Source organism: Schistocerca americana, chromosome 6 (assembly GCF_021461395.2).
Source record: "Schistocerca americana isolate TAMUIC-IGC-003095 chromosome 6, iqSchAmer2.1, whole genome shotgun sequence".
Lineage (NCBI taxonomy): Eukaryota > Metazoa > Arthropoda > Insecta > Orthoptera > Acrididae > Schistocerca > Schistocerca americana.
In genome coordinates this window covers 55144678-56298110 of record NC_060124.1, presented here as the reverse complement: position 1 = coordinate 56298110, position 1153433 = coordinate 55144678, and the positions used below count along the sequence as shown (strand labels likewise).

At 42.9% G+C, this 1153433-nt stretch overlaps 1 protein-coding gene and 1 non-coding gene across 2 annotated transcripts; one reads left to right on the top strand and one right to left on the bottom strand.

The window, feature by feature from the left end:
• Positions 1–356182: 356182 nt before the first annotated feature.
• On the top strand, positions 356183–1013890 carry LOC124619954 (neuropeptide SIFamide receptor-like). Its single transcript, XM_047146616.1, has 3 exons — positions 356183–356266; positions 873559–874966; positions 1013675–1013890. The coding sequence occupies exons 2-3, from the start codon at positions 874439–874441 to the stop codon at positions 1013888–1013890; spliced, it is 744 nt and encodes a 247-aa protein (XP_047002572.1). The 5' UTR covers positions 356183–356266; positions 873559–874438.
• Trnas-cga lies at positions 949249–949323 on the bottom strand. The gene has a single exon. It is a non-coding gene; the product is annotated as a tRNA-Ser (tRNA).
• Positions 1013891–1153433: the final 139543 nt, after the last annotated feature.

The following is a 1153433-nucleotide window of genomic DNA, read 5'->3' as shown; positions in this document are numbered from 1 at the left end:
TCGGCTCAGCAGTGTACACAGAGTGGTTCAAAAAATGGTTCAAATGGCTCTGAGCACTATGGGACTCAACTGCTGAGGTCATTAGTCCCATAGAACTTAGAACTAGTTAAACCTAACTACCGTATTTAGTCGAATCTAAGCCGCACTCGAATCTGAGCCGCACCTGAAAAATGAGACTCGAAATAAAGGGAAAAAAAATCCCGAATCTAAGCCGCACGTGAAATTTGAGACTCGAAATTCAAGGGGAGAGAAAAGTTTTAGGCCGCACCTCCAATTCGAAACAAAGTTGGTCCATTGTAATATGAAACACAATTTAGGTCGAATGAATGACGATACAGCTACAGTAGTTTGGTTCGAGTCGTAAGCTTAGCAGTTAAGCTTTACCAGGTAGCCATTGCTAAGCGTCAGGCGCTCCGTCCGCATTTATACGGGTACCCTGCCTTTTTCACGTGCTTCGTCTGGTTTGAATCGATTGCTTATTTTACTTTGATCTGATAAGTGCCGTTTTCTTTGTTATAGGTGTTTACGTCACTCTAAGCTGAAAATGCATTACTGTACTGTGTCATGCACTGATAGTGCCTGTTTACGGCCTGTCGCTGCTCGCGGCAGACCTTGCTTTTGTGCGCGCTACCGCCGCTTTACAATAAAAAAAAAGAAGAGAGGAATCGTCTCATTAGCGAAACAATGGCAAGAGACTACTACTTGTTGTTACTTACACTGCTGCTCTCTCTGATAATGATCAACAAGAACCAAATAATACACTTTGTATGATAGAACATGTTCTGAACGAGAGTTAGGCGAACATTTTTCTCCGTTTGAAAATCTTTGCGGCCGCTTCTTTAGTACATCAAATTCTGCACAGAAATTAGAGTCATCTTAAATTTAAAAATCTAGTCAGTTGCCGTGCTTCATTTCTGACTGTATCACTATTAGGCATAAGAATAATACGAATATAAACATGACACGATATGTATATTCTTCCCGCGTTTGCTGTTGTCTCACTCTAGTTTCATAGTTAATTAGGCAGACAGCATTTAAATGAGATAGCAGCAAACACAAAAGAATACATGGCAAAATGTGTATATTCATATTATTCGTATGGTGAAGAGAATACTGCATGTGATTCACATTTCATCAGGTTCCTATTAGCAACCATCTCTTCTCACAGGCAGGAAAACATTCAGAACGTGGAGTTGGCCATATTGACAAACATCCCAAACAGTCTTGCCAATCGGATTTTCGTAGTACATTGAAATTCTGCTACATTCGAATATAAACAATACGGAATTTGTATTTACTTCGTTGGATAATGTATGAAAATGCAGTGGTCGAAACTCGGGGCGGAGAAAAAGAAGCTCGTCTTCCACCTTTTTTTTAAATTTATTTACTGACGCAGAGGTTTTGGCGCCAGTATTTATCTTTGTGCCTACAAAGCATCCCTGTGTAGCACTACATATATTCAACGGCAGAAGTTAGTTGCGGCGGCACCTACCAACATTTTTCAGAACTTCCGCTTGCTTTGCACTCGATTCTAAGCCGCAGGCGGTTTTTTGGATTACAAAAACCAGAAAAAAAGTGCGGCTTAGATTCGAGTAAATACGGTAACCTAAGGACATCACAAACATCCATGCCCGAGGCAGGATTCGAACCTGCGACCGTAGCGGTCTACATCTATACTCCGCGAGCCACCTTACGGTGTGTGGCGGAGGGTACTTATTGTACCACTATCTGATCCCCCCTTCCCTGTTCCATTCACGAATTGTGCGTGGGAAGAACGACTGCTTGTAAGTCTCCGTATTTGCTCTAATTTCTCGGATCTTTTCGTTGTGATCATTACGCGAGATATATGTGGGCGGTAGTAATATGTTGCCCATCTCTTCCCGGAATGTGCTCTCTCGTAATTTCGATAATAAACCTCTCCGTATTGCGTAACGCCTTTCTTGAAATGTCCGCCACTGGAGCTTGTTCAGCATCTCCGTAACGCTCTCGCGCTGACTAAATGTCCCCATGACGAATCGCGCTGCTTTTCGCTGGATCATGTCTATCTCTTCTATTAATCCAACCTGGTAAGGGTCCCATACTGATGAGCAATACTCAAGAATCGGACGAACAAGCGTTTTGTAAGCTACTTCTTTCGTCGATGAGTCACATTTTCTTAGAATTCTTCCTATGAATCTCAACCTGGCGCCTGCTTTTCCCACTATTTGTTTTATGTGATCATTCCACTTCAGATCGCTCCGGATAGTAACTCCTAAGTATTTTACGGTCGTTACCGCTTCCAGTGATTTACCACCTATGGCATAATCGTACTGGAATGGATTTCTGCCCCTATGTATGCGCATTATATTACATTTATCTACGTTTAGGGAAAGCTGCCAGCTGTCGCACCATGCATTAATCCTCTGCAGGTCCTCCTGGAGTACGTACGAGTCTTCTGATGTTGCTACTTTCTTGTAGACAACCGTGTCATCTGCAAATAGCCTCACGGAGCTACCGATGTTGTCAACTAAGTCATTTATGTATATTGTAAACAATAAAGGTCCTATCACGCTTCCCTGCGGTACTCCCGAAATTACCTCTACATCTGCAGATTTTGAACCGTTAAGAATGACATGTTGTGTTCTTTCTTCTAGGAAATCCTGAATCCAATCACAAACCTGGTCCGATATTCCGTAAGCTCGTATTTTTTTCACTAAACGTAAGTGCGGAACCGTATCAAATGCCTTCCTGAAGTCCAGGAATACGGCATCAATCTGCTCGCCAGTGTCTACGGCACTGTGAATTTCTTGGGCAAATAGGGCGAGCTGAGTTTCACATGATCTCTGCTTGCGGAATCCATGTTGGTTATGATGAAGGAGATTTGTATTATCTAAGAACGTCATAATACGAGAACACAAAACATGTCCCATTATTCTACAACAGATTGACGTAAGCGAAATAGGCCTATAATTATTCGCATCTGATTTATGACCCTTCTTGAAAATGGGAACGACCTGCGCTTTCTTCCAGTCGCTAGGTACTTTACGTTCTTCCAGCGATCTACGATAAATTGCTGATAGAAAGGGGGCAAGTTCTTTAGCATAATCACTGTAGAATCTTAAGGGTATCTCGTCTGGTCCGGATGCTTTTCCGCTACTAAGTGATAGCAGTTGTTTTTTAATTCCGATATCGTTTATTTCAATATTTTCCATTTTGGCGTCCGTGCGACGGCTGAAGTCAGGGACCGTGTTACGATTTTCCGCAGTGAAACAGTTTCGGAACACTGAATTCAGTATTTCTGCCTTTCTTCGGTCGTCCTCTGTTTCGGTGCCATCGTGGTCAACGAGTGACTGAATAGGGGATTTAGATCCGCTTACCGATTTTACATATGACCAAAACTTTTTAGGGTTCTTGTTTAGATTGTTTGCCAATGTTTTATGTTCGAATTCGTTGAATGCTTCTCTCATTGCTCTCTTTACGCTCTTTTTCGCTTCGTTCAGCTTTTCCTTATCAGCTATGATTCGACTACTCTTAAACCTATGATGAAGCTTTCTTTGTTTCCGTAGTACCTTTCGTACATGATTGTTATACCACGGTGGATCTTTGCCCTCGCTTTGGACCTTAGTCGGTACGAACTTATCTAAGGCGTACTGGACGATGTTTCTGAATTTTTTCCATTTTTGTTCCACATCCTCTTCCTCAGAAATGAACGTTTGATGGTGGTCACTCAGATATTCTGCGATTTGTGCCCTATCACTCTTGTTAAGCAAATATATTTTCCTTCCTTTCTTGGCATTTCTTATTACACTTGTAGTCATTGATGCAACCACTGACTTATGATCACTGATACCCTCTTCTACATTCACGGAGTCGAAAAGTTCCGGTCTATTTGTTGCTATGAGGTCTAAAACGTTAGCTTCACGAGTTGGTTCTCTAACTATCTGCTCGAAGTAATTCTCGGACAAGGCAGTCAGGATAATGTCACAAGAGTCTCTGCCCCTAGCTCCAGTTCTGATTGTGTGACTATCCCATTCTATACCTGGTAGATTGAAGTCTCCCCCTATTACAATAGTATGATCACGAAACTTCTTCACGACGTTCTGCAGGTTCTCTCTGAGGCGCTCAACTACTACGGTTGCTGATGCAGGTGGTCTATAGAAGCATCCGGTTCCAGACTGCAGCGCCTTTAACCGCACGGCCACTTCGGCCGGCTACACGGAGTGTCCCTCCTAAGAGTCGTCAGGTGCGTTTTCTCTGGTGTTTCCGTAGATATTTGCAATTTCGTTTTTGCAGCTGGAGTCAGCCCAGGGAAATACTGCTAATCACGTCTATTATGCGACGCTCAGTGTCGACGAAAAGCGTCGGTTTGTTTCCTCGTTATAAGCAAAATAGTTTTTGAAGCGGAATTTTACATGCCCATTCGATCGAGCGGGCCATATTAGGCTAGTGCGATATTTATTTTATCGGTATGTACTAACAGGGACAGTCTAGTGCGATACGTTTTTTATCGGAAGGTATTAACAGGGACAGTAAAATATGAAGAGTAACCAGTACTCCTTCAGCGACTTAGCAGCGCTGCTGCACGGCAGGAGCAATCAGCGCAGGCCAGGGCGGTGCTATCCCGCTGGAATACAGACTATTCGCCGTGTTTTACTGTTCCTGTTTTGCTTATCAATAAAACAAATATCGCTCTAGACGGATTTAGACTACTCTATCGACTGGGCACATAAAATTCCCTTGAAAACCATTTTTTAAAAACTGGAAGGAAACCGACCCTTTCGTCAACACTGGGTGTCGCATCACAGGTGCGAGAAGCTGATTGCAGTTACACATTGCAAAAAAGAAAATATAAATATCTGCGGAAACACCAGAAAAAAAAGGCTCTGAGCACTATGGCACTTAACTTCTGAGGTCATCAGTCCCCTAGACTTAGAAGTACTTAAACCTAACTAACCTAAGGACATCACTCACATCCATGCCCGAGGCAGGATTCGAACCTGCGATCGTAGCGGTCGCGCGGTTCCGGACTGTAGCGCCTAGAACCGCTCGGCCACCCCGGCCAGCGACTCTTAGTAGGCAACATATAAACTGATAAGCCAAAACATTATGACCACCTGCCGAATAGTCGGTATGTCCATCTTTGGCGCGGATAACAGCGGCGAAGTGTTATGGCATGGAAGCAACGAGGCCTTGGTAGGTCGCTGGAGGGCGATGGCACCACATCTGCACACACAGGTCACCTAATTCCCGTAAATACTGAGAAATAGTTGATGAGCTTTGAAGCCACGTTCAATTGCATCCCAGATGTGTTCGATCGGGTTCAGATCTGGGGAAATGGGGGGTCAGCACATCAACTGGAACTCGCCACTCCATGACATTCCTGGCCTTGTGACATGGCGCATTATCTTGATGAAAAATGCCGCTGTCGTCGGGAAACATGATCGTCACGAAGCAATTATATACAACCACTCCCTCACAGAAAGATCCGTATCTAAAGACTGGAAAATTGGTCAAGTCACACCAAAACCCAAAAAGGGAAGTAAGGGTAATCTGCTAAATTACAAGCCTATATCACTAACGTCGATTTGCAGTAGGGTTTTGGAACACATACTGTATTCGAATATTATGAAGCACCTCGAAGAAAACGATTTATTGACACATAGTCAGCACGGTTTCAGAAAATATAGTTATTGTGAAACACAACTAGCTCTTTATACTCATGAAGTTATACGTGCTATCGACAGGGGATGTCAATTTGATTCCATATTTTTAGATTTCAGAAGGCTTTCGACACCGTTCCTCACAAGTGTCTTCTAACCAAACTGCATGCCTACGGAGTGTCGCCTCAGTTGTGCGACTGGATTCGTGATTTCCTGTCAGAAAGGTCACAGTTTTTAGTAAAAGACCGAAAGTCATCGAGTGAAACAGAAATAATATCCGGCTTCCCCAAGGGAGTGTTATAGGCCCTCTACTGTTCCTGATCTATATTAACGACATAGGAGACAATCTGAATAGCCGTCTTAGATTGTTTGCAGATGATGCTGTCATTTACTGTCTTGTAAAGTCAGCAGATGATCAAAACGACTTATAAAATGATTTAGATAAGATATCTGTACGGTGCGAAAAGTGGCAATTGACCCTGAATAAGGAAAAGTGTGAAGTTATTCACATGAGTACTAAAAGAAATCAGCTAAATTTCGATTACGCGATAAGTCACACAATTTTGAAGGCTGTAAATTCACCTAAATACTTAGGGATTACAGTTACAAATAACCTAAATTGGAACGATCACGTAGATAATATTGTGGGTAGAGCAAACCAAAGACTGAGATTCATTGGCAGAATACTTAAAAGGTGCAAGAGACTGCTTACACCACGCTTGTCCGCCCTATTCTGGAGTATTGCTGTGCGGTGTGGGATCCGCATCAGGTGGGACTGACGGATAACATGGAACAAGTACAAAGAAGGACAACTCGTTTTGTATTATCGCGAAATAGGGGAGATAGTGTCACAGACATGATACGTGAATTAGAGTGGCAATCATTAAAACAAAGGCGTTTTTCGTTGCAACGGCATCTTCTCACGAAATTTCAATCACCAGTTTTCTCCTCCGATTGCGAAAACATTCTGTTGGCACCCACCTACATAGGGAGAAATGTTCATCACGATAAAATAAGAGAAATAAGGGCTCGCACAGAAAAATGTAAGTGCTCGTTTTTCCCGCGTGCCGTTCGAGAGTGGAACGGTTGAGAGACTGCTTGAAGGTGGTTCATTGAACCCTCTGCCAGGTACTTTATTGTGAACAGCAGAGTAATCACGTAGATGTAGATGAAGCGGTGCACATGATCTGCAACCAGTGTACGATACTTCTTAGCCGTCATGGTGCCTTGTACGAGCTCCGCTGGACCCACTGATGCCCACGTAAATGCTCCCCAGAGCATAATAGGGTCTTCCTTCCGCAGTACGGGTTCAAGGAGCTGCTCTCCAGGAAGACGAGCGATTCGCGCCCTCCCGTTGGCATGATGACTTAGGTATAGGGATTCATCAGACCACGCAACGCTCTGACAATGCGCCAACGTCCAGTGCTGATGGTCACGTGCCCATTTCAACCGTAACTGCCGTTGCCGATGTCGTGGTGCTAACATTGGCTTACGCATGGGTCGTCGGTTGCAGGGGCCCATCGGTAGGAGTGTTGGTTGCACTGTGTGTTCAGACACACTAGTAGTCTGTCCAGCATTAAAGTCTGATATTAGTTCCGCCGCACTTGGCCGCCTGTCCTGCTTTACCAGTCTGCCTAGCCTACAAGGTAATGAGGCGGGACAGCCCAACCACACGAATTGTGGACGTGGTTTCACCGTGGTTTCGTCATGTGTTGAAGACACCACAGCACTCCTCGAACACACAACAGCGCGTGAAGTTTTCCATATGCTCGTGCCGAGTCTACTGGAATTTATTGCCAGAAGCATTGTTTGATATTGGAAAATGTAATCCGTTTCTTGGTATATGCAATAAGCAGCCAGGTTTGTAAATCTTATGTCTTACCTTGTACAGTTCAGTGACTATTTCGTCTCCAGCTGTATTCAGAAGTCATCAACACTTTGGTTCCTTAATGTCTTGTCGAATACGTCTGTCACATCATTCCTTTCTGTACCTGGTCTATTTCCTGATAGTCCACCAGTACTTTATCTACATCCAGTTCCTGATTTTCATCATTGAATTATTGCTTGCGTTTTCTAATATGCATAAATTTGCCTCCTATCAACATCTTTCATCCCTTTACATCTAAAGGTAGATTTCGCAAAGACGTTCCTGACTACAATGAAGTTTCTGCCCAGGTTACTAACTCACATTTTCTATCAGTCCCTTGTACCTTCTTTCTAAGAATTCCTTCTTTGCTCTTCCCGCCTGTATGCTTATTTGATTGCTAAGACCAAGTATTGTTACAGCTTCTCTTCTGGTTTTGATTTTTTAATCTTCAAATTCCTTTAATTTTACCAATCATCTCACATGTTTCCATTTTCTTCTACACTCCGAATTTCTTATTCTGCTGTTTTCTTCACAGTATTCTCTATGAGTTATGACTCATTAATACTATTGGTTGTTAAATGATTAGATAGGCCTATTCCTTTTATTTTCCGTACGTCCCAAACATTTTCTCACCACTTAGCTTTCATAAATTCAACTTTACTACTGTTGTTTTTTGTTTCCAGGTTTTGTACTTGTTTGAAACCTAAGTCTGGGTAGCTACGAGTATGAAGTTCGGCTTGACTCCTGCTGTTCTTAAACTTGGCCCTTGAAGAAAAGTTTCACTAGTACTGCGAGCCTATTTTACACATCGTGTTTTTTAGGTGTATATTCCGTGATGATGGTGCTCAAACACTATGTTCATACTTATTAACTAAATTCCTCCAATCTGTCTCCTTACCCAGACCAAACCGTCCTGCAGCGTCTTCAGCAATGGTATTCTAGTCACCCACAATAATACGAATCACAGCAACTGTAATTCGTTTTAAAAATTCATTTTCTTCTGATCTATCTCTAGTACTTTCCCTTCATCGCCCTGATATCTGGCATTCTCGCTGTGCTGTTTTGGTTTTATAAGGAAATTTTTGAAAGAATATAAGTGGGTCAGTACTCCGAGAGATGTTTGGTGGATTATTCGTCTTATGAGCAGGTTGCTGGGAAGATACTTGCAACAAAGGAATAGTAGAATACGTCTGCTGTAGGCAGTAGAAGGTCGCCAATGAATGTTTTAGTGATAAAGTGTCGTGCAGCTACCACATAAGCTCATACGACCGATTTCTGTATCGTAGCGACAACTATGCCACATTAGTTGATAATATTAATTGCTCCTCAAGACGTGGTGCTTCTTGGTGAATAAATGGTTAAGTTCCTCGGTAAGGATGAGAGGTACAGTCGTAGAGTTTTACTTGCTCCTCTTCTGACGGGAGGTCTGTGACATATCTCAGATAAAGTGTAAATGCATCTTAGCTGATTCGTTTCCCTCCCTCTGTCTCTTTTTTCGTGGCTGTTCGGAGACAATTTGGTATTCAGAAGTTGGGTTTTGTTTGTATGTCGTATGTACCGCACCTCTAGTATTTACAAGATGTTTTATGTCAGGCGTCCCACACTTCTCCTGTACCGGGTGTGCAAGCCGCGTACGGGCCATCGCTTTGTCACTCTCGGGTTTGTTCGGTCCTTCTCGGAAGTACCTGCTACAGAACATTCCACTTAGTAATCCGGTGCGGCGTTTTTTGGTCGGCACAGCACTCTTCAGTTCGGCAGAATCGTAATGTCAGCGCTGTTAACCCTGCGCTATTCGTTCGTGGTATGAAGGAAGTCCATACGTCCAGCGGCTGTTTGCACAAAAAAGGCAGCTTAGCGACTTATCGCCACAAATCTTTATAAATGAATGAGAATGCGGAAGAGAGGGATGAGAATTCTCAGTATATATTATGCATTCGCATAATCAACTGTTACTACAAATTTTTGCTATGAAACAACATTACAGTACCATGCAGAAAGAGCTTAAAAACTTAGTTGACAATGAAAGAGTGAAATAATTGCAACGATCGACAGACAGGATTCGCTGTTCTGTACGTCAAGAAGCACTTTGTGCTAAATTTGCTGGTATGCGGCTCGTGAAGAATCTGGCGGCATCAATAGTAAAATATATGAAGTTGCACACATTGTTCCACTGACAGTTGCAACAGTTTTCGATGGAACTGAACAAGAAGTATGGAGACTTTATGTATTACTGTAAATTACGTTGTTTAAGAATCACTGTTCGATTTAAGACTCTCTATTGAATTTGTGAAGGAAATAGGATTGCAGGAACGAAAATTAGAACTTACAAAATGGACTACAGGCCTCGCATTTTAAATGGACTTGACTGTACACTACTCGCAGTAAGACACTGCAAGCGGAGAAACAACTTCTGATTTGATGGGGATGCATTTAAAAAGAAAATCGCGTCATAGAAGGGACAAATTCTGACCAAGACACTCCATTCCCTATATTCACCAGCGATACAGAAAACCCGAGGTTTGAAGAATTTATTGTGATCTTAAAATAATTACTGAGATAGATTCCTAAACATTTTGAGGACACTGCCTATATTGGTCTGCTGCCGAGTTGAAGGTGCCCCTGTACATGTTCAGAGCTAATTGATGTGCAATGTAGTACCCCTTTTAAAGGCAAATCCTCTTACTTTTAAATTGTCCAGGTCGTTTATACTGCTTACAGAGTTTCCACATCCCGTAATAAAGCTGCGAAAGTGGTCCAATATTCCTATCAATATATATATATATATATATATATATATATACATATATATATATATATATATATATAATTGTTAGCCGCGCGTGCAGTATGCCGCAGTGAATATACCGAAATGAAACTCAGTGAAATACAAGTTATTAATTTATTGAATATTCATTTTTGCTTACAAATTTTCACATTAGATGTTGAAAGTGTCCCCCCTGATGTTGAATACACAGTTCAATCTTGTTTCCAAACACAAGCTGTAACATTTCTTCTGTAACAGAAGCAGTGAAAGTGGATATTGCAGTTTTCAATTCATCGATGTATTTTGGGCGGTTTTTATAGAATATCGCTGCAGTACCGTTGTGCGTTTATTGTTCCTAATGAATACACAATGGATTTGCAGTACATACGAGAAGTTTACGAGTTCATGTACCCGGATAAATGAAACAACGCCTCATCAGTGAAAAACGTTTCATTAAGAATATCCCTTCCATTTTGTTGAAGGAAATTTGTGAACCATTGGTAATAATGCAGTCGTTTGCCGCGATCAGTACTTTTCAGTTCTTGCACGACTGTCACTTTGTATGGGAAAAGTTCTAATTTTTTCCTTTCAGCTGTGTGGTTAGTCCCGACACTAACATCGATTTCCTGGGCGAATTTCCTTACAGACTTGTTCAGACTCATGGACATTTTATCGGAAATAACGAATAGTTTATCCTCAGACAAAACGTTAGGACGACCACTTCTCGGTGCATCTGACACAAAACCCGTACTTCGAAATTTGTTTATCAAATATCGCACAGTATCGCAATGTGGAGTGGTGTCTCCGGGAAATATTGTTGAGGCATGTGAAATATAAAATCAAGTCTCATGCAGTCATGCTGTGCGACTGCACTGCCATTTAAATACGGCGCGTTGACAGTTCAACCTATTCCCCGCATTCTTAGGCAGCGTGGTGTGGCTGGTGGTGGGGGGTTGGGGGAGGGGGGGACCGTCTGAAGCGAAGCTGAGTGCTACACCACTCCTGCTTTAGGTGGTCTATACGTCCTGGCGCCCGTTTCCTCTGTAATAATTTGATGCATACCAACATGCGTTTGTTATACAAATTGTTCACTCTCTTAACTTGCTTTAAATGTCAATACATTGTCAAAGAGTCACAACTGGAATCGCTCAACGCCCACAAATACCTGTGTGTAACAGTGTGCAGGGATATGAAATAGAATGACCTCACAGGTTCACTCGTGGCTAACGCAGGTGGCAGACTACATTACAGTGGTGGAATACTAGTGAAATGCAAGGAGACTGCTCGCAAAAAGCTCGTGCTACCCATTTTAGAATACTGTTCAAGTGTGTGGGCCTGTTCCAAACAGGACTACCAGGGTATATTGAAAACGTACAAAGAAGAGCAGCACGAATTGAAGGCTTGTTTCACTGGTGGGAGTGTGTCGCAGAGATGCTGAAAGAAAGTGAATTGGCAGACGCTTGAAGATAGACGCAAACTATCCCGAAATGCATACTTACGAAGTTTCATGAATCAGCAGTAAGCGGAAAAATGTAGGAACATAATTCACTCACCTACATGTCATCCCTGCAGGGATCACGAGGACAACATTATATCAATTACAGCACGCACGGAGGTATTCAAACAGTGATTCTTCCCACGCTCCATATCTGAATGGAATGGGAACGGCTCAAAAAATTAGTACAATGGGACATACCCTCTGCTATGCACTTCAACTTAGTGTACGGAGTATGGATCTAGAATTAGATGTAAATGGATCTTATAGTGCTCTTAGGAACATACAGGAGGAGGGAAACAACAAAAACACAATACAAATGGCTCTGAGCATTATGGGACTTGACATCTACGGTCATCAGTCCCCTAGAACTTAGAACTACTTAAACCTAACTAACCTAAGGACATCACACAACACCCAGCCATCACAAGGCAGAGAGAAAAAAAAAACACACACACAATACAGTACCACACTTAAAAGTGTAACCCGCTGGCATTCAAAACAGCTTCAACTCGTCTCAGAATGGATACATACGGGTTATGTACGATTTTCAATGGAATGTTATACTATTTTTATTGTTTGGATGATCAGTTGCCATTACAGCTCTTCTCCGCATTTTATCACTTCCAATTTTAGCTTATTATTATGCTTTCAAATAACTTCCGGGAATTCAGCCAGGTAACACTTTCAGCGACCGCCGATAGATGGGACAGCTCAGCTGGCAAAGTCTCAGCGTCAGAAACGACATGTGCCCTGTGTACCAAGCTACGAAGTTACATTTCGTCAAAATGGTTATAGTGATAGACATATTGAACGTGCGTTGCGCTATCGACCAACTGTACATGGGGTGATTGATGATAATTCTGAGTCAACACCTAAGTCTACTGCCTTTTTGCCTTACGTAGGAAACACGTCCAATAAGATCGGTCGTATTTTACGGAAATACGATGTGAAATGTGTTTTCCGACCTTCATCTAAAATTAGACCACTTTTGAGTTCCGTTAAGGATGATCTTGGACTGCGTAAGGCGGGTGTATATCGTATTCCTTGTAGCTGCGGCATGGCATATATTGGTCAAACTATCAGGACCGTGGAGGACAGATGTACTGAGCATAAACGGCACACACGATTACAGCAGCCAAATAGATCTGCTATTGCCGAACATTGCTTGGATACTGGTCACCCCATGTTATATAATAACACCGAGATATTGGCATGCACGTCCAGCTATTGGGACAGTGTTATTAGGGAGGCAGTAGAGATTAAATTAGCGAGCAACCTCGTTAACAGGGATGGAGGTTTCTGTTTAAACTCTGTTTGGAATCCGGCTCTCTCCCTTGTCAAAAAACAGAGGAACAGAGCCAATGCTGCCTCACCTGCGAATTCATAGTCTCACTATCGATAGCTCTGACTTTGGTCATCTTTGGTGGCACTAGTGTTCAGTGTGTGTGTGTGTGTGTGTTATCTTTCCTGCTTCTGTCCGAGAACCGAGGTATTAAATTTGCATGTACGCCGCCTGTCCGTTGCAGTTTGCCTTGAAAATGGCGGGGTGTTCTCCCGCCGAAATATCGGCGGTCGCTGAAAGTGTTACCTGGCTGAATTCCCGGAAGTTGTTTGAAAGTTGTATACGCCAGGAGAAACTCAGGTCTCGTATTATTATGCTGTTTATACTGCAAACTAGTGGCAAGTTCAGATGAAGGTGATGGAGGTGGATGGTGTTTACGCACCTTTCTATCCAAAGCTGACCACAAAGACTCAATAATATTGTCATCTAGTGACAGTCGTGGTCAGGGAAGACGCGACAATTCATCTTCGTGCTCACAAAACCGATGAGAACTGTGTGAACATGGGCCCTGTTGTCTTGGGAAACAGCATCGCCATTGAGGAACAAACATTGTACTGTGAGATGGATATGATCAGCCAAAATGTTCACATAATCCTTGGCAATAATGCGAACTTTCTGAGTAACCCGATTGCCCATGGAGTGCCACGGTATGGGTGACTAAATCCCCACAATGTTTCACCCTTACGATGTAAACTCAACCAGAAGCTGGTTGCCCAATAGTATATGATTTTGTGGGTTCGACACCATGTCTTCCTGTTACGGGCATTTGCATCACTGATGAATCATTCTGGAATTCCAGCAATTCCCTCCTCGTGGTGTCCGCTTCGTGTTGTTTTGGTGCTAACAGGGCTCGCGAGTGCAAGCTCCACTTGTGTAATGACTTGTGCAGCTGCCATCCCTTCACTAACCGTCAGAGTCCTCTTCAATGATCGTCTGTCACGATCACTCAGTACACACTTTCGTCCACTTTGTGTCTTATCACATGATGTTTTTTTCTGATATCTTCGATATGGCACCTCTTAAAACACCAAACACTTGTGTTACCTTGGTACGGAAACAGCCATTGTTCGAGCGCTAACAACCTGCTCAAGTTCGAATGCAATGAGCTTCTGCATAATGCACTCAGAGCTACACACAGTACTTGTCTACCCACGACTGATATCTGCAACGTATTGAGGGAACTGCTTACGTGCGCTTCGGGGTAAAATGTAACAGTGCATTTTGCAAGCTTTGCTACCACCTGAATTTATTCAAACATGCTGTTTTTCCATATTTTTGCCTAACCCCTGTAGATGCTGATGGACTGGTTGGATGATTTGGGCGAGAGGACCAAACAGCGAGGTCATCGGTCCCATCGGAGTAGGAAAGGATGGGGAATAAAGTCGGCCGTCCCTTTTCCAAGGAACCAACCCAGATTTGCCTGAAGTGTTTTAGGGGAATCACGGAAAACCTAAATCAGGATGGCCTGTCGCGGGTTTCAATCCTCGTCCTCCAGAATGTGAATCCAGTGTGCTAACCATTGCGCCACCTCACTCGGTTGTAGATGTTGATGCACATGTAATAATTCCTAAAATAAAGCATCCACTCTGCAATAGAATTTGCTTGCCGCAAAACTGGAGGACAAAAAATGGTTCAAATGGCTCTGAGCACTATGGGACTTAACTGCTGTGGTCATCAGTCCCCTAGAACTTAGAACTACTTAAACCTAACTAACCTAAGGACATCACACACATCCATGCCCGAGGCAGGATTCGAACCTGCGACCGTAGCGGTCACGCGGTTCCAGACTGTAGCCCCTAGAACCGCACGGCCACTCCGGCCGGCTAACTGGAGGACACATTAAAAATTTGTAGAGGGTAGAACCTTGAACTAGAGTCCATTCTGCTGCTAACTTTTATTAGCTAAATTATCCAGGGCGTCACGTTAACCTGTTTCATAGTTTCCCCTTTATTAGTAGCTGTCTCTTGCATTTCAGACACCGCTGAACCTCTGCTACATTGCTCGGTGTACTTGCTATTGTGCAAGAACGGACTACAGCGGCAAAAATGGCTTGGCTAAATCTTGCGGGTTGCCTCCACAATGAAACTGAATTTTTACTCTTCAGTGAGGCGTGCGTAGTTGGAAAAAGATTGCAGATGAAAATAACTTAGGCCTTGCAATGGTCTTAGCAACATAGTTATTCAGACCAATGTTCACAGCTTCAGATCTGACAACATCATTATCCTGGCCTCCAAAGGGCATGGAAACTCCCTTGTATGCCTTGCTGACTTTGAGACTTAGCCTGGGAGAGAGAAAATCTGTGTAGTCATCAGTTAGAACCGAAGTCTTTGTGGAGCTCTTTCACCAACTTTCGGGAAACGGAATGCAACATTGATTTCCGGTAATGATAGAAGCTGAATAAATGAAATAAAATTTGTGCCACAGCCAGGACTTGAACGCAGGTCTCCTTGCTCACTAAATAGAAATGCTGATCGTTGCACAATTGACTGTTACTGTTTCCTCGGACTACAAATAATTATATTTGGATTCACCGATATATGCTTTCACCAGTCAAATTTTGAATGATCTGAATAACCGAAACCACCCATTGGGATTTTTTTGTGATCTCTCAAAGGCTTTTGATTGTGTAATTCATGAAATTCTGCTAGACAAGCTCAAGTATTGTGGCATGAGTGGGACAGTGCACAAATGGTTTAATTCGTGCCTAACTGGAAGAGTGCAGAAAGTTGAAATAAGTAGTTCTCGTAACATGCAAAGATCAGCACATTCCTCAAACTGGGGAACTATCAAGAATGGGGTTCCACAAGGGTCAGTCTTGGGTCCTTTGTTGTTCTTATTATATATTAATGACTTGCCATTCTATATTCATGAAGAGGCAAAGTTAGTTCTCTTTGCTAATGATACAAGTATAGTAATCACACCTGACAAACAAGAATTAACTGATGAAATTGTCAATACTGTCTTTCAGAAAATTACTAAGTGGTTCCTTGTAAACGGACTTTCACTGAATTTTGATAAGACACAGTACATACAGTTCCGTACAGGGAATGGTATGACGCCATTAATAAATATAGACATTAATCAGAAGCATATAGCTAAGGTAGAATATTCCAAATTTATAGGTGTGTCCATTGATGAGAGATTAAATTGGAAGAAACACATTGATGATCTGCTGAAACGTTTGAGTTCAGCTACTTATGCAATAAGGGTCATTGCAAATTTTGGTGATAAACATCTTAGTAAATTAGCTTACTACGCCTATTTTCACTCATTGCTTTCATATGGCATCATATTTTGGGGGAATTCATCACTGAGGAATAAAGTATTTATTGCACAAAAGCGTGTAATCAGAATAATAGCTGGAGTCCACCCAAGATCATCCTGCAGACATTTATTTAAGGATCTAGGGATATTCACAGTAGCTTCTCAGTATATATACTCTCTTATGAAATTTGTTATTAACAACCAAACCCAATTCAAAAGTAATAGCAGTGTGCATAACTACAATACTAGGAGAAAGGATGATCTTCACTATTCAAGATTAAATCTAACTTTGGCACAGAAAGGGGTGAATTATACTGGCACTAAAGTCTTTGGTCACTTACCAAATAGTATCAAAAGTCTGACAGATAACCAACAAGTATTTAAGAAGAAATTAAAAGAATTTCTGAATGACAACTCCTTCTACTCCATAGAGGAATTTTTAGATATAAATTAAGAAAAAAAAAAGAAAAAAAAATATTAAAAAAATAAAATAAAAATAAAAAATAAAGATAAACAAAAAACACAAAAAATAAAGTTGTTACATTAACTTAAGTATGTTGTTAAATTAACCTAATTATGTCATGTATTAGAAAATTCGAAATATCGTATTCATGATCCATGGAACTAGTATTAATCTAATCTAATCTCGATGGTTTTGAAAAGATATTTTAACAACACACACATTTACGAGTGTTGGTGTAAATAAGTAACAAGACAGCGAAAGGCTCTGAAATACTATGAGAAATTCACAGAAGTCTAAAAAATAAAAATGGTGTGCCATGATGAAGCCTTTCTAATCAGAGCTGGAAATCTTAGACTTGGAACTCACCTTTGTTGAAAAGTTTATCGTGCAAGTAGTGTACGCTTCCCTGAACACTGTATAGCAAGTGTTATCCAAGTGTAGATAGAGAGGGTAGCATCTCCAGTCTGTACAGTGTGATTTGCTTCAAGAACGTTCGTTCAGTGTTGTATTTGCACTGTTGAAGAGAGTATATGGCGAAATGAAGATAAGTGTGTGAAATATTGGATCAGAACATGTCCTACGTCTTTCGGCAGTGATTATACGAGCCACAATAGAGACGTTCAAGCGTTCACTGGCCCAATCAACATGGTGCGCAATTTGAAGACACATCGCCTGCAGTGGCCCGTAAGCCTAAATGGGTTAAGAAATGGTCGGCCTACTGTTTATTTGTCCTTAACATAGTATGCTGTGGTACAGTAATTTATTCGTTATTTTACAATGAAATAGGATTTGTCGGCTTAATACACCCAATTCAAATCTGCGGCGATTATTGTATTACTTTTACACATCATCTTTTGGTAATTAACTTTTGAGTGATAGGGGTCCAATAAATATGGATTACGTAATTTTTATGAACGATAAAGAAAAATTTCAGATTGTTCCGCTACTTGGCGTGGGCTTCATGACGGTAGTATTTCCGGTAAATGAAGAAATACGCAAACAGTGGGCAGTAGAAGTTAACAATGAAGACGGGAATCGTAATGGCGGTATGTGGAACCAGAAAAATAATGTTTTCCTCTAAGCAGTACGTATTTTGTGCTATGATACCCCATTACATTCCCCGATAATTCTTCCCTCTGTGAAGTCATCAAAACGTTCTCCGGGGCCATGTTGTAATGAAGAACACCATCATAGCCCACCGAAACTGCTCTCTAATGGAGACACTCTGTCTTTGTCCGTGCCTTCAGCTGCCTCGTGTTGCAGGGCCACCCCTATTTGGCGCTGTAGTCACGCTAACCTCACACCATGTGACATCCAGCTTTCTGTGCCCGGCTGGGAGACCTCTGGCAACAATTTCCCGTACTTTCATTCATTTTCACAGAGTTGTTAATATGTTATGTTACTCGTAATTCAACTACCTCCGTAATTTTTACAGAGCAGTGTATTTGACTAATAGTTCTAGACAGGGTGAGTCACTAACTATTGCCACCAAGAATAACTCCAAAAGTATGATAGGAGCTGAAACGTTTGTGGGACAAAAGTTGCACGGGACAGCAGAGGCCATAATATGAAGTAGGTATTTTGTTTCTAGATGGGGTCGCTTCAGAGATATTTGGGTCAATCCAGAGATGTGTAACAGTAAAGTCTTTGAAGGTCAACGAAGGTCAAATAGGTGGCATGATCGTCCCTTTACAGAAGGTGTTCGAAATGATGACCATTGGTATCAATGCAGTGCTGCAATCTTCTTATCATGGATTGAGTGGCATTCCTTATCACTTCGGCACTTATCGAAACACATGCTACGACCTTCAAAGACCTTACTATTACACATCATTGTTCTCGTCTCGATAGCCGCTATCAGAAAATAAGTACCAAACTATAGCATCCCATTTGAAAGAAGAAAGTTGACCTTCATATCTCTGACGCGACCCGACCTAGCGACAAAAAACCATCGTCATATTATGGCCCCCGTTGTCCCATGGAATATTTGTCCCACAAAATTTTCAGCTATTATTATACTTTCGGAGTTATTCTAGGTGATAATAGATAGTGACTCATCCTGTACATGTTCATAGAACAAGAAACAAGTTAGACTCACATTTACCAAGGGAAAACAAGCAAAAAACTGAAAAACGGCGATTTCTATCAGAGAACAGAGCTGCCGAATAAACTGTCCAAGGAGATGGAAGATTACTAAAATACATCTGTTCGAAAAGGCAGCTGAAAGGCTCTGCAGAAATAATGCGTACTACACAATCAACGATTACTTCGAGGATCCAGAGTAGTGGTCACCTTACAATACCGTAATGCTTTTGCAAGAAAATCATGTGTCAAGATCCACCGTGCATGAAAGAAATGTCTCCTCATCCAGCTGAGATCAACATCTCAGTCATCATGATTATGGAGGGGTCGGGGGGCAGACTCAGTTTTTCAGACAGTCCGAGGGGAAAACATGAAGAGGAGAAAGAGGAATGGTGGCACGTTTTAAGGCCTGGAGATAGTTGTCCTCAGGTTTGGAGTACGTGCAGAAGACTTAGCAAAAAAAATTAATTCTTCTGGAGGCAACATCCGGTGTGCTTGATGTGTGCAATGATGAAGAGCAAAACTGTGTTCATATCAAAGAAAATTGTAACGTCGAACCAGCCGAATGAGGCAGTACAGTTGTTAAGACAACAGCTGGCCATCTAGCCATCCTGATTTAGGTTTTCCGTGGTTTTCGTAAATCATTAGTGGCCAATCCTTCATCAAGGACACGGCCGAGAACATGTCCTACCCTCATGAAAACATACTTACATAGTGTGTACCAGCAGGAATAGTCAGTACTCAGGAATAAGGCACGAACGATCATTGGAAGCAAAAAAAAAAAAAAAAAAAATCTTGTAAATATGGGCTCTACAATGTGTACCGCAAGAGCTATGAGACTTCATCATACTATGAAACAAAGCTCTTCTACTGCAAGCTCTTTGCTTTCTATAGTTTGAGGGGAGGTAGTATGGACCAAAACAAGAAAATAATGTATAGTGAGCATGGGATTTAAAATGCGTTACCTTAAAAGCTATGGGCACTTGTTCAGCAGAAGAAATGTGTTTCACAGTAGCGAAGATGAAGTGTTTATAGCTCTTAAGGTATGCGATTCAAAGACCATGTTTACTAAATTTTTTTTATTGTTTTCCTCACATATCACTAAACAGTGAACATTCCTCCTGGGACACGCTGAATATTCTACGATTATGTATGTTTTTGAGCCATTTATTTCCATTGCATTGTGGTAAAAATCCAGTATCGTTGTAAGATGATACGTGAGTAAATAAATACGAAAATAAATCTACTAGTATTGGTAGGGGCGAGTTTCGTACCAAGAGGATTGTTTACTTAGGAATATACGATATTTTTGTGTCTAATGAAAGATTTTAGAATCGCATGGAAGGAATGCACCATAAGCTGTTCCCGGCATTTTCTATAGTTTTTATCGTTGTTAGGCATGAGCGGCATTTTTAAATATTTTGCATTCTACATATTTAAGTGCTGTATAAAATATTAGTAAATATAATATTAATCATTCAGTTACAGAATTTCATAGTGAGCTTAGCGCCATACTTCGTCAGTCGCGCACCATGTTCTTCTATGAAACAGAGAAATGTCTTTTATAATGGGACATGTGACACATGCAACTGAATTGAATTTCTTTAATGTCCTAACAATATTTTTATCTGTCTTGCAAACAGAAATTTGTGTTGGTTACCAATAGCTTCTGTTGCGAAATGCATTTAGTTTGTAGCCAGTTTCTGATAATACTTGTGCTTCATTTAGTTTCACTTATTGGTTGCTGGTGTGAATTAAGGTAATAATGTAATACAGACGATTGAACATCATATTGACAAGATTTGCTCGATTGAAACAGTTTAAATTTTGCAATTGAATATTTGTTTCTAAGTGCATGACCATGTTGTACCTTGGCATATGTTCTCACGTTTGTAAAGATCTTTATTTTCCTGATTAACTTCCGTCATTTAAAAAAAAAGAAAAAGATAGACTGCAGCACATAAAACGTATGTCTGTTAAGTGTACCAACTATAACAATGTCCACTACTAAACAGGCTCCCTATACAATACTTATTTATTTATTTTAGTTAACGTGATCCGTTTAGGGCAATAAGGCCCTCGCTCGCATTGGATCATGGTTTCACAAACACACGACTTTTTTGCCTAATAGTTACGTAAGAAATACCAATTTTAATATGATAAATACTATTAAAAGGATCTGGGTCTCCATCCCAAAAGTAAGTAAGTTAACAGGACTTGCTGAAACCAAAACCAAATCGAAAGTGAAGTTTAGAGAAGAAATTTCCGAAGCATTCCTTACAAAAGCAGGGTTACCACAAGCTGACCGTTTATCGCCATTACCGTTCAACTGTGCACTGGAATACATAATTAGAGAATGGTACAGGATGACACAAAGAACATAAGAATTGGAAGTGCTAAAATTGATACAAGTTTGAACTGCTTGGAATTCGGTGACGATCTTGCTCTCCTAAACAACAGTGTTCAAGAGACCAGACAACAATTTCAATCACTACAAGAAATAGCACAGAAAATTGGCCTCAGAATATCATTCGAAAAAAAAAAAACGGAGATTAAGCTAACTGGCTCACTACAAGCAAACAAAATTACGATAGGAGAACAAGAAATCAAAACTGTCGATAAATTTAAATATTATGTGAATTCCTAACTTACAAACTAAATGAGAAACCAACATGGCAATATAGAATGAAACAAAGCAAATTATATTACCAAAAACACTTATAACAAAAAAATATACCCATACATGCAAAATTAAAACATTATAAGGCAGTTAGACATCCAGAAATAACTTACACAGCTGAAACAAACTTCAATACAACCAATACAGCAGATGTTGACTAAATACAAAAGACAGAAAGAAGGATAATTAGGACACTCACGAATAAACAATTTCATGTAAATTAACATTGTAAAATAGCTTCAAATGAAATAATGTACAACAAAATAGAATAAGTAATAAGCACTATCAGGAAGACACGTCTCATTCATTGGACATCTGATGAGAACACCAGAAGACAGAATTTATAAGGGAATGATAGAAAAACTGTGGAATAATAAGAGTAACATTAAATAGATCACAGAAATTAAGCAAGATATAAGAGAACTGCAAATTACAGCAGATGATCTAAAAAACAAAACACAGAAAACCACAGTATTGCAAGACGCAAAAACCAGACTACAAACGAAGATCAATAAAAGGACTGCAGAAAGACGAAGAAAGAAAGAAAATATCTGAAAGAATAAAAAAAGTATTGGGCAAATGAAAGATCAAAACACCCTTCATATAACAGTTAATTATAATAACAATTGTACAGCCACTATACTATTGAATTGCATTATTGAATACTAAACACTTGTATAAATCTTTGTACAACTGACTATAGTGGTCCAATGAAGATCTTAAAATAAAAAATAAAAATAAATAAAAATGATCTGAGTGTCTATAAAAACAATGTAACTAAATGATACTACCTGCTAACTAATAAAGCTAAAACTGGCAGTACTTCTGCTACTGCTGGTGCTTCTGCTGCTACCGCCGCTAATAATAATAATAATAATAATAATAATAATAACAATAATAACAATAATAATGAGAGTGGCAAATATAAAAAGAATTTATAGGTGTTTAAAAAAGTTGTTTTCTGGTACAATGAATTCTTGGGAAGGAAAATTTGAGGAAACTGCACCAAACAATATTGGGAAATGAGTAAGACCTGGTTGGAAAAAAAGGATGTAGAAGGTTAATGTGTGTGCACAGGGACAATGGTAGTCATTATTGTTGCTTCAGTAGGTATTTCATGATCCGTCCTATGAAACTGGAGATTTTATTCATTTCTCTAATACAACGCTGGAGGTTAATGCACAGTCGTGTTCATGGTACTGAGAAGAACTTTGAGAACGTGGCAGAACGAAGGAGTGAGACAGAAAGGATTTTGCTCTAATGAGAGCGTATGTTTCTGCTACAGTGCTGAGACAAAGGCTTTAAGACCGAGGAGAGATATGAGGGACAGTTCGCGTTTATAAAACGGTAGAAAAAGGCAGAGGATATGGAAAGCTCTGTGTTTGTCTGCACGCAACCTAGACAGTTGTGCATATGATAGTGAAATATGATCAGTGAGACGAACATCACAGATATAACGAACGCAAGCGTTTACATCCAGTTCGAGGCGGCGTGTGCTTTCCTGAGAAAGGTCTTCCCGGATAACATCACTGTAATCAATAACTGGAAGTATAAGTCTTTGTACAGGTTTCTTTTTCAGATCAAGAGGGAAGAGCTTTTTACAGTTTTACAGTGCATAGAGAGATGGTAATGCTTTCTTGCACATTGATGGTATGCTCTCAGCCCAATTTAGGTTTTCATCTATTACTGCTTTAGTCTTTGCTGAAGGAGAGAAGTTGATGTTTGTCCCATTTAGGGTTACAGATAGTATCGGTTCCCGATATGTCTGTCCAATTAGCCAAGAATGACAAACCAGTATGGCTTCCATGTTGGAAGAGTTGAGCTTCAACTCTACATTTTGTCCCATTTTGAGAGAGCACAGAGGTCGATATTGAAATTCTCGATAGCTGCCTTCAGATTTACTGGTTTTGCACTTAGATACAATTGGATTCATCAGGGTACATGGGTATTTGTAGTAGAACAGAACTGATGACACATCAAATGGTTCAAATGGCTCTGAGCTCTATGGGACGTAACATCCCAGGTCATCAGTCCCCTAGAACTTAGAACTACTTAAACCTAAATAACCTAAGGACATCACACACATCCATGCCCGAGGCAGGATTCGAACCTGCGTCCGTAGCGGTCGCGCGGTTCCATACTGTAGCGCCTAGAACCACTCGGCCACCAGCGGCCGGCGATGACACATCATTGACAAACAATGAAAATAGTATAGGGCCTAATACAGAACACTGAGGAATGCCTGATACTACCAGTCTCCATTGCGACTTCATGGTGTCTAACACAGCACGCTGCTGGCTAGAAGTTTAGGCTGCAAAGTATGACAGTTGAAAATCTTCCTTTTTGTCCTTCAGAGATTCAGCAGATATCGCTAATAGTACAGATCAACAAAAACAAAATCCTGTCTGTAGACATCTGACGCTGTATCGTGACATAGTGTAGATGGCCGTAATCGAATCCTGGCATACAGAAACTTGTAGATCGTGACCGCCGATATTTTGCCGTGACGTAGCAGGTTCTAGTGGGGATTACGGCTCGGGCGATGTTTGTGTGACGCACAGCGCCGCTAAACCCTCTGCCAACAGTCACAGAGCTAACTTGGAAGGTCGGGGCGCAAGGCGTAATCCGCTCTGTTCTCTCGCAGTCGGCGCCACCCCGCTACCGGAGTTCGACTTGGGCCGTATTTCAGCGGCGCACCCGGACCGCTCCTCCGGTTGCTGCGGAAACGGAACACGGAACCCACCGGCGCGGCGCCGCCGCCTAATATCCGGCGGAGCAGCGGCGAGAAGAGGCGGCGACCCGGGGTCGGTTGGCTTCTCTACCTGTAGAGCGCGCCAGCAGGAACCCCGACTCGCTCTCCCCGCCTTATCGAAATCGCTGAGTCCCACAGGTTCCTGACGAAAGGCCGCGCCTGCCCTTATAGGCCACGGACAATATCTGTATTTAGCTGTGCGTATCTCCTCGTACCACAACTTACAATGTTGATATCCGAATTTCGTGGCGTCCATCAAAAAGGTGTGTAGCAAATCGCAGAATATTAGCCCTGCTGTTTTGTTAGACTTCTGTTCGGGTGCATCTTAAAATTTAACACAAACCGGAAAACAAACGCTTAAGAATTCAACTGTCAAAAATATGGGAGAGTTAAGCGTGTGCCAAACGCTGCTGCTAGTGGTCGCCATTTCTTGTAGCCGCTACTATACTCCGTAAGGCGAGAGAAGAGTTCTGACACCTGGCAGCGTAGCTGCCGTTGTCAGTCAGTAGATGCCCCTGCGGAGTATCTCAGATCATACAGTACACATAAGTTCACTAACATAACCCTCACTACCCCAGCGGAAGTAATGTTCATCATAAATTCTTTAAAATAAAAAAAATTCTAGTGGTTATGATAAAATGCCAACAAAGTTAATTAAAGAGTGTACTCCTGAGTTTACTAACATATTAAGCTTCCTGTGTAACCAGTCGTTTATCAGTGGAAATTCTCTGGATGGTTGAAATATGCTAAAGTTAAGCCTTTGTTTAAGAAAGGAGATAAGGATGTACCGTCAAATTTCCGCCCAGTTTCGCTTCTGCCAGCATTATCAAAAAGGTAGTACACAGTTGGCCTCTTAACCATCTGACAACAAATAACACAGCGTCCAAATCTCTGCTTGGATTTCTAATGGGTTCTAATACTGAAAAGGCAATAAATTACAGGCTACTCGAATATTTTGAGATCTATCAAAGGCATTTAACTGTGTAAATCACAATATCATTTTAAGTAAATTAGAATATTACGTTGTAACAGGAAATGGTGCAACATGTTTCAATTCCCATATCACTGACAGGACACAAGGAGTGTCATTAGGACAGAGACAAGAATGAAGCTATGAGGTATCATCCAATTAGGAACTAATTACGTGTGCCGTCCCACAAGGTTCGACCTTAGGGCCCTTGCTTTTTCTTATGTATATCAATGACCTTTTGTCAGATGCAGATGATACAAACATTGCAATAAATAGAAAATCAAGTGTAGTCTTAGAATGATGGCTTAATGAAATTTTCGTGGACATTAATAAATGTTTCCGAGCGAATTCTTTATCCCTAAAGTTTGAAAAAAAAAAAGAAAAAAAGAAAAACACTCTACACTGCATACAGTGCAGAACTTGTAAGGAGGTTCCCACCAGTATATGCCCAAAATGTGAGGACATACAGGTAGAAGACGTGGAAGTGTTAAATTCTTGGAATTACAGCTTGATAATGATTTCAACTGGGAGGAGTACACCACAGAACTGCTTAAGCGCCTAAACAAATCCTATTCCCAATGCAGATGTTATCAGACGTAGGGGATATAAAAATGAAAAATCTGACGTACTATGCTTAGTTCCATTCCATAATGTCTTATGAGATTATTGTTTGAGGTTACTCATCAAGCCAGACTGAAGTTTTCTGGGTTCAAAAACGTGTAACAAGAATCATTTGTGGTGAGAACTCAAGAATATCAAGCAGAGGCCTGTTTAGGGAACAAGTGATACTAAGTACCTCTTTTCAATATATTTATTCCTTAATGAAATTTTTCATTAAAATGTATCTCTTTTTCAAACCAACAGCATGGAAGCAATACTACACTGAAGCACTGGTATAGGCATGCGTATTCAAATGCAGAGATATGTAAAGAGGCAGAATATGGCACTGCGGTTAGCAACGCCTATATAAGACAACAAGTGTCTGGCGCATTAGTTAGATCTATTACTGCTGCTACAAAGACAGGTTATCAACATTTAAGTGAGTCTGAACGTGGCGTTATAGTCAGCGCACGAGCGATGGCACACAACATCTCCGAGGTAGCGATGAAGTGGGGATTTTCCTGTACGGCCGTTTCAGGAGTGTACCGTGAATATCAGGAATCCGGTAAAACATCAAACCTGCGACATCGCTGCGGACGGGAAAGGATCCTGCAAGAACGGGACTAACGACGACTGAAGAGAATAAGTTCAACGTGACAGATGTGCAAGCCTTCCGCAAATTGATGCAGATTTCAGTGCTGGGCCATCAACAAGTGTCAGCGTGCAAACAATTATACGAAACATCGTCGAAATGGGATTTCTGAGCAGAAGGCCCACTCGTGTACCCTTGATGAGTGTACGACACCATAGCTTACGCCTTGCCTGAGCCGGTTAACACCGGCATTGGACTGTTGTTGACTGGAGATATGTTGCCTGGTCGGACAAGTCTCGTTTCAAATTGTATCGAGCAGACGGACGTGTACAGGTATGGAGACAACCTCATGAATCCATGGACCCTGCATGTCAGAAGGGGACTGTTCAAGCTGGTGGAGACTCTGTAATGGTGTGGGACTTGTGCAGATGGACTGATGTGGGACCCCTGATACGTCTAGACACGACTCTGACAGGTGACAAGTACGAAAGCATCGTGTCTAATAACCTGCATCCGTCCATGCCCATTGTGCATTCCGACGGATTTGGGCAATTCCGATAAGGCGATGAGACACCCCACACGCCCAGAATTGCCAGACATTAGCCGAGGCCATGTCATGTCATGTTGCGGCACTTTTGCGTGCTCGCAGGTGGACGACACGATGTTAGAGAGGTGTGCCAGTTTCTCTGGTTGTTCAGTGTAGGAATAAGAATAATCTTAAACTCACTTATTTTAGTCCAGTACGGTGTCCATTATTCAGGAACACACATTTTCAATAACTTGCCAGCAGCCATAGAAAGAACGAGGCTTATTCGGAAAGAAAGATCCGTTTGGGCACGAATTGGAAACTACCGTGAAAATCCGATGGAACTTTGCACAGATTTGTTGGGCAGTATCTTTAATGTGCCTGTCGACCGCTTCAAGTTGCTCTTTTCAGTTCAGAGCTCAAAGTGATCACGCAGAACTGAGAAGTGTTTGATCACCCACAATACAGCCCTTAATTGGCTCCCTCTGTTGTTCATCTCTGCTCACATGAACCGCTGGCTACGAAGGCAACATTTTGGCACAAACATCGATAGGCAGACCAGCGTAGAGAATTGGCGTAAAACACAGGCTGCTGCTTTTTGTGATGAGGGTACTGGAAAGTTTGTACAACGCCACGGCAAATGTCTAAGTCCGAGCGACGACTATTTAGAAAGGTATCTGGAAGGTGCGGCTAACTGCTGCGAATAAAATTTTTTTTACTTTTACTGTGGCAGTCTTTTGTCGACTGATCGGACCTTACTTTCCGAACAGAAGTCATATAACTACCAATAAAGATCAGTTTAACAGCGGCCTAAAGGATTTATTGGTGGCCAACTCCTACTCCACTGAAGAATTTTTTAGTAGAAACAACGGTTGCGTATATGTATTACTAATAATATAATATAATGCGAATATTACTACTATCTGACATCTGTACAGATTCAGTGTATTTATGCGATCATTGTAAATAAGCGTTTTCAAATTGTTCTTCTACTCAGCGTTTATTGCCTCGTAAACGAAAATTTGTGCGAATATGTGGCTCATTCCAAAAAATTGCTCTGAGCACTATGGGACTTAACATCTGAGGTCATCAGTCCCCTAGAACTTAGAACTACTTAAACCTAACTAACTTAAGGACATCACACACATCCATGCCCGAGGCAGGATTCGAACCTGCGACCGTAGCAGTGGCGCCGTTCCGGACTGAAGCGCCTAGAACCGCTCGACTACCGCGGCCGGCGACTCATTCCACATCCAAGACAATCATTCCACTTGGAATCTGTGGAAGGAACGTTAGCATACTCGTAATTGTTTTTCATCGTAAACATTTATAGTGTGTACTTGTTATTTTGACATGTCCTATATCCTGGAGGGTCTCCTCACTATGGATCAACTGCAATGAAAATTACTTCTAATCTGTTGCCAGTACCCGGCACGGCATCGCAGTGGACCAGCAGCCATTGGCGGGGTGGGGAGCAGGGTCACAGACCTTCCGAGGCCCCCACCCTTAGGCCGCGCGGCAGTCAGGGTTACAGAGCGCTGGAATCACAAACAACGGCGGTCGAGATTAAACTTCTGCGTACCTACGTCACCCAGTCTCCAGCAGCCAATGAGGACTCAAAAGAGTTCTGAGCGCTTTCCTGAGAATGTCGTGGTCAATGCGAGCATTAAACGTGATCACAGCCAGTTATTTAGTGAATATTTACTCCAATTGTTACGAGTTGTCATCGCTGATGACAGTGGAAAGCGACAGATCTTACGAGACATAATTTGCAGTATAAAGCTTCCTTCAAGCATTGGAACACGTACAAGCGCGCACTACGGCTGTCGCTTGGAACGGGCAACAACGTAACAGTCCCTCTCCCCCCCCCCCCTCTCCCCCCATCCTGTCCGTGGGTCGTCCTGCGCGAGCTGCCATCCTTCATGAATCGAATTTATCAATAAAGCAACACTGCATTCTTGTTGGCAGCATTCTCCTAAGCTATGTGTTACTTTATCAAATATTTTTTTCTCATGTACTATCAGTGTTTCCCTCTTTACACAAATACAGACAAATAGATTTTCGTCATTAACAAGGTTCAGCAAAATGCGTAAATGTTACGCATAAAATACTGAATAAAGACCTTTATTTTTCGTGCGGGAGAACGGAAACCCCAAGATCATCGTCATCTGATAGATCATCTCTCGTTACGACCATACAGGCCTCTATATCTTTGCCGCTGCTGTTTTCCTCATCGTCTGATAAAGACTTTTCGATATTTTGTATGGATTCTTCTCTTACGCCTTCTTCTATCTTCGACCTCTCTTTCCACACATGGCCCACGACGTTCTTCTAGTTTTCTGGAGTTATTCGTGTAACAGCCTAATTTACCAGCCCCTCTGTGTCTCGTAACGTAAATCTTTTATTTCGCTCCGCGGAATCTGCTTTTATTTGAGCCCGGACAACTTCGATGGCGTTGTAATAACTGTGGTACGGTGGAAGACGTATAACTTAGTGGCCATGGTTCTCTTCTAACGTATCGATTACATATTGTGTCTTCTGTGGCTTGTACCGTTTCACTGGTTCCAGAAGTTCCGCTTTTCGCATATTATTTTCAAAGGCTATTTTATTCTTTTTCAAACAGCTGACTATTTGGTCTCTCCTTGCAGCAGCCGTTGGCGCACAGAATGGTACGGCGCGTTATCCATTACAAACAACACTATCTGGACTGGCATTTGGTAGCAGAGGAGTAAGAAACCAGCTTTAATTGTATCAGCATTCATTTCCTCATGGCAACCGACATTTTTTTTGACTGAAGCAACATCATAGCACCGGGCACAAAACCCTTCATAGGCGAGCATGAACAGTAATTAGTCGCCGTCCTGTACCACTTGCACACTCACAGATCTGTGCCACGTGTCGTCTTTCCATGTGATGGATCATGCATGATGTACATTGATCCATGTTTCGTCAATCTATATTACTTTCGCCGCATTAATTGCTAGCAACTCATACAGTAAAGGACATCTTAATGCTACAATGTCTCTGCATTCCATTAGTGCCTTTCTTCCTGAGAACTTTTTTCATCGGAAGACAATTTTTCATAAAAAACGGTGAGACTTGACGTGCTGTCTGTGAACAAACGCTGTCCGACACTGATTTAATCAACTTTTTAAGTGTCAGGTACTCGTTCCTCCTGTAGTATGTGCATTTACCTTATGTTGCCCGATAGCACTTTCATCAACGTCATCTGTTTCAGTCACATGACACGATCTTTTCCTTGACTTTCTAGGCATTACAATAACAGGGGTCCTAGCAAAATTGGCAGCCTCTTCATCGTTTGTGACTCTCTCGCTGTAGAGATGTTGAATGCTTTTGCCACACTATCAGTTACTTTACTCATTGGTATCAAAGGCCCACAATTGTCCCATTCCCTTTCGAAGTCAACACGTAATCTGTGTATAAATTAGCGTGCTTGAGATTTCAGCGCAGGTCCGTTTCCCAAAGTACTCTTCTCTGCAATTCATAAAGCCTTTTTCCACAGACACAGCAAGAAACGCACAGAATTATTGGAATGCATCTAAAAACCTAAACGAAGCATGCGGCACCACTGACAGAAACTAGGGGTCACCTAGCACTATGGCAACACTGGGGCGTTGCCACGGTAACGTAAACAAAATTTCACGACCTGATTGGCCGTCGTGGACGCCCTAAGTACGTGTACCAAGGCTGCTTCAGTTGCCAGAGCCTTTCTCTCGCTGTACGGAGTATAGCGAGGCACACTGAGCTGTTGGCTTGCACGAGTAGGTAGTAGCTAGTGAAGCTACCTTATTCCGCGTTTATAATGTCAAACAAACCAATTTTTATAGTTTTGAAATGACTGGTTCATTCGGCTTGTACTGAGTAGGGTAAATGTTTGTCAACTGAAAAACTTTCAGGTCTATCAGGGCAGGCAAATGAAAACAAGTCTGTTGGGAAAAAGTAAATAAACAGTTTAAATCAAACAATGGAAAATTCAGGATGGAATAATGACAATTTTGCGAAAAGGATAGATCACTATCCACCACACAGCGGAGATGCTGAGTCGCAGATAGGCACAACAAAAACACTCTCAAACAAGTAAGCTTTCAGCCAAAAAGGCCTTCATCGGAATCAGACAACACACACACACACACACACACATTCACACACACACACACACACACACACACACACACACACACACACGCAAACTCAACTCACACACACGTAACCACAGTCTCTGGCTGCCGACGACTTATCACTGACCAGAGCGCAGTCCCACAGTCCATTACTGCGTCGTTGCTAGGCTCATGGAATCCCCACAAATGGTTTTTCCACGAAATTAGCCATCTCTGGCTACAACCCCTCCTTCTACGACCTCCATCTGTTCAGATTCCGCCTGTCCTTAACCCCCACCAACATAGTCTTGCAAAACCACATCAATCAGAGTCAAACCTCCTTGCAGTACCTCCTCTCCATCCCGTAAAGTTACACACTGAAACTCTTGTCCTCAAGGAACTAGAGCAGCATACACAACACAGACAAAGAGTTCTCCACCCTGTTCACTTCCTACTCCCACCTTGAACTACCTCTGTCCACCACCCTCACAACAACCTCCAAACCTTCCCACATCCCCTCACAGCTGATAAAAACTGCCTCCCAGACCTAATACATTTACTCCAACCTCAAAAACTCCCTCCCACCACCATATAGAATCCAGACTCTGTACAGACCTGAAACACTATTATGAACCATTCCTCCTTCCCACAGAAGTATCAGTCCTTTCCAAAGGTATCGCTTCTTGCCCCCACTCACCAATTCAATCATGCAGGACTTGTTCATGACGTGCTGTACTTCTGCTGGTTCCATCCTACTTGCCAGACTCAACCAAAGACCAACGCTGAACCTAACTCAATTCACTCTTCAATCAAACTGTGATCCACACCACTGTCCCCAAATCTCCCCACGCTTAACTTCTAGTCTTTCTTAACCTCGAACCTTGCGTCACCATCATTCCCCAGATCCCTCAACGTGCAAACTAACCTTATTCCACAAACAGAACCGTACTCCACCACCTAAAAATGAGCCCAACCTGATAATCCTATGTGATGACAAAGGCTCCACCACAGTTATCTTGAACCACAAAGATTACCTAGCAGAAGGACTTCGCCAGCTGTCAGATTCATCCACCCACAAACCCTGTCAGAGTGATCCCATTCCATAAATCCAGCAGGATCATCAGTCTTTCCTCAAATCCTTAGGCTCACCCCAGAACCTCTTCCTGGAGTGTATCTGTCTCCTCACCCCTACCACTCCCCACACTCCTACCTTTTACATCTTTCCTAAAGTCCAAATCCAACGACAGAGAATGCCCCACTGTGGCAGCTTAATGTGTCCCCACTGACAGAATCTCTGCTTTTGTAGACCAACGCCTTCAGCCTTTGCCTACTACCTACCCTCCTATACAAAAGATACCAACCATTACCTCCACTGACGCTCCACTGTTTCTGTTTATCACATGTTGCTCTGCTCCTCATTCCCTTTATACTAACATCCCTAACGCCCATGCCCTTGCCATTATTGAACACTACTTTTCCCAACGACCGACGGATTCCAAACCAGCAACCTCCATCCTACTCGTCATGACTAACTATATCCTCACTCACAACTACTCCTTTGAAGGCATTACCTGCAAACAAATCCAGGGTATGGCAATAGGGAATGCATGGTACCAGCCTATGTCAACCTACTCATGACCCATCTAGAGGAAACTTTTTCAGAGACTGTGATTATGTGAGAGCGAGTAGCTTTTGCGTGAGTGTGAGTGTGAGTGTGTGTGTGTGTGTGTGTGTGTGTGTGTGTGTGTGTGTGTGTGTGTATGTATGTTGCCTGATACCGACGAGGTCCTTTTGGTCGAAAGGTTACTTGTTAGACAGTCTTTTTCTTGTGCCTATCTGCGACTCAGCATCTCCGCCATTTGGTGAGTAGTAATCGAAGTAAACAGTTCATTATTTCAAAATTAATCGATATAAGTCTTAATAGATTTACCCTTGAGGCAAGACTGTTAATAATTTCATATAAAAATATTTGCAGTTGCCTACGGAACCATGATTGTACCCAAGAGTGCACTTCTACGCTCGAGGCAAATCAATGGGCACGAATGTCTTTCTTCATGGCTCCAAAAATACGGATATTGCAACGGGAGAATTTCGGACCGTACCGAGGACGTGTAAGGGCTTTCCAGCCTAACTTGTGCAGCGTACTCGAAACAATTTTGCCCACATGTGAGCAGGCCCTCAGGCCCTCATATAACCGATAAACATCCAAATTTCAATTCGTCGTTGCCTGATCACATACATACATTTCCTTCCCCATCATCGTGACAAAGAAACATTAAAAAAGCAAAACCAATGAGCGAACAAAGGAAGTTGAACACCACGACTAATAACAAGAGAGCTACTAGTGATTGAGCTGTCAGACGATGCGACAACAGTGCCGTGTTGCGGCAGCTAGGTCATACGACGGCCACATTAGGCTACTGGAAGTAAACGTGCTCATGTCTTTCGCCGCTAGTTTTTAATAGCTGCTAGCAATGGCGGATTTACGTAGAGACCCACTAGGCACGGGCCTAGGGGTGGAACCTTGAGGGGGGCGGCAATTTTTACGCTGTACTCATTCGAACCTTTTACGTTTTAAAATAACTGCGCTTACAAACGACAAAATTTTTTAATATTGTTAAACAACTTGCTAGTTTAAATAAGCCTTAATAACGAATTTCGACAATACAAGCTTGGAAATATACATAGTTTACTTGGTGACTGAATGGAAATTTAACATTGGGTTTCTGTCTGGTATCATCTTCATGATTGTTCAAAATATTTTGAAGTAAGTTGTCTGGACGGCAGTCTACAATACAATGTTTGAAACGTTATTATTCCGAGAATGTTGTCGGTTTCTACTTAACCCTACCATATTTTCCCTTTGAAAATACCGGGAGCCCTGAAAAGCTGTGATAAACTAATCAGCAGTTTCTTAAATAGTGTAACATGTGTGGGCCTCAGTATGTAAAACCCGACACTACTTAATTTTCTTGTAGAAATTACGGGGAAGTATCAAGTCAGCCCTCTAGTACTGTAATTAATGTGAAAGCTCTGTGGTCTAAAATATCTGAGATTTGAATTAGTGACACCAGGTTAACAAAACATGTTGATACTGGGAATGTTTTACATTTTTAAACACATGATTATACGAAAAGAACGTGAGCAGAATATCTAATAATGTGTAAAATACACTTCACAACAGTTTAAAAATTTTATTTATTTGTTTACTTAGTTACTTTTTTTGCCGAAAAAAGAAGAAGAAACGAACTTTCGTTTGTCTCATTTATTGTGCTGCAGTCTGCACGATATCAAAGTTCCCACTTTATGCAATCGAATAGTACGTGGCATTGCAAATTTTATATTAAACTTCTTAACTAAGATTTTTTTCTTCGAGGAAAGGCTACTTTTATTTTATGTTGGAACAAAAGGTGCATTGCGTGTAGACATAACAGAACAGCAGTGTTCACACAAATGACAACATATACGTCAACTGCCCACAAGACTACTTAAACTTTATAGTCTGTCTTCTCTGCCCACAGAGACCGCTAAAATGCTATAAAAATAAGTGGGATAAGAATCTATCCAGCATACCTCACTGCAAGAAATGGCAAAAATTATTTGCGTTTTAAATTAGAAAGACAGTGTCAAGAATATATAGAACATGTTTGCATCCCAGCTAAAATTCCGGCGACGCGGGAAACAGAAGCCAAAAAAGGAACTGTCCCGTTTTCTTTATGACACGAATTCCAGCTGGCGGGTGTGCTTCTACTGTTCACTGACAACAGAGAAACAGGCGACAACGAAATTAAATTATTCTGCGTTGACGTTCTTTCATAGCACAGTTACGCTGAGTAATCCGAGTTGGTCAGTTCATCGCTCTGTGTTCAAAGGAAAAATATTTGTGCTCGTGTGTCGTTTTTAAAGTAAAAAGCCTTGTGCTCAGGTGGGGTGTAGTACGATCCGAACTGCATACAGCCTTTCTCTCTTTCCTTTTACAATTTTTTTTCTTTTGTTTCGACTGTTGGTTGACAATTTTGTAAGTACCTTAACATGAATAACAGTGAAAAAAGCAAACGTGCAAAATTAAGTGGGACGACATTCCGGAAATTGTCAAAGGAAAGGCGAGAACGAGAAACCAATGGTCTCAAGCCCTTGTGACAATAAACAAATTTTTCGCAAAAAATGTTGCTGGTTCAAGTAGTACGGATGATATTTCTGGCACTGCGGCTGTTCTAAAAGAAGTAAATACATACATAACGTTCCTGATTTCGAGTTTCACGAAAAACTAAGTGTCGAGTGAGACACTACAAAAAGAAATAAGCTTGTTAGTGATGGTCCTCCAGAATGGTGTGTTAATGAATCAACAATCGACATTCTCTTATAACGTGGCATTAATCAAAATTGTAACGGTGATTTTTCTGATTCAAGAAGATCAATAGGCGATAAAGCCAGATATTTGAACAAAAATATATTTTACTGTAAATTTTTATACGGTGAATCAACTTTGTGTGATTTTCTAGTATACTCCCGTAACACCGGTGCTGTTTTTTGTGCACCATGTAAATTGTTCGGAGGTAAGGCCGCGATTGCTACCAGTGGTATTGCAGATTGGAAAAAATATTTCTAATATTTTATTTCGTTGTGAGAATTCACTTGAACACAAAAGTTTTGAGTTATCACACTTAACAAGAAAAAAGTGACTTGGAACAATAGATAACCATTTTGAGTCGTATGTTGAGACAGAAAAAATGTACTGGCGCACTGTGTTGAGAAAGGTGTTTGTAGTAGTGAAGAGACTGACAAGTCGTGGACTTCCCCTACATGGATACGTTGAAAGATTCCATTCATTACATAATAACCAATTTATGATGTCTCTTGAACTTACAGCCAAGTTTGATCTTTTTCTCGCAGAGGACATTGAACGATATGGAAATCCAGGGCAGTGACATGTAAGTTATCTTTCTTCAACATCCTGTGTTGAAATAATAGAGCTTATTTCTTAACGAATAAAAAAAATTACCATAAATGAAATATTTTTCCGTAATATTAGATTCTACCGCGGACATTTCACATATTGATCGAGTATCTTTCATATCAAGATGTGTGAACGAGAATGGTGAAACTGTTGAACGTTTCCTTCCGTTTTTACCAAAACCGTGACACAAGTCCGAAAATTTAGCTGAGGTGGTACTAAAATTCTTGTCTACAAATTCCATTGATATTACTGATTGTAGAGGCCAGTCATTTGACTACGCAAGCAATGTCTCAGGAACCTGCACTGGTTTGCAGGCACACATTAAAGAACGAAATCCGAAAGCGCATTATATGCCTTGTGCAGCTCATTCTTTGAATTTAGTCGGCAATAGTGTTGCAAGTTGCTCTCGGGAAGCATGTTCATTTTTCAATCTAGTACAAAACATTTATAAATTTTTCTCTGCTTCTACAGAGCGCGGGGATAAACTTTTTTCTTTCATGAAACCAGGAAGAAAAACGGTGAAACGTTTATCAAAAATACGTTAGTCAGCAAGAGAGGAAGCATGTGTAAGTCCATACGAAAACTGGGAGGGCATTATCAATGCCCTCACACATATTGCCAATAATATGTTTGAAAAACCACTTGTGCGAAATGAGGCTTTAGTTTTACTGAATCAACTCAGCAGACTAGAAACAGTATTCATGATGACAGATTGCATACTCCAGAGTTTTAATAGCATAAATCTAAAATTGCAAGGTGTAAATATTGGTACAAAAATAGTGCATCAATTACATGAATCACTTGTAGAATTTATTGCCTCTATTCGTGGCATGTTCTACTATTACGAAAATAAATCCATGGAGATTGTGACTGATGTAGACCATGAAAGCACCTACAAAAGATTTCGAAAACGTAAACTTCATGATGACGAAGAAGCGGACTCTTAAGAAGTTTCTCTGACTGGAAGGGAAAAATTTAGAGACGAAACATTTCTCCCAGTACTCGACAACTTGTAGACCGAATTAGTGAGGAGGAAGAAAACCTATAGAACACTGTTAGACTCTTTCACAGTTTTCAGTAACCTTATGAACAGTTCACCTGACGGTATTGCTGAACTTGCAGCAAAATTCCAAGCGTCATATGACACAGATTTAGAGCTTTCCTTCTTTAGTGAATGTGTACATTTGCCAGAACTTTTAAAATATTCAGAGATTAGTGATATACCTGTCGAAATGAGTAAATTTTTGCGAAATGGGAGGTTACAGTCCGTGTTTCCGACTGTTGACATAGCAGAACGCTGGTTTCCGGCTCTTAAAAGAATGAGATCGTACCTACATTCTACGTTGTCTGAGGAGAGATTGAACGCCTTGTCCATTCTTCACGCCGAAGCTGACCTCCTAGCTGATAAGCGTTTGAACTATGAAGATATGATCAACGAGTTTTCTGCCGTCAAAGCCAGACGCAAACTTTGGTTGACTGGTGAGTCTGTTCATTTTTTATTATTTGTTTAAAAATTTATGATTATAATGTGATTTTTATTATAACTTAGAGCACATACATTGGATTCACAAACTACGTATTACCTGTTTATTTTGCAATTGTCGATGGCAGAACACGGAACCAAACCTCGTTCACGTGCAGACGTGTGAAATCTTATGGGACTTAACTGCTAAGGTCATCAGTCCTTAAGCTTACACACTACTGAACCTAAATTTTCCTAAGGACAAACACACACACCCATGCCCGAGGGAGGACTCGAACCTCCGCCGGGACCAGCCACACAGTCCATGACTGCAGCGCCTGAGACCACTCGGCTAATCCCGCGCGGCGTGCAGACTTGACCGAAGGCGCCCGACAATACTAAACAATACCCGAATGACTCAGTCCGTTGCGCGCTGCACAGTCAAGTCATAGTGATACTGTAGTATATTACGGCTAATACGTATTCTTGGCGTCTGCTGAAATGTATAGTTATCGCCTGAATATACGTCATCGGAGAGTATGTTCAGATGAAAAAATTGTTGATAAATAACGTAGTTCAGTTCTGTCGCTAAATACGTAAAAGCTTTGCTAATACCGTTAGAAAGAGGTATGGTGAGAGCAGTAGCTGCAGTACAAAACTGTTCAGCCCTTACATGGATTAAAGGTATTGCGTACACTTATTATGCAGCATATAGCTACACAGACCGTGATGCTTTACACGTTAACTATTATATTATTAAAACAAATTTGATTTTTCCACACTTGTCTGTAAAGTTATGTAATAGCAAATCCAGTTCTGTGTTTGTTCGTCTGTATTTAGTTATTAGTTCGTGCTCCGAAATTTCTCTTTCATTTTCATTTCTTGTGCTTTCCTATAAATTCACGTATAAATGCCGTACGTGTTTTTTTATCTGCTACACATTCAAGTTATTAGATCGTAAAACGACTGTTTAATTTTAATTTTGAACGCATCTCTGTAAAAGTACGTATTAAATGTTAATGTATGACACGTTTGCTTCAATTTTTAGGTCAAATAACACAGCTTTTTTAATTTTCATTTTCAACGGTTTCTTTTAAAAGAACATATTAGAAGTGAATATATAACAAAAATCCACAGTCTCCTACACACTCTGCTGAATTTTTAGGCCATAAAAGAAAGTTATTTTCTTTGTGTTCGTTTCTGTTGTCTTTCGACGGAAGGATGTGTTAACACAATGCAGTTTTAAGTTTGTTTCATCCGCTGACGTACACCAAGTACATTTCAGAAACCATATCACATTTTGATTGACCGCGACTAGACCGCTGACGCGTCCTTCAGAACAACGAATACCAGAGTAGAGAAACAGCTCACAGCGCTCCCTCCCAAAATGGTAATTGTGAAGTGATCGGGTAATAGTTATTATTCAAAACAAGTTTTTTTTTTTTCGGGGGGAGGGAGGGTGCGTATTATAAGGAGTGCCTAGGGGCGCAAAATTTTTAAATCCGCCACTGGCTGCTAGTCAAGTCAGTAGCAGCAGGTACTTTCTCATACAAGGCGATTGCTCGCTGCTATTAAAGTAACAGCGATAAAGATCGCACCATCTGACACGATCTTTAGTACTCCTTTTTTTATAAGCTGCGACATAATAGCAAGAAACGACAGTGGTCGAGGAAGTATGGTAGAAGAAGTGCAAAATTTCTTTCTTTATTTCCGGTCAATGCTTACATATGAAGTGTAGTCAGGCTATTGACTTCAGTCTGTAATAAGCAGATTTGTTGAGAGAGGACAAGTTACTCTCTCACCTATTTTTCGTATACAGAAAATTATTAAAGATTTTGTTTCAACCTTACGCACCTTGAGCGAGACTCTAGAAAGCTAATGGCCTGAGCAAACGTTGATGGAGCCTGGTAGGGCGCTAAAGGCATGAGGTATTTTTGTGGTTCTTAGTTCGTAGAAATGGCATGTTGGAAGTTGAAAGCAATTGGCGGCGAGCCCATCCCTCAGTAAATATTTCTGGACAGGCCCACAGACATACAGGGCAGTCACAACAGCCCCTAGTCGAGACAGGTCTCCAGTAGGACAATGCTGCTATACCTGCATCGGCGCCAGCCGAAGGCTGGGCTGCGGGTGACGGACTGAAGGGATGCATCTACACATTGGAGTCATAAACCAGGCATTGTGTGCAGAGCCAAGCAAAATAAAAATTCACAAGTTTTTGTGTTCGACGATACTGCAAATAGGCCTGTGACTCACTTCCATCGGCTGCCTCGGTTGTATAAGAAACTCCGGCGTTTGAGAAACGTTTAGAGATAGAACCTTTATTACACCTCATAACTGACACTAACATGCACCATGGCACAGGCGATTTAGATAAAAATCTTTAAAATTGTGTCTGTTCGCTTGTTGCCACGGGAAGCGACGTAACTCCAGAGAAAAACATCTTCTCCCTCCGCTAAAACGTAAAAAGCCAATAATTGGCAGTTTCTTTTTTTCCACGGACACAGGTTTCTTAACACTTGTGCTGGTTCGACATGAGTTTGTGCTGTCATGTAGGAGGGGAGATTTAGCGCCTCTCTAAAGCTGTTTGATTGGCTCAAGACGGGTTGAAGGCGGTGTCGATCGTGCACTTTGCGGGAAAACGGATTTAATTTTTTTTTAAATTTTTTTATTTTTATTTTTTTTTAAATCTGGAGAGTTGCGAGGCTCTCGGGCACTGGACTTTGCCTGGTAAGGGGACTTCTGGTCGATGCTCTGGAATGTGTGGTTGGTGCTTGGGACCTGTCCTCAGACTGACTTCACTTGCAAATAGTTTAGACTGGGGAGTCTGTGGTGAAGTTCTTACTGTACCGACGGTGTGACTTCAAACGTCTCAGAATAATCGTTTACAGAGGGCACACTTATTCAATTTTGGTTTACCAGTCTCGATGTCTGGTATCCTTGTGCACTTCGTCGTATAAGTGAACCAAATTGGTCCTTGGTATGACCAGCGAATGGGTGTGTCACACATTTGGGGACTCTGGTAGAGAGTAAATTGCGACCCGTCTGCCTGATCGCCAGACTGTGAGATTTTGCATTTCTTTCGTGGCCGCGATCGATTCACAGATCCCGCCTTACGCCTCGCCTCTTCCGCACACATCCCTCCAGCTGCAAGTTACATCGCCGCACGAAGCAAACGGAGTAACGTACTGCTGCTTCGGCCTTGTCAGGGCGTACAGATCTCAATCGCCACTTGCACTCAGCTGCAACTACAGGGTGTTTCAAAAATGACCGGTATATTTGAAACGGCAATAAAAACTAAACGAGCAACGATAGAAATACACCGTTTGTTGCAATATGCTTGGGACAACAGTACATTTTCAGGAGGACAAACTTTCGAAATTACAGTAGTTACAATTTTCAACAACAGATGGCGCTGCAAGTGATGTGAATAGTGTTGTTGCAACAAGACGAAGTTTTCAACGGAGGTTTAATGTAACCAAAGGACCGAAAAGCGATACAATAAAGGATCTGTTTGAAAAATTTCAACGGACTGGGAACGTGACGGATGAACGTGCCGGAAAGGTAGGGCGACCGCGTACGGCAACCACAGAGGGCAACGCGCAGCTAGTGCAGCAGGTGATCCAACAGCGGCCTCGGGTTTCCGTTCGCCGTGTTGCAGCTGCAGTCCAAATGACGCCAACGTCCACGTATCGTCTCATGCGCCAGAGTTTACACCTCTATCCATACAAAATTAAAACGCGGCAACCCCTCAGCGCCGCTACCATTGCTGCACGAGAGACATTCGCTAACGATATAGTGCACAGGATTGATGACGGCGATATGCATGTGGGCAGCATTTGGTTTACTGACGAAGCTTATTTTTACCTGGACGGCTTCGTCAATAAACAGAACTGGCGCATATGGGGAACCGAAAAGCCCCATGTTGCAGTCCCATCGTCCCTGCATCCTCAAAAAGTACTGGTCTGGGCCGCCATTTCTTCCAAAGGAATCATTGGCCCATTTTTCAGATCCGAAACGATTACTGCATCACGCTATCTGGACATTCTTCGTGAATTTGCGGCGGTACAAACTGCCTTAGACGACACTGCGAACACCTCGTGGTTTATGCAAGATGGTGCCCGGCCACATCGCATGGCCGACGTCTTTAATTTCCTGAATGAATATTTCGATGATCGTTTGATTGCTTTGGGCTATCCGAAACATACAGGAGGCGGCGTGGATTGGCCTCCCTATTCGCCAGACATGAACCCCTGTGACTTCTTTCTGTGGGGACACTTGAAAGACCAGGTGTACCGCCAGAATCCAGAAACAATTGAACAGCTGAAGCAGTACATCTCATCTGCATGTGAAGCCATTCCGCCAGACACGTTGTCAAAGGTTTCGGGTAATTTCATTCAGAGACTACGCCTTATTATTGCTACGCATGGTGGATAGGTGGAAAATATCGTACTATAGAGTTTCCCAGACCGCAGCGCCATCTGTTGTTGAAAATTGTAACTACTGTAATTTCGAAAGTTTGTCTGCCTGAAAATGTACTGTTGTCCCAAGCATATTGCAACAAACGGTGTATTTCTATCGCTGCTCGTTTAGTTTTTATTGCCGTTTCAAATATACCGGTCATTTTTGAAACACCCTGTATATTAACTACTGTAGGTCTGAACAATCAAAGTCTGCTCACCGTCGCATCAATTCAGATTGCATTATCCACCTTTTTAGGGCCAGAGTACTTGTCTCACTTATGCCACCCAGGATCCTTGTCCATTGTGGTCTTAAACCACTTGTTAGTTGTTTTAGCGTAATTTATGTCTTTGTTTTGGGAAAATAAACGTTGTCAGTAAACCAGATTTTACATACATTCTCAATCATTTTTATATAGTCCTTACAGTGTAAACTTTCACTGTGGCGTCCCATGTTAGGATAACTTTCATGATTAAAACAGAAGATGCCTAATATGATTAAGCCAAAGTGGCAGCGTAATAAGATACAAGCAAAGTTAGCTTAGCATCGTCTAACAGTGTAACAATACTGCTATGTTTGAGTTTATAACGTAGTGATATCTTTCTCCTTACTTATCGCTGTCTTCTGGAATTTTCGGAGCTGAGCACGCTTTTTTCCTGGAGGGCATTGTCTTGTTATTTTATCGTCAACAATGGCCAAACGCTACTGGTCACGGGCCAAATGTATGTGGTCGGAGTCACTGTTGGGGTAACATATGGCGGGATATCGTGTTGTTGTGTGGCGCATAATGGTCGGAAGAATTTGCCAGAAAGTATCATTATCATTTGTAAATGTAACGTCGCATCTTAGGATTTCGGTGATTCGGTTTATTCGCAGGAAAGCGAGCGGGATTATTTGCAACACGAGTGTGAGCCATATTTGAGTACTGCTCGAGTCTTTGGGATCCCTACTAGGTCGTATTAAGAGAAAACGTTGAAACAGTTCAGATACGTGCTGTTAAATATGTTACCACCACACTGAATCAACACGCGAGTATTGTGGAGATGTGGAGATACTTCGTGAATCACTGGAAGGAAGACGGGCATTATTTTCACGAATCACTGTTGAGAAAAATCTAGATTACTGGCATTTACAGTCGACTGCCGAACAATCCTACTGCACCCACATACATTTCACCTAAGGACGGCGATAAGAGGAATTAGGGCTCGTGCGGAGGAACGTAGACGATGGTTTTTCCCTCGCTCCGCTTGCGAGTGAAACAGGCAATGGAATGATGAGCAGTGGTACAAGGTTCCCTCCGCCAAGGACCATATGGTATGTAGGGTAGAATGTTGCACCTTGGTACAGTTTTCCGATATACGCCTCTAGATACCCGTGTACAAGTGTCCTGTTTCGCTCTAACAGCTTCTGTGACTGCGTGATTAAAGAAGCCGTAAAAAGGTCGCCAGTATAATTCTTAATAGAGACGGAGGCCTGCAGGGATTCAGAGATTGTGAGGCTGATGCCGGCATAGCGAACGTCGAGTCATGGCGATGTCTTGAGCGCCAGAGACGTCAGAAGCGGCAGTTAGGATACATAATACGTAACCAGGAGCCTACTGGCGGTTGTATCACTTGACAACGGCCAAGGAGTGCTTGGCTGAAAGTCGTGACATTGTAACTACCTGAAGCAGCTGGAAGTCCGAGAATATTTTGTTTAGTGTTATCGCTGTGAGACCCTACATTCTTATATTACAGTTAAATAAATCTTAATTCATTTGTAATTTAACGCTGGTTGTGAATGATGCTGTAGTTGTCATCCGATAATGTCCCGTATGTGCTCGATTGCAGACAGATAACTGTGATCGAGAAGGCCAAAACAACATGTCGACGCTGTGTAGAGCATGTTGGGTTACGACAGCGGTACGCTGGCAAGCGTTATCCTGTAAGAAAACACCCCCTGGAATGCTGTTCATAAATAGCAGCACAACATACCGAACCGTCTGATTGACGGACAAATTACAGTCAAGGTGCGTGGGATAATCACGAGAGAGCTCCTGCTGTCAAACGAAATCGGACTCCACACCAGGTCAAGTGCGTCTAGCACGAACACAGGCTCGTTGCAGGCCCTCAATTGGCCCCCTTCTAACCACCACACGGCCAGCACTGACACCGAGGCAGAATCAGTTTTCATAAGAAAACACAACAAACCTCCACCCTGACCTTCAATTAACTCTCGCTGGAGACCACTTGTGGGGCGGCGGGTTAAAAAAATTATAATGGTAATGTGTAGTTATAGCAGGAATTTGGAATTTGGAAGTGTTGTAAATATTATTCGCCGTCTTTTACGAGAAGCTGGCAACTGTTTCTGTGGTCATCAAGAAAGCGATGGAGAACATACTGACCATAGTTTCTAGTCTGCAAGTCCACATTTTTGTCCAGCCCACTGAAAGAAATGTTTCTATTCTCTATTTGGTCAGCGGCATCAGGACTATGACTATAGCCGGCCGAAGTGGATTTTCCTGCCTCGAGATGGCTGGGTGTTATAAATGAATCAAATGACAGACCTGTCACTCCAGTTAAGACAATCAATTATATATATGTTTGTGTTTCGGATCTATGTCTCTGTCCGGACTGAAGAGGCTATTGTCAGGTTACTATTTACGCTCTATTTTGCAAGCTTACAAATGGCACTATATTGAAATGTGTTATTCAGTCTATTGTAGGATACAATTCGTGTTGAATCAGTTCCAGCACTTCAATAATTTGTTTTTGTGCTTATGTACATATATGGTTGTTTTAATAAAGGAAAAAAGGTTAAAAAAAATGTGGCCGTGCGGTTAAAGGCGCTACGGTCGCAGGTTCGAATCCTGCCTCGGGCATGGATGTTTGTGATGTCCTTAGGTTAGTTAGGTTTAACTAGTTCTAAGTTCTAGGGGACTAATGACCTCAGCAGTTGAGTCCCATAGTGCTCAGAGCTATTTGAACCATTTTTTTAACTATGACTATAAATGAAGATTTTGAGTTCTAATTGATTCATATATTTGATAAAGTTTCATACGCACAACATTATGTTCATACTGACACTAAATCTCTATCCTATACAGCACTATGAGCGCTCCAGAGGCGACCTCTACGGTAAGTTTCCGCTACATTGTCTTTCGCCCTGACTATTGGTAATTAAAATAAATGCTTGTTTCTAATATTTAATTTTGTTCAAAAATAAATGTTTCACAAAACTAAATAGGGGTTGATGTGGCGAAACAATCTCTGTATAGTTTGTGTGATACAGAAGCGAGCGACTGTGCCGGAACTTACCCCAGTTCACTGCTAGTATCGCCACGTCACCATAAGGCGTCTGTGCGTAGCACTCAAGTATTGCACCATAATTGAGAATGAAATTAAAAGTTAAAGTTACTTTTTTAAGCTTTGTGTAGTGTTAAGGAATTCTGCTAAAAAACACTTCGTACAAAAGAGGTCAGCTATAATAACATCCCTTGTTGAATGACATAATGGACTTTTACAAATCGTGTACATAAATTACACAGAAACATGAAATGAAATACTACTTTTCAGTACTCACATCTTTGATCACAATCGTAGGCACAATGTGAGTGTCCGTACGACACTTTCACTAAATCATTAAAAATGGCTCTGAGCACTATGGGACTTAACTTCTGAGGTCATCAGTCCCCTAGAACTTAGAACTACTGAAACCTAACCTAAGGACATCAGACACATCCATGCCCGAGGCAGGATTCGAACCTGCGACCGTAGCAGTCGCGCGGTTCCGGACTGAAGCGCCTAGTACCGTTCGGCCACCGCGGCCAGCACACTAAATCATTAGAAATAAGTGTGGGAAATCATTTCTCCATAATATTTTATTAGTGAATTTATTAGGAAAAGGAAAGGGGATGATTCACTGAAGCTCATGTCGTCCTTGCTTCCTTTTCCACTACAGCTTGTACGTTGCCTTTCATGAAGCCTCCATGCTCCTGAGAAACAGATAACATAGCCTAAGCTTCTGTTATCAACTTAAACCTAAGTGAGGACAAAGCACTACACGTACATTCACTAGGTAGATATTACAAACTAGTAGCCTACATACAACAAGAAGACATATGTTCCTTACTTACTACGATAGGACGGGACAAGGGAATAAAACTGGAAAGGGAAATAAAGTTTCTTCCAGCTCGGACCGCACAGTACGCCAAACCGTGTATCCGCCGAAGAGTGGCAGACTCCCTACAGTAACTAGTTACTGTTATTTTTAAAATGCTTTGTTGTCATCCTAAATAGTCCTTGATGCCCTTGCATAAACTTCTTGGTTTTACATCTTTCTTTAGTTTTGACTGCTACTAGTTTATCAGTGCTAAAACTGGTAGATGAAGCTCCTGCAACCTGCCTTCTTTTTCTGTAAGAAACCCGTTTATTCGATATTTGATTTGTTGGCTGTACCTTATCATCTATTTCTTTTAGGACATTGTTCTCTTCTACCTTAGCATCTTGCACCTTACTACCTCATTGAGCATATTCGTGGAAACATCCGTTATTCCTCATTACTGTAACAGGCAGTTCCCATGCTTTATTATTACTGCCTCTCTGTTTATCCGGAATCTGATCTAATGGCTAATGGGGAAGCCTTTAACCAAGCACCTCTCGTTCCGCAGCTGCTCACGCTAACTACGGGACCACGGCGCTCCTGGAATCTGATCTATTGTTACATTATCTATATCAACTGGTATCAAAGCCTCGTGCTGTACTGGCTAGAAACTTTTCCAGTAGCACCTACTATTCTTCAACCACTTCCTTTCAAGTTAGCTAGTTCATTCTCATTAGGAACAGAATGAAAAAATGCTTGGGACAAAGCACTTGCTTCACTGCCACTGTCAAGAAGACAACGCACTGTTACTCCCGAGATGTTCGTTTTGATAATAGGATGAGTTATTTTACACTGAACAGGTTTCTCTTAAACAACTTCTAATAAATCCTTCTCAATTGTTTCCAGCTAGTTTTGTACAGTTGTAAGTACATTCACACTTAGATGCTGAGGTTCATCAAACTCTACATTTTTTAGCTGCCTTTTCCAACCTGTCCACCAGTTTTAAATCAAAGCACTTCACGACTCCCTCTTCTTCCGTATGCCGCACGTCAGCTAAACTATTCTCTCCCTCTGAGAAACTGCGTCCCTGCGCAACATTGCTACCTATAATACTGTCGTCGGCTTTTACTGTTTGTGGCAAGTCAATAGAGCTATCAGTTTCCTTGACTTCATTATTATCGATACCCCCTTCATTCATTAATGCCTCCGCTTTAAAACTTTGCAAAACTGACTCTACTTCCTCCACCGCAACTTTAGCCTTCAGATTGCCATCATTGTCGAAGATTAAGCTTTTACATCCTCGTCCATATCAGCCTCAAACCCTGTTAACTATAGCGTTTTCTTTTTCTTCCTTGACCCGTTTTTCTAAAATATCCAAAATGCTTTCAACTATATTATGAGAATGGTTTAACACATCACTGGTACTATATGTTTCTATTTTATCATCCCTGTTTTCTGTTTGAGTGTGCTGGATGACTGTGGTCTGTGTTTTTGTTACTGGCTGTGTTACTGTTACCGCCTTGTGAGCGCCAGTTTCCTCATAGAAGGGATGTTGTTTCCCACAAGCGCCCTGTTATATTCATATGATACAGAATCAGATAGGGTAGCATTTTGCTCTCCGTCTTGTCTCAATGGGTCATTATTTACATTTCTGCTTTCGTCATAATAACTGTTGCGAAAGTGTGGTGACTTTCTGCCCCCTCTTCCTCTATCACAGCCTTGATTGACAATTAGACCCCGTATTCCGAATCTCCACACTTCTAACGTGCACGTTCCCACTGTCATTATTTTCTATTGTTTATGTGATTGTTAGAAGATCTATTATTATTTTACACCTGCTTCTCAGCAGCAGCTGCTCTTTCTACTCGCTCTAAATATTCGATGAACCTATCCACATTATCCCTACGTGCTGAAATAATTCTCTTCTGCGAGTACAAAGGCAGCTTACCTTCTAGTCCCTTGACAATAATTTCCGGTTTCATCTTTTCTGTCAGATGTGACAGCCGTGAAACCCACTTCCTAGAGAACTCTTTTACTGACTTATGTCCTGGAGCAAACTTTTTACCACTCCAAAATCCTCTTAAAACGTCGTTTTGTTTGTTGTGTGACCAGTATTCATTGAGAAATGCAGATTTAAATTCAGAGAGAGTTTTGCATCTTATCATCACGCCAGCTGATCACCGCAAAGCATCTCCTGACAACTGACTTCTTATGAAAGAAATTTTCTCTCGGGCTGACCATGCACTAGACAAAACATCCTCAAAATCATTCCAGAACTGTAATGGATGAATTTGTTTGTCTGGATCAAAACGTAAAAACTGACAACATGAAGCCACATGATGTACAGTAATACACGAATTACCAGAGTTTACTCTATTTGCTATGTTAGTAATATTAGTATTTAGTTCCTCAACTTGTAATTCTATTGCTTCCAACCTGTCAGAGAAACTTTTACCAACATCTTCACAAAATTTTAGACAGTCAGATTTTACTTGATTAATATCTTTCTGACAAGCATTTACTTTAATATTTACTTCCTCAGATCGATTAGAGCAAAGTTTGGATTCGATGACTATTATTTCTGACAACCTCCCTTCCAAAAGTCCATCCGTGTCTTTGAAATTTGTGCGAACTTCGTCAATTTCGCTTTTGAAAGTTTGTTTAGCTGTTACCCTTGTTTGACTTGTAGATCATAGTGGATAGCATCAATTTTATAATTTAAATTACGCAGTTTTGAGGTCATTTCATCCTTTAATGATTTATTACCAGACTCAATCTTACTTAACTATTGGATTCCATTTTATAGTTTAGTTGTCTGTTACTAGACTCAATCCTACTTTTCAGTTCTTTGTTACTATCCTTCATTTCTTTATTACCATCCCGTAGTTCTTTAACATGTGATTCAAGTTTATCAAACAGCAACTGCATCCAATTTGGGGCCTCTACATTGCCACTTGGCGTTTCCACTGATTTTAAAGGAGTTTATAGCATTCCCTGATTTGGTTGAATTTGAGACATATAGAGCTCAGTTTCCTGATCTGATAACGTTATTCATTCTATCTTCTCCTTTTTGACCTCTACTTCAATTACTTCGTCATCATCAAAAGGCTCTAACTTTGCAGTATCATTCAAATTCAAATGCGACTCTACTTTTTACAAACCATCCTCATTAAATTCAGTTTCTAATTCTTAGGACTCATTGTCAGAGACAGGTTCCATCTTGACTTTCACATAGGTATCCGTTTTTAGTAGCCTGATAGCATCAACTAACAAATAATTTAAATATTCTTGATTTAACTTAATTGCTCGACCTCGACGAATGGTGCTGGCGCAGTGTACCAGCAAACGTGATGCGACGCGTCGCGACGTAATGCAGGCAGCAGCAGCAGCTGTGGCTGTGAGGTTGGCGGCGGGTATCGCCTACTGCAGTAGCTCCACGAGGGGGCTGGGCACCGGTGAGCGCGCGCAGCAGCTGGCAGGTGTCTCGCAGGACTACGCAGCTCGTGATGACGCATCGTCTTCTTCTAACCTCAGCGCTGGTGGCAGCCACGATCCAGTATCGTCTTCTTCCCTTCTTCCTTCACGATCAAGGTTACTGTGGCTAACACTCTCAGTTTATGTACCACACTCGTGAGTAAATTGCTCTCGTACTGGTTTCTGCTTATTTCACTTCGGTATCCTGTAAGTGCCTACCAATTTCGTTGTTTTCTACCGATCACTTTCACTGTTCAGTTTCCCGGATGATGTGCACCGTATGTGGAACGGTGAGTTAAAAAAATTATAATGATAGTATAGTGTCATAGGAGAAATTAGGAATTGTTGTAAAAACACCTGATGATGGAAACGTGGTCGATTGCCGAAATATTGTGTCATATGCACTCACATATCAGGCTGTTCACCCGAGATTTATTTCGTCGCTGTAAATATTGTTCGCTGTCTTTTAGAAGAACCTGGTAACTATTTCTGTGGTCGGCCAAAAAGCGATGGAGAACATACTGGCCGCTCAGCAGGATCAGGAGTTTGATTATAAGTGAAGATTCTGAGTTCTAATTGATACATATATTTGATAAAGTTTCATACGCACGACATTGTAATATTCATTACGTTCAGACTGACAGTAAATCTCTCTATACCATAAAGCAGTATGATCAGTTCAAAGGCGACCTCTGCGGTAAGTTATTACTAAATTGACTTTCGCCCTGACTACTGATAATCAAAATAAATGCTCGCCACAAACCTGGAAAATAATTGTCACCACGTGCCACGCGGATTTATTAACATTACAGGCGGCACAATAACAGTTACTTTTGCGAAATCTAAGCAGTCCAGGACGGTGTACAGTTCTCAGGAGTTCAATTTCCATTATTACTGAAAATAAACATTTTGTAACAGCCCGTCTCTGATATCATCCTAGGCAGCGCGCACTCCGGCGTTTGACTGACGCGGATCTTCCGGTGGCTGGGTGCGAATGAAGCCTAGTCTTGCCTCTCGGGCTGTATTTATATATGTGGCGCAGCAAACGGCCAGGCAACACCTGTTGTCATCCGCCCTTTGCCCACGGCATCAGCCTCTAAACGGTCACTTTCTGGGACACACAATATTTAATGACAATAATCAATTTAGAATCTCCGTGATTTTTGCATGCATGTGGGTAAGTTGGTTAAAAACACAGAAAAAGTTTTAGCTCGCCTGCATTAAAATTTTTTCCTTCCAGAATTCTTAGAACGGAACTGACAGTGGAACGTGACTTCTGAACTACAACTTTAAGAGACCTTGTATTTGTTATTATTTACATACAGGCCTTGAAACGTGGTTCAAATGGTTGGTTCAAATGGCTCTGAGCACCATGAGACTTAACTGCTGAGGTCATCAGTCCCCTAGAACTTAGAACTACTTAAACCTAACTAACCTAAGGACATCACACACATCCATGCCCGTGGCAGGATTCGAACCTGCGACCGTAGCGGTCGCGCGGTTCCAGACTGTAGCGCCTAGAACCGCTCGCCTTGAAACGTGTTATAGTTCTATTATTTAACAGGTTTTATCACGTGCTGCAACCAAGACTTTCTAGCATTAATATTTCAGCTCCAAATTTAGTTTTCTGCAAATTACTCGAAAACTATTAGAGGTAGCTCAAGGGGATTACATAATTTATGTTCTTATACTAAACTGAAGCTTCATACCACTTTTCACATTTCTAAGTCTAATATTTAGCTCGTTAAATTTTTCTTAAAAGGCCAGATTCTGACCAAAATTTTTGTTTAATCAGATTGAGACTTGCACAAGCTAATTTTGACTTACATCAGCATACTATGACCAATTTTGGGGTTTATAGCTTTATTATTTAGCGCCACTTTTTTTCTCTAAAGTGATGTATTTAGGTAAGGATGTTCATTTAATTATTCTAAGATTTGACAGTTTAAACATTACTACTCTGAAGCCTATGTTGACAAAGTTTAAAAAGGCAACTAACTTTTAATTTCTTTTTTAATTATGGTGCAATACTTGAGTGGTACGCACAGGCGTGTTATGGTGACGTGGCGCTAGTAGCAGCGAACTCGGGTGAAGTCCCGGCACACTCGCTCGCCTCTGTACCTCTCAAATGATACAGCACTTGTTTCGCCACACACTGAAGTCACAAATGGCGGTGGTCTGGGGTCAGTGGAATGAACGCTACAGGGGATCTCACTTGGAACTGTCCTTCCAATTTTTAATAGTTCACTGTATCACCGTGGTGCCAATTGCTTCTCAAATTGCTGCTGGAGTTGCAGCACGATGCACCAGAACCATACACTGAACACGATGGCCTTCCCTCTCAGTAGTGCCAAGTGCCCATCTGGAGCCCGATCTTCTTGCAAGGTACATTCTCATGATCACTGTTGCCAGCAGTCATATACAGTGATTACATTCCTGCCAAGTCTTTTTGCAATATCACAGAAGGAACGTCGATCTCCTTATAGCCCTATAACACGACCTTGTTCGAACTCAGTGAGGTGTTGATAAGAGCGCCTTTGTCGCCTTAAAGGTATTCTTGACTAACACCAACGCTCACGACCGTTAAAGCGTGTAATTACAGCAAAACCTGATTTCAATCCTCATAGTGGGGCTACTAGCTCCACTCTTACCCGACTGGCCTGAAATCTGGTCAGACACCATCTTTCTGTCAGTGTATTACATGGTTAATATGTTTCATTCCAGTTTTCCTTCCAGATGAATTTCTTTGTACAATATTGCTAATTTATTTCAGTTTGAATCATTACGTTACCCTTCACCAACATTTGCATGAATTTTACACAATGGTGTTGCCGCTGGTTTGCCGCACAGGCCCCCACGGTGCTGGGATTTCTGTCGTGTATCCTGTTTACAGATGAGGCTGCTTTTACAGAGGACACTATCGTCAACCTTCAGTACACCCTCCCTGTGGAATCCCCATGGTATGGTGGTAGTGAAACATCAGCACAATTTCAGCCTCAAAGTGTGGGCAGGCCCTATTGGCGACCACCTTGTGGGACCAGTCACCCTTCGACAGTGGGCGAGGCATATCTACCCTTTCTGCCACTGGTGTTGCATTCCCTGTTGGGAAGCTAGCCTTTGGTGGTACAAAGGGTAATGTGGCTGCCACATTACGGTGCTCTGCTCACTGCTCTTTTGAGTGTGGAGTCAAATCCCTCGTGCAGACGAAACATTTCCACTTGTCTAGTGTGTTTTCATGTACGATTTCTGTTACTGAAACCTGCGCTGTCAAAGATGTTTTACCTCCAACTTCACGTGGGTGTGCCTCCCTTGTAACACATTTCCGTTCGTATGTCTACATGATCTTTTTTGCTACTTTTCGACTCAGGGGTCGCTTTCCTGCAGTTCGTCTCAATTAAGCAAAATCATCATTCACGGGGTCCATGTATGTGTACCTTGACACAATTTGTAGAAACCACTGCTAAATTTGTAGATGGGTAGATAGTTACAGGCTGGGAAACAAATTTATGTATATTCGTGTTAAGTGGTTACTCCTGCGTATAATTATATTTACAGATAGATAATAAATGCCATCTATTTTCGAAAATAAACAAACCTTCTAGGCGCGCAGTCCGGAATTGCGTGACTGCTACGGTCGCAGGTTCGAATCCTGCCTCGGGCATGGATGTGTGTGATGTCCTTAGGTTAGTTAGGTTTAAGTAGTTCTAAGTTCTAGGGGACTGATGACCACAGCTGTTAAGTCCCATAGTGCTCAGAGCCATTTGAACCATTTTTTTAAACAAACCTCTCTCGGAAGTAGCGTTAAGTGGCGATACTTCACTCAGCAATGATTGTTCGTGTTTGTATATTGCTTTGGTAACAGTCTTGTTTACAGTCAGCTTCCGCAACAGGACATAGAAGCGTCTTATCAGACGAGATTATTCTACCCCATCCTTCCTCACAGGATATGAGGCACGGACTTCATAAAATCTGCATGTTGAAGCTTATTACAATTTTAACCACCGAATTTTTCACACAGGCAGAAGTTAAAGTTATGGTAAAGAATGTATGAATTGTGGCAACAAAATCGGCTTCTTTGCCTACTACACTCCTGGAAATTGAAATAGGAACACCGTGAATTCATTGTCCCAGGAAGGGGAAACTTTATTGACACATTCCTGGGGTCAGATACATCACATGATCACGCTGACAGAACCACAGGCACATAGACACAGGCAACAGAGCATGCACAATGTCGGCACTAGTACAGTGTATATCCACCTTTCGCAGCAATGCAGGCTGCTATTCTCCCATGGAGACGATCGTAGAGATGCTGGATGTAGTCCTGTGGAACGGCTTGCCATGCCATTTCCACCTGGCGCCTCAGTTGGACCAGCGTTCGTGCTGGACGTGCAGACTGCGTGAGACGACGCTTCATCCAGTCCCAAACATGCTCAATGGGGGACAGATCCGGAGATCTTGCTGGCCAGGGTAGTTGACTTACACCTTATAGAGCACGTTGGGTGGCACGGGATACATGCGGACGTGCATTGTCCTGTTGGAACAGGAAGTTCCCTTGCCGGTCTAGGAATGGTAGAACGATGGGTTCGATAACGGTTTGGATGTACCGTGCACTATTCAGTGTCCCCTCGACGATCACCAGTGGTGTACGGCCAGTGTAGGAGATCGCTCCCCACACCATGATGCCGGGTGTTGGCCCTGTGTGCCTCGGTCGTATGCAGTCCTGAATGTGGCGCTCACCTGCACGGCGCCAAACACGCATACGACCATCATTGGCACCAAGGCAGAAGCGACTCTCATCGCTGAAGACGACACGTCTCCATTCGTCCCTCCATTCACGCCTGTCGCGACACCACTGGAGGCGGGCTGCACGATGTTGGGGCGTGAGCGGAAGACGGCCTAACGGTGTGCGGGACCGTAGCCCAGCTTCATGGAGACGGTTGCGAATGGTCCTCGCCGATACCCCAGGAGCAACAGTGTCCCTAATATGCTGGGAAGTGGCGGTGCGGTCCCCTACGGCACTGCGTAGGATCCTACGGTCTTGGCGTGCATCCGTGCGTCGCTGCGGTCCGGTCCCAGGTCGACGGGCACGTGCACCTTCCGCCGACCACTGGCGACAACATCGATGTACTGTGGAGACCTCACGCCCCACGTGTTGAGCAATTCGGCGGTACGTCCACCCGGCCTCCCGCATGCCCACTATACGCCCTCGCTCAAAGTCCGTCAACTGCACATACGGTTCACGTCCACGCTGTCGCGGCATGCTACCAGTGTTAAAGACTGCGATGGAGCTCCGTATGCCACGGCAAACTGGCTGACACTGACGGCGGCGGTGCACAAATGCTGCGCAGCTAGCGCCATTCGACGGCCAACACCGCGGTTCCTGGTGTGTCCGCTGTGCCGTGCGTGTGATCATTGCTTGTACAGCCCTCTCGCAGTGTCCGGAGCAAGTATGGTGGGTCTGACACACCGGTGTCAATGTGTTCTTTTTTCCATTTCCAGGAGTGTATCTGATTTTTACGGAATGTAGTAGACTGATGTCACTGTTACACTTCGAGAACTCACTTATTCATTACACATTCGTAGAGCAGATCGTGGCAGACTGTTATTGCCACTAGTCACATTAAAAGTCTGCAAGGTAAATAAGAGAATGGCGGGCATAACATATATTTGAATCTGTGAGTCCGCGTAACGTTGTAATTTTACGGAAACTGCGTAAAGGTTTCACTCTAAACTTTTTGTTCTCACTTCACGTAATTCTCACAGATCTGCAAAACAAGAAAGATTATTGTAACATAACTGTGTTGACACACGGTTACTTAGCGTAAAATCCCCATATCGACTGTTTCTTCATCGGAGGCCGTCTGCAACTAAACTCGACTTTTGTAGAACGGACTCTAGGCGGGCACAATGGCCACCCAATGGTCGATTTACTTGCCGTGAATTAAAACTTTTTTGTTCGCTTTCTTCCATTACTTTTGTGAACAAACACTGAATACCTACACCGCTTCCGTAAACAGGAGGACGGGGAAACAAAGTTTCCTTTGATTAAAGTTTGAATTTGTATTTAAGATACAGGAGGCATAAACGTTATAATTAGCAGGCCCGTTAAATAACTTCGGAGTACGGAGTTTGGCTTCAGTCAGATACAGAAATGCTAAAATTTGAAATCATTCCTCAACTGATTATTTTCATTGAAAGTTACAATGAAAACTATATAATTTTTATCCAGCTATTACTGGTCGGACATAAAACATATTAGCAGTACGTCAATAATTGACTAGGCGCGGGAAATTTAAACTGCCGCCCTGAATAAACATTGGCTTAGAAAAGATCGGACTCTTTATCTCTGCATAAAAAGTAAATTCACTTTAGAAAAATATTTATACTTTACGAAGAATCGTTCTCTGGCTGTTAACGTCTGACCGTATGTTCTAGTCAACGTAATGCTTCCAAATTCTGATGAGTTATTAAGAGATTTTTGTTAACATTCATCAGTAGGATACAGTTTCAAACTCCCTTAAATAAAATAAATTATTATCTGAATTAATTACTGTGCAACTAATGAAATTAGTCAGTGGATGAAAGCAGATGCTTACGTGTTTGGCTTAAGATACCAAACAGAAGTGAACGATAGTCGGCGGTAGCCATTTATCGGCGATAGAAGATATTATAGAGTTGACTGATACTAGATCAATCATAAAAATCATAAAACTAATAATGATGACTGTCCAGTGCAGTATTCATTAACCATGGTTTTGTAGAGAAGTCTCTAACACCATTTGGAGGCGTTACACGCTGGTCAGTTTGTCATTTATATCTCAAAACAAGAAAATGAAATTTACGACGCTCTCCTGTTGTTTGAAACAATATTTTTCGGCATTACAGTTAAGGGTTTACGATTCGCGGGATTTCAGTTGGCCTAGATGAATGATGTTATTAAATTTATGGGTAAGATCAGACTAGAATGGCTGGATGGAAGGCACTGGTGGTTTCTGGAAAAGGTTTCGAACACTGACGTTGTGGGCAAGTGCTCAGGACATAAAATATTGACTCACGAACAGCGCGCGACTATTGATGAGAACGAAAATGTCTATTTGTACAAAATCTGTGCCTGAAACTTCTTGAATCTTTTTACTTTATCTAGGTAGTAATAATGTTTTTTTCCTTAAAAAAATGAAGTTATAATATGAATTTTTTTTACTGTTAGCATGTAATTTGTGCTACAAATAAGTGTTTTTCTCTGGATACACCATTTAAATGTTATATCGGGTTTCCTCAATTTATTTGGCCCTTTTTTAACTATGTGGTCATTCAGCACTACTACTTCGGGCACAAAGGACACTCTGGCATTTTTCAGACTATTAATTTTTAGGTTATTTGCTTTTGTCCAACGGTAATGCAAAAACCGGTATGGTAGGAGAAGAGCCTGACTGTACAAGCTTTAATTTTGAAGTTCTTAGATTGACTGAAACTTGGACAAAAAAATCGCGAAACGTTAGGGTGGCAGTAACATCCACCGTCCTCCTACAGATCGCTGCTGGTTACTGTAATCGTGTAAATCACGTTAAAAGTGTAAATAGTGCAGATTAACGTTAACATAAAATAAAAACAAATTTAAAACGAACTTTCTCATAAAACTCAAGTCTATTATAAAAATACCACATCAGTTACTAAGAGTGCAGACTCTAGGCGGGATTTATGACAGCACTGGCTGCTCGGAAAATTACCGTCATTGTGGAGGACCGCTGAATTATAATAAGAAGCTCGCAGATGCTAGAATTAGATGTTACGTTCCAAGTTCTGCATCTCTTGCTGGCGGTGCTAACGAGACTACCCAGTTTCCTCTTGCACTCTTCTATCCTCTTTCTTTTCCTTCATTAAATGTTGACAGTTGTTAATACCTTCCGCCTTCTTTAACTAATTTGCAATTCATAATTCGCGAAATTTTCTGTGCAGTTCGATATTGTTACTTCAATAAACATAACACTCCCCGGATAGCCGTACGTGTTAAAGCGCCGCTTCCGGGACGGGGAGGTGCACAGGCTCCGGAGCGAGTCCTCCCGGCGGAGTAACTAGCTGAATATAAGGCTGGTACCGAAGTCCCGCCTCAGTTACACGATTCGAAAACATTTAGAAAACCTTTCGCTCGTGAGTAACCCTGCACACATACTGTTGGGTCCATATTTTCCGTACCGGTGGGTAATAAGGTGGCGACAGGCAGGGCAAAAGGCCACTCCTTAAACTAACCGTTCCAAATCCATTAACAACCATGTCGATCTTGCACCAGTGCGGGACAAACGGACGAGAAAAAGAATAAGAAAACTTTATATTTCTGTTTGTAATATGGAACACCTTATGAGTTTATACGATTAAAGTCGTAAAATAATATGACTTTTTAAACTATACTTGGTAACAGGTTTTTTGAAAGAAATTAAATGAAAAAAAAAAATCAATGGGGAGGCATAATGCTGAATGCTGTAAGAGCACAGTGTAGTTGACGCTTTTATTTTTTGGCTTAGCTTACTCAAGCCATTGAGCATTTCTTATAGTATTTTTTCGTTTTTGCGAGTCTTTTCTGGCGGCTGGGGCATTATCGTGTCGCGTTGTTGATACTTGTAGTAGCGAGCAAGCGGTGTCATTAGTGGTTTGGGAGCTGCAGGTTGAAGTCGGCCGAGTTGAGATTCGTACTGAACCAACGTTAACACACAGCAACTTTTCTTGAATAAACGGATTTTAGTTAATGAATTACTCGGTCCAGTAACATTAAAGTGATCATCGTCTATGTCCGACGTCAACATTTATAACAACTCGGGGACGCCACCGTGGCAGCACTAGCAGGTGAGGGTACATAGAGTGTGTCGAAGGTATGCAGAAATAGTGCAGTCGTAATGCGGAAACGAAGCGATTTGTTTGAGGACGGCATGTTCGTTGGGTTTCTGGCCAACGATGGAAGCATTTCCGAAACGGGTAAGTCTGTAAACTGTTCGCGTGCCGCCGTGTTTAAAGTAAACCGTGCATGGCAAAATGATATTATACAAAATCGGCACCAAGGTAACTGTGGTGCACCATAGGGTGAGCGACGGCTTTGTAGATATGTACGGGTGAATGGACGCACACATTTTGGGCAACCGATCGCCCAGATGGAGCAAGGGACTACCGACAGTGAGACGGACACCGTGTCCGAGCGGTTCTAGGCGCTTCAGTCCAGAACCGCGCGCCTGCTACGGTCGCAGGTTCGAATCCTGCCTCGGGCATGGCTGTGTGTGATGTCCTCAGGTTAGTTAGGTTTAAGTGATTCTAAGTTCTAGGGGACTGATGAGCTCAGATGTAAAGTCCCATAGTGCTCAGAACCATTTGAACCATTTTGAACCAACAGTGCTTCCTCAACGACCATTTAGCGAACGTTGCTGCATACGGACCTACGCAGCAGCACCTGGTTTATGCCACCATGCTGACTGCCGTTCATCGGCGACGATGGATTGAATTTGCATGCCAATATCACAGCCGGACGTCCTCTGAGTGGCTTGAAGCGGCCTTCTCAGGTGAATAATGTTTTATGCTCCAACATGCAGATTGCCATTGGCTTGTACGGCGTGAAAAGTCCGAAAGGGTACACCCTGCAGCAATGATCCGAGGGATCCAGGCTGGAGGAGGGAGCTTTGTGGTCTGGGTAATGTTTCCGTCCCATTCCTTGGGTGACCTCGTCATTCTGAAGACACAACGGATCAACATATGTATGTATCTATCCTTGGGGACCATGTACACCCCTACATGCTTTTTCTTTTTCCTCGGCTCCATGACATCTACCAGGCGGACTATTCAGCGTGTCACACAACTCGCAGTGTACGTGCGTGGTTCGAAGAGGTCTAGAAGGACTTTACCATAGTCCGCTGGCCACTGAAGTACCCGGAGTTAAAGCTGGTAGAAAATCTGTAGGGCGACCTTGATCGGATTAGCATGCCATGGATCCTCAATCGAGAAATCTAGTGCAGATGGGGACGGCACTGGAGTTGACATGGCTTTATATCCCTGTCGGTTCTTTCCAGACCCTCGTTGATTCTCTTCCTGCACGTTTCGCAGCAGTTCGCGCTACAGTCGTTGGTTGCTCGGGCTTTGAACAGTTGGTTCCATTAATGTGACTGGACAGTGTATATCCATGTTAATGAGAAGGATTTAGGTAATAACATACTGCTGTTTGAAGACAAATGAATTGACTATAGATCATCTTTTACTCAGGGTATCTTTGCCACCACCAGTCCTTAATTTTATGTGGCAGGCACGTCGCAGGTAGTAGGCATTGGATTTGGTCATTCGCTTTGGTCGTTTGGCAGGTGATATCGATTTGTAGGTTGCCTCCATGCGAAAGATGCGAGTACCATTAGATTAGATTAGATTAGGTTAGTTTTTCGTTCCATAGATCCGTGTTGAGGAGATCCTCGTGGATGTGGAACATGTCACTTCTTTTTTTTTTCTTTTTTTTTTAAAGCTGAAATAACAATACTAATAGTATAAATATATGCAATACATCATTTGTTTCTATTAAAAAATTCGTCAATGGAGTAGAACGAGTTGGCCACTAGCAAGTCTTTCAGGCTCCTTTTAAACTGATCTTTATTTGTAACTAAATTTTTTATGTTTGTTGGAAAATTATTGAAGATAAGTGTTCCTGAGTAGTGGACCCCTTTTTGAACTAAAGCAAGTGCTTTTAAGTCCTTGTGCAGATCATTTTTGTTCCTGGTATTGTATGTACGAACTGAGCTGTTTGTTGGAAAAAGAGATATATTATTTAGGACAAATTTAATTAAGGAATGAATATACTGAGAGGCAGTAGTTAGTATACCCAGTTCTTTGAAGAGGTTTCTACAAGACGTCAGTGAGTTTACTCCACAAATAATACGTATTACACGCTTCTGGACTTTGAAAACTTTTGTTTGACTAGAAGAGTTACCCCAAAATATTATACCATATGACATTATGGAATGAAAGTAGGCAAAGTATGCAAGTTTTTTCACTTTTATGTCGCCTATGTCTGCTAACACTCGAATTGCAAATACCGATTTGTTAAGGGGTTTCTGCAGTTGTGTGGTGTGCTCCTCCCAACTGAATTTATTATCAAGTTGTAATCCCAGGAATTTAAGACTGTCAACCTCTTCTATCTGCTCTTCTTCGTACTTTATGCATATGCTGGGTGGAAACCTCTTACAGGTCCTGAATTACATATAGTGAGTCTTTTCGAAGTTTAATGTCAGTGAGTTGGCTTTAAACCATTTATTAATATCCATGAAAATATCATTAGCAGATCTTTCTAGAACTACACTCGACATACTATTTATTGCAATACTTGTGTCATCTGCAAACAAAACGAACTCTGCTTCTGGCAGTGTAACTGATGAGAGATCATTAATGTACACAAGGAAAAGCAATGGCCCTAACGTGGATCCTTGTGGAACACCACATGTAATTTCTTCCCATTCTGATGATGACAGATGACTTAATTCACTAGTGCCTTGAACTGACACCATTTATTTCCTGTTAGCTACATATGACTTGTACCATTTTGCAGCACTGCCCGTGACGCCATAGAATTCGAATTTATTTAAAAGGATGTTGTGGTTTACACAATCGAATGCCTTTGACAAATCACAGGAAATACCTGCTGCTTGTAACTTGTTATTTAATGAGTTAAGTACATTTTCACTGTAGGTGTAAACAGCCTTTTCGATATCAGAACCCTTCAGAAATCCAAACTGTGTTCTTGATAATATGTTATTTGTGGTCAGATGGTTGAGAAGCTACCTGTACATTACTTTTTCTAAAATTTTTGAAAATTCTGGCAAAAGTGAAATCGGTCTGTAGTTTGATGGTATCTCTTTATCCCCTTTCTTGAATAGAGGCTTAACATCTGCGTATTTCAGCCAGTCAGGAAATGTCCCAGTGATAATTGACTGGTTACACAAGCAACTTAGAATTGTACTAAACTCACAAGAACATGCCTTAATTAACTTTGTTGATATTTCATCGTAACCACTAGAATGCTTTGTTTTTAAAGATTTTATTATGGAAGTTATTTCTTTTGGTGAAGTGAGTGACATATTCATGTACCTGAAGCTATTTGTAAAGGCTAGTTTCAGATATTCAAGGGCATTATTTACTGATCCTGACAATCCCATTCTATCAGTAACGGCTATAAAGTACTTGTTAAATAGATTTGCCACACTATGCCCATCGGTTATTAATGTGTCATCTACCCTTAGTGTTATTTTCTCCAGTTCCTTTCTGGTTCTACCAGTCTCCTCTTTCACTATATCCCATACTGTTTTTATTTTGTTCCCTGACATTGCTATCTTCTTCTCGTAGTGCATTTGTTTAGATGTCTGAATTAATTTTTTTTTGATATTTTACAGTATTCCTTATATTTAGCTAAATCATCAGTATTGGAGCTATTCTTGGTCAACAGATACATTTTCCTTTTTGTCTTACAGGAAATCTTTATTCCTTGTGTGATTCATGGTTTTATTGTAGACTTCTGTTTAATTTGAGTAACTTTTAGAGGAAAACAGTTTTCAAACATGGTACTGACATTGTTCATGAATGTGTTATATTTTTCCTTCATGTCATGAGCACTATAAACATGAAAGATAGTACTGCAAAAAAGGAATGTAGTAGTAGTAGTAGTAGTATTAGTAGTGGTAGTAGCTTTATTCATCTCTTTTTACAAGGTATAGGACGTATCAAAGTATTTACAAATTAAGATCAATTTAAAATAAGCTAATTCGTATACGCATATATTGACAGACTTCTAGTTAGAGACAATCATTAGACTTACTTCTGGTATACAATACTTCTTTTACAAATGCCTTATTAAATAATGTACTGCCACACTGTTCACTCATATCTCACTATCAGTCACTGCACGCACTATACACACATTGTTTCATAACACTTCACTCACTAAACACACACACACACACACACACACACACACACACACACACACACACACATACACTGGTGATCTCTGGACCAGTTTTCTGTACCGCAACTTCCCATTTGCTATCCTGAAAAACCGCGTCAGCGTCCCTCCATAACGAATGAGATGTTGAGCTCAGAAAGAGGAAGAGGTGTTGGTATTGTGCTGTGCGTAGCTTGGGGGGTTTGTTTTTCTAGAAAAGGAAAAAAGAAGGAAAAAACATAGTGTGAAGGTGTTATGTGGGATGTTGGATGTTTTATAATTACTATTATTATTTATTTGTATAACATTATTTTACCCAACTCCTACTCTGTTTTATCTAAGTAATCCTTCAATGTATAAAATGTATTACATAACAGGTACTTTTTATCTGCCTTTTTATATAAGTGTATTTTCGCAGTTTCTTTAATCTCTTTTGGTTATTTATTGTACAGTTTTATTCCTTGGTAGAAAATGCTGTTTTCAGTTTTGTGTTTAATTTTTCTTGGTAAATGTAAAAAATGGTTCAAATGGCTCTGAGCACTATGGGACTTAACATCTGCGGTCATCAGTCCCCTAGAACTTAGAACTACTTAAACCTAACTAACCGAATGACATCACACACATCCATGCCCGAGGCAGGATTCGAACCTGCGACCGTAGCAGTCGCGCGGTTCCGGACTGCGCGCCTAGAACCGCTAGACCACCGCGGCCGGCCTTGGTAAATGTAAGTTGAGTCTATCTCTTGTTGCATGGTCATGAACAGAGCTGTTTGTGCAGTAATTACCCATGTTATTTTTGATGTGTACAACTTACTGGCAAATGTATTCAAATGGAGCAGTTAAAATCCCCATTGTTCTGAACAGATCTTTACAATGAGTTCGACTAGTATTTTTGGTTATTATTCTTATGATTCTTTTCTGTAGTTTGAAAATTGTGTTCGTATTTTGTGCATTTGTTCCCCAAAAAAGAATGCCATAGCTAAGAACTGAGTGTACATATGAATAAAATATAACTAAAAGACACCGCATGTAACACACTGATGGCAGGATTCTAAGGGCATAACGTGCTGATGACATTCTGTTTGAAAGTACCGTTGTGTGTTCACACCACTTCAACTGAGAATCAATATTCATTCCTAGAAATTTTGCATTTGTTACGCAGTCTATAGAGGTGCCACCTACATTTAATTTAACATTGTCATTTTTCCTCTTCAAACTACAATTCAAGGCATTAGTTTTCTTTACGTTCAATGTCAGTTTATTACTTATTGACCAATCATAAACCTCCTTCAGAGTTTCATTTGCTTTCTCGGCAAGGAGTCTACCAATGCATTCAACGTTTCAGCTAAGAAGATGTGAAGCATTCGTGTTCACAATAGTGCCGTATCTGTACATGGGAGTGACCAGATTGTATGCATTTCACTTAGGTACAACACTTTGCTATTTCGGGGCAGCAGCTGATATGTATGTAATAAATAACTTACAAACCCGTGAGCTGTAAGTCCATCTAGAATTATCATTTATAAGCCAACTTTTCAGCGACATAATGCGCAATGAACAGCCCTCTGTTCCGCATAGTGGCTGAACTTTTCTGCGACAAAATGTAGGTGCGACACGTATGAAAAATAAACAGTCTGTGTACTAGCACGACTTCGACACACGTCGACTACCAGAATACCACTCTATTACCGTACCGTCAGAACACTGGCATTATTTCAGAGCGCCTGCCAAGCGCGACGCCTACATCAGAGTGAACACTGCACTTGGTTGATGGCGAGGCTTGCGTGCATACCTTGATTCACGGCCAGTGCAAGAGCTCATTTTTCTCTCGCTCGCGGCGTACACCCTTTTCGATTTAGCGGTCAGACAAGGATAAATTGCAGCGGGAACTAGTGCAGCTGCTAGCCGGGGGTTGTTATTTCCTGCTTCGAACCTAAATGTACCGACATGATGACGTACGACTCTTTCCGCACGTCGAGAGGCAAGATCTTATGTACGAGACAAGTAAATTTCCCTTAACAAGCTCCTCTAGAGTCAATCTGTCATACAAGAAGCGACAGAGACAAATTGTTGTTCGTAGAAAAAACCAACAGGATATACTCATTTTCTCAGCCTCTGGAGGTTTTTATTAAAGATAATCTGTTTATCAGAGTATCAGAGTGTATGATAAACTACAGATAATCAAAAAAAAAAAAAAACCGGTATGACATGTAACGCCGATACCATTAAAACGCTGACGGAAATTGAAACTATTACGCCATGAAACGGTAACCCGATATTTATCATACTTCGCGCACAAGTTCATCGCAAAGCGGGTATTATATGATTGAACTTCCACTCCATTTGCAACATCCATCATCAACATCAGTATGAGGTGTGAGTCCCAGGGCACGAATACAGCCTTGTATTCGAAACTTCCTGGCAGATTAAAACTGTGTGCCCGACCGAGACTCGAGTCTCGGTCGGGCACACAGTTTTAATCTGCCAGGAAGTTTCATATCAGCGCACACTCCGCTGCAGAGTGAAAATCTCATTCTGGAAACTTCCCCCAGGCTGTGGCTAAGCCATGTCTCCGCAATATCCTTTCTTTCAGGAGTGCTAGTTCTGCAAGGTTCGCAGGAGAGCTTCTGTAAAGTTTGGAAGGTAGGAGACGAGGTACTGGCAGAAGTAAAGCTGTGAGTACCGGGCGTGAGTCGTGCTTCGGTAGTTCAGTTGGTAGAGCACTTGCCCGCGAAAGGCAAAGGTCCCGAGTTCGAGTCTCGGTCGGGCACACAGTTTTAATCCGCCAGGAAGTTTCATATCAGCGCACACTCCGCTGCAGAGTGAAAATCTCATTCTGGAATCCTTGTATTCGTTATGGACTGATACGGTAAGCAATTATGAAGTCCTTAGAAACGGCGAGGAAAGGAGTATATGGAAAACAATGACAACAAGAAGGGACAGGATGGTAGGACATCTATCAAGGCGTCACGGAGTAACTTCCATGGTTCTGGAGGAGCTGTACAGGGTAAATACTGTAGATGAAAACAGAGACTGGAATACATCCAGCAAATAACTGAAGAAATATGTTGTAAGTAGTACTGCGAGGTGAAGAGGTTGGCACAGGAGAGAAATTCGTGGCGGCCGCATGAAACCAGACAAAAGACTGATGGAATAAAATGGATGCATGGAACCAAACAGTCCAAGAATGTGATGTTGACAACTTTTTGCCAAGCCTGAAATGCATGTTATGTCAATGCATGAGACTGTTAGCTGGCGTCTGATATGAAAGTGTACGTCTACCCGTCACATCCAAGATTCACCATGTCAGTGACAAATTATTGGACGGCCAAGCCGGTCAGGGATCCATGCGTTTCTCAATGCATTTATGTTGTTAACTGCGATGTAGGGTCTTGCAATATCCTGACAGCTGTGAATTTGTTTTATTATAAACGTGACCTTTTTCGGAAAAATAATATTCCCATCTTCAGGTCTACGAAATTACTGAAAGGGAGAAGAATTTATTATTTTTTTCGTAACAAGCGCCCCCCCCCCTCACACCTTCCTTCCCTCGTAGGAGAGAAATGTATAGAGGAATGTGGATGTATTACGACATCCCCATTCCTCTACGTATCTCCCTCCCACTCGTATGTCACCGAAATTATTTTTGTTTTCGGTTTCCTTTTTATTATTGTTCATTCATTTAGATCACAACTGTACGGAATATTGTTACTAATTCCCCCACCCCCACCTTCCTTCCCACTGCCCCTTTTTCCCTTTCATTTTCATTTAGTTCTCTTGAATGCTTGTCCTTTCTAATCACTATTAGTAGTGTCGTTCATAACAGTTTTTTACGAATATTGTTTCATTCATCAAGAACCATCATATTTACACACACGCTGCATTAGTACCATTGAATTTTTATTTAACTTCCTCCTAAAGACGTTTTATAACCGATTTTAAGAAAATTGTTTTTCCACTGAGGTATTTTTATGGGAATTATTTTTCTACTAAGCATTATTATAAGTATTTGTACCCGTATGGCATTAGTAATATTAATTTATAGGCAGTTTACCACCATGCAGGCCTATTTCCAATTTAACACAATTAGTAGTTTTTGTACTATCAGTTCATTCATTATGGAACCATAGATTTACTATCTTTTATAATTTCACCCAAATTTCAGTTTTAATTTTTACCTTTAACTGTTTGTGGTGTTTGGGTTAGTCAACTGTCGTAGTCCTTCATGTTCCTGTCCCGCCACGTAACTGATCTTCCTTCCCTGCTGTCATGCCGGTCGCTAGTTTACCTCTCACGGCAAGCCGCCCTCTCGCATTGCTCCGTACCACACCGTCACATCCGTCTGCTCCAGTGTGCAGTCTGGTGCTCACCTCGCAGCTGACTAACTTCAGTTCCTCCATCTATTGTTCGATTTTAGTGCTTTCAACTTCTGCTCGGTTTTTCATTCACTCGTTTCCGTTTCCCTTGTTCCCTCTTTTCCAAACTGACTAACCCGATCGCACATTTTCGGTTTTGCTCGTAAGGAGTTACCATCGGCAATTACTTTTTTACAATTCCATGTATACTACGCGGACTTACGCTCATATGCTCCATTCTTTCAGTGAATTTGTACACCTGAAGGTGGGAATATAATAACTGGTCATGTTTATAATAACACAAAGTCAAAAATGAGGTGGATATTTCCAGTCTCATGGAGCTGTTCTGTTAACAAAGCCCTATGCGTGTATAAAAAGAATGTTTAACATTCTAGCCACATCCAGGTGAGCATTCAGTCTTCCTTCGACAATTATCGAAACACTCCTGTTCGCACATTCATTAACTTCTCACACCATAATTCCTGAATCAAGACACTGGAGAATTAAAGACATTAGCTGCCAGAGAGCATTGATTTATATCAATGGAACAATGTGAAAATTTGTGCCGGATCGGGATTCGAACCGAGATCTGCTGCTTACTGGGCAGATGCGCTGACCACTACTCCATCCTGACACATTGGTCACAACCACCATACGGACTATCCCAGCACTCCTTCTGTCAGGCTTAAATTCTCAACTTACACCACACGATACTGATTTAGTACCCCTTCACATTAGCTTCATTACTCGCGACATTTCGCCGATTTCTGTAAGAGCATCTGCATTGAAGGGATCACTAGCCGTCATCACCTTAATTGTACATGTGGTGTCTGTTCTTTCGGACATGTCGGATAGAACAGACACCTACAGCAACACGTATAATTCCTGGAGTTGGGTAGGCATGGTTCTCGAGAGTTGCACACCGTGACCTTTCAGAAGGCCATCTACGGATACGCTGGCGACGATTTGGCCGCCATAAACAGAGGTGAGATTCACTGATGACCTCCCCAGAATGCCATTCATTGTCCCAGTTGATCCCGTACGGAGACCATTTTCGTCTCTGTTCTCTGTGGTAGAAAGACGGCAGTAAACGACTCATGGCAACTCGAGATGAAAAATCAAGCTTCCAGTAATCTGTTCCCCAGTATTCGCGATGACGCTCTGTCTGTAAGTTCTGCCCTACTATCAGCTATTATCTATTGGTCTACTCGACAGAGCCAGCGGACCAATTTGTGTTATTCTCATGATGTAGTCCTTCTCGAAGGACTTGTGGCTATTCTTATCACACTCCAGTCCTACGTTATTGGGACAGCCAAATATTCCGCAGTCATTCCATTATAACTGTATAATTCAGTCACATTAATGTGACCACCTGTCAGAAGCCTGAATAACCCTCTTTCGCACCGCGAACGTGCAAGAAGCGAATCTATGAGGTTCTGTAAGATACCGACTGGGATGTGGAGCCGACTCCATTGTCGTTGTTAGCTACTCTAGGTTTTGCAGCTGAGGATCCATTTACGAACAGCAAGATCGAGATGGTCCCGAAGATTCTAGAGTGGGTTTGAACTTAGGGTGTCTGGTGCCCAGGGGAGTATGGTAAACTGATCATGGTGTTCTCTGAACCACGCATGTACACACCGAGATGTGTAATACGTTGCATTGTTCTGCTGGCAGATGCCACGTGCCTAGGGAAAACAAACTGCATGTAGGGGTGGACATGGTCCGCAAGGGTAGATGCATACATGTGTCTTCCAGAAAGACGAGACTGCCCAGGGAACGCCACGAAAACTTTCCCCAGATCATAACGCTCCTTGCTCCGGGGTGGACACTTCTGACAATTGTTACAGTATGTTCGGACGTTTCACGCCGCACACATCAAAGGCCATCTGTTACCTGAAAAAGCCGGCCGCGGTGGCCGTGCGGTTCTAGGCGCTTCAGTCCGGAACCGCATGACTGGTACAGTCGCAGGTTCGAATCCTGCCTCGGGCATGGGTGTGTGTCATGTCCTTAGGTTAGTTAGGTTTAAGTAGTTCTACGTTCTAGGGGACTGATGACCTCAGATGTTAAGTCCCATACTTCGACCATAGATACTAGTAGACTGGCCTTGCTGTGCAGAAGCTATGGCTCCAACATAAACCACGTGACTGTTGGCAAAACGTGGCAGGATTTCAAATCAGCGGTCTGCCATCCTATGTTTGTATCGGATTTTCCCCCATTTCTCAACTGACTGCCAAACGCTTCCAACAAAAACTACTTTTTTATTTGTGAAAAATTATGCCAGAATTACATTTGACCTGGATTTGTTCAAAGTACCATTTATAAAATCTAACAAATACATCGAACGCCACTCTTGTGGGCAGCGGGACGAAATTACTATAAACTATCAATTATAGTAAAACGTCGTTAAAATTCTTTTAAACAGTAAGAGTGGGCTCGTGTCAAAACTTTAAACATTGTATTCGCCACGTTTCGAGCTCTAGTCACTTATAAAAGAAAATGGGCTATGGGAATTATGTCAACTATAGGTGTCAAAATTGTTTACTTTAGGAGCAGGTCCATTTTAGAGTATCAATTTTAGGTGCACTTCAAAGGTTCAGTTCCCACTATTTTTACAAAAGTTTAAACTTACAGTTAAAAAAAAATGATATTTTAGATGAAAGGTGAGACTTTGCAGTTTCAGAAAATAATTTTGGAGCCTAGATTTAAAAATGACAGACACTGTAAATACAAATTATAGATATACATTGTAAATAATAACTAACCTATCAAAACACTTCTCCGCGATGTGCTTCGAGCAAAGGCGCGTATGTGCAAATGGCTTAAAGTTTTTCCGTTTCAGGGCCTGTATCCAAAGCTGCCTTCGGTTTTCATCCTTACGGAACCTATGAGTAGGAACGAGAAACGATTATACTTTTTTCTGTAACCGAATTATCACAGATACTTTCCAAAATGTAATATGAGTCTGACTTTACAGGCATCACTTTCAACACTTTAATTTACGTGATACTCTATTTCAAGTGTAAAAAACATATAAAAGTCACTTCAGCAGATTTCAATAAACGCATCTGCACTATCATAGAAACACTTACACGTGAAATGTAATGCCATTTCCCCGACAAAACGCTGAGTACAGCCATAAGCGCAACACGAAACAACCATGTTTTGCCAACATTCACGTGACTTCAGCCCAGAGATGTTGGAGCCACGAAAATGACGTCAGGGCCAGTCTATTATATTTATGGTCGAAGGTCCCATAGTGCTCAGAGCCATTTGAACCATTTGTTACCTGAAAAGGCGACATGTAGTCACTCAGTCGACATCCAGCTACGGCTCTGCCGCACAAATTCCAGCCATTGTCATCATGGGTGCATGGACCACGCGCCTGCTGCAGAGACCCATACGCAGCACCGTTCACTGAACAGTTGTTGAGGAGACACAGCTGCTTGCCGCTAGAGTCATCTGGGTTGTTAGTTGCCCGTAAATATCTCCGCAGCTGTCGTTCACTTATGTATAGTCCGTGGTGCGCCACAGTTGTCTCGGCGGTGTTTTTACGTGCACTGTATACTTTACCCACAGCAGCAAACAAAATGTATAAAAACTTAGCCGTTTTGGAATTGCTTCCACCTTTGCCCCGAAAGCCAATGCTCATGCACTGTTAGACGTCAGAAAAATTGCTCCATTTCCGCCTAATGACAACTACTGCACAGTTTTCTGCATCTCCCTGATGCGTTCTGTATACCCTCCACATCCAGCACTGCCACCTGTGAGTTGTTATTGCACGTTGACGTCGAACATAGGCGGTACGCACAAAAAATGGCTCTGAGCACTATGGGACTCAACTGCTGAGGTCATTAGTTCCCTAGAACTTAGAACTAGTTAAACCTAACTAACCTAAGGACATCACAAACATCCATGCCCGAGGCAGGATTCGAACCTGCGACCGTAGCGGTCTTGCGGTTCCAGACTGCAGCGCCTTTAACCGCACGGCGCGGTACGCACATTAATGTGTTTTGTCCGTGTGAATATCTGAACCATCGGTCGGTATGATTCGACCTTTCTCAAAATCCGTAAGAAGTCGATAAGCTGCATGTACCTGTTCTCTAGGCTTGCTGTGCTACGATCTCAACCTGCAGGGTCAGTTGCTGAGGCCTCGTAGGTCGTCACATCCTGACGACCCGATACTCACCGCACCTCGCTCTTCACGTGAGGACCACCTGCTGCGCCAGCCGACCCGCAGTTTCTGCTGTGCTCGGCTTGGTGATCATTTGATCTTCTACAGCCTCTCCCTGCAATAGGCCAGTACTCGATAACCACATGCTTTAGTGAATTTCTGGCAAATAACTGTTAGATAATCTTGCTCTTTGAGCACCTGGTAACAGTCTGTCACTGGAATACAAAGATTTTGTCGTGTTGTTAATGTTAATTTGTAAATATTCAACACATGTGATCACCAATGATAGTGTTTTGGTATCTGATAGCACATACTTCCGCATAAAGTTCGTATCATTTTTCTTTGTATATCTACATCTGTTCTCTGCAGGTCACTGTAAGGTACGTGGCCGTAGGGAATTTCGGGTACCACAGTCGCACAGTCACACCCTCCCCCTCCCCCCCCCCCCCAGCCCCTCTTCCCCCCCCCCCCCCACCACTCCCTCCCCTTTTCACCTGTTGCGAACTTTGCATGGTAAGAAAGATTGTTGGTAGGTTTCCCTGTGAACTTGGACCTCTCCAATATTGCCTCAGTAAGAACTATTTCATCATATTTTTCTCAGTTTACCTTGTCGTTGCATCTCATATTGGCACCTCTGATTTTCAGAGCACTTCGTATCTTAACTAAGGAGGAGACTCACCAGTTGAATAATCATTTTAACCAAATTTAACGTTATGTTGCAAACAACATGTGTTCTGCATCGGTTCAAAATATGTTTATGTATGTTTAACTATTATCCATTGTTTTCCAAATAACCTACACCTCTGCTTTGTACTAGCTCTACCTTATATTCATATGTTCCCTTTCCATCCCCTCTTACATGAAATATTGAGTGAATATGCATGTCTGCTTTGCATTTCCAATGTTATTAGCGGTGTAGCGTATTACATCTGCTGTGATGATAGAACACTCAAATGATAGAATGCTCAACGATGGGAAGCTTTTCTAAGGGAAAGAAGTTTGTCCCTCTGCGTAAGTAATTCGGTTGTTGTTACTTCCCTTTTTGTTGAGGCCATCATATTCGCTTTGATTGTAGAAATTACTTGTTTGATTACTGCCTTTGAGGTACTGTGAAAGATTTTGCTACAGCAGATGCCAGCCTTTAAAAATCCTCCAACATGTATGATGCGTGTCATTGCAAAGGATTTGAAAGTCTGACAAATGCTGTAGCAAAATATTTTGCAGTATCCCCTCAAAATATCCCAAAGGTCGAGATTACAATGGATAAATAAATAATTTCTACCATAGCGGCGCCACCGTTTACGATGGGAAAACGTTGGCTTTGGTGAAATATTTCGGAGCACACAAGGTACAGCCAGGCACAGGCCTGTTGACAGATATGCTACCAGCGGTTGCGAAGTAGGGTGGAGGCCATAGGGCCATAGACCTGCTGAAAAGATTAAACACAGCGGTTTGCATGGCGCAAGTTACAGGCGGAAGGGGCCCACTGGCCCAACCCAGGTGTTATGAGTACATGACTCGGAATGGCGCGTTAGCAAAACAGAGGCGCACAGCCGCATACAAATAGGTGCTGGTTCACTAACAAGGCATTGAAGTGTGACAGTTCTCTTGGATGGCAGGGCACGTCACACCACCGGGTACACGCAGCAGCAGATGGGGTGCCAGTGTTCCAGTCCATGGCAGGTCGCTGGTTCGATCGATGCTCTGAGGCCAATGCGGGATCCGCAGCCAGCCGGCGGCGGGCCATTCGACGGCTTTCTACTGTGGGCAGTCTTGTTGGCTCCCAACACACGCCGGAGGCATCTCGAGGCGAGGGCTGTAGATAAGGACGCCGGATTGTGGGCGCTTGTTGTCACCATGATCCTAACCACAATGGCGAGGAAGCATGCAGCAGGCCGCCCTGCAGCTGCCTTCGAGCAGCGCTAAGGTAATGGGGATGGAGACGGCTGAGTCGACTGCGGTCGCAGCATGATGTCATTGCAACTCCGCGACCATACAAGGACTCACACAGCAGTGCGCTGCATAGGTCGCTGAGGCAGCCATTCTGCACCAAGCCATTTTTAAGACAGCGAAGTGGTGTCCTCAGCATTGCGGGACCTGACGATGCAGACCGAGAGGAATGGAGGTACTGTAGCTGGAAATAATAAATCACTTGGGAAACTCGGACGAGTTTTAATACGGCGCATCCTGACATACCCTCTACACTACAGTCAATGGCGAATATTATGTCCTTTAAAAATTCTACTTGACTGTGAAAGTCGACCATGTGAAATTAATTGACTGTTGTTAGACTGGCAGGGGAAGTGACCTATTTTGTGTCTTCAGTTTACCTGGGTGATTCGTTGGTTAATAAGTGAGCACAGACATTCTGCTACTCAGCTGTTGTGATTTGGCTAGCAAACATCGTTGTGTAGGGGCAAGCATGGTAATTTAGAATCTTGATGAGCTTCTGTAAGCCTTCAGAATAACAGAGGTAGGGGGAGTCCTACAGTACTAGCCACCTTTCATTTGTAAAATACGAAATATTTAAAATATAGTAATTTAATACAAAAATCTGGTACTTAAACTAATGCCTTATGAATGTACATATATGATTTCCCTGAAACGTTACAAATGTGGCCGGTCATATAGAAATAAAAACAGATGGTTTTTCAGTCTGTGCAAAAATTGTCTTCCAGTACCGGCCAGTGCTCCTATAGGAAGGTGTATTGGAAAATAACATTACACCAGTAAAGAAAACCGTAAACACATAATTATATGAACAAAATTCACTTATTTCAAAAAACCATTGTTCCTTATTGCAATGACCACAACTGAAAAACAGTATACTCTCTTGGTCTACACAACCAACATGTGCCCATTGTTTAGATTTAGTGCATTGTACCCATTCCTCTTCAAGCGATTCGCAGCATATTACACATACTGTGCTCTTGTCCGTGTTAGAGTGGCCCACCAAATTCGAGCTTCCTTAGACCCTTCTTGTTTGTTGCATGACTATATGAAATACTTGTTTACTTCTGTTAGATGCATCTGACGTTTCTCTATTGAGTGCTTGACCTGACTTCCTTTTCTCTGCTCTTTATTCAGTCGCCTAAAGTGCTCCTCGGGACATGAAAACACTGAGCTTCCTGCCGTGCTGTTATTGTCTTCGATATTACAGAATTTATTGCCATATTCATTTTTCCTTCACTGCATGTCCCCTTCATTTCCCCTTATTCTCAGCCATTTCATTCTGAAAAAGTGAAGAGAAAGAGTTGTTATTATTATTTCCCTAACGTTCTGACTGGTAGGTACTGGACGACAACGAGCCGGCCGGTAGTGTAGACGATCACGAAATACAAACGATACCGATTGCTTATTGTTTAACACATGATATCTTGAAAGTCTACAGTACAGTTAAAATAAACACGCAATTACTCACCTCATAAACGTACCGCAGTCTTGAAACTAACTTCCTGTGCGCTCCACTCACACAAACAACATTAAACGCTCACAACTTACAAACAACTGAACGCAGGACAACAGACCCGACGTTTCATGACTGGTTCAGATCGGGTAAGGCACATTCCCGATCCGAACCCACTTGTTAGAAACTTCCTATAGCGGAATCCGAAGGGTCTGCAGCATATCTCAGATGTGAAGGCCTGGTTGAGTAAGCAGGATCCCAACAGATGACGGAGGTGCCGAGATGATGCAACCTTGGTATCTTGTGTATTTAATTGTTTTCCTGATTGTCAGTAGGTGGATTTAACGTGATTTTTTCTTTGTGTCTTATTATCTTCCTTATAATGTGTATATCTTATGTATGGGTACAATTTAATAAGTTCCTTTCAGGTGCATTACATGATATATGTAAATAACCATTGTTTTAGCCATATATGTTCAAGTGAAGTCTCGTCATAGGCATGTACCAAGAGTTTCAGGAAGAGCAGCGAAGCAAAGGACAACACAGCGCTGGTATAAAGTATATATTTGGAAAGACTATGTGGTAGTGATGCAACCTGTACTATTAAGGGTAGTTAGTGGTAGAACAGACAGCTTGTGTGTGGGTAAATAGGAGTAACACTAACCCTGTACACTTCAAATCCCAACCAGAACAAGGAATAATCATACTTATTTGCCATATATTAAATGATCATTACCAATGATCTTATATACAGAAATTTCAAGTAACTTCAAGACGATTTGTTTCATTTCAGACACACCACACTTGTGATGTGGGCATATTTAATTCTTAATTGTCAAAGTCCATTTAATTTTTCCATGTATAATTTTTCTTTTAAGTGATAAGGAACCCCTTGATTGTGAGGTCGCAAAAGTCCATTGATATTTACAGCATTCGACGCCCCACATATTGTCTACAATGCAATCACAGTAGTGGCTGCTAATGGCAACACGGGAAGGGACTGGGAGAATCCAATGATGAAAACAGCATGAGGCTACGGAGCGTAGTTTAACTGCTTAGTGGACGAGCAACTCAGAAGAGTGCTACAGTGCTAATGGCATTGATACAAATCAGAGCAGTGACAACGATAAGCATTGCCATCATTGAATTATATCTACAACAACTGCTACCCAACTTGACATTTCACCAGAAAGGAACCCAAGGAATGTCGCAGAATGAAAAAGAAGTGGCAGATGAAATATCAGCATTTCTGCAAGATGGGTCAGTGGAATGTGTCGTGTTGTAAACGCTCGACACTGCGGACAATGTATTGTGGAGTGCACTGATGAAGATACGTGCTTATCAAGTCGAAGTGATACTGAAAGAGGTGTCGAGCCATGCAGTTCATCATCCTTGTCGGACAGGGAGCCACAAATCCCGTCTCCAGCAAACCCTAGTAAACGATGGTAGTTGTCCAAGGAGCGGGTACTGAACATTTTGATTTAGTCCGCAGCAATAGCAATATGATTGTGTAGTGCATAAGAGAAACTACAGATATTCAAGGGAGGACAATGCACACTTGTTACAAAAACTGGTGTTAGCGTTTTTCAAGGATGCTCGATAATATAATTTACACGATGTGCATGATAGTGACTTACGAGGTGCGGCTAGAAAAAAACCGGACTGATGCTGGAAAAAACATTTATTTACAATTATTTACAATTTCATGTTATCTCCTTCAATGTACTCTCCTCCTCGGTCTCTACACCGCTCCATACGAATTTTCCACTGTTCATAGCAACGCTGCAGATCATTTTCGGTAAGTCCATACATTACTTCCGTCACTTTTTCTTTTACTGCTTCAACAGTCTCAAATCTAGTTCCTTTCAAAGCTGACTTGACTTTAGGGAAAAGAAAAAAGTCACAGGGGGCCAAATCAGGTGAGTAGGGTGGATGATCTAAGATGGGAATGTTGTGTTTTGCCAAAAACGTCTTCACTGACAACGCACTGTGAGCTGGGGCATTGTCTTGGTGAAGGATCCATGACTTTTTTCTCCACAAATCGTTCCGTTTTCTCCGTACTCGCTCACGTAGGGTAGCCAGGACGCTAATGTAGTAATGCTGATTCACTGTTTGACCCTCTGGTACCCAATCAATGTGCACAATCCCTTTGATGTCAAAAAAAAAAAAAAACAATCATCATTGCCTTGAATTTCGATTTTGACATTCGTGCTTTTTTTTGTCGTGGAGAACCAGGAGTTTTCCAATGCGTCGATTGGCGTTTAGTTTCGGGATCGTAAGTAAAAAACCACGATTCATCGCAAGTAATAACATTTTGTAAGAAGGTGGGATCACTTTCAATGTGTTCCAGGATGTCAGAACAAATCATTCTTCGGCGTTCCTTCTGTTCAATTGTGAGACACTTTGGAACCATTTTTGAACACACTTTGTTCATGTTGAAACTTTCATGAAGAATCTGCCTAACACTTTCCTTGTCAACTCCTGTTAACTCAGACACTGCTCTGATTGTTAAACGGCGATCTTGTCGAACAAATTTACCGATTTTTTTCAATGTTTGCATCAGTTTTTTCTGACAATGGTCTGCCAGTGCGAGTGTCATCACTGGTGTCTTCGCGGCCATCTTTAAATCGTTTAAACCACTCAAACACTTGTGTTCGCGATAAACAATCATCGCCGTACACTTGTTGTAACATTACAAACGTTTCACTTGCAGATTTTCCTAGTTTGAAACAAAATTTGATGTTAACAATCTGTTCTTTCTGTACACTCAACATTTTCCGACGCACAGACAAAACGTCAACTACTTAAAACAGACGCCACGGGGAGACTGAGTGCAGGAGGCAGATGAAACTCGAGCAGTAGGCGGAGCGAGAGTCACGTGACAGGCCACGCGACTTTCAGCCTTATTGCATTCGTTTTATTGTTTCACCAGTACTAGTCCGGTTTTTTTCTAGCCACACCTCGTACTACGTTATGCGCATCAAACTGCGCGCGGCAAATGCTACAGTGATTTAAAGGGAAGCAGTGGATGGCCGCGTAACTTCAAACGGTACTACAGTGTTGGAAGATGTAAGATAACGAAATTTCAAACATAGTGTCAACTTGACGACGCATGGCAAACTGCGGTATCAACTTGACGATTTGTGAATATAGACAAACTTATCCCATCGCTCAATAAGGAATTTGTTTTCGACTCCGACTAATTGGGATCTGATGAGGAAATGCATATGAAAGGAACTCTGAAAATTAGAGATACCAAGATAGTTTTATGAAGATAAACTAACATCAAAGCCTTAAAACATTCGTGTACAACTATGCCGACTGTTAATCTGGATGGTAAATTGGCTGGGAAGTTATTTATTTTGTTGCGAGAATATGGAGATGCTCGCCCCCCACAATTCTTTCTCATGTGCATGATCTCGCAAAGGTAGTGAGGAATATTTACGTCACAGGAAGCAAGAGTTGGAAAATGGTCGTAAGAGTACAAAAACTACGGCGTAAGCACTGCTTTTGGTGAATAGTGGATCAAAATAACTTGTTTTTGCTTGATTTCTGGTCTCCGTATAAAAATCATACTCCTTTAGAGCAAACCGTCCCTCCTGAAAAGTGTGTGACATTCCAATTCATACTACCTGGAACCACTGGACAAATTCATCCTCCGGATGTTTCTATTTTCTGTGCCTATAAAAGATACTATTGCATGGTCTGCAACTACACCGTGAAGAAAAGCAGTTTCACGATAAGCTCCGAGGCAGAGTGTTTCGCATTCGGCTGCGTGTCATCACATTCCATCAGTTCTCATTACCACCGTACCACCAATACGGCTCTATATGAATTCGTTAAGAGTGGATACCCAGCTGAGTGTCCTACACGGTTTGTAATCCCCAAGGAGTTCGCCTTCGACCTTGTTGGAGCGACCCTTCGTGTTCACTGTGGTGCGCCGTTTTTCATTCGGTGTTGATAATGCTAGTTAATGGTTCGTTTTGAACATTTCTTGAATGTCGAGGACGTTCATTTTATGAAGTGTAACACATACATGCCAAAGATTGATCTCTGTTCCTCCTGGCCACTCATTTTCTGTCGCCCTCCTGATGCACATGGTGAGTCATTAGCAGTTAACACTTTACCTGTCATTACTGTCAACATTTCCAAATGAGCCGTACGATAGACTGAACTTGCAACCTCACACTCAAGCGATTCCTTGTGAGAATAACTGATGTTTTTTCTTATTTTAAAGCCTACACAGTAAAGTCACTATGGACAATCCATTCTTGTACTTGTTAGATTAAGATTATACATCTTCTTTTTCCGTTTTATAAAATTGCAAATGAATATTGTGTATTACGAATTGTAAATTTGTGCAGTTATCGTATGGACAAATTTTGTAATCGCAGCTGACACAGAGAAGTGATATCGTCGGCCAGTATCCAGTGCCGTGGGTGCTACAGGTTACGTTTAGCCACAGGTATGTAGATTATAACTTAATCATAGCTAACACTTGGTTCAAGAATCATAAAAGAAGGTTGTATACCTGGAAGAATCCTGGAGATACTAAAAGGTATCAGATAGATTATATAATGGTAAGACAGAGATTTAGGAACCAGGTTTTAAATTGTAAGATATTTCCAGGGGCAGATGTGGATTCTGACCACAATCTATTGGTTATGAACTGCAGATTGAAACTGAAGTAACTGCAAAAAGGTGGGAATTTAAGGAGATGGAACCTGAATAAACTGAAAGAACCAGAGGTTGTAGAGCGTTTCAGGGAGAGCATAAGGGAACAATTGACAGGAATGGGGGAAAGAAATACAGTAGAAGAAGAATGGGTAGCTCTGAGGGATGGAGTAGTGAAGGCAGCAGACGATCAAGTTGGTAAAAAGACGAGGGCTAATAGAAATGCTTGGGTAACAGAAGAAATATTGAATTTAACTGATGAAAGGAGAAAATATAAAAATGCAGTAAATGAAGCAGGCAAAAAGGAATACAACCGTCTCAAAAATGAGATCGACAGGAAGTGCAAAATGGCTAAGCAGGGATGGCTAGAGGACAAATGTAAGGATGTAGAGGTTTGTCTCGCTAGGGGTAAGATAGATACTGCCTACAGGAAAATTAAAGAGACCTTTGGAGAGAAGAGAACCACTTGTATGAATATCAAGAGCTCAGTTGCCAACCCAGTTCTAAGCAAAGAAGGGAAGGCAGAAAGGTGGAAGGAGTATATAGAGGGTTTATACAAGGGCGATGTACTTGAGGACAATATTATGGAAATGGAAGAGGATGTAGATGAAGACGAAATGGGAGATAAGATTCTGCGTGAAGAGTTTGACAGAGCACTGAATGACCTGAGTCGAAACAAGGCCCTGGGAGTAGACAACATTCCATTAGAACTACTGATAGCCTTGGGAGAGCCAGTCATGACAAAACTCTACCATCTGGTGAGCAAAATGTATGAGACAGGCGAAATACCCTCAGACTTCAAGAAGAATATAATAATTCAAATCCCAAAGAAAGCAGGTGTTGACAGATGTGAAAATTACCGAACTATCAGTTTAATAAGTCACAGCTGCAAAATACTAACGCGAATTCTTTACAGACGAATGGAAAAACTGGTAGAAGCGGACCTCGGGGAAGATCAGTTTGGATTCCGTAGAAATGTTGGAACACGTGAGGCAATACTAACCTTACGACTTATCTTAGAAGAAAGATTAAGAAAAGGCAAACCTACGTTTCTAGCATTTGTAGACTTAGAGAAAGCTTTTGACAATGTTAACTGGAATACTCTGATTCAAATTCTGAAGGTGGCAGGGGTAAAATACAGGGAGCGAAAGGCTATTTACAATTTGTACAGAAACCAGATGGCAGTTATAAGAGTGGAGGGACATGAAAGGGAAGCAGTGGTTGGGAAGGGAGTGAGACAGGGTTGCAGCCTCTCCCCGATGTTATTCAATATGTATATTGAGCAAGCAGTAAAGGAAACAAAAGAAAAATTTGGAGTAGGTATTAAAATTCATGGAGAAGAAGTAAAAACTTTGAGGTTCGCCGATGACATTGTAATTCTGTCAGAGACAGCAAAGGACTTGGAAGAGCAGTTGAACGGAATGGACAGTGTCTTGAAAGGAGGATATAAGATGAACATCAACAAAAGCAAAACGAGGATAATGGAATGTAGTCGAATTAAATCGGGTGATGCTGAGGGAATTAGATTAGGAAATGAGACACTTAAAGTTGTAAAGGAGTTTTGCTATTTAGGGAGTAAAATAAATGATGATGGTCGAAGTAGAGAGGATATAAAATGTAGACTGGCAATGGCAAGGAAATCGTTTCTGAAGAAGAGAAATTTGTTAACATCGAGTATAGATTTAAGTGTCAGGAAGTCGTTTCTGTAAGTATTTGTATGGAGTGTAGCCATGTATAGAAGTGAAACATGGACGATAAATAATTTGGACAAGAAGAGAATAGAAGCTTTGGAAAAGTGGTGCTACAGAAGATGCTGAAGATAAGGTGGGTAGATCACGTAGCTAATGTGGAGGTATTGAACAGGATTGGGGAGAAGAGGAGTTTGTGGCACAACTTGACTAGAAGAAGGGATCGGTTGGTAGGACATGTTCTGAGGCATCAAGGGATCACAAATTTAGCATTGGAGGGCAACGTGGAGGGTAAAAATCGTAGAGGGAGACAAAGAGATGAATACACTAAGCAGATTCAGAAGGATGCAGGTTGCAGTAGGTACTGGGAGATGAAGTAGCTTGCACAGGATAGAGTAGCATGGAGAGCGTTGCAATAGGTACTGGGAGATGAATAAGCTTGCACAGGATAGAGTAGCATGGAGAGCTGCATCAAACCAGTCTCAGGACTGAAGATCACAACAACATGTAGATTCCCCAAGTTCACACACTGCCTGCCAGACTCTGGTTCGGTCAGTGAGGCTCCTCACAATGCCGATGACCTTGAGTGGTGAGCTGCCAGCACCGTGGACACATTGACCAGCTCTCGGCGCACTACGCCCAAGGCGACGACCTTTTTTTTTGGAGAGATGGCTGGGGCACATGCGTAATCAGTTTCTCTGACGTGCGACAGACTATCGAGCATTCAGAGCAATGCAGAAGCGCGACCTGACCACCAGCGCTTTTAACAAAGTGAAGACCTTTGTAGATTAAGAAAAAAGTATTTTTGAAAAATCGACCTGACGTCCAAAAGAGCATGATAATTGGCTTTCGGGCCTCGGGTGGACGCATTTCCGAAACAGCTAAGTTTGTAAACTGTTCGGGTGCCTCCTTGGTTGAATTATACCTTGCATGGCAAAAGGCCGCTATCCAAAACTAGCGCCAGGCAACTGTGGTGCACCAGGGGTGAACGACTGCTGTGGAGATATGTACGGGCCAATGGACGTGCAGTTGTTGAGGAACTGAGTACTCCGATGAACCAAGGGGCTACCACCAGTGTCCCCTTGTGACAACAACAACGCTGTACTATTGTACATAAAATAATTTTTTCTTCTGATTTCCGATAAATTAGTGTAATCGATGTTCTGATTTCATTTCTTTTTTTGTTTCATGCCATTATGTTAAAGAAACTGTAAACAATTGTCGATGTGAATATTAATGTTTATGCCAAATTTCAAGCAATATTATAACAGAATTGAAATGTAAGAAACGTTGAAACTATTGTAAGATGTTAAAGTTGTAATTGTGCGTCTGGTCCATACGTAGGTAATGTATTAGGATATGTAGAATGCAAAACCTCGGGTGAATACCCTGTCTGTAGGGGAGCGGTAAAAGGTGGATGGCAGGCGAGCGCGGGAAAATGCACACGGGCGCGGCATGGCATAACGGGCTCGGCAGTAGTAGTAGTCGGAATTGGGCATCGGTCTGAGAAACACGTTCTGAATCGAGGAGGATCTCCTGGAAAACGTGATTTCGTTAAGCCTCGGATGTGCCGTTTCCGACGCCTATACAGCATGACAATATTACATAGGCACTAAATGGAAAAGTATTGCGACGCTGTGAAGAAGCAAAGTGCCGATACAACAAGAGCCATTGCTGTGATTGTATGTGTGCTCGGTGCCTCGCCATCTCGCCGCCCGCCGACCGCCGCATCGATACGAACAGGTTGAAAGTTTTAGTACTGTATTCGTGTGGACCAGTGTTACTTTTGTTCCATACTGTTCAATAACAACTTAAATTTTACCAGAACTGTCCTATCAGTTAATTATCCTCACAACTAACCTAGACCGGGTCCTTTCCACATGTTGTGCAATCCGAGTGTCCCGAAAAGAAGATTTAAAGTTTATGTTAATAATAATTACTTGCAGACCTATCCATGTTAGATTGATGTTTAAAGAACTTGGTTGTTAATGAATATATAGGTAAACAACAAAGGTCTGACAAAGTTGGAAGATAATTTTTGAAATTGAATTAGTAATGAAGTTTAATTATTTTGAGGCAGAAATAATGGTAGTTAAATGAGCAGGAAATAAGACAAAAAGAGTAGTAACTCATATATTGGAAATCTTGAGTGCTTAATGATTTCAATAATCAAAATTTCGTACAGTGATCATAACAGTTTCAGGTTCCCCCCCCCCCCCCCCCTTTTTATTTTCTATACATTTGAATTCTGAAGTGTACTGAACTGATTTGACCAGCAAAGTTAAAGTCAATATAAAACCAAAATTTATCAGTGTTTTACCTTTTTCAAAATTGACATTGTATGTGTGTTTCGAAAGTGCTATTTCTAGGGTAACCTATGCCCGATTTTAATCAGATCAATAGACAGTACGAAGTTGGTAGTAAACATTATAGTGTAATGTTATGTATTTATGGTTTATCCATATTGGTACAGAAAGTGAAATTATCAGTTCAGTAGATTTTCCGGTTCTAAAATTTACCATATAATGCAGTGTTACTACGTGTTGTTATGCTCGAACGTACATCCACTTGTACAGGGAAGAAACTCAGTTAATGCCTAATTAGGCTGGCGACCGTATTATTAACAATTGGTAGCATCTGATGTGTTGTTTCTTGTCCGTCCTAACGTGTAGTGGCACTTCAGACTTGCTTGACGTATCATTGTTGTTACTGAGTGGGTGTACGTCTGATTTTGCCTCCATTCAGTTACACGCGGTCAATATACAGGGTGAGTCACCTAACATTACCGCTGGATATATTTCGTAAACCACATCAAATACCGACGAATCGATTCCACAGACCGAACATGAGGAGAGGGGCTAGTGTAATTGGTTAATACAAACCATAAAAAAATGCACAAAAGTATGTTTTTTAACACAAACCTACGTTTTTTTTAAATGGAACTCCGTTAGTTTTGTTAGCACATCTGAACATATAAACAAATACGTAATCAGTGCCGTTTGTTGCATTGTAAAATGTTAATTACATCCGGAAATATTGTAACCTAAAGTTGACGCTTGAGTACCACTCCTCCGCTGGTCGATCGTGTGTATCGGAGAGCACCGAATTACTTAGGGATCCAAAGGGAACGGTGATGGACCTTAGGTACAGAAGAGACTGGAACAGCACATTACGTCCACAAGCTAACACCTTTCTATTGGTCTTTTTCACTGACGCACATGTTCATTACCATGAGGGTTGAGTTACACGTTCGACGGGCGTTTCATAGGACGTGGAGGACGCATAAATTGGCCAGCCCGTTCTCCTGATCTTACACCTCTGGGCTTCTTTCTGTGGGGTACGCCAAAGGGGAATGTGTACCGTGATGTGCCAACAACCCCAGAGGATATGAAACAACGTATTGTGGCAGCCTGCGGCGACATCACACAGATGTACTGCGGCGTGTACGACATTCATTACGCCAGAGATTGCAATGGTGTGCAGCAAATGATGGCCACCGCATTGAGCATCTATTGGCCTGACATGTCGGGACACACTCTATTCCATTCCGTAATTGAAAACGGAAACCACGTGTGTACGTGTACCTCACCCCTCATGGTAATGTACATGTGCGTCAGTGAAAAAGACCCATAAAAAGGTGTTAGCATGTGGACGTAATGTGCTGTTCCAGTCTCTTCTGTACCTAAGGTCCATGACCGTTCCCTTTGGATCCCAACGTAATTCGGTGCTCTCCGATACACACGATCGAACAGCGGAGGAGTGGTACTCAAGCGTCAACTTTAGGTTACAATATCTCCGGATGTAATTAACATTTTACAATGCAACAAACGGCACTGATTACGTATTTGTTTATATGTTCAGATGTGCTAACAAAACTAACGGAGTTACATTTAAAAAAAACGTAGGTTTGTGTTAAAAAACATACTTCCGTGCATTTTTTTATGGTTTGTATTAACAAATTACACTAGCCCCTCTCCTCACGTTCGGTCTGTGGAATCGATTCGTCAGTATTTGATGTGGTTTACGAAATATGTCCAGCGGTAACGTTAGGTGACTCACCTTGTATATACCAAAATCCTTTCTTATAAGGTGAAGCCCGTCAACTTACCATAGTACAGGCTTTAAAGAGTATCGTGCGCCCGAGCGTAGTGTTACACCCTCAACGAGCGTTCAGCGAACGTTGCGGGCCTCCGCAACAGGCTCCTGGTCATGCACCCGCGCTGACTGCTGTCCATCGGCGACGAAGGCTGGAACGTGCATGCAGCACGGAAACTGGTCGTCCACTGAGGGAGGACAGGTGACCATTTCAGATCAATCACCTTTTATGCTCCATCAGACAGATGACCGTTGTCGTCGTTGGTGTGTACGGCGTGAAACTTCCGAGAGCGTACAATCGTCGGAAGGGTCCAGACCGGAGGAGGGTACGTTATAGTTTGGAGAATGTTTTCGTGGCAGTCCCTGGGTGATCGTATCATTCTGGAAGGCACAATGGTACAATAAAAGTACAGGGCTATTACAAATGATTGAAGCGATTTCATAAATTCACTGTAGCTCCATTCATTGACATATGGTCACGACACACTACAGATACGTAGAAAAACTCATAAAGTTTTGTTCGGCTGAAGCCGGACTTCAGGTTTCTGCCGCCAGAGCGCCCGAGAGCGCAGTGAGACAAAATGGCGACAGGAGCCGAGAAAGCGTATGTCGTGCTTGAAATGCACTCACATCAGTCAGTCATAACAGTGCAACGACACTTCAGGACGAAATTCAACAAAGATCCACCAACTGCTAACTCCATTCGGCGATGGTATGCGCAGTTTAAAGCTTCTGGATGCCTCTGTAAGGGGAAATCAACGGGTCGGCCTGCAGTGAGCGAAGAAACGGTTGAACGCGTGCGGGCAAGTTTCACGCGTAGCCCTCGGAAGTCGACGAATAAAGCAAGCAGGGAGCTATTTTCATCTTTCAACAGGATGGTGCTCCACCGCACTTCCATCATGATGTTCGGCATTTCTTAAACAGGAGATTGGAAAACCGATGGATCGATCGTGGTGGAGATCACGATCAGCAATTCATGTCATGGCCTCCACGCTCTCCCGACTTAACCCCATGAGATTTCTTTGTGTGGGGTTATGTGAAAGATTCAGTGTTTAAACCTCCTCTACCAAGAAACGTGCCAGAACTGCTAGCTCCCATCAAAGATGCTTTCGAACTCATTGACGGGGACATGCTGCGCCGAGTGTGGGAGGAACTTGATTATCGCCTTGATGTCTGCCGAATCACTAAAGGGGCACATATCGAACATTTGTGAATGCCTAAAAAAACTTTTTGAGTTTTTGTATGTGTGTGCAAAGCATTGTGAAAATATCTCAAATAATAAAGTTATTGTAGAGCTGTGAAATCGCTTCAATCATTTGTAATAACCCTGTATAGTCCCCTGCGGAATATGTCTGCCCCCGACTTGCAGCTTGTTTTTTGTCGGCACGATGACATCAGTAGCAGGACAGTGCAACGTGTCACACTGCTCGCTGTGTGCGTGAGTGCTTCGAACACGAACAGGATGAGTTTCACGTACGCACCTGGCCACCAAACTGCTTGGGTTTCAATTCAATGTAGAATCTGTGGGACCACGTCGATCGGGCTCTTTGGGCCGCGGAATGTCAATCGAGAAAGCTTGCACAGCTGGCTAGGCCTCGAAACTGGGCATGGCTCCAAATCCCTGTCGGTAAGTTGTAGAATTCTTTGTAGAACCTTATTGACTCTTCCAGCACGTCTGACAGCGGTGCGCTCAATAAAACGTGGCTAATCTGGCTTTTGACAAGTGGTCTCACAGCGTGATTGGACAGTGTATTTCTTTAGTGTTTAAGCTGTCAGAGTGGAGAGCACTGCAACCAGTTTGGTCTCACTCGCTTTCACGTGGGCGAGTACTCGCCAAATGCGTCTCAGCAGGCAAGTGACCTCTTACGCTTGACTAGGGAAACGTGGCGGTTAGCTATATCACAATGCAGCATGAGGCGTTGACAAAAGAGCGTGGGAACTGCGTACACAGCAACTTAGCGGCCGTTGCGCATCCGTGTGAGTTCTGCCTTACTGTACAAGTAATGCGTGTGACTGTGTTATTAATCCAGATAGCGTCAGTCATCTTCGCCAAGTTGTGCGAAGATTATTGCCCACTCGCACTGTGCAGCTGAGTGAAAACCACGTGGATTGAGGATGTTCCTACAGTGCTGTACTGCTAAATCGCACAGTTACTTGACAATGTGTAAAGACGTTACTTCGCTAGACTGTTTATCACCAACATATAAGCTTTTTCTCCCATTTTATAATAGTAAAATTATAGTGGCTAGCGGAAACAAGCCTATCAATCAGTTATACTTCTCGATATGAGTTTACGGGACCTTTTTAGCATTTGCAAGACCTTGCATTTCTGCTTGTTGTTATAAACATTCCACCTGTTGATGAGTCTACCTTCCTGATTACATTTCACGTGTTGTTGAAAATTTGACTACTTTTTACTTTTTCGGTCAACAACCATGTCCTAACATGTTACTGGGCGAATGCTCTTAGCGAGAGATTTGAGTTCCAGGGTTTAACAGTGAACGCTTCGGCACTTTACAGCAGATATTTCGAACATTCCACTTCCCATGTTTACTATTCGATTCGTTTAAACAATTGGTTCCTCTGATGTGCTGTGCTACCACTATCTTTTTGGTGTTACTAAGAAGGGGAAGCTATCAGGTACGGCCAACCGATTCGGCTCTTATCTGACAGGTCGTTTATGTACAATCTAAAATGATAAACTCTAAGATAGTTTGGCTCAACACCTCCGTTGTTTTTAGAAAACCACCTCTAAATATCATGAAGCGCAGTCGACTTATAATTGGCGGAATCAACAGATAATTTAAAACTGAACATTTTTCATCATTATGTACTGGGTCTGCTAACGCATATTTTCCTAGAATTGGGGAAAACAAATTCTACTTATTTGCCCACAAGGTAGCCACTGGTCAACGGAAGCACCGCTAGCGTATACATCAAGGCTTTTGCCTCGGAAACAGAGAATCCGGTTTAGATTCCCGAACACCTTGTGAATTTTTTTCTTTCATTCGTGTCTTTTACCGTATCGAATTTGGTAGGAATGGGAGTGTTAATATGGTATATAAAACAATAAGGAATAATAGCAACATAGTTAAATAAATTTCTTAAATGAATTTGATAAATAAAGAGTATGATTTGATCTTTTTCACCGTACAACTCACACTGTTACATGTCCTCACCTAATCTGGAAAAACTATAGGAATTGTACTTATCGAATAAACACTCGAAGCAAATATACTCCCGGTATCAAGAACATCAAATGAATACTGTGCAGTCTTTGTGCCACTACGTTCTTCCTTTAGCGTAAACATTCTTGGCTTACAATAAAATATTTCTTTTTCGGTAATCAATTTTGGTGCATACGACAGGTGCAATAACTTCACCTGAAAAATCTGTGCTGTCACTTTATCATAAATTATGCTATGAATCGTTACTGCACCCTCGCGGCTGGGCAATTCCTGCCACGTTTCCAGGAACACATTGCAATTTTGACGCCTCGGAGTAAAATTCTGTCCCTCGCCTGATTGTAAACAAGTGTTGCCTGTTTGATTGTCTGTGATCCCTTGTGACAAATTCGCAGCAGTCTTACTTGGAATTGTTTTCATACAAGTAGACTTAAAAATTTAATTCTTTACTAAGCAAAGTGGACGGATATTTATGTATTCATCAGTATTACTTACTGATTTACTTACCTTTTTAAGCCGTCCTATTCCAGCCAATTTTGCTTTGAAAGCAATACAAAAAAATAGCAGAATGTGTTCGGCAATCAAACCCGGTTTCTCTGCTTCCCCGCCACATGGCTTGGTCTCTACGCTAGCCGCGCTGGCTTTGGCCTGTGTTTACCTTGTGGGTACATTAGCGGCGCTGGTAAAATTTTCTTTCTTCGATTTCTAGCCAAATATATGTTAGCGGACCCCATGTGTACTGAATTGACAAAAGTGATGCAAAGTGCAAACGGCGGTACTGTTAAAGGGCAGTTCCTTGGCGGAGCTGTCGTTTGCACTTGGGTGGTTTATGTGAAAAAGTTTCCGACGTGATTGTGGTCGCTTGACGTGAATTAACGGAACTTGAACACCGAATAGTAGTTGGAACTCGACGCATGGGACATTACATGTCGGCAGTAATTAGGGAATTTGATATTCCGAGATACACAGTGTCCAGAGAGTGCTGAAAGTGCCAGGCATTTCCTCTCATCACAGGCAACATAGTGACCGACGGTCTCCGCTTAGCGACTGAGAGCAACGACGTTTGCGCAGTGTTGCCAGTGCTAACAGACAAGCAACACTGTTGAAATGCCGGCCGAAGTGGCCGCGCGGTTCTGGCGCTGCAGTCTGGAACCGCGAGACCGCTTCGGTCGCAGGTTCGAATCCTGCCTCGGGCATGGATGTGTGTGATGTCCTTAGGTTGGTTAGGTTTAACTAGTTCTAAGTTATAGGGGACTAATGACCTCAGCAGTTGAGTCCCATAGTGCTCAGAGCCATTTGAACCATTTGAACAGTTGAAATAACAGCAAAAATCGATGTGGGATGAACGACGAAAGTATCCGTTAGGACAATAAGATGAAATGTGGCATTAATGGGCTATGCCAGCGGACGACCGACGCCAGTGCCTTTGCTAAGAGCACGTCATCACCTACAGCACCTCTCCTGATCTCGTGGCCATAGCGATTGGACCCTAGATGACTGGCAAGCCGTGACCTGATCAGGTGAGTCCCGATTTCAGTGATTAAGAGCTGATGGTAGGGTTCTGGTGTGGCGCAGACCCCACGAAGCCGTGGACCCAAGTTGCAAGCTGGTGGTGGCTCCATAATGATTTGAGCTATGTTTACATGAAATGGACTGTCTCTGATCCAACTGGACCGATCATTAACTGGAAATGGCTAGGTTCGGCTACTTGGAGACCATTTGCAGGACCGAGCGAGGTGGCACAGTGGCACACTGGACTCGCATTCGGGAGGACTACGGTTCAAAGCTGCTTCCGGACATCCTGATTTAGGTTTCCCATGATTTCGCTAAATCGCTTCAGGCAAATGCTGGAATGTTTCCTTTGAAAGGGCACGCACAACTTCCTTTCCCATCCCTCCCTAATCCTATGGGACTGATGACCTTTCTACACTCCTGGAAATTGAAATAAGAACACCGTGAATTCATTGTCCCAGGAAGGGGAAACTTTATTGACACATTCCTGGGGTCAGATACATCACATGATCACACTGACAGAACCACAGGCACATAGACACAGGCAACAGAGCATGCACAATGTCGGCACTAGTACAGTGTATATCGACCTTTCGCAGCAATGCAGGCTGCTATTCTCCCATGGAGACGATCGTAGAGATGCTGGATGTAGTCCTGTGGAACGGCTTGCCATTCCATTTCCACCTGGCGCCTCAGTTGGACCAGCGTTCGTGCTGGACGTGCAGACCGCGTGAGACGACGCTTCATCCAGTCCCAAACATGCTCAATGGGGGACAGATCCGGAGATCTTGCTGGCCAGGGTAGTTGACTTACACCTTCTAGAGCACGTTGAGTGGCACGGGATACATGCGGACGTGCACTGTCCTGTTGGAACAGCAAGTTCCCTTGCCGGTCTAGGAATGGTAGAACGATGGGTTCGATGACGGTTTGGATGTACCGTGCACTATTCAGTGTCCCTTCGACGATCACCAGTGGTGTACGGCCAGTGTAGGAGATCGCTCCCCACACCATGATGCCGGGTGTTGGCCCTGTGTGCCTCGGTCGTATGCAGTCCTGATTGTGGCGCTCACCTGCACGGCGCCAAACACGCATACGACCATCATTGGCACCAAGGCAGAAGCGACTCTCATCGCTGAAGACGACACGTCTCCATTCGTCCCTCCATTCACGCCTGTCGCGACACCACTGGAGGCGGGCTGCACGATGTTGGGGCGTGAGCGGAAGACGGCCTAACGGTGTGCGGGACCGTAGCCCAGCTTCATGGAGACGGTTGCGAATGGTCCTCGCCGATACCCCAGGAGCAACAGTGTCCCTAATTTGCTGGGAAGTGGCGGTGCGGTCCCCTACGGCACTGCGTAGGATCCTACGGTCTTGGCGTGCATCCGTGCGTCGCTGCGGTCCGGTCCCAGGTCGACGGGCACGTGCACCTTCCGCCGACCACTGGCGACAACATCGATGTACTGTGGAGACCTCACGCCCCACGTGTTGAGCAATTCGGCGGTACGTCCACCCGGCCTCCCGCATGCCCACTATACGCCCTCGCTCAAAGTCCGTCAACTGCACATACGGTTCATGTCCAGGCTGTCGCGGCATGCTACCAGTGTTAAAGACTGCGATGGAGCTCCGTATGCCACGGCAAACTGGCTGACACTGACGGCGGCGGTGCACAAATGCTGCGCAGCTAGCGCCATTCGACGGCCAACACCGCGGTTCCTGGTGTGTCCGCTGTGCCGTGCGTGTGAACATTGCTTGTACAGCCCTCTCGCAGTGTCCGGAGCAAGTATGGTGGGTCTGACACACCGGTGTCAATGTGTTCTTTTTTCCATTTCCAGGAGTGTATTTGCTCTATTTCCCTAAATCAACCTACCAACCAATCATTTGCAGCCATTCACGGACTTCATGTTGTCAAATAACGAGGTCATGATACTGGGCCACCACTGCTGGGCGCGATTGGTTTGAAAAACGTTCTGGACAATTCGAGGGAATCGTTTGGCCACCAAGATCGCCCGACGTGAAACCTATCGAACATTTACGAGACATAATCAGCTCTGGAAACACTCTCACAGTTATAGACGGCCATAGAGTCAGCGTGGCTCATTATTTCTGTAGACAACTTCTAATAATTTGTAGAGTCCGTGCCATGTAGAGCTGATGCACTAGGCTGGCCAAAAGGAGGCCCGACACGATATTAGGAGGTATCCCATGAATTTTGTCACCTCAATGTATAATGATTAAAAATGCTCCATGTTAAAGCAGCTGTAGATTCCACCAATTTTGAGTCTGTTAAGTGTCATGAAATTTAGGGGTGGATTTCTGAAAAAAGTGGGGCTGTTTAGTTTGTACACAGGTGACCTGCCAAATATGAAACGAATTGGTTGGCTGTGGCTAAGGCCTTCCTCTTGTATGTAAAACAGTAGCACTGCCACAGCTGTTGTAGCCTTTCTGTGGATGCCATTAGGCGCAGAACTGACAAAACATGGTTGCATCAGAAGCAGCAGATACTGTCAGCAAGTCTCCAAACGGCGTCCAGGGGCTATTACTCACACTACTAATGATGCAGCATGAAGGTAGGCCAACAGTGGAATGGCAGGCAAGTTACCTCGTCTTCTGGCCACCACCATGTTTGGTGAATGTGGTTGGAAGTGGTGCCTCTGCACAAGTGGGCACCAAAGCAGAATCAAAAACAATCATTATTAGCCAAACACTTCTCAGTCCCAGCAGCACCTATCATGTGTTGTGGTCCAAGTGAGGCACTGGGGCGACATGGTTTTGCAGACTGCCACCACGAAACGTAGACTCCACCACAGACGTTCCAGCACCTGGTTCTAATTCCATTACTATGGCGCCTTCCAGTGGGTGGGCTACTTCTGGGCTCAGTGAAGTTGCAGCTGGACATTTGCCTTGGAGGGCAGCCATTTATGCCCAGAATGGTGCAGCCACCGAACCACCTGTTCTTGTGCAGGCAAACTGATGCTGTACAACTCAGATCACAGACACAGACACCATCACTTGGGGCTGTCTTCCTCTGTAAGAATCATGGTGAGCTACCAGGTCTGCGGCCCACCCTGCCCTGAATTGCAGAGTAATGCCAAGATAGTGTATGTGGTGCTGTGGGTGACATGCATCAGCATTCTGGCTGAGCTGCCAACTGGCTGCTGCCCACCTGTTGTATCACCACCAACGATTTCACTACTGTTGGCACATGCAGAGGGCGTGTTGCTTCTGTTGGACATTGCTGTGAGGACTGTTGCTTTGAGTCCAATAAAACGTGTAACTCTAGAAGGCACCTAGCGCAGGTCTCTACAATTATGTGTTGGAAGCAACTACGAGATGGACACTGGCAGCCAGATCCAGCATCACATAGTGCCCACTGTGGTTAGGTTGGAAGTAATAGTCGAATGAGCAGACAAACTGTTTTGCTGTATTTTTCTCCTTTGGTGCTTGGAAATGGGCTTTAGACAGGACTATCTTTGTAACTTGAGAATAATATTTATGAAGCCAGAGCAACTGGTTGATTTGTCCCAATTTTGCGGCAATCCTAGGGAGCACTATCCAGACCCATTTAAGTTGTCACTGTGTACCCTATTAGAGCACAATGCGCCATGCGCTGAGTCAGTGTTAGTATTGACACTGTTATGGGCAAACTTTTTGGTGCTTTACTGAGTTAATGTTGCTCATGATAGTATTGGGGCAAGGGCAGTATGGGGCCACTCTGCAGTGTCGCCAGATGTATCCAATATGGCGGCGATGACATCATCCAAGGTGGCGTCGTCTATACCTGGCAACAGTGCATGACGTCATCCAAGATGGCGGCGATACGTCATTCAAGATGGCGGATTTTGGCAGGATGTTTCAATTTTGGCAGAATAATGCCACGTCCCCTCCCCCTGAAAAATGCCAACAGGATAATGCATCACACCAAGGCGATATCTACTAAGCAAAAAAAATCGCAGGAAAATAGCTCACTTGGCCTACCTTCACTAACCTGTCACCCGACCGCCACTTCCTCCTATGAACTGGCGCCAAATTTAAATTTTAGTGGTAAACAAAGGTCACTTGGGGTTTCGCTGCTACTCTAAAAAATGGCTCGAAAGGAAGGACACATGTACTAACCTTAGTCACTCGACCGCCACCTCCTCCTAAGGATAATGCATCACACCTTGGTTATCTTTACCAAGCTAAGAAAATTGCAGGGAGATAGCTCACTTGGCCTACCTCCACTGACCTAAGTCACCCGACCGCCACTTCTTCCTATGAACTGGCACTAAGTTTGAATTTTGGTGGAAACGAAAGGTCAATTCGCACATCTTTACTACTCAAGTGTGATGCTTATTATCAGAATACATCGATGGTGTCTTTTCCATCCCATCTGTGCACTAGTATGCTGTTGGTTACCACATAATGATTGACTGATATCGCTTGATTGGGTTGGGGAAAGAGTTTTGGTGGATGGACAGCACCTTCTGCAGTGGATAGCACCAAAACACTGATCGCATAAATGAGTGCGATATGAGGAATTAGTCGAAAGGGAACGCAGAGCCATTAGCTATTCCATCAATGTAAGAGACGAGTCTGAATGTAGAGCTCGTGAATCACCATCGGACTGTGGTTTGGAAACCTACGCCAATGCCGTCAAACTCTTCCAATTTGCTTATGTTGTAACTGCCTTTTATTTAAAATAAGCCGATGTGTAGCGTGTTATGCCATTCGCCGTAAGAATATGATTCACATCGTGCAACGTGTAGTTTCCTGCGAAAGGCCATGTATCAGAACTTCTTAATATCAGTTTAGAGCTTCTACATCTACATCTGCATGGATACTCTGCAAATCACATTTAAGTGCCTGACAGAGGGTTCATGGAACTACCTTCACAACTCTCTATTATTCCAATCTCGTATAGCGCACGGAAAGAACGAACACCTATATTTTTCCGTACGAGCTCTGATTTCCCTTATTTTATCGTGGTGATCGTTCCGCCCTATGTAGGTCGGTGTCAACAAAATATTTTCGCATTCGGAAGAGAAAGTTGGTGATTAGAATTTCGTGAGAAGATTCCGCTGCAACGAAAAACGCCTTTCTTTTAACGATTTCCAGCCCAAATCCTGTATCATTTCTGAGACATTCTCTCCCATATTTCGCGATAATACAAAACGTGCTGCCTTTCTTTGAACTTTTACGATGTACTCCGTCTGTGCTACGTGGTAAGGATCCCACACGGCGCAGCAGTATTCTAAAAGATCTTAGTAGGTCTGTTACATTTTCTAAGTGCCCTGCCAATATAACGCAGCCTTTAGTTAGCCTTCCCCCCACGTTTTCTATGTGTTCTTTCCAATTTAAGTTGTTCGTAATTGTAATACCAAGGTATTTAGTTGAATTTACGGCTTTTAGATTACACTGATTTATCGTGTAACAGAAGTTTAACGAGTTCCTTTTAGCACTCACGTGAATGTCTTCACACTTTTCATTGTTTAGGGTCAACTGCCACTTTTCGCACCATTCAGATATTTTTTCTAAATCGTTTTGCAGTTTTTTTTGATCTTCTGATAACTTTATTAGTCGATGGACGAGAGCGTCATCTGCAAACAACCGAAGACGGCTGCTCAGGTCGTCTCCCAAATCGCCTATATATATAGATAAGGAACAGGAAAGGGCCTATAACACTACCTTGGGGAACGCCAGAAATCACGTTTGTTTTACTCGATGACTTTCCGTCAGTTACTACGAACTGTGACCTCTCTGACAGGAAATCGCAAATCCAGTCACATAATTGAGACGATATTGCATAAGCTCGCAATTTTACTACGAGCCACTTGTGTGGTATAGTGTCAAAAGCCTTCCGGAAATCCAGGAATACGGAATCGATCTGAAATCCCTGGTCAATAGCACTCAGTACTTCATGTGAATAGAGAGCTAGTTGTGTTTCACAGGAACGATGTTTTCTAAACCCATGTTGACTGTGTGTCAATAGACCAGTTCCTTCGAGGTAAGTCATAATGTTCGAACGCAATACATGTTCTAAAATCCTGCTGCATATCGACGTTAATGATATGGGCCTGTAATTTAGTGGATTACTCCTACTACCTTTCTTGAATATTGGTGTGACCTGTGCAACTTTCCAGTCTTTGGGTGCGGATCTTCCGTCGAGCGAACGGTTGTGTATGATTGTTAAGTATGGAGCTAATGCATCAGCATACTTCGGAAGGAACCTGACTGGTATACCGTCTGGACCAGAAGACTTGCTTTTATTAAGCGATTTGAGTTGCTTCACTACTCCGAGGATATTTACTTCTACGTCACTCATGTTGACAGCTGTTCTCGATTCGAATTCTGGAATATTTACTTCGTCTTCTTTTGTGAAGGCATTTCGGAAGGCTGTGTTTAGTAAATCTGCTTTGGCAGCACTGTCTTCGATAGTATCTCCATTGTTATCGCTCAGAGAAGGCATTCATTGTTTCTAGCCGCTAAAATACTTCATAAACGAGCAGGATCTCTTTGGATTTTCTGCCAGGTTTCGAGACGAAGTTTCGTTGTGGAAACTGATATAGGCGTCTCGCATTGAACTCCGCGCTAAGTTTCGAGTTTCTGTAAAGGATCGACAATCTTGGGGATTTTGTCTGTTTAAATTTGGCATGTTTGTTTCGTTGTTTCTGCATCAGTGTTCCAACCCTTTTTGTGTACCAAGGAGGATCAACTCCGTCGTTTGTTAGTTTATTTGGTATAAACCTATCAATTGCTGCCGATACTATTTCTTTGAATTTAAGCCACATCTGGTCTACACTTATATTATTAATTTGGAATGAGTAGAGATTGTCTCTCAGGAAGGCGTCAAGTGAATTTTTATCTGCTTTTTTGAATAGGTATATTTTTCGCTTATTTTTCGAGGATTTGGGGATTACAATATTCAATCTCGCTACGAAAACCCTGTGTTCACTAATCCCTATATCGGTTTTAATGCTGGTTATTAACTCATCATTATTTGTTGCTAAGAGGTCAAGTGTATTTTCACAACCGTTTACTGTGGACTAACTGCTCTAAATAATTTTTGGGGGATCCATTTAGCACTATTTCGGATGATATTTTATGCGTACCTCCGGAATTAAACATGTATTTTCCCCAACATATCGAGGGTAAATTAAAGTCAGCACCAACTATTATCGTATGAGTCGGGTACGTTTTCTTCGAACCTTCCAGCAACTGTATCATCTGAACTGGGAGGTCGGTAAAAGGATCAAATTATTATTTTATTCCGGTTGCCAACAATGACCTCTGCCCATACTAACTCACAAGAAGCATCTACTTCAATTTCGCGACAAGTTAAACTACTTCTAACAGCAACAAACACGCCACCGCCAACCGTGTTTAGCCTATCTTTTTGGAACACCGATAGGTTCTTCGTAAAAATTTCGGCTGAGCTGATATCCGACTTTAGCCAGGTTTCAGTGCCTATAACGATTTGAGCATCAGTGCTTTCTATTAGCGCTTGGAGCTCTGGTACTTTTCCAACACAGCTACGACAATTTACAACTGTTATACCAATGGTTCCTTTATCTATGTTCTACCTGTGTTCAGCCTGCACTCTTTGTGACTGAAGCCCATCTTGTGTTTTCCCGAGACCCTCTAATCTTAAAAACAGCCCAGTCCACGCCACACAGCCCCTGCTACCCGTGTAGCCGCCTCCTGCGTATAGTGGACACGTGAGCTATTCAGCGGAACCCGAAACCTAACCACCCTTTGGCGCAAGTCCAGGAATTTGCAGCCTACATGGTCGCAGAACCGTCTGACCCTCTGATTCAGGCCCTCCACTCGGCTCTGTACCAGAGGTCCGCAGCCGGTCCTGTCGACTATGCTGCAAATGGTCAGCTCTGCTTTCATCTTGCAAGTAAGACTGGCAACCTTTACCACTTCTGTTAGCCGACCGAAACCGGATAGAATCTCTTCTGATCCAAAGCGACACACATTATTGGTACCGACGTGAGCAACCACCTGCAGTTGGCTGCACCTTGTGCTCTTCATGGCATCTGGGAGGACCCTTTCCACATCTGGAATGACTCCCACTCGACCACAGGTGAGGATCAGCCTCAGCGCCAGCAGTAACTGCATTGGCCACCGGTGAGGACCGATCGGAGGGCTCTGATGCGCTGGACGTCCGTTGGATCCCGGCGGCAGGCCCACAACAGTGGTGCCCATCCACTGCAGCCTCAAGCTGTGTAACCGAAGCCATCACAGCCTGAAGCTGAGAGTGAAGTGTTACCAACTCGGCTCGCATCCGCACACAACAATTGCAGTCCCCGGCCATAACAAAGACCGTAGAAAACTAAACTATGCAGATAAATGGACTATCGGCACGTGTTGTGCAAGTCTAATGCAGACCCTGACGAAAACGCACGAACTGTGTCTAGTAATACGCAGATATTCACGAACCTAACTACCGAAGCACTCAGGTGAAACTAATTTTCCCCTGATAAGGAACTTTTAATATATCACAACATCAGTTTACTTTCTGACGCAAACGAAAATGCGAGAACTGTGGCTATTACATTTTAAATTTACACGCAGAATCTCAAGAAACTAAACTATTAAAGCACACAGATGATATAATAAAACTCGTAAATGTCACAAAAGCGGTTTACTTATCTGTTGCTGCGTCTGTCGCGGTCGGCTGCTACTGTCTGACTTGGCACAGGCCTCGAAGTCATGTCAGAAAAACGACATGTTTGGTATTCTACAAAAGCGTCTTAGAAAACAGTGTTTCAAACAACTAAACAGGACCAGAGGGGGCATCTCATGCGATTTAGTATGGTCTGTGGAATACGATCATTTGCCTAGTGTATAGGTGATCAACCTTTAAAGTCGCCTCTGCAGTGCCTGTATATTTAATAGGATTGTGCCACAGAGCCGGCCGCGGTGGTCTCGCGGTTCTAGGCGCTCAGTCCGGAGCCGCGCGACCGCTACGGTCGCAGGTTCGAATCCTGCCTCGGGCATGGATGTGTGTGATGTCCTTAGGTTAGTTAGGTTTAAGTAGTTCTAAGTTCTAGGGGACTGATGACCAAAAGATGTTAAGTCCCATAGTGCTCAGAGCCATTTGAACCATTTTTGATTGTGCCACAGAGGCGGTAGTAGCAGCAGCAGTTTGAGATGTGAAATCGGTGATCGACTGGGTATACCGTCAGGAATGCTTGGAGGGCTGCACGCTTCGCTATTCTGGGGAAGCATTGAGAAATCTCTTTCTCTGCACTGGATCTCACCACAGCTATGCGTCATCGCACGAGCATTGGCGCCTAGGTGACTTCTATATCAGATGAGCTTCTATAGTTCGTAATTTTTCTCTGTTTGGGGGTAGAGAATAACGATGATAGCATGTTGGGATGATAGATTTGAATGAGCGCAGATCTGTAGTATCTGTACCTACGTTGGAGACATACCACAATGTGCGCATTTCCATCGAACGGTCAGAACATGCTCGTGTCGCACTAACTCAGGTTGCTCTGTTTCTGCCCAGGTTGCGGAAGGTGGTGGATGTGTCTTTGTCCGACTTCTGCTCAGTTCCGACTTAAAATGGAACGATCACATGTTTGAAGCTAAAGAAATGGGCGCGGCTGCAAGATATGTAGGCTCTGCATAAAACCAGGTTGTAATTATACTGTAGCAGACAGGTTCGAGGAAGGTGACTCATTTGGAGATATGAGAGCGCCAGAAATATGACTGAGTAGTGGTTGTAATCATTAAGGAAATTGTCGATAGTATCCAACGCAGGTATGTGCTTGAATGGAAAGACCTGATTCCAAGTCATGGGCAAAATTTCTACTGGATAGCGTAACACTAGAGATCAGAGAAGCTAGTGTACATTTTTCTTCTTATGACCTCAATCAGCACATCATCTACTACTGCTGTTTGTGTGCCCTCAATCAGTCATCGCCTATAGCTCAGTGGATATACTGCAGGACCTCTGATATGGTATCAAGACAGAATGCGCTACAAATACTATAGAATTATCTAGTTGGAAGCGGTGTGAGGGAGTTTGCGAATACCGCTTACATACTATGTTCCTTAGCTGAATCACTTTCAAAATGCAGTAATTTTATCCTGAGGCTGTATTGTGGGCTGATAATACACATTCCTATGATCACCGTTACAGTATTTTCCCGAAAAAAAAAGAAACCTCATTCAGAGGTAATGTCGTACCTCAATATGTAAAGCGGATGTAGCTTTTAACCTGGATACTTGTGTGCACCTGCAGAACCAAGATTGCTGGTAACAGTAACAGGCAGCAGTTGTTGGGATCGGGTTTTTTCTTTAATATATGGCCGGTTATGTCTCTCTTTCTAAGACACAGTGGTAACACTTGCAAGAAAAACCTGAGAGACATGCACATCCATCTTTGATTTTCGGTCTGTATTATTTTGTATCGTAGGCAATCAGTTATTGAAGAAGTATTATACTTAGTAGTAGTGGTGGGTGCGTGATATGTTCACATTTGATCATCGGGTTTATAATGTTTGTGTTTGTGTAAAGGAAATGACTATGTCCAGTACAGACATTTAAATTTCCAAAACCACAGCCGTCAAGATGATGTATTTCCGATACTTCGCTCATTGTTGAATGCCGTTCAATTGAGACCGCAATCATAACATTTAATTGTAAGTAGAATGACAAAACATATATGTGACCGAGTTTCTGGAATAACTCCGTGTATGCATGGCCTGTGGTGGGAATGATTCATGTTTCCCATTAACGGCAGCAACCGTCCGAATGCATAGGCGTGTTGGAGTGTAGGAATGTATCTGAGTTAACTTTACCATCCTCTAGACGACCGAATAGCGAACTTATACTTAGTATGTGTTGGGTGGCATTCGTGATCAAGTGGAAACTTGAGAAGATTGTTTATGGAGTTGCATTTGTGCTGGACTGTTATTCCCTCCCATGTAAATTGTTTGGTTGACTGCTCCTACATATTTCGCGCCTTTATTTAGTCGAGAGAAGATCGATTGTGGTGTGTGCATCTAGCATGTGGAAGACACGTTTGCCTGTTCTCTAGACATGGGAAAGGCCTTTGTTGGCTTGTAAATTATAGGAATGATTTGGAATCTGTTACATCACAGACAATGGTATTCGAGAGTGGAAATATCACTCTTCTCTATTTGTTTTTAGTTACTCAGTGGTTTACAGCACGTTGCACCTTGCTGAGGTTTGGGGTTTGCAGAGAGATAATTTCTAGTCTATATCTTTGGAATTAAGTTGCGCTAGCCATTGGCAGGATGTTGCCTAGTTCTTGATGTCGAGAAGCACCGCGAAAATGGTTCTTGTAATTCCTGAGTCTGGGGATGTCTGTAGAAAAACGATCAGGTTCGGATCAGAAACAGTAACGCGTTTGTGGCAAGGGAAAAAGATCTCGAATTTGTAGAACAGTTCTGAGAGTTACTTGGGTCAGACGAGGGTGCTCTGATGTAAAAGGGATGATTTTGTATGCTGGAGGATATGAATTGTATGTTTACAACATCGACAGGGTACGCAGTGATATATTGCTGTGTTGGAGATCAGTTTCGCAGATTAATATTCAACTCCTGTCCTCAGTGGGAGAGCCGTATAAATGAGTAAGAGTCTTTCTGTATTTGACGATATGTATGATAGTTTGGATGATTTAATTGGCAGTGCAATATGGCGATCTGTGTAAAATCTCGTTTGCAAAAGGAAAAAAAGGCGGACAGCGCTTCGATATCGGTGGTATCAGTAATTCGATGGGTAAATTTGATAAGAGCCAATCATAATGGTCGATTCATTCACATCCTTTGTGCTGGGATATAGGAGCCTCTACATAGCGGTGAGAACATTTGCGTATGTTGAAAGCAGGAAGGGTAATATGTGATGGACTGGGTTATTCTGCATTATTTTCGTAAAAAGGTTCTGTTAGGGTAAGAATTTTCGTGCAGACAAGCTGAGACATCAAGAAAGCGAGCATAAACTATTTCTGAGACACTATACAATTTCCACGAGGTCAACTAAGTTCTTGTTTTTTACATAGTCATGTGACATGAGTATATGATTGAGAACATTGTTAGATGGTTTTGCGAACGTTTGTAGCTACTCTGTCATCAACAGTAAATACAAGTGCTGTCCAGAGTTCTGTGACATCAGTATAAAAATGGCTGTATACCTGAAAATAGATGCAACCTTCACTAGCGTTTGGTGGCGGCTTGCGGCCACGCTCCCGCCAGATGACATCAGCCCCTGCGTCTAGGTGAACATGTATTTGGATAGGAATTTCTCAGAAATCAAGTATGAAAGAGGTAGTTTTACAGCTGATGACTGCGTGACTTCGCGGTCGAGTGGACAGTCTGTGAGGGGACGGTACTTGCACGTGTTGATTGCATTATTTTGCGCGTGGGCCTGCAGGCTGTGCCATGTGCTATTTGGACAGTTTACGAGTACTGAGTGTGTCTATACATCACTGTGCTGCATTGGTTCAAATGGCTCTGAGCACTATTGGACTTAACTTCTGAGGTCATCAGTCCCCTAGAACTTAGAACTACTTAAACCTAAGTAACCTAAGGACATCTCATACATCCGTGCCCAAGGCAGGATTCGAACCTGCAACTGTAGCAGCAGTGCGGTTCCGGACTGAAGTGCCTAGAACCGCTCGGCCACAGCTTCCAGCAGCCCAGCACAGCCTGAGTCATTTTCACACCATTTTCCCCCTACAGACCAAAATGGCTCAAATGGCTCTGTGCACTATGGGACTTAACATCTGAGGTCATCAGTCCCCTAGAACTTAGAACTACTTAAACCTAACTAACCTAAGGACATCACACACATCCATGCCTGAGGCAGGATTCGAACCTGCGGCCGTAGCAGCAGCGCGGTTCCAGACTGAAGCGCCTAGAACTGCTCGGCCACACTAACCGCCTACAGACCACCATCTGAGATTAGGTCACAGGAGGGATGACAGCACCCTCTGGTGGCAGTAATGTGTACTAAGTCAGTTGGAGACTATATCTTGTGGTGGGGTCACTGTTTGCAAAATAAAAACTTATGTCCATCATAGGCAGAGTCGTTTTCCCACCATTTCCCCCCACCATCTTAGATGACATCATGCACTGTGGATGTTAGTACATGTTAGTGTACGTTAGTGCATGTTAGTGTATGTTAGGCCAACAACATGTGTTGGTAAGGGGACGTGGCAGTTGGTTGAGGATCATTGTGGAGACTAACTATTTCCTTCCAAGTCGAGGTGGGCGTGGCATTCGTGAAAATTCATTCCAAGTCCATGGTAGCGCTCTCTGGCGGTGTCAATATGTACAAGGCCTCATGGTGAACACAATGTATGCCACCATCTTGGATTTCACCACAGATGAGAGCGCCCTCTGGTGGTGGCGCTGTGTACTAAGTCAGCTGGTGTCTGGAACTCGTGGTGAACACACTGGATGGCCGTACTGCATGAATATGATTAAATAAAGACTTATTCCAAGTCCTTTCCCCACAAATACTTGGGAGGAGGTGGCAGTCAGGTTGCTGAGGTTAGTACAAGTGTCCTTTCTTTCACGCCACTTTCTTAGCTTAGTACAGATATTTGTATTGACCTTTGTTTACCACCAAAATTCAAACTGGGTGCTAGTTCACAGGAAGAAGTGTCGGTTGGGTGACTTGGGTTAGTGAAGGAAGGCCAAGTGAACTATCTTCCCGCAATTTTCTTAGCTTAGTAGAGATAACCGTGGTATGATGCATTAGCCTTAGGAGGAGGTGGTGGTCAGGTGACTGAGGATAGTACACGTGTCCTTTCTTTCAAGCTATTTTCTTAGATTAGCAGTGAAACCCCAAGTGACCTTTGTTTACTGCCAAAATTCAAAATTGGCACCAGTTAATAGGAGGAAGTGGCGGTCAGGTGACAGGTTAGTGGAGGTAGGCCAAGTGAGCTACCTTCCCGCAATTTTCTTTGCTCAGTACAGATAACCGTGGTGTGCTGCATTATCCTGTTGGAATTTGAACTTTCTGCCATTTTCCTGGGGGAGGGGGGCGTGGCACTTTCCTGCCAAAATCAAACTTCCCACCAAAATTCACCATCTTGAATGACGTCATCGCCGTCATCTTGGATGATGTGATGCGCTGTTGCCAAGTGTACACGATGCCATGTTGGATGACCTAATAGTCGCCATATTGGATACACCTGGCAACAACGCAGAGTAGCCCCGTACAACCCTTGCCCCAATACTCACGCTTAGTTGTTGGGTAGTAGCTTGTGACTGCGAGTGGGTATTGTCCTGGTGATCTTTGTATATTATACTTTATTGCGTATTGAGGATAAAGACATGATAGTGACAGAATCCAGATCGCAGGATGTTTCCAGATAGGAGTCGATTAAGCTGTTAATAAATGAGGCAGTGCAGTTGTTGGCGGATATGGCAGAGATGCACATGTAAATGAGTGCCATGAAAGAAGGTGGGGTGCCATCTACTGTGTGGATGGATAAAGCAGCCATTAGTTTGATTATTGCCTTTTCTGACAAGCCATCTGAAAAAGATGATATGGAGGTAGCACCAAAGTTTGAGTTTTACATCTTACAATGTTGGGGTAGGCAAAAGTATTTGAGAGGTATAATGAGAATTTGAAAAATGCACTGACATTTGAGTTTTTGGAGAAGTGATCAAGCAATGCTATACGAAACAGAAGAATGCGAAGATTTTTCAGGGGCACTTGAGTGGAATGGTACAGAAGCACAATCAGTCAGTAGAAAGTTTCAGTGATAGGAAAGAAAGGACGATGGGCATACTCACAAGCTAATGAGAAGTGATGATGCGAATGACGTTATCCTACAGGAAGCACAGCATAGAGCTTGGACACTTTCATGAGGGGCTTGCCTCTTGATATGTCGGGGAGATTTCGGGCAGGTACTTCAGAAGATTTGAACGCTGTCTTTAGGATAGCTACGGAGCAAGAGAAAATATAGCGACTCAAGAGCTTTGTGGGCGAGGTAATTTATCTACTGACGAAAGATGTTGTAAGTGTGAGCGTGCACAGCTCTTCCAGAGGTAGTGCCATCAGCCACAATGTCAGAAATATTTTGTGGCTGGGCATTGGCAGGTTGGCCACTGGACTAACGAACTATGGAAGGACAACTGTTGACATGGTGGACTGTGACCCAGGGCCTATACAGACCCAGTTGGATTCGATAGCGAGGCTTCTTTAGTCGCTAGCCAATACCATATGGAAATGCTCAGGTGGAAGTGGCAGAATTAATGGAAGTCATACAGCGTGCCACACACCATGGGTGGGCAACCAGCGCCTGATCTGTCATTCAGTGACATTCAATGTAAATCTCACAAGAGTGTAATAAGGGGAATGTGTTCTGTAGGATACCATTTTAATCTGTAGCGTCGGCCGAAGTGGCCGAGCGGTTCTAGGCGCTACAGTCTGGAACCGCGCGACCGCGGCGGTCGCGGGTTCGAATACTGCCTCGGGCATGGATGTGTGTGATGTCCTTAGGTTAGTTAGGTTTAAGTAGTTCTGAGTTCTAGGGGACTGACTACCTCAGTAGTTAAGTCCCATGGTGCTCAGAGCCATTTGAACCATTTTTAATCTGTAGTTTTTCCCGCATGTGATAGATACGATTATTGTTGTACAGACTGAGATATCCGATTTTCACCTCGCAGTCGTATCGTTTTCCAGAAAACGAGGCCACCTCCAGCAGGAAAGACCGTGACAGGAAATGGCAGCGCTGGAGGCTCTGTGATCGATTCTAATGGCATACGGAGAATTCAAGCTGTGCTTGTCTCAGCTCATCAGACAATTCGAACGCCATTATTTTTAATGGAGTTCCTGTCCTGCTGTCTTCATTAAAACGAAGCACTGCTTACCAGACGGAACCAACGCACGTAGGTATAGATGATCCTCACATCACTGGTTGTGCCGAACTCACGCGTAACTGCAGATAAATTTTGGTGCAGTAAACCTTGAAAAAGAAATTTTACACTTCTTTGAATGTATCATCAGGGCCCGGAATGGGACTAAAAATTCATCTCTATATTTAATATAGAAATTAAAAACAAATATTTGTGATATGACTGTTTCAGTAAAAGCGGTATCTAAACGAGGAGGCTTTCAAATACATACTAGCTGAACAAAGTGGTTCGCTTTGTACTTAGGAAAGAGCACTTACGGTGGTAGTGCACTTCATGTGTGTGTGTGTGTGTGTGTGTGTGTGTGTGTGTGTGTGTGTTTTGTGGGGCCCTATTATCTTTATATATACGTAGAGGTACGTAGAGGTATAAAAGGTCATAGTATCTAATTGTGTTTACCGCTGTGTTTTTCTTGATTAATCCATGTGACTGAACCACTGCGATTCATACTTTTATTTATGAAGTCGAGACAGTTGAAAATGACATAAACGTTGAGTCATGTCCTATTTTCTGAAGTAAAGATAAGTAAGTTGCTGTGGAGGCGCAGAGATTTTGTTATTCAGTGACAATTATGTTGCAAATTTCTGATAAAGGTCTTGGTTTTCACTTATTTATAAAAGAAACCTATGAACTTTGCTGTTGAATTCTGAATATTCCAAATATTATTTTTTAAAACACCTTGTTTCAGGTATGCAAGATGTTTCAGGTAACGTATTTTTCTCTGTAACTAATAGAATAATAAGTGAAAGGAACACGTCAATAACATGAATCTTTCTGCAGGATTTTGAATACAGTTTATTTAGTTATTTTCCAGAGAGTTACGGCAACAAGGTATAATTTTTAAATAGAACACTTTTTTCTTTCTTGTCCCTGACGTACTTAAACCAGATGTGTACGAATTAATTTATATTACATTTATATCAATTTTAGCTAACGAACTAGAAACCTTCAAAGTTACAGAGTTGGATGCAACGTGAGGTACACAACTGGCTGTGTTACTATGGGAGCTCTGGCGGTGGAATGTTCATATGAGGCCCTCAAAGGGTTACCCGCTTCCTGAATGCGCAACTCAATGTGCCTTCTAATACGCTATGACGAAACTTGTCGCTCTGTGACAATAGCAACTTTACTTCTTGTCCGCAGTTCGTTTGAAGGATTCCTACCATTGTGATTTCAGGAAGAGTAGCACTCATTTGAATATTTCGCTTAAATGAGCATTCCGCCACCAGGGCAGCACGTGACGCAGGTACTTATGTTACAGTACGTTGCATCCGCCTCTAAAATATTGAACATTTTTGTCTTCCTGACTAAAATTGAGAGAAATTTAACATAAAATGATTTGTACACAGCTGATTTAAACACGTTAGCTACATGACAGAAAAAAATGGTGTATTTAGAATATTATAACTCGTTGATGTAATTCTGTGGAAAATAATCAGATACACTATTTTTTAATTTTTCCAGTTTCTGTCACAGCTGCATTCAAAAATTTTGTTTATGATGACTGGTTTCGGACTATATTGTCCACTCTCAAACTGTAGCTATCGTTGTAAACATTAACATATATTTACCCCAGTGCACACATATGCAATAGTCATAACTATTATTTTACGAGGTTTGGAACTTTATAGTGGCAAATATTTATTTACAGGTCGTACAAAAGAGATACGTGTTTCAAAGTTTTACTGAACTTCACAGTAGTCACCAGCATTGTGTATAACCCGTTGCAAGTGATGTGGAAGTCGTAGGATACTCTTAGTAGTGCCAGTTGTGTTGACAGTTCGGGCGGCGCGGTCTATTGCCCGACGAATTTGTAGCAGTTCTGAAGCGAATGCCGTGAAGAGTTTTCTTCAGTTTAGAAATAGAGCTAGCAGGCCCATCAGTCAAACAAATCAGTAACAGCTTACATCCGCACACTGTCCTGTAAAATGATGTTCCAGCTGGTCCCGGCGGAGGTTCGAGTCCACCCTTGGGAGTCCTTAGGATAATTTAGGTTAAGTAGTGTGTAAGCTTAGGGACTGATGACCTTAGCATTTAAGTTCCATAAGATTTCACACACATTTGAACATGTTCTTAAAATGATGTTCAGATCCTGCAAAAGTTGTCACCACTTCTTTCTCTATGCTGTTCATTTTTGGAAGACAACCTACGACCAGCTTAAAGACAGAAGTGATGACACTTTCTGCAGTACGTGACCATCATTTTGCAGCACAATGCTCAAGCACGTACAGTGCAAGCTGTTACTGATTTGTTTGACTGATGGGGCTGCTAAGCTGCTACACCACCTACTGCACTTCCCTGACTTATGCCCTTGTAAGTTCAACGCGATTTCTAAACTGAAGGAAACACTTCACGGCATTCGCTTCACAACTGCTACAAATTCGTCGGGCAACGGACCGCATCGCTCGAACTATCAACACAACTGGCACCGCAAAGAGTATCCTAAAACTTCCACATCGCTGGCAACGGATTATACACAATTCTGGTGGCTACTTTGAAGGTGTCTATTTTGTACGAGCTGTAAATAAATAGTTGTCGCTATTAAAGTTCCAAACCTCGTATGTATAAAATAGAAATGTTTATGGGAGACCCCATGACCACACAAAGACAAGAAATGACTGTTCGCTCTAACCGTACAGTTAGAGCGAGATATCATGTCTTATCCTTGTGAAGTCATTGCATCGGGCCTTCTAGAACCAAGAATACCGTAAGAAAATGACCCGCCCATATCGAACATTTTAATAGTGCATCGATAATGGTATCCTTACACACCCAATCATTGTCTTCATCTGATCTAAAAAGAAAGCTATCAGCTAATTTTATGACTTCATTATTAATTTGTAAGCTAGTATTTTCTGTCGGCTGTGTCGATTGGGATAAACAATCTAAGTCCTAGAATAATAGGTTTGTAGGTTTACGTTCAAAGGACGAACCGGAAGATACTGATAAAGTATGACTTCTGTCATTTGCGGTATCGCACCCAAGTTTCCCCAGTACTGCGTCAGTCGGGCTGTATTTCCGACGTCTCTAGAACTGTCGCATGGCTGTAGCGTGTTCGATAACGCTACCCGTGGTACATCAGAGTCCGAACAGCTTCGCGATGTACGTGAACAGCATCGAACGGCGATAACCGATATTTGCCGGGAGTTCGGAATAGGACGGCGATCCCATCGCATGTACTGCTCGACCTTGCGGCGGCTACCGGAAGTAACTTCATCGTTGAGGACCGAGCGCAGTGCGGTTTGTTACGGCGGTTGGTTGGCTGTTTTTGGGGGAGGAGACCAGACAGCGAGGTCATCGGTCTCATCGGATTAGGAAAGGATGGGGAAGGAAGTCGGCCGTGCCCTCTCGAAGGAACCATCCCGGCATTTGCCTGGAGCGATTTAGGGAAATCATGGAAAACCTAAATCAGGATCGCCGGACGCGGGATTGAACCGTCGTCCTCCCGAATGCGAGGGGCGGTTGGTGTGCGAGGTGTGCAGCTGATGTGTAGTGCCCTCCAATCGTCGAAGGAGCGTTTCCAGCGGGCACACCAAGGTGTACACTGGACTCCTGATCGTTGGAGCAGCTAGTTTCTCTTCTCAGGTTAAGTTAGAGAGCAGGCGCGATTTGATTTGGCCACAAGCTTGAAGTCATTATCATCCATTACCAGAAGAGGCAGCTTTTTCTCTTTAGACTGGTGTATGGGAAATACTTCCAATTTTGGAACTGACTCATCACTAAAAAATAATAAAAAACCTTAAACATACAGTCAAAAATATTGGATTTTGGCTATTAATGAATCAATAGTTTGCATATAAACGAATTACAAATGTTCGAAATCTCCTCCGTTTGCCAGCACATACTCATACATGCCTCTCAGCACGTACCGTCGCTGTTTCGAACCTCCCAGTTTGCTATCGAATGCTTTCGCAGAATTCCAGCAGACGTTTTTGGAATACCTCTTTTTTGTCAGGGACGTCTGCAAAGTGATCCAATGATGTAGTTGGTCACAAAGGCAATAACCGACATGCTAACGGTCTGCCGGCCGCGGTGTCTAGCGGTTCCAGGCGTGCAGTCCGGAACCGCGCGACTGCTACGGTCGCAGGTTCGAATCCTGCCTCGGGCATGGATGTATGTGATGTCCTTAGGTTAGTTAGGTTTAAGTAGTTCTAAGTTCTAGGGGACTGATGACCTAAGATGTTAAGTCCCATAGTGCTCAGAGCCATTTGAACCATTTGCTAACGGTCTGAGAAATACACAGGCTGTACAAATGGTTATTTCGTACCTGTCACGTTAGACAACGGTCTGTAGGTCCCGAAGAATATGACAGAAACATACTGAAGCTCCTTCATCAATGATCCAATTTTCCTTTTATTTCCATTATTTCGAGGAGTACATCCATTGACTGTCACCTGTAAATTCAACCCACATTTCAATTTGTTTATGATATGAATCTAGTATTATAAAAGGAGGCTTCGATCCGTCACCGCAGTAACTTGGAGCTGTATATTTATATATATGCACAGATAAAATGGCAGGCATTTATTTGCCTATGAGAGTTATCCAAAAAGTAATGTGTTGAGCTACAAATACAATAGTGAAATAGTCAAATCAAGCTACATTAGAAAAATCCGAAAATTATGTGTTTCTAAGCACGCCTTACAAAAAGCCCTGGGAGATATCACTCCTTGGTGATGACCTCAGTTCGGCGATGAAAAAGATCCTCAAATTTCTTCAGGGATGTCTGATTCGGATGAAGCCATCATTGAAATACATGCAATAAATACACCAAATTACGAGATGTTAATTGCTATGTTTCTCCAGCTATTCTGACTTGTCACACATATTTTTATGCGATTAATTTTGACAACACAGACATTTACTGTTGGATTAAGATCGGGTCATTTAGTGGGCCACTCAGGGTGCGAACGGTGCCTGACTGTTTGTCAAACCAGAACGTCTGCGGGCAGCCCTGTGAACTCAGCTCTTCTCATTTTCGAAGGTGTGTGTGTCCACGGCATACTCATAATTAGAAATGGAAGAAAGGACAACACTTGATAACCGAGTAACTTGAAAGCATCATCCTGTTTCATTTTCACTGTAACCTGAACGAGTTGGCCCCATTTACAGTTCAATAAAACATCCCCAAAACGCTACAGCAGACACACACACACACACACACACACACACACACGCGCGCACACACACATGATGGTAAAATCATCACTGGGCAGTCGAGGCATTCGTTGCCAGGCATCACTTCACAAGTGACAAGCTGGTGACTCGCCGTATCATACTACGCTCCTAATGTTAAGTTTGTGTATTCTTTGGTTCACTAAAGTACAGATTTATGTGTCGCTGTAAACAATGGCGTTTTGTTAGGCATCCGACTCCAAACGTCCACTGCATATGGTTTGTTTCTCAGTGTTCTATCGGATATCGGAGAATGGCTGAAATGAATTTCTATGCACTGACATTATGTCTTCCTGTCGGTAAAATGTTGTTTCTGTGAGGATCCATAGCCTCTAAAAGCCTTAAAAAAGAAAGCATGGTCCGTTGTAACTGGAATGCAAATATTATTTATTTAGATCGCGCGATTAACTAATTTAGACCATAAGCTATTTTCAAGCACCGCTGTATCCCCTTATTTGACAGATTTCTTATTGAACCGTATACATTCATTCAAATTCAACATATTTATCCAAACACTTAAGTGTTTAATTAAATTATCCCATGCCGTACTAGGCAAAATCATTAAATTTTTTTTTCGCTTGAGAATTCGCATACTCTAAAAAAAATAAAAAAAAATAAAAAAAACGATCCTTTGTAGACTGCAATGTAAACGATCTTCATTTATATCAAGCTATTACCTAATTCAGACCATAAGTCATTTACATCTCCTTTTGCAGACACGTCCTATGTAACATCTTATATAACTGTATATAACAACGTTAGCATCTTTCCCACATGCGTTGATATTTAATTACATTATCCTGTACTGTACTAGGCAAAACTACATCCTATAAATGCTTTATGAAAGAAAGAAAATGGTCTGTTGTAAGCTGTAACGTGAACGTTTTTTTATATAAATCGTGTGATGAGCTAATTTCGACCAAAGCCATTTTAAGTAGCTTTTGCTGATATTCCTTGTTGAACTGTATACATTCATTTAACTTTACCCGAATAGGTTGCTTTAATAATATTATCCGGTGCCGTTCTACGCTAAGTCATAAAAATTTTGTATCTGTGAGGCTCAACAGTCTCTACACACTTTATAAAAGAAAACATGATCCGTTGTAGGCTGCAATGTAAACGCCCTCATTAATGAATCCAAACAGATAGATTCTAACAGAAATAAAATTTTAATTGCTTTGTCTTGTAGGGCTTGGGATAGCGTAATGAAATATAAACGTATTCAGATAAAGTTTCTGAAGTTCAATGAATAAATATGGTTCAATATGGAATGTCTACAATAGTAGGTGAGACAAGGTACATAAAAATTAATTATGGGCGAAATTAGCTAATCACACGATTTAAATAAAGAATGTTTACATTAAGTCTACAACGGACTACGATTTTTTTTACAAGTGTTTAGAGCTTGTGGGTCCTCAGGGACACTAAATTTTAATCACTTTGCCTAGGACAGTATGGATTACTGTAATTGCTGTATCCTGTTTACTCGTCGAATATGGAGTGTCTAGGAAACTTGCTTTCTCGGATCGCTAGACAACAAATCATATTAATGTTTTGTTACGAAATGAGCAGCGACAACACTTAACTTTGACAATAACATGCAAGTGTCGTAAGCAAAGGGCAACATGCAAGTAAGAAATCTCTTCAGTATACACAATTCCTAAGACGCTGGTCTTGAAGTGCCTATTTCTGATGTTTCTGTCCAAGTTGCCGTGACCAGTCGGGAACAGCGCTTATGTTCTCTTCGCCTAGAGGCCGCTGCTGTTGCGTTGTCGTCCTAGAAAGGCGTCGGTCAGCGTGCTTTTGGCTGACGTCTTCTTCACAGCCGCCTCTGCTCTCTCCTTCCAGGCTGCCGTGCCGGCGCTTGACTTTACGCCGGAACAGTAATTAAATACCTACGTATGTGGATAAAATTGCTGTAGCTGAATGAATTTAAGTGGCTGAATAAAAAGTGTGAGCAAAACGTGAGTGATACAAGTTTCTTCAAAACGAATTATGGCTGAAATTAGCTAATCACACGATTTAAGTAAAGAACGTTTGCATTAGAGCCTACAGCGGGCAATATTTTCTTGTACAAAGTAGTAGCTAACTGCCTGCTGATTCATTCGCGTAGACTGTATGGTCTGCACAGAGTTTTTTGTTTTCCTTTAATCGAATTTTTAAGTTGTTCACAAATTGCAACACCTCCTAAACTTTCCACACCAATTAACGCCATAGATGCATTGTCTTCTCCAAGTATACTTCTGACCACAAAGTGAGTCCGAAGTGTTTGTTATAATGCCTTTTACAGTCTGTGGTGACATTTCCATAGAGACTTTCATCCTCTAACATATATTACCATTTGTCATAGATTTAGGTTTAAACCTTTTTAAATATGATGCAGCATTTTCTTAAAAATTTCATTCGCTATTTCACACCCTTAGAGGCTGAATTTTCAAAAACAGTGAACACTTACTTTTAATTTCCAACCGAGGAGCCAAATACCAATTTTCAAAGATTTAGCTCTAAAAATGCTTTCACAATGAAATATTTTCATAAGATATTTCCAACCGAGGAGCCAAATACCAATTTTCAAAGATTTAGCTCTAAAAATGCTTTCACAATGAAATATTTTCATAAGATATTTCAACCCCTATTTCACCACCTTAGGGCTGAATTTCCAAAAACAATGAAATGTGTATTTTTTTCATCTCTAACAGAGAAGCCAAATACAAATTTTCGTAGATTTAGCTTCAAAAATAAAATACTTCCACAAAAATTTTCATCCCTCACTTTACCCCCTTAGGAGTTGAATTTCCAAAAACTCTGAAACACGTAATTTTTTATTTGTAACCGAGAAGTCAAATACCAGTCTTCGTTGATGTACCTTTAAAAAGACCGTCATTGCTCTTTAATAATGATTTATTTTCAGAAACCTTTCCCAAAAATGTCGAAATAAACATTTCTGACGAAGAAACCAAATACAAATTCTTGTAGTCCTAGCCTTAATAGCGACATATTTTCACAAAGCCTTTCACCCCTATTTCACCCCCTTAGGGATGGAATATCGAAAAGATCCTTCTGAAATGACGCCTACAGTACAAGATCAACGCCCTCTGCAGATTTCTAATTTCTATCTTTAGTAGTTTGGACATGACGATGATGAGATAGTTAGTGAGTGTCAGTTGGGAGATTGCCTTTTGCTTATAGAGATTTGGATGTTGGATCCTCACAGAAAAAAAAAGTTAATGACTTTGCCTAGTACAGCATGCGATAATGTAATTAAATACCAACTTATCTGAATAGAGATGCTGAAGGTGAATGAGTGTGTACGGTAGAATAAGAAGTGTCTGAGAAAGAAGGTGATATCGAAGCCCTTGAAAAGAACTTATGTTCGTAATTAGCCAATCACACTATTTCAGTAATGAATGTTTACATTACAGTCTACAGCAGACTATTTTTTATTTTATAAACTTCCTGTCGTGTTTGGAAGCAACTGCCAATGACAATGCTAGACGCCCATTTCCCTCCATGTCGGTTAGGAACCCTTTACGACCGTTGTCGTTATGCCGTGATCCATACCTCTGAGATGTACACCTTGTTCTTGCAGACACGTTGGGTAGTTCTTGCTGATACACCTTGCCATCACACATCGTTATGTGACGATGTACTTGCGTACCGCGAACATCGTATTTCATGTAGCATTATTTGAAAATAAATCGCCGTTGGAAATCCCACGTTCTTACCGTTTTACCGAGAATATGTATTCTTAGTATCCAAGTAAGTTGCTCGGCGATGTAAGTTAACAGTGAGGGATTAATTCAGTTTTAAACATGACTGTTATTCAGCAAGCGTTTCGAGAACCTACTAAGGTTATCTTAATCAGAATGAAATTTTGGTTAACAGTAAAATTCCATTGGGAAACAACAATGATGATGTTCCTAGCTAGGCACACGTGGCAAAGGCTTATTTTATTTTTGACTTAAGCATAGTTGCTGTAAATTCGGACTATTACTTTTTCGCAATGTAAGTATACGGCTTATCAAAATTTCATTCTTATGACGACACCCTTAGTAGGTGTAGAAACCTAGTTCAGTGCATCAAACAGAAATCTGGAGCCGGTTGGCTGTATAAAATTATGTTGAAAAAAGAGACGAAACTTTTTAACTCATTCCATGCTAGAGAGTCAACTACACAAATTTTACTGCTATTGGACGATTGAGGTACAATTTGAATTAGACTACAAGTTAATTATTGTCCATAAGCTCGATATAGAACATTCAGTATTTGTACACAGTTCCTTGCTTTCTATTAGACAAACTTTTAATAGTTTGAAAGCTTGCACTTCTTGTATGAGGTAGGTACCTTAAAATTAATTTTATAGGCTATTTGAAGCAAATAATATGACCATTATAGTTTCTTATGTTACAGACTACAATTAAATTTTAAAAATACAACTGTTTCAAACGAAAAATTCAGTATCTGTTATGTCAGAGGCTTATAATCCGCTTCATGTAAGTAATATATTTCTAAACAATTAATTTTAAAGTTTTTCTCCCTTATTGTTTTAATATTTGTTGGCATGGAAATCTCCATTCTGAGAGGTATTCGCACTATCTGACTTAAACATTTCCATATTAATGGTACAGCGATATATTATCTTTGATTGCTTCTTATCTCAAAACTCTATTAAAAATTTCTTTGATTAATTCGTCTTTTAAAGCTTGCCATGAAATATAGAAAATCTGTCAAATTATTCTATTAAGACAACATATTTTATTTACACTCCATCAATAAAATATATATTTTCACACTTTACATTCACATACCTTCACAATTAAGAAATCTATCGTTTCCAATGTTACACAGCTTTACAAAGTTACAGGACAGTAACCTTTTGGTATCAGATAAAACATGAAGATTTAACGTTACAAGAGAGAAATTCGTACAGATTTTGTGTGTAATATTCTTTGGTTTAAGTTATAATTACATCAAGAATGGTGGCATGAAAGGAGACCAAAAGCGATCTTTGGCCGTCCGCTAAATGCCCCGACTGGCTGTCAGTACGCGCATCATGTAGTTCCGACCACCGCCCGTTAAAAATAAAAATTTTGTAATTTTTTCACAAATAAGAGTGCGGGAAATGATGGAATAATTGCGTTGCGGAACTGCTGAAGAAAGGTTCAAAATGGTTCAAATGGCTCTGAGCACTATGGGACTCAACTGCTGAGGTCAAGAGTCCCCTAGAACTTAGAACTAGTTAAACCTAACTAACCTAAGGACATCACAAACATCCATGCCCGAGGCAGGATTCGAACCTGCGACCGTAGCGGTCTCGCGGTTCCAGACTGCAGCGCCTTTAACCGCACGGCCACTTCGGCCGGCGCTGAAGAAAGGAGACATTACTTTACGCAAATGGGTACATAAACTTATCTGTCTAATCTGCACTAAAAAAATAATTCTAGTAGATTGGCAGAGCATACGTAAGAAAGCGGACAGGACATGCTGCTGTAACTAGAGAGGGATATCTTTGTTGAATGTGCTGTTTTAGTTTTTATCCAGAATCCTATACAATAGACTAGTCTCACATGTGGATGATGTAGTGGATGGCTGCAGTTTGGCGTTAGTAGGGCAATGGGGTTCCTGTGCGTTCTGATATCAAATTTGGTGTCAAATTAATTAAATGATCAATTAATTACCTCCATCCCGGATGATGTCATGGATTTTTCCCAGCGGGCTCATGGGTCCCCGCCCCATCCCTTTCCCCCCTCCCCCACATATCTTCTTGGTTGGAATTTCGAATTTCAGCGGGAAATACAAAAAACGGTGGAAATTTCAAAAATGTTGGTCATTTCTCTGTATCAAGTCTTTACTTACGTCCCACTCGATCCTTCACCCTGGAATAGGCGGCAAATTTAAAATGGTGGTGTCCTTTCTAGGACTCAAATCCCGGTCCTTCTGGATGGAAAACCCAAGTTCACCCCCCTACCCAGGGAGACTGTCCCCTGCAGGAGACGAATGTTCGGTTAGTGTACTTTGTTTATTTTACCTGGGAAACGATGTAAGGATCGCTCCTAATTACGTAATTAATTGTAAAAATCAAGCCTAATTACACATCTATATGCAAGCGCTACACAAGAAGCGCCTAAAATGGCAACACAGCTCAAATTTCGCAATACGGCTCCAAACTATAGGCAGATGTACTCAAAATAAACTCTACATAGGATGATACCTTCACCTACTAGCTGCCAGGAGAAAGGCTGGAGTGGAAGGTTTATATCTATTTTTGGCAGGAATTGTGAAGGTGGTTCGATGAACCCTCTGCCAGGCACTTAAATGTGATTTGCAGATTATCCACGTAGATGTAGAGGAAGAAAATGTGTTCAAATGACGAGATGATGTTGGATAGAGTTTAGTAAATGTGTTACCCGTAAGCATATAGCTGCGGACTGTGTCTATAGCTGTTCGTCGACGAATTTCTACATACGCCTCCCGCTGCATTGTTAGACAAACACCCTGGTGCTCGAAGTTCAAATAAATGGTTTCTTTATTCCTCCTTCATCGTATTCCGCTGCCCCTGACAGGTCATCTTGGTATATCTGCCATGTAGCTTCTACATATTACGAAGGAATAGGGCAGCACATCACTGGAGTGTTAAGAAGACCAATACACGCTAACACAACTGATGAAAAATACTTCTATGCTCTAATTACACATCGAAATTGTTGTGATCAAACCAGCACTCGTAAACAATAATGCAACACATGTACCTAGAATTGAGGAATTTCATTTTAATAACACAACTACCGCAAAAACCGACCAAAAAGATTGCAGCAGCAGGGAGAGGCACAAGGTGCACGTGTGCTCTCTTCGATCTGCGCTCACGAACTCACCATCATAGAGCCAGTCTTACCGTCACAGGATGCAGATATGGAGAGACGTGTTCATCACACTGTTCTCCCAGCCGTTGTCAGCTTTCTTGACTGGAACAGCTACTTCTGAGACAGTTTGCTTGTCAATTGGCCTCATAAGGACTGAGTGCACCCCAACTGCCAACAGCGCTCGGCAGACCCGGACACTGGCCCATCCAAGTGCTAGCCAAGCCCAACAGCTCTTTGGTGATGTGGCGAGAACCGGTGTTACTACTGTGATAACGCCAGTGCCAAACACAAAAGCTCCTTACCGTCATTCTGACATGTCTTCATCTTGACAGTTCTTGCTGCTTTGATTCAAGGTTATCAACAGACTGAACACATGCACCACTTCACCATCATTGGAGGAGGATCACGTAGTGCAGGGGCGGGCAAACGCTGCACGTGGCTCACGAGCACACAGCGCTGCACGTGTGCTGCTCGCGTGCAATCGTCGAATGGGACAGTGGTGACAGCTGGCAGGTTGCGGCAGTGTAGTACCAGGCTAACCCGTGGACGTTAAAGCGAAGCGACCACTACGTAGTGAACGTTGTATTTCAATAACCGGAAAATGCAGAGTGAATCAAGGAAACGGATAATTGGAGATTTGCTATCTTTTAAAAAGGAATGGGAGAATCATTTGTTCTCTGTGGAAAAACGTGAAAATTGGAAATGTATAATATGTGACAGTATTGTCGCTGGTGAGCGGAAGTTTAATATTGAACGCCATTATAATAAATTTCAGTATGTTGCCGTTTTTAGTGCATTAAAAGAGGAATTTCTCAAGCGATTTGGGGATATATCTTACTTATCCCAAGGTTTTGAATAGTTCTCGAGAGAATCTGGTTTCTGTAGATGATATTCATCTGTTTGCAAATGGAATTAATAGATCTACAGTGTAATTCTCGTCTGAGAGACACGTTCCTTTTGGCAAGACGTGTAATAGATTTTTATCACGACTTTCCACAGCAAGAGTTTCCACGTCTCCATCGTGAAGCCATGAAGATACTCAGTGTTGGGCTTGACATACTTTTGTGAGAGATTTTTTTCTGTTATGAAAATTAATAAGTCTCGGTTAAGAGCAAACATCAGTAATGAAAATTTACGTAACTGTTTGCGTTTGTCTGTATGTAGAAATTTTGTTCCAGACATTAAACGTATTGTAAACACCACCTGTGATAATTAAATAAAACGTATCGTAGGTAATAGGTACTCTTTCAAACCATGATTTCTGTCAAGCACTCCTACTAACCTTATTCCTTCATTTAATAAAGCAGGCCAGGAAACAAAACGCATTACAGAGAAGAAGCGGAGAGACGGTATGGTGGGGAGGGGTGAGAAGCGGGTGGCCAGCTTGCCCCTGTGTGCGCGCAGAACACCTGTTAACTGCACACGTGCGTGTGCACCGCACACGTGCAGAATTCCTGCCCGCCCCTGACGTAGTGACTAAATTCCAGTACAACACAATTTACAGACCTCCAAAACGACCGCTGTGCTCTTTTAAGAGGATGACTTAGTTTGCCCCGTGAACTTATTTCTTAGCTACATAATCATGATTCAGAATAACGCATTTCTCTTTTGATAAGTTTACAGTCCCTCTGCATAAAATTCTGCTGCCAGGGAGTAATAGAACTCATCGAGCACATACACAGTCCAGTCACCATAATGTGACCACCGTCTATGATGGACGCCATAACCACTCACAGACGGCAGGTGGCAGCAGTAGCAGTGAAGAGCATACAACGCATGTTGGGGGGATACGTTAATATCGTTATCGTAATGTGGAAACGGAGCAATTTGTCTAACATCCATAAGAACGTTATCATTGTCTTTCAGGTCAAGTGTGGAAGCATTTCCGAAACAGTTAATTTTGTAAACTGTTCGCATGACACCTCGGTTAAAGCATATCGTGCACGACAATATGTCGCTAGCCAAAACTGACGCCGCCACAACTGTGGTGCACCATGGGCAGTAGATGATGGTTGAACGATAGTTACAGAGGCGAATAGACCTGCAACTGACAGCCCAGGTGAACCAAGAGGCTACCAATAATGTCTGCTCAACGACCGATCAGCTAACAGTGCTGTGTATGGGACTCCACAGCAGGTCCCTGGCTCTTGCACCCGTGCCAACTGCTGTTCACCGATGATGAAGGCCAGAATTTCGTGAGTCAGTACCGCGTCTGGGCGTCGACTGAGTAGCAACAGGTGGCCTTTTCACATGAATGACGTTTTATGCTGCATCGGATGGATAGCCATTGGCCTGCGTGGCACTGCAATAATCGTTGAAAGATCCACGCTGGAGGAGGGAGCATTATAGGGAATATTTTCGTTGCATTCCCTGGGCGATACTGTCATTTTGGAAGGCGCAATGGATCAACAGAAGTACGTATCTAATAGGCATCTAACCTCGGGGACCATGTCCAACCCTACATGCAGTTTGTGTTTCATTGGCATGGTGGCATCTACTAGCAAGACAATGCAACATGTCACACTGCTTTCAGTGTGAATGTGTGGTTTGAAGAGCACCCTGATGAGCTTACCACACTCCCCTGACCACTAAACAACCCCAGTTTTAAATCCAATCAAGAATCTGAGCAACCGCCTCGATCAGGTTTTATTGTGCCATGTATCCTTAACCATGAAACTTAGTACAGATGGTCAGGGCAGTGGAGTCGTCAGGCTCTACAACAGTGTCGGTACCTTCAAAGGTGGGCTTTTGACAGTTTGTCAGATCAATGTGATGGGACCTTGTATAACGTCATCATTAGATCAAAACGACATTCAGTGTCACTCAATAAAACATATGCCTAAGTGGGTCTCTTACGGTCTGAACAATCTGTGTCAAACGTTTGTCAGACCATCAGAACCGTGAACGACGTGTCTACTGAGCATGAGGGTGACAGACGCTTACAATAGTTGAGAAAATCTGTTACTGCAGAACATTGCCTTGGCACCTGTCATGGAAAATAACATCACGTAGATTGTGGCACGCACTTCCATCTATTGGGACAGTGTTATTAACACAGCAGTTGAGATAAAATTAGCAAGTGACGTTATGAATAGAGATCGAGGATTTTGCTTAAATTCTGCATGTAATCTTGCTCTCTCCCTGGCCAAACAACAGAGGGACAGAGTCAATTTTACCTCACCCATTGACAATTTATGCCATATATAACCAGTGGTTGAGTGGTGCCGCTAGTGTTTACAGTTTGTATGTGTCTGTGTATGTGTGTGTGTCGTCTTTCAGCATATGCCACACAAATAACGTTTTTAAATTTCCGTGCCCAGTCGTCTCCCGTTGCACGTTGCATTTGTGCTTTCCTTTTCTTTCTTTTCTTTTTTTTTTTTTTTTTTTTAAAGCAAGAACAGGGTGCGCAACTGTCGAAATATCGGTGCTTGCCGATAACGTCACCTGGCCGGATTCCCGTAAATTATTTGGAAACTTTATACACTGGAAGAAAGTCAGGTTCCAGAAATGTTAATCTTTTTCCTCAAAGTGAAGAGATGATGACACTAAGTACCCTATTAGCTACGCTGATTGTGTCACATTCCACGTCTTTCATAACAACGTGTAAAAATAAACATTTTTGAGACGTATGTCAAACATGACAGATCACTGACATGCAAGGTATAACAGGTATAAGGCCAGATATTTCTGTTGGTGAGTGAGGACTGTGTACTGAACAACATTAAATCAGTACTTACATTATGTGCAGGCTAATAATTATAGAAATCAGAAGTATGTTTTAGGTTGGTTAATACCTCCAAGTACATGTGACAAGACAATGCTGTTAATGCTTATTTTCCCCTCAGCAGCAGGTTAGGTGTTGGGACGTGGACATGTTGGCGCAAAACAGTTGGTTTATAATGACAGGCATACTCCACTTAATGGTGAAGTACGATCGTGCAGAAAACATCAGGTCATAAAGTTTGAGACGTGTTTGTGGGAAGACTATTTGAGCAGAGAAGAAAACAACGAACACACTGACGTATGTGCCTATCAAGGTACCACATATAAAAATATCTGGACCTGCACCCGCTCTTTCTTGTTTTTTTTTTGTCGTCAGTCTTCTGACTGGTTTGGTGCAGTCCGCCACGAATTCCTCTCCTGTGCCAACATCATCTCAGAGTAGCGCTTGCACCCTACGTCCTCCATTATTTGCTGGATGTATTCCTGTACACTGTTTTCCCTCTACAGTTTCCTCTAGTACCATGGAAGTCATTCCCTCATGCCTTAACAGATGTCGTATCATCCTGTCCCTTCTCCTTCTCAGTGTTTTCCACATATTCCTTTCCTCTCCTGTGAAGAAATTCCTCATTCCTTACCTTATCAGTCCACCTAATTTTCAACATTTGTCTGTTGCACCACATCTCAAATGCTTCGATTCCCTTCTGTTCCAGGTTTCCCACAGTCCATGTTTCACTACCACAGATTCTCTTCTGTTCCAGTTTTCCAGCATGTTCACTATCATTCAATGCTGTACTCCAGACGTACGTTCTCAGAAATTTCTTCCTCAATGAAGGCCTATGTTTGAAACTAGTAGACTTCTCTTGGCCAGGAATACCCTTTTTGCCATTGATAGTCTGCTTTTGATGTCCTCCTTGCTCCGTCCGTCATTAGTTATTTTATTGCCTAGGTAGACGAATACTAACTTAATCTACTTCGTGGCCATCAGTCCCAATGTTAACTTTCTTTCTGTTCTCATTTCTGCTACTTCTCATTACTTTCGTCTTTCTTCGATTTACTCTCAATCCATATTCTGTACTCATTAGATTGTTCATTCCGTTCAGAAGATCGTGTAATTCTTCTTCGCTTCACTCAGGATAACAATGTTATCAGTGAATCGTATCACTGATATCCTTTCACATTGAATTTTAATTCCACTCCTGAACCTTTCTTTTATTTCCATCATTCCTTCTTCGATGTACAGAATACAGTAGGGGGGAAAGACTACATCCCTGTCTCACACCATTTTTAATCTGAGCACTTCGTTCTTGGTCGTCCACTCTTATTATTCCCTCTTGGCTCTTGTAAATACTGCATATTGTTATCTCTCCCTAAAGCTTACCCCTATTTTTCTCAGAATTTCGAACATCTTGCGTCCTTTTACATTGTCGAATGCTTTTTCCAGGTCGCAAATCCTATGAACGTGTATTGATTTTTAATTAGTCTTGCTTCCACTATCAACCGCAACGTCAGAATTGTCTCTCTCGTACCTCTACCTTTTCTGAAACCAAACTGATCGTCATGTAGCACATACTCAATTTACTTTTCCATTGTTCTGTATATTATTCTTGTCAGCAACTTGGACTCATGAACTGTTAAGCTGATATGCGATAATTCTTGCACTTGTTACCTCCTGCAGTCTTCGGAATTGTGTGGATGATATTTTTCCGAAAATCAGATGATAAGTCGCCAGACTCATACATTCTACACACCAACGTGAATGGTCGTTTTTTGCCACTTCCCCCAATGATATGAGTAATTCTGATGGAATATTATTCATCCCTTCTGATTTATTTGTTCTTAAGTCCTCCAAAGCTCATTTAAATTCTGGTTGTAGTACTGGATCCCCTATGTCTTCTAAATCCTGTTTCTTCTTCTATGACATCATACAAATCTTCCCCATCATAGTGGCTTTCAGTGTATTCTTTCCACCTATCCGCTCTCTCCTCTGCATTTCACAGTGTAACTCCTGTTGCATCCTTAAATGTTACCACCCTTGCTTTTAATATCACCGAAGGTTGTTTTGACTTTACTGTATGGGGGGGCTGTTCTTCCGACAATCATTTCTTTGTCGATTTCTCCAGATTTTTCATGCGGCCATTTCATCTTAGCTTCAGCGATTTCTATTTCTGTATTCTGTATTCCTGTACCCGTTACATACGGTATATCAAGAAAAGCAATACACCCAGAACAGAACCCTCTTACACTTCCCTCCTCCACAGTATTGCAGTCAGACTGAATCCTCTTCCCTGTTTATTGTCACTAAATAACAACCTTTTGCTACCTGGTTTCCAGATATTAAGTGAATCATTGTTTAGCTTTTTCCCTAATCTCATGATGTTCCAACTTATTCAAAAGATATGAATGGCCCACAAAACTAAAAGCTTTCATGAAATTCGAAGAACATACCTACAGTACTAAACCTATCATTTAACCATCACACACTCACCGGAGGAGAAACACCCCTCTGAAGATGTCCAGCGCAGCTATGGACGAAACGTTAGGAGCTGGAGAGTTTCATGAACCACGACCTTACATCCCGGAAGGTTTACCAGAAGATATGTCATCCGATCGTGAAAGCTTTCAAACTTCATCTTTTCTGTCGATATTCCTTCTTTCCTGGCAGCAAATTACAGACTTTTTCAGGACCACACCTACAGACTTTGAGGTATCATAGGTCACACAAAGATCATTTTCCCGTCAGGGTGCATACACGTTTTGGTCCACAATTGACGTGTTTTGTGCATGCTCGTGGTGTGCACCACCGCCTAGTGACCTGCTCCCAATGAGGTTCTTACTTTATGGAGTCTTCCCAGATCTGTCAGTTAGCTCATGATGTCGTAATACTGCGAAGGTTCTCCGTAAATATTCGGGAGGGATTTGTGGATAATCATCCTCTAGGACCTGGCACCTAGTTTAACTGCAGCAACTTACTCACAGTTCCTGCAGACCACATTTCCAGAACTGCTGAACAGTCCACCATTTGACAAACTGCCTATTGGCTTCTGTCTCGGGTACTTCGGCCGACAAGAAACTGCCATTTCTAGATGTGCTGGTCACAAGGGAAGGCGAAAACCTGGGACACAGCGTGTATCGAAAACCGACACACACGGACCGATACCTGCACAAACTGTCAAACCACCACCCGAGCCAGAAAAGAGGCATGATTAGAACGCTCGTAACGAGAGCAGAACGAATATGTGAGCCGCAACGACTCAAACGAGAAATGCAACACCTGGAAACTGTTCTGAGGAGCAATGGGTACTCCACAAATTACATTAGAAGTGTAACAGAGCCAAACACTCGGCGAAGTAAGGAACCAGAAAAAGAAATGTCGGATACGGCCTTTCTGCCATACATTCCCAGAGTGACGGACAGAATCGGCCGTATATTGCGCAAACATGGCGTAAAGACGATTTTCAAACCGACAAGGAAGATCAAAGAGTGTCTTAGATCGGCGAAGTAGAAAAGAGACCCACTTGCAATGTCGGGAATATACCGTATACCATGCACATGCGGAGAAGTTTATGTCGGAATGACTGGACGATCATTTAACACCAGGATCAAAGAGCATAAGCGACATTGCAGGTTGGGGCAGGTGGAGAAATCGGCCGTGGCAGAGCATGCACTGAATGAGACCGACCACGTAATAAAATTCGCCGACACGGGAGTTCTGGCTGTAGAGAGGCACTATCACACGCGCTTGTTCAGAGAAGCTGTAGAAATACAAAAACACGCGAACAGTTTCAACAAGAAAGAGGAAAGCCTTAAGGTAAACGGATCCTGGCTTCCCGTACTGCAGCGAACGACCGTCGCAGGTAGCAAGAGGAGAACCGCACCGGAAATGACCGCGGAGAAGCCCTCGGACGTTGGCGCGCCAGGTACATATAGTCTGCGGCCGCGAGCTCGGCTCCAGTTCACCACCGGCAATGGAGGGTGAAGCTTTGACAATGCCAGCCACTCGTGCTGGCGAAACGTCAGAAAAATCGTTAGATGAACGTCGGCCGAAGTACCCGAGACAGAAGCCAATAGGCAGTTTGTCAACAAGTGGCCACGAAAGCCTTAACAATTTTGTAGTCCACCATTTGCTGTGCGCAGAGGCCTCCGATTCCAGCGTGACGGAATCCCAGTACACTTTAGTGTTGATGCGCGGACACAGCTGTCGATTCTGTGGAACACTGGACAGCACAAGGAGGACCTGCTGCGTGGCCAGTCTGTTTGGCTAACTTGACGCCCCTTGGTTACTTTTTCTCGGGACATATCAAGAGTTTGAAGCTAACTACTGTACACCTTAAGCCGTGAGTTTCAAACTCTTTTTACGCTACCGGTTTTGATACTACACAGTATCGTCATCAGGCCGATTGACTAAAGTAGACTGGTTAACATCCAGTTGCGTGTAGTCGTTGTAGGAGTCTCAGTAGATGCAAGGAGTGATCACATCGTTTGTATCAGGTATCTGAGGATATCGGTGATCTTGTTGTGGCTCCTACAATGACTACAAGCAACTGGATCTTGTCCCATCCACTTATGTCAAGCAGCCTGGAGACGATATAGTATAACATCTAAACCGGTAGCTTAAAATAGAGCTAGAAACTTGCAGCTGAAGGTGTACTTCTGTTTACTTCAAATTTACCAACCGACCTCCCAATGACCATCTTCCACAACGACAGGCAAAAAAGATGTCAAAAGTATGGTTTACGTTGCTCCAATCACCACTAGAGCTGAGCTGGTAGTCCGAATCACTGGTGCATTCCACCAAATCCGACAGAATCCCGATGTGCACTCCAGAGTTGGATGGGCATTGATGCGGAGATATGCAGCACGCATTGAAGCAGAGGGCGGATGGTTTGAACTAGTAACGTAAATCGCTATCGAGACATGCCTAGTAATAACAATAAACGGTAATTTTTGTGATAATTAATTATGATAACCTCAAGGTCGCGTTTAAGACCTCATGTTCCTTAACAGAAGGATTCTCTTTGTGTGACCTCTCTGAGCCGTGTGCGGCTCGCGTTGATGCCGTCCATAGCTTGGCATCTTGTAAAAGCGATAGTGGCGTCTCGTTTCCTTAGTGTGTTCACTGACTTGCCTTGTCTGTCCGTGAGTGGCAGCACCAGCGCTTATTGATAGCGCGTACTGTGGTACCATCTTTGGAGCAGCCTCTAGTATTTCCAGGTCGTCGTGTGTCAGCGAGGGGAGTTGGGGACGGAGCAGCGGTGAGGTCCGGACAGCCAGAACTCGCCCGACCACTGGCGACACACATGCGCTGTCCGAGGGAAGGATGTGGTTGCGAGAGTGCACGATCTCGTCAAGGACCGGATTCAGCGAGTTTTAGTTGAATGGACGGTGGTATTCGAGTAGTGCAACTTTCACTTGTGTGTGTGTGTGTGTCCGTCTGTCGAAGTGACCTCATGGCAATAAGTTGTCAGTCGACGATTTATACTGGGATCTTTCCCGTGTCTGACTTGACTGGGGACAACCACTGGTTGGTCGTTCGGTCGGTCGTCGCAGCGGACGACGTGCATTTGGTCTTCTAACCGCTTCTGGCTTCTCTGTGTTTGTGCCGACTAATAATTCGTCCGTGTTGTTTCACAGTCACAGGTTTTAGTATTGTGAGTTGTTGGTGGAACTTTTTACCCGGATCCGTGTGCGTCTTGTGGTTTTGAATGAGCAGTTATTTTAATGCTGTCTGCGTACTGGATTTGGTGAGAGGTTGCAAATGAACATCAGGTCGGTTGGGGGTGGAGCAGCGAGCAGGTCCGTGCAGCGCTAGGGCAAGTTGGGGCCGCTGGCGGCATGCTGCCACTGCCGGATCGATGAGCGGTAGCTGCAAGAGCGACGAATTCGTTGCACACCATACCCTGGACGTTTAAGTTGAGTGAAGAGTTAACTGCTAATGCAACCTCGACTATCCTTGGTCGGCGGATTGTTGCTCCCAGGGTCGCTGAGCCTGGCAGCAACGAGTGAAGTGTTTCGAGATGGTGAAATATTGCAGCCGTGTTTCTCTATGTTGTGTCTAGACAAGACAGCCTAGACACAATGAGAGGAAGCCGAAAGGCACGCGCTAAGCTAAAGCAGTATGGCGTGAGGTCTGAAACAGGATACGTAATGAATGCTATAAAGAAAAGTACGTAGCTTCTGGAATACTTAACTTTAATCCATCCTTTTGGTACATCTGGAGATTGTGGCGATACAAGTGAGACTCTTTAGATACATGCAATGTTACTAATGGCGCCTTGCTAGGTCGTAGCCATTGACTTAGCTGAAGGCTATTCTACTATCTGCTCGGCAAATGAGCGAGGCTTCGTCAGTATAGTCGCTAGCTACGTCGTCCGTACAACTGGGGCGAGTGCTATTCCGTATCTCGAGACCTGCCTTGTGGTGGCGCTCGGTCTGCGATCACACAGTGGCGACACGCGGGTCCGACATGTACTAATGGACCGCTGCCGATTTAAAACTACCACCTAGCAAGTGTGGTGTCTGGCGGTGACACCACACTCTATTTGTATTCATCATTGAATTTAGTATTATTCTTGTTAGTGAAGTGCAACCAGCGGTTTTTTCTGCCTTGTGGGCCGCTAACGCCCCAGTTATCTGCCCTGGACATTAGTGTACTTTCTGGCAGTGTACCTTTCCTCGTCGTGTTGATGCTGTCCGACGCGGCGTGTAGTTCGACAGCCTCTTGTATTGTACTGTGCATATTTTTTGGGAGGTATACCTTGGTTCTAGTGTTTCCTTCGGCCTTGGGTGTTTTCTGAAGACGTAGTGCTGTCTATCTCTTCGCCCTTGCCTAAAAATATTGCATCGTTGTACCGGTGATCGGACGTTAGGCGGATTGGTTAGTCGGTCGATCGGTCGGCTCTTAAGTTGCCCTTAGTTTGAGTTGCCATCCTGTTGCGTGAGTACAACTCTTGGCTGCCTGTCTCACCTTACCTTATGTTTAAGTTACCTTCCCAGGCCGACCCTTGGAACACTTGCTAGGAACCTCTTGTCCTGATTCCTTAGGTTATGATGTTTGTCTTAAGGATATTTGTAATTTTCTAATTGTTGTTGGTGTGGCCTTCAGCAGAGCAATCATTTCACTTCTTTGGTGATAAGACCTACAGCCATGTTACAGTAAGTTTTTGTAAGCAAACTTGTTTTAAAAGCAAGGTATTTATTTTAAAAGTGCTAAGTGGAATGCACCTTGCAGGTCTCCTAATTCAGGTCTTCAGCCGTTGGTTGTTTGAAGTTATTGTTGGTTGCCTTCGGCTCTTAAATTGGGGAATTTTTGTCCTATGATAAAGCCTTCAGCCGTCATACAGTCAATTCTGTTTTTTTCTTTTTTTTTAAGAAATTGTTGTAAAATTTTAATTTCTTTGCATAATGTTTACGAATTTGTTGTACAACCGATAGTAACTGATTACTGCCCCATCCACAATCGTAACCTTATCCTGCCCCATCCTGAGAAACCAGCACTCACTGTCAACTCAAAGTTTGTCGGTGAGGTCCTGCATCACCCTGCATATGTACTGAAATGTTTCTCTGAAAAAGAAAAAAAAACAAAAAGCTTCTAAAAACATAGGTTCTAAAGAAACCTGGCAGGTAATTGTCTACATTATATCTTTCACTCTTTTTAGAAAGTGGTTTCATTAAAGAGGAAATTGACTACACGTGGAAGACATGATGCAATCGTGACTGACTACAGAACTAGTACATGGTGGACTGATATTCATAATCCTACCTATGGCAGTCTGTACTCTTTAATGATGCAAGAACTGATTCAGTTTAATCTGTCCCCGTTTCCTGTAACCGTGTGTGATGTATCTGGCCCGGAACACGAACTTTCAAGAGTTCTGCATATACACTTCATGCATATCGCCTACAGCATGCGCGAGCTCTCACGCCACACGGACGTGCCAGATTGCAATTCTGCCAATCGATTGTGAGATAGAATGGTCAATATACGTAGTTCACACGTTGAAGTTTATTTACGGCTGAGACGAAATTCACGCATATGTATTAAATTACCAGAACAAAGGTGTGTGGGCGGATGCAGATCTTCGGGCGAGCAGGGAAAGGGATCAGGTTTGCTTTGTGTGGACAGGACATCTGGGCGACAGACTCGTAGCGCTCATGAGTGATGGTCCATAAGCTTTACTGCCCAAATTAACAGTACACTTGTTCGCCCACGGCTTGAATACTGCTGACCGGTGTGGGATCTGTACCAGATAGAGTTGATAGAAGAGATACAGGATCATTTAGTAATCGCGAAAGCGTTACGGAGATGATAGGTAAACTCCAGTGGAAGACTCTGAAAGAGAGACGCTCAGTAGCTCGGTACGGGCTTTTGTTGAAGTTTCGAGAACATACCTTCACCGAGGGGTCAAGTAGTGTATTGCTCCCTCCTACGTATATCTCGCGAAGAGACCATGCGGATAAAATCAGAGAGATTAGAGCCCACACAGAGGCATACCGACAATCTTTCTTTCCACGAACAATACGAGACTGGAATAGAAGGGAGAACCGATAGAGGTACTGAAGATACCCTCCGCCACACACCGTCAGGTAGCATTCGGAGTATGGATGTAGATGTAGATGCTGTCGATCACCAATTTCTGCTGGTAAATTAGCTTCGCTGTTGGAGAACGAGGCCCCTCCAAGTAGGAATGGATGCGGTTTACGCACGACGGCTACCATCATTTGTTTTTTTTTTTTCGTACTACAATACAGAACTTAAACGTCTAATGCGTTATGGCTTGTCCAAGATTTCTGGGTACGGCAATTCTTAAAAGCATTGATGTATTCCACTCCCGTCGGCAATGTTCTCACGTTGCAGGAGTATATGTCCCACGCGTGTGACAAAATCCGAGAACAGTCCAGTGTGTTCACACAAGTTCTTGGTTCTTTGAAAACTTGGGCTAAGGGATTTATAAAACGGTGGGAACCGCACTGAGCACCTCTTGCAGCGATAACAGACAGCTGTCTTTGGACAGAATGATCCGTATATCAACAAGAATTTGTTGTTGTTGTTGTTATTGTTGTGGTCTTCAGTCCTGAGACTGGTTTGATGCAGCTCTCCATGCTACGCTATCCCTTGTAAGCTTCTTCATCTCCCAGTACTTACAGCAACCTACATCCTTCTGAATCTACTTAGTGTGTTCATCTCCTGGTCTCCTACGATTTTTACCCTCCACGCTGCCCTCCAATGCTGAATTTGTGATCCCTTGATGTCTCAGAACATGTCCCACCAACCGGTCCCTCCTTCTTGTCAAGCTGCGCCACAAACTCCTCTTCTCCCCAATTCTATTCAATATCTCCTCATTAGTTATGTGATCTACCCATTTGTTACCTGACATATTTAAAGAATTTTCTTTCTAGTTTTCAGCATTAGTATCTCCTGAAAGAATAACTGTCACTTTACTTAAACACCATGGATAATATGAAAATGGAAGAAAGAATACCGATAGAAATGTACACGGATTAGTTATACATAGTAGTCTCGTAGAATGATGCGGTTGGGGCCGTACAGAAGAGTTACTTATTTTCACTTCCAAATAACACAGCTTCAGAGACTTTACTGACGGCTCAAATGGCTCTGAGCCCTATGGGACTTAACTTCTGAGTTCATCAGTCCCCTAGAATTTAGAACTACTTAAACCTAAATAACCTAAGGACATCACACACATCCATGCCCGAGGCAGGATCGAACCTGCAATCGTAGCGGTCGCGCGGTTCCAGACTGTAGCGCCTAGACTTAACTGATTTCATACGGATATGATTTTATGCATATAAACTGAAGAGAAGAGAGAACATTTGTACCCAGGCGAGGAGTCAAACCTGTTTGCTAGGCAGGCGCGTTAGCCACTAAGCCATCTTTGCACAGCAGTTCTCACAACCGCTAGGATTGCCTTGGCACACCTCCCTCCTGTATCCAAATTCTCACTGCTGCCACAGTCTATTTTAAATTCCCCCTTACACACGTACAGATACTATTACTGAGCATGGAGACCCTCAGTAATTCTGTTCATTTGGTACCTGAGCATGGAGACTCTCAGTAGGCTAATTCTGTTTATGTGTAAGGGGGAATTTAAAGTAGACTGGGCCGGCAGTGAGAATTTGCACCGAGGAGGGAGGCGTGCCACGGTAATCCGGGCAGTTATGTGAACCGCTGTGCGAAGATGGCGTACTGGATAACGCACTACTTAGTAAATAGGAGATCCGGCTTCGATTCACGGCCTTGGTACAAATTTTCACTCGCCGGTTCAGTGTGTATACATAAAATATATTTTCACTTTCTTCCATGTAGCAGTAGCAATTTGTTTAAACAGAATAAAAAATGAACAACGAAAGATTCTCGTTCAATTCAAAGGTGAAATAATACGAGTGCGAAGCTGAGTACCATGTGACACTTTCATGTCTGTCTTGCCAGAAACTGAACTTGTTTGCAGGTAATCACTTCATGCGTCATTGTCTCAGCTTACGCTTTTTATTTAGAACGCCCGCCATCGGTGTCTAACAGCCTTTTTGTTTGATGATAATCGTTGAGGGATCACTTACTTTCGTTTATAGCTGATCTTTGGAACATCGTAATACTCATCAGGCTTGAAGTGAAGTATGTTTATAAAAGTTAAAACAAAAGTTATTTAATGTTTATTTGACACAGTGACTTGTAATAGTAACTGTACAGCATACAATTTGTGGTGAATGTTTTTTAAAATTTTTTTAAAAAAACAATTCAGTAATGATTTTTTATCATACAAGGACTGTAATTCTTTTATACAGAAATACACCTGACGATGTAGCTTTAGGTGCGAATCCGATCGTGGGACTTTGAATGGGCTACAAAAAACGGCTAATGAGGTCATATGGACTTTCATCAATTTTAGTTCTAATTTGCTAATAATGCCTTGTGAAATATTATGGTTTGAAGGTTCCAGTTCCATCAGTCATGTACTATTTTAGCTATGGTTGCCGCCTCTTGTGGAGTAGTTCGTGTCTCAATATATTTTCAGCTTCGGGTAGAGATGATGTACTGTGGAAGCTCCCATAACTACCAACTAAGCGCGCGAGTGCAATCTTTCTAGAAAATGTTATGTAGCCGAATGATCCCCGTGAACAGTGACTGCAAGAACGAAACTTCATAGTTGACAGAGCACCCAAGTATTTTTAGACGGAGCAGGGACCGTGGGGGTGACGTCAACTCAGAGGACCATAAAGTGACAAATATTTGTGCGACTGCTATGGCAGTACGCAACGCTGGCAGCTGGACGCCTAGGACAGTTCACGGTAAGCCGTTCCAGACCGGAGTGTAAACGCGGCGACGTTATGGCTGTCCGGAGTATTTGTTTGGTTAGTTCTGAATGGCTGCAGCGTAGACGATGCAAAGCTGCTACGGAAGGGCAACCAACACCGTGCACCGATCATGCCACGTTATTTCAACGCCTCCGCCATAAATACAACGAGAAAGGAGGTGTGAGACTAGAAATATCAGCGACAGAAGGAAATCAGCATAATAGTAGTACATCTGAAGTACAGAATTAAGTGCTTTCTTGACCATTAACGGTATAAAAAGTTCTTTCAGTGATGAAATAAAAGTAAGAAACTAAATACACTGACGGAAAGAAAATCGCAACACCAAAAAATAAACTAGAGTAATGAAATTTTGTGAATACATTTGTGTAGGTAATATACTTCATTGATTAACTTTGCAAGATCACAAGTTAATGTATGCGCGAGATAAAGACACTGGAAATGTGAAATGCTGGTACAATAATAACTGCTGTAACCTGCAGAATGTTGAATGTAAGCATGCAAACTTGCGCGCATTGTGTTGTACAGGTGTCAGATGTCAGTTTGTGGGATGGACTTTCATGCCTGCTACACTTGATCGGTCAATATAGAGGCGATTTATGATGGTTGTCGATGACACTGAGTTGCCATCCGATAATGTTTCATATGCGCCGGACTGGAGACAGATCTGGTGATCTAGCAGGCCACGGCAGGTTATCTACCCTCTGTAGAGCATGTAGGGTTACAACAGCTGTACGTGGTAGAGTGTTATCCTGTTGGAAAACACCCCCGGATTAATGTTGTTCAATGGAAGCGGAACATACTGACGTACAGATCTCCCGTAAGAGTGCGTGGGGTATCTACGTAAGTGGTCTTGCTGTCATATGGAATCTCACCCCAGACCATATGTCCAGGTGTAAGTCCAGTCTGAGTATGTCTAGCAAGCAGACAGCTTGAAACTTCCTGGCAGATTAAAACTGTGTGCCCGACCGAGACTCGAACTTGGGACTTTTGCCTTTCGCGGGCAAGTGCTCTACCACTGAGCTACCGAAGCACGACTCACGCCCGGTACCCACAGCTTTACTTCTGCCAGTATCTCGTCTCCTACCTTCCAAACTTTACAGAAGTTCTCCTGCGAACCTTGCAGAACTAGCACTCCTGAAAGAAAGGATATGGAAGTTAATAGGAATATAAAAAAAGGGAGGAAGGTTTATCTGTTTAGCAAGAGTAATAGAAGGCAGATTTCAGACTACCTAACAGATCAAAACGAAAATTTCTGTTCCGACACTGACAATGTTGAGTGTTTATGGAAAAAGTTCAAGGCAATCGTAAAATGCGTTTTAGACAGGTACGTGCCGAGTAAAACTGTGAGGGACGGGAAAAACCCACCGTGGTACAACAACAAAGTTAGGAAACTACTGCGAAAGCAAAGAGAGCTTCACTCCAAGTGTGAACGCAGCCGAAACCTCTCAGACAAACAGAAGCTAAACGATGTCAAAGTTAGCGTAAGGAGGGCTATGCGTGAAGCGTTCATTGAATTCGAAAGTAAAATTCTATGTACCGACTTGACAGAAAATCCTAGGAAGTTCTGATCTTACGTTAAATCAGTAAGTGGCTCGAAACAGCATATCCAGACACTACGGGATGATGATGGCATTGAAACAGAGGATGACACGCGTAAAGCTGAAATACTAAACACCTTTTTCCAAAGCTGTTTCACAGAGGAAGACCGCACTGCAGTTCCTTCTCTAAATCCTCGCACAAACTAAAAAATGGCTGACATCGAAATAAGTGTCCAAGGAATAGAAAAGCAACTGGAATCACTCAATAGAGGAAAGTCCACTGGACCTGACGGGATACCAATTCTACACAGAGTACGCGAAAGAACTTGCCCCCCTTCTAACAGCCGTGTACCGCAAGTCTCTAGAGGAACGGAGGGTTCCAAATGATTGGAAAAGAGCACAGATAGTCCCAGTCTTCAAGAAGGGTCGTCGAGCAGATGCGCAAAACTATAGACCTATATCTCTTACGTCGATCTCTTGTAGAATTTTAGAACATGTTTTTTGCTCGCGTATCATGTCATTTCTGGAAACCCAGAATCTACTATGTAGGAATCAACATGGATTCCGGAAACAGCGATCGTGTGAGACCCAACTCGCCTTATTTGTTCATGAGACCCAAAAAATATTAGATACAGGCTCCCAGGTAGATGCTATTTTTCTTGACTTCGGAAGGCGTTCGATACAGTTCCGCACTGTCGCCTGATAAACAAAGTAAGAGCCTACGGAATATCAGACCAGCTGTGTGGCTGGATTGAAGAGTTTTTAGCAAACAGAACACAGCATGTTGTTATCAATGGAGAGACGTCTACAGACGTTAAAGTAACCTCTGGCGTGCCACAGGGGAGTGTTATGGGACCATTGCTTTTCACAATATATATAAATGACTTAGTAGATAGTGTCGGAAGTTCCATGCGGCTTTTCGCGGATGATGCTGTAGTATACAGAGAAGTTGCTGCATTAGAAAATTGTAGCGAAATACAGGAAGATCTGCAGCGGATAGGCACTTGGTGCAGGGAGTGGCAACTGACCCTTAACATAGACAAATGTAATGTATTGCGAATACATAGAAAGAAGGATCCTTTATTGTATGATTATATGGTAGCGGAACAAACACTGGTAGCAGTTACTTCTGTAAAATATCTGGGTGTATGCGTACGGAACGATTTGAAGTGGAATGATCATATAAAACTAATTGTTGGTAAGGCGGGCACCAGGTTGAGATTCATTGGGAGAGTGCTTAGAAAATGTAGTCCATCAACAAAGGAGGTGGCTTACAAAACACTCGTTCGACCTATACTTGAGTATTGCTCATCAGTGTGGGATCCGTACCAGGTCGGGTTGACGGAGGAGATAGAGAAGATCCAAAGAAGAGCGGCGCGTTTCGTCACTGGGTTATTTGGTAACCGTGATAGCGTTACGGAGATGTTTAAAAAACTCAAGTGGCAGACTCTGCAAGAGAGGCGCTCTGCATCGCGGTGTAGCTTGCTCGCCAGGTTTCGAGAGGGTGCGTTTCTGGATGAGGTATCGAATATATTGCTTCCCCCTACTTATACTTCCCGAGGAGATCACGAATGTAAAATTAGAGAGATTAGAGCGCGCACGGAGGCTTTCAGACAGTCGTTCTTCCCGCGAACCATACGCGACTGGAACAGGAAAGGGAGGTAATGACAGTGGCACGTAAAGTGCCCTCCGCCACACACTGTTGGGTGGCTTGCGGAGTATCAATGTAGATGTAGATGTAGATGTAGCGGAGACATGGCTTAGCCACAGCCTGGGGGATGTTTCCAGAATGAGATTTTCACTCTGCAGCGGAGTGTGCGCTGATATGAAACTTCCTGGCAGATTAAAACTGTGTGTCCGACCGAGATTCGAACTCGGGACCTTTGCCTTTCGCGGGCAAGTGCTCTACCAGGAGAACTTCTGTAAAGTTTGGAAGGTAGGAGACGAGGTACTGGCAGAAGTACAGCTGTGGGTACCGGGCGTGAGTCGTGCGTCGGTAGCTCAGCAGTCTGCCTTCGGCAGGGCAACAGAGCGGACGCGTACGTGTTGACTTCGTGCGGCGCGCGAGCTCGCCTTGTTTACTTTCCGACGGCCGTTGCTTAAGTGCCGGCTTACCTTGTACGATCCATGGCGAACCGTTACCGTAAATCAACACTCCGATTTACTTTCTGCAACGATTATGCCCGACCCAAAGCACTTGAGGTGGAGCGTTTTCTGCAAGAGGAAGTGAAGATCCCGGCGACCGATATTATAGGCATACATTTGTCCATCGTGAGCAGCACGGTCTATGTGAAAATCATTAACGACGCGGCGTGCGAACGCATACTACGTGAGACCAAACAGGGGCTCCGCTTCTGTCACGCTGATGGCAATGTGGGAGAGGTAACCGTCGACCACGCAGGCTTAGGTATGCGAACGATACGCATTTTCGAATTGCCATTCGAACTCCCAGCTGAGGAAGTCGTCGCGGCACTACGCCCATACGGCACAGTCCACGGCCACACTGCGGAGAAGTGGACACAGTTTCGGACGTATCCTGTCCTAAACGGGGTCCGACAGGTCACCGTAGATCTCCGAAGCCACGTCCCGTCCTACTTACAGATCGGCGGATGCCGTGCCATAATTATATACGATGGCCAGCCTCGGACCTGTTCCGGGTGCGGCAAAGAAGGCCACCTTAGATCCGAATGCCTACAACGGCGTATTACGCAACTTCCAGCTGCCGAAAAACCACCCACGTCGCAACCTACAGTGCTACCGGTGACCTATGCCGCTGCTCTGGCTTCTCCTACCACTTTGCAACGTCGCCCGGTCACCACAAACGACGCCACCAACGAGCCCGACCAGACACTGACGGAGAGCGCCTCGGACGACCCGCCGCCTCGGCCGGCCATTGACGCCGCTCCGAAGATGCCGACGCAACCAGACGCTGACCCTGATCTCGGAAACACGATGGACATCGACTCGCTCATCGTTCCTACAGCGGCCTTTCTGCCAGAACGACGTGACTCCCTTCCGTCGTCGGACACGGAGGGTCGCACAAGGAAACAACGTTCCCCGAAACGTCGCAAGCGAAGACGTCGCACCGTTTCCGGCCAAGAGGAGACGTTACAAGTCGAGGAGGACGTACCCGTCGACCAGCACGAAGCCTCAGAACCCGCTACTGCTGACGAAGACGTCATGAGCGCGGAGACATCTATCGGTGTGCCTGCGCCCCGTGCTGACGCTGAACTAAATCATGAACGTCTCACAGGCGACACGACACCACGCACAATTACAACATCTTCTGAAGACAAAATGGACGATACACCAGTTTCCGCTTCCACGGCGTGGCACGAGGAGGAGGTCACGGAGCAGGAGCCGTTACGGGACCCTGCGCCGTCACGGCCGCACCACTAATCATACTCTCCCCAGACTCCCCTGCGGCCCAGCGGGATGACGTTCCGCTGCGACGCCCACACCCTTGCGCGGACGGCGGAGTGGACCAGCCACCAGCAATCCGACACCAGGCCTACCGGATAGCAACCATCAACACCAACAACATCCGTTCCAGGGTGAAAATCCGCCTTATGCAGGAGATGTTCTGGGCTTCGGATATTGATTTCGCCCTTCTGCAGGAAGTTCACTTGGCTAGTCTCCCGGATATTAATGGCTATACCGCCCACGCCTCCGCGAGTGATCCTATGGGCCTCGGGGCGGCCATCTACGTCCGCCACGGGATTTCTGTGACCGATGTCGCCTTCCTTCCATCAGCTCGGGGCATGGCACTCACTGCCATGGGGACACGCATCATTAATGTCTACGCTCCCTCAGGCACCGAACGACGGCATGAAAGAGCCCAGTTTTATTCCGAGGAAATCGCTCCCCTGTTTTTAGGGCGTTATGACCATTGCCTACTGGGAGGTGACTTTAACAGCGTTCTGCATCCTAAAGATCAGATTCCCCACTATACTACATGCCAGGAGCTACGTATAGTGGTGCGAGACCTCCTGCTTCACGATACCTGGGAAGTACAACACGGCGACCTTTCTGGCCATACCTTTGTTACAAGTCATTCCGCAAGCCGACTAGACAGGATATATGTCTCACAAACTCTTAGATCTGCGATACGGGGCGCCGAACGCTGGCCGCTGGCCTTTTCCGACCATTGCGCTTACATCTGTACGGTCCTCCTTCCGCCGCAATCAGTATGGCGCAGCCGTGCGCCATGGAAACTCAATACCTCACACTTGCATGACCAGGCGTGTCGCCAAGTCACTGACACGTGGACAGCCTGCGAACGACGCCTTCCCCGCTACCGCTCGACATTGACATGGTGGTTGGACTGCGCCAAGCCGGCGATCCGGAGGACACTGATGAGATACGAGAAGGACATGGCCGACTGGCATCGCACCACTGTTGACTTCTATTACGCGATTCTCCGAGATCTGGATGCTCAACCGCCAACCCCGGACAACCAGTTGGAACGGCAAAGAACTAAGGCGAAGATAATTGCGCTGGCACGCCGGAAATTGCAAGGGGTCGTGATACGGACGCGGCGCCACGATCACGCGGATTTAGAAATTCCATCCATGCATGATATAGTGTCCGACAACCGAAGGCGTCGTCGGCAGATCATCAGCACTTTGAAAACGCCTCATGGAACGCAGGTGACCACTCAGAATGACATCGTCCGCGCATTCGTCGAGTTCTACCGTCGTACTTATAGTGATGACGACTCTGAAACTGCAGCAGACGACTCCATTTTGAATTACGTCACGCGCACCCTCCCCCACACGGAGGCGGATGCTTTGACAGTGGCGGTCACGCTAGACGAAGTCAACAACGCAATCGCCAAAGGTGCATTCAACAGATCGCCCGGCATTGACGGCTTACCGATTGAGTTTTACCGTACCTTTCGGGACCTCATGGCCCCACGGTGGACGACTATGTATCAAGAACTGATAACATCTGACCAAGCAATCCCACCCGCCTTTGCTGAGGGCATCATTATACCAGTCCACAAACCAGCCCGTGGTTCGATGGTCACGAGTTACAGACCGCTCACCCTCCTCAATGCCGATTACAAGATTTTCGCGCGCTTACTGGCAATGCGGCTCCGAACTACACTCCCTCATATCCTCTCGCCAGAACAAACGACGCCTGGCGGACAGATTAACATACAGACTGCCACAGGGGAATGCCGCGACTTAATTGCGATAGCGGCGGCCTGCAGGCTCCGGGCAGCGGTCGTCGCTATAGACTTCGACAGCGCCTTCGATAAAGTGCGTCATCGTTTCCTGTTTTCGGTGGCAGCCCGAATGGGCATCCCCCCTCCGTTTCTCGACGTCATCCGGCGTCTTTACGACAGTGCCAGTTCACGTGTCCAAGTCAATGGACGTATAGCAGGGCCGGTACCTATCTGCCGTTCGATACGGCAGGGGTGCCCCCTCTCTACCCTCCTGTATGCTATTGCCCTTGAGCCCCTTATTGGGGGCTTGACGACCAAGCTTTCTGGCCTCACCCTACGCCAACACACTTTTCGCTGTCGGGCATATGCTGATGACCTCCTCCTCCTCATTCGCTCCGGCTCTGAGATTCGGGATGTCCTCGACTTGATTACCCGTTATGGGGCTGCCGCTGGCAGTGCCATGAATGTCGCCAAATCTTCTGCAATGCACATTGGACGAGGCCTCCAGGAGGGTGAAGTGGCACCACTGCCGCTTGTGCGGACTTTCCGGTACCTGGGCATTACCTTTACCCCCACGGTCACACGCACGGCGGCAACGAATTTCCGTCGCCTGTTACACGTCATCCGCAACGACGTCCGCCAGAACCTCTTGCGCCGCCAGGACACACTTCAAAGGGTTGCGTTTATTAATCTTTATGTGGCATCAAAATTGGTTCACATCGCGCAAGTTCTCCCTCTGCCAACTGCAATTGGGCGCAACCTTCAGGCGGCTTTTGGCTATTACCTCACGGCTGGTTCAATGTTTAAAGTCCGTTATGAGACACTTACCCTGCCCACACGGTATGGTGGCGTCGGGCTCGTCAATGTCCGTATGCGATCTGCAGCCTTGTACATGAGTACCATGAGAAAACAGTGGATGGGCCAGCGTACATCTCTAACACGCAGCTTGCTTGAGGTCGTCCTACCAGCTTCCACCTCACCACCAGTGTCTGTCGGCCATATCGTGCCTCATTTGTCCCATCTTTCGACCTTTTTCGTCGACTACAGTTATATACATACCAGTCTCCCAGATACACGCCCACCTAGGACTAAGGATTTTTACAGCCTGTTGCTGCGCTGTGTTCCCCGGAATGTGATGGAGACCAAACACCCCTCCATCCAGTGGCCCATAGTGTGGACTACCGTCCACCAGCCCTTCCTCCCTACGAACGTCCGGGCGCTGTGGTATCACATAGTCAACAGGAAATTTGCCACGAAGCAGCGCCTGCACAACATTGGCTTGTCAGAATCCCCTCTTTGTCTCCTTTGCCAGCAACTGGACACTGATGAACACCGTCTGACATGCGCCTCATCGCAAGATGTATGGCGCTTCGTGCAGCAAATCATTGCCTGCTATCTCCGGGTGCCACCAGACACAGTCGAGCCTCGAATGTTTCTATACCCGGAGGACCGACATTTTCCCGCCGCCAAATGTCATGCTATTACGTGGGTCAAAGGGTGGGCGGTCGCTTATCTCTTTAATGAGGGGCCTAAATCCCGCCTCGACTTCTGGACCTATTTACGAACAGCCCATGCAGCTCTCGAAAACACGCCACGTTACCGAACATTATTTGCTAACTATCTTCGAGCGGTCCTTGTTAGACCTCCACTGAGTTGGGGGGTGCCTGGCACAGAGGGCACCCACCCCTCCTCCCCCGGCGGTGTCTGAGTTTCAACCGCCTACGATCTATTCTACTTCTGACCTCCGCGGATGGGAGAGCGCGTCGCAGATTGCGCGGATTTTATTTCTTTTTGCTTTTCCTTTTTCCTTTCTTTTTCTTTACCTAGAATTTATATTTCTTTTGTCTTTCGCATATGTGTTCCCATAATTTCATGCTATTAGTGAATATTACAAAAACACATGCAAATAAATAAATAACAACGCCTTCCACTACTGTTGCTTCCTGTTTCTCCCACTTCCCTAAGCACCACAGGCTCGGTGGTGGTGCGGGGGACACTGTGGCCAGGCCTCAGGTTTCGACCCCTGCCCACTTTGCCCCCCGAGCCCCCACCGGTCCACTAAAAGTAAAAAAAAAAAAAAAAAAAAAAGTTTGGTAGAGCACTTGTAAAAAAAAAAAAAAAAAAAAAGGTTGGTAGAGCACTTGCCCGCGAAAGGCAAAGTTCCCGAGTTCGAGTCTCGGTCGGGCACACAGTTTTAATCTGCCAGGAAGTTTCGCAAAGCTTTTGATAATGTTGATTGGAATACTCTTTTTAGGAAGCGAATCAGACGGCAGTTATGAGTCGAGGGGCATGAAAGTAAAGCAGTGGTTGAGAAAGGAGCGAGTCAGGTTTTTAAGCTATCCCCAATGTTATTCAATCTGTATATTGAGCAAGCACTAAAGGAAACAAAAGAAAAATTTTGAGTAGAATTTACAGTCCAGGGAGTACACATAAAAACTGTAAGGTTTGGCGATGACATTGTAGTTACGTCAGAGACAGTATAAGACTTGGAATGGACAGTGTCTTGAAAGGAGGGTATGAGATGAAAATCAGCAAAAGCAAACCAAGGATAACGGAATGTAGTCAAACGAAATCAAGTGATACTGGGGGAATTAGATTAGGAAATGATTTTCTTAAAGCAGTAGATGAGATGTGCTATTTGGGCAGCAAAATAACTCATGATGGTCGAAGTGAAGGAACTCTTTCGTAGTATAATAATTGAAATATTTATTATTTAATTTGAGTTATTTAGAATATATTATGTCAATCTTTGTTTGAAGTTTATATGTTTATTAATATAGTAAAATAATTTAGACTTTCAAGGAAGCTAAACGCTTCAAAATAACAAGTAGGTACTACATTTCTGACATTTTGTGTGGTGTCTGTTTGTTCTAAGTCGTGTCTCCCTACCACTTTCGCGCAACGACGCTCTGAGCGTGTTTTTTAGGGAATTGACTAGTTTGAACCTGGGACCTGTTGCTGGTAAGGAGACGCCAGACCACACGTGACATGTAGAGTTCAGAAGAGTCCAGTGAGACTAGCGATGATATAATCAAATACTTAATCATTCCAGCGTCAGCTCCACTGCACTCCCTGTAAAAGAATCTTAACACAAACTAAATTTAGTGGAAGGGGTTCAAGGCTTTCCTATTTTTAGTTAGCTGGTAAAATAACGTCGAAAAAGCAGTTAAGCTTACCATTGGAATTTTTATTCTACTCACAAAACATTGTTTATAAATTGCACTATTGGTAAAAGGAAATATTTTAGCACAGGATGATGAAAACCAGCTGCCTTCAACAAAAATGTGAACGAATATTCCCTGAATGGGTTTCCAAGTTCTATAATGGAACGAAGGATGACCTATGCCATATCACATCTATAATCTAGGTTTAAATTAAGTTTCGCAGCAAATGTGAATAACACGAAGTTTAATTGACGATCGACACTAGTATTACGCAAAAAGGGGATGTAACAGATGAGACTTCTGCAGCTCTGACTAAAACCTTATGCACTCTTATGCGGCATCGCATGCGTTCATTGCCTTGTCGGTGGTTAGGCAGCGTCAGGGGCGGCGGGCGGTGCAGCTCCACACACCTCGCTATCTCGGTAGCAACTCTCTCGAACTTCTCCTTACTACAATTTAACGAAGTTGATTTAAGAAAAAGGTATCTGGCTGTGTTTTCAACTGACCAATCACCGTCTCAATGTTAACCTTAAGCTCCACCTACAAAAATTCTGTCTATCCAATCAGAAACGTTATACTTTTCGTGGTGGGGCAATGTTTTTTAATGTTTTCTACGTAACAGAGACGCGTATAGTCTCACGCTGAAACTTGTCTCAATTCAACAGGAGTTAAAAAATTTTCATGAAAAAGTTAACTTCCGATCACAGCACAAAGCGCTCGGCTGACTGTCATTTATTTGAAGAATCTCACCGTCTACGTTGCAACAACCTCTCTGACTTTCAGCGTGCAATCTAACGTGAAAACTACAACGAATATAAGGTGTCACGACATTTATTTTCAATTCTGAATGCTTGAAATTAATTCTAATTAAAGACAAATACAGTTTGTTCACCGAATTAGACTGAGCTTGCTTAATAACAGAGCTTGTGAATAAACAATTTACGACGTTGCCAAGCTACATTATGTCCGATGTTACTGTTTCAAGGGATTTTAATGAAGATTATGACTTGTCTTCCGAGCTTTAAATAAAAATAAACTGATCACGACCCGGGAGACTAAAGACATTGTTGCCTGCCAACTTAATAAAGTCAAATGTGGCACCCACGCAAGACTACAAAAAGGAGGAGGAGCCACAGAAATAGAGAGGATATGAAATGGTTTTAGGTTCAGGAAGTCCTTTCTGAAAGTATTTGCGTGGAGTGTAGCCATGTATGGAAGTGAAACATTGATGATAAACAGTTTAGACAGAAGAGAATAGAAACCTTTGAAATGTGGTCCTACAGAAGTATGCTGAAAGTTAGATGGGTATATCGCATAACTAACAAGAAGGTACTGAATAGAATTGGGGAGAAAAAAAATTGTCGCACAACCTAACCAGAAGAGGGGATCGGTTGGTAGGACGCATTCTGAGACATCAAGGGATCGCCAATTTAGTACTGGAGGGAAGCGTTGGGTAAAAATCGTAGAGGAAGATAAAGAGATGAACACAGTTAGGGAGCCATTGGCTTCGTCATTCATCAGGCTGATAACCCTCTTGTTCTGAGGTGTTAACGTGATAAGGAGTGTTGGTCACAGATCGTGATATGTCGAATTTCTCAGAACTGTACCTAATTACTGCATATGGATCGCAGCCTTTCACCCAATACATGAATCTATTTGTGTCCATATAGAGCAGCCTGATATCAGCGAAGTTTATGTCTGCAAACTCGTAGCGTAATCAGTACATGTGGAGTTTAGATATGTCCAGAACACACATACTGATGTAGACAGGCTTTGTGAACGCCACTTCGTACCAGTCACCTCTACAGCGACCAGTCCTTCACCGAAAATGGTGGACTGCCTAAAATCTCTTGCATCTGAACGTCGTCCCAACGAAAAAATAAATTTATTTCACGATGGGTTCTAATATTCACCATGGTTTTTCCCAAAATTAAATTAATCATTAATTTATAAAGATCTTGACACAAGCAACAAGAGCTTGTGTCTTAGGTCGTCAACAAGCAACAGGTCCTACAGGAAGGGCTGGGGAAAACTACTGAACATTATTTGTTACCAAGCACTCTTTAAAACAGTATATTAATTACAATAGAAGGCTCAATTAAAAAGATGCATTAAAGATTAAACCTGAGCTTTCATCCTTAAAAAAGGGCATTAAATATGAAACACCAGAAGCAAATAATTTAGATGTTGTTTAAAGATTTTTCACTAAAATTGATCAAAACGTTAAACTTTATAATTAACATTGAAAGTCATGTCGAAGCACACCATACATGAAAATTAAGAGTATGGTAATGAGGTGGCCCCACGTCACATCAGGGTACAAGCCCACAGCCGACAAAACAGACCCCAGACGTAGACATTGGAACCCAGGCCGTTCCTCCCCCCCTCCCCACCCCCTCCCTCAGCGAAAGGCTGATGGGTAGAGCACTACAACATACACAGCAAAGCTCTCTTAAGCAGTGAACAGGTTAAATAAAACCAAACCATTCATTCCAGCTCTAAAATAAATTCAACAGCTGGTATTAAGTTAACTCGCCTCGTGATACTAGTTAAAGTTAACAAAGACAACAGGTTCGAGTGAGATACAGACTTAAATTTGGAATTGCTACCCGACAAGGATCGAAACTGCATTTATCTTAAATGTAGAAACAATATCACCACAGTCTCAATAAATGCAGAAGCAGCTTTCAAACTAGCATCCACAACCTAATATATATCAATGGCTTATTATTAGCTTAATGATCAAATAAGATGTTCTCAAGAACTTCAATTGTCCTCATGGAATTGTGTTTAGAACAGTTTTAGAACAGTTTAACAGAGAAAAGCAGCAAGCATCATTTAAGCATCACCAAAACAACGGTCTGCACATTTCCTCTAAACATAAACCAATTTTCTCACGGGAAAGTGGACTGAGCACGTCTGCAAACCCTTTCAAAATGACATTAAATAAAAATGGGAGAGCGCAGCACAACAAAAAATTGAAAAATCTAAGGGCAAGACCAGCGCCAAACCGCATCAAGCACAACCAATGGCAGGCACCGGAGACAAGTCTCTGGAGAACATACAAATGATGCTCATCATAAATATGAGGAAACGGAACTGGGATTAGTCCTCGAGCGAGGAACCTGAAGAAGACGTTGACTTGGTGCCCGTCAAAATCCTGTGGCGAAGGCATTCCGGTCATCTAGTGCAGAATTGGACACGACCGGTGAGCTTCGCCTAATCGCTCAAAATTATCCGGGAGGAACCCGGGTACTGTAGTGAACAAGTACAACCAGAGCAAGAGTGGGTTGGCGAAGCGCGGCACGTCAACAGCCGCATCGCCCTGAACGGAGAATGCGCCGACAGCGAACGCTCGTATCAGAAAAACGGTGCGCCGGGAATGCTGACCAAATGTTCTCCAGAAAGTTCCTACGTTCCACCGGACGCACTATCCACCGTAATAGCCTAGTTCCCGACTGCCCCCTTCCTTCTCGCACAAACAGCTTCACACCAGAGAGAAAACCAAAGATCCTCTAACAGGAAAGGACGGTGCTAAACACGCCGGGCGTGAGCTATCGATCTCGGCGCACTATGCAGCCTTACCCCCCCCCCCCTCCCCCCGCAGTTAACTGAACTCCCGGGGAGGTAGATAGGTCAGTATACAGCAAAACAAAACAAATCATTCAGTAATAGCAGGTTTAACCTGGCTTTGCACATGGTCGGATGCCTCGTCCTTCACCAGCAACGAGACCGGAACTTGGGCCTTCATCATGCCCCACAGATCCTCAAAACGTGGCATGAAATTATTGGGAACCTTGCCTCGTCATGATCTCTAAGATTGCGAATGTAAGCAGTGTCGCCTATCCTGAAATTGGCAGCCCGGCATCCACAGTTGTAGCACGTCATGTCCTTTTGATGGTCCCTGGCAATGTTTGCTTTCACCCTCGGCCAGTCATCCCTTAGAACTCCTGAATTGGCACGATCGGGAAGCAAGTCCGCTATTTCCCAAATTTACAGGATGGACGAACATGAAGGATGACGCCACAGCTTGATGAGCTACATGATTTGTCGCATTACAGACAAAATTCAACCGTTGGAAGCAACAGTCCCATTTCGACGGCGCCTCCGAGTGGTAAGTAACAAGAGCAGACTCTAAGTTCTTGTTTACACTTTCCACAAAAGGCGGTTGAGGGTGACAGGGGTGGTAGTTACGTGACGGATGCCAACCCACAGAGTCGTGAGACGCACAGGCTGGAACGTTATCGCTGACAAGCGTGGCAGGAGGACCAAAAAAATTAATAATTTTACTAAGATGGTGAGTGGTGGCCCCTGTGACTAACCCCATGCTTGGCATCAACCATACAAAACGCAAGAAAGCGTCCACTGCAACGAAAATATAGAGGTAATCCGCCTGAGTCCAGGCACGGGTGTCCACGTAATGGAAATTGATAGTGATATTGGAAGATGGCACGCATGAGATCCTTAGGCAAATTTTCCACTCACCATCACCCTTGGATTGTAAACACAAAATTTCCTTTCTAAGCTGGTACCCGGGTGCTTCCTCCCCAGATTTTAGACGCTGTTTATTATATAACGACCCTGGGTTGGAATCTTGTTGTTGTGCAAGATCACCAAACAACTCCAGACAACAACAAACAGACCTCCGCCAAGATCGCACTAACCGTAAGTACCTGGTCGAACAGTCATACAACTTCATTAGACTCAAACATAAGGCTCAGTAGTGACTTTTTCATTGCCCCCTAGGTGCTTTACTGAGAGCTTAAATGCATAAATTCATGCAATTAAACACAAATATCCATGTTTTTATAATCTGCATAAAAGTATCAATGTTAACTTTTATCATTTTGGGCGATGTGACTCCCCTTAGCACACAAGAGAGCAAGCACATTGCTAAAATCAGTATAAAACTTACAGAAAATTTTTATCAAGTGTCAAAACAGCAAAACAGATGAAGGTGGTCCACACGTGAGGCAAGTACAGTCCCGGTTTAGGCTCCATCTAGAAATTACGATTAAATCATTCGGGAATATTCGCGTAAGATAATAACCAAGACAGTACCTTGTGCTTAAACAAGTCTAGAAAAAACTAAGCTACCCAAAATTCATAACATGGGCAACACAAGTATAATCCAAAGGAGATGTACAGCTTTAAGTAAAACTTTGAATATGGTTCCATAGATCAGAACATTAAATTACTTAACTCAAAATTTATTAACAGACAGCCTGAACCAGGACACCAAGGCAATCGGGGACGTGCCTCATAGGCAGCCAATAAACACCAAGGCGGTGCGTAATAGCAACAAACCCCCGCGATCCCAGCCGCTGGAAAGGCCCGCCGCGAAGCTCAGACGACTAAGTAGGGATGTTAAACACCACTTAGGTGAAACATAGGCCAAACAAACAAATTAAGCAAATATTAATGACCACCCTTCCGAGAAATGGTTAGCATAATGCCCCTTAGTATGCCACAAAATTTCAAAATTTTTCTTTGACCAAATTTCCAAAATAGTAGCGGGGAAGGTAATGTATCTTAAATCATATAGCCGAATAAAATTTCATTTACGATAACTTAATAAATGCCCAGAGAATAAGCTCTGGCAGTAATTTAGCCAAACCAAATGTCAAGGAACTTTGCTTCAACCAAACAAATATGTAAGGAAAATGACAAGTTTACCTCTACGAGGTAGGGACCGATTACCTCAGCCGTTTGGTCCGTTAGGAATTCACACACATTTGAACACTTTGAACCTCTACGAGGCGTTATTTAATAGTTAGATCTTACCAGAAATGCTTTCTTCCATGGTATTTAGACATGGAAATCTAGATCACAATTTTAACACATATATTAAATACAGGAAATTTCTGTTAAACGAAAAAAATGTAAAATAAAAGATTAAATACAGAATCCCTAAAAACACTTAACTTCACAATTTAACCTGCAAAATTTTTGCCTCGGTTTATTGCCAAAATATTTTCCAGAATACTACAGCACAACAAAGCCGACTGCAATGTCAATCGGAATATCTAACATTAACGTTAAGAAGAATTACATGATCTTCTGAATTGAATGAATAGTCTAATGAGTATACAATATGCATTGAGAATAAGTCGAAGAAAGACGACAGTAATGAAAAGTAGCAGAAATGAGATTGTGACGAAGTAGATGAAGTTAAGGAATTCTACTACCTAGGCAGCAAAATAACCAATGACGGACGGAGAAAGGAGGACGTCAAAAGCAGACTAACGCTGGCAGAATGGGAATTCCTGTCGTAGACAAGTCTAGTATCAAACATAGACCTTAATTTAAGGTCTACGGTCGCAGGTTCGAATCCTGCCTCGGGCATGGATGTGTGTGATGTTCTTAGGTTAGTTAGGTTTAAGTAGTTCTAAGTTCTAGGGGACTGATGACCACAGCAGTTAAGTCCCATAGTGCTCAGAGCCATTTGAACCTTAATTTAAGGTAGAAATTTCTGAGAATGTATGTTTCGAGCACAGCATTGTACGGTAGTGAAACATGGACTGTGGGAAAATCGGAGCAGAGGAGAATCGAAGCATTTGAGATGTGGTGCTACGGACGAATTTTGGAAAATTAGATGGACTGATAAGGTAAGGAATGAGGAGCTTCTGGGCAGAATCGGACAGGAAAGGAATATGTGGACAACACTGACAAGGAAAAGGGACAGAATGATCGGACATCTGTTAAGACATCAGGGAGTGACTTCCATGATACTAGAGGGAGCTGTAGAAGGCAAAAACTGTAGAGGAAGACAGAGATTGGAATATATCCAGCAAATCATTGAGAACGTAGGTTGCAAGTGCTACTCTCGGATGAAGAGGTTGGCACACGAGAGGAATTCGTGGCGGGGCGGCTCAGACCAGTCAGAAGGAAGACGGATGACTCAAAAAAAAGTTTACCATTGAATCCCACACTGCGTGTAGCCGACACAAATACACTACAATGAAGCCCTCAGTGGTACACAGAAATCCCCAATACAGGCACAAGTACATATACAGCTAAATATTCGACTAGTCAGAAATATCAATAATCTGAAAACAGAGCCTTAGCTCAGACAATTACAAAAAATTTAGAAATTTGTGGTAAGGTCTTATGGGACCAAACTGCTGAGGTCATCGGTCCATAAGCTTACGCACTATTTAATCTAACTTAGCTTAAGCTAAGGGCGACACATACACCCATGCCAGAGGGAAGACTCGAACCTCCGACGGAGGGAGCCGCACGGACCGTGACAAGACGCTTCAGACCGAGCGGCAACCCCGCGCGGCTAATTACATTCAAACAAATATTTCAGTAAGCTATCAAGCGCAGGCAGTAGATGGGGGCATATCGTAGAGTGGGAAATACTGACCATAAACGTACGATATGGCAGATATTTGATAATCCTGGAAATATACATTGCGTCTCCCAGCACCCAGTCCTGGATAGCACGCAATACCAAAGCCGGAAAAATCATCGGGTGCGGACAGAAGGACGCCGTATTCGGCACAGTCTCGTAACTGCGACTTCGCCAGTTACACCAAATCTGGACATAAACAGAGCTGACGGCCGACTGACCTATGTCCAGTACTCCCTGCCTCGCTCTTACTGCTCCGCAAGGCTGCTCAAGGCCTATTTAAGGACTCGCTCTGCCACAGGTAATCAGCGACAAGCTATAGTCGATTGCCAATAGTAGCGCCAGTGAGTAACCCTCGAAATCAAGGCATGCAAAATCGATTACGAGTGCCCCCCCCCTCCCCAACCCCCATGGCTCAGTAATCTACGCCCTTAATCACGCTTCTCTGCTTGGCCACTTCTCTCGCCCTATCGGGACCTTTGGTACCATTCTAAATACTCTTAGCTTTCCTTGCACGGACATTATCCTGGCCTATAATTCATCTACTTTAGCCTTAGAGGGAACATCGGAAAATACGTATCTTAACTCCTCCACTCGGTTGGACGAATACGCAGTCTGCGCTTGCAAGCAATAAATTTGCGATCAAGAGGGAATAGTATCGGACAAGAATTCGACATTTTTGTCTAAATCTATCAAGGAAGAAGAGCATCTCACTAGCGCGGTACTAACCTGTCCTGTACGCCCCTCCGTAACGAGCACGGGAAGCGTGACCGTTGAATTTAGACACGGGTGCGTAACTCACCGATGTCACCGTTCTCGCTTTGCCACCGTAGTCACAAGTCCTTCTTGAAGGTCCCTACTCCGGTCACGGCACGAGCTTCCATGTTGCGTAGGGCACCTGAAACAATAATCGGGAGCGAATACTTTCCAAGTACACTAAACATTGTACAATAAACGAAACAATAAAAACATATTCTTACAATCTATTTCCTTTCTTCCACCAGAGAGAAAACTAAAGACCCTCTAATTGGCAAAGAAGGTACTCTTCTCGCCAGGCGCGACCTATCGAACTCTGCGCGTGGCACAATGTGTTTCGAAAACTTACATCGCAGGAGCCCTTTTCTGTATTAACATCAGCGCACTTCAACCAGGGATGCTGATCGAAATAGATGCCTTGGGTGATTCTAAGATGTTGCATCGTGAACCAGAGATACTTTTGGAAGTTTCTACAGTGTCAAATGTATCTCTGTTTGTTACCCAGCGTTGTCAACAGCTTGACGACAGAACAGTCTCGCGGACTAGGTGATCCGGAAACAGCGGCAAGTCGCTGTGATCGTAATTCAAATTGGTGCTGTATTCCAAGTCTTGCTCCAGGAGATATACCCTACCAGGAGCCGCATGTAGGATCTCATTCTCCAGTCTGACATTTTCATCTTTGGATAGCCATTAAAACACTCTAAACGGCAGAATTTGTTGCAAAGTCTGTCTCTAGAGATAGTTTACATCCAAGTATAAGATGCAACGCAAATCGTCAGATGGCCTGTACTCCTCCTCACTCAGTTTCGTGTTATTTATGTTGACGTACTTGTGGATACACTGACAAAGTCTTCCGCAAACCCCGTGCTCCAAAAAGAAGCAAGATATCAACGTCAGTCAAAAGTTCGATCTTAGTACATGTCTTTTTTAACATCACGTCCAACGGAAGCCCTGACGTGGTGTAACAGAAGATAGGATTTATAATCTACGTCCACGGGTATACACTCCAGAATTTCTCACAAACGTCTGGGAGCAAGCGTACATCTGTCTCCATGCACAATTTAGAATATCCCTCTAAATCTCTAAATTACCGTTGTTGAACTCCTGCCAAACGTTGACCGCGTACCTATATTCCGCATCTGTTAGGGCAGTGCGTGTGTGTTTGCTGCTAAATGCGGATATAGAAGGCAACGCGATTTCATAGTCTCTCCATCATATCCAGGAATTAGTATGGGAAGACTCCCTTCTTCGTTACAAGCTGAAACTTGGCATCTTCGGGGTATGCGGCTCTGGTGATACGCATATCCTCTCGAAGCTTTGTCTCAGTCAGTCCCTAAAGGGATAAGTGCACGAACTGTAAGGAATCCACGAATCGGAACGCCGTTCTTGGAGTGATTTGTTTGGAGAATGAAAAAAAAAAAAAAAAAAAAAAAAGGTTCAAATGGCTCTGAGCACTATGGGACTTAACATCTGAGGTCATCAGTCCCCTAGACTTAGAACTACTTAAACCTAACTAACCTAAGGACATCACACACATCCATGCCCGAGGCAGCATTCGAACCTGCGACCGTAGCAGCAGCGCGGTTCCGGACTGAAGCGCCTAGAACCGCTCGGCCACAACGGCCGGCTTGGAGAATGAAATGTAATTTTCTACATTACCTTTCTGCAACCTAGAATCACCCAAGTGCTAAACAAGAAAGTGAGCTTCATACTCCCTTAAACTATGGAAGAGGAGGGGTATGTGTTGCGTCAGTTTGTATTTCAAGTTTCATGCATTGTAAGCTGCAATGCAGTACTTCCCCTTTAGTACTTCCACACAAACATGTCATTTAATTGTCTGCTTGTATAAGGCATGAGTCTCCTGCTCATGTTCTTCAAACTCAGAAAGCAACCATCTCACAGGATTATCCCCCAGGTATGACTCAAATTTGTTACGACTGGAATCGTATTAGGACACAACTTCAAACGTCATACTCTGCTACATATTATACTTGTCGTTCTGTGGAAGTGGTGTGAAAGGCAACGGGAACACTAACAGCGTGTCACAGGAACTACTAAGCTCTCAAAGTCAGTGTATAAAGAACAGCGCTCCTGGTGGCCGGCGTTCTTAAACTTTAAGGACTTTTTATCCTCTGTGGACATTTCCCCATGTACCGGTTCCTGGCTAAAGCATTTAATCAGATTTGGAGTTGTAAAACTACCGTAGGCTACCGGAGTGGTAAAAATACCGTAGGATGTCGTAGACCATCATAAGTAAGCTCCAAACGTACATTATCAGAAATTTCTTCCTCAAATTACGACCAATGTATAATACTAGCAGTCTTCTCCTCGCCAGGAATAACTTTTTATGCCCGAATTGCTTCTTATGTCATGGGTTATTTTGTTTCCCATGTAGCAGAGTTTCTTAATTTCATCTATTTCGTGATCACCAATTTGATATTAAGTTGCTCGCTGTTCGCATATCTGCTACTTCTTATTAATTTCATCTTTCTTCGATTTACTCTCAATCTATATTCTGTACTCATTAGGTTGTTCATTCCATTCAACAGACCCTGTTATTCTTCTTCACTTTCATTCAGGACAGCAATGTAAGCTGTGTATCTTATGATTGATATTCTTTCACCCTGAATTCTAATCCTACTCTTGAACCTCTCTTTTATTTCCGTCATCGCATCTTCGATGTACATTTTCAACATCAGGGGTGAGAGACTACATCGCTGCCTCAAACCCTTTTTAATTCGACCATTTCGTTCTTGGTCTTCAGGTGTTATTCTTTCCTGTTGGTTTTTGTAAATATAGCATATAAACGTATTTTCCTGTAGCTTACCCCCCTTGCATGCTTTTTCCTGATCAACAAGTCATATGAACGTGTCTTCCTTTTGTATTCAGTCCTACTTCCATTATCAACCGCAACGTCTGGTACCTTTACCTTCCCTAAAGCCAAATTGATCGTCATGTAACAGATCCTCAATTTTATTTCCCATTTTTCTGTATATTATTCTTGTTAGTAACTGGGATACATGTGCTGTTAAGCTGTCTGTGCGGTAATACTGGCACTTGTCGAGTCCTACTAACTTCGAAATTGTGTCGATGATGTTTTTCCAAAGATCTGAATGTGTATAGCCAGTCTCATGGGTTCTAATTGTTTTATAGCCACTTCCCCCAATCTCCTTCCTGGCCTTTCTTGTTTCTTCTTCTATCACGTCATCAGACAAGTCTCTCCCCCCCCCCCCCCTCTCCCTTCCCTCGCATAGGCCATTAATGTACTCTTTCCTGATAACCGCTCTCTCCTTTGTAGATAGGAGTAGAAATCCCATTGCACTCTTAATGTTACCGCCATTACTTTAATTTCGCCGAAGGTTTTTTAGTCTTTTCTATATGCTTAGTTGTTCTTCCTTCAACCATTTCTTTTTCGATTTTTTCGCGTTACCCATGTTGTCATTTCACCTCAGCTTCCTTGCACTTCCTGTTTATTTCATTCCAAAGTGACTTGTATTTCTGTATTTCCGAATTTTCATGAACATTTTTGCACTTCCTTCTTTCGTCGATAAACTGAAGTATTTATTGTGTTTCGCATGGCTTCCTCGCAGTTCACTTCTTTGTGCGTATGTCTTTCTTTCCAGATTCCTTTATTACCCGTTTTAGAGATGTCCAGTCTTCTTCAAATGAACTGCCTACTAAGATATTCCTTATCGAAATACCTATTTCCTCAGAGAACTTCAAGCGTGTCTCTTCATTACTTAGTACTTCCGTATCCCACTTTCTTGTTCATTGTTCCTGACAAGCTCATAAACTTTAGCCTATTTTTCAGCATTTCTAAATTGTTATCTGAGTCTGTATTTCCTCCTGAGTAAACCTTACAATCCAATATTTGATTTCGGAATCTCTACCTCACCATGATGTAATCTAATTGAAATATTCTTGTCCCGGCCATCTCCATGTGTACTTACTCCTTTTGTATTTCTTGCGCAGAGTATTGCTATTAGTAACTGATATTTCTTTCAGAACTCTATTAATCTTTCTCCTCTCTCGTATCTACTACCAAGCCCATCTTCTCCCGTAACACTTTCTTCTACTCCTTCGTCTACCATTGCATTACAGTCCCCCGTGACTATAAGATTTTCATCTCCCTATACGTACTGAACCACCCGTTTAGTATCCTCATATATTTTCTCTGACTCTTCAGTCTCTGCCTTCTACGCCAGCATGTATACCTGAACTATTGTTGTCGACGTTGGTTTGCTGCCGATTCTGATCAGAACAACTATATACCTCAACTGATCATAATAACTCACTCTCCGCCCTACCTTCCTATTCATAACGAATCCTACCCCCGTTATATCATTTTCTGCTGCTGTTAATATTACCTACACTCATCCGACCAGAAATCCTTGTCTTCTTACATTGAACTTCTGCATTTCCCTTTTAAGATTTTCTAGCTTCCCTACCACGCACAAACTTCTTAGATTCTGCACCTCAACAATTAGAACGTTATTCTTTCGTTGGTTATTCAATCTCTTTCTCATGGCTACCTCTCCCTTGGCAGGCCCCTCTCAGAGATCCTAGTAGGAGACTAGTCTGGAATTTTTGCTAATGGAGAGATCATCATGACACTTATTCTATTACAGGCCACGTGTCATGCAGATACACATTGTGTATCTTTAACGCAGTGATTTCTATTGCCTTATGAATACTCCTGTCGTTGATCGTTACTGATTATTCCACCTTTTAGGGGCCTTTCCCCACCCCAAGGGCAATCGCAATAGAGTGCCCTGAACATCTGTCCGCCCCTCCACCCTCTCTGACAAGGCCGTTGGCAGAATGAGTGTGACCTATTATGCCGGAAATCTTCAGCCGCCATTTATGATTTCTATAAGAAATTTAAGCAGCAGAGGACATCGAATCCGGGACTGAGGACGTTTTGATTGCTTGTCAAAGACGCTGCCGCTAGACCACGGGGACAGACAGTTTCTCAATAACTCCGCCTCGTCTTACTGCACACATCGTACCACAATTTTCTCATCTTAGAACCTGATTGGGGCTGTTACAGGTGGTGGCAAGAGAAGTGTACTTCACATTTGTTAAGGTGTACTAGAAAGTCTGCATCATCATCGCAAATTTGACTCGCTAAAACAAACAAAGATGTTTGCTAAGTATATGTCGAACAACAACACCATCACTCGCCACTCAACACCCATCATGTACGGGATGACCCAGAAGTCTGTTAATATTTGAAGACTGAACACTGCATGGAATAATGTGGGCAGAGAAGTAAAAACTGCCACACATGCTTGAAATGACATGAGATTTTATTGAAACCCAAAAAAGTGAACAAAACGTCCAAAAGAAGGCGCTTCATATGATACAAAAGCAGCAACTGTCATAACAATTGAGTTTTAGCAAAGAAAAAGTTCTTTATAACAAATACTGAATATGTTGGCCGTCACTCACCAACAGTACGTTTAGTCACCATCCTATGTAAAAGTGATACCTTCCAGCATGTGTTTACCATCCAGGCTAGAGATGATCTGTTTCCCTGTCCAACTACAGCTCATTTTATACATTTAATAATTTTTTCTAATGCGGGGCCACAGTCATAATATATTTCTTTAAAGTCAGTACGGCCATTAGACTGTTGTTTATTTGCAGTGTTACATTTACACTTACACGATCATGATTTCGGCTTCAAAGTGCCATTATCAAGTGTTTTAAGTGTTATACAGTGCCTAAGACGGCATACTGTCGTATTTAAAATACACTATTAGACACATTGTCCTGCAAATAAACAAAAGTCTAATGGCGGTACTGACTTTTTTTTTAAAAAAAGAAGACATTTTATACATGATTCTTATGCACCATCACCGACGTGTTGCTGTCGAGCAACTGTGGTTGGCAGTACTTCAAATGGTTTCTCTAGTCTGTGTATTGGAGTACAATCATACCAGTGAGTGGAGCTGGGAGGCGGAAGTTCATCCTGGCTATCTCACCAGTCATACCATTCTCAAGAATGCCACAGCCATAGTACATGAACTTCAGCTTTCTCTGAGATTTTCCTTGCCTTAGCAGTTCATGATTACACTCTCTGGTGCAAAGTATACGCATTGTGCTACTGTCTTTTGAAAATGTGGTCGTGGTGCCAATATTTCTTTCCGGCATTCCGTTGCTTTTGTTTTTCCCAGAAACAGCTGCAGCTCACATGTGCATCAGTCCTCCACCATACTGGGTCAAGGCGGATCATCGCACATGACCCGCACTGACCAGCCGAGGCGCATCCGCGCAGCTTCCTGGCTGATTCGTGAGTATGCACTGCAATTGTAGTCGATCCACGGCGGCCGACCAGAACGTGCACTGGACCACTCACTCTCAGTCTACACTCAATCTCTCAATCAAAACTCGACCTCAGCACATGGGCTGTAATATTGGTGTCAGAATTATCTGTCACCTCATCACTTCGGTTGGAGTGAAGCTACGTCTACAGTACCGTCTAGCAGTACCAGCACAATGTGTTGTGTCAAGTGAAAAATCTTTCTTCAGTGAAGACCTTTGAAATGTATTTGTCTATTTATTTTGAGCCATATCAGTTCGGAGAGACATCAGTAGCACCCTTAAGGTGTCATTTGTCAGAAACCTGTGGATTTGCCCATTTTTAGAGCGAATGTTAGGGAAACATACAGGGTGACAATTATTGAACTATATGGAATAAAATCGTCATAACTTCTGGAAGGTTTGCATTAGGACGTTCAGACTGCACGGTTGGTCGTTGGGCATGATGAGTATTAGTATACAAATGCGCATGGATTGCTTTAGCGACGAAGCCCACTTTCATTTATATTGGTTCGTCAATAAGCAAAACTGGCGCATTTTGGGGGAGTGAGAATTCTGATTTCGCGATCGAGAAGTCTCTTCACCCTCAACGGGTGACTATGTGGTGTGAAATGTCCAGTCACGGCATAATCGGTGCGATATTCCTTGATAGCACGGTGACTACCGAACGGTACGTGACGATTCTGGAAGATGATTTCATCACCATTATCCGAAGTGACCCTGCTTTCGACAAGATGTGGTTCATGAAAGACGGAGCTCGATCCCATCGAAATAGGAGAGTGTTTGATGTCCTGAAGGAGCACTTTGGGGACCGCATTCTGGCTCTGGGGTATCCAGAGCCACTGGCATGGGCCTCGATTGGCCGCCATATTCTCCGGTTCTGAACAAGTGCGACTCTATATTAAAGGTCTACAGCAATATCCTCAAAACCACTGCTGGGCTGAAAACAGCCGTCCAGGAGGTCATCGACAGCATCAATGTTCCGACACTTCAGCGGGTCACGCAGAATTTCGCTCTTCGTCTGCGCCACATCATCGCCAATTATGGCAGCCATATCGAACATGTCATAACCTAAATCAGAATATCTGTAGTGACGTTTACATGTTGAGTTAAGTGTGTGTACGCCGCAGTTTATACCTAAGTTACGTATTTTTTCATATAGTTCAATAATTTCACCCTGTATTTAACCCCAGTTCGGTGTAAGTTTTGCAACCTGTCTACTCATGAGTTGCCATACGCCAAGGCTGTGCCACTCACATGTAGAACTTGTAATAGACTTGAGGTGGGATGGCCGCAGCCATGCTCACATGTCTGTCAGCAGATTGTACGAACGCGTCTTGCCTGGTCATTGCGAATGTGGAAACTTGAGGATCATCCCCAATTACCCAGAGGTGGAGGAGGGATGGTCGCTCACCGGCCTTCCTATCCACGGTGACAGTAAAGGCAGACCATGGTTGTGGTTCGCATCAGGTTGGCTGCCTCTCGGTGTTCAAGTCACCGAGTAAGTAGCAGGCTGACCATCATGGATCACCTGGTCGTGTTTTCACTGAAACTCATAGAGTGTCATTCTCTCTGTTTCTAGCATCACGAACAGAATGGCTCAAATGGTTCAAATGGCTCTGACCACCATGGGACTTAACATCTGTGGTCATCAGTCCCCTAGAACTTAGAACTACTTAAACCTAACTAACCTAAGGACATCACACACATCCATGCCCGAGGCAGGATTTGAACCTGCGACCGTAGCGGTCACGCGCTCCTGACTGTAGCGCCTAGAACCGCTCGACCACTCCAGCCGGCCACGAACAGAATGGCAGTATTGCAGAAAGCATTCTGGGCTCAGAAAGCCACTGGGGAATCTACGCCTCTGGCACTATGGCTCTGAGTGTACGAGAGCATTTGTTCTAATTTATCGGATCCGTCAGCACTCCTTGCGTCACTGTGATAATTCAATAATAATACTGGTTTGCCGTGCTAGGTTCTTTCCTGTCTACTTTTAATTTTGAACTAGTGCTCGGCTGGTGAAGTTACGTAGTCTTACCTCACAATGCCACGTTAAATAGCACAACAGCATTTCTGTCTGCCCTGCTGCGTGATTTGCTGGATTTGTTGTACGTCTTGTTGTCTTACTGACTGACACATCAACCCAGTGCTAAATTGTCTGTTCCGAACTTTCCTGTCAAAAGTTTTTAAAACTGCAAAATTAAATTATTCTGCTACAGAACAGTGTGAGTAGTATGTAACTAAAAGACAGTGACTGATAGACACTGATCACAATACCGTAAGGGCATAACATGCTGATGACACTCTGTAAATATCTTCGTGTGTTGACACCACTTCAACAGAGAATCAATAGCTATTCCTAGAAATATGTGGAATCTGTAGAAGTGGGAAATAAATTTAGTTTAATAGTGCTATTTTCCATCTTCAAACTGAAATTTACGCTTTCACATGGTCAATGTCACTTCAGTGCATACCTACCATGTTTTTCATATGGCGGTTTTTTTCCGATGTGTTCGAGCAAACAAGCACCAATTTCTTGGAAACCTTGAGATCGCTTCACTTCATCCCAGCAGTATGCGAATCCTAATTTCGATCACAGCTCGTAGCAACCCAAAATGAAAAAAAACAACATTAATTACTTTGTAATAAGCTAGGAAAGAAAAGATACTTTCCTAAATCAAAAGAAAAGGCAAGGAAAGTGTTATCATCAGCTGATTTTACAGTGTCCACTTTCATAGTCTTCCAAGCTTTCTGAGCATTACATTTCCAAGTTAGCGCACGCTGTATTGCAACGGCCCTCGTCCATTAAACCCTTATGCGCAAAACATTGCTTCATGTACGAGTTCGGACGATATTAGTGCATCCGTACTGAAACAAACGTGAAGAAGACGCGCTCTATTATGTGACTGGTGTCTTTTCTGTCGGACATGTCTTGGAGATTTGAATCAGTCAAGGACTGTGTCCAGTTGGCTGAAGAGGTTAATGTAACTGCTCTTGAGAAGCGGTAAATCCGAGTTCGAGTTCCTGACCGCCACAAATTTCAGCTTCCACCATTGCGTTACCACAATGTCCTGTGTGGACGGAACTCACGAATTCCCACCCACCCCCTTCCCTTTCTGTCCCTGTTTTGTATTTCATATAAACATATGCACCAGCTGCTTCACGAGTGGTGTCTGGTCTGTCGGGCATATATCTGTCGGAAATATACACTTAACATTTCCCTTTCAGATTTTCTAGCTTCCCTACCACGTTAAAAATTCTGACATTCCACACCCCGATTCGTTGAACGTTAGCCTTTTCTTGATTACTGAATCTTTTTCTCATGGCCACCTCCCCCTTGGAAGTCCCCTCCGGGTGATACGAATGGTGGACTAGTCGAGAGTCTTTTGCCAATGGAGAGATCATCACGACGCTCTTTCAGTTACAGACCACATGATCTGTGGACGCACATTATGCAGTGATTTTCGTTGTCTTCTGCATCCTCATGCCGTTGATCTCTGATGATTCTTCCGCCTTTTAGGGGCAGTTTCCCACCCCATAGACAGAAAGTGCCCTTAACTCCGTCCTCTCCTCCGCCCTCTTTGACAGGACCGTTGACGGAAAGAGGGTAACTTCTTATGCCAGAAGTCTTCGGACGCCATTGCTCAGGAATTTTATTCAAAAATATGTTTGATTTACTGGTCAAAAACACTACCCCTAGACCGTGGGTTCGATAGTATAAAGCGCCAGTTGGCCAGAATTTGGTACGAAGTTCCTCAGGAGGACATCCAACAACTCTTTCAATGAATGTCATGCCCAATAACTGTTTGCATAGCGGCCAAGGGTGGACCACCGTGTTACTGGCTTCATCAACTTGTCGAGCTCTTTCTCTTGGATAAACCGTCCAATTTTTCTGAAATTGTATCATTTGTTTGCTTGGACATGTACATCGTATCTACCGATTTACTTGGCATTTGGATACATCTTTCGTCGTGTGCGCTTTTTTGTCTTAGAGAGTATTTTAATAAATGTATGAGCAATCTTTTAATGCAGATGATCAGTGTGGAGTTGACCGACATGAAATCACTGGCGTACAGAAGTTACGTATTCTTCGTTTGTAGGTGAAAGACATTTTCATTGCTATCATTTCCGACCGCATTTCGTGGTCTTGTGGCTAGGGTTATTGCCTCCGGACCAGGGGGTCCCGGGCTCGATCCCCGGCCGTGTCGGGGATTTTCTCCTCCTGGGGTCTGGGTATTTGTGTTATCATTTCATAATTATTCGGGAAGGCAGTGAGTCTGGACAGTGCAAAGATTGGGAATTTGTAACGGCGCAGCTATCCGCGGGGGGTGAGCGTCCCATTCTCTGCCTCGTGATGACTAGGTGTTGTGTGATGTCCTTAGGTTAGTTAGGTTTAAGTAGTTCTAAGTTCTAGGGGACTGATGACCATAGATGTTAAGTCCCATAGTGCTCAGAGCCATTTGAACCATTTTTTTGAGCGTCCCACAAACCAAATGACATTATCATCATTGCTATTATCAGCATCATTTAATACTACTTGATGCCGTTTGCCACTGCAAGGTACCAGTAATATATTACTGTACCAGTTTTTTCGTTATCATCTTACTGTTAGAAACAACGGGTGCATATTTCGTGATGTTAAATAAATATTTGCTTCTACTTTTGGTTACTGTTAATAATGCTGCAAAAATGCAGATATGGAGATGTGCGGACAGCAGGATTTGCTGAGACTTCTTTGCCAGCTAGTTTGGGCAACGATTCCTCGGGAGGAAGGAAGGCCTTTCCTGAGCTGGCGATGCCCCCAAATCCCCTCTTTCAGGCCGTCGTGTCCGCATCTTTCCCGACACGTAAGTAACGGGCCACCATACGTTCAGCATTTATTCACAATACTATACTGTCAGTTCTTTAGTACACTGAAGCCACCATCACACCGTTAATAATTAAGTCAGTATTTTCACTTAGTAACGTGATTTCTAGAAGCCGAGATGTTGAAGAACTATTAAGCGTTTGATTATTTCGTTATCTATGACTGTAAAAAACAATAACAAAATGAAATGCGTCGATACGTGAATGTCTGAGAAAAAACGACGTTCTCCATGTTAATTTGCTCACCAAAATACAATGTGTATTGCGGTTTATCTAAATTTATTAAATACGCCAAGATACAGAACAGAGAAAGAAAACGTGATTAAGTCGCAGTCGTAATAAGGTTACAAGTTACAGACATTTATGGTGAGGGGAAGCTCGATTGAGTGATGTTAAATGTTGTAATATCAGCAAACGCCAGTAGCGCAACTGTCATGAAAACCAGCAAAACAAATATATCTGCCGGGTAATAATATTTTTAGATAATTAAAGAAAAATAAAAACACATTTTTTTGTGTTTTGTGATTATTATTTCATATGGCATGAATATCAACGCTGCTACAGAGTAATAATGAAAATATAAACAAACAGGGACAAAAACCTTAAATATATACGGATTTGCCGGCCGGAGTGGCCGTGCGGTTCTAGGCGCTTCAGTCTGAAACAGCGCGACCGCTACGGTCGCAGGTTCGAATCCTGCCTCGGGCATGGATGTGTGTGATGTCCTTAGGTTAGTTAGGTTTAAGTAGTTCTAAGTTCTAGGGAACTGATGACCTCAGCTGTTAAGTCCCATAGTGCTCAGAGCCATTTGAATCATTTTTTATACGGATTTGGAGTTTGATTAGCACGTAACTAAGTATAGCTACAGCTGGATTCCAGATTGCTTAAGCACTGGTGATAATTTCGAGATAATGTTTGTTTAACAGAATGCCACTTATTGTACACTGAAAAGCCAAAGAAATTGGTATAACTGACCTCACGAGCACGCAGAAGTGCCGCAGCACGACGTGGCATGGACTCGACTAATGTCCGAAGTACTGAAGGGAATTGACACTATGAATTCTGCAGGCCTGCCCATAAATCCGTAAGAGTACAAGCGTGTGGCGATCGCTTTTGAACAGCACGTCGGAAGGCATCCCCGATATGCTCAATAATGTCCATGTCTGGGGAGTTTGGTGGCCAGCGGAAGCGCTTAAACGGGGAAGATTGTTCCCGGAGCCATTCTGTAGCGATTCTGGAAATGTGGAGTGTCGCATTGTCCTGTTACAACTACCCAAGTCCGTCGGAATGCACATGACATGAATGGGTGCAGGTGATCAGACAGGATGCTTACGCACGTGTCACCTGTCAAAGTCGTATCTAGACGTATCAGGTGTCACATATCACTCCAACTGGACACGCCCCACACCATTACAGAGCCTTCACCACCCTGAACAGTCCCCTGCTGATACGCAGGGTCCATCGATTCATGAGATTCTCTCCATACCCGTACTGATCCATCCACTCGATACAATTTGAAACGAGTCTCATTCGACGAAGCAACATGTTTCCAATCATAAATAGTCCAACGTCGGTGTTGACGGGCCCAGGCGAGGCGTAAAGCTCTGCGCCGTGCAGTCATCTATGGTGCACGAGTGGACCTTCGGCTCCGAAGGTCCTTATCGATGGTATGGTTGAATGATCCGCAGGTAGACTCTTGTTGATGGCCCAGCATTGAAATCTGCAGCAATTTGCGGATGTCACGTTGAACGATTCTCTTCAGCCGTCGTTGATCCCGTTCTTGCAGGATCTTTCTACAGCCGCAGCTACGTCGGAGGTCTGACGTTTTACCACGGTACAAGTGTGAAATGGTGTTGCTGGAAAGTCCCCACTTCATTGCTACGTCTCAGATGCTGTGTCCTGCCGGCCGAAGTGGCCGTGCGGTTAAAGGCGCTGCAGTCTGGAACCGCAAGACCGCTACGGTCGCAAGTTCGAATCCTGCCTCGGGCATGGATGTTTGTGATGTCCTTAGGTTAGTTAGGTTTAACTAGTTCTAAGTTCTAGGGGACTAATGACCTCAGCAGTTGAGTCCCGTAGTGCTCAGAGCCATTTGAACCATTTGAAAGCTTGTTTACATGGGTTAAAGAAGCTGGAACAAAGATGCCGTGAATGTGTTGAGCTCAAGGGGGAATATGCTGAGTAAATAATTTTTTTTCAAATGTATATCAGCATTTTTTGCTTACAAAGTCAAAGATTTTTGAGCTCCCTTTCGTATGTGTCGCTCTGGACCTATATGTTGTTGCCCTGTGAACAATAGGATGTCCGGTTTTAGGCGTCTGCGATTACAATTCAGCTAAACACTTTACAATCAGAGTGTGTTATTTAAAGATGTTTGTTGATTCTGTGTGTTTTCTGTTTATAGTGTTGTTTGGCCTGAATACAGATTGATATTCGTCTGTTTGTTATACAGGTGCGAGTATTATTGTGTTGGGTGGGGAACTCTTTGGTGAAAAGGATGTTATGTGGGGCGATTATTTTTTTTTTTAGATGAAGCATCAGTCGTCAGATTTAATCTGGTTGTGTACTACATGTCGATTAAATTGTTTTAGTGGCAAATATGATCAGTGAGTTGTCATTTACATTAGTTTTGCCTTTTTATTACTTCCTTGTTAACTGCAAGTACTCGTTGTGCGAGGAAATTTTCCTGTATTGTAAAATAAAGACAGCATTTTAAATTGACGCAGGTCAAAAGTCAATTTTGTAAGCTAACAAGATATTCACTCTTTTACTTATTTTTGAACGAAAGAGAGTAGAATATATTGCTATGTTCCTACGTTTTGTACGTATTGTTTGGTTCCTGTTATAATTCCAAATAACATTTCTGCTATCTTGTACGTTTTCAGTTCACTTTTAATATCATCTGGTCTATGCAAGATGTGTGTCAAAGCTATGTTCTTCGTTTGTCTTAAAAATGGACTTGCTCAGTTCGTATATGTATAGCTATCTCGATGTAATAAGTGAAGTGCATAACCTAAGGAGGGAGAAATCAGGACGATTGGTAAGCAACAGAAGTTATGTATCTATAGTCTTAACAGCAGCGCAGGTTCGTTATTGTAAATGCAATGTACTCCTAGTCCAGTGTAGGAAGTAGAGCATAAGGACACCTGCTCATAAACGACACGACGGTCATCAGTTATTAATGGAACAATCCGTCCCTCGCTACATGTGGTCATTTAATAACGTTTCGATTATTGTTTCTGGTTTTAGTGCTTTTAATATGCGCCTAAAATACGAAAACATGAATATGGCCATCGTTGATCGACCCTTAATGAGAAACTGGATAATCGGTTGTACCTATCAATTTATAAGCGGATTTACGCCAAGTCGGTACACATGAGAGGAAATTAGCTGAATGAATGAAATGTAAATAGGACGTTGGAAACAACTTTCATTGTGTGTTAAATACAGGAGTGGACAAAGACGTGGAAACATGGAGAGGATTCGTTAACATACAGGGTGTTTCAAAAATGACCGGTATATTTGAAACGGCAATAAAAACTAAACGAGCAGCGATAGAAATACGCCGCAGGTAGAGCCGTAATAAATGACCACGAACGGCACCCGTGCGATGTGCTCAGTACGTTTCAAGTCACAGTCGACGTCAGAACAGTGTTCTGTGAATTTGTGAGTGCCTCATGTCGGAGCTAAGTGAATTCAAACACAGGCAAATTGTTGGTTCTCGTACGGTGTGTGCCTCTGTAACTGAGGGAGCCGAGGTGTTTGGTGTTTCAAGAGGTACCGTACTCGTATAACGCACACAGGGAAAGGGGAAAAACGTCATCCGCTAAGTTACAACTCGGACAAAACTCTGTGCTGAGAGATAGTGACGGACGGTCATTGAAGAGGGTTGTGATGAAAAGTAAGTGGACAACAGCTGCAAAAGTCACTGCAGAACTGAATTTTACGCTCGTGAATCCTGCCAGCACCGAAATAACACGAACACGGCATTGTAGGACGAGCTGTAATTACAAAAAAACTCATCGGTGATGAAAATGGCCGTAGCAGGGAAACTTGGTGCCGCAGCCATAAACCACGGACTTTGAAGCAACGGAAGAAAGTCATTTGGTCGAATGAATTTTGTTTCACATTATTTTCTGCTCCTGACCAAACCTGCGTCCCGATAGTGTAACATGCGTGGGTTCAGTTATGATTTGGGCCCCATGGTTATTCTACAAGGTCGCATTACTGCCAAGCATTACGTGACGATTCAGGCTGACCAGGTCCACCCAGTGGTACAATGTTTGTTCCCCAGTGGCGATGATGTGTTCCAAGACTACGGGGCCCCTGTTCAAACAGATAGTAGGGTGCAAGACTGGTTTTGTGATCAGGTGGATGAATTGTCGCATCTTCCCTTGCCACAACAGTCATCAGATCTCTGAGTTATTCAGCCTTTGTATTCTACCTTGGAGAGTAGGGTGCGTGATCCTTATCCACCTGCATCAAATTTTCCTGAACTTGTCACTATTTTACAGGAAGAATGGTGAAAGATTCCCATGAAAACCATACGGGACCTATATTTATCTATTCCGAGAGGGGTGGAAGCGTTTTAAATGCCAGGGGGTTTCCTACATCGTATTAGGCATGGTAATGTGTCCGTATTTTTGTCCAACCCCTGTTTGTGTCTGTCTGCCTTGTCTGTCAGATATTACAAAACCCCCTCAAAATATCACGGAATCTGTAAGTAAACTGTTGTCGAAATATCACTCAATAATCTACGATTGGTAACAGCTGTGGAAACATGAGCTACCATCGAAGGCTAACGTTTTGATTACCTGACACTGTCTTGCAGGTGGAGATCTGTAATTGTAAATGATGAAGTTTACGAACATTTTATTTGACATTCGGTGATGACTACTTTCTAAAAATTTGAACTGTCATTTTCGCCGGCCGGTGTGGCCGTGCGGTTCTAAGCGCGTCAGTTTGGAACCGCGTGACCGCTACGTACGCAGGTTCGAATCCTGCCTCGGGCATGGATGTGTGTGATGTCCTTAGGTTAGTTTGGTTTAAGTAGTTCTAAGTTCTAGGGGACTGATGACCTCAGTAGTTAAGTCCCATAGTGCTCAGAGCCATTTGAACCATTTTGAACTGTCATTTTCAAATCTGAAAATGCGTGAAATGTAAGCTACAGGTGAATATTCGACTTCAGAATGTAACATAACACAACAGAGAAACGAACAAGAGAATTACATACTACATTCGCATACGCTGTAGCGTCGACTATTCCAGGTAGACACTTCGTCATAATCGATAAAAATGTTACTTTAAGATAAAAAATAGGTGGCTATGTAGAAAAATATCCACAATCATATGTAAAATACTACAAAATGTGTTCGTAACTGACTTTCCTCACAGTGAAAGTAGCACTAAATAAAGTTCCATTGTAATTAGAGAAATAGAGTATACATCAAATGTTACAAGTCGTTGAAAGGAAATACATTTAACCACTACCGTGTTAGATACCACGTCCATGTTAACAGCTGAAGGAAGACTGGCATACAGCGACAGTCTTAATTACACAAAAATTTTATTATATAGAATAATACGTATACAAGTGTGTATACACCACAAAAATCTGCTACGTGAAAGTATTCGATGTCTTGCGAAATTAAAAACGGTGTAATATTTCATACAGAAAAATATAAAATGTAGAGTCACTATGTAACAGAATTGCACGTACAGAGAACTAGATAGCTTAATTATAACTTCTGGTAGATAATATTTCGGAAAAACGTGTATGATATATAAATAATAACGTGACTTTACAATATTTTTCGGATTGAGTATTTGGACACCACAGTATAAGGTGGTAGATTATAGGACAAATAGATCGAAAAGTGTACGACGACAAAAGTCTTCCCCTCCATTAGGCCCTCTGCTACAGCAGCTATAAATACAGTCGAATATTTGAGTTAAAAACAATCTTGGTTGCAACTTATCCGTTTGTTAACAACGTGTTTTGACTTCGTGGGGCATTATCTCTAGGGACGACAAAATAAGAAAAGTTAGAGTATGAACATAGCACGGCGATGCTAAATGTGAATAAGGAACTGTTCTTATCCTTAAAATTTTACTTTCACAAATTTTGAAAAACCATAAAACGGCTCTGTGCTAGCGTGAAGTACACGTCAAACCCGCAGAGGTCTAGTCATAAACTACCAATACAAACCGTGTTACTCTACCTCCCGTCGTTATATTACGAGTATAACTGTAGAATCTATACCGCAGTTACATGATATCACATTAGTTGTTTTTGACTAGGTCTCCGCGGTTTCGTCGGATTTGACGCGTGCTTCAGTATAGTTCAGACCCGTTTTATGGTTTTTAAAACGTTGTTAAATGAAAATTTTATGCTCAGTAACAATTCATTATTACGATTAGAATCGTGGGTGCTAGGATCATACCCTAATTTTTGCTTGTTATCCCTACAGATAATCTGAAGATGTCCCATGAAATGGAAATGTGTTGTTAATAAAAGAAAATTTGCAACGATGACTGTTTTTATCTCAAATATAGGACAATATTTGACATGATGTCAGACATTATAATAACGTTCATGTATTCTAGTTTACAATAAAATATGACAACCTGTGAACATTAAGAACGGGTTTCATAACATGAAATATTAAGAATTACTCCTAAAACTTACGATGCTAAATAATTTATTAAATAAAATATGCACATGTAGTGTTAGCGACTGTTCACAATGGCTGTCGGTTTGTGTGCAACTAATCGCGGGAATATTTTCCAATATACCCTCTAATTAAAATATGCATTGTACTTTTCACAAGTTCCGACCCTAACTTAAAAATGAAACCTGATGTCATCATGTTGATTCTCGATAACAGCCCGTATGTCGGGGCCACGTGTGTAAAACATTTCAAGATCTTAAAATGGGTAAATGAATATAGGGCATAGCATCCAGCGAGGTGTGGGTGCCGGCTTTTGTGGCTGAGCGGTTCTAGGCGCTTTAGTCCCGAGCCGCGCTGCTGCTACGGTCGCGGGTTCGAATCCTGCGTCGGGCATAAATGCGTGTGATGTCCTTAGGTTAGTTAGGTTTAAGTAGATCTGTTCTAGGGGACTGATGACCTCCGATGTTAAGTCCCATAGTGCTAAGAGCCATTTGAACCATTTGAAGTGTAGACTACAATCATAGAATATATGAAAGTTACAGGTAGAAAGAATAAGCATCTGAAACGTTTGAGTTAAAATACATATTCTAATTTAATTAATCATAGTCGATGTTTTTGGAACGCCTGAAACTATGCCATTCATGACTAAAATGATGAAAAGCTGCACCTCAAGAAGAAAGGAGAAGACACCATCAAAGGCAAACTATATAGCGAATCAGTTAATTTTTTTCAAATGCTTCTCCTGCATACGGTAACGTAAATCGATAATTCGATAGTCAGTAACGTTAAAATGAATTTTACAATTGGCAACTTTGTATACATAATATAATCCACGGAAGACCTATCATCTCTGACTGCGCTCAAACTCTCTATGACTCCATAGTGCTATAATATTTCTGAAGCATGTTTTGTTTGCAAAACAGAGTGTAAGTGATGACTTGTCTGTGTGTGATATTCTGCCTAATACGCACGTAGACAAACAAAAACGGCATCTCTGACGTTGACATACAAAAAAATTCCAAGATTAATTTTGTCCGATTTTTCGGTTGTACTACAATCTCAGGGAGACAACTACAAAGCAAGAGAGGCAGCAAATCACACATGCAAATGTCACAAAAATATCACACCGCAGTTTTGAGCTCAGTTCCTGTGCTTGCAGAAAAATAATAATGAATTAAGGGTGTGTCTGCCTTTTTGCAGGTATACAAATTATTGTTTTGTTTTATCACCCAAACATGTTTCACCACAGTTATGTTATTATTTTCTTTTTATTTTACATTGTGTATGTCATGTGCCTGCCAACCAAAATAGCTGAAATATGCCACATGTCTTAAGTAGTACACTGGGTCATCACTGTAGTAGTTTTCTAGTTCTTAGCTTTGACAAATTTGTTTTTATGTACCAAAGATGTTTTTGTGTAGTTGAGTTGAACGTTTTCTCCTGCTTTTGTGTAGTTGAGACCTGTGGTTGATTTTGGTTGGCAGCCACAGCACACACGAAATGTAAAACATGAGTAAAATGATAAAGAACCCACTGAGGATGGCACAACTGTGATGAAACCTGTTTGGATGATAAAACAAGACAATAATTTGTGTACTTGCAAAAGAGCGGATCCATCCTTAATTCATTATTATACCACAAAAAGTGACAATTCATTTGAAAATGAGAATAAATTCTCGATACGGTGCTAAGCATGAAAAATTAGAAGCTGGTGCAGTTGTTCATTTAAACCAGAAATATATATACCGTACTGGCCGGCGTTGTGGCTTCTACTATTGTCAGAATGATGGAGTGTGGAGTCCGGTGATGCAGGTCAGTCCGCTGGCTGGACGCGAATGGCGTAACATTAGGGGGACAAGAATTTACTGGGTAAAATTTGCAGCCGCATATCCTCTTCTGTGTCGGCGCCCAGGCCAGCGGCGTCACTGTGTCGCGTCCTCGGAAGTTGTTGATGTTGTCTCAGCGAACTCCGACAGGTGTCGGCCGCGGCGTGCGGATCACGTAATCACAGTATCGTGCGAGTGGCAGGCCTTGTGGCCAAACGGTGAAGCCTTTGCCATCACTGCTGACTACTCACATCTAACGTCCATCACTGCTGGCTGTTAAGCTCCAACTGCCATCACCACTGACCCTTTCATTGTTTCAGTTCAGTTCATCATTGAAGATTCAACGTCTGCGTCACCCAACGGGTTTCATAGTTTCGGTAGCCTGATTTATATCTTTCGATACATAAGCAGGATTGAAATTCTTACTGCACCATTAGAACCGCCCTAAAACTCTAATCCAAATCGATATCTTACATTCAGTTCTACGTGCAATAGTACGTCCAGTATTTAAGCTTAAACAATTGCAAAATTTTGGTTGCATTGCTTGGAAACAGCTCAAACTCTGCGCGCCGTCAAATATGACAAGAATTACAGATGTAAGCACCGGTTTCTTAACGGGTTTTTACTCCTATTCCCAATTCACTGTTCATATCTATGACAGTTCTCAAGCTATGGGCGAAACTGCGTAAATTTATAAACAAATAATAGAAACTCACGACAAAAAGTATGAATCTTAAGAACTGAAGGTTGAACATTGTTTGTAAGCAATGATTCCTTGCTGAATGTGTGCTTGTCTTGTTACAATTTTTATATCAATTTTCAATTAAAATCCAATCAAAATGAGTCGTAGGGCTTATTTGACTGTGCTACAAATCATATCAACACATCAATCGAAGCACTCCACCGGGAGCTATAATTCGAGTACTCAGGCTCCTTTGTACATTAAACAATATAATGTAATTCATTTGCTGATTTGTGGCTGAAAAAGACTTTTCGGTGGTGCGTCTTTTTACACATTCTGAATATAATTAATACCTGCGCTCTGGCAGAATCATAATGCTTCCCTCTTTAATAAGACGTATCGTCCTTCGCTGTAACTGTTATGGTTTGCGCTGTATGCGCGCAAATGCAACCAATACGCAAAAGGTAGTTGAGAGCACTTGTGGTGGAACTATCACATTCGCTCGTCTGAATTTTTAAGGGGAGCGTGTGCCCTGTTTGCATGTCAGCGCTCATCCACGGAACTGGGGAAACCACACCTCAGCACAGGGAGCTTTCTCTAGCGTCTCTGGCTGCCCTCTTCGGTGCAGATCGCGCGCCACTACCTACCCAATCCATCAGTTCTGTTCAAATAACAGCCTGTCGTGTCGCAATGTATAGCGGGGAATAAAAAACATACGTCACTGGACCGCTACAAGTGTGTGCAGCTTTTCATCACTGTTGTTGAACTCATGCGTCGAAGAAGCAGTGAAAGAAATGGAACAAAAGAACAGAAGAGGAATATGTCGGTGGGTTTAACCTGATGTAAGGAATGTAAAGCATACTTAGCACAGGATACGGCTTCAGGTTAAACGAAGAAAAGCCGAAAATTATGAAAAGATATTGAATGGGAAGTGACGACTTGATTAACATCATAATTGAGAAATAAACATTAGCGGCGGAAGTGATTGAATTCCGCTTCCTACGAAGCAAGATTACATTTGATGATCAAAATGGCTCTGAGCACTATGGGCCTCAACTGCTGAGGTCATAAGTCCCCTAGAACTTAGAACTACTTAAACCTAACTAACCTAAGGACATCACACACATCCATGCCCGAGACAGGATTCGAACCTGCGACCGTAGCGGTCGCGCATTTGATGATCAACTCGAGGAAGTTGTAAGAAGTAGACTGGAACATGAGAAGAAAGGTGCCTTCATTAAAAAGCTTTCCTGGTATCAGGTAGTCACATGGATATGAAGAAGAATCCCTGAATGTGTACTACGCTCCACTAGGCTACTCTGTTTCCCTAAATGTAAACCGATTCAAGAGTACCCTAGAGGAGCGACGTGTAGCATTGCCCACTAACGGCGAGGGTAGGATCGACAAACCCAAATGCTGCGCGTGTGGCGAGGTACGTCATCTGGTGACGTCACATGTTCAACATTTTTCGTCCACATTTGGGGTATCTCCCGACATTTGCGGCCTCATGCGCCTTATATTAAATTCCGTATCTCAGCGTCTTCTGTGTCGCTTTGGCGGTTTTGAAACTTTAAAACGAATAGCCCTGTATAACATGAAAAGTACTTTTTTGTCATTTTTTAATCATCTTTTTTCTTTGTCTGTCCGTCTGTTAAGCCCCTTTTTTCTCTGGAACAGTCAGGTCAGGCATATCAAGTAAATCTGTGTCACATATTAAGATCTATGGTTCCTTTACGGTGTAAAAATTTTAAACTTCCAAGTCAATGCACGAATGTCACATATTTTTAAACTGAAGAGTCATCAAAACCTATAGGGTACTTCCAGTTGACCTAGAGTCATGAAATTTGCAAAGATGCCCAGTTTCAGCCTACAACTATGGGAAAAAATCCGACAGTAGATAACTAGTTGTTGTATCACACGAAAAGAGTATTTTTTATGATTTTTTATCCATCTATCTGCCTGTCCGTCTGTTAAGACCCCTTTTCCTCTGGAACAGATTGTCGCACCGCGTTCAAAGTTACCTCACATATTAACGTCTATGATCCATTGGTTGAGTAAAACCATTAAGCTTCTAAGTCAGTTCAGTCAAAAGATTCGGTCATTTATGTCACATATTGTAATACTCGCAAACTCACTCATCAAAATCTAAAGGGCACTTCATGAATCATGAAATCAGGCGTGAAATAAGGTTTCGCGATATAAGTAAAGTAAAACAAAGTCTGGAAATTGTGCAATTGCAATTACATCACATAAAAATAACTTTTTGCCTCTAGAACCTACATTGCATTCATCAGCCGTCAAATAGACGAAAATTTCTGCATGCAAACATAAAATATAAGTTGTACTTTTAGTAAGCAATAAAAGTGGCGAATTATATCGTCTGCATCTGTATACACAAACTGAAGTCTCCTGCTCACTTATTTTTGTGTGTCCAGGCTAGTCTGAGGATCTACCATAGAGATTTTGATACGGTCTTGGGATTACTGGGACCAATTTCTTACCAGCATGGACATCGATAACACGGAAAAAAACATTGTGATTCTAGGTTCTGAGGGTGGAATACACACACACACACACACACACACACACACACACGCACACAAAGGGTTGGAACCTAAATAGTGGCAACTATTTATTCTCAACCGATACAAAAGTGTTACACGTTTGCGCCTGTAACTGTCCTTCAGAGTAGTTACCAGCGTTGTGTAGAACCCATTGCCAGCGATGTGGAAGGCGTAATATACCGTTAGCAGAGTCTGTTCTGTTGATGGTGTGAATGGAGTGGTTTACTGCCTGTCGAACCTCTGGAACAGTTCTGAAGCGAATGCAACCAAGTGGTTCCTTCATCTTCGTAATCAAATAAAAGTCACAAGGACTTAAGTCCGGGGAGTATGGTGGATGTTACAGTACTTCCCAGTCCCATCAACCGGACAGAGCAGCCGTGCAAAATGAGGGTGGTTCTCGCAGAGGTGTCGCCGCTTCTTTCGCAAAGCTGGTAGCAGGGGATGCTCCAAAAACTAACAGTAATACTGCGCACTGACGGTCTGCCGTGGAAGAACGTGAAACGTCCCCTTTCTAACAATTATACATGACTGTGCTAAAACTGACACACAATATTTTTTAGCGCAACGCAATCTGACTTTCAATAATCCCTACAAAAGAATGGCCCTGACTAACATTAACCTATACCTTTCACAAATCACTTACCTCACAAAAATCTTCGTTACTCGAACTACTGCAATACAGCGAGCGCCACTACTGCCAGCTAAATAAAAGATTCAAACTACAGAAGGCACTAACTACTGGTAGGCATAGTTAGCAAATGAAAGATTTTAATAGAGAACAAACAATGTATTTACCTTAATAGCGTTGAAAAATCATAATATACATAGCAGTTCATGACATCCAGTCTTACAAATTTCAAAACTCCGCCATTTTTCTCCCCACGTCCACCACTGCTGGCGGCTCACCTGCAACTGCGCAACGCTACGCGCTGTTAACAGCCAACTGCCCAACACTACAATGGCAGACAACAGTGCAAACTGGCCACAGACTGCACACAGCACAGCCAGTGATTTTCATACAGAGCGCTACGTAACGTTGCCAATAAAAAAACATAAACAGCCTACTTACATAGCCCCCATGCTCCCCACAAAAAATTTTACAAATTGTTTTGGGCTGTGGCCAATAATGATTTGATAAAATTTTTCATAATTACAATAACACAGATATCAAATGCACACACTTATTGATACAATGTTGGTCAAAAGCTAGAATTTTCTCACAGTCCATAAAGACAGTCCTGATCATTCATCACAGTAAAATTGCAGTGTTTTTCTCAAAGTCTGAGCAGTAAAAGAAAATCCACACGGAAGTAGAGGATTTCCATGCAGTCTTGAAGAAGTAGTGTTGTCCTTCCAACGGAAAGACAGTGCTGACCCTCGACATGCAGACAGGTAATGGGTCACAACAGAGCAAACCCACAGCAGAGTCATTCGACGTTTTGAAGAATATTGGTAGGTAGGTCATCACAGAGCAGACCCAGTATAGTCTTGGTAGAGAGTATGGTATTGGTGGGCCACCAAAGGTGCAGACCCACTGCAGTCCTTGTAGAAATAATGGTACTGGTGAGTCAGCAAAGGTGTAGAACCACTGTAGTCCTTGTAGAAATAATGGTATTGGTGGGTCATCAAAGATGCAGACCCACTGTAGTCCTTGTAGAGATGGCCAGCAGCCATCTGTTGTGACTGTGCAGGTGCACAATCACCATTGAAGAGTCTTGCGGATAATATAGCAAGTCCATAACCACCACTTGTGCACTCACAAAGTTTTTGGAATTGTTCTTAGAACCAGCAATGCTGTTATCCATTCTCTTGCTGAATTATTAACACACGTGCAAACGCTAACAGTCCCTACTTCTCACATATTGTCCATATAGTATGACCAACAGGAAGGTGTGCAGTGAAATGGAACTTACAAGTTAATGATATGATGATCTGGTGTCAATTACAATTTTATAACATAAGAATACAATTACAAAGGTACAAAATACATCATTAAAGAACATAACAATACAGATAACATTTGTAGTACAGGCTTTACAAAACAATAGAAATAAACATATACATCAATGTTACAGGAATTATGACATAAGTAAATACATAAAAGATCAGAATGACTTTTGAATCATCAACTTCACACATGAGCATTAAAACAAAAAGAATAAATAATGTCTAAACATCTTTACAAAGTAAATAACATATTATTAATGCAAGTTATATTTGAGGATAACAGTATTTCTCATCATAGTGAATGTAGCTTAGTATTAGAAGAGAAAAAAATCTATGAAACAGTACACAGAGACAGGAAGAAAATAAATACACAAGGGTACACAAACACATAGTGGGATAACACAAAAGGAAAGGACAGGGTTCGTTTTCAGTGTAACATTTAGTACTGCAGTCCAACCCAAAACTTCATTCCATAGATCTTTTGTTTCCTATTTCAACATTTGTTTCCATGCTTTCTGTATTCTGTTCACATCCTCTTTCAAAAATAGTTTTTCTCCACTGTACACTACTTTTTTGGCCAAACCATTTTCTTATAGCTTCTCAATGCATTTCTTCCAATCCATCATAGTTAGTTTCTTATATAGTCTACCCCTCTTAAGGTAACTTAAATCTACTGAGCTCAGATGCTAAACTAAGGGACGAGGCAATGCAGCAGCACAAAACAATTAACGCAAACAGCAATGACAAAAGAATTCAAATTGGCAAAGCAATTGCAATATTACAACTAATATAAGGCACTGTGCAGCAAAGAAGAAAAATAAATCCGTAGTAAAACTGGCTTAACAGCGTAATATAAAGTCAAATTCAGTAACATTGTGCCTGGCAAACAGCAGCAGCAAATGCAATAACTTATATCTAAACATGACAAAGCTCAAGCAGAAAAAATATTACAGTAAAAATGGCCATGTTTAATACCTATGTCACATCTTAACACTAGGGTGATGCATCACAAAAACTTACTCTGCAAGAAAGTTACCAAGTCATTAAAAAATTATTTACGCAATTCCTGTGAAGGGAAATGTCTATTTGTGCTCTCTTTTCTACGAAAGTACATCATTAAATTTCTTTACAGGGTCTGTAGACAGAAAATAGTGATATTAGTACATCTATTAAATTTTATAATAACCAATGCTGCAGTGCAGCTAGAAACTAGATGTTAAAGAAAATGAGCAAATATGTACAAAGTTAGACATGAAACATCATTCATTAGCCATATGGCATTTCATAAGGTAGTAAAAAAAATCTGTCAACTAGACAGACAGTAGTCATAATCAGGTGTATAGACATAAAATATTTCTCGTCATTTCATTAGACATTTCAGTAAATATCATAAATTAAGAGCTCCATAGTGTTATCATATGTTTTCAAGGTTGAGCGTGTCGTATTTGCGATGCTTTCTACAAAGGAATGTCAATAGCGAGGATAATGGCCTCTTTTTTTTTCTCCACCTGCGCCTCTGAAAGGCACACACTAATGGCTTTTTTCCAGGCGTCAGTCGTGCAGCTGGGTGCCCACGACGCATTACGTGAAGGTGGTTACTTAGCTTTCTTACCTAAATATTTACAACAGCAGTTTCCGCTACAGTGACAGTCTCATATAAAAATATTTCACAGGTCAAGAATTTGCGTTACAAATCTGTAGAAACAAAATCCTATTGATATAACAGTGTCCAAAAAATTTTCGTCGACATTGTAATACATTCACGCATTTACATACATTTCATAACTCTTAAAGTACGATTCTTGGTTTCCAACAACCTTTTTCACAAACAAGAGTCCCTTACCACTACTCATTATTCCTTACCTTGTTCATCGACACTTCTTCAATATTTCATTATAACAGATATGTAGCATAATCAAATAACTCATATAGCATCAGCTTATTGATCATAAACATACCGCAACAGCATAATACACATAGTCATCGTAATAATAACATCATAACACCTCAGTCAACTCTCAAAATCGTCGTAGCTTCCTCCAATAATTGCAAAACCTAAAAAAATTCTCTGCTCATTTCAATAGTGTCATCTACCTCAAACGTACTTTAAAATCATGATCCCATACCAAATACATCATTCAAAGCTCTCATAGTATCACAATGGTTCCAAAAAAAATATGAACAGTTCACAAAGTACAGACAAAATACAATTTCATAAGTGCGAAATTATCCAACTGTGTAATTGCGTAAACATGTGTCACCGATGTAGTAAAAAAAATGTTTATCTCTCAGTTAAATGATCACATAGCTGTGTAATTTGTGTGTTAGAGAAATATGGTACCGATGTGTAAAGTTGTATAAGCAAATACCATATTAGCTAGGGCTCCTTGTGCTTGCCAGACACATGGTACACAAAGTAGGCGTGTACCCCCATGAGGATAAATGTAATTATATCCTCAGGTGTTACAGATTACAGCAATGGAATGAAATGTTTCACGGAAAACCCTTGTATCATTGTACTTCAAATATCTTAAAAAATAAATGTTTTAAGTACGAAATTAATCACTCAAATACGTGTACTGTAGCGCTAAACTGTGCGTCATGTTGTAAGATGATTTCTGTGGAAGTCTCGTAGTTATCGTCCTCCGAAAGCTAAGTTCTGCAGAAGTCAATGTACTTACCTCATCATAAACAAAAGTGAGATGCTTTGCGTATAGATATCGTAGTTATTATGCTTATTTCCGTGATGAAGAAAGTACTATAATGTAATGTATTGTTGTGCTACGAAAAAGGCTGTCTCATTGTAGCTATACCACAAAAGTTACTACTAAAACATGTTTTACTTTCCAGAAGAATTCAGAAAACCTGTGCATATATAAGACAGATACACCACAAAAACAACATTGTAAATTGTCACTCATTAGTAGCGTCGTGATAAAATCGTGTAGCTGTCACATAACTAACCACTGTGTCATCTGGTATCTCACAGAAAGTACTTTAAATCCAGAATGTATTTTCAAGTAAACCAAAATGTTGCATTAAAATCTCATTAGCAGTACTGGTAAATGTTCTAAGTATGTGAGCCTTATAGTCGTTATGTAATCGTGCAACTAACAAGCAAGAATGTACAAATACAACACTGTGTCGTCTGTTCACTATAACAATGCATTCGTAATTTCTGTTTAAAAATGTTCCCTAGGTACTAGACTGGATATTTAACTTCAAACATTGTTGCATGTTAACAGTTTCTTAAGTCTGACAAAGCATACCAGAAATGTGAAGTGAAAAGTTTTATGGCAAAGACAAAGTTAAAAGGCAGATTATCTTTCAATAAACGGTTTTACATGTGAAGTGTGGTGCTATCCTTTACTCTTCATAGTACTCACAGTTTGATTTGAATGCAATTATCATGTTATATACGTCGGTAAGGAATGCAAAAATTTTTCTCAAGGTTAGCGTGTATGCTACTTTTCCCTGGGCCAGCCGGCGCAGGTGGCTGCCTGCAGTGCGAGTCATTGTCTGTCTCTTTGTTGGCGCACGTCGTTATTGGGATTTGGAGACCTAACTTCTACAAATTCACCTTGACGAGAAGGCCCTGCCCTGTTTGAATCTCGCCAGTTCTGATGCAATTCAGCTCTGTCATTACGATGATATCGTCTGTCGTCATGTCGGTAGATTCCATAGTTTCTTTCTTGTCGGTCACATGGTGGAGAATTTCTGCCTGAATCGTAACTGTGCGCTGGACCGTTGTGTATACAGTTATTCTATCTCCCTTGATAATAATTGTTTTTGTTCCCATATTGTCTGTTTCTATGGTAATCTCTGTCATATTCATTACTACGGAAGTGCGATCTTTCTCTGTAACTATTATTACTCTGCCAGTGGTTGTCATATGGGTGGTGTCTGTTTTGGTCACGATTTGCGTTGTAAGAATAGACTTGTCGTGTCCAGTTACTGTTTCTGTCGTCACGGAATTGTGACGGATGTGACCTGTAGTGATTGTTTTCCTGTTTTCGCATCCTGCGACTGTCTGTGTCAATTTCTAATTCTTGTAAGAGTCCCTGAAAAGCTTCAATGTCGTCTTTGCAACGTCCTGCCAAAATAATATTTCTTAAATGTTCAGGCAATTTCATTAAGCAAATGCGGATGAGTTCTGAAGGGCTGTATGGGTTTGAAAGATACTGATTCTTATGCAACATGTCTTCAAAATATTTGACAAGACTGGAAAATTCAGATTGTTCAAAGTGTTTCATCATCATGATGCTATGTTTTACTCGGTCTTGTGTAGCTTGGGACCAATATGCTGAGAGGAAGGCATGATAAAATTCTCCTTCACTGTGACAATCGTGAATGACCGATCGCATTCTTACAGCTGGTTCATTCTCTAAGTAGCCACACATTAATTCTAACCTGTGCTCCAATGACCAGTTGGGAGGAAAACAATGAGAGAATTGATGGAGCCATGCTTGTGGATGAGTGTCGTTGCCAGAATTCTTAAATGTTTTGAATTTACGTGTAGTAATGAACAGCTTATAGTCAAAATCATCATGTCGGCGAGTCACATGTCGGTCACTGTTACATCGTTTCGGCGGTTCCATCTCAAAATTCGGGGTACCTTGCCAATTTCTTTCATAATTTCCGAAGTGTCCTGTGTTATTATTTTGTGGTTGTTCCGTATTTCTAAGTCCCTCTTCCCGTGTTGGAGCGCGAGTGTCTTCTGAAATACGTAATTTTTGTATTACTTGTGTCAGCTGATCTTGTACTTCCCGGATTTCTCTTTGGTAGTGCGTATTAATTTGATTCTGATTTTGTTTGAATTTCCTAATTTGTTCGCACTCTTCTGTGTCATTAAAGACTACCGGTTTTGTGTCATTCAGATTATCATCTACCTTTGTAGATAAATTATTTAGCTGATCTGAAAGTTCAACTACATTCTCTGATAATGAACTAATTTCCTCCATGTGTCTTTCTACTGTGTCCTTTACGTTTTCCTGAGTTTTTGCAAGTTGCGTAACCGAATCGGTAGATGCAACTGAGTCAATTTTAGCTTGCAAGGTCTCATGATTTTCATTTTGCAGTTCTTTTATGGCTGCTTCGTGATTCTGTAATGAATTTTCATGCCGCGAAAAAATAGGTTGAAAATGATCACAAATTTGTGTTTTTACGTCGTTACAGAATTTTTGACATTTCGATTCGATTTTATGTAAATCAGTAGTTAAATCTACACGTGTTTGTTCAAGCGTGGTGTAAAGATTTTGTTCCATTGCGTCTAACTGTTTCTGTGTTTGTCTCTGGTGTTGTTCCATTGTGTCTAACTTTTGAAGATTTAGTTCCATTGTGTCTAACTTTTGAAGCTTTTGCTGTGTTTGTCTCTGATTTTGTTCCATTGTGTCTAACCTTTGAAGCTTTTGTCCCATTTGTTGCATTAATTGTAATAACAATGCACTGGTGTCTGAAACATGTTCCTCAGTGCTTTTCGGCAGTGAATTTGCACCGGCAACATTCACCTTTTGACAAGCGGAAAATGTGTCTTGACTCAGTTGAGAAAACGGTGAGAACCCAAAACCTGAGTCTACAGTGTTTGCAATATTGTGTTCTGTCATTCCCGATTCCTGAGGCGAGCTGTTGCCGATCGATCGATCGATAATGCTTCCCTGTTCACTACCTGTTTCACTGTCTACACCATTATTTGACGCCCGCTCGATTTCCCTATGCACAGTTACCAAATTACTACTTTGAATGTCTGTTAATTCATTACACAGCGGTGCTGGTAAGCTACGCTCGTCGTCACTATTATTTCTCTGTTTACTTTGGAGCCTAGTGTTACGTTTTTCACACGCCATTATTGTCACAATATTTCACACGATAACACAGAAAATAAGAGAACACATTAACATAGCGCTGAAAATAATATCTAGTTAATTACAAGCTGCTGCGAAATACTTGGTGCAAATTTACATGCATGCCACAACTGTTTTACTGTACAACAATGAAAGACTGCAACTACAAAGGAGATTCTCTCTACAATTACGCGCTAGCAATAAACTAAAGCTACACTAATTACACAAACTACAAGAAAAAATCAGAAGATTCCAGTGAGGTATCCTCGGCTAACGGTCGACATATGAAACATCCCCTTAGAACAATTATACACGACTGTGCTTAAACTGACACACAATATTTTTTAGCGCAACGCAATCTGACTTTCAATAATCCCTACAAAAGAATGGCCCTGACTAACGTTAACCTATACCTTTCACAAATCACTTACCTTACAAAAATCTTCGTTACTCGAACTACTGCAATACAGCGAGCGCCACTACTGCCAGCTAAATAAAAGATTCAAACTACGGAAGGCACTAACTACTGATAGGCATAGTTAGCAAATGAAAGATTTTAATAGAGAACAAACAATGTATTTACCTTAATAGTGTTGAAAAATCATAATATACATAGCAGTTCATGACATCCAGTCTTACAAATTTCAAAACTCCGCCATTTCTCTCCCCACATCCACGACTGCTGGCGGCTCACCTCCAACTGCGCAACGCTACGCGCTGTTAACAGCCAACTGCCCAACACTACAATGGCAGACAACAATGCAAACTAGCCACAGACTGCACACAGCACAGCCAGTGATTTTCATACAGAGCGCTACGTAACGTTGCCAGTAAGAAAACATAAACAGCCTACTTACAAACGTAATGCGTTAGGATAACACCATCACAGTCGTACACGAGAATCACCACACTAAGGCTCTGGCGCACTTTTGACTTTCGCGGCGTCCCATAATGACGCCATTCGTTGGATTGGCGTTTCAGTTTTGGCTCGTAAGATGTCGCCCATGTCTCATTCAGTGTTACGATACGGCCTAGGAAGGCCTCTCCTCCGCGCTCATAGCGCACCAATTGCGTCTCAGCAGCGTCGTAACGCATCCACTTCTGCATTTTTGTCAAGTCATGAGGAACCAATCGTGATGCCATTTTTCGCATTCCGAGGAGTTCCTTCAGGATGCGAAGCACAGTCGTATGCGCTAATCCGGTTTCGTGGGCGAGCTCACGAATCGTTTGGTGTCGATCACTGTCCACTAATGCGGCAACAGCTTGCACTTCTTCTTCAGAGACGCTAGGACGTCCTACCCGATGCATATCAGCCACAGTTTGCCGACTTTCGTTGAAGGCTTTTACTCAACGTGCCACTATTCTGTCCGGCAATGCTGATTCCCCGCACGCCTCTTGAAGACCTTGCTGTACGATCCCTAGCACATTCAATCTTGATCCAACTCCGTTGTTCCTGTTTCGAAAACACAGTGACACCGTTGCGTTAGACTGCTCGCTCGCAAGTGACTGAGTTTACCTCGAGTGTGCGCACGCCGGTGACGTGGGACGGGCGAGTCCATTTGCTCGGAGGTAAGGTGGGGATGTCAACAACGTGTGCTATCATCGACAATAGTAGATTCTGTTGTGGCGTAACAACACAGCCACGCCACTCGGAAGTAGCCGAAAGGCACGCGCTAACTCACGCAGGCTAGAGATAGGTCTGAAACAGGAGACGTAATGAATGCTATAAAGAAAAGTACGTAGCTGCTGGAATACTTAACTTTAATCCATCCTTGTTGTACATCGCTATTGACGATACAAGTGAGACTCTATAGTTTCAGACAATATTCTGCTAATGGCGCCTTGCCAGGTCGTAGCCATGGACTTAGCTGAAGGCTATTCTAACTATCTGCTCTGCAAATGAGCGAGGCTTCGACAGTGTGCATCGCTAGCTACGCCGTCCGTACAACTGGGGCGAGTGCTAGTAAGTCTCTCGAGACCTGCCGTGTGGTGGCGCTCGGTCTGCGATCACTGACAGTGGCGACTCGCGGGTCCGACATGTACTAATGGACCGCGGTCGATTTAAAGCTACCACCTAGCAAGTGTGGTGTCTGGCGGTGACACCACAGATTCCATTGCATACTGTCTCCACAGCAGTGTTGTCACTGTTTAAGTTCCAACCTACGTATATACACCAATGCTTGACGGTCCTTATCCGTCAGTACATGCATGATGCCTGCCTGATCATGGTTTGGCTGTGGCTGTTTCTTTGCATTTCCACTTCGCACTCATATTACAAGCAGTCGACTTCCGCAACTTTAGAAGGGTTTGATGGACCTGTTACTTCTGTGATATCCGTGTTCGAAGTCACTGAGCTCTCTCGACTGACCAGTTCTGTTGTTACTGTTTTTCTGCTGACTACAAATTACGCTCCGTCTCCTTTTATACTGACTGGTGCGCCTGTCGTGACATATAGTAATCGATTCTGCATTACATAGTGGTGTTCAGATAGTTTTAATTTGATAGTGAATACGTCAAGGAAAAAGCATTTCATGAAACAAACATCGACCATCAAAAAATTTGGAGAAGAAAACATCGGACACGTCTTAAATACGTTGCTATTATAGAATATTAAAAATGAAGCTGAACCATGCTGGCCCCGGCTTATGCGTTGGTTTAAACCTTGACTGTTACTCTGCGTTTGGTTTCCCGCGGTTATTGCGGCTATGCCGTGGTTCTTCTTCTTTCTACGTACGGCAGCAGCGGTGTGTATCGATATTCGCACCTTGTACTATCTTTGGTCTGGTGCTGACAGTTGCCGGCTAGCCGGTGTGCGGCAGTCGGTCGGTTGGTGTGGATAAGCCAGGAAATCGAGCGGCGCAGTGGGCCGGACCCGCTGGCGGCCTCTACGCAGTGTCGGAGTGTGTGGGAGCTGATTGCTACGAGGTTCGTGGATCACCGACCCAGGACTTCAAAGTTGAGTGATGATTTAATTACCGAAACCAGACTGCTCACATTGTGCCGTTGGTTTTCATGGCTGGCTGTTGTGGGTATTCCCGCGAGCAACAGAGAGTGTTCGAGTTGGCGAAAGTTTGGCCACCAACTTCACTGTATTTTGGTTATTGGAAGTCCAAGTGCACCAGCGGAATTTTCTGCCTTGTGGCCGTTAGCGTTCCGATTACCTGCCCTGGCCGCTGACGTAAAAATCAGGCAGTGTCTTTTCCTTACCATGTTGTCGCTGTTCAACACGCGTGTGTAGTTTTGACAGCTTGTGCATACTTGGTTGTGGGCGGCTACGCCTTTTACGTTTTGTATTTGGAGTTCCTTGTGTACTGGTTGGGTGGAAAGCAAGTCGTCTTGTCGGTGGGTGCGTTAACTGTTTCTTGGTCGCGTTGCCGGCGGATCGGATGTAGCTGGGCCGACTACTTGTCTCCTCTATGCGAACCTTAATATTTCAAGTGTAGATCGATCCTCGGAAACTTCTGAGCGCCGCTGGCTGTACTGCCTTTTATTATTGGTGTTTGATTGTGTATTTTAATGGCTCATAGCCGATGGTTTGAATTTGCGTACTTTCAGTTGGGTTTTAAATAATGGGCTTTCAGCCGTTTTAAAATTGAAAGTGCTTTACTTGTCAAGTCTTGCATTGTTTGGGCCTTCAGCCTCCTTTTTTAAAAATTATTTACGGACAAAGCTTTGGGCCGTCTTCCTTTGAAAATTTATTATAGTTGTGTTTTTAAATCATGGGCCTTCAGCCATTTTAAAATTAAAATTCCTTACTTGTCAAGTCTTAGATTGTTTGGGCCTTCAGCCTAATTTGAAATATTGTTTATGGATAAAACCTTGCGCTTTCTGCCTTTTGAAAATTTATTGTTGTTGTGTTTTAAATCATGGGCCTTCAGCCGTTTTAAAAATTAAAGAGGTTGTGCCCTTAAGCCATAAGATTGTGTGACATGTTGAGTCGATAGTTAAGGTCGGAAATTTGCGCTGTAATGTTTGGGCAACTAAAGAAAGTGATATGTGTTGGAGTGTAACTGACAGCCGCTGATTTTTGGCCCCTTTCCACAATTCCAAGTACCTGTTCTGTCCTGCGGGTTTAACCAGGCGCTTTAGAAGCTAAGCAATTAAGTAAGAATGGAAAAAATCTAAAACTGTATCCATACTAGAAGAAGGAACCGATCAGTGGAACATCTGCTACGATATTCGGAATTGTTTACATGACGCTGGAAGGAGCTCTAGAGGGGAAAATAGTGGGAGCAGACAGAGTCACCAACAGAGCAACTAGACTAATTGGACAGCGGATTGTATCGGACAAGAGCTGTTTCGTAACTCCACTGTAAGTGACAGCACCTGTTGTAACACTACAGTGTGAAGTACAGAGGAACAGCACTCAGGTGATTTTGCATTAAAACAACAGTTAGATTAGGTCTGGCAGCACGTTTTCTTTTCTATTGAGTTTTTTCGGCACCCGAACTGAAGTTCAGACTGTTGTGTGTGTCTTAAATGACAGCTGGTAGTGTTTTCTACCAGCAACCCTCCCTTCCCCTCACTCTCACCACCACCTACCCCCAAATATTTAAAGAACCTAGCTCCTATATGAGTTTTCAGAATGGTACACCCAAGTTGCCATATCCGCGAAATGTTTATTTGCGGTAAGTATATCATACATTTGATAACTGGTGCCTAACATTCTCAGCACCAAATCATAAAATTGTCCGACGATGCGGTCACTATTGTAAGGCCACTTGCAATAGTGGCCGAAACGTCGGACTATTTTATGTATTGACAATGCGGTCAACAGGCCAGAAGTATTTTACTGACAACCCTAATTTTTTAGTTTCATTCGGCTTATGAACCCGTAGACGAATGAAAAATCAAAACCAAAATGAATAAACCAAAAAAGTGGTAACCGCTTTACATGTTCATGTAAACGCAGTTTCTAGATTTAATACTTGTCTCATAGTATCTTACTTTTAAGGTAAGATTATACCTTTTGATGAGTAGTTTATAACAGATTTTTTTAAATTGTCAATTCGGTCAACCACTTTGCTAAGTACTGAAAAGCAAATTTTTGTTGTATCTAGAAACCGGTTACGTACGTATTCTGCAACCAGAATTTTTTTAGTCTATATGTAATACAGATATTATAGGCTGTGACAATGTTTAATGTAAATAATAACAATGGGAATGTTAAATTCGCACAGCGGTACATCATAGTCGTATCGGACAAAGCAGTTTCAAGTAGAACTAGATCTTCAACAGGTAAAGAATCAGAAGTAAGAACTTACATGGGACGTAATTAACATGAAGGAAGTCGTTGAAAAAGACAGTTAGGGAAGCTAGTAAGAAATATGTTGTTTCAAGAAGCACTTTATATGACATACTTAAAGCTTTATGAAAAATCAAAGAGCTGAACAATGAACCTGCTTTAGGAAATAATATTTTTTTCCGAGACATTCAGTAATGAGCAACAAACATAATAGACCATATTAAAAATTTAGATAGCCAGTATTAGTTGAGCCGCGTGGCTCGATCAGTGATATTCCCGCCGCCGGTATGGGTGATCTTCCGGGTGGTGTGCGCAGAGCGCGCGGTTGCGCCACCTATGGGGGAGCGAGCGGTAAGCTTTAGCAAGTAGCGTCGAATTCTGCTTTGGGACGCATAACAGTAACGTTGTTTGCGAAGTCTGGCGGACAGTACAGGTGCCGTGCGAGGGAGCAGGAAGAGCACATCTAAAAGGGGCTGTTTACCCGGCTGAAGACGCCTTAGGAAATATCTCCGGAGTGAAAGAAATCACGTTACTGGGAAGCCGTTGGTGTATTTCGCTTGCTGTATGCCTCCTGGCACCAGGGGCTGCGGTGGCTGGCTTCGTCGAACAAGCAAGAGGGTAAGGGCGTTGCTTGTGCTGTAAATTGTGACTGGAATCGACTATTGGGTTCTGTGCTGTTGGCTTCATTTTCTTGGCCGGCCGTTGCTTCTCCTGTTGAGTCTGTCCTCGAATGTGTTTAATTTCAACTTGCTTAGTACGCAATGTTCTAGCGAGAGCTGTATGTGATGTGATGACTAACATTTACGAGGGTCTGGAGTGTTGATACATTCTGTTTGTAGGTTGCTACTATCAGTGTTTAGCCGTCACTGAAAACAATTTTGCTGGTCCTTGTCTAAGTGCCGCCAGGTTATTGTATTTATATCTGTTGTGTACATAGTTCTGCGTAGTCAGCGCGTACACAACTTCCCCAATAGAGCGCGCTCCGCTAAACACAACAGCGCAGGCGCAGCGCTGTCTTAGAGACGGACCAAATTCTGCTTCCGCCGATCCGCGTATTAATATGTAACGCAGCCAGTGAGATTGCTGCTAACGTAGAACCTTTTCTCCTCGCGGATCACACTCGCGCAGTGATACCTGAACGCTCGAGGTATTATAACGAGTGTACAGAACTCCGATTAGTCACTCTGCACCAGTCTGCATTAGTCTGTAGTCAAGTTTCAGTCTGCACCTAATAAGATTATCATATTCCTGTACATAGCCATGAAGAGAAATGTATAGACACTTTGTCAAGTATCAGAGATATGTGAGAATAAGATTAACGTACCAAGACCAAAGGAACTTCAGATTGTCAATTGTAAACAGCATCCAGAATCAAGTTACGTAATATGTATGATTTTTATTATTTTAATAAATGTGTGTGAAAATTAATCAAGTTCTGTTTAAAGTTGGTCACCGTCAATCTGCTACTCTAAGCGTGCAAGTGGCATTTCTATCGTCTGACCTAACGGCAGGAGATAAACACGCCACGATAAGAGCACCAGACATACTGCTGACGCTCGCCTACTTCGTTAGAGCGACAAGTCAAATAATCTGATGGTGTGCGTACCGAAGGTCTTACAGTACGCACACCACAATATCACACGACGGAGTTAAGCTGGCCAGTTGCTATAGATACACATAGATAAAATTTTCCCTGGGTATATTTTGCCGTGAATTGCAATAACATTACTGTTACTTTCCTATCTGAAGTAATAGCGTGTCTGAGAGACGTGTCTAATTATAAATGAGTAGTTTCATAAATTCTTACGAGTTATTGAGAGGCCAGTTGTTATTGTGTGATTAAATAGTTTAAAACTGATTCTATTAATGAAAGTACAAGAATTCCTTCAATGAAAGTGTGTGGATATTGTAATTAATTCTGATTTGATCACCAATTTAAGTGTGGCTATTTGCTGTAAGTCGCTTGTTTTGTGTCGGGGCGGGGAACTCGATATACCGCAGCGATGGAAATGCCAAGTGAACGAGGCAAAATACACTCCTGGAAATGGAAAAAAGAACACATTGACACCGGTGTGTCAGACCCACCATACTTGCTCCGGACACTGCGAGAGGGCTGTACAAGCAATGATCACACGCACGGCACAGCGGACACACCAGGAACCGCGGCGTTGGCCGTCGAATGGCGCTAGCTGCGCAGCATTTGTGCACCGCCGCCGTCAGTGTCAGCCAGTTTTCCGTGGCATACGGAGCTCCATCGCAGTCTTTAACACTGGTAGCATGCCGCGACAGCGTGGACGTGAACCGTATGTGCAGTTGACGGACTTTGAGCGAGGGCGTATAGTGGGCATGCGGGAGGCCGGGTGGACGTACCGCCGAATTGCTCAACACGTGGGGCGTGAGGTCTCCACAGTACATCGATGTTGTCGCCAGTGGTCGGCGGAAGGTGCACGTGCCCGTCGACCTAAGACCGGACCGCAGCGACGCACGGATGCACGCCAAGACCGTAGGATCCTACGCAGTGGCGTAGGGGACCGCACCGCCACTTCCCAGCAAATTAGGGACACTGTTGCTCCTGGGGTATCGGCGAGGACCATTCGCAACCGTCTCCATGAAGCTGGGCTACGGTCCCTCACACCATTAGGCCGTCTTCCGCTCACGCCCCAACATCGTGCAGCCCGCCTCCAGTGGTGTCGCGACAGGCGTGAATGGAGGGACGAATGGAGACGTGTCGTCTTCAGCGATGAGAGTCGCTTCTGCCTTGGTGCCAATGATGGTCGTATGCGTGTTTGGCGCCGTGCAGGTGAGCGCCACAATCAGGACTGCATACGACCGAGGCACACAGGGCCAACACCCGGCATCATGGTGTGGGGAGCGATCTCCTACACTGGCCGTACAGCACTGGTGATCGTCGAGGGGACACTGAATAGTGCACGGTACATCCAAACCGTCATCGAACCCATCGTTCTACCATTCCTAGACCGGCAAGGGAACTTGCTGTTCCAACAGGACAATGCACGTCCGCATGTATCCCGTGCCACCCAACGTGCTCTAGAAGGTGTAAGTCAACTACCCTGGCCAGCAAGATCTCCGGATCTGTCCCCCATTGAGCATGTTTGGGACTGGATGAAGCGTCGTCTCACGCGGTCTGCACGTCCAGCACGAACGCTGGTCCAACTGAGGCGCCAGGTGGAAATGGCATGGCAAGCCGTTCCACAGGACTACATCCAACATCTCTACGATCGTCTCCATGGGAGAATAGCAGCCTGCATTGCTGCGAAAGGTGGATATACACTGTACTAGTGCCGACATTGTGCATGCTCTGTTGCCTGTGTCTATGTGCCTGTGGTTCTGTCAGTGTGATCATGTGATGTATCTGACCCCAGGAATGTGTCAATAAAGTTTCCCCTTCCTGGGACAATGAATTCACGGTGTTCTTATTTCAATTTCCAGGAGTGTATTTTGTGGTAGCTATGTTTAAAATGAATGTATTTTTGAAAGTATTGTTCGTCAAATGTTTGAAAAATCGTCAACTGTAGGTGTCTGTACTAGCCGCGGCTCGCGAGCTACGGGCCAACCAGGTTGGCCGAGGCGAGACACAAGTGAGCGAGGTGGCGGTGGCGTTGGTGCGCCAACAGCCCCGGACGAGCCAGCACGGCTGCGCCGCATGCCTCTGCCTCTGCCGCTCCGTTTGACGTAAATATGTTTATCTCCTCTCCTGGAATCAGTATAAGAGCGGCAAGCAGAAATACACATCAGGCTGTCTGCCGTAATGGCTTACTGGGAGAGGTCTATTCGAGGTAGAGTCAAAAAATGGTTCAAATGGCTCTGAGCACTATGGGACTTAACATCTGAGGACATCAGTCGCCTAGAACTTAGAACTACTTAAACCTAACTAACCTAAGGACATCACCCACATCCATGCCCGAGGCAGGATTCGAACCTGCGACCGTAGAGGACGCGCGGTTTCAGACTGTAGCGCCTAGAACCACTCGGCCACTCCGGCCGGCCGAGGTAGAGTCGTCGGTCTCATTGAGGAAGGAGGATGTTCCATCAGAGATGCTGGCAGAAGGTATGGCGTACCACATACCACTGCAACGAGATGGTGGAGGATCTGCCTTGAAAGAGGCGCCACCAACAGGGCTCCTGGCTCAGGAAGGAAGAGAGTGATCACACAGCAGGAAGACAGGGGCCTAGTGTCTAGGAGCAGAGAAAATCCCTTTCTGAACGCGGAGCAGTTGCGGTGGGAGACCAACTTCTCCGGCTCTAGTGAAACGATTCGCCGAAGGCTGAGGGACGCTGGACTGCATGCACGACGATCCGCCGTGAAACAAGAGCTCAGCGAAGACAACGTTTTATACCGGCTAGCATTTGTGGAGCTCCATCTGAGGGCGTCGTGGGACAACGTCATTTTCACTGATGAGAATGTGTTTTCCACCAATAACGACGGTCCACGAATCGTTTACATGCCGCAAGGGACTCGCCATCGACGCGAATATGGAACCACGACGAGAAGAAGTGGCCGGCTATCTGTTACCTGCTGGGGTTCGAATTCTGCGAGTGGGGCGGGAATTCTTCACAGGATAGAAGGAACTCTGGACAGCGCGCAGTATGCCCACATAGTGGAAAATGTGATGCTTCCGTCAGTGCGAATGCTTTACGAAGAAGGGGACCTCACATTGGAAGAGGACCATTCTCCCACTCACAAGTCTGCATTTGTTCAGCAGCGACTTCCACGATTGGCGTAACGTCATGGACTGGCCGCCACGGGCTGCTGATATGAACCCCATGGAAAACATGTGGGCTGAGGTCGCCAGAACATTAACAGAGAACTGGCCACGAAACCAACCAACTACTGCGGACGCTCTTTGGGACTGCGTCCTGGAAGCCTGGGAGGAAGTTGCTTCTTCAGGCTGTTACGTCCGACGGCTTGTACATTCTACGCCAAGATGCATGATAGAAGTACAAAACAATGAAGGATTCTGGATAAAATATTAGAGTTCTTCAAATGTTTTGTTATGTCTTCTTTTTCGTTATGTTTACTCATTGGGAGCTAGTGCAAGATCGCGTGGCAACAGAAAAGATACAATATGGGTTAGCTTTCCTTTGAGTTGCCCTTTTAATTCAAGTGTGTTTCTTTTGAATATACAGTTTGTTAAGTATTCTATTTTGATTTCATTTATACCCTGTCTACATACTTACAAACTAATCAGCGTAGATGGACTCTGTCACAGTAGTTTTTGTTATTTCAAATACGTCTCTCTCTTCCCCTCCACCCATGAATACACCCTCCGTCCTCCACACAATACGCCAACGATTTCATATTATGTTTACTCGCCGCCCGGGATTAGCCGAGCGGTCTAGGGCGCTGTAATCATGGATTGTGAGGCTGGCCCCGGCGGAGGTTCGAGACCTCTCTCGGGCATGGGTGTGTATGTTTGTCCTTAGAATAATTTAGGTTAAGTAGTGTGTAAGATTAGGGACTGATGACCTTAGCAGTTAAGTCCCATAAGATTTCACACACATTTGAACATTTATGTTTACTCTTTGTTAATATCTCTTCTATTCTCTCTCACACTCTCTCTCTCTGACACTATCGCCGCAAGTGCCCTTCTATTACACTCGCCCAAAACTTTGTAAACAAATCTAGCGGTTTCCAATGACGCTACATTTTCTCTTTTAATTGCTGCTGTCTTTACTCTCTATCATTCTTCTCACCACTTATGAAACAGTATTCGCCGTCCGCGGTGGTCTAGCGGTTCTAGGCGCGCAGTCCGGAACCGCGCCACTGCTACGGTCGCAGGATCTAATCCTGCCTCGGGCATGGATGTGTGTGATGTCCTTAGGTTAGTTAGGTTTAAGTAGTTCTAAATTCTAGGGGACTGATGTCCTCAGATGTTAAGTCCCATAGTGCTCAGAGCCATTTGAACCATTTTTTGAAACCGTATTCTTTGATCTCCCCTTCGCTATAACCCATTCTTCGTTCTGAGAACAGTCCTTCCTTATCTCTCGGTCCTAAGATGAAACGAACTGTGGCACACATCTAAGTAAGCAAAACTTTGCAATCATTTCACGCTTATATTTTGCACTTCTGTACTGCTATCCATTCCCAGATCCCACCCTCCTTCCTGTTACGCGTCCCTTGACATCTGCATCTACATCTAAATGAATATTCTGCAATTCATAATTACGTGCTTGGCAGGGGGATCTGTGGTCTGGTGGATTAATCTTGTATTGTTGTGTAAAACGTGTAGGTTCACATCTCACGTCAGGCGTAGATTTTTAACACACACAAGTAGCTCTCCTTCACCCCTAGTAACGCCAAGTGTAGAACGCCAGTAAGCTTCGTAGTTCAATATCCGCAGTAAAGATAACATCCCTTCGCTGCCGACTGGGCATTCGTTTGAGCTGTTTTAGATGGAGAAACCCCGTAAGGCAGAGACTCTGTCACCAGCAAGCCGTCGTGAACTAGGAAACGTATTTCATTTAATGAACCAATGGCCATGTAAGTTCACAAGGCTCTTACATTATTTGAAACTGAGACGCTGAAAATTGTGGTTCTGGACTGGGGTTAGCATTCAATTTCACTGTGTTCCCGAAGATTGCAAACTCTTCTAGGCGTCCTCGAAAGGCACCTATCTGGTTTCGAATCCGGATCAGCACAAAATATTCATTATTTCATTTCAAGCCCTAGCATGTGCACCACGAACTACTGGTGAGAAATAGTTGCATTTTCAACGTGTCTTCGTGCGTTGTCAGCTGTAACGTGTTCGTTTCAACCCACAGCCACATGACGTGCTTTTTATTACAACATTACAAGATCAAACGTTTCCTTACGTCTTTTCAAGTTCATACATTCCTCTCCATCCTACTAGTGAAAACGGATTTGGGTTTGACGTTGTGTTCGTTGTGATCACCAAGGACGACATGTTGTGGACTCAACTTCTAGCCAGCAGAGTATTTTCCATCACATCATTGAAAGTACAAACATGCCATTCCTAGCTATTATTGGAAAAGAATTTGATAAAGTTTCTTCATGACTACGTGTGCGGGGTTTGAATTCCATTCAGCACAGAACTTATCGTCTCCTGATGTCTAGCTAAACACGCGCCCATCTCGCTATTGGTGAACCAACAATAGCTATTTATCGTCTGCTCTTGGATAGAAAACGACGGTGCTAGATGCTTGGTTCGAATCCCAGTCAGGCAAAAACAATTCTATCATCAATTAAGGTTCCAGCATTTCGCGATTGGTGAAAACATTTGATATTTAACTTCTGATTTTATGTACAGCCGTGCTCAAAAGTATCCAAACGACCTGAATTGCATTTCACCTGATTCCCATGCGACCTACATAACGCAGCTGACTAGCAGGTCCTCTAATCGCTCCTTAGTACAGTCGTTTGACTATTGAAAATGGTTCCAACAAATCACCACTAGAAAACACTGCTCTGTATCGCAATAACTCAAGATACTACAAATATCAGGGAAAACCTCATACAGATAAGACTGTCTTTAAGGCTTGTAAGCTCACATTTATTGCAATAAATGACATACCCGAAATGTTAGCACTCTCATTAATATGTTAGATAGGTAATGCACGTAGTAAGTTCGTCGTATTCATGATTTCCTCTTCAAACATACCATACTTGTTATTTAACACAAAATGTCATTAAAAATTTACGTTATTCACGAGCAGCTAGTTGAGAATATGTATGAACTTCAAATGACACGACGAACCGACTCGTTCTGGATATGGATTCAAACCCAGGTCATGCATCATAGTTTCATATGATGGTGGTCTTGGTTCGATTCCAACTTCTGCTGATGTATTTTGATAGGGAGAGGCAGATTGTACTCTCTTCTGGCTACGCCAAGTGAAGAAGGTATAATGGCATTGTGGTCTGAAAATCACATTAAACATGATATTCCTTCTCTACCAAGTAGACGTTAGGTGGAACCACAATATAGTAAGGGGTGGCGACATGTAGAAACTCTATCACCAGTAACCTCTCTTATACTAGTTATTTATTTCTAGTGACGAAACAAACCCTGTGTACGGTCACAGGACACTTATTCTGTCTTTTATTTGAGCTTCCGTATGTCGAGAAAATTGGTTCTGAACTGGGAATGCAACTCAGATCGGCCTTAACGCGGAATTTGATCCCTTCGTGACAATACAGCTCGACTACAACTTGTTGTTTGTTCAAGACTGCAGATTACTCAACATCTCCACATATTGCGCAAGAATGGGTTGGAATCCTGGTCCAGCACTAAACTTTTCACTATGTATTATCAAGCTCTGGCATGAGAACACCTATCTGCTGGTGGATAATAATTTTTATTTTTAATGAATTTTCATTCGTTGTCAACACTAACGATATCTGACGATTTTGTCTCCCAGTGAGGCACAGAACTATTTGCGAGATCACTGTGAGTTCAAGGATGTTATTCCGAGCTGCTGGTGGAGAAAAAGTCGGTAAGTGTCGTATCTTTGTGTGTAGTCAACAACGATATGTTTGGTGTTCGATTCTCAGTCAGCACTGAACACTTCGTCATATTATTTCTAGTTCAAACATGCTCACATGTCGCTACTGGTGTAACAAACCCATACTTAACGTTCGTTTTCTCTAGAATATAACAGCGATACGTGCCGTGTTGGAGTCCTGGGAATGAGAAATTAATGTTTCGTCTCGTCATTTCATTTAATACATCTAGCTACTGCCGAGAAAATCCGATATGTCAAAGTTGATTGTGCTTCGATAACAATCCGATTAGGTTCTGGGTTCAAATCCCTGTGCAACACAAAGCTTTACCTCACAGAATTTCAAGTAAGTTACTTGTGAAGTAGCAATATTTAACATCTCTCGTAATTCGTTAACAGGGACAATAGACGCTGGGTAGGAATTCGCGTCCGTTAAAAATGTTTACGTTATGTAATTTAAAGTTGATATTTATTAACTGATACTGTCTAAAATCGAGGTATATCACTCTCTTTATGCCTAATCAGGAATGACTTAATTTCCGTCGGCCACGAAATCATAGCCTGCATGATTCGTTCAAAGCACTATGGGACTCAACATCTGAGGTCATCAGTCCCCTAGGGCCTAGAACTGCTTAAACCTAACTAACCTAAGGAGATCACACACATCGATGCCCGAGGCATGATTCGAACCTGCGACCGTAGCAGTCACGCGGTTCCGGATTGTAGTGCCTAGAACCGCACGGCCACCGAGGCCTAGCCTGCATGACCTGGGCTTGAATCCATATGCAGAACTAGTCGGTTCGTCGTGTCATTTGGAGTTCATACATATTCTCAACTAGCTGCTCGTGAATAACGTAAATTTTTAGTGACATTTTGTGTTAAATAACAAGTATGGTATGTTACTTTGAAGAGGAAACCATGAATACGACGTACTTACCACGTGCATTACCTATCTAACGTAATAATGAGAGTGCTAACATTTCAGGTATGTCAGTTATTGCAATAAATGTGAGCTTACAAGCCTTAAGGACAGTCTTATTTATGATGAGGTGTTCTCTGATATTTTTAGTATCGTGGTATTGCTTTACATCCTGAGTTATTGCGATACAGAGCAGTGTTTTCTAGTGGTGACTTCTTGGAACCATTTTCAATAGTCAAACGACTGTACCAAGGAGCGATTAGAGGACCTGCTAGACAGCTGCGTTATGTGGGTTGCATGGGAATCAGGCGAAATGCAATCCAGGTCGTTCGGATACTTTTGAGCATGACTGTACTTCGTTAACAATCCGATTAGGTGTTGGGTTCGCGTCCCTGTCACAAGCTTTATATGATGGCATTTCAATTTTAAACATGTGCATACCTTGTTCCTTGTGAATGACACCATATTAAACGTCGTTGGGGGTAGTTCCCAGGACGGTAACTGTTATGACAGGATTCCCAGTTCAGTACAAACATTTTCGTCATTTATTTTCAGGATCTGAATTGATAACTGATACTGGTGCAAACGTCTATACTTCACATCTCTTTATGCCTAGTGATCCGGTCTCAATAAGGCACAAACAAAGCTTAGCTTAGTTAGCAATGGCTATAGGTGCTGGGTTTGAATCCAGGTCCAGAACGACGGCGTTGGTCATGTCATTTAAAGTTCAAATTTGTGTACACGTAGCTGTTGATGTATTGCGAGAACAATGATATTACTGGTGATTCGCTGTTAATGTTGAGATTTCCTTAGAGTGCTTGTTGCCGTTAATCGCGTTTTTCTACTGGTTCGTCCAATATCCAGTTTCCAGGGCCACTCGCCGTTGAGCGACCTTCAACACGTGAATGGAAAACCTTTTAGAGAGCGAAAAACTTTTTTCCAATTGCCTTGCAGCTTTGTAACTCCATATATTGTCTCAAGTATTTAATTTTGACTAAGGATTACTGTACTATATATGTAAAATAACCCGTTTTCTCATAACTTTTCGAATGTCACTTGTTGTAATTAAAGTTAGTTTATGAGTGTTATGGGGTGTCTCATCACTAAGAACGTGTTTTCTAATATGTTTTGTATGACGATATTAGTTGACGCTTAGACTGACTGCCATAAAGACCTTTGGTCTCTTAGTAGTCTCTTGCGGTACCTATTGTGTGTAGTCAAACGACTGTACCCCACAGGGTTTTGGTGTTTAGAGGACCTGCAACACAGCTACGTTATGTTTGTTGTATTCGGCAGTGACCCACTTTTTTTGCTGTCAAGTGTACAAGTATGCATCTATCCTTGGATACCACGCCTACCCTTGCGTGCACTTTAGTTTTCCTCGGCTCAATGGTATCTACCGGCAACAGAATGCAGCTTGTCACACAGCTCGCAATGTACGTGTTTGGCTCGAGAAACTATGGGGTTGTGGTCCTCAGCTGAGAAACCTAGCGCAGCTGGCCACAACACTGGAGTCGGTAAGGCTCCATATGCCTGTCGGTACCTTCCAGAACCTCGCTGGCTCTCTTCCCGCACGCCTTGCAGCGGTCCCCGCTACAAAAAGTGATCATACAGGCTTTTGATAGTTGGTGACTGGACAGTGTAAATATCAGAAACGTGTCCAAAGCCAGACTGAAGAAATGTATCCTTTTTATGTGCATCTTACGCGAAATTTGATAAATCGTTTTATGATCTGTAGTTGCAGTTATCAGGCGACCGTTACACGTAATAAGGTAGACGGCTTAGTGGAAAACCGCTGATTTATTAATGAGAAAAAATGTTTTACCATAAAAGAAACAAATTATTTCTGAAAAGAAGACGTCTCGCCATCCTGTTTTAGCGTAAATTGTTGTTGATAATGTATGGATGTGAAAGAACGAGGATCTCGATCATACACACATCAACAAAAGTTTTGCATCACCTCAGTTCCCAGAACTCCTGAAGATAGACGTTGGAAATTTGTGGTAAGGACTAAGGGAACAAACTGCTGGGGTAATCGGTCCCTAGGCTTACAAACTACTTAATCTAACTTAAACTAACTTTCGCTAAGGACAACACACACACCCATGCCCGAGGGAGGACTCGAATCTCCGACGGAGGAGCCGCGTGAGCTGTGGCAAAGCGCATAAGACCGCACGACTACCCCTCGAAGCAGACGTTGAGTGTGGATATTGTAACAGAGACACAGTCCGTTTGACTGTCCAGAGATGTCACTAAACCCGCCAAAAGATGTAAAAAACCATGCTCGAGCAGCACCTACTAGACGGAGGGGGTCCGACAGCCGATCAGTTCCAGTCATTCCACCAGGAAGGATGTACACAGGTCGTGTTGTCTGTAGTTCAACCATGCCTAGACAGCCAGTACCGCGAATCGACCACGTCCGCATTGTTTCTTTGTGCCGGGAAGGGCTCTCAACAAGGGAAGTGTCCAGGCGTCTCGGAGTGAACCAAAGCAATGTTGCTCCGACAAGGAGGTGATACAGAGAGAAAGGAAACGTCTTTGATATGCCCCGCTCAGGCCGGCCAAGGGCTACTACTGCAGTGAATGAACACTACCTACGGGTTATGGCTCGGAGGAACACTGACAGCAATGCTACCTTGTTGAATAATGCTTTTCGTGCAGCCACAGGACGTCGTGTTAAGACTGAAACAGTGTGCCTTAGGCTACATGATGCGCAACTTCACTCCTGACGTCCATGGCCAGGTCCATATTTCCAGCCACAACATCAGGCAGTGTGGTATAGACGGGCCCAACAACATGCCGAATGGACCGCTCAGGATTGGCATCACCTCTTCACCGATGAGTGTTGCATATGCCTTCACCAAGACAGTGGTCGGAGACAAGTTTGGAGGCAACCTGGTCAGGCTGAATGCCTTAGACATACTGTCCAGCGAGTGCAGCAAGGTGGAGGTTCCCTGCTGTTTTGGAGTGGCATTATGTGGGGCCGGAGTACACTGCTCGTGGTCTTGGAAGGCACCGTAACGGCCGTACGATACGTGAATGCCATCCTCGAACCGATAGTGCAACCATATCAACAGCATGTTGGCGAGGCATTTGCCTTCATGGACGACAACTCGCACCCCCATTGTGCACATCTTGTGAATGACTTCCTTCAGGATAACGACATCGCTCGACTAGAGTGGCCAGCATGTTCTCCATACATGAACCCTATCGAACATGCCTGAGATAGACTGAAAAGGGCTGTTTATAGACGCGGTTCTAGGCACTTCAGTCCGGAACCGAGCTGCTGCTACGGTCGCAGGTTCGAATCCCGCGTGGATGTGTGTAATGTCCTTAGGTTAGTTAGGTTTAAGTAGTTCTAAGTGTAGGGGACTGATGACCTCAGATGTTAAGTCCCATAGTGCTTAGGACATTTTGAATCATTTTTGTTCACGGGCGACGTGACCCACCAACCACTCTGAGGGATCTACGCCGAATCGCTGGTGAGAAGTGGGCCAATCTGGACCAACAGCGCCTTGATGAACTTGTAGATAGTATGCCACGACGAATACAGGCATGCATCAATGCAAGGGGACGTGATACTGGGTATTAGAGGTACTGGTGTGTACAGCAATGTGGACGACCACCTCTGAAGGTCTCGCTGTGTGGTGGTACAACATGCAATGCGTGGTTTTGATGAGCAATAAAAAGGGCGGAAATGAAGTTTATTTTGATCTCTATTCCATTCTCTGTACAGGTTCCGAAACTCTTGGGACCGAGATGATGCAAAACTTTTTTTGCTGTGTGTATACGGAACGGAATAGCTTTGAGTAATACAGGGAAATGGTATTTTTCGTGGCCAGGTAAACTAAACATGAAAGCATAATAGTTGATGAAAGTATAGTGTAGCAACTACATTGCTCCATAAGCAACAGCCGCAACTCTCCATATATATAGAATAAAAATGTTATTTTTTGAAGTAGATCAATAGATAGCGTGGAGCAAGAACCTTGAATTAAGAGTGCGTAAGGTAGCACGCAGAGTACTAAGCGCAATAAAACAGCTCTCTTTACTTTCCATGACAAAGGCAATGTGCGCGAGAAAGTTCGTCCCCAAGACCGGTCGTAAAGTAAGGTTAACTTTTATTGGGCAGCCTTGAAGAACTTGTGAATGGAGGTGCGACGAAGATACCAGAATTTAAGCGCAAGTCGCATTGGCTCTCAAGGCTGTACGACGTAGTTTGTGAGAGGAATCTGCTTCATTAACTCCACATTCCTGCGCGTTCTACGCTACGCCTTATTACGTAAAAAATAAACTAAATAAATAAAGTCTTTTACTCATCATAAAATGAGGAGGGACAGAATGAGAGACAGAGCAATGGGTTAAAAATATTTTAATTTTCGAATGAAGAACGATCGCCTTGCGCTATAATGTAGAGAAATTTTGTTTGGGTGGGTTCACTATTAAACTGAAAAGAAAAATAAGAATAAACTTAATAATGAAACGAATTTTTAGTCTTTTCAAATGTTCATTTCCGTATGGAAACTTCTAGCAGCTAATTGGCAGTGTGGTAGGGAACACACCAAGAAATTTGCGAATTTTAGTAACCATTGATAAAAATACTGATTCCAGTATTATTTTCTTAATAGATTACTGACGTAATAAATAGATGTCAAGACATGTAAGATAGCAATATTGACAATGTTTTGATGATCCAATTAGTAAACGTAAACTCCGTCTATAGGCCTTGACGGGTGCCTCGGTATCGTCCGACCGCCGTGTCATCCTCTGCTAATGGCGTGATTGCATGCGGTATGGGGTTCTGTGGGGTCAACACACTTCTCTACCGGCTACCGTCCGTTTTCGTGACCTAGAGTCAATACCACTCAGTGCAGTAGCTCCTCAGTTGGCATCAAGAGGCTGAGTCCACCCCGTTCCTGACCTTCCACCAATGAAAAATAGCTGGAAGTGCTGGGGACCGAAACCGGGTCCATTCAGCTACGGAGACAAAAGTTGCTGTTAGTAATGTCATCTAACAATCGCCTAGCCCCATGATCAAATTATTTTGCTGTACAACCACTTTTTATTTCATTTGTTTGTCTTCTGTACTTACACCTACGAATACAAAACTGGACAAACACAACAAGAGCAGAGCATGTGATGTCGAATCGAGCCCAATTTTCCATATGGCCACAGCTCGGAAAAGCATAGTTGCATAGCTACGACCATAAAACTACAGCGAACAGCTAATAACTGTCATGTTATAGAGCATTGGTGCTAATCAAGATAGCTGAAGATAATCCTTTCAGTTGTATCGCCAAATCTGGGCAAACTGTAAATACCAACATACGACTGCTTACGTAAGACGCGAATTTTCTGTAACGTTTACTAGGTAAAGAGTGATTATTAACAACGCTAAAAGCACCGTGATAGCATTTATTTTTTATGATAACAAGCTGCACAGCAGAAACAGTGCTGCAACCACATAGTTGGCGTGTGGTACTGAAAAGTGGAATGTTGTTAATAACAGAATCCAAAGCCATACGTTCCAATTTTTACTAATGAACACATAACATAAATGAACTTTTACTCTAACAAGTACAGCAGATGACGAAAGAAATATCCGAAATTTAGCTGCAATGGATTATTAAGCGAACTCTACGGCGACAGATGAATAGTCATGACGAACTGGGAGCCGAACCCAGATTTCTTACTTTACGCAAGTGGTCGCTGTAACCACGTCCCCCGTCCGACCCAAATCTACATTCCAGGAAATGGAAAAAAGAACACATTGACACCGGTGTGTCAGACCCACCATACTTGCTCCGGACACTGCGAGAGGGCTGTACAAGCAATGATCACACGCACGGCACAGCGGACACACCAGGAACCGCGGTGTTGGCCGTCGAATGGCGCTAGCTGCGCAGCATTTGTGCACCGCCGCCGTCAGTGTCAGCCAGTTTGCCGTGGCATACGGAGCTCCATCGCAGTCTTTAACACTGGTAGCATGCCGCGACAGCGTGGACGTGAACCGTATGTGCAGTTGACGGACTTTGAGCGAGGGCGTATAGTGGGCATGCGGGAGGCCGGGTGGACGTACCGCCGAATTGCTCAACACGTGGGGCGTGAGGTCTCCACAGTACATCGATGTTGTCGCCAGTGGTCGGCGGAAGGTGCACGTGCCCGTCGACCTGGGACCGGACCGCAGCGACGCGCGGATGCACGCCAAGACCGTAGGATCCTACGCAGTGCCGTAGGGGACCGCACCGCCACTTCCCAGCAAATTAGGGACACTGTTGCTCCTGCGGTATCGGCGAGGACCATTCGCAACCGTCTCCATGAAGCTGGGCTACGGTCCCGCACACCGTTAGGCCGTCTTCCGCTCACGCCCCAACATCGTGCAGCCCGCCTCCAGTGGTGTCGCGACAGACGTGAATGGAGGGACGAATGGAGACGTGTCGTCTTCAGCGATGAGAGTCGCTTCTGCCTTGGTGCCAATGATGGTCGTATGCGTGTTTGGCGCCGTGCAGGTGAGCGCCGCAATCAGGACTGCATACGACCGAGGCACACAGGGCCAACACCCGGCATCATGGTGTGGGGAGCGATCTCCTACACTGGCCGTACAGCACTGGTGATCGTCGAGGGGACACTGAATAGTGCACGGTACATCCAAACCGTCATCGAACCCATCGTTCTACCATTCCTAGACCGGCAAGGGAACTTGCTGTTCCAACAGGACAATGCACGTCCGCATGTATCCCATGCCACCCAACGTGCTCTAGAAGGTGTAAGTCAACTACCCTGGCCAGCAAGATCTCCGGATCTGTCCCCCATTGAGCATGTTTGGGACTGGATGAAGCGTCGTCTCACGCGGTCTGCACGTCCAGCACGAACGCTGGTCCAACTGAGGCGCCAGGTGGAAATGGCATGGCAAGCCGTTCCACAGGACTACATCCAGCATCTCTACGATCGTCTCCATGGGAGAATAGCAGCCTGCATTGCTGCGAAAGGTGGATATACACTGTACTAGTGCCGACATTGTGCATGCTCTGTTGCCTGTGTCTATGTGCCTGTGGTTCTGTCAGTGTGATCATGTGATGTATCTGACCCCAGGAATGTGTCAATAAAGTTTCCCCTTCCTGGGACAATGAATTCACGGTGTTCTTATTTCAATTTCCAGGAGTATATATATGTCGCACGCTACAGAGCCATGTCCGCTATCCATTAATCCACTTGCTAGCAGTTTAACTGTATTTTGGCAAGGGTTCGTATACTGTTGTGCATTCGCGCTGAAATGTAATAACGACACTTGACGTATATTTGGGGTGTAACGGGTATAACTGCAAATATTTCTATTGGTAACTGAGGACGGTGTACTGAGCAAGATTAAATCAGTATTTGCGTCATTTGCAGACAAATAATTATAGCTATTAGAATAATATGTTTTTAGCTTGGTTAGTATCTTCCGGTACATGTGGCAAGACTGACACGTAGCCCACTTAGTAGTGCAATTACGGCCGAGCAGAAAACATCAGATCGTAAAGTTTCGAAGTGTTTGTAGGAAGACTTTTCAATGCAGAGAAAAAAAACAGTCAGCACACTGATGTATGTATGTATTACGGTAACACACAAAAAAAGCTGTACTTATATCCATTACACCTGTGTACTATAAGTGGTGATTTTGATGCCCCTGCCGCTGTCGTTTAATGCAACCCGTGGTGTTATAGTTCATAAACCATGCCCAAAATTTTCATATTCTCTCGCTCGCTACGCGCAGACTATTAACCCCACAGAACAAAGTTTCAGGAAATTTTTGTAGGAAATCAAATGAAATTAAATTTTGTACTGGGATACGTTTGCGCTAGGAGCAGTAGTTTTCTAAGTATTCAAGAAAAACGCACAAAAGTAGATTTCAAAAGCACTCGCACTCCTATACTCAACCTCCATCGGTCATGGTCTCCAATAAAGTCGTTCATGGCACTCCCTCCTAGCACTGTAGAAATGTTTGCAACTGCGTGTATTGCTTCCCATCCTGGAACTTTTTGCGGCTTCATTGACTGGCCTTATTGCGCCACCGGCTTAATAGAGCATTTACAAATTGCAAAAGTTTTGTGCATTTTAACAACATAAAATAAACAATTACATCATTGTATTCGTCAGATCTTCTGACACGACACTACTGTGCTTGTAAGGGTTAAGTTTGGATCGAATGGTCAACGTAGCTTTAGCGTAACGTTAACAGAAGTCTTTTTTTATTTCAGTACTTTGATGGGCACTTTTAAGTTAATAATGTTAACGAACTAGCCGAGTATGCTGATGGCCTAATAGCCCAATCAATGGAGACCAAAACAGGGTCGATTATGGGGAACAGTTCATGTAGGTGAAAATTTTTGTACAGCGGGAAGAGGCAGTGCCACGTGCAACATACTAGAAGTCTTGACTGATATGGGATGCGTGTGGGGTGGATGTGTGTTTTAACATCACTTTTGCACTTTTTCTTGAATAACACCAAGACCGTGGCGTCCAGCAAAACCGTATCCCAGTAAAAAATATAACTACATAAAATTTTCTACAAAACGTCCTGTTAATTTTTTCTGTAGCACTAACAGCTTGGCGTAATGAGCGAGAGAATATCAAAATCTCGCAGATGGTTTATGAAGGCCAGAAATTACACTGCAGGTTGCATAGAACAACAGCGGCAAGGGCAGCTGAGTCACCCTGTGTAGACATTGTGTCTGGTGCAACAGATTAGCAAGTGCGAACCAAGACGGTAGTGAAAAAAAATAGTAATTAAATTTTAAACGCTGCTTTTTTCTCAAATGACAATTTTTTATTGCAAATTCTCGAAATACCTGCCTCCAACAAATGCAGCGGAGTACAACAGATAATACTGAGACGGCCTATGGCCTGTTCGATTGTTTTCTCGCTCACGAGGGAAAGACACGCCAGTCGATTAGCCTCATATTTCACTACCTAAATGAAAGACTCTGAAGTATTTTGGATCAATACCCTGGCTCCGTTTTTGGGATAACCACCCCTAAAGTTCATGAACAAATTGACTTTAAATTGGAAGAATCGATGGATAATTGAAAACTGAGCACTTTTCATCATCATATGAAGGGTCCGAAAACACAAATTTTGCTAGAAGTCGAGGAAAGAAACTTATTGACTGCCGTGTACGTATGAATAAGATAAAGCTGTACTCTGAAATCGTCCGCTGAATTAGCGACAAAGGCACTTGGCAGCCGAGCGAGGAACCGGTGTTCAAATGCCAAGTCCGTGTATGTTTCTTCATTTCCATTTTTTTTTTCCATTTCGGAACTGGTAGGAATAGAGCGATTAATAAGGTAAATACATCAGTAAGACTTAATAAAAAAATAGGCACATGAATTTCTCAAACTTCTGGGGTAGTGAAGAATTAAAAATTTAATACTGGATGGCTCTTTCACTCACTCTGTTATATGACCTCCATTTCAAATATACTCACAAGCTGCGACAGTGTCGCGAATAAAGCAGTGATACTTATATACAATAAGTTTTCTTTAATATACGTCTATGGTCACAAACTTTTTGTTAACAGATTACCGGTTTCGGTCTATAATAACCATCATCAGATCGGTTTTATAAAAACAAGGTCCTAATGTGTTGCAGCCACGATGCCACTATGGCTCCAGCACATTAGGACCTTGTTTTTATAAAAACCTGATGATGTTCATTATAGACCGAAACCGGTAATCTGTTAATAAAAAGTTTGTGACCATAGACGTTAATTAAAGGAAACTTATCAAATATACTCGCTCCACCAAGAGCATGTAATGAATACAATCTTCGTGCAATGACGTCGTTCCTCTCAAAGATCTGACGGAAAACAGACTTGACTTACATTTGCAAATACAGAGTGATCAGCAAGGGAGTCGCTGACTTCAAAACTTCAGAAACTAAGATCGACAGACGAGTGCAGCAAACGGTATATTTTTTTGTCAAAACTGTAAGAATTTCTTACAGAAGTTTCGAAATATATGGCGCTCTAATCGCAATACGTAGTGAACAACATGTTTGTCTGGTAGTGGTATACGACAGGTTAGAACACAATCAAACGGCAACAAGGTGCAGTTTAATGTCCGAAAAGAAGATGGTAGAAAAATTAATTTGCCAGATTCTAAACGATAGGCTTCGTCTCTGATCTAGCGGCGGATGTTGGCCCGCATGCAAACTGTAGTTACTCCTGAAAATCTCGCACGAGTCTCTGGAATTATGCGAAAAAATCCAAGGAAACCCATCTGAAGAATTGCAAAAATTCCAAAGTCACGACGCCACACATGTACAAGCTGACTTTTCGAACCATGTTCTCATAGTGATTGGTAAAGAAAGATTATATGTTGGCTGCATCTTGTTCACAGCTAAATGGTTCAAATGGCTCTGAGCACTATGGGATTTAACATCTGTGGTCATCAGTCCCTTAGAAATTAGAACTACTTAAACCTAACTAACCTAAGGACATCACACACATCCATGCTCGAGGCAGGATTCGAACCTGCGACCGTAGAGGTCACGCGATTCCAGACTGTAGCGCCTAGAACCGCACGGCCACACCGGCCGGCTGTTCACAGCTGAAGAACAATTGCATCTGACTGAAGTCGTGACTAAACAAAACAGTTGATTTTAATGATCCAAAAATAGCCATTAGCATGAAATGAAAACACTTTACTCTTCTAAAGCTGTTGTTTGGTCTAGGCTATGGAGCAGAGGCATCATTGTTCCCCTTTTTCGTGCGAAAAACGATCAATGATGAACGATACGTTGCAATTTTGGAATAATTTGCTGCCACAAAGCTAGCGTTGGAGGGTCGATCAGGCACCAAGTGGTACATGGAAGTTGTGGCCAGATCACATCGCACCGAACAGGTGTTTCGCTCTCTTGATGAATACTCCGCGAATACGGTCATCGCTTTGGTTTATTGCAGCCAACGGCGTTGACGCAGTGGTAACACCGGTTCCCGTCAGATCACCAAAGTTAAGCGCCGTAGGGCTGGGCTAACACTTGGATGGATGACCATGCAGTCTGCATAGCGTTGTTGGCACGTGGGGTGCTCTCAGACCTAGTGAGGCAAACTGAGGAGCTACTTGATTGAGAAGTAGCGGCTTCGGTCTCGGAAACTGAACTACGGCCGGGAGAGCGGTGTGCTGACCACATGCCCCTCCATATCCGCATCCAGTTACGCCTTTGGGCTGAGGATGACACGGCGGCCAGTCGGTACCTTTGGGCCTTCATGGCCTGTGCGGGAGGAGTTTAGTTTTTTTGGTTTATTACAAATGTACTGGCGCAGCGATGGACTGGTCTCCATATTCGCTCTACCTGACGCCTTGTGACTTCTTTTTGGGGGTCACATTGAAAGATACTGTCTACCGGAACCATCCCAACACGCTGGACGAGCTGAAATCGGCGATCCCTCGGGTATCTGAATCCATCCCGTTGAGACATTACAGGATATAATGTCGAATTTCATTGTTCGTTTGTGCCACCGTACTACGTGTGGTGGACGTTTCGAAAAGATTGTGATGGGACTGCAAAGACTGCTTGCAGAGGATAACTTTAAATATACACGCTGATACTGTACGAGCTTCATAGTATACAGTGACATCTGTTCGCGGGTTTTCGAACTATTGTGAAACTTCTGTACAACTTCTGTGTGATATTCTTACTGCTTCCACAATAAACATATCTTTTGTTGCACTCGTCTATCGATCTTTTCGAGACGTTTAGTTTTGAAATCAGGGAACCAGGGACTCCTTTTCTGGACACCCTGTATTTATCTTTCGAGGATGAATTTTGATGCATACCAAGCACACGTTAATGTTCCCTGAAAACACGATGCTGAAAGATAATCACAAATTACGCAGTGAATCGTTATTGCGCCGCGCGGTTGTGCTATTCCCGCTATGTATATAAAGAGGAAGATTACAATTTTGAAGCCTCGAAAAGAAGTTTTTAACTTGGCGATAACAATAAACATCACACAGCTGGCACAAATGTGTACAGCTACGCCATATTAAACTACTGGCTATTAAAATTGCTACACCATGAAGATGACGTGCTACAGACGCGAAATTTAATCAACAGGAAGAAGATGCTGTGATACGCAAATGATTAGCTTTTCAGAGCGTTCACACAAGGTTGGCGCCGGTGACGACACCTACAACGTGCTGACATGAGGAAAGTTTCCAACCGATTTCTCATACACAAACAGCAGTTGACTGGCGGTGCGTAGTGAAACGTTGTAGTGATGCCTCGTGTAAGGAGGAGAAACGCGTACCACCACGTTTCCGACTTTGATAAAGGTCGGATTGTAGCCTATCGGGACTGCGGTTTATCATGTCGCGACATTGCTGCTCGTGTTGGTCGAGATCCAATGAGTGTTAGCAGTACATGGAATCGATGGGTTCAGGAGGGTAATACGGAACGCCGTGCTGGATCCCAACGACCTCGTATCACTAGCAGTCGAGGTGGCAGGCATCTTACCTACGTGGCTGAAACGGACCACGTCTCGATACCTAATTCAAGAGGTGGGGACGTTTGCAAGACAACAACCATCTGTACGAACAGTTCGACGACGTTTGCAGCAGCACGGACTATCACCTCGGAGACCATGGCTGCGGTTACCCTTGACGCTGCATCACAGACAGGAGCGCCTGCGATGGTGTACTCAACGACGAACCTGGGTACACGAATGGCGAAACGTCATTTTTTCGGATGAATCCAGGTTCTGTTTCAGCATCATGATGGTCGCATCCGTGTTTGGCGACATCGCGGTGAATGCACATTGGAAGCGTGTATTCGTCATCGCCGTACTGGCGTATCACCCAGCGTCATGGTATGGGGTGCCACTGGTTACACGTCTCGGTCACCTCTTGTTCGCACTGACGGCACTTTGAACAGTGGACGTTACATTACGTATGTGTTACGACCCGTGGTTCTACCCTTCGTTCGATCCTTGCGAAACGCTACATTTAAGCAGGATTATGCACGACCACATGTTGCAGGTCCTGTACGGGCCTTTCTGGATACAGAAAATGTTAGACTGCTGCCCTGGCCAGCACATTCTCCAGATCTCTCACCAATTGAAAACGTCTGGTCAATGGTGGCCCAGCAGCTGGCTCGTCACAATACGCCAGTCACTACTCTTGATGAACTGTGGTATCGTGCTGAAGCAGCATGGGCATCTGTACCTGTACACGCCATCCAAGCTCTGTTTGACTCTATGCCCAGGCGTATCAAGGCCGTTATTACGGCCAGAGGTGGTTGTTCTGGGTACTGATTTCTCAGGATCTATGTACCCAAATTGCGTGAAAATGTAATCACATGTCAGCTCCTGTATAATATATTTGTCCAATGAATACCTGTTTATCATCTGCATTTCTTCTTGGCGTAGCTATTTTAATGACCAGTAGTGTACTTTTACCTTGCAGCTCAGTTAATCCGTGCCATCTACAAACAAGCTGTCACACATGACAGTATTAGTTTGTCAGCCTCGGAATCCAACATCGGACAAAGCTTATTATCAGCAAGATATGTTTTGTAGATTTAATTTGTCAGTGACAGGATCTGGAGCAAGTAACGTAATCAACGTAATCACTTTTTTAACAAATCGGTTAAACGTTTGTCCTCTTCTATACGCCGAGAACTAAATTAATCGTTTGTTCTTTGTAAACACAGTAGAACATCAGGCAACAATTTTCCAGAGGCTATGTGTTATTTTATTTATCCTACTAAGTGCGACAAGGCTTAAGTTTTCTCCTTTACGCGATAAAATGCATCGAATGCTCGTGTTCGAAGCGCTCTTGCTCGGAAGTGTTTTCACATAACGAGGCATAAAAATTTAATTGCTTACTAATCCACGTCGTTTGAAATTTATATGCCTATTATTATTCCTTACTGATTTACTTACCTAGTTGACCATCCTATTTGTAACAAATTCGAAACGGGAAAAAAGACAAATGAAAATAAACCAATAATATCCTTGTGAATGGAACACAAGTTCTCTGCTCATGAGCCCAATGCATTGGTCACAAGTGGAGCAGCGCATTCCATTGTATGGTGTTTGCTTTGTGGGTACATAAGTGGTCAGTCAAAAAATTTCTTTCCACTATTTCTAGGAAAATATACGTTTGCTGACCCCGTATACTACGATTGCTCAGTGTTTAATTAGCGACCGATCTCGTCGATTTTGAGTCGATTGCGCATGAAATATAGGGATGTTTTTCTCCGAAAAGTTGGGGAGAGGGTCGGGAGGGCAGGGGCGTTTTGAGTCAAAATGTTGTTGTTGTTGTGGTCTTCAGTCCACAGACTGGTTTGATGCAGCTTTCATTGCTACTCCATCCTGTGCAAGGTTCTTCATCTCCCAGTACCAACCGCAACCTACATCCTTCTGAATCTGCTTAGTGTATTCATCTCTTGGTCTCCCTCTACGATTTTTACCCACCACGCTGTCCTCCAATACTAAATTGGTGATCCCTTGATGCCTCATAATATGCCCTACCAACCGATCCCTTCTTCTAGTCAACTTGTGCCACAAATTTCTCTTCTCTCCAATTCTATGCAATACTTCCTCATTAGTTATGTGATCTACCCATCCAGTTACTTGGCCAATGTTGACCAGACGTTTTAAGATCTGGAGAATGTGCTGGTCAGGGCAGCAGTCTAACATATTCTGTATCCAGAAAGGCCCGTACAGGACCTGCAACATGTGGTCGTGCATTATCCTGCTGAAATGTAGGGTTTCGCAGGGATCGAACGAAGGGTAGAGCCACGGGTCGTAACACATATGTAATGTATCGCCCACTGTTCAAAGTGCCGTCAATGCGAACAACAGGTGACCGAGACGTGTAACCAGGCATCACAACAACGTTTCATCAGGCAATGCCGGCCAACTGCTGTTTGTGTTTGAGAAATCGGTTGGAAACTTTCCTCATGTTAGCACGTTGTAGGTGTCGTCACCGGGTCCAGCCTTGTGTGAATGCTCTGAAAAGCTAATCATTTGCACATCACAGCATCTTCTTCCTGTCGGTTAAATTTTGCGTTTGTAGCACGTAATCTTCATGGCGTAGCAATTTTAATGGCGAGTAGTGTACTTTCAGAAACGACTTCCTGACACTTAAATCTATACTCGATGTTAACAAATTTCTCTTCTTCAGAAACGCTTTCCTTGCCATTGCCAGTCTACATTTTATATCCTCTCCACTTCGACCATCATGAGTTATTTTGCTCTCCAAATAGCAGAGTTAATTCGAACACATTCCATTATCCTCGTTTTGCTTTTGTTGATGTTCATCTTACATCTTCCTTTCAAGACACTGTCCATTCCGTTCAGCTGCTCTTCCAGGTCGTTTGGTGACTCTGACAGATTTACAATGTCATCGGCGAACCTTAAAGTTTTTATTTTTTCTCATTGGATTTTAATTCCAACTCCAAATTTTTGTTTTGTTTCCTTTACTGCTTGCTCAATATACAGATTGAATAACATCGGAGTATTCCAGTCAACATTGTTAAAAGCTTTCTCTAAGTCAAACAAATGCTAGAAATGTAGGTTTGCCTTTCCTTAATCTATTTTCTAAGATACGTCGTAGGGTCAGTACTGCCTTCCCTTTCATGCTCCCCGACTCTTTATAACTGCCATCTGGTTTCTGCACAAATTGTGAATGGCCTTTCGCTTCCTGTATTTTACCCCTGCCACCTTCAGAATTTGAAAGAGAGTATTCCAGTCAACACTGTCAAAATCTTTCTCTAAGTCTACAAATGCTAGAAATGTGGGTTTGCCTTTCCTTAATCTATCTTGTAAGATAAGTCGAAGGGTTAGTATTGCCTCACGTGTTCCAACATTTCTACGGAATACAAACTGATCTTCCCCGAGGTCGGCTTCTACCACTTTTTCCATTCTTCTGTGAAGAATTCGTGTTAGTATTTTGCAGCCGTGGCTTATTAAACTGATAGTTTGATAATTTTCACATCTGTCACCACCTGCTTTATTTGGGAATGGAATTATTATATTCTTCTTGATGTCTGAGGGTATTTCACCTGTCTCATAGATCTTGCTCACCAGATGGTAGAGTTTTGTTAGGCCTGGCTCTCCCAAGGCTGTCAGTAGCTCTAATTTTAGGCTGTACACAAGCGACCTGCCATATATGTGCCGCATCGTTTCGCTGTGTGTGAGGCCTTCCAATTTTCTGTTTTTTTTTTTTAGTTCACTGTAAAAATCGAATGGAATAATGTATACGTGCTGACTGAAGCGGCAAATGAAAATTTGTGCTCGGGATTTGAACGCGGGTCTCTTTCTCGCTTCGCAGATGCACTAAACACTATGCGACACTGGCACAGCCGTTTTACACGACCGCACGGACTGCCGTAGTACGCCTCCCTCCTCAGTGTAAATGCCATTCACGCCTCGCTCCACTTGGTATTCCCCAAAACTCCAGCAGCATTACATAGGCTCTCACATTGCATATGAATAGCATCTCGGCATCGAACGAAACGTTGAGGGAGGTGTGCTGTGGTAGTTTGTGCAGTTGTGCAAAGCCACTGTGCCAGGGTGACGTAGTGGTTAGCACATGTGCCTCGTGAGCAGGGCACTAGGGTTGGAATCCCAGCCTCAGTACAAATTTTCATTCGTCGCTTCAGTCTGCATATACACACCATAGATGTTTGAGATTCGGTTAGGTCTCTGGAACAATGTAGTTTCATTCGAATGAAATTAGTCTTCTCGGCCATGTCATCTACATGAAATTTTTTCACTCACTCTCCTGTTTCAATTGCTTTCAGTTAATGCAGGACAACCGACTGGCAAAAGTCTGCAGTGTGATTTCACTTTCCTACTTCTTCAGCTTTGTCGTTATACACAAAACATGACTAGGCTGTCAACTTGTTCGAAACAAATATCTTATTTCAAGGAGAGTAAAGAGTACCTAATAATGAGACATTCTCAACATTTATCGAATTATGTACATAAATACGAATTTTCGCTACCTCAGGCACTGAATACGTGTTTTTGGTCGGTTTTAGAAGGTCGGTAACTGGTGCCAAATTATACATTTATGCTTAAATAAATGAACAGTTACTAATTTATTCTGGTCTGTTGAAGCTCTGTCTCTCTAGCTGCTGGTTTGCGCCTATTACGGATAACTCTCTTTCGGCAAATGTTGAGGTGACGTGAACAGAAACCATATAAGGTGTAATTTTTTAGATCTTTGGCCACTTAATTACGTGTTCTTCAAGTACGTGATGTCACTTGTATGAGGTTTCTTTTTGCGAGAAAACCGAACTAGAAGCTACTTACTGGCACTCGATAAAAAGCAAATATCGAATGACAGTAACAGTAACGACAGGCGATAACAGAGTGCAGTCAACGATAATGATTTAAATGCCAGCATGTTTGAATGTTTCCTTTCAAATCAGAACTGAATGCACAGGGCGTCAGGTAACTCCAATTGTCTCTCCCAGTAGTCCAGAGAGGTGTCTACGTGGTTACAGACGTTTACAGATATGACCAGAGGTCGATTGAAATGTGAAACTGAAGTACCAGTGTGTGATTGTGAATAATACTTCATGCCTGCTACTCTCCAGGCCCGTGTGCAAGGGTGTGATTTGTACTTACATAATTCGTATGTAATTTTTTGTGCAATATATTTACCTTCCACACAAATAAATGGCTGAATAAGTGCTTGAGGGCTAGATTCGAATGTTGTTTAATTAGTGGAAATGCAAGATGAAAACTGTCACTGAAATTTATCAATTTTCATCTTCATAAGGGAACACTAATGCTCATCTTTGTACCCCGAATGATCCGTCAGTTTAACTAGTTACATGTTAATTGTATCTGGAATAACTTACTCCATAGCAATATATTAGTTTTAAATGATGAATGAAGACCTAATATATTCACTAAGTAACTGAATATGTACAATACTTATGTTTGACATTCCCCCTGCGATGTCTTCACGTATCACTGGGGTTAGGGCTACACGCCACGGGTATGTGGACCCCAGTTGAATACGACTGCTTTAGTTCCGCCCATGAAATCACTATAGACTGGTGTCAGAAGAATGAATGAATTGCTGAGTCAGCTAAAACACTGCAGACTGGCTTCAGTAGAAAGAACGAATACATTACTCAACCGACAGAGGAATTACACTCTGTGCTCTGTGTTCACTTGAAAGGGAAGAATGAATAATACAGTCAGTTTGCAAAATTACAATGCACTGTGTCGACTTTATTCATTCGGTTGACCTCACAAACTGATTTCATTCAAAAGAAGTAAAAGAAAAATAGTCCAACTCATACATAAAACTACAACCGACAGAATCGTTTATTTTTATTCGGTTGCTCTCAGAGACTAGTTTCATTCAACAGAATGAATGAATAATTCAGCCGATACGTGAAACTACGACCCAATGAGACAATTGTTTTCCAACAACCGAATGAGTTGATTCTTCACATTTGGTTGTTACCATCATCAACAATCAATTGCAGAGCACAGCAACAGCTTAGTAAGAACAAACCGAACTGTTATACACACTCAAACACGTTCACTTACTGCACAAACTTCCTCGTGGTTGTCGCTGATAGGTTGTTGTTGTACGGCCGTAACTCAACAACAGTAGATTTACGACCTACAGTTTAACGTAAGATAGTACTTCGTAATGAGTAGATCATGACAGCAATTTTAAATTCGGTCAATGAATCTATGAGGTACTGACATTCATATTTTTGTTGCCCCTGGGAGCTTTTAGATAGGCAGCCTGCAAATGGAACTCAGTGACGGGCTAAGCGTCCCAGTCGTTATGTACTATACTTATTGTAGACTGTGACAATGTCTAACGCAAGTAATAACAATGAGTATATTAACCTAGCACAGTGGTAGCTGTTTTGGTTAGAGCAATGTGATGTACTGGACAGTACTGATAGCATAGAAATTAATTTTTTGGTATTTTTAACTGGCAAATATTGAGAAGTTAGCATGTAAATTGCATGAGAATAACATGAAGGAAGCCGTAGGAAAAGCCAGACAGTCACGGAAGCGAGTGAGAAATATTGAGTTCAAAGAAGGTCATTAGATGGTATACTTAAAGCTTTATGAGAAATCAGACAGGTGGCCAATGGTCTTAGGAAATAAACCTCGTCCAGGAAATACGAAGTTTTTCCAAGTACATTCAATGATGAAAAGGAAACAGAATCAATCATGCTACAAATTTAGATAGCCAGCATATGCCTACCATAAGAGATTAGTTTTTAAGTCTTATGTAAAAATATGCAGAGCAACTGAAAATATAGCGTCGTTTCATCCGGGGCCGGCTGGAAGGTGGATCTTGGTCCACGAACTGGCGTCAGTGTTGCAGTAGGACACCGACTTCTGTAGGGCTCTCACTGAGGTGACATGATGTTCAATATGCGATACGATTCACGATACAGCTTGCGGTACGATGCAGAAGCGACGTGCGTAGAAATGTAGTGGAAGCGACATAACTGCTTCGTCTTGGGACGACAGCGATACAAAATCAACACGTAGCTCTGCCGTATCGCTTGACGTGACATACACTGCTGCTTGATCCACGCAATTTGTGTCATATGATATACAGGGAAGCAAATCTCAAGTCATTTAATGTGGCTCAAAAGAGTTGTTAAACACACATCAAAAAAAGGTTTTGCATCACCTCGGTTCAGAGAGTTCCGGAACCTGTACAGAAAATTGGAACAGAGATCAACATAAACATCATTTCAGCCTCTTTTATTGCTCATGAAAGCCACGCATTGCTTGTTGTACCACCATATATCGAGACCTTCAGAGGTGATGGTCCAGATTGCTGTGCACACCTGTACCTCTAATAGCCAGTAGCACGTCCGCTTGCATTGATACATGCCTATATTCGTCGTGGCATACTACCCACAAGTTCATCAAGGCACTGTTGGTCCAGATTGTCCAACTCCTCAACGGCGATTCGGCGTAGATCCCCCAGAGTGGTTGGTGGGTCACACCGTCCATAAACAGCCCTTTTCAATCAATCCCAGGCGTGTTCGGTAGGGTTCATGTCTGGAGAACATGCTGGCCACTCTAGTCGAGCGATGTCGTTATCCTGAAGAAGTCATTCACAAGATGTGCACGATGGGGGCGTGAATTGTCGTCCATGAAGATGGATGCCCCGCCAATATGCTGCCCAAATGGTTGCCCCATCGGTCAGTGGATGGCATTCACGTATCGTACAGCCGTTATGGCGCCTTCCATGACCACCAGCGAAGCGGCGTACGTCGGCCCCACATAATGCCACCCCAAAACAGCAGCGAACCTCCACTTTGCTGCACTCGCTGGACAGTGTATAAGGCGTTTAGCCTGACCGCGTTGCCTCCAAACAAGTTCCGACGATTTTCTGGCTGGAATATACGACACTCATCGTGATACCAATCCTGAGCGTTCCATTCGGCATGTTGTTGGGCCCATGTGTACTGCGCTGCACGGTCTAGTGGTTGGAGAGATGGAACTCGCCATGGACGTCGCGAGTGAAGGTGCTCATCATGCAGCCCATTGCGCACAGTGTGAGTCGTAACACGACGTCCTGTGCACGAGAAGCAATATTCAACATGGTGGCGGTGCTGTCAGGGTTCCTCCAAGCCATAATCCGTAGGTAGCGGTCATCCACTGCAGTAATAGCCCTTGGGCGGCCTGAGCGAGGTATGTCATCGACAGTTCCTGTCTCTCTGTATCTGCTCCATGTCCGAACAACATCGCTTTGGTTCACTCCGAGACGCCAGGACTCTTCCCTTGTTGAGAGCCCATCCTGGCACAAAGTAACAAAAAAAAATGGCTCTGAGGACTATGGGACTTAACTTCTGTGGTCATGAGTCCCCTAGAACTTAGAACTACTTAAACCTAACTAACCTAAGGACATCACACACATCCATGCCCGAGGCAGGATTCGAACCTGCGACCGTAGCGGTCACGCGGTTCCAGACTGAAGCGCCTTTAACCGCACGGCGACACCGGCCGGCGCACAAAGTAACAGTGCTGACGCTATCGCACCGCGGTATTGACCGTCTAGGCATGGTTGAACTACAGACTTCTCGAGCCATGTACCGCCTTCCTGGTGGAATGACTGGAACTGATCGGCTGTCGGACCCCCTCCGCCTAATAGACGCTACTCATGCATGGTTGTTTACATCTTTGGGGGCGGGTTTAGTGACATCTCTTAACAGTCAAAGGGACTGTCTCTGTGATACAATATCCATAGTCAACGTCTGTCTTCAGGGGTTTTGGGAACCAGGGTGATGCAAAACTTTTTTTGATGTGTGTGTATAGATGAAGAAAACCTGTTTCCATCTCTGTAGTTTACTCATCACACTGAACATTAAAATCCACTGCTTTGGGATTCGCACGTGTTCTTCCCTGCGCAGTCTTTCTCTTTCGACTTTGTGGAGAACATTTGGCAATAAACTGGTTTTCTTGTATCTTATAGTCTGACATCACAGCTTCACAGTGAACTGGTTTTCATTTCGTTATTGCCCATAGTTCTTGTGAAACTTCAAAGTAAAGTAAAGCACAGCGAATATCTTAATTTGCAGTGAAAAACGTTGTCATGGGCCAGTTTACATTTGGTGCATTTTATGGAATACATTGCTGCGTACAAAATTAATAGATCTAAATTGCTTTTAGTGATGGAAGGGGAGACGTATCTCTTTTCAATCTCGAGAAAATATGTGACGTGTGTTACACCTTGTCTGCATTACGGTTGCCAGTTAGACACCACACGTGAGGCGATTGGTGCTGATATGGTCTGCTATGCAGGGAGTGGAGCTACTTCATTTCACTCTTTTTCATAACCCGCTGGTACAAGCCGAACCACAAAATGAAATAACTTACTGAAATGAAAAGACACCTGAAGTAATCTGCCTATTTAATGAGGTAACAAGCTGAAGGTAAGTAAAGATGACGTAAAGGGTGTCAAAGAGGATTAAAGACAGTGCATCATAAGTATTGTGCTAGCTTCAGAGCAAAGAAAATAGACTGAGAAGTAAAGATGTATATGTAAGATGAAGGAGACGAATAATACTAAGTAAGAGAAGGATAACGAAATAAATAAATAAATAAATAATGAAAGCTAATGAGAAATGAAAATGAAAAAAATGAAAATGGGAAGTGAAAAGGGGCGCACACACACACACAAAAACACACACACACACACGTGCACACACACAAATATGTCACACGTGTACATACAGGATAAGTCACCTAAAACGATGCTATTGATGAGCAGTTTTCATAGAATGGATTGGTAGTCAACAGTTCGTATTGTTAGCCAATAGACAATGTATTTTTTGTGCAAACGTACACTTTTCTGAGTGGAACAAAGCCTATTGACATTAACAAACCACAAGTGGGCTAAATTAGAATGTCGGTGGTATTTGTTCCAGAAGTCTAGCACGAGTCATTTACGAGATATCATATTGTGCGAATTTTGCACATCGACTCTTGGTTGTGCTATTCAACCTGCTTAGTAGCTAGGTACGATATTATGTTTGTTTACAGTGTAATTGTGTGTTTCTTGAATGCACTGCGTTTTGTTAATCAGTTCGTGTGTGACGATCCAGGCAGTAGGTCGTAACGGTACGGTACGATATACGAATGTGGAAAAGAATGGTTGGCTCTGAGCACTATGGCACTTAACATCTATGGTCATCAGTCCCCTAGAACTTAGAACTACTTGAACCTAACTAACCTAAGGACATCACACAACACCCAGTCATCACGAGGCAGAGAAAATCCCTGACCCCGCCGGGAATCGAACCCGGGAACCCGGGCGCGGGAAGCGAGAACGCTACCGCACGAATGTGGAAAAGGCCGACCTTCTCATGGCCCATGGAGAATGTCGAAAGAATACAGTTTGCTTGTATGGTGTATGCGACACGATATTTCTATCTCGGTATAGTGTCCCCATGTACACTTTCGGTAACTGAATATGAAATATACAAATTTTATGGATTTTTGTTAATAGTGCAGTATTATTCTGATACCAGAAACAGTGGTGAAATCTATAACTTTGAACATTTAGTAAACATTTAGTTTGTGATTGCTAAAGACTATGAAAAGAATATGTATAGAAGAATCCAACATGTAGGCACTGGCTGCTATAATTTAATATATATAATCGTGCGATAGGATTATGATGCTGGGTTCTGTTCGGTTTTCTATCTCTTGCTATTATCTAGGCGTTTTGTTCGCTTGCTATTGATCTGATGTACTCGATGTGAGTTTCACTTGTACCGAAATACTTTTAAAGATTTAATCTCCAGTTACTTTTAATATATGAAATACCGAGAATAAAAGTGGATAGATATTATTTCTGCGGTCTACGTATAGTGAAAAAGTGTACTTACAAGAACCCACGTAATTACTTTCACGTTTATAGACGAAGTATTAGACTTTCTTATCTTAAATACTTACAACCTTTAAACATTTATAACGCACCTCTTGCAGTAACATTTTGTGTCCATTCATTTACAACGTACAGCACTTGCAAAAACATTTTGTGTCCACGACTTTAATAATTTCTCCTTCCAAAAGACACTAACTAAATAACAAAAAAAACTAATATTTTCCATTAAGACACTACATCGGAAATTATTTATCAACTTCTTCAACCAGTTACGTGAAAGTGGTAGTGTAACACACAGACAACGTAACAAGGGAAACACGTGACGACAGAAGAGGGTGAAATTAATGTTATGTGCTGTTGCATTTGATCCGCACGCTAGCTCTCAAGCAATCGCTCGAGGAAGTGGGATGTGTAATGTAAGTGTTCTACGTATCCTCCATCGACATAGTTTCCACCCCTATCACATCTCTCTCCATCAAGAGCTGCGTGGAAACGATTACGAGAATCGTGTTAACTTCTGTACATGGCCATTACGACAGGACTCTCCAGCTGTATTTTGTATCTTGTTCAGCGATGAAGCCACGTTTACCAATCATAGCCACGTAAACTGTCGAAATATGCAATTGGTCTGTTGACAATCGCCATTGGCTTCGTCAGGAGTAACATCAGCGTCGATGGAGTGTAAGCTTCTGGTGTGGCGATAGTGAACCGTCAACTCATAGGACCGTTGTTCATAGACGGAACGCTGAACGTGCACAAGTATTGTATCCTCCCAAGAGACCACCTTCCACGTATGCTAGAAGGCGTTCCTCTGCAGACTAAGAAAAATCTGAGGTACGAACATGATGGCTGTCCAGCCCGTATTGCACGAAGTACTACAGCAAGTCTTCACGAATTGTTCCCAAACCGCTGGATTGGACGCCTGTAGACTTTTTACTGTGAGGAAAGCTGAAGAGATACCTTCTACAAGAACATGTCAACTACACGCGATGTTATGCAACGACGTATTGCTGGAGCCTGCTCGGACACCTTTGCTGAAATGCTAGCAAATGTGCAGCAGTCGTTACATACCCGATTGAAAGCGTGTATTGCTGCTACCAATGGACATTTTGGTTGAAATGGTTCAAATTGGTCTAAGTGGGGACTTAACAACTGAAGTCATCAGCCCCTAGACCTAGAACTACTTAAATCTAATTAACCTTAGGACATAACACACATCCACGCCCGAGGCAGGATTCGAACCTGCGACCGTAACAGCAGCGCGGTCCCGGACCGAAGCGCATAGAACAGCTCGGCCACAGCCGCCGGCGGTCATTTTGAACACTATCTGTGATGTTCAATTTCTCGTTACTTGTCATGAGCCAGAAAACTTGTGCATGCGCTTTTGTTGTTCTTTAGTGAGTATTACCACAGGTATTGTCCAAGTGTTGGTGTGAGAACTTTTCAAAATTCGATACCTCGTAAACCACCCGCATAGAATCCTACAGCAAACACCTCTGACATTCTAATATAGCTTCGTTTGTTAATGTCAATAGGCATTGTTCCGCGGAAAAAGTCTATGTTTGCACAAAAAGTACAGTTTCTAAGTACCTGTTCTTTGGCTAACAGTACGAGCCTCTTCGAATCACGGCAACATGTGAAACAACACATGTCATTTATCAGTTTGATGTAGCATGCAAAAACAAATCGTTATGCCTTTACAGATGCAGCGATCGAATCAGGTGCTCAGTCGCTCGCACACTGCCTCTACGTGAGCATACATTTATGTTTCAAGCCGACATTGTACCTAAACATGGGTAAATGTAAAAACATGAAAGGATGGGAAAAAGGGGCAATAGTGTTTGGCCGTGCTCATGGCCATACGGCGTGTGAAGTTGCTGGATGTGTTGGTGTGTCCTGCGGACTGTTCAATGTATCTAAAAGCAGTGGTGGTCACGATATACGACGTCAGAATTGTGCTCAGAAAAAGATTCTGTATGAGAGATACCAGAGACGCATTTCACGCTTTGTGAATCAAAGTCGCTTCCATGTTGATAGCAGTTACTGCAAGCAGTGAGGTCAATCCATACCCGTTAACGTCAGAACATTCTTACGGGAACTGCATACAATGAACATTTGGAGTCGGTCACTCGCAAGCTGCCATTGCTCACGCAGGAACATAAAGCTGGGCAAGAGATCATCGAACATGGGCAGAAGCTCACTGCTGGAACGTAATGTGGTCTGACGAATCACGTTTTTACGTACAATTCAAATGACGCGCGTCGTGGAATTAACCGAAGGCCAAATGAAGTATTTCATCCTGGAAGTGTGGAATGTCAGGTTCAAGCTGGAAGTTGGTGTGCCATGTTTTGGGCGTGTTTTTCTTTTCTTAGGACCTCCCACTAAGGTGACCATTAACATGAAGTAGCATTTTTATTTCAGCATTCTGAATGATCACATACTGACTTTAAGATAACACCTGCATGATAAATATGCTATTGACACTCTTATTTTTTAGGACGACAACAGGGGGTCGAAAGGATTTGTGACTGTTTTTCTGAAAACTCTTCCATCTCCACTGGCCTGCAAAATCACCTGTCTTGCATTCCACAGAAAATTTGTGTGACACGTTGGAACAGCAGGCAAAACGTCGTAGTCAGGTGGCATTGCGCGAATAGATTTTCAACAAGTGGCTTAAAAGGATATGACGTATCTGTGCAACCTCGTGGACACACTTCCCAACCGAATACAGACATTCATCACCTCCAGGGGCGGAATTACACGATATTGAATAATGCTTATAGTGATATTTCTAGGTACTGACTAATTTTGGTGTCCGGGGATCTTAAATTGGTATGACAACTACCAAACTGCTACACTGGCTGAGCACATGAATGGTCACGAGCGAACTGTCCGCCTGGGGGAAGCCCAATACTCAGTGGTGGAGCATGTCTTCCAATATAACTGTAGGGACCTAAGCAACTGCAATACCACACCAGCCCCTGGGAACTGCACAAATGGGAACTTGCCTTCCAATATATCCCTTCGTCCCGCCACCTTCCCTGAACTCAACCTGTGTTAACGTCTACTCCTCTCTTCTCATTTGTCCTTTGCTTATTTATTTGTTTTACACACTTTCTTTCATATGTGTAGTTAACCCTCTTTTCACTTTTCATTTTCTGTTCTTCATTTCTTATCATTTTTCATTATTTAACTTGTTTTATTTCTCTTCTTACTTAGTATTATTCATCTTATTTACCTCACATATACCTCTTTCCTTCTGAGTCACTCATTTTTGCTTTGAATCTGGGAGAGTACTTACGATGCACCATCTTTCACTTCCCTTTGACACGCTTTAGTCCATTTTTGCTTACCTTCCCCCTGTTATCCCTAGGTTGTCAATGATCTGCAACCACTTTCTCTCCTTCTGCCATTTTTCCCTCCTTTCTCTCTCCTTCCTGATGAAGGAACAAGTTTCCAAAAGCTAGGTTTCATTTATTTTCGTCGATTATGAGTGACGGTCGGCTATACTGGGCTAGGGCCAAGTACAGGCCAGGCCATCTGCCTCCCTGTATGACGATTAAAGTTGTTGTGTTTGTTGTATCAAGTGACTGTGCAAAATATTTTCATTATAAATGAAAAACCAACGTTTCGACCGTTTTACAACGGCCTCCCTCAGGGCTAGACTAATTTTGGTGGAGGAAAGGCGGCTCTATTTATTGCAAACCATCTGTGCCGATATCTCATATTTTTTGAAACTTTATTGGCTCTAAATATAATAAGCTAGTCATGGTGGAGGGCGGAGGGTAGTGCACCGCGACGATATGTCACGGTTGCTTCTCTGCCTTTCCTCCTTGTCTGTAGCGCGTTCCTTTTGAAATTCCCGCTCCGCCCTCTGCAGTTTCCTTACCCTAACCAGAGGGCGCTGTGGCGTTGCTGCGGCTAGAGAGCCTGTATAGGGAGAGAGTGGCCATAGTTGAAGTTGCCCGTGACTGGTTGATCAGCTTTGGCAGAAAAATGGCGCCAAACGTCTCCCGCACTTCCTATGTACGCCGTGCTTTTGAGTTGAATTGAAGTTCAGAGGACTTTTGGAAACGATTAAAAGGTATTTGAATTATTGAGAGACTTGTTATGCGTTGTGCATGCATGTTCGATTTAGTTGTATATCGTTTTTAGTACGTAATTAGCGTTTGCGAACTTAAACACGAGTTCAAATAATGAAGCGTTTTGTGATGAAGTCGGTAGGCCTACATGTTTGAAGTAAACACGTTAGTAATTGTACAGTATTGTTTTTGACATCTGCAATTCGTTCTGCAGACGTTCGTAAACGATGCCAGGTTGTGCTGCATTTGGTTGTTCCAATAGAGGCGAAAGTGGATTTCGCATGTTAGCATTTCCACGTAATGAAGAAAGAGGAAAGCAGTGGGCAGTCGCAGTCAACAGGGCTCACATAAATCAAACAGGAGCCTTGTGGAAACCAACCAAGTGCTCTTATCTATGCGAAGTAAGTAGTTTTTGCATTTTACTACATATAAAACAACTTGCAATATACATTGTTAAATTTGAAAACAGACCTGTAAATTGGCTGTATAAAAATTATTATAACACATTATTCTTAGAAACGTAGAATTAAAATGGGATAGTATATCTAATGTTTAAGAATTTTGCTAAGCTGCAATGAAAGTAACGAATAATTTTTGCAGCCACTGCATCAAATTTTCCTGTGCTGTACGTAGTAGGCTACTATGAGTATATTATAGCTGTAAAGAAAGGCATTTAACGAATGATTTCGCCATATTGTCTTGTGCTTTTGATTCGGTGAGTGTGTACTCCACTACTGGCCATTCAAAAGTGCCTGCCGCACTTTGGCAGAAAAATGGCCGCCTTATCGTCCGGTTGGCCACTCTCCCCCTATATAGGCTCTCTAGCTGCGGCCGGCTGCTTGCCGTGTCTGCGGGAGAGCGTCGGTATGCAGGAGAAAATCTGATTGCGTACGTCTGGGAGCGTACAGGAGGCCACGCCGTTTTGTTGATAGTTTGGCGTGACTCGTGTCAGGTGTGATGCATCGTTGAAGTGATGCATCGTTGAAGCCGTGACAGCAGCCAGTGTTTCTGCCTTGGTCGCTGGTGGATCCAAGGGGATGAGGTCTGGTTGTCCATTGAAACTCCCATCCTACGAATGTCATCGGACTTAAAGTAAGACGTTTAGACAATTATCTGAGTCATTTGCAAGCGACTGGGGATTCCGGCGTCTGCAGTAATTCGGCAAAGATTATTTGTTTCGTCGGTGTGTAAATGATTGAACAAGGAGCAGTTTATTTAATCTTCAATAAAATTCTTCAGGGTATCAGACCGCATCGTCATAATTTAAAATGCGCCAACGTTTCGGCCAGCGTTGCAGCTAGCCTTCATCAGGGCCTTACGTTAACTGCTAAATGATTTTTTTTTTTTCTTTATTGTATTTCAATTCCCCATCGGGGCGGGCTGGCAGCAGCATATGCGCTGCTCTTCAGCCGAAAGACATAGAACAAAACAATAGAAGACATTTAAAAACAGCAAAGGAGAGAAGAAGGCGAACATAGATATAAAAAAGGGAGAACATCATGGAAGGCAATATACAAAAAAAACGGGGTGACTGTAAAATGGAGATAAAAAACTGTTTAAAAGTAGCACACACAAAAAGCCACACACTGCGACGATTAAAAGAACACAAGGCACAGTATGACTGGAGCATAAAGGTGTTGACGGATGGCAGAGCACACAACGTAACACTGACGGTGAACCTCAAGGCAGTACACAATTAAAATCACACCTCTTGACGCACACGAGAAACAGCACGAAACACAACACTGACGTGGCACACTGATGATGATCAATACAGAGGATCTGCCAGGTTCAAGGAGATGAGGGAAACCTGAAGAAGGGAGGGAGGGGAAGAGATGGGGGAGGGAAATGGGGGGCGCTCAGAAGAGGGCCAGGTAGGGAGGGATGTGGGAAGGAGAGAGGCAAGTAGGGGGTGCAGGGTCTCAGGGGAGGGGGGGATGGAGGAAAATCCGCTCTGGGAGAAGGAGGAAAGAGGAGAAGGGGGCCCTGGGGAGGGGGGGCGGGAACAAGGCCGGGTTATAGTTGGAAGGAAGGGTGTATGTCACGGCGAAGTTCGTCATCCGGGAGGGGGAGGCGTTGGAAATTGCCCTGATGAAGGAGATGGAGGGTGTGGAGGTGGAGAGAGGGAGGGATACAGCAATAGAGGTGCGGCAACGGGCGGGGGGTGGAGAGGAAGGAGGGAACCAGAGGGTGGGGGGGATCAACCCTGCGAACAATGTAAAGGATGCGGAGATGTTGGAGGAACAAGAGGAGGTGGAGGAAGGGGATCAGTTCATACAGGAGCCGTGTGGGGGAAGGAAGGCGGATACGGAAGGCAAGGCGGAGCGCATGGCGTTCAAGGATTTGGAGAGCCTTGTAAAAGCGGGTGGGGGCGGAGATCCAGGCGACGCTGGCATAACAGAGGATAGGACGGATGAGGGATTTGTAGGTGTGGAGGATGGTAGAAGGATGCAATCCCCATGTCCGGCCGGACAGGAGTTTCAGCAGGCGGAGGCGGGAATGGGCTTTCTGCTGGATGGTCAGGAGATGAGGGGTCCAGGTGAGGTGTCGGTCAAGGGTGAGGCCAAGGTATTTCAGGGTGGGGGTGAGTTGGATAGGACGACCATAAAGGGTGAGGTAGAAATCTTGGAGGCGAAAGGAGCGAGTGGTACGGCCTATGATGATTGCCTGGGTTTTGGAGGGGTTGAGACGGAGGAGCCACTGGTTACACCAAGTGGTGAACTGGTTAAGGTGGGTTTGGAGGGTACGTTGAGACCGTTGAAGGGTGGGATAGAGAGCCAGGAAGGCGGTGTTCAAAAAAAAAAATGGTTCAAATGGCTCTGAGCACTATGGGATTCAACTGCTGAGGTCATTAGTCCCCTAGAACTTAGAACTAGTTAAACCTAACTAACCTAAGGACATCACAAACATCCATGCCCGAGGCAGGATTCGAACCTGCGACCGTAGCGGTCTTGCGGTTCCAGACTGCAGCGCCTTTAACCGCACGGCCACTTCGGCCGGCTGAAGGCGGTGTCATCAGCATATTGGAGAAGGTGAACTGGTGGGGGTGGCTTGGGCATATCAGCTGTATACAAGAGATAAAGGAGAGGGGAGAGGACAGAACCCTGGGGGAAGCCAGCCGTGGGATAAAAGATACGGGAGTTGGTGTTGTGGAGGGTGACTGCTAAATGAACACACTTGGTTCCTTAAATAGCTGCACGAGAAAACCGTGTCGTTACTTGATTAGCTGTAAAAGGAGGAGGAGGAGGGGTGAAAGGTATGCTTTATTGGTGTTTCCTTTATTATCTGTCATTGGCTGAAATAGCTGTTTTCTATTGGTCTTTATATTAACCCACCCCATTGGAGGAGACGGACGAATAGCGAATAGGTGATGGCTGTGACGTCACACTGTTTCCATGCTGTCCTGAAGCCGGCTGCGGCGTGCCATTGCTTTGTGTGCTCGCGACCACTACTGCGGCTCTCCGCGTGTCTGCATGGCCGCCACGGCTCTGCCGCCGCTCCGTAGCCCTGCTATTGCAGGCAGCCAAGACCTCGGAAGCTTGTACCCGTCCTCTCTATTCATGTTGGCGGGTCTTTTGGCTATTTCTATCGCCTCTCTAATCTTCCTTTTGAAAGTGAGAGGCTGTTTCGCCAGGACGCGGGCTTCCTGAAAAAATATTGGCTTCCCGCACTCGTCTCGGTGTTCCGCCACTGCTGATTTAGTGTGTTGTTTCAGGGGGATATATCTTTCATGTTCCGAGAGCCTTGTGCTAATCGGACGTCCCGTCTCACCTATGTAGACTAATCCACACGCACAACCAATTTCATACACGTCAGCTCTGTGTAGTTTGTCAACTGCATCCTTGGTAGAACCGAGTATGTCTGATATTTTGTTTCTGCTTCGGAAAATTGGTTTGATGTCGGATTTTCGTAGAATTTTGCCAATACGTTCGGTGACCCCTTGTACATATGGTAACACAGCAATGCTCTGTGCCTCCTTCTCCTCTTCCCTATTAGTCTTCTCCCTTCATTTAGCAGTTAACGTAAGGCCCTTATGAAGGCTAGCTGCAACGCTGGCCGAAACGTTGGCGCATTTTAAATTATGACGATGCGGTCTGATACCCTGAAGAATTTTATTGAAGAAGACAACGGCCGCGGAAGCCTACGCTTACAGTTTATTTTATGTTCACCTTATGCTCGTGTTCTGCGTGTGCTGCTTGCGAGTGTAAACTCGACTCTCACCTTTGTCTGTTGGTTTTGAGCGCATCGTCAAATACTGAATCCAAGTAGTGACTTTACATTAATTAGCCGGGTTCTTTCTTTCCTCGTCACGACGCGTGTTAAATGGCAAGCTGTAGACCTTAACTTGGTACACTATGCGCGTGGCATTAATGAAAGAGCCTAACCTGTGAACTAAGGCTTGTGGTAAAAAAGAATGTATTTAAGTATGTGTTTTAAAATATTATCTGATATGTGCCAACGATTTATGTTGCGCTAGTTGATTCTGGGCTATGTACGAAAGTGTTGGCACGTCTGCCGTGTAAGGGAATCCCGCTAGTTTTGATTGTTTTGGAAACTTTAGTTGAGAGAGAAACTAGTATGCTGTAGTCTTGCCTTGGGTTAAGGCTATATTCGGGCTCTGGAGTTTGTACTTCATGCTGCAACATCATCGTGTTGTCAGGGTTGTTTTGCTCTCAAACTAGGTATCTGCGCTAAACATGCTTTGGGCTGGGCGTTCCGCCCCTCAGCATTATACGTGGGTTTCAGCTGAGTGTTCAGTCTGTTGACTGTCCATCGTATGCCACATCGGTAATTGTCAACCTGTCATCAGTTGATTTCAATGCTGTAGTTGCCCGCATCTCGTGGTCGTGCGGTAGCGTTCTCGCTTCCCACGCCCGGGTTCCCGGGTTCGATTCCCGGCGGGGTCAGGGATTTTCTCTGCCTCGTGGTGGCTGGGTGTTGTGTGATGTCCTTAGGTTAGTTAGGTTTAAGTAGTTCTAAGTTCTAGGGGACTGATGACCACAGATGTTAAGTCCCATAGTGCTCAGAGCCATTTGAACCATTTTTTTGCTGTAGTTAGTTGTAAATTAGTACTGGCTCCATTACCTTCTGACCAGATTTCTTGCTCGACGCTTATCTTTAAATACGCCGCCAACCTGGTTGGCGTATGTTGTAGCTAGCTTAAATTAATTACTGCTCAATAGCCGAAAACAGTCCGTCGGCCGTCAGAAGCCGCGTATGTCTTATTTATTCCTTTAGTCTAGTTACTTTATAAGCATGTTGTTCTTAATTTTGTTACTCTAGGTAGCCATTAAGTTGCCATTTTTTGGGTGTTTAGATGGAATACGCCTCCTTTGAGTACAGATTTGTCAATTTCCAATTTATTGTTTTTCCACCTGTTTTTAATCGTGCCTTGGGTTAAGGCTATATTCGGGCTCTGGAGTTTGTACTTCATGCTGCAACATCATCGTGTATATATATATATATATATATATATATATATATATATATATATATATATATATATATATATATCGGTAGAGTTTAAATGTTTGTTTTTATTACTATTGAGCTGTACTTAATGTCATATTGTAAAGAAAGGAACTTATTCGAAGTTAACTGTCGCTGTAAGGTGTTGTGGACGATGTACTTTCCGGTTATTCACCTTCATGTTCTAGTCAATGTGTAAACTTGCTATTATTTTCCGTTTAAGTGGAGTGTGCCTGTCTTGATGTTATAAGTGACTGTTTCATAACCAGTTCTTTAACGCGCCTTCAGTCCGGAACCGCGTGACCGCTACGGTCGCAGGTTCGAATCCTGCCTCGGGCATGGATGTGTGCGATGTCCTTAGGTTAGTTAGGTTTAAGTATTTCTAAGTTCTAGGGGACTGATGGCCACAGATGTTAAGTCCCATAGTGCTCAGAGCTATTTGAACCATTTGTTACAATAAATGCAAATTGCAGTGAAGTGTTGCGCTATTTCAGTTGTACCCATAATTTCCTATCTCTGCATATAATATTTAATTGTTTGATATAAGACTGATTAAGCCTTCGTTGAAATACTGGAGGGAGGTACGCGTGTCTCAGATAGGAAAGCACATGCATGTCATTGATTGGTGACAGAATGCAAATCAGCGCTTGGCTTCTGGTGGCCACGTTTGCTTCCTGGTGTGCTCGGAGCTGTTTGTTTAGGCTGTCGCTTCGTTTCCCGGTGCGGCTTCTGTGCCGCGAGCGCTCGCAGCTCGTTGGACAGGGATAGCCGGCAGCCAGGACGCCGGAAGTTTGTATCCGCCCTTTTTGCAGATGTTGTCTGGCTGCTAAATACATAATTTCAGTCGCCTCTACAATTTGCGTTCGCGTGTCGACAAATCATTAGCCAGCACAAGGGCTTTCTGCAAAAAGGTAAGCTGTCCCCAGTCACGGAGGTGTTCCGTTATTGCCGGTTTATAACGTTTCAACGAGACCGTGTAATAGGACTACGAGAAGCTGATAGTTCCATATGCGATATTGCATGCAGATTTGGCAGGGAAGCAGCCTCTGCACGTGTTAGTTGACAGCGATGGTCACGGGAATGTATTGTCGCAAACCGAAAGGAATCCGGACGGCCACCTGGCTCTACCCACAAGTAAGACCGTAGCATTTGGCGTATGGCTCTGGCGCAACGCACTGTGTCTGCAGCAACAATTTGGGCAGCAGTTGGCACCACGACACAAGCAACTGTTACAAATTGGTTACTTAGGAACAACTCCGAGCCAGACGTCCTGGCCGGCCAGAGTGGCCGAGCGGTTAAAGGCGCTACAGTCTGGAACCGCACGACCGCTACGGTCGCAGGTTCGAATCCTGCCTCGGGCATGGATGTGTGTGATGTCCTTAGGTTAGTTAGGTTTAAGTAGTTCTAAGTTCTAGGGGACTTATGACCTCAGCAGTTGAGTCCCATAGTGCTCAGAGCCATTTGAACCAGACGTCCTGTAGCTTGCATTCCATTGACCCCAAACGACAGCCGATTTCGACTTCGGTGGTAACAAGCGATAGCTCATTGGAGGGCAGGGTGAACGTCTGTTTTATTTTCTGATGGAAGTTGGTTCTGTCTCGTTGCCAATGATGGCTGTGTGTTGGCTAGGGGGAGGCCAATTGAGGACCTATAATCAACCTGTCTGCATGCTAGATATACTGAACATACAACTGGAGTTATCTTTTGGTGTGCTATTTCGTATGAGAGCAAGAGCGTTCTCTTGGTTATCAAACGCATCTTGATTGCAAAATTGTGCGTCAGTGTGGTGATTCGACTTACAGTGCTACCATCCATAAACAACATTCAGGGGTGTTTTCCAACAGGATGACTCTCGCCTACATACCACTGTATATTCCACTATGCTCTACAAGGTGTCGACATTTGGCCCTGGCCTGTTGAATCACCAGATCTGTCTCCAGTCAAGTACGTACGGGACGCCCTGCTAAACCCTCAGGACAGGACAAATAGTAGGAATTGTGGAAGGGGGCCAGGATGAGCGGCTGTCAGTTACACTCAAACATAACACTTTATTTAGTTGTCCAAACATTATAGCGCAACTTTTAAGCTTGACTATCTACAGAAAAGTCTTTAATTCTAAATTCTAATTTAGGGAGACACCATTTTCAGAACCACTTAATCATTTGGAAAATAACATTTACGAGCTCTTCTGATGCTTTCTCTCCAATGGCACTCATTACATCATCTGCAAAAAGCATCAATTTTGCTTGCTGAACGTTAAGCGGAAGGTCATTCACAAATATAGGGAATAGGAGTGGAGCCGAAGTTGAACCCTGTGGAACTTCCTTTGTGAGTTTTTCCCTATCACTAAAGTTTTCTGCGTTTCCAACATTGTCTGAATTATTGAGCAAAACATTTTGCATTCTGTTTGTTGAGTACAATTCAAACCAGCTGTGAATGAAGCCATTAATTCTATAAAACTTTAGTTTTTCTAAAGGAGTGTCATAATCTATACAATCAAACATCTTGGAATGATCACAAAAACACCAACTAGCAGTATACTATTATTTAAGGCTTGCAGTATTTGATGAGTGAATGTATAAGTAACATCCAGTAGAGCAACCCCTCTGGAATCCAAACTGTGATATGCTAACTAAAATGCTTCCTCTTAAGTATGCGACTATTGTTTAGTATGCAATTTTTTGGAATAGTGTGGAAAAAGTTCTCAGTAAGGAAACTGTACAATAAATGTTTCAGCCTGTCTTATCCCCTTTCATATGAACTGGTCTGATAGGTGCATTTTAACCTTTCTGGAAAGATTTCTTGTGCCAGTGCTATATTATATATATTATATATATATTATATATATATATATATATATATATATATATATATATATATTAATAAGGGACATTACTTAATAAGTCATAAATTTGCAGAATTGTGTCCTTAATTGCATTACTCTACATAATCTCTTGATTTTTATAATTTTTTGCTTGTATTAATTTGAGTGAAGGATGTTTTTGTTACATATGGTTGCTTAAACTTATCTCGAATAACATTTTTAATATATTCTCTTGCTTTTTCAAGTGAACCATTTAATTCTACATTTGTTGCTACATATAGAAAGTCATTGTTAAAAGTACTTGCAACATGCAAATTGTCAGTCACAACATTGTCATTAGTTTGGTTGTAATGGAATCTGGTACAGTGATGGGCTGTCCTATCTCCCACTTGACAGTGTGCCATTTAGTTTTGCTCTTACTGTTGGCATTATTTATTTCTGTAAGGAGATACACACTTCTGAACATTTTAACAATTTCTTAAAATACTATGTATTTTTTGTAGTATGCAAGTAATGTTGGATACTGATTCACTATTGCCTTTACATAAATTTTCTTCTTCCACTTACATCAGATTTTAATTACCTTAATTATCTACAACTTAGGTTTTTTTATTGTATTGGATATATTGTATAATTTTTTAGGAAAGCAACATTCGAATATTGGCACAAATTTACTAAGTAATAAATTGAATTTGACATTAGCATAGTTACTGGATATACCTCTCCAATGACACCATTTTTTAGCTCACTCTTAAAACATTGTATCCTGTTCTGATTAATAAACTCCACTGCTTCATAAGAACCTATATCAGGGTTGTAAGGTGCCTTAGTGTTTATTTCCATTAATGGTGCATCATGATCAGATAGTACATTAGCGATTACGTACACATTAATCGTTTCAACCTGAGCAATGTCTATAAACATTTTATCAATCAGTGTCCTACTATTTTTGTGCACACGAGTTGGAAAACTGACTACTGAAATTAGATTGGTACACTCAAATCGTAATTCTACTTCATTTTTCTTGTCTGTGTCTTTTAAGAAATCTGTATTGAAATCTCCACAATCTACTAACCGTTTCCTCTTGTCTGACAGGTAGATCAATAATGCAGCTAGATGACTCATAAACAGATGAAAGTTTCCTAGAGGGCATCTATACAGGGTGTCCCATTTATCTTGACCACCCTAAATAACTGTTTGTTCAGATGCAAATTACAAAATGTTTCAAGCAAATGTACTTTAGCCTTCAGGGGGACATAAATCAGCATGATTGCCATCGTTTTAGCTTTGTTCTTTACGAAGATATGAACAGCAATATGACATTTTTAAATAGCACCTTGTATTTTTATTCGGTAATTCATTTCCTCTACTAAAGACCTATTCGAAAATGTATCACAATGTACCATTCACTGAAACACAACGTTATTGCCGGCCGCTGTGGCCGAGTGGTTCCAACCTTTTCAGTTCGGCTGCTACGGTCACAGGTTCGAATCCTGCCTGGATGTGTGCGATGTCCTTAGGTTAGTTAGGTTTAAGTAGTTCTAAGTCTAGGGGACTGATGACCTCAAATGTTAAGTCGCATAGTGGTTATGAGCCATTTGAACCATTTGAACAACGTTACTAATTACGTAACACAACATTAACTTTGAGCCTGGGATCACAAAGTCGTCCACTTGCTGGAGTTGTCAGAAAACAAATGAAAACCAAGTAAAAACATAGCACAAAATTGACTTTGACTCTCCTGTACCATTTCCCAGGAGTAGAACATTCAAAGGTGCTCATAGTGACGCTGGACACCGATACACTGGTGACTCGTTGAATGAAAGGATTGTTTCCTGCTTCCAATGTTGCCCGCTGAAGACAATTAAAGCAAGAACGATACGTTCCTGCATGTCCTCTGGAGTTGCTGGAATATCGCGATAGACAACGTCTTTAATGCATCCCGAATGAAAAAAGTCCAAAGGACTTAATTCAGGAGACCTAACAGGCCAAGTAACTGCTCCTCCTCGGCCAATCCATCTGGCAGGATACCTTCGGTTCAGAAAACGACGTGCACGAGAGGCATTATGTGCTGGACATCCATCGTGTTGATACGTGTTGATACCACATAAGCTTTCTGGTTCTTAGCGGCAATTCATCCAGAAGAGGAGGAAGAATTTGTCTGTGGAAGTTGGCATACGCTGTGCCGTTTAGATTACCATTGATGAAATAAGGGCCAATAATTGTAGTAGTAAGCGTCCCAGACCAGACATTAACTCTCCATTGATGCTTATGTTCCACCCATCTAAGCCATTGTGCGTTGTCGCTGGACTAATAATGCGTGTTCCTTGTCTTTACCTGTCCTTTGTTTGAGAAGGAACATTCATCAGTAAATAGAACATTGGACAAGTTCGGGTTAGCAAAGACTCTGGAAATCATTCCCATGCAATTCTTGATGTAGGGGTACATGGTAAGGATGGAACCGGTGACGTGTAAGAATACGAAGTACAGTGGTTTTAGGAATGCCAATCTCGTGTACAAGCTGTTGTGTGCTCACATGTGGATTCATAGCAACGTAAGCGAGAACAGTAACTTCGGCAGCTTCGTCTATGCGAGTGCTACGACGATTGCGTTGTCGTGGGTTGAAACTTCCCGTTTCCTGAAGCGTGCAACAAGACGTGAAAACATCCGTCGGGAAGATGGGTTCTTGTCGGGATATCGCTCTTTGTACAGTTCCGCTGCCTGCGTGGCATTTCACCTACCTTCAACAACAACAACAACAATGAAAGAAACGTTATGTCTATGCAGTTTGTAGGAAGGACAGCCTTTACTGTATGCCTACTCTACACAACAGTATTTAAAAGGACTATACTACTGTACTAAATGTACCTCTACAACTGACGATGGTTGACGGAATGACGGGTGTGCATTCTACATATGTTTACATTTGTCTTCTGACAACGTCAGCACGTGGATGTGTTCCATTACCCCGAGTACCTGCACTAAGCGCTGGGAGCGTCAACATCAGTTTTGTGTTATGTAATTATTAACGTTGTGTTTCAGTGAATGGCACACTGTGATACATTTTTGAATAGGTCTTTAGGAGAGGAAATGGATCACCGAATGAAAAATACAGGGTACCATTTAAGAAAGTCATACCGCTGTTCATATCTTTGTAATAAACAAACCTACAACGAAGGCAATCATGCTGATTGATGTCCCCCTGACGGCTAAAGAACATTTGCTTGAAACATTTTGTAATTTGCATCTGGACAAACAGTTATTTAGGGTGTCCATTATAATTATCCGGCCCGTTATGCCGTGGTCGGTTGATGAATTCTGTGGTGATTCCCAACGTTTCGCCTCCGACTGCGGGAGACATCTTCAAGGGGGTCCGTAGCTCGATGGAAGGTCCAACACACCCACTGGCTCGCTACTGACTGCCGCTAAATTCCGTGTCCGCGCGCCCCCGCGCCGCGGCGTGACGTCACGTGTTTTGAAAACGTCAGTGCAATTGGCCGCTGTCCGTCGCCGTCGATCGCCGTTGCCATCACCCAGTAGTGGACGAGTGGTACACATCTTCTTTAACACCGGCATCCATATACCGTTTAATTTGACGCCCTCCTCCTTTCGGTTGAAATTATTTGGGTGTTTAGCGATTTCGATTGCCTCCCTGTAGAGCCTTTCGTAGTATCCGCTCGTGGCCGCTAGTACTTGCGTCTCCTCGAAACGAATATTGTGGTTCCCTGGCTGGAAAGCATGCTCCGCAACAGCTGATCGTTCCGTTTCTCCTCTTCTACAATTTCCTTTGTGCTCTTATTTAGGGTGTTCAAGGTAAATGGGACAGTTATAATTACCAGAAAAGTATTCTGCAGTAACAACTCGCAAACACATGTTTCTAAGTTGTGATCAATACAAAAACTACTTTTTCAATATTTTTGACTTTGTGTTTCGTGAGGTGGTATTCTGCTCGTAGCTGTTATTGTAGCAATTGTCCTACACCTCTTCTTCTTTTCCTTCTACGTGGGTTTCCTACAAACTTAGCCTTAGAGTCGTTTCTAAGAGTCTGCTGTGCCCTATTAACCCTTTCGTCGACAATGCGATACATATGTCCCGCTAAAGTACTACGCCGTTCTTAACGTCGCGACGTCTATATCTCCTATCCGTCTAGCGCCAGCATGGTGCGAGGTGTCTTCGTAACTTGGAGAAAACTACTACAGACAATGGGGTAGGTATATAGAAGGCTGTGAGCTATGGGGTGGGTATATAGAAGGCTGTGACCGCTCAAATGCGGAGGCGTGTGTTTATCAGTGGCACAGTGAATCTGTTTCACGAAAATCATGATCTTCTGCAGTCCAAGAATGTCTGAATTTACTAACTGTGGTTTCTTAGACATCATAGGCATTGTTTTGAAACGTTACTAACACGTCAGTAACTCTGCTGCTTTTTACTTCATATGCACGTTGTGGGACATGTACCTCCAGGAAAACTTCATAGAATGTAGGAAACGTTAGTGTGTGGTATTTCAAAACCTTCATCAAGTGTTATGTCGAAAAGTTGTGTATGGTATTTCATGTTCTTAATTGTCGGAAGAATAGATATGTTTTGATATTCATTTAATTTTATTTGCATAGTTGCCATCATGATAAAATAATTCTAAAACTAAAAATTTAACTGTGAAAATCTTAGGTTCACACGAAACAATGGATTTAGTTAGGTTCATGGGACTCATTGGTCCCACTGCACCGATTTTCATTTCTTTTTTTTTTTTGTAGTGAATGTGTATTATTCATCAGAAAGGGAGACAGATTAGGTGTTTTATTTTTCAGATATAAGGAAATAAATATATAAGTGGTGTCTGTTCTTTTGGACATGTCTGAAAAAAACACACCATTTTGGTCCTGCTGCCATTATGAATTAAGATATAAAAGAATTATAGACGTTGGCTCTGATCGGATGTTGACTGAAATCAATGGGGAAAGTCGAAAATTTGTGCTGGACCGAGATTCGAAGCGGGATCGCCTGCTTAATAGGCAGATGCTCTCAGGATTGAGCCTTCCAGACACAGTGGTCTTAAAATATCATGGACTACCCTACCACACCACCCGTCAGACCCAAACTCTGTTTATCCATATACTACTGATGTAGTGCCCCTTGCCCCTTCCTAATAATCTTCGGTACTAGCAGCGTGTAGTGTATGGATAAGCTGAGAATAATGGTCTGACTGGCGGTGTGCTAGGGTAGTCAGAGCAGTTACAATGACCACGGTGTGGTAATGGTTCAGTGGTCAGAGCCACTGGCTGATAAGCAGGAAACCTGGGTTCATATTCCGATCCGGTACAAATCTGCAACTTTCCCCACTGATTCCAATCAATGCCCGATCGCAACCAGTGTCTATAAATCCTTTGTGTACAAAATAAATTTTCACCATGAAAGGGCTAAGTTCAAAAATTCGTTGAGATTCATTCCCTCTTTAGGTAACAAGTCAAAGTGGTTGCTAATCAGTATTTGAAAAGTGATTTCTAAGGTTTTATCCTTTTACCTATTCCTTGTCACCTTCCCACAGCTCTCACTTTGAGTATCCGCCTTTAACTTATGTAATTCAAAATATCCCGTTTTTTGTTCTGCCCGGGGGTCAAAATTCTATCTCCCATGTCTAGTCTCGACTACATAGTCTACAACTCCACGGAAGAGCCTCATCTGACACTTTATCTTCATCGCTGAATTCTCCCCAGTGAAACAGCAATCCACAGTCTTCACATGTTCCTCCCATATCACTTAACATGTATGAAGTCCACTTTTGTCACACATGATGCAACTTTTACAGTAAACTAATGAGCACTACTACACGCTTAAACTCTAATAACGTACTAATCAGTAAAAATTTATCTTCCGGTGAGCTTTGCAACTAACTTCCAGACGTCAGGCAGTCTTAGAATAACACGATCGAAGATCGTTGAACGTGGGTAGCACCAGACCCGAAGTGAATGAAAGCTATAAAATCACGATATTTTCTGACAATGATCTTAAACCGATGCTAACAGGAAGTTATGAGTTAATTAAAGCACTACAATCGATACTAGACAGAACTTAACGATTGTACGGTGAATAGAAGCTCGAAAATACGCCACCGATTTCCGCTTAGAGTCCGTTTAGAAACAGGGAAGACATGAAACGAACGAAAACTCTAAAAAACACGATATTTACAACAAAAATGTTAAACAGATACATTCCGGAAAATATAGAGAGCACTGCACTGTATTCGAAACAATTCGAAATACTACACCACTGCTGTTGCTTTCGTCCGAGTGCTTCGGTGCGTTCTCCCGCCACGGCTGCCAGTTACAAACGCCAAGTGTAACTACAACCGCAAAGAGTGTGTATATCCCCTGGCGGGACGCAAAGGGGGCACTGGACAACGACTCAGGTACAGAGCTTATATGCCGCTTTCGATCTCATATCGGAGCACTGCACGGGCCAGTGTAGAACCTTCCCTAACTGCTCATAAATTCACAAATGTAATAAAATAAATCGTAAACCTTCTGCAATAACATGTTGTATTTTCCCTGATATATTTTCCAGGCAGTATCAAGTCACGAGGGGCGGATAACGTGTAATTACAATTCAAATGGCTGGACAATGGCAGTTCTGGAGAAGATGATATAAAGGGAAAAATAAAATAACAAAAAGCAGCAGTTATATGTCAAAACAAACAACAGATGAAAAGAGAGTGCTAAGAAAAAAAAAGAAAGCTAATGCACAACAACAATATCCTATTAAAACACTTCCATTTCCGCTACATTTCGTTTCTTTTAACTCGCGAAACTAGGTTTTGCAAACTTTTCGCGGAGACGTCCTCTAGTCAGCATCGATTATATTATGAAGACTCTTTGAGTTCTGTTCAAATGGTTCAAACGGCTCTGAGCACTATAGGACTTCACTTCTGAGGTCATCAGTCCCCTAGAACTTAGAACTACTTAAACCTAACTATTCTAAGGACATCACACACATCCATGCCCGAGGCAGGATTCGAACCTGCGACCGTAGCGGTCGCGCGGTCCCAGACTGTAGCGCCTAGAACCGCTCGGCCACTCGGGCCGGCTTGAGTTCTTTGATTGGGGTCATGACATGTTAACGGATGGACCTCGGCGAGGTCCGGTTGCTTTCAACACATCAGAACAGACCTATGGTGGCGAGTGGGTTTGAACACACAATGTGTTCCGGGGTCGCTGAGGCGAGAGGTCATTGCATTTCGGAGATGACAGCTACAATTGGAGCATTGGTAGCATCGTTACAGTCATTTGCCTTGATTGTTTAATGGGCAATGTTTTCAATTTCACTCGTGCGTTCAAAATTGGTTCAAATGGCTCTGAGCACTATGGGACTTAACTTCTGAGCTCATCAGTCCCCTAGGCTTAGAACTACTTAAACCTAACTAACCTAAGGACATCACACACACCCATGACCGAGGCAGGATTCGAACCTGCGACAGTAGCAGCCGCGTGGTTCCGGACTGAAGCGCCTAGAACCTCTCGGCCACAGCGGCCGGCCACTCGTGCGCTTATTCGTTTTCGTGCAGTTATTTTATGATCTTTTGGCTTGTTTAATTTGCGATGAATAGCGAATCTTTTTTGGTGGTTCGACTTGAGAAATTACGGATGTTCGCGGATCACAACTTTTTCGTTAAGTTCGAAACTGATTATAGAATCGGATCATAGGTATTCAGTCCGAATAGTTATGCACTCGGTTTCGTAGTTCCGTCCTGTACTTTATGTTATGCGGAGCATTACTCGATGCTGTGCAGCGAATACGTATCTTTGTGATTGCTAGAATTTTGACTCATGTTTCACGTGTACTGTGACACCCACGTTGAAAATGCACGATGTTTGATTCATCTGAAGTCGATATAAAATAATTCAATTTTTCCTTTACTCATTTCCGCTTACCCAAGCTGTTTATTGAATTCTCGTACTTATTTGTGATCTCTGCATCGTGTGACGCCGTCCTCCCCATACACGTTATTAGAAGCCCCTTTCGTCTAGGTTGTGGTCAAGGAGTGACCATGGTGCAGAAAATGAAATACTTCAGATTATACATAGTTCTCTCACATTAAAAGTGTTGAATATCTCCCTCTGTTGTATGCACGATTTCCAGGCTGTGGGAGGTAGGATTTGGTCACTGGTCCCAGGATTGCTGTTGCAGATTTTATACAGTGTATATGTGCTCATATCTCTTAGTATTATACAGGGTGGTCCATTGATCGTGACCAGGCCAAATATCTCGCGAAATAAGCGTCAAACGAAAAAGCTACAAAGAAGGAAACTTATCTAGCTTGAAGGGAGAAACCAGATGGCGCTATGGTTGGCCCGCTAGATGGCGCTGCCATAGGTCAATCGGATATCAACTGCGTTTTTTAAAAATAGGACCCCAATTTTTTATTACATATTCGTTTAGTACCTAAAGAAATATGAATGTTTTAGTTGGACCACTTTTTTCGCTTTGTGATAGATGGCTCTGTAATAGTCACAAACATATGGGTCACAATTTTAGACGAACAGCTGGTAACAGGTAGGTTTTTTAAATTAAAATACAAAACGTAGGTACGTTTGAACATTTTATTTTGGTTGTTCCAATGTGATACATTTACCGTTGTGAACTTATCATTTCTGAGAACGCATGCTGTTACACGTGATTACGTGTAAATACCACATAAATGCAATAAATTCTCAAAATGATGTGCGTCAACGACAATGCTTTTGGCAATACATGTAACGACATTCCTCTCAACAGCGAGTAGTTCACCTTCCGTAATGTTCGCGCATGCATTGACAATGCGCTGACGCATGTTTTCAGGCGTTGTCGCTGGATCAGGATAGCAAATATCCTTCAACTTTCCCCACGGAAAGAAATCCGGGGACGTCAGATCCGGTGAAAGTGCTTCGACGACCAGTCTACCTGACATGAAATATGCTATTCAATACCGCTTCAACCGCACGCGAGCAATGTACCGGACATCCATCATGTTGGAAGTACATCGCCTTTCTGTCATGCAGTGAAACATCTTGTAGTAACATCGGTTGAACTTACGTAGGAAATCAGCTTACATTGCACCATTTAGATTGACTTTGATAAAATAGCTGCCAATTATCCTTCCTCCCATAATGCCGCACCATACATTAACCCGCCAAGGTCGCTGATGTTCCACTTGTCGCAGCCATCGTGGATTTTCCGTTGCCCAATAATACATATTATGCCGGTTTACGTTACCGCTGTTGGTGAATGTGACGCTTCGTCGCTAAATAGAAAGCGTGAAAAAACTCTGTCATCGTCCCGTAATTTCTCTTGTGCCCAGTGGCAGAACTGTACACGACGTGCAAAGTCGTCGCCGAACAATTCCTGGTCCATAGAAACATGGTACGGGTGCAGTCGATGTTGATGTAGCATTCTCAACACCGACGTTTTTGAGATTCCCGATTCTCGCGCAGTTTGTCTGCTATTGATGTCCGGATTAGCCGCGACAGCAGCTAAAACACCTACTTGGGCATCTTCATTTGTTGCAGGTCGTGGTTGACGTTTCACATGTGGCTGAACACTTCCTGTTTCCGTAAATAACGTAACTATCCGGCGAACGGTCCGGACACTTGGATGATGTCGTCCAGGATACCGAGCAGGATACATAGCACACGCCGGTTGGGCATTTTGATCACAATAGCCATACATGAACACGATATTGACCTTTTCCGCAATTGGTAAACGGTCCATTTTAACATGGGTAATGTATCACGAAGCAGATACCATCCGCACTGGCGGAATGTTACGTGGTACCACGTACTTATACCTTTATGACTATCACAAAGTGAAAAAAGTGGTCCAACTAAAACATTCATATTTCTTTACGTACTACACGAATATGTAATAAAAATGGAGGTTCCTATTTTAAAAAAACGCAGTTGATATCCGCTTGACTTATGGCAGCGCCATCTAGCGGGCCAACCACAGCGCCATCTGGTTTCCCCCTCAAGCTAGACGAGTTTCGTTCTTTGTAGTTTTTTCGTTTGATGCTTATTTCGTGTGATATTTGGCCCGGTCAGTATCAGTGGCCCACCCTGTATACAGCCTTTGTCTTCCGATTCACATCATCAATCAACTTATTTGTTGGAACGCTGAAAATATGTAACCATCTGAGAAATTGCAGTCAAACGGTATGCTGTGACTATTTCCTTTTCTTATTTTAGAATTCAAACTGCGCTGCCAAAGAGATTATTGGGTCATGAATATATCCACAATTAGGCGTCGTGTCAATAAATCAAAGCTTAATTCGTGTATCTTAATATACGATTTCATATCACTTACAGGTTTATTTCCAAAGGAAACTACAACTCAAGGAAACAAGTTTCACGTACTGCGAGAGGAAGGCGCACAAAATGACAGATAGTCGTAACTGTAACATAAAGTCGAGGTGCCAGAGCAAAAGGGGTCAGCTTTAAGCGTTGTAAATTCGTAACGGTACTGCAGTGTCTCGGCATATTCGGGTCGCCCTGTCCAGTGCAGATCAAAATTAATGTGCTCCCCTTAGCAGAGAGAATGCTCAGCGGGAAACAACGTTCGTCGCGATTAAAGTACAACACGTGGCATAGTTGCGGTCCGTCAGTTATGAGGCTCAAAGGCGCGCCAGCCGAGGAATGTGGGCCGCTGCGCCGGAAACAGCTCTGCCCTCTGGCGCCCAGAGCAGGGCCGGAACACCGCTTCCACAATTACTGCTTCGCGCTGCTACGAAACTAGGCGAGACTCCACACACACACACACAGGACAATAGCCTGGCTGACAAGAGGAATGCGTCAGTCACGGTCAACTGATACGGCTCGGGTTTGCTCATGTTTTCCAGGTCACCTGTGTACAAGCAAAACTGAAGTACTTTAAAATATTTGAGCTCAAAACGCACCCCTCCCCCGCCCCTCCCGTTTTTGAGAAAACTGACCCTCCCCCACACTTCTCCACAGTGCTTAACTGGTGATCCCTTGATGTCTCCAAATTTTTATCAGCCTACCCCTTCTTTAGTCAAGTTAGGTCATAAATTTTTCTCCCAAATTCCATTCAGTACCTCCACATTAGTCACTTGATATACCCATCTTCCGCATTCTCCTGTGACACCGCATTCCAAACCCTCTAGTCTCCTTTTGTCTAAACCGCTTATCGTCCATGTTTCACTTCCAAACCTGCCTACACTCCACACGAACACTTCCAGAGAAGACTTCCAGCACTAAAATCTTTATTCGACGTTAATAAATGTAGCTTCCTCAGAAACGCTTTTCTTGCGATTAACAGTCTACATTATGTATTGTCCCCACTTCGGCCATCATCCGTTATTTTGCTGCCCAAATAGCAAACCTCAGCAACTACTTTAAGTGTCCAGTTTCTTAATCTAATTCCCTCTGCATTGCCTGATTTAATTAAACTACATTCCATTATCCTTGTTTTCGTTTATTTTCTCCTCTCAAGACACTGTCCATTCTCTTCAACCCCTCTTCCAAATTCTTTGCTGTCTCTGACATAATTACAATGACATCGCCAAACCTCCGTTTTTAGTTCTTCTCCTTGACCTTTAATTCCTAATCCAAATTTTTATATTGTTTTCTTTGCGGTTTGCTCAACGTTCATGCTGAATAACATCGGCAATAGGCTGCAAACCTTATCACTTTCGCAACCACTGCTTCCCTTTCAAGCCACTCTTATAACCGCCGCCTGGTATCCGTAGAAGCTGTAAATAGCCTTTCGCTCCTAGTATTTTACCCCTGCTACCTTCACAATTTCAAGGAGAGTATTCCAGTCAACTTTGTCGAAAGCTTTCTCTAAGTCTACGTTGGTTTGACTTTCCTTAATCTATCTTCTAAGATAAGTGGTCGGGTCAATACCGCCTCGTGTGTTACTACATTTCTCAGGAATTCAAACTGGTTTACCCCGAGGTGGGTTTCTATCAGTTTTTCCATTCTTCTGTAAAGAATTTGTGGTTATGTATTGCGATCATGACTTATTAGACTGATAGTTAGGTAATATTCACACCTGTCAGCACTTAAATTCTTTGGTATCGGAATTATTGTGTTGTTCTTCAAGACTGAAGGTATTTCGCCTGTCTCATATATCTTGCTCACCAGGTGGAAGCGTTTTTTCGTGGCTGAAGCTGTAGTGCTGACGATATGTTGTCTTCTCGCAAGGCCTTGTTTCGATTTCTTTCAGTGCTCTGTTAAATTCTTCTCACATGTCTCCCATTTTACCTTCATCTACGTCCTCCTCACTTCTGTAATATAGTCTTCATCTCCCTCGTATATAGCTTCTACATACTCCTTCCACCTTTCCCTTCTTTGCTTAGGACATTTTCCATCTGAGCTCTTGATATTCATACAGCTGCTTCTCTTTTCCCCAAAGGCCTCTTTGATTTTCCTGTAGGCGGTATCTAACTTTTTCCTAGTGAAATACGCTTCAGAATCCTTTTATCCTCTAGCCATTGCTGCTTAGCCATTTTGCATTTCCTGTCAATCTTATTTTTTTGTTTGTATTCATTTTTGCCTGCTTCATCTGCTACTGCTACATTTTTGTATTTTCTCCTTTCATAAGTTACGTTCAGTATCTTTCCTGTCATCGAAAAATTTCTACGGGACCTTGTCTTTTTACCTATTTGATCCTCTACTGCCCTCACTATTTCGTCTCTCAGAGTTAACCATTCATCTTGTACTGTATTCCTTACCCTTTTTCTAGTTAATCCTTGCCTAATGCTCTCTCTGAAACTTTCAACAACATCTCGGTGTTTCAGCTTATCCAAGTCACATCTCCTTATTCTCTATCTTCTTGGAATTTATTTAGTTTAAATCAACAGTTCATAACCAATAAACTGTTGTCAAAATCCACATCTTCCCCTCTAAATGCCCTACAGTTTAAAACTTGGTTCCGAAATCTCTGTGCAACCATTATATTGTCAATCTGAAATCTTCGCATGTCTTCACGCCTCTTCCACGCTCACAGTCTTCTTTCGGGATTACTGAACTAAGTATTAGCGATGATTAAATAATGCTCTGTGCAAAATTGTACCAGTCGGCTTCCTCTTTCATTCCTTTTCCACAGTCCATATTTACCTAATATTTTTCCTTCTCTTCCTTTTCCTACCATCGAACTCCAGTCCCATATCATAATCAATTTTTTGTGTCCTTTAACTGTCTCTATAAATTATTTTATATCCTCATGCATTTCTTAAATATCTTAATTTGTGGATTTAGTTGGCATATAAACTGAACTACTGTGATGGGAGTGGGTTTCGTGTTTATCTTGGCTACGATAATGTCTTCACTATACTGTTTCGTAACTTACCCCTCTTTCTGTTTTCTTATTCATTATCCTGCGCTACCCCTATCTGATTCTGAATTTATAACCATGTGTTCACTTGGCCAGAAGCCCTGTTCCTGCTGCCACTGAACTTCCCTAGTTAGGGACTATTTTACTTCCAGGATATTTTCCCCAAGATACCATTATCGTTTAACCAAGCAGTAGTGCTGGATGCCCTCGAGAAGAGCTACGGCTGTTGTTCCGCTTGGATCCAATCGTTGCAGTACCAGGACAGCAAGACCGTTCTTGTTGGTGTTTCAAGGTCAGATCAGCCAATCATTGAGTCTGTTGCCTCAGGAATTACTGAATGGGCTGCTGTCCCTCTTCAGGCAACACATGTTTTTATGGCCTGTCTGCAGATACCTCTCCATGATTGTTGCGCCTACGGTGTGCTTATCTGTATCACAGAGGCACGGAAGCCACCCATCAACGGCAAAGTTGGTCTGCGCTGTTAAACGGAAGCACCTCTGGAGTAGCGACTAAGGCATTTGGTTCGGAAGCACAGAATAGGTGTTCGATTCCGTTGCATTCTGCAGTTTTTTTATTTGAATTTTTTTCCACATCAAAACTGGTATTAAAATGAGGCTTAATAACGCAATTAAATCAATAAGGAATAACGACAAAGTGTGCAAGTAAATTTCTCAAATGATTTAGATTAGTATAGAGCTGAAATGTTAAGCGTCGTATGAAAACAGTTCCGAGTAAGACTGTTGCGAAGACGAGCATTTGGCGCAAGCTGCTGCAAAAAGGGCGAAAAGGTAACTGTCGTCGCGGTTGGTAGCGTAGATAAAATAATGCATTTGTACATTACGCAATATTCCATCGCAGCGTCTGGAAACTTGTTGCCTGATTCTTTCCGTTCTTATAGGACATTAATGATACAAGACATCAATCGTTTAACAGACTCGTTAAAAAATGTTTATTCCACTAGCTCCAAATCAGGGAAAAGAGGTATTCTATTCACAAAACATATCTTGAGAACACTTTAAAGCCATACGCTGTTGATGAGGAATTTGGCTGACGTTGGATTCCTGGTGTGGAGAAACTTCTGTCGTCATACATGATGGCATGTTTATAGATGACGAGAGTCAACCGACTTGCACGGTTGTAGTAACACTGCCGAACTGCACACATGTGCGCCACCCAAGTGATTTTTATTTTTATCGCCAAATTAAAAGCTTTATTTTGAGGCTTCAAAAGTACAATCTGCTTCTGGAAACACAGCGAGAATTGCACAATTGAGCGGATGTAATGACATATAACAGCATAATTCATGATTTACTTTCCGTACCGACATTTGATTCAATGTCATCATAGCCGCACGGGATTAGCCGAGCGGTCTAGGGCGCTGCAGTCATAGACTGTGCGGCTGGTCCTGGCGGAGGTTCGAGTCCTCCCTCGGGCATGGGAGTGTGTGTCTGTCCTTAGTATAATTTAGGTTAAGTAGTGTGTAAGTTTAGAAACTGATGACCTTAGCAGTTAAGTCCCATAAGATTTCACACACATTTGAACATTTTTTGAATGTCATCATATACGTGGAAAGTATCAAAACTAATTTAAGAAAAAGAAATAGTTTTAAATGTAAATCAAGTTTCTTTTCCTCCGAATCTTCGGAAGGAACGATGTAATTCCATGAATATTGCACTTGTTAGTTGTCTGGCCTCGAATGTTAATGTGACAAATACCACCCACTTGTTAGTTGTTCTGGCCTCGAATGTTAATGCGACAAATACCACCCATCCACTGTTCGAAGGAATTTGAAGACATGTAGCAGAGTGAGTGAAAGGGTCCTTGTAAAGTGACCAAGTCGTCTGAGAAATTTATTTTCCTACCATTTTTTTTCTTCCGATTTTGGCCGTCTAGGGACCGCGTTAAACAACTAATTTTCAATGTACATTTCTCCTGTTGCGCTCCTCCTCTTTTCTCTTCTGCCAATATGTCTTCATCCTCTCTCTGTGCTGCTCCCTTCGGTCTTCTGTCCACACTGTTCCTCCAGTTCTTCTCTTCTTCACTTCAAATCCTTCAAAATATTGAATTTTGTCTCTCATTAAGTCTCTGTTGGTTATATCATCTTCTCCTATACCCATCTCCTCTAAGTCTGCTTTGACTTCTTTGAACCAGGTAATTTGGGTTCTGGGGTTTTTGTCAAAAAACATGAATATTTTCTTTGTCAGCCTTTCATCATTCATTCTTTTCAAATGGGCGTAAAAGCTTACTCTTCTCTTCCTCATAGTATCTCCCACTTTCTCAATTTTGTCATACACTTCTCTATTACTTCTAAGCTTCCAAGTCCCATTCTCAAACCTCGGCCCAAGAACTCTTCTAATGATTTTTCACTCCTTTTTTGCTATAGCTTCCATTTCCTTGTTAGTGTTCATTGCTAATCATTCAGATGCATACAGACACTCTGGCTTAATCACAGTGTTGTAGTGCCTTATTTTTGCGTTAATTGATACTGACTTCTTGTTGTACACATTCTTTGTTAGCTGGAATGCCATTTCCATTTTTATTGTTCTTGTTTTATTTCCTTCTTTATCTGAAGCATTGGGCTGGATGATTTCCCCTAAATATTTGAAATTAGAAACCTTCTTTATCTGGCAATACTTTGTAATCATATTGTTCGGTGCCTCTTTTACATTGGTTAGGTACTCTGTCTTTTCAAAGGAGATTTTCAGTCCTGCTTTTTCTGCTGTTTCATTCAGAATATTGATCTGTTTGACTGCTTCTTCCAAACTTCCTGCCAGAATCGCTAAGTCATCAGCAAAAGCGAGGCAATCTACTTCTAATCCATCCTTTATTCTTCCTAATCTGATTTTTTGTATTCCTTCTCTAGTCGTTTTCTTCCTCCACTCTCTAATAACTTTTTCTAACACACAGTTGAATAGGGTAGGTGACAACCCATCTCCTTGTCTTAATCCTGTTCTGATTTTGAATGGTCTGGATACCTCACCACGGAACTTTACTTTTGCATAGGTATCCGTAAGTGTTTCTTTGACGATTGCGACTGTTTTCTTGTCTGCTCCAAACTCACTAAGGATGTTAACCAAGGTTGTTCTGTCAACGGAGTCGTACGCCTTCTTGAAGTCAACAAACGTGATAAAGATGTCTTTTCCTCTTAATCGTCTATATTTAATAATTAACTTCAAGTTTAAAATTTGCTCCACACAAGATCTTCCCTTCCTAAAGCCTGCTTGGTATTTACCAATTTCTTGATCAAGTTGTTTCTCCAATCTGTTTTGTAGGGCCTTAGATAGAATTTTATACGTTACCGGAAGTAAAGATATCCCTCTGTAGTTATTTTATCCCCTTTCTTGAAGATGGGGTGGATTAATGCAGTTTTCCATTCTTCCGGTATACGTTCCGTTCTCCAAATCTCATTGATTATTCCCAGTAGTTTTTCTTGAGTTGTATTATCCACACTTTTCCACATTTCTGCAATTATCATGTCTTCCCCTGGTGCTTTATTGTTCTTAAGGTTTTTAATGATTTCTCTGATTTCTATGAGGCATGGGGGTTCAGAATTATTGTTTACTGTGTTTGGGGTGTTGGCTGGTAATTTTTCAATAGGTTCCTGACAGTTGAGGAGTTGTTCAAAATATTTTGCTAATATTTCACAATTTTCTTCATTATTCATTGCCAGTTTTCCACTGGTATCTTTAAAACACAGATTTGGTGCTACATATTTTTGTAGTTTCTGTCTGAATGTGCTGTAAAAGGATCTGTTATTGTTTCTCTTAAAATCTTTATCCATTTGTGTAAGTTGGTTCTTTTCAAATAGTCTTTTTACTGATCTAATGAGTTTTGCTGCCTTATTATTATTACCTATCGCTTTACCTACCTCATTAACTCTCCTATGCCTGCCAGCTTCGAAACAATACAAGTAAAAGAAATCATGCAAAATGCAACATAGTATCGAGCACAGGTTCTCCGCACCGGAGCCAGTTGCCTTGGTCGCTACGTCATCAGCCATTTCGTTGAACAGCTCTTACCGTATATTCTAAATAACAGGCAGTCAAAAAAAGTTCTTCCTCAATTTCTAGGAAAATACGCCATTGCGGCCCCCAGATATTTAGATGGAAAATGCTCAGCTTTGAATTATCTGTCGATCCCCTCAATTCTGAGTCGATTGTGAGTCATGAACTTTAGGGGGAGTCCTCTCAAAAACGGAGGTTGTTGAATCAAAGTGTTTTAGAGTCTTCCATTTTCAGCAGTACATAAGCAGCCTGTGAAAATGAGCCGAATCGCTTGGCTGTGTCTGTGGGCTTCCCCTTGTGAGATATTGCATCTAATACCGTACCAGTGCACTCTCGAACGACCTTAAAACGGAGGGATTTTGTTAAGAAATGCACTATCAGTTATCGCGACATAAGGATTTCTCTAGCTGCACTAGGCTCTTAGATTGTCCCAGTTATCCCACTTTCCCTCTTATGCATCTCCCGATGGTGATTTTCTTTACATCAGCGCTCAGTCAAAGTACTAGGGCGTGCTGGAAAGTAATGTGTCTGAATTCTTTATGTAAATATTTTCAAAACTTTTAAAATAAAACAAACATTCGAATATTTATTTACCACTGTGATTCGACGGATATAAACGGGTCATCTGTGGAGTGGAGAAATCGTCATGGAAACATGGTTCCTCAGGGGTCAGTCCTTGGTCCACAAGTTTTTTCACTGTACCAGTGAAGTGAAAATACTATATGTATAATGAATGCACAGGAAATTTCATCAACAACAAGACATCGTCCCACAGAACTGACTAAATCCAAACTCAGTAGGACAAACTTTTTATAAAGTTCTTCTCAGACTAATATTTATCCCTTGGGTCGTGTTGGTACAGCAGCCATAAACTTCCCCTTACATTCCGTACAGGCATTCTGGGCTGTACACGTAATGTCGGCTTCGTTCCTGACTTGAAAAAAAAAGCATCTGTGAGAAGTTATTTTTCTTGTAAAGCACGAATATGCAGTTAAAACTTTCTCATTAAAAAATTTCCTTCCCTCTGTTTCACCCAAAACAACGACAGTGTCTTGTAGGCTCTTGTCGTACGAATGAATTTGGTGTTTTTTGATTCACTCTGTATAGTGGACGAATCGGTAGATGGTTTACAAGATGGCTCCATAAAGAACTCAGAAGTATTTTTGGACGCTTTTAATATTTTTCCTTACTGCAAAAATAATTCGTTCCTCCTGAGTGGACGCTTTTCTGATTCGCGATGCGTAAGTAATTCCTTACCTCCTGCATTTCTTCTTCACAACACTAGGAAACACTGACTGACCTTGAGAGAACAGCTGACAAGAGGGCTGCGTCTACTTGACATCGCCGATTTCGTCCAAACGTACGTTAAGTACAGGCCTTGGCTCGAAATGAAAATGGCAGAAGTGGAAGCTCCAGGTGGCCAGGCGTTTAGAGAAAATAACACTTTTGGCTCGGTATGGATGAGGCAACAGCTATTTATGTTAACGTGGTTTCTAGGCAGTGGTTGGTGCAGCGGAAAGGGTATAGAACGGTCATCGAAGGGTCGTGGCGTCCGAGTCCCTGTAAGGAAATTTCTTATTTTCGATTTTTACTTTACTTACACTGAAAATAAACCGAAACAAATTTATTAATATTTTCATGGACACGAAAAGAAAATTTAAAGGAAAATTTGGGATTGAAAATAAATTCCAAGAAAGGGATTATAAGCCGTACGCGAGATATCCGTAAATAAAATTAGACACTTCTCCTGTATTACAGTTGATGGTTTACATCTCTCTGGGCGATACTCAACGTAATAACTGGGGAGGCAGTAAGTTCCTTGCCATCTTGCACACGTTATAAACGCTGTATTTTACAGTTATGTGAGTGCTTTAAAAATTTTATAGGAAAACAAACTTGGTTTACATTCATAAAAGGTTCGCTCTCATCGCACATTTTGGCACAGAATCACGCGTAATGCATCGTTTCATCAAATTTTGGCGTGGATAGCTGGTTGATCTACGATGGAATGTACTTAGATGCAGTCTTCTCAGGATGTGATATATTTTTATTTCTTGATGAAGTAGGAGCAGTTATGAAGCTTTTTGATCAAATTCTTTGGCTGTCGATAGAAACAGACAACGCATGTTTGCAGCAGAAAATCACATTAATACTGTACGATGGCAATCCTGCTTCATATTATGTCGTCTCGTGGGTTTGTTTGTCTATCCCGCGGCTCAGTTAACAGAAGAAGTAGGTTCTCCTGCACTAGGGCTTCATCGCATCAGTCAAAAAATTTTCCTCTTTTAGATGTCGTAAGTTTCCCACATTTTGACGAAGTAATGACGATATTCCTCTGTTGCCGTGAACCCAACCACCGGTTTATGAATCCTCGGCTTAGAAAAGCCAGTACTCTCTTGTAGGCGTTCGTAGGCTATTGGCAACAGTTTTCAAGAAAGGGTTATACTATATTAGACTGTATGTGATACATCGGTTGATGTATCGGTTTACTTGCTGTGTAAGTAACGTAAAAATTGAAAATAAGAAAAAAAAGTTTTCATACAGGGACTAGAAGTCACACCCCTCTGATTATCTTTCTGAAATCTTTCCAATGCTCTAACTGTTGCCAGGAAATTATCTAACGTAAATGGCTTATGCCTCCCCCCGACCCGCCCGAAAGTGCTACTTTTTCTAAACGCTCGGTCATCTGGAGCTTGCACTTCTGTCGTTTTCAGTTCTTACCAAACTCTACATATACTATAAATCTGAAGGAAATCTGAAGGAAACAGTGTAGGCGCGGTCCCTTGCGAGCTCCATTAGGACATTTTCTGTGCTTCCGCGTGGCTACAACAACTATCTTCTGCTTCTCGTCCCTCAGTACAGACTCAGTGCACACTCTGTAAAATGTTCAGACTGCTTTGACCGTGTATTTGACATTTTAAACAGCCAGATAAATGTGGAATCCGTTTCAGCGGTTGCTGCCTATACAGCTAGCTTTTTTTTTATTTCAACAGAGTCGCAACTTTGTGTATATGTGCATGTGTGTGTGTGTGTGTGTGTGTGTGTGTGCGCGCGCGCGCGCGCGCGCGCGCGTGTTTGTGTGTGTGTGTGTGTGTGTGAATACACGCGTATGAGTATGTGTGTCAGACAGAAAGAGAGATGGAGGATGTTTCTCAACCAATGCGGAGAGCCCTTTCAGGAATCTGCTGGACTGACGACCAGACATTAACAGGAAAGAAACTAGTCTAACTGACTGTATTTGTGTGCACAGATATACAAATTGCGTTAACCGGACTCATCTGAAGCATATTTATCTTCTTTAGCCCGTCGAACTGTTTGTCTTTAAGACAGCCCTTCGATGGTATCTGTACCATGTTGTTGTTGTTGTTGTTGTTGTGGTCTTCAGTCCAGAGACTGGCTTGATACAGATCTCCATGCTACGCAATCCTGTGCAAGCTTCTTCATCTTCCAGTACCTACTACAACCTACATCCTTCTGAATCCGCTTCGTGTATTCATCTCTTGTTCTCCCTCTACGATTTTACCCTCCACGCTGCCCTCCAATACTAAATTGGTGATCCCTTGATGTCTCAGAACATGTCCTACCAACCGATCCCTTCTTCTAGTCAAGTTGTGTCAAAAATTTCTCTTCTCCCTAATTCTATTCAACACCTCATTAGTTATGTGATCTACCCATCTAATCTTCAGCATTCTTCTGTAGCACCACATTTCGAAAGCTTCTACTCTCTTCTTGTCCAAACTGTTTATCGTCCACATTTCACTTCCGTACATGGCTACACTCCATACAAATACTTTCAGAAACGACTTCCTGACACTTAAATCTATACTCGATGTTAACAAATTTCTCTTCAGAAACGCTTTCCTTGCCATTGCCAGTCTACATTTTGTATCCTCTCTACTTCGACCATCATCAGTTATTTTGCTCCCCAAATAGCAAAACTCATCTACTACTTTAAGTGTCTCGTTTCCTAATATAATTCCCTCAGCATCACCAGACTTTATTCGACTACATTCCATTATCCTGGTTTTGCTTTTGTTGATGTTCATCCTGTATCCCCCTTTCAAGACACTGTCCATTCCGTTCAACTGCTCTTCCAAGTCCTTTGCTGTCTGTGACAGAATTACAATTTCATCGGCGAACCCCAAAGTTTTTATTTCTTCTCCATGGATTTTAATTCCTATTCTGAATTTTTCTTTTGTTTCCCTTACTGCTTGCTCGATATGCAGATTGAATAACATCGGGGATAGGCTACAACCCTGTATCGCTCCCTTCCAAACCACTGCTTCCCTTTCATGTCCCTCGACTCTTTATAACTGCCATCTGATTTCTGTACAAATTGTAAATATCCTTTCTCTTCCTGTATTTTACCCCTGCCACCTTCAGAATTTGAAAGAGAGTATTCCAGTCAACATTGTCAAAAGCTTTCTCTGAGTCTACAAATGCTAGAAATGTAGGTTTGCCTTCCCTTAATCTATCTTGTAAGATAAGTCGTAGTGTCAGTATTGTCTAACGTGTTTGCACGTTTCTACGGAATCCAAACTGTTCTTCCCCGAGGTCGGCTTCTAGTAATTTTTCCATTCGTCTGTAAAGAATTCGCGTTAGTATTTTGCAGCGGTGACTTATTAAACTTATAGTTGGGTAATTTTCACATCTGTCAACACCTGCATTCTTTGGGATTGCAATTATTATATTCTTTTTGAAGTCTGAATCTGTCCCATAAGACAGGTGAATCACGGGAGGATTCAGGCTTTCAGGTAAATATTTAATGTGGACAGAATAATAATAAAAATATGCAGTATTACTGTTCCATAGTAATACTATTGGAACTTCGATACTCTGTATTTAAATTTTTGTTAGGGTTATGTTCCTCAAAGATATTCCATAAATGTGAAATATCAATACAGTTTACATCGTTTTGATTACTTCATTGGATGAAAGCATATAGCAGACCAATGGGGACAACCCTGCTTTTCATACACAGCAGCGTTAACTGTGATACAGGACAGAGAGGCTTTGTCTTCGTAAGGCAGAATTCTCCTGCCGCCTCCCCCGCAGCTTGGATCAGCTTTCTCCGCCTGTGAGCTGTTCATCGGTTTTCGCGCGTATCTCACTCGTAGGCGTTATGGGTGCGCTATCAGCCGCTCCAGGAGAAGCTGGTTTTTCTTTTACGAGATTCTTACCGCTGCCCTTTCCCTTTTCCCAAGCATCCTCAAGGACAGAAAAGGTGAAGGTCGAAGAAGAGACAGCGAAACCAATGCACTCACCCGACCGTGTGGTGGTACTACGAAAACTCCCAAAACTGCGAATATAGATAGGAATCTACATCTACGTCTACATTTATACTCCGCAAGCCACCCAACGGTGTGTGGCGGAGGGCACTTTACGTGCCACTGTCATTACCTCCCTTTCCTGTTCCAGTCGCGTATGGTTCGCGGGAAGAACGACTGTCTGAAAGCCTCCGTGCGCGCTCTAATCTCTCTAATTTTACATTCGTGATCTCCTCGGGAGGTATAAGTAGGGGGAAGCAATATATTCGATACCTCATCCAGAAACGCACCCTCTCGAAACCTGGCGAGCAAGCTACACCGCGATGCAGAGCGCCTCTCTTGCAGAGTCTGCCACTTGAGTTTATTAAACATCTCCGTAACGCTATCACGGTTACCAAATAACCCTGTGACGAAACGCGCCGCTCTTCTTTGGATCTTCTCTATCTCCTCCGTCAGACCGATCTGGTACGGATCCCACACTGATGAGCAATACTCAAGTATAGGTCGAACGAGTGTTTTGTAAGCCACCTCCTTTGTTGATGGACTACATTTTCTAAGCACTCTCCCAATGAATCTCAACCTGGTACCCGCCTTACCAACAATTAATTTTATATGATCATTCCACTTCAAATCGTTCCGCACGCATACTCCAAGATATTTTACAGAAGTAACTGCTGCCAGTGTTTGTTCCACTATCATATAATCATACAATAAAGGATCCTTCTTTCTATGTATTCGCAATACATTACATTTGTCTATGTTAAGGGTCAGTTGCCACTCCCTGCACCAAGTGCCTATCCGCTGCAGATCTTCCTGCATTTCGCTACAATTTTCTAATGCTGCAGCTTCTCTGTATACTACAGCATCATCCGCGAAAAGCCGCATGGAACTTCCGACACTATCTACTAGGTCATTTATATATATTGTGAAAAGCAATGGTCCCATAACACTCCCCTGTGGCACGCCAGAGGTTACTTTAACGTCTGTAGACGTCTCTCCATTGATAACAACATGCTGTGTTCTGTTTGCTAAAAACTCTTCAATCCAGCCACACAGCTGGTCTGATATTCCGTAGGCTCTTACTTTGTTTATCAGGCGACAGTGCGGAACTGTATCGAACGCCTTCCGGAAGTCAAGAAAAATAGCATCTACCTGGGAGCCTGTATCTAATATTTTCTGGGTCTCATGAACAAATAAAGCGAGTTGGGTCTCACACGATCGCTGTTTCCGGAATCCATGTTGATTCCTACATAGTAGATTCTGGGTTTCGAAAAACGACATGATACTCGAGCAAAAAACATGTTCTAAAATTCTACAACAGATCGACGTCAGAGATATAGGTCTATATTTTTGCGCATACAAAAGAAGAAACCCTCGTGCTTTGATTTGAGATTTCACTCACAGTTGTGTAATTTTGTACAATTTAGCCTCCTGTTACCTTCTCAGAAGTCTTCGGCGCAGTAACTCAATTCACAGTGTGCGATTCGACAATGTTTGATAGCAGCCTGAATCGTGGGCAAAAGCTGCAAATTCATTATTTCTCCAATCACTTTATGGTATTTCGTAACAGGCAATTTGTTCTTTCAGAACGAGGAGTTGATATAATAAATTAGGTCTAAATATCTTGATCCTGACGGTAACTTAAGCTTTTAAGTAGCGAACGTTTCGTTACTTAATTTTAAATTATTTAAAGGAAGCCCTCGTTTCACGACGCTGCACATTATTCGGATAAGATGTTTTATTTGCCGCTGTTGGCCGATTTTGATCTAATGATCATTTTCAAGTGTACATGTAGTATCAAGCTCAAAACTGTCGGAACGACATTAATTGCTTTCCGCCACAAAAACTTTACTTCCTTGCAAGTTCTATAATATATTTTTGGTATACTTGTTGACATTAGAAAATGGTTACTACAAGACCACTATGTTGCAATACCTTGCATGGCTAACAACGCAGCTGAAAATTAATACCAAGATAGTGAAAATATCAGGAAATATGTTATTTAGAGCTGTCACACATTTTAATGCTTGTAGTCTCAAATTTATTACAGTAAATGACGTTTTGAAGGCAAGTTTCAACCAGAAATTACATGACGAAAATTATTGTACTGGACGAGGACCTTGAACTGCTACCGAGCAACTAATGTTCCTGTTAACTAACCACGAAAGATCTTACACACGGTTTCCGCCAAGAGGAATGAAGTGTGCGCATACTTAAAACTGAAATGACTTGACATTATTATTTAGCGTATGGCTAATACAGACATATCATGAAATTACATATACATATGTACATATTGACACACAAGAAACTTAAGTTTGTCTTTACATCTGAATATCCAGTCCTTCAATCCAGCGCATTGCATCTGGAGTTGCTAGCAGGAAGTCCTCTTTGGCGCCGTGATAGGCTCGAATCCTGCATTCACTGACGATGTGGTGAACAGTCTGATATGGAGCCCCGCAGTCACAAGCTGGATCAGGCAGTTTGTTCCACTTAAAGAGAGCATCCCTGCATCGCCCATGGCTGGTACGGATTCTGTTGAGAGTAGACCACGTCTTGCGTGGTAAGTCGAATCCACTTGGATGTTTAGCACCTGAGAAGATGTTATGCAGGTGCACATCTGTCACTGCTTCCCACCGACCTTTCCATTCTTCAAGAGGTTTGAAATTCTTAGCAACCATGTCAGCAGCATCGCACAGAGTTGGATGACGTGATTTCAGTCTCTTGCGATTTAAAAGTGGCAGGTCGCTATGCACGGGTAGGTTAGAATTCATGGAGATCTTGTGGAATTCTCTCATAAGGGCGTAGATCAGGAGGCATTATACCGGTTAACAGTGGAAGCCAATAAACTGGAGTAGATCTGATTGTGCCAGATATTATGCGCATTGTCGTATTCAGCTGGGTATCAACAAGCCTTGTATGATGACTATTCATCCAAACAGGTGCACAATACTCAGCACTTGAGTATACCAAGCCCAGAGCTGATGTTCGCAGGGTGGGTGCTGAAGATCCCCAGGTAGTTCCGCATAGCTTATGGAGGATGTTGTTTCGAGTCCTCAGCTTTTGAGCTAAGTTAAGAAGGTGTTGTTTGAAGCATAGTGTACGATCCAGGATGACACCAAGATATTTTGGGTTCCAGTTGTAATGAAGAATTCTGCCTCTGAAACTTACCTCCAATTTTACGTTCGAATGACTTGACATAAAGTTTATGTTGGACGGGGATTCGAACCAGGCAATTAATCTGATTGTTAAATAAGTGTAATCAAATATTAGATATCGAATTCCATCACCAGTGCCAAGATAACTGGGACTGAAGTTGCGAGAAGAGAAGGTTTGCCCTACCGAGATTCGAACTTAGCACGTCTCGCCATCGTTTTCTAGCCACGAACAAACGATAAATATCGATTTACTTCGGCAGTAGTGAGATATGCGCAACTGGTAATATTACAAGAAATGTTCTATGCTTACTGCGCATCGAAATCACACATGTCATCGATGTTGACTACACACGAGGAGATATTAACTATCAAATTCTTTTTCATCAGTAACTAGATATGGCATGTTTGAATCCGAAAGGGTGTGACAAAGTTCTGTGCCTAACTGCAAGTCGAATCAGGTACCTATTGCTATTGCTGACAAAGCATGAAGAGACATTCAAGTCATAATTGTTATTCACCTTTAGTGGTGTGCACATGCTACAGGTTGAAATGATATAACGAAAATATTTTGCCAAGCTAGAATTCGAAGCGAGCCACAGGCCTTTCAGGGAGATCCTGAAGAGTTTGGAATCTCAAGAAACAACGAAATGAGGGATACTATATCGTCCCGAAGGATCAAATCGTGCGAAAATTTCTAACTTCAATCCAGGATCAATATTTTTAGTTTTTCAAGATCAAATACAAAAAGCAATAAGCGGCCTGAGCCCTTATATATAACGATCGATTTATTAATAAGATAAAATTTATGATGAAAGAAAGCTTACAGTTGTACTTACGCCACACCCTCTCTGTCATGGGCCAACCTACAGCCACTCCTCTGCAGGCTGTGGCGAAGGACTGTTATGTTTAATGCGGGTTTGGCGCCGTGGTGCACCGCTGCGTTGTTGAATTGGCGTTATCAGAGGTGACAAACGTCTTCTCACGTTTAATGAAAATGATGGACCTAAATGCGAATCGAACTGACGAGGAACCACTTGAGCGCGAGGTCGCTTAACGCCCGTTATGTTCACGGCACTCGACGCCCCACGTACTGTCTACCACGTAACCACAATATTGTCTGCTAATACACTACTGGCCATTAAAATTGTTACGCCAAGAAGAAATGCAGATGGTTAACGGGTATTCATTGGACAAATATATTATATTAGAACTGACATGTGATTAGATTTTCACGCAATTTAGGTGCATAGATTCTGAGAAATCAGTACCCAGAACAACCACCTCTGGCCGTAATAACGGCCTTCATACGCCTGGGCATTGAGTCAAACAGAGCTTGGATGGCGTGTACAGGTACAGCTGCCCATGCAGATTCAACACGATACCACAGTTCATCAAGAGTAGTGACTGGCGTGTCGTGACGAGCCAGTTGCTTGGCCACCATTGACCAGACGTTTTCGACTGGTGAGAGATCTGGAGAATGTGCTGGCCAGGGCAGCAGTCGAACATTTTCTGTATCCAGAAAGGCCCGTAAAAGACCTGTAAAATGGGGTCGTGCATTATCCTGTTGAAATGTAGGATTTCGCATGGTCCGAATGAAGGATAGAGCCACGGGTCGTCACACATCTGAAATGTAACGTCCATTGTTCAAAGTGCCGTCAATGCGAACAAGAGGTGACCGAGACGTGTAACCAGTGGCAACCCATATCATCACGCCGGGTGATACGCCAATATGGTGATGACGAATACACGCTTCCAATGTGCGTTCACCGCGATGTCGCCAAACACGGATGCGACCATGATGATGCTGTAAACAGAACCTGGATTCATCCGAAAAAATGACGTTTTGCCATTCGTGCACCCAGGTTCGTCGTTGAGTACACCATCGCAGGCGCTCCTGTCTGTGACGCAGCGTCAAGGGTAACCGCAGCCATGACCTCCATGCTGCTGCAAACGTCGTCGAACTGTTCGTGCAGATGGTTGTTGTCTTGCAAACGTCCCCATCTGTTGACTCAGGGATCGAGACGTGGCTGCACGATCCGTTACAGTCATGTGGACAAGATGCCTGCTGGTGATACGAGGCCGTTGGGATCCAGCACGTCGTTCCGTATTACCCTCATGAACACACCGATTCCATATTCTGCCAACAGTCATTGGATCTAGACCAACGGGAGCAGCAATGTCGCGATACGATAAACCACAATCGCTATGGGCTACAATCCGACCTTTATCAAAGTCGGAAACGTGATGGTACACAATTCTCCTCCTTACACGAGGCATCCCAACAACGTTTCACCAGGCAACGCCGGTCAACTATTGTTTGTGTATCAGAAATCGGTTGGAAACTTTCCTCTTGTGAGCACGTTGTAGGTGTCACCACTGGCGCCAACCTTGTGTGAATGCTCTGGAAAGCTAATCATTTGCATATCACAGCATCTTCTGCCTGTGGGTTAAATTTCGCGCCTGTAGTACGTCATCTTCGTGGTGTACCAGTTTTAATGGCCAGCGGTGTAAGAATAGAGGGCGGGACTGGAGGTGCCCAACGGTGAGCACAGCTTGAGGCGAAGGAGAGTAGTTGGACTGCTTAGTCGACGAGTAACTCACAACAGTTTTACAGCTGTGTTGATACAAAGCAGAACAATGGCAACGACGAACAAAGCGAACATTTTATTATATCTGCAAAAACAGTTGCCGGAGCTGATAATTCTCCAGAAAGGAACCCAAGCTGATTCGTGAAGTGAGAAAGAAGTAGCAGTTGAAATATTGGCATCTCTTCAAGATGAGTCAGAGGAATGTGTGATGTATATACGCTCAACTGTACAGACAATGTACATAAGAAGTACGATGATGACGATACATGGTTAACGAGTGAATGTGGTACTGAAACAGGTGTCGAGTCCTGTAGCTCTTCATCCTTGTCAAATAGGGAGCCACAATTTCCGTCTCCAATGAAACGTAGTAAAGTACAAAATTAAAATGTCTCTGAGCACTATGGGACTTAACAGCTTTGGTCATCAGTCACCTAGAAAATCTCTGACCCAGCCGGGAATCGAACCCGGGAACCCGGGCGTGGGAAGCGAGAACGCTATCGCACGACCACGAGCTGCGGACAATAAAGGACAATTGTTGTCAAAGAAGCGGGTACTAAACATAATGACGTACATGAAAGATCATCCGCAGCGTAGTAAAAACAATTCAGGACATATTTCGAATAAGTCTGCAGCAATAAGACTGTGTAGTTTCTAAGAAAAACTACGGATATTCAAGGGAGGGCATGGCGCTCTTGTTACAAAACCTCTCGATACAATTCATAGGACGTGCATGATAGTGACCTACTATGTTACGCACATCAAATTGCGCGCAACATATAATACCTTGATTTCAAGGCGAGCAGTGTATGGTTGCCTAACTTCAAACGCTACAAAATTAGAAAACGTAAGATAACGAAGTTTCGAGAAAAGTGTTAACTTGATGCTCAGCAAGCTGCGGAATCGGCTAGAAAATTAGTAGATAAGATAAATTAACTTATCCTGGCGTTCAGTAAGGAATTTGTTTTAATTCCGACCAATCGGGATTTGAAGAGGAAATGTATATGGAAGGAACCCTGGAAATTAGAGGTTATATGAAGATGAATTAACACCAATGCCTTAAAGCATTCGTATACAATTACGCCGACTATCAAAGTGGTGATACATTGGCTGGAAAGTTAATTACTGTACTGCGCGAAGTTGGCGGTGCTCTGCCTCCTATGATTCACTAGGAATTATTTACATCACACCAAATAAGGTGGGATAATAGGCGCAAGTGAACAACTACGGTACGAGCACTGCTTTTGGCCAACAGCTCGTCAAAATAACTTGCTTTTGGCTGATTTCTGGTCTGCGTAATAAAATCAAGCTCCTTTAGAGGAAATTATCCCTCCTAAAAAACATGTGACATTGCAATTCATACCATATGGAACCACTGGACAAATTCAGCCTCTAGATATTTGTCTTATAAAACATATGGGCCGTGTTATGCATCACAAGACCAAGCACCGTTCCTTTAAACTTTATGATGTGGACGCATTCTCTTGGGGAACAACATAATCTATTGGGAAAAAAACACAGTTGTCGTCGTTGCAACGGTTACCATGAAATACTGGAAAAGTCCAAGTGGCACTTGGCCTATGTTTGATGCTCAGTTTTGCGTCACAGATACACAAACCACAATCCTAGTTGTATTTTTGTACCAGTAGACCAAGCGCCACTTTCCATTCTCTGTACTGATGATGGTAGACGGTGCGGGCTTTGGAATAGAAAATATGAATGATGGTGGCCCTCAACTACGCACCCTCAGACTCAGAGTTGAATTATTAAAATTTTTGGCTGGTTTCGTTGTCTATGGGCTGGGATACGTAGTTGCCGCAATACAAGCCAAATATTCCTGAGTCTACAGTATACAATATGAATATACACTTGAATCGAATGGTCAAAGGTTCCTATCACTCCGCAATTGCTAATTTTGAATGTTATATAGAAATTTATAAATGAAAGATTGCAATTAAATAAAATCTGCAGGTACTATTTTAACGATTTTAGATGTGAGTACGACAGCAGAAGTACCTTTAAGAATGGCCGTTATTACTGAAAAACACTTAATGGTGTCGATGGTCCAGCAATTAAATAAAATATAATTTGATAACAGGGAAACAATAGATTCCTACTTCACGTAATTAGTTACGAGCAACAACATAGCTCGCGAGAAATTCACTTCTAAATGCATACTACGTCTTCACTGCAGAAGCCACGGATATCTCGCAAGTGCAGAAGTCGGCACTATGAAATATTCCTATCTCCCGCGACCATACACAAACTGCTCCCCTCTCCAAGTCTTTCCCGCGACCGTGCATTCGTCACGCCGTACCGTCCAGGACTCTCATATGTCCCCTCCCGTACTGTCCACAATACCCTGTCCTCTCTCGAAATGATGCTCCTCCCCCACTTCCATACAGTCTCTCCACGTGTCCTATTTGGAAAGATCGCTGTGATTGGCTAGAGCGCTCTCGCCGTGTCTCCAAGCCAACGCACACTCAAAACATAATGAAACACATTCAAAATACTGGATTTACATTTAAATAACTTGAAGTTAAATAAATATTCCTATGGCTGGACCATAAACAAGCTCTAACACACACTATTAAATACATAAACAAATTAAACATATATCAAAGGAATAGAACAGAACTAAGACAGTAGCCTAATGGCCGGCCGCGGTGGCCGAGCAGTTCTAGGCGCTCCAGTCCGGAACCGCGCTGCTGCTACGGTCGCAGGTTCGAGTCCTGCCTCGGGCATGGATGTGTGTGATGTCCTTAGGTTAGTAAAGTTTAAGTAGTTCTAAGTTCTAGGGGACTGATGACCTAAGATGTTGAGTCCCATAGTGCTCAGAGCCATTTGAACCATTTTTAGTAGCCTAATGTCTCTGTGCTTTCTGAAACACAGTAAATAATTTACCAATTTCTTCATGAATAGTACGTATCGGATATAAACAAAGACATAGATGAATAAATATATTTATAAGCATGCTGCTACCGTTTATTCGTGTAACTGTGCAGTACTTATGACCTGACGCAATCGATAGTAGTCGGCCTCTTTGACCTCCAATAGCTCATGTACTATTCATGTTACTTGCCTGTAATTCATACCAGTTCAGGTGTACACTAACATCTTTTTAGAGACACATCGAGCGACAAAATCGGATGAACCGTTTAGATTTTGGAAATTCATTGCTCGGTGTTACTTGTAAAATTTAACGTCAGATACTAATCTTTAAACTAATAAAAATACTGGAATCTGATTACACCATCAGAATCGTAGTGCAAATAATGGTAACGTACATGTTTCTTTTTGAGGTATCATGATTCATCTGGCTACTATTAATTTCTATACGAACTGTGAAATGTCTGCCATTCAGGTTTCACAAAGTCTGCCGTTTTTGGCACTCCCGGCATGTCTCCTTCATTGACACAGCGTCATTATGGAATTTCCAGCCACGCAGTCGGCTGGACCATGTGGTCTGGCCATTGTGCAGCATCACGCAGTTGCTAACGAGCCGCGGCTAGCTGAGCGGCCCGAATGGTGGCTGAACTTAAAATACACTCCTGGAAATTGAAATAAGAACACCGTAAATTCATTGTCCCAGGAAGGGGAAACTTTATTGACACATTCCTGGGGTCAGATACATCACATGATCACACTGACAGAACCACAGGCACATAGACACAGGCAACAGAGCATGCACAATGTCGGCACTAGTACAGTGTATATCCACCTTTCGCAGCAATGCAGGCTGCTATTCTCCCATGGAGACGATCGTAGAGATGCTGGATGTAGTCCTGTGGAACGGCTTGCCATGCCATTTCCACCTGGCGCCTCAGTTGGACCAGCGTTCGTGCTGGACGTGCAGACCGCGTGAGACGACGCTTCATCCAGTCCCAAACATGCTCAATGGGGGACAGATCCGGAGATCTTGCTGGCCAGGGTAGTTGACTTACACCTTCTAGAGCACGTTGGGTGGCACGGGACACATGCGGACGTGCATTGTCCTGTTGGAACAGCAAGTTCCCTTGCCGGTCTAGGAATGGTAGAACGATGGGTTCGATGACGGTTTGGATGTACCGTGCACTATTCAGTGTCCCCTCGACGATCACCAGTGGTGTACGGCCAGTGTAGGAGATCGCTCCCCACACCATGATGCCGGGTGTTGGCCCTGTGTGCCTCGGTCGTATGCAGTCCTGATTGTGGCGCTCACCTGCACGGCGCCAAACACGCATACGACCATCATTGGCACCAAGGCAGAAGCGACTCTCATCGCTGAAGACGACACGTCTCCATTCGTCCCTCCATTCACGCCTGTCGCGACACCACTGGAGGCGGGCTGCACGATGTTGGGGCGTGAGCGGAAGACGGCCTAACGGTGTGCGGGACCGTAGCCCAGCTTCATGGAGACGGTTGCGAATGGTCCTCGCCGATACCCCAGGAGCAACAGTGTCCCTAATTTGCTGGGAAGTGGCGGTGCGGTCCCCTACGGCACTGCGTAGGATCCTACGGTCTTGGCGTGTATCCGTGCGTCGCTGCGGTCCGGTCCCAGGTCGACGGGCACGTGCACCTTCCGCCGACCACTGGCGACAACATCGATGTACTGTGGAGACCTCACGCCCCACGTGTTGAGCAATTCGGCGGTACGTCCACCCGGCCTCCCGCATGCCCACTATACGCCCTCGCTCAAAGTCCGTCAACTGCACATACGGTTCACGTCCACGCTGTCGCGGCATGCTACCAGTGTTGAAGACTGCGATGGAGCTCCGTATGCCACGGCAAACTGGCTGACACTGACGGTGGCGGTGCACAAATGCTGCGCAGCTAGCGCCATTCGACGGCCAACACCGCGGTTCCTGGTGTGTCCGCTTTGCCGTGCGTGTGATCATTGCTTGTACAGCCTTCTCGCAGTGTCCGGAGCAAATATGGTGGGTCTGACACACCGGTGTCAATGTGTTCTTTTTTCCATTTCCAGGAGTGTATTTCCAGCGCGCCACAACTCGTCCTTTACCTCACAGCGCTGGTTCACACGGCTGTGTGAACAGACCAGGCAAGACGCCTTCTTTCCTTGCTCTATGAGCTGTGTGGTGTTCATGGTGTTCAGGTTCACTGCTGGAACGTCATGAATGTTATGATTATCAGTTGCGATAATGGATGCTTTCAAAACCAGAACGCAACGTATTAATGGAAGTGTAACAAGGATGTCGAATGGATCTGGAGCTTTAAATGTACGAAAACGTAAGTTTGTTTTGGAGGCTAATTTCAAAACTATTCCAAAAAGACCTTATGCGTTCCATTCTTCTTCCATACTTTAATGAAGATGAAAGCTGCATATCTGGTAAAAACCACGTTGACAATGATGAGAGGCAAATAAACGTAAATAGAGAGATCGGCAGCAGAATGTGTGTACTAATTACGTACAAAGCAACATTCCTGAACCAGATAGGAATCAGTTATTGAAAGGGAGACCAAAAATGAGACAGAAAAATAAGTACGAAAACCAAGACGGCAAGACTAGGAAAAAATGTTGCATCGGAAACAAGGCCTGTTTTACTCATAGAAATACCTTCAAAGGAACTAAAGAGTTCCTACATTATCTTTGCCCCTGCAAATATTTGGAAAAAGTATGAGAGGACAGTGCTAGGAAAGAATTTGACAAATTTTATAGTGTTGATTCCCTTGATGGCCAGCGTGCATTGATTTTCTCAGTGGTTTATGACTTCGAAACAAAACGGGAAAGACTGAAAACACCAAGCAAAAGAAATTTTAGTAGTTTATACGAACTGTGCGGAATGTTAGCATCTAAAATGTTCTTGTTGCAGACGTTGAAGATAGCAAGCTGTAAAGAGTGAAAAACGCTTTGCAAGATAAGAAATGCCTTGGAGTTCGCAATTTTCGTGGAGCATGTGATGGAAAAAATGAAATTAATGATGCCGTTGTACAAGAGGTAATTGAAAACATGAAGAAATTCAACAAATATAAATCCTCAGTGCTATTTGCATTGTTGCAATTGTTTTGTTTCATAACAATCGAGAAGAGATATGTCCATGCTACCGTAAGGACAGTTTTGTTACCTTCAGCATGTTTTTCAACAATGTTTATCTTTGCAAATATAATTTGCTATTCCAGAATCAGAATCATAGCTATTCCAGAATCATTCTGGAAACACCCCCCAGGCTGTGGCTAAGCAATGTCTCCGCAATATCCTTTCTTTCAGGAGTGCTAGTTCTGCAAGGTTTCTCAGGAGAGCTTCTGTAAAGTTTGGAAGGTAAGAGACGAGATACTGGCAGAAGTAAAGCTGTGAGACCGGGCGGGAGTCGTGTTTCGGTAGCTCAGATGGTACAGCACTTGCCCGCGAAAGGCAAAGGTCCCGAGTTCGAGTCTCGGTCGGGCACACAGTTTTAATCTGCCAGGAAGTTTCATAATTTGCTATTATTTAAGCTTCGTTTCCAATAAAGTGACTTCATCAACTTGTGTCAGACTATGAAAGGCATGTGGTGTACTAACGCTCCATTGTTATATTAGACATAATATACTGTACATTTATGCATAATGTGGCCAAAGATCTTTCAAGTCCTTTAGTCTGTTGATGCATAACAAAAGCTCATGAGCGGCAACTAACATAAGTAGGCTGAAGATTATTTTTGGCATCTTTTCGTGTTGTTTAGAATTACGTTGAGCTTCCACTACTAAGTCAAACAATAATAACCATTCTTTGGTACAAAAATTGGGAAAGTTCGACACTAAATACATTTTTCAGGGAATGAAAAATTTGGGATCCATTATTCCACTTATGACAGTCTGACGCTTGGTCTAGTGGTGCATATACTGACCGTATTATAGCACTATTTGCAGCTAAGCCTTAAGGCATCGCCGGTTTCACGACGAACTCCGTGACAGACTGTTCCACTTTCGGTTGCATGCCGTCACTCGTCACTTTCCACAGTTCTCACTGCATTACACCAATATGATACTATACGCATTCTTTAAGAGTAGATGCCTGGCTGAACGTCCTGCGCGGTTTGTAGCGCCTAAGGTTTTGTGATCACTGTGATGTGCCATTTTTCATTCGGTGTTGATGGTGCAAGTTGATAGTTCGTTTTGAACATTTCTTGAATGTCGACGATGTCCACTTTATGATGTGCAATACATGCACCCCATAGAAGTCTGGTTGGACCTCATGGACATTCATTTTCTGTCACTCTCCTGATGCACAATGTGAGTCAAGCAGCTAACACTTTCCCTCTCGTAATTGTAAACACAACACTTTCAAATGAGCCTTACTAAAGACAAAGTTATGTCCTCACACTCAAGGCTTTTGTGGACTTTGTGAGATCTGAAGCATAAAAAGACAACATACAGCTGATTCTTGGTTTTGTTGTACGGAAGGACGCTCCGCACTGAATAAGAATTCTCATTCCCTGGAGTTGGGTTGCAGCCTGGTCCACATATTCATTTCCTTTCTCATCCGCGATATTTATATCAGCTACATCGGCCACCCTTTATATACTTTCGACTTGTTTTTCTAATTACTGAAATATACTAATGCAACCGTGTTCTGCACGAACTGGCAACTCTGTAAGACGAGGAAATTTCATAAAAAAGTGTTCCTTTCCACTTGAGCTGCTGTGACGTAGTATGTATGTATGGTCTAGTAATAAATCTTTCATAATTTAAATGCAAAGCCTAGATATCTAGCACGGTTCTCTCTTTACATGTCAAACGGAATTTCGGCTCAAAGAATAGCATTGTGACCAATGTTCATGCAACATATGACGTGAAGAATATTGAAGTATCCATTCTACCATTACAGCGAAAATTTAGGGAGACATTGTTTATTTTGTTGTCATGCAGGTTGTTATAGTTATATTTATGTCATCACTTTTTATTTGTGGTCCTAAATTTGTTCTTTCCGTGCCTTATTGGATGTTGCACTTTTGAAAGTTAGGATCGTTGTTTACAGGCTATGATCCGCAGCCTGAAACGCAAAAAAAGTCTAACATTTATACAATTTTGATCTCTTTGAGTTTAATACAGGGTTTGCAAGCAGCGGAAGCATATGGAAATGTTTGTGTCGTGTGTGGGGGTAATGCATGGAAGAAATCTTATCAGAAAAGAGTTTTTTCTTTTCATGTAAAATCGTTTCAGTATCAAATATTCGCTACATTAAGGAAAAACGTCAAGCTTTGATGGGCATTATGAATATATACAAACTACCTTATGCAAATACCACTCAGTATATCTCCATCATATGTACAATATATTGTGTCAGGTCATAACAAGTCATTCCATCAACATGAAGCAGGTGATATATTGGCATGTCAATAATAATAGAAGATTTACATAAAATACTGTGCATATTTCACCACCTGCAGAACTCATATTCATACAACAGATGAGGGAAGACTGTTGCTCACAAGTCAAAGCAAAGATGTTACGAACTAGCAGCAGGTGGCACTGCGGTATTAAACATACAGAAATACGATCATAATATATAAGGCACAAGAAAGTTATAGCCAAGGAGTCGACAAAACAATGAAATATACGTATTTCAGTCTGCAGTTATGTAGGGTGGCAGAATAAATGATCAGATTTGCACCGTACGTGAGACCTTTACAAATACAATGAGAAGGTGAAATGACACCTAACGTAAATCGACAATTATGAGAACATTTGCCTGTCATTGTGTAATACAAAAAGGGGTGATAGCCAATCAATGGTAATTAACACACCATTCCTATAAAATGCATGTCTTTGACCGGAAGGTAGAACAGGAAACGCGAGTCGAGTCGCTTTTAGTTTTGAAAAGCCAGCTCCGCAACGGCTTAGCGAAACCGCGCTGTGGGAGTTAGGCTGGCAACCACTTAAAGGGGTCTCAGGAAAGAGGACAGCGACACCGGGCCAGGTAATTCAAGCTGGAGGGCCGCCTGTAGCGAGGGCATCGGTACAAGGGCAGAGAGGAAGCTTTAGAAAACTGTGTTTCGAAATTCCAACAGGAGACGAACAAAAGCAAACGACGTATTTTCGTCCAGTGGGAAAGGTCAATGTACTAGAATGGACACAAAAGGTCTGATTGGCAGGAACTCACTAGGAAGGAGAAAACTGCTGAAGTTTTGATGTAGTTTGATAGAAGGGACGTTGCGATTGGTAGAGGGTGTTTCTACAAAATAAGAGGAATGCTCCTATTGGTCGAAAAAAAGCCATGACATGAAAAAGGAGCCCAAGTGGAGGGAGGCAGTTCTGCCATGACTAGGACAAGAGAGAAATTTTGAGAGGGGAACTGTCGTCTGAACTGGTGTCAAGTGCAGAATGGAGCGCTTAACGCTCCGTATGACGCAGAGAAGAAATTGGTGTGGACACTGCGTTGACAGCGGCTGCACTCCAGCTAAAATTAGCTGTAGCAATGTTTAGCTCCAACTGAGGAGAGACGAACCAGCCAAATTAGTTAACTGGTCTTGCGAGAACTGAGAGGGCACTATAATATGCACACTACTCCAACCATGCGCGTGTATATCGCCACATAGTAATACTAGAGTTGTGTACATGTTTTCTCGCTTAATGAGAAACATAGGGAAAGTTTCTGCTGGAAAGTTCAGCAAAGGCCAGATTAGTTTTGTAGGAATTTCTGTGGGAGAGAGCGGCCTTGCACACTGCAGCACGTCGCAGCTGAAGGTAAATACAGCGTGCAGAGGCGTAAACTTTGTTGGTTCACCAGCTTGCGTCCACTGTAAACTCGAATGGCCTTGAGAAACCATGCACTCAGATTTGTCACTTGGCTAACCATCCACCGTAGACTTGATTGTCATCTTAAATAGTACCGAACTTTGAGCCGGAATTGGACGATTTTCGTAGTACTGACCAACATAACGTATGTGTAGGAGCAATTTTGTAAAAACGTCCAATTAAACTTTCATAATATTGTGCATAAGATTAATGTTCTTTCAGAGAGTTAATATTTAACATTGCTATGTATAAACTTATTTCACTTTTTTATGTTGGCAAGATGCGTTATCCATTGCGCTGTTTTTATATTGGCGAACTGAAAACTATGTGAAAAGCTCTAATTTATTGAGAAATATTGCGACATTAAACTTGTCATTTCGCCTCACACAGTTGTTCTCAGTTCAAGAATAAGCAAGCAAAAACGAAACCCCTAGCAACCTTACAGTTATATAACACAAGTAAGCTAAACCTGAGTGCACTGGAATAAAAAATTCCTTTTTAAAAATTAATTTCTTTTCGAAGAGAACGTATTGCACATCACTTGCCTACTGTAGGCATATACTGAAAATAGCTATGAGGCATGTACAAGGTGGAAATTATATCACCATTGAATAAGCTTACAGAAGATGATTCGAAGTATAATAATAATAATATAGAAACACTGGACAAAGTACATGTCATATGTGTAAGTAACAATTAAACACCGTGCGGGATTAGCCGAGCGGTCTATGGCGCTGCAGTCGTGGTCTGTGCGGCTGGTCCTGGCAGAGGTTCGAGTCATCCCTCGGGGATGGGTGTGTGTGTTTGTCCTTAGGATAATTTAGGTTAAGTAGTGTGTACGCTTAGGGACTGATGACCTCAGCAATTAAGTCCCATAACATTTCACACACACTGGAACAATTAAAATGTGATTCTTCAATTTCTCCCAGCATACTTCATGAGGGAAATTCACCCGTGAACTTGTTCGTCAACAACTGAAATATTGTATTCTTAAAATACCACATACAAATCACAATATTATCGTCCAACGTCAGTACAACACAGTGTACAGGTGCTAACGTAAGGCAGTGCTCAAGGTTTTGGGGTAATAAGCATCTAGAATCCGACCAGAAATCAAGTATCAGGGGTTCCATATTACTCCAGCTGCACATGAACGACACCATTACAGGCCTGTAGGCTTACACTGAATTAGTTTGGGAAGGGATTCACTGTCCCTTTGTACCCTCACCTGAGACAAACTGTTCCATCATAGAGACATGTGCCATCTACGGACGAGAATTACCCTGTTAAAAATAGCACCATGGAACTGTTGCATGAGAGGTAAAACATGAGGAAGCAGGATGTCCGGGATGTACTGTTGTGCCGTCAGATTTCCCTCAACCACAACCGGTTGTGACCTTAAGTCGTGCCAGATGACGACATAACACGAAGAATAACACTGCTGTGTCCCTCTAAAAATAGGATGAGAGGGACCTCTCTACAGATCATCGCCTTACTCGACAACGATGGTCATCCGCTATAGCACAGAAGCGTGGTTCAACGGTAAACACGTTGTGACGACATTCATTAGCAGTCCGTGCTTCCCAGTCACTCCAAATGCAGACGTTTTTGTTGTAGTATTAATTCCTGCCTAAGCGTGGGACGGCATTTACCTAGCCTGGCTGCTGATAGTCTCTGGCCAATTATGTTGAACGATACAAAATGTTGCTTAGTGTCCACTGCTTGCTCTCGGATAGCAGGCACTGATGTGCTTGGTGCAAAGTGCAGATATCCTTTCTAGTAGTGGTCACACGTGGTCGACTGGACCCTTGACGACCAATATGCCTGCCCTCCCCTCCCCATGCTGTCCATCATTTGGCCGCTGTCACATCCGAAAGCCCCAGAAATCTGGATATTGCATTATTCAACCAGGTGGCCAAATGGAGACCCACAATGATACCAATATCAAACTCCCTCAAGTGCTGATAACTGTGTCTCTTACGCGGCATCTCCTGTGCCCTTCACAGATATCACTCAAAATATGACACTGTTCACTTCCGTTATAAGCCATACCATGTATGGTAACAACACCAAACACGAACAACACTAATGCACGTTGGTGGCCGCACTACCTGTCACAGGGAAGTGCAACTCTGATCATTTAGATAATCGCCGAACATCTGCACACGAATTTACATTGACACCTGATCTTATTTTCTGGATGCTTCACATCTTTTGTTAGGCTGTGGGAGTTCCTTATTCATAGCCCTTTTAGATATTCAGATAACATTGGGGTAACTTTTATCTTTTAACTATGTGTAAGCAAATGTTTGACCAAAAATAATGTTTATTAAATTTTAAACTTCCGATGAGATTTTTCTGCACATTATTCTATATATTTTCAGATGACGCTTTTCCTCCCACTTTTTATACTGAAGTTCCTCGGCTAACTAATCTAATCACAGGCACTTGGTGTTATGTATTTAACTGGTACTGTCCTTCGGTACCCCTTTTCTCTAAATGTTGTCAATTCTTTTATGACTGTTCTTCATCCTATAGGTACACGAGGACTACTCGGAAACTGAGGAGTGATCGGTCGCGAAATGCAAACCACAGTTAAAATTCGATGAAGCTTTGAACACATGTGTTGCTCAGTGTCACTAGTATGCCCGTAGAGATAGCGTCACATCGATCTTTTCAGTTCTAAGTGCACAGTGAAGGCATAAAGATGACTAAAAAAAAGTGTCTCCCGCCATATATGGCTGCCTGCTGAGAGATTTCGCCTGATTTCATGCAACCCTACATAACGTAAGTGTCATACAGTTTTATCTCCATGACAGTTTTCGGCCACACACTGCAGAGGCAATGAGGACGTTCCTGAAGCGTTTTCGATGAGAAGTGTTTGATCACCCGCCACACAGCTCGGACTTGGCTCCCTCTGAATTTCGTCTGCGACTGAATGAACCTCTGGCTATGAAGACAACATTTTGGCGCAGAAAACGAGCTGCAGCCCAAGATAGAAAATTGCGGGAAGCACAGGAGGCTACGTTCTATGGCGAGGATACTGAAAAGTTGGTACAACGCTACGACAGATGTCTAAGTTGGAGAGGCGAGTACGTAGAGAAATAGCTGGAAGGTGTGGCTAAAGAACCGTGACGGCTTCATTTCATCGTTTTTTTACCGTCCATTTGCTGGCACCCCGCTAGGTGGCAGGAATTACTCTTACAAGGGGAGGCCGCCAATTGTGAAATTCAGATTCGATTCATACTGCGTATAATAAAAGCTCATGGCCAGAGGTGTAATGTGGCAAAGCACCAAGATGCACTTCTCAGCCGTTGTCGAGAAAATCGACAGTTAAAAGAAACCGTTGCGGTGAAATACTCTCTACAATTAATAATTTTCTACAATGTCGTGGCGCAGCGGTAAGCAGTCGGGTTTGTAATCCGAAGGTCGCTGGGTCGAATCTCGCGCCACGCAACCTTTTTTTTAGTATTTGTTTTTTGTAATTCACACACACACACACACACACATATATATATATATATATATATATATATATATATATATATAATTCCCGGCAATCAGTTGCAACAATTATGAATATAATAAGTTGTTGAAAGTCGTTTGTCGTGGAAAAACTGGCGACTTCGAACATCATTATGTTTTCCGCAAACAAAGTTGTATTTCACGAATGTTATTAATTGTCTTCATAATGTTAACCACGTATAGTTAACGGAAGACGTAGAGACGATATTCCGAAACGAATACGTATAGCGTAAGTCAAACGTTGGAATTAGAACAGAGACCCCACGTACACAAATTTGCTGTGGCGGGTATGAAATATAAACTCCGTTACTCGCTCGTTACCCTTGAAGGACAGTTGAATGGGCCGAAAGGAGCCGCCACATAACAGCGTAGTTACCTGCTAACTTCGAAAGAAGGTAGATGCGGTCCCTAGCGCAACTTATAACATCGTCGAAAATAAGTGGGGGGGAGCTTTGGTACACCCTGTTAAAAAAACGGAAAAATGGAGGCGGTACAATTGGAGAGCGATCCGCCTTCACCAACATGCATAAGCAATTCATTAATAGTATATATATATATATATATATATATATATATATATATATATATATATATATATATATATATTACAAAAAACTAATAATAAAAAAAGTTGCATGGCGCGAGACTCGATCCGGCGACCTTTGGATTACGAACCCGACTGCTTACCGCTGCGCCACGACGCTGTAGAAAACTATTAATCGTAGAGAGTATTTCACGGCAACGGTTTATTTTAACTATCGATTTTCTCGACAACGGGTGAGAAGTGCATCTTGGTGCTTTGCCACATTACACCTCTGGCCATGAGCTTTAATTATGTGCGGTATGAATCGAATCTGAATTTCGCAATTGGCGGCCTCCCCTTGTTAGTTTCCTTTGTGTTATCGCTGGCGCGGAGTGTGTCGAGGGGGGAGTGTCAGCGCACGTGGCTTGAGGCCAGTAGGGACTGCGGACGGTCCATCGGTTGTGTGGCCATTGGCACTGTTTGTGCGGAGACAGGTCGGCTGCGAGTGTACCGCTAGCGGCTGCACCGAAGTTTCCACCACCCCTTTCAGTGTGCCCCAGCTGAATTGTGTTCCCTCGTGTCCATGCTGTGCGCTTTTAGATGCCGACGTTTTTCATTGAGCTGAAATTAAGGAATAACGACTTCTTGATGTAGTAATGTTTGGGATCTCTAGCACTGTGATATGCCCGCCTCTGTGACTCTCGCTTTATGCAAACGTCGGCTTCCGCGGCCGTTGTCCAGTCAATAAAATTCTTCTGGGTTTGGGGCCGCATTGTCAACTATACAATTCCGACATTCCAGTGACTACTGGCCGGCCGGAGTGGACGAGCGGTTCTAGGCGCTGCAGTCTGGAACCGCGCGACCGCTACGGTCGCAGGTTCGAATCCTGCCTCGGGCATCGATGTGTGTGATGTCCTTAGGTTAATTAGGTTTAATTAGTTCTAAGTTCTAGGGGACTGATGACCTCAGATGTTAACTCCCATAGTGCTCAGAGCCATTTTTTGCGGGTTGCATTGCGTGTCGTCACTGGCGGAAATAGGCGTTTTCCATTGAAGTTTCCTTTATTCTTTATTGCTCGCCTTTGGTGGAAATGGGAGTAGCGTTGTTTACTAACTGCCTAGTATCGACTAGGGCGCGTCAGCACTCTGTGTACACTCCGCCGCTGTGGCCTACCGCACGCCTGTTGCTTTGTGAGAGCTGTCCTTCCGCAAAGCTGTCACTGCTGGCAGCCAAGACGCTGGAAGTCGGTACCAGTCGTCTCCGTGTATAGTGTCGGGGAGCTTGACTATTTCTATAGCCTCTCTAATCTTCATCCTCAAACTAAACGGCTATTTCGCCAGCACGCGGTCCTCTCGAAATTCAATCTTCGTCCTGTACTGTTCCTGGTGTTTTGCCACCACTGATTTGTTGTATTGTTTGAGACGGATATACCTCTCGTGTTCAGATAACCTTGCGCTTATTGAACGCCCAGTCTCACCTACACACACCAATCCACATTCGCACCCGACTTCATAAATTCCGGCTGCGTGAAACTTGTCAATTGTATCTTTCGTCGAGCTCAGAACGTCTTTTATTTTGTTGTTGTTACGAAAAATCGTCTTACTACCTGCCCGACGGAGAACTTTGCCCAGCCGGCCGCTGTGGCCGAGCGGTTCTAGGCGCTTCAGTCCGGAATTGCGCTGCTGCTACGGTTGCAGGTTCGAATCCTGCCTCGGCAGGTTAGTTAGGTTTAAGTAGTTCTAAGTCTAGGGGACTGATGACCTCAGATGTTAAGTCCCACAGTGCTTAGAGCGATTTGAACCACTTGATTTGATTTTTGCCCATTGCACGTATGGCAGCAGGACGGTGTTCCCTGCTTCGTCCTGTATTTCCCTATTGTCCTCCTCCTTTGGCGCCAAGTTTTATGTATCATCCTCATGTCGCAGCCATTAGCTCCAAAAATGGTCCTGAGGTTCTGTGGGTCAGGTTTGAGATTGTGTTCATCGCTGATCCTGTAGGCTCTCTTAGTTAAAGTTTGTAGGGCATATTTCTATCGCTTAGGATGGTGGTGGGAGTATGCTTGCAGGCACCTGTCCATGTTGGTGGGCTTTATATGGACTCTGTGTCCAAGCTTCCCATTAGGCTTACGGTAAACTTGCACGACGAGGAAACGCAATACGCCACTTTCTTCTGTCTACATGGTCAAGTGAATTTTGCTGTGTTGCTGATTGAGATGTTGGTGAGGCTTCTGAAGCCCTTATTCTCCGCGTGGCCAGATGAGGGTCGTCAACATATTGTTACGCCATTCTGGGCGTAGTGGTGCGGACTAGAATACAGTTTCCTCGAACGATTGCATAAAAACGTCTGCTGCGACAGGCGACAGAGGGGAACCCATAGCTACACCGTCACTCTACTTGTAGAAACCCCCTTTCCATCTTAAAAGCCGGCCGAAGTGGCCGAGCGGTTCTAGGCGCTACAGTCTGGAACCGCGCGACCGCTGCGGTCGCAGGTTCGAGTCCTGCCTCGGGCATGGATGTGTGTGATTTCCTTAGGTTAGTTAGGTTTAAGTAGTTCTAAGTTCTAGGGGACTGATGACCTCAGAAGTTAAATCCCGTAGTGCTCAGAACCATTTGAACCATTTTTTTTCCAGCTTAAAGAGGTGATCGTCAAACAGTGGAGCACTAGCTCTCAGATACCAGGTGCCATGCGTTCCTCTAAGATGTTCCTGGTGTCCGTCACGGGTACATTCGTGAATAAAGGCTTGACGTCAAAACTGACCATCAGATCCGTACCCGAGACACGCTTTTCTTTCAAAAGAGCTACAAATTGGATGGAGTCGTTAATGAATGAATCCGTCTGTCTCACTAGATGTCTAAGCTTCGGAGCCAGTTCTTTCGCTAGTTGGTAAGTCGGGGAGTTAATACTACTCACTATCGACCGTAAAGGAAAGGCTTCTTTGTGGACCTTTGGTGCACCATATATTCTTGGTGGAATGAGTCTTCGAGCCCTGTCAAGTTCATTCTAGTTTGCTTCAGCAGTGCTTTCGTCGATTTCATTACCTTGGCTGTCGGATCTGGCTTAAGTTTTTGGTAAATGGGTTCACTCAAAAGACCCTCCATTCGCTTGTCGTAATCTACTGTGTCCAACACTACGGTGGCATTTTCCTTGTCCGCCTGTATTACCACTACCTGGGAGTTGTTCTTCAGCTCCTTTACGGCTGACGTCCCACATAAAATCGAACAAGGCCAGGAATATCTGTTTCTTTCAAACTCTTTTTCTTTTTGGAGTACGTCCTGCAGCACTTATTATTTCTTTATTATTTACTTTATTGTTGAGCCGTGGCGATGGCTCCTTATCGATACTTCCCTGCCTTCCGTAGTCTATGGCGCCACATTTCCCTCTGTGTATCGATTCTGCTTGTGAAGCAACATCTCTGCCGATGCATCAAGGAGGCGGCGGAACGCAGAGCGAGCCAGTACAAGGAGGGCAACCGAACGCCTGGGTACGGAGGACCAGGACGACCAGCGGCTGGCAACCAGAGGCAGCTATATTTCTCTGGTTCTTGATTTGGTCATGGTCTTAGCGTTTTTGCGTGCTGCAATTTTTGGAGGCACGGTGCCCGGTTGTACGAGTTCCATTCGTCTTGACGTCCACTGGTTTGTGATTCAGGCGATTCAATGCTGTGTACGATTGGATATTTATTGCTTCCCTGACAATATCCAACTTGTCTCACCTTGTGTACCTTTCGTGCACAGTTGTCATACTCCGAGAGCTTCTGGTTTTGCCTGGTCTTGATGGCTTCCTGAAGGGCTGAATTTAATTTAGTGTGATTACTGATTGGGCCTGTTTTCTTATTTTTTGGTACTTTTTTATTAATTGTGTATTTGTGCCTTTCAGTGCTTCTCTAAGAGTGGTTTTCTGCCTTATTTATTGCATGTGTAATTTGGGCACTTGAGTCTACTTATCACGGCCAGAGGCAGTTATTATTTATCCTCTTAGTGTACGGGTGATTACTTTGAGGATTGCCCTGTTTTATTTAAATGTTGGTGGGCACTATTTTAAGTAAGAATGTTGTTAACTGAAATTTAGTCCTTTAGTATTATTTAAACAGTTTTGTGGTGCAAGTGGGCGTGAGTTTTCTTATGGATAGCTACGGTAAACTTCTGATATAACTGAAATGTTTAATTAGGCATATGAACACCTGAATGTAAATTGAATTTAAAAAAATGGTTCAAATGGCTCTGAGCACTATGGGACTTAACATCTATGGTCATCAGTCCCCTAGAACTAAGAACTACTTAAACCTAACTAACCTAAGGACATCACACAACACCCAGTCATCACGAGGCAGAGAAAATCCCTGACCCCGCCGGGAATCGAACCCGGGAACCCGGGCGCGGGAAGCGAGAACGCAGCCGCACGACCACGAGCTGCGGACAATTCAATTAAATTTACTAGTTGTATTTTCTGCTGCAGTTTATTTTAGCAGTAGCCTTTTTATTTTTTTTAATCCTGTTTGTCTAATGCCTATGAAAGTTGTTATAGATTTCCTTGCTTAAAGCGCTGGTTAAGTAGCTATTGGGTACGATAATTTATTTAATTCAAGTTCTGTAGAGGTAAGCTCATTCCTTCTTGCCTTATTCTAATACACGACAACAAACGGCTTGGTGGCCTCACTGTTATCATCTGTGTTGCCGCTGAGCCGATGATTACTATTGTGACTAGCCAGTTGATTAAAGCATGAGGCCGCCTTTAATTCTCATGTTCTCCTTCCTTGAATAGATATCTTTGTTACGAGTGTGAAAGATAAGTTGCTACTCTGTGATATATTCCTGTGAGGGCTTCATTTGTAACTGTTAAATCGCTTCTTTGGCCCTGACTTATTTAATGCCTTTTGCTAATAGCTTGTGGGCGACTTCTCTACGCCTCACGTGCGCTGGGACCTGTTCATGTTACGCGCCGCCTTGTTATTTGTTAGCTTGTCTCGTGGCGCGGGGAATGGCCTAAGCACATTAATTCAGGTTGTCTGTTGGAATAAGCAACTTAAGTTCTCTTGTGTGCTACATGCTCTATGTTGTTACTGAAAATTGTACCCTTTCCCTCACATCATCTTTCTTATTAGAGTTTTAGATTTAAGTAATTGTACTGTACCCGTTTTCTCTCGACCGTTAGGGGTTCATAGTTTATTTGAAGATGTTTCTTTTAACTGTCTTCAGCCTGAACTGCCATCTTACTGCTTTCGCATTGTATCCTCTAGAGGCACTTTAGTGTTATTTCTTTAAATTTCTTTAGAAAAAAAGGGGAGGGGTATATTCTGCTTTAACAGTACATTCGCTTCTTTCCTTGGTATATGGAACTGTTAATGTCACTTTGAAATAACTTGTTGCCCTTTATGAAATTATTGATCTATTATAAATTGTAGCGGTTTCTGCAGTTAGCAATATAGCTTGGTCGAGTGCAGACTGTGAGTGGGAATAGGCCCCGAGGCCTCATTTTTACCATTTTCTTAATGTTAAATGATACTGTTCTTTGTGTGTTTATCTCTGTTATACATTTTCCACATATTTGACCATCGGTTTGTAACGCCGGAAATGCATATCCTCCTATTTCCATCTATTCTACTATTATTTTTTTCCTTGTTTTGTTACCTCAAGATATGACATTTCTGTCTCTTTATATATTGTAATTGTTTTACTGTTTGTATATATATATATATATATATATATATATATATATATATATATATATATATATATATATATATATTTATGCACTTATGTCGATGTATAATTGGTTTGTTTCGTAAATATTATTTGTATTTTTACGCTGGGTCTTGCCTAGGGAAAACTGCTATCGAACGATTACATCGATAGGTCGTGTGAAGAATCAAAGTGTGTAGGATCTTTGGTAGTGTTAACTCTGCCGCGTGGAGCGCGGGCAGAGCAGGGGGAGTCTGGCTGGAGTAGCGAGTGGAGCAGGTGTGTGGTGTGAAGCTCCCGCGAGTTGCCGCGCTTTCGGGGTTTGGCAGCATGTAATTGCGCTCGACTGGCGATGATAGTTTCTGATGGTGTCGCGGACGGGAAGCATTAGCTGGCGCACATCAAGAGCCCGTTTCGTCTGGTGACCGTGTCGAGAAGAAGGCGCGCCAACATCCAGCTTCTGCAACAGCGACGGCCGACAATGAGTGACTGTCGCCGCCTCCTCGATCGACGGCTTCAAACCTTCAATCAACCAACAAGGAAGACTGGAAGCACGTAAAGTTTTAGAACTGTATGGCAGACCTCAGCTTTTCAAACTTTTAAAATTGTTGCATCACAAAATTACAGCTACTTAGCATGAAACTTTGTTGCTCATTGGCCCAATTGCATTACCAAGCAGGGTCCCTTCCTTTTCCGAAATGAACCCGAGTGTCGTTGAAATTCAAACGCCAGCATAATTCCATTTCAGTGCTTTAATTTCAAAGTTCAGTTAAAGTATTCATAGCTGGCTACAATACTTAGATTACACAAGCACAAATTAAGAGTGCTAGTTTTGTTACCATATTTTAGCTTACCTGTGACTGCAGCTCAGCTTGGTACGTACTAAATTTTACTATTGTTAATTGTTCAGAATCATTTAATTCAAGTTCGAAGTTAAATCTCTTATTTCTAAATTGCGTAGATTCAAGTAGCTTTTGAAATGATTGTTGAGGTAGTCCAAGACTAACCGTATTTTACTGAATTTCGATGTGCTTCAGAAAGAAAGCTCACTTTTAACTTTAGTCACTAAATTAACTTTCGATTTTCCGGTTTTGTTAATTATTTTGCTAAATTAAGTCAGAGTGTAGCGAAATTTATTACTTCTGACAAACTTTCAGTTTTCGCACTACACGTGTCAACCTCCAGTTGCCACGCTTCTAGTGCTAATTATATGTGTAATAACCTTTCTTTTTCAGTTACTATAGTAATTGTCCTTAGGACTGGCGACCGTAATTTCCCCCAAATCTCAAATATCTAATTACCGCTAGTTAATTGTTATCGTAACGGCCGCAATTTACTTTCTTTATTAACTTTACCCCTTTTCAAAATTAATTTCCACCAATTTCATTTGCTTTTTTCCTTTCATTTAGATGTAACCCTTTCCTCCCTCTTTACCGACAGATTAACTTCGGTGACGATTGCTTTTCCCAAATTTCCATTAGGTACACGCAGTTTAATTTTTCACTGTCATTAAGGTCGATAAGTGAGGGGGAGGTTACACGTGGCGACCTGGTGACAGGACAATCTTAAGTTTTGAGGTTGTTCTGGACACGAGATTTGTATGGTGCAAATCTCGTAACAAAGTACTGGTTACGTACAGGCCGTTACGTCAGCGAGAATAAGTAGTGGGAGTAATCCTAATTATATTTGAGATTTGGCATTTATATTGAAAATTATTAAATTGAATGAAGGCAACAATTGCCAAAATTTGGTAGACTTGGATACGGAACAATCGGTCGAACAGTGGGAAACGCGCACCCCGGTACCCATTGTTCAGGGGCAGACGGCTAGCATGAAAGACGCGACCGCCGAAACGCAACAAAGAGCAGAAATGGAATTCCAAACTTTAGAAAATGTTTCGGAATCGGAAGTGAAAATCAAATCTGAATCCCTTGATGACGAATACTGGGGGGCAATTAAAGAGGAAGCCGCTACGGAAGTAAAACCGGTAGTTTCCGGGAATTTAACTGATTTATTGAATGTTTTGACTAACGAAATCAAGAGTCAATCGGCCAAGCAAGAAGATCAGGCTGCCAAGCAAGAAGCTCAGGCTGCCAAACAAGAAGCTCAGGCTGCCAAGCATGAAGCTCGGGCTGCCAAGCAAGAAGCTCGGGCTGCCAAGCAAGAAGCTCAGTCTGAAAAATTTGAACGGATGCTAGACAATCAGAACAAAGCTATTAACGTTGTTATCAACAATGTTGGAGTTGTTAACACAAAAGTTGATAAAATCAAAGAAGATATTGTTGTAATTAATACCGAAATCGGTAATCTTAAACAGGAAATGATAGGCGTTCAGGCGGAAATTGCGAGCATAAATACTCGTTTTAATTCCGAAATTAGCAGAATCGAGGAAAGTGTAGGAGAATCAGTTGCTCCGATCATCGAGAATAAGGTGACGGAACAAATTCAATTAGTGAAAAAAGAGGATCAAAAGAAGGTGGAAACTTTAAAGGCTTTAGTATCCGAAGTAGATACCAAAGTGACGAAGCAGGCTAATACCTGCGAAGAGAAAAAGAGGGAAGTGGAAACGCTTGCGTCAACCACTTGCCAAGTAATTACGAGAGTGTCGGAATTAGAAAAGAAACCTGACGAAAAACAGAGCTATGTGCCAATCTATGCACATAGTTCGGAATTGTTGACGAAAGAGGAGCGGTTCGGCCCCTTGAAAAAAGGCGGTATACACGCGACGGATTTCATTAAGAATTGTGAAAGAGTTTTACCCAGATCATGGACTGATGAGAGAAAAATTAATGCGATTATTGATGTGTTGGCTGGTGATGCCAAGCGTTGGGGCTTAAACCTCAACATTACGAACCTGACTTTTGACGAATTTAAAAATTTGTTTCTGGCTGAATACTGGTCAGAGCAAAAACAGCAAAGTGTCTGGCGCGAATTTGTCGTATCGAGGCCTTTCGATGCGAATTCGCGCGGTTCGATGAAGGAGTTTTGTGAGGGCTGGATCCGCAAGTTGGAATACTTGCGTGATCGCCGCACGGAATCCGAAATAGTCTGGGAACTCTACAAAAAGCTTCCAGATTATAAAAAACGCTACGTAGGAAGCAAATACAGGACAATAAATGATTTCGTGGAAAGAGTGGAGGACGAGGACAATTGGCGCAATAATCGCGACAGTGGTAGAGGCCGTGGTAACAACAACGGGTACCACAGCAACCACAACAACGATAACCATGGGAATAATGCATACCGCAACCATGGCAGCAATAACAATAATGGTTCGGACCGTAATAACAATCGGTACAATGCAAATAATAACAGGAATGACGGAAACCAGTATCATACTAACGTGATACGGGCTTCACAGAATAGTACTAACGCCAGAGGGTGTGATCAGCCGCCTCAGCAGCATCCGAGGAGCGTATCTGTTGGGACGAGACAGGGAAACCATTAGCCGCGCCGGTGAGGGGCCGACCGGGCGTAGAGAAATTTTGGCGGCCCAATAACAGGAGAAGACTTAGGTGTCGTCGTGATGAAAATTCCGTATGGAATAATCAACGGCGGGAGAGTGTGCCAGTGTTAAGAGAAAGGAGTGCGCCCACAAGTAGTAGATCAGCTGTATACACGGCAGTAGAAAATACATTCACTGTCAGTGAGAACAATTTAAGTAGTGTTCCGGAAATCGATTATAAAGTGGCAGCTGTAATACCCACAGCGGAACTGGAGATTGAGTTTAAGAATGATTCGCAATTGTTGAGAGAAGATCAGATGTCGGATAACACGTCTGTCATTGAGCGAGGGGATGCAGAGAGGGATGAGGTCTGGTTAAGGCAGTTCGGTCGCTTATACGACGAAATAAGAGATTACAGGGGCCTGTACGGGAGAAGTATTTATGGAGAGCGCGGGCAGAATTTGCCGCGTCTCGTCCCACAGGAAGATAGTATTTGTGAAGTGATGGAAAGTTCTGGCCCTAACCGGCAGACTTTACCAGAAATAGTTGATGTTAATGGGGAGCACGAGCAAGATTCGTCGTGTTTCGTCCCGCAGGAGTTAGATGTTGAAGTAGTAACGGAAAGTTTTGGCCCTAACCGGCAGACTTTACCGAAAGTTATAGTGGTAGAAGCAGCCGACCCATCCGACGCAAACCTCCAGTTTAAACATTGCGAGAGTATTAAGGAGAAAGATTACGAAAATTTTAGTGATAGCCGGACACAATTGGTAGAAAAGCACATAGATTACAGCGTGTATGAGGTTAGAGCTGACATTATACGGTCAGACGATTGCAGTGTGGGTTGCGCAGATCTAGAGGAAGTAATTGCAGATACTACTGGGCATATTTCTCCAGGTAGATTGGCAGATGAGATCAATCTGACTAAAGAGGAATCAACGAAGGTGACAATTAGTGAATTGATAGCAAAGCAACACTCAGTAGTTGACAAGTTACAGGAAAAGGTTTCGGTATTGGGGGCGAAGCTACAGACTAAGCCTCAGGACAAACGTGTTGAAATTAAAACTGTATGTGAACAGAGGCTGAAAAAGCCGCCAGACAAGCCGAATTTAGGATCAAAGCCGGATGGTTTTTTCTGGAATGACCTGGATATAGACGAGGATTTACTGTGGGAAAATAAAGAAACAGTCGAGGACAAGTGTAGACGGGTAGTAGTGTCTGTTAATACGCACGACCTACAACTAAACGTGTTGATTGACACCGGTACAGAACTGAGTGCTGTATCTGGGAAAATATTTGAGTTACTGAAAGACAGACCCGGCATCGTAGTTATGCCAGTAACAGGAGTGAAAATTATCGGTTCTACTGGGAAGGCCAGTAAACCGGTCACAAAACAGATTTTTGTCAACTTCGAGATATGTGGGGCACGATTTGAACAAGAGTTTGTCGTCGTGCCAGACTTAACTACGGAAGTAATTATCGGGTTAGATTGGCTATTAAAGTTCCGTGCAGTGATTAACTGCGAAAGCAAAACTTTGACATGTATGTCACTAGATAAAACAATGGTAGTTGGTTTTGACGAGGCAGGAGACGGTGTGCATAGGCAATACCAGCCTATACACATTGTTAACTGGCCGGATGACATTGACGTAGGAATGAGTTTGAACTGCCGTAACATGAGGAATTTCGGCATTGACAAAAGTGTAGCAAGTGAATTGGAAGAGTTAATCAAATTCCCTCCACGGATTAACATTAGTATTGATGTGAAAAAAGATCGTTTGCGAGAAGTAATGAAGCTAAAAGCCGATGCTCGCATACGTCGTCATGACGCTAAAACGCGTTTTGCTAAGTTTGCAATCGGAGACGTAGTACTTGTAAAAGCTCATGAGAAATCGAGCGAGATAGACCATGAAATCTCTAAATTTAAGTTTGTTTATAATGGACCATATAAAGTCATTGGTATACCTCACACAAATGCTTATTGCTTAGAGTATCCAAGCTCTGGAAAACTATTAGGTATACGGAACATTGTAGACTTGAAATTGTACCGACCTAGGATCGATTAATACCACACAATGGGTAATTTGTACGGTATGTAAAATAGAGTGTAAGATTTACCGATTTGCTAGATTGCCATGCTTTTCACTGACCAAGGTCATTAAAGAAGTTGTAATTAATAAGTAATTAATTTTGATTAATCAATTTAATTTTAATCAATTTAATCATGATCTAATCAACTGAAAAATCCAAGCTGCTAGTTTAAGTTTTCAGCTGAATCACAGTAGATTAAGGAATGTAAATATGATTTTGTAAATAGCTGTAAGATTTCATAAATATGTGATTTACTAGTCATTGCCGATGTACTTAGACGCTGTTTTAAGTTTCAGGCTAGTACATGCGTGTGATGATGGACAGTGTTGAGTTATCCACTGTGACAGTGTTTATGGACTCCTTGAGATTACTCGGGAGTGAGTTTTTCTGAAAGAATTCAGTGAAACGGACGTTCTGGAAACGCCGTCACAAGGGCGAGTGAGATTAAGCGTGCCGCACACGCGGGCGCAACAATACTGGCGAGGCGAGCCGCTGTCGGCTCTTGTGCCGCTGTTGGCTCTTGTGCCGCTGTCGGTGTTCTTTGCACTTGCGAGTACGGAAGGCGGAATTGTTTTCCTTCCTGGACAGCTGAAAGAATTCTGCTGTTAATATTTATGTTTTTGTCGATCTGCTGTACATTATTTTCTTGTTTAGCGTTAAATAGATTCTCGTGACGAGAATATTAATTATGAAAAGGTTGTATAAAATGTGTAGTCTATTTAATTATTTATTTGCGTATTTTGATCTACCTGTTTTTATGACCATGCACTCTAATTAATTTTGCAAATAGTATTCCATTTCTCATAGTGTTACGAATTTTGACGATTTTGGAATAGCTAAACCATTTTCTATATCTTCTATGAATTTTAATATGTTGTCAACCTGTTTTATTTTGTGCAAGATGACAGAGTGGAATAAGATTAGGAGTGTCTCCACTCAATTATTATGGTCTAAAAATTGATTTATGGTTAATTAGACGAATGCTAAATTTTGTTGATGTTTTGAGCATATGCATTTCCGCTGCTTCTTTTTTGGGACATTTTCTGAGTCTGTTTACGTTACACGAACATCCTCAGACAATGTGGGGCACGTGTAACGCCGGAAATGCATATCCTCCTATTTCCATCTATTGTACTATTATTTTTTTTCCTTGTTTTGTTACCTCAAGATATGACGTTTCTGTCTCTTTATGTATTGTAATTGTTTTACTGTATATATATATATATATATATATATATATATATATATATATATATATATATATATACAAACAGTAAAACAATTACAATACATATAAACATATATATATATATATATATATATATTTATGCACTTATGTCGATGTATAATTGGTTTGTTTCGTAAATATTATTTGTATTTTTACGCTGGGTCTTGCCTAGGGAAAACTGCTATCGAATGATTACATCGATAGGTCGTGTGAAGAATCAAAGTGTGTAGGATCTTTGGTAGTGTTAACTCTGCCGCGTGGAGCGCGGGCAGAGCAGGGGGAGTCTGGCTGGAGTAGCGAGTGGAGCAGGTGTGTGGTGTGAAGCTCCCGCGAGTTGCCGCGCTTTCGGGGTTTGGCAGCATGTAATTGCGCTCGACTGGCGATGATAGTTTCTGACATGGTGTCGCGGACGGGAAGCATTAGCTGGCGCACATCAAGAGCCCGTTTCGTCTGGTGACCGTGTCGAGAAGAAGGCGCGCCAACATCCAGCTTCTGCAACAGCGACGGCCGACAATGAGTGACTGTCGCCGCCTCCTCGATCGACGGCTTCAAACCTTCAATCAACCAACAAGGAAGACTGGAAGCACGTAAAGTTTTAGAACTGCATGGCAGACCTCAGCTTTTCAAACTTTTAAAATTGTTGCATCACAAAATTACAGCTACTTAGCATGAACCTTTGTTGCTCATTGGCCCAATTGCATTACCAAGCAGGGTCCCTTCCTTTTCCGAAATGAACCCGAGTGTCGTTGAAATTCAAACGCCAGCATAATTCCATTTCAGTGCTTTAATTTCAAAGTTCAGTTAAAGTATTCATAGCTGGCTACAATACTTAGATTACACAAGCACAAATTAAGAGTGCTAGTTTTGTTACCATATTTTAGCTTACCTGTGACTGTAGCTCAGCTTGGTACGTACTAAATTTTACTATTGTTAATTGTTCAGAATCATTTAATTCAAGTTCGAAGTTAAATCTCTTATTTCTAAATTGCGTAGATTCAAGTAGCTTTTGAAATGATTGTTGAGGTAGTCCAAGACTAACCGTATTTTACTGAATTTCGATGTGCTTCAGAAAGAAAGCTCACTATTAACTTCAGTCACTAAATTAACTTTCGATTTTCTGGTTTTGTTAATTATTTTGCTAAATTAAGTCAGAGTGTAGCGAAATTTATTACTTCTGACAAACTTTCAGTTTTCGCACTACACGTGTCAACCTCCAGTTGCCACGCTTCTAGTGCTAATTATATGTGTAATAACCTTTCTTTTTCAGTTACTATAGTAATTGTCCTTAGGACTGGCGACCGTAATTTCCCCCAAATCTCAAATATCTAATTACCGCTAGTTAACTGTTATCGTAACGGCCGCACATTTACTTTCTTTATTAACTTTACCCCTTTTCAAAATTAATTTCCACCAATTTCATTTGCTTTTTTCCTTTCATTTAGATGTAACCCTTTCCTCCCTCTTTACCGACAGATTAACTTCGGTGACGATTGCTTTTCCCAAATTTCCATTAGGTACACGCGGTTTAATTTTTCACTGTCATTAAGGTCGGTAAGTGAGGGGGAGGTTACAGGTTGTTATTGTTGAGAGGGAGTCTGATCATTACTGTGTTTAATATTATTTGTTATTTGAATAAATGTAATCAAAGGACAAGTTACATTACTACTTTGCGTTGTTCTCCCTCATGCTTCCTTGTCCTTCCATGCTGTGCAAAGGGGTTATCAGGAGTTTTTTAGCTTAGTTTTGGAGTTTTTACTGCGAATCTTAGCTATGGCGTGAAAAACGTGTGTAAGAGTCGCCTGCATTTGTTGTAGCTACTTAACGTGCACGGCTCTGTCTCATGCTCCATGCATGCATGCTCGATGTCTTCTACAGTGGTAAATGCTTCTCATTGCTCTACTTTTAGTAAAGAAAGATGTCTGCAATTCTGCAAGTGGGGTATAATCGCTGGGCCACTGCACCTGCTTTCATGAATGTATCGGAGGTACTGTTTTGTTTTTTAACTCTTTGACTTACGAGTACGTCGTTTACTATCTTTTTCTTTCTAAGGTTTGCATATTAGTTGGTGATCGTTGTCTAGGCAAATGCCCCGATTATCTAAATCCGAACGTATGCTTATTTCACAACGTATTAGTTCTACGAGCGTATCTGAATCCAATGTTCGTAAAAAATTCCTTAGGTATTTTATTACAGCTGTTCACGATGGTACAATAACATACCTATTACGTTCCCTTTAGCATGTCTGTAGATAATCTGATGATACTCTACAAACGCAAAACACGTAATTAAAGCAACACTTTAGCAACGAAGACCGTTTTATTCAAAAATCCATTTCACTCTTTGTTTCTTATTGGAAAAACCAGAAAGACATCGTATGAATTGTGACTATTTTCAGTGCCTCCATGCGATGAGGATAACCGAAGCCCTATGATTACCGTGTGTTGTACAACTAACTGCATTACTTCTGCAGTAGACTCAGCTACTCTGAAGTGAACTCTTCATTACGATTTACCATCTGTGCTGTCGTTCGTTAGCGCGAGGAGCAACTTAGCGAGCACGTTGTTGTACTTTACAGTCTTGACGTACTAGTGCTTTGACATTGTTACAGTACATAGCGAGCATTTTGTGTGTACATTGCATCTGCTCTATTGCGACTGTTGTCCCAAGCGCAATCACGAGAGCATAAATCATCAGCCTGGCTCCCGGCAGGCGAGACTTAGCCGTACATTTACCACAACACAAAACCACACAGAACTAGTAATTAAATATGATTTACACGCTGAAAGTTCATGATTTATCATGTTTATAGTGCGGAACGTTCGAATGGTGTAGAATTAAAATATTGGCACTTCTAATGTAAACGATAAAAAAATTTGTTACAAGGAAGTTCAGTAGCGTGTAAACTGGCGTGCATATCACTTCCAGGAAATTTTATAGTTCTCGTATTTATTTGACTGACTGAATAAACCCATTGGTCGTAATCTTCTACCCGGTCCGGCCCATCGTTGTCTTTCATGCACTGTGTATAAATCAGCCTTACTAAAACTTTTTCTCCGGAAGGAATTTGCTGTCATTCAATGCCAATGCGTGACTTATACACGTACAGAACATTGTAGTATGCTCCTTGATGCAGTATCTTCTGATCAAGAAAAATTATTGGTCGAAACTGATAAAATTTATCTACTCTAGAGTGTGACTGTATCAATAAAATAAATAGGCCTACTATAAACAATTATTTCCGACATGGGTTCATCCATATAAACATTATGCTGGTGTGTGGGAAAAAAACAAGACTACTTGACGAACAGGAAAAAGAAGAATATTTGAAATGTTCCCTTGACTGCTGATGTATATTGACTCACTCCCTTAGAAGTCGGTTCTATGTCTAATGACCCTGATAAAATGATTAACTGCACGGAAAAGAAACAGTGGACGAATTCACGTCTTTTGCGGGTAATGCTTTCTCTGGGGAATACTAATGTAGATAGGACAGAAACATGTACACTGAAGAGTCAAAGAAAGCGATAAATCTTCCTAATATCGTTTAGGGCTCACGTGAGCACTCGGAAGTGCCGCAACATGACGTGACATAGACTCGACTAATGTCTGAAGTAGTGCTGGAGGGAACTGACACCATGAATCCTGCAGGGCTGTCCGCAAATCCGTAAGAGTACGAGGAGGTGGAAATCTCTTCTTAACAGCCGTTGCAAGACATCCTAGATGTGTGATTCAACCCAGAGGAGTGTTCCTGGGGCCACTCTGTAGCAATCCTGCACGTGTGGGGTGTCGCACTGCCCTGCTGGAATTTGCCCGTCGGAATGCACAATGGACGTGATTGGATGCAGGTGATCAGACAGGATGCTTACGTACGTGTCACCTGTCAGTCATATCTAGACGTATCAGGAGTCTCATATCCGTCCTACTGCACAAGCCCCACACAATTACAGAACCTAGTCCCTTGCTGACATTCAGGGTCCATGGATCCATGAGGTTGGTTCCATACCCGTACACGTTCATCTGCTCCATACAATTTGAAATGAGACTCGTCCGACCACGCAACATGTTTCCAGTCATCAGCAGTCCCATGTCGGCGTTGATGGGAACAGACAAGGCGTAAAGCTTCATATCGTGCGTTCGTCAAGGGTACACGAGTGACCTTCGGCTCCGAAAGCCCATAGCGATGATGTTTCGTTGAATGGTTCGCACGCTGAAACTTGTTGATGGCCCAGCATAGAAATCTGCTACAGTTTGTGGAAGGGTTGCATTTCTGTCACTTTAACGATTATTTTCAGTCAGTCGTCGTTGACAACTCACTTGATATCAAGTCTTTGAGTGAAGCACTAGTTGAATTCACGACATCCTGAGATATATGGCTGTACATGACATTTTCGTTTATTTCAAGAGTTGCGTATGGGGCATAAAGATGGCATAGTGAAATGGTGAAACTGGTAGCCTTCAAAATAAAATAAAATAGCATCTTAAGATACACGGCTGTTGACGAATTTCGTTGCCAGTGACAGTTCATCGCTTACAGCTCACAAAAATTGTTAATTTTTTTTATATAACTCTGAAGTATGTCATTGCTATAGCTCTTCAGAATAGGTTTTTCTTTCCTGTGAAGAGGGATGCCATTCCGGACCAAGGACTAGGATGAGAGTGGAGAGTAGTTGAGGGGAAAGGAGCCCTGACCGGAGGAAGTGGGGTGGGTTCTTTTAGATGTGTTATGGTAGGATGGGCATATATCACGGAAATTTTCATCAGGAAGGCGATTACAGTTTCATTGGAAGAGGATGTGGAGGGTGTGGTGGTAGAGGCGCGGCAGAATGCCAGGCGCAGTGAGCAGGCTAGCGTCAAATCTTCGGCTAACGAAGGATATGCAGAGATGTTGAACATGGAATAGGAGGGAGGGAAACTTTATAAGTTGGTTGCGGATGTGGCTGGGCATGGTAACAGGATTCGAAAGGCTAGGCAGTGTGCATGTTGTTCGAGGATCAAATGGTTCAAATGGCTCTGAGCACTATGGGACTCAACTGCTGTGGTCATCAGTCCCCTAGAACTTAGAACTACTTAAACCTAACTAACCTAAGGACATCACACACATCCATGCCCGAGGCAGGATTCGAACCTGCGACCATAGCAGTCGCACGGTTCCGGACTGCGCGCCTAGAACCGCGAGACGACCGCGGCCGGCGTTCGAGGATCTGTAGGGCGTGAGAAAAGGACGGAGAAGCGGAAGTCCTTGACACATTTGCATATTAAGGGATTTATAGGAGTGAAGGGAGGTATTTTAGCGTATTAGTTAACTGGAGAGGACTGTCGTGAATGGTAAGGTGAAAGTCGTGAAGACGGAAGCTGGGGGTGTTTCGGCCTGTAATTATTCCTGCGTTTTGGTAGGGTCGATTTTGAGGAGCAACCAGTAGCTCCTCAAAATCGACCCACTGGTTCCTCCAGCAGGTGAACTGATCGAGATGGAACTAGGGGGATCGCTGGGATTTCTGGAGGGTACGACAGAGCGTGAGGAAGGCAGTGTCATCGGCATACTGGAGGACATGAACAGGAGGAGGGGAATTGACATGTAGGACAGGAGAGAGGATAGAATCTTGGTGCACATCTGCAATGGCATGGAAGATACGGGAATTGGTGCTGTTGATGGTGACGTAAAACGAGCGTTTGGGGGGGAAAGGAGGCGATGAGGCTGACATAATTTATGGGAAGAGCTTTGGTCTGGAGCTTGAAGAGCTGATAAAAATACAGTACCAAATATAAAGTTACATGGAGTACATAAATCACAGGTGTCTTAAATAAGTAATGTAACAACAACTTGTTTGTGCAACAATTTGACAGACGAATCTATGCCATTTTAAATGACTCTAAAATATTACTTTGACAAGTACGTCAAGAATCACCAGTAAAACAATGAGGTTAAACAAAACTAACCTGGGGGAAATTTACAGTGGAATGGTAGGAACGGCCTCTTGTGTCTTCTAGATGAATAAACTATCAATAGATGGCATGACTATAGCGACGCTGTTATACAATATAATTTCATCGTTATCGTCAGCTACTTATTTGATCACATTAAGAGTCATATACACTGTGCAGTTTTTTAATGTAAAATGGATAACAGAAGAAAACACCTGTGTTTTACGTACAACATGTAGCTTTATATTTGTTACTGCAATTTTATTAGGTCATCTGGAGATAGGCATACCCCCAAATGCGTAATGAATAAAATAATCGGATCTAAGAAGCGTATAGTATCTGTTTTTCTGCTACCACGCAGCTTTCCTCAGATCCTTATAATTTTTGTGGTTAGACTATATAGTTTATCCAGTGGCTATTGGTCTTTGTTGGTATGACTGAGCGACAAGTGCGCCCGTCAACATTCATTCTAATCCTCAAATGTCCAGCAAGCGTAGGATTTTTTTGACAATCACCACTGCTAAGCGAGAAAGCTTGCTGCGAGTGCGTGAAATGTATTTGTGTTAATGTTCCTGGAAAATATGTCGCAGAAAGATTTTTACACTAACTTCACGACTCATCATGAGGAGCTGGAAGAGATTTTATTTATTTGCCTTTGGTTTTAACCATCTAGCCAGAGGAGTGAGAAATTACAAATCGGGTATACAATACTGTATATACAGTATATGCATTGAACAATTAATACCTGTTGAACTTCATGATACACTCTATACATCACACATTCAACACAACCCATACGTCACAAATTCTCAAGCTGGATCCTTTATGTCCGACTTATAAATAGATATTCAATTCGTGCAGAAACAGGGTAATACGGCCGTAGTCAGTTGTAGACAGCTGCCGAAACAGGTCCGTCACAGACGTAGGTTGGAGAATCCCTGCTCTTATCAACGCCCTGATAATCTTGTGGCGTTATCTGTCATAACGCGAACACCTTAGCATTATATTAGGTGGAATTCGCAGTACGAAGATAGCTAAATTTTTACCGTATAAAGATGTGAACAGCCGAGGCCCACGAGAAAGGCAGGCCGCGGCGCGTAAGTCACGAAGGTGTTTGAGCTCGCTCGCTGGCACAGCTCAGCAGACAAAATGCGTTTCTAAACCTGTTAACTCGCAGCTGGGCTTGTAAGTACTAACGAGAATTGCATCTTCCACTGGAATCTGCTATTATTAAGTCTTGCTGATTATCAGAACCACAGCAAAATTTAATTTAAGATCAATACACGATATAAATGGTATAGCGGCTTGTTTATAGCATTTAGTCTCTTCTGCTTAACAGCATTCATTACATGCTGGAAGTGGTGCTTTATGCAACTGATAATCATTTTAGCATGATTTTATTTTATTGTACGCGAGTACAGCCGTAACAAATTATAAGTAGGCCCATGGACTTCCCATCATTATAGGACTAATAACAGTAAGATTTCATAATAGCGGATTTCGGTAGAAGATTCAGTTTTCGTTTGTACGGACACGCCTAGTTAGGAGTTAACAGGTGTAGAAACGTAGTTTGTCTGCTGATTTGAGCGAGCGAGGGAGCGCAGGACTACCTCCGTGACGTTTGCGCCCCGGCCTGTCTTTCTCGTAGGCCTCGGAACAGCCGTGACCCAGCAGGATGTGCGCCAGAGTAATGGTATGACGTCGAGAGCGCTTGGTTTGAGAGAACCAAGTTTTTTTCCGTAATGCTTGGCTGTATTGCGGTGTACTGTCTCCCTTTGTACCGTTATGAGATCTGCCATGTCTGTGACCTATCATGAAGGACTTGTTTTTTACCTAACAACAAAATCTGTGTGTGATGTACAAGCACAATAAGATTGATCATCAGTCACACTTTGTTTTGCTAGCTGGTACACCAACCTGTTGCATGAGATACCAGTATCCCTTGATCCATAATAAATGGACACGTTTATGTTGACTTTCCCTCTGATGGATTCACATAATTACATCAATCACATAGCGGTTAGTGCTGAAATCCTATTACTGGTTTCCTACGTTTTTCCGGTGCACTCTTGGAAGAGATAACAGCCAACGTGAGTGGTTGTAGCTGGCTTACAGTATGTCAGCTGATGGACGGGAATGCAGCGATATTAAGCCCTTGAAATGATGATTGTACAATTTCACTTGCTTGGTTGAATTGTATACCGAACACGTATTTGCCTGGCCACAGCTTAAGTGTATTTATTGAACTGAATTGAAGATTTAACGCTGATTAAGGAATTTTACGGCGCATTGGTTGTAACTGTTTTTGGAGAACACAGTTAATCTTATCTTGCAGTAGAGATTCTTGACTTCTTATTTGTAGTGTGTTGGTGCATTGAAATGAAATGACGTATTTGTGTTATTGATTTTAAATATACGAGGGTTGGTACTTAGTGGCAACTATTTATTCACAACCGATACAAAAGAGTTACATGTTTGGGCATTTTACGTGCCACTGTCATTACCTCCCTTTCCTGTTCCAGTCGCGTATGGTTCGCGGGAAGAACGACTGTCTGAAAGCCTCCGTGCGCGCTCTAATCTCTCTAATTTTACATTCGTGATCTCCTCGGGAGGTATAAGTAGGGGGAAGCAATATATTCGATACCTCATCCAGAAACGCACCCTCTCGAAACCTGGCGAGCAATCTACACTGCGATGCAGAGCGCCTCTGTTGCAGAGTCTGCCACTTGAGTTTATTAAACATCTCCGTAACGCTATCACGGTTACCAAATAACCCTGTGACGAAACGCGCCGCTCTTCTTTGGATCTTCTCTATCTCCTCCGTCAAACCGATCTGGTACGGATCCCACACTGATGAGCAATACTCAAGTATAGGTCGAACGAGAGTTTTGTAAGCCACCTCCTTTGTTGATGGACTACATTTTCTAAGCACTCTCCCAATGAATCTCAACCTGGTACCCGCCTTACCAACAATTAATTTTATATGATCATTCCACTTCAAATCGTTCCGCACGCATACTGTCCTTCAAAGTAGTCACCAGCATTGTGTAGAACCCGTTACCAGCTATGTGGATTGCGTAGTATATCGTTAGCACAGCTGTTATGTTGATGGTGCGAGTGCCTGTCGAATCTCTGGAAGAGTTCTGAAGCGAATGCCACGAAGTGGTTCCTTCATCTTCGGAATCAAATCAGTCAGAAGGACTTATGTCCGGGGTGTATAGTGGACGGTACAGTACTTTCCAGTCCCATCGACGGAACAGAGCAGCCACAGCTTGCGCTGTATGCGTCCGCGCATTGTCATGCAAAATGATGGGTAGGATGCGCAGAAAAGTGTCGCCGCTTCTTTCGCAAAGCTGGTCGTTGGTGATGCTCCAGAAACGAACAGTAATACTGTGCATTGATGGTCTGCCACGGAGGAACGTAATGCGTTAGGGTAACACCATCACAGTCGTACACGAGAATCACGATAACTTTAGACCAGTCCATTCGCACCATCAACAGAACAGGCTCTGCTAACGGCATACTACGCCTTCCACATCGCTGGCAACGAGTTCTACACAACGCTGGTGACCACTTTGAGGGACAGTAACAGGTGCAAACATGTAACTCTTTTGTATCTGTGGTGAATAAGTAGTTGTCACTATTTAAGTCGCAACCCTTGTAAGATGCTGAAATTATCATAACGTGGGAAGATTTAAAAACGTGATAAGTAATTATTCTTAGGAAAAGTCATAAATTGCGTTGAGTTATATTTTATTGGTTGTGGTTAGGCACGAACTTTAACTTGAAATAGTGGTAGTTAGACGAATATTTTTAACAGGGCAATGAAATGAAACGAAATGTCGTGTGGCTAGGGCCTCCCGTCGGATTGACCGGTCGCCTGGTGCAGGTCTTTTGAGTTGAGGCCACTTCGGCGACTTGCGTGTCGGTGGGGATGATAAGATGATGAAGACAACACCCAGTCCCTGAGCCGAGAAAATCTCCGACCCAGGCGGGAATCGCACCCGGGCCCATTTGCGTGGCATTCTGACGCGCTGACCACTCAGGTATCGAGACCGACAACAAGGATATTCCAACTAATAATCATTGTGCGTTCACAGGGGACTGATCTTAGACCTCTTCAGTTTAGGACAGAAAGAAGGTCAGCATCGGTCCCTATGTAACCCGTATTTTATTTCAGATATAGGTTTCAGCTAACAGCGCAGCTGCGTTAGTTGTCGCTGCACCTGCATCAAGTATTAAAATCTGCGCGTCCATGTTTCGGAGGGTGGAAGGTAAACACACTTAACAGCACCGATTATAGCATCCTCCTCTCAGTGTGCAGACCGATACAGTGGTGTGGCTGTTGTTCAGTCTAAATTTTGTGCGACAGAGAAAAGCGTTGTGGCAGTGAGAGCGTCAGACTCATGTTTGTTTGGTTAGCTAAGATTCTTTGTTTCGCCGAACGACTTCTTTGTTAGCAGCTTTCGTTGCTCTTGCTTAAAGCCCCCTTTCCCAAGCTAAAAGCTGGATAATCGCCAAGAGATGTTCTCTGTGAAATTGCGTGGATAATGCTTAAGTCTGTTGTATCTCCCGAAATCTCTATAATCTCTGTACGGTCTTAGTGCTTCAGGGCTTCTTACGTTAAACTCGGTCAGTGTAAATTATCGGCCTTGATGTGAAGAACAAGCAAGCGACTTGTTTCTATGGATATTATTGTGCGGACTGGTGTAGGGGTCACTCAGTGTGTCATCGTCTGACAAGACGCTTTGTTATTTTTTCTTCAATCCTGCCCAGGTGCTGACACATTATAAAATACATTCGTACTTTTGCCAGAAGTGATACTGGTCATCTGCACTGGGCAATAAACGCAGTCACAATATTCAGTCAGATTTCACACTCTGAATATATACGAAGCGCTGGCTTTACATTGAAAAATGATACTGAAATGAAATTGGTTAGGTGCATGTAGGAGTCGTTCTCCGAGGGTTCCGTACAAATTTGTTTACGTATATATCCATTACAGCTTCGAGGATGTTTTAAGTCTTAAGCCACATAACAAGTGACAAAAGAAATATATTTTTGCGTGTTATAGCTATAAATTAACAATTTTCTGATTTCTTCGTTGACTTGTGCTGTGAGGCTTTGCGCTTGCGAAATTTCATGAGTCTAGGTTTACGGGAAGTTCCCTATAGGCTTTAATAAGTGAGTTTGTGGGTGTCAAAATATATGACAGAAACTGCCGTATCTTTTGACTGCATTGACTTAGAACTTTTAACTTTTTTACACTGTCAGGGGACCACAGGCCATAGTATGGGACATGAATTTCAACTTGATACGTCTACCCATTCCTGAGGAAAAGGGTTATTAACAGGTGGACAGATGACAAAATGACAAACAGAAAGACAGGCCGGCCGCGGTGGCCGAACGGTTCTAGGCGCTTCAGTCCGGAAGCGCGCGACTGCTACGGTCGCAGGTTCGAATCCTGCCTCGGGCATGGATGCCTGTGATGTCCTTAGGTTAGTTAGGTTTAATTAGTTCTAAGTTCTAGGGGACTGATGACCTCAGATGATAAGTCCCATAGTGCTCAGAGCCATTTGAACCAGAAAGACAGACAGACCAACAAAACAATGTGACTGTACAAGGGTTCTGTCGTTTTTAACGACTGAGCTACGGAACCCTAAAAATAAAAATATTACATGTAATAAAACTGAGACGTTCCCGTTAAAAAGTTAATTACTTATCATCAAAAACATTGGGCAAAGGCCTTTCCCTTCTGTTTTTGTAAATACGTTTACGGTGCGAGGAACGTGCACATATTTTGTATCTGTTGCTGTTTCAGTATGGTATATAGTGGCTTATATCGTTTATGCTATATGTGGTGTTGTCACAGTCAAATCTTTGCTAATGCTAATGCAGGTAATGAAAATAGGTAACTTTAAAGCTTGAACAGAAATTTCTAAACTGAATATTGTTCACTGAACATAACGCGGGTCTATGTAGTTTTTAATTCGTTTTTCGATGGAACAGTTTTAATATGGACTAGAGAATTTCATGTAAAGGTGGATGCCTCTGAGCGCTATGGGACTTAACATCTGTGGTCATTAGTCCCCTATAACTTGGAACTACTTAAACCTAACTAACCTAAGCACATCACACACATCCATGCCCGAGGCAGGATTCGAACCTGCGACCGGAGCTAAAGGTGGATGCCCAGTGCCTATTTTAATACATACTGTATTATATTTCATAATAATGGACGCAAAAGGTAGGTGGTCATGGTCTGTCACTAGGAGCATGGCCGATGTTCACTTGTGTTCGCTTCGCGTGAAGGGTGATGTCGTACTCGTCAACCCCTTTTAGTGACCTGCGGTTACCTTCCAAAATCAACTTTACTAAATATTCGCGCACGAGCAGTAATTTCTACTTCCCCAATAATTTTCATTGAATTACATCCATAGACCAATTCATGCTCTGTTTCAGTAATAATGAGATTATTTGTACAAGCAGAAACTGGATGTAACCATTGTTAATTACGATACCGAACAACCAAAGCCTCATGCCATTTACAAAGAACTACCCTGTGACTGTACTAAAGAGAAAGAAATTTCATTGGATTTTTCATTTTGATTGAAAACTTGGTTTTTCTGTAGAGATTCCTAATCTGACCCTACTGGCTATTTCGTCTAAAAGAGTAATTTGTATTACAATTGATGTCACATTTCAGAAAGTATACTAAAGTCATCTCCAAAGCGAGACAGTGTATTACAACATTCTCAATTCCTCTTTCCAACCTTATTGGAGAAGTCTTATATTCATTCGCTTTTTCATTCCTAATTCTTGTTGCTTTTTTTATAACACAACACCTTGCCTTGTCATACACCTTTGATATTTCGAAGAGCTGAGATACTTCTCATATAAATTTCATTTTAGGTGCTGTATTTGTGTTTCACGAATATCGTTTGCTAATCAGATTCTCAGATTATTCTGTGCCTTGTTTCTCTGTTAACCGAATAAAGGCCTGTTTGAAATCAACAGACATTACTAAAATATCTTTTGAACTCAGCAATCTTTGGCTCATGATTGACTTCAGATTGAGTATTTGTTGAGAACATGATCTGCCCTTCCTAAAACCGCCTTGACATACTCCTAAATGACAGTGTGTTGTTTATACTCTGTTTAGAAGAATATTGGAAAATTTTTTATATGCAACTGGTTGCAAAGAAATTCCTTAATAGTTGTTAACGCCTTGTTTATTGCGTTTGTTATACAATGGCTATATCCAGGATACCTTACAGTATCCTGATTTTCTATTCTCCTGATTTTGTAGAAATAGTTTATTTTAATTTTTGGTAGAGACCATTTAAAAACAACTAGCGTTATGGTTTTGAAGATTTAAATTGCTTCTTCAGTTTGTTTGATAGCCAGAGTAAATATTAATCACAGATTTTCATTTTTGTTTGAGATTTCCACTTTATGAATTAGTTCTGGATTATTAAGAAGATGATCCAAATATATTTCAAAAATATCGGAAGTTTCAGTGTTATTTTAGACAAGTCTGCCACATTCATTTAAGAACCAGACCCAGGGGGTTTGTTATCCATTTAATCTGCCCTTAAATGTCTGCTGAACATCACAGGTATTATTGTTTATAGAGAGTGGGACTGAGTGATCTCTGTTATGGGTGTTAAAGCCATATATCTATTGGACAAGACGTTTTTCAGCTCTCCACCACTGGTTGCAGCGGGGTGGCGGGGGTGAACCAGGTGGATGCCTTCTAGTAAATCAAGAGTGTAAGGCTGGCATAAGTACGAGGTTTGCCCAAAAAGTAATGTACCACATTTTCTTCTTCAACAATACATTCTCGAACACACGAAAAAATCGTGTTTTATCTACACACCATATCTTACATGTAATCTTCATCACGTTCTATGGCCTCCTCCGGCGCCATACAAGGGCGTGTATGACCTGTCGGTGCCAATACTTGTCCTGGTGGCGGAGCCAGTGCATCACTATGTCTATCACCTCCTCATCGTCCTCAAAATGTCTTTCACGAATAGCATCCTTCAGTGGCCTTAACAAAATCAGCTCGCTGCAACATGTCTGGTGTGACAAGCTGTGAATGGTCTCCCAGACCGCTGCAAATCGTGGAGCTCCACCGAACCGCCTTCTGATGACCTCACCTTCCGTGCCCAGCGACTGTGCTACTGTCGACAGCAGATGCTCCATAGACTTTGCACAAGCATTTGTGAATATTCCCCACAGTTTCTTTTTCTGCTGCGAGAAATTCAATAACGTCACGTTGCTTGTAACGTACATCACCTACAGACGCCATCTTGAAACTGTCCTGCAGCTACGCTATCTGTCGGCAATGACGAAAACTTGGCGCGCTCTCAGGAGACTTCAAATAATGCATATGTAACGTTTCACATTCGTAGCATTGTTTTTGGCTGACAAAAAAAATGCGGTGCACTACTTTCTGGGCAACCCTCGTATATTCATAAGTTTGCAAGAATGATGATATGGCTGGTGACCGGAGTCGGATGTTAGCCCTGGGGAGCGTCAAGGTTGCTGATCGCTGCTAGCAGGCATGGATGGCCCCAGGCGTAAGCACGTCATAGTGGCAGTGTCACCCTTTAGCTGTATGATGGCGAGAAACTACCAAGCCAGGATTCCAGACCCGCCTGCAAACAGCTGTGGCTCCGTCCAGGATGACGCATGCACCTTTTTATAATATGCGTCTCAGAGCGCAGGGCACCAAGGCCGAGAGAGTTGAACTATGGACCCCAGTTTGGGCGGCAGCATCAGTGTTTGCTACCGGGGTAACGTGTAGCAGCTGAGTTTGCACTCATAGGACGACTCTGTGTCTATATGTTACCCAAACCCACAAGGGACTGCCGTAGTGGATGGAAGCCAGCCGGAAGGTGGCCTTTCGTCTGGAAGGCACAAAATGTGCAGCATTCGGACGTTGGTCCGGCCGGTCGACCCGTAGATACTGAAGACGACAAAAGTGACGGCTTCATGACCCATATTGGGACAATGACAGGCAAACGTCTCCTTCTCTCATTCCCTCACAGCTGGCTCTGACAGTGACTGGTACCGACGGCGATTCAGACTTCATGGTGGAAGGTAATTAGGCGCTTGGGATCACGTTATTGTGAATAAACGTTTGGTGTCAACTTCATAGGGCCTCTGTATGGGTCTGTAAGCTACTGATAGTTGGTGCAATGGTTTAGGCTGCCATAGTACCAAAGAAACTCGTACCTTATATCGATGACATGGGAGAGGTATTGTCATGCCCAGAGTTCTTATATGGTACTCCATTGCTTATCTAAAACAGACGGTATTTATCTGAACTCAGACTGTTGCTCTTTTTTAAATGACATCACTTTTTTGTCCCTTATGCCACAACAGGACCGAGATGAGAAACGTGGTCGTTGGGCAACTATCATTCCTGTCGTATAGTCTAAAGCTGTGTGAGCAGCTCTGGCTGTGCTGTGACAGTGTAGATCATTAGTGGACAAAGACAGGTCCGCGCGCCGAGAGCCACCTGCATGAGCGCAGGCAGAGCTGAGGAGTCGAGAGTAGCTGACGTCTATGTAATAGTTTCTGCTGTAAAGGCTAGATGGTGACATGCGCAGTCAAGGCGCAAGCACAGCCACAACAATGTACCTGTCTATTATTTTGTGGTACAGTGCGTTCTGTAGTTGAAATGGCTAGTGAAAGCAATGCGGTAAAGCGGCGTTCTGTTTTACAGCTCAACACTAGTTGGAAGTGTGATTACTTGTTCACCGAAAGCGAAGGAGGACCACAGTGTTTGGTATGTGGTAAAATAATAGGCATAAAGAAGTACAGTTTAAAACTACATTACAGAACACATCACATCAACCAATATGGAAGTGTGGAGGGTGAGAGAAGACTTAATCTTCTTAGTAGCCTACGCGAGGAAGGAACTAAAGTAGAGTTATAAGTTATAATGTTGTACCTACATACTATACAACTTAATTACGGTGCCTAATAAACCAAATTTTCCCTTGAAATGACAACTCCGTAAATTTCTTACACAGGCATGTAATGCCTCATGTTCCGATGCAGCTGTTGGTGCTAGTTAGAGAATAAGTTTCCTGATCCCAGTTTTTCCCCGACTATTTTGTGATGGTGAATTTGTGAAGCAGAGTTTGGAAGTCGTAGCAGACGAATTACACCAACAGTTTTCATATTCTTTCGCAAGTTTGAGTTTGTCAGATCAAACGTTTGTTAGGTGGTAATGTGGAACAATTAATTGACGTCATTTCGAATGTCTTGGTGTTTTCTATTGCAATACATAAGAGTACCGACTTATCAGACACAGCCAAGCTGGGAACATTTATTAGAGGTGTTGATACAAACCTAGTAGTAAGGGAGGAACTCCTTGATTTATGTCAAAGACACCACGACAGGTGGTGACGTACTGAACTGCGTGGAAGATGTATTTATCGGGTTTGGTCTACCGTGGGAAAAGCTAGTTTCAGTTACCACTGATAGAGCACTCTGTATGGTCGAATGTAGACAGTCTTTTAAGTCGTGTGAGAAGCAAGTTACTGGAACACGAACTGAGGTTCATACCTTTGCACTGTTTGATTTGTCAAGAAAACCCGTGCGCAAAAAACGTCACAATTCCAAATGTAACGACCGTAGTAGTGACAACAGCAAATTTTATCAAGAGCCATGGACTGAACTATAGACAATTTAAAGATCTCTGAAGGATACTGAGTGTGAATTTGGTGATATTGCGTACGTCTGTGAAGTTCGTTGGCCGGCCGGGGTGGTCGAGCGGTTCTAGGCGCTACAGTCTGGAACCGCGCGACCGCTACGGTCGCAGGTTCGAATCCTGCCTCGGGCATGGATGTGTGTGATGTCCTTAGGTTAGTTAGGTTTAAGTAGTTCTAAGTTCTAGGGGACTGATGACCTCAGAAGTTAAGTCCCATAGTGCTCAGAGCCATTTTTTGAAGTTCGTTGGCTCAGTATAGGTAATACGTTAAATCGGTTGTTTAATTTATTGGACGAAATAGTTTTATTTATTGAAACGAATGATCGTCCCATCCATGAACTCACTGATCCTAAATGAATTAATGAGTTAGCATATCTCACAAATCTTAAGTTGCATGGGAGCAACTTCCTTTTTGTAGACAGCATTACTGCTTTCAAGCAACTGTTGGAGCTTTGACAGTGTCAGATGTTGAAAAGTGAGTTAGCCTATTTGCCAAATTGTTAATGCGGATATCTAGTTTAACTCAATTGCAGCCTTTTCAGGTACTCTTGCGAGTCTTGTACGGAATTTTCCATTCGATTTAGTAGTCTGGATCTGAAAGCGTTTTCTGCGCCTTTTTCAGCTGCTGTAATAACTGAAGACGTTCTGTCTTCTTTACAGCGCGAGTTGCTCATAATTCGACGTGGTAGTGAACTGAAGACTGAGTATGAATTACAAACAAGCTTATCAGATTTTTAAGAACTTTCTTCGCAGATAGGTTTCCCAAATATGCAAAAAATGGCTGCCAGACTGCTGTCACTGTTCGGCTCAACATATGTTTGTGAAAAACTGTTCTATTTGATGAAGAAACATAAATATCCACGAAAAGCAGCTCTGATTGACGCACATCTCACGGAAGTTCTGCGAATTGCAAGTGCCAGATCAATCGCATCATATATAACTCGTCTTCTTCACCTCCACATCTTCTGCTGAATGACATTTCAGATATACTAGAACAGATAAGCCTATGTTTTGATGACGGTGAATGCTATTTATTCATTTATTTCTGTGCTTAGCCTAGATTAATTTGTCGGTCCTTGGTTATGCTATATTCTAAATAAGCTTCTGTGTTAGCTTACTTTATCTTCATGACTATAGGTTGCAGTCAAAGGGGAATTTAGTTATCAGACGTCAAAGTAATGGTTAACTTCTGCCAGAGTACAAACCCTGCTTTTTTTCCATCCCGAGATGGAGCGCTGCTCCTTGAGTTGATTTGTGCCCACCTCTGGCGCAGATCCTTGGTGTTCCAGAAGACGTAGTTGACAACTTCTGCAGGTTCAGCATAGTCTAAATATGGCTTCTAGCCCAAGAACACGAGAGTGCCCTCTGCCAGTGAGGATTTAATGAAAAATGGGTCACAGGACCCTTCCGCTAAGCCAGGCAAAGCCACAACATTTATAAAAGTAGTCCTCCATTCAAAAACTTTCCTCTTTTCAAAATATCTTTTAATACTTTTAATTATCGTTGTTGTTTCCTCTTTTTGTTGTTTAAATAGATCATAGTCTTCAATTTCCATTGAGCATTTCCATTTTTCCATTTCTTGGCAATATGTTAAATCTTCTTTGCATATTTCATTCACCGTTATATTATTTTCATTTTTTATTGACCCAGATGTTTTGCGTACAGAATTATTAACTTCCTTAGATAGCTCGCACCAGTTACCACGTGAAATTATCTGAATTTCGTCTTGATATTTGCGAATTAATTCTTTTGTTACCGTAAACCTTAGTTTTTGCGATTTTCTTCGAATATTGTCATCTAGACATTGATATTTAATTCTGTAGAGGTAATGATCAGGATCAGATTCACCATTCCACATTACTTTCACGTTTATAATTTCCTTAGTACTTTTTTAGAAACAGCTGCACGAGTTAAATGAAATGATCACAACACTGGGGAGGGAGATATCCAAGTTTTGGCTTGTCTTGGAAACCTTCTGAAGAACCCATTCGTTTCGGGCGCGAGGCTTAAAGTAGACTGATCAGTTTCACACCGCTTGCGTTGGTTTCTTTTGTGGCCTGGGTAATGCCCTAGTATAGCCCAAATTTATTTTCTCTATCTGAACACTGCAAAAGTAATATGGTGTCTTTCTTCGGTATTTTTGATACCTCGGTTTCTAAAACATTCAAAGATTTTTCTGTTTTTCCTTTTTTTTTTTTCTTGCTGATGTCTTTCTATATCGATCCATCAGTATTAATAAATCTGTAATTTTTGGTTTTATATTTAACTGTTAGGACAGACAGTCTGCAAGAGATATTTAAATTCCGTCTGATTCCCTCTAATGCTTTTATGAACGTAGAAACTGTACCCAGTAATGATATCGCTGTCCTTATTCTTATTGCCCTTAAAGATTTTGTAGTTAAAAGTTTTGTTTTCTTCGTCATTGTCCCTCATTTGTTCTTGAAAATCTAACAGTGCTTTCCTAAACTTCATAAATTGATTAACAAGGCTGAATAAAAAATAGACTTACGTAAAAGAGTCACCAACGATTAGCTATTATCAAGCATTTACCAAGAATGAATTCAAAAGCTACAATTATGTAGCTTTACTTTGGAAAAGAGATGTGAATGAAACTCTGTATGGGTGCAATTGATTTCAGATTCTCAATTAGAATTTTCAGTGTTAGTGAATTCATGGATGGCTTCCTCTGCAAGGGCATGGTCGATTTACCCCCGTTCTCCTAAAGCCGCCGTCGCTAATGACTTCGATGTCGACGAGACGTGAAACTCTAACCTTCTTTCTTTCCTCTTCTGCTTACAAAACGGACGTGGGGGCTGATGACAATGTCCTCATTAATTAGCGAAGCGGGTAAACTTCGTTAAAACGTAAATCGTCTTTTCAAGCGTTTACAAACAGACCACTTCCCTAGTTTCTTGGAAAACTGTGCCAGCTGGACGAAATTAATTGGTCTATGAAAGGCATTCAGTACATCATTCATAGATATCACGCATGGAGTTAGAAATTGTAATGGCTCATAGTTTATCTCTCTCCATCTGCAAAAAAGATGATTAGTAAAGTAATGTTTATCATTGGACTGGACATTAACAAGACACGCTTTCGAGATGCATTTTGCCATTGCTTGTAGCCATTGACGAATCTTTAAAATGTAATTCATTTGATGCTCAGATGGTTTTCAGTAGCAAGATGTTGAATAAAAGGGTTACTGAAGTTATCTTCCATACAATGAAATAGTGTGTACAACATTTTGGATATGGATGTGCCAAGTATAAACATTTTACAATCTTTGTGATAGCCAGCAGGTTTACATCCCTTGTTCTTTGGCTAGTTGAGCAAATTAATGTTGTTTCATTTATGATTAAATGTCATCACAATGAATGTTTTTGGTATTATTGTATTCATTTACTCAATTCATCTGTAGCTTCATAAGTTCATAATACTGAGGAATGTCCCAAAACAACGGAAATTTAACTGAAAAGAATTGTAGAATTGTGGTTTGTTCATCTCATCACACACATTTACAATTCATATGGTTTTTTTAAAGGAGATATGTCAAAAATTTATATTACAGTTTCAATGATTTTTACATTGATAAATAACAGCACTAAGATAAATAATAACAGTATAATGATATTTCTTGGAATGTATGACACATTGTATCCAGCTCAAATTTCTTGTTCATCCTACATGAAGTCATCCACTGTCTAATAACATTTCAGTTTCCCATATATTCTAACTTTTTTTAAGTGGATCTAAATTCATATACATATACTTGTCAATTTTAAGTTATGAGAAATTTTCATTCCCATGTACTGAGGTCTCTGGGTATACAGTTCAAGGCAGTGGGAGGGGAGCATAAAATTTTCTTTATTTCTAGTATCACATGAATGAATAAAATGGTTTCCTTCAAATAATTCATGTATGGGGAACGAAAAGTTAATAATCTCTATCTCCCTCTCTCTCTCTCTTCTCTCTCTCTCTCTCTCTCTCTCTCTCTCTCTCTCTCTCTCTCTCTCTCTCTCTCACACACACACACACACACACACACACAGATATATATACATATATATGTATATATGTGTGTGTGTGTGTGTGTGTGTGTAAGAGAGAGAGAGAGAGAGAGAGAGATTATTAACTTTTCGTTCCCCATACATATAGGTCGATATATTCTAAATAATAGATGACATGGATCTTTATATTGCAGTACACTTATTTCAAATGAATTTGTTCTGTGTTCTGGTGTCCCCACTACGTGTGTCGAGATACCTCAAAAAACAATGCGATACCTACTAATGGATCTAACGCGGCTTGTATATGCTATTTTTCGTTTATCCATCAGTTGCAGTTGATAATATTTGCATTGCAAGTGCCAAGTTACTCACTTTGTTTGTTAGGTATTCAGTTTGTGCCTGCCAACTCAAATTTTTATCTACATGTAAACCTATGAACTTGGCTGAATCATTTTCTTCTATATCTTGGTGAACAGTCTTAATCTGCTCACATTTTGACTGTTTGGCTTTGAACTGCATCATATGAGTCTTAGACAAGTTTAGATTCAACCCATTTAACTGAAATCAAGTTACAGATTTGTTAATTCCTTCCAGATCCTGATTTTCAACTAAGGCAGATGTATAATCTGCAAAAAGAACTGACAGGGAGCTGATATTTATTGGTAAGTCATTAACATAGAAGAGAAATAGGACTGGGCCTAATATGGAGCCTTGTGGAACACGCTGAGGTAATTTTTTTTTTCCAGCCAGAAAAAAAGTACATAACATTTAACGAGATTCTGACTCTTTGTTTTCTGTTTGATAAGTATATTTGTGTCATTGTAGAGCATTGCCGCTAATGCCATACTTTTCAAGTTTGTAAATAAGCACTGCATAGTTTACAGAAGGAAAGGCTTTTGTGAGGTCAGAGAAAATTCCTTATGTTGTGTAATGACGTACTTATTTTCTCAATGAAACTGTTCACAGCTTCTATGGTGTTTTTCTCCTGTTGAAATACCAAATAAATTATGTAGAATTAATACAATATTTTGCAATGAAGTTTTGGATTTGGGCAACAGCAAGGTTTTCAAACATTTTACACATGACTGAGAGAATTGTGATAGGACAATAATTTACCATTATCCCTCTTAATCGATTTTTGAAGGGTGGTTTGACTTCAGCATATTTCAGTACCTCTGGGAAACACCCCTCTTCAAAGTATTGAGTTATTATTTGAGCTAGTGGTTTTTCAATTTTATTGTGTACTGCTTTAATAACTGTGGTGAGTATTCCATCCCAACCTACAGTTTCTGTTTTGTAATGTTGGGGTTACATTTTCTACATCTTCCACAGAAACTTTCAAAAAATTTGCACAGTATTCAGAGTTTTCATTTAGGCCACAGGTCTTTACTTTGTTGTGATAAATTGTTACATTTACATAAGACTTTATAAATCTGGCAAAGAATTCATTGAAGTACATTTGAGTTACACTTACAATAGTACTTTTTTTAATGTCAGTTTTTTAAATTTCTTGTTTATAGGCTTCCTTTGCCTTATTTTAATGGTTTAAAATTACGAATTGTTTTGTTGCCTTGATAACTCTTTTAAATACGGTTTTATAGAGTGTAACAAATTCAATGAAATCACTATCTTTAGTATTTTTAATTCCCTGTGCAGTTGCCTTTTCCTTACACTGGAAATTTTTATGCCCTGGGTAATCCAATATAATTTATTTCTTATTTTATTGGTGCAGAGTCTAGATGGAAGTGTTTTATTTAAGACACCAAGTAAACTATTCAAGAATTTCTCAAAGTTTTCATCACTTTCTTGAACATTCATAATTGTTTATGGACAATTTAAAAGTTTTTAATGATCTGTTAAGACCTATGGAGGAATGGACAATAACCCTATTGTCGTGTACCCATTTGTTAAGCCGTGTATGCCTGGTTCACACAAAATCCGTTTTTCGATTGATTACTACGACCTCCTGGATTCACCTAGTTGTGATTTAAAGAGGAAATGAAAATTAATAGACATAATGTACAATGCTGCCATTTGCTAATGTAATATGATCCATTATCTCTAATAAGAAACGAATTTTAGTCGAGTTACAGGATAATAAATTCTGAAACAGCTTGGTTCCTCTAGGACCCAGCCAGAAAAATTTCGAGATTTAGATTATATCATTGTACAGCCTGGGTAAAACGAAAATAGCCCGGGAAATATGTCGTTCACCTTAAGATAGGGAATCCTGGTTGCGTCATCCGTTCTTTGCGCGGATGACGACGAAATATTTTATGGGCCTGTTGTATTTTTCGCGTCCTGTACAGCTATACCAGAATATTTTTTAAAACAAAAAGAAATTGTCGAAAATACATTGGACGCTTTTCAGGAGGCTACATTAAGGAAAGAGCCAAAAATCATAAAAAATATATAATATGGTGAAAGGATTCTAGCGTGTAAGCAAGTACTGAGGCAATACTTACGAATAAAGTACATTAACTGAGGATCCTAACGTTGTAAATAAAAGCCAAGAAAGTTGCTGAGCAGAAAGTAGCATATCAAGTGATGATCCATATAATTAAAAAAAAAAAGGAATACTACGAGATGTTATATGAAGTAACCTGGCGGAACTGAGAATGAAATGTCATAGCCTCTACTATTCAGCTACATGACCAAGATTCATATTACACTGGTTAATTATTTGTCTTCTAGATATAACCAACGAAAACGTGTACGAATGAGGAACAGAACTCCTGCCCACATTATGCTGTTCGGAGAGCACATGTTGAATAAGTTGAAACGAGTGGCACGTATATTTAGATTTGATATGTCTCACAATTTTTTTAAAAATTACATGTTCTCCTAACAAACATAAACTTTCATCTATTGCATGCTCCACGTGCAAGGCAAGCGTTTTTTCCAGAGTTGTATGGGAATCAGTACCACGTAGGCAGGTTGCAGCCACCGCAGAACACTTCAGCCCATTGCTCGGACATTACGGCCAGTTGTGCGTTTTCTCTAAACGGGAACGAACTTGACTAGTTAGCAGCGGTCACGGAAGGAAATCTGAGAAAAACGTTGCGCCATTTAACACTTCAGATTGATTTGCCGCAAAGCTGTGCACAAGCTCAAACAAAAGACTTGCAAGGCAACGGCAGTGCGTCGACTGACCGATTTAAATACTGTAGCCAGATGTCAGTACTCCAGCTGGCTATAGCACTCTGTGACCCTGTTGGAGTGGTTGTCCCGAAAAGCACAATTGCACTTATTAGAGAGCATGTACTTGATTCCTCACTGGGAGTCGGAGACAGAGATGAGAAATAAATCGCCATCGAGTTTCAGTTCGTTGCTACCTGTTACTAGAGTGTGAGTACGCGACTATAGATTTGAAAATGGCTTATCTGATCAAAACGGGTAGCTCATGCACTGTTGCTTTAAGCTCGTATAGGAGCATTGATAATATATAAGGCACCTTAATTATTAATGAGAATCATTGATACAATTAAACGAATCAGTAAGTTGACTATGTTGGTTAAAAGGAAAAACGCTACGAATATGATCCCACAGAATAATACTGTGGCCTACAAACAAAGGATTAATCGTTGATTGTTCGTTTATTCCAGTCACACACAAATTTATTCGTCTGGTGCTCTCACACTGGTTGTTACTCAACGCAGTTAAGATACAAGCAACCAAAACAATTTTGCAGTGCAAACGCAACTGTTGTTGACAGTAACGAATGTGAACTCAAGGCATAGAGCTGTACATTAAACCAGTACAACTGCAAAGAAATCTCAAAGTTCAATCAGTGCCTAGACGTTGTTATACAGTAACAAATTAACTGCAGTTGATATATTCAATAACTGTTAGCCTGACTATAAGGTTTTGTCCAGTGGCAGTCAGACTTAGAAATTTTTTGTAATCCTGAATTGGTGCACATCAAAGTTCGAGTAACACTTAAGCTCAAGTGACTCCCTGGTCCACAAACTTTGCACCTAAGCCAACATCGCCAACCAAGAGACGAAGATGAAAGACCCAGCACTTTGCACTACATTCTTATTTAAAAACTTGGTCATGTGACTCACTGCCTTACTCAGTAAAGCAGCTTACAACTTGCCCAACACTCATGAGATTAGACATATAATAACATTTATACATTTTAAATATACGCAACACGTAGCCTTGATTGATTAGCAACCTCATACCATATTATTTAATTTTAAACATAGAAACCACTGGCGTTATTCAATTTCATACTCCACGAACGGAACTGGACGCAACAAGCTTACCTGATACCTTATTCAGCTCTGCAGTGCAGTCCTATGCTAGTCACATCGCTATCTTACAAACATTCAGCTACTAAGATCTCATTAAATAAATATATAGGTTGATAGGATGCTGGTATAATCATATGGGATGCTGGTATAATCGTTTGTGTAAATGTGGAGAAATCTGTTTTGGCATGCTTGTAGAGCTTACTCAATAACTAATTTATAACTATTGGTATATTTGTTTAAAATTAATAACAGTATGCTCACAACACTCCACAACCCACAAATATACAGGTTTCCACTCAGTGGTACACTGTCTAATATCTGTCCCCATGTCTGCAGATGATTTTGAAAGAGAGGTAGAGACAATGACATTTATCGCCTCAACCAACAGCTACAATCCAGTACTGATTGTGTATATCTTGCGTAGGAAACAAAAACATAAATTCATACCCCTCCTCTGTGCTCCGTTTGTTGCCCCTTCCACGGTCTGCAAGAAGTGGTGTACATATCTATATATAGGAGAGGTGTCACAATTTGTAGGAAAAACAATGAAATACTGCAAGTAAAGGGTTTCCTACCATGTTAAGAGAATTTTCCAAAGCAAAAACAAGACCCATTTATTAGCCAACAGTGGGTTATAGAAAATGACCTGTTGTGATTACGACAAGTTTTACATTGGTCAGTCGGCAAAGACATAGCTACTAGACTAGATGAACATGAACGCAGCTGAATGTTGCCGAATTCTCATTTGCTGGGCACGTACTGAGTGAGGGTCACAAGTACCAGTCAGAGTCCCATGTCCTTCATTTAGCAAATAAAGGCCAAGAACGTAATCAGCTGGAAGCCCTGGAAATTAACATACATCTACCTCACAGTCCAGATGTAATCTTAAATGACCAGACGCAACTTAATACTTCTATTCTTCTAAATTCCATATAATCCTTTAAGTTCTTCATTACTTTCCACAGTGTTTGTCCACCATTTTCCTGTATTCATTGAATTCTTTTATTTTATTGAAACTGGCTATGTAATCCATATAATCTGTAGCTAAAATAGTCGTCTTTCCTTTACGTGGTACTTGTATTACTTTCTATGTTTAACACCTCTTGAAGCTGTCTTATCAAGTGCTATTTTTATTTTACCAGGTTCATTTATTTAATGCAGACTACTATACAGGTATAGTTCTTGAATATGTGTTAATGTTTCTTCTGTTTGCTCCTTTTGTATTTGTATATTATTCAACTTTTTACTTTTTAAAATTCAGTACCGCCACACTCCCAAAAACGGCATTTACTGTATGTTCCCTTTCATTACTCCGTTTTCCCACATTTACTCGTTTCTGTCTATCATGCTGATAGCGCTTAAGTTCTTCATATATTCTGTTGTTACAATTGGTAATCCTTTCTTTTAATTGGCTTGTGTATCACTCTCCATGTTTTATACCTCTTGAAGAAGCTTTTTCAAGAACTAAATTCATTTAATTCTACTGGTTTTGTTTATTAATGTAAACTGTTATGCAGGCATGCTTTTCCAGTTCTGTATTGAAGTTTTTTCCTGTTTACTCCATTTATATTTAATTATTCTTCAAATTTTTTACTTTTTACATTGCATTACCACTATACTGTCAAAGATGTCGTTTACTGTGCGTTTACAAACATTGTAACTTCTTTGGCGAGAATAGTCATTAATGTCTGACGATGGCCTTGTAAGTCGAAAACCGGTTAACACAATAAATGAGTACTGTGAAACAAAATCAAACTAGCAGTATGTTTATTGAGATTAGAAGGAAGGTCACCGTCGGCCGTAATATTGATGGTTTATTGACAGCAAAATCGATTTTCAATCACATAGTGATCATCTTTAGTGCTGTAGTGTAAAAATTAAACTCATAGGCATTGGTGTCAAGTTATTTTCCAATGATATAATAATAATAATAATATCCAATAATAACTTGACACCAGTGCGCATGAGTTCAATTTGTACACTACAGCACTGAAGATGATCACTATGTGATTGAAAATCGATTTTGCTGTCAATAAACCATCAATATTACGGCCAACGCCGACCTTCATTCTAATTTCACGTATATGGTCGTTGTGCACACAGCACTCTATTGACGCCAATCAATAACGTTTATTGAGGTTGGATTCCATTCGGAACATCTGCTCAACGACTGCAATATTAAAACTGTAAACAAGAAAACTGGAGCATCAGTCGTAAGAGGTTTGCAGTGATTTATTACAGCAAATCGATTTCAGTCACAAAAATGTATAACTCTGCCTTGAAATTATTTTTAAAAAGTGGTAAGATTGGTGTGTCTGTAACTGCATGCATCTGAGCCTATGACTTTGATAGCGTCATTTTGTCATCCATGTATACTTTAGCCAAGGCGGCACGCAAACAGTTTAAAGACTTAGCCGTTTCGGACACGCTTCCGCCATTGGTCTGAAAGTCAATGATCATGCTTTTTGGACGTGATATAAATCGCTACGTTTCCACTTTACGGCGACTATACTGTTTCCCAAGTCTCCCCGGCATGCTTTATTTACCCTCCACTGCCAGTGCTGCTACCTTTCGGCCGCAAGTGGCTGCTGCACGTTGACATCGAACAAATGCGGTGGTCACAATAATGTGACTGGATCGTGTAGTCAGAGCTGTTTGAGCCTCGCGTGTGGTCACCGTTCTGTATATGGTCAACCCCCAAGCCAAGCCATACTTCGAGGTAACTGACTCTGTACCCAAACGTACTGGACGTGTTTACAGTTTTATTTTTTTTCTAGTGAAGGCTCAACAGAACTGAGAAGAAGGAGCCCTCAGACACAGCCAATCTTTTTGGTTCACATTTGGCAAGTTGCTTGTGTACCATTTAAAATTTTGAGTCGATTGAGCTTTATGAACTTTCGGTTGGCCATGACTAAGGCCTTGCCCATGTGAATTCAGTCTGTTACCGTGAGTATGTGTTTCATGGTTCCCAGTCCCAGACAAGATAGCTGCGCGGCTGGCACCATGTTATTTGTTTGTTGGAATGTCGTTAATGTAAAGGTTAAACAGAAGTGCCTCCAGTACACTACTATTTGTTACTTCAGTCTGCATAACGTGTCGTGTCGACTGTTCGCCCTGAATGCACCACTGAACTCTTTTTCTTTTTTTTGTTTTTTGTTTTTTGAAGTATGAGTGTATGTGACGTACGAATACGTTGGGGAAACTAGCATCGCTCAGTCTGCGGATGAGACCGTTTTGTCACAGACAGTCGAAAGTCTTTACGATATCCAAGAATAGTGTCCACGTTGCCTTGTTCGCATTGTAGCCAGCTGCTATATATGTTCGGCTATGTGGAGGAACTGAAATAATTTCAGGTGAAACCTGCGGAAGTGTACTGAGACCCTAGCTGTTCGTGTCGTGTATTAATGACCTGCCGGAGAATATTAATGGTAACTTCAAAGTTTTTGCAGAAGACACAGTCATCTATACTGCTTCTCTCTTCTCTGATATCTCAATCTTCTCCCCCTCTCTGCTACAGACGTGGCCGGCACATGTCTCGGCTTCTGGAATAACATCTAGTCCATTGTGTATGTTACTGAGTTCCCTATTCTTTCTTATTCGCAATTGCCCTTCCTTACAAACTGGTCCATACATCTTTCTCAGATTTTATTTTAAATTTTTTTCACTTTTTCTCTTAATACTTCTCTGTTCTCTACATTTCTACTTCACACTGGTCAGATTACAGTTGTATGTTGGTTTGGCCCAATAAGCCGTGATCCTTCTTAAGTGAAAATTTTGCGTGAAAAATGACATGTTTTGGCAATACGTTTTAGGTTATTCGATAGACACTTACGAGATCAAAAAAATAGTGTGTTTGATTTTTTTATGCTGACATAGTTTCTCGTCTTCTCAGGTGTTTAGAGTGTCAAGTCGACACGAAAGAGCATTTCCGACACCGGCTTTTTGCGTGTAATCGAGGTGCCAAAGCCACGGAAGCTAAGAGATTTATGAAGTGTATGGCGAAGAAACGCTACTTCTTAGGATGGCTCGAAACTGGTTTAAGCGACTCAGGACATACATGATGCTCGAGGGCATAGATGATCCATCACGAACTGCTTAACTGGACCAAACAATGAACTCAGAACTTTGCGTTCAACAAATGCGACTACTCAACAACGCTATCTAGCAAACCTGACCTGATCGGTGACATGGCGTTCATCTGCAACACGATAACGCTCTCATTTCACCAAGGAAGCCATCAGATTCTTGGCTGCGACATGTTAGCGCATTTTCCGTACTCTCCCGACTTGGCACCTATGGATTTCTATCTGTTCTGCTCCATCTGGAATTCATTGCGTGGCGTTTCGCTCAGCAATGACGTGGAACTGAAGGCTTGGGTGGTCGACTTCTGCGAGTGGACATCATGTGATTTCTACCGTCGAGGCACTGAACAGCTTGTTGAACTCTGGAAGTGGTAAACAACAAATTCAGTACTGACTGATTTGCTGTTGATTTCCTATTTGTTTCTGTGGAAACATACACTAAAAAAAAAAATCGCCCGAACGTATTAGCCAACCCAATATATTCTTATTTTAGTTCCTATTGATGTAAATTGGGATTCCAAAAATTTGTTGAGTGTATATGACACTCTGGATGCCGCTTTGATGCTCGCTTCTATTTTTCGTTTATCACAATTTCTGATTTTTACTACAGCTCCTAGATGTTAAACTCACCTACCTCTTCAAAATGAGGTTACCAGTCTGTAGTGTTTCCCATCTTTTCATCTTGTTATTTCTATCTACCCTCATGAATTCTGCTCTCTCGACATTTCACTACAAACCACTGGCCCTTTCTTTTAAATTAGTTTACTTGTCAGTATTTTCAGGTCATCTAGATTTTCAGCGATTAAGGCTCCATCATCTGCAAAGTCAAGTAAATTAACTTTTATTCATACTACAGTGCATTCAGTTATTTGTATATTGTTAGGATGTTTTTATGCCGAAAGCTGTGCAATATTTTGCTTCAGTTTTCACTGTTCCTTTCGAGGCTTGGACAGTTCAAGGGAAGATTCGTAACCTTCTTCGGTATTCCAAAAGTGTTACTCTTCTCCACAGCTTTCCTCTACGCTACCACAGGCTTTATTAAAATCAGCAAACTTATTACCAAAGTTTTGCTGTATTCCCAAAATTTTGATATGCCTTCTTTTAGCGTCTCTTTTAAATGTGGTTCTAGTCTCTTCAGGAGAATCTTGGAGAACACTTTGTGGGCTGTGATGATGAATGAACTTCTCCATTTCTGTTTATCGCCCTTCAAACGGCAAGGACGTAGGAGTGGGAGAGAGGACGGTGCTGGTGGTTTTATCGAACAAGTTTCGGTTCATCATTTATTAATAACAGACTAAACCTAAACATTACACATAATTATAAGAGTGACTTTACCCTGGCTGGCCACAACATTTGAGCTCAAAGTACACTTTATCACATTTGGCCATAAGGCAAGAAATGTCAGCTTTAGTCGTAATATAGTTGGTGACATTTGATCATAAGAGAATGAATATTTGGCCCTAAAACGTGTAGTAAAATAAGAGTTTCTGTAGCGTCTCGTACACATTACACAAGAAACATAACAAAACGATCCACCAAAACTGATAACAAAACTAAATGCAAATTATCAATTTAAAAACAAAGACTCTCATGACAATTGCATTGACGGAAAATATCGCAGCATCAAGGAGTTGTGTGACATGAACGAAAGTTGGCAGATTTGTTTCTACATCTGAAAGATGATGTCTATCAAATTTCGTGCCAAACACGTGAGAGTGGCGCTAGTAGGGCCAATATGTGAATGCAGATCACGTTTGATTTAAATACACGTAGTGACGGTCGTCAGAGCTAGTCACCTTTGAGACTGAGCGTGGAGAGTTGATATTGATCAAGAATGCCTTTAAGATCCTGCATCGGGCATGGATGTTTGTGATGTCCTTAGGTTAGTTAGGTTTAACTAGTTCTAAGTTCTAGGGGACTAATGACCTCAGCAGTTGAGTCCCATAGTGCTCAGAGCCATTTGAACCATTTTTTGAATGCCTTTAAGGCAACGATGGCGCTATTATGAGAATTTCACTGAACGAGGTCGTGTAACGGGCTGAGATATTGCAGAACGACTTGGCAGAGTTGTAGGCACTCTACGTGGTTGGTTGCAGCGGTGGTCACGAAAAACTAGGATCGCAAGAAGACGGGGCTGCAGACGGCCACTTGGCGGTGCGAAAGGGAAGACCGTCGCGCTTGGCGTATGGCTCTGGTGCATCGTACTGCATCTGTAATCGTAATTTGAGCAGCAGTTGGTACCAAAATGACACAACAAACTGTCACTAATCGGTTACTTCAAGGATAGCGCAGAGCCAGAGGTCATGTAGCGTGCATTCCACTGATCCCAATCCACCGCCATATGGGATTTCAGTGAAGTCAAACGAGAGCTCATCGGAAGTCAGGGTAGAGGTTTGTTGAGTTTTCTGATGGAAGCTGGTTCTGCCTTGGTACGTGATGGCCGTGTGTTGATTATAAGGCGATCAACTGAAGACCTGCAACCAACCTGCTAGACATACTGGACCTAAACCTGGAGTTACAGACTGGGATGCCATATCGTAGAGCACTCTTGTTGTTATCACATCTGTACTTCTATCTGGTGATTCGACCCACTGTGCTGCCATTCATGAACAGCATTCCAGCGGGTGTTTTCCAACAGGATAACGTTCGCCCACATACCGCTGTTGTAATCGAACCTGCCCTACGGCGTGTCGACAAGTTGCCTTGGACTACTCGATCACCTGATCTATCTCCAACTGAGTGCACATGGGACATCATTGGACCACAACATGTAAAAAAATAAATATTTTTACCCAAAATGTGATAAGTGTAAACTGAAAACGACATGTATACACGAGTTTCATGTAAGTACTATACTATTTTGCAACAAATGTCGCTTAGCCACTTTCAGATGTTTCATTTGTGTCATTTTACTCACCATCATATTATTTGGTTTTGGTTTAAACAGTGGTCTCCAACACTGAGTGTGGAAATACGTAGGCCTACCTGAGTAAAACAACCTGAAGATCGGCACAAGCCCGAAAGCGGTTATGTGTTAAATAAAGTCACCTTCTACTGTGACTGTTAGCGGTTATTATTCTACACCTTATAAAGGAACAGTGACGAAATTCAGCTGCTTGCATTACGGATAAAATACGTGAAATTAAACAATATTTTACACCAGATGCTTTTCGTTTTTGTTTATAAAGCATTGTGTGTAGCCATTCTGGAAAAATGGATACGTAATATTTCTGTACTTTCGGTATTTATAGATTAAAATTTGTGTTTGCTCATGACACTGAAGTACAATTTACTCAAGGAATTTTTCGCTATTTAGATGTTCTGCGGAATACTGCTGTTTTCTTCTTTGTTACCGGAGTTTAAGGTCGAAAGTAAGTTGACTGCAGTTTTTACCCTTCTTCATTCAATTTTTTCATATACCACTTCGCCTCAACTTTGTAAAACTGCAGACTCATTTTACTATAATTACACGTATCAGCACTCAACACCGTGTCAATATTTATTCATATGCTTTCCGTGCTGGTTACATGCCAATATGAGAATTAATTTTTTTCGTGGAGAGAGAGAGAGAGAGAGAGAGAGAGAGAGAGAGAGAGAGAGAGAGAGAGAGATTAGATTCACGGGGGCAGAGAGAAAACCGTCTCTCCCCCTACCCCTCAGCCACCCGCCCTCAATCGCAGCTAATTTATCTCTAATACACACTCTCTCTCTCTCTCTCTCTCTCTCTCTCTCTCTCTCACACACACACACACACACACACACACACACACACACACACACACACACACACCAGTAATAACTGTTCATAAACTGCGGAAGGTGGCCATACATACAAACAAATTATATTTTCATTAATTTTCAGGCGTATCTGATGAATCTTCGCCCAAACATCGAACAATCTGTGTGGAAATATATGGACACTCTTTGCGGTTAGCTGAAACAGTGAGGTAGGATGAAAGAGGTAAGTTGGTAATGGAAGCAGAAAACAAAGATGGAAACTGTACTCGGAGGAGCTTTATAGTTGACCAGAAAATACGTGATTAGTCAAAAATAAGGGCACAAAGCAAGATGGTGATTGAAATGATTAATACTTTCGTCTCTGAGTTCAAGGAGCTTTCCACGAACTCTGAAGCAACAAATATTCAGTACTGATGAAACATAAATGAAACCCAAGAGCTACAGACATTCATGACGAGATATATGTACCTGGCGTAGTTCCATTAGCTTTTAAAAAAGTTTCGAAAAAAGCAACAGCGGCATATCATCAGAAATATTCACAAGAGCAGTTCGTTGAAGAAAGAAAGGGAAAATTGAAAGTAGATTAAGAGATGACGAATTTCCATCTAGGATTAGCAGGGTCAATCAAGAAGTAATAATAATAATAATAATAAAAATAATAACAGAGAGCAGAGTTAGTCAAAACTGTACACATACCAAAGTTGCAGATTTTGAAAAAAGTTTTGATAATTTACAACAGAATACATGTTTTCTATCTTAAGCGCTGTGGTATCTATCAAAGGGATACAAACATTACCCGTTACCTTTAGGCAAAGTAAAATGGTTTAGTCATTACAGAGGAAATGGTAGGAGCGGCTAAAAATAAGGCACGCGTAAGGAGGGTTGCTCATAGTCAGCACTAACATTTAATTTGAGTAATGAAGAGGCAATGAGGGTTGTCTGTCACCGACAGAGAATCACTTTTAGATGGTTCACTGATGACAAAGCAGTTGTCACTGAAAGTGAATAGCAACTGAATTGCTCACTTAATAAAATGGAGTGTGTGTCACAGGATTGTAATAATACTTTTATTAATAAAACAACGAAAGCAAAAGTAAGTTATTTTTATCGATGATGTATCTTGTTTAACTTAGTGGTTGTTCTTAAGTTAAGGAGTACTGTTGGAGAACGCAACCAACCACAAATATTTTTAAATAAGCACCATTTTATTCCATAAATTCGTTTGGGCTATCAAGCCCAATATCTGATGTCCACACTTGCTTTATTACACTGACTGCTCTGTACAAGAATATGGTCTCGCCTATTTATATGCTGTGTGTATGACATGATTAACTGAGTAAAATATACTAATTTGCTAAAACTGATAACAAATAGTCAATGGGTCATATGCGGGTACATTTCTTCTAACGAATATCGTTTCGTCTTCTTCCTAATGTGTCTCTCGGAGGATGCACAATCACACAAACAACTATGGCACAGAAACGCTACACAATGTACATGGCCCAGTCACATCAATGTAGCCACCGCCTACTTCCGACGTGAAAGTCCAGTACACATTCAAAAACGACAGCTTGCAGCACTAGCAGTAGAGGGTATATAAAGCGTTTTGGGAGCGTGCGGTTAACAGTGCAGGGGTTATCTCAATATGGAAACTGAGCGATTTGTGTGACATCGATAGGTCATGATAGCTGGCATTTCGGCCAAGGGTGGAAGAGGTTCCGAAAATGCAAAGTTTGTAACCTGTTCGCGTGCCGCCGTGGTTAAAGTATGCTGTACATAGAAAAATAGCGCCATCCAAAACTGGCGCCGAGGCAACAGTCATGCACCACGAGTCTCAGATGTCATGGGTGACTATGTCTGCGGTTACGTGTATGGGCGAATAGGCGTGCGAGTGCTGAGCAGCTACCTGCCGGTGAACCGACTGTCTCTCCTCAACGACTGCTCAGCGAACATTGCTCTGTGTGAGATGCTGCAGCAGTCGACTGATTCATACACCCACGCTGACTGCTGGTCGTCGGCTAGGAAGCTGGAATTTACTAGCTGACAATGCAACTGGATGTCAACTGAGTGGCTACAGTAAGTTATGCTCCGTCGGACAGACGGGCGTTGAAGTATACCGCTCTGTAACAATCGTCGGAAGGGTCCACTCGATAGGAGGGGTCGTTATGGTCTGAGGAATGTTTTCGTGGAATCATTCTGGGAGGAACAACGGGTCGACAGCGTATGCATGTCTACGGGGACCACATTCACCCCTAAGTACAGTTTATCCTCAGCACGATGGCGTCTACCAACACGACAACGTAATATGTCACACAGCTTGCAGTCTACGTACATGGTTCGAAGAGCATCAGGATGAGGCTACCGTACTACCCTGGCCACCAAGCTCCCCTGCTTCGAAACCGGTCGAGAATCTGTAGGATCAACTCGACCGGGCTGTTGGTGCCACCGATCCTCAACCGAGAAAGCCAGCGCAGCTGGCGTTGGCACTCGAGTCGGTATATCTCCACATCCATGGCGGTACCTTCCAGAACCTCACTGCCTCACTTCCTGCACGTCCTCGCTTCAAATGTGGTTATTCGGGCTTTTGACAGGTTATCAAATCAATGTGACTGGAGAGTGCAGTTCATGTCAGCTGGAGATTCAGAGATGTGCTTTATATGTAATGTCTCCATTTACCATGCAAAGATTATGCACTAAGCAAAGTTAGCAGTGCAAAAGGGCCAGGAGAGCGGTTATCTGATCACATGCCCCTCCATACCGCAACTGCATTACGTCGCAAGGCGGAGGATGTCATGGCAGCCAGTAGACATGCCTTTGGCCTTCACGACCTGGACGAGAAGCTCGTTTAAAGATATCAGTAATTTTCCAAGGAGCGAAGATCTCAACTACCTAACTAGAGCAAAGGATTTATATCGCACTGCAGCAAGTTAGTAACAGAAAGAATACTTTATCTAAGAGTAAACATTATTTAAGGACTTCAAGAGGAGGCTTTTTTCAAATAACTGAAAGTGAAATTTTACAAAGCGTGAAATGACCATCAGAGTCTATATTAAAATTTAGACAAATTGTACGTATGTATGTACAATGGAATTTGGTAAAACATGTTTCTCACCACACTACGTACTGTAAATTAGACGTGCACGTGCATACACAGGGTGAGTCACGTAAGACGTTAACACCCCCTTTATTTCATGAATGATTTCAGGTTTTCGGAAAATGACGAGCTATAGATGAGCGTAGAGAATTGGCAGGAAGCACAGGCGGCTGTCTTCTATGACGAGGGTATTGGAAAGTTGGTACAACGCTGCGACAAATGTTTAAGTCGGAGTGGTGACTATATAGAGCAGTGGCTGGAAGCTGTAGCTAACTGTTGCAGATAAAGGGCGTATGTTGTGGATTGGCGAGAGAGCCAACCCACTATGAGAGGAAGCAGAAAGGCACGCGTTTTAGCTCACGCAGGGTGGCGTGAGGTCTGGAACAGGACAAGGAAGTTAGACTTTAGCAAAAAAGGACGTAGCTGTTGGAATACTTAACTTTAATCCATAATTGGTGAACATCGCTCTTGACGGTACATGTTTTACAGCATCAATAGTAACTGGTAATGGCGCCTTGCTAGGTCGTAGCAAATGACGTAGCTGAAGGCTATGCTAACTATCGTCTCGGCAAAGGAGAGCGTATTTTGTCAGTGAACCATCGCTAGCAAAGTCGGCTGTACAACTGGGGCGAGTGCTAGGAAGTCTCTCTAGACCTGCCGTGTGGTGGCGCTCGGTCTGCAATCACTGACAGTGGCGACACGCGGGTCCGACGTATACTAACGGACCGCGGTCGATTTAAAGGCCACCACCACCCAGCAAGTGTGGTGTCTGGCGGTGACACCACAGCATATACTCTGGTAAGTGATAAATTGTCTCAACTCTTATGTCGATCGATGTAGTGAAGCAATGAAGTAAAATGATACACTGTTTTTAACGTTATCAGAAAGCGTGTAAAAAGACGAATACAGAACGGTTGTTGATGTTGAGGTGGAAACTCTTCACAAAAGAATCCAAGAAATGTACTAAAATGAGAAAGCAATGTGGCCAGCGTCAGCTACTGCAGTTTGAACACCGCTAGAGCTCTCATGCGAGACTGCGTCATTATATGGAGCAAGACAGGCCTGCACTACTAAGTTTAAAACCCATTTCCTAAACGACACAGACACAGTGTCAGCTATGATTTTTTATGTGGAACTACAGCGTAATCAAACTCTGGCCCATCAAAGGAACTTGGGAAAACTGTTTCAAATGTGTTTAGATTTTCAGGTTTTTGTGGAAACAAACAGTTTTGTCAGGCCGTTTTCCATTTAAACCTTTCTCGTTGCTGCTCACTTGTCAAAGCGGAAATAGAAAGATCGGTCATTCATAATTCATAATGACAGACAGCCATACTGAAGGAAACTTTTTTATTAACTTTCTTAGATTTGCAAAATTAAAAAAAAAAACATAATCTGTCTTTGTCTGTAGAAGACTGAATGCTTCTTAAAGTAAACCACTTGCTGTCGGACAAATGTGTTTGTAAATACTACTCGAAATTGCATTTATATGGAAAACAAAAAAATGGTTCAAATGGCTCTGAGCACTATGGGACTCAACTGCTGAGGTCATTAGTCCCCTAGAACCTAGAACTAGTTAAACCTAACTAACCTAAGGACATCACAAACATCCATGCCCGAGGCAGGATTCGAACCTGCGACCGTAGCGGTCTTGCGATTCCAGACTGCAGCGCCTTTAACCGCACGGCCACTTCGGCTGGCCATATGGAAAACACATTATACAAACTAAGCAGTTTATTCAGAATGACTGACGACATGTCACCCAGAAAATGAATACTTTTGTTAACCAGACGTAATTTTACATACTACTTAAGCAGGTGCTCCGATTAAAAAATGAAATTTTCACTCTGCAGCGGAATGTACGCTGATATGGAACTTCCCGGCATTTTGTGAGCCGGACCGAGCTCGAACTCTGGACCTTTGCCTCTCGCGGGCAAGTGTAACGTTACTCATCAAGTATATTTACGCATCATACACTGGGGTGACGAGTCATGAGATACCTCCAAATATCGCGTCGGGTCTCCTTTTTCCTGGCACAGTGCAGCAACTTGACGTGGCATAGACTCAACAACTCATTGCCAAGTCCTCAGCAGAAATATTGAGCCATGCTGCGTCTATAGCCGTCCATAATTACGAAAGAGTAGACGCTGCAGGATTTTGTGCACGAACGTACCTCTAGATTATGTTCCATTAATGGTAGATGGGATTTATGTCTGGCGATGTGGGTGTCCAGATCATTCGTTCGAATTGTCCAGAATGTTCTTCAGTCGCAAATAATTGTGGCTCGGTGACATGACACATCGTTTTTTCGGAACGTGAAGTCCATGAATGGCTGCAAATGGTAACCAAGTAGCCCAACATAACCATTCCCAATGAATGTTGGGTTCACTTGGACGAGAGGACCCCGTCCATTCCATGTAACGCAGCCTACAAAATTATGGAGACACCAGCAGCTTGCACAGTGTCTTGTTGACAACCTGGGTCCATTGTTCGGAGTGGTCTGCACCACATTATAACCCTACTATCAGTTCTTACCAACTGAAATCGAGACTTATCTGACCAGGCCACGGTTTCCCAGGCGTCTACGGTCCAACCAATAAGGCCACGAGTCCAGGAGAGGCTCTGCAGGTGATGTGCTGTTAGCATAGGTACTCGCGTCCGTCGTCTGCTGCCATAGCCTTTCAACGACAAATTTCGCTGTTGTAACATATATGTTCGTCTTACGTTCCACATCGATTTCTGCGGTTATTTTGACAAGTGTTGCTTGTCTGTTAGTACTGACAAATCGACGCAAACGCCACTGCTGTCGGTCATTAAGTGGAGGCCGTCGGCCACTACGTTGGCCGTGGTGTGAGGTATTTCCTGTAATCAGGTATTCTCGGCACACTCTTGACACTATGGATCTCGGAATACTGAATTCTCTAACGATGTCACACTGGACTCGCATTCGGGAGGACGACGGTTCAATCCCGCGTCCGGCCATCCTGATTTAGGTTTTCCGTGATTTCCAATGGTTCCAATGGTTCCAATGGCTCTGAGCACTATGGGACTTAACATCTATGGTCATCAGTCCCCTAGAACTTAGAACTACTTAAACCTAACTAACCTAAGGACAGCACACAACACCCAGCCATCACGAGGCAGAGAAAATCCCTGGCCCCGCCGGGAATCGAACCCGGGAACCCGGGCGTGAGAAGCGAGAACGCTACCGCACGACCACGAGATGCGGGCCCGTGATTTCCCTAAATCGGTCAAGGCAAATGCTGGGATGGTTCCTTTGAAACGGCACGGCCGACTTCCTTTCCCATCCTTCCCTTATCCGATGAGACCGATGACCTCGCTGTTTGGTCTCTTCCCCCAAACAACCCAACCCCAACCCTAACGATGTCCGAAATGGAATGTCCCATGCGTCTAGCTCCAACTACCATTCCGCGTTCAGAGTCTGTTAATGCCCGACGTGAGGTTGTAATCACGTTGGACACTTTTCATATGAATCATCTGAGTTTAATTGACAGCTCCGCCAACGCACCGCCCTTTTACACATTGTGTATGTGACACTACCACCATCTGTACATTACATTGCCGCTATCACATGACTTTAGTCACTCCAGTCTCTAGTCCTGATTTATGTTACGAACCCTGATGGGCTTATCATGTTTTATTAAAATTCTACGTTCAGTTAAAATATAATAATACATTCGTTCATATGTATTAAAATAAAAAAAAAATGCTTTCTTCAAAAACGTACACCTGTGAAAATCTGAAAATACGTATCTTGACTGCAGAAAAATATGTATGAGAAGCTATGTCTGGAACATATCTCCATTTGTGTGCACAAGGCGGACAGCGCGTTGACAAAATGAAACGATTTGAGGTGTTACCGGAGCACCACCTCAAAATTGAATGCCGCTCGGTGCCGTTGCGGGCACGTGACATGGCACGCAAAACATATAATCGGCGCCGAGACGAATGGGGAATCGTTCTACGAAAGATACGTGCAGGAAATAGGGAAATGCACTGATATAAGCGACTTTGACAAAGGGCAGACTGTTGTGACCCGGCGCCTGGGAACGAGCGTCTGGGAAACGGCGAAGCTGGCCGATTGTTCGCGCGCTGCTGTCTTGAGCATCTGTGCAAAGTGGTTCATGGACGGTGAAGCCACGATTTGGCGACAGGTTCCTGGACGTCCACGCCTCATCACAGAACGTACTGGCCAGAAGCTTGCCAGCTCTGTAAAGCGGAACAGATAGTCAGTCGTATACCTGACGACACACACAATGATGGTGCGGGCATAAGTATTTAGCCGCAACCTTACAGGACACATCTTTAATACGGATTCCAATGTACATGACTCCTACACCTGACTCAGCGGTATCGTCCATTACGATTGCAGTTGGTATGGGATAATTGAGATCGGACAGCGGATCAAAGGAAACGTGTCACCTGGTCGCATTAATCGCCTTTCTTGTTACAGCAGGTCGATAGCCGAGTCCAGGTACAAGGTGAATCGTTGCTCGAACCACGCACCGCGCCACTGACGCAGGCGGGTGGGGGGACAGCATTATGTTATGGTGCAAATTCACCTAGGATTTCGTGGGAGCTATGTTACTAATCGAAGGCACTATGACAACAGTCAACTACGTGAACATTGTTGCTTGTTGTGCACTTGACGACGATGGTATCTTCCAGCACGATAACTGTTGGTCTCACAGGGCTAGAATCGTGCTACAGTGGTTTGAGGAATATGATGGCGAACATGTTGATTTTCTGGCCACGCTAGATCCACGCCCACAAAACACCGGCAAGTAATTTAGGTGGAAATGCGTTAGTTTGGCACAAACATCCTGTGCCACCTACCTCAGAAGACATACGGAGGACTTGTGGAGTTCATGCAACGTCGAGTCGCTGCTGTACTACGTTTTTTCTTTTTTATCATTATAGTGCACTAATACCCCCATTTACTCTAGCCCTTTTACGCGATTAGTCAGTCTAAGCGCCGCGAACCTCTATTCACCCGCTGTGACGCCTTACAACGAGTTTGGACGAGTTTCGTGAGGAGTTGTTTTATCCACGGAGCTGGCGTGACTGATGGATTCTATCTATGCCATCCAAAAGAAGCAGAACTAATTCATTTATATCAAAAAAGAAAAGAAAATCATTTCTTTGGAATGTAAACTTTAAATTATCAAAGTCTTCGATGCAAAAATTAATGAATTTGCAAAGAAGTTTGAGATCCGCATCAGGTGGGACTGACGGATGACATCGAAAAGTACAAAGGAGGGCAGCTCGTTTTGTATTATCGCGAAATAGGGGAGACAGTGTCACAGACATGATACGTGAATCATTAAAACAAAGGTGTTTCTCGTTGCGACGCGATCTTCTCATGAAATTTCAATCACCAGTTTTCTCCTCCGATTGCGAAAAAATTCTGTTGGCATCCACCTACATAGGGAGAAATGATCATCACGATAAAATAAGAGAAATCAGGGCTCGCACGAAAAAATTTAAGTGCTCGTTTTTCCCGCGTGCCGTTCGAGAGTGGAACGGTAGAGAGACAGCATGAAGGTGGTTCATTGAACCCTCTGCCAGGCACTTTATTGTGTATAGCAGAGTAATCATGTAGATGTAGATGTAGATCGACTGGAATCAACTGTCAGAAAAATTATAAAAGGTAAAGGAAAAATTCTGTAAGCTGTGCAAAACGCTCGGCCTTTCAAATGAATTATCATTCGTAAACGCCATGGTATTATCCCTCAGATGGAAACAATGTTAAAATTATGGTATGATTATCAAGTAAAAGAGAAAAATTGTCCTGCTGATTGGGAAACGGTGTGCTCTCCAACTAAGTTGATTTTTGAGAGTCTGAAAGAAGAATCTGAGGATGGTGCCAAAGATGAAATGTTTAAGGTTAGTACAGTTGGTTTAACCGATTCAAAAGCCGTAACTGACATGGCATTGCAGAAAATGGGGAGGCGGCAAGCGCTAATAGACTGTGTCGGTCCAGCCAGAGAAACTCAAGCCAATGATAGGTATTTATACCAGCCAAATCATATTCATGGTAAATGAAACTGGTCGTTTCTGGAAGAATATGCCTACAAGAATTTTTGTGGCGCTTGGTGAGAAAACCCTTCCAGGTTTTAAAGTCACGAAGGTCGATTGATAGTGATGGTTGCCGCAAATACTATGGTGTAAATTGAAACCTCTCTTATTTATCGCTCAGCAAATCCAAGACCTTTAGAAATACATCTAAAGCTGGAAATCGAAGACTAAAGTTTGGGGGACAGCTTCCCTTTTGGAGGGCTGTTTTGGTCCTCACCTCATACGTGAAGTCGAATGCTATGCCAATTAAAACAGATCCCATTTAAGATCGACAGCAGAGCAGGTCATCCTTCTGTTACTCTAATTTCTACCCCCTGTAATACCCACGACACTATGGTCTAGCCAAAAGATGTTAAAATGAACTAAATGTACAAACTTCAACAATATATTATCAAAACTACGTAAAAAGACTGTATCGTATAAAAATGACAATTATTTCTATAATTATTTAATTTCTGTGTGAATTAAAACTATTATCAGAGATCTACATTCATAGACAACGAAAATTATAATCTTTTTTGTTATTTGTGGTTCAGTTGTCCTTCCTGTGCTAGCCGATGAACTGTTCGGACGTGAGACGTGAGAGGTCTGTAAAGAGAAAACCTATAACTATATTGTTAATTATTATTTGAAAAATAGAGTCGCTATTGTCTAGACGTGGATTTGTATTTATTTCAATTGTAATCCAATCTAATTAACGTTTTTAAGTGTTAATTTTCAGCTCCGCAAATTGGAGCGCAGCCATTAGCGCTAGTAACATACAGCCGAGTTTACTAGTAGCTGGTATAAAAAATATGAAACATTTTTCATTGAGAATAATTTTAAATACTACAGAATAGAGGCTTAAAGACTTTTATCTAAATATATTAACTTGATATAAAAGGAATCGAGAATAACAATAGACAAATTGACTATCATCTGTCTGCCGCCATGTTAGCAAAAATATCTCCGCTGCAGTTTTGAATCGAGAATTTTAACAAATATAAATGTTGTTAGATATAAATGGATGGAAGCAAATGTGCACCGGTGGCCGCGAATCTACTTTAAAAGACAAAATTCAACTCAGATTAAATCTTTAAAAATAATGCTCACAGCACGTTACGTAATATCAGTGATGCATGAAGCCTAACTATTTCGGACGATTTACATGAAATATTTTAATAGGAGACATACGTCAATGTTGTGCGAGGGTAGTATTTTGTGACTAAATATGCCTTTTGCTACAGAAAAGTGCTTCCATCTTAAATAACAGTTGTGTAAAATTTGATAAAAGATGTGCAATTTAGTGCCACTCACACGACTTTACAGACAACATTTCTACACAACGTCAAGTAGAGATTTCTTTATCAGAGTGACAAATATTAGCCGGGATAATCATTTTTGAGATCAAACGAATTGTTACGCTGACAATAGGTAACTGGTTTTATATATTCTTTGATCTACCTGAAACATCATTTACAAGTAATTAAAGTCACGAAATACTATAAACCGGTTCCGCCACGCCCTGTGGGGCCGTTATATTTACGTCACCGAATACAGCCAGCTTGATTTCAACCGATGGATCGCGGAGCCGTTAAAAATTTAAAACTTGCCACACGAGACAGTCGTTTGTACATCTACACGAATCGAGGAGATAAAACACCGAGCTCTCTGTTAAAGGCTCTTGGAGGCAATTCAGTGTTTTAGATCCCGTGAGATTGTTGAACCATCTTGGAACGAAATTTCGCTAAAAACTTTAAATGGGGACTATAAAAACTGTCCCTATTTTCTCACCACAAACTCAGTGGTACTCAGCTCCAGATTCTACTGAAATTGATAATGTGATTGAAGAAGAGGTCGATCTTGCCAGAGGATTAAATTTAGAGGTGGATGGATATGACTTTCAAGAACTACTGGCTACACATAATCAGGAGCTTAGATGCTGGTTCAACATATCTTCAACAGAACAATTCCGTGTTGCTACGACAAGAGAAGAGTAGCCATCATGATCGCCAATATCTGAACGGGATAGGCACCGAAAAAAGGAGAAGAAGCTGACAATTGATGAGCTTACAGAATTGCGTGCGCAAGAGCAAAATTTTGACAAATCTGACTCTTTACACCCAGTGAAATCAAAATACCAAATGACGGTTGCGAACTTAACAGGCGGCCACTGTTCAATTGAAAATCGGTAGCAAATTTTAGCAGAAATAGGCTCCAACGCATTGTGCATTTGTGCTGCAGAACGGAAGAATAAAACATTTGTTAGCGGGCATCGAAGAAATTTTATGTGCAAGATAAAAAAAGACTCATCAGACGATATTTTTAGATTTTATGTCACCTTCTGCGTTACGATAACCATTAACAATGTTACATTGCGTGACACTGTACGGCAATATAATCTGTTGTATTGCTGAATACTTTATTAAACATTGTTCTTCTAAATTACATCGTTTTCTTTAGCGTCTGGTCCCAATTAAACATGATTTGTATATATTTATATGCAACATTGGACCCAGACTTACGCAAATTCAACTTACTCGGTTATCGCCGGGTCCCACCTATCGCGTAAGTCCGGGGTATTGCTGCGTAATAGTTGGTAGTCGGTTGTTAGCATACATCTGATAGGACATATCACCCTTCGGTGGCGTTATCAATAACTTCCGAGGGTGAGAAAGATTTTAACGCTAAGTGAGCGTACAAGATACAAGTGCAATGAACACATTTTAACTCTCAGATATTCGCATTGTACCTAAAAACTACTTGCGTTTTATTGTACTAGTTGTTGTTAGCAGACCACGTGATTTGGCTAAAATCAACATTCATCTGACTGCTATTGTACTTATATGTTTCATGACTATTAATACAGTAGACGTAAATGTTTTATATAAAGTCACGCAGCAGTGTCAGTTACGTATGTGCTGATTAGACCCAGTGATGTTATTAATTAGTAAGAAACGTAAATGTCATACGGCTTTGTTGGACGTGATATCCCACGGGATAGGTTCAGGTACTTGTCGGAAGGGTGTTGTTCCTCCGGAAGCATTGGCCTCTTGCCTTGTAGACATACTAATGGCCATTAAAACTGCTACACCACGAAGATGACGTGCTACAGACGCGAAATTTAACCGACAGGAAGAATATGCTGTGATATGCAAATGATTAGCTTTTCAGAGCATTCACACAAGGTTGGCGCCGGTGGCGACACCTAAAACGAGCTGACATGAGGAAAGTTTCCAACCGATTTCTCATACACAAACAGCAGTTGACCGTCGTTGCCTGGTGAAACGTTGTTGTGAGGCCTCGTGTAAGGAGGAGAAATGCGTACCATCACGTTACCCGACTTTGATAAAGGTCGGATTGTAGCCTATCGCGATTGCGGTTTATCGTATCGCGACATTGCTGCTCGCGTTGGTCGAGATCCAATGACTGTTAACAGAATATGGAATCTGTGGGTTCAGGAGGGTAATACGGAACGCTGTTCTGGATATCTTCTGGTAAACCTTGCGGGATGTAAGGTCGTGGTCCATGAAACTCTTCAGCTCCTAACGTTTCGTCCAGTGCTTCGCTGGACATCTTCAGAGGGGTGTTTCTCCTCCGGTGAGTCTTGCCGAAACACCCCTCTGAAGATGTCCAGCGAAGCACTGGACGAAACGTTAGGAGCTGAAGAGTTTCATGGACCACGACCTTACATCCCGCAAGGTTTACCAGAAGATATTTCATCCGGTCGTGAAAGCCTTCATGCTGTTCTGGATCCCAACGGCCTCGTATCACTGACAGTCGAGATGACAGGCATATTATCCGCATGGCTGTAACGGATCGTGCAGCCACGTCTCGAACCCTGAGTCAACAGATGGGGACGTTTGCAAGACAACAACCACCTGCACGAACAGTTCGACGACGTTTGCAGCAGCATGGACTATCAGCTCGGAGACCATGGCTGCGGTTACCCTTGACGCTGCATCACAGACAGGAACGCCTGCGATGGTGTACTCAACGACGAACCTGGGTGCACGAATGGCAAAACATGATTTTTTCGGATGAATCTAGGTTCTGTTTACAGCATCATGATGGTCGTATCCGTGTTTGGCGACATCGCGGTGAACGCACATTGGAAGCGTGTATTCGTCATCGCCATACTGACGTATCACTCGGCGTGATGGTATGGGATGCCATTGGTTACACGTCTCGGTCACCCCTTGTTCGCATTGACAGCACTTTGAACAGTGGACGTTACATTTCAGATGTGTTACTATCCGTGGCTCTACCCTTCATTCGATCCCTCGAAACCCTACATTTCAGCAGGATAATGCACGACGGCATGTTGCAGGTCCTGTACGGGCCTTTCTAGATACAGAAAATGTTCGACTGCTGCCCTGGCCAGCACATTCTCCAGATCTCTCACCAATTGAAAACGTCTGGTCAATGGTGGCCGAGTAGCTGGCTCGACACAATACGCCAGTCACTACACTTGATGAACTGTGGTATCTTGTTGAAGCTGCATGCTGTACACGCCATCCAAACTCTACTTGACTCAATGCCCAGGCGTATCAAGGACATTATTGCGGCCAGAGGTGGTTGTTCTGGGTACTGATTTCTCAGGATCTATGCACCTAAATTGTGTGAAAATGTAATCACATGCCAGTTCTAGTATAATATATTTGTCCAATGAATACCCGTTTATCATCTGCAGTTCTTCTTGGTGTAGCAATTTTAATGGCCAGTAGTGTATGTGAGAGTCGTGTTGCACGTGTACATGGAGAAGGTAGATGAGTGTAATGGCTGCATGTCTAGTGAAGTGTGATGTTTGTTTTGTATGATGATGAGACAAGAGAGATGGTGAAACTGGTCCCAGCACATAGCCCCTACATTCGAAGAACACCAAGAGGGCTACCTATGTGAACTTCCCCATCCGACAGACGGATCACTATAATCATCTATATGGGTTTTCGGAGCCGGAGGCCCACTCGTGTACCCTTGATGACTGCATGCCACAAAGCTTTACGCCTCGCCTGCTCCCGTCAACACCAGCATTGGACTGCTGATGACTGGAAACATGCAGCCTGGCCAGACGAGTCTCGTTTCAAATTGTATCGAGCGGATAGACGTGTATGAATATGGAGACAACCTCTTGAATCCATGGACCCTGCATGTCAACATGGGACTCTTCAAGTTGTTGAAGGCCCCGTAATGGTGTGGGGCGTGTGCAATTGTAGTGACATGGGACTCCTGATACCTCTAAATACGAATCTGTCATGTAACACGTACCTAAGCATTCTGTCTGATCGCCTGCATCCATTCATGTCCATTGTGTATTCCGACGGACTTGGGCAATTCCAGCAGGACAATGCGACAGCCCACATGTGCACAATCACTACAGAGTGGCTCTAGGAACACTCTTCAGAGTTTGAACACTTCCGCCAGCCATCAAATTCCCCAGACATGAACCTTATTTGGCATATCTGGGGTGCCTTGCAACGTGCTGTTCAGAAGTCATCTCCTTCCCCTCGTAGTCTTACGGATTTTTGAACAGCCCTATAGGATTCACGGCGTCAGTTCCCTCCACTATTGCTTCAGACATTAGTGGAGTCAGTTCCACATCGTGTTGCGGCACTTTTGCGTGCTCGCAGGGGTCCTATTAGGTAGGTGTACCAGTTTCTTTGGCTCTTCAGTGTATCTGCCTATAACAGGGTACACGGTCCAGTCACATTAATGTGACCACCGCCGATATTCGACGTCAACGTGGAATAATCAGTCACAGACGCCAGGTCGCAGCACTAGCAGGGGAGGATGAATGAAGCGTGTTCGGAGGCTGCGGGAAACAGAGCAGTCGTGGTCGTAATGCGGAAATGGAACTTTATATCTGACGTACAAAACAGCATAAACATTGGCGTTCGGGACGAACATTTCCGAAAGGGCTAAACTTATTAATTGATATCGTGCTGCTGTGGTTAAAGTTGAAACGTCCCCTTAGAAAAATTATACATAACTGTGCTTAAACTGACACACAATAGCCGGCCGCGGTGGCCGTGCGGTTCTGGCGCTGCAGTCCGGAACCGCGGGACTGCTACGGTCGCAGGTTCGAATCCTGCCTCGGGCATGGGTGTTTGTGATGTCCTTAGGTTAGTTAGGTTTAAGTAGTTCTAAGTTCTAGGGGACTTATGACCTCAGATGTTGAGTCCCATAGTGCTCAGAGCCACACACAATATTTTTTTAGCGCAGCGCAATCTGACTTTCAGTAATCCCTACAAGAGAATGGCCCTGACTAAATTAACCTATACGTTTCACAAATCACTTACCTCACAAAAATCTTCGTTACTCGAACTACTGCAATACAGCGAGCGCCACTACTGCCAGCTAAGTAAAAGATTCAAACTACTGAAGGCACTAACTTCTGATAGGCACAGTTAGCAAAAGAAAGAAGATTTCGATAGAGAACAAACAATGTATTTACCTTAATATTTGTTCAAAAGTTATATATATATATATATATATATATATATATATATATATATATATATATAACTTTTGAACAAATATTAAGGTAAATACATTGTTTGTTCTCTATCGAAATCTTCTTTCTTTTGCTAACTGTGCCTATATATATATATATATATATATATATATATATATATATATATATATATATATATATATATCAGTTCATGACATCCAGTCTTACAAATGTACTGTCTCTGATGGACACACGTCCAGAACATCCGCTCTCAAAACTGCGCCATCTCACTTCCCACATCCACCACTGCTGGCGGCTCACCTCCAACTGCGCAACGCTACGCGCTGTTAACAGCCAACTGCCCAACACTACAACAGCAAACAACAATGCAAACCAGCCACAGACTGCACACAGCACAGCCAGTGATTTTCGTGCAGGGCGCTACATGGCGTTACCAATAAGAAAACCTAAACAGTCTACTTACAAACTCGCATTCGGGAGGACGACGGTTCAATCCCGTCTCCGGCCATCCTGATTTAGGTTTTCCGTGATTTCCCTAAATCGTTTCAGGCAAATGCCAGGATGGTTCCTTTGAAAGGGCACGATCGATTTCCTTCCCAATCCTTCCCTAACCCGAGCTTGTGCTCCGTCTCTAATGACCTCGTTGTCGACGGGACGTTAAACACTAACCACCACCACCATCTACTGACAAAGTATACCGATCATTGCAATACGGCGCTATCCAAATCCGGCGTCGAGCCAGGTGTGATACACCATTTGCAATAGAGGACAGGGGTAGACGATGGCTGTGGGGATACCTACGGTCGAACAGACGTGCAACTGTTGAGCAAGTGACCACACGCATGAACCGAGGGGCTATCAACAGACTCTGCTCAACGACCGTTCATCAGACATTGCTAAATATTGGCATCTGCAGCAGGTGCCTGCCGATTACCGTTCATTGGCAACGAAGGCCGTAATTTGCAAACCAATACTGCAGCTGGACGTGCACTGACTGGCGACAGGTAGCTTTTTCACATGAATCACTTTTCATGCTCCATCGCACAGATAGCCACTGAGCATGCGGTGTGGAAAGTCTGAAAGGAATGGGGTCCAGGTTGGAGGAGGGAGCGTGAGCCGTGTACGACTCGCGTTCATGCCGTTTGTTCTTTGGCATTTTGTCACATCGAGTGGCGTCTTGTTTCTTCCTTACTTACCGGCTTAACCAAGTTGCTGTCTCGCCCCCTTGGGTGGCAGCAGCAGCGCTTATCGATACCAGTACTGTTGTACTATCTTTGGTGTGACCGCAAGTATTTCCGGGTAGTGGTGGTGCGTGTGGTGGTCAGTCGGTTGGGACCATGGAGGTAAGAATAGAGGGAGACGCCGTGACGTCACAGCTGTGAAGCTATGTGAAGCCGAGGGTAGCCATCTCAATCCGACCAAAACATTTCTGCTGTAAGCTTGTGTGCGTAGGCTTGTCGCTCGCTTTTGGAAGGATTTTGCGCTATTATGGTGACTTGTGTGGTGTTCGGATATACGAATCGTTCTGATTGTGATGCGAAATCGAAGGGAATAACATTTCATGTGTAAGTTGTCTCGTTAAGTGTGATTTTACAACTTCATTGTGAATGGACGTGTGCTACATCGGTACTTGTACTAGAGCGTGTTTTTCTCCTGTATGATTTTAGATTTCCTAAAAATGAAAGTCGGAAAGCTCTGTGGGAGAATGCCGTGAGAAGGAAGAATTGGCGTGCGCCTAAATGGAGCACTATATGTTCTCAGCATTTCTGAGAAGAGGACATAGATCGAACTTCCCTTTCAACAGTAAGGCTCCGAGAAAGTGCTGTACGATCAGTTTTCCCTACACACCCAAAACATTTGCAAAAGGTATGTTAATTCAAAGAATTAAATTCTTAGTTTTCAAGTTCACGTTTCAGTATAATACATACGTATCGTCGATAATCGAAGTGTTGAGTAACTCACTTTGTCTTGATCATGTACCAAATTAAAAGCTAACACCACATTAACTGGCGTAAAGTATAGGCCTAAACAGAACACTGTGTAGATTTGCCATTCTATGTACCGTATTTCAGTAAATATTGGTGGTAATGAACAGTGTTTCCCAGTAGTGTAACGTAACTGAAATGTCCCAGTACGTATTATAAACAAGATGTATTTATGGGGCTTTGGAGGGAGGGTATAGCTAACTTAGTTTTCAGTTTCTATTATTTAGTTTGTGATACACGTTTATTACTGAATTAACAAAATTGTATAATTTACATTGAAGGCTAGCTATTCGTAATATTACATTAAAAACTATTTTTAATCAGAAGAAACGCGGAATTTCGCCTTAACGAGATTTTATTTTAAACAAAAACTTTGAAACAACCAATCTGGTGACGTTACATGCGTATATGGTGCAATTAGCGACTGTAATACACGCAGCGCTATAGCACACTGGCAATGTTTTGGTCTGAGCGTCTGGCAGCGAGCCACGCCCCCATGGCTTCAAAACGTAGTACGGCTGGGATACGTAGCTCCTTCTCCCCTTATTCTTACCTCCATGATTTCCGGGTAGTGGTGGTGTGTGTGGTGGTCAGTCGGTTGGGACGGAGCAGCGAGGAAGTCTCCGCGGCGCAAGGCCAGGCCAGGACTGCTGGCGGCGTGTACGCGCTGTCTTATCTTGAGGCGCTAACTGCGAGAGCGACAAAGTTTGTTGGCCACCGAACCCGGACGCTGAAGTTGAGTGATCAGTTAACCTGTTATGAAACCTCAACTATTTTGACATCTCTTGGTTCATTTGCGGGTTGTTGCTCCCTGGGCCGCTCGGGCTGATACGTTGGAGTCAGTGAAATCTTGCAGCTGCCTTCCTTTATTGTGATTAATTATTAAATTGGCTGTTACTTGCCAGTGAAGTACACCAGCGGTATTTTCTGCCCTGTGTCCGTTAACGCCGCACTTACCTGCCCTTGTCGTTAGTGTAGTTTTCTGGCAGTTTGTCTTTCCTCGTCGTGTTGATGCTGTCCGACACGGCGTATAGTTCGACAGCCCTTACGTTGGTTGGTTCATATTCTGATTGGAGTGGTTATTGTTCCCTTAGCTGTTTTAAGACGCCAATTTCTGAAGACGTAATGCTGTTCATATCCTCGTCCTTCGCCGATATTTTCCATCGTTGTGTCGTTGGTGAGACGAAAGGGAATTGGTTAAATTGTTGGTCGGTCCTTGGGCTGTCCCTAGTTTTGGTTGCTATCCGATTATTTAACTTCAACTCTTGGTTGCCTGTCTCACCCTACCTTACGTTTGAGCTACCTTCTCAGGCCGACCCTTGGAACACTTCTGAGCACCCCTTGTTGTGTTTGTTTTAGATTATGATTTTCATTTTAGTTTGAAGTATTGTGCGAGGCCTTCGGCCGTGTATTAATTGGGTTATTTTAAATTTTACATAAAGGCCTTCAACCGTGTTAAATTAAAATTTTGATGATTGATTTTATTTAAAAAATTTTTTTCATTAAAATTTGTTCTATCTGAAATGGTTTGTAATCCAGGCCCTAAGACGTTAGTTGTTCTATGTGTTACGTTTGGCCTTCAGCCGAGGATTTACTTGAACGCTTTTTAATAAGGCCTTTAGCCGTATGTATTCTTTAAAGGAACTTTTTTTTATAACAAGGAACGGGTTTATTTTAAATTGTTTCTCTGACTTGTTGTTGAGGCCTTCAGCCTTTGTTTCAAATTTGTTTGTAGCCTTCAGCCGTGAAATACGTTAATATTTATTTAATTAGACTTTCAGCCTTTCTGTTGTAAGTTTAAAAAGAAATTTCTTGGTTAGAAAAATTGTTTATTAATGTGTTTTAATTATAGTTGTCCTTCAGACGTGTCGTGTAGGCCTTCAGCTGCTAACTGCTATCAATTACATGTTTTTTTTATTTTTTTTATTTTTACCTTCTATTTTTAACTGATTTTGAGTTATAAGCAAGGCCTTCAGCTATTCTTTTTGGTGTGGTTTTGTGCCTTCAGCCCAGAAAGTATCTCAAGTTTCCTTTAACTAGGCCTTCAGCCGCATTGTCTAATTGTGATCTTTTAGCCGGCCGGAGTGGCCGTGCGGTTCTAGGCACTACAGTCTGCAGCCGAGCGACCGCTCCGGTCGCAGGTTCGAATCCTGCCTCGGGCATGGATGTGTGTGAGGTCCTTAGGTTAGTTAGGTTTAATTAGTTGTAAGTTCTAGGCGACTCATGACCTCAGAAGTTAAGTCGCATTGTGCTCAGAGCCATTTTTTTCCAACTGTTCAACTGTTCATACTCATAAGTAAAGACGTTTAAAACTCATCACGCTCCAGAACTAGCAAAATAGAGCCTGGAAGATTTAAACAAGCTGTTAAAGGGCAAATATTGTCACAAGGAACTTTGGACTTGCTGAACACACATTGAGGCTTGTGTGCTTGCTCAACTCTCAATATTTGAATACATCAAGGATTTCAAAATTAATTTGGCGACACTCCGCCATGGAACGTACAAAAACGATCAGATAAACTTAAACTGAGCTAACACGAGGCAGCTGAGAGAGGCGCCTGGCTGCGGGAAAACCTAGACGTCGCGCGACGAAAGAAGTGTCGCTGGAGAAGGAAAAAAGCACGTCTCTGCTCCGGGCCAAGGAAATAGGAAGGCGGCGTCCGCTGCCAGAAGTACCCTCCCAACATGCACCGGAAAGAACAATAATTTGCCCAAATAAGGATACAAACGACAATATCTAAGATACCGGAAATATTAACTTATTGCGGAAGTGGCTAAACATACCACTACACACACAAGTTACGAGTTTGCCGCTCCTTAATGTTACATGGAAATTGACGACCGTAACGACAACCACTTGCAAACCCAAAACCCATGGCACACTCTCCTTTAACAGTGTATTGCCTTCGACACAGGCTATATTACAGTCCCAATTACATCAACTCAATATTCAACAGAGTGTCTTCATACACTTGCAATGAATATGATCTGGAACAAGCAGATTAAAATCAGTTACACTGGCTGGTGATCGTCCACACAATCATTCAGAGGCGTAATGAACATGAAGAGTCTAATTCAACATTAACGAAATGGTTCAAATGGCTGTAAGCACTATGGGACTTAACATCTGAGGTCGTCAGTCCCCTAGACTTAGAACTACTTAATCCTAACTAACCTAAGGACATCACACACATTCATGCCAGAGGCAGGATTCGAACCTGCGACCGTAGCAGCAGCGCGGTTCCGGACTGAAGCACCTAGAACCGCTCGGCCACAGCGGCCGAGTCACGTAAGCATCGGGCTACAGATTATTATATAAGGGCACATCTGGTTATGTTTGTTGCTTATAACACTGTACTTATGTTACTACACTGAAGCGCTAAAGAAACTGGTATAGGTATGCGTATTCAAATACAGAGATTGCCTCCAATCCGTGCCGGTGACATCCATGTGTCGTAATGTTTAAGCCTCCAGAACTGGCCCAGTGCTTGCTGACCAGGTTGCACGCGGTGTGAGCTGCCCCTCCCGCAGCTCGCCGCTATCAGTACTTAATCGAGCCGTCAAACTTTGGCAGCGACCAACTTAACAAGTAGCAGGTTCACATGCTCCATGCCTGGGCAGCAGGATTGCGGCAAAAACCAAAACGCCAGCCACGTGGCCTCCCTCTAACTGCTGGTACCATAACTCACCAGACACAACAACAAACTCGTCGACCAAAGACCCTAGCCCTGACATATGAACAGTTTCGATATCGGCTGTACAAGTGGTAGCGCCAGGGGACTGGCATGCCACAGCTCAGTTACTAAAATGTTTGCGATTAGGAACATGGTCCTAGTACAGGTTACATGACTAAGGTCAGTAACAGTGCTGGAACACTCGAATATTACATTCCACAAATGTATTAAGACAACAGCAAACCGAATACTAATTCACGCCTTTCCTTGATTCATAAATCTAATGAAACAGGGCACTGCCTGGCTGTGACGATGTACTGATGAAGCGATGATGGCATTGACTAATGTTGCTCAAGTGTGCTTGAGTATTGAGACAAATTTCGTTCTTTGCCACTCTACATTGTTGCCAGATGTATCCGAGATGGCGAAGATGACGTCATCCAATATGGCGGCATGTAGACTTGGCAACAGTGCATGACATCCTCCAAGATGGCGGCCATGATGTCAGCAGATGGCGCAAGTACCGTTTTCGTAGATGGCAGCTTTTGGAAAGAAATTTCCGCACCCTCATCCCCTCCCCTCCCCTCCCTCAGAAAAATGGCGGTAAGTTCAAATTCCAACAAAATAATGCTTCACACCACAGTTATTTCTACTACCCTAAGAAAATCGTGGGAGATTGGTCAATTGGGCTACCTCCACTAACCTAAGTCATCCGATCGCCACTTCTTCCTATGAACTTGCGCAAAGTTTCTTAATTTTGGCTGTAAATAAAGGTCAATTCGCGTATCTCTATTAATCTAAGAAAATTGCGCGAAACAAATGGCAACGTGCACTAACCTCAGTCACCTGACTGCCACCTCCTCCTAAGGATTCGTGGGAAAAGGACTCGACCAGTGCTGGACATAAGTCTTTATTTAAACAATTTCATGCATTACGGCCATCCAGTGTGTTCACCACAAGGTCCAAACTCCAACTGACTTGGTGCACAGTACCACCACCAGAGGGCGCTCTCACCTGTGACGTAATCCAAGATTGCGGGAAACAGTGTATTTACCAGGAGGTCTGGACTCAAACTGACCTAGTACACAGTGTTACCACCAGGGGGCGCTGTCGTCCAAGATGGCGCCCATGATGTCAGGTGATGATGCAAGTGCCACACCCCTCTGGTGGGAAGTTTGAATTTTGGCCAGAGGATAGGTCAACTGGGCTACCTCCACTAACCTATCCCCCTCCCCTCCCCTCCCCCAGGAAGTTCAAATTCCAACAGAATAATGCACCAAACCACAGTTATCTCTACTAACCTAAGAAAATCGAGGGAAGATACGTCACTTGGGCTATCCCCACTAACCTAAGTCTACCGACCACCACCTCTTAATAGAAACTGCCGCTAAGTTTGAATTTTCATAGCAAAGAAAGGTCAATTCGTGTATGTCTACTGAGTTAAGGAAATGGCGTGAAAGAACGGTCACTTGGACTACCTCCACTAACTTATGTCACCTGGTCGCCACCTCCTCCTAGGAATTTGTGGTAGAAGGACACAGTCTGCAGTGGGCTTGTGGAAGGAGGAAGGAGTTTACTTTATTTATTTTGGAATAATTTATTTGGCGATGGAGTATATTTATTACACTGATACAAAACACACCCTCTGACATGCTTGGGGTCACGTCACACAGCCTACAGACATGCAAAGTACTAAAAGAATCTGCAAGCATGCTTGCTTATTGTCAACTGTCGAAATGATGCACCAGTCTTTATTTAAACAATTTAAGCCACTACCGCCATCCGGTGTGTTCGCCACAAGGTCCAGAGCCCAACCGACTTAGTACACAGCACCACCACCAGAGCGTGCTATCATCCCTCTCATGACACCATCGATGCATGGATACTGATGTCACAAATCGTACTGTTCCACCCCTTGTGATGTGTGTGTGATGACCATACTGATGTTACAGATTGTGCTGTTCCACCACTTGTGACGTGTGTGTGTGTGTGTGTGTGTGTGTGTGTGTGTGTGTGTGTGTGTGTGATGTGCATACAGATGTCACAGATCGTGCTATACAAAAACTTTTCTACCGCTCCTAAATAATTCAGTACACTGATGTGCAGACACGAAATCAACTCGTAAACTGCCAAATAATGCATAGCATAGCCTACAGACCTACTCGCAAAATAATCCAACAGACATGCAGAAGCACCGCCCGCAACCCCCTGTCCACTGTGCTGCAGTGGAGGCTACTAGCATAATGACGCGACCATCAGCTGCCATGTCACGCCCAGTTGCCTGCAATCATGAGGCAGCGACATCCCATTCATACTCTGTACCTCAGAAATTCCTCTCAAAATACGTGTTCACCTGGACACAGTTGCTGACTAGACCAGACGAGAGTGAAGACCTATTTTTTCAGAGCGCACTCACAGCAGGAGAACAGCAGTGTAAGCAGGAGATCCTGGGTTCGAGTCCGGTCGAGGCACACATTTTCAACTGTCCCCGTTGATGTACGTATATCAACGCCTGCTGACAGCGTAAGGACTTGATTTAATTATCATTCCATTCTAGAGGGCTGAAATGTCACCAATGGTATCTGTTCTTTCGGACATGTCAAAAAGAACAGATACCATCTTCATACAGAGAGAGATTTCCCAACAACTTTTCCTTCCTCAATAATTCGTGTCTGTGATACCTAAGGAAAAATCAGTAACATGATTACATAAAGCTCACATAAAATTTCATCGTTACTACAGACAGTGAAAAAAACATACGTTTATGAACAGTGAATAACAGTACAACCGTAGTTATATTAATGGATAAAGTGTCTGTGCTGTAAATGGCAACCACATTGTAGCAATATCACTCTGATTTTTACCTCTTAACTCTCACGCACTTTCTTCTTTAACTGTCCTCTAGCGATTATAGATTTCGTGAAGAGTTGTCAAATAATGCGCACAACACGGCAGACATTGCTTTTCGAGCTCTTTATCTACATCTACATCATATACAACTACGTGACTGCTCTGAAATTCAGACTGGCAGAGGGTTCACCGAACTTTTAATGTTCCACTTTTTTAACGCTTAAATCTTTCTGTACGAGCTTCGATTTCTCTAATTGATGATCATTTCTTGCTATGTACACGGGCGTCAGCAAAATATTTTCACTCAGATGAGATAGCTGGTGACTGAAATTTCAAGAAAAAATCTCGCCGCAAAGAAAAACGCCGTTCTTTTAATAATTGCCACCTCAACTCGAATATGGCTCTGAGCACTATGGGACTCAACTTCTGAGGTCATTAGTCTCCTAGAACGTAGAACTAGTTAAACCTAACCAACCTAAGGACATCACAAACATCCATGCCCGAGGCAGGATTCGAACCTGCGACCGTAGCGGTCTTGCGGTTCCAGACTGCAGCGCCTTTAACCGCACGGCCACTTCGGCCGGCTCAACTCGAATATCGTATCCGTGGAACTCTTTTCCCTATTTGGAGATAACAGAAAATGAGCTGAACTTCTTTGAACTTTTTCGATGTCCTCCGTCAGTCCTATATGATAAGGACCCCATACCGCAAAGCAGTACTCCAGAAGAGAGCGGACAAGCTTAGTTTAGGCAGCCTCTTTAGTAGAACTGTGGCATGTCGTAAGTGTTCTGCCAATAAAACGCAGTAAGTTCCATTTCGGTGATCAGCTTCGTAAAATGAAGGGACCTCAGTATTTTAACACGAATCGGTAAGCAACACCAATTAACAGAAGTTTCAAGAAGTTTATCGATGGCAGTGATTAAGCTGTCCAACTCTAGCTACGTAACCAAGGCATATGTACGGACGAGGGAATTATAGAAATTACAAAGATAGAACACAGATAGTATAGAGGATAGAAATTTACAAAAGCAAAGAAGTAAGTTTGTTTAACCAAAAGCTGCATAGTTAGAAAATACAAAAGTTATAGGTAACGCGTATGAGAGAGCAGTTTTAATGGTCACAGGTATTCCCAAAGTTCGCCAAGTATTTTCCAGGAAGTGAAATTTTCTAAACTTAATAATTTACAATCTAACGTGTTATTCTAGAGAAAGTATATATTTTTCAGAAACTGGAAAGCCAAGGCTACTGAACTGTAACACTGCAGTTCGGGCAGAATTACATTTTGATACTGGAACTTTCTAGAACAAGAAAATATTGAGTGCAAATGAATTTAGAAATATAAGGTTTTCGGGAAAACTAAAATGTTTTTTAGAAGAGAAGAAAGAGTACTATTTTAAATAAGCTGTATCAGTCAAGAAAGAAAACAGCTTTTAGCATATTGCATTTTGACGTGCACATGGTTTGCAGATATCGTAAATTACAGAAATCTTTTTAAATGAACTGTTTCCATATGAACTAGATATCCTGCCGTTGTCAGTAATTGGTAAATTAGACTGTCAATAATGAATAATGCGTGGATGTCAATTTACTCGTTTATATACCTTTGCTACGTGGACCCGCCCGGATAGAAGTTAGCATTATCACGCCGCCTCCGGGATTCGGGGATGTAAATCAGCCCCAGGTCGAATCTGCCTCACGAGTTCACGAATTAACAATGGGGACGAGTGAGCCGGCCAGCCTGGATGCGGTTCTTTGTTGATTTCCCACATACAGCTAGTTAAATACCGGGCTGGTACCCACGTCTCGCCTCATATACACGCTACGTAAACACACAGGCTCTCTCATACATGAATGTAACGTTTACTCTAGTCGTAGATACGTCAGAGTGGGCGGGGGGGGGGGGGGGGGGGTAGTGGTGGCGTTAGGAAGAGATCCGCGGCCAGCAGCTGTCACTAGCATTGCCAAAACCCATACAATGCCGATCCCGTTGTGAAACGGAAATAGGCAAGGAAGAAGAAGCAGCTCGAAATAAATTTCAGCAAAACTGATTTTTGGTGTGCACGTGGCTTGCAGTTACCGTAAAATGTTTCTCTAAATAAACTGTTTCGATATGAACTAGATATACTATTGTCATCAGTAATACGTAAATTTCACAGCGAAATAGTTTTATTCCACATTGAAACGAGAGCGTGATGAAAAGTAATTGTTGTGGACTGGCAAGACAGCCAATCCACAGTGACGGGTAACCGAAAGGCAAGCGCTTAAACTCACGCAGGCTGGCGTGAGGTCTGAAACAGGATACGTAATGAATGCTATAAAGAAAAGTACGTAGCTGCTGGAATACTTAACTTTAATCCACAATTGGTGAACATTGGTCTTGTTACTGTACATGCTTCATTAGATACATAGCAAAGGATAAATGGCGCCTTGCTAGGTCGTAGTAATTGACTTAGCTGAAAGCTATGCTAACTATCGTCTCGGCAAATGAGAGCGTAATTCTCAGTGAACCTTTCCTAGCAACGTCGGCTGTACAACTGGGGCGAGTGCTAGTAAGTCTCTCTAGACCTGCCGTGTGGCGGCGCTCGGTCTGCAATTACTGACAGTGGCGACACGCGGGTCCGTCGTATACTAGCGGACCGCGGCCGATTTAAAAGGCTACCACCTAGCAAGTGTGGTGTCTGGCGGTGACACCACAGTAATGCCACCGAACTCTTAAACCTTTTAAATAAAACAAATTTCTTTTTAAAATTCTTCATCTTTATTCTTCATGTCTACATATTTGCGGCCCTCTGGCGGTAGAGAGCTCCGAATTGTAGCCTGTAACATGACGGTGTCTAACGTTCCTGTCTGTGCGAAAACCTGCGTGCTGTACTTCAGTTTCGAATTCGAGCACTACGCCGACATAAAGTACCCTCTCTTTCAACACGACAACGTCAGACCACACACGAGCGCTGCGAAGTCTGATCTGCAAACAATCCGACGCCTTGGTTTCACTGTCATCAGCCATCCTCCATACAGTGCCGACTTCCTGCCATCCGTTTTCCAGCTGTTTCCAAAACTTAAAGAACTCATTCGAGGATTTCACTTTGCCAGTGATGAAGCAGTGCAGAGGCGAGGTTGTGGCACCGTCAACAAAATCAAACATTCTACAGTAACTGATCTCTCATTGGGAAAAATGTGTTGCCAGGGTGAGTGTTTAGAGAAATAAATATGAAGACATGAAGAGGAAAGGTACAGAATGTTAAGAAAGTTTGTATTAGTTAAAAAGCTTTGACAGTTTTCACATAAAATATTCGGATGCATTACGTTTCAGGACGCTATCGCATGTCTCAGTGTCACAGTACTTTTGTGTCTGTTCATAGGCACCCACACGAAGCAAGGTGAGGCTGTTGTTAGCACACTGCACTCACATTCGGAAAGCCGACGGTGCAGATTCGCTCCGGCTGTCCAGATTTAGCTTTTCTCTGATTTCACTAAATGGATCCAGTCAAAGGCCAGGAAGGTTTCTTTGAAAGGGCACGGCCGGTTTCCTTCCCCATCCAAAAAATAAAAAAAAACCGAACCTGAGCTCCGTCTGTAATGCTTTCGTTGTAGACAGGACAATCTTATTTCCCTAATTCATAGGCGCCAAGAGGAAGGGGATCCTTCTGTGTTTTATTGGTTACATAGCCCAGGTATTTTCACAGAAAGAAAGGTAATTCGGATGTCAAACCGCAAAACCACAAATACACTAATCATAGCGTGTAGGCTTTCACGGCCGGCGTCTTCAGTAATTAAAACTTCCGGGCTAAGAGGCCGTGGTCCAATAGTAGAAATACTTCTCCCTGACGTTTCGTTGCCAGCTGCGGGCAACATCATCTGAGGTGAGTCTACGACTGGCTGCTAGGCCGTGGAGCTCCTGTTTATATAGAGCGCGTAGAGGGCGCCACCACTCGTCACGTGTTGTCAACAGTAAAACTATCTCTGGCTGGCGTCATTACTCTCGATCGAAGGTAATCGATTGTCACATCTTTGGTACAGAGTCGATCGCCATATCTTATCTAGCTTCAAGCCTTCTTCTTTCCTGTTAAAATTATTGTGGTGTTTAAAAATCTCTACAGCCTCTCTATACATACGTGCATAATAATGCAATGCCTTAGCTAGCACGCTCGTCTCACTAAATTTTATTTCATGGTCACCCGTTTCAAAAACATGTTCCGCTACAGCCGATTTGTCCGTGTGTCCCAGTCGACAGTTCCTTTTATGTTCAGTTAGGCGAGTATTGATACTTCTTTTTGTGGTTCCAATGTAAACCTTCCCACAACTACAGGGAATCTTATAGACACCAGGAGCAGCTAAAGGGTGTCGTGCATCTTTCGCCGATCTTAAGCATTCACTAATCTTCTTGGTGGGTCTGAAGATTGTATCAACTCTGAACTTGGCCAGCACTTTCCCGATACGGTCCGTAATATTGTGGATGAATGGAAGAAAAACTTTCCCCACCGATGGTTGTTGTTGTTGCACGTTTTCGGACATTTTTCTTCTGGGATGGAGAGCTCTATCTATCTCCTTGTCAGCGTACCCATTTTTCTGGAAAGCGGTTCGCAAGTGGTTTAGTTCCTCTTGCAAATAAGCTGGCTCACATAAGCATTCAAACCATCATCCCAGGCAGAAGAGAGGCATCATCAAGACATTGGTGGACAGGGCTAATAAAATCTGTGAGCCAGCTTATTTGCAAGAGGAACTAAACCACTTGCGAACCGCTTTCCAGAAAAATGGGTACGCTGACAAGGAGATAGATAGAGCTCTCCATCCCAGAAGAAAAATGTCCGAAAACGTGCAACAACAACAACCATCGGTGGGGAAAGTTTTTCTTCCATTCATCCACAATATTACGGACCGTATCGGGAAAGTGCTGGCCAAGTTCAGAGTTGATACAATCTTCAGACCCACCAAGAAGATTAGTGAATGCTTAAGATCGGCGAAAGATGCACGACACCCTTTAGCTGCTCCTGGTGTCTATAAGATTCCCTGTAGTTGTGGGAAGGTTTACATTGGAACCACAAAAAGAAGTATCAATACTCGCCTAACTGAACATAAAAGGAACTGTCGACTGGGACACACGGACAAATCGGCTGTAGCGGAACATGTTTTTGAAACGGGTGACCATGAAATAAAATTTAGTGAGACGAGCGTGCTAGCTAAGACATTGCATTATTATGCACGTATGTATAGAGAGGCTGTAGAGATTTTTAAACACCACAATAATTTTAACAGGAAAGAAGAAGGCTTGAAGCTAGATAAGATATGGCGATCGACTCTGTACCTACTATTGGACCACGGCCTCTTAGCCCGGAAGTTTCACAAATACACTGTTACTCTCTATCGAACGACCGGAGACACCAAGCGTCCCTTTTACCAAAATATAAGCGGAGACCAAAAGATTAGCGAGTGAGGGCGTTGCGACTGACAGCGTATACAGGGTGTTACAAAAAGGTACGGCCAAACCTTCAGAAAACATTCCTCACACACAAAGAAAGAAAATATGTTATGTGGACATGTGTCCGGAAACGCTTACTTTCCATGTTAGAGCTCATTTTATTACTTCTCTTCAAATCACATTAATCGCGGAATGGAAACACACAGCAACAGAACGTATCAGCGTGACTTCAAACACTTTGTTACAGGAAATGTTCAAAATGTCCTCCGTTAGCGAGGATACATGCATCCACCCTCCGTCGCATGGAATCCCTGATGCGCTGAATGCAGCCCTGGAGAATGGCGAATTGTATCACAGCCGTCCACAATACGAGCACGAAGAGTCTCTAAATATGGTACCGGGCATGAGTAGACAAGAGCTTTCAAATTCCCCCTAAATGAAAGTCAAGAGGGTTGAGGTCAGGAGAGCGTGGAGGCCATGGAATTGGTCCGCCTCTACCAATCCATCGGTCACCGAATCTGTTGTTGAGAAGCGTACGAACACTTCGACTGAAATGTGCAGGAGCTCCATCGTGCATGAACCACATGTTGTGTCGTACTTGTAACGGCACATGTTCTGGCAGAACAGGTAGAGTATCCCGTATGAAATCATGATAACGTGCTCCATTGAGCGTAGGTGGAAGAACGCAAAATGAGCTCTAACATGGAAATTAAGCGTTTCCGGACGCATGTCCACATAACATCTTTTCTTTATTTGTGTGTGAGGAATGTTTCCTGAAAGTTTGGCCGTACCTTTTTGTAACACCCTGTATACAACGTAGTGCAGCTCCGATGCGGGTACCCAAGCACTGACATGTAGGCAAGGGACTGGTGTCTCTCCGACGTGCGTGAGGTAAATTCGGAAACGTGAACTATGGCGGCGTTATAACCAAATGTGGCCAAACACGACCAACGTGCTATTATGCTTTTCTTGGTTGCTGAAGGACAAACACAGATAGACATCCACCGGAGAATGAATAATGTGTACGGGACAACATGTTTGTCGAAACCCACTGTTCTGGAATGGTGTGCCTAGTTCCGTGCTGGTCGCGATTCGACACGTACCCGAAGACTGGAAAGTTGCACGGGTCACACCAATATTCAAGTTAGGTAGTAGAAGTAATCTACTAAATTACAGACCCATATCGTTAACGTCGATATGCAGCAGGATTTCGGAACGTATATTGTGTTCGAACATTATGAATTACCTTGAAGAAAACGGTCTATTGACACACTGTCAACATGGGTTTAGAAAACATCGTTCCCGTGAAACACAACTAGCTCTATATTCACATGAAGTGTTGAGTGCTATTGGCAAGGGATTTCAAAAATGGTCCAAATGGCTCTGAGCACTACGGGACTTAACATCTGAGGTCATCAGTCCCTTAGAACTTAGAACTACTTAAACCTAAATAATCTAAGGACATCACACACATCCATGCCCGAGGCAGGTTTCGAACCTGAGACCGTGGTGGTCGCGCGGTTCCAGACTGTAGCGCTTAGAAACGCTCGGCCACCCCGGCCGGCACAAGGGATTTCCGATCGATTCCGCGTTTCTGGATTTCCGGAAGGCTTTTGACACTGTATCACACAAGCGGCTCGTAGTAAAATTGCGTACTTGAGGAATATCGTCTCAGTTATGTGACTGGATTTGTGATTTCCTGTCAGAGAGGTCACAGTTGGTAGTACTTGCCGGAAAGTCATCGAGTAAAACAGAAGTGATTCCTTGCGTACCTCAAGGGAGTGTAATAGGCCCTTTGCTGTTCCTTATCTATATAAACGATTTGGAAGACAATCTGAGCAGCCGTCTTCGGTTGTTTGCAGATGACGCTGTCGGTTATCGACTAATAAAGTCATCAGAAGGGCAAAACAAACTGCAAAACGATTTAGAAAAGATATCTGAATGGTGCGAAAAGTGGCAGTTGACCCTGAATAACGAAAAGTGTGAGGTCATCCATATGAGTGCTAAAAGGACCTCGTTAAACTTCTGTTACACGATAAATAAGTCTAATCTGAAAGCCGTAAATTCAACTAAATACCTAGGAATTACAATTACGAACAACTTAAATTGAAAGTGACAAATAGAAAATGTTGTGAGGAAGGCTAGCCAAAGACTGCGTTTTGTTGGCAGGATTAGAAAATGTAACAGACCTATTAAGGGGACTGCCTACACTACGCTTGTCCGTCCTTGTTTAGAATACTGCTGCGCAGTGTGGGATCCTTACAAGATAGGACTGACGGAGTACATCGAAAAAGTTCAAAGAAAGGCAGGACTTTTTTATTACCTCGAAATATGGGAGAGTGTGTCACAGAAATGATACAGGATTTGGTCTCGACATCATTTTCGTTACGACGGAATCTTCTCACGAAATTACAATCACCAACTTTCTCCTCCAAATGCCAAAACATATGTTGCTGACACCGACTTACATAGGGATGAACGATCACCACGATAAAATAAAGGAAATCAGAGCTCTTATGGAAAGATATAGGTGTTCGTTCTTTCTGTGCGCTATACGAGATTGGAATAATAGCGAATTGTGAAGGTGGTTCGATGAACCCTCTGCCATTCACTTAAATGTGATTTGCAGAGTATCCATGTAGATGTAGATGTAGGCGCCGGTCGCAGATGACGTGACGCAGACGTTACGCCATCTCAAGCTGGAGAGACTCGAACATCCGCGCTTTTAGTCCTCGTCTTTCCCCGTGCGATTATTATGCCTTCGGTTCCTTAAAAAGGCATTGAAGCATCGGCGTTTCTATCGGACGAGGATGTGCTGCAGGTAGGAGGGCTGCCCAGAAAGTAATGCACCGCATTTTTTTCTTCAACAATTCTTTGTTGGACATAATCAGAATTACACACACGAAAGAATGGTGCTTTATCTACATCCTATTTTTCCAGGTAATCTCCATCGAACTCTATGGCCTTCCTCCAGCATGAAACTAGGGCATGTATACCCTGTCGGTATCAACCCTCGTCCTGGTGGCGGAGTCAATGCTTCACTGCGTGAATCACCTCCTCATCGTCCTCAAACTGTCTTCCACGAATGGCACCCTTTAATGGCACAAACAAGTCCGATGGGGCTCAGGGCTGTCAGATGTGACAGCCGTGGAAGCCTTTTTTTTTTTTTTTACTTTATTGTTATTTTGACACCGGAACAAACAGGTAGGCTGACAGCAGCACAATACGCCGCTCTTCAGCCGAAGAGAGTACAGGGAGATAAACAAAGAAGAGACATCACGTAGAAAAACGGCGGGAAAAAACAGGAGACACAAGAACATAAAAGCACAAGAAGCCGTTCACACTTGATGACAATCCACACTACGAACTGCAGACCCGACGCACAAACACCGAAGAAGACGATGGCACTGGTGAACAATGGAGCGTGACGGCGAAACTGAACACTAAACATGACGGCACACACGATACACTGATGGCGGTGATCTCCGGCGCGCGAATGTCCACTGAGCGTGTGCGAGTCCGGGGACCTGCCAAGAGGGGAACAGGGGTGAGGAGGGGGAGAGGGGAGGAAAAGAGGATGCCATGGCTTAGGAGACGGGGACAGGAGGAGAGGGACAGGGGAGGGGTGTCCCGGGGGATGAGGGGGGAGAAAAGGAGGAGGGAGGGAAAAGGGAGAGAAGGGAGGGAGGGTGCCCAGAGGAGTAAGTACAGGAGGAGGGCGGATCAAAGTTGGTAGGAGGGGTAGATGGAGGGGAGGAGGGCATCATCAGGGAGAGGGAGCTGGCGGAAGCCACCTTGGGAGAGGGTAAGGAGGGTGGAGAGATGGAGACCGGGCGGGACGTGGGAATACAGGCGCGGCAACGGGCGGGGGTGGGAGAGGATCGGGGAGACGAGCGGGTGAGGAGGACCAAGTTTACGGGAGGTGTACAGGATCCGTGGAAGCCCTCCACGACCGCTACAAATCGTGGAGCTCCGTCCAACCATCTTCTGATGACCTCCATCTCCGTGCCCAGCGACTAACTGTACCTCTGTCGACAGCACGACAGTCGATGCTCGATAGACTTTGCACAAGCGTTTGTGAATATTGACTACAATTTCTTTCTCTGCAGTGAGAAATTCAATGCCGGCACGTCGCTTGTAACGTGCATCAGCTACAGACGCCATTTAGAAACTGTCCTGCAACTACGCTATCTGTCGGAAGTGAATGAAACTTGGCGCGCTCACTCAGGTGACTTAAAATAACACTTAAGTAACGTTTCGCATTGGTAGCTGAGCCGTGCGTGGCTAGTGTTCCTGCCATCTATTTTTCACCCTGTTTTTGACGTACTTCCATCTCACTACGTTAATTTAAATTACTCCCGTCATTGAGTTGATGCTTTGCCTGACCGTGACCGGCGTTAGCAGCGCGTATCGGTATTTCCCGGTCATTGGCTGTCGTAAACGAGTCTGGGTCGGGAGTTCGAGTTGCGAGTTCGGGGTCTGCCAGTCAGTTAGAACGCGTTTGGAGCGCAGTCCGGACCTACAAGTTGAGGAGTCGTAATGCGGCACTACTGCGGTCGGGTTGGAGCAGTAGTCAGCTCTGCGTCGATGTGGCTCGCCCGACCATTGCCGCCACGCATCACTTGAGCCGGGCCGCGGTCTTGGTGAATCGTCGGTCGGTCGTCCTACGCGTTTTGGCTCGCCGATCGTTCATGGGCCGGCTGTATGTGCGCGCATCGACTCCCGATTTGTCTTCGTGTGTGCTTAGTTACTGTTGGCTATCGTTCAGGTCTTCGTGCAAGTGTTTGTCAGGTTGTGTGTGTAGTTGGTGATTTCCGCTGACGACTATTTTAGATGTTGTCGGCATTCTGAGAGGAGTCGGTCGGTTGCTGCGGAGCAGGGATGTTATCTTCAAAAATGGTTCAAATGGCTCTGAGCACTATGCGACTTAACGTCTGAGGTCATCTGTCGCCTAGAACTTAGAACTAATTATACCTAACTAACCTAAGGACATCACACACATCCATGCCCGAGGCAGGATTCGAACCTGCTACCGTAGCGGTCGCTCGGCTCCAGACTGTAGCGCCTAGAACCACACGGCCACTCCGGCCGGCCGCGGATGTTATCTCCGTGCGGTGCAGTCGGCTGGGTCCGATGGTGGTCCCTGTGCAGTGTCGGGACCTGTGTGGAGCTGTCCGATAGCTTCGAGCTTCGTGGTTAACCGTCCCGGGACGTGAAGGTTGAGTGGTTTTGAGCATTACGTTGTTGGTTCCGGCGTTGCTGTTGTGGAGGTTTTCCTGTGAGCAACAACGAGTGAAGTGTTCGAGATAGCCGCCGTCAGGTGGAATTCATCAAAGTTACTTATCCATAGTCAGGTGCCCTAGCGGAATTTTCTGCCTTGTGGCCGTTAGTGTTCTGGTTACCTGCCCTGGCCGCTAACGTAGTTTTTAGGCAGTGTCTTTACCTCACCTGATGTTGCTGCCCACCAGCAGCTCAGTTCACATACGCGTTTGTTTCGGGATAGTGATACTTGTATTTTTTTTTTTTTTTGGGGGGGGGGGGGGGGGGGGCTTGAATTCTCGTGTACTCGGTCGTGGCAAGCAAGCGGTTGGTCGGTCGGTCTGTCCCTTGGTTGGGTTCGCACGAATTAAGTCTAGTTGGACTGACCACCTGTCTCGCCTAAGTGAACGAGAGCAGACCCATTTACTGGGGGCTCCTGGGTGCCGTTCTCTTAGTTAACCTTTTGGAAGTGTTAATGCTGTTGTATAATTAACTGTATTTTATATTTTTAATTTGGCAAGGTTAGTTATGGGCCTTCAGCCCTGCAAACATGTTCTCAGAGATTCCTTGAAGTCCAAACATTATGGCCTTCTGGTCTTGAAAGATTACTGTAATTTTCTCTGGAAGATTTTACAAGTTATTGTGGGCCTTCCACCGTTGGTGTTGCAAAAAGGAAATTTTTAAACTTAATGTATTGTTTTACCGATTGTTGCAATATATATATTTCCTTAATTTACAGAATTTAACTTTGCGGCCTTCAGCCATCTTATTGCGTTTGTTCGTCCTCTTCTGTGCATCTTGTGGGCCATCTGCCCTGTTTGCATCTTAAAACATTGTGGCCTTCTGCCTTCAGTAATCATCATAGTATATTTGGAATTTTGAAGATTTGATCCGGCGGCCTTCAGCCGCTCCGCATGCTGATCTCATATATGTATACGATTTATATTATTCGTAAATTTAACTGTGTGTCATGTCTTTTCAAAATTGAACTTATTATAAGGCATGTGTTTCGAGGCCTTCAGCCGCGAAGCAAATTTGATTCTTTCAAAAGTGTATTTGTCAACTAAATGATAATAAGTTACAATTATGAAATAAATCCCACCGCAACTCCCTTTCCGACAATCCTAATTACTTGTTAGCCCTGCAGACGGCGGCGCGGTGGCCGAGCAGTTCTAGGCGCGTCAGTCCGGAACCGCGCGACTCCTACGGTCGCAGGTTCGAATCCTGCCTCGGGGCCGGCCGCGGTGGTCTCGCGGTTCTAGGCGCGCAGTCCGGAACCGCGCGACTCCTACGGTCGCAGGTTCGAATCCTGCCTCGGGGCCGGCCGCGGTGGTCTCGCGGTTCTAGGCGCGCAGTCCGGAACCGCGCGACTGCTACGGTCGCAGGTTCGAATCCTGCCTCGGGCATGGATGTGTGTGATGTCCTTAGGTTAGTTAGGTTTAAGTAGTTCTAAGTGATAGGGGGACTGATGGCCACAGCTGTTAAGTCCCATAGTGCTCAGAGCCATTTGAACCTGCCTCGGGCATGGATATGTGTGATGTCCTTAGGTTAGTTAGGTTTAAGTAGTTCTAAGTTCTAGGGAATTGATGACCTCAGATGTTACGTGGCATTTGTTAACCCTGCGCGATTTTGCGGGCGTCGCAGTAGCATTGTTTTCGCCAGAGAAAAAAAATAGGTGTATTGCTTTCTGGGCAACTCTCTTATTTATGGACTTCTTCACGCTGCAGGACACGGTGTTTTACCAAACGGGCATCTTCAGCCCGGTGCTTCGGTGGGATGACTGCCTCAGTACGCCGACTTGCATAGGATTATGGACCTTAAGGACTTCCTTTTGATCGCCCCTGATGGAAAACTTTTACAACAGCCTCCGAAATGTTGTCGGCAGATTTAGAGTTCACCATGCAGGAGGGGTCATGTAAAAAAGGAGCAGAAGAAGACATGGAGAGGAAGGCTGTGTTTCCCAATAGTTCGTCGCCAGAGACTATCACGGATTCGAGCTCTCTTACGGGCTCGCATACTGCGCGTTACAGCTGGAATAATTGAGAAGTGCCAGCTAAACGCAGCCCGCCCGGACTGAATGACTCTTCACCGGATGTCGGACACAAACAAAACAGAAAATAAAAGGAAGCTGGCAGTCGGCACGAACCGGCCACTGGACGCTGGCGGCTGCGGCCGGGCTGGAGTGGACCACGCATCCGGTGGCGGCTGGCGGCGCGCGGCGCATGCGCACCGCGGCCGAGGCGCCAGTCCCCGCAGAGGAACGGCGCGCTAGCGGCGGGCAGTCAGCGTCGCGACGCCTCGCTCCCATCACCACCAGCACCAGCACCACCAAGGGCAACAGGGGCCGCGGGCAGCGGGCCGCCGACACCGCCAGCGCACGACGCCGCCCGGCGCGCGCGGACGCTCCGGAACCGCCACGGCTGACAGCGGCTGTCTCGCCTGCTCTCGTAAGTCCTCCTAACACTTGCACTTGTGTTAGGTCATTTTTACCCTTTCACAACCTTAGAGATGCGATTACGGTTGCTGGCTTGTATTTACCACGTGAACATTAAACTAAATTACTTCTACAGGCACAGAAGGTCGAAAATATAGTTGTTTTTAACTATTTTTTTTTTAAATTACCGCTGTCCTCTCGGTAGCGTCTTTGAAATATGAAGGTTGATTCAGCTGCCCCTATCGATGTCGTTTAATGAAACGCGCAGTGTTATATCTAGCCTTTGTAAAGTTTGCGCAAAATCTCACATTCTCTCGTTAGCTACTCGCGAATTAGTAATCCTGCGGCAAAAATGAACAGGACTTCTTTATAGCAAATTTAATGTAGTGAAATCGTGTAGCCGGTGCTTTTTTGGTGGAGGCCATGGTTTTCGAACTGTTCGAGAAAAATGTACAAAAGTGACCTTCAAACTCAGCTCCACCCCCACACTCATTCTTCACCAGTCAGGATTTCTACTGTGTTGTGCGTCGCACTCTCTCCTACCACTACACAAAAATTTTCCAACAGGCTCTACTGACTGGGCTATTACGCCACCAGCATAGTCGGCTAGTTCGCAAACATTAATAACTTTAATGTGCTCTTGAGAGTAACGAAATAAAAAGTACTTTTCTAAACGTTACTATAAAACTAATTACGCTGACGATTCGACCCATACAAGCACAGTAGTTTCGTAGTCACGCCTGACAAATATAACCATATACTTATTTTATGCTGTTAAAACTCACTAAACTGTTAGGTAAAATTCACACAATCGTCACTTTTACAATTTGTAAATGCTTCACTAAGTCTCTGGCGTAATAAGGCCAATAAATGAAATCCAAAAAAGTTCGAAAGCGGGGAATAGTTTGTGCAGTCATAAATTTTTCAGTGGTCGGAGGACTTCCATGAACAACATACTAGAAATTGTGACTTGCGGGAGTGCGGGCACGTTTGAAATTCAGTTTCGTATATTTTCCTTTACTAACTCGAAAATGATATCCCTACGTCAAAATATTTCCCAGTAGAACATTTGATAACGTTAAATTTCCTATAAAATGGTCCAGTTCAATTTTTTTCTGTAGGACTAACACTTCACGCGCAGCGAGACAGAGAATATGAAAATCTCGCGCTTGGTTTATGAAGGCCAGACATAGCATTGCGGTTAGAATAAAACGACATCGGTGGGGGCAGCTGAATCACCCTGTATGTAATCACTACATCTACCCCAGCTACTTTCTGATGCATCATACGCGGAATTTGAAGGGCAGCAAGACATCTTAACTTTTTTGTGGCTACTTTAAAAATATTTCCTTTTCTTATGTTGAATAGTTCATTTACAGTCAACTACTTACTACATTCCTAAAGAATATTTACATCGCGTGGTTTCAGTTAATATATCCAATGAAATGGTAGCTTAGGACAACTCTTAGTTTGGAGTCTGATAGCGTCACCCTCGAAATTTAGAGTCCGGTTCTACACCGCAGAAGCGTGACATATATTGGCATCACGTAGTTACCAGATGAAAAATAACTTCGATTGTATTTACTGCAATGGAACATCGAAAATATTCCCTGATTATCCGTTCTCTAGTGATTTTTCGTTATTTTCATTTATTACTGTAACTTCGTTACTGAAAGCAGTACTGTCCACTGGGCATCTTCTTTAATGACTACTGCCTCTTCCACCTAAGCTACATTGTAACACAGTGTGTACGGAATTGAAAGGAATAAATATTTTGCAACTATTTTTTTTTTTTAATCTCTCCTCTGAAACAATATTGCTATGTGGGTGATGTCCTTTAGTCAGCTACGTATTACATTTGTAAACATTATTTCTATTGCGTAGATTTACTTATTATACAAAATGAAACTAGGATTTGGGAATCTATTAGAATTTGACGGTGTTCTCTCGACTCCTCTGCTGCGTCTATGGCTTTGCAACAGCTGGTGTATACCCGATAAAAATAAATCTCTACAACATTTGCTGGTACAGAACGACGGAAGTGTTACCTTAATATCCACTCTATCCTGATTATTTATTTTTCATTTGCTTATTACAATTATTTTTTACTGAATTCATCACTGTCTATTGGAAAGTTACTTTGAACTATATGTAATCATTACTCTCTCGTCAAACCCAGCTACATTCTAATGCAGAATGTACGGACTTTAAAAGGCAGCAATACTTTTTAATGTAGTTTTATGGCTCCTTCAAGAAACGTTTTCTTCGCTATGTCGCTGAGGCGTTTTACAGTCAACTACGTATTATATTCGTGAACAATATTCACTTTGCGTAGTTTCGCTTATTATTCCCAAAGAAATTACATTTTCAGGCAAGTCAATGGTCGAAGTGTGACAGATGTTCCGCTTAGAAATTTTCTTTTCTGTTCTACTCCCTTAGTTATGTTTCCAGCTCCTTTTTAGAGCATGAAAATAATGTCGACTACATATAGTGGGAAAAAAAGTTGGAAGTGTTCTCTAAATGTCCAGTCTGTCCTGATTTTTAATATTTTATTTGTTACTATTATTTTATTGTTGAAATTAGCTCTGTGCATTAGGCAGCTTCTTTAAACTACATGTAATCACAATGATCTCTTCAATCCATGCTACTTTCGAATTCATCGTGTACAGAATTTGGAAGGCTGCAGTATTTTATTTTATTTTTCTGACAGCTTTAAAAAGAAATTTTTGTTGTTGAAAGATCACTTAGTCAGTTACGTATCACATAGTACAACATTTGCTTGCGTAGTTTTACTTCTTACACCCAATGGAATTTTACCTTTGGGCAACTCTATTATTCGAGTGTGGCACTGTCCCCCTCTAGAAACATTAACTGCTGTGCAGACCAATCTGAAACTTAGTCCGAAGTCTATCTTAAACAGGAAAGCGACGATTTGTTTGAAAGTCGGCTAAGACAAGTAATGTGAGTATAAAATAATGTACCACCATAATGTAGCGCGAAAATTACTTTTACTCTACATATAAGACACTTTTCGTTGTAAGTAACTAAAATTGTTAAATAATTTGAGAATAGCTTTATTCTACCTTTCTATTTTTCTTTATCATCACTGTGATTTCGCAGATTCTTTAAAATACATGTATTTACAATTGGCCTATCCACTCAAGGACCTTGATTTTTTTTAACTTAGGAAAAGACTCTTACATTCGGCTACATATTACATTCATGTAATGGTTACTTTGAATATTTTTATGCCCGATGGAATAACATATTCTGGAGATTCTTTGGTTAGACTGTGATACGTACCCTCTCTCTCGAAGTACTTGTTGTGATGACAGGCTGATGTTTTGCACTGTCTGGGGTTTAGCTTACATTGTGATGTGACGATCTATTTGAGAGGTAGCGAAGCCAACAAATGTGAGTACAAAATAAAGATTGAGCTAATAGACCGATCTGCATCCTAGCTTTAAGTCTACTTTCGCTCCATATACAGCGTGTATCATGAATCATAGCGAAATAGACATTTGTGAAACTAATATGTAACACCTCATGTGTAGGGGAGATTGTTATACCGCGGAACACTTCAGACATTCCTTTCCAGTCAGACATGTAATAGAAACATAATACTAGGGGGTGCTGAAAAGTAATGTCTCCAGATTTCTTATGGTTAAATTTTAAAGCTTTTTTTAAAAAAACAAACGTTATTACTGTTCTGTATCTTAATTCTACACATTTTCACCCTGGTGACGAACACATATCTCACAAAGACAGACCAGTTTGTTGATACCGTTAGTTGTAGAATGTTTGACTTTGTTGGCGGAGCCGCAACCTCACCTCTGCTTGTACCGCTTCATCACTGTCAAAGTGAAGTCTTCGAAGGTGTCCTCTATGTTTTGGTAACAGATAAAAATTTGATGGGGCCGAGTCCAGACCGTATGAAGGATGATCAATTGCAGGCTTCGGTTTATCGCAGGTATCGCAGCGCTCATATGTTGTATGGTGTTGTCATGCTGAAGGAGAGTGTGATCTTTGAATCTGAAAACTGATTATAGCACACAATTTCTGTCACATCGGCATAGTTACGTTAAACACCGCCATCTTACAGGCAACAATTCGGAGCTCTCTAACGATCGAGGGCTGCAAATATGTTGGTATGAAGAATAAAGATGTAGAAGGTTAATAAAGTTTGTTTTATTTAAAAAGCTGTAATTGTTTTCACGTAAAAAATTCAGACCCATTACTTTTCATCAAGCTCTCGTGTATTTTCTTATTCTATTTTGAAATGACGGCATTCACTTTTTATGTGTGCAGTCTTTTTGTGAAATTACGCAAATTAGTCCAGAAAATTAAGGTTTTTCCAAATGTTAAAACATGTATCAAGGTACGACATAGTTATGAACTGAAGAGCAAATACTCTACTGAAATTTAGTAGTGTTGTAACCGAGAAAAATCTTGTCAACATTGGATTTAGTCGTCTTTCTGTTACATTATTACTCTACTACACACTAATGATGAGTATGTGAAATCAATTGAAGCGGAAGTTTTGTCAGACTTGTAAGAAATTGGATAAATATTGAAACTGAAACTTTTGGGAGATAATATAATTTTCATTTTTAAGGCAGGTAAAATTGTTTGTAAAATAACGAAACACAGAAAATTTGCGAACATGACATGTTCCATGGTAAAAGACCTCCTTCGGTTTCAAGGTAAGCGACTGTACAAGACCGACGAAGTATAGCTGAACTGTACATACGTAGTATAACTAGTTTTAAACTAATAGGCGATTTTACTTCCCACGGCAATCTGTAACTGTGGAATTAACCGTATATTCCAAATAGCTTTAATCTCTATATATAAAAGAAAATGCCATGACTGATTCGCTGATTCAACATCGCCTAGCCAAAACCGCTAAGCATAGAAACTTGGGCTTTGGAGAGGATGTTGAGCTTATACAGCAGGGATTTTTCGAAATTTCACCTCTAAGGAGATGAAATAGAGGACGAAAGGTTTATTGAAAATATGACGCTGTTAAGGCAATTTTCAAGCTGGAACTACGGAAATCAGTAATTTGTTTCTTAGTAAAAAATTAAAAAATACACGTTTCAGCGTTTGCGGAAATTCAGCCCCTAAGGAGTGAAACAGTAGGGCAATTTGTTTTGAAAATAGGTTGTTATTAAAGAACTACTAAAGCATTTTAAAGCGACATCTATGAAAATTGGTATTTGGCTTCTCTGTCGGAAATATAGATTATATGTTAAGGGATCCAAGTTCGTAAGGAAATATAATTATAAGACCTCAAAAGGTAGAATTTAAAAAAACCTTAATTAGAGTGAAAAGTTTATAAGGTTTTGCAATTCGTGAACTAAATCAAAGAAAGGTATTTAACATTCACCAGAACAAATCGGCTTTGTCAGAATTGCATAGAAAAAGAAACGGCTCTTTAATGCATTAATTTTTTAGCAGGCTTAGCACATATTTATAAAATTATTTTCGTTATATTTACCATGCAGACGCAAGTGAAGCAGCGGGCACTGAGATAATATTTTATGCAGAACTTAATTCACAGAGCTGGAAATATTTACAAACGCTGCACAAAACACTACCTCATATCTGACAGCAACAAAGACTGCTTTGGCGGTGTTTAGTTCGCATTTCTTCATGTGATTCGAAAATCAGCCACTAGACTGAAGTACAGTCCGAAAATACGTCACATGTTGCTAGATACACTATTCTATAGCTACAACAGTCTCTTCTACTATTGTACAATAAATTGCCATTCGCTGAAGAAGTACTGTATTTCTTTTTAGGGTAGGTAGTAGGTGGTGTCCAGTTATATGGTGGCGGTCGAAAGGCTTTCACATCAAACACATCTTAGATCAATACTTTGCATTGATGTCGGTGAAGGATCGTAATCAAAGATTCGCAATTATCTCACAAACGGCTCGATTGCGGACTTGTATTAAGAGGAACGTTTTTACTAATTAATGACGAAAGGAGCTTCAGCATTGATCGTCGTAGTAGAAGTCTTTATTTCTAATCGATTTCAATCAATGCTTGGCCGTTATGAGTGTTGTACATAAAACAGAAATAAAATAATCAGACTATACAACAACATACTACGTAAACCTAACCATACAAGTAAGAACTAACCGAAGAGATCGCTTGCATCGACATACCTCGTACTAGAGCCACGTGGACTCATAAATACAAGCAGTAAAATCGCAATATTTGCACATATCGATGAAGAGTACAAATTCAACAGATCTAGCTGCTTATATGGGCTCATGCAGCTGTGGTCACTCCCAGTATCGGACGCAACAGCGCCCTGTTTAATGATCATTGTTACAACATCTTTTATTGACGAACATGGAAGACATAAAGAAATACAGTATAATCCAGGCATTCATCAAGAACCTTAAACGTAAAAATCTGTATAATTACGCCATCTGGCGTCCCAACGTACGTTGTGTAGCATGAACCCTACTAGAACACAGTATCGCAGGCAATATATTAACACATTTACAGTGAAACCAAAAGAATTTTGCTAAACTATTATGCCCTTTGGCATTAATTTTACATTCACGAATTTTAAATATCTAAATGACAGACAATGTAGGTATAAAAATACGTAACACCGTCTAAAAACCTTTAAAAAACCAAATCATAAATCCGTCATTATACGTATTTAGGTGGAGTGACTGTACGAACAACCTCGCATTAATTTTGACACTCTTTGGTTTTTGAATGACGTTTAAAAAAAATCATGTAGACATAAAAATATATACAACATCATCTAAAACCTTTTAAAACCAGCATAGAAATTTCTCATAACCATATTTAGGTAAAAAGTGACACTGACATCATGTACTGCCATAACGCGCTCTTGGCGTCTGAACCTGAAAAATGATTGCTCCCTTTTACTGCAGTTGAGACTTAGTCTACAATATAGCACTACAGTTTGTATCTTCGCTCTGACAAATACTCTGCATTTATGTGTGCAGATAATGCAATTTTACTGCTTGTATTTACTTGTCCACTGGGCTTTGGTTCAGGTATGTTGACGCAAACAATCTATCCTGTATGTACAATTTATTCTGTAGGTTATGACTTTATAGTTGGACAGTAGTAGTATGTTATAGTGCAGTCTGTTTTATTTTCGTTTTATCTAAGCACTGATGACTGTCACGCAGTGATCGAAATCAGTTCGCAATAGAAATAAAAATTTCTACTTCAACGACCAACGCTGAGCTTTCTTTGGTAATTAATAATGGTGTGGTGGTCGTGGTGCACGAAATTACTGGTGGTGGTGTACCCATTCAAGGAAAGTTTTTACGTCGGTTATCGTATTCTTTCTTCCATGCAGCTGTCGCTATTAATTATGATATAGGCCAACCCCATGTAAGCCACTTTTCAGTAACAGTTACTAAATTCAAAGGAACTATATTACATAATAGACGCATCTAAGACGAGTATTTTAAAGCATATTATTTCCGTGCATCGCACATAAATTTGAAAAATTGAAATGGGTTTGTGATCACTATGAAACTCTTGCCAAACTCTCTTCACTTACGAAGAATATTCTTAGCCTCTGGAGAAGGACGATCATAACTACTTGTTAAGTTAGTTCCTGAACTTCGAGCAGGTCGTTGTTCAGATGACGTCATCCCCTGTGTATATACTCCTGTCGCGTGACTTGTGGATGATGGTAATGATAATATTATACTCATGAATATAAACTGTAGCACTCACTGAGTGCTGGACAGGTAATTAGTTGTACTGGTATAACACTCCCTTAATCGTGTAAAACAAAGTGTCCACTCATCGACCGGGTTTCATTTTTCGGTAGGCTTGCAGCAAAGTGAAACATAAAAAAAACTTAGATTTTCAAATGTGTGTTTGAAGGCCCTTTTAAAACACACTGTTTTCGTACTGTACAGGAATTCGTCGCATCAGTTAAACCTTTTACTGTATTCTTAGGCTTATTTGTACGCATTAGAATGATTTTTGTTTTGTTTCGGTACTCTTCCTTTAATTTTCTGTAGTCATCATACTGAGAATTAAGTTTGCAGTGAATCAATCCATATCGAAGTAGGTTTTCCTTGGCCACACCCAAGGTGAAAAAAACTAAAACGAAAAATACATTGCAAGCATTTAAACGTATTAAATTAAGTCATGTTCCACAATATACTCACATGCACTTCGCTTGTGTATCTAGTTCAGACCATTTGAGAAACCTGCTCATAGTGCCATACTGTACTTAACTGAGAAAATGTGACGGAACACTAGGTTCGTCAGCAGCAACGAATTAATGGTGAACTGCCGAATCGATTGAAGACACGCAGAATAGTGGGCATATCTAGTAGTTGTTTCCCGGTAATTCCCTAACCGTATGTTGGATAAATTGTTGTTGAAACTGATAAACATTTTGGTCCCATTAGAAATCATCTGTTTGCCGTGGAGGCTGGGGAGGGGATTTCCTGCAATACTTTTCTGCGTAACACTTATGGCTGTAACTAAAAAATTTCGATATATTTGTTTTGGAGTATACAACCAAATCAGAAAAAGCGATACATAAATATTTTTAAAAAAGTTTACTATCAGCAACAATACCAATAGGTCGCAATTCAGGTTGGAGGCTACATTTAGTGTCCTTGTGATATCACTCATGAGGATATATACCATCAGAATTACGCACTGCTTCAACGGAAATTGGATCCTCCACTTTCAGAAAATGACAGTGCTGAGAACGTCGAAGAATTAACCAGTCGCCTCTCATCTCAATATGTGGGCGTTTCAGAAACACCAACGAATTTAAACGAGAATTATTATGTTGTAATTCCGTTTACTTCTTGTTTTGCAGTGGAATTAGAGCTCAGGAAAGATTCTATAGGATTAACACGGCTATTATTAATTTTCAAATTAATCAGCAACATCTGGATGTCATAGGGAGGTGTTTCGTGTCGAGAACAATACTGACGTCGACTCACAAGGTACAGTTCGGAATTTTCACCGGTTGAAAAAAATTAGAAGTTTTGAAATCGTATGCTTGCTTTGTTCAAGAAATTACGAAGAAATAGAACACAACACGTAATTCTTAACAGGGAGAAGTCATCAATTACATGAAAATAACTGCGTTCACGTCTCAACAATTCACTATTATAGGATTTTTACTGTTTACAATATTAATACACTCCTGGAAATTGAAATAAGAACACCGTGAATTCATTGTCCCAGGAAGGGGAAACTTTATTGACACATTCCTGGGGTCAGATACATCACATGATCACACTGACAGAACCACAGGCACATAGACACAGGCAACAGAGCATGCACAATGTCGACACTAGTACAGCGTATATCCACCTTTCGCAGCAATGCAGGCTGCTATTCTCCCATGGAGACGATCGTAGAGATGCTGGATGTAGTCCTGTGGAACGGCTTGCCATGCCATTTCCACCTGGCGCCTCAGTTGGACCAGCGTTCGTGCTGGACGTGTAGACCGCGTGAGACGACGCTTCATCCAGTCCCAAACATGCTCAATGGGGGACAGATCCGGAGATCTTCCTGGCCAGGGTAGTTGACTTACACCTTCTAGAGCACGTTGGGTGGCACGGGATACATGCGGACGTGCATTGTCCTGTTGGAACAGCAAGTTCCCTTGCCGGTCTAGGAATGGTAGAACGATGAGTTCGATGACGGTTTGGATGTACCGTGCACTATTCAGTGTCCCCTCGACGATCACCAGTGGTGTACGGTCAGTGTAGGAGATCGCTCCCCACACCATGATGCCGGGTGTTGGCCCTGTGTGCCTCGGTCGTATGCAGTCCTGATTGTGACGCTCACCTGCACGGCGCCAAACACGCATACGACCATCATTGGCACCAAGGCAGAAGCGACTCTCATCGCTGAAGACGACACGTCTCCATTCGTCCCTCCATTCACGCCTGTCGCGACACCACTGCACGATGTTGGGGCGTGAGCGGAAGACGGCCTAACGGTGTGCGGGACCGTAGCCCAGCTTCATGGAGACGGTTGCGAATGGTCCTCGCCGATACCCCAGGAGCAACAGTGTCCCTAATTTGCTGGGAAGTGGCGGTGCGGTCCCCTACGGCACTGCGTAGGATCCTACGGTCTTGGCGTGCATCCGTGCGTCGCTGCGGTCCGGTCCCAGGTCGACGGGCACGTGCACCTTCCGCCGACCACTGGCGACAACATCGATGTACTGTGGAGACCTCACGCCCCACGTGTTGAGCAATTCGGCGGTACGTCCACCCGGCCTCCCGCATGCCCACTATACGCCCTCGCTCAAAGTCCGTCAACTGCACATACGGTTCACGTCCACGCTGTCGCGGCATGCTACCAGTGTTAGAGACTGCGATGGAGCTCCGTATGCCACGGCAAACTGGCTGACACTGACGGCGGCGGTGCACAAATGCTGCGCAGCTAGCGCCATTCGACGGCCAACACCGCGGTTCCTGGTGTGTCCGCTGTGCCGTGCGTGTGATCATTGCTTGTACAGCCCTCTCGCAGTGTCCGGAGCAAGTATGGTGGGTCTGAGACACCGGTGTCAATGTGTTCTTTTTTCCATTTCCAGGAGTGTATATTATGTGGTTGATAATACCGGAATACCTTAAGATATAAAGTGAATGATGCTTTTGCACACACAGAAGTGGTAGCCCTGAAAACTGTTGCGAAATGCAGGAAATCATGCTGAAGATGGACGTTGGAAGCAAGGGATTACTGTTCTCGATCAACATAGTGTATAAATAGGTGGAAATATCCATTACTATTCGATTAAGCTGTTGACAATGAGTTATTGGAAAAATTGAGAATTATGAAATTTGGAAAAGATCCCTTCCGGTGCAATTTAGAAGGCAGAGACTAGGGAAGGTAGATGCAGAACAAAAATCCTGCCAAGAAGGATAGAGTTTACAAAATAACGGTTCATTTGATTCTTGAGTGTCGGTCGTCAGTTTGCAGACTCTTCCAGGGCGCATTAAGCGAAAACTTCCGATAAGAGATCAGCGGTGGTTCGTTAGGCAAGCGACACTGCGCAGAAACTCATTCGCCGTCCACTGGAGACGGTGCGGGCGGCGTGCGTCACAGACAGGTTTAGTGTTCATCGTCTGAGAACGCATGTCGCACGTGCCGCGAAGAGTCTTGCAACATATTACGACCTCCCATACACCTCTCGCGAGAAATTCGAGGTGTTGTTGTTGTTGTGGTCTTCAGTCCTGAGACTGGTTTGATACAGCTCTCCATGCTACTCTATCCTGTGCAAGCTTCTTCATCTCCCAGTACCTACTGCAGCCTACATCCTTCTGAATCTGCTTAGTGTATTCATCTCTTGGTCTCCCTCTACGATTTTTACCCTCCACGCTGCCCTCCAATACTAAATTTGTGATCCCTTGATGCCTCAGAACGTGTCCTACCAACCGATCCCTTCTTCTGGTCAAGCTGTGCCACAAACTTCTCTCCTCCCCAGTCCTATTCAATACTTCCTCATTAGTTATGTGAGCTACCCATCTAATCTTCAGCATTCTTCTGTAGCACCACATTTCGAAAGCTTCTATTCTCTTCTTGTCCCTATTTCACTTCCATACATGGCTACACTCCATACAAATACTTTCAGAAACGACTTCCTGACACTTACATCTATACTCGATGTTAACAAATTTCTCTTCTTCAGAAACGCTTTCCTTGCCATTGCCAGTCTACATTTTATATCCTCTCTACTTCGACTATCATCAGTTATTTTGCTCCCCAAATAGCAAAACTCCTTTACACCGTTAAGTGTCTCATTTCCTAATCTAATTCCCTCGCCATCACCCGACTTAATTCGACTACATTCCATTATCCTCGTTTTGCTTTTGTTGATGTTCATCCTATATCCTCCTTTCAAGACGCTATCCATTCCGTTCAACTGCTCTTCCAAGTCCTTTGCTGTCTCTGACAGAATTACAATGTCATCGGCGAACCTCAAAGTTTTTATTTCTTCTCCATGGATTTTAATACCTACTCCGAATTTTTCTTTTGTTTCCTTTACTGCTTGCTCAATATACAGATTGAATAACATCGGGGAGAGGCTACAACCCTGTCTTACTCCCTTCCCAACAACTGCTTCCCTTTCATGTCCCTCGACTCTTATAATTGCCATCTGGTTTCTGTACAAATTGTAAATAACGTTTCGCTCCCTGTATTTTACCCATGCCAGCTTTAGAATTTGAAAGAGAGTATTCCAGTCAACATTGTCAAAAGCTTCCTCTAAATCTACAGATGCTAGAAACGTAGGTTTGCCTTTTCTTAATCTTTCTTCTAAAATAAGTCGTAGGGTCAGTATTGCCTCACGTGTTCCAGTATTTCTACGGAATCCAAACTGATCTACGCCGAGGTCGGCTTCTACCAGTTTTTCAATTCGTCTGTAAAGAATTCGTGTTAGTATTTTGCAGCTGTGGCTTATTAAACTGATTGTTCGGTAATTTTCACTTCTGTCAACACCTGATTTTTTGGGATTGGAATTAGTATAGTTTATTTGTCCGCGTAACGTTCACTACTGGAAAGAAAATGGAGAAACGTTCGTCTAACCGATGGTACCCCTGCTACCTGCCGCCGAACACTGTAAGGTGGCTTGTTATTAGAAGTACACTACTGGCCATTAAAATTGTTGCACCAAGAAGAAATGCAGATGATAAACGGGTATTCATTGGACAAATATATTATACTAGAACGCAAATGTTATTACATTTTTACGCAATTTCAGTGCATAGATCCTGACAAATCAGTACGCAGACCAACCACCTCTGGCCGTAATAACGGCCTTGATACGGCTGGGCATTGAGTCAAACAGAGCTTGGATGGCGTGTACAGGTACAGCTGCACACGATATCACAGTTCATCAAGAGTAGTGACTGGGGTATCGTCACGAGCCAATTGCTCGGCCACCTTTGGCCAGACGTTTTCAATTGGTGAGAGAGCTGGAGAATGTACTGGCCAGGGCAGCAGTCGAACATTTTCTGTATCCAGAAACGCCCATACAGGACCTGCAACATGCGGTCGTGCATTATCCTGCTGAAATGTAGGGTTTCGCAGGGATCGAATGAAGGGTAGAGCCACGGGTCTTAACACATCTGAAATGTAACGTCCACTGTTCCAAGTGCCGTCAATGCGAACAAGAGGTGACCGAGACGTGTAACCAATGGCACCCCTACCATCACGCCGGGTGATACGTCATTATGGCGATGACAAATACACGCTTCCTATGTGCGTTCACCGCGATGTCGCCAAACACGGATGCTCCTGTTTGTGATGCAGCGTCAAGGGTAACCGCAGCCATGGCCTCCGAGCTGGTAGTCCATGCTGTTGCAAAACTTCGTCCAACTGTTGGTGCAGGTGGTTGTTGTCTTGCAAACGCCCCTTCTGTTGACTCAGGGATCGAGACGCGGCTACACGATCCGTTGCAGCCATGCGGATTACATGCCTGTCATCTCGACTATTAGTGATACTTGGCCGCTGAGATCCAGCACAGCGTTCCGTATTACCCTCCTGAACCCACGGATTCCATATTCTGCTAACAGTCATTGGATCTCGACCAACGCGAGCAGCAATGTCGCGATACGATAAACCGCAATCGCGATAGACTACAATCCGACCTTTATCAAAGTCGGGTAACGTGATGGTACGCATTTCTCCTCCTTACAAAAGGCATCACCACAACGTTTCACCAGGCAACGCCGGTCAACTGCTGTTTGTGTAGGAGAAATCGGTTGGAAACTTGCCTCATGTCAGCACGTTGTAGGTGTCGCCACCGGCGCCAACCTTGTGTGAATGCTCTGAAAAGCTAATCATTTGTATATCAGAGCATCTTTTTCCTGTCGGTTAAATTTCGCGTCTGTAGCACGTCATTTTCGTGGTGTAGCAATTTTAATGGCCAGTAGTGTATATATAGATTCCTATGGTCTCCACGAGATGATGAGAAGATATATTTCAGTGAACCCTCGCATGTTCTACATCTACATCTATACTCCGCGAGCCACCTTACGGTGTGTGGCGGAGGGTACTTATTGTACCACTATCTGATCCCCCCTTCCCTGTTCCATTCACGAATTGTGCGTGGAAAGAACGACTGCTTGTAAGTCTCCGTATTTGCTCTAATTTCTCGGATCTTTTCGTTGTGATCATTACGCGAGATATATGTGGGCGGTAGTAATATGTTGCCCATCTCTTCCCGGAATGTGCTCTCTCGTAATTTCGATAATAAACCTCTCCGTATTGCGTAACGCCTTTCTTGAAGTGTCCGCCACTGGAGCTTGTTCAGCATCTCCGTAACGCTCTCGCGCTGACTAAATGTCCCCATGACGAATCGCGCTGCTTTTCGCTGGATCATGTCTATCTCTTCTATTAATCCAACCTGGTAAGGGTCCCATACTGATGAGCAATACTCAAGAATCGGACGAACAAGCGTTTTGTAAGCTACTTCTTTCGTCGATGAGTCACATTTTCTTAGAATTCTTCCTATGAATCTCAACCTGGCGCCTGCTTTTCCCACTATTTGTTTTATGTGATCATTCCACTTCAGATCGCTCCGGATAGTAACTCCTAAGTATTTTACGGTCGTTACCGCTTCCAATGATTTACCACCTATGGCATAATCGTACTGGAATGGATTTCTGCCCCTATGCATGCGCATTATATTACATTTATCTACGTTTAGGGAAAGCAGCCAGCTGTCGCACCATGCATTAATCCTCTGCAGGTCCTCCTGGAGTACGTACGAGTCTTCTGATGTTGCTACTTTCTTGTAGACAACCGTGTCATCTGCAAATAGCCTCACGGAGCTACCGATGTTGTCAACTAAGTCATTTATGTATATTGTAAACAATAAAGGTCCTATCACGCTTCCCTGCGGTACTCCCGAAATTACCTCTACATCTGCAGATTTTGAACCGTTAAGAAAGACATGTTGTGTTCTTTCTTCTAGGAAATCCTGAATCCAATCACAAACCTGGTCCGATATTCCGTAAGCTCGTATTTTTTTCACTAAACGTAAGTGCGGAACCGTATCAAATGCCTTCCTGAAGTCCAGGAATACGGCATCAATCTGCTCGCCAGTGTCTACGGCACTGTGAATTTCTTGGGCAAATAGGGCGAGCTGAGTTTCACATGATCTCTGTTTGCGGAATCCATGTTGGTTATGATGAAGGAGATTTGTATTATCTAAGAACGTCATAATACGAGAACACAAAACATGTTCCATTATTCTACAACAGATTGACGTAAGCGAAATAGGCCTATAATTATTCGCATCTGATTTATGACCCTTCTTGAAAATGGGAACGACCTGCGCTTTCTTCCAGTCGCTAGGTACTTTACGTTCTTCCAGCGATCTACGATAAATTGCTGATAGAAAGGGGGCAAGTTCTTTAGCATAATCACTGTAGAATCTTAAGGGTATCTCGTCCGGTCCGGATGCTTTTCCGCTACTAAGTGATAGCAGTTGTTTTTCAATTCCGATATCGTTTATTTCAATATTTTCCATTTTGGCGTCCGTGCGACGGCTGAAGTCAGGGACCGTGTTACGATTTTCCGCAGTGAAACAGTTTCGGAACACTGAATTCAGTATTTCTGCCTTTCTTCGGTCGTCCTCTGTTTCGGTTCCATCGTGGTCAACGAGTGACTGAATAGGGGATTTAGATCCGCTTACCGATTTTACATATGACCAAAACTTTTTAGGGTTCTTGTTTAGATTGTTTGCCAATGTTTTATGTTCGAATTCGTTGAATGCTTCTCTCATTGCTCTCTTTACGCTCTTTTTCGCTTCGTTCAGCTTTTCCTTATCAGCTATGATTCGACTACTCTTAAACCTATGATGAAGCTTTCTTTGTTTCCGTAGTACCTTTCGTACATGATTGTTATACCACGGTGGATCTTTCCCCTCGCTTTGGACGAACTTATCTAAGGCGTACTGGACGATGTTTCTGAATTTTTTCCATTTTTGTTCCACATCCTCTTCCTCAGAAATGAACGTTTGATGGTGGTCACTCAGATATTCTGCGATTTGTGCCCTATCACTCTTGTTAAGCAAATATATTTTCCTTCCTTTCTTGGCATTTCTTATTACACTTGTAGTCATTGATGCAACCACTGACTTATGATCACTGATACCCTCTTCTACATTCACGGAGTCGAAAAGTTCCGGTCTATTTGTTGCTATGAGGTCTAAAACGTTAGCTTCACGAGTTGGTTCTCTAACTATCTGCTCGAAGTAATTCTCGGACAAGGCAGTCAGGATAATGTCACAAGAGTCTCTGTCCCTGGCTCCAGTTCTGATTGTGTGACTATCCCATTCTATACCTGGTAGATTGAAGTCTCCCCCTATTACAATAGTATGATCACGAAACTTCTTCACGACGTTCTGCAGGTTCTCTCTGAGGCGCTCAACTACTACGGTTGCTGATGCAGGTGGTCTATAGAAGCATCCGACTATCATATCTGACCCACCTTTGATACTTAACTTAACCCAGATTATTTCACATTCGCATTCGCTAATAACTTCACTGGATATTATTGAATTCTTTACTGCTATAAATACTTCTCCACCATTGGCGTTTATCCTATCCTTGCGGTATATATTCCATTCTGTGTCTAGGATTTCGTTACTGTTCACTTCCGGTTTTAACCAACTTTCCGTTCCTAATACTATGTGCGCACTATTTCCTTCAATAAGAGATACTAATTCAGGAACCTTGCCCTGGATACTCCTGCAGTTTACCAATATTACGTTAACTTTTCCTGTTTTTGGTCTCTGAGGACGGACATTCTTTATCAACGATGATAATGTCCTCTCTGGTAAGCCGTCAGGTATTTTATCGTTTCGCCCAAGGGGGGGTCCCTCTAACCTAAAAAACCCCCGTGTGCACGCCACACGTACTCTGCTACCCTAGTAGCTGCTTCCGGTGTGTAGTGCACGCCTGACCTGTCTAGGGGGGCCCTAGAGTTCTCCACCCAATAACGGAGGTCGATGAATTTGCAACCATTATAGTCGCAGAGTCGTCTGAGCCTCTGGTTTAGACCCTCCACACGGCTCCAAACCAGAGGACCGCGATCGACTCTGGGCACTATGCTGCAGATATTAAGCTCAGCTTGCACTCCGCGTGCGATGCTGGTTGTCTTCACCAAATCAGCCAGCCGCCGGAAGGAACCAAGGATGGCCTCAGAACCCAAGCGGCAGGCGTCATTCGTTCCGACATGTGTGTTGACGACGAATTCATTTTTCTGCAGTCGGTACACATGACTGCCCATTTACTATAATTTATATTATACTACACGTAGTTCAGTGAACGTATCTTGAATTGCAATTAAGGTCTCGCGCCTGTTTTTCAAAATGAGAGAGGGCTGACTGAAGTTAGAACGACATCGAAGGAAATGTATTAATGGTAACTAAATTTAAAAAAAAAACGCCAATCAATTAATGATCTTAAAGGAAAAAGAAGAATTTTATTTTTATTTCTTCTCGTCAGTATCATTAACAGGAATGTAAGGAGAGCTCGCCCGCAACAAAATAATGAAATCAAGTAAATTTTGGCTCTTTCAGAACAAACGGCAACTGTTTCCGAGTTGTAACTCAGCATACGACGGGTGAACCACGTGCAATATTAGATACCATAAAAGAACCACGTATACTACAACTGAGAAAATGAAATCGTTATCATTCTGCGAGGGCGCCCTGAAATATGTGTGTTCCTTCTATTACGACGAAGTTACCATAGAAGTATACATTTACACCTAGTTTTGCAAGACACTTTACGGCTTTTAACGGGAGGTTGCAGGAGTGCAGTCGATACCCACGGTTGTTTGCCCATATCGACATTCGGCTCCGACCACATAGAGCTAGGCTTGACAGAAATTAAAAAAAAAAAAATACAAAAACGAGAAACTGTGTAATCTGTCTGTGTGCATTATTTGTGGTTGTGCCTCTAATCAGGAGTTCCTCTTCAGGAAATAGACGGGGTGTGGCAGCTAAGACACCACCCTGAACATATTCAGAATAAATAAATATATCGAGGTGCAGTTTTTGCCAAAATGTAGCGGACAATATGACGAATATCCCACCGTTCGCAAGTAATTTTTATTGTTGATAATCGCCGACTTGCGACGCCGACTTTTTTTTCTCCTAATTGGACTATGTATATTTTTCTATAGCATTTCAAAGAAGCTTCTAAGAGAATTTTAACGACATAGCATGTATAGGACTTGAGCAAATAATAAGAGCGCCGCAAACTCCTGTTCTTCAGTCAGGAGAAGAGGTTCCACAAACGTACTTCTTTCAAATGCCTCAGATGATTGTATTTTTTTTTCAGTAGCAATAAATAAACATTAGGTCTTTGAAGTTTAATTCATAGTGGCATGACTGTTGTTTCTACTATTGCTGGCATTAACTGGATACATCCCGGCCTCTCTTAAATAATCTTGTAAAACTAAGAACGTGCTTCCAGTACTAAAGTAACCGATGATTTCGTGGTCCGCCGCTCGTGGTCTTGCGGTAGCATTTTCGCTTCCCGAGCATGGGGTCCCGGTTTCGATTCCCGGCGGGGTCAGTGAATTTCACCTGGCCCGAGATGACTGGGTGTTGTCTTCATCATCATCATCATTTATCCCCATTACGGTCGGAAGAAGACAATGGCAAACCACCTACACTAGGAGATTCCCTAGTAAGGCGGTGCAGGTCTCCTGCATCGTTCCTTTACGCTCTGTCAAGAAGCATGGGACGACTTCATTTCCATTTTTTCTAAGATTTCATGTCCGCATTGGAACTAATGACCTAAGAAGACATGAAACTGGGAAGAAACTAACAATATTGTTTGCACACTGAACAGGAGTCAGTCAGTACAATTTTTATTTTAACTCTGCACAATTCTGACACTTCGTTAATTTACTGTTATAAGATTATCAATTTTTCCTACTATTTTATTCGTACTGCTGTTATTATTCTCCCTATTTCCCGTAAACTATTTACTGTATTAAAGTCAATTATTCAGCCGTTCTTCCTTCAACCCGCTCTTCAGTTTCTCTGTAAGAATGACTACTGCTTTCTTTTCCTGTTCAGAATTCCTCCTGTAATTATGGATATGGCTGAGATATAGAGACTTAGATAATTTTAGAAGGGTTTCAAAGCAGACTCAGTCGCTCTATCTGTGCAATTTGTTTCGAGTGACGAATGTGAAGAAGTTGAACGTTTCACTCTGACGTAATTTGAACACTTTTCTGTAATTACTGAATTAAAATAGGTATCAACCTTTATTTAATAAATACGTTCAACCACCTAGCTGAAGACACACCATTACACTGGCTCGTGCATATTTTTTGTGTTACTTCAAAATTTTTCTTTTGTAATTATTCCCTTACCTCGCGCTACATACCATTGCTATTACTTCATTTCTGAACATTAAAATACTTTAGCTCGCGGATAGTACTCGTAAATGTGGCTTCTGCGAAATTAGTTCTTTCCCTATTGCTTACCTGAGGACTATACAGCTAATTTCTTGTAAACTTTACTGCACTTTTGGGAATGTTCATACAAGTATTTCCTTGACTCACGCACAAGATATCGTGAAGAATAGAGCGTGACGATTTTGCCAAACACACAATTTCTCTTTCAGGAAGAGGTTTTTCTTGACTGTGGATAAATAGCCGCAGCTGATAGAAAAATACGTTTCTGTAGCAGTAAAAGCACTGAACCACAAGGAGAGAAATTACGGCTCCGCGAGATAGTATCTGATACTTCAACGACAGAAAACATGTCTGTGCCTTCGACGACCTAATATAAAGTGATATCATTTGCCACCATCAATACTACAAAATGCGAATTCTCAATTTACTAGTAGTTCAAAAATAAAACAATGAAATTCTTGGTACAGTCGTGTCCTTCCTGTTTCTTCAGTTTAATAACTGCCGGCCGAAGTGGCCGTGCGGTTAAAGGCGCTGCAGTCTGGAACCGCAAGACCGCTACGGTCGCAGGTTCGAATCCTGCCTCGGGCATGGATGTTTGTGATGTCCTTAGGTTAGTTAGGTTTAACTAGTTCTAAGTTCTAGGGGACTAATGACCTCAGCAGTTGAGTCCCATAATGCTCAGAGCCATTTGAACCAGTTTAATAACTAATCTATGCTACTGTATAAAGCCAAGTCGCTATTTAACATTTTTACCAAAAATCTCGACAACTTGACAGATTTGCGTCATATTTCTACACGATAACCTAACAACGTAGACTACATATTTTTTAACACCACACACACACACACACACACACACACACACACACACACACACACACACACATTTTAGCAAAAATCTCTAAATGCTCTTGGCCGATGTATTTCAAATTTTTACGCAAAACTCTAATGAACATTCAGACTGACATAGGCTACAAATTTTTTGTGTTTGTAGTATACAAACGTACAAATAAAATCTGTGGTATCATATGAAGACAAATCGTTGTTTAAGGCCGTTAGTAAAAATCTGGAGAGCTTTTTGGCCGATTTACGACGAATTTCTATGCGATACTAAACAGTCAGTTGGACATTGACTATTATTGTTTTAAACGACAATGTGCGGGTTTTCTATGACAACCGGCTGCGAGAGAGCGGTGTTGTGCTGTGAATATGTGATTTCATTTTCTTTGTCATAGTTAGTTTCATCTACGGTAGCAGTGCATTTAAACCACTAAACAAATTGTTTTGTCCGGCATATATTCTTTTTCCTTATATGAAATTTTAAATAGAAACTAAATATGCAACAATCAGCTGTTCTGTTTTCTTTCTCCTAGTCGGTTTTAGCAGTAAACAGGTAAGTTGTATTTATAGCCTATCTCGTTATGATTTATCGTCTAAAACTTTGTAGTCCTGCCCGTTCGCAGATTAAAACTACGCAAAATACTATCATTGAAGCTAGAGTACTCAAAGATCCAGCAGCAAGAGAGGTCTGTCATACTCAGTATACCAGTGATCCCAATCGATTTATCCATTCATTTTAAGCGACTTCAATTCGCATCAAAGTTTTATTGGCAATAACAATAAACAAGGCTCGAAGTCAACAAGAGGGCAGGAAGATGGTCGGAAGAGGAGAGGGTGTTGAGGGTATGGACATAGTACGGGGAAGGAGGAGGTGAATGGAGAGAGATTGGAGGAGAAGGTGGAGAGGGATGGGAGGATGAGACGGACAGAAAGAGGAGGGGGTAGGTAACACAGAGAGGAGGAGGAAGAGAAGAACAAATAGTAGGTGGGGGGCGGAAGGGGGGAGGAGGAGGAGGAGGAGGATAAGAAGAACGGAGAGAGGGAGAAAAGGAAATTAGGGCCTGTAACCAGTTCCCAGTCATATGTAGCAACTGCGAAGCTTTTCCGGGTTCTCCTGTATGACATAAAACTGTGCCTGACTATCAAAGTGAGACGCTATATAACTAATCATCATCATCATCATCAGTTATCTGCTATATGAGCAGGTCCTTTGCCTCTCCTTTTTCTGCGATCCATTGCTTCCTTCTTAAGGCTGCTGTATGTTGTACCGTCCATCATGTCATCCAGTATCTGGAATCTCTTCCTTCCTCGCTTCCTTTTCCCTTCTACATAACCTTCTACAACAGTTTTTATCAAGCCGTCATTATTTCTTAATACGTGCCCAAACCAATTTCTTTTTCTTCTCTTTATTACATCTAGTGACTGCCTTTTCTCTCCCACTCTTCTCAGTACCTCTTCATTTTTTACTCTGTCCATCCAACTTATTCTTTCCATCTTCCGCCATGTCCAGATCTCAAAAGCCTCCAGCCTTTCTCGTCTTTTTTCCTCATAGTCCATGTTTCAGCGCCATATAGAAGAACACTCCATACAAGACATTATATGAGTCTCTTTCTGAGTTCTCTGTCCAGACCGCTGCAGAAGATTCTCCTTTTCTTATAAAACGCCTCTTTTGCCATTGCTATCCTTGTTTTAATTTCTGTGGTGCGCTTCCAGTCGGTGTCTATCCTGCTTCCAAGATACTTAAAATTTTGCACCTGTTCTAGTGTTTCTCCATTCAGCACAATTTTTATTTACTTATTTCCTCCTATTGCCAATACTTTTGTTTTATTTGTGTTAATTTTCATTCTATATTTTTTTCCGTTAGTTGCAATGGTGTCCACCAAATCCTGTAATTCTTTTTCCCCTGTGGCTAGAAGGACCATGTCATCAGCAAATCTCTGCTATAGAGTATCTAATAGAATACACTAAATACTGGCACAACCTCAGATATCTCTGGTAATTGGATCAGTCATGAATATAATAGGCATCAGATAACAAAACTAAAAACCAATCCCTCTCCAGTCGATACAACGACCTTTCAGTTATCTTCACATCTTAGAGCAATCACCATGACACTCGTGAAATTTATGTCACCAGTATTTTCTATAGAACTTTTATGAATATGAGGTGACGGAAATAGCTTGCGTCATTAAATAGTCAAAGGACATAAAATGCTCTGTAAACCCTTACTTAGCACCATTCCACATACGAGTATACGGCGTCAGTCTACAATTTTTCGAGACTGAATTTAAAAAAAAAAAAAACAGAAAAATTAAGATGGTGGTTTTATTGTATTGGTATTCTACGTAGTCATTTCCACTTCAGCACAACGCACAGAACGTCCTTACAACCACTTGAAACTGTCAGGAAAATCATTTCTCGGGATGATCGCCAACTCGTGAGTCGTACCAGCGTGTGAACGTCTGTTGTGTTGTCGAAGCGGTGACCCATCTTGTGATCCACTGAACTTCATCGTTTTGTAGTAGGTTCTCATCGATAATGCCAAGTCTCATCTTTCGATAATTTTTTTCACAAAATAACTGTTCGCGTACTGCTTTTCAATCAAATCGTGGCAGGCGGTAAAGCGTCACTGTTTTCGTTCGGGAGTTAAGGTGTGCAGGACAAACTTTGTCCACACTTTTCTCTTCTTCACACCATTCTGGACAACGTCTCGAACACTTCATTTAGAGATGTTGCTCCATTGTGATTTGTGACAGAACAACTTTGACACACTGTGGTTGCTTGTGCACTAAAGACTACCTGCTCACAAGAGACTGGAGAGTGCAGACCTGTTGTTTACATTTGTTAGTTCAAGTTGCCACCGCAAGTATTGCGCTGACGTCGCTTATACGCCAGTAACAATAACCGGTCTCGGAACTTTTGGTAGATGGACGGCGTACGTAGCAGATTCTGTGGAGGTGCGCTTTCTTTTTAGATTACTCTCAAGGCTTATGACACGTAAATCCTGCTTCACAAACTTGTGACAGGCGTATCAGTCAAAATTTATTGTCTATTATAAGGCCCCTATACGCCTCTGTGTATTCTGCGCTTCAAGGGCACGTCCAGTGTTGTTGAAAACTGGCCAGAATTTACGCTGAAGACCTTTTCGTTTTTCTGTGGTACAGAATACACCAAGAACTGCGACACGTACACTGATCAGGTAGAACATTATGACCACCGACCTATTATTGATGTAAGCCCGTCCAGGCGATAGCAGCGCCACCTGGCGAGGAATGTCTGCTAGTCAGACACAGGCACGGTGCGTGTAGCATCAGTGAGCGTGTTATCTATGTGTAGAATGGGGAAGGCACGCGACGTAAATGAGTTTGACTGATGGCAGACTGTGATGGTCAGGAGACTCGAACAAATACAGGGTGATTCAAAAAGAATACCACAACTTTAGGAATTTAAAACTCTGCAACGACAAAAGGCAGAGCTAAGCACTATCTGTCGGCGAATTAAGGGAGCTATAAAGTTTCATTTAGTTGTACATTTGTTCGCTTGAGGCGCTGTTGACTAGGCGTCAGCGTCAGTTGATGCTAAGATGGCGACCGCTCAACAGAAAGCTTTTTGTGTTATTGAGTACGGCAGAAGTGAATCGACGACAGTTGTTCAGCGTGCATTTCGAACGAAGTATGGTGTTAAACCTCCTGATAGGTGGTGTATTAAACGTTGGTATAAACAGTTTACAGAGAATGGGTGTTTGTGCAAAGGGAAAAGTTCTGGACGGCCGAGAACGAGTGATGAAAATGTAGCACGCATCCAGCAAGCATTTGTTCGCAGCCCAGGAAAATCGACTCGCAGAGCTAGCAGAGAGCTGCAAATTCCACAGTCAACTGTATGGAGAGTCCTACGAAAAAGGTTAGTTATGAAACCTGAACGTCAACTACCCGAGGCGATGGATCGGCCGCCAGGCAGCCCGTGACAGAGCACTTCATCACTGGCCTCCAAGAAGCCCTGATCTTACCCCCTGCGATTTTTTCTTATGGGGGTATGTTAAGGATATGGTGTTTCGGCCACCTCTCCCAGCCACCATTGATGATTTGAAACGAGAAATAACAGCAGCTATCCAAACTGTTACGCCTGATATGCTACAGAGATTGTGGAACGAGTTGGAGTATCGGGTTGATATTGCTCGTGTGTCTGGAGGGGGCCATATTGAACATCTCTGAACTTGGTTTTGAGTGAAAAAAACCTTTTTAAATACTCTTTGTAATGATGTATAACAGAAGGTTATATTATGTTTCTTTCATTAAATAAACATTTTTAAAGTTGTAGTATTCTTTTTGAATCACCCTGTATATCGGAATCTGTACGGCTTGTGGGGTATTCGAAGAGTGCTGTGGTGAGTGTCTTCAACACGTTGCGAAACCAAGGTGAAACCAAAATGTCGTAGGGTTTTGACGGTAACCCATCATTACAGATGTCGGACGTCGTAGGCTGGGAAGACTGGTAAAACTGGACAGGTGGCGAAGTATGGCGTAACTGATGTCAGACTATAGCGCTGGGCAGAGTACAAGTGTGTCTGACACACAGTGCACCGAAAACTAACGTTAGGTCTCCACAGCCGACGACCCATGCATGTGGCATGTTAACACCAAGACATCGGAAACTATGACTGACATGAGCATATGACCATCGGTACCTGACATTAGTGCAGTGGCAGTCAGAGTGTTACTGATACAGCATTAATTTCATATGAGCAATTAGCTATCGATATCGATAATAAAAACTAATTACAGCAATAGAAACTGTCAATGAATTTACACTGACCGAAAAAAAATCGCAGCACCAAAACAAACTAATGTAGAGTAACGAAATTTCTGGAATTCATTGGTCTAGGTAACATATTTAAGTGATTGACATTGCAAGATCACGGGTTAATATAGCGCGATGTAAGCCATTGCAAATGTGAAATTCTGGTACATTAATAACTGGTCTGACCACCAGAATGTTGAACGCAAGGCTGCAAACGTGCAGTCTTTGTGTTGTACAGGTGCCGGATGCCGATTTGTGGGATGGAGTTCCATGCCTTTTGCACTTGTCAATTTAGGGACGGTTAATACTGTTTGCGAATGAAACGGTTCAAAAATCAAATGGCTCTGAGCACTATGGGACTTAACATCGGAGGTCATCAGTGCCCTAGAACTTAGAACTACTTAAACCTAACTAACCTAAGGACATGACACACAACCGTGCCCGAGGCAGGATTCGAACCTACGACCGTAGCGGTCTCGCGGTTCCAGACTGAAGCGCCTAGAACCGCTCGGCCACTCCGGCCGGCGTTTGCGAATGAGTCTGGAGTTATCGTCCGTTCATGTCCCCTGAGTGTGATCGATTGGAGACAGATCTGCTGATCGAGCAGGCCAAGGCAACATGTCGGCACCCTGTAGAGAATGTAGGGTTACAACAGGGGTATGTCGACGAGCATTATCCTATTGGAAAAGACCGACTCGGATGCTGTTCGTGAATGACAGCACAGCAGGTCGAATCACCAGATTGACGCACAAATGTGCGGTCAGGGTGCATGGAATAACCAAGAGAGTGCTCCTGCTGTTATACGAATTTTCTCCGTCACACGAGTTCGCACCCCAAACTATAGCTCCAGGGTGTCTAGCATGCTGACAAGGTTGATTGCAGACCCGCAACTGGCCTCCGCCTATAAGATGAACATCAACAAAAGCAAAAGGAGGATAATGGAATGTAGTCGAATTAAGTTGGATGATGCTGAGGAATTAGATTAGGAAATGAGACGCTTAAACTAGTAAAGGAGTTTTGCTATTTGGGGAGCAAAATAACTGATGATGGTCGAAGTAGAGAGGATATAAAATGTAGACTAGCAATGGCAAGGAAAGCGTTTCTGAAGAAGAGAAATTTGTTAACATCGAGTATAGATTTAAGTGTCAGGAATTCGTTTCTGAAAGTATTTGTATAGAGTGTAGCCATGTATGGAAGTGAAACATGCACGTTAAATAGCTTAGACAAGAAGAGAATAGAAGCTTTCGAAATTTGGTGCTACAGATGAATGCTGAAGATTAGATTGGTACATCACATAACTAATGAGGAGGTATAGAATAGAATTGGGGAGAAGAGGAGCTTGTGGCACAACTTGACTAGAAGAAGGGACCGGTTGGTAGGACATGTTCTGAGACATCAAGGGATCACAAATTAACATTGGAGGGCAGCGTGGAGGGTAAAAATCGTAGAGGGAGACCAAGAGATGAATACACTAAGCAGATTCAGAAGGATGTGGGTTGCAGTAAGTACTGGGAGATGAAGAAGCTTGCACAGGATAGAGTAGCATGGAGAGGTGCATCAAACCAGTCTCAGGACTGAAGACCACAGCAACAACAATCACAGCCACCGAGGTAGTTCCAGCTTTCATCAGAAAACACAACATGTCTCTGCCTTGCCCCTCCAGCGAGCTCTCGCTTGACCCCATTGAAGCCGAAAATGGCTTTGGGTTGGGGTCAATGAAATGCACGCTAATGTGCGTCTGGCTCGGAGCTGTTGTTGACGTAACCGATTTGTAGCAGTTAGCTGTGGTGCCCGATGCTGTTCGAATTGATGCTGCAGATGCAGTACGATGCGCCAGAGCCATACTTCCCTCTCGTTAGTACCACCTGGTCGCTAGGAGCCGGCTCTTCTTGCGACCGTACAGTATCGTGACCACCGCTGCCAGCAGTCATGTACACTGGCTACAATTCTGCCAAGTCTTTCTGCATTATCGCGGAACGAACATCCAGCTTCTCGTAGCGCTATTACACGTCCTCTTTGAAACTCAGTGAGGTGTGTGTAAAGATGTGTTTGTGGCCTTAAAGGTGTTCTCGACTAACATCAACTCACCACGTGCAATATCAACGGTAAGTAACGCTCATGACTGTTACAGCTTGTATTTAAAGCAAACCTGATTTGCATCCTGAATAAATTTGAGTAGATATAATCTTTCAGATGTAGAAACACGCCTACCAACTTTCGTTTATGTAGCATGACCCCTGCTTGGTGCTGCGATATTTTTTCGTCCGTTTATTACATTCTTGCATAAAGTGTCTGTCTCCATTAGACCATAGACGCAATTCTAAACATTACGAAAGTTTCAGAACGACGTTAATGTGTTGGCGAAACACAATGTGGTCTCCTTCAAACAACGGTTTAGGAAATAACTTTACGCGGAATGAGATTTTCACTCTGCAGCGGAGTGTGCGCTGATACGAAACTTCCTGACAGATTAAAACTGTGTGCCGGACCGAGACTCGGGACCTTTGCCTATCGCGGGCAAGTGCTCTACCAACTCATTCTGGAAACATCCCCCAGGCTGTGGCTAAGCCATGTCTCCGCAATATCCTTTCTTTCAGGAGTGCTAGTTCTGCAAGGTTCGCAGAAGAGCTTCTGTAAAGTTTGGAAGGTACGAGACGAGGTACTGGCAGAAGTAAAGCTGTGAGGACGGGGCGTGAGTCGTGCTTGGGTAGCTCAGTTGGTAGAGCACTTGACCGCGAAAGGCAAAGGTCCCGAGTTAGAGTCTCGGTCCGGCACACAGTTTTAATCTGCCAGGAAGTTTCAACTTTATGCGTGTTATTATTCATGAACGAAACAGTAATTAATTTTGAAATGAGTACAGTCTACGGTAGACATCTTTCTTATTCTTCTACTTCTTTTCCTGGGCTTTATCACGCATCTTCACAGGGTCGCCATGTTAATTACTGTATTTGCCAACGTTAGGAGTAGATGGTTATCAAATACCCTTCCTGTGGCCACTCGTTTCGCTTCCTGAGTGTTTTGGAGTTTGGAAAAGTGCGAACATTTTCTAAATGTTTGCCAATCGTGTAACTGAAGCGGAATTAACCAATTCGTAAGTGAAAAACGGCCTAAAAACCACATTCATGCTGCACATTAACCGGCCGGCCGGATTCAACCTGGGGCCGCGCGACTCCCCGAATCCCAGAAGCTGCGTGTTTACTCGCGCGGCTGTCCAGGCGTCTCAGTATGCTATACACATGGTTATCTCCTCACTTTTTTATCTGTAGTCTGCTCACACCTTTTTTAAGTATTCAGTTCTTTCAAGTTATGTATATACTACTCTGTGAGTCTACACGCATAGTTGGCACATTCCTGTATTTATTTACAAGTTCTTCTCGTGCTGCTTTATGCACATATGTGAAAACAATTAGCACTGTTTATCTGTGCTTTCTTGCTCTTTGTTGTGGACCATTTCGTACATAATGGTAAGAAGAGGTTGGCTACAGAGTGGTGAGGCAACTGAAGGAAAGCTGGAGGGGAGCAGAAATGATTAGCGAGCGAGTTAGCACAGAGGACGGAAGATTTACCTAATTTGTATGTCTCTAAGCTTACGAGTATTTATTATAAATAATGCAGCAAGAATTAGAATCCAACTAATACGATAGCAACTAGTATGGGGCTCGTTGCACTGAGCAAGAACGATGGCGTCATGGCGCAGAGGTTTCAAGTGCTAATGGGTTGAGCAGCTGCCGCCGGCGGTCGTAGTTCAGAGCGCTAGAGGCATGGTTCAACGGGCGTCAACCATATCCCGTGCAACCACCGTCAGCTTCAGACGGAAACTTGCAATTCCGTTACTATGACGCTCCTGGGGCTGTATCGGTAAGTGATACCACACTCTTTACATGCCGTATGACCTTAATGTCTCCCCACTCCCACCCTTTCCCCTCTTTTTTCTTGTCTTGTTAGTTCAATCTGTTCTAATTCCAACTGTTAATCATTTTACTTGGAATCGGGCATTTGCTGCGCAGTGCGGCTTTGAATATATTTGTTCTCGCAGTATGCCCCACCTACCATAGTTAATCCACTCTTAGGGTCTGCATACCTCAGTCAGTTGGTGCATGACATTATCGTTGCGTACGCCGTAGTAAATGTCTGTTTGATCAAATGTCAGGTCCGTTTTATTTTAAATGTTTTATGCCGAAGCCCTACAATATGTGCCATACTAAATGTCTGCTGGACCCAATGTCACGTGATTTTCAAACGTTTTTACGACAAAGCTCTGCAGTATTAAGCTACTTCCTTCAATTACACATTTTAACTTGGCATTTGTGGCTGAAATGCATTTTGTACCAGACAAGGGCCTTATGACTCCAACATCCGTCGTTGTCAGTGTATGATTCTACGAGTGAGTATGATTGTCTATAAAAATTTTGTATTTTTTGTTTACTTAATTTGGTTCCTTCTTTGTATGATATTTGTAAATATTTTGCAATAATTTTTTCAAACGGTCCGTTTCTTTCTGAAGAACACTAATTCAGTTGTCGAAATAATGGTAAAGGGTTAATAAACTTTTAACTGTGCAACAGGTTGATTTATTTTAGTATCCTATTGTATTTACACATGCACCGTTGCTGAATTGCAGCTATGTTTAAATGAAAAGAAAAAATTTTAAATTTTGAAGATTTTTTCATCCTTTTTTAATGCATTGCTATTTGATTCTGGCTTTATCATGGTACATGCACTGAAGCAGGATGTGATATAGATCAGTAGTTGTTACTTCATCACATTGACAATAGGATGTCTCCGCTACGTCCATTCCATTTAAGTCGTGGAAGGTGGAGGGGGGGGGGGGGGGGGGGGAAGATCCGTGATTGAGACGGATTCTCCCGAAGGCTACTATTATTGTCATTGAAGGTCTGGAATTTACAAACGGTGGCTGTCTACGTATCAACTGCTGTATACTCGCATTGGTTTTACCTTTTCGTTTCTTTATTTTTTTAATTTTTTATTTTCGTTCCCTTCTTCCTGTCACGAAAGAATCAGCTCTTTCTTTTTCTTCTTCTTCTTCAAGGAGTTGTTTGTGTGTGGGAGTTTTACATCCATATGTCTTTCACTGCTAAATGCATCTCTCGCTGGTACATCTGCTAGCTAGAAAGGTGTATAATGCAAGAATGAGATTTAGTCGATGCAGTTCTGCTGACCAGTCTTCTTTGCTTGATGATAGTGATCTGCTAGGTCGAGAGCGTTCACATCCATGTAACTAACTGATTTTAGTGCGCTTTGGGAGTCGGCGATTATTACAGCCTTAGGGATTCTGAGGGCTTTTGGGTATTATATTGCTTGCATAACTCTGAATGTTTCATCTAGAAATATGAAAGCACAGCCTAGGAGTTGAAATCTCCTTTCTGCTGCTATCTGTGGACAGAAGAAAGCACTTCCTGCGTAGTTTTTCGTATCCGTTTTAGAGCCATCCTGCCGTTTTTATTGTCATGTACAATGTACGTGAAAACTGCCTTTGCCGGAACAATTGGTATTTACTACAGGAATATTATGAAAACAGCTGTGACTCGTATAGAAACATAGAAAAGACTTGACTTCGGTACATTTTCTTTTGTAGGTATTTCCAGAATTCGTGGCGGTTGTGGATATGAAGCTTCTGTTTCCTCCAATTTCTGCAATTCTCGGTTTCAGAGCCCATTTCACACCTTTCATCATCAGTGAGTGGTTGTATCTGCCGTTATTTTTAAAATATTACAATATTTTCATTCTAGTAACGTGTGTTATGTCAGTCGGAAGTGTACTGATGTAACGTAATGCAAGCATCAATGTCCATATTTTAATGGTATGACATGTCAGTCGGTCTCGTAAGGGCGTTTCATCGCGTGGAATCAGTATTATTAAATAACACGAAATTTGCTTTTTATTTTTATTTATTTTATTTTTTAGAGGGCCAGTCACTTCTATATTACTCTTGGTGACTGATTTTTCCTTCCAACCAGCGTTTGGCGGGTCGATTTCTTAAAAATGACATTAGGCTTAATTTTAATTAAGTCTTATGCCCTCAGATGCTGAGCACTAAAGTTCCCTTAATTTTATTCTTGTAAACTAGCGCAATAAGGGGACTAAATAAAACAATCCCTGCAAAAATTAATTAAGCAGTACAAAAAGTCATAACTGGGGACCTAGAATTGGAGTCAGACTGCATTCAATAATGTTCCGCCGCAACGGGCGCAGATAACGGTGACACTCATCTCGCAAAACTTTCTGCAAACGTGACGTCATTTTTGCGTCACACGCAATATCGGCTATCAATGCGCCATATTCATTTTGGGGTATTTAGATGTTTCCTATTATAGTTTGCAGTGTGCTGTCTCAAAGCAACGGCACACCGGAAAGTTATCACACACGCGTCACCGTTATCATTAAATGTCAGTTAGTAACGCATCACCGATATAAGCCTTCAAGAGAAACTATAATAACCAATAATGAGACTGAAGTCACAAGACCATGCATTAGCATAATGCATAATGTCGTGTTGTACAGAACGAAACAATGAAAGTGCGCGTCTTACTACATATGAAAACTTTTTTTTTCACCTTCCCGTTGTTAACACATTTTAGGACTTCCGAGTGAATGTGTAGTAAATATCTTCTGCAATATTCGATGTTATTTACATTTCCGACTGATTAGAGAATGGAGGGTGAAAAAATTATTTGGCGATTTGTGAGTGTTTTATTAGGCAGATATCTTAGAGGACAGCTTTAATTGCTGCAGCTGAAACGAACCAATAATATTCAAGTTCTTTCCTCTCATAAATATTTGGCTATTTATATCGGAACATACGGCAATTCTTGAGCATGTGATTAGGCAGGAACCGAACAGGGCAGCTTTAAATGTTGCGACCGAAACGAACAGCAATAAAATTCATATCCATCGTTCTCATAAACATTTGGGTGTTTATTTCCGAATACGTGACTATTTCCGAGTGTGTGTTCAGACAGGAACCTAAAAGGATTTCAATTGATGAGAGTGGAAAGAGGAGCAGTAATATTCGTATTCTTTGTTGCTACAAATTCGATGGAAAATCCTGGGGTTGTCGATATTGCGAGTGACGTCAAAATGACGTCATGTCGGCAGGACATCCTGTGAGGTGAGTGTTGTTACCCGCGCAGATAACAAAAACAAAGAATACTGAATGAAAATCAAAGAGCACAGTTCGTCTCAGCTCTTTATGACATCCCGAGAGGTTTTTTCGTGTGGACTCTGAGCGATGGTGTGTCTGAAACGTTTTCCTCAGCCACCTCTAAGAAAACCGCGCGATTTCAATTGTGATCGCCACAATACCGTCAAAGAAGAGATTAAATGTGGATAAGAGGAAGTGCGACGAGCTTGCCACCGTGTGATAGAAGCACGGTTGCGTTTGGCAAAATGTGGTGAAATTTGGTGCCAATGTGACACCATTAAACCACTTTACACCTCACATGAAATTTGAGTTTTGGCCTTTACTTCGCATGTGTTGACACTTCACTGATCTTCGCGGAGCCTGACGGTCACGTTGCAAGTCATCTCTCTTTTGTACATTTACCAAGGGAGGCTATAGGCACCTTTTAGCAAAATTTAAAACTCGTGCGTCAATATGGGAGACAATTACGGGATTTCGCAAAAGCAATCCTTTAATTCTGTGGCTTAGTGCACAAAAGCGGAGCGAGACGAATAATTCTATCGACGGTATGAGTTGCAAATGTGGAAATACACTGGCATAAGCTACTGACAAAGGGTAGATTGCAGCCGCCTGGCACCCGGGAACGAGGGTCTCGCAACTGACGAAGTTGGCCGGCTGTTCCCCTGCTACAGACATGAGCGGCTTGGGATGTAATTGCAGGACGCTGAAGCGACGAGCAGGTGAGAAGCTGTCAGACACCCAAGCATCATCTCAGAACTTAGAAGTCGGGCGTTTGCCCTCTGTGTAAAGAAGGATAGGCAGATCTTTTTGTACTTTCAACATTGCAGCCCAGTCAGCAATCGCAATAATCTAATATATAAGAAACTATCAGCCTCGATTGCGGTAATGAAACCTACCTTTACCTAGGTTTCAGCACAAATAAGTGAGCCTTCTTCAGAAGATATACCTGAATCTATAATTTGTCTAAGAGGGCAAGTTCTAGAAATAAAACTAAAACAGCCTGAATAGGCATAGTCACATTTTAAAAATGCGGTACGTAAGTACTAAGTCAACACAAAGACTTAACGCCAGAGTTTCGTTACCGCAATCGAGGCTGATAGTTCCTTATGTAATAGGCAGATCTGACTACAGGGTACAGTGCGAGTGCAGTAACAAGTGTTTTGTATTTATTTAGTTATCTACACATTAAGTTCCGTAGGACCAAATTGAGGAGCAAATCTCCAAGGTCAAGGAACGTGTCAGTACATGAAATTACAACATAAAAGTAACAACAGACAAAAATAAAATGTTTATGAATACGGAAAAAGTCAGGCCACAAGTTTCAGTAAACACAATCAACAGTACAACATTTTTCAGTTCATGCTGTTGAACGTAGTCTCCACAGCAGACGACTCCTGTGTGTTCCCAGGTGGACCTAAAGACATCGTCAATTAAGACTACAATGAGCGCTAGATCAACGATATTGGACCGAGAATCAATGAAAACTTATTACATGGTCGGATGAATAACATTTCCTGTTTCATCAGGTTGATGATCATGTCTGGACATGAACTTCGCTACGAAAGCAGGCCGCTAGAGGCAATATCAACTTAGGGAGGAAGTTTTAAATAAATGGCTCTGAGCACTATGGGACTCAACTGCTGAGGTCATTAGTCCCCTAGAACTTAGAACTAGTTAAACCTAACTAACCTAAGGACATCACAAACATCCATGCCCGAGGCAGGATTCGAACCTGCGACCGTAGCGGTCTTGCGGTTCCAGACTGTAGCGCCTTTAACCGCACGGCCACTTCGGCCGGCGGAGGAAGTTTACCTGGACATCTGTGGGACCTGTGGTTGTAAGTGAAGGCAGGGCACAATGAAGCTGGGGACTGAATTAGCATTATTCTGTCCTTTCATTCTTGCATTTTTGGCATCTTCCGACAGGATAACTGTGTCGTATCGTCAGAATTGTGCTACCCATGGATGCATTATCAAATTCGTTCTGATATGAACACTATAGAAGAAACACTTTTGGGCGCCAGGTCCGCACCCATAAACCAGCGGCCCGTAATTTGCAAGAATTGCGTGATCGGTGAAGAGGATCGGACGCCACTGATCCATGTTCCATCCCAGTTTTTCCTTTGTTCCATCCCCCCCCCCCCACCACAATATAGGGTGACTTGGTGTTGCTGTACTAAATTGATGAACCGAGGCTAAACTGATCGTGTGAAGACGGTTGAATATTGTCTACGACAATACATCTCTTCCACTTGTCTCCGAAAAGGCAATGCGCTCATGTTTCGTGTTCTCTTCGGTCAATCTACGAGCCTTAATTGTTTCTTCCTTTTGTTTTAGGGCGCATAATCAACTAGGGTCACGCCCACCCATGTCAGAACTGTAGAACTCGAAGACAAGGAGACGAGTTAAAAACGACTACGTGTTAACCCCAGTCGACGGAAGAGGAGACAGCTAAAAACAGGGACGTGGAGAAAGGTCTATAAAATACGCCAAGGAAATACTGAACTAAAGATGTCCTTCGCCATATTGCTACGACGGAAAAAAGTAAAAAGTGGTCGACAGACCGCGCTCCGTTCGCTAAAACGGCCGATAACTCAAACGGCAAACACAAATGAGAAAGTAAGTGGCTAAAAAAAACGGCATTCCGTCTGGAAATGGCGGACCGTCAAAGGTTGAGGGCAAAGAGCTCGAAGTGGTGGTGGTGCATCACCTAAATGGCGATGGCTAATAAAGACAGTGCTCGATGCGCAACCTAGCTAAAATGATATAGTCACGGCGAGAGGGCCGAGAGGACGTCGTCAAAGGCGCCGAGAGAGACCTAATAACGTGGCGTTTGTGCCCATGAAGGAAGGATCAGTGGTGATGCCAAAGTGACACCACCTGCTGACAGACGGGAACACAGAGATCATCGGAGGGAGTGTAAGAACTAGCGGGCTGAGGTACGAGGACTGCAGCTTTGGCAGTAGCGTCAACAGCCTCGTTTCCTGCCAAGAACCCGCATAAACATCACAGTGCCTCCATCAAGAGTGACAACTTTCCTGGACCCGTTGCACTAAGGGATGGACGGTGTGCAGCACACAGAGGCTTTGAAGGGCACTGAGAGAGTCGGAGCAGATGACGCAATTGAAAAGTCATTTTCGCCAGATGTACTGCGTGGGCAGATACAGGGCGAAGAGCTCTGCTGTAAATACTGAGCAGTGTTCCGGAAGCCGATACCAAAAAACCTCGGCACTAATGACGAAGGCAGACCCGACACAACGGTCAGTCAGAGAACCATCAGTGTACAGAGAGGTAATATCGCGACGTTCCGTGCGAAGGTCGTGAAACTGAAGGCGATCGAGCTAGGATGAAGTGGTGTCCTTAGGAAGCGAATGAAGGCCAAGGTGAACATGAGACGCCGCACGAAGTCAAGGTGGTGAAGGGTTCACACCCATCGGGAAAGTGGCAGGTAGCGTGAATTTAAGCTGCCCGAGCAACAGCCGAAAGCCAACTCTAGGAGGTAACAGAGAAGAGGGACGAGCGCCATACTGGCGATCACAGGAGTCATCGACGAAGGAGTCTTAGGATGGGGACCACGCATGGCAGACAAACGGCACGCATATCTGCTGAAGAGGAAGTCACGGCGATAGCACAGTGGTAGTTCAGCAGCTTCAGCATGCCGACACTCAACCGAGCTAGTGTAAAAGGTGCCAGTGGCCAAACGGATGCCATGATGGTGGATAGGATTGAGACGGCGTAAGAGGGCAGACGTACGGATGCATAAACGAAACACTCAGTCGAGTTTCGAACGGATAAGGGAGCGGTACAAACGGAGGAGGGTGGTTCGATCTGCTCCTCAGGAAGTACCACTGAGGACACGTAGGACACTTAGAGACCGCATAGAGCAGGCCGCGACGTAAGACACGTGGGAGGACCATGCTTCCTATCGAGCAAGAGCCACAGGAATTTCGTAGTTTCAACGAACAGAAGAGCAACAGGCCCTAGACGAAAAAGAAGAATGGAACCTGGTAGAAGGAAGGCAGGATTCTGTTACGATTGTGGACGGGAGCGTAATCAGTTACTGTTGGTTCCCTTTTGCAATTACACACATTTATTTTAAAACGGTAATTCCATACTCAACAATAAACAAAGATATCACACGATATTAATGAAGGAATAAACAACTGTGTAATTAATACTTCTTTCAGTACGTTACAATTTACCAAATGGGCGTAAAATACAGACACAGCAAATAATGTTTTAAAAATAAGCCAATGTGATCCCAATTAGAATTTTAAGGCTGAAGGCCTTTAACGCCAAGAATGGCAATTATAAAAAATTTAACAAACGTACTGCAAAACAGCAATGCAATAGCGAAGTTAATTTAAAAAGACAGACAACTGATCACCAAACGGGTGAGACAAAATGATTGTAAATAATTACTATTAAAAACAGTCTCGATCACGATTTATTTAACAAGGTGACCGGTTTCGACCACTACTGTGGTCATCTTCAGACCATTGAGTAGGAACCTCTTTCTGTTGTAGTGATTCTCCAACAGAAAGAGGTTCCTACTCAATGGTCTGAAGATCACTACAGTAGTGGCCGAAACCGGTCACCTTGTTAAATAAATCGTGATCAAGACTGTTTTTAATAGTAATTATTTATAAGACATTGATCACTGCTGTTCCCATAATGCATTCAAAAGTAAAATGATTGTAAGCTTGGTAGCACAATCATTTAAACCTGCTGTAACGCCAAGAATGGCAATTCTATAAAAAATTGAAAACATACAATAAAACAGCAAATACAATAGTAAAACACAAGGGCCAGTTACAGAAGGTGCACCAGGAATCGACCTCTGAGTAGGTCTGGCAAAAAAAAAAAAAACTTTCTCGAGCGATGAGATAGGCAGCCAAGAGTTGCATTCACTTCACAATATGGCAACTCAGACTAGGGCGAGTCTAACGAATGACTAATGATAATCTTGCCGAGGAGACCTAACGTCCAATAAACCAAATGCAAAGATGTAAAAATACACCAAAGCCGGAACCAGCGGTCTGGACTCCGCCCAGGCAATACTGTGCTTAGAGTGCCTAGAACGAGAAAGAAATCATTACCACCAGAATAGAAGAATCTCCATCCGACATACAATCTAGAAAGCAGTCAAAACTACATGCCTCATCGGACAGCAGCGGCAAGGCGAGGAAACGTCACTGCCGTTACATACACTAACCTCCAGGGCAGGTAACTGGGGTTTTAGTGGCCACGAGGCAGGAAAAATACCGCTGGTTGAACTTGACAACTAGTAACAAACTGAACGCAATAAATAGTAATTAGAAGTCCAGGAAAGCTAATCAGATCCGCCTTCCCCAAGCACTCCACTAGCTGCTCTTCACCTTGGCAACACTATGAGTAGCAACACGAACCCAAGTCAGTGGAGAATCGCAAGGTCTCACAATGGTGGAGTTTTCTCTACTTGAATCCAAATGCACTCAACTTAAAACTTTTAGGATCCGGTTTACGTCGCGGTCGTGCACCCTCGTGACCAGAGGCCTTCGATCTGGAAGTCCATGAACGCCGCCAGCAGTCCCGGCGTGTTCTCGCACTCTGCGGACCGGGCTCCTCCTGAGTCCCCAACCGAACTCTACACTGACTCTACCCGGAAGGACAACGACATTGCCCCAAAGCGAGGGCGACAGTTACTACATATCGATAACCGCCGCTGCTGCCACTAGCGGACAGGCAAATCTTGCGAAACCAAGTGGCGCCAGTTAACACAAGAGAAGACAAACCACCGCAACCATGTCAACTAAACGATTCGGTCTGGCCTCCAACGAGGACGGAAACCTACAAATAGCACCAACGCGAGCTGCAACACGGCTCAAAGAAACCAATTGCGCCGCCAGAAATTCATACAAACGAGTTTGTTGGTGGAAAAACGAAAGCCATTGTCGATGTTCCGCGAGTAAAGACGATAGAGACATCGCTGAAGAGCCGCTCAAAGAGACAGGTCCATGGAGCTCTACAACAGACAGCATAATCGTCAATGGTAAGTGAGTTGGAGATTTCTGGAGGGGGACAGGCCATTATGGGGCTAATGGTGATAGCAAGGAGGACGACCGTCAGAACGGAACCCTAAGGCACACCGTTTTTCTGGATAAAGGTGTCCGACAAGGAAGAACGCACACATACCTTGAAAACTTGGTCTTTCAAAAATTCCTGATTGAAAGGGGGCAGGCGGCCACGTCAGCCCCACGTGTAGAGAGTACAGAGGACACCAATCCTCCAGCAGGTCTCGTAGGCCTTTCTCAAATCGAAAAACACGGCCGCAGTCTGGAATATACGCAGGAAACCATTCATGACATGGGTGGGCAAAGTGACGAGATGTCAACTGCAGAACGCCGCTTTCGAAATCCACACTGTGCAGTGGTTAGTAAATTGCGAGACTCGATCCACCATACCAGCCCACTATGGATCACACATTTCATCACCTTCCAACCACAGCTGGTGAGAAAAATGGGGCTATAACTAGAAGGAAGGTGTTTGTCCTCGCTGGGCATATGTATGAGTGTGACGGTGGCCTCACGCCAACGTCTGGGAAACGTGACGTCGGCCCAGATGCGATTGTACAAATGAAAGAGAAAGCGCTTTCCCGCAAGAGAAAGGTTCTGCAATATCTGAACGTGAACATCGTCCGGCCTGGAGCAGACGATTGGGATGAAGTGAGAGCATGATCTGGCTCCCTCATAGTAAAGGCGGCATTGTAGCACTCATGATTCTGAGAAGAGAAAGGTATCGCTCTGGCCTTTCCCATTCGTTTACGATGGACAAGGCAGGGTGGTAGTGGGTGGAGGTCGAAATCTCCGCAAAACAGCGGCCCAATGTGTTGGAGATAGCAGTAGGGAAAAACCCTCTTACACTCTATCACCACCTCCTCTGTTCTTCGCCGTGACGAGATCATTTTAGCTAGGTTCCGTATCCGGCACTGTCTTTTTATCCATCGCCATTTAAGTGGTGCTCCACCACCACTTTGTGCTCATTGCCCTCAACTATACATGATGACAGGTAACGTTCTCCAGATCTGCCAAACGCAAACCCCTCTATTGGATTGTCACAGCACACAGCGTGATTGATCACTCCAGATAACTCTTTTCCAGTCGTCCACTGGCGAGTGGCATCGCTCTGTACATCACCTCAAGCGTTACTTCTCATTTTTTACAAAAATGTGTGGCGTGTCAGGAGATGCTCGACAGCTGTACCCATTCTTTTTGATTACCTACGCGTAGTTATCGACGTATCTGGACTTCTGGTAGCACTTCGGAACTAACGAGTGATTCCTTTCTCTGTTTTGATGCGATTAGTGCATGAGATCTGCGTGGTGTTGTTTAGCTGTAGATGTTTTCACCCGTTGCAACTTCACAATCACATCGTTAACAGTCGACATGAACAGCTTTAGAAGAGTTGACATGGTAGTTTTGTTACTTACGTCATATAAAATAACTAATCCATGATCGAAGGCATTGATCTCTACTGGCTGACACGTTCTGCTATTATTGTTTCTTAATGTCACGTTTTATATTGAGAGGTCCACCTCCCTAACGTCCGTCGGTTAATTCAGGGTTAGATAGAAGTGTCCGAATACTTTAGATAGATCGTATACGTTTACCGCCATTAAACGGTTGGTTGTACGCAATGAGTTGTTTTATCCAAAGAACTTTGAGATAGGGGTTTGCTATCGAAAAACACGTATCAAATGGTTCAAATGGCTCTGAGCACTATGGGGCTTGACATCTGAGGTCATCAGTCCCCAAGAACTTAGAACTACTTAAACCTAACTAACCTAAGGACATCACACACATAAATGTCCAAGGCAGGATTCGAAACTGCGACCGTAGCGGTCACGCGGTTCCAGACTGAAGCGCCTAGAACCGCTCGGCCACAGCGGCCGGCTCTCAAATACTCAGTAAATTATTATTTTACGATTATCATCTGGCATGTGTTATTCAGCAAATTGCGCTGCTATTGTATCCTGAAGGTTTGTAACATGTCACACGTACTAAAAGTGTTTTTTCAGTTCATTTTACTGACATATTTCGGTGTCTTATACGCATATGTATAGCGCTATACTCGTTCACTTCTAGATGGGTACCTTTTTTCCTTACATAAAGATCACTGAAAACATATCCTTAATATTTCAAGAATACACAACACAATCTACATCTACACTGATACTCTGCAAATCACGCTTAAGTGTCTGGTAGAAGGTTCATCGAACCACCTTCACAATTCTCTATTAGTCCAATCTCGTATAGCTCGCGGAAAGAATGAACACCTATATCTTTCCGTACGAGCTCTGATTTCCCTTATTTTATCTTGGTGGTCGTTCCTCCCTATGTAAGTCGGTGTCAACAAAAATTTTCGCATTCGGAGGAGAAAGTTGGTGATTGGAATTTTTTGAGAAGATTCCGTTGCAACGAAAAAATCTTCTTTTAATGATGTCCATCCCAAATCCTGTATAATTTCTGTGATACTTTCCCATATTTCGCGATAATACAAAAGAGAGACTGTGACTTACACCAGAAAAGAAATACTAATGATAAGCTATAAACAGATCGCGGCACCAAGATGTTTGTGTTTCACTGATGGCTGCATGTGAAGAACGAAGAACAACAGCGAAGGTGTGTGATGACCAAGAAGGAAAAGGACGGATTGTCCGGAACAGCGAAATGTGCACATTCGGAGCTGCTTAGGAAGATAATAGTAATTCTTGATGACAGAGAACGGATGCGTTTCGTATATGGCTGACTGCATCTAATAGGTATAAATGATACATAAAGATTTTTCAGAATCTGTCTTGTACATATAGAGGCGTTTTACTTGTAAATTGTCTCGGTTTTTTTGTGTTACCTATGTGGTTCCATCACTCGTGTAGTGGAAATGCGTATGGTCAACCTTCTCGCTTTCGGCCACATTGTTCATCCACTTAACATTTTTGTGGTTTGGTATTAATGTACAGATTGATACAATAGTTTCATTTCTATGTTGTGAGTTTGATGGGAAGCCTAGTTTCATTGCTTTAACAACCAATTTATTGTATATACGTAACCGTCAAAGGGAATGATATGTTCTGGCAGGATACATCATATGAGGTGTCTGGATTAAATCAGCCACAGTTTTGCTTTCCTGAAATTGTTTTGAAGTATTTTACATATTTTATATTCTTACCTGGGTGTGTAACTGGAACATCTTTCAGCAATCTGACATAGTTAATTTCAAATGTACATCTGAGGAACGTTCATAACAAATTGTCCTAATCTGCAGCTTTTTTCATTGATTTTCATTTCGCAATGAAATAAGCAATTTGTATCAAATAATACTGAAATTGATCTTTCGATTTCTATCCTATCTCAACAGTTTGAAATAAATTTCATGCTCCGATAGTAGGTTATAAAGCAGTTCCTAAGCCGTAGGACCTAACGCAGGGCGGAGAAGCTTTTGCTGCGTATGTGGTGTTGAATTAATAGCGACACAGGACGCTGTGGCTGCACGGAACCTGCTAATTATTAATGAACCTGAGACCTCAACTTTCCGTGATATGGTAACGCTCCGACGGCCGGAGTCAGCTAGGTAGCACGCGGTAGAATACCTTAACATTTATTCATAAACATTCAGCGCTTGATTTTACGTCATGCACAAAGAACATGAATTTCGTAAATTTAGAATAAACAGCTCCCCAAATTAACAGTAGAAGTTACAAACAAGTCCGCTTATCCGAAGAATTAATTTACGTTAATCGTAGTTCTCTTGCTCTCTGTATTTTCCGAGAAACTTGTGACTTCAATTTTTTATGTCAGAAACGTCACACCTTAAGTTCAGAGCTGTACCAGTTTAAAAATGAGGTATGTCAAAGTAACGTTGTCTTTCTTGCACAGTAGTGGCCGAGTTTCGGTATCTGCCGACCATTATTATCTTTATGGAAAAGTCTAGCTTGTTTGCTGCAATGTGAAGGAGTTGATTATGTACACATGTCCACCAATAATCTGATAAAAAAGCCAGAGACGAAAGTCGCGAGATTTAGTAGACAATCTAAGCAGCCTTCTTAGATTATTAATGATGCTGTTGTTGATGGTTTAGCAAAATCATCAGAAGATCAAAACGAATTACAATATGGTTTACACATATACGGAAACTATAACGCACAGGTTGTCAAAATTTGTAATTTATTTGTGTCAAATAAGTAACACATTTGTGCAATTGGTGCGTCATAACTTCCGTACGTACATCGCGGTACACTGCATCAGTATGGTGCGAAATGCGGCAGTTGTACCTAAACAATAGTAAATTTGAAATCTTACTACTAAGAAAGTTCTGTTAAATTTCGGTCACAAGACAAATCGCTCAAATGTAACGGTTGTAGATTCAAATAAATACCTAGGGATTACAGGTACTAACAACGTTAATTGGAACAATGACAGAGACTGTTTTGGGGAAAGCGAACCAAGGAATCATTTTATTGGCAGAACCCTTAGAAGACGCAACAAATCCCCTAAAGAAACTACCTACACTACGTTTGTCCGTCTTCTTCAGAAGTGTTATTCAGTGGAATTGGATGCTTACCACGTAGGATTGACAGAAAACATAGATAAAGTTCAAAGAAGGGCGTCTCATTTTGGACTACTGCTAAACAGAGGAATGCATGTCGCAGACCATAGCCATATCTTCATCTGCATCCATACTTCGCAAATCACTGTGAAGTCTATCACTGAGTGTACGTCCTATCGTACTAGTTATAAGGACTTCTTCTCTTTCCATTTAGGCCTGGATCGCGTGAAGAATGTCAAAATACATCTGTGCGCGCTGTGATTAATCTGATTTTTATCTCACGGTCGCTATTGGTGTGACGTTTAGGAAGTTATACCATATTCCTAGACTCATTATTTAAAGCTGGTTCTTGAAACTTTGTAAGCAGTGTTTATCACGGTAGCTTACGTCTACCTTCAAGGGCCTGCCTTCTGAGTGTCTTAAACATCTCTGCAACTCCGGTCAGATAAGCGCCGAGCGGTTCTAGGCGCTTCAGTCTGGAACCGCGCGACTGCTTCGGTCGCAGGTTCGAATCCTGCCTCGTGCGTGGATGTGTGTGATGTCCTTAGGTTAGTTAGGTTTAAGTAATTCTAAGTTATAGGGGACTGATGACCACAGAAGTTAAGTCCCCTAATGCTCAGAGCCATTTGAACCATCAGATAAACGTGTGACCATTTGTGCTGACCTTCTCTGTAGTTTTCAGTTTCACTGTTAGTGATATCTGGTACGGACCACACAGTCGAGAAATTTTATAGGATAGAGTGCACGAGTGATTTGTGAGCAATCTGATAAGCCAGTTGGGTGGGAATCATTTTAACAATGACGTTTCTCGTTGCGGCTAGATCTCTTCACAAAATTTTAATCACCAGGTTTCTCCTCCGAACGGCAAATTAATTTTCTGAATCCCACGTGGTAGTGAGAGATGACCAAAGAGAAATAAGGAGGTTACACCGAGCGAGGTGGCGCAGTGGTTAGACACTGGACTCGCATTCGGGAGGACGACGGTTCAATCCCGCGTCCGGCCATCCTGATTTAGGTTTTCCGTGATTTCCCTAAAATCACTCCAGGCAAATGCCGGGATGGTTCCTCTGAAAGGGCACGGCCGACTTCCTTCCCCATCCTTCCCTAATCCGATGAGACCGATGACCACGCTGTCTGGTCTCCTTCCCCAAACCAACCAACCAAATAAGGAGGTTACTCTCCGATGTATTACCACATGTACCGTCATCTAGCTGTCTCCTGCTTAATATTTATCATACATACCTTTCTTCGTCGATTCTGCGAAGAACTTCCTCGTTTTCATACCTTACTGGTCCACCTAATATTCCGTGTTCTTCTGTATCACTACATCTCAAGCGGTTCGATTTCATTCTGCTCAGTGTCCATGAATCACCACCATACAATGCTGTTCTCCAAACGCACATTCTCAGAAATTTCTTCCTCAATTTAAAGCGTAGCCAGGAATTTCCTCTTTTCCTGTGTTAGTCTACTTTTTACCTCCTACTTTCTTCGTCCATCATGTGTCATTTTGCTTACAAGGTATCAGAATTCCGTGATCATCAATTTTAATCTTAAGCTTTTCGGTCTTCTCATTTCTACTACTTCTCATTATCTCTTGTAATTCTTCTTCACTTTCACTCAGGATAGCAGTTTCATCAGCGAATCTTATCACTGATATCCTTGCACTTTGTATTTTAACCTCACTCTTGAATCATTCTTTTATTTCCGACATTGTTTCTTAGATGCATAATATGAACGATAGGGGTGAAAGGCTACACCCCTGCTTTACATCCATTTTAACCCTAGCACTTCGTTCTTGGACTTCCAATCTTAATGTTATCTCACCAGCTGCGACACAGTCGCGTATACGAACTGTGATCCAATACTGCCAAATGTTTTTCATTCCAGTCTTTGATCACAATATAAATTCTTTTGACGGTAACCGGTTTCAGTCCGTAATGACCATCCTCAGATCTTTTCTACGCCATGTCCTAAAGTGAAAAGGCCATAATGGCACCGTCAAAACATATAAATAAAGTCAGCACAGAATCGTCACATAGATCTAAAATAATGTATAGAATAGGCCACATCGTCCAAATAGTCATTATTGCCCAGTCTTTATTGCAATAATGACTGTGAGGACGATGTGGCGTATTCTACACCTTATTTTAGAACTATGTGACGATGCTGTGCTGACTTTATTTATATATTTTGACGGTGCCATTATGGTCTTATCACTTTGGGACAAGGTGTAGAAAAGATCTGAGGATGGTTGTTACGGACTGAAACCGGTCATTGTCAAAAGAATTGATACTGTGATCAAGACTCGAATAAAAAACATTATTGTTATCTTTTGGTTATTGACACGTTGTATATCACCTTCATCCCTGTACCTTACCCATGTTTTTCTCAGAATTTCGAATATCTTGTGCCATTTTACACTATGGAACGCTCTTTCTAGGTCGACAGATCCTATGAGCGTGTCTTGATTTTCCTTCGGCCTTGCTTCCATTAGCAAGTGCAAAGTGAGAAGTACCCCTCTGATGCCTTTATCCTTCCTGCAACCCAACTGAACTCAGGTTCCTTTTCCATTCTTCTGCACATTTACCTTGTTAACACCTTGGGTGTGAGAGCTGCGATAGCCACTTCCTCCAATGTTTTTAGGAATTCTGCTGGAATTTTACCTATCCCTTCTGCCTTATTTTATCTCAAATCTTCTATAGCTCTTCTGACTGTAATAGCGGATTCCCAGTCTCTTCCATATTGACTTCAATTTCCTCCTTTAACAACATCATCAGACAAGTCTTCCCCATCATAGAGGCTTTCAGTAAGCTCTTACCATTTCTCGTCTGCTTTTAAACAGTAAAACTCACGCTGCACTTGCTTTTAGGTTTCTCTATTATTGAATTTTCTATATACTGAGTCTTGAAAGGAGGATACAAGATGAACATCAACAAAAGCAAAACGAGGATAATGGAATGTAGTCAAATTAAATCGGGTGATGCTGAGGGAATTAGATTAGGAAATGAGACACTTAAAGTAGTAAAGGAGTTTTGCTATTTGGGGAGCAAAATAACTGATGATGGTCGAAGTAGAGAGGATATAAAATGTAGACTGGCAATGGCAAGGAAATCGTTTCTGAAGAAGAGAAATTTGTTAACATCGAGTATAGATTTATGTGTCAGGAAGTCGTTTCTGAAAGTATTTGTCTGGAGTGTAGCCATGTATGGAAGTGAAACATGGACGATAACTAGTTTGGACATGAAGAGAATAGAAGCTTTCGAAATGTGGTGCTACAGAAGAATGCTGAAGATAAGGTGGGTAGATCGCGTAACTAATGAGGAGGTATTGAATAGGATTGGGGAGAAGTTTGTGGCACAACTTGACTAGAAGAAGGGATCGGTTGGTAGGACAAGTTTTGAGGCATCAAGGGATCACAAATTTAGCATTGGAGGGCAGCGTGGAGGGTAAAAATCGTAGAGGGAGACCAAGAGATGAATACACTAAGCAGATTCAGAAGGATGTAGGTTGCAGTAGGTACTGGGAGATGAAGAAGCTTGCACAGGATAGAGTAGCATGGAGAGCTGCATCAAACCAGTCTCAGGACTGAAGACGACAACAACAACATATACTGAGTCAGTCCTTTCAACGATCATTTCTTTTTCGATTTCGTCACATCTTTCCTGCAGTCATTTCACCTTGTCCGCCCTGCACTTCCTATTAATTTCAGTCCTAAGTGATCTATGTTGCTGCCTTTCTCTGAACATTTCCGTATTCTCTTCTTTCGTCGATCAGTTGAAGTATTTCGTCTGTTACTCAAGTTTATATCCGTCTGTCCAACATCTGCAATTACCTTTTTTAGAGATGTCCACTCCAGCTCAAATTAACTGCCTAGTATGGCATTCCTTATCGGAGTATCCTTAGCGAAATTCAAAGGGGTCTCATCATTTCTCTGTAATTCAGTATTCCACTTCTTTTCACACTGATTCTTCCTGACGATTCTGTTAAACTTCGATCTACTCTTCATCATTACTAAATTGTGACCTGAATCTACATCTGCATCTGGGTACGCCATGCAGTTCATTATCTGATATCAGAATCTGTCTGACAATGATGCAGTCCAGCTGGAATATTCTCCTGTCTCTGGAACTTTTTCAAGTATACGTTTTTCTCTTCCCATTCTTAAGCCGAGTTTTCGCTATTACTATATGAAATTTATTGCAGAACTCAATTAGCCTTTCTCCTCTGCTAAGTCCACAGTATTCTGGAACCCTTTCTTCTGTTCCTTTCTCTACAACCGCATTCAAGACCCCCTTGTTTCACAGTACGTCACTCTGTCTTACCTTCCTATTCTTAACAAATACCACCCAAATAATAAAATTTTCTGCTTCTGCTGATGTTGTTGTGGTCTTCAGTCCCAAGACTAGTTGCTGCCCTTTCCTGTGCAAGCCTCTTCACCTCCGAGTACTCACTGCAACCCACATGCTTCTGAATCTGCTTGATGTATTCATCTCTTGTTCTCCCTCTACGATTTTTACGCCCCACACTTCCCTCCAGTATTAAATTGATGCTCCCTTGATGGCTCAGAATGTGTCCTACCAACCGATACCGTCTTCTAGTCAAGTTGTACCACAAATTTCTCTTCTCTCAAATTCTATTCAGTACCTACTTATTAATTATGTGATCTACCAATCTAAGCCCGCGCGGGGAACCACGAGGTCTCAGGCGCCGTGCCATGGTTCGCGACCCCCCCCCCCCCCACCCCCCCTCGCCCACCGGCGGAGATTAGAGTCCTGCGTCGGGCATGGGTGTGTGTGTGTTTTGTCATTAGCGTAAGTTAGTTTCAGTTAGATTAAGCAGCGTGTAAGCCTAGGGACTGATGACCTCTGCAGTTTGGTCCCATAGGAATGTATCACCACCAAAATCTACCCATCCAATCTTCAGAATTCTTCTGTAGAGTCACATTTCATAATCTTCTTGCCTTAAGTGATTATCGTCCATGTTTGACATCCACACATGGCTACACTCCATACAAATACTTTCAGAAAAGACTTCCTGACACTTTAATGTATACTTGATGTTAATAAACTGATCTTCTCCAGAAACGATTTCATTGCCGTCTTCATTCTACAGTTTATATCCTCTCTATTTCGACGATCCTCAGTTATTTTGTTGCCCAAATAACAAAGCTCATCTAGTATTACAAATGTCTCATTTCCTAATCCAATTCCCTGATCATCATCTGATTTAATTCGACTATATTCCATTATCCATGTTTTGCTTTTGTTGATATTTATCTTATATCCTCCTTTTTAAGTAACTGTCCATTCCGTACGACTGTTCTTCCAAGTATTTTGCTGTCCCTGATAGAATTACAATGTCATCAGCAAACCTCAAGGTTTATTTTTGTGCTCCCTAGATTTTAATTCATACTCCAGATTTTTCTTTGGTTTCCTTTACTGCTAGTTCGATGTTCAGATTGAATAACATCGGGGATAGGCTACAACACTGTCCCACTCCCTTCTCAACCACTGCTTCCCTTCCATGCCCCTCGACTCTTATAATTGCCTTCTGGTTTCTGTGTAAATCGTAAATAGCCTTTCGCTCCCTGTATTTTACCCCTGCAACCTTCAGAATTTGAAAGAGAGTATTCCAGCCAACACTGTCAAAAGCATCCTCTAAGTCTATAAATGCTATAAACGTAGGTTTGCCTTTCCTTAACCTAGCTTCTAAGATTAGTCGTAGGGTCAGTGTTGCCTATCGTGTTCCTACATCCAATCTGATCTTCCCCCAGGTGGGCTTCTACCGGCTTTTTTCATTTGCCTGTAAAGAATTCGTGTTAGGTTTTGCAACCATAACTTATTAAACTGGTAGTTCGTTAATTTTCACACCTGTAAGCGCCTGCTTTCTTTGGAATTGGAATTATTATGTCCTCCTTGAAGTCTGAGGGTATTTCGCCTGTCTCATACATCTTGCCCACCAGATGGAAGAGTTTTATCATGGCTAGCTCTCCCAAGGCTATCAGTAGTTCTAACTGAATATTATCTACTCCTGATGTCTTGTTTCTACTTATGTATTTCAGTGTTCTGTCAATTTCTTCAAGCAGTGTCGTATCTCCCATCTCATCTTCATCTACGTATTCTTCCATTTCCATTATATTGCCCTGAAGTACATCGCCCTTTTATAGATCCTCTATATTTTCAGTCCATCTTTTGGCTTTCGCCGGCCGGTGTGACCGACAGGTTCTAGGTGCTTCAGTCCGGAACCGCACTGCTGCTACGGTAGTAGGTTCGAATCCCGGCTCGCGCATGGATGTGTTTGATATCCTTACATTAGTTAGGTTTAGGTAGTTGTAAGTCTAGGGGTCTGATGACCTCAGATGTTAAGTCCCATAGTGTTTAGAGCCATTTGAAGCATTTTTGCTTTCACTTCTTTCCTTAGGACTGGATTACCATATGGGCTCTTGATATTCATACAGATGGTTCTCTTTTCTCCAAAGGTCTCTTATTTTTTTGTAGGCGGCATCTATCTTACACCTAGAGATATATGCTTCTACATCCTTACATTTGTCCTCTAACCATGCGCGCTTAGCCGTTTTGCACTTCATATCGATCTCATTTTTAAGATTACCCTAAATTAATCTGATCAGAAATCCTTTCCATTTCGTTTCACTGACCGCCACTGTATCTAAGTTGAGCCTTTGTATTTTAGTTTTTAGATTTCCTAGCTTCCCTACTAGGGTCAAACATATGACACTCCACGCTCCGCCTCGTTCAATGTCATTCGATAGTTGGTTATTCCATCTTTTTCTCGTGGTCGTCTCGCCCTTGGCATTCTCCTCCCGGAGATCCGAATGCCGAATGCGGGACTAATCTAGAATGTTTTGCTAATGGAGAGATCATCTTGACACTTTTTTCAACTACAGGACACATGTCCTGTGGATATTCATTACGAGTCTTCTATGCACATTTTCCATCGCCTTCTGCATCCTCATGTAGGTATTCACTGCTGACTATTCCTTTTTTTAATAGGAGTTTCCCACCCCAAGAGAAAGAGAATGCCCTGAACCTCCTTCCGATCCTCCTCCTCTCTTCGACAAGCCTATTGGTTAAACGATGGTGACTTCCCACGCAAGAAGTGTTCGGCTACAGTTACTGATGATTCTTATTCAAAATTTATGTAGTGGCACGGCTCGAAACGAAAATATGGCACTTTGATTACTATCACCACAAATGCCTAAGAAAAGGTATGAATAGGGTGTGTTCAGTGGAACAGAATTTTTGGGAGCATGTGAGGTGTAAGACGCTCAGGCCACACAACTAACAACAGGACTGTCTGAGACTGGCAGAGTTTATTCACTACTGCATCTCCTTATCTACCTGAAGACAATTGCTTTTAGACCCTTTAGGAATCTATCAGTTGCACTGCTTATTCACGCAAGCGGCTCTTTCTCATATTCAAATGGTTGATGATGATGCTAAGATCGTGTGGCTCTCACCTTGGTCTCAAGAATTCTCCATCTCGGCAGCTTCATTTCAGTGACACTGTTTGGTTAGTATAGCCTGTTTATAATGGAAAGAAGAAGATCATGAAGATTTAACATACTACCAATGACAAGGGTTGACTGAGTGAGGGGAAGGAGGAGATGGACAATTAGTAGACATAGGAGAGAGTGGTGCACAGAGAGACAGGCAGAGAGATAGAGTGAGAAGAGATGGACACAATGACAGGGGAGGAGAAATTGTGTGCAATATGTCTAATGAGTACATAAGCAAAACCATGGGGAATATGCTAGGTGTGTGTGTGTGTGTGTGTGTGTGTGTGTGTGTGTGTGTGTGTGTGTGTGTGTGTGTGTGTGTGTGTCCTTGGTATTTCTTCGTAATTCCTTAGATTTCAATGTACGGTGTCTGTACAGTGTCATTTATCCTCCTGTTCCTCTCGCAAATAGAGCGAAGGGGAAACGACTATCTGCTCATCTGTATGAGCCCTAATTTCTCGTTGTTTAAATCTTCATGGTCCTTACAGGCGATGTATGTTGGCGGCAGTAGAATCGTTCGGCAGTCAGCTTCAAATGAAAACTCTCCAAATTTTCTCAATAGCATCTGTCGAAAAGAACATCTCTGCCCATTCCTCCTCTCTCACTGTTCATCCCTTGCTGCCCCGTCTCTGTATCCATTACCAGCCCTTCCTGTGCCACTCCTTCTCCCCCATTTCCTCTGCCCCCCATCATCCATGCATGCCTCTTATAAGCCATAACCATCAGCACATGTAGCCCCTGAAAGACATGCCAATCTTCCCCACGTAACACACCTGTCATACAAGGCAGCCAGAATCTCAGGGACTGGAAAACCATTTTTTTGCCCATGTCTCTGCTCCTATTCTCAATGTCCTGATTCTTGTAAGGTAAGTAGTAGGCATACCAAATTTCTTTGGGAAGAGACATTGTATGCACATTCCCTGGGGCATACTTTTTGGCAGATACCCTCCTGCCTTCTAACTCTTCCTTCCCATTTTTCCTGGCCATTTACTGCTTCTCCCTCTCTGCCCTAGCCCTCCTTTCACCTTCCCTGCCTATCCCTTCCTGCCCCCACTCTCTCTTCATCTGCTCCTCCTCTCCTCTCCTGCCCTCTCTCTGTCTCTTCTCTGTCCACCTCTTCTTCCCTTACTAAACTTCCTTGAGACTATGAAGCTTATGTCCACGAATCAGTATGGTTTTAGAAAGCATCGCTCGTTCAAAACTCGGTTTGCCCTTTTCTCACATGATATACTGAGAGCTGGGGATGAAAGGCAACAGGCAGATTCCATATTTCTAGATTTATGGAAAGCATTTGGCACAGTGCCCCATTGCAGGTTGTTAATGATGAAACGAGCATATGGAATAAGGTCACAGATAGGACCGCTGTTGTTCTCTTTATATATAAATGATTTGCGGACAGGGAAGACAGCAATCTGCGGTTGTTTGCTGATGATGCTGTGGTTATGGTAAGGTGTCGACGTTGAGTGACTGTAGGAAGATAGATGACTTCGACAAAATTTCTAGTTGATGTGACGAATGATAGCTAATAGCTATCAATAAATGTGTAAAAATGTAAGTTAACGTGGATGAGTAGGAAGAACATACCTGTAATGTTCGAATACAATATTACTAATGTTTTGCTTGACACAGTCAAGTCGTTTGAATATCTGGGCGTAAAGTTGCAAAGCGATATGAGGTGGAGCGAGCATGTGAAAACTGTGGTAGGGAAGGCAAATAGTCGACTTCAGTTTATGGGGAGAATTTTAGGAAAGAATGGTTCACTTGTAAAGTCGCTAGTGCGACCTATTGTTAAGTAGTGCTCGAGCGTTAGGGATCCGTACCAGGTCGGATTGAACGAAGACATCGAAGCAATTCAGAGGCGCGTGGCTGGATTTGTTACCAGTAGGTTCGAACAACACGTAAACGTTACAGAGATGCTTCTGGAACCCAAATAGGAATCCCTTCCGGGAGATACCAAATTTGGTTCAATTAGAGCCTGTGGTTATGAGGACATATATACTGACAGCCATGAAGCTTGCTGTTTACATTTGAAATTTCGTTGAAGCCGATCCAGATGTATTGTGGGAGATCTCTGACATAAGCAGCACGTATGTATGAATGTCTGGAACCTTCTCCCAAACACACATATCTCATAGGTCGTTTCCTGTGGCTTTGCCTACATACACATTTGACACACACACACTGCAAACATCTCTGCCTCCTCCTATCTGTTTCCACCTCCCCCCCCCCCCCTCATTTTTCTGCCGTCCTCATCGTGCCACTTCCTTCTGGCTACATTTTCCTCCTCTTATCTATGCCCATCTCCACCTCCCCTCTGACATTTTCATCTGTCCACTACCCCATTCACACCTTCCACCTGGTTTCTGTATGAGCCTCCTCCTACCTCTCTCTACCCATCTATTCCTCCGTGTTCTCTCTTGCACTCGCTTCCTTCCCTTCTCCATCCCTCCTGCCCCCTCTCTGTATCCATTACCAGCCGTTCCTGTGCCACTCCTTCTCTCCCATTTCCTCTGCCCCCCATTATCCTTGCATGCCTCTTACAAACCATACCCATCTGCACATGTGTGGGTGGGGTAGTGGACAGGTGAAAATATCAGAGGGGAGGTGGAGATGGGCATAGAGAAGAGGAGGAGAATGTAGTCAGAAGGAAGTGGCACGATGAGGACGGCAGAAAAATGGGGGGGGGGGGGGGGAGGTGGAGACAGATAGGAGGATGCGGGGATGTTTGCAGTATATGTGTCAAATGTGTATGCAGGCAAAGCCACAGGAAAGGACTTATGAGATATGTGTGTTTGGGAGGTGGTTCCAAACATTCATACATACGTGCTGCTTATGTCAGAGATCTCCCACAAAACATCTGAATCGGCTTCAACAAAATTTAAAATGCAAACAGCAAGCTTCATGGCTGTCAGTACATATCTTCTCATAACCACTAGCCCGAACTGAACCAAATTTGCTATGCATACAGCTTAAAAAACAAATATCATCACAGTGGGGCTTACAGTTTCCTAGCTCTTCCAGAATCACATACAGAAGCCAAAACATGTTTTCTCAGCCTCTGGCGCATACGCAGCCTTGCATGACAGGTGTGTTGTGTGGATTTGATATTGGCCTGCTGTAACGACCTGAGTTTCAGGGCAGCCTGCACATCAGGAGCAAGAAACGATTTTTACAGACCCTGATGTGTAGGCTATCCTGCACACAGGCATTTTATGACAGTCGTATTGGCCTGCTTTGTCGATTCGGTTTGCAGTGGCACCACGTGTGGATGGGCATTGCTGGGGGAAGGTTGAGATTATAGAGGAGGCCATGGAAAGAGGCAGAGTACAGATATATTATGAGAGTAGTATTGGCCTTCTTTGTCCATTCATTTTGCAATGGCTGCAAGTTTGGGTGGGTATGGCTGAGGAAAGGTTGAGGCAGAGGAGGGGGGGGGGGGGGGGAAGAGAGACACAGTGAAGGAGCAGAGGGAGAGGGGACAGTAGGAGATGGAAAGAGAGATGAAACATGACGAAATGGATAGGGAGAGGGGAATGGCGTGTAGTGATAGAAAGGGGCTGGGAGAGGATGGATGGGGAGAGGGGGATGAGGAGATGGGCGAAGAGAGATGGGTGGAGGACATGGACAGAGAGTGTGGATGAGAACAAGATGGAAATAAAGATGGGCCAAAGGAGATGCTCAGAGAGAGTGGCATGGAGAGGATAGGTGTGGGAGAAGAGATCGACAGAGAGAGGGGCAGGAGAACGTGTAGGAGACAGGTGGATAACGTGCATCAAGTGCACAAAATAGAGAGTAAAGAAAAGATGGAAAGAGATTGGAGAAAGAATATATGGAGTGACAGAACGGGGAGGAAGATATGGTCTTAGAGGACGGTGCCAGAGATGAATAAAGAGAGGGAGAGGAAGAAATGATGAGACAGAGTGCAGAGAAGGCGCTGGAAGGCAGAGGCGGGAGGATGAAGTGGACAGAGCGATGGGTTGAGGAAGAGGGGACACAGAGAAGTGTGAGAACGATATGTGCACGATGAATGTATCGAATGTGTATGTGTCCAGAACCTCCTTCTAAATGTGGACAGGTGGAAAGAATGAAAGACGAAGCCGCCTTGCAGAATTATGCACAGAGCATAACCTAATCGTCGCTAACAGTGGGTTTAAGAACCATGAGAGAAGGCTATGGGTGTGAAAGAGACCTAGTGACACTGGACGTTCCTGTTTGATTATAAAATGGTAAGACGTAAATTTCAGAAACGGATTTTATAGTGTAAGACATTTAAAGGGGGAAAATATGGACTATGACCACAATCTATTGTGATCTGTAGATTAAATTAAGTAGGTACAAAAATGTAGAGAATGATGGAGATGAGGTCTGAAGAAGTTCAAAGAACCGAGGTTATTTAAAGTTTCAGAGGGACATTAGCCAGCGACTGACAACAGGAAGAGGAATATAGTAGAAAACGAATGGGTAACTTTGAGAGAGGACATAGTGAATAGTTAAAAAGACATGGACTAGAAGAAATCCTTAGATATCAAAGGATATATTGATTTTAATTGATGAAAGATGAAAATGCAGCAAATGAATCAGGAAAAAAGGAATACAATCGCCTAAAATGTGGGATCGACAGGATATGAAAAATGGATAACCAGGAATGGCTAGAGGGCAAATGTAAGCATACACAAGAGTGTATCACTAGGGGGTTAGATAGCGCCTATGGGAAAATTAACGTGGTGTTTGGGGAATCGAGACATAGCGTTGTGAATACGAAGAGTCCAGAGGGAAAACAAGCACTAAACACAGAAGGAAAAGCTAAAAGGTGGAAGCAGTACACACAATCGCTGTACAGGAGAAATGAACTGTAAGGCAATATTAGACAGATCAATGTAAGACCTAAGTCGAAAGAAGATCCCAGTAGTAGACGATATTCCGTCATAAATGCTCAAATCCTTGGCAGAATCAGCCATGACAAAACTATTCCATGTTTTGTGCAAGATGTATGAGACAGGCGAAATACCACCACACTTCTAGAAGGATATAATAACTCCAGTTTCAGAGAAAGCAGGTGATAACGCGTATGAATATTACCGAGCTATCCGTTTAGTAAGTCATGGTTGCAAAAAACTAACAGAAATTCCTTACAGAAGAATGGAAAAACTGGTAAAAGCTGACCTCAGGGAAGAACAGTTTGGATTCCAGAGGAATATAGAAACAATCGAGCAATACTGACCCTAGGAAAGGCAGACCTTCGTTTATAGCACTTGTGGACTTAGAGAAAGCTTTTGACAATGTTGACTAGAATATACTCTTTGAAGTTCTGAGGTTAGCAGGGGTAAAATACAGGGAGCAAAAGTCTATTCGTAAATTCTGCAGAAATCAGACGGCAGTCATAAGAGCCAGGAAGCATGAAAGCGAAGCAGTGGCTGAGAAGGGAGTGAGATAGGTTATTGCCCAATTCCAGTGTTATTCAACCTGTACATTAAGCAAGCAGTAAAGGAAACCAAAGAAAAATATTGGAAAGGGATTGAAAGTCCAGGAAGACTAAACAGAATCTTTTAGATTCGCCGACGACACTGTAATTTTGTTACAGACCGCAAAGGACTTGAAAGAGGAATTGAATTCACTGGACAGTGTCTTGAAAGGGAGATGTAAGACGAACATCCGGAAGAGCAAAACAAGAAAAAAGGAATGAGGGGAATTAAATCAGGCGTTGATGAGGGCATTAGATTACGAATCGAGACACTAAATGTAGCAGATAAGTGTTGCCATTTGGGAAGTAAAATAACTGATGATGGCCGAAATATACGGGATATGAAATGTAAATTGAAAATGGTAAGAAAATCGTTTCTAAATTTTGTTGACATCGAATATAAATTTAAGTATTAGGAAGTTTTGCTGAAGGTGTTGATTTGGAGTGTAGCCTAGTCTGGAAGATCTTGAAGTCCGGTGCCACAGAATAATGCTTAAGATTAGATGGGAAGATCATGTAACTAATGAAAAGCAGAGAATAGAACTGCGGGCAAAAGTAATTTGTGGCACAACTTGACTCAACGAAGGGATCAGTTGAAAGGACATGTTCTGAGGCCAGTTTGGTATTGGATAGAAGTGTGTGTGTGTGTGTGTGTGTGTGTGTGTGTGTGTGTGTGTGTGTGTTTTGAGTGCGCTTCAAATCAGTGTTTGGTTCAAAAATGGCTCTGAGCACTATGGGACCTAACATCTATGGTCATCAGTCCCCTAGAACGTAGAACTACTTAAACCTAACTAACCTAAGGACATCACACAACACCCAGTCATCACGAGGCAGAGAAAATCCCTGACCTCGCCGGGAATCGAACCCGGGAACCCGGGCGTGGGAAATCATAGTTTAGACTGAAGACCACAACAACGACGACGACGACAACGGTGACACCACAACACAGTTATTGAACTGGTGTTAATAATGGTTATGCCCAACGGTTTCGCTGCAATGCCGCGAATTCGCTGGTGTACTTGGGAACTCGTGTTCTCGCTCTCCATTCTAAACTATTTGAGTTAATTTGTACTGGACTACAAACTGAAGTACGAGTTTCCAGTTAACAGGGCAGCGGCGGAGACACGCGAGTCGAGTCTCTAGGGACACCTAGATGGTGCGTTCGGAGATAACGTCGTAGAACTCGCTGGAGAGCTTAAACCGAGTCTCTTGTAGCCATGTAGTGAAACCACGACGATAAACATGCTGTAAACTGATTGTTTTGCGCATCATTTCACAAAAAAGAAAATTGTTCAAACGGCTTTGGAACTAACAAACTAACGAAAGAAGTGAAGAAATGGCTAATCACAGCATAGGGAATTGTTTCCAGAATGAATTTTAATTTCAAACTTGAGTGAAGTTTGGAAGGTAGGAGAAAGGTATTGGTGGAGGTATAGCTAGGAGGGCAGGTCGTGATTGGTGTTTGGATAAACCGGTCGAAAGAGCTCTTACCCGCGAAGGACAAAGGTTTCAGATTCGAGTTACGGTCCAAACAAAGTTTTAATTTGGCAGGAAGCTTCTAAATCGAGACGACCGTAGGGGAATTTGAACCGTCATCCTTCAGAACATCAGTCGGCTGTCTTGGTTTCACAGTCGATATCACAAGGATAACAGGGACTTGCTGAAGATTGCCTCATCGTAGGATATTTGGATGTGGCTATTCGACACTGAACATCTCTCTGTACCTGCAGTGAGTAACACCTACCACTTCACAATGAGGACGATGGTGAGTTAACAGTACCTTTGCCCACATGGATTAACACTGCTGCATATGCTGGAAGGACATCATGAGTTACTGTTCATTTTTGTTATTTTGGAAACGTATGTGTTGAGTCTGTCCCAATTTTTGCATCGTGAGGTAGAGAATCGCTACAGATGCACGAACGGATCGATCAACGTTCCAAACTGGGAACTGTTCTTTTTTCGCAGGGGCGCTGTGCGTGACCTTCTTCAGAGAACTGCTTGCTTAACCGTCTGTTGTGGTGGCTAGTTATTTTTAACCAAGCTATTCTATAACAGAGTCAGCACTGGAATGCCTCGCCACGCAGTCGGTGTAGACTAGATTACGAGCAGCGAAACGAGGTACGGGAGCTTACAGACAACTGTTTTATATCTACATCGGATCTGCTCTAGTGAATACACAATAGCAGTCCTCGGGATGAAATTCTAACGGAAAAATTTACAATGAAATTTATTTCCAGGTATACTAATGAGGAAATGAAATACAGTACACGAAGAACAACAGTAGAGTTGCTAACAGAAATGGCAAAGTTTATTTATTTTTGTCAAAAGCTCACTATAATTGAAAACATATTCTTAACAGCCAAGTTCTTCACTTTCAGGTAAGTAAAATACTCATCCCAGTGGTCTGACGATGTTTAAGCTTTTACTAGGAGAACACTATAACAAGGCAAGGACCAATAAAAATGTTTTGTATCTCAAAATGTAATAGAAAACTAAAATCTGTAAGATCAGTAGCCTCCTGCCTACTAAACATAAGGAAAACATCACAGTACTTTAAAATTAACAATATAATTAAAAATTCAGTTTGCTCCACTTGTAGATCAAGATTATAAAATGGTCAAGGAAAGCACGAATCACCAGCAAAAAACATAATTGGAACATAGGAATCAAAGTATCAGCACAAAAGATGAGATCATAACTTATGAGTTATGGCAATTCCTGTAAACCGTTGCTGTGAGTTGATAAAAACGGTAACAGCGGCCCACCTACAAGTGACACATTGGTGCAATTTCAAATAATCAATCTTTCAAAATGGCTGGCTCTGAGCACTATGGGACTCAACTTCTGAGGTCATTAGTCCCCTAGAACTTAGAATTAGTTAAACCTAACTAACCTAAGGACATCACACACATCCATGCCCGAGGCAGGATTCGAACCTGCGACCGTAGCGGTCTCGCGGTTCCAGACTGCAGCGCCTAGAACCGCACGGCCAAACAATCTTTATGAACCACGTGATTAAGGACAACAATTACAGTAATTGAGGCATTCATGTATATAAGTAACAAAATTACAGCTAGCAAGTAATATACGATCCTTTGAGATACTTTCACTGGTACTATCAAGCAGTTGCATTTACTTTAATAACAGAACTATTGCTCAAACATGCGTAGCTATGTTCCTAGTCCACTAAGAGGTATGTCCATGAATCACTTGAAGAGAGAGTTTCATTTTAAGGTAATGTAAGAGGAAAGAACAAATCTATTCATGAAAAATGCGGTGTATGTGAGAGCATTAAACTACAAATAGATTGCGTAGAAAATGATTTCAATGAAATAATCAAACATTCAGTTTAGAGTCACACCAGAGAAACCCATTCTTAAGCTTCTCTGACTTGTTGATAAGTCACTGCAAAAGGCAAGCGTATGATCTAGACGTGTAGGAACCTCATTACAACTCATCTTAAAATCATGACATCATGTGTCGTTAACGACACAACTTGGTGTAACATGTGGGAATTGTTAACACAAACGAATGAATCCCACTGTATATCAAATATATGTTTCGATAATTAATCAGAGTTAAACTGAAAAGTCATGATAGTTGTAGCACTCTAGTAACAGAAGAATCTCAAATCTGCAAAAAGACGAAAAAAGTATGAAATGTGTATCTACAGGTAACATAACCTCAATACAATTGTCCTGCACATCTCAGTTACGTAAATCAGTACACTATTCGCAGGTCATGAATACTTTCAAGGCCAATAACATTAGTAATAGTTCATCTATGAACAATAAACTGAATGGTAAACCGCTTAAATAAAACACATAAAACCAACACAAGTGTGTTAAATATAAATGGATGTGTTACGCATGGCAAAAATTCTTACTGCTCTTTCATGACATGGTTGAATTTGTTAGAAAAAGGAGAAAAATGTGGAGGCAAGGTCCACCATCATAAGTCTCACGCGCAATGTTTAGCAGAAGCTGAGAAACGAAATGTACAAAATTTATGATAGCTCCTATGATCATGTATAAGAATCATTCAAATGAAAACGAGACAGATGAAAAAGTAAGTAAACCGTTTATTATTTAAAAAGTAATTACCGTTAGTGTCAACATACTTATCCCATTGTGAGACAAGACGGTCATTGCATTCATGGAAAAGTGTTTGCGGTTGCCTACGAAACCATAATCGCACCCAGGCGCGGAACTCTTCCCCGAAAGAAATCGACGGCGAAGAATGTTTGTCTTCAGGGCAAAAAAAAAAATATGGAAATCTCGTGGGGAGAGGTTGGGATTGTATGGAGGATGTGTGACAGCTTCCCAGCGGAACTTCTGCAGCTGTCCCTAAACATTCCCGGGCCTCTGCACTCGATGGCGCGCTTCAATTTTTGCAAAGTGTCTTCGTACCGCTGTTCGTAATTATCACGCTGTGTTCCAGACAGTCAATGGGCAACGGGCCCTTGCTGTCAAAGGGACAGGTTATCACGACTCTCCCAGTGGTGGCGTGTCTGTCAGACACAGGAGTAGTGCTCGCCGTAGAGCCTGTGCTATCCTTACCTTCCTGGCACCATGAGCCCAGACACTCGACCCATAGGCCACACCAACGAGTAAGACTGCCTTGTGGTACGTGCTTATTGCACTTAGTGGCAGCTGAAAACTTCTTTAGCCAATTGTTGCTATTTTGTTGAGAGTTATTATGCCTTTCTGGCAACAATTTCTAGATGTGTATTGAAGTTTTACTTTTCGTAGATGTTAATGCCAAGATACCTATATGCTTCTTTTCCTTTCACAAGTTGGTCATTTTTTCTGATCGTGGGGTTTATCGTTCTTGATAATGTTGCCTTTGGTAACGTATGAAATGATTTGTGTACCGCTTTTGTTAGTTTGTTTGGTAAACACCAGTTACTAAGTTTTTCGAGAACTATGCTACTTTTTTCCTCTAATCCAGTCCTTGTATTGGTAGACACTATAACTGTCAGATCTACTGTGCAGGCTGGTTCAGTAATGCATCTGTGCCAATAACCCAAAACTTTGGACCACAAACGGTGCCCAATGAGCAGCCTTCGGTGATATCTTCTACAGTTTCTTTCCAGGAAAATATAATTGAAACTGCCTGCCTGTCTGTGCAATAATCTCGCACACTGTAATAAAGACACTTGAGACAGTCCATTTGTTTCAGACTTTTGAAGAGGGCAGGCCGCCACAAATTACCCAACTCTCCAGCTATTCCAGTCATTATGCCTGTAACATACTTGTCTGCATTGTTCACACTATTTGTTGTGCCTGAGAATTTGCAATTTTTCACAAACACAACTTTTATTGATGTATTTCACAAGGTTGATGGATGCACAACCAACGAAAGGTAACAATAACGATGCCAGTAAAAGTCTCCTAATTGAGGCAAACAAAAGTTCAAAGTTCACTTCTAATTCTCCACAAAGGTTCGTGGTAACACACACACACACACACACACACACACACACACACACACACACTAGTATGAGTCCAGAGACGAAGATGTAACCTTCAACGGTCGAAGTACACGAGGTCGGCATCCGGAGTGCACTGAACTTCGGGGCTGGTTCTAGCCCCTAAATAGCTGTTTCCAGCCGATCAGGTTTTGGCGTAGTGATACTTTCTGCAGGCCGTGGCTCGAGCTCCCCCTCAAGAAAGTAGTGCTCGGAATGTCTGCTTCCATTATCTTGCATGTAAATAGCCGCTGTTTACCATGGTTCTTTTGGTACGCCTTTGACATGGACAACCTCGTCCTCTATGGTGCAATATGGGTTGCCGGCCCTCAGAGGCTACCTTGGCTCCGGTATAACACTATTCATTGCGTGATTAATCGTATCCTCGGTGGATTCCCCTTTTCTGAAACGGTACTTCACGGGATTCGTGACTACAACCTGTCAGTCATCCCAAAGACGGCGGACAGAAGCTCTTCCTATGTTTTGGCTAGAGTATTTACCAAACAGATCGGCCTGTAAGATTTCGGTTCTCTTGGGTCTTTGCTTCCCGTTTATTTTTAAATGTAATAATATTCGAAATTTTCCAGATTCTGGATACACATCTCTCCAAAAGAAATTCGTTTAATGACACTGTTATATATGGTAAAATTTGGTCCACTAGCGATGCAGCACTTCCGCTACTACTCTATCAGGAATTGGTGTTTTCTTCTTCTTCATCATCGCCAGCCTCACTTCTTCCTGGACAAATGGAATCACAACACTATTATTCACATGCTGCTCTAGAAAATCAGAGCCAAGAAGCTTACGATAGTCTGTGGCTTCCAATGTTGTACTGTCCTGCACACAGTTCTCAGTAGATACTGCACTGATGTCTCCCAGTCTGTCATCGGATCGTCTCAGGGTGGATAATAAAGTGAATGATCGAACCTTGCATGTTGAAGAATTGTACGGAAAACCCTGCAATTTTGTTACCCTTTGGTCCTTAATGTATGCCTCTCATTTTTCGGTATATTGTTGGCTAATTTTTAGACAGAAACTCAGCCTTCTCTGTTGTTCTGCTTCGCGTAATGATTTCTGGTAGTATCCCTTACCTACCTTGCTCTGCGCCTTAAGGACCGTAGCGCTGGGTTCCAGGGAATCAAGGGTATTTTAAACCCTTTTGACTCGCTAACAAATGTTCGGATTGCCTTGTCTTGCGCCGTTTGCAACGCTTACACCAATTCTTCCGCATTGGCGTCAACTTCAGATCCGTTGATTGAGTGACTGCATCTTGAGTTCTGCCTTTAAAAGTTCCCAATTCGCTTTGCGCAGAATATATAATCACTCGGGCTTGATGTTAACTTCTAAGCCGCTATCTGCGCCTGTAATTTTAAAATAAATGTGATTATGATCACGTGTTATAAGTCCGTCACAGACCTTCCAGTTTGTAGTGTGGTTACTGACTTTCAAGTTTGCGAGGATGATGTCTGTATTTGTCGCCGCACTGCTCGATTTTTGAAAATAGCTGAGTCTAGAGGACTCGAATTATCTTAGAAGCTAGATTAAGGAAGGGCAAACGTACGTTTCTAGCATTTGTAGACTTAGAGAAAGCTTTTGACAATGTTGACTGGAATACTCTCTTTCAAATTCTGAAGGTGGCAGGGGTAAAATACAGGGAGAGAAAGGCTATTTACAATTTGTACAGAAACCAGATGGCAGTTATAAGAGTCGAGGGACATGAAAGAGAAGCAGTGGTTGGGAAGGGAGTGAGACAGGGTTGTAGTCTCTCCCCGATGTTATTCAATCTGTATATTGAGCAAGCAGTGAAGGAAACAAAAGAAAAATTCCGAGTAGGTATTAAAATCCATGGAGAAGAAATAAAAACTTTGAGGTTCGCCGACGACATCGTAATTCTGTCAGAGACAGCCAAGGACTTGGAAGAGCAGTTGAACGGAATGGATAGTGTCTTGAAAGGAGGATATAAGATGAACATCAATAAAAGCAAAACGAGGATAATGGAATGTAGTCGAATTAAGTCAGGTGATGCTGAGGGAATTAAATTAGGAAATGAGACACTTTAAGTAGTATAGGAGTTTTGCTATTTGGGGAGCAAAATAACTGATGATGGTCGAAGTAGAGAGGATATGAAATGGAGACTGGCAACGGCAAGGAAAGCGTATCTGAAGAAGAGAAATTTGTTAACATCGAGTATAGATTTAAGTGTCAGGAAGTCATTTCTGAAAGTATTTGTATGGAGTGTAGCCATGTATGGAAGTGAAACATGGACGATGAATAGTTTGGACAAGAAGAGAATAGAAGCTTTCGAAATGTGGTGCTACAGAAGAATGCTGAATGTTAGATGGGTAGATCACATAACTAATGAGCAAGTATTGAATAGGATTGGGGAGAAGCGAAGTTTGTGGCACAACTTGACCAGAAGAAGGGATCGGTTGGTAGGACATGTTCTGAGGCATCAAGGGATCACCAATTTAGTATTGGAGGGCAGTGTGGAGGGTAAAAATCGTAGAGGGAGACCAAGAGATGAATAAGCAGATTCAGAAGGATGTAGGTTGCAGTAGGTACTGGGAGATGAAGAAGCTTGCAAAGGATAGAGTAGCATGGAGAGCTGCATCAAACCAGTCTCACGACTGAAGACCACAGCAGCAGCAGAGGACTTTTCATGACATGATGACCAAGTTCTTGTATAGTGTCCTGAAGGACAAGCCATCTTTCATCCGCTACTCTGCTGTGCTACAATGCTGATTTCGCGTTTGTGTACTTTACGAAAATGTCGCTGTCATGTCGACCCAGTTTTTAACTTTTATATGTGTAGGTATCTCTCCTGGCCGTACTGAAGATACTGATTAATTATGTAAAATTTTAGTAAGGTAGTCATTATCTCTACTGTCACCATGTGTTTATACCCAGTTGACTGTGGCATTTTTTTGTCGAACACCGTCACAGGTGATGAAAGTATGAAATACAGATTCATCATTTCGAACCGGAAAGAAACCAGCAATCGATGGAGTGGCGCCAGACCACCTCTTTTCCAAAGAAAAAGTTCAGAGCCTCACCCTCAGACAGTAACATTATGGCGGCGGGTTATTCTGTTTGATGTCCGACCTTCTGGTGAAACAATCAACTCTGGAGTGTATTGTGCTGAAGAAACCACTTCAGCGTGTTCGACACCAGAAAAATGCAAACGAACATCTCCTCCTCCACGACAACGCAAGACGTCACATGTGTCTGTGCACCCGAGAGGAGCACACAAAACTTCGTTGGATTGTTCTTTCTCATCCACCCTACAGCCAGAACCTCGCACCATCCGACTTCCACCTGTTTGGCCCAATGAAAGATGCGCTCTGCGGGCATCAGTAGATGGATAATATTATTGATGCAGCAAGACGTTGGCACAGACGTCGTCCCGTACAGTGGTACCATGCGGACATACAGACCTTCTCAGTAAGGTGGTGTAAGAACATCGTATTGAACTGAGATTATGTTGAAAAATAGGAGTTTGTAGCTAAGAGAGTGATCAATAATATTGTGTTGTGGAATCCTGAATAAAACCAACCTCCTTTAAAAAAAAGTGCTGCATAACTTATTGAACGCTCCTTGTACATACAAGACTCGTTTATAGAGCTCTGAAATAAATTTTAACTCTAGTCATTTAAACTTATCTTTATTGTATATATTTATTCAGCAAAGATTAAAAAGTACCCCTGGATGTACAAACACACGGAAAATGAGAATATACTTATTTTTATTCACTTGCCTGATATTATATGTAGTTTCATATAGTTATTACTAATCGTACATCACTATTCTGTTTTCTGTAGTTCATAGTTATTTTACATATGACTCATAATGAAGCAGCGGCTATATTCTATTACTTACATTGTCTATAGTGATCCATTTCTGAACGCTTATAACTTTGTATTGTGCTCTGATTCTATACATTACAATTTCTCATTTTGAAACTTACTGCCACTGAGTGATGTCACTGAGCAGCTTACCCTTGTTGAATAGATTTTTTGCAGCGGCTGTATAATCTTCTACTCTTATTTCATTGCTCAAAAATATGGCAATAAATATTGACTTCTTTATACAACTGTAGCTTTATATACCAATGTTTTATTACCTGTAGAACTTCTTCCTGTCAGTGAACGTAATACAAAAGACCATCGAATAACAGACCATATGGAGAGTAACCACTACAGAAGGATTGTCGTAGATCTGTAACTGCTGTTCTTTTCTTTTTGCTATAGTAATATAGTTTTGGTCAGGAATATACGTCATCTGTATTTGGATGTGAAAAGTATTTGATTGGTGGCGTAAGTTCGTGACAATGAACCTAATGGGGTAGTCCACTTCATGTGAAATACGAACTGTGTCTTTGAATGAATGATGATTCATAAATTGATTGTATAATTAAATTTATACCTGAGGACTTTTACAATGACATGCAAAGAGAGTTAACATCAAAGTGTGTGACAGACTTTATGAACAAGTGATTGTGAAAAACAGGTACTTCATGATCGTTGTGGAGAAGTAAAAGAAACTGTCACGAACTGCCTAACACTGCAGATGAGAAATTAGAACGAAGATAATATACAAAAACTTGCCCATATGTTGGCATGTGTGTGTGTGTGTGTGTGTGTGTGTGTGTGTGTGTGTGTGTGTAATCAAAATGCATCTAATTTCCATTGACTCTTACTTCAACGTTTGTAAGTATGTTGATTATATTCCTGAAGTAAGTTGTGAAAAACAGGTACTTCATGATCGTTGTGGAGAAGTAAAAGAAACTGTCACGAACTGCCTAACACTGCAGATGAGAAATTTCAACGAAGATAATATACAAAAACTTGCCCATATGTTGGCGTGTGTGTGTGTGTGTGTGTGTGTGTGTGTGTGTGTGTGTGTGTAATCAAAATCCATCTAATTTCCATTGACTCTTACTTCAACGTTTGTAAGTATGTCGATTATATTCCTGAAATAAGTTGTGGAAACTCAAAAATAACATTTACAGTTAACACAATGTATTTGTCACACTCATTGCGTTATTGAATTGCAAATTTATTTACTTTTGAGAGTAGCGGAACAATAAGAGTGGCAAATTTGGTGAACTGGGATGCTGTTGCAGCAGTCAAAACTTAAAACCCATTTTTCCCTTGCCTATATGTCTCTTTGAGCTGGTACGTTACCTTCGTGAAAGAAAAAATTTTCATTTTTGCCATTCGAAGGCTCTTCTCACGGATTTATGATTCAGATTATTAAGAGGGCATTCACAGCGTCAACCAGTATTTGACAAGGTAATCAAAAGAAGAATCTGTTTCGCCTTCCATAGAAAATTAAGGACGTTCTGTCCAGCGTGCGAAATTGACTTCTGTCATATGATATATGACCACCAGATTCGCCTCATTCTTAATGTTTCCAATTCCTTTGCAGCGTGAAATGTTAGGACTCACCTTTTATCAATATTTATTTATTCGTTCGGCATATACGAGGCAAATATTACAGTGTCATTACAATCCACCAGGAAATTACAACACTACACAATGCTACTTATAGTTTTGAGCCAATCTATGGATAGGTCAGGCAAGTAATGTATGTCCTTCAGTTCACCACTATATCCTACCACTTCACACACCAGTAGGTGGTCCATTGTCTGGATTTCACCACATTCACACACGGGACTCTCCGCAAGTCCCCACTTATTCATTAAATGTTTGCATCTTCCCACGCTTGTTCTAAGGCGATTTAAGGCAACCCAGAGCTTCCGAGGGAGATCAAAACCATTTATCTTCTTGCTGGGGTCATCGATAAGCTTTTGGTTCTCGTGTGTCCCTTTGCGCCATGATTCCCCCCAGGCTAGCTTTGGGTCGAAGTCCTGTAACTCCCTGCCAATCTTCCAAAAGGGGACCTAGATTTTAGCCTGTTGATGGGTGATAAGTCTTGGTGTATAGGGAGTTCTGAATTGTGTACTATCTTCCTATATATTCTTGAGGTCGCCATGGAGCGCCTTATATCAGGGTGTTCTATGTTGGCAAGGACTGGGAGCCAGTCACATGGGGTAGCCCTAAGTGTGCCTGAGATAATTCTCATCGTCTCTTTCAGTTGGGTGTCTATTTACATGCGCACTTTTCGCCCAGGCTGGTGAACAATATTCAGCCACGCTGTACACGAGGGCTAATGCTTACGTCCTTAGTGTATTAGCTCCGCACCCCCATGATGTTCCGGCCAGTTTAGATATAATGGCATTTCGAGATTTTAATTTCTGTTTGGTGTCTTCCAGATAGAAGCTAAAGTTAGTGTGCGGTCTAATTTTACTGCCAAATATTTGGGCTTATCTTCATGTGTGATATGCCGGTCATTCAGGGAAAGCTGTAGTTTCCTGCTTGAAGCTCTGTTATTAAGGTGCATTATGGTACTGGTCGTTTTATTGGGGTTGGGATGCAAATGCCACTTAAGGTAGTAGGTGTTCAGCGCTTCAAGGTCCACATTCAATGTTTTTTCAAGATCTTAGAAATTTTTGCTTTGGTATGCGATGGCCAGATCAGCCGCATACGCAAATTTACGCGACCTGGTGCTCGGCATATCAGATATGTATAAATTAAAAAGGGTCGGCACCAGGGCTGACCCCTGCGGCAGGCCATTGTTTATGACCATGCTTTTTCTGCTCTCTCCATGGAGATAGACCTTGATCTTCCTGCCTGTCAGCATATTTTTTAGTAATGTGTACGTCTGATTGCATTTGATAATTCGAGTAAGCTTGAGCAGTAGTCCTCCGGTCCAGACAGTGTTATAGGCTGATGTAAGATCTATTAATACCAGGCCCGTTTTCAGCTTGTTCTGATAGCCTTTCTCTATATATGTTGTAAGGGACAAAACTTGTTCACAGCATTTCCTTCCCACACGGAACCCTGCTTGATAGTCCGGGAGGTTCGCCTCAATGTATGGTGCTAATCTGGCCAGTAATACTCTCTCAAATAGTTTGTAAGAGGTACAAAGCAGTGAGATCGGTCTATAGTTCTTTGGATTATCTCCATCCTTCCCTGGCTTCAGTACCGCTATTACCTTAGCTTCTTTCCATAACTTCGGGAGTGCACCTGATTTAGTGCATTCCGTGAAGAGCTTGGCCATCCATTTCCTCCCAATGGGTCCCAGCTCCCTCAGAAATTCTGGGAGGATTTCGTCGGGTTCGGCTGCTTTCCCTGTTTTCATTAGTGTTAGGGCCTGGATAATCTCCTCGACGTCTACTGCTCTGACAATATCTAGATTAGTTGGATTATTGGATAATTCCTTGGTTAGGTTCCTGGAGATCCTTTTGTTCTCCTCAGTCTTCAAGCGTATTTTGGAGGTCTGTTTCATGGCAGTCGCTATTTCGGATGGGCCCACACCCGCGCCCGATCTTCGTGGTGTTGTGGCACCACCCAGTTTCCGTAGTAGACCCCAGCTCTTCCTGCTAGAATTGGTAAAGTCCAGATTCTCCATTGCCATCTTCCACCTGTTCCTATGTTCCTCGTTCATAGTGTTGATCAGTCGTTCTGCAGTCTCGTCCTCCCCACTCCTCTCATACTGCTCTAACAATGACTCACACTCCTCTGACCAGCAAGGAATGTATCCCCTTCGGGCCCCTCGGGGGATAGCCTTTAGGGCCCCTTTATATATCAGGTTTACAACCCTTTGGTAGTTCTCTGGACTTGGTGGTATTCGATTTATTGTCTTGTCAATAAAAGATTTATATTTCCCCCCAGCCTGCTTTTCTCAGATTCCACCGTGGAATCGGGGGGCTCTTTATGATCGGGATGGAAAGGCCGATCTCCACAATAATCGGGAGGTGTTGGCTCCGAGGACTCTTCTTGTAGCTTGCATTGGTACGCCCGTTGCGCCGCGTGTGACAAAGATCAGGTCAGGTAGCGTCTTTGTACCCCATACTTTTGATTTGAAGGACTCTCTGTCCTTGGGATCAAACAGGAGGTGTAGGTCCCGGTTTTCAGCCCAGTCACTTAGTCCAACGCCGTCCGGAGTGGATCTCTGATATCCCCATCTGGTGTGCTGGGAATTAAAGTCGCCGGCATAGATTGCTGGATGATTAGCCTGCGGTAAGATTCCTATAGGCCATTGCTGCGAAGGTGGTTTGTAGACATTGTAGATTGTCATCTCTCCCAGTTTAATGCCTATTGCGTGTGGAACCGATTCCACATTGTTCTCGAGGTTTCCTAGAAGCTCATTTTTCACCAGTGTCGCCATACCATGTTTGTCGTGTCCTGAGTATCCCACATTGGTGAATCCTGGTATGCATAATCGTTCGATGTTTTCATCCGTCAGGTGTGTCTCCTGCAAGAGTACGACACTCACTCTTTCTCTTGTTGCAATTTTTTCAAGGATTTCTCCTTTCGTCCTTGTGTAGCCTTCTATATTGAAGTGGCACACACTCACCATCTTCGTGGAGTAATTCCGCTTCTGAATCGTTTGCCTTCTTGTGGACCGAGAGGCATTTGAGCGTCCGGTCACCGGAATTATGTAGACTTTTTGCCGTTGCATTTTACTCTTTTATCAATAAAAACAAACCTACCCACAAAATCAATTGTATTAGATTTTAAATGATTACGTACAAATGTTTCTAAAAGAAAAGTCCTGTTCTATTAACAAAGATGATGTTTTCCTGCAATCTTCTCCTCTCCTACCTGTTTTTAATGTAATTAATCCAGTTTTTAAATTTTTTCCAGTAGGTTTCTTTCTTATCTCGTAACACCCATATTTCGTTTATCAGTTCCTTCGCAAACAGGTATCCAATATCCTTTCCCATATAACATGTTCTCTCCCAGTCCCCTCAGCCCCTTTTGAACCCACAGATACAGGAGATACCATCATATCATCCTCATAATGAAAAGAATATCCACATCATATGACTATCATCTTGTCATAATCACCAACTATTTTGCCTTCTTTAATTTACTATGTTAAAACTGTAAATTTTGTAATGGCGTGACTAAACAGCTGCAAATTGGCCCTTGCAAGCCTGCCCTCAGTAAAGGAATGTATGTAGCGGTTAAATAAAAATTGGAAACCTACAAAGGAAAGCCACGACGTTCAGAAAATGTATTTTCTTCAAGATTTGTACACTTTTCGTGGTCCATCAGGGGAAGATAAAGTGTGAGTGGTATCGTGTATTACATATGTGTTTACAAAAAAATCGCAAGAGAAGTCTTACACGTCAGTGGTGAACTCTTAGACTGCGACCCTGGGCACGAGATGGCAGTGGTAGTATGTGTAGCTCACAAGCCCAGTCTGTATTCAGCAGTGATGTGAGATGGACGTCTGTTTACATCTCTGCTGCAGAAGTTCATGTGCGGTTGTTTACACATTTTTTGTGTGTACCGATTTTGAGACAATCGATATAGAATGCCCATACATATCGAAAGTAGACTCTAAAAATTTGCGTTTCTAACAAATATGCGCGACCTAAAGTCTATAAAATCGGACAGTTCCTAAAAGACGAAGCTAAACTTGATTTCAGCGATATTATTGGAGTACACCTCTCCGTAGTGAGCAGTCTCGTCTACGTAAAACTAATTAATGCTGCAATGTGTAACATAATCATTCAAATTTTGTCAATGTGACAGACATGTCGGCGAGATAACTATGGAACATGTAGTGCTGGAGTTACAAAGGTTATACATTTTCGAACTCCATGTTTATGTCTGTCTTAGTGACTGATGAACTGTATCCCAAAGCAAGATTGCTTAGCCATGTGGAGAAAAAATTGTCGAACTTCACGCCCTATCCCATTCTCAATGGAATCAGACAGATCAGAATAGAAATGATACAATGTGTATCCTTTTCCTTTTTCATCAGCGGATGCAGCGCAATAGTCATCTACAACAGGCAACCCAAAACATAATTGGGATCCAGAACGAGTGCGGGGGAGGATTGTGCAAATTACAGCTGATGAAGCCGTGCCTATGTCCACGCCGACGACGATGACACTAACGAAAGTTGACGTTCTCCGAACAGACTGACCAGTTCCACCTTCCTGACAGTTTGACGCAACCGCCTGCAGCAGGGCAGCCACCTGGGAACAAACGACACCCACTCCGGCCACTCCGACTCCGGCGATGCAGTTCTTCGACGCGGGGGGATCGCTAGAAGGGATGGAACTTGAACCCATGGTAGTGCCGATAGCTGCTTTCATCCGTGAACGCCAGAAGTCACTTCGTACTCTGACACGGAAGCGCACACACACAGACAACAATCACGGAAGCGCCGCACTAAGCGACGGACTTCTGCTTAAGGGGCTCCGGAAAGGCTCAAAATCATGAAAAGTTCAATTTTTACTTTTTTGCGTTTTCTGAATCTGCAGATATAGATATATAATTTATTCAATTCCGAAGACTACAACTATTTTTAAATTTTTTTTGAAATGTGTTCTATATGGGCGTGACCCACTGTGGCGCTGTTAAACTGCTGTCAAATGGTGTTATTAACGTCCGTGTTCATCAGGTACATTTTAGTGATGTGAGATAAAGTATGTGTTGTGGCTAACCTGTGATGGTTCAATATATATCGCTGGTGTGATTGTCGATTGTTTCATGTTTATTTACTCTGTCGTTATCTCGACAATATTCGTAATTAATTCTGTTTCTTGAGTCTCTGTTTTGTTGAAGTATAATAATGAGTAAAAGTAAAGTTATTAGAAATCCTCTGAAGGCTTTTAAGAAAAGGAGAAATGTTGGAAAGCCAAAGGTATGTGTTATTACTGTAAACAATAAAGACGATAACCAAGTGAGTGAACCTAACCTCTCAAGTACACCTGCCCATAGCAGTCAAAGTGAGAACGAAAATACTTCACAGAAGAAGCTTGGTTCAATGAGTGAAAACTATGAATGTTTTATGGGCGAATCGGATGTGAATGAAATATTTGATATGTCGGTTCTCAAAGGAATTTTTTCAAACTGTGTAAGATGTATTCATTGTAGTGAAGTTGGTCTGGAACTCTCCATAATAAAGCACGTAGGACTTGCTAGTGAAATACAACTGAAATGTGATAAGTGTTCATACATGACCACCTTTTGGAACAGTGTTGCAGTAACTGCAACTGAAGAAAATGGTACCAAAATCTACGAACACAACAACGAGCGATGCTTGCTTTAGACAACGAACGCCTTCGGGCTACAGACAGGGCTGTAAAGAGTCTAGAAATACAAGCAAGAGTAAACAGGAGAAGGAACAAGAGGAAGCTGGAGGAAGAGTTTGCAGAGGATGAAGATAATCCATCCTATGGACCTGGAATGCACTAAAAAGTTATTCCAATCTTTGTCGCTCGATTCCCAAAACTTTTATTTTCTCATACTAATTACATGTTTTCTAAGGATCTTCCAAACATATTTGTTTCAAACTTTCAGTAAATGTTACACAGTACCTTCTGCATAATTTAACACAGCCTTTTTCCAAAAAACTGTATATTTTTGAATATATAAATAAAAAATTGCAAAAAAATGTTGTGAATTTTCATTACAATTGAAAAAAAAATCATCTTTAATAACTGAACTAAAATTTTGTAAAATCCCTGTGTTAAGTTGTAGCCCATATTCCAATAAATAATCTGTAAAAAGTTCAACTTCCTACCTCAAATACTTTGTGAGGAAAGATGTAATTTATAAGCGTTATTTTAACATTGCAAGTATAGGGCGTTCCGGAGCCCCTTAATAAACACCACGGCAGAGAGAGTTGCGTACAACGACGACACAGTGAATTCGGATATGCAACTTAAGATTCTTCCTCCCTCACTGCAGTACAAAATGAATCACATGAAACGGGGTCTGAATGCAGAAGCACCAGATGGAGATCCACTGGAAGCAGACGCTCCATCCACCACAGTAACGCCTTTGCCTTCGAACTGGCGGTAGGAGAACCAACCCCGGAAGTGGATCTTCAGCAAGGGACCGATGAATGTGATGCTGATAAACAAATCGACGGCTGAGGCATCCACCTGATTTTGACCATGAAGATTCAGACGGTGGAGCAAACACCAGGTAGCCGGGCAGCAGAACACAGGTTAACATAAGCGTTAATCACTTGAAGCACTGAAGAGCTGCGGCAAGTATATCGAATAGTCTGGTAACGTTAATACAATTAGAGCAACGGTCAAGTTACAATTACTACGGGACATACTGCGTACATCGGACGTTGACATCGTCTTTCTACAGTAAGTAAGTGAAGGACCTTCTCAGTCAATAACAGTACGATACACGCGTTACACCCCTTACAGGCGGCGGCAGCGTAACAGCGATATTGCTATGCGAGGGCATAGCAGCCGAAGATGTGTTGTACTCGCCGTCAGTGCGAGGACAGATGCTATCAGTGCTAGGAGTACGGATCACAATATCTACCAGTATGACCCTTGGCACATATCTGAACGACACTTCCCGACATGTCCGTCGACGTTACGACGCTGGCTGGAGTACGTTAAACCTGCAATGCGCCGAGTCTTGATTGCATACAGAAACGAGCAGACGGTGTGTAGGCGCCACTCGGAGGAATTTCATTTCACGACGCTCCGCGACTATTCTGTATAAGCGCCTTCACAAGATCGGAGTGCTGCCACGAAACGAGCACAGGCTCAAATAATTCCTTTAACGCAACTCCATCTGGAGCGGGTCACTGTCCGTGCAAGGGCCTCTGAATGAGTCCACGGGGAACCGCTGTCTATGTTCCACATTATCACAGAAAAACAACGTAGCCGCGGAACCTTAATACAGCGGTCGTACTGCCGGACAGTCGCCGTATGACATCGCAAAAGTAAATAGCCAACGGCTTTGCGGGACGATACGGTCACCACTACGTCATGACGTCCCACTGACGCTGACCGAGCAGTTGTTGAGGGGGACGACGCAACGGAAGAACTCGATAGGGGAACATCGAACATGTCGCTGGGGGCCGACGGGTTTCCATTAGAGCTTTAACGGACATTTAAAGATCTCATGACGCCGCGACGGACTGCCATGTACCGCAAATTGATGTCTCCCAATATGCCACTTCCACACGCCTTTGTGGGAGTAATGATCAGCCCTGTCTTCAAATAATCCGGCGGTACAGGATTACAGGCATATCGACCACCGCCGCCTCTACAAGATCAACACCACGATATTTACAGCGTGCTTCAAACGCATACTGCGCCCAGTGATATCACTCGATCAAACCAGCTGAGAGGGAATAGCAGTATACACTGAAGAGCTAAAGAAACTGGTACACTGCCTAATATCGTGTAAGGCCCCCGCTAGCACACAGAAGCGCCGCAATACGACGTTCCATGGCCTCGACTAATGTCCGGAATTGTCCTGGAAGGCGCTATGAATCCTGCAGGGCTGTGCATGAATCCATAAGGGTAGAGGAGATGGAGATCTCTTCTGAACAGCACGTTGCAAGGCATCCCAGAGATTCTCAATAATGTTCATGTGTGGAGAGTCTGATACCCAGCGGAAGTGTTTGAATTCCGAAGAGCGCTCCTGAAGCCACTATGTGGCAATTCTGGACGTAAGTGGTGTTGCGTTGTCCTGCTGGAATTGACCAAGTTCGTAGAAACGCACGATGGACATGAATGGATGCAAGTGATCAGACAGGTTCCTTACGTACATTTCACCTGCCAGAGTCGTTTATATACGTATCAGAAGTCCAATATCATTCCAACTGCACACGCCTCACACCATAACAGAGCCTCCATCAGCTTGAACAGTTGCCTGCTGACATGCAGTGTCCATGGATTCACGAGGTTGTCTCCGTACCCGTACACGTCCATCCGCTCGATACAATTTGAAACGAGACTCGTCCGAGCAAGCAACATGTTTCCAGTCATCGACATTCCAATGTCGGTGTAGACGGACCCAGGCGTGGCGTGAAACTTTCTAATGTGCAGTCATCAAGGGTACGCGGGTGGGCCTTCGGCTCCGAAAGCTGATGTTTCGTTTTATGGTTTCCACGCTGACACTTGTTGATGGCCCAGTACTTAAATCTGCAGCAGTTTGCGGAAGGGTTGCATTTCTGTTACGTTGAATGATTCTCTTCATTCGTCCTTGGACGCGTTCTTGCGGGATCTTTTTCCGGCCACCGCGATGCCGAAGATTTGATGTTTTATAGGATTCCTAATATTCACGGTACATTCGTGAAATGGTCATACGAGAAAAATCCCCGGAGATGCTGTGTCCCATCGGTCGTGCGCCGACTGCAACACCAGGTTCAAACCCACTTCACTCTTGATAACTTTCCATTGTAGCAGCAATAACCGATCTAACAACTCCGCCAGACACTTGTTGTCTTATATAGGCATTGCCGACCGCAGCACCGTATTCTGCCTGTTTACATATATCTGTATTTGAATACGCATGCCTTTACCAGTTTTGTTGGCCCTTCAGTTTACAAACGGCACTCAGAGACTACTGCGATGTGATCGCACTGGCAACAACAGGTCGTCTCCGCGGTGTACTGATGTCGATGGATTTAGATCACGTCTTCGACTGCGTGAGTCGCGCCTGCCTTATGGAAGTGATGACTCGCGTGAACTGCTGTTCAAGACTTTCCCGACGTAGTAGCTGCTTCATTGGTGGTAAGCACCTGAAGATGACGAGCAGATGTCTCGTCGAAATATTGTGCAGCTTCCACATTATCCGAGGCGACGCCCGTGAACCAATCACGAGAGTCGCATGTTGTTTCCCCAGAGTTTTGCCGACGTCATGATGCGACTACTCCACGGCACCTTCTCCAAAGTGTACGCCAGCGGAAACCTTTGCCTCTGTTCTGCTGGCTCCGGAACCGATTCCAAGGAATGACAATACGGCACCACAAGTTTATATGTAGAACATAAGCAGACGACATGTTCGAACAGTCCACGGATGTACTGCCAGTCCATAGTGTCCAACGGGCCGCCCACCCTCAAGAGCTCAGTTCGTCAGCGCACCTGACGATGACGACATGTCTGATCGCCGAAATATTGTGCCCTTTGGACGCTATAAACCGCCAGTACACCAGTGGGTTGGTTCAAATGGCTCTGAGCACTATGGGACTTAACATCTGTGGTCATCAGTCCCCTAGAACTTAGAACTAATTAAACCTAACTAACCTAAAGACATCACACACATCCATGCCCGAGGCAGGATTCGAACCTGCGACCGTAGCAGTCGCGCGGTTCCGGACTGAGCGCCTAGAACCGCTAGACCACCGCGGCCGGCACACCAGTGGGCTGTTCGAGCAAGAAATACGCCGTGTGAAACTGAAGAATCACAGATGACATGTTGGTCTTGGCACAGTCGGGCGACGAGACGAGAGCAGCTTTGCATTGGATTAATTTCTACTGTATGGCTACGTGTAGTTGCACGAATATGGTAATGTCGGGAGCGATGAACATTGGGAAACACTCTCAACGGGAAGTGTGCACCAATAAAGACAACAGACAGATGAAATGCTCTCTAGTTATCTTCACTACCTACGTTCGACACACCGCAGCACTCAGCTACAAAAATAATCTGAAAATGGTTCTTTCGAGTATTCGAAGTCACAAGCTAAGGGCACTAGTTATGATACGACGGGTCACCTTTGTCAACACTTATCTAGCTTCTCGCCGAATAATAGCGGAATTTGGATACTTTTTAAAGTCGGATATAAAATCCCCGCCCTCTCTAGTAGGCGTGGAGGTCTTCGCCTTGTCCAAGTCCGTAAACGAGCATTAGAGATCTATGTAAGTACTATGATCAAGATATGGATGCGACACCAGACAAGTCTGACTGGCAGGTTGATAGAAAGCTGGCACCGTCTTCTCGTCTGGCGCTGGTAAAGGCAGCTCACATCTGACCGTCGTTTGCCCAAGTACGAATTTTTTTCGTGGCGTACGGTTATGATCACATGGAACTACCGACTACCAGGAAGGCAACGGCATGCGATATACTGTATATAGCATGTTGACTCGCAGGCGGCCGAGTAACGCCATAGACGGGTGGCAACAAATAGTGACGTTGCCAGTGGCATGGCATACAGTGCACCACCTTCTCCTTGATACAGAGACGCGTATGCTGTGATATCAGGTTGTAAATGGGAAATATGTGACACGTTCCACGTTACCTGCAATTCACACTACGGTGCCCAGAGTACAATGTTACAGAGATAAACATTGCCTGATATGCGGGCCATCTACGGCAGTGTGGTGTTTGGTCCAAAAAATGATCGAGTTCCTCCAGGTGGCGCTGCAAGAAATTGAACCACCAATATTACGCCTCCCGCATACGACATCCTTTCCCCGAACGAAGACCAATGAATTGACTTGGATTCGGGGCCTGACTTTACTGTACATTTCCCAAGAGGGAAGTAAGAATTCGCTAGAGTTTTGGGCCCTACTACAAGAACGTCGCACACTGGTTTTGTAAAATCCGAGATGTCGAACATGTCACGCAAATTTTTTAGGTAATGCCTTGCTTGATTTCCCACGGAGTTTTGGTGTACTGGATAGAAGAGTGTAACCACTCCATAAGATGATTCCAAACAAGAAAGGAGCAGGACAGTAGAGAAGATCCGTCATCACACGCGAAGACGCGTCCGGCTCCAACATGAGGTACAAAGAAGACAGATGCGGTCCGCTATTGTTTTGTACCGAAAGAAGCAGTTTATGTCCATCATTTGTTACATCATTTGTGTAGAGTCACTTGTTATCACCTCCTATTCCTTAGTTATAATAATCATAACAATAATAATTTTAAAAGCCCCGTAATCGGTGAATCGCTGGATCGAGACCCGCTCATGTGTTTTTTTTTAAATTTTCGTTTCAACAATGGTCATATTATTTCGAATATGTTACATTTAAAAAGTAATATAACTAAAATAAGAACACCTGTACTTGTATGAACTTCTATGCATTTACATTGTTATTTGGCTGTTTAGTAGTTTTCGTTATAACTATAGACAAGTAAATGACCAATGAAGTTTTCCTGAAAATATATGCCTGTCGTGATTTGCTCCATTTGCTTCTTCCTACATTAGAAATGTCTCACTGCTAGGCTACTTAACTGCCGAGTGGGGCCAGTCTCTGTTGGTGGACGAAGCATCGTGATGCAAAGCCGTTGCGGGGAATTAACCGATTACAGGCAAGAAGGATTTCGAAAATTACCACAAACATACATTTTTAGGAAAGTTTCATTCATATAGTCGTGTACTTGTAGATAATCGTTACTAATCCATACTAATAATAAACCTGTAAAATTGTCGTGTCTGTTGCTCTGTCTTTGAAGACGCTTGTTAGAGACAAAGTGGATTAGAGTTAAACGAACAATCGAAAACTAGGTCATTAAAGAACTTAGCACATGCTCAGAATGGGGAAATGGACCGCTTTTGAAAGTAACCATCCAGACTGTTACCTTATGCTACAGCATATTGCATCATAATGGATGAAAGAGGGACGACAGGACAAAGTACAGGCAATTACAGGCCAAAAAATAACTGACAAGAAAAAAATTTAATGAACAGCAAAATGACACATGGCAGACCGACAGGGACCCAACAGACAGATGACGCAGAACACGCATTCTTCCCGGTTTTCCGAGAACGAATGAGCATGAATTATATAAATCCGACACGAGGTATGGTCCACTTTCTTACAGGTCAAGAACCTTACCCAAAACATCTCCCTCGTGTTGGACTGAGTGACACAGACATATGCACATGTGGAGAAATCGCCTCAGCGATACATCAGATTACATTGCGACATGTTTTGACGCGATCACACCAGTAAGACAATGATATACGACAAAGGTTAAGACAACCGGATGATTGATTAAGGCTAAACACCATCACAGACAAAATTTCACAAGCACTCCACACATCATACAGACAGTAACGACCATACGTGAAACGGAGAATTGAGAATCACTCTACAAGACAACAGAACACATGGAACAATTCCGACGACAACACAACCACTGCCTCGGATGCCTCACTAAATCAGAACTAGACAACATGGATACATAAGACAATGTAATAGCAAATAATGGAACATTGAAAAAATAAAAGTATGTATAGAACATTATCCAACGACAGAATATGTAAAAGGATTATAGGTACAGAAAAGTAACACGTAAATAATTGCTAAGTTTAATTTCATAATGGCTTACTTTATTTAAATACCCCGAGTCTGCAGCTCGTGGTCTCGCGGTTGGCTCTCGCTTCCCGAGCACGGGGTCCCGGGTTCGATTCCCGGCAGGGTCAGGGATTTTCACCTGCCTCTAGATGACTGGGTTTTGGTGTGTCGTCTTCATCATCATCATTCATCCCCATTACGGTCGGAGGAAGGCAATGGCAAACCACATCCACTAGGACCTTGCCTACTACGGCGGCGCGGGTCTCCCGCATCGTTCCCCTACGCTCTGTAAAGGCGTGTGGGACTTCATCATCATCATATAAATACCCTGAGCTAAAATTTTCTGAGGAGGCGAGGCTCGACGAAATTCTGAGGCTTCACTCCCACAGGAAAAGCTGTGTCTCTGCCAGTAACTATTCATGAATACCATATTACTGTCAAATGCTATCTAAGCTTTAAATTTTTCCATAATCGATCATTTTCCATAATGCATTACTAGAAATCACGTTATAACAGTAAAATTAATATGAGAAATGTATTGTAATTTGTTATATGTTATGAAAAATTGTAGCTAACAATATGGAATACAATTTGTACTTAAATCTAAGCAAATTGCTGTTCCATATGGGACTCCCACCTGTAACAATCAGGAAACCTATTAAAAACTTGATCTATCATATTTTAGTTTCTTCTTAGACAAACAAATTTTTTGTGTTTTCTTTTCCACAAAGTAAGTTAATTTTGTACCAGTATTAACTCATTATTTTAATCTTTTTTTATTGCTAATAACAAATTTCGTTAGAAATATGGAATAATGTACTGTATCATGTAAATTATAAACTGTACGACCTGCTCTTTAAAATAGGCAGCAGGTTCTGAGATATGCTATAATCGAAACGAAACGTTACCTTACGAGATTTGGAAAAAATCATAGATAACATAAATCTATGAGGCAGGAAGTGAATTTGTGCCACTGTCCCATCATATTCGAGTCCGGTGTCTTAAACGCTGCAGCACCTAGCTCGGGGAGCATCAGTGCACTTCTGTAACATGTAACAACTGGTCATTAAATGACGGGTACGTCAGGCGATTTTCACCAGGCAGTAATGTGCTGCATCTTTACAAAACCGCATTGCAAAGGATACACTGTCAGCTGAGCGTCCGATCAGGAAAACTGCCACAAACATTCTGGAAAAGGGTGACGTAAACTCCAGCTCTGGTGGGATTGAGTTTCGTCATCGTTGACTAAGATCGTCTCTCTCTCCTCGACAGAGGCTGCTATGACGGCTTCAAGACGTCGCTCTAAACACAGTTCCGGGAATACCCGGCGAGATAGACTGTTGTGCGCTCACACCAGTGCCGGCGGCTTTCAACTTTCGTCCCGACCGCCAAGCGAACAAAAATACTGCTGCCTTCCGCGAAACACAAGACACAGCTCGAAACGAGATATTCACTTCTGTCGCAAAATCTCATTAGTCTGCTTAGTGGGCGACGGCACAAAGATAATTTCGTTGATCATTAAGTCTGTCCTCTTGGTGGTGGGGAGGCGGTGGTTCGCAGGCGATTGCCCTGGGGAGAGTAGCAGAAACGCACTCCACAGAGAAAAGAGAAAAGACGTGTTTTTCAAATGGATGTTATACGAAACGGAAAGCGAGTTAAAGGGAAAAGAAAAGGGGAAGACACGTGACAACTTTTTCAGCATAGTATTTGTCATTTCCAGCCTTTACGCCAATCATATCAAATTTTAAATGTAATGAAATACTTAGGTGAAGCGTTTACAGTTTACCAATTTAGGTAACTTACAATTTTCACACTTATGTATCACGTTACTTTAATTTTCTGCCTGATGATTTTACGACAGTGTGTAAAAGTTTCTTTTACTCTCCATGGGAATAAACCATGTCGTTGTCTTCTAATATTTCAGTGATGAACGAGGGAATGTGAACAATAGTTCCGACCGCCATTAACAATTATCTTCCGAATATAAAGATAAAATGACTAGTGCGTGCCGGCCGCAGTGGCCGAGCGGTTCTAGGTGCCTCAGTCTGGAACCGCAGGACCGCTACGGTCGCAGGTTCGAATCTCGCCTCGGGCATGGATGTGTGTGATGTCCTTACGTTAGTTAGGTTTAAGTAGTTCTAAGCTCTAGGGGACTGATGACCTCAGATGTTAAGCCCCATAGTGCTCAGAGCCATCTGAACCGTTTTGACTAGTGCGTTTTATTGGCAAACAATACTTTGATACAGTGATTCAGCAGCCGCTTGTAGTAAATTTCAACGCAGCTTTTTATTGCTTATAATGTCAGTTTGTTTTCAAAAGCAGAAGCAAGAAGTAAATTTGATGGAATCAAGTTTTTGACCACGATATTAGTACATTTTAACCTCATTTGTGCACCGAGAATTGTGTATTGTGGAATAACGTGTAAAGAAATCTTTAATGTCGATGTTATAGACACCAAAAGTCTATTCATTATCTTCAGAAAAAATGTAAAAACTTTTAAAATCAAAACGGTATGCCTGAGTACGACGGGTTATAATGTAATAGCATTACAGCTGTCGCGAATTGTTGTGTGTTTCGGATTAACGTTATATATGACTAATGTTGGTATTCTTTGACATGCAACTCGTTATCATTATTCTTTGTCAATAAAACTGTTTAATAATCCAGGTGCCGGAACCTCTGGTCCAAGGATCTCAAGTACTCAGGTCGCGGGTCGCGGTAGGTGAGCAGTCACTGTTTCTAGACTGAGAAATGCTGGAGGAAAAAAAAAAAAAAAAAAAAAAAAAAAAAAAAAAAAAAAAAAAAAAAAGCAAGCCAAGGCAACTGCGCTATTAAACACGTGTATCGCTGCATTTTTGTACTGACTATGCGTGATCAGCTGAACGTCATTTTTCAAATTTAACATGGTCACATCGTTTGCAGCAGTTTCAAAAATGGAGGGAAGTAAGGGGTGGGGAGTGTAAAAATTATGGAAGAAGACAAAGGAGGTTCAAATGGATTAAGTTGTAGAAGTTATTCAGTGATGAAGAGCCTTGCACGTGTTAGACGAGCGTAGAGAGATGCAAGAAAAACGAGTCTTCGGGCAGAACACCACAAGAAAAACGTTTGCTTGCTCGTTGATAACTCAGTCTTCTGTAGAAACACTGAAAATGCGTGTAGAATTACCTTTTAAACCGTTAATTTATGTCACGAGCAGTGACGACCTTTTTCTTGCCCGTGTGGCTAAACGCGCGTAACCCTGGGTCGGTACATAGGAAAATGAGTCCGACAGTGTTGGAATCCGAGAAACAGGTAAACTACTGAGTTCGGTGCAACGGCAAGCTTGAGTGGGATTTTTGCGGGGTTTTCGATAGTTGCTGAGGCAAATTACGACCTGTCCTTCACCTCATAACGGTAAAATACATACTGTTCAAATACACACAGAACAAAGTTCAGAGGAATCACAGAAAGATGGCCAACATGGGTTTCCTCTCTTAGGAAAACCGCAGATTGCACTGGCAGGTGAGTTAAAATAAAAATAACTGCTAAACTGCTTCATTAGTGGACTCTACCAGTTGTCAAACACGTGCCAGCTCAACAGTAAAGAGTAATTACCGTACTGCACATATCTGGAGCACGTCAGACATCAGTTCAGTCAGTGGATGTCTCTTCATTCGGGTAGTTTTCAGTTCAGTCGCAGACTTGTTACGATATCCGTTAAACATATTTTCTGTAGTAAACGTTGCGGAGCTACTGAATCAAAAATGCTAAAGTACGGAACCCACATTATTTCTTTCAACCATGGCCCTTGCGACAGCCTGTCTTAAGAGTTCGAGTTGGGTTTCAAGGAACTGATTTCTTCTTATCCATGGAAAAGGTCATTTGTTCTATATGGAAGTGAAACGTAGACCATAAATAATAAAGACAAGAAGACAACAGAAGGATTTGAGATGTGATGCTACAGAAGATGCCGAAGTCTCGATTAGTAGATTGGATAACATCCCGGTATGTCAAATGGAGTGATGTAAAAACAGCAGAAGAATAGTATAGCTTGGTTACGGTGAGCAAGTTAGTAAGGATGTTAGCTGCTATACAGAGGCGAAGAGATCTGCTCAGAATAGACAAGAATGGAGAGCTGTACCCGACTAGCCTTTGGACTGAAGACAGTTACAATGAAATAGATATGTTGCTTACATTGAATCTGATGCCCTATTTATGAATGGATGCTTTTATATGTCGGCCGGCCGCGGTGGCCGTGCGGTTCTGGCGCTGCAGTCCGGAACCGCGAGGCTGCTACGGTCGCAGGTTCGAATCCTGCCTCGGGCATGGGTGTGTGTGATGTCCTTAGGTTAGTTCGGTTTAAGTAGTTCTAAGTTCTAGGGGACTTATGACCTAAGATGTTGAGTTCCATAGTGCTCAGAGCCATTTGAACCATTTTTTATATATCGAAACAACCCTAGACGACAGTTCTAAGGTTTTAATTCTGGAGGAGCTCGAGTAGCTTCTACTACTTTTAAATATCGTTGGAAAAGTTTCACTAAAGCACTTTAATAACATGTACCTTTAAAAGACACCGAAGGCCACAAATGAGACGATAATGTGTAGTAAAGTTTCAGAAGACAATAATATACTGTTCTTTACCTGAAAATGCTATTGTCGCAACCTTTTAAAGTTCTTGTACTGAATAATTGTTCTACTAAACATGTTTTCGTCCCAACATTGAAGTCAAATATCACTGTGAGCGGCGCTGCACTCCAACGCAGTCATCTTACGTGCACATGTACGTACGGAACGCATGTCTTCGTCGACATCTCTCATTCGTGACTACGTCTAGAAGCGACTGTCTTTGGCTTATGGTTCCGTCGTGAGGTACCAACTTTACGACAGATCTGTGACGTAATATGGGTGATAGCAAAGGCAATTCACTTTGTAGCACACCGACAATGTTTGGTCAGAAACGCGCAAGAGTAGGAAGTAGATTGCAGCGCTGCTAGCTGCAAGGAAGTGCGCGAGTTATGTCTTACAATGTACAACACATCCGCCGCAACCTCGCAAGGCGAGCACTTCCCAGTTCTCTATAGAAGCTAACAAGCACTCGCTACATCCCTATGGTCTTCTGCCAAGAAGTAAATTGACGCGAAAAGACAGAAATTAAGGAGCACTGCAAACGGTAGGCGAGGAAATGACTCTATACAGGATGTATCACAATTAATGGAATAAACACATACATTTGAAAGCACGCTATACTAGAAGCAAAAAAAGTCTCAGTAAACGTAGATCTGCAAACGAACTGTTTGCGAGATAATTGCGACTTTGTGGTTACCAGTCTCTACTGAAGTGATTCATTGTGAACGCCACATGCCGGTCAGTAGTGTGGTCTCTGTTTACATTTTCGAGACGTGGAGTTGTAAGCAGAATTGATACAACCGTGCAGTGCAGAGTGAGAGTGCCACTGATGTCACTTTTTTTGCAGAGCTGTGTTGTACGAGAAACATGGAACATTACACTAGCGACATTAATGCGGATATGCACTTATTGTATGGTAGGGCCATCGGTAATGTACTGGAGGCTGAACGTTTGTACCAACATGTATCCTCTACATGAAGACGTCCCAAGACTCGAACGTTTACAAAGCTACATAATTGTCTCCGAGAAACTGGAAGCTTTCCACATGCTGCAGGAGCTGGTAGGCCAGCGCGAATTATACCTGTGCGCAGAGACGTGGTACTGGAAACAGTCGAACACTCTCCAGGAATCTCGACAAGGAGACTTGCCATACAAATTCCTGGAATGGACCACAGTAGTGTTCGGAGAATAGTGCATTGCAGTGGAATGTACCTGTACTACCTCCAATGAGTTCATTCTCTGATCCTAGACTAATGTCCTGTCAGTGGATCCAACAACAAGCTGTAGGCGATCCTAAGATTGACAATGAGATTTTATTTACAGACGAAGGAGGGTTGACTCGTGATGGTGTGTTTTATCACAAGTCTCACGTCTGGAGTCATCTATGTTGCACTCCAAACGCTGTGCATGAGTCCCCACATCAGCAACGTTTCTCGTTGGAAGTGTGGTTAGGGGTACTAGGTGACTGTTATAATGGGCCGCCCATGTTATCAAACATGGACGGAATAACCTACTGGTTCTGCGGCGTCATCTTGCAGGATTGTATGAGGATATTCTCTTAGGGCAACGCCAGAGGATGTCATTTATGCACGATGTAGCACGTACACATTTTGCTGCTCTGGTGAGACGACATCTAAAGCGCCGATATGACCAAGATGGATTGGGCGAGAAGTGCCTGTACTGTGGCCTCCAAATCACTATCTGAACGCTATGGATTTCTGTGTTTGGGGCCACCTTAAAGGTTTAATGTGCGATACGCCAGTTAACATGGTCGAGGAACTGGAGCAGAGACTTGTCAATGCTTGTCAAGAATGTCGAAACAAACCAGGCGGGTCCGAGAGGCTTCGAAACTCAATGCAAAACGCGTATGGGCCTGCATCCCGGTACTAGAACGCCACTTTGAACACTTCCTTTAACTGCGAGTCCAGTCACGTAATTATTGTGTTCATACAGAACACCTGTGCTGCTACTAAAGTGTTCTTCATAACTTTTCTTAATGTTGTACAATATTATTACCTTTTCCAAACCGGAATGAGGTTTACACTGAATCCAATCAGTGGTGCCTGGTAACCGAAAGTCGCAAGTATCTCTCAGACGGTTCGCCTGCGGACCTATTTTGGGATTTTTTGCTTCTATTATCACTTCCTATCAACAGTACGCGTTAAGCCATTACTTATGATACGCTCTGTAGGGGGAAGGTACTAGAAGAAGATACAGGTTAGGACATACGATGTGACCTCTGGGAGTAGATAATGGTCTGTGACGAGAGGAAGGGCACAAAGAACATACCAAGGAACCGAAGTATCGTAACTACACATAGGAACCAAAATAAAAAGATGACACGAGGGCAGGTGCCAGACCAGTCAAAGGACCCATGACCGAAATAAAAGCGACGCAGCACACCCAAAGTAGGGCAGTTAATTCAATTATGCGAAAACACCATCAGGTGTAACACACAAGTCGTAGAAAATAAGAAGTTCGAAGTGTGATCAAAACAGACCAAAATATTTCCGAGTCATTGCTTTGTGAGCTATTTATTTTAGAGAGACAGGCTTGCTACGTTGCGCGTTTTTTTCTGTTAAGCCTTTATCGTAATAATATGTATTTCCTGAGATTTCTTTTTCTCCTTTCTTCAGCTGAAAGACCAGATACATATATGGAAAGAAAATGATTTCACCACAATTAACATATTAAAGTGCTCGAATTGTTAATTGTGTACTAGCTATGAAGCGCTTAAGCGTTGCATGGAGGAACGCCGACTGTAATACACAGAGGACTATGTGTTCGAGTCTTCTTCATACCTTGGATTCCATAGCAACTACTATCTACTGTATGTTGATCGAAAGTATGAATTTAGATAGAACCGAACTGCGTCTAACTGAGAACTTCCCGAGAGAGGTGTTTGCTAGACACAGTCCTAGATTTGTGACAATAGTTTCAACAAAACTTGAGGGACATTTTCTTTCAACCCACATAAATCTACAATGTTCTTCTTAAAGTGGCTGTGGTGAATACCGACAAACCACATGGTGTTCAACTCCGTTGCAACAGATTCATCTACGACAGGACAAAAGTTTTTTTGTTGTCTTTCTGCTTCGTTAAGAGTCTTCAAACACCAATATTACAGTCTGCTGTCAAATCAGATATTTTATTTTTCTAAGGGTGTAGAAAGTGCATATAGGTATACTAGATTGAATATGCTTACTACGCAACTTTCATGTGGAACAGGACTTGCATTTGAAGTACTATGTATTTTACAGCGTATATTAAAAATTAAATGCAACAGGAAGCCTGATTTGGTCTGATCGGCTGAAAGGCTTGCTTATCTGTCTATTGCTGCTGCAAAAAGCATCTCGGTGGATATTTTACGGAATACGACTGTACTATTGAAATACAAAACTGGCTACACACAACCCAATTATAACTTGACGCAGTAGAAAATGCTCAGATTCTGCTATGAATAAAAAATCTGTTGTTACGATTAGCTATCTCTGTATTTAACAGACGCAGGCAACAGAAGCCCACTGGTGTGGCATTAGAGTAGCAAGGATGTTAATTAATTCAGGACAGTAATAGAAAAGAGTGGGCCGAAATCATTGCTGTGAATTGATAGTACAGCGAATGCCATTTCTTTATTCAGAATGCCGTATCACTTCCACTGCTGCTCAACAGTCACCTACGGTGGTTTCCTGTCTGTCTAGCAAGGTTCGTAATAACGATGAAGATGTCAGCTCCAGCTGCAATTGATTTTTTTGATGACAAATCACGACTTGTTTCGGTTTCATGGAATTCCATTAACAAGTGATGACATTACTAATTGACAAAAATGAAGCTTGTGTTTCTTCTAACAGCGACAGAAAGGGGAGCTATTTTAAACATTACAAAAGTGGAACTCGAATACAGGCTGGTTATAATCTAGCTTTCGCTACTCGAGAAGCGTCCCACGAGAAAAAGAGTGATCGTAGGAAAGTGAAAATTTATGAAAACCTTTTTAAGGACATGAGGAAGACAAATTACGACCAAACCATCGAGGGCTCATTTTATTTTCCACATGAAATGGTAACTTTTGTTACTGCATATCATGTTTACGTTCCAAGTTACAAACATTCTCAATATTTCACCATATTTAGCAATTATATACAACCGCTCGCTCACAGAAAGATCCGTACCTAAAGACTGCTACATTGCTCAAGTCTATTTACAGTAGGGTTTTGGAACATATACTGTATTCGAACATTATGAAGTACCAAGGATTCAGGAAATATTGTTCCTGCGAAACAAAACTAGCTCTTTATACTCATGAAGTAATGAGTGCTATCGACGGGGGATGTCAAATTGATTCCATATTTTTAGATTTCCAGAAGGCTTTCGACACCATTCCTCACAAGCGTCTACTAACCAAACTGCGTGCCCATGGAGTATCGCCTCAGTTATGCGACTGGATTCGTAATTTCCTGTCAGCAAAGGTCATAGTTCGTAGTAATAGACGGAAAGTCATCGAGTAAAACAGAAATAATATCCGGCGTTCCCCAAGGAAGTATTATAGGCCCTCTATTGTTGCTCATCTATATTAACGACATAGGAGACAATCTCAGTAGCCGTCTTAGATTGTTTGTAGATGATACTGTCATTTACCGTCTTGTAAAGTCATCAGATGACCAAAACGAATTGAAAAATGATTTAGATAAGATATGTGTATGGTGCAAAAAGTGGCAAATGACCCTGAATAAAGAAAAGTGTGAGTTATTCACTTGAGTACTAAAAGAAATCCGCCAAATTTCGATCTGACGGCTGTAAATTCAACTAAATACTTAGGGATTACAATTACGACTACCCTAAATTGGAAAGATCACATAGATAATAATGTGGGTAGAGCCAACCAAAGATTGCCCTTCGAGGCAGAACACTTAGAGGGTGCAACAGGTCTACTAAAGAGACTGCTTACAAAACGCTTGTCCGCCCTATTCTGGAGTATTGCCGTGCAGTGTAGATTCCGCATCTGATGGGACTGACGGATGACATCGAAAAGGTACAAAGAAGGGCAGCTCGTTTTCTATTGTCGCGAAATAGGGGAGATAGTGCCACAGATATGATACGTGAATTGGAGTGACTATCTTTAAAACAAAGGCGTTTTTCGTTGCGACGGAATTTTCTCATGTAATTTCAATCACCAGTTTCCTCCTCCGATTGCGAAAACATTCTGTTGGCAACCACCTACATCAGGAGAAATGATCATCACGATAAAATAAGAGAAATCAGGGCCCCCACAGAAAAATGTAATTGCTCGTTTTTCCCGCGCGCCGTTAGAGAGTGCAAGGCTAGAGAGTTAGCTTGAAGTTGGTTCATTGAACTTTGATGTGAATAGCAGAGCAATCACGTACATACAGATGTAGTAGATGTAGAATATAACGACCATCTGCATCCACGACTGCCTGGGACCTTACCTGTGATATCGTTTCACAATTTTTCACAGCACTCTTCGAACATTGGACCATGGACTGTTCATTTGTCGTGACGCAGCTCGTGCTCTGCGTGCATTGCCTCCAGCATTCTCATCAATGGCAGCAGTAACTTCATCAACAATTTGTGGCGCACTTGGCCGTCGGCCTCTGCACTGAGCAGATTCCAAATCGAAATTCCGAGTTACGTTCTTCCGGTGCTCGAAGAGGACTTCTCCGTATTTCTTTAATGCTTGCGAAGAGCAGCAGCGCTGTTGCTGTAATTTTGAAAATATAGCTTTACGTGTAGAGCCCTGTGCAACTTATCGAGACTGTAACTGTAATGCACAATGATGCTTGTGTTTGAATCCTTCGTCGGCGTAGTAGTACCGACGCCTAACGACAAGTTGTGACTAACAGTATTAACAACGCACACCCTGTAGCGCACAGTCTAATGTCATACCTATAAAGTTGGGTACCCATACGGCAAAAAGTTTTGCTTTTACACTGGCTCAAGTAACAAGAGTTTAATTATAGCCACAATGTACTCGTATATACACTGAAGACACAAAGAAAGAGGTACACCAGCATAACACCGTGTACGGCTCCGGCAAACACGCAGAAGTCTCGCAACACGACGTGGCATGGACTCAACTAATGTCTGAAGTAGTGTTGGAAGGAAACGACAGCTGCAGGGATGTCCATAATTCCGTAAGAATACGAGGGGGTGGAACACAGCGCGTTGCAAGGCATCCAAGATAACCTCAATAATGTTCATGTCTGGGGAGTTCGGTGGGCAGCGGAAGCGTTTACGCTCAGAAGACTGTTCCTGGAGCCACTCTGTGGCATTTCTGGATGTGTGGGGTGTCGCATTGTTCTGCTGGAGTTGCCCAAGTCCCTGGGAATGCACAGTGGACTTGAATGGATGCAAGTGACTAGACAGGATGCTTACGTACATGTCACCTGTCAGAGTCGTATCTAGACATATGAGGCGTCCCATATCACTCCAACTGCACACGGCCCACACTATTGCAGAGCCTCTAGCAGCTTGAACAGTGTGCTGCTGAAATGAAAGATCCCTGGATCCAAGAAGTTGTCTCCATACCTGTACACCTCCATACGCTTTATACAGTTTGCAGCGAGACTCATCCGACCAGGCGATATGATTCCAGTCATCAACAGAACAATTTTGGTCATGACGGGTCCAAGTGAGGTGTAAAGCATTGTGTCGTGCAGTCATCAAGGGTACACGAATGGGCCTTTGGCTCCGAAAGCCTATATCGATGGTGTTTCGTTGTATGGTTCGCAAGCTGACACCAGTTGGTGGCCCAACATTGAAGTCTGGAGCAATTTGCGGAAGGGTTTCACTTCTGTCACGCTGAAGGATTCTCTTGAGTGGTCGTTGGTCCCGTTCGAGCAGGATCTGTTTCCGGCCGCAGCGATGTCGTTGATTTGATGTTTTACTGGATTCCTGATACGGTACACTCGTGAATTGATCGTATGGGAAAATCCCCACTTCATAGCTACGTTGTGTCCCATCACTCGTGCGACGATTATAACACCACGTTCAAACACACTTAAATCTTGATAATCTGGCATTGAAGCAGCAGTAACCGGTCTAACTGCGCCAGACACTTGTTGTCTTATATAGGCGGTGCCGACTGCAGCGCCGTATTCTGCCTGGTTACATATTTCTGTATTTGAATTCGCGTGCCTATCCCAGATTCTTTGGCGCTTCACTGTGTTGTTATTGCACAGACCCCGTGAACGAGTATCTCGAAATTGGTGAAGCTGGTCGAATGTTAACGTGCTACTGACGTGAGCACATACGGAAAGAGGTAGGACAGCGAAAGTACCACTAGGCGCTATATGGTTGGACGTCCACGACTCTTCACAGCACGTAGGGTTCGGAGGGTTGTCTTGTTGTGAGAAGTAAGACGTGATCCGAGGCATCTCCGCTGAAGGAGCACAATGCTGGTGCACGCACAAGAGTACACCGTTCGTCGTACATGATTGAACATGGAGCTCCGCAACACACCACCCCTACCACAAAATCGTCAGTTACAATTGCAATGGGCACGGGACCACTTGTTATCGAACCGACAGTGACAAATAAACCAGTTGCACCACACACACACACACATATATATATATATATATATATATATATATATATATATATATATATATATATATATATATATATATAATTTCTCAGAGGCTATGACTAAGGTCTATACTTGGAGACGATCACTTGATCTGCAAGTCTAAAACAATAGTGACGAAGACGACAGCTCCAGATACGGTTAGATAGTAAGTGTATTAAGGCTACCCTGACGAGCCAAAGCATTTTAATAGCTTAATGGGAGTTACCACTAATACTTTATTCCCATAGCATAAGAAAAATACATGGCTACGAATTATTTTTATGTGTCAAAAATTGCTTATAATAAATGTAGTTTTATGGTATGCTCACCTACAGCGCTAATTGGAGAGTGCCCTTTTGCAAAACATTCAAGAGCTGGGGTTGGCATCGAACTCTTAACTTTCCGTGAAACTGTACTTAATTATTGCCCGCACACCGTGATACATACTTCTATTAATGACTACTGCTCGTGAGCTTTAATCCAATGATAACAGTGTATACTGCTCTGTTTCATCGCTACGTTCTGTTGAAATCTGGTACTTTTGCGTTCTATCGACTGCTACGACTCTGCAGACTATATACATCACCGCGAAACAGTGAGCAAGAGGAGTTAATAAGGACAAGTTACGTACTTGACAACAGAACGTGAATTGGAGATAATGGAACACAGATGACATCTTCTCACTCAGTGCTTTTTGTTGTATTACACTGTACACTACATAAAAATAGCGGTGATGTCAATGAAACTTTGTTTTTCATGTTTGGCATGAAGTTGTTAGGACGACTCATCGCCGAGTGTATAAGGTAGATAAAGGCTAATCTTTTATTTGTAGCATTTGAGAAATCGGTAACCGAATTCTCTGTGACCTATGATTATCTTGAAGATAATTCATGTCGAGAACGTCTCAAAATGACAACCAGTAATGAAAACATTTAGACAGTTTAAAGAATACTATTAGACGATCGCTAAGTGAATACAAATGTATTTAGTGACTTCTAGGCATACCAGAGTATTACAGTGCAATTTATACATGTAGTTAGCAATGAAAACGCTTTTTACAAAATGAAAACTCCACTTTTTGAATAGTGACCAGAAGAAAATACGAAACGAACGTTTAGACTGTATCTAGAAGAATAGAATTGATTTTGTGAACCGATCTCTGGTTGTGCATACCATCTGCGTCCATCAAATGGCACCAGAAACCAACCACTGTCATAGCATTGGGTAGACGCCTGCACCAAAGCGGGTGAAGTCTGTTTCATCTCTCTAAGATATTTAGTGCTTTCCTGGATACATAAAGGAGTCTTTTAAATGACAGCTCGCGAGGGTTTAGAAACTACAGAACTTCGTGATCATTCATCCCATTTACGAGGTTTTGCATGCTGCAACTTCCAAATGTTCTCTCATCTATAGAAATTTGTGACTGGGAAATGTTCTCTTCTGAACCAGAGACTTAAAGAGTACCTAGCAGCTCTGCCAGAATTACAGTTCAGGAGTAGAACCTACATACAGAAAAAGAGTGATGAAATAGTTTAACTGGAAAAGGAGTGCATTAAGAAAAGCTTCTGACTCTTACCTGCTAAAAAATGTAGTGTAATTTGGTGATACATTGCAACTTATCAATGTAGATCTTTTGTGAAGATATGAGATTCATTATACGTATTGCTGAATTCTTAAAAAGCGGAAACTGCTTTGATAAATATTATGTACTCTAATAAATGATCTATTCAAGTTAGACGAAACTTTGGTCACCGAAAATAACTGACGTTGTAACTAGGGTTTCCATTCCAAAATTAATTTATTGTTCCAGTTACTGATAGGCTATATATGATCCATTATCATTCTGGATACAGCCTCGCCATTAACTCCAGTCCAACTGCAAATAGCAACTAACCACTTCTCACACAATCGAGGTCTGACTATTGACGGTGTTCAGCATAGGTCGAACCAAAAAACTTGAGATTCTAATTTACACATATACACTGTTGTCATATTATACCTTTTTGATATACATATCTATTTTACATGACATTACTTAATGATTTTTCATATGAGCAATTTGTGTAATTAGTTACGAATTTCTATTTGCTAATAATATCATGACTAATGACCTATTAACGATGTAAGCTACTACTTACAATTAACAATGTTTTTGAATCACTCACAACTATTAAACTTTATACATAAATGCCTGCCAAACGTCACTTTCCTGTAAAAAGTTTTATTTACAGACTTCGAAAATAATCAATGTTATAAAAAGACACTGTGTTCCTTAAAAATATCTAATTTGAATCTTGCAAATAATCAGATAATGACATTGTCCACTACAAAACTTGTTAATAAATTACCATTCTTTTTGCTTCTAGTTTCACAATATATCTTAGCGATGCCGACACAAAATTCTTTCATTATATATAAAATATTTAATTATCTGTACATGGACTAAAGCATTTTCGGGAACCAGAATAACAGTATGAGTTTTAGATTAAATTTGATATAGAATATGAACTGACAAACAAAAATTTTGTTCAGTACAATGTGCCTGCAATTTTGTAATTAAAGTTTTTGGTGGAAAAACTATATCACACAAACATTACTGTCTGGTATCACAACAATAACGTATTTGGTTATGTAATTAACTTGTCGATTAGAACAGCTATATAACAACTGCCATGCAAAGAAAATTTCGCCTTGTAGTCTTATGGATACATAAATTAAGTTTTCATTTAAAATAACGAACGACGTAGTTTTTTCAAGACTTACACATACACTATGAATGTACTAGCAACTCTCTGTGGAACTGTATGAACAGTGATCCAAATCTGTTAATGTGCTGAAACGATATTGACAGTTATTCTTCAGTTTAGCGCGGGCTTACACATATGTAGTTGGTCGGGCACATTTTCGGAGCTGGACTTGCCGGCATTGGTGTCTGTGCAGCCATCAGAGTGTACCCTGGCAGTACGTCAAAACTTTTGAGGCTTTTAGTATCGTGATCATAAACACAATTTCTGATCACTCTCGTACTTTATCACACCCATTCGGAAATCAAATGTTCTGCTGTACCCGACTGTTTATAATGCTTTCCATGTTCCCTCTGAATATTACGGAAGATTTACTCATTTGTCGGTGCTCTGTGAGCTCGTTAGCTTTATTTAATCAAACGCAACAAGTCAACAGATGGCAGCCTGCAGCACTGTTTCTGATTACATGTACGTTTTTCTGGAATCAGGTTTCGATTCCAAGTGCCACTCCGAAATTTTACTAGTCTATATTAGAATTACTGTTATTGTGTATAGAGATTACCAAGTTAGTTCATACAGATGAAGGCGATGCTACGAAAGTTTGTCGTGTATGTCATATCTAGAATGTGACATATAGTAACATTCAGTATGATACTAATATTATTCACTTTGGAATGTGAGTATATGCTCTGTTTTCTAAACGCATTGAATATTTAAAATATTTCACGATTCTCATGATTGGTTGGTCCTTTGTAACTCAACAGTTGTTAAATGGGGCAGCATTTATTTGTTGTAAAAATGGAATTTTGAGAACAGGTAATACAAGACGATACGAAAATACTGAAAATAGGTACGTTCATCATATGTCTGTTTTATCTCTAAATTCTGGTGATGAGTGTAGAGATAAATTTATTTTGCACTGCAGTATTAGATGAAGTTTAATGTCTTGCAAAGGACTACTTAACGATCTAAAAGACAATTCATTACATTCGACCAGATATCATGTAAGCAAAACCTAAACATTTTTCATGTGGTTGATAAAAGCAAAAACAGGCAGAGTTATAATAAATATGAATCTAATTCAGTAATTGTCAATCAACGCTTCTATCCATTAGGACTTATCATCATACTGACAGAGACGATATTGTTGACAGATGTGAAATTATTGCAGAAAATATGGAGGTGCGACACTGGCTGTGATGTACGAAAAAATCACAGATTAATCCTTCAGAAAAGGTGTTTGTTAAGTGATCAAAGTAAACAAAAAAATTCACCACGGTGGTGTAGAAATTGGTAAAAGAGAAGAACAGTGTTTTAGGCAGTGTGAAAGTCCACCGATGACATACTAGTAGGATAGTAACACTGTCTGAGGAATCTGCTGATTGGTACTCCCGCTAAATAAAGTCTTTCCTAAGTGGAGTTGAAAAATTCATTAACACATGCATCTATTGGAAAGAAAGCTGTATTTTCACCTGATGCAAGATGCCGTTAATTTACTTTCCTTTTAGTCACACATTTTTAGTAAAGTACACTCGTCGACAGAGTGATAGTTTTTTCTTCTGTCTGGAATTTTAGTAAAGATTTAAAACTCTAAAACAAACCTGTAGTTCATTTTGGTATATGTAGAGGAAGGATGCCTAGCCATGCAATATTATGCGATTGCTTCTGAAGTTTGTTACTAAAATTATTCTCAGAAAAATGTTTCTGGAAACTAGGGTGGATAATATTTGATCAGGGACTTGAATCCTACTTTTCACACTCACATATTTCTAGAAACATCAATTAGTTTACTTGTTTATTTTATTTATGAACAATAAAACATTTGTTTATTCACATTTGGCTGTTTTTGGTCTTAATTTTCCATTGGTTAAACCATAGGTAGTGTAGCTTGTGATACGATTTATTGCAACGCCAAATGAAAATTATTTAGGCATGAATAAGTAAATGTATGATTTCTGAAAAATACGTCTTGGTGGAATACGATTCTTTAGAGGTAGCTTTTAAAATTACGTTGCATAAAACTATCGACTATGTTATCTTGATAGTCGAACTTGTCAGGTACATAAACAAGACGTTTTGGTTTTCTTTCACACACCAGATTGGAAAAATGAAGAATATCATGCCTTTATAAAAAACTGTATAATCGTGACGAAGTCTGCTGGTGTTGTAAACTGAGTGACAGTACTGTCATGAAGCGACGTTTCAGCGAGTTTCTTACTTATCACCAGGATAAAACACCTGCCTTAACACGTATAGGAAACTTGCTGAAGCATTGCTTTATAATAAAGCTGCAACTCGGCCAATAACCTGAATAGATTACATCAGCGAAATTTTCCGAGAAACTTTATGTGATAGTACTGATTAATAGTGTATTACAAAAGGCACGATTTTGATACCAATATTTTACTCTTTCTTTGCAGTAGCAATAATAAGAGGCGCGGTATCCAAATTATCGTTAACGGTACTTCATTTATCCCATATATAGGGTATCCAGCGAGGGAGTCTCTGATATTAGAATTAAATGTTTCGAAAACTAAGATCGATAGACGAGTACCATCCGAAAGTATGTCTGTTTTCATAAGTTTAAGAATTTCATGCAGAACATACACAGAAATTTCGAGCTAATTTGAAAAGCTGCTAACAGATGCCGCTCTACACTGTGCAGTTTGTACGGTATCAAATGTTCAAATGTGTGTGAAATCTTATGGGACTTAACTGCTAAGGTCATCAGTCCCTAAGCTTACATACTACTTAACCTAAATTATCCTAAGGACAAACACACACACCCATGCCCGAGGGAGGACTCGAACCTCCGCCGGGACCAGCCGCACAGTGTACGGTATCAGAATGCATAATTAAACTCGTCCTCTGTAAGCAATCTTTGCAATCTCATCACAATCGTTTCAAAATGTCCACCACTCGCAAGGTGACAGTGGCTCACATTGACAACGAAATTTGCCATGACATCCTGTAGTGTCTCATTGGAAAACGATTCAGATGCCCGACAGATCGCTGACTTAAGCTCGACCACCATGATGGGTGTGGTGTATAAGGTAAAAAAAAAATGTTATGTTAAAATGTTTGAGATGATAGAAACGCAGTGTCGGAACTGTATGCTTTGTTCGTACTAATGTCAATGAAAGTGGTTAATATTTACACTAATGCCAAGGTAACACTTCCGCTGACTAAATGGTTCGTGTTTGTTAGTATCTAACAAAACAAATCATATAAGCTTAACTATTGCCCTTTATTCACGTAGGTTCTGTAAATCATATATATATATATATATATATATATATATATATATATATATATACACGTACATCTACAGTTACGTGATTACTCTGCTATTCACAATAAAGTGTCTGGCAGAGGGTTCAATGAACCACCTTCAAGTTGTTTCTCTACCGTTCCACTCTCTAACGGCGCGCGGGAAAAACAAACACTTACATTTTTCTGTGGGAGCCGTGATTTCTCTTATTTTATCGTGATGATCATTTGTCCTTATGTAGGTGGTTACCAACAGAATTTTTTCGCAATCGGAGGAGAAAACTGGTGATTGAAATTTCATGAGAAGATTCAGTCGCAGCGAAACACGCCTCTGTTTTAATGATTGCTACTCCAACTCACGTATCATGTTTGTGGCACTATCTCCGCTATTTCGCGATAATACAAAACGAGCTGCCCTTCTTTGTACTTTTTCGAGGTCATCCGCCAGTTCCATCTGATGCGGATCCTACACCGCACAGCAATAATCCAGAACAGGTCGGACAAGAGTGGTGTAAGCAGTCTCCTTAGTAGACCTGTTGCAATCTTCAGTTGGCTCTACCCACAACATTATCCATGTGATCGCTCCAATTTAGGGTGTTTATAATTGTAATGCCTAAGTGACTTATCGCGTAATCGAAATTTACCGGATTTCTTTTAGTACGCATGTGAATAACTTCACACTTTTCTTTATTTATGGTCAATTGCCACTTTTCGCACCATAGAGATACCTTATCTAAATCATTTTGCAATGCGTCTTTGTCATCTGATGACTTTACAAGACAGTAAATGACAACATCAACTGCAAACAATCTAAGAAGGCTACTGAGATTGTCTGCTATGTCTTTAGTATAGATCAGGAACAATAGAGGGCCTATAACACTTCGTTGGGGACTTGGGGAACGCCGGATATTATATATATATATATATATATATATATATATATATATATATATATATATAAAACCTCCACCATAAAATACACCAGTTTATGAGACAATAAAACGATTGTCTACAAACGTCATAAAATGGTTCACTCCTCGATGTCAGTACAGCTGGATATGAAATGTCAATTACTTACGCAGTTTCATACAGTCAAGCTGGGGTCGTATGTTTTGCCCTTTTCTACTTACGTCAAGTTTTGGTATTTAAATTAAAGTTTTGTGTTTGAATACTCAACAGGATCATTTATTCCACATTTTAAGCATTTGATGCGCCACGGAGTGCACTGTTGGTTTTAAATATACTGAAATTTAAAAAGTCCGCTTAATGGCGGCATTTACCACAATACCCACCCATATGTTCAGATAAGAACAGTCACTCTTATAACAGATGAGACAAAAGTAATTCGATGCGACACACGAGCAACAAGATCGAAACCAAACGAACAATAAAAATTACTATAGAGAGAGATTCTGACCGTGAGCTGCTGTTTACACACTAATTACAATGGCAGCGACTCTCATATGTCTGCTTGCATTTGCATCTCTGATTGTCTTGCATATAATAAATATCTGAAATAATTACACAAAATATTTCTACATCGGATTTTGTTCATTTCTATACGTTTAAAATATTTTCTATACGTTATACACTATTTATTGAATTCACTACCCAAGGGACGCAACATGGGATGGTTCAGCTAGAAAGTGCCTGTCAATGGGCACCACAAAAAGTCCTCACAAGGAGCCAGACGATGCCATGTGGTCTCTACTCATCTTGTATGAACCACTCGTTGCCGGGTCGAGCCTGCAAAGGCAGCTGTGTGGCGTCTGTTCTAAAACTGCACCGTAACGTTCACTAGCGATCGTTTGTAGCATGAAAGAGGACTAAAATCGCCGGCCTCTGTGACCGAGCGGTTCTAGGCACTTCGGTCCGGAACCACGAGACCGCTGCGGTCGCAGGTTCAAATCCTGCCTTGGGGCGGCCACTGTGGCCGAGCGGTTCTAGGCGCTTCAGTCCGGAACCGCGCTGCTGTTACGGTCGCAGGTTCGAATCCTGCCTCGGGCATGGATGTGTGTGATGTCCTTAGGTTACTTAGGTTTAAGTAGTTCTAAGTTCTAGGGGACTGGTGACCCCAGATGTTAAGTCCCATAGTGCTCAGAGCCATTTGACGCCTGCCTTGGGCATGGTTGTGTGTGATGTCCTTAGGTTAGTTAGGTTTAAATAGTTCTAAGTTCTAGGGGACCTCAGATGATAAGTCCCATAGTGCTCAGAGCCATTTGAACCACTTGACTGCAACGTCTCTGCTGCATTCCGTCGCCGAAGCAGTAAGTTACAGTGATTTTACTTCATAGTGATTGAGGTTCTCGGAAGCGCGAAATCGCCTGTTTTGTTTATTCACCACTCCATCCAGTTGGAAGTCTGCTTTATCTTGAACCAGATGCAGCCAACATCAGACACTTTATTATCAGTCACTGTGAGATTCTGGTTCGCAAAGTCGGATCTCTGTAGCACAGCTCCTACTGGCGGCTTTGAAGTTTGATTGGAAAGGTGTGTAGGCTCTGTTTCAGTATTTTCTGCTTGCTGGAACGCTTAAAACCAGTCTCTGCTGCTATTCTTCGGACGGGTTTTCTTGGATTTTGCCGAATAATTTCAGAAACTGTGGCGACATTTTCAATAGTAGCTACAGTTTGCCTGGAACAAACATTTCCCGCTAGATCAATGTCCGTTGAAATGTGGCGAAGAGCTTGAAGATGGTTTTCGCATCGGGTCCATTTGGACTCTTAAATCTTGTGTGAAAACGGCGACTTGTTGCCGTTTACTTACCATGTGGTACTCCAATACCAGAAAAACACGTTATTCAACTAATACACGATATCAACCTCTTCGTTTGGGACGCTAACCTCCTTTCTACACTTCGACGGTGTAAGGGATCGCTCTGAGCTGCGATACACTATTCATAGGAACTACGACTTGCGATTACAGCGCCATTTATTAGCAGTTTTCGAACTATTTCGAGACTTCCTTACAAATTCTTTAAAAATTTCTTACATCTTTCACAATAAACATACGATTTGTTGCATCATAGTCTTAGAGATATTTAATTCTGAAATCAAGGACTTCTTCGCTGGACACCCTGTAGCTAGGAAATAGCAGGGGTGTCCTACCTGCTATTCTAAATAGTCTCAATTTTCTCTAGGATTAGGATCGGATTAAAAGCGGGCCATCGAGGTATGATCGGATACCTTACTGCTCCTCAGACCACTAACATATGCTGTCATTTTTGTGAACACAAAACTTCACATATTAGGAGGTAGGCCTGACCATAGTGAACACATCATGATGCGTTCGAAAGGGCGACACTTAGTGACCGAGAATGTTGGAATAAAGGTCCTAGTGAATGTTCACGATATCCTGAATGAATTGCCCCAAATGATAAGAAAAACACCTCAGAGCTACTTCCAGCCTGAACTGTACCTTCCACACACTGAGGATCAGACGCTTAAATTAGCCTTCGATACTCTCGACGCCATACATAATTGAAAATTAGTGAAGTTCAGCACGTCGAAGCAGCTACGCGCCTCTACTCAGGCACTGGCCAGTTTCTGTGTGCTTGGCCCATAGCTTTAAGCTGCGCTGCGAGCAACGGCCTTCTGCGAGATACCCGTCACCAAGCGTATGTTGCTTACGCTTTACCTCCCAAGGAAACCAGTCCAGATGGACCTACATTCACTGATAACAACAAACTAACGTCTGGTTTGGAACCTGTTAACACGAAAGGCGAGACACTGATCTTCGTATCTGTCAATTAGGACATTTTTACGACTACTGTTGTCACGCCGCGTTGCATGTTACGAGCGCAGCGAGGTTTTATAGCCCGCTAACAGCATGGGCAGTCCACGACCTAATTAGATCGCGCCTTGATTCCTTGCTATGTCTGAGGGGTTGGTCTCCTCTGCCTCTTTAACGCCATGCTTTATACATAAATTGTTGCTTGGCCTTGCCCTCTCTTCTGAAGGCCAGTGAAAAATTTCATTGGTCCGTCTGAAGTCAGTATAGAATATACTGTTATGGCCAATTCTGAGTACGTAATCGCAGTAAATTTGTATTTGTTATTGCTAGCACCAGATAATTGATTTCAGTTAACAGAAGTACATTGTTTTACGTTATTTTAAGTGAATAATGTTTCAGCCATTACTATACACAGAGAATGTTTTTGTTAATACGGAGTCTATGATGCGGAAGTGAAACTCGCGTTGTATAGTGACCATCACCATGCTTGGTCAACGTGATTAAACGTTCGGTTACTGGATTTTTACTATCCAAATTAACTTTTCTCAACTATGAAAGAAAAGAAATTTTCTCTTTTTCATCCCGCATATGTACGGTGTTCCCTTGTTAATTGCAGAAACTAAGAAATGCATGATAGTTTCACTCAAGGTCCATTTTCCAGCTTCAGGTTTTTCGCATTTGCTATTTCCTTTTTGTGCAATCGTTGTGACATTTGCTCGCGGTCCTTCCTTGCTATTGTTCTACTGCTTCTACTTTACCTTCCTTTCATTCTAGAAGTAGTTTCTCCTTCTTCGATTGGATTGGTTTTGTATTGTTTCAAAACTGGTATTCTGCTGCTTTCGATACATTTTATCAGGTGAACTTAATTGTTCGAGAACTTGTTGCTATTCATATTGTGTAATTCGAAAAAAAAAAAAAATTCTCCGCTTCCTCTTTTCTGGTACTCTTCTAGTAGTCAAAATATTTATCAATATATTAATATCAATACTTGTATGGGTCTTTGTAGACCTTCTGCCTAATATTGACATTCAGCTGGTCATTCACTGCTAAAAATTTATTATGCTGAGACATATGCTTTCAGAGCTGTATTACAATGTGACCTGCATTTTCTGAATATGCACAGTACGGTAAATGTTGTTCATTGGATAAGGTCTACATACAACCTGAACAGTTTCTTTAGTGGCCTGCATTGCTAAATCATTTCCTCGAAATGCTTCCTATAATATTTGAACCTTTCTATCTTCTCATTTTTTCACTGCCTCATACGAAAAAACGTACGTTGTATGTTGAGGACAAAATTTTCTTCCTTTATGCTCTTAACCGTACTGTACTTGCTATGTGTTCCAAAATATTAACGTTCATAATTGCATCTGAGAGGATTTTATTCAGTTTAGCAGAAGATCCCGAAAATCGAAGATAGTTGTAATGTACATGCCACCATTTTCTCCCAGTCTCTATTTCATATAGTAAGTTTTCACTTCTTTTACTTTCCTCACATTTATTTTAAAAGTATGGGAAATTTCAATTACGAGATTTAGTTTGACGTTGGTACAGATGTGCACAAGAGTTTCATATTTTGCGAATTTTTTTACATGTAGTTCCACAAGCAAGACAGAAGTATGTTCTCTTTATCTTACTTTTCCGATTTTTAAACTGGCCAGTGCTACGACTTCTGACGAACAATCCGATAGCCTCATACGCTGGAAACCTATTTTATTCGGAATTAGCATTGATTTAATACCTTCAGCTGATGACGGGCGTTGAAGTATATCAACGGGGACGGGTGAAAATGTGTGCCCCGACTGGGACTCGAACCCGGGATCTCCTGCACCGCAGGCGCGCTGTCCATCTGAACCACCGAGGGAACAGAGGGTAGTGCGACTGCAGGGGCAATCTCACGCACACCTCCCGCGAGACCAACGTTCTCAAATTGTATGGCCACACACTACATTCGCAGTGTCCCACCCCAACACACTCACCGAGCGAGGTGGCTCAGTGGTTAGACACTGGACTCGCATTCGGGAGGACCACGGTTCAATCCCGCGTCCGCCCATCGTGATTTAGGTTTTCCGCGATTTCCCTAAATCGCTCCAGGCAAATGCCGGGATGGTTCCTTTGAAAGGGCACGGCCGACTTCCTTCCCCATCCTTCCCTAATCCGATGAGACCGATGACCTCGCTGTCTGGTCTCCTTCCCCAAACAACCCAACCCAACACACTCATTACTCGTGGAAGACGTTCTTACCAAGTCCAGTAAGAGTTCGGGGAATACGTGTGCATCCGCACAGAAGGAGGAGGTCATGGCCGGTATTGCCAGAACTATATGCTTATATGAATATGGTGTCTGTTTTTTAGGATATATGTTCCTAAATACAGTTGTTTTAACAGTTCAACTTGCATAAGCCGCTGTGGTGTTGGAGACAATGAGCTCGACAAAGCTCCGACAAGACAATTCCTCGAATCGATTCGGCTCACCCATTTAGCACCAGCGACTCGTCAGTGTTCAAAATGCGTGCATGCTATGGTACCGCCTGGTTGTATTCGGCGGACCAGAATGAAAATCTATCGCGTCCAGTCTGTATCATAACCTGTTGTGTAGCCGAGTATCGAGAGCGGCGCAAGAAGTATCGACCATCGCAGAGACACTGCACAACAAAACTGTATCATGAAGCGCCAGCGAGATGTTAGGAAGAAGCTGTGCCTCCTGTAGTTACGAGACACCACCGCCGCGCCTCTGCCCTGAATGAGCGTGTCCACAACCCAAGAGGGCAGTTCTGTTCGAGGTCGGATCCTGCCAACTTCCAGGAGGTTCCTATCAGTGTAAAATAGTTGCACTGCCTACTCGTTGTGAAGCAGCCAGTGTCAACAGTTGGGGAGTTAAGAGACTTCTGTCTCCTGTGAACTGTGCCTAGGGGCCAACGCTATCTGAACTGTGTCGACAAGTGCCTACAAATTTATCTCTTCTATTGACCTTAGTGGAGCAACAGTATGGCCATTGTGAACTTTTATCAGTTCACCACTCAATAATCGACGCTCACTCAGTGTGTTCGCAACCGCTAGTGCACGTATGTAGTTTCGTAGCTACAGCTGAGCCTAGGGAGCAAAGATAAGTTTTGTTGTAAGAATGGCTTACCCAGAGTGTGCTCAAGAATTCGGACAAAAGATAACCAGTACTCTTTTAGTCGGCGCCAGGTCATTCGAGGGTGAAAAAATTAATGCTTGGTTTGATACCATCCTGAAATCTAAGCGTGTTTTCAGCATTAAGGGTACATGAACGTTTTTGATTGGAAGTGCAGATGTCTTACCCACTTCTGTGGCAAGAAGTGATGTAGTTCCTTTCAGCTTTTATGACTACCTGCTTCGCAGAAGGGCCTTCAGCATAGTGAAACATGAAGTGGAGTGCACTACATACTCGTATGTGAAAGCGCAACCCTAGACTAACGCTGATAAGCATGAACCAGATATGCACTCAGTAAGTGAAAGGGGGCTACAAGTAACGGAGATTCAAGTGACTATTTTATCAAAAATTGCTACTGTTTCAGTCACCATCATTATTGGCTCTGAGCACTATGGGACTTAACTTCTGAGGTCATCAGTCCCCTAGAACTTAGAACTACTTAAACCTAACTAACCTAAGGACATCACACACATCCATGCACGAGGCAGGATTCCAACCGGCGACCGTAGCGGTCGCGCGGCTCCAGACTGTAGCGCCTAGAACCGCTCGGCCACTCCGGCCGGCACTATCATTATTATTTACGTTAATTTCACTTTATTTATACTTTATATAAGGGTTTGCTGAAAACTATTAAGGCCTTTCGAATAACACAAAGGTCATCAACATTCTACATCTCTAGTCTTCATGTATACATGTTTACAACTCTCTGCCGCTAAAAGGCCCCGAACTATAGCGTGTAACATGACGGTGTGAACTTAACTATGCCAGTACGTGAGAAAAAGAGTGCTGTAATCGAGTTTAGAATTCTAAGAGGTTTCCCACACACGGAGCACCCTCTCTTTCAGCATGACAATGCCAGACCACAACAGAACGCTATGACATCTGCAACAATTCCACTCCTTGGTTCACTGTCATCGATTATTATCCATAGAGTTCCGACTTGGCCCCATCCGATTTTCATCTGTTTCCAAAAGTTAAAACAACGTGTTCAAGGACTTCTCTTTGATAGGGATGATGTGGTGGAAGCAGAGGCAAGACGGTGGCTCTCTCAAACAAGTCAAACATTCTACACTAATGTTATCAACGAAATGGTCTCTCGTTGGGAGAAAGGTGTTCGTCGCCAGTGTGACTACGTTGAGAAATAAATATGTAGACATGAAGAATGGTAGGTGGGAATCTTTGAGCAGTGGTGAGGGCAAGTCACCTAGGAGAAAGCTACTCTGATCATAAACTGGCTGGCTCAGAACCGTGGATGGCAGCATCATCACTGAGCTCGGGCTTGGAAGGCTTGTAACCCACCTGAACTCAGAAAAATGATCATTACTAGCACCTACTTCCCACAGAAAGAGATACATAAAGCCACATGGTTATCACCAAATGGTAAGACGAAAAACTGGACTGATCATGCATTGGTGGATAGAAGGCATTGTGGATGCATCAGGCAATTACGAACGAACCGTGGTGCTGATATGAATTCAGACCACTTCTTAGTAGTTTTGAATATCTGTCTGACTCTCTACAAAATGGCAAACGAAAAGAGATCAAAGAAAAAGGCAGAAGAAAGTACCGGACTGATCAAAATGTTGACGACAATGTAATGATTAATGGAATACTTGGTTTGCGAATTGGAACTTGATTAGATCAGTCATGACAGGAGGAATGAAGCAATTGGACACTGTACTAGGCAACTATAAGGGTGTTGTAGCAGCTATACGAGAAACAAGAATCCCCCAAGGAATCATGAAGGTCGGAGATCACTTCACATTTAACAACAGCAATGAGGGACGGCGGGATTGGACCTCTGGAGTAGGATTTGCTGTTCAGAACAAGGTGTTCTCAGAGGTTAGTAAATGGATCTCAAAAAATGGTTGTATTTGTGCGATGATTCTGAAGGCATCACCGTACAAGATTTACATTGTTAACTGTCATGCACCATCGGAGGACACGGATGATGAGATGAAGAACAACCTTTATGCTGATTTGGAGGACACTATTGACTGACTACCGCGGCATTCGATCCGTTTAATCCTGGTTTATCGGAATGTACAAATTGGAAAAGAAAATGCATATAGTTCTACAATTGGGCTTAATAGCCTACACATAGTGACCAACGATAACGGTGTTAGGTTGATAAATTTTGCTGACCTCAGAAAAATGATCATTAGTAGCACCTACTTCCCACGGAAAGAGATACATAAAGCCACATGGTTATCACCAAATGGTAAGACGAAAAACTGGACTGATCATGCATTGGTGGATAGAAGGCATTGTGGATGCATCAGGCAATTACGAACGAACCGTGGTGCTGATATGAATTCAGACCACTTCTTAGTAGTTTTGAATATCTGTCTGACTCTCTACAAAATGGCAAACGAAAAGAGAAAGAATAGTTCCACATGATAAGGATAGACTTTTAAATGAGCAAGTAAGACAGCGATACCAAGATAGTCACTGGCTCTCTTTTGTCGGTAGAGGCCCCGGATAATGTAGAAGCAATATGGGCACAATTGAAGTGGATATCCAGAACGCAAAGGAAGAACTGATACGACAACCTAAACCCAAAACAAACCATGGTTTGATGACGGATGCAAGTCGTCTATTAAAGATACGATGGAGAACAGATTGGAGTGGTTAAATCAGCCATCAGAAGATACACAAGCAACATACTCAGACGTGAGACGACAGACAGGCTCATTAGAAGGGAGAAAAGAGAATAAGGGAAGAAACTATTGGTGGCAGTTGAGGAATCGAAGAAAACACCGCACTCCTTTTTCAAGTTGGCAGGTTTTGCTCGAGGCAACTATAAACAGCAAACTTTAATGCTAACACGGGAAGAAGAGAATATGGTACCTCCTATTGAGCAAGCAGATCAGTTGGGAAAGCATTTCAGAAAATTGTTAAATGTATAAACTCCAGAAGGAAGTACAGAACAAGAATGGGAGTTAAATACAGAGAAAGAGGAAGTACCTGAACCTTCAATGGAAGAGATAAGAACAACTGTGGAGTCACTCAAAATCAATAAAGCGCCAGGTGGCAGTGGTATTAGTGCAGAACTGGTTAGAAACGGAGGGGGAGTTTTATTGGAGACGCTAAGTCAGCTTATTGTCAGAATCTGGTCATCAGAGGAGATCCCGGTTGAATGGTAGAGAGCAACTGTATGCCCACTTTTTAAAAAAAGGAGATGCCACAAAAGTAGGCAATTATCGAGGAATCTCGGTACTTGAGATATGTTACAAAGACTTACCCTCCCTGTTACTTAGTCACCTGAAATCTGCTATACGAGAGATCCTAGGACCATATCAATGTGGATTCATGGCAGTGCGCTCAACCATAGATCACATGTTTACGCTACAACAGCTTATGGGAAACTACTATGAATTTGAGAGGGAATTACACCTCATATTTATAGACTCCCGACAGGCCTATGACAGCATTAATCGGGCGGTATTATGGAGGATAATGCAGGAGTTGGGCATCACAAGAAAACACATCAAAGTGATTGAAGCATGTTATACAAATACAAGCTACCAAGTACGGTTTGGAAACAAAATATCAGCGCCTTTCACTGTTCAACACGGTTTGAGACAAGGAGACCATTTGTCCCCAGTGCTGTTCAACATTGCATTGGAAAGGGTACGACGTGAAAGTGGTAACGACATGGAGATGGATATGGTTGGAACTGACACACTCTTGGACTTCGCCGATGATATGATTATTATAGGAGACTCACTGAATCAGACGCCACTAGGTTCATGAAAGAGGCAAGCAAAAAATGGCTCTGAGCACTATGCGACTTAACTTCTGAGGTCATCAGTCACCTAGAACTTAGAACTAATTAAACCTAACTAACCTAAGGACATCACACACATCCATGCCCGAGGCAGGATTGGAACCTGCGACCGTAGCGGTCGCTCGGCTCCAGACTGTAGCGCCTAGGCAAGCAAAATGGGATTAGTTGCTAATGATTAGAAAACCAAATATATGATCATCTCACGCTGACATGGTTTCCCTACCACTATGAGTATGGATGGACACAATTTTGAACGAGTAGAGAAATTTAAGTACTTGAGATCGATTCTATGTAATAAAGGCGAGGTTGAGAAATAGATTCAAGAGAGAATAATTAATTCTAATCGTGCCTTCTTTAGTGTCAGTAACTTATTCAAGTCACGCTTGGTCTCACAAAACATATAGATTAAACTTTACATCATGGCACTGGTAAGCCCGATTCTGTTATATGGCTGCGAGACATCGGCGACTTCACAAACACTTGAAGAGCGCATTTGCGCATTTGAAAGGAAAGTGCTCAGAAAGATCTGTTGTTGTTGTGGTCTTCAGTCCTGAGACTGGTTTGATGCAACTCTCCATGCTACTCTATCCTGTGCAAGCTTCTTCATCTCCCAGTACCTACTGCAACCTACATCCTTCTGAATGTGCTTAGTGTATTCATCTCTTGGTCTCCCTCTACGATTATTACCCTCCACGCTACCCTCCAATGCTAAATTTGTGATCCCTTGATGCCTCAAAACATGTCCTACCAACCGATCCCTTCTTCTAGTCAAGTTGTGCACAAACTCCCCTTCTCCCCAATTCTATTCAGTACCTCTTCATTAGTTATGTGATCTATCCATCTAATCTTCAGCATTCTTCTGTAGCACCACATTTCGAAAGCTTCTATTCTCTTCTTGTCCAAACTACTTATCGTCCATGTTTCACTTCCATACACGGCTACACTCCACACAAATACTTTCAGAAACGACTTCCTGACACTTAAATGAATACTTGAAGTTAACAAATGTGTCTTCTTCGGAAACGCTTTCCATGCCATTGCCAGTCTACATTTTATATCCTCTCTACTTCGACCATCATCAGTTATTTTGCTCCCCAAATAGCAAAACTCCTTTACTACTTTAAGTGTCTCATTTGCTAATCTAATTCCCTCAGCATCACCCGACTTAATTCGACTACATTCCATTATTCTCATTTTGCTTTTGTTGATGTTCATCTTATATCCTCCTTTCAAGACACTGTCCATTCTGTTCAACTCCTCTTCCAAGTCCTTTTCTGTCTCTGACAGAATTACAATGTCATCGGCGAACATTAAAGTTTTTATTTCTTCTCCGTGGATTTTAATACCTACTCCGAATTTCTCTTTTGTTTCTTTTACTGCTTGCTCAATACACAGATTGAACAACATCGGGGAGAGGCTACAACCCTGTTTCACTCCCTTCCCAACCACTGCTTCCCTTTCATGTCCCTCGACTCTTATAACTGCCATCTGGTTTCTGTACAAATTGTAAATAGCCTTTCGCTCCCTATATTTTACACCTGCCACTTTCAGAATTTGAAAGAGAGTATTCACTGTCAAAAGCTTTCTCTAAGTCTACAAATGCTAGAAACGTAGGTTTGCCTTTTCTTAATCTAGCTTCTAAAATAAGTCGTAGGGTCAGTATTGCCTCACGTGTTCCCATATTTCTACGGAATCCAAACTGATCTTTGCCGAGGTCGTCTTCTATCAGTTTATCCATTCGTCTGTAAAGAATTCGCGTTAGTGTTTTGCAGCCGTGACTTATTAAACTGATAGTTCGGTAATTTTCACATCTGTCAACGCCTGCTTTCTTTGGGATTGGAATTATTATATTCTTCTTGAAGTCTGAGGGTATTTCACCTGTCTCATACATTTTGCTCACCAGATGGTAGAGTTTTGTCAGGACTGGCTCTTCTAAGGCTGCCAGTAGTTCTAATGGAATGTTGTCTACTCCCGGGGCCTTGTTTCGACTTAGGTCTTTCAGTGCTCTATCAAACTCTTCACGCAGTATGATATCTCCCATTTCATCTTCACCTACATCCTCTTCCATTTCTATAATATTGTCCTCAAGTACATCACCCATTGTATAGACCCTTTATATACCCCTTCCACCTTTCTGCTTTCCCGTCTTTGCTTTGAACTGGGTTTCGATCTGAGCTCTTGATATTCATACAAGTGGTTCCCTTTTCTCCAAAGGTCTCTTTAATTTTCCTGTAGGCAGTATCTATCTTACCCCTAGTGAGACAAGCCTCTACATCCTTACATTTGTGCTCTAACCATCCCTGCTTAGCCATTTTGCACTTCCTGTCGATCTCATTTTTGAGACGTTTGTATTCCTTTTTGCCTGCTTCATTTACTGCATTTTTATATTTTCTCCTTTTATCAATTAAGTTCAATATTTCTTCTGTCACCCAAGAACTTCTACTAGACCTCATCTTTTTATCTACTTGATCCTCTGCTGCCTTCACTACTGCATCCCTCAAAGCTACCCATTCTTCTTATAATGTTTTTCTTTCCCCCATTCTTGTCAATTGTTCCCTTATGCTGTCCCTGAAACTCTGTACAACCTCTGGTTCTTTCAGTTTATCCAGGTTCCATCTCCTTAGACTCCCACCTTTTTCCAGTTTCTTCAGTTTTAATCTGCAGTTCATAACCAATAGATTGTGGTCAGAGTCCACATCTGCCCCTGGAAATGTCTTACAATTTAAAACCTGGTTTCTAAATCTCTGTCTTACCATTATATAATCTGTCTGAAACCTCTCAGTATCCCCAGGCTTCTTCCATGTATACAACCTTCTTCTATGATTCTTGAACCAAGTGTTAGCTATGATTAAGTTGTGCTCCGTGCAAAATTCCACCAGGCGGCTTCCTCTTTCATTTCTTAACCCCAATCCATATTCACCTACTACGTTTCCTTCTCTTCCTTTTCCTACTATCGAATTCCAGTCACCCACGACTATTAAATTTTCGTCTCCCTTCACTACCTGAATAATTTCTTGTAGTAGCTTACACGCATTCCTATTGCTCTATTGATTATTAAACCTACTCCTGCATTACCCCTATTTGATTTTGTATTTATAACCCTGTATTCATCTGACCAAAAGTCTTGTTCCTCTTGCCACCGAACTTCACTGATTCCCACTATATCTAACTTTAACCTATCCATTTCCCTTTTTAAATTTTCTAACCTACCTGCCCGATTTATGGATCTGACATTCCACGCTCAGATCCGTAGAACGCCAGTTTTCTTTCTCCTGATAACGACGTCCTCCTGAGTAGTCCCCGCCCGGAGATCCGATTCGGGGACTATTTTACCTCCGGAAAATTTTACCCAAGAGGACGCCATCATCATTTATCCATACAGTAAAGCTGCATGCCATCGAGAAAAAATTACGGCCGTTGTTTCCCCTTTCTTTCAGTCGTTCGCAGTACCAGCACAGCAAGGCCGTTTTGGTTAGTGTCAGTCCATCATCCAGACTGTTGCCCTTGCAACTACTGAAAAGGCTGCTGTCCCTCTTCAGGAACCATACGTTTGTCTGGCCTCTCAACAGATACCCCTCCGTTGTGGTTGCACCTATGGTACGGCTATCTGTATCGCTGAGACACGCAAGCCTCCCCACCAACGGCAAGTTCTATGGTTCATGGGGGGCAGAAAAATCTATGGGCCTACATTCAACAGAGAAAATGGAAGATGGGAAAGGAGGCCAACGTTTTGGGAAAGCTGACCTTGGTAGGACCATCAGAGGACGACGACATCAGTGATTCGGACATTTATTAAGAGCCAACAAATTCCCTTAAGCTCCCCCCCTCCCCCCCCCCTCCAGTTCCCAGCTGACTGGAAGACGTCCAAGAGGTCGTTCAAGGACTAGGTGGAAAGTTATGGTGATGAGGACGTTGCAGAAGGTAGAATGAGCAGCATCCCTGGAACATGCAATGGACAGAAGAAAGTGGAATAACAGATGCCGGAAATACCTGCAACTGTGATCAGGACAATGCTCCTTCATGTGTCACTGATTGTGTTGTTGATCTTTGTATAGTGTGTTATTCTGGTTTGTAATATTTCTTTTGCTTTCTGTCATGCCTATATGGCCTTTTATGTACAATAAATGATGATGATGATGATGAGACATGGAGAATAGAGTTGTAGAATGTTAATAAATTTGTTTTATTTAAAAAACTTTAAGAGTTTTCACATAAAATGTTGGGAGGCATTACTGTTCAGCACGCCCTCGAATTAATCTTTTGTCCATTAAAAACTATTATGAATGGACTCTTCTCGGTTTGCAAGTAGTGTCGCTTCGAGAAAAGCACTAGAGTATGTGATGACATATGAGGCCGGATCCTTCCCTTTCCATATTATATGTCCATCTTCCAGGCAATTTTCAGCTGCGGACATCTGTTCAAGACCTTCCCTCCCCCCCCCCTTTTTTTTGTGTGTCGCGTATGCTCCGCACAGCATTCAGCAGCAACGAGAATAGTCTGACCTATTTGCAAGGGGCGCCATACACATAGCCTGTTTGAGAGCTATGTGGTCTCTAACGAGGCGTAACGTTTCTTAAATGTTAGGAGAGGCAGGAAAACTGGTCTACATTTATGCAGCGTACTTCCTATCTAGCTGTCCGTTGCCCCACAGTATGGAAGTCCTGAAAAACGGACGTAGACTAGAATTTGAAAAGATAATTGGGAATTTGTTACAAAGGGGGTGGCCAAGACTATAATACATCACAGCAATTTTAACAGAGGCCAGGAATCCATACTTATTAAGGCATGGGTTGGGGTTCTGGATATCGAGTGAAAGCAAAGATAGAAGATCGACGATTACAGGAAAGGAGGAGCAACAGTTTCAAACGTAGCGTCAGTCGCCCCTTCCGCCCAGTGTCACTGGGCCCTTAGCTGGTCGGAGTTACTATGAGCTGTCCAACTCACCTTTACGTTCAGTTAGCGTGCCACAAGATAAGCTAAAGAGCAGATACTTGTAGGGCAGATACAGGTCAGAAAAGTCGATCCAATTATTAAGCTTTGCTATATTACCTTTCGTATCCACTTTCAAAATCTCTTACACGCAACTGGGTTCACGCATCAAAATCATTAATTTGCTATACCAGAACAGAAGATGCACTCGAGATGCACCGGTCAGGACCGATGAAACGTATTTCGAAAAACGATCGTCATAATGTCGGCGTTTTCTACTGCGGTGCTGAGTGATGGTTTATGGTATATCCAAGAAATAGCGATAACAGAACCTTACAGAATCGCAAACCATCTTCACAGCTCGTAAATGTGATACGGCAACGAGAGGTGACCATTAGATCCATATGGAAAATACCATACTGCGTTGTGACACAGCGAATGTCTGGCCGTAAATGTATAGAGGCTGCATTTTCTATGTGGCTTTGACACTTAAATCGCATTGCAGTACGAGGTTTACGTACATAGTATGAGATCAGCAGAAGACAGTATTTAGGAAAATATCATCGTGTTATGAGAATAGCGCTCGGAACGTACGCATCTCCAACAGTGGTTACGAATGTTACACGCCAGGCTCTTATGAAACTCTTTCTAATCGTGGTCTTCTTCAAACGTGGATCCCCTATGTTACTTAAATTATAAATTATAATACACTGTTCCATAAAAACACTGGAGAACTGCCGGATATCAGTAACGTCCTGCTACGATATTTCGGCGCAGAGTCTTCTGGCCATCTTCAGGTGAATGCCACTGTAGTAGTACTACAGTAGTACTACAACAGTGGCATTCACCTGAAGATGGCCAGAACACTCTGCGCCGAAATATCGTGGCAGGACGTTACTGATATCCGGCAGTTCTCCAGTGTTTTTATGGAGCAATCAGTACGCCGGGAAAGTTATAGTACATTGTCGGACAAAAAAAGTGAATAACCCGGAAGACATAGTCGGATGTCAATGTAACTTCGTACACGTACACGCCGTGAGCCAGTATGTATGTAATTACAGAAACAATTCTCTGTTACAGATAGAGCCGCCGACAGAGTATATTAGTGATGTTCGTGTTAAGTGTTGTTACCTGGCCTGGGATGGCAGATAAGGAGCTTTAACAGTGTCAGATGTTGAGTCATCACCGTGAAGAACACGGAGGTGGCGTGTTCCCAAGTGAGACAGCGTTATCAGTACATGACAGAGATCGACAGGAGCCTCACTATCGATCTCCATTTGACCGGCTGGTCGAATCGTACAATATCGACATTTATGGGGTATTGAATGTCCAGTGTTGGACTGCAAGGGAAAGAGAGGGTAGGCCTCGTCGGTAAGGTTCCAGTCGACTATGTCTGACCACCACAAGGAAAAATCGCCGTACGATGTACCATACATTTCGTAACCAAGTCACTTCCGCGCCTGCCACTCGAGAACAAACAATGGACTCTCTGCAACATTCTTCATCATCACGCAGCATTGGTTGCAGAGTAGCATGAATGACCATCGCTGGCGAGTATATTGGCGACATGGGGGGGGAGGTCCCATTCTTCGGATGTTTTGAAGAGGAGCCTCAGTCTTATTCAAAAATGGTTCAAATGGCCCTGAGCACTATGCGACTTAACTTCTGAGGTCATCAGTCCCCTAGAATTTAGAACCACTTAAACCTAACTAACCTAAGGCCATCACACATATCCATGCCCGAGGCAGGATTCGAACCTGCGACCGTAGCAGTCGCTCGGTTCCAGACTGTAGCACCTAGAACTGCACGGCCAACCCGGCTGGCCTCAGTCTTATTCCTGGCTTCAAGACTTCTGGTATGTTAGTGATCGAGGGAAGCCTTACGGCCGGCCGCGGTGCTCAGAGCCATTTGAACCATTTTTTGAAGCCTTACGACACAACGGTACACCACCGACATCCTGCGTCATAACGTGTTACTTCTCGTGTGCCAGTATCGTGGTGCGAGTCTATATGAACTGTGTGAATAACTTTGGGATACTCTCGTGGTCGTTAAGATTCCCAGATCTCTCCTCGACAGAATATATGTGCAACGAGTCGGACGTTAACTTCGTCCCATAGTAGTCCAGCTTGCCTCAGGAGAAGATCCAATTGCTTTATGACACTCTTCCCAACCAAATCACTGCTGGCAGATTAAACCTCGAACTCAGGAACTTTGTTTTTCGCAGGCAAGTTCAAATGGTTCAAATGGCTCTGAGCACTATGGGACTTAACATCTGAGGCCATCAGTACCCTAGAACTTAGAACTACTTAAACCTAACTAACCTAAGGACATCACACACATCCATGCCCGAGGCAGTAGTCGAACCTGCGACCGTAGCAGTCGCGCTGTTCCGGGCTGCAGCGCCTAGAACCGCTCGGCCAACTCGGCCGGCCGCAGGCAAGTGCTTATATCAGCACACACTCCGCTGCAATGACAATCCCATTTTGAAAACATACTCCAGGCTATGGCTAAGCCATTTCTCCGGAATATTCCTTCTTCCAAAAGTGCTGGTCTTGTAAGTTTCGCAGGAGAGCTTCTGTGAAGTCTGGATGGTAGGAGATGAGGTACTGGCGTGAGTAAGGATGTGAAGTCGGGCTGTTAATCCAGTATACTCTAATACGAAAGACATTTTTTGGAAAGAATGAACAACTAAAACTTTAATTACTACGTAACAGAAGGGCAGAATTAAAACTGAAAATGTTCGTGTCCTCGGAAACCTTCGCGGTGCCATACCTGAATAAAATCCCCTCCGTCTACAATCCATGTCACTTGGAATAAAATACTCTAGCTTTCCACCGCTGTCTCCATCGTCATCATTAAAAAAAAAAAAACTGATGCCCAGGATGGCACAATTTTCGCTTTGGCGCGATCGTAGCATCTAGAACTTTCTAGAGAGGGTCGGCTCATGAACGTGAAGGTGGGTTGGACAGCTCATAACAACTCCGACCAGCTAAGGACCCAGTGACACTGGGCGGAAGGGGCGACTGACGCTACGTTCTTTTTTTTTTTTGTTGTGGTTTTAGGGTGCAAAACTGCTATGGTCATTAGCGCCCGAAACGCTACGCTCGGGAGGATGGTGGTTCAAAGCGCTTGCATATATCCAAATGTAGTATTTCCATGGATTCCATAAATTACTCAAGACAAACGACGAGACGGTACCTTTAGTAGGAGTCGGCTCGTTTCCTGCCCCATCGTTCTGAGCTTCTGCTCTGTCTCTAATGACCTCGACGTCGACCTAATTTTCATTTCTTCTTCGTTTCGTTTACTTTTGTAATTCTACCAGCCCACAGATCCGTTCCCTACTTGTAGTATTTTATTTTCTAACGACTGTACACTTTTGTCCACGAAAATTCTTAACGTAATAGTACAATTTTGCCAGCTGAGGTGATGTCAGGGAGTTAGATGCAATCTTATCATCAACGAAAAGTTAAATTCGAAACCTCTGCCTTCACTAACTGAATCTTTTGCTGCGAAACAGCTCCACAGCTTTCGTTGATTTGATCTCATGTGTGTGTTTTTGTACGAGTGCGACGGTCACAGCATATGGACAAACAAACGTAGGTCCAGGGGAGATAACTGCAGAGAATATTTGGGTAACAGAGGTGATACTTTAATTGATCAACGAAAGAAGAAAATACAACAGTGTATAGAAAAATTCAGGAACACAAAAATATATCATTTAGGCATGCAGCAAATAGGAAGTGCAGGGAATCCATAGTGAAATGGATGAAGAAAAAACGTGAGACAGTAAAATAAACTGTCATCGCAAGGACGAATTCAGCATACAGGAGAGTGAGAACAACTTTTGATAAAATTAAGTGAAGGGCGGGAACATTAAGAATACAATCAGACCACCACTGTTAAACACAGAGGAGAGTGCGGACAGTTGGAAAGAGTACACTGAAGATCTCTACCAGGGGGAGGGCGTGTCTTATGGCGTGCTTGAGGAAAAAATTTAGATAACAGGCCTTTGGAATTTCTAAAATCTTTGGGGGAAGTGGCAACCAAGCGACTGTTCAGGTTGGTGCTTAGAACTTTGAAGTTACGTCTCCAGACTCAGACTGGCGGAAAATACGCAATCTCGAAGAGAACACCGGCAGGTAAATCCGAGAACTATACTACAATGAGTTTAAAGGTTCATGCATCCAAGCTGTTACAAGAATAACATACCGGGGAAAGGAAAAGAAAATTGTGTATCTGTTCGGTGACAGACAGCTAGCTTTTGGACATATAAGGGAACCAGAGTGACAGTTGTGACGTTGCGACAGATAATGAAAGCAAGATTTAAGGAAAATTAAGGCATGCTAATAGGATTTGTTGATTGGTAAACGCCTTTCACTAGTGTAAAATGGTGCCTAGGTTCGAAATTCTTAAAAATAGGAGTAAGCTATAGGGAAACAAGTGTACAAAACGCGGGAAGGAAAAATAAGAATGGAAGACCAAGAACGAACTGGTCGGTCTAAAAAGGATGTAAGAGACATGTCTTTCATTTCCTACTGTTAATCTATACATATAGGAAGCAATGACGGAAAGAAAAGCTCAAGGGTGCGATTAAATTTCGAGGTGAAAGGATATCAATATTTAGACTCTCTGATGACGTCACAGTTCACAGTGAAAGTAAATAATTACAGCATGTGTTGAATAGAGGGGGCGGTGCATAATACGGATTAAGCATAACCCGAAGAAAGACGAAAGTAATAAGGAGTAGCAGAAATGAGATTGGCGACAAGCTGAACATAAAAACTGGGGCAATTTAGTAGGCGAAGTGAAAGAATTTTGTTAACTTGGGAGCAAGATAAGTAGAACATAAAAGGCAGATTAGCACAGGCAAAGAAGGTAATTGTAGCCAATGGAAGTCTTCCAGTATCAAACATTGGGTTTAAATGAGGACGAAATTTCCGAGAATGTCCTTTTCAATCACAGAATTGCTCTGTAGAGAACTATGGATTGTGTGAAGACCGGAAAAAGAGGAGACTCAAAGCGTTTGAGATGTGGTGTGGTAGAAGAATATTTAAAATTATGTGGACAAGGAATCCAGAATTTTTCTAGACGAAAGGACACTGACAAGAAGAAGGTACAGAGGGAAATGACAGCCCGCATCTCGTGGTCGTGCGGTAGCGTTCTCGCTTCCCACGCCCGGGTTCCCGGGTTCGATTCCCGGCGGGGTCAGGGATTTTCTCTGCCTCGTGATGGCTGGGTGTTGTGTGCTGTCCTTAGGTTAGTTAGGTTTAAGTAGTTCTAAGTTCTAGGGGACTGATGACCATAGATGTTAAGTCCCATAGTGCTCAGAGCCATTTTTTTACAGGGAAATGACATGTGACAGGACATCAGGGAATAAATTCCGTGGTAGCAGCAGAGGGTGAAAACTGTAGGGGATGACAGATATGGGAATACATCCAGAAAGTAACTGCAAACAGAATATGCAGTTTCTACTCTGAGATAAAGAGGTTCGCAGTACAGTAAATTGTGGAGGCCGAATAGAACCTGTCGGAAGACTGCATACTCAAATAAAATTACATTCTGTTTTTTTCCGTGTTCTTTTTCACTGCATTTTCTGTGTCATCTGCATGGGTCTGGCTTATTTTGCTGACCACTTTCCTACGAACGCGTGGGCATTAGCTCCTGTACACGTGGGAGAGTAAATTCCCGTAAATATCCGGATCAAGTGTTATATTGACGTTTGTGAAGTACTTCCTATTGTAACCTGCACGTAATCTGATGCGTTTAATTAGTGAACGTGTACACAGCAGAGCGTTTGTCGATCGGAAATCCGTTCTTCACAAGCACTCTGCATCGGATGGCCAACAAAGGCTCGGGAAACACGTCGACCAGCCAAGACAGTACTGGTGATGAGAACAGCGGAGTGAAAACAACCGATTCATTCGGTTGTAGTTTTACATATCTGTTGAATTATTCATTCATTATTTCGAGTGAAACCAGTCTGTGGGAGCAACCAAATGAATCGTGCCAGTCGGTTGTAGTTTTACCTGTCGGTTGGATTATTATTTATTTATTGTTTCAGAGTGAAAGCATTCAGTGGAAGCAATCGAATGAAAAGATTCGGCGCCACGGCTGCTTTTCATATTGACTGAATTATTCATTCTTTCTTTTCAAGTAAAAACTATCAATAATTTTTCCGTCGGATGAACCATGTACTCATTCCTTTAACTGAAACCGTTCTTTTGTGTTTAGCTGACAGAGCTATCCATTCATTCTTCTGAGTGAAACCAACCTGCAATATTTGAATTAGTTGAACTAAAGCAGAGATATATTACACTGATAGACGGTGGTTCTGAATGAAGTCGTATCTCAGAGGCATGCCAAAATTAAAATAAGCGGGATACATGTCATGTAATTATGAAGTGAACGGGGTAAGTTTTCTTTTCATAATTTCAAGCTTATTCATGTACTGTTGTGGATTAAATTGTCACAGGTGCCATTAACGCTTAATTAACCTGTCGTATTACTGGGGTAGGCCGGCCATCACTTAAATTGCCGACCCTAGACAAGTACTTAAAAAACCACGGGCATGGGGGTCAAATCTGATTGGTTTTCGGACACAGTCTGTAGACGAAAAGTTTGCCAAAGGCTACGATGTTCCGCGGGCGTGGGGACATGAGAAGGGCAACGTTTCCTCGCTTGCATTTCACTGTTAACAATGCCAGCAGGCACGCACCTCCTACCGATCAGCAGATATAAATTAGTCACGAGAGTAGCAATGATTTGTGAAAGCGCATTTTAGAAACGTTCCTATTCAGACGTAGTAGTAATTTTCGGTACGGAAAGTCAACGTAAATGTAATCAGTTTTATACACTCGATGAATAGAAGGCAAGTGATGTTTAAGACATTCAGTTGTCTGGCGAGCGGAGCGGCGTTGCAGTGTATGCGATCGCCCGTTGTCGGGGGCTTCTCATTTTCTCAATAAAGAAGCAGGGTAAATGGAGGGAGCAAAATTATCGTTACAACTTTGATTCAGAAATTGGGGTAGGTAGAAAAGCGCGGTTTGCGGGATGGTGTCCACATACATCTAACGTTGTAACAGCCCCCCCCCCCCCATCCTGAACCATGGACCTTGCCGTTGGTGGGGAGGTTTGTGTGCCACAACGATAAAGATATCCGTACCATAGGTGCAACCACAACGGAGGGGTATTTGGTAAGAGGCGAGACAAACGTGTGGTTCCTGAAGAGGGGCAGCAGCCTTTTCAGTAGTTGCAGGGGCAACAGTCTGCTGTGCTGGTACTGCGAACGGGTGAAAGCAAGAGCAAACTACAAGCGTAATTTTTACCGAGGACATGCAGCTTTACTGTGTGGTTAAATAATGTTATCAGGAGAAACGAAACTGGCATTCTACGGATCGGAGCGTGGAATGTCAGATCTCTTAATCGGGTAGTTAGGTTAGAAAATTTAAAAAGGGTGTTGGGTTGGTTGAAGTTAGATATAATGCGAATTGGTGAAGCTCGGTGGCAGAAGGAACAAGACCTCTGGACAGGTAAATACATGGTTATATATACAATATTAAATAGGGGTAATGCAGAAGTAGGTTGAATACTGAAAAAAATAGTGTGGATAAGCTACTACTAACGGAATAGTGAACGCATTGTTGTAGCCAATATAGACACGATGCCCACGCCTACCACAGTAGTACAAGGTTATATGCCAACTAGCTCTGCAGATGACGAAGAGATTGAAGAAATATATAATGAGAAAAAATAAATTATTCAGATAGTGAAGGGAGTCGCAAATTTAATAGTCATAGGGGACGGAATTCAATAGTAGGAAAAAGAAGGAAAAGTAGTAAGTGAATATGGAATGGGGGTAAGGAGCGAAAAAGGAAGCCGCTTGGTAGAATTCTGCACACAGAATAACTTAATCATAGCTAACACTTAGTTTAAGTATAATGAAAGAAGGTTGTGTACGTGGAAGAGGCCAGGAGACACTGGAATGTTTCAGATAGATTATATAGTGGTAAGAGAGAGATTTAGGAACCAAGTTTTAAATTGTAAGCCGTTTCCAGGGGCAGATGTGGACTCTGACCACAATCTATTGATTAGGAACTGTAGATTAAAGCTGAAGAAACTACAAAAAGGTGGGAATTTAAGACGATGGGACCTGTATAAACTGAAAGAACCGGAGGTTGTAGAGAGATTCAGAGAGACCATTAGGGAACGACTGACAAGAACGGGGGAAAGAAATACAGTAGAAGAAGAATGGATAGCTTTGAGAGATGAAATAGTGAAGGGAGCAGAGGATCAAGTAGGTAAAAAGACGAGGGCTAATAGAAACACTTTGGTAACAGAAGAGGTACTGAATTTCATTGATAAAAGGAGAAATAAAAAGAATGCAGTAAATGAAGCAGGCAAAAAGGAATACAAAAGTCTCAAAAATAAGAGCGATAGGGAGTCCAAAATGGCTAAGCAGGGACGGCTAGAGGAAAAATGTAAGAATGTAGAGGCTTATATCACTAGGGGTAAGATAGATACTGCCTACAGAAAAATTATACAGACCTTTGGAGAAAAGAGAGCCACTTGCACGAATATCAAGAGCACAGATGGAAAACCAGTTCTAACCAAAGAAGGGAAAGCAGAAAGGTGGAAGGAGTCTATAGAGGGTCTATATAAGGGTGATGTACTTGAGGGAAATATTATGGAAATGGAAGAGAATGTATATGAAGATGAAATGGGGGAAATGTTACTGCGTGAAGAATTTGGCAGAGCACTGAAAGACCTAAGTCGAAACAAAGCCCCGGGAATAGACAACATTCTATTAGAACTACTGATAGCCTTGGGAAAACCAGCCACGACAAAATTCTTCCATCTGGTGAACAAGATGCATGAGACAGGTGAAATACCCTCATACTTCAAGAAGAATATCATAATTCCAATCCCAAAGAAAGCAGGTAGTAACAGGAGTGAAAATTACCGATCTATCAGTTTAAGGAGCCACTGCTGCAAAATACTAACACGAATTCTTTACAGACGAATGGAAAAACTGGTAGAAGCTGACTTCGGGGAAGATAAGTTTGGATTCCGTAGAAATGTTGCAACACGTGAAGCATTAGTGACCTTTCGAATCATCTTAGAAGATAGATTAAGGAAAGGCAAACCTACTTTTCTAGCATTTGTCGAGTACAGAAAGCTCTTGACAATGTTGCCTGACATACTCTCTATCAAATTCTGAAGGTGGTAGGGGTAAAATACAGGGAGCGAAAGCCTATTTACAATTTGTACAGAAACCAGATGGCAGTTGTAAGAGTCGAGGGGCATGAAAGGGAAGCAGTGGTTGGGAAGGGAGTGAGACAGGGTTTTAGCCTGTCCCCGATGTTATTCAATATGTATATTCAGCAAACATTAAAGGAAACAAAAGAAAAATTTGGAGTAGAAATTGAACTCCATGGAGAACAAATAAAAACTTCGAGTTTTGCCAATGACATTGTAATGCTGTCGGAGACAGCAAAGGACCTGGAAGATGAGTTGAACGGAATGGACAGTGTTTTGAAAGGAGGATATACGATGAACATCAATAAAAGCAAAACGAAGATAATGGAACGTCGTCAAATTAAATCAGGTGATGCTGAGAGAATTAGATTAGGAAATGATACACTTAACGTAGTAGATGAGTTTTGCTATTTGCCGCTGCGTTTTTAATAGATTAAAACGAAGAAACTATCTATAGTTAGGTCTTCCCTTAAAGAATTTTAGCTAAGTTTTATTACAATCTGTTTCCAGTCACTCGAATTTCCACAGGCACGAAAAAAGATCCAAGTGTACCCCGGACAGTTGTATAAAAATTTCTCCAGCATGCCTCCGTACGCCCTCAAAACTGAGACCAATCCGGGGAAACTCGGACGTATTTCAGTCCTGGTTATGGGTGCAAGGGTGAGCGCAATGGTCTCCTCCAGGATATATATGAAGAAGAAAGGAACCTTGCCTCGTTTTAGCGACTGTTTGCATGACGTCCACAAATGCAAAAGCATATGAATACTCAACCATTTATTTGTACTGAAGGTAAATATTTTGTAGAGAAAAACTACGTCACTAGCTATATACGTATGCCACAAGTTTTCACTTCTGCAGGTGGTGTCATAGCTATCAAAAACTCACAAGTACGAATTTTCATGGTTATCTTATGCTGTCAGGAAACTGTATGGGGCTAGGAGAGATTATTTAATGTTTATTATCCCGTTTTAAAACAGTATTATATAAAAAAGTTTTTTCTATTTAAATAGATATTTTCTGCATTCTAGTCTTGCGTGTGAGAAATTTTTCAGTTGATTTCAAACATTTTGATGAGATTACAATCAGGAAAGGTGGGAAACTTCAGGTTTATTTCAGTTGCTCTTCAAATGAGTCAGCCAATATATTACTTCCTCATAGGCATATCTCGCGAGAAGACCGCGGATGTGAGAACTAGAGAGAACAGAGCTGACAGGGAAGCTTAAAAGCAATCGTTCTTAAGAGCGAAACATTAGTGATGGAACAAAAAATCAGGGAAACAGCAGTAGTACACCAGGTACCTACTTTCGGTCACACATCAGAGAAAAAAGCGAGTAATATTGCATTGTCATTCAGTTCTGAGTTAAGTTTAAAGTTTCAAATTTGCAGGTTATTGCGAAGTTAGTTTAAAATCAGTTACAAAATTTACACCGAGGAGACAGAGACAGACCGACCGAAAAACAAAGTAGCCTCCACCACACACCAGACTCGAAAGCGAATTAACATTACAGTATGATACAGTTCGGAGCTACGTTGAAAGTTTCGAGTCTCTAGCTTATCGGTAAACTAGTTTAAAATCAATTGCAAAATTTGTAGTGCAAAAGGAGACAAGAAATGGATCTAATAAAAACATGTTAAAAGTGATTGTTCATTTATATATACACAAATTTAAAGCGTAGCTCCAGATATTAAAGTTTTAAAACAAACCAAAAATTGGTATTTAACGCCACGAGTACGAAAATTCGTATTTCAGTAAGTAAATAGGTACATTTTAAATGTCCTTTATTTTTAGAAATATACTTTTTATTCACATCTCCTTGAAATAAGATATTTTATTTGTCTCTAAAAAAAAGTTGTCAATCCTAGTCGTGTTACATGTATAACTGAAACTGTTGCTAAACGATGTAAATAAAATCACATAAAGGCTTGTTGTCTCGCACTGAATGAATCCACTGAGACACAGTGAATGAGTGAAAAATGCATATTGCTGAAGTGGCCGTTGAGACTAGTTTCATTCGCTTGTTTCATTTGACTGAAAAAACTGACAAACGAAAATACAGTCGACTGACAAATCGGTTGTTAAAAACAGTCTATTGTCCCATCACTCGACAGTACACTGTGAGAACGCTGAACGTCTGTTTACTAGGAGCAAGATGCAAGTTTTTCAGTTTATCATGATGCTTTGGTTTTCCTTTCCCTTCTGCAAATAACTTCAGATGGATGTTGAAATTACTACAACGATGTTAATGTGACACATTCCGTCCTTCTACTTGATCTGTCCTAATGAATAAGCCGACTAGAAGGCACGAAGCGAGGAACAAAAACAAACAAACTATAAACGAAACAACCACAAACATAGACGCATAGAAACATTTGTTTAATACTGCGTGCCGGAACGTAACGCCTCGCTTGAGAATGCATTAATATTTTCACGATAGGTGTCTTTCAAACTGACCCACTGAGCGATGTGGCGTAATGGTTACCTCACCGGGCTCGCATTCATGACGACAACGCTTCAAAAGCGCACCCGGCCATCCGAATTTCGGTTTTCAGTTATTTCCCTAAACCGCCTCATGCCGTTATCGGGAAGGTTCGTCTCAAAGGGCACGAGGGATTTCGTTCGCCATTCATTCATAATACGAGCTTGTGCTGCATTGCTATCGGCCTCTTTGTCGATTGGACGTTTTTTTGAACTGATCCGAGGGACTCTTCATCATAAATTAGAGAAGCTTAGAAACTGTACCATTGGGTTTGTTTCATTACAATTTACTTTACAATTTGCAAAAATATTATAAATGTATTTAAATATAAACCAACGGACTCATAACTCTGTTTTCATTAAATGTCTATTTGAATAGAAATAATATTAAAATAGCAGTTGGTGTCTCGCAATCTACTCTATAACAGAACAGAGCCGCGTATTCATGTTCTACTGGCATTATGAGTAACATAAGTCGTATCTGAGAGTCACTGGCTGACCAGGTTTCTGAAATTTCATTCTGTTTCCATGTTAATGTACCATTGACAGATCACATGTCTGTTGGATGGAACTGAAAGTAATTATTGTCGTTTCATCAGCTGTTCGGATTTCTCTGATTGAATGGTGTGTCTTCGAAATGAAATGAAAACAGATAATATTTATGGTTGCATCAGTTGGTGAGTAACAAAAGCTTTGTGACAGTGAAAAATTACCGAAGATACGTCTGTGCCCAAATCTACTATCTGTTACTTTACTTTCCAAAATCCAGTAGCACAGAAGCGTAATCTATGTACAGGTTGGCGCGGGAGATATTGAACCATTTGATATTTATTTCATGGTCATTCTATTAAAGCGATATATACAGGGTGTTACAAAAAGGTACGGCCAAACTTTCAGGAAACATTCCTCACACACAAATAAAGAAAAGATGTTATGTGGACATGTATCCGGAAACGTTTAATTTCCATGTTAGAACTCATTTTAGTTTCGTCCACCTACGCTCAATGGAGCACGTTATCATGATTTCATATGGGATACTCTACCTGTGCTGCTAGAACATGTGCCTTTACAAGTACGACACAACTTGTGGTTCATACATGATGGAGCTCCTGCACATTTCAGTCGAAGTGTTCGTACGCTTCTCAACAACAGATTCGGTGACCGATGGATTGGTAGAGGCGGACCAATTCCATGGCCTCCACGCTCTCCTGGCCTCAACCCTCTTGACTTTCATTTATGGGGACATTTGAAAGCTCTTGTCTACGCAACCCCGGTACCAAATGTAGAGACTCTTCATGCTCGTATTGTGGTTCAAATGGCTCTGAGCACTATGGGACTTAACATCTATGGTCATCAGTCCCCTAGAACTTAGAACTACTTAAACCTAACTAACCTAAGGACATCACACAACACCCAGCCATCACGAGGCAGAGAAAATCCCTGACCCCGCCGGGAATCGAACCCGGGAACCCGGGCGTGGGAAGCGAGAACGCTACCGCACGACCACGAGATGCGGGCGCTCGTATTGTGGACGGCTGTGATACAATACGCCATTGTCCAGGGTTGCATCAGCGCATCAGGGATTCCATGCGATGGAGGGTGGTTGCATGTATCCTCGCTAACGGAGGACATTTTGAACATTTCCTGTAACAAAGTGTTTGAAGTCACGCTGGTACGTTCTGTTGCTGTGTTTCCATTCCATGATTAATGTGATTTGAAGAGAAGTAATAAAATGAGCTCAAACATGGAAAGTAAGTGTTTCCGGACACATGTCCACATTACATATTTTCATTCTTAGTGTGTGAGGAATGTTTCCTGAAACTTTGGCCGTACCTTTTTGTAACACCCTGTATATAAGCATCGATCGTTCATGCTAGCGATCAGCTGAGATCAGTTGACGAGAAGGGACGGATGACTGCTCAACAGCCAGTGTTATTCTCGACTTTCTACACGAAACGTTTAGTGAAAGAGTGCTGTCTTACAAATTTCCTCAGCGTCTTCAGCATGGTTAAATTTGGCCACCTCACAGACCGTGCAGTAATACTTGCTATTATGTTTTGTGGGAATAATTCACAGAGGAAGTCTTAGTCAACATCCTCGAGATCTAGTGAAACTCGTAGATCGCATTACGGAAGTGCGCAACAAAATCGATGAAGAACTGTGCCGGCTTTTTCCTTTTTTATTTTTTTTGGATCATCAGTCTTTTGATTCTTTTGATGCTGCCCGCCACAAATTCCTTTCGTGTGCCACCATACTTTTCATCTCAGAATACCACTTCCAATTCCTTGTGTTCGTTTCCTCGCCGATTCTACGGAGAACGGAGAACCTCGTTATTCCTCCCTTAACACTCCACTTAATTTTGAACATTCTTCTGTAGCACCAGATCTCAAATGTTTCTATTCTCTTCCGTTCCCATTTCGCCACGGTCCTTGTCTCACTGCCATACAATGCTGCGCTCCAAACGTACATTCTCAGAAGTTTATTCATCAAATTAAGGCCTTTATTTGATACTAGTAGACTTCTCTTGGCCAGGAATGCCCTTTTTATAGTGTTAGTCTGCTTTTTAAGTTCTTGGAATATTGGGTTATTTTTCTGACTAGTTAGCAGAATTCCTTAATTTCATCTACTTCGTGATCACTCCCTCCTCTGCATTTAACAGTGGAAATCCCATTGCACTCTTAATGTTGCAGTCCCTGCTTTTAATTCCACCGAAGATGATTTTGACTTGTCTGTATGCTGAGTCAGTCCTTACGAAATCATTTCTTTTCCGATTACTTCACATTTGGTATGTAGCCACTTTGCCTTTGTTTCCTTGCAGTTCCTATTTATTTCGTTCCTAAGTGACTTACATTTCCGTATTCCTGAATTTCGCGGAATATTTTTGGACTTCCTTCTTTCGTCGACCAGCTGAGGTATTTCTTCTGTTATCCATTGTTTCCTCATAGTTAGCTTCCTTGCACCTGTATTTTCTCTCCAACTTCTGTGACTGCCCCTTTTAGAGATGTCCCATTCCTCTGTAACGGAACTGGCTACTCAGCTACTCCTTATCGCAATATCTGTTGCCTCAGAGAACGTCAAGCTTAACTCTCCATTCCGTAATATTTCAGTATCCCACGTCTTTGGCATTTATTCTTCCTGACAATTCTCTTGAACTTCAGCATACTGTTCATCATTGCCAAATTGTGATCTGGGTCCATATCTGTCGCATGGTACTCTTTTCAATCCAATATTTGATATTGGAGTCTCTTCCTGGCCACGATATACTGTAACTGAAATCTTTCTGTACCTCACTGCCCTCTCCAAGTGTACCTCCTTCTCTTGTGGGTCTTCAACAGGGTAATCGCAATTAGTAGCTGAAATTTATTGCAAAGCTCCATTAGTATTTCTTCTCTCTCATTCCTCCTGCCAAGCCCATTTTCTCCCGTAATCCTTTTTTCTACTCCTTCGTTTACAACCGGATTCCAATTACTTATGAGTATTAGATTTTCATTTCCATTTAAAATAGATACACTGATTCACGAGGAAAGTTTTGGTACACAATTTATAAATCATTCCTACAAATTATCTAAATTACGATGATTTGAAGTTAAGCTGCCGAAACAATGCCCTTGCCTCTTTTCGAAAAACCTCCTTAAATCGAGACAGCAGCAGTAAACAAGAACGCAGCAAAAGGGATCTAATTTGCATGTGGTGTGGTGGTCTAGCGGTACAAAGGTTATGGGACAGAATACCGACTGTATCACTTTTTTTTCTTTTCTTAACCTAGCATTCATCTCTCAATGATGTGGAGATACGCATTTCGAAAATGATGACGATTTTTCAGATTAGGAGTCGCAGTTCTCGCTCTGTATTTATTGCAGCTTCTACAAACAATAGGCAGTGAGTTGCTCAATATTAAAGCATCGTAACAAATACAGCCAATAACGAAAAAATAACCACATTCTCTGCAATCGATTGAGAACAGATGCATAGCGAAAAAACAATCGAATCCAGAATTGCTGTAAGTAGAACGTCTTCCGAAACACTACTTCAACATTGCTTAATTTACATACAGTACGTTCTTTCAGCACTACTACAGATGGCTCAACTTTCAGCTTTCCTTGAATCAAACCTAGACGTGGACTCGACACTCGACACGGCGAAGAAGTCTGCCATAAAGAATCCACGTCAAGGAAATGCAATGAATCTCAGCAATGAATCACAGTGCTTACTAAACTGCACAAGACGTGTACTTTAACATGAGCTAAACATGTACACCATGTGCGTTCTTTTCCTACATTTTTCTTTTTTTTTAACAACCTCAGTGAGTCTCAGACACGTATTGAATCACTCACACATACACCCATGATTCTCATGCGGTATTTACGTTGGTTGTAAACATATTACTTACATCACGATGTGCTCCCATCCTTGCCGTGAGATATCACTCCCAGCGCCACCTGAACACGGAACGCCCAACATTCACACCTTCAGACAAATTTCTAGCCGTGCGTTGCTTACATCGCGTAAGTTATATGAAACTAATGGTATTCAGTTACTTAACTTCGTTCTCTGAAATTTATTCGTACATCCACGAAATGGTCCGCAAACAAAAAAATACGCACTAGTGGTATGGTCGTAAATATTTAATGCCTACCGTATGAAGGTGGGGTTGGGTCACCAGTATTCAGATACGCCTAAATACAAGTATAAATTTTGAGTATCCTCTGAGCCACCCTATATAAAGGATAATTGCAACGCTCATCGACTTATGTCGCACAATTGTTTAGTTTTCCAGGATTAATTCTTGATTTGTGAACAGTTCATTCTTTTCGGGTACTAATTATCCGCTTATTCTTCGCAAAAAAAAAAAAAAATCTGAGATCATCAGTCCCCTAGAACTTAGAACTACTTAAACCTAACTGACCTAAGGACACCACACGCATCCATACCCGAGGCAGGATTCGAACCTGCGACTGTAGCGGTCGTGCGGTTCCAGACTGTAGCGCCTAGAACCGCTCGGCCACTCCGGCCGGCTCTTCGGCACATTCCCACTTACTGCCATTATACGCAATTTTGTTTCTTGGTATTGGATTTTCAAGTACGGCACGGTCGACGGTGAACTTCTTTTGGTAGTTCATCTTTTCGTGTAGATTTTCTCTATAGCATGTGGAGCACTCTTTACACACGGTAAGGCGAGAGTGGTTCCTTTTACAAAGTGATAGTTCAATCACAGGAGCGGTGCTGTGGTTCATTGTGATTCTCTCATCCATGATCTAATTCTCACTCCACTCTGCTACCTGTCGCTTAGTCGTAGGTCATATTATTCCAGATTCAGACACATCAGCACCTTTTACACAAGCGGACTCTCCCATACCCTCCTGTAGCGAAACTGCTGGGTCCTCTATGCTGAATTTATCAGTTTTATTATAGTACTCCCCTTGTTATTAGTTTTCTTCCTTGCTTTCCACGATGTGCACGCTGTACACCTTCACCCAAAAATATTTTGGTCACAGAGCTCACTCACACACATTCTCACGTAAGTCCTAGGTTCCTCGCTCCGTACATGAAAGACACGCGACTGAGTGTTACTGCGGTTTTGCTCCAAATTAGCCTGGCAGTGAGTACAGAGTCTTTCGTGGGCTGCGGATACTCTTCTCATCTCATCTTCTTCGTAGATGCAATCTTCGGCACAAATGTCGATGGATATATAAATCTTTTTATATATACTTGTTGATCTTTAGTACGTATTATAGACAAAACAATGCTATCATTATTCAAGGCATTGATTTCGTTTCTTTAACTGCAGTGTTTGCCTTGGAGATCGACGTAAAAGGTTAGGTTCTGTTTTGTGAACAACACTTTTATGCAGCTAGGAGTCGATAAAGTAGGTTTGATTCCGTCATATCTCACCTAACATTCTGTCATGTAAAACCATGGATCATGAACTGTTTCTGTGCAAATATATGGACCTGCAAGGATGTGCTATGCATGTTGTTACAAAGAATAATGGAAAAATACTTGTCTTTTTTTCACTAAACCTGTGCCGTGTATAACAATATTGCAGTCATTTGATTCTACGATAGCAATATTCAACAAGTTATGTTGTGCTGGAAGTAGGGAAACCTTAGCTCATAGAGTAGAACGAGACGTAAACTAGTAGTTCCGAGTCGATTAGGGAACGATATTGAAAGCCGCTCATTAAACCACTGATGGCAGCTCCATTGTGTGTTTGTCGCTGAGTAGTTGTAGACTACGTAAATGTTATTGCTATTGACTTTAGTCACATTACAAATTGAGTGACACGTACAACACACTACAAATGCAATGGGGGAAGTCCTTTGATCGATTTCATTTGATAGCTTTGTCTATAAATTCGCTGGGTAACAGAAGATTTTGAGCGGATCTCTGATATCTTCAAGCTGAGGGAACTGGATAATTTTTTATTTTTTCCGCCTCAGTTGCATTGATATAAAACTCAGCTGTAGTTGTTACCGATTCTGGGCTGACACGCCCATTCTCGAACCACACACCGTGCTATTAACCGTAATTATTCAAACATCATGGTGCCAAAAGGCAGGAACAGCTTCTGCACAGCTAAGTATGGAGTGAGCAACAAGTACAGGGCTATTACAAATGATTGAAGCGATTTCATAAATTCACTGTAGCTCCATTCATTGACATATGGTCACGACACACTACAGATACGTAGAAAAACTCATGAAGTTTTGTTCGGCTGAAGCCGCACTTCAGGTTTCTGCCGCCAGAGCGCTCGAGAGCGCAGTGAGACAAAATGGCGACAGGAGCCGAGAAAGCGTATGTCGTGCTTGAAATGCACTCACATCAGTCAGTCATAACAGTGCAACGACACTTCAGGACGAAGTTCAACAAAGATCCACCAACTGCTAACTCCATTCGGCGATGGCATGCGCAGTTTAAAGCTTCTGGATGCCTCTGTAAGGGGAAATCAATGCGTCGGCGTGCAGTGAGCGAAGAAACGGTTGAACGCGTGCGGGCAAGTTTCACGCGTAGCCGCGGAAGTCGACGAATAAAGCAAGCAGGGAGCTAAACGTACCACAGCCGACGGTTTGGAAAATCTTACGGAAAAGGCTAAAGCAGAAGCATTTCTTAAACAGGAGATTGGAAAACCGATGGATCGGTCGTGGTGGAGATCATGATCAACAATTCATGTCATGGCCTCCATGCTCTCCCGACTTAACCCAATGCGATTTCTTTCTGTGGGGTTATGTGAAAGATTCAGTGTTTAAACCTCCTCCACCAAGAAACGTGCCAGAACTGCGAGCTCGCATCAACGATGCTTTCGAACTCATTGATGGGGACAATGCTGCGCCGAGTGTGGGAGGAACTCAATTATCGGCTTGATGTCTGCCGAATCACTAAAGGGGCACATATCGAACATTTGTGAATGCCTAAAAAAACGTTTTGAGTTTTTGTATGTGTGTGCAAAGCATTGTGAAAATATCTCAAATAATAAAGTTATTGTAGAGCTGTGAAATCGCTTCAATCATTTGTAATAACCCTGTACTCTCCCTGACCCTAGCCTATGTGTGAATTGCAACTGACTGACACAACCAAACATAAGACAGAAACTAAGCTTCTACGTCATTCTCCAAGGTGAGAGTTTGGTTGTGTCAGTCAGTTGCACCGGGCACGTAGGCTAAGATCAAAGACGGTACTACAGTAGTTCCCACGGTATACTTTGCTGTACAGAAGCTGTTCGTGCCTTTTGGCACCATCCTGTATTAATAATTACAGTTAATAGCAAGGTGTGTGGTTTGAGAATGGGCATGCCAGCCCAAAACCCGTAACTACTGCAGCTCCATTTTATATCAATGCAACTGAGATGGGCGAAATAAAAAAAATGATCCAATTTCCTCAGCAGTGAGCAAATGCGGACCTACCATCCCGTGGCAGCACGCCTCGAATATCTTCAAGCGCCAGGCCATTGCCTGGTTACAGATAGCGATTTAGTTGTTATTAATGTTATTTTATACGCTGGGATTAACGTAAATATAAGAATAATTAATATTCTTTGTGAACTAACAAGGTAAGAAAGTTCTCCGCAGAATCGGCGAAGAAAGGAACATTTGGAAAACGCTGATAAGAGGAAGGCAATGGATGATAGGACATCTGTTAAGACATCAGGGAATAACTCCCATGGTACTGGAGGGAGCTGTAGAGGGTAAAAACTGTGGAGGAAGACAGAGATTAATTGAACCAAATAACGGAGGACGTAGGTTGCAATTGCTACTTTGAGATGAAAAGATTGGCGCAGGAGAGGAATTCGTGGCTCAGTACATGAAACTAGTCAGAAGACTTATGACTACAAGAAAAAAAAAAGAATGCCTAGCTTGTCCTTCATTAGACCCTCGTATTGTCACATACATTTGATGTGCAAATCCGTCATAATGTCGTTGTACCTGTCGGTAAATTTGATTGCAAAGTGATAAGAAATACGTTATGAAATTACGAGCCCATATTAAAATGTTGGTCGTAAGAAAAACAATTTTATGGTTATTAAAATAAATGACACGTGATACAAACGTTGGTTGGCGATAAAAATATTTTTCAAAGTAGTATTGCCTTTAACGTTGTTGCATTCCGAGTTTAGTACAAAGATTGAAGATGTACTAAGGTTCAAAACGACAACGAAATGGTTCTTTAAGTACATATTTACTGATTTGTGCATGAAGAATGTGTTCACCTTAAGGTATTTCTCAAACTGCCAGTTTTCACCACAGAATGGAACAACATCAACAATACTATTGGTTTGTAACAACAGGCTCACAGATTGAGGCCTGGCCGTACATTGCTGTCAGGTTTATTTCCAGTGGTTCCATTAACATTGCAATGGTTCAAATGGCTCTGAGCACTATGGGACTCAACTGCTGAGGTCATTAGTCCCCTAGAACTTAGAACTAGTTAAACCTAACTAACCTAAGGACGTCACAAACATCCATGCCCGAGGCAGGATTCGAACCTGCGACCGTAGCGGTCTTGCGGTTCCAGACTGCAGCGCCTTTAACCGCACGGCCACTTCGGCCGGCTAACATTGCATGGACCACGTCAGTACCACGGAGTTAGAATGCTTATCGACTACGAAAGATATCTGAATTCAGTCTCGTGGTTCATGTACGCCAGTGGTCTTCAAACTTTCTCGCTGAAGAGCCAATACCGGTATTATGGAGTAGTACCTCGGTCCGCGTATGTACCGACCTTACTAGCAATTGGTAACCGACGTAAATTATTATGTTATGAGCCATCCAATAGTTCATCTATAGTACAGACGCGGTAAGCTGGCCACCGACCCCGAAGTAGGAATGGCAATTTTACTGAAACGACTGGCTTTCGGTTACACTGGTTTTTTCCCCAACCCTGACTGCTAAAGCCGCTCAAATAAATCAGTTTCTGAAATAAGTGAATTGCGGTTTTTTGTATTATTTTCTGTAATAAGCGTACAAATGGAATTTTCACTCTCTCATATTCAGGACACGTAGAATCAAAGTACTGAATAAAACAGGCAAATGAAAGAGAACTTTATCTTGTATTCACAGATTTCCTCTAAAAGTCGTAAGTGGCTAAATACTACAAAACCTCACCAATATTCTCTTACTGAATCTAATTTTTTGAAACTCTCCCCAAAAATCATGTTTTAATCGGTGATCATACCATTATTTGGGCATTACAAATAGTCGATGCTAAAAGGTGATAACAGAGGCGAAGAACTCCGTTTGTCACGTTAATTCGTCCGTTTTCAGTGGCTACAAGCAGATAACGCCATACTGTGCAGAGGCAGGCAGCACATCAGCTACTTTCTAATTTTATTGTGCACTGTGAATAAATCGTTAAGTTTTTAATTTATTGCTGTTGCCATAATTTTCATTTCTATTATTTCATAGAAATGGCAGAACAGTCTTTAATGTTTTGAAGCAAACGAAGCATTGTACTTCAGTGCTTCGTTACTTCGTAAATATATTTTCAAGCTACGGTTGGTACCATTCTGCAGTAAAACGGATGTCTGGTGACGACAGCGAGAAACTACCGTACTCACGAGGTCGTGCACATTACACGTACGAGATTAGCTGAAGCCATGAGACAAGGCGACAGGGACTGTAGTGCCTCAACTAATGCTGCACCAGTTCTTATGCCACATGTTTGTTGCTCGTCTCGGCGTTGTTATTAAAATAGCACTGATTACTTTCCCCATTTTTTATAATATCGCAATATTTCATAACTTTCTATATTAACACAACCAATGTAAATTATACGAATACAAATAACTCATTTTCTTTAAAAAGTTTTATTGACAAACGAAAAAATTTTATCACTGCTGCTATGAAAAATTGATATTTGGGTTATTTTACTCGGTTCCAGAATGAGACTTTCACTCTGCAGCGGAGTGTGCGCTGATATGAAACTTCCTGGCAGATTAAAACTGTGTGCCCGACCGAGACTCGAACTCGAGACCTTTGCCTTTCAGTTGGTAGAGTACTTGCCCGCGAAAGGCAAAGGTCCCTAGTTCGAGTCTCGGTCGGGCACACAGTTTTAATCTGCCAGGAAGTTTCATATCAGCGCACACTCCGCTGCAGAGTGAAAATCTCATTCTGGAAACATCCCCCAGGCTGTGGCTAAGCCATGTCTCCGCAATATCCTTTCTTTCAGGAGTGCTAGTTCTGCAAGGTTCGCAGGAGAGCTTCTGTAAAGTTTGGAAGGTAGGAGACGAGGTACTGGCAGAAGTAAAGCTGTGAGTACCGGGCGTGAGTCGTGCTTGGGTAGCTCAGTTGGTAGAGCACTTGCCCGCGAAAGGCAAAGATCCCGAGTTCGAGTCTCGGTCGGGCACACAGTTTTAATCTGCCAGGAAGTTTCAGTTTACTCGGTTATTAGCAATACATAAAAAAACTGATATAACCGAGACCAAACGGAGACTGAAAAATACCGATCACGCAAAACTGAAGTACTGGTATCCGTTTTAACCGGTCGGTTTTCCCCATCCCTACCCCCAAGTTCTGATCGTTAAAAAGTCGGCACCATTCCGATCGCTCCGTGTCCCCCGCCCTCCTTTAGAGATAGCTGTGGCCGTCTGCGAGCCGAAAGTTGTCACACTGTAATTACCTGTTGTGTTATTATTGTTTTTGTGTTGTCTGTGCATGATTACTTGGTTAATAACAATGATGAGATTGTACTCGTATTTAAATGCTTTATGCGTCCGATCACAGGTATTTACCAAATGTTCTGAAAGTCATTTCTGTGGTACTCACTGCGTTGTATTAGCCTTAATTTAATTTCATATCCATTGCTGCAAATGTGTACCGCATTTGAAGATTGTCATTTCTTATAACGCTGCCACGGATCATAGCAGCAGTTCGCTACGAGTAGCGCCCGCCCGTGAGTTGCCAGTGCTAGAAGACGAACAGTAGAAGACACTCCCTCTCTCACATCCTCTAACCACGCAGTGGCCGCGCTACTTAAAAGCTCACAGTCTAATTCATCTACATCAATTGATATTAAACACGTCTTGAAAATGACTGTCTCTGCATGAGCAAGAAAACTTAACTCTGAAGAAGCTCTTAACTGCAGCTGACATTTTTGGATTCGGGTGTTAGCTACTAGGCACATATTATCACGAAGTACGGCTTAGTATGGCAGCAGTTTGAAGACTACTGATCTACGCCGTCGACGTGGATGGTCTCGCGTTCTTACAGATCAGCCGTTCTTTACCTTTGTTTCGTCTCGGTCCAGGCCGCTTTACATTAGCCAGTTCATCGACACTTGAAATGGATGTTGAAAATGAAACTTTCCTTCTGTGGCCAATATGACGCTGGGGAAGAGCTCAGTGTACTGAAAATTAATGTCTGTGCCCATGAAAGGCACTGGCGGTTACGAAGAATATAAGAAAATCTCTGTTTCGTAAATGTATTCCATAGTTAAATATTTCTGTTCAGTGCCAGAACAGGTGCTTTTTCCCATGTATTTAAGTGTAAATTACAGGGTATAGTGATTAACCAATAGGAGTGAAGTGTGGTACGTTGCACTAACGCACTATTTTTAGGTCCGAGGAATACACGGTATATTTCATATGCTCGTCTTTTGTTTACTACACGACAGTGCGAAACTATGAGCTGGTGGAGCACGGGGTAGCGGAGCGGGGGAGGGGGGCTTAGACAGAAGTATAGAAACATCAAAAACCCAAAACTATATCTAATACAGTGTAGTAAACCTTCTGGAATTCAGAACAGCTTCCAGTCGTCTCGGAATGGGTAAATATATGTCCTGTATGGTTTTCAGCGGAATATTTTCTTCCGACAAAATAGTGGCACGTTCAGGTAACGATGATGAAGGTGGAGAGCGATTACGCATCCTTCTCTCAAAAGTAACCCACAAAAGGCTCAATAATACTGAGATCTTATGACTGTGGTGGCTAGGGTAGACTCGGCGATTCATCCTCGTTGGCACAAAACCAGTACTGGACTGCGCTAGCTGTGTTAACTGGTGCTCTGTTATCTTCGTACGCACCTTCAGAATGGGGAAACAAACGTTGTACCATGAAATGGACTTGTTGAACCATAATGGTCACGTAATACTTGGCAGTAGCGCGACCCTGCACAGTAACCATGTGACCGTGAAGTACGGCTACATGGCTACCCAAATCCACCCCATATTTCACTCTTGGGACGTAAACTTGGCCAGAAGTTGGAAGAAGTGTGAAAGAAGACTCATCTGTCCAAATGACTTTCTTCCGTTGTTCCATAGCTCAGAGTTTGTGACTTCGGCACGACGTTTTCCTGTTACGGACATTTGTGACGCAGATGAGTGGTGCTGGAGTTCCAGCTCGGCGTACAATTCACTGCTTATGAAGGTTCCTTCGTGTTGGTTTGGCGGTAAAGAGACTCGCTAGTGCGACATTCAGTTCTGTAGCGACTGCTGCAGCTGTCGTCTCCTTAGTTTTTTATCACAGTACTCTTCAATCGCCGTCTGTCACTTTCACTCAGTACACACTCTCGTCCGCGTTGTGACTTAGCCTATGATGTTTTGCCGTTTTCGCTGTATTCGGTATAAATATTCGATACGGTGGCTTTTGAAACACTGCGGCAGAAGGCAGCTGGTTAGAGTAGTGGTAACGTGTTGAATAAAAATGTATATGCTTAAACAGTAGTTTATTATCAAAACGAATGAACGCCTTACAATTAGCAAAACACACAATTTACTAGTGGAAGCACTGACGACTAATAAACAAGACAATTGAACGAAGGCTCACCACATCAGTAAATGAAATTCATGAATACATAGAGGTGAAAGTTTTTTTTTTTTTACAAAAAACGAGAACATCCAGGCCCTTTCAACTAAAGTTTTACACATCAACTTCATGAAGGAACGAGATGTCTCGCCGCCTAAAGACCAGCTTACGGCAACACCCACCAGTTTTAAGATAACAAAACTGTACTACTCAAAAAAACTACTCCAATAAAAAAATTTAAGATACATACAGGATAAAAGAAACAAGATCAGGCGGTCATGCAAACAACTGGCGGAGGTACTTTAAGATTCACAGCGAAATTTCGTTAAGAATAAAACATACGTAAGTAATTACACAATCCGGTCACATTAATGTGACCAGCACATTTGAACATGCAATAACCACAGAAACGGAATGATTATCTTACGTCCAAAAGGACATAATCAGTGACTTTCGTGCCTGGGGTGGAAGCATTTCAGAAACGGATAAGTCTGTAGAATGATTGTGTGCCGCCTTGGGTAAAGTATACTGTGCGCGGCAAAACAGCGCTATGCAAAATCGGTTCCGAGGCGGCTTGGTACACGACGGCCCATAGATGAATGACAACTGTGTAGATGTGTACGGACGAATAGACAAGAAGTTCAGCTACTGCCCACGTAAATGAACAAAGCGGCTACTAACAGACTCTCCTCAAGGACCGTTCACCAATTGTTGCCGGCCGGGGTGGCCGAGCGGTTCTAGGCGCTACAGTCTGGAACCGCGCGACCGCTACGGTCGCAGGTTCGAATCCTGCCTCGGGCATGGATGTGTGTGATGTCCTTAGGTTAGTTAGGTTTAAGTAGTTCTTAGTTCTAATGCTCAGAGCCATTTTAACCATTTCGAACCAATTGTTACTGCGTATGGGCCTGATTCATGCACCCATCCTGACTGCTGTTCATTGCTGATGGAGGTTGGAATTTGATGGACAATACCGCAACTGGACGTCCACTGGGACAGGTGTCCTTCTCAGATGAAACACGTTTTATGCTCCGTCGGACAAATGACCGTTGGTATTTATGGCCATCCAACAATCGTTGTAACGGTCCAGGCTGCAAGCTGGAGTATTATGGTCTGGGGAATGTTTTCATGCCATTTGCAGGGTGATATCGTCATTCTGGAAAGCACGACGGACCAACACAACTGTGCATCTATCCTTGGGGACTATGTCTACTCCTACATTCCGTTTGTTTTTTCCTCGGTGCGATGTCACCTGCCAGTGGGACAATGCAACGTGGTTCGAAGAGCCATGATGACTTTACCGGACTCCTCTGGCAACCAAGCTCCCCGGTCGTTAACCCAATCGAGAATCCGTAGGACCACCTCGATGGGGCTGTTCGCGCCGTGGATCCTTAATCGAGAAACCTACTGCATATTACCATAGCTCTGGAGTCGGCATGGCTCCACGTCCCTGAAGGTACTTTCCAGAACCGCTTTGACTCCCTTCGTGAACGTCGCCCTGCAAAAGATGGTTTTTTAGGCTTTTGACTAGTTGTCATATTAATGCTAATGTACTGTCCACAGTAAGGGACCTTAGGCCTAAATTCACACACGACTCCGCGGGCACTGGGTGTGAGGCGAAGAACTGCAGTGAGCCTTACGGCTCAATGGCCGATCAAAAACCACCAGGTACAAATTGTGAAGATCGAGAGAGCTTCACGCCAAATTGCTTAGAACATGCAGGGTGCCGCAAGCGACCGAACCAAACTTTTACTAAAAGTCATCTGTAAACGGTGCTGCTTAGCTTTATTTAAGTAGGATTTAGAAGGAATTAGCTGTAGTAAATAATGAGGGAAACTAATTATAAATATAATGGCCCTTTCCGGTATTTTATATGGGGCCTACAATTTAAACAGAGAAAGCCAAAGTGAGCCAACGATCTCAGGGGGTTCAGGAAAGCTAACAACGGCTTTGACCGACCAAATATACAGAAATGTATCCCATTTTCATAGGCTGCACAATACCAGTTTGGTTACCTTGCGACTCCGTCTTCGGCAATAAGTTTTATTTGAAACGTGTTTCTCTGGAAACATTTTCTTTTTACAAAAAGGAGACAGGGTAACCTTTAGAATCTACTGTGAACCGTGTTAGGTCCAGTGTCCTGCCCTGCATCATGCACAGTGAACTGATTTTCGATCCTGCACTTCAAAATTTTAAACATGGTTGAAGCAGCAACTGTTGAAAATCTTCACGGTAAATGATAACAGCCAAATACACTAAAATAACATCCTGCAGTGGAGATGCATAAAACAATCGTGCCAAAGGCGTCGTCAATAGTTCTGAAGAAGATATATTTAGATATGCCGAAACCGTGGTCAAGGATTTCAATAAATATTTATCCTGCAACTGTTTGGCTGTTATCATTTACCGTGAAGAATCCTGCACCTACTTATTTTTACAAAGGACATTTTTCGCATCTCAGCGACGACCACAGTAAATGTGTTATGGAACTGTTTGATGAAGCCTTTCACAAAACAGTACTTGAGACTTTATTTCATCGTCTTCCTGCTCTGGTGCTATCATGAGCTACCAGTTTTCGGACAAATGACTTTGTTCCGTCTCCTGCTACGAGTAAATTTGGCGGGCACGATACGGACATGCGATTGGTTTCCCTTTTTCCCTCTCCCTCTAAGCCATCCCCCTTCCTGTTCCAAGCGGAAGCGGAGTGCATCCCAGAGTCTATAAATCACCAGTTTCTTCAGGAACATGACAGTACTAACCCTCAAGATGAACAGGAAACTTGTCGAACTGCTGCTCTCATTCATCTCTGGAACTGCGCTGATAAGCTTAGGGAATTTCATTTATTTTAGACAGTATTTTCGCAATCGCTAAGCTCTGCCAGCTCTACCATTGCTGCAGCATAAGCTCCCGGTATTATACAAAATGACGGAGTTGAACTAAATGACTGACCAAAAGCTACATTGATACTGTGACAGTGTCACAACTTCTGAGTGTGTGTCCATTGCCTTCAGTATTACACCACATCGCTGTTACGTAGCAACATAAGAAAAAAAATCACCGAAATGGACAATCAGGGAAGATTCTTTGAAAATCCCACGACTGATTTCTTTGTTGCCCTTGTGCCGTCCAAACCTTTTCTCCTTCTATGACGATTCTTCGGCGACGGAGCGTAACACGTAATCAGCCTTTCTTCGTTCCTATCAAGAAAGTTAACAGGAAAAGGCACAAAAAAGGACAGGCCGAAATTTTAAGCCTGGTGATTTGGGGAAAAATCATTTAACATCCCAAATGTAATTGAATATATGGTTTCAAGGCTTATGACATGGATACATCTTCCATCAGTTTCACTTGTTCGTATGAGTGTTTATTTGTTAAAATACGCCTTTGTGAAATTCGTGTCTTTTTACTTATCCAAAACTTCTCACCCAGTAATATGAGTAATTGCTACATACTCCACAACGTACAAAAATGTTATTCTACAGAATGGACAGATTATACACGTAATCATTATTGCAGTGGTAACCAACATACAGTTCAGACCTACACACTTGATAATTCGTTGAAGTCCTGTTAATTAGATGTGTTAGTTGCAGTTTGCTAAGTTAATTAGCGGCAGTTTTCTTCCACTGTATCATTCAATATCCTCAGAAGAGTTGCAGATTGTCTGTTTTCGTGTATGGTGGGAGCCAGCTGTGAGTTATTTGTCACGCAGAGTGTAGTAGGTCAGGAGGCAGGTAAGAAAATTACAGCAACAAGGTAACAGTGAAAAGTTCCGCATTCTGGCCCCAGACAGGACAATCGGGCTCGACCGATCGCCATGTTATCCTCTGCCAACACCGGCATCGGATGCTGTATGGAGGGGCATGTAGTCAACACACCGATCGCCTGGTCGTTGTCGGGGTTCTCGACGCGAAGGTAATAGTGCGTGTTAAACAACTATAAAATTGTAAAATATTGCATTTGCGTATACATCTGCTCATAATTTTGAATAGTGTTTGGATTCCTTACTACACTACTGACAATGCGTGACGTGGTAGGGCATAATATGGTTGATCAGATTAAAAGCCGGCGACTGTGTTGCAGACGATGCGTCTGTTATGAATCACGAACTTCGTTTTGTAACACGATGTGCACAAAACCAGCCCTTAAATAAACCCTAAGAAATCATTGTTCATTCTCATCAAACAGTGGAACTTGATCAGTAATTGTTTTCGTGAAACAATTCTTGCAACTCTTCTGGATGACGTCCAGCTACACTATAAAACACCATTAAACTATCTCCGTATAATCTTGGATGAGCATTTCAACTGAGTGGAACGAACTGTCAGAACATGCAGATAACCTCCCTGTCACTCACATGCAATTCAAAAACTTAGAGAAATACAGGGTGATTCAAAAAGAATACCACCACTTTAAAAATATGTATTTAATGAAAGAAACATAATATAACCTTCTGTTATACATCATTATAAAGAGTATTTAAAAAGGTTTTTTTTCACTCAAAAACAAGTTCAGAGATGTTCAATATGGCCCCCTCCAGACACTCGAGCAATATCAACCCGATACTCCAACTCGTTCCACACTCTCTGTAGCATATCAGGCGCAACAGTTTGGATAGCTGCTGTTATTTCTCGTTTCAAATCATCAATGGTGGCTGGGAGAGGTGGCCGAAACACCATATCCTTAACATACCCCCATAAGAAAAAATCGCAGGGGATGAGATCAGGGCTTCTTGGAGGCCAGTGATGAAGTGCTCTGTCACGGGCTGCCTGGCGGCCGATCCATCGCCTCGGGTAGTTGACGTTCAGGTTTCATAACTAACCTTTTTCGTAGGACTCTCCACACAGTTGATTGTGGAATTTGCAGCTCTCTGCTAGCTATGCGAGTCGATTTTCCTGGGCTGCGAACAAATGCTTGCTGGATGCGTGCTACATTTTCATCACTCGTTCTCGGCCGTCCAGAACTTTTCCCTTTGCACAAACACCCATTCTCTGTAAACTGTTTATACCAACGTTTAATACACCACCTATCAGGAGGTTTTACACCATACATCCTTCGAAATGCACGCTGAACAACTGTCGTCGATTCACTTCTGCGGTACTCAATAACACAAAAAGCTTTCTGTTGAGCGGTCGCCATCTTAGCATCAACTGACGCTGACGCCTAGTCAACAGCGCCTCAAGCGAACAAATGTACAACTAAATGAAACTTTATAGCTCCCTTAATTCGCCGACAGATAGTGCTTAGCTCTGCCTTTTGTCGTTGCAGAGTTTTAAATTCCTAAAGTTGTGGTATTCTTTTTGAATCACCCTGTATTATCTTCTGATATAAAGTAAACAAAAAAAAATGCCTAGTTCTTAGACCAACCGAATCTTCTGTACTATGATTTAGTTCAGTGTGATAGAAATAATGAGAAATATATACGAATGGAGATAATAATGGAAACTTGCCTCAGATATGTACTTAGCATTAAATTGTTTGATCAAGTCTGTCCGTTCCATCCTCCGAAAGTGTCGACCAGTAACATCACACTTTAAAGAATCTAGCTCCTACATATAGAACAGCTTCAAGGATCGAATTACTTGACAAATAACGTCATGTGTTGTGCATCTGTAACAGAGAAAAAGTTTAGCAAATGTTTGAAAATATGTTTAATGTTTGTTGTAAGTCGCATAGTGCTCTCATTCTTAAATGCTGACTGAATGAAGAGCGGGTAATTTGCGCGCCTTGAGTCAGGCTACCTTACGACGTATACACTGTTTCTTAGCACTTATTGTGTTAAACCGTTAAAGTTAGATTATATTTCTTAATGAGTAGATTATGACAGATTTATCAGTTTTTAAATTTGGTCAGTAATAATATGAAATAGTAAAATCAAATTTTGTTGTCCCTGAAAGCATTAGGTAGGCGATCCGGAACTGGACTGGGTAACAGTCTAGCCGTTTTAACGATTTGGTAACACAGGTGCGACCCCACAGCGCAGTTTTCACATGCTCTGATGTCTTCATCGATTTCATAATCACTACGTCCTCAATACCACTCTTCACGTGTGAGATGCGTAACACCATTCTTCCATATTTCAATGAAAGGATTGCTACGTCCAGCATCTTGGCTGTACATACGCGTAACACTGAACGTTCTGTAATTCAGCTGTATGATTCTGGAACAACGTACCCGTTGACTAGGAACTGAGCTAAAACCGTACTTCATCCAAGAAATATAAAGCTCTAACTAAACTGCCCAACGAAAGTTTGGAATATTATCGTAAAATGTAATGTACGGTATTAAAGGTCTCATTGACCTAGGGACTTCATGCATTAGCCAGCTACAGCCCATATACTGGGTGGTGTTTACTGCTGGCATGCTTTAGGGCCGTTTCCCAGTCATGTAAACATACCGCTGCCACAGCGGCACTCAGCGAGCAGTCCTGTACCAACAACAGCTTCATTCAGGTCGTGTCCAGCATTGCAGTAGTATGCCGGGTAGAGGCGTACAACACTTTGATAGCGTCAGGATAGTGACTTTACTTTCATCAGGTCATACACAGCAGAGCGTTGCCGATCGGTTACACGTCACTCAAAGTGGAGTGTCTAAGGTGTAGAGAAAGTATAGAGAGACGGGAAATGGCAGTGATGGACCTACATCTACGTGATTACTTTGCTGTTAAAAAATGGTTCAAATGGCTCTGAGCACTATGGGACTTAAAATCTGACGTCATTAGTCCCCTAGAACTTAGAACTAGCTAAACCTAACTAACCTAAGGACATCACACACATCCATGCCCGAGGCAGGATTCGAACCCGCGACCGTAGGAGTCTCGGGGTTCCGGACTGAAGCGCCTGGAACCGCACGGCTACCGCGGCCGGTTCTGCTATTCACGTTAAAATGCATGGCAAGCTGTCTCTTAACCGTTCCACTCTCGAACGACGCGCGGGAGGAATGAGCACTTAAATTTTTCTGTGCGAGCCCTGATTTCTCTTATTTTATCGCGATAATTTATCCCTAAGTAGTGGGTGCCAAAAGAATGTTTTCGCTATCGGAGGAGAAAACTGGTGATTGAAATTTCATGAGAAGATCCCGTCGCAACGAAAAACACCTGCCTGCCGGGGCGGCCTAGCGGTTCTAGGCGCTACAGTCTGGAACCGCGCGACCGCTACGGTCGCAGGTTCGAATCCTGCCTCGGGCGTGGATGTTGTGATGTTCTTAGGCTAGTTAGGTTTAAGTAGTTCTAAGTTCTAGGGGACTGATGACCTCAGATGTTAAGTCCCATAGCGGTCAGAGCCATTTGAACCATTTTTTGCAAAACGCCTTTCGGAAAAAAATGTGTTCAAATGTGTGTGAAATCTTATGGGATTTAACTGTTGAGGTCATCAGTCCCTAAGCTTACACACTACTTAACCTAAATTATCCTAAGGACAAACATACACACCCATGTCCAAGGGAGGACTCTAACCTCCTCTGCGACCAGCCGCACAGTCCTTGAGTGCAGCGCTCTAGACTGCTCGGCTAATCCCGCGCGGCGCAAAACGCCTTTGTTTTATTGATTGCCACCCCAATTCCATTATCATGGCTGTGGCACTATCTCCCCTATTTCGTTATAATACAAATCGAGCTGCCCTTCTTTGTACTTCTTGGATGTTATCCGTCAATCCCACTTCAGGGTTCCGCAACGTACTGCAATACTCAAGAATAGGGCGGACAAATGTGGTGTAAGCAGTCTATTTAGTAAACCTGTTGCATCTTCTAAGAGTTCTGCCAATGAATCGCAATCTTTGGTTTGCTCTACCGACAACATTATCTATGTGATCGTTCCAATTAAGGTTATTTGTAATCGTAATCCCTAAGTATTTAGTTGAATTTACAGCCTTAAGATTTGTGTGACTTATTTCGTAATAGATATTTACCGGATTTCTTTTAGTAATCATGTGAATAATTTATTAGTGAAGAAGTGTTTTACTACCTTATTTGTGGAAAATACTTGTTATAGTTACGTATACATCACAACATCTCAGCATGATGCGGAGAATGGACGTGCTTCCCACACGAAAACGTAAGTAAATACGAAAATAGGCGCGAAAAATTAAATTACATTCTAGGACATAAGTTAACTCCCAGCAAAAAACTTTCTCATCAACATCGTTTGGTTGCAGATGACAAGCTACCTGTAGTACTTAACACAAAAGTGATCCAGAAAATTCATGCGCGTCGAATGTAAAGGTATTTACAAAAAGAAATGATCTGTTGTGTGAACTAAAAATGCACATAATTTTATAATCATTTAACAAAAATGTTCGCATTGCAGTATAAATAAAAACGAAAACCCACTGATGATGCCACAGTGGTGTTGAAACATGTTTGGGTACTGAGAAAAACGGTGTTTTGCATAACTGGCGGACCTCACATCCAAAAATTTTAACTGCAAACACGGCCAATACAAGGAGCTGCAAATCAAAAAGATGGATATTCCAAACTTCTGGTGAGGTGTGTATAATCATCGACGAAGCTACCATCTCGGCGTATGTCAGTTGTCTTTCTTCTGCGCAACAATGAACCAGTATTACTATTCCATTAACAATATTAATATAATTGTGGATAGCTCATGTACTACACTCGTTGTAACTTTAGTCGACTGAGAACACCTGTAAGAGAGGGCTTCAAGGCCCTATTCTTACTAGCTGAAATAAATACATAAATAAAAGTAAATGTTTATTGAGAGATGTTCACTTAAAGAACAGAAAAGCGTAAGAATGTGATGCTCTGAAAGCTGTGTTGCATCGTGCAGCAGAACTTAGCTCACACACAATCACGGGACGGAAGACGAAAGTAAAGTGCCGGCGGAGATAATTGCTTGTGAACGAGGAGCAAGAAACTCTACAGAGTGGCCCTCATAATTATGTACGCAGCGATGGCACGGCTCCAGTTGGAGCGCTAATGATGTTAGCCACTTACGGCGACAGCTTCAACTGCCTCCGTGAGATATCAGAGGCGGCGCTGGAAGTGGATCCTAATGCTGCGCTCGAGACGACTGCTGTAACGCGCACAGCTACAGGCCACCCAGCAAAGAACACACACACACATACAAACTGCAGCACGCAACAGATTTACATCCTTGCCTTAGGAACGCTACACGCCACGACCTGTCCAGTCCGTTGACTCGAGTGCTCTCCTTCCATTACAATATTAGCTTTATGTAAGCGGGAATACACGTATTTTCGATTTAAAAAAGCGGTATTATTTTATCATGTTGCAGACAAAACAAAACTACGAAAACTTGAAATTTACTTATTGACTTTGCTCGGTAATGGTTTCATATAGCTTTCCGTTTGCTTGTACGAGGGTGGGTCAAATGAAAACCTTAAATGCCGGCCGCGGTGGCCGTGCGGTTCTGGCGCTGCAGTCCGGAACCGCGGGACTGCTACGGTCGCAGGTTCGAATCCTTCCTCGGGCATGGGTGTGTGTGATGTCCTTTGGTTAGTTAGGTTTAAGTAGTTCTAAGTTATGGGGGACTTATGACCTAAGATGTTGAGTCCCATAGCGCTCAGAGCCATTTGAACCATTTTTTCTTTTAAACCTTAAATTTGTAATAACAAATCGAAATTTCGCGCCGTTATCCTTTAAGTTAGTAAGCGTGATACAAATAGCGTGCAGAATGGCCTGTAGGTGGCAGCATAGTGCAGATGCACACATACAGTCACAGTATCAGTATAAAGATGGCCGCCCCACTTGCGACTTGCGCCAGGGAAGAACAGCGTTCTGTTATTCGGTTTTTGCGTAGTGAAGGTGTGAAAGATATTGAAATTCATCGACGAATGAAGGCTCAGTACGGTGATGCATGTTTGTCACAGCAGTAAGTCTACGAATGGAGTAGGAAGTTTGCAAATGGTGTGACTTCAGTGGAAGATGCTCCTCGTCCAGGTCAGGCACAACGAGTTGTGACTCCACAGAACATTGCAGCAGTTGAAGCCATAGTGAAGGAAAACCGCCGAGTGACACTGAATGACATTGCAGCATGTTTACAGTTTAGTCATGGATCAACACACCACATTGTGCATGATGTGCTCCAGTTTCACAAAGTGTCTGCAAGATGGGTGCCACGGCAGCTGTCTCCTGAAATGAGAGAACGACGTGTTGATGCTTGTGAAAAACTTCTTCGGCGCTTTGAACGAGAAGGTGATGGCTACCTTGTAAGAATCATTACTGGGAACAAAACCTGGGTTCACTTCCACCAACAGGAAACGAGGACAGCGAGCAAGGAATGGCACCATTCCTCATCACCAAAACCAAAGAAGTTTCGAACAGAACCATCAGCAGGGAAAGTTATGCTGACTCTTTTGGGACGAAAAAGGCATCATTTTGGAGCATTACATGCACTGTCACCAGTGCATCATACACAGATCTCCTAAAAAAATCATCTACGGCCTGAAATCAAACCAAAGCGACGCGTATTGCTGTCAGAAGGTGTCCTTTTGCAACATGAAAATGCAAGGCCCCACACTGCCCGTACAACAGTTGCAACAATCACAGACCTGCATTTTGAATGTCTTCCTGATCCACCATAGTGACCAGACCTAGTCCCAAGTGATTTCCATATGTTTGGATCACTCAAAGACGCAATGGGAGGAAACAAGTTCCCTTCCGATCAAGAGGTACGACACGCGGTGCATGAGTGGTTGCGCAGACTACTAAAATAATTTTTTTGTAAAGGAATTTATGCGCTTTGTAAGCGCTGGAGGACTTGCATTGAGCGTGGGGGAGATTATGTTGAAAAGTGATACAGCTTTGTACCAATTCTGCACAATAAATAATATTTAAAAAATATTTAAGGTTTTCATTTGACTCACCCTCGTGTATACATCTAAATCTATATTTGTATCCATATTCCGCAAGTAAGCACACGGTATGTGGCGAACGTCTCTTCCGGTTGCAGTATCGTTTTTTTCCCTTTCTTGTTACTACCGCGTATAGTTTGTTGCAATAATGCCTGTGGATAAGCCTCCATATGTCACAATACCTCTGATAAATCACCGTTTTATTTAGAAATATCTAGCTTATTACAAAACATTTCAACATTTCCATAGATAGTGAGACTCCTAACACGAATTTTTCTGCTAGATACAAGTCGAACTAGTTCGTTCAAATGGCTGTGAGCACTATGGGACTCAACGGCTGTGGTCATCAGTCCCCTAGAACTTAGAACTACTTAAACCTTACTAACCTAAGGATATCACACACATCCATGCCCGAGGCAGGATTCGAACCTGCGACCGTAGCGGTCGTGCGGTTCCAGACTGTAGCGCCTTTAACCGCTCGGCCACTTCGGCCGGCTCGAACTAGTTCGTGGTCAACTACTCTTCTAATGTTGAACCGCAGTTACTCTACGTTCCGATGCCTAGAGCTAAACTTTTCGAGTTCTTCCTTTAGATATTACACTACTACGTTACTGAATATGTAAATCTACTTCTTTTTTATACTCTTTTTACATTGGTAATCATTGTCGCTCAGGGGTTGGAGCAAAATATGGAAACACCGCGAGAAATGCGTGTTTGAACGTAAATGCAGATCCTACGAAGCCTGTAATTTGCGTTGTTTTATTTCCCCACGAACGATTACTGTGCAACATCCTCAATACCTTGAATGTGTTTAAAGGGTCATGTAGTCCCCTTTCATTGTCGTTTTGTTTGCTTGCCAATGATACAGAACTCTCTGGCATACGTGAGTGAATGAATGTGGGTGTGTTTCATTTCGCTATACAGTGGTTTAGTCTGCTGTAGAGAATCAGCGGTAGTCGTACAGAATGGCCAACCCTTGTAGTTTTCAGGTAGGCAAAGAGGCTTCCTCCCCTTGTGTGAAAGTTAGCGGTGTTAGGTTGGTGGCGGAAGCCTCCTTTCTGGGTTTTCCTGGCTACAGGGTCGCGTGGGAGACGTCTGAGTGTGTGAGACGGTTAGCCTGCTTCCAGCTAGCCGAGGGTCTGCAGGCGAGGTCTCTTCGAAGAAGGGTGAGTTGACTTAACGGCGTGGCGCGTTGTCTCATTGCAAGAGGGGAGCTTTTAGCTTTTGGTCTCGCGTTTCATCTTATAAAGATTGATTTGCTGGGTCACTGCAAGCAATGCAAGGCTTTTGCATACTTTCAGTTTGATTCCTAATGCAGACTTGACTTTGATCCGTAAGAAGAAGGTAGCCCTCGGTTCAGTGTGAATGTCTGTGTGCCTGCAACTGCGTGTGTATGCATTCTAATCTTTTCCGAATCCAGGTGATCTTTGCTTCTTTGTGAATTTTCTTTGTCTCATTACTTTATGTCCGCTGGACACCATCCACATGGGTTAATATTAGAGTTTGTTGGTCCTCTGCCATTATCATTTGTCTATTCAAACGTGTCCTCTGTAAAATGTTAATTGTTCGCGACTGCGTGGTTTGATGTTACTAAAATTTGGCCACGGTACGTAGGCATTGTGTCTCCGCGAACCACGTGGGCACACGAGTCTATTGTGAAACGTATAGCGTTTCACAAACAATTGTACTGAGTTACCAGGCAACAGAAGTTCTATAAATGCATTGCATCAATGTTTTAAGGAATAAAGATAATTTTACCTCCAATCTCATCCAGTGTACCCATGTTACGTCTCCGTTACCTACGCCATTTACCTTCTACACTCCTGGAAATTGAAATAAGAACACCGTGAATTCATTGTCCCAGGAAGGGGAAACTTTATTGACACATTCCTGGGGTCAGATACATCACATGATCACACTGACAGAACCACAGGCACATAGACACAGGCAACAGAGCATGCACAATGTCGGCACTAGTACAGTGTATATCCACCTTTCGCAGCAATGCAGGCTGCTATTCTCCCATGGAGACGATCGTAGAGATGCTGGATGTAGTCCTGTGGAACGGCTTGCCATGCCATTTCCACCTGGCGCCTCAGTTGGACCAGCGTTCGTGCTGGACGTGCAGACCGCGTGAGACGACGCTCCATCCAGTCCCAAACATGCTCAATGGGGGACAGATCCGGAGATCTTGCTGGCCAGGGTAGTTGACTTACACCTTCTAGAGCACGTTTGGTGGCACGGGATACATGCGGACGTGCATTGTCCTGTTGGAACAGCAAGTTCCCTTGCCGGTCTAGGAATGGTAGAACGATGGGTTCGATGACGGTTTGGATGTACCGTGCACTATTCAGTGTCCCCTCGACGATCACCAGTGGTGTACGGCCAGTGTAGGAGATCGCTCCCCACACCATGATGCCGAGTGTTGGCCCTGTGTGCCTCGGTCGTATGCAGTCCTGATTGTGGCGCTCAACTGCACGGCGCCAAACACGCATACGACCATCATTGGCACCAAGGCAGAAGCGACTCTCATCGCTGAAGACGACACGTCTCCATTCGTCCCTCCATTCACGCCTGTCGCGACACCACTGGAGGCGGGCTGCACGATGTTGGGGCGTGAGCGGAAGACGGCCTAACGGTGTGCGGGACCGTAGCCCAGCTTCATGGAGACGGTTGCGAATGGTCCTCGCCGATACCCCAGGAGCAACAGTGTCCCTAATTTGCTGGGAAGTGGCGCTGCGGTCCCCTACGGCACTGCGTACGATCCTACGGTCTTGGCGTGCATCCGTGCATCGCTGCGGTCCGGTCCCAGGTCGACGGGCACGTGCACCTTCCGCCGACCACTGGCGACAACATCGATGTTCTGTGGAGACCTCACGCCCCACGTGTTGAGCAATTCGGCGGTACGTCCACCCGGCCTCCCGCATGCCCACTATACGCCCTCGCTCAAAGTCCGTCAACTGCACATACGGTTCACGTCCACGCTGTCGCGGCATGCTACCAGTGTTAAAGACTGCGATGGAGCTCCGTATGCCACGGCAAACTGGCTGACACTGACGGCGGCGGTGCACAAATGCTGCGCAGCTAGCGCCATTCGACGGCCAACACCTCGGTTCCTGGTGTGTCCGCTGTGCCGTGCGTGTGATCATTGCTTGTACAGCCCTCTCGCAGTGTCCGGAGCAAGTATGGTGGGTCTGACACACCGGTGTCAATGTGTTCTTTTTTACATTTCCAGGAGTGTAGTTTTCCTTGTTAGCCCATCCATACCGTTTCAATGCGCACAGGACCAATTCTTAATGTCCCTTTTCATTTAAAACAAATGCTTTGGAATAGATCATGTTTTCAGGAATGCTGCTGCAAGCTGCACTTATGCACAGTGTTCACACACTGTTTACTTTATTCAGTATTTGATTCACGTGGACCATGCCTGGATCATATTGATAATTACATCCCATTCTTTATCACTGACTTTAGAATGAATGTTCTTTTGTGAGTTACTAAAATGTAGACTTTCACGGCCGGAAATATCATGTTCATTATAATTATCCGGGCTGTTATGCCGTGGTCGGTTGATGAATTCTGTGTAGATTCCCAACGTTTCGTCTCCGACTGCGGGAGACATTTTCAAGGGGGTCCTTAGCTCAATGGAAGGTCCAACACACCCACTGGCTCGCTACTGACTGCCGCTAAATTCCGTGGCCGCGCGCTCCCACGCCGCGGCGTGACGTCACGTGTTTTGAAAACGTCAGTGCAATTGGCCGCTGTCCGTCGCCGTCGATCGCCGTTGCCATCACCCAGTAGTGGACGGGTGGTACACATCTTCTTTAACACCGGCATCCGTATACCGTTTAATTTCACACCCTCCTCCTTTCGGTTGAAATTATTTGGGTGTTTAGCGGTTTCGGTTGCCTCCCTGTAGAGCCTTTCGTAATATCCGCTTGTGGCCGCTAGTACTTGCGTCTCCTCGAAACGAATATTGTGGTTCCCTGGCTGGAAAGCATGCTCCGTTGGGAATCGACACAGAATTCATCAACCGACCACGGCATAACAGCCCGGATAATTATAATTGACATCTTTTGTGAGTTTTTCTTATGAATAAATTAAGTAATTTTCCGCCTCAGAGCAACCTCTTATTTCTCATGTGGCTAGAGTTGGTGGCGAACCAATCTTTTACGTTGATTTCAATGTCAGATAGCCTTCTCTTATTCAAAGTGCTCGTGGCTCTCTTAGCAATCAGAATACATTCAAAATGCACTTCACGCTTCTTACGCATAGCGACCTTTTATTCACGCTACTTACAGCGTCAGTGGTGAATAGAAAATTGTTTTGCTGTGTAGTTGTGATCGCAGTATGTCGGAACCGAGTGACTTAAAACGTGGGCAAATTTTTGGTACTCATATGGTGGGTGTTTCCGTAAGCAACGGAACCAAAGTGTTACGTGTTACAAAAGGCACTATGTCGAAGATTTATACCGCACATATGGAAAGCGGAATAACATCATCCACTAACTTACACTACTGGCCATTAAAATTGCTACACCAAGAAGAAATTCAGATGATAAATGGGTATTCATTGGAGAAATACATTATACTAGAACTGACACGTGATTACATTTTCACGCAATTTGGGTGCATAGATCCTGAGAAATCAGCACCCAGAACAACTACCTCTGGCCGCAATAACGGCCTTGACACGCCTGGGCATTGAGTCAAACAGAGCTTGGATGGCATCTACAGGTACAGCTGCCCATGCAGCTTCAACACGATACCACAGTTCATCAAAAGTAGTGACTGGCGTATTGTGACGAGCCAGTTGCTCGGCCACCATTGACCAGACGTCTTCAGTTGGTGAGAGATCTGGAGAATGTGCTGGCCAGAGCAGCAGTCGAACATTTTCTGTAGCCAGAAAGGCCCGTACAGGACCTGCAACACGCGGTCGTGCATTATCGTGCTGAAATGTAGGGTTTCGCAGGGATCGAATGAAGGGTAGAGCCACGGGTCGTAACACATCTGAAATGTAACGTCCACTGTTCAAAGTGCCTTCAATGCGAACAAGAGGTGACCGAGACGTGTAACCAAAAAAATGACGTTTTGCCATTCACGTACCCAGGTTCGTCGTTGAGTACTGCATCGCAGGCGCTCCTGTCTGTGATGCACCGTCAAGGGTAACCGCCGCCATTGATTTCCGAGCTGATAATCCATGCTGCTGCAAATGTCTTCGAACTGTTCGTGTAGATGGTTGTTGTCCTGCAAACGCCCCCGTCTGTTGACTCAGGGATCGAAACGTGGCTGCACGATCCGTTACAGCCATGCGGATAAGATGCCTGTCATCTCGACTGCTAGTGACACGAGGCCGTTGGGATCCAGCACGGCGTTCCGTATTACCCCCCCCCCTGAACCCACCGATTCCATATTCTGCTAACAGTCATTGGATCTCGACCAACGCGAGCAGCAATGTCGCGATACGATAAACCGCAATCGTGATAGGCTACAAACCGACCTTTATCAAAGTCGGAAACGTGATGGTACGCATTTCTCCTCCTTACACGATGCAGCACAACAACATTTCACCAGGAAACGCCGGTCAACTGTTGTTTGTGTATGAGAAATCGGTAGGGAACTTTCCTCATGTCAGCACGTTGTAGGTGTCGCCACCGGCGCCAACTTTGTGTGAATGCTCTGAAAAGCTAATCATCTTCTTCCAGTCGGTTAAATTTCGCGTCTGTAGCACGTCATCTTCGTGGTGTAGCAATTTTAATGGTCAGTAGTGCATCGGCGAAAGTCTGTGTTAATGAATAGTGAAGCACGAATATTGAAGACTGACGACAAATAAGACGACAACTGCAGAAGTCGCTATTGAATGGATATCGCTTTCGCGAACTCTGTCAGCACTAGAACAACACGAAGGGACTTGCATAAGGTAGAAATTGCATTGCGAGCTGGGAATCCAAAACCAGTCACGAGTGATACAGTTGTCCTTAACAGGAGAAAGTGGTGCCGAAGCTATAAAGTAAGGGCCAATGAAAGAATGTCATTTGGTCGGATTATTCTTTTTTCACATTGTTTCTAACTTACGACTGAGTTTACGTCCTAAGATCGAAATATGGTGGGTGTTCGGTGGTTTGGGCAGCATATCGTGGTTTTCCATTGAATCCGTGGTTACTCTGCACGGTGGAATTACTGCCAAGGATTACATGACCACTCTGGCTGATGACGTCCGTTTCATGGTACTATGTGTCCCTTAGTCACATGGCCCCTATTCCAGGACCGGTGTTCAATTTTCGCATCGCTTCCGGTCGCCAAGCCACCAGATCTCCGTATGACAGAGCCTTTGTGATCTGCTTTGGAGAGAAGGGTGCGTGATGGCTTTCCACCTATATAATCTTTACCTTAATGTGTCACTATTTTGCAGGGAGAATGGTACAAGATTCTCTCTCTACGGGACCTGTGTTTATGCATTCCAAGACGTCCGGAAGTCTGTTTTGAAAACCATTAGGCCTTCTTCAGTCTGGCCTCGGACTTCTATTGTTGGTAGTTTCCAGACGAAGCACTCAGTATCGTCTTGCAGATTGTCTAGTGATGTAGATCTGCATGGATATTATCAATATGTAACATACATATCGTACATGTTAAAGTGCAAACTAAAGAACACAAAAAACTTTTTATCGTCAGCGTCGTCATGTACAATTCACCGTAATTCCATTTCACGGCCAGGTTACTACTTATCTCGGAACTAAAATTAAGAGAAACGAGTACTGATAGATTCACTGGCTATGTACCTATAATTACGCCATTTCAGACGCCACACAGTGTGATGAGGAGCCATATTTAAAATATTGTTTAAAACTCATTTTCGCCCCAAAGTTGTGCAATTTTTTCCCTCTTGTTGTGAAATATTTTTTGATTTAAAAGTTAGGTTTTTTGTGCGTATTGTAACTTTTGTTTATACTGTGAAACTGCATCTGTCAGGCACTTATGCTTTGGTATTATTTTTAGCACTAGCTGTTAAACGTAGCAATAACCACAGTGCCAGGTAACAGTGTAACTCAGCCTCTTCGGAAGTCACGTAAAAACAGTATCTTCTTCACGGTGTAGTCTGCTCTCGGACTTCGGTACGGGCCACTATAGTGTGGGCTTGTCCATGCTGGAAAGGAAAGTGGCTCTCTTGAAAGCTACCGTGAGACAGGCATCAAGTTTAGCTCAGGAAGACCATTAGCACTTCCGTGAGATTCCATGTTGCAGCGTTGAGCTATGGGCTGTTAAGAGCGGAAGGAATTTGCGCTGAGGGTCTGTGCAGTACTGGAACCGACGGGACGTTAAGGGAAACATCTTGTCGGCAGCGATGACGATAATAGGACTGGACATCGGGGCAATTTAGCTTTTACTAGCAAGACGCATACCACGTCCTTAAGCTGGACATCCAGCACAGAATTGTCATAATATGTCGTCATGTATACATAGTGCCATTTTTACGAACATACATAATTTTTACCTTCATTAAGATTTCATCCTTGACTACTTAATGAGAACTGTTATTTTCATTGCACCGCAGGATTTTGATGGAGTAGGATTCGGGCTGGAAAACCGTTATCGGAACGAGAATTTTCTTTTAATAGCTTTTAACACTGCTCTCTCTTCCACAGTAGCATTCAATAGCAATAAAGGTGTTTACAGCAGCTATTTTTAATTTATAGGAAACATTTGCAGAGGCTATAACATAGGCGTATGTTCAAACATTGCTGCAGAGGACGTAAAATGCGATTTGAAAGCACAAATTACCTAATGAGCTCTCCAATAAGATAAGTGACTGCAGGACGCCTTCACGTCCTATAGTTTTATGTAACTCACACAACGAAATGGTCAGATCAATTATTTGGCAACGTTAGACAAAATTTGTCTGTTGTGTATTGTGCACTATTCTCAAATTGTTTTCAGTGTGGCGAAAGTGTGGCGTTGCAGCAGCCTGTTTTACTACTTCATCTACATGCATACTTCGCAAGCGACCATACAATGCATACCGGAGGGTACGTTGTGCCACTGGTCATTCTCTATCCTGTTATATTCCCAGATGGAGCTAGGAAAGAACGATCGTCTATACACCCTCGTATGCGCACTAGTTTCTCTAGTCTTGTCACACGTATGTACCGTATCTTAATAAAATAAGTAAGAAATGGATCAGAACTAGGATTAAAATTCAGGATGGGGATATATCAGTGAGGAGATTCACTGATGACATTGCTATACCCTATGTATGTAAGAAACGATTATAAGACCTATTGAAAAGAACCACATTGAGAACGAAGAGAAGAAAACGAAAATAATGAGGAGTAGCGAAACTCTCTTTTGTGGGGTTCCTAAAGCTGTCGACGCATACCACATATCTGCTACCATATTTTTTTATATTATTATATTTCATCATCTTCTGTTTCTGTTTTTATCACATCTCACTTCATTCCATCTAAGCAGGCAACTTCCTGTCTTTCACTTCTTTTTCCTTAAGGGTGGTATATCAACATGACTTTTGTCATCTACAATTCATCATTCGCATTGTATATTCGAAGCAGGCGAGATCCATTTCTTCCGGCCTATTTGTGAGGCTTTCTTGAACCTGGGTCACTTCCCTAATCATGGTTTCACTCAGATATTCTACACGATATTCTGATACAGTTCGTTTCTATAGCTCTCAGCTTATTTCAATTTTTGCAGCAAGCTCCCAATATTCACATCCATAGTTTGTCCCCAATTTTGATGCTAAGTTTATCACTAACTCATTTCAGTCCGGAAGGTAAAACATCTGTTAAGGTCTTGTATGATTAGTTGGAAAGTTAAGAAGATGCAAATCTTTAACATAACGCAGCGCTTCAGCAACCGTGAATTGTTCAGCCAGTAAGTAATTCAGCCTTCAGTTGCAAGGTAATTTTTTTTTAATTCTGTGACATAACCAACGCTTGGCCCTCAAAATAATTTAATTTTTGTTCTGAAGAAGATACCATTATTGGCATCGAAACCTAGATAACAAAAAAAAGAAAAAGAAAAAATTTACCTTGCAACTGAAGGCTGAATTTCTTATTGTCTTAAGAAGATGCTCTATAGCGGTATTATAGGTTCTAAAATACTTCTACAGAGCATCACCTTTACTTTCCAACTGGTCTTAGAAGACCATATCGACGGGTTTAGAGAAAGGGGAAGGAATTCCGAGGGGGACTCAAAAGTAACGGGAAGTGGGATGCGTTGGGATGGGAGAATGGGGGAACCTGTTGTTCGACCTGGTGTCCGTTACGGTCACGCCACCTGAGTCAGTGTTCAAAGTTGTGTCGCTCTGACTGCATCGGTTCGCCCACGAGAATTTTTTTTAGTAAAACAACTTTTCCATTTCTGCGAAAATGTGATGGCAGGTTGTCGAGAGCAACAAGTGGCTGTGAACTTTTGTTTCCTGTTGGGGAAATCTGCCGCTGAAACTATTGTAATGCTTAAGACAGCATATGGGGACGCCGTCCTAAGTAAAACGAAAGTCAACTAGTGTCTTTACGTTTTAAACATGGAGAAATGTCAATTGAAGACCAACCCCGTTTATGACTTCCCTGAACGTCAATAAATGACGAAAACTTCGACAAAATCAATGCCCTTTTTCGTGAAGACAGTCGCTGAACCATTGAACAGCTCTTTGAGATATCTGGAATATTATGGGGTTCAATTTAGAGGATTATATCCAAAGATTTACACACGAGAAAGGTTGCAGTCAAAGTTGTCCCTCGCCTTCTCACAGGCGAGCAAAGGCAGCGTCGACTTCAGGCATGTTTTGAGCTCAAAATCAGCACACATAGGATCCTGAATTTTTTTCCAAGGTGAGTACTGGCGATGAATCATGGGGCTATGCATAGGACCCCGAAGAAAGACGCAATCAAGCCAGTGGAAGACAAGTGGCTCTCCTCGTCCCAAAAGAGGTCGCCAAGTGAAGACAAGCGTCAAGACAATGCTCATTTGTTTCTTCGTTTGTTGAGGTGTTATGCACGCGGAGTTCGTTCGAAAGGGCCAAACTGTCAACCAAGAGCTCTAGTTACAGATTTTGAAAAGACTGAGGGAGGGTATCCGGAAGAAAAAGGTAGGTCGTTGGCGCACAGGCGACTGGTTTTTCCTTCATGACAACTCGCAGGCACACACCGCCCTCTCCGTAAAGCAGTTTTTGACCAAAAACGGCATGACACCGATATTCCACCTCCCCCCCCCTTCCACCTCCCCCGTATTCACCGGATCTAGCGCCCCTTTTTTTTTTTTTCCAGGCTCAAGAAAGACACTGTGGAGGAGGTCCCCCCCTCGTATACTGCTTTGAAAGCGAAATAACACATGGTGGTCGAAGCAAGGACGATACAACAAGCGCACTACCTCAGGAAAATATATTGCTGGTAGAAAGACGACTAGTATCTATTACAGATCTTAACTTCAGAAAGAAATTTCTGCAAAAGTGATCTGGAACACGACAGTCCATTGAAATGAACTGTCGACTGTTGGACGAAGAGAAAAGAGCGTAATCGAAGGGTTTGATTTTATGTTACAGTGTCCTGAAAATTAAGTGGACTGATAAGAAATCGTGAGTCTGCACATAAAGAATGCGGAAATAATTGTGATCAACACTAACTAGGAAAATCGAAAGGCTGATATGACATCAGGGAATAACATCCATAGTCCCAGGCATAGAGAGACACAATTGTGCTGGGAGACAGAGAATGGAATTCAGCCAACAAATAATTAGGGCACTGGCAGCAAGTAGTACACTGAGTTGAGGAGACGGGTACAGGAGAGGAACAAATGACGTGCCTCTTCCAAATAGCCATAAGACTAAAGAAAAAAAAAGTGTGAGTCACCACTGTGCGGTCACATATTACCGACACACATTTCTACACATTCTTGAACTCTGAATGCGTTTGTAATATTTTCATTAATATTAAGTGTAGAAATACAGTCTCATCTGCGTGGGAAGCATAAATACAGGGTTATTACAAATGATTGAAGCGATTTCACAGCTCTACAATAACTTTATTATTTGAGATATTTTCACAATGTTTTGCACACACATACAAAAACTCAAAAAGTTTTTTTAGGCATTCACAAATGTTCGATATGTGCCCCTTTAGTGATATGGCAGACATCAAGCCGATAATCAAGTTCCTCCCACACTCGGCGCAGCATGTCCCCATCAATGAGTTCGAAAGCATCGTTGAAGCGAGCTCGCAGTTCTGGCACGTTTCTTGGTAGAGGAGGTTTAAACACTGAATCTTTCACATAACCCCACAGAAAGAAATCGCATGGGAATAAGTCGGGAGAGCGTGGAGGCCATGACATGAATTGCTGATCATGATGTCCACCACGACCGATCCATCGGTTTTCCAATCTCCTGTTTAAGAAATGCCGAACATCATGATGGAAGTGCGGTGGAGCACCATCCTGTTGAAAGATGAAGTCTGTGCTGTCGGTCTCCAGTTGAGGCATGAGCCAATTTTCCAGCATGTCCAGATACACGTGTCCTGTAAAGTTTTTTTCGCAGAAGAAAAAGGGGCCGTAAACTTTAAACCGTGAGATTGCACAAAACACGTTAACTTTCGGTGAATTGCGAATTTGCTGCACGAATGCGTGAGGATTCTCTACCGCCCAGATTCGCACATTGTGTCTGTTCACTTCACCATTAAGAAAAAATGTTGCTTCATCACTGAAAACAAGTTTCGCACTGAACGCATCCTCTTCCATGAGCTGTTGCAACCGCGCCGAAAATTCAAAGCGTTTGACTTTGTCATAGGGTGTCAGGGCTTGTAGCAATTGTAAACGGTAAGGCTTCAGCTTTAGCCTTTTACGTAAGATTTTCCAAACCGTTGGCTGTGGTACGTGTAGCTCCCTGCTTGCTTTATTCGTCGGCTTCCGCGGGCTACGCGTGAAACTTGCCCGCACGCGTTCAACCGTTTCTTCGCTCACTGCAGGCCGACCCGTTGATTTCCCCTTACAGAGGCATCCAGAAGCTTTAAACTGCGCATACCATCGCCGAATGGAGTTAGCAGTTGGTGGATCTTTGTTGAACTTCGTCCTGAAGTGTCGTTGCACTGTTATGACTGACTGATGTGCGTGCATTTCAAGCACGACATACGCTTTCTCGCCTCCTGTCGCCATTTTGTCTCACTGCGCTCTCGAGCGCTCTGGCGGCAGAAATCTGAAGTGCGGCTTCAGCCGAACAAAACTTTTTGAGTTTTTCTACGTATCTGTACTGTGTCGTGACCATATGTCAATGAATGGAGCTACAGTGAATTTATGAAATCGCTTCAATCATTTGTAATAGCCCTGTAAATGAATACGAATACTTGAGAGTAGTTTTATTTGATCAAAATTCGTAAGAAATTCCGTTTTATGTCTTAGCTAAAAGTTCAAGCTTCTTTACGTTATGCTAAATTGTGAAAAAATTGTTTACATTCTATTTTCATCTGGATCATTGAATACTAATTACTGGTGGTGGTGGTGGTTAGTGTTTAACGTCCCGTCGACAACGAGGTCATTAGAGACGGAGCTCATGCTCGGGTTAGGGAAGGATTGGGAAGGAAATCGGCCGTGCCCTTTCAAAGGAACCATCCCGGCATTTGCCTGAAGCGATTTAGGGAAATCACGGAAAACCTAAATCAGGATGGCTGGAGACGGGATTGAACCGTCGTCCTCCCGAATGCGAGTCCAGTGTGCTAACCACTGCGCCACCTCGCTCGGTAATACTAATTACTGACTTTGTAAGTACTTCGTCAAGTTACTGTGATCATGCTAATAATTTCCGATCCTCTAAACACATCCAATGTTGACAGGAAGTTAAAATCCGCACTACGAGAACGAATTTTTTTATGGGACACATCATAGATCCTATCCAAATAGCGGACTGCAGCCTAATTTCCTTATTCTTTGTTCTCATCAAACTTTCATTTCTCTTCACATATGTAATAGTTCATTTATTAATAAAGACAGCGTCGTATATGATAGACGTCAAAGAAGTGCTAGTAGACTAATGTGTACTACGCTAGCAACATACACTCCTGGAAATTGAAATAAGAACACCGTGAATTCATTGTCCCAGGAAGGGGAAACTTTATTGACACATTCCTGGGGTCAGATACATCACATGATCACACTGACAGAACCACAGGCACATAGACACAGGCAACAGAGCATGCACAATGTCGGCACTAGTACAGTGTATATCCACCTTTCGCAGCAATGCAGGCTGCTATTCTCCCATGGAGACGATCGTAGAGATGCTGGATGTAGTCCTGTGGAACGGCTTGCCATGCCATTTCCACCTGGCGCCTCAGTTGGACCAGCGTTCGTGCTGGACGTGCAGACCGCGTGAGACGACGTTTCATCCAGTCCCAAACATGCTCAATGGGAGACAGATCCGGAGATCTTGCTGGCCAGGGTAGTTGACTTACACCTTCTAGAGCACGTTGGGTGGCACGGGATACATGCGGACGTGCATTGTCCTGTTGGAACAGCAAGTTCCCTTGCCGGTCTAGGAATGGTAGAACGATGGGTTCGATGACGGTTTGGATGTACCGTGCACTATTCAGTGTCCCCTCGACGATCACCAGTGGTGTACGGCCAGTGTAGGAGATCGCTCCCCACACCATGATGCCGGGTGTTGGCCCTGTGTGCCTCGGTCGTATGCAGTCCTGATTGTGGCGCTCACCTGCACGGCGCCAAACACGCATACGACCATCATTGGCACCAAGGCAGAAGCGACTCTCATCGCTGAAGACGACACGTCTCCATTCGTCCCTCCATTCACGCCTGTCGCGACACCACTGGAGGCGGGCTGCATGATGTTGGGGCGTGAGCGGAAGACGGCCTAACGATGTGCGGGACCGTAGCCCAGCTTCATGGAGGCGGTTGCGAATGGTCCTCGCCGATACCCCAGGAGCAACAGTGTCCCTAATTTGCTGGGAAGTGGCGGTGCGGTCCCCTGCGGCACTGCGTAGGATCCTACGGTCTTGGCGTGCATCCGTGCGTCGCTGCGGTCCGGTCCCAGGTCGACGGGCACGTGCACCTTCCGCCGACCACTGGCGACAACATCGATGTACTGTGGAGACCTCACGCCCCACGTGTTGAGCAATTCGGCGGTACGTCCACCCGGCCTCCCGCATGCCCACTATACGCCCTCTCTCAAAGTCCGTCAACTGCACATACGGTTCACGTCCACGCTGTCGCGGCATGCTACCAGTGTTAAAGACTGCGATGGAGCTCCGTATGCCACGGCAAACTGGTTGACACTGACGGCGGCGGTGCACAAATGCTGCGCAGCTAGCGCCATTCGACGGCCAACACCGCGGTTCCTGGTGTGTCCGCTGTGCCGTGCGTGTGATCATTGCTTGTACAGCCCTCTCGCAGTGTCAGGAGCAAGTATGGTGGGTCTGACACACCGGTGTCAATGTGTTCTTTTTTCCATTTCCAGAAGTGTATATGTTATCGTTTGTTACAAATTGTTTCTGCAGTAAGATATATAAAAACGTAGCAAATGGATCAAGTTTTACTCAAGCCACCCATTAAGGTTATTGAACAAACTACATTACATTACAATAATACTTGTTCCATAGATCATGAATACGACATTTCGTAATGATGAGGAATGTGTCAGTTTAACGTAAGTTTTCATTACACAATATTTTTTTTTTTGTAATTATTACTTCATACCTAAAAATTCGTCCGCTGATAGGGAGTTGTCATTCAGAAATTCTTTTAATCTGTATTTAAATGTTGGTTGGGTATCTGTCATACCTTAACGCTATTTGGCAAATGACCAAAGATTTTTGTGGCAGCATAATTCACCACTTTCTGTGCCTGGGGCAGAGTCAGATTTAGAAGAACGTTTCTTGTAGTGTTGTAGCTATGTACCTCGTTATAATTTTTTAATTTTGTTGGGTTATTAATAACAAATTTCATAACTGAATATATGTATTGCGAAGATGCTGGGAATATCTCGCGTTCCTTAAATAATTGCCTGCAAGGCGATGTTGGGTAGGCTCCAGCTATTTCTCTGATTACACTCTTTTGTACAACGAATACTTTTTCTTTTAATGACTAAAGATGATGCCATATGAAAACAATAAATGAAAATAGGCATAGCAGGGAAATTTACTGACATCTTTATCACCAAAATTTAAAATAACCATAATAGCAAAAGTAGATGAATCCAACCATTTAAACAGATTATCAATGTGTTTCTCCCAATTCAATTTCTCTTCAGCGCATACATCCAGAATTTTTGAATCTTCTGCCTTAGCAACAAACTTCTGTTCAAAGTCTGTATTTATCAATGGTGTTATGCTATTTACTGTACAGAATTGTATGTGCTGCGTTTTCTCAAAATTTAGTGAGGATCCATTAGCAGAGAACGACGTAATAATTTTCTGAAAGACATAGTTTAAAATTTCTTCAGCTAATTCTTGTTTGTTGGGTGTGATTACTGTATTTGTATCTTTAGAAAAACAATTAGCTTTTCATTTTCATAATATAGAGCGGCAAGTAATTAATACATATGAATAACAATAAGCGATCCAAGACTGTACCCTGTGGGACACAATTCTTGATACCTCCCCAGTTAGAGGACTCCGCTGATTTTTGCAGACTATCTGTACTCTTTATTTCAACGTTCTGCATTCTTCCAGTTGCATGTGAATTGAACCATTTGTGCAACGTGCCATTCATACCACAGTACTTAAGCTGGTCTAGAAGACTTTCGAGATTCACACAGTCAAAAGCCGTTGAGAGATCACAAAATATCCCAGTGGGTGTTCGGTTATGTATTTCCGTTATCGATCGATTTTGCTTTATTCACTGGGAAAGGCTTTTGTAACTGCAAAAACAAGTTCTTATTTGATCACCGGAAATTAGAACCTTCTGAGCCGAAATTTATGTACAGAGTTCCACATAATTAGCGTTTTCCCATCCACACTCATTTATAAAATACCATTGGTCACACTTGCGAAAGCCATCATATTTTATCACGAAATGTGTTCAGTCGTTGGAAGCATCGCGGAATTCGGGCGTTCAAACCATAGCCAAATAGCTCAACCGCTCTAAGTAATTGGGTCATAAATCACAGAGGTAATGCAAGATCAGCTTTGTCGGACTGAACAGTTGAAATAACGATCGATGTCTGAAATGGCGGGCAACCTAGATTGAACTCTTTCTCAATTTTGCCCGTCCATTTAGCTGATTACTAGTTTGTTGAACAATTCTTCGATATGAGGCTAAAGACATAAACTACATTTCACTAAGATGGAATAGATGTGGATTTTACACCATGACGATGCCTGATACGAAGCTAAATTCCAGATAATTTTTAGAGGGTTAGTATCCTATGCTACGGTATAACTTTAATGTTATTCAGCGTACAAAGACACGAAATAACTGATATGTTAAGAGCTCTACCAGAAGCAGATGTAATTAATGTTATTTCTTTGAGGAGAAACTTTGTATTGAATGTTGATGTGGATTTGATGAAGAAAACCCAGGAAGAGTACGTCTGGATCACTCTATTGTTTAAGTGTAACAGACATCTCGAAAAGAAAAAAAAAAGAGCTGTTACAAAATTGCTACGTGTTACAAAATTTTTATTTACAAATATATTATCATTACATGCACTGTATATGACAATAGTGCAGCGATACTGACGCGAACAGATTGCGCTCTAAATCATATTGGAGCATTCTTTTTCTGTATATGTAATTACGTGAATGTTTTCTAAATCATCTGTTTAGCTTTCTCTTTTCATCCAGACTACTTGCCTTCCAGCTCACAGGAAGCCGAAAATTGGACACAGACTGAAGAAACAACTTTACGTGACTACTATAGTCTTTATCTGTAGATGTCCTCCAAACAGACCTAATAAAACGAGCAGGGATGTTAGTACTCTTCAGAATGCTTCTGCTTTCCCAGTTACCTTCTGTAGCTGCATTTTATCTACTACTTCTAAGTTAACATTTGTGTGAATGAAACTAAGTTTGTTTCACTATAACTTTCATTCATATGCTGTGCGTGTAGAGTCACATTGCCACTAGTAGCACTGTGTTAACAAAAGTTTTTGGACTTCAAATATTAAAAAAAAATACGACTTATTTTATATAAATGTACCTGAATTGGATGTGCTTCGGAAACCTTATGTTCACCAGTCCACAAGCAGCGAAAGTCAGAGGATGAAACTGTACAGCTTTATACTTGTACGCCTTCGCCCATATAAAGTGAGGTCGTCTCTCTAGCACAGTCTCGCTGAAGAAGCGGGAAGGGTATTTAATTGGAAGCCTTGAATGTTAATTAATGGGCTGCGTGTAAACAAGTAAATACGGCGTGTGTGTATAGATTTCGAAAGGCAAGGATGATTTGAGACCCTCAATGTCTCGCCGACGTCAAAATCACTGAATTCGTAGCACAGCTGGAGTTTGCTGCTCATTAAAAACCTGTTGCATTCCTGTTATACGTCGACGTCCACACACTGCAAGCCGCATTACGATTATAGTGGAGCGTGCTTCGTGTACCATTTCCAATTCCAGTGGAGTATGGTGCGAGGAACAGACGACTGTTGGTAACTCCCCACGTAAGCTCAAATCTATGTAATTTTATCATCACTCTTTTTTCACGAGATATACAGGGTCTTTCAGTTCTTTACATCAAACTTCCACGGGTGATACATCACGTCTTGGAGAGCAACTTTTGAACGTTTGTAGATTTTTCCCGGCGAATATGCTGCTTGAAAGTCTTTCGGGCATGCAGCCGGATTGATCGATCGTTGTAGAACGAATTTTCGACGGCCTAACGTGCCCTCATCATCAACTTTTGTCAGAGACAAAACATTGGCTGACGCTCTGTCGTGACTCTGAGAGGTGGCAGGGCGTTGTGGGCTGCGGCATGTGCGTGACTCGTGTGCCGTCTACTCTGTATGACAGAACAGATTCAAGAAGATTAAAGTTTATGATTTTCTTCTAAAATACTTTTCTCCGCTTAGAGACACTCATTATTAAGGTTCTCTTGATGAAAATCGCTGCCAGCTTAGTGGGGTAGATAGTACGCAGTACAGATGTTAGTAGACCCTGCTCGTAAATATTAAAGGACGCCTAACGTCGCCAAGAGGGGTCAACGAACATTTTGTCTCCAACAAAAGTTGTTCCGCGTGACGTTGTAACACTATCACAATAGACAGGAGAATGAATGTTGGCGATATCGTCTGCCACAATACACGCACGGGGACGCGCAGTGGTGCTACGTGTAGTTTACATACGAAAGTCCAGTGCGTGCGTCCACCTCCTTCCCCCCCCCCCCCCCCCCCCTCCCCCTCTCGCGACCGTCGGCCGTCGTAATTTAATGTATATATTATTATTGTTATTATTATTTTTTGATTGTTGCCGACTTACGTGGTGGGCCTTCATAAAAATGATATTTAAGTTGAACAATGTAATAAACTTTTCATATAAATTTCCTCGGCTAGTCAGTTGACGTTAAAGCAAAAGATCTTTAGTTATTAATTACAATTGCGGCCCACACACGCGCGAGAGTATTTTCTTACCTCCGTTAACCAGTGTATTGTAGTCGGAGTCCTGGCTCTGGCTCTCAGCTATGGTACTGAAAATAAGAATCTTAAAGCTAAGTATTTCTGCAACTTCGTGCGGCTGTGGAGAAAAATTAATATTATGCTAATAGCGGGCGAGTTTTCCGCTTCCGCTAATTTTTCATAAGTTAATATCGCCACGTAATGGCGTCGTTGGCTGCATCGGCCGCTGCGATTGTTGAGCTGTAAATTACTTGAATGCAGGTTAATTCAAGGAAGGCGGACATGAAATCGGGATCACCTCTTACAAATTAAAAGTGCACAATAAATTTAAATCAGTATATTATATGCTTAACTCATACAAATATGCTTACATTCGTCAGCACACGCAATATTCCCTCTAGACACATTCAAGACAAGCGAAGAAGTAAGGTCGACTAAAAAATTAACAAAAGAGTGTAACTGGGCTTCTCTTTAGATCATTCTGTCATAAATTATTTCTTTGCAATCTAAACCTACACAGAGAAATTATTATTTTACGGCTACATGAAAAAAAAAATCTCTTACAAATTATGAATGTCTCCTTTATAAATATTGTCTTTTCGTAATATGGCACTGGGGACGCTATATTGCCCCCCGAAATGTTTATGTCATAAAAAATGTTCGTGTTTTTGACATAAATATTTCCTCTTTCATGTCCACCGTGTCCACACGCAGATTTTTCTTTCACAGTTTACATATGTCACATCGTATGTTGTAATTACTGAGGTGTGTTGCACACAAAGTGTAATACAGATGAGGTTCAAGGTATACCACGAGTTAGTCCGGAATATTTGGAGTCCCAGGGGTGTCAACTGTTCGCTCCCCATTTGGCGCGGCCGTAGGGAAACCTGGGGAAAACCTCGGCGGAGCGACAGACTAACTGCTTTGGTCACTTTCACTTAATTGTTTCTGGAATGTCATTGGAGTACCGGATGTGCATACAAATATTTTTGTTGCACTATGCAAAAAATGAGGTCATTAAAACAATTGATTGCGGTGTCGTTGATGATCTACGCCGCGACGTTTGGCTCGCGACGGCGTCGGTTGGTGTGTTCGGTGCTCGGCGTTCGCGGCGGCTGCGGAGAGGTCAACGCCCGCTCGACGCCAGCGTGTGTCTCGCCGTCGCGGAACGTCAGAATCAGCTGATCGGCTGCACCGTTGGCGATGCGCTTCTGTCTCGGCCGGGCGTGGCGGAGTGGGATGATATCCGCCCCCCGCTCTTGTTGGCAGGAGTCAGCTCTGCTACGCATCTCCGACGTAGTACATGAAACACACACACAACCAACGTAATATTTGTTTCCCGCTTCAGATGGTTACGCTAGTGGGAAAGGAGCATTTATTAGTGCGGCAGTTGTTGTTAAGTTTTCGCCAGTTTCCGAGTGTCAAGCTAGCACTGTCTTGCAGAATACATGACATGGACCTTCTCCCATGAATGCAGTTTTGATGCAATACTGTTTCCATTACACGTCAGTTTTTGTCTTGATAAAATTATTTATGTTTTCGCCGCACTCGCAGGCACTGGTGAGTGTCCCAATACGAGCTTAGCACAAACATTCGCCGTTTCTGCGGTCGCTGTTTTGCAACAGTCCACGCATCGCATTCCAATTTCGCATTATTGTGCTCACTGAAACTACAGTCTGTCCCAAAAATATTGACTGTGGGTTCACTTCACGTTAACAGTTCACATTTATAGTAAATTCACAGTTTTTCGTGCGTAATATTGGCGTTTGGCGTCCTCACCGCTGTTGAACGTTCAATACTAGCACCTCACTGTCCATATCACAGTTTCACCTTCACAGTTTTTCACACTGCTTAAAGTAACTGTTTCGATTAGTTCACAAACACTAATGTATTTCGTTCAGTCTGAACTGGATTTTGGCTAGTGCTGGATTTTACCAGTCTCTCGCACTAATTATCTCTTTTTATTTTCCACTTAGAGTCGTACTTGCCTTCAGATTTTTTGACTATACAATTGTATTTCCGTCTCATCTGAGGTAAGTCCCCATGTCATGTCTGCCCACTCATTGCGTACTTGCTCTCCAGAGCCAGGCTCGACTTTACAAAACTTTGCCTCTCGCATTATTGTAGACATTTTATAATCTAGGCCTAGCGTGCAAGTTCCTAGATTAATGTTAGATTTGTGACTTTTGTTTGCACTACAAATTCGTGTAAATCTCTGCCTTAGCAGATGGCAATATATTTTAACAGTGCTTAGCGGTAGTCGCGTTTATTGATTTGCTTTGTACCTTGTCCACAACACATGAGGTACCTTGGGTGATGTACACCCTGCACTCATGTTGTTTAGTAAATTATGATTGAGCATATTTCAAGATCGGTATAGACATAAATACATGAAACGACTTATACACTATAATATTGAATTTCATAAGTTGCATTACTACTACAGTTCAAAAATATTCATGACACACTAATGAAAAATTCTGTCATCATTACATGCTATTGAAAATTTTTTTAAAAATATTTTTAAAGCATTTTTCAACATGAAATTTTTAACATATTCTTAAACCTACGTTCATTTTTTTTTCAAAATGCAATTGCTTAAAAATACTATTATTCCTTAACGTCTACAAAATTGAATCGCACTAATCTTGTGTGCCTCATTGTCTTTAAATGTTACACTAAAATCTTAACATTTACACACAGAAAAAAATACACTCTAAACTTAACCTACTACACATATGTAAACGTTGCTCTACTGAGCGAACTTCTTTAAGTCTTTGTTAGTATTTTTTCTTATTTCCTTGGTAACTGCCTCCTTATTTGACCACGGGACGGTGTAGTTTGCGTGACAGAAAGTATCGTGAGGTACCACTTCGATGTTATAGGTGTAGCCCTCGATAACACCGGGTTTTTCCGAAAACACATTCTCATAATCTGTAAGTAGCTGAGTCAATTCGTTTTGTTGTGCTTCAGTCAAATGTTCTGACTCCCTAACTTTCATGGCTATCAGTTTCCTTTTTTCCTCTTTGTCTTCAGTAATAAAATCTTTAAAATATACTTGTCTTGTACTTAAGTCAGAATATAAATTCATTACCTGTATTCCTTCGAATCTCGTTTGAAAGCTCCGGCAATATTTACCGTGCACTTCCCGTGTCCTCAACAACGGCAAAATTACACGTCTATCCTCATTCATAAGGCTTACTTCCCCGCACAAGAGGTCGATTTTTGCGTCCCTCTGGCGTAAAAATTCCATCCCCAGGATGCAAGCAACACCTAATCCCTTAACTACTAGGAACGAGCTTTTCATTGCTTCATTTCCTACCGTAAACTCGACCTGCACCTGGTGCTTTATGATATGAGATTGTGCACCTATTGCACCTGTAACACGACAATTCTTCACTGGCAATACTGGTATTCTATTATTTTGACTCAAGTACTTGTAAAAATTTGCGCTCATGACATTGGTTGACGCACCGGTATCGACTATTATGTGTATTGGTGCTCCGTACATATCTGCTTGCAATATAGCCTGCACAACACTTTTGTCGTTTCGGTTACATTTCTGCGGTATGTCTACAAGTTCCTTTTCTATTTTTGTTCCTTCATTGTATCTCAGCATACAAAGTTTATGGCTGTCATCTGTGAATGTGCCCTCACTACACCATCCTGCAGCCAACAACGGAGAGCGTATTGTGGCTGTCTTTAGTTTAACGGATGAGCATTAGTGGGTTGACAGTTGTCTGTCACTTCCACTAACCACACATTGTGGTTCTGGTTGTTGTTGTTGCTACTGTTGGGTTGGCCGCCCTGCCTCCCCGATGGTGTATTTTGATATTGTGTATGGCTCTGGTTTTGCGGTGGTCGGTTGTAACTTCCTGACATGTTCTGTGACGGACCTGGGTTGGCGTTCCATTGTGGCGCTGTGTTTTGTTGCCACTGTGGTGTCGGTTCGTTACGACCACGCCACTGGTTTCGGTTATTCCGCCATTGCGGATTGCCGTTACCATTATATCCATTACTCATGCGTCCATCATGATGTCTCTTTCGATTTTGACGATTATAACCGTTGCCGTTATAACCATTGCCATTGTTTGTGCCTTGATTCTGTTGCCGGTGCTCTTGCCTATTCCCGTTACCATTTGGTACTAAGTTACTACCGTTACTGTGGCTGCTATTGTAATCGGCTTTGTGTTGATTATAGCCTGCATGGTTCCACTTGTTTTCGGTTTTCATATCTTCGAACAATAGGTCAACAGAATCCACTATTTCCATGAATTGTTCTATATCGTATTCCGGCACATTGATGAAATATCTTTTAATTTCACTGGGCAACTTCATTTTTATTAATCTGATTATATCACGATCGGACATTGGCTCGTCCCAGTACCTGGTTTTGTTTATATACTTTTCGAAATATTTGCGTAACGTTCCCATCTTAGGATTGTACATTTCTGGACTGTACAACTCCTTTCGTAGTCTTTCTTGGACGCTATCGGACCAGAATTTTTGCAAGAATGCACCTTCAAACTGTTGCATCGTTAGACATTTTTCGGACACGTCGGTGGCCCACAGTGCCGCGTCACCTTGAATAAAGGAGACCACGAACTGTATTCTTTGTCTTTCCGTCCATGTCCTGGGAAACACATTCCTGAAGCTCTTAATAAATACAACAGGGTGGACATTTCGTTTTTCGCTATTGAAGGGTTGGAATGTCCTGTGTTTTATTACATTGTCCTCTTTTTTGCACATCTGATTGCTACATTCTGGGACATTCATCACTTCGTGATGTGCGCTGCACGGTATCGCGTGTTGCTCGTGCTCATAATTCGCATTAGGTTGCGGTTGCGCACTCGCACCCTGGCTACCGTCAGCGTTATTATAGTAATCAGTACGCGGAGTCTGATTCATGATCTGTCCGCCACTGTTTACATTGCTTTCCAACGCAGACAGTCTCCGCGCGACCTCCTGTTGCCAATTTGGCAACTCCGCAGTCACACGGGACTTAATCTGTGTTAATTCGGCATGTAGTGCGGCAGCGCTAGCGTCAGTATTTACACTCGCGGCCGCAGTCGCTTGTTCTACGGCTGTTTTTACATCGCTTTCAATCTTTGCAGATATCTCGCGATCCTTTACTTCTAGCCATTCATTTAATTCTTTTTCTACTTTTTGAGCTTGCACTTCCAAATATGCGTCAATACTTTTCCGTGCATCTATCTCCACATTATCCACGCGGTTGGTTAAAGTCTGGACATTGTCTTCAAGCCTAGCCTGCGATATCTGTAATTTTTGCATCTCGCCGGCTAAGCTTTGCACAAGATCGGGAATTTCTTTGCAAGCGTCCCGCATCTCGGCAAGTTCGCTTTGGATCCTATCTAGTTTCGCTTCATTGCGCTGCTCTTGCTCACGTAGCATCTGAGCCAGTTTTTCGTCTCTTTCCCTATCTCTTTCTTCTAACCTGCGCAGAAATTCTGCAAATGGGTCTGCAATCGGTGAGCATACTGGTGCCCCGCTTAATCTAGCACTCGATTGGCCCCCCTGCCCAGGCAGTGGAGTTGTTACTCTATTCCCATTCTGCTGTGGAGCGTCATTCACCGTCCACAGATCCTCGCCCCCCGCTCCGGAAATTATGTTATCCGAGGCGGTGGCTTGGGATTCGTTTACGTTTTGCAAATTATCCTCACTTTCCATATTAACCGAATTTTGTTCTTCTGGTACGGATGCTTTAGGTTGTCCTATCTTACCCATACTAAATTCACTTTAAGCCACGGACAAATCTTTAACACTGATACACACACGATTAATTATCCCCTCCAAAAATAAACACATAAATACACAAAACGAATAATTATCCCCTCCAAAAATAAACACATAAATACACAAAACACCGAAGGTATCTCATGTGCACATGGGTTCGATATTCCGCACAGAGCTACACAGGATGCTTGCACAATAGGCCTTACCTTACTTATTTTTCTTTCTCGCAATCCTCTTTCTTTCCTACACTTTTTCCTCTCCAGATCTCCTCAGGGTGTGGTTTTGTTGTTGTACATGTAAAAGAATTCATACAAGCATTAATATTTTACAACAATTAGACACATACATAATTACATTCATTACAATAGAATCATATTAATCGGGCCCCAAAGTTGCGGCGCCAATCTCGCGTCCGTCGGCCGTCGTAATTTAATGTATATATTATTATTGTTATTATTATTTTTTGATTGTTGCCGACTTACGTGGTGGGCCTTCATAAAAATGATATTTAAGTTGAACAATGTAATAAACTTTTCATATAAATTTCCTCGGCTAGTCAGTTGACGTTAAAGCAAAAGATCTTTAGTTATTAATTACAATTGCGGCCCACACACGCGCGAGAGTATTTCCTTACCTCCGTTAACCATTGTATTGTAGTCGGAGTCCTGGCTCTGGCTCTCAGCTATGGTACTGAAAATAAGAATCTTAAAGCTAAGTATTTCTGCAACTTCGTGCGGCTGTGGAGAAAAATTAATATTATGCTAATAGCGGGCGAGTTTTCCGCTTCCGCTAATTTTTCATAAGTTAATATCGCCACGTAATGGCGTCGTTGGCTGCATCGGCCGCTGCGATTGTTGAGCTGTAAATTACTTGAATGCAGGTTAATTCAAGGAAGGCGGACATGAAATCGGGATCACCTCTTACAAATTAAAAGTGCACAATAAATTTAAATCAGTATATTATATGCTTAACTCATACAAATATGCTTACATTCGTCAGCACACGCAATATTCCCTCTAGACACATTCAAGACAAGCGAAGAAGTAAGGTCGACTAAAAAATTAACAAAAGAGTGTAACTGGGCTTCTCTTTAGATCATTCTGTCATAAATTATTTCTTTGCAATCTAAACCTACACAGAGAAATTATTATTTTACGGCTACATGAAAAAAAAAAATCTCTTACAAATTATGAATGTCTCCTTTATAAATATTGTCTTTTCGTAATATGGCACTGGGGACGCTATACCCCCCTCCCCGCCCCCCCCCCCCCCCCGACACATACTGGTCACTCCCTCTCCGCACTTCTCGGAACAATCTGTATATGTTGCCTCAAGTAGGTCGCGAGCTATAATTGTTCTGCAATAAACAGTGCACAATAATGTAGCAAGTGGTAGGTTTAAATGCTAATCGTAATGCGAATCGTAAAATGTTAAGATGCCCACTAATTTTCTTTTATTTATCCAATCATATAATTAGTAAAACTATTTCTAGAGCCAGACTATCGTTAATATTCATAACAAGATTCCCTGTCATTAATCAGCAGTTCCCGAACACTGCAAAAGTTACAAAATGGTTCACACGATCTTAGAATACACATGAGATCGTACACATGTGTTTTCCGAGGCAACTTTAATAATAATCCCGTCTTTACGTGGAGTTGCCCTTCACATGGAGTTGCACTTCATACATTAACACTTCATGCATTACAGTTCTTGACACAATCGGGAAATTACAAATTGCTAAATTTTACTAATCTCATTGTTAACTGTCATAAGTTCTCAACTTTGTTCCGCTACTTTGGTAATTTAGAAAATATACATACGTAAATAAATACAAAATTTGTTTCAAATATTTGTTTATTTAAACTTTTTTGGAAAGATAATCAACTGAAAAGCCGGTCGGCATTATTCGGTTTATTGTTGTTGTCGGAAAAGTGTAAAAATGATAATAGTTGTCTGAATCGGTTGCGGGACATCGTTTTGCGAAATAACGGTGTGCCTGTTGACTAATTCGTTGACCGATAATCATCGATCCTTGCTTTTTTTGCAGTTCCCATAAGGATAGCAAGCCAAAACCATTTTCTATGTTCGGGTCCCGTAACGTCGACAAATTTGGGACTTTTTTATCCAGTTTCCTCCTATTGCAATTTTGACTCGTTGGTTTCGTTGCTAATACGTATATTCAAATAGATCGTTCCCAGTATATAATTCTAAGATATCCTCTACGCTCTGTGTATCTTTGGGAAATATGTTTGGACCAGGAGATCCTTCAAATTTTTTACTGGTCCTCGGTAAATCAAAGTCTGACTACTGTGCACTGTCTTCTTCGTCTGATTCATCCGAATCATTTGGCAACCGTAGCCATTTGCTGAATTCTTCTTGGACTAATTTCAATATCTTCCGACGATTCTGCTCCACTTTCATTTTTTTATATCCAGTGCCTTCTTCCTAATTGGCCAAGTCGTCCGGCACGTCAGAGAAGACGCCTGTGCATTCATCGTAAATAATCGTATCGTCTCTTTTGTCGGCCATGACGAAAGGGCACAAAACAAAAAAAACTTGACGTGTGTAACTTATTGTTACCTAAACAAAACAACAGAATGCAAAAGATACTAAAGTGCTGTCGCCGGCCATTGAGTGATACTATGCTCACAACACCACTGTGGCGTCGCCGGCCGTTCAGTAGTTCTGCGCCTGCCCCTTTAGGAAGCACTTGCGATTGGTCCATCCTTTCCATAAATAAACACTGACAGTAACTAACATTTGTAATTATTTTCTGATGAACTGAGTGATACTGAAATTATTATTAACGAGCTGTTAGTGTAAGTAACGCCACCAGCAATGTGGGTCTTGTCTACTAATATATAAACGGCAAATATAAATAATAAAAGATTCGTTTCTTGGCGTCCAGAGTTGTAGGTGAATCCCTACCGTCTCCCTCTGCTCCAGCTCGACCGGCCGTTCTCACGCGCTACGATCATGTAGCGGGTCGTTCAGTGAATCTGCCTTGCGATTCTAGCTGCCCTATAGCATCCAGTAACATAATCTTCTTAAACTGTGCATTAAAACATACAAAGAAATGTAACAAACGTGGGCAGGGATACGGCACAAACATCACGAGATCTATCACCGATAGTGTTTGAAAAGCTCTGTAAAAGAGAAAGCAAAATATTAGCTGACGTTCGTAGCAAACAGTTGCTCTTCTTTGGACCTTCTCTATTTTTTTCTTCCGCCCTATGTTACTGTTCCAGGGTAAGGACAACCCTCAGATGTTGATCTGACGACGTTTCTACACGTCGATATGATGCACTACACTTCGTAAGTAATCTGCAAATGAATCTTAGTGTGACATCAGCCTTTTCTACTATTAGTTTTGTGTGATAGTTCCTCTCTAAATTACTATGTATGCATACGTACTTTCTGATATCTAATTGGTGTGACGGTCTGTAGTGATTATTCAGCAATAGTCAAATGACGGGTCTTTCTAACCCCTTATTTGAAATTCAGTATGTTTTTTATGTTGTGCTCAAGCGTCGAGCTTCTACAGGTCTCCCTACATTACGCTGTAATTTTCTAGCCTTGCGATTTCTTTACACAGAACAGCATCACGCTCGTGTAGCTTCAGGTATCATCCGATATTTGAAGACCAGTTGACCTGTAACACAGGCTTCGGTTAAGTTCGAAGCTACATTTGTATTTTAATCTTTCTCCGTTAGGAATGGTATGCTGAGTTCCCTTTGCTAGGAACTCTGCAATAGAACCACAGTGCCGCACGCTCCTATTTTATTATTTAGTTGATAGTAAGGAACTGTATCAAACGCCTTCCGGAAGTCAAGGAACAAGGACGCCGGCATCTGATGCCTCCTTGATCTCACGAAAGACACATCGAGCTGGAGATTCATCCGATCGTATTAGGAAGAAATTCACGTGGATTCCGCAGAGGTTACTTTCTGTCTCCATTCGGATGTAAGGAGTTTCAAAATTCTGCAACAGACTGACGTCAGTGACAGAACCATATAGTTGTTTGCATCTTTCCGACGGCTCTTCGTAACTGGAAGAATCTGGGCATTTTTCCCGATAAATTGGAAAACTTCCCTGCAACGGTGCTGAAATGATTAGCTAGACCCATGATATCCGCAGAGCGCACGAAAGTGCGTGTGCCTGCGTGTGTGTGTGTGTGTGTGTGTGTGTGTGTGTGTGTGTGTGTGTGTGTGAGAGAGAGAGAGAGAGAGAGAGAGAGAGAGAGAGACCGACCCTCAAATACACGAGTCCTGATGCAAGTAGATATAGGGCCCTATGGTAGACTGAAATTTATACGAATAAAGGGCTTTTGCGACGAGAGCTACACTTAGCACACTTTGAACTTAGCATAGCCCTGGACATTGACAGACAGCGCTTGAGGTTTTGTGATTAAGTATACAGATGAGGAGTGATATGTTTCTACTCTGTCACATGTAGATCAGCCTGGTCGAAATGAGTATGGAAATCAGCCTGGTCAGAATGGGTATGGAGAAGGCGATAAGTAAGTTGACATACTTCGGGTCGTTATCGGACTGTTTTGAGAAAAAAAATTCGACAGAAGAAAAGTGATGTGCTATAATCACGTAGCTTCAATCTTGTCATTGAGAGACCAGAGAAGCAAAAAATGGCATCACAGATAAGCAGAAAAAGGGGACTCTTCGGCCTCCAAGCACAGGAGTGCCTCTGATTTCAAAACACGCTAAAAAACGACAGACTACGAAGGAATTATCCAAATGGGATGGAAATCGGTAGATGTGACGTACGTGAAAAAATAAATGACTACAACTTCAGAAAAAATGAATGATTTTTTTCTCAATAGAAAGAGCTTTACAAAGAGACCATGTCAATAACGTGTTTGTCTTGTCGCTGGTCATCGAGGCTCAGTTTGAAGTGGGACTCATCTACTTCAGTCAATGGGATTCCAGGCAGGAGATGTGTCTCGAGACGCCGAGACTGTTGCCCGCCATTTGGCCCGACAACCACGAGTGATGGCCTGGATTGCATTTCGTTTCATAGCAGAACCACTCTGGTTGTTAACCGTGGCACCCTTACAATACACTGCTACGTCGGCGATATACTCCAAGATTTGTTGCCCTTCATAAGTCTTCCTGGGCTTACACTTCAGCAAGATAATGCTCGCCCGCACACGACGATTTTGTACTGTTTGTCTTCGTGCCTTCAAAACCCTACCCTGGCTAGCAAAGTTGCCAGATCTCTCCCCAGTTGATAACGTTTGGAACATTATGGGCATGACCCTCCAATCCTCTCGTGAATTTGACGAGCAATCGCGACAGTTGGACAGAAGTTGGCACGACATCCCTCAGGACATCCAAAAATTCTATCAGTGCCAAACTGCTTTTAAAGGGGCCAGAGGTGTCCCAACGCGTTATTGACTTGCTCAGTTTGTGAAGCTCTTTCACTTGAATGAAGCAACTAAATTTTCCGAGACTGGAATGATTTGTTTTCTGTACTTATACACCACATCTACCCCTTTTCGTCGCATTCGGATAATTCCTTCGTGGTTCCGTCGTGGTGTTTCTTTTGTCTTCGAGCGTACGTCTCTCGAAGACCATGCAGAGAGGTCTTTTTGGAACAAGGAGTATCATTTCATCTACCTAGGCCCTGAATTAGTTCTTTTCTCCACAAAAAAACAAAAATAGTATAATCTTTAACGCTTTATTTTTGAAGGTGGTAGAGATAAAATACAGGAAACGAAATGTTATTTACAATTTGTAGAGAAATCAGATGTCAGCTATAAGAGTCAAAGGGCATGAAAGGGAAGCAGTGGTTGGGAAGGTAGTGAGACAGGGTTGTAGCCTATTCCCGATGTTATTCAATCTGTATACTGAACAAGTAGTAAAGGAAACAAAAGAAAAATTTGGAGTAGGAATCAAAATCCATGGGAATGAAAAAAAAACATTGTAATTCTGTCGGAAACAGCAGAGGATCTGGAAGAGGAGTTGAGCACAATGGACAGTGTTTTGAAAGGTGGATATGAGATGAATATCAACAAAAACAAAACGAGGATAATGGAATGTAGTAGAATTACATCAGATGATGCTGACGGAATTAGATTAGGAAATGAGAGACCTAAAGTAGTGAGTGAGTTGTGCTATTTGGGGAGCAAAACAACTGATGATGGTCGAAATAGAGCCGATATAAAATGTAGACTGGCAAGGAAAGCGTTTCTGAAGAAGACTAATTTGTTAACATCGAGTATAGATTTAAGTGTCAGGAAGTCTTTTCTGGAAGTGTTTGTATGGAGTGTAGCCAGGTATGGAAGTGAAACATGGACGATAAACAGTGCAAGAGACTAGAAGCTTTCGAATTGGGGCGCTACAGAAGAATGCTATATTAGATGGGTAAATTACGTAACTAATGGGGAAATACTGAATATAGTTGGGGAAAAGAGGAATTTGTGGCACAACTTGACTAGAAGGGGTCGGTTGGTAGGACACGTTCTGAGGCTGAAACTATGTTGCCCACGACCACGTTAGAGTATCTCTTCCGCCTGAGGAACTACGTAACTGGTCATACACTGTCCAGTCGGATTAATGTGAAGAATTATCGAAAGTCTAAGTAGCCACCTTTCGCAGCACGAACTGCTGCGGGACGTGTAAGAAGAGAGTCAGCGAGACTGGGAAGTGCAGCTACGCCGACTCTAGTGCCGTGGGTAGCTGCGATGTGTTTCTCGACTGAAGCTCCACCTCAGGTCGGGGTGGGCCCATAGACTCTCGATTGGATTTAAATCCGGAGAGTTTGGTAGACAGGAGAGTGTGGGAAACTAATTCAGACGCACGTACACTGAGTACTGTGTGACGTGTTACATAGTCCTGCTGATAGATTCTGTCGTGCTGTGGAAATACAAACTGTATACAGGGTGTTACAAAAAGGTACGGCCAAACTTTCAGGAAACATTCCTCACACACAAAGAAATAAAATATGTTGTGTGGACATGTGTCCGGAAACGCTTACTTTCCATGTTAGAGCCCATTTTATTACTTCTCTTCTAATCACATTAATCATGGAATGGAAACACAGCAACAGAACGTACCAGCGTGACTTCAAACACTTTGTTACAGAAAATGTTCAAAATGTCGTCCGTTAGCGAGGATACATGCATCCACCCTCCGTCGCATGGAATCCCTAATGCGCTGATAAAGCCCTGGAGAATGGCGTATTGTATCACAGCCGCCCACAATACGAACACGAAGAGTCTCTACATTTGGTACCGGGGTTGCGTAGACAATGTCCCCATAAATGAAAGTCAAGAGGGTTGAGGTCAGGAGAGCATGGAGGCCATGGAATTGGTCCGCTTCTACCAATCCATCGGTCACCGAATCTATTGTTGAGAAGCGTACAAACATTTCGACTGAAATGTGCAGGAGCTCCATCGTGCACTAACCACATGTTGCGTCGTACTTGTAAAGGCACATGTTCTAGCAGCACAGGTGGAGTATCCCGAATGAAATCATGATAACGTGTTCCATTGAGCGTAGGTGGAAGAACATGGGGCCCGATCAAGACATCACCAACAATGCCTGCCCAAACGTTCACAGAAAATCTGTGTTGATGACGTGATTGCACAATTGCGTGCGGATTCTCGTCGGCCCACACGTGTTGATTGTGAAAATTTACAATTTGATCACATTGGAATGAATCCTCATCCCTAAAGAGAACATTTGCACTGAAATGAGGATTGACGCATTGTTGGATGAATCATTCGCAGAAGTGTACCCGTGGAGGCCAATCAGCTGCTGATAGTGCCTGCACACGCAGTACATGGTACGGAAACAACTGGTTCTCCCGTAGCATTCTCCGTACAGTGACGTGGTCAACGTTACCTTGTACGGCAGCAACTTCTCTTACGCTGACATTAGGGTTATCGTCAACTGCACGAAGAATTGCCTCGTCCAGTGCAGGTGTCCTCGTCGTTCTAGGTCTTCCCCAGTCGCGAGTCATGGGCTGAAATGTTCCGTGCTCCCTAAGACGCCGATCAATTGCTTCGAACGTCTTCCTGTCGGGACACCTTCGTTCTGGAAATCTGTCTCGATACAAACGTACCGCGCCACGGGTATTGCCCCGTGCTAATCCATACATCAAATGGGCATCTGCCATTCCGCATTTGTAAACATTGCACTGACTGCAAAACCACGTTCGTGATGAACACTAACCTGTTGATGCTACGTACTGATGTGCTTGATGCTAGTACTGTAGAGCAATGAGTCGCATGTCAACACAAGCACCGAAGTCAACATTACCTTCCTTCAATTCGGCCAACTGGTGGTGGATCGAGGAAGTTGTAACCTCCCCCCTCACTTATCGACCTTAAAGACAGTGAAAAATTAAACCGCGTGTACCTAATGGAAATTTGGGAAAAGCAATCGTCACCGAAGTTAATCTATCGGTAAAGAGGGAGGAAAGGGTTACATCTAAATGAAAGGAAAAATGCAAATGAAACTGGTGGAAATTAATTTTGAAAAGGGGTAAAGTTAATAAAGAAAGCAAATGTGCGGCCGTTACGTTAACAATTAACTAGCGGTAATTAGATATTTGAGATTTGGGGGAAATCACGGTCGCCAGTCCTAAGGACAATTACTATAGTAACTGAAAAAGAAAGGTTATTACACATATAATTAACACTAGAAGCGTGGCAACTGAAGGTTGACACGTGTAGTGTGAAAACTGAAAGTTTGTCAGAAGTAATAAATTTCGCTACACTCTGACTTAATTTAGCAAAAGAATTAATAAAACCGGAAAATCGAAAGTTAATTTAGTGACTGAAGTTAATAGTGAGCTTTCTTTCTGAAGCACATCGAAATCCAGTAAAATACGGTTAGTCTTGGACTACCTCAACAATCATTTCAAAAGCAACTTGACTCTACGCAATTTAGAAACAAGAGATTTTACTTTGAACTTGAATTAAATGATTCTGAACTATTAACAATAGTAAAATTTAGTACGTACCAAGCTGAGCTGCAGTCACAGGTAACTAAAATACGGTAACAAAGCTCGCACTCTTAATTCGTGCTTGTGTAATCTGAATATTGTAGCCAGCTCTGAGACTTTGACTGAACTTTGAAATTAAAGCAGCGAAATAGAATATTACTTTAATGCTGGCGTTTGAATTTCAATGACACTCGGGTTCATTTCGGAAAAGGAAGGGACCCTGCTTGGCAATGCAATTGGGACAATGAGCAACAAAGGTTCATGCTAAGTTGCTGTAATTTTGCGAGGCAAATGGAACAATTTGAAAAGCTGAGGTCTGCCATACAGTTCTGAAACTTTACGTGCTTTTAGTCTTCCTTGTTGGTTGATTGAAGGTTTGAATCCGTCGATCGAGGGGGTGGCGACAGTCACTCATTGTCGGCCGTCGCTGTTGCAGAAGCTGGATGTTGGCGCGCCTTCTTCTCGACACGGTCACCAGGCGAAACGGGCTCTTGACGTGCGCCAGCTAATGCTTCCCGTCCGCGACACCATGTCAGAAACTATCATCGCGAGTCGAGCGCAATTACATGCTGCCAAACCCCGAAAGCGCGGCAACTCGCGGGAGCGTCACACAACACCTGCCCCACTCGCTACTCCCGCCAGACCCTCACTCTGTTCTCCCGCGCTTCACGCGGCAGAGTTAACACTACCAAAGATCCTACACACGTTGAGTCTTCACACGACCTATCGATGTAATCGTTCGATAGCAGTTTTCCCTAGGCAAGACCCAGCGTAAAAATACAAATAATATTTACGAAACAAACCAATTATACATCGACATAAATGCATAAATATATATACAAACAGTAAAGCAATTACAATATATAAAGAGACAGAAATGTCATATCTTGAGGTAACAAAACAAGGAATAAAATAATAGTACAATAGATGGAAATAGGAGGATATGCATTTCCGGCGTTACACGTGCCCCACATTGTCTGAGGATGTTCGTGTAACGTAAACAGATTCAGAAAATGTCCCAAAAAAGAAACAGCGGAAATGCATTTGCTCAAAACCTCAACAAAATTTTGCATTCGTCTAATTAACCATAAATCAATTTTTAGACCATAATAATTGAGTGGAGACACTCCTAATCTTATTCCACTCTGTCATCTTGCACAAAATAAAACAGGTTGACAACATATTAAAATTCATTGAAAACATAGAAAATGGTTTAGCTATTCTAAAATTGTCAAAATTCCCAACAGTATCAAGAAATGGAATACTATTTACAAAATTAATCAGAGTACATGGTCATAAAAACAGGTAGATCAAAATACGCAAATTAATAATTAATTACATAGAATACACATTTTTACATAACCCTTTCATAATTAATATTCTCGTCATGGGAGTCCATTAAACGCTAAACAAGAAAATAACACACATCAGATCGAAAAAAACATAAATATTGACAGTAGAATTCTTTCAGCTGTCCAGGAAGAAAAACAATTCCGCCTTCCGTACTCGCAAGTACAAAGAATGCCGACAGCGGCCCAAGAGCCAACAGCGGCACAAGAGCCGACAGCGGCTCGCCTCGACAGTATTGTTGCGCCCGCGTGTGCGGCACGCTTGATCTCACTCGCCCTTGTGACGGCGTTTCCAGAACGTCCGTTCCACTGAATTCTTTCGGAAAAACTCACCCCCGAGTAATCTCAAGGAGTCCATAAACACTATCACAGTGGATAACTCAACACTGTCCATCATCACACATGTACAAGCCTGAAACTTAAAACAGCGTCTAAGTACATCGGCAATGACTAGTAAAACACATATTCATGAAATCTTACAGCTAGTTACAAAATCATATTTACATTGCTTAATCTACTGTGACTCAGCTGAAAACTTAAACTAGCAGCTTGGATTTTTCAGTTGATTAGATCATGATTAAATTGATTAAAATTAAATTGATTAATCAAAATTAATTACTTATTAATTACAACTTCTTTAATGACCTTGGTCAGTCAAAAGCATGGCAATCTAGCAAACCTTAAATCTTACACTCTATATTTACATATTGTACAAATTACCCTATCTGTGGTACTAATCAATCCTTGGTTGGTACAATTTCAGGTCTACAATGGTCCATTATAAACAAACTTAAATTTAGAGATTTCATTGTCTATCTCGCTCGATTTCTCATGAGCTTTTACAAGTACTAAGTCTCCGATTGCAAACTTAGCAAAACGCACTTTAGCGTCATTACGACGTATGCGAGCATCGGCTTTTAGCTTCATTACTTCTCGCAAACGATCGTTCTTCACACCAATACTAATGTCAATCCGTGGAGGGAATTTGATTATCTCTTCCAATTCACTTTCTACACTTTTGTCAATGCCGAACTTCCTCACATTACGGCAGTTCAAACTCATTCCTACGTCAATGTCATCCGGCCAGTTAACAATGTGTATAGGCTGGTATTGCCTATGCACACCGTCTCCTGCCTCGTCAAAACTAACTATCATTGTTTTATCTAGTGACATACATGTCAAAGTTTTGCTTTCGCAGTTAATCACTGCACGGTACTTTAATAGCCAATCTAACCCGATAATTACTTCCGTAGTTAAGTCTGGCACGACGACAAACTCTTGTTCAAATCGTGCCCCACATATCTCGAAGTTGACAAAAGTCTGTTTTGTGACCGGTTTACTGGCCTTCCCAGTAGCACTGATAATTTTCACCCCTGTTACTGGCATAACTACGATGCCAGGCCTGTCTTTCAGTAACTGAAATATTTTTCCAGATACAGCACTCAATTCTGCACCGGTGTCAATCAACACGTTTAGTTGTAGGCCGTGCATATTAGCAGACACTACTATCTGTCTACACTTGTCCTCGACTGTTTCTTTATTTTCCCACAGTAAATCCTTGTCTATATCCAGGTCATTCCAGAATAAACCATCCGGCTTTGATCCTAAATCCGGTTTATCTGGCGGCTTTTTCAGCCTCTGTTCACATACAGTTTTAATTTCAACACGTTTGTTCTGAGGCTTAGTCTGTAGCTTCGCCTCCAATACCGAACCCTTTTCCTGTAACTCGTCAACTAGTGAGTGTTGCTTTGCTATCAATTCACTAATTGTCACCTTCGTTGATTCCTCTTTGGCCAGATCGATCTCATCTGCCAATCTACCTGGAGGAATGTACCCAGTAGTATCTGCTATTACTTCCTCTGGACCTGCGCAACCCACACTGCTACCGTCTGACCGCATAACGTCAGCTCTAACCTCATACACGCTGTAATCTACGTGCTTTTCTACCACTCGTGTCCAGCTATCACTTAAATTTTCGTAATCTTTCTCCTTAATACTCTCGCAACGTTTAAACTGGAGGTTTGCGTCGGATGTGTCGGCTACTTCTATCACTATAACTTTCGGTAAAGTCTGCGGGTTAGGGCCAGAACTTTCCGTTACTACTTCAACATTCAACTCCTGCGGGACGAAGCACGACGCATCTTGCTCGTGCTCCCCCTTAACATCAACTATTTCTAGTAAAGTCTGCCGGTTAGGGCCAGAACTTTCCATCACTTCACAATCACTATCTTCCTGCGGGACGAGACGCGGCAAATCCTGCCCGCGCTCCCCATAAACACTTCTCCCGTACAGGCCCCTATAATCTCTTAGTTCGTCGTATAAGCGACCGAACTGCCTTAACCAGACCTCATCCCTCTCTGCATCTCCTCGCTCGATGACGGACGTTTTATCCGACATCTGATCTTCTTTCAACACTTGCGAATCATTCTTAAACTCAATCTCCAGTTCCGCTGTGGGTATTACAGCTGCCACTTTATAATCGATTTCCGGAACACTACTTAAATTGTTCTCACTGACAGTGAATGTACTTCCTACTGCCGTGTCTACAGCTGATCTACTACTTGTGGGCGCACTCCTTTCTCCTAACACTGGCACACTCTCCCGCCGTTGATTATTCCATACGGAATTTTCATAACGACGACACCTGGGTTTTCTCCTGTTATTGGGCCGCCAAAATTTCTCCACGCCCGGTCGGCCCCTCACCGGCGCGGCTAATGGTTTCCCTGTCTCGTCCCAGCAGATACGCTCCCCGGATACTGCTGAGGCGGCTGGTCACACCCTCTGGCGTTATTACTATTCTGCGCAGCCCGTATCACGCTAGTATGATACTGGTTTCCGTCATTCCGGTTATTATTTGCATTGTACCGATTGTTATTACGGTCCGAACCATTATTGTTATTGCTGCCATGGTTGCGGTATGCATTATTCCCATTGTTATCGTTGTTGTGGTTGCTGTGGTACCCGTTGTTGTTACCACGGCCTCTACCACTGTCGCGATTATTGCGCCAATTGTCCTCGTCCTCCACTCTTTCCAGGAAATCATTTATTGTCCTGTAATTGCTTCCTACGTAGCGTTTTGTATCATCTGGAAGCTTTTTGTAGAGTTCCCAGACTATTTCGGATTCCGTGCGGCGATCACGCAAATATTCCAACTTGCGGATCCAGCCCTCACAAAACTCCTTCATCGAGCTACGCGAATTCGCATCGAAAGGCCTCGATACGACAAATTCGCGCCAGACACTTTGCTGTTTTTGCTCTGACCAGTATTCAGCCAGAAACAAATTTTTAAACTCGTCAAAAGTCAGGTTCGTAATGTTGAGGTTTAGGCCCCAACGCTTGGCATCACCAGCCAACACATCAATAACCGCATTAATTTTTCTCTCATTAGTCCATGATCTGGGTAAAACTCTTTCACAATTTTTAATGAAATCCGTCGGGTGTATACCGCCTTTATTCAAGGGGTCGAACCGCTCCTCTTTCGTCAACAACTCCGAACTATGTGCACAGATTGGCACATAGCTCTGTTTTTCGTCAAGTTTCCTTTCTAATCCCGACACCCTCGTAATCACTTGGCAAGTGGTTGTCGCAAGCGTTTCCACTTCCCTCTTTTTCTCTTCGCAGGTGTTAGCCTGCTTCGTCACTTTGGTATCTACTTCGGATACTAAAGCCTTTAAAGTTTCCACCTTCTGTTGATCCTCTTTTCTCACTAATTGAATTTGTTCCGCCACCTTATTCTCGATGATCGGAGCAACTGCGTCTCCTACACTTTTCTCGATTCTGCTAATTTCGGAATCAAAACGAGTATTTATGCTCGCAATTTCCGCCTGAACGCCTATCATTTCCTGTTTAAGGTTACCGATTTCGGTATTAATCACGACAATATCGTCTTTGATTTTATCAACTTTTGTGTTAACAACTTCAACATTGTTGTTAACAACATTAATAGCTTTGTTCTGATTGTCTAGCATTCGTTCAATTTTTTCAGACTGAGCTACTTGCTTGGCAGCCCGAGCTGCTTGCTCGGCAGCCTGAGCTTCTTGCTTGGCAGCCTGATCTTTAATTTCTGCCGATTGACTTTTGATTTCGTGAATCAAAACATTCAATAAATCAGTTAAATTCCCGGAAACCACCGGTTTTACTTCCGTAGCGGCTTCCTCTTTCATTGTCCCCCCGTATTCGTCATCAAGGGATTCAGATTTGATTTTCACTTCCGATTCCGAAACATTTTCTAAAGTCTGGAATTCCATTTCTGCTCTTTGTTGCGTTTCGGCGGTCGCATCTTTCATGCTAGCCGCCTGCCCCGGAACAATGGGTACCGCTGTGCGCGTTTCCCACTGTTCGACCGATTGTTCCGTATCCAAGTCTACCAAATTTTGATAATTGTTGCCTTCACTCATTTTAATAATTTTCAATATAAATGCAAAATCTCAACTCTAATTAGGATTCCTCACACGAATATTCTCGCTGACGTATCGACCATTTCGTAACCAGTACTTTGTTACGAGATTTGCACAATGCAAAATTCGTGTCCAGAACAACCTCAAATTTGAAGATTGTCCTGTCACGGTCGCCACGTGTAACCTCCCCCCTCACTTATCGACCTTAAAGACAGTGAAAAATTAAACCGCGTGTACCTAATGGAAATTTGGGAAAAGCAATCGTCACCGAAGTTAATCTATCGGTAAAGAGGGAGGAAAGGGTTACATCTAAATGAAAGGAAAAATGCAAATGAAACTGGTGGAAATTAATTTTGAAAAGGGGTAAAGTTAATAAAGAAAGCAAATGTGCGGCCGTTACGTTAACAATTAACTAGCGGTAATTAGATATTTGAGATTTGGGGGAAATCACGGTCGCCAGTCCTAAGGACAATTACTATAGTAACTGAAAAAGAAAGGTTATTACACATATAATTAACACTAGAAGCGTGGCAACTGAAGGTTGACACGTGTAGTGTGAAAACTGAAAGTTTGTCAGAAGTAATAAATTTCGCTACACTCTGACTTAATTTAGCAAAAGAATTAATAAAACCGGAAAATCGAAAGTTAATTTAGTGACTGAAGTTAATAGTGAGCTTTCTTTCTGAAGCACATCGAAATCCAGTAAAATACGGTTAGTCTTGGACTACCTCAACAATCATTTCAAAAGCAACTTGACTCTACGCAATTTAGAAACAAGAGATTTTACTTTGAACTTGAATTAAATGATTCTGAACTATTAACAATAGTAAAATTTAGTACGTACCAAGCTGAGCTGCAGTCACAGGTAACTAAAATACGGTAACAAAGCTCGCACTCTTAATTCGTGCTTGTGTAATCTGAATATTGTAGCCAGCTCTGAGACTTTGACTGAACTTTGAAATTAAAGCAGCGAAATAGAATATTACTTTAATGCTGGCGTTTGAATTTCAATGACACTCGGGTTCATTTCGGAAAAGGAAGGGACCCTGCTTGGCAATGCAATTGGGACAATGAGCAACAAAGGTTCATGCTAAGTTGCTGTAATTTTGCGAGGCAAATGGAACAATTTGAAAAGCTGAGGTCTGCCATACAGTTCTGAAACTTTACGTGCTTTTAGTCTTCCTTGTTGGTTGATTGAAGGTTTGAATCCGTCGATCGAGGGGGTGGCGACAGTCACTCATTGTCGGCCGTCGCTGTTGCAGAAGCTGGATGTTGGCGCGCCTTCTTCTCGACACGGTCACCAGGCGAAACGGGCTCTTGACGTGCGCCAGCTAATGCTTCCCGTCCGCGACACCATGTCAGAAACTATCATCGCGAGTCGAGCGCAATTACATGCTGCCAAACCCCGAAAGCGCGGCAACTCGCGGGAGCGTCACACAACACCTGCCCCACTCGCTACTCCCGCCAGACCCTCACTCTGTTCTCCCGCGCTTCACGCGGCAGAGTTAACACTACCAAAGATCCTACACACGTTGAGTCTTCACACGACCTATCGATGTAATCGTTCGATAGCAGTTTTCCCTAGGCAAGACCCAGCGTAAAAATACAAATAATATTTACGAAACAAACCAATTATACATCGACATAAATGCATAAATATATATACAAACAGTAAAGCAATTACAATATATAAAGAGACAGAAATGTCATATCTTGAGGTAACAAAACAAGGAATAAAATAATAGTACAATAGATGGAAATAGGAGGATATGCATTTCCGGCGTTACAAAGTACAGTACATACTGACGAAACTAAAATGAGCTCTAACATGGAAATTAAGCGTTTCCGGACACATGTCCAGATAACATCTTTTCTTTATTTGTGTGTGAGGAATGTTTCCTGAAAGTTTGGCCGTACCTTTTTGTAACACCCTGTATAGGGGTGAATATGGTCCCCAAGAATCGATCAATACTTATGTCGATTCTCTGGGCCTTCCAGCATAACGAGATCACCCAGGGAATGTCACGAAAACCATTCCCCAGATCTTAATGCTCCCCCTTCCATCAACGACGATTCCGACGTTGTAGGGTATTTTCTTCTAGACATTTCACGCCGTACACGGCAAGGGCCATCTGCCCGATTAAGTATAAAACGTGATTCATCTGAGAAGGCCACTCAGTGGACGTGCAGTTGCTGTATTAGCACGGAAAATTCCAGCCTTTGCTTCCGGTAAACAGCAATCAGCATGGCAACACGAATCAGGCACCTGCTGAGGATGCCTATATGCTGCAACGGTTGTTGAGGAGCCACTGTGCGTAGCCCCTTGCTTCACCCGGGCAGTCAGCTGCTCAAGAGTTGCACGTGTATCAGCCCGTGCCCATCACCGCAGCCGTCGTTCACCCCTGTCATCTGCGGCCCGTGTTGCGCCTCAGCACCTTATCTGCCCAGGTGCCGGTTTAGCGTAGTCCGTTTTTACCATGCACGATATACTTTAGTGCGTGTTCGGCGCTTATGGGCGCTCAAAGGCGAGGTTATCAGCACCCTTAAACTCATTAAAACAAACGAATGTGAATAAAACTTCTAAAATTTTTGCACACTCATTCACTCAAACTGACCACACAATCACTCCATCTCACATGCGCTAAAACTACGGAGAAAGGAGTAAAATAAGTTATAGATGAGAGTAAAAAAGCAGGTAAAGCGATAAAGAAACTAGAAGAAAGGCAGAGAGAAATGTCGCTGGCTGACTGACAAAAAATATGGGTGGGAAAGTCACCCTGTTAACACATTAAAACCATCTCCCTAAAATCTCGGGAAAAGTGTTGTACAATTCACAAAACTTTAAAACTCTAACCACATTCGTTAGGATGTCACTGAAAATAGTGGGCAGATCCGTCGACAAATCTACCGCTGCTCGCTGGTCTGAAAATAAAACACAGTCTAATAAAATGTGGCGCAACAACAGCACACATTAGAGGGTCCTCTCACCAGAGCAGAAGCCATGCTTCGTAGGCGAGTGGAGTAAGGAGTAAAGAGGATTTTTGGAAGGAGGTACAGCACGGCCGTTATGGGCTTCACAAGATGCAACTTGTTGCCTGTCATTTCCAGTCACTCATCCTCCCACTGACGCAAGACTGTCGATCTCAGCAGTGAACTATAGCATACAGGGAGATGGCACACTGAAATATCTGAGGATCACGTCTTTGTTCCTTGGGAGCTAAACCTGCTCTTTCGTTCCCCTAACACCTCCTTCCGCACTAGTTGTACTTGGAGGAGAGCATCCTGGACATTCTGGGCCACTTTATCTGCTTCGTACAAACGTTTTAGAGAGTTTAGGGCACTCAAGAAACGGAACAGACAAATTCAGCACTGGGCGAACATCTCATCTGCTTCAATGTCCACAAGATCGCATATAACTCTGCATCGAAAACAGTAAAGTCTTGAGGCAGTCTGACCTTGGGGACACGATCTGGGAAAACAAAAGAACCGCCGGAGTTCGCCTGTTTAGACCCATCCGTAAATGCAGCTTCATATTCGTAGTGTTCATATAAAATGTGCAAAAATATCGCATTAAAACCGAAGCAGGAGTGCAGTCTCTCCTGTAATGCACAAAATCGAAAATTTCTCTGGACCTGTGCAGCATCCATTGCGGCAGACAGTTAAAACCCTTGATTTGAAAACACTGTTGGAACACTGGAGCAGGAAAGGAAAACAGCAACTGACGGGACACTATTGTAACACTGAAGGAGGAACAAAAAACAGCAAAATCGTCCACAAATAAGGAGCGCTGGATAGAACTGCTTACAGTAGATGTGATACTATTTATGGCTACGACAAACAGAGTAAATATACACTGCCCTGAGGGACACCATTCTCCTGCTGAAAACTATCTGACAGCGTGTCATCAACTCCTGGAACTACTGGGACTTGTGCGCTCCTTTTCTGGTTTGAGAAGAGCTATCAAAATTGCCTCTCCCCTACGAGATGGAGAAACGAACTGTTTGCCATATCAATTTGAAACATTCGTGGAGGATTTCCTTTGACGTTGCCCCACTTCGCGACCGCGACGCGGCAGCCACAAGTTCCAATACAGCACTCGTGGCTGCCGCATCGCGGTAGCGATGTGGGGCCGAGGCAGCTTCAGATAAGTTTTTACAGTCTGACGATAATTTATGGCTTTGTAGTTTTCGCTTGACGATGTCCACTATGGACAAACGTAGTTACTGTTATTCTGAAGAAGGTTAGGTTATCCTGACTGAAACCTAGGTAAATTCTAGGTAAACGGTGCAACTGAGGCTGTTTGTTATTAAAATTAAAATTTTGCAGCTGTCTCTGAGCGTCGGTAGAAATGTGGCTTCAGCAACGAAACACGAACTGCTCGAGCCGTCCGCCATGATATTTGCTAGGCGTGTCTGGAAAGTAAGTATCGTTTCGTTCTACCGTCATCACACTACTAGTGTCGCAGTTTCTCACGTTCGCACTCTTCTCTCTCATTCATTGTCTTTCCACTCCCGCCATTACACCATGATTTTGTTATGTTGTAAATTTGTAATTTATCGTTCAAAATGTTTAAGACAACGTCTGAGACCGCAAACTGTCAAGTGCTCTCCGTAGTAAGTTTTTTGAACGCAAAGAACGTTAAGCCAGCTGAAATACATGGCCTACGTTTAAAGATTTATGGTGAAAATTAAATGACTGATGGGAGGCTGTGAAGGTGGGTGACAATTCAATTATGGACGACCCAATGTTCATGACTAAACACAGAGTGTGCGGCCTTCTGTTATCAGCGATAGTTTGAATGAGAAAGCGAATGAGAAAATTAGTGAAAACGTTCACAAGAAGAATACTTTGTGATGAGTTTCCATACATTTCAAAAACAGTATGGCATGAGACTGTCACAAAACACTTAAAATTTCGCAAATTGTTTTCCCTCTGGGTATCTAAAATTCTTACATATGTCCTTAAAGCGAAGCGAATTTGGGATGCTTTAATATTTCTTACCTGTAGCTGTGACGATGGAGATTTTAAACAGATTTGTGACCGGTGGTGAAGTTGAGAGGTGGCACACCACTCTCTCATTTTAATAACACTGTCAGTCACATTGATACTAATATTTTATGTCACGATCATGGTGTTCTTCAGTACTACGTTTGATACTTGTTCTTTATAACTTTTTTACACGAGGAAATTGTGAGCAGAATGTTCCTATAACTGCATGTGTAGCCTGTAAAGAACTTGTACCTGACGGGCTATAGTGGAAGCGAGTGGGGGAGAAAGATGGATTGCTGGCCAGAAATACTGAGTCCAGAAACCTGGCTGTGTGAGTGATTCCGCGAAGCAGCACTGTACCTGCAGAGGGACTTCACGCAATGACACTCCCCTCTTTCCACTTAGAGTCAGATGAGGAGGGCGCTGGTTTGCGAAACATTTTACCTGGCCCAGGCGACAGTCCGTCGCGGTGGTGGCCACTTGGCAGAACGTGGATGGGGGAAGCCATTTAAGAGAGACTGATGTTATCTGAGCTTTTGTGCAAATGGTGGGTAGGTCATAAAGTTTTGAGCATTCTCATGTTAGTAGCTGGGACGATGCGGACGGGCATCTCGTGGTCGTGCGGTAGCGTTCTCGCTTCCCACGCCCGGGTTCCCGGGTTCGATTCCCGGCGGGGTCAGGGATTTTCTCTGCCTCGTGATGGCTGGGTGTTGTGTGATGTCCTTAGGTTAGTTAGGTTTAAGTAGTTCTAAGTTCTAGGCGACTGATGACCATAGATGTTAAGTCCCATTGTGCTCAGAGCCATTTGAACCATTTGATGCGGACGGAGTGACTGGCGCACGTATTTAGTGTAACTGCTCTGACGTCTGGAGATCGCCATGTTCTTTCAGTGAGGGGCAAAAACATGTATTTCATGGGTATGCCTGCCTGGGAAGCTTAACAGCCTTCTATCAGATACTGTAAATGGTCGGACTGGAAAAATTAGATCTCTCTGTTCCAAGATGCTACTCCAGGGGAATGTAAAAATGAATATGTGCAACGGAAAATAATAAACGCTAAAATGATGATTTGGCCCTGTCTGACTACCCCATGAAGCAGATCTTGTGATCTCTTAATGCTCTTTTCTACACTCCTGGAAATTGAAATAAGAACACCGTGAATTCATTGTCCCAGGAAGGGGAAACTTTATTGACACATTCCTGGGGTCAGATACATCACATGAACACACTGACAGAACCACAGGCACATAGACACAGTCAACAGAGCATGCACAATGTCGGCACTAGTACAGTGTATATTCACCTTTCGCAGCAATGCAGGCTGCTATTCTCCCATGGAGACGATCGTAGAGATGCTGGATGTAGTCCTATGGAACGGCTTGCCATGCCATTTCCACCTGGCGCCTCAGTTGGACCAGCGTTCGTGCTGGACGTGCAGACCGCGAGAGACGATGCTTCATCCAGTCCCAAACATGCTCAATGGGGGACAGATCCGGAGATCTTGCTAGCCAGGGTAGTTGACTTACACCTTCTAGAGCACGTTGGGTGGCACGGGATACATGCGGACGTGCATTGTCCTGTTGGAACAGCAAGTTCCCTTGCCGGTCTAGGAATGGTAGAACGATGGGTTCGATGACGGTTTGGATGTACCGTGCATTATTCAGTGTCCCCTCGACGATCACCAGTGGTGTACGGCCCCACCATGATGCCGGGTGTTGGCCCTGTGTGCCTCGGTCGTATGCAGTCCTGATTGTGGCGCTCACCTGCACGGCGCCAAACACGCATACGACCATCATTGGCACCAAGGCAGAAGCGACTCTCATCGCTGAAGACGACACGTCTCCATTCGTCCCTCCATTCACGCCTGTCGCGACACCACTGGAGGCGGGCTGCACGATGTTGGGGCGTGAGCGGAAGACGGCCTAACGGTGTGCAGGACCGTAGCCCAGCTTCATGGAGACGGTTGCGAATGGTCCTCGCCGATACCCCAGGAGCAACAGTGTCCCTAATTTGCTGGGAAGTGGCGGTGCGGTCCCCTACGGCACTGCGTAGGATCCTACGGCCTTGGCGTGCATCCGTGCGTCGCTGCGGTCCGGTCCCAGGTCGACGGGCACGTGCACCTTCCGCCGACCACTGGCGACAACATCGATGTACTGTGGAGACCTCACACCCCACGTGTTGAGCAATTCGGCGGTACGTCCACCCGGCCTCTCGCATGCCCACTATACGCCCTCGCTCAAAGTCCGTCAACTGCACATACGGTTCACGTCCACGCTGTCGCGGCATGCTACCAGTGTTAAAGACTGCGATGGAACTCCGTATGCCACGGCAAACTGGCTGACACTGACGGCGGCGGTGCACAAATGCTGCGCAGCTAGCGCCATTCGACGGCCAACACCGCGGTTCCTGGTGTGTCCGCTGTGCCGTGCGTATGATCATTGCTTGTACAGCCCTCTCGCAGTGTCCGGAGCAAGTATGGTGGGTCTGACACATCGGTGTCAATGTGTTCTTTTTTTCCATTTCCAGGAGTGTAATTGTGGTTGTAGTTCATGGCAAAGTATATGGATGAGTGCTTGTAAGGTGCGAAATTATAGTCACCTTACATTGTAAATGATGGACTCTGGTCCCATGTAGTTAGACGTTTTTCGCCAAAACATGGGCATGCTTACTGTGAGAATGACGCCTCACTAATCTAAAATATTTTTTCAGACGACAGATTTTGAGTCGCTGATTGGCTTCTCTTACGATATGCACAGGAAGCTTTCCGGTGTGGAAAATCTGGTGCTGTGTCTGGATTGGCTATCAGGCCAACAGAATAGTCAAGAGGGGAGATAGTATGATTGGTTTTGTACAACGTGCAGCCATTTTTTTTTGCTTATTCGACTTCCTTTCCAAGGCTTGGTGGAAATTGATTGTGATTCTTTGCTTTCTTCATCTTTTGGTCCTCCTCTGGTGGAGAACTTCAGGTCTTTTCCTTGTGGGTGAGACTTGTGGTCTGAGACTTATGGTGGACTAAGAGCCAGTGGCAGTATCTAGCTGTATTAATAATGGAACTGCATATTATCTAAGACATATCGTTTGTCACGAAAGTGAACTTATTCGTCCTGAGTTGGCGTCTGACGTTTGACATATGCAGCGCGTTTCATTGAGCTGGTGAGTCAAATTGGTTTGGACAGACCAGCGAATGGGTGCCCCTCACGCTGGAATGTGCCGCGGTTTCAGGTATGTGATAGGGAAGTTTACCGCATTCTGATGATCAGAACGCCAGTCCGCGTAGTTTGCAAATTTTCGTGGACGCGTCAGATAATTAAAGCTGCCGCCGCGCTCCTCCCCTCGCCCATAGTGCGCAGATTTCTTCAGATTTCTGCTGCCACCTGAATCAAGGTGACAGGGTAAAGTATTACTGCACCAGCGTAGAGCTGCTAAATAATATTCACAGCTCTCTGGTCTTCGTGATCCATATTTTGTGGTATACTTGGTTGTACTTCATTCCATTTGAATACAAGTGGGCCTCACAGTGTACTCCTATAAACAAACTCAGATTGCGTTGTAAAAGGGATTAATTGAGGGAAGAATTTGTATAGTTTCCGCTCCAATGAATGATTTGCCAGCCAAGCGCCATCCGTCTCCTGATTTGTGTTTGTCATTTTTTGTACTATTTGTCAGCTCGTTGTAGTTATAAAAAGAATAAAAACTTGTCATTACGCCACTGTTCTGATTAATACTACTCAACCATTACTGTTTTTATTTTATTATGATGATACATGGGTACAAGAGCAGTTCAAAGTTTTATTTTATAAGTTGATTATTAATCTGAGTTCTGAAAATGCCCCATAGACCTAGGCAACGAAAGTGCCATGAGTAAATTCATTGCTTGCTTGTGGTGCAGTTCTTACGCCTGAACATATCCATCCTCTATCACTTACGTATTATTATTCTGCACAGCACAATTTACAAGCCATCTTTAACATGATTTGTATCCAAATATGTTAATTAAAATGGTAGACCTAGTAATAAACTGGTATTCTCGTGAAGAGAACAACCTTTGTGGGCAATGTGATAACTTTCAGGAGTTTGTTTACTGACCAAACTTTTGTTATCCAGTATAGGGTGACAGACGGAGGAAAAGAGGGCCACATTTCAGTTTCGCATCGTGAATCCTTTTTCTGAAGCTCTCAGATGGAGGAATACAAACTGGGATGAACAATGGTGCGTAATTCCCCGGCAAGGTCACCCACTGGGAAGCGTGCCCTGCATTCTGGTATTCTATCAACTCAAGTCATGTGTTTCTTTCAGTTGCTCCTAAAGGTTACCATGTCCTCACACAGATTAAATATCAGTTGTCCTTCTCTGATGTCTTCGTTTCTCTTTCCATCAAATAGTGTATATCTCGAGACAGTACAAACAAACCTCATTTTCGAATTCTCTGTCTCTCCTGTCTGTTTCATTAGTTCAAATGTTTGAAATGGCTCTGAGCACTATCGGACGTAACATCTGAGGTCATCAGTCCTCTAGACTTAGAACTACTTAAACCTAACTATCCTAAGGACAGCACACACATCCATACCCGAGGCAGGATTCGAACCTGTGACCGTAGCAGTAGCACGGTTGTGGACTGAAGCGCCGAGAACCACAACGGCCGGCTTTTATTAGTTCTGAACACTCACACCCAAAGCCAATTTTGATACCGTCGTATGTTTATAAAATTTTTGCACAAGCATTTTCTAATAATTTGTGCTATGTAGATACTGAATTTTTCGGGAATCGCGAATGAAACCATAAGATGTTCACATAATATAACCTACATGTCTGACTACGCTGTGCCCTTTAACTAAATTTGTGTTGTTTTCTACCAAATGTCACAAATTTTGTGTTTGCTGTAGGAACTATTCGAATTATCCTCCTATGCTGTTTCCATCAGTGAGCATAGGCAATATAAGCAATACCCCCCCATGAACCATGGACCTTGTCGTTGGTGGGGAGGCTTGCGTGCCTCAGCGATACAGATGGCCGTACCGTAGGTGCAACCACAACGGAGGGGTATCTGTTGAGAGGCCAGACAAACATGTGGTTCCTGAAGAGGGGCAGCAGCCTTTTCAGTAGTTGCAGGGGCAACAGTCTGGATGATTGACTGATCTGGCCTTGTAACATTAACCAAAACGGCCTTGCTGTTGTGGTACTGCGAACGGCTGAAAGCAAGGGGAAACTACAGCCGTAAATTTTCCCGAGGACATGCAGCTTTACTGTATGATTAAATGATGATGGCGTCCTCTTGGGTAAAATATTCCGGAGGTAAAATAGTCCCCCATTCGGATCTCCGGGCGGGGACTACTCAAGAGGACGTCGTTATCAGGAGAAAGAAAACTGGCAGTCTACGGATCGGAGCGTGGAATGTCAGATCCCTTAATCGGGCAGGTAGGTTAGAAAATTTAAAAAGGGAAATGGATAGGTTAAAGTTAGATATAGTGGGAATTAGTGAAGTTCAGTGGCAGGAGGAACAAGACTTTTGGTAAGGTGATTACAGGGTTATAAATACAAAATCAAATAGGGGTAATGCAGGAGTAGGTTTAATAATGAATAAAAAAATAGGAGTGCGGGTTAGCTACTACAAAAAGCATAGTGAACGCATTATTGTGGCCAAGATAGACACAAAGCCCATGCCTACTACAGTAGTACAAGTTTATATGCCAACTAGCTCTGCAGATGATCAAGAAATTGATGAAATGTATGACGAGATAAAAGAAATTATTCAGGTAGTGAAGGGAGACGAAAATTTAATAGTCATGGGTGACTGGAGTTCGTCAGTAGGAAAAGGGAGAGAAGGAAACATAGTAGGTGAATATGGATTGGGGGGAAGAAATGAAAGAGGAAGCTGCCTTGTAGAATTTTGCACAGAGCATAACTTAATCATAGCTAACACTTGGTTCAAGAATCATAAAAGAAGGTTGTATACCTGGGAGAATCCTGGAGATACTAGAAGGTATCAGATAGATTATATAATGGTAAGACAGAGATTTAGGAACCAGGTTTTAAATTGTAAGACATTTCCAGGGGCAGATGTGGATTCCGACCACAATCTATTGGTTATGAACTGCAGATTGAAACTGAAGAAACTGCAAAAAGGTGGGAATTTAAGGAGATGGGACCTGGATAAACTGAAAGAACCAGAGGTTGTAGAGAGTTTCAGGGAGAGCATAAGGAAACAGGAATGGGGGAAAGAAATACAGTAGAAGAAGAATGGGTAGCTCTGAGGGATGAAGTAGTGAAGGCAGCAGAGGATCAAGTAGGTAAAAAGATGTGGGTTAATAGAAATCCTTGGGTAACAGAAGAAATATTGAATTTAATTGATGAAAGGAGAAAATATAAAAATGCAGTAAATGAAGCAGGCAAAAAACGTCTCAAAAATGAGATCGACAGGAAGTGCAAAATGGCTAAGCAGGGGTGGCTAGAGGACAAATGTAAGGATGTAAAAGCTTGTCTCACTAGGGGTAAGATAGATACTGCCTACAGGAAAATTAAAGAGACCTTTGGAGAGAAGAGAACCACTTGTATGAATATCAAGAGCTCAGATGGCAACCCAGTTCTAAGAAAAGAAGGGAAGGCAGAAAGGTGGAAGGAGTATAGAGAGGGTTTATACAAGAGGATGTAGATGAAGATGAAATGGGAGATAAGATACTGCGTGAGGAGTTTGACAGAGCACTGAGAGACCTGAGTAGAAACAAGGCACCGGGAGTAGACAACATTCCATTAGAACTACTGATAGCCTTGGGAGAGCCAGTCATGACAAAACTCTACCATCTGGTGAGCAAGATGTATGAGACAGACGAAATACCCACAGACTTCAAGAAGAATATAATAATTCCAATCCCAAAGAAAGCAGGTGTTGAGAGATGTGAAAATTACCGAACTATCAGTTTAATAAGTCACAGCTGCAAAATACTAACGCGAATTCTTTACAGACGAATGGAAAAACTGGTAGAAGCGAACCTCGGGGAAGATCAGTTTGGATTCCGTAGAAATGTTGGAACACGTGAGGCAATACTAACCTTACGACGAATTTTAGAAGAAAGATTAAGAAAAGGCGAACCTACGTTTCTAGCATTTGTAGACTTAGAGAAAGCTTTTGACAACGTTAACTGGAATACTCTCTTTCAAATTCTGAAGGTGGCAGGGGTAAAATACAGGGAGCGAAAGGCTATTTACAATTTGTACAGAAACCAGATGGCAGTTATAAGAGTCGAGGGGCATGAAAGGGAAGCAGTGGTTGGGAAAGGAGTGAGACAGGGTTGTAGCCTCTCCCCGATGTTATTCAATCTGTATATTGAGCAAGCAGTAAAGGAAACAAAAGAAAAATTCGGAGTAGGTATTAAAATTCATGGAGAAGAAGTAAAAACTTTGAGCTTCGCCGATGACATTGTAATTCTGTCGGAGACAGCAAAGGACTTGGAAGAGCAGTTGAACGGAGGATATAAGATGAACATCAACAAAAGCAAAACGAGGATAATGGAATGTAGTCGAATTAAGTCGAGTGATGCTGAGGGAATTAGATTAGGAAATGAGACACTTAAAGTAGTAAAGGAGTTTTGCTATTTGGGGAACAAAATAACTGATAATGGTCGAATTAGAGAGGATATCAAATGTAGACTGGCAATGGCAAGGAAAGCATTTCTGAAGAAGAGAAATTTGTTAACATCGAGTTTAGATTTAAGTGTCAGGAAGTCATTTCTCAAAGTATTTGTGTGGAGTGTAGCCATGTATGGAAGTGAAACATGGACGATAAATAGTTTGGACAAGAAGAGAATAGCAGCTTTCAAAATGTGGTGCTACAGAAGAATGCTGAAGATTAGATGGGTAGATCACATAACTAATGAGGTGGTATTGAATAGAATTGGGGAGAAGAGGAGTTTGTGGCACAACTTGACAAGAAGAAGGGACCGGTTGGTAGGACATGTTTTGAGGCATCAAGGGATCACAAATTTAACATTGGAGGGCAGCGTGGAGGGTAAAAATCGTAGAGGGAGACCAAGAGATGGATACACTAAGCAGATTCAGAAGGATGTAGGTTGCAATAGGTACCGGGAGATGAAGAAGCTTGCACAGGATAGAGTAGCATGGAGAGCTGCATCAAACCAGTCTCAGGACTGAATACCACAACAACAACATAAGCAATACCGTTTGGCATGTTGTTTTATATGTGCTTTTGAATTAGTTATCCCTCATACGCAGAAATGAACTCTTTACCTTTATAGAAATTATCTAACGCCAAATATGAGTACTTTAACTATCTTACACTGATCTTGCAGATGGATTTTGCGCACAGTTACGATTGTGCTAATGCCCCTATAATTTACAGATTTCTTTTCTTTTCTTTTCTTTTCAAATTTCAAGTTATTGTCTTTCGGTTAGTGTCCACTCAGTCATCTCAGTACTGGAAAAACGGTACGAGAGTGTACTGGAGACTACTGTCTTGTCAGTTACAAGCATACGAACTTAAGGACAATGCAACATCCTGTCCCAGAGCGGAGAAAATCTCCGACCCGGCCAGAAATCGAACCCGGGACTCTTCGGTTAGCAATCTGCCTTGCTCACCGCTACCGCGGCCGACGATTTATTTTATTGAACGTTAAGTTTAGCACAGATAGATTTCGTAACTCCGACACATTTCATACTGACAAGTGAGTACAAAAACTTTTCATCTAGAGAGTCTTACATCTCACGTAAGAGAGGAATGTGAAGTTTAAGAGCTATGAGCAATTCTTCATTTCGATACTATGAAACAGATCTTTTATGCTGTAGGTTCTTTGCTTTCCATACTTTGGGAACTGGTAGTACGGACCAAAACAAGGAAAAACGTCCAGTAAACATGGGATCTAAAATGCAAACCTTTAAAGTTATGAGAAATTGTTCATTAGAAAAGTTGTGCTTCAAAGGAGCGAAGATGGACAAGTGCTCATAGCTCTTGAGATACGCATTTTAAAGCACACGTTTTTTGAAAATTTTTTCCTTGATTTGGTCCACACTACCACTCCCCAAAATATAGAAAGCAGAGAGCTTACAGTAGCAGAGATATGATTCACGGTATGGAAGATCAAGAAATTCTCATAGCTCTTAAGGTATGCCTTTTACTTTACTTTTTTTTTGTTTCGAATGATCATTCCTCTGATATCCCTGAATACTGACCATCACTTCTGAAGCACCCTACTCACACAAGGAAAAAATTCCCACCTAAATGTGCACGACTGCGCCAACACGCATTATTTGTGTATCTTTTCAGTTCATTATTCTGTTTCCCTACACCGAACGTACAGAAGTTGCGACTTCTGAGATATTTGCATTCAATGCACCGTAACTCACAAATAGCGCTCCTCATACGGGCGCAACGGCTTTTTCCACTTCACCATTGGAATCCCGCTTCCATAAATTTGGCACCTGTCACGGCAGGTGAAATCCCGCGCCCTTGGTCCGACAGCCGTGGCGAGGTCCCGCTCAAACTGTTGCACAGGTGCGCAGGTAGAAATGTTTCCGAGCGACGACCGTCGTTGTTATCCCAACCGTTATTCACAAGCTGTTTTACTTCATCATATTTGCTATTGTCCCACCATACATAACTTCTCCAAGTTTTAGTTTTGCTAATAAAAAGAAATAAAATGATATTTTTGTACTGGATTGAGCTGTCGCCATAGTCGATATGAGTGCTCAGAACTAGAACCACGGGGTTTCAGATATACGCCCTGATATCGAAATTAAGGGTCCTTGCGGTTTTTTAAAATCAGCGAAGGCAAATGCCCAGGCTCTTTTACGACGTTGTGCTAGGTCACCAATGACTTCGTCGTCGACGCAATATTAAAAATGACTTATTTCTTTTCCTTTGAAAAGCATAGTGTGCGAATGGGTTACGTCCGCATTCAAATATCGGTGAGGCTTACAATCGACCCTCGTGCATACTGGCGAAGATTCCGTATTGATTTAAAACCTATAACGAAGACGAAAAGAATTGTCATTACAACATTGAATTCCATCCTCGTTTCTGAGTAAGGCACTGCATGCGAATTAGATGTTTTCGAAATAATGAGGAGCTGCTATGATAAGACGAAACATTATGGCCACTGTTTGGCGCAAGACTGAATTCCGCCTGCCAGAGATTAGTCACCTGACGCGTAGTGAACGTGTATCAGATCAACGGACACGAATTGGCAATTTTCTACCGACTATGCGGGACTCAAATCAGGAAATCCACTAACGTATGTGACTCTGGCGAAGTTCAGATTGTTATGGAGCGGCGCTTGAGGATGAACGCATCAGTAACGACGAAGCTGGTCGGGTGTCCTAATGCTACTGTCGTGAACCTGTATGGAAGGCAGTTAAAGGATGGTGAAACCAGAAGGAGATGATAACGCTTTGCACGTCCACGCCTTTTCTCAGAACGTGGAGGTCGCCGGCTTTTACAATCTGTCAAACACGATAGGTGGAGATCTGTCACAGTTTTTACGGGATATTTTAATGATGGTAGAAATACTAGTGTTGGGAGCACACTGTTTAGCACACTTTCCGAACATTCGGCACCATAGAAGACGACCTCTACGTGTTGACACGAAGAAATCAGTTGCGGTTGCAGTAGGCATGGGATAATCGAGGTGGGACCGTGGATCAATGGAAACGGGTCACTTGGTCAGATGAATTATGTTCTATGTCACACCATTTCGTTGGTCATGTCCAGATACGTCTTCATCCAGAAGAAGAGATGTTCGAAAAATTTTTTGTGGCAGTGTTTAAGATGCTCCAGACCAACGGGGACAATATTATAGTATGGGGAAAGTGCACCTGCGATTCGACTGTAGTGGACAACTTTAACATTATTTCTGCCCACCAGCATGCCTTCCTGTTGAATGTCTTCCCCGGCGGCGATGAATCTTTCAGTCCAAAAACTGTCACACGATATTATAGTGTCTATGTTATTTTGATTACGATACAGATTTCCTTTGGATATGAATGCGCGAGCGCGTCCAAAGGAGCAGGCACTAGGCTACTACAGCCGTTATGAAATACATTAAATGAATTCGCAACTGCGAATTAGGACAACCATCAGCTGTAGAATGGAATTTATGCCGGGCCGGGACTCAACCCGGATTTCTCGCTCTTCGCGAGCGGTCGCCGTGCCATTTGGCTATCGTGCACGACTCAAAAGCTGCGCGGAGTGGCCGCGAGGGTCGAAGTGCCGTGTCACGGATAGCGCGGCCCCTCCCGCTGGAGATTCGAGTCCTCCCTCGGTCAAGGGTGTGTGTGTTGTCCTTAGCGCAAGTTAGTTTAAGTAGTGTGTAAGTCTCTCTAACCAACACCAAATCAAAAGTGAAGTTTAGAAGAGAAATTTCAGAACCATTACTCATAAAAACAGGCTTAAGACAAGGTGACTGCCTATCACCATTACTTTTCAACTGTGCACTGGAATACATAATGAGAGAATGGTACAAGGACAATCCAAAGAGGATAAGAGTTGGAAGTGCAAAAGATGATATTAGCTTAAACTGCTTGGGATTCGCTGACGATCTTGCTCTCCTAGCCAACACCGTTCAAGAAGCCAGGCAGCAAGTGAAATCAATACAAGAAATAGCAGAGAAAGTAGGCCTTAGAATGTCATTTGAAAAAACGGAATTATGCTAACTGATCCACCACTTGCAAACAAAATTACAATAGGAGAACAGGAAATCAAAATTGTTGATAAATTTAAATATTTAGGCGAAATAATAACATCCAATCTAAATAAGAAGCCATCATGGCAGAATAGAATAAAAAACTGAACTATGCAAATTACATTACCAAAACTACATACAACAAAAAAACCTATCTATAGATTCAAAATTAAAACACTATAAAACAGTTACACAACCAGAAATAACACATGCAGCTGAAACTATCTTCAAAACAACTAATACAGCAGAAATTGACGGAATACTAAAAATAGAAAGAAGAATAATTAGGACATGTATAAATAAACAGTATAAAATAAATGGACATTGGAGAATAGCATCAAATGAAACATTATATAAGAAAATAGAACCAGTCATGAGCACAATCAGGAAGAAACGCATCTCATTCTTTGGACATCTGATGAGAACTCCAGAAAACAGAATTAGTAAAAAAATAATACAAAAATTGTGGAATAGCAAGAGCGAGATTAAATGGATCACAGAAATTAAGGAAGATATAAAAGAACTTCAAATTACAGTAGATGACCTGAAAAACAAGACAGAGAAAACCAGAATACTGCAAGATCCGCAAACCAGACTACAAATGAAAATCAATAAAAGGAGTACAGGAAGAGTTGTCTCAGATGAAGAAAGAAAGAAAATATCTGAAAGAATGAAGAGATATTGGGCAGACAGAAGAGCAAAACACCTTTCATATAAGAACAGCCTCTAATAATTATATTATCTAAATATATTAAGCTATTGTCGAACCAAAGTGTATCCATGTGTAACAACTTGTTTAGAACTTTGTATTTTTGACTACAGTGGTCCAATGAAGGCCATAAAGTAAATAGTAATAAAAAGTGTGAAGTCTAGGGACCGATGACCACAGCAGTTTGGTCTCTTAGGAATTCCCCACGACTCAAAGCAAGATTCCAAACTTCCATATGCCGTCAAGCATGCGTACATCCATTATGTGGATTCTAGCACAGGTACGTGAAACTGCTTGCCCGGTATCGGCAGATGAATACGACATTGCAGTGCCTGTGTTATTCTGATTACGATGCAAATTTCCTTTGGACATGCATGCATGTCCAAAGGATTGAAAAACCACATCTAGGTGACCAAACGGACTTTGAACTCATTGGCGGCCACTGTGGCCTAGGGGTTCTAGGCGCTTCAGTCCGGAACCACGCTGCTGCTACGGTCGCTGGTTCGAATCCTGCCTCGGGCATGGATGTGTGTGAAGTCCCTAGGTTAGTTAGGTTTAAGTAGTTCTACGTCTAGGGGACGGATGACCTCAGATGTTAAGTCCCATAGTGCTTAGAGACATTTGAACCATTTATTTAAACTCCGAAAACAAGTCTACTGTGGTATTCACTGCGCCACCTCGCTCGGTGGTATTTAAGTCGTCATTTTTGTAGCGCTTTAAACGCGAATGGAATGGAAAGAAATTCTAACACATGGTAGAAATAAAATTACTCTGTCATACACTTCACAGTGCTTAGCAGAATTATACAGGGTGATTCAAAAAGAATACCACAACTTTAGGAATTTAAAACTCTGCAACGACAAAAGGCAGAGCTAAGCACTATCTGTCGGCGAATTAAGGGAGCTATAAAGTTTCATTTAGTTGTACATTTTTTCGCTTGAGGCGCTGTTGACTAGACATCAGCGTCAGTTGATGCTAAGATGGCGACCGCTCAACAGAAAGCTTTTTGTGTTATTGAGTACGGCAGAAGTGAATCGACGACAGTTGTTCAGCGTGCATTTCGAACGCAGTATGGTGTTAAACCTCCTGATAGGTGGTGTATTAAACGTTGGTGTAACCAGTTTACAGAGAATGGGTGTTTGTGCAAAGGGAAAAGTTCTGGACGGCCGAGAACGAGTGATGAAAATGTAGCACGCATCCAGCAAGCATTTGTTCACAGCCCAGGAAAATCGACTCGCAGAGCTAGCAAAGAGCTGCAAGTTCCACAATCAACTGTATGGAGAGTCACACGAAAAAGGTTAGTTATGAAACCTGAACGTCAACTACCCGAGGCGATGGATCGGCCGCCAGGCAGCCCGTGACAGAGCACTTCATCACTGGCCTCCAAGAAGCCCTGATCTTACCCCCTGCGATTTTTTCTTATGGGGGTATGTTAAGGATATGGTGTTTCGGCCACCTCTCCCAGCCACCATTGATGATCTGAAACGAGAAATAACAGCAGCTATCCGAACTGTTACGCCTGATATGCTACAGAGAGTGTGGAACGAGTTGGAGTATCGGGTTGATATTGCTCGAGTGTCTGGACGGGGCCATATTGAACATCTCTGAACTTGTTTTTGAGTGAAAAAAAACCTTTTTAAATACTCTTTGTAATTATGTATAACAGAAGGTTACATTATGTTCCTTTCATTAAATACACATTTTTAAAGTTGTGGTATTCTTTTTGAATCACCCTGTATATGTTGAATTTGTGTGAACCACCTCGAAAAGAGCTTCGTTCTTCACCGCGAGTCATTGGGTCAGCAAGATGTAGTACTTTTTTCCTCTTTCTTTTTGTGGAAGGCGTTTTCCGGTGATCCTCAAGTGGCCGAACCGCAAACACCTGTATATGCGTTATTAATTGATACTCATTGCGGTGTCGGGTCCCTTGACAACCATCATCATGTAGCTTTGCGTGGCATGTGATTATATACTTACGGTGATGACGTGTCGAAGTCAGTTGGGCGTAAGAATGAGCACACGTTAGAAACTAGTTAGTTGAGCATAATAAATTTAACAGAAAAAAAAATAAAATTTGAGCTACGACCTTGGTGCTTTGAAGGAGAACAGTTTTCAACCACAGTTCGTAGAGTTTCCCATGAAATTATTAATGGTACTGTTACCTATCCCTCCCTAATCGGCCTATTGGATTGCTGCATAAATGACGGTGATCGCGTACGCCTAATGCAATTTTACAATGAGTAGGATTATCGTTACCGTAGAAAAATAATGCCTGTTAGTAGGAGGAACGCGTACAACAAACCCTTCAGAAGGAAGAATCTATTGTATGCCTAATCTAAATACTGATAATTTTGAAATGGGTGGAATTTCGTGCAATCGCTCACGAAACACACAGGAGGGATAAGAGACTACTTAATATTTAATACAGAAAATACAGATTACCAAAAAATGGGTAGTTTGAACGGTCGCCAGTCCACTGGGGCAATGAATATCCTAAATCCTAAGAAAGGTAATGGCAAAGAAAACCAAGCAAATAATCACTGGCGTGCCAACAGAAGATTGTTACACTTTTACTCTACACAACGTTTCACGAGAAAATAAGTGAATCAGGAAGCACTGAGTTTGCAGTTACTTAGTCTGAAATACTAAATTTTGAAAGCAAAGTTAAATGAAGTTGCTGGTTAAATAAATAACTGATTGTAACAAACTCTGTTACGTAAAGATTGACTCAGCAACCTTAGTGTAACGTAGTGAAAAATTTGGAAAAAGGTAAACAACTTACTTTTAATTATTGAAAGATTGAACTGAATTTACTTTAAGCAAATGAACAAATGATTTACTTTGAACATAAGAACAATAAAATACGTACCAAGGCAACAGAAGTAACTCGCTAATCCAAATACAGAGAAATTGCGCGCTCTTAATTTGTGCTTTATCTTTAGTTATTAGTTTTGCCAGTGAAATTTTACGTTGCGTTAAGTGAGTGAAGTTAATACTCAAAATTGCAAATCAGTTAAGCCTGTGTTGTGGAATGCAAGAATGAATGCTACTGAGGCAGTAAAATTTAGACAAACTGGTCATTAACAGACGAATAAAACTGGCAGTAAATAGTTAATGAATTTCATGTTTTTACGACACTCGGTGACTGCATGAAAAGGAAAGGGATGTTCTTGGTAATAAGGTCTGAGGGCGATGACAACATTGGTGCCCCACAAGTTTTTATTATTGAGGTTATTATTTAAGAAAGTTAGTCATTCAAGTTTGTGAGAAAAATGCCTCTGGGTTGTGCGCGTACGATATTAGTTACACTCTGTCAGTTAACAGCAGTCTTAAGATGTAGCTGTGCTAACGACGCACAATGTAGCCGACGACAACGGTGAGCAGCTGTTGTTGCTGCTGGTTGACAACCACGAGTCGTCTCCAGAGCCACGGGTAATTATGGGACAGGCGATAGAATTGCAGCTTCCTCCGCCTGTCCACTTCGGCCTTGCTCTCATTACTCGCTGCTTAGTAAAGTAGGTGCGCCTACATTGTGAGACCATGACTGCACACAGCTTCTGCGGGAGCGCCCAACAAACCCTTCCCCACGCTTTAACAAGACTGAAGCTGCTGCGTCTTCTCTCCGCCAGCTGCGCGCACTTTCTCCATACGCAAAGAGAAACAACGGCACAGCTATTGCAATTTCGTCGTTGGCGATTACCAAACACTTTACAATATCTACAATGTAATTACAATCAATTATGTGTGTGTACAAATAAATACACTATTGCATACATTAGGCACTAAATTAAGTTTCTGTAATAAGGCTTACAGATTCAGAAATAGCAGTATATTCCAAGTTACCAACAGATATTAAGCGGCGAAAAATTTTTGATGGTGCAGGAAATATTTTATCTTTTTTTCGGTGTTACAGTGTGAACGAGCAACACACTGGCACACGTTGACTTGATATATGTGTTACGCGTACAAACTTACATGTACAACTCACCGCCGAATGATACATGAAAGATCCATGGTCTTCGCCCAAAACAGAAATCGGGATAATTGTAAACTCATACAGCTTAACAGATTAGCTATTGCAGTATGAGCTCTCGTGTCGAATATCTTTACTGCATCGCAGACCATTGCTCTGTAACTTAGTAGATTGCTGGCGTGTTTCAGCGTTCCTTTTATTTTTATTTTTTCACTGAAAAACTACTTATTCCTGAAGTACCTTCGTTTTACAACAGCGTTTATGTATTTTCCATAAGAGTTCACAACACTCTTTCCGCGCTGTAAACCTAAATCGGCGTCGTTCACCGCTGCGGTAAGCTGGTCTCCCGATATTTGCTTTATGATTTGGGTCATGTCGACATTCGAGGACGGGGGCTCAAAATTCAATTTCACTCTCTCAAAGATCCGCACGAGTTTCCCAGTGTCACGTAGCACAATGTGGATTTACTCGCGGTAACACATGGACGAGGAAAAGCCTAGAGCAACTCCGATCCCATACGTAATGTTTTATTTTATTCTGAAACCGTATCAACTTTTATTTTGCCACCAACTTCATTGAGCAGGAATTTAGATGTATGCCCATTGAATTACAATCTTGGTATGTGCTTCATTGGACAAACTTACAATTAAGTTCTACAATAAACAGAAACGTGTTTAAAATCATCTTCAGCAGTTTCGTAGCAAGTATTGGCCGTGTACTATGTCATAAACGTGAAGCTGGCAGAAGATTTTCACCTTAGCTATTGAAACCCGTGTCCAATTTTCTATTGTGAACTTGCAACAGCCGATCAATTTTTCACGTCTTGTTGCGGAGATATTTGTGGTGGTAAATGTAAGTGATTCGGTAGGCATTAGAAGCAGCAAAGTGTGACAGTATGATGTGTGCTCGTGTCAGATGAGTCAATGGGAAATTTGAGTTGTAAGATTGGGGGGGTGGGGGGGGGGGCAGTATTTGTAACGGTTCAGAATCCTGCAGGAAGACGTCAAATATGTTGCACAAATGCTCTGATCTCTCCAATGGAGGTAAGAAAGGTGACGTCCAGCTGAGAAGCAACTGATAATATTGATCGACTGCGTAGTCCAGTGTAGAATGTCAAATAATTAATGGAAATTTCAACTTACGAAGTGTTTATTTTGCGGATAAACAGCGAAAACAGGCGCAATGGCCCCGGATCGATTCCGCCTGGCTGATAAACACCGAGGGCCGGTATGTCAGCCAGCCTGGATGTGGTTTTTAGGTGGTTTTCCACGTCCCACTAGGAGACTACTGTACTGTTCCCCACATTCCGCCTCAGTTACACCACCTGCATACATTTGAAACCATTTGCACTATTCCATGGATTACACTAGACACAGACAGCTGGGGTACACTAATTCCATCCCGGTAGGTTCAGGGCGGTGGCAGGAAGGGAATCCGGCCACCCTCTGCAACTAACATTGTCAAATCAATAGTAACCAGGCCGAGCCCACATTGCCGAGGGAATAGAGTTCAAGCAGATGATGACATAGATTAGTGGAAGCAACGGTGTGACTGACATGTGGACAGGAGAAATATGATTTATCTATGGACGCACTTCCTATGATATAACAGTCAGGCTGATATATATATGTCTGGCCTACGTCGGAAAAAACTTTTTATTTCGTTCTGGTTTTAGGGCGCAAAAACTGCTACGGTCGTAAGCGCCCAAGATGTGGCTTAGTGAAGGATAAAAAACCGAATTTCAAATGAGCAGCAATGGAAGCGAATTTCGAGAAGGAGGGAAACTACAGGGTGGCCCAAAAAGGATGGTCACATTTTAAATAGCTATAACTCCATCAGTTTTACAAATTAATTTTATTCAATTACGTAACTAAATGCTCCCAGGCACCCAATTACATGAACTAACCACAAAAAATCATGTACGGAAAATGACTTCCGGAAGATGGTGTCCTTCCTCGGTGATGCATTCCACAAGTCTTTCCTCGAAATTTTCCATCACTTTCACTACTGTTTCTTCTTGAATTGCCATAATTTCCGCACTGATTGCCTCCTTCAGATCAATTAAGTTTCGGGGCTTCTTTACGTAGACTTTTGACTTTAGGTATCCCCAAAGAAAAAAAATCACAGGCTGAGAGGTCAGGTGATCTCGCGGGCCAGTGGACATCTCCAAAACGCGAGATGATGTGGTGGGGGAACATCCGCCTTAAAACACACATGGAGTCATTGGCTGTGTGGGCCGTGGCCCCGTCCTGTTGAAACCAAATTCGATCTCGATTTACATGTAACTCTCGCAGTTTCGGCACCAAAAAGCTACGTAGCATGTTAACGTAACGTTTCGAGTTCACTGTGACTGTAGCGTTGTTCTCCTCAAAAAAATAAGGACCAACAATCCCCAATCTTGAAATTCCACACCAGACTGTAACCTTAGCACTATGAAGAGGCTTTTGGTGCAATTCTCTGGGATTATCTGCTGCCCAATACCTGCAGTTTTGTTTATTGACATAGCCGTCTAAATGGAAATGGGCTTCATCTGACATAAGAAGCACAACATCATTATTAGAGTACAAAATGTCAAGCATTGATTCACAAAACCGTCTTCGCTGCTCAAAATCACGATCATACAGCTTTTGCGTGATCATAATTTTGTATGGGTGAAACTGTAACTCACGGCTTAAAATACGCTGCAACGAACTACGGCTGAGGCCTAAAGTTTGAGCACGACGCCTAGTGGAACGACGCGGGCTTTGCAGCACTGACGCTCTAACATCATCAATGTTCTGTGGAGTAACTGCCGTACGTGTACGCCCTGTAGATTTACCACTTTTGACAGACCCTGTTGTCCGGAATGCAGTCACCCAACGTGATATGGATCTGCGATCTGGAATGGGTCTATCACGCGCTACACCAAAACGTTGTCGAAACAATCGTTGCACAGTAATAAACGATTCATCATTTCTGAAAAACTGTTCCACAGCAAAAACACGATGCTCGACCGTCCACTGCGCCATCTCGTGGCAAACTGGGTGTAATGGCCGACTTGCAGACGGCCGGCAGTGGTCCCCCCTCCTCACCTTTCAATGGTACTACGCAGTTCAAATCCGACCATCCTTTTTGGGCCACCCAGTAAAATCGAAGGAAATCTTAGAAAACTGTTGTTGAAGGTGGGTTGGTTTTCCCGAAAAAGAGCTTCAAATGACCGATGTCATCTCACTGACACTCATAAACTCAAGGACGCGATCGGCTGAGCGCATGTCATCTGCTAAAAGGGAAGATATATCAGGCGACAATTGTAAATAGGCACGTAGCGGATTAAAATAGGGGCACTGAAGTAAAAGGTGTCTCACCGTCCACGGTTGAGAGCAGTGGGAATAAAGCGGGGGAGGATCGCCACTCAAAAGATATTGATGGCTAAAAAGACAGTACCCTACCTGGATTCTAGTTAAAATTACCTCCTCCACACGACGAGGCCGAGAGGAAGAAGTCCAAGCTCATGGAGGAGGTAGGACTCCCGTAATTTATTATCGGGAAGTGCAGATCAATGTGTGTGCCATAAAGGAGTAACACGGCGGCATAAAGCGCTTTGTAGATCGGCAAAGGGAACAATGCGAACAGCAGGCCGAGGGAGAAAGAGACTGCAGCTTTGCCGCTACATCGGCTGCCTCGTTTCCGCGGATACCAACATGCCCTGGGAGCCAGGCGAATGCCACAGAGACGCCTTCCAAGTGAAGCATTTGGAGGTTGGTTAGTTTAAAGTGGGTGGGGGGGGGGGGGAAGGGACCAAACTGCGAGGTCACCGGTCCCTTGTTCCCAGTAGAACAATTACCCAAGGGAAAGAAGAAAACAAAGAAGATGTATGACACAATAACAGGAGAATGGAAGAACCACAAGAACGACAGAAGGACAACAAACACTACAATGGACAAAACAGGACAAGAAAACCACAGAGACAGGCACGAAACAGGAAGAAGATATTAAAAACAAGAAAGCAGATTATCATGGCTGGTTGACCATGAGAATGAAAAATGAGAAGCTAGCCACTCTGCAACGCATTAAAACCTCCACCCTAAAAGCCCTGGGGTGAAGCACACAGAGGGACAAAGAACATGTGCTAAAACGCAGATCAAACAATGAAACCCACCATCACGAATAAAACGTAAAACTAAGGCTGCTGTTGAGGCACTGTCGCCGAACACCAGAGGTAGGGTGATGGGAAAGTTAAAAGTCCGCCGCAGAGCGGCTAAAAGTGGGCAGTCCAGCAGGAGGTGGACGACTGTCATTTAGGAGACACAGCGACACTGAGGTGGGTCCCTGCGACAGAGGAGGTAACCATATGTGAGTCATGTATGGCCAATGCAGAGCCAACAAAGGACAACTGATCCCGTACGAGACGCTCGCAAGGAAGACGTCCACACATTTGCAGTCTCCTTAATTACACACAGTTTGTTGTGCATACTGTTATGCCACCCTGTCTCCCGGAAGCCGAAAAACCTTGGGGCGTAAGACAGAACACAGGTCATTTTCAGAGATGGCCATCTCCAGGAGCGGTTTCCGCATAGCCTGTTTCACCAGCCTGTCAGCAAGTTCGTTGCCTGAGATTCAGACGTGTCCTGGGATCAACCACTGAACGATTGGACCGATCCAGGGCAGAGATGGACACCTGGATGTTCGCTATCAAAGGATGGCGAGGGTAGCACTGGTCGATAGCTTGTAAGCTGCTCAGGGAGTCAGAACAGAGAAGAAACGACTCACCTGAACAGGAACGGAAGTACTGAAGTGCACGAGATATGGCCACAAGCTCTGCAGTGAATGCACTGCAGCCATCGGGCAAGGAATGCTGTTAAATAAGGCCTCTGTGGACATAGGCGAAGCCAACATTACCATCATCCATCGAGCCGTCGGTGTAAACAACTTCAGAGCCCCGGAACACGTCAATAATGGAGAGAAAGTGATACTGGAGGGTGGCAGGGTTAATGGAGTCCTTATGGCCATGCAAAAGGTCCAGATGAAGCTTCGGCTGGGGTACACACCATGGAGGTGTATGTGAATGAACCTCAAGTGGAGCTGGTAAAGGGAAGGACTCCAGTTCGGAGAGAAGGAATCGCACGCGAACCGCAATCGTTAGCCCTGACCTGGGCCGCCGGTGCGGGAAATGAACTGCCGCGGGTGGGAAAAGGTGACGGTAATTCGGATGCTCAGGAGAACTACGAATGTATGCAGCGTAACTGGCGAGCAGTTGTGCTCGTTGGATCCGCAATGGAGGGACTCCGGCCTCCACCAGGACAATGGTCACTGGACTCGTCCTAAAAGCTCCTGTCGCTAGGCGAACGCCTCAGTGATGCGCTGGGTCGAGTAAACGCAATGCCCAGGGCGCTGCCGAACCGTAAACAAGACTCCCATAGCCAAGGTAGGATTGAACAAGGGCTTTGTAGCGCTGCCGCAGCGAAGGACGATCTGCACCCCAGTTGGTGTTGCTCAGCCAGCGGAGGGCATTAAGGTGCTGCCAGCACTTCCGCTTAAACTGACGAAGGTGCGGTATCCAAGTCAATTGGGCGTCGAAAATCAGACCTAAGAACTGATACGCCTCCACTGCAGTGAGTCGATCGTCATTAACATAAAGTTCAGGTTTCGGATGAATTGGATGACACATGACTGCGCAGCTGAAAACTGATTGGTTGGTTGGTTTAAAGGAGGGGGTGGGGGGGGGGGGGAAGGGACCAAACTGCAAGTTCATCGTTCCCCTGTTCACGGTAAAATAATTATACAAGGGAAAGAAGAAAAGAAAGGAGTCGTATAGCACAATAAAAGGAGAAAGGAAGAACCAGAAGAACGACAGAAGGAAAACCAACACTACTATGGACAAAACAGGAAAAGAAAACCAGAGAGAGAAGCAAGAAACAGGTAGAAGGGATAAAAACAAGAGAGCGGATGACCATGGCTGACTTATCACGAGGATGAAAAGGAAAAGCCAGCCACTCTGCGACATATTAAAACATCCAGCCTAAAAGCATTAGAGTGGAGAACACAAAGTGACAAAGGACATGTGCGAAAACTTATGTAGAATGATAAAACCCACAGTCACATATAAAACGTAAAACTAAATTAGCCAATCAGGTGTTGTCAGCTGACATGGCCGGCGTGGAGGTCTTCTGCACATTCGTAGTCTCCTTAATGGCACACAGTTTGTTGTGCGTACTGAGGTTATGCCATTCCATCTCCCAAATCCGCAAAACCTTGCAATGTAGTACTAAACGCAGGTCACTTGCAAAAAAAGCTGATCTCCATAAGCGGTTTGGCCAGCCTGCGATTCCGACGTGACCTGGGGTCCAGACAAACACCACTGAACTACTGGACTGTTACAGGGCATAGGCGGACTCCTGGATGGTGGCCACCAAAGAATGACGAGGGTAGCATTGGTCGATAGCTTGTACGCTGGTCAAGGAACCAGGACACAGAAGAAACGACTCCCCAGGGCATGAACGGAAGTGCTTAAGAGCACGATTTATAGCCACCAGCTCAGCAGAGAAAACACTGCAGCTATTGGGCAAGAAATGCTGTTCACTATGTCCTTCATGGACATACGTAAAGCCGACTGATAATTAGCCATCGAGTCGTTGGTGTAAACCATTTCATGGCCTAGGCACATCTCAAGAATCGAGAGGAAGTGGCAGTGGAGAGCCACGAAGTTAACTGAGTCCTTAGGGCCATGTGAAAGGTCCAGGCGAATCGGCGACCTAGGTGCACACTATGGGAGGTGTACGTGAATGGACCTCAAGTATAGGTGGTAAAGGCAAGGACTCCGGTTTGGAAAGAAGGGATTGGACATAAACTGTAATTGGAAGCTCTCACATGAGCCGCTGATGCGGGACTTGAACTGCCATGGGTGGGAAAAGCAGATAGTAATTCGCATGATCAGGAGAACTACGAATGTAAACAATGTAACTGGCGAGCTACTGTGCACACCTAACTTGCAATGGAGGGACTCTGGCCTCCACCAGGACGCTGGTCACTGGACTCGTCCTAGAAGCTCCTGTCGCTAGGCGAACGCCGCAGTGGTGCACTGGTTCTAGTAAACACAACTTTGAGGGCGCCACCGAACTTTAAACCAGATTGGTATAGTCAAGGCGGGATTGAAAAAGGGCTCTGTAGAGCTACAGCAGCGTAGAGCGACCTGCTCCCCAGTTGGTGTTTCTCAGGCAGCAGAGGGCGTTGAGGTGCTGCCAGCACTTCCGCTTAAGCTGACGAAGGTGACGAAGCCAAGTTAATCAGGCGTCGAAAACCAGTCCTAAGAATCGATATGTCTTCAATACAGTGAGTGGGTCGTCATTAAGGTAAAGTTCTGGTTCCGGATGAGTGGTGTGATGCTGATAGAAGTGCGTAACGCACGACTTTGCGGCCGAAAACTGGAAACCGTGGGCTAGAGCCCATGACTCGCGTTGTGGATGGCTCCCTGTTGGCGCTTCTCAGCAACACCAGTACTGGTGGAGCAGTACGAAGTTCAGAAGTCGTCTGCACACAGAGATGGTGAGCTTCTGCTAGACCATTAGTGCCCACTAAAAATATACTCTCAATACAGAGCCCTGCGGGACCCCATTCTCCTGGATGTTGGGGAAACTATGTGAGGTACCGGATTGGAAACGGAAAGTATGAAGCAACAGGAAATTTTGGATAAAAACCGGGAGCGGGCATCGGAGACCTCAATCATACAATGTGGCAAGGATATGATGTCGCCAGGTCGTGTCATACGCTTTTCATAAATCAAAAAAGATGGCAACCAGGCGTTGGCGTCTGGAAAAGGGTGTTTTGATGGCACACTCGAGGGACACAAGATTATCAGTAGTAGAGCGACCCTGGCGGAAGCCGTCCTGATGTGGAGCCAGTAGGCCACGTGACATCATGACTCAATCCAACCGCCGACACACCATATGTTCCAGCAGTCTACAAAGAACGTTAGTGAGGCTGATGGGCCGATAGCTATCCACATTAAGCGGCTTTTTACCAAGTTTGAGCACTGGAATGATGGTGCTCTCCCGCCATTGCGATGGAAAGATGCCATCGCACCATATCCAGTTGGAGATGACGAAGAGATGTCGCTTGTAGTCAGATGAGAGGTGTTTAATCATCTGACTGTGGATCCGGTGTGGTCCAGGAGTAGCTCTCACTCTATAAATGGGGTGTTAGTGGACGAGAGGACTTTCCTTTCCATCTGCTGTTTGAAGGTGCGAAAGGCTGCAGTGGGAGGGGGGGGGGGTGAGGGTAATTATCCAACAGAGAGGCTCAAGTATAGTGCACAGTAAAGTGCTCGGCAATTGCGTTTGCGGCTGTAGAGAGCACGTCAATGATGTTAATACCAGGGAAACCTGTTGGGGTCTGGTACCAAATAAGACGCCTGGTCTTCGTCCAGACCCAATGGTCGACACTTACCTCTCCCAACACTCCTGTTTCCATCATTTTATAAGCAGGCGAACGCGAGCATGGAGCCGCTTAAGGGCTATTAGGTGCTCTACAGAAGGGTGCTGCTTATAGAGCTCGCCGAAGCTCTTTAACTGCCTCAGCGACTTTCGGCGACCACCAAGGGACTGTCTTTCGCCGGAGGCACCCTAGAGAACGAGGGACCGCCTTTTCCGCAGCAGAAATTACCTTGTGACCTACACAATCACAACATTTATGGCACCACGTGGGGGAGATTCAACGGTGACAGAAGAGGTGAAGGCTACCCAGTCTGCCTTGCTTAAAGCCCACCTGGGTAGGCGTCTCTGGGCATGATTCCAGGGGAGTGACAGGAAGATGAGCAAGTGGTTGCTACCACACAGGTCGTCTTGTGCTCTCCAGTGGATAGACGGGATAAGTCCTGGGCTGTAATCTGATAAATCAATGGCCGAGTAACTCCCATGAGCCACACTGAAACGTGTGGATATTGCAGTATTTAAGAGGCAGAGGTAGAGTTGGGACAGGACATTTTCGACATCTCTGCCACAGCCAGTAAGCATGGTGCTACCCCACAGGGGGGTTATGGGTGTTAAAATCTCCCAAAAGTAGGAAAGGTTTAGGGAGTTCATCAATCAGTGCAGCCAATATGTTCAGGGGTACCGCACCATTTGGAGGGAAATACATTTTGCAGACAGTTATTTGCTGCATCGTCCATATCCTGACAGCCACAGCTTCAAGAGTAGGTCGAAGGGGCACAGGTTCACTACATATCGGGTCCAGGACATTAATGCAAACTCCATCTGGCATTCTATTATATTCGCTATGGTTCTCGTAATATCCGCTGTAGCCACGAAGGGCTGGGGTCCGCATTGCTGGGATCCAGGTTTCTTGGAGGGCAATGTAGAAAGCAGGTGTAAAGCTTAACAGTTACCATAACTCAACCAGGTGATGGAAAAAACCGCCGCAGTTCCACTGGCGGATGACGTGATGGTGAGATTGGGAAGGCATGAAACATTCAATGAGGCTGTCTGTACCTCAGAGTCACCTGCTGCCACCGAATTATTTCCAGAACAGGCTATATCCATTGTGTCTGAGGGTCTGGCGATATCTAGGTCCTCAGCGGACGCCAGACTCTTCACCTCATCCTCAGAACACAGAGCTTGTTTGCATCTGTGGTGTGGATACCACCGCAAATCCCTTGGTCTTGGGGGGTCTTCTTTCGGAATTTCTCTCGCTGATCCTTGGGTTTGTCTGGCTGAGTGGGTTTCAGTGATTCAGTCTCTGGGACTGAGGATGATCGTGAAGCCCTAAGACCAGCTGATTTCGGGCACTTCAGCCACTGGTGGGCAGAAACCTAGGAAGGGACCCCTTCCTATCGAGAGGAGCCGAAGAAGACTTATGCTTTTCTGGCTGAGAAGAGTGAACTGGTGCTCCTGACTGTTGGGAGAACATTGGTCCCAAGGCAGGTGGTGCAGGAGCAACAGGTAGGGAAGTACCTCACCCCCATCAAGGGGGCAGATGTAGTCTTCCAGCTCTGTGAGCTCAATGGAACTTGCAAAACTGACGTGGCTACAACTATTCTTGTAGTGGCAGTACAAGACAGGGTCATAGCCACAGGATGTAGGCACTCAAATTTCCTCTTGGCCTCAGTGTAGGTCAGTCGGTCCAGGGTCTTGTATTCCATGATATTCATTTCTGACTGTAAAACGCTGAAAGTATAGTGGGAAAACATATGGCCGAACTTTCGCCACCTAAAGCACCGCATTGACGGGGGTGATATATTGCTTGACATCACGGTGGTAGACCATCACCTTGACCTTCCCCGGTAATGTGTCGCCCTCAAAGGCTAAGATGAATGCACCGATGGTAACCTGATTCTCCCTCGGATCCTGATGGACGCGCCAGACAAAATGAACACCTCAGTTGGTGCGCAGCTCGTCGACAGGCTACAAAAGAAGATCCCTGTGGAACATAATACCATGGACTTTATCTAAGCTCTTATGAGGTGTGATGGTAATGAAAACATCCCCCAGATTGTCACAAGCGAGTAATGCCTGTGACTCGGCAGAGGATGCCGTTTTTATCAAGACTGACCATGATCGCATTTTGGACGAGCCCTCCGCCTCCCCAAACGTGTCCTGTAAATGCACTACAAAAAAGTGAGACTTCGAGACAAAGCAGTCCCCATCAGCTCTTTTATATATGAGGTACTGGGGTGAATAAGGTTCACTGCCATCCTTAGCCTGGCGTTCCTCCCGTTGTGTGGCCAGGGAGGGGAACGATTTAGGATCATACATCCTTGCATTGTACTCATACTTGGAACACTTAGAGACTGCTGGCGTTCGATCACCAGCAAGTGATGATGTGGGACACTTTGTGGTGTGTCATCCACCCTGATGCCACCCACTCCGACCAAGGGCTCTCCCCATGGGTGCGATACAACTGCAGCAAAGGCCACCTGGCAAGATGGCCATTGCCGGGAATCCCTATAACGGGTATCTACTCCTTGGCATATGTGGGGAGTTAATGGCACAGGCATAAGCAGAGCGATCCCTGTGTAGTCAGAGGGCTACAACCAACAAGGTACATGGTGGCCCCACTGCAGTGTACTGGCTACCGTGCTGGATATGAGGTGCAAAGGATTCCATAGTCATTGTCGGTGCAGAAAATGACACTGCATAGTGGGTGGAGGAAAAAGCACCCAGGAAGGTGTCCTCGCTTAAGGGAGGATGATAGGGACTGCAATGCCACGACGAGGAAGTGGAGTAAGGATGTCAATACGCGATGGTCATAATGCACGATGTAAGGCACCCTTTCCCAGTTGGCTCGCTCTTCGGGAAAATTTTGAAAAAAGGAGGTCAAACAGAGGACCATCACATAAAGGCCGAAAGGTGTGAGACTCGTTTTAGTCGCCTCGTACGATAGGCAGGAATACCTCGGGCCTATTCTAACTCCTGGGCCCTCAGGGGGACACGTGGAGGCAGTGCTGAATCTGGTGGACCAGAGTATGGATGGAATAAAGAGCTTGGAGGCTGAGAAGAGAGCAGAGTGAATCCGAGCATATAATATACTGTATCCGCTTATGGCGACGGATGTATTGGACAGCCTGGAGAACGGCGTAAAGCTCCACAGTAAAAACCAAACACTGGTCAGGAAGCCGTAATCTAATAGGGGTGTCGCCAACAATATAAGCACTCCCAACACTATATGTGGTCTTTGAGCCATCAGTGTAAATAAATGTGGCATCCTCCATTTGTGAGCATAGAGCAGCAAATGCCTGACGATAAACTATAGGAGGGTACTATCCTTGGGAAACTTGCAAAAATCATGGAGAAGGCAGGTCGAGGGCGAAGCCAACGTGGCACTGTACCCCCATTTGCAAGAAAGTTCTTGGAAACTGGAATGAAAGGGAATGTAGCAGTTGACAGAAGCGGACTCCCAATGGTAGTAGACAGGAAGGGCGACCTGCATACCCTAAATCCAAGGAAACGTGAAAAATAGGACATGGTTCAGATGAGCAGGCATGGAAGTCAGATGACTAGTGTAACGGCTCAGAAGGACAGCTAGCTCATTGAACAGCAGAGGTTCAGCAGTCTAAGCATAAAGGCTCTCCACAGAGCTGACGTAAAAAGCTCCAGATGCTTCCACAGTGGTGGACAGAGTCGAGACGCCGAGGAATAGCCGTGCAGAGGAGTAAACTATGCGTCCATAGTCCAATTTCGAGCGCACTAAGGCGTGATATAGGCGGAGGAGGACCATGTGGTCCATTCCCAGTAGGTACCAATCAGAACATGGAGGGTGCTGCCAAATCGCAGACAACGAGTCTAAACATATGAAACGTAGGAAGACCAGCACAGATTCCTGTCAATTCCCAAGAATTTGGCGACGTCCACGAAGAAGGTCGACGGGGCCTAGATGTAGAAAAGGCGGATAAAACTCTGTACGACGCCAAAAATTTACACAGATGGTCTCACTGGGAGAAAATCGGAAGCCGGTTTCGATGCTCCATGAGTGGAGGCGATCGAGACATCCTTGAAGACCTCATTCAAGAGGACTGGTCTGTTGAGAGCTGTAGCAGATTGTAAAATCGTCGACAAAGAGGGAGCCCAAGACATCGGGAAGGACACAGCCCATAATTGGATTTATGGCGATGGCAAAAAGTACAACACTAAGCATGGAGCCCTGGGGAACCCTGTTGTCTTGGGAGAAAGTAGGGGAGAGAGTAGTGTTCACCCGCACGTTAAATGTGCGCTGTCTCGCAAATTCATGAATGGAAAGGAGTAGCCGCCCTCGGAAGGCTCAAGAGAACAGTATGCGGAGGATGCCTGTCCTCCAACAGTTACCGTATATCCTCTCCAGATCAAAAAATATAGCTACCATTTGGCGTTTCCTGAGAAAATCGTTCATGATATCATGATATAAGTGGAGACAGCAACAAGATGGTCAATTGCAGAACGATGCAGTTGTTAAAAGGTTTCGAGACTCCAGCCACCAGCCTAAATGGCAATTTTCCATCCGCTCCGAAACCTTACATACACTACCCGTGAAAGAGATGGGGCGATAGCTAAAGGGGAGATGTTTGTCCTTTCCAGGTTTCGGAACAATAATATTGATAGCTTCACGTCATCTGCTTGGAAAGGTACCGTCAGTGCAAATTCGATTACAAAGGCGAAGGAGGTAACTTAGACTACGGTATGATAAATGCAGCGACATTTGGACGTGGATGTCATCCGGTCCTGGGGCGGAAGAGCGAGAGGAAGAGAGTGTGTGTTTGAGTTCCCTCGTAGAAAAAACAGTATTATAGCTTTCGCGGTTTCGAGAGGAGAAAGCAAGAGGTCGCACTTCTGCTGCTGGTTTCTTCAGGAGATAGGCTGGCGGGTAATTTGAAGACCTCGAAATCTCAGCAAAATTGCGACTGGGTCCACTAAGGTATCTTGCGCGACAGTTAGCCAGAAATAGGGGAGAAACTAGATGTGCTAGATAACTGTCGAATTCGACTTCAAACTATAGATGAGGGATCGAATGTGTTAAAGGAGCTGGTAAAGAAGTACCAGCTTGCTTTCTTGCTATCGCGGATGATGCGACAGCATCGCACACGTAACTGATTACAGCGGATACAGTTCGCGAACGTAGGATGGTGGCGGAAAACGCGAAGAGCACGTCTGCACTCGCGTATTGCATCACGGCACGCCTTGTTCCACCAAGTAACTGGTGGGCGCCTGGGAAAAGGGGAGATACGGGGTATGGAACGTTCCGCGGCTGATCGTCGATGCTAGGAAATGGACTATCATCAAACGTTGCTAGAGAGGAGAAAAGAGCCCAGTCGACTTGGGAAAACTTGCAGCGGTTTGGGCTCATAGGTGACAACTGTGGCTGTAATCGAAGGACACTTGGAAAATGGTCACTCTAGTGTGTATCAGCAAGAGGGAACCATTCAAAGCGCCGAGGTAGGTGAACAGTTCTAACCAGAAGGTCCAAATGAGAGAAGTCTAACTTGGAGGCAGACAAAAATGTAGGTTCCCCCGTACTGAGGTAAACTAGATCCGCTTGGTGGAAGAGGTCAATCAATAGGGAGCCTCTCGGACAAGGACGCGGAGATCGCCAGAGCAGGTGGTCGGCATTGAAGTCCCCAACCAGCAAATAGATGGGGTGGGAGCTGACCAAGGAGATGAAGGAGATCGGCTCTTGCCAATGGTGTGGATGATGGAATATATATGGTACAAAGAGAGAAGGAGTATCCAGAAAGGGAAAGACATACACTGACAGCTTGGAAGAAAGTGTTTAAGGGGATTGGGTGATAATCGGTAGTATCATGAAGAAGAATCATAAGCCCCCATGTGCCAAAGTGCCATCAACAGAGGGGAGATCAAACCGAAGGGAAAACAAAATGAGGGAAAACAAAGTGATTTTTGAGATGTAGCTTTGTTTCGTGAAGACAGAAGACGAGCCGGGAGTACGATCGTAAGAGGATTGACAACTCATCCCGATTGAAGCAAATTCCGCGGATATTCCAATGGATAATTGACATAGGGTGGACAGGAAAGAGAAAAATCTCACCACAGTTGCCGTCAGCTCAGCGACTGCTGAGAACTGGCGGCTGATGGCATGGAATGGAATTCAGCTAAAGGCAGAAAATCCTGATCCATAGGTTGTTCGGGGGCAGCTCCTGCTACCAGCGATCGGCTGGTTGATCGGCTGACATCTTAGCGAAACGGGAGACGGGCGTGTGTGGCTACTGCTGGGTGGCGCTGTAGAAGAGACGCGACATGGCGGAGAAGGGGAGGAACTTTGTTTCTTAAGAGCCTTCTAGAAAGCAGGACGTTGAGAAGAGGGAGGAGTCGATGGGTACGTAGGAAATCTTCGCGAGTAGGTTCGTTTTTGGAAGCCCGGGTGTCCGATTATGGGGCCCATGATTTAGCAGGAGCCGTTGAAGGTTGAGCGTTAAAGTGAGCTGGTGATAGTGGAGAGGTTGAACGGGCGATCGTTGGGCTGGACGATCTGACGACTGTGGCGCTAAAGGTAAGATCGAAAGTATCTGTGGCTACTTCTTTTGTAGGTCGGGGAGAGGCGAAGACAATGCTATATTTACCCGCTGGGAGCATAGTGGGATTTCTACTGTCGAATAACTTACGAGCAGCAAATGGAGACACATTCTCCTTCACTCGGATTTCCTGAGCAATACGTTCATCTTTAAAGATAGGACAATCTGTAAAGGGAAGCAGCGTGGACGCCCATACAGTTGATGCAACGAAGGGATGGAGGTGGACAATGTGCTTCATGGGCATCCCTCACACATGTAACGCATTTGACAGTAGTGGAACATGACTGCTTGGTATGATTAAACCGCTGACACGGATAGCAATACATAGGGTTGGTTCAAATGGCTCTGAGCACTGTGGGACTTAACACCTGTGGTCATCAGTCCCCTATAACTTAGAACTACTTAAACTTAACTAACCTAAGGACATCACACACATCCATGCCCGAGGCAGGATTCGAACCTGCGACCGTAGCAGTCGCGCGGCTCCGGACTGCGCGCCTAGAACCGCGAGACCACTGCGGCCGGCACATAGGGTTGGGGTTGTAAGGGCGAACTGAAATGATCTCGTACCCGCTTTAATTTTGGAAGCTGAACGCAGTCAGACGTCAAGAAGAGAGTACGGGTTGGTACCAATTCTTTGTCAACATGTTTCATGACGCAATGTACGGCCGTTACGCCATGATCAGACAGGTATTGTTGAATGTCCTCATTCGATAATTCGTCAAGTAATTTTATAAAAACCACCCCGTGTGATGGATTAATGTTCGGTGTTCTTATACCTGGATAGGGAAGGTGTGTAGCAATGTAGTTCGAAGTTATGTTTGTGGCTGGAGGGCAGTGTCTGTTTCGAACAACGAGGTGGGAACAAGACTTCACAGGGCCTGCAATTGCGTTGAAACTATCTGAATAATGAAAGGGTTGACTGTGGAGAAGTCTTGACCTTCGTCAAACCGAAAAACATCTACGAACTTTGGCACTGATAGAAGAATTGTCCGTGTCCCAGACTGATCTAACTTTCTCTTGTGGGCAGAAGAAGTAGAGGGAACCATTGCGAAAGTATCCCCCATGATTACTGGCGTCTCCGATGCCGCGCTCCTTCTGAGGGGGCCTTCTCTGAGGGCACTCCCACCTTAGGTCATTGTCCACACATCAGGTCATACCTCCTGAGAAACGGACGGAGGGACCAATCGGCACGTTCTGAAGGTACCAGCTTGGGTAATCTACCCCTCCCTGGGCCTGGCCTTTACCAGGGAGTACGTACGTGTCCTATTGTCTACACGGGGTGAGGAATTACGCCGGCCGCGGTGGTCTAGCGGTTCAGGCGCTCAGTCCGGAACCGCGCGACTGCTACGGTCGCAGGTTCGAATCCTGCCTCGGGCATGGATGTGTGTGGTGTCCTTAGGTTGGTTAGGTTTAAGTAGTTCTAAGTTATAGGGGACTGATGACCACAGATGTTAAGTCCCATAGTGCTCAGAGCCTTTTTTTTTTTTTGAGGAATTACGCGTTACCCCGTCACCAGCTATGCGTGGGAATGCATGGGTCAGCCTTCAGACACACACAGGGAAGAAAGAAAAAGGGAGGAACAAAGAAAAGGAAAGAAGAGAAGAGGTCTCAATCACCGCAGCAGAGAAGAAGGTTAAGAGAAGAATCAAGGAAAAGAGAAGGACGAAGTGAGGACAGAGACTTTACAGTGTAGAGAGAAGAGAAGAGAAACCACGTCTTACAGTCGTAAGTGTCTGCCTCCAGACATAGACACAAAACATACTCTCAAACAGAGGGAGAAGAGGAAGGGAAGGGATGGGAAAGGGGAGGGGAAGGGGAGGGGGAAGGTTCAGGGACAGGGAGGGATGTGGGAAGAGAAGGTATGCAGCCCAGAAAGGAAAGATAGCTGATCTAGCTCGGGGTCCCGTGATCGCCACGCACATATCCATAAAAGTGTTGTGGACCCCTGGGGGGCGAACATGCGGTGTAAAATACGTGTTTTACTCTGACAGTGAGTTGATGGTCGTGTGAATTTTTGGTCCTAAATTCCCCTCTCACCAACCGCCTCCTGTCTCTGTAGGTCACGGTTGAAGGGAAAATAGTTCTGCTCTTTAACAAGAGGGATGCAAATGTTTATGCAGACAGTCCGAACATCACTTTACTAAAATCTGAACTGTGTCGTGTGGTAAGAAAATAACTGTATATTTCTTGAAAGGCTATTCTCATATTTCTGGTAAAATTATTTTATTGTCCATCCTATTCATAATGGCCACCACAGAACTTAATTTATTAAATGGAGGCATTTCTCCGCATATGCCGTATGTCTGTATAATTTTCTCCATCCCACGATTAGATTGTCTTTTAGCTATTACTGAGTGCTTAGCAGGAACACTACAATACTTATGAAACATTCGGTGTAATTTCTAATATCATTGGGGGAAGAAACAAATAAATGACTACTGAGGTTGGCTTATGGAATCTGAGTCTGAAGACTTAACAGACTTTTGAAAAAAAAAATATCATTCATATAACACTGTAAATGCAAAAATTGCTGCACATTCAGCTTGTCAGCTCATTCATTCAAATTTGAAAAGGAAATTGAGAATTTGTTTGATCATCAGTTTGGCTTCAGGAAAGGTGAGGAACCAGACTGGTAGTTCTGACGTTGACTTTCATAATGTAAGCAAGACCGAAGGAAAATCAAGACACGCTCAAAGGATCTGGCGACCTATAAAAAGTATTCAAAGATGTAAAATGATGCAAGATGAACGAAATTTACACGAAAATTCGTGTAAGCTATAAGGACGGAAGGGGATATAGCGTATTTGCAAAAACCAGGAGGGGAAAATCAGATACGAGATCGAGAACGAACTGCTGTTTAATCTGTACATCGTAATCGGAGAAACAGTGACAAAAATGAAAGAAAAGTTCGGGAGCGGGATTAAAATTCAAGGCAAAGAAAATCAATGATAAAAAAATGCTGGTAGTGTACTATCTTCAAAGAAAGCAAGAAAGAACTAGCTCAACTGCAGCTATCGATACCAAAAAAACTAACACGTCTTACTCCAAAAATAAAATGAATCTAACAGGCCAGCCACGGAAAATTGAGGGTTTAGTGCGGGGACAAGCTAAATGCACAACAATAAAAGAACACCGCACTATCCCAAAACAAATATAAAAAAATTAATTTACAGCATACGCACTAACAAAACTACAGGAATCGGACACATCCGTTGACCTCTCGGGCAGTGGTTTTGTTGGTGTAGCGAAATGCTGTGAATTAATTTTTTTTGGTATTTGTTTGGGATGGTACCGTGTTTTTTTTATTGTTGCATATTTAGCTTGTCCCCGCCCTAAATCCCAGTTTTCCGCGGTTGTCCCATTAGCTTGACGTTATTGTCATTTTTGTTTTTGTTCTTGTTTGTTGGCATGTGTATGTAGTTACGTTAATGTCGTCATTTTGTATACCCTTCAAGTAGCCGTTTCCGCCATATTGATGGTGTCAGTGGCCAAAGGAGAAGGGTGGAATCGGACACTTCTGTAATGCCAGTGTGTGTGGCGTCCGTTAATGGTTTAGTCTAATAATTGTATAGACATGCATCTGACTTTCCAGTCCCCCGTAAACAGCCACCAGTACACACCGAGGGGTCATGAACAGTCTGAAAAGCTTGTACAGGTGTTGCAGGGTAGGTTTTGCTGAAAAATGCGTAAGAAATTAAAACACTGCACCGCTTTCAAGTTATTTGGCATCGAAATTTTCAGCGAGGTCATTGCGCTCACAGATTCAAGCAGCCTGCCAGAGTATCGCTAAAGAGTTAGTTTGGATTCCTCAAACGGAACAAACGTAGCTTTTGCACACCTTTCTTATATTTATTACCTTCGAAAAAGGCACATTAATTTTTAATGAACATTTGAATAACTGGTAACTCACGGATCCACAGATGGCTGCGCAGTACATTTTAGCGCGTGCTCTTGCTTGAACTTGGGTGCACGACGCTTGATGGCTAACTTCAGTGCTACGTAACTAACGGTGCAACGCATCGAATTTTTGCCTAAATTCTAGATCAGGGCCAGTAATAGTCACAACGATAGTTATCTACTGCTCGTAGGTTGTCAACGCGCCAATTTCGCGCAGCCAGTGGGACGATTCTTCACCATAACCAATGAGAGCCGAGAACAGAGGCAATGTATTTCTAGATCCGAAAGTGAAATTATTGTCTTCTTGCCGTTTTTTTTTCGGTGCAGTAGTGAGTTTCGAGAGAAATAATTTGTGAATATGGCAGCGAATGTAATACAGTGGACTGACTGATGTGATGCGGTTCTACTCGGCGACATCGTGCGTTGCTGCACGTATGGTGGATTGATTGCACAGACACGAAAATGTATCAAACGTGGTGGTGAAATAACTTACGTCAAAGCTTTGTGTGCGTGGAATCATCTAGAGTTGTAGCAAAAGCCGCTTCTCTGCGTAAGTGGATCAATGTTTTTTTAATTCAGTATTGGGAGAAGGTAGGTGAATCAGTGTTTATTAATACCTTTCTCCATGATTTTATTAACGAACATCGATCCACCTCCCTTCTCCCGTGATATAATAAAAAAATATTGATTCCCCTTCTCAGTGTGCTTGTGCAGATCAGTTGCGTAGCAACACAGAACAGAGAAATATTTCACTGTTTTTCGTATATGTCACCAGTTGCGACAGTGTCCTTGGTTTGCCGATACTAGCACATTTGAAATAGCTGAGACTGAAACAACTACTTCCGAATGGATTACTTCGGAGCACGTCGTGTGCCTGCTGCTCTCTCATTGGCTAAGTAACACTAACAACTGATACTTTCTGTACCCACGACAAGCGCTGACAACATTCCTGCACGAAATACTAAGTACGGCAGTGGCATTAGTCTAGAATTTTATCAATTTTTTTAAACAATTATTTTCCAGCACGATTATTTCCCAGTACAACTTTCGCACAAACTGACACTAATACACACTGAACTGCCCAAGTCTGACCACACTGGCTGACTCTGTAGAACTGCCCCCCCTCCTCTCTTTGTCTCTCCCCCCGTCTCCCCCCCTCCTCCCCCCACGATTCTTTGTGCTGACGTGGCATGACCACAGCTCAGCAGTTCATTGGCTGACCTACCGACTCCAAAAACCATCCTAAAGACCGACACATTGGACCTGTGTAGGATCTTTGACTGACCGATCGATGAACTTTCCTTGTCGGGATGTCGGACGGTTACCCGAACTCCACGCCCCCACCCAACAAGTTGTGCCATGTATAGCGCTGTCATTCCAACCGCCCAACAAAAGTTCGTCTTTTGTCACTGCGCGCGAGATTAAATGTTGTTCATATATACATGTCAGGGTGCTAGACGGACGAAACTTCAGGGAAAAAGTTTCTCCATAAATTTAAGAGCTGCAGGTTTTTGTTGGCACTCTGTGACTTATAGCAATATAGAAGAAAGAAATCAAAAATTTTTGCATTTTTTTTAACGAACCCATAATGGTTTCGTGTGGCACATGAAGAGAATAGAAGCCCGTCGATCTTATGTATTTCTGTTTTTAGGTTTTACTTCCGATACGTATCGGAAATGGAATCTAAAAACAGAAATATTAGTATTCAATGGACATTAATTCATAAAATATACTTGCTTCACTGTTATAAGCGTTAAAAAGGTCCAGTCTGTATCCAAACCCTCTGGTATGAAGAGCAAAGTGTGGGACACTTTTTACAGTTTTAACAGATGTTAAATGCTTCATTTCTTATGAATTTGTTGTATTTATTAGATGATGTGTGTCATCACTATGTGTAGTTTTCGTTCTTCGAATTTGAAGTGAGTTTCTTACACTTATAGGTCATTTTCATGCTACATACACAAATAAATTAATAACTTTTAAGTGAACTTCTTTTATTTTATTTATTTTGCTCAACACTGATGTGTTTCGTCAGTCAACGTTGCAGGTTTCAGGAATTATTTTAGTTAATAATTATTGGGAGACACAACAGCAGTGAATTTGAGCTCTTCTTAACTTCTGCCACTGGTTATCAGCCTCTTGTCGCAGCTTACAGCCTCTCTCACGATTATATTCATTTCCGTTAAGAATGGTTTGGTAATGTTCAGCAGCTCCGAAAAGTGTGCTTCATCTACTCTTAGGTATTTACGAAAACCGTTGACTCCCAATTGCTTAAGCAACAGAACGTGGGTAAATTTCTTTCCTTGCATTAGCCACTTCCTTCCAACAGATTTCCCTCCTTTTTTTAGGGACTTATCACCTCTAAAATAGCCGAGGCAGACCACTGTTCTTGCTTCTGGATAAAACCTAGCGGGATCTCGCAGAACATCAACTCAGCGCACTTAAGATAAAAAATCACAACAGGGCGGCGCTGTAATTGCTGGCTGCAGCAGGCTTCGACGTGTGCAGGCTGCCATGAAATTGGTTGGACGGCCGATAAATTGGTGCTTGTGTAGGGACGTTCAAGTATTTCTCATTTAGCAGAGATAAATATCGAAATCGATCAACGTTGGAAAACAAAGGCAAAGTGCTCTCCATGATCGATGCGAAAAATACGTCGTCCATATGGTGAGGGGGAAGGGGGAGAGGGCTGAATGAACAGACACCTTTCAGGAGTAACAGAAACAAGGGAAGTGACGAAGCTGGCTTCAAAGTTGGTGTTCACAAAATAGATGAAGTTAAAGGAATCTGCTACTTTCCGAGCAAATAAGTACACAGCAGTCGGAGCAAGGAGAACCTAAAAAGCAGATTAGCACAGACAAAGAGGGCATTCCTGCGAAGTGTAAGTCTATATACAAAGGAACTGATGACATTAATTTACATCAATGCGCAATAGCATTGATGTAAATTAATGGGAAAACTTGAAAATTTGCGCCGGATGGGGATTCGTACACGGGTCTTCTGTTCCGAAAGAACAGACACGACATGTACAATTAAGGTGAGGACGACCAACTGATCACTTCAGTGCAGATGCAGACCACTCTCGAACTGTTACGGTGCTTGGCGATATGCCACGAGTAATGAGGATGATTTTTTTCTTTTTGTTTATTAAATTTCACTTCCCCATCTGAGGTGGGCTGGCAGCAGCATAGGCGCAGCTCTTCAGCCAAGAGACAGTAAGTACATAACAGGGACACATTTAGAACAACATAAAGGAGAAAATACGGCGAAACAGAGATATGAAAATGGAGTAACATAATGGAAGATAGCATAAAAATGGGGGTGACTGTAAAAATGGAGATAAAAATCTAAAAAAGTAGTGTACACAAACAACTACATACTGTGACGATTAAAAGAACACAAGGTGAAGTACGGCTCGAGCATAAAAGTTGCGATGGTCGGCGTATCATAAAACAATCACAGACAGCAACACTATGTACAAGTCCAGCACACAATTAAAATCACAGCACTTGAAGTCACTGTAGAACAGTAACGAACACAACACTGACATAGCACACTGACGACGAAGAACAAACTGGGAGGATACAAGGGAGAAGGAAAGAAAGGTGGCCATGAACGGACAGTGCTACGGGGGGGGGGGGAGGGGATACAGGTTGGGGGGCGCAAGGAAGACGGCCAGGGAGGGAAGGATGGGAGAGGGAAACAGCTGAGGAAGAGGTGTAGAGTCTCGGAGGGGGGGGGGAGGTAAAACTGCTCTGGGGGAAGGAGAGAAGAGGAAAATGGGGGGCCCTGGGGAGGGGGGGAACATGGTCAGGTTACTGTTGGTAGGAAGGGCAGACATAATCCAGGATGGAGAGGTGCTGGAAGTTGTCCTGATTAAGGAGATGGAGGGTGTGGAGGTGGAGAGAGTGAGGGATGCAGCGATGATGGACAGCAATTGGGCGGGGGGGGGGGGGGGGTTGGAGAGGAAGGAGGACACCAGGTGTTGGGGGGATCAAGCCTGCAGACACAGTTTAAAGGATACAGATATGGTGGAGGAAAAGGAGGAGTTGGGGGAAGAGAATGAGGTCTTACAGGAGCCATGTGGGGATGGGATATGCAAGGAAAGGCAGAGGATGGGGCGTTCTAGGATCTGAAGGGTATTTTAAATGTAGGGGGTGTGGAGATCCAGGCAACGTTGGCATAACAGAGGGTAGGACAGATGAGGGATCTGTAGTTGTGGAGAACGATGGAATTATGCAATCCCCATGTCGGGCTGAAGTTTCAGGAGGCAGAGGTGGGTATGGGCTTTCTGTTGGATGGTCAGGAGACGAGGGGTCCAGGTGAGGTGACAGTCAAGGGTGAGGCCAAGGTTGGGGGTGGTCTGAATGGGATGATCATAAATGGTTAGGTAGAATTCATGGAGGTGGAAGGAGCAGGTGATGCATCCGATGGTGATTGCCAGGTTCTTGGAGGGGTTGATGTGAATGAACCACTGGTTGCACCAAGTGGTGAACTGGTCAACGTGGGTTTGCAGGGTGCGTTGGGACAGTTGAACGGTAGGATAGAGAGCCAGGAGGGCGCTGTCATCAGCATATTGGAGAAGGTGTACAGGTGGGTGTGGCTTGGTCATATCAGCCATGTACAGGAGATATAGGAGAGCAGAAAGGACGAGCCTTGTGGGATGACAGCGGTGGGATAAAATATATGGGAATGGTATTGTAGAGGGTGGCATAGGAAGGACAGTGTGAGAGGAAGGAAGTGACCAGATGGGAAAAATAGTTAGGCAGGGCGTACATTTGGAGTTAAAAGAGGAGACTGGGATGCCATACAGAGTTGTAAGCATTGCCCAGGGAAACAAAACTGATGGAGCGACGAGAGTTAAGTTGGAGGGAGAGAAGGTGGACAAGCTTAAGGAATTGATCTTTGGTGGAGAAGGAGGGTCGGAAGCCACACTGGGTAGGGGGGTGGAGGTGGTGTTGACTAAGGTGATGATGGATACGATGGGAGGATGGATTCCTTAGATGGAGGTGAGGCAGATGGGACGATAGGAAGAAGCGATAAAAAGGCGGCTTGTTGGGACAAGAATTTGTGGGAAGTCCTCCACGGGTCAGTGTAGAAGCTGGTGGAGAGAATGACGTTGTATAAATCGGCAAGGACGGTCGGGAAGGAGAAGGGGCTTCCTCTGAGGTGGTGGTAGGTGGCACAGTCGTGACCAGGGCCCATGTTGCATTTCGACTGGAGGATTAGTTTAATGCCTTGTGCTGCGATTGGAATGTTTATGTCAGAGGGGGTAACTGCCCCAAGTACTGGAGACTGGGGACGAGTGGAGCGACCGAGGTATCGGCATGTTCGATGATGGTGGGAAAAAGGGAATAATGAAAGTGAGTGTCATCAGTGATGTAGAAGACCTCGGAAAGGTGGGAAGAAGTGGTTGGCCTTACTGAGGTTGTTGGGAAGGAGGCAGTCGTTATGGAGAAGGGGGTAATGGGGGGCAGAATGGAAACCAGTAAGACCATGGAAGGAAGACCAATGCTTGGAGGCGTTTATAGGGAGGGTGGCGTTGAGTCATGTACAGGTCTGGCGCCAGTCTTGCCATTGATCTGCTGTAATGAGGTTCCGAAGGTGTGCTGAATTTGCTGGTGGTGGTAGAGTGTAACCCTGTCATGAGTGGGCAAGAAGGATTGATAGTGGTGGAGAGATTTGCAGAGGAGGAGGACAATCCACAGAGGGAGAGTGGGACCGTGGGGGTGGATGTTTTTAGTAGGAACATGGGCCTCCACGGCGTCAGTAATGGCCTTCTGAAGGAAGGACGAGGTGTGGAGGATGTCGTCTGGATGGTGATAGGTAAGAGGGTGGCTTTTGACCTGGGTGGCAATGGATTCCTGGTAGGCATTCCAGTTGGCACGATGGTAGTCTTGGACTACCTTGGGAGGGGGTGCAGGGCAGGGAGCCGGAGGTGGGTGGTGAGCAGACGTTATGATGAGAAGGACAGGGAGGTGGTCGCTACCTGTGGTTTTAAACATGTCTATGGCGATATGCCAAAGTAGGTTGGCAGAGGCAATGACAACATCGGGGGTGGTGTTGCTTTCAGGGTAGGTGTGCTGGGGATGAGGACCAAGGTCACCTTGGATCGTGAGGAAGAAGTGATGCTACCACCGATGGGCGGCAGGGGAGCGGCAATCACGTAGGTAGAGAAGGTGTAGTCAACGTGGGTGATGAAGTCATAGGGATAGGAGCAGTGGAGCGGACATAGATGGTGGCGCAGGTGACGGTGAGGAAGGAGAAAAACACGTTGATTGTACGGTGTTTGTTGGGGCTATTGATTAGGGGTTGCGGCTGGACAGAGATGTGCTTAAGGTGCCCGATGGCGACTCCACCCTGCACTCAGGGGCCAGGTGCATACGTCCTGTGGAGGATATAGGGAGAGGCACGTACAGTATAGTGGGGCTGGAGAAAGGTTTCATTCAGGAGGAAGGTGTCGACTTCGATGATTTGTCGTGGAAAAGGGCACCCTGAATAACGAATTCACGGTATCCAGGTACTGAAGGCTTCAGTATGTTAATATCGATACATCTGATTGTCTATACGTGAGGTGCATATAGGACCTGAAGATGTGATAATGAAATGCCGAAACTGGTTGTCAAATTAAAATAAAATAGCTGCTCAAAATCTACAGCTGTTTGGCGATTTTCCTTGGTAAAAATTCAGTCGGAAAGGGCCACCTGCTTTTAATATTGCTGCGATTTTTAGTCTTCCAAGAGTGTACACGTAATTTTATGCTTTGGTGGCCTCTATCAACTGGTGATGACATACGAATACTACATTTTCATGACTTCTGAAGGACAAAGAACAGTTTGAAAGGGCACAATGCTGATAACAGTGCTAAGAACAACAAATTTACAGTACACATGTGAAAATGAAGGAATTTTTTGATTTCGACAGATGGTGATGACATTCTTCGAGGAAAGAGGATCCTCAAGAATGAAATACGCATCCTAGATGTCGTAATATGTATAAGCTGCATATCCACTGTATAGCCAACATGCAATTACCTGGTTTTGCTTAAGACGAAACCTGAAGAATTCGATCCATAAAAAAAATTGTTCAAATGGCTCCGAGCACTATGGGACCTAACTTCTGAGGTCATCAGCACCCTAGAACTTAGAACTACTTAAACCTAACTAACCTAAGGACATCACACACATCCAAGCCCGATGCAGGATTCGAACCTGCGACCGTAGAGGTCACGCGGTTCCAGACTGTAGTACCTAGAACCGCTCGGCCACCCCGGCCGGCCGATCCATAAAAGACAGAGTTCTTGAGTCACTGCTAAACTATATACACATGGTGTCTCAGAAGGAATGGTTAATAGTAGGGATCAAACAAGGAAAAAGTCCAGCAATCATGGGCTCTAAAGTGCATACCTTAAGAATTGCGAGCACTTATTTAGCTTCGCTACTGCGAAACACATCTTTTCTACTGAACAAATGCTCATAGCTCTTAAGGTTTAGTCCCCAGCTCGTGGTCGTGCGGTAGCGTTCTCGCTTCCCGCGCCCGGCTTCCCAGGTTCGATTCCCGGCGGGGTCAGGGATTTTCTCTGCCTCGTGATGACTGGGTGTTGTGTGTTGTCCTTAGGTTAGTTAGGTCTAAGTAGTTCTAAGTTCTAGGGGACTGATGACCATAGCTGTTAAGTCCCATAGTGCTCAGAGCCATTTGAACCATTCTTTTCTTAAGGTTTACTAGACATTTTTTCCTTGTTTTGCTCCACGCCATCTACTCTGGAAATATGGAAAGCAACGGGCTTGCAGCAGAAGCGATTTGTTTGACAACATCTGATACGAAAAAGTGCTTGCAGCTCTTAAGCAAGTAATTTAGAGCTCTCTTTTTCCTGCTGCAAATGTTCGTTGCTGTCTTATCCGTGGATATTGGTTTCTTCTCCTGAGACATCAATTATTTAACACACTTCGTAAGCTTATAACATCCTTAGTATTAAGAAATGGTATACAGCAAATACTATTCATTAATGATGGAAAGCGATAGTTGATCTGAGACCAACAGCTTAATATTACAATATGTTTTTGCGTTTTTCTCGTACATACCGTTTTTAGGTGTGGGACCATCTAAAAATAATCGACTTAATTATCAAGCTCTTACAGCTTTTGCAGTTGAATGGTCGATTTACTGATTCATATGATTTGGGAACTGGGACGTGTTCGGATTAAATTGCTGACGGCAGCTTCTCTTGAGGAGTGGTAGAGAACTGAGACGAACGGGTGTATTACACAGCTCCGCTGTACATCCAGCACTACTATAGAAGGCTGTGCCGGGCGTCGTTGCCTATTACAGGAGGCAGCGCGTGGGCGTTTGTTGCCTCTCGCTACGCCAGGCGCTATCCACACCACCGCTATTACCGGCCAGACGGAGAGGGAGCTAAGAGAGCGAACGGACTTGCTGCAGCTGTACAACCGTTCATCGAGTCCTGCCGTTACGAACTTTATGCTCGCAAGCTGGAAGCAAAATCGGTTCGCCCACTCCGCGCGTTGACGCCATAGAGACGGGTATTTCGCACAACAAGCTGTGTTCCGCCGCAATGAAGGAGCCTACGCAGCCTTCACGTCCAGACACGAAACAGCCGAGATTGCGCGTGATGCAGCTGGTGGCAGCCATGCAATCTAAAGGCAACTCTGCTGAATCTTCCCTGCCGTCAGACTGGGCCGGTGACGTAAGCGCTCACCGATCTCGTTACCGAATTTGGTGCCATCTACACTTGTTATTAATACGAGGAGCTTAGAAAGTAGTTTCATTTTCACCTTTCATAATGATTGTTAAGCTTCGACCTGAGGACTGAGTGGACAGTTCACCGTATAAGTCCGTATCAAATGATATTAATCAGTAAACGGATCGAAGCCATGTGTTCACTCTGTGACCATAACGGCAACGAAGAGAAGGCCGAGATGATAAAGGTCCTTTTCGAAAACTGTTTTTCAGAAGATCTTACCGTAGTACCTCCTTTAAATCACCGCACGACATCGAAATAAGTGACCATGGACTAGAAAAGCAACTGAAATCTGTCAGCAGAGGAAAGGACACTGGACCTGACGGGATCTCAGAAGAAGTTAGAGTATGCGAAAGAACTTACCCCTCTTCTTGCAGCAACGTACCGCAGGTATGTGAATGAGCGAAGTGTTCCTGATGATAGGAAAAGAGACAGGCCATTTCAAAAAGTGTCGTCGAACAGACGCAACAAACTATATGCCTAGTCTCTCTTGCCAGTCCCTTACAGAATTTTGGAACATGTTTTATGCTCGTTTATCACGACACCAGTGGAGAAATGCTCCTAACAGAGCACAAAAAATTCGAATATATTCGTGTTTATTTAAAAGACTCTGACTGAAAAGTGGCATACTAGTTGTCTTATTCTGCTTTCCTCAAAAATGTTTAGACGTGCTAGCAAATTCACTCTTTTTTAAACATGGAGTTTACATGAAACTCCCACAGGCTCTCATAACTGTACCTGACTCATATCCACTACTCATTGCTGTAACTCGCTCATGCCCATCCACTCACTCATACAGACCAGCTAGTTATCATTATTTTTGTGTGTCTATTTTATTGTCTCCTGTGACACAGGAGTCTGTCCAACTACTATTTCATGCCTTCCTACCTCTGATCTCTCTCTTCCTCGTGGTCACTGTCATATATTTTGTCTCCTATTATCACTGGCTCTCACCTACTCTCACTCAATGTCCCCCCTTCCCCACCGCACTGTCTCCTTCACTCAATTCCTAGCACTGTTCGGGTACCGTCAACTGTGTTCCAATGTGTCCCTCTCTTTTCCTGACACTGCCATTTTCTCCTTCGCTCTTTTTGTAACACAAGCACTATCTACTATTTTCCAGTATTTATTACTTTTCCTTTCTTTGCCTCTGCCGCTGTCACCTCTCTCAGTGTAAAAAAGCTCTAATATGTTCGGATGCCGAAATTTTTGGAAAGTTTTTTAAAGGTACTGAGGAATGTAGAATGAGGCAGCTGGTATGCCACTTTTCAGTCAGTTCCTTTTAAATAAACAAAATATATTAGCATTTTTTTGTGCTCTAATAGGAGCATTTCTCCTCTGGTTCTCTTATTTTCCCTCAGCAGGGCATGTAACTCGTGTGAAAAGAAATGTATTGGTCAGTAAAATTTAAATAGTTTAGTTATGTGAAACCAAATAACGCAATACTAATTTTACACATCGTTCCTGTTTTACGCGCAGAAATATTCTGCATATGCTTCATTACTGCAACAAGGGGTTCCCAGATGACAATGGAGAAACTTTGAGCACATTTCTTCGCGCTTATTTTACGTTTACAAATAGGTTAACTTTGAACCTCGAAAACAGATAAAGATATGAAAAAATTTTCAAGACTGTTCGACGTCAGGCACTTGGAAATATGTCTTAGAAAATTCCGTAATTTTCTTTGAACAGTCGTCTTGAAATCCTGGACTGGGTTTTGGTCCGCAATGGCATCAAAAGAACAGTAAAAAAAAGAACCTATTTGTTTGGTTTTACAAGGAACCACTCGTGAACTAATAGTGCCTCCGGAAGTCCCGTCAAGCCCATTGTAGATCACATCAAATGCAAAAAGAACCAACCGATTTACTCCATTTTCCTAAGCAGGAATAAGTTTGTAATATTTACTCTTTGACGCTGTACTGTAGGATAGTGACACTAAGAGAATCTTTACGTTGGGTATACATATGGTCCCTATCCAAAGGCCTTAACCCTACTGTTTTTATCACTGAAAGAACCTGAGGTCTGAGCACCAGAAAACATCGTTTTTACGCACGGCGTTTTAGAATGTATTACGTACGCATGCTGTCGCATGCATACCAATTTCCTTTATAGGAATCAACATTGGCTCCCGAAAACAGTTATCGTGTGAAACCCATCTCGTACCGTTCGTCGAAGAGACCCAGAAGGCGGTAGATACAGGCGCTCAGAGATGCTGTGTTTCTTCACTTCCGTAAGGCGTTAGATACTGTTGCGCACTGCAGCTTAATGTACAAAATATGAGTGTATCACTGGAAGCAGTTACTTCCATAAAATACACAGAAAAATGCGGGCGAAGTGATTTAGAGTGAAAAAACCATATAAAATCAATCGCAGGAAATGTAGTCCGTCAACAAAGGCGATAGCTTACAAAACCTTCGTTCTATCAAAGCTTGCATATTGCTCGTCAGTATGTGATCCGTACCAGACAGAAGTGACAAATTTAAGAAGATCCAAAGAAGAGCGGGTTAATTTAGTAAGTGCGAAAGAGTCTCGGAGATCCTCAGCTAACTCCAGCGGCAGACGCTGCAACTGAGGCGTTCTGCATCATGGTGTGATTCATTGGTGCAGTTCCGAGAGCGTATGTTCCTAGAAGAGTTAATAAATATATTGGTTCCCCCTGCTAAAACTCGCGGAAAAACCATGAAGATAATATTAGAGAGATCTGAGTCCACACAAAGGGGTACCGACAATTGCTCTTCCCGCGAACCATTCGCGACTGGTATCGGAAAAGGGAGAAACGACAGTCGTGCGCAAAGCACTCTTCACCACGTACCGCAAGGTGACTTGCTGAATATAGGTGTAGATGCTCTGGGAGAGGGTCTGATGGTGAAATCGATAATTTATCATATAAGGAAAATTCTCCTGAGGTAATCTTCAGCGAGTAATGTGAGTTGAATCAGATAATTTTAAAATTTATGATGAACTAATTTAACCAGTGAAAAATTTAGGAAATTAATATTATCATGCGCCGGCAGACAGGAAAATCCGAATCGGGAATGTGTTCCACATGGAGATTGCAAACACACACACACCTTAGTCCTTAGAGTGTGAATCAAAATGTGCCTTGCTAAGCACGCCCGCATTAAGGTGAGGCCATGGCTGCAGTGGACGACCTCTAGCGATTAACAATAATTCTGATATTAGATTAAAACACCGTTGCTGTCAGCTTTCTCCCAAATATGGAGATGACATTTGTTGGTTTACCATTTGTTTTAAATAGGTATCATCTGATAATTACGAGTCTTTTCTAACGTAAATTTAACACAGTTTTGTGAATTTTATATTTATATGGGGATTACGAATTTGATGTGCGTTCTTGCAATTTTATCCTTAATTTCTGTTAGTTTCTCACAGTTGTAATTGTGTCTGCTTGTATGTCACTTGTAAGCTATACCTGCCTAACTACGGTGGTCGAGAGCAAGCAGGTGCAGCGGTTAGTCTCCAACTGGTTTCATACACTAACAGCTATTCTTTGAACAGCGTCTGGATGTTAGAAAGCTACGCTTAGTAGCGATGTGGTGATTCACACAGTATTTGGGTACAAATAACACGGTAAAAGTGTAAGTTTTTTTACTTTATACTTTTATAAAATTGTATATTCTTAAAAATTGTTTAGAGGTTTTTGAATTAACTGTTAGGAAATTTGTACGCTTCTTCCCATAGTGCTGGGGGTGACTGCCAGCTGACGGGAACCTTTTATCATCTAGTCGTTATTACGCTCTATTGTGATCAAGATCAATAAAATTTACGAGTGCGTGCTGAAAAGTATTGCCTCCGAAATTTTATTCTGTTCTCAAGTGCGGTTGTGGTACTAGATGTTACGCATTTTACTCGGTCGACTTTCCCACTTCTCGGAGAGAGTTGCAATCCTATGCTGCTAGCGGGCTCCCAGCTGTAGCGCGTAACATGACGGCGTGTAACGTAACAATGTCGATGTACTGCGAGATCCTCAGAAATCTGAAAGCACGGCTTCCAAGAGATTATGTCACACATGCAGCACCCTCTCTTCACCGTCACAACGCCACACCACGCACGAGCGCTGCGATATCTGCAACAACCCGACACCTTGGGTTCACTGTCAATCATCCTCCATACAGTCCCGACTTGACCCCATCCGATTTTTATCTTTCCAAACTTTAAACAACACTTTCGAGTACTTTACTTCGATAGTGATGAATCAGTGCAGACACGGCTGTGGCTGTGGTTCAAATGGCTCTGAGCACTATGGGACTTAACTTCTGAGGTCATCAGTCCCCTAGAACTTAGAACTACTTAAACCTAGGGACATCACACACATCCATGCCCGAGGCAGGATTCGAACCTACGACCGTAGCGGTCGCGCGGTTCCAGACTGTAGCGCCTTGAACCGCTCGGCCACACTGGCCGGCAACGATGTAAGGCCTTATACCTGAAGATTGCCTGATCAACCGAAACCTGTCACCCTAGTATACATTTGCTATAAAAAAAAAATCAAGAGTAAAATAAAGGTAGCGGAATATAGTCGAATGAAATTATGCAGTGTTGAGGAAATTAGCTTAGGAAATAGGTAATGAAGGTAGTAGACGAATTTTGCTGTTTGGTCTGCAAAATAACTGACGATAAATGAAGCAGAGTCGATTTAAATTGTAGACGTATAATAAGAAAAATAATCTGAAAAAGAGGTATTTACTATCATCGAATGCCAATATAATTTATTTTTTTACTCTGAAGGAACTTGCCTGGACTGCAACCTTGTACGCAAGTAAAATGTGGGCGATAAACAGTTCTGCCAAGAAGAGAATAGAAGATTTTGAAATGTGGTGTAATAGAATAATTCAGCGTAATAGATGGACTGACAATGAGACATTGAAACGAATTGTGGAGAAAATAAATTTATGGCTTATCTTGAAAAAAAGAAGAAATATCTTGAAGCATGAAGGAGTCGTTCATTTGGTAACTGAAGGGAATTTGGGGGTTAAAATTGTTTAAGGAGACCAAAGCTTGATCACAGTAAGCGGGTTGAGACGGGTCTAGGCTTCAGCAGTTACATTAAGATGTTGCTTCACATGTTCACCTATCGCTACAGTAATTTTACTGTAATACATGAAAAAATGATGTGGTAATACAACTTTAGAATAATCATAATATAGTTGCACAAGACACAGAAAACACATGGTAATACATGAAACACGATTTAATGCATACATGCTGATAATAGTACAAGAAATGAAACTGCATGGTAAACTAAATAATGGAAAATAAATTTTGGCCAAACGAGGAAAACAAATTGTACTGGATTAGGGAAGCGAAAAAAAGGATTGAAATCTTTGAATAAATGTGTGTGTTGTCTCATGTGTAAGATTAAAGGCTTCCTGATCAACACATTGCATAAAAAAATCATTTCTCTCTCTCCATTCAACCTCTGTAAAATGTCACTCACGTATTTCAGTTACTTCGCTTTCGTCGTCAAAATTCTGTAATCCGTACTAGCATATGCTGTGATAGGAACATTATTTCTAGTCTTAAGTGTAGATCATTAATCACAGCAATCTTTACTCTTATATAGTTAGCACTGCACGTCGTATTCTTTTTATTTCTCTTAAACTACAATAACCCATTTGAGCTCATCGATACTAATTTAGTCCTAATTAAATTACTCCGGAGGACAAGGTAAAAGCTGAGTATAGGTTATAAAACGTGCGCACGGCTGTAAAGAAAAGGTAACCCAGAATGCGATGCAAAGAAAGTAAAAATGTTCAAATGTGTGTGAAATCTTACGGGACTTAACTGCTAAGGTCATCAGTCCCTAAGCTTACACACTACTTAACCTAAATTATCCTAAGGACAAACATACACACCCATGCCCGAGGGAGGACTTGAACCTCCGCCGCGACCAGCCGCGCAGTCCATGACTGCAGCGCCTTAGACCGCTCGGCTAATCCAAAGAAAGTAACAGTGCTAAATGCAATGTTATGCTACAAAACACACAATAAACAAAGTGTAGCAAAGTGCATCATAACTAATGATCATTATGTATCAGTGCAACATAGTATAATAGCAGCTATTCACTGCGAAACATAACTATGATATGTGGGCCCTATGTCGTGAAGAAAGAAAACAGGAAATTGTCGTAAAATGTCCATCGTCAGTCAGTCAAAACACAAAATGAAGAAACTTAATGTAGCATACCCAGAAAAATTAAAGAAACATATCAGAAAAAGTAGCACGTTAGACGTATACGCAGGTAAATATACAGAAAAAAATTCAATTGCAACTGAAAAAACAGTGTAACTGAACATCATGAGAAAAAAATTGCTTAAACGACTATGAGTTACTGAACAAGAATGCGGTGGTCGAACCATATTTGCTGTAAAGAAGGTTTAAATGAGCCATAACTTATATTGAGTTGTCATAATCATCAATCATGTGTTGTAAAGACAAAGAAAATTTGCATTCATTCACAGGAAAAGAAAAATCTCAATCTACAAAGCGTATCCTTCCACAAACATCTACCCCTGTTCTATCTTAACCTCAGATTAATCCACTAAACCAAAATAACTCCACAGATATCTTATAAGCAAAAGAAGCAGAAGTCCCTACAATATCCGTAACGCTTCACTCACTTACTCAAAACTCCTCCAAAATGATCCATAAAATCCTCATAAACCTCATACCATTATCCTCAAAAACCAAATAATCATCTCAAAATATTCTTAGCATCATCATTATAAGCATCATCATCATCTCGGAAACCTCTACAATCATTCACTTATCTCTTAAGTAATAAATACCTGAAAGGAAAAAAAGGATCCTGTGACTATCTGCAAATATTTTTACGATGTCATCATCCTGGTTCAATTAATTACCTGAAAATAAAACATTTTATGCTGTTTTTATTATAATTGAACATAAAATTGTCTAAAATCAATTGAAGCTCATCATCAAGGTTGTCAAAAACTTGCCTGCAATTAATTCTTTTTCTGTATGGTGCACAAAGGTGGTGAAAATTATTCATTTTTTATATCTTTGTACATTGCTCTTATGTGTTAGATCTGTATTATAGTTCTGCATAGGAAAAACTAAGTTCAATGGCTTATTAAAAACGTATGTTAATATGCAAAAAGAAAGTGGTATCTTGAGAGTGCAAGGAAAAGTATAAAGGAAACATAGTTAGTCTTATTATTGAAAACGTACTTTAAAAATGGCATCTTGTGTTATCTCTAATACATCAAGATGGTAGAAAATAAAAAAAATGAAAAATGGCACCAGACATTCTGCTAAAAAATGCGTAACCTGAACAACTGGTACAAGTCTTAACGCTAAACATCATAAGAAAGAGAAAAAAAATGTGTAGGTTATTGGATAGTCGGAGAAAAGGTCATTCAATGAAATGCTTGACATATGTGCCATGGTATAATCCACAGAACTGCATTGTATGTAAAGTTTCTAAACGCGTTAGTATGTACAATACGGCGACTCCGAAGAGGATCGTTCCATAGTAAAAAGATTTTTTTTTAAATTTATTTTTGGTTTTGTGAGAAGGACGATGAGATCTGATGAGAATCTTCTGACCTATCTTGAATACACTGTTTTTGCAAGGTGTCTTCTGCGTACGTATCCTTTTTTCAGCTCCCTTTTTGATATTTGCAATGTCTCTGTCAATTATTTGTTCGTGCCCGTAAGTATTCTGTCAGGTGGCTGCTTGCCTTTTTGCATAGTGTGGGGAAAATAACGTGGAATCATCAGTAAGGAATTAATGATCTCTTGAAAATGTCTATGTATCTGTCCCAATCAGAGTATTTGCTGTGGCAATATAGTCTGCATATTTTGCCTATTTCTTTCATGACCCTTTCTGCCAGATTTGAAGCTGCATGATCGCTTGAGATAAAAATAGGTTCAATTTTTCTACTGTGTAGCAGGTAACTCCAATGGCTGGAACGAAACTGGGGGCTGTTGTCCGAAATTACTTTGTCTAAATGACCCACTTCATTGAGAAAGTTTTATGACAAGAGCTCCTGAAACTGTTCTGGCAGTAGCCTCGTGAAGAGATGGAAAAGAGACAAATTTCGACGTGAGCCCAACAGTCACAAAAATGTACAGAAAACCATGTCTTACAGTAGTTTTTGGCCCATATAACTCTACAGCTGCTAAATGACGAAGTTTCACAGGAATGATTGGAAAGAGCTGAGCATAACGGGAAGTAATATCAGATTTAGCTTACCGGGAAAATTTAGATTTGATTAAAATATGACTGATACGTTTTCCCATATTAAAAAAAATAAGAAGTTTGTCTCATGTAATAGCACTTACGTGGTCCAAAGTGAGGGTAACGCAAGTGAAAGTACCATATGTGTTTACTAACTAGATCTTCTGGTATGCAAACTAGCCAAGTATTGCTGTCTGATTTCTGTCGTTTAAACAAGATGTTGTTTCTCACAAAGTAATGGTGTCAGATGGTAGTATTAGTTTCCTCACGCTACTGTTTCTTAATATAGTTCCATATATCATTTTAGTCTTGCTCTGTGGCAATGTCGTGTAAGGCTGAAGAAACAGTTTTCGAAAGCTACCTGCTGGATGTATAGTAATCTGAAGCTAGACTGAAAGAAATCTGTAAATGACATCTTGAGAGCCTCCCAGTCACCGTGAGAAAGCTTCGGCTAGAATTTTGTGTGTAACAGGAATGTGTACAGCTGTGATACCGAATTCTAGCAGCAACAAAGTCCATTTGCAGAACCGATAGTATAATAATTCTGCAGACATCATAAACTGTACTGCGCGATGGTCGGTATATACTGTGGTACGTCTTCCCAGCAAAAGTGCCTAAATTCGTCGAAAGCCCAAACGACTGCTAATGCTGTGATGGAATAATTACGTTCTGCTGGTGACAGAACACAGCTGGCAAACGCAATGATTTTAATGACTTTAATGTCGTTTTCTTCAACTTCCTGGAAAAAGATGTTACCAATAGCTGTCTTTGAACTGTCTGTGGGGATCCAAAAGTCACGAGAAAGGTCAGGGTGGGAAAACACAGGTACATCTAACAAGGCTTGTATAACTGTGTCGAACTTTTTGGGTGCTCTCATCCCAAGCCCAGTTTGTATTTTTACTGGTTAATTCACATAATTTTGGAGTGTCCAAGGTTTTGTAGTGAATAAAACGCCAAAATACATTAATTAGTCCTAGGAAACTCTCCAAGAAAGCTCCTCATAATCTGACGTTTTTTTGTTGCTGGTGTTATGTCGCGAACGGCTTGGGGTTTGTCTGAAGCGTGAGACCGCCTCGCAGCACTGTCCGCGGCAGACTGACGCCATCTGAGCTAACCAAGCACGATTCAAGACCCGTCCTCACAGCTTCAATTCTGCCAGTACTTCGTTCTGAATATATTATTCTCAAAAACGTTCGTATCTGCCAGTAACATCAGGAAAGTCTTGCCATTGATCATGGTGAAGAACGTTCTGTTGAGTACAAAAGACAACAACTATTAAATATATTGTTTTATATTTGTGCACAAAAATTTTACTTGCATCGAAAACGTTGGCTCTGGTTACATGGAAGCTTAGAAGTAATGCGATTACCTAATTTTTGTTACTCATAACATTCCATTTATATTCTGCAAAGACGTACAATACAAAAAAAATGGTTCAAATGGCTCTGAGCACTATGGGACTTAACATCTGTGGTCATCAGTCCCCTAGAAGTTAGAACAACTTAAACCTAACTAACCTAAGGACATCACACACATCCATGCCCGAGGCAAGTTTCGAACCTGTGACCGTAGCGGTCACGCGGTTCCAGACTGAAGCGCCTAGAACCGCACGGCCACACGGGCCGGCCGTACAATATACTATGGAGTAACATGCATCAGCACGGCTTTAGAAAGCATCGCTCCTGCGAAACGCAACTCGCCCTTTTTTCACATGATATCTTGCGAACCATGGATGAAGGGTATCAGAGGGATGCCATATTCCTTGACTTCCGGAAAGCGTTTGACTCGGTGCCCCACTGCAGACTACTAACTAAGGTACGAGCATATGGGATTGGTTCCCAAATATGTGAGTGGCTCGAACACTTCTTAAGTAATAGAACCCAGTACGTTGTCCTCGATGTTAAGTGTTCATCGGAGGTGAGGGTATCATCTGGAGTGCCCCAGGGAAGTGTGGCAGGTCCACTGTTGTTTTCTATCTACATGAATGATCTTTTGGATAGGGTGGATAGTAATGTGCGGCTGTTTGCTGATGATGCTGTGGTGTACGGGAAGGTGTCGTCGTTGAGTGACTGTAGGAGGATACAAACGGCTTGGACAGGATTTGTGATTGGTGTAAAAAATGGCAGATAACTCTAAATATAGATAAATGTAAATTAATGCAGATAAATAGAAAAAAGAATGCTGTAATGTTTGAATACTCCATTAGTAGTGTAGCGCTTGACACAGTCACGTCGATTAAATATTTGGTCGTAACATTGCAGAGCGATATGAAGTGGGACAAGCATGTAATGGCAGTTGTGGGGAAGGCGGATAGTCGTCTCCGGTTCATTGGTAGAATTTTGGGAAGATTTGGTTCATCTGTAAAGGAGACCGCCTATAAAACACTAATACGACCTATTCTTGAGTACTGCTCGAGCGTTTGGGATCCCTGTCAGGTCGAATTGAGGGAGGACAGAGCAGCAATTCAGAGGCGGGCTGCTAGATTTGTTACTAGTAGGTTTGATCATCACGCGAGTGTTACGGAAATGCTTCAGGAACTCGGATGGGAGTCTCTGGAGGAAAGAAGGCGTTCTTTTCGTGAATCGCTACTGACAAGGGAACCTCCCATCGCACCCCCCTCAGATTTAGTTATAAGTTGGTACAGTGGATAGGCCTTGAAAAACTGAACACAGATCAATCGAGAAAACAGGAAGAGGTTGTGTGGAACTATGTAAAAAATAAGCAAAATGTACAAACTGAGTAGTCCATGTGCAAGATAGGAAACATCAAGAATAATGTAAGCTCAGGAGCGCCGTGGTCCCGTGGCTAGCGTGAGCAGCTGCGGAACGACAGGTCCTTGGTTCAAATCTTCCCTCGAGTGAAAAGTTTAATTTTTATTTTCAGACAAGTATTATCTGTCCTTCCGTACGTCCGATGCGAGGTAACTGCGCCGACTGTGAAACTGTTGCATTCATTTGTTGCAATTTTTGTGACATAATATTATGTTTTCATCACTTTTTGGGAGTGATTGTCACATCCACAAGAAAACCTAAATCGGGCAAGGTAGAAGAATCTTTTTACCCGTTCGCCAAGTGTACAAGTTGGGTGGGTCGACAGCATATTCCTGTCATGTGACGCACATGCCGTCACCAGTGTCATATAGAATATATCAGACGTGTTTTCCTGTGGAGGAATCGGTTGACCTATGACCTTGCGATCAAATGTTTTCGGTTCCCATTGGAGAGGCACGTCCTTTCGTCTACTAATCGCACGGTTCTGCGGTGCGGTCGCAAAACACAGACACTAAACTTATTACAGTGAACAGAGACGTAAAGGAATGAACGGACAGATCATAATTTTGGGAAAATAAAGAAAGTAAACTTTTCACTCGAGGGAAGGCTTCAACCAAAGACCTCTCGTTTAACTGCTGCTCACGCTAACCAGGGGACCACGGCGCTCCTTGATATTGCCTATCTTGCGCATGGACTACTCAGCTTGTATATTTTGCTTATTTTTTTCATAGTTCCACACAACTTCTTCCTGTTTTCTCTATTGATCTGTGTTCAGTTTTTCAAGGCCTATCAACTGTGCCAACTTATAACTAAATCTGAGGGGAGGTTCCCTTGTGAGGAAATTTAGAGAACCAGCATTTGAGGCCGACTGCAGTACAATTTTACTGCCGCAAACTTACTTTTCATAGTTCCACACAACTTCTTCCTGTTTTCTCTATTGATCTGTGTTCAGTTTTTCAAGGCCTATCCACTGTGCCAACTTATAACAAAATCTGAGGGGAGGTTCCCTTGTGAGGAAATTTAGAGAACCAGCATTTGAGGCCGACTGCAGTACAATTTTACTGCCGCCAACTTACATTTCGCGGAAAGATCACGAAGATAAGAGAGATTAGGGCTCGTACAGATGCATATAGGCAGTCATTTTTCCCTCGTTGAGTTTGGGAGTGGAACAGGGAGAGAAGATGCTAGTTGTGGTACGAGGTACCCTCCGCCACGCAGCGTATGGTGGACTGCTTAGTATGTATGTAGATGTACTACTGGCAGTCCTACCGTTAACTACGTTATTTATGAAGTGTACCACAAACTGCCGAACCGTAGTTTTGGTACAGCGCAACTCTAGTACCAGCAAAGGCATTTCAAGGGTCGACCGAACGCTGGCCAGTCGCTGCCGCGGGTGGAAATTTCAGAGCGCAGCTTGAATACAGTGGTGGCGACGGGAGAAGGGACGGCGGCGGCAACAGCGGCGGCAGGAATGTGGCTGCAATTGGCAGGCTGCCCGGCGTGGCGACGCGGCGCGATGTTTGGCGTCCCCAGTGTTTAGGCGCGGCTGCACACTCGCGCGGCGTGTGGCCGGGCCCCCAGCGACTGCCCGCCAGCCGCTCACGCACGGTCGGGCGGTCCGCCACGCACACACGCACAGGGCTCGCGCCGCACCACACCACACCACATCGCTGCGGCCGGTCAGAGCGCTCCGGCGGCGCGGAAACCGCCTCGTGGATTATTGCCCTTCCGATAGCAATTTAATGCCACCTCACTCCCTGCCTGCCCACAGTACCAGTAGCTTCATTTCCTCTCTCTCCGTACTTAATCTCCTCTGGGTCGTGGTGCGGAAATCCAATACACGACCGCACGTGGCCTGTAGGTCCACAACAAATTGCCCTCTCTGCTGTTACAGTATCCGCAACAAAAACGTAATTTAATGTCGATAAAGTGTATTATTTCTCAAGCCATCACCCCTTTTCTCAATACATTCAAAACATACAGGGATCAGTAAGACATCGTTAGGAACGTTTTTAACCGGCTTCTCACACCGCTCACCGATTGTGAGCTAAACCTTACTCTTTTTTGTGAAGATTAACATAAAAAAAATGTCGTGTGACCAGGGCCTCCCGTCGGGTAGGCCGTTCGCCGGGTGCAAGTCTTTCGATTTGACGCCACTTCGGCGACTTGCGGGTAGATGGGGATGAAATGAAGATGATCAGGACAACACAACACCCAGTCCCTGGAGAAAATCCCCGTCCCAGCCAGGAATCGAACCTGGCTCGTAGCACTATGGGACATAACTGCTGAGGTCTTCAGTCCCCTAGAACTTAGAACTACTTAAACCTCACTAACCTAAGCTCACACACATCCATGCCCGAGGCAGGATTCGAACCTGTGACCTTAGTGGTCGCGCGGTTCCAGACTGTAGCGCCTAGAACCGCTCGGCCAAACTGGCCGGCAATCGAACCTGGGCCCTTAGGATTGACATTCTGTCGCGCTGACCACTCAGCTACCGGGGCGGACGATTTTAACATAAAAGAGCCTCTTGACTATCTCAGAAAAGAGATAATCATGAATGCTCTGCCTCGTACCGTATTTTACGAAGCTACGCTACTGGCCATTAAAATTGCTACACCACGAAGATGACGTGCTACAGACGTGAAATTTAACCGACAGGAAGACGATGCTGTGATATGCAAATGATTAGCTTTTCAGAGCATTCACACAAGGCTGGCGCCGGTGGCGACAACTACGACGTGCTGACACGAGGAAAGTTTCCAACCGATTTCTTATACACAAACAGTAGTTGACCGGCGTTGCCTGGTGAAACGTTGTTGTGATGCCTCGTGTAAGGAGGTGAAATGGGTACCATTACGTTTCCGACTTTGATAAAGGTCCGATTGTAGCGTATCGCGATTGCGGTTTATCGTATCGCGACATTGTTGCTTGCGTTGGTCGAGATCCAATGACTGTTAGCAGAATATGGAATCGGTGCGTTCAGAAGGATAATACGGAACACCGTGCTGGATCCCAACGGCCTCGTATCACTAGCAGTCGAGATGACTGGCATATTATCCGCATGGCTGTAACGGCTCGTGCAGCCACGTCTCGATCCCTGATTCAACAGATGGAATCGTTTGAAAGACAACAAAAATCTGCACGAACAGTTCGACGACGTTTGCAACAGCATGGACTATCAGCTCGGAGACCATGGCTGCGGTTACCCTTGACGCTGCATCACAGACAGGAGCGCCTGCGATGGTGTACTCAAGGACGAACGTGGGTGTACGAATGGCGACACGTCATTTTTTTTGTTTTTCAGGTTCTGTTTTCAGCATCATGATGGTCGCATCCATGTTTGGCGACATCGCGGTGAACGTACATTGGGAGCGTGTATTCGTCATCGCCAGTATCATCTGGCGTGATGGTATGGGGTACCATTGGTTACACGTCTCGGTCACCTCTTGTTCGCATTGACGGCACATTGAACAGTGGGCGTTACATTTCAGATGTGCTACGACCGGCGGCTCTACCCTTAAAAAAAAATGGTTCAAATGGCTCTGAGCACTATGGGACTTAACATCTTAGGTCATCAGTCCCCTAGAACTTAGAACTACTTGAACCTAACAAACCTAAGGACATCACACACATCCATTCCCGAGGCAGGATTCGAATCTGCGACCGTAGCAGTCCTGCGGTCCTGGACTGCAGCGCCTAGAACTGCACGGCCACCGCGGCCGGCTCTCACCAATTGAAAACGTCTGGTCAATGGTGGCCGAGCAACTGACTCGTAACAATACGACAGTCACTACTCTTGATGAACTGTGGTATCGTGTTGAAGCTGCATGGGCAGCTGTACCTGTACATACCATCCAAGCTGTGTTTGACCCAATGCCCAGGCGTATCACGGCTTTTATTACGGCCAGAGGTGGTGGTTCTGGGTACTGATTTCTGAGGATCTATGCACACAAATTGCGTGAAAATGTAATCACGTGTCAGTTCTAGTATAATATATTTGTCCAAAGAATACCCGTTTGTTATCTGCATTTCTTCTTGGTGTAGCAATTTTAATGGCCAGTAGTGTAGTTTAGTAATCACAAATAGAAGACTCCCTTTTCGTATCACCTCATTGAAAATACAATTTTATTTTTTTAATTGAGAACTTTGTATAGAGTAGATAATACCAGTGACCATTGCAGAAGCCCCATTATCTCTGATCGCCGTATAAGTAACTTTTATTAACGAATGCTCTGATACTTTCCAAAACGACAAGCATAGTAGTCACTGTCGCCTTGAATTGTAATTTGTGTATTGCTTAAAAGGTTCAGGAGTGGAATCAAAATTCAAGGTGACAGGACATCAATGATACACTCGCTGGTGACATTGGTATCCTGAGTGAAAGTGAAGAAGAATTACATGATCTGCTGAATGGAATGAACAATCTAATGAGTACAGAATACAGATTTAGAGTAAATAGAAGAAAGACGAAAGTAACGAGGAGTAACTGAAATGAGAGCAGCGAGAAACTTCACATCAGGATTGATGGTCACGAAGAGGATGAAGTTAGGGAATTCTGCTACCTAGGCAATAAAATAACCAATGACGAACGGAGCAAGGAGGACATCAAAAAGCAAACTAGCAATGGCCAAGAGAAGTCTACTAGTGTCAAACACAGGCCTTAATTTGAGGAAGAAATGTCTGAAAATGTACGTCTGGAGTACAGCATCGTATGGTAGTGAAACATGGATTGTGGGAAAACCGGAATAGAAGAGAATCGAAGCATTTGAGATGTGGTGCTACAGACGAATGTTGAAAGTTAGGTGGACTGATAAGGTAAGGAATGAGGAGGTTCTCTGCAGAATTGGAGAGGAAAGGAATGTGTGGAAAATACTGACAAAGAGAAGGGACAGGTTAATAGGACATCTGTTAAGACAGGAGTGAATGACTTCCATGGTACTAGAGGGAGCTATAGAGGGCAAAAACTGTAGAGGAAGACAGAGACTGGAATACATCCTGCAAGTAATCGAGGACGTAGATTGCAAGTGCTACTCTGAGATGTAGAGGTTGGCACAGGAGAGGAATTGTTGGCGGGACGCATCAAATCAGTCAGAAGGCTGGTGACCCCCCCTCCTCCCCCCCAAAAAAAACAGTATGAGCAAATGGTTCTAGTCAGATCACCGAAGTTAAGCGATGTCGGGCTTGGCTAGCATTGCTGGCAAGTGGGGTGCACTCAGCCATTCTGAGGGCATCACGAACTGGCAACGGCTGGGAAAGCGGTGTGCTGACCAAATGCTCCCCCATGTATCCGGATCCAGTGACGCCTCTCGACTGAGGATGACACGGCGGTCGGCCGCTACCGTTTGTCCTTTCGAAACCTGTTCAGACCTAGTATTGTTGCTACTGCCAACGTGCTTACAGTAATTGAAAGAATTTACCCTACTTACAGTCGCTGATTTCTGCCCGTCATACAATCTGGTACAGATATTTCGCATGTGAAACACATTTTTGGATTGATGGAAATGCATATACAAGATTATATTTCAGGTCGTTCGATTCATTTTTTAAAGATGTTTTCCCTTCATTTCCCCGATTATCCTTATCTCAGCGAATATACTTATTCCAAATATTGTCATTTTCTAAAACTATAAAAAGTGCTTAACTTCGCACGGGTCCCGTGGTTTTATATTAAGTGCCTCCTTTAGAATAAGCATTGTGCGTTTCAGAAAACACATTGTCTTCTGTGTGTATTCATAACACTGCTTCATGTCTTGAAATTATTTATTTGGTCCTAAAAATGCTGCCCAACCATGACATAAGACATTGTTTGTCATTAAAACTGCAGCTCCCCATAGGCGATATACAACATACGTCAAACTGACATGAACTGTGCTACGTGTATGCAAATCTTTACCACTCCAGCAAAACCTCGCAGGATAGCTACTGGATGCATTCCAAGCTGTACAGTGGTAGAGGGCGCCATTACTAAGGACACGTGTTTGTTTCCGAACAGGGAGTGGTGCTGCGCTGTGGCAATGAATTGTTCTATTTGTTCAAACAAGCGGCAGTCGAAATAATAGTAAGGGACTATGTTATCAACCGGTTAAAATGGCTGTAAGCACTATGGGACTTAACATTTGAGGTCATCAGTTCCCTAGACTTAGAACTACTTAAACCTAACTAACCTAAGGACATCACACACATCCATGCCCGGGGCAGGATTCGAACCTGCGACCGGAGCAGCAGCGCACTTGTGAACTGAAGCGCCTAGAACCGCTCGGCCACAGCGGCCGCTTGTCAACTGGGACAAGTGGTTTGTAACTGAACTCTATATGGAATGAGGCATTACCAAAACTGTGTCAGGAGCACTCTTACGTGGATGTGTTGGCGACGGCGGGCGGAATAGACAGGCAGGACAAGGACTCGACGTCCGGGCCTCCATTCACCCCACCAGGGGCCTACCACCATTGCCCATTGCCCACATCTTTCCAGGCGGCACGTGATTGGACTACCTGTTGGTCCCTCGGCAGAGCAGACTGCAACCCAGCGAATGTAAAGGAGTAAGCTGGTTACTAACCCTTCCGTCCGCCTGAATACTGAAACTGGGAAACGCATTGAAACGTTGCGGCAACACAACGGCACGGGTCGGGTGGCAACCCGGGTAGACTGCATCTGTGAAATTCGTCAAGAAAAGCTACATTCCCGTATGTAATGATAATTGCTCTTTTGCGAGCCAGGTAAGCTTCAGCTACACGGTAATACTCTCTGATTACGCATTTTTGGCAGTTTTTGATACTGGCTGGTAACAGGAGGGAAAACATCTCGAACTGCGTTGAAGTGTATAGAGTCCAGGACCCTCTGACACTTCATACACGCAAGCAGAATAACGACGAACGGTGATACAATGTTGAGATTTACGACGACTGGTTGGGATATACGTATAAGGGGCGATTAAAATACTCCTGTATGAGGGCGTGGCTGCAGCGGGTCTAAAAGCATCGACATTTAGCAAGGGATTAGTGTGGCGTTCGTGTCTTTCTGACGTGTGTGCAGTAAATGTGGAAGCGTGAACCATGACGACGTTATCACCAAATACGTCCCAACAGGATCAACGTGCTGTCATTCTTTTCCTGGACACCGAAGGACAAACACCGACAGGCTTCATTCGGAGAATGAAGAGTGTGTATGGGGCAACACGTTTGTCGAAAACCACCACCAAGCAACAGTGCGCCAAGTTCCGCGCTGGTCGCTATTCGACAACAGACGCCGGTCGATGTTGGAAGCCAGCCTCATCCAACTCAAGTGGGACACACTCGAGCACCCGCCTTATAGTCCTGATCCCTCCTCATGTTGTTATCAAGCGTTCGGTCCCTTAAAAAATGTCTTGAAGGGTCGACTATTACTGTTGGACGAGGACGTGCAGCAGTTACGGACAACTCCACTCAGCAGGACACTGTATTTTACCAAACGGGTAACTTCAGTCTTGTGCGTCTGTGGGATGATTGCCTTAATGCTCACGACGATGATTTTGCTTGACTGGCGTACCGATTCTGGACCGTTTTTCATTTGAACGGAAACTTTTTGGATCGACCCCTTGTACATACTCTGGGTTTCTTCAAACTAATATTGGATTCGTATGTATGTCTGGGAGGCTGAGTAACCCATTGCTGATAAAGTTTGCCCCATTATCGTGTCGATCTGTGTTACGCAAAGTTCGTTCAGTTAAAACCCGTAAGAGGAGATAGAGATGTCTCAGCAAATTACTTTGCTTCTAGACTGAAATTTTCACTCTACAGCTGAGTGTGCGCTAATTTGAAACTTCCTGGCAGATTAAAACCGTGTGCCAGACCGAGACTCGAACCCGGGACCTTTGCCTTTCGCGGGCAAGTGCTCCACCAACTGAGCTACCCTAGCACGACTCACGACCCGTCCTCACAGCTTTACTTCTGCCAGTACCTCGTCTCCTACCTTTCCGACTTCACAGAAGCTCTCCTGCGAAACTTGCAGAACTAGCACTCCTGGAAGAAAGGATATTGCGGAGACAAGGCTTAGCCACAGCCTGGGGGATGTTTCTAGAATGAAATTGTCACTCTACAGCGGAGTGCGCGCTGATATGAAACTTCCTAGCAGATTAAAACTGTGTGCCGGACCGAGACTCGAACTCGGGACCTTTCATTCTGGAAACATCCCTCAGGCTGTGGCTAAGCCATGTCTCCGCAATATCCTTTCTTCCAGGAGTTCTAGTTCTGCAAGATTCGCAAGAGATCTTCTGTGAAGTTTGGAAGGTAGGAGACGAGGTACTGGCGGAATTAAAACTGTGAGGACGGGGCGTGAGTCGCGCTTGGGTAGCTCAGTTGGTGGAGCACTTTCCCGCGAAAGGCAAAGGTGCCGAGTTCGAGTCTCGGTCCGGCACACAGTTTTAATCTGCCAAGAAGTTACTTTGGTTCTCGTTGATGTAAGAAGGGCGACATCAGTTTCAATCTATCAATTCAATTAGAAATAAAAGGGCCAACGCTATGTGCCCACAAAGAGGCATGACTGTGACCTTGTCGTGATGGATCTTACAGCAACCTCCTTAGTGTTGCCTCATCATTGGAGCAGAGTAACCAGCGTGGACGTTCCAGTGTCAGTGTCGATGGCTCACTACCCACCACAGTGTAGTGTACTGGGGAGAGGGAGAAGAGGTGGTAGCGGGGACGGGTTACAAACATTATGGACTTTACTCCATATTTCCAGAAGCATAGACTTAGAAATGCTGTGTGTAAATAAATATGATCGTTGTGTTCAGTGAGAAAAATAGGTTTTCTCCTAAGTGCCATTCTGATTGGATGCCAACACGGCGACTACGGTCTTGCTGTCTGAGCTGTGCTACTACACTGTGCACAGCCATCAGGGACATCTTTTTAGAGACCGAGGAACTGCCCTCCTTCCTGGCTACTCTGCGTATAATCGTTCAGTACGACATTAAGAGGCTATAAGCTCTTTCCTACAGTTTGTAACATTTAGTACACTCTAAAAAAAAGCGTAACTAACAATTAACAGAACGGGACGGAAATCGGTAGATGTACCGTACACATACGGACAAACAAATGATTACGATTTCAGAAAAACTGGATGATTTATTCAGGATAGAGAGATTTACAAATCGACGAAGTCAGTAACGCGTTGGTTCAAAAAATGGTTCAAATGGCTCTGAGCACTGTGGGACTTAACAGCTGCGGTCATCAGTCCCCTAGAACTTAGAACTACTTAAACCTAACTAACCTAAGGACATCACACACATCCATGCCCGAGGCAGGATTCGAACCTGCGACCGTAGCAGTCGCGCGGTTCCGGACTGAGCCCCTAGAACCGCGAGACCACCGCGGCCGGCGTTGGTTCACCTTTGTCTCTTATGCAAGCAGTTATTCGACTTGGCGTTGATTGAGAGAGTTGTTAGGTGGTCTCCTGAGGGACATCGTGCCAAATTCTGTCGAACTGGCGAGTTAGATTGCCAAAATCTCGAGCTGGTTGGAGGGCCTTGCCCATAATGCTCGAAGTTCACAATTTGGGGAGGGATCCGGCGACCTTGTCGGTCAAGGTAACCAAAGGAGCCCTTCTATGAAATGAAATGACATCCCAGACCACCACTCCTAGGTGTAGGGCCGTACAGCGGGAGAGATGCACGTTGGTACCCCCCCCCCTCCCCCCCTCCCCCCACTATCTGGGGCGTTTCCAGAGATGTCACTGCTGACTACCCGGACTGAATTCGAAGCGAGACTCATTGTTGAAGACAGTTCTACTCCAGTCAGTGAGATTCCATGGGGAAGACGTGTCTGGAGACACCCTAGAGAGCGGTGTGATACCAAGGTGATTTTCGTCTGCCATATGGTCCGATAACCGAAAACGATGGTCTAGGGTGCCATTTTTCTCATAGCAGGAGCCCTTCAATTGTTATCCGCGGTACCCTTACAGCACAAAATGATACTTGACGCACCGGTTTGCTGCCCTTCATGACAGGCCATCCCAGGACTTACATTTCAACAAGATAGCGCCTGCCTGTTTGTGTTTGTCAAATCCTACCTTTGCCAACAAGGTCGTCGGATCGCTCTCCAATGGAGAACGTTTGGAACATTATGGGGAGAGCTCTCCAACCAGCTCGCCATTTTCACGATCTTATGCTCCAGTTGGGCGTAATTTGGCACGATATTCTCCAGGAGGACATCCACCAACTCTATGAATCAATGCCAAAACGAGTAACTGCTTGCATAATAGCCAGAGTTGGACCAACATGGTACCGACTTCCTCAATTCGTGAAACTCGTTCTCTTGAATTAAAGATCCAGTTGTCGTGAAACTGTAATCATTTGCTGGTCTGTACATGAACATCACAGCTACCGACTTCCATGCAATACGGATAATCCATTCGTTGTGCTTCGTTTATTTGTGTCTTGCAGTGTATTTCTGATATATCTAGCTTTTTGTGCGTAACGCGCATTAGATTACGTTGAGAATAGTCTACTTCACAGGTCTCTATCCTGTTGTTCAGGTTTAAAATAACTAACACGACCAATCTACCGAAATAAAATTGACAAATATAAACCTTTGTTTTAAGTTAAACCACTAAAATAATATGACTCTTCACAAAATTTGCACATCAAGAATATCTGGTTATCGAATTTTTTTTTTCATTTTAGTTGCTGCCGGTTACAGTTATAATTTAGGTCTTATTAATTTCCCTTTAATTAACATAGACTTAACTGGCAATTAATTATTTCTTTGGTACAAATTCAAATGGCTCTGAGCCCTATGGGACATAACATCTTAGGTCATAAGTCCCCTAGAACTTAGAACTACTTAAACCTAACTAACCGAAGGACAGCACACACATCCATGCCCGAGGCAGGATTCGAACCTGCGACCGTGGCGGTCGCACGATTCCAGACTGAAACGCCTAGAACCGCTCGGCCACACCGGCCGGCTCTTTGGTACAAGCACACTACTTACTGAACAGTTAAAATGTAGAACTCTCAGCTAACACTGACGAGGCCTAAAGCCGACTTAGTGCTTCTTACAAGGGAACCTCCCCATCGCACCCCCCTCAGATTTAGTTATAAGTTGGCACAGTGGATAGGCCTTGAAAAACTGAACACAAATCAATCGAGAAAACAGCAAGAAGTTGTATGGAACTATGAAAAAATAAGCAAAATATACAAACTGAGTTGTCTATGCGCAACATAGGCAACATCTAGGAGAGTCTGAGTTCAAGAGCGCCGTGGTCCCGTGGTTAGCTTGAGCAGCTGCGGAACGATAGGTGAACGGTACAAGTCCGCCCTCGAGTTAAAATTTCAATTTCTTATTTTCGCAAAGTTATGATCTGTCCGTTCGTTCATTGAAATATCTGTTCACTGTAATAAGTTTAGTGTCTGTGTTTTGCGACCGCACCGCAAAACCGTGCGATTAGTAGACGAAAGGACGTGCGTCTCCAATGGGAACCGAAAACATTTGATCGCAAGGTCATAGGTCAACCGATTCCTCCACAGGAAAACACGTCTGATATATTCTACACGACACTGGTGAAGGCATGTGCGTCACATGACAGGAATATGTTGTCGACCCACCTAACTTGTACACTTGGCGAATGGGTAAAAAGATTCTTCTACCTTGCCCGATTTAGGTTTTCTTGTGGATGTGATAATCACTCCCAAAAAAGTGATGAAAACATAAGAGTTTGTCACATAAACTGAAAATAAAATATTAAACTTTTCACTGGAAGCAGGACTTGAACCACGGACCTCTCGTTCCGCAGCTGCTCACGCTAACCACGGAACAACCGCGCTCCTGATATCGCGCCATCCTTTATGTTTCCTATCTTGCGTATGGACTACTCAAATTGCATATTTTACTTATTTTTTCATAATTCCACACAACTTCTTCCTGTTTTCTCGATTGATCTGTGTTCAGTTTTTCAAGGCCTATCCACTGTGCCAACCTATAACTGAATCTGAGGGGGGTGCGATGGGGAGGTTCTCTTGTTAGCTACTTTTGACTCTTCCAGTCGAGTGTGACTTTCAACGCGCTCTCAATAAGAAGCGCCCACATTCGTTGTCGACCAGTGCATCGACAATGCTTTCTCTTGTCACGCTCTCTTACTCAAGGATCTTAGTACTTTCTTAGTTCATAGGAAAATGGTAAAAGTCTGGAAGATCATGTTACCGTTACAAAGCTCTGTGAGACGCCCGTTAAACCCGCTGGATAGAACTGATGATTAGGATTGTAGAAAGGGCCAAATAAAGTGCCGGTCAGTTTCACTTCAAAATTGTAATTTATTGTAATTTAATAATACATTTAAACCAAAACGGCACGTCCTGAACCATTGCAACTAAAAGTTTCAAAATCCAATTCTTTCACGGCTGAAGGCGTCCGAACAAGAAATCTTAAAAATCAACAGAATAAATTTCAAGTGACTGAAGACACGGAGTTAAAATTGAAAGTAAAATAATTGAAATATAATATATATCACAGCTAGGCTGAAAGCCTCAAGGTTGGTTCAAATGGCTCTGAGCACTATGGGACTTAACATCTATGGTCATCAGTCCCCTAGAACTTAGAACTACTTAAACCTAACTAACCTAAGGACATCACACAACACCCAGCCATCACGAGGCAGAGAAAATCCCTGACCCCGCCGGGAATCGAACCCGGGAACCCGGGCGTGGGAAGCGAGAACGCTACCGCACGACCACGAGATGCGGGCAAAGCCTCAAGGAAAACTGGATAGAACATACATATACAAGGTGCAATGCAAACGGATGAAGGCCACAATTGAATTTCAAAATTTTAAAATATATTACCATAATCTTTTAAGGCAGAAGACCGCAATGTTTTCGCTTAAGGGGAAATTTTGAGAATAAGGCTTTAAGTGGCTGAAGGTCCACAGTTGATTTTCCAAAAATTCAAAAAAATACCTTAACCTTTAAGTTTTAAGTAGCCGATAGCTCACTAAATGAAAAAGTAACGCAATGACAATAACTAAATTTAAGAATAAGGTTTTAAGCGGTTGATGGCCCACAATTGATTTTTCAGAAATTGAAAATACCTTAAACCTTTAAGTTTTAAGTGGCTGACAGCGCACTAAATGAAAAGATAGCACAACAACAGTAACTTTCAGCAAAATATCCACTTGCCAGAATTCAAACTTACTTATACAGGGTGTAGGCCCTTGATTTACATAAAACACAATAAAAAAGTTTCTTTTAAAGCATTGGCTACAATAGATTACCAATAGACCATTAAACACCCATGAAAAGGACAGTATAGACTACGGCACTCAGACGCCTCTGGGGGGAGGGGTGGGCCTTCCCTCGATACATTGATGTTCACTTAGGAGAGACAGCTGGTGGGCCCAACTATAAGTGATCCGTCGGTAACCCAACCAAGAGACAGTCACGGACTGACCAACAAAACGACTTGCTTGCCACAAATCTGTACATGAGAACTCAAACACAAATAGTTACGCACATGATTATCCACAATGAAATATGTATTAGGCTGTCAAAACTACACACTGTGTTGGACAGCGACAACAGTTGAGGAAAGGACACTGCCTGAAATTATTTACTTATTTATTTATTGATTTATTTAACCTGGCAAGATTAGGGCCATCAGGCCCTCTCTTACATCTAACCAGGCATTCTACTTATTTTACATTCATATGTTTTAGTAGGCATGTTAAACTACATCTAGTACAAAAAGTGAAATAAACAATTTGAAAGGTACACCTGGAAAAATACATACATATAGAGTTTATATTCTTAGGTCACAAGTACTGTTATAATTAGACATTATTGAAGAGACAGATTTTAGATAGGAGTGCCGGCAGCAGGGAGTATGATGGAGACTCATGGTGAAGGGAGGAGAAGAATAGAGACATGATGAAACATAATTAAGGAAATATAAAGGAAAAGAAGATTGCGTGGCTAATAGAGAAAGATGAAGAGGAAGGCATCTCAGGAGCAAGATAGGAGACGCTAGCTTTGCTATTTGACAGATGAGGGGATTGTCCTTGTACATTAATTTTGTGGAGAACTTTGTGAGGATGATAGTAGGAAATGCTTTAACTTCTTCTTAAAAGCAGCAGGAGATCGAATTTTGCGCAAGGTAAGGGGCAGTTTGTTCCAGAGGCGGACAGCGGCAACTGAGAAGGAGTTTGCAAAAGTTTTTGTTTTGTGAGTGGCCACAGTTAGGATACCAGCCGGCCGAAGTGGCCGTGCGGTTAAATGCGCTGCAGTCTGGAACCGCAAGACCGCTACGGTCGCAGGTTCGAATCCTGCCTCGGGCATGGATGTTTGTGATGTCCTTAGGTTAGTTATGTTTAACTTGTTCTAAGTTCTAGGGGACTAATGACCTCAGCAGTTGAGTCCCATAGTGCTCAGAGCCATTTGAACCATTTAGGATACCAAATAGGAGTGACCTCGTGTTTCGATTATGATGACATGACAGGTTTTTAATCTCTGAAGCAAGGTACTGGGGTGCTTGCGCGATGAGGAGTCGGTGGAGTAGACATAGAGTGTGGTAGTCACGCAATTTGTCCGGCCGCAGCCACCCTAGCTCGGAGTATGAAGCACTAACATGATCATATCGGCGAATGTTGCAGGTGTAACGCACACAGGCATTCATGGTTAGCTCTAGCCGTCTTTTGTTTTCACTACTCATGCCTTGTTGAATCACATCACAATAGTGGAGGTTCGGTAGAACGAGTGCTTGCACGAGCTGGCGTTTCAAGTCCTATGGAAATGTGTTCCGAAACTTTTTGAGAGCATAGAGACAAGCAGACGTCTTTCGACACACTGCGACTGTATTCTCCGCCCAGTTGAGATGCTCATCCAAAGTTACACCCAAGTTCTTCACTGTTTTCTGATATGGTATTGGAGTACCGTCGAGCAGAATAGGAGGTAGCCGTTCGCGGAAATCTGAACTTATTAATTTCTGATGGGCTATTAAGTTAGCCGCGCGAGATTAGCCGAACGGTCTGAGGCGCTGCAGCCATTGACTGTGTGGCTGGTCCCGGCGGAGTCCTCCCTCGGGCATGGGTGGGTGTGTTTGTCCTTAGGGTAATTTAGGTTAAGTAGTGTGTAAGCTTAGGGACTGATGACCTTAGTAGTTGAGTCCCGCAAGATTTTACACACATTTGAACATTTATTTGAAGCTACGTTAGTGGCCAGGGCAGGTAACCGGAAAACTAACGGCCACAAGGCAGGAAATTCTTCTGGTACACTTGAATTTGAAATAAGGTAATATAGTTAACTCCACCAAAAAATAAAAAAATACTAGCTCGATTTACGTCAGTGGCTAGGGCAGATAACCAGAACACCAACGGCCACAAATTCCGCTGGTGCAATTGAATTGTACTGAACGAATATAGTTAATTCAATCGCACAGTGGCTCGATTTCACCACTACAAACACTCGGTGTTGCTCACAGGGAAAGCTCCGCAACAGCGAACCGCCGAAACAAACGAAACAAAATGAACGGACGTGGCTCGGTTACTAGACACCACTCAACTTTGACGTCCTGGGTCGGTGAGCCACGGAGCTCGTAGCAATCTGACAGCTCCACACACGCTCCGACACTGCGCAGGGACCGCCAGCGAACCCAGCCGACCACGCAGCACGGAGATATCCCAGCTGGTTCGCACCAACCGACCGACTGCCCGCATGCACCCTAGGCGGAAACTACCGGTTGATTAAAAAGTCAGTATAAATTTGAAAACTGAATAAATCACGGAATAATGTAGATAGAGAAGTACGAATTGACACACATACTCGGAATGACATGGGATTTTATTAGAACCAAAAAAATAGAAAAGTTCAAAAAATGTCCGGCAGATGGCGCTTCATCTGATCAGAATAGCAATAATTAGCATAACAAAGGAAGACAAAGCAAAGATGATGTTCTTTACAGGAAATGCTCAATATGTCCACCATCATTCCTCAACAATAGCTTTAGTCGAGGAATAATGTTGTGAACAGCACTGTAAAGCATGTCCGGAGTTATGGTGAGGCATTGGCATCGGATGTTGTCTTTCAGCATCCCTAGAAATGTCGGTCGATCACGATACACTTGCGACTTCAGGTAACCCCAAAGCCAATAATCGCACGGACTGAGGTCTTGGGACCTCGGAGGCCAAGCATGACGAAAATGGCGGCTGAGCACACGATCATCACCAAACGACGCTCGCAAGAGATCTTTCAAGCGTCTAGCAATATGGGGTGGTTCTAATAAAACCCCATGTCATTCCAAGCATGTGTGTCAATTTTTACCTCTGTGTCTACATTATTCCGTGGTGTACTAAGTTCTCAAATTTATACTGACTTTTTGATCACCCGGTATATGCACAAGACCAAAGATGGTACACGGGGCAAATATCGATACACATTGCTGCTGCCACACGTAGAAGGAGGAAGAACCAAGGCATAACCGCAGCAACGGCAGGAACCAAATGCAGATAGACCAAGGAAACGCATAGTTCGGAGTGAGCACGGCTGACTCTGATTGCATCACGTGTGGGTCTCGAATCAGACAGAATATTCGGAATTAAACATAATGTAAAATTTTGAAACCGCATTATTTGAGTATTATGGTGAGCATAATCGATGGTCTAAATTTCACTTCATTCACTTGTATCTCTCTAGATGTACCTATTTCCTCAAAATCTTGGACTCGCATTCGGGAGGACGACAGTTCAATCCCGCGTCCGGCCATCCTGGTTTAGGTTTTCCGTGATTTCCTTAAATCGCTCCAGGAAAATTCCAGGATGGTTCCTTTGAAAGGCCACGGCCGACTTCCTTCCCTAATCCGATGAGACTCATGACCTCGCTATTTGGTCTCCTCCCCAAAACAACCCACCCAACCCCTCAAACTTTAGCGCAAGGAGCTACGAGTAATCGCCATTTGTTTTCAATATGATGTGGATCAATGGTGCTGATAAGGTGGACACTATGAAGGAATTAAGATCAGGGCTTTGTGATAAGTTGGCGACATAACGTCTGGAAAAGAAAGGGAAGTAAAAAAAATTAGGGATCAACATTGCGTTGATTTCGTTAAAAACGAAGCACATGCTCGGGTTGTACATATACGGAAAGGACATCTAACTCCTTTCAAAGAAACCATCCTACACTATAACCGTTTAGGGAAACCGAGGTAAACCCAAATCTAGATGGCAGCGCGGTTGTTTGGACTTGGTCTCACCTAATCCTCTACTGGGTATTGGTCATTGAGAGGGGAGTAGATGGATGCCCAATGAAGGATGTACGAGCCCTGTGTGTTACTTACCAAGTAACTGTTCTTACCACCCACCATTACCACATCACGCTCCGTGGAATGTCTGTGCACTGTCATTCTTATTAATTTGAACCCTGTTGCTTTATCACTGACTGTGTACTCGAATTGTTTTACTAAATAGCACGTTGTTCTGTTTCATATTTGTGTATTTCTGTGATTACATAAATGTATGAACTTTTTATTATTATGATAAAATCTCCCATTTCTTGTTTCCTTTATGCAGCAATTGTTAGATTTTGGTTTACCCGAAAGATCAACAAATAAACGCCTCTTCTACGGTATTACGGAATGTTTAATGAAACTGAGGTTGACACGCAACCGTAAGGTCCATCTCATATACTTACCTTCTCTTACAATAATATTGTTTTACAATACCATTCGCTGGCTGTCTACGAAGGTAGCAATCCCGTAGCGACACAGCAATGTTAAGACAATAACATTCAATTAAAGTCACTCACTTGCGAAGCATAGAAGCACAGCATAAATTTTGCTTTTGAGTTTATTCATAATCCGATCTGGGATTTCAAAGAACGCGCCACTGTTCTCTAATTGTAACCAATAACAGCATCTGTTAGACTGAAAAACTGTTTCCACACATAGTCATTTCTGTCTGAACATTTCATTATTTGCAAAGAATATTATTTGTGTAATCAATTATTTCGAAAGTTAAACTATACCGAAAAGCAGAACGCGTGTTAACGAGAAATGAAGTACGTAAAACATTCAATGTACACTCCTGGAAATTGAAATAAGAACACCGTGAATTCATTGTCCCAGGAAGGGGAAACTTTATTGACACATTCCTGGGGTCAGATACATCACATGATCACACTGACAGAACCACAGGCACATAGACACAGGCAACAGACCATGCACAATGTCGGCACTAGTACAGTGTATATCCACCTTCCGCAGCAATGCAGGCTGCTATTCTCCCATGGAGACGATCGTAGAGATGCTGGATGTAGTCCTGTGGAACGGCTTGCCATGCCATTTCCACCTGGCGCCTCAGTTGGACCAGCGTTCGTGCTGGACGTGCAGACCGCGTGAGACGACGCTTCATCCAGTCCCAAACATGCTCAATGGGGGACAGATCCGGAGATCTTGCTGGCCAGGGTAGTTGACTTACACCTTCTAGAGCACGTTGGGTGGCACGGGATACATGCGGACGTGCATTGTCCTGTTGGAACAGCAAGTTCCCTTGCCGGTCTAGGAATGGTAGAACGATGGGTTCGATGACGGTTTGGATGTACCGTGCACTATTCAGTGTCCCCTCGACGATCAGCAGTGGTGTACGGCCAGTGTAGGAGATCGCTCCCCACACCATGATGCCGGGTGTTGGCCCTGTGTGCCTCGGTCGTATGCAGTCCTGATTGTGGCGCTCCCCTGCACGGCGCCAAACACGCATACGACCATCATTGGCCCCAAGGCAGAAGCGACTCTCATCGCTGAAGACGACACGTCTCCATTCGTCCCTCCATTCACGCCTGTCGCGACACCACTGGAGGCGGGCTGCACGATGTTGGGGCGTGAGCGGAAGACGGCCTAACGGTGTGCGGGACCGTAGCCCAGCTTCATGGAGACGGTTGCGAATGGTCCTCGCCGATACCCCAGGAGCAACAGTGTCCCTAATTTGCTGGGAAGTGGCGGTGCGGTCCCCTACGGCACTGCGTAGGATCCTACGGTCTTGGCGTGCATCCGTGCGTCGCTGCGGTCCGGTCCCAGGTCGACGGGCACGTGCACCTTCCGCCGACCACTGGCGACAACATCGATGTACTGTGGAGACCTCACACCCCACGTGTTGAGCAATTCGGCGGTACGTCCACCCGGCCTCCCGCATGCCCACTATACGCCCTCGCTCAAAGTCCGTCAACTGCACATACGGTTCACGTCCACGCTGTCGCGGCATGCTACCAGTGTTAAAGATTGCGATGGAGCTCCGTATGCCACGGCAAACTGGCTGACACTGACGGCGGCGGTGCACAAATGCTGCGCAGCTAGCGCCATTCGACGGCCAACACCGCGGTTCCTGGTGTGTCCGCTGTGCCGTGCGTGTGATCATTGCTTGTACAGCCCTCTCGCAGTGTCTGGAGCAAGTATGGTGGGTCTGACACACCGGTGTCAATGTGTTCTTTTTTCCATTTCCAGGAGTGTATTTGTACGAGAGCTGCACTAGCTAGGCAGAGTCTTTCTTTACCGTAAGAGCTTTGAGAGTAGTAGCCTTTGGCAGGCGATTCGTTATGGCAATGGCATGTGTTCTGTGTGTTACTGTCGAAGTTCTGTGATGATCGGTGTAATACGTGTGGAAAAATGTTTATTACTTGGATTTATAAGGGGTGGGAAGTTCCTATGGGGCCAAACCGCTGAGGTCATCGGTCCCTAGGCTTACACATTACTTAATCTAACTTAAAAGTATGTTAAGGACAACACACACACTCATGCCTGAGGGAGGACTCGAACCTACGAGAACCGCGCGTCTCAGGGCTTTATAAGTAAATTGTACAATAATTATTGCAACTTAGCAGCAAAGGAAACAAGGAAGGGTATGAGAATTATTTATCTGCCACTGAACAGTGACGTCACATCAACAATCCAGCTAAGTGATTACTAGTTGTAAAGTCCAGTTTCTAACTAATAATTTGCGTTCACCTTCTCAGAATTTCGAATTACATCCAGTGTAAAGACCTAATTTCTTTTCTCAACAATCCTCACAATCACTCATTAAAAATTATTTTTTCACTCAACTATGGAATTTTATTACGAGTGTGCTCTCAGCCATTGCAGTAAACCTTTCAGTTTAGTAAGTGCACTATTTCGTCTGTCCGAGTAGTTGTTTAGATTACTCCTTGAATAGCGTTTAATGTGCGTGGGCGATAGCGTGATTGATTAATGTAGTTATTTCGTTATTAGATTATTATGTGATCCAGTGATGCGATGTTACACATCGTTAGCTATTCCATGTCAACCTTCCATCTGTCACAGCAGTTAGGTTTTATCCTAATTACCAACCGTCAGTGTGTGATCATAAAGGTGGAATAATTTTACTGCGTGAACGTAAATGTAGATATAACTCGGCGTCGGATTGTCCGATGTTCTCGTGGTCATATTTTCAGTCGATGTCCGTGTTGTAAGCCTTCAGGTCGGAAACGAGTCGTTTTATTCGCAATATTCAGCGTCTTTCATGTATCCCTTTCTTGTTATTTAATGCTCTGTGCGTGTTTCACGTAGGTGAGTACTGGTTCCGTAAGGGAAGCTAGTATCTTTTGTATGCTAGGGCAGTTCTACCAACAGCGGTAGTTTCAGGCGGAAGACAGAGAGGCTTAGAGCTGCCGTATGCCACGAACTATGTGTTGCACCTGACATGCAACAACGGTTAGTTAGTTATATGTTCCATACAACATGTGAGTTATTCTTTTATCGAAAAGCTGTCGAACGAGTCAGTTTACTGGATACTGTAGTGAATCCTAGAAATTGTTGGTGACATCACATAACATGAAAATTACGAATGAGATCACCCGAAACTGGGATCAGTAATTAAATGAAATCACACAGAAATGTTATGAAATTAAGGGGTTGATGTATGGATGTAAAAGATTGCTCAGATGGTCAGCATATGAAAGGTAAATATTTATTTCAGTCCTGTTTACACGCCGGCCGCGGTGGTCTAGCGGTTCTAGGCGCGCAGTCCGGAACCGCGCGACTGCTACGGTCGCAGGTTCGAATCCTGCCTCGGGCATGGATGTGTGTGATGTCCTTAGGTTAGTTAGGTTTAAGTAGTTCTAAGTTATAGGGGACTGATGACCACAGATGTTAAGTCCCATAGTGCTCAGAGCCATTTGAGCCATTTGAACCTGTTTACACAAACCAAAACACACCGAGTGAGGCGGCACAGTGGCTAGCGCACTGGACTCGTATTCGGAAGGACGACGGTCCAATCCCGCGTCCGGCCATTCTGATTTAGGTTTTTCCGTTATTTCCCTAAATCACTACAGGCAAATGCCGGGATGGTTCCTTTGAAAGGGCACGGCCGTCTTCTTTACCCGTCCTTCCCTAATCCGATGGGACCGATGACCTCGCTGTCTGGTCTCCTCCCCCAAACTCCCCCCCCCCCCACCCCCCCTACCCCCAACAAACGAAAATGAAATTAGAAATCTCAGGGTAAATTTGACTGGGCGTGGACACGACTCAGTTATTGAAGAGGGGGGGGGGGGGGGATGAGTCGTCTCACCATCATTATTCGCCATCATTCGTCGTACAGCGCTGTTGGCGGCAGGCGCTGCGTCGGTACAGCACGTCGCGTCAGAGGTGTGCGGGGTGAACCGGCTGCTGCCACCTGCTCCTGTGTCTTTGCGGCGAGGCCGACGTACGACATCAGCGTTGTCTGCCCGTTGTGGGCTGCTTGGCCAAAGGTATATGAAGGTGTTAGAAAGCGGATGCTGGCGATGGATGGAAGAGCCCCCACGTGCTCTTGCTATCGCACTCTCACCACGGATCCCCTTCACTCCTCTTCAGCCAGTTCGTCTTCGAAATCTTCTTCCTCTGGACATTGTCATTGGTGGACCAAATTTTCAGTGCCGCCCAATGACTGATCGCCGTTTCATGACCATACGTCCTAGTGCAGAGTGGAAATTCTTTACCCTGCGTCAGTTGGTTATGACTAGGGAATTAGCGTCTCTCTCACGATTTCACTTTCGTAAGATATTTCCTCGCTTTCCGAAGCTGTTGTGAGAGCAGCCACTGCCTCTGCATGAGGACTGGACACTCCTGTTTGGGCTTTGTTTCAGAGTCTGCTGGCCTCCTTGATTTACAAGGAACCCTCTTACTGTCCAGAAAACATCTTTTTAGGAATGTAATGAAATAGAACACCTACAGCCGTCCTTATGATGTTATTTATTATATGGCTACCCGTTTCGGCGCTTCAGTACACCAGGCCTTAACTGTCGCTGCGGGGGTTCACTCCAATATTATACATAATTCATCAGAGGCCAATCGTCAATGGAATAGAGGGAGCTGTACAGCAGAAATGATTTTGAATTAGATAAATTAGATTAAAAACTTATTTCGCTACCTCTCAGACATTTTACGCTACTGGGCAACTGATTAAAAATATCTGTTGCAGCATACTGAACTCATACTGAACTCCTTTCTAAGCCATTGACAGCTTTAGCGGTGGGTAATAGCAGCATAATTCTTACTGCTCGCTGTTGAGCAATCAATATTTTCTTTCTAAGTGATGAGTTACCCCGGAAAATTACTCCCTACAGCATTATTGAGTTGATATATGCAAAATATGTCAGCAATTTGATACGTTTGTTTGCAATATCAGGAATTACATCAAGACCTAAAAGTAGATGAAGTAATTGTTTGAGAAGTTCAGTAATACGCATCTTCCAGGTCAAGCAATCAGAATTATTATGTACACCAAAAAACATGGAGCATTCTATCCTTTTTTTCAAAATTGGGTCAGAGTCCGTTCTCAGAGAACAGTTGAATAATTATTTGGAAAATATCATTTACCAACTCTCGTGCTGCCTTCTCTCTAATGGGACATATTACAACATGGTCCGTCTTCTTAGCTTGTCCGCCCCGATAGCTGAGTGGTCAGCGCGGCGGTCTGTCACGCCCAGGGGCCCGGCTTCGATTCCCGGCTGGGTCGGAGATTTTCTCCGCTCAGGCACTGGGTGTTGTGTTGTCCTCATTATCATGTCATCATCGTCAGTGGAAGGCAACGGGAAACCGCCACTGGAATCTCTTCCCGACAAGATCTGCCGTAAGGCGGAACACAAAGTTCTTCTTCTTAGCTTAGTGGTCAGCTCATCTCCCAGGCTCGACTCCCGGCCGGGTCGGAGATTTTCTCCTGTCGGCGACTGGGTATTGTATTGTCCTCATCATCACTTGGTCTTCATCGATATGCATATCACCCACTGTGGTGTCAACTGAAAAGACTTGCAACTCGGAGGCCGAACATACCGAGGTTGGGATTTCCCGTCATCAATGCCATACAATGATTTCGTTTTTTAAAATTATATGCGATTATAACATTTTATCCCCTGAAAAAAAAATTGCTTGTTGAAAGTCACATTATAAGGAATAGGAGTGGACTCAAAACTGAAACCTATGGTACTCCCTTTGTGATTTATTCCATATCACTGGCACCCGAACCGCTTATGGTTGATGTTTACCGTTTTAATCATGAGTATAACAGAAACTAAAACTTTCGGTAAAGAGGAAGAAACACGACACTAAAAAAATTCAAGTTCTTAAAATTTATCAAGCGAAAATATTCATACTTCACTAATTAACTGACTGTAGTACCAGCGAAATTAAGATATATACTGCAACAAATTAAGGAACATTACAAACAAAAAAGTATGTCAGAGGAATTTGGAAAGTGTGTAATTCAATATCTATTGCCTGGCATGTAACAGAGGTACAGTTGTTGTGTGTGAGTTCCTAATGGACCAAACTGCTGAGGTCATCGGTCCCTAGTCTTACACACTACTCTAACTTCTGCTAAGAACAACACACACACCCATGCCCGAGGGAGGACTCGAACCTCTGGCGGGGAAACAGAGGTACAGAACAGCCTTTTGCCTCGTCTATACATGGTTTCCCGCAGTGCTTATGGTGCGCTATTTTCCTCCTTCTCTTTGTACGGACCAGCCATCTCTGAGATTGTATACAATAAAGACCTGTATTGATGTCAACAGCAACTGATGTTACTTTCTGGTATGAAAATTGTCGTTTGAAAAGAAGACAAATGGTTCAAATGGCTCTGAGCACTATGGGACTCAACATCTGTGGACATAAGTCCCCTAGAACTTAGAACTACTTAAACGTAACTAACCTAAGGACATCACACACATCCATGCCCGAGGCAGGATTCGAACCTGCGACCGTAGAAAAGAAGACATTCCATGAAGGAGATGAACAAACCTTTGCTTCATTTCCTGCTCCTGTTGATTAAATGTGAAGGCTGAGTTCGATCAATACGCTTTCTTCTCACTTACCGATTCCCCTTCTTCACACAGGTGTAATGTATCTTCGTGGATATCATCATTAGCAGCGTGAAAGTTATTGACTTTCCCTGAACTGGATGGATGGATTATTTTTTGTAGATAGGAAGAACGAATATGCGTAAACATGATACGTCTGATGGCGGAACCTATACAGAGCATGTCTATTTGTGGATGTAGGCTTGACGTGCAATGAAAGTGAATTTGGAGTTACAGCATTACGGGCAGGCTCTTCCTTGTTCAACTACTCATTTATGGATCACCTCTGCACTTGTGCTTCCTACGATTACCCCGGTGTTTGTGAGTTTTCCCTTTGTCAGAGTAATGAGCCTGTCAAATAAATTGTTCTTGACGTACCTCATTAATGCATGAACAGATATGTCGATACGTTTCACATTCTTTTCATGCTAATACCTGTATTTCATTGTTCAGTGATTTGTTTCAACATGCGTGTATTTGGATTAACTCCGCTGTTAGTTCTTTAATGTCTGTGGAATAAACTCAGGTGTATCAGGATTTGAAATCAGTCACATCGGCGTTAAAATGTAATACACGCTCATAAGTTATAGTTTCTCCTTCTTACATGAAATCTTCACTAGCTTATGTCTTTCAGCTTGTATTTCCTTCGATTTCATTTCAGAACATAATTTTGTCTCCATACTTTGTCAACGTGCCGTGGCACAATACTGCCTCCCCACTAGTCCTTCCACCTTCATCATAAAATGATTACAAAGGGATCATCAGACCTATTAATCATGGATTTTTGGAAGTTTTAGGTATACTGTAGCGCTGTCTCATCTTTTGTCGTTGCGTATCCGAAGTACCCGCTACAGCACGACATTTCATTCAGTACTGCGGTCGGCACAGTTCTCTTCATTTCGGCGGAATCGAGGTGTCAGCGCTGTCTGCCCTTCGCTATTTGTTTCGTGGTATGATAGAAGTTCATACGTCCAGTGGATGTTTGCACAAAAAGAGGTACTCTACCGATCTGTCGTCACAGACCTTTAAAAATGACTTGGAATGAGAGAGGGGCAATGTAACCTGTTAGTCAAGGGAAGGCAGGATTCGGTTACGACTGTGCACGGGCCCGTAATCGGTTACTATTGCTTGCCTTTTACAGTTACACAGATTTATTTTTAAAACAGTTATTACAGACTCAACAATAATTAAAAAATACCACACGTTATTAATAAAGGAATAAACAACTGTGTAAATAATAGCGTTTTCAGTGCTTTACAATTTTGCGAATCACCATAAAATACAGACACAAGTAATGTTTAAAAAAACAAGACACTGTGATCACGGCTGAAGGTCTTACACGCCAAGAATGGCAATAAATTAAGAACGTTTAAGAACTGGCTGCAATTTACAACTTACTGGTATTGAAATATTAGAAGGTACGTGGCCACAAACACAGCAAAAGGGATCAGACGCCAGAAATGGCAATTAATAAGGTTTTAAGGCTTACTGATAAAATACAAATATCGAATCTCTTTTCAAAGCAAATGACCACAATCACGGCTGAAGGCCTTACACGCCAGGAACGGTAATTACATAAAAAATTTAGAAACTTGCTGTAACTCAGCAAATACAAGCAAAGGTAAATTAAAAGAAACAAGCAACTGACCACCAAGTGGGTGAAATAAGATGATGGTAAACCTTGTAACACAATACTTACACTGCTAGGTTTATTCCAGAAAGCGATCAGAACTATTAACTAGACATACACAGCCTTTAATGTAGACATTACAAGGGATGGCATAAATACTACAATAATAAAACTCAGGGACCAGTCACAGACGGTGCCCCAGGAATCGACCTCTGAGAAGGTCTGGCAATAAACACTTTCGCGAGCGCTGAGATAGGCAGCTAAGAGTTCCATTCACGTCACAATGCAAGAATGGAACAACACGCCCAAGCCGGAACCGGCAGACTGCACTAGGCCCTCAGAATATTGTGCTTAGAGTACCCGGAACGAGAAAGGAATCACTACCACCAGAGTAGAAGAATCATAAACAGCCTACAACCAAGAAAGCTGTCGAAAGTATACGCCTTACCGGACAGCAGCGGCAAGTCGAGGAAACGCACACTGCCGTTACATACACTCACCGCCACCAGGGCAGGTAACTGGGGCATTAGCAGGCACCAGGCAGGAAAAATACCGCTGGTTGAACAAATTGTAACAAGCTGAATGCAGTAAATAATAATAAGTCGAGGAAAGCTGATCAGATCCGCTTTCCCAAAGCACTCCACTCGATGCTCTTCGCCTCGGCGACACCACGAGCAGCAACACGAACCTAAGTCACTGGAGAATCGCGAGATGTCACAATGGCGGAGGTTTTTCTACTTGAATTTGAAATTCATTCATCTTAAAGCCTGCAGGATCTGGTTTACGACGAGGCATTACACCCGCGTGACCACAGGCCTTCCATCTGGCAGTCAATGCGCGCCGCCAGCGGTCCCGGTGTGTTCTTGCACTGCGCGGACCTGTCACCCCCCCCCCTCCCCCCCCCCCCCACCCTAAGCACCAGCCGAACTGCCACACTCGTACGCCACAGAAAAACAACAACGTCGCCGCAAAGATAGAGCAACAGTTACTACATAAAGATAACCGCCGCTGCTGCCACTAGCGGACAGGCAACGCTTGCGAAACGAGTGGCGCCAGTCAAGACGAGAAGAAGACAAACAACTGCAACCATGCCAACTAAAGGATACGATCTGACTTCCAACAGAGGGCGGAAATCTACAAACAGTACCAACGCGAGCCGCATCACGGCTCAGGCAAGGTGAGAATTCTCAACAACTATCACGCAGTCGCATTAGCGATGGGTACCGCAAATTTGCTACGCAACAGTGTTACAATACCATAAAGAAATAATTTAAAGATTTGGTTGACAATGAAAGAGCAAAAAATTACGTGCTTGACAGACAGGATTCATTTTTCTATACATCAAAAAGCACTTCATGCTAAACTTGCTAGCATGCACCACGTGATGAAATTGGTGATACGAATAGTAAAATTTCTGAAGTTGCATCAATGTTCCATTGTCAGCTGCAACAGTTTTCGATGGAACTGAACGAAGAATATGGAGACTTTATATATCACTGCAAAGCACGTTAGTTAAGTGAAGAGCTATGCCTGGAACGATTTTTCAGTTAAAAAGTAGCCTTTTTTAATTTATGAAGAAAAAAATGAGTAGAGGAACGAAAGTTAGAACATCCGAAATGGATTGCAGACTTTGCATTTTAAGTGGAGCTGACAGCACACTGCCCACAGTAAGACTTGCAAGGTGAAAAACCGTTTCTTTCTGATGCGACGGGGATGCATGTAATAAGTAAATCGCCTTACAGAACGGACGAATTGTGGCTAACGCAGTCCAGTCCCCTAACCTTACTGTTGCTAAAGAAAACGCGAGGTTTAAAGAATTCTTGTTGACCTTGAAAGAATTACAAGTAATGTTTCCTTACGTTTTGCTGACATTGCCGATCTTCAATTTGTTTTCGAGCTGTTTTCGAGACCGTTTGCTGTTTCAGTTGCAAGAGAACCTGTGCAGATGAAGATGTAACTGACTTGCAAAGTAACTCTAGGACGTCTACATTGCTTTCCTCAGGTTGAGTTTCCACGACTCCAGAAGGTAGCAAAAGTGCTACAAATTGTATGAAAGACCTTCCTTCGAATATGAAGCTAAATAAGTCATGTGGCAACCTGAGTACGAAAATTTGTGAAATTGCCTTCGCCTGCCCTAATACCGACAGAACCAGATAAAAATTATACACTCCTGGAAATGGAAAAAAGAACACATTGACACCGGTGTGTCAGACCCACCATACTTGCTCCGGACACTGCGAGAGGGCTGTACAAGCAATGATCACACGCACGGCACAGCGGACACACCAGGAACCGCGGTGTTGGCCGTCGAATGGCGCTAGCTGCGCAGCATTTGTGCACCGCCGCCGTCAGTGTCAGCCAGTTTGCCGTGGCATACGGAGCTCCATCGCAGTCTTTAACACTGGTAGCATGCCGCGACAGCGTGGACGTGAACCGTATGTGCAGTTGACGGACTTTGAGCGAGGGCATATAGTGGGCATGCGGGAGGCAGGGTGGACGTACCGCCGAATTGCTCAACACTTGGGGCGTGAGGTTTCCACAGTACATCGACGTTGTTGCCAGTGGTCGGCGGAAGGTGCACGTGCCCGTCGACCTGGGACCGGACCGCAGCGACGCACGGATGCACGCCAAGACCGTAGGATCCTATGCAGTGCCGTAGGGGACCGCACCGCCATTTCCCAGCAAATTAGGGACACTGTTGCTCCTGGGGTATCGGCGAGGACCATTCGCAACCGTCTCCATGAAGCTGGGCTACGGTCCCGCACACCGTTAGGCCGTCTTCCGCTCACGCCCCAACATCGTGCAGCCCGCCTCCAGTGGTGTCGCGACAGGCGTGAATGGAGGGACGAATGGAGACGTGTCGTCTTCAGCGATGAGAGTCGCTTCTGCCTTGGTGCCAATGATGGTCGTATGCGTGTTTGGCGCCGTGCAGGTGAGCGCCACAATCAGGACTGCATACGACCGAGGCACACAGGGCCAACACCCGGCATCATGGTGTGGGGAGCGATCTCCTACACTGGCCGTACACCACTGGTGATCGTCGAGGGGACACTGAATAGTGCACGGTACATCCAAACCGTCATCGAACCCATCGTTATACCATTCCTAGACCGGCAAGGGAACTTGCTGTTCCAACAGGACAATGCACGTCCGCATGTATCCCGTGCCACCCAACGTGCTCTAGAAGGTGTAAGTCAACTACCCTGGCCAGCAAGATCTCCGGATCTGTCCCCCATTGAGCATGTTTGGGACTGGATGAAGCATCGTCTCACGCGGTCTGCACGTCCAGCACGAACGCTGGTCCAACTGAGGCGCCAGGTGGAAATGGCATGGCAAGCCGTTCCACAGGACTACATCCAGCATCTCTACGATCGTCTCCATGGGAGAATAGCAGCCTGCATTGCTGCGAAAGGTGGATATACACTGTACTAGTGCCGACATTGTGCATGCTCTGTTGCCTGTGTCTATGTGCCTGTGGTTCCGTCAGTGTGATCATGTGATGTATCTGACCCCAGGAATGTGTCAATACAGTTTCCCCTTCCTGGGACAATGAATTCACGGTGTTCTTATTTCAATTTCCAGGAGTGTATGATCAGTGTGTCAAAAGTAAATAATACGAATCTATGACGTTGCAAAACGTGAAATATAAAACGAAGTCGTATAGGGTGCAGCTGCAATGCAATTTGAATGGGATACGGTCGCAGTTTCGCTATCTTCCCCTTCCTCGCGCTCAGACCGTACGCAGTGGTGGTGGAAATTTGCAACGGGGCAGAGCGCTACGGCACTAGCGCAAGGGCATGGCTCGCGAGCCGAATTCTTGGCCATTGTAGAGGGAACTGTCCTAAGCACCTGGTGTGCAACTTTTAATGGCGACCGCCTCTAGTGTCCGATAAAACGATGTTGGAATTTCATGCATGCCTCCGTATCTGCAATGTTTGTTATGTTTCAACTAAGCCGTGTAGCGCAGTCGTTAAAAATTCACGGATACCACGCAGGCATTATGCCTTCAAATCTTGCCTGTACTTTTTATTCAGTTTTACCATACAGAATATCATCGAATAATGTATGCCATGCAAAATTCTTCAGAAGTACTCATTTTCGTCATAGTAATTTCGGTAATAAATCAATCATTACTGCAAGCTTTCTTCAGACGTGTATTCTGTTTGCTACAGAATAGATCGAAGAAACGTTTTACTCGCTCTCTGTTGTCGTGCTAGAGCAGAATTCCGGAAGATATCTACTATAGAAGCAACTGAAACACTAATTCATAGAGAGGGACGCACGTTTATTGAAAGCTACTGCCTTGCAGGCACACGGATTTTTCGGAAGCGATAAAAGAAAACAGTTCGCTAAAATTCAAAAAGACTGTTCTTTCTTCGATCAATTCCGATGCCAACACGCGTATTTGGTCACTCCTGTGAAAGCAGGTGCACTAAATTGGAGCATAATTTAAGAATATACTTTCATGAAATTTTCCCTCGAAGCGATTTCTCTGTTTAGAAGATGGGAGTATTTTGAATTTTTTTCGTGCAAATTTTAATCTATCTGTAACAATAAACATCACCGGGTTGAAAAATGTGTACCGCCAGTGTGGTAGCAATGAAACATAGCCGCTGCGCTACGCTTGCTTGGTAAAATAAGAGGCATATATAAAATTTCAACATCGACTTTCTCGCAAACTAGGGGCCGTCGCAAGACATGTTGCTAGCCAGGTGCTGAGGACATGTGCCTCTACAACAAACCGAAGAGCCATCAAAATCCGTGATAAACATGTCTGATGGTCCTCTTGTCAGATAAATATGAAATAAGCACCTGTGGACATATTTCTCCTATTTCAGTCTTTATTTCATTAAAAATTAATGATCACCCATGTTGATCAGACTGGTTTGAAATAAGGAAAGCACAAGGAAAATTTTCTTCCATGTTGTCAAGCACAAGAAATGTCATTAACTCAATGCAATAACCATTACTTTCATGAGTTCCAACTATACTAATACAGTCACTGCCATGCATCTTCGGAATTTCACGTTAGGCGCTATTCATAATAAGGACACACAATTTCTGTCTCAGGAGTGGATAACTTTGTTTACCCAAGGTTCACTACTGGTGCCGTATTTTTGTCTCGTAACAGTGGAACGTAAATTATTGTATTGCTCAGTTATATATAAATCTTGAGATCACCTGAATTCGCTCCAGCTTGGAATGGAATAAAATGTCCCTTATTTTGCGAATATCTGATGGCATGAAACTCTGTTTAGGATGTCAAGAGTTAATGTGTTTCTTTCTGCTTCTGTTAAACCTTAATGACTAGTGACATTTTGATATCTCACATGAGTAACCACGTATTTTATTTTGTAACTGACCTCGCCTACTTCGTTTTCTTCAATGTTGGAAGTACAGACACCACATATTTTGTTATTCCGTTAAGTTTTCATGTGGTGTACTTCCTTATTTGTAGATAGATATTGTTCTGAACGATGAAATACAAAGAAATATCGGTGACATCGTCTGAGGGCTAATACAACCCATGGTTTTTGACGTAAAGTGACACCATTGTCTCTCTGCTGCTTTCCGTCACCGAAGTTCTGGAGGGATACAGATCCAGTCTCTTCTCATTAAATCAACACATCATTGACAAATGATCAAAACAGCATTTTTTTGAAAGTACTGACATATCACATAATGAACATTCCATTTTCATATAAGTATTCTATGATGAATATGGATTTCTTTCGTGGTTCATTAAAGTGGGTTCCTGGATGAACTGTTTTCCAGATAAACTAGTTTATAAAAATGTTGCACCTTTAATTGCACTAAATTGGCGCAGAATCCGGGGATTGTCTCATATTCCTCATCTGCATCTACATCTATACTCCGCAAGCCACCTGGGGGTGTGATGGAGGGTACCTTGAGTAACTCTATCGGTTGTCTCTTCTATTTCAGTCTCATATTGTTCGTGGAAAGAAAGACTGTCGGTATGCCTCTGTGTGGGCTCTAGTCTCTCTGATTTTATCCTCATGGTCTCTTCGCGAGGTATACGTAGGAGAGAGCAATATACAGCTTGACTCCTCGGTGAAGGTACGTTCTCGAAACTTCAACAAAAGCCCGTACCGAGCTACTGAGCATCTCTCTTGCAGAGTCTTCCACTGGAGTCTATCATCTCCGTAACGCTTTCGCGATTACTATATGATCCTGTAACGAAGCTCGCTGCTCTCCGTTGGATCTTCTCCATCTCTTCTATCAGCCCTATTTGGTACGGATCCCACACCGGTGAGCAGTATTTAAGCAGTGGGCGGACTGCATTTCCTTAGGATTCTTCCATTGAATCACAGTCTGGCATCTGACTTACCGACGATTAATTTTTATACGGTCATTCCATTTTAGATCACTCCTAATGCCTACTCGCAGATAATTTATGGAATTAACTGCTTCCAGTTGCTGACCTGCTATGTTGTAGCTAAATGATAAATGTATTCGCAGCACATTACACTTGTCTACATTAAGATTTAATTGCCATTCCCTGCACTATGTGTCAATTCGTTGCATTCCTCCATATTGTATTCATATTGTATAATCATAGCTTCTTCTTTGTTCATCACATTTCTGATGGTACTGTCCTAGTTCAGAAAGGATAAAATCTTCGCACTTTCAGCACACATCAAAAAATTTCACGAGACGGTGACTAAAACCACACAGTCGGTAGGTACAGAATATTTGGATAACTGGGGTGAAACGAATGGGAAAGGAACTGAATGGGAAAAAGATAGGAAGGAAATAATCGACTTCCAGCTGAACAAGGCACTGCGGCTATGTAACCGCGAGAATTGAAAATTTAGGCCAAACTTTTTTTGTTTTGTTTTAAGAGTAGGCATGGTGTTTCTCAGGGGGGTAGGTGGGCGTCGTAACGCTGTGTCAAGTTAGGAAATGTTTTTTTGTTATTATATGTATATCCCGTCGTTCAAGGCTTCCACACGACACAAAACCAAAGATCTGTCTTGGAGACAACGCAGCAGTTTATGAGCTTCTCTACTAGTCGCTGCAATGATCTAAGTATGGCGTTGAAGCCCATACGGTAGACATCGTTAGCTACAGCAAGAGGCACCATCTACAGCTGGTAGCACCCTGTCTCTTCGACGAGCACTGGAACAGCCTTTTCAATATGTGGAGCAAGGTTCCTATGCACATCTACTGACTAAACAAGGGGATCCTTCGTACACCCTGCTGACAGTAGCGAACAGATGTCATTATCCGCCGTACATTGGAACAGCTCGAGATTAACAGACCGTATCCTTTTGCTCTTGCTTTTCCCTGTCATTGGACACACAGGCTTCACACCAGGTGTAGTATGTGCCCAGTTTCAGTTTCTAAAGCATACAGCACCTCGACTTATTGATAAAGCGGAGGTCTGTTGTATCCTGTGTTCTCCCTGCTCCCTGCCTTCGCTATACACGACCCATATACCTAGTAGCGACATGAAACTCGGTCATGTCAACGAGCTGTGATAGGCTGAGGTGGGTTTCTTGGTATACAGGGTATTTCAAAGAGAGCGAGACGTTGTCAAAACTCCGTATTTTTTGATAACATACTGCAGACATGGGATAAATCGCAAAATACAAAATCTTAATGTTTTAGGTATGCCGTTACAAATGATCAGTGTCTACACCGACAGTAGAACGAACAACATCTAGGTGATAGCTAAATTCGTCATAAATTATATGATACCGTTATGGTAACGCTTTCCTAGAGAGGCACGCAAATTAAAACGTACAACCTCCAACAGAATTAACAGCTCACCAGGAACCAACAATGGTTGTGCCTGAGAAGTAAGAACCATGGAAGGAATGGCCAAGATGGTTTAATAGAACATAATTTACCATGACATTTTATTAACATAGTTGTTACAAATTGATATAACTATACTGAACATTCAATTGTAGTACAATTCTTGTTTTAACAATGGCAAGCATTACAGAATGAATATACTAATCAGGCAACAGTTTAAATTAAAACAGTAAAATAAATCCATACAAGAACCAGGTACTAGATAACCGATTCCTGTTGATCGGAGCCACCTTTATCTTCAGGATAAGGCCGTAGATCAAAGTGAGAACATGAAGTTGGGCACCCGTCGTAGAAAAAGAAAAAGCAAAATTACAGTAGCTACAGCAATTAATACTCAAGCAAAAGTTTAAGACTACAATAAGAGGGGAATACAAGTCAATAATATAATTTAACTAGGCTGCTCTTAGCGGTGCGTCCACAAGCGTTCATTCAACAGCCCGCCAGCGTAGATGAGGACCGCACCGTACGGTACAACCACCGGAGCACACCCACGCAGCGGACCTGCCGCGGTGGGAAAACGGACAGCCCATCTAGGATTCCCACACAAACGCCGAGCCAAAACAGTCACAAACCAAATTACAGTTGAACTCTAACATCTACACACCACCAGTTAGTCTCTATGCGGATGACAGTAAGGATGATTCAATGCGCAGACGAATGCATAACCAAGTGACACACCATGACGTGCATATACATAAAGGATGGCCTACAAGAATTTACTAGCAATGAAGCAGGCTGAAAATACACTGAAGAGCCAAGTGTTCAAACTTAGAAGAGTGTTCCTGGAGTCACTATGTGGCAGTTCTGCTCGTGTGGGGTGTAGCATTGCCCTGCTGTAATTGTCCAAATCCGTCGGAACACACAATGGACATGAATGGATGCTGGTGATCATAAAGAATGCTTACGTAAGTTACATGTCAGAGTCGTATCTAGACGTATCAGGCGTCACATGGTACTTCAACTACACAGGCCCCTCACCATTACAGAGCCTCTAGCAGCTTGAGTCGTCCCCTACTGACTTTCAGGGTCCATAGATTCATGAGGTTGTCTCCATACCCGTACACGTCCATCCACTCGATACAATTTGAAGCGAGAGTCGTTCGACCAGGCAACATATTTCCAGTTATCAACAATCCAGTATGTTGTTGACGGGCCCAGGTGAGGCGTAAGGCTTTGTGTCGTGCAGACATTAAGTGGGTCTTCGGCTCTGAAAGCCCATATCGATGATGTTTCGTTGAATGGTTCGCACACTGGCTGGCACTTGTTGATGGCCCCGCGTGGCAGTCTGCAACAATTTGCGGAAGGCTTGCACTTCTGTCACGCTGATCGATTCTCTTCAGTCGTCCTTGGTCCCGTTGTTGCAGGATCTTTTTCCGGCCACAGCGGTGTCAGAGATTTGATGTTTTACCTGATTCCTGATATTCACGGTACACTCGTGAAATGGTCGCACGGCAAAAATCTCCACTTAATCGTTACCTTCGAGATGCTGTGTCCCACCATTCGTGCACCGACTGTAACACCACGTTCAAACTCACTTAAATCTTGATAACCTGCCACTGTAGCAGCAGTAACCAATCCATCAACTGCGCCAGACACTTGTCTTATATAGGCGTTGCTGAAAGCACCGGCGCGTTCTGCCTGTTTACATACCTCTGAATTTGAATACGCAAGCCTATACCAGTTCCATTGGCGCTTCAGTGTATATGCATATTTATGTGTACAGATCTCCGCAAATAAGGAGAAAAATATTTTGAACTGCTGTACTTGTAAATAAATAATAACTTGCTTGAACTTATTTTAAAACTATCAGTGAAAATAACAATAAATGTGCACAAGTAGCTTTTAGACAGTAGAGACAGTTTAAAGCTTGGGTGGAAAACAGCCGTACGACTCAGTGATTAAAACAAAATTCTGATCATAGCTCAACTAAAAATAGGCTAGCCTGTAATATAAAATATTCCCCGTAAGTAGGACATCACGGTTTGATAACTGATGACAACTTGTGACTCAAACTTTACAAAAGTGGCTTACTATTAACGCTGAGATGTCGAGGCAGTACCGGATCACCAAAGCTACATGCCTGACGCAAAACACGTAACTAGCGAGTTTAATTGCTGATTGATTTCAAACAGACAGAGCCGCCAAAGACGGCCGTGGGCTGCAATACAGTACCAGCAAACTGTTGCGGCCTCGAACACTCAGTCAATTTCCCGAGTTACACCTTTACATCTGCAGCTGATGACAGCAGAAGGCCAGCAATCCCCTCCGTGTCGTACAGCACTGCCCGTGTCCGAGCATAAGGCGGCCAACTAACGCGACACAGCCGCGACTCGGTACGGAAGGCCAGCTAGCTCCCACGTGCGGCGCTCAACGGCCGCCAACCCGGTACACTCTTTACACGCTCTCTGCCACAATCCCGATCACTGTGCACCGTTCAAGCGCTCGTTCCTCACTGGGTCCCTCGCAGATTTCAAAACCAAAACCGGCCAAGAACGCAAGACCGTGAAGATAGAACAACACCAAAGATATAAAAATAAGAATCGATCGCGACATGCGAGCCGCACTGACCCAGTTTACGGAATATATCTGGAAGTTATGGCGGCTGTTATTCTGTTCTTCACATCTTCTACGTCACGAAGTAAAGCGGAGGTGAAAACACTTCCCTTCGCATATCCCCACAGTGTATCATTGTGAAATTGGTGTACGTTGTCGTGCCACTGTGGTGGAGCTTCATCCTGTTCGAAAATTAAGTCATCAGAACCCTACAGTTGCGCAGCATTTGAAGGTAGCTCAACCCAGACACACTGCCATGCATTCTTGGCCTCCAGGATCGCGAGACTTGGCTTCATGCGATTTTTTCTTTTGGGGATACGTAAATGTGTGTTCATTTCTCCTTTACGCCGAGACGTACAACTGAAGAACAAAATAAGAGCCACCATAATTTCTGAAAAGGAAGATACATTGTGTAAAGCTTGTGGCGAGTTTAGCTATCGTCTAGATGTTCGTGTTGCTGCTGGTTGACACACAGAGCATTTTTAATACCGTACCTAAAACCTTAAGACTGGGCGAGTATTTTTCAATTCATACTACGTTTGTAGTATGGTTTTATAAATAAACATGGAATTTTGAAATCATATCATTCCTTTGGAAACACTCTGTGTTTGTTATAAGCATTCCGACGTTCGTTGGGAATGTCGTTTGGAAAATGTGAGTTTCTCACTCAATTGCGTGTGGTTTTTTAGCTTTACACAATCAGTTTTAGTTGGCTGGAGTTTGTGAGTTATAGGTTTGAGTCAAGCAGCGTTGTTACATGTATCATGGAACAATATCTGGTACGTAAGCACGGATAGGTAATGCAGGAAAGGTGATGTAAGGAATGGAAATTAATCAGTTATGTGTCGCAAGAGATTGCAATAGGAACTGATAAAGAAGTAGCATTGTGATTGAGACTGAAAGTGAGTCAAACTATTGAGGTGGAAGCAGTAAGAAATGGTATGGTAATTAATCAAATATAATGTTTAAATTAAATCTCAAGGGGTTTAATGGTACACATTTAAGTCAAGAAAAATATTGATCTACATTCTATAAAGATTATTGAGGAATATATTTCAATTATATGGAAGGTGACTGTGGACTTCAACTGTTATGTTTGAGAGATTTGGTTTGTCGAATAAACGGCGATTTATTTCGTACTTAAGTTGTTTTGAAAATAGTAAAATGAACTGTTCTCTTACAAGTAACATGACTGCATGTAAATCCAAAAAAATTTTGAAAATAGTAAAATGAACTATTCCCTTACAAGTGACATGACTGCAGGTAAATCCAAACAGAGAAATAGGTGGGGTCTAGGAACAAGATTACAGCTTTTAAACTTCCACAGTGAACCTGCATGCCAGCTTAACCCTATAAATAAGTAAATTAGGATAGACTTGATTAAATTTGTTACCAATTGACATTTAGAAGAGAGAGGATAAGTGTGAGGGCTAGAACATCAAAGAGGCAACTGGTCTCTACATGTAGAGCAAAATAGTAGCGAATCGACGGTGAATTTTACTTTCATAGTCTGAATTCTGTTGGTTGATGAAATGGACACTTTGTTCCCACAGGCAGAAGAGAAAATCACTTCCGAAATTCATCACTATAGCCGTGATGAATCGGCTGATTCAGTAACATGAAGGGCGCCGGCTGCGTCATATTTTAAGTCGATTAGCTTTATTTCTCCAGACGAAAAATCATATTTCCTGCGTTAGCTCTCACAGTGAAGATTCAATTATGTCTCTCTCTACTTTCCCTCCCTCCTCTCCCCTTGAGTAATAATCGCTGGCAACTCCAGAAGGACTATCCATGTACTTAATGGCGGTACTTATAAGTTCGCTAACGAAATTATCAACGCAAATTGTTTCCAGAGTTACAAATAGCCATTACCGTCGTCGAGAAAGAGTATTTGACAAGAAATAACGCTCACCCTTAGGCACAAACAGTTAAAATAGAGAAAAATGGTATCATTCTATACAAAACAATAAGATTTTTGCAGAAACTTAAAGAAATTGCAAGATAGTCTCTGCTGTAATGCTCTACGTTAAAAAGAAGCGCAATCATATAGGTAGAGCAATTGTGAGATAAAGGACAACTAAGTGAGGATCGTAACTATACTTTTTATTAACGTGCTCGAATTTCGTTGCTATATGTGCACATCTGTTTGATAATTTAATGATGCGCAACCTACACCACTGATTCTAGAAACATGTAATTTGGATGAAGTACTCATTTGGCGGCTTAGTACGAAAGAATTTTTCAAACTTCAGCCCCTGAGGGTGTGAAATATGATTTAAAGCCGTTTTCAGAACTGATGCTCGGTGTAAACTACTGATCTCCAAACACGAAATTTAGTGGAATTATTTATTTTATTTATCGTAGGCTGTCAGGAAGGATTTTCTTTTATGAAATATAGGCCCTACAAGACTTAAATTCCCATTAATGTAGTTTCGGAGGATGAAATGTGGTACAATCTAAGAATGTGCTACCAACTTAAACAAGTGGATCTGAAGATATGAAATTTAGAGAGAATGTATGTGTGTCAGAGACACACGGTGAGAAAGTATTTTTCTTAATTTCCAAACGGGACTGAAAGGGGCTTCAAAGGTTTGTTACCGCGTCGAAGCTGTATAAACGACTGACCGTTGGAACATGAAATTTTGGTAGAACGTTCATTGTGTAGAGTTGACGCTAAGAGTGTAGACAAACTACAATGCATAAGAGGCAAACTGAGTAGTCCTTTCCACAGTTCGCGACACTGAGAACCACATCTACATACTTCACAAGCCACCGAACGGTGCGTGGCGAGCATACCCTCTGCCATCACTAGTCATTTTGTTTCCTGTGCCACTCGCAAAGAGAGCGAGGGAAAACTTACTGTCTATGTAAGCCCTAATTTCTCTTATCTATGTGGTGTTTACGTGAAATGTACGAGGGCAGTTCAATAAGTGATGCAACATTTTTTTTTCTCGGCCAATTTTGGTTGAAAAAACCGGAAATTTCTTGTGGAATATTTTCAAACATTCCCGCTTCGTCTCGTATAGTTTCATTGACTTCCGACAGGTGGCAGCGCTGTACGGAGCTGTTAAAATGGCGTCTGTAACGGATGTGCATTGCAAACAACGGGCAGTGATCGAGTTTCTTTTGGCGAAAACCAGGGCATCTCAGATATTCAAAGCGTGTGTCATCATCGCCGTGAGGTCAAGCAAGACTGTCTGATCTCCCGCGTGCGGGCCGGCCGTGCACAGCTGTGACTCCTGCAATGGCGGAGCGTGCGAACACACTCGTTCGAGATGATCGACGAATCGCCATCAAACAACTCAGTGCTCAACTTGACATCTCTGTTGGTAGTGCTGTCACAATTGTTCACCAGTTGGGATATTCAAAGGCTTGTTCCCGCTGGGTCCCTCGTTGTCTAACCGAACACCATAAAGAGCAAAGGAGAACCATCTGTGCGGAATTGCTTGCTCGTCATGTGGCTGAGGGTGACAATTTCTTGTCAAAGATTGTTACAGGTGATTGAACATGGGTTCATCACTTCGAACCTGAAACAAAACGGCAATCAATGGAGTGGCGCCACACCCACTCCCCTACCAAAAAAAAGTTTAAAGCCATACCCTCAGCCGGTAAAGTCATGGTTACAGTCTTCTGGGACGCTGAAGGGGTTATTCTGTTCGATGTCCTTCCCCATGGTCGATCGATCAACTCTGAAGTGTATTGTGCTACTCTTCAGAAATTGAAGAAATGACTTCAGCGTGTTCGTAGGCACAAAAATCTGAACGAACTTCTCCTTCTTCATGACAACGCAAGACCTCACACAAGTCTTCGCACCCGAGAGGAGCTCACAAAACTTCAGTGGACTGTTCTTCCTCATGCACCCTACAGCCCCGATCTCGCACCGTCGGATTTCCGTATGTTTGGCCCAATGAAAGACGCAATCCGTGGGAGGCACTACGCGGATGATGAAGAAGTTATTGATGCAGTACGACGTTGGCTCCGACATCGACCAGCGGAATGGTACCGTGCAGGCATACAGGCCCTCATTTCAAGGTGGCGTAAGGCCGTAGCATTGAATGGAGATTACGTTGAAAAATAGTGTTGTGTAGCTAAAAGATTGGGGAATAACCTGGTGTATTTCAATGCTGAATAAAACAACCCCTGTTTCAGAAAAATATGTGTTGCATTACTTATTGAACTGCCCTCGTATGTTAACGAAAGTAGAATCACTCTGCAGTCAGCTTCAAATAACAGTTCTCAAAATTTTCTCAAGAGTGTTCCTCGAAAAGAACTTTGCATTCCCTGCAGGGATTCCCGTTTGAGTTCTCGATGGATCTCTGTAACACCTGCATGTTTTACGAACCTACCGGTAATAAATCTAGCAGCCCGCCTCGGAAGTGCTTGTAAAGTGCTCGTATGTCTTCCTTTAATCCGTCCGGGTACGCATCCCAAACTCTCGAGCAGTACTGAAGAACAGATGGCGCTAGCGTCCTATATATGTTCTCCTTTACTCATGAACCACACTTTGTAAAATTCCCCCAATAAATGGAAACTGGCCATTCGCCTTCCTTGCCACAATCCTCACACGATCGTCCCATTTCGTATCGCTTTGCAACGTTACGCAATGATATATAAGCGAAATGATTGTGTAAAGCTGCTAATGCTGTATCCGAACATTAAGGGTTTATTTTTCTTAAAATTAATATTTTGCTGCATTAAAAACTAGCTGCCATTTATCACACTAACCAGAAATCATCTACTATCCTCCTACATTTACTTAACTTTGACACCTTCCTGTACAGCACAGCATTATCAGCAAACAATCAAAGATTGTTGCTCAGCCTGTCCGCCAAATCATTTATGGGTAGTGGGTAGTAGCGGTCCTATCTCACTTCACTTCACTGGGGCGCTCCTGACTATACCCTTACCTCTGATGGACGCTCGCCGTCGACAAAGTGGGTTCTATTACTTCAGAAGTCTTCGAGCCACCCACATATCTGAGGACCCATTCCATGTGCTCGTACATTCATCAACAGTGGGGTGCCGTGGCAAATGCTTTCCCAAAAGCTATAAATATTGAATCTGCCTGTTGCCCGTCATCCATAGTTCGCAGTATGTCATCTGACAAAAGGGCTAGCCGAATTTCGTACGAAAGATGCTTTCTAAAACCAAGCTGATTCGTGGAATTAAGCTTCTCGATCTCAATAAAATTTACAATGTTCAAACTGAGAATATATTCAAGGATTCTGCAGCTAACCGATGTTAGGGATATTGGACTCTAATTCTGCTGGTCCTTTCGTTTGCCTTTCTTGTATACAGGAGGCACCTCCGTTTTCTTACAGTCGCTTGAGACTTTGTACTGGGTGAGAGTTTCGTGACAAATGCAAGGTACTTAAGAAGATAATGCCACAGAGTACTCTTTGCAAAGCGGAATCGGTATTCCATTAGGACCTAGTGACCTATTTGCTTTCAACTCTTTCTGTTGTTCCTCATCGCCAGGGATGCTTATGACTATGTCGTCCATACGGCAGTCTGTTCGATGGTGAAATAACGGTGTGTTTGTACGTAATCAATAACAGAAGTCCATTTAGACCTCTTAGACGAAAATAATTTACATAGCAACGAAGAACGAGCATAACCTAATAAAATGCTACAGTACACTATCATTTGCGTTGGGTTTTGTCCATTTCACATTCAGCACCATGTATTGGTCTTCTTGGTCGCGGTCAGAGGACTGTAATCGATACGTGCAGAGACAGGTAGATGAAGATGTGGGGCGCTAAGCAGCCGAAGCGCTCAATAAATCACAATATGAAATTCCTTGTTTTTTTGCGCTGACGCTTCTGATATGGCTCTCCACATCTGTTCTCGCTCGCTATTCACGGTAAGATAGTCTTAATGCAGAACTGAATTCCCATAAAGGATCGATGTTGTAGTTAGGAAAGTCTTTACCTTGCGTTGTGAAGCATGGCCATCTGTCAAGTTTATACTTGCTCTTCGCATTCATTAATACTTCCAGGCTCTTGGCAATCACTATAGACTGTTACTGGTTTTATGAAGTTCCTTCCCTGCTTTTACTAGCGTATTTTAAAAATGTATCAGATCTTCGCCTCAATGTGACGAGGTCATAGAATACATTTTACGATATACGAGTGCAAAAGTTCAAAAATATCAATGCAATAAAACTTGAAACTTTATTATTTCGCCGGCCGCTGTCACCGAAAGGTTCTCGGCGCTTCAGTCTGGAACTGCGCGACCGCTACGGTCGCAATTTCGAATCCTGCCTAGGGCATGGGTGTGTGTGTTGTCCTTGGGTTAGTTAGGTTTAAGTAGTTCTAAGTTCTAGCGAACTGATGACCTTAGAAGTTAAGTCCCATAGTGCTCAGAGCTATTTGAACCATTTTTTTTGATATATCAAAATTCCAAGTTTACTTATAAAATCGTACTACAAACGTATTATGAATTGAAAAATACTCGCAAAGTCTTAAGGTTTTAGGTATGCTATTACAAATGCTCTGTAGCGCCTAGAACCGTTCGGCCACTCCGGCCGGCTCTCCCGAACAAAAAAATAATACCGCGTATACCGCTTTGCAGTTTGCTTCATTTTACAATACTGTGTAACAGACAACCAGTCTCGTAAACTGACAACGGCAGGGAGAGCGGTATGATGACGACATACCCCTCCATACCCGCTTCCAGTGACCGCTTCCAGTGACGCCTGTGAGATGAGGACGACACGATGGTCGGTCGGTTCGTTGGACCTCCAAGCCATGTTCGGACGGAGATTAGGCTTTCGAGTAACAGACACGGAAAGGAAAAGCTTTCACTCATAGCCTATTAGTAGGAACCATTCCACAGGTCGAGTCGATTGAATTGGAAAAATCACGGGAAGCATAATCCAAGAATGTTGGATCATTGTATGGGCAGTTTCATATTAACAGTCAGAGGGAGCAAAAGTATTTGTGAATTTAGAAGTATTTTAGCTTATTACCGTTAGATTATATCAGGGAATTACATATCAACAGCACAGATGGTGAATCTAAAGTATTTCTACAGGCACTAGAACTTTACCTGGAAACAGTCCCTAACTCGAGTTTCACACCCTTCGTGGAATACTAGTGATATTTATATTTCTGGGTGCTCCAGACTGTTTCAAACAGTGCTAAAATATTCTCGGAACCTGCAGCACGTTTGTCTTCCCTGGGTTCACTGAAAGGATGTTCTTCTAGCCCGCAAAAAGTTTCTTATTTCCAGTCAGATATCTCTAAACGAGTAGACACACTGTGATGCAAAGCCTTTCTTGCATGTAGGATAACTGTCGCTACTTAGTTTGTCATCATTACAGATTTTGGGTTAAGAGGCTCTTTGTGCGGAACCGAATTATCCCACAGTATTATCTCCTACGTTATCTACGAATGATGGTGGAAAAGTAAACAAGTTTCAGTGTGCAATTGGTGCTGACTGCAAATCTAAGCCGGCCAGTGTGGCCGAGTGGTTCTAGGCGCTTGAGTCTGGAACCGCGCGACCGCTACGATCGCAGGTGTGAATCCTGCCTCGGGCATGGATGTGTGTGACGTCCTTAGGTTAGTTAGGTTTAGGTAGTTCTAAGTTCTAGGGGTCTGATGACCTCAGATGTTTAGTCCCATAGCGCTCAGAGCCATTTTTTGCAAATCTAATTTAACTGTAGACTACTGGTCGCGCACTAGTTTTCTGCATGAGCATGAGGCCTCCTCAGTAGTTACCCATCAAACCTCGGCCCCAGAAATTTGGAATAGTAAAGGGATAACGTAACAATCAAACAGTAGGATGCAGAGAGAAAGCCTTGAGTAGATATGTTGATGAGCTTTACGACTGAAATTCGTTGAAATGCCTCCAATACGTTGGGAATGCAACGTAAAAAGCAATCACAGTCAGTTCATCTTTACCACATGCGGTCCGTTCGCAGGCGATAAGAAGGCAACAAGAAGCACATACTAAGTTGATACAGGCACCGTACTTGTATCTAAAATTTAAACATAGCACATATATCATATTGGAATTTCGAGCTATGCCATTTTTTAACAATAGAAGAAAATTACAACATTCAGAAAGCCATCACACAGGGCAAAAAAGTCATCAGCGACAAATAGACTTTGCAACAAAACGCAATTCAGCACTATCAAACACACACACACACACACACACACACACACACACACACACACACACACACACACACACACATATATATACAGGTTGAAACTTAAATAGTGGCAGCTATTTATTCACAACCGATAGAAATGACTTACATGTTTTCACCTGTTACTGTCCTTCAAAGTAGTCACCAGCGATGTGTAGAAACCGTTGACAGCGATTTGGAAGGCGTAGTATACCGTTAGCAGAGCCTATTCTGTTGATGGTGCGAATGGAGCTGTTCTGAAGCGAATGCCACGAGGTGCTTCCTTCATCTTCGGAATGAAATCAAACTCACAAGGACTTAAGTCCGGGGAGTACGGTGGATGGTACAGTACTTCCCAGTTCCATCGACCGAACAGAGCAGCCACAGCTTGCGCTGTATGGGCCCGAGCATTTTCGTGCAAATGATGGGTGGGCTGCGCAGAAAGTGTCGCCGCTTCTTTCGCAAAGCTGGTCGCAGGCGATGCTCCAAAAACGAACAGTAATACTGTGCATTGATGGTGGCATTCGCTTCAGAACTCTTCCAGAGATTCGACAGGCAGTAGACCGCTCCATTCGTACCATCATCAACAGAACAGGCTCTGCTAACGGTATACTGCGTCTTCCGTATCACTGGCAACGGGTTCTACACAACGCTGGTGACTACTTTGAAGGACAGTAACAGCTGCAGATATGTAACTCTTTTGTATCGTTTATGAATAAATAGGTGTCACTATTTAAGTTCCAACCCTCGTATGTATGTACGTACACACCATAAACTGAATAAAAACAAATGAAACAAAGTTCGCCGCCGTCAAACCAAACCAAAACACTGGAACAAACGACAGTCGAAAGCGCATCGGAAACGTAAATTCGTCTGTTAAACGTGTGCCCAAGCCTTAACAACCTAATCAGACGCATTTCTGGCAAATGAGCAGGAGAAAACGTGAGTAAACACTGTCAAAATCGAGACATGCTCCACGAATAACAAACCACACTGAATGGTTCACCATACCAAAGCTTAGCAAAAATTTTCCACAGGTCAGTCCAACTATATAACAACAACAACTCAAATACACACCAGACACAGTTCAGGACTAGTCACATGAAGCAATGGGTAAGGCAAAAAACGGGCGTATTCGACGAGTTTTCCGGAATGTGGATATTAAAGTTGGAGTATAGACAAAAAAAACAATGCAGACAATATCGTAACATCCCTTCTGTTTTCATATGGCATGGTGTACTAATTTAGATCCGTGGCTGATTTCGATTGGCAGCCACAGAACGCACACAATGTAAACTAAAAGTTGAAGTATATGTATATCTAATCTAAATAACAAAATCCAATGTAACATATTTCATAACATAAATATAATCTGTATGTATGTATGATCTGGGTAAAACGTCTTTGGATATTAAAGCAAAACAATAACGGAGTTTGGAAGTCTGCAGGCTTTCGTGGCTGTTGACACTGAAGTTATACTCTCCTGGGTCGTTAGGCGGCGTCATATTTCTTGGAACAATCGACGTTTCGACCCCTCTGCTGTGATCTTCTACAAGACCTTGAGGTGTCCACTGTAGATTGAGCAATCTACAGTTGACACACAATATCATGAAGAAGACCACAGCAGAGGGGTAGAAACGTCAATTGACGAGACCAAACAACCGAAAAGATTTTAACGTCAATAATTGTGTGCTTGCAAAGGCGGACCCATATTTGATTCATAATAACACATATACAAGAGAATATTTGTGAGAAGTTAGTCGAAATTGCCACAGAAAAAGGTAAAAGTTTTTCACAACAAAATTTGGCTTACAGTTTGCAATGTGTCCAAGACGGTGGAGAGAGGAATGGAGGGTAGGGTGATAAGGGTTCTAGCTACCTAGACTTCTTTACAAGTGGGTTGAGACCCTGTTGCGATGGAAAATGCGACTGAGGCGGTGAAAAACGAGGAAGTCATCTTTTACAGCAGCAAAGTAATCTAATGTTCCAGGGAACACACCGAAAAGAAAAGTTATACCAAAAAATAAAGATGCAGTAGTTGCTAAAGAGATTAAGGGAAGCTTAAGGAGTGTGTTCAGTAAAGAACAGGAACAAGAAGTACTTAATTACTGTGGTGAAAAAGTGATTTTACGGGTTTACAGCGAATTAACTACGGTTATTAGAATTCCAGTTGACAGAAATCATATCGTTTTCATACAGTATCGCAAAATATCACTTTTTCGAAACCTAGTAATTGTCTCCTGTTGTGAAGCATATATTTTAAGTTCGTCTACAACCTTCGTCTGTGATGGCGGAAAAACGTGGCGCTCTCCGACATTAACATCGAGCTTGACAACGCTTGAAACAGCAAGATGTTTACACATGAGAAAAGAAGGCCACAGCTCTGAAACTCTGTGATATGTGAGTAAACGATGTCACATTGGCATCAAATTTCGCCACGATTCTGCTCAACACCATCGCGGAAATGTCACACGATGGGAAGGTCGTCTTACCTTCTCTTACCCACATTTCGCCTCTTCTCTTGAAGCCTCTGCGATTGTGGTTAGAACCACGACACCCAGCGTTAAAATCACACAGTTTTCTTATGACAGACCGATAAGATTTCAGACACATCGCCTCTCAAAACCCAAACGAAATGTCTTAAGGAAATGGCATAAAGGGTGTCAATGACAGCATCTTCTCCTTTGGGGCTTTGGTTTCCACACACTTCGCTGTCTAAAACTACAGTCTGCATTGCAACGAGCAACAGGACGAAGTACGTGACGACGTTCGACATTGCTGACGTCTCCTTGACGATTCAACCTTACTGTAAGGACATCGTGGTGCTGCAACAACTTTAAACGTGATGATCGGACCCCTTTGGAATGTAGTGCAAACCCCATTTTCGCTCTGCTACACGGGGTAGAACTGCCAGTGTCTGATAAAAACCAGAAATCCTATCGAAATCCGAAACAGCATGGGGTATTTACTCTTCTTCAACCCTCCTGTTTCGTGCACTAGTGCTCTGTGATCGCAGGGGGTGGAAAAGCATGTGCATGAATAAAACGGCAAAGGGTGCCTCTAACATCCCCCAATTCTGCAAAACCCTCGGTGGCACCCAGGCACCTTAGCTGAGTACGTTAAAAATGAACCCATCAAAGATTCTGATACCCATTCAGCTGAGTCGTGCCTCTCATCTACGCCAGCGGTTGAGGGTAGGCAACCCCTTCGACATCACTTAGCTTCGTCGAATGGTTTTGAACGGTCCCCAGTATGCCAGAGCAAAAATTGCGGTTGCGCCATATTCCAAAAGGGTCAGATTACGTTCAGTGGGGTTGTATCCTTACAGTGTACTTAAAGACTGATCGAATCGTCTGAGGATTGTCAACAGTGTCGAATATTGTCAAGAAGATCGTCTTATTGGTTACTGCTCTATGAACTGTCGTTTCCGATAGTGAAATGTGTGGCGAACAGATCCCCAAGTGAGAAGATGCTTTCAGAGACACATTTTGTACCATATTCTGAAGGTTTCTCGTGACGGTTGTCTGAAATACTTTTCCTAGCCAATCACAAGAAAACTGCATGATTCCAAAGCTCGGTGTTGTAGTTCTAATCTTCATCGCAGATGCTTCAGAAGAGGGATGTGTACTGCGTAAGAGAATGTGTGACGGCCTGGCTGTCGTCCACCGTAGCTGTGGGCAGAACTGTGCCAATGTGACGTCACTAACTCACCTTACACCTCACACGAACTTCAGTGCTGTTTCCTTTTTTTCTCCAGTGTTGACACCTTGCTGTCTGAAGTGCCGCTGGCCCGAGGGTAACGTCGCAGGACGCCACGAATTTGCAGCATTACAGAGGATGATAGCAGGCACCTTTGAGCCAGATTTGAATCTTATGCAATGGGATGGGAGACAATTATGGAACATCGAAAAAGTGTGATTTTTCTGTGCTGCGTGCTAATAACCTTTATGAAAAAGTCGCTGGGTGGTGGCTACATTATCCCCATAGATGCTATAAGTTACTACTACGTAAGCCTTCAGAAAAGTGTTTGTAGTTTTCATACATAATTTTCATTTTCATTTAAAGCTTTTTGGTGTGACACCTAATAACAAGTAGATTCCACATAGGGGGCAGCAAGCATCAATCAATAGCCATGATTTGGTGAAAATTCAGATATCCTTTGAGTTGCCCCTTCTTTAACCCACTTGCCGCTACAGGTACGCAAACTGTTGAATATTAAAAACTGGCAAATTTCCTTAAACAGTGGGATACAGCGGATAAAAGTTGTCGGTTAACTTATGATAAATTCTGATAAAATCGATTCCAATGACTGTCTCCGCTGTCGTCAAAGCCTACCAATGGGACCTCAGAGCGTGACCTCCTTCGATGTTCTACATATTTACAGGATGTGAAGCTCTGAGCTTGGATATCAGTTTCCTAAAGAAGTACGTTGCAGTTCTCGAGGGAACTCTATGAATTCGCCCTTGACGATTAGAATACCTTGCACTGTTAACTAAAATGTGACCCATGACCTCAGCAGTTTGGTCTCATTGGAATTTACCAACTACAAAGTATTTGTGAGTTATTAACATATTTTTTGATAGCTGAATGTATAGTACTAAAGTCTTTTAAGGTTACTGGTTCAAATGTAGCTAGTAGTAGTTTTGTGTCCCGAGTAGGTGATGCGCAACACTAATTAATAGATGCGCACACGTAACCAAAGAAAGCTGTAAATTTATTTAATTCTTTCCAAAAACACAGTAACAGTCTTTTAAAACGTAAGCACCATCTCCGTTTATGCTGCCATAATGACTGAAGTTGCCTGGTATGTCGTAATAGCCACGAAATGTTTATAAATGGACGTTGCACATATTTGGTACACTTACGATTATTTGGCAATTTGGATGTGATATGCGAGGCAATAAACTCCGACTGGTGATCCATGGGTGTGACCTGCATAAAGCCTGGAGCGTACTGTTGGAGGTAGCAGTGCTGCATATGGCGAACCTAGTCAACACCACCTAGACTACAGGCCTGCGCGCCCACTTGTGACGTCACATACTGATGGCCGGGTCTGTATTGGAACGCTCCTGTTAAGCACTCTGCAGCTATACGAACTTCGAGTTTTAGAACTGAGACCCCATAGAGATTCTCGTGCTTTCCTCTTCTACATGTCCTTGTAATGAAAGTATGGAAATTTAAATCAATGCGTAAAGTAACTGAACAAAACAGCCCTATGTTATTTCAAGATGTAAAATTATTTTGACAATTTGCCTTAGACATGCATTTCTAGGCTTGAATACAAACTGAAATTTTAAATTCTGTCGTTTACCTCAGGAGCTACGCTTTCTTGCCGTAAAAAATCGGAAATATGCAACAACAAGCAGACGTTTTCGGTTTTAAATAAAGCGTTGCAGCTCCTATAGAATTTAAGAATTTGTTTCCCTGGTTATTTTCGTAAATTTTCCTCTCCACTTCAAAATTTGCTTATCTCACACGAAACTCAAATCATTCGACGAAATGGAGCACCTCCTGACATAATGTTTAATAAATCAAAAAACACGAAAAAATATTTTATTTTCCTATTTCTCCAGAAATTTAGAACCTTAAACATGAAGATTGTTTCTCCTATATCCATGATTGAAAGTCGTGTTACAGAGTGCTGTTAATTTAATGATAATGCACTTGCCTCGAAATTTTGCTTTCTATACTGCTTAATCTGTCGAACACTGAATTAATTAAAGCAAATTTCAGAATATGTAAAACCGAACAAAATCATTCTGTAGCTCTTCCAAATAAAATTACTGGAAACTCAATACTCTGCTAGGAATGATAAGGAATACTAAACATTTTCGAGTCACACTAATTAATATAACTATTCTGTGTGACAATAGTTGCAAATATGAGAGACATTTCACAGCCAGCTTCGTATTATCCCCGCAGCAATGATCCGGAATTAAGAAACAAATGATGCTGGTTCATGATACATAACTGTTTTTAAAAACAATTGGCAAATGTGGTGCAATGGAAACAAATAACACGCTACAACTTTTTTGTCATTTACTTACCCTTGAATGATGCGTAGACACAAATTCCTGTCTGCGAATAGCTGCAATCGAGCGATTTCTCAACTTCACACATTTGGGAAATCGAAGCATGTGCACTTTCATGCCTTTTTGCGATTTATAATTTCCCTGGCAAAAGGAAACGCAGCACTTGTATCCCATACTTCGAAGAACTGTAAGCGAATACTGTACGAAATATATATCACTTTCACGTGTCACACACTTTCAACACGACATACACGCCAACTGGACTGCCGACTGAAGATAAGATGGCCAACAGTTTGTGACGTCACGTGCCAATATGGCCGCTGTGCGTAGGCCTTGTATCTAGAAGGCTTTGACCTAGTGCACCTGGTACCGCTGCAGCTACTTGAGATGTGATCTCCGCATTCGTTTTGCTAGCTTATTGGAAGGGTGGCAACTTGCGGTACACTGCTGTGTGACTGGTGGCTGGGTCGTAGGCGACAGCTGAGGTTGTAGCATCGTACTTTCGTAACGATGAGATGGTGGAGCCATCTTGCCGCATAGTTGGCGGCGATGGAGTAGGTGACACCTGATAATACTGCACTCTTTTTATATTTATTTACATTAAATATTAATGAATAAATATAAACATTATTTAACAATTACTGAACTATATTTTTAAAAAATAACATACTTTTATTTTTAATTAGTAATCAAATGCAAAAGTCAGTACTCTCAGTAAATTAAAATTTGACGCTAAGATAATAAATATCATTCAGAAAGGTGATACTTTTTAATTCCCAGTGATTCAGCAGTATGATTGATGTACATAACGGTTTTGTCAATAAGTTATTTTGAATGCCTATATCAAATTTTGTTTTATGTGCGCAGTGTCTGTGTGATGTTATGCTGTTAAAACACCAAAAGGTTTCCTCACATCGAAAGCCTGAACATGGCTGATACGTTACGGTTTCTTACACTGCTTGCAGAATGACTGCAATATCTGTCTTAACGCAAAGTAGTGTGTAACTGGTAAAATTATTTGTTGAAATTGTATATTCAGCGGTGTATTCAGATAAAATTTCTGCTACAATTAACTATAATGGCTGGGGACAATGTGGTATCCTCAGAGCTCTATGTATGATTTGAAGATAGCAGATACCGGCTGAAAACATACACTTTTGTTGGCATTTTTCTTTGACTCCGCCTGTATATGAAGAGTTTAAAAAACTGCTTTTTCTTAGTTTTGAGTCAGATTTCTATTTTTCCTCTCTCACATTTCGATTAGTGGGATGACCTTGCCACTTCCAGTGATTTTACACCTATTCTGTCTCCGTTCTTTCTGTTTATTTTAGATTTCTGGACAACAGCGTAAATTGCCAACAATAGAATTACAGTCACGGCATGAACAAAAACAAGTTGGTGTCTCAGTTGCTATGGCATGTACTAATGCCACCTTGCTAACCATTCAGCGTAATTCCTGTCTAATACAAGAAGTCACACAGAGGCAGTTATGTGCATAAATCAGTTGGTGAAATCAGCACTGCTTACTCTAAAATGACACAACTAATTCACTTCTTACTGCTTAAGATTCTTGTTAATTTATGAATATGTGACAATAAATGGATTGGACGCAGACATTCATTGGAGTAAAGACAAATATTTATTTTGCGTGAGAATAACTCATAATACATCCACAAACAAACTTGAAATGTCAGTGGGCTCACTATGTGTAACCCATTTCACTGTCAATCCCAAGGGCCCGGTTTCGATTCCCGGCTGGGTCGGAAATTTTCTCCGCTCAGGGACTGGGTGTTGTGTTGTCCTAATCATCATCATTTCAACGCCATCGACGCGCAGGTCGCCGAAGTGGCGTCAAATCGAAAGACCTGCACCAGGCGAACGGTCTACCCGACGGGAGGCCCTAGCCACACGACATTTCCATTTATTTCAGGTTACTAGTGTTGATATGGGGAAGAAGCCCCAAATCATTAGAAAGAGAACTTGGCAGCACAGACATCGCGACCGTTTTACTTTCAATAAAGCCTTTTAGAGCGAAACCCGCCGAAAGAAAAGTGTATAATGTTTGCATATTGGTGAGCCGTATACCATTTTTCGAGAGACCGATTCTTCCTTGGAAATCTGTAACTCGTAGTGAAATATGGCAGCCATAAAATCAACCAAAATAAGGTAACCGCAGAATTACCTTACGTTTACCCATTCATTTAACGGTTATAATACTTGTAGGCTTGGCGCTGTGATTTGTGTATCTTGTCATAATTATTTTACACTGAATTCTTTTATGTCTCCATTCATGTATGTAATTTATTATTTCGAGCACAGTAAAACAATGAACAAGGTCGCTTGCTTTGATACTTGCAGCACAAAAAGGCTAGTAGGAGCTAGATGGGACAACGAGTGCTGCTCTGTAGAGCGGAAGAAACGCGAGTGTACTGAAGCACTAGCAGGCGTTATCTGGCAAAGCTCCAGCAGAAATGTGGCTCTGGTGCGGTTGCTCCAACACGAACTTACACGCCACAATCACTGCGAATGGACTCAAGGGAATTAGCTGTCGCGTCTCTCTAGGTGGCGGCCTGGGAGAAAAATGCCAGGACGAAATTTATGTTAGTTTTCTGCCATGAAGAAGCAACAATGTGAAAGAAAAATGGTATTCTATTCTTTCCAGGCGCATCTGGAGAATTAGAACAGAAATTCAGCTGTAAAAGAATAACTGCAGTGATCATTTTAGAAACCTCTTGTAATTTTACGTTAGGCTACTTAGTGGGTTTTAACGTATTCAAGTTTTGCGCGCAGAAATATTTTTCGATATAAAGCCGACATATTAATCACGAGAGAATTAAACACTGTTTAGTTTTTTTTTCTGTTTCAATTGCAAAGATTTTTTATTATACAACTAAATTCGATTACATTTGATTATCGTCAGATGTATGTGATCGGTTACATCTATTCTGAGGTACAGTTTCCGCATGACACGACACAACTACATACATCTGTAATTGATCACATGTAATCGAAATGAGATATATTGTAATTGGTTATATTGTAACTGAGACGAAAAAATGAACGATATATAACTTATTATCTAATTTTTGAGTAGTGGTTGAAAAACGGAATATTGTGGTAGCTACCAGTATAATGTTAAATGTTAAATCAGTTGATATTTTCCTTCTGGGGCTGTTAAAAATCTTTAACGAGATCCCAGGAAAAATATGCGTGACCAAGACAAAAGTTGCATCTCTGACAAATGACCTTTAACAGTCATATCACATTTAGAACAATCCATATATTTCAATACCTATTTGTGAATGGAAAAATTAATAACAAAGTCTACTTATTGTTTTTTTGAACACTTTTTAACTTCGCCATTGTGAAGTTCAAGCACAGTTTCGTCATTAGTGATTCTGTTAGTCGTATTTTTGTCTCTTCGAATGTACAGAATTGTAGTTTCAAACGTAGGTTACTTATAGAAAAAGTTTCGTTGTGGTAAGAAAATGAAACTTGCCTCCTACAATCTACTGAAATGCCACGCCGGCGTTACCGCTCGTTAAAATGGCAATATTATGACAGAAGGATGCAATGCCACGAAAAGCCCTAAACTTTTGTACCTAGCTGTATAACGTTAATATTTAGAAAACAGACGCTACAACAACCCATAACGCTGTTAAGCCTATTAACAAACGGTGTAATTAGTGTTAATTTCGTTCAAGTTTCAATTTAAAAGTTTAGTTTACTTTATGTGAAATATGATACCAGAGCATCAGACACATATGAAGGGCTTATTTTAATAATGGTATAAGTCCATTACCTCCATTTTTCTGTATATAATGCTTCTGATATTAATGAGCCAAACAAACAGAAAGAAAGGTTCATCTCTAGCAAGAAGCCATATACTTGAATATTTCTGGTATCTCAACTGCAGATTTTTCAGCTCTCATTTTTAACTTTAGGACTCTGTATCTCAATATGAACAAAAATGGACTTGTACCACTAATGAAACAAGCCCTTCATATAGCCTGCGTCGGAGAAGTTTCTCACACCGTTATCGACACCAAGTCTAATGCTCATTTGTGAATAATAATTTTTTCTGTATCCCCTTACACCAGCAATCATAACATGGTCAAGATACCGAGTATCACCAGTTTAAGAGTACAGACGAACATAATTACATTGAAACAACTCTTAAATAAAGTGTCCTGGGTGATTACGGAAGATATACTGACGAACAAATTCGCAACACCAAAAATTAGTTACTATAGAGTAATGAGATTTCGGGAATAAATTTGTATAGGTAATATATTTAAGTAATTAAGGTGCAAGAGTGCAGGTTAATGTATGTACGAGGTAAGACACTGCAAATGTGACATGCTGGTACATTAATAACCAGTGTAGCCGCCATAGTGTTGAATGCAAGGATGAAAACGTGAGTGCATTGTGTTGTACAGGCGCTGGGTGTCAGTTTATGGGTTTGAGTTCCATGCCTGATGCACTTGGTCGGTCAATAAATAGGCAGGTAATTCTGTTTGTGGATTCCGCTGGCGTTGTCGTCCAATGATGTTCAATACGTGCTCGACCGGAGACAGATCTGGTGATCGTACAGGCCAAGGCAAAATGTCGACACTCTGTAGAGCATGCTGGGCTACAACAGCGGTATGTAGGTGTGCATTATCATGTTGGAGAACACCCCCTGGAATGCTGTTCATGAATGGCAGCACAACAGGTCGAATCACCTCACGTACGTACAAATTTGCAGTCAGAGTGTGTGGAATAATCCCTAGAGTGCTGCTGTAAAAAGAAATCGCACCCCAGCAGACCGTAACTCCAGATGCAGATCCAGCTAGCTCGCAGACAGTTTGGTTGCAGTCTCTCAACTGGCCTCTTCTATTGAAGTCACAGCTATCATTGGCACCGAGGCAGAACCAGATTTCATGAGAAAACACAACAGACCTCATCCCTGCTCTCCAATGAGCTCTCGCTTGACACTACTAAAGTCGTAAATGACGGTGGTTTGAGATTAGTGAAATGTTCGCTACGGGGCGTCTGTCTCGGAAATGTCCTTCAAGTAACCGGTTTCTAATAGTTCGTTTCCCCACTATTAGTAAAAGACAATACACGCAATTGATGGAATCGACAATGTCTAACGCATACTATGTTTTAATTAAAATTGGAATTTGAAACAGACGGATTCTGTTCTGTAGCACATTGATCTGCCAAAATAAAATAACGATGGAACATATTCACACACAAGCGCTATGATATTTGCGTGAAGAACTACCATGACTCTCGCCAGTCGTTCCAGCGTAAAGGAACTTCGAAGAAGTAAAGCTGTAATTATCGAAAAGTAAAAACTTTTTTAAATATATGAATGTGGTAAGCTTTACTGAACGTATGTCGAAGTTGGACGCTCTCTTATTTGGAAGTAGTTCGTGGTGACAAAGAGAGCTGATTAAAACCAGTTGCACTCAAACGAAAATCAATGAAGCAGTAAAAGAAATGACTGCTTGGAGAAACCATCTCAGAAGTATCAAAAAAAGGAAAGAACCACTCTTTGACACACAGTACTCAAGGTCAACTACTTTAAGTCGATGCCTGGTGTAAGAGTCTTGGAAATAAATACTTAAAAGAAAAATATAAGATTAAAATAAATGCTGAATTTCAGCATGGCGAAGTTAATAGTTTCTGCGAGAAAATATAGTATTCGTTAAGGGATGATTGTCAACGCTGATGGTATTAATTTCAGCCTTCAGTATTTGACAGTCATCGCTGTTCTTTATTTTTAAAGCCGCTTCTGTTATCTTACGTTTTGTCCCGCATTGTATTTTGAGAAGCTGTTATGTCTAACAGCTTCAATTGCTTTCAGAGCCCTTCGTTTGATAGTGTGTGTAGTTTCGTAGACACCATTAACTTCCAAAAAAACAAGGTGACAACCATTTACCACATTCCACTTGTATCCTGACGCACGGTACTGATTATGATAAGGTCTTACGACAAATGCAATTTTTCAATCTACTTGTAAATAATCAGTACGTCCCTTATTCCATCCACTTCATCTATTCGCAAAGCCTTCTTCATGTTCTGTAACAGGCCTCTGTGGTATCCATGAGAATGGAGGCATGGAGAGATTCCTGCCCGACAAGACAAAGGCAGAAATGAAGAGAATGAAATATCGCGTCTCTGTGTACGACATTACATCAACAAAAGTCAGCTTCGAACGTCGAACGTAAACGCGAGCAGCACAGTAACAGGCGGAGATAAGTCCATTAATATGTGTTTACACAAGCAGACATCTGCTGCCGAGAAGGTCGAGTGGCTGACGTACCCTTTCGCCTTTTCCACCTACATTAACGAAGCAGGTTTGGCAACAGCATTCGAATCAAAATGTTTTCCCGCCGCACCAATCTTGTTATGTCCCGTTAACGTCGGACTGCAGAGTTTCAACAAGTTCCAGTGAAAAAAAAAAAAAAAAAACCTACATGAAACTGCTATGAAACAAAAGTACCGTATTTGCACACTGGATATGCCTTACTATCCACTCCTATCACTTGTTGATCGTATTAAAGTATTTTCTTAAGAGATACCGATACATGTTTGACGTTCAGACCCAAGTCCTGATGAATAACTACGTAGAAAACTGAAGTAAATAAATGCATTTATGTGGAGAAAGACTGTTAGTGAAATAAAATTTCCCGCAAATTCCTCTTCATTACGAGAAGAAAGAGTCATTCAGGGCTGGCATATGCGTAATTTATATTCAGTTCTTAATTGAACTGCCATCAAATCTACATTAAAATACAATCAACACTGTATGTGAATTCTGCAAAAGAATTTATTTCGTCATGTAACTTCGATATCAAGTGACCGCTACCGCCGAAGATTAAACATGCACAGGAGAGATCGCTAGCTAAGATGATAACGGATGACACTACTATACCAGACAGAAAGACTGATCTTAGGTATTAATTTTACGTAACAGAAAATGCTACAACAAAATAATAATACGATATTGCACTGCCCGTGTCATTCAGAAGTACAATGAAATGTTCCTTCTGACATACATGCAGGCTGGAGACACATGGTTGACGACATATGTAATTTCGGGTCTGGCCGTGATTCGTCCACGGATAGACAAAATGGTTAAGGCGACCGCTCGTGTAGAGAGGGAAACCCGGGTTCGAGTCCGGCGCAAATTTTCATTGTCGTAATTTCATCACACAGCTGATGGCTGCCCATATTCTCACCTGGAAATACATTTCTTGTCAAAAAAGGAATTTTTGTGTCACAAATACGTTTTCTCACACAGTAAATATATAACTAATTGTCTTTAAATCGTCAGACACATTATTATTTTCCCCTATGCGCCGGCCAAGGTGGCCCAGCGGTTCTAGGTGCTTCAGTCCAGAACCGCGCGACCGCTACGGTCGCAGGATCGAATCTTGCCTCGGGCATCGATGTGTGTTTTGTCCTTAGGTTAGTTATGTTTAAGTAGTTCTAAGTTCTAGGGGACTGATGACCTCAGATGTTAAGTCCCATAGTGCTCAGAGCCATTTGAACCATTTTTTTCCCTTTGCCAAACTAGGCTGCCTTCGTTTCTCTATATTTCTTTGTCTTCTGGAGTCCTCTCTAGCTATTTTCCATTTTAATGTGGACTGTCAGTTTCATTATCCTCAGCGCATTGATGTTTGAGTTTTTATGGTGATTCGTTTTGTCACGAAAGATGATTGTACGTGCACGTCGAGGCACGTGTAACGCCGGAAATGCATATCTTCCTATTTCCATCTATTGCACTGAAAATTTTTTTCCTTATTTTGTCACCTGAAGATATGACATTTCTGTCTCTTTATATATTGTAATTGTGTTACTGTTTTGTTTTGTGAATATTATTTGTATTTATACGCTGGGTCTGGCCTAGGGAAAACTATGCTATCGAACGAATACATCGATAGGTCGTGTGGAGAACCAAAGTGTTTAGGATCTTTGGTAGTGTTAACTCTGTCGCGTGGAGCGCGGGCAGAGGGGGAGTCTGGCTGGGGTGGTGCAGTGGAGCAGGTGTGTTGTGTGAAGCTCCCGCGAGTTGCCGCGCTTTCGGGGTTTGGCAGCATGTAATTGCGCTCGACTGGCGATGATAGTTTCTGACATGGTGTCGCGGACGGGAAGCATTAGCTGGCGCACATCAAGAGCCCGTTTCGTCTGGTGACCGTGTCGAGAAGAAGGCGCGCCAACATCCAGCTTCTGCAACAGCGACGGCCGACAATGAGTGACTGTCGCCACCTCCTCGATCGACGGCTTCAAACCTTCAATCAAACAACAAGGAAGACTAAAAGCACGTAAAGTTTTAGAACTGTATGGCAGACCTCAGCTTTTCAAACTTTTAAAATTGTTGCATCACAAAATTACAGCAACTTAGCATGAACCTTTGTTGCTCATTGTCCCAATTGCATTACCAAGCAGGGTCCCTTCCTTTTCCGGAATGAACCCGAGTGTCGTTGAAATTCAAATGCCAGCATCATTCGATTTCACTGCTTTAATTTCAAAGTTCAGTTAAGGTATTCATAGCTGGCTACAATATTTAGATTACACAAGCACAAATTAAGAGTGCGAGTTTTGTTACCGTATTTTAGCTTACCTGTGACTGCAGCTCAGCTTGGTACGTACTAAATTTTACTATTGCTAATTGTTCAGAATCATTTAATTCAAGTTCGAAGTTAAATCTCTTATTTCTACATTGCGTAGATTCAAGTAGCTTTTGAAATGATTGTTGAGGTAGTCCAAGACTAAGCGTATTTTACTGAATTTCGATGTGCTTCAGAAAGAAAGCTCACTATTAACTTCAGTCACTAAATTAACTTTCGATTTTCCGGTTTTATTAATTCTTTTGCTAAATTAAGTGAGAGTGTAGCGAAATTTATTACTTCTGACAAACATTCAGTTTTCACACTACACGTGTCAACCTTCAGTTGCCACGCTTCTAGTGCTAATTATATGTGTAATAACCTTTCTTTTTCAGTTACTATAGTAATTGTCCTTAGGACTGGCGACCGTAATTTCCCCCAAATCTCAAATATCTAATTACCGCTAGTTAATTGTTAACATAACGGCCGCACATTTACTCTTTATTAACTTTACCCCTTTTCAAAATTAATTTCCACCAGTTTCATTTGCATTTTTCCTTTCATTTAGATGCAACCCTTTCCTCCCTCTTTACCGACAGACTAACTTCGGTGACGATTGCTTTTCCCAAATTTCCATTAGGTACACGCGGTTTAATTTTTCACTGTCATTAAGGTCGATAAGTGAGGGGGAGGTTACACACGGATGGGAACTATTCCAAGTGACAGTTTCGGTACGCACATGAGCGTGCTTTGCATTTGGAGAAAGCCTGTGTCCTGCAAATTCCGGCCGGCCGCGGTGGTCTAGCGGTTCTGGCGCTGCAGTCCGGAACCGCGGGACTGCTACGGTCGCAGGTTCGAATCCTGCCTCGGGCAATGGGTGTGTGTGATGTCCTTAGGTTAGTTAGGTTTAAGTAGTTCTAAGTTCTAGGGGACTTATGACCTAAGATGTTGAGTCCCATAGTGCTCAGAGCCATTTGAACCATTTTGCAAATTCCGACCCTCACTTGTTATGTAGAAGCTGTCACTTGCCACCACCATCAGCGATGATAATTTGCAACAAATGGAATAGATATTCAATAAATAACTCGTTACGATCACGTTTTATGCTCTCAATGGGTACGGCATTCACAATACGAACGCTCGAAACACTGCTTAATCTGTGACGTAGGTGCGCAGGACAAGACATCGTTCGTCAAAACCAGCTATACGAATTCATGGCGGTCAGAAACAGCTTGAAACGCGTGTAACGGTGTACCAGTGGAGGTTGAGATGAGTAAGAATTGTTAAGAAAAGTCTGATCCGTTCCACTGTTTCCAAATTATTTAGTACTGAAGTCAGTGAATCAGGTCGTCGCTCCCGTAATTTTAAGCAGCTCTTTAGAAGCGGAGTCGCCAAACGTGTTATTCATTTGGTTTTCTCAAAATGAACAAACGCAGCTTTTTCTCACATAGCTTAAATTTATCACTTCCGAAACTGGCAAACTTTAGCTGGTAATGAGGACTTCATCAAGTGATAGCTCATGCACCCACAAGTGTCTGTGCATTACAGCGTATTAGTGCATGCAAGCACCTGGGCCCTCAGCGACTTCAATGTTAAATAACTCGGAAACGGTGTATCGAATTCTCTTCTCAACAATTATTTCTCTCCAAAATTTCCCCTGCTGACAGTCTTACAAGAGTCTGAGACTGATTCTGACCACAACTTATCACACGTTTACCGAGACTGTGTTGCTTTAAACCGTTCAACGGCTCATTTCTTCCTGATATTTTCAGAAGTTAACAAACATCACAAGCTGCGACATTGTCGCGAATCCAACAGTGACCCGAATATAGAATAAATTTCCTTTACTTTACGTCTATGGTCACAATTTTTTTGTCATCAGACTACCGGTTTCGGTCTATAATGTCCATCTCCTGATCTGCTTTATAAATTTGTGAGCATAGACGTAAAGTAAAGGAAATTTGTTAATAAGCCTAACTAGAGTGGTATATCATTTTTTATTACGTGGGCTGCGGGGCAGCGCCTGTAATCCAACTTATAGACCGATAACCATCTATCAAACAGCACATGAATTTTTATGTTTCTGTCTCTACATACTCACTCAAGCACGCACGCCCGCGCGCGCCCACACACACACACACTCACACACACACACACACACACACACATAGACGCCCACACACCCACCCACCCACCCACCCACCCACACACACACACACACACACACACACACATATATATATATATATATATATATATATATATATATATATATATACTGTTGAAAGAAATGTCGACTTCTTTGAGAGATAGAAGTGCTCATCAGAATAAGAAAAATAAGTCCATTAAACATGGTTTCAGAAGCGACGAAAAACGAAGGAATTTACCGAATGGGACGGGAATCGATATACGTGGTATACATGTATAGACAAACAAATGATTACAGTTTAGCCGGCCGAAGTGGCCGTGCGGTTAAAGGCGCTGCAGTCTGGAACCGCAAGACCGCTACGGTCGCAGGTTCGAATCCTGCCTCGGGCATGGATGTTTGTGATGTCCTTAGGTTAGTTAGGTTTAACTAGTTCTAAGTTCTAGGGGACTAATGACCTCAGCAGTTGAGTCCCATAGCGCTCAGAGCCATTTGAACCATTTGATTACAGTTTCAGAAAATCTGAATGATCTGTTCAAGAGAAAGAGCATTACACATTGAGCAAGTTAATAACGGATTCTCGACTTTTGGCTCATACGCAAACAGTTATACGGCTTGGCGCAAGAATAATGCTGCAAACATTCTCAGTTGAGACTGAGACTGAAGGAGGGTGCGGGAGGGCATTATATTGCTGTAAAGTAAGCCCAGGATGGCTTGCCGTGAAGGGTAACGGAACTAGACGTAGAATATCGTCGGCGTGCCACTGTGCTGTAAGGGTGCCGTGGATAATAACCAAAGGTGTCGTACTATGAAATGAAATGGCATCCCTAGTTGTCGGGCTATATGACAGGTGACAGTCTAGCTGGTACCCCATTGCTGTCTGGAGCGCCTCCAGACAAGTGTTTGGCCTGGAATCTCATTGACTAGAATGGTCTTCATTTATGAGTGTCGCCTCGAATTGAGCCCCTATGACCAGCAATGACGTGTCTGGAGCCGCCCCGGACAACGGTGGGATACCAGCCAGACTGTCACCTGTCATACGGCCTGATATTCGGGAGTAATGGTGCGGTATGCCATTTATTTTTATAGCAGGTTCAAAAATGGTTCAAATGGCTCTGAGCACTATGCGACTTAACAGCTGTGGTCATCAGTCCCCTAGAACTTAGAACTACTTAAACCTAAATAACCTAAGGACATCACACACATCCATGCCCGAGGCAGGATTCGAATCTGCGACCGTAGCAGTCGCGCGGTTCCGGACTGCGCGCCTAGAAAAGCGAGACCACCGCGGCCGGCCTTTATAGCAGGAACTCTTTGATTATCATCCGAAGCACCCTTAAAGCACCCTGGTACATCGACGATATTCTACGCCCCGTTTTGTTGCCCTTCATCGCAAACCATCCTGCGCCTACGTTTCAGCAATATAATGCCCGCGCGCACAGGGCGAGGGTTTCTGCTGCTTATCTTCACACATACCAAATTGTACCTTGGGCAGCAACGTCACCGGGTCTCTCTGCAGTTGTTAAGTAGGGAACATTAAGGCCAGAAGCCTCCAACCAGCTCGGGATTTTGACGATCCAACGCGCAAGTGGGGCAGAATTTGACACGAAATCCCTCAGGAGGACATCCAACGACTCTGTCTATCAGTGCCGGGTGGAATAACTGCTTGAATAAGAGTCAAAAAGGTACTAACGCCCAATTTGTAACAGTGCGACCGCTACGATCGCAGGTTCGAATCCTGCCTCGGACATCGATGTTCGAGATGTCCTTAGGTTGGTTAGGTTTAAATAGTTCTAAGTTCTAGGGGACTTATGACCTAAGATGTTGAGTCCCATAGTGCTTAGAGCCATTTGAACCATTTTTAGAGTAGCATTAAATTGATAATATTTCAAGACACTCATTCTCAGATGCTACTTAAATACTCTCCATCTTGTAAATGAGAATATCTTTTGTTTTTCTTTTACGAACCCAGTTGCCAAAAGGTAAACAAATTTTATTGTTGGCAATAAGATACACAGTAAGGCGTCAGAATTGTTGCAGACAATCTTGCAATTTCTGTTAGGAGATAACACTCAATATAATGGGAATGATTTAGCAATTGGGATAATGGGTAGCATCAGTGAGGGGCTTACAGGGGAAGGATTGTCGCCATGAAACACCGACCATAAAATTTTTGGTACAAAATACTTGCGAAGATTATGAAAGAGCAAGTAAAGCCCTGAATTTTAATTTCTTGAATTAGAGCCAGATTACAACCTTCATTGGAAGTAATAAATTCATCTTCTTGTGTAGAAGGTGAAAGATACCTGTTTCAATGTAAAATTTCTTTTTCATGGACGAATAGGGGAAAGTTTGATTTTATTGTTCCCCTTACCACATTTCTGTCGAGGTATAATATCTTTTAGCAATTTGGTTCATCAGCAAAGAATATTCTTTAGTTGAAACTGGAGACAGGGAGTGGTTTCGCGGGGGTGGGGAGGGGGGGGGTGGAGTGGTGACAAAAATCTGCGGAATCATCGCGAAGTTCGCGAAGACTGGCATTCATGAGTAATAACCCGCAAGTGTGGTATTCAGTAACAGAACCATAGACAAAGAAATTATACATTATTCACTAGATTCTCTTAGGATTAGGCTTCCATCAGTATCGATGTATTTGAGTTATAAACATTATAGAAAATGAATTCGAAAAAACCTGTATGTTGTATTCGCCATTTATTGTGCCTAAGAGTTTTTCACAGATAGAAAATCGCTAATATCATTTTAATTGCTATTATTTTAGTCAGAATGTGGGAGTTGTGCGTGTAGCGAAGCGCTCATGACAGATAACTTTGCTGATTTGGTTCCACGGAAACTGAAAAATAAAATGAAACTAAACGAAAAATTTCACCCAAGTTATAGTAGAGAAACTACAGCAATCATAAATCACTGGCTGTGCGAGCGTTCAAAAGCGCCTCTCCCAACACGGCAATATAGTCGGATAACTGTTCCCACGTGCATATGCTAAGTGTTCTGGGTCTCCAGGAACCTGTGGTTAACCCCTAGATTTACACGGATATCCCTATTTGTCGCACGTCGTTCGAATCTGTGCGGGTAGAAATAACTCCGAACGTAAACGTGGAAGTAAAATAATCAGAACGTCTTCAGTGTCGACTCTGACTCATTACGAGCTGGCTCGGGTCGCTTGCTGCCAGTGCACTACCCGGACCTCGTGCTCGCGTTGGAGTCCGTGCTCTGTGTTTGAGTAACAGAAATACTGCTGCGTCAATGACCGGAAACCAAACGTGTGGCACTGCTCAAAATAAAGGCCGCCGAGTAAGAAATGCCAACACAAAACTGTTACGCCAGCCACAGCTCTGTCGACCGTGCCGCACACACTACGTGTCGTCTCTTTCGCACAGATGAGCGGTTTATCCGTCCAAATATATGCTGTGAAGGGTGTAAGTAACGATAGAAAACTTCATGGCTAATGGCTTGTTCTAAACTCAGCAGAAACGGCAGAATTTGATCTCTGTGACTGTGGAAACAGAGTCTTAGTATTTGTACAGTACCTATTATAAACAAATTATATCTTTGGTACTGTTATAAGCCACATTAACTATACTGCAACGCGTTTCGAACAAGTTTTGCTCTTCATGAGGCTCTTTTATTACATGCATATAAAAACCAATAGGTGGCGCAATAATCTAAGTGCCTAATGTAAACTTAATACAGTCGTTTCTTGTGAGAAAAGTGGTCTAACGATTCTCCTTTAATATTCTATATTGGTTTTATGCTTTTTGATACTACATAAGATAAGAGGTTAGCATTAATTGTTTTCTTTACGTAGGTGAGACCGTTAGAAGCAGAGTATCTTATAGAAGGCCTAAATAAATGTTTGTTTTCAATACAAATGAGTGCCAGGCTCCCTACAAGATTATCATAACTGGTTTTCATCTAAATACAGACAAGGCCAAAGTTCACGGATCTACGACAAATGGTATCTCTGAAAGTATTAGAACTCTCGCAAAATTAACTCATGGAACTATTCAGATTTAAATTAAATAATGTTTTAAAATGATTTTATGAGTTCTGCTCTTGTGGAAAGCTGTAAGAAAAGTTAATATTAAGTCTGCCCCGTAATGGCGGCCAATTTTTGCCAGTCAGCAGTCACTGCTTTCGTCTTCTTGATAGCTGAAAAATACTAATTATTCTCTGTTTTCAATTAAAATATTGTGATTACTGGCTGGCATGTTCTTGAAATAATACAGTGAACTCACTTTTACACATATATTTCCATCAATAACCTGATACACACCTTTTTTTATCGTCTAGTCGAAAGAACAAAAAGAGAGAGTAGTAACTTATCTTTTCCATCTTCTATAGTTATACAAAGATATAAATGTTTTATTTCACCATATTCTTTACTGCGATATTGTTTATCATTGTTATTGTCTTTCACTATCGTAGTATCGACATATTTTTTGTAAATAATTTTACATTTTTTTTTTTACAATTGACTTTCGGTTTGGTCTGTTTGGTCTTATTCAAAATTTTTGTACAGACTTCACACGCATTATTCTTAAACATCGCAAAAGGGACAGTACAGTGGGTGGGGTCAGGGGGAACGGGGGCGGCTGCGGTGGTAGGAGGATGGCGAGAAGAAGGTCTATTGTAACTGGGCTACATTTAGTTGTTTGTGGAATTGCCGTAGTTGGATATAAGACAGTATTTTTGCATCAGTATGTTGCAATGAATACTTAAAACTGTCTCTGCATCTCAGAGGCCTCACTTAAGATAGCTGCGTTCCAAGCATCATCTGTCTGATATTTCCACTTGGAACCACTATCTTATATTTCACAATTGTGTCTCACTACTGGAATCATTGTGAACTAAAAATCTTCCTGCGGTACTTTCTGAAACTAACTGCAAAATTCAGGTTGTTACTACACATAAACATTCACAATATTGCTCCAACAGGGCGAATAAGCACTTTAAATAAAATAGCGAAATTAAAAGCTCAAAATTACTCGAAAGCCTTAAGCGTAGTTTAATACGTTAAATATAAGTACAGGGTTATTACAAATGATTGAAGCGATTTCACAGCTCTACAATAACTTTATTATTTGAGATATTTTCACAATGCTTTGCACACACATACAAAAACTCAAAAAGTTTTTTTAGGCATTCAAAAATGTTCGATATGTGCCCCTTTAGTGATTCGGCAGACATTAAGCCGATAATCAAGTTCCTCCCACACTCGGCGCAGCATGTCCCCATCAATGAGTTCGAAAGCATCGTTGATGCGAGCTCACAGTTCTGGCGCGTTTCTTGGTAGAGGAGGTTTAAACACTGAATCTTTCACATAACCCCACAGAAAGAAATCGCATTGGGTTAAGTCGGGAGAGCGTGGAGGCCATGACATGAATTGCTGATCATGATCTCCACCACGACCGATCCATCGGTTTTCCAATCTCCTGTTTAATAAATGCCGAACATCATGATGGAAGTGCAGTGGAGCACCATCCTGTTGAAAGATGAAGTCGGCGCTGTCGGTCTCCAGTTGTGGCATGAGCCAATTTTCCAGCATGTCCAGATACACGTGTCCTGTAACGTTCTTTTTGCAGAAGAAAAAGGGGCTGTAAACTTTAAACCGTGAGATTGCACTAAACACGTTAACTTTTGATGAATTGCGAATTTGCTGCACGAATGCGTGAGGATTCTCTACCGCCCAAATTCGTACATTGTGTCTGTTCACTTCACCATTAAGAAAAAATGTTGCTTCATCATTGAAAACAAGTTTCGAACTGAACGCATCCTCTTCCATGAGCTGTTGCTACAGCGCCGAAGATTCAAAGCGTTTGACTTTGTCATCGGGTGTCAGGGCTTGTAGCAATTGTAAACGGTAAGGCTTCTGCTTTAGCCTTTTCCGTAAGATTTTCCAAACCGTCGGCTGTGGTACGTTTAGCTCCCTGCTTGCTTTATTCGTCGACTTCCGCGGGCTACGCGTGAAACTTGCCCGCACGCGTTCAACCGTTTCTTCGCTCACTGCAGGCCGACCCGTTGATTTCCCCTTACAGAGGCATCCAGAAGCTTTAAACTGCGCATACCATCGCCGAATGGAGTTAGCAGTTGGTGGATCTTTGTTGAACTTCGTCCTGAAGTGTCGTTGCACTGTTATGACTGACTGATGTGAGTGCATTTCAAGCACGACATACGCTTTCTCGGCTCCTCTTGCCATTTTGTCTCACTGCGCTCTCGAGTGCTGTGGCGGCAGAAACCTGAAGTGCGGCTTCAGCCGAACAAAACTTTATGAGTTTTTCTACGTATCTGTAGTGTGTCGTGACCATATGTCAATGAATGGAGCTACAGTGAATTTATGAAATCGCTTCAATCATTTGTAATAGCCCTGTAGTGCCAGTCGTGAACAAACGAGTAGCTAGCTGTCTTTTCGCAAAGGTCAACTGACAGAACCGATATACTGATTCGACGTCACCGTCAAATATTAGAAGAAGCGACTGACTTAAGTTTACGTTTGACACAGATTGTATACAATCAAATATTAATTATTTATTATTTCAGTAACTTTTGTTTAAATATGCATGCAATGAAAAAAAAACCTGAAGAACAAAACATACTCGAAACACGCAGCAGTGTTTTAAATAAACAAATAACGCTAATGATAGCAGTATAAAACAGATAATTGAACATGATCGCGACTGAACAAAACCACGAATTCATCTTTGGTGACGGACAGGAGTATTAATGATGGCGATAGGTGTTAAGTAGTACTTCGTGAGAAGTACGTTGTAGCTCCAAATGTGGTTTTGTCATGAAATGACGCTTATATCTCACATGTTAACCGTAGCTAAAAGAAGGCAAGAAGTCGAATGAACCTGATAAATAGATATCTTAGGAAAAGGAACAATGAACGTGCAGTTTCGAACTTTAAAAGAAAGGAAGAAGGACAGAGCACATTGCGTAAAAACAGCAGTGGTTAGGAATGTGAGTGAGCATCGAACAAGGTTTCTACCCATAGCGAAATTTCTCTTTAATGTTCCTCAATACTTATTCACAATTTTTTAAATGTTGAAAAGCAATGGTATTTCCGAAATGAAATAAAGGTTGGCAGAGAGAAGGCGTAAATACTGAATTATTTCTTCGGTAACATTTTAACTGAACAGGAGACAGCGCAACAGTTTCTTGAATGGATTATGAAATGAGAAACGTGGTGATCAGTAATCACAGAATCGCAAATATAACTGAAGTAATTCAACAGGGGGCACGCATCTGAACCTGTTGGCTCCTCCTCAGTTCTATAGCTGGCGAAGGAAACTGCTCCTTTTATAAATGCATCGCATAGTGCTGGAGAAAGAAACAGATTTAAACCATGTGATAAAGATGCAGAACATGCCCATTTTCAAGAAACGTCCTGGGAGGGATACCCATAACAAGGATAAGATGAAAGGTCTTCAGTGTGCCACATCAACGGTGGTAATATTAATGAAATGCTATGTGTTGAAGGCTAGCTCATGTTGTGCAATACCCATGATATGCGAAGTACTGTACTTGATTTTCGCTGCAGTCCGCTTAGAAGCTAAAGCACGTTTCCCAACATTTCAGCGAGTGCATTCTATTTCTGATCAGTGAAACTAAAGGGGCTTCAAAGCCTTCATACTCTACTGGACACTTGTCACAAATTCTAGGCGGAGGCACAGACATAACTCAGGGTTCGTGGAAGCTAGAAAATAGTATTGCCAAAGGATCCACGTGGAAAGGTGACTTGTCCTGAAGAAAGATTTTTCTTTCCTCCTTTGTTATTACAGAAGACGTATTTTTCGCTGAATACTGTTTTACAAGTGTTACAGATGAGGATTTTTGTTGCCTAACGGAAAAGCTGACAGTAACATTTTTGGCTTCATCTACCTTGGTTCGAGGTAATCGCCATTTCTCAGTCTTTTGGCTGCTGTGCCCGATTTCCACGTGCCGTTGCAGATAGACGTTCCATCCCTGGTAACATGTATGTGTCGAAATGTATCTTAACTACCCGTCTTTGCATTCAGCAAATGTGGCACCCACATTGCACAACTTTTCTTCGTAACAAATCTTCGTGCAAAGAATACTGGACTGTTTCATGTGTACTGTGTAGCGTGTTTTGTATGTTATTTATTATCGATCACCAAATATCATATTGTACATTTTCTTTATACTTTCATCTGTTCTTGCAGTTTTGAAAAGTGCTCCTCGCAGATGACCTTCAGTACACGTTAGACCGCGACTGAATTCAGATATCCATTGCTTAATTATTGATGGACAATGAAAACTTTGAAAAATTTCTGTGGATGATATTCATGGAGAGAATCATCAGGAAGCGTCATCCGCTCACGCAAGAGGTATCTTACTAAGTTTTTGTTCGACCGGTACTTAGGAACTGCTTTTCAGTCTGGGACGTTCACTGAGTACAACTGATAGAAGTAATAGACACAAAGAAGAGCAGCGCGTTTCGTCATGGGTTCGCTTCGTGAGCGCGAAAGCTTCACGTAGAAGCTCATCCTATTTAAATGCTAGTCGCTAAAAGTCAGGTGTTCTGCACAGTGTCGCATTATTAACTCAGTCTTCATCAAGCTGCTCTTCCCTTTCCGTGATATTGCCTTCAAATTTCTTTCATTTATATATAATTTGTGCATATTCCTTCGTTAAGCCTTTCCATTTTTCCTTAGTACTGGCCATCTCATGTCTTGATGTTCATAAAGCTGCTGGTGTTTCCTACAATTTTTTTAAAAAAATTTCCTAAATTCGGCACGTAATATTTTCAATAACAGTGCATACTTACAGTGCAATGCATTTCTTCTCTAGTCATTTCTTTTGTAATTCTGCACTTTTTGTCAGCTTTGTTTGTTACACATTTATATTCCAATTTGACTGATTCCTTTCTCCATTCATCGGTTACGTCTAGTATCTCTTGAGCTATCCAAAAGTACCTACTTTGACTAATTGTTTTTCTGCTATCTTCATTATTTCATCTCCGAAAGATGATATTTTCTATTGAATTTTTTTCGCCTACTTGTTGATAGATGTAGATGTACTTCAGTCTGTCATTGCCTGGTGCTGTGTTTGAACGTCTGACCAGTCTCTGGTTGTGTCAACTTACAAAGGGTCCATCTCCTTAATTTCCTACCTATTTGTATTTTTCTAATTTTTGTATTCATTTCATAACGAATAGATTATGGCCTGCGTACACATCTGTTTGTAGAGCAGTTTAAAATCTGGTTTCTATCTTACCATGTCATTGTTATTAAATCAAGCGATAACAATATTGTGTAAAATTTCACCAGGTGCTCCTTCTATCATTATATTCCACGCAGGCAATGTTCTTCCACTATTTTACCCTCTCTTCCTTTTTCCACTAATGAATTCCCCTACCCAATCATAATTAAATTTTTATATCCCTTAACATACTGAATAATTTGTTTCATCTCATCGTACGTTGTCTCAGTCTCATAGTCCATGTCGGTCGTGGCTTTGTGTCTGTCTTGGTTGTGATGATACGTACCATGTACTGTTTATATTTACTGTTGTTGTCGTTGTGGTCCTCAGTCCTGGGACTGGTTTGATGCAGCTCTGCATGCTACTCTATCCTGTGCAAGCTTCTTCATCTCCCAGTACCTACTGCAACCTACATCCTTCTGATCTGCTTGGTGTATTCATCTCTTGGTCTCCCTCTACGATTTCTACCCTCCACGCTGCCCTCCAATACTAAATTGGTGATCCCTTGATGCCTCAGAACATGTCCTACCAACCGATCCCTTCTTCTAGTCATGTTGTGCCAGAAACTTCTCTTCTCCCCAATCCTATTCAACACCTCCTCATTAGTTATGTGATCTACCCATCTAATCTTCAGCATTCTTCTGTAGCACCACATTTCGAAAGCTTCTATTCTCTTCTTGTCTAAACTGTTTATCGTCCATATTTCACTTCCATACATGGCTACACTCCATACAAATACTTTCAGAAACGACACTCTGACACTTTAACCTATACTCGATGTTAACAAATTTCTCTTCTTCAGAAACGCTTTCCTTGCCATTGCCAGTCTACATTTTACATCTTCTCTACATCGACCATCATCAGTTATTTTGCTCCCCAAATAGCAAAACTCCTTTACTACTTTACGTGTCTCAATTCCTAATCTAATTCCCTCAGCATCACCCGACTTAATTCGACTACACCCCATGATCCTCGTTTTGCTTTTGTTGATGTTCATCTTATATCCTCCTTTCAAGACACTGTCCATTCCGTTCAACTGCTCTTCCAAGTCCTTTGCTGTCTCTGACAGAATTACAATGTCATCGGAGAACCTCAAAGTTTTTATTTCTTCTCCATGGATTTTAATACCTACTCCGAATTTTTCTTTCGTTTACTGCTTGCTCAATATACAGATTGAATAGCATGGGGGAGAGGTTACAACCCTGTCTCACTCCCTTCCCAACCACTGCTTCCCTTTCATGCCCCTCAACTCTTGCCATTTGGTTAGCGTTCATATTTTCTTCTCCATTGTCAGACTTTCTCCTGCACTTAGCCTACATGATTTTGTGTTTGTCAACATGTGTTAGCTTGACTTGAAATCATGTTCTTGCAAACAAAATTCTCTAATCCACACGATACCTAACTGCAACATGTGAATTTCTCTGCGTACCCTGTTAAGATATCTAACACTCCACTTCTGAATTAGCAGAATGCCAGATTTTACTTTCCTCTGATGACAACATCCACTTGAGTAGTTTCCCCAAGGAGATTCGAACAGAGAACTATTAACGCGGAGGGCGGCAGCATCGTTATCAGCATCAAACCATAAAATAGAACGGCATGTCCACGGAAAATATCATTCAAACAAAATTTTTCATTTTTATACAAAATTTTTCTGTCCAAAAATCCATTAACAGGATGAAAACTAATTGTTCATGATTTTAACAAGAGCCTTAACGTGGGCGGGGTTTCCTGCTCGTGCCACAGTATGAAAAAGCTTCACACTGCCCAGAAGCATCTTCACATCTTTCATTCAACTATAGTGTATAAAATTCACCACGGAATAAAAAAAAATGCTTTTATTCAAAGGGATCCATCACATCGTCGGTTGGCTAGTAAGAGCAATCAGTTGCCGACATAATCGAAAACGGCTGTTCCTCGTGTTTATCTAATGTTTGTGCGATTTTTTGTTAAATCTAACAAAAGTTTAAAGTTAAGTATATTTTTTACATTACGAATAATTCACATTTAATTTAATATCACAGTCATGTCAGGTTATATTTTAATTCCGTGTAATATTTCTTTACACTGAAATTTTCACTCTTTAGTAAAGTCTGCATTTTGAAACTTCCTGACATAATTAAACTCGAAACTACATAGTTGTCTCTGAGAAGCAATATTTTTACCGATTGGGCTATTCAACGTTTTCCTTCTCTTCATTATGTATACGGATACAATTACGTGAAACTCTCTTCGTATTACTTCACACGGGTTTGTAACGACTGTTCTCCCCACTTTAAACAAGAAACCTATTGATCCGACGCTGTATTCATTAAGCACCCCATCATAATGTCCCAGGTCTCCTCCTTGCCTTTGTAACTAATAGCGACGGCACGTTTAATTACAGCCAGCCTCGGCAGTAAATTAGCCGACTGCACGAGCGCCCTTAAGCACGTTTCTTACGGTCGGTCGCGAAAACTGAGAGACGGCAGTGCTGTTGAAGAGGGTGCTAAAGGTCGATCACTCTTACATCTAACTGTGAACCAGAGAGTTTCTTCACCGTTAACACGTCAACCTTGAAAGTAAATGAATTATACATAATAAGTGAAATACTGATAATGGAAACCGATAGACATCGACTTCGAGAGTACTCTGACTGTGGAACGTAAACTGCGCGGACAAAATAAGACGGCTGGGGCAAAAGTCATGGAAACTATGTTTTTTTTCTTGCAGGTACCAAAGTGGCCGGAAAATGCGAAATATAAAGATGAAAGGATGAGGAGGGAACTACAAGTTGGTACACTGACGAACGCGCTAATATCTTGCCTCACATACTTATTAAGGTGGTTTAGAGGACAGTACTAGTTTCTTGATACAAAATGGTTACGGCGGAGGACATATACAGTTGACATGATAAAACTGAGAAGGGGAGGCCGCCAACTGTGAAATTCAGATTCGATTCATACTGCGCATAATAAAAGCTCATGGCCAGAGGTGTAATGTGGCAAAGCACCAAGATGCACTTCTCAGCCGTTGTCGAGAAAATCGACAGTTAAAAGAAACCGTTGCGGTGAAATACTCTCTACGATTAATAATTTTTCACAGCGTCGTGGCGCAGCGGTAAGCGCTTGGGTTCGTAATCCGAAGGTCGCCGGATCGAATCTCGCGCCATGCGATTTCGTTTATTATTAGTTTTTTGTAATTCAAATATATATATATATATATATATATATATATATATATATATATATATATATATTAAGGAATTGCTTATGCATGTTGGTGAAGGCGGATCGCCCTCCATTTTTCCGTTTTTTTAACAGGGTGTACCGAAGCTCTCCCGTCCGCACTGATTTTCAACGACGTTATAAGTTGCGCTAGGGACCGCATCTACCTTCTTTCGAAGTTAGCAGGCGGCGGCTCGTTTCGGCCCATTCAACATCTGTCCTTAAAAGTGTAACGAGCGAGTAACGGAGTTTATATTTCATACCTGCCACAGCGAATTTGTGTTCGTGGGGTCTCTATTCTAATTCGAACGTTTGACTTACGCTATACGTATTCGTTTCGGAATATCGTTTCTACGTCTTCCGTTAACTATACGAGGTTAACATTATGAAGACAATTAATAACATTTGTGAAATACAACTTTGTTTGCGGAAAACATAATGATGTTCGAAGTCGCTGCGCAGCATTTGTGCACCGCCGCCGTCAGTGTCAGCCAGTTTGCCGTGGCATACGGAGCTCCATCGCAGTCTTTAACACTGGTAGCATGCCGCGACAGCGTGGACGTGAACCGTATGTGCAGTTGACGGACTTTGAGCGAGGGCGTATAGTGGGCATGCGGTAGGCCGGGTGGACGTACCGCCGAATTGCTCAACACGTGGGGCGTGAGGTCTCCACAGTACATCGATGTTGTCGCCAGTGGTCGGCGGAAGGTGCACGTGCCCGTCGACCTGGGACCGGACCGCAGCGACGCACGGATGCACGCCAAGACCGTAGGATCCTACGCAGTGCTGTAGGGGACCGCACCGCCACTTCCCAGCAAATTAGGGACACTGTTACTCCTGGGGTATCGGCGAGGACCATTCGCAACCGTCTCCACGAAGCTGGGCTACGGTCCCGCACATCGTTAGGCCGTCTTCCGCTCACGCCCCAACATCGTGCAGCCCGCCTCCAGTGGTGTCGCGACAGGCGTGAATGGAGGGACGAATGGAGACGTGTCGTCTTCAGCGATGAGAGTAGCTTCTGCCTTGGTGCCAATGATGGTCGTATGCGTGTTTGGCGCCGTGCAGGTGAGCGCCACAATCAGGACTGCATACGACCGAGGCACACAGGGCCAACACCCGGCATCATGGTGTGGGGAGCGATCTCCTACATTGGCCATACACCACTGGTGATCGTCGAGGGGACACTGAATAGTCCACGGTACATCCAAACCGTCATCGAACCCATCGTTCTACCATTCCTAGACCGGCAACGGAACTTGTTGTTCCAACAGGACAATGCACGTCCGCATGTATCCCGTGCCACCCAACGTGCTCTAGAAGGTGTAAGTCAACTACCCTGGCCAGCAAGATCTCCGGATCTGTCCCCCATTGAGCATGTTTGGGACTGGATGAAGCGTCGTCTCACGCGGTCTGCACGTCCAGCACGAACGCTGGTCCAACTGAGGCGCCAGGTGGAAATGGCATGGCAAGCTGTTCCACAGGACTACATCCAGCATCTCTACGATCGTCTCCATGGGAGAATAGCAGCCTGCATTGCTGCGAAAGGTGGATATACACTGTACTAGTGTCGACATTGTGCATGCTCTGTTGCCTGTGTCTATGTGCCTGTGGTTCTGTCAGTGTGATCATGCGATGTATCTGACCCCAGGAATGTGTCAATAAAGTTTCCCCTTCCTGGGAGAATGAATTCACGGTGTTCTTATTTCAATTTCCAGGAGCGTATATATATATATATATATATATATATATATATATATATATATTTGAATTACAAAAAACAAATACTAAAAAAAAAAAAAAGTTGCATGGTGCGAGATTCGACCCGGCGACCTTCGGATTACAAACCAGAGCGCTTACCGCTGCGCCACGACGCTGTGGAAAATTATTAATCGTAGAGAGTATTTCACTGCAACAGTTTATATTAACTGTCGATTTTCTCGACAACGGCTGAGAAGTGCATCTTGGTGCTTTGCCACATTACACCTCTGGCCATGAGCTTTTATTATGCGCAGTATGAATCGAATCTGAATTTCACAATTGGCGGCCTCCCCTTGTGAGTCTGAAGGCCATCGAAGTGGTCCCCTGAAACGTTCCCCACACCTTGCCAACAGTGTAAAATGCGCCGAATACCATTTGCGGCACCGTGACTGAAAAGAGTCATCTGTTGTCGCGCATTGCCAATCTCCTCTCACGTCAAAAACCACCTACCGCGTGCTGGTTCCTTTATCTTTCGCATCAGATGAAAGTCGCATGGTGAAAGGTCGTGAGAGTACGGTAGATGTTCCAATTCTTCCCAAATATAGCGTTGCAGTTGCCACTGTACACACTTGCTCTATGTGGTTTTGGGTTGTCTTGCAGCGTGACCTCACTGCCTGTCCACTGTCAATGCCTCCCACATCGCTGGCAGCGTGTGGTGAACGTTCCAGGGGAATACTCCGAGGGCCTTTAGGTCCAGTTTAGTTGTGTTAATTGTATACACTCATGTTCAGGAAAAACTAGAACACCTTTAACGACTAGAGATAAGACCTTCAAATCCACAGGACATGTTCTGCAGAAATTACTAGCATTTCAGTCAGCGGTTCAGCATGTGTCCTGTAGTCTAGCAGACACAGCGCCCGCCGTGGGCCTTGATGACTTGTTCTGTGCGAGATGGCATCGATTCGAATAAGGCGCGAATGGCGTCCTATGATACAGCAACCCATCTGGCTCACCTGTGGTGGCTGTCACTGGGCCACAGCGCTGGACCCATCGCATACATTTTCGATCGACGGTGAGCCAGGGCATAGGGCTGACATCCTGTGACACCGAGAAGGCAAGTGTTCGTGCAGCAACATGTGGTCGTGCATCGCCTTGCTGAAAAATGACGTCTGGGGTGGTGTGCAGAAAGGTTATAGCTACGAATCGCAGGAAGTCATTCACCTAGGTCCCACTGGTCACAGTGCCCTGGACATGTACCAACTGTGGTAGTGTTTGTACCCAGTAGCATCCCACACCAAAGTCCTTGAATTGGCGCTACATGTCTTATGCGAATGCAGTCACTGTCATGCCGCTCTTCCTGTATGCGACGAACCAAAATTCGGCCATCATTTACGAAAAAAACTGAACCTAGATCCGTCCGGAAACACTATTTGATGTCACTGTCTGGGGTGTCCCCAGCGACGTCGTTCCATACATCATGGCCATCTAGCATCTCTCTGCACATTCGTTAGACATAGATAGGTAAACCATGCGGTAATAAAAGACGACGGACTGTCACTGTGAAAGGTGGCTACACTGAGCCACAGCGCCAGAGATTGCTCCAAAGAGTTTTATTCCGCCGCCTCCACTGGCAGTTCTTGTCGAGAAGTCGTGGTGGAGAGTGCTTATCGAGATGTGGTAGTAGTAAGTCGGTGTTTAGATGTTGTAGTAGGGAGTCTTGTTCCATGTTTTATGCAGTAGTTTGATGGGCTAGACAGCAGATGTTGTTCTAATGGAGATATTGTAATGATTAGAGTGCTTTTCATCAGTATATATGAAGGTAACAAAACTCGCTTTTCTTTCTCATTACTTCAGTGTCCTGAATAATGCGTCATTACAGGTTCAGTCAACAAGCATCTGGCTTGTGTTCTTGTATTAGAGTGTAATTCTGGTTTTCTTGCGCAATTATAGTATTTCTAATTTTTTTTATCGCTTCAGTATAAATGATGTTTGAAATTTCTTGTCTTATTGAAGAAGAACCGTGCCAGATGTGTACGTTGAATCACACTTCCACACACAGAACAGCGACACTTGTGGCTTGTTGTTTCGTAGCTTTCATAGTTGCTGGGGACTTAATTAATTAATTGTGTTAACGGAAATTTTCTTTCATTCTTTGTTATTATTCTGTGCAGTCAGATTGCGTACTAAAACTAGTCAGGGCCAACCGTTTACGAGACTTCGTAATCGGACAGACAGCTACTAAAAAATTAAAAGTATTTGCATTTCATATTTATATAATTAAGCCCCCATGCAACTGTTACACTGTACCACTGCTGCACCAGGGCCGAGGACGACGCAGATCTGTCCTCAATGCCATTCAGATGAGGTGTTGATCTTCTACGCGTGTGGTTTGGGTGGTTTGACCGGACCCATCTTATCGTGTTTTATGGCCTTCCATGAACCATTCTGCATACACCCGTTCCACTGCCTAAAAACTTCGCTCCACACGAGCAGCAGTTTCCAGTATGGATGCATCACATTCTCTCATGTCAATGATGCGCCCCCTGCCGAACTCACTGGTTTAGCGGTACAATTCGCGCATACGTCTGCGAGGCATCCTGCATGTCTGCTCAAGTCATACTGAAAGGGTACAGTACCGCCCGACATTGAAAATATGTACAACATACTTCATTATTTTTGTCAGAACAACACATTTTTTTTGTAAAATAACTCAATTTCAATTAATACAGCGAAGCCGGATACCAGTGTGGGAAAGAATGACAATTTATTTATTTAATTGATCACATGTGCACTCCCACAAAGTAAATCCCTACATCCAGTTTGGTGAGATCTGTGAAATGAATGAATGTATGGTCGTCTGCTAACCGCAGATAGTGAATGTGAATATATGATCATCTTTGAGTCGATCCTTTGGTCACCTTTGGTGGAACCAAAGAGATGAAATTTACCAGAGCTTTGAGCGCCTGAAATGTGGCTGACCAATACGATAGCAAGGTGCTTCCCCCACCTCGACAGAGATGGGAGAGAACCTCAGAACGGCCATGTTTCAGCACTCTGCCGCTGGATCTTGTGCTGTTAAGACCTGTTTTAGTTGTGCTCTGTAATGACGAAAGAGTAGAGACCTGGTATGCATGTGGAATATTTAAGAGTAGTTTGAAATAATAATTTCTCTATTTCAGGAACTTTTGTGGGGAGAATTAAATGTCAGGCAGGTAATATTAAAGGGATTGTAGTAATCTTCGGAAGTGACCCACGGTCACAATGAAACCACGTGTAGCAATAAGTTGAAATACTTCCGTGTGCTTAAGTTAAGCTGAATTACTAGCGTGCGTACTATAAGTTGAAATATTTAAGAAATAGCGTGTGCAGGACTTGAAATTAGAGGCGAGTACTTCCACGTGGTGAGTACTGTGTGAGTCTCAATCTGTGTATGAGACAAAGGATAAAGAGAAGTACTCGTCCATGGTATCAGTTGAGGACTCGTGTGTGTGATGAATATGTTCTTAATATTACTTTGCGAGATATGTTTCAGTGTGACGCTTGATTCAAACTATAATACTCTGAGAGAGAAGCAAGGTGAGTCGGCCGTCTATCCAGCAACGCCACTTGGCTTGCATTGCACAGGAAGACGTGCAAACATCTCCAGAGTTCATAGTAGGAAAGTGGAATTATGAAGTGGGGCAGTGTCGTGTGAAACTGGGATAAATATTGATTGAAGTGGGAAAGCTGAAAGTGATAATGTTGTGACTATTCTCTGTGTAGTATATCATGTTGTAGTGTGGTGTATGTCATGTAATTTTGGTATGTGTGGTTTGCATGGGAGAGTAGCGAGGTAGTTTCAAAAGATTAGTGGGTTATGCTTGTTCCTTCGGTACCGCTCGGTCTGGAGGAAAGTTTAGTGATGATGATTGTGAGAGTCGAAGCGTGAGGTATAATAAAAGATCCACCATCCTATCCAGAAAGTGTACTGTAGCGTTAAAGTAATTACGAGACCATAATATAGAGATTCACTATTGTAAAGCCATGCCCACTGGGCGGAATTTCTCATGTGTTATTGTTGTAGGTTGTAGAATTTGTGTGTTTAGGTTAGAGAATTTATTGGAATAAATAAGATAGTGAAAAGAAAAAGATTGGTAGACTATTCCTTCGAATTGTGTGTTGTCATAATGTCCCGAATTTATAATGTGTGCGCCATTCATATTCAGTGCGATGGCCACGTGTTGACAAAAGCCGTTAAATAAAAGACAAAAAGAAAATGTGGTATTGCCAGTGCGTAGTGTACAGTCAGAGTTCTGTAAATTATTGATAGTCAGATGCGTGTTTCCGTTGCGTATTAATCATATAGGAGGATAACTTGTAACTTAAAGTGTGAGTACTAGAGTTCATGTTACTCGATAAATAAGAATGAATCCACTCGCTTGGCAGACCACTCATCTTGCAGGCCTGACTGCTTGATGCCACAGTATGAGCAAGGCATGTGGGTGCCTATCAATACTTATCACTTACCTTTGGTTTATAGCGACAACGAGAGTAGCAGTCGCTTTTTACCGGTAGGCTGTATCGCGCCGCGATATCGATGTTAACCCTGAACCCGCTGGCCGACATGGCACAAATGCTAATCATTTCTGCAGGACATACTAATGTACATGTCCTGTGAATAAGAACGTCTTATCTCCAGTCGTTCAAGGGGTTATTTTTTTTTCTTTTCTGAACATGAGTATATGTGCTGTGCTGTAATCATTTTGCGCCGTGAAACCAGTGGTGTGTTTGCACCAGTTGGTTGTATGGAATTAGCGGAGGAAATGTGGATGGACGTGACGACATGCCAGAATGGCAGAAGGGAGCCACCGTGTTTTGACATGACCATGACGATAGTGTGCATGGACTTACCAGATTTATGACGTATCAACGCAAAATGTCCTAAGTGTCTTACAATGAGTGATGTACCACTCATCCATGTAACACAGGTTAAGAACAATGGTCACAAAAGAGAAACGATTCTAACCGACAGAGACCAGTTTCCCGCTTCGATGAAGACAACCGCTTTCAAAACCGACAGGAATTGCTGCTGTAGTGAATGGTGGTCTGTCTCAACGAGCATCCGACAATACATTTAGAAAGATATAGATTGTAGTGGGTAGGCCTATTTGGATTTGAGTTCCTAGTAAAAGGCTCATAGCGGCACCTAAGGTTGCGCGTGGGCGGAACAATGCATAAATGTGAGTAGCTTGCTGAAGACGTGTAGCGCGGTCCACCCAGTCCGGATTTTGTCATTTCTCAAATGACGCCAGGCATCGAGCGCTTCAATGGCAGAACGAGACGTTTACCCCGCACAGTGTGGAGAGAATATACCAAGTCAGAGTTGGTGCTGTGACGTTTTGTAGCTGTTTTTCGTTCAGTGACTTGCTCCCACTCATTTGGGTTACTGTGAATACGAACCAGTGGCCCTTTCTTCGACATCATTATCTAAATCTACATCTACATCTACATCTACATTTATTCTCCGCAAGCCACCCAACGGTGTGTGGCGGAGGGCACTTTACGTACCACTGTCATTACCTCCCTTTCCTGTTCCAGTCGCGTATGGTTCGCGGGAAGAACGACTGTCTGAAAGCCTCCGTGCGCGCTCGAATCTCTCTAATTTTACATTCGTGACCTCCTCGGGAGGTATAAGTAGGGGGAAGCAATATATTCGATACCTCATCCAGAAACGCACCCTCTCGAAACCTGGCGAGCACGCTACACCGCGATGCAGAGCGCCTCTCTTGCAGAGTCTGCCAATTGAGTTTGTTAAACATCTCCGTAACGCTATCACGGTTACCAAATAACGCTGTGACGAAACGAGCCGCTCTTCTTTGGATCTTCTCTATCTCCTCCGTCAACCCGATCTGGTACGGATCCCACACTGATGAGCAATACTCAAGTATAGGTCGAACGAGTGTTTTGTAAGCCACCTCCTTTGTTGACGGACTACATTTTCTAAGGACTCTCCCAATGAATCTCAACCTGGTACCCGTCTTACCAACAATTAATTTTATATGATCATTCCACTTCAAATCGTTCCGCACGCATACTCCCAGATATTTTACAGAAGTTACTGCTACCAGTGTTTGTTCCGCTATCATATACTCATACAATAAAGGATCCTTCTTTCTATGTATTCGCAATACATTACATTTGTCTATGTTAAGGGTCAGTTGCCACTCCCTGCACCAAGTGCCTATCCGCTGCAGATCTTCCCGCATTTCGCTACAATTTTCTAATGCTGCAAGTTCTCTGTATACTACAGCATCATCCGCGAAAAGCTGCATGGGACTTCCAACACTATCTACTAGGTCATTTATATATATTGTGAAAAGCAATGGTCCCATAACACTCCCCTGTGGCACGCCAGAGGTTACTTTAACGTCTGTAGACGTCTCTCCATTGACAACAACATGCTGTGTTCTGTTTGCTGAAAACTCTTCAATCCAGCCACACAGCTGGTCTGATATTCCGTAGGCTCTTACTTTGTTTATCAGGCGACAGTGCGGAACTGTATCGAACGCCTTACGGAAGTCAAGAAAAATAGCATCTACCTGGGAGCCTGTATCTAATATTTTCTGGGTCTCATGAACAAATAAAGCGAGTTGGGTCTCGCACGATCGCTGTTTCCGGAATCCATGTTGATTCCTACATAGTAGATTCTGGGTTTCCAAAAACGACATGATACCAATCGTAAAATGCGTTTTAGACAGGTACGTGCCGAGTAAAACTGTGAGGGACGGGAAAAACCCACCGTGGTACAACAACAAAGTTAGGAAACTACTGCGAAAGCAAAGAGAGCTTCACTCCAAGTTTAAACGCAGCCAAAACCTCCAAGACAATCAGAAGCTAAACGATGAGTATGCTGGGGACACCCTTCCAAGATGAGTACTACCGTGTCCACAGGGCCACAAGTGTCACTTCCTAGTTTGACGAAGACCGTACACTATCCCACGTCGTTGGGCCCCTAAATCAGTCGATCTTAATCCGACAGAAAGAATCTGCTACTGTTTTGAACTGTGGGTGAGACGTATCAGCCGACGCATCATATTAATAATTGTTTAGCATAAGCTGCTTGTTGACATTAATTTATTTCACTGGATTAGTTTCGAGCATTACCCACCATCAGCGGCATCTGTATTAAAAAAGACACAGAGTTACCATGTTACAATGTATATAGCAGCGTTTTATGTACATGTGATTTTTCAGTTCATTGTAATATGACTTTCCTTGTTCATAATGTTTTCTACCGCACGCCAATCACAATATTCATGTAATAAATAATACAATTTTATGATTTATATAATCGTATACAGTGAGCATAAGCTATCATATACGATAACATACGAACTTGTCGTTGACAGTTGGTGTGCGTTCAAAGACTATTTTTGGTTGCTTCTGATTTGTTTCATATTTGTTAGCAGAGCGAAGAAATATGTCGTCATTAAAGAATACTAGAAACATTTTGGATGATTTTTTTATAGAGTGGTTTCTTTATTTGAAATAATGTCAGTATATTTCGTTTCATATGCGAAAATTTCAATTTCTTCCAAAATATTTGATCTACAACTGGTCTTCCGCCGTTTTGCAACAAACCGCAGTAGCGTCAAGTGTGATCAGGTGGTTGGTCATAGGTGTAATACAATAAGCTTAGGCATCTGTAAACATAATGCCATAAAAATATTAGTCGTTTTGTGATTGCATCATAATGTTATGCGTCTACTTACGTACACATTTCTCGCCGTTTGCGGGAAGTTTTAATTTTCTGCTTTAACATGAAAAAATCTGCTGCTGTGGCTCTTAAAATGCTGGGTAAGACCAAAGCTGAGGGAACTATTAGTGGAAGAACTTGCAGAGAATGTTTTCAACGCCTTAAGAACGGTGATTTTGACTTCGAAGACCGGCAGGGCGGTGGAATACAGAACGTTTTCAAAAATGGGTCAAATGGCTCTGAGCACTATGAAACTTAACATCTCAGGTCATCAGTCCCCTAGACTTAGAACTACTTAAACCTAACTAACCTAAGGACATGACACACATCCATGCCCCAGGCAGGATTCGAACCTGCCGCGTGGTTCCGGACTGAAGCGTCTAGAACCCCTCGACCTCGTTCAGAGAACACATGCTGTAGAATTTTATCTATTGCACCCACCTGAACCTGAAGGGCCAAAAAAGTTTTAATAAGTTCTAAGAGAAACCAACACAATATCTTTACAATTATTAAAAGACACGAATAAATTGACACTAATAAAACGCTAAAGATTTTATGGCGGTGCAAGCCACATTGTGTGCCTCCCAAAAGTGAGGAGGGCCTCACGACTACTCCGATGACAACAACACTTCCAAGCCAATAACTACTTGTGATATTAAAGCAAGGGGTAACTAAGTTCATAAATGGGAACAAGTGGTTCTAGAAATCTGAATGCATAAATGCATTGATCTGCAACTCAGTGCAACGCAGAACAGACTGTGCAGTGTTAGGATTCGTAATCTTGCAGTGATACCTTTAAGTTTCGTCAGAAATAACGTTTAATATGCAGTAGTGAAGTTACTGAAGAAGTTTTTTGAAACGTTTCCGTAAATAGGTGCCTGTTTCTCGGGTAACAGAATTATCCTAAAGGAACACACACACACACACACACACACACACACACACACACACGCGCGCGCGCACGCGGAGAGACAGTAGTATGAGGATTCGGTCTGAACACTCCTGAGCAAATGACGCACAGCTTGCTAATACTGACACCGTGAATCAGCAGTCACCGATGCCTAACACAATTTTGCAGTCTTATACTCGCAGTACAAGCTAGAGATGCTCACCGTTCGAAAACCCCAACGACCGCAGTTATTGCGAAGGCGTGAGACACGGTGTACGGCCGCAGGCGACGTATCTGCGTGTACTAGCAACGATAGCCCACGGGCAGCACGCCTCCTACCGCGGCCACTGCTAATCCCAGGTCCACAATAACAGGCAGGCCCCATTTTTCTTTTTTTTTTTCTTTATTGAATTTCAATTCCCCCCGAAGGGGGCAGGCTGGCAGCAGCTTAGTATGCCGCTCTTCAGCCTACAGACTTTGTGAGAAAGATGATGAGAATAAAATAATAAAAACAGGGGATAAAATCGGAAACTTAAAGAGTAACATGGCGAAAAGAAATCGCGGAACTTAAAACAAAGAACAGAGGGATGATGATGCTAATAAAATACATACGAAGCAGACAGGTAAAACAATAGACAGACAATTAAAAACACAGCGACAGTCTGGATTCTGTTCGCAAAAGACATAAAATTCACACCTAGCGACAGCATGGTTTCTGTTCGCAACACGAGAAAGACGAACAACACTGAATAGTCACTGGAACACTGCACTAAAAAGTTGGCAAACGTGACATACCACAGCCGAGAGCAGGTGGGGGGAAACTGGACAGATGATGGGAAAACAAAAAAAGGGGGGAAAGGAGAGTAAAAGCGAAGGGGGGAACCGGGAAAGGAGCTGATTGAGGATGATCCATAAGAGGGGTGGGGGGCGGACGCGACAGGGAGTGGGGCAGGCAGAGGAGGGGAATACAAAAGGACTTGGGGGGGGGGGAAGGGAGGTAGGGAGAGGTTTAGTGGGGAGAAAACAGGACGGAAGGGGGGAAGAGGGAGCCCAGGGAAAGGACAGAGGAAAGGAGGGGGAGTGAGGTTCAGAGTTGATAGGAGGGATAAATGGAGGGAGAGAGGGCATCGTCTGGGAGGGGGAGTTGATGGAAGCCACCTTAGGAAAGGAGATGTAGGGTGTAGAGATGGAGGGTAGGGGGGACACATCGGTGAAGACGTGGCAGGGGGTGGGGATGGGAGAGGAGAGGAGCAACCATGGGGTGAGGGGGTTCAAGACGGCGGGAGGTGTAGAGGATGCGGATATGTTCGAGGAATAGGAGCAGAGGGGGGAAAGGAATGAGATCATAGAGGATCCGCGTGGGGGACGGGAGGCGTATACGGAAGGCGAGGCAGAGTGCATGACGCTCAAGGATCTGGAGGGACTTATAGAATTTGGGGGGGGGGGGGGGCAGATATCCAGGCAGGACTGGCATAACAGAGGATGGGACGGATTAAGGATTTGTAGGTGTGGAGGATGGTAGAGGGGTGCAACCCCCACGTCCAGCCAGAGAGGAGTTTGAGGAGTCGGAGGCGGTTGTGGGCTTTGGATTGGATGGAGCGGAGATGAGGGATCCAGGTGAGGTGACGGTCAGGCAGGCCCCTTGCGTCTGCCGTCGAAATAGCTGAGCTCCAGGCTACGTTGCGGCGAATGCGTCTCAACTGCCTGCCCACTCGGCAGCGCTACCCATCAGCGACGTCACAACTCGGCTGCAGCGACACAGCCCCCTCGCAGATAGCACCGGCACACTCTCCGCCGCGTGATTCTCCACGAAAGTCCCCTACCTGTAAACGGCAACTTCTTCTTTAAATAGCAAGTGTCGTCCAAGCGCGAGCCGTCAAAGATGACTTCGCTGGAAAGAGCGGTCACACTGCTGGCGCCAACGGCAGACATCTTAACAACAGACTTCCTTCACCATGATTAAATTAGCCCCACTAGGCTGTACAGAAGTTGTCTGCAACAACTTTTACATGTAGCATCTCCAGCATGTAACTATTTACTCAATTGGTAGTTAGAAACCTTAAGTGCAGTAGTCGATTCAAATAATGTGTTACCCTATCATGTAACCTTTTCATTTGTGACCGGTAGGGCACTTCACCTCCCAAGAACTCAATAAAAATTCAATTTTAGTTAGTGCTAACTGTGTTATAGCTCATCCGCTATGCAGAGAAAAGGTGCCTAATATGAAACACACTTTTGTAAACCGATTTGAAAGACCGAAAAGTAAGTGTAATTGTATTTTTATGATGGTAGTAATATCTTTCATTATTTAATTTTATCATACAATTATCGTATTTGCAGTAATAAGGAATCTTTCAGAGTAAATATTAAATCTTCACAAATAAGGCATTTCGTAGAAATGAGATCAAGGTTTCCTAATATGAGACGGTAATAATATTTTGCTTTAATTATTTTATTACAGAATAATGACATATGAATACACAATTTTTACGTGTTCATTAATTTCTATTATCCTTCACTCATTTCACACTGCTTAGGTTTACATTTACGACATCCGGGGCAAACGAAATTGTCTTCTGTGACACCGCAATCTTCATGAGTCCAGCGATAACATGTCGTGCACTATGCCCATTTTTCCCCGTGTTTGTCTTCAAAAAAGCGCCCAGTCCAGAACAGACACTGTGCGTCATCGTCATCACTGCTGTCTGAATCCCCACTGTCATCAAGATGGACATCGGATGCCGAGTCACTAGACGATTCTTCTGCTTTAGGTCTACGATTTAAAGATTTTTCACTCTTCTCCCCAAATAACTTTTTGGCTGCTTCCTTAGCTTCAGCCTCTGATTCCTTCTGTTTAGAATCTTGCAATTGCTTCACGTAAGGAGTTGAAGTTAGTAACGCAGCAGACCACGAACGCGATGTTTGAGCTTTTTTTGACTATCTCCAGGTGGTTTTGCGATTTGTGGGAGAGGTCTGATGTCTGCCGGGCTGACAGCTTGACCATCACCATCAGTAGTTTCATTCTTATTTTTGGCATCTCTTTCTTCAAGAGAGCCAGCATGGCGAGGAACTGAAAATTCGTGTTCCCTAAAGATGTTTCTGTTGCATGGGATGAGACCTGTTTTTCTGAAGGCATTCATAGATGCTTCCATTGTTGCTGCTAGGTTGTAAGCTGCCCCAAATAACCTGGCTATTAATAAAGGAGTGATAACACGACCTGGGTTACTTGCCAACCACGTTTTTATCTCTTGGGCATAGTACGTGTTCAAAGGCCCCATAAATCCGACGTCACGTGACTGCATTTTATGCGTTGAGTGAGGTGGCAAACATACAATATGAACATTGCTCTCACATGCTTTATATAACGCATCGAGATTCCTTGTGTGGGAATAATGCCCATCAAGAATCAAAATGACAGGGTCATTTTGAGATGGCTTTACTTGACTCACAAAATGATCAAACCACTGAGTAAAAATGTGAGTTTGTACCCAGCCACTTGGATGACAAGCTGATATTGATCCTGCAGGTGCACCGTCCATCAATTCCTGCTTCATACTCTTCCTTGGGAAGACGATTAGTGGTGGAACATAAGTGCCAACTGCGTTCATACACGTTACAACTGTGATGAGATTCCCCTTTCTGTTGAAGTCAAGGCAGCAACTTGTCTCTTCCGTTTCATAGCAATAACCTTGCTGTGTTTGTGCTGCACAGACGTCACCCCAGTTTCGTCAACATTGAGGACCCGATGCGGGTTATGGTTGACTTTAGATAGCACGGATTCGTAAATATCGAAAAATCTCCCCACATTTTCTGTAGTGAAAGATTTCAGTCTTGCTGCTGCAAGACCCTGAGGAGTTCTCATTGATAAAATGAGATGTCTCTTGCGGAAAGCTCGGACCCATTTCTTTCCTGCTGGAGCCTTTTATGAATTGAAGGGATTCTTCAGCCTATTCCTGACACCTAACTGGAAGGCCATGCTTCATATGTCATTACATTTAAGAGCATAAAATAGCTCTTCCATTGGAAGGCAGTATTTCACTAGTTCATCTTCCAGCTGAGGTGAGAGAAGAGGCCTTCTACCAAGATTAACACCAACAAGCTTCTCGGGTGTACGAGTTTTATCCTTCAGATACCTTTCCAAACTACGTTTTGGTACAGCAAAAACTTTTGAGGCTTCTAAGTACCCCATCTCGCCATTTCCGACACATCTAACGGCACGAACCATCGCGTCTTTATCCCACAATGCCATCTACAAAGAATAAATACAATAATCAGACATACTTCTTAAACAACTTCAACTTCTATGCTTGTATTTGTTAGATTATTTTTTAAAAGTACTGTGAACGGAGTACTTTCAAATTGGAGTAATACTGATCAACTTCTGAGCAAAATACTGCCTTGAAAGAAAGTTACCGAAAACGATGCAATTTCTGCTCATAAGATTTGTTTATGATAATTTAATCGAATTAAAATAAAGGCAGTCGCCAAATTTTACTAAAATAAATGATAAAATATTGTTATCTCATGACAGTATTGCGTAAATTACATATAACAAGTCGCGAGAGAACGAGTTCCCCAAATATGCGATAGGTATCGTAATATGCGACACTGTCTAGTATTTGGATCACCATACTATCGTATATTAGGAATTTCGCCATCTTACACAAAGAAACACGCACTTGCTATCAACGTTCGTTGGAAAATGAACCTCATTATCAATAATTATAGGTAATACCGTCACAAATAACAACAATAAAAGAGTGCAGTAATATCCACTCACATTTAAGCTGAAATATTGTTTCAACACCGATGTCGCAAAAACTCCAAACACAAGAAATTTTGTATCAACCTCTATGTACCGTGTCCGGCACAACTATGGCGTCCTACTGACTGTGTCGTCGTCTGGCACGCCGCGCCGGCTCCACCACTACGTGACGAAGCTGCTGGGACAGCTCGGCCGGCCAGAGTGGCCGAGCGGTTCTAAGCGCTACAGTCTGGGAACCACGCGACCGCTACGGTCGCAGGTTCGAATCCTGCCGCGGGCATGGATGTGTGTGTTGTACTTAGGTTAGTTAGGTTTAAGTAGTTCTAAGTTCTAGGGGACTGATGATCTCAGATGTTAAGTCCCATACTGCTCAGAGCCATTTGGGACAACTCGGGCACTGTATCTGTATGTAGTTACCTGTCTGCTAAGAGAAACCTCCTGGGCGAACTCATTCCTGGCACGTTCCTAACTGCCATCTCTGTAACAGCAACAGCAAAACAGAGCAAGGACACAGAAATACTACAGCTTTTTTGGGGTACTAAGAACAATTTAACAACTTTTAAACATATCTCTTAATATCTTATTTCAGCAGATCAGAGTGTGTAGCGATAAAAAACACAAGAAAAATTGCCAGTGCTCAAGCTAACAAATGCACATTAATTTGTCTAACCATAACATTGCAAGACAGTAAACCTCTTGTCCCTTAAAATAGATGTACATTTGCAATGGTAAGGAGGGAACAAATGATAGGCAACACTGCCACTAATAACTATACGAGCTGGAAGGAAGACATGAAAAATAAAACGGCTAGGGCTGGCCTGTGTGGCCGAGCGGTTCTAGGCGCTTCAGTTTGGAACCGCGCGACCGCTACGGTCGCAGGTTCGATCCTGCCTCGGGCATGGATGTGTGTGATGTCCTTAGGTTGGTTAGGTTTAAGTAGTTCTAAGTTCTATGGGACTGATGATCTCACATGTTAAGTCCCATAGTGCTCAGAGCCAAAACGGCTAGGCTCTAAGCTCAGGACACAACAGTTCGAAAGAACCTAGCTCGTAACGACACACAAAATCACCAAAACTAATACAAAATCCAGCTAATCAAGAAGAGATCACAGTAATTAGACAATTTAACCGCACGGAACGAACCTGTACAATGACAGCAAAAGAACAAAAACTGGTCCGTTAGTTAAAAAGAAGGCCAACAATTTAGATCTCAGGAGGGTAAACTTACAGTAAAATCCACTGAGGTGATAGAAGACATGGGGCGGAGCTGTCATTTGTACTCATGATTTATGTGAAAAGGTTTCCAAAGTGATGATGGCCCCACGACAGGAATTAACAAACGCGGAACGGTAGATGGAGCTAGATGCATGGCACAATCCATTTCTGAAATCGTTAGGGAATTCAATATTCCGAGATCCGCAGTGTCAAAAGCGTGTGGAGAATTCCAAATTTCAGACATTACCTCTCAGCTCGGACAACGCAGTCTTAACGGCCGAGAACAGCGGCGCTTGCAGACAAGCAGCTCTGCGAGAAATAACGCAGAAATAAATGTGAGACTTACGACGAACGTAGGAGCTGAGACAGTGAGGCGAAATTTGGCGTTAATAGGCTAGGGCAGCAGACGGCCGACGCGAGTGTTTTTGCTGACTGCACGAAATCGGTTGCAGCGCCTCTCCTGGACTCGTGACCATATCGGTTGGACCCTAGACGACTAGAAAACCGCTGCCTGGTCAGATGAGTCCCGATTTCAGTTGATGCCAGGGTTCGAGTGTGGCTCAGACCCAACGAAGGAATGGATCCAAGTTGTTAGTAGAGCACTGTGCACGCCGTTGGCGGCTTCTCCTGGACTCGTGACCATATCGGTTGGACCCTAGACTAGAAAACCGTTGCCTGGTCAGATAAGTCCCGATTTCAGTTGATGCCAGGGTTCGAGTGTGGCTCAGACCAAACGAAGGAATGGATCCAAGTTGTCAGTAAGGCCCTGTGCACGCCGTTGGTGGCATCTGAATGGTGTGGACTGTGATTACGTGGAATGGATGGGATCCTGTGGTCCAACTGAATCGACAATTCTGGAAATCGGCATGTTCAGCTATTTGCAGACAATTTGCAGCCATTCACTGACTACATGTTCCCAAAGAACGGTACACCATGTCACCAGGCCACAATTGTTTGCGACTGTTTTCAAGAACGGTAGAGCGAAAGATTTGGCCACCCATATCGAGCGACATGAATCTCATCGAACATTTATTGGACATAACCGAGAGGTCGCTTGGTGCCCAAAATGCTGCCCTAACCACAATTTCGCAGTTATGGACGGCTATAGAGGCAGCACGGTTCAGTATTGCTGCAGGGGACTTCCATCGACTTGTTGAGTCCATGCCATGTCGAGAAGCTGCACTGTGCCTGGTAAAAGGAGGTCCGACACGTTATTAGAAGATATCCCACGACTTTTGTCACCTCAACGTCAAGTGCACTCTCAGGGTCTAATCCACATAGACTATGTGATCAAAAGCATCCGAACACCTGGCTGAAAATGACTTACATGTTCGTTGCGCCCTCTGTCGGTAATGCTGGAATTCAGTATGGTGTTGGCCCACCCTTAACCTGGATGACAGCTTCCACTCTCGCCGGCATTCGCTCAATCAGGTGCGGGAAGGTTTCTTCTGGAATGGCAGCCCATTATCCACGGAGTGCTGCACTGAGGTACCATGTCTATCGGTGAGGCCTGGCACGAAATCAGTGTACCAAAACATCCCAAAGGTGTGTGCCGGACCGAGACTCGAACTCGGGACCTTTGCCTTTCGCGGGCAAGTGCTCTACCAACTGAGTTACCCAAGCACGACTCACGCCCCGTCCTCACATCTTTACTTCTGCCAGTACCTAGTCTCCTACCTTCCAAACTTTACAAAAGCTCTCCTACGAACCTTGCAGAACTAGCCCTCCTGAAAGAAAGGATATTGCGGAGACATGGCTTAGCCACAGCCTAGGGGATGTTTCCAGAATGAGATTTTCACTCTGGTAGAGCACTTGCCCGCGATAGGCAAAGGTCCCGAGTTAGAGTCTCGGTCCGGCACACAGTTTTAATCTGCCAGCAAGTTTCACATCAGCGCACACTCCGCTGCAGAGTGAAAATCTCATTCTGGAAACATCCCAAAGGTGTTCTATAGGATTCAGGTCAGGACTCTGTGCTGAACAGGGCATTACAGGGCTGTTATTGCCGTGCGAAAAAAAAAGAAAAAAAGGCTCTGAGCACTATGGGGCTTAACTTCTGAGGTCATCAGTCCCCTAGAACTTAGAACTACTTAAACCTAACTAACCTAAGAACATCGCACACATCCATGCGCGAAGGAGAATTCGAGCCTGCGACCGTAGTGGTCGCGAGGTTCCAGACTGTGTAGCACCTAGAACCGCTCGGCCACCCCATTGTCGTGCAACTACTCCGCCAGAGGCCGTGCATTATGAACAGGTGCTCGAACGTGTTGAAAGATGCAGTCGCAGTCCCCGAATTGCTCTTCAACGGTGGGAAGCAAGCACGTGCTTAAAACATCAGTGTAGGCCCGTGCTGTAATAGTGCCACGCAAAACAACAAGGGGAGCAAGCCCCATCACACCATAACACCACCGCCTCCGAATTTTTCTGTTGGCACTACACTCGCTGACAGATGATGTTCACCGGGCATTCGCCATACCCACACCCTGCCATCGGATCGCTGCATTGTGTACCGTGATTCGTCACTCCATACAATGTTTTTCCATTGTTCAGTCGTCCAATGTTTACACTCTTTACACCAAGCGAGCCGTCGTTTGCATTTACCGGCGTGATGTGTGGCTTACGAGCAGCTCTCGACCATGAAATCCAAGATTTCTCACCTCCCGCCTAACAGTCATAGTACGTGCAGTGGTTCCTGATGCAGTTTGGAATTCCTGCGTGATGGTCTGGACAGATGTCTGCCTATTACACATTACCACTCTCTTCAATTGCCGGCTCGAGTGGCCGTGCGGTTCTAGGCGCTACAGTCTGGAGCCGAGCGACGGCTACGATCGCAGGTTCGAATCCTGCCTCGGGCATGGATGTGTGTAATGTCCTTAGGTTAGGTATGTTTAAATAGTTCTAAGTTTTAGGGGACTGATGACCTAAGAAGTTAAGTCCCATAGTGCTCAGAGCCATTTGAACCATTTTTTCTGATCAGTCAACAGACGTGGTTGGCCTGTACGCTTTTTTGCTGTACGTGTCCTTTCACGTTACTACTTCACTATCACATCGGAAACTGTGGACCAAGGGATATTTAGGAGTGTGGAAATCTCGCGTACAGACGTATGACACAAATGACACCCAATCACCTGACCAAGTTCGAAGTTCGTGAGTTCCGCGGAGCGCCCCATTCTGCTCTCTAACAATGCCTAATGACTACCGAGGTTGCTGATATGGAGTACCACGCAGTAGGTGCCAGCACAATGCACCTAATATGAAAAAAGAAAATGTTTTTGGGGCTGTCCGGATATTTTTGATCACATAGTCTAGAATCTACTCGTACTGAAACTTACTTCACACAACACCGCCTGGCTTGCAGCGGGCACGCCATTATGACACCTGAAGTAGTGCAATTTAAGCTGAAACTGATGTACACCTTCTACAGGGTCAATAAAACTATTCTCCCAACAGTTGCAATAACAAGCGACAAACAATCAGTTATCTTTAATGGCAACGATAAGGGAAAGGATTAATTTGCCGCAACACTTAACTTTATATTTCGCATTTATTGCCACACCATTCAGTGTAAACCACAGAACGAGCAAGTGTAACAGAGAGACTATTTTCTCTCGTAATATTTGCTATATAACTTAAGGTTTACTTAATAAACAATAGGAATGTAAAATTAGTCCTTTTTAACAAACATTTGTAAGACCATAAACAATAAGGATCAATGGTTAATAAAGTCCCATAAACTTGAGCAAGGATCTCTTTTTCAGTCTCTGAATGAAGTGAGTTGGTGACATAGGGGACAATCAGACGCACGTTAAATGTTACACCGTTAAGGACATTACCCATTAAGAATTATAACCACAAATTAAAGAAGATTCATTTAAAGCAATTAACATCAATAGCAAATAATTAAGTCAAGTCTCAGCAAATTTATCAAAACCAAATCTTTCAGTTATATAACAATGTTGGATCGTGGGATACGCCGGATTACCGACATAGAAGGCTAAATTTTACCAAACAGCAACTTCTCCAAACCTAGAACTATCTCAATAGTGTACAATACTTAGGTTATGTAGAGCTACTCTAACTCGCCTTTCTTGGGCATAACGGTGAAGTAGGTAGATAATTAACCTTTTATTTCATTCTCCTGGAACACTGAGCGGCAATAGACACGCGGGCAACTCTTACCCCAGCGTGGCTCGGGAAAGAGGATGGGTGTACCAGGAGGAGGAAACGTTTATCCGAACTGGAAACAAACTCGTCTAACACGAGGCACTAGGTTGGATGAAGACCAGTCGGCGATTTTTAATCAGTAACCAAATCTTGCTTGCCAGCGGACGAAAATTAGAGGCAAAGGTAGCTTTATTTGTGCTCACAAGAATTGATAACCTCTGCAAATGAGATTCCAGCAGAACTGCCGCCGTAGTATCAATACCGGACTTCGGGACTGAGGAGAGAAAGTCAGCAACGGTCTCTACCCAATAGACCTAGCATTTCAAAGAGACCGACCAACCGACATCAGTGGTGGCCAGGCGGATTACCAAATAGAAACTCTGGCACTACCTCAAATATAATTAAATAGAGCACTTACAGGGTGTTTCAAAAATGACCGGTATATTTGAAACGGCAATAAAAACTAAACGAGCAGCGATAGAATTACACCGTTTGTTGCAATATGCTTGGGACAACAGTACATTTTCAGGCAGACAAACTTTCGAAATTGCAGTAGTTACAATTTTCAACAACAGATGGCGCTGCGGTCTGGGAAACTCTATAGTACGATATTTTCCACATTTCCACCATGCGTAGCAATAATATGGCGTAGTCTCTGAATGAAATTACCCGAAACCTTTGACATCGTGTCTGGCGGAATGGCTTCGCATGCAGATGAGATGTACTGCTTCAGCTGTTCAATTGTTTCTGGATTCTGGCGGTACACCTGGTCTTTCAAGTGTCCCCACAGAAAGAAGTCACAGGGGTTCATGTGTGGCGAATAGGGAGGCCAACCCACGCCGCCTCCTGTATGTTTCGGATAGCCCAAAGCAATCACACGATCATCGAAATATTCATTCAGGAAATTAAAGACGTCGGCCGTGCGATGTGGCCGGGCACCATCTTGCATAAACCACGAGGTGTTCGCAGTGTCGTCTAAGGCAGTTTGTACCGCCACAAATTCACGAAGAATGTCCAGATAGCGTGATGCAGTAATCGTTTCGGATCTGAGAAATGGGCCAATGATTCCTTTGGAAGAAATGGCGGCCCAGACCAGTACTTTTTGAGGATGCAGGGACGATGGGATTGCAACATGGGGCTTTTCGGTTCCCCATATGCGCCAGTTCTGTTTATTGACGAAGCCGTCCAGGTAAAAATAAGCTTCGTCAGTAAACCAAATGCTGCCCACATGCATATCGCCGTCATCAATCCTGTGCACTATATCGTTAGCGAATGTCTTTCGTGCAGCAATGGTAGCGGTGCTGAGGGGTTGCCGCGTTTGAATTTTGTATGGATAGAGGTGTAAACTCTGGCGCATGAGACGATACGTGGACGTTGGCGTCATTTGGATCGCAGCTGCAACACGGCGAACGGAAACCCGAGGCCGCTGTTGGATCACCTGCTGCACTAGCTGCGCGTTGCCCTCTGTGGTTGCCGTACGCGGTCGCCCTACCTTTCCAGCACGTTCATCCGTCACATTCCCAGTCCGTTGAAATTTTTCAAACAGATCCTTTATTGTATCGCTTTTCGGTCCTTTGGTTACATTAAACCTCCGTTGAAAACTTCGTCTTGTTGCAACAACACTGTGTTCTAGGCGGTGGAATTCCAACACCAGAAAAATCCTCTGTTCTAAGGAATAAACCATGTTGTCTACAGCACACTTGCACGTTGTGAACAGCACACGCTTACATCAGAAAGACGACGTACAGAATGGCGCACCCACAGACTGCGTTGTCTTCTATATCTTTCACATCACTTGCAGCGCCATCTGTTGTTGAAAATTGTAACAACTGTAATTTCGAAAGTATGTCCGCCAGAAAATGTACTGTTGTCCCAAGCATATTGCAACAAACGGTGTATTTCTATCGCTGCTCGTTTAGGTTTTATTGCCGTTTCAAATATACCGGTCATTTTTGAAACACCCTGTAAATGCCACGGGGACTAAACTCTTTAACACAAGAATATATACACAATAATGACTAAAGTGAAATATGCCTATGTACTAAAACAGAACAGATATTGGCGAACATTAATGTAATCTCACACATAAGACATTCATAAAATTAATTAGCTCTCTCTCCGCCAGACAGTACAAGGTTATTTAATGTTTTACAACGTGCTTATCCAAACATTGACCTACACCGTCCATGGGAAAACAACGGTTTGCTGAAGGTCCACAGCCAAAACATTTTTCCTTTTTTTGTTTCTTTACGACGCTCGCCTTAAGTCAGTATGGCGTACAAGTACACGCTCATGCAAGGGGGCAGTAACACACACGCAAGGCAATTACGCGTCACAAACTCAACGCAGAGAAACGTTATTAATAGCTCCCACATCGCCGGGAGATTGGCCCCGCCAGACGACGGCCGTTGCACTAACTTGATGAAAAATCTTACTTTCAGTAACGAAAGCTCCTTACAGAGGTTATAGGCAGACGCAGACGGACTTCATAGCTTCCCCAACCCATGAACGGAAACCAAACGTTGTCCACAGGTTTACGGCCTCTTGTGTCCTCCCGCTCCGGGTTTTTGGGCCCATCCAGACTTAGCATAGAGGGACCGAGCGTCCCGCTGCAGAACGGTCGTCCAGGGCCAAACACTCGTCTCCACTGCCTCGTCCGCCCTCGGCACGGCAGACAGCGCGTCCTGCCACCGGGCAGAGGCTCTGCAACGCCCTCTACGAAAGTGCGGAAACTCCACACAGGACTAAACCAAGGGAAAAACAGGCTCCGTGGCAAACGACGCGGTTCAAAACACCGACAGACATAATAACGTTTCCAGTGATCGTACCTTCCGCAACACTGTTCTTGTGTAATGCTGTTCAGAAGCACACACCACTGTTAATATCTGCTCGTGTGCCGTCAGTACGAGCTTCCCTGAAGTGAAGACGGCAGTGCCGTCCGCTCACCGGAAACAAGAACCGAAGATTTGTGTTGCTAAGAAGTCACCGCAGCTTAGGGTCAGACTCCACTACGCTGCCCCCTGACCCCTGGCCTTGCGATGGCGTCTGCCTATACAGATGACTACCGCCGGACTTGCTCGCTTGCTGTGCTTCAGCGCTGTCTGCGGACCCTGCCGTCTCCCGCTGAGACTTCTCGCAGATCCAGCGTGGCGGAACTGACCATCGATTGCCGCACTTGAGTCGACTTCCGGGCTACAAGCCGCCGGGCCGACTCTCCCCAAGCCCCTCGTAGTGGGTATGAACACAGCGTGCCGTAAGTCACGGCATAACTGTTATATTTCACATCCTGACATAAAAGACAGAGTAAGTTAAAATAATACACAAACACGTTAGGTAGCAGTGAAGAAAATTTGTGTAACCAAAAGGTGTGTCCTCTTAAATTGGTAGAAGTAATCGTTTCAAGATTTTAAACATGGCTGCAACAGCAACTATTGAAATTCTTCACGATAAAGGATGACAGCCAAAATTAACTTAATTATTGACGACGCCTTTGGCACAATTGTTTTATTAATCTCGATTGCTTGATGTAATTTTAGTTTTTTTACTTCTGATGAAGGTATATTTATATGTACCGAAACCTTGGTCAAGAATTTTAATAAATTTTTATCCTGCAACTGTTTTTGGCTGTCATCCTTTATCGTGAAGAAGTAATCGTGTTATTTTATGAGTCGAAAGATTTGGAGTACACTTGGACCTACAAAAGCCCCTCAAAAATTATCTGCAAAGTTAAATTTTCTGATTTACGTATTTCGCAGGCTAACAGGTTATTTTAGTAATTTTTTTTTTTTTTTTTTTGGGAACAGAAAAATCAAGACTGCAAAACTGTAACACTGTATTTGGGAATTGACTGCATTTATAAAAAAAAGGTTCAAATGTTCAAATGGCTCTGAGCACTATGGGACTTCTGTGGTCATAAGTCCCCTACAACTTAGAACTACTTAAACCTAACTAACCTAAGGACATCACACACATCCAAGGACATCACACACATCCAAGGACATCACACACATCCATGCCCGAGGCAGGATTCGAACCTGCGACCGTAGTGGTGGCGCGATTCCAGTCTCAAGCGCCTAGAACCGCTCGGCCACTCCGGCCGGCTGATTGCATTTATAGTTTCGAACGTTCTGGTATAAGAAATTTTGGAATTTTAAACATGGCTGTACTTCAGTAATGATCCAAGTAGGAAATTGATAGGATTAGAAAATAACAGGCAATGAGTTGTAGAATTAAAGCTTTAACGTGGTTCCGACAAATATAAATATGTCTTTTTCAGGAGGTAATGGACTCGTAAAATGACATACTGAAAAAAAAAAACCCTATGTTGGAGCCAAGAGGCTCTTGTCAAGTACAATGTGCATGTGAACTACCAAAATCAACAGTTAAAATCATAATTGAAGGTACTGACCCGATACTGTACGGATTCGTCGTAAAACTTTTAAAAATAAAACACAAGTGCCAGTGGACTCAGCTGACACAAGTTTTACGACAAAGCCATACTAAATTTTTGGTGGATACAATGACACTTGTGTTTTATTTTTAAAAGTTATACGACAAATCCCTACAGGATTGGGCCAATACCCTCAGCTATGCATTTTAACTGTCGATATTTGTGGTTGACAGGCAGACTGTACTAGACAAGAGCATATCGGCTTCAACAACCGTTTCTCTCAATATATGGTTCTGTGAGATCATTCCCTTCTGAATAAGACAATTTTATATTTGTCGAAACCAGAGTCAAGTGTTAATAAACATTTAATTCTGCAAGTATTTGGCTGTTATTTTTCAATCCTAACAAAATATTTTTGAACACAGAAAACTTTTCAGTTACAGAAACTTTACGGGAAACTAGAGAATGAGGACTGAAATAATGTACAACACTCTTTAAGCAGATAGTTGCTTGTGGGTTCGAATTCTGAAAAAGATATGGTTTTAGTTAACACCAATTTTGAAGAAATTGATTCTACATGGGCTATTTTCACTACTGTTATTATTAGACAGTGAATTACGTAATGAATATTAAAATTTGGAAAAATTTAGCTAATGTAAGGAAAATGAAATAGCCGTATGCCATAATTGGGCAGGAAACTCCGAGACTCCATCTTCAGTAGGTCGGACACCACTTCGGCGAATTGGGCTCGTCGATAATGACAAGGAAAACGCAACACCCAGTACAATAGGAAAAAATCTCCAGCTAGACCGGGAATCGAATCCCAGACACCATAAGATAGAAGCTGCCAAGCTCTAGACCCTTAGCTGCGAACTGTATAAGAATTTGGAGCTTTCATATACACTCCTGGAAATGGAAAAAAGAACACATTGACACCGGTGTGTCAGACCCACCATACTTGCTCCGGACACTGCGAGAGGGCTGTACAAGCAATGATCACACGCACGGCACAGCGGACACACCAGGAACCGCGGTGTTGGCCGTCGAATGGCGCTAGCTGCGCAGCATTCGTGCACCGCCGCCGTCAGTGTCAGCCAGTTTGCCGTGGCATACGGAGCTCCATCGCAGTCTTTAACATTGGTAGCATGCCGCGACAGCGTGGACGTGAACCGTATGTGCAGTTGACGGACTTTGAGCGAGGGCGTATAGTGGGCATGCGGGAGGCCGGATGGACGTACCGCCGAATTGTTCAACACGTGGGGCGTGAGGTCTCCACAGTACATCGATGTTGTCGCCAGTGGTCGGCGGAAGGTGCACGTACCCGTCGACCTGGGACCGGACCGCAGCGACGCACGGATGCACGCCAAGACCGTAGGATCCTACGCAGTGCCGTAGGGGACCGCACCGCCACTTCCCAGCAAATTAGGGACACTGTTGCTCTTGGGGTATCGGCGAGGACCATTCGCAACCGTCTCCATGAAGCTGGGCTACGGTCCCGCACACCGTTAGGCCGTCTTCCGCTCACGCCCCAACATCGTGCAGCCCGCCTCCAGTGGTGTCGCGACAGGCGTGAATGGAGGGACGAATGGAGACGTGTCGTCTTCAGCGATGAGAGTCGCTTCTGCCTTGGTGCCAATGATGGTCGTATGCGTGTTTGGCGCCGTGCAGGTGAGCGCCACAATCAGGACTGCATACGACCGAGCCACACAGGGCCAACACCCGGCATCATGGTGTGGGGAGCGATCTCCTACACTGGCCGTACACCACTGGTGATCGTCGAGGGGACACTGAATAGTGCACGGTACATCCAAACCGTCATCGAACCCATCGTTCTACCATTCCTAGACCGGCAAGGGAACTTGCTGTTCCAACAGGACAATGCACGTCCGCATGTATCCCGTGCCACCCAACGTGCTCTAGAAGGTGTAAGTCAACTACCCTGGCCAGCAAGATCTCCGGATCTGTCCCCCATTGAGCATGTTTGGGACTGGATGAAGCGTCGTCTCACGCGGTCTGCACGTCCAGCACGAACGCTGGTCCAACTGAGGCGCCAGGTGAAAATGGCATGGCAAGCCGTTCCACAGGACTACATCCAGCATCTCTACGATCGTCTCCATGGGAGAATAGCAGCCTGCATTGCTGCGAAAGGTGGATATACACTGTACTAGTGCCGACATTGTGCATGCTCTGTTGCCTGTGTCTGTGTGCCTGTGGTTCTGTCAGTGTGATCATGTGATGTATCTGACCCCAGGAATGTGTCAATAAAGTTTCCCCTTCCTGGGACAATGAATTCACGGTGTTCTTATTTCAATTTCCAGGAGTGTATGCAAGGTACATGTGTTACGTATGGAGTGGTACACAGTACAAAATTAGCTGTTTAAGGATTATAGCAAGTACAGCAATTACACACTGCTAGTTTCATGGTGTTACGATGAAATACAAAATTACTGAGTTGCAGAAAAGTCAGAAAATAAGCTTTGTAAAGGAGTAACTTTTACCAGAGTGTTTATAATTGCAATCCACGTGGATAATATGAGGTGTATCAGAATGAGCCGGCTTTGTACTGGACGCTAGGGTCGACACACTCGTGATCAATAGGGCCACGATAACGCCTGTCGCTTACGGTTAAGCGCGGTGCAAATATCTGCTGCATGTCTGTGCGTTAATTGGCAGCGCGCCAACCCCACACAAAACAGTGCGGCAGTTCGACGTTGGATGATGAGATGTTTGCTGACGGCGAATGCCCACAGCCAATTATGCTGCATGCAGCCATGTGGGCGGAATACTGTCTCTTCGAATGCCACCGTAATTCACTCCCCCTTTCGGACGTGTCAGTACAGTGACCTCTACGGTACCTATCAGGGATGTAACCTCCTGGGATACAAGTATCGTAAAATATACATACTAACTGTTCATTTCATTTGGAACATTCATACGGGCGTAAGGAAAAATTTGATGAAATATGGTCTTACATTTCCCCAAATTCTTTAATTTGGTAAGCGACGTTGTGGCTCTGCTGCACAATACTGACACATTATCTCACTCCACAAATTTATTTAACTTGTTTTGAACTACAGTTTATTTCAATAATATTCATCCTATCTCACAATTCTACGAGTACTATTTAGAAAGCAAGGAAAGATCGGTCGCGAAATGTAAACCACAGTAAAAATCGAAACAGTTTTATTTTCAACAGTTATCTGAACGTTGCAGCTACTTTTCTACATAGAAGCCGATCCTACTTACACATCTGTCAGAGCGTTGTACCAACTTTCCAACAACCTCGTCATAGAAGGTGACCACCTGTGCTTTCCGACAATCTTCTACGCTCGACTACACCTCGTTGTCTGTGCCAAAATGTTGTCTTCAGAGCCTGCGGTTCATTTGAGCAGAGATGAAAATCAGAGGGAGCCAAGTCGGGGCTGTATGGGAGGTGATTAAACCTTTACCATCGAAAACACAGCGGGAGCGTCTTCATTGACTCTGCGGTATGCGACCGAGAACTGTCACGAAGAATGAAATGCATGACACGATGTGTAGGTTTGCATCAAATCAGGTAAAATCTCGTGCCACACTTGTCGGGATGGACTATTTTCTAGGCATCTAATTTGATGCGAGACTCGTCCGACCAGGCAACATGTTTCCAGTCATCAAAAGTCCAATGTCGGTGTTGACGCACCCGAGTGAAACGTAAAGCTTTGTGTCACGCAGTCATAAAGGATACACGAGCGGGCCCTCGGTTCCAAAAGCCCATATCGATGATGTTTCGTTGAATGGTTCGCACGCTGACACATGTGAAACGTAAAGCTTTGTGTCACGCAGTCATAAAGGGTACACGAGCGGGCCCTCGGTTCCAAAAGCCCATATCGATGATATTTCGTTGAATGGTTCGCACGCTGACACATGTGAAACGTAAAGCTTTGTGTCACGCAGTCATAAAGGGTACACGAGCGGGCCCTCGGTTCCAAAAGCCCATATCGAAGATGTTTCGTTGAATGGTTCGCACGCTGACACATGTGAAACGTAAAGCTTTGTGTCACGCAGTCATAAAGGGTACACGAGCGGGCCCTCGGTTCCAAAAGCCCATATCGATGATGTTTCGTTGAATGGTTCGTACGCTGACACATGTGAAACGTAAAGCTTTGTGTCACGCAGTCATAAAGGGTACACGAGCGGGCCCTCGGTTCCAAAAGCCCATATCGATGATGTTTCGTTGAATGGTTCGCACGCTGACACATGTGAAACGTAAAGATTTGTGTCACGCAGTCATAAAGGGTACACGAGCGGGCCCTCGGTTCCAAAAGCCCATATCGATGATGTTTCGTTGAATGGTTCGCACGCTGACACATGTGAAACGTAGAGCTTTGTGTCACGCAGTCATAAAGGGTACACGAGCGGGCCCTCGGTTCCAAAAGCCCATATCAATGATGTTTCGTTGAATGGTTCGCACGCTGACACATGTGAAACGTAAAGCTTTGTGTCACGCTGTCATAAAGGGTACATGAGCGGGCCCTCGGTTCCAAAAGCCCATATCGATGATGTTTCGTTGAATGGTTCGCACGCTGACACATGTGAAACGTAAAGCTTTGTCTCACGCAGTCATAAAGGGTACACCAGCGGGCCCTCGGTTCCAAAAGCCCATATCGATGATGTTCCGTTGAATGGTTCGCACGCTGACACATGTGAAACGTAAAGATTTGTGTCACGCAGTCATAAAGGGTACACGAGCGGGCCCTCGGTTCCAAAAGCCCATATCGATGATGTTTCGTTGAATGGTTCGCACGCTGACACATGTGAAACGTAGAGCTTTGTGTCACGCAGCCATAAAGGGTACACGCGCGGGCCCTCGGTTCCAAAAGCCCATATCGATGATGTTTCGTTGAATGGTTCGCACGCTGACACATGTGAAACGTAAAGCTTTGTGTCACGCAGTCATAAAGGGTACACGAGCGGGCCCTCGGTTCCAAAAGCCCATATCGATGATGTTTCGTTGAATGGTTCGTACGCTGACACATGTGAAACGTAAAGCTTTGTGTCACGCAGTCATAAAGGGTACACGAGCGGGCCCTCGGTTCCAAAAGCCCATATCGATGATGTTTCGTTGAATGGTTCGCACGCTGACACATGTGAAACGTAAAGATTTGTGTCACGCAGCCATAAAGGGTACACGAGCGGGCCCTCGGTTCCAAATGCCCATATCGATGATGTTTCGTTGAATGGTTCGCACACTGACACATGTGAAACGTAGAGCTTTGTGTCACGCAGTCATAAAGGGTACACGCGCGGGCCCTCGGTTCCAAAAGCCCATATCGATGATGTTTCGTTGAATGGTTCGCACGCTGACACATGTGAAACGTAAAGATTTGTGTCACGCAGTCATAAAGGGTACACGAGCGGGCCCTCGGTTCCAAAAGCACATATCGATGATGTTTCGTTGAATGGTTCGTACGCTGACACATGTGAAACGTAAAGCTTTGTGTCACGCAGTCATAAAGGGTACACGAGCGGGCCCTCGGTTCCAAAAGCCCATATCGATGATGTTTCGTTGAATGGTTCGCACGCTGACACATATGAAACGTAAAGATTTGTGTCACGCAGTCATAAAGGGTACACGAGCGGGCCCTCGGTTCCAAAAGCACATATCGATGATGTTTCGTTGAATGGTTCGTACGCTGACACATGTGAAACGTAAAGCTTTGTGTCACGCAGTCATAAAGGGTACACGAGCGGGCCCTCGGTTCCAAAAGCCCATATCGATGATGTTTCGTTGAATGGTTCGCACGCTGACACATATGAAACGTAAAGATTTGTGTCACGCAGTCATAAAGGGTACACGAGCGGGCCCTCGGTTCCAAAAGCCCATATCGATGATGTTTTGTTGAATGGTTCGCACGCTGACACATGTGAAACGTAGAGCTTTGTGTCACGCAGTCATAAAGGGTACACGCGCGGGCCCTCGGTTCCAAAAGCCCATATCGATGATGTTTCGCTGAATGGTTCGCACGCTGACACATGTGAAACGTAAAGCTTTGTGTCACGCAGTCATAAAGGGTACACGAGCGGGCCCTCGGTTCCAAAAGCCCATATCGATGATGTTTCGTTGAATGGTTCGCACGCTGACACATGTGAAACGTAAAGATTTGTGTCACGCAGTCATAAAGGGTACACGAGCGGGCCCTCGGTTCCAAAAGCCCATATCGATGATGTTTCGTTGAATGGTTCGCACGCTGACACATGTGAAACGTAGAGCTTTGTGTCACGCAGTCATAAAGGGTACACGAGCGGGCCCTCGGTTCCAAAAGCCCATATCAATGATGTTTCGTTGAATGGTTCGCACGCTGACACATGTGAAACGTAAAGCTTTGTGTCACGCTGTCATAAAGGGTACACGAGCGGGCCCTCGGTTCAAAAAGCCCATATCGATGATATTTCGTTGAATGGTTCGCACGCTGACACATGTGAAACTTAAAGCTTTGTCTCACGCAGTCATAAAGGGTACACCAGCGGGCCCTCGGTTCCAAAAGCCCATATCGATGATGTTTCGTTGAATGGTTCGCACGCTGACACATGTGAAACGTAAAGATTTGTGTCACGCAGTCATAAAGGGTACACGAGCGGGCCCTCGGTTCCAAAAGCACATATCGATGATGTTTCGTTGAATGGTTCGTACGCTGACACATGTGAAACGTAAAGCTTTGTGTCACGCAGTCATAAAGGGTACACGAGCGGGCCCTCGGTTCCAAAAGCCCATATCGATGATGTTTCGTTGAATGGTTCGCACGCTGACACATATGAAACGTAAAGATTTGTGTCACGCAGTCATAAAGGGTACACGAGCGGGCCCTCGGTTCCAAAAGCCCATATCGATGATGTTTCGTTGAATGGTTCGCACGCTGACACATGTGAAACGTAGAGCTTTGTGTCACGCAGTCATAAAGGGTACACGCGCGGGCCCTCGGTTCCAAAAGCCCATATCGATGATGTTTCGCTGAATGGTTCGCACGCTGACACATGTGAAACGTAAAGCTTTGTGTCACGCAGTCATAAAGGGTACACGAGCGGGCCCTCGGTTCCAAAAGCCCATATCGATGATGTTTCGTTGAATGGTTCGTACGCTGACACATGTGAAACGCAAAGCTTTGTGTCACGCAGTCATAAAGGGTACACGAGCGGGCCCTCGGTTCCAAAAGCCCATATCGATGATGTTTCGTTGAATGGTTCGCACGCTGACACATGTGAAACGTAAAGATTTGTGTCACGCAGTCATAAAGGGTACACGAGCGGGCCCTCGGTTCCAAAAGCCCATATCGATGATGTTTCGTTGAATGGTTCGCACGCTGACACATGTGAAACGTAGAGCTTTGTGTCACGCAGTCATAAAGGGTACACGAGCGGGCCCTCGGTTCCAAAAGCCCATATCAATGATGTTTCGTTGAATGGTTCGCACGCTGACACATGTGAAACGTAAAGCTTTGTGTCACGCTGTCATAAAGGGTACACGAGCGGGCCCTCGGTTCCAAAAGCCCATATCGATGATATTTCGTTGAATGGTTCGCACGCTGACACATGTGAAACGTAAAGCTTTGTCTCACGCAGTCATAAAGGGTACACCAACGGGCCCTCGGTTCCAAAAGCCCATATCGATGACGTTTCGTTGAATGGTTCGCACGCTGACACATGTTGATGACCCAAAATTGAAATCGGCAGTAATTTGCGGAAAGGTTGCACCTCTGTCACGTTGAACGATTCTCTTGAGTCGTCGTTGGTCCCGTTCTTGCAAAATGTTTTTCCAGCCGCAGCGAGGTCGGAGTTTTGATGTTTTAGCTGATTCCTGTATTCACTGTACGCTCGTAAAGTGGTCGTACGGGAAAATCCCAATCTATCGCTACCTCGAAGATGCTGTGTTCCATCGCTCGTGTAGTGACTGTAGCACCACGTCCAAACTCACTCAAATTTTGATAACCTGCCATTGTAGCAGCAGTAACCGATCTGACAACTGCGCCGGAGTCTTGTCGCCTTATCTAGACAATCCCGACAGCAGCGCCGTATTTTGCCTGTTTCATACATCTGTATTTGAATACGCATACCTATAACTGTTTCTTTAGTGCTTCAGCGTAGACGGAAAGCTATTTAGCACTTCAGACCAATGTGTCAGTGTCAGTAGTATCTGCTCCCAGAGCTTTGCATAAATTTAAACTCAAACGTTGCTCAGTAATGTCAGTACTGCATCTGTCTATTGTATTCTGTGCCCGATCTAGAAAATCTCTTTTTCTTGGTACGTGACATTAGAGTTCTCATACGTTACATCACGAGCCTGTGAATGATGTGAAAGCAAGGGTGCACCCGCATCTCGTGGTCGTGCGGTAGCGTTCTCGCTTCCCACGCCCGGGTTCCCGGGTTCGATTCCCGGCGGGGTCAGGGATTTTCTCTACCTCGTGATGGCTGGGTGTTGTGTGCTGTCCTTAGGTTAGTTAGGTTTAAGTAGTTCTAAGTTCTAGGGGACTTATGACCACAGCAGTTGAGTCTCATAGTGCTCAGAGCCATTTGAACCATTTGAAAGCAAGGGTGCGAAGGGTGACTAATGTAACGCGAGTTACTAATGGGAGGAATGAAGATTACGGTCTACTGTCCCGCTGACGACGAAATCATTGGAGTCAGAACACTAAAAGGTAGGATAAGAAACGTAAGAGGCCGTATGTTTTTCGTCCCAAATTTGCAGTAAGCGAGATAGGGAAGCCGCGGACAATCTAAATCTGAGTGGCTAGCCGGGAATTCCAATCACCGTCTTCGAGAAAACGAATTCAAGGGCAAATGTTTTGCCACCAAACCATAATTTCTAATAGGTGTGTGAACTATACAGGGTGAACCAGAACTCAATTAACTAACTTTCAGAGGTGATAGTATGGACCAGAACAAGAAAACAAATCTTGTAAATATGGACTCTAAAATATGTACGTTAAGAGTTATGAGCACTTGTTTATCTATGCTACTGTGAAACACTTCTCTTAAAGTGAACAAGTGCTCATAGTTCCCACAGTACACATATTCGAGACTATGATGATTAGAAACTTTTTCTTGTTTTCATCCACACTAGCCCCTCCGCAAATGTGGAAAGGAGGGAGCTTCCAGTAGAAGAGATTTGTTTCACTGCATCGATGATGAAGAAGTGCTCAAAGCTCTTAAGATATGCATTTTAGAGCCCTTGTTTACTAGACTTTTTTTCTTGTTTTGCTACATAAACCGTTTCAGAGGAGTAACAAGAAACGGAAACACCCACCGTTATTTTACGCCAAGTGTTTTATATTCAGAAGTGGAACGGGAACTGGGTTCAATAAGCTCAGAGTGGCCTTTTAAAATATTTTTATCACCCAAGCAGTTAAATAAAAATCCAGAACACTGTGAAACAAGCATTCCAGTCAAATTCTTGCCACCACAATTAGTGTTTATGTACACAGTACACAAATTAATCTTATGATGTTCTCAAGTCAACTGTATTGTCCGCCACAGTACAATCAGCGCAAACAGTCGCCTCATATGTATACAATGTAATGGCCCACAGATGATCAGGTGAACTCACTCAGCCTTACTACAAATAACGTTATGAGCTTCGTTCGAGCCATTCCACACCCAAGCGCTTGCGTGCACACACTTAACAGGCCTGCAACGGAGCTCCAAGCGCCACAGCAATAGCACACGATAGCCTCAACAAACTAGCGTAATACAAGAACGCAAAGAGGGTAAATCCACTGTCCGAAACCACTTACAATGAACACTAATGCAATTCAACACAAATTACGAGCGGTGACTCCGCATCGATAAGAATACACAAGTCGTCTAACAAGGCCTGGCACCCGGACAAAGTGGCCGAGCGGTTCTAGGCGCTTCAGTCTGGAACCTCGCGACCGCTACGGTCACAGGTTCGAATCCTGCTTCGGGCATGGATGTATGTGATGTCTTTAGGTTAGTTAGGTTTAAGTAGTTCTAAGTTCTAGGGGTTGATGACCTCAGATGTTAAGTCTCATAGTGCTCAGAGCCATTTGAGGCCAGGGCCTGACAGGGTTCGATAAACAGCAATAAGGTTCACTAACAACCTCACACCTGCCGTTCCCACTGCGTGTCCAGCTGCACACCTCACTTGTGCAGTATCGGAACTTTAAACCATTAACATCACTATTTCCGTCGGTCAAACCATCAACAGATTTTAGCTATATAAAATGCTTCCAACACACAACGCATATCGTCTAGCAGCCCTTTTAACAGCCGTACCTCATGTCGTACCAACAGCTGCTGCTAGTCGCACATGTGTTACTCACAGATCGCTCTCATTGATTCGTGTCCGTCCTCTCCTCGCACTTCTGCCTGACGACAGCGCTCGCGTCGGACAAGCATGCACACCGCGAAGATGTGTCAATTTCTAACACAGGCAAAGATATGCCAACGTACGGCATACAAGGGAAGTGATAGAGCACACTCCGCCATTGCGTCTACGAGAGTATTATGAGCCGCATTTTATGAAGGGACTATCCTAGAAATGCTGTCATAGTCGCATTGGTGTTATGTGCTCTGACAGTACTGAAGGCGAGGAAAAGTATCTCAATTGGTCATTTTCTGTGTTGCCTTTACGATGAAGCTTTTCAGTTTGAATGGGTCTCTGAAGAGTAGACGCCTCAACAGTTGCCTCAGACTTCTTCTCAAGGCTATTCCTAACTCGTATAAAGCCGTTTCATCATTTGGCACAATACTATGTACGAGTCTTATCACATGCAGCTGTGGTAGACTATCACGCTGGTATTGGTTCTCGCGCTGTGCCTGGTACACCGCTTCGGGTGTAAGTGAATCACGCTGTAGCTGTAAATGGTGACGAAGGAATTGCGCTTATTTTGCATGGATAGAATGGTGATTAACTACTGTCCAAAAACAGAATTGGCACTGGCCACGGATGGTTCAAATGGTTCAAATGGTTCAAATGGCTCTGAGCACTATGGGACTTAACATCTATGGTCATCAGTCCCCTAGAACTTAGAACTACTTAAACCTAACTAACCTAAGGACAGCACACAACACCCAGTGGCCACGGATGACAGGCTTCTGTACCGTGGCTTCAGCGTCTTTGGGACACTTCTGACAGAGCTGCAGAGCTAATGTTGCCATGACCTTGGTGGTTAATCCTCACCCGAGGCTATACAGAGCACAGTACTGACGAATCATTGGCGAGAAGACCGATGTGAATATCGGCTAGTTACTCCTTAGCGACAAACTCGCGATTTCCCCTAGTGTTGAGATTACGTAACAGCTGGCACGATTAGAGCAGGCCTGTATAATATCGATGATGAATTAAGCGCCACATTCGAAGACAGAGGCTTAGAGCACACATATTGATCATGGATGGGAAGAACTATGCCTACAGGTCAGAAAGGAAAGTTACTCATGTGACACGTGTCACCTGACGGAGAGTCCAAGTTAAGGTCCAAAAATTTGGGTCACTTATTAATGATATTAATACTCATACGGTAGTAGGAACGGTACAATCCGTATCCAAAATTATCAGGATGAAGTTAACGTCAAAAGCGGTTTCAACATGGGAATCCGACGCTTTTATACACTCCTGGAAATTGAAATAAGAACACCGTGAATTCATTGTCCCAGGAAGGGGAAACTTTATTGACACATTCCTGGGGTCAGATACATCACATGATAACACTGACAGAACCACAGGCACATAGACACAGGCAACAGAGCATGCACAATGTCGGCACTAGTACAGTGTATGTCCACCTTTCGCAGCAATGCAGGCTGCTATTCTCCCATGGAGACGATCGTAGAGATGCTGGATGTAGTCCTGTGGAACGGCTTGCCATGCCATTTCCACCTGGCGCCTCAGTTGGACCAGCGTTCGTGCTGGACGTGCAGACCGCGTGAGACGACGCTTCATCCAGTCCCAAACATGCTCAATGGGGGACAGATCCGGAGATCTTGCTGGCCAGGGTAGTTGACTTACACCTTCTAGAGCACGTTGGGTGGCACGGGATACATGCGGACGTGCATTGTCCTGTTGGAACAGCAAGTTCCCTTGCCGGTCTAGGAATGGTAGAACGATGGGTTCGATGACGGTTTGGATGTACCGTGCACTATTCAGTGTCCCCTCGACGATCACCAGTGGTGTACAGCCAGTGTAGGAGATCGCTCCCCACACCATGATGGCGGGTGTTGGCCCTGTGTGCCTCGGTCGTATGCAGTCCTGATTGTGGCGCTCACCTGCACGGCTCCAAACACGCATACGACCATCATTGGCACCAAGGCAGAAGCGACTCTCATCGCTGAAGACGGCACGTCTCCATTCGTCCCTCCATTCACGCCTGTCGCGACACCACTGGAGGCGGGCTGCACGATGTTGGGGCGTGAGCGGAAGACGGCCTAACGGTGTGCGGGACCGTAGCCCAGCTTCATGGAGACGGTTGCGAATGGTCCTCGCCGATACCCCAGGAGCAACAGTGTCCCTAATTTGCTGGGAAGTGGCGGTGCGGTCCCCTATGGCACTGCGTAGGATCCTACGGTCTTGGCGTGCATCCGTGCGTCGCTGCGGTCCGGTCCCAGGTCGACGGGCACGTGCACCTTCCGCCGACCACTGGCGACAACATCGATGTACTGTGGAGACCTCACGCCCCACGTGTTGAGCAATTCGGCGGTACGTCCACCCGGCCTCCCGCATGCCCACTATACGCCCTCGCTCGAAGTCCGTCATCTGCACATACGGTTCACGTCCACGCTGTCGCGGCATGCTACCAGTGTTAAAGACTGTGATGGAGCTCCGTATGCCACGGCAAACTGGCTGGCACTGACGGCGGCGGTGCACAAATGCTGCGCAGCTAGCGCCATTCGACGGCCAACACCGCGGTTCCTGGTGTGTCCGCTGTGCCGTGCGTGTGATCATTGCTTGTACAGCCCTCTCGCAGTGTCCGGAGCAAGTATGGTGGGTCTGACACACCGGTGTCAATGTGTTCTTTTTTCCATTTCCAGGAGTGTAGATCAGTTACGTTAGGAAAGATTCAGAGAGAACCTGTAAACTTCTAAAATGTTGTGCATAAATTTCTTGACAAAACTATACTAATAGAGTGAGAACTACCGACTATAACCTATGAGGTTCGATTAAAATAGATTCTTGAGAAACGGATTCATTTTACTTTACTTTCTTTGCAAAAATTACCCTTAACTGTTACATATGAAAGCAACATTTTAGACCTCAGGTAACGTAGAGGAAAGAAACAGTGGTCGCAACCGTAAACCATCTATGAGTATCCGTTGGGAGCGACATAAAACTAGTTGAAGGAAAGACAGAAGCTAGAATGCGGCGCATTGGAAGAGGATTGAAAATAAGTAAATGTATTCACGAACACGTGAACTGACCAAATTTTTGTGCACCATGTCTGGGATAGTTGTCAGTGTGGAACCCGTAACAGATAGACAAGAGAGAGAAGATATATAAGAAGAGGACGGCTTTTGTCTAATGTTCGCTGAGTAAGCGCAAGTGGGCAAAGCAGATGCGCATCGAACTCAGGTGACTAACGCAATAAGAGCAGTATATCACACGAGAGTGTCTGTCTTAAAATTCAAACAGGCGATGTTCCAACTAGATCTAGACCTCATATTACTTCCTCCTACATCCATATCAAGAAATAAACAGGCAGGGAATATCAGATAAATTTGAGATTATAAAGACGCTTATCGATAAAAGGTACTGATGGTGGTACCCATGGAGTAGGAAACGAGAAGATACTTTGTAGCGATTTTGACATATCTGATAATGAGGTTTTCCCGAAACAAGTCATGATATGACGACAAATGTAATTATTTTGGCAACCAAGACAAGTGTATTACCATTTGAAAAAAAAAGCAGTGTCTCGCGGAAGAAATTGATTTATTTATCCTGGCAAGACTGAGGTCTCACACAGAACCAGTCATTCTACATGCTTGAAATTACATTCATTACGAGCAAGGATGTTTTAATGGTTATCACTGTTAGCATTCAACCGCGATTCTTATACATATATTTTAACAACGCGTTTCACGAGACAATGCTCTCATCATCAGGTTGTAAAGTCTATGTCATGAAACTAAACGGACTAAAAAGACAAAATACCATCATAAATAGTTGGGAAGTCCATAGAGTAAAACAGAATTAAAAGTATATTGGACTGTGGGTCCTCGTCTTACATTGAAGTTGTTGACACAAGTCGATGGCCGTCCCATAGCTACCAAGTATGCTGTCGCACTGTGCCGGCTCGGGAGCTGTTGTGGACTGGCGTGCCTAGGTGTTTTAAGGATGTTTTAAGATTCGTCGAGTATATAATCCTACATTTATAAATTAAAGTTACGTAAACTGCAGAAAAACCGTCTTGTATTTATGGCAGAAAAACACTGTTTGTATTTTCTTACGTAGAGTAGAACAGTAAAGACAAAATTACGGGCAGGTAGTTTCGAGATATGAGCACTAGTAGCAGTGGACATGAGAGAAGAGTGGAAAGACGGTGAATAGGAGGAATGTGAGAAACAAAAAATAGGAGAAGAGGAAGTGGCGTGACTAACTGAGAAATGACAAGGAAATGAGTTTTATCTGGGAAAGCACGATTGAATTTCCTGCTGTGTTTGATAGAGTGCAAGGAATTCGCCCTCCATTACTCAGAGATATTCGCGAGACATGCCACGGATAGGTAAAAGGATCAATCGTTGAGTCTCGAGAAGCCCTCAATGATACTGTTGTCGCTCATTGTGTGTGGGATGTCGTTGTTGTGATCGCGTGGCGGAACGTGATGGATGGACATGGTAGCGACTGAGTTTGTCCCCATCGCCTTGGAAAGACCCTTAGTAAATCGTTATGAAGATCAAAATAAAGAGGGCCGATTGTTGTCAGTGCCACCTGCATAGACAGCGCCGGCCATTGGGTTGCAATATGAACAAAGTTCCTGCATCACTATAGAGGAGAGTAACGACATTTCTACGTATTGGACCTGTGTTGAGGTTAGTCCAGAATAAATGCGTAAATGTGTTACTGAGACTTCCGGGAGGTGTACAAAAAAAAAGGAAAATACCAAAACCGCAACATATTACCATCCCTAATACGGTGTAGGGAGCAAGACGTTCAAAATACACTCCTGGAAATGGAAAAAAGAACACATTGACACCGGTGTGTCAGACCCACCATACTTGCTCAGGACACTGCGAGAGGGCTGTACAAGCAATGATCACACGCACGGCACAGCGGACACACCAGGAACCGCGGTGTTGGCCGTCGAATGGCGCTAGCTGCGCAGCATTTGTGCACCGCCGCCGTCAGTGTCAGCCAGTTTGCCGTGGCATACGGAGCTCCATCGCAGTCTTTAACACTGGTAGCATGCCGCGACAGCGTGGACGTGAACCGTATGTGCAGCTGACGGACTTTGAGCGAGGGCGTATAGTGGGCATGCGGGAGGCCGGGTGGACGTACCGCCGAATTGCTCTACACATGGGGTGTGAGGTCTCCACAGTACATCGATGTTGTCGCCAGTGGTCGGCGGAAGGTGCACGTGCCCGTCGGCCTGGGACCGGGCCGCAGCGACGCACGGATGCACGCCAAGACCGTAGGATCCTACGCAGTGCCGTAGGGGACCGCACCGCCACTTCCCAGCAAATTAGGGACACTGTTGCTCCTGGGGTATCGGCGAGGACCATTCGCAACCGTCTCCATGAAGCTGGGCTACGGTCCCACACACCGTTAGGCCGTCTTCCGCTCACGCCCCAACATCGCGCAGCCCGCCTCCAGTGGTGTCGCGACAGGCGTGAATGGAGGGACGAATGGAGACGTGTCGTCTTCAGCGATGAGAGTCGCTTCTGCCTTGGTGCCAATGATGGTCGTATGCGTGTTTGGAGCCGTGCAGGTGAGCGCCACAATCAGGACTGCATACGACCGAGGCACACAGGGCCAACACCCGGCATCATGGTGTGGGGAGCGATCTCCTACACTGGCCGTACACCACTGGTGATCGTCGAGGGGACACTGAATAGTGCACGGTACATCCAAACCGTCATCGAACCCATCGTTCTACCATTCCTAGACCGGCAAGGGAACTTGCTGTTCCAACAGGACAATGCACGTCCGCATGTATCCCGTGCCACCCAACGTGCTCTAGAAGGTGTAAGTCAACTACCCTGGCCAGCAAGATCTCCGGATCTGTCCCCCATTGAGCATGTTTGGGACTGGATGCAGCGTCGTCTCACGCGGTCTGCACGTCCAGCACGAACGCTGGTCCAACTGAGGCGCCAGGTGGAAATGGCATGGCAAGCCGTTCCACAGGACTACATCCAGCATCTCTACGATCGTCTCCATGAGAGAATAGCAGCCTGCATTGCTGCGAAAGGTGGATATACACTGTACTAGTGCCGACATTGTGCATGCTCTGTTGCCTGTGTCTATGTGCCTGTGGTTCTGTCAGTGTGATCATGTGATGTATCTGACCCCAGGAATGTGTCAATAAAGTTTCCCCTTCCTGGGACAATGAATTCACGGTGTTCTTATTTCAATTTCCAGGAGTGTATCTCCCAGTCGTCTCTGAATGAATGGTTTGCATGAGAGTCTTATAACATTCTTCCTGCAAATTAGGGCAAATTCAAGTAACAGTGATAGGCAGCGATCAGGCACACTTCTCTCCTAGCAATGATAGGTAGCGAGCAGGCATCCTTCTCTCCGAAGTGGACCACAAAGGCTTGATGATACTGAGATCTAGTGACTATGGTGACCAGGGGAGATGCAAGAAATTATCTTCGTGTTCTCAAAACCAGCCCTGGAAGATGTGAGCTGCCTGGACAGGAGCCTACTCGTCTTGAAAAACAGCATCACCATTGGCAAACAAATATTGTACCATGTGTAAGGGTCACACATGGGACGGACGCGATGAGCCAAAATGGCCACATAATCCTTGGCGATAATACCCACGGAATACCACGATATGGCTGCCGACGTCATTCCGAATCACCAGCATGATTCACTCTTGGGACGTAAACTCGGCCAGTGTGAAAAAGATTTCCACAAATTACTGCAAACATTTGCCTTATGTTTTGTTATTCAATTTTTATTTCCTCTTACCAGTTTCGAGTTGCCCAGTGATTCATCCTCAAGATGGAACATATGCATTGCATGTTGCTGCATCGTGTTTTAGCGTTGTGTGGATCGTTTAGCTGTGGCAAAATATATAAATGAAACGTGTAACCATTGAATGTGGCGAGAATTATTCACATTATGAGATCGATTTAATTGGAGCCACGTCCGCAGCTCGTGGTCGTGCGGCAGCGTTCTCGCTTCCCGCGCCCGGGTTCCCGGGTTTGGTTCCCGGCGGGGTCAGGGATTTTCTCTGCCTCGTGATGACTGGGTGTTGTGTGATGTCCTTAGGTTAGTTAGGTTTAAGTAGTTCTAAGTTCTAGGGGACTGATGACCATAGCTCTTAAGTCCCATAGTGCTCGGAGCCATTTGAACCATTTTTGAATTGGAGCCACAGGTAATGACTTACAAATGCCTTACAAAACGTAAATAACCCAAAGAGTACGGTCATAGTTACGTTCTAGGAGCAGAGAGCTTCTTTTCCTACACTTTCAATGCACATTGGTGATATTAAGTATAAATTTATTTATGTTATATTCATTATTGAAGAAATAACATACATTTACATTACGATCTTGACATGTGCTATTTACAAAATCTATTAAAAATGAGTTTGGATAATTTTTCATCTACAATTTTAGTGTTTCACTCACGTTTCACGTTTATTTTGATGTGTGTGTGTGTGTGTGTGAAAGAGAACTGGAAGAAGAGAGAGAAAGAGGAGTGGGGTCTTCCAATATGGAAAAGCGTGTGTCCGAGAGAGATAAAAGGTTTGGAGTGAAATAGGACTCATTCGGCCAAATGACTTTCTTACATTGCGCCATAGTCCAGGTTTTATGGCTGCGGTACCTCGTTTTCGTGTTACGGGCATTTGATTCACTGAGATGTGGTTTCGGAATCCAAACTCGCGCTGCAGTTCCCAGTTTATGAAGCTACCTTCACTTGGTTTGTAACTGGTAGGGTCGCAAGTGCGACGTTCAGTTCTGCACTGAGTTTTGCGGGTGTAGTCCTCTTCCCTGTCGTCACAATCATCTTCAATGACCGTCTGACACGATACCTCAACACACTTTCGTTCGCGTTGCGCCTTAATGATGATGTTCCTGCAGTAAAAATCATCGATTCGGTGTCTCTTGAAACGCCAAACACTTCGGCTAGCCTGGTTACGGCAGCACCCACCATTAGACCACCAGCAATTTGGCCACATTCGAATTCACTTAGCTCCGACATAATGCACTTACAGCTAGGCACAGAGAATGTTCCGACCAACACAGACCCTTGCAACGTATCGAGGGAATTGCACAGGTGCATTTCAGACACAACAGCGCCGTCTGCAGGCTTTGATAAAATTTGCAATCATGTTCAAGCTTGTATTTCTCGCGGCGCTTCCATATTTTTGACCGAACCCCGTGTTACTTTACACGAGCAAATAACAATGACCTTGAAACTTCCTGGCAGATTAAAACTGTGTGCCCGACCGAGACTCGAACTCGGGACCTTTGCCTTTCGCGGGCAAGTGCTCAACCAACTGAGCTACCGAAGCCGCGATAGGCAAAGGTCCCGAGTTCGAGTCTCGGTCGGGCACACAGTTTTAATCTGCCAGGAAGTTTCATATCAGCGCACACTCCGCTGCAGAGTGAAAATCTCATTCTGGAAACATCCCCCAGGCTGTGGCTAAGCCATGTCTCCGCTATATCCTTTCTTTCAGGAGTGCTAGTTCTGCATGGTTCGCAGAAGAGCTTCTGTAAAGTTTGGAAGGTAGGAGACGAGATACTGGCAGAAGTAAAGCTGTGGGTACCGGATGTGAGTCGAGCTTCGGTAGCTCAGTTGGTAGAGCACTTGCCCGCGAAAGGCAAAGGTCCCGAGTTCGAGTCTCGGTCGGGCACACAGTTTTAATCTGCCAGGAAGTTTCATATCAGCGCACACTCCGCTGCAGAGTGAAAATCTCATTCTGGGAACAATGACCTTGATTGTCGCAAGATCTATTAATCTTGAGTGTAGCGTTATTAAGCAGCCAGAATTAGTTGTAACATCTCCGGTGCCAAAAACAAGCCCCTTTAACTGTTAGGTCACTGTCACAAATGCTTAAAGTTAGGTTGCTAAATTATTCCAAAATTTCCTCAATCAAAACTGAAATGTGATTTTTACAAGAGGAAACATAGTACTGGCCTTATAACATCACATGATGGCACAGGATACTTGGTGAGTGAGGCTTCGCACTGCGATTATAATGAGATGGCAGCTACACTGTCTCTGATGCGAGTTACTGCCCGTGCATTCAGGAGCGTATGGAGTAGACGCAGTGTGTGATAGTCACATAACTTGTTAGGCTCAACAACCCTATGAGGACACATGATGCACTAAATGGTAAAACGGGTTTGCAGATTTAACGCAACACAAACATTATCGTATAGTTGAACTCGTCTATAGTTTTCATGACTTGATGCATTTTATCTTACATCAAAATAGTGGAATTTGGCAGTATGAACAATTTCACAAGTCTGCGTTTCACATCTTCTGGAAATACGTTCAAATGGTTCAAACGGCTCTGAACACTATGGGACTTAACATCTGAGATCATCAGTCCCCTAGAACTTAGAACTACTTAAACCTAACGAACCTAAGGACATCACACACATCCATGCCCGAGGCAGGATTCGAACCTTCTACCGTAGCAGTCGCGCGGTTCCGGACTGAAGCGCCTAGAACCGCACGGCCACAATGGCCGGCTGGAAATACGTTCCGAAACTTCTGGAGAACTTAGATGAAAGTGGAAGGTTTCATACAAGTGGCAACAGAATTTTCTGCCCATTTGAGGAACGCATCCAGAGTGAAACTCAAGTTCTTCACTGTGATACTGTCAAGGGTAATAAGAGGCAATCGTTCGAGGTACTCAGACCTAACTAATTTATGATAAGATACAGAGATTACGTAGGACTTTTCCGTATTTACTTTCAGGTTGTGCGACCAGCTGAACACTGAGGACAAATCGTAATTCATCTGGACGATTGTGGTACAGATTCCTTCACTTGTCGGCATAAAAATAGTATGTAATTGGGACAGTACTGACGAAATATTATCACGCAAACATAATAATGGACCCACGAACGATCCCTTTGGCGTTCCTGAGAGAACACCACCACGACGTTTCATTCCGACAACACACTGTTGTCTGTTAATCAAGTAGTTCTAAAAAATGTCTTAATTAGAGAAAATTATATTAATCATGGATGCAAGTACAAAAACTGGCCAGGTGAGAGTGGGGCCCGCTCTCTGAAGGTTCCTTACATACTAAATTATGTCTGCAGACAGTTTTTCCATCCCGAGAATCGAAAATTTCGACGATTTTTGCCTGTTACGGATAGTGATACTGGCAAGATATCAGACCCTGGAATTGCAAGACTTTGAAGAATGTTCTAATTTTAAGTCTGAACACGGATAGCAAAAGACGAAAGAAATATTTTTTGAGCGATTTAATTATAAACTAGCAATTTTCGCCTTTTTCCTTTACTTTAATGCGAAATCTTGCTTCCAACCAAATTCCGTAATTCTATTATTATTGCGTAGGCTTGTGCTGCCAGGGTCGGTTGACACAAAAGTTATCTGAGTATAGTACCACGTCATGATGTAAAAAACTACAAGAGAGAAACTGTCAGTGTATTTTTTACGTTACAACGCGGTACGATATTCAGAAAACTTTTTATGTTTTCATGATTCTATGTCAAGGAACAGTACCCAATATGTTTCAATGAATGACATAAATGGCCCTACCTTCTCACTGCATTGAATTACTAGCTTAAAGTGTTTACACCACCAAGAGATCCTAGACCTCACTATGTAACATAAATTTCAACTTGATAAATTTACCTGTTCACGAGAAAAAGGGGCTTTAACTGACGAACAGTAGACAGTCGTAAAAGAATTAAGTAGTAGAATTAGAAATTAACAATACTCGCATTTTTCCTTGCCAAATTTCATGATTGTCAACAGAAAGTACCCTATAGGTTTTAGCGAGTGAGTTCTCGAGTCAAAGTATGTGATACAAATGGCAGTATCTTTTGATTGCATTGACTTGCAAGCTTACGTTTACTACACCAGCAACGGGCTATAGCCCTTAGTATGTGACATAAGTTTCAACGATACGACTAAACGTTCTTTGGACGTAATTTTTAACAGTACAAGTAAAGGAAAAAATCTGAAAATCGTTAATTTGTAATTATGTCAGACGAAAAAAAATTTGTTCTTTGTGTTCCGACTGTCTATCTGTCGTCCGTCTGTTAAGATACCTTTTCTCAGGAACGTTTAGTCGTTGAAATTTATGTCACACACTAATGTCTATAGGCCTTTGTGGTGTAGTAACGTAAGCTTGTGAGTCAATGCAGTTAAAAGATACTGCTATTTGTATCATATATTTTGAACTCGAGAAGTCAATCGCCAGAACATAAAGGGTGCTTCCTGCTGATTTGGAATCATAAAATTTAGCAAGCAGCTAAACTTTCCTGAGAAAAGGGATCTAAACAGACGGACGGACAGTCGTGTTATGAAGAACAAATTTTTTTACGATTTTTTGTTCCTTTCCTTGTACTGTGAAACCTTGCCAGAGAAATTTCATAATTTTAGGTCAAAGGGATGTACTCAACAGGCTTTGATGAGTGAGTTATAGAGTATAGAAATATATAATATAAATGGCCGTGTATTTTGATTACATCATCTTAGAAACTTTAATATTCTACGTGCCAAGAGACCTTAGATTTTAGTACGTGTCATAAATTTCAACTCGGTAAGTCTGTTTGTTCCTGAGAAAAGAGGTTATTAAGGGGAGTTAGAAGGGAATTTTTTTCACATTTTAAGATTTTTATCTCATTATAATATTTGCACTTTTACGACTAAAATGATATATATATATATATATATATATATATATATATATCACTGATAAACTCACATGAGAAGTATTTTTTTTTAAATATAATCTACACCAGTTGAAATTGTTAAAATTTTTACTTGCGTTACTTCAAGATCTAATAAAATCGGTAGTTTTTTATATGGAAGGCTGTGAATTGGCTCAAATGGTTGAAATGGCTCTGAGCACTATGGGACTTAACATCTGAGGTCATCAGTCCCCTAGAACTTAGAACTACTTAAACCTAACTAACCTAGGGACATCACACACATCCATGCCCGAGGCAGGATTCGAACCTGCGACCGTAGCAGTCGCGTGGTTCCGGACTGACGCGCCTAGAACCGCTTGGCCACCGCGGCCGGCGGCTGTGGATTGCTTTGTTATAAAGATTAAATTAGGTGTTTGTATTGGTAGCACTGTCAAAAACAGTATCGTATCGTTTCATAATATAAACACGCGTTGCATGTCGAAGTGATAACGTTTATCCTAGGAGAAGTGAGGAATAGATTGATAAATCTCTCAAAAAGTAAAGTATGACGCCAAAACGAAGTGTTTTTGAGAAACGTTGGTTTCATGGCAGTAGATTTTCGAATAAAAGGAAACACTTTGTTTAACATGTGGCGTGTGAAGTTACAGACAATGAAATACAGGCAAACTCGTCAGTATCTAGAGAGACACGCATTAGTGCTTCGAAGATTAAAATAAAAATTTGTGATACACAGTTTTCTCAAAACGAAAGTGATGTAAATGGTAAGTTAGGCTATATTCTGATAGATTTACACATCCTAACAAGGGTGTTAAGTGAATGTTTGTGTTGTGAAATATGTGGAGGGCCATTTAGTTTACGTGAAGACAGTGAGGTATCAAATCGACTAGCCAGGAAACTTATAATTAATTGTGCCAGTTGTAAAAGTACTCATTCATTTTGGAAGTCTGGTAAGTGTAAAGTAAATGTTAGGTGGTTCTATGGATTGAGAGCTATTGGCAAAGGACACACTGCAGCAGAAGCAATGTCTGCCGTGATGAATATGCCACACACACCTTGTAAAATCGACAAGTATGGAGGATGTATTGGAGCTGTTGTGGAATCTGTTGCATGTGAGTCAATGAAGGGTGCTGCAAACGAAGCTGTTGAAATAAATGATGGTATGACTGACATACCAGTAATTTTTGATGGCACTTAGCAGAAGCAAAGCTGCAGTTCTCAGGATTCTGTTGCTATCGAGCAGTGTGGAAACTGGAAAGGTAATAGGTTTCCAGATTTTAAGCAAACATTGTTACAAGTGTAAATCAGGGAATGAAGAGGGGCGTATCTGTGACATACATTATGGAGGAACTAGTGGTGTTGTGGAGGCCTGTGTAGCTGCTGAAATTTTTAGTAGATCTGTGAATGAAAGGGGAGTGTGTTACACTAAGTTCTTAAGTGATGGAGACTCAAAACCTTATAGCAGTGTAGTAGACGATCAGCCTTATCGTGAGAAGATTATCACAAAACTGGAATGTGTTGATCATGTCCAGAAGAGGATGGGCACCAGGTTAAGGAAGTTGAAATAAAGTTTAAGAGACAAGAAACTTTCTGATGGTAAAACCATAAGTGGTAGGCTGACAAACAAAATAATTGATGAACTACAGCAGTATTATAAGATGGTCATTAGAAATAATACTTAGGATTTGTTGAAAATGAAGCAGGCAGTATGGGCTACCGTCTTCCACAGACTGTTAACTGATGAAAAACCGGTACACCACCTTAGCCCTCTTGGACCTGATTCATGGTGAAATTACTGCAATGCCCAGTACTCAAACAGTTCGTACACCCATAAGACTCCATCCCAGCAACAGTCATGTACATCATAAAATCTATTTACAGAGACCTGGCAAATCCTGAAATACTGAAGAAGTGTCTGCATGGTTAGACTCAAAATCCCAATGAGTCGTTCAATAATCTTGTATGGACTCACTTACCAAAAAATGTTTTTGCTGGGATGAAGACACTTAAGTGGGGGTTCAGTAATGCTGTTATTGCTTTAAATGATGGCAACATTGGTAGGGTGAAAGTGCTACAGTATGTGGTAATTACTCCTGGAGCAAACTGTATCACAGAACTTGAACGGATGGACAAGGTTCGCGTTGATGAAGCAGAGTATGCAGCACAGTTGGCCACTAAGGAGTCCAGAAAGAAGAAAAGAAGATAAAGCTTGGAAAAAGATCAAGAGGATGATATACAGTATGGTGCAGGGTGCTTCTTAGTGAGTAAAAATAAAAACATTAAACATATATTGAGTTACAGTCTTTTGAAACTTTAGAAGGCGTTCCTGAAAATTTACATTTTCTGTTGCATTTTTCTCTAAATCTCAGAAACCACTCCGAATATATTCAAATTTTCAGGGAGTAATAAAATACACATCCTGAGTCTATTGAAATAAAAGAAGAACATAATGTTATGTATAATTAAAATTACTTAGGAATAAAATTATTTCGGATAATGTACAAAAAAGTAGAAAAAAATTTAACCGCGTAATTAAAAAACTGTATTTCCGAAAGCAGTGCGTGAAATGCAATTATTGTTGTTCAGTAGAATCAGAAAATACAGTTAAATGTCCTGTAAAAGTTTCATGTCAATGGCTACAGTGTTTCCTGAAATACGGGGAAGCCAAGTCATTAAATTTAACATTATCGGGATAGGGCGTCCAACTCCCCTTAAAATTGGACAGAGAGAAAAACTGACAGACAGACAACAAAGTGATCCAATAAAGGTTCCGTTTTTACCGACTGAGCTACGGAAACCTAAAAATGACTGTTGACTGCCTCGTAATTCAGCATTCAGCAGCGCACAAAACGTTTGTTACCGTTGTATTCCGCAATAGTTCACTCACAGACCGCCAACGGAATGGAACTATGAATTAATGTTTGACATGAACGAGAGGCTCGTAACGATAATAAGGGGTGTTCCGTACCAGCATTGCAGTACTATAACAATTTATTTGGAGCGTATCGTGCATACCTAACTCCGTGCAGGCATACTCGTATACGATGAATAATTCCCCTTTATTAGCGCTCGAATCTGCTAACTCGCAACTTCGCACGTTCCACCCTGCTGTACGTGCTGCACGTTATCTGTTATCTCTGCAGTACATCGTGTCCAGCCATAATGAGATGCAGTGAATTTTGTACAATTTAGTGAGTCGGCGTATGTGAATTACGCTACTGATAAGTGTTATTAATGTCACTTTACTTTCATAAAACTTCTCTTTCTGCGTGGTTCAAAGCGAAATACGCAAATTTGTCAAATTGAATATGTTGACTATTAAGTAAAATACTCACTGAGTTTAGACTGTTTTTAAGTTTGCAATTCCGGTATTAAGTATATGGAGTCTCAGTTGTTTGTAATGTGTACAAAAATCTGCTCTTGTAGGATGAATACTCGAAGCGTTGCTTGGTGAAAAATTTTTGAATTCTAGTAGTGTCGAATCCATTACATTTATGATAACTTGTTTCTTCCTTAATGGATTTCGGAACGGTCGCAATGTTCTATTATCTTTGTATGTTAACTTTAGGCATGCTATTTTAATTCTGAAGTAGGTGAATATAAGGAATGACAAAAAAGCTTCCGTTTTGGGGCGTTGCTGCAATGTGTATATAACTTAGCGCGACTCAGATGCAGGTATATAAGCACCGACACGTAGGAAACGGATTAGTGTGTCATACGTGTCTTTCGGAGGTGTATGCAGTTAATGCGGAAACATGGACTACGGCGATGTTATTACCGAAGAAATCAACATGCTCTTATTATTTCATTGGCTGTCGAAGAGGAAACAACGGTAGGTAGTGGAACAAGCTGTTGTGGTGCTTTTTGTTAGTATGAGTTGCTTATATCAGGGGCAGGTATGCACTCAGGGGCAAACCTACTGTTCTCCTTTGACAGGTACTTAACCTATTGTTGTCCTTTGATTGACATTTACTTAGCCTATTGTTCTGCTAAAAGGATCCATCCTTTTGATTGATAGGCATCTAATCTACTGTTCTTCTGTCCCCTCCCTCTCCCTTCCCCAACCCTTAGAAGGCCTCCCACCTCACTGCTACAGGTACAACTTCAGATCTGAGTTATTGGAATAGACACTCTCACTCTTATCAATTAGATTGACTAGTTAATTAAATTGATCAATTAATTAACCTCTCCCCTTCTGGTCAGCCCCCTCCCCTCCCACTCTCCCTCCCAGAAGTTGACACGAAAAAGACTCAGTTGAGCGGTCATTTGGAGAAATTCCGGTTGCAGTGTGTGGAATATTATTTATTCACTTCTGAAAATGTATAGAATATTATTTAATTATTTATGCCAATGTATGAAATGCAGTAAATTTATTGAGTTACAGAATTTGTCGGGAAATCGAATGCTGTGTATGGAATATCGCCTAATCAGTTTATAAAATGTGTGGAATATTGTTTATTTGAACAATTGAGGGGATTCAAGGCAATGTATAGAATATATGGAACTTGGTGGCTTTTTGGTGGAGAGGAAGGATCTCATGACAGGAATTTCAAGGGTATATAGTTTATTTATAAAAAAAATCAGTTTGTAAGGGTTGGATTTCTCTTGCTCTTCATTCTCTGCTGTTTGGAAACATGTCAGTCTTGTAAGAAGTAATTACATGGGGCAAACATGTTGCATGACCTAATGTTTGGTACTGTTCTCTGGGTGCTTTAACCTAATGTTTGGCCCTTTGTTGGCACTTAACCTATTGTTCTGTTACGTGGTATTCCATGTCACCCCTATTTCCTTAAATTATTGTACCACCTTTGATACCAAATTAAATAATTAGTTATGTTCTCCCACCATTTTCTGGTACACTTCTTGAATTTCACATGCTTTTAAACGCCATTTATGGTGCAGTCTTCTTTGTCACGCACCCCCTTAAACTATTGTACTGTATTTTACATAAAAATATGCAAATTAACCTACTGTTTTGCACTTAACCTGCTGTTCTGCTCCATGTCACTCATACACCCCCCGCCCCCCCTTAACTATTGTACCGCTAACACCACATTGATATAAAAATTTATGCAAATTAATTAAATCGGTATTCTTTACATGTATGGGGTAGTTTTTTTTAATTGACAGCGTCGTATTGGGCAGTGAAATCGATGGAATATAGTTTAAACAAAAGCTCGCTAATAAAAGACACTTGTGTTGCCATGTGGTTCGTGGATACAGAATTTCTACGTACTGTGACCAAATTTTAGCAACATTAAACCACGCAACTTCGAACAATTGACAATTTACAGAGGACACATTTGAATAGACAAAGGGTAATGGCAGAGAACCAACAAACTTTAATATAAATCCACGTGGATGGTTTCCAACGGACATATAGTAATGAAGCAAAGAAAATTCACAAAGAGGCAAAAATTATCAAGATACCGAAAAAATTAGAATGTAAACACATACAGTCTGAGACACACAAACGCTCACATTGATCCGAGGATGCTTTTCCTACGCCATATAGCTTCAACATATGCAACACCTTAGTGCTACGTTCTTCTTACGGGTGCGACATTCTTCTTACGGACAAGAGTCAGCATTAGCAATCAAACTGAAAGTCTGCATCCTTACTGCGACCCAGCAATACAACCTTTATAAGCTAAAACGCGAGGCCAAAAGCTTCACATGGTGCAAGTTCACTGAGACTGAATTACAAAAAGCTCCCCTCTCGCTAGGGGACGTAGCACCACGCGCTTAAATCAGCTCACCCTTCTTCGAAGAGACCTCAGCTGCAGACCTTCGGAGAGCTGGAAGCAGACTGCCCATCTCACACTAAAACTTCTACACAAGCCCGTGGCCAGGAAAACCCAGAGATGAGGCTTCCGTCACCAACCTAACACCGGTAACTTTCACACAAAGGGAACAAACCTCTTTGCCTACCTGAAGACTACAAAGGTTGGCCATTCTGAAAGACAACTGCTGATTCTCTGCAGCAGACTAAACCACCCTACAGCAAAATGTAACACACCCACATTCATTCACTCACCTATGCCAGACAGTTTTGGAATAGGAGAACAAGGGATAAACATTTCATGGAATCGTAGTCGTGAGTTGGGTTACATATAAAAACATGGAAGACTTATAATGGCGTTATGGACGCATTTGCAAGTCTGGAAAGGACCAACATAACAGCCATATGATGCTTGGAAATTGTAGAAAGAAAATTCAAGGGTATATTGCTTATTTATAAAAAAATCTGTTTGTGGGGGTTGGATTTCTCTGTTTCATCCTTCTCTGCTATTTGGAAACATGTAGAAGTAATTACATGGGGCAAACATGTTGCATAACCTAATGTTCGGCACTGTCCTCTGGGTGTCTTAACTTAATGTTTGCCCCTCTGCCAGCACTTAACCTATTGTTCTGTTAAGTGGTATTCCATGTTACACCCATTTCCTTAAACTGTTGTACCACCATTGATACCAAATTAAATAATTAGTTATGTCCTCCCACCATTTCCTGGTACACTTCTCGAATTTCACATGCTTTTGAAAGCCATTTATGGTGCAGTCTTCTTTGTCATTCACCCCCTTAAACTATTGTACTGCATTTTACATAAAAAATATGCAAATTAACCTACTGTTTTGCACTTAACCTGCTGTTCTGCTCCATGTCACTCATACACACACACCCTCCCCTTAACTATTGTACCGCTAAGACCACATTGATATAAAAATTTATGCAAATTAATTAAATCGGTATTCTTTACATGTATGGGGTAGTTTTTTTTTTAATTGACAGCATCGTATTGGGCAGTGAAATCGATGGAATATAGCTTAAACAAAAGATCGCTAATAAAAAACACATCTTGACACCCGACATTGATGACTCCGCATGCGACCCCAGGAGTCAGGGTGCACCGGCGGCCGTGCAAAGTGACGACGCGGCGGTCAGCTGCTGAGCCACACACAGGTGCCTGTCCAGGTCCAGCAAGCATGAGGCAGCGGCATCCCTTTCATACTTGACACCTGAGAAATTCCCGTCGAAATACGTGTTCACCTAGCTACTGTTGTTGGCGCGACGAGGCAGAGCTACAGGTCCGGCACTATAGAAATCTCTTCCAATGCTTCCCAGAATATCTCAGAGTGCATTGTTTCTAGCAGTCCTAATGGGACACAAGAGACGCATCAGCCATGCACATTTGTTTACCTGCCGCCCGCGGTGGCCGTGCGGTTCTGGCGCTACAGTCCGGAACCGCGGGACTGCTACGGTTGCAGGTTCGAATCCTGCCTCGGGCATGGATGTGTTTGATGTCCTTAGGTTAGTTAGGTTTAAGTAGTTCTAAGTTCTAGGGGACTTATGACCTAAGATGTTGAGTCCCATAGTGCTCAGAGCCATTTGAACCATTTTGAACCATTTGTTTACCTGCCCAAGGGGCTGGCGCATCGCCATGAGATGTGTGCGTAGCATGGCTGGAATTTTCGGTGACCTACAGCTACTGGTCTGGAGATGTCCTAATACCACAATGTAGGTTGAGGGACAGCATCACACCAGAGATGAATGGTCTGCTTCGACTTGTCTTTGAATAAATGAACAAAAAATACATCACCTTACACTCAGAACTTTCTGTAGATAAACCCTGCAAAAATTGTCTACAGATCAACAAACACGTACAAGACTCACAAGAATATTGGGAACCAGGAACAAACAGGATGGTCCTTTGATAGTGACTGGGCCAAATATCTCATGAAATAAGTGTCAAACGAAAAAACTACAAAGAACAAAACTCGTCTAGCTTGAAGGGGGAAACCAGATGGTGCTATGGTTGGCCTACTAGATGGCGTTGCCATCTAGTGGGCGTTTTTTAAAATAGGAACTCAGATTTTTTTATTACATATACGTGTAGTACGTAAAGAAATATGAATGTTTTGGTTGGACCACTTTTTTCGCTTTCTGATATCTGGCGCTGTAATACTCACAAACATATGGCTCACAATTTTAGACGTACAGTTGGTAACAGGTAGGTTTTTTAAATTAAAATACAGAACGTAGGTATGTTTGAACATTTTGTTTCGGCTGTTCCAATGTGATACATGTACCATTGTGAACTTATCATTTCTGAGAACGCATGATGTTACAGCGTGCTTACCTGTAAATAACACATTAATGCAATTAATGCTCAAAATGATGTCTGTCAACCTCAATGCATTTGGCAATACGTGTAATGACATCCCTCTCAGCAGCGAATAGTTCGCCTTCCGTAATGGTCGCACATGCATTGACAATGCGCTGATGCATGTTGTCAGGCGTATAGCAGAATATACCAGACAGTACTCTACATATTTATAGCACCTTGAGCATAGTGCATAATTTACAATGTAACTCTATGTGGATGGGAGTCACAGAGCATTGTAGCAGTCTTAGGATAAAACTAGAGATTGAAAGACCACCTCACACTGTCTTTGACCAGCCTGCCCTGCAGCACCATTGTCGATCTGATCTGCAGCTGACTCCAGAAGTAGACCGCTACATTCCACGCCTCATGAATGAATGTACCTAGCTGAGTCCTCTCCATCCCAGTACACAAGATTTCTCCAGATGTGTCCATGTCGAGGAGGTTGCACCCCTGATCATTGTATAGTAATAGATTTGAAAGTGTTGTGATGTAACAGCAGAGAGTTAAGAAGAATAAGAAACGGCTGTTTGTTGTGCATGTTGGAGCTCCAGGCAGATGGAATTTGAAGCATTTTTAAGCAAATCAACCATGTTATCAACTCTAAACTATTGCTCTATAGTTTGGGATCAGTACCTGGAAGGTATTGGTAAGAGAGAACACAAACACACACATAAGGCTACAAGGTCCTCAACTTAAAACAGGCTATAATGTTAGATCGCTCCAGTTTCCGACATATTAGTCATATGGAATGCAACACTGTTAATATTCCAATGTAAGAAATATATCTCCAGTTTGTGACATAAGTCCTTCTTGCCGGTTTGTCTACGATAAACCATGGTAGCAAATCATAAAAAGAAAAAACTGGTTCCTTAAAATATCGATTCTGTGTGATATGCGCACAAAATAGCTTTCCAGAGATGTATAGCATCCACTGTTCACATCCAATCCTGGTTCAGAAATTACACTATGCCCGCATCAGTCCTATATAAAATGATCTTTAGCAACCGAGAATACCTCTTAGAAGGAAACAGATAAACGCATAGCAGAAGTGTTTGACATGTGAAATTACAGGAAGTGCCACCAGTAACTCCGTAAGGACATCTGTCTGGCAAATGCATACACAGGGATTGCAGTGCTTCACAAACACCTATAGCTAACTTAGAATGATCTTAGTTATGAAACTGAAGTCTTGATTGTATATCCAAATTGCGATATGGGACTGTGTCACGTTTCATCACACATGGGATGAGTCCGCTGATGACCGAGAAGTTTACTGTTAACGATCCAAATTGCGATATGGGACTGTGTCACGTTTCATCACACATGAGATGAGTCCGCTGATGACCGAGAAGTTTACTGTTAACGATCGCAAGTAGGCACTGCTCTAAGACCCATATAGAACGCACAGTTAAATACAAGTCGAATGCAGGCTATGTCACGCGACTGTTGCATCCTGACAGAACAGTGGAAAAATTGACCTGCAGCAACTTCTCCCTCTGTCTTTCTGGAATGCATCATCAGTCTACCGTTAAATTGTACTCCATTACAACTCCACCTCAACTGACCACCCTGTCCTCTCTGTGTCACTCTTTAACACAGATGCAAATAAGTTTAGAGGCAGATGCTTCTGTGTTTTCCAGGAAAGCATCGAAGACAGCAGTTAACTCATGTGTATCACTATTACTTCAGAAGGCATACAGTAGAATGCTGCCTAAACGCGAAAAAGTGACTGTTTCCCTGGTTCCCGATGCTTCCATATCAACATTTTCTTGTATTCCTCTTGATGTCAAATAGTCGTTCCCAAGTACAAGAATTCTTCTGCGCCAACCAGGAGACACTAAAGTGCTCCCTCAATTTCCCCACATTTCAGTGTGTTTTATATCAGTTTACAGGTATTTTCCGGCATTTTTCGAAATTCTATCGATTTTTTATCTCTCTTCTACTCATGCGATCATGACATCACCTCTCGTTCTGTGTTCTAAAATTCCTTGTAAATGTAGTAGAGCTATCAACACCCAGCGCAAATGCACTGATCAGGAGGCGTAGTAAAGTATTGTACTCGACTGCATCCAGTCGTCTCCACCCACATATTCCACATCTGCAGTGCGTTTGCTCTGTTTTCTTTATGTTTGTGTATGTGCATGTGTCACAGACGACTCCCAGGACCGGGTCCTGCCACTGGTGGACACAATTTTGAATGTGACATCAGTAAAACACTGGGAACCTTGTAGCTGCTATGCAAACATCTCTCAGTGCTGGATCCACACCACAGCTATGCATCATCATGTCAGCAACGCTGCCTAGGTGAACACATACACTCCTGGAAATTGAAATAAGAACACCGTGAATTCATTGTCCCAGGAAGGGGAAACTTTATTGACACATTCCTGGGGTCAGATACATCACATGATCACACTGACAGAACCACAGGCACATAGACACAGGCAACAGAGCATGCACAATGTCGGCACTAGTACAGTGTATATCCACCTTTCGCAGCAATGCAGGCTGCTATTCTCCCATGGAGACGATCGTAGAGATGCTGGATGTAGTCCTGTGAAACGGCTTGCCATGCCATTTCCACCTGGCGCATCAGTTGGACCAGCGTTCGTGCTGGACGTGCAGACCGCGTGAGACGACGCTTCATCCAGTCCCAAACATGCTCAATAGGGGACAGATCCGGAGATCTTGCTGGCCAGGGTAGTTGACTTACACCTTCTAGAGCACGTTGGGTGGCACGGGATACATGCGGACGTGCATTGTCCTGATGGAACAGCAAGTTCCCTTGCCGGTCTAGGAATGGTAGAACGATGGGTTCGATGACGGTTTGGATGTACCGTGCACTATTCAGTGTCCCCTCGACGATCACCAGTGGTGTACGGCCAGTGTAGGAGATCGCTCCCCACACCATGATGCCGGGTGTTGGCCCTGTGTGCCTCGGTCGTATGCAGTCCTGATTGTGGCGCTCACCTGCACGGCGCCAAACACGCATACGACCATCATTGGCACCAAGGCAGAAGCGACTCTCATCGCTGAAGACGACACGTCGCCATTCGTCCCTCCATTCACGCCTGTCGCGACACCACTGGAGGCGGGCTGCACGATGTTGGGGCGTGAGCGGAAGACGGCCTAACGGTGTGCGGGACCGTAGCCCAGCTTCATGGAGACGGTTGCGAATGGTCCTCGCCGATACCCCAGGAGCAACAGTGTCCCTAATTTGCTGGGAAGTGGCGGTGCGGTCCCCTACGGCACTGCGTAGGATCCTACGGTCTTGGCGTGCATCCGTGCGTCGCTGCGGTCCGGTCCCAGGTCGACGGGCACGTGCACCTTCCGCCGACCACTGGCGACAACATCGATGTACTGTGGAGACCTCACGCCCCACGTGTTGAGCAATTCGGCGGTACGTCCACCCGGCCTCCCGCATGCCCACTATACGCCCTCGCTCAAAGTCCGTCAGCTGCACATACGGTTCACGTCCACGCTGTCGCGGCATGCTACCAGTGTTAAAGACTGCGATGGAGCTCCGTATGCCACGGCAAACTGGCTGACACTGACGGTGGCGGTGCACAAATGCTGCGCAGCTAGCGCCATTCGACGGCCAACACCTCGGTTCCTGGTGTGTCCGCTGTGCCGTGCGTGTGATCATTGCTTGTACAGCCCTCTCGCAGTGTCCGGAGCAAGTATGGTGGGTCTGACACACCGGTGTCAATGTGTTCTTTTTTCCATTTCCAGGAGTGTATTTCAGCAGGAATTTCTCAGGTGTCAAGTATGAAATGGATGCCGCTGCCTCATGCTTGCGGTACCTGAACTGACGCCTGTTCGTGGCTCGGCAGCTTATATCTTTGTCATCACTTTGCAGGGCTGCTGGTGCACTCCAACTCCTGGGGTCGCGTACGGAGTCATCCGTGTCGAGTGTTGAGACGTGTTTTTTATTAGCAATCTTTAGTTTAAAATGTATTTCATCGATTTCACCAACCAATAGGATGCTGTGAATTAAAAAAAAAAACTACCCCATACATGTAAGGAATACCGATTTAATTAATTTACATAAATTTTTGTATCAATGTGGTATAAGTGGTACAATAGTAAGGGGGAGGGTGTGTGTGTATGAGTGACATGGAGCAGAACAGCAGGTTAAGTGCAAAACAGTAGGTTAATTGTCATAATTTTTATGTAAAATACAGTACAGTAGTTTAAGGGGGTGGGTGACTAAGAAGAATGCACCAGAAATGGCGTTCAAAAGCATGTGAAATTCTAGAAGTCTACCAGAAAATGGTGGGAGGACATAACTAATTATTTAATTTGGTATCAATGGTGGTACAACAGTTTAAGGAAATGGGTGTAACATGGAATACCACTTAACAGAACAATAGGTTAAACTGCCTTGAATCCTATCAATTGTTTAAATAAACAACGTTCCACACATTTTCATAATTGTTTAAACAATATTCCATACACAGCATTCGATTTCCAGACAAATTCTGTAACTAAATAAATAAATTATATTCCATACACTGCCAGAAATAATTCAATAATATTCTATACATTGTCTAAAGTGTTTAAACAATATTCCACACACTGCAACCAAATACCCTCCAAATGACCGATCAACTGGGTCTTTTTCCAGTTAATTTCTAGGAGGGAGTGTGGGAGGGGAGGGGTTTATCAGAGGGGGAGAGGTTAATTAATTGATCAAGTTAATTAAGTCTCTCTGAGCACTATGGGACTTGACATCTATGGTCATCAGTCCCCATTTAATTAAGTAGTCAATCAAATTGATAAGAGTGAGAGTGTCTATTCCAATAACTCAAACGTGAAAGTGTACCTGTAGCAGTGAGGGGCGAGGTTTCCTGAGGGTTGGGTGGGGGAGGGGGAGGGGATGGTGGAACAATAGCTTAAGTGCCTGTAAATGAACAGGATCGATCTTTTTAGCAGAACAATAGGTTAAGTACCTGTTAATCAAAGGAGAACATTACGTTAAGTACCTGTCAATCAAAGGAGAACAATACATTAAGTACCTGTCAATCAAAGGAGAACAACTGGTTAGCGCCTGAGTGCATACTTGCCCCTGATGTAGGCAACCGGCACTAACAAATTGCATCTGAATGAAGCTTGTTCCGCTAATCCGGTAGACATCCATCGGAAAATGAAGAATGTGCATGGGGCAACAAGTCTGTCGAAACACACTGTTGTGGAATGATGGGACAAGGTGTGCTGCTGTTCCATGATAATGCACATTCCCATATCGCAAATGTTGCAACACTGAAATTATGTCAGTTCAAATGGGAGACACTCGAAGACCCTCTCTATACTCTTGATCTCTCCCTATGCGATTAGCACTCCTTGAGTCTCTTAAGAAAATGCCTTGAGGGGTTAACAATTCCTAATGGACGAGGATGTGTAACAGGCAGTTACGGACTTCTTCACGCAGCAAAGTACAGTGTTTTATCAAACGGATATCTTCAACTTGGTGCTTCAGTGAGATGATTGCGTCAATGCTCATCGCTATTTTAACTGACTGGCATACCGATTATGGACTGTACGGACTTCGAATGGAAAATATTTCATCGGCCCTTGTAATTTTCCTAGCACAACTATGTCCATTCTGTAAGAGAGATTTTGGGTTTAGATCACGAATAGAGAGCCCAGTTTTCCATTTTATCCATCAGGCCAATGTTTTTACGTTACTGTTTTATGTACAATGCTACTTCCCTCAATGTGTCCCTGCTGCTCCGCATTTTATTTACTGTTCCAACTCCTACCTGTCATATGTACATATCAAAAGGACTAAGTCTAATAGCAAAATTGCCTCATTTCAATCAAAATTCTCCTAATTTCATCATCTGAATTAAGATTTACGAATGAAAATTCCTAAAAATAGATTAATACATTAAACGGGAGTGTGTCTGCCTATAGTACGAAAAGTGCATCTGCAATGTTTATTTAATACCACTATTCAACGAATTATCACAGCAGTGTCGTTGCATTTTCGTAGTTGATGTAGTACATAATTACAGTTTTGAACATGGCTGGGGCCGGCCGGAGTGGCCCTTGCGGTTTTAGGCGCTACAGTCTGGAAGCGAGCGACCACTACGGTCTCTCGTTCGAATCCTGCCTCGGGCATGGATGTGTGTGATGTCCTTAAGTTAGTTAGGTTTAATTAGTTCGAAGTTCTAGGCGACTGATGACCTCAGAAGTTAAGTTGCATAGTGCTCAGAGCCATTTGAACATGGCTGTCTCACAGGTTTCAAAGGAGAAATACCACGGCTAACCGGCTGAAAATAATTTTTAATACACTGACCTAGGATTCGACACCTCTACGGATGTTTTCATCGGAATGATATTGTAAGTGACGTGCACTTAAGTGGTGTTTATGAAACGAGTGGAGCCCTGAGCTATGTGCTGATGGCTAAAAGAGCCACACGCAAATGGAAATGGTATCCGACATTAAAGCAAAGTTAAAGATTGGGTCGCCACCAACTGCAGCCACACGACAAGCAGGAGGTTCGACTGAGTTTGAAAATTAATTAGTTTAGTCATACGAAAAAGCTCAAAAAAGAACATTCATTGCAATTTTACTCACAGAAAATGGGATGCCATTAGTAATATGATCCAGGGATTATTCACATGAAACAAATATTTAAAAAAACGTAAAAAGTGTGTGAACACTGTGAATAAGAGCAGCTTGCAGCAACATTCCTGAAAACAAGATATATTCAAAAGAATTTGTGTTAAATATAAAGGGAACACTGATTATTGGACCTGTGCGCATGGGAACACTGTGGATGGGCTAACAAGGCAACTACAAGGTGATTGATGTAGTTAAAGGAGACGTAACATCAGTACACTGTATAAGACTTGAAACAAAATTATTTATTTCTTAAGACACTGATATAAGACATCTATATACCTGTTGCTGCCTAGAAACTACGTACGATTGCTTGTGAGACGCTATGCAATTCACAACAGAATCTCTTAATTTAGATTCGCGGTCTTAATTAGAGGGAAATGAGAAATGTGTATGGTCGCATTCAGACCAACATTCACTCAAAAAACAGCAAGGACGGCCCCAGCAACAATATGCAACGAAGTAGGAGGTTTGTTCCGCTATGTTGAGAAATGATTAAATTAAAGCGTAGATCTGAATATCAAGGTTGCATTTAAAGTTGGACCTCGGTTTGGAGAAACCGCCTCAACGACGGCCACACATACACGCTTATGCGCTTAACATGAAATCACAAACCACAAATACAATTGAATAATCCGGACAGAATATATTTAATATTCCAAAATCTGAGCAAAACTCTAGGACAGAGACAGGAGCCCACAGGAAATTTAGGCTCACAGTTGTATTGCCATGTGGTTCGTGGAGACAGAATTTCTACATACTGCGGCCAAATTTTAGCAACATTAAACCACGCAACTTCGATCAATTGACATTTTACAGAGTACACATTTGAATAGACGAAGGGTAATGGCAGAGAGCCAACAAACTCCAATATAAATGCACGTGGATGGTTTCCAACGGACATATAGTAATGAAGGAAAGAAAATTCACAAAGAGGCAAAAATTGTCAAGATACCGAAAAAATTAGAATGTAAACACACAGTCTGAACACACAAACGCTCACATTGATCCGAGGATGCTTTTCCTACGTCATATAGCTTCAACATATGCAACACCTTTGTGCTACGTTCTTCTTACGGGTGCGCCATTCTTCTTACGGACAAGAGTCAGCATTAGGAATCAAACTGAAAGTCTGCATCCTTACTGCGAGCCAGCAATACAACCTTTATAAGCTAAAACGCGAGGCCAAAAGCTTCACATGGTGCAAGTTCAGTGAGACTGAATTACAAAAAGCTCCCCTCTCGCTAGGGGACATAGTACCACGCGGTTAAATTAGCTCACCCCTCTTCGAAGGGACCTCAGCCGCAGACCTTCGGAGAGCTGGAAGCAGACTGCCCATCTCACACTAAAACTTCTACACAAGCCCGTGGCCAGGAAAACCCAGAGATGAGGCTTCCGCCACCAACCTAACACCGGTAACTTTCACAAAAAGGGAACAAACCTCTTTGGCTACCTGAATACTACAAGGGTTGGCCATTCTGAAAGACAAATGCTGATTCTCTGCAGCAGACTAAATCACCCTACAGCAAAATGTAACACACCCACATTCATTCACTCACGTATGCCAGACAGTTTTGGAATAGGAGAACAAGGGATAAACATTTCATGGAATCATAGTCGTGAGTTGGGTTACATATAAAAACATGGAAGACTTATAATGGCGTTATGGACGCATTTGCAAGTCTAGAAAGGACCAACATAACAGCCATATGATGCTTGGAAATTGTAGAAAGAAATAGGATACGGCTAGACTGAATCATAGCTCAGTCTTTTCTGGTACGAAATTTAGCAACGAAAACACCAGAATTGTTCTGTAGGATGCAAAGTGCACTGGAAAGCAAATAAAACGATAATGAAAGGGGACTGTAGGGCCCTTTCATCATCCCAAACGTCCCGGAGAAGAATATGCTGTGAATTTTCTAGCTATGCTAGGAGATTCGCCAACAGTCTTCGAAACAAACATAACTTAAGAAACAGTTATTGCAACAGGCAAACAGCAGCTCAAAAGAAACGACTAATCTATAACATTTAAATTGATTTTGGATGACTTTAGTCAGTAGTTGTGACCTCATGTGGTCCGCAAAGCAAACAGTTAGTTTACCATTAAACAATTAAAGATAAATGAAATGTATGACATTGGAAGTTGACATCATATCATCCAACTCATTGCAATAACAAACATGAGATATCAACTTAAATATTACTTTAAGCAGTTATTAAAAGTGATTATTATAAACTGATCAGTGCTTGCGTCCTGATCATTATGCTCAATGCAAGAGCCAAATTAAAAGCATTTCAAATAAGATTTTAAAGAGAAAACATGATGTATGTCACAGATCAGACATCTGTCGGTCATCAAAGCAAACATTTGAAATTAAATCGTTAATCATATCTGACACTAGAACAAAGTGGCTGTCACTTGTGTGATACACTGTTTTGCTCAAAACAAGAGCCAAATTATAAGCATTCCAAATAAAGTTTTAGAGAAAAACATGAAATGTATGTAACAAAACTGACCACAGTTGGCCATCAGAGCAGACATTTGAAATTAAAATGGTTAACGATATTCAACACAAAATCATAATTTAACAAAGAAATATACATAAAAGGTACTCAAAATATACAGGTTTACAAAAAAAAAAATCACAATATTACGAGATTAAACTCATGAGTGCACAGTTAGACAAGAAGATATTACGTCTGTGCTTTGTAAGCGTGACATCGCTACTTTCGTCGACACTTTATTTACTATCATAGCTAGTTTCACGCCTCGATAGATTATCTCAAGACAACACACATCCATATTGTGCGGCGAACAACACGAGAAAAAATCACTTGCACTTCACTGACTGTGCAGTGACAACCCCCGAATCCACTAGAGTGCACGCCGTAGTCCCACAGAATGAGGGACATCATAGGTGGTACGCCTAGGTGGTACGCATCACTGTCCATGCGCCATGGCTACTCGGCAGTTCTCAACCTCACAGACATACTTCATCGTGGCCGGTGTCAATTCTGCTAGGACGTCGTAGCACACCATGGTCGTTTGACGTTCCCGCCCGAGGGAGGCAAAAAATGTCTCTTCCGTTTGCAACGCCCTCGGCAATCAAGGAACGTTGACCACGACTGCATTTCTTCTTTATGTCAGGGTATATCACTTCAGTCTTCATACCACTATCATCATCATCATAGTTTGCGCAGAGCTCGGTTGGTAGAGCCATGCAGTGTTCGTCAGAACATTCCCGCTCGGGGAAGGCACTAATAAGCTCTTCTTCGTGCAAGCAGGGAATGTCCACTTCAGGTGCAGTTCTGTAGCAGTCAGCATGGGCGCGCCCCGTGCCTTGAAACTCAGTGAAACGATTTTCCTGAGATGGTTGCGTGTCAGTAGACCAGGAGCCATGCCGTCGTTAGATCGTATTAATGTCTTTGAGTCGTGCCTCGGGCACTGCCCAAATCTCGCTCGTGTGTGCACGAGCGATGCTCCTCTGTGTCACGCTAACCCAGCGCCGTGCGCCTGCGCCTGGCCCAGATCAGCGACAAGGGTGATGCACTGCCGCACCACACCGTCTGTGCTGCCCGACAGTCTAGGGTTGGGGGAAACCCAGCGTCCCCTCCCCTCTGGCGTGGAACAGCCGTGACCGCTCGTGACACCACTAGCTCGCAGTTGATAGCAAGGCTCCACAACACCTGCCGTTGCTGCAAGTCCCGTACTTTCTGATGAAAAGGTTCACTAGGCGGCCAGGCGATGTTGCGCCCACTTAACATCTCGGCTGCAGACCCTCAGAGAGCTGGAACCAGACGGCCCATCTCACACTAATACAGGGTGATTCAAAAAGAATACCACAACTTTAAAAATGTGTATTTAATGAAAGAAACATAATATAACCTTCTGTTATACATCATTACAAAGAGTATTTAAAAAGTTTTTTTTTCAATCAAAAAGAAGTTCAGAGATGTTCAATATGGTCCCTTCCAGACACTCGAGCAATATCAACCCGATACTCCAACTCGTTCCACACTCTCTGTAGCATATCAGGCGTAACAGTTTGTATAGCTGCTGTTATTTCTCGTTTCAAATCATCAATGGTGGCTGGGAGAGGTGGCCGAAACACCATATCCTTAACATACCCCCACAAGAAAAAATCGCAGGGGGTAAGATCAGGGCTTCTTGGAGGCCAGTGATGAAGTGCTCTGTCACGGGCTGCCTGGCGGCCGATCCATCGCCTCGGGTAGTTGACGTTCAGGTAGTTACGGACAGATAAGTGCCAATGTGGTGGCGCTCCATCCTGCTGAAATACGAATTGTTGTGCTTCTTGTTCGAGCTGAGGGAACAGCCAATTCTCTAACATCTCCAGATACTGTAGTCCAGTTACAGTAGCACCTTCGAAGAAAAATGGACCAAAAACTTTATTGGCTGAAATGGCACAGAAAACGTTCACCTTAGGCGAGTCACGTTCATACTGAGTTGTTTCCCGCGGATTCTCAGTGCCCCATATACAGACATTGTGACGGTTGACTTTCCCGTTAGTGTGGAAAGTTGCTTCATCACTAAACACAATCTTTGAAACGAAAGATTCATCTGTTTCCATTTGAGCAAGGATAAAATCACAGAAATCGATTCTTTTAATCTTATCAGCTGCAGACAGTGCTTGAACCAATTTCAGACGATAAGGTTTCATAACTAACCTTTTTCGTAGGACTCTCCATACAGTTGATTGTGGAATTTGCAGCTCTCTGCTAGCTCTGCGAGTCGATTTTCCCGGGCTGCGAACAAATGCTTGCTGGATGCATGCTACATTTTCATCACTCGTTCTCGGCCGTCCAGAACTTTTCCCTTTGCACAAACACCCATTCTCTGTAAACTGTTTATACCAACGTTTAATACACCACCTATCAGGAGGTTTAACACCACGCTGAACAACTGTCGTCGATTCACTTCTGCCGTACTCAATAACACAAAACGCTTTCTGTTGAACGGTCGCCATCTTAGCATCAACTGACGCTGACGCCTAGTCAACAGCGCCTCAAGCGAACAAATGTACAACTAAATGGAACTTTATAGCTCCCTTAATTCGCCGACAGATAGTGCTTAGCTCTGCCTTTTGTCGTTGCAGAGTTTTAAATTCCTAAAGTTGTGGTATTCTTTTTGAATCACCCTGTACTTCTCCCACACAATCCTGTGGCGAGGAAAACCCAGAGATGAGGTTTACGCCACCGACCTAGCACCAGTAACTTCCAAAGGGAACAAACCTCTTTGTCTACCTGAAAACTACAATGGTGGGTTGGCCATTCTGTAAATGAAACTCACCTACATTCATTCACTCACGCATGCCAGAGAGCTTTGGAATAGGAGAACGAGGGATAAACATTTTATGGAATCTTAGTCGTGAGTTGGGTTACATATAAAAACATGGAAGAATTATAATGGCGTTATAGACTCATTCGCAAGTCTGAAAAGAACCAACATAACAGCTATATGGTGCTTGCAAATCGTAGAAAGAAATAGGCTACAGATAGATTGAATCATAGCTCAATCTTTTCTGGTGCAAAATTTAGCAACCAAAACACCCGAATTGTTCTGTAGGATGCAAAGTGCTGGAAAGCAAATAAAATGATGAGGAGAGGGGACTATAGGATCCTTTCGCAATCTTAAAGTTACATTACGAGCAGGCAACAGTCAAAATTACGAGCGGACGTGCTCAAGTCAAGTCAAAAATTAAAAATATTCCACCGTTTGGTACGTATTCCTTGTAATGACTCCAGACAGAGAGAGGAGTCGGCGTTTGAGGTGGCCAGGAAAATGTGTTTGTTCATGATCTCTGAGTAGACTTTATATCGACGTAGGAGCGTTTCCGTGAACTCAAGCCATAATAATCCCGGTATTGATCTTGATGTCTGTGCATGTGCCTCTCTTATTCTCTGTGCCGAGTACTTCACTGTGTCATTATGTATGAGTGTAGCACACACTATACAGTGTTATGTGGCAAATCTTTCACTAATTCTACCATTTGTCGAACATTCACACTTGTTATCAGCTGTTGACATGTTTAAATGCACACTGCGGCGATGTAAGCCATGGGATAGCGATATGCACGTATGCAGATGGCGGTAGTATCATTTACACAAGGTGTAAAGGGGCAGTGCATTGGTGGAGCTGTCATTTGTACTGAAGTGATTGATGTGAAAAGTTTTCTGGCGTAATTATGGTCACACGATAGGAATTAATAGACTCTGAACATGGCATGGTAGTAGGAGCCAGGTGCATGGGACATTCCATTTCGGAAATCATTAGGGACTTCAATATTTCGAGATCTACAGTGTCAGGAGTGTGCCGAGAATACCAGATTTCAGGCATCACCGCTCACCACAGACAACGCAGTGGCCGACGGCCTTCGGTTAGATCAGCCTAGTTTTCGTAGAGTTGTCTGTTACTAGCAGACAAGCAACACTCCATGAAATGTATAAATCAACCAGGGACGTACGACGAACGTATCCGTGAAATTGGCGTTAATAGGCTATGGTAGCAGGCGACCGACAAGAGTAGAGTGTGGTCCATCATATTTCGGGCTTGCAGCCGGATCACGTTGACATCTTGGCACGATATTTCGGCTAACAAACATGCAGCCATCTTCAGGTGAGTACGAGACTGAAGATTACTGGGGCGCGTCGTTCTATATATACCGAAAATTGGCGCGGCGGCGCCTGCGCAGTGGAGAAGGCTAATACCGCGCCCCCTATCTAATTTGGCGCGCTCTGCAGCAGAAGCGGGCCGCGCATGCGTAGTGGTGTAGCTACATTTTCGCTATCTGTCGTAAAGCGCCTTCGCGCAGCTGAGGCGCGGTAGTCGAAAGTATAAAATCAATTTTCGTCAGCCGTCGCACTAGATGCAAACCCATGTCTCTGTGAAGCGATTAAAGAAATTACAGGATCCCATGCTTTATCCATCTGAAAGCCGCCGTCTCGATTAATAAGATCTTTTGCCAATCGTATCTCCACGGACTCCTTGATAATGGATTCCCAAAAAGATCTAGTTGTCGCTAAAATTTTTGTTCCACAATAATCCACGGAGTGTCACGTCGAAATACAGTGTTCTGCTATGGCTGATTTGTTGGGCTGTAGTAGACGTGCGTGGCGCTCATGCTCCACGCATCTTTCCCGTACTGCGCGAGTAGTTTGGCCAATGTAGGATTTGCCACATTGACAAGGGATCTTATAAATACCCGCCTTCCTCAGACCCAGATCGTCCTTCACAGAGCCAAGCAAAGCCGATATTTTCATAGGTGGTCGGAAGGTCACTTTAACACAATGATTCTTTAAAATCCTTCCTGTTTTAGAGGAGAGGTTACCCACATACGGAAGAAACGCCCTGGACCTGACCACCTCTTTGTTTTCTTCTTCTTGTTTCTCTTTACATTTCTTCTTTGTTACAGCTGCGCGGATTTGGCGTGTAGAATATCCATTCTCCCTGAAGACGGATTGCAAATGTTCTAATTCTTTAGGAAGGCTGTCCTCATCAGATACCACATGTGCCCGGTGCACCAGAGTACGCAGCAAACCCATGGTTTGTGCAGGGTGGTGGCAGCTTGTCGCCTGCAAATACAAATCTGTGTGTGTGGGCTTCCGGTAGACGGAGTGCCCCAAAGATCCATCGGTTCTACGATTCACAAGGACATCCAGAAACGGCAGACATCTATCTTTTTCGACCTCCATGGTAAACTGAATATTCTTGTGAATGGAATTCAGATGTTTTAAGAATCCTGCCAGTTTTTCTTCTCCATGAGGCCAAACTACAAATGTGTCATCCACGTAACGTCAGAAGACTTTCGGTTTAAATTCAGCCGACACGAGTGCCTTCTCCTCAAAGTCTTCCATAAAAAGGTTTGCTACCAGAGGGGGCCAAGGACTGCCCATGGCAACACCGTCAACTTTACGACAGATAGCGTAAATGTAGGTACACCACTACGCATGCGCGGCCCGCTTCTGCTGCAGAGCGCGCCAAATTAGATAGGGGCCGCGGTATTAGCCTTCTCCACTGCGCAGGCGCCGTCGCGCCAATTTTCGGTATATATAGAACGACGCGCACCATTAATCTTCTCCTTTGTTATGCCCATCCAGCTTGGATCTCCGCCCCCCCCCCCCCCCTACCTTTTACAAATCCCACCAAATCCGTGAACGCCATGCTCTCCGCCTCGCCTATCGCATCCGTCTCCCCTCCCCCACGCGGATCCTGTATGATCTCATCCCCTTCCCCCACCTCCTCCTTTTCCTTGAAAGGGTACGGATCCTGTACACCTCCCGTAAACTCGATCCTCCTCTCCCACTAGTCTCTCCGATCCTCTCCCACCCCCGCCCGCTGCCGCGCCTGTATTCCCACGTCCCACCCGGTCTCCATCTCTCCATCCTCCTTACCCTCTCCCAAGGTGGCTTCCGCCAGCTCCCCCTCCCTGATGATGTCCTCCTCCCCTCCATCTACCCCTCCTATCAACTTTGATCCTCCCTCCCTTCCTGTGTCCTTTCCTTTAGGCACCCTCCCTCCCTCCCTCCCTCCCTTCCCTTCCCTTCTCTTTCCTTTCCCCCCTTCCTAATCCCCTCTTCCCCTGGGCTTCCCCTCCCCCTTCCTCCCTCCCCCTCTCTCCTCTGCCCATGGCATCTCTGCTCTCCCCTCTCCCATTCCCCTCCTCCTCCACCTCCACTCTTGGCAGGTCCCCGGACTCTAACACGCTCAGTGAACATTCGCGCGCCGGAGATCGTCGCCGTCAGTGTTTCGTATGTGTGCCTTCGTTTGTGTGTAGTGTTGTTCGCCGTCACGCCACCACCGTTCACATGCCGTCGCCATCATCCATGTTCTGTGCACCGTGTCCCCTAGTATTAGTGCTGTTTCTCGTCCAGCGTGAACGGCTCCATGTTTTTTCGATTTTTAGTGTCTCCATTTTTTGCCCACCGTTTTGACTGTCTTCTCTGTGCCACCTTTATGTACTACTTGTTGTCAAACTCGAGGCTGAAGAGCGGCGTATTGTGCTGCTGACAGCCCGCCTTTGTATAAGGTGTTTAAAATCACAATAAGGAAAAAAAAAAAACCATTAATCTTCAGTCTCGTACTCACCTGAAGATGGCTGCATGTTTGTTAGCAGAAATATCGTTCCAAGATGTCAACGTGATCCGGCTGCAAGCACGAAATTTGATGGACCAATCAACACGCCGGGAAAACTTCAAGATACACAAGAGTAGAGTGTCTTTGCCAACAGCACGACGTCGCTTGCAACGCCTCTCCTGGCCTCGTGACCATATCTGTTGGATCCTAGATGACTGGAAAACCGTGGCCTGGTCAGACGAGTCACAATGGGCTGATAGTCTGGTTCAAGAGTACCGCAGCCCCCACAAAACCGTGGACCCAACTTATCAACAAGGCACTGTGCAAGCTGGCGTTGGCTCCATAGTGTTGTGGGCCGTTTACATGGAGTGTACTGGCTCCGTGACGGGAAATACTTATGTTCGGCATCTTGGAGACGATCTGCAGCCATTCATGGACTGCATGTTTGGACAAAACGACGGAAATTTTATCGATGACGCCGTGTCACCGTGTCACACTTGTTTGTGAGCGGTTCAACATTCTGGAAAATTCCGGCGAATGATTTGGACACACAGATCGCTCGAGATGAATCCTATAGAAATTTGTGGGACATAATCGAAAGGTAAATTCATGCATGAACTCCTGCACTCGCGACACTTTCGCATTTATGGACGGCTATAACGGCTCCATGGCTTTCTGCAGGGGGCTTCCAAATCCTTGTTGAGTCTATGCCATGTCGAACTGCTGCACCACACCAGTATAAAGGAGATGCTACACGATATTAGAAGGTATCCCATGTATCAAATGGCTCTGACCACTATGGGACTTAGCATCTATGGTCATCAGTCCCCTAGAACTTAGAACTACTTAAACCTAACTAACCTAAGGACGTCACACAACACCCAGTCATCACGAGGCAGAGAAAATCCCTGACCCCGCCGGGAATCGAACCCGGGAACCCGGGCGTGGGAAGCGAGAACGCTACCGCACGACCACGAGTTGCGGACTCCCATGTATCCCCTCACTGTATTGGCGTATAGTATAAACGTTAGCTTGAACCTTTCAAGAAAAGTGATGTTGTGGGGGCGTCAAATCCATCTCTTCTTACAGTCATTTCACGTTGCGGCACTAGATAACTGTACAGAGTTATTGATAAGTACATCCGTCGTCTTAGAAGGTGCGTGTGCGGAAACTACAGGACATACAGAAATCTGAAAGAAATGACAGGATAAAGCATCTCTCCAAGTTAAGATTTGTAACGCCCGCTGTACGTAGGTGCACCTGTGGCCAAGACTGTTAGGGCATGTAGAAAAACCATCCGCTCTCTATTACTGCATCAAACTGGTTTGTGCCTACAGACATGCAACCCACTGAACAGATTTCCAAAGTGGGCTGCTGCCGCACCTTCCTGGGAAATTAGTGTGGGAGACTTCAATGAACTGCATGCACGTATTACTCTTTGCCGTGTCACAAATGGTGCTCATACCGAGCACATGTGAAATGATTTAAAAACTTTGAGAGCTACTCTGCTATGTGGATATGTCCTGCAACTCCTGCAGTTTCCATGCAATCGCCAACTGAGTCTCTGGAGGTACTTCTTAACAGCCCATTACATTTCGCATGTAGTCCGATGTAAGCATGGCGCCAACAGGATTTTTTTTTTGATGGTCAACAGTTTTCTGACTGGTTTGATGCTGCCCGCTACGAATTCCTCCCCTGTGCTAATCTCTTCACATCAGAGTAGCACTTGCAACCTACGTCCTCAGTTATCGGCTGGATGTATTCCACTCTCTGTCTTCCTTTACAGTTCTTGCCTTCTACAGCTCCCTCTAGTACAATGGTAGTCATTCCCTCATAACTTAACTGATGTCCTCCAATTCTGTCCGTTCTCCTTATGAGTATTTTCCACATGTTCCTTTCCCTTCCGATTCTGCGCAGAACCTCCACATTCCTTACCTTATCAGTCCACCTAATTTTCGACATTCGTCTGTAGAACTACATCTCAAATGCTTCGTTTCTCTTCTTTTCCGGTTTTCCCACCGTCCACGTTTCGTCCATTATAATTATCCGGGCTGTTATGCCGTGATCGGTTGATGAATTTTGAGGTGATTCCCAATGTTTCGTCTCCGACTGCGGGAGACATCTTCAAGGGGGTCCGTAGCTTGATGGAAGGTCCAAAACATTCACTGGCTCGCTACTGACTGCCGCTAAATTCCGTGTCCGCGCGCCCCCGCGCCGCGGCGTGACGTCACGTGTTTTGAAAACGTCAGTGCAATTGGCCGCTGTCCGTCGCCGTCGATCGCCGTTGCCATCACCCAGTAGTGGACGAGTGGTACACATCTTCTTTAACACCGGCATCCATATACCGTTTAATTTGACGCCCTCCTCCTTTCGGTTGAAATTATTTGGGTGTTTAGCGATTTCGATTGCCTCCCTGTAGAGCCTTTCGTAGTATCCGCTCGTGGCCGCTAGTACTTGCGTCTCCTCGAAACGAATATTGTGGTTCCCTGGCTGGAAAGCATGCTCCGCAACAGCTGATCGTTCCGTTTCTCCTCTTCTACAATTTCCCTTGTGCTCTTCCAAACGTTTAGAAACAGTTCTTTTGGTGGTAACCACATAAACATCACCACAGCTGCATGGGATCCTATACACTCCAGATTTTTCCAGTGGTTTTCGAGCGTCCTTGGCAGGCCTAAGGTATTCCTGTATCTTCCTGGTGGGCTTGTAAATTACGGTGATATTCCGCTTCGTCAAGATCCTCCCTATTCTTTCCGTTACATTTTTAACAAACGGCAGGAAAACCTTAGATTTTGCAGTAGCCTGTGCGTCAGTATGATTTCTGCGTGGCTGCCTCAACGCACGTTTTATTTCGGCGGACGAATATCCATTCTTCATTAGTGCATTGTGGAGATGTTCCATCTCAGCGTCGAGCAACTCAGGTTCACCAATATTTCTAGCTCTGTCCGCTAACGTCTTGATAACACCCCGCTTCTGTTGTGGGTGGTGGTTCGAATCCCGGTGCAAATAACGGTCCGTGTGCGTGGGTTTGCGGTACACTGAGTGGCCCAAACTACCATTTTCGTTTCTAAACACAAGCACATCGAGGAAATGTAGTTTGCCGTCTACCTCCTCCTCCATAGTAAACTGAATTCTTGAGTTTATATTGTTCAGATGTTCGTGGAACCGGCTTAGTTCCTCCCTACCATGTCTCCACAACACAAACGTGTCATCCACGTATCGGAACCATACATTTGGTTTCTTGCTGGCGGTACCTAAGGCCTGTTCTTCGAATTTCTCCATAAAGAAGTTTGCAATTGCGGGACTTAGGGGGCTTCCCATAGACAGAAGAAGAAGGTTGATAATTTGCTACCTAATCAGACTGTTCGGCATTTAGACGTTTTCCGGACCGTTATCAGTTTGTCCAAACGTTCGTTATCTGACGATGAGACATCCGTGCTTGCCAAGGGAGGAAATTTTGCTGTTAGTCCGCGTTTTGTGCCCACGGAAGAAATTATAGCCAATGTAGAAGCAGGAATTCGCAGTGTAGATTCTGTAACAGCTGAAGAAATCCGTATAGAAACAGTGAGAATATTAGCCAATGCAAAACCGCCGAAAAGTAATATAACTGTGGGTGACTGAAGAGCTTTAAAACTCCTGAATGACGACGATAGTATTTTGATTCTCCCAGCTGACAAAGGAAGCGCAACGGTGGTTATGGATGTGGCCGACTATCAGAGAAAAATTACGGATCTACTGGATCCGCAAGCATATAGGAAGCTGAATAAGGACCCCACTAACAACGTTCTCAGAACTGTGTCGCGGTTAATAAAAAAGTCCTCCATTGAAGAGAGTGTACAGAAAGGTCTCAGCAGTTCGGTTGCGCTACCACCGAGGCTTTATGGATTGCACAAAATTCATAAAGAAAATGTTCCGTTAAGACCGATACTAAATGCCATTGGTTCGCCCACCTACTCGTTAGCCAAGTTTTTGACTACGCTGTTAAAACCACATGTGGGCCGTTTGGACTCGTATATAAAGAATTCGACACATTTCATCAGCAGATTGAATGGCATAGTGGTCCAGCCGGAGGACATATTGGTCAGCTTCGATGTGGTATCGCTGTTTACCATGGTTCCACTTAATGATGTATTGGAACAGCTGGATCGAATTTTTCCTGCCGATATTTTAGAGCTGTTTAAGTGTTGTTTGACGACCACATACTTCAAGTGGAATGAACAGTTTTATGAGCAAACGGATGGCGTGGCTTGGAGAAATTCGAAGAACAAGCCTTAGGTACTGCCAGCAAGAAACCAAATGTATGGTTCCGATACGTGGATGACACGTTTGTGTTGTGGAGACATGGTAGGGAGGAACTAAGCCGGTTCCACGAACATCTGAACAATATAAACTCAAGAATTCAGTTTACTATGGAGGAGGAGGTAGACGGCAAACTACATTTCCTCGATGTGCTTGTGTTTAGAAACGAAAATGGTAGTTTGGGCCACTCAGTGTACCGCAAACCCACGCACACGGACCGTTATTTGCACCGGGATTCGAACCACCACCCACAACAGAAGCGGGGTGTTATCAAGACGTTAGCGGACAGAGCTAGAAATATTGGTGAACCTGAGTTGCTCGACGCTGAGATGGAACATCTCCACAACGCTCTAATGAAGAACGGATATTCGTCCGCCGAAATAAAACGTGCGTTGAGGCAGCCACGCAGAAATCATACTGACGTACAGGCTACTGCAAAATCTAAGGTTTTCCTGCCGTTTGTTAAAAATGTAACGGAAAGAATAGGGAGGATCTTGACGAAGCGGAATATCACCGTAATTTACAGGCCCACCAGGAAGATACAGGAATACCTTAGGCCTGCCAAGGACGCTCGCAAACCATTGGAAAAATCTGGAGTGTATAGGATCCCATGCAGCTGTGGTGATGTTTATGTGGTTACCACCAAAAGAACTGTTTCTAAACGATTGGAAGAGCACAAGGGAAATTGTAGAAGAGGAGAAACGGAACGATCAGCTGTTGCGGAGCATGCTTTCCAGCCAGGGAACCACAATATTCGTTTCGAGGAGACGCAAGTACTAGCGGCCACGAGCGGATACTACGAAAGGCTCTACAGGGAGGCAATCGAAATCGCTAAACACCCAAATAATTTCAACCGAAAGGAGGAGGGCGTCAAATTAAACGGTATATGGATGCCGGTGTTAAAGAAGATGTGTACCACTCGTCCACTACTGGGTGATGGCAACGGCGATCGACGGCGACGGACAGCGGCCAATTGCACTGACGTTTTCAAAACACGTGACGTCACGCCGCGGCGCGGGGGCGCGCGGACACGGAATTTAGCGGCAGTCAGTAGCGAGCCAGTGGGTGTGTTGGACCTTCCATCGAGCTACGGACCCCCTTGAAGATGTCTCCCGCAGTCGGAGAGGAAACGTTGGGAATCACCTCAGAATTCATCAACCGACCACGGCATAACAGCCCGGATAATTATAATGGACTTGATATTTCCGGCCGTAAAGGTTTACATTTTAGTCCATTTTTCACTACCATACAATACAATGCTGTACTCCAGACGTACATTCTCGGAAATTTCTTCCTCAAATTAAGGCCGATATCTGACAATAGTAGACTTCTCTTGGACAGGAATGCCCTTTTTGCCATTGCCAGTCTGCTTTTAATGTCCTCCTTGCTCCGTCCGTCATTGGTTATTTTACTGCCTAGATAGCAGAATCCCTTAACTTCATCTACTTCGTGACCATCAATCCTGTTGTTAAGTTTCTCGCTGTTATCATTTCTACTACTTCTCATTACCTTCGTCTTTCTTCGATTTACTCTCAATCCATACTCTGTACTCTTCATTCCGTTCAGCAAATCACGTAATTCTTCTTCACTTCCACTCAAGATAGCAATGTCATCAGCAGATCGTACCACTAATATCTTTTCACTTTGAATTTTAATTCCACTCCCGAATCTTTCCTTAATTGCCATCATTGCTTCCTCGATGTACAGATTGAAGAGTAGGGGCGAAAGGCTACATCCTTGTCTTACGCCCTTTTTAATACGAGCACTTGGTTTTTGGTCGTCCACTCTTATTATTCCCTCTTGGCTGTTGTACATATTGTATATGGCCCGTCTCTCTCTAAAGCTTACCCCTACTTTTCTCAGAGTTTCGAAAATCTTGCACTATTTCACATTGTCGAAGGCTTTTTCCAGGTCGACAAAACCTATGAACGTGTCTTGATTTTTCTTTAACTTGCTTTCATTATTAACCACAACGTCAGAATTGCCTCTCTTTTGCCTTTACCTTTCCTAAATCCAAACTGATCGTCATCTAGCGCATCCTCAATTTTCTTTTCCATGCTTCTGTGTACTATCGTGTAAGCAACTTGGATGCATGAGCTGTTAAACTGATTGTGCGGTAATACTCGCACTTGTCAGCTCTTACCATCCTCTGGATTGTGTGTATGATGCTTTTCCGAAAGTCAGATGGTATGTCGCTACACTCATACATTCTACACACCAACGTGAATAATTGTTTTGTTGCCACTTCCCCACCCCCAACCCAATGATTTTAGAAATTCTAATGGAATGTTATGTATCCTTTCTGCCTTATTTGATCTTAAGCCCTCCAAAGCTCTTTTAAATTCGATTCTAATACTGGATCCTATATCTCTTATAAATCGACTCTTGTTTCTTCTTCTATCACATCAGAAAAATCTTTCCCCTCATAGAGGCTTTCAATGTATTCTTTCCGCCTACCCGCCTATCCGCTCTCACCGAAGGTTGTTTTGACTTTCCTCTATGCTGATTCTGTCGTTCCGACAATCATTTCTTTTTCGATGTCTTCACATTTTTATTGTAGCCATTTAGTCTTAGCTTCCCTCCACTTCCTATTTGTTTCATTCCTTAGTGACTTGTATTTCTGTATTCCTGAGTTTCCCGGAACATTTTTGTACTTCCTACTTTCATCGATCAATTGAAGTATTTCTTCTTTTACTCGTGGTTTCTTCGCAGTTACCTTCTTTGTACCTCTGTTTCCTTCTCAACTTCTGTGATGGCCCTTTTCAGAGATGTTCATTCCTTTTCAACTGTTTTTCCTGCTGAGCTATTCCTTATTGCTGTATCTACAGTCTTAGAGAACTTCAAGCGTATCTCGTCACTCCTTAGTACTTCTGTATGCTACTTCTTTGCGTATTGCTTCTTCCTGACTAATGTCTTAAACTTCAGCCTACTCTTCGTCACTACTATATTGTGATCTGAGTCTGTATCTGCTCCTGCGTACGCTTTACAATCCTCTATCTGATTTCGGAATCTCTGTCTGACCATGATGTAATACAACTGAAATCTTCCCGTATCACACGGCCTTTCCCAAATATATCTCCTCCTCTTGTGATTCTTGAACAGACTGTTGGCTATTACCAGCTGAAACTTGTTACAAAACTCGGTCTTTCTCCTTTCTCATTCCTTGCCCCAAGCCCATATTCTCCTGTAACCGTTTCTTCTACTCCTTCCCCTACAACTGTATTCCAGTATGCCATGACTATTAGATTTTCGTCTGCGTTTACGTACTGTATTACCCTTTCAACATCCTCACATACTTTCTCTATCTCTTCATCTTTGGCCTGCGACGTCAGCATGTATACCTGAACTATCGTTATCGGTTTTGGTTTGCTGTCGATTCTGATAAAAACGACCCTGTCACTGAACTGTTCACAGTAACACACTCTCTGCCCCTACCTTCCTATTCATAACGAAACCTATTCCCGTTATACCATTTTCTGCTGCTGTTGATATCACCCTATACTCATCTGACCAGAAATCCTTGTCTTCTTTTCGACTTCACTTCACTGAGCCCTACTGTATCTAGATTGTGGCTTTGCATTTTCCTTTTAAGATTTTCTAGTTTCCCTACCACGTCCAAGCTTCTGACATTCCACGCCCCGACTTGTAAGAAAGTTATCCTTTCGTTGATTATTCCTTCTTTTCTCACAGTAACCTCCCGCTTGTTAATCCCCTCCCGGAGATCCTAATGGTGGACTATTCCGGAATCTAGTCTATATGAGAGAGAGAGAGAGAGAGAGAGAGAGAGAGAGAGAGAGAGAGAGAGAGCGATTCTTTCATGCTGTCCTTCACAATAACCCCCCTCATAAGTCTGTGGCACCACTCTGTTTAGCTGTGGCTGTTCTTTCGGATATCTACTTCACACACAGTCACACACAGACGACTTTGGTAACTTTAAAAGGATAATGTTCCTGATGGATTTGTTACCGAGATGACATCCAATGACTAACCCACGTTCGAAATCACTGAGCTCTCCCTCTAGCGAACAGTTCAGCCGTTCCTGTTTCTCTGCTCACAACAAACTACTCCCAGCCCTTTTTTTTTATACTGGCGGGTGCGTCTCTCGTGACATCTAGTGGTCAATTTTGCGTTACGCAGCCGTTTCCGGATACTTCTGATCAGATAGTGTATATGCTTTACCACGAGCGTCTGAAGACGATGTGCAATGATTTTGGGTGTAACGACTTCATTTGTTAGCGAACTGTTGCCATCATCCCGGTTCCCAGAACTCCTGAAGACAGACGTTGACTGTGGATATTGTATCACAAAAAAGTCCCTTTGACTGTTCAGACGTGTCCCTAAACCCGCCCAAAGATGTAGCATGAGAAGCGCCTATTAGACTGAGGGGATCCGACAGCCGCTCATTTCCAGTCATTCCACTAGGAAGGAGGTACACGGCTCGTGTTGTCTGTAGTTCAACCATGCCTAAACGGTCACTACCGCGGTTCGATTCCATCTGCTTTGTTGCTTTGTCCCAGGGAGGGCTCTCAACAAGGGGAGTGTCCAGGCGTCTCGGAGTGAACCAAAGTTATGTTGTTCGGACATGGAGGAGATACCGAGAGACAGGAACTGTCATCGACATGCCTCGCTCAAACCATCCAAGGGCTACTACGGCAGTGGATGACGGCTACCTACGGATTATGGTACGGAGGAACCCTGACAGCAACGCCACCATGTTGAATAATGCTTTTCGTGCAGCCACAGGATGTCGTGTTACGACTCAAACTGTGCGCGATAGGCTGCATGAAGTGCAGCTTCACTCCCGACGTCCACGGCGAGATCTATCTTTGCAACCGCGACACCATGCAGCGCGGCACAGATGCGCCCAACAACATGCCTGAGGATTGGCATCACGCTATCTTCACCGATGAGGGTCGCATATGCCATCAACCAGACAATCGTCGGAGACATGTTTGGAGGCAACCCGGTCAGGCCTTAGACACACTGTCCAGCGAGTGCAGCAGGATGGAGGTTACCTGCTGTTTTGGGGTGGCATTATGTGGAACCGACGAACGCCGCTGTTGGTCATGCAAGGCGCCTTAATGGTGTACGATACGTGAATGCCCTCCTCCGACGGATAGTGCAACCATATCAGCTGCGTATTGGCGAGGCATTCGTCTTCATGGACGACAATTCGAGCCCTATTGTGCACATCTTGTGAATGACTTCTTTCAGGATAATGACATCACTCGAATAGAGTGGCCAGCATGTTCTCCAGACATGAACCCTATCTAACATGCCTGGGACAGACTGGAAATAGGTGTTTATGGACGACGTGACCCACCAACCACTCTTAGGGATCTACGGCGAATCGCTGTTGTGGAGTTGGACAATCTGGACCAACAGTGCCTTGATGAACTTGGGGATATTATGCCACGACGAGTACAGGCATCCATCAATACAAGAGGACGTGCTGCTGGGTATTAGAGGTACCGCTGTGTACAGCAATCTGGAAACCACTTCTGAAGGTCTCGCTGTATGGTGGCACAACATGCAATGTGTGGTTTTCATGAGCACTAAAAAGGGCAGAAATGATGTAGACGTTGATCTCTATTCCAATTTTCTGTACAGGTCCCGGAACTCTCGGAATCGATGCAAAAAATTTTTGGTGTATGTAGAAGAAGTGACAAAACATTATTTTATGAACAAAACACTTAAAATCATGATTTTTTACTGAACTGTAATTATTGCTTTCGGCCGAATAAGATCATCTTCAGCACCCCACCTGAAGTAAAAGAGATTATTGCAAAGCTTACTTGTAACGGTGCGGCACCCACTGATGTCAGTAATAGCACCTGCTCTTCTCTTCTTTAGATTTTCTTCTGATGTGGATTAATTCGGTCGAAACCAGTAATTGTAGTTGAATAAAAAATGTGTACACTGCTTTTCATAAAATTATAAAGTAAGTTTTGTGCCGTGATTACTACGGTCGCAGGTTCGAATCCTGTCTCGGGCATGGATGTGTGTGATGTCCTTAGGTTAGTTAGGTTTAAGTAGTTCTAAGTTCTAGGGGACTGATGATCACAGTAGTTAAGTCCCATAGTGCTCAGAGCCATTTGAACCATTTTGCCGTGATTACATATGAAATATCATGTTTCACAGTTGGTATTATTCTCTTCACCAGGAAGGAAACAATGGAAACATTGCGTTCATACTTCGCGTGGAGGATTAATGGATTCTAACACAAAATTTTCAGCTGTTTGTATACGTGAAATAGTACGGTCCGCAGTTACATTTATTCTCTTCTCCACGAAGGAAATATCGAAAACGTAGAGCACATATTTCACATGCAGGATTAATGGATTGTAACAGAAAATTTCCACCTGTTGATATACAGCGCCGTAGAACATTCCCGTATTTATGTTGTTCAGTGTGCAGAGCAATACTCAACAAAGCAATGTAAACTGGAGTGTAAGAAATTCGAGAGTGAAGAAAAACGAAATTAGGAGAGTGAAGGGGAGTGCGGAGGAGGGGGAGGAGGGTGATGAGGGGGAGGAGGGGGAAAGGGGGGGGGAGAGAGAGTAAATTCCGAGGCTGAGACACCGCACTGCACTTTCGGAGGTAATCCCTGCGGTAACAACGAGAATTACGGTGCATTACGTAATCTCGCTTCGCTCTTGCATGATGGATCGGCTTAGTTTGGTTGCAGGACTCCACTGCGATTTTAAGGTTGAATGTCACGTTATTTTGAAACGCGGATTTGTGCTGCGTCGAGTGGCGCTGTCGGGGTCAAAGAAAAGCTCGTAAGCAGCTTAGTGAAAGTGGCCGGCCGCGTGTGGCCAAGCTATAGTCGCCCAACTGCAGAGTAAGACCGAGACGTGGAATAAATTCCGAAGCGAAGTCGGGTTATCTGTTACGGCATTACTTTACTAAATCTGTCTTAGAGCCTTACGACAAATAGAGTGCCGTTAGATACTGACAACTGTTGCTAGACGAGTCTATCATAGACGTCTAAAGCAATTCGCATGACATATGTGTCACCAGTAAATACAAGCAGCTCTTATGAGTCGGATGCTACGTGCTTTGTGTTAAGAATGCAGCATTGACAGGACCGTGAGTTTCACATCAAACGAGAAATTCAAATAACATTGGAAAATAACTGACAAGTTTTTTATTCATACTTAACTAATACGGTATGTGCAGAGGGAGTAACATTATGAATCTATATGGCAATACGCATTATCAGTAGATACTTCAAAGCAAAAAAAACGCGTTAAAAAAGGAGGTAAAACTCACAGACTCTAGGAAAAAATTGTTGCAAAAAAAAGAAGAAAATCTGTCTTGTGTAAAAGATAACCTAAAAGTTCGATATTCGAACTCTCCCACTCCAAAAAAACCAATGTGGTAAAGATGGAACCAAATTTTTACATAGAGTAAATGCTAGGATTCAATTACCACTAATGCATACGTGGCGCAATACTATTGTCCGTTTTATAAATTTTATTTATAAGAGATCCTTGATAGAAGAGTGCGACTGTAAAAACGATGAGTTTATTTATTAAATTCTGCTGCGACCCAAGATTTTCCTTTTACTCATGTATTCCACGTCGCGTTACGGGAACTAATTTTCGTTTTTCTTTATTGTCCTGGTGCCTCTAGGTTTTTTGGAGTCCACTTGCGCAGAAACTGAGACATGTTAAACATCACAAACAATTTTGTGAACACGCTAAAAACACTTGGCTGTTTGCAATCTGATGGTTTCCTGGCACATTTCTAACTTGTAGGATTTTCGTGCGTCCACCAGGACCGTACCATAAGTTCTCCACAATATTTCTACAAACAGCCTTGTGACCATATTGAGGTCGTTCTTAATGACTATCTTCAGAAATCATCTGATGATGGCAACGAGCTTGTTTCTAGAAATATTGAGGGAAATTTATGAAGTGACCTGGTCGACGCTCGAGAATTATACAAGTTTGTTGTTTGCTTGTCTCATGTTTTATCCAGGAGAGCTTCTGAGGAGGGTCGAAGATATGAGATGAGGTACTAGAGGAAATACAGCTTTTGAGGTGGCAGGTGAATCCTACTTGGATATCTCAGTTTCGTCGAATTACCGGATGAATGGTATATATGTACCAAGAAATGAGTTGTCGTGGAGCAATTCAGTTCACAATGTTTGTATATAAACAAGTTTGTATTATGAGTGGTGAAAATAATTCTGAAACTAAAAGTGAAGCAGAGGCGCCAAATGAAGTTACGCTGTTTTAAAAGAAAATAAAAAGTCACTTAATGTAAAAAATGGTTCACGAAAAGGAAATAATATAGGACCGAAAAACATAGAAAAAATAAACATGAAACATGATCGGACTTCGTATCATTAGTTACTGATTTATCAGTAATTACAAGTTCATTGTCTGTGAAGGAGAAAAGAAAACAAGCGGAGAAAAAAAAGGAAGAGAGGGAGAGAGAAGGAGAAGAGGAAGAGGAAGAAGTAAAAGAAAAAGGAAAAGAAGCTAAGCAAGGATGAAGAAATCGTTGGACCAATTCTGCCAGACGATGCAGCCAACACCTTGCCTTCTGTTAACATGATTTCATAGACCAGTTGTAGATCTGTGGGACAAATGAAGAAAGAAGGGTGCTAAAAGAAAGCGGTATCGTGGGTCGAGTACCTAATGAAGCAATTGGCAGATACTGGCTGACACGAGGAAAGGTCTTGGAGCAGATTGTGAACAAGAAACGCCATTGTGAAATCAGTCGGTAGACAGCAGTTGGTGATGGAGCTTTCTTCTAAGCTAAACTAGCTGCATTTCAGCCTAAACAGTATGAAGTGTACTGCTAGATAACCATTTCTCTAGATATAGATCACGTGTTGCAATCATTAACAAGTCACTTGTGAAGTGTTTTTCTTCATTCATATGTTTTGTGATTTCATCTCCATTTTGAAGATCAGTGGCTATTACTTTTTAGATCAGTTTGGTTACAGATTATTCGTGTTTCTAAGCTCAGTTCTGCTGTTTCATTAAGTAAATGTTAAGGATTCTGTTGAGGTATAGGAATAAAATAATGTGTAAAGACTGAGCTTTATTCGCGGTAGTTACAAGGAAGTGAGTAAGTGAGGGAATGTATATATATGATTTAGACTTAAATTAATTAGTCAGCTATGGCTTAGCAAATCTAAAATTGTTCAGAATCTATGTAATATTCTTTGTATTCCTCTGTGTCTAAAATAAAACGTGTCACAGTTATAGGAAGAAGGACGCAGGTTCGAGTCCCGATTCACTAAAACTTTTAATCTGCCAGGAAGTTTCAAAACAGCTCACGCTCCGCTGCAGAGTGAAAATTCATGCTGGGAGCTCCAAATATGCTCATATAAGTAATGTGGTGTCACCGCCAGACACCACACTTGCTAGGTGGTAGCCCTTAAATCGGCCGCGGTCCGTTAATATACGTCGGACCCGCGTGTCGCCACTATCAGTAACTTCAGACCGAGCGCCGCCACACGGCAGGTCTAGAGAGTCTTCCTAGCACTCGCCCCCGTTGTACGGCCGACTTTGCTAGCGATGGTTCACTGACAAAATACGCTCTCTTTTGCCGAGACGATAGTTAGCATAGCCTTCAGCTACGTCATTTGCTACGACCTAGCAAGGCGCCATATTCAGTTACTATAAGTACAATCTTCAAGAATGTATTCTGAACACATAATATTGTGAATCATGTACCGTCAAGAGCGACGTTCATCATTAATGGATTAAAGTTAAGTATGAAAGTAATTACGTCCGCTTTCTGAATTCTCATTCCTTGTCATGTTCCAGACCTCACGTCAGTATAGTTCTTCCCTCCTCATGCTAGCCTGCTTGAGCTAAAACGCGTGCATTTCGGCCTCCACTCGTAACACGGTGTTGGCTCTTCTGCTAACACAAAAAGTAAGTCATGCGTTTAACCATCGTCTAACTATTGCAGTTCATCCGGTGGAGGTTTACTTTAAACGGAGTCCAAAGTTATGTATGCAAGCATGAAAAATATGGGATGGGTCTTTTGAAAATAATTTTTTTGCAGTTGTATACGTAGATAAAATTTCACCTCAAGTTTCTTTCTTCATGTAAAGTTCGGATAAAGTATTGTGAAATTTGATGAATCTTTCTCAAACAGTGTGTATCCATATGATACTGGAAGAACTGAAGTCCAGTGCTAAGTGCCTCAAACAAAGTACTAAGAATTCCAAGCTGGAGAGTAATGAAATTTGTATATTAGTGAAGAGAGTTCAGTGATATTGTCTTGAAGCGATGATGAAGGCCGTAAAAAGGTAATCGTGAAGGTAATCAGTGAAAAGTTCTGGCTGGCTCGTAAGCTGGCTTGAAAGCTCTTGTCAACACAGAGCAAAATACGCAGTTTAATAACGAAATTCCATGACTGGTGCAATTACTGAATTTAATGTCCGCTCCACCCCAACGAATCGCTGAAGAATAACCTCAGGCATTATAAACACGAAGGCCACAAAGCGTGACACCATTAAAAGACTACCAAGTTTTACGGTCACACAGCCGTAGACACGCGCACCCGTGAATTTATTGCGCGGCCTGGACACTGCCGAGGCAAAAAGTTAATATACTGCCGGACTAACCTTCGCGCGCAAGGTCTTAATTCGGCGGCCGCAGCCAATAACGTCGGTCAGCTGCGCCGGCGCCGGCGTCGACGTCTGCGTCTGCGCCGGCGTCACGGCGCTGGTAATTCCACGGTTCGGTCCGGCTGAAGCCGCCGACTTGCTAATTCCATTAAAACCGCGGAATTGCCCGGAGGTTTGCCGCTGGGAATTGCCTGTCCGCCGTCTAGCGCGTCAAGTGCGCCATTTGCGTGCCGAAGAGCGGACCGAACCGTCGTTACAAAGAATCGAAATGGATCCGCTACTGTAATTCATCGATTTCCGCTGCAGCAGTAGCACGTACGCAGAGTCGCCCATCTCTCTCCAGTACTCGGAACATTTGGCAATTACGAGGAGAGTCGTCGAGTGGACTGGAAGGTCGAAAATTTTGTTTCGGATGCGAAAGCATTGTAAAGATATTTTCGTACAGTGAAAACAAGAGTGATGTCCCTAGGTAGAACACCTGAAGAAGGAAAGATACATTTATTTCCTATTACTGAATCTTGCACTAGCTCAGAGGAGAACACATTACTCAGCCACAAAAGACTGATTATTTGCCCAACAGCACAAAATTGAGGCGTCATCCTACCAACCTCGAAGAGCTGGATGAATAATTCTTTCTTTAGAATTATTTTCGACCTTGATTCAATTAAGTATATGGGCATAGCGTCAAGTTATGTGTATCAAAGTAAGACCTTCATGTTATTATAAATCTAGTAGCTGTTCTTTCGGACACATCCGGAAGAATAGACACCATTCCGAATCTGCAGCCAATATGAATCAATACACAAGGGAGATAAAGGTGTTAGCTGTCAGTGGGCATTGATTTATATCAGTGCGGCTAGTTGAAAATTTATGCCAGACCGTGATTCCAACACAGGTCATGTGTTTACTGCCTAGTAACTGACCATCAAGCCATCCACATACACTGGGATGGCATAGTAGCCAGCGTATCTGCGTAGTAAGCAGGAGACCTGGATTAGAATGCCGTCCGGCGCAAATATTGTCTCATTGACAAATCAGTGTCCACTGGCAGCTAACGTTTTTAATTGCTTTGTGCCTTAATTCACAGTGGTTGCATGGGAAAAATGATGTCTGCTCTTTGAGAGACGTCCAAAAAAAAAAAAGACACTTCATGTATAATTAAGGTGATAATGGCCAACGATTCCTTCAGTTCAGATGAGCTAGATGCTGCGAGTAAAGAGTCTTATTAGCAGGAGCACTACATAAGTGATGTGTGATATAAGCTGAGAATTTGGGTCTGACAGTTGGTGTGCTAGGGTAGTCCGTGCATTGTGTAATCTCTCCCCTTTTTTCTTCCTCCATCTAATGCCCAGTCCAAGTCATTAATAAGCAAAGTAAATATCTTCAACATTTCGCGGCCTTGTCAGCAGCTGTATAAATATTAATTTCAACTTTAATAATGAACAGCCTCAGTCGCACCGTTTACCTAGAATTTACATAGATTTCAGTCGGGATAACCCAACCTTCTTCAGAATAACAGTATCCATCGTTTGTCCATAGTGGACATCGTCAAGCTAAAACTACAAATCCATACATTATCGTCAGACTGTAAAACTTACCTGGCACTGCTCAAAGTTCCAGTACAGCACTCGTGGCTATCGCATCGCGGTCGCGAAGTGGGGCCAAGGCAGTACCAGGTAAGTTTTACAGTCTGACAAGAGTTTGTAGTTTTAGATTGACGATGTCCACTATGGACAAACGATAGATACTGTTATTGTGAAGAAGGTTGGGTTATCCCGACTGAAATCTAGTTAATTCTAGGTAAACGGTGCAACTGAGGCTGTTCATTATTAAAATGAAAATTAATAAGTCTTTTGTGATGGTTTGAGAGGAGCGAAGATTACAATAAACTTTCAGGTTTACTTAGCTTGTCATGCTGAGATGGTTCCAGTTCTTCTTGTCTAGGTGTCTGATTCCTGAAGCTGAAAATCTGACATGAGGTTCTCATGGTTGGTTTGAACTAAATAAATTGGAAGAGTGTTGTTGCAGAATTTTTTATGTAAATATGTTGTTCGCTGATTTTCTCATATTTTAGTGTATCATACAGTATATTGATTTTTCACATTAACAAAGCCGAAATTACATTGTTCGCACCTGTTATACAAAAATACGTCCGATCACACTGGAGGTAAGCTTACGACTCTCTCACTCTGCCGAAATAACAATATCACAAATGGTTTACAATTTTTCTTAACAAATGAATTCCTACTAGTTTTAGTTACATTATTAATTTCGATTATTATTTCATAAAAGAATCTAGAAATAAACATAGTGAACAGTACAGGATTGTGTAATTAATAGTATAAATTTTATAGTGTGGAAATAAATCGTAATTTCAAATGTTTCTAAAAAGTAATTTCGACTGTACATTCAAAACTAGTACTTAGCGATGACAACATGGAAACCAAAATATTTTGTAAAGTAATTCCTTTTCATAAATTTTACCTTGAAATATAGCACACTGTGTATGAAATTATATGAAAGTTTTCAGAAAAGCGGCCGAAATAATACTGACCTGTCCAAAATTCTAAAAATAAAACTTGGAATCGACAACCACTATTGAGGAAGTAGTGCTAGAGGAGGATGTCCCGTTACAAGTGGTTGTAACCACAGTGCCCAGATGGCGTAGTTGTCAACGCATCTCCCTAGCAAGCAAGATACTTGGGTTGGAATCACGGGCCGGCCGAATTGGTCGGGCGGTTCTAGGCGCTGCAGTCTGGAACCGCGAGACTGCTACGGTCGCAGGTTCGAATCCTGGCTCGGGCATGGATGTGGGTCATGTACATAGGTTGGTTAGGTTTAACTAGTTCTAATTTCTAGGGGACTAATGACCTGAGAAGTTCAGTCCCATAGTGCTCAGAGCCATTTGAACCTTTTTTTTTGGAATTACGGTCCGGCACTAATTTTCAGCTAGCCCCACTGATACCATGTAAAAAACCAGTGCCTACTGTCAGATAATGTCTTTAATAGCCTTGTGTCCCGCTTTATGCTATTACATCTCTACTGCCAAACCGCGACTTTCCAGCACGGCTGGTAGTTTATCCTTTCAATGCGACGTTGTTCCTGAACTGAATGAGAGCTGTCATTTGCATGTAAGACATACTTAATTTCCACCAAGTAGGTGGACGTAGAATTAAATCATATGCCCATTTACTTGTAAGACACTTGCATCATTAGAATTTTATTCAGGCGAAATCTGCAATTCTAAAACATGCAATAAAATTTCCTTTGCACGGTATTTAAGTATTTCAGATAAGGTCCTCTTACTACAATTCTGTTCTTTATGTACCACCAAAGACGTAACTAGCACAGGAGGGTAACCTCTGGTGTCCCTATTATGGCCTTCGAGTTTATCACTTTGATGTCAGTTACTTTTTTGTGCGTAGTCTACTGCCGCTCGCTGAGGTGTCAGCTTCAGTGTGAAGTCGCAGACACAGGTTTGTGTAAGCATTGCGTACTGTTTGAGTGGCAACTACGTCAAAGACGTTCCAGACTGTATTACTTACAAACGTATTTTCACAGTGTCTCTATTTTTGATCAGTCATGACGGCTATCTAATGGCTCTGAGCACTATGGGACTCAACTGCTGAGGTCATAAGTCCCCTAGAACTTAGAACTACTTACACCTAACTAACCTAAGGACATCACACACATCCATACCCGGGGCAGGATTCGAACCTGCGACCGTAGCGGACGTGCGGTTCCAGACTGTAGTGCCTAGAACCGCTCGGCCACTATGGCCGGCCGACGGCTATCTGTCTGACACCACGAGGATGTTACGCCTAACATCAATTGGGTGTATTGTAGAACACCGCCTCCCTCCCCTCCCCCCTTCCGCAATCTCATGTTTAAATAAGCAGCTTCAAATTTCTGATTACTTTGCAAGTGAGTTAATGAGTTAAATATTTGACGTTAAGGGTGTAAGCTTGAGGAAGTGTAGCAAATGTTTGAAATTCTCTTTAAAGTTTGTTGGAAGTCGCTAACTGCCCTAATTACCAAACACTGGAAGAATGTAGTCTGGTAATTTACGCTCCATTTCGAGCAAAAGCTAGTTTTTCACCTATTTCAATGTGAATAACGTCAGATATCCTGAATTGTGTTTCCTACAGTGATATACGAGTTACGAATGGAGTTAGCAGTAAAGAAGTAATAAATTAAATCGTCATGTCTGATGCGGGAGTTTAACTGCATTACAGCGAAAATGCAGGAAACGGTATACATTTTCCTTTCATTAATTTATAGGGAGTGTCAGTGAGAAAATATTTGGTCTTTGTTTTCCCATTTCTTGGAATGCCGATTTCTGTACCTTGGTATGTGCGTTCTGCTACTATGAACAGAAGTATTGTTTTTTTTTTTTTTTGTTAGAAAATGTTATTAGGTTAATGTTTGCTTATGACTATGAGTAAACGCAATACCATGTAAAGCTTGATTTAAGCATAATAAATTGATTTCACGTCCGGTAGAGGTACAATTTATAGCTGGTATTATGAATGGCAGACTACTCTAATTCTAGAAAAATATAAGTTACTGCAGATGAGTAGGAAAAACAGTCCAGTAAAAGCAGCGTTAGTAAAATCGATGAAATATTTAGGCGTAATTTTACAAAGCGATGCAAGATGGAAAGCACGTGCGAGAACGGTACTAAGGAAGGTTGAATTTGCTTTACTGAGAGATTTTTAGGAAACTGTGGTTCATCTGAAAACGAGACAGCGTGAAGAACACTGGTATGACCCACTCTTGAGTGCTGCTCGCACCGATGGCTTCCCCACCACGTCAGACTGAAAGAAGACACCGAAGAAATTCAGAGGCCAGTTGGTGGATTTGTTACCGGGAGATTCGATCAACACGCGAGCATTATGGAGATGGTTCGCGAGCTCAAATGGGACTCCTTGGAAGGAAGACGACGTTCTACTCGTGAAGCACTACTGAGGGACCGGCCTTTGAAACTGACTGCAGAACGATTGTACTGCTGTCAAAGTACGTTTCGCGTAAGGACTACAAAGGTAAGAGAAATTAATGACCGTACGGAGGCATATTGATAGTCGTTTTCCTCTCGCTATGTTTGCGAGTCGAATAGGAAAGGAAACGAATAGTAGTGATATGCATGCATGTCCGAAGAAACTTTGCATCGTATTTCTGAAAACAAAGGCAGTGTAATATAGTACTTATCCACCGACATCGGCCAAGCGCTTCTCAATTAAAATGTCTCCCTCCGTACAGGAATATACAATACTGGCCATTAAAATTGCTACACCAGGAAGAAATGCAGATGATAAACGGGTATTCATTGGACAAATATATTGTATTAGAACTGACATGTGATTACATTTTCACGAAATTTGGGTGCGCAGACCCTGAGAAATCAGTACCCAGAACAACCACCTCTGGCCGTAATAATGGCCTTGATACGCCTGGGCATTGAGTCAAACAGAGCTTGGATAGCGTGTACAGGTACAGGTGCCCATGCAGCTTCGACACGATACCACAGTTCATCAAGAGTAGTGACTGGCGTATTGTGACGAGTCAGTTTCTCGGCCACCATTCACCAGATTTTCAATTGGTGAGAGATCTGGAGAATGTGCTAGCCAGGGCAGCAAGTGAACATTTTCTGTATCCAGAAAGGCCCGTACAGGACCTGCAACATGCGGTCGTGCATTATCCCGCTGAAACGTAGGGATTCGCAGGGATCAAATGAAGGGTGGAGCCACGGGTCGTAACACATCTGAAATGTAACGTCCGCTGTTCAAAGTGCCGTCTGTTCGAACAAGAGGTGACCGAGACGTGTAACTAATGGCACCCCACACCAGCACGCCGGGTGATAACGCCAGTATGGCGATGACGAATACACGCTTCCAATGTGAGTTCACCGCGATGTCGCCAAACACGGATACGACCATCATGATGCTGTAAACAAAACCTGGATTCATCCGAAAAAATGACGTTTTGCCATTCTTGCACCCAGGTTCGTCGTTGAGTACACCATCGTAGGCGCTCCTGTCTGTAATGCAGCGTCAAGGGTAACGGCAGCCATGGTCTCCGAGCTGATAGTCCATGCTGCTGCAAACGTCATAGAACTGTTCGTGCCGATGGTTGTTGTCTTGCAAACGTCCCCATCTGTTGACTCAGGGTTCGAGACGTGGCTGCACGATCCGTTACAGCCATACGGATAAGATGCCTATCATCTCGGCTGCTACTGATACGAGGCCGTTGGCATCCAGCACGGCGTTCCATATTGCCTTCCTGAATACACAGATTCCATATTTTGCGAACAGTCATTGGATCTCGACCAACGCGGTAAGCAATGTCGCGATACGATAAACCGCAATCGCGATAGGCTACAATCCGACCTTTACTAAAGTCGGAAACGTGATGGTAAGCATTTCTCCTCCTTACACGAGGCATCACAACAACGTTTCACCAGGCAACGCCGGTCAACTGCTGTTTGTGTATGAGAAATCGGCTGGGAACTTTTCTCATGTCAGCACGTTGTAGGTGTCGCCACCGGCGCCAAGCTTGTGTTAATACTCTGAAAAGCTAAGCATTTGCATATCACAGCATCTTCTCCCTGTCGGTTAAATTTCGCGTCTGTAGCACGTCATCTTCGTGGTGTAGCAATTTTAATGGCCAGTAGTGTACATAATGAATGTATGAGTGAAGTTTGTAGACAAATGTTTGACGATGTACAGAGGTTTGTGGCTGGCCGTCGTCGTGTTAGAGTAGCCCTACGGTAAAGCGACCGCTCACGATAATCGAGAAATCTGTTTTTGAGTCCATTGCACAGCTGATGGTTAACCATATCAGAAACTATGAATACTTTTCCTGCAAATTTATTTTAATTACCACTTAACTGCCCATGAAACGCTGTGTGGTCTACATATTCACTCCATTTTGTGTCAACAACGTAGCATTAATGCTGTGGCGTCAAGTAACTTAAAAGCATTCCTGCTTGAGGGTGTCCCAGGAGGAATGGTCAATATTGAGGGACACGACAAAAAGCGTCGGGAGAGGCCTCCGAACAGTGCATTGTAGACAGTTTACGTATAGTCTTCACGCAGCGTGGGGTTGGGACCAGCAGAAGTGCTTGGAGCAACGGACACGCGGCGCGGATCGGCATGACGTCTTCTCCAGGTCGTAGTTCAGTCTCCTTCGCCAGGACTAGGTAGAAAGCAAAAGGTTTAGTTCGCCTATGCCGTGAGTATCTGGTTGTTCAACTCTGTGCACAATTTTCCGCACCGCAAGCTGTTGGTACAGATATTCGTGTTAATATTCATTAAGTCGTCATGCACGCCTTTGTTATTTGACCCTGTGGGGTTCTAGGACAAATTTATTGTCCCGTCTGCTCTGTGTGGTTTTACAGTGACTTGTTAATCTGCTGACCAGGGTTCTCCCTAGCAGTTTGCCTTAGTTAACGTTGTCATTGCAGATTGGTATTATTATCTCATGTGTTGTAAGTTAACTAGTATTTGGCTTTCATTTAAATATATGGCCGAAAGAGTCAGCCTATAGGAATTGTGAAACGAACCCTGTCGTCCTGGACCACGTGCCACAAAGGGCGCAGATTCCCCAAGAGATGGGGAAACTCACAGTCATCTATTGTCTATTGAGACCTAAGCCCTGTAGTGTGAGAGTGAGACAGACAAGAATCTACGTCATAGGGAAACCCAGTAGAAGCCGTTTGGGCCAAGAAGACGTAGCAGTGTTAACTATAGCGGACCTAAGATCAGCCACAAAGGGAAACATTTATGAAAACTATTTAATTCTGTAGCAATGCAGCGAATCAAGCCACAGTAATTTTGGTCTGCCATTCTTCATAAATTTTCATGGTGATCCCAATAAAACTTGAATATTGATCATATCTATAATAGTTTAGGATTTACTGTTAAAGTGAAATTAACAAGTTTGGTAACTGTGGTGTGCGTACTGTAATACCTTCGGTACACACACCATCAGATTATTTGACTTGTCGCTCTAACGAAGTAGGCGAGTGTCAGCAATATGTCTCGTGGTCTTGTCGTGGCGTGTTTATCTTCTGCCATTAGGTCAGACGATAGAAATGCCACTTGCACGCTTAGAGTAGCAGATTGACGGTGACCAACTTTAAACAGAACTTGATTAATTTTCACACACATTTATTAAAATAATAACAAGCATAAACCTTACTTAACTTGATTCTGGATGCTATTTACGATTGACAGTCTGAAGTTCCTTTGGTCTTGGTATGTTAATCTTATTCTCACATATCTCTGATACTTGACAAAGTGTCTATACACTTATCTTCATGGCTACGTACAGGATTATGGTAATCTTATTAGGCGCAGACTGAAACTTGACTATAGACTGGTACAGGCTGGTGCAGACAAATGAAGACTCGTTATAATACCTCGCGAGTTCAGGTATCACTGCGCGAGTGTGATCCGCGAGGAGAAAAGGTTCTACGTTAGCAGCAATCTCATTGGCTGCGTTACATATTAATACGCGGAAGCAGAATTTGGTCCATCTCTAAGGCAGCGCCATCTAGTAGTGCAGAGACGGACGAGCGCCACGCCTGCGCTGTTGTGCTTAGCAGGACGCGCTCTAGTGGGAAAGTTGTGTATGCGCTGACTACGCAGAACTATGTACACAACAGTAACAAAAACCTGAAGGCTAAAATCTGAACGCTTTAGTCGACCTTAACGATCGATATTTCATATAGAAGCACATCATTAAAATGACAAATGTTGTAAATATCAACTCTGTAACTTCGTTTGTTTAAAAGATATAGTAAATTTATATTATCACTATTTTCAGTTAAGCATCAGATCATCATTTCCTCCACACAAAACACATTGAACGATGACAGCATGATACCTTATTGAATCATTAGGTAATGGAATATTTGTTGTAAAGATTAGTGCATAATAGTTACTTTTGTTCTTTATTTATTCATCAGAACGTACACTGGTGCAAGGCTACTGGCCGTGACATTCAAAGTTAAGGAGGAAATTGTATTGGTTTTATGTAAAATAATTTAGCATTTTTTATGCAATGGATATTATTGTTACTTTATTTAGAACGTGAAAGTAGTCAAGCTTTGATTATTTAAATTTGTTAAAATATAAAATAATGTAGAATAAGCTGCAGCCAATGAGATGGACGGCTTCAGTAAAGGGAACTGCCCTAGTCAGTTGAGCTAGGATGTTCGGCGTGCGGGAAACGCGGCCGGGGAGGGCACTTTACGTGCCACTGTCATTACCTCCATTTCCTGTTCCAGTCGCGTATGTTTCGCGGGAAGAACGACTGCCGGAAAGCCTCCGTGCGTTCGAATCTCTCTAACAGTGCTGGTGCAGACGCGAAAGCGGACAGTACAGTAAGTCTAGACACCAAAGGGTACACTGCTGGTGGAGACGTGAAAGCGAACGGCCTTTATGTAGCTAGGAAGTAGCGTTGTGTGGTATCGCGGGACTTAGTCTCTGAGCGGTGAGTAGCCGCGCGCCTGGTGTGAACTCTTAACTTTTCGCGTAGATACTTGTATTTCGCGATGAGACTGTGAATGATCGAAATGTGTCAAAAGGATATGACTCGAGTTTAACAGTAGCTCTAAATACGACCACTTTCGCTGTGTTTTTGCTTTCTGAATAAATATTATTCTAACCAGATCGCAACTGTGTCGCCTACATCATTTATGAGTCGTTAATTTAGTTCCCGATATTATTATTACTGTTATTATAACTTATGTTTACTTTGTATTTCGCAATCTTGCCATTATCCAGACAATTTAACCAAAGGGTCACAAGTGGCTAATTTAGGGCGTGTAATGCGACACGTGCTGCTCAACCCATAGACGTATATGAGACAAGAAATTTCGACAATGAGGAACCGCATGTGAGTCCGAACGTCTATGGGATGTTAGCTCGCAACTGGGGGCTCGTCCGGGATAGGAATTTGGAACGTGTTAATTGAGAAAGCAGAATCTTGCAGAGTGTTGGAACACGATTGGATTTTTTAAAGTGTTAGCTCGCAGTGTCCAGTTTTCACGCATAATTATATCAGTAACCTATGAATTATGTAGTTTTTTTTTATTTTGAGTTAGTTTTCAAACGTTTTATCTGAGAGAACAGAGTGTTTCTGAATTTTGTTTTCAGTACATTTTAGAAGCCGGTGTGTTCTCAGATATTATTTCTATCCAGACCTCTAACTTTTGTGTGTTTCGACCTTAGCGTTTTTCTTTATATTCCTTCCTGGCAGAATGTACAGCACACTTTGCGTGGTTCTCTCCACACATTACGTTTTTAGTGAGGATTACTTCCCAGGCATATGACCTTATTGGAAAGTTTCTATAAGTGCAATCATGATCGAACAGTAACTTCTAGTTGTAGAGGAATTCAGTGAGAAATTTACTCTCGGTGTTTGTTGGGAGCGCCAAATAAGTTACCGGGAGAGCATTCCATATCGGCAGCTTCTTGCCGCATGGGCGTGGCTTGCTTTTAGCCTTGTAGATAGCTCTCGAGAATTTCCTAGTCCTGCTTGCTATTTGTTTGCAGTCTCGTGTCCTGATTGTCTGTGCTCAAGTTGAGTACCTTACGTTATCTGACTTGCACAGTAAATGAAATTTTGCTATTGGTCAAGAGGCCTTTACCTGATTAATTACCGAGCGAGGTGGCGCAGTGGTAGCACACTGTACTCGCATTCGGGAGGACGACGGTTCAATCCCGTCTCCAGCCATCCTGGTTTAGGTTTTCCGTGATTTCCCTAAATCGTTTCAGGCAAATGCTGGGATGGTTCCTTTGAAAGGGCACGGCCGATTTCCTTCGTAATCCTTCCCTAACCCAAGCTTGCGCTCCGTCTCTAATGACCTCGTTGTCGACGGGACGTTAAACACTAACCTAACCTAACCTGATTAATTGGCTTGTCTTCGCGTAGGGATTTTTCTCTTTAATCTTATCGTTCTGTTTAATACATAATGTAACTTTATTCTAAACTGTGTTTTAAATTTTTTGGTGTAAACCCCTTGGATAAACCGTCTTGTTAACTAGTTGACATTTATCTTTTAGGGGTCTGCCTAATGCCTTGGTTTTGAGTTCACTTGCAGAAATTTATCTAGAGCTCAGTATAGTGACTTCGAAAAATTATTTTGTGACATCAGATACCAAGAAAATTACCAATCAGGCCGCCCCATGTTGGGCGCCAAAATGTTGTGATCTCTAGTGAGACTCTCTGCTAAACCCGCATGACAGGACAGGTAGTTTAAATTGCGGAAAGGGGCCAAAATAAGCTGCTGTCAGTTACATTCGAACATACAATCTTATTTATTTGACCAAACATTACAAGAGCCAAGAAAATGTAACAAAAAGAACACAGAATTAATTTTTGCAACTTAATAACTGGCTGAATGTGCCATACAATCTCATGCCTTTAGGGCAAGACCACTTCAATTTAAAATCGGCTGAAGGCCAATAACTTAAACTGAAACCAAAATCGGAAATTTAAAAGGCAGAAGGCCTTATCTTAAATCAGTTCTTTCAATTAGGCTGAAGGACCAAACAATGTGACACCTAAAGAGCAAAACAACCTTAATTTAAAAATCAGCTAGAAGCCGTACAAATACAAACAACAAGAACAAATAAGAAGAGGCAGTACACCCAATGGCGCTCAGAAGTTTCTGAGGGTCGGCCTGGAATTCAAACACTAACGCTTGCTTAGATGAGACAGGCAGTCGGCCTAACCATTCTCGATCCAACGACAACCCAACCGACAGACAATCAATGGACCTTATAGCGTCCCCAGTGCTAAATTTTTATCATGTAGCCGTAAAATAATAATTTCTCTGTGTAGGTTTAGATTGCAAAGAAATAATTTATGACAGAATGATCTAAAGAGACAAGATACGCTCTTTTGTTAATTTTTTAGTCGACTTCACTTCTTCTCTTGTCTTTATTGTGTACGTACAACATCTTGCGAGTGCTGGCAAATGTAAGCATATTTGTATGAGTTAAGTATATAATATACCGATTTAATATTATTGTGCACTTTTAATTTGTAAGAGGTGATCCCTATTTCATGTCCGCCTTCCTTGAATTAACCTGCATTCAAGTAATTCACAGCTCAACAATCGCAGCGGCCGATGCAGCCAACGACGCCATTACGTGGCGATATTAACTTATGAAAAATTAGCGGAAGCGGAAAACTCGCCCGCTATTAGCATAATATTAATTTTTCTCCACAGCCGCACGATGTTGCAGAAATACTTAGCTTTAAGATTCTTATTTTCAGTACCATAGCCGAGACCCAGAGCCAGGACTCTGACTACAATACAGTGGTTAACGGAGGTAAGAAAAATACTCTCGCGCGTGTGTGGGCCGCAATTGTAATTAATAACTAAAGATCTTTTGCTTTAAAGTGAACTGACTAGCCGAGGAAATTTATATGAAAAGTCTATTACATTGTTCAACTTAAATATCATTTTTATTAAGGCCCACCACGTAAGTCGGCAACAATCAAAAAATAATAATAACAATAATAATATATATATTAAATTACGACGGCCGACGGACGCGAGAACCTACCGACGAGATAACTTCTGCTCCACCCGACCAGCACACAACAGGGAGTTCAATGGAACACCGTAGAAGGTATTGCCACCTATAATCAATTATACATTGAGCTGTCAATCTACACACCGTGCTGGACAGCGACAACCCGATGAGGAAAATACACTGCCAGAATTTACATCAACGGCCAGGGCAGGTAACCAGAAAGTTAACGGCTAAAGGCAGGAGATTCCGCAGGTGCACCTCAGTTCAAAATAACCAAGTACAGTTGAACTCCACCGGATGGTGGCTAAAATTGGCCAACTTGAAAACACACGTTGTTGGTCGTGGGAATGTCCCAACAGCCGACAACGAAAGCCAAACGACACAGTGTGAACAGTCGCGATTTGCTGGTAGATTAAGTCAAGGCTCAACTTTCGTGTCCGGGATCGGTGAGCCACCGACCTCGTAGCAATGGGAACAGCACCACACACTGACCACGCGTAGACGGCGCAGGTGGCCCCGGGCATACTATGCGTTGCGGAGATTTTCTCGCTGCTCCACGCTCACCGACCAACTGGTCGCACACAGCGCAGCCAGGAACTATAAGCACCAGGCCACAGACAGATAGTACAAGGCGCGAATGTCGATATACACCGCTGCTGCCACTCGCGGAGAGAGAGGATAACAGCATAAACGCGATAAAAGCGGGAAACTAAACACAGAATAGCAAGCAAGGTTTAATCCAACACATAACATGAGCCAGCCATGGCTCAACCCTCCCACCCTCAAACTTAATACAGGTAGGAGGTGATTCAATCCCTGGGCTACCTGAACTTAACTTGGCTACCGTGAACCCGATAATGCTTACCTGAACTGTTCTCCTCCACCAACAGCTTTACATGGCCTTAAATGCGCACGATAGTGCAAGGCCCCAGAAAACTAGGAGTAAATTGACTAGCATTCCCGCGACGCACCTACCTTCCCGGGTTATTGCGGGCATAAAATTGATCCCCTGGCCTGCCCTTAAAGGTCTCTAGATTACGATTATAACGCTCAGCTTGTTTATTATGGGCTTTCAGTATATTACACCTGGCCCGGTTCCAGTCTTCCTTTATAGCACGAGAACTAATATCGAATGGAATAAGGTCTTGAATTCCCCACAAGTTCGAAAGAAGGAGATTAACCGGATAGGAAAGGATCAAGGAGGCGGTCGTAGCTCTCAAGTCTTCATGACTGGCGGTATTAAAGGCAAAACTAAGCCAGGGAAGACTGGAGTCCTATTTACTAGAGGTTAACTCTCTCCGCAAAGGACCCCTGGGGATAATACGGGGTGTTTGTGATATGAATGACACCGTTCTGAAATTAGAAGGTCTTGAAAGGACCCGAAAGAAAAACAGGAGCATTATCGCTAACAAGCTGCTTGGGTGGGCCAAAAATGTTGAAAATATTAGTTAAATGATAAATAGTGGAGGCAGAGGTAACGTTACGGGTCGGGAGGAACCAAGTAAATCAGGAGAACACATCGATAATAACTAGTACATATCGATGAACCTTCTTAGTACGAGGTAAAGGTCCTAAATAATCAATATAGAGCTTTCAAATAACTTCCGGGAATTCAGCCAGGCAACACTTTCAGCGACCGCCGATATTTCGGCGGGAGAGCACCCCGCCATTTTCAAGGCAAACTGCAACGGATAGGCGGCGTACATGCAAATTTAAAACCTCGGTTCTCGGACAGAAGCAGGAAGGATAACACACACACACTGAACACTAGTGCCACCAAAGATGACCAAAGTCAGAGCTATCGATAGTGAGGCTATGAATTCGAAGGTGAGGTAGCACTGACTCTGTCCCTCTGTTTTTTGACAAGGGAGAGAGCCGGATTCCAAACAGAGTTTAAACAGAAACCTCCATCCCTATTAACGAGGTTGCTCGCTTATTTAATCTCAACTGCCTCCCTAATAACACTGTCCCAATAGCTGGACGTGAATGCCAATATCTCGGTGTTATTATATAACATGGGGTGACCAGTATCCAAGCAATATTCGGCAATAGCAGATCTACTTGGCTGCTGTAATCGTGTGTGCCGTTTAGGCTCAGTACATCGGTCCTCCACGGTCCTGATAGTTTGACCAATATATGCCATGCCGCAGCTACAAGGAATACGATATACACCCGCCTTACGCAGTCCAAGATCATCCTTAACGGAACTCAAAAGTGCTCTAATTTTAGATGGAGGTCGGAAAACACATTTCACATCGTATTTCCGTAAAATACGACCGATCTTATTGGACGTGTTTCCTACGTAAGGCAAAAAGGCAGTAGACTTAGGTGTTGACTCAGAATTATCATCGATCATCCGATGTAGAGTAAGTCGATAGCGCAACGCACGCTCAATCTGTCTATCACTATAACCATTTTGACGAAATGTAACTTTAAGATGGGACAGCTCAGCTGGCAATGTCTCAGCGTCAGAAACGACATGTGCCCTGTGTACCAAGGTACGAAGTACCCCTTCACGCTGAGCCGGATGGTGACAACTATTAGCCTGTAAGTACGAGTCGGTGTGAGTACGTTTCCTGTAGACTGCATGTCCCAATGATACATCATCTTTTCTCCTAACCAACACGTCAAGAAAGGGAAGGCAACCATCCTCTTCCACCTCCATCGTAAAACGAATGTTCGGGTGGATCGAGTCCAGATGTTCTAAAAAGACATTCAAATTCTCCCTACCATGAGGCCAAACAACGAAGATGTCGTCAATGTATCTAAAGAAAGAGGCAGATTCGATTTACTCGTCGACGTTTGGATTCTGTTTCCAAAGAATTGTATCGTTTTCATTTAATGGTTGCATCTGAAGTGTCTGATTTCCCTTGGTGGTTGGTTGGACGGTGCCTCATGGACCCAAGCTGACTGGGAATACAACTCCGTCACTGCCCGGCATTTGGCTAAGTTTGAACGTTTTCATCGCGTGGAGTCGGATGTTATATCTCGACGTTCTGTGATAAATCTCACAGAGAAATCTTTTGACGACGCAACCTTATCCGTGCTAGGGTAGAGTTTAAATTTTGCACCCACTCCGAAGAATTTGCCGGTAGTTGATTTTATTAGTTCAATTGAACAGGCAGTTTGCAAACTACCTCCTGACGCTGCAGAGGAAGTTAGGAGGGAGGCATGCCGTGTTTTGACTAGGGCTCGTCCACCCAAGAGTAATGTAACAGCAGCAGAGAGGGCTGCGTTACGCTCTCTCAAAGTTGATCCTAGTATTGTTATTTTACCTGCTGACAAGGGCAATGCCACCGTTATTTTAAATAAACATGATTATGTACAAAAGATGCAACGTTTACTATCTGATTCAGCGTATCGCAGAATCGATGCTGACCCTACGAAAAGTGTTGAGAGAAAGACCAACAGCCTCCTGAAGAAAAGTGGTTTGTCGCAGGACACTATCAAGAGTCTTAACACCTATAGTGCGGTTCCCCCTAGGTTATATGGCCTTCCCAAGGTTCACCTGGAAGGGGTTCCTTTCCGTCCTATAGTGAGTAACATCGGCGCTCCGACATATCGTGTATCCAAGCATCTTGCTTCTCTGTTGAGTCCACAAGTAGGTCGGTGTGTACATCATATCAGGAACTCAGCTGATTTTTTACGTCGTTTGGAGGGACTGAAGTTAAATGACTCTGTTATTTTAGTGAGTTTCGATGTGGTCTCTCTCTTCACTCGTGTTCCTCTGTCTGATTCGTTGCGGGTAATTGAGGCCAGGTTTGGTGCTGAATTAACTAATCTCTTTAGGCATGTGTTGACATCCACTTACTTTCTATTTAATGATCAGTATTACGAGCAGACAGATGGAGTTCCGATGGGTAGTCCGTTGTCTCCTGTGATCGCAAATTTGATCATGGAAGACTTTGAGGAACGTGCATTGGAGTCGGCGCCTTTGAAACCCGCCTCTTTCTTTAGATACGTTGACGACACCTTCGTTGTTTGGCCTCATGGTAGGGAGAATTTGAATGTCTTTTTAGAACATCTGAACTCGATCCACCCGAACATTCGTTTTACGATGGAGGTGGAAGAGGATGGTTGCCTTCCCTTTCTTGACGTGTTGGTTAGGAGGAAGGATGATGGATCATTGGGACATGCAGTCTACAGGAAACGTACTCACACCGACTCGTACTTACAGGCTAATTGTTGTCACCACCCGGCTCAGCGTGAAGGGGTACTTCGTACCATGGTACACAGGGCACATGTCGTTTCTGACGCTGAGACTTTGTCAGCTGAGCTGTCCCATCTGGTTATAGTGATAGACAGACTGAACGCGCTATCGACCTACTGTACATCGGGTGATTGATGATAATTCTGAGTCAACACCTAAGTCTACTGCCTTTTTGCCTTACGTAGGAAACACGTCCAATAAGATCGGTCGTACTTTACGGAAATACGATGTGAAATGTGTTTTCCGACCTCCATCTAAAATTAGAGCACTTTTGAGTTCCGTTAAGGATGATCTTGGACTGCGTAAGGCGGGTGTATATACACTCCTGGAAATGGAAAAAAGAACACATTGACACCGGTGTGTCAGACCCACCATACTTGCTCCGGACACTGCGAGAGGGCTGTACAAGCAATGATCACACGCACGGCACAGCGGACACACCAGGAACCGCGGTGTTGGCCGCTGAATGGCGCTAGCTGCGCAGCATTTGTGCACCGCCGCCATCAGTGTCAGCCAGTTTGCCGTGGCATACGGAGCTCCATCGCAGTCTTTAACACTGGTAGCATGCCGCGACAGCGTGGACGTGAACCGTATGTGCAGTTGACGGACTTTGAGCGAGGGCGTATAGTGGGCATGCGGGAGGCCGGGTGGACGTACCGCCGAATTGCTCAACACGTGGGGCGTGAGGTCTCCACAGTACATCGATGTTGTCGCCAGTGGTCGGCGGAAGGTGCACGTGCCCGTCGACCTGGGACCGGACCGCAGCTACGCACGGATGCACGCCAAGACCGTAGGATCCTACGCAGTGCCGTAGGGGACCGCACCGCCACTTCCCAGCAACTTAGGGACACTGTTGCTCCTGGGGTATCGGCGAGGACCATTCGCAACCGTCTCCATGAAGCTGGGCTACGGTCCCGCACACCGTTAGGCCGTCTTCCGCTCACGCCCCAACATCGTGCAGCCCGCCTCCAGTGGTGTCGCGACAGGCGTGAATGGAGGGACGAATGGAGACGTGTCGTCTTCAGCGATGAGAGTCGCTTCTGCCTTGGTGCCAATGATGGTCGTATGCGTGTTTGGCGCCGTGCAGGTGAGCGCCACAATCAGGACTTCATACGACCGAGGCACACAGGGCCAACACCCGGCATCATGGTGTGGGGAGCGATCTCCTACACTGGCCGTACACCATTGGTGATCGTCGAGGGGACACTGAATAGTGCACGGTACATCCAAACCGTCATCGAACCCATCGTTCTACCATTCCTAGACCGGCAAGGGAACTTGCTGTTCCAACAGGACAATGCACGTCCGCATGTATCCCGTGCCACCCAACGTGCTCTAGAAGGTGTAAGTCAACTACCCTGGCCAGCAAGATCTCCGGATCTGTCCCCCATTGAGCATGTTTGGGACTGGATGAAGCGTCGTCTCACGCGGTCTGCACGTCCAGCACGAACGCTGGTCCAACTGAGGCGCCAGGTGGAAATGGCATGGCAAGCCGTTCCACAGGACTACATCCAGCATCTCTACGATCGTCTCCATGGGAGAATAGCAGCCTGCATTGCTGCGAAAGGTGGATATACACTGTACTAGTGCCGACATTGTGCATGCTCTGTTGCCTGTGTCTATGTGCCTGTGGTTCTGTCAGTGTGATCATGTGATGTATCTGACCCCAGGAATGTGTCAATAAAGTTTCCCCTTCCTGGGACAATGAATTCACGGTGTTCTTATTTCAATTTCCAGGAGTGTAGTATTCCTTGTAGCTGCGGCATGGTATATATTGGTCAAACTATCAGGACCGTAGAGGACCGATGTACTGAGCCTAAACGGCACACACGATTACAGCAGCCAAATAGATCTGCTATTGCCGAACATTGCTTGGATACTGGTCACCCCATGATATATAATAACACCGAGATATTGGCATTCACGTCCAGCTATTGGGACAGTGTTATTAGGGAGGCAGTTGAGATTAAATTAGCGAGCAACCTCGTTAACAGGGATGGAGGTTTCTGTTTAAACTCTGTTTGGAATCCGACTCTCTCCCTTGTCAAAAAACAGAGGGACAGAGTCAGTGCTACCTCACCTTCGAATTCATAGCCTCACTATCGATAGCTCTGACTTTGGTCATCTTTGGTGGCACTAGTGTTCAGTGTGTGTGTGTTATCTTTCCTGCTTCTGTCCGAGAACCGAGGTTTTAAATTTGCATGTACGCCGCCTGTCCGTTGCAGTTTGCCTTGAAAATGGCGGGGTGCTCTCCCGCCGAAATATCGGCGGTCGCTGAAAGTGTTACCTGGCTGAACTCCCGGAAGTTATTTGAAAGTTGTATACGCCAGAGAAACTCAGGTCTCACAATATAGAGCTTGTGCATAGGACACAACTATCGTTCAGAACTCAACAAACCATGTTGAAGAGCATTCTTGGGTTTGCCTACATTACATAAACGGCATTCGGATATCATTTCTCTGATATCCTGGCCCACGGAGGGCCAATTTAAGTGCTCCTTGATTTTCTGGAGAGTCGTATAAGTACCCAAATGGCCACCGACCAACGAATCATGAAAATAACGAAAAACAGGGCGCACCAAAGTTACAGTCAAACAGTTCTTGCACTGCTTGTCCTCGCCCACCCTCTTACAGAGAATACCACTCTTAACAACATACTCATCCGACAGCTCTTCTACAAACGTTGCTTAATGAGGGTCCAAACAGGGTCCTAATCCTGATGCTGACCCACATCTTCAAACAAGAAGGCAATTTCACCCAACACCATACAATTAAGACTGTCTCGTTCTATCTGTTGGTTTTACTTACTAGGTGTAGTTTCGGTGAACATCCGGCTGAGGACATCCGCAAGGATATTTTCAGAGGCCTTCAAATGTTTAACTTAAAACTGAAATGCCGAATTGCGTACCACAAATCTGGCAATACGGTCAGTTTTACGCTGCCTAGCCAACACCCAGCTCAAAGCCTGATTGTCGGTTTCTAATTAGAAAACTCGATGTTCAAAGTAGAAGCGGTACTTCTCTAATGCAAACAAAACGGCCAAAGCCTCCCACTCGTAGACGGAATACTTGAGTTCGGCATCAGTTAACTGCCGAGATGCGTAGGCTAATGGCTGTCTCTACCCCTCAAACTCCTGGAAGAGAACACCCGAAACCCGAGCATTAGAAGCATCAGTTTGAACAATAAACCTATTATTAAAATCGGGTACCCCAGGGACCGGAGGATTGGCTATCGCTGCCTTAATATGCTCAAAGGCAGCCTCCTGGGCGGGTCCCCATTCAAAACTGGCACCCTTCCGGCGATACTGATGTAAGGGTGCTGCCAACTGAACGAAATTGGGAACGAAACGCCTGAAATAATTTTCCTCTCCTATGAATTAACAATCCCCCGCTTATGAGTAGGTGGAGGCAAGGCCCGTAAGGCTTTAGTTCGCTTTTGGTCAATGCGAATACTCTGACCAGACTCTATATGACCTAAGAAAGATACCTGCTGCTTGGCTAACGTGATCTTACTAGGCTTAACGGTCAGCCCGGCTCCCTGGAATCTCAAAAGAACTTGCTGAATATGCTCCAAATGATCCTCAAACGAACGACTATAGATAACCAAGTCGTCCAAATAAATATAGACGCAGACTAACTTCAATCACCAAGGATATTATCCAACAAACGAGTAAGCACAGCCGCTCCTGTTGCTAAACCAAAAGAGACTCTGTTGAACAAGTTCCAATCAGTACAAAATGCAGTAACATGTTTACACTCTTCAGCCAATGGAATCTGATAATAGGCCTGATTCAAATCAAGAATCGTGAACCAATTAGCGCCGGCAAACCAAATAAAAGAATTATGGAGATCAGGTAGGGGTATCGATTCAAGGACAAAGTTAGCGTTTAAACGGCAGTAGTCAAGCACAGGTCTGAAATGAAGTCCCTGATCTTTAGGCGCAAGAAATATTGGGGAAGCATAAGCAGATGTAGTAGCCCTAATAACTCCTTGTTGGAGCATCTGAGATTTCTTAGCCTCAAGGATCTTCACCATAGGGGATGAGAGGTGGTATGGGGACAGCCTAACTGGAATATCGTCGGACAGACGGATATGGTAATCAAGAACATCTACATCTACATTTATACTCCGCAAGCCACCCAACGATGTGTGGTGGAGGGCACTTTACGTGCCACTGTCATTACCTCCCTTTCCTGTTCCAGTCGCGTATGGTTCGCGGGAAGAACGACTGCCGGAAAGCCTCCGTGCGCGCTCGAATCTCTTCAATTTTACATTCGTTGAACGTTAGTAGCACACAGGTTATCACTAAGAAGCTGGGGAAAATGTAAACAAGTCTCGTAACTGGGAAGCCTGATGGGGCATGAAATGGGCCAGATCAAACTCGTTAGCTACGACCTCAATGGCCAACGCCCCGACCGTTCGATGCACAATAGGTTTGGCGCATTCGCAAAGGCCAAACTTCTCTTCAGAAGCGAACTTGAAGGAATAGGTGTGTCCGGAATAATCCAAGACCAGACTGGTTTTATTGCTGAAATCACACCCCAAAACTAGATTCATGGGCAGTTCCTTAACCAAGGCTGTGGACTTAGGCCAGGAAAAATCGCCGACCGATATTCTCCCCCGGACCCAACTATGCAGACACATGTGCTTCTCAGGACAAGTATCTGCATGGAGGAAGATGTCCTGGATCGTGTTGTCAACACACCATTGATACGTAAAGGGAACAGCGTGGGTAATTCGGCAGGCGACACTCATCAAGTAGCATTGACAGTGAAGTCCATAAAAAGTATATGTTTCCAAAGTTACGACACTCCGTTTGTTTCGCTACCCAAATTTTCGTAAATTTTTCGACCAACGTGCTTCGCTTGGACGAAGCAGTTTCAAGGAAGTCTATAAAATGTGATTATTTTATGTGCTAAGTAATAAGTTTTATGTTATTTCACTATGCTGTTTGTGAGCTACGGAAAAGAAGCGACGTCTCTGTAAATGCTGGATTGCGTGAAGAAATGGTCCTCATGTCGAGACACACTGAATCGCAGTAGCTTCCACAGTCTGCACGCATTTGTCATCTTCTAAGCTTATTTTCCAGAAAGGATCGAAGTTATTCAAAGTTTGTCTTATTACATATTGCGAGAGCATGTGAACATTCAGATACAACAAAAAAAAAAAAAAAAAAGAAAAAAAATGCGAACTTCCTACATGCAATCTCCAAGCTACTATTGCTCTCTCCTTTTCTTCTCTTTTGCATATTCTTTAAATGAAAGCATTTTGCGAGTGTTAAAAGGCGAAGTTGGAAGCAGCTCTCGTAGTATGATCAATGGCTGCTACAAAGAGTTTCTAGAGCTCTTAACACGTTGACTCTTGCGAACGTAAACCTTGCTGCTTCTCAGAACGCCGGCCATTTTTAAACCTTTTTAGTAACACAGGACCTTAGAACACGATCAGGACCGATAGAATACGTAAATAAATGTAGATTCGTATTTAAAACCGGAAGTAATCGTACTCTGTGAATGACGGGATCGGGAGTCTACTGAAACCTTCCACGCATCGTCGGTTGATTGAGTGGACAGTGAAAATGATAAGTTACACTGTGTTAAAGGAGATAGTGAAAGTTAGTTTTGTACGGCGGAACCTGAACTTTTGATAGCAATGGTGATAGGAACACTACTTAGACTACTTCTTTTGAACTGCATAAAATACCTCGGATGTCCTTAAGGTTAGAAGTATTACGTACTGATAGTATGAACCACCATTCCGAGGTTCTGCAACAACTATGTACATTGCACCATTTCGTTGAACCCTTTTTCAAATACCGTGAAATCTATAAACTTATGTATAAATATCAATACCGTTACAAGGTTTAAGAAAACAGAAACGTTGTAAGAATGGGTGCCTAACGATTTCATTTTCGTACACGCTCCTTTTAAGATTTAGAGCATATTTTAATTTGAAAAATTCCGAATTTGGCGATAATGGACGATCGATACGTTCCACCATGCTAGTATAGTTTATTTATGATTCCGGCTACCACGATGACAACATAAAGCGTAAAGGGAAAAAAAGCTGATACGCCATAACAACGTGAAAAGGACTAAAGTAATGAACAATGTCCTATTATCCTCTTCTTGTCACCGGTATTCTTTTGATTTTTCGACGTATATATTTATCTTCAAAAAATTAAAGAAAATATCATGTCTAATGTTTAAAAAAAAATTTTATATTGTTCGTCTTATTGTCAAATATTCAGATTACATCTGCGTTCACATAAAAGCGGTAAAATTTCTTATCTATTGGCGTTTGAGTTGAGGCATGAAACCGTGTTAAAACGTATAGGTTATTTTATCTTTCAATTCATCTGTGGTTCATATTTTAGCGCTTGCAGATGGTATTGGGTTATATTTTTCTCTCATGTTAGTAACTGACATAAACTGCGGACGTACTGTTTTGTATGCAATGAATCTGTAGATAACTTCACAGAATGATGCATTGTGCATGTACCTTTCTGTTGCTACCAAGAATACAAGTAGTTAATATTTTGATATACTGTACGTAAAATATTTTAAACAAAACTGGGATTGATTACATTTAATGATTCTATAACTGGTCATATAATATTGTAATCTGTATTTCCTACAGTCGGAAATGAACAAAGGAATACTGAAAATAACTTGTATCAAGTGTTTCATCATTTTATGTCATACACTACAATAGACAGAACGATTTTGGACATTCAGAAGTTGCTGTTGCTTTTGCTTTGAAAATAATATTATATTCTTACTGAAAAATAGTGCATATTTCGTATTGAGATGCACTAAGGAAAACCCATGGAAAGAACACACACACACACACACACACACACACACAGAGAGAGAGAGAGAGAGAGAGAGAGAGAGAGAGAGAGAGAGAGAGAAAGAGATAGATTTGTGAAGCGGTTGAGAAATGAAGGGATGCGTAATGGAACTACACTGTGCACTTTTATTTTGTTATACCGTTACCGGCTGTATTATTACAGATTACATGTTTTTGATGAAGAGAGAGGAAGTAAACAAACAGAACGAGCGTGAAAACAGATGACCATCAACAAATATAAATAAATAATGAAAAAACGTTGCGTATTTTGACGTTACAAGTTTTAGCTTGTGAATGTGGACCAGTAAAAAAAATGTGTACCGTGTGTCTTTGTGTGTTTTTGCAACTGATGAAAACAGTTATTATGAAAATAACAGCCGTCGCGTCCCAGGACAGGTTCCCTAGCCCTGCGTTGCTTAATCAGACCGTTAACGATATTGTGGTTTTAGTTTGCTTTGTTATAAACTTTCATCGCGGATTAGAAAGGGTAAAAAGCTCCTTGGTCGGGGGGGGGGGGGGGGTCAGGTTACAGAAGATTGGTAAGTGGTAAGTCTCGTGGAGTTTGCAGGATCCAAAGGATCTCTATCAGCGAGGAGTGCTAGACTGTCATTCGGTCTGCTAATATTTAGTCCAACTAATCAGCCATCTGCATTGTGAACTACTTCGATAGCATTCGCAATCCACTTTGCCTGCCGAACAAGAGACAAGTACCAAGCAGTGACTTGTTAATGCTATTCACTGAAATTCGCTATTCAAACTCTCGGAGGCAGATAGTCTCTGTTCAGCACTATTCCAATGAATAATGTAAAACGTTTCTGAGTTTGCAGTTACTGTGTGTCCACCAGAGTCTATCACCGTCGTCTCGTAGTTCAAGCGTTTACTACTACATTACATGCAGCTGCGGGGCGTCACTGCCCTCTGGATGCTCCATACCGAAACTAAATACTCACTCTTCTCACCGCTACATGACTTCTTTATACCGTTCTTAATTGACTCTTGGTTCACATGGCCATGCATTCTTAATTGACTCTTGGTGCACATGGTCATGCATTCCACTGAACCCTTAAGTCGACTTGAGATCGCCTTAACGTCTGATTATCTCTCAAAATTGGACTTGAGATTCTTCTACTACGAGTGTTGGAAAGTTCCCTATTATTCCGTTAAAGAAATATAAATGTTGTGTGACTAGGGCCTGCCGTCGGGTAGACCGTTCGCCGGGTGCAAGTCCTTCGATTTGACGCCACTTTGGCGACTTGGGCGTCGATGGGGATGAAATGATCTTGATTAGGACAACACCCAGCCCTTGAGCAGAGAAAATCTCCGACACAGCCGGAAATCGAACCCGGGCCCTTAGGATTGATATTCTGTCACGCTGACCACTTTTTATTTATTTATTTTCAATAAAGATCACTCTGTTAAAAGGAACATGTAGATCATTTCATGGTATAGTATGTGCATTACATATTGAGTGGTGAGAGAAGCGTGAGGTTCATTATCAGCTGTCAAATGTGCACACCGACTGCATCCGGCACATCCCAACGGCGTGGTGGATCGAGGAAGACAGCCTGAAGATAGTTGGCAAAGGTTTTCCGATAGTGTGACCATATATGAGCCTGACTGTGGGCTTGCTGCAAGAAATACCACTCAGCTACCTTGGGGGGGGGGGGGGGGGGGGAGCGGACATTATTCAGTTGACTTCGACCATCGACACCGTTCTCGAGGGGTCGTGTGTGCTACTTCCTGGCGTGTTGGACCAGCCTGAGAAGAACCAAATACTGTCCAGCTGCATTGGAAAGTGTTATCTGCCCGATACCCTCTGTGGATTCCCTCTGTTCGGGTCACCTCGCATACTAAACCCAGCTTAGTTTTCTCGGACGAGTGATCAAATTTATTGAACTCGTTTGAGGTCGTCTCACAGTAAGTGATAGCAAAATAGGGTCATGAAATATATTCGTGGACCAGAATTGCGTTTGTAGGTAGCGAGATTTGTTAACTTCACAACTAATTTCAGAATAACGCTATTTCGTCGCAGAATAGAAGCTACTGAAACTAACATTCTACAGAATAAGGTAATAATCACAGCAGATATGAAGTGTTTCTAAGTTTAATTTGTTTCAGTAATCGTTACTTGAAGCAATGGAGGTAAAATGTAATTCGTTGGGTCACCTCATATACCTCTTCAAAATTATCAAGTTCTTGAGATTTCGTTTCCTAGGATGCAGTCTTCTTCATGAAAAATGGTTCAAATGGCTCTGAGCACTATGGGACTCAACATCTTAGGTCATAAGTCCCCTAGAACTTAGAACTACTTAAACCTAACTAACCTAAGGACATCACACACACCCATGCCCGAGGCAGGATTCGAACCTGCGACCGTAGCAGCCCCGCGGTTCCGGACTGCAGCGCCAGAACCGCACGGCCACCGCGGCCGGCTCTTCTTCATGATTCAAGGCTATTCTGGTGTGCCCGTGGGCCCAAGAAAAATGATTAAAATTCCAGTACAGGGATCGAAACATAATGTATTTTGTAGTTTTGAAGATAAATATGACGCGGCCTAACAATTCATAGTATTTTATTACTAATGTCAAGGGCTACCAAAGCCGACAGACTTACCACGTGAGTACAAAAAGTTTCTAGGCTGGATTAATAAGAAACAGTAAACAGAACACAGCATGTCACTGTCAACGGAGAGAAGTCTTCAGACTTCAGTAATATCAGGCGTACCCCGAGGGAGTGTTATGGGTCCATTACCTTCCGCAGTGTACAAAAATGACCTAGCAGATAACACTGATGGTTCCAACACTCTTTTTTGCGGATGCTGCTGTGGTATACAGAGAAGTCGCAACGCTACAAAAGTGTAGCTCAATGCAGGAGGATCGACGGTTCGTGCAGGGAATGGTGATTGACGCTCAACTTAAACAAATGTGACGTATTGCGTACGTAGACAGAAAGATCCATTATTGTGTGATTACACTGCAAGCAGTTACTACATTACGTCTGAGGAGCAATATAAAGTGGAAAGACCACATAAAACTAATCGCAGGAAAGGCAGATACCAGACTGAGATTCAGTGGAAAAACTCTCAGCAAATGTAGTCCGTTAATAAAGGAAGTTGCTTCTACGATATTCTTCCGGTCAATACTCTAATATTTCTCGTCAGAATGGTGTCCATACTAGACAGTATTGGTAGAGGAAACAGAGAAGAGCCAAAGAAGAGCAGCACATTATGTTAAATGTTCATTTAGTAAGTGCGAAAGCGTCACGAAGATGATCATTCAACTCCACTGGCAGACACTGCAGGAGAGGCGTTGTGCATCGCAGTGTGGTTTACTGTTTAAGTTCCGAGGGCGTATGTTCCTGGAAGAGTCAACCAATATATTGATTTCACCTACGTGTGTCTTGCGAAAAGACCATGAAGATAAAATGAGTGAGATTTGGGGCCACACGGAGGCTTATCGGCAACAGTTCTTTCCGCCAGTCATTCACGACTGGAACAGGAATGGAGTGGAGGGGGAGGGGAGCAACAGAAAGTATCCCCCGCCACACACTGTTAGACGGCTTGCCAAGTAGAGATGTAGATGTAAATAAGGTGGTTTTAAAGCTTCAGCTGTTCTACACGGTCTCTGGCCCCTTGAGTACAACACACAGAATGTCCATGCAATCATGTAAAACTGTCAGAAAAGTCTTTAGGATGTTATTCAACTTGAACCCTAAGTTGACTTCTGTGTCGTTTATTTCGAGAAACCGGTGAGACTTCTTGTGCAGTTCTCCACTCTTTCGTTTTGTGGCAGGTTATTACTGCTAGCAACAAGTGTCGTCAGTTGTGATGATTTTTTCCAGAAAAATATTGTTTGTGTTTACATTTCTGTAAAGTGTTTTTCATCTGGTAGTTAAGGTATGTTGGACAAATTTTACACACACTTTCCTCTTCTTCAAAACATTCTGCAGAATGACTTCAAAACTTGACTGAGAGGCTCTACTCCATTACGATTCGTAAGACGGTAATGCTGACACACTGTAGTCGCAAGTCCGCTAGTTAAAACTATCTACTCACAACTGACTGGTGCCGGCCGGTGTGGCTGTGCGGTTAAAGGCGCTTCAGTCTGGAACCGCGTGACCGCTACGGTCGCAGGTTCGAATCCTGCCTCGGGCATGGATGTGTGTGATGTCCTTAGGTTAGTTAGGTTTAATTAGTTCTAAGTTCTAGGCGACTGATGACATCAGAAGTTGAGTCGCATAGTGCTCAGAGCCAACTGACTGGTCAAATGCACGTCACCTGTTTACAGTTGTTTCAAAAAATGGTCCAAATGGCTCTGAGCACTATGGGACTTAACATCTGTGGTCATCAGTCCCCTAGAACTTAGAACTACTTAAACATAACCAACCTAAGGACATCACACACATCCATGCCCGAGGCAGGATTCGAACCTGCGACCGTAGTAGTCGCGCGGTTCCGGACTGAGCGCCTAGAACCGCGAGATACAGTTGTTTGCTCTGGCTGCAGCCGTAGTTACCGAACTGACGTCATACGCCCGTAAAGAAAAAACATCAAATTAATTCGCAATTGCGAACAAGGACTACCATCAGCTGTTGAATGGAATGATGACAATGAAAATTTACCGGACCGGGACACGAAGCCGCATTTCCCGCTTATTGCGAGCAGTCGTCTTACCATTTGGCTTTCCGTGCCCGACTTTTTTTTGTTGATTTCATTTTGTTCATAATTGTTTGTTGCATTTTGTTCGGGGCGGACGTCCATGTGACACCCCTTCAAGTTGATCTTTGATCCAGTAACTCATTTTTTATTACAGAGAGCAGCTAACCCTCCGCCCGAATACGGTGAGCCATCGTTCCGGCTTTAAGGTCACACCCAAACATCCATACGTCGTCATCCATGCATCTACGATCTGTACTCGTACATCCATTATGAATATTCCTGTAAATGTCAAACATTTTTCTTGAAACTCGCTTGCCAGTTATCGGCAGATAAATACGATATTGCAGTGCCTGAGTTACAATGAAAAGTTCCAATGCACATGCATGTGTGTCCAAAGAAACTTTGCATCGTAATCAGAATAACACAAGCAATGTAATATCGTAGGAATACATCATTCTCGCAACCCTTTGGTCGGATCGTGCATACCTAAAACACATGTGCAATTTACAGATTTAAAAAAGAGTTCTGACTGATGGTGGCACGAATGTGTCGGAAAGAGTTTGGACGTTAAAAGGAAAACTTGTTTGCATAGTAGGCGGACACAAATGAAACGGACATTGAGGCCTATGGTAAAAGTTTACAATCTAGATCTACATCTACATAATTACTATACAATTTACACTTAAGTGTTAGACAAGGAGTTTAGACCATTTCTATACCGCCCAACTCTCGAATAGCACTTGGGAATGTTTCCTTATGTGCTCTGACTTCTCCATCTACAGAACGATAGTCACCTCTCTCCACACAGGTGGCGGTCAACAGAATGTGTTACTATTCAGATTAGAAAGTTCTTGATTGAAATTTCGTGAAAATATTTCACCGCACCTAATAATGTGTCTTTTCATGATTGCCGTCCCGACTACCGTATCATATGCTTGATACTTTCCCCCCTCTGTCGTGATAGTACAAAACGAGCTTCACTTCATTAAACTTGTCGATGTCCTCCGTCAGTCCTATTTGATAAGAGTCCCATACCTCGGACCACTACTCCAGAAGAGGACGTACAAGCGTAGCGCCCTCAGTCTCTGTAGGTCTATGGCACCTTAAGGGTGCGGAACAATAAAACGCAGACTTCGGTTCGCCTTCCCCACAACATTTTCTATATAATGGTTGTAATTAATGTAACTGTAATCCCTAGGTACGTTTGTTGTTGTTGTGGTCTTCAGTCCTGACACTGGTTTGATGCAGCTCTCCATGCTACTCTATCCTGTGCAAGCTTTTTCATCTCCCAGTACCTACTGCAACCTACATCCTTCTGAATCTGCTTGGTGTATTCATCTCTTGGTCTCCCTCTACGATTTTTACCCTCCACGCTGCCCTCCAATACTAAATTGGTGATCCCTTGATGCCTCAGAACATGTCCTACCAACCGATCCCTTCTTCTGGTCAAGTTGTGCCACAAACTTCTCTTCTCCCCAATCCTATTCAATATTTCCTCATTAGTTATGTGATCTACCCATCTAATCTTCAGCATTCTTCTATAGCACCACATTTCGAAAGCTTCTATTCTCTTCTTGTCCAAACTATTTATCGTCCATGTTTCACTTCCATACATGGCTACACTCCATACGAATACTTTCAGAAATGACTTCCTGACACTTAAATCAATACTGGATGTTAACAAATTTCTCTTCTTCAGAAACACTTTCCTTGCCATTGCCAGCCTACATTTTATATCCTCTCTACTTCGACCATCATCAGTTATTTTGCTCCCCAAATAGCAAAACTCCTTAACTACTTTAAGTGCCTCATTTCCTAATCTAATTCCCTCAGCATCACCCGACTTAATTTGACTACATTCCATTATCCTTGTTTTGCTTTTGTTGACGTTCATCTTATATCCTCCTTTCAAGACACTGTCCATTCCATTCAACTGCTCTTCCAAGTCCTTTGCTGTCTCTGACAGAATTACAATGTCATCGGCGAACCTCAAAGTTTTTATTTCTTCTCCATGAATTTTAATACTTACTCCGAATTTTTCTTTTGTTTCCTTTACTGCTTGCTCAATATACAGATTGAACAACATCGGGGAGAGGCTACAACCCTGTCTTACTCCCTTCCCAACCACTGCTTCCCTTTCATGTCCCTCGACTCTTATAACTGCCATCTGGTTTCTGTACAAATTGTAAATAGCCTTTCGCTCCCTGTATTTTACCCCTGCCACCTTTAGAATTTGAAAGAGAGTATTCCAGTCAACATTGTCAAAAGCTTTCTCTAAGTCTACAAATGCTAGAAACGTAGGTTTGCCTTTCCTTAATCTTTCTTCTAAGATAAGTCGTAAGGTCAGTATTGCCTCACGTGTTCCAGTGTTTCTACGGAATCCAAACTGATCTTCCCCGAGGTTGGCTTCTACTAGTTTTTCCATTCGTCTGTAGAGAATTCGTGTTAGTATTTTGCAGCTGTGACTTATTAAGCTGATAGTTCGGTAATTTTCACATCTGTCAACACCTGCTTTCTTTGGGATTGGAATTATTATATTCTTCTTGAAGTCTGAGGGTATTTCGCCTGTTTCATACATCTTGCTCACCAGCTGGTAGAGTTTTGTCAGGACTGGCTCTCCCACAGCCGTCAGTAGTTCCAATGGAATATTGTCTACTCCGGGGGCCTTGTTTCGACTCAGGTCTTTCAGTGCTCTGTCAAACTCTTCACGCAGTATCGTATCTCCCATTTCATCTTCATCTACATCCTCTTCCATTTCCATAATATTGTCCTCAAGTACATCGCCCTTGTATAGACCCTCTATATACTCCTTCCACCTTTCTGCTTTCCCTTCTTTGCTTAGAACTGGGTTTCCATCCGAGCTCTTGATATTCATACAAGTCGTTCTCTTATCTCCAAAGGTCTCTTTAATTTTCCTGTAGGCAGTATCTATCTTACCCCTAGTGAGACAAGCCTCTACATCCTTACATTTGTCCTCTAGCCATCCCTGCTTAGCCATTTTGCACTTCCTGTCGATCTCATTTTTGAGACGTTTGTATTCCTTTTTGCCTGTTTCACTTACTGCATTTTTATATTTTCTTCTTTCATCAATTAAATTCAATATTTCTTCTGTTACCCAAGGATTTCTACTAGCCCTCGTCTTTTTACCTACTTGATCCTCTGCTGCCTTCACTACTTCATCCCTCAAAGCTACCCATTCTTCTTCTACTGTATTTATTTCCCCCATTCCTGTCAATTGCTCCCTTATGCTCTCCCTGAATCTCTGTACAACCTCTGGTTCTTTTAGTTTATCCAGGTCCCATCTCCTTAAATTCCCACCTTTTTGCAGTTTCTTCAGTTTTAATCTACAGGTCATAACCAATAGATTGCGGTCAGAGTCCACATCTGCCCCTGGAAATGTCTTACAATTTAAAACCTGGTTCCTAAATCTCTGTCTTACCATTATATAATCTATCTGATACCTTTTAGTATCTCCAGGGTTCTTCCATGTATACAACCTTCTTTCATGATTCTTAAACCAAGTGTTAATTATGATTATGTTGTGCTCTGTGCAAAATTCGACCAGCCGGCTTCCTCTTTCATTTCTGTCCCCCAATCCATATTCACCTACTATGTTTCTTTCTCTCCCTTTTCCTACACTCGAATTCCAGTCACCCATGACTATTAAATTTTCGTCTCCCTTCACAATCTGAATAATTTCTTTTATTTCATCATACATTCCTTCAATTTCTTCGTCATCTGCAGAGCTAGTTGGCATATAAACTTGTACTACTGTAGTAGGTGTGGGCTTCGTATCTATCTTGGCCACAATAATGCGTTCACTATGCTGTTTGTAGTAGCTTACCCGCATTCCTATTTTCCTATTCATTATTAAACCTACTCCTGCATTACCCCTATTTGATTTTGTGTTTATAACCCTGTAGTCACCTGACCAGAAGTCTTGTTCCTCCTGCCACCGAACTTCACTAATTCCCACTATATCTAACTTCAACCTATCCATTTCCCTTTTTAAATTTTCTAACCTACCTGCCCGATTAAGGGATCTGACATTCCACGCTCCGATCCGTAGAACGCCAGTTTTCTTTCTCCTGATAACGACATCCTCTTGAGTAGTCCCCGCCCGGAGATCCGAATGGGGGACTATTTTACCTCCGGAATATTTTACCCAAGAGGACGCCATCATCATGTAATCATACAGTAAAGCTGCATGCCCTCTGGAAAAAATTACGGCTGTAGTTTCCCCTTGCTTTCAGCCGTTCGCAGTACCAGCACAGCAAGGCCGTTTTGGTTATTGTTACAAGGCCAGATCAGTCAATCATCCAGACTGTTGCCCTTGCAACTACTGAAAAGGCTGCTGCCCCTCTTCAGGAACCACACGTTTGTCTGGCCTCTCAACAGATACCCCTCCGTTGTGGTTGCACCTACGGTACGGCTGTCTGTATCGCTGAGGCACGCAAGCCTCCCCACCAACGGCAAGGTCCATGGTTCATGGGGGGGCCTAGGTACGTAGTGACTTCAAAAGGTAATGCACACATGTCGTCCAACGCTGAGACAATTGCACAACGAGATGGCGTATTGTCGGAAGACAGTAGGCTACATATTGCGGTACACCAGAGTTCTGCTACGATACGTACAACAGTTGGATCACAACGAGTGATTGAAGTGATTCAGCAACCGGAAACGTACTCCAAAGTTGAAGCACACTGAACAGTACCCTTCTTGAGGGGAAAAATGCCTAAATTTCTCACAGATTCACCGTGAAGTTTGGTGGTATATTAACTAACTGCAATGTCGCGTCAAACGTAGTGAAATAGTGCCAACAGTCTGACCAAGGCCGCACAGATGTAGGTGATCTGGTAGCTGTTCTTGTATGGCTCTGTGGCCAAGAAGCGGACTCCTTTCGCCAAGGAATTGATCCGTTGTTTACAAAGACTTGGTGATTATGTTGAAAAAATAGTGTCATGTATCATTTCGAAGTACAGTGCAGCACTCTATAAGAATTACTTGGCCTGACAGAATGTGTGACTTATTTTCTGAAGTTGAATTATGGACAACAGAGGCCATGTAACATTAGATATAATGCAACAACGGATATAACTTTGGTTTCGCTAGATGACTTCTAGTCAGTTTCTACGAACTGTCACCTTTGTGACGAAATTGCAGAAGCATAACTAAGACTGTAAAAATGGTTCAAATGGCTCTGAGCACTATGGGACTTAACTTCTGAGGTCATCAGTCCCCTAGAAGTTAGAACTACTTAAACCTAACTAACCTAAGGACATCACACACATCCATGCCCGAGGCAGGATTCGAACCTGCGGCCGTAGCGGTCGCGGGGTCCCAGACTGTAGCGCCTAGAACCGCTCGGCCACACCGGCCGGCAACTAAGACTGTACTGCATAGCTTTTAGAAACTATGTACGGAAGTCAGCTTGCCCTTTTCTCTCATGGTAACCTGCGAATCATGGACGAAGGACAGAAAACAGATCCCGTATTTCTAGAGCTCAGCAAAGCGTTCGACATGGTGTCCCACTGCGGACTGTTAATGAAGGTAGAAGCTGATGAATCAATTCTCCAATATGTAAATGGCTCACAATCTTCTTAAGTAATTGAACTCAGTACGTTGTCCTCGATGGCAAATGTATATCAAAGAGAAGGGTACAGTCAAGAGTACCCCACGCACGGGAAGGAATCGTCACTGAGCGACAGCATGAGTGTACAATATAATTAGACAAATTTTCTAGTTGGTGCGATGAATGGCAACTTACTGCAAACATGGAAGATTGTATTAACGGAGTCAAGTAGGAAAGCACTAACGTAATGTTCAAATACTGCGTTAGTCGTGCGCTGCTTGACACACTCACGTCGATTAAATATCAAGCAGTAACATTGAAAAGCGATATGAAATAGAACGAGTAATTAAAGACTGTGGTATCAAAGGCGAATGGCTGCCTTCTGTTTATTGGGAAAATTTTAAGAAAGTAAAGGAGGCCACTTATAGAAGATCAGTGACACCCATTCTTGAGTACTGGTCGTACGTTTGGGATCGCCGACAGGTCGGATAAAGGGAAGACATCGAAGCAGTTCAGAATTGAGCTAGGAGATTTGTTACCGGTAGGTTCGAGCAGTACGCGAGTATTACGGAGATCCTTCGTGAACTCAAATGAGAGTCCACAAAATGGAGACCACGTTCTATTCGCGGAGCACAGGCTTCTGAACACATTTCGTGCAAGGACCACGAAGCGAGGTAGGTTAGGGCTCATATGGGCGATAGAATCGTTTTTTCCTCGCTCTGTGTGCGTGTCGGGCAGTAAATGAAATGTCTATACTGGTACGAGGTGCCCACCGCCATACACCATACTCTGTCTTGTGGAGTATGTATTAGGGGCAGTGAAATGAAACCTATACACAGGGAATAAAATCAAATAAACTCTTTTATTTCAAAAGCAACCGCCATAAATGCTATTTCATTTATTCTACTGTGAGAGAAGGCATTTAATGCCTTCGTGGGAAAACGTTTTCGGTACCATAATTTTACCGTGGGGTGCACCTCTTCATCCGAAGCAAATCTGCGGCCGCGAATGTCTTTCTTCAGGAATTCAGGGCTCGGAAAATACGGGAATCGCTTGCGAAGCTGTCGAGACTGTATGGAGAACATGTAAGGACTTCGCAGTGAAGCTTCTGCAGCGTAGTGGAAACAATCTTGGCAGCGTCTTACGCCTGCGCTGCAGAAGTTTCACTGGGAAGACCTTACACGTTCTCCATGTAGGCCCGATCTCTCCCTGTGTAATGTCCATAATTTTGAAGCCCTGAAGAAAGATATTAGTGGCCGTCGATTTGCTGCCATAGGCAAACGCAAGCATTTTGGCGTGAAGCCATTGACCGTTTATTCTCGCAGTGACGTATTAACAGTCATGGCGTATACTTTTGAAGTAATAAAAGGTTTACTTGAGTTTTGTCCATGTGTATCGTTTCCATCCGACTGTCCCCTATAAGCAGATGCAGAGGGGTTTGAGGGCTCTCTGGAAGTCTGGAAACATGGAATCAACCGTTAGTATGGTATTATGGTAAGTGTTGTAGACGAACAGTACCACTGAGTTTACGAATTTGAATCGAAGCTCGCGCAGTCGGATACACGGTACTGTAGCTAAATACAGGAGAAGTACCTTAATTCAATTCTGTGAAACTGTTCTGCCTAGCTAGAGCAGTGGCTAGAATTTTAAATTAGAATTCTCGACTTAGATCCGGAGTGTAGGTGTAGTTTTTTTTTTCAAATTTTAGGCTGCTTGCTAGATCTTAAACAAGAATTGTACGTTCTGTTGTTTATTACCAACTCGGTAATGAAAGTATTATCGTTTTTGTTTGCTACTTTTAAAGATGTATTTTGCCTCCTTCCAAGCAATACACTATCCATACTGTCCGTCTCGCTGCCAGCATTACTTTCCTGTTCTTCAGTTATACCCCCTGCCCTTTTTTTCTTTTTTTAAGCTGACTCCACCCCTCTCCTTCTTCGACTGTAACTGCTTTCTTTATCGTTGGTGGTTCTCCTACTACCATGAAAATTGCACCTCTCCCACGCGGCCACCTGTAAATTGGTGGGAAGTGCGCAGTTTGTGCTCAGCTGTTGATTGGAAGGATCTCTTCATTTCCTCATATTTGCGATATGCAGGTGTTGTTTCTTATGTGTGGTCTTGTTCACAATACTGCGAGATATCGGCGAGAAGAAGCTCAGCAAGGCGCAAGGCATTGCGCTGATGGAAGAAATCCAACAACTATATGCCATGATTACATAATTACACTGCTACAGATTATCTGTCCAGGTCAGTTGGAAAAATCATAAACATCTATATGCACAGCTACAGATCATGTACACATCACAAAGATCGTGAAACAGTATCTCAGCGCAGCTAAAAACGTCGTTTAGACGCTGCTAAACTTCACCTACAGATCATAAACACGCACACTACACACTGACAATGGAATCTGTATATCGCGAAAAGATATCCACCTGCACCTTCTGAAAGAGGGGCATTAAATGTACCCATGTGCATATACGAGTGTCGAACGTATGACAGAGCACATACATTTGGCAGTTGGACTGCTGTCAGCACCAACAGCAGCATTTCCGCTCACAGGCACTGCTCAGAGTCATCTGTGGGCAAAACGAGACAGTCTGTCTCTTTCACAGTGCAGGAAGCAAACTTGTCCATTTTTACAGCCCCACACAGACTGGCCTAGTTCACAATACCACAACCAGAGGACGGGAAACGCGATCTGGCAACACCACATCCAGTCACGTGGTCGTGATGTTGAGGACACAAGGTGGGTGGGGTAGGCACTGGTCTCAGTTGCAGTCAGTCAGTTGGAAGGACCATGTAGCAATTACAGCAGCAGTCGAGTTCGTTCAGCACCTTCCAGTAGAATAAAAAGAAGAGTAAGTAACTCCTGTTTAATAATGTTACATGTCTGTCTGTAGTTGCTACTATTATCACATGTAATGGTTGTTCTTCTTCTTCTTTCCGGCTGCTGTGGTCGAGCGGTTCTAGGCGCTTCCGTCCGGAGCTGCACTGCTACTATGGTCGCAGGTTCGAATCCTGCCTCAGGCATGGATATGTGTGATGTCCTTAGGTTAGTTAGGTTCAAGCAGTTCTAAGTCTAGGGGACTGATGACCTCAGATGTTAAGTCCCATAGTGTTTCGAGCCATTTGAACAATTTATTCTTCTTTGTTCAGCGTCGGTGGTAGCCTCCAGCTTGTTGAGGTCTGCAGCATTGGTCTCCAGCTTGTCGAGTCCTGCAGAGGTGACCTCTTGATTGTCAAGTTCCGTAGCAGTGTCAGTGATGTCTGTGGAAGAGGACAAGGATCTGCTATTGTCTGTAGCATTTATCGACTTGTGTCATGGATACACTCAAAAGAGAGCACGGATTTACCTTCCCATGACTTGCAGAAGTGCCCCGAGGCTCTGTGAGAGTGTGGCGCAGGTCAGTACTGGACTCCAACATATGCACCATTCATTGAACCACGGAACATTCCAGCGAGGCAGCAAGAACAAAGTGTAGTTGAAGTGGATGAGAAGATACCATTTGCTCCCAGTGAGCTACTACTACCCGCTTCTACATAATTTTACTGCTAGTGGATCAAAGCACCTGAATATAGGCACAGAAGCAAATGGTGACTGTTGTTATGACGAGAGTGAGAATGTGATGAAGGGTGTTAAAGTGTGGTTTCCTCAGTCAGTATGGGATGAGATATGTTGTGCAATGCTCAAATCACTACAGATTGTAAGCCATCTCTTTCTCTCTCGGACAATTACTGTGCTGGTCTGACGCTATCTGTGACATCAATGTGCTATGATGCATGAGAGTGAAATCTGAGGTCCTATCCATTTATTTATACCACTCTACTGTTACAAACTTGTTTGGACTAACCATGGCGCTATCTCTCGTGTCAGAGAGACTGTACCACTGGCTACAATGTATTCAAGCTGTATACAATAACACAGTGAAATCTTCATGTGTGTAGTGTACATGTGAATGATTTAGAACAGTGCTTCAGTTCAAGTACCAACGCTGTGCCAAAGTCAGTTACTATTGCTCCAATAGGTATGGACTCCATCCACGCTAAATTTATGGATGGAATACCCGAGTTTTGTGATGCTCCTTTAGTTTGAAGGAAATAAGAGCAAAATTCGGGAAATACTATGCTGCTGTGAAAAATGAACCAGAGGATTTTGCTCATGTAATGCAGCCTATGTACCACTGACGATGTGTAAATAAAGAAATAGTATATTGTCATAAAACTTTTGTTTTTCTTGCTTCATAATCCTGTCATTGTAATGTACAGATATGTAGCTAATGTAGCTCAGTCGTAAGGTGCTAGTTACTGATTGTGCAATAGTAGCTACACATATTATTACAAGTGTTTATTTCTATAAAAGCCCATTGCACGCCACTACCTGATGTAGCTGGTATCATACCAAGGTGGGTGAAGCATCCTCGTCACAAGGACTTCGTTGTAAATGCCTGGCCATGTGTTGGTATGGAAACCTGAAGAAGGAAAAGAATGGAATACCCCTGCTTGATAATATAGAAGCGATAATTGTGGGTCCATCCAAGTGTGCCAAGAAAAATTTTCTCGTATCACTGCTAACTCACCTGCATGTTGTCCTATCCGAGCATGTATATGCATTTTCAAAAACACTGTTTCAGCCCAAACAAGGTATCGATGATGTGAAATACAAAAGATTCACAGAAGGCAGTGATATGTCTCCACCAGAAAAAAAAGCGAAAGACCATGTTCATATTTGACAATGTTGCCGAGGGAAACCAGGATCAAATTCGGCGATATTTCTGTTTCGATCGCCGTGTGAGCTTTGATATATTTTAGTTGAGTCAGAAATATTCCAGAATCCCAAAACAGATAGTGAAGAACAATGCAGTAACTTCTCTTGCAAGCCAGGAGTGACCATGCAAAACAAAAATCTACTTTTTAATTTTTTTTTAAACGAACATGCGACCATTTGATTGTATTGTTTTTTGTTTGATTATGTTCCAGGTTTCAGTCTTTTATGCCGTTATAAAGTGATTGAGCTTGTGTCATTAACATATTTTGCAGGAAATCAAGATCAAAATTGGCCATAAATTAATAAAAAAGCCAGATGTATCATTATCATCTTGTAAAAAAGATCAGTATATATTAGTGGGAGCAGGTCATATCATTACAACTCAAGGACATGTGTTCATCGTTTATATACCAAAGTAAACCCGTTATTATTAAATGCCGGCCGGAGTGGCCGTGCGGTTCTAGGCGCTACAGTCTGGAGCCGAACACCCGCTACGGTCGCAGGTTCGAATCCTGCCTCGGGCATGGACGTGTGTGATGTCCTTAGGTTAGTTAGGTTTAATTAGTTCTAAGTTCTAGGCGACTGATGACCTCAGAAGTTAAGTCGCATAGTGCTCAGAGCCATTTTATTATTAAATGTGACGTGCTCCCGCTATTAGTTATTGATATTTTTACAAGATGATGATTTTACATCTGGCATTTGGAGGTGAACGAATATTTTTCTTAATTTACAGCCAATTTTTGGCTTGGGGTTCAGCAAAATATGTTATAGACTCAGTCACTTGAAAATGGCATAAAAGGCCGAAACCTGGGTGATAGGTAAAGGACGATACAGCCAAATGGCAGTGTGTTTGTTCAAAAATTATTGCATGACTGTTGCTCAGCGACATCCAAAACTGTTTGTCGTTTTTATTTTGGACTTTAATATAGGCCTTCTTGGCGGCTATACCTCAGGAAGTGAGATACAGCTGGACTCTCCATTTATGGGATCAAAGACATGTGAATGTACATCGAGGTGTAGTACTCGGCGGAGTGCATTACCTGATCCTCTCAGTTGCATCTCAGAACTTGGTCTATATAGCACTCAAGGAGAACTCATGAAACTACTTAGTGAATGAACTGCTCTGCGTTACCACGCCGTATTTCTCCTAAATATATTCAATGAGGGTGTGTGAGCTCACACCCTTGTGGAGGGATACTGTGGATAGTTAACAATTTTGAGGAACTCCATTTTCAGAACAGAAAGGCAGGCATTCAAGAAGCTAGTTGGATCTCTACGTCCTCCTGCTCGGTTCTCTATGCAAGTAAGTGAGATCCGCTCCTCAAATGCATCTGCAATCACTTTGTAGTTTAATTGAGGCATTGCGTTTCTGACCTGGTGTCTGTCACTAATAGGATGGGACAGAAAACTGCTGCTAGCTAAAGGATCGCTATTACTGTTGCTATTAGCAGTGGACTGCGACCATCCTGTGGTGAAGTTGGCTGCAAGGAGGGGCGAACAGGTATTCAGAATGGAGCATCATCTTTGTGAGGTCATTGGTAGTGAAGTGGAGCCCCCTGACCTAATGCATCAGACCAAAATGATCATCTGGGCTGCAGAGATGGTTACCATGTGCGAGGAAGCGCCATATTGGCAACTCCTATCCCAGACCTAGTTGGTGTTGGCGTCCTAATGGCCAGAAGGGTGCAAACATGCATGCCATTTGCAGCTCATGGCTTCCTGGATGGTGACAGGTCCATGGCAGAGATGGAAGCAGCAATGATGGAGGTGCAGAGGTGGGAGGTGGAGACAGCTGAGCAGCTGCCTGTATGGCAGTAAGCATAGTCATGATGGGAGAGGCGTGTCTGACAGGGCATCTGTGCATTTTCGCGAGTCCAGTATCTGTGCCACTGTGTACTGGGGCGGATGGTGATTGGAGTTGGGGGCATGGGGGGGGGGGGAGCTGTTAGCGATTGCATAGGTCGCGGTCAATCTGCGAGACATCAAAACTAGATCGAGCTCGAGATCGCCCGTCAAAATTTTTAAAATGTTGCAAACATATGCATCGTCACCAGTTTTTAGTTAAAACACGGGTATGCAAATAACCGGTGAAAGGAAGTCAAACATGCAAATGCATGTAACCCGGTCTCGTATGTTGTCCATACAGGAGTCCGTTCGATGATTAACGGTGGTGTGTGTGTACAATTCTCGTTCGTGAATGATTTCTTAAATGTGAAATTTAAAACTTCAGCTTCTGTTTTGTTATCTTCAAGTGGTCAACGAGTGACCAGATGGAAGCCATACACCCACTAAGCGATTTCACTTAGAACCGGAATTGTCTCGGGTTCTCGGCCAGAACATTTGCTAAGATGTGTTGGTGGTAGTTGTTGTAAGCTTCGCGCGTAGGTCTTTTCACAGACGCACGAACTTCTACTAACCCTTGCCTGTCGCCATTTGCGCGTTGTGCGAGAGGAGCGGCGGTGTGGCATCCGAATGTGCGAATTGTGGTTCACACTGTGTAACAAATTTCAAACCGCATATACTGTAGGTGAGGTGGAAGGGCCAAATGGTCACAGCAGGTCACCGCAGGATGATGTGCCCGGAATAACGAGTGTCGCATCGTCACTGCCCGGACTCTGGAGCGCCGCCAAGCGGCGGCTATGGTGCGGTCGTACTGTGTGCAGGCGGCGGCCCACCAAGCAGCGCAGTGCTTGCGGTTTCGTTTTCCGTGGAGCCAGGAGAGCAAGAGCCGGAGGCCGCAATAACCAAGGCAGACTGGAGGGAATAACTGCCTCAGGCTGTTGATACTGGACAGCCACGCAAGGTTTCCACACACACACACACACACACATACACAAAGTACACAATGGACAATGGTAAGAAGAGGTGGACTGCAGAGTCTCCAGCAGCTGTCGTCGCAGGAAGGCTGGGCAGGAGTAGAAACAATTAACGAACAAGTTAACACAATTAAAACAAAAAAATTACGTAACTCGTATTTCTCCAAAAGTTAACACAATAAACAAAAGATTTATTTGTGTTTCTCCAAACGCGCCGAGACTTATTACAAAATAACACAGCAAGAAGCAGAGTCTACGTATCACAATGTCAACAGGAATGAAACTCGCTGCACTAGACATGATGTATGGCGTCAGTGCGATAAGGCTACAAGCGCAATTTGGCTGAGCGGCTGCCACCGGCTGTCCTATATTGCGAAGACAGAGGGCGCTCGTATTCCAGAGCTGCTGAAGGTATGGCTCAGCGGAAGATCCAGTGTACCGTTATCAGTGTTAGATGGAATCTTGCAGTCCCATTGCCAGGATGTGAAACCACAAAAAGACCCTGCTCTGCCCTTCTGTAGTGATATGATTCAGTCTCGGGGCAGCTGTGGATTCGAGCAAACTACAAAGCACAGTGCTTCCGCTGTGACGACACACATTCGCCTCACAACTCCAGTACAAGACTCTGCTTTATGGTATTCAAGGCGAGGCAGCTAAGACTGGCAACCACGTAAGTATTCAGAACAAGTAAATACGTCAAGTTGCAGGTTTTGCTAAGTTATACTAGAAAAAGTAATTCATTTTCTGGTGTACCTTTGACAGGGTCTACTCTGCAACGTTATTTTTTGTTTTAAGAAAAATCAAATGTGTGTGAAATCTTATCGGACTTGACTGCTAAGGTCATCAGTCCCTAAGCTTACACACTACTTAAACTAAATTATCCTAAGGACAAACACACCCACGCCCGACGGAGGAGTCGAACCTCCGCCTGGACCAGCCGCACAGTCTATGACTGCAGCGCCTGAGACCGCTCGGCTAATCCCGCGCGGCTTTGTTTTAACTGCCGTGTTATATGATATGTACCAGAAAGTTTCGAAGGCCCCATAAGCCATTTAACTTAGTATCTAGCATCACACTTTGAGGAAACTTAACAAATTAAGAAAACGTTTATACATCAATAAATTGCAGTGATGGCAATGCTTTTAATGAAGAAACTTTGCCAACTGATTTAAAAATTATATATCATCAAAAATTAAGAAAGAAAAGAATATTTAAATTGTGAGAAATATGACCACATAAATACTCAAACAATGGAAAATTCAGTATTGAGTAATGAGTATATTATTAACAGGATAGATTGCTAATCCACATAGTATTGATGTTGGGTCCTACACAGGCACAACAAAAAAGACTGCTAAACAAATAAGCTTTCAGCCAAAAGACTTCTTTTGAATTAGGTAAAACACACACACACACACACACACACACACACACACACACGCACACACACACACGTTTATGGAAAGGCACATGAGCACTGTGTATGACTGCCGAGCCCAAACACAACCCATACACACGTGACCACGGTCTCTGACTGCCGGTGCCAGACTGGCCTTGACATCCTAGGAAAATGGTCATGTGGTGTGTGTGTGTGTGTGTGTGTGTGTGTGTGTGTGTGTGTGTGTGAATGCCTGTGTCTAGATTGTCTAATACAGAGGAAGGCCTCTTGGCTGAAAGATTACTTGTTTATCAGTCTTTTTGTACCTGACTGCGACTCAGCATGTCCAATATATGGCGAATGGCAATTTACTTCTTTTTATAGCATTGCCACATAAACGCCAAAAAGACACAAGTTGGCAGTTATAAATTGACACACCTGAGTTTAAAGAAAATTCTGTTCATCGGAAAAGACAAATTTTCTCCAGATTTCATTGTAAGGTGAACAAACTGCACACACAGTGACCTGCACGTTGAGTAAATCGTCATGGGACACTGTAGAGAAATCGAAAAGTTTCCCTCTGTCACTCATTTGAAGATATGAAAGATGGAAGTCTGCACAGAACGGAGCCAGGGCTTGTCTAAGCATCTCTTCCTCATCATTATTGGCCAGCATAGCCTAGTTCGCTGATTGCTTTGAAGAGGGACACTTTACTTTTAGTTACCCTAAAAAAATTAATAACTTTCAGCTGCATTCCACTGCCTCTTCTTTACAAACCACTCTAAAGAAAGCAAGCTGTGGAATAATTGTGTAATAATTTAGATGTCTGAGGCCTTGTAGCTTAGTGCTACAGCGCCTGGACGTTTTAGCAATATACGAAACAAAAGGAAACGATCTGAAAAATTTAAGAAAAATGTGAAATTTTAGGTTGGTAAAATTGTCACGTTTGCACCAGGTTACCTGCTACAGTATTGCCAAGCGATATTATTAAAACGAAATTCAACATAATGCTTACATTTCAAAGTGATTCTGAAAGACGATTACATGCTCTATTAAGTACAAAAGTTATCTTCTTCAACACGAAAGCAAAAACACACCGATCAAACGATTTTTAAATGTTGTGTTTTGGAGATCTGCAACTGTCTCTCCGTCATGTTGGTACCACTTGGGTTGTCTTACGTAGAGTGCGAAATAACTGTGGCACGATATGTGTTAGGAATTTTTGCACTTGCCGCCATTTGTAGTCCTACCAATAGAAAAGGGACCAATGTTTTGTTTTAAGAAATACATGTGTTTCTTAAAACTCCATTATCACAAGTTAATCCTCCTATTTAAACCATAGTGCATTTTCAATCGACCAGTAGAGTAAATTGCGGAAAAGCGATTTGCTTGCGTTTATAAAAGATGCTCCACATACAAATAGATTACGATATAAGACATGCTACCATACTGGCATGTAATATTGTGGGTAATCAGTACACATTACCGTTCTTAAACATCGAAGGAGCTTCATCATTGTATCGTTTGCAAACACTCTGTGTCAGATCGAACGAATCTTCTTCTCACAGTTAGCCTCCACTTATAAATCTGTCACTATATATCGAATTGTTGTTCAGTTACAAACGATACATAAAATATTTGGACATGAAAACAGACTGCGAACCACTTGTTTATTAGATTCCTGTCTGGTATAGCTGTATGTCTCTACAATTTGACTATGTGAGCTGTATGGACGACAAAACCAATTCTCACGTTGTCTAGCTCTCACTTGATTGCAGTCATCTATATGCATTTCGCATCCTGCTGGCATATAGCTCCATCATCGGATGGGATGGCACAGCCTGTAATGCTTCGATGAGCCGAATGGTCAATATGAAAGGAAAACGAATTGAGCAAGTGTACTCGGCGGTTTCCGTTGTCATAACCACTGTACTACAAGGAGAATTTTACACTGCATACACATGAATAGGATGACAGGTAATCTGAGAATTATTTGCATCCTAACTAAATGAATGTCTCCTATTGTTATACAATAGGTGTTCCTCTAGCGCGAGCAGTGATTTAGATTTGTAATTATGGTAACAGTTTGTTTGATACGAAACGCTGCATCACAGATGACAAGCCTGTACACAGTGTCGACTTTTCTCAGCAGCTAATAATATATCAGTGCTATGTGTTTAATTTTTAATGTCAACACTTAGAAAAGAAGAGTTTAAAATAAATGAAAAAGTACACAGCTTTCTCTCTGACTGAATGAATCCTGTATCCTGAAGAATAAATGATTAGATTAAATTAGATTTACTTTCATTCCAATTGATCCGTAGTGAGGAGGTCCTCCAGGATATAGAACATGTCAGAAAAACAACAATACATGACAAATATTTACATTTAAAACAAATAAGGTAATGTACCATTCCACAGGTCCCAAATGGAATGATCCTCATTTTTTAATGAACACTATATGAGTCATTTTACAAATACTAATGCACTGAATTTAAAATAAAGTATTTTATTTATTTATAAGGTAATAAACGTGTAGTGCAACTACTATAATACTTATTTACAATGAACTCATTACTGAACTGAAATGGTGCAGAAGTTAGATTGTACTTGCACACACACACACACACACACACACACACACACACACACACACACACACATTTACAATGAACACATTATTGCACTGAAATTGTGCAGAAGTTGTATATATCAGTTGGTTTTAGTGAGAAATTTATCAATGTAGTAGAAGGGGTTAGCCACCAATAAGTCCTTTAGATTCCTCCTAAACTGAATTTCATTGGTTGTTAAGCTCTTTTTATGGCTGTCGCTGTTGTTGCTGTGTGCTATGTTCTTCAGTCCGAAGACTCGTTTGATGCAGCTCTCCATCCTACTCTATCGTGTGCAAGCCTCTTCATCTTAGAATAACTATGAATAAATGTAGGTTAATTCTTACACAGAAGAAAACAGCAACCGTTACCGGCTTCGAACTGGCAAGTTCATCATCAGACGGCTGTTCACATGATTTTCAAGATACACTTTACATTATCGTCCGTTTTCGAGTTTTATTATTCCACTGTGGTGAAGTATTTTTGGTGTGTTATTGCCGTCGAAAATTCCGCGCGATTTTGTTGCGAAGTTGCAGGATTGTATTTTTCGCGTATTCCTAAATATATCCAGTACTTACGTAACTTGTACATCACCATATTGTGCAGAGCACCACACACACACACACACACACACACACACACAACAAAAAGAATTTGCCACATGAAGACTACAACAACAATACATTTTACAGTTTATAATAATACACGAACTAGCTAAAGAGGCATATGAACACAGCTACCTTGACACTGTTGAATGCATCTAATAGGTATAGTAATACAGTTCGGCTAGGCCACATTGCCGGGAGACTCATAGAGTGAACGCCGTTGGTGTCCACAGCAAACTGAAAGTACTTAAGACACGAAAAACTTGTTGTTACACGAACTGGGCAGGTGTCGGTACATCACACATAACTGAGAAATATGTGGGTAAGATTAAGTCAAAAACGTCCAGTGAGGTAAAAATCTATGCTGGAAACGCAATATATCATAGGTCGTTACATGAAACAAAGAAATACGACTAAATAAGTAAATGAGACGATTTATTATTGTTAAAAAGGAAATGGATGAGTGACAGTATGTGGTGCCAAAAAACTACGGCAGTAACTTCAGGTATAGCAGTAATGTACCGATGTATAAAGTTCAAGGAGCTAACAAAATTACGTAAAAATGATAAAAACAAATAATAACAAGAACCCTAACCAACAAAACGTTACAATGAACTCACTAACCAGCGCCCTCTGTTGGTGTAGGCGACGAAATAGGACATAGGCTAGTACCTACCTGAGAAACGCAACTGCTATAGGGCGCCTCGTACCCCACGATACATCACGCCGGTCTTTGCTTCGACTTCGATTGTGTTTTCCTGCTAGACGATTGTCTTGTAATCTATATACTGTTAATATAAAACCGCACTATTCCCCGTCACTTCTGGCAGTTTCTCCAACAAAATTGCATCGTCCACTCAGAAGATACACCATACTCCTCCCCTCCCCCTTCCCGAAAAAGTAAAATCTTGTATTGTAGTTCGAAATTGAATTATGTCTTCTTAATAACAAATGTCTTGTATACAGACTCAAGAATAATCATAAATGAACCATTGTCACAAAAGATGTCATAATGCGCGAAACTGTTTTAGTGTTTCCCACATTCAAGACCTTGGTACGTAGAAGGAAGCCGAGTTTTGCAGACTCCCTTTTGACACGGGGAGGCCACAATGTTTTGAACGCGGATTTACTTTAAACTTCATAGACCCGTAGTACTCCACGAGGACAACAAAATGTGTAAGCAGTAGCGCGTACTTCTCAAGCGTTACTGAGAAAATCGCAAGATAATTTCGGTCGTCAAACATATATCTGTGCGTGGCCATTTTTACCATGAAGAGGCTACAACCAAGTGGTGCCGGCAGGGTAGCTCAGCGTGTCCTGTCACAGCGTTAGCTGCCCTTTCTATTAAAATAAACTGAGTGAACGGATTAACGAACAAACTGAGCGCGTGTGATCGGACGTCCGGTCTGAACAAATTCAACGAACAATATAGGACAATTTTTTTTTTTTTTTTTTTTTTTTTAAAGTGGTTGGCATTCAAGCCGCTGAATCGAGTTCCGTTCGTCAGTTTTTTTTTTATTTTCAGCACAGTCATTTTCTTTACTATTTACAGTATAATTGATATAATGGAAAAAATACGTGTAATCGGATGAACTTTCATTAAATTTACAGCGTTATTTGGCAGTCTACTAATTTTGTCACAAATAATATAATATTCATAACTATCGACTAGAAAACGACCAACGCATGAAGTGACACTGAAAATGTATACTTGTCCGTGTCTTCAAAACTGTTCGTATGTAATCGAAAGAGAACGAGAAATTGCTTCTCGGAAGACGCTATTAAAATACACTCGATACTGCATAACCAATCATCAGCGCCGATTTTTAAGGAAATACTGCGATATGCATGGTTTGCTTACAAATTATCGTCTGAAAGAGAGGTTTTTGAAAATGTTAACGAGGTTTGTTTTTCCACTAAAACGTCAAAAGACCTTGCGTATGCGAAAACATGGCATTTATTCAATGCAGCTGGTGCCGTTTATGTTTTCCATTTTTTTACGAAAAATAACATCCTGCAACTTGTAATGTCGAAAGCGACGATTAATTGTACACTCGACAGCAAAAAAAAAGTGGGTCACCCCTGAATGCCGGCCGAAGTGGCCGTGCGGTTAAAGGCGCTGCAGTCTGGAATCGCAAGACCGCTACGGTCGCAGGTTCGAATCCTGCCTCGGGCATGGATATTTGTGATGTCCTTAGATTAGTTAGGTATAACTAGTTCTAAGTTCTAGGGGACTAATGACCTCAGCAGTTGAGTCCCATAGTGCTCAGAGCCATTTTTCACCCCTGAATTCCAACGTGTAGGCTGCACCTGAATGTATGCAACCAACATAGCATATCTGTGTTGCACATAGTCGCAACACTCCACAGTACAGTCGTTGTAAGATACACAATGGGTACCGCTAGAGACTACTGGAGAAGACCAGTCTTTATGACAGTCTGTCCAGATGTAAAGTAACACCACGATAGTACAGAAGAGATCAGACACTCCTTAACGTTTGTAAACTAAACTTAATTACAATAAGTGACATTGCAAATGTTATGGGACAACTAGTTTTGTCACATAAATAGTTCAGTAATCCTTAGGCACAATTAAATTTTTGAGACAGTATATGGATTTATAAAGTTGTATGGCAATTGGATACAATTTCTTTGCTGTCTAAAAGGTTACCCAAAACATGCTGAACGTCGTTCAACGTTCAGCGGGGAGTGGTTTCGCATCAACTTTATGTAACACTAAGCAGTTAAAAGAAAACGTGATTAACGGTGGCAACCATTCTACGGAAATCCCAACATTAACAGCGAATCACAAGTAATATCATTGTTCACATTACTCATCAATAGTTACTTGTACGTGAAATTGTACTTTAAATGACATGACCAACGTCTTCGTTCTGGATCCGGATGCAAACCCAGAACGTAAAGCCATTGTTAACGAAGCAAAGCATTGCGCCTTCTCGAGACTCGATCACTAGGCAGAAAGAGACGTCAAATATTGATGTTTGCACCAGTATCAGTTATCAATTCTCAGCTTGAACGTAAATGACGATAATGTTTGTACGAAAGCACGAAACCTAACATGACAATTACCTTCTTGGTAATTAACCTCGAAAGACGTTGTATAGTGTTGCATTGTCGAGGAATAAAGGATGCACATGTTTAAAATTGAAATGCCATCATGTAATGCTGGGGACAAGGATGCGAACCCAGCACCTAATCGGGTTGATGAATGAGTACGTAAAACCAGAATGTAGATATCACAGTTTGTCACCAGTAGTGGGGTTGGAACCTTAAACGACGACTGAAGTTGTATCCCCTGACCGGGATTCGAACCCAGCGCCTACCGCCGTCGTTGTCTAACCAGGAACAGGCGAGAAATGTCCAATGTTGGTCCACCTTCAGCGAGATGTGCACACGTTTAACTAGAAATAAGGTGACGAAAACGTCTGTGCTGACTGAGAGTCGAACGCCGCACACATGATTATGAAGACATGTTAATAATCAACTTCATATCCAGTAGCAGCTAGTAGTAGCATGTTTAGTTGCAAACCTTAAGGCCTTACTCATCCCTAGTAACGTGTTGCCTAATATCTGCGATATCATGATCTTAATTTACAAGTGGATTGACTGGCGTAAAGAGCAATGTTCTCTAGTAGTCGTGTATCATTGAGATGTAAATGAAGTGCCTCAGCAGAAAGTAATTTCCGTCGTGCAGAACGTATTGTTTCAGAGACACTGAGGACATGTTGTAGGTGCACAAAACGTGTGTTATATACTAAGTATATACTATTATTTGGAGAAGCTGCCGCCAAACCTATTTACTTTTACATTTCTCTTAGTTGTCGTTGTTGAATACAGGTTTTCCTAAGGCTACATCTAATACACAGCGCTTACAAGAAAGTATAGTTTCCTGCGTCATGCTATTGCTAGCTAGGTGAAATATTTTGTGGTAGCTATGTTTAAAATAAATGTACTTTTGAAAGTATTCATCGTCAAATATTTGAATAAATCGTCAACTGTAGGTGTGCCTGCACATGTTATTGCATAACAGCTGTAGCTGCATTAGTTTGTACTACAGACTTGGGTAGGTTAGGTGTAACTTTTGATCCTCCAAGGGGTGATCGTGGCCTTGCGGCCCGGGTCTGTACTAGCCGCGGCTCAGGAGCTACGGGCCAGCCAGGCTGGCCGAGGCGAGACGCAAGTGAGCGAGCTGGCGGTGGCGTTGGTGGGCCAACAGCCCGGGACGAGCCAGCACGGCTGCGCCGCATGCCTCTGCCTCTGCCGCTCCGTTTGACGTAAACATGTTTACCTCCTCTCCTGGAGTCAGTATAAGAGCGGCAAGCAGAAATACTCACATCAGGCTGTCTGCCGTAATGGCGCACTGGGAGAGGTCTATTCGAGGTAGAGTCAAAAAATGGTTCAAATGGCACTGAGCACTATGGGACTTAACATCTAAGGTCATCAGTCCCCTAGAACTTAGAACTACTTAAACCTAACTTACCTAAGGACATCACACACATCCATGCCAGAGGCAGGATTCGAACCTGCGACCGTAGCGGTCGCGCGGTTCCAGACTGAAGCGCCTAGAACCACTCGGCCACTCCGGCCGGTCGAGGTAGAGTCGTCGCTCCCACTGAGGAAGGAGGACGTTCCATCAGAGAAGCTGGCAGACGGTATGGCGTGCCACATACCACTGCAACGAGATGGTGGAGGATCTGCCTTGAAAGAGGCACCACCAACAGGGCTCCTGGCTCAGGCAGGAAGAGAGTGATCTCACAGCAGGAAGACAGGGGCCTAGTGTCTAGGATCAGAGAAAATCTCTTTCTGGACGCGAAGCAGTTGCGGCGGGAGACCAACTTCCCCGGCTCCAGTGACACTATTCGCCGAAGGCTGACGGACGCTGGACTGCATGCACGACGATCCGCCGTGAAACAAGAGCTCAGCGAAGACAACGTTTTATACCGGCTAGCATTTGCGGAGCTCCATCTGAGGACGTCGTGGGACAACGTCATTTTCACTGATGAGAAGGTGTTTTCCACCAATAACGACGGTCCACGAATCGTTTAATCGTTTACAGGGCACAAGGGACTCGCCATCGACGGGAATATGTAACCACGACGAGAAGAAGTGGCCGGCTATCTGTTACCTGCTGGGGTTGGAATTCTGCGAGAGTGTCGGGAATTCTTCACAGGGTAGAAGGAACTCTGGACAGCGCGCAGTATGCCCACATAGTGGAAAATGTGATGCTTCCGTCAGTGCGAATGCTATACGCAGAAGGGGACGTCACATTGGAAGAGGACCATTCTCCCATTCACAAGTCGGTATTTGTTCAGCAGCGGCTGCCACGATTGGCGTCAACGTCATGGTCTGGCCGCCACGGGCTGCCGATATGAACTCCATGGAAAACATGTTGGCTGAGGTCGCCAGAACATTAACAGAGAACTGGCCACAAAACCAACCAACTACTGCGGACGCTCTTTGGGACTGCGTCCTGGAAGCCTGGGAGGAAGTTGCTTCTTCAGGCTGTTACGTCCGACGGCTTATACATTCTATGCCAAGACGCGTGATAGAAGTACAAAATAATGAAGGATTCTGGATAAAATATTAGAGTTCTTAAAATGTTTTATTATGTCTTCTTTTTCGTCATTTTTCCTCATTGGGAGCTAGTGGAAGATCGCGTGGCAACAGAAAAGATACAATATGGGTTAGCTTTCCTTTGAGTTGCCCTTTTAATTCAAGTGGGTTTCTTTTGAATATACAGTTTGTTAAGTATTCTATTTTGATTTCATTTATACCCTGTCTACATACTACCAAACTAATCAGCGTAGATGGACTCTGTCACAGTAGTTTTTCAAATAAGTCTCTCTCTTCCCCTCCATCCATGAATACACCCTCCGTTCTCCACACAATACGCAAACGATTTCATATTATGTTTACTCGCCGCGCGGGATTAGCCGAGCGGTCTAAGGCGCTGCAGTCATGGACTGTTAGGCTGGTCCCGGCGGAGGTTCGAGACCTTCTTCGGGAATGGGTCTGTATGTTTTTCCTTAGGATAATTTAGGTTAAGTAGTGTGTAAGATTAGGGACTGAAGACCTTAGCAGTTAAGTCCCATAACACTTCACACACATTTGCACATTTATGTTTACTCGTTGTTAATCTCTTCTATTCTCTGTCACACTCTACCACACAATACCACGAAACTACAAATATCAGGGAACACCTCATCACAGATAAGACTGTCCTTAAGGTTTGTAAGCTCACATTTATTACAATAAATGACAAACCTGAAATGTTAGCACTGTCATTATTACGTCAGATAGGTAATGCACGTAGTAAGTTCGTCGTATTCATGATTTCCTCCTCAAAGTAACACTATCGCCGCAAGTGCCCTTCTATTACACTGTCCCAAAACTTTGAAAACAAATCTAGCGGTTTCCAATGACGCTACATTTTCTCTTTTAATTGCTAATGTCTTTATTCTCTATCATTCCTCTCACCACCTATGAAACCGTATTCTTTGATTTCCCCTTCCCTATAACCCATTCTTCGTTCTGAGGACAGTCCTTCCTTATCTCTCGGTCCTAAGATAAAACGAACTGTGACACACATCTAAGTAAGCAATATTTTGCAAGCATTTCACGCTTATATTTTGCACTTCTGCACTTCTATCCATTCCCAGAGCCCGCCATCCCTCCATGTTACGGGTCCCTTGACATCTGCATCTACATCCAAATGAATACTCTGCAATTCATAATTATGTGCTTGGCAGGGGGTTCTGTGGTCTGGTGGATTAATCGTGTATTGATGTATAAAACGTGTAGATTCACATCTCACGTCAGGCGTAGATTTTTAACACACAAGTATCTCTTCTTCACCCCTAGTACAATATCCGCAGGAAAGATAACATCCCTTCGCTTCCGACTGGGCATTCGTTTGAGCTGTGACGGATGGAGAAACCCCGTAAGGCAGAGACTCTGTCACCAGCAAGCCGTCTTAAACTAGAAAACGTATTTCATTCAATGAACCAATGGCCATGTAAGTTCACAAGGATCTTACTTTATTTCAAACTGAGACGTTGAAAATTGTGGTGCTGGACTGGGATTAGAATTCGATTTTACTGTGTTCCCGAAGATTGCAAGCTCTTCTAGGCGTCCTCGAAAGGCACCTATCTGGTTTCGAATACTGATCAGCACAAAATATTCATTATTTCATTTCAAGCCCTAGCAGGTGCACTCCGAACTACTGGTGAAAAATAGTTGCATTTTCAACGTCTCTTCGTGCGTTGTCAGCTGTAACGTGTTCGTTTCAGCTCACAGCCACATGATGAGCTTTTTATCACAACATTACAAGATCAAACGTTTCCTTACATCTTTTCAAGTTCAAACATTCCTCTCCATCCTACTGGTGATATATATATATATATATATATATATATATATATATATATATATATATATAATTTAAATATTATTTGATTAATGATTCTAATTTTAGTGTAACCTCAGAACAAAACTGGTTCCCATTTAATGTACCCACAAAATTCTTTTCTCATTTAATATAAGCTCGAAACAGAAAAATTCCTAAACCTCGTAATAAAAAATAAATTCAGTAACCTGGTAAAATTTGGACGACAGCAGTGCTGCGTCATGGCCCTATAAGATCATTTTGAATAAAAAGCAAAAATTCTCACCTCGTTAAGTCGGCAACTATTTGCTATTACAGTAGCTCTTTTCCGACATAGCTCTATGCAATGCTGGCCTATACATTTATTATTTATGAAAGGAAGCAAATGATTTTTCTTTTGCAGCAATCGGAATGATAATACATTGAAAAAAATATTAAATTCTTTAATTTGAAATGAATGCTTGGTATTATTAGGACATTTTTAAAAGATATACATGGGAGTTTACATAATATTACTAGATATGCGCGAGGCTGCTTTTTTTTACCTTATACAATAATACTCAGGCTCCGGCATCGCTGCACCGCGACCGTTCCAGCCAACATGATACACCAGACCAGACCAGAGCAGACACACACACCAGACTAGCGCAGACTAGCAACAACTTACTGCTACTGCTACACAGTTCGTACAGTCAACACTGCTCTCTGGTCAGCGATTCTCTTATACCTTGCATATCGCAGGCAGCGCATGAGCAATACATCGAAATTACATCTGCTCCGACCTCTTACATAAAATTTCATCTGTATTACATCTGCTCGGACCTCTTACACAACCCTCCACTGGGGGGGGGGCAAAAATTTGGCAGCGATGGTGAGTCAATTGGACTTGCCATGAGCAACAAATTTTTCTTAATTAACTAAGTTTACGGTCACAAAGTATATATATAAAAGTGCAGAACATGAAGTGAAATAGAGTGCACATGCACTGAGTACAGAACATATCAAGAAATCACAAAATGTATACGCAATGAGTACAAATCATATTAACAAATTACATAAAGTGCACACGCACTGTAGTATTTTTTACCATTTTACAAGAACTAGGATAGGAAAGGGAAGGATTGCATCAAGGTTGTAGCACAGTAGGTTGCACGTAGCTGCACTGAAAGTCCATATCTTTCTACAGAAGCACAACACCAAGTGAGACAATCTGTAGTTCTCTTCCCTGAAGTATTAATCAGTGTAGCCAAGACACTGAAATGTCGTATGAATATTCAATGTTATCATTTTTGTAGTACATTAGGTACACCAAACAGTGGAACCATAATAACATCTCCATTGTTCAAGGTAGTGGACACCATGATGTGTCAACACCAAACTCTTTCATCAACGTAGAATTAGTGCAGAAACCAAATATAGTTCTCCATTATCATAAGGATAGACAGGACAAACGTATATTGCAGTAATTTCTGGTAATTAGGTCAGAAGATGAAGGACATTAAGACTTATGCTAGTCATCATTGAGAATTACACTGCTCTATCAATCGATTTGAGTAATTTGTGGCACTCATTGCCTAGTTACTAAATATTTCTGTACTATGTATGGAGTATTACATAATATTATTCATAAGTCATCTGATGACAGAAAATATTGGCACTCATTGGCCAGTTACAAACCATTTAAAAGTGATCATTCAAAGCAAGAGTTAATTAATGGCATACCATTTACATAATTCATCTAGTTATAGTAATCATTGGCACTCTTTGGCCAGTTACAAACCATCAGAAGCCATCCTCCAAAACAGGAGCTAATGAGTGTAGCATCAAGCTGCTGGTATTCATATATAATAGCATGTAGGTGACATAATACAACATTAAAATAAGAAACAGTGGCATTCATTGGCCAGTTACTAACTATATAGCAAGTATTGAATAGTACAAAACATTTTTCATCATTCAAGTGACATACGACATATTTAAAATAATTATTGGCACTCATTGGCCAGTTACAAAGTATTCTTATATTTTTATAAAACCTTATTCAGTATTATTCAGAAGTTATCATTCAAAATGAGAGTTAATTATTGGCATAGCATTTATAGAGTATAACAAAAATATTATTTACAGAAATTATTGGCATAGTATTTATGCATTATTACAAAACATCATTCAGTATTACTTAGAACTCATCATTCAAGTGACATAGGAAATATTGAAAATGTAACACACTATAACTATTACTCAAGGTCTGTGATTAGAAAACATCATTCAGTATTACTCAGAACTGATCATTCCAGTGACATAAGACATATTTAAAATGTAACACACTGTAACTATTATTCAAGGTCTTTTTTTTTGTACTAGCAATGCGTTGCGTTGGGATCGACAATGAATTGCTGGCGCATGAAAATATTTGATTTTGACCTATTGCTGCAAATGAAGATAGGTAACGTCATTCGTCATGAGTCAGCTGTTATGAAACAAGTAGAGTATATGTGATCACATTCATGAATGACACACACAAATGGGTAAAAAAAAATGCAAGTACTAGAACAGGTTTAATGAGTAACTGCTTATAGCACATTAATTTCATGAATAGCTTCTCCTAGAAAAAATACAAAATGGATTATTAAGCTGAAAGAAGAAACGCATATTATGCTGAAAAGTAGTGAACTTCGAATTAACCGGTAATGAAATGTGTACTCAATATACACTCCTGGAAATTGAAATAAGAACACCGTGAATTCATTGTCCCAGGAAGGGGAAACTTCATTGACACATTCCTGGGGTCAGATACATCACATGATCACACTGACAGAACCACAGGCACATAGACACAGGCAACAGAGCATGCACAATGTCGGCACTAGTACAGTGTATATCCACCTTTCGCAGCAATGCAGGCTGCTATTCTCCCATGGAGACGATCGTAGAGATCCTGGATGTAGTCCTGTGGAACGGCTTGCCATGCCATTTCCACCTGGCGCCTCAGTTGGACCAGCGTTCGTGCTGGACGTGCAGACCGCGTGAGACGACGCTTCATCCAGTCCCAAACATGCTCAATGGGGGACAGATCCGGAGATCTTGCTGGCCAGGGTAGTTGACTTACACCTTCTAGAGCACGTTGGGTGGCACGGGATACATGCGGACGTGCATTGTCCTGTTGGAACAGCAAGTTCCCTTGCCGGTCTAGGAATGGTAGAACGATGGGTTCGATGACGGTTTGGATGTACCGTGCACTATTCAGTGTCCCCTCGACGATCACCAGTGGTGTACGGCCAGTGTAGGAGATCGCTCCCCACACCATGATGCCGGGTGTTGGCCCTGTGTGCCTCGGTCGTATGCAGTCCTGATTGTGGCGCTCACCTGCACGGCGCCAAACACGCATACGACCATCATTGGCACCAAGGCAGAAGCGACTCTCATCGCTGAAGACGACACGTCTCCATTCGTCCTTCCATTCACGCCTGTCGCGACACCACTGGAGGCGGGCTGCACGATGTTGGGGCGTGAGCGGAAGACGGCCTAACGGTGCGCGGGACCGTAGCCCAGCTTCATGGAGACGGTTGCGAATGGTCCTCGCCGATACCCCAGGAGCAGCATCCGTGCGTCGCTGCAGTCCGGTCCCAGGTCGACGGGCACGTGCACCTTCCGCCGACCACTGGCGACAACATCGATGTACTGTGGAGACCTCACGCCCCACGTGTTGAGCAATTCGGCGGTACGTCCACCCGGCCTCCCGCATGCCCACTATACGCCCTCGCTCAAAGTACGTCAACTGCACATACGGTTCACGTCCACGCTGTCGCGGCATGCTACCAGTGTTAAAGACTGCGATGGAGCTCCGTATGCCACGGCAAACTGGCTGACACTGACGGCGGTGGTGCACAAATGCTGCGCAGCTAGCGCCATTCGACGGCCAACACCGCGGTTCCTGGTGTGTCCGCTGTGCCGTGCGTGTGATCATTGCTTGTACAGCCCTCTCGCAGTGTCCGGAGCAAGTATGGTGGGTCTGACACACCGGTGTCAATGTGTTCTTTTTTCCATTTCCAGGAGTGTATATGTGCTCTAGCTGTCCCTTCCAAAACCTTCAGTCACTATACCATGCGACATAAGACATACTGTCAAAACAAACTGCAACAAATACTTAAATAACTACATAGCATTTCTTAACTAACAGTAAATATATAAACTTCATCATTATCCTCATCTGCAAAGAAAAACTTAAAAGTGGTGCGTTTAGTGGCCATATAAAATATATCACTATCATCACCTGTAAACCTGCAAAGAAGAACTTCATTATTCATATTACCATATTCTTCATCACTATTCATCATCATTCATTATCATCTGCGAAAAGACACTCCATTATTCATTTTTCATATTACCATTTACTTCGTACAACTATTCATAGTATAGAGTTCCTTATTTCTAGCATATTTCATCACTAAAACTAAGATGTGTAGTTCTGTCTGACAGCCTGCATCAATCGCCTCGTATTCTGAAAGAAAAATAATTAGTTAAGACTGTTAACATACGATGTGTATAGTATATTCATGTTAATGTTTTTTAATTCTGATACATTTACTCTTCGTGACGAGGTATTGCATCTTCTTTCGTTTATTCCGAAGGTGAAATTCCCATTTCATAGTAATCCACTGTGGTCTGTTTCATTTATTTCATTTACACGTTATTGCTTTCTGAAAATGATGAACAATGATTAATGTCTTGCATTTAAATCATATACCCATTAAATAAAAACTGGTTTCTAGTGATATAATTAAGCATACAGCATAGCATGACGGAAAACGTAATACGTCAAAAACATAGACAGTGTGCACGTGCAGAAATGTACACAGAGTATCATAATGTAGTAGCAAAAAAATGTAAAATAGTCATGATGTTGAGATATCACAAGGCAAAAATGTCAAAGTCAACTGGTGTTTGTTATATGTTAAAGATTTCATAGTGCATACAGGAAAACAATCATACATACATGAAAAATGGAAAATGTGCACGGTGTGATATATAACGACAAGAAATGACTTTCTTTGTGTTCAGCTTGTATGATGTGTAGTTGACAGAGGCGATAGTTGAAGACTTTAATGGAGAAAAAATTTGATAAAATTAATACGTCACTAGATAGAATTGCATAATTGTTCATAAAATATGTAAGTTTATCTGGAAAATGTGCACGGTCTTATGTGTAACGACAAGAAAAGCGACCTGCTAACCTTACCTTGCCGGGCACTTGCCAAGAAAAAAATATGATAATCATCAGTAAGTGTTCATATAAATAATTGCATCATTGGTCATATAAAAATCAGGAAAAGGCATTACAGTGTGATAAATCATAAAGTATGTTCATTCAATAAAGGGTTTAATATTGGGAGACATGGTGATTGCCTTTACTTTTTCTGGTTCTCAGAGTTTCGACGTGTACTACATTGGGGTGACGAATGCTGCGAATTCTGTATGGACCTGCATATAGAAGCTCAAATTTACTACATCTATTCTTTCCTCTGTTAGATAAATAGTGTGTACGTACTAATATCTTCTGTCCAATGTGAAAGTCACGGTGTGTACAAACCTGTTTGTGCTGTCTTCTCCGGCGCTCTGCGGCACGTTTGATGTTGTTCAGCGCAATGTCAATTATTTCATGGTGTCGTAGTCGACGAGATGTAGGAAAGGATACTAATTCTTTAATTTTGTTAGGTGGTTCAACATTTTTCAGTAAAACAGTTGGAGATAGCATAGTAGATTCATTTGGTATGGAATTAATTACATCCTGGAATGAGAGTATTTGTGTGTCCCAATCAATATGTCTTTTATGGCAGTATATTCTACATAGTTTATCAATTTCTTTCATTAATCGTTCACAAGGGTTCGAAGAAGCGAGATACTTGGATGTATACATCGGAGAAATGTTTCTTGTTCGTAACATACGTGTCCATATAGCAGATCGAAATTGTGTTCCATTGTCGGAAATTACTTTCAATACATGCCCTACATGAAATAAAAAATGTTTTACAAATGCTTTCGAAACAGTTTTAGCAGTAGCTTTGCGTAACGGAGTGAAGGTAACAAATTTTGAAGTGAGTTCAACAGCGACAAAGATGTAGCAAAAACCTCTATTAGTTCTGGGAATCGGACCAAAAATGTCTACAGCGGCCATGTGTCCCAATTTATCAGGTACAATGCGATGTAACGGAAGAATATGTGAAGTCGTGTCTGACTTAGCTTTCTGGCAGATGTTACATGACGCTAAATCTCGCCGAATACGTTTCTCCATGTTGGTAAAATAACAGTTCTGTCTCAGTATTAGAAAACATTTTCTGGCTCCATAATGTGCGTAACTTAAATGAGTATACCAAATTAATTTGTTAAGAAGCTCGTCAGGAATGCATAGTAACCAGTTGTTGCTGTCAGGGTGAGAGCGGCGAAACAAAATATTATTGCTTACAGTGTAATGGTTTCTAATGGTAACATTATTCCTATCTTGCCAAAGGTGTTTAATTTCTTTCCATACGTTGTCTTTACTCTGCTCTTGTGCTATGTCTCGTAATGACGACGAAATGAAATTTTCAAATGCAACTTGTTGAATATACATGACGCTGAAATTTGCTTTGCAGAAGTTGGTTGCGATGTCTTACTGATTGTTGCTGAGAGAACGGGATAGTGCGTCTGCTACAATATTTTGTGTACCGAGAATGTGAACAATTGTAAAATTAAATTCCTGTAAATAAAGTTTCCATCTGCTTAATCTGTCGTGTGGTAATTTAGCGGAAAGTAAAAACTGTATAGCTCTATGATCTGTGAAACGGTAGTGTGTCTTCCCTAAAGAAAATGCCTAAATCTCGTAAACGCCCATACAACACATAATGTTTCAAGTTCTGTGACAGAATAATTGCGTTCAGCAGGTGACAGAATGCGACTCGCAAAGGCGATGTTTTTAATTACTGTAGTACCATCTTCTTCAATTTCCTGAAAAATGTGTACGCCTAAAGCGGTGTTAGAACTGTCGGTAGCAATTGAAAAATTTCTAGTAAGATCTGGATGTGATAAAAGTGGTGCATTCAACAAAGCTTCTTTCAGATTCACAAATTCAGAATGTGCTTGGATATCCCAGGACCAAATAGTGTTTTTACCCGTCAATTGACATAATCTAGGAGTGTCTAAAGCAGAGTAATGAACAAATTTACGAAAAAAGTTAATTAAACCCAAAAAGCTGCGTAGTTGTTTCTTCGTCGTAGGAACAGTAATGTCACGTAAAGCTTGAAGTTTTTCCGGGTCAGGCGCAATGCCTTCTGCTGAAATTACATGTCCAAGAAATTTTATAGAAGTTTTGCCAAAGTGCGATTTGCTGAGATTAACTGTGAGTCCTTGTTCACGAAAAGTTCGTAACAGTTGTTCAAGAATCAGATTGTGTTCAGACCAGTTAGCTTCTGCAATAAGAATGTCGTCTACATACGTTGTGATTCTGTCTTTAAGTTCTGTCGGAAGTATACTATTCAAACCGCGAATAAATGCTGCTGAAGAAATAGTTAAACCGAACGGTAATTTACAAAATTGATAACAGTCACCAAAACAGAGAAAAGCCGTGTACTTTCTGCAGTTCGGATGGAGCTGAATTTTCCAAAATCCCAGTTTCAAATCTGATGTGGAATAAATAGCAGTACCATGAAATTTCTGTAGAAGTTCTTCTAGTGTCTGTGGGCGATCTGTTTCATTAATAATAATGTCGTTGATGTGACGCGAATCAAGTACGAGACGAAGTGAACCATCCTTTTTCTTAACAATATGGAGTGGGTTTATGTACGGACTAACTGCCGGTTCAATAATTCCTTGGTCAAGCATAGCTTGCAATTCTTTCTTAACTTGTTCTCTGTGAATATACGGAATGGGATAATGTTTGGGGATAATGTTTGGCTTTAAATGTGTCGTGCTGTTTAACTTGAAATTCATACATAAAACCGGACATAGTACCAGGGACGTTGTCAAAAACTGGAGCTTGCTGTAAAAGAATTTTGCGCAGTTTCGTGCGTTCGTCGTCTGTATTTGCACTGCTCTGTTTAACTTTATCAGAAATCATTTGCATAACGTCATAGTCGGCTTCGTCTGGAGTGTTATAGTTGTGTACGTACGTATCTGTGAACAATGTGGACTGGCAGTCTATGTTACGTGATGGGGAAATGACCTCTGTACGATTAATTGTTTGTTCTTCTGCAGATAAAGAGTGCTGAAATTCTAATGCCAGTTGTACATTTTCATCCTTTAACATTAAATAGGAATTTTGAAAGTCAATAATTGCGTCGTGTTGTACCAGAAAATTCGTACCTAAAATAACGTCTGTTGTCAATAAGGAAACAATCCAAAATTTGAGTGAAATGTATCACCTGCAATACAAAATTATAAATGGGTCTGTAATTTTACATCTACTCCTTTACCAGATACTGCTCCTTTTACATTAGTTTTGCCTAGTGGTAATATAGGATAGATATTCTCTTTGTTACATTCGTTGAAAGTTTCCTCATTTATAACTGACATAGGTGATCCAGAATCGATTACTGCTGAAAATTTGGATGATCCAATCTTTACTTCAATGACAGGGTGTGAAATGGTTTTTTGAATAACTGGTCTTTCCTGCAAAAGAGTGTCTCGGATGTCGTCAAAAGTAATAACATTTTCGTGAACAAGATTCTGCGTGTCAAAAGTATTGCTTGCGTTGCTCGAAGATGCAACCTGTACTGTATCTAGTCAAATTCTATCTGACGTGCTATCATTTGCGGGAGGATGCTGTGGCATTTCCACTATGTGTACTGTTCTGTTATTTCTTCCTGACGTATTACGTTCGGGATGATATCTATTGTCTGGTTCATTCATGATAATATGTTGTTGCGGATGATTTTGCTGCTGATAAGACCGACTGTTATTAAACGTATGCTGAGAATTGTGACCATTATTTTTACGTGTGTCATGATAGTCATTGCTATATGGCGCATTGCGATAGGAATTGAAATGATGTGTTTTCTGTACGTACTGGTTTCCTTGTTGCGGTGCGTTACTATTTGGTGGAGCCGATGCTATACGTGCAGGCGGCGAAACATTAAATCTTGGTTGAACTTGCAGACTACATTGTTGGTTAGATATGCTAACCGACTGGTTTTGATGCTGTTACGGGGAAAACCCTCTATTGTTACCAAACTGTGTTTGCGGTTGTTGACAATTATGAGGATACTGCTGATTAAAATTTTATCTGTTATTAAAATTATGCTGTTAGTTCTTGTCATTTTGGGTGTCTCTAATGAAAACTGTCACCTTCTAGTAAACTTGTCACATCAGGTTTCCTTTACTCATTTCTAATCCTAGATAGATCGATACTTGAAGAGCTGTTTTGATAGATATAAAGGATAGTAAAAGAGAAGGCAGCAGTGCAGAAAACTAAAGATGAAATAGCACTATTACGGCTCGGGGCCCTGTGCACGCTACGGCACATAATCATCGAAGTGTAATGAATCCCCTGAGGTCCCTTACGCACTGCAAATAAATTTTAGTTCCTGCATTACAGGCCAAGCTGGTCGAAATGCGAAAGAAAATTGTTGTATCCAGTCCAATGGGTGAATCTGTGTTCTGTCATTATTAAGCACCTTAAATTTCCTAACAGATAGAAAGTGTTTGTAATCAAAATTATCGTCTCTGTATATCTGAACAGGTTCAGGATTGTATGACAATCTATTTGTCTGTGACATGTTCGGAATCTAACTCACGTACTCTTTGTAAATTACCTAAATTATACTGGCTGTGTAAGTCTGACAAATTTTCGCAAAGTGGCGTATGCTGTGATGTGTTAAAGGCTGAAATATTTTTCATCTCCGTCACTTCATGCTGTAAAGATGATAATTTTCTACGTAATGTATTATTGGACGAACCTATCTCACTGATCGTCTGCTGTAAATTTTGGAATTCGGGTGGTTGATTAAACGAAACTGGTGACGTATCGTCTGATTTGGTGTCATTATTACTTTCGATAACATCAATACGATTGGCCAATTCATCTTATTTTTCAGTCAGTATTTTTACCTGATCATCGTTTTTAGTATCGCAAGCATTAATTTGTTCTTGTATTTTACGTGTGGTTTTGTTTAATTTCTTAACATCTGCTTTGATGGCCTTGGGATCCTGTATTAGTTCTGATTGTTCAAGTCTGTCGGTCACTGTCTGAAAGTCTACTGTGTGTGTGTCTGTTTTTGTTTTAAGGTCAGAGATTTCACCATGTAATTCGGTGTTCAACTGTTTGATAGCATTAATTTCATCTGATACTGTAGCAATATTGTTGTCTACGCATGTTTTCGCTTTCGTAAACAATTTACGCTTATCTTCCTGTCTCTGTGCAGTTATTGTTTCCATGACTTGTCGCTTTACTTTATTCTGATCCTGTATAAATTTACGGTAACGCGTTTCACTGTTTTGTAGGTGTTGATTAAAACGTTCGTCAATTTGGCTGTTCTGATGGTCAAATTTCGGGTCTACTTTCGCATCCAGCGTGCGTGAAAGTTATGCTGACATTAATTTAAACTCGTCGCGTAACTGTGTTGCGTTTTCAGAGCATTGTTTAGCGACTGCACAGATTTCATCTCTAAGTAATTTAGTTGTGGCTGCATGTGTCTTATTTAATTCTTGTGCCACAGAACTAATTTCTTCACTACTGTTCCTAGCACAAGCCTTAATTTCTTCACGTAATTGTTCTTTAGTATCATGTCATTGCGCGGCAACGGCTGTAATCTGTTCACTAAGCTATTTAAAATTGTTGTCTTGTTTTTCATAAAGTTGTTTGTTCGATTCGTTAAGTTGTTCTTTGATATTTTCTTTAAGTTGTTTGTTCTGGTTGTCGTATTTTTCATTGAGTTGTAGTAATAATGCCATAACTTGATCCATCCCAAAATTAGCTGCTGTATTTTCTGTGCCGTGTGATGGTGTATCTGTAAGTGTCACGTTTTGTATAACCATTTGGTCATTCTGTGATTTACAAAAAGGTTTGCGAGTCGGATGTGCACTGTTCGCCACTACATCGGAATCAAACGAATCTGACGTACTTTGAGTACATTGTTCACCTTCTTTAGAAACAATTATTTGCTCACAATTCAAATTTTGCAAACCGGGTGTGACAAACTGAGCAGCGTTCATTGTAACGGAACGTGCCGCGTCATCAGTTGTTACATTTACTCTGGACATAATTGGATTTGTTTGCTCATCATTAGGGTCAAAATCAATATTAGTGGTCGGTACGCACTGATTGTCTGTAAATGGAGGATTATCATTCTTACACTGAGTGTCGCAAATATTATCGGTCAAGCTCTTCGAGTCGGCTATTTCACTCATTGCACATCGCGATGTACTGTTAACAGTTTTTCGCGGCATTTTTCACAAATCAAAATAAAGCACAAAATTGAAACAAAGACGAAGAAAAAATGGAACAAACACAATTACAACAAAGAGCAATAAATTGCCGATGATCTGTAAAGGAAAGAGTGACAAATTAGTAAATGCATTGCGCCAGATGCGAACTACATATAAGTAAATAAGAGCAGATATATGACTACTTCTCAGAGATTCACAAAGAAATACGATCCTGGCCGGATGCCGCCAAATGTAACTTCCCCACAATATATATATATATATATATATAATTTAAATATTATTTGGTAATGATTCTAATTTTAGTGTAACCTCAGAACAAAACTGGTTCCCATTTAATGTACCCACAAAATTCTTTTCTCATTTAATATAAGCTAGAAACAAAAAAATTCCTAAACCTCGTAATAAAAAATAAATTCAGTAACCTGGTAAAATTTGGACGACAGCAGTGCTGCGTCATGGCCCTGTAAGATCATTCTGAATAAAAAGCAAAAATTCTCACCTCGATAAAGTCGGCAACTATCTGCTCTTACAGTAGCTCTTTTCCGGCACAGCTCTATGCAATGCTGGCCTATACATTTGTTATTTATGAAAGGAAGCAAATGATTTTTCTCTTGCAACAATCGGAATGATCATACATTGAAAAAAATATTAAATTCTTTAAATTGAAATGAATGCTTGTTATTATTAGGAGATTTTTAAAAGATATTCATGGGAGTTTACATAATATTCTTAGATATGCGCGAGGCTGCTTTTTTTTACCTTATACAATAATACTCAGGCTCCGGCATCGCTGCACCGCGACCGGCCCAGCCAACATGATACACCAGACCAGACCAGAGCAGACACACACACCAGACTAGCGCAGACTAGCAACAACTTACTGCTACTGCTACACAGTTCGTACAGTCAACACTGCTCTCTGGTCAGCGATTCTCTTATACCTTGCATATCGCAGGCAGCGCATGAGCAATACATCGAAATTACATCTGCTCCGACCTCTTACATAAAATTACATCTGTATTACATCTGCTCGGACCTCTTACAATATTGTGGATTCAACTTCTAGCCAGCAGAGTATTTTCCATCACATCATTGAAAGTACAGACATGACATTCCTAGCTATTATTGGAAAAGAATTTGATAGTCCCTTCATGACCACGTGTGCGGGGTTTGAATTCCATTCAGCACAGAACTTTTCGTCGCCCGATGTCTAGCTAAACATGCGCCCATCTCGCTACTGGTGAACCAACAATAGCTATTTATCGTCTGTTCCTGGCTAGAAAACTACGGTGCTAGATGCTGGGTTCGAATCCCAGTCAAGGAAAAACAATTCTATCGTCAATTAAGGTTCCAGCATTTCGCTATTGGTGAAAACATTTGATATTTAACTTCTGATTTTATGTGCAGTCGTGCTCAAGTATCCGAATGACCTGAATTGCATTTCACCTGATTCCCATGTGACCTACATAACGCAGCTGTCTAGCAGGTCCTCTAATCGCTCCTTGGTACAGTCGTTTGACTATTGAAAATGGTTCCAACAAATCACCACTAGAAAACACTGCTCTGTATCGCAATATCTCAAGATGTAAAGTAATACCACGATACTAAAAATATCGGGGAACACCTCATCACGGATAAGACTGCCCTTAAGGCTTGTAAGCTCACATTTATTGCAATAAACGACAATCCTGAAATATTAGCACTCTCATTATTACGTCAGATAGGTAATGCACGTAGTAAGTTCGTCGTATTCATGATTTCCTCTTCAAAGTAACGTACCATACTTGTTATTTAACACAAAATTAAAAATTTACGTTATTCACGAGCAGCTAGTTGGGAATATGTATGAACTTCGAATGACACGACGAACCGCCTCGCTCTGCATAAAGGTTCAAACCCAGGTCATGCAGGCTAGGCCCAGGGTGGCCGTGCGGTCCTAGGCACTTCAGTCCGGAACCGCGGGACTGCTACGGTCGCAGATTCGAATCCTGCCTCAGGCATGGAAGTGTGTGATATCCTTAGGTTACTTACGTTTAAGTAGTTCTAGGTTCTAGGGGACTGATGACCTCAGATGTTGAGTCCCATAGTGCTCAGAGCTATTTGAACCAATCATGCGGACTAAGATTTCGTGGCTGACGGAAATTGACAGTCATTCCTGACTAGGCATAAAGAGAGTGATATACCTCGATTTTAGACAGTATCAGTTAACAAATATCAACTTTAAATTACATAACGTAAACATTTTTGCGATTGCGAATTCCTACCCGGCATCTATTGCCCTGTTAACGAACTACGAGAGATGTTAAATACTGCTTCTACACAAGTAACTTACTTGAAATGCAATGAGGTAAAGCTTTGTGTTGGTCAGGGACTTGAACCCAGAACCTAACCGGATTGTTATCGAAGCACAATCAACTTTGCATATCGGATTTTCTCGGCAGTAGCTAGATGTATTGAATGAAATGACGAGACGAAACATTAACTTTTCCTTCCCAGGACTCCAACCCGGCACGTATCGCCGTTATATTCTAGAGAAAAGGAACGTTAAGTATGGTTTGTTACACCAGCAGCGACATGTGAGCATGTTTGAACTAGAAATAGTATGACGAAGTGTTCACTGCTGACTGAGAATCGAACCCCAAACATATCGTTGTCGACTACACACAAAGAGACGACACTTACCGAATTTTTCTCAACCAGTAGCTCGGAATAAAATCCTTGAACTTACAGTGATCTCGCAAATAGTTCTGTGTCTCACTGGGAGTCAAAAACGTCAGATATCGTTAGTGTTGACAACGAATGAAAATGCATTAAAGATAAAAATTGTTATCCACCAGCAGATAGGTGTTCTCATGCTAGAGCTTGATAATACATAGTGAAAAGTTTAGTGCTGGGCCAGGATTCCAACCTATTCATGCGCAATATGTGGAGATGTTGAGGAATCTGCAGTTTTGAACAAACAACGAGTTGTAGTCGAGCTGTATTGTCACGAAGGGTTCAAATTCCGCGTTAAGGGCTGTCTGAGTTGCATTCCCAGTTCAGAACCAATTTTATCGACATACAGAAGCTCAAATAACAGACGGAATAAGTGTCCTGTGGCCATACACAGGGTTTGTTTCGTCACTAGAAATAAATAACTAGTATAAGAAAGGTTACTGGTGAAAGAGTTTCCACATTTCGCCACTCCTTACTTTATTGTGGTTCCACTTAACGTCTACTTGGTAGAGAAGGAATATCATGTTTAATGTGATTTTCAGACCACAATGCCACTATACCTTCTTCACTTGGCGTAGCCAGAAGAGAATAGAATCTGCTTCTCCATATCAAAAAACATCTGCAGAACTTGGAATCGAACCGAGACCATCATCAATATGAAACTATCATCAGTCCAACAGACCACCAAACCCTTTTCTCTACGACTCAGTTCTCTAACATAACACCGTTGCGGCACACAAGATGAGAATTCTGACACACAGGCTCCCTGTAGTGGTTTGCAGGATGTTCAGTACATTCATTTACTTGGTTGACCGAATCGCCATGAACTAGCTGCCTTGGCTACCCAGTGCATACATTCGACTCTATTGTGTAATCACCGAAATAAAGTAACGTAACTGCCACCTACACAGAACTGCCAACAGTGTAGGATGCAGGAATTTAAATAGGAAGTGTTCCTTTCCATTTGAGATACTCTATTGCGCTATCTGTTTGTTGAAACCATCGTGAAGTGCAAAAGAAATGCTGTAACTGTCTGTCTCTCAGAAGTCTAGATCCGGCCATATGCTTTATCTCACAGCACTGTGGAATGCCGAAGTTCTGGATGAACCGTTGTTCACTTCCTGAGGTGCTGTACCTACGTCACAGCTAGTAGCGTAACGGTAAGCGTCGCGTGTTCTATTACATTCACTACTACATTTTTTTAAAACGCAATTCTGCTGTCTGCTGAAGTTAACAATTTAATGGAACTTTGAACATAATTCTCTTCACTTCTCAACCCAAAACAGTGCATGTTCTTTTCAGGTTTAATAGACGGCCAGGCAGCTGATGCGTCTCGAAGCTTTTGTCTTATGTATGGGGAGAGTGCATCGTGCCAAAATAGTCAGAAAAGTATTTTCTACATTAGCTGTCGTCTGGTAGTGGCATTTTATTCTTCCTCAATTCTTGTTTGACAGCTGTAAGTCAGAAGAAGTTTTCTACATGCATGTAATCAATGAAATGCATGTGCATTGTCAGACTGTTATAGATAACATCAGAGAATTCGCATATATTGTTGATGAGTAATTTCTCTCTCGTGTTTAGTATTGTTTTAACAACACTAAAAGAAACCTTAAGAAAACTGTGCACTGTATTGTAAGAAATGAAATAAAACTAACCACAATAACCTTACGACGAAAGTAAGTCTGTTTTAACAAAACTGAGTATCTGTACACAAGCGTGCCTCTATCTGCACGAATTAGTAAAACACTACTCAATTAGATTTCGATTGGGTCTGTGTTTAAATGGTATGCTGTGTCATACTCAACTGATATGCAAACGTGGAATTTAATAAATAAAGTTACGTATTCCTAGAAACCCAAAATTTGCTTGTCAGCAGCGGAAAGAGGCGTTACCTGTTGTGCAGCATTGTAAGTTTTCCACCATTGCAATTTGAGATGAAAGTATTTTCTTGCGATTTGCTAATCGATTTGATTCCTTCATACTTATCACACTGGCATGGGAGTCTTAAGTGAAGAACATTATTGAATTTCGTATCGTTGACGGTCGATTCGAAATTCTTCAGAAACGCTTGTATTGTGTAGCAGCTTGGCAGTCAGAAAGCCGAGATCTACGACCATTAACACAACTTACTGAGTCGAGCTGCCAAGAGGATTTGATGTGTAAAGGTTTTCTTCTGATTTTGTTACAGAATTTTTCTGGGAATTCGCAGCTCCATGAAATAATACACAAAAAAAGCTCGCTCGCGCTGCCCCTACCACGGTTAGAACTGACGATTTTCTTAACCGTTGGAACACGAGACGCGGGCGGTACCGCGGGGCTACGGACACACTGCTGCGAGCACGCCACTCTCGTCATAGTATTGGTCGCTCAGCTTCATAACGCATCGTGAAAGATATTAAAAGTTGTCACTTATGTGAAGAATAGCATTTCTTTAGCCAAAAAATTGAAATTTCTGTCTCAGTGTCTTAGTTTACGTGAGGATTATATACCACGAGTCATTCAAATGGAAAGGGATTATGAAGTGAATTTTAGCGAGTCAGTTCAGTACCATACGTGGAAGTGATTGCACTGTCACAGTGTTGCCAAATGTTTGTGACGATGTTGCCAATTCTCCGCTGTGCTAGGAACAGCTCTGTTGCGTTATAGGAGGAGAATCCTGTGCTCGTGTCATAGGAAGATACGGTGAGGAGGCGCGGGGTTTGGTTAATATGCAGCATTTTCTTCTACCTACTGTGTCAAACATTCAGGTGTGTAATCTTCCATCACGATTACAGTTTCCCACAAAATATATAGGAATAAAACACTTACCTTGTTACTTTGTTACAAAAGATTATTTCAGTACAATAAAAAGTCTTTGGAAATCAACTTTGCCAACCTGTCACGAAAAGTAAGATAACACTTTGCACCTCGAAATCGATTGCATCTATGTGCAGTCTTGTGATCATACAAGTAGAATTTCATGAATTGCACGAGAATGTAGAAAAATGTGGTGCGAATGGAAGCTATAAGAAACACAGCTACCTAATTATTCTGTACCACGTAATAATCATTCATTTGATAATTCAGAAGAGAAGAAACTAAAAATTATGCCCATTAAGACAGAAACTAAAGTGCAGATGCGGGCACTGTGCAGATCTGCGCTTTTTCATCTTCAGATCTGTACAAATAATGTATACTAACCAGCGTATTCATTGCTTTCGTAATGTTTCCTTCTTGTTTAGTCTTCTTATGATGAACTGGATCCACACCTATGAGTCTGATTTTTTCTTTGTATCCTTCCATCTACTATCTTTGTGTGTTATTGTTCGGTATTCAAAAAGCAAAATATTATGCCTGCTCCCACGCGGTGTTATAATGAGGTCGCAAAAAGGCTAACGAATTATAATCAAAATAGTGAGACGCCAATTTGTCTGTCGTCATGGTGTTAAATGGACAGAAATAGTTGGGTGTTATTGTCGTCTTTTCTTATTGAGATTTTCATATTACCCTGACACAAGACGCCGAGATAAATGTGTATATTCTCCGTGACGAAACATCCAACATGCCATTCATCCTGATCCATTCGTTATGTGCATCGGCGGCAATGAGTGATAGCAAAGCTGTTATGGGGTGACGAATAACAATAACAATGGTAGTAATTACAAATCAATAATCAAGGATGTTTACTGCATTACGGACGGTTAACAAAATAACGAATAATGACTGAGTGTTTAATTGGCGCACTGAGTAGGTGTTCTTACCACTTTGTTACTGAATTCTGTTCTAGTTGTTTGCATATAGAAAACAGAAAGAACCCTGTAGCCATACATATCGCTAGTACATCGAGATATTACCTATCAACTATCCTTGCTTTACATCACGAGACGAACATGGCGTCACTGAGCTGATATTTGAAATACATTTCTGTTTTCCCTCTCTGTCTCTCTCACTCTTTTTACTTTTATTTTAATTTTTTGAGGAAAGCATCGAGAAGCGCGATAATAAGCAAGTAGGCATACAACCTGTTTACAGTTATTTCCATTGGGATACATAATGCAAAAATACAACTTTTAAGTGTGTTAATGCGTAATTCCAGTTATTGACAGTCTGTTCGTGAGCTTCCTCGCATTCAGTGGGGTGAAACCTGACACAGAAGCAAGCAAAACACAAGTATTTCTTGCACCATGCGCAACACATAAATGAAATCTCGCTGCACTGACGTGTTGTCCGATATATTGCACGGAAAACATATCTGATTCATGTTGCTAAATACAGCTTTATCAGATATCAATTTGGAAGCGTACCAAGTGTATAAAAGTATGTCTTGAAATACGCAGAAACGCCCATAGAGGTATTCGACTGAAACATAGCCATGACCAAAATTGTAACTGGGGTCGACAGCATCGTCGTCTACCACCTTGACAACTCGAACGGTGACAATGCTCAGCCAGTTACTTACGTTTACTGGTATCAATGCTACAGCATAAAAACACAAAAATGTTAATAACCCGAAGATTATTAGTTTTGGAATCCATAGAAAGTAAAGCAATCATCAGTCGCAAGAGTGGTTTGAACACCACAGTGCTTTAATAGGCACGGACTTGTTGGAGGTGGTATGCTGTTGCTTTCATCCGACCTTTGAGTTGACTTACCTAGCCAGTTAATAGTGGAACCTACAGTTTTACGTGGCTTTCGGACCACAGTTCAACTCGGCATTTTTCACATCAACAAACACTGCCCCAGGGGAAATATGTGTAAAACGGCACATAAAAATCGTGGGACTGGTGAGGGATCGAACCTGCGACCTTCGTATCCATAGTCTTGCTCTTTATCACCTTGCCACCATGCACCCAACAATGTGGTTTCTGCTTGCCATTAATATTAAGGATCTCTCGTTTGTGCCTGGGTTGCCACTTGCGTTTCCCTTAGGTGACCTTACCTTTGGGATTATCATCGTATACGTGTGAGTAAACGCCTTCCAACGCCCACTCAAGGAAGACAAGGATACCTAGTCTAGCTTCAATATTACAAATACGCCTCTGTTTGTGGATGAACGCAGACGTAGGTTGATAATCATTTTGAATATTTTTCAGTACTGTACCCATTGGTGTGAAACTCGTTTTCTACCAATGATTCCCACAGCTACAGGAACACTACTTTAATACCTCTTACACAAAATACTTACGCAGTGCTATCAGACGAAAAGATCAACCTGACACAAACTGTGGGAAGTTTGTTTTACAACTTTCGTACCTGGATAAAGAGCTTTTCCTATTTGAGATATCTGTGAACGTTGCTGCATAACACGATTTAAGAAGAAACTAAATTCCTTCAGCTACGCCAGTGTTTAAAGAAATCGTGTTAACGGCACTAAATCGTGGTTTGTAAATCGTTTTCCAGCCGTACTCTGCCGCATTTCGCTGGTTCGAAGGCAAAAAGCTTACTGATAAATTTCACAGAAGGAAAAGGCGGACGAAATGTCTCCCACTCGATGGTCATGTTGTTTTACTTAAATGATTACAAAATCGGGTAAAACGAAGAATGAGGTTGTCAGTATAAGCACATTACTGTTGTCAATATGATGTTGCACCGCCCGGGGCCTGTAAATAAAGGGCCCGTTTAGGTCAGGCATATTGTACACAGAAGTGGAAGAGAGAGCACCACTAAATTCTACAACCCGTATGCAATGCATACACACAGAAATTACTGTTACAGTGTACTTATGGAGCCCAATGAGTGAATTGCATATTTTCCGGTGAGAAAAAGCACTGGCAAACAGTCTTCGCTACATTAGGTTACTTAAACTGGCGTCACTTTGAGCTAGAATTTATGGCCAGCGACTAAGTGTAAGGACAGTGAGTCGGATGCGGGTTTTGCAACTGTGAAATCCTTTCCTTACATTATGGAAGCGAATGTTAAATTTGAACTAATATTGCGAAAATTTTGGCCCTGGATAGCTTAGAATGAAAATCTTTCTGTTTATTGCAAAGAAAAACAATTGATTTTCTAAAACTTTCTGTGTCAAACACAACTTGAAACAGGTCACGACGACCAAATCATATGGAAGAACCGACAGCGACGTATATTGGAAGGCAGTAAGATCCCTTGGCTTTTGGTTTGACAGTATTCGACAGCCATTTCTAGGCGAAAGTAAATGAAGAAAGGCAGCGCGTTTCCGTTATCAAGTAACGTCTTCATCAATTACTTTAGTTTTAATTGCTGATGTTTGATATTAACATGAAAAGGATTCCGTAGAAAGGGAAAGAACTTGTTCTTGGGAAACTACTTCTATAATGACCAAAAGGATTTAAATGATCTTCAAGCACATGTGTTCCAGCAGCGGTATGAAGAAAATGATAGTAATAATGACGGTGATAATCGAATTATGCGGTAACTTCACACTTCACAGTGGATTTTCTCGAACTAAGAAATTTCCTGAATTAGTGAAAATTTCAAAATGGCTTCACATCGAGGCTATGACGCCTAGAAGAGTCTTTACATCTTGCTGACATGAGAATAGCATAACCTCCGCGTCAGAAGCTTGCTTCTACTTAACCATTTAATAGACTCGCGTTTTTTTTTCCACCGTGACCAGTTTAGTAAACTAAGCACATCATCCATTACAGCACACTCCTGGGGCTGGGAAATGTGGCCACAATGGTCTGGTGGAACGAACTGTCACAAGTGCAATACGTGGGTTCAGGCATTTACTTTTAAGAGGCACAAACAGATTTACTTTACCCCTGGTAACAACAAGAGAAAGACGTTATAATCTAGAATCCGCATTAAACATCAGTTTCCTTCATTACCAACTGGACAGAGCCGGTTTACGTTGGAAAATGACATAGGTGGAGGTCAGCGTAAACAGAAATACTGTCACCATTAAACTTACTTACATTAGAAAATTTTATTTTATTTGATAAGCTGACAGCCGTCTAAAGGAACAGGGCTCTTATTTTACTTGTACTTGATTGAACTAGAGACGTTGAAAAATTTGGTGCTGGACTGTGATTCGAATTCGTATCTCCTCTTTCGAGGATCTGAATCTCCCGGAACAGTATAGTTCAATCATTTCATTCCTTTTCCCAAGACTGCAGTCTTCTCTAGGTCTCCTCCAAAGGTAAATATGTGGGTCCAAATCCTGATGCAGTACAAAAATATTCATAATTTCATTTCAAGCCCTATCACGTGCACACCGGCCTGCTAGTGAAAATTAACGTGCATTTTTAATGTCTGTTCATGTTGCCAACAATTTCTGGACAAACACGCACACATCTTGCTGTTGGTGAGTAAGCAACTAATACTTAAGCATTATTCGTGGACAATAAAGAAGAAAGATAGTGCGGTTCGATTGTCGCTCAGGCACAAAAAATTGTGTCCTTATTTTAAACACCTAGCAGCTGCCAAGAAAAAACATATACGTAACATTTGATTTTACTTAGTTAACAATCCGATTACGTCTTGGGTTCGTATCTCCGTCGCAGCACTTCACATTATGCGCTTCATCTTTAAATTCATACATACTTCGTTACTTCTGAATTGAGGTATATCAGACATCTTTCATGGTTAGTTAAGAGGGATGAAAGGGTCTTGATAGGAGTCCCGGTTTATTACAAAAACTGTCGTCTTTTATTTTCAAGTTTAGATTTGGTTACTGATATAGGCAAAAATTTCGGTACTTCGTGACTCTTCATGGATAGTCAGCAATATGATATGATTAGATTAATACTTGTTCCATAGAACATGAATACGGCATTTCGTGATGATGTGGAACGAGTCATTTTAATGAAAGATTTCTTTACATACCAGTATTCAATTTCTTTACAACAATTATTTACCCTCTCTCTCTCTCTCTCTCTCTCTCTCTCTCTCTCTCTCTCTCTCTCTCTCCCTCCCTCCCTCCCTCCCTCCCTCCCTCCCACCCTCCCTCTCTCTCTCTCTCTCTCTCTCTCTCTCTCTCACACACACACACACACACACACACAAACACACACACACACTTTCCCTTTTTATTTTTATTTGTTTGTTGTGCTCGACTATCGGCGAGGCAAGAAAACGTCCGTGAATGAGTTTCTTAGTTTTGAGTACAGTTACGAAAGACATATAAAAACAACTATTAGACTTACTGATTTATGATGCTTAGAAGCAGTCAGTTCTGAGTATTATTAGCAACTAAGCTCCAGTCCCTAAACCTAGTTACAGAAATGCGAATCAGACGCATTACGTATTCCAGGCCGTAGCAGCCGCGTCTTTGAGGCGCCAGCTATGGTCACTTCCTAGCCCGCTGTAGGATCACATCGGTTCGTCTTCTTCCACCTGGTAATGTAACTGAGATTTGGCAACAACGCAAGGTATGTTTGGCATCTCTGTGATCGACGAGTTACTTCCTAGTGTGCACGGAATTAAGCCTCAAAGTTCACTTGATTTCTCGTATCATTTCCATTGAATAAACTGAGTTGTTATCGCTTGAGATGTAACAGAAGATTGTAAATTTACGGTTTTCAGCCCAGCAAAGTCACTGAACGTGGCAATCGCAACTAATCTCGTCCTGTAAATAGCGGTTTTCGAGTTCTAGCCACTATTAGCCTCGTAAGAGGAAGGCGCAAACCATATCTATCCGCTAGCTCTGTGTTGACGTGCTGACCTATGGAAACGCGACTGTTATGGTTCGCGGTTCCAGTCTCGCTGAATGAAACTTTTTTATCCCTTCTGTGTAAGAGCTACAAGCAGTCAGATCAAACATCGATAAGCAAATCGTAAGAAAAACTTTCATCTCAAAGTGCAATGGTGAAAAACTTACAATGCTGCACAACAGGTAACGCCTCTTTCCGCTGCTGACAAGCAAATTTTGGGTTTCTAGGAATACGTAACTTTATTTACGAAATGCCACGTTTGCATACCTGTTGAGTATGACACAGCGTACCATTTAAACATAGACCCAATCGAAATCTAAGTGAGCAGTGTTTTACTCATTCGTGCAGATAGAGGCACGCTTGTGTACAGATACTCAGTTTTGTTAAAACAGACTTACTTTCGTCGTAAGGTTATCGTGGGTGTTCTATTTCATTTCTTACAATACAGTGCACAGTTTTCTTAAGGTTTCTTTTAGTGTTGTTAATACTAAACATGAAAGAGAAATTAATCATCAACGATATATGCGAATTCTCTGATGTTATCTGTAACAGTCTGACAATGCGCGTACATTTTATTGATTACATGCACGTAGAAACCATGTTCTGAGTTAAGTCTGTCAAGCAAGGTTTGAAGAAGAATAAAATGCCACTACCAGACGACAGCAAATGTAGAAAATACTTTTCTGACTATTTTGGCACGATGCGCTCTCCCCATACACAATAAAAAAGCTTCGAGCGCATCTGCTGCCTGGCCGTCTATTAAACCTGAAAAGAACAAAATGACGCAGAAGTTAGCCTTTTTACCACATTCGACTATTTTGGACTGAGAAGTGAAGAGAGCTATGTTAAAAGATCTATTAAATTGATAACTTCAGCAGACAGCAGAATTGCGTTTAAAAAAAAATGTAGTAGTGAAAGTAATAGAACACGCGAAGTCTTATCAACATTGCGCGACGCTTACCGTTACGCTACTAGCTGTAACGCAGCTACAGCACCTCAGGAAGTGAACAACGGTTCATCCAGAACTTCGGCATTCCACAGTGCTGTGAGATAATGCATATGGCTGGATGTAGACTTCTGAGAGACAGACAGTTACAGCATTTCTTTTGCACTCCACGATGGTTTCAACAAACAGATAGCGCAATAGAGTGTCTCAAATGGAAAGAAACACATCCTATTTAAATTCCTGCATCCTACACTGTTGGCAGTTCTGTGTAGGTGGCAGTTACGTTATTTCATTTCGGTGATTACACAATAGAGTCGAATGTATGCACTGGGTAGCCAAGGCAGCTAGTTCATGGCGATTCGGTCAACCAAGTAAATGAATGTACTGAACATCCTGCAAACCACTACAGGGAGCCTGTGTGTCAGAATTCTCATCTTGTGTGCCGCAACGGTGTTATGTTAGAGAACTGAGTCGTAGAGAAAAGGGTTTGGTGGTCTGTTGGACTAATGATAGTTTCATATGATGATGGTCTCGGTTCGATTCCAACTTCTGCAGATGTTTTTTGATATGGAGAGGCAGATTCTATTCTCTTCTGGCTACGCCAAGTGAAGAAGGTATAATGGCATTGTGGTCTGAAAAACACATTAAACATGATATTCCTTCTCTACCAAGTAGACGTTAGGTGGAACCACAATAAAGTAAGGAGTGGCGACATGTGGAAACTCTTTCACCAGTAACCTTTCTTATACTAGTTATTTATTTCTAGTGACGAAACAAACCCTGTGTATGGTCACATGACACTTATTCCGTCTGTTATTTGAGCTTCTGTATGTCGATAAAATTGGTTCTGAACTGGGAATGCAACTCAGACCGCCCTTAACGCGGAATTTGAACCCTTCGTGACAATACAGCTCGACTACAACTCGTTGTTTGTTCAAAACTGCAGATTCCACAACATCTCCACATATTACGCATGAATAGGTTGGAATCCTGGCCCAACACTAAACTTTTCACTATGTATTATCAAGCTCTAGCATGAGAACACCTAGCATCTGCTGGTGGATAACAATTTTTATTTTTAATGCATTTTCATTCGTTGTCAACACTAACGATATCTGACTTTTTGACTCCCAGTGAGACACAGAACTATTTGCGAGATCACTGTAAGTTCAAGGATGTTATTCCGATCTACTGGTTGAGAAAAATTCGGTAAGTGTCGTCTCTTTGTGTGTAGTCGACAACGATATGTTTGGGGTTCGATTCTCAGTCAGCACTGAACACTTCGTCATATTATTTCTAGTTCAAACATGCTCACATGTCGCTGCTGGTGTAACAAACCCATACTTAACGTTCCTTTTCTCTAGAACATAACGGAGATACGTGCCGGGTTGGAGTCCTGGGAAGGAAAAATTAACGTTTCGTCTCGTCATTTCATTTAATACACCTAGCTACTGCCGAGAAAATCCGATATGTCAAAGTTGATTGTGCTTCGATAACAATCAGATTAGGTTCTGTGTTCGAGTCCCTGACCAACACAAAGCCTTACCTCACTGCATTTCAAGTAAGTTACTTGTGTGGAAGCAGTATTTAACATCTCTCGTAGTTCGTTAACAGGGACAATAGATGCTGGGAAGGAATTCGCGACCGTTAAAAATGTTTGCGTTATGTAATTTAAAGTTGATATTTGTTAACTGATACTGTCTGAAATCGAGGTATATCACTCTCTGTATGCCTACTCAGGAATGACTGTTAATTTCCGTCAGTCACGAAATCTTAGTTTGCATGACCTGCGACCGTAGCAGTCCCGCGGTTCCGGACTAAAGTGCCTAGGACCGCACGGCCACCGCGGCCTAGCCTGCATGACCTGGGTTTGAATCCATATGCAGAACGGGTCGGTTCGTCGTGTCATTCGAAGTTCATACATATTCCCAACTAGCTGCTCGTGAATAACGTAAATTTTTAATTCTGTGTTAAATAACAAGTATGGTATGTTACTTTGAAGAGGAAATCATGAATACGACGAACTTACTACGTGCATTACCTATCTAACGTAATAATGAGAGTGCTAACATTTCAGGTGTGTCAGTTATTGCAATCAATGCGAGCTTACAAGCCTTAAGGACAGTCTTATCTGTGATGAGGTGTTCCCGATATTTTTAGTATCGTGGCATTACTTTACATCCTGAGCTATTGCGATACAGAGCAGTGTTTTCTAGTGGTGATTTGTTGGAACCATTTTCAATAGTCAAACGACTGTATCAAGAAGTGATTAGAGGACCTGCTAGACAGCTGCGTTATGTGGGTTGCATGGGAATCAGGCGAAATGCAATCCAGGTCGGTCGGATACTTTTGAGCATGATTGTTCTTCGTTGACAATCCGATTACGTGCTGGAATCGCATCCCTGTCACAAGCTTTATATGATGGCATTTCAGTTTTAAACATGAGCTTACCTTGTTCGTTGTGAATGACACCATATTAAACGTCGTTGGGGGTAGTTCTCAGGACGGTAACTGTTATGACAGGATTCCCAGTTTAGTACAAACATTTTCGTCATTTATTTTCAGGATCTGAATTGATAACTGATACTGGTGCAAACGTCTACACTTCACGTCTCTTTATGGCTAGTGATCCGGTCTCAATAAGGCACAAACAAATCTTAGCGTAGTTAGCAGTGGCTATAGGTGCTGGGTTTGAATCCAGGTCCAGAACGACGACGTTGGTCATGTCATTTAAAGTTCAAAATTTGTGTTCACGTTGCTGTTGATGTGTTACGAGATCAATGATATTACTGGTGATTCGCTGTTAATGTTGAGATTTCCTTGGAGTGCTTGTTGCCGGTAATCGCGTTTTTCTACTGGTTCGTCCAATCTCCAGTTTTCAGAGCCACTCGCCATTGAGTGACCTTCAGCACGTGGATGGAAAACCTTTTAGAGAGCGAAAAACTTTTTTCCAATTGCTGTACAGCTTTGTAACTCCATATATTGCCTCAAGTATTTAATTTTGACTAAGGATTACTGTACGAGATATGTAAAATAATCCGTTTTCGCAGAACTTTTGGAATGTCACTTGTTGTAATTAAAGTTTAGTTTACGAGTGTTATGGGATGCCTCATCGCTAAGAACGTGTTTTCTAATATGTTTTGTATGACGATATTAGCTGACGCTTAGGCTGACTGCCATAAAGACCTTTGGTCTCTTAGTAGTCTCTTGCGGTACCCATTGCGTGTAGTCAAACGACTGTACCCCACGGGGTTTTGGTGTTTAGAGGACCTGCAACACAGCTACGTTATGTTGGTTGTATTCGGTAGTGACCCACTTTTTTTGCTGTCAAGTGTACATCTTTCAAAAGCTGTCTGTGCCGGTCAAACCTTGGAGGTAACAAGACGTTTTGGGCTCCTTCCAGGTATAAGGGTTTTCTCAAATCACGGACAAGCATACATTTTCAGTATCACTATATGCGTCTGGTAGTTTACTAGTCAATAGTTATGAATATTACAGTATTTGTGATAATAAAAATTAGTAGACTGCCAAATAACATTGCAAATTTAATAAAAGTTCATCCTATTACATGTTTTTCCCCATATATCATTTTTAATATAAATAGTAGAGAAAATAACTGTGATGAAATTAAAAGAAAAAAGACGAATGGGACTCGATCCAGTGATTACAAAAAGCGCAGTTATTTTGCTGATTCCTGGTTCCTGGGGAGACATCGTAATCATGTCTGCTGCTGCCCATGTTTGCGCAGCACTGGCTCTCCAGAAGAATTGGCTGATTCCGTTAAGCAGCTCTATGAACCATCGATGGTGACACAAAACAAGTTCAGCCAGCACACCAAGTAAGGCCCTATACTAGACTGATACTTGTTCGCTTGCGCCCACAGTGGCCATGCAAAGCTCCCAGTCCAAGTTGGCGCCCCTGTCTCATACTTACAACTGTCTTTTGCTGTATCGCAAAGCCACAGCTAACCTCGGCGCGGCGCTGCACCCGCCTGCTCGCCGATATTCAAGCACTCTGCGGGTTGCGAATGGAATGCATGACCTGCACTGATTTGATTTGCTGGACCAACCGTGCCGTGCTGAAATATCGCTCTTTCACAACAAAAAGACGAAAAAAAGTATTTATTCAAAAGAATTCACAGAAAAACTTAACTGCCCCTGTTGAAAAGTTATTACACTACTGGCCATTAAAATTGCTACACCAAGAAGAAGCGCAGATGATAAACGGGTATTCATTGGACAGATATATTACACAAGAACTGACATATGATTACATTTCCATGCAGTTTGGGTTCACAGTTCCTGAGAAATCAGTACCCAGAACAACCACCTCTGGCCGTAATAACGGTCTTGATACGCCTGGGCATTGAGTCAAACAGAGCTTGGATGGTGTGTACAGGTACAGCTGCCCATGCAGCTTCAACACGAGACCACAGTTCATCAAGAGTAGTGACTAGCGTATTGTGACGAGCCAGTTGCTCGGCCACCATTGACCAGACATTTTCAATTGGTAAGAGATCTGGAGAATGTGCTGGCCAGGGCAGCAGTCGAACATTTTCTGCATCCAGAAAGGCCCGTACAGGACCTGCAACATGCGGTCGAGCATTTCGCAGGGATCGAATGAAGGGTAGAGCCACGGGTCGTAACACATCTGAAATATAGCGTCCACTGTTCAAACTGCCGTCAATGCGAACATGAGGTGACCGAGACGTGTAACCAATGGCACCCCACACCAGCACCCCGGGTGATACGCCAGTATGGCGATGACGAATACACGCTTCTAATGTGCGTTCACTGCGATGGCGCCAAACACGGAAGCGACCATCAGGATGTTGCAAACAGAACCTGTATTAATCCGAAAAAATGACGTTTTGCCATTCGTGTACCCAGGTTCCTCGTTGAGTACACCATCGCAGGCGCTCCTGTCTGTGATGCAGCGTCAAGGGTAACCGCAGCCATGGTCTCCGAGCTGATAGTTCATGCTGCTGCAAACGTCGTCGAACTGTTCGTGCAGATGGATGTTGTCTACAAACGTCCTCATCTGTTGACTCAGGGATCGAGACGTGGGTGCACGATCCGTTACAGCCAAGCGGATAAGATGCATGTCATCTCGACTGTTAGTGATATGAGGCCGTTGGGATCCACCACGGCGTTCCGTATTACCCTTCTGAACCCACCGATTCCATATTCTGCTAACAGTCATCGGATCTGGACCAACGCGAGCAGCAATGTCACTATTCGATAAACCGCACTCGCGATAGGCTACAATCCGACCTTTATCAAAGTCGGAAACGTGGTGCTAAGCATTTCTTCTCTTTACACGAGGCATCACAACAACGTTCCACCAGGCAACGCCGGTCAACTACTGTTTGTGTATGAGAAATCGATTGGAAACTTTCCTCGTGTCACCACGTTGTAGGTGTCGCCACCGGCTGCAACCTTGTGTGAATGCTCTGAAAAGCTAATCATTTGCATATCACAGCATCTTCTTCCTGTCGGTTAAATTTCGCGTCTGTAGCACGTCATCTTCGTGGTGTAGCAATTTTAATGTCCGCCCCCGGTAGCTGAGTGGTCAGCGCGACAGACTGTCAATCCAAAGGGCCCGGGTTCGATTCCCGGCTGGGTCCACTCAGGGACTGGGTGTTGAGTTGTGCTAATCATCATCATTTCATCCCCATCGACCCGCAAGTCACTGAAGTGGCGTCAGATCGAAAGACTTGCACCAGGTGAACGGTCTACCCGACGGGAGGCCCTCGTCACACGACATTTCATTTTCAGCAATTTTAATGGCCGGTAGTGTACTTGACACTTCGCACTCCTCATGGATTTCTGTGTGTTCCATATTCTTGGCTTTACTGCGACCAATTATGTGTAAACTAATTCATGTCTATTGTTCAGTAAATTTATCAGTACCATTCTGATGCGGTACTGCAGAACCCCTTGACTTTAGAAGGGCAGAAGTAGCGTGGTGGGAATTCATTCTGGACTTAGGTATGTGGTTACTGTGGGGAAGCAAGAATCACTTTTCTTCATGAGCAGTTTAGCCTAATATACCTGTGGTTGACACCAGTACTGCTCAGTCAACAGCCAGGCCGCAGTGGAAACACCGGTTCCCGTCAGATCACCGAAGTTTAACGCTGTCAGGCTTGGTGAGAAGTTGGATGGGACGCTATCCGAGTTTGCCGAGCGCTGTTGGCAAGCGGAGTGCACTCAGCTAATTGAGGAACTACTTCATTGAGAGGTAGCGCTCTGGTCACGAAAGCTGACAACGCCAAGGAGATCGTGTACCGACCATATGTCCCTCCATCTTCGCATCCAGTGACGCTTATCGGCTGAGGATGACACGCTGGGAGGTCGGTACTGTTCGGTTTGGTGAAGCCTGTTCGGACGGAGAGTGGGAGGGTATACTGCTCATGGAGTGTGTGAATGACTTCTTTGAATTACAGCGAGATAATGAGGAATTAGTTCTTTTTGTAGCACGTAAATGAAAGCGTCTTTGCCAGTTTCCCAAATGTAGTAACAATAAAATTGCCTATATGAACTTCGTACATACAGATATCTCAGAGATTTTACTGAATTGTCATTTAACAGCATTGTCTTGCAATTGTTGTAAATTGTCTCTCGCAGTCGAAGCAGTTTTATTATCAAATCAATATCAAAACTTTCTTTCCCTAAAGACAAGCGATAACTTCTTCTGTTTACGCCCGTAGTTTTGTTTTGAATCAGTAGTATTATGACTGATTTGAGGCTGCCTGCCAAGAATTTCTCTCCTGTGCTAACCTCCTCATCTCAGAATAGCACTTTCCACCTACGTCCTCAATTATTTGCTGGCTTTATTCCAATTTTCTTCTTCTACAGTTTTTATCCTATACATCTCCCTCTAGTACCGTGGAGGTAAATTCCTGATGTCTTAACAGATGTCCTACCATCTTGTCAACTCTTCTTGTCAGAGTTTCCCACATATTCCTTTCCCCTCTGATTCTGCACAGAACCTTCTCATGCCCTACCTTATCAGTCCACTTAGTTTTCAACATTTGTCTGCAGCAAAACATCATAAATGCTTCGGCTCTCTTCAGTTCGGATGTTCCCACAGTCCATGTTTCACTAGCATACTAGCATACGATCCTTTGCCCCAAACGTACATTCTCTGAAATTTCTTCCTCAAATCAAGTTCTATGTTTGATACTAGTAGACTTCTCTTGGCAAGGAATGCCCTTTTTGCCACTGCTAGTTTGGTTTTGATGTCCTCCTTGCTTCGTCCGTCATTGGTTATTTTGCTGCCTAGGTAGTAGAATTCTTTAATTTCATCTGCTTCGTGACCAAACCCGGTGTTATGATTCTCGCTGTTCTCATTTCTCAAATGGCTCAAATGGCTCTGAGCACTATGGGACTCAACTGCTGTGGTCATCAGTGCCCTAGAACTTAGAACTACTTAAACCTAACTAACCTAAGGACATCACACACACCCATGCCCGAGGCAGGATTCGAACCTGCAACCGTAGCAGTCGCACGGTTCCGGACTGCGCGCCTAGAACCGCGAGAACACCGCGGCCGGCGTTCTCATTTCTGTGCTACTGATTACTTTCGTCTTTCTTCGATTTACTCTCAATGCAAATTCAGTACTCATTAGCCTGTTCATTCCATGCACCATATCGTGGATTCTTTTTCGCTCTTACTGAGTATAGAAATGTCACCAGCGATGTGTATTATTGATATCCTTTCACCTTTTAATTCCACTCCTGAACCTTTCTTTTATTTCCATTATTGCTGCTTTAACGTGTAGATTGGACAGTGGGAGTGAAAGACTACATCCCTGTCTTACACTCATTTTAGTCCGAGCACTTAGTTCCTGTTCTTCCATTCTTATTGTTCCGTTTTGGCACTGGTACATGTTGTATATTACCGGTATCTCCGTATGGCTTAACTTTATTTTCCGCAGAACTTCGAACGTCTTGCACCAGTTTACACTGTGGAACACTTTTTTCAGGTCCCGAAAATCCTTTGAAAGTGTCTTGAGTTTTCTTTAGTTTTGCTTCCATTATCAACTGCAACGCCACAATTACCTTTCTTGTGCCTTTACCTTTTCTAAAACCAAACTGATCGCCATCTAACATATCCTCAATTTTCTTTCCATTCTTCTGTATATTGTCATTGTCAGCAAGTTGAATACACCCGGTGTTAAGCTGATTGTGCGATAATTCTCACACTTACCCGATTTTGCAGTCTTCGGAATTGTGCAGATGATACTTTTGTGACTGTTAGATAATATATCGCCAGACTGACAAATTATTCACATCGACGTTAATAGTCGCTTTGTTGCCACTTCCCCCAATGATTTTACCATGGAATGTTAACTATCTGTTCTCCCGAATTTAATCTTATGCGTTCCAAAGCGCTCTGAAATTCGGATCTCCTACCTCTTTCTATCGACTCCTGTTTCTTCTATCGCATCACACAAATCTTTTCCTTCATAGATGCCTCCAGTGTACTCTTTCCACTAACCCGCTCTCTCCACTTCATTTAACAGTGGAATTCCCATTGCACACGATGTCACCATCCTTGCTTTTAATTTCACGAAAAGTTGTTTTGACTTTCCTATATACTGAGTCAGCCCATCCAACGATCATTTCTTCTTCGATTTCCTCACATTTTTCATGCAGCCATTTCGTCTTAGCTTCCTGCAGGCCATGTTTATTTCAAATGGCTCTGAGTACTATGGGACTTAACTTCTGAGCTGATCAGTCCCCTAGAACTTAGAACTACTTAAACCTAACTAACCTAAGGACGTTGCACACATCCATGCCCGAGGCAGGATTCGAACCTACGATCGTAGCGGTCGCGCGGTTCCAGACTGTAGCGCCTAGAACCGCTCGGCCACTCCGGCCGGCCTTTCATTCCTCAGCGACTTGTATTTCTGTATTTCTGAATTTCCCTGAACATTTTGCTACTTCCTTCTGTCATCCATCAACTGAAGTATTTCTTCTGTTATCTGTGGTTTCTTCGTAGTTACCGTAATTATATTGTTCTTTCCAACACATGTTATTGCCATCTTTAGAGATGTCCTACCCTCTTAAACGGATGTGCCTACTGTGCTTATCGCAGAACCTATGACCTTAGAGAACGTCAAACGTATCTCTTCATTCCTTGGTATTGCCGTATCCACTTCTTTGCGCATTGCTCTGCAACGGCGCGCGTTGTTTGTTACTCGTCGTTCGTCGTACTGTTCAAATTTAAAGTCCACCTACCTCAGTATGGCGTCCGCTCACTGATCCTTTACTCTGCATGGGTAGATACTTACAAGACGACGCAAAAGCAGAGCTGAAGAAAGACGTCGCCTAATATCTGTCCTGCAAAGTCCGCGTAAACTCTCGTAGCAGTTCCTATATTGTGATTCAACATAATTTCGGGTGGTATTGTGGTGCATTTCGACTGAAATAAGTGTCCTAATATGTTCAGGCCAGTAATTTTTATTACTGAATAACACAAATTTACGCGCTACTAAGTCCTTATTTATTGAAAAACTATTCTTTCATTCTTAATTCTCAGTCGAACTACAAACTTCACACGCAAAACAGCCAGAATTTTGCACAAGTCTGACCTGATTGACTACGCGATCTCACAGTCACTGATCCGCTACTCTGAGTTTTACGTTCAGTGTTTTTCAGTAGTCTTTATAAGAAAAGACGCACGCCAAATATTCTATAATTAATACAGAATACGCCAGGTAGAATTTTCACACAGGCCGAAAGTTTACACGCTGCTAACTTTCCAACAAAACAATTCCTAGCTTCCAAACTTCCCAAAACTGTCTGAAAATGCAGCTGCTATTACGGCCACACAATTTGGACGCGAGAAGCCAATTATTTCTTCATTTTACACATAGTAAAGACGGAAGCGTTCATCATGACCTCCACGTCCGATAGCTGATTAGCTACTCTTCTGTCTCCTTCTCTCCCAGTATAACTACCTAGTAGTGCGCGGTAACTGCTTAATTCTGATTGGTTGATTCGTTTGAGTGGCCAATCAGCATCATCGTTCGAGATCATTCTCGCGCCAAAACTGGCCTGTGCCAATCACTATTAACTGAATTTAATTCCCTAAGTGTCGGTTTTTGACTTTTTAGGTAATTTTCTTTATCTCCGAAACCATGATAGTTACGACGTTGAAATTTTTATACAATCTCCTCCTGAATAACATTGTTCCGATTTTTAAAAGATTGAATAATATTTAATATAGTGTATTTAGGTTCATAGGTGGCATGAGTATTCAGTCGCTCGAAGTGAGACAGGAGCAGTTCTCACGCTGCCTAGCAGCAGGTGCACATGACTCACTGATAGGACACAACTTTGCAGCTTCCTCAATTCCAACACAGCGGGATATATAGCAACGAATGTTATCGCGCATTAACTCGCGACGTTACAGCTTCTTTCTGACTAATCTCTAACTTCATCCCATTCTCCATCACTACAACATTGTGACATGAGTCCATATCTGCTCCTGTGTACGCCTTTCAATCCAGTATCTGATTTCGGAATCTCTATCTGATCATGATTTAGTCTAACGGGAATCTTCCTATATCTCCCGGCCTTTTTCAAGTATACCTCCTCCTCTTCTGATTCTTGAACAGAGTATTCGCTACTGTTAGCTGAAATTTATTACAGGACTCGATTAGTCATTCTCCTCGCTTATTCCTAGTACGAAGCCCACATTATCCCATAACCCTTTCTTCTACTCCTTCCTCTACAACTGCATTCCAGTCCACCATGACTATCAGAGTTTCATGTACTGCGTTATCCATTCAGTATCCTCACACACCTTCTCTGCCTCTTCTTTTTAACCTTGTGACATCGGCTTTTATACCTGAACTATCGTTATCGGTGGTGGTTTGCTGTCGATTCTGACGGGAGCAACCCTGTCACTGAGCTATCTTCGTATTCATAACGAATCCTACACCTGTTACACTATTTCCTGCTTCTGTTGATATTACATTATACTCATCTGAGCAGAAATCCTTGTCTTCTTTCCATTAAACTTCATTGACCCCCAATATTCTAAATTAAGTCTTTGCATTTCCCTTTTCAGATTCTCTAGCTTCCTTACCAGCTTCAAGCTTCTGACACGCCACTCCCCTGGTTATTCAGGCTTTTTCTCAAGGTCACCTCCGCCTGGCAGTCCCCTCCTGTTGATACGAAGGGGAGAATATTCCGGAATCTTTTGCCAGTGGAGAATTTATCATGACACTTTTTCAAGTACAGGCCGCAAGTCCAGTGGATACACATTATGTGTCTTTAATGCAGAGATTAGAAAAGTGATTATAAAAGTGTTAAAACATTAGGCGTTAATGGAATCCACACAATTCCTAAGATAGCAAGGGTCGCCAAGTGCGAGAATTATCGCACAATAAGCCTCATGCATCTACACTATCGGCCATTAAAATTGCTACACCACGAAGATGACGTGCTACAGACGCAAAATTTAACCGGCAAGAAGATGACGCTGTGATATGCAAATGATTAGCTTTTCAGAGCATTCACACAAGGTTGGCGCCGTTGGAGACACCTACAACAGGCTGGCATGAGGAAAGTTTCCAACCGATTTAGAATACACAAACAGCAGTTCACCGGCGTTGCTTGGTGAAACGTAGTTGTGTAAGGAGGAGAAACCCGTACCATCACGTTTCCGGCGTTGATAAAGGTCGGATTGTAGCCTGTCGCGATTGCGGTTTATCGTATCGCGACATTTCTGCTCGCGTTGGTCGAGATCCAATGACTGTTAGCAGAATATGTAATCGGTGGGTTCAGGAGGGTAATACGGAACGCTGTGCTGGATCCCAGCGGCCTCGTATCACTAGCAGTCGAGGTAACAGGCATCTTATCGGCATGACTGTAACGGATCGTGCACCCACGTCTCGATCCCTGAGTCAACAGATGAGGACGTTTGCAAGATAACAACCATCTGCACGAACAGTTCGACGACGTTTGCACATGGACTAGCAGCTCGGAGACCATGGCTGCGGTTACCCTTGACGCTGCATCACAGACAGGACCGCTTGCGATGGTGTACTCAACGACAAACCTGGGTGCACGACTGGCAAAACGTCATTTTTTCGGATGAATTGAGGTTCTGTTTACAGCATCATGATGGCCGCATGTTTGGCGACATCGCGGTGTACGCACATTGGAAGCGTGTATTCGTCAACGCCATACTGGCGTATCACCCGGCGTGATGGTATGGGATGCCATTGGTTACACGTCTCGGTCTCCTCTTGTTCACATTGACGGCACTTTGAACAGTGGACGTTACATTTCAGATGTGTTACGACCCGTGGCTCTACCCTTCATTCGATCCCAGTGAAACCCTACATTTCAGCAGGATAATGCACGACCGCATTTTGCAGGTCCTGTACGGGGACTTTCTGGATACAGAAAATGTTGACTGCTGCCTTGGTCTGCACATTCTCCAGATATTTCACCAAATGAAAACGTCTGGTCAATGGTGGTCGAGCAACTGGCTCGTCACAATACGCCAGTCACTACTCTTGATGAACTGTGGTATCGTGTTGAAGCGGCATGGGCAGCTGTACCTGTACGCGCCATCCAAGCTCTGTTTGACTCAATGCCCAGGCGTATCAAGGCCGTTATTACGGCCAGAGGTGGTTGTTCTGGGTACTGATCTCTCAGGATCTATGCTCCCAAATTGCGTGAAAATGTAATCACATATCAGTTCTAGTATAATATATTTGTCCAATGAATACCCGTTTATCATCTGCATTTCTTCTTGGTGTAGCAATTTTAATGGTCAGTAGTGTAAGTTGCTGACATTAATAACATACAGAGGAATGGAAAAGAAACCTGAAGGACCTGTTAGATGGCATTCAGTTTGGCTTAAGGGAGGTAAAGGCACCGGAGTGGCAGTTCTGACGTTTTGGTTGATCATGCTAGCAAGACCGAAAAAAAAAAAAAAATTAAAGACTAGTTCATAGGATAAGTCAACCAGGAAAAAGAATTCGACGGAGTAAAATTGTGCAAGATGTTCGAAATTCTGAGAAAAATAGTGATAAGTTAGAAGGAGAGACGAGGAATACGCAATTAATTTAGCACGGTTTAAATGCCATTCGAAATAATTCCTATAACCTCCCCACGGTTTAGAATAAGGGGGAGGGTCTAACAACTCTAAAGTTAAGTGTTGTTGTATTCCTCTTGACTAATAATTTTGCTTAAACTGCTTAACAAAATCATCCCAGTCCCTAAATTCAGCTCTATGCAGTACTGCTCATTCCGCAGCTTCTGCTTCTAAATGTCCTATTACAAATTAAATCCGTTTTTCATTACTCCATTTAGGAGATAATGAAGTTTCAAAAGCCTTTATAAAGATTATAGGGTGAAGTTCGCTCCCTGGTTTGAATACAGGAAATCGACTTGCTACATTTGAATTTGTAGTTATATCATCCCAACATTCTGCGAGAGATATAGTTGGATTTTGTTTAGATTGCAGAGACGGAGTTGCGTCGGATTGGCTTACCGTGATTTCTTTATTTGTATTGTTGTCGTCCGAGCCAGCAAACACGATGCGACTGTTGTCTCTGATTACGTTATTACTTCTACTACTTGAAATGTTTTCTTTATTATCTAATTCCGATAACCGTTTAGTAATTTCCTGTATTCGCATTTCTGAATTGGATACACGATTAGCTAATATCGATTCTTCACTGTGTTCAAGATGTGAACGCTCTGTATCTTCGTCAATGTTATTATCTTTGGAAGTCTCAAGGTTACATCATATTTCAGTAATTAAAAATTTCATATTTTCTATTTCAGTATGATCTTCTTCTACTCGATGAGTTAAGGTCTCTAATTCCACATTATCTATTGAAGAAATCTCGACAGGTTTGGTAGAAACCTCTTTAATAGATTCTAATAATTCTCTACGAACAGTTTCTGTTCGCATAGAAAATTCATCTCGTAACTTATCGTTATTTTTCTCTATTTCATTTACAACTAAGACATTGACATTATCCAGTCTCTTGGTTAAGTCAGTAATATCGTTTCGCATGCGAGCTTTTTCCTCACGCGATTCCTGGATATGTTCTTCTAACGTTTTACAATTATCAGCAATCTTATTACTATGTCCTACTAGTTTTTCCTGCATTTCAACTTTAGAAGCCTCTATTTTATCACTTAATTCTCGACTGGTTTCATTAAGATGTTCCTGTAACCTGTCTGTAGATTTTGTTAGCTCACTTAATTCTCGACTGGTTTCATTAAGCTGTTCCTCTAATCTGTCTGTGGATTTTGTTAGCTCACTTAATACTCGACTGGTTTCATTAAGATGTTCCTCTAACCCGTCTGTAGATTTTGTTAACTCCCCTTTAAGTTCCTCTTTTAATCTAGCCGTAGATTCTTCGTTAGATTGTTTTAATTTAGCGATCGCCCTAAAAAGGGATCTCATGCTCCTATCGGACACAGATTGCTCTTCGTCTGACATTTCACTTCCCGACATTATTGTAAGATATTAACTAGTTACACACACAGACTTGTAATCAAAAATCCCATTAAAAGCACACTCCCCATGTACAACACTCCACTTCCAACTTAAAACAGACTCACCGGACACTAATATTGTAGTTTGTAGTTCTCGGTGATCAGTGTGCTGCTATGGGCTGTAGATGTAACATGAGAACTGCGACCCCGCTTCCGCAACCGGCGGGCCGCTGGGTCGAAGACCGGAGACGTCACTGGCTGCAACCACGCCCGGCCGCACCGTAGACGGGCGAAGCCCTCAGCAACACCTCTAATACCAGCCGGAGGACCGCCCCCCAGCTGACGTACTGGGCCTGTTAGTTTAGGGAGGAAAAGGCTGTCGGTGTTTGCAGCGTTCAGCTGCTGCCCAACAGATGCGCGTTCTCGTGGAATAACTGCGTGACCGTACTGCTTGCCTGCGTTCCGTCAGCTGCCCACACCCGCGAAGTCGCCGCTGGCTGCTGAAGGCTCCACTAAGACTCGCGTCGACTTCCGAAGGACTCTTGATGCTTTAACTGTTTCGTACCTGTGTGCCTTAGTTGCACACAAGTCCTGTTTATAAGGTCGCCACCGTGTAGTGTAACGACGTCAGTTTTGTATAAATGATTTTGTGCAGACTTCGTCACCAACATCAGTTACAAGACACTTCAAAAATATTTAAACTCTTTTTAAAGTTGTCTCTGAATGGTTCTTGAACGAAACTGTAATTAAAACATCATCGTTTGAGTCGTGTGCACAGAATTACGTCACTCAGTCCAATTGGTTTGCGCAAAGTTTTTTCAATTCAGATGTCGTTTGTTTCTTCTCAGTAATTATATTAATGCAAGTTATCTGCTTTAATAAATATTAAAGCCACATGGAATAAACTTTTAAGACTCAAAATCGCGATGAATGTTGTCAAAAATTAATAATATTGTCAAATAAATCAGTAATCCTTCTTCCTTAATATAATTCTTCATAAAATAATTCTCGGAACACTTACTTAAACTTTTGTAGTATACACTAGTTTATTACCTTCATATACACTACATATAGACGTGACCATGAGCCTTGATAAGATAGGACTGAACATTTACACCATGATTAAACTTTCTATGACGTCATTGTTGTAGAAACATTACAAATTCTTATTTTTTCAGTTTTTAGAAGCACGACGCAACAACTCGGTTTCAGGATCTTCTTTTGCTCTTTGGCTGTCGACCAGCGACGTATAGTGGCCAGCAATTTTCTCTCTGGTCCCGGCAGTGAAGATGCTGTCTACGTTCGTTGCGCCCCCCTCTACGTACATGAAACATAAAAATAAATACAAAACTTTAGATAATTCACAAACATTACAAATATTACAAAATACATAAACAAAACACTAAATTAAACTTATATTCACCTGCAAACTGGGCTGACACTGGTGGATGGGTGACGCTTCAATTTCGCGTCCCACTACAAAGCCCACACTGCTGTCCTCAGCGAAACTAAAGAAGATATACAAGCCCTGTTGAAGGACACAGAAAGCGGACTAGCACTGGCAAAAGGACATTCTTGGCTAAGAGAAGTCCACTAGTATCATAGATAGGTCTTGATTTGAGCAAGAAATTTCTGAAATATACGTTTGGAGCATAGCGTTGTATGGTAATGAAAAAAGGACAGTGCCGGCCGGGGTGGCCGAGCGGTTCTACGCGTTACAGTCTGGAAGCGCGTGACCGCTACAGTCGCAGGTTCGAATCCTGCCTCGGACATGGGTGTTTGTGATGTCCTTAGGTTAGTTAGGTTTAAGTAGTTCTAGGGGACTGATGACCTCAGAAGTTAAGTCCCATAGTGCTCAGAGGAATTAAGAAAGGACAGTGGGAAAGCCACAACAGAGGATAAGGATGCTGATAATCAGGTGGACTGATAAGGTTTGGAATGAGGAGGTTCTCCTTAGATACGACCTGCAAAAGAATATATGGAATACACTCACAGGATGATCGGACATGTTTTAAGAAATGAGGCTATAGCTTCCATGGTGATAGAGTGAGCTGCAGAGGGGAAAAACTGTAGGGGAAGACAGAGATGAGAATACATCCAGCAAATAATTTAGGATGTTGTTGCAAGTGTTACTCTGAGATGAAAAAGTTGGCACGGGAAAGGAATTCGTGGCGGACTAATTGATACTGGTGAGAAGACTGATGACTCGAAAGAATCTAAACGGACTTGCAACCACAGACATAGCAGCAGTTCTCTCATCGCTGCTTACATGCGTTGCTTACACAACGTTGCGCAGCTCGAATGCCCAGGAAGTATGCGGAAGGTGACGTACGGAAGCGGTTGTCGGTCTCCTCGCTGCAGACTCTCCTATAAGTATATGCACCTCCTGAGAATTTTTGTAGGATTCCTCGCGGTGCCCTAGCAGAGCGTGGCTTTATACCTCAGAGCAGAAGCGAATGAAATAGCAAAGAGGATGGACAGAAGGAGAAGGAAAAAAAAAACTACATTTCTTCTTCTGCTGTACTTCTCGCGCGTGAGCGGAACTTACCTAGCGTAGCAGATTTTCCCACCACTGTGCGAGCCACCGATGCACACAGCATTACGAGATATGACAAATGACGTAGCTTGTGAGTTGGCGCTACCGTTACAGCTGAGTCAGAAATAAGAAACGTGAAATAAGTACCAAGTAAGGCAAATTCCAGGAACGTGTCATCATTACGGCGGGTTACCCCAGCGCACACTCAATTACTCCGCCACCACACAGAATCGTGCTCTGCCGCTTCGGCAGCTGCGAAATTCAGTTCACGTTCTTCTATGGCCAACCCTTTTTAGCCAGGAGCCTTGTTATAGCGCTCAGCAGAGCTCATTTAGGAATTGCCACTGGGGTCATCCTCGTAAAAACGGTAGAATACTCTCCCGTCCAAAAGCGTATCGTACTGAAAAAGAAGTTTCGGTACTCTCTGGTTCAAGAGTTACAAAACCAAATGGATCGGAGTTAGTTAGTCGGAAATGATGATACATGTCCGTAGCTTGTCGTGTAGAAGTTGAGTCGCTGCCTCTAAATCACCGGGTCTCGTGTTCGATTCCCTGTTGCGTCGGAGATTTTCTTCACTCTGCAACTGGGCATTAGTAATTTCATCTCATCTCATCTTTACCGATGCAGAAGTCACCGAAGTGGTGTCAAATAGAAAGACTTAGTAGGCGACCGAAAACCTCAGATGATGTGTCCTGGCCTATAATACCATCTGATTATTTCATTATGAAACCTTAGCGTTTCCTGCCTATCTCCATCTTACAGAAGAAATTGTATGGCGTATAAGCCTCACGTGCGTCTGTCTTCTATCTCTTTGTTTGAGCTGCAGTTACTTAAAATTCTGTAGAAACTCTTCTTGTCCTCATCACTCTGCAAAGAAGAAATATGGAAATACATCTTCACGATCCTGCACAACAGATAAAGAAGTAGCTTTGAGCACGTTATTTATTGAAATGTTTCTCTCTTTACCATATACCTATATCCCACCACAATTTCTGTCTTCCCAGGTGGTTAGCAGGCACACGAAAATTGAATGACAGTGAAGGAGCACATATTTTTTCGATGGTTGTTGCTGTTGTCCCAAGTCGTGGTTTGATGCAGCTTTCCACAGTAGTATATCATATGCAACACTCTTCGCCTCTGCATATTGTAACCTATATCATCCTGAACGTGTTTATTGTAGTCCAACCTTGGGCTCTCTGTTTAATTGTTACCCGCGCATCTACTTCTTTTATCAAGTTGACAATTCTTTGTCGCATCAGGATGTGTCCTAACGACCTACCCCTTCTTTTTGTCGAATTGTAATATAATTTTTTTTCTCCATTTTGTTCAGTACTTCTCCATTAGTTATCCGATCTACCCATTTATTCTTCAATAACTTCTGTAGCAGCACAGTTCATACACTCCACATAAATACAAAACTTTCAGCAAAGTCATACTAATACTTTGTAATTAATGTAAGCAAATATCTCTTTTTCAGGAACACTTCTCTTGGTATTGTCGGACTGCATTTTCTATTCTCCCAACTTCCACCATTTTCAGTAATTTGCTGCATAAACAGGAAAACGTTTTAATAATTTTGTAAGGGTTCCACTAAATTGCCATTTGGATCGTAGTATTGAGAGCAGTCACTATTTATGCCATTTATTTAGTTGCCGCCTTCTCTAATTGGGCGAGAAGATTACATTTATTGGAAGCAGAAAGATCAGTGCATGAAAGTCTCTTTTTCCTGTGCACTGATTTTAAATGCAGAGGAATTTCTTGCCTAGACAGAGTATGATCGGCGCTCTTTTATCTTTTTATTCGATATAGAGTTTATAAATTTCGTAAAATTGGAGGGGGGTCTGGCTGTCTTGAGTTCTTTGCGAAGAGCGCATCAGACACGGGAGACACATCCCCGCCCCACTGAATTCTCTGTTAGCCAGCCTGGGGCAGGGCATCTATTTGGGACAATAATAGGCACTAGTTACATTTATCAAAGGTGATCCCAGCCGAAGGTGAAAGAGAAATCTTTTGACGTCACTTTGGCGAGCCGCCAGACAGCAGTCTTTGTCCATTTTCTCTGTGTTCACTAACCGAGGGAGCATTCCGTTCAGTATCGTCCATTGGTGCCAGGAGGGTGTGAGGCAAAACAAATAACATTAAATCAAATAAGCACTTGGACGTGTCTCGACTTAAGTAATGGGAGGAGAGACTCTCTTTGTAGTTCCAACGAAAGGTGTTTTCCAAGAACAGGCTGAATTCCTCCGACAAGTACGGCACCAGGTTTCTGGAGCACAAACAGGCCCTCGCTCTCTTTTATCCAATATCTTCAATCTCTCTCTGGTCTTATCTAGCAATTTTCCATTCGAGTTTGTAGCAGCAGAGGTCAGGATTTCTACTTCTCCTGACCCTAATGGACAATCACAAGCTCTGTCATTCAATTGGCGCCGTAATTGTTCTTGCTACGCCGTTGGCCAACCTTGAAAAGACACGTTTGTTAGGTAGAGCCAACGTGGAATTCTAAATAACAAGGCATTTTGTCTTTAGTTAAGATGGACTTGGAAATGGGGCATAAGGACGGTAGGTGCGATGATATGAGGAGCAGATGACCTCAGCTTATTAGAGGACATTCTGTGTTGCGGATACTTTTCAGAGTAGAAGTTACGGGCTTGCAGACTATGTCCATTTGCTAAACTATAGCAGAATATCGTATCCGCCATTTCACTTGTCGTGTAGTAGGATTCCAGTGCCAACAAGTGGTGGAAGAGAGAAAATGTAAATGCACTACACCATTAGCGTGTATAAACAGTGCAATAACAGTAAACACATAAGTGAATCCGCCTCTGGATGACGGTAAAACACCTTTCTTTGAACACCCCATGTACCTTTTCCGGAAACGCACTACATTTGCTATAATTACATTTAAAGCCTACCTGATAAAAGCATAGTGAATAAATTTCTGAGGATATGCAGATGATCTTCTGGGTTAATTCTTCTCCAGATGCCGTAGGACTACTATGAGATTGAGGCATTTCTTTCTTCAATGCACAAACCATTTTCTCATACAGAGTGCCACAGACACAGATTTGTTAAAAGGCTTCTCCATTTTCCACTTTGGCTGTTACCCAATCACTGTTATTTGTATCACACGATTAGATGATTTCAGCGCTGTGTCATTTTCAAGTACTGCTGATATTTTGGTAATCATACACCGCCTACCTGTGTAGATGTACATCAGTGAGGGTCTATCATTTTAAAACGTAAACGCTGTCATGCCGTAGAACAGTCGGAACATTTGCTACTCATCAATAATTTAAAAACCATTATTGCTGAAGTGGCATACGTACATGAAAGTAAAAGTTCACAGTACGTACTACAGAACAATGCTCTGCACAAATTGATTCAACTCTGACCCGTCTACAGTTAACAGTTAAAAGATATACCGACGAAGAGCCACCACTGCCCAGTTGATCGCATCTTTCGATATTTGCTGGCGACGTGGTGCATCAGGCTCACGTATTTCTAAGAGAGTTTAAAACCATCATCGTATATGTATTTAACCTCACATACATAAATACGTTCAGGGTTACATCAGTTGATATGGTAAGTCAGTTTATAAGAATGAAGACAAACTTTTGAAAACAAACATTTTAATGCTGTGAATTTTAAATCTTTCATAAACTTGGCGAAGTTGTAGGTTGTCATGTAATTAAAGATTATCTGGACACTCGCTTCCTTCACTCGTACCGCTCTATTTTCTCACATATTCGGTTTCAATTACAGAAAAACGTTACGGTACTTTACATTCATTATATAAACTCGCTATCTTTTAGCATCTACGTATATCTCTGCTTCCTTGAGTGCGTTCCATAACTGTTGCTTTCTAGCTTATATTCAGTATATGTAATGTTTTGCTGGCCACTGAGAGTGTGGGAAGTCTCTTTCAAATTTGTTACGAGGCTGGAACTATTGCTCTGACTCAGCCTAGTGTGTTCCTTAAATCTGGTGTTGAAATTACGTGTTGTCTGACCCATACAAAACTTCTGGTCCCCAGACCTTGACAAGATGTCCAGTTTGTTGTTAGTGTGCCATATGCACCTATCCTGTGTGCGTTATCAAGCGAATATTTCCTGGTGGAAATGAAAGACCTTGACAAAACTTGCTGCATGTGTAGAGAGGTCAAAATAATGCAAGAGTATAGCGCACCTCAAAAGGTAATTGGGTATGTTAGGTTTGGAGGGACAATTTTCAAAACCATTATATATGTAAAACGTGTTCATAAAGTAGTGGAGTTGTAATTAATGTCCTTCAGAACTGTATCATCAACTTTTATAATAATTCTAAATCTTGCAAAATAATCCAATACCATTAATTAATTTTGTTATAACATAAATTAAACAAGCTTTCCATATGTAATAAAGCTTGTTTGAGTGTTTTCAATGTAATTAATTAAAATATCCAATCATACAACACTGTCCCAATAGTTTATTTTAGTTATTTTTGTTGTGTGTTAAAACTGCTATTTTACAGTTTTGTGTTCACGTATCTTTCTTGTTTTTTAGCTTACTGTTTCACACATTTGTATTTTTTCAATTGAAAATAATAAGTAACTCATTATTATCATACAAAATCATTACACTAAAGATAACCTGCAAAGAAATGTTTCACACCTAACATTTTTTACACCATACCCGTAATAGAATCGAAATTTCTTCACATAATATGCACAATAGACAACACACATAGAACAAAACTCAGCAAGGTTTCAAACTGTGGCAAGTGATCCTCTAAATGTCCTTATTTGTATCAGGCATATTTCAGTACACCGTAAAACTTTGGTGAACTAGTGACTGCAGCTCTTATTTATATTGTTTCACAAATGGTGATGCACTGTATGGTGTGGAGACCTGGACATTGAGGAAATAAGGAGGAAACAGATTGGAAGCACTAGAGACGTGGATATGGAGAAGAATGGAAAAAGTCAAATGGGAAGACCGAGTAAGGAATGAAGAAGTATTAAGAAGAGTTGGAGAAGAAAGAAACATGATGAAAGTCATCAGAAAGTGAAACGGAACTGGACTGGACATTGTTTGAGGAGGGACTGTTTATTGAAGGAAGGAATATGATGGTGGAGGGAAAAAGGGGAAGTGAAAAAAGAAGATCTCATATTCTGGAAAATATCAAAGGAGACAAATATTCAGAAATGAAAAGGTTGGCTATGGACAGACAAAAGTGGAAGAGGCTTAACCCATGACAAGACATGCAGTAAGACAGAATACTATATTATACTGCTGCTACTAGTGGAGATTGACATCATAATCGTTCAGCAGAACTAGATCTGAAAATCTTTGCATGAAGTTGTTTGTACATGGAAAGGTGTATATGATACATAAATGAACCTTTCCTGCTGAGCCTTGTGGAATCATCAGATGAACAAGTTCCTTGTCTTCATGAGTGATGGTAAAAACTTTTTTTTTTCACACTGACCAAATCCTCTTTCATAGTTTCAACGGAAAGTAATGGACAATTTAAAATGATAATTTGAGAATCTCTTTTGAAACCCTAGTTGTTCTTGTGATGGCATCAAAATCTGGTAAACTAACAGCTCACCTGCTACAGAAGAATGCTGAAGACTAGATGAGTAGATCACATAACTAATGAGGAGGTATTGAATAGAATTGGGGAGAAGGGGAGTTTGTGGCACAACTTGACAAGAAGAAGAGACTGGTTGGTAGGACATGTTCTGAGGCATCAAGGGATCACAAATTTAGCACTGGAGGGCAGCGTGGAGGGTAAAAATCGTAGAGGGAGACCAAGAGATGAATACACTAAGCAGATTCAGAAGGATGTAGGGTGCAGTAAGTTCTGGGAGATGAAAAAGCTTGCACAGGATAAAGTAGCATGGAGAGCTGCCTCAAACCAGTCTCAGGACTGAAGACAACAACAACAACAACAACAACAGCTCACCTCGTTAAAAGGTTTTTGACAAAAGTTTTCACTCCCAGTAAAGGAGAAAAAATCAGTATTATTGTTAGATTCTTGGGGTGGGTTACGTAAAAGAACCGTTTTGAGTGACATACATGATGACCAGGAACTTGTTAATCTGGTAATCCCAAAAGGCTGCGTAGGATAGGTGCATCCTCCAGATGTATATGGCATCCTATGTTGGAAGGAAGTTGTGAGATTTTCGGATTGAGTTCTGCCGAATGTTTATGATAGCAGTCTCCACCTGATAAACAAAATAGCTGCTGTCATTAGTACACCACTTCTGTTCACCGAGGTTCCCAAATCAAGGTATTTAGAGGATTATCCAACGGCAGTTTACGAATCAACCTCAATTTTATTTTATGTTTCGTTATGTTTTGTGTGTTTTATGTCAAGAAATTTAGTTTATTTTGTATGCATAGTGTAAAGAAACGTTATGTTTAAACACTTCTTTACTGATTACAATAATGTAAATGATTTTGTATCATTTTATTATTTTCAGTTGATGAAATATACATATGTGAAACGGTAAACCAAAAAAAAAAAAAAAGAAAGAAAGAAAACTGAGTGTAAAATGCAAAATAACTATTTCAATATGAAACAAAGAATTAAAATAAATCATTACAATATAATATATTTTGACGTATTTTAATAAATTATGTTGAAATTACTCTGACAGCACATTGTGTACAGCTCATTTTCCAAAGTGGTATTTCAGACACAGCCTTTATTACACGTGGATAACTGTGTCATGATAGCTCTTTTAATTTATGTTGTAACAAAAGATTTTATTTTTCAAAAATAATTAATGATGGTGGGGTATTTTGTAAGATTTAGAATTAATGCAAAAAGTTGATTATACAGTTTTAGAGAACGTTAATTGCAATTCAATTTACATATGAAACACATTCTTTATATATTATAGTTCCAACGATAGTCTGTCTGAACTAAATGTTGCAAACTATATTTTGATGCCTGTTTTATGCCTTAAAAGTGAAATTGTGTGAAAACAAAGACGTACATAATCCATTATTTTGATCCCTTTACTTATATGCCACCTTTCATCAAGATCATTTATTTAGGCCTGGAAATGCTCCCCTGTCAGTACAGAAGACGATTTTTGCTTTAGACTTTTAAGAAAAAATGAGTTCTGTTCAGAATTTATCAATAGCAAGTACTCTAGCTAGAGTAATTTCCGTGCCGTATGACGCTCTACTTTCATTTATCTGTGAAATTCCCAGTACTTATCTATCTCATGGCTTTCAAATGGACCGGCAATCACCTGATGCAGTACGAACTGAAAATGCTACTTTCTGTGCATGTTTGTGTGACACGACTTTATTATCGATTATGGCATGAGGTGTACTTCTCTTACTATAAATACCAAATTTATGTAGTTGACAAACAGTCGTAATTTTAACATCTGTGAAACTTGTACTTTCGTTGGTCACATTTTACGCTGTAAATTTAATCCCATTATTTAAGCTATTAGTTCGAGATTCGTTTTCGGTAACATCGTTTTGGGTTCCGTCCAGTGACACCAAGGTGTCATTCACATAAGAAGGTAATATAGTACTTTATTAGATATCTACTTACATTTTCTAAAAAAACGTTCATGCTTCGCTGATAGACAGCCCCCCCCCCCCCTCCCCAAATAGAAACCCCATTTGATTGAGAATATATTTCGTCTTTGTATTTGAAGTAACTGTATTATAAATTGTGATACTTCCATCAACTCCTATATTTCTGTCTGGCTTAATTTTTTGTATTTAACTACATTGTTCTTTCTCGAATTGGAATGTTTTTTAGAGGTTGGAAATACCGAATGATACTAGTTTCGAAGTTCTTGATAACGGCCGAGGAACAGGCTGAACTTTTTGTAAACTTACTTTAACTCTTCTGTAAGCCCCTTCAGGATCTGGACGTTCCACAACCATGCGGTTTTTTTTTCCCGTCAAACTCCGCAGAGGCGGAGATTTTAATTGTGTTTTGCGTCCTGTGGATCAGATCCCTAATATTAATTGCAGTGAGGAACCAGACGATTTGGTGTTTTCTTCCCAAATACGCGGTGGGTGAATCTGTCTATTCCACTCATTCTTTATGTGGACAGCTGGTAGCGATAGAAGTCATACACACTTGTTTCGCCGATCACTGTGCTGCAACTTTTAATCATGTGCCGGAACCAGTAACACTGTATCGCCTGTCTCGGATGTTGAACGCATCGTTTTTAAAGGAGCTTTCCGTCGATATTATTGTTCGGGGGCTTTGGGCCTGCAGCTTGCGTTCGTAGGGCCGTTATCGTTCTGTTACGGAATGCTGCTCAGGGAATGTCAAACCTTTTCTCCGGAAAGCGTTAATGCGTTAGGGAGCTGAGAGTGCGAGGGATCTCCTTCGGACCCAGAAATTTTATTCCTGTGACAACATTATGACAGGACCAGACACGTTTTCTTACGAATTATGCGTGTACGCCATATTAAGGCGAAGCTTCTTCAGTTAAGGTGACAACAAATGGAATGACAGGGTGGGATCGAAACCCTACTCCTTCCTGCATAATGAACACGTCGAAAAAGAGCATGTATCACGTCCGTTCAGCACACCGATCGTCACGTACTGACATCCCAACGGGACATTTCCAGAGCGATCTAAAATTACTTTACCGACCTTTATGACGTTCCTGCTACTGATACGGTTGTCCGTGATGCATTTCTTCCTCTCCTGGATTGCGTAGTTACTCACGCATTAAATGATGAATTTCTAAGTGACTTTATGCTCGATGATATACATATCGCCGTATTGTTGGTTCGCCATCGGAAAATTGGCGGGACTAGACTGTATTCCTAAGGAATTTTATGTATATTTCTGGCCTCTTATAGGTAATACCATTGAAAATTATGTGATACGGGGTACTTGGTTCCTGACCCATTCAAGATTGGTAAAATGGTTCTAATTCCGAAGACGACCGGACGTCCAGACCTTGATCACAATACTTAATTTCGATTACAAAACCGTCGCCAGGGCGGTTAACATCCGTTTTTAGATACTTCTGGAGACAATACTGGCTGTTCGCCAAAGCTGTATGCCTGCACGCACGAGTCAGATTTCTTTTGTTGTCATACGTCAGAATTTTGTATCTACACAGCGAGTGTACTAATGTATGAAAGCTTAGCTTACCACTTAGCGCGCAAACGGACAAAACATCTGAACTGTCTTCTCAAGCCCAGGGTGTCAGACAGACATTCTAAATAAATATGACCCTGGCCCTGTAAGGCAGCTAACATCAGGTGCGGGTTGCAACAAAAATAATTAGAAATGCTGCTGTCACGTACCCAGAATGTATGAATTAATAGAAGTGGAAGTTTGGGGTCTATTCTAGAAAGAGAAAACAGCTATTCACTTTTTATTTTACATATAATTTATCAACTGTTGCTTTCGAGGGGCAAGTGATAAACAACAACCATGTTCAATTACTTTTCACACTCACTAACAGGATATTTAAGTCTTGAATATATTTAAATGACGATTATTAAGATCGTTATCTCTACACATGAAAATTTTTATCACAGGAAAGAATGACTATTAAAAACCCTCATTAGCTCATTTGAATCTACGTTGTCATAGCTGTTCAATGCACTGAGTTGGTGGAGCATAAATTTACTTTTTGAATCGATGAAAAAATCTTTCATGTACACAATGTGAGGGTACGTTAGTATCCAAGCTTTTGCTAGTCAATGGTCAATGCGTACGCAAGTTGGAGTGAGGAAACTCTGGACTCAACATTTACTGTGACCTAATGCGTGATGGTTTTTTACCAAGCGGCATCTGCAGCGGTGTTGTCTCCGTGCTGGATCTGAAACGCTAATTCCCCACTCTGGCCTTCACTGAATTCACTCAGTCGCAACTTTCCCGAGTTCTATAGAACGTTACTCTTTCCCTAGTCGAAATAACAGCTATTACACACTCGCTATGGGTTGGAGCAACGTGCGCAATTTCTTTGCCTGCTAAAATTCCCAAAGGAATAATTAACTTCTGCTTTGCTGTCTGTCGCCGGCCGCGGTGACCGAGCGGTTCTAGGCGCTTCAGGACGGAACCGCGCGACTGGTACGGTCGCAGGTTTGAATCCTGCCTCGGGCATGGATGTGTGTGATAGGTTACTTAGGTTCTACGTTCTAGGGGACTGATGACCTCAGATGTTAAGTCCCGTAGTGCTCAGAGCCATTTGCTGCCTGTCGCCACGACACGTGAAGCGTATCGTCCTCACTTTGCGGAAAGCAAAGCTCTCAACGCCCTCACTTATTTCCACACATTTGTGCGGTCTGCCGTGAGATGAGAGACAGAGAGAGAGAGAGAGAGAGAGAGAGAGAGATATTTTAGGTCTCAAAATGGTTTTATATAATTGGGGTCTCCCCTCCATATTGCGTCTGCGTCGCCAAGTATGGCTTCAGCCAATCACCATCTCGCTAGAGGTGAATAGACATTTTTATTTTTCTTGCTGGGGCGCAGCCTAGCCCTGTTCATGATGTGCAGCCACTTACCCGCGGTCTGCTCCTTATTTGCGTTAAAAGTAATAGTGTATTGTTCTGTGCTTATCCCTTTCTGCTCTGAATCTCGCCGTTCTCTTGCTAAATGGGAGTTCTACGATATCATTAACCACCTGCTCGGTTCGTCTCCAAAATGCGTTTCACTTTAACTTGATAGTTGCATGCCATTGTCCACATAGCTTTGTTAGTTTTCGGTTCATGAAATTAATAGAAATTGCCTTTTGTTGATATAATCATTATTTTCTGAGGATCTCATTGTATTGTGTATTGTCCTGTCGTTATGGATCAAGCATATGTAACGTCCATAAAATCCAGACGCCTTACATAGTCTAATGCCAGGAAGTTGTCTTGGTGGATGCAGACTACTCCGTCTCTGGAGTCCTGCTTATTATTGATTTTAATAAGGCATTTGAACGGGTCAGTCATGGTTTCTTGATGCAGGTGCTTAAGGTGAACGGTCTCAGTCATTCAGCATGGCAGGTATTATCCAATCTGGTATTCACGCATTTGCCGTAGTAAATGGACAACTTACTCCAGAGATCACCATCCGATAGGACTTATGGCCAGGGAGCCCCCTGGCTTGTACTTAGAACCTCCATGTGGCTTGTACTTAGAACCTCCGCTACGCCGTATTTCTGATCAATTATTTGGCTGGAAGATATTGGCAGAAAAATTCTCGATACGAGCGTACGCGGATAATGTTATGCTGTTGCTACGCCATGTCGATGACATATGCTTGCTCAAGGACATATTGGATTTCCTTTTGTTCTCACTCTGCGGTCCGCAGTAGTGAACAGAAATGTATCCTATTACTCCTGTAGGGTTTTCAACACGTTTTCGTTCCGTGGGCAGCGGTGGTTGCTCGACAGAAATCGTAGGGGATTATCGTGGCTCGCTGCCCGATGAAACTGGCTCACTCAGTTGGCAGGAGGTTATGAGTAGAATTGAAGGGGCCGTTCGTAAACACGAACGCCGTTCCCCTAGTCTTCTTCACAAAGTGCGGATCTCATATCCTATATTTTCAGCGAAGTGTGCCTATATTGCACAATTATTCTCGCTCCCCGAGACTATGGCGAGCAAATCGATGCAATTGTCCGGTCGTTTCCCTTGGAAAAGTAACATTTTTCGATTGCGATATGAAGTAGTTGCGAGACCCCGCATCCTTGGAAGATTGGGACTTCCCAAAATCAAAGTGACGGCTTAAATATTGTTTATACGGCGTAACGTTTTAACGGCTACTCGAGCAACTCATTCTATCACATCGCTCTTGTTTACGTTGTCTTCGACCGGCCACTCTGACTCCCCCTGCCGATGTTGGCCGGATCAGTTCTAAATTTCGGCACTTACGTGAATTTTGTACTATAATAAATTTTCTGGGAGCTGACATTTTATCGATGAAACACTTTACCACTAGATTTTTGCTTTCTTGTTGGGGAGTACAATCATCCCTCTCCCCAGTTGAAATGGCCGTGAAGTTGACATCCTGGAAAATAGTGTGGTTTCACGTTAGTCTTCCTATCCTCCCGGTGAAAGTTGGCCGGCCGATGTGGCCGGGCTGTTCTAGGGGCTTCGGTCGCAGGTTCGAATCCTGCCTCCGGCATGGATGTGTGTGATGTCGTTACATTAGTTAGGTTTAATTAGCTCTAAGTTCTAGGGGACTGATGACCTCAGAAGTTAAGTCCCATAGCGCTCAGAGCCATTTGAACCATTTTTGTAATGGAGCGTGCTGTAAATAAACAACAGTGCTTTATCCGACTTATATTTAAGAAAAGAAGGAAACATATCGACACTCCCTGCCGATGATGTTATGACTCGTGCCGTAGCAGATTGTTACCCTACACAATAATTTGGGCAGAAAATCGGCCGTGGTCTATTGAAAGATGTGATGTTCCCCTGAACGGTTTTATAAAACATAATGGAAATAATTATCGAGATTGGCGAACGGAAATTCAAAGCACACTATATTCGAACCCGACTTTAGAGTGAGAACATTATCTAGAAAAGATGACCAACTTCTTTAGGAACACAAATTTTATACATGAGATAGCAGTTAACGAAAACTATAGTTGACTTGTAGAAATTACGGGAATGGAGATTTAGTTACTGCGAACATTCTAGTTATGGCGATGGGGATTAGTTACTTCGAGCATTGTATCACGCTCACCTCGACGGTAAAGTTAGCGGGAGGGAAGCAGTATTTTTTCGGGCGACCATTATAGCTTTCGTGCTTCTCGTGGTGTAACGAGGAATCCATTGGTTATCGACATGTTGAATAGCCTAAGAGGACCCGCAGTTAGTGGGATTAATAGCCGCACAAGACGGGAATTGCGCGTGCGACCCGGGGGCGTGCTAGGAATGGAGAAGTAGCGAATGCATCGAACCGGGAACAAAGAAGAGCGCTGTTAAACTCCTGCGGACAATAGCACTTAATCTCATCCTCTCAGGAATAGCTTGGAAAAACGCGTCTATAAGAAGTTACTGTTCAACGGGTACCACAACATTTTTATTTTCTTTATGTTAAATTTATCAAATTTAAGAGTTTACCTAGTTAATTCTCTACGCAGTTATCTGATGTACCTCGGTTTTCAGTGTTACGTCATTTTCAAAGACAAATGTTTAATGTCATTACTATGAATCAATAAAAAGTAGCCCAAATGGATACATAGTATTTGGTCAACTTCTCTTTGCAACAAGCTAGTGCAAACTTGTTGTGAAGACATGTCGATCAGATACTTTGTATCCATTTGGACAAGTTTCTGCTGACTCATAGTAATGTCATTAAGACTTACCTTTGAAAACGACGTAATTTGTCCATTTCCCACTCTTCGTTTGCCTAGGAAAATTGAGAGACTAACTTTTCATCGAATTACTAATAAAGTTTTATTAATTACGCAGATAAATCTCAATAATTTTTTTTCCAGGTGCATATCTCACTCTGATCAGTTTTATAGCTCAATTGTCCATTCCCACTTTTCATTTGGCTCTGAAAGTTCGGACAAAAATCCATTGTGTAACTTGCGTCTTTCTGCGCTCCGCTCAAATATTTGACCAAAGATGGTGGAGAAATTTCTGGTCTGGTGAGTCATTCATTATACAACTATTGAATGAGCGACAAGAAATTTCTTCACCATTTCTTCACGCACGAGTTATAATCGTATGATACATGAAACTGCAACGAAGGCAGCAAGCGCCACTTCATTACAGAGAATATTCCTACTTTCTACACATCTAAATCTTTACCTTATTGTTTCCCAGTACTTTTTCAGACGCTTGCGCCCACTTGATCTTGAATTGACCACTTAAGAGAAATTTTATTACCAATACGTTAATTCTTGGCATACTCCAACTTAGAAACTAATAAACACCTGTAAGTAACACATGGTTTCTTCACTTCTATAAGTACGACATAACTTCTGCAACTACTGACACACAGCTCAGGGATTATTTACGTGTTAACATCATTGGCAATTTTGGAGGATGCTTAGGTAAGTTTGCTTTGACGCCAGCAGGACCCGATATGCAGTTCACCAAATTAAGTTTTCCTAGCCCTCACCGTTATTGATGTAGCAGCAACATATGCCTTAGACATATAGTTATTCGCAGGTACCAATAACAGAAGCAGACTTTAGCACCTAGATTTGCGCGTGTCTGTTTTATATAGCACTATTCGAGAACTTAACGTATTTTGCAACTATTGCTATACAGAGCGTAAATTTTAAGTTGACTCAGCAGAATAACTCGAAAAATAAGCTTTACACGAAAAAATGGGTAGAATCCTAAGTTGATTATTTTCGAGGAGGACATCTCTGGTGCTAAAATTAGCCCGTCACCCCAGCCCCCTGGGTTGGAGTGGGAGGCAACTTTAAAATTTATATTTTTTTATTGCAGAATCAGATTCTACATAAAAAAACTATGTACATTCTGTCTTAAACATCTGTTTTGATTCTTGGTAGTTGACACTGTAGTTCAAGAAAATCCATGTTCTCATTTTTGCGTGGAAAATGGTTCCGGATAAATAAAAAATACTTTGTAAATTTTGATTCGCTAAAACTAAAACTCACTCTCTCTCTCCCAATAGGGTGGGGTTTGAAACAGAGGACCACGAAACAAACAAAACTTATACGAATCTGTGGAAAAAATTAATATGTTGGTCAACATTTGCAAAACTAATCCCTCTCTCTGAAACCCCACCCTATGGGGAGAGGGTAGGGTTTTCGTTTTAGCGAATCAAAATTTACGAAGTAAATAAGTTTTTTTATTTATCCGTAACCGTTTTCCACGCAAAAGTGAGAACATGGATTTTCTTGATTTACAGCGCCAACTACCAAGAATCAAAACAAACGTTTAAGACATAATGTACGTAGTTTATTTATGTAGAATCTGATTCTGCAATAAAAAATGGGGGTTCCTATTTGAAATTTTAAAATTGCCTCTCATACCACCCCCAGGGGGCTGGCTTGGGTAGCGGGCTAATTTAAACACCAGCAAGATTCCCCCTCGAAAATACTTTTCGTGTGAAGTTTATTTTACGATTTATTCTTGTTTGTCAACTTACATTTTACATCCTGTATAATCTTGGTCATGTTGAGCATCGCAGATGAATTGACAGTATTTTTTATGATTAATAAAACCGAGTCAGAAGTATTATTACACATTTAAAGCGTACCGCAATAAATGTGTTGTAATGCAGTTTTGGTGGTTTTCATTAAACATTAAAATTTTTAAATATTTTTTCTAATTATTACTGTCAGTGTAAAGAGTACGCTGTGACTAGGACCTGGATTTCCTGATTTTCATCAGCAGTCTCTTTAACCAAAAGCTCTTCCCTACGGCTAACTGAAACTCTCATTATCTGCAGCTTTCCCACACACAGTTTCCAAATACGGCTACCAACAGTTCATTGCATGAGATTTGTGTAAATAACACTGCTGGAAGAGCTGAGACGCTGGGGGAACATGGCTTACCATGCGTCGTCTGAATTAGATTCACGAAATGAAATGAATGAATGCCACTAGGTGTGCTCACATAGCCCAAAAGTTAAAGCGGCTACTGACAAGAAACGGAAAATATACGAGTCGTTCGATGGTACAAATTTTCTTTAGGCACAACAGATTATATATCATTACGTTGCATGTACAACATTGCTGATCGGTTTTCGCTAAAAGGTATGATTTCGTGTCACTGCATTTTCATCCCCATCATACACTCATTTCATTCCTGTGAGTCTAATGGAGCAGAGTATTAATGACACTAACTTACGGTTTTTGGAAACAAATGTAAGAAATGCTTTCATTTTTTGCCCTCTGTTCAGTATTTTAATACATATGTTTTGTTTTATTTGCAGGTGCAGTCTGATTACAGAGGCTGGAACATCTCGGCATCATCACGCCTTGACTGAAGAAGCCAGAACACGTTAACTCAGTGATGTGTTTACCAAACATTCCTCTGTCTACGGTATTCTGTTTTTCTCGTGCATTTGTCATCATAGTGAACGATAAAAGTGAAGTCATTGCAGTCTGATTGTTGACAGCATACGACAGTTTACTGAAGTTACGAGAAAGCAAATAGCTTAAGCAACGAGATTATATTCAGTTCCGAAGTCATCAGGTGGACAAATGTAGTGAATTTAAGAGCTCTATATGCCCCGTAATTGAATGTCACAGCAAGAAATTGTTTTTGGTACTATATATCATTATAATGTAAAAAAATATCTCTCCACAAGTAACTTGGGCTGCAGAAATGATATTGTACAGAATGGCAACAAGAAGACATATTTTCATAGAGGAAGAGTCGTACTGTTGTAAGTCTTACGTTCTCCAAGTGATGAAGATCTCAATGTTATTCCACAGCTTGCGAGGAAATGAAGCTATACTTTGTGGAAGGTCATGTTACTCCGTTTGGCATATCATGCAGTAGGTAGGATTATGTACATATCTGCTGAAATGTCTTCCAAGTAAGTATGTACACTGTACAACTGAGGCACTCGTCAGTATTCTGAAACTTAGCAACTGGAGACTTGTCATTTGAAAACTTATTGCCTCTTCCAAGGCGTCTTCTCCCCACAGTACATCCAAATACAAGTAACTTTCATATCAATAAGAGATAACTAGAAATATTTGTGTAGCGGGTCATCTGTGACTTAAAGGTTTTTATTGGTGTACTCTGAAGAAAGTACTACCATTTCCGTGCAGACTTGTAAAACTGTTGATAGATATTTCTGCAGAATGACAGAGAACGAAACAGGCTACTATAGCCAATGGGAGAGCACTTTGAACGAGAGCAATACGTCGGAGGCAACTACATCGTCATCACTGTACCTGGCCTGGTGGACACTGTCATCGTCCTCTAATGTCACAGCGACACCGCTGGTCGTCAACGCCTCCACTCCAGACTTCTCTCTGGACGAGGATGGCAACGCCACCGAGGGGCAGAACTGCACCAACGACTACTGCATCCCAGACATCGACTACTGGAACATGGTGTACCAGCACGTGTACCCCAAGGACTACGAGTGGATCCTGATCGCGATGCACTCGCTCGTCTTCGTGGCGGGGCTGGTGGGCAACGCGCTCGTGTGCCTCGCGGTGTACCGGAACCACGCCATGCGTACCGTCACCAACTACTTCATCGTGAACCTCGCGGTCGCCGACTTCATGGTGATCCTCTTCTGCCTGCCGCCCACCGTGCTCTGGGACGTCACCGAGACGTGGTTCATGGGGACAGGCCTCTGCAAAGTCGTGCTCTACTTGCAGGTAAGGCGTTCTCTTTCCTGTTCCAGCAGCTCTAATCCTACATCTGTATAAAGTGCATGGCAAAGAGTGCTTTTTATTCTGTTTCTTCTTGTTACCTTACCGGATGGAGCTCTGGAAGAATTTCTTTTTCCCACATGTACAGGAAACATTACATTTATGTCTGAAGAGTATACCCTCCCTTCATCCTAAAAACTGAGTGTTAACATTTTATAAGTAGGTTTCTGCAAGATACGCAACGATTATATTTCGAGTATCTGTTTGTTGAAATTTCTCAATATCTACCCTACTCCTGTAAAGGAGTTTTGCTATTTAGGGAGCAAACTAACTGATGATGGTCGAAGTAGAGAGGATATAAAATGTAGGCTGGCAATGGCAAGGAAAGCGTTTCTGAAGAAGAGAAATTTGTTAACATCCAGTGAAACGTGGACAATAAATAGTTTAGACAAGAAGAGAATAGAAGCTTTCGAAATGTGGTGCTACAGAAGAATGCTGAAGATTAGATGGGTAGATCACGTAACTAATGAGGAGGTATTGAATAGAACTGGGGAGAAGGGGAGTTTGTGGCACAACTTGACAAAAAGGAGGGACCGGTTGGTAGGACATGTTCTGAGACATCAAGGGATCACAAATTTGGCGTTGGAGGGCAGTGTGGAGGGTAAAAATCGTAGAGGGAGACCAAGAGATGAATACACTAAGCAGATTCAGAAGGATGTAGGTTGCCGTAAGTACTGGGAGATGAAGAAGCTTGCACAGGATAGAGTAGCATGGAGAGCTGCAGCTAACCAGCCTCAGGACTGAAGACCACAACAACAACAACCCTACTCCTCTAGTAATTGTGCGATCATTCATGCCGCTACGTTTTGAGAACTCTTCCGTTATTTTAAACTGATATGAAGGGTTAAGGAGAAAGGAATCAAAACTTTATGTGGTAAGTAGTACAAAACTGCAGTGAGACAAGATATGGAGTGAGCGAATGTTTGCAAGGTGTCCCAGGAGGAATTGCTATATTGAGGGGTATGACAGAAAAGACCATCTGAAGCAAAAAACTTCATATGAACATATGCGCTATTCGAATAGTTTCCGTAATGGAACATATTTAACGTACACCACCTTTTTTTCTATATATGTAATACCCTGTCATGTTAACACATGTGCAAGAATTTGTAAAAATTACAACATCCATTTTACAAAGTATGATTTGAAAAATACGTATATGTAGCACATTCACCTCTAAGGGTTGCCTTACACCTCATGTTACAATACCTGTTCAGTTCACAAATATTCGAATATCCCACAGTCAGCTTCATTGCAGTTTTGCGCTGTTGTGAGAACATAGAGTGTTGCTTGTCTGGATGCCTGTGCATGTTCCCTAACGAGTATAGCAGCGTCCATAATGCCAAGCAGTTCATCTCGCGTATTCACCTTTCGTTTGTACACCTCAGACTTCATCCGACCCTATAAACAAAAGTGTAATATCGTATGGTCTGGAGACCTCAGTGTCCAGTTAACTGTACTAAAACCAACAATCAAGCGATTACTGTGAGTGCGGTTGAGATGATCTCCCACACATCTGGTAAGAATGTGGGTGTGCGCCGTCATGTTGGAAGCACACTGTAGTCCACGAGAACAAAGGAGCTCCTCAGGGTGTTCAACATACGAATTTTCCAGAAAATGCAAGTAATATGTCCCGTCATTCGCCCGTCTAAGTTAAATTGGACCTATCAAAATGTTACCGAATATGCCGCACCAAACACTGGCCGAAAAACGAACGTGGGAAGTGGTTTCCAATGTAGCGTGTGGTTTTTCCTGCAACCATCGATGATTATTACGTGTGTTGTTGATTCTATTGCGTGTAAACGTGGCTTTCTCTGTTACGAGTATTACTGGAAGCAAATAACGATTTTCATTTAACCAGTGACAAAATTCTAGGAACGTGGTGTCGTCCCCAAAGTGAATATTGTGAACTCACTGTATCTGAAATGGGTACAAGTTTTCCACATCTAAAGTCCGCCATAAACATGTTCATGGGAAAATGATTCGTATAGGAAGTCACCTTGTACTTATGGTAGGATTAAGCTGAACCATTTAAATAATGTGTTGCCGTTCCTGCACAGACTATTGAAGTAGACGTTTAGATGAAAAATGGAAACTTGGAAAAATACATGTTCCACGCAATGTGCTGGAAACACTGGTAAACACTCTACGATCAGGAATTCGACGTGTCGGAAAGCGCCGACGGTATTCTCCCACACCACCAGGAGCACTACCATTGCAGAAGCCGAAAAATACGCCATATCTGCATATCCTTCGTTAGTGTCGATATGTGGCATTTTAACCAGCGCGTGCACAAACACAGTTAACCGATGCACTCGCACTTCCTCACATTACTTCACTCACACATTCCACCGACAACTGCACGTTCAACGTGTTTGTTTAATGACAGGAAGACATTCCGAGCAAAGAGGCTGAGAACAACGAGGTAGGTTGGACTGCAATAAAACATCGAAGGGTCAGGATGGGTATGATACATATGTACGTGCCACTAGCTCATAAACAAATGTACATTAATTGTGCTCTACCATGGAAATCATTGGGAATATGGCGTGTGTCCCAGTGAAGTGTTTTGCTTCAAATGAGCGCTCCTGTCTTATCCCTGAATACTGACTATGCCTCCTAAGACACCCTGTATAATAAATAGTAATAAATCGTAATGGGGAGTCTTTTGTCTCTGAAATCTGAATGGAGAAAGAATTAGACTACCTCTCTTGATTTGAAATAACCAGGTAAGTTAGCTGAAAACGAACAAGGTAAGTAAAATACGTTACTCCAAGATATTGGTGTGTTGATTCTTATTAAATGTTTTTGTAATGTCCTGACGGTGACCTTACATTACATCAATTTAAATCAGTACGGTTGAGCTCCTTTCGTACATGCTCTTGTTCTTCTTAGTGTCATGGTTAGAGCAAAACTCTTTAGCCACAGCAGGTATATTTCTTTTGATTTCGGCGACATCAACAGCCCATATGCTGTATCCGTAACTCACATCGTGGAACTGAGCCACTTAATCACCGTTTCGTGGTCTGCTCTGTTCCTCATGAGCCATTGTAATTCCGTCTGATAAAAATCAGTCCTAGTCATTCTGTGATTTAAAATGATTAAAATTACACAGTAATTTGTCTTTGTGGATCCGCTGCCTCAATAAAAAATTCAAACCAACTCATTTCATTGCCAATTAGTTTTATATGTTTATAACACCGAATACACGACCAGTCTTGAGCTTTGCTCATTCATCGACGTTTGTATCCTATTCTGAACTCGTTGGCACCACTTAATCACTTGTGACACGTCTGTATGGACCAACAAACAACGCTACTGCCTCAGGAACATAAGGAGTAATATTGTGAAAAAGCTGACTATGCAACCTCACAAGTGGAGTAAGACAGCTATTAACTCCAGTCCGTCGCTCTTTCTCGCAGCCCGACCCATACGGCTCTCACGTCAGCCCGACCCCGTTGCGGTAGTGTAGAGCAGCCAGTTCAGCGTCGTGGATCGGCGCAGCCTGCTCCATGGAAGTCAACCTGCCGTTCTGGAGTCTGAAGATGATCCTTAAGGATTGAAACCGGTCACTCCTATTAAAACAAATTTGCGATCAAGACTGTTTTTTAACTATCGTCATTATCGAGTTTAACTGGCATAAATGGCAGGAAAGTTATACCATAATTTTTACAAAAGTATTTTGCTCTTATAAGCTCACCATAGTACGTATAAAATTTCTCACAATAATAACTGTGTACTATAATTTTCGTCAAGAAGCAAGTCCACATCGACAGCTAGTAACACACTGAACTAGCTGTCGATGTGGACCTCGTACTTCCTGACGAAAATTATCGTACACTCTTATTATTGCGAGCAATTTTATACGTACTATGGTGAGTTTATAAGAGCAAAATACTTTTGTTAAAATTATGGTATAACTTTGATGCCGTTTATGCCAGCTAAGCTTGATAATGGTCATTGACCGAAGGTAGTAGCGAATTGTGCAAAATAAGTGACATCTGAACGTTTCACCATTTGAATTTTAACAATTATCTGGCGTCTGAATATTCCCACCTGCAACCAAATATAAACTCTCTGTAACCTTAAAGTCATTTACTAAAAGCGTTATGGGGTTCTTACGAGTGTTCATTTTGCTATCGTTTCACTAATTTAAGATGAGGTAGAACTTTCTCTTTACACAGTCACGGCTCAACTCACGCCTAGTGATCCTCATTATGTTCGTCTTTCCTTTCCGCTATGAGACACAACCAGTTTTGACGGCTCAAATATGGCTAGAAAATTATATTCGGTAATTCTATGAATGACTGAGACTTTGCGTGTGAGCGTATGTGCGTTCATTTTACACTCCTCACCACGCCTAAGTCCTGCTGAATAATTGTGATTAATACAGTTTATCCCTACGGAATCACAGCGTTAGAATTTTTCCACGTGTTCTATGTTCAGGTTCAGGGCTACGCTCTCTTTTGTATGCTCTGTTCATCAGTTTAGGATGTTAAATTTTCACCAATGTGCATAACGGCATGCCATCCTTCCTTCTGTGATCCCTGACATCATGTACCCTGTGAGAGAGAATTACTTGGAAGCTTTTAGTGAAATTCAGTCCGTGATCTGATGTCCGGTAGTTACATTTTCGTTGTGCTTTTTGTCCTTGGGATAGGAAAAAGGGCTAAGGCCAAATGGTATTTCACGGACTTCAGACGAGTTGGTACACGGTACAAAGGTAGAGAATTTAAGCACTGTATTTCTTCATTAGGAAGCTCGCAGCCACAGGAAGTCAATGCTATAGGCACAAGATCGTACCGCCAAAGGATCAAATGTCAATATTCAGATGTTTTGTAAAGTCAGCAAATAGTGTGCGAGCATTAATTTAATAATGCAGTGGATGGGCATCGTTCTCTGGCCAAACGTCACAGCAGGAAAATCGTTTTGATGCAGTTGAGCTCTACACGGATTTTCACTGTTTCTGAAATGAGTATGTTTCCGTTTCAAAATTAGGGTGGCCAAGAAAATTTTGTGCTTATCTGTTTGCTTCTTCTCTCGTCTTACGTCAGTGTTTAAAACTTTTTTAATGCTAGTGCCACGGAGAATGAACACTTAAATCGAGAATGAAAGGAATGAGGATAAGATGTAACCCTATGTATGGCAGTCTGTGGGCATCTACAGCAATAAAATTAGTCAGCACTAGGATAGAGAATTTGATCTCATTTTCCTCCAGAAAAACTGAAATCATGTCATTTGCAACCCTCCAGTTGGTTCGAAGTGCTTTATCAAGTCCACAACGTTTCTAGGTTTGCACAATTAAATACGTAACTGTAAAGAAGCAGCGTCAATTGATGAAAATTGTAATAAAGGTCAGGTGGATTAAAAAAGTCGAGTGCTCTATTACATCGAAAGAGAAATAGGAGTATTAAGATTACAAAAAGAGTACACTGTGGTACACTAAAAATATTGGCATGGTGTAGCTTTAAGAATTATACGTAGATTTATATTCCTACATGTTATATGCTTTACGAATAAAATGCCGATAGGGATATTTAGATTTAATAAATGTGTAAAAATAGTTGCACTGCACGGAGCGTCCAAGTCGAGTATAAAGTTACGTTTCTCAGAATACAAATTTGGAATATGTCTGAACATTACTCTTCATAAAGTTAAAGCAAGCCAACATTTTTGATATATTAAATTGTAAAGCTTTTTTAATCTTGTCACACTCACTTTTCTCACAGTGTCAAAGGGCACATAATTTTTTAAATACAGCTGATTTTTATCTTCGTTTACCAATTGACGTTGCTTCCATGTGGAACAATGTAAGTATATATCCTTTGTATACTTACACTCCACATAAGCAAACTATTTTTTCCCTTTCCTGTTATATGTTCATTATTTAATGTGTTGTTAATTCGAGTTTCACTTGTAAATAGCCTGAATGTGAAATCCGAAACCGCCTGGGACTTAATAAAGGTATTACTGGCAATTGGAACGCTTTTCTTTACGTAAAAACTATCATCGTCTAGAATGTGCTGAAATGGGGTGCAATAGATATAGAAGAAGTTATCTCAACGGCGACAGTACCATTCGATACCGTTTTTGTTCTCAACACATGGGTCATATATTTCTTCCGCTACATGCATGTTGAATGAATATTTATCCTAGAGCTATAAACATTAATTAGAGAACGTTGCGAAAATTTTAATATTTAGTGAGGAGATCCGTATATTTCTCGGTAATGAAAATTTAGGGCAAGCGTATTATCGATAGTCGCAAATCAGGAGGGTCTGTCGTTGCTGGCATCTCATTTCAGAAAACAGAGACCAGGGATTACATAGTAAAGGGTAAATACTTATTCGACACACAACTAGATCCCACTTTAGGTATGATACAGGAAGACATTGGTAAACAAGATGAATACATTAAATTGCATATTACTTTTTCTTTCACTCCTCCCTCATTTTTTTTCCCCCCCGGCATTTGTCCGGCATCGCCGCGGGGTCAAAATGATGACTAACGCATTTGGCATGGTTAGTTTAATGGGGTAGCAGAACGTTTTCCTGTCGCCACTCCGTTACCCCCTGGGACGGAATATGAATGTCTCAACTGTCCGCATGTAGTATTAGTCTTGTGAAAGTGAGCGAAAATTTTCTAAGTATTTGCGAATCATGGGTACCAGCCCTGTATTCACCTAGCGAGATGTGGAAGGCCGCCTAAATACAACATCCAGGCTCACCGGCGCACCAACCCTCGTCGTTAAGCGGCACTGTTCCGCTCGCGACTACCCGGGCATGTTGGTTAAATTATGCACTTAAAAACAAAATACGGAAATATATTTAATTACAAGCTGATAGCTTAACTGTGATTTCAGTACGGTAATTAGGCTTGGGATTTGGTCAGAAGTTCTTGTAAGCAAGTGAAGTTATATTCTGCTTTGCGTACTGTTTCTTGTCGCGTAGATCGTGATGTTTCATGAAGGACAACCTACTCTAGACCCGACGGTCTTTATTCGGCTCGTATCAGCGTATTTTGGTCCTCTAATTACACTGAGATGCTGCATTAGATGGTGGCAACAATTTTGGCCCGGTGTCCACGTCTGAGTTTTGCTGGCTGCTAGGTGGTCGGGTTACATGGGCTGAATCTGGTTAATATCCATTTGGCATGGCATGGTTAGTTTAATGGGGTAGCCCAGCTGTGATTTCCCTTATTTTATTACGATGATAAGGTCTCCCTATGTAGGTCGACCTGAACACAATATTTTCACATTCAGAGGAGAAAGTTGGTGATTGAAATTTTCGCCGCAAGGAAAAACGTCATTGTTTTAATTGTGTCCAGCCCAAATCCTTATCATGTCAGATACACAACAAGGGAATTATCGTTCCATGTGTACATTGCCTTTAACACATATGGCGGGATCGGGAGTGGTGTTTTGATTGGGAAGCATGTACTGTTAAAGACTGGGGACACTTAGTTTTCCGTAATATCCTGAATGACCATAATCAATGAGTACTGCGACGAGCTGGCGCGAGGTTCCATTCTTCTACTGTTTTAAATCGGCACAGCAATGTTACCTCAGGCATTATTGTGATGAGAGGACCTGGCATGACTTCAGGTCACGGATGGTAGTGACTGAGGAAACTTTGAAGGCACAACGTTACTTATCCTACATCCTCACGTACTATCATATGCGATAGATCCATGATGTGATTTCTCATTGGTCCACTCATGGCTGGTGTCTGTATGAGCGATCTGCGTGATGTTGAGGTACTCCTGGGGGGTCTACATCTACATCTACATGGATACTCTGCAAATCTCGCTTAAGTGCCTGGCAGAGGGTTCATCGAATCACCTTAACAATAATTCACTATTATTCCTTATCTCGAACAGCGCGCAGAAAAAAAACGAACCCCTATATCTTCCCATGCGAGGTGTGATTCCCTTATTTTATTACGATGATAAGTTCTCCCTGAATTAGTGAAGTTCGGTGGCAGGAGGAACAGGACTTCTGGTCAGGTGAGTACAGGGTTATAAATACAAAATCAAATAGGGGTGATGCAGGAGTAGGTTTAATAATGAATAAAAAAATAGGTGTACGGGTACGCTACTACAAACAGCATAGTGAACGCATTATTGTGGCCAAGATAGATACGAAGCCCACACCTACTACAGTAGTACAAGTTTATATGCCAACTAGCTCTGCAGATGATGAAGAAATTGATGAAATGTATGATGAGATAAGAGAAATTATTCAGGTAGTGAAGGGAGACGAAAATGTACTAGTCATGGGTGACTGGAATTCATCAGTAGGAAAAGGGAGAGAAGGAAACATAGTAGGTGAATATGGATTGGGGCTAAGAAATGAAAGAGGAAGCCGCCTGGTAGAATTTTCCGCAGAGCATAACTTAATCATAGCTAATACTTGGTTTAAGAATCATAAAAGAAGGCTGTATACATGGAAGAACCCTGGAGATACTAAAAGGTATCAGATAGATTATATAATGGTAAGACAGAGATTTAGGAACCAGGTTTTAAATTGTAAGACATTTCCAGGGGCAGATGTGGACTCTGACCACAATCTATTGGTTATGAGCTGTGGATTAAAACTGAAGAAACTTCAAAAAGGTGGGAATTTAAGGAGATGGGATCTGGACAAATTGATTAAACCAGAGGTTGTACAGAGTTTCAGGGACAGCATAAGGGAACAATTGACAGGAATGGGGGAAAGAAATACAGTAGAAGAAGAATGGGTAGCTTTGAGGAATGAAATAGTGAAGGCAGCAGAGAATCAAGTAGTTAAAAAGACGAGGGCTAGTAGAAATCCTTGGGTAACAGAAGAGATATTGAATTTAATTGATGAAAGGAGAAAATATAAAAATGCAGTAAATGAAGCAGGCAAAAAGGAATACAAACGTCTCAAAAATGATATTGACAGGAAGTGTAAAATGGCTAAGCAGGGATGGCTAGAGGACAAATGTAAGGATGTAGGGGCTTATCTCACTAGGGTAAGATAGATAACGCTTACATGAAAATTAAAGAGACCTATGGAGAAAGGAGAACTACTTGCATGAATATCAAAAGCTTTGATGGAAACCCAGTTCTAAGCAAAGCAGGGAAAGCAGAAAGGTGAAAGGAGTATATAGAGGGCCTATACAAGGGCGATGTACTCGAGGACAATATTATGGAAATGGCAGAGAATGTAGATGAAGATGAAATGGGAGATATGATATTGCGTGAAGAGATTGACAGAGCACTGAGAGACCTAAGTCGAAACAAGGCCCCGGGGATAGACATCATTCCATTAGAACTACTGACAACCTTTGGAGAGCCAGTCCTGACAAAACTCTACCATCTGGTGAGCAAGATGTATGAGACAGGCGAAATACCCTCAGACTTCAAGAATAATATAATAATCCCAATCCCAATCCCAAAGAAAGCAGGTGTTGACAGATGTGAAAATTACCGAACTATCCATTTAATAAGTCACAGCTGCAAAATACTAACGCGAATTATTTACAGGCGAATGGAAAAATTGATAGAAGCCGACCTCGGGGAAGATCAGTTTGGATTCCGTAGAAATATGGGAACACGTGAGGCAATACTGAGCGTACGACTTACCTTAGAAGAAAGATTAAGAAATGGCAAACCTACGTTTCTAGCATTTGTAGACTTGGAGAAAGCTTTTGACAATGTTGACTGGAATACTCTCTTTCAAATTCTGAAGGTGGCAGGGGTAAAATGCAGGGAGCGAAAGGCTATTTACAATTTGTACAGAAACCAGATGGCAGTTATAACAATCGAGGGACATGAAACGGAAGCAGTGGTTGGGAAGGAAGTGAGACAGGTTTGTAGTCTCTCCCCGATGTTATTCAATCTGTATATTGAGCAAGAAGTGAAGGAAACAAAAGAAAAATTCGGAGAAGGTATTAAAATGGCAAGGAAAGCGTTTCTTAAGATGAGAAATTTGTTAACATCGAGTATTGATTTAAGTGTCAGGAAGTCGTTTCTGAAAGTCTTTGTATGGAGTGTAGCCATGTGTGGAAGTGAAACGTGGACGATAAATAGCTTAGACCAGAAGAGAATAGAAGCTTTCGAAATGTGGTGCTACAGAAGAATGCTTAAGATTAGATGGGTTGATCACATAACTAATGAGGAGGTATTGAATAGAATTGGGGAGAAGAGGAGCTTGTGGCACAACTTGACTAGAAGAAGGGATCGGTTGGTAGGACATGTTCTGAGACATCGAGGGATCACCAATTTAGTATTGGAGGGCAGTGTGGAGGGTAAAAATCGTAGAGGGAGACCAAGAGATGAATACACTAAACAGAATCAGAAGGATGTAGGTTGCAGTAGGTACTGGGAGATGAAGAAGCTTGCACAGGATAGAGTAGCATGGAAACCTGCATCAAACCAGTCTCAGGACTGAAGACCACAACAACAACAACAACAACAACAACAAGTTCTCTCTATGTAGGTCGACCTGAAAACAATATTTTCACATTCAGAGGAGAAAGTTGGTGATTGAAATTTTCGACGCAAGGAAAAACGTCGTTGTTTTAATTGTGTCCAGCCCAAATCCTAATCATGTCAGATACACCCTCTCCCCTATTTGCTATAACACAAAACGTGCTGCTCTTCTTTGAACTTCTCGATGTACTTCGTTAATGCTATCTGGTAAGGATCCCAGACCGTGCAGCAGTACTTCAAAAGAGGGCGGACAAGCGTAGTCTAAGTAGTCTAGTAGATCTGATACATTTCCTAAATGTTCTGTCAATAAAACGCCGTCTCTGGTTTGCCTTCTCCACAACATTTTCTATGTGTTCTTTCCAATTTGAGTTGTTTGTAATTGTAATTCCCAGGTATTTAATTGAATTTACGGCCTTCAAATATGATTGATTTATCGTGTTACCGGAGTTTAACGGATTCCTTTTAGAAGTCATGTGAATCACCTCACACTTTTCATTATTTAGGGTCAATTTCTTTCGATGACTTCACTAGACGATAAACGGCAGCATTATCTGCAAACAACCTAAGACGACTGCTCACATTGTCTTCTAAATCGTTTATATAGATAAGGAACAGCAGAGGGAACGGCAATGGGCCTATAACACTACCTTGGGGAAAGCCAGAAATCACTTCTGTTTTGCTCAATGACTTCCCGTCAGTTAACTGTGACATCTCTGACAGGAAACCACGAATCCGGACGCCTAGCTGAAACAATGTTCAATAAGCACGCAATTTGATTACAAGCCGCTTGTAAGGTACTGTGTCGAAATCCGTCTGGAAATCTTCAAGTATGGAATCAATTAGAAATCCCTAGTCGATAGCCCTCAACACTTCGTGCGAGCAAACAGCTAGTTGTGTTTCACAAGAACGATGTTTTCTAAATCAGTGTTGACTGTGTATCAAGAGATCGTTGTCTTTGAGGTAATTCGTAATGTTTGAACACAATATGTGTTCCAAAATCCCGCTGAATATTCACGTTAATATGTGCCTATAATTAAGTGGATTACTCCAACTACATTTCTTGAATATTGGCTTAACTTTCCACACATTGGCTGCGGATATTTACTCTGGTGAGCGGTTGTATATGATTGTTAAGTATGGAGCTACTGTATCAGCCTACTCTGAAAGGAACCTAATTGGAAAACGTGTTTTTATTAAGTGATTTAAGCTGCTTCTCTATTCCGAGGATATTTATACTTAAAGTTATCATGGTAGCAGCCGTTCCTGATTCGAATTCTTAAATATTTACTTTGTCTTCTTTCGTGTAGGAATTTCAGAAGGCTATGTTTTGCAATTGTGCTTTAGTAGCACTGTCATCGATAGTATTTCCGTTGCTATCTCGCAGAGAAAGCATAGATTATGTCTTGCCACTAACATACTTTACGTACGACCAGAGTCTCTTTAGATTTTTATGCCAGGTTTCGAGACCAACTTTCTTCGTGGAAACTATTATAAGCATCTGGCACTTAAGTCCGCGCTAAATTTCGAGCTTCTTTAAAAGATTTCCAATTTGGAGATTTTACTTTCGTTTATATTTGTCATGCTTTTTTCGTAGTTTCTGCAACAGTCTTCTGACCCGTTTTGTGTACCAAGGGGGATCAGCTCCGTCGCTTGTCAGTTATATTTGGTATAAATGTCTTAACTGCTGTCGATATTATTTCTTTGAATTCCAGCCACATCTGGTCTACACTTATATTGATAATTTGGAAGGAGTGGAAGGTGTCTCTCAGGAAGGCTTCAAGTGAATTTTTTCTGCTTTTTTGAACAGGTATATTTTTCGTTTATTTTTGGAGGATTTGAGGGTTACAATATTCAGCCTCGCTATGACAACCCTGTGTCCTTAATCCCTGTATACGTTTTGATGCTCGCTATTAGCTCAGGATTATTTGTTGCTAAGAGGTTGTAACCTCCCCCTCACTTATCGACCTTAATGACAGTGAAAAATTAAACCGCGTGTACCTAATGGAAATTTGGGAAAAGCAATCGTCACCGAAATTAATCTGCCGGTAAAGAGGGAGGAAAGGGTTACATCTAAATGAAAGGAAAAGTGCAAATGAAACTGGTGGAAATTAATTTTGGAAAGGGGTAAAGTTAATGAAGAAAGTAAATGTGCGGCCGTTACGTTAACAATTAACTAGCGGTAATTAGATATTTGAGATTAGGGGGAAATTACAGTCGCCAGTCCTAAGGACAATTACTATAGTAACTGAAAAAGAAAGGTAATTACACATATAATTAGCACTAGAAGCGTGGCAACTGAAGGTTGACACGTGTAGTGTGAAAACTGAAAGATTGTCAGAAGTAATAACTTTCGTTGCACTCTGACTTAATTTAGCGAAAGAATTAATAAAACCAGAAAACTGAAAGTTAATTTAGTGACTGAAATTAATAAGAACTTTGTTTCTGAAGCATATCGAAATTCAGTAAAATACAGTTAGTCTTGGGCTACCTCAACAATCATTTCAAAAGCTACTTGAATCTACGCAGTTTAGAAATAAGAGATTTAACTTCGAACTTGAATTAAATGATTCTGAACAATTAACAATAGTAAAATTTAGTACGTACCAAGCCGAGCTGCAGTCACAGGTAAGCTAAAATGTGCTAACAAAACTCGCACTCTTTAATTTATGCTCGTGTAATCTAAATATTGTAGCCAGCTATGAATACTTTAAGTGAACTTTGAAATTAAAGCAGTGAAATCGAATTATATTATTTTAATGCTGGCGTTTGAATTTCAACGACACTCGGGTTCATTTCGGAAAAGGAAGGGACCCTGCTTGGCAATGCAATTGGGACAATGAGCAACAAAGGTTCATGCTAAGTTGCTGTAATTTTGCGAGGCAAATGGAACAATTTGAAAAGCTGAGGTCTGCCATACAGTTCTGAAACTTTACGTGCTTTTAGTCTTCCTTGTTGGTTGATTGAAGGTTTGAAGCCGTCGATCGAGGAGGTGGCGACAGTCACTCATTGTCGGCCGTCGCTGTTGCAGAAGCTGGATGTTGGCGCGCCTTCTTCTCGACACGGTCACCAGACGAAACGGGCTCTTGATGTGCGCCAGCTAATGCTTCCCGTCCGCGACACCATGTCAGAAACTATCATCGCAAGTCGAGCGCAATTACATGCTGCCAAACTCCGAAAGCGCGGCAACTCGCGGGAGCGTCACACAACACACCTGCTCCACTCGCTACTCCCGCCAGACCCCCAGTGCTCTGCCCGCGCTCCACGCGGCAGAGTTAACACTACCAAAGATCCTACACACTTTGATTCTTCACACGACCTATCGATGTAATCTTTGGATAGCAGTTTTCCCTAGGCAAGACCCAGCGTAAAATACAAATAATATTTACAAAACAAACCAATTATACATCGACATAAATGCATAAATATATATATACAAATACTAAAACAATTACAATATGTAAAGACACAGAAATGTCATATATTGAGGTAACAAAACAAGGAAAAAAATTATAGTACAATAGATGGAAATAGGAGGATATGCATTTCCGGCGTTACACGTGCCCCACATTGTCTGAGGATGTTCGTGTAACCTAAACAGACTCAGAAAATGTCCCAAAAAAGAAACAGCGGAAATGCATATGCTCAAAACATCAACAAAATTTAGCATTCGTCTAATTAAGCATAAATCAATTTTTAGACCATAATAATTGAGTGGAGACACTCCTAGGGGGACTGATGACCTTCGCTGTTTAGTCCCCCTTAAACATCCAACAACCACCACCACACTCCTAATCTTATTCCACTCTGTCATCTTGCACAAAATAAAACAGGTTGACAACATATTAAAATTCATAGAAAACATAGAAAATGGTTTAGCTATTCTAAAATTGTCAAAATTCCTAACAGTATCAAGAAATGGAATACTATTTACAAAATTAATCAGAGTACATGGTCATAAAAAACAGGTATATCAAATATGCAAATTAATAATTAATTACATAGAATACACATTTTATATAACCTTTTCATAATTAATACTCTCGCCATGAGAGTCCACTTAAACGGTAAACGAGAAAATGATACACATCAGATCGAAAAAACATAAATATTGACAGCAGAATTCTTTCACATCAGCTGTCCGGGAAGAAAAACAACTCCGCCTTCCGTACTCGCAAGTACAAAGAATGCCGACAGCGGCACAAGAGCCGACAGCGGCACAAGAGCCGACAGCGACTCCGCCTCGCCAGTATTGTTGCGCCCGCCTGTTCGGCACGCTTGATCTCACTCGCCCTGTGTAACGGCATTTCCAGAACGCCCGTTTCACTGAATTCTTTCGGAAAAACTCACTCCCGAGTAATCTCAAGGAGTCCATTAACACTATCACAGTGGATAACTCAACACTGTCCATCATCACATGCATGTACTAGCCTGAAACTTAAAACAGCGTCTAACTACATCGGCAATGACTAGTGAAACACACATTCATGAAATCTTACAGCTAGTTACAAAATCATATTTACAATGCTTCATCTACTGTGACTCAGTTGAAAACTTAAGCTAGCAGCTTGGATTTTCGATTGATTAATACTCACTCTCTCTTAAATCATTTAGTAAAATTTAATTACTTATTAATTACAACTTCTTTAATGTCCTCTTGGTCAGGCAAAAGCATGACAAGCTAGCAAATCGTTTAAATCTTACACTCTATATTCACATACTGTACAAACTACCCATTCTGTGGTATTAATCAATCCTAGGTTGGTACAATTTCAAGTCTACAATGTTCCGTATACCTAATAGTTTTCCAGAGCTTGGATACTCTAAGCAATAAGCATTTGTGTGAGGTATACCAATGACTTTATATGGTCCATTATAAACAAACTTAAATTTAGAGATTTCATTGTCTATATCGCTCGATTTCTCATGAGCTTTTACAAGTACTAAGTCTCCGATTGCAAACTTAGCAAAACGCGCTTTAGCGTCATGACGACGTATGCAACCATCGGCTTTAAGCTTCATTACTTCTCGCAAACGATCTTTTTTCACACCAATACTAATGTCAATCCGTGGAGGGAATTTGATTATCTCTTCCACAAAACTTTTACTTCTGTCATCCAACAAGATTTCCTCTGGAGAAAATCCCTTCGATTCATGTCTCAAGGTGTTCATAATTCTCTCAAATACTGCTACATATTTGCCCCATGCCCTATGGTTGTGATGGCAATAGCTCGCGCATATACCTCTCAGCGGGATTCCCAGCCGGACAATAAGCTGAAATATGGATCACCTCGACCCCATTACTTTCCATGCCTTCATTCCACAACTTAGAAGTAAATTGTGCCCCATTGTCTGATAGAATCGCTTTGGGCTTGCCAATATGAACAAAATAATCGTTCACAAGCTTGCTATAGACCGCTTTGGCTGTAGCTTTCCTAATCGGGTATAGTTTGATGAACTTGGAAAAAGCTTCTAGCACTACTAAAATGTAGGCAAAGTTTCCTGATGACTTGGGCAAAACTCCGTACAAGTCCACGCACAGTAACTCAAAGGTGTCGTTAGGCCTTATACTTTGCATAGGACCACGACTCGTACAGTTGGTAACCTTCACCTTCTGACATAAATCGCAAGTTTTCACTCTGTCAGTAACTCGTTTTAACACGTTGTTAAAATGCACTACTTCACTCAGCTTTTCCGTACTTTTCTTTGGTCCACAATGACCATACGCCAAATGGTAGTAGTCTATTATATCCGTGACGTATTTCGTGGGCCAGCATACCCGCCAAATATTACTATCTTCACCCTTACGTATGTACAAGATATGATCGTATATCTTGTAATACTTCCTTAATTTCTCTCCTTCTGGACTCCTTTCGTCATATCGGGTTTTCACAATATTTAAACAACCATCCTCGTTCTGATGACGACGTAGATTCTTACAGATGTTCATTATTAATTTACGTCCGTCAACTTCTTTAAAATAGTACAATTTGACCACTCCATCTGCCTTATCTTTCAATAGACCTTGATTAGACTCGGGCAACCGCGACAGCGCATCCGCTACGCAATTGTCGGTCCCTTTTACGTAACAGATGTCATAGTTAAATTGCTGTAAATACAGCGACCACCTAGTCAGTCTTTCGTGAAGTAGTTTACAATCCTTCAGATAAGTGAGCGCCTTATGGTCCGTATGAATAATCACCTTACGGTCCCATAGGTAACCCTTGAACTTCTTGGATCCCCACACGATAGCGAGACACTCTTTCTCAGAAATCGTGTAGTTTCGCTCACTTTTTGATAAAGTTCGACTCGCGAACGCTATCGTCCGGTGTTCCTTATCCGCTCCTTTACCAACTTCTTGGAACAGTTCTACCCCCACCCCGTAATTCGACGAATCCGTTCCTAGATGGAAGGGTAGCGATAAATCAGGATGAAATAGTATGTTAGATCTTAACAACTCGTCTTTTAATCTCTCGAAAGCGGCCTGACACCCGTCAGTCCACACAAACGGAACATTTTTGCGTAAGAGGTTATTCAAATTTTCATCATTAAACACTTGTCCTTTTACAAATTTACGGTAAAATCCTGTGAGCCCTAGAAAACTTTTTAACTGTTTCCTAGACTTGGGTGGGGGACAATTCCTTATTGCCTCTAGTTTCTCTGGGTCCTTCGTAATACCAGCAGTGGTAATTACATGCCCTAAAAATTTCAGTTCCTGCTTTACAAATTCGCATTTCTTTAGCTTTAGAGTCATTCCGCCACGGCGCAATGCTCTAAAAACTTCATCTAACAGGTCACAATGGTCATGCCAAGTGACATTGGCCAACAATAGGTCGTCAACATATACAGTTAACCTTGAACTCAAAGCCGGTCCTAGCACTTTATCTAGGGCCCTGATGAATACGGACACAGATATATTAAGTCCAAACGGCAGTACTCTATACTGATAACACCTGCCCGCAAACAAGAAGGCAGTGTGTGACCTAGATTCTTCTTCGAGTTCTATTTGCCAGTAACTAGCCGTCAGATCGAGGCTAGTCATGAACTTAACGTCATGAAAACGTTGCAAAATCTCCTCCATACTCTCTGGTCTGTCTGTTTCACGTTGAACGACCCTATTCAACGTGCGTGCGTCAATCACAATACGCACACTACCATCCCGTTTTGCTACAATGACCAAACCGTTATTGTATGGACTTGTACTTCTTTCGATCACTCCCCATTCGATCATCTTATCTATCTCCCGTTGCACTGCTTCCTTTTTGGACAGCGGTATAGCATACGGTCTCACGAAGAATGGTTCGTGCGGAATCACATGCAACTTGCATTTATATCCTTCCACAAGACCTGGTTTGTCTGAAAACACACTCTTATTCCTCATTATCACTTCATACAGGCGTCGTCTTTGTTCGTGTGTTACGTTTGACATACCGTCTACAATACTTTCCCATTCAGTTTCTACACTATTGTCAATGCCGAGATTCCTCACATTACAGTAGTTCAAATTCATACCTACATCAACACCATTCGGCCAGTTAACAATGTGTATAGGCTGGTATTGCCTATGCACACCGTCTCCTGCCTCGTCAAAGCTAACTACTATTGTTTTATGTTGTGACGTACATGTCAAAGTTTTGCTTTCGCAATTAATCACTGCACGGTACTTTAATAGCCAATCTAACCTGATAATTACTTCCGTAGTTAAGTCTGGCACGACGACAAACTCTTGCTCAAATCGTGCCCCACATATCTCGAAGTTGACAAAAATCTGTTTTGTGACCGGTTTACTGGCCTTCCCAGTAGCACCGATAATTTTCACTCCTGTTACTGGCATAACTACGATGCCAGGTCTGTCTTTCAGTAACTCAAATATTTTCCCAGATACAGCACTCAATTCTGCACCGGTGTCAATCACCACGTTTAGTTGAAGTTCGTGCATATTAACAGACACTACTATCTGTCTACACTTGTCCTCGACTGTTTCTTTATTTTCCCATAATAAATCCTCGTCTATATCCATGTCATTCCAGAAACAACCATCCGGCTTTGATCCTAAATTCGGCTTACCTGGCGGCTTTTTCAGTTTCAATTTCAACACGTTTGTCCTGAGGCTTACTCTGTAGCTTCGCCTCCAATACCGAAACCTTATCCTGTAACTCGTCAACTAGTGAGTGTTGCTTTGCTATCGATTCACTAATTGTCACCTTCGTTGATTCCTCTTTGGTCAGATCGATCTCATCTGCCAATCTACCTGGAGGAATGTGCCCAGTAGTATCTGCAATTACTTCCTCTGGATCTGCGCAACCCACACTGCCATCGTCTGACCGTATATTGTCAGCTCTAACCTCATACACGCTGTAATCCACATGCTTTTCTACCAATCGTGTCCGGCTATCACTAAAATTCTCGTAATCTTTCTCCTCAATACTTTCGCAATGTTTAAACTGGAGTTTGGCGTCGGATGGGTCGGCTACTTCTACCATTACAACTTTCGGTAAAGTCTGCCGGTTAGGGCCAGAACTTTCCGTTACTACTTCAACATTCAACTCCTGCGGGACGAAACACGACGCATCTTGCTCGTGCTCCCCATTAACATCAACTATTTCTAGTAAAGTCTGCCGGTTAGGGCCAGAACTTTCTATCACTTCACAATCACTATCTTCCTGCGGGACGAGACGCGGCAAATCCTGCCCGCGCTCCCCATAAACACTTCTCCCGTACAGGCCCCTATAATCTCTTAGTTCGTCGTATAAGCGACCGAACTGCCTTAACCAGACCTCATCCCTCTCTGCATCCCCTCGCTCGATGACGGACGTTTTATCCGACATCTGATCTTCTTTCAACACTTGCGAATCATTCTTAAACTCAATCTCCAGTTCCACTGTGGGTGTTACAGCTGCCACTTTATAATCGATTTCCGGAACACTGCTTAAATTGTTCTCACTGACAGTGAATGTATTTTCTACTGCCGTGTCTACAGCTGATCTACTACTTGTGGGCGCACTCCTTTCTCCTAACACTGGCACACTCTCCCGCCGTTGATTATTCCATACGGAATTTTCACAACGACGACACCTCGGTTTTCTGCTGTTATTGGGCCGCCAAAACTTCTCCACGCCCGGTCGGCCCCTCACCGGCGCGGCTAGTGGTTTCCCTGTCTCGTCCCAGCAGATACGCTCTCCGGATGCTGCTGAGGCGGCTTATCACACCCTCTGACGTTATTACCATTGCGCGAAGCCCGTATCACGCTAGTATGATACTGGTTTCCGTTATTCCTGTTATTATTTGCATTGTACCGATTGTTATTACGATCCGAACCATTATTGTTATTGCTGCCATGGTTGCGGTATGCATTATTCCCATGGTTATCGTAGTTGTGGTACCCATTGTTGTTACCACGGCCTCTACCACTGTCGCGATTATTGCGCCAATTGTCCTCGTCCTCAACTCTTTCCAGGAAATCATTGATTGTCCTGTAATTGCTTCCTACGTAGCATTTTGTATCATCTGGAAGCTTCTTGTAGAGTTCCCAAACTATTTCGGTTTCCATGCGGCGATCACGCAAATATTCCAACTTGCGGATCCAGCCGTCACAAAACTCCTTCATCGAGCCGCGCGAATTCGCATCGAAAGGCCTTGATACGACAAATTCGCGCCAGACACTTTGCTGTTTTTGCTCTGACCAGTACTCAGCCAGAAACAAATTTTTGAACTCGTCAAAAGTCAGGTTCGTAATGTTGAGGTTTAAGCCCCAACGCTTGGCATCACCAGCCAACACATCAATAACCGCATTAATTTTTCTCTCATTAGTCCATGATATGGGTAAAACTCTTTCACAATTTTTAATGAAATCCGTCGGGTGTATACCGCCTTTTTTCAAGGGGTCGAACCGCTCCTCTTTCGTCAACAACTCCGAACTATGTGCACAGATTGGCACATAGCTCTGTTTTTCGTCAAGTTTCCTTTCTAATTCCGACACCCTCGTAATCACTTGGCAAGTGGTTGTCGCAAGCGTTTCCACTTCCCTCTTTTTCTCTTCGCAGGTATTAGCCTGCTTCGTCACTTTGGTATCTACTTCGGATACTAAAGCCTTTAAAGTTTCCACCTTCTGTTGATCCTCTTTTCTCACTAATTGAATTTGTTCCGTCACCTTATTCTCGATGATCGGAGCAACTGCGTCTTCTACACTTTTCTCGATTCTGCTAATTTCGGAATCAAAACGAGCATTTATGCTCGCAATTTCCGCCTGAACGCCTATCATTTCCTGTTTAAGATTACCGATTTCGGTATTAATCACGACAATATCGTCTTTGATTTTATCAACTTTTGCGTTAACAACTTCAACATTGTTGTTAACAACATTAATAGCTTTGTTCTGATTGTCTAGCATTCGTTCAATTTTTTCAGACTGAGCTTCTTGCTTGGCAGCCTGAGCTTCTTGCTTGGCAGCCTGAGCTTCTTGCTTGGCAGCCTGATCTTCTTGCTTGGCAGCCTGATCGTCTTGCTTGGCAGACAGAGCTTTAATATCTGCTGATTGACTCTTGATTTCGTTGATCAAAACATTCAATAAATCAGTTAAATTCCCGGAAACTACCGGTTTTACTTCCGCAGCGGCTTCCTCTTTAATTGTCCCCCCGTATTCGTCATCAAGGGATTCTGATTTGATTTTCACTTCCGATTCCGAAACAATTTCTAAAGTTTGGAATTCCATTTCTGCTCTTTGTTGCGTTTCGGCGGTCGCGTCTTTCATGCTAGCCGCCTGCCCCTGAACAATGGGTACCGTGGTGCGCGTTTCCCATTGTTCGACCGATTGTTCCGTATCCAAGTCTACCAAATTTTGGCAATTGTTGCCTTCACTCATTTTAATATTTTTCAATATAAATGCCAAATCTCAAATCTAATTAGGATTCCTCACACTAATATTCTCGCCGACGTATCGACCATTTCGTAACCAGTACTTTGTTACGAGATTTGCACAATGCAAAATTCGTGTCCAGAACAACCTCAAATCTGAAGATTGTCCTGTCACCAGGTCGCCACGTGTAACCTCCTCCTCACTTATCGACCGTAATGACGGTGAAAAATTAAACCGCGTGTACCTAATGGAAATTTGGGAAAAGCAATCGTCACTGAAGTTAATCTGCCGGTAAAGAGGGAGGAAAGGGTTACATCTAAATGAAAGGAAAAATGCAAATGAAACTGGTGGAAATTAATTTTGGAAAGGGGTAAAGTTAATGAAGAAAGTAAATGTGCGGGCGTTACGTTAACAATTAACTAGCGCTAATTAGATATTTGAGATTAGGGGGAAATTACGGTCGCCAGTCCTAAGGACAATTACTATAGTAACTGAAAAAGAAAGGTAATTACACATATAATTAGCACTAGAAGCGTGGCAACTGAAGGTTGACACGTGTAGTGTGAAAACTGAAAGATTGTCGGAAGTAATAACTTTCGCAGCACTCTGACTTAATTTAGCGAAAGAATTAATAAAACCAGAAAACTGAAAGTTAATTTAGTGACTGAAATTAATAAGAACTTTGTTTCTGAAGCATATCGAAATTCAGTAAAATACAGTTAGTCTTGGGCTACCTCAACAATCATTTCAAAAGCTACTTGAATCTACACAGTTTAGAAATAAGAGATTTAACTTCGAACTTGAATTAAATGATTCTGAACAATTAACAATAGTAAAATTTAGTACGTACCAAGCTGAGCTGCAGTCACAGGTAAGCTAAAATGTGCTAACAAAACTCGCACTCTTTAATTTGTGCTCGTGTAATCTAAATATTGTAGCCAGCTATGAATACTTTAAGTGAACTTTGAAATTAAAGCAGTGAAATCGAATTATATTATTTTAATGCTGGCGTTTGAATTTCAACGACACTCGGGTTCATTTCGGAAAAGGAAGGGACCCTGCTTGGCAATGCAATTGGGACAATGAGCAACAAAGGTTCATGCTAAGTTGCTGTAATTTTGCGAGGCAAATGGAACAATTTGAAAAGCTGAGGTCTGCCATACAGTTCTGAAACTTTACGTGCTTTTAGTCTTCCTTGTTGGTTGATTGAAGGTTTGAAGCCGTCGATCGAGGAGGTGGCGACAGTCACTCATTGTCGGCCGTCGCTGTTGCAGAAGCTGGATGTTGGCGCGCCTTCTTCTCGACACGGTCACCAGACGAAACGGGCTCTTGATGTGCGCCAGCTAATGCTTCCCGTCCGCGACACCATGTCAGAAACTATCATCGCAAGTCGAGCGCAATTACATGCTGCCAAACCCCGAAAGCGCGGCAACTCGCGGGAGCTACACACAACACACCTGCTCCACTCGCTACTCCCGCCAGACCCCCAGTGCTCCGCCCGCGCTCCACGCGGCAGAGTTAACACTACCAAAGATCCTACACACTTTGATTCTTCACACGACCTATCGATGTAATCTTTGGATAGCAGTTTTCCCTAGGCAAGACCCAGCGTAAAATACAAATAATATTTACAAAACAAACCAATTATACATCGACATAAATGCATAAATATATATATACAAATACTAAAACAATTACAATATGTAAAGACACAGAAATGTCATATATTGAGGTAACAAAACAAGGAAAAAAATTATAGTACAATAGATGGAAATAGGAGGATATGCATTTCCGGCGTTACAAGGTCAAGTGATTTAACACAAGCGTTTACTACTCGCATGGGGTATCATGAACTAACTGCTCGAAATAATTTTCAGAGAATGGGTTTAGCACTGATTTGAATGATGTTTTATGCGTACCTGCGGATTTAAACACGTATTTTCGCCAACATATTGAGAGTACACTAGTCACCACCAACTATTAACTATAATTGCATGAGTCGGGTACGTTTTTGAAGTTAGGCTCCAATTTTCTTTGAAACTTTCAGAAGCTGTATCATCTGAGTTGCGAGGTCGGTAAAAGGATCCAGTTATTATTATATTTCAGTTACCAAAAATGACTTCTGCGCATACTAACTCACAGGAACTCAAAATGGCTCTAAGCACTATGGGACTTGACATCTGTCATCAGTCCCCTAGACTTAGAACTACTTAAACCTAACTAACCTAAGGACATTACACACATCAATGCCCGAGGCAGGATTCGAACCTGCGACCGCAGCAGCAGCGGGGCTCCGGACTGAAGCGCCTAGAACCGCTCGGGTACAACGGCTGGCTCACAGGAACTACCACTTCAATTTTGCTACAAGATAAACTACATCTAACAGCAACAAACACGGCACCACCAACTGCTTTTAGCTTACCTTTGCTGAACACAATTAGGTCCTTCGCAAAAAATTTGACTGAACTTATCTCGGGCTTCAGCCAGTTTTTAGTGCCTATAACGATTTGAGCATCAGTGCTTTCAATTAGCGCTGAGAGCTCTGATACTTCCCCAACACAGCTATGACAATTTACAACTGTTATACACTCCTGGCCATTAAAATTTTCACACCATGAAGATGATGTGCTACAGACGCGAAATTTAACCAAAAGGAAGAAGATGCTGTGTTATGCAAATGATTAGCTTTTCAGAGCATTCACACAAGGTTGGCGCCAGTGGCAACACCTACAACGTGCTGACATGAGAAAGTTTCCAACCGATTTCTCATACACAAACAGCAGTTGACTGGCATTGCCTGGTGAAATGTTGTTGTGATGCTTTGTGTAAGGAGGAGAAATGTGTACATCATGTTTCCGACTTTGATAAAGGTTGGATTGTAGCCTATCGCAATTGCGGTTTATCGTATGATGACATTGCTGCTCGCGTTGGTCGAGATCCAATGACTGTTAGCAGAAAATGGAATTTGTGGGTTCATGAGGGTAATATAGAATGCTGTGCTGGATCCCAATGGCCTAGTATCACTAGCAGTCGAGATGACAAGCATCTTATCTGCATGGCTGTAACGGATTGTGCAGCCATGTCTCAATCTCTGAGCCAACAGATGGGGACGTTTGCAAGATGACAACCATCTGCACGAACAGTTCGACGACGTTTGCAGCAGCATGGACTATCAGCTTGGAGACCATGGCTGCAGTTACCCTTGATGCTGCATCACAGACAGGAGCACCTGCGATAGTGTGCACGATGACAAACCTAGGTGCATGAATGACAAAACGTCATTTTTTCGGATGAATCCAGGTTCTGTTTACAGCATCATGATGGTCGCATATGTGTTTGGCGACATCGCGATGAACGCACATTGGAAGTGTGTATTCGTCATCGTCATATTGGTGTATCATCCGGTGTGATGGTATGAGGTGCCATTGGTTACACATCTCGGTCACCTCTTGTTCGCATTGACGGCACTTTGAACAATGGACGTTACATTTCAGATGTGTTACGATCCATGGCTCTACCCTTCATTCGATCCCTGCGAAACCCTACATTTCAGCAGGATTATGCACGACCGCATGTTGCAGGTCCTATTCAGGCCTTTTTGGATACAGAAAATGTTCGACTACTGCCCTGGCCAGCACATTCTCCATATGTCTCACCAATTGAAAACGTCTGGTGAATAGTGGCAGAGCAACTGGCTCGTCACAATATGCCAGTCACTACTCTTGATGAACTGTGGTATCGTGTTGAAGCTGAATGGGCAGCTGTACCTGTACATGCCATCCAAGCTCTGTGTGACTCAATGGCCAGGCGTATCAAGGCCGTTATTATTTCCAGAGGTGGTTGTTCTGGGTATTGATTTCTCAGGATCTATGCACCCAAACTGCGTGAAAATGTAACCACGTGTCAGTTCTAGTATAATATATTTGTCCAATGAATACCCATTTATCATCAGCATTTCTTCTTGGTGTAGCAATTTTAATGGCCAGTAGTGTACCAATGGTTCCTGGATATACGTTCTTCCTGTGTGCAAAAAAATCGTCACACCACGCCCAGAGAGAGTATATGTGTGACACTTTCGTATGTGAACAATGTCCCAATGCGAGTACCAGGATATCAAGGATCAGTTACTACAACTGATGATCATCTTACGTCCGAGAGGATATAACTTCCTTCTGACATTCTTCTCAACTACATCGGTGCAGCATCATTCTGATAAGTGGGCTTATAATGCAAAATTCTTTGTAAATTTCATTCGATTTTGTAATCATTGAAATAACATCAGTAATCCTGGAAGTTTCATTCTGTTTCATTCCCTTCTGGGTACTTCGCTTTTTTGTCGAATAACTAGTATTGTATACAAAATAAGACCATCCTAGATCTAGTACGTTCCCACACAGCAAGACCACTGGGGCCCATTTATTTTCGACGACGTCATCCCAACAGATGAGAATCAATGCCTGCTTCCCGTAGACGGGTCGTTTTTAGTAGACGTGAGGTGTCGAAATATGTGATGGTCAGCAAGAGCTCACTGTAAGCATCTTCCGTGGCTACATAACCTAAGAGTAGCAGGTGCGGCACACCTCATCAGCCAAAAACTATAGGCTAGAGTAATTACAAAAACAGAGAAATTATTGCCACGAAACGATCATAAAACCATATCACAGTAGTAAAAAAGTTCTTCTTTGGGAGGTTATTGGACTCATGCTTCACGTTCGCACTTTCTTCGGTCTTGGTGAACCATCAGAGATCCATTCTGCACTTTGTCGTTCTGTTGTAGTGTCCTATTGATAACACTAAAATCTCATCACTCGTGTTGAATGTTTCCAAAAACAACTTTCCACACTTTTCACGTCAAGCAAGTGATGGCTGGCACCGACATGGCATTTTTGTTTGCGAGTCAAGGTGTACAGGACAAACATTGCACACAATTTTCATTCTATGAAGCGTTCTAGGGAACGTCTTGTAGACTTAATGTACAGCTGTTCAGTTTGTTGCTCCATTGTGAATTGTGAAACCGCGAGACACAATGGCCGCAGGCCCACTACTTATCACCGCCAGTTCCCAAATGACTAGTCGAACTGAGACGTGGCAGTAATCTGCTGTCACACTGAGCACGCTCATTTCCTAAAACTAACATTAAATAACCGAGTGAGTAGAGTAAGAGAAGGAATGATAGTGGAACATATCCCCAGCGTGTGCTCTGTTTCATTTACTATATATTGGTTTTAACCGCATGTAATGTGACCTTAGAATTGGTAGATATTTGAATTCTAATTGAGTGATTGCATCAGAGTTCGCTGGAATGCGTGACGGCTTTGCCCAACCACTGCAACGCTGAGAGCCACCGAGCTCCTAATAAAACTTCAAGTCGCTCACGGCTGCGCCTTAATGAAGTGTTACGCGGATTTTTAAGTCTTGACGCAAGGACGTAATGGGAAAAAAGTTAAAAGCCAGACGTAGCTTGGGTTGGCAGACAACCATTAGCAACAGGTAGTTGGACTCTTCTTAAACATTCAAGGCTAGGGGAAGCAAACGTAGTTCATACAGAAAAATAGGTGTTGAGGAGATAGCACGATCGTAAAATTATTTCAGACAGTGCTGCTAGAGAGTTGGTACTGTAGGAACCAGTCTCAATCCAATGTGCACATATTGGGAAAAGTGAAGTGTCTAGCGGCATTTGCTGTGAAAAAGTGATAAACAGAGGTGGCAGTCCCTTGTTCGAGGCAAAACATGGTGCGTTATGGTCGGGCACGGACATATAGCAGATGGCAGTTGCACCTCAGTGGCGAAATAAGCTTTTTGATCGTTCAGCTTACGTTGTCTAAGTCAGAATATGAACAGTTGCTTAGAAGTGACTTGTACTGGTGTTTTGAAGTTATATTTTTTCCGGTATCAATACCTACAACCGAGGTGAACAATGTCTGTGTCTTGCCGCTATGTCATCTCTCATCTTGCTGATAAGTAGGACAACGCGTATTATCCTTTTCTGAACATTATCAAACTTGTGTTACATGGTTTCTGATGACGTTTTGGTCGTGAGTGTGGGAATAAATTTTTATCGCTTTGGAGAAAATGATGAATAGTTGCCAATCAGTTTCAGAACTATCAAGGCATGTGTTTGTCAAAGTCCTGCTTGGCTGCTGTGTTGTAATCTCAGATAGGAGTTGCTGGTGAGTTAAATTCAAAACTGTTCCTTGTTAGTCGAAATAGGTGCTGGGAATTGTGCTGCATGGCAGTTGTATCTTTGCACCTGTCTTACTACTACTGTATACTAAGCTAATGGGAAGATACAGGGCCCCATCAAAATACTGTGATTTTATCAGAGTGGCGTGTTGTTATTTATTTGGCGTGTTGTTATTTATTTGGAGGTGTACGACCGTCTTCCTGAGTGGTGTTCGTTTAATGCAAATATAACTACGCCACACCAGTTGGAGGACAGCATAAGAACTACTGCACACTAGTTACGAGCAGACAGCTTTTAACAGACAGAGGACGTACCGGTGGAGTATGATTATGGAGAACCAAGAAACAGAATGTAGGTCTGTTACCGCTCAGTAATGTATCTTTGTTATTACTCTACTTACAGCTACAGACAGCTCGTTGTAACGTATGTCGTCGACTTGTTTCTGGCGTACACCTCCTATTCGTTCTAAATCGAGGCACTAATTCTATTAATGGCTATACGGCCTGAGACGTTTCAAAGTAGTGTAGTTCTAAATCCGTGCCCTAATAAAAAATGGAGAGGGAGGTTTGACGGCCCAAAAGCGCACATCTGTTACGTAGAGTTGTTAGTTCTATCTTCCACCATAATAACTGTGCTGATGTCGCTTTTAACCAGTAATATTTTCAGTCTCAGAACTTTACGGACGGATGACATAGATATGAAAGAGCAGGCGCCGACAGAGCTTTCTCGTCCTCTGATCCTTTTGGACGTAAGTGACAGGCCGTTACAGTACTATGGCAGAGAGAAACATTAACGCTCTTGTAAAACAACACCCAATAGTAATGCTAGTAAACAGCATCTGCGAAAAAAGTAAGATTAAGCTCTAACTGAAAGAGAACAATAGCATTCCGATACTGCATCAACGCTTGTAATCCACAAGCCAACGTACGGTCTGTGGGGGAGTAATTTCGCTATCTTCCTACTTCATACACAGATAATTCACGGAAAGAAAAATTGTCGGCATCGTTCTGTATGATCACAAAATCTCAAATGTTGTCCGAAGCTAGGGTCGTGGCTATTAAGCGAGTTCCACTGTTTGGAAGTAAGACGTTGCCTGATTCATTCTGGAATATCTGCCCTCCAAATTGCTTGACTAACGCTCTTAGCGATGCACAATGTTTTTCTTGTAATGCCTCCCACTGTCACCTTTTGAAACCTGCACCCTGACTAAACAAATTTTTGAAAATCGTGCAGCTCTTGTTTCAAGATTTATGGCAATTCCGCGAATCCAGTTTGGCGAGGGTCACCGACTGATGACCAATAGAGCAGGCCGCTGACAAGAACGCCTGCGATAGGTGATGGGTGAGGGTCGAGGTAGGGACTGGGAGGAAGCGGGGAATCTGCTTTCCTCCGCTCCCTCCCACCAAATGGCTGCTCATGATCGGTGTAACTAGCAATTTGAGTAATACTGCCTAACCACTAGACTTCGTCGTCCTCATTTATGGTCACACAGATTTTTTTAAAATCAATATCTGCGGTGTGCTTTCGAAAGACTAACTCTAGTGGACCGTGCATACAGACCCCACACGTCACTGGAACCTCGTCAACTTAGTCCCAGTTACAATACTAATATGATGGTGTCTATGAAAATGTTTTTAGAATATCGCACACTATCTGTATCACTAAACAGTTAAAACGATTACCTAGTCCCATCTGCAAGTTGCCTATCTAATGGCTTTCAGGAGCAATAAAAATTTTCTTTTCAGTGTTGCATGTAATTACTGACTAAATTTAAAAAATTGAAGTACTACGTTAACCTACTAATTAGAAGATGTAATCTCACGTCAAAGGTTTATTGCAATAAGCCAAGTGTCAAATTAAGAAACTCTGTATGTGTCTGGAGAAAGCGTAACTCACGGCACGTAAATACCTCAGAATATATTAATAGAGTATTTGAGAATGAGAACATCACCTAACAGACGTAGCCCTGCCACACTAGCTTGAGGTGCACAAGAAGCCTAATTTTATTCTGTTGGTGTATTTCGATTAAGAACTGCGTAATGAGTTCTGTTTATAACAGTCTTCAATACAATCGCTTGTATGCTCGGCACAGAAAGCGAGACCATTAACCCCAAGAAACGGAGAATGGAAGATCATAAAAGTGACGGCAATGAATGTGGCTGAACGGTTTAGGACGGGACTCAAAATAGTTGATTTCATCGAAGCTCTGATTTTTTTTTGTTTGGAAAGTTGGTGCTAAGCAAGATTTATTTTCCCTCCTACATGAAGGGACAGATTATATAATTGCCAAGTGTCAGTCTACGTTGAAGTACGAGGTCTGTCCAGGAAGTAAGTCCAGGTCGGTCGAGAAATGGGAACCAGAAACGTTTTATTTGAAACAGTTAGGTACACCTTCCATCTACTTCTTTACATAGTCGCCGCTCCAACTTCGAGTGTTGTAGTAGTGTTGCGTCAACTTTCCAATATTCTCGTCATAGAATGCAGTCGCCTGAGCTTTCCGCCAGTTATCTTCACTGGTTTGCAGCTCGTTGTTTGTGGAAAAATTTTGTCTTCATAGTCAGCGGTTCTTGTGAGCAGAGATGAGACTTACGGGGAGGCCAGTTACAGACTGTATTGTGGGTGGTCAAACACTTCTCATCGGAAATGCTGCAGGAGCGTCTTCATTGCCCCTGCAGTGTACGACCGAGAATTGGCATGAAGAAACTGCTCGACACATGTGTTGAGTGGGCGAAATCTTTAACCAGGCCCTCATACTTGCCGGGAGACGCTATTCCCTACGCATCTTTACGTGCTCACTGTCCACTCAGAACTGAAAAGAGCGACGCGACACGATCGACGGACATACTAGAGACACTGCCCAACACGTCTGTGCAAAGCTTTATCGGATTCTCCCAGTGGTTTCCATTTCGCGACCGATCGGAACTTACTTTCTGGAGAACCCTCGTATACCCAAATGGACTAGAATAGCTAATTTTTCTCGTTCCCCCCCATTTTTTGTTTTTTCTTAATAAAAAGGGTCATGGCACACTTTTGTTCCACACAGAGGAAATAACTATGAAATTTTTCTAAGGAAAGTGATTCTCTTCTTCCTTCGCTCTAATTTCCACTGATAACATAACCCTCCCCTTGTATTTATTAACTGCGCAGCGTAACCGAGATTTAGTTACGTAGCCAGTTAATGATGTGTATGCCTGAGTGAAAGTTTGTGATGTGAATAGAATCACAGTTTCATTCTGTCTCTTTTAAGAAATGTGGCAATCATTCAACGATTCGTTTCTCAACCCTACGTAACGGAAAACTGAATTTGAGACTTGGATGAGTTGACCACCAGGTGGCAGGTTTGTCTTTTTGTCACTTATTGTTCCATGACTGTTAGTCCCTGCAGGTCTTTCCAGAGTTGAGAAAATGAGGCAAGTCTGTTTCTTGCTATTTACACATAAATGTTACGATGTTTCACTTGCAAATTATATAACGTATGGTTAAAAAAAAGAACCAGTGGATTATTCGTTGACGCTACTGCATTTAAGCTTCACATTCGCATGGGAATACGAGTGATTGTTGCAATTGCTCCCCAAAATAAAAAATGGCGCGTTTATCAGAAAATGACGAAATGGGGCAAATCCCTGTAGGTGTTTTTGGATAAATCCCCGCATTTACAACATGTGACGATAGTTCTTCAATGATAACCTCCACTCAAGATGAAATTTCAACTACTCTACATTTTATTATGTCACCTGAAGATAGAGTTCCACTGTCTAAAATAAAGATTGAGGTGAAACTTTCAGGAAAAGCTTTGAAACCTGTGCTTCTAATTTTAACACAAAATAAAGAACGAATGGAAGAAGAATGTGTGGGGAAAGAAATTGTTTCTGTTGAGCAGGAAAGGCGTGGCAAAGAAAGAAAGGAGCGTGCTATAGTAATGAAACGATATGAGCTAGGTTTCATTGCATCACAGCCAGAGGAAAAAAGGAAAAAAAATCCAGATAAAACAGCCAGCTGATTATTCTTCAGAGAGTGATTCAGACTTCTCACACCATAACAGTAGCTCAGATTCCATATTTGGCGAAGAAGTATCCGAAGAAGAAGAAAACCATGAGCCTGGGACTACAAGATAGAATCAGAGGACCGAACAAAATACTCTATTAACTAGGTACCTAGAAAGCTTATCTTCAGCAACGGAACTCTTTCAGGTTACACCACTAACAGTCCTTTCGAGAAGAAGAACGTGTAAGTTATGCGTGGTCGTGCGGTAGCGTTCTCGCTTCACGCGGCCGGGTTCGCGGGTTCGATTCCCGGCGGGGTCAGGGATTTTCTCTCCCTCGTGATGACTGGGTGTTGTGTGATGTCCTTAGGTTAGTTAGGTTTAAGTAGTTCTAAGTTCTAGGGGACCGATGACCATAGATGTTAAGTCCCATAGTGCTCAGAGCCATTTGAACCACTATTTTGGCGCAAGTGTTTTTAAGCATAAGAGACATTACAGTTCAATATTGCGATGGTTAAATTGGCTACATCACAACAATGTTACAAGGGGTTATTTCAAGAGCTTTTACTGCGCAACAATCCATTTTTATACATGTTTATCCCATTTTGTGAGTTAAAAACACTCAATTTTTATTTTAGCTAAACTGTAAATATTTTTATAATTAATAATCAGACAGAGGTGGTATTTTGATACTTATAGGTAGCAATTCCATTTTTAATCGCAGGAAAATCTACCCCTCAATGACCAGAATATTAAAAAACTGAAAATTGTAAGGCCTCAATCTCACCTGCCCAACACACAAAATAACATCGGCAGTACTGACAGGCATTCACCTGATCCTGCTGAAACGCTCTTGGAACACGAGAATCTTCAGAAATTCCGTAGCCGAAGGCCGCTCGTTACATATGACGGCGGTGCTATACACAGTCCAATATCCCAGCCAGTGGCCCTCGGTCACGGAATTTCTGAAGATACTGACGTTGGTCGGGGAAACATGTAAAATAAAGAAAAGGTTCCATACGACTTGCGGCGCCTCTAAAATTTTAACAAAACTCAATCTTACCTTGCTACTACACCATTTTAGGACGTATGTCGTATACGTAATGCAACATTCGCGGCTACGACGCCGGCTGCAGTGATGCTAGTGGCGTATTGATCTTCTACACGGCTATTTTTAAAAATTCGTGATTCGTAATGCCGCAGCTCGCCACCAGAAGACACTGCAATTTTGAATATCACACAAGCACTCCGAACGGAACTGGGACGCACTGTGTAACACTACCTGCTCACAGCTGACTGGTCGAATGCACATCTGCTGTTTACATTTGTTAGTGTAAGCTGCCACAGTAGTTACTGTGCCGACTTCACTTATACGCCGGGAATAAAATAATACTTGGAACTTCATGGACTTAAGTCCGCTGTGGAGTATCGTACGGTCACCTGGCACTTGTTGTGCACCAACTACAGCGCTACAAAGCGAAGTGTCCACATTTTATTTAGTTATTTATCGTATGGCATATATCACTATTCTTAAACACTTTAACTGCAAACTGACATCCAGACACTGAATATAACCGAAAGCCTCCTCTGTTACAGCTAGGAAGTCGATGAAGATTCCCTCGTGGACTCGAACTGGATTGTTTGTTTCTCGGCACCGCAGTCGCAGTTGGGAGCTGGTATCTTTCGCCATATGTAGAGGGTGTCAGAACTTTTTAGATGACCAATGCGTATGTGATTTAAAGTTGTCCGCACTTTGCGTAACTGACTGAACCAGGACGGCTTTTCATTTATCGTGGAGCTCTGCCATGTCGGTGGACAGTGTTCTCGTCAGTATTGTCTCAGGAGATTGTTGATGTCAAAGTTGGAGGTCGTCAACTTTTTAGCAGTGAGTAGTGGTGGTCTTCTCGATTTAAGTCTTCTGCGCTCCAGGTCAGCTGTATCATTATGTATGGGCAGCTGGGAGATATTAATTACCTTGTTGTATTCTCTGAGAAATTTCCACCGTATCTCTGGTGGTGGTATATGGCTCAGAGATGGCAGCCATACGGTAGATGAGGAATTTATTGTGCCGCTGACGATGCGCATGGTGTCGTTAAATACATCAGTTCTGTATGTGTACGGTCTTTAATCCATACTGGAGCGGAGTATTCCGCCATTGAGGAGACAAGTCCAGTTGCTGATGTGCGGAGTGTATCTCCTATAGAGCCTCAAGCATTGCCGTACAATTTATGGATGATATTGTTTCTTATTCTCATTTTGCCAATAGTATTTGTCAGTTTCTCCTACCCAGTGTAACTCATCTTCTAAGCTGATGACTGAAACGTTGTCTGCTGAGCTGATTTCCCCTCCTGACAGTGTTGTAATGCCGGTCACCGAGATTCTGTTTTAATTGACCCTAAAATTTTACCACTTTGTTGGATAGAAGGTCAGGCTATATTGGAAGCTATTCCTTGATTTTCAAGCTGGCTGATAACTGGTAGTCAACGACAAGCTTTTTATCTACCTCTGTCGCCTCTTTTAGCCTTGGTTTATTTATTTATTTGTTTATTTATTTACAAGTCTAGTTCCGTACGATCAAATTAAGGAGCAAATCTCGAAGGTCATGGAACGTGTCAGTACACGAAATTAAAACATAAAGAAATAACAGATAAAATAAAATGCTTATGAAACCAAAAAAAGTTCAAGCGATAAGTTCAAGTAAACGCAGTCAACAATATAACATAGGAATTAGCTTAATTTTTCAAGGAACTCCACGACAGAATAGGAGGAGTGACCCATGAGGAAACTCTGCAGTTTCGATTTGAAAGCGCGTGGATTGATGCAAAGATTTTATAATTCTTATGGTAGCTTACTGAAAATCGAAGCAGCAGTGTACTACACACCTTTTTGCACAAGAGTTAAAGAAGTGCGATCTAAATGCAGATTGTATTTCTGCCTAGTATTAACTGAGAGAAAGCTGCCAATTAATGGGAATAAGCTGATATTGTTAACAAGAAACGACAGTAAAATGGTTCAAATGGCTCTGAGCACTATGGGACTTAACATCTGATGTCATTAGTCCCCTAGAACTTAGAACTACTTAAACCTAACTAACCTAAGGACATCACACACATCGATGCCCGAGGCAGGATTCGAACCTGCGACCGTAGCGGTCACGCTGTTCCAGACTGAAGCGCCTAGAACCGCACGGCCACTAGCGGCCGGCAAACGACAGTAAAGAATGTATATATTGAGAGGCCAATGTCAGAATACCCACACTAGTGAACAGGGGTCGATAAGAGGTTCGCAAACTTCCACCACTTATTGCCCGAACTGTCCGTTTATGAACCAAAAATATCCTTTGACAATGGAAAGAGTATCCCAAAATATAATACCATATGACATAAGCGAATGAAAATAAGCAAAGTAGACTAATTTTCGTGTCGAACCATCACTTACTTCAGATACCGTTCGAATAGTATTAACGGCAGTATTGAGTCCTTGAACAAGATCATGAACGAGGGCTTTCCATGACAGCTAAATATCTGAACACCCAGCAATTAGAACTGTTCATTTTCACGAATCATATGCCCATTCTACGAAATGAAAACGTCTGTTTTTGTTGAATTGTGTGATAGAAACTAGAAAAACTGAGTCGTACTGTGATTTTGCATTAGTTTATTTTCTACAAGCTATGAACTTATGGCATGAACTGCACTATTTGAAACAGAGCCACCGTCGCACACAACATCCTTTACTATCCGCAAACAGAAATATTTCAGAATTATCCGTAATTCTAGAGATTACATCATTTACACAAATAAGGAAGAGAAGTGGTCCCAGTACTGACCACTGGGGCAACCCCCCCCCCCCCCCCCCACCATTTCTATCAAGCCTCCATAGGACCCCACATCACAGCCATTCCCCACACTGTGAATAGTGACCCTATTCTGTCCGTTGTTAAAGTAAGAGATGAACCACTTGTGAACTACTCCCCGTATTCCACAATGCTCCAACTTCTGGAGCAATTTTTCGTGATCAACACAATCAAACGCCGTATTTAAAAAAGATGCCTAGCGTTCGAAACCTTCTGTTTAATCCATCCAGTCCTCACAGAGAAAGGGAATATAGCATTTTAATTGTTAAACCACTTCTAAAGCCGAGCTGTAGATTTGATAGCAAATTATATGAAATAAAATGATCAATTATCCTTGCATACACAGCTTTTTCGATAGCTTTAGCAAACAACACTGATAGGATAGAAATAGGTCTGAAATTGTGAACGTTATTATCCCTTTCTCCCTTCTTATAAAGCGGCTTTACTACCGAGTGCTTTAATCGTTCAAGTAACTGACCATTCTTTAAGGAAAAATTACAAATAATTTAGTAATTTGTTTAATATTAGGCCGCAACGAACTGTAGGCTCCAATTATGACTGACTGGCTAAGACTGAGCCAGAAGTTTGGAGGAAAGCAGCTGCATGCCATCTTCATTAGTATCATAGCTAGCAGAAAGCTATGCAGTTCAAATAAACTTTCATGTTGATGAAAATTTAGTTTCTACCTTAGACACTAAAATGCGACACGAATTCTTCGGATACAGACTGTTTAGACTGTCACGACCATTCAGTGGACGTCCTAGAGACCACAGTTGCCTTCTGTTGTTCAAGTTTCGATCACCTCTTGTATGTCATGGTGGCGCATCCACGGTTGTCTGAGTTGCTCTTTAGCTTTCTGGAACGTTACGGGCTGTTGACAGTCACGTTGGTGTTCTGTAATCGACGTATGATTGCGCTACCTAAGCCGCACGTAGTGTTCCTGTTTTGCCATGCTGATCGTAACTGACCTTGCGGTTTAACCCGATACAGGCGCGCCGTAATCCCAAAGCTGCGCAAACCTCGACGATGAGAGCTTTCATGGAATCTCTGGAGATTACTCCCAAATTCTAGATACTGCAATCGCTTCTGAATACCTTAGATCCCACGAATAAGCACAATGAAGAGGCACTAGAGTTGCCGTCAACATACGAGTACAACTACCTTCTGCCGCAATCCTAAAGCGAAAAAGAATTTATGGTGCACCCGATATGCCTGAGGTCGGATTTTCCTTGAGTCCTGTAGGTGATGAGATCGACTTATCCACCCGGTACCTGCACGTATTTGGCCAGACAGCTGTGACACATTTCGATAAAACCTTCCTGTTGGTTATCCATGCCCTAAGATATACATGGCCGCTGATGCATGTCATCTAAAACACACAAGGTTCTGCTTTGGGTGTTCATATTTGTACAACACTCCCATTTTTTTCTGAGTCATCAGTCTTTCAGTCTTCTGACTGCTTTGATGCAGCCCGTCACGAATTCCTCTCCTGTGCCAGCCCATGATCTCAGAGTAGCACCTGCAACCTACGTCCTCAGTTATTTGCTGGATGTTTTACAATCTCTGCCTTTCTCTATAGTTTTCATCCTCTACAGCTTCCTCTACTATCATGGAAATTATCCCGTGATGTCTTAACAGATACCGTACCATCTTGTCCCTTCTTCTTGTCAATGTTTTCCACTCATTACTTTCTTCTCCAATTCTACGAAGAACTCCTTAATTTTTTACATTACCAATATACCTAATTTTCAAAATTCGTCGGTAGCATCACATCTCTGTTGCTTCGATTCTTTTCTTTTCCGGTCTTCCCATAGAACATGTTTCACTACAACACAATGCTGTGCTCCATATTTACATTCTCAGAAATTTCTTCCTCATATTAAGGCCTATGTTTCATACCAGTAGACTTCTCTTGGCCAGGAATACCCTTTTTGCAAGTGTTAGTCTGCTTCTTATGTCCTTCTTGCCCCGTCCGTCTTAGGTTATTTTGCTGCCTGGGCAGCAGAAGTCCTTAACTCATCCCCTTGTGATCACCGATCCTGAAGTTACGTCTCTCCCTGTTCTCATTTCTGGTACTTCGCATTGCTTTCGTCTCTCTTCGGTTTACTCTCAACGCATATTTTGCGCTCGTTAGACCCTTCATTCCGATCAAAGGATCCTGTAATTCTTCTTCACTTTCACTAAGAATAGTAATGTCATCAGCGACTCTTATCGTTTATATCCATTCACCATAAATTGTAATTCCACTCTTGCATCCTTCTTTCATTTCCTTCTTGGCTTCTTCAGTGTCTAGATTGAGCAGCAAGAGCAAAAGATTACATGCCTATCTTACACCTTATTTGATCCGAGCATTTTGTTCTTGGTCTTACACAGTGATTGTTACTTCTTGGCTCTTGTATATATTGTACATTGCACATTTTCCCTATTTCGAAGATTTTGCATCATTTCAAATTGTCAAACGCCTTTTACAGGTCGACATATCCTATGTACATGGTTCAGATCGTTGAAATGGCTCTGAGAACTATGGGACTTAACATCTGAGGTCATCGGTCCCCTAGAACGTAGAATGACATAAACCTAACTAACCTAAGAACACCACACACATCCATTGCTCAGGTAGGATTCGAACCTGCGACTATAGCAGTCGTGCGGCCTATGTACATGTCTTGATTTTTCTTTAGTCTTGCTTCCCTTATCAGTGCAGCGTCAGAATTACCTCTATGATGCCTCTACCTTTCCCAATGCGAAACTGATCATCATCTAACACATCCTCAATTTTCTTTTCCATTCTTCTGTATATTATCCTTGTCAGCTACTTGTATGCTGAGCTGTTAAGCTAATTGTTTGTTTATTCTCGCACTTGTCGGCTCTTGTAATTTTCGGAATCTGTGGATGGTGTTTTTCCTGAAGTCAAATGATATCGCCAGACTCATACATTCTACACACCAATATGAATAGTCGTTTCGTTGCAATTTCACCCAAAGATTTTATAAATTATGATGGAATGTTGTTTCTTCTTCGTTATTCAGTATCATGTCTTCGAAAGCTCTTCTAAATTTTGCTTGTAATACAGGATCCTCTATCTCTACTTCGTCTATCACGTCATCATTTTACTCTTCCCCCCCCCCCCCCCCCATGAGACCATCAACGTACTCTTTCCACCTACATGCTCTCTCCTCTGCGTTTGACGGTAGAATTCCCATTGCACTCTTCATGTTACCACTCGTACTTTTAATTTACACCAAATGATGTTTTGAATTTCTATATCCCACGTCAGTCCTCCGGAAAATAATTTCTTTTTCGATTTCTTCACATTTTTCATGCAAACATTTCGCCTTAGCTTCTCTGCACTTCCTGTTTATTTCATTCCTAATTGCCTTTTATAACAGTATTTGTGAATTTTCCTGAACATTTTTGTACTCACTTCTTTCATCGATCAACTGAAGTATTGTTTCTGTTACCCATGGTTTCTTCGCAGTAACTATGTTTTTCTGTCCAACTTCTATGATTGCGCTTCTTAGAGATGTCCATTTCTCTTGAACTGAACTGCTTACTGAACTATCGCAGTACCTATAGCCTTAGTAAGCTTCAAGCGTATTTATTCATTCCTTAGTACCGCGGTATCCGCATCTCTTCCACATGATTAATAAAAGATTTTACTTTGCAGACAGATCGTCGTGTGAATCTTTCATCCATTAAACGAACTCAGAACGAAATAGCGAGACGTTACACTTTGAAAAATTAGGGTTTTGTTGCCCTACGGGAAGATTCAGTGTTTTGGTGGAAATGTGTCATTTCGTTTTTCACTTGGCACCTTTCCTCATTAACGTACCAACGTTGCATTCACTGTCTGGACTGCATGGATATTATGTTAACGTATTTACATACGTTGTTGGTGATAATGAGGGGGAGAGAGAAAGACAAAACTCGTGCTTCAACGCAGGCTGGTTTACCTCCAGTGGCAGTGATGAATTTAGTGTCAGCATTCCACTGATGTACTATCGGACCTAACTTCAGGCCAATACGCCGAATTTGTTGATTTAAGCCCGAACATTGCTGCATCGTGTTCTCGTGATCCGGAAATGTACAAAAACATATCTGTTCCTCTCGGCTGAAAACTACCATGGTTCGAACCAGGTAAGCTGAATCTAGGGACATGACACCAGTGTACATTTCCGCCTCTTCCTGTGAAAGCTGGTCTTTCACTCCGCATACCTGTAACATGCGGTAATTCCTATCACTGCTGTATTGCTGTTTATTCTTCGTGTTTTACATATTAATAAAACGAATATGGAATTAAAAATAAATTAATTAATTAACAAAACTAAGAACGGCGCATCACGAAGGAATTATCCGAATGGGACGGAATCAGTTGATGTGATGTATATGTGCATACAACAGAGAATCACAGATTCAGATAAATTGGATGATTTATTCAAGAGAAAGAGCTTTAAAAATTGAACAAGTTAATAATACGTTGATCCGCTTCTGGCCGTTAGGCAAGCAGTTATTAGGCTTGGCATTACTTGAGCGCATATCCTGCTGAGGGATCTCAGGTTGTGTCCATTTGGCTCATTAGGCTGTCAAAATCCCGAGGTGGTTGTGGAGGGCACTGATCGTAATGCTTCAAACGGTCTCAACTGGGGTGAGATGCGGCAACCTTGCTCGTCAATGTTGGTTGCGGCTTGCAAAAAGACAAGCAGTAGAAATTCTCATAGTGTGCAGGTCGGCATTGTCTTCCTGAAATGTAAGCCCAGGACTTATCTTCTGAGGTCATCAGTTCCCTATAGCTTAGAACCACTTAAACCTAACTAACCTAAGGACATCACACACATCAATGCCCGAGGTAGGATTCGAACCTGCGACAGTAGTGGTCGCGCGGTCCAGACTGTAGCACCTAGAACCGCTTGGTCATCCCGGTTTGGTGCCGCGGATGACAATCAAAGGGGTTCCGCTCGGAATAGAAACTGTGTCCCTGACGATTGCTCCTGGTCTCCTGGTTGTCAGGTCGTGCAGCGGACGACAGTCAGGTTGGAATCCATCCACTGTCTGTGGCGTCTCCAGACACGTCTGCACTTGTAATCGGGGCTTTGTTCGAAGCTTGGATCATCACTGAAGACAATTTTTTTCCAGTCAGTGAAATTATATGCTGAATACGTCTCTGGAAATGTCGCGGACGTCATGCTATATCGTCAACAAAAAAATGGTTCAAATGGCTCTGAGCACTATGGGACTCAACTGCTGAGGTCATTAGTCCCCTAGAACTTAGAACTAGTTAAACCTAACTAACCTAAGGACATCACAAACATCCATGCCCGAGGCAGGATTCGAACCTGCGACCGTAGCGGTCTTGCGGTTCCAGACTGCAGCGCCTTTAACCGCACGGCCACTTCGGCCGGCTATCCCGTCAACAGCGCGGATGTGTGGGCAGAACCATTTTTATGGAAATTAGCCTTCTTTCGCACTTTGCACAGCTAGTGAAACAACTGCTCCAGAGGCATTTCATAAATGCTAGATTTATCAGCCGTCATTTCACTACAGCCTGGCCGTCCATATCACCTGATGGTAATCCGTGTGGCTTCTGGCTGTCTTGTTATCTGAAAGGTAGGCAGTGCTCCGATTATAAACGTAACTCAGTTGAAGGCAGGCATTACGTAATACATTCTGAACGCTGCCCACGAGACACTGCACACTGTCGTGGAACGTGCTGTTTTTCTAGTTAAACTTGCGACAGAAAACGGAGGACATCATATTGAGTATCTTACGCTAGATGGGCGGGCTAGTTGCACGACAATATAAGACCAGTTTCACTGTTAATTTTTGTGAAGATTTTGGCATCAGGACAATTAACAACCGATTTCACTTTTGTTTATTATGCGGTCTTAGACATGAGAAAAATTAGAAGCCGGTGTTATTGTTGGTTTTTAAGCAGTTTTTGGCCTCAAGATAAGTGTCAGTGTGTTTCTTTTTATGCGGTTTGTGGCCTCAGCTACTAATCTATTTTTCGCCATACGGTGTGGTACGACTTCACCTTGGTGGATGGGCTTCCCTAACTAACTGAGATACTACGGCTCAATGCCAAACTTGTGCGGTCCTGTACTTTGCACAGTACTGGTGGTTCAACGTCTAATCGCAGCATAACCATAGCCAAGCGCATTTATGTTGTGATGCTTACAGGACCATCCAGCATGAAAATTTTCGTTAATCCCTTTTTTTGTTTTCATAACGCTTCTCCCTTCTTCGATAACGATCCGTTGAAATATGAAATCATTCTCAGTGGCGATCCTTTTTTGGTACCGCGTTTTCAAACTGCAACTTTAACTGTATATGTGGCTTCAACATTAAAAACGAAGAGCAATTTGTTATCAGTATCTGCCATCGGCTCTTCACCTCCGTTGCCAAATATGTAACTGAATCTTCAGTAGAAACCCCACATTCTGTAAGAGAAATGGGTCGGATTCTGATCAAGACTTTAAAGATATAGCATGCAGAGTTGAACTCGAGCTATTCAAACAAGTTGAACTAAATAAATTAATCATAGACTTGGGTGTTTCCAAACGTCTGTCAGATCTATTATCCTTTAAGTTAACTGAAAAGAAAATATGTGCTACTGGAACTCAGTTTCGTGTTAGAGGAGAGAATGATAAGTCATCCATCGTTTCTCTACAGAGCTTTGTGGAACTTACTGTAGCGACTTCCGGGCGGGAAGGAGCGCCTGGTCCCCGGCACGAATCCGCCCGGCGGACTTGTGTCGAGGTCCGGTGAGCCGGCCAGTGTGTGGATGGTTTTCAGGCCGTTTTCCATGTGCCACGACGAATGTGGGCTGGTTCCCCTTATTCCGCCTCAGCTATACTACGTCGGCGATTGCTGCGCAAACGAGTCCTCCACGTACGCGTACACCACCATTACTCTACCACGCAAACATAGGGGCTACACTCGTCTGGTGTGAGACGTTCCCTGGGGGGTCCACCGGGGGCCGAACCGCACAATAACCCTGGGTTCGGTGTGGGGCGGTGGAGGGGTGAAGTGGACTGCGGTAGTCGTCGTGGGGTTGTGGACCACTACGCCTGCGGCGAGGACGGAGCCTCTCCGTCGTTTCTAGGCCCCTGGTTAACATACAATACAATACAATACAATACCGTAGCGACACACCTGGATTGTTAGGAACAATTAACATACGGTACATTACCAAGTTAACATCTGGAACCCTTCCGTAACTCATTAAAAAGAAGGGCAACTGGCAAGAGGTATGCATCAATATCCCATGGTAATGTCACGGAATTTTGCTTGGATGTTTCTTTCCTTTTTTTTTCTTTCTTTTCCCTTACGTCAAATTTATGTTACGCGGTCCGCAGCTCGTGGTCTTGCGTTAGCGTTATCGGTTTGCGCACGGGGTCCCGGGTTCGATTCCCGGCGGGGTCAGGGATTTTCTCTACCTCGTGATGACTGGGTGTCTTGTGTTCTCCATCATCATTTCATCATCATTGACTTGCAAGTCGCCGAAGTGGCGTCAACTAAAAAGGACTTGCAATACGGCGGTCGAACTTCCCCGCATGGGGTCTCCCGGCCAACAATGCCATACGATCATTTCATTTCATTATGTTACGTGAAATACGTATACTTGTAGCTATGCAACTGATGTGCACATGTTGTTTATAAAACTGGCAGAAGTAAAGCTGTGAGGAAGGGGCGTGAGTCGTGCGTTGGTAGCTCAGATGGTAGAGCAGTTGTCCGCGAAAGTCAAAGGTCCCGAGTTCGAGTCTCGGTCCGGCACACAGTTTTCAAAAAAAAATGGTTCAAATGGCTCTGAGCACTATGGGACTCAACTGCTGTGGTCATAAGTCCCCTAGAACTTAGAACTACTTAAACCTAACTAACCTAAGGACAGCACACAACACTCAGCCATCACGAGGCAAAGAAAATCCCTGACCCCGCCGGGAATCGAACCCGGGAACCCGGGCGTGGGAAGCGAGAACGCTACCGCACGACCATGAGATGCGGGCGCACACAGTTTTAATCTGCCCAGAAATTTCAAATGCTGTTTATGTTTTATTGGTGTTACGTCTGTCAAGATTAATATATAAAGTCAGAGGAGCAGGAACTGAAGGACAGTGAGTAGTTATGGAAAGATATGTGGATTCTAAATAATGGGAAGTGATAACTCACTCACCTCATCCGCTAAATTTCAGTTACACGATAAATCACACGAATCTAAAGGCTGTAAATTTAACTAAATACTTAGGGATGACAATTATGTATAACTTAAATTAGAACGACCATAAAGACAATATTGTGGTGAAAAGATTGCGATTTATTTGCAAAACATATCTACTAAAGTGTGTGCTTACACTAGACTTGTCCGCCCTCTTCTGTGCGATGTGGACTCCGCACCAGATAGGACTGACTTTAGAAATCGAAGAAGCGGAGAAATCATCAGCATAATAAAATAAAAGACATCAGAGTTGGAGAGGAAAGTTATAAGTCTTCTTTTTTCTGCATGCTGTTCGAGAGTGAAACGGTAGAGAAGTAGCTTGAGTGTGACCAGATGAAACCGCCGCCAGGAAATTAATTTAAAATTGCAAAGTAATATTTTTGATTTAGATGTACAGAGTGAACATTAAAAAATTGACAAACAGCAGGGACGGTTTCCTGACTGGAAATGGTAGAAGAGATGTCCTATGAACTTGTGTCCGGAAATACATAATTGTCACTGTAAATGGCACTGACGAATGAAAGCTCCTCTGACTACGTGCCGTGTGTTCCTTTGTGTGTTGCTGGCTGTGTGATAGAATCAGCATACTGTAAGCGCAGAATGGTCTGGTATTCAAGCCAAGAAAAAGCCGAGATAATGTTTATGTACAGCCAAGCAGATGGAAACGCTCCAGGTTGGGTGGTTGTTTTGGGGAAGCAGACCAGACATCGAGGTCATCGGTCTCATCGGATTAGGGAAGGATGGGGAAGGAAGTCGGCCGTGCCCTTTCAGAGGAACCATCCCGGCATTGGAAACGCTCCAGGGGCAGCACGGCTATATCAAAGCAAATACAGCAATCACATCTCACAACATTTCAAGTCTTTTTGGACATTTGTGTGATCATGGGTCATATCACACAGACGAAGGTCCAGGGAGGCAGCAGACTGTGCGCACACGGGATTTCGGGGACCAGGATCTGAAAGATATTGATACTAACCATAGTACAAGCTCCAGGAAAGTGGCCCGCCAACATGGTGTAAGCCAATGCACGATTATGTGTATCCTGCACGACCACCTCTACTCTCCCTATCACAGGCAACGAGTGCAAGGATTTCCCTCTATGGGAAGGATTTTGTCGATGGTTTTTGCACCAAACTATCACAGTTAGCAGATTTCTGTCATCAGTCTTCTTTCCCAAAGAAGCAAACTCTGCCAGAACTCTCTGTATATCCATCTTTTTAGAGATGGTTGCGGGACTCGCCTGTTCGACAGGGGATGTCAAATCAAAAACCTTTTCAACAGTATTTTATTTGGCTGCCAGTTTCAGCGTTTTACTACACCATCCTTCAGGCCCCTGACCGACGTGCAGGAAGAATTTATCTCGGCTGTGATCAAAACAGGCCAGCAATACTGGTATTAGTAGATATTTACTACAGTGCACACTTCAACCATCACCTGCCACTCTAGTAACGCCTGTTACATCACTAAACTTAAACCCTCCGGAATTTCATCTCTGCGGGCATCTGAAAAGCGATGTGTACGCTGAACCAATTCCTGATTTGCAGACCCTTCGACAGTGTGTTTACGACGCCCGTGCTCTATTCGGAGAGAGCCCGGGATATGTGAAAGAGTGCGACGATCCACGATGCGACGTGTAAAAGCGTGCATTGCATATCATGGAGGCCCCTTTGAACGTGTCTTGTGACCTGGTTGCTATGCACCTCTTTACAGTGTGCCGGGACGATTTGATGTCATTGCACGCACGCCGTCCATTCCCAGAGACATGTTCGTAGGATGTTATTCTCTCGATTTCAGTCAGGAATCCGTCCTTGCGTTTGTTGGTTCGATTGATGTACACCCTGCATAAAGGTAGAATAAATAACATGTCATTCCTAGTAGTTAAGTTATTCACATTCTGCAGGTGATTTATGTGAATGGACAAGATATGCGTGAGTTGCAAACGACAGAAGAATGTAGATCGGTGATTGATAACCAAAATAAAATTTTTCCTGAAAGCACAGAACTTATAATTGCTTCTTGTGTATTTTCTGTTTAATGAAAGAACCCTTCCCTAAAACAATCAATCGGGAGTTGCGATCAAATATGACGGAGAATCGGTGATTGTGAATAGGTTGAAAATATTAGTCCCACCTGGATATTGGCTTCTCATGCTACAAAGAATTTATTTGTACTTTCTAGGAAAGCTGTTAGATGCAAACCAATATTTTACACAAGAACATCACCCATTATTTTAGTATACGAATATATTAGTATAAAATCGAGGAAAGTGCCTGTCTACCTTACCAACTTCAGCGAATATGGTGAGTACAGTATCATCCGCCTTCTTTTTAAGTCACGAGGTAGGGAAGACCTCTTTGCACGTATCTGTGGGCATCGGAAAGAACTAAAAGCAATATCGAACAAAACAAACAATGTCACACAGTCATTCAAAGTTTAAGAAGTACTTTTATTTTCTACCAATATAGAGATTAAAGACTTCCTTCTCTTATGTAGCAAAAACAGAATCATTTGTTTAGAAGCAATCTCACAGGAAAAATTAATTCGACATTTGATATACTCATTGGATTGTGCAGCAGCATAAGTGTTTAAAAACTAAAAATCATAATACACAACATCCACAATACTTGTAGATAGTGGAAGGTAAAAATATAAAATATTTTGGAACCTATGTTAAACTAATTAATGACAAGCAATATTACAATATTAGTTAGAAGATACAAATTTTATGAAGTATGCTGGTGCCCAATGTTCTGAATAAGCGAGAACCTCATTTGCGCATTGCGAATGCAGTTTTACTCCATAGTAAATCTGAATAGCAGGATACCATCAGTAGGGGAGTGAAGTAAAGTAAAGAACACAGATAAGAGTTACTGTACTCTGTGTTTCGGGGGGAATTCTATGTAAATGTAGAATTTGTTGTTACTATACAGGAATGGAATAATAATAATGAATGGATCATTTACGCTGAAGTAAAAACTATTTTAACACTTATTACAAAATATAACATATTTTTATAAACAGGACAGCACTGATACACGTCAGCACTGGATTAAAAAGAAATGATCTCCCGGGATGAACCTGGAGACAAAAATATTGTTCGAAATTGATTGACCCGAAGAAAGTTCTCCGGCACAAGGAAGCAGAAACATAATTCACAGTAGTTTAGATGACCTGAAAAAATTTCTCCTTTCTCCACTTCGCCTTAATATAGTCGTAATGAAACAATTTGTAAAGGTACGTTTTAAATGTATCTGTGAGGTATTTGCAACATTATAGACTAAAAACTGAAATAATATATCTTCGTTGGTCCAGTGATTAAGAAACTTTTTTAAAAACGATTCTTTTGAAACAAAATCATGAAAACTTCAAAAACGGGAATCAAAAGTTTTTAAATAACTTCGGAAATATCCTGAAACTTTAGTGATGTGGGTTATATACTGATAAGAACAGCATGACAACAGTTTCTTACCGACATTTCGTGACTAATTCATCAGAAATTCCCACAAGCTAAAGATTATATCTATGATTATTTTTGAAATCACCACATCAAACCGTAAAATAATAAGCAGGAGTTTTTTAAAAAAAATTCCATTTACCTGAACCGAAATTTTTCTCCCTTTGTACGTGCTACAGATAACGTATAATTAGGTGTGAAGTAAACAAATTAAACTGTAAAAGAAATAATGGCAATCTGAAAATAATTATCCTGATTCGGTAACATTGAGTACTTTCTTGCTGCATGCTTAAGTTATTTAGCAGTTTGCTACCTCTCGTCTCTTACAGAACTGGCTGCCATTTTCCTTTATTTCTCCAACAATTAGAGCTTTGCAGAAAGAAGTAAAAAATATTTTTAAAAGCCAATTCAGTGCTTTCATGTCCGCGAGGACCAATTTCGCCAAATACATTGACGCCGAGATTTGATTTGCAATTTTTCCTCCGGGAGATTTGCGCCATGAATGCGTCTTTCCACCATGCACAACGGCAGCGTTACAATGTCGCTTCGAAGCGAGCGATAGCTTTTCATCTCCTCTCATAAAAGCATCTGGCGCAGCCTTTTAAAGAGAATGACAAACTCGATTATAGACGTGCGATATTTCCTTTTCACAAGTTCCATAACGCTTTGGAATTAACTTTTATTTTTCTCTCCGGCGTAAAGTCGCAAAAGTAACGACTATTCCAGCATTGTGAACAAAAGAAGCATGAAGCTAGCGTCTATAGAATGACGGAAGGAATGTTTGCGCAGTCTGTACAGAACGCAGTAGGACTCTAAACCACTTTACTAAAACAAGTGAGAATACACATCAACTAGCTGTTATGAAATGTGTTCCTGCATACGACTGTTTTCCCGTGAAAAGCGTCTTAATTTTTGTTGTATCGTCTGAACGTATATCATACATTATATTAACATTATATTGTTTCTTAAGATTTTCACAATGCTTCTCATATTCTTTTCAGTTGTATCGGAGAAAATGGTGCCATAAAAAATGGTTCAAATGGTTCTGAGCACTTTGGGACTTAACATCTGTGGTCATCAGTCCCCTAGAACTCAGAACTACTTAAACCTAACTGACCTAAGGACATCACACACATCCATGCCCGAGGCCGGATTCGAACCTGCGACCGTAGCAGTCGCGCGGTTCCGGACGGCGCGCCTAAAACCGCTAGACCACCGCGGCCGGCATGGTGCCATAAAATAACTGAAATATTGCACCAATGATTGCGGCATCGAAATGTCGTCTGCTTCCTTGGATCGTCTTAGACTGTCATCACACAACGACAACGGTGGACTGGAAGAATGGTCCAGCCAACGAAGAAAAACTGGAGGGAAAAATCATGTAGTCACACATTTTTGTACAGCGGTAGTTAAAAATCAAATAATCAAACCAATCAAAACGTCCTCGGTCTCAGGCTCAAAACCCACCCCCGCTTAAATTTTGATTAAAAATCAGCTTTGGCGGGCGAAGACTTCCTGCGTAAGAAGTCACCCTCATTTTGCCAACGATCTTGTCAAAGACGGCGGAAAAGCGGACAGCAGTTCGGGGCACTCTCTTGTCTTTGGGGTGTGAAACTGGTCATAAACGCGGAATAATGACCAACGGCATGAGCATGCAGAAGGCAATGAAAACCACTGCATTAAAGACACGTAACGTGTATCCACAGGACATCTGGCCTATAATTGAAAAAGTGTCATGATGGCCTCTCTTCTGGAAAAAGATTCCGCAATAGCCCCCATTCGGATCTCCGGAAGGGGATTGCCAAGGAGAAGGTGATTATGAGAAAGAGATTGAAGAACCAACGAAACGATGATGTTCTACGAGTCTGGGCGTGAGATGTCAGAAGTTAGAACGCGGACAGGAAGCTAGCAAATCTGAAAAGGGAAATGCAAATGCTCAATCTACATGTAGCAGGGGTCAGTGAAGTGAAATGGAAACAGGCAAGGATATCTGGGTCAGACGAGTATAGTGTAACGCCAATAACAGCAGAATATGGTATAGCGTTATGAATAGGAAGGTCGGGCAGAGAGTATGTTACAGTGAAGAGTTCGGTGCTAGGGCTCTTCTTATCAGAATCGACAGCAAACCGACAACAATAGTTGCGGTATACACACCGACGTCGAATGATGAAGAGAGAGAGAAAGTATATGTGGATACTGAAAGGTTAATACAGTACGCGAAAGGAAATGAAAATCTTATAGGAGACTGGAATGCAGTTGCAGGGGAAGGAGCAGAAGAAAATGTTACAGGAGAAGGTGGGCTTCGGACAATGAATGGGAGAGAAAAAACGCTAACTGAATTCTGAAATAAATTTGAGCTAGTAAAGCGAATACTGTATTCGCGAGTCACAAGAGAAGGAGGTATATTCGGAAAGGCCGGGTGATATGGGAAGACTTCAGTTAGATTACATCATGGTCAGGCAGAGATTCCGAAATCAGATACTAGAGTGCCTGGCGTACCCAGGAGCGGATATAGTCAGAGATCACAATGTAGTAGTGATGCAGAGTAGGTTGAAGTTTAAAAGATTAATCAGGAAGCATCAATACGCAAGAGGTGGGCTACCAAAATAGTAAGGAATGACGAGATAGGCTTGAAGTCCTCTAAGGCTATAGACACGGCAATGAGGAACATTTGAGTAGGCGGTACAGTTGAAGAGGAATGGACATCTCTAAAAAGGGCCATCACAGAATTTGGAAAGAACAACACACGTACAAAGAAGGTGATTGCGATGGGTAACAGATGAAGTACAACATTTGATCGATGAAATGTGGAAGTACAAAAACGTTCAGCGAAATTTAGGAATACAGAAGTACAAGTCGCTGAGGAATGAAAGGAAGTGCAGGGAAGCTAAGACGAAACGGCTACACGGAAAAAGGGAAGAAATCGAAAAAGAAATGATTGTCGGGAGGACTGGAAGACAAAACCACCTTGTGTGAAATTAAAAGCAAGAGCGGTAACATTAAGAGTGAAACGAGAATTCCATTGTTAAATGCAGGAGAGAGAACGGACAGGTGGAAAGAGTACATTGAGGATCTCTGTGAGAGGGAAGAGTTGTCTGATGTCATGATAGAAGAAGACAGAGGAGCCGAGGGGCGTTCCTGGCCAAGAAAATTAAAATTTAAAAGAACTTTGGAATACTTAAAATCGAATAAGGAAGAAGGGATGACATTCCATCTGAATTACTAAAACCTTTGGGTGAAGTTGCAACAAAAAAATTATTCATATTGGTGTGTAGAAAGTATGAGAACAGCGATATACCATCTGCCTTTCGGAAAAACATCATCCACACAATTCCTAAGATTGCAAGAGCCGACAAGTGCGAGAAACATCGCACAATCAGCTTAACAGCTTACGCATTCAAGTAGCTGACAAGAACAGTGCCTAGGAGAATGGAAAAGAAAACCGAGGAAGTTCTAGATGATCAGTTTCGCTTTAGGGAAAGTAAAGGCACCAGAGAGGTAGTTCTGACGTTGCAATTGATAAAGGAAGCACTACTAAGGGAATATCAAGATACGTTCATAGGATTTGTCGAACTGGAAAAGGCATTCGATAAAGTCAAATGGGGCAAAATGTTCGAAATCTTGAGGAAATTAGGGGTAAGCTCTACGGAAAGACGGGTAATGTATAATACATACAAGAGCTAAGAAGGAATAATGGGAGTGTAAGACCAAGAACGACGTGCTCGGATCAAACAGGGAGTGAGATAGGAATGTAGTCTTTCGCCCTTGCTACTCAATCTACACATCAAAGAAGCAACGACGAAATGAAAGAAATATTCAGGAGTGGAATTAAAATTCAAGGTGATAGGATATCAATGACAGGATTCGCTGATGACTTTGCTATCGTGAGTGAAAGTGAAGAAGAATTAGATGTTCTGCTGAATGGAATGAACAGTCTTATGAGTACATAAGATGGATTCAGAGTAAATCGAAGAAAGACGAAAGTAATGAGAAACTTAACATCAGAATGAAGTTAAGGAATTCTGTTACCTAGGCATCAAAATAATTAATGGCGGACGGAGCAAGGAGGGCATCAAAAACAACCTATTACTGGTAAAAAGAGCGTTCCTGGCCAAGAGAAGTCTAGTAGTATCAAACATAGGCCTCGATTTGAGGAAGAAATTTCTGAGAATGTGCGTTTGGGGCACAGCGGTTAATGGAAGTGAAACATAGACTGTGGGAAAACTGGAACAGAAGAGAATCTTAGAATTTGAGATTTACTGCTACAGACGAATGTGGGAAATTAAGTGGAAGTGAGGAATGAGGAGGTCCCTCACAGAATCGGAGAGGACAGAAATACGTGGAAAACACTGACAAGTGAAAGGGACAGGATGATATCTGTTAAGACACCAGGGAATGAATTCCGTGGTACTAGAGGGAGCTGTAGAGGAGAGAAAACTGTAGAGGAGGACTGAGATTGGGGTACATTCGGCAAGTAATTGAGATCGTAGGCTGCAAGTGCAACGCTGAGATGATGAAGAGGTTGACACAGGAGAGAAATTCATTGCGGGTCACTTCGAAAAGAAACTTTACTGTAGATAACCGGTTTCGGTAAAATTAATTTACCACCTTCAGATCTTCATAAAGGTTGCTAGAAACATCTTGTGCCAGCTACACATAAAACCTTTTCATTAAATTTCCAGGGATATAAGACATGAAACGAGCGATGCGGTCTTCTTTGAGTGTACTAGAAGTGCATTCTAATTTTTGTCACTATATTCCTGTGGCTAGAAAGACGAGATCTGATAGAATCGCACGTCAGCAAGCTGTAGTTGGTCTTCGTGGGCGAAGCTACTCAGTCCAAGTGCAGTTTTGTACGATATTTTCACAGTATATGGAGGAGACTCCACAGACCGTAGAAAATTCTTAGACGGAGCACATTCATTGTCTTTTCATTGCTCTTTGAGAATGTCAATAAAACAAATATACCTACGAATGACACACAAGTGGAATAGATGAGTAAAACAAACCGACACTGCAGTTTTCGTAGCTATAAGACCATGTACCTGTTACACATGTAAGTAGAACTGGCATAAAATCTGATGTTATTCGGTAAATATTTATAGAGAGTGGTATGACACGTAGTTTCAAACAGCATAATACACATACACCGCTATCACTGCCGGCCATGTGGCCGAGCGGTTCTAGGCGCTTCACTCTGGTACCGCGCGACCGCTGCGGTCGCAGGTTCGAATCCTGCCTCAGGCATGGATGTGGTTGATGTCCTTAGGTTAGTTAGGTTTAAGTAGTTCTAAGTTCTAGGGGACTGATGACCTAAGATGTTAAGTCCCATAGTGCTCAGAGCCATTTGAACCATTTGAGCCGCTATCACTGGGAAGTAGTACAGATGTAAAAAACAATCTCGGTTCACCTATTGCGTCGCATGTGAGAAGAATTTTGAGCTTTTGACGAAATCCTCCACCGTCTTCGTCAGGAACAAGTGATTATCGTATTTTTTGTTATGACGACCATTTATATCCCATATAAGGTTTTGGTTGGCAGTGTACGTTATGCTGCCAGCCGCCATGCACAATTAAGTGTCACCAAGATCTACTTTTCGTCACGAAACGGTAGACGGTTCCTTCTATAGTTCGAGATTTTACTCAAATTTGACTCAACAACCAAACTGATAAATTTTCTCTTTAGCTTCCAGCCGCCTAAAGTGCTTTAAAATTCACGTGCTTGGCGAGTTTTGTCGGTTTTTGTAGGCATCTTCATTGAATACCTTCAGTAAGCGGCTCAGTTTCTTTGGTAGGTTTTCTGCAATTAAGACGCCTTCCAAGCGATACACCAAGATCCTTAGAACACAGCGTTTCTGCGACGGGTAGTGGTAGCTACTAGAATGCAAATATCAGTCTGTGTTTGTTGATTCCTGTAACACTGTGGCTGAGACGTCCATTTACTGCGCGGGGGACGAGGACGTCAAGGAACGTCTAGGTACTATCAGTCTCTGCCTCCGTCGTGAACTTGATTTTGTCGTGGATACTGCTGATGTGATGCAAGAATTCTCCCAGATTTCCACCTCCATGAGACCAGGCAACGAAAATGTCGTCGACGTAACGTCAAAAGCAGCTAAGCTTCGCAGGAGCCGTGTCCACGGCAATGTGCTCAAAGTGCACTTAGTTTTTCATCTGTCCTTTCTTAGGAGAAATCTCTTGATTTCTTCAAGATTAACCCGTCTATTGTGACATGTAGGAGAACTGCATAATAACATGTGAATTGTAGCACTAGAATCTTGTAGGGACAGCAGATATCTCCAGTGAACATCGTAATATCTGTTGTAAGTGAGTACAGAAGGAAAGGATACCAGTGTTAAGATATGGTGATACACTGGTATCCTGAATTTGTGTGAGGAAAAGTTACAGGACCTTTGAATGAAATGAACAGTGCAGTGAGCACATATTTGGAATTGACGAGAAGCAAAAATGAGATAAACGACAGACAGTATTCAATATCGGAGACCATGAAGTGAAAAAATTTGCGCCTTTGAAAGTAAATAACACGTGATCGATGAAGGAATGAAGACACAAAAAATAGATTAGCACAGGCAAAGATGACGTTCTTGGCCGAAAGAAATCTACTTATATCAAAGATGGGCATTAATTTCAGAAACAACATTCTGAGAATGTCCATTTTGAACACAGTATTCAATGGAAGTGATTCAAGTACTGAAAGAAAAGCAGAAAACAACAGAAACGTTCGAGCTGTGGTGGGTGTTGTATCGTCCAGAGATCGTGGTGCTACACAAAAGTCGATATACAACAGACACTAGCGAGGGCTCACTGAAATCTCTAACAATCAACTGTAAGAACTCCAGAAGACCACTTCTCCCCTCTCCCCAACGCAGCGTCCTCGTACTGAGGTCAGTATAGAGCAGAGCAGGTAGGTGCTCCACACAGTTTGTGACCTGATCTGAAGGAGTCGGCAATATAGTGTAGGATCAACGAGTTGTTAACGTTTCTAATGGACTTGTACTTTACAGAATGTTGAACATTGTACCTCAAGGGAACAGTTATTTAATTAGTGCACCAAGTCACGCTTTGCTAGTACATGAGAGTTGTAAATTATCCAGTACTTCAGGGCAAAAATGTGTATCAAAGCCAAGTAAATACTTTGTTCATTTATGTAATAAAGTGAACTAATATCCCATGTGTTCTAGTTTGTTCAGTCTTCTGCCAGAGCAATCAGAGAATCGACATTTATTCCTGGACGATTTTAGTTCTGTCTGGAAACAACAGTGGGCTCTATGGATTGATGTTGAATATCAGATAGACTGATAAAGATGGTAAAAGAGGATGTTCTCTGCAGAATCTGCTAGGTTACGACAAGAAGGGACAGGATAAAAGAACATGTGTTCCACGTCAAGGATATATTTTCGTGCTGCTACTGGAAGCTATGGGGTATGGAAAGTGTAGGTGTGGATTGAGATTGGAATACATCCAACAAATTATCGAGGACGTTAATTGCATGTGTTGCTCTGTGCTGGTTCGGGGTGGGCCACATCAAACTAGTCAGAAAAGGGATGACTTTCATGACAAACAATGGGAGATCGTGTAAACTTACGAGGATGCGAGTAAGCATCTGAAAATGGCACCCCATCGAAATCAACTAATTGTGTGAAATAAGGCAAAAAAGTCCGGAGACCGAGAGGCTGTTGAATGCTCGACTGGTACTGACGCGCAACTCAGTATTGTTGAGAGAGTTGCACTATGAAACAGATCTTTCTTTTGCACTCAGTAGCAGATTCGTGGGTCTTAAATAAAGTCATAGCACAAACAATTATTCACCCCAGAGTGCACACACGTATGAATCGTTAACCCTTCCCAGATGGCGCAGCAATCGAGTCACGTGCTCAATCACGTACGCACTGTCTCAGCATGAGCATAAGACAGTAGCAATCATTGAGACTTTTTTCCAGCAAACATTTTGTGTAAGCATGGGTCGATGTAAAGACGTGACAGAATGGCAATAAGTGGCAATTGCGTTTGACAATACTCGTCCCGTACGACGAAGTTGCTGAATTTGTTGGTGTATCATGGGAGAATGTTCCACGTGGCCACGAAACACACTGTCAGAGTTGTGATCGGATCAAGGTTCTTACAGAGAGGGACCGGAGAGGCGTTAAACAGCTTACGAATCAAAATTACTACCAAACCCTACAAAAACTGCTGCAGGAAGTGAATTAAGGTCCACCCGAACCTGTTAGCGAGAAATATTATAACAGTGGATAAAACGCCGACATCAGCATCTCCACAATTTGGTGGAACTGCGCTATCAAATTCTCAGCGAGTGGCTTAACATGGATGAGATGTAATCTTGTGGACACACTTCCTAACCGAAACCAGGCGGTAATCGAGTGCAGGGGAGGAATTTCGCTGTATTAAATGATGGCGACAATAATATCTCTAGGGGTGACTATTTTTTTCTCTAGTGAGTTTATTTTACCATGCGAATCACTTGCACAGTTGCAGTTCTTAGAAACCGCACGTAGTGTGCTTTTTTGGAAATTTGTGGTAAGTTCCTGCGGGACCAAACTACTGAAGTCATCGGTCCCTAGGCCTACGCACTACTTAAACTAACTTACGCCCGAGGGAGGACTAGAACCTCCGACTTGGGGCGCCACGTGAACCGTGCAAGGCACCTCACACCACGTGGCTACCCGCGCGGCTATTGCGCTTTTAACTGCGTTTCGCTCACGCACGCAAATGCAATTAGCTTGGAACGTGTGAGGCTATAGTCAGCCTATCATTTCCTTCTTCTTATTATTATTCCCTCTTTGATCATGCAATACTTATATTCTTACCAAATATGCAGCAACCAGTCGCAAAATCAGTTGAAATCGATTTGCAAAACTGAATAAATAAAACATGATTTTGCGACCGATTGCTGCATATCTGGTAATTTTATGGTTTACGGTCGCTGCACAACTTGGGAACCACATGGAGCCCACCATTCAGACTCATATTCTTCTTTTCAATGAGTAAGAGATGGTGGATTTTATATGCTGGTTGGAACACAGATGAGTGCAGAGATCGTAACATTCCTCTAAGAATGTCATTAAGATTAATTTTGCATTGAGTTTACGTGTTGTACTGGGTCTCGGTGAGCTTTTCCGTTGACCGGAAGGTACAGCCCCCCCATGGACCGACATTCTCAGTTCTAACAGCTCTTCCGCAGCAGAGGACAGCTTACCAACAGTGGAGAGTCACAGGCCCGCTACGCTCTGTGTTCAGAGCGCTACTTTGGCAACGGAGGGAGATTTTTTTCACGGAAGCTGGACAGGTGCCTGGCAGACGGTCCACACAAAATATCTGCGCCAGTGTGGAATAAAGGAATAGCTGGAACTGCACGGGACCCGTGCGTTTCTTTCCACTCTGTCCCATTCAGCAAAAATGACCCCGGAGTGTTCGTTGGCCGCAAGCCAAACGCTAGTCATAAAGAAACAGCCTGCGAGCAGACAACGTCTTCAGATCCATGGGAGTGTGCGACTTGCGAATGTTCGGCTCGTTTTTTGAAAAGGTGCCGGTACGTTTTTCTGGCGCCAGGACGTGGGGACTGTTGAACTGCCACCTGTCATACAGAGCGGAAGACATTATGATAGGTCAAGGCCTAAAAAATTAGAGTGGGATTAAAGACATCTTTTTTCAATGAAAGGATGTGTGGGTCTGGCTGCATTGGTCTGAGATGCAACCAGTTTTAGAGTGAAAGTCGAGTACCAAAATTGCAATATTTTGTTTAACTCTTAAAATTTAGAGATTGACTAGTGGGTATGTAAACTTATCGGAGGAGAGAGGAAGGTCTGTTACACAGCACCCCATTGGTAGCTGGTTTTTAGAACTGGCGGATTGGCGGTTTCTCTGCACGGAGCAATGAGGAGAGGATTTTTCTTCCTCTCTCTTCTTCAGTACATCTTCAACAGATTCTGCTTGTTACGGATTATCTACATCTACATCTACATCTATACTCCGCGAGCCACCTTACGGTGTGTGGCGGAGGGTACTTATTGTACCACTATCTGATCCCCCCTTCCCTGTTCCATTCACGAATTGTGCGTGGGAAGAACGACTGCTTGTAAGTCTCCGTATTTGCTCTAATTTCTCGGATCTTTTCGTTGTGATCATTACGCGAGATATATGTGGGCGGTAGTAATATGTTGCCCATCTCTTCCCGGAATGTGCTCTCTCGTAATTTAGATAATAAACCTCTCCGTATTGCGTAACGCCTTTCTTGAAGTGTCCGCCACTGGAGCTTGTTCAGCATCTCCGTAACGCTCTCGCGCTGACTAAATGTCCCCATGACGAATCGCGCTGCTTTTCGCTGGATCATGTCTATCTCTTCTATTAATCCAACCTGGTAAGGGTCCCATACTGATGAGCAATACTCAAGAATCGGACGAACAAGCGTTTTGTAAGCTACTTCTTTCGTCGATGAGTCACATTTTCTTAGAATTCTTCCTATGAATCTCAACCTAGCGCCTGCTTTTCCCACTATTTGTTTTATGTGATCATTCCACTTCAGATCGCTCCGGATAGTAACTCCTAAGTATTTTACGGTCGTTACCGCTTCCAATGATTTACCACCTATGGCATAATCGTACTGGAATGGATTTCTGCCCCTATTCTGATAACTCACCGGCAGGCACTTCTACGAAGGGACTTCTTCATTAGCTATGCCAACTTCGACCTCTGCGACTAATTAGGGTGCAGTCCATCTTCTCATACCGCAACAATGTGGTGAGATTCCACTGCAAGTGTGACTGCGGGTTGAAAGTGTCGTGTCAGCTCGCCGACTTCAGTGGTAGATGCTTTTAATAGTTTCCAAACGAAATTTTGTCTGGAAACCTGGCAGAAAATTCAAAGAGATTCCGGTCGTATGTGAAGTATATTAGAGGCAAGAAACAATCAATGCCTCCTCTGCGCGATAGCAATGGAGATACTGTCGAAGACAGAGCTGCCAAAGCACAGTTACTAAACACAGCCTTCCGAAATGCCTTCGCAAAAGATGACAAAGTAAATATTCCAGAATTCGAATCAAGAACAGCTGCCAACATGGGTAACGTAGAAAAGCGCTCTGAGCACTATCGGACTTAACTTCTGAGGTCATCAGTCCCCTAGAACTAATTAAACCTAACTAACCTAAGGACATGACACACATCCATGCCCGAGGCAGGATTCGAACCTGCGACCGTTGCGTCAAGCGGTTCCAGACTGAAGCACCTAGAACCGCTCGGCCACTCCGGTAGGCGAAAGACAACCAGCTCTTTATTCGCATGAAGTGTTGAGTGCTATTGACAAGATATTTCAGATCAGTTCCGTACTTCCGGATTTCCAGAAGGCTTTTGACACTGTACAACACAAGCGGCTTGTAGTGAAATTTCGTGCTTATGGAATATCGTCTCAGTTATGCGACTGCATTTGTGATTTCTTGCAAGAGAGATCACAGTTCGTAGTAACTGACGGAAAGTCATCGAGTAAAAGAGAAGTGATTTCTGGCGTTCCCCAAGGTAGTGTTACAGTTCCTTATCTATATAAACGATTTGGGAGACACTCTGGGCGGCCGTCTTGGGTTTTTTGCAGATGACGCTAAAGTCATCAGAATATCAAAACACATCGCAAAACTATTTAGAAAAGATATGTGAATGGTGCCAAAATTGGCAGTTGACCCTAATAACGAAAAGTATGAGGTCATCCACATGAGTGCTAAAAGAAATTCGTTAAACTTCGGTTACACGAAAAATCAGCCAAATGTAAAGGCCGTAAATCCAACCAAATACCTAGGAATTACAATTACGACCAACTTAAACTGGAACGAACACATAGAAAATGTTGTTGGGAAGACTAACCAAAGACTGCGTTTTATTACCAGGACAGGTAGAAAATGTAACAGATCTACTAAGGAGACTGCCTACACTACGCTTGTCCGTCCTCTTTTAGAATACTGCTGCGCGGTGTGGGATCCTTACCAGATAGGACTGACGGAATACATCGAAAAAGTTCAAAGAAAGATGGCACGTTTTGTATTATCGCAAAATATGGGAGAGAGTGTCACTGAAATGATACGGGATTTGGGCTGGTAATCATTAAAAGAAATGCGTTTTTCGTTGCGACAAAATCGTCTCACGAAATTTGAATCACCAACTTTCTCCTCCGAATGCGAAAATATTTTGTTGACACCGACCTACATAGGGAGAAACGATCACCACGATTAAATAAGGAAAATCAGAGCTCGTAGCGAAAGATATAGGTGTTCATTCTTTCCGCGTGCTATACGAGACTCGAATAATAGAGAATTGTGAAGGTGGTTCGATGAAGCCCTTGCCAGGCACTTAAATGTGATTTGCAGAGTATCCATGTAGATGTAGCTGCAGCTTAAACGCGGTTTTTCCAGAGTTGAGGGGATTCTGTCAGGAGTTAGGTTGTGCTTGATGACTCGAATGTTATTCAGGTATCTCTGTATGTGTGTCTGTTCTTTCGGACATGTCCTCTAGTACGGAACAGAAAACACTAGATTGGTCCAAAAGAACAGACAACAGACATTAATAAAATTTTCTCGGACTTCTAGCGCGTGCCATTTTGGCGCTTAAGAAAGATCTTAACATCGCACCAGCGCCTCGGAGCATCCCTATCTGAGATATTATAAGGGGGGTTAAACAAGCAATCCGTAAGATGCCTAGCGATAGTGCTGACGACATTCGTTGCGAAACGTGTCGCATCATTTCAAAATCTAAACCACCGAGGTCGAACTTGACTGGGGCTGAACGCAATGGTCTTCACCCAATCCGCAGCGACCCCCTCATCGTGGTTCTGCCAGCTGACAATTGCAATGCATCCGTCATTCTAAATAAAGCTGACGACGACGCCAAAATTCTGTTGATTCTTGAAGAGGATACACACTGGAAACTGCCACGGGACCCGACGTCAAGAATAATGAGGAAGACGTCAGAGCTTCTAAAACAGTCAACACTGGAAAAAGGGCGTTATTAAGAATCGCCTCCCTCAGACGCCGAGACCACCTAGGCTTTATGGACTACAAAAAATCCACAAACCGGGTTCTCCTCTTCGTCCCATTGTGAACACCATTGGGTCACTCACTTATAGAGTGGAAAAACACCTGGCCAGCCTCCTTGCACCGCATGTAGTTCGTTGTGTGCAACAAATCAAGAACACTGACGAATTTATCAACAGAATTAACTGCGTCTTATTCAAGGAGATATAATATGACATCGTCGTACTTCCTACATGGCGGCCAGTATTTCGACCAGTTGGACGGCGTGGCTATGGGAAGCCCATTAGCTCCGTCCATAGCCAACCTTTGATGGAAAAATTTGAAGACATCGCCTTGGACACGGATCCAGCTAAGCCAAATTGCTTTTATCGTTAAGTCGATGACACTTTTATCATCTGGCCCCATGTTCGTGAAAAACTAGGAGAATTTTTAAAACAGCTGAACAGCATTCATGGCCACATCACGTTTACGATGGGAGTCGAGAGAGATGGTGCATTGCCCTTCCTTGACGTCCTCGTTCGACGGAAAACCAACGGGCATCTCAGCCACAGTGTCTATAGGAAACCGACACACACAGATCGGTATCTGCACGCTTTCAGCCACCACCATCTCGCACAAAAACGAGGCGTTCTGAATACCCTAGTCCATCGTGCTAACGTCGTCTCAGACGCAGAAAGTCAGCCACTAGAACTGAGCCACCTCCGAAAAGTCTACCGGGAAAACGGGTACAGCCAAGGACCGGTGTCACAGTCTATATCTGATGTGACACGCAAGAAACACACAAACAGGGAAGAGAACACCACCGAAGAAGAAAGCAAGAAACTTGTGTTTTTGCCTTTCTGTGGTACAGTGTCGGGAAAGATTAGCCGGCTCCTGAAGGTATACAGGGTGTTACAAAAAGTTACGGCCAAGCTTTCAGGAAACATTCCTCAATCACAAAGATAGAAAATATGTTATGTGGACATGTGTTCGGAAACGCTTACTTTTCATGTTAGAGCTCATTTTACTACTTCTCTTCAAATCACATTAATCATAGAATGGAAACACACAGCAACAGAACGTACCAGCGTGACTTCAAACACTTTGTTACAGGAAATGTTCAAAATGTCCTCCGTTAGCGAGGATACATGCATCCACCCTCCGTCGCATGGAATCCCTGATGCGCTTATGCAGCCCTGGAGAATGGCGTATTGTATCACAGCCGTCCACAAAACGAGCACGAAGAGTCTCTACATTTGGTACCGGGGTTGCGTAGACAAGAGCTTTCAAATGTCCCCATAAATGAAAGTCAAGAGGGTTGAGGTCAGGAGAGCGTGGAGGCCATGGAATTGGTCCGCCTCTACCAATCCATCGGTCACCGAATCTGTTGTTGAGAAGCGTACGAACACTTCGACTGAAATGTGCAGGAGCTCCATCGTGCATGAACCACATGTTGTGTCGTACTTGTAGAGGCACATGTTCTAGCAGCAAAGGTAGAGTATCCCATATGAAATCATGATAACGTGCTCCATTGAGCGTAGGTGGAAGGACATGGGGCCCAATCAAGACATCACCAACAATGCCTGCCCAACGTTCACAGAAAATCTGTGTTGATGACGTGATTGCACAATTGCGTGCGGATTCTCGTCAGCCCACACATGTTGATTGTGAAAATTTACAATTTGATCACGTTGGAATGAAGCCTCATCCCTAAAGAGAACATTTCCACTGAAATGAGGATTGACAAAATGTTGGATGAACCATCCGCAGAAGTGTACCCGTGGAGGCCAATCAGCTGCTGATAGTGCCTGCACACGCTGTACATGGTACGGAACCAACTGGTTCTCCCGTAGCACTCTCCATACAGTGACGTGGTCAACGTTACCTTGTACAGCAGCAACTTCTCTGACGCTGACATTAGGATTATCGTCAACTGCTCGAAGAATTGCCTCGTCCATTGCAGGTGTCCTCGTCGTTCTAGGTCTTCCCCAGTCGCGAGTCATAGGCTGGAATGTTCCGTGCTCCCTAAGACGCCGATCAATTGCTTCGAACGTCTTCCTGTCGAGACAACTTCGTTCTGGAAATCTGTCTCGATACAAACGTACCGCGCCACGGCTATTGCCCCGTGCTAATCCATACATCAAATGGGCATCTGCCAACTCCGCATTTGTAAACATTGCACTGACTGCAAAACCACGTTCGGGATGAACACTAACCTGTTGATGCTACGTACTGATGGGCTTGATGCTAGTACTGTAGAGCAATGAGTCGCATGTCAACACAAGCACCGAAGTCAACATTACCTTCCTTCAATTCGGCCATCTGGCGGTGAATCGAGGAAGTACAGTACATACTGACGAAACTAAAATGAGCTCTAACATGGAAATTAAGCGTTTCCGGACACATGTCCACATAACATCTTTTCTTTACTTGTGTGTGAGGAATGTTTCCTGAAAGTCTGGCCGTACCTTTTTGTAACACCCTGTATAACATTTCATCGGCGTTCAGGCCCCCAGCAAAAATTCGTCAGCTCATGAGGCCTGTGAAGGACGATCTACGGCTTAAAACGCCTGGAGTGTACAAGATACCAATGCAGTGTGGCTGTTACTACGTCGGCCAAACGGTACGCACTGTGGAGCAACGCCGGACGGAACACGAGAGGTACTTACGCCTGCGCTATCCAGAAAAATCAGCTGTGGCAGAACACGCCTTAGAAAATGGACACCGAATTCTATTCAACGAAACATCTGTCGCTATGAAGTCGAAGGAATTTTGGGATAACATCATAAAAGAAGCTATTGAAATAAAAACCTCTGAAAAGCCGGCCGAATTGGCCGAGCGGTTCTAGGCGCTACAGTCTGGATACGCACTACCGCTACGGTCGCAGGTTCAAATACTGTCTCGGGCATGGATGTGTGTGATGTCCTTAGGTTAGTTAGGTTTAAGTAGTTCTAAGTTCTAGGGGACTGATGACCTCAGAAGTTAAGTCCCGTAGTGCTCAGTGCCATTTGAACCATTTTTTGAACCTTTGAAAACACCATCAACAAGGATGGCGGTTTGCAGCTCAGCACAGCCTGGGACACGGCTATCGCGATGTTAAAACGGACGCTACGGACGCAGATGACAACATTATCGTATATGGCGAGGAAGAGAGCACCAGTGACGTCACAGCCACCAGTGCGGCTATATAAGGACGTGGCCAGGGTGACACAGCAGTGTCTTACCACTTGACAATGGGCGGGGAGAGCTCGGTCGAAAGCTCGTGGGATTTTAACCACCTGACGCTTCTGGAAGCCCGAGAAAAAATTTTATTAATTCATATCGCCGCGAAACCATGTATTCATACAAGACAACACATATATAATTAAGGCGATGACGGCCAATAATCCCTTCAGTGCAGATGCACACCTAGCTCGAACACCTACAGGTTCAAAAATGGTTCAAATGGCTCTGAGCACTATGGGACTTAACGTCTGAGGTCATCAGTCCCCTAGAACTTAGAACTACTTAAACCTAACTAACCTAAGGACATCACACACATCCATGCCCGAGGCAGGATTCGAACCTGCGACCGCAGCGGTCGCGCGGTTCCAGACTGAGGCGCCTAGAACCGCTCGGTCACACCGGCCGGCGAACACCTACAGGAATCGGCGAAATTCCGCGGTTAGTGAGGCTATTGAGCAGGGTCTCACCATCAGTAGTGTGTGGGGTAAGTTGAGAATTGGGGTCTGACGGAAGGAGTGCTAGAGCAGACCGTGTGGTTTTGGTGATGATTGTGTCCAGATGGCGTAGTAGTCAGAGCATCTGCCTAGTAAGCGAGACAATCGGTTTATAATCCCAGTGCAACAAAACTTTTAAACTTTCCCCATTGATATTAATCAGTACCCACTGGCAGCTAATGTCTTTAACTATTTTGTGTCCAGATGTCTGTGGTTCGAGCATGTGTTTACCTTCTCTGCACAATGATCGATGCAATCATCTCTTTCGATTCGGAATCGTGTGTTTAATGTATTCCGGTGTAGCGCTAGTTTAATACCAGATTCATTTTCATTCGTTTTCCTGCGAACTTTGCCACTCAGTGCTGTTTTTATGGTAGTTGGATGAATTGTACAGATTTGTATACCTAATTTTATTTTTGGTTTTGAGAAGTTACTATCTCATTTATAATTAATATCTTGATTTGTCTTCTAAATTTTATAACAACAGCTGTTGGCCAAAGTGGACCTATCTTTGATATAACTAGTTAGATGAGCTTTACAGCTCCATTTATTACTAAGACATCCACGACTTATGGGTCAGGGCCATTAAATTCCCAACCGTTTCTGTTAAGCACAGTTTGTCACATCTGAGTCGTAGGGTGACGCTCTGCATATCGAGGGGTTCATTCGATACAGATCGCGGGCGCAGTTTTCCCTCGTCCGTGAAGTGTTCAGACAGACGAGAGCGTAAATCACCAGACGTTTTGTCGCACACATCGGTCTAGCTACGCCCTTTCGCAGAAGTGTTAGTGATGTACCGTTGACGAGGAAAGGCAATCCGTAACATAGGCTGACACTGCTGAGGCGGGGTCCTTCACATACAGAGAATAATGTATCAATGTTTTTTAGACAGGTGTGCGGAATTTCATTTTGGGGACCGTACAAAGAGAAAGTTCGTGCAGTACGAGTGGTCATATCTGCTTTAAAATAAGGTCGCCACGGCGTCGGCATCCAGCGCCGGCGTCGGCGTCTAGCGCACGTCCGTGGCGGAGAATATGTGCCCGCCGCGGCAAACAAGATTTGACGGCGCCATCTTATTTCAGGTCACATCAGGGCGTAGTCCGCTAGAGAAAGTTCGCGCTTCTAAATGAGATGCTAATGCAGAATGAGATTCTGGGGGAAAATGTAACGTAGCTACACGTCTCCCTAGTTGTCAGTGCCTGGAGAAATGAGTTTTTCTGTGTTACTAAACTGCTGAGGAAAGTTGTACACAGCCTGTACGACAACCAATTTTTGTACACGTTGATTCACTGGGAGCAGGGAATTGAAGAATAAGCCCTGTGAAACTGAAAAAAAAGTTACTTTAACAGACAAAGACAGACAAAATAAGGGCTAATGATCGGAAGTGCACATCATGCACATCCGTGAAATCAAAATCTAGCACCGCGTAATGTTCAGCATCTTGCATCTCCACCCTGAGGATTGTAAACTGGTCAAATGGTCTTTGGCATGCTGTAACAACATGGACCTGACACTGCAGATAAAGGATGACACAGGCTTCAACTGCAGCTCTCCTTGACTGGCAGTTTCAACTGGTGAAAAGATGTCCGATGGAATTCGTATCAGTGAATGTCGTTGGCCATTCTACAGACAGGTGTGCAAAACTTATGGATGAAATTAATTTGCTCGTGATGTGTCACTGCCAAGTAATATACCTCCAGGAAACTTGGACCATACATAGGCCGAACTTCTATACTATAGTACAGAACGCAACGAGACAAACAGAAATGTCAGTTTTATTGAGTAGACGACGTTCCGTCAGAACGGCCTTGTTAGAGTCAGCCAAGACAAAACACTTCCATCTGGCGTGCAAAATGTTTGACACGGGCGAAATAAACTTAAAAAAAAAATCATAATTCCAATTCCAAAGAAAACTGATGCTGACAGGTGAGAATATTACCGAAATCTTAGTCTTAGAAGTCACGGTTGAAAAATACTAACACGAATTAGTTACAGAAGAATGGAAACAGTAGTAGAAGCCGCCATCGTAGAAGATCGGTTTGGATTCCGGAGAAAAGCAAGAACATGCCAGGCCATACTGACCCTACGATTTATCTTAGAAGATCAGTTAAGGGAAGACAAACCTACGTCTATAATATTTGTAGACTTAGAGAAGCTTGTGACAATGTTTACGGGAAGATTCTGTCTGAAATTCTGAAGACAGCGGGCAAAAAATACAGGGAGTGAAAGGTTGTTTACATCTTATACAGAAAACAGACGGCTTTTTTGAGAGTTGACGGGCATGGAAGGGAAGCAGTCGTTGAGAAGGAAGTGAGACAGGGCTGTAGCCTATCCCCGATGCGATTCGATGCGAAGGAAACCTAAGAACAATTTGGAATGGGAATTCAAGTCCACGCAGAAGAAATAAAATGCTTTGAGGTTTGTCTGTGACATTGTAATTCTGTCAGAAACAGCCTAGGACTTGGGGAAGAGCAGTTGAACGGAATAGATAGTGTCTTGATCGGAGAATATAAGATGATCAGCAACAAAAGGAAGACAAAAAAAGTAGAATGTAATCGAATTAAATCAAGGTATGCTACGAGAACTAGATTAGAAAACGAGACAATTTAAGTAGTAGATGAGTTTACTACTTGGGGAACAAATTAACGGATAATGGCTGAAGTAGAGAGAATATAACATGTAGGCTGGTAATGGCAAGAAACCTTTTCTGAAGAAGAGAAATTTTTTAACATATAATATACATTTAAATGTTAGGAAGTCTCTCCCGAAAGTAATTTTATGGATTGTAGCCATATGTGGACGACAAACAGTTTAGAAAAGAAGAGGATACTAGTGTCTGGAATGTGTTGCTACAGAAGAATGTTGAAGATTACATGGATAGATCACGTAACTAATGAGAAGTTACTGAACAGAAATGTAGGGAAAAGAAATTTGTGGCACAACCTGATTAGAAAGAGGGATCGCTTGATACGACACATTGTGAAACATCATGGTGTCATCAATTTAATATTGGGGGGAACTGTAGGGGGCAGGTGGAAAAAATCGTAGACGAAGAACAAGAGGTGAACACAATCAACAGATGCTGAAGGATGTAGATAGCGGTAGTTATTGGGAAATGAGGAAATTAGCACAGGATAAAGTAGCATGGAGAGCTCCATCATTGCACAGAAATCGTGAATCACGGTTGTTCCTTCCACATTACAATAGGTTGGACATACACTACGTGATCAAAAGTATCCGGACACCTGGCTGAAAATGACTTAAGTTCGTGGCGCTCTCCATCGGTAATGCTGGAAACCAATATGGTGTTGGCCCACCCTTAGCCGTGCTGACGGCTTACACTATCGCAGGCATACGTTGATCAGGTGCTGGAAGGTTTCTTCGAGAATGGAAGCCCATTCTTCACGGACTGCTGCACTGTGGAGAGGTATCGTCGTCCGTCGGTGAGGCCTGGCACGAAATCGGCGTTCCAAAACATCGTATTCGATAGGATGCAGGTCACGACTCTGTGCAGGCCAGTCCGTTACAGGGATATTATTGTCGTGTAACCACTCCTCCACAGCCCGTGCATCATGAACAGATGCTCGATTGTGTTGATAGACGCAATCGCTATCCCCGAATTGCTCTTCAAAAGTGGGAAGCAAGGAGGTGTTTAAAACTTCAATGTAAACCGGTCGCTGTGGCCGAGCGGTTCTAGACGCTTTAGTCTGTAACCACGCCACCGCTACGGTCGCAGGTTCGAATCCTGCCTCGGGCATGGAGGTGTGTGATGTCTTTAGGTTAGTTAGGTTTAAATAGTTCTAAGGGACGGATGACCACAGATGTTAAGTCCCATAGTGCTCAGAGTCATTTGAACCAAAACATGAATGTAGGCCTGTGCTGTGATAGTGCCACGCAAAACAAGAAGTGGTGCAAGCCCTCTTCATGAAAAACAAGACCACACAGTAACACCACCGCCTCCGAATTTTACTGATGGCACTACACACGCTGGCAGATGACGTTCACTGGGCATTCGCCATACCCACACCTTGCCATCAGATAGCCACATTGTGTACCGTGACTCGTCACTCCACACAACGTTTTTACACTGTTCAGTCGTCCAACGTTTACGCTCCTGACACCAATCCGAGTGTCGTTTGACGTTTACCGGCGTGATGTGTGGCTTATGAGCAGCCGCTCGACCTTTAAATCCAAGTTTTCTAACCTCCCGCCTAACTGTCCTAGTACTTGCAGTGGATTCTGATGCAGTTTGGAATTCCTGTGTGATGGTCTGCCTATTACACATTACGATCCTCTTCAAATGTCGGCGGTCTCTGTCAGTCAATGGACGAGGTCGGCCTGTACGCCTTTGTGCCGTACGTGACCCTTCACGTTTCCACTTCGCTATCACATCGGAAACAGTGGACCTAGGGATATTTAGGAGTGTGGAAATCTCGCGTACGGACGTATGACACAAGTGACACCCAATCACCTGACCACGTTCGACGTCCGTGAGATCTGCAGAGCTCCCCATTCTGCTCTCTCCCAATATTTAATGACTACTGAGGTCGCCGATATGGGGTACATGGCAGTAGGTGGCAGCACGCTGCACCTAATATGAAAAATCACCACAGACGGCAGTGCATGATCTTAAACGTGCTCAAAATTTCTTGCGGTTGGGCATTCCATTTCTCTACCAGGTCAGCTGAGAGCTGCGAGATGGTCGTCGGTGCATACGGATGCGCTAGAGGAACTCCCTCAAATTCAGCCCACACGCCCTCGATGAGATTTAAGTTGGTTGGCTTGGAAGGTTTGGGTGGGGGGGGGGGGGAGGGACGAGGAGCTGGCCAGGCCTATTCACTGAATGTACTGTCGTTCCAAAAGCTCTTGGAGCAGTGCAGTGTGATGCTGTCGCATTTCGTCATTCACAAATATGAAGTTCGGTTCGAATGTACAGCTGAAAAAAAGTGCAGGGAACAGGACTGCAGTGTCATGTTAGACATTGCTACTGGGTGCATTACGTGTTCACACCTCTCGACATATGAGGTTACGTTCAGCATTGCCGAAAATGATCCTCGCTTTGTAGTTACACTCTTGTTGTCAAGGTCACGATGTACTTGACTGCCGTTTCTGGTTGCTTGTTGACCCAGAGTCTCCAAAACGTTTGTCTTTTTGACGACTTAGTCCGAACTGGATTCGTGACTGATCCCAGTACAACTGCTCACATAGCGAAGTCACTCGCAAAGTATCCCTTGTGATATTAAATATGATACACAGTTTTAATCTGTCAGCATTACACTTCAGACTGAAACACTTTATCATAAACGTAGGCATTTTAGGATAAAAAAGTCCGCTTCCATAGCTGAGCGTCAGCTCGAAGAATGGCATGCAGGGTTCCTGGATTCAAATCTCGGCAGGGTCGGAGGTTTCCTCCGCTCGAGGCTGGGTGTTGTGTTGTCTTCATCATCGTTTCATCATCATCGACATGCAAGTTGCCGAAAGAGCGTCAACTAAAAGGACTTGCACCAGGAATCCGGGTTCCCTGCAGGTTCGGCTCGCGGGCTAATCACATAAGAAAAAATAAAAGCTGTCGTTGTCTTCACTTAAAACTTTCGGGCCGACAGGCCATGATTGATATATGAAAACTTTCGCCAGCCGCGGTGATCGTGCGGTTCCGGGCGCTCCAGTCCGGAGCCGCGGTGCTGCTACGGTCGCAGGTTCGAATCCTGCCTCGGGCGTGGATGTGTGTGATGTCCTTAGGTTAGTTTGGTTTAATTAGTTCTATGTTCTAGGGGACTGATGACCACAGCAGTTGAGTCCCATAGTGCTCAGAGCCATTTGAACCATTTTTGAAAACTTTCCGCTAAAGTTTCGTCTCCGGCTGCGGGAGACATCGTCGGCTGTGAAGCGGTGAAGTGCAAGCAACATTCGAGGGTGCGCCGGGTATACAGGCAGGATAGAGAGAGCGACAGTCCATGACTTGACGCCGGGTACGAGACTATCTCTGGTAGTGCCAACATACTCGGCTGAGAGTAATCGATCGTCATTCTGTCGGTGCAAAGTCGACATCCAATTCTGTCTAATTTGAAAACTTCCCCTTTTTGCTAAAATTATTACCGTGTTTATAAAGCTGAATAGCCTTCCTATACATAGCCGAGTCTGCTCTTAACGGCAAAAGATATATTCTTTGGCTACATCGGGTGCATGTAAAATTCCTTGTAGTGTGGTCTCGTATATATTGCTACCATGAAAAGAAGTGTGAACACCCGTCTACTTCAATATAAGAATTGCCGTCTGGGATATACCGATAAATCGTCCCTAGGAGAACATGTTTACCAAAAGGATAACCATGAAATGAAATTCAGTGACACGAGCTTCATATCGAAAACATCTCAGTATCATGCGCACGTGTGTGTGGAGGCTATTGAGAATTATAAACACCGTAATACTTTTGACAGAAAAGAGGAAGGTGTCAAGTTAGATAAAATGTAGTCGTCGACTCTGCATCGATAGAATGACGGTCGATGAATTTCATTTGAGTGTTGGGGCACTACCAGTGATAGCATAAAAGCCTGCGTCACGTGATGGACTGTGGTGCCCTCTATACCGATTATATAATCGAGTTATGCTTTTACTTCGCCGCTTCACCTCTGAGGTTGTCTCCCACAGCCGGAGAGAAACGTTATGGGAAAGTTTTACACGTCGACCACGGCCTGCCACACCGGAAGCTTTAAGTGAAGTTAATATCGGCAGTGAAAGCACGCATGGCACTATCAAACTGTTGTGCACGACAGTTTCCACAGATGTTGCTAGATCCTTTAGTAATATGAAAAAAGGTCCTGAAACTGATTTTCGTGGCTGTGTATCCTTGTTCTTAAAAGCTGGTCGTGACACGAATCATCTCACTTCTCTTTCGTTACGTCTCGTCGAGATACTTGTAGACATAGCTGCGTGTGTTACTGTCAGGTTGCTACGTTAGTGGTGCTAGTTTTCGCAGGTATCTCTTGTTTGACGTGACTGTATCACTCATTTTAGTATTGCCTCCTGCATCTCATTAACTTGGGTCTATTTCTTCTGCTACTGTTGTTGCGCCCCTATAAAGTGACAGTAAGCATTTTTAGCGGCGTTTTTATAGCCATTATATTTGACAATCAGTGTGGTACAATTCATGTCTAGTGGTTCACAGAAAATTTTGGAAGAAGGTGTAGGTATTCAGTGCAATATCTGTATACATCATATATCCTCCGTATCTACTTAAATCGCTTTGCGTAAATATCAAATACATTGCAGTTCTGTTTACAATGGGTGTATAATCTATTATTACAAAATTCAGAATGAGCACAAAGGGGATTTTGGTCTTGGATCAGGAAGTTAATTCTTTGTAAGAAATGGAAGGAGAGAGTTGAAAGGAAGCAGAACAAGGCATGAGTGGTATCATATTTAGTACTGATACACGGTATTCACGTGACGCATTGTTTCAGGATTCGCAGTTAATATAAAATTTAGTGCGGCATGACTCTAGAATTACTAAATGAGGACGGCACAATTCGACTGCGAAAATAGCGCGTGTTCTGATTTCATTACACAGTACTAGAGTATGCTTTGTTGGCTTTGTGCTAGATGTGTTTGTTTAAATAAAGTGGTGCTGCTACATAATTAAATTCAGTAGCTGGAAACATTTCACTGCTTTACTGAAGGACATTATATTAATTAAAACTTTTACTGCTGTTAATAGCGGCTGCTAGTCGAAAATTCAGCCAATCTTATGTAGGAAGGCTTATTTCATACTATGGAGTTCTTCTTTTCAAAATTCCACAAAACTGCAACGTGAAATATGAGCGACGAAAGACAGAGAGATAATAGAGAATTGTGTACTAGAGACAGAACCAAACTTTTGCCATTAGACATCTGTGTGAACATTTCGAGCAAATGAAATAGATCTCAACATATTACTCTAACAGTAAGGGTGGGTTAATTGGCATATATACTCCAAAAAGACTCTGTGGCTCCAGTTAAATAATCAATAAAACACTGTGTCACAAAAAATTATGAACTGTTCCCCTGTAGCTATTTCGACTAAGCTTCTCAACAGGTTCCCGCGGATGTCAGGTTGGTACACCTTACTGTTATGTTAAAAGCCGGCGAATTTAATTGAGAAATTGAAAGGTATGACGTACATTCACGTGCAGGTTTTGTTAACTTCAATATTGTCTTCTTATTTACGATTACTTCTGTAGATAAAGCTATTTGACATTTAGAAGGTTTCTTTTTCCTGGTGGATATAGTAGATTTGTGTGGACATGTTATTACTACAATCTGTCTCCAGTAAAACAGTAAAATTTACGAGAAAATTCGTGTGGTTGCCATAGAACACCCTTTTAGACGACAAAGGGACGTCAGTCTACAAACTTCTAGCTAACTGATGTCACAATGTGGATTACGCGTTTTTAGTATGGAGACATAACGAATATAAGTTGGATTCTTTTTAGTGTATCTCAATAGCATTAACCTAAAAATTCAGTTTATTCTAGAGAAAGTGAGCAATGGGCAGCTTAATTTCCTGGATGTATCAGTAATTAAACGATTGTACGGAACTTTGGGATATAAAGTGTGTAAAAAAGTAGCATATACAGATATAGATATCTCCATAAGGAATGTAACCAAAATTAAGACTTTGATGGACAGAACAAATAAAATATGTCACTCACTTCACTTATAAGAAGATTATTTACAATTGGTTTTTAAGAAAAATGTCTTCTTCAGTAAGGAGGGGGAACAAGCAGTATGAGCAAGAAGAAAAAAAAATCCTCGACGAATGAGGAACAGCAGCTGCCCATGTGGAAAGCTTTGCCCTTATTTGTGAACAAGAGTATTGCTCGCATCGATGAAGTTTTGACCTCCACGCGGTCAAACAATATTTGTGCTCAACAGGAAAATAAGTGAATACCTTAGAACTGAAAATAATGAACGCCATCAACTAACAAAAACTTGTACGTATAAAATGTAATGGTCCTGCTTAGCGGAACGCTTGAGCAGCTGTCCCTGTTTGGATATTGAGAATTAGGCCATAGTGTTATCGTGTGGAGTCATAGCGTTCTAACCATTGCAAAACATTATTATGCAGTTTGAACTGGGATGCAAGACATCTGAATAAAGAACGATATTGGACACAATCTGAGCAGCCGTCTACAGTTGTTTGCAGATGACGCTGTCGTTTATCGTCCAATAAAGTCATCAGAAGATCAAAACAAGCTGCAAAACGATTCAGAAAAGATATCTGAATGGTGCAAAGAGTGAAAGTTGACCCTAAATAACGAAAAGTGTTAGGTCATCCACATGAGAGCTAAAAGGAACTTGTTAAACTTCGGTTACACCATAAATCAGTCTAATCTAAAAGCCGTAAATTCAACTAAATACCTAGGTATTACAATCACGAACAACTTAAATTGGAAGGAACACATAGAAAATGTTGTGAGGAAGACTAACCAAACACTGTGTTTTATTGGCAGGACAGGTAGAAAATGTAACAGACCTACTAAGGAGACTGCCTACACTTCGCTTGTCCGTCCTCTTTTAGAATAATGCTGCTCAGTGTGAGACCCTTACCAGACAGGACTGACGGAGTACATCGAAAAAGTTCAAAGAAAGGTAGCACGTTTTGTATTATCGCGAAATATGGGAGAGAGTGTCACAGAAATGATACAGGATTTGGGCTGGAAATCATTAAAAGAAAGCGGTTTTCGTTGTGACGGAATATTCTCACGAAATTCCAACCACTACCTTTCTCCTTCGAATGCGAAAATATTTTGTTGGCATCGACCTACATAGGGAGGAACGATCGCCACGATAAAATAAGGGAAATCAGAGCTCGTACGGAAAGATATACGTGTTCATTCTTTGCGCGCGCTATATGAGGTTGGAATAATACAGAATTGTGAAGGTGGTTCGATGACCCCTCTGCCGGGCACTTGAATGTGATTTGCAGAGTATCCATTCAGATGTAGATGTAAGAATTTTAACCTAAAGGAAGTAGGAGTAAAATGAAACAATTTAGTACTGACTTTGCACCAAAAGGGTAATTCTAACAATCTATTATTTCTGAGTGACAATGAGGTCGCCTGTCGGAAGTTACCGCATGCATTCAGCGTTATGTGAAGGACGGTGGTGTCGTGTGCACAATTCAAAATTTACACGTATATAATTCGTTTATAAATTCGGGCCCCGTCAGCCATTGGCGCAGTAATTATTATTGTATTCGTGTCCGGGACAGTACAGTACCGTTATCTGCAAATTCAGAAAATATCTGTAGTATGTACACAAGACTCTGTAGAAGTCAAATTGAACTTGCGGTCCAGAATCTGGCACTCTTGATTTCTGGAACATTTGTTGAAACCAGGTCCTCCAGCGAGCAGACTTCAGGTAACTTCGAGCAGTCCAAGTGGTTCCAGAATGAGATTTTCACTCTGCAGCAGAGTGTGCGCTGATATGAAACTTCCTGGCAGATTAAAACTGTGTCCCGGACCGAGACTCGAACTCGGGACCTTTGCCTTTCGCGGGCAAGTGCTCTACCAACTGAGCTACCCAAGCACGACTCACGCCCCGTCCTCACAGTTTCGCAGGAGAGCTTCTGTAAAGTTTGGAAGGTAGGAGACGAGGTACTGGCAGAAGTAAAGCTGTGAGGACGGGGCGTGAGTCGTGCTTGGGTAGCTCAGTTGGTAGAGCACGTGCCCGCGAAAGGCAAAGGTCCCGAGTTCGAGTCTCGGTCCGGTACACAGTTTTAATCTGCCACGAAGTTTCAGTCCAAGTGGTGTTCAGCACCCCGAAGTTCTCCACACCCGCAGGTTGCATCTCTAGTAGTGTAGCCCCACTGCTACAGAATGTACACTCCTGGAAATGGATAAAGAACACATTGACACCGGTGTGTCAGACCCACCATACTTGCTCCGGACACTGCGAGAGGGCTGTACAAGCAATGATCACACGCACGGCACAGCGGACACACCAGGAACCGCGGTGTTGGCCGTCGAATGGCGCTAGCTGCGCAGCATTTGTGCACCGCCGTCGTCAGTGTCAGCCAGTTTGCCGTGGCATACGGGGCTCCATCGCAGTCTTTAACACTGGTAGCATGCCGCGACAGCGTGGACGTGAACCGTATGTGCAGTTGACGGACTTTGAGCGAGGGCGTATAGTGGGCATGCGGGAGGCCGGGTGGACGTACCGCCGAATTGCTCAACACGTGGGGCGTGAGGTCTCCACAGTACATCGATGTTGTCGCCAGTGGTCGGCGGAAGGTGCACGTGCCCGTCGACCTGGGTCCGGACCGCAGCGACGCACGGATGCACGCCAAGACCGTAGGATCCTACGCAGTGCCGTAGGGGACCGCACCGCCACTTCCGAGCAAATTAGGGACACTGTTGCTCCTGGGGTATCGGCGAGGACCATTCGCAACCGTCTCCATGAAGCTGGGCTACGCTCCCGCACACCGTTAGGCCGTCTTCCGCTCACGCCCCAACATCGTGCAGCCCGCCTCCAGTGGTGTCGCGACAGGCGTGAATGGAGGGACGAATGGAGACGTGTCGTCTTCAGCGATGAGAGTCGCTTCTGCCTTGGTGCCAATGATGGTCGTATGCGTGTTTGGCGCCGTGCAGGTGAGCGCCACAATCAGGACTGCATACGACCGAGGCACACAGGGCCAACACCCGGCATCATGGTGTGGGGAGCGATCTCCTACACTGGCCGTACACCACTGGTGATCGTCGAGGGGAACCTGAATAGTGCACGGTACATCCAAACCGTCATCGAACCCATCGTTCTACCATTCCTAGACCGGCAAGGGAACTTGCTGTTCCAACAGGACAATGCACGTCCGCATGTATCCCGTGCCACCCAACGTGCTCTAGAAGGTGTAAGTCAACTACCCTGGCCAGCAAGATCTCCGGATCTGTCCCCCATTGAGCATGTTTGGGACTGGATGAAGCGTCGTCTCACGCGGTCTGCACGTCCAGCACGAACGCTGGTCCAACTGAGGCGCCAGGTGGAAATGGCATGGCAAGCCGTTCCACAGGACTACATCCAGCATCTCTACGATCGTCTCCATGGGAGAATAGCAGCCTGAATTGCTGCGAAAGGTGGATATACACTGTACTAGTGCCGACATTGTGCATGCTCTGTTGCCTGTGTCTATGTGCCTGTGGTTCTGTCAGTGTGATCATGTGATGTATCTGACCCCAGGAATGTGTCAATAAAGTTTCCCCTTCCTGGGACAATGAATTCACGGTGTTCTTATTTCAATTTCCAGGAGTGTATTTGCACCGCGTCACTGCTATTCGTAGCCTGTTCAGAGTCTTCGACGTAGCAGAAAACTGGCAGCGGGATTTTTCTTTAGGCTTCGGTTATTGCTTCCAGTTGCCTTGTTACGCCAGACTTCTATTCGATGAGTGAAAGTTGACACTTCTGTCGTTCGAAGAAACCTCTTTCTCGACTTCAGTCTAGGACACAATGCTTCACTTCCAGACGTGGGATACCTGGAATCATTTTCCTGTTTTTTTTTTTTTCTTTGTTTTTCCTTAAACTTGTGCCGCTATTATTCGTCTTATATCCGGAGGTGCTATATCTATAAGGTAGTGGTCAGTTGGAGTTGGTCGCAAGGAACTAGTTATAATGGGGCATGACCCGTTAAGAGGTTCGCCTGGCCACTAAGAACTGTTGCAGGACGATTGATTCACGGATCCAGTTATATGGGTCCTTCCATGTATAACGATTTTACGACTATGACGAGTGGGGCCTGAAGATGGTATCAATGTAATGCCAAAAGTGGTAGCACATAGAAGTTAATAAAATAAAATAAATTTCTACGATACATACGGGTGTTGGTAAATTATTGCATCAAGACGTTAAGAGCGATGTCTACGTGCGTGCTTTGTGCGAAGTTCTGCCAGACAGGTGTTCCATATTCTGCCGAAGAGAAACTTAGAGCAAACGCTGACACGTACGTTGAACATTTGGTTGCACCCCGATCTATTCGCCTCCCACCCTACCCCTGGGTCGCCCTATGTGCTGTTAGGGAGCTCTCGTGTAATACGAATATTATTTGGATTGCAAACTTTGATCTTCATGTTCACACAATGGTCTTTGGAAGTAAGTGTGCAGTCGAGCTGTACGCCAAGGTATGTAGGCGTATTCCAGTGTTAAATCTGCTTTGCCCTTCAAGTGGCCTCCAGTTCTTCCTAGCTTGTCTACTTCTCACATGAAAATCTTTGTTTTGGATGGATTGAGCTTTAGATAGTATTACCATAGTATTCTGCCACATCTTCGAGGACTGCAATCAGTTTCATTTCTACCTCCTAAAAAAGTCGCAGTTCACAATCTCTGGCAAATGGGAACGAAACCTCAGAAATAGTTTTATACATCGACCACTGTGTATGAACCCGTAATTTTTCACAGAAATCTATGTTTATCTACTTCTACACTTATTGCGAATAAAATTCCGTCACCACGTTTTTCTGACTGTGTGTTCAGGATAATCTGTGCAGGGATTTTGATTCGGTTTTCAGTCATAGGTAGGATGATTCACAAAATGATTTCTATGTATAATTTGCAAATATCCCATGTAAACTGGCCGGACTAGGTGCGTTTCTCGTTTACGTCTCACCTTCTGAGAACTGCCCTGCCGTACGCTGCTTAAATCGTTTAAATTTTACTACAGTTTGGAGTTAATACTCATATGCCTAACGTTTTTCTCCGAATCTGATACATAATTCTACGGAGTGGCTCATAAACGACATTACTGCTACGCGAGACAAGTCGTCCGGCCATAGATACTGCTACCCGTGCGAAGGCGGGGGAGTTCCTAGTAACACAACACAGGGCGATTCCGTGATGATGTTACAAACTCTCAGGAATGATGGAAACGGTAACTGTATCAATTTGAGATAAGGGATCCTGATCTAGAAAAGATCGAGTCAAAAGTTACAAGCAAAAAGGCGTTCTGATACTTCTGAGAGTGGTATATAGTATTAGAACCAGAATTGAAATAAGGCAGAATGGATAGATAGTATTCAATCTGAAATTCTAAAATCATGGGAGGAAGTGGTGACAAAACAACTATTCACACTGTTGTGTATAATGTGTGGTATCATCTTAATTTGGAAGATTGCAAGAGCTGTCAAGCGTGATAATCATCGCACTATCAGCTTAACAGCCCATTCATCCAAGTTGCTGACAAGAATACTATACAGAAGAATGGAACAAAAAATTGAGGATGTGTTAGATGACTATCAGTGTGACCTTAGGAAAGATAAATGCACCAGAGAGACAGTTCTGACGTTGTGGCTGATAATGGAAACGAGACTGAAAAAAAATCAAGACGCATGCATAGGATCTGTCGACCCGGAAAATACGTTCGAAAATGTAAAATGGTGCCAGATGTTGGAAATTCTGGGAAAAAACAGGGATAAGCTAAGTTTTCGACGTAATTTACTTGCCTTTTACCACTTGCTAATCTCAGATGAAATGGTGGCACAGTGGCTACTGTCGCAGGCTGTCACATTTGCGCCCCTTTTTAGAAACCCGATTACTTTGTTTATTTCACTACGAGTATGTCATCTGAGGACCACGTTCGAATTTTTGTTTAGTCTTTGTTCTTTTCTTTTCTTCCAGTATTCTTTCACCTGTTCAATATGTTTCTTCTTTCTGTCTTCAGACCATTTTTAATGAGTCATTTTAGCCACCCGCCATTGGAAACCTTCCCTTTTCCACAATTTTTCCAGAAAGGCTTCTCGTTATTTGTATCTTCTGTTCTTATACCGTTTCTTTCTAAATCCTTTTGTTCTTCATTAACCCAGCTTGTTGTGGAATTCTTACCCCACAATTATTAGAAAATCTTTTTAGTTAATCATCTGCATTGCTTTCGAAATAAATCTGCAAAAACCATGAGTCCTCTTCTTCTCATTACTTTTGAAATTTTTTCCATATTCTGGTTTATTTTAGCATTACTTCATAGTTTTCAACCCTTCCGCTGTGTTTTGTGGTCCTATTTTTTGTGGTTCTATTTTTTCTCCTATAATTCACCTCTGTAGTACTCATAATTTATCTAAATTATAGTTCAGCACCAGGGATCCGCTTGCATGTGGGTATTCTGGCTGCACTATGTGAGGCGGCAGGTAAATAATCTAACTTTTCTCTATTTTTTGTTATGTCATTAATGAAAACATTTTCAGATTGTCTGTGCATGGTTTGCACGTACCTTCGCTGTTTACAAGAGTCTCAAAACTATTTTTGCGGTCAGCCGGAAAGCGCTGGAGAACATATTGATCCTAATTTACAGTCTGCAAGTCCACGTTAGCCATTGTGCTCAGTGACAGAAAATGTTCCTACTTTCTATTTACTCAGCAGCATCAAGATCAGTGACTATAAATAAAAGTTTTGACTTTCAACTGATTGATATATTCAGTAAAATTTCACACGCAGAAAATATAGTAGAACTCCTATTAATAATGCCCCTATCAGAAACGGTACTATTGACAGCTGAGAGACGACCTCTGTGGGAAGCCCTGATGTCTAATCACCAAAGTTAATTGCTCGTCTTAAAAGCGGAAAATAATCTCACCACTTGCCACGCGTTTTTCTCAACACAACAGGCGGGAGACAAACAATTACTTCCATGATATCTAAGCGATCCACGATGCTGTACAGTCCTCGCGAGTTCGCTTACTACTTTTACCAAAACACTTTTGGTAGATGCTTAGCTTTGACGTTATCTGGGGCACAGGGCACGCAGGCGTTTGACTGACATAGGCAGATTGATATCTCGGTGCGAAGTGCCTCTTCTCACTGCTTCTCTGGCTGTATTTATACACTCCTGGAAATGGAAAAAAGAACACATTGACACCGGTGTGTCAGACCCACCATACTTGCTCCGGACACTGCGAGAGGGCTGTACAAGCAATGATCACACGCGCGGCACAACGGACACACCAGGAACCGCGGTGTTGGCCGTCGAATGGCGCTAGCTGCGCAGCATTTGTGCACCGCCGCCGTCAGTGTCAGCCAGTTTGCCGTGGCATACGGAGCTCCATCGCAGTCTTTAACACTGGTAGCATGCCGCGACAGCGTGGACGTGAACCGTATGTGCAGTTGACGGACTTTGAGCGAGGGCGTATAGTGGGCATGCGGGAGGCCGGGTAGACGTACCGCCGAATTGCTCAACACGTGGGGCGTGAGGTCTCCACAGTACATCGATGTTGTCGCCAGTGGTCGGCGGAAGGTGCACGTGCCCGTCGACCTGGGACCGGGCCGCAGCGACGCACGGATGCACGCCAAGACCGTAGGATCCTACGCAGTGCCGTAGGGGACCGCACCGCCACTTCCCAGCAAATTAGGGACACTGTTGCTCCTGGGGTATCGGCGAGGACCATTCGCAACCGTCTCCATGAAGCTGGGCTACGGTCCCGCACACCGTTAGGCCGTCTTCCGTTCACGCCCCAACATCGTGCAGCCCGCCTCCAGTGGTGTCGCGACAGGCGTGAATGGAGGGACGAATGGAGACGTGTCGTCTTCAGCGATGAGAGTCGCTTCTGCCTTGGTGCCAATGATGATCGTATGCGTGTTTGGCGCCGTGCAGGTGAGCGCCACAATCAGGACTGCATACGACCGAGGCACACAGGGCCAACACCCGGCATCATGGTGTGGGGAGCGATCTCCTACACTGGCCGTACACCACTGGTGATCGTCGAGGGGACACTGAATAGTGCACGGTACATCCAAACCGTCATCGAACCCATCGTTCTACCATTCCTAGACCGGCAAGGGAACTTGCTGTTCCAACAGGACAATGCACGTCCGCATGTATCCCGTGCCACCCAACGTGCTCTAGAAGGTGTAAGGCAACTACCCTGGCCAGCAAGATCTCCGGATCTGTCCCCCATTGAGCATGTTTGGGACTGGATGAAGCGTCGTCTCACGCGGTCTGCACGTCCAGCACGAACGCTGGTCCAACTGAGGCGCCAGGTGGAAATGGCATGGCAAGCCGTGCCACCGGACTACATCCAGCATCTCTACGATCGTCTCCATGGGAGAATAGCAGCCTGCATTGCTGCGAAAGGTGGATATACACTGTACTAGTGCCGACATTGTGCATGCTCTGTTGCCTGTGTCTATGTGCCTGTGGTTCTGTCAGTGTGATCATGTGATGTATCTGACCCCAGGAATGTGTCAATAAAGTTTCCCCTTCCTGGGACAATGAATTCACGGTGTTCTTATTTCAATTTCCAGGAGTGTATGTGGGCGCAGAGGACTGCCGAACGGAACATTTGATATTAACCACGTTAGGCACAGGCAACAGCACCTAAATGGACCCTTCTCTAGGATACGTATTAATGAAACTTTATTCTTTAACAATTTGCTATATTCCTAATTTTTGCTTCAACACAGTTAAGTTGGTTTTAGTTACTGAAAAAGTTTCAGCTCGATTGCATTTCAATTTTGACGGCTAGAGCCGACCGTGGTGGCCAAGCAGTTAAAGGCGCTACAGTCTGGAACCGCGCGGCCGCTACGGTCGCAGGTTCGAATCCTGCCTCGGGCATGGATGTGTGTGATGTCCTTAGGTTAGTTAGGTTTAAGTAGTTCTAAGTTCTAGGGGACTGATGACCTTAGAAGTTAAGTCCCATAGTGCTCAGAGCCAGCCATTTGACGGCTAGACGTTTTAGAATGGGACATACAGGAGAACATGATCTCTGTCGGCCTCTTTAAGATTCCTTGTAATGACTGTTATTTCTAATAAAGTCTCGAAACGTGGTACAGCTGTATTGTTGAATGAATATAATTAAGTGCTGGAGTTAGAACTTTCTATAACATATACAAATGATACTCAATCTAATGTGAATAACGATCTTTTCGTTCCAAATTTGGTTTTTAGTAGATAACTTAAAAAATAATGACAGGTTCTTTTAAAAATCTGAGATATTTAGTTTCTTCAATTTTTCCCATTTTCCAATTTTTGGCCAAAAATATTGTTCTGAACAAGTAGGGGCTTGTAACTAATAATTGTGACATACATTTCCACATTCTGAACAGTTTTTAGCTACCTAGCTTCGTTATTTAGCGACACCTATTTTTTCTCAAAATAGTATATTTAGTGAAATGATCCAGTTGAAGATTGTGAGACTTAACAATGTTAACATTGATATACTGAAAGAAACACTGACAAAGCATGGAAAAGTTATTTTAGTTCTTAGTTTCACTCTTAGATTAGTGTGCAATCCTTTGTATGCTACGCACTGGCGCGTTGCGATGACGTGGCGGCAGTACTAGTGAACTGGTTTAAGCCCCGACACATCCCCTCGCCTCTGTACCTCTTACAAAGATACTGCGCTTGTTTCACATAACTATTGCGTAGTAATGCCTTATTTTTATATTTTTGGAGCCAGATGGACCCAGGGTTTTTAATGAGGTTATTACTCCACCCCATCCTTCCTCATCACTTGCTAGCCGAGCCAAGGGCTTGGGACCGGTAATTTATTGTATTTTTATTATTTTTCGTTTATCTACACATGTCCGTAGAAGATTATTACACCAGTATTCCATATTAAGTTAGGGAATACAACGGCATTATATAAATTGTAGGATTACAATTGAGTTTCAAAGCAAGTGCTATAGATTTACTACATAATTACGCGTGTACGGTATTTTTAGGGGTTACAGTTCTGTTAAATTCTCATAACTTCTTCTTATTCCTATATTTTATCCTTATGTTTCTTCTCCATAAGATTTGGTGCATTTCAAAAATGGTTCAAATGACTCTGAGCACTATGGGACTTAATTGCTGAGGTCATCAGTCCCTTTAAACTTAGAACTACCTAAACCTAACTAAGCTAAGAACGTCACTCTCATCCATGCCCGAGGCAGGAGTCAAAACTGCGACCGTAGCAGTCGCGCGGTTCCAGACTCCTTGGAAGATACCTATCGTACAGACATTCGAACACTATAAGGATCACACAAATGCAGGTTTGACACTTTGGCGTTTGTTCGTTTGAATTTGATTCCGGAAAAGCGACATCGATAACACTGTGGAAGATTTAACTCGCTGGTAGTAATGTCGAGGCTAGCCACACCTAAAGGATGAGTTTACTGAAAACTGCCGCTTGCAATGATTATGAATAAAGATACACAACAGGAATTTCAAATAATTTTCTCGATCATTTATTTTGTTGTAATTAATTCACCAGGCATACAAGTAGTAGACAAATTAGGACAACGTTATTTCAATGTACACTGGAAAACGTTCGCGTAGTAATCTTCTAGGGACATGGGTAGAACAATGAAAGGCAGAAGTAAAGGTAATGATTGGGTTTTGAACACTGGGTACAGGAGTGTTAAACCGCGACGCTAGCCACCATTTCGGCTGAACGATTTATCGGTAAAAAAAGCAAGTAAAGTACCCCGAAAACTTCCTTAGAAACCGTCGAATGTCTGCGACTAAGCCGAAACTGTGTTCGCTTATTTTGACTCCTCTTCCACTGAGCGAAGACTCTGATAAATCGGATTATGGCACTCCCTTGTTCTCCTCGTGAGGGAAGTAGGGCCCCAGTGGTGAGGTGGGTCGCAGGCGCAGACAGATTCACTCTCTGACCGCGCAGCGACGCTCGACTACCAGCGCCATCACAATGCGGGCAGCGGGTCGAATGCCGGAGGCACGCAATCCCAGACGTCGCTCAACCCTGAACGAACCGCAGATGGGGTGGCTGCCAGCACCGTAAGGGAGAACGCTTGAAGGGCGTCGTTCCTGCCCACGGATTAGCTGAATGCGCCAGTGAGCGTCACTGTCGAAACGCCGGGCGGTCCAGCGTAAAGGTTACATCAGTCCGTACAGTATGTTTCAGGAAGAATGACAAATATTTTCGAAGTTAGTACTATCGACTAATTCACATAACGCATTTCGTGTAACATGTATAGCATTGTGACTAGCTATAGAGAGAAAGCTAGTTACAGACGCCAAGCCAGTTACAGAGGGAATCATTTTTCGTGTAGGTATTCTTGTTGCAGATATAGGTTTATTTATCGAACCTGATTTGTTTTGTGAGTTTACGTAATTTAATGTTAAACTGTGATTGTAACTGTAATTTGTTGCCCAAGGCTGCTGCATCATTCGTGCATGCCACATATACCGGGCGATCAAAAAGTCAGTATAACCAGAACGAGAATTTCACTCTGCAGCGGAGTGTGCGCTGATATGAAACTTCCTGGCAGATCAAAACTGTGTGCCCGACCGAGACTCGAACTCGGGACCTCTGCCTTTCGCGGGCAGGTGCTCTACCATCTGAGCTACCGAACCACGACTCACGCCCGTGAGTATCCTTTCTTTCAGGAGTGCTAGTCCTGCAAGGTTTGCAGGAGTGCTTCTGTAAAGTTTGGAAGGTGGGAGACGAGATATTGGCAGAAGTAAAGCTGTGAGGACCGGGCGTGAGACGTGCTTCGGTAGCTCAGATGGTAGAGCACCTGCCAGCGAAAGGCAAAGGTCCCGAGTTCGAGTCTCGGTCGGACGCATAGTTTTGATCTGCCGGGAAGTTTCAAGTCAGTATAAATTTGAAAACTGAATAAATCACGGAATAATGTAGGTCGAGAGGTACAAATTGACACACATGCTTGGAATGACATGGGGGTTTATTAGAACGAAAAAATACAAAAGTTCAAAAAATGTCCGACAGATGGCGCTTCATCTGATCAGAACAGCAATAATTAGCATAACAAAGTAAGACAAAGCAAAGATGATGTTCTTTACAGGAAATGCCCAATATGTCCACCATCATTGCTCAACAATAGCTGTAGTCGAGGAATAATGTTGTGAACAGCACTGAAAGCATGTCCGGAGTTCTGGTGAGGCATTGGCGTCGGATGTTTTCTTTCAGCATCCGTATAGATGTCGGTCGATCACGATAAACTTGCGACTTCAGGTAACCCCAAAGCCAATAATCGCACGGACTGAGGTCTGGGGACCTGGGAGGCCAAGCATGACGACAGTGGCGGCTGAGCACACGATCATCACCACACGACGCGCGCAAGAGATCTTTCACGCGTCTAGCAATACTTTCTTTGTTTTTTGGTTCTAAGAAAACCCCATGGCATCACAAGCACGTGTCTCAATTTTTACCTCTCTATCTACATTATTCCGTGGTTTATTAAGTTTTGAAATTTATACTGACTTTTTGATCACCCGGTATCTAGAAATGCTCAGTATGCGTACACTTTATTTGCGTACTGTTTTTGTAATGGAAACGCTCAAAAGAGCTACACTTGGCGACTGTTGCGTTACCTCCAGTCTCTGAATAAGATACCGTCTAGAAAGGTTTCTCATTATGGACATTAGTTAGGTAATAAGAAGATGAGAAGAATAAAAGGATACGCTTCACAGTCTTAAGAGCATCCGAAAGTGCATCTTGGTCTGAGGTGAAATTTTTAAAAATTAACTTTCAATTTAATTGCTTGAAAGCTTTTGCGAGTATTTGTTTGGGAAGTAACTAATAAAAAACGGGCAGATATTTTATTGGAATTAGTACTACTCATCAAAACAACCTTCAAGATCCAAGGGAACGAAGCTTCTACTACATAAATAATATTGTCGGTTAACAGTTACCAAAGGAATTTATGGACACTAATCAGCTTTCAATGTTGAATGATACATGACTATGTTGTGAAAGTGCTACACGCTATATTGAAAGAGAGCCATCCAGTGCCGAGTAGTTCAGTCTAGACTGCTGTATCTGACAGTTTATAAGTCTGGCCCTGATTTGAATATCAAATAGACGCATGGCGTTTACTGGCCGAAGATCACTCGTTATTACAGGCTCGCTGTAACGGTGGCGAATAAAGCACTGCGTCGACTGGTGATAACTGTAGACCGGAACTGATGAACCGCAACTGGCGATCTGGATGACGAGCTGCAACATTCGAATGTGAGCGGTGTATCGCCATTTAGCCGCAACCTGATGAATGATGTCCATCTGCGCCATATTTTGGGGAAGAGGAAAGCAGCTCCAGGCATTACGCCCTCTGTGGCGGCTGACGTTACTATAGACCAGTGATTTCCAGCCTGGGGGTAATGACCACCTGACGGGTAAAATGTAATTTTTTGAGGGGTATAAACAAAAGGGTTCGACTGTATGACTCTTTCGTAAGACTGTAATATTGATTACGCAAGATACCCATAATTACTTTTTTTTACGAATTGCAGCATTAAAGCGTGGCACAGTATAGTGGAGATTACAGCTTGTGAAACGAATTTATGAGCAACACACCCTCCCATAAACCACCCCACTACACATGTACTTTGTACCACGCGTCTATACTAACAACAATTGACACACATACATCACATAGGCTTAAATATCTTGTGAGAAAGCCTCCTCCAAGTTTTCGGTAGTTCTCCCAGCAGTAGATCAGAAATTGCTTCATTATTCTCTTCGCAACAATGAAAACGTTACACGACAGTAATTATGTAATGTGTTTTTTTTAGACAACATAGTTGTATGGAGATAAACAGCGATTAATTTACTTGTAACCAATTATTCAAAATTACAGTCAGAATCGTATTATTTATTTTGCCTCCAACCGGTTTCAACCCGCGATGGGGTCATGGTTCAAAGGGCTCTGAGCACTATGGGACTTAACATCTGAGGTCATCAGTCCCCTAGAACTTAGAACTACTTAAACCTAACTAACCTAAGGACATCACACACATCAATGCCCGAGGAAGGATTCGAACCTGCGACCGTAGCGGTCACGCGGTTCCAGACTGAAGCGCCTTTAACCGCGCGGCGACACTGGCCGGCGCGATAGGGTCATCTTCAGGGCAATTTACATCATTTGGTCGCTCGCTGGAGTCGTCATCCTGCCTGTGCACGGTTGCTAACTAAAGATTGTGACTGTAATTTTGAATAATTGATTATATGTAGTGGGTGTAGTGACGTAACAAGACTGTTACGCCACTTGAGGTAGCCGATTGAAAGAAAGGTACGCGTACACACACGCCGACTGGCGTCAATTCTGGAACAGGATAACTATTGAATGGTAGTAAGAAAAGTACTTAGCTGCTTTATACTTAACTTTTATTATGTGATGAATACAGCGTTCTTCTTGAGACATTTATACTATAACTCTCAAAGTAGGTAAGGCTAATGGCGCCTTGCTAGGTCGTAGCCATGGACTTAGCAGAAGGCTATTCTAACTGTCTCTCGGCAAATGAGAGGAAAGGCTTCGTACATCTAGTCGCTAGCTAGGTCGTCCGTCCAACTGGGACGAGTGCTTGTTCGTATCACGAGACCTGCCTTGTGGTGGCGCTAGGTCTGCGATCACACAGTGGCGTCACGCGGGTCCGACATGTACTAAATGGACCGCGGCCGATTTAATCTACCATCTAGCAAGTGTGGTGTCTGGCGGTGACACCACAGTGGGTACAAAACATTTGGAGGGCCTAAACTGTATTATTATGATTACTGCAATTATTATTCTTATTATGGATTACTCTGAAGTCTTCCAATTGCCGCCAGGTCAGAGTTAAGAATTCCAGCAATCAGGTATCTTACCAACAGTAGGGGTAAGGTTTTTCTTAATGTTGTTGATTTTAAATCGGGGTGGAGGGAGCGAATAAATTGGTGTCGGTAGGGAGGAGGGTGATGTAGAGGAAGCATATTTGTGACAAATGTCTTCCTGGATGTGGATAGTTGCCTTCTTTTCTGAGAAATAGTTGTAGATAGCAGTCGAGAAGTACTTAGAATTGCTTCACATCCCATGAATAACAATTTGTTACAAATAAACAGTACCAATTGTTTGCAAAAACAGACATAATATCTGATAGGATAGCCGCAGTCAGTGATTTTACAATGTTACGTTTAATTGCAAAATTTTGCGATCAAGACGGATTAAATTTACATTGTAGTACCAATTGTCTCATTCGTTAAAACGTGTGGGCGTCTCCAGACACAATTTCGGCTAGGAGTCTCATTGAATAGAGTAGAATTGTATTCAGTGATGAGTCCCACTTCCAAAGTGCTCACGATCACTACCGAAGACGTGTGTGTAGACCTCCTGGACATCGGTGAGGTACCAACCTGACTACCGCGCGCCATACATCCCGACAGCCAAAAGTGAGGGTCTGGGGTGTTATTTATTTCCATAGCAGCGCCCCTTTGGTTGTCATCAGAAGCAACCTTTTAACACAGCGATATTTCGACGAATTTCTGCAACCCGTTTTGTTGCCTTTCGTGGTGAGCCATCCTGGGCTTACATTTAAGCAAGATAATGCCCGCCCGCACACGAAAAGTGCTTCTATTGCTTGTCTTCGTCCTTGCCAAACACCACCTTTGCCAGCAAGATCATCTCTCCACAACTGAAAAAGTTTGGACACGACCCCCTCCCCCTCCCCAACATCTGAGATTTTGCCGATCTAACGCGTCAGTTGGACAGATTTTGGCACGATAATCGTCAGAAGGACATCCAGCAATTCTATCAGTCAATACCAAGCCAAATAACTGCTGACATTATGGTCAGAGATGGGCCAACAAGTTTCTGAATAAAGCGCCACTTGGTTAGAATTTGGCATGGTATCCCTCAGGAGGACAACCAATAAGTCTTCCACCCAATGCCAGGCGGATTAACTGCTTACGTAAGGGCCGGAGGTGGACCAATGCTTTATTGACTTGCTGTACTTATGATGGCCCTTCTCTTAAATAAATCATCCAATTTTTCGAAAATTATGATCATTTGTTTATACACGTTCATCACATCTACGATTTCCGTCCCATTCGGTTAATTCTTTCGTGGCGCGTCTCTCTTTTTTCCTTCCTTTTTTTGTTGGGGTATATAATTACGCAGTGCAATATTTCCGCTGTCGCCTTAACAGGCGATCCATAGTGCATACTGATACATGCGAAACACTGGAAAGTACATTTTGTTCCTTTAAAACTTCCTCATTATAGTAAATTAATTACATGAATTATTTTTTGTTACGTATTTTGGAGCCTCAAGTCACATAATCATAAATGTTTCCTTTTAAAAAGAAAGAAAAAGGGGAATAACAAAATCCTAGGAAACTGAATCACAAATGAACAATACACATCCGTACGTACATCATTATGATGCACAGAACTCGATCACTGGACAGGTCCGGAGAGTCGCGACGGTGCGAACATATCTGCACTCTGATAGTCGGAACTGGAGACTACAATTGACTGCGTAACCGTTAGGCGTTGGCAGTTCTTGGCTCGAAAATAAAGTCTCCTAAGATGTTGGTGATCCATTTCTCCACAATATCGTTTCTTCCCGCAGTACTATTCGCACAGTGTATACAGGGGAACTTACACCGATGAGAGAAAAGAATATGAGCACTGACCAAGCCGGACTGAACGTTCCGGTCGCGGTAAGAAAAGGACATAAGGAGTTCACAAGTGTTTAGGAACGTGCCACACGCTTCACACTGCTCAATAACACATACACAAGACATAAAACATTTACACATCTCATACTTACACAACGTATTGATTTTTGACTGGAATATCATCCTCAGCGAAGAAAGATATCCCAGTAGTAAATTAGTATGGTCCCAAACCTGAGTTTCTGTCCAAGGTATTCAGAAAGTTTCCCTTGATTGTAAGACGTATGACGAAACTGGAAAGGCCTCCCATTTATTTTCAATTGGAATCCCCCATTTTCCCCAGTATCATCTTGTCTGATAATGGCCGAATAGAACCGCGATCAATAATGGGCCGGATGCCGACCAGCCTGCTCCAGGCCTAGGAGTGGAGAATAATTAATAAAAAGATAATACTACTAATAATAAAAGTAATAATCATCATATTAATAACAATAATTTCCAACGGCCCTGGAAGAAAACGGACTTCCGTAAGAGAATACCCGATGTGTTTCCATGTTCACCCAGTGTCCACATACGTAGATCTTCATTTAAAACTGTACAGGTCACTGGATCATGGGGATGGGACTGTGTATTAATGGAAAGTGTCGCCTGGTCGGATTACTCACGTTTTTCGTAACGCCTTGTCGACAGTCGTTTCCGCATACTCTGTTATTCAGGCATAGTGCTGCGCAAACAAGCATTAAGTTACCTGCACAGGTCCGTGGGGACAGTCTTATTGACACGTGGGACTTAGGAAGGCAGGAAAACGTGTGAAGGGGGCCTTACTCACCTACCGTAGGTCGCTCAATAAACACGTACACTTTATTTAAGGAAATATTTTTTTAAACAATAATTTAAAAAAAAAATTGACTGTAACACAAGCTGCACTGACGGCTGAAGAAAGAATTCAAATTATTTGTAAGCTGAAGACCACAAGCAATACTTCAGAACAATTGGCAGCTGCAGGCCTGAATTAAATACAAATGAGGAAGACAATAAGACGATAAAAATACCAAAATAATTTTTAAAACAACCAAATAAAAAATTGACTGCAACACGACCTACACTGAAGGCTGAAGGCCTTATTAAGAAGAATTCAAATTATTTGTCGGCTGAAGGTCACAAGGAATAGGAATAATTTAAACGAAATATTATTTTTAAGCAATTGACACAATCAGACCAAATACAGACGGGAGTGATCCACTGACAGTGCTCCAAGGATCGACCTGGGAAAGTCCCTCAAACGTAAGTAAGGTGAGACAGGCAGCCCAGTGTTATACTCACTTAATAGGATGGCAACTCAAACCAGCCACAGTTAAACGCAAGACCAATGCTCTCGCAATATCAACCTAACGTCCGATGCCCAATACACGACAGAATAACCCATGCCAGGGAGATATGCGGACTACATTCTTGACATCGTAAAAAAACAAACATTATACAAGAGAACATGTTCAAACGCAAGAATAATCCGAGATAATCACAACAAGTTGCCTCCACGAATCCAGTACGCAGACAGCTTTAAAGTGACTGCTCATTCAAAACCACACTAGATACACACGAATCCGCTAAAAAAATTCCACAATCAACTCAAACAATACTAAAACCAGTCACTGTGAAGCAACAAGGACGAATTACGAGTCGACACGAACACAGAGAATCCAGAAGCGGTCTGAAGACCAAATACACGTCGTCCGTTGAGACGAACGACCGAACGACCAACCAACGGTCGCTCTCGATCAAGTCAGGCAAGGCAAACGGACTGTGAATCGACGACTGAGAGCTTATTCCATGAGGTCACTTCGACGGACGGACACACACACAAATCAGTGAATGTTTCACTACTCGAATATAACGATCCATTCAGCTTAAATTTGCTGAATCCGATCCTCAACTTGGTCGTGAACTCTCGCGACCACAACCTTCCATCGGGCAGTGCATGTATCGCCAGCTGTCCCAGAGGGTACTGGTGCTGTGCGGACCTCGCTGCTGCTCCGTTCCAACTCAACCTACCCCGACACACGACGACCCGGAAATACTAGAGGTCACTCCAAAGATAGTACCACAGTACTCGCTGTCGATAAACGCTGCTGCTGCCACTCACGGACAGACAGAGCGAGCAAACGTAGTGGTGCCAGTGAACGCACGAAGCGCCGGCCGAAGTGGCTGTGCGGTTAAAGGCGCTGCAGTCTGGAACCGCAAGACCGCTACGGTCGCAGGTTCGAATCCTGTCTCGGGCATGGATGTTTGTGATGTCCTTAGGTTAGTTAGGTTTAACTAGTTCTAAGTTCTAGGGGACTAATGACCTCAGCAGTTGAGTCCCATAGTGCTGAGAGCCATTTGAACCATTTTTTGAACGCACGAAGAAAACTAGAGGTCACAATCCGAATACACGACGCCTCCTGCCAACGGCACAAACGCGAGACGAAGTACGGCTCACTTATGCTACAGGGAAACTTCACCATCGGATTCTTAGGATGTGAGGTGGTAATCGAAGGCATCATGAGAACTGTGGATGATGTGAACATTATTCCACAGCATCCCTTCATACCTGATGTCCTTTCTGATGGCGCTGGCATAATCCATCGGGCTAGCTCTCTATGTAACAAAGCCAGATTCATGCTACAATTGTTTAAGAAGTACGATAGAGAATTCATGGCGGTGTGTTGGGCACTTAATTTGCCTGCTATGTACCTGGTGGAACACATCTGCAACACTATAGGGCATTACTTTTACAGCGACAAACCAGTGTCTCGTAATTTACGTGACCTGGGTAACCAGTGCGGAGATTCAAATGGTTCAAATGGCTCTGAGCACTATAGGACTTAACACTGTGGTCATCAGCCCCTAGAACTTAGAACTACTTAAACCTAACTAACCTAAGGACATCACACACATCCATGCCCGAGGCAGCATTCGAACCTGCGACCGTAGCGGTCACACGGTTCCAGACTGTAGCGCCTAGAACCGCACGGCCACACCGGCCGGCCAGTGCGGAGACATCCGGTGCTATATACCTGATCTACATCCAAATCATTACTATGGAATTTGAAGTGCCAGGAAGATGGTCCATCGATCCACTTTCAGAGTATTTGTCTACCATTCCTCCAACAGCACGCGGGAGAAACCAACACTGAAATCTTTCCATGCAAGCTCTGATTTCTCTTATTTTATTCCAATGATCATTTCTCCATATGGAGTTGGGTGTCAACAAAATATCTTCGCCTTCGGAGGAGATCGCTCGTGATTGAAATTTAGTGAAAAAATTTCGCTGCAACGAAACGCAAGTTTTAATGATTGCCGTCACCTGTAACGGATCATCTCTGTAACACACTCTCCCCTTTTTAGCCATAATATAAAAGAAGCTGCCTCTTTTTCGATGTTCTCTGTCAATCCTACCTGATGAGGATCGCACACCGCACAATAGTACTCTAGCAGAGGACGGACAGGCTGTAAGTAGGCTGTATAAGTTTTTTTTTTTATTGGTAACGCCACGTAGCACTCTGTATGAAAATCACTGGCTGTGCTGCGTGCAGTCTGTGGCTCGTTTGCATTGTTGTTGGCTGTTGTAGTGTTGGGCAGTTGGCTGTTAACAGCGCGTAGCGTTGCGCAGTTGGAGGTGAGCCGCCAGCAGTGGTGGATGTGGGGATTGAGATGGAGGAGTTTTGAGAGCGGATGACCTGGACAGACAGTAAATTTGTAAGACTGGATGTCATGAACTGAGATATATATATATATATATATATATATATATATATATATATATATATAATGACTTTTGAACACTATTAAGATAAATACATTGTTTGTTCTTTATCAAACTCTTTCAAATGGTTCAAATGGCTCTGAGCACTATGGGACTTAACATCTGTGGTCATCAGTCCCCTAGAAGTTAGAACTACCTAAACCTAACTAACCTAAGGACATCACTACATCCATGCCCGAGGCAGGATTCGAACCTGCGACCGTAGCAGTCGCGCGGTTCCGGACTGAGCGCTTAGAACCGCTCGGCCACCACGGCCGGCAAAAATCTTTCATTTTCTAACTATGCCTATCAGTAGTTAGTGACTTCAGTAGTTAGAATCTTTTATTTAGTTGGCAGTATTGGCGCTCGCTGTATTGCAGTAGTTCGAGTAACGAAGATTTGTGTGGTAAGAATTCATGAAAGGTATAGGTTATTGTTAGTCAGGGCCATTCTTTTGTAGGGATTATTAAAAGTCAGATTGCGTTGCGCTAAAAATATTGTGTGTCAGTTTAAGCACAGTCATTTATAATTTTTCTAAGGGGACGTTTCAAGGCGTTGTGCAGACAGTCTGTCAGTAGACCTGTTGAATCGTCTCGGTGTTCTTCCAATTTTGCTTTACCTTCACAACAATATTATCTATGCAATCTTTCAAATTTGAGTCGTTCATAATCGTATTGCATAGGTATTTGGTTGAATTTACAGTCTTTACATTAGTGTGATTTATCAAGTAACTAAAAATGAAACGGATTCCTTTTAGTACTCATGTGGATGTCTCCATACTTCTCATTGGTTAGAGTCAATTAACACTTTCCTTATCGTATGGATATTGTGTCTAAGTCATTTTGCAATTGGTTTTGATCTTCTGATGACTTTACTCGACGATAAACGATAGCATCATCTGCAAACAATCTAAGAGTGCTGCTCAAATCATCCCCAAACTCGTTTATATGCATCAGGAACAGAAGAGGCCGTGTAAAACTTGCTTGGGATACTCCAGATATCACTTCCATTTTAGCCAGAGACAGTCCGTCAGTTACTTCGAACTGTGATCTTTCCGATAGGAAACCATGAATCCAGTAGCACAACTGAGACGATCTCTATAGGCACGCATCTTGATAAGTCGCTTGTGAGGAATGCTTTCTAAAGTCTTTTGGAAATCCAGAAATATGGAATCAATTTGTTATACCCTGTCGATAGCACTCCGGAAATCTACCAAGGACATGGCCGCAAATCCATCCCGCACAGGATCGTTACTGTATTGCGTACCAAATGCGGATGGACACACGGTTATTAAGTACGTATTTGATGATTCTGTCCCGAAACTGCAGTTTCATCAAATTACTCTCCATGGGCGTGACAGCGTGTAAGGGAATATTGTGAGTCGTGTACAGTAGGTGCTATATTTGCCTGCGGGAGGCAAAGGTTCCAGGTTCGATTCCTGCTCCAGTATTCAGTTTTAATCTGTCAATAAGTTTCAAATCACTGTTCATGCTGCTGAAGAATGAAATTTCTGTCATCTTGTTATGTCTCCGAATAGACCTCATCTCCATGATACATAGCTTTCTTCTTCGATGTGAGGACTCAACAGTCTCTGATACTTGTGTACAGATAATAGCTGTGTACCACATTTTCATAAAGTAAATATGTGGAGAGGAACCTCTCATTTCTGGCCCTGCTGGATACCGGCTATAAAATTTTTGAACTGGATAGTATTAACAGCTGATGACAATGTAAGAAAATGCCAGTCCTAATCTGGGGGAATAGATCCAAGGTTGCCCATCTGTGTGCAAGGAATCAACTTAATTACGAAACTGGGAATGGATTATTGATATTCATAGAAAAAAATGGTTCAAATGGCTCTGAGCACCATGGGACTTAACTTCTGAGGTCATCAGTCCCCTAGAACTTAGAACTACTTAAACCTAACTAACCTAAAGACATCAAACACATCCATGCCCGAGGCAGGATTCTAACCTGCAACCGTAGCGGTAGCGCGGCTCCAGACTGTAGCGGCTAGAACCGCTCCGCCACCCTGGCCAACGACATTCATAGAAACTTTATAAATGTCAGTTAACTATGCGACAGCAATTTCACACCACCACTACTAAAATTATTTCGAAAATTTCAAATCTACCCTAAGATAAGCGATGAATCTGGTTGTACTTCAAAAATACATATTTCAACGCTAGATATGATAAAGAAATTCTGAACTGTTCAACATTGCTAATGATATCAGATATGAGAGGCATCAGTCCCACTTCTATTCACTCTAGCACTAGAATACATCGCCACAGAATTCTAAAAATGTCAACCAAGAGAAATTAGAACAGGAGCAGTAAATTTATTCAACCTTACCCCTGAAAATGTCGCTCTCTAATAAATGAAAACCACATTCATATGGCGTTGAAAGCTGAACTGCAAATCAGTCAGAGAAAAATAATATTTGGACATCAACGAAAATGAAAAGGCACCGCTAGTAGGTAATTACATGACATTCAAAATAAGAGACAACCTGACATACCAGGAAAACATTTTCAATGATCACAGTATTTGTGACTCTGAAGTTAGGGAAAAATTATCAGCAGCGAGTGGAGCATATGTAAGTCTATTGCATATGCTTCAGAGTGGATTAGTTGACTCAGGCATTATATTTATGTAGTAGTGATTCTGTGTGTGGTTGTCCAAGATGCAAATAAGATATTAATATTCAGAAAGGTAGGCCTGATAGGAAAGAAAAGATTTAAATTCAAAGAGCTGTAGGATCACTAATCTAATCGCAGCATGTAAAGAAATATAAATAGTGTTAACAAGACACGTACAGAGGCTGTCGGAAAACCATTCTACCTCCAAAGACATTCAAAATACCAACGTCGACGAAACATTCAAAGGCTCAAAGTGAAATCTACCTAAAGTTTTAGGCGAATATTTCTAGCTCTCATGATTGTGTGTACTTAGATGGACGTGGGTATAATCTTTTATCATGTTGTCACTTTCATAATGGCAATCCATCGTTTCTTTTCAAGTTTAGATGTTGTTTCATTTTTATATGGGAAGCGAAAAAATCTGGATAATACGTTTGTGTTTTTCTTCCTGGCGAACATAAAAAGACCCTGGTGCTACATGGTCTTAAAGAATCGTGAAATTTGGTAAAAAAGAATGGTTTCAGAGTACAACCAATGGAAAAATTTATAAAACTCTTAATCTGTATTTGTATCACGGGGTAAATTCAATTCATAAGAATTATCTCTCCAGTGGAAAAGTGCTCCTATTGGAGGAAAAAAAATGCAGATGTGCTACTATTTATTTAAAAGGCACTGGCTGAAAAGTGGATTACCGGCTGCCTCATTCTACCTTCCTCAGCATCCTTAAAAATCCCAAGAAATTTTTCCATGCGAACATATTCGCGCTTCTTTTAACAGGTAACTCACTTGAAACTTCTGCAAGCTTCCCTAACTGTAACTCACTCACACGCACAAGTCCATCACTGTAAGCCGCTCATCACTATGCACGACCAGTTACTCTTTCTAACTAACTCATTTAGGCCACTTCATTATTTCTTTGTGTCTCTCTGTTATTGTCTCCTGTGTTACAGCCATAGCCCCCTCGTTCTCTCCTCCTCTCATTGTCACTTTCTCCCTCTTACTCTCTCTTACTGTTGACATCTCATTCGATCACTTCCTACTGCTGCTGTGTCTTCTCACTGTCACTATTTCTCTCTTCCTCGTTGTCATTGTCATAATCTCTGTCTCTCATTATCACTGGCTCCCACTCACTTCAACTTTCTCTTTCCCTTTCTCCCCCCTTCCATGGATATTCATTCTTTTTCTTGCACTGTTCTCGCACTGTCAACTATGTTTCATTGTCACTGTGTCCCTCTCTTTCTCTCACACTGGCATTGCCTCCTTCGCTCTTTCTATACCTCTGTATACAAATACTGTCTACTATCTTGCACTATGTATTACTTTTCTGTCTCTCTACCACTGCCATTGTCTCCTTCTCCCGAAGTATAAAAAAAAGCGCGAACATGTTCACATGCCAAAATTTTTGGGGAAATTTTTAAAGTTGCTCAGGAAGGTAGAAAGAGGCCGCTGCTACCCCATTTTTCACCCGGTCTTTAAAACAAACAGGAACACATTCGCATTTTTTGTGCTCCGATGAAAGCATTTTTCCACTGGTTTCCTCCTTTTTCATGTTGCAGCAAGGCACGTAACTCATATAAAAAGAGATGCATTGGTCTGTAAAATTTAGGTAGTTTACTTATGTGAAACTGAAATAACGAAAAATTAGTTTTACACCTCAGGCCGGATTTTAAATGCAAAGAATTTTGCATTTGCTTGAATAGTACAACATGCGGTTCCCAGGCGATAAGGGAGACACTTAACAGCATGTATCTCCATGCTACATCACAATGTAAACTGCTCTTTCGCCTCACTATGGATTTTACGTGTACAAGTACTGTAACTTTGAATACCCCGTTACAATTTGAGAAATTTATTGTTTGGATCTCGTCTCATAAGAGTTTTTACGCGCAGAAGTAGGATAAATTTGAACCTCTATATCTTGGAAATGGATAAAGATATCAAGAAAATTTTCAAAAATGACCGATGTCGGAATCTTAGGAACATATCTTAAAAATTTTGGCCATTTGATGTCCATTGGCGTCGTAGGCTGGTTTTTGGTCCGCTAGTGACACCGAAAACACAATAAAAAGTCTCTTTTTGTGGGTTTTACCGAGGGACTGCCGATGACCTAATGGTGCCTCTATAAGTCTCATCAAGCTCACCGTAGACAGCATCAAATGCAAAAAGAACCAACAGATCTGCTCCATTTGCCGAAGCAGGAGGAAGTGTGTAATATTCATACTTTGACCCTGTACTGTAGACTAGAGACACTAATACGATCTCTTCGTTGGTTAAACAAATGTTCCCTTGCGCAAGGGTTACCCAAAACACTTGTCCCTGTCTTTTTATCACCAGCAGAAACAGACGTATGATCACCAGAAAATCCCGTTTTCATGCGCCGTATTTTGGAATTTATTAGGTACGTATACTGTCGCATGCGTACCAACAAGTGGTCAGTGGTAGGAAACGAGTCAGGACTCGAATGTGATAGAAAATGAATGTAATCGGAGATACTGCAGAGATGGCACAAGCAAAAGGTTAGTGGACCTGAACCAACACTGACCGAAAATCCTGGAGAAATTTACAGGAAGTACTTAGTCTGCTTGATTGAAGCGACGAATAAAGAAGTACGACATCACGAATTGTTTGTAATTGTTCAACTGGGAAACAGAATTATGTACTGTATAGGTGAGCTCAGCCAGGAAAATTCATGAAGTTGAATAACTGGTATCCAAACCGTGACAGAGAGTTTTGCGTGAAAATAGAGTGGATAGGCTTACAGCAACAATGGGCTCTCTCCACGGATTTCCTGTCCACACGAGCAGAGGGTGCTTGCTTAAGGGAACGAGATCCATTTGTATTTTATTACGATTACTCAAGCACACTAAATGAAAGAGAGAAGCCATTAAAATAGGGAACGTCAATACACGTGAACCACAGACGCGACAATGACGTAATTCGAATGAGGCACATCATTGCGACAGAGTAATACATGTGATGTCCTGTTGAACTGTCTATGTGAATCATACACGGAAAGAAAGTTCCTAGTAGTACCGTAATGTATACAATATATTACTACGTCATTCACTGTGGACTGCGTGGCAGAAGGCACTACGTACTGTAGCGTATGTTACTTCTTTCCTATTCTTTCACAGTTGGAATGTTTGTACGCTTTGTACTCACTCCATTCACAGGCGGAAGATTTCTTCTACGCCTCTATGCGGGCTGTTATTCGCCCAATTTGATCAGCTTGATCGCTACTTGATAGAAACGTAGAGGATAAAAGACATAGTTTCTATCCCAAATGATAATTCTTGGTTGTTTTAAGCATAGAGTGTACGGCATCCCTCAGCGAATGTGTTTCAACGTTTGTGTTAAGCCTCTCTCCAGTCTTACAGATCTCCGTTCTTCTTACCGATCTTCTTTGTGTGCCCCGTTCGACCGATATATGAGTTGTGTTCAAATAGTAGTCGTACAAGCGTTTTGTATACAATCTCCTTTATAGATAAGCTGCTATTTATCGTATCGTTGCTTCACATACAACTACACTTCTCATGTCCGCTATTATCTTTCGCAAAATTTGTGTGACATGACTGACTCGCCGGCCGAAGTGGCCGTGCGGTTAAAGGCGCTGCAGTCTGGAACCGCAAGACCGCCACGGTCGCAGGTTCGAATCCTGCCTCGGGCATGGATGTCTGTGGTGTCCTTAGGTTAGTTAGGTTTAACTAGTTCTAAGTTCTAGGGGACTAATGACCTCGGCAGTTGAGTCCCACAGTGCTCAGAGCCATTTGAACCATTTGACTGACTCCAGAAGTGAAGATGCAGTCCTCTTGGCAAATGAGACCAAGCTTTTACGTTTCAGTAAGTGCTCGTCTTTGCATTTCCGAACAATACGAATTAGTCTCGAGTCTTCCACCTACTATTTTGTCCAGATTTAACCGAAATTACTGCTCTCCTTAGCGAACATAATTTCCTCGTATCAACCCATAGGAGAGGAAAGAACGAGTGGGCTTAACATCCCGTCGACGACGATGTCATTAGAGATGGAGCACCAACTCATACTGGGGAAGGATACCAAAGGCTATCGCCCGATGTACCCGGGTGACCAACTACGTGTCATCTCGGCGTTTGCCAATCCAGAGCGCAGCACGGTAAGCTACGCTAGCTGTTCTCAACGTACATGCTGGGGAAATGCAAAAACACACAAACCCAAGACTGTTGCTAACATAAACAAGGCGTGCTCGACTTTCATCTTTGAACGGACCTAAGTTATGTGGCGCGAGGGACGGCATGTGGTGGCGAAAACAGCTGCCGGAGTTTATGGTTAGCGAAAGCCGCGTCGCTGGGCTTCCACCAAGGCTGAAAGAAGCGAACGAATTGTGTTGTAAGTTAGCTATACTACCCGTGACCAAAATAGTTGACGTACCAGCAGTTATGAGGCAGTAACGGCGGCAGTGTCTAGAAGAAAGTTTCAGACAAGAAGGTATTACATTGTGTGAGGGTATAAAGTGTAATATATTACTAAAAACTTATGTTAGTAAATAAAAAAAGCAGAGAATGTTGTAGGTTCTGCTGCTGTACTCGTAGAGATTTCGATATTTTATATTTTTCCCATCAGCATACTTCGATTTCTATCAGAGAAATAGTGAGAAGCAACAATCAGCAATCAGAATGACGGCGCCCTATCTTTCATCTTGGGTTTGGCGTTATCCTAACAACACCATACCACTACATAGGGTCGGAAGAGGTGAATAACATCATTTTGTTCATTATCTTTGGCCTTCCAGGTTACCGGACCTGATTCCTTACGAGACGGGATCTTTGTCCCATCCATGGCATGTACTCTTCTGGAGCTGATAAATCGAATTGTTGAAGCTGTCGATTCAATACATAGGGACCTGTTCATTTGTTTGTGGAATGAAATGGACTACCGAATGGTGCTCACGTTGAGTGCATGGCACGTAAAGCGCCTGTACGAACATACAGCTCTGAACGTTTCGCTGTCCAGTGACTTGCGCAATGTGTTTCTATCTTTCACAGTTTGTCTGTAATAAACAATTTAAATACTTCTTTGTTAATCACCCTGTGTAATCGAAATGCTTGCGAATTTAGTGTTTTTGGTAGTAATTAAATTGGGAAGGGCTTACCACTTCCGATATTTACCCGACAATCAATGAAAACTTCCCAGAAATCTGAGTTGGAATTCGGGGACTGGAACTACTACATTTCATTTCCGAGACAATGTCATTTATCGTCTCGGACAGAAAGTAAAATTTTTTGTGCAAGATTTGTGCGTGTCTGTTGTGTAGGGTATATGTTACTGTACGGTTTCATGGCTACTGGAAGGTTTGGTTGCCTTAGTACACTAGTTATAATAGTACTGCAGAACAGCTACAACGTTAGACTTCGTCGTTACAGTGGCAAAACAGTACATGCGGGAGACACAGGTTGCATACTGAGTGTGCTCAGAGTAGCTGATACGTACGCCAAAAGTGACGGGAAATTTAGATTTGTGTTTTCTTTGATTTTTATGCTCACTTGAGGTGTATTATAAAATATTGCAGTATACCAAATTAAAACAACCGCTGATATCTGAAAGCCTGTAATAAAACAGAAACGAATTTATATTCTTGGAGCAAAATAAATTGTGTAAAAAAATTTGAAAAACTCATAGCGTAAAAGTCCTATAATCACGAGGTCCTTGGAGCTATTCCATCTAGTAGGAAATTTTTTACTTTTATTTATCGATGGTATATTTATTATAAAACGGAAATCTTCAGTGATAAAAATATTAAATCATTATTTTTAAAAAAATCTATATACTTTTTATTACTATCGCAGGGAAATGCGAGTGTTCAAAATAAATAGAAATTTTGTACAAACATGCGAAACATCAAATATAAAATAAAATATTTCTCATATTTCTGGAGACTGAACAGTACTAATCATGTTTATATATTTTCTCGTTTAACAACAAACTAAACTTTTCGCATGTCTGTATCAAATGTTAATTTACTTTGCCAGCCGGTGTGGCCGAGCGGTTCTAGGCGCTTCAGTCTGGAACCGCGAGACCGCTACGGTTGCAGGTTCGAATCCTGCCTATGAAATGGATGTGTGTGATGTCCTTAGGTTAGTTACGTTTAAGTAGTTCTAAGGGACTGATGACCTCAGATGTTAAGTCCCATAGTGCTCAGAGCCATTTGAACCATTTTAATTTTAATTTACTTTCATGCAATTAGTGATTAAGCACAAAAACGTTATCTTTTTTAAAAAAATATTGCGTGTCATTTTTATTTAATTGCCCGCTTCCGTAGATGTGTGGTCAGTGCGGCTGACTTCCATGCGAAGGACCCAGGGTTCGATTCCTGGTATTGCCAGGGATTTTACCTTGGTGGGAGGACTGGTGCGCGGTGCGCTCAGCCAACTGAGGAGCTACTCAATGAGTGGCAGTGGTTCAGAAGTCAAGAAACGCAACGCAACTTGGTGAGAGGTGTGTTCCTCCATTCACCATCCGAAGACACCGTAGGCAGAGGATGGTACGGCAGTCAGTCGGAGCCTATTGGACCTTCTATGGCCAGAACGCATCTTTACCTCATTGTTTAACTAACATGTTTATTTAATAACGGATGCTAAAATGGAGTAAAAGCATAGTTAGCAAGAATCGAACGAATAACCTCATGCACAGAAGACCTATCCATTAATAATTTAAGCATACAGATACCAGTATTTCCTGTAATGTGTTACGAATATCCTGTACATAACAGCGGTTGGAAGTATTATAATTCATCAGGTTACCTTCCATTCGGAAAGTGGATGCACTCAGCGACTGTATGTGAATTATAAATTATAGAGTGCAGCAATCAGTCGTCCTTTTTAGATTTTATTATGCAAATCCGGATTTCGGTTAGTAGCTAGCCATTTCCAATGCGCTATTTTTTATTCCCAGTGCATGTAAATCCCTGTTGTTGTTTTTTTGGGGGGGGAGGGGGGAGGTCACAGTTCTTTGAATAATTTATAAGTATTATAATTTCCTCCGCAGCTCGTGGTCTCGCGGTAGCGTTCTCGCTTCCCGAGCATGTGGTTCCGGGTTCAGTTCCCGGCGGCGTCAGGGAGTTTCACGTGCCTCGAGGTGACTTGGTGTTGTTGTGTCGTTATCATCATCATTCATCCCCATTACAGTAGGAGGAAGGCAATGGCAAACCACTTCCACTAGGACCTTGCCTAGTACGGCGGTGCAGGTCTCCAGCATCGTTCCCCTACACTCTGTCAAGGAGATTTTTGATACAGATTAATTTTTCCTTTTGGTTTTGGGAAGTATTTCTGAATTGAGTGGTTGGTTTGATGTGCTATTTTTATACTTTGTTTTTTGAAAATATTGGATATACTGTGTGTGTGTGTGTGTATTTGTGGTTGTATGTCATTGTGTACCATCTTTTACTTTCTGTTTCTTTCTCACTTTGTGTTGTTTCTATTCTTGTATTTTGTGTATTTGTTTGTGTCTGATTTTGTCCTTGTGTTGGTGACAGTTGGGTGTTCCTTCTTTTCTCTTTCTTGATATTATTGTTCAGCTTTGTTACTAAGTTCTCTTTCTAATCATTGTTTGTGGCTGTGGAGCACGTATCTAAGTGCTGCTTGCTTTTGAGAATTGGGATGTTGTGATGTCCCATGTATAACTGTGTCTGTTGTTGTCGGTTTTCGGTACATGGAAATGAATCTTTATGGCGGTGTCCGAGGAATTTAACTGCCTATTTTGCTCTTTCTCTATCGGAAAATGTATCTTATCATGAACAGAATTTATGTCTGTGTGTAACAGGTCAGTTTTATTGTTTGGTTCATATATCAGGCACAAGATATCATCCCTATGTCTAATGAAGAAGAGGATGTTGTACCTATTTGGCACTATTTTGTTAAATATAATCTGTTCTAAATATAATCTGTTAGATTTTGAACCTAGCAGGCTTTCAGAAACTGTGAATGCAAGAGCTTCAGTGCATTTGAAATAACACCCCATCAGTTGCAAATTACAGGTTTATTTAATCTTGACCATGGGTTTTCCGGCTTTAAAACCGTCTTCTTCAAAAAATTTAGGACATACTAACAAGCTTACGATATTGTGCACTGTACCATTTTAGACCTTTCCCCTCCTCTACCGTTTTTATTTTTAGTGTGTTTTTATTCTACCTATAACATCGTGGTTTGTAGGCATATACAGTGGTTAATCGGGCTTCGTTTACTATTTTAATGGTTATTTTATAACACCCCCCTCCCCACCCAGTGCATTTGTTCACATAGCACGCTTCATGAGTACGACCATTCCTCTTAGCATGATACTTTCATGGTTGCGTTTTCACGCACAAGTGCTTCTCAGGCGATTTGCACATTTTGTAAAGAGTACACGCTGTTTACCTGAGAGCCTGCGGAATCTTTATAAGCCATATGAGTTTATTGAAAAATTTTATACCCCCTCCCCCTCCCCGGCGCCCCCTCCTAACCTCTCCTCTCCTTGTTTTCAGCTATTTGACTTACAGCTAGTGCCTCTGTTCTTCAGCCAGTCGGCGCATGTCACTACCTCTGAACGTGACATATTGACGCTCTGTAAGTTCTGATACCATCTATCTAAGAAGTGGCATGCTCTTAGTGTTCATATTGTGTCCTTAGTCATATATGCCATATTTTTTAAAAAAATTTAATAGTTCCAAGACAAAGCCTTACAGTAGACAGCTACTACTTCTGTGTACTGTACTTAAATTGTGATTCAATGAATGGCCTGGAGTAGACAGAGTCAACGACTCCTACATTGACTATCGATAATGTGAGTTTACTTGAGTATGCTTCTCTAAAATCCTTTTTTGGAACACTTCCTGTAATTTTGCTTATTGTAATGTTACTATTTTTGTTCCATGCAAAATGTTCTAATCTTCTTAATAGGTCATACATCTCCTGAAGAAGACGATTTTAAAACCGTCGAAACCTTGGTTAATGTTAATGAACCTATAATTTTCAGCTAGCTGGCTGTACATTTCTAATGCATTGAAGATGGAATTTTCAGTGCTGTTTCTTTTTTGCCATTGGCGATAACTGTTTCAAACGAAACGTTTCGACTGCTACATCCTATAGGCTTTTAAAGTAGAACCTCTTTCACTGAACTGAGTTCGGCAACAGACGCGGGTGGAGATGTATAGCAGAATCTTCAGTCAATTCCAGGCACAGAGAAAGCTTAAAATCTTAGCAGTTAGCTATAATTTGGAATTCAAGATGACCTGTCCGTTGGCAATATTATTTCTCATATCACGTGTAACACAATAAAACATTTCATGGCACTAAACGACCATTTGGAATTATCTGAAATATGAGTAGGGCATTTTATCTATAAATCACAACGTTATTTTGATAAACTTTAGCTTTGCCGCAATGAGTGATAATCGGTATGTTTCATATTTCGTTATTCCAGAGCAGAGAGGTATGTTAAGAAGCTGCTTAAATTTGCATGAGCATTCATGGTGGAACCTAACTAAATCAGTAGAGGTGTGTGGAAATGGGTCTGCTAGGAGGGGAGGGTGAGGCACTTGTCCCCTCTTCGAACTTGCGACACATCCTTCATATTAATTAATGAATTGTCTCACATTTCTAGCAATAACTGTTTACGATACCACTAAACGCTATATGACTTATTCGGTGTGTCAGTTCAAAAATCATAGAAATCCAAGGGCTCAGTACCTCCCGTAGTGCCATGCCCAGTATAGGACTGTGATATTCAAGCCAACCTTTTTCTACAGTTCTGTGGAAACTTTAAAGAAACGCCGACAATAACTGTAACTGAACTTCGAAGAAACATATATAATCATTATTATTGTAAGGCAGCTAAATAACTACAGTGCTCAGATTACCGTTCTCTGCAATTGATTTCCATCTTTAGATATGGTTAATCCACTAACAGCTTTGACGTGATACACTGCTGTCCATTAAAGTTGCTACACGCTACGGTCCCAGGTTCGAATCCTGCCTCGGGCATGGATGTATGTGATGTCCTTAGGTTAGTTAGGTTTAAGTAGTTCTAAGTTCTAGGGGAGTGATGACCACAGATGTTTAGTCCCATAGTGCTCAGAGCCATTTGAACACAGTTGCTACACAACGAAGATGACGTGCTACAGAAGTGAAATTTACCCGACAGGAAGAAGATGCTGTGATATGCAAATGATTAGGATTTCAGAGCATTCACACAAGGCTGGCGCCGGTGGCGACACCTACAACGTGCTGACATGAGGAAAGTTTCCAACCGATTTCTCATACACAAACAGCAGTTGACCGGCGTTGCCTGGTGAAACGTTGTTGTGATGCCTCGTGTAGGGAGGAGAAATGCGTACCATCACGTTTCCGACTTTGATAAAGGTCGGATTGTAGCCTATCGCGGTTGCGGTTTATCTTATCGCGACATCGCTGCTCGTGTTGGTCGATATCCAGTGACTGTTAGCAGAATGTGGACTCGGTGGGTTCAGGAGGGTAATAGGGAACGCCGTGCTGGATCCCAACGGCCTCGTATCACTAGCGGTCGAGATGACAGGCCTCTTATCCGCATGGCTGTAACGGATCGTGCAGCCACGTCTCGGTCCGTGAGTCAACAGATGGGGATGTTTGCAAGGCAACAACCATCTGCACGAACAGTTCGACGACGTTTGCAGCAGCATGGACTATCAACTCGGAGACCATGGCTGCGGTTACCCTTGACGCTGCATCACAGACAGGAGCGCCTGCGATTGTGTACTCAACGACGAACCTGGGTGCACGAATGGCAAAACGTCATTTTTTCTGATTCTGTTTACAGCATCATGAGGTCGCAATCGCGTTTGGCGACATCGCGGTGAACGCACATTGGAAGCTGTATTCGACATCGCCATACTGGTATATCACCCGGCGTATGGGGTGCCATTGGTTACACATCTCGGTCACCTCTTGTTCGCATTGACGGCACATTGAACAGTGGACGGTACATTTCAAATGTGTTACGACCCGTGGCTCTACCCTTCATTCTATCCCTGCGAAACTCTACATTTCAGCAGGATAACGCACGACCGCATGTTGCAGGTCCTGTACGGGCCTTTCTGGTTACAGAAAATGTTCGACTGCTTCCCTGGCCAGAACATTCTCCAAATCTCTGACCAATTGGAAACGTCTGGTCAATGGTGGCCGAGCAACTGGGTCATCCCAATACGCCAGTCACTACTCTTGATGAACTGTGGTATCGTGTTGCAGCTGCTTGGGCAGCTGTACCTGTACACACCATCCAAGCTCTGTTTGACTCAATGACTAGGCGTATCAAGGCCTTTTATTACGGCCAGAGGTGGTTGTTCTAGGTACCGGTTTCACAGGATCTATGCACCAAAAATGCGTGAGAATGTAATCACATGTCAGTTCTAGTATAATATACACTCCTGGAAATTGAAATAAGAACACCGTGAATTCATTGTCCCAGGAAGGGGAAACTTTATTGACACATTCCTGGGGTCAGATACATCACATAATCACACTGACAGAACCACAGGCACATAGACACAGGCAACAGAGCATGCACAATGTCGGCACTAGTACAGTGTATATCCACCTTTCGCAGCAATGCAGGCTGCTATTCTCCCATGGAGACGATCGTAGAGATGCTGGATGTAGTCCTGTGGAACGGCTTGCCATGCCATTTCCACCTGGCGCCTCAGTTGGACCAGCGTTCGTGCTGGACGTGCAGACCGCGTGAGACGACGCTTCATCCAGTCCCAAACATGCTCAATGGGGGACAGATCCGGAGATCTTGCTGGCCAGGGTAGTTGACTTACACCTTCTAGAGCACGTTGGGTGGCACGGGATACATGCGGACGTGCATTGTCCTGTTGGAACAGCAAGTTCCCTTGCCGGTCTAGGAATGGTAGAACGATGGGTTCGATGACGGTTTGGATGTACCGTGCACTATTCAGTGTCCCCTCGACGATCACCAGTGGTGTACGGCCAGTGTAGAAGATCGCTCCCCACACCATGATGCCGGGTGTTGGCCCTGTGTGCCTCGGTCGTATGCAGTCCTGATTGTGGCGCTCACCTGCACGGCGCCAAACACGCTTACGACCATCATTGGCACCAAGGCAGAAGCGACTCTCATCGCTGAAGACGACACGTCTCCATTCGTCCCTCCATTCACGCCTGTCGCGACACCACTGGAGGCGGGCTGCACGATGTTGGGGCGTGAGCGGAAGACGGCCTAATGGTGTGCGGGACCGTAGCCCAGCTTCATGGAGACGGTTGCGAATGGTCCTCGCCGATACCCCAGGAGCAACAGTGTCCCTAATTTGCTGGGAAGTGGCGGTGCGGTCCCCTACGGCACTGCGTAGGATCCTACGGTCTTGGCGTGCATCCGTGCGTCGCTGCGGTCCGGTCCCAGGTCGACGGGCACGTGCACCTTCCGCCGACCACTGGCGACAACATCGATGTACTGTGGAGACCTCACGCCCCACGTGTTGAGCAATTCGGCGGTACGTCCATCCGGCCTCCCGCATGCCCACTATACGCCCTCGCTCAAAGTCCGTCAACTGCACAACGGTTCACGTCGACGCTGTCGCGGCATTCTACCAGTGTTAAAGACTGCGATGGAGCTCCGTATGCCACGGCAAACTGGCTGACACTGACGGCGGCGGTGCACAAATGCTGCGCAGCTAGCGCCATTCGACGGCCAACACCGCGGTTCTTGGTGTGTCCGCTGTGCCGTGCGTGTGATCATTGCTTGTACAGCCCTCTCGCAGTGTCCGGAGCAAGTATGGTGGGTCTGACACACGGTGTCAATGTGTTCTTTTTTCCATTTTCAGGAGTGTATTTGTCCAATGAATACCCGTTTATCATCTGCATTTCTTCTTGGTGTAGCAGTTTTAATGGCCAGTAGTATACATAAGAACTCACGTTACTCACTCTGTGTATAATCAATGTCAGTTAATTACACCTCATGTCGTAACGTAGTAAAAAAAGACTGCACTCTAAATTGTCAGAATTCAGGTGTGCTGTGAACACGACCTCTTACTTATCAATTGGTCCGTGGGTATGCAGATTAGAGTGATGCTGAATCTATCACCGCAATTCATATAGAGTGATAAATTATCCCCATCAAGAAACTTGAAATGCCAACCTCTGTGCACATCGGAAAACGTTATTTGAAAAGTTCCCGAACTCATCAGGGGCCTCGCCTGTAGGTTGTTGCTAGAGGACCCGGGCATTTCAGTTGAATAATTTACTTTGCTCGTTGCTTCACAGCTGAATCTGATCTCGTAAAATAAATATTTATACAGACAGTGTGTAAAAATTACGCAGGACAATAAACGTCGAGGATATAAAACAATTTGCGTATTAATTTACATAGTGGAAATAGAACATTGATAAGAAAATTGTTGGGTCTTGTCCACTCCTCTCGCATAGAGTGTGCCTCAGGGATGCTGCGTTCTCGGAATGCTATATAACAGTTCATGCAAACAACATTAGTACTTTTATTTCTGTAAAGCAGGTTGACAGTACTTCACTTTAATGTAGATAGGTGTCGCATGCGACAGGCGACATGCAAACAGGAAATGATCTTCGCTATAGGCAAAGTCCAAGTAAGCACTTGGTACGGACCATTACAATCTGTTCTGCGAGTGCCGGTCTACAACCGTCCACTATTGTCCGTATACTGAACCGATCTGAGCGGTCGGGGCTGGCAGGAGCGGCGCTTATATTCACTTCTTGCAGAGGGCTCTCCTGTCGTGGTGCGGCACTGTTCCGTGCACCATTGGCTGACGTCGTTTCACCGCCTTCTCTGGTCTTGCGTTCTTCGTCTTCGTTCCGGCGCTTGTGGTTACTCCAGAACAAAAATGAGTAGTTGTTAGGGCCGCCACAGGCATGATGCTGGGCAATTACGCTTGAGATGGTGTCTAGACACATACGACACAAGTTACGCTTTAAATTGTGGTTGAAACAATATAAAATTACATAAAAATATGGTATGAATTTGAACAGATCATACTACACGTCAGTGAATTAAGGAAGAATCAGGAAGAAACGCCACTAGGTGGGTGAATTCCAGTAAGTTAACCATGAAAGTCGCGAGCTCTATCCTCGTATCTCGAGATTTCTACTGAAAACCTCGAGCTTGTAATCTTGTTAACTTTACTATTACAGAGATCGCCTAAACTTTTTTTTAACTGATCCTGTGCGCAACAAATAACTTACTTGGTCTTTCTGCTGCCACTGCTTGATCTGCTGTATTCCATTATTTAACAGAAACATAAAAAAACCTATTATTCATGCTGAGTGCAACGCATGGCGGCTCCTGCTGTTGCTGCGGCTGCTGCTGCTTACTACAACTACATTTAATTCAAAAGAAAGGGTTTGGTCAAATCTGAACTCGATAAATGATAACCCAAACAAGTAATTCCTTATTTCAAAAACTATATTCTGAAAGCGATTCTTTCTCATTCAATTAACAAAACGCTAGAACCTCTTTGAACAATCGCTTCGTATGTAAATCTCCCTCCAGTGGCATTAAAGCAATATTACAAATTAATCAAACTCTTGAGACAGACTGAAATACTTCTCAATTAAATACGTAGTGAAACAATTACCTGACAGTTACCAAAGGAATCAATGACAAAAATCAATACTTAATCTATTCGCCTAACAATGGTTTCCCTTAAGAATTCAACTCCTATCATTAGCAAAATTACCGTCTGCTGCTACGCACATACACAAACCCTTTTCTTTAAATTAATAAGCGCTCTGCAAATTATAAAAAAATATCAACTCAATACCAAATCCTGTGTCGCTGCTGGCGGACACGGCAGTACGGCAGCTCGGTGACGACCGCTCGCCCACACACGTGCGCACCACAGCAGGTGGGCTCCTACACTGGCTTCCAAACTGCCACTAATTAATCCGTGCGCTGCGAAGCGTGACAACAATATCCTAGATTTCAGAGCTTGTGTACGTGCGCTGTAGCCAGCCTTTAAATCCAAAGAGTGCATTGCCAACTCTCAACCAGACATCGAAACAAAACAGAAGTAGTTACGAGAAAACTCCCCTTTCAAGCAAGAATCAAACTGCAGAGAAAGCTTGCATGCAAGTGCACGAAGTGCGTAGTTCAAGTTAGGAAGACTAAAAATGGTAAACCAGGAATTAACCCCTCTTCAATCAACATATCGCGATTTTCGAAGGCGGGAGAGCGTCCATTGAAAATGCGTTGTTACCGCGAGTACTATTGAGGTGGTTGCCGACAAGTCGGTGTGCGCCGAACTGCGTCGGCTGCTTGTTGTTGCTGGACTGAGCCGATGTGATATGACTGCGAATTGTGGATCCCATCATCCTCCTGACTACTTCGAAGACTTGGCACACGGCCGAAGTCAATAAAAATAAGTACGTGCGCGGAATCGAGAGTAGCAGCACCAAGTAAAAGTTCGAACCAGAATACTCATAGGTATATGGCTACAAATGCCTCGCCCAGTTTATGGCAGTCTTCCTTCAGAACTAGGAAAGGCACCCTGCCCAATGTTTTCTAGCCAGTCCCATAAGGGGCCCCTAGTGCTCTTCCAGTAAGGGATCTGGAGGCTCCCACCATAAAGTTAAAATGTATCCGCCAACTAAGCACGTGTATATGAAACGAGAGACGAGTATTGTTCCGTCCCACGTCCAGATTTCTAACTCGGAAATTCATGAAATTTTGTTGGGCTTCGCACACGGTTCCTACGGTAAGTGCGAAGTTTGGATATATGCAGTTACAGGAGTGGCTATTTATTTTCCTTGAGGAAACGCGTCTGGAGACCACACACAAGAGCATAACGGCTAGCAGTCTGCTGGGGACTCTGTCCGGAGTTTACTAACAAGGCAGAGTTCTCACCACTTCCGCCAGAGGTTTTCATCTCTGCTATTTAGGATATCAGTCTTCCGTTTAGCCACTCATTGTTCACAATTGCTTATCAAGGAGGATAATCACTGCAAAGGTGGTCAGCCCGTCCATGCGGCCCACTAGCGCGAGGCCCTGCACTCTAAATACCCTACAGGTCTTCCAGAACTTGCGAAAGTTGCTCCTGTTTTCGCCCCAGCGAATAGGAGTTCTTTGGTCAAGAACAGATTCATTTAATGGCAAAAACTATTACAAGACTGAACCCACCCTCTGATAAGAGAGTTGGTTACCTACAATGCTAACCCCTAGTCGCTCACTCAAACTACACCCAGTACAGTTGCTAGCTCCTAGTCACTCATGCGAACTACACGTAGTACAGCGGGAAAGTCAACAAATGAAACTAATCGGAAAGCAAATGAAGCAAGAGTGTCTCGTATGCAAATTTAGTATGCAAATAGGATAAAATGTGACGATAAGGGCCTCAAACAGGCCGCCGCCTCACCAAATACTGCCATTTGATACTTGTTTAGGATTTTGGGAGCTAAGGGGAGACGCTAGTGTCGCTCGAAAATTTGCATAACTTGATAGCAGGCAACAAATGAAGAACTTCGGAGGCGCCATATTGGATTTTTGTGATACTAATTGTTTTCGTATCATAACTCGATTTTTGTGACAGTACACAGTTTCAGAGCAATAGTGCACTGGAAATTTGTCACAGACACATCACTATTGGTACTATTTGTTATAATTACATGTCTGTTAACAGCGGCAGTAAAAGCTTTCATTATGTGATGGGTTTTGTTCTGTTTGTTTAAAGTTGTTGTGGTGATGTGTACGTGTTATTGCAAAACATATGAAACCATAGCAGCAAGAAAAACTGCATTATTTAAAAGAAATAAATAATCTCTGATTATTCATAGTTATGTGCTACTGAGCCCGACTATAATGAATTATTTTGTGATACATTATCACTACAAATAAATATAGAAATGCTGTTTCATGATTCAGTAAGTGACGTTAAAATGTATGCACCAAATAATTAATATATCACACCACAACCTCTTCCCATAACAACACTGGTGTCGTAAATATTTTTTTAAAGTCACTGATGAAGTACACCGAGAAAAATTGATCTTACGCACCAGCCACAAAAGTTATTTCATTTACGTAAAATCTAACATTGTTCTACTGAACGTTATTTTCAAAATAATAAATTCGTGTGGGTTCTTGTCCTCGGAGTCCAAATATTGTAATATCGAACGAAAGAATTAAGTCTGATTATTTCTGCAGTTTGAAATTGATGCTCCGCATGCTCACGTAATGGCGGCATCAAAACAGTCTCAATTGGGTATTCGTACCAACGTAGTTTTTCGTAGAAAATCATTAAATCAACCTTTACCTTTATACTGCATTTAAGTCAGAATGCTAAACCGTTCTGTCTGTTCACAATATCAATATTATTCACGAGTTACCAAAAATTCAGAATCGCCTTACCAGGCGCTAATGACGTCTTTCCTGTTTGCTACGGGCACAAAATTTAAAACTTTCATTGTAGGTTATCTAGATACAAATAAAAGTCCGTACATTAGAATTCCATTTAGTAAATTGTACATTATATTTTGGATTACTTGTACCTCACACAACACGATTACGTTTTACAATAATTGGAAGAACATAGCTTAATCTTTGATCTCAGCCGCTTCATACATCAAAGAGAACAACAGAAGGGAAAAAAATTCACAGACGATACGATACCATTATATTCGTTTAGTGGTATTATCTTTTGTTATATGATTATTCTTTGTAGAAAACTGTTTATAAAAATAGTAAAATATATTGTTGAAAATTATTTACATTTCACAATATAATAATAAGTCTTTTATCAGTTTTCATATATAGGCTTAAAAGTTATTTCTAGGAAAATATTCATCGCTTCATAAATCTCGAGCACTGTCGCATACACTGGTGACACAAAATACCGGCGTTGACATTACAATGAGAACCTGAAATTAAACACCCTGTTGCTGAAAACTGTATGTGTTCACTCTAGAGTAGCAGTTACAGACCTGGAATAAGGGATCCGAAAGAAGTAGTTTCACGTCCTGGTATATTTATTTTCTACTCATCTTTGGAATTCTAGAAGATTCTGTGAGGTTCTTGTTAATTTAATAGAAGTGTGTTATCAAATATTCGATGTCATTACATTTATATGTAATAGCACTTTCTCCCTCCCCCCTTCCCCCCCCCCCCTCTCTCTCTCTCCCACCCCCTCTCTGTCTGTCTGTATATGTCTAAGTAGTGAGTTTGTTCGATTTTGTGACTTGAGAGCGATTAAAAAACAAAGATTGTGTTGCTACGAGTCGAACGGGCAGCAATAACACTTGTGTGCTTGCTTTCCACAACTTTTTGTAGTACTCGGAAAAAGTGCTGGACAAGTGCATGTCATTGTGATGTCGCTTCCCATTAAGCTTCGACTGAAGCTAGCTTCTCGCCATGGCAGGGGGTGGGACACTAAAGCCACTTACGAAGGTTGTAAGACTAACCTTGGAAAGCTGGATATATCTAGGGACAGTGGCGAAGGAAGGATGCTATTAGCGAAGTAGATAGCTGAAGATCAGTCCAGAAGGCCACACCTAGTCAAAGGGTTTCTGGATATCAAGGGAGAAATATCGCGGATTTTCGTTTATTTAATTGATGGTAGATAATGTGGATAATCTATAGAAGTAGGTCGTCGATCGAATTGTTTGAGCGAAAGAAACATTGGGTGTTGAGGATAGGCAAGTGGGTTGAATGTTGCTAATGTATCCGTTAGGTAAGGATGAGTTCACGTAACTTGCTGAAATCTATGGTGAGTCTGATGAGTCGCTAGAATGTGGTCTGTTAAGGTTTTACATCAGGTTTATGAAGGAGTAGAGATTCACATGTTTTCCACAGTTCTGGGAAATTACCTGCGTAGAGGATGGCAAGGGTCTCGTAGCAGACTCCATGACAATCCTGTTGGAGGCGGTAGTTAAATGTGACGCGACCAGGAGAAGTGGTTCGTCTTTTAGTTTTTGTGTATGCATAGTGGCAGATTTTTCACCATGACGACTAACTGCGATCCACTTGTGGTTGTGGTGATAGATAGCCCTTGGTCTCATGCAGTTAGTAAGGGAGTTCGGTCGTGGTGCGTGGAGTGGATCAGTGTGCGAGCAAAACTCCGCGAAATTCGGCGTAATAAATACTCTTAGGAAAAGCTGCACATTCTGTGAGTTACCAACTTTACGTTCATGTGAAAATACGTTTCTTGTTTCATTCGTCCGTCATAATACGATGCTTGTGCAGTTGCGTTGGCAGATACATCAATATAATACGCGATGTAGAAGATTCAGTTCTCTTAGAAAAAGCTATATTTTCTATGACTTTTGAACTTTACCGTATCAGTGAAGACAGTTATTGATCTACATGAAAAAAACACGTAAATTAATTACAAACTACGTTGTGCACACACTTCATTCAACATGTAAATGGCACTGCAGATGTTCGGATTTAGGTTATGGTATGTTCGATACGTCTGCCATCATTGGCGATGATGTGGCGGAGATGAATAGCGAAATTCTGCACTACCCGCTGAAATGTAGGAACACCAATGCTGTCGATGACCTCCTGAATGGGTGTTTTCAGCTCAGCAATGATTTTGAGGTTGTTGCTGTACACCTTAATATGTTGTTGTTGTTGTTGTGGTCTTCAGTCCTGAGACTGGTTTGATGCAGCTCTCCATGCTACTCTATCCTGTGCAAGCTTTTTCATCTCCCAGTACCTACTGCAACCTACATCCTTCTGAATCTGCTTAGTGTATTCATCTCTTGGTCTCCCTCTACGATTTTTACCCTCCACGCTGCCCTCCAATACTAAATTTGTGATCCCTTGATGCCTCAGAACATGTCCTACCAACCGATCCCTTCTTCTGGTCAAGTTGTGCCACAAACTTCTCTTCTCCCCAATCCTATTCAATACTTCCTCATTAGTTATGTGATCTACCCATCTAATATTTAGCATTCTTCTGTAGCACCACATTTCGAAAGCTTCTATTCTCTTCTTGTCCAAACTATTTATCGTCCATGTTTCACTTCCATACATGGCTACACTCCATACGAATACTTTCAGAAATGACTTCCTGACACTTAAATCAATACTGGATGTTAACAAATTTCTCTTCTTCAGAAACGCTTTCCTTGCCATTGCCAGCCTACATTTTATATCCTCTCTACTTCGACCATCATCAGTTATTTTGCTCCCCAAATAGCAAAACTCCTTTACTACTTTAAGTGCCTCATTTCCTAATCTAATTCCAACAGCATCACCCGACTTAATTAGACTACATTCCATTATCCTTGTTTTGCTTTTGTTGATGTTCATCTTATATCCTCCTTTCAAGACACTGTCCATTCCATTCAACTGCTCTTCCAAGTCCTTTGCTGTCTCTGACAGAATTACAATGTCATCAGCGAACCTCAAAGTTTTTATTTCTTCTCCATGAATTTTAATACCTACTCCGAATTTTTCTTTTGTTTCCTTTACTGCTTGCTCAATATACAGATTGAACAACATAGGGGAGAGGCTACAACCCTGTCTTACTCCCTTCCCAACCACTGCTTCCCTTTCATGCCCCTCGACTCTTATAACTGCCATCTGGTTTCTGTACAAATTGTAAATAGCCTTTCGCTCCCTGTATTTTACCCCTGCCACCTTTAGAATTTGAAAGAGAGTATTCCAGTCAACATTGTCAAAAGCTTTCTCTAAGTCTACAAATGCTAGAAACGTAGGTTTGCCTTTCCTTAATCTTTCTTCTAAGATAAGTCGTAAGGTCAGTATTGCCTCACGTGTTCCAGTGTTTCTACGGAATCCAAACTGATCTTCCCCGAGGTTGGCTTCTACTAGTTTTTCCATTCGTCTGTAAAGAATTCGTGTTAGTATTTTGCAGCTGTGACTTATTAAACTGATAGTTCGGTAATTTTCACATCTGTCAACACCTGCTTTCTTTGGGATTGGAATTATTATATTCTTCTTGAAGTCTGAGGGTATTTCGCCTGTTTCATACATCTTGCTCACCAGATGGTAGAGTTTTGTCAGGACTGGCTCTCCCACGGCCGTCAGTAGTTCCAATGGAATATTGTCTACTCCGGGGGCCTTGTTTCGACTCAGGTCTTTCAGTGCTCTGTCAAACTCTTCACGCAGTATCATATCTCCCATTTCATCTTCATCTACATCCTCTTCCATTTCCATAATATTGTCCTCAAGTACATCGCCCTTGTATAGACCCTCTATATACTCCTTCCACCTTTCGGCTTTCCATTCTTTGCTTAGAACTGGGTTTCCATCTGAGCTCTTGATATTCATACAAGTCGTTCTCTTATCTCCAAAGGTCTCTTTAATTTTTCTGTAGGCGGTATCTATCTTACCCCTAGTGAGATAGGCCTCTACATCCTTACATTTGTCCTCTAGCCATCCCTGCTTAGCCATTTTGCACTTCCTGTCGATCTCATTTTTGAGACGTTTGTATACCTTTTTGCCTGTTTCACTTACTGCATTTTTATATTTTCTCCTTTCATCAATTAAATTCAATATTTATTCTGTTACCCAAGGATTTCTACTAGCCCTCGTCTTTTTACCTACTTGATCCTCTGCTGCTGTCACTACTTCATCCCTCAAAGCTACCCATTCTTCTTCTACTGTATTTATTTCCCCCATTCCTGTCAATTGCTCCCTTATGCTCGCCCTGAATCTCTGTACAACCTCTGGTTCTTTTAGTTTATCCAGGTCCCATCTCCTTAAATTCCCACCTTTTTGCAGTTTCTTCAGTTTTAATCTACAGGTCATAACCAATAGATTGTGGTCAGAGTCCACATCTGCCCCTGGAAATGTCTTACAATTTAAAACCTGGTTCCTAAATCTCTGTCTTACCATTATATAATCTATCTGATACCTTTTAGTATCTCCAGGGTTCTTCCATGTATACAACTTTCTTTCATGATTCTAGTACCAAGTGTTAGCTATGATTATGTTGTGCTCTGTGCAAAATTCTACCAGGCGGCTTCCTCTTTCATTTCTGTCCCCCAATCCATATTCACCTACTATGTTTCCTTCTCTCCCTTTTCCTGCACTCGAATTCCAGTGACCCATGACTATTAAATTTTCGTCTCCCTTCACAATCTGAATAATTTCTTTTATTTCATCATACATTTCTTCAATTTCTTCGTCATCTGCAGAGCTAGTTGGCATATAAACTTGTACTACTGTAGTAGGTGTGGGCTTCGTATCTATCTTGGCCACAATAATGCGTTCACTATGCTGTTTGTAGTAGCTTACCCGCATTCCTATTTTCCTATTCATTATTAAACCTACTCCTGCATTACCCCTATTTGATTTTGTGTTTATTACCCTGTAGTCACCTGACCAGAAGTCTTGTTCCTCCTGCCACCGAACTTCACTAATTCCCACTATATCTAACTTTAATTTATCCATTTCCCTTTTTAAATTTTCTAACCTACCTGCCCGATTAAGGGATCTGACATTCCACGCTCCGATCCGTAGAACGCCAGTTTTCTTTCTCCTGATAACGACATCCTCTTGAGTAGTCCCCGCCCGGAGATCCGAATGGGGGACTATTTTACCTCCGGAATATTTTACCCAAGAGGACGCCATCATCATGTAATCATACAGTAAAGCTGCATGCCCTCGGGAAAAATTACGGCTGTAGTTTCCCCTTGCTTTCAGCCGTTCGCAGTACCAGCACAGCAAGGCCGTTTTGGTTATTGTTACAAGGCCAGATCAGTCAATCATCCAGACTGTTGCCCTTGCAACTACTGAAAAGGCTGCTGCCCCTCTTCAGGAACCACACGTTTGTCTGGCCTCTCAACAGATACCCCTCCGTTGTGGTTGCACCTACGGTACGGCTATCTGTATCGCTGAGGCACGCAAGCCTCCCCACCAACGGCAAGGTCCATGGTTCATGGGGGGGACCTTAATATAGCTCCACAAAAAGGAGTCGCATGTGTTCAGATCCTGAGAATAGGTTAGCCTATCGAGGCCAATTGCAGTGGCCTCTGGATACCTCAGAGCCGGAATGCGATCTCCAAAGTGCTTCTCCAGAACGGCAAATACTCTCCTGCTTCGATGGAGCCGAGCTCCGTGTTGCATGAACCACATTTAGTCGAAATCAGGGTCACTTTTAGTAATAAGCATGAAATCGTCTTCTAAAAGCTTTGCGTAACGTTGGGTACTGAACATGCCATGAAGGAGTGTCGCGCCGATTATTCCGTGACTGGACACTGCGCACTACACAGTCGCCCGGTGAGGCTGGAGAGACTTCTCGATCGCTAAAAGCGCATTCTCAGCCCCCCAAAAGCGCCAATTTTGCTTGTTGATGAACCCATCCAAATGAACGTGGGCTTCACCGCTAAACAAAACCACGCATGCGCATGCTAATTCCCATCATGCCCCGCGGCCGATCTTGCAGTTTGAACGTCCTAGCGCAAACCGTTCAGAAGTTACGACGATTTTGTTTCATATATTTCAATAATTGTCACCCTGTATGCACAACGTTCGATTATGCTAAAAATAATTAAGAATTATATGGCGTACATCGACTAACCTGCTGTAGAAATTATTTACCTAACTTTTGAGAAATAATGAGATAAATTAAGGAAGTGAACAATATTAGACTATTATCCTAGTGAAGTAAATGTACATACAAATAAATAAACGAATATTCATATTACTTTGGTTTAAAGAGCCCTACCACATACACGAATTTCGTAAATGGAATAGATAATCTCCCCCCCCCCCCCCCCCCCCGCCCTCAGTTCTCTCTCTCTGTCTCTCTGATTGTCTGCGTGTACTTAGTTAATTAGTTTATATGTTGACTTCGTATTGTGTAAATATCATTTAATTACACTCATGTGTATGTGTAATGTCATCATGTGGCCTATCATTACGCAGCGTAGGCATTGATCTTTGTCAGCTGATATAACATTCCATATGTTATCGGAGTATTTCAGTACTCCAGTTTCTCCAAAAATATCTAATTCTTCCGTCGGACAAGGACTCTTCAAATCAAACTACCAGCCTCTTCAAACACAGTATTGGCAAATGAGGTAATTACATTCCAGGCTTCTGTTTCACAACACGAGGCTTAATATTTTCCTGATTTTCACACTGACGCCCAAACACATTTTATTTGCAACCAGTTTTAAAACCATAAAACCATCATCTTACTTAAGCATGGAAAAAGACATGTTACTCATAGCTGTACAACGTAAACTATGTCCCTCTAATTACATTTTCTCCGGTTAGTCGGATTCACGGAGAATTATAAGTAAGTGGAAATGTGTGACAATAATGACTGATAATGAATCCAGTAGCCGACCGCTGTGACCGAGCAGTTCTAGACGCTTCAGTCCGGAACCGTGCTGCTGCTACGGTCGCAGATTCGAATCCTGCCTCGGGCATGGATGTGTGTGATGTCCTTAGGTTTACGAAGTTCTAAGTCTAGAGGACACCGTTGGGTGGCTTGCGGAGTATCAATCTAGATGTAGATGTAGATGACCTCGGATGTTAAGTCCCATAGTGCTCAGAGCCATTTGAACCATTTCAATCCGGTAACTTGACCATAGTACAAAGTTAGTGCTCAACAAACTACCTATCGTTTCTCGTCCAAGTTGCCTTCCAGAGACATTTTCACACGACACTTAGTATGCAGGAGAAAGTGCGGGGATTTTCTGATAGGAGGTTGAGGTTACTTGTAGCGCAACCAGCTTTTAGTTTGGACCTAGACTTATATGATATTCTATTTCACTGTGCAAGTAAGTAATTCAGAGAATTAGCGTAAGTTAACTGTTGTAAGCTTGTAAGTGATGCTTATTTAGTGGATTTTTCGGGATTACTGGAGTTGTTCCTAATGGATTTTAGCAGATAAGTGGCGTTTGTCAGATATGGAAAGGCGCTGGCACGTCCGAAACAGCCACAGTCGTTTTAGATCAACTCCGAGTTTTGAATGTGAACTGAGATGCGCAGGAAATTGTTAACTCACATTAAACAATTTCTTTCATGCACAAATATATTTCGTCAAAAGTTTCTTTATTGTTTTATATGACATATACTCACACATGCTAACTAAAGCGAAAAGTAATCTACAATTTGTGCAGAAATCAGATTGGAGGTATAACAATCGAAGAGCACGGAAGTGAGGCAGTAATGGAGAGTGAGGTACGGTGGTAGTATATCCGCGATGTTTTTCAATCTAAACAATAAAAGAAACCTGAAGATATTTGGAAAATTTAACCAGACGAAATGAAAAGTGTTGAGGTTTGCCAACGACGTGATAATTTCGTAAGTGACAGGAAATGACTTGGAACATTAGTTGAACGAAATGAAGAAATTTTTTTGGGTTATCAGTCGTATCGCTGGTTTTATGCATCCCTCCCAGAATTCCTCTCCTGTGCTAACGTCTTGATCTCAGAGTAGCGCTTGCAGCCTACGTTGACAGTTATTTGATAGATGTATACCAAACTCTATCTAGCCGCAAGGTTTTTAACCTCTACAGGTCCTTCTAGTTCCATGGAGATGAGTCCTTCAAATCTTAATAACACGTGTCGTGTTTCCGTCTCTCTTTCTTTGTCAATGCTTTTTATGCTTTCTACATGTTCCTTTCTTTGCCGATTCTATGGAGAACCTGCTCATTCCTTATAAGTCCATCTAATTTTCAACATTCTTCTGTAGCATCACATCTCAGATTCTTCTATTTTATTTTGTTCCGGTTCTTTGACAATCCATGTTTCACTGCTCCAGGCATACATTCTCAGAAAATTTCTCCTAAAATTAAGAGTTCCTCTTGACCAGTGCTACCCTGCTTTTGACCTCCTTGCTCTGTCCATCATGGACTTCTGGCTGCTTTGGTAGCATAATTCCTTAACTTCATGTACTTCATGACCACCAATTCTGATGTTAATGTTTCTTGCTGTACTCATTTCTGCTTCTTCGCATTACTTTCACCTTACTTTGATTTATTCTCGGCCCATATTCTATACCCGTTAGACTGTTCATTCCATTCAAAAAATGCTGCAGTTCTTCTCTTTCGCAGCTGACTGCAGTGTTATCACCGAATCTTATAACTGATATCCTTTCACCCTGAACTCTGATTCCACTGAAGCGTCCCCTTAGAAAAAATTATATATGGCTGTTCTTAAACTGACACACAATATTTTTAGCGCAACGCAATCTGACTTTCAAAAATCCCTATAAAAGAATGGCCATGACTAACAACAACCTATACTTTCATGAATCACTTACCTCACAAAAATCTTCGTTACTCAAACTACTGCAATACAGAGTGCGCCAATACTGCCAGCTGAATAAAAGATTCTAACTACTGAAGACACTAACTACTGATAGGCATAGTTAGCAAATGAAAGATTTTGGTAGAGAACAAACAATGTATTTACCTTAATACTGTTCAAAAGTCATAATATATATATCAGTTCATGACATGCAGTCTTACAAATTTACTGTCTCTGATGGACACACGTCCAGATCATCCGCTCACAAAACTCCGCCATCTCTCTCCCCACATCCACCACTGCTGGCGGCTCACCTCCAACTGCGCGCTTTTAACAGCTAACTGCCCAACACCACAATAGCAAATTCCAACAATGGAAACCAGCCAGAGACTGCACACAGCACAGTCAGTGATTTTCATACAGAGCGCTACGTGACGTTACCAACATAAAAACCTAAACAGCCTACTTACACCACTCTTGAAACTTTCTTTTGTTTCCATCGTTACACCTTCTACATATATATTCAGCAGTTGTGACGAATAACTGCTTTCCAATCTTACGAGATTTTTAATATGAGCACTTCGTTCTTGGTCTTCCAGTCTTGTTGTTCCCTCTTGGATATTGTACGTATTATATAATACCCATTTTATCCTTCAGTTTACTACTATAGTTCTCATAATTTTTCAATATCTTGCACCATTTCACATTGGCAAAAGCATTTTCTAGATAGACAAATCCGATGAGAGCGTCTTGATTGTCCTACGTTCTTACTTCATTTATCAACTGCAACGTTAGAACTGCCTCTGTTTTTGCTAAAGCCGAACTGATCATCATTCAACAGTTCCTCAATATTCTTTCCAGTTCTTTCGCAAATTATTTTTGTCGGTAAATTGGATGGCTGAGCTGTAAATCTGATTGTACGATAGATCTCGCATTTACCTGACCTTGATGTGTGTATTTGACGAACAACTGATACACCAGATGTTTAAATACAGCTGTTGAAACTATTAAAATATAAAAGTGAGACGTCTCCGTGTCAGTATCCAGACAGCAGGCATCGCAAACGCTCCGACAACACAGAGGACACCTCGTAGTTTCTGTTGTCAGCTACGACGATTATTATTATGATGATGACAAACAAACCATTACTTTCCTGGGTATCATTTATGACGGGTACTATCTGTTGCGTGTCATACGCTGACAGGAACATATTATAATGTGCAAATTGATGACAGTTCGTTATTTTAACATGAATAAACATTCATCACTGATGATAATTTTTATCAGTTGAGGAGGGCTGAGAATTTTGTGTAGCCACTCATTCTGTAACTCCCTATACCACGTGATATAGAATTTATATACATCAGAAGTTGCAACTTGAAAGCTGCGAAACCAGTTGTGTGGGATTTAAACAACTTAAGTAAATAAATAAGTCCGTTTGCAGTGGACTATTGGCATTTTCATTCAGTTTTACATTATAATATTTTTAACACTTGTATTTAAGGATCTGTTGTACTATTTATTTTATTTATTTATTTATTGTTCCGTGGGACCAAATTAAGGAGAAGTCTCCATGGTCATGGAACGAGTCAATACATGAAATTATAACACGATATTAGAAACAGATAAAATGAAATATAAAAAAACATATTCTGGCGACAAGTCGTAAGCTTAAATGAAGAAAATCAACAATGTAACACTGGGATTTGCTTAATTTTTTAGCTCTTCCAGGAGCTCCTCGACAGAATAGAAGGAGTGAGCCATGAGGAAACTCTTCAGTTTAGACTTAAAAGAGTTTGGGCTACTGCTAAGATTTTTGAGTTCTTGTGGTAGCTTATTGAAAATGGATGCAGCAGAATACTGCACTCCTTTCTGCACAAGAGTCAAGGAAGTGCATTCTACATGCAGATTTGATTTCTGCCTAGTATTAACTGAGTGAAAGCTGCTAACTCTTGGGAATAGGCTAATATTGCTAACAACAAACGACATTAAAGAAAATATGTACTGTGAGGGCAATGTCAGAATTCCGAGATTTTTGAATGAGGGTCGACAAGAGGTTCTCGAACTTACACCACATATAGCTTGAACAGCCCGTTTTTGAGCCAAAAATACCCTTTTTGAACCAGAAGAGTTACCCCAAAAAATAATACCATACGACATAAGCGTATGAAAATATGCGAAGTAGACTACTTTTCGTGTTGAAGTGTCACTTATTTCCGATACTGTTCTAATGGTAAATAAAGCAGCATTTAGCTTCTGAACAAGATCCTGGACATGGGCTTTCCACAACAGCTTACTATCTATCCGAACGCCTAGGAACTTGAACTGTTCTGTCTCGCTTATAATATGCCTATTCTGTCTGATCAAAATATCGGTTCTTGTTGAATTCTGAGTTAGAAACTGTGAAAACTGAGTCTTACTGTGATTTAGCATCAAATTATTTTCCACAAACCACGAACTTATTTCATGAACTACATTATTTGTTACTGTTTCAATAGTACACACAAGATCCTTCACTATCAAGCTGGTGTCATCAGCAAACAGAAATATTTTTGAATCACCTGTGATACTAGAAGGCATATTATTTATATAAATAAGAAACAGCAGTGGCCCCAGCACCGACCCTTGGGGGACGCCCCACTTAACAGTGCCCCATTGGGACTGAACATCACTACCACTCTCAATATTGCGGAGAATTACCCTCTGCTTTCTGTTCTTAAAGTAAGAGGCGAACCAATTGTAAGCTACTCCCCTTACTCCATAATGGTCCAACTTCTGCAGTAATATTTTGTAGTCAACACATTCAAAAGCCTTCGTTAAATCAAAGGAAACACCTAGCGTTCGCAACCTTTTATTTAATCCGTCCAAAACCTCACAGAGAAAAGAGAATATAGCATTTTCAGTTGTTAAACCATTTCTAAAACCAAACTGAACATTTGACAGCAAATTATGTGAATTTAAATGCTCCAGTAACCTTGTATATACAACCTTCTCGATAACTTTAGCAAACACCGATGGCATAGAAATAGGTCTAAAATTGTCAACATTATCAATGTCTCCCTTTTTATAAAGTGGTTTCACTACCGAGTACTTTAATCGGTCAGGAAATCGACCACTCCTAAAGGAAAAGTTACAGATATGGCTGACATCTGGGCTAACATACGTAGAACAATACTTCAGTATTCTGCTAGATACCCCGTCATATCCATGAGAGTTCTTGGTCTTTAGTGATTTAATTATTAACTCAATCTCCCTCTTGTCAGTATCATGGAGGAGCATTTCAGGTAACAGTCTCGGAACACTTTTTTCTAAGAGCGCTATTTGATTCCCTGTTGGGACTAGGTTTCTATTTAGTTCACCTGCTATATTCAGAAAGTGATTATTAAATACTGTACATATATGCGACTTATCAGTAACACGGACATTCCCACTACGCACTGATTCTATATCCTCGACCTGACTCTGCAGACCAGCAACTTCCTTTACGACTGACCATATATGGCTATATGGATTGTCAGTCAGTTTTGTATATCTATTTTAAAATTATTTGAATCTCCTTGCTATCTTCGGATATGTGTGTGTGCTGTTTTCCGAAAGAGTGATGGTATGTCTCAATTGTCAAACGCTCTACACATTAACTTGAATAGTCATTTGACTGTCACTTCTATCAACTGTTTAAGAAATTCCGTTGGAATTTCAACTATCGGTTCTGCATTGTGTGAAACTAAGTCTTCCATAGCTCTTTTAGATACTTTACTCCAACACTGCATCCCATCGTGTAACAGGGATAGTGGCATCTCGTTTTTTTTCTTGTGTTTACTGGTGCCACTACATTTGCTAGCATTGTCTGTTCATTAGTAGCAACAGCAGCGGTTAGCGATATCTAGTAACGTGGTACTATCTTTGGAGAGGAGTCAAGCGTTTTCTGGGTCGAAGTGTGTCAGAGAGTTCAGTTGGGACGGAGCAGCAGTGGGGTCCGGGAGCGCGAGGACATGCCGGGACTGCTGGCGACACGCAGGCACTGCCGGATCGAGGGACTTTAGTTGCGAGTGCTACAATCTTGTTCTCCACTGGACTCGGGACGTTTGAGTTGAGTGAACATTAACCCAGTGGTGAAACCTCCACTATTGTGAGATCACACTATTTCTTCACGTGTTGCTGCTCGCAGAGTGGCTGAGATGAAGAACAACGAGTGTAGTGTTTGGAGTTGGCGAAATTAGTTAGCCATCCTCCACTTCTCACTATTAATCATTGAATTCCTTGCGTTTATTGATGAAGTTCAAACAGCGCTATTTTCCTGCCAAGTGGACGCTAACGTCCCGGTTACCTGCCCTGGAGGTTAGCGTTTTTTTTGCAGCAGTGTACCTTTCCTCGCCTTGCCAGTGCTGTCCGGTAAGGCGTGTAGCTAGACAACCTCCTTGATTGTGCTTTGGATATGTTGTTACTGTTGGACTGCTTTGGTCGTAGTGGTTCCTTCTGCTTCTGTATGTTCTAAACACTGGATTCTGAAGATGCAGTGCTGTCTGCTGGTTCCGCTTTGCCTGGGTTATTCCATCATTGTGTTGGTTACCAGACGTTGGGTAAATTTTGTAAGAATGTTGGTATATGTTTAAACTGTCCCTAATTTGAGTTGCCATCCCGTCAAGTGTATAAAACTCTTGGTAGCCTGTCTCATCGGTTGCGAAGTTGAGCGACATTCCCAGGCTGATTCTTGTAGCACTGTCTGAGGCCCACTTCTCACTTGGTTTGATCAGATTGTAGATACTGTTTTTTTTAAATATTTTAATTTTGAGTTATTACTATTGGGGTTTTCAGCCGACATTTAATTTGAATTTCTTGTCGATAAGGCCTTCAGCCGTGAATGCAATTTGTCTTAAGAATTAGATATTGTCTTTTAATAGTAACATTTTGATGATTGTTTTTTCTTTAAAAATATTTTGGTATTTCTTGGAGAAGTTTGACTATTTTTAAGAATTTTCTATCCAGGCCTTCAGCCATCAAATTGTTTTTGACTTATTACTATTTCGGTCTTCAGCCATCAAATAATTTGAATTTTTGGTCAATAAGACCTTCAGCCCTGAGTACAACTTGCTTAAGAATTTTTTTAATGGACATTGTGTCTTAATAGTCAAATTTGATAATTGCTCCTTATTGTCAACCTCATTTGCAGTTGGTTCCAAATAAAGTGTATGTGATCTAATAAACAAAAATCTGAACAACCGATGGTAACTGTGTAAGGCCCTGTCCAAATGGTTCAAATGGCTCTGAGCACTATGGGACTTAATATCTGTGGTCATCAGTCCCCTAGAACTTAGAACTACTTAAACCTAACTAACCTAAGGACGTCACACACATTCGAACCTGCTACCGTAGCGGTCATGCGGTTCCAGACTGAAGTGCGTAGAACCGCACGGCCACAACGGCCGGCAGGCCCTGTCCAAACCGAATCTAGCCTCTCCTAGCTACCGTGTTTCATTGCTATTTTCCTGTCTATTCCTGGAGGTTCTTCTCTTTGTTTGCTCATCTGAAGTATTTGTTCCATTACCGAGGTTTCCTTTGCAGTGATCTTCCTAATACAAATTTTTGTCTTTCCACATCTGTGATTGCTCTTTATAAAAAGACATCAATAAGAGTCTTCAGTTGAGCTGCATACTGTGGTATTTATCATCGGAGTATCTACAGCCTTATCCAACTACACTGTCTGGTCACATAAATGTGACCACCTGTCATAATCCAGAAAACCACCTGTTGCAATGCGAACCGCTTCGAGGCATGGAGGAAAAGTCAGCGAAGGATGAGAAGCCATGCCGACTCCCGTGCCATAACCAGCTGCACTACATTCCTCGGTTGGGGATCCTTGACGCGAACAGCCTGATATAGATGGTCCTATAGGCCCTTGGTTCGTTTTAAATTCACAGACTTTGGCAGCCAGGGATGTAGGGTAAACTCATTCTGGCGACCTTCGAACCACGAACGTAGACTGCTAGTTGTTTGACACGTTGCATTCTCCTGCTGTTAGATACCTACATGCCATGGAAAGCATACTGCATGTAAGGATGCACATGTCCTTGAGGACAGATGCGTACTTGGATTCATCCACCGTGGCCACAATGACGATATCACCCATGGATTGCCACGAAAACATTCCCCAGGCCATAACGCTTCCTCCTCCGGCCTCGACAATTCCCACGATTGATACTGTGTGTTTGCTTTCAGACGTTCAACTCCGAACATGCTAACGTCCATCTGTCCGGTGGAACATAAAACGTGAGTCAACGGAAAAGGCCACCTATCAACTCTCAGCGGACGTCCAATTGAAATATTGGCGTGCAAATCCAGGCTTAGTCGCTGATGAACCGCAATCAGCATGGGTGCATGAAGCAAGCACCTGCTAGCAGAAGCCCATACGCACCGAAGTTCGCTAAACGGTCCTTGAAGAGTCGCTGTTAGTATCCCTTAGATTCTTCTTGGCGGTCAGTTGCCCAGCAATTGCACTATTCGCCCATACTCATTACCACAGTCCTCGTTCACCCCTGTCATCTATCGCCCGTGATGCGCCACATTTGCCTCGGCGCCATTTTGGGATGCACGGAATACCTTAACCACGACGGCATGCGATCAGCCAAGCCAACGATCGTGACGTTTTGGAAGTCATAATTCGCTCCGTTTCCGCATTACGACAACGACTGTACTGCTTTCTGTGACTCCCGCAACCGCATTATATTCCCTCCACCGCTAGTGCTGTCACTTGCTGTTTGTGAGTGGTTATTCCTCCAAGTCGACGTCGAACATAGGGGGTGCTCTTATTACTCTCACTGGACCGTGATTTTTGATTGATTTGTGATTTTTGAACAATGTAGACATTGTTACTAGCTGAAATTTATTGAAGAACTCTGTTAGTCTCAGTACGACTATCAAGCCCATATTTACCCGTAACACTATATTCTGTTCCATTAATGTCATGTTCACATCCCCCATCATTGTTAGATTATCACACCCCTTTTCATTAATTATCCGCTGAATTTATATTTTCTCTTTTGCTTCATCTTCAGCTTGCTACGTCGACATGTATACCTGAACTATTGTTACTGGCGTTCGCTGGCTGTCGATTTAGATGAGAACAGCCCTATTACTGTTAATGCTCACGCTCTGTCCTGCTTTTAAATTCTAACGAAAACCACTCTAGTTTACCATTTTTCGTTCACCAGAAATTTTTTATCTACATCTTTACTCCATTGGCCCCTTACATACCTACATTGACCCTTGCTTTCCAGTTATTCAATTTTCTCATATTTTTCCCATTACACTATGTTCGTTTAGCAGAAATTTTTATCATCTGTACTTCAGTGGCCCCTTATATACCTATATCGCCGCTTGCATTCCTTTTCTCAGATTTTGTAACTTCCCAGCCACAGTGTTTTGCCGAAGGAGAAAATATCAAGACAATTTTTCAGGTACTAGGCGCAAGTCCTGCTGCTACACATTCGGCGATTATACTACAGTGGTTTCCATTGCTTTTTGCGTCCTCGTGGCATTTATAAGTGCTGCTTCTTCTTACTTCTAATAGCAGGTTCACACCATACGGTCAAGAAGGTCGCGTTAATCTCTGTCGCCTCCTCGACCCTCTTTGGCAATGCCACTGGCAGGACAGGGATGCCTACTTGTAACCTTCGCCTGACATTGCTGTTGAATTTGATCGAAAACGTAAATAGTGACTGCGTTGGATCCCCTGAGCCACAACGTTTCGACCATCAGCCAGGGATGCTGTCACTAGACCATAGGTGCAGAATATACAAATTCAGATACACGATTGCTGGATTTTCTGAAAATGGAAGATTTTTAACATCCAACGTAAATTTAAATATTAGGAAGTCCTTTTGAAAATATTTTTCAGATCTATAGTTTTGTGTGGAAGAGCAACGTGGGCGATGAACGGTACAGACAGAAAGAAAATTGAAGCTTTCGAAGTGAGGTACTAGAGAAGAATGCTGTAGATTAAGTGAGAAGACGAAGAATTTCTAAATCGACTCTGGGAGAAAGGAAGTGAGTGACACGGCTTGACTGAAAGGAGTCGTCAAAGAATCGTTAAATTGGAAGGAAGTATAGAGTGCAAAAATTGTAGATGGACACCAAAGAATGGTTACAGTGAGCAAGTGTAAGTGGATGTGGTTCCAGCAGGCATGAGTGGAAGATGCTTACGCAGGATGGACTAGCGTGTTGAGGTGCCAAGTCAAACTCCGAACTGAAGGACACAACAACAGATCAGCAACACACTCCGTCAAAAGTGGCACTGATGCCAATCTTTGGATTTGATTGCTGATTACCTCCTAACATCAGGGCCAAGTCTGCTCTCTGACATGTACCAGTTCCTCTGGGACAGTAGCAAATATCCATTGCCTTTAGATGGTTCTGAGTGGCTTAATTCGATTATTTTTCCTTTTGCGTACTTGTTATTGTTGATATTTATTAATGCTGAATCGTGTAGAACCGAAAACTGTAATGCCCCAAAAGTTGTGAGTGGTTTGGTGACTGGCTTTCAAGAAGGAATGTAACTTTAATGCCGGCCGGGATGGCCGAGCGGTTCTAGGCGCTACAGTCTGGAACCGCGCGACTGCTGCGGTCGCGGGTTCGAATCCTGCCTCGGGCATGGATGTGAGTGATGTCCTTAGGTTAGTTAGGTTTAAGTAGTTCTAAGTTCTAGGAGACTGATGACCTCAGAATTTAAGTCCCATAGTGCTCTGAGCTATTTGAACCATTTTTTTGGAACTTTAATATAATGCAGAAATATAATTCTTCTTCGTACTTTCATAAAAAAATCTTTAACACTCAAACCGTAACTGTGGGTAGCTATTTCGAGAACACTCAACGTTATGCTAAACACTGTTCTGGGAAACAAAAGAATCAAATGAATACATTTTATTCGGTAAAGTAAATGAAATCTTGGGTCAAATTTATGTGATTCTAGCATATATTCTCGAGTCTTCTAACAACTGAAGCTTTAATGCAACTTTTTAAAATATTTATTTCTCTGAACCACGTAACAGTTTACGCGTGCATCCACATACTTATAAACGCAGAAAAAGAAACTTGTAATACGAATACTTCAAAAGAAATGTTGAAATGAATATCTTAAGAGAAACAAGCATTTAGTTTAAATGTTCAGCAGTTGATGCACTGTAGATCTGAAAACATTCAGATATCGGTGCTGAAAATGTTGATTCTTGAATGTTATAGTTAGCCTCAAATCTTTGATATTCTGTCCTATATTTTCATCCAGCAGTTTCATAAATCTCATACATAGATACAAAATTTCAGTTCCGATAGATAACATAAAATACATCAAGCGATGAATGAAAACTTACAACCAAAACGACAAATAGCGGAGGTCAATAAAAGCCTGTAAAAAGTTGGAGGGGTTGTAATGTCTACCCATCTTATCGAAGAACAAATTCAAATGGTTCTGAGCACTATGGGACTTAACATCTGAGGTCATCAGTCCCCTAGAACTTAGAACTACTTAAACCTAACTAACCTAAGGACATCACACACATCCATGCCCGAGGCAGTATTCGAACCTGCGACCGTAGCGGTCGCGCGGTTCCAGACTGGAGCGCCTAGAACCGCACGGTCACACTTTAGATCGTAAAAAACTGAGACCCCTTTTTTTTAGACAGTTTGAGATAAGCCTTCCGAGCAAAAATAACTATAATACTTGAGTAAATAGCATGCTATCTCTCATACTACCCGCTCTAGACCAAAGCAAGCTTTCGCCAGCTTCCATACATTCCCTACTCTTGTACTGTAGATGTTGGGATGGTGTGTAGAAGACGTCATGCAGTGCGTCACTGGTGTAGAGCTCCTGTAGCACAGTGCATCGCACACAGTGATCCTGCCTCATGGGGCTCTTAATGTTTGTTGTTTCGCTTGTCACCCTGAACAACAAGTTTTCAGTTCTCTTATGATGCTATCCCTGATTCTTGTCCATTAACTACAATGTCGACTTATGTCTGTTATTGACTGATTATGGAACAATGATCGAAATTTTCTCTATACATATTACTGTATCTTTGTGGAAAAGCAGCTTGGTACTGTAACATAGAGTACAGTTGTTGACGTAATATATGTTTCAGATGTTAGTTTGATCTGCTGGTGGGTATGACCAAAAAGGATAATAAATGTATTGCGAGCCAGTCAAATTACATATGTCATGACAAAAATGTAATTTCAGTATGTAACGGGTATCTTACTTTGCAATAGGCATTATTTTGTCCTGTAGATGACTCATTTACTTCATTTGTTCGTGTTATCAAAGTTCGCACTTTGTGTGCAGAGATAGGGAGGGGACAGAACACAATTATATATGAGTTTTATATATATATATATATATATATATATATATATATATATGTATATATATATATATATATATGTGTGTGTGTGTGTGTGTGTGTGTGTGTGTGTGTGTGTGTGTGTCTGAGAGAGGAAAAAAAGGTCCGCATCATGTTGCAGTAGGAACTTTACACAGCTACAAGGTCCATTTTTTTTTTTTAACCTCCGATGTCGCGAAATTAAAACCATGGTGAAAATCCAATGAAGCTTAGCGTTGATGCATCTCAAGCATGGTCGCTGATTGTATCACGTCAACTCTTTTCAGTTCTGAGTGCACACTGAGCAAATAAAGATGCCTAGAACAACAGAGTTCCCTGCCAAGTGTGAAGTGCATTTTGTCATCCATTAAGCGTTTCCGCCTGATTTCACGCAACACACATAACGTAACTCCCACGCACAACAACAAAGTGGGCCAGTGTTAAGAGAACTCACTGCAGCTGCCAGAGATACATTCCTGCAGCGTTTTTGATGGGAAGTGTGGTCACCCGATACACGTCCTGGACGTTGATTCTTCGATTTTCATCTCTTTACTCACACGAAACACTGCCTATATGGACAGAATTTTGGCACAGACAACGAGCTGCAGACCAGCGCAGGTAATGGGCAGAAAGTACAGGTGTCTGCTTCCAACAGCAAGCTTCTGGAAAGTTGGTAAAACGCTACAAAAAATGTCTAACTCGGAGCGGTGACCTTGTAGAGAAGTAGCAGGAAGGTGTAGCTAATTGTTAGAAATAATTTTTTTTTATTTTCACTGTGGTTTCCATTTCGCAACAGATTAGAAGATGAACAAAATAGCACTTGTATGTTGTATGGCAACTCACAATTGTTAAGAATGTATATGCAATGTGAGTGTATATATATTGGTTGGTACTGTTGTGCAATAATTACTGCAAATAATAGTGTGTCGCTGGTAAACTTTTATATTTATCACTGGAGTGGTTGTAGGGTTTAATGAGATTAAGCACAGATCAATTTTATTGGTACCTTGAGAACAGTGTATTCAGAAAAATTGCATCAGTTTTTTTTTCATTTCAATACGAACAATTATAAGTATTAGGAGTAGTATGTTTTTAGGTTGGTTAGTACCTTAAAGTACATGTGGCACGAGCAAGCCATTAATGCTTATTTTCCCCTGGGCAGCAAGTCAGGTGTTGAAGTGTGGATGCATGGATACAAAACGGTTAGCATATGACTATGTAGGCTTTCCCGGCGTAATAAATCTTGAAAGTCTCTTCGGGTTGGCTGCTGGATCCTAAAATCAACTTGACTCGATATTTCGGCGATCCAATCTTCAGGAGAACGCTGCTTCTGCTGATGAGTCTCTCTAAGAACTGACGCCAGGATGCAAATTGACGTCCTATATAGGCCACCGTTTAGTACACAGCGCATGCGCCGCCCATCACGGTTGCTGCCCTCCAAGACAGGGAGGTGGCGCCGCCCTTAGTAGAACACTGCTGGCAACGATATATCGCACTCAGGGCCGCATCGAAGAGCGCTCAGTTTTGATGCGAGATAATACAGGATTCCACGACTTGCTAAGAGGATACTCATTGTCTCTGTTGATTAAATTATCTGCCAACCTAATTTCAATCGCCTCTTTATAGACACTGTTCCAAATACCGGAAATGATGACAAATACCACAGTTTCATCAAATTTCATACTGTGTCCCTCGTTTAAGCAGTCTTCTGCTACTGCCGATTTTTCCGGCTGTTGTAGCCTCGTATGACGGCGATGTTCCACACACCTGTCATGCACTGTGGGAATTGAACGGCCAATGTAAGCCTTCCCACATTGACACCTAATTTTGGATACACTGGGTTTCCTAAACCCCAGATCATCTTTCACAGAGCCGAGTAGTGCCCTTATCTTAGAAGGTGGGCGGAACACACTCTTAATGTTAAAATTCCTTAAAATTCGTCCAGTCTTAAACGACAGACTAAGCCATCGGTTTCTTAAAATACATCAGATATTTTCTTCGATTAATCCTCAAAAGAGATCAGTGATTAGTTTTTTATTCACATGTATACATCTGCCAGTATATTACGATTTCTGAGCTCATGTGCACGATTTCTCTGTTTTCGTGTTACTATGACCACTGGTCATTGTTGCCTCAGAATAACAGATACACAGTTTGTTGAACAGTGTTGATACCAATGGCAATGCGGAACTAAGGAATACATACATTAACAATCGGTGTATAGATGAATGCTCATTGGTAATTATTGATGTGGCTACAACTAAGGTAAAGAAATGTCCGTCAAATATTGCTGAAACTGGAAGCTGTTGTGGTCCTGGCACTGATCCGGGTTTAACACACGTGTATGATGTCAAATATCTCCGGAAACAAGGAATGAAGTTTGGACAAAAGTGCCAGATATTGGTTCAACTCATGAAGAACAGATAAACTTAGTTGTAACTGCGCTGGGTGTTTCGAAATGAGTATTTACGAGGGAAAGTAAAAAATTATCTACACTTTTTATTCTATCGTTTATTTACATAAAGCAAGGGATATGCAATGCACATCATTTTTCTACGTAATCTCCCTCCTTCTCAATTCACTTGGCCCAACGGTCAACGAGCTTACGTATTCGTTTCAAATAAAAGGTTTTCGGTTGGTCGTGAAGCCACTTTTGCACAGCATTTCGCACGTCCACATCTGAAGCAAATTGGCGACCATGCAAATCATCCTTGAGTGGCCCAAACAAGTGAAAGTCACATAGAGCAAGGGTTGGGCTGTAGGGAGGGTGTTCCAATACCTCAGATTTCATCTTGTCGATGGTTTTAATGGTGTGACTGGCCGTGTGTGGCGGTGCATTGTCGTGTAACACCAACACCTTCTTCGACAGCAAACCTCGACGTTTGCTTCTTTTCCAACAATTCACTATACCCCGCTCTGTTGATAGTCGTTCCTTTTTCCATGAACTCTGCGAGTATGGGCTCCTGTGAGTCCAAAAACACAGTTAATACAACCTTTCCTGCGAGTGGCCCCGTCTTGAATCTTTTCCTCGTCGGCGATCCAGGGTGCTTCCACAGTATACTCCCGCGTTTTGACTCAGGTTCGTACTGGTGCACCCATGTTTCATCCCCGGTGACCTGCTCAAAAATGCATCACCTTCGTTGTTGAAGCGAGTGAGTAAGTGTTGACAGACACGTTGACGGGTGAGCTTACGGCCGTCGGTAAGCAATCTTGGTAACCACCGTGCACAGACCTTATGGAAACAGAGCTCGTCGTGGATGATGTGATGGGCGGAGCCATGGCTGATGTTCAAAGCGGATGCGACCTCATCGATAGTGATTCGCCTATTCGTCAGAACCATCTCTCGAGCTTGCTGAATGTTGTCATCTGTAGTGGAGGTTGATGGCCGCCCCGCTCCCTCTTCATGCGTTACACTTGTTCGACCACTTTTAAACTTCTCGATCCACAAAAACACAGTTTTACGTGATGGTGCACTTCTCCCATATTGCGATGATACTCTGCGATGAATGTCTGCCTCTTTGACACCGTCCGACCAGAGGAATCGGATCACCGCCCGTTGTTCCTCTTTGGTGCACACTTCTAGTAGAGCGGCTGTGCTATATCTGCAACAGAAGGAAGAACAACGGCGCAAATACGATGAAACTGTCACGGCATTACCACAACACTATAAAAATCACATGTGTGAGGGAAGAAGACGACGTTCGCAATGTAACAAACGTTATGACAAAAGTGTATGTAATTTTGACTTTCCCTCGTATGTCAAAGGTGGATGAAATTGAAGGTATTCTCCTCAAGTAAATTCCGAGCTGTATGTGCGATACTTCATCCTAGTAACTTTCATCACATTTATAATTTTGGCCGCGCGGTGTAGCCGTGCGGTCTAGGTCGCCTAGCCGCGGTTCACGCGGCTCCCTACGTCGGAGGTTCGAGTCCTCCCTTGGGCATGGGTGTGTCCGTGTTGTCGTTTGCCTGAGTTAGTATAATTTGGGTTAAGTAGTGTGTAATCCTAGGGACTAATGACCTCAGAAGTTTAGTCCCATAGAACTTACTACAAATTTACAATTTCATAATTATCATTATGGATCACGCTATTTGATTTATGTACCATTTAGGTTTTTTATCTTTTATGAGACTTAATAAAGCACATAAGAAAGCTTTAAATCGATGTATTTATTTCGGGTTATCAAAATTTCATTATGTTTTCGAAATATTGATCACAAATTGTATGATAGGTGACAGTTATGGTGGAAGTATTGGCCGGTCGGTGTATCCCATAATCTATGCCACCTCTGACCACCTACAATTCCTTTTTTGCATTTCTTCCTGTGAATTTTAGAAACCGTGTTGTACGAAATCGAAATAATTTTTTTTTTTTTTTTTTTTTTTTTTTTTTTTTTTTTTTTTTTTTTTTTTGTCATCAGTCTACTGACTGGTTTGATGCGGCCCGCCACGAATTCCTTTCCTGTGCTAACCTCTTCATCTCAGAGTAGCACTTGCAACCTACATCCTCAATTCTCAATTATTTGATTGACATATTCCAATCTCTGTCTTCCTCTACAGTTTTTGCCCTCTACAGCTCCCTCTAGTACCATGGAAGTCATTCCCTCATGTCTTAGCAGATGTCCTATCATCCTGTCCCTTCTCCTTATCAGTGATTTCCACATATTCCTTTCCTCTCCGATTCTGCGTAGAACCTCCTCATTCCTTACCTTATCAGTCCACCTAATTTTCAACATTCGTCTATAGCACCACATCTCAAATGCTTCGATTCTCTTCTGTTCCGGTTTTCCCACAGTCCATGTTTCACTATCATACAATGCTGTACTCCAGACGTACATCCTCAGAAATGTCATCCTCAAATTAAGGCCGGTATTTGATATTAGTAGACTTCTCTTGGCCAGAAATGCCTTTCTTGCCATAGCGAGTCTGCTTTTGATGTCCTCCTTGCTCCGTCCGTCATTGGTTATTTTACTTCCTAGGTAGCAGAATTCCTTAACTTCATTGACTTCGTGACCATCAATCCTGATGTTATGTTTCTCGCTGTTCTCATTTCTACTACTTCTCATTATCTTCGTCTTTCTCCGATTTACTCTCAAACCATACTGTGTACTCATTAGACTGTTCATTCCGTTCAGCAGATCATTTAATTCTTCTTCACTTTCACTCAGGATAGCAATGTCATCAGCGAATCGTATCATTGATATCCTTTCACCTTGTATTTTAATTCCACTCCTGAACCTTTCTTTTATTTCCATAATTGCTCCCTCGATGTACGGATTGAAGAGTAGGGGCGAAAGGCTACAGCCTTGTGTTACATCCTTCTTAATACGAGCACTTCGTTCTTGATCGTCCACTCTTATTATTCCCTCTTGGTTGTTGTACATGTTGTATATGACCCGTCTCTCCCTATAGCTTACCCCTACTTTTTTCAGAATCTCGAACAGCTTGCACCACTTCATATTGTCGAACGCTTTTTCCAGGTCGACAAATCCTATGAAAGTGTCTTGATTTTTCTTTAGCCTTGCTTCCATTATTAGCCGTAACGTCAGAATTGCCTCTCTCGTCCCTTTACTTTTCCTAAAGCCAAACTGATCGTCACCCAGCGCGTTCTCAATTTTCTTTTCCATTCTTCTGTATATTATTCTTATAAGCAGCTTCGATGCATGAGATGTTAAGCTGATTCTGCGATAATTCTCGCACTTGTCAGCTATGTTAACTAACATAAATATCACAGGCGTTAAAAACACTCATGATGAACAAATTTGGCTCTGAGCACTATGGGACTTAACTTCTAAGGTCATCAGTCCCCTAGAACTTAGAACTACTTAAACCTAACTAACCTAAGGACATCACACACATCCATGCCCGAGGCAGGATTCGTACCTGCGACCGTAGCGGCCGTGCGGTTCCAGGCTGTAGCGCCTTTAACCGCTTGGCCACCACGGCCGGCTCATGATAAACACACCTGAATCAAAAAATCGGACAAAGTGTACCTGGTTTATGGTAGTAAATTATGGGACGTGTTTTCACAAGACTGTTCGACACAGAGAAAAAACAACCAACACACGGATGTGTATGCATAGACCCTATTACTGCAACACACACAAAAATATCTGCCCTGATATACCCTTTATATTCTTCGAGCTCTGGACGTAGTTATAGATCGCACATACGTCTGTCACAAACATAAATTTCGGACTTTTCTAGCTCTTTGTATCTTTCTTTAAAATTTTCATACAGGACATTCAATTTAAGCCAGACATTCCCAGTTGAAAAATTATCTAAATGAGCTGTCCAACTGCTTTTATTATGTTCTTACCAAACAAGCAGAAAGCCGGTTACCCAAAAGAAGATTTCCATAATGCTCGTGCTTCTGCAGATGCACGAGCATTAAAATAACGAAGGGTAGAACTTTTGCTTCGTATTCTGTTATCTGCAAGAAGGTGGGAAGGGCCCGCGGTCGCCGCCTTGGCACGCGCGCTCCTTTTTAGTGACCGTACTTCTGAGGAGCGGCGGGCCGTCGGGACGGCGGTATGCGGCGCACGACAGCTCGGCCGCAATCTCGGCGCCGGAGCGCGCGCTATTTCTTCAGGGCTGCGGCTGGGTTGGGACCACTGGCGCAGAAGAGCCCGCCGCGCCGCGCCGCGCCGCGCCGCGCAGCGCCGCCAACCTCGCGGCAAGAACTGCGCACCGATTGCCGGGGCCGTACGTGACATTTCACGTCCCCTACCACCGTCTAGGTTTTTATCTTGCCGCCGCGTCTCCACAGTTCCGGGAAGAGGAGCAGCAAAGCCACAAGGGAATATAAAACACGAAAAACGATATAGGTTAGAGGCGGTATGCTGCCAAATGATTCCACTTGTCTTCGATGGAGCGTACGCTGCGTTCAGATTCAGTGACACGAATTCTTGCCTGGGTGTGATTTCCAGCGCCGGTGGACAAATGGAAGACATTCTCCCAGGAGAATGTGAGCGCTCGAGAATTATTTCATTTAGTCGCACTGCGATGGAGTGAGGCTATTATATATACGGTTTCCTCTTGTTCAAAATGTTCAGGTATGTGTGAATTTCTAATGGACCAAACTGCTGAAATCAGCGGACCTTAGCCTTCCACACCACTTCAACTAACTTACGCTAAGAACAAAACACACGCCCTGATGCCCGATGGAGCACTCGAACCGCAGGCGGGAGGTGTCGCGTAATTACTGACATGGCACCTCTAACCGCACGACCACTCCCTGCGGCTTTCGCTCTTGTTCCAAATAGGAGCTGTTGTTGTGGTCTTCAGTCCTGAGAATGGTCTGATGCAGCTCTCCATGCTACTCTATCCTGTGCAAACTTCTTCATCTCCCAGTACCTACTGCAACCTACATCCTTCTGAATCTGCTTGGTGTATTCATCTCTTGGTCTCCCTCTACGATTTTTACCCTCCACGCTGCCGTCCAATCCTAAATTGGTGATCCCTTGACGCCTCAGAACATGTCCTACCAAGCGATCCCTTCTTATAGTCAAGTTGTGCCACAAATTCCTCTTCTCCCCAATTCTGTTCAATACCTCCTCATTAGTTATGTGATCGACCCATCTAATGTTCAGCATTCTTCTGTAGCACCACATTTCGAAAGCTCCTATTCTCTTCTTGTCCAAACTATTTATCGTCCATGGTTCACTTTCATACATGGCTACACTCCATACAAATACTTTCAGAAACGAGTTCCTGACACTTAAATCTATACTCTATGTTATCAAATTTCTCTTCTTCAGAAACGCTTTCCTTGCCATTGCCAGTCTAAATTTTATTTCCTCTCTACTTCGACCATCATCAGTTATTTTGCTCCCCAAATAGCAGAACTCCTTTACTACTTTAAGTGTCTCATTCCCTAATCTAATACCCTCAGCATCACCCGATTTTTAATTCGACTACATTCCATTATCCTCGATTTGCTTTTGTTGATGTTCATCTTATATCCTCCTTTCAAGACACTGTCCATTCCGTTCAACTGCTGTTCCGAGTCCTTTGCTGTCTCTGACAGAATTACAATGTCATCGGCGAACATAAAATTTTTTATTTCTTCTCCATGGATTTTAATACCTACTCCGAATTTTTCTTCTTTTTCCTTCACTGCTTGCTCAGTATAGAGATTGAATAACATCGGGGAGAGGCTACAACCCTGTCTCACTCCCTTCACAACCACTGCTTCCCTTTGATGTCCCTCGACTCTTATAACTGCGATCTGGTCTCTGTACAAATTGTAAATAGCCTTTCGCTCCCTATATTTTACCCCTGCCAGCTTCAGAATTTGAAAGAGAGTATTCCAGTCAACATTGTCAAAAGCTTTCTCTAAGTCTACAAATGCTAGAAACGTATGTTTGCCTTTCCGTAATCTAGCTTCTAAGATAAGTCGTAGGGTCAGTATTGCCTCACGTGTTCCAATATTTCTACGGAATTCAAACTGATCTTCCCCTAGGTCGGCTTCTACTAGTTTTTCCATTCGTCTGTAAAGAATTCGCGTTAGTATTTTGCAGCCGTGACTTATTAAACTGATAATTCGGTAATTTTCACATCTGTCAACACCTACTTTCTTTGGGATTGGAATTATTATATTCTTCTTGAAGTCTGAGGGTATTTCGCCTGACTCACACATCTTGCTCACCAGATGGTAGAGCTTTGTCAAGACTGGCTCTCCCAAGGCCGACAGTAGTTCTAACGGAATGTTGTCTACTCCCGGGGCCTTGTTTCGAGTCAGGTCTTTCAGTGCTCTGTCAAACTCTTCACGCTGTATCATATCTCCCATTTCATCTTCATCTACATCCTCTTCCATTTCCATAATATTGTCCTCAAGTACATAGCCCTTGTATAGACCCTCTATATACTCCTTCCACCTTTCTGCTTTCCCTTCTTTGCTTAGAACTTGGTTTCCATCTGAGCTCTTAATATTCTTACAAGTGGTTCTCTTTTCTCCAAAGGTCTCTTTAATTTTCCTGTAGGCAGTATCTATCTTACCCCTAGTGAGACAAGCCTCTACATCCTTACATTTATCCTCTAGCCATCCCTGCGTAGCCATTTTGCACTTCCTGTCGATCTCGTTTTTGAGACGTTTGTATTCCTTTTTGCCTGCTTCATTTACTGCGTTTTTATATTTTCTCCTTTCATCAATTAAATTCAATATTTCTTCTGTTACCGAAGGATTTCTACTAGCCCTCGTCTTTGAACCCACTTGATCCTCTGCTGCCTTCACTACTTCATCCCTCAAAGCTACCCATTCTTCTTCTACTGTATTTCTTTCCCCCATTCCTGCCATTTGTTGCCTTACGCTCTCCCTGAATCTCTGTACAACCTCTGGTTTAGTCAGCTTATCCAGATCCCATCTCCTTAATTTCCCACCTTTTTGCAGTTTCATCAGTTTTAATCTACAGTTCATAACCAATAGATTGTGGTCAGAGTCCACATCTGCCCCTGGAAACGTCTTACAATTTTAAACCTGGTTCATAAATCTCTGTCTTACCATTATATAATCTATCTGAAATCTGTCAGTATCTCCATGCTTCTTCCATGTATACTACCAAATAGGAGCATAAAACGATAATAACTTTTGAAATATTACTTTCCTGATTTTACGAATAACTAGCAGGGAAATCCGGCATTGCCCGGGAATTTATTTACAGCTGTGTGTCGTATAATTTTGTAGGTACGTTGAGCGGCATGTGTGAATACTGCCTATACAATGTGTTGCGAATTGAGGTAATAGCAACGAAGTAATAAATTTAAACGTCATGCATGATCCGGCAGCTTTTCCACACATCTCATTGTTTATGACGTGATATATCCTGAACTATATGCAGTACAACGATATACAGGGTGGTCCATTGATAGTGACTGGGCCAAATATCTCACGAAATAAGCGTCAAACGGAAAAACTACAAAGAACGAACTTCGTCTAGTTTGAAGGGGGAAACCAGATGGCGCTATGGTTGGCCCGCTAGATGTTGCTGCCATAAGTCAAACGGATATCAACAGCGATTTTTTTAAAATAGTAACCCCCATTTTTCGTTACATATTCGTGTAGTACGTAAAGAAACATGAATATTGTAGTTGGACCACTTTTTGCGCTTTGTGACAGGTGACGCTGTAATAATCACAAACGTGTAAGTACATGGTATCAAGTAACATTCCGCCAGTGCTGACGGTATTTGCTTCGTTATACATTACCCGTGTTAAAATGGACCGTTTACCAATTGCGGGAAAGGTCGATATCGTGTTAATGTATGGCTATTGTGATCAAAATGACGTGTGCTATGTATGCTGCTCGGTATCCTGGACGAGATTATACAAGTGTCTGGACCGTTCGCCGGATAGTTACGTTATTTAAGGAAACAGGAAGTGTTCAGCCACATGTGAAATGTCAACCACGATCTGCAACAAATGATGATGCCTAAGTAGGTGTTTTAACTGCTTTCGCGGCTAATGCGCACATCAGTAGCAGACTAATTGTGCGAGAATTTGGAATCTCAAAGACGCAGGAGAATTCTACAACATCGATTGCACCCGTACCATATTTCCATGCACCAGGAATTGCATGGCGACGACTTTGAACGTCGTGTACAGTTCTGCCACTGGGCACAAGAGAAATTAAGGGACGATGAAAGATTTTTTGCACGCGTTCTATTTAGCGACGAAGCGTCATTCACCTGCAGCGGTTTACGAACCGGCATAATATGAACTATTGGGCAACGGGAAATCCACGATGGCTGCGAGAAGTGGAACATCAGCGACCTTGGCGGGTTAATGTATGGTGCGGCATTATGGGAGGAAGGATAATTGGCCCCCTATATATCGATGGCAATCTAAATGGTGCAATGTATGCTGATTTCCTACGTAATGTTCTACCGATGTTACTAGAAGATGTTTCACTGCATGACAGAATGGCGATGTACTTCCAACGTGATGGACGTCCGGCACATAGCTCGCATGCCGTTGAAGCGGTATTGAATAGCTTATTTCATGGCAGGAGGATTGCTCGTCGAAGCACTATACCATAGCCCGCAAGTTCACCGGATCTGACGTCCAGGATTTCTTTCTGTGGGGAAAGTTGAAGTATATTTGCTGTCCTATCCACCGACAACGCCTGACAACAGGCGTCAGCGGATTGTCACTGCAATTTCCAACATTACGGAAGGCGAACTACTCGCTGTTGAGAGGAATGTCGTTACACGTATTGCCAAATGCATTGAGGTTGACGGACATCATTTCGAGCATTTATTGCATTAGTGTGGTATTTATAGGTTATCACGCTGTAACAGCACGCGTTCTAAGAAATGATAAGTTCACAAAGGTACATGTATCACGTTGGAACAACCGAAATAAAATGTTGAAACGTATCTACGTTCCGTATTTTAATTTAAAGAACCTACCTGTTACCAACTGTTCGTCTATAATTGTGAGCCATATATTTGTGAGTATTACAGCGCCATCTATCACAAAGCGAAAAAAGTGATCCAACTAAAACATTCATATTTCTTTACGTACTACACGAATATGCGAAAAAAAAGAGGGTTCCTATTTAAGAAAACGCAGTTGATATCCATTTTATCTATGGCAGTGCCATCTAGCGAGCCAACCATAGCGCCATGTGATTTCCCCCTTCAAGCTAGACAAGTTTCGTTCTCTGTAGTTTTTTCGTTTGACGCTTATTTCGTGAGATATTTGGGCTGGTCACGATCAATGGACCATCCTGTATACTATAGGTACATTCAGAGACAAATGTGGATAGTGTCTACAAGATTTATTGCCACCACAGATAGTAGCGAATTAGTAATGAATTTGAAAGCCATGCACGATGCGGCAGTTTTTCACACATCTCTGCGTTTATGGCATCATATCTTCTAAACTCTGTCGTATAATGATATAATGTTGGAATTACATTCAGTGATACTTGTGAATTCTGCCTGCAACATGGTCACGAATAGAATTAGTAGTAAAGAAGTAATAAGTTATAATGTTACGCCTCATGCGATTCTCTGACAGCTTTACAAACGCATTAAGTACACTTTACACAATTTCCACACTTTATTTTTGATTTATATTCAGTCAATGATTATTTTTTATTCACTCACTGCACAAATTGTTCATTTCCTCCCTTCGTCACTGATAAGAAACTGACGTTCGACACCATGACGGGTCTTGCCTTATATATCCCTACCACTGGACAGCCACACCAGTGACAAATTCCAGAACTTACCAGAAAAGCTTCGAATGATGAACAATGTTTCGGAAAATTCCATAACATTCGAGAATGTTCTGGAATGTTACACAGTGTCTGGAATGTTCCAGGATGTTTACGGATATTCTGGAATCTTCCCGAATGCTCCGACTATTTCCGAATATTCCAGAACATCCCGGATCGTTGTGGATCATTCCAGAACAATCCGGACTGTTGTGGTACACTCTCGAAAGTTCCTGAATGTTCTAGAGACTCTTGAACGTTCTGGAATGTTCTAGAGATTTCTAGAGAGCGTAAACTCCCAGCCCTTATAACATCAAAAGCACGCCCTTCACGTAGAATCCGGAAATCTTTTCATGGATGGGGGATGGAGGACTACAACATCATACAACTCCCTTGAACACACCGGGACTCGTTTCTGAGTTTTAGCGGCACGCACATTGTACATTTATTTTTATAGTATATGTTGATTAACATCTTTTAATGGCGGTCTGAGTGATTACAATAACTCTTTTCATAACTTTCACGCCATAGTAGTGAAAAAGGAGCAACAGTTTCCTCACTACCTTCTTCTGCAGCCGGTATAGTGCCCCGTTACACTGACGCGTTAAAGTGTCATACATGATCATTTTCTTGGTCAGTTCAGTGGTAGCTCTGACGTTTGTATTGATGCTTACATAAACACATGCATTTATAATCAACGAATTACTGAAAAGAAAGTGGCATTGGAATTTGTTACAGCGCCGTATGTTAGGCTTGATTGCTTACTGAAAGACGATTGTTTGTCTTTCTATGTGTATGGTTATAAATCTAAATTTAGATTCACCATATCTACGCAAAAATGTGAGAAGCTCTGAGAATTATTTATAGATTCAGTTCTTAATATACTTGAAATATAAGGGACGATCAAAAAGTTCCCCTCTGATGATATTGCTACGACGTGTATACACCGTAGCGTGACTCCGACACGAGTACATAAGCACCGAAATGTAGGCAAGGCATTAGTGTGACATTCGGGTCTTTCCGACGTACGTGCGGCAAATGCGGAAACGTGAACTACGACGACGTTATTACAAAATGCTTCCAAACAGGACCGATGTACTCTTTTATTGGCTGCCGAAGAACAAACACCGGTAGATATCCACCAGAGAATGAAGAATGTGTGTGGGGCAGTACGTCTATCGAAACCCACAGTTGTGGAATAAAGTGGCAAGGGGGCTGCTGCTTCGTGATAACAGACACCCCCATATCTAAAATCGACGAAGCTACGCCTACTCAAGTGAGACACGTTCGAGCACTTACTCTATAGTCCTGATATCCATGCGATTATCACGCCTTTGCTCGCTTCAGAAAGGCGGTGAAGTGCCGACGATTCCTGTCAGACGAGGATGCACAATAGGCAGTTACGGACTTCTTCTTGTAACAGAATATGATGTTTTACCAAACAGGTAACGCGAACCTGGTGCGTCAGTGGAGTTATTCTCTCAATGCTCACAGCGGTTTTTCCAGATTGGCAGGCGGCTTCTGGACAGTACGGCCTCCGAACGATAACTTTTTGTTCATCCCTTATAAATATAGTTACTCCTCTCTGTGTGCTTGTTAATGAGTTTAATACGACTAAAGTATATAGCTGAAAGCAATAAATACAATGAAACTGTGTTTGTATTGTCTGCCTAAACAACAGTGGGGCTGAATGATATTGTAGATGGTCGACTAAATAACACTGACAGAACACTTAATATCGTTAAAATGACAACTTCCTTTCTCCGTCGTTATCAGTAGCACGTAAACCGGTTAAAATATGATAATGATACAATAACGTGATGTCCTGTTGCTTACTGATTGCCTAATCAGTCCGAAACAATACTTTCATACACCAGTATATCTCTGATGTTTGCTAGAAAGACTACATGCTTCCGCTGTCAACAATAATGACTCTGGACGCTCGCTGCAGTTTAACGAAAGCAAATCAGTATTAGACTATCGTTTCTGTTGAACCGATACACCCCTAGCCTTACTCTTGCTTTTGTCTAAGGGAGGCGACGCAAGACACACATGTTAACGTATTCACACTTACACAAAAGCAAGTATAAATATGAAATCACAATGAGTACTTGGGAAGATTGTTTCTCTGGACTTTTCTGAGTCGTTGTTGCTGTATGGAACTAGGATATATGAACCAAAGTGACTTGTTAAACTTTATGGAGCATTCTCTACGTTATACACTGATAAGCCGTAACATCGTGACCACTGCCCACCACGACGTTGGATGCCGCGTGGTGGCGTTGCGAGTTCAAGACGCAGTAACGAAAATACGTATGCGGAGCAGTCATGGACGGAGCATCACCCTAGCGAAGATATGGGCTGCAAAAGGGGAAATCCATTGAGATAAGCGACTCTGACGAAGGACAAATTATTGTTAAGAAGAGCCTCAGAACGAGTATCTCGAAAACGGCGAAACTGGTCAATTATTCATTTGCTGCTGTTGTGAGCATCTACGGAAAGAGCTGGAAGGACAGTGAAACTATCACTAGGCGCTAAATGGTTGGACGTCTACGACTCTTCACAGAACGCGGGGTTCGGAGGTTTGTCTGCTCTGTAAAGTAGGATAGACCAAATTGCTTTGATCATCAGTACCTGAGGTTACACACTACTTAATCTAACTTAAACTAACTTACGCTAAGGACAACACACACACACGTGCCCGAGGCAGGACTTGAACCTCCAACGGGGGAAGCCGCGCGAACCGTGACAAGGCGCCATTACACCGCACGGCTACCTCGCACTGCAGCTTATCTTCACATTTCTGCCGAAGGAGCACAATGCTGGTGCAGCCACGAGTGTTTCACAGTATACCGTTCATCATACATTGTTGAACATGGAGGTCCACAGCAGACCACTCCTACGTGTTCACATGTTGACCCAGTTACATTGTCAGTTACGGTTACAGCCGGCACGGGACGAATTCTCCTGCGCTTGCATGGAACCTATGGTAGTAATCTAAGACACACTGATAGCCGCGAACTACCTGCGTTTCTTCATGCTTGATATCTCCCCCGAAGGAGATGTCTTCTTTCTGCAGTATAATCGTCCGTGTCCCGGAACCAGAACCACGCTATAGTGGTTTGAGGAGCTTTATAGTGAGATCAAGTTGATGTCTTGACGACCAAATTCGCCTAATGTAAATCCTACGGAACCTATCTGATTCGCTATCGGGCGCCATCCCCGCGTATGCAAATCATCGGTCCATTATTTACGCGAAATACGTGACCTTTGCCTAGACATCATACGTCCACAAACCTACCAAGAAGCTGTCGGATCCCTTATATGCAGAATGAGTGATGTATTTCGCTCCAAAGACGGACAAATAAGCAAGTGGTCATAACGTTTTCGCTCATCTGTGTATGGCAGTCTGAGTGGTTTGCAACAAGTACTGTCAATGAACTATTGGTCGTATTAATATTGTGGTGTCACCGCCAGACACCACACTTGCTAGGTGGTAGCCTTTAAATCTGCCGCGGTCCGTTAGTATACGTCGGACCCGCGTGTCGCCACTATCAGTGATTGCAGACCGAGCGCCGCCACAAGGCAGGTCTAGAGAGACTTCCTAGTACTCGCCCCAGTTGTACAGCCGACTTTGCTAGCGATGGTTCACTGACAAATTACGCTCTCATTTGCCGAGACGATAGTTAGCATAGCCTTCAGCTACGTCATTTGCTACGACCTAGCAAGGCGCCATTACCAGTTACTATTGATTCTGTAAAACATGTACCGTCAAGAGCGATGTTCATCATTTATGGATCAAAGTTAAGTATTCCACAGCTACGTCCTTATTTGCTAGTCTCATTTCCTTGACCTGTTCCACACCTCACGCCAGCCTGCGTGAACTAAAACGCGTGCCTTTCGGCTTCCTGTCATAGTGGGTTGGCTCTCTTGCCAATCCACAACAACTATATGTGGACATTCGTGAATAAGGTCGTGGCCACATAGAACGTAATGAGCCACTTTTGTGTATAATTAAAGATCGGACGGAAACAGTAACATGAACTGTCTCTTATGGAACTTCGATTGTATTGTATGGTACCATGTAGTCAAACTCTTCCGTTAGATATTTTCATTTTTTTGCAATTTTCTAAAATGATTCATTCATTGGCTTCAAAGCATCCCACTATCTTGTGTTCCTCATTCCATGGACCACAGAGAACATCTGTCACTTGAAGACTCCGGCAGTTAGCTCCTACGGTGGCACAATAGATTATGACCACCATTTTGCCACCGTAACTGCCAACTTCTGGAGTCTTAACGCTTCAGACATTCGGTGGTCCATGGAAAGAGGAAGGGACGATGTTGGGGTGCTATAAAGCTAGTGAATGAATTATTTTAGAAAATTGCAAAAAATAAAAGAAATAAATTGACGCTGTTGCTCCAAAGCACAATCCTATTGTGCAGCGTTGGCTGATTTGGGGAAGGGGACCAAACAGCGAGTCATCAGCCCCATCGGGCTAGGGAAGGATGGGGAAAGAAGTCGGCCATGCCCTTTCAAATGTTGGTTCAAATGCCTCTGAGCACTATGGGACTTCACATCTGAGGTCATCAGTCCCCTAGAACTTAGCACTACTCAGACCTAACTAACCTAAGGACATAACATACATCCATGCCCGAGACAGGATTCGAACCTGCGACCGTACCGGACTGAAGCACCTAGAACCGCTCGGCCACACAGGCATGCACTTTCAAAGGAACCATCCCGGAATTTGCCTGAAGCGATTTAGGTAAATGACGGAAAACCTAAATGAGAATGGCCGCAGGCGGGTTTGAACTGTCGTCCTCTCGAATGTGAGTCCAGCGTGCTATCCACTGCAGATCTCTCACTGTCAAAACCTTTGGAATTCTAGTAGAAACGATATGGGACTAAGAAATGTAGACAGTGCTTTACGCACACAACAGTGCTCACACACGTAAAGGCGTATTTCAGTAAGGTAACGGTAGTTGTAGTCCCAGATTTCAATTTTCGGATAATATGCGCTTTTTTCCTCATATAAAGCAAATCTGTTCACAGTTAACTCTCTTGAATACCAAATATTCCAAAATACTCAGTTTTTAGACTGAGTTCACAACTTCTCCTCAACCAAAGTAAACATAATAACTGATAAGTATACTGTCTCATCGAAGTCACTGTACATGCGCATTTTGTGACGACGATTGGTTCTTCTCGTACGTTCAGTATCTTATTGCGTCGATCCTCCAACAAATTGTACGGTCATGAAATCCTTTTTCTTGCATGTGCATTTCTTGTAATCTTCCCTCTTCTATCAAATTCGTATTGCTTCTAGGACCATCGTTCTTCACTGCAACAACCCCCTATGATACTTTTTCGGAAACTACTCCTTTCTACGTATACAGACTGCTTCCTCCATCTCACTACTGCAGTTGTCTCCTCCACATATAACCTTCTGACTTTCACCGTTAAGAAAACTGCCTACCTTTGCACGAAATTACCACTCTTTCATGGACTAAACGTACTCTTTCACCCATTAATATTACAAAGTCTCCACACCGACTAACTCCTTTCACTTGTCACTCTTTCGATCACAGAACTTCTCACAGATTAAACTTTCCCTACCAAAAAAAGCGTACAAACTGCGTACAATTTAAGTTACATGAAACATTATAAAAGACTTTATAGCGTACATTAAATTTCATTTATGCTTTAAAACAAAAAGGAATAAAATAACATTAAAAAGTATTAACAATATGCAAAATTCATACAGTTATCATTTCTTGTGTATTTAATCACTGATAATGCACTGTGTTGTTCTGAGTTGCAGAAAATATCTGTTATGGTACATCTAGTTGACTGGCAGCATTACTGACATGTACAGTAGTTTCAAGAGATTCATCTAACCTCTAGCACTTTATCTTCTACATGAATGAAGGTAGGGACTTGGGGAAGATTTTAACTTATACGAAGGTCTACGAGGTTTTTGTTTTTGAAACAACCATTCGACTTTACAAGGCTGTATTTTTTCCATGGATGTATACCATCTGCCGACCGATGTGGCCGTGCTGTTCTAGGCGCTTCACTTTGGAACCGCGTGGCCGCTACGGTCGCAGGTTTGAATTCTGCCTCGGGCATGGATGTGTGTGATGTCCTTAGGTTTAAGTAGTTCTAAGTCTAGGGGACTGATGACCTCAGATGTTAAGTCCCATAGTGCTTAGAGCCATTTGAGCCGTTATAGAAGTTGGTAGGAAAAGTTTCCCAGGCATTCCCCGAACCTAAATCTTTCCAGCCGATTGCCACAGGGCAAAGTGTGATTAATCACTCCAAATCACTCGTTTCCAATCATCCAGTGTTAAGCTGCGTCGCTTTTTTTACCACCTCAAGTATTGATCCCCAGCAGTGATATACAGATATGTGTGGTTTTTGAAGAGTTGCTCCGTCGTTGTAACCGTTCTTTTCAATTCTCTATGCACAGCCATTTTGTTAGTAGACTGCACGTAGCACTTTGCAACTCACAAGTAATTTCTTATACTGACTGAATGCGACTTTTTCCAGCAACCCTCAGTCATGTTCTACGGTCCCTGTTCATCAGTACATGGCGTCTGCCTAGTCTTAGTACAGTTATGTTTGTTCCCTTAACAGTCACTTCATCAACAGTCGATTCGGGCAGCTTTAGAGAAGTTGCATTTGTAAGTTGTGTGATGCCCAATGACTAATAAATTTTCGAAGTCACCGTGCTTTATGACCGAGGCATTCTGCTGTGACTACAAACATCAAAAAAAGTGTTGCATCACCTCGGTTCCGAGAGTTCCGGAAACTGTACAGAAAATTGTAAGAGAGATAAACACAAACATCGTTCCGCCCTTTTTATTGCTCACAAAAACCACGCATTGCATCTTGTACTACCATACAGTGAGACATTCAGAGGTGGTGGTCCAGATTACTGTACACACCGGTACCTCTAATACCCAGTAGCAGGTTCTCTTGCATTGATGCACGCCTGTATTCGTCGTGACATACTATCCACCCGTTCATTAAGGCACTGTTGGTCCAGATTGTACCACTCCTCAACGGCGATTCAGCGTAGATCCCTCAGAGTGGTTGGTGGATCACGTCGTCCATAAACAACACTTTTCAATCTATCCCAAGCATGTTCGATACGGTTCATTTCTGGAGAACATGCTGGCTGCTCTAGTCGACCGATGTCGTTTCCCTGAAGGAAGGCATTCACAAGATGTGCACGGTGGGGGCGCGAATTGTCGTCCATGAAGACGAATGACTCACCAATATGCTCCTGATTTGGTTGCACTGTCGGTCGGAGGATGGCATTCACGTATCGTACACCGTTACGGCACCTTCTATGACCACCAGCGGCGTACGTCGGTCCTGCATAATGCCACCCCAAAACAGCAGGGAACCTCCACCTTGCTGCACTCGCTGGACAGTGAGTCTAAGGCGTTCAGCCTGACCGGGTTGCCTCCAAAGACGTCTCCGACGATTGTCTGGTTGAAGGCATCTGCGACACTCACCGATGAAGAGAACCTGATGCCAATCCTGAGCGCCCCATTTGTCATGTTGTTGGGTCCATTTGTACCACGCTGCATGGTGTCATGGTTGTAAAGATGGACCTCGCCAGGAGCGTCGGGAGAGAAGTTGCGCAACATGCAGCCTATTGCGCACAGTTTGAGCTGTAACACGACGTCCTGTGGCTATACGAAAAGCATTGATCAACATATTGGCGTTGCTGTCAGGGTTCCTCCGAACCATAATCCCTTAGTAGCGGTCATCCACTGCAGTAGTAGCCCTTAGGTGACCTGAGCGCGGCATATCATCGACAGTTCCTGTCTCTCTATATTTCCTCCATGTCCGAACGACATCGCTTTGGTTCACTCCGAGACGCTTCTTGCTGAGAGCCCTTCCTGGCACAAATTAACAATGCGGACTCGCTTGAACCGCGATACGACCGTCTAGGTATGGTTGAACTACAGACAACAGGAGCCGTGTACCTCCGTCCTGGTGGATGGTGGTGGTGGTGATGGTGGTGGTTAGTGTTTAACGTCCCGTCGACAACGAGGTCATTAGAGACGGAGCGCAAGCTCGGGTTAGGGAAGGATTGGGAAGGAAATCGGCCGTGCCCTTTCAAAGGAACCATCCCGGCATATGCCTGAAACGATTTAGGGAAATCACGGAAAACCTAAATCAGGATGGCGGGAGACGGGATTAAACGGTCGTCCTCCCGAATGCGAGTCCAGTGTGCTAACCACTGCGCCACCTCGCTCGGTCCGTTCCTGGTGGAAAGACTGGAACTGATCGGCTGTCGGACCCCATCCGACTAATAGGCGCTGCTCATGCATGGTTGGGTTTAGTGACGTCTCGGAACACTCCGAACAGTCAATGCGACTGTGTCTGTGATACAATATTCACAGTTAACGTCTATATTCAAGAGTTCTGGGAACCGGGATGGTGCAATACTGTTTATGGTGTGTGTATTTTTGTTCTGACGACACAATGTTCGCTGTCTTCTATTACACTGGCGTGTACGTCTCTCGCTACATCTACTGTTAAATTATACATTACATAGTGGTGTCTGGGTCAGACAGGAGCAATTACCGCCCTGAATGAATTCACAAGACTCTACACGTCTTTGTTTATCACCTTAATGAAGGAGTTGTCGCAACTGTACCCTTAATGGTTTGAACAGAAATAACGCTGCAAAACACCCTAGACAGACACATGGGGAACGGCTATGTTCCGTCTAGCACGACTAGTAGGTTTCTAGGGACCTTGTGCTAAATTGTTGAATGCGCTGTACGTCTTGAACGAGCGCACGGAAGTGACGTGCGAATTTTCCCTTGCACAAAAGACAAGTGTCTTGGAAATGCTGTTGCCATAGCCGAATGGTATGAGCTGAAGAGTCGCATTGCCGTATTCTCGACGGAAAAGAAGCCAGGTAGTTTTAGCTTGATTGCAGCTGCTGAAATCGACGCACATTGGATAATGAACGAGCTAGCTCCATCAGAGGGACCACAACCGGCAGGGACGGACATTAACCAACAACTCACAAATGGCGTAAGCGTAAACATTCGGCTTCGATACGTATATTAAAATGTACCATGCTAGCTTTTAGTCGTGTGTTTCAAGTTGGAGGTGTGGAAATTGGGCCCTGTATCTGACGTACCTTAATGAAACACACTCAAATAATGGATGACAATTAATTCAGGTTATTCCATTAAAGAAAGCATTTGACAAGCAGTGGTAATATTGTTACAGTAACACCTTGAAACATCTGATGAAAGGGTCTCCCGTATGATTCTAATAATGGTGGAAATGAGACCGTAGGAGTCGCAAAGTTGTACAGTGATTGGCTTGACATTAGCAAAAAAGACAGATAGTACTAGAGAAGAGAATGTGTTGAACATGGAGTCAGAGCTGAAAGCAAGCTGTTCATTGAATCTGAATGTATGTCATCAAAGTGAAGCTTGCAGTTATCAAATGGCTTTAATGTCCCTATGCATTGTCTCGCGGCTGCGGCTCGATCTCAACAAAGTCTGAGGCTGAAGTTGGTGCAGACTCGGCCATCGACGGCACACCAACGACCCTCGCCACTGGCCAAGTGCAGATCAGCCCGCAATCCCTCCACGATATTTCTGCTCTGTGGTGAATTACGGTGCTCAAGACTGTCGGAACTGAAGCAATGACGGCTCCCCATGGAAAAGTTGTAGAAGTAATTTTGTACCAAGCATTCGCCAAATGGAAAGCCCGTATTTCTGCCTTTTCCTTCTGTATTCTGGATTGAATAGGCTGTGTATCTTTCGAGGACTGGTACAAATATTCCTAAAAAAAGCTGCTCCCCTTTCCTGGGTTACTCTTTAGATAGTTAATCAGAAACTTGCATTCTAACATTTAACATCGAAAAAGCCATTTCACTCTTTTCACCTATCTCCGTGGATAATCATTGACTTAGCCGAGTTTTTGTGTCTAACCTCCAGTTTATTGGTACTAGCCAGTTCTGGAATTTCTTATGTTGCATGAACGTTTGGTTTTGTCAAGCCAATGTTCAGTGTCATCTCATGCCCTCAGAACGTCCCTAAACTATAGACCTGTAGATCCTCGCTACATTTTCAAAATACCACAGTAGCAACTGGCTCTCTCCGGAGGAAATACAGCTTTCTACGTATTCTGCCTTCTTGGACTTCCATAAAAACAGTGTTAATTTTCATTCGGTTTTTGCACTGTAAAATGCTTATGGCTGGGGACCTTGCGCCACTGGAGATCTCATATGCGTTCTTCTGCAATACTTCAGGTGTCCAACTGCAGCACTACGATTTGCTGTCCATTGGCCCGTGAGCCATTGACCTGTCCCCCCCCCCCCTTCCCCTTGCTGCTCCCTTCGGAGAACCTCTCCAATGGTGGTGGTTTATATGACTCCACGGTGCTGTCACCTTATCTCAGTCTGCTTTCAATAATCCTCTCATTTGTATAAGGCATTAAAATTCGAATAAAAGAGTAAATGAAGAGTATAAAAGTTAGTCAGCTACTGATAATGACTAGTAGAGTTACGTAACATTTCTCGCTGTTGCTTAAGTATTCCATCTGAATGAGTCTTTACTTTATGATTTTACATATGTTACGAGCCCGTTTCCGAAAAAAAAGTCATGTAACTACCCCCGTGTCTCCTAAATGTTCATTCATGTAGAAGACCTGTGAAATCAGATGAATGTTATTTGCTCACGGAACAGACACCCCTCTCTCGTCTAAAATTTCGCAACATTTATCCACGTATTTACGTTTCCCTGTCATCGCAACTCCTGAAATTAAATGGCTGACGACGAGTTTGTGAACACATGGCCCCTTATACGGAAGGTGGACAAAGGTATGTAAACACCAAAAACACAAAACATTACCATGACTAATGTGGAGTGTGAAAACAGTTGGCATTCAAAACAGCTTTCAATTGTCTTATAAAGGATAAATACAGGCAATGTATGATTTTCAAGGGAATTTTACACCAGTCTTCACGCAAAATAGTAGCAAGGTCAGGTACCCATACTGAGATGGATAGCTATCACGCACTCTTCTCTGCAACATAGAGCACATAGGCTCAGTAATACTGAGAACAGGTGACTGTGGGGGCCAGCGGGGTGCGGCAGCTCATCTTCGTACTTGCAAAACCAGTTCTGGACAATGCGAGCTGTGTGAACAGCAGCCCTGTCGTCCTGGAACGCAGCATCACAGTTGTGATACTAACTGTATCATAGCGTGGACACGATCAGCCAGAATGGTCACATGATCCTTGGCACTAATGCGGCTTGCAGACTACCCATAGTGCTCATGGAATACCATGCTTTAGCTGCCCAAATCATTATCGAACCCTTCCTATATTTCACTCTTGAGACACAAACTCGGCCCGAAGTTGGACACGGTTTGAAACAAGTCTCATCCGAGCAAATGTCTGCCATCCATTGCTTCACAGTCCACTACGTTTCTCTGTTAAAGGATTTTAATAATTGGTGTGCGGTAATTTTTTTTCACTCTGGAATTCTCAGAAGGAAGCTTATCGAACATATTTTTTTATTTTTATTATTTTTATTTTTTTTATCCTAGTGCGATATTCATTTCTGCAGTGGGATTTGCAATTGTCGTCCTCATATTTTTCGTCACAGTCCTCTTCAGTTATGCTCTTTGACGATCGCTCCCGCCGCATTTTGGTCTGTGTCGTTGCTTAGCGGATGATGTTTTTCCGCCATCTATGTATGCACTATAAAATCTTCGATACGATACCTCTTGAAGCACACCACCATACGAGCACCAACAATTTAGCGTTTTGTTTCCAGTTTGAAAGCGTAGGACATCGTCCCGTTTACAACATCAGATTGGAGCATATAGTTTGGATTCCTTTGAAAAGAGTCCATGAATGCTAGAAAAGTAGTTTTCTCATTTGCTTTGGTGTTCTCTCAACGGACACACCAACCATCTTGCACAAACATGCTTACGTCAATGCATCATGTGAAATTTACTGTTTCCTCGGATATTCCTTTAGCGTCAGCTATTTCACATTCCGTTGATACATGGTTAGTGTAATATCGCTCTCTTTATCGATGCTTCCATCTTGGATTCCACCCCATGAGTTACTCTGAAGAGAAGAACGGCACATATGTATTCATCTACCCGTCTGCTTCGTCTTCTCCTTTTTGTTGTTCTTCTCCTCAGCGATCACAGTTCCTGTAGACCACGCGCTGCATCAACTATCTGCTTCCACCGCCGTCTATCTCTCGCAGTCTCTCTCCACCATGTGGAAATTCCTAAAGCTGCGATGTCCTTCTCTATGTCAACTTTCCACCTTGCACGAGGTTGGCCCAATGGTCTTGTTGCCTGTAGACTTCTTTCAAATGCATTTTTGGTGATTTTGTTGTTTCCATACTAGCCACATGTCCAGCCCATTGCAGTCTCCTACTTTTTAATTTCTTAATGACAGTAGGTTGCTTCATTAGCCGAGATAAATTTCATTGTTCTTTCGAAATCTCCATACACCATTCTCCAACATAGGTCTCCACATTTTTCTCATTACTTTTCTTTCGAAAACATTCAGTTTTTCTCTTTCATCTGTTACGTGTTCAAATTGAAGAAGTTTGAGTTCCTATTAATCTCCAACGTCTTGGACGATTTTCTGTTCTCTATTAACCGTTCAAGATTTTTGTGATAGAAAACCATTGCAGTCTATAAGTTTGACCGAAATTTACGAAACACGTCTATTTTAAAAATTTGCGTAAGGAAGCGTAAGTTGATACCTGACTTGCATAATATGTACCAGCTAGAAAGTTTTTTTAAAGTATAAACGAAATAACTATGAAAGTTGAACAACTCTCTACGTTAGCCTCTCCCTGTAGAAATTCGACAAAACCTCCGGTAGCTGATTCTTCATCAAAAACTGATCGAAACGACAAACACAGAGGGTCTTTGTCGAGAATATTATTCCTGAGAGTGCCAAGGGGGATTACAGTAAGTGGTTTGAGACAAGGGGCGGTGAAGGATGAAGACGGTTGTCCAGCAAGAATCGCTGAGGTTGCTGTACTGCTGTTGAATTGTCGTAGATTTATGGAGATGTTGGTAACAGCGTTGGCAGCTGAAACACTCTCCACCTTTACGTCGTTGTATTGGTTCATAAACTCAAGCACTGTGTAGCTAAGTTAATGAACTTAATTTTAAGGGAACCCAAACTAGGGACAATATTTAATAGAAACTCTGTTTTATTGTATTCAGGAGCCTTCCCATTCATGGAAAAGCCACACAAAACTCACGATTCGTGTCCGCAGCTTTAATTCTGCCGTTACCTCTGTAGTAGGCCTACTCTTCTCGCTTCACGGAAGGAATCTCTTCCGCTTGATATGCTTTTCTGAAATGAGAGAAGAAGGGGAGGGATAACGACGCCATTGAAGTTGTGAAGTAGAACCGTGAGGTCATCCTAACACCTCGATAAAAATTTTGCGTGAGAAAGGCATGGGTAGGGCAAGAAGATTTTATCTGACGCTAAGTTTCGCATTGTTTACCGTGTCTCTGAACCGTTCCAAAACCTTTCATGGCACTTTAAACGCTGCTGAGATTGGGTTCCATTCTCCTTCAACGAGCCTGACGATTCTGAACATACTCAGTATGCGCCTTCATGAAGTTAAGTTGACCAAGACCCTAAAATAGAGTCATAAAGAACAGACACATCATTTCGACATTAGCCGAACGTACTCTTGCAGGAGCGTCATTTTAAAACAAGACATCGTCTGTTTCTCCAGACATTTTTATTCAATATTATAAAAGAAAACTTATTTTTAAGATATTTTTACATCTTATATGTAGTCGTCGTTCAAATTTAAACATTTGCCGCAGTGTTTCACAAGCATTATCCACGCTCAGTCGATGCCCAGATCATGAACCAGTCACTAACGTCTTCTTTCGGACTGTTGTCATTTCTATTGTGCTTTCTGTCCAAAATATCCTACAGTTTGAAAAAAAAAAACAAAAAAAAAACGATAATACCTGAGGGCCAAATCCGGACTATGAAGTGGATGGTCAGAATCAACCCACTTGATCTCCCTAAAACGCAACAGAATGCTGGAGAGTGTTATCGTGGAACAATCCGGTGCAGCTGGACAACTATCCACGCCGTTCGCATGATTGGTGCGGGGCAGTCGGTGAATGGTGTAACAGTTGAACGCTTCATTTATGGTTTCTCCTCAAGATATAACGTGAATGAGATCCCAAAATTCTGTGGCCACAACATTTCTTGTTCCGCCACACTTTGTTATGTTTGGGATCGTGAACGATGCAATACAACTGACTAGCTCTTTGTCTCTTGACTTTTATGCGGAATCCAGGTTTTATCATAAGTAACTATTCGGTTCAATAACTCCTCGCCGCGTGAGAGGAGTCATTGCAGCATCCATTCGTTGTTTTTAGCGTCCGTCAGACCAACTAGCACACACTATTTTTCTGTAGCCCAAAACACCACAAATATTTGATCAAGGAATGATGCAGTCAGGCAGTAGTAAAAAGTTTATCCTAGATGCGAGTGCAGGCTTTCTCGGCAAATTTCATAAATGAAGTCTTGACGGGTTGTCAACCGAGTAGCATCGTCGTCTCGTTTCGATGGAATGCGAAACGACGATGCTACTCGGCTGACAACCCGTGAAGATTTCATATATAAAAAAGTTTATCCTGTTGAATATTTTTCTCAGTCCTTGATTTGAATCCATCAGTTACAATTTAAGTCGGCCAGACCGTTCTTCTTCAGGAATATTCGATCGTCGGCAGTTAAACATAATGCACCATTGTAAGTTTCATTCAGTACATTTCCAATGTACACTCCTGGAAATGGAAAAAAGAACACATTGACACCGGTGTGTCAAACCCACCATACTTGCTCCGGACACTGCGAGAGGGCTGTACAAGCAATGATCACACGCACGGCACAGCGGGCACACCAGGAACCGCGGTGTTGGCCGTCGAATGGCGCTAGCTGCGCAGCATTTGTGCACCGCCGCCGTCAGTGTCAGCCAGTTTGCCGTGGCATACGGAGCTCCATCGCAGTCTTTAACACTGGTAGCATGCCGCGACAGCGTGGACGTGAACCGTATGTGCAGTTGACGGACTTTGAGCGAGGGCGTATGGTGGGCATGCGGGAGGCCGGGTGGACGTACCGCCGAATTGCTCAACACGTGGGGCGTGAGGTCTCCACAGTACGTCGATGTTGTCGCCAGTGGTCGGCGGAAAGTACACGTGCCCGTCGACCTGGGACCGGACCGCAGCGACGCACGGATGCACGCCAAGACCGTAGGATCCTACGCAGTGCCGTAGGGGACCGCACCGCCACTTCCCAGCAAATTAGGGCCACTGTTGCTCCTGGGGTATCGGCGAGGACAATTCGCAACCGTCTCCATGAAGCTGGGCTACGGTCCCGCACACCGTTAGGCCGTCTTCCGCTCACGCCCCAACATCGTGCAGCCCGCCTCCAGTGGTGTCGCGACGGGCGTGAATGGAGGGACGAATGGAGACGTGTCGTCTTCAGCGATGAGAGTCGCTTCTGCCTTGGTGCCAATGATGGTCGTATGCGTGTTTGGCGCCGTGCAGGTGAGCGCCACAATCAGGACTGCATACGACCGAGGCACACAGGGCCAACACCCGGCACCATGGTGTGGGGAGCGATCTCCTACACTGGCCGTACACCACTGGTGATCGTCGAGGGGACACTGAATAGTGCACGGTACATCCAAACCGTCATCGAACCCATCGTTCTACCATTCCTAGACCGGCAAGGGAACTTGCTGTTCCAACAGGACAATGCACGTCCGCATGTATCCCGTGCTACCCAACGTGCTCTAGAAGGTGTACGTCAACTACCCTGGCCAGCAAAATCTCCGGATCTGTCCCCCATTGAGCATGTTTGGGACTGGATGAAGCGTCGTCTCACGCGGTCTGCACGTCCAGCACGAACGCTGGTCCAACTGAGGCGCCAGGTGGAAATGGCATGGCAAGCCGTTCCACAGGACTACATCCAGCATCTCTACGATCGTCTCCATGGCAGAATAGCAGCCTGCATTGCTGCGAAAGGTGGATATACACTGTACTAGTGCCGACATTGTGCATGCTCTGTTGCCTGTGTCTATGTGCCTGTGGTTCTGTCAGTGTGATCATGTGATGTATCTGACCCCAGGAATGTGTCAATAAAGTTTCCCCTTCCTGGGACAATGAATTCACGGTGTTCTTATTTCAATTTCCAGGAGTGTATTTTCTCTTAGGCCTGCAGCATGGCGGATTTCTTGTAATGACATAATAAAATAAAAGACGGTTAAGTACCAGAATGCCGTTATCATTGTTAATTGCAATTATATTAGCGATAGGCTTATTTTGGCATTATCGTCGTCATCAGGCGGTTTCCATACTGCATAGCGGTGTTGTCGCTCTCTTATAATCTTACTGTTGCATAGGTCGTTTTCGACTGTAGCCAATACTTATGTTGTTCTCTATTAATTGCTGTTGTTCGTTGGTATATGGTTGTCTACAGCATCGCTGGAGCAGCTATCAATCGTAGCTGTCAAAACCACAACAAAATACAGGGTGAAAATTTTAAGTTGACAAACCAGAATAACTCGAAAAATAAGCTTCACAGAAAAAAATGTGTAGAATCCAAAGTTGATTATTTTCGAGGGGGACATCTGTTGGTGCTAAAATTAGCCCGCCACTCCAGCCCCGTGGGGGTGGGGCGGGAGGCAACTTAAAAATTTCAAGTGGGAATCCCCATTTTTTAATGGAGATTCAGATACTTCATAAAAATTTACGTACATTTTTGTCTTAAATATTCGTTTTTATTCTTGGTAGTTGGCGCTGTAATTCAAGAAAATCCATGTTCTCATTTTTGCGTTCAAATGGTTACGGATAAATAAAAAATGAGTTCACTCGTTAGTAAGTAGGCTCTGAGCACTATGGGACTTAACTTCTAAGGTCATCAGTCCCCTAGAACTTAGAACTAATTAAACCTAACCAACCTAAGGACATCACACACATCCATGCCCGAGGCAGGATTCGAACCTGCGACCGTAGCGGTCGCCCGGTTCCAGACTGTAGCGCCTAGAACCGCTTGGCCACCCCGACCGTCGTAGTAAGTAGGATGTTTGGTTAGTTAGTTAGCTATTCAGATGATTTATTTCATAATTAAAAGTTGTGTGGCCTCATGACCACGAAACAAACAAAACTTATCCGAATCTGCGGAAAAATTTAATATTTGGGTCAACATTTGTAAAACTCTTAATTCCTCTCTCTCTACCCCCACCCTATGGGGAGAGAGGGAGAGTATTAGCTTTAGCGAATCAAAATTTACGAAGGAAATAAGTATTTTTTATTTATCCGTAAACGTTTACCACGCCCAAAATGAGAACATGGATTTTCTTGAATTACAGCGCCAGCTTACCGAGACTCAAAACAAATGTTTAAGATAAAATGTACGTAATTTTTTTATGTAGAATCTGATTCTCTAATAAAAAATGGGGCTTCCCACTTGAAATTTTAAGGTTGCCTCCAGCCCCACCCAAGGGGGCAGGGGTGGCGGGTTAATTTTAGCACCAGCAGTTGTCCCCCTTGAAAATAATCAACTTTGGATTCTACACATTTTTCATGTGAAGCTTATTTTTCGAGTTATTCTGGTTTGTCAACTTAAAAGTTACACCCTGTATAGAAGCGGGACAAAGACGTAGCTTATATCTGCGAACAACACCGACGAAAAGAGATCAAGATAAATATTTAAAAACCTGGCTGCAGTTGAAAACGACCTATGCAACAATAAGATTATAGGACAGCAACAGCGCCACGATGCAATATGGAAATAGCCTGGTGATGACGATAATGTCGGAATAGGCCTATTGCTAATGAACAGCAATTAATGATTATAGCAGCATTATTGTACAATACCATCTCTTATTTTATTATGTCAACACATTTTCATAAAATTTTATGAATTTCATCAGGATTGACTTTTCTGAATTCAGAAGCCGTATTACCCTAAGAACATCACATTGGGCGGGTGCGTTAATTTTGTCACACATTTTCAAAACGCACGAGTAAACAGTAAACTATTAAAAAACTAAAAATCCGCCTCGATTGTGAAAAAAGCACCTAGTGTTAAGTGTTAACCCAGGTTTCGGCGTAGATAACTACACCTTCTTCAGAAAAACAATAAAACCCGCAAGTGCCTAAGAAGACCTTTGTCAATGATTAAAACAACACCATAGCTATACATTTATAAACGAAAAAGAAAAGGAAACCACAAACAGTACATATGTACAAAGTCAAGACCTCCACTGAACTTAATGGTGTACGCTCCACCTCACACCGGCCTATGTTCGATTGGCCATGACCCGCCATAAACTGCAGCTACAAACGGTCGCTCACTTACAAGCTTGACCTGCCATGTATGCACATGCGCAAGAGAAGGGAAGTTACTTGAATGCGCATGAGCATACAAATGCGAGAAAGTTTTACATGGGTTGGGGCTAAATAGCCAATATATTCCCAACCGTGGATCAACGTATATCAAAAAATGAAATGGATAGAACAAGTGAGCGACCGTTTGTAGCTGCAGTTTATGGCGGGTCATGACACATAGAACATAGGCCGGTGTGAGGTGGAGCGTACACCATTAAGTTAAGTAGTGGTTTTGAGTTCGTACATATGTACTGTTTGTGTTTTCCTTTTCTTTTTCGTTTATAAATGTATAGCTATGGTGTTCTTTTAATCATTGACAAGGTCTTCTTAGGCACTTGCGGGTTTTATTGTTGTTCTGAAGAAGGTGTAGTTATCTGCGCCGAAACCTAGGTTAACACTTAACACTAGGTGCTTATTTCGCAATCGAGGCGGGTTTTTAGTTTTTTAATATATTAACCAACGATTGCTGACGCGCTGCGCTGTTGAAGGTTCTTAAACAGTAAACGTCCGTTCCAGCTTGTTGTTAGCAAGGTCTGTAACACTGTGGCGTGAGGTCGGTTGGGGGGGGGGGGGGGGGGGGGAGGAGGAAGATGTTTGTTGCTCGTCAGATCAAAATTTTTAAACTGATCCTCGGATATTCCAATCCCGCGTCTTACCTCTTTCATTTTGGTCCTGTGATCACCGATAAAATTTTGACATTGGTGCAGATGAGAATGTACGAAGAGTGCCAACAAAAGTGGTAGTCTCGACGCCGGAATGGTTTGATTCTAGTTTATCGGAAAGGAAGCAGTTATCCGACTCTGGTTGCTGTGCTCGCAAAACAAGTCACTTCACTACCACTTCCTGACGTAACGACTCAATATGAACAGGGCTATTTGTTCACAGGAGACAGTTGTAACGGAGCAAGCATTGAGATTTATTCCAGGCGGAAGTGATGGAGGCCCTCATCTTCACTTCTGATTAGGTGTGGCGGTACCCAGCCAGTTTTTTGTACGTGGAAGTAGCCTGGAAAAACTTTCTTTCCTATCTCCCTCGCAGCGCTCCAACCGACCATTCTCTGCCCTCCTCGCTTCCGCGCCACCCTCTCCCGACCCTCTCCCCGAATCTACTGTTTTCAAAACGAAAAGTCGACTAAAAACACAGCTTATCTTCAAATGCAAAGAGGGTCCTCCCGTCCCTGTCAAGTTGCATCGCTAATCAGAGTCGCCAACGTTCATTTTCCGTAACGTAATACTTTTCAACTAGGTCACAAGAAACTATGGAACGTTTTCAGTCAAGACAGTTTCTTTTCAGAGTATTTGCACTATAATTGAACATAACATACATTTTTCTTTATTTTGTACCTCCATTTCAGTTATCTGTATAACTGTAGGCTGTTTTAATATAATGAGAAGTTTCTGGGCCGGCCACTGTGGCCGAGCGGTTCTTGGCGCTTCAGTCCGGAACCGCGCGACTACTACGGCCGCAGGTTCGAATCCTGCCTCGGGCATGGATGTGTGTGATATCCTTAGGTTAGTTAGGTTTAAGTAGTTCTAAGTTCTAGGGGTCTGATGACCTCAGATGTTAAGTCCCATTGTGCTCAGAGCCATTTGAACCAATTTAGAAGATCCTGTAAACATCATTTTCATTCTGGATGAGTGGGTATGCATGCTTACGTAGATTATCTGTGGTCTGTCTAAAGCACAGAAGGAGAATTATGGAATGGATCTCTCAACAAGACCACAGCTGATTACATACTTTCCCCTGTCTAGTTCGAAATAATTCTCCAGTTTATGATGAAGCTGAAACTACTGAGTATGTGAAACTACTGTCTCTTTGCTTATTTTTCTCATTTTAAACACTGGGCTACAAAAAAAAAAAAAAAAAAAAAAAAAAAATTCCCTGACAAAGACACCTCAAACTTATCCTATTCATTGATTACCCACCATATACAAGCCCAACGCAATCTCACTGCTATACAGTCACACACAATATACAAGCCCAGAGCAATCAGACTGCTATACAGTGACAACATGACTTCAAATAATTAGCATGAGAGAATGGCCCTGAATTCCACGAAATCCTAACAATAACCGATATTTTTTCATAAGTCACTTACCTCACAGAAAATCTTCATAACACGAACTACAGCAATTACAGCAAGCAGCAGCTACAGCCATTTAATTGAAAATATTGTAACTTCTATAGATTCTAACAACTAGGAGGCATACAGTTAGCAAAAAAAAAAAGATTTGTTGAAGAGCAAACAATGTATTTAGAAGATTTTACCTTACCCATGTGACATCCAGTTCCAGTTGTCAATAGGCCGTTTTAATATAATGATAAGCATCCTGTAAATGACATTTTTGTTCTGGATGAGTAGGCATGTATGTTTACGTAGTTTTTCAGTGGTTTCTCAAAAGCACAGAAGTAGAATTATGGAATGGATCTCTCTACAAGACCACAGCTGATTACATCACATTACCATCAACATCCATCCTCATTTTTCATTTTTCAATGCATGTCCTATCGAGTCTCCACTAAGAAATCGTGTCCAAACCATTCTCTATCCCCTAGCTAATTGCGAGTCTGTCCAACCACAGAATCTCTTGCCAAGGGTGCAGAGCGCTGTCACCGATATTAATACAGTCTATAGCGCTGCCAACATACAAAGAGGCTACTTACAAAACTATTACCTGTAGGTCATTTTCCATCAGTAAAGCACGACGGGAAAAGATCAGATAAATTTCTATACCCGATACCTTTCATTGAACCAATAACCTATCGTAAACTCCGTTGTTAAAACAATGGGTAACACTAACAAATCTTGGGAAGACGGTAGTCGGTGAGTGGCGGAAGGGGTGGGGAGGGGGGGAGGGGGGGAAGGCGCCGTGTTACAATGCTCTCTGTGGCATTGTAGGAGCGAGAAGGAAGCGACTCTGCCTTACTCCTCTGGTTTCTGTATCACTAACCTGGTGTCTTGCTGCTTCGGTAGTCCCTCGTCGCACAGGAGTAGCGCTCAGGCGCTATGTTCAGTGTAGGTTTTCTGATCCTGCTGAAGTGGAGTGTTTCGAGATGCCAGTTGTTAAATGTCAACAACGTTTCGCACGATACTCTTTTTAATGCAGAAAATACTTTGACACACACGTCACAGAATTTGTAGTATGGTGGCTCTGAGCTACGCCGTTATATTCAACCCTTTACAACACATTAACACATTCGTCACTTTCCATACTCGTGATATACGTTACCCACGACACGTGGGGTTCATTGATAACTAACCTTCACTCTGTCTAATGTTTAACAACTGGAATATTTACTCGCGACCGTTCTTTCAGAGCTGCCCCGGTTAATCGACCGTTCGTTTTCGGTTGCGCCTCGCTGCTAACTCGCCCAGTCTTCCCGAAGGACTAGAGAGACCCCACCTTTTTCCCTCAGTAAGGACACTTCGCTCATCTCTACTTCCAGCCAATAGGCGTTCAGATCGCTGTTGCTCTGCGGATCTGATGTCACGTTTGCGGACATTGTGACGGAAGTTTGTCTCGGAACACTGTCTCAGATTGTAAGATCCTACTCCCGAATAGTCGGATCTAGTCTCTACTAAGGCTGCACAACATTGCCTTCTGTGATTTTATCACTAATGCTCCTTGCTGACGGATAATTGTCAAATGTTGGTGTAGCCTCCCTGCTACTGAGCATTCCCGATCGCATAAATGTGCGTAATAGTTGGCCTAAACACGTGAAGCGAATACACGTATACATTACAGTGTAATACAATGTATTAAAAGTAATTGGAAGTATTAAATTATTTTCCGCATTTTAGGATCTACTATCGCTTCCGGCCGGCCGGAGTGGCCGTGCGGTTCTAGGCGCTACAGTCTGGAGCCGGGCGACCGCTACGGTCGCAGGTTCGAATCTTGCCTCGGGCATCGATGTGTGTGATGTCCTTAGGTTAGTTAGGTTTAATTAGTTCTAAGTTCAAGGCGACTGATGACCTCAGAAGTTAAGTCGCATAGTGCTCAGAGCCATTTGAACCATTTTATCGCCTCCGGTTTCTCATCAAAGCAAATTACTCCTTGCACTAAATGCTCCCTCTGAAACCATCTGTCTTTTAGCACATTATATTTTATGAGAAACTCAGATCATGCTCCACTCAAATCGCAAAACTGTCTGGCTCGACAGAAGCCTGGGAATATGTATGAGCAAAGATGTGTCAGCAATATTGCGACAACAGTCGGTCAGATTCAAGGGAAACACAATGTGGGGTTCGTTGTTCGCCCTCCGTCTTCTTTTCTCCCTACCCACACGTGAAGAAAGAGTGAGCAAGAATGTGCCCCAGCCTCCGTAGTAAATTGAGTAAGATGAAAAGAGTTTAGATGATGAAGATATACATAATTTCACCAGGTGATAAAAATATCATCCACTTACGTCTAAAAGCAGCATTTCCTTTCCGTTGTTTCAAGGGCTCTTTTTCAAGACCATCCATAAAAAGATGGTGATTAACTTTAAATATTAATAATGTTGTTGTTGCTGTGGTCTTCAGTCCTGAGACTGGTTTGATGCAGCTCTCCATGCTACCCTATCCTGCGCAAGCTTCTTCATCTCCCAGTACCTACTGCAACCTACATCCTTCTGAATCTGCTTAGTGTATTCATCTCTTGGTCTCCCTCTACGATTTTTACCCTCCACGCTGCCCTCCAATGCTAAATTTGTGATCCCTTGATGCCTCAAAACATGTCCTACCAACCGATCCCTTCTTCTAGTCAAGTTGTGCCACAAACTTCTCTTCTCCCCAATCCTATTCAATACCTCCTCATTAGTTACGTGATCTACCCACCTTATCTTCAGCATTCTTCTGTAGCACCACATTTCGAAAGCTTCTATTCTCTTCTTGTCCAAACTAGTTATCGTCCATGTTTCACTTCCATACATGGCTACACTCCATACAAATATTTTCAGAAACGACTTCCTGACACTTAAATCAATACTCGATGTTAACAAATTTCTCTTCTTCAGAAACGATTTCCTTGCCATTGCCAGTCTACATTTTATATCCTCTCTACTTCGACCATCATCAGTTATTTTACTGCCTAAATAGCAAAATTCCTTTACTACTTTAAGTGTCTCATTTCCTAATCTAATCCCCTCAGCATCACCCGATTTAATTTGACTACATTCCATTATCCTTGTTTTGCTTTTGTTGATGATCATCTTATATCCTCCTTTCAAGACAGTGTCCATTCCATTCAACTGCTCTTCCACGTCCTTTGCCATATTAATAATATGACAGTAAAACAGTAGTATACCAGGACCAGCAAAGCAAGGGCATATTTAGCTAACGTTACAACGCCACAACAGTCACCCAAAGTATCGCTCCTGTAACTATTGCAAAAGCTGTTACAGCTCTTCAGGAACCACGGATTAGTTTGATCCCTCCACAGATACCCTTCTGTAGTGGTTGCAGGTTTGGCACGGCTGTCTATATCGCTGTCGCACTGCCGGACGAGGTGGCCAAGCGGTTAAAGGCGCTACAGTCTGGAACTGCGCGACCGCTACGGTCGCAGGTTCGAATCCTGCCTCGGGCATGGATGTGTGTGATGTCCTTAGGTTAGTTAGGTTTCAGTAGTTCTAAGTTCTAGGGGACTGATGACCTTAGAAGTTAAGTCCCATAGTGCTCAGAACCATTTCAACCATTTTGCTGTCGCACTCAAGCCACCCCACCTCAGAGAGGTCCTCAGTTCGTGGGGAGAAGAAGAATCTACTTGTCCGTAAGTCGCCTACCTCACAGAAAATCTTCGTAATACGAACAATAGCAATTAAAGCAAGCGGCTACTACAGCCTGCTAAATAAAATGATTCTAACTACTGTAGACTCCATCTACTAGGAGGCATATGGTTAGCAAAAAAAAAAAGATTTTTTTGAAGAGCAAACAATGCATTTAGAAAATTTTACCTTATTCAGGGACATCCAGCTCGAAAAATTATATAGTTGTCAATAATTCCACTATCCAAACGTAATCAACTGCATCCATCCTCACTTTAGAATGCATGTCCTACCAACACTGAGTCTCCACTATCCACTAAGAAAATCATGTCCAAACATTTCTCTGTCCACTCGCTAACTCCACTAAGAAATCATGCCAAAACCCTTCTCTATCCGCTCGCTAATGCTAGTCCGACCAAACACAGAATCTCTTGCCGAAGGCGCAGAGCGCTGTCAGCGAAATTAATACAGGCTACAGTGCTGTCATCATACAAACGGGCGACTTACACCAAAAAGTCTGGCCAGCTCCTATGCGCTTTGTGCCGAAACTTGAAGCTGGTGCTCCATTTACCACCACAGTACCCCATGAGAATGCAGATTCCCGAACTTGAGGGCATAGTACCGCGAGATGTCGCGTTTGTTCTATGGCATTTTGAACTGCTCCCCGAACTCTATGTGACGAAACACAGATCGTTAGTCTTCTATTGGTCATTTTGTGCCAACATGTAACTGCGGCCTCTTGAAAAACAATTGCTTGCACAAAAATTAGTGTGGTGAGATGGTAGGTATAAGGAGGCCTCCTTTCTCTGGGAGCATCTAGGATCTTTGCGTGTTTCGAAACCCTCAGTTTGCATTAAAGTGACTTGAATCTGCACTGCAACGGGCAACGGCAGTTGCCACGTGGTTTGTGGCGTGGCCAGCCTTGAGATGTCTGGAAGGTACTTTATGTTTTCGAAGGGCACTTCGATGTGACTTGTTCCGAGTGTGGTGCGCTCCGAGTCGCCAATGAGCATCCGCTGCGTTGTCTCTTCCCTTCGATGAATTGGGTGGGCAGAAGTTTCCTTGCCCCTTTTATTCTTATACTTTTTCGTATATTGTGGAAGTTGTATGTAAATAGACACTAACTTAAGACTAAAGTAAAGATGGGGAAAACACCTCGATGATATCTGATTCATGGTTTAGAAAAGGTATGTCAACTTCAGCATCGTAGCCTTTTGTGCTAAATGGACAACACTTGTCGTCAAGAAGGAGTAATTTACTTCAATGATTCGGTTGTTATCCAATTCAGACGATTTATAGAAAAGTACTTGTATACATTATATAACTTCACTCGTATATTCATCTGGAGTAGTTTTCTACAAGGTAACTTATTTCATTTATTAAGAATGAACTCGTAAATTGCAATTATGTTTCACCATGAACTGTAGAATATTTCATAACAAATCCGGAACTGACACGTGTCGCAAGCGGTCGCCCTAACCACTCCGATAATCCTAGCACGTTTCCAGGAGCGGCCCTAATCGCCATTTGTCATGGTGTCTACTCCCCGTGCTCGAACTATATCGCCGTGGTTCTCGCACCAGGTCAGAAACGGTTTACTCTCGTCATTGCCTTGCTACGGCATAAAGCGCTGTAGTGCAGTGCCTTGATAGACTGTGTTGATGATCAACATCCGCATTCAGTTAGGAATGAACGCACAAATTGCGGTTATGTCACCTGTAGAATATTTCAGAACAAATGCAAATTTCAGCAGGGTGGGGATTCGAATCCGGGTTTCTCGCTAGTCGCGAGCGGTCCGGCAGACATTTACATCTTTTCTGAAATATTCTGCAGCTGATGCGGAACCGTAATCGCAGTTGACTTGTATTTGTGACTGGAATCGAGATCATATTTATTTATTGAACTTAAATTTCGAAAGAGATTTGCATTATGATACATCTAATTTTACGAGCTGTTACTTTCGATAATGAAACGTGCTACTACATATAATGGGAGAGATTGCTTCTAGTAGAAACTACAGTTGTTACAAGAACTTACACTGTCCCAACAAACGAGGGAGAGGCAGTTTCTGGCGAAGCCGCAGCGAGTTAGTGCGGCTCGAAACTTGCCAGCAGCAGCGGAGGCGTAAGAGAGTTCGTGCAGAAGATTAAGGCAACATAGTACCGAGGAAAGATCGTTTACACACGCATCCAGGCAGATATGGGGCTATTACGAGTTGTAGTAATGAAGCAAGAGCGGCTCGGTGCAGCACTTCATTTAATAAAAGGGTTTACAGTCCTTCATTTCACGCTTGGTAAAAAGCTCTTTGAAACACTAGTTTCAAGCTCGCTCAAAAATGTGCCGCAGGATTCGTGAAACATGCCTACCGCATTATGTAAAAGTAGTGTAAGGAGTAACTCCATCTGCATCCTGCATATATGGCCTATCAAAGCGGACTTTACATCTTTGAAAATTCGTATAAACTTATTCATACGACTTGCAGACTTAGTCTTGGTATCATTTTAAAGGAAAATAGATCTAGTTTTGACTGGTTGGTTAGACGTGCGGGTTTTCCTAAACGTCGGCATTCTAGGTGAGTTAATGGGCTGGGACGCATTGATTGCTTGGCCCCTAAGGTCATTAGACATCTCTTAACTTTTTATTTTGGCGGGTTATCAGGGTTGCCGTGTTTGTTCAGCCCTTACCAGCTTCCCCTATCGGAGCTCAAAACTAGAATATACATTGCAACTGAAAAAGTCAGACCTAATATGCTGCAGCGAATTTGGCAAGAAATCGGTTTCAGAAGGGATGTGTGCCATCTTTTGCGCAGAAACTATGTCTCTAGGTTAAATGAATAAGTTGTTGTTTGACGTCGTCAAAGCGGGAGACAGGTCATCTGTTATGACAAAATGTGTGGATAAAAATCCTAGCCGCCCGAGGTGGCCGAGCGGTTCTAGGCGCTACAGTCTCGAACCGCGCGATCGCTACGGTCGCAGGTTCGAATCCTGGCTCGGTCATGGGTGTGTGTGATGTCCTTAGGTTAGTTAGGTTTAAGTAGTTCTAAGTTCTAGGGGACTGATGACCTTAGAAGTTAAGTCCCATAGTGCTCAGAGCCATTTGAACCATTTGATAAAAATCCTAGGTCAACATCGCTATAGTTCCTTTATAGAAACTAGTTTCAGCTATCGTCATATCAATAAAAGTTATTACGGAATTCAGTATGCATCAACCACCAGGCATTACACATCCACATAATCTCTTGAGCTGCATCGTTCTTGTTGTTATTTACACACTGAAGTGGGTCGTCATGGTTACAAAATTAAGAATGTTAGCCTTATAAGTGACGACGACAACGTGGTTGAATATGTACATGAGAACAAAAGCGATTCGACTCAATACATTCTGACGATTTATAGTGCCTGGTGGCTCATACACATTGAATTAAGTAATTATTTTTATTGATCTGAGCTGAAACATATAGTCACTAAAGTAATTTTAGCGATCTTAACAAAGGATTTTTATGCACTCGTGTTAAATGGATAAATCAATAAAATTTTTCAAAGTTGTAAAGCCTTTTTTGATACATACTACACTGCTGGCCACCGTAAATGCAACACCAAGAAAGACAAGAGGTAGCACAACAAGATTTATTTTGTAGATAACATGTTGACCAAGTATCAAATGATTAGGTTTACAGACGTCTGTGACATGTGGTTCCTGCCAGAATCAGTAGCCAGAGTAGCCGCCATTGTTGGAGATCACCGCTGCCACACGTCTCGGCATTGAGTCAAAGAGACGTTGGATGTGTTCCTGGGGCACAGCAGCCCAAGCAGCTTCCACACGTTGCCAAAGATCATCTGGTGTGGCAGCAGGGGATGTAATCTGGGTCACTCGTTGAGCAATCATGGACCACATGTTTTCTATCGTCGAAAGATCCGGAGAGCGAGCCGGCCAGGGAAGCAATTCAATCTCGTTATTGACGAAGAACCTTTGGACAATGCGTGCCACGTGTGGTCGCGCATATCCTGTTGAACTATGGCTGTGGCCGAGCCCTGAAGGTAAGGAAGGACAACTGGCTCCAGCACCTCGGATATGCAGCGCCCGCTATTTAAAGTACCGGCAATGCGTACTAGAGGCGTGCGAGAGTAATATCCAATACCGCCCCATACCATAACACCCGGTGCCAGACCAGTGTGGCGGTGCATAATGCAGCTGTCCAGCATCCTCTCTCCACGGTGTCTCCACACTCGAATGCGACCATCGTGGTGCTGCAGACAGAAGCGTGCCTCGTCAGTAAAGACAACGTCATTTCATTCTGCCGTCCACATCCGTCTGTCATCACACCATTGGCGACGGAGACGTCTGTGGTTCTGCGTCAATGGTAGACGAAGCAATGGACGTCTTGCGGACAGACCACTCTGCTGTAAACGGCGTCGAATGGTACGCGCAGACACTGGATGATGCGTTACAGACGCAATGTGCTGTGCTGTGGTTCGGGATGTCACTGAGCGATCCGTCACTGCCATGCGCACAATTTGCCTATCAGCACGTGCAGTGGTGCACCGAGGTGAATGCGATCGACCACGTCGGTCCGTCGTACCCTCCTGCATCCAACGGTCACATATCCGCATTACAGTTGTTTGGTTTCGTCCAACACGACTAGCGATTTCTCTGTATGATAATCTACAATCTCGGTAAGCCACTATCCTTCCTCTGTCGAACTCGGATACTTGATCAAAAGATGTTCGCTGTTGTCTACGAGGCATAACTGATCGTCTTATGAAACAACCACAAGGTAAACACACGTGCCGAACGTACACTCGTCGAAATCGCCAAGCCTTAAATGGGGCTATGAGGTGGCGCCACAGGCGTGCATGATATGCGTCTGCGCTGAAATTCTAATCAGTTGCATATCTCATCGCTGCAAACCCACGGTGTAAATTTCACTTGATTCGGATGCTTCCTTCATGGTGTTGCATTTACGGTGGCCAGCAGTGTACATCTACATCTACATCCATACTCCGCAAGCCACCTGACGGTGTGTGGAGGAGGGTACCCTGAGTACCTCCATCGGTTCTCCCTTCTATTCCAGTCTCGTATTGTTTGTGGAAAGAAGGATTGTCGGTATGAATCTGTGTGGGCTCTAATCTCTCTGATATTACCCTCATGGTCTCTTCGCGAGATATACGTAGGAGGGAGCAATATACTGCTTGACTCTTCGGTGAAGGTATGTTCTCGAAACTTTAACAAAAGCCCGTACCGAGCTACTGAGCGTCTCTCCTGCAGAGTCTTCCTCTGTAGTTTATAATCTCCCTAACGCTTTCGCAATTACTAAATGATCCTGTAACGAAGCGCGCTGCTTTCCGTTGGATCTTCTCTATCTCTACTATCAACCCTATCTGGTACGGATCCCACACTGCTGAGCAGTATTCAAGCAGTGGGCGAACAAGCGTACTGTAACCTACTTCCTTTGCTTTCGGATTGCATTTCCTTAGGATTCTTCCAATGAATATCAGTCTGGCATCTGCTTTACCGGCGATCAACTTTATGTGATCATTCCATTTTAAATCACTCCTAATGCGTACTCCCAAGTAATTTATGGAATTAACTGCTTCCAGTTGCTGACCTGCTATTTTGAAGCTAAATGATAAGGGATCTATCTTTCTATGTATTCGCAGCACATTACACCTGTCTACATTGAGATTGAATTGCCATTCCCAGCACCATGCGTCAATTCGCTGCAGATCCTCCTGCATTTCAGTACAATTTTCCATTGTTACAGCCTCTCGATACACCACAGCATCATCTGCAAAAAGCCTCAGTGAACTTCCGATGTCATCCACAAGGTCATTTATGTATATTGTGAATAGCAACGGTCCTATGGCACACGTGAAATCACTCTTACTTCGGAAGACTTCTCTCTATTGAGAATGACATGCTGCATTCTGTTATCTAGGAACTCTTCAATCCAATCACACAATTGGTCTGATAGTCCATATGTTCTTACTTTGTTCATTAAACGACTGTGGGGAACTGTATCGAACGCCTTGCGGAAGTCAAGAATCACGGCATCTACCTGTGAACCATTGTCTATGGCCCTCTGAGTCCCGTGGAAGAATAGCGCGAGCTGGGTTTCACACGACCGTCTTTTTCGAAACCCATGCTGATTCCTACAGAGTAGATTTCTAGTCTCCAGAAAAGTCATTATGCTCGAACATAATACGTGTTCCAAAATTCTACAACTGATCGACGTTAGAGATACAGGTCTATAGTTCTGCACATCTGTTCGACGTCCCTTCTTGACAACGGGAATGACCTGTGCCCTTTTCCAATCCTTTGGAACGCTACGCTCTTCCAGCGACCTACGGTACACCGCTGCAAGAAGGGGGCAAGTTCCTTCGCGTACTCTGTGTAAAATCGAACTGGTATCCCATCAGGTCCAGCGGCCGTTCCTCTTTTGAGCGATTTTAATTGTTTCTCTACCCCATTGTCGTCTATTTCGATATCTACCATTTCGTCATCTGTGCGACAATCTAGAGAAGGAACTACAGTGCAGTCTTCCTCTGTGAAACAGCTTTGGAAAAAGACATTTACTATTTCGGCCTTTAGTCTGTCATCCTCTGTTTCAGTACCATTTTGGTCACAGAGTGTCTGGACATTTTGTTTTGATCCACCTACCGCTTTGACATAAGACCAAAATTTCTTAGGATTTTCTGCCAAGTCAGTACATAGAACTTTACTTTCGAATTCTATGAACGCCTCTCGCATGGCCCTCCTCACACTACATTTCGCTTCGCGTAATTTTTGTTTGTCTGCAGGGCTTTGGCTATGTTTATGTTTGCTGTGAAGTTCCCTTTGCTTCCGCAGCAGTTTTCTAACTCGGTTGTTGTACCACGGTGGCTCTTTTCCATCTCTTACGATCTTGCTTGGCACATTCTCATCTAACGCATATTGTACTAGTAAGGAAAACGTACGCAGCTGGTTCGTTATACACTATGTGATCAAAAGCATCCGGACACCTGGCTGAAAATACAAGTTTATGGCACCCTCCATCAATAATGCTGGAATTCAATATCGTGTTGGCCCACCCTTAGCCTTGAAGACAGCTTCCACTTTCGCAGGCATATCCAATCAGGTGCGTTTCTTCATGACCGAGCGAGGTGGCGCAGTGGTTAGCACACTGGACTCGCATTCGGGAGGACGACGGTTCAATCCCGCGTCCGGCCATCCTGATTCAGGTTTTCCGTGATTTCCCTAAATCGCTCCGCTCCAGGCAAATGCCGGGATGGTTCCTTTGAAAGGGCACGGCCGACTTCCTTCCCCGTCCTTCCCTACTCCGATGAGACTGATGACCTCGCCGTTTGGTCTCTTTCCCCCAAACAGCTCAACATCAAAATTTTCTTCATGGAGTGCTGCACTGAGGAGAGGTATCGACGTCGGTCGGTGAGGCCTGGCACGAAGTCGACGTTCCAAAACATCCCAAAGGGCCGGCTACTGTGGCCGAGCGGTTCTAGGCGGTTTATTCCGGAACCGTGCTGCTGCTACGGTCGCAGGTTCGAATCCTATCTCGGGGACGGATGTGTGTGATATCCTTAGGTTAGTTAGTTCTACGTCTAGGGGATTGATGACCTCAGATGTTAAGTGCCATAGTGCTTAGAGCCATTTGAACCAATTTTGAACCATGCCAAATGCGTTCTGCAGGATTCAGCTCAGGATTCTGTGCAGGCCAGTCCATTACAGGGATGTTATTGTCGTGTAACCACTCCGCCACAGGCCGTGCATTATGAACAGGTGTTCCATCGTGGTGAAAGATGCAATCGCCATCCCCGAACTGCTCTTCAATAGTCGGAAGTAAGAAGGTGCTTAAAACATCAACGAAGTCCTGTGGTATGATAGTACCACGCAAAACAACAAGGGGTGCAAACCCCCTTTCATGAAAAACACGATCACACCATAACACCACCGCCTCCGAATTTTACTGTTGACACTACACACGCTGGCAGATGACGTTCACCCATCATTCGCCATACCCACACCCAGCAGTCGGATCGCCACATTGTGTACCATGATTCGTCACTCCACAGAACGTTTTTCCACTGTCCTAGCATGCAATGTTTACGCTCGTTACACCAAGGGAGGCGTCGTTTAGTATTTACTGGCGTGATGTATGGCTTATGAGCAGCCGCTCCGCTATGAAATTCAAGTGTTCCCACCTCCCGCCTAACTGTCATAGTACTTGCATTGGATCCTGATGCAGTAAGGAATTCCTGTGTGATGGTCTGGATAGATGTCTGCCTATTACACATTACGACCTTCTTCAAATGGCGGCGGTCTCTGTCAGTCAACAGACGAGGTCGGCCTGTACGCTTTTGTGCTATACGTGACCATTCACGTTTCCACTTCACTGTAACATCGGAAACAGTGGACCTAGGGATGTTTAGGAGTGAAGAAAACTCACGTACAGACGTATGACAGAAGTGACACCCAATCACATGACCATGTTCGAAGTCCGTGAGTTCCGCAGAGTGCCCTATTACGCTCTCTCACGATGTCTAATGACTACTGAGGTAGCTGATATGGAGTACCTGGCAGTAGGTGGCAGTACAATGCACCTAATGTGAAATACGTATGTTTTGGGGGTGCCCGGGTACTTTTGCTCACATAGTGTACGTACATCATATTTGAATGATCCCTGATTTCCTTCATCATGTCTTCGTGGGCCTTACGAGAGATAAATGTTCTGCAGTATGTCGCAATGCCGATTCTCTAAACTTTCTCAACAGTGTTTCGCGAAAACAACGTCTTATACCCTCAGAGGATTCCCACTTGAGTCAGGCAATCATCGTAGGCAACACCATCCCTTCCACCTCCTGGATTTTTACCTTACCATATATGGCTGCCCCATTATCCTCACCTCCACCCTCCAGCGCCTTAGTGTCACCTTTGACTGCCTCCTTTCCTGGATCCCCCATCTCCAGACAGTCCGAGCCGAGGCACGTATCTGATTCCGCCTCCTTAACTCCTGTCTGGCCGCACATGGGGTCTGACCCCTCCACCATCCGCCACACTTATAAATGCCTCATCCGCCCCATCCTTTGCTGTGCCTACATCATCTGGATTTCCTCCCACCTACTACAAGTCCAAATCCTGAAACGCCATGTGCTCCGCCTCACCTGTCACATCCGTCTCCCATCCCCCACACGGATCCTATATGACCTGCTTCCCTTCCCACACCTCATCGTATTCCTCAAATGGATACGGATCCCTTACACCTCCCACAAGCTTATCCTCCCCACCGGCTTGTCTCTCCCATCCTCTCCCACCCCACCCTGCTGCCATGCCTGTACCGTTGCATCCCACCTGTTCTCTGTCTTCACAGTCTCCATACCATTTCCCAAGGTGGCTTCTGCCAACTCCCCCTCCCTGCTAATGTCCTCGTTCCTTCCATTTACCCCTCCTACCAGATCTAATCCTCCTCTCCCCCTTCCCCCCTTTCCTCCAGCGCTCCCTCTCTCTTCTTTCTCACCATCCTGTCTTCCTCCCCTCTCCTCTCACCCATTATTCCCACTTCCTCCACTCCCCCTCCCCAGGCTTCCACACCTAACCCTACCTTCTCTTCTCCTTTCTTTTCTCCCACTGCCTTCTCTCCACCCTCCTCCTCCTTCGCCCACCCTGCCTGTCTCCTACACCCAATGGCAGCCCCCCCCCCCCAATCTCATCACGTGTGTTCAGTGTTTTCTGTGCCAAAGATCATCACCAGTGTTTAGTGCAATCGTGTTTTCTTCATTTCTGTGCGGCAATGTTATCTTTGGTATGCTCCTTCGTTCGAGTGTAAATCTGACTACCTTTGTTTGTGTGCACTGTGGACCTTGTTTATGAACCCAGAGCCTTCCGACGAACGCCTTCATTTTTATTCTTGTGTATCTCTTCTGTTTTTAATATTCATGTATTTCTGTTTCTATGTCTCCATGTTAACTATAAGTTTTCCTGTTGGCCGAAGAGCGGCATCTGTACGCCGCTGCCGGCCTACCTTTGTATAAAAGGAAAATACAAAAAGGAAAAAAAACCAATTGAGTTCATGCAACATTTCCGTAACATTCGCGTGTTGATCGGCAACAGACCTTGCAGCATGCCACTGAGATGTTTAGATGTCTTCCTCTTCCAGTAAACCTACGTGCTGGTGATGTCAAAGCATTGTGCAGTACTGAAGAATGAGTCGCACAAATGCTACATACGCTTTGTATATGAGTTACACTTTTCTACAGTGCTCTTTATATTTGAGGTACACTTTCCTGGACTTTTCCCCGTAAACAGAAGTCGACCAATCGTCTTCTCTACAATTGATCTTACGTGCTTTTTCCATTTGTTAAGTAACATTATCCCTAGATATTCAATCGACGTGTCTGGGTCAAGCAGCACACCAATAACACTGTAGTTTAATATTAGGAGTTCTTTCCAGTTATCTCCATTAACTTACATTTTTCGAAATTTAGAGAAAAGTGTCAGTTATTATTTTTGTGGCGGCGTTCGTAGCGACAAGCAATTCGCTGTAGAAACGGCTTACGAAGTCACCGCCACACTTTTAATAGCGGGCCGACCGGTCCGCTGGAACAGTGAACAGAAAGATGAAAACCCAAACACTCTGATTAAATAAAAGTCGGTACTTATCTTTATTAACGAAGATACAGTAACACAGTAGTAAACTCCGTGTCTACAGAAATATGTCTAGTTCGAGTCGGAGCGGCTAGGTCAGCGTCGGCTGACGACAAACAACAACTCGGCTGCGATGAAAACACAACTGACTAGCAAGTACACAATTCGGTGGCGAGTATACAACTGAGCGGCGAATACAGAACTGTCCTAGCGCTCGCGACTCCAGCGCTTAAGAAACCAGAAGCAGCGGTGGCGCGCGAAGACTTGCGGCGATTTCCTGTCTCGCTGGCGCTGCTTATGCGGATGGCGTCCGGACTTTGATGCTGCCAACCTTTTGGCAGCGGGCTCGGGTGGCATTACTGGCTAGGATATAACACTCCTCCCCCCCAAATCGCCGCACCGTCGTTGAATAATGACGTGGCGAGCGTCGACGGCGGGGGAGGGGTCTGGCCGCAGGCGTAGCAGAAGAGACCGGGGCGGAGACTGTTGTCGGTGGCAGTCCCCGGTCCGCACCCCAGCATTGGCTGCGCGGGGCCTCGGGAAACACCGACTGAAAACCGAGGTCAGGGTGCACGCCTGTGACCACGGGCGCAGCTTCTGGTACTGGACGCGACGGGGCGTCGGGACCCACGAAGAGAGGCAGCGTCTCCTGACGCTGCGTCGACGGCTGCTGAGTGGGCGTCGGACAAGGCGCTGCGGTGTCAGACTCCTTGGGGGTGCCCAAGGAAAGCGGCTGCAGGACAGGCTGCAGAGCCACCGCTTGGGAAGGCGGCCCGGCTGAGGGGTCGACGTCCATCAGCTCCGAAGGCGGTGGCGACTGAAGAGGGACCGCAGGCGACGGAGCGACCACCTGGGGCGCTCCCGGATGAAGCTGCGCGGGAGGCATCAACGGGACGGTCTGTCGGCGTGGTAGCGGCGACGGCTGCTGCTGCTGCCCTTGGGGCGGCAGCGAAGTCGGAAGGCGCGGCTGGAACCCGCCGCGGACCAAATCTGTGGACAAAGAACGAGCGGCAGAATCCGGGCGGCCAGCGCGGCGCAACTGGTTCTGATGCCTCCTGTGCACCCCAGTAGCACCTTGAACAGTATAAAAACCGCGACCCTGGACACTTATCACGGTACCACGTTCCCAACGACGGCGACCGTGATAAACTCTGAAAAAAAAGGCGTCGTTGCGCTGAAAACGCGTGCGATGCTCAGAAGCGGCGGGTCGATCCGGGGGGTGCAACAACCGTAGTAGGGTGCGATGACGACGGCCGTGGAGAAGCACCGCAGGCGAAGGGCTGTCGCTTGGCGTGGTCCGGTACGACGACAGGAACGTGATGAGGGCCTGCTGACGAGAGTGCGTAGCACGAAGGCGGTCCATATGATCCTTGAATGTGCGTACAAAACGTTCCGCTGCGCCATTCGATTGAGGGTGGAACGACGGAGTAAGAACATGGCGAATGCCATTGGCAGAACAAAAACTTTCAAATTCAGCAGAGGTAAATTGTGGACCATTGTCAGACACTAAAACTTCTGGAAGACCCTCAATACAAAAAATTGAAGTCAACGCCTGTATAGTATGTGCAGACGTTGTAGACTGCATGGGCACAACAAACGGAAAATTACTAAATGCATCTATCACGATGAGCCAACGAGAATTCCAATATGGAACAGCGAAATCAATATGTACTCGCTGCCAGGGACCGGCAGGGCGTGCCCACTCAAAATAGCGTTGAGGCGGAGCAGCTTGGCGTTCGGCACAAGTCGAACAATCTGTAGACATCTGCGTAATCTGCTTATCAATGCCGATCCATGTACAATGACGGCGGGCAAGCTGCTTGGTGCGGACCACTCCCCAATGACCTTGATGCAACAAGTCGAGGACCTTGGATTGGAGCACTTGGGGAACCACTACACGAAGCTGGTCATTCTCGGTGCGTAACAGCAAAACTCCGTGCGAAACAGACAACAGATGACGTTGCGGATCATAGCGACGAACCACAGGATCCGATATGTCCTTTGCCTTGGACGGCCAACCACGTTGAACAAAACGTAATAGTAAACTCAGATGAGGATCCGTAGCCGTCTCACGTGCCACCTGACGATAATCAATCGGAAAATCCCGGAGGGATTGATGCTCATAGGCGTCAATCTGATGGCAAGAGTCCTCAGAGGAATCGAAGACATCATCCGCAGCAATCGGCAATCTAGAAAGCGCGTCAGCGTTTGCATGCTGAGCTGTAGGGCGATACAGTATCTCATACTGGTATTGTGATAACAAAAGAGCTCAACGTTGTAGTCTCTGAGCTGTCCGCTGAGGAACTGGTTTAGACGGATGAAACAGTGACGTCAGGGGCTTGTGATCTGTTACTAAATAGAATGGTCTACCATAGAGGTAGTGATGGAATTTTGTGACACCGAACACAATAGCCAACGCTTCCTTGTCCAATTGGCTATAATTACACTGAGCTTTGTTTAGCAATTTAGATGCGAACGCAATAGGACGTTCGGTGTTACCGACTCGGTGAGACAACACAGCACCGAGGCCGAAAGAAGAGGCATCACAAGCTAACACCAGAGGCTTGTTAGGGTCGTAATGGACCAGACAACGATCATTCAATAAAGCCTCCTTAAGCTGCTGAAAGGCTGATTGGCAATCAGCTGACCACACAAACGGAACATTCTTACGGCGGAGACGATGCAACGGTGCAGCAATCTGTGATGCATTAGGTATAAACCTAATATAATATGTCAATTTGCCAAGAACTGCTTGCAATTCCTGCAGATCGCGAGGGGCGGGCAAATCACGAATAGCTGCTAAATGTGACTGGGAGGGATGAATGCCTTGAGCATTAATAACATGTCCCAGATACTCCAACTCCGTAAGGAAAAATGAACATTTATCGATGTTGCAACGTAGGCCTGCCTGAGACAACACTGTAAACAAACACTCCAAATTACGGAAATGTTCAGCAGGCGTCCGACCGGACACAACAATATCGTCTAAATAGTTGCAACACGATGGCACATTAGCCAGAAGTTGTGACAAAAAACGCTGAAAAACAGCTGGAGCTGACGCACAACCAAAAGGCAAACGCAGAAAACGGAACAACCCCAACGACGTGTTTATGACAAAATACTGTTGTGATTGCTCGTCGAGGGGCAATTGCAAATATGCTTCACGGAGATCAATTTTGGAAAAGAAACGAGCTTCCCCTAACTTATCCATCAGCTCGTCCGGTCTAGGCAAAGGAAAAGAATCAATGACAGTCTGAGGATTAACTGTCGACTTAAAATCAGCACACAAACGTAACTTGCCAGACGGTTTCTTTATAATAACTAAGGGAGAAGCCCACTGGCTCGCTGAAACGGGTTGAATAACACCGTTGTTTTGCCAACGACGAAGTTCATCTGCTACAGGTGCCCGGAGGGCGTGAGGCACTGGACGAGCACGAAAAAAATCGAGGCTGAGCATTATCTTTTAACGTAATATGAGCGGCAAAGTTCGCAGCACAACCTAGTTCGTCTTTAAATATGTCACTGTATTGTTTACACAAATCGGTTATGCTGTCTTGAGGAACAACAACAGAATTAATTTGCAACACATTGTCTTGGATAGACAGGCCAAACAAGTCACAACAGTCTAATCCGAAAATGTTTACACTGTCTGTAGCGCGGAGCACTGTGAATGAAACTGTTTTTGTATTGTCACGGAATGTGGCTGGCACGCTACATGCACCTAACACAGGAATTTGTTCTCCACTATAAGTAGCCAAAGAATGTTTTGCCGCTGAAAGTTTAGGGCGGCCGATAGCCGCATACGTAACACTATTTATGAGAGTCACAGACGCACCAGTGTCTAATTGAAAATTGAAGGTCTTATCCTGGATGCGTAGCTTCACAAATAGTTTATTACACTGTCTCTGGATCAGTGCAGTGGAGGCGGAAGACACAAAATCAGCGCGTTTAGCGCGTGTTCGCTGCTTACGACAACTCGTGGGTTGGGCGGGTGGAACAACAACTCCCGCTTCACTTGCAGTCTGTACATTACGTTTTACAGCGTTTGAATTACGCTTGCGTCGCATAGCAGAGGGCTGGGTGGGTGGCTTATTGCGAACAAGTTTATTACCCACACGAACCGTGGAAGAGTCTTTAAACGCGACCTTCTGGGCGGGCTGGCTTTGAAGAACATGAATATCCATGGGCTGGGCAGCACTAGAATTGTTCTTGCGTTTACGCAAACAAACAGTCTGGATGTGTCCTTTCCTTTGACAAAAGTGACAAACCGCGTTTCTTAACGGGCAACGTTCACGAGGATGAGCAAGAACACACTTAGGGCAAGACTTTATCATTTTGCACACGCGGCTGACGAATGTGTTTAACATGACGCGGCCGGCTAGTGTTTCCAGTCTGACTCTGCCGGTGGGGCCGCTGGCGTGACATAACTTGCTTAGCACAGGCAATTTGAGAAATACATGGCTGATCTAACTCACACTCAGCATAGTCAAAAGTATCTTGGGCTTCAATGATGTTCATCACAGTCTCTAATGACGGGTCAGGCAACTTTAAGATAGCAGCACGAATACGAGAATCTGCAATGTTTTGAGTAATAGCGTCTCGTAACATGACATCACTGTAGGAAGCTCCACACACACAATTAAATCGGCACTGACGGGTGAGGCCCCGTAAATCTGTTAACCACTGTTTATTAGACTGATGTGGCAGTTTCTTTAATCTGAAGAACTTGAATCTGGCTGCTGCCACATGAACTCGCGACTCGAAATACTCAGCAAGCTTGTTAACAACAACGTCATAGTCTAAAGCTTCTGGCTTGGATTCCGGGAACAACTTACAAAGTAGTCGATAGACTTCCACGCCTGCAGTGGAAATTAAATAAAGCTGCCGCTCAGTACCCGTGATTTTGTAGACTGTCATGTGCGCCTGCAACTGCGCGAAATATTCTCGCCATTCTTCTCTTGATGCATCAAAAGCACGGAAAGGTGGTGCTGCCTGTGCTTGTTCCTTTTGTGTTGGAGGATTAGCCGCTTGTTTGGCGATTGCTTCCACCAGACTTTGTATTTGCTGACTCTGTAACAAGATCAACTGTTGTAAGTCGGCAGACATAGTGAACACAAATTAAACCAGCCCCCAAAATTTTATCGCTATAATTAGTATAACCAGAAACAAGTTGAACCAGCCCTGCACACGAGTTCGGAAGTCCTCGTCGCCAGTTTTGTGGCGGCGTTCGTAGCGACAAGCAATTCCCTGTAGAAACGGCTTACTAAGTCAACGCCACACTTTTAATAGCGGGCCGACCGGTCCGCTGGAACAGTGAACAGAAAGATGAAAACCCAAACACTCTGATTAAATAAAAGTCGGTACTTATCTTTATTAACGAAGATACAGTAACACAGTAGTGAACTCCGTGTCTACAGAAATCTGTCTAGTTCGAGTCGGAGCGGCTAGGTCAGCGTCGGCTGACGACAAACAACAACTCGGCTGCGATGAACACACAACTGACTAGCAAGTACACAATTCGGTACAGTATACAACTGAGCGGCGAATACAGAACTGTCCTAGCTCTCGCGACTCCAGCGCTTAAGAAACCAGAAGCCAGCGGTGGCGCGCGCAGACTTGCGGCGATTTCCTGTCTCGCTGGCACTGCTTATGCGGATGGCGTCCGGACTTTGATGCTGCCAACCTTTTGGCAGCGGGCTCGGGTGGCATTACTGGCTAGGATATAACAATTATCACAAATAAAAACTTAATGAAAGTCATTGTAGCCTCCTGCATTCAGCGACGACACTTTCACTAACACTACAGCATCATCAGAAAACTGTAGGAGATCGATGTTCAGTCTGTTCGTTACATAGTTTATATATACACTGATCTGCCAGAACATTATGACCACCTTCCTAATAGCCGGTATATCCACCTCTATCATAGCTAACAGCCGTTATGTGTCATGGAAGCAATGAGGCATTAGTAGGTCGCTGGAGCGAGATGGAACCACATCTGCACACACAACTCACCTAATTCCCATGAATTCCGAGGAGGGGAGCTATGTGTTTTGACACCACGTTTAATCACATCATGTTCAACCAGGTACAGTTCTGGCGAGTTGAGGGTCAGCATATCAACTGCAATTCGCCGCTCTGTGCCTCGAACCACTCCATCACACTCCTGGCCTTGTGACACGACATATTATCCTGTTGAAAAATGCCACTGCAGTTGGGAAACTGATCGTCTGCAACCAGTGTGCAATACTTCTTGGCCATCATGGTACCTAGCACGAGATCCACTGGACCCGTGGTTGCCCCCGTAAATGTTCCCCAGAGCTTAGTGAGGCGACCGCTAGCTTATCTCCTTCCCACAGTACAGATGCCAAGGAGCTGTTTCCCTGGAAGGCGACAGATTCGAGCCCTCCCACCGCCGTGATGAAGAAGGTATCCGGATTCATCAGACCATGCCGACCGTCATGTGACCGTTTCAGTCGTAGTTGACGATGTCGTGGTGTTGACATTGGCACTTGCAAGGGTCGCTGGATGCGAAGGACCGTCGTTAGGACTGTTCGGTGCACTGTGCGTTCAGACACACTTTTACTTTGCCCAATATTAAAGTCTGATATTAGTTTCGCCACAGTTTGCCACCTATCCTGTTGTATTAGTCTTCCCAGCCTAAGACATTCGACGTCTGTAATAAGTTGTGGCGGCCCACCTCACGACGTCTGAATGTGGTTTCACTTTGATCTCGCCACGTGTTGAAGACACTCATCACAGCACCCCTCGAATACCCAAGTCATGCAGTTTCCGAAGTACTCGAGCCGAGCTTCCAGGCCATCACAGTCTGCTCTCGGTGAAACTCAGATCTCGCGCCTTCCCCATTCTACACACGGACGGCAAGATCACTAATACTACAGGCACAATGCGTATGTCTGACTAGCAGTCGTTCCTCGACAGGTGAGGCTGCGATCATCTGGACTAGTTTATATCAATAGTATGTCGCTGGTCATCATATTCTGGCTGATCAGCGTATCTCGCTCTGTCACACTTTTCTGGGCCGCTCCTGATGACGACTTTCTTTCAGATGAACACATCCCATCTGGAGAACGTACTGAACTCTGTACTTAAAAAAGAGGCATTTGCAAATCTGACAACCTATTCTGTGCGCTCGGATCTTTGATAACAGCCTGCGGTTTGGTACTGTGTCAAACACTCTCCGGAAATCTAGGAATATGTAATCTGTCTGTTGCCCTTCATTCACTGCTCGCGGAACAGAGTGCGAGAAAAGGGTAAGCTGTTTTATGCTCGAGCGATGATCTCTAAATTCGTGCTGATTTGTGGTTAGAGGCTCGCTGGCACAAGGGAATTTATTATATTCTAATTCAGCGTATGTTGAAAAATACCGCAGATACCGACGTTATTGATATTGCTCTGTAATTCTGCAGCTCCGTTCTTTTATCCCTCCTAGTCATGAGACTGCTGCTCATTTTTCCCGTCGCTTGAGACTTCCAATGGGTGAGATATTAGCAATAAATGCAAGATAAGTAAACTGCACAAAAGAATTAAAGGTTTACTTCTTTGAAACACCTTAATTCTCCCCCCATTGCGACAAAGGAATGTGAAATTGGGCTGAAAGTTTCATACACACTTCCTCTTTAATGGTGGAAAAACATGGCGACCATCGACGACTCATTCCGGCTCAGCGATGTTTCAAACAGCAATGTGTAGGTACGTTTAAATGGAGGTCAGATCTCAGACGTCTTCATGAGCTGTCAGGTGGATTAATGAGGTCTCATTCGCACCGACTTTCATCACACCTTACCTCTTTCCTTTACCACACGAGGGCGCGAGGCGGTGTGGGTTGAAAAAGCGAAAACACCCTTGCTGCTTCAGATCACGATCAAATTCTGTCGAATGGTTCCGAACGGCCCCTAGTGGTTTCACCCTCCAAGCCAGAGTAAAAATTCCAGTCGCGCTACACCCCAATGGTGCCAGATCCTGTTCAGTGGGGTTGTAGCCACATCGTATCTTTAGGGGTGGGGTGAATCATCAGGCATCTCGGCAACGTGAATGGTTGTCAGATATGTCGTTTTCTTTCACAACGCACTGCAGACTGTCGTTTTCGACAGCGAAATGTGTTCAAGTGAACTTCCCAACGTGGTTTCTTTGATGCCCCTCATTCCACATTCAGACACACTGACTCTCAGAATCGTCTGAGCTCAGTGCGTCTGAAAAAATTTTTCTCAGACCCAATAAGTAAACCGTGTATTATTAAAGCTGTACATTGAGATTCTGACCTCCAACGAGCAAGCCTTGAGAAAAGGGGTGAGAGGAAGTTAAGGGAGGGTACGACGACCTTCCCATCGTGTGACACGTCCGCGATGGTGTTGGCCAAATGTTTTGTGAAATTTGGTGCGTATAACACATAAACTCAGTATAACCTCGACAGCTTCTTTCCTGCAATGTCGCCGAGACGGGGGGTCACGGCGCAGGGCGCCATGCTTTAGCATTCTTACAGAAGATGGGTGCAGGCATCTTTGAGCAAAATTTCAGACTCCTGAGTTAGGAAGGAGGGAATAACAAGCTTTCAGAAAAGTAACCCCTAAATTCATTCGCCCCGGCTATATCGTTGCTGTAGTTGAGCAGGAATTCACGACTATCTTGTAGATATAGTAGGAAGGACGTAAGATTTGTTTTAACTTCCCGTTGACATCGAGGTCATTAGAGATAGCGCACAAGCTCGGATTTTGTCAAGGATAGGGTAGGAAATTGGCCGTGCTCTTTCAAAGCAACCATTCCGACATTTGCCTTTAGCGATTTAGGGAAATCACGGAAAACCTAAGTCTCGGTGGTCGAACGCGTGTTTGAACTGTCGTCCTTCCGTATGTAAGCCCAGTGTGCTAACCATTGCGCCAATTCGCTCGGTTTGTGGTTACGGTTCAAAAATGGTTCAAATGGCTCTGAGCACTATGGGACTTAACATCTATGGTCATCAGTCCCCTAGAACTTCGAACTACTTAAACCTAACTAACCTAAGGACAGCACACAACACCCAGCCATCACGAGGCAGAGAAAATCCCTGACCCCGCCGGGAATCGAACCCGGGAACCCGGGCGTGGGAAGCGAGAACGCTACCGCACGACTGTGGTTACGGAATCGCTGTGTTCATGAGCGCCATATTTAGCGCTATGAGGAGCATCCTGCTCGGCCGCGCAGGATGATACCGTATGACATTAAATTGTCCTGTTTGCAGCGAGACAATTACATGGACAGTGCGAGGAATTTGGAGCCCCGCACACAGTCGCATCCCTATCATTACTTTGGTGGTTTACACGAGAGTAAACAGTGTTAACAGCGGCACCGAGTCCGTCAGCCACCTGTATTTTTACGCCCTACAGTCAATATTCCGATGATGAATTCGCATTCCTGACGATAATGTACGAGTGTACCGCATCCATCTCGTGAAAACTTTATTCCTAGAGCTACAAATCAGTCAAATGGAATGACCTGTTGTATTATCTCACCTGATAGGGAAGTGGTCCAATACAAATCTACCCTGAAATTTTTCATACAAGAAGAAAATACGAAAGAAAGAAATACACTGCCAAAATTTTAGTTGATAAGGCGCGCTGTAAGTATGTTTTATAAATGGCAAAGTTACTTATTTTAGCCGCATTGGAAGAAAGATCAACATAAACATCATTTCCACCCTTTTTATTGCTCATGAAAATCACACATTTCATGTTGTACCACCATACAGGAAGACGTTCAGAGGTGGTGGTCCAGATTGCTGTACACACCGGTACCTCTAATACCCAGTAGCAGGTCCTGTTGCACGGGTGTATGCCTTTATTCAGTGTGGCATACTACCCACAAGTTCATCAAGGCACTCTTTGTCGAGATTGTCCCACTCCTCAAAGGTGATTCGGCGTAGATCCGTCGGAGTGGTTGATGGGTCACGTCGTCCATAAACAGACCTTTTCAACCTATCCCAGGCGTGTTCAATAGGGTTCATGTCTGGAGTACATGCTGGCCACTCTAGTGGAGCGATGTCGTTATCCTGAAGGAAGTCATTCACAAGATGTGCACGATGGGGGCGCGAACTGTCGTCCATGAAGACGATTGCCTCGCGAATATGCTGCCGATATAGTTGCACTATCGGTCGGAGGATGGTATTCATGTATCGTACACCGTTACGGCACCTTCCATGACCACCAACGGGGTTCGTCGGCCCCACATAATCCATCCCAAAACAGCAGGGAACCTCCACCTGTGACTGCAGGAAAAGCGTTATTCAACATGGTGGCGTTTCTGCAGGGTTCGCCCGAGCCATGATCCGTGGGTAGCGGTCATCCACTGAAGTATTAGCCCTTGAGCGGCCTGAGAGAGACATGTCATCGACAGTTCCTGTCTCTCTGTATCTCCTCCATGTCCGAACAACATCGCTTTGGTTCACTCTGAGACCCCTGGACACGATCGAACCGCGATATTTATCGTCTGGGAGCTGTCGAACCCCCTCTGTCTAATAAAGTCGCTGCTCATGCATGGTTGTTAACATCTTTGGACGGGCTTAGTAACATCTCTAAACAGTCAAAGGGACTGTATCTGTGATACAATATCCACAATCATCTTCAGGAATTCTGGGAACCGGGTGATCGAATTTTTTTTTTATGTGTGTGTATACTTAAAGCATAAGAAAAATATCTCAGTTCATTAATTTTTTGAATAACTTGCAGTTCATATGGAGAGCTAAACTGTTGGAGATGTAGTTGTTAATCAAGTTACTAGCAGAGAAATGAACGTCAACGCAGTGCAGTTCATATGGAGAGCTAAACTGTTGGAGATGTAGTTGTTAATGAAGTGACCAGCAGGGAAATGAACGTCAACGCAGTATATGATGTTACATTACAGAAGACTACCATCAAATGCGACTTTAAAATTGTTGAAATTAAATGTTTTATAACAATTCATGTAGCACTGTTCTTATGATTGTTTTTGAATAACTGTTTATTTAGCTAGCAATAAAACAGTTCCTTGCTTATTGCCTGTAGTCGTCACAAAAATACGAGGCGTACTGGGTGACGAAAACAAACGCTTTCCTTACACCAGGCACACGCGATAAAACAAAAGTTAATGCATTAAGCCATTTCTCAGTGTTTACTAGCTTCATTTACGTAGAACTGCAATGGAGTAAGAAGCTGTCGTTGCGGTTTTTCTGCATTTTGTGCTACGTACCAGACATACCTGATCAAATTCGTAAAATGTGGTGATAATGCAGAAATGACTGAAGTTTAGCAATACTGTTTCGAAGATAAATATGAAATAGGTAAGAGGTGTCGGGAACTGCATCGTGTTGTGGACTGGAAAGACAGCCAATCCACTAGGAAGAAGCCGAAAGGCACGCGTTTAGCTCACGCAGGCTGGCGTGAGGTCTGGAACAGGTCAAGGTCTTATAGTAGCACAAATAGTACGTAGCTTCTGGAATACTTAACCTTAATCCATAATTGGTGAACATCGGTCTGACGGTACATGCATCACAAGATAAATAGCAAATGATAATGGCGCCTTGCTAGGTCCTAGGAAATGACGTAGCTGAAGGCTATGCTAACTATCGTCTCGGCAAATGAGAGCGTAATTTGTCAGTGAACCATCGCTAGCAAAGTCGGCTGTACAACTGGGGCGAGTGCTAGGACGTCTCTCTAGACCTGCCGTGTGGCGGCGCTCGGTCTGCAATCACTGATAGTGGCGACACGCGGGTCCGACGTATACTACCGGACCGCGGCCGATTTAAAGGCTACCACCTAGCAAGTGTGGTGTTTGGCGGTGACACCACTCATTGTTCGACAATTTTCTGAAAAATGCCCTACAAATTATATTAACAGTCTTTCTTGTCGCGTTACTAAATACAATGCTGCCTTAATGTCCAGAACAGGAATCCAGCAAAAGCAATAAATCATTATCTGCAAATGGTAAGAAGACGTTTCGAATGTAATACTGAAAGTAATATTTTGCCATCTTTTGAGGTTCTTGTGAGCCGTGTGCGGCTCGCGTTGAGGCTGTTCATAGCTTGGCATCTTGTAATAGCGATAGTGGCGTCTCGTTTTCTTAGTGTGTTCACTGGTGCCGCTACGTTTGCTCGCCTTGTCTGTCCGTGAGTGGCAGCAGCAGTGCTTATCGATAGAGCGTACTGTGATAACATCTTTGGAGCGGCCTCTAGTATTTCAGGGTCGTCGTGTGTCCAGGGAACTGAATTGGGACAGAGAAGCAGTGCGGTCCGGATAGCCAGTACTAGAATCATAAATTGCAAGCAGACTTACAAACTACTCAAGAACATACTAACGAACAGGAAAATCAAGGTCTCACTCCATGGCACGAACAGTAAGAGCATGGTTCTGAATAATTGTCTGCCACAGGGTTCGGCACTAGCACCCGCTCTTTTCAATCTATATATAGCTGACTTGCCAGAAGCTAAATCACGCAAATTTGCATATGCAGATGACCTGGCCATCGCATATCAGAGTAAAAACTACAACGATCTCGACGAAACACTGAATGCAGACCTTGAAGTCCTGAACACCTATTACTCCAAGTGGCACCTACTTCCCAACCCCAACAAGACAACCAGCACTATAATGCACCTCAACAACAGAGAGACACACAGAAAATTACAGATCTTTTCGAATGGCCAAAGCATAAGACATGAGGATAAGCCTAAATATTTGGGAGTGAAACTAGACCGGACCCTAACGTACAGCTCACACCTCGAAGACACAAAGCAAAAACTAAAATCCCGCAATGCTATCCTTTCAAAACTGGCTGGAACAACATCGGGATGTGGAGCGAGCACTTTGAGAACTTCAGCACTAGCCCTTGTCCACAGTGTAGCTGAATACTGTTCACCAGTCTGGAGGAGAAGTGCACACGTATCTAAAGTGGATGTCCAGCTGAGGGAGACAATGCAAATGATCTACATCTACATCTATACTCCGCGAGCCACCTTACGGTGTGTGGCGGAGGGTACTTATTGTACCACTATCTGATCCCCCCTTCCCTGTTCCATTCACGAATTGTGCGTGGGAAGAACGACTGCTTGTAAGTCTCCGTATTTGCTCTAATTTCTCGGATCTTTTCGTTGTGATCATTACGCGAGATATATGTGGGCGGTAGTAATATGTTGCCCATCTCTTCCCGGAATGTGCTCTCTCGTAATTTCGATAATAAACCTCTCCGTATTGCGTAACGCCTTTCTTGAAGTGTCCGCCACTGGAGCTTGTTCAGCATCTCCGTAACGCTCTCGCGCTGACTAAATGTCCCCATGACGAATCGCGCTGCTTTTCGCTGGATCATGTCTATCTCTTCTATTAATCCAACCTGGTAAGGGTCCCATACTGATGAGCAATACTCAAGAATCGGACGAACAAGCGTTTTGTAAGCTACTTCTTTCGTCGATTAGTCACATTTTCTTAGAATTCTTCCTATGAATCTCAACCTGGCGCCTGCTTTTCCCACTATTTGTTTTATGTGATCATTCCACTTCAGATCGCTCCGGATAGTAACTCCTAAGTATTTTACGGTCGTTACCGCTTCCAATGATTTACCACCTATGGCATAATCGTACTGGAATGGATTTCTGCCCCTATGTATGCGCATTATATTACATTTATCTACGTTTAGGGAAAGCTGCCAGCTGTCGCACCATGCATTAATCCTCTGCAGGTCCTCCTGGAGTACGTACGAGTCTTCTGATGTTGCTACTTTCTTGTAGACAACCGTGTCATCTGCAAATAGCCTCACGGAGCTACCGATGTTGTCAACTAAGTCATTTATGTATATTGTAAACAATAAAGGTCCTATCACGCTTCCCTGCGGTACTCCCGAAATTACCTCTACATCTGCAGATTTTGAACCGTTAAGAATGACATGTTGTGTTCTTTCTTCTAGGAAATCCTGAATCCAATCACAAACCTAGTCCGATATTCCGTAAGCTCGTATTTTTTTCACTAAACGTAAGTGCGGAACCGTATCAAATGCCTTCCTGAAGTCCAGGAATACGGCATCAATCTGCTCGCCAGTGTCTACGGCACTGTGAATTTCTTGGGCAAATAGGGCGAGCTGAGTTTCACATGATCTCTGTTTGCGGAATCCATGTTGGTTATGATGAAGGAGATTTGTATTATCTAAGAACGTCATAATACGAGAACACAAAACATGTTCCATTATTCTACAACAGATTGACGTAAGCGAAATAGGCCTATAATTATTCGCATCTGATTTATGACCCTTCTTGAAAATGGGAACGACCTGCGCTTTCTTCCAGTCGCTAGGTACTTTACGTTCTTCCAGCGATCTACGATAAATTGCTGATAGAAAGGGGGCAAGTTCTTTAGCATAATCACTGTAGAATCTTAAGGGTATCTCGTCTGGTCCGGATGCTTTTCCGCTACTAAGTGATAGTAGTTGTTTTTCAATTCCGATATCGTTTATTTCAATATTTTCCATTTTGGCGTCCGTGCGACGGCTGAAGTCAGGGACCGTGTTACGATTTTCCGCAGTGAAACAGTTTCGGAACACTGAATTCAGTATTTCTGCCTTTCTTCGGTCGTCCTCTGTTTCGGTGCCATCGTGGTCAACGAGTGACTGAATAGGGGATTTAGATCCGCTTACCGATTTTACATATGACCAAAACTTTTTAGGGTTCTTGTTTAGATTGTTTGCCAATGTTTTATGTTCGAATTCGTTGAATGCTTCTCTCATTGCTCTCTTTACGCTCTTTTTCGCTTCGTTCAGCTTTTCCTTATCAGCTATGATTCGACTACTCTTAAACCTATGATGAAGCTTTCTTTGTTTCCGTAGTACCTTTCGTACATGATTGTTATACCACGGTGGATCTTTCCCCTCGCTTTGGACCTTAGTCGGTACGAACTTATCTAAGGCGTACTGGACGATGTTTCTGAATTTTTTCCATTTTTGTTCCACATCCTCTTCCTCAGAAATGAACGTTTGATGGTGGTCACTCAGATATTCTGCGATTTGTGCCCTATCACTCTTGTTAAGCAAATATATTTTCCTTCCTTTCTTGGCATTTCTTATTACACTTGTAGTCATTGATGCAACCACTGACTTATGATCACTGATACCCTCTTCTACATTCACGGAGTCGAAAAGTTCCGGTCTATTTCTTGCTATGAGGTCTAAAACGTTAGCTTCACGAGTTGGTTCTCTAACTATCTGCTCGAAGTAATTCTCGGACAAGGCAGTCAGGATAATGTCACAAGAGTCTCTGTCCCTGGCTCCAGTTCTGATTGTGTGACTATCCCATTCTATACCTGGTAGATTGAAGTCTCCCCCTATTACAATAGTATGATCACGAAACTTCTTCACGACGTTCTGCAGGTTCTCTCTGAGGCGCTCAACTACTACGGTTGCTGATGCAGGTGGTCTATAGAAGCATCCGACTATCATATCTGACCCACCTTTGATACTTAACTTAACCCAGATTATTTCACATTCGCATTCGCTAATAACTTCACTGGATATTATTGAATTCTTTACTGCTATAAATACTCCTCCACCATTGGCGTTTATCCTATCCTTGCGGTATATATTCCATTCTGTATCTAGGATTTCGTTACTGTTCACTTCCGGTTTTAACCAACTTTCCGTTCCTAATACTATATGCGCACTATTTCCTTCAATAAGAGATACTAATTCAGGAACCTTGCCCTGGATACTCCTGCAGTTTACCAATATTACGTTGACTTTTCCTGTTTTTGGTCTCTGAGGACGGACGTTCTTTATCAACGATGATAATGTCCTCTCTGGTAAGCCGTCAGGTATTTTATCGTTTCGCCCAAGGGGGGGTCCCTCTAACCTAAAAAACCCCCGTGTGCACGCCACACGTACTCTGCTACCCTAGTAGCTGCTTCCGGTGTGTAGTGCACGCCTGACCTGTCTAGGGGGGCCCTACAGTTCTCCACCCAATAACGGAGGTCGATGAATTTGCAACCATTATAGTCGCAGAGTCGTCTGAGCCTCTGGTTTAGACCCTCCACACGGCTCCAAACCAGAGGACCGCGATCGACTCTGGGCACTATGCTGCAGATATTAAGCTCAGCTTGCACTCCGCGTGCGATGCTGGTTGTCTTCACCAAATCAGCCAGCCGCCGGAAGGAACCAAGGATGGCCTCAGAACCCAAGCGGCAGGCGTCATTCGTTCCGACATGTGCTACTATCTGCAGCCGGTCACACCCAGTGCGTTCAATAGCTGCCGGAAGGGCCTCCTCCACATTACGGACGAGACCCCCCGGCAAGCACACCGAGTGCACACTGGCATTCTTCCCCGACCTACCCGCTATTTTCCTAAGGGGCTCCATAACCCGCCTAACGTTGGAACACTCAGGGCCACCCCCTGTGCATGGCTTCCTGTACTAGCGAACATAGAGCCTCTAGAAATCAGGCAATCACAGCTAGCCCTAAAAACCTACAGGAAAATTATAGACAACCCGGACCTCCCTATCCACCAAGATCAGACACCGACAAACAGGCTTAAATCCAGATCACCCTTTTGGAAAATCGGTGAAGAACTACAAGCCTTTGAGCCGAGAACTTCCTGGAACGAAGTATGGTCGGCAAGTGGAATTAAGAACAAAAATTTAGTACACGATCCGAACAAGAAGATTGATGGCTTCAACCTACCAAGAAGAGTCAGAACGAGTGTTGGGAGATGTAAACACCTGATGAACAAGTGGGGCCTGGCAGACAGCGCTGTATGTGAGTGCGGTGAAATACAGACAATGGACCATCTACTCGTGTGCAAAGTGTATGGCTATGGTGGTGAACTCATGGACATACATAGACTCAGTGACTCAGCCATAGAGTGGCTCAAAAACATATCTAATATAGTGTAGAATTATATTGTTTTCTTGTTTAGTATATAGTGATAAGAATATTGCAAATTATGCCTCTGTGATGCCGAACGAGTAAATAAAATAATAAATAAGCCAGTACTCGCCCGACCGCTGGCGACACACATGCACTGTCCGACGGAAGGATGTGGTCGTGTGAGTGCACGACCACGTCACGTACTGGATTCAGCGAGTTTTAGTTGAATGGACCGTTATATTCGAGTAGTGCAACTTTCACCTGCGTTTGCGTGTGTGTGCCCTCATGGCAATAAGTTGTCAATTGACGAATTATACAGGGATCTTTTCCGTGCCTGACTTGAGTGGGGACGACCGTTGGTTGGTCGTTCGGTCGGTCGTCGCAGCGGACGACGTGCATTTGGTTTTCCGGCCGCTTCTGGCTTCTCTGCGTTTTTTCCGACTTAAAATTCGTCCGTGTTGTTTCACAGTGACTGGTTTTAATATTGTCTGAGACGTGGAATTGTCTTCACCGATCCTTGTGTATTTTGTGTGGTTTTTAATGTGCATTTATTTATATGCTGTCTGCGTTCTGGGTCGTCGTGTATATGTCAGGCAGTTCTGGGCTTCGGGCGAAGCAGAGAGGAGGTCCACTGTGCGCGGGCAGGCCAGGACTGCTGGCAGCTTGCAGGCACTGTCCGAGCGACCGAACCCAGGACGTTTGAAGTTGAGTGAACCATATCCAGTGCTGAAACCTCCACTGTTTGAGATCTCGCTGTCGCTTGCATGTTGCTGCTCCCAGGCTCAGTGAGACCCACCGCAACAAGTGGAGTCTGTCAGGTTGGAGGAAGCTATTAGCCGCCTTCTACTCCTTGATGTTAGTTTGGATTTAGTATTATTCTTATTAGTGAAGTGAAACCAGCGGTATTTTTCTGCCTTGTGGCCGCTAACGCCCCAGTTACCTGCCCTGGAGGTTGGCATACCTTTCCGACAGTGTACCTTTCCTTGTCGTTTTGACGCGTCTGACACGGCGTGTAGTTCGACAGTCTCATGAATTGTACTGTGCATATGTTTCTGGGAGGTCTACCTTGGTTCTAGTGTTTCCTTGGGCCTTGGGTGTTTTTCTGAAGGCGTAGTGCTGTCCGTCTCTTCGCCCTTGCCTAAAAATATTCCATCGTTGTACCTGTGGTCGGACGTTAGGCGGATTGGATAGTCGGTCGCTCGGCGCTTAAGCTACCTCTAGTGTGAGTTGCCGTCCTGTTACGTGAGTACAACTCTTGGCTACCTGTCTCATCGCTTACACAGCTTCCTCAGGTCGATCCAGGTAGCACTAGCTGTGGATCAGCCATCCTGGTTGGCCGTGCGGTCTAACGCACGGCTTTCCGGGCAAGAAGGAGCGCCTGGTCCCCGGCACGAATCCGCCCGGCGGATTTGTGTCGAGGACCGGTGAGCCGGCCAGTCTGTGGATGGTTTTTAGGCGGTTTTCCATCTGCCTCCGCGAATGCGGGATGGTTCCCCTTATTCCGCCTCAGCTGCACTATGTCGGCGATTGCTGCGAAAACAAGTTCTCCACGTACGCGTACACCACCATTTCTCTACCACGCAAACATAGGGGTTACACTCGTCTGGTATGAGACGTTCCCTGGGGGGTCCACCGGGAGCTGAACCGCACAATAACCCTGGGTTCGTTGTGGGGCAGCGGAGGGGTGAAGTGGACTGCGGTAGTCGTCGTGGGGTTGTGGACGACTGCAGCTGCGGCGGGGATGGAGCGTCTGTCGTTTCTAGGTACCCGGTTAAAATACAATACAATCTGTGGATCAGTCTGTCTTATTCGGAAAAGTTGTCATAATTGTTTAAAATTTACCCTAATTTTTTAACATGTTCTTGCCTTCCCCACTTATAATTCCGGCCTTCAGCCATTAATTTTCTGTAACACTGCTTGTGGTCTTCAGCTGACAAATTATTTTCAATTTTCTCTTAATATGGCCTGCAGCCTTCACTATAGCCTGTTACTTTTCATTAAGATTGTTTTAGAAAGGTTTTAGTCTTTTGACATGCAACTGCCTTCCTTACTTGTAATTCAGGCCTTTAGCGGTAGAGTATTCTGAAAATTGCTTGTGGCCTACAGCCCCAATAATTTTGAATCCATTCTTAATCAGACCTTCAGCCATTAATTGTTTGTAACATTGCCCGTTTCTTTCAGCTGACAAATAGTTTCAATTCTGTATTGATAAGGCCTTCAGCCGTCACTTTAACTTGTTACATCTATTAAGATTGTTAAAAGGGTTTCTGGTATTTTTAGCGTGTAATTGTCCACCTTATTGGTAATTCAGGCCTTCAGCCGTTGTGTATTTTTGAAATTGCTTCTGGCCTTCACCCGGCGAATAATTTTGAACCTTCTTAATCAGGCCTTCAGCTGCTGATTGTGTGTAACATTGCTTGTGGCCTTCAGCCGACAAGAACTTGCAATTCTTTTGAATAAGGCTTTCAGCTTCCAGTATAGTAAAACCTTTTAAAAATGATTGTTGAGAGGTTTGCTTTTTAGAGATAAGGTGTATATGTTTTCTGTGCAACCAAGGGTAACTGATTAGGCCCCGTCCACACCTTTCCTGCTTTTCCCTAAGTCCCACGTTTCATCTTGCTACATAGATTACAGGTATTTTTTAAATTTTTTTCCTAATTTGCCATGACATTCCTGAATATACGTATAACGCTACAGAAAATAATAATCTGCTGATACTTATCACAGGAATTGTGATAGAAGGATGTCTCACAGCATTCATCGACTGCACGAGCGACTCTGTGTTACTTCGCGTGAAATGACAAAGCGCAGTTTGCACGAAACCTGATTTATTGGCTTTATGCGCAACATTTTAGGGGACGACAAGAACTTTCGTCTGCACGTCAGCTCGAATTTCCCTAGAGTATTGACTGTTAATTAAACCACCTCTACATCTTTACTTGGTGTAAACTTTGCAGTTTTGCAACTTCCTTTTCCGTATAGTTTCCAGAATCTGTTTAACCAGGTCAAAGAAGCCTGGAAACCAGTAATTTTCATCCCACTTCAGAGCTCCCGGTCTCTTATATCTTCCTCAGCAGCGGTACACTGACGCTCACAAGCAATTCTATGTCTTTAGAATAGTTTTTCTTTCACATTTATGCGAGTTTCATATCGGCTCATATTTCTTATTTCGTGTAAATCTTTCTTCCATTTAGCCGGCCGCGGTGGCCGTGCGGTTCTAGGCGCTCCAGTCCGGAGCTGCGCTGCTGCTACGGTCGCAGGTTCGAATCCTGCCTCGGGCATGGGTGTGTGTGATGTCCTTAGGTTAGTTAGGTTTAAGTAGTTCTAAGTTCTAGGGGACTAGTGACCACAGCAGTTGAGTCCCATAGTGCTCAGAGCCATTTGAACCATTTTTTTTTCTTCCATTTATATAATTCTTGTTCAGATTTTACGAAACGAAACTGACTTGGCACACTGCTTAAGTTTCCCTCCTTAATTCCATGAAAAAATGTACGGCCTTTTCTTTGGCACTGAGAGCTGTTATTTTACATGTTTTCATCAGGCGTGGAAGGTACATTATTCTTGTTTTGACGTTTAATTAGCACAGCAGTGATTGTTTAAAACACGCTTTATCTAATCGTATGAGTTATTTCCTCGTTGCCACAATTTCTAGCGAAATGTAGCATAATTCGATTTTAGGTCCACGAAAATAAGTAATAAATAATACATATATAGGTATTCAGGGGAAGTAGGTGCTTTCGACTGCATGCCACCTTCTTTTTATGCCATCTTTGCAAGCTTTAAAACATTAATTGGATTCCATAACCCGTGAAACTCGGAACCTGTACAAAGACAGATGCTATTAGCAATCATTGATAATTATTGTGGTAAATTTGAGCGAACAGCAACTATGAATAATTTTTTCAGAGAAACTGTCAGTGGCAACTGGAGTTCGCTTTAAAAATTACGATCGCGTTGTGCCGTGTTCTCTGTCTACCGATGTGCCTTCAGCCAAAGATATGTGCGCGCTGTGTTGCGCATGCGCTGTCTGCCACAGCTACGCCATTGGTGAACATTAATCCAGCCGCGTGGCGAGCTACGAGTTTGAAAATTTTCAATATTTGTCAACAATACTTGCAGTGTGTCTTAGCAGCTAAAATTTTGATGTCGTGCTTCTTTCAGTGTACTCTTCCTGCGTAAAATATTTCAGAGCAGGTTTTGACTGCGTATGCTTGAGAGCAGTTGAAACTTGCAGAATCCCTACTCACACTGTCTATGACCCCAGTAGGTCTTCTGTCGTTGCGTTGGGCTGCCTTGAGCAGTAACATATCAAACGTCATATGGACAGCAACTAAAAGAAACACCAAGTATGTTACAACGCAGAATGCAAAGGCATTTTCACGCCGCTGAGACACGTCGTAAATACCTTACCTTCTGCAGACGTCACTTCTCTCGATCAGCCATAGGCTTTTAACTTTTTCTGCAGCTGACTCACCTTGTCCATTCCTCTATACCTGTCACTATGTCACCGGCGCAATTGGCTATATGCTGGCTGTGACTTGACTTTGATATTAAAAGCGTTATTATACAGAGCGAAAATTACTTCAAGTATTTGAATATTAAAATCTTTTCTGTTGTTCCATTCAATGAAACATTTAAATAATGTTAGGTATGTTACGTATGTCTTTCCCTACACGCTAGGTGAATAATATCCTGAAGATCATAATGTAGTGGAATGTACAAGGTAAAAAGGGATTCTGACTCCTTACCCACATAAATAGTGACGCTGGGGATATGGCTTCAAGACAGTTTCTCGACCACAGAGATGGACGTGGCATATCTTCCGTTTCCTATCTGTAGAGGAATCACCAATAACTAAATACGAAAACGAAAAATGCGGTCTCTTCTTCAGACAGAAAATGAGGATAACATTCCTTCCTTTCACTGAGATGGCGGTGTGCCAAACTTGGCGCCCTGTCGCAGAATCAGAAGCCACGAATTATTAAGATTAATCAAAGCTGAGTGTCGGAAGTCGAAGCACGATATTGCCCAGTGGAATAACGTAATTCTTCTAACGTTTGTTTTCAATGTCTGCGTTTGAAGGGTCCGTGAAGTCTTCAGCTGTCTCTCAGTATTTCACTAGTATGGGAGACTTATCATTTCTACAAAGGCCTCAGCCAACTACACTTCCATCATAGCATTGATATGTCATAGGGTAGTGCATCTACCACTATAATAGTACCAAAAGTTTAACTGTAAGTATTCAGTTTTGATTATTTTCAATGCTGTGTTCACAGACGTCATAGATTTTTGGATAACTCCAAGTTCTCTGAACTGTTAATTCTAAATGCTTAATTAACAGCTGCTGGACCGCCTTGAATTTCCGTCCAATGCCCATCTCTTCACCTCAGATTATCACCTGCACCCTACAGTCTCAATTATTTGTGGGATTTATTCCAGTTTCTGTCTCCCCCTATTGTTTTTATCCTCTGCAGCTACCTATAGTATCATGAAGGTTATTCCCCGATGTGTTAACATATGTCCTATCATTTTGTCCCTCCCTGTTGTCTGTGTTACTGATGTGCTCTTTTCTTTGCTGATTGTGTGGAAAATCGCTGTATTCTTTACATTATCAGTCCACCATATTTTCAACATTCTTCTGTACCCACCACATCTCAAATGCTTCGATTCTCTTCTACTCCGGTTTTCCCACTATCCATGTTTCACTACCATACAATACTGTGTTCCAAACGTACAATGTAGAAAATGTCTTCTTCAAATTATGGCCGATGTTTGATACTAGCACACTTCATTTGGTCAGGAACGTCCTTTCTGTCTCTGCTAGTCTGCTTATTATATCATCCATGCTTCGTCCGTCGCGTGTTACTTTGTTTCCGTGCTAGCAGAATTCCTTCACTTCGTCTGCTTCGTGGTCCCACATTATAATGTGTTTATCGCCAGGACCGTTCCTGCTACTACTCATTGTTTTTCCCTTGCTTTGGTTTACTGTAAATCCATAGTGCAAGCCCATTAGAATGTTAACACCGTTTAACAGATTCTGCAGTTTATTCCACTTTCACCAACAACAGCAATGGCATCACGGTATTTCACCAATGTTTCGTTTCAACCTGAATTTCAATCCCACTCTTGAACCGTTGTTTTATATCCGTTGCACTGTCTTCCATGTATATACTGACAACTAGGGGCTAAAGACTATATCCCGGTCTTCTAATCCGAGCATTTCGTTCTTGGTCTTCCATTCTCAATTGCACAAACTACGCATATATTGCGAGAGGTAACTTGCTTCTTGTAATAGCTATCCTTATGTCGACACCACTATGATTCTGTACGACAACCATTTACCGTACTGGCAGTGGTTATCTGTATTAAAATATTATTTACTTTGTATTACTGTGTACTGTCCCGCTTGTACTGTGGATGTGTTTTCAAGCGTAAATCGGAGATATTTCACTAGAGCAAAAACATCGTCCAGTCGTATATTGTCAGAATGCAGCGACTGTAACATAAATATGTCAATTTGACGAACTGTACTATACACTTATAAATGGCTAAACCTTACAAAAGGGTGTAATAATTCAACTAGCGGCAAACAGTGCTGCTGATAGATATTCAGTGTAAAACAACATATACGAAGATAACTGGAACATCTGACTGTTGTTTTTCTCACATTCTTGCTTAATGCAGGTGTGCAACCAAACACCGTGACTGTTCTATTTGTTATAAATCGCGAATTTGCTCTCCTAGACAGTGATCATCTTTCTATCCCCATTATCTGTAGCAACTTGCCAATTTCGTATGTTCCTATTCCCAAAAAATTAAAACTTCCCTGTGAAGCATTACTGTAAACATCACTTCAGAGATAGCGTTTGCTACTTCGATGTCTCGACTGCACTATTCGATATGTATTTACATGGCACTTGAATGGTATCGACTGCGGAGAAGGTAGGGGGGAGACAGACGTGTATATTACAGTGGAGATCTTAAGGGGGTTAGTACACATTCTGCGCTTTTACACTTCCGCGCATTCGGACACTACAATCTCGCAACTCAGGAATAGAGAAGTTAGGCCTGAAATTTGCCGCTATAGAAGCTTTATCTCTCGCATTTAACTCTGACTGCAAATGCTTCCTTAAATGATTATAGCTGTTCATGGGCCATTAATTCGCTGTGAGTACAAGATACTGCGGAGCGTTTGCAAAGACAGGTAGAATTTATATTGTTCCTCCCTGTCTACAAACTTACAAGGAATTTTGGTTTAATTTTGTGGATGATATTATTCACTCTCTTCTTTGAACGACTTAATGTTGCACTTATTTTATTATATTCAATATTTATGTCATTGTCAAACAATATTAGTTTTTGCAGTTGTACAATATAAGTTCAGGTTATATATTATGGGAATGAGTCGTGTATCACGTTGAAATCCAACGGATTTGACAGCTAAACCAAGGAAGATAACAGTTATAGTTAGGTCATTCGTGGTCACTTGCGAATGCGATGAAGTAAAAAAATGATTTCCAGCCATCAGAGCAGTATGACGTTTTCGAATAATATGTACTGGTTTTGGCGACTTTCATCAATATATAATACATGATACTTAAGTAACAGCAACAATATAATAGCTGTAAGAGTTCACAATTGGGAAATTTATTATATTTGTGTTCACTTGTCAATTTTCACATGTTCCACTCATAGCACTGATCGTGAGTTTGGGCTGTAGCTCATAGTCTTAAAAATTTTTTTGACTTGTGTAGGTAAAAAAGAAACAAACGTTATTCATAATACAGGTAGGAAAAGGTGTGTATTGCAGCCCAGAATGGCAGCATTTCCTGCGAGAGATAAGTTGCCAATCTTTTTAGTATTGTGACACCTGGTTACATCTTGTTAGGGATGGATGAGCATAAACCCATAGTAAATAACCGAATAATAAAAACCTACTTCATCCGGACATGCAGCCGGCATAATAACATATAAGCTCTTGGATACATATTCCGTGAAAGCTATATGAGACGTGCCAGTAATGTACTCCAATTACGGCGAAACTCTCATCACACAATATTTATTATTCGTTACGTGTTTCAGTATTTCGACATTGTCAGAGGATCTGGCTGCAAAACGAGGAGGACACAATTAGAAACATATCTACATCACAAACTGAATACAATAGTGTAAACCGCAAACCTTGCGCTACCCAGTACACAGTTGATACAAAGTACCGAGATAGAGTTACTCTTGCTAAGAATAAGTGCCAATTGCCCCATATTGCACCACAGAACGATAAAGGATTGATCAAGACATCATTAAAACACAGCATATATGGCAACGTTGTTAGTATGTTACTGTTAGTTTTAGATCTCATATCAATTCATTATTGCCCAGATCATTAGAGGCCTGATGATACTGTTCGCAGTCATGTATTGTCTTTGGTCGGCTGCCGAAGGAGGAAGCTATGTGGCTCTCGGCCGAAGCGAGAAGAGCGAGGTCGCAGAGAGAAAGGTGTTCGGCAGTCGGTAGAGTGGAGTCAAGACTGCACAAATTTCAAACAACTTACGGGAATTCAGCCAGAAAATATTTACAGCGACCGCTCATATTTCGGCGTGAGTACACCCCGCCATTTTCAAGCCGCAAACTGCGACGGACAGGCGATGTACAAGCAAATTTGAAACCTCGGTTCTTGGAGTAATTCAAGAAAGATAACACACACACACACACACACACACACGCACACACACACACACACACTGAACACTAATGCCACCAAAGGTGACCAAAGTTATAGGTATCGATAGTGAAAGACTACGAACTAGCAAGTGACAAGGGAGAGAGCAGGAGTTTAAACAAAAACCTCCATCCCTGTTTACAAGATTTCTCGCTAATTTAATCTCAACAGGGTGACCAGTATCCAAACAATGTTCGGCCGTTTATGCTCAGTACACGTTCCTGATAGTCTGACCAATGTATACCATGACACAGCTAAAAGGAATGCGATATACACCCGCCTTGTGCAAACCAAGATCATCCTTAACAGAGCCCAAAAGCACTCTAGTTTTAAATGGAGGTCGGAAAACACATTACCCATCGTATTTTCATAAAACACGACCGATCTTGTTGGAAGTGCTTCCTGCGTAAGGCAAAAGGGCAGTGGACTTAGGTGTCGACTCAGTAGTCTCATCAGTAACCCGATGCACAGTTGCTCGATAGCGCAACGCACATTCAATCTGCCTTCCACTATAACCCCTAAATTGAAGGCGCATTTGTACTTAGGCCCATTTATTGGCGTCCGTGTTAGGTTGGCCTTAAGCGTTATGCACGGAATGTTGCTACAGCGTCATTGCACGTAGACGGCTGCTGTGAAATATATATTTTCGATCCTTGCGGCTAATCTGGGCAATTGTTCGTAATCAAAATTTGCACCTTGGCTACTGAGTCCTCATGCGCGCATGTGATATTCTTACTTCAACTAATAAGTCAGTCTGTACTTCAAGTGCACCTGTCATAGTTGTAAAGAGAGCTTGGTAAAGTCTCGTCGGTCGCATGTTTGGCCTAGCCGGGCCTTGCAGCCGCATGGGTAAGCACGACTGCCTTCCGAAGTCATCGATCATTTACACCAGCGCCTTGATACCCGAACAGGCAACCAAAAAAAAAAAATGGCTCTGAGCACTATGGGACTTAACATCTATGGTCATCAGTCCCCTAGAACTTAGAACTACTTAAACCTAACTAACCTAAGGACAGCACACAACACCCAGCCATCACGAGGCAGAGAAAATCCCTGACCCCGCCGGGAATCGAACCCGGGAACCCGGGCGTGGGAAGCGAGAACGCTACCGCACGACCACGAGATGCGGGCAAAACAGGCAACCCACACATTGAAAGTGTCAGGCGATGTACTATAACGGTGGCAAGGGGTCCGTATTCTGCAATTAGGGCCCAATACTTCTAATCTGCGGCCTCTAAAGGAAACTTAACTTGGCTAACTGTCTGATCTGCGTATTCATGTTAGTTGTATTTTTCTTTTATCTTTAAATGAGACTTGATCTTTGAGAGCCTTGGGGGAATTAACAGTGGCGGCAATAACTACTGTTGTGATCTTTTACTCTGGATACCTGGAAACCTTCTGTAACAAATTATTGCAACTTACAGAAAAAGTAAGTCCAAATGAGCCTCACTCACAATTTCAGAGCTGTAACTTTCTATTGTTAAGGACAGATTTATTTATTTATTCATTTTTCAATGTCTTAGCTTAATTCCAAGTTGAGTAACAAATTCACGCTTCTGTCTTTACTTTAAAGGAGAGTGTGTCTCTGCAATGTTTAGATGCTCTTAAGATCTTCTTTATTAATGAGTTTAGCCCAGTTAATTGTTATTAGTGTCCTTTTAAGTTATTTAATGTCATATTTATTTACGCAGTATATTTGTTGGTATTATGAAGTCGTATTTGTATTTTTGGTAAAACGTTGAATGTTGTTGAAAAGAGAGCCCGTGGGGCCCAGTTCTTCCATTTGGTTCCTTTCCTAGAGTTCCTTTGGCCGCGAACATCCAGTTTGAAGTACTTCATTTCAGCTAACTACATTATCTGTAAAACACCTGATGTTCCTACTAATATTGTCTGGCAGTCATTAATAAACGACCGACAAAGGTGTCAAGAATCTTTCCTGGGACATGCCTGCAGTAACTTTTAGATTTATTTATAGCTCTCCATCCATGATAATGTACTGTACCCTCAATACCAAGAAATTTGCAATATAGTCAGGAATTTAGATTGATAGTTCATAAGATAATACGTATGTTAATCAGCGTCTGTAGAAGCAGTTTTATGTTAGTCTGACGGCATTGTGATGTATGCCAGTTCGGCGAGCAGCTTCCACTGCTGACAGCCTTTGTTGTCATAAGTTATAATGCATACAAGGCTTTTGTTAGAACCGGACTGAGAATGCAGATTTACTTCTCCTCTACACATGTGGTTAAATGTAGGGATTCTCTGTGATGAAAAAATATTTACAAAAAACTTCCCTATAAAAAATGAAAACTGCATGTCTTGGGGGCGCAGCAAAACGATACTGAGTGGTTTATTTCTCTTCGAGGTAGAGATCTTTTCCTGCTTCATTCGACTGCAGTTTAGAAGGACTCTGTGTACGACATAATGAAATATATAAAAAGCAAGTTTAACTCCGTTTGCTACTGGCCTCTAGAGAACTTCCGTAATTACATTTTACTGTGAATTGTAGATGTTCCGATAGCCCTGTGTTGCCAAAGATGCCATATTTTAAATTCCCAAAAACAAAAGGATCTCTAGCGTACTAAGTATAAATGCGAGGGGAAATCTATTCTAGACAGATGAATGCCAATATACTTATGTCAGCCTATATAAACAAAAGAGCTTAATGGCAAGAAGACATATTGTTCTGGGAGAAATAAAACTTAATTGTACTCCTGTCTTTCAAATTTACAGAATTATCATATGTGTCTGCACCTTGATCATTGACAACATTATGACAGCATACAACACTAGCGGTATTAGTGTTAACATAAAGACAGGTATAAAACCTGGTCGCAGGCTGCTGCAGAGACGAAGTCCGAGTCGTTCATTTAAGGTGGTCAATGAAACCGACTGCCTCTCAAAATTTCAAATCCGGCCATATGCACGATTTGGCAACGCTGTAGGATGTGGAAGCGTCTGGAGGAAGAGCTGCCTCCTTATAGAGCAGTTACGGTGCTGTAAGAACTCATGGATTAATAGTAAACGTCAAAATATATAAAGCAAAGTAACGAGTTCGAGTCCACTCATTCCCCTGCGTTTAAAACCGCGTTTTGGCTCTGATAAAGTTATCAATATGAGGGAAACTCAAACATAATTCACTTCGCTTTCTAACACACCAAGAACAGCAAAAATGTCCAGAAACAGTAACGCGATAAGGCTCGTGGCTATGTCAAGATCAGAACAGTTTACGCTCGAGATTTTCCACGTCCTACTACGTCCACTCGCTGCCTCGCTGCCTCACATCCAGCGCCGTCCAAGCAGATGTGAGAGTCAACTGTCATTTTGTTTATGAAAAAGCTTCGAAACCAGGTCTATTGCACAGATCGAAGTTGATTCTTATGTTGATTACTAGTTTCGGCTAAGTTATATTGCCATCTTCAGGTCATCTGATACGTGAATTATGAAGCCACGACAAGTGGTACTTTGCCATCTGGCCATTGAAAAGGTGGAAGTTAACTCATTGAAAGACACTTCCATGCAACACTAAGTACACTAAAATAAAATCCATAAATCTATGGGTAATGCAATGTGTCAAATATATCAAGTAATGCATACACACTGTTGTCAGGTGTATTTATGTTGATAACCTGCTCTTTGCTCTGGCAATGGCAGGTAATTACGTATCGTTTTCTTGCCTGAAACCTTAGAATTTATCTTGAAGTTACGGGATTTTGCATACTCGAAACTTACGAAGGTTTCTTAAACGCTGTTAAATGAAGTCGGAAGAGGGAAAAAGTCCATTATTTGCGACATATTGTTCGCTTTGGTTTTAATAAAGTGTGAAGTTAGCGGTGGCAGTTCGATTCCTTTGTACTGGGGCTAGTACTTTCAGACAAAACACATGAGAAAAGGATTTTCTTGTTTCAAGAAGTATCGTTCTGGCATGAATTACTTTCAACATTCAGTAAGTATCGCTAACTGATATATATGTGATGAACTGCGACCTCTTAACAGCCGTGCGACATTTGCGTTCAATAGGGAATATGTCGGGTGTAGGAGAACTGCATGATTTAATACAAAACAACAAAAAATAAAGATTTGAATGTTGCTGCATAATTGGTTCAATGTTGTTAGTTGCTCACTGAGCTTTCCTAGGCAACATTTTTACTATTGATGAGTTGTGATGCGTTTATGCTAACTTCTTATGAAGACATATTTTTTATCTGATGTCTCAAAAAGGGTGTTGTCGACTACGAACTCCTCCACAGTGATGTGTCTATCGCTACTGTTATTTGTTGCCAACAACTGACACACCTTTTCGTCGCAGTGCAAGAAAAACGACCGAAAAAACTGTATCAAGTGTTGTTACTACACGATAACGTATTCTGCTGATTTCGCAAACAAAACTATCCAGGTTTGGGACTCAATCCTCATACACTTATTCTTCTAATCTGATGTACCGAAATGTTTCACACTGCTACTCCTTATCGAGAAATCGTAAAACCGTTCACAAAACTCATTCTCGGAAGAAAATGCAGTTCAAAAGTGATTTGACGACAGCCTTAACTCAGAATCAGTGGAACCCATAACCTACTTGGGCATTGTCATACCATTTTAGATAATGTCAAAGAATGCACAGGGTGTAGTCTGAGGAACGGTCAGTAGTGAGGGACATGACAAGACCTTCCATTCGATGCAAAAGGTGCAGTAAACACCGCCTCTGGAATTCATACTTAAAGGGCTATGAACACTTCATCTTCGATACTGAACAACAAATCTCTTATACTGTAAGCTCTTTGCTTTCCATATATGGGAAGGAGGTAGTATGGACCAAAACATGAAAAAATTGTGAAGTAAATATGGCATCTAAAATAAATACCTTAAGAGCTGTGAGCACTTGTTCAGTAGGAGGCATTTGTTTCACAGAAACGAAGATGAACGAGTGATCATAGCTCTTACGGTATGCACTTCAGAGCCCATGTTTACTAGGCATTTTTCTCTTGTTCTGGTACCCACTAGCGCCTTTCAAAATATGGAAAGCAAAGAACCTGCAGTAGAAAGAATTTCTTTCACAGTATCGAGGCTGAAGAAGTTTTCTTTAGCTCTTGAGGTAATGTTGTTCTGGTACCCACTAGCGCCTTTCAAAATATGGAAAGCAAAGAACCTGCAGTAGAAAGAATTTCTTTCACAGTATCGAGGCTGAAGAAGTTTTCTTTAGCTCTTGAGGTAGCCATGTTCACTAGAATTTTTTGTTTATAATGATTGTTCCTCCCATATCCAATACTGACGATTCCTCTTGTGACGCCCCATATGGGGCGTTGCGTTCAATGAACTAATGGAGAACGTTATTAAAATACGCACCGTGCCAATACAAATGAAATGAAACTTACCGCGATGCCTTATGACGAAATTCTATTTTAATAAAGTATGATATCTGTAACATGGGCAGGACTATATCAGCTCGAATTACTAAGGTATTACTCATTTTGGCGTGTAAAACGGTGTATATTTACTAACTATCTTATGTCACGCGCAAGGAGAATGAAAATGTGGCATTCAGTGTACAAAATTATGTGTTCACGGTTACCAATAATTATGTCAGTAGAAGCGAAAACAAGCGTTATCAGTTGTTCGGTATGATGAGTTTTTCGCACTTACTATGTAGGTTACTGGGAGTAGCGAGACGAATTTTGGCGAAGAAATAGTCTTAAGATTTCGATCTGGCTGCATGTAGCTTTGTCACAAAAAGGCTAAAATTCTGGCTTCCAACGAAACTGTAGCCACGAGATAAAGCAGCCTTTACTCTACAGGCGACCACGTTACCCAGCAATGTGCTACAGTATTCGCTGTCCCATATTGTCCATGATGCATTTGACAGATAAACCGCCATATGAAAGACGCGATTAGTTGCAGTTTCCATGTGGAACATAAATGATAACATTACCTCACACTTTAAGTGATAATCACTCTGATTATTCAATGGCAAAGCTACGAAGAATCAACTGAATTTAGCAACATAATTCTGTGTTAACCAGGAAGTAACTTGTCGACCACAGAGCTACCAAACATATTCTGCGTTATTGCTAAGATTCAGTTATACTACTAGCTGGATGAGTTCCTCGTGGGCCGGCATACCTCAAGTATGTGTCAGTCTTATTAACATTTCTGTAAAAATGTTTAAAGACTAGAACGTACTTACTAATAATATTCAGAGGCACAGATTGCAAAACAAGCACCATAAAACAGTAACTGTCACAGTTATTTGTATTTTCCTGTCCTCATTATCATGATCATCATCATTATGAGCCAGTTCGATGGCTTGGTGGTGTGGCGCCTTTTTGTGTGGGTGCAACGTAGTAATTCTGCAGATTCTACCATTTCTGCTGATCTTGAAGTTCCCGTTCCCAGTTCAGTCCGGCTGTCTTTTTCAACACTCTGTTCCACCTGTCCGGTGGTCTTCCGCTTTGTTCCTTTTTGGTAAATTGAGCTCCAATCTACTACTTGTTTTGACCACTTGCTCTCTTTTCTTCGAGCGACATGACCAACCCACATATTCCTGTCTGTCTTTGTTGTTGTTGTGGTCTTCAGTCCTGAGACTGGTTTGATGCAGCTCTCCATGCTACTCTATCCTGTGCAAGCTTCTTCATCTCCCAGTACCTACTGCAATCTACATCCTTCTGAATCGCCTTAGTGTATTCATCTATTGGTCTCCCTCTACGATTTTTACCCTCCACGCTGCCCTCCAATACTAAATTGGTGATCCCTTGATGCCTCAGAACATGTCCTACCAACCGATCCCGTCTTCTGGTCAAGTTGTGCCACAAACTTCTTTTCTCCCCAATCCTGTTCAATACTTCCTCATTAGTTATGTGATCTACCCATCTAATCTTCAGCATTCTTCTGCAGCACCACATTTCGAATGCTTATATTCTCTTCTTGTCCAAACTATTTATCGTCCATGTTTCACTTCCATACATGGCTACACTCCATACAAATACTTTCAGAAATGACTTCCTGACACTTAAATCTATACTCGATGTTAACAAATTTCTCTTCTTCAGAAAAGCTTTCCTTGCCATTGCCAGTCTACATTTTATATCCTCTCTACTTCGACCATCATCAGTTATTTTGCTCCCCAAATAGCAAAACTCCTTTACTACTTTAAGTGTCTCATTTCCTAATCTAATTCCCTCAGCATCACCCGACTTAATTCGACTACATTCCATTATCCTCGTTTTGCTTTTGTTGATGTTCATCTTTAGTGTACTGAAAAACAAGAAGCTCATTCACCAGACGGGATCTACATTTCTCGAGCGTTCCTCAGAGTTACCTTTGCCAAATGAAGCAGTACCGGCTGATGTGCAAGCGGACTTTCCGCTACCCATACTTCGTGATTCTCTTTATTGACATGACCTTGGAGATGGAAATAGACTCCTTCTGTACACAGAACGTTCCATGACCATTCATTGTCCACCTCTATGGGGCAAGGTCAGCATGAAGCAACTCCTGAAAATGGGTAATATTGTATGGATAGCAGTGTTTCGTAGAATTTAGCATTTTATACATGATGATGGTGCAAGGGGCCACTTCTGCAAATTTGTGGCCACATCTTCTACTGAAGGCGGATAAATTATTGTTTCCCTCCCTCTGCCATAATGCACTTCAAATGAATCTAACTTTTATAATTTGATAATCATAGGCTCCAGAGCCTTGGCAAGGCCTTTTTTCATACTGTTGAGTGTCTGTAGCTTCTGGGGAGCTACTGGCCCACAGCCAGCGGTCTTGTAAAACAGCTTTACCAGCAGTGCGCATTCCTGCATTGAGATGCAAACTGAGAAACAGCCATGCAACCCGCATCTTGTATTTTGCATTTTCTGCCGCCAGTGGTAATTCTTTTTCATGTTTTCCCCTTCCTCGATAACACCCCATTGAAATCTGACGTCATTCTTAGCAGTGTTTCTGTTTTTTGTAACTGTAACTTTAATTAAGGTCACCCTGTATTTGAACCTCGCTCCTACAGATAACATCAGTGTGTTAATCATGCTGCCACCATGCTCAGTCACATCCCTTCTGCATAGAAATATCTTGCGGTACTTCAGAAATCTTAACGTACTTCCGGCTGTCGTACTCCGACTGTTATCATGCACTGGAGCGACATTCAAGACTTCATATTTACAGAAGCGCAAAGTGTCTGAACGCAGTTTCAGGGCTTGTAAACACCTGTGTTCTATTACCGAAGCCAGGATTGCTATGCGCTATCGTCTTTTCATTAACTAGAATCTCACATTTTCGTTTTCAAACATGTTTATGCGCACCATAAATTACACTCTGTGTTCTCCCCATAACAAATCATTTTACAATGCAAGCGCCATGGAATAACCTGCCTTGTAACATCAGAGAAACTACTGAAACGAACGGGGGAGAAAATAAGTTTATTACAAAACTTGACTAAAGGGAGGGATAGTTTGATAGGATACATTTTGAGCTATAAAGATTTAGACAGCGGAAGGAAGTGTGGGTTTAAAAACTGTACAGGCTCACTAAAGCTTGACTAACGTATGCAGTTTAAAGCAGAAGTGGATTGTTAAGATAAAGAATCTTGCACAGGATAGACTAGCATCGAGAAGTGCTTAAAATTAATATTCGAACTATGCATTGTAAATACAACAATTGCTCCGTAATCTAGCTGCAAAGTATAATGCATTTAGAAATATAAGAGTTTTTTGTCTCGACGTAAAAGCATTTTTATCAACGTATGACTGGTTTCACACTAACATACTACTCGCAGTCAAGCATTTTATACATGATGATGGTGTAAGAGGCATTGAAACCGATCACTTTTCAATAGAAATAGCGATAAAGAGATATTAATGATGCTCTGCCCAAGAACCATGGAAATTAAATTTTGTGCAAAAGAAACAGTAAACGCTAATTTTCGGCACAGCAAGACCAATGAGTGAGGGGTGACTAACTGTGAAATGAAATGCAAAGGTAAAATAAATGCCAAAGTTCGGCTCCCTAACATAATCTTTAGCTGACCAAAATCCGCGTCTCAACAACAGTGGTTGCTTATCATCCTCGAAATAGATGTGCTGTTGTACAACAGTGCCTGTCCCAGTAGCGAAGTTGAACGTAACAGTGAAATTATTGAAATTATGAAGGGTTACTATATTCTACTGCCAGTGCTGCTAAAAAATCTCACCATCGAAGTGTTACTCTCTATGGATGGTGCTGATGGCTCTCTAGGTGCGCCTGTATGCATACAGCTGTTGCATCGTCCTCGGACGAGGTCTCCACCTGAGGAGGAGGGAAGAGAATATTGGTGTTTAACGTCCCTTCGGCAACGAGGAAATTAAAGACGGTGCACATGCTCGGACAGGGGTAGCATGGAGAGGGAAATCGCCCGTGCCCTTTCAAAGGAGCCACCCTGGCATTTGCCTTAAGTGATTTAAGGAAAACACGGAAAACCTAAATCTGAGTGGTCTAATGTGATCCGTCGCCCTCCCGAATGCGAGTCCAGCGTGATAATCGCTGCCCCTATCTCGCTCTGTGTCACCATCTGAAGCGTCGTGACCCATGTGTGGCCCAACTGAGAGCTGAATTCAAAATACCTTCTCTGAAATGAGATCCCGAAGCGTCTAAAGAGTGAAGAGTGAGTCCGTTTTGCGAACGTTTTCCGCGCCTCAAGCTGGCAACTGCCAGTCAGGAAAGTTACATTTAGTGTCACACTAACCAAAAATTTAAGCTGATGCAGCTGTAGTCTCACCAACGTAGGGAAAATGGGGCCATCCCAATCAAGTGTAGTGATGCGCTATTTCCACAAACATACATGTAAACAATGTTACGTCATCATGCTCCAGCTAGTCTGAATGTCATATTTTTATCCCCTATAGCACACTGTTTTCTGCTATTGGAAAAGAAATTTTTAGAAAGTCAGGTTTGATTCGATGGTGAACCAGTTGGTATTTATTTCAAATCGTGAAGGTTATAGAAATCATTCACAAACAATGTTGATAGTACATCCAGATTTCGGTCACCGTGTAGTCATCTTCAATGCAGCGAATGTAAGTTGAAACATTAAAACCACTTCTAAACGCACTTAGTCCATAAGGACTATCCATGTCAGAGGTTGACACCAGAAGTCCGACTGGGAATATCTGGGAATATGTGGATATGCAACCAGTTTTAACTTAAATTTACTGCACAGAGGATGGTCACACAGTGACCGAAATCTGGATATGCAATAAACTTTATTTGCGACTTGTACCTGTACGTCTTACGACTGGAAGTAAAAAAAAAAAAATTGTGCTGCGCGCCGAACTGGCGACGAAAACTTGTAAGCATTATTTCCAGAGGTTGCTCGTGTCTTTCTATAATGTTTTCAAGATCCGTATCTCTACTAGAAAATACCTCTTAAGAATGGCTCAAAAAATTGACGTGGTGTTTAGTTATCATTTTACCAAAGAAAAATATGGCGGGATATAGTAGCAAAACTTATATGGGGAGCGTCTGACTCACACCGTCTCTATAGGAATTTGCCAGCATAGAATGGACAGCTCAGGGCCCATCGGCATTGTACTATACCCGCAGACTGGTGCGCTCTCGTATTCCTGGTCCGCCCCGATAGCTGATTGGTCAGCGTGACGGACTGCCGTCCTAAGGGGCCCGGGTTCGATTCCCGCGTGGGTCGGGGATTTTCTCCGCCTGGGTACTGGGTGTTGTCTTTATCATCATTTCATCCCCATCCGACGAGCAGGTCGCCCATTATGGCGTCGAATGTAATAAGACCTGCACCAAGGCGGCCGGACCTGTCCCGTAAGGGGCCTCCCGGCCAATGACACCAAACACTCATTTCCATTTCCCTCCTCCTCAGCAGTCACTGGGTGTTGTACTGCAATTGGACATAAGCTTGAGATTCCGCGGTCTGCCTGATTTCGATTGGGTTTAACTGAAGTTCAGTTAATTTGCTTATCAAACTGTCTCCAATTCGCGTATTACACATTAACATAATTGACTATTTTTCAAAGAAGATGTTTCAAATTGTAAATAGTTAGTGCTACATTGTTCATTCATTCCTTAGTACGGATCACGGCGTACATTGACTCGTTACACACACAATACGTTTTCTGAGGGCGTGGGGATGGACGGTAGGGGTTGGAGGCAAGCGTCATCAGTCTTGTGACCGGTCTCATATTGCCCGATACGAATTCTACTCGCCTGTTAACATCTTCATCTCAAAAAAGCTCTTGCAGCCATCACCCTCAGTTATTTGCTGGATACATTTCTATTTCAGTCTTCCCCTACAGCTTCTATGCTCTACATCTCCGTCAAGTACGATACAAGTTTTTCCTTGATGTCTTAACGTATATCCTATCACCCTGATCTTTCTCCTTGTCAATATTTCGTTCCTGATGTCGACGATTCTGCAAAGAACCTTTTCATTCCGTCCCTTATCAGTCCACCTAATTTTTAATATTCTCCTATAGCACCACATCTCAAACGCTTCAGTTCTCATCTTTCCCTGTTTTCCCACAGTCTCCGATCCACATCCATACAATGCTGCGCTCCAAATGTACAGTCATAGGAATTAAAGCCGATATTTGATACTATTAGCCTTATTTTGGCCAGGAATTCCATCGCTGTCTGTGATAATCTGCTTTTTGAGTCCTCCTCGATTCGTCCGTCATGTGTCATTTTATTTCCGAATCAGCAGAATTCCTTCACTTTGTTTGTTGCGTGGTTGCGAGTTTGATGTTAAGTTTTTCTCTAAAGTCATTTCTGATACTCTTCATTACTTTGATGTTTCTTTAGTTACACTCTCAGATTAATCATTCTATCACAAGGGTTCTGAAATTCTCACTCACTTTCACTGAGAATGGCAAAGTCATCATTGATAATACTTTTACTCTGAATTTTCATCCCATTCCTGAAAATTTCATTTGCTTTAAAAATACTTTGAGGTATCGATTGAACAGTGGAGGTTAAAAATACACCCCTGTGTAATTCAAGTACTGTGTTTGTGGTCTTCCATTCTCTGTGCTCCCTCTTGGTTCTTGTACATATTGTAGCTTACCCGTCTGTGCTTACAGAGAAACTTGTCCTCCTGAGAATTTGGAGCTCAGTAAATAAATAAGTAACGAATCTGCCACTGTACCCCACAGGAAAACAAGGAAAAGTCTTTCAGATACACTTCTTATTTTGCTCCTGTTTCGACCCAAATATTTATCCGGCAGAGGTTCTGCTAAAGCACGGCTTTCCCTCTAGCTGTGCGGGCGCCAGTGTTGGTGTGCTTCGCGGTGGCGAGGTAATGGCGGTCAGTTCCTCCGGTCAAATCAGGGCACAAGCTTACAATTACGGCGAACGCCGCACCGTTTACGCGTCCCCACCCGCTGCAGCACGGTCGTTTACTGCGGAAATTGCTCTCCGGTTTGTACAACGCCCGCCAGAAAAGCGGATCGCAAGCACTGGCCGTAAGGGAAGGCGTTCACTGCGGCAGCAGCTCAATGCTTCCCTCATACCGTGCACGTCCGAGCTCTGCCATTCACGTGTCTTTGATAAAATGACTTTAAAGTTACTTCGAATCATGTAATTACTGCTCACAAAATATCGTTTTTGATGAGGCTGTTCCTTTAAAGGAAACTACATGCTATTTTGTCGAATAATTTACGTGAATAAAACGTTCTCGGTTTTCAAGCCGCGTCAGTTCGAATAAAATCCTCGAGCTTTCGATGACCATCTCCACCATCGTCGTCAGGAGTTCACAGACTTCCGGGGCTGCTACGGTTTCTCGCCTGTATAGGCATGGTGACATCATCAGCAGCCAATCAGATAGATGCCACATTGGACTATCTGATTGGCTGCTGATGACGTCATCATGACTATATAAGCGAGAAACTGTAGCAGCGCCGGCAGTCAATGAATTCCTGACGACGATGGCGGAGATGGTCATCGGAAGCTCAAGGATTTTATTCGAACTGACGCGGCTTGAAAACCAAGAACGTTTTATACGTGTACGCCGTCGCGAAAGACTCCAAGGACAACTAATTTACGTCTACGTACATACTTTGCAAAACACTGTGATGTGTATAACAGAGGAAATATTGATTGTTTCAGTATGTCTGTGCATACTGAAATTAATCTAATCTTATCTTCATAGTCCATATACACTGAAGAGCCAAAGATGTTTGATCATCACGCGAGTGTTACGGAAATGCTTCAGGAACTCGGGTGGGAGTCTCTAGAGGACAGGAGGCGTTCTTTTCGTGAATCACTACTGAGGAAATTTAGAGAACCAGCATTTGAGGCTGACTGCAGTACAATTTTACTGCCGCCAACTTACATTTCGCGTAAAGACCACAAAGATAAGATAAGAGAGATTAGGGCTCGTACAGAGCCATATAGGCAGCCTTTTTTCCTCTTTCTGTTTGGGACTGGAACAGGGAGAGAAGATGCTAGTTGTAGTACGAGGTACCCTCCGCCACGCACCGTATGGTGGATTGCGGAGTATGTATGTAGATGTAAACTGTTACACCGGCCTAATATCGCGTAGGGTCCCCGTGATCACGCAGAAGTGCCGCAACACGACGTGCCATGGACTCGAATAATGTTTGAAGTAGTGCTGGAGGGAACTGACACTGTGAATCCTGCAGAGATGTCCGTAAATCCGTAACAGTGGGAGGGGGTGGAGATCTCTTCTGAACAGCACGTTGCAAGGCATCCCAGATATGCTCAATAATGTCCATATCTTGGGACATGGTGGACAACGGAAGTGTTTAAACACAGGAGAGTGTCCCTGGAGCCAGTTTGTAGCAATTTTGGACGTGTGTGGTGATAGAGAGTATATAAATATCTTGCGTCTGTTTTTCGAAGGTGTAGCATGTTGCGTAAAACCCATAGGTGGAGCCAGCTGAATAGCCCGGTATCAGTAACTGAAGAATACTTCTACATTCCTCATTTAATACTGGTTCTTGAAACTTAATAACTAGGTTTTGTGGGATGGTTCTTATCTGTCTTCAAGCATCTGCCGATTTAAATTTTTCAGTATTCCCGTGACGCTCTTCAGAGAATGAAACAATGCTATGAGGAGTATCGTCCTATTTTGAATATTTTCAATATTCCCCTTATTGTGCAGGACCCACACACTTGAGCAATATCGTAAGAAGAAAATTGAATGATCGCATATGGTCAGTTGTAGAGAAGCCATGTGGCAGAGTTCAGTTGACTGGCAGGGTACAGTGAAATAGTAATCATTCTACAGTTGAAATTGTTCACAAATCACTTGTGTACATAAAATTTTCAACATATAGGCATTTGTATGGGTTGACTAACTGCAGTTGTGACTCATAGGTACTGTAAACATAGGATACCACCTTTCTGCTTTTTCCAAAGTGAAAAATTGTTTCTCTCTCAACGTATACGGCAATTTGCTATTAGTTACACCATTTTGATATTTCAATATGACGATACTTGGGCTGCTGATCTCCAAATAGTATCTGATTATAGAAAATTGCAGCACCTCCAAAATGTCGGGGGTTACTGTTACTATGGTTTGCCGAAAAATTAAAATACAGCACGAAATATTTCATTCATCTCCAGCAAATATATTTCTATTTTTTCAAATAATCAACAACCAGCTGCACATAAGAAATTTTATTCCTTTACCGGTTTCAGGCACCTAGTTCCGATTCTGCAGATGACTATAACTAGTATGCGTCAAATTAAGCATGTTATGCAACATATATCTGAGTCATGTGGATCATAGTGCCTACACGAATATGGTATAAGGAAACCAAACAAGTGCAAATATCACACCAGAACAGACTGCAGCAATATGCTGCATGCAACTGCTTCCTTCTGAAGTACGCTAGTAATGATTATAATCTACTGAAGAAGGGCACTAGGTGCCTGAATCCAGTAAAGGAACAACATTTCTCTTGTGCAACTGGTTGGTGATTAGGTCGACAAATAGAGCATGCACAACAGTGGTCTCAACACACATCGCTGGGCACGCATGAAGCTACTTCTACATCTGTCGATGACTCTCCAAATTTATTATGGTGAACTTTGGCTGTTGTATGGAACAGAATGTGTATAGGGTGCACAAAAAGTAGTAACAATTTGATTTATTTTATTGAAAAAGAGCCGTTGCCAGTATCGTACATAGACATTCATATATACGTACCTTGTATGCGTCTGTCAATAGACATGGTACCTTGGTTTACAAGTGACGTACCATTGAAAAAAAATTGCTCCATAAGTGTGTTTGCGTTAGAATGTAACTTACGTGATACGACCTTCTGAAATATATGAAGGGAGGAAACATCAACAATCAGACGTCAAAGTGTCATTTTTCAATAAAAGGCGTTTTCGGTGCTAGTGTGTTTCCGGCGTTATGTCTCCGGTATCTAGACTGGTCCATAGTATTAAATCATTGAAAAAATGTTTCAAATAATCGTGACTCTGATACAATGGTCTTTGTGGCAAGCAATGATTCCGTCCAGAGTGAAGGTCTCTACCGATTAGCTTGGGATTGTTTGAAGGTAACACACGAGTTTGTAATGAGTGGGTACAGCTCTTTGAACTTCGGCAGAGTTTTTACAATTATAGAAAAACGAAGAAAGATAACCAAGACTTTTGTTCCGCTAGATTTAGAACAGACAGTTGAGTCAGCTAAAGCTGTGAAACCTTTCCACATAATTCCAATTCATGTAAGTGTCGTCCTTGATTTCAAAGACACAGCTGAAGCATTGTTGTCAATGCGGACAAATAAGACCATCAATTGCATTATGATCAAAATATCTCATAATTATACATTGGAAATAGCTGCTAAACGTCCTCACTCTGAAACTGAAGAATGGAAAAATATCAACGTATTCAAAAGAGCAAAGACCGTGGCTGATGTATCCCACGCTGTGCTTCATCTGAATTACCAGCCATGTTTATCAGTTGCAAAGCGGAAAGTGCTGGTGACGATGCCGCCATATCTTCCTCAACATCACAGTGAATGCTACAGTAAACTTTGCAACATCTGGTCACAAGAATTGAGTCGGAAGAGTGCTAAGAGACTTTATTTCCTGAATTTTATGATGTTGTTCTCTTGTAAATATTTTACAAGACCTGAGAAATAGTTTTCGTTGACTACAGTTCTACAAATTAAAATATTACTACTGTATTTCTGTTCTTGTATAAGCATGAATAAAACGTAATGCTTCACTATTAATGCCACTTGAAACAAAAACTTCGTTATTGACACTTAAAACTAACCAGTTCCATGGTGTGGCACTCAGCACGTTCTCACAAAATTTTTTTACAGTCTGTTTCATTTTTTGCAGTTATGAGTTGAGCAGCGTAATTCTATAGTGCCGGTATCTCAAGATTTCCCTCTGTTTCTTAGGTACAAATAATTGTGTGCAAAAGGAGACAGACTAGTTTTTCGAGCCTTCTGACAAGTAGGATCTATGACACTTAGAATGTTGCACGTTTCCACTCTTTATTTGTTCCCATCGTCATTCTCCAACGAACGTCATTCATTTGTTCTTGATGTCGAGGGAAGCCTCGCTCTAGCGTTTTCTGACAAACAGTTTCAGTTGTTTATTCGAAGAAAATGAATTGTTCTCTGAATTTCTTATCTAACTTTTCGTGCGCGCCTATGATTTGCCAACATACTGCATGAGACTAAACGAGATCACTCATAATAACATATAGAACAAGGGTACATTAGTGCTGTATAACATTATGTGCTACAATGTGTTGCATTCATATGAGTACCACATATCTCTGAAGCTCTGACTCGTGACCACATGCTGACATGGAAACCTGATTTTGAGATAATATATCTAACACCATTGTATGAATTAGTGATATTTTCTGCCAGATGATGCTCATTTCAACCGAAACAAGGTCCATAAATAATTTAGCGAATAAAGTAGGCCGGCGGATGTGGCTGAGCGGTTCTAGACGCTTCAGTCAGGAACTGCGTGACCGCTACGGTCGCAGGTTCGAATCCTGCCTCGGGCATCGTTGTGTGTGATGTCCTTAGGTTAGTTAGGTATAAGTAGTTCTAAGTTCTAGGGGACTGATGAACTCAGATGTTAAGTCCCATAGTGCTCAGAGCCATTTGAACCAATTTTTTTCCCTTAACGCTGTTTACTAAATAGAATCTCTGAGATTAAGAACTAGATATAGTGGGAAATGCATTCCACCGCATTGCATTGCATTGTGGCTGATTACGGTCATAGTGTCGATCCTTATATATTAGCCTTCATACCCAGCAGCGAACGTTGCAGCATATAATAGTTGTAATTTATGATCCTTCAGTCTCATCATCGAATCATTGGCATGTAATGCGAATGTTTAAGTAAATACACAATTTATAATAAAACAAATAATAAAATAATAAAGAAAAAAGTGTTATTATACGGAACAACTGATGCAGGCGATACAAAAGTTGAATGAACTGATAATTTATTTAGCCAGTCAAAGCATAGAGGTCGATAAAATGATGACACTATAATAATTAAATTAAACATGGAAATATAATAACAACAATATTCAAATGTAGTAAGTTTCCTTGAATGTGTAATTGGAATGCTAGCAGATTCTCCGATTTTAGCTTGTTTGCAATACTTCAGATACATTATTTTTCAGCCCTAAACATTTGAAATCAACGGTAAATATATTTTTCTCTACCTAATGAAGCAGATTCGGTTTAAGCTGAGTCATGACAGAGGTGAAAGAGTATCCAAGTACTACAAAGACTGTCATCAACAAGTTTCCTTGTTCAGATACTTTATTTCGCTTAATCATTAAACTATCGTGAAAGTCACGGGCCACTTATTTCGTATTTTAATTTAAGATGTTGAAGATATTGGCAATGGGTTTGAGGCGTGGCGCTTGTATATTCCCCCTGTCTGGAGCCTGTGTATCGGGAGAACAGTGCACAGTGGCAGATGGTCTGAAGCGGGTTCAGTCTAGTACGTAGTTCTATTTTTCATTCACCACAGTACAGTATCCGACAGAGACATTCAAGAAACAGGCCAAGAGAATGTTTTTGTGAACTGTTCTGTTTATTTCTTGGTTCAAAATGGATCAAATGGCTCTGAGCACTATGGGCCTTAACAACTGAGGTCATCAGTCTCCTAGAACTTAGAACTACTTAAACCTAACTAACCTAAGGACACCACACACATCCATGCCCGAGGCAGAATTCGAACCTGCGACCGTAGCAGTCGCGCGGTTCCGGACTGAAGCGCCTAGAACCGCTCGGCCAGAGCGCCGGCGTTTATTTCTTTAAGGCTTTTTTGTTTACTTACGTTTGTACGGTTTTGTATATGTTTTCAGTAGTGTCAATGATGCGTGAATGTAGTCTAAGGGCCGCGCGGGATTAGCCGAGCGGTCGACGATGCAATGGCCAAAAGTGTGGAAAACAAAACACCACAACTTTCTGTCATCCACGGTGCGTTCGAAGTGGTATCAGATCGCCAACAAAAAATATGCCACACGACAGCGACTTCACGGTATTGGACTGGCAGACTCACCTTATTGCCCAGATTGTCACCTCTTGGATACCGATGAACATCGTTTTACATGCGCATCATCGTCAGGAGTTTGGCGATTAACACAGAAGATATTGGCTTGTTACCTCCCGGTCACACCTGATTTGATTGACCCTCAGACCCTACTCTGTCCAGATGAATCTTACTTTCCCGCCGCAAAATACCATGCGCTTACATGGTTCAAAGGAATTGCCGTCGCCTATATCTTTAGCGACGGAGAAAAAGACCAGCTTGATTACTGGTGATTCCTGTAAAATGCTCACAATGCCCTCGAACGCACACCGAAATACCGTACGAACTTCGAAAGTTATTTACGCGGCGTTTTCGTTAACCCCACACTCAGCTGAGGAGTGCCAAGCTGCGGTTAATGCTCTGTGCCGCATCACGCTGACGGTCCAACGTCCTGCCTTGTCATCCATGAGAGAAGGAAGAGACAGGCAACTGCAAGGGTAGCTGTTTTCCTTGAGGCACTAGCGAAGCAGAATTCCTCCGTTGCAGATACCCTTCAAAGGCGCTGTTGGAGATATCAGATAAGGATGGCGAAGCACCAAGTGGAACCACTTACATTTATTGAAGAACGTTTCAACTAGAATTGCATCAGTGATTTACATTTTTATTTTTTGTTTATTCTTTGAATGCCACCTTTGTTGCTGTGACATTTAGTTAATAAAATTCTCATTTGTACACGTTTCCTAAATGTAATCATGTAAAATAAATAAATAAGCGGTCTAAGGGGCTGCAGTTATGGACTGTGCGGCTGGTCCCGGCGGAGGTTCGAGTCCTACCTCGTGCATGGGTGTGTGTGTGTGTGTGTGTGTGTGTGTGTGTGTGTGTGTGTGTGTGTGTGTGTGTGTTTGTCTTTAGGATAATTTAGGTTACGTAGTGTGTAACCTTAGGGACTGATGACCTTAGCAGTTAAGTCCCATAAGATTTCACCCACATTTGACCATTTTCTTGTAGTCGAAGGTAAATACATATTTACATTGTTATACTACCAATGCTGTACGAAATAGCGTTAGAAATTTTTAAGACAGTGTGAATGCAGACGACGGAGAATTTTGTATCGTAATATGTTAAGTAAGTTTATGGTAAAGTGAAAGCTAATTCGAGGGCAAATGAAAATAGTTGATAACCTAAAGAATAAATAAAATATCAGTATGTTAAATATTTATTTCGCATGAAAGGACAATTCGAAAGTGTGTTATTCGTTGATTGGTCATGAAAAGCATGGACTAACGCGGGTGAATAATACTTTTCTATTGGCGTTAAAGAAAACTGACCAATCAGAACGTAGTATTCTTCGCGCGTCTTTTCTCTTAGAGAATGCTTACAGCAGTCTAAAGAGTCGGAGCCCACCCTTTCAGTAGTACGGTCGTATGTAGTATGTGCTCCGAAGGAAGTTATAGTTTGCCGGTTTTAGCTATGCTACATGTCTCAAGAGTGCTTTTAGTAAAGGCAAATTTATTCCGGGGTGTTTTTAACAAAGTAAGAATTTTTAAAGTAATTTTGTGTATGAAAAAAGACAGTAATTCGGCGTTGCATTCTGAGCAGATCGGTGACCAAAAACTTGAGAGCATTAGAAACCGATAAACATAATAGTATTGCGAGCATTTTCATTTAAGAACAATCCGTGTTTAGTAGCTGTTCAGATTTCGGGAAATACGTTACCATAAACTTGCTAACGTCAATGAAAGGGTTTGTGCACGACTGTGTTAAGATTAGCACGGGCTTGGCAGTGAAGTTGTAATTCTAAACTTCAGAATACACCTAAATTTTGCCAGTATTTCCAGCTCTCCTTCAAAATTTAGAATTTCTCCCGATTTATAGATTAGTTACGTTCTATGCAGTCTGGTGCGAGTCGCAGTACGGTAGGTTTCTGCTCGGCTTTCCTCCGGCGATCTGCTGCGACGAATTCACAGGTAGGTGCTGGCTTAAGGACAGAACGGTACCGCGCCACCGCAGACTGTAATTCGAACTCTGATATCCTTTTTCGCAGTATTTGACACTTTCGGGACGATTCACTAGCATCATTTCGTTTTTTCCCAAAGGTTCCAAACTTCTAAAGGTCTCCACGAAAATGCGTATCAGGGTTATCCCACTCTAATGATTTTTATCATGTCGTTTCAAGCTCTAGCTGTTAACTGTTTGTGTTTTTAACGCCTCTTCGTGAGCTGTAAGCAATAACAATAGGAGCCATTTCGACTCAGTCAGCCACAGAACTTTTCATCCCATTATTTCACGTTAACACAAGTCACTCCTGGGTAATGGTGGGAAAAAAATTGAATAGTTAACGTCTCTTCGTGTGTAAAAAAGACGATACGTTCATGTTTCGACTCCCAGTCGGCACAGTACTTTTCGTCACATTATTTCTTCTTCAAATATGCACTCATATCGCTCCCTGTTAAAGAAACCAGCATGTAACGTCTGTTCATTTAAGGCGAGAAAATAATGGTGATGTGCACGGCGTTCGGATCCTAGTACGGTAATAAAATTCATCACGTCATATCAAGTTCGAATAACTCGTTACTGGTGAGAAAATTCGGTAGCTAAGATTTGACTGTGCTCAGATAACAATTCGATTAGGTGCGCTGTTCAAACATCCGTGACACAGATCTTGATGTTTTATCATTTTCTATGTAAACATGTTCACTTTTTTTTACTTGTGAATGATGTCTTATTTAACAGCGGCTGGAAATGAGCCCGGTACGATACGAATATTTTTATGTGATGCTAATTTGATGATGGTGATGTTTGGTTTGTGGGGCGCTGAACTGCGCGGTTATCAGCGCCCGTACAAATTCCGAAACTTTGCTCAGCCCAGTCTCGCCACTTTCATGATGATGATGAAATGATGAAGTCAACACAGACACCCAGTCATATCGAGGCAGGTGAAAATCCCTGACCCGCCGGGAATCGAACCCGGGACCCCGTGCTCGGGAAGCGAGAACGCGATAGCGAGACCACGAACTGTGGACACTTTAAATTGAGGCTTGCCACCAAACACAGTCCACAAATTAGGTGTCTCACGTCTCTTGAAGCCTATTCAGCAATGACGTTCGGTGCTGGTATTACAGTATGGATCGGATAAAACATTTTGCTTCATTACCATTGGCTATAGGTGCTGAGTTTGAATTCATATCCATAACATATCAGTTCAGCGTGCCTCTTAAATCTGAAATATGTGCACAATAACTACTAATGGTTATCACAGGTATTTAGTGTCACTTTTTACTAGATAACAAGGATGACAGGTGAGACTCTAACAGCCCGTAGATCTTCGTTCCATCATAAGTAGAATGAAATTACTAGTGATATGCTGTTGATGAGTTTTTCACACAGCGTTTGACACTGTTAATCACTGTTTTATAAAATGGTTAGTTCTTTAACCAGTTTATGCAACATCAATCGCCAAGCGATCGACGGGTAATAAGAGATTGTAGGACCCTTTAGAGGGCAACAGTACTTCGAATCATCACATGTCTGTGGAAATCTAAATACTCTTGCGTAGTTCTTTTTCGTAAAAAACTGTTTCGACTACGAATTACTGAAAGATTTATAGGACAGGATTACAAGTATTAATTGACTCAGGCGCTAATGAGGGTGGTAACATTTTTGAAATGTCATTTTGTGTATTAAATCTGAGTTTAAAGAGCTGAGGACTGACTCTTCTCTGGGCCGGCCGCGGTGGCCGTGCGGTTCTAGGCGCTTCAGTCCGGAACCGCGCTGCTGCTACTATCGCAGGTTCGAATCCTGCCACGGGAATTCATGTGTGAGATGTCCTTAGGTTAGTTAGGTTTAAGTAGTTCTAAGTCTAGGGTACTAATGACCTCAGATGTTAAATCCAATAGTGCTTAGAGCCATTTGAATTTTTGAACACCTGGCTGAAAACGACTTACAAGTTCGTGGCGCCCTCCGTCGGTATTACGGCGTTGGCCCACCCTTAACCTTGATGACAGCTTCTACTCTCACAGGCATATGTTCCATCGTGAAGGTTTCTTGGAAAATGGCACCTCATTCTTAATGGAGTGCTGCTCTGAGGTGTGGTATCGATGTCGGTCGGTGAGGCCTGGCACGAAGTCGGCGTTCCAAAACATCCCAAAGGTGTTTTATAGGGTTCAGGGCAGGCCAGTCCATTAAAGGGATGTTATTGTCACGCATGCACTCCGCCACAGGTCGTGCATTATGAACAGGTGCTCGATCGTGTTGAAAGATGCAGTCGCCATCCCCGAATTGCTCTTCAACAGTGGGTAGCAAGAAGATGCTTAAAACCTCATTGTAGACCTGTGCTGTTATAGTGCTACGCAAAACAACAAGGGGTGCAAGTCCCCTCCATGAAAAACACGACCACACCATTACCCCACCGCCTACGAATTTTACTGTTGGCACTGAAAGATTTGGCAGTTGACGTTCACTGAGCTTTCGCGATACCCACACTCTGCCATCGGATCCCCACATTGTGTACCGTAATTCGTCACTCCACAGAGCGTTTTTCCACTATTCAATCGTCCAATGTTTACGCTCCCTACACCAAGCGAGGCGTCGTTTGGCATTTACCGGGGTGATGTGTGTCTTATGGGCAGCCGCTCGACCATGAAATCCAGGTTTTCTCATCTCCCGCCTAACAGTCATAGTACCTGCAGTGAATTCTAATGCAGTTTGGAATTCCTATGTCATGGTGTGGATAGATGTCTGCCTATAGAAAGAAGGATCCTTTATTGTATGATTATATGATAGCGGAACAAACACTGGTAGCAGTTACTTCTGTAAAATATCTGGGAGTATGCGTGCGGAACGATTTGAAGTGGAATGATCATATAAAATTAATTGTTGGTAAGGCGGGTACCAGGTTGAGATTCATTGGGAGAGTGCTTAGAAAATGTAGTCCATCAACAAAGGAGGTGGCTTACAAAACACTCGTTCGACCTATACTTGAGTATTGCTCATCAGTGTGGGATCCGTACCAGATCAGTTTGACGGAGGAGACAGAGAAGATCCAAAGAAGAGCGGCGCGTTTCGTCACAGGGTTATTTGGTAACCGTGATAGCGTTACGGAGATGTTTAATAAACTCAAGTGGCAGATTCTGCAAGAGAGGCGCTCTGCATCGCGGTGTAGCTTGCTCGCCAGGTTTCGAGAGGGTGCGTTTCTGGATGAGGTATCGAATATATTGCTTCCCCCTACTTATACCTCCCGAGGAGATCACGAATGTAAAATCAGAGAGATTAGAGCGCGCATGGAGGCTTTCAGACAGTCGTTCTTCCCGCGAACCATACGCGACTGGAACAGGAAAGGGAGGTAATGACAGTGGCACGTAAAGTGCCCTCCGCCACACACCGTTGGGTGGCTTGCGGAGTATAAATGTAGATGTAGATGTATTACACATTACGGCCCTCTTCAACCGTCGGCGGTCTCTTTCAGTCAACAGACAAGGTCGACATGTGCTGTACGTGTCACTTCACGTTTCCACTTCACTATCACATCGGAAACAGTGGACCTGGGGATGTTTAGGAGTGTGGAAATCTCGCTTACACGCGTATGACACAAGTGACACGGATTAACAAGACCACATTCGAAGTCCGTGAGTTCTGCGGAGCGCCCTACTCTGCTCTCTCACTATGTCTGATGACTACTGAGGTCGCTGATATAGAGTACCTGGCAGTAGGTGGCAGCAAAATGCACCTAATATAAAAAACGTATGTTTTGGGGTGTCCGGATACTTTTGATCACATAGTGTAATTCTAGCTATCACAACATCAACAACAATGAGGCTCTCTGAACTAAGCACCATCGATGGTGACTAAGAGGCTCCAAGCGTGAGTGGGGCGCGTTGCCGCCACTGGCCATACTATATCGCGGCGACAGAGGGTGCTCGTAATACAGATCTGTTTTTGAGATGTGGCTGAGCGGGCATACACCATTGGGTCCACCACATGACCCACAACCATGTCGGCGTCTGACGGAAAACCTGCAATTCCGTTGTTAACTTAAAGACATTCTTTGGGTGGTATCGGCAAGTGATACCACAAACTCTATGTAACGAAAAATATTCGCTTGGTTGCAAGATTGCTACCATGTTTCACTGTTTCCAAGGTGTGTGCAAGTTTTTCTCTTGCTTCACAGAAGCTCACACGTGTATGTAAATTTGCATCAGAGGAAAGCCAGATGGGTACATATTCATCACAACAGGACACCTTTTGCACTGTGCGATATCATTCGTTTTTTTAATGTTAGTAAATGTTAATTTTATGAAGAATATTTAGTTACTCATGGCAGGTATCTTTTTGACAAGACTTGATGCCTATTTTTTCAAGCAGTGGCTTTCGTGCTAATTTGTTCTGGATCAGGGCATCGCCTTAATACATTGGAATCATTAGCGTGTGCTAAGCTTCGTCAGCAAGTATTGCATTTATGTGGGAAGAAGAAACGTGAAAATATTAACAAATAAACTCTGTTAGCAATAATGATATAAATAACGAGTGACATTACTACATTTTAGTTTAAGCTAAAGCTGTCTCAAATGGGTTTGTTACGAGTACCTTAGTACATTTAAACATGCTTTTAAGTGCTATTCATATTTGTCCAACGTTACAGCAGCTTTTGGGGGAGAAAATTAGCACAGTTCTTCCTTGAAAACTAAAAAATTAGCTGACGAAGTTCCTTAATTCTTCCTGGAGCTGACTGTTGTGGCTCAATTCCTCTGCAACTAAACGTTTCTCATACTTCTTTCTTCCGAATGTTTCTGGAAATTTATTGCGACTGACTTATAGATACACGCAGCCTGCCTACATCGACTGCTGAGACGATGTTGGTATCGGCATTATCAAAAGCAGAATGTCGTAAAGCAATAAATATGGTAACGATTTGTGAATAATAACATTCCTGAATTTGACTGGCCTGTCCAGAGTCCCGAACTGAACCCAATGGAATGGCTCTGGGAACAGCTAGAACGTCGACTTTTCTCAAACGGTCTGTCGCTGTCCTGCAGCCTATTGTAGCGAGACGTCTGCTCGGGTCGATTAAGCCGTACAACCATGCGCGGCATCCGAAGACCGCTCTGCGGGCAGTAATTGCCGCTGCAGCGCCGGCTGCAGACGCTCTGGAGTGGTAGGAAAACATACGGTACCCAGAGATGCGAACCTGTTATTCGATACATGTCAATAGTCGCGCTATGTGACTGGACTAGCCTCTCGTAGACACAGAGCTTTTGCCTTTTATACGAAATACATGGAAAACTAGTCAAAAGTCATACTGGACTGTCAGTGGTATGGTGACTGTGATGCTTAGGTCGCACAAAATCAAGGTCTTTAACATCTGTACTAACTTTGTATGAGAGAAATGTGTATAAAAGCGGCGGAACTATAACACTACAATTAAAACGTAATAAAAACAAATCAAATCGGCAAAAGGAATCGCTCATGAGTAGCTAAGTGTTATCAGGAGTCCAGCTTCCACAACGACTGTGCGTGGAATGTGAAACAGAATGTGGTATATTGGCCGAGCAGCCCCGCATTGTCCACACATTTCTCTCGTCAGTTCTAAGCGACGCTTGGTGTAAATAGCGGCGCCTCTGGGCAATGGATGACTGGAGACTAGTAATGTGGAGTGATGTCTCGCGCAATACTCTTTGGCCATCCGACTTAAAGGTTTGGGTTTGGCGAAAAACTCGTGAACGTTACCTGCCACCACGTGTAATGCCAACGATAAAGTACGGAGAGTGTTCTGTTAGGATATGGGGATATATTTCGTGATTAGAGTATGGTCCTCTTACTACGCTTAAGACAAACCGAAGTACGATAGAATATAAACACATTTTACAAAATTGTGTACTCCACACAGTAGAGGAAGAATTAGCAGACGATGTTAGTATCGGCATTATCAAAAGCAGAATGTCGTAAAGCAATAAATATGGTAAAGATTTGTGAATAATAACATTCCTGAATTTGACTGGCCTGCCCAGAGTCCCGAACTGAACCCAATGGAATGGCTCTGGGAACAGCTAGAACGTCGACTTTGCTCCAGATCCTAGCATCTAACACCACTATCGCTTCTGGTTTCGACTCTTGAGGACGAAATTCAGCCACCTCATTGAAATATGTCCTTAGCAGATTATAGGCTCTCAGAAAGGCTAAGGTTGGACTCATCCCATATTGAGGATAAAAATCTCCTGCGTTGTTAGGCTGTGTGGTATTTCATGTACATGATCGTCGTTTCGACCCCTCTGTTTGGATCTTCTTCAGGAAAAGCCTTGTATACCACAAAATCCTGAAGATAATCCGAACAGAGGGGTCGAAACGTCGATCGTATAGAAGAAATATGACACAGCTTAACAACCTAGAAGATTTTTTCCTTCGGTGACAACGGCTAAGCGAATCTTTAGCCACCCGGGGTAGCCGCGCGGTCTCAGGCGTCTTGTCACGGCCCGCGCGGCTCCCCCGTCGGAGGTTCGAGTCCTCCCTCGGGCATGAGTGTGTGTGTTGTCCTTATCGTAAGGTAGTTTAAGTAGTGCGTAAGAGTAGGGACCGATGTCTTCAGCAGTTTGGTCCCATAGGACCTTACCACAAATTTTCAGTTTCCGAATCTTCAGACTTACACTCCATATTACTGTCCACTAATAGATGTGCAAACACTTTTGATCACAAAGTTCAGATATAAGAAGGCTACCACCAAAAACAATAAACCAATTATACCAAAGGCTTTCAATCGTTGACCGAACCTCGGGAATGCAGCCGTATGATAAATTGAGGGTAAGATTAAATTTACCTAGGACTGCTATTGAAAAATCTTCAGTTTTACTGTAACATGATCGACGTTGAGGGTTGTAGCCTCAGCTTCAGACCTAACTGTTCACATTAAATAATTGTAGTAACCCAGTGTATACGCAATGAAATTGTATTACTTATTACGTGTTATTAGCTTCCTTAACACTCAATCACTTAGTAGTTCTATAATATTACGTGTGTATTGTAGTTCTTTGATTTGAACAGGTAAATCTGAAACTAAAGGAAGATGTCTCAAAATCAATCATTTCACAATAAAATTGAACACCATCAATTGTATACGTATTGGGGATCAAGAAATCTGAAGATCAAACGCCTATCTTACGCTGTTTCTCCATAAAAAAAATTGGCTCTGAGCATTATGGGACTTAACTTCTGAGGTCATCACTCCCCTAGAACATAGAACTACTTAAACGTAACTAACCTAAGGACATCACACACAGCCATGCCCGAGACAGGATTCGAACCTGCGACCGTATCGGTCTCGCGGTTCCGGACTGTAGCGCCTAGAACCGCTCGGCCACTCTGGCCGGCTGTTCCTCTACAGACGGCGATCCTGCGAACTTTGGATCTCGTTATCATGGACACACAACTGCTTAACGTCTTTCTGCACTTCATCTTCCCATCGCTTCTTTGGTCTCCCAAAGGGACGAGTTCCATCGGTTTTCCCATAACCACATATTCCCAGCGTCCTGGCAGTGTGACCTGCCAGCCTTATTCTATGTGCTGTCATCGTTTCAGACTGACATAAGATTTAGACCAACCGACTATACACTCACTATATTCCATATTCTACCCCTTTAAGGGTAATTATTAGGGGATTCTCTTGTTACTTCTATTATTTGTCCGTATTAATCCTCAGTACAGTCTTACTGCCATTCTTTGCTAAGTCCTCTATGGTTCCTACCATCTCTTCCTTTACTCCAATATGGCTGCAATATCGTGTGCATATTCCAGCAGCTGTGTTTTTCCATTAATCTTTACCCCTTGACCTTCTCTTTTCATTTCCCGAATCACTTACTTCAGGGCCAAACAAAAAATCAGTGATGAAATGGCATCACCTTCTCTCACGCCTGTTCTGATGCTGAATTACATGGATAACTCCCCATGGTACTTCACCTTGGCTTTTGTCTCTACTGTACACACCTTCACCAACTTAACCAACTTCCTTGGTATGTCAAGCTCCCTCAGGATGTTGTACATACTTAAATTGTGTATATACTATCGTGCGCCTTTGGGAAATCTACAGATTTTACCAGGAACGAATGGTTGAATTCCGAGCACCTCTCCCAGACTTTTTCAGCGTGAAAATTTGATCCTTGGTCGATCTCCCTGCCAGAAAATCTACCTGATACTTTCTAACCATACCTTCGGCACGATGCCTTAGCTTCTCGTATTAATGACTTTGGATGATACAAGAGAAATACCTGTATTATCACTACTGTTCCTTTTATTGTTCTTTTTGTGCATTGGGACAACGATAGCTGAACTGCACTCTTTTGGGATTTCCACCTTTGTCCACAGTTCACTTACGAGATTGTATATTTTTTTCTGAAATATTCCACATCCTGTCTTCAAGATTTGCGATGTTTCCCTATCTTTTCGTGGTGTCTTATTAATCTCTTACATAATTGCCCTATCTACATCATGTTGAGTTACTTCAGTTTCTTCTTCCTCTACCTAGGACCTTCAGCATCCAGCGACAGCTCAAAATATTCCCTCTACTTGTCAAGAATTTTTTTGTTTGCTCTTTAGTATATTTTCATCCTTATCAGTAATAGCTAGCTCCTCAATTCTTTAACTGGTCCTCGCGTTTGAAACATTTTTCTGCTGTTAAATATTAATTTTCCCTCTCTTTTTCATTAATCATGTTGGTCATGAGTTTTCTTTTCTCAGAATCCTGTTTATTTGTCTTTTTATGTCCGTGACAGCTTCCTGCTTTTCTGCAAAATTTCTGTTCAGCATGAATGTCATTCTAGCTCCCTTCCTGGCCTTTACAGCTTGTTCTCATTTATCGTTGAACCGTTTCTTATTTCCCCCTGTGGGCTTGTGGGTTAGAAGGCCGAGGTATCCCTGCCTGTCGATGGAGGTGACTAAAAGTCGTCTCACACTTTTCAGCCCTGTAAGGTCAGGTCCCATTTTATGGTTTGACCTGCCACTTTCCAAATTCTACAGAATTGCGGGCCATATGGGGAAGGACGCCTTACGTGGTGCATGAGCTATCCATAGTGCCCTTAGATTCGATGTCCTGAACCTCTTGCAAATCTCCACCTGCAATTCAACTGTTTGGGCGACGACACTTTCTGGGCCAGCCGGTGTGGCCGAGTGGTTCTAGGCGCTACACTCTGGAACCGCGGGACCACTACAGTCGCAGGATCGAATCCTGCCTCGGGCATGGATGTGTGTGATGTCCTTAGGTTGGTTAGGTTTAAGTAGTTCTAAGTTATAGGTGGCTGATGACCTCAGAAGTTAAGTCCCATAGTGCTCAGAGCTATTTTTGAACACTTTCTGGCGTATGTCATCTTCTTCCGTTCTCCTGTCCTCTTTTGCCCCCATGACAGTATTGGATTTCTCTGCGCCCAATATCCAGCACCGTAGCTAGTCCGTTGGGGTGTGGCCTTCATGTAGCACCTGAGCTGTAAACTCCCCACATATACCAAGGAGTTGATGCCTGTCTTCCTGGGGCATCAGGACGCCTGGCAATGGCCATCATGCCAGGTGGCCTTTTCTGTGTCTGGGTGGCGCCTGTGGGGAGAGCGCCTGATCGGAGTGGGTGGCATAAGGGCCAATGACCTGCAATGAAGCAGACTAATGCCTTGGTGGTGACCATACGGCACCAGCAGTCTCTAAGAAGGGCAATATCGAGTACAATGCTGACAGATACGACTCTAAATCGTTTCCCCCTCTCGCTACACCACGTGAGGAACGCAGGGCTAGAGAAAGAACAGATCCATATTCGCCTTGGTATTTACTGTAGCAGAGTGAGTGGGGACTCCTTTATACCTATTAAGCCTCAATTTCTTGTTGAAAATATTGAGGATATATTAAAAATGAAGAAATTCCTCCAGCTGCATTCAAGGTCTCGATTTTATTTTGGCAACTAGCCCATACACTTGTTGACATCAACTGTGTGCGGCTGATACTAGAAGTCGGTGGTGAGATATGGACGTGCTCTGTGTGGAAGGTGGGCAGTAATAGTAATAGCAGTTGACGTCAACAAGTGTATAGGCCTGAGGATTACGTTGTTACAACGTTGAAATTAGTTGCCAAAATGTTGATGTCCCACTGTCCTCCATTTCAACTATGGATGTACGAAGAATCTTGAGGATAAGTTTGGGGAAGTGACAGCGCTGTCCAAGATGAGGAGTATTGCCGTCTTGATCACGACAGCATCCCCAGCCCAATCCCGGGCATTATTCGCTTGTGATCGGCTGGGTGATATTCCGTCGCTCCCCACAAAAGCCTCAACATGGTCCAGGGGATGTTGACGTCCACGTATGCTGCAGCTATATTACCATCGCCATCACAAGTACCAGTCATACCATACTCAGTGCCACGAACAATGGGCCCTCCAGTCCTCCAGAATTCATATGCTCCCTTGGTCGTAGCGGGAAAAATCTCCTTCCGTTGATCCCAAAGTACCTACACTACTGGCCATTAAAATTGCTACACCAAGAAGAAATGCAGATGATTAACCGGTTTTCATTGGACAAATATATTATACTAGAACTGACATGTGATTACATTTTCACGCAATTTGGGTGAATAGATCCTGAGAAATCAATACCCAGAACAACCACTTCTGGCCGTAATGACGGCCTTGATACGCCTGGACATTGAGTCAAACAGAGCTTGGATGGCGTGTACAGGTACAGCTGCCCATGCGGCTTCAACACGATACCAAAGTTCATCAAGAGTAGCGACTGGCGTATTGTGACGAGCCAGTTGCTCGCTCGACCACCATTGACCAGATGTTTTCAATTGGTGAGAGATCTGGAGAATGTGCTGGCCAGGGCAGCAGTCGAACATTTTCTGTGTCCAGAAAGACCCGTACAGGACCTGCAACATGCGGTCGTGCACTATCCTGCTGAAATGTAGAATTTCGCACGGATCGAATGAAGGGTAGAGCCACGGGTCGTAACACATCTGAAACGTAACGTCCACAGTTCAAAGTGCCGTCAATGCGAACAAGATGTGACCGAGTCGTGTAACTAATGGCACCCCATACCATCACGCCGGGTGATACGACAGTATGGCGATGACGAATACACGCTTCCAATGTGCGTTCAACACGATGTCGCCAAACACGGATGCGACCATCATGATGCTGTAAACAGAACCTGGGTTCGACAAAAAAATGACGTTTTGCCATTCGTGCACCCAAGTTCGCCGTTGAGTACACCATCTCAGGCGCTCCTTTCTGTGATGCAGCGTCAAGGGTAACCGCAGCCATGGTCTCCGAGCTCATAGTGCATGCTGCTGCAAACGTCGTCGAACTGTTCGTTCAGATGGTTGTTGTATTGCAAACGTCCCCATCTGTTGACTAAGGGATCGAGACGTGGCTGCACGATCCGTTACAGCCATGCGGATAAGATGTCTGTTATCTCGACTGCTAGTGATACGAGGCCGTTGGGATCCAGCACGGCATTCCGTATTACCCTCCTGAACCCACCGATTCCATATTCTGTTAACAGTCATTGGATCCCGACCAACGCGAGAAGCAATGTCGCGACACGATAAACCGCAATCGTGATAGGCTGCAATCCGACCTTTATCAAAGTCGGAAACGTGATGGTACGCATTTCTCCTCCTTACAAGAGGCATCACAACAACGTTCCAGCAGGCAATGCCGGTCAACTGCTGTTTGTGTATGAGAAATCGATTGGAAACTTTCCTCATGTCAGCACGTTGTATGTGTCGCCAGCGGCCCAGCCTTGTGTGAATGCTCTGAAAAGCTAAGCATTTGCCTATCACAGCATCTTCTTTCTGTCGGTTAAATTTCGCGTCTGTAGCACATCATCTTCGTGGTGTAGCAATTTTAATTGTTAGTAGTGTACATAGGGAGCAAGGCCCCGCCAAAATGCAGGAGACATTGGTCCCCTCCCCCCAGCTAGAGAAGCAGCAGCCTCCTCCGGCTCCTCTCATGTGGAAGGGTTCCCTTGGGACTCTCTCTCCCAAGGTCTTCACTAATGCCACAGAGGACACTCGCCCGTGGCTAAAGGAGACAAAAGCTGCCGGACGAAGAGCTTCACGGTCTGCATCCATGCCTGAAGCTGCTTCAGAGAAGTCTTCCCAGCAAGCCCTTAAAGTGAAGCGAGAGGGAAAGCAAAAAAAAAAGAAATCTGCTAAGAAAAATGACCCTCCAGCGGCCCCAGTAGCACTACTCTCTACACATGCTGCACCTGCGGATGAGGTCGAGATCTCAGCATCCACTGAGGACGTGGATCTCACTGATGTCTCATCCACAACAGGAATGGATAGAAATACTCAGTCGGTGGCAGCAGGTGACACTGAGACGTAGCCTGCGTCCTTGCTTTCTTCGTGCCTTTCCAGCCTAACAATAACGTCAACCTCCAATGGAATTGCTGCGGTTTTTTCCAAGACCTGGCTGAGCTACAGCAACTGTTAAGCTTTACACCATCTTTCTGAGTTGCCTTCCAGGAAACCTGGTTGCTGCATATGCGGACCACTCCCCTTCGCGGCTATAGGGGATATTACAAGAACAGTAATGACTATAGTAGAATGTCCGGTGAAGTCTATGTCTATGTCCTGAACTCAGTATGCAGTGAACGTGTGCCCCTTCAAACTCCTCTTGAAGCCCTTCAAACCCCTCTTGAAGCCGTGGCTGTCAGGATATGTACGACTCTGGAAATAACTGCAACGTATATCTTCCTCCAGATGGTGCAGTACCCCTGAACTCATTGACTGCACTGATTCATCAACTCCCTGAATCTTTCCTACCGTTGGGAGCTTTTAACCTCTTGAGGGGTGGCACTGTGCTTACTGACTGAGGCAGAGACGTCGAAACTTTCCTATCTCAACTCGACCTCTGCCTTTTCAATACTGGGGCCCCTGCCCATTTCAGTGTGGCTCATGGCACATACTCGGCCATTGATTTATCCCTCTGCAGCCCAGGACTTCTCCCATCTGTCCATTGGAGAGCCCACTATGACTTGTGTGGTAGTGACCACTTTCCCATCTTCCTGTCAATCCCCCAGCACCATTCTCCCGGTCGCCTCCATGATGGGCTTTAAACAAGACAGACTGGGAATCTTTTTTCTCTGCTGTCACCGTTGGATCTCCCCCACATGGTGACATCGATGTGGTAGTTGAGCAGGTCACTAGAACGATCGTTTATGCGGCGGAAAACACGATCTCTTGTTCTTGTTCTTTAGGGTGCTCCTGGTGAAAGTCTGGAGGTCCCCGGAAATCTCTGAGGCCATTAAAGAGCGTCGGCGACCTTTACAGCGACATAAGTGGCATCCTTCCCTAGAGCACGTAACAGCTTTTAAGCGACGTTCTCCAGCTTATAAAAAGACGGAAATATGCGTTTTGGGAGAGGTACGTTTCGACCATTGGGTGCCATATATCACCTTCCCATGTCTGGACGAAGATCAGAGTTGTTTATGGGTACCAGATCCCGATAGGTGTTACTAACATTAACATCAATGGCGTGTTATCTACGACGCAAACGCAATTGCCGAGCACTTAGCTGAGCACTATGCTCAAGCGTCTGTGTCAGAGAATTATCCCCCAGCATTTTGCACCCTCGAACGGCGGATGAAAAGGAAAGCCCTCTCGTTCACTGAACGTCACAGTGAACACTATAATGCTCCATTTACAGAGTGGGAGCCCCTCAGCTTATTTGAACATTGCCCTGACACAGCTCCTGGGCCAGATCGGATCCACAGGCTGATGATTCGAACCTGCGACCGTAGCGGTCACGCGGTTCCAAACTGAAGCGCTTAGAACCGCACGGCCACACCGGCCGGCTGAAGTACTTCAGTGAAAAAATTAAGAAGATATCACTTCTTGTAATGGGAATAACTATAGAGATGAAACACTTTCTAACGCACGTGTACCAAGTGACGAGGAAGACAACAGTGAGATTCATGAACAATTAAAGTCAACAACGGCAAGCATTGGCACTAGAAGTATTAAGACCATTTTGGGAGATTTCAATGTCGAACGCCAGGAAGACATGTATAGGCAGACAACTGGGAAGGAGAGTTTATACGCGCCCACAAATGACAACAGGCCGAGTCTCATCAGCTGAGCGCTAAGCCAAAACCTTGTGGTGAGCTCGACAACCTTTCCTCACAAATAGATATACAAAGGAATCTGGACATTGTCAGATGGTAATACAATCAATCAGGCTGATTATATTCTTATAGATGGGAGGTAACAAGAACTTTATGACAGGTATTAGATCATATGGATGGCAGATGCGGACACAGACCATTACCAAGTAATCAGCAAAGCAACAACAGCTGTGTTTTAAAAGAAAGAGGAACAACATGGTCGATTGATAGTTTGATGTTGAGAAGCTTAACGATCCAGGGTGGCGTCACCAGTATAACATTAAGGTACATAACAAATTTGAAGTCCTGGCATCAAATCGGGTGATGAAAGAAGTCTTCATGAGCAATGGAAATATCTAATGACAGACTGTAAGTCTAGCAGAAATGAAAATTATAGGAGATAAAAAGCCATCAATCAGGAAGAAACGGTTGGCTGGTTAGTTTGAGGTATAAAGGGACCAAACTACAGGGTCATCAGTCCCTTTTTCCTGATGCAAGCAAGGCTCAAGGTACAAAAATACCCAACACCACACCTACAAATAAAACGAACAGACCTGGTCAACGTAGGGGGTGTTGTGACGTGGATGCGCTGCAGCTCTGTACTGCGTTCCGAGACGATTTGTTGTCGTTGCACGGACACCGTCCATATCGCGACACATATTCATAGGACATTTTTTCTCCATTTCCAGTCGACGATCTGTCCCAGCAGTTTGTCGCTTTTATTAATGTTCTCCAATTATAGATATCTAACATTCTATGTGCCGACTCGTAAACCAATTTGTCTATCTTTTCTCGTCTTACAGGCACACTTGTACGGTTTTCGGTAATGATAAATGTCCAAGGCCGCGTGACAGGCGCTACACAGCGTTAGCACTTTGCTGTTCCTGAACTAGAAAATATTTCAGATAAATCAAGTTTTATACTCAATCGGACACATGGTCGTTGGTGGATGCGTTGTCGAACGCCTGGAAGAAAACACGTTGCAACAATCGTCGGTAGGGTCCAATCCGAATGACGGAGAGTTGTGGTCTGGGGATTGTTTTCACGGCAATCCACGCAATGAATCAATACTAGTATGCATCTATCCTTGGGGAACATGTCCACCCCTTTATACTGTATACTACCCCTGGGCACAACGGCAGTTACCTGCAGGAGAATGTAACTTCTCACACAGCTCACAATATAAGTGCATGATTCGAAGGGCACCATAATGAGTTTATTCAACCCCTGGCCACCAGGACCCCCCGGATTGAAGCCCAATCTAAATGACATCAATAGGGCTGTTCGCGTCATGGACCGTCAGCCCAGGAACCTAACGCAGCTGGCCACAGCACTGGAGTCTACATAGCTCCACATCCCTACTGGTACCTTCCACTACCTCACTTCTTGCACATATCCCTACATCATACCGTAAAAGGTGGTTTTTCAGACTTGACAGGTGGTCACATTAATGTGACTGGACAATGTACAGGGCGATTCAAAAAGAATACCACAACTTTAAAAATGTGTATTTAATGAAAGAAACATAATATAACCTTCTGTTATACATCATTACAAAGAGTATTAAAAAAAAATTTTTTTCACTCAAAAACAAGTTCAGAGATGTTCAATATGGTCCCCTTCAGGCACTCGAGCAATATCAACCCGATACTCCAACTCGTTCCACACTCTCTGTAGCATATCAGGCGTAACAGTTTGGGTAGCTGCTGCTATTTCTCGTTTCAAATCATCAATGGTGTCTGGGAGAGGTGGCCGAAACACCATATCCTTAACATACCCCCATAAGAAAAACTCGCAGGGGGTAAGATCAGGGCTTCTTGGAGGCCAGTGATGAAGTGCTCTGTCACGGGCTGCCTGGCGGCCGATCCATCGCCTCGGGTAGTTGACGTTCAGGTAGTTACGGACAGATAAGTGCCAATGTGGTGGCGCTCCATCCTGCTGAAATATGAATTGTTGTGCTTCTTGTTCGAGCTGAGGGAACAGCCAATTCTCTAACATCTCCAGATGCTGTAGTCCAGTTACAGTAGCACCTTCGAAGAAAAAGGGACCAAAAACTTTATTGGCTGAAATGGCGAACAAATGTACAACTAAATGAAACTTTATAGCTCCCTTAATTCGCCGACAGATAGTGCTTAGCTCTGCCTTTTGTCGTTGCAGAGTTTTAAATTCCTAAAGTTGTGGTATTCTTTTTGAATCACCCTGTAGTACCCCGCGTGAGTCGCTGCTTAGGGTTACAAGTACGGCAGTCAAAGTACTGGAAGCTGGAGGAGGTTGTACCCACAATAGTGGATGTGCTGTCTTCAGCAGCGTCTGTACTCCACGTTAGGGATGGTTTCAACGCCGTCTTGTCTTTATGTTAAGAGCAGCCAGTGACTTACGTGTCGAAGATATAAAATGCCAGAAGAGGGCAACAGCATACCATTTCCGTATTTGCTAAGAAAATTTGATGAAGATGAACAAGATAAATGTATAGCACAAGATGATGTTACCCCAGGCCACGAAGGACATCAATATCGACTAGGGAAAAGTGAAGGCCGATCCCGATCGACGCTGCGATGTACGACGCGAAGATCGAAGATAGCGACAGTGAAAAGGAAATCAGGAACTTTATCAGGAAATCCCAATTTTTCGTCACAATGAATTTAAGGAGCATGAGTAAAGGGAAGCTGGATATTATACAAGGAAATGAGAAGACTCCAATTAGATATTTCAGGCTTAAGTGAATTAAGGAAAACTGACCTCAGTCTCTTCAAATCAAAAGACATTGTAGCATACTACCCGCGCAACGAAGCAAAAAGCAAGATTGAGGTAGCATTCATCATAGGAAAAATACACTCCTGGAAATTGAAATAAGAACACCGTGAATTCATTGTCCCAGGAAGGGGAAACTTTATTGACACATTCCTGGGGTCAGATACATCACATGATCACACTGACAGAACCACAGGCACATAGACACAGGCAACAGAGCATGCACAATGTCGGCACTAGTACAGTGTATATCCACCTTTCGCAGCAATGCAGGCTGCTATTCTCCCATGGAGACGATCGTAGAGATGCCGGATGTAGTCCTGTGGAACGGCTTGCCATGCCATTTCCACCTGGCGCCTCAGTTGGACCAGCGTTCGTGCTGGACGTGCAGACCGCGTGAGACGACGCTTCATCCAGTCCCAAACATGCTCAATGGGGGACAGATCCGGAGATCTTCCTGGCCAGGGTAGTTGACTTACACCTTCTAGAGCACGTTGGGTGGCACGGGATACATGCGGACGTGCATTGTCCTGTTGGAACAGCAAGTTCCCTTGCCGGGCTAGGAATGGTAGAACGATGGGTTCGATGACGGTTTGGATGTACCGTGCACTATTCAGTGTCCCCTCGACGATCACCAGTGGTGTACGGCCAGTGTAGGAGACCGCTCCCCACACCATGATGCCGGGTGTTGGCCCTGTGTGCCTCGGTCGTATGCAGTCCTGATTGTGGCGCTCACCTGCACGGCGCCAAACACGCATACGACCATCATTGGCACCAAGGCAGAAGCGACTCTCATCGCTGAAGACGACACGTCTCCATTCGTCCCTCCATTCACGCCTGTCGCGACACCACTGGAGGCGGGCTGCACGATGTTGGGGCGTGAGCGGAAGCCGGCCTAACGGTGTGCGGGACCGTAGCCCATCTTCATGGAGACGGTTGCGAATGGTCCTCGCCGATACCCCAGGAGCAACAGCGTCCCTAATTTGCTGGGAAGTGGCGGTGCGGTCCCCTACGGCACTGCGTAGGATCCTACGGTCTTGGCGTGCATCCGTGCGTCGCTGCGGTCCGGTCCCAGGTCGACGGGCACGTGCACCTTCCGCCGACCACTGGCCACAACATCGATGTACTGTGGAGACCTCACGCCCCACGTGTTGAGCAATTCGGCGGTACGTCCACCCGGCCTCCGGCATGCCCACTATACGCCCTCGCTCAAAGTCCGTCAACTGCACATACGGTTCACGTCCACGCTGTCGCGGCATGCTACCAGTGTTAAAGACTGCGATGGAGCTCCGTATGCCACGGCAAACTGGCTGACACTGACGGCGGCGGTGCACAAATGCTGCGCAGCTAGCGCCATTCGACGGCCAACACCGCGGTTCCTGGTGTGTCCGCTGTGCCGTGCGTGTGATCATTGCTTGTACAGCCCTCTCGCAGTGTCCGGAGCAAGTATGGTGGGTCTGACACACCGGTGTCAATGTGTTCTTTTTTCCATTTACAGGAGTGTATATGGAGCGCAGTTCTCGGATATAACCGCGTGTGTGACGGAGTGTTATCAATCCGAATAACACAAGCACAAATAAATTTACGAGTAGCCCATGTGTATGCTCCCACAACAGATGCCAATATCAGAGACTGCGAAAACTTCTAAAATAATCCGTACGAAGCTCTGGACTTAAAGCAAAAGAAATATTTGACTTTATGGGAGACTGAAATGCTACAGTTGGAGATACACTAAAAACAAGACTTGCAGAGAAATTTGATTTATGTCAACGGAATTCATTAGGAGAAAGCTTTTTACTCCCCTATATGGACAATGTTCTCTGTGTTGCCAACTCATACTTCAAACAACATAAACGCTAACTGTACAAGTGGATATTTCAAAGCGGTCATTACACGAATGGAATTAATTACGTGTAAGGACAAGAGAGGTGTAAATGTTCCTTACAATCAGCAGAAACATTACCAGACACAGACTGCAACTCAGGCCACCAACTATTAGTAGCCTAAATTTTGATAAAGCTGATATTAAAAGAAAATGTGGGATACAACCGCTAGCGTGCGATACTGAACATAATTCAGAAAATTTCGCTGTGGGAACAAGAAATAAATTCAAAGTGCTTGAATCCTTTGACTGTGATGTTAATGATTTGTCAGAATGTATTGAGAAAACAATTTAAACAGCAGCTGAGACAACTACTCCAAAAGTAAAAGCGAATCAGAACGCCATGGTTTTCATAAAGGTCACTAAATTTGGAAGAGAAAGACAGATGTTCTGGTGCTTAGCCCAGAAGGGCATCTCAAAGCAACTAAGAGCCTAAATGGCAGCAAGCTACAAAAGAGAAATGGAAACTGGAAGTAAAACAGGAGAAGAGGGTTCAGGGACATTTGATCAGCAGTTTAAGATATGCAGATGACAAAACACCTATATCAAGCAATGAAGAAGACGCTAAATGTTTGCTGGGACAAACACGAGAAGAATTTAGAACAGGTGATCTCGAGCTAAATTTGAGGAAAAAAAAATTTGACAACAGAAATGAAGGCTAGTGTGGAGACAGGAGGATGAATCGTTAAGCATTGATAAGTATAAATTTTTAGGATTTACTGTTACTAGAAGTAGCTCGTGCGTTAAGGAAGTAAGAAGAAGGGTAAAACTTGAAAAATCGCCTGCAATGAGATTGGAAAATTTCTAAAGCGAAGGAAGCTGTCACTACTAAACAAAATAAAATGGCTGTAACTTTTGTTTCTCATAGTTTTGTGCGGATGTGAATCGCGGACAATGACGTCTAATCTTTTTAAAAGTGGATTTGGAGACTAACCCTTAGGATCTCATGGACGAAAAAAGCAAACTAAAAACAAAGATTCATGAAAAAATAGAATCTAAATCATCAGTAGCTGTTTGATTCATAATCAAAACGTTCTCTATCCAGTTTTTTGAACCCACCACCGCTTAAATTTTTATTAATAATCAGCTTTGACGGCATAACCCTTCCGGCATAATAAGTCACCCTCATTCCGTCAAAGAGTGCCCTGAACCTGTGTCGGCTTCTCCAGCCGACACATGTTCAGGGCGCTCTTTTGCCCTTGTGGTTGGAAACTGTCCCTAAAGGCGGAAGAATGAGCAATGATCCACGGCATGAGGATGCAAAAGGCAATGGAAACAACTGCATTAAAGACACATAATGCGTATCCACAGGACATGCGGCCTGTAATTGAAAGAGGTCATGATGATCTCACCATTGGCAAAAATTCCAGAATAATCTTCACATCTCCGGGCGGGGACTGCCAAGTGGAAGGTGACCATGAGAGAAAGACTGGGTAGTCAACGAATGGATAACGTACTATGAATCGGGGCGTGGAATGTCAGAAGCTTAAATATGATAGGGAAGCTAGAAAATCAGAAAAGGGAAATGCAAAGGCTCAATATAGACATAGTAGGTGTCACTGAAATGAAATTGAAAGAAGACAAAGATTTCTGGTCGGACGAGTATACGGTAATATCAAGAGCAGCAGAAAATGGTTTAACGGGTAACGGGAGTAGGATTCGTTATGAATAGGAAGGTGGGGCAGAGAGTGTGTTACTGTGAAAAGGTCAGTGATAGAGTTGTTCTTATCACAATCGATAGCAAACCAACACCGACAACTATACTTCAAGTATACCTTCAGATGTTGCAAGCTGAAGATGAAGGGATAGAGAAAGTATATGACGAAATTGAGAATGTAACACCGCACGAAAATCTAATATTCATGGGGAACCTTAATGCAGTTTTAGGGAAAGGAGCAAAAGAAAACGGTACAGGAGGATATGAGACAAGGAATCAGAGCGGAGAAAGACTGAGTTCTGTTAAAAACTTCAGTTGGTAATAGCAAATACTCTGTTCAAGAATCACAAGAGGAATAGGTATACTTGAAAAGGCCGGGTGATACGGGAAGATTCCAATTAGCTTACATCATAGTCAGACAGAGATTCCGAAATCAGATACTTGACTGTAAGGTGTACCCAAGAGCAGATATGGACTCAGATCACAATGTAGTAGTGATGAAGCATAGGCTGAAGTTTAAGACATTAGTCAGGAAGAATCAATACGCGAAGAAGTGGGATTTGGAAGTACTAAGGAATGACGAGATACGTTTGAAGTTCTCTAAGGCTCTAAAAAGGGCAATCACGGAAGTTGGAAGGAAAAACATAGGTACAAACAACATAACTGCAAGGAAAGCGTGGGTAACAGAAGAAATACTTCAGCTGATCGATGAAAGAAGGAAGTAAAAAAATGTTCAGGGAAATTGAGGAATAGGGAAATGCAAGTCCTTGAGGAATGAACTAAATAGGAAGTGCAGGGAAGCTAAGTTGAAATGGCTGTGTGAAGAAAGCGAAGAAATCGAAAAGAAATGATACTCGGAAGGAGTGACTCAGCTTACAGGAATGTCAAAACGCCCTTCGGTGAAATTAAAGGCAAGGGTGATAACATTAAGAGTCCACCGGAATTACATATCTAAAATCTTTAGGGGAACTGGCAACAAAATGACTGCTCACGATGGTGTGTAGAATGTATGAGTCTGGCAATATACCGTCTGACTTTCGGCAAAATATCATCCACACAGTTCCGAAGAGCACAAGACCTGACTAGTGGAAGAATTATCGCACAACCAGCTTAATAGCTCGTGCATCCAAATTGCTCACAAGAATAATACGTAGAAGAATGGAAAAGAAAATAGAGGATGCATTAGGTGACGATCAGTTTGGCTTTAGAAAGGATAAAGTCACCAGTGAGGCAATTCTGACGTTGATGTTAATAATGGAAGCAAGACTAAAGAAAATTCAAGACAAGTTCATAGGATTTATTCGACCTAGAAAAAGCGTCCGACTGTGTAAAATGATGCAAGATTTTCGAAATTATGTGTAAAATAGCGGTAAGCTATAGGGGGAGACGGGTAATATCCACCATCTACAAGAGTTAAGAGAGAATAATAAGAGTGGACGACCAAGAACGAAATGCTCGGATTAAGACTGTTCAATCTGTACTTCGAAGATTCAATGATAGAAATAAAATAAGGTTCAGGAGTAGCGCCCGGGTTCCCGGGTCCGATTCCCGGCGGGGTCAGGGATTTTCTCTGCCTCGTGATGACTGGGTGTTGTGTGCTGTCATTAGGTTAGTTAGGTTTAAGTAGTTCTCAGTTCTAGGAGACTGATGACCATAGCTGTTAAGTCCCATAGTGCTCAAGCCATTTGAACCGTTTCGGGAGTGGAATTAAAATTCAAGGTGAAAGGATTTCAATGATACGATTCGCTGATGACATTGCCACCCTAAGTAAAAGTGAGGAAAAATTATGTGATCTGCTGAACGGAATGGTCTAATGAGTACAAAGTTTGGATTAAGGGTAAATCGAAGAAATACAAAGGTAATGAGAAGTAGTAGAAATGAGAACAGCGACAAACTTAACATCAGGATTGATGGTCACGAAGTACACTATTGGCCATTAAAATTGCTACACCACGAAGATGACGTGCTACAGGCGCGAAATTTAACCGACAGGAAGAAGATGCTGTAATATGCAAATAATTAGCTTTTCAGAACATTTACACAAGGTTGGCGCCGGTGGCGACACCCACAACGTGCTGACATAAGGAACGTTTCCAACAGATTCCTCAAACACAAACAGCAGTTGACCGCCGTTGCCTGGTGAAACGTTGTTGTGATGCCTCGTGTAAGGAAGAGAAATGCGTACCATCACGTTTCCAACTTTGATAAAGGTCGGATTGTAGCGCATCGCGATTGCGGTTTATCGTATCGCGATATTGCTGCTCGCGTTGGTCGAGATCCGATGACTGTTAGCAGAATATGGAATCAGTGGGTTTAGGATGGTAATACGGAACGCCGTGGTGGATCCCAACGGCCTCGTATCACTAGCAGTCGAGATGACTGGCATCTTATCCGCATGGCTGTAACGGATCGTGCAGCCACGTCTCGATCCCTTAGTCAACAGATGGGGACGTTTGCAATACGACAACCATCTGCACGAACAGTTCGACGACGTTTTGCAGCAACATGGACTATCAGCTGGGAGACCATGGCTGCTGTTACCCTTGACGCTGCATCACAGACAGGAGCGTCTGCGATGGTGTACTCAACGACGAACCTGGTTGCACGAATGGCAGAACGTCATATTTTTCGGATGAATCCAGGTTCTATTTACAGCATCACGATGGTGGCAGCCGTCTTTGACGACATCGCGGTGAACGCACATTGGAAGCGTGTATTTGTCATCGCCATACTGGCGTATCACCTGGCGAAATGGTATGGGGTGCCACTGGTTACACGTCTCGGTCACCTCTTGTTCGCAATGACGGAACTTTGAACACTGGACGTTACATTTCAGATGTGTTACGACCCGTGGCTCTACCCGTCATTCGATCCCCGCGAAACCCTACATTTCAGCAGGATAATGCACGACCGCATGTTGCAGGTCCTGTACGGGCCTTTCTGGATACTGAAAATGTTCGCCTGCTGCCCTGGCCTCTCACTCTCCAGATCTCTCACCAATTGAAAACGTATGGTCAATGGTGGCCGAGCAACTGGCTCGTCACACTACATCAGTCACTACTCTTGATGAACTATGGTATCGTGTTGAAGCTGGATGGGCAGCTGTAACTGTACACGCCATCCAAGCTCTGTTTGACTCAATGCACAGACGTATCAAGGCCATTATTACGGCCAGAGGTGCTTATTCTGGGTACTGATTTCTCAGGATCTATGCACCCAAATTGCGTGAAAATATAATCACATGTCAGTTCTAGTATACTATATTTGTCCAACCCGTTTATCATCTGCATTTCTTCTTGGTGTAGCAATTTTAATGGCCAGAAGTGTAGATGAATTTAAGGAATTCTGCTGCCTAGGCACAGTACAATAACCAATGACGGACGGAGCAAGGAGGGCATCAAAAGCTGACTAGCAAAACCAAAAAGGGCATTCCTGGCCAAGAAAAGTCTACTAATATCAAATATCGGCCTCAATTTGAGGAAGAAATTGTACGTCTCGAGTACAGCATTGTATGGTAGTGAAACATGGTCTGTGGGAAAACCGTAGCAGATGAGAATCGAAGCATTTGCGTTGTGGTGCTACTGACGAATGTTGAAAATTAGGTAGACTGGTAAGATAAGGAATGAGGAATTTCTGCGGAGAATCGGAGAGGAAAGGAATATGTGGGAAGCACTGATAAGGACAAGGGACAGGATGTTAGGACGTCCGTTAAGACATCAGGGACTGACTTCCATGGTACTAGAGGTAGCTGAAGAGAGCAAAAACAGTAGAGAAAGACAGAAATTGAAATACATCCAGCAGATAAATGAGGACGTAAGTTGCAAGTGCGACTCTGAGACGAAGAGATTGGTACAGGAGAAAAATTCATGGCGTGCCGCATGAAACCAGTCAGAAGACTGATGACTCAAAAAAAATCATCAGTGGAGGCCAAAAATACACCAGATAAAATTAAGATACTTTAGACATATCAGTGTAGAGAGTTGCATGAGAGGTAAAAAGCTGTAATGCTCGGGAGACCCGAAGGTCGAAGCTGTAGACGAAAACGAAGGAGAAGATGGACGGAGAACATAAAAGAAGGCTCTAAAATGACACTTGAGAATCTGAAGACAAAAACAACCTCCTTGCCATGAGCGGTGGTGCAAGGATACTTTATGTGCTACCATAATCTCATACTCAAGTATGGGACTACTTCTTTACACTTTGTGATCAAACGTACCCGGACACCTGGCTGAAAATGGCTTACAAGTTCGTGACGCAATCCATCGGTAATGCTGGAATTCAATATGATGTTTCCCATCCTTAACCTTGATGATTGCTTCCACTCTCACAGGGACACGTTCTATTAGTTGCAGGAAGGTTTCTTGGGGAATGGCAGGCCTTTCTTCACGGAGAGCTGCACTGAGGAGAGGTATCGATGTCGGTCGGTGAGGCCTGGCACGAAGTCGGCGTTCAGAAACATCCCAAATGTGTTCTACAGGATTCAGGTAAAGACTCCGTGCAGGCTAGTCCATGTTATTGCCGTGTAACCACTCCGCCACGGGCCGCTCATTAAGAATAGATGCTCGATAGTGTTGACAGATGCAGTCGCCATCCCGAATTGTTCTTCAAACAGTGGGAAGCAAGAAGGTGCTTACAACATTAACAAGGCCTGTGCTGTGATAGTGCCATGCAAAACAACAAGGGGTGCAAGACCCCTTCATGAAAAACACTATCACACCGTAACACTACCACTTCACAATTTTACTGTTGGCACTACACACGCTGGCAGATGTCGTTCACCGGGAATTCGCCATACTCACAACCTGCCATCGAATCGCCACATTGTGTACCGTAATTCGTCACTCCATACAACGTTTTACACTGTTCAATTGCCCAATGTTTACACTCCTTACACCAGGCGAGGCCTCTTTTGGCATTTACCGGCATGATGTGTGGCTATGAGCGGCCGCTCGACCATGAAATCCCAGTTTTCTTACCTTTCACCGAACTTTCATAGTACTTGCAGTGGATCCTGATGCAGTCTGGAATTCCTGTGTTATGATCTGGATAGATGTCTGCCTATTACACATTACGACACTTTTCACTGTCGGCGGTCTCTGTCAGTCGACAGACGAGGTCGGCTTGTACGCTTTAGAGCTGTACGTGTCCTTTCATGTTTCCACTTCAATATCTCCTCGGAAACAGTGGACACAGGGATGTTTAGGAGTGTGGAAATCTCGCGTACAGAAGTATTACACAAGTGACACCCAATCACCTGACCACGTTCGAAGTCCGTGAGTTACGCGGAACGCCCCCTTCCGCTCTCTCTCACGATGTGTAATGCCTACTGAGGCCGCTGATATGGAGTACTTGGCAGTTGGTGGCAGCACAGTGCACCTAATATGAAAAACTTATGTTTTTGGGAGTGTCCGTAAATGTGTATAAGGAATGCACTGTCAATAACATATGAGGAATGAAATGTGGAATGTACATATGACCTGTAGCATGGTCTACTTGATAAAATCTGCTATTACTTTGGTAGACGGTAGATAACGTGACTCCTGGTAAACCATTTTTATTCAACCATCAAAAATATCTGAAATGCAGTGACCCATCAGCTGTGCAATAACAGATACTTTGACCGTAAGCAACGTGAATGATCAGGTCTTTAGTACTCGTACATTTTTAATTTTATTCAACATAACAGATACATTCTCACACTTGTTTACTTTCAAGGAAGTTTATTCTGGTTTTACTTTTCAACAAGTGTAACTACAAAGCTTGTGTTTATTCACTTTGTTCTCGCCTTATACAAGTATAGGGTGAATATATCGTCTTTGTTACGTCGTTGAGTGCTATGACCATTTTCTACCAAACATATTTCTTTTCCTTCGGCATTTTTGCTGTGGATCTCTCGGATCCGAGAAGCTTCTGTCATTTCTATATTCTTCTATAAGGAACAGTACAGTTTCCTCAGATCATTCCATCGGTAAAGCAACTTATGCCATCAGTAAGGAAAACACGATAGACGAAAGCTTTCTGAACTGCTAGCAGCAAAACAGAAAAAAGGTGAACTTTCTTTGATAGTTCGCTAAAAGTCCGGCAACCATCGGAACACAAGCGAACACCAGCGAATGCGAATCGAACAAGACAATGGAGTTCGCTCGCTCTCGCCTAGCGTTTACAAGAGAGGTAAATCCCGTTCGCTAATGCTCGTTCGCGCATGTTCGCTGCGGTGTAAATCAGGCTTCAGGAAACATGCTTTGCTGTTGTTTATTCTGGTAATTTATATATTTTATAAAGATAAGACCGCTTTAGCTGTAAGTCCTTTATTTAGAGGCACAAACGAATTCACTGCATTTTAGCAGCAGCATCAGGTGCAGTGTGTACAAACAGATATACAAAGACTCACGTAAGACGAGAAAACATAACCAAATTAAAAGTAGACGTGGGCTGAACATACTCACAAATTTAAGTCATATTACAATCGATAAAATAGAATGGGATGACCCAGCGCTCGTAGCAGTTTTTCTCTATGTAGCGGGCGTCTAACATGAAATAATGTAGAACGCTCCCGTGATACCTAGAAATGAAAGTTAACAAGAAATAATTCCTAATAAAATACTATCACGTAGGTAAAATACTAACAAAATCCTCTCACCGTGAATTACAGTATCTGGATAGCTAACAGGGTCCCAGTATACCGAACTACTCATCAACGTACAGACCGTATATGATCATCTATGAGATTACGTAAACTGCTGCAAAACCGATCGTTCCTATAAATATAGGAATTTTCAAAATTATGCGTCCGGGCTGTGGCTGCCTCGATTACAAAGTCTGCTGAGTAATTCATGTATTTATTATCCTTATCGAATAACAATACGACCAACACTACGAATTTTTCGACTCACCTCAATGTATTGAAAAACAAGCGAGCAGTGCGATGCGTTTCGTTTTGTGTATTCTGTACACTAGGTGAGAAAGCCGGCATTGCCTAGGTATTTATTCATACAGTGAAGGCGCAAGGGAAATGGTACACCTGCCTAATATCCTGTAGCGCCCTTACGAGCACATGGCATGGAATACCTCGTTGGAGGGAATTGACACCATGAACCTTTCAGGGCATTCCATAAACCCGTAAGAGTACGAGGATGTGGAAATCCCTTCTGAACAGAACGTTGCACGGCAACCCAGATATGGTCAAGTGGAAGTGTTTAAACTCAGAAGAGTGTTGTTGGACTCACTCTGTAGGAATTGTGGACGTATGGGGTGTTGCATTGTCTTGCTGGAATTGCCCAAGTCCTTCGGGATGCACAATGGACATGAATGGATGCAGGTGGTCAGATAGGTGATTACGTACTTCACCAGCTGCGACATAGTCACGAGTATGAACAGTGATCTAATACTGTCAAATGTTTTTTATTCCAGTCACAATATAAATTCCTTTGACCGGTTTCAGTCAGTAATGACCATTTTCAGATCTGTTCTACACCATGTCCTAATGTGATAAGGGCGTAATGGCAATCATCAAAACACGTAAATATACTCAGCACAACTCTTGACGATGCTGTGCTGAGTATATTTTTATGTTCTGACGATGCCATTACGACCTTCTCACATTAGGACATGGTGTAGAACAGCTCTGAAGATGGTCATTACTGACTAAAACCGGTCATCGTCGAAGGAATTCATATTGTGATCAAAGACTAGAATAAAAAACATTTGATTACGTGCTTGTCACCTGTCACAGTCGTATCTAGCCGTATCACTCCAGCTGCACACGCCTCATACCATTACAGAGCTTCCACCAGGTTGAACAATCCCTGATGGCATTCTGGGGCCAAGGATTCATGCGGTTGTCTCCATACCCGTACGCGTCCATCCGCTCGATACAATTTGAAAAAGAGACTCCTCCGACCAGGCCACATGTTTCCACTCAACAGTGCTATGTCGGTGTTGATGGGCCCAGGTGAGACGTAAAGCTTTGTGTCGTACAGTCGTCAACGGTGCACGAGTGGGCCTTCGGCTCCGAAAGCCCATATCGATGATGTTTCGTTGAATGGTTCGCACGCCGACACTTAGTAATGGACCAGCACTGAAATCTGCAGCAATTTGCAGTGCGAACGATTCTAATCAGTCTTCGTTGGTCCCGTTCTTGCAGGATCTGTTTTCTGGCAGCAGTGTTGTCGGAGATTTAGTGTTTTACAGGATGCCTGATATTCACGGTACACTTGTGAAATGGTCGTACGGGAAAATCTCCACTTCATCGCCACCTCGGAGATGCTGTCTCCCATCGCTCGTGCGCCGACTGTAACACCATGTTCAAACTCACATAAATCTTGATAATCTGCCATTGTAGCTGCAGTAACAGATCTAACAACTGTGCCAGCCACATGCTGTCTAATATAGGCGTTGCTGACCGCTGTGCTGTATTCTACCTGTTTACATATCTCTGTATTTGAATAAGCATGTCTCTACCAGTTTCTGTGGCTCTTCAGTATAGATGTGCCTAGGACTTCATAAGAGTGCAGTTTGTTTTCGACTTATAAAACTCCTTTGTATACAACGTCTGAAGTAGTATAAAATTAAACATGCACGAAGAACTTGTTTGCCTCACTAACATGGAAGGGAGCCACGCAGAGCTGGCCATGTGAAAAACAACTGATACTCAGGTACACCCTCCACAACAAGCAGCGTCTGTCCTTACGGTTTGTTTATAGTCATGGGATAACATACGTCAACAGGGAATTGTGCATGTTTAAAGCGAAATGCTAAATTGTTTGAATAAGTGGGGTATGAGAACTTGCTCGCCTGCCGCTTGTATGATGTTACTTTGGAAAGAAGTAACTTCAAGCCTCTTTGAGTTAAGGGTTCTCAGGAGCGAGATAATGCATGATATTCAGGTTCCGAGTTCCGCGTTGCACCGTGAATTCGAAGGGAGTTCTCAAAGAGCTTGATGCTCTCGAGCTTCGGGAAGTCTCGTCTCACGATCTTCATGGGGTTATTGAGACCGTATAGTCGTAAGTATTTTAGCCGTTCTGATGTAGTCAGAAAGACTCGATCGATTCCTAGGCATTTTATTCGTAAAACGGAATCAGAATGTGATGAGTAGTTACCCTTATCACAAAGCAAATATAATGAATCCGTTTTTCCTAGCAAAGAATATAAATAAAGCCTATTACAAGAAGCAAAGCATTGTCTTTAGGTTTTTAGTACACAAAGCGAAATCAGCAAATACATATATCCTAGGTAAGTAATTTAAATGATTGTTTGTATTCATGAAGATGAGATAGAGAGGCTCAATTCTGTCACTGACGTAAACTTCCGAAAATGTATCTGTCATTCAGTTCAACTAACAGCAAACTCTACTAGTTCTTTGGTGTACTACGAAACTAGAAGTGCTATCTATTAGTTTTTTGGTTTACTACGCCATGATTATACATCTGAATTATTAAGCTGAGTTGACGATTTTAGAAAAAAACTTTAAATTACGATATATTTTGTACCTGTGTTGCGATAATGTTGAAATTTCTCCAAGCTACACTCAAGTTTTGTGTGAAAACCCCATGAAAATTCGCCTAGTAGTTTTGGAGATCAACGAGTTAAAACCGACAAATAGACATACATAACGCTTTTAAACAATATTTTAAATTACGATATCTATTTTTTCTTCCGTGATACAGCTTCACATCACGGCTCGTCTCTCTTTTTCCCTCTCCACCCACTGCTACCCTTTTCTTCTTGGACCACTGCCCCCTGCACACCATTACCTCTCCTCAAACGCTATCTTTCCCTGCGTCTATGTTCCCACTCCCCCTTCACCTACTATGTATCATCTCCATAGTTTCTCTATGTAACAGACCCTTTTCTCGTTACCCACATCCATTAACCTCAATGGAACACATTCTCTCCTCTTACAGAACCTCTCACCCAGTGGAAGTCCTTCAGATTTTAAGTACAAGTGCAGTTCTTCAGTGCTCTTTTTCCTTCAGACGAATTTCACCCTCCTGAGACGTATTTTTGAAATGTATATATTTGCGTTTTGTAGTTGCCTGTCTTTGATTTTTAATTTGAAATCGAACAATAGCCACACATTTTGTTTTCTCTTCTATATTTTTTAATTCTCCTGGTTGAAGAGCGAAATACTGTACCGCCGACAGCCCATCCCCTGCCCATATGGGGCGAGGGGGATAAATAACAATAAAGGGAAAAAATCGTTTCGTAATTACATTCGGATGAAATAAAGCTTCTATGTTACACCAAGCTGCGCTCAAGTTACCTCCGATATTACAGTTTTATTGTTAGTATAGTTGACGACATCCTGCTGTTGGACTTAGGTTATGCTCCTTATTTTTATGAACAGTACTCATTATCTTTATCAAGAATTAAGTATTGAAATAAAACGTGCATACGAAACGTGATTACGTTTCCATTACGTATTCCGTTTCTGTTCTTCCATAACAGTTCCACATTGCTTTCTGTTGCCATAAAAAGCTTTATTACCACTTTTATTATGTTTTTATATTTTTGAGAATGAAGGCAGTCGCAGTAAGTTATGATACTGCACCTTCCGCTGACACATTCAGCTGGCTCTGGATTAATTCCGCGTTGCAGTACAGTAAACTGTGAGAATAACTAACAGCCCGGAATTCTGGTACTGTTTTCGATAATATACACCTCCGTGTGCGTGTCTTGGTGCTTCGTGATGAATTTTTCAATCCTGCGTTTATGTTTCTTCTTGCTTCTTACCATTATTGCACGCATGGGCAATCTCTAACGGAATCGTCGCAGCCGCGTAGTATGAGTGTTGCAGAGATGCAGTGTGAATGAACAGTTTGCTATACTGAACACCCCTACGTGAAACTTTAACACATGTTGTTCCCACCGCATTCGTTTTCTATCAATAGGCCACCTACCAAATTATGGTAGAGAACGACACAACTGAAAATATGGGTCTAAAATTGAAAATAAGTTTAACTGACGAGTATACTATTTGCAGAGGTATTATGTATAAAAGTAGCCGAACGTACAGAAATGAGTGAGAAGGGATGGCTCAGTTGCCACTTTCTTTAGCCAGTGGTAACGTGCGCGTACCTGTATAGCGAGGAAAAAAAAATTGACATATGGGGCAGCAAAATTATAAATGTTCACGAAACATCCAATTCAGAAACTGCAGGTGAACAATCAAATTAACATTTAGTTTTTGCTGAATATACAGGGTGTTTCAAAAATTCTTCTACAATCTCTGGGTACAGATGCATTATACTAAAATAAGAAAAAAAGGCTAGTAAACGTGAGTTCTAAACTTTTCCACTAGAGGAGTTGTGTTTCATAGTGTATAGACGATGAACATAGTTCTTAAGGTATGCATTTTAGAGACCTTGATTTCTACAAAATTTATTCATGTTTTGGCTACGGAACCTGTGCCCAAAGTTTCTAAACCTATTTTTGAAACGTCCTGTATTATCTGAATTACGGAAGGGGACATAGCATAACAAAACTTTATGAAAATAAAAACTGCGTCCAGTATGAACATGGAAAGCGAAGTTTGGGCAGAAGAATCAAGGACTCGTAGAAGAACGAAGATCATGAAAACGCCGTAACTCTACAAGGAAAAAATTGAAATAAAATTCTCTGATTATGTAATGAGAAGTCACAGCAAGAGGCACACTAATTTTCAACAATGTTTTGCCAGGCAGGAAGTGGCATCTTGTGCTTTGCAGTAATTAAGAAAGTTAAAGACATGATGTAAACGAGCACAGCTTGAAGTTACAGCAAAAAAAGCAATACAAAATATTATACTGAAGAAACCTTGTAGTATTCAGTTTGAAAGATTGAATTTATTGTAGTAGAAAAATCGAGAACTTTAAATTTTATAGCAACGAATAATCTACATAATGGTTGTTGGCTTAATCATGTGAATTATCTTTTGAAAACTACATCGGTCTTTGGTAAGCTGCGTGCAAGGACCAAGAACTCGAAACTCGGCGGCGGAAAAGCCCGTCGCGAAGTGCTAAGTGTTTGTGTTTCTTTCTCGGAGGTTCCGCTCCACCCGAATTGGCGAAACTTCCTCCCACACCCGTACTCCAGAAAAAATCGACTGAAGTTCACCCCAAGAGTCTCCACAAGGAGAGACACTGGCAACTTTCGTCATCTGATGCCTATTTTCTCGCAACTTTGCGCAGACTTAATTCTCAGTGGTGATCGAAGAAGTTGCAGTTGCTACAGACGTACTGTCGAGAACGGGTAAGTTAGCTGAAGGACGAAGACTGCCAACTGTTTCGTAGACAAATAAGCCGCGCCAGATAATTCCCGATTTTCCTCACACTGGACGTACGGGAAACGGCTGTTATTTTTCACATCCCTGACAGGGTCATTAAGACTCAAATCGCTATGCACTGAAGATGAAATATTTTCTAACTTTTCTCTTTTTTAATAAGGCGATTTACATGAGAAGATTCCTTGATCTTTGTGATTAGTTACGTTAGAGTGGATGTACATACGTCCGCTTCCATAACTGAGTGGACAGAGTGGCTGACTGCGATGTTGAAGGATTTGGGCTCGATTCCAGGTACTGCCAGGGACTCTTCCTTGGTGAGAGGACTTGTACGCTGTGCCCTTAGCCTTGTGAGGCCAAGTAAGGCCACGTAGTCCGCAGCTCGTGGTCTCGCGGTCGCGATCTCGCTTACCGAGCACGGGATCCCGGGTTCGATTCCCTGCGGAGTCAGGGATTTTTACCTGCCTCGAGATGACTGGGTGTTTGTGTTGCTCTCATCATTTCATCCTCATTTATGAAAGTGGCGAGTTTGGACTCAGCAAAGGTTGGGAATTTGTACGGGCGCTGATAACCGCGCAGTTGAGCGCCCCACAACCCAAAACATCATCATAATGCAGGTCACGTAAACAGATTACGGCCGGGAGAGCGTTGTGTTGACCCCCTAGACCTCTGCCATTATTGGGCCCAGTAGATGCTGTGGACGACGCTTACGTTATCTGACAGACAAACGTGTAATTCAAAATCTAGAGCTCTTGCCGTTGCGGTGGTACAGAAAATTTCATTCTTATCGCCTCAGAAACAAATACATAGAAAAATTAGGTGTTGCGATTTATTTATTTACTTTTCCACATTATTTTCATCCTAACAGATTTAGAACACCATCTCTGTGCTCTGCTGATTACAATATCAGTTGTTAAGTTGTGATCTTCAACCTGAAGAACCTACAACCATCTGAATCTGTTTACTGTATCCTTCTCTTGATCTACCTCTATTTTTATTCCCTCCTCCAACACGCACACACACACACGCACACACACACACACACACACACACACACACACACACACACACACACACACACACACACTTTCCTCCAATACTAAATTGGTGATCCCTTGATGTCTACGAATGTGTCCTGTCAACTGATCACTTCTTTTAGTGAGATTGTGCCACAGATTTCTTTTCTCCCCAATTCTGTTTAGTATCTCCTCATTAGTTACGTGATCTACCCATCTAATCTTCAGCATTCTTCTATAGCGCCACATTTCAAAACCTGCTGCTCTTGTTTAAACTGTTTATCGTTCACGTTTACTTCTGTCCTTGACTACACACTAGACAAATGAAGGGTCCAGGATAAGAATGAGTTTTATAAATTTTATAGGACATTAATATTTCTGTTTAAATGTTTTCTTCTTCGTATATTTATGTAACAATATACACTTACCTTAGAAAATTACAAACCCTGAGTAATATTCTGTGAATATACGACAGTACTATAACACATTTATTCCAACGTCAGTTGCTACATGTTAGAAAGTTGAGTAAGGGTTACTTATTCAATGGACGAAGGAGCTGAGTCCATGAATTCAACAAAGCATTAGCATTGCATATTTCTTTAGTATTTGTAAGAATCAAACTATATTTAAAAAGCTATTCAAGATTGCCTGTTCTGATTGTGGGAACTACAAGCAACAGGAAGACTGTCATAATATTCTTGTGCTACTGTTCTACAGAAAATTTTCCAAAATCTCTCATGAAATATGGGTAGTTGGTCTGAAAAAATGTAGAACATTTTATACTTTCAAACTGTATCATAGTAACAATAATCAAAAGACTTTGAGATTATCTTACAGTCTGACTGGTATAAGAAAACCCAGGCAAATCAAACTGTAGTCTATTGGATCCTTCAACTAGCTGTGCCGTTTTTTGATAGCAGGGATCACCTATGCCTCATTCTAGTCGTTCTGAATTATACAAACATTGGGTGAGCTCTGCCAATGAGGAGTTTTTTAACAGGATGTGTAGGAGAAGGACACTTTCGCTTGTACAAGAGCATCAGGAATACTGCCCACTGGCGAAAAGTTCCAGATGTAACTTTAACCACATTAAGTAGAGAAAGCTTTGACGGTGCTGATATGAACACCTCTGCCCCATCTTTGAGAACTTCTGTACGAGCTTTCTCATTTATAGGTCGCATGTTTTTGTCAAATTACTAATATGTATTTCCTATCACTGGAAGCGTATATTTTACACTGTCAAATCTTTCCTCTGTTGTAGCTAAATTGTGGAAAAATCGAATAAGAGTGTAGTTCTTATTTTGGCCAGAAGATGAACCACAAAATACGTCCAGATATTTCACGGCCATGCCAAGGGAATTTTAACAAAATGTGTCAATCATTGAGCAGACTTCATCACTTCATTTTTTTGGCAACACATTCATTGTACACGATAAATTTACTCTTTGCATTTGATAAACAGTGTATGTTGAAATCATACATAGATAACTGCCGTTTATAGTAACAACGCTAGTTGTAATGTTAGGCAGAGGCACATTCTTTCAAAAATCAATACATATGGATTCCTTTTCCATAATGTTTCGACATTCCTTCTTAGCTTGTTTCACCTGTCATAAAAGATGTTTGATTCCAGTTTGTGACAGTCGCATTAAGTTTCGAAATTCTTCAATTGAGTCTCAATTCGTTTACTTCTACTGCATCAGTGCACTTTTGTTTTTCCGGTACGAGGCATTTCACTTTGGCTGTATATTCGTCGCAGATACTACATGTAACTGTGTGGGGATACCGAAAGGGAATATTGAGGTTTGTATTAAACATGTGTCTATACTTCTCACAAGTGCCTTAACTGTTGGGCAAGCCACTTTGAATAATAATTTTACTTACACCTAGTTCCTCAAAGAGGTATACTTTACCTGTATCTTTTAGCCCCTAATAACTGTTTCTAATAGGAAAGGAGGCAGTATGCTGCTTAATGATATTCACTGTTTCATCACTTAATTCTTAGTAGTACGAAGACTAGACACTACATACTGAATACAGTTTCTTTCACCCCACCCGCTATTTGTCCCAGAACTCTATACTTGTAGGCTGCATTGTTAAATCATGCTTCACACTCGTCTTTCCTAGGTCTTCTACGCTGTATTGGAAGAACAGGAATGAGACCACATTGGTAATCATTCTGCAAATCTACAGATTCCATAAAGTTGAATTCTTTAAAATAGTTTGTCTGGTCTCTTCAGGCACGTTGTCGCAGCACTGTAGCCTTCAATGGCAGTTTTCTCCCATCTTATGAGTCACTAAATTAACCTTTTTGCTTACCTCAGATAAGCAGTCATGATTTTTTCTTTTCTTTGTTAGTTGCTTTCCTTTTTCTATACTTTCGCTACAGGCATTACTTATTGGCTCACGTTCCATATCCGTATTGTCGGAAAATCGCAGACGCTTTAGTGCACTGTACAAAGACTTGCACAGAACAGCTTAATACACCAACAATCCACATGTTTACAAGAATGTTTGACAACAACTCCTTATCTGGGCTGCAATAAGCACTTAATGGACTAAGCCATTTATTCCCCTGTTACATATGGACTGATCCCTTTCTTTCTCTGCACTGCATTTTTTCAAACCTATTTACAGTATGACTGACCTTGTTTTAGCCTACGTACTGCAATAGGAAACATTAGGTCGGCTGTTTGAAAAAGAAAAGAAATATTTGCTATAATGTATACGAAAAAGTGCTGCTTTGTAGATGGAAGGCTTGCAGACAGTGAGATGGTGAAGCATAATGAAAAATTTTTAATTTCGAAACTTTTATCGATGACTTACATTGTGCCTGTCAGATAAAACATAAGGGACCTACAGACTATATTTTTGTTCGACGTGTGTCTCAAACTGTCTCGAGACTATTATTTCATTGACACTATAACATGTCACTTCTTTATCAGTTTACTGGCTTTACATAAGGAATTTCTAAGATATAAGCACACTGAAGAATATTTGATAGAGCAATTACTATTAAAAAATTGGTTATAATGGAAGGATTATTGGGCTACAGAGGCAAGCACCAGTTTTGCATAAATTGTGTTTTCTACTACGTTATGTTGTATGAGGACAAGAATTTTACACAATAAAAGGACTATCTCCAATGACGGTTGATGCAGTAGCTGACCTGAGAAGTAACTCCTATGACTTGTTCATGCTAAATGGATGAGTACAGAATGTGTTCCATGAGTTGCCGTACTGCTCTAGCCGTTTTGTAGTTTGTCTCTTGCATATCTTCAATGATGGGACAATGGATACTGAAAACACTATGAATAATTAAGCAAAGGTAAGTAACACAAAAACTGACAACTTCAAAATCGGTCAATTATTGCAAAAAAGAGAAAGATGAGGAACCACCATAGCAACGATACACAGTGAGGAAAAGTTCGGACGAGAGTTGCTTTTCGGACTTGAGCAATTACCTGATATCATCATTAGCACAACTAAGGTTCATATAATTTCTGCCCCATTGATTAAAATCCAAGCCAGGGGTATTTAAGGTAAAAAAAGACATAGTATAGGGATGGGAAATGACACGAGTGCTGCAAAGTGAAAATTTCGAAACGAGCACAGTCAGTGAGGAAGCTGATGTAAAAAGATTGTCTTCATAAAAGAAAGGAGACGTCACAAATATGATGGAATACCTACGTGACGTGCACGTACAGTTTTACAGTGAATTGTGCCAAGACTGAACGATAAAACCAGAGGTTTTTATTTCGAAACCTTTTTGGTGAACTTAAGCCGTTTAGCATTTCACTGGAAATTTATTTAGAAAAGTCAGCTTTTAGTTGCTATTTTTTGGCCATAACTTGCTTTCGTAAACTCAAAGAGCTGATGTTAATGAGGAATTAGTGCAGATTTATGTTCACATTATTTGTATAATAATCTACAGCGTTCATTTTATTTTATTTTATTTTATTTTACTTTAGCTCATTTAGCATGGTATCTCTTCAAGTATATCGTCCAGATTCTATGCAGCACAAAATTTGTTACACCTTCTCTATCAAAAATTGCAGAATTGGTTAATCAAGGTAATCAAGGAGTAGCGATGCGGCCACAAAATCCTTTTATTTCCGTGACATAGTATCCTTGTAGTAGAATGATCTCGTGTTGACCTTGAGCATCCGATGATAAACCGTGAACACAAAAACCACAACAACTCTCTTCCTCCCACAAGTAGCAATAGCAGGAGTTCACAGATGTTTATTAAATGCAGTGACCGTGAATTAGAAGTCAAAGAGTCTAAGTTACAGCACTGAAAATAGTGTGACACAGTGCAAGAAACTGCCTGAAGAATGTCGAGAGGCAACGTGAAAGTCCAGTAACAGCGCAAACACAATTCCGTCGAATACAGCCTGTAGCCAGTAGCCGAATAGGGCGATGGTCGTCGTGGGAAGATCGAACCAGAAGTTCGTCGATAGTATAACACCGTGCAGTACCACGAGCAGAGAGAAGTGGAGCGGCTTTTATACCCGGCTGTGGCTAGGGGGCGTCATTCAGTGCGACGGGTGGAACGAGTGGCTGCTGCATGGTCGTTGAGAGGGGGCCTGTGCAGTTACACGGCTTCCACCTGGTCTGGTGTATCGTCAGGCTCAATATCGCTGGACGTGCATTTATGAGCAGCGTCACGGTAAAACGACGTTCACCACTATAGTGTCGGTAATGTAGCGACGAACGAAAAAAAGGAAAGAAAAAAGATAAAAAGAAATGAAACAAAACACTTTAGACATCCGCGTAGCGGCACTGTAATGGTTTCTAGCAAACCTAGATTTACTTCTGAAGGAGGTCGAGTGCTTGCTACAACACACACTATGTACTATTTGACTTCATTAAAACTTGAACAAAACAGAGTACTTAACTTGTAAACTATCGATCTCTAGAGGATGGCAAAATGTATTTGTTCCTGTCGCTGAACTCTACAACCTACCGAATGATAGCCTCGTTTCGGTGTACAACTGACTATAAACTTCGATACAGTTCTAATACAACTCGCGCTGCTGGGTCTGATGTAAGATGATACTGTCATCGCAAGCAATGACTGCAGTCTGAGGCTGAGCAGCACTGCTCTCTGACGTAAGTGCGTCTGGAACGTCCTTAGTGCGTGTCTGCTCCGACGAGTCTCATTCTTTCCTGTGTCAGCCAGCAACTCTCCTTAATTCTAATGCCTCTGAACACGATGGGACTTAACATCTGAGGTCATCAGTCCCCTAGACTTAGAACTACTTAAACCTAACTACTAAGGACACCACACACATCCATGCCCGAGGCAGGATTCGAACCTGCGACCGTAGCAGCAGCGCGGTTCCGGACTGAAGCGCCTAGAACCGCTCGGCCACAACGGCCGGCAACTATCCTTACTTATGGTTCCGTAGGGAGGTACCAACTTTGACATGGAACCTTGTTCTATGGACGGCACCAAAGGTAAGTACCCGGTGGTTATAAACTGTGGTCACAAAGTCATGTGGTATCTCCAAATATCGTGTCAGTCCTGCTTTTAGCTGGCGAAGGGCAACGAATAGATGGGGCATGGACTCAACAAATTTCAGAGTCCGCATCAGTAATAGTGAGCCATGCTGTCTCTACAGCCAGCCATATTATAAAAATTTGACGGTGCAAGGTTTTGTGTACTAACTGACCTCTTGATTGTTAAGCGCTGTCGGGCGTGGTCGGCACTTCGATGAGTGACCATCCAGGCCACCATGCGCTGTTGCCATTTTTCGGGGTGCACTCAGTCTCGTGATGGCAATTGAGGAGCTACTCGACCGATTAGTAGCGGCTTCGGTCAAGAATACCATCATAACGACCGGGAGAGCGGTGTGCTGACCCCACGCCCCTCCTATCCGCATTCTCCATTGAGGATGACACGGCGGTCGGATGGTCCCGGTAGGCCACTCGTGGTCTGAAGACGGAGTGCTTTTTTTTTTTTAACTGACCTCTTGATTACGTCCCGTAAATGTTCAATGGGATTTATGTTGAGAACACTGGGAAACATAATCATTTGTTCGAACTGTCCAGAATGTTAAACCAATCGCGAACATTTTTGGCCCGGGGGCAAAAAAATTCTATCGTTGTTTTGGGAGCATGAAGTCCATCAGTGGCTGCCAATGCTCTCGAAGTAACCGAACATAACCATTTCCATTCAGTGATCTATGTAAACAGGGTTCACACCTTTATGGAGCCCCAACTTGCAGAGTGCCTCGTTGTCAAATTTTGTCCATGGCTTCGTTGGGTGTGCGCCACTCTCGAACCCTATCAGCAGGTCATACCAACTGAAATTGCGACTCGTCTGACTAGGGCACGGTTTTCCAATCGTCAGCCGCCCAACTAATACGGTCTCTAGCCCCGGGCGCTGCAGGCGATACCGGGCTGTTTGCAAAGGCACTCCCGTCGATCGTCTGCTGGTATAGCCCATTAATGCCAGATTTCAAGACTGTCCAAACGGATACGTTCGTCGTACATCCAACATTGATTTCTAAGGTTACTTCACGCAGACTTGGTTGTCTATTAGCACTTCAACTCTACGCAAACGCCGCTGAACTCGGTCTTTAACTGAAGGTGTGAAGGCCGTCGGCCACTGCGTTGTCTGTGGTGAGAGGTAATGCCCGAAATTTGCTGTTGTCGGCACACCCTTGAAACTGTGGATCTCGGAATATTGAATTCCGCAACGATTTCCGAAATGGAATATCCCATGTGTCTTTCTGCAGCTACTGTTCTGCGTTCAAAGTCCGTTATTTCCCGTAGTGCGGACATAATCGTGTCGAAAACCTATTCCACTTGAATCACCTGAGTACAATTGACTGGTCTGTCAATGCACTGCCATTTTATACACCGTGTACGCGATGATACTACCGACATCTGCATATGTGCCAATTTTTATCCCATAGCTCATGTCACCTCCGTGTGATTAAAGTACAGCTATTCGTTGAGGCCCAGTATGGGCAGCAAAATATAGTAGATATGCTAATTCGTTAATTCGGAACCGATTTACACTGGAAAAATTAGTATCTTTGTTGGCCGCCAGGCGCAAATCTGGCTTTCTATACCACCACGTCAACGTCTCAGGATGGTGCTCTCACTGAACAGATGGTATAGGCGGCGAATAATAATAAAATCAGCCTTACGCCTTTCTCACTTACTGACCTTTTCTGCCCAAGTTTCTTTCCCAATCTATTACGTATGGAAACATTTCTACATGAATTTCTTGTGCTCGTACTGCCAGTTTTGTACTTGTTGACCAAAACTGGAACTCATTTAATCATGTGTAAAACGGGTCCGCATCAATGCAGTAGAATATCGACAACGTGTCGATGCCATACGGTAATCACTAGCCACTTGGTCTCTGTGAGTAGCTGCACATACTGTGTATAACCAGCTGGTATACACTTAAACATTAAAATTAAGTCATGAGGATGGCTAGTAAATGACTAAATTATACTTGTTGTGCGTTTGCAATAAATTAGGAAGAATGTATGAAAAAATTTGTAGGTGATTTGAGAGTATACAGGGCTCTCTAATTTAGTACACAGTACTGCCATACCTGGCGGGAACAAACGCTTTTAAACCGGCTTGGCATAGAATCGGAGTGAGATTGAGTGTCGGATGTAGGTACGACATTACATTTTGCTTCAACTCTATTCCAGAGTCCATCAACCGTAGTAAATGGCAAGTAGTAGCGTGCCAGACTCTCGGAAATCCATGAACCGAAATTTTCGGTATGTGAGAAATTTGCAGCAGGATAGATCAGACCCGTGGTCTAGGGGTAGCGCCTTTGATTCATAATCAAAACGTCTTTGGTCCCGGGTACGATCCCCGCCACTGCCCAAATTTTGATAAATAATCAGCATTGGTGGCCGAAGACTTCCGGCATAAGAAGTCAGCCTCATTCTGCCAACGGCCTTGTCAAAGAGGGCGGAGGAGCGGATAGAGGTTCAGGGCACTCTCTTGTCCTAGGGGTGGGAAATTGCCCCTAAAGGCGGAAGAATCAGCAATGATCAACGACATGAGGATGCAGAAGGCAATGGAAACCACTGCATTAAAGACACGTAACTTGTATCTACAGGACATGTGGCCTGTAATTGAAGAAGTATCATGATGATCTCTCCATTGGCAAAAGATTCCGGAATAGTCCCCCATTCGGATCTCTGGGAGGGGACTGCCAAGGGGGAGGTCACCATGAGAAAAAGATTGAATAATCAACGAAAGGATAACGTTCTACGAGTCGGGGCGTGGAATGTCAGAAGCTTGAACGTGGTAGGGAAACTAGAAAATCTGAAAAGGGAAATCCAAAGGCTCAATCTAGATATAGTAGGGGTCAGTGAAGTGAAGTGGAAGGAAGACAAGGATTTCTGCTCAGATGAGTATCGGGTAATAGCAACAGCAGCAGAAAATGGTATAACAGGTGTAGGATTCGTTATGAATAGGAAGGTAGGGCAGAGGGTGTGTTACTGTGAACAGTTCAGTGACCGGGTTGTTCTAATCAGAATCGACAGCAGACCAACACCGACAACGATAGTTCAGGTATACATGCCGACATCGCAAGCTGAAGATGAACAGATAGAGGGGACGAAAATCTAATAGTCATGGGCGACTGGAATGCAGTTGTAGGTGAAAGAGTAGAAGAAAAGGTTACAGGGGAATATGGGCTTGGGACAAGAAATGGAAGAGGAGAAATACTAATTGAGTTCTGTAACAAGTTTCAGCTGGTAATAGTGAATACCTTGTTCAAGAATCACAAGAGGAGGAGGTATACTTGGAAAAGCAGGGAGATACGGGAAGATTTCAGATAGATTACATCATGGTCAGACAGAGATTCCGAAATCAGATACTGGATTGTAAGGCGTACCCAGGAGCAGATATAGACTCAGATCATAATATAGTAGTGATGAAGTTCAAGACATTAGTCAGAAAGAATCAATACGCAAAGAAGTGGGATACGGAAGTACTAAGGAATGACAAGATACGTTTGAAGTTCTCTAACGCTATAGATACAGCAATAAGGAATAGCGCAGTAGGCAGTACAGTTGAAGAGGAATGGACATCTCTAAAAAGGGCCATCACAGGAGTTGGGAAGGAAAACATAGGTACAAAGAAGATAGCTGCGAAGAAACCATGGGTAACAGAAGAAATACTTCAGTTGATTGATGAAAGGAGGAAGTACAAACGTGTTCCGGGAAAATCAGGAATACAGAAATACAAGTCGCTGAGGAATGAAATAAATAGGAAGTGCAAGGAAGCTAAGACGAAATGGTTCCAGGAAAAATGTGAAGACATCGAAAAAGATATGATTGTCGGAAGGACAGACTCAGCATACAGGGAAGTCAAAACAACCTTTGGTGACACTAAAAGCAACGATGGTAACATTAAGAGTGCAACGGGAATTCCACTGTTAAATGCAGAGGAGAGAGCAGATAGGTGGAAAGAATACAATGAAAGCCTCTATGAGGGTGAAGATTTGTCTGATGTGATAGAAGAAGAAACAGGTGTCGATTTAGAAGAGATAGGGGATCCAGTATTAGAATCGGAATTTAAAAGAGCTTTGGAGGACTTACGGTCAAATAAGGCAGAAGGGATAGATAACATTCCATCAGAATTTCTAAAATCATTGGGGGAAGTGGCAACAAAACGACTATTCACGTTGGTGTGTAGAATATATGAGTCTGGCGACATACCATCTGACTTTCGGAAAAGCATCATCCACACAGTTCCGAAGACGGCAAGAGCCGACAAGTGCGAGAATTATCGCACAATCAGCTTAACAGCTCATGCATCGCAGCTGCTTACAAGAATAATATTCAGAAGAATGGAAAAGAAAATTGAGAATGCGCTAGGTGACGATCAGGTTGGCTTTAGGAAAAGTAAAGGGACGAGAGAGGCAATTCTGACGTTACGGCTAATAATGGAAGCAAGGCTAAAGAAAAATCAAGAAACTTTCATAGGATTTGTCGACCTGGAAAAAGCGTTCGACAATATAAAATGGTGCAGGCTGTTCGAGATTCAGAAAAATGTAGGGGTAAGCTACAGGGAGAGACGGGTCATATACAATATGTACAACAACCAAGAGGGAATAATAAGAGTGATTCTTGAACAGGGTATTCGCTATTACTAGCTGAAACTTGTTACAGAACTCAATTAGTATTTCTCCTCTTTCATTTCTTGTCCCAAGCCCATACTCTCCTGTAACCTTTTTTTCTAATCCTTCCCCTACAACTGCATTCCAGTCGCCCATGACTATTAGATTTTCGTCCCCCTTTACATACTACATTACCCCTTCAATATCCTCATACACTTTCTCTATCTGTTCATCTTCAGCTTGCGACGTCGGCATGTATACCTGAACTATCGTTGTCGGTGTTGGTCTGCTGTCGCTTCTGATTAGAACAACCCGGTCACTGAACTGTTCACAGTAACACACCCTCTGCCCTACCTTCCTATTCATAACGAATCCTACACCTGTTATACCATTTTCTGCTGCTGTTGATATTTCCCGATAATCATTTTCCAGAAATCCTTGTCTTCCTTCCACATCACTTCACTGACCCCTACTATATCTAGATTGAGCCTTTGGATTTCCCTTTTCAGATTTTCTAGTTTCCCTACCACGTTCAAGCTTCTGACATTCCACGCCCCGACTCGTAGAACGTTATCCTTTCGTTGATTATTCAATCTTTTTCTCATGGTAACCCCCCTTTGGCAGTCCCCTCCCGGAGATCCGAATGGGGGACTATTCTGGAATATTTTGCCAATGGAGAGATCATCATGATACTTCTTCAATTACAGGCCACATTTCCTGTGGATACACGTTACGTGTCTGTAATGCAGTGGTTTCCATTGCCTACTGCATCCTCATGTCGTTGATCATTGCTGATTCTTCCGCCTTTAGGGGCAATTTCCCACCCCTAGGACAAGAGAGTGCCCTGAACCTCTCTCCGCTCTTCCGCCCTCTTTGACAAGGCCGTTGGCAGAATGAGGCTGACTTCTTACGCCGGAAGTCTTCGGCCACCAATGCTGATTATTTATCAAAATTTAGGCAGTGGCGGGGATCGAACCCGGGACTGAAGACGTTTTGATTATGAATCAGAGACGCTACCCCTAGACCACGGCGACACCTACTTTAATTGTATTTGTGTACCGAAAGATCAAATTCCTCGATATACACCGCGCTCCCAACTACGAATGTTGGTGCAGAATATGCATTTGGTTGACGCCTGGGAGAATGTCCATGGCCTCCGTCCTGGATTCACCCGTATTACGAGTCATTCCGCCAGTCGTCTTGATCGAATATATGTTATACGCAGTTGTTTCACGCAGTCGTCACGCCGACGTCCTTGAAGTGGAATTGCGGCTTACACCCTACACAGACCACACGGCTCTCGGACGGCAGGAGGTTCTTGCACAATTACTCGCCACCTGGGAGGCCAAGATTATCGAGACGCCATTGAATATCTTTGGAGATCTGGAGAACTACGTCTTTCGGACGTATCTCACGATCCTACGTTGCTGGGTGGATTGCGCCAAACTGGCGCTACACCGTGCAATGAGGACACTTAGTAGTAAGGAGGCTGTGTGGCGACGTCAGACCTTGGACATCTATTTCACGGTGCTACGGGAATGCACCGACCTAGCAGCAAGGAGCGGTACATCAAATGAAGGCCAAAATCATATTCATCTCGTCACGCCATCGCGAAGGTGCAGTGGCCAGGGAACGGACATTAGACGGGGTCATAGGAGAACGACCAAAAGATGATGAAGAGCCCTAGTATATGCCGTGGATGCGGATGGTGATAGACACCTAACAGCGCAGTAAGAAATAGGCAGTGCGTTTGGAAAACATTACAGTCATTTTTACACTGAAGCGGTGATCGATGTGGCTGCCGTTAGTGAAGTTACACATAATCTTGCGGTGCAGTGGTCACGAAAATCGTAAGTACAACGGGTGAAGGTTATAGAGGACGAAGTGATGAAGGCCATTTTTAAGGGAGCGGTGAATTAATGGCCAGGGCCAGACGGCTTACCTTTGGAATTCTATAGGACCTCTAGCTAGATGATGGCACTCCGATGGAATGCTGTCTGCCGCGATTTAATGGCCAGGACCAGATGGCTTCCAGTTGGAATTCAATATGAGCTTTAGCTATGCGATGGCACCCCAAGGGAATGCTGTCTGCCGCGACGAATTAACGCCTCCTGACGTGCCTTTATTGGCTTCTTTTATCCTCGGGTGGCACACGGATACGGGACTACCGACCACTTACGCTCCTTAACAGCGATTTTAAAATATTCACCGGGCTATTAGCAGCTCGCTCTGAAGAGTACTGCGGCAAGTGATCTCATTCGAATAAACGTCGCCCGGCAGAGACGAGAGGACTGCTGGTGAATATCGTGATTTGATAGCTCTAGCGAAGACATACCGCCTCCATGGAGCATTAACTTCGATCGATTTTGGTTAGGCCCTTGATAGAGTGAGCCATACGTACACTCCTGGAAATTGAAATAAGAACACCGTGAATTCATTGTCCCAGGAAGGGGAAACTTTATTGACACATTCCTGGGGTCAGATACATCACATGATCACACTGACAGAACCACAGGCACATAGACACAGGCAACAGAGCATGCACAATGTCGGCACTAGTACAGTGTATATCCACCTTTCGCAGCAATGCAGGCTGCTATTCTCCCATGGAGACGATCATAGAGAAGCTGGATGTAGTCCTGTGGAACGGCTTGCCATGCCATTTCCACCTGGCGCCTCAGTTGGACCAGCGTTCGTGCTGGACGTGCAGACCGCGTGAGACGACGCTTCATCCAGTCCCAAACATGCTCAATGGGGGACAGATCCGGAGATCTTGCTGGCCAGGGTAGTTGACTTACACCTTCTAGAGCACGTCGGGTGGCACGGGATACATGCGGACGTGCATTGTCCTGTTGGAACAGCAAGTTCCCTTGCCGGTCTATGAATGGTAGAACGATGGGTTCGATGACGGTTTGGATGTACCGTGCACTATTCAGTGTCCCCTCGACGATCACCAGTGGTGTACGGCCAGTGTAGGAGATCGCTCCCCACACCATGATGCCGGGTGTTGGCCCTGTGTGCCTCGGTCGTATGCAGTCCTGATTGTGGCGCTCACCTGCACGGCGCCAAACACGCATACGACCATCATTGGCACCAAGGCAGAAGCGACTCTCATCGCTGAAGACGACACGTCTCCATTCGTCCCTCCATTCACGCCTGTCGCGACACCACTGGAGGCGGGCTGCACGATGTTGGGGCGTGAGCGGAAGACGGCCTAACGGTGTGCGGGACCGTAGCCCAGCTTCATGGAGACGGTTGCGAATGGTCCTCGCCGATACCCCAGGAGCAACAGTGTCCCTAATTTGCTGGGAAGTGGCGGTGCGGTCCCCTACGGCACTGCGTAGGATCCTACGGTCTTGGCGTGCATCCGTGCGTCGCTGCGGTCCGGTCCCAGGTCGACGGGCACGTGCACCTTCCGCCGACCACTGGCGACAACATCGATGTACTGTGGAGACCTCACGCCCCACGTGTTGAGCAATTCGGCGGTACGTCCACCCGGCCTCCCGCATGCCCACTATACGCCCTCGCTCAAAGTCCGTCAACTGCACATACGGTTCACGTCCACGGTGTCGCGGCATGCTACCAGTGTTAAAGACTGCGATGGAGCTCCGTATGCCACGGCAAACTGGCTGACACTGACGGCGGCGGTGCACAAATGCTGCGCAGCTAGCGCCATTCGACGGCCAACACCGCGGTTCCTGGTGTGTCCGCTGTGCCGTGCGTGTGATCATTGCTTGTACAGCCCTCTCGCAGTGTCCGGAGCAAGTATGGTGGGTCTGACACACCGGTGTCAATGTGTTCTTTTTTCCATTTCCAAGAGTGTATTTTGCAGAAGTCTTGACACACACGTCATTTCCACGACCATTTATCACTGTCGTAATGCGATTACTCCGCAATGTCTCCTCCAAAGATCTCGTAAATGGACGGACGATGAAATCTCTCAGCATATCGAAGTCAGAAAAGGATGTCCCTTATCTACGGTATTATATGCACTGGTCCTCGACCAGTTGCTCTGCGGCGTTCGTCATCGCTTGACGGATTAACTCTGCCAGGATACACATTTAAGTGCAAGGCATATGCAGATACCCTGGTGCTGATAGTGCGAAATGAAAGTAATATGCGTGTGGCTTTGGATCCATAAGTATGGAATGGCTACTGGCAGCCGCGTAATGTGGACAAATCTGTAGCAATGAAGATTGGTGTATATTAACGGAAGAACGTACTTTACGGCTCAGAGACACCCTGAAATGCCTAGGAATTATACCGTACGTCGCACAGCAGTATACAGCTATAAGAGACTACTACAGTCAGTCCGGACAGGCATCGAAGGGAACATCACAAGGGCATTAGACATGATCCAGCAGGTCACATACGTTAACACCTACCTATCATCACGAATTTAACGCTTTACCCAAGTACTACCGATGATAGCACAACGTGTACTGGCAGCGTTCGGTTCCTGCGCGAGTGCAGGGCTGCCATTTAAAGTAAGATACTACGCCCTTACCCTCCCTCTTGGTATGGGTTGGTTGGGTCTTTCGCATGTTCACATTGTGCTATATACCAGCACAATGTTAAAACTGTACAGACGACATCAGACAAGTCTGACAGGAAACTTAACAGATGAACTAGCACCAGTTTCTCGAAGGGCGCTAGTGGCGGTCCAGCACGTTTCCTAGTCACATCAACAAATACTTACTTTTATCTCCTGTTGTACGTTACCAGCAGTGGCGTGCGACATCTGCCGGATACTAACGACCAAACTATGTAGCAGTCCTATCGAAAGGAGTCATCTACATATCAATTGACAGGTAGTGTGGCGATCGATACACCATGTTTTGTTAGACACAGAGGCACGTGCAATGTGTTAGCTAACAGTTAATGGTAAAAGTGTCACCCGATCCAGACTCCATGGGTTTCACATGACGGATTCACCAGTATGCCCTCAGTGCCAGACACTGGATGAGGATGAATACCGCCTCTCATATGTGGTCCCTCAGCAGAAGTGTGGGTTTGGTGACACAAATGACAGCATTCTTCCTTCAAATGGGACAACACAGCATTGGAGTGGGGATTGCATTCTTCCAGGACGAGACGTAGAATCCACGTAGTAAAATAAATACAGTGAACTGACTTCGAGGTCAGACAGTACACTGTTCAGAGATGGGCCAAAGAATGTAGTGGACTTTTGGACAGGAACGATATTTGAAGATCGTGAGCAATTCTGTATACCGACAGTATTTGTTTAATTTACTATGGAGTGTTTTTCAAGACAGGCCGCATAGTTGGAGCGTCCATGGTAGCAGAAGTTACATTAACCACGCGATGAATGAATTAACAGAAGATAAGAATCGATGAATACCATATCTTTACGAGATGGCATTCCTAGAAGAAAAAAGCAGGGGGGGGGGGGGGGGAGGGAGCTCGAATTATGTTGCGTGTTTCTGTTATGGGAGGGTGGTATTAAGTTTATATATCAAGTATTTCGAGTGATACAGAAATATTATTTACGATACGAAAACGAAGTGATTCTTACCGAAATGCAACTTAACTGTTGTATATGTAATAGAATTTGATTTAATACCTGAAATATATTCATTAAACGTTGAAGTACAGTTTGTTTTGATTTTTCAATTTCTTATGTTTATTTAGCTTTCCTAAGTATACTACTTTATTACAAAGTTAGTTTTATATCATTTTGGTTTATTATTGTACTGTTAAGCTTTCTATAAGAAAATTGTTAATGTCATTGTGTAAACTGCTACATAAAGGTAGTTTTATTATTTTCTTTTGTTCCTGTTCACATGTTGATATGATTCACTGAAGAATGTAAATGAAATGTCCTGCAGATGAGTAAGAACCAAGTCTCTAGTTTATGTAAAAGCGTTTGAAAGATTTTCTTCCCTTGAAATGGCATGTGAAAATGAAAAAAAAGCATACAGTCAGATTTATCTTTGCTGTACGAGGACTGCTTGATAACTACCTTGCTTGTCACCCGATTACTCTGTTCCGTCACGTCTTCGATTTGTCTTTCCGTTGCTCGGGGCCTTTTCGTCATCGTTTGGCGAAGGCTTCACTTAGGGGCTCGTTGTTGTCCAGGTTGTTTGTCCTTGTCCTGGCCTTTTGTTTCCTCGCAGTGGGTAGGACGAGTTTTGCTCGCTTACCATTAGTCTGGGTTACTCTTCCGTCGGTGGCTCTCCCGCTTCCTCTGTTTCTCCGTTTTTTCTGTAGCTCCGACGTGCGCAACGATATCCGATTGCCCGCGGATATAGCAGTGTACTTAATGCCACATCGATTGTTCGTTCTTCACGGTATTGCAATTTTAATGGCCAGCAGTATAACACTAATCTTTAAATATCGTGTTGTATCCAGGCCTTTCGATGGTGCAGTTGACAGTGTAGAATGAGTTGTGTGTAAAAATTTGGTACGTGTAACAGTCCGAAACAACATTACGTCGTTCTTCTTAACAACACAGACATTGCAATATCGTATTAATCCGCCGCTACTAGGCAACGATTTTCAGTTAAAAACGTCCTCCCACCCTCCCCTGTACAGGAATTACATAATGTGTGTATGAGCCCAGACAGTGGCGCAGGAACGACGACACGTAGAAGTTTGGGTTTGGCTCTGAGGGCTACACGGATAGCCAAAGCTGTTGAGGTGACCGCTCGCGTAATGCGGGAAATACGGGTTTGAATCCCGGTCCGGTACAAATTTTCGTTGTCATCATTCCCTTATCCAGCTGATGGTTGTTCGTATTCGCAGCTGCGTATACATTTCATATATATAAAAAAAGAAGATTGTTTCCATTACTGGATCCTCCATGAAACTACCCTAGTCAGCCTTGGTTTACTGGATTTCTTGGCCTTAGGACACTGCTCCACCAGATTCCACTATTAACAGTAACTTGTTACAACTCAGATTCTCATAATCACTAACGCTAATATGATGGACAAACTTTCAGACAGTTTCCTTCAGTGGTGCCAACCTCATATCTTCTCTTCTTCGGTTCAGAATGATGGCGTGAAAGGATGCCAGTACACTGACGCACGAATGAATACCTCCTGACGCCCTTATTTGAGTTCCTGGGTGTTATGAACGGAGTACTGTCAAGATGCGGGTTCTAGATTATAGAGTGGCCCTTATATGAGCCCTGACTCGGCCCTAGATGACATATCAGATAATTTTGATGGAGAGCCATGGGCTTCAAAATTAAATGGAATTCTTAATTTTTATGTCGTGTTACCAAGTATCTAGCTGCGTAATTTTATTTTCGATATGTGAGGCTGATCTACTATGCCACTTTTAGATAAGAAAATGAATCGATAAAAATGTGAGCACAATGTAGTCGGACGTCCGGTAAATATCACTGTTCATCTTTCGTCCTGTGGCCACGTTAAGAAGTCTCACTGAATACCTGCTGATTTTCGTTTGATTCGTTGCTGGGTCAGTGTTTTAACAGGCAAACAGGAACGCTATACACCTGCATGCGATGTGTAGCGCATTATGGTGGGTATGCGCCTTCACCAGACAACACTTCTACCGAGTGTATCACGAAACAATGTTTGCTGATCACAAACAATAATTCAAGAAAACAACTTCCCCCATAATAAAGCGTAATGAACAGCTCGTCTACGTTGGGTGTAGCATTTCGGCGTACGTAATTGGTATCTTGGATTACTTAAGTCACTTCGTTTCAACTAGGCGAGTGAACTTAAGTTAATGACAATGAACAGAGCTTTAAAGAGGTCGTGTTTCGATAAAGTTCTTTTCTTTCAAGTTTGTGTCAATTGAGGCAGCTACAATCATACAGTGCTGCACAAGAGTACTTACCGCGCCAATTTCAAATGGAGCACGCGCAAGTAGCGCTTCCGTAAGGACGAAACTCTAATCTTGTACTGACTGCTTTTCTATTAGAAAATCGCAGGACCTTGGCATGCTATGGCTCCTACAGTCCATCTATTTCAATGGCCGAGGTCACTTTGACTTTACATTTGTCTGTGCGTAACCTCCAAGGCTAATTACGCGCTTCAACACATACACAGTTCAGTTAATAACTTCTGAAAAAGTTAGAGAATGCTGACATACGAGTGAAAAATTAATCTTATATTTTCCAAACAAATGAAATAACAATTTGTAGATAACGTATTCTGTTAATGCAAGTTTACATGCTATGATACAGTATTATCTCCTAAATAATACCAGTTTCCTATATGAACCCGTCTTGGGACTAGATATAGCCAACAATCCCAGATTTTCGTAATTAACTGTAAGTGAAACTTAAATGGCTGTCAACCGCGTCATTTTAATCCTCGCAGAATTACATAGTTGTTGATTCACTTCATATAACTTACCGAAACTCGGATTAAATACTCACAAAATATTACACCATGAAAGTAATGGACTTTAAAAGAGCAAGTGAGACATTTTTATTCCCTTGTTCATACGACAGTTCAAGGTTACGTGTTCTCATTTAAAGAGTGCTTAAAGCCAGAGATTAATGTAATCGCATGACAGCGATAAAACCCTTGACAGACTGGGCAGCGATCTCTATACTATCTGGTTGTCAAACGCCAGATTTCTGAACGTGGCGCCCGAAGACGCCCATATTTCGTATCTTGTCTAATCAGAACATGGCTGCCTGGAAAAGTTACGGAAACGTAACATGAAAATACTTTTCTATTCTGCTCCGACATCAGCCTAATACATCGCGTATTGGTATAATGTTCGAAGTCACAAATAAGTAACTATTTCTTTATCAAGTAGAGACAGGTGGAAATTTTTTAACGTATCTGAAACATGGCGAAATGTACAAATGACAAGAATTGCTGGCAGCCTAAATGCCGCTCTCTGATACCAGAGACCTACATCCACGTAGTATAGGGATCACTGACTACTGATAATCTCTTTCTTTACTATATTACAGAATATTTCATTATATCAAGTGTTCGCAATCTTATGCCTCTTTTACAATATTCGGGCTCTTTCCCTCAGAATTACTTCATATGACTTTCTGCACTGTTATTTGCAAATTATTTCATTTTGTTATTACTAACCCCTTCTTAATGATTTGGTTATTCCACACGCTCAAAAGCTTCTAACTGTTTTGGCAAACCTCAGTTACCTTTTAGTAATAAACTTTGTTAAAGTTATTGCTTTCTTTAATCATTTATTTCCCTTTCTTTACATCAACGGCCAGTAGAAAGGGTTTCAGTTTATTGATAGGTTTGTATTTTTTTTCTTTAAACAACTATACTTTATTTCTGTTTCACAACATTGTTGTTCGTTGATATGTTTAGAGGGCTGGCAAGTACCTGAAGAGCGGAATAAGTATCAACAAAATAAATAAACCGGTAAGGGCCAACGTCATTTAAACTGACATTTAACAAGTTAAGCTGCAGAATTACTTTGGGCGTTGGGCC

What these genes read in the sequence shown, in the direction of transcription:
- LOC124619954 (XM_047146616.1), top strand. Translation starts at nt 874,439, where the DNA reads ATGACAGAGAACGAAACAGGCTACTATAGCCAATGGGAGAGCACTTTG. An exon ending in AAGTCGTGCTCTACTTGCAG is followed by an intron (nt 874,967 to 1,013,674) that starts GTAAGGCGTTCT and finishes CTATTTCTTCAG; the next exon opens with GGCTGCGGCTGGGTTGGGAC.